At 43.6% G+C, this 1,153,433-nt stretch overlaps 20 protein-coding genes and 5 long non-coding RNA genes across 56 annotated transcripts; 10 read left to right on the top strand and 15 right to left on the bottom strand.

Annotated features, from left to right (window-relative positions):
- Nucleotides 1-38,937: 38,937 nt before the first annotated feature.
- Nucleotides 38,938-192,665, top strand: LINGO1 (leucine rich repeat and Ig domain containing 1). 5 transcript variants are annotated; one of them, XM_048317690.1, is made up of 5 exons: nucleotides 38,938-39,138; nucleotides 53,879-54,050; nucleotides 90,451-90,493; nucleotides 133,518-133,603; nucleotides 190,378-192,665. In XM_048317690.1, exon 5 carries the CDS (start codon nucleotides 190,390-190,392, stop codon nucleotides 192,229-192,231), a length of 1,842 nt encoding a protein of 613 aa, XP_048173647.1. In that variant the 5' UTR covers nucleotides 38,938-39,138; nucleotides 53,879-54,050; nucleotides 90,451-90,493; nucleotides 133,518-133,603; nucleotides 190,378-190,389; the 3' UTR covers nucleotides 192,232-192,665. The 5 variants fall into 5 exon arrangements, with proteins under 5 accessions (XP_048173647.1, XP_048173648.1, XP_048173649.1 ...); XM_048317691.1 differs by lacking the exons at nucleotides 38,938-39,138; nucleotides 53,879-54,050 and adding an exon at nucleotides 66,626-66,741; XM_048317692.1 differs by lacking the exons at nucleotides 38,938-39,138; nucleotides 53,879-54,050; nucleotides 90,451-90,493 and adding an exon at nucleotides 129,112-129,220.
- A 119,012-nt stretch (nucleotides 192,666-311,677) lies between these two features.
- LOC125332542 lies at nucleotides 311,678-321,933 on the bottom strand. The gene is made up of 2 exons (XR_007206546.1): nucleotides 317,668-321,933; nucleotides 311,678-317,384 (listed from the first exon to the last, which is right to left on the bottom strand). It is a non-coding gene; the product is annotated as an uncharacterized LOC125332542 (long non-coding RNA).
- A 4,388-nt stretch (nucleotides 321,934-326,321) lies between these two features.
- On the bottom strand, nucleotides 326,322-364,937 carry HMG20A (high mobility group 20A). Of its 4 annotated transcripts, none has more exons than XM_048317520.1 (11): nucleotides 364,838-364,937; nucleotides 362,905-363,022; nucleotides 343,906-343,998; nucleotides 341,665-341,812; nucleotides 340,116-340,331; nucleotides 337,832-337,964; nucleotides 337,426-337,457; nucleotides 333,207-333,282; nucleotides 332,145-332,360; nucleotides 331,369-331,512; nucleotides 326,322-329,077 (listed from the first exon to the last, which is right to left on the bottom strand). In XM_048317520.1, exons 3-10 carry the CDS (start codon nucleotides 343,992-343,994, stop codon nucleotides 331,376-331,378), a joined length of 1,047 nt encoding a protein of 348 aa, XP_048173477.1. In that variant the 5' UTR covers nucleotides 343,995-343,998; nucleotides 362,905-363,022; nucleotides 364,838-364,937; the 3' UTR covers nucleotides 326,322-329,077; nucleotides 331,369-331,375. The 4 variants fall into 4 exon arrangements, with proteins under 4 accessions (XP_048173477.1, XP_048173476.1, XP_048173479.1 ...); XM_048317519.1 differs by lacking the exon at nucleotides 364,838-364,937 and adding an exon at nucleotides 364,566-364,658; XM_048317522.1 differs by lacking the exon at nucleotides 362,905-363,022 and having other exon boundaries at nucleotides 364,838-364,914.
- A 220-nt stretch (nucleotides 364,938-365,157) lies between these two features.
- On the top strand, nucleotides 365,158-475,350 carry PEAK1 (pseudopodium enriched atypical kinase 1). 7 transcript variants are annotated; one of them, XM_048317418.1, is made up of 9 exons: nucleotides 365,158-365,245; nucleotides 367,791-367,990; nucleotides 412,921-413,069; nucleotides 429,905-429,995; nucleotides 439,433-442,695; nucleotides 448,997-449,113; nucleotides 450,936-451,135; nucleotides 458,355-459,103; nucleotides 467,993-475,350. In XM_048317418.1, the coding sequence occupies exons 5-9, from the start codon at nucleotides 439,538-439,540 to the stop codon at nucleotides 469,145-469,147; spliced, it is 5,379 nt and encodes a 1,792-aa protein (XP_048173375.1). In that variant the 5' UTR covers nucleotides 365,158-365,245; nucleotides 367,791-367,990; nucleotides 412,921-413,069; nucleotides 429,905-429,995; nucleotides 439,433-439,537; the 3' UTR covers nucleotides 469,148-475,350. The 7 variants fall into 7 exon arrangements, with proteins under 7 accessions (XP_048173375.1, XP_048173373.1, XP_048173370.1 ...); XM_048317416.1 differs by lacking the exon at nucleotides 429,905-429,995 and having other exon boundaries at nucleotides 367,791-367,857; XM_048317413.1 differs by lacking the exon at nucleotides 429,905-429,995.
- LOC125332499 lies at nucleotides 395,320-400,780 on the bottom strand. Its single transcript, XR_007206513.1, has 2 exons — nucleotides 400,361-400,780; nucleotides 395,320-397,381 (listed from the first exon to the last, which is right to left on the bottom strand). It is a non-coding gene; the product is annotated as an uncharacterized LOC125332499 (long non-coding RNA).
- Nucleotides 475,351-492,718: 17,368 nt separating the features above from the next.
- Nucleotides 492,719-514,799, top strand: TSPAN3 (tetraspanin 3). The gene is made up of 7 exons (XM_048317422.1): nucleotides 492,719-492,866; nucleotides 503,662-503,853; nucleotides 504,898-504,972; nucleotides 508,566-508,667; nucleotides 508,995-509,147; nucleotides 509,439-509,522; nucleotides 513,825-514,799. The coding sequence occupies exons 1-7, from the start codon at nucleotides 492,804-492,806 to the stop codon at nucleotides 513,915-513,917; spliced, it is 762 nt and encodes a 253-aa protein (XP_048173379.1). The 5' UTR covers nucleotides 492,719-492,803; the 3' UTR covers nucleotides 513,918-514,799.
- A 9,671-nt stretch (nucleotides 514,800-524,470) lies between these two features.
- Nucleotides 524,471-574,623, bottom strand: PSTPIP1 (proline-serine-threonine phosphatase interacting protein 1). Its single transcript, XM_048317420.1, has 15 exons — nucleotides 573,960-574,623; nucleotides 557,203-557,303; nucleotides 553,294-553,368; nucleotides 543,078-543,112; nucleotides 542,023-542,129; nucleotides 540,080-540,142; nucleotides 538,934-539,032; nucleotides 537,221-537,266; nucleotides 536,318-536,397; nucleotides 533,933-534,031; nucleotides 533,289-533,385; nucleotides 530,234-530,318; nucleotides 528,651-528,721; nucleotides 527,368-527,465; nucleotides 524,471-525,824 (listed from the first exon to the last, which is right to left on the bottom strand). Exons 1-15 carry the CDS (start codon nucleotides 573,990-573,992, stop codon nucleotides 525,693-525,695), a joined length of 1,221 nt encoding a protein of 406 aa, XP_048173377.1. The 5' UTR covers nucleotides 573,993-574,623; the 3' UTR covers nucleotides 524,471-525,692.
- A 5,022-nt stretch (nucleotides 574,624-579,645) lies between these two features.
- Nucleotides 579,646-590,879, bottom strand: RCN2 (reticulocalbin 2). Of its 2 annotated transcripts, none has more exons than XM_048317797.1 (7): nucleotides 590,608-590,879; nucleotides 590,400-590,505; nucleotides 587,449-587,645; nucleotides 584,881-584,994; nucleotides 584,055-584,151; nucleotides 582,227-582,369; nucleotides 579,646-580,445 (listed from the first exon to the last, which is right to left on the bottom strand). In XM_048317797.1, the coding sequence occupies exons 1-7, from the start codon at nucleotides 590,701-590,703 to the stop codon at nucleotides 580,293-580,295; spliced, it is 906 nt and encodes a 301-aa protein (XP_048173754.1). In that variant the 5' UTR covers nucleotides 590,704-590,879; the 3' UTR covers nucleotides 579,646-580,292. The 2 variants fall into 2 exon arrangements, with proteins under 2 accessions (XP_048173754.1, XP_048173755.1); XM_048317798.1 differs by having other exon boundaries at nucleotides 584,881-584,982.
- A 4,080-nt stretch (nucleotides 590,880-594,959) lies between these two features.
- On the top strand, nucleotides 594,960-731,299 carry SCAPER (S-phase cyclin A associated protein in the ER). 2 transcript variants are annotated; one of them, XM_048317987.1, is made up of 32 exons: nucleotides 594,960-595,019; nucleotides 596,775-596,850; nucleotides 599,349-599,466; nucleotides 605,366-605,436; nucleotides 609,079-609,276; nucleotides 617,110-617,210; nucleotides 617,661-617,777; nucleotides 619,724-619,884; nucleotides 626,060-626,322; nucleotides 626,743-626,964; nucleotides 628,515-628,685; nucleotides 629,156-629,231; nucleotides 629,674-629,791; nucleotides 630,119-630,230; nucleotides 630,669-630,809; nucleotides 633,154-633,309; nucleotides 633,456-633,598; nucleotides 637,207-637,288; nucleotides 637,399-637,551; nucleotides 638,721-638,828; nucleotides 651,950-652,086; nucleotides 655,246-655,311; nucleotides 664,286-664,412; nucleotides 681,073-681,188; nucleotides 688,992-689,115; nucleotides 694,892-695,121; nucleotides 698,613-698,768; nucleotides 708,050-708,287; nucleotides 711,309-711,458; nucleotides 726,432-726,623; nucleotides 729,223-729,274; nucleotides 730,862-731,299. In XM_048317987.1, exons 1-32 carry the CDS (start codon nucleotides 594,964-594,966, stop codon nucleotides 730,954-730,956), a joined length of 4,326 nt encoding a protein of 1,441 aa, XP_048173944.1. In that variant the 5' UTR covers nucleotides 594,960-594,963; the 3' UTR covers nucleotides 730,957-731,299. The 2 variants fall into 2 exon arrangements, with proteins under 2 accessions (XP_048173944.1, XP_048173945.1); XM_048317988.1 differs by lacking the exon at nucleotides 594,960-595,019 and adding an exon at nucleotides 595,132-595,207.
- A 1,932-nt stretch (nucleotides 731,300-733,231) lies between these two features.
- Nucleotides 733,232-736,247, bottom strand: ISL2 (ISL LIM homeobox 2). The gene is made up of 6 exons (XM_048318006.1): nucleotides 736,106-736,247; nucleotides 734,855-735,044; nucleotides 734,405-734,664; nucleotides 734,011-734,294; nucleotides 733,741-733,911; nucleotides 733,232-733,608 (listed from the first exon to the last, which is right to left on the bottom strand). Exons 1-6 carry the CDS (start codon nucleotides 736,161-736,163, stop codon nucleotides 733,492-733,494), a joined length of 1,080 nt encoding a protein of 359 aa, XP_048173963.1. The 5' UTR covers nucleotides 736,164-736,247; the 3' UTR covers nucleotides 733,232-733,491.
- Nucleotides 735,754-774,989, top strand: ETFA (electron transfer flavoprotein subunit alpha). 3 transcript variants are annotated; one of them, XM_048317998.1, is made up of 12 exons: nucleotides 735,754-735,810; nucleotides 751,296-751,445; nucleotides 753,182-753,263; nucleotides 753,365-753,447; nucleotides 754,927-755,026; nucleotides 756,223-756,333; nucleotides 757,483-757,584; nucleotides 758,388-758,456; nucleotides 759,462-759,544; nucleotides 770,526-770,591; nucleotides 773,953-774,033; nucleotides 774,892-774,989. In XM_048317998.1, the coding sequence occupies exons 1-12, from the start codon at nucleotides 735,769-735,771 to the stop codon at nucleotides 774,928-774,930; spliced, it is 1,008 nt and encodes a 335-aa protein (XP_048173955.1). In that variant the 5' UTR covers nucleotides 735,754-735,768; the 3' UTR covers nucleotides 774,931-774,989. The 3 variants fall into 3 exon arrangements, with proteins under 3 accessions (XP_048173955.1, XP_048173957.1, XP_048173956.1); XM_048317999.1 differs by lacking the exon at nucleotides 735,754-735,810 and adding an exon at nucleotides 745,422-745,501; XM_048318000.1 differs by lacking the exons at nucleotides 773,953-774,033; nucleotides 774,892-774,989 and adding an exon at nucleotides 773,153-773,946.
- A 167-nt stretch (nucleotides 774,990-775,156) lies between these two features.
- On the bottom strand, nucleotides 775,157-835,888 carry TMEM266 (transmembrane protein 266). Of its 6 annotated transcripts, XM_048317989.1 has the most exons (14): nucleotides 835,801-835,888; nucleotides 835,215-835,329; nucleotides 834,590-834,690; nucleotides 833,498-833,604; nucleotides 831,274-831,462; nucleotides 820,672-820,826; nucleotides 816,841-816,914; nucleotides 815,701-815,802; nucleotides 807,413-807,469; nucleotides 805,523-805,661; nucleotides 803,923-804,038; nucleotides 793,446-793,632; nucleotides 782,940-782,990; nucleotides 775,157-776,234 (listed from the first exon to the last, which is right to left on the bottom strand). In XM_048317989.1, exons 4-14 carry the CDS (start codon nucleotides 833,509-833,511, stop codon nucleotides 775,642-775,644), a joined length of 1,677 nt encoding a protein of 558 aa, XP_048173946.1. In that variant the 5' UTR covers nucleotides 833,512-833,604; nucleotides 834,590-834,690; nucleotides 835,215-835,329; nucleotides 835,801-835,888; the 3' UTR covers nucleotides 775,157-775,641. The 6 variants fall into 6 exon arrangements, with proteins under 6 accessions (XP_048173946.1, XP_048173949.1, XP_048173947.1 ...); XM_048317992.1 differs by lacking the exon at nucleotides 815,701-815,802; XM_048317990.1 differs by lacking the exon at nucleotides 835,215-835,329.
- Nucleotides 781,691-791,985, top strand: LOC125332757. The gene is made up of 2 exons (XR_007206598.1): nucleotides 781,691-788,827; nucleotides 791,586-791,985. It is a non-coding gene; the product is annotated as an uncharacterized LOC125332757 (long non-coding RNA).
- LOC125332756 lies at nucleotides 798,296-803,666 on the top strand. Its single transcript, XR_007206597.1, has 2 exons — nucleotides 798,296-799,183; nucleotides 799,588-803,666. It is a non-coding gene; the product is annotated as an uncharacterized LOC125332756 (long non-coding RNA).
- A 28-nt stretch (nucleotides 835,889-835,916) lies between the features above and the next one.
- Nucleotides 835,917-887,075, top strand: NRG4 (neuregulin 4). 5 transcript variants are annotated; one of them, XM_048318005.1, is made up of 8 exons: nucleotides 835,917-836,026; nucleotides 864,736-864,848; nucleotides 864,886-864,909; nucleotides 865,899-865,953; nucleotides 869,921-870,014; nucleotides 877,643-877,792; nucleotides 881,522-881,601; nucleotides 881,698-887,075. In XM_048318005.1, the coding sequence occupies exons 4-8, from the start codon at nucleotides 865,944-865,946 to the stop codon at nucleotides 881,712-881,714; spliced, it is 351 nt and encodes a 116-aa protein (XP_048173962.1). In that variant the 5' UTR covers nucleotides 835,917-836,026; nucleotides 864,736-864,848; nucleotides 864,886-864,909; nucleotides 865,899-865,943; the 3' UTR covers nucleotides 881,715-887,075. The 5 variants fall into 5 exon arrangements, with proteins under 5 accessions (XP_048173962.1, XP_048173960.1, XP_048173958.1 ...); XM_048318003.1 differs by lacking the exon at nucleotides 835,917-836,026 and adding exons at nucleotides 860,919-861,003; nucleotides 862,362-862,431 and having other exon boundaries at nucleotides 864,736-864,909; XM_048318001.1 differs by lacking the exon at nucleotides 835,917-836,026 and adding exons at nucleotides 860,919-861,003; nucleotides 862,358-862,431 and having other exon boundaries at nucleotides 864,736-864,909.
- A 545-nt stretch (nucleotides 887,076-887,620) lies between these two features.
- FBXO22 (F-box protein 22) lies at nucleotides 887,621-895,241 on the bottom strand. 2 transcript variants are annotated; one of them, XM_048317996.1, is made up of 7 exons: nucleotides 895,080-895,240; nucleotides 894,852-894,984; nucleotides 894,017-894,104; nucleotides 893,523-893,618; nucleotides 892,483-892,647; nucleotides 891,974-892,139; nucleotides 887,621-890,906 (listed from the first exon to the last, which is right to left on the bottom strand). In XM_048317996.1, exons 1-7 carry the CDS (start codon nucleotides 895,181-895,183, stop codon nucleotides 890,477-890,479), a joined length of 1,182 nt encoding a protein of 393 aa, XP_048173953.1. In that variant the 5' UTR covers nucleotides 895,184-895,240; the 3' UTR covers nucleotides 887,621-890,476. The 2 variants fall into 2 exon arrangements, with proteins under 2 accessions (XP_048173953.1, XP_048173954.1); XM_048317997.1 differs by lacking the exon at nucleotides 893,523-893,618 and having other exon boundaries at nucleotides 895,080-895,241.
- A 139-nt stretch (nucleotides 895,242-895,380) lies between these two features.
- Nucleotides 895,381-941,953, bottom strand: UBE2Q2 (ubiquitin conjugating enzyme E2 Q2). Of its 2 annotated transcripts, none has more exons than XM_048317441.1 (13): nucleotides 941,530-941,953; nucleotides 925,907-926,011; nucleotides 919,268-919,372; nucleotides 917,577-917,633; nucleotides 915,398-915,538; nucleotides 908,958-909,042; nucleotides 904,080-904,140; nucleotides 901,950-902,040; nucleotides 901,562-901,620; nucleotides 900,243-900,291; nucleotides 899,283-899,378; nucleotides 898,769-898,835; nucleotides 895,381-897,025 (listed from the first exon to the last, which is right to left on the bottom strand). In XM_048317441.1, exons 1-13 carry the CDS (start codon nucleotides 941,713-941,715, stop codon nucleotides 896,994-896,996), a joined length of 1,134 nt encoding a protein of 377 aa, XP_048173398.1. In that variant the 5' UTR covers nucleotides 941,716-941,953; the 3' UTR covers nucleotides 895,381-896,993. The 2 variants fall into 2 exon arrangements, with proteins under 2 accessions (XP_048173398.1, XP_048173399.1); XM_048317442.1 differs by lacking the exon at nucleotides 941,530-941,953 and adding an exon at nucleotides 926,762-927,083.
- A 251-nt stretch (nucleotides 941,954-942,204) lies between these two features.
- LOC125332769 lies at nucleotides 942,205-1,031,457 on the bottom strand. 3 transcript variants are annotated; one of them, XR_007206601.1, is made up of 4 exons: nucleotides 1,031,146-1,031,457; nucleotides 1,010,948-1,011,719; nucleotides 973,309-973,377; nucleotides 942,205-942,435 (listed from the first exon to the last, which is right to left on the bottom strand). It is a non-coding gene; the product is annotated as an uncharacterized LOC125332769 (long non-coding RNA). The 3 variants fall into 3 exon arrangements; XR_007206600.1 differs by lacking the exon at nucleotides 1,031,146-1,031,457 and adding an exon at nucleotides 1,019,920-1,020,114; XR_007206602.1 differs by lacking the exon at nucleotides 1,031,146-1,031,457 and adding an exon at nucleotides 1,012,022-1,012,128.
- Nucleotides 1,014,543-1,027,986, top strand: CHRNB4 (cholinergic receptor nicotinic beta 4 subunit). Its single transcript, XM_048318023.1, has 7 exons — nucleotides 1,014,543-1,014,702; nucleotides 1,014,804-1,014,856; nucleotides 1,019,481-1,019,626; nucleotides 1,021,400-1,021,444; nucleotides 1,021,570-1,021,679; nucleotides 1,024,175-1,025,147; nucleotides 1,027,186-1,027,986. Exons 2-7 carry the CDS (start codon nucleotides 1,014,811-1,014,813, stop codon nucleotides 1,027,324-1,027,326), a joined length of 1,461 nt encoding a protein of 486 aa, XP_048173980.1. The 5' UTR covers nucleotides 1,014,543-1,014,702; nucleotides 1,014,804-1,014,810; the 3' UTR covers nucleotides 1,027,327-1,027,986.
- Nucleotides 1,031,458-1,032,628: 1,171 nt separating the features above from the next.
- Nucleotides 1,032,629-1,041,036, top strand: CHRNA3 (cholinergic receptor nicotinic alpha 3 subunit). Its single transcript, XM_048318294.1, has 6 exons — nucleotides 1,032,629-1,032,859; nucleotides 1,034,742-1,034,881; nucleotides 1,034,949-1,034,993; nucleotides 1,036,189-1,036,298; nucleotides 1,037,370-1,038,381; nucleotides 1,039,851-1,041,036. Exons 1-6 carry the CDS (start codon nucleotides 1,032,805-1,032,807, stop codon nucleotides 1,039,977-1,039,979), a joined length of 1,491 nt encoding a protein of 496 aa, XP_048174251.1. The 5' UTR covers nucleotides 1,032,629-1,032,804; the 3' UTR covers nucleotides 1,039,980-1,041,036.
- Nucleotides 1,038,477-1,058,653, bottom strand: CHRNA5 (cholinergic receptor nicotinic alpha 5 subunit). 2 transcript variants are annotated; one of them, XM_048318291.1, is made up of 7 exons: nucleotides 1,058,480-1,058,653; nucleotides 1,049,907-1,050,058; nucleotides 1,049,576-1,049,620; nucleotides 1,048,218-1,048,327; nucleotides 1,046,433-1,047,264; nucleotides 1,044,396-1,044,425; nucleotides 1,038,477-1,038,899 (listed from the first exon to the last, which is right to left on the bottom strand). In XM_048318291.1, the coding sequence occupies exons 1-7, from the start codon at nucleotides 1,058,583-1,058,585 to the stop codon at nucleotides 1,038,846-1,038,848; spliced, it is 1,329 nt and encodes a 442-aa protein (XP_048174248.1). In that variant the 5' UTR covers nucleotides 1,058,586-1,058,653; the 3' UTR covers nucleotides 1,038,477-1,038,845. The 2 variants fall into 2 exon arrangements, with proteins under 2 accessions (XP_048174248.1, XP_048174247.1); XM_048318290.1 differs by lacking the exon at nucleotides 1,038,477-1,038,899 and having other exon boundaries at nucleotides 1,042,675-1,044,425; nucleotides 1,058,480-1,058,652.
- A 2,916-nt stretch (nucleotides 1,058,654-1,061,569) lies between these two features.
- Nucleotides 1,061,570-1,069,810, bottom strand: PSMA4 (proteasome 20S subunit alpha 4). The gene is made up of 8 exons (XM_048318295.1): nucleotides 1,069,746-1,069,810; nucleotides 1,069,489-1,069,531; nucleotides 1,068,551-1,068,713; nucleotides 1,067,160-1,067,237; nucleotides 1,066,842-1,066,930; nucleotides 1,065,849-1,065,979; nucleotides 1,065,510-1,065,633; nucleotides 1,061,570-1,065,077 (listed from the first exon to the last, which is right to left on the bottom strand). The coding sequence occupies exons 1-8, from the start codon at nucleotides 1,069,746-1,069,748 to the stop codon at nucleotides 1,064,923-1,064,925; spliced, it is 786 nt and encodes a 261-aa protein (XP_048174252.1). The 5' UTR covers nucleotides 1,069,749-1,069,810; the 3' UTR covers nucleotides 1,061,570-1,064,922.
- On the bottom strand, nucleotides 1,069,752-1,075,874 carry HYKK (hydroxylysine kinase). The gene is made up of 7 exons (XM_048318293.1): nucleotides 1,075,545-1,075,874; nucleotides 1,075,357-1,075,436; nucleotides 1,074,722-1,075,059; nucleotides 1,073,807-1,073,949; nucleotides 1,071,763-1,071,946; nucleotides 1,070,640-1,071,103; nucleotides 1,069,752-1,069,816 (listed from the first exon to the last, which is right to left on the bottom strand). Exons 3-6 carry the CDS (start codon nucleotides 1,075,050-1,075,052, stop codon nucleotides 1,070,640-1,070,642), a joined length of 1,122 nt encoding a protein of 373 aa, XP_048174250.1. The 5' UTR covers nucleotides 1,075,053-1,075,059; nucleotides 1,075,357-1,075,436; nucleotides 1,075,545-1,075,874; the 3' UTR covers nucleotides 1,069,752-1,069,816.
- Nucleotides 1,075,875-1,077,392: 1,518 nt separating this feature from the next.
- IREB2 (iron responsive element binding protein 2) lies at nucleotides 1,077,393-1,100,746 on the bottom strand. The gene is made up of 22 exons (XM_048317726.1): nucleotides 1,100,640-1,100,746; nucleotides 1,099,951-1,100,040; nucleotides 1,096,624-1,096,789; nucleotides 1,095,366-1,095,503; nucleotides 1,093,144-1,093,365; nucleotides 1,091,483-1,091,552; nucleotides 1,090,271-1,090,454; nucleotides 1,089,556-1,089,695; nucleotides 1,088,998-1,089,169; nucleotides 1,087,794-1,087,894; nucleotides 1,087,248-1,087,364; nucleotides 1,086,384-1,086,543; nucleotides 1,085,405-1,085,540; nucleotides 1,084,737-1,084,821; nucleotides 1,083,979-1,084,135; nucleotides 1,083,577-1,083,701; nucleotides 1,083,169-1,083,273; nucleotides 1,082,747-1,082,889; nucleotides 1,082,133-1,082,280; nucleotides 1,081,921-1,082,043; nucleotides 1,081,217-1,081,402; nucleotides 1,077,393-1,080,606 (listed from the first exon to the last, which is right to left on the bottom strand). Exons 1-22 carry the CDS (start codon nucleotides 1,100,656-1,100,658, stop codon nucleotides 1,080,493-1,080,495), a joined length of 2,901 nt encoding a protein of 966 aa, XP_048173683.1. The 5' UTR covers nucleotides 1,100,659-1,100,746; the 3' UTR covers nucleotides 1,077,393-1,080,492.
- Nucleotides 1,100,747-1,120,744: 19,998 nt separating this feature from the next.
- On the bottom strand, nucleotides 1,120,745-1,133,959 carry CRABP1 (cellular retinoic acid binding protein 1). The gene is made up of 4 exons (XM_048318222.1): nucleotides 1,133,810-1,133,959; nucleotides 1,133,160-1,133,338; nucleotides 1,130,344-1,130,457; nucleotides 1,120,745-1,121,075 (listed from the first exon to the last, which is right to left on the bottom strand). Exons 1-4 carry the CDS (start codon nucleotides 1,133,877-1,133,879, stop codon nucleotides 1,121,025-1,121,027), a joined length of 414 nt encoding a protein of 137 aa, XP_048174179.1. The 5' UTR covers nucleotides 1,133,880-1,133,959; the 3' UTR covers nucleotides 1,120,745-1,121,024.
- Between the last annotated feature and the right edge of the window lie 19,474 nt (nucleotides 1,133,960-1,153,433).

Genomic DNA, 1,153,433 nt, shown 5'->3' with positions numbered 1-1,153,433 from the left:
AGTCACCCCGCCTGTCATGGGAACCCTGCTTCATCCCCTGCATCTAAGCGCTGTGCGAGCTGGCCAAGCCGGGAGCCCTTTCCAAGGGAGAGCCCTTTCCCTGGACAGGCATGCAGCCTGTTTGCTTGGCATGGGCAAAGCCGCCCCCGGCAGCTATTCCCCTGGAATGCCAACATTCACCCGCAGGGAAGAGGCTCCCTGTGCGCCCTTCAATAAGCAAAACTCAGCTCCTCTACTTGCCTTTCCCCTCCAAAACTACACCCTGCACCCTGGCTGGGCCTTGTGCCAGACCCAGGCTCTCCCCTGCCACCCACCACTGGCACAGGAGGGGGTCGGCCGCCCACGGAGTGAGGATGGGGGTCCCAATGGCTGTGAGGGGCTGCAGCTGGGGAAGCAAGTCTGTCTGAGGGAGGAGAGTGGTAAGCGTGCTTGGAGCACACCACGAGCGCCTGGAAGGAATATCCCATCCGGCGCTGGCAGGAGACAGCACATTCATGAATGCTGCTGGGATTTAGCTTCTCAGCATCTGCCTTCCCATGTGCTGGAGGGATTACAAAAGGAAACGAAGCAAAGCCTTTGGATCTGACCTGGCTGAAGCAGTGCCCTGGCCAGAGGTAGCGGGTGGATCTGGCCTGAGGTGGCGGCTCTGTAGCCTTGGCCATGCACCCATTCCCCCAGGAGCAGAGTGTTTCCCTCTGCGTGCTCGGGGCAAAAGCAGTGTGAACCTTGTGTCTGTGGTTTGAAACAGCTAGGCAGATGTGCTGGGCTCAGCCAGGGGAGTAGAGGGGGATGTCACAGGGTTTGTTTGGTGCTTCTGACATGCCTGCCTTGTCTTGGGGATGAACTCAAGGAGGAAGAGGATGCTGCAGGGCGTTGGGGGTGCTGCGGGCAGCTGGGGTTGCTGCAGGAAAGTTGGGAATGCTGCCTGCCTCTGCACTAGATGGGAGAAGCACAGTCTGAAGCTTGTTTGATGTCTGCAACCACCAACAAACCAGAGTTTGTACCTGTGGTGCTGTTAATTCAAGGAGAAAAACAGTTGGGTGCTAATTGTCCTGACAAGCTGCACCTGGGCTCTCACCACACCCTCCACACTGCCCACCACCCCAGCTGCCTTTAAATTCCGGTGCCTTCAGCTTTTGCTCCTTCTCACTAGAGCTGTGCTGTGACCCTGGGCGGATGCTGGGCTTGAATAGATGGTCTGCACCCCTTACACAGTTTGGGGGATTCCCTTGTTCTCAGAGGACCAGGATGGGGATGAGGATGTGTCCCCAGCATGGTGAGCAAACCTCTCCTGTCTGTTGACTTGGTGTGCTACTTTACAGTGTTCCCACCTGGGTACCTCACATGCAGCCTCTGTACAGGGATGGGGTTTTAAGTCCCCAAAAAGTCATGTGCTGGGGCTTTGGAGCTGTGCTAGACCATGGGACAACCCCTCTGGACCAGCCCCACAGCTCTGCTGCTGCTGCCCCAGACCCTGTGCAAGGGGTTTGATGTGAGATGGACTTTATTTACACCTGTGGGGGATTTGGAGGGCTGTGGCTGTACTTCCCTGTGACTAATACCTTTTGCTCTTCCTTGAGCACAGAACACATCACTCTCCAGCATTAGTTTTAAAAAGGAAATCAATACAGCCCATTTATTTTTAGCTTGGATTTAGGATGCTTTGGAAGAGGATCTGAGCTGTGGAGGCAGCAGGCTCACCATCTTCTCCAGGGCTTGTCAGACAGAGGAACGAGCTTTTAACACTAGGTAGATATTGACTGATGTATTTTCAAGGAACTAATTCCCCACTGTGTGAGTGGGGAATTCTCTGAGGGCATGGGAAGGTCTTGGAGCACGTGGGAGAGCAGTGGTGAGCTGTGCTGGCTGCTCAGACTGATTTTGGTTATCCAGTGAGGTCTTGGGATCTCGCTGGACTGTGGCAGGTCTGGGCTTGGTCTTGGGGACCTTGTGATAGTAGAATTGTAGAGGGGTTTGGGTTGGAAGGGACTTTAAAGGTCATCCAGTTCCTGCCATGGGTAGAGACACATTCCACTATCCCAGGTTGCTCCAAGCCCCGTCCAACCTGACTGAACATTTCCGTGGGGCAGCCACAGCTTCTCTGAACAGCCTGTGCCAGGGCCTCACCGCCCTCACAGGGAGGGATTTCTCCCCAATATCCAATCTAACCCTGCCCTGTCAGTGTGAAGCTATTCCCCCTTGTCCTGTCACTCCCTGCCACAAGCATAGTGTCTGCCTGAAGAAACGCTCTTCCTCACCCAGCCAGAGCTAAAGCCCACTAAAACCAGCCTGAGGCTGTGCAGGCTCTGGGTAGCCTGAGTTGGCAGAGCACTGGGCACGGGGTGGGAGGTGAGGAAGATGCAGGCGGTGCAGGAGGAGGGCTGGGGTGGCCCTGCTCGGCTGGATGCGACAGCGAGCGTGTGCTCGGGATGCCTCGGTCTCACAGGGAATGTGATCGTGGGCACCCTCCTGCAGCAGGCAGGGTTCGGGAGCCGCTGGCAGCCGCCGCAGCCCAGGAGATGGCACCAGTGCTCTGCGCTTGCCCGGCCAGGGACGGGAGGGAGGGATGGATGGATGCTCCGGGGGGATTGGGATGAGCAGGGGCTATGCAGGCCTCACTGCCAGCTCGGGCCCTTGTCAGTCCCAGGTCTAAGCAGGTGGGAACGCGCTGGGGACTGATCCCCCTGCTTCTGGTCTGGCACTCGTGCTGATTTGGGGGGGCCTTACCTTGCTGCTATTTGGCCCCTTGTTGTTCATCTCTGCTGTCACTAAACCAGCCTGGGAAGGTGTGCAGGTGCAGAGACCTGCCTTCCCAAAAACGCATTTGCAGGCTGCCAGGAGGACACACCAGAACAGCAGCAGCTCGAAACCCTGACCCTGCAAAGCCCTGGCTGCTGCTTCACCTGCTGCTCACCATTCAGCTTCTCAGAGAAAGATGAAGGTGTGTTCTTTACCTGGGAAGGTGGTGGTTTCTCCAGGTGCACTGACCTGGCCAGGGAAGATGCTCATACTCCATCCCCAGCCAAGCTCATGGTGCCTGAAGCCCCCAAAGCTCTTATTCATCCCCATCTAATGTGTGGATTAAGCAGAGAAAGATGCAATGACCCACCCCCCACCCTTCACATTGCTCCAGCTTCCTGTGCTGTGGTTTCCCTCCCAGCCAGGTTTAACCGTGGGATTTCTCTCCCGGCAGAGGAACCCATCTGTCTTGGAGCAGATTAGAAAGATGTCACTTTGCCGGCACAGCCATTTATCACGGCGGCTGGGGAAATTAGCAGGGCCCGAGCAGGGAGGAGGGAAATTGGGCTTGTCCTGGAGCTCTAAGTAGGGGTTGTGGGGAATTCTAGCCAGACTATTTCTAGCTTGGCATTAGTTTGTCCTGAGAAGAAAACCAGTGCCTTGGATTTCCACCTTCAGGTCCTGATGTGGCAGAGAGCACTAAATTCTATCAAAATTTACAGGGCAGAATAGCTGGGATCTCTCAAGCATTGGGGTTTTATCCGAAGGCTAATATCCTCCTTCCAGTTGTTAATTCCAGGAGCCAGGGTATAAACAAAGACATAATAACAACAAGGGTGGGACAGAACATACCACCCTGTTGTGGTTTGCAGGGTTACCTGCACCTCTCTCTGGGAGCAGCCCAGGGGACCGCAGTGGGACGGACAAGGGGCCTCAGTCACTATTTGCCAGCTGGAAACATGACAAAACTCGGGAAAGGGAATAAAAAATTTAAAAAAAAAGCTATTTTGTAGCCACAGTGCTGCAAACAAACGAAGAGTAAAATGCAAATTAAAACAGATAAAAATTCCTTGGCAGTGTCTCCTTTAAGCGTCATATATTTTTATCTTGCTCTGGCTTTATTCGCTGGAAAGAGAAACATAAAGAGAGAAACATTCAATTAAACCTGCTTGTCAGCTGGAGGCCCCAAGCTGTGTCACCGGGGGCTGGAAGAGGGGGCTTTGCCAGGGGTCTCCTCTGCACCCTCCCCATCAGGGAGAGCTTGGGGTGGCTGGGACCATCTCTTGCCTGTCTGCTCGCCCACCAGTGTCACAACCAGCTTGTGGCACAGGGTGGTACTTGCAAGGCAGTACTAATCACCATAATAACAAGGGCCTTATTTCTGGCAGGATTTGTCCTCCTGGCTGCGTGGCAAAGTGGGGCTGTCTCCTCCATGGAGCGAGGCTGGCTGTCCTCCAGGGCACACTTGTGTATCTGCCCTCTTGGTGACACCAGCCTCACCTTGCCCATCGCCTGCTGGCTTCTTTCCTGGCTCCTCTCTGTGCCCTTTCCTTCTCTTCCCCACAGTGCCCCAGAGCACCTGGACTGGTGCTAGAAGGACCCAAGCCCTGCACTGAGGCCACATAAATCCAGGGGCCAAAGCTGGGACTTTTGGGGTAGCAACTGCCTCTTCAGTTGCATGTGGGGACGCTCTGGTGTCCTCACACCACTAACACAAGAGGGAGATGCTTACAGGATGGTTTCTGCTTGGATCACCAGCTTTTTCTTCTGGAGGGTGAAATGTTGGAGTTTGCCTGAGCTGTATCAATCCACAAAGGTGTGCAGCAGTTTCTAGATGGCAGGGATGAGGGCCAGCTGTGAAGCCCAGCATGTGACATTTTCCTGTGAACACAGTATCTCTGGAAAGAGTCAGAGAGAAGGTCCTGGGGATAAGTTTCTCCCCAAAGCAGGCAGGGCTTCTGTGACCATTCCCTGCCCCACCAGGCAGAGCTGATTCCCAGTAAAAACTGGTCATGTGGAGGATCCAGGTCATGTGCTGGTGGGAAGGAACTAGCTGCTGGCTTTTTTTCTGTGAAGGCACAAGGCAGTGGAGAAGATGCTTCCAGAAATAATGCCCTTGTGTGTACTTAGGCTTGCCTTGGTGGGAAGGGAATCTTCTGGCCTGGGTAGAAGGTGCTGGTTAGCAGTGGTGTGACAGGAGCAGCTGTGATGTGGATACCTGTCTCCTCATAACCAGAGTGAGACCAATGCCTTATTTCCTTGCATGAATTCATCAGTTGGCAATGACTTTCTGTCTCTATTGACCCTGGGCTAGAGCTGAGCCAGCGACGTGGAGGGAAAAGAGTCTATTTATCCATGAAAAATACTCCTGAGGTATCTTGAGCCTCTTCAAGCTTCAAATACTGTTGGAACCATGGATGTGCTGTGCATGGGGAGGCGCTGGTAGGACTGGAGCACCCAGTAAGGGTGCATGGAGCCTCGCTGAAACCTCAGGTGATACTCATGAGATGTGGGAGAGCTGCTCTCTGGGCAGACAAAAAATGTCAGGGAGAGTGGCAGCTCAGCAGCCCAGGGCAGGCTCACCTCCTGCCAGGATCCTGCAGCCCACCAGCAGCTTCATTGAGCCCCTGGAAAACTGTCATCCACTGACATGGCACAAATAGAGCTGTTTCACCAAAAAAACCCGCAGACAAAACAGCTTCTGTTGTGTTTCCACTTGATGTGCTCTTGGTGAACCCCCTGGCTGTGAGCACTTGGGTGGGCCTGGGTCACATTGCAGATGGAGAGAGGGAAGTAGAAATGATAGAAACAGGACATGAGCCAGGAAAAACTGACTAGTTGGAGAAAGAAATGGGGCAAAAATGTTTAAGGTGGGAGAAGAGCCCCCATCCCTGGGGCATGGGTTTGCTTCAGCCCTTCCATCACCTCCTCAGCCTCTCCAGTCAATGCCCCTCTTCCCCCCTACTCCTACATCCTCTGCATCTCTCCAGCTGACCCCATGCATGTTCCCACCCTCTCTTACCCCCATCAGAACCCCCAGTTAAGGAGCTGTAACAACTTCCACAAAATCATGCATCCCTCTCCTTACCCTGTCCCCTTAAATGGATGAAAATTCCCCATTGTTACTGACTTTGCTCATTCCACATACTCTCAGGGAGGCACATCAAATTTAATTCCTGTGCAGGTAATCATTATTTTTATTTTCTAGCTTGTTAGAAGGGCCAGGTACATCCCAGAAGACTTTCCTGTGAAAGCCAAGGCTGCCAGGATGTGTGTGAAGAAAGGATCAAGACCTCTTCATCTGGAGGAAGATGATCCCCAGACAACCCAGACCCTGGGGGAGTTAACCACAAGAACAACTCAAGTTGGAGGAGGAAGAGTAAGGCAGGAGGAATAAAGGGTGAGCCAGCTGTAAAGAAAGGAGGAGAGAGCATGGAGGCTGTGGGGATGGATTTTTGGAGTAGCTTTTGGTTGTATTTGTTGGAAACTGCTCCTTTGTCAAAGAGAAAGAGTGTGTGGGGAAGGTCAGGCTCGATAAATCTCCCCAGTTTGAAAGCAGGCATTCAGAAGCACTCCGGAATGTCCATTCCTGTGATTTGTAAGCATCCAAAACAGGGAAGAGTTGGTTCAAAAGACTTTTTGCCTAGGAAATGTGAGTTTGCAGTGCAACATCTAAAGACAAAAAATGAAGCAAACCCTGATGACTGAATCCAGTCAGGATTTCTGATGGGGGTGGGTTTGGCTCCCATTCTTTCCTTGCAGCACTTCCTGGCCGTCTCTGTGTCTTTGCAGTGAGGACAACAGCCCTTTTGGGTGACAAAGACCTTTCCTATCATTTCTAGCAAGCGTCTGAAATCCAGTCCAGAACCCTGAAAAGGGGATTCAGGAAACTGGAAATTCAATCCTATTGAAAACTCAGTCCTGCCCAAGTTGTAGTTTTGGGAGTGCTGTCACTGACTCCCACCCCTGATTTTCCAGCGTGGCTCCAGCCCTGGGATGTAGGGAACATCCTCAGCCTGGCACTGACACAGGGTAAGTCACTGAATTTGGGCGATCTTTAAATATTCTGTGCTAGAGTGACTTGTGAATGTTGTGTGGTTAATTGGGACTAATGGAAATTAAATGAGAATGGTAGAGAAGCCTGAGAGGACTAAACTGCATTGGGAATAGGCTGCAAGGGGGGAAGTGTTACCTGGAAAGCGCCTGGGGAGGCGGCTGCTGGCAGGGGATGGAGTTGGGGATGGATGGTGAGTGGAGCTGGGGGATGATGTGAGAGAGGATCTGCCTGCCAAAAACACCCTGCAAAAGCTCTGGGGGCAGAGATGCAGGAGCAGAGCTGCCTGCAGCCCCACACCACCTTCTCCCAGTGCCTGTCTTCCCACAGGGGGTCGGCTCACCTCCAACTCTGGCTTGTGGGGTTTTGTGTTTATGTTTTTTTCATCTGGAAAAGTCTCGTGGGGGTAGCTGTTGAGAGGCAAAGAAGCTGAATTGGATTTTTGTGCCTGCACGAAGTAGGCTCTGGTTACATAGTCCGAGAGAATAGGATCCTAAATTGGATTTCGCTGCTCACTTGGAATGGGCTCCAGTCGTGTGGGATTATTGGGGATTTAAAGCTAATATATAGGAAATGATAATGAAACCATCACCCAGCCAAGAAGCTGGGGAGCTGCTACATTCACAAATGAGGAGGAATCTCCCAATTAACACCTGAGCCATGAACAGAGCATTGCTTGGGATGCTGGAGTGTAAATCAAAATTTACAGGATCACAGGTGGTTATTATCTCCTCCTCTGATGTGAACAAAGGCGCATGGCCAGCTCCATCCCACTCATTTCCTTTCCATGCCTTTCCCAGCCAGGCAGGCCCTCATGGGGGCTTGAGGGTTTTGCAGATCTATGGATGGGTCCTGCCATGGACCCCTCCATGGATCTGCAAAATCCCTGTGTTCTCTAGTAAAATCAATAGATTTTTTTTTTTTTTTTCAAGAGTGAAATCTGGGATGTTTTACTGGCTTTGCCTCCTGCTGACATTTAATGACTGATTTGTTTCCCCTCCTCTGCCTCACCCTTGTTTTGGCCCCAGAAATGTTAAGGCTAATTGGAAGTTTCATTTCTCCTCTTGTTTTAGCGTGCCCACCAGAGCACTGGGACACCGGGTGGAATGTACCAGCATTACCTGGTGCTGGTGTGGGCAGCCCCTGCCCCAGGGGCTGGGGACAGTTCTGTTTGGGGAGTGCTCCCACAAGACGCTTAGCCAGAGACCATGGCTGAGAGCTGGGCCCTGATCTGATCCAACAGCTCTTTTTATGGAGAGATAATCCAAGTGGAGCTGTGGGAACCCATTTGGCAAAAAGGGGGGGTCTGGTCAGCAGGTGGGATCTGGGGGTGAGAGGTTGTGAGGCTCCCTGGGTCCCTGCAGGGGGATCCTGCTCTGGGGAACCAGGGCCCTGGCCCATGCTAGGGGCTCCTGGTGGGGTGGGGAGCAGGGCTGGGTGCCAGCAGATGGCACTCTGGAATGTGCCACTCAGCCTCCTGCTCTGCTCCCAAATGGCTTCCCTGGCTTCTCTGAGCTGGGGCTGGCTGCCCTCCAGCCCTGCCCTCCATCCCCCTCACTGCCTGCAGCCCCTGTGCCCCACATCTGCTCCTCATCCAGGTACTTTCCAGCCTCTGATTTCCTCTCCCGGGGTTGCTGGGGGTGAGGAAGGAGGCCAGAGGCCCCCTCTTGCCAGAGGGGGCTGCGCAGAGACTCCAGCCCCAGGTTTTGGGGCTTGGGTTGGAAAGGGGAGCATCACGGAGGGCTGGGAGCAGAATCATGCAGAGGCAGTTTATTTTCTGTCCCTTGGGTGGTAGGCTCTCACCTCTGCCTCAAATTACAAGTCATGTCACATCTTGGGAGGCTCGAAATTGTGTTTCTCAGCAATGTTCCCAAAGAGATTAGAAGCACCGAGATGGCTGAAATACCCTCTGAGCCCGGAGCAGAACAAGCCACTGAACAAGAAGTGGGATGGGGAAAGAGCTGCAGCATCCTCACCAGGGTGGAGGGGAGGGCTGGGGGCTCCAGCTCCTGGCTGAAGATAGGTTTTTCAGTGCTGGTTCATCCTGGTGCTCATGGGATGTGGTAAGAGCTGGGGTAGCCACCTACCCTCTGTCACAGGATGGAGAGGCCCAACCACCATCCCAAATAGTTCATGGTGTCTTTTAACCCATTGAGCACAAGGTGCTGCTCCCCAAATTTATAGACGGAAAGTGAGGAGCTGTGATTTATGGGAATTAAGAAGGGCCAAGCAGTCAGTGAGCAGCTGGCCCTGAGCATGGAAGGGATTGGTTTCCAGGGCTGAGAGGAGAAGGCTGAGATCCAACACTTCCTGATATGGGGCAGAAGCTGCCTGTCTTTCTAAAGCTTGGCTGCTTATTCCTACAGTTGCCCAGCTCCAATTCTTCACATCCTTTTTTTTGGCTGCTGGAACCCCTGCACAGCAGAGAGCTGAGTTGGCTGTGGCTCTGCATCTTGGTCCTCACTTGTCCCCTCCCTCCCATCCTTATCTCCATTCCTGGGACTGTGCAGAGCAGTCTGAGATGTCACCAAAGCAAATTGGTCCCAAGGTGCTGCTTTGAGGGCCTGGCTGACAGAGTGATTTGTGATCAGCCGGCTGAACTGACACATCACGCAGCAATTAGAGACCTCCTGGAATGGGAGACATCCAGCCAGGCAGGGATGGAGCCGGGTACAAATATTGGAGGAGCCGTTAAAGATGCAAACTTGTTATCTCCCAGGCAATCCAGAGCCTCTCACAAGGATATTAGTGCCAGAGCAGCCCACAGGGATGATGGATGCATCCATAGGCATGGGTCCTGTGTTATGCAGTGGATGGAAAGACGAGCTTGATGACAGACGTGTCTGCAAACGTGGCCATCATCCCAGTTACAGCCTGGGAAGAGCTGCAGGGTGTGAGGAATGGGAATGGGTGAAAAGGGGTGTCAACAGAATGGGACAAACTGGGGCGTGCTGCAAGGAAAGGTCCTTGAGTGTTGAAAACCAGAGAACCGGTGAAGGAGGAGCTGGGATTGAAGGAGGAGCTTGAGTGGTTGGGTTTATTTGGTGAAGATCTGCCTCCCACTGGGATTCACTGCTCCGGACGTCACTGGCTAATTATGCTGCCCTGTTCCGGGTGACCTGCGAGACTCAGCTAAAGCCTTGCCTCTGAGGTCAGCAAAGCTAATTGAACTGAATGTCCAGCGAGAGCAGTTACGTGGCTCTTTTCACAGTGGGCTTTTTCCACATGTCTGGAAAAATGCAAGCTGAAAGGGAATTGCCCTCTCCTGTCAGCCTGGTGCGACCTGCTGCTCCAGTCTTGGATGAGCTGTGCTTGGGGAAGGTGGTCCTTCAGCACATGTGGAGGAAGAGCTGCAGGGCAGTGGGATCCTGGGAGGTCTTTAAATTTTCCTGCTCTGGTGAGAGACCCCCCAAACCTGTTTTTATCTGGTTGTGCAGCTTTCTCTCTGCAATTACAATGTGCTCAGTGTGCAGAGTGAAATTAATACAGAGCCACACTTACCCTGGGAATATTTGAGCAAGTTTTCAAATGAATATTCATTGGAATTTTCATGCTCTTACGTCTTGCTTGGCCCATCATGGCTGTAACTGGGCAGCTGGGTCAGCGCTTTCCGGGGCACTGCTTGCCATGTCAGAAATGCTGGAAATGTCCCAAAAGACTGCATCCACCTCTGATATTCTCTGTAGCCTTTGAAGTTGTGGGTATGATGTGAAACCTGCTGTTGACATCTGTACTGTGAGAAAAGAGGAGCTGTGCCTGGGGTGCAGCTCCTGTCTCCCATCCCAGTGGTGCTGGTTGGCTGGAGGAGAGGGAGTTTGCAGCCCTGAGAGGGAAGGTGTCCAACATCCAGGAGCCAGCTCAGAGCTGCAGGATACATGTGGACTCTGCAATTGTAATAAAAGTATCTGAGCTGACCTGTGGCCAGCTCCATAGAGATCTCTCTGTGCTGCAGCTAAATGAGCTGGTAGCAGATTTGGGCAAGACTAAAATTAAACCAGGTCAGGTACAGGCAGTATTGTGGAGCCAGGAGCCAGCGTTTCAAAGCACGCTCGCTCTGAGAGAGGGAGAGCAGGAAAAAACCTTCCTGCCTATGCAGAGGACATTTCCAGAGCTCTAATCCTTTGATTATAACAGATCTTAGGAGAAACTGTGCTACTCCTTGAAGATGGGAAGGGAAAAAACCCATAACTATTCTGAACTGATGGAAGTGGAGCTGCTAATCAGACGAGAATAATGATCTATTTATTGGATGTGAGACATTTAATAATGAAATACCAACTGTCTCCCCTAATTCCTGTGACTAATGGAGAAGGACATAGTAAAAAGTGCTGGAAGACAGACTGAGGTGGGGCAGTGGGAGTTTAGACAAGGACAAAGAGAAAACATGAACTAAGGACTGCCAGCAGCTTCAGGAGGGAATGGGAGTTTCTGGGCTGTATTTCAGGAGAGGGGAATGAAAATACACCCACGGATGCACCCATCAACCAGCCAGGGGAGCTGGGGCTGCTGGAGAGGAGCCTCTGCTCATGCAGAGGCTGCAGCAGCTCAGAGTGCTGGTGGAGTGATCCTGTCTTGGACTCTGAGTGGTGAGTATGGCATGTGGGAATGGCTTGGATGGCTCGGGGGCTGTGCTTGGCAAGGCCCCTGAGCCACCAGACAGAGGAGGTGTGACAAGTGGATTCTGCTCCATTCCTGGAGCTGCACGTGCCTCCCCCAGTGCAGTAGCAGAGCCTGTAGCTAGGTGCCACTCAGCACCAAGGTGTCATTATTTTTTATGAACTAAGAGAACATTCCCTAATGCGCCTTGGAACATTATCGTAAATAATTAAATCTGAACTGCAGTTGTCACAGTAAATGAACAAAAGATTGTTCCGCTCCCCATGTGCAAAGTACAAATCACAGACTTTTAGTCTCCCTCAATTTTTACTGCCAGTTTAAGGAAAATGGCAAAGAACTGATATAAAGTTTCCAGGTTGGGAGAGAATCCAAAATCCCTCCTAAAAAGCCAGCATTTGGGCAGATCTAATCTGTTTTTCTCTCTGCAAGGGCTGAGGAGACTGGGAAGCTCGTTTTGATGGCTCAGATCATAGAATTTCAGAATGGCTTGGGTTGGAAGGGACTTTAAAGATCACCCAGTTCCAACTCACCCTGCAGGGACACCTTCCACTAGACCAGGCTGCTCAGGTTTCCTGGGATTTGCAAGTCCTACCTTAAAAGTAAAGCTCAAATCCCTCTCTAGCTGAGGAAACGCTTCTATGTGTGCTTAAGTTAAAAGGATGTAACAGGGCACAATTAGGGGGCTATTTATGTAACAAGGGTTTAGTTTAGCTCTTGGGCCATCCCCCCTGGTCTGCTCCTAAATCAGCTGCTAGAGCCAAGCAAAAAACGATGTTCCCAAGAGGTGGGATCCAGGCCTGGCGTGGCTGGACTGAGGGAGAACAAAATACAGCCTGTGTCTGGAAAGATGGCTCCTGTATATCACAGGGACCCCTGCAGCCACCCAGGCTGTGCTTTGGAGAGCATGTCCTGCCCCCTTCCCTTGATTTAACGCTGTCAATGTTGAGGACACAACGATTTGATGATGGATCCTGCTGCCTGTGATACCTATCTGAGGTACGTCTCGCCTCCCTAAATCTTCCTGTATGGGGCTTAATTCAGTGCAAAATGACACTGCAGGTGTCAACAAGGCTGGGTGCTGGCTTAGATGGGATCCCCAGGCTGTGGCCACTGTGCCCAGCACACACCACTAGCCTCCAGTAAGGGAGAGCGAGTGGCAGAATAATCACCTTCCTCTGCTCCATTCCAGGTTTATGATGCAAAACGTTTTAAAAGGGCGAATAATTAAGTGCTGCTCATAAAAAAAGGGCTGCTTGGCACTGCTGCCAGACTCCTCTGGCTCTAGGATCCGTGATCCAGATGGGGCTGTGCTGAGCTGAGACCCGTCCTCTGCCAGGCACTGGGCTCAGGGGGACTGGGGGGGGCAGAGGGGGGACTGAACACCCCAGTTTTATCTGACAAGGAGGACAGAAACTTTCCATTTGCTGAACAGGCCCCCATAGCTGAATCCATTCACAGGCTGTCCGGTGCAGGGGGTGTTTCTCTTGGCAAGATCCAGCAGTGGTAAATAATCCAGAATTTGTGCTTGATGGATGTTCACTCCACGCCAGCCTGTCTCCTGAGAGTTATATAATTCCCTTTCTTGCAGCTCAGCTGTAAATCCAGAGTGATTCATGGCAGGTCCCTCCACCAAAAGCATTTACAGCCCTGCCACCCTTGGGCAGGAAAGGACAGGGCAGAGGGCACGGGGTGGCCTGTGCTGCCCTGGGGGAATGCTGTTTGCCCAGGTACACTGGGTCTCCATGGGCTGAATCCCTTGAGCTGGGTCGCTCTGAGTGGCATCAGGTGTCCCATGAGGATGGGACAGTCTGCTCCTCTCCCTCTGGCTGACAGCAGCCGCTCTTTCCTGGCATTGTGGCATGGCTGAACCAACCTCTGTGGCTCTGGAAGGGTCCCATCAGCTCTGAAAGTCCCAGAGAGCAGGGGGAAGCCAAATTACGGATGGGTTTTTGGAGGGAACCATCCCTTATTCTGCTGTGTAAGCTCCTGCCTGGCCTTAAGCCTGACTGAGGTGGTGGAGGCCTGTGGGATTTATGGTCGGGCTGGGCCCTGCCCACTCCAGTACTGCTGGAGGGGGCTGTGGCACCCCAGGGATTGGGGAATGAAGAAGCAGCTCTGCAAATATTCCTGTTGCAATGTGTTCAGTGCTCAGGGGTGATATCCCGTCTGCAATATTAGCAAATGTAACAGAGTATATCCCTACTCCCTCCCTTAAATCAGATGGACCCCGTGGTGGAGTGGAGGGAGCTGAAAAATTCCCCAGGCAGTTACAAAGGCAGGGAAATTTAATTAATTCTTATCTCCGACAGAGGCAGCAAGCAGCAGGCAGGAAAAAGGAGCTTTTTGGCCTCTTTTCCATGCTGAGGAGCTGGAGAGTAAGGGAGGCTGCTGGACTCTGCCCAGCATAGGGGCTCCCCATTCCCATCCTGATGCCTGAGCATGGGAATCTGCTGGGAGGAAAGGAAACAGAAGCCTGCCAGCCTGCTGCTCATAGGTTTGATCCATCAAAATCCAGGCACCTAACCACGTCAAAACTCTGGGACATATAAATAGCTATTTCCAGGTACTGGAAGTATGTCTAAATAAAACCAGCTTGGCTCAACTGCTCATTGAAGACAATAAACACCTGTAAATTTGAGGTGGCTGTGACGCACTGCTAGCGCACCCATTCCTACTTGGAAAAATATTTTTGAGTGGTATTTATCTCTGGTGGTTGGCTCTGGGGTTGGGAAGTCACGGCAGGGCTGGATGGTGCAGTGAGGGGCAGAGGGGGAAGCTGGGGTGCTTGGAGCAGCTCTCCCCTTGCAGGACACCACCCCTGACCCTGGCTCTGCTCAAAACCTCACGCTCCAGGCAGCTTTGAAGCTTTTGGACCAGCTGCAGAAGGTGACCCTTTCAGTAGATCTCCATCCCACCATCAGACATGTGCCCCCTTTTCCCCAGAACCACCCGCGCCCTGCTCCATGCTCCTGGCTTCCCCCTCTGCCCCTCACTGCACCATCCAGCCCTGCCGTGACTTCCCAACCCCAGAGCCAACCACCAGAGATAAATACCACTCAAAAATATTTTTCCAAGTAGGAATGGGTGTGCTAGCAGTGCGTCACAGCCACCTCAGCTGCCCCTGGGAAATCCCTTTACCTGGGGGCAGAGGTTGGGGATGGTGGGACCAAGGACAAACCCCAGTCATGGTGAGGCTGTGGTGCTGTGCTCTGGGCAGGAGAAGAAGGTCCCTGCCCTATGCAGGGTGTTCAAACTCCATCCAACTTCACCAATGCTGATCATTTCTTCAGTTTTTAATGTTCCTATCCTCCCAAGAAGCTTCGTTTTCTTTTTTCTCTTCTCTTCCTCCCTGTCACTGGCCATTGCATTTTCATCTTATTCTGCCGATAGTTCATTTTCATTTGACACATTAATCTATGCTTCTTTCTGTAAAGATAACTCATCCCTGCGTGATGGCAGGAGTGCATAACCAGCACCATGCCAGGAATATTTTACTCCCTTTGAAAAGACGATGGAATAACAAGTAACCAGAGTTGAGCTGGTATCACCCATCCATTTTAAGAAGCCAGAGGTCCCTGCAAGAGACCTGGTGTAAGAGCTTTGCAGGTGGGTGAGATTTGGAACAGGAGCTGGGAGTCACAATGCCAAGGTGGAGCTGGATGCTGGGGCCCCCCCTTCCCTACGCACACTGGAGCATTGGGCTGGTGGCACTGGGTTCATTTATTTGCTGCTGTTAATCAGGGTTGTGGCTGGCTGGCAGCTTTAATGCTGTTTATATAAGGAACGGTAGCAGTGTACAAGAGCAATTATTCCCACCAACGTGCCTGGGGTGGGAACTGTGCTGATCTGCCACCCCATCCCCAACAGCAGGGGCATGGGAGGTACCACACAGGGTGACAAATGTCACCGAGAGGAAGATTTGACAGCAAAAGCTGCCCAGCTTCCCCTGCACCCATCTGCCAAAACCACACAGCTCCGGGGATGCTCACGGTGCTGTTCCCTTAAATGCTTAAAAGGACTCCATCTGGTTTTAATTATTCAAATGAGCTGACAGGGTAATCAATATAAATGGTTAAATGTGGCCAGGACTAGTGTCAGCTCTGCTGCAGCACCCATAAAAGCTCTGGTGAGGGGGTTTAGCTGCTGGAGGGGTGCTGAGGTTCCCCTCGTCTGTGGGGATGGGTGACATCGCAGCCTAGGCTGGGGGTCACAAGGGAGGGTGTGTGCCCTCAGCCACCCTGTCAGATGCAGGATTTAAAGCCATAACCTGCGGTACTTCTGGCTCTGGCTGCTTTTTTATTGCTAATATACTGCTAATTGCACTCTGCTGTGTGGTGATACTAATAAAGAGAGATTTAGAAAGCAGGAGGCTGGAGAGAGTAAATCAAGGGCACGGCACAGCCTCAGCTCTCTGCATCACAATTACCCACAGCTCCCGGGCACCGGGAAAGGGTGAGGGAGCCCACCACCAGGACCTGCATCTGGGGTCCCCAGAGCACCCTGAGATGCCGGTGGGTGACACATCCTGGGGTGGGAACTGCAACTCCTCCCTGGTGTTGGAGGACTTGGGCTCTCCCTCCATGGCAACAAAGTTTCTCCTGACCTCTTTCTCCTCTTGGAGCTGTGGCCGTGCTGCTTTTTTGTTGTGTTGCCATGGAAATGCTGCCTGCATCCATCCCTGGTCCTGCCTGTCTCCATCCTGCCGTGGTCCTGGCTGCGTCCCGTCTGTATCCCACTCTGGTCCTGCCTGTTTCTACCCTTGGTCCTCCCCGCCTCCCTCCCTGGTCCTTCAGCCGGTGAGTGCCATCAGGCTCCTCCCTCAGGGCTTCAAGGGGGTTCTCCTATCTCTGCGAACACTGGACAAAACATTATTAGAGATGGAAAGAGAGAGAGGGAGGAGGGGGGCACCTGCGGGTTATTCAATCTGTCTCTGCCGGTCCCTTGCTGCAGCTGCCGTGCCCGTGCCTCGGTGCAGGTGAGATTCATCAAGCCAGCCCCCGCCTCCGAGCGGGGTCGTGCAGAGACAGCCACTGAAACGCGAACAGCTGAAATTGATGAGCGTGGCAGGAGGGGAACGATGGCAAAAGCTGAGGGGGGACAGTGACATCCCTGTCACCACCGCCAGCCAGCCATGGGCTTTCCAGGCTTGTCCAGCCCCAGGTGACGGCAGAGCTGAGGTTAGGCTGTTCCTGCTCCCTCTGTTCCCAAACCCTCATTTTTGCCTTGCGTTATGGCATGGAAATGTTTGACTTTACAGCCTTAGTTTATATTGCCGGGAAGTAACTTAACCGTGCTCTCTAAGTGTTGAAGCTGCATTTCTTTTTGATGATTTCAAAGATTTATTAAGTTCTCCCAGGGAGAAAGAAGGAACGGAAAAAAAAAACCCAACCATGCCAGCAAATAAGATTCAGTGGTAAGCCCAGCGAATAAACCCAAAATATATGTGCAGTGTTTAGAGATTTCACTGGAGCATTCACTTGCTGCCAGCTCCTGTCTACAACAGGATGTAGATGTTCAGTATTATCCTTGGCTATAGAAGCTTTGATGCCTGGGGATGCTGTTTTCAGGGTTCCCCTTTTATTTTGGGGGGTCAGGTGCAGGAGCTGAGCAGGGGATAATTGAAGGTTTGCTGTTTGCTAACAGCTGGAACACCAGGAAGTGTTCATCCAAACCACTCAGCTGAAATTAAAACATAGTAAGTGCTTCCTGAGCTGGAATCTGGAGAGGTTCCTGGGCAGCCTGGGAACATGAGAGATGGGTCCAGTTCACCGCACAAGTTAGTTGCAATTAATTAATGAACTGGTTCTATTAATTTACTCCAAAATCCAATCACTGGGGGATGAGGTCACAGCTGGCAGAGACATACCAGCAGGTTGCAGAGTTTTCTGCAAAATAAATTAGCAGCATTTAATTTCAAGAATCCAAGGGAAAAAAAAAATGTGTTAAGAAATGATGGAGGCCTGGAAATCAGCTGGGGCTGCAGCCAGGAGAGGCATGGCCAGCTGCGAGGTGGGTGGGACACAGAGCCAGGCTTCTATCCAAGGGTATTTATGTACCTGCTCCATCAACGTGCTGCTCCCAGGACTGAGCCATGTGCCTTCAGAGGAGAAATTCCTGGGGGAAGCCAGTCTAAATTACTGTCTCCCCCAAACAGATGTGATTTTGAAGCAATTTTCTGAAGTGTGGGATTATTACAGGTAAGTTATATATTGATTTTGAAGGCTGTCAGGTGGGCAGAAACATTATTGCCTTATCACAGAAAAGCTGAAGGGTTGGGGTGGGGCTTTTTTGAGGGAAGAAGAGGGAAATGCACCATAATAAGGCAGAAGTGAGACACAGGAAGGCAGTGATGGGTCTGAGATCTCCAAAAGAGCTCTAGCTACTGAATTATCCTCAGTGAGAGGTGAAAAGCAGTGAATTGTGGTTCTCAAGGTCCCACAGGTGTTTCCCTTCCTCCCTTTTCCCCTGCACCCAGCATCTTTCCAGCCCGGAGAGGCGGCTGCTTATCAGGGGGAGTGCTGAGATAAATCCCCGTTAATCTCTGCTCGCTGTACGTGAAGGGCAATGGCTCTGCATGTTATTTTCTCACCTGTATGGTGAGCTGATGGAAAATCAAGTCACATTCCTCTTCCAGTCCCTGCTCTGACAGAGGCCAAGATGCCGTGTTTGGGTGTGGGATGCTGCAGGCAGTGGTGGGAAGATGTACTAGTGTAATTATCCACAACATACCAGCAATCCACCTGCCCTGGGAACTGCAAAAATTGCAGCATTCCTCAATAAAAACCACCCATTGATGGGACCTGGGCTGCTCAGATCCTCCCCAGTGCTGCTGGAAGGAGGATTCCTAACATCTAACCTGTCCCTTCCTCTCCTCCTCACACTGGATGCAGGGAACAGGTTTCTGTCTCCCACTTTGCAGCCATCACCACCTGTATTTGCAGACTCAGTTTTGCCCTTGACAGTCTCTTCTCTGGGTTAAGCAACTCAAATTCATTCAACCTTCTGTGTTTCCCAGATCTTCTGGACTGACTTCATTGAATTCATTAGTGGGTTCTTAGGCCAGGAGGAGGGAAGGTCCTGTCTGAGCCCCAGGCTCATCACTGCAGGTGAATATTCTTCCCCTGCCCTGATGCCTTGAGGCCTTTTGGGGAGGTACAGGAGATATTTTAAGCAGTTTTGGGGGCTTTTTTTGCCCTTATCTCTTTTGCAGAAGGCTGGCAGCACCACTTGCAACTGAGGAATCAGCTCTCAGCATCTTTATCTAAGCACGTCAATTTGGCTTTTCCTGATCTCAATCCTGCAGGAGCACCTTGCTGCTTCTCCCTCCATGTATATATTTAGGTATTTTCCCATATCCAATTAATCCAGCCCCTGCCTCGATCCATCCTGCCTTTCATCCTCCTGCAATAAAGCATCTTTTGTTAGTGGTGCGCTGCCGGCCGCGTTCCTCCATCAGGCTTGTGTAAAATGTCCCCAGCCCCTGCGAGACAGGGATGTTCATTACCCTCTTCTGCAAACCTTGGTGCTGGGGAGGGCAAGGGAAGAGGTTTGTTATATTCTGAGCCCAAGCCTCCTAGATGAGAGGCAGCCAGAGGGAAGGAGAGCTCAAGCATTGCTATGGTTTGTCAGAAAAAGTTGGGGCTGTAACCCCAGGAATTGACGGATCTCACCAGAGCATCATACCAGGGCTTTTTTTAGCACTGGACACTGTATGTGGCTGCATCTCAGTTTGGCTACCCAACGTGGGCCCTAAGAGAATCTCAGCTGAACCTTTTTCCCCCCTCTTTTCCCCATCAAAAACCCTTTGAGGTAATGGATTTTTTTTTCCACTGATGACATGTTTTATTTCCGTTCTCTCCCCTCCTTTCCCCAGGGATAATGAATCCAGCCTGGCTGGAGTGTTCAGGTGCCTTCAGGGAGGGAGGTGATTCTGTAGGGTTCTTCCTGCACCTGATGGGGCTGAGGGTGTCCTGTCAGTGGGATATCAATCCCAGGGGCTTAGGGAGATGGCACTTGGAAATACAGTTCTTTCCGGGCTCCTCTTGCCAGCAGCACAGAGGTATTTTTTGGGAAAGATGCAACTGGGATTGCAATCACCAAGCTGGGCATCACCTTAACTCTGCCCCATTTGAGATGTGTTGTACAGAGCAGGGACATTACAGGACATTTGGAGATGGGATAGCTTCTCCAAAGCCCTGAAGGATGCAACTCTTCTCCTTGCCCCTTTCCCAGCAGAGGCTTGTGAGCAGGTCATTGTGATCCCTCTCCTTTCCCTCCTGATGGATGCTGTGCTGTTCCAAGTTTGGCGTCAGTGGGTCTGTCAGAAAAATTAATTTTTTAATTAAAAACATTTTTTTTGGTGGTGCTTTAATGTCTGGATCTGGAGTAATTATTAGTAGCTCCAGGGAGACTGTGCTTTAGAAAAATTGTTGGTGCTACTGCAAAGGAATTTATCTGATTAACGTCAGTCTTCACACGTGGCTGTTGGGGGGGATGGATGAGGGTGGGAGTCCTGCTGCTCCCAAGCAAACTGATTAATCATGGAAAATGAGGCAGGGCTCTGCAGGTGCTGATTTTCCACCTCAGAGGTGGGCTGGGAGCATCAGCGTGGAGCTCCCTTGCCATCCCCTACCCCACACACAGGTCCTGGGGTGTGGCTTGAATGACTGGAGAGAGGTGAGCGAAGGGTTTATCCCTTGCTGGAATACAGAGGAAGAAAAACAGCAAAAGAGAGCATGAGCAAAACCTTGGGTATTTTTGCCCCTGTCCTGGGTGGGAATGGAGGGGCTGCTGCCACCCCAGGGCTGGGGGTGCTCAGTGATGTCCCCATCCAGCCCCTGCCCTGCTGTGGCCACTTGCACCAGGGACTAGACTTCTCCATGGCCAAATCCTTCTCCCAGCCAAAGATTCCCTGAAGGAACCAGCTTTCCTTCCAGCTTTTTCTTCCTAACTCCTTATTAGAGGTTTATTCCTGTCCTGATGTGTAAGCATTTAGATTCCTCCCAAAACTTCTGGTTCTGGAGGTTTTTTGCTAGTTTAATCCCTGTAGCCCTGGCTGTGCTGGCTGATCCAGCTTTGGATTCTCTTGGCTGGGGGAGATTAACTGGGGAAAGTGGTGTGAAGGCACCTGATTGCTCATTCATCCCCCTTCTGCAAGCACCTCCTGGTGATAGGGCCTCCAGGATGGCGGGAGGGAAAGATGGCAGAAGGGATGGAGGGGATGGGTGGATGGAAGAACAGGAGGGAGGGAGGCAGGGATGCAGCAGGAGGTCCTGGGCTGTCCAGAAGCAGAAGGACCCAACCCCTGCACTGCTCAGGACCCTCTTCCCCTTGTAGAACCCGTTTACCCAATTTCATCATAACATTACCAGCTGCTTCCCTAGTGGGTTCTGCAGGCTCCGGGCAGATCCTACCCTTTGTGCCCAATTAACAGGCTCCAGTACCCTGGAGAGTGGGAGGCAATACAAATATTTTCCATGTGGTAATAGGACTTTTTTTATTTCTTTTTTTTTTTTTTAGTTTTTTGGCTGTGGTGCTGTCATTATAATATTGATTTGACATCCAGGTGTCAGAAACAGCTGGATGGCAGAAAAAATGGCAACTTTAATTCATTTTGCAGGCAGGGGAGTGCGGGGAAGAGTTTCCTCGAGGCTTTTCCTCCCCCCACCACCTTCCCTCTGCGATGCTCCATGTTCCACCCTGACAGGAACATTTATAAACTGCCACTGTGGGGAGTATTATTAACAGCTCGATTCCTTAAAGATGCAATTAATTATTCACCTGCTTCCAAATCAGTTTAAGCAGCTTCTAAGCTGCAGTGTAAATAAAACCTTCCCAACTTGCCTCTCCTCTTTCGCACATGTATTCCTGGTATTCATAAAGCTGAGCTATTTAAATTGAGCCAAACTAGCAGTTATTGTAAATTACTGCAGCTCCATTGGCTTCCCGGGCTCTCCGCTGAGTTACGCCAGACAGGATTTTAACTCATCCTTGTGGGGATGGCAACTGTCGCTATTTTCTCATTTGCCATATTTTTTAGGCTATTTTTACCTTGTTGCTTAAATCCCTCCTGTTTTGTCGTGCCTGTCCCCCCTTAGCCCAATCTCCCTTTTACCTATGTGCTATTCAATAAATCATCGCCTAAATGTTCCCCTGACTTGAGCATCAGCTACAACGCCTTGGTGCAGGGTTTATTTATATTTTTTTCTTCCCTCTTTGGAAAGATGTTGATTAGGTCTCAGCTGACTGCTGCTTTCAAAGGAGGAAATGCCGACTGCACTCCAGGGGGGTCTGCAAGAAAAAGGCTCATTTATTGTGGCTAAGTTTCTGGGCTGAAATTTAGGTTTGGCAAATGGTAGGTATTGGGGGAGAAAACATTTTTAAAAGAGGTTTGAACTTTTTTTCTCTAAGGGAAAGCTGAGACCTGCAATGGATTTTAATGGGAGTGGATGGGGCAGAGCTCCTGAAATACCTTGTCATCACCACCTAGAAATGTTGAGCGCACAGGGTTGAAGGGACAAGGGAGTGAGCAGGAATGCCTGGAGGATGCTCACCTCCATAAATAGACCGAAAAGAAAAAAAAATTAAAAATAATATTAAATGGATAATAATCCCATTTCCTGTTGCAGGATCTGTCTCCATCATGAACACAGCAGCTGACTCCTGTGTTTCAAAGAGGCCAGGCCAAGTCTTTGCATAGATTAGCCGTTAACAATGGAGTTAATAATGATAATGGCACAAACGTCCTGTGCCTGTGTGAGCTACACTTAGGAAAATCTGCCAGTACCAGGTAATCACCATGTTTCACATTGTCAATGCGATCAATCATGTGGAGAGCCCATTCATCAATCAGCTGTGCCTGGGGCTTAGCAGGCAAGGGGGGAGTACAGGCAGCTCTCAATGCCTCAAAACACAACTCCTGCGAGAAAAGTGGTGGTGCCCCGGGATTAGAGTGGGGGGGAGGTGTCAAAGTCCTGGTGGGCTCCAAATCCAGCTGGGTACCAGGCAAAACCTGTGCTCACCTCTCCTCAAGGGTGCTCCCCCTCTGTGGTGGCTGGGGCTGTCGGGGCTCCTCTGCCAGAGACAGATTGTTTGTTGCTGTTTCTCCATCTGGCTGGAATCACGTCTGTCTTCCACTGTGTTATTTGTTGCCCGATTGCCACCTGTAAGCCATCCTTTCTCCTTGGCTTCCCGGCAAGGAGATGTCCTCAGCTGCATGGCCTCAGCACTGCCCCCAGGTCCCTCTACCCCACGTGGGATCCCAGTCCACCAGTGCTGGAAATCCTGCCCCAAGGGACTCTCTGCTCTGAAAAACAGGACCTTGCATCAAAAATCCTCCCTAAAGCTGTAGTCCTGGCTCCTGGCAGAAAGGAGCCAGCAGGCAGGGAACGGGCAGCTGTCCTGTGGCAGCTTTGCTCCAGCAAGGGAGGTGATGGAGAGCCTGTCCCCACCTGTGAAGAGGCCAGGGTTGGACCCTGCCTCAGGGCAGTCAGCTGAGCACAGCCTTGCAGAAGGGACACGGATAGGCTGTCAACAGCATGTCATGGGCGGTTTGAGGTCTGCAAATCCTACTGGACAGTCCTTTATGGCTGGTGTGTTGGTAAGGGAGAGACATGGGTACTCTCAACACCAACCCTTGTGGGACAGGGACACCCTGGATCTGGGTGGTTCTGGAGTGGGCAGTCCCCACCCTGCCTGTGCATCCTCCCTGCTGACTGATGGATGAGCACACTGGGAGCTGGGAAAGGGCTCCAGGTGCTACCAGCTCGGAGCTGCTGTGTCTGGCAAGGCTGTCAGTCCCGGTCTGCATGAATCAGACAGCTGAAGGCACAGGGACATGGAGGGGACACATGTGACATGCCTGTCACTCCTCTGGCCTTTCTATCCAGCACCAAAGCATCCTGCTGCTGCCAGCTCTGCCTGCATGGCTCTGCTGCTCTCCAGCCTCTGTGCTAGATGGGGATGCAGTCTGGGAATCCCCTTGGCCAAGGAGGCTTCAGGCTCACTGCCAGAATAGGATTTTGGGCAGAGGATCATAGCCCTTATTCTGCGTCTTAGGGAGAAGGGAGCAAACTGTCCTACCTATCTCCCCATTATGCCAGGTAAGTAGAAGTGGTAAACCCACCGCAGGCATTGGTGATGCTACCCGCAGACAGCCAAGAGGGTGTCCTGAAGGACTTGGCACTCAATTTGAGCTCTATTACCTGCATGGAACCCTTGCTTGTACAGCACTTTTATAATTCCTGGGGCAAATACTGTTGCAGAACACAGCCCGTGAGCCCAGGCTCAGCACTGTGCTCTCCAGAGGTTGACCTGAACTTTCTCAGAACTCCTAAACCTTCCTTGCAGTGCTGTGGCCAGCACCCTCATCTTCCTCAGTGTTGTACCCAGCTACCTCAGTACCTCTACCTCTGCTCTTATTGCCCAGCAGGTAACAGCATCTCTCTCCTCACAGCTGCACTAGGAAGGGATGCAGGGCTGATAGTGGGGCAGAGTGAATGCCAGGAGTCCCCCCATTTGGTTCTCCCCTCCCTTCTCCCAACCTTGCCTGGCCCATTCCCATCTTTTTCCTGGCAGCAGCCCTTTCTTCCTTCCCTCTTCTTTTCCCCACTTCTGGGAGGCTGCTTGATTGCCTGGCTCCCTTCATTAGCATGATACCTCCTGGAAAATTGGTAAACAGAGGTGTATGAATGAGGTGTTGATTGCAATCAGCGGGGGAGAAGGGGGACTGAGAGCGCTGGAGAGGCCAACGATGCTTCTCAATCACCCGGTGGTCCGGGTCGGCTGCTGGAGAGGATCCGCTCCCCGGCACGACCCATGCAGGGCAGCCAACCCACGCACCTCATGCTGGGGAACGGATCCTCTCCAGCAGCCACCTGAGCATCCCTCTGCAGGAGGGTGCTGCGCGCTCACACTCCCGCCCTTCCCTCTTGGGAGTGTAGGGTGCGGTCTGGGAGAGCCCATGCTCACTGCCGGGATGGGTGCGCTGAGGAGGGGCTGGGCGCCAGGACACGCTGGCCCGTGGGCTGCATTGCTGGGCGAGGGCAGGGCGCAGCAGGGAAGAGTTTAAAGCGATAATCCCGTCACCCATCCCGGAGGCGTCTGATTCACCCTGGCCCTGGGCTGCTGCCAACAGCTCACCCACAAGTGTCTGTCATTAAGCATCTATTTAGGCGTGCAGAAGTTGCCTAATTTTTCAAGCGTGCTGCAAAACCCCAATGTGCTTGAAGTCAGTTGTTGCTGAAAGTACCTGATATCTCCAAAAATGAGTCATGGGGCACGTGCATCTGATGCTCAGCAGAAATAGGTGGGTCAAGGGCCAGCCTGCGTGTGAAATGGACATTTCTCTATTAGCAAAGGGGATGTCAGTGTGTATCAGAACCCTCCTGGGTGTTGGGGAGCGATCCCCTGACCAACACCAAGGCAGGCTGCAGCCCTACATCGCTGGAGAAACTCCCAGAACGATGGGAACCCCGTGGGAAAGTGCCTTTCCCTGTGGAGCATCCTATTGCCACCCAGGCCGTCTCTGCTCCATGTCCCCAGCCCTGCTGCTCCCCAAAGGTGGCCTTTGCTCACAGGAGCCAAACTATTGTAAAGCCCTGCCTACAAAAGACAGCCAAAATAGGATGCCCGAGGATTATTCCCCAGCCATCCTCAGCAGGAAACATGACCACCGAGGATAAAGGCAGGAATTAGAGGACACCTGAAGACAGGGGCTCAGGCTGGGAGAAGGATTCCTGCAGAAAGAGGTAAAACACTGGCAGTGGTTTTTACTCCCCTGCATCTATTATTTGACCTTATAAAACTCTATTTGTGGAGGTGGTTGTTATTTTTTGTTAAAACTTTTAATCTAAAATCCCATTAGGCTCAGCAGTGTGTTCATTTGTGAGCAGAAGCAAAACAGTTTGGTGTTTGCTCATTCCTGTATCTTCCTCACTTCAAACAGATGTAATAAAGTATTTTCTCTTTCCTTCTTGTTTTCCTTTGTGGTTTAGCTTTCTTTAGGAGCCTTTGAGGCAGTTCAGCCTGGTTTTCCCCATTCTCCGCACTGCACGTCTCTTCTAGTTCTGCAGCTTTCAGGTCTGTTGAAATCAAATAAATTCACAGGATGTCCTCTGAAGCAGGGACTTTTCTTTGCCTGGCTCTTCTGCCAGTGGGGTTAAACCAGCCCATCCAGACTAAATTGTCTGACCTTAGGATAAAACAGCATGAAAAGATGCATCCAGGGTGTATTTTTGTGTGGGTGCCCGTCTCTGCCAGGCAGCAGCAGCCTGTGGAGGGGACAGCCTGGTCCCCACACCCATGGAGGCATCACAGTGGCCCTTTGCAGTGATTTTTTTTTTCCACCCCCGTTTCTCTGTCATCTTTATTTCAGGAATTGCTTTAAAACCAGGCTTTGAATAATTCACTGGGAGCATACGGCAGTCCACCCTGATTGCTTCGTCACAGCTTCCCTTGACTTCAATAATTCACTTTCCCACCAGGAGCTGATGTGCTTTCCTTGTACATGGGTTTGCTGCTGAGCACACGCAGCTCCCAGAGCAAAGCTGGTCACGAGGAGGCGTAAAAGGGGATTTAAGGCCAAATGCCTTTAAGAAGTGCTACATTTCAGGCAAGGCAGAGGGTTTGCCAGGCAGCTTCTGCAGCTGTGGGAAACACCAGGTTCCCTTGGGAGCAGGGGCTGTTGGTCATGCAGCCCCTTCCTTGATGTGAAGGCTGGGGGCTGCACCTCCAGTGGGCAGTACCCACTCCTCAAGAGCATCCCAGACCCCCCTAACCAGGGATGTCCCCCAGCCCTATGGCTCCAACTATTTGAGAGCTGCATCACACCTCAGTCTTCTTATGAGGCATCTAGGCTTGTATTTTCCCCCAGAAAACCAAGCCAAAAAAGGGGGCAATTAGTTGGCAATGACCTGGAACAGCAAGTTAAGAGTGGAAATGGGAACAAGTCATGGGGATTCAGCAGCTTCTGCACCCAGGTCCTGCTTATTTGGGTAAATTAGGGTTTAAGTTAAAGGAAGCACAAAGGCTCCCATTGCAGTATATTGATAGAAGGTAACAGGAAGGGTGATGTGGGTGAGACAAACAGCACCACTCACTCCTTACTGCGAAGAACAACCCTTTATTGATCAGTAACTAAGAACAGGTACCGAGATAAGCTCGTGAACCCCAACAGCAAGGCAGAGTTGAGGCAGCGCACAGGCAATGCCAGACACACCCCCTCCACTGCTGATGGGCAGAGGATGACGCGCTGAGCCCCAAACCAGTCTTTATAGCCAGTCCTTGAAGTCCAGTGCTCCGTTTTGGACCCTTCATGCTATTGGCTCGTTCCTCCTGCTGTCATTGGTCCATTTCAACGATGCCTTGTTCACCAATCATTTTCCGAGGTCCTCCACCGATTGGTTCGTGCTACTTCCAATCCACGTTCTTGGTGACATCACTCTCATCTGTTGGAACAATCTAGAAAACTTCCCCTTTCCCCATGATGTTAACTTTGCCACCTGATGGTTACATGCAGGTATTGCACCCGGTGCACTGCTCGCAGCTTGATAGAACAAGATAATTAACCCAGAAAACATCAACTAACCCAGCTCCCAGCGTTAACTCCCAGCGTTAATATTTACCAACTTAATTAATTAATTATAGAAAACCAAAACTTATTTATAACAGAAGGTATGATATACATGGGGAGTAAATATAAAACACATAATGTACAAGTGTCTTGGTTTGAAAGACAAGTGTCTGCCAAGGAAGGTGGGAACCTCCCTTGGAATGGAGAATATGACCCCCTTCCCTCCGAATTATTATAACGCTGAAATTAAGGGGCTTTCAGGCAAAGCTCTGTGAAAAGCAGGAACAGTTCTGTACTAGTGTGTGTGCGTGTGACCAGGCAAACCAGCAGCACCCACGGCAGCACCAAGGCACGAGAGCAGCGGGCACAGGGCGGTCCCTCCCCGCCCTTTGGGCCCTTTCCCTTCGCTGCAGTTCCGCTCGCAGCCGGCGGGGGCGCTGGTGGCTCCCGGCCGGGCGGGAGGCTTCCCGCGCCTGCAGGGGGCGCTGTGGCGCGACTTCGCCACCCTCACGCCCTAAGGGCGGCCGGGCTGGATGGCGAGAACGGGCTGCAGCAGGAACCCTGGAGCAGCACCGGAACCGCAGGGCGGGCTCACCCGGGGCAGCAAGCAAGAGGCAGCAGAAACCCGGCAGCTGTGGCAGGAGCCGCGGGGAGTCCCGGCAGGCAGGGGGTGCGTGGCCAAAGTGTAGCAAAAAGCCCGGAGCAGTGGCAGAGAAACAGCGGGGCTGGGCAGCGGCAGCCCAGCTCCCGAACACGGCCAGGAGAGGCTCCCCTGGAGGGGAAAAGGGCCCGGGGTTTCCCCTGAGGCACCTGAGCAGATGGTGAAAGGGTCCCCCCAGTGAGGCAGGGTGTTAATAAGGCTCCAGCACAACAGCCGCTCCCACAGGCAGAGCTTCATTCATGGTAGGAGAAGGCAGTGGGAGAAGGAGCCTCGCAGTGGTGGCAAATTCTCCCCACAGCGACCTCAGCCTGCTTCCCCTCCCATGCCGAGAGAGCAAGAGAGCGAGGAGCTGCGTCCAGCCCCCTTTTCCCCAGCCCAAATCTCACTGCCCCTCCAAGAGAAACCCCTCAGGTAAGAGAGTAGCCAGCCGCATCCTTCCCGTGGCAACTTCTTTTGTCTCTCCTAAGTATCGGTCGTTATGGTTTCTTAGCGACAGATGGGACAAAATTCCATGAGAGAAAGAAACAAAAGGAAAAATCCTAACCCCCAACAACAAGCTCTATGCAGTAGTGTTTCTGCTGTGGGTCTCTTTTCCTGCCATCTCGGGAGCAAGGCTGGCGAGTGATGTACAGCCAGGAGCCATGGCTGTGAATAACCACAAATTCCTGGGAGGAGAGCTGTGTACCTGATCCTGCAGATGCTGTGGGATGTGTGTTTGCAGTGATGCAGGCTGAGGTAGGTCATGGTAAAGATGCTCTGGTGCCTGTGTAAGAGTGTGGCATGGAGGAAAGAGCTTAAACTGGTGCTAAGTGCAGTGGATTTAATTTCCTCACAGTAGCACTTCGATATTACAAGGCGCTCCAGAAAAATCAGAGAGGGCCTGGAGCGAAATGCAGCCGAGTCAATTGAAGTTAACTTCCCTGGGCACGGGGCCAGGCCCCTCTTTAAAGGCTATTTTTCCAGAAAGGCAGCAAAAATGTATTTTGAGTTGCTTTTGATCCAGCTGCCTTGAGCCTGCTTGAGTGAACTGTGTGCAGAAAGAACCCTGAAAGCTTGGGCTTGCAGGAAGGGGTGCAGACTGAGAGGAGCTGGCCTTATATCCCATCTGGATCCCTTGAAGGAGCCCCATGAGAGCTATAGGGGCACTATAAGGACCCCCAGCCCTGCCCTCTTCCAGCATCACTGAGGAAGGCTGGAGGAAGGTGAGGGATGCCTTGCAGCCCACAGGGCACAGAGAATGGTTTGTCATCAGGCAAGGCAAAGCTCCCTCCATGCCCAATGCTGACTTGGGGCAGATGGGTCCCCAGCACCAAGAGACACCTCTGTCTGGGAAGGGAGGCACCAGGAGAGCTGAGATTTAGGGACAGAGTGTCTGGACAGATGTGCTGCAGGTTGGGGCTGAGCTGAATTTGTCCTCGGGTTGCTTGGGGGGTTTGATGCTCCACGTCCGTGGGGGCCTGATGAGACAGAGCATCCCCTAGCTCGACTTGCAGTTTCTCTTCCTTAAGGTTGTGCTTCCCACACCGTGGCGTGGAGCATGAGGGGTTTCCACAGCTTTTCTCCCCCTCCTCACTCCCCCACGTCTGCTGCTGCTGCTCCCAATAGCTGCTGCCTCTCTAATTGCATTATAGCCAATGGGGGGAAAGAAAACATTGCTTTGGCTTCAAACGAACGACGTCCTAACCCAGCTCATTAGCCACCTGACTGGCTCCCCAACCTCCCGTGACACTCCCGTATTTGTCACGCTGTTTTAGCGCCACTAACGAGCACAACAGCGGCCGGCGGCTTCCCCAGCACTGGACCTGGCTTCTGGCAACGAGCTTGTGCCCAGCACCCCAAGGGGATGCTCTGCCTCTGCCGTGTTCATCCTTCTCTTTGCCGTCATCCTTTTTATCCACAGGCGCTTCTTCTGGCCTACTTGCATTCAGTTCATTTTCCTTTTGTTAAATAAAACCTGACTCCAGGCCTTATTTGGCAAATAGAGCTGGGAGAAGCTGGGCTTGCTCTTTCTTCTCCTGACAAGCCTTTCAGGATGGAGGAGATTAGATGGAAAGAGAGACAGATGAATAGGATGCAAAAGCAGTGAAGAAAAATAAACAGGAGATAAAGGGGGTGCGGGAGAGAGAGAAAAACAAGGCAGATCTATAGCTGGGATGGGAAGCAGAGGGAAAGGCAAGAGGGGACCTGCTAAACCCCAACCAGCCCAGCTCCTGTGCATGAAGCAAGGGACCAGGGAGTCCCTCACTCCAGTGTGATATGTCCATCCCCAGCTCCTCCTGGCCATGCTCACATGGGGAATTTGGGGAGGGGTACCTGCTGTGGTAGAGAAATGTCCATGTTTCCATCCAGGAGCTCTTCTCCAGTATCCCCTAACAATTTCCCCCTGAGGTGCAGGCCGCTTATGGAAGCAGATGAGCGCTTTAGCCTGACTCTGTCTCCAGCTGTCAAATGCTGTAAATATCTGGGAGGCGGTTAAAGCTGGGAAAACATGGAGATGCTTTAAACACAGCCCAGAGCCAACCCCACCGCTGGTAGGACTCATAAATATCCCTTCTGTGTTCCCTGCTCTGTCAGGAGGCAGCAATAACAGGGAACAAAAGCCAAAGCCCTCATGGGGTGGCTTCAGCATCTCTGATGCCTCCTTATCCCTTCCAGGGCATGTTGAATAGCAGTGAGGGGTAAAACTCAGTTGGCTGGTGGGAGATGGTGGCACGGGGGTGTCCTCTGGGCATGAGATGGTGAGGCTGGGAGCCAGTACAAGCAGCTCAGCATGGAAGTCATTGTTTTTTCCTATTATTTCCCCATTTTCAGCTGGCTGAGTAGCACTGAACATCTGCCTTAAGGCAAGTCACCTGGCCCAGCTCTTGAAATCACCAGCTTCATTGGCAGCAAATGAAATCCTTGGCTGAAGAGAGAAATTGAAGACTTAAAACTATCTGTGCAGGAAACAGGTGAGAGTGAATGCTGTTAAACAGGGCAAGAGACAGGAAGCAGGTATTTGCCAGCACAAAGCAAACCCTGGGCATCGCTGGAGTAGCCAGGGAAATGTCTCTCCTTTATCAACAGGCCACATCACCCCATCAGCCCTAGAAGAACAGGGGACCCGCAGGGCAGCAGGACCCACTCTCGGGGAAGGTGGAAGCCTCATCTGGAGGCAGAACCGGCAACATAGCTCTGCCCCAGTTGTGATTTTTATAATAAGCTGAATTCTCAGCTGGACCCAGCAGAAAATCAATAGTGGGACTTGAGAAAGCAGTCAAAATCCATGGAGCTAAATTGGCCACCCTGCAGGCAGCAGGGCCTTCTCGGGCATTGTGATGTGCAGCCACACTGAAAGGGGAAAAATAGGACAATTTCAAAAATCCTTTGAAATAATTGCCTAAGATTATTGAATTCTCTTGAAATACCAGGGCAAGATGCAGAAGTGCTTTTTTAAAAGTTGGCAGTGGGAGCTGGAGGAGCGAGGGAAGCCACCTTCCTGTTGCCAAAGGCATCTGGGGACGGCTGAGGTGGGTTTTTCCCTTTCCCAATTAGATCCAAAGAGTGCCTGCCACTCCACCTGTGGAGCCTTATCTGTAGAGCAGCACATCGGCTTTAGCAGAAAGCCTTTCTTTCTCCAAAGTCCCTTTAATTCCATCCTTTTAGATCTGCCTTTTCAAGCGCAGCCCCAGCGCCTTCCATCTGCCCTTACAATAGAGACGGTGTCCTGAATCGTTTTATTTTTGGCAGCTTTGCCTTCCGCTCCTTGTTGGCAGGGAAGCAGGGAGAAGACATCCCCCTCTCCACAGCCTCTGAGGATGCTGTTGGATTTGGGGATGGCTATTTTGGTCCTCAGCGCCCTTGCCAGTGGTGGATGCAAGACAGACGGACACTGTTGGGCAGCATCCCGAGGCTGTGTGAGCCTGTCCATGAATTACTCACAGCACATGGCTCTTGCTGGTTTATAGCCAGGTGCCTATAGGGACACCTGGCTATGCCATGTGCATCCTGTATCCCACCCCCACATCCACCCCATGGTAGCCCAGAGCTGGGCTGGCCTTTGAACACTCCCCATTTGGGGATGGGAAAGGCGTGGGAAGCCTCAACCAGGGTTTTCCATGTCTATCAACCTCTTCCAAGCTATAGGAAGAAAGACAGGGCAGGAAAGTGCGGAAAAATATAAAGAAACAATTTTCCTCTGACATTTTTCTTTTCTTTTTCAATGTGAGCCTTTACAGGAGGAGGTCTTTAAAATTAATAATGTTCTTTCTTTTTCTCTCTCTATTCCCGAGACTCCTGGTTTAAATTAATGAAATGTCAAATACTATTAAGTTCCGATGATGTGTTTGTGATAATGAAGGGACTGATTTTCAGCCAGTTTACAACTCTGATCTGTTCTCTCACCCCCCTTCTCTTTTTTGGCTCTGATTAAAACTCCCTTTATTAGATTTGCTCTTTCATGGGCTCCCTCTGATTTCTAACCTTTGTGGTCCAAGGCTGGGGAAAGCCTTTTCATTGAGCAGATTTGAAGGCTTTTTAGCATTCTGGTATTTTCCTGCCATGTCTGCTCAGGAGCTGGTGGGTGCTCCCAGGGATATCACCTGGGGTGCTGCAGGGCACATCAGGACTGGACCCTGCCACTGGGATGTGGCTTTCAAGGCAGCAGGGATGCCCAGCTGAGTTTTCCCTTATGGTGACTTTACTGGGACACTGTAAAAAGGAAAAAAAAACCTCGATGGCCCCAGACTGCCTTGGGGAAGGCCAGACAGGGATCTCCAGAGAAGGCCTTCCCAAGTGCCTGAACAGCCTGACTAGGAATTGAGGCAGTCCTTGCTTCACTTGCTTCATTGCCAAGGTCATATGGTGAGGGTCGTACAGCTGGCAGCGTGTCTAGAGGAATGAATTAGGGAAGGACAAATGATAGACTAACAGCTAGATGGGCCCATCCTCTAATGGATGGCCAACAAGGTGGCAAGGTGCTTTTGCTGAGGGCTTCATTAGTCACCTGTCTGGCTGTGCTCCCTAGCAAACTGGAAGAGCTTAAAGGGTTAATCTGTAATTTAGGACTCAACACCAAAGATACAGTTGTTGGGAAGAGAAGAAATCCCTGTCGAAGGCTTTGGGAAATAATTTGCCTTGGCACTTTCTTATAAGAGCGAATTGATTTTTGCTGGGCTGTGTCAGGCTGAATTATGAATGGGGGAAAGTAGGGCTGGTGTTCCTGGAGCTGAAGGTGTGATAATTAGAGGCACATGCGGAGGCGGCTTGGGGACTGCCTCCTTCCAGGATTTCCCACATGAATCCAGGACTCAAGAGCCCTCAGAGTCCTTGGAGAGATAGGTTTGCTTCAGCCTGCACACACAGATTGCCCCCATGTTCCTGCCCCCCAAACTGGACCAGGAGAAGCCTTTTCTAGGCCATCCGGGACCATATCCTCTCACTGTCCAGGCAGTAAAGCAGCAGATCCTGCTTGCTGGAGGGTGAAACAAAGCACTCCTCCTGGGACGGGGTGGGAGTGTGCAAGGAGTGATCCTGTCACCCTGCCCTCAGCCCTGCCCCCTGCAGTGCTGCTGGGAAGGAACCGTGTCCCTAAGCCCTGTTTATGCCCTTAAAAACTCCTGTGTCACTGGCTGCATCCACCTCCATCAGTCAGCGCTGAGCCTGCTGCCCCCCAAGTGTGTTATCGTGGCCTGCTCAGATGCTGCTTTCCAAGGCAAAGGTGTACAATTCCTGCAGGCTGCTGGGAATTGTAGTGCAGTAAAGCCAGCAGGCAGGAGTGGGGACGAAGCCAGGCTCCCAGCTGGCTGCTAGCCTGGCCCATGCTGCTCCCCTTGGCAGAGCCAGCACCAGACCTTGCCCCCGGTACACAGAGACCCCAGGAAACCTGCACCTGCCTCCGACACCAGCCACCTCTCCAGAGCTCCAAGCATCCTGCCATGCAGCTTGGCTTTTGTTTGCCAGCTCAAGAGGAGGCACTGGGAAGAGAATGAGGTCTGGGCTTTTTCTTTTTTCCCCTTGCCCTTTTATTTATTGTCCTCTATTACAAACCAGCTCCAGCTCATCAGTAAGACCTGGGAACAGCAATTCCTGAATAAGAGAGATGTTGTAGAAAAGCCTTGCCTGATCGCAGCCACTTCCCAAACAAAGGGGCTCAGACTATTCACTTCCTTCTCTGCCCCCTTTCCCAGAAAATCCACCCCAAAGAACAGCTTGTTCAATAAGCTGTCTGCTTCGTAATCAGCCTAACCCAGTAATAAGCACCGGGCTCATCCAGCTCGGCACAGTGTCCCCCGGTTCCTGGGAGGATGGAAATGCCCTGCTCCCCAGGGAAACAGGCAAGCACAGAAAGGAGGTGGCTCTCGCACGGCACATCCAGCACGCTGGGAGGGGGAGAAGGGGGGGACCTATCTCTGTTGCCTCCTTGAGCCGTGGTTTAGCCCTCCCCAGGTAATTGTGCATGGAAATGGATTCCCATTTCTCTGCTCAATCGTCCTGTTTGCTGTCACAGCCGAGCGTTTTGCATGTGCAATTACCCGTCCCTGCACATCTCTGTGGGCACGCTCAGGTGTTGCCTGCCAGCCTCGGGCGGCCGCCGTGCAGCCACGTTGCGCTGCGTTTGGGCTGTGATAGCAGTCAAGCAGAAGCCATTTTCCATATGAAGCTGCAGGACCTATGGGATAAATAAATGGGTTGGAAAGCCAGGCTGTGTAATGAGTTAATTTAAAACCTGCCTTCCCTTCTTGCATATTAATTTACTTGGCATTATGTTTAATCTTTCACTTACTGGGTTGCATTGGTTTCTCTCCTTCCCCCTGTGGCAGATCCCTGGGATGCTCTGCCTTTGGCTGGAGCAGACAGAAGCTAAGCCAGGGCTGAAGAGTGGGGACCAGGCCTGGGCCAAGAGGAACTTCTGTGTCCAACAGGAGCTCAGAGTGCCACCTTGAAGGCTTCTGTTCTTGTGGATACCCAACAGGTGTGGACAAATTCCCTGCAATGGAGGGGAGACCGCTGCTGGGTATCCCTGGTGTCATTCCCAGGGTGCTAATTCCTTTAACCAACTGGGAGGGTGGCACAGGGAATTAAATCAGCTGTAATAAGGACAATTGGAGCTGACAAGGCAGCAGGAAGTGGAAGCAGAGGACTGAGTGGAGGAGCTGAAATTTGGCTGGGGATGATCCTGCCTGAGCATCCATCACGCTGTTCCCATCCTCCTGGCAGCAGCCACAAAGCCTCGGGTGTGAGTGGATGGCACTTCACATGAGAACCTCTCTGAAGGGCACAGGAGGCCAGTGAAATGAATAAAAGGCTGCTGCAGCCAGGGGAAGCAGGGAAGAGCTGACAGCAGCAGCAGCTCTGCGGTGAGAATGAACAAGTGAACACTGGTCCTGGGCTTTGTGTCACTCCGTAATGAGGCTGTGATGCTGCCCTGCACCCTTGACTGGTCTGGATCCTCACCGGATTGCTCACATGTCCAGTTGAAGAGAAACTTGAGGGTGGATATTGCAGGCAGGGAGAAGTGGAGAGGGAGGGAGCAGCAGGCAGGGCTTGGCAGGGTTCACCAGCAACCCAGGGATGCTGCAGCAGTGAGTGCCAGAAAGTGTGGCAGGCACGTCCGATGGCATCAGGATGCCTCAGCGGGAGTATCCCTGGCCATTCCCATCACCTGTCTCTGCGGGGAATTAGCTTAAACTGTCTTTTAGAAGGATGGACGGACCATCTGAAAGAAAAAGAGACTATTGTGGAGCTTATTTAAGACAGGCTGACCAGAGAAACTGTCCCTGAGGACTTGCCAGAGAGAGGAAGACGGGTGCAAGGCCCTGGGGCTGCATCCTGCCCAGAGAGAGCACGGGGTCACAGGCAGGAGGTTTGATCTATGCCTGCTGCCTCTTCCGTGCTGGGGGAGCATGGGGAGCATCGCAGCAGCTGCTACTGGGAACATCCCCTTCCCTCCCCTCTTGCTAACGAACGTAGGTGAAACTTGCTGTGCCATGACTTTAATCAGCAAAGAAAACTGCAAAGCCTTTTTTTTTTCCCTTTCCCCACCTGCTGAATTCAGCACCGAATGCGAATTAGGCAGCGTTTGGGCTTGGCTGCGCGCCCGCTTCCCGTGCTAATGCAGGGAACCAGACTCTCCCGCACCCCGAGCCTCCCAGGCTAATCCGAGGTACGCCTGGATCAGCCTCTGGCATTTCACACTGTGCACATAACCCTTGGAGTTTAAAGGCTGCTTGCTGCCAGCTCAGACCGTGTGGCTCCTCCGAGCAGCCGCCGCCAAGCTCAGCCCATGCGGGGGAGCAGGACTGGCCCTCAGCACCCGTGGGTGGCTGGGCAGGGTGACTCCAGCAGGGACATGGCTCACCAACCTTGGGAGCCAAGTACAGCTCTGGGCAGTGTGTGGTGCTGGCCGGTGTGCGCAGCAGCAACAGGCTGCCTGCCCCAGGAAGGGATGCAGGAGTCAGCGTCCCGGAGCTCTGCATGTGTGTGGGGTCTGGGAGCTGTACCCCTGGGCTCACACCTACGGGTCCACAAGCATGGCAGGAGTAATTTGTGGCTCCATTAGCACTGGGAGTCGGCATAGGAGCCCTGCAGTGTGTCCATTTGATAAGAAGCAAGTTCCACTGAATAATGAGCAGTAATTGGATTTCAGGGTTAACCAGCTTGCAGCAAAAATAGAAAAGAACAGAAAGCCATTGGATATTTCTGTTCTGGCTCATCAGACACTGGAAGTTTATCTCTGCTGAGAATAGCACAGGAGAGGTAAAGTTATTAGTGACCATCAGAGCATGGTGATACCATCTCCCTCTTGCGTTTAGTGGGACGAGTCTGTGCGTCCTCTGTGAGTTTCATTTAAGGCTATGGAAGTTTATAACCCCCTGCGGGAGAGCTCCACACGTGCACCAATGCAGTGTGGCAGAGAGGGGAGAAACCAGCTCTTAGTGTGCAGGAGCACCTGGCCTCTCTGCTGCCAGCCTCAGGCAGAAGGCAAGGTCTCCTGCCCGAGTGTCACCTCATCCAGGTGACAGTCTGGTGGGGGGAAGGCCAGCAGATGTGCAGCACCACCATGCCTGGAGCTGCAGTTGCCTGCTTCGAGGTGGCACCAGTGTAGGTGGAGTGGGCACTGGTGCCTGTGCCAGGCACTGGGAGGCACACATAGCCATGGTGGCCCATTGTCCAGCGAGATGAATTCATGCTGGGAGTGGTGCAGAGAAGGGCTATTAGCATAGGGCGGAATGGAGAGCCTGTCTTGTAAGATGAAGCTGAAAGCACTTGGCTTGTTTAGCCCAGCAAAGAAAGGCAAAACAGGAATATGATTACTCTCCATAAATATATCAAGCAAGTAAACACCAGGTACAGAAAGGAACCATTTAAGCTAAAAGACTGTGCTGGCACAAGAACAAATAGGCTTAAACTGGCTAATGTAGGCTGGAAATTAGGAGACAGTTTTTAACCATGGGAAGCAGAGGAGGAAAAATACCTCATTGATTTTCCAGATGGAGCTGGACCAGCACGTGAAGGGAGCAGAAAGCCAGCTGCCTGCATCTGCAGGGGTCTGGGGTGAGAGCCAGCAGGGTCCTGCCATGCCAGGCTCCTTCCAGGATGGCCGGGTGCACGGTGCACAGCCAGCAGCTTCAGAAGTCCCAGTTTCCGAAGGCAGGGAGCACTGTTCCTGCAGGCAGGGCCTGCTGACACCAGTCTCTGTCTGTTCAGGAGCTAGCAGGCACCTGGTGCTTGGGACAGTCCCCAAAGTGCTTGGGGTGGAAGGGGTAATCAACCAGAGGCAGCCAGTGGCATCTACCAGCTTGGAAGGTGCCACAGGACCAAAACCTTCACTGATCGGAGCAGGGCAGCTCAGAGCACCTGGATTAGGGCTGGGAACCTGCTGCCATCACTGCTTGGTCTGCATTTTCACTGGGAATGGCACACAGCTGGGCCACCAACTCCAGATTTTACCTCCTGCATGAAATTATTCTCAATTCCCTGTATATTCTAGGGCCTGCCTAAAGGATGGGTGAAGAATCTGCTGATGAGGACTCTAATCAGTTTTGAGAGCAGGTAATTTCTCAGCTAGAGATCATCTCCAAACAGGAAATCAGATTCAGGAGATACCTGCTTTATGCAGCACATCATGGTGGACTCAAGCAAAGCTTGTGGTAATAAGCAGAGCTGGAATAAGAAGATCATTACTAACATTATGCATTAATTACTTCACAATCCTCCTACCAGGTGTGCTTTCCTATCTCACTTATCTCTCGTATTAATGAACAGGAATAATTCTAGACCCAATCCTGGCACTGGGGCAGGTTTTTTTGGTGATGTTTCTCCTTTCTGAAACCGGAGGAAAGATGTTCCCTGCCTTCATTGTGCGTTTAGAGTCTGGCAGCGTGCCTGAGATCGTAGTAAGACACAAAAGCATCTGATGGAAGCGGCCACTGGATGGAGCCTTAAAGGTCATAACAATTCGCGGCTCTGGTACAGATGGTGTTCACTGATGAAAAACACCAAGCGGGAAAGCAGTGAGCATCAAGGCTGCGGGATGCTGCAGAGCCCAAACCCAGCCCCCCTGATCCCAGCTCCAGACACCTGAGCCAGCTGCCAGCACCTCTGCCTGCTCCTGCCCCCGGGTCCTGCCCTCGCTGTGGCGGCTGTAGATTGCTTGGGGCAGGGATGCACTCACACCCCGGGATGCTTTAAAACACCTCACCAAACACTTTGCTTCATTCCGGCAAGATAAACAGAGATAAAGTGACTGTGTGACGAGAATTCCAGTTTTGATTAAAACCCACAGACCTGCAAGCCTCGGCTCCCGCTTGAATGAGGATGAGGATAATATTGGCAGGAGAAAATGAAAACATCTGACGATATCTGAAGCAGAAGTGTGGCAGGGTGTCAGCTTTGGGAAAGGGGTTCCCAGCTTTCTCCTGGACAGGGTCTGGTGTGCCGAGTCCTTGGCGGCTCCGCTCCCTGCAGCCCTGGGAAGGGGTAAGGCAAACTCAGCCAGTGGGATAAGGATTTTCTGGATGAGTGGACGAACGCACTCACTAAAAGGGGCTCTACAGGGGGGACGAGGGCCATCACCGGGTCCAGATGTTGGGACTCATCCTCATGGCACACCCAGCAGCCCAGGGGGTGATGGAGAACTAGAGGGGTGCGGTGCATCTTGGGGGGGATGTCAAACAGCGCTCCTTCTGTGCAGGCGCTCTCCCTTTAAAGCAATCCCGGGGCCGAGAGCGGGGAGGAGGCGGGGGCGGACGGGGGGCGCGGCGCCTCGGTTCGGCGGCGGCTGCTGCGGGAGGTGGCCGGCGCCGCGGCGGCGAGCGGAGCTCGGCAGTAGCCGCCAGCCCCGGGGTATGCGGGTGAGCGGGAGAGGAACGCGGAGGAAGGCGGAGAGCGGCGGGGAGCGGGGCGAGGGAGCCCGGCCGAGCCCTCCCGAGCGGCGGAGGATGCGCCGAGCCCCGGGGAGTCGAGCCCAGCTGCAGCGCGGCGCGTCCCGCCCGGCCGCCGCCCCAGCCCGCGCAGGTAACGGCGGCGGAGGGGATCGGGGGCACTGGGATGGGGTTTTGTGGGGGGAGAATATCCATTCCCCCCGGAGGCAGGAGGGACACCCATGATCCCTGGGGACCTGCGGCTCTGCAGCGCATCACTCGGCAAGTGGGACTTGATCCCCTCGCAGCGGGGCTGAGATGAGGGAAGGGTGCCCCCCCGGAGTGAAGGGCTCCCCCGGCGCGAAGAGCTCCCTGGGGCAGGCAGAGATGGGGTCGCCGTGCTCTGGGCCCCCCCAATGCCCCGAGGGGCTGGAGGCCCAGCTCGGAGCGACGGCAGATGCTCAGTGCCAACCTCAAAACCGCCCCGATCGAAGCTCGGCTTTGAGGTTGGATGCATCCAGCAACCTCAGGCAGCTGGCGCAGGAGATAGGCAAAGCGTGGCGTGGGGTGACAGGTTCCCATCTTGCCACCTGCTCCCCGAAACCGGCCGACTTTGGGCTGATGCTGTGGGGCACCTGGCCCCCAGTGCTGCCGGTGGGAGCAATGGGAGCCAGTCCTTGCTCAGACTAGAGCTAGAGGAGATGACAAGGGTGCCTAGAACATCACACCTGGGTCCTTAGGGACTGTTGGCTCCATGACGGATGATACCCCAGCTTTAGCAACAACAGGGGTTCGATTTGATCCCAGACACTTTGTTTGCAGCTCTCTGTTCATCAGAGGATCTGCCCAGCTAGGGAAGCTGCCGGTGTGCTTCTTACATCTTCCTCCCCTGCTAAATTAGGGCAAATTGCCAAGCTGGCCCCCTGCTCCCTTGCCCATGTCTCTATTGAGAAACTGAGTCTCATCTTATGTTCCTCGACTTGTACAGGAGCAACCCACCACAGCAGCGACCTGAGGGCCCCAGGGCTCTCCTTTTATCTGCTGCGCTAACGGAGGAGAGAGAGGTTTAATTATCCTCAAGTGTCAGTTCAAGATAGATCTGCTGGGACACAGCTCTTGGCAGGTGCAAAATAACAGGACGTTTTCATGCATGGGAGGCTGAGCTGGGAACAGTTCAGTTGTTTAATTGGAAGGGTTCATATCAGGGTACAGAAAATGGGATGGTGCAGGCTCCAGCAGTGATCCCGGTGCTGCAGCCGTGGGAAGGGAAGATGGATGCCAAAGGCTAAGAACTTTCTCTGATGCATTGTTTTGTGGGCTTGGAGCACAGCAGGTGCTCTGGGCTGGTAGCACAACCTCAAGTCCATGCCGTCCTCTGAGGCGCTGATGTATTTTTCAGCCTCATTTTGGTTTCTCAGCTTTTCATTTGGTTCCCATGAGAATCCTTTCAGGGCCACTGGGAGATATGCCCTGTTTTATGGGGCATCCGAGAGCTGAAAGTGAGTGAATTACTCCAGAAGCGGGGCTCTCTGGAGCTGTCTTCTAGGCATGGGAAGTGGGATGGCCTCAGGGCTTATGGAACAGCTTTTCCTCCCTCCTCCTGCCAAAATCCCTGAAATGGTTTACAGGAGAGCTCAAGCTTTTGAAGAGTTTCAGTTCTCCAGATCCATGGGGAAAAGCTCCTTCTCTCACCAAACAGCTGTGGCATGGGACCTTGACTCCCAGGGGGATGTCTCCACCCTGTCTGGGATGCAGCACTGGACGCATGGAGCATCTGTCTCCTCATATCCTGTCCAATCCACACCGTGGTTGTTGGCCCCTGGAGCCGGATTTGGATCAGAAAGCAGAACCTCCTCCAGCTGTGGCATCCCACAATAGCCATATTTCCACCACAAAATGAGACTTCTCTGTGTCCAGACCCTGTAATCATCCTAGTCTGGGACACTCCAGCATGAGGAAGAAGGATGTCCTATTTTATTTTATTTTATTGTTCATCCAGATATGCTGAGCTCTTCTCTGTGCTCATTCCCAGGGGACCATGGGACAGATGTTGTAAAGAAACAGTGGCCCCATCTCTTCTGGCTCCTTGGATGGGACGTGGTATCCTGATTTGCTAGTGAAGTCATGGTATTGTGCTATTGTAGTTATGTTCTTTTTTTTAGGGTCCAAGATAATGACTTAGCTGTACTTCATTTCAGTGCTGGGTGTAACAAGCCAGCCCTCATGCAGTTCCTACCAGCACAAACAGCAGTTAGTGTTAGATGTCTGGGGTTGGTCCTGTCTCATCTATAGCAATCAAATTCTAGCCTCCCCTTGCTAATTGTTGGTGTCTTTTTCTGACACTGTGAGAGGACATTCAGTAAACACAGTGAGTTTTGTAGTTGTGCTGAGATGGTGTTTTCAGGAAGACACAATTATTAAATGTCATTTTGGCATTATCCCCTTCCCACTTGTGCTTGGTGAATGCTGCCATTTGCTTGTAGCCATGCTCCAGTCCTGCCAGAGTCACATCCCTCCTTTGCAAATCTGCATTAGTGAAATTTGTAGGTTGTTGCTTGGGTGAAAACCTTGTGGATACTCCTGGTGTTGTGACCTGTGTAGTGCTGGTCCTGATGCAGAAGTGCTGGGTATCTGCCTAGGGGTGGCTCGAGGGAGGGCAGCTCTGAGAGGAGGCTTTCTGTCCTTTGTCATAGTTAACTGTGCCTGAGTCTCTGACAAAGGCATTTTGGAGGTGAGATTGAGGAGCAGAAGCTCCTCCTCACTTCTCCTTGGAGGTCAAGCATCTGGGAGATGGGCTGGACCAAGTAAGAGCAGAACACTCACTCATTTCAACTGCAACAATCTTTTGGTGCCACCTGTGACAGGAACATATTTAGACTTGATATATATCACCCATCTTGACTTTGGGCTTTGGATCAAGGTGTAAGAGCTTTTGATGCTTGCACACACAATAAGGGGGAAAAAAAATTAAAACCACAATCCTCAAAATGTTTGCAAATCCAAGAGCTTATCCTCACCCTGGGTAGGCAAAACTAACCAAAGGTAGGATCAGTAAATCACAGAATCAGCCACTTTCATCATCAAACATGAGGGCTGGGACACAGGTAGCACAGAGCAGCATAACCACACAGAGTCCTTGGGAGGATGCTTGGGATCTGGCACGATGAGTTTTTCCTTTAATACCTTTACAGTGAGCAGCTTGGCAATCAGCAGGGATCCCAGCTATACATGGATGGGGTTGGGCTTCAGATGGGTGTGATGAAGAAACAAAGGCTGCTTGTGGTACCAAGGGCACTCGCTGAATGAACCTCTTGCGAGGGGCAGTGGCTGATTCAGGACCAAATGGGCTGAGCTAGTGCAAGCCCCCCATCTTTGTCAAAGGGGTCTGATAACTTCAACCAATAACTGAAGTGCTGAGAAGGGAGAACACCCACACTTTTAGCCCAGGGAGGAGATTGTCTCCCTGCAAAGCTGAGAACATCCTATCTGGCGATCAGCACATCAATGCCAACAATAATAACATTAAAGGGGCTGGTTGTACAGCATCCCATCACTTTAGCCACTCTCCTGTATCCACTTGCCACCAAAGCCCCTCTCCAGTGAGGCCAGTCCCTGCTGCTGGTGAGCAGGGGCCATCCTCTCTCTGTAGTTGGTGTGGTGGGGAGGTGGAGTGGAGTTGTATGGCAAGGTATGAAGGGATCTGGCTGTCTTGGCACATCGGCATCAGTGGTGAAGCTGACTGTGTGGGGTGTGTATAGCAGCACTGGGGAGAAGATGGGCTGGCATCTGGCCTTCAGATCTGTCCTTCAGATCTGTCCTTCAGATCTGTCCTCTGCCACGCTGAAAGCAAACTCAGAGCCAGAAGTAGGGCAGATGGCATCTCCCTCACTGGCGCTTGTGTTGAGCCAGGCCGGTGTGTGCTCCATGGGCAGCAGTGAGCCCAGGTTGCCCCAGGGCAAAGTGCCAGTGGGCCAGGACAGCACATCTCTTGGTAAAGTCAGCAGGGACCCAGAAGCGAAGCCCACAGGGAGCACTGCAAGGCTGAAGGTTTTTTTCCCAGCATGTTTGGACCTGGGACATCAGCTGGAGCGACAGCATCACCCAAGTACCCCAGTGGTGTCAGAGTCTGGGGTCAGGCCAGTCCATCTGAAGTTTCATGGCATTATCTCTTAAATGCCTTTAACTGCAATAGGATGGCCTGACTGATTGGATTGTGCTCTGTAATTAATTAGCTGGGTGCACCGTATGGAAAGCAGCATCAGTGGGAAGAGAGGGGGGAATCTGCTGGCGAGAGCTGTTAAGCTTCAAATGTCCATTTCTCATTAAACCAGCCTCGTGCAGCGTTAGTCCCTAGGCACAAGGGGTTAGTCCCAGGATCCTGGCCGTTTTCCACAAGAGGAAGTGTTGTTTTCCTGCCTGACCCTTCCCCCAGTGCCTGCGTCCTGAGAGCCCCAACCAACCTGGCCTTGGGGACCAGAGGGAAGAGCTTGTTCAGGCTGGGATGTTTTGGGGGTGGTGAGGGAATGCCCCCTCCTGACAGGGTGACAGACCCTGCAAGGACTGTAGGATGGCTCCAGGAGTTAGGGGCTGCTGGGCATGGCCGGCGGAAGTCCCATTGCTTTTCCCTCCTGCACCGGAACCCATGGGCTTCTCCCCACTCCCCTCCTGCTCCCAAACCTGCCGTGCCTCTGCTCAGCTTCTTTGTCTACTTTTAGCATCCATTTGTGCCTTTAAACAGACAGCATCCCCCTTAGGGTGGGTTTTTTCCTTTGTGTTTACTGTGGGGATTAATCAGGACCTGCAGCGTGAGGGAAACCTGCAACGGCTCCTTGTTTATTGTTTGATTTGGGAAATGCTGCTGGGCTGGGCTCATGTTTCAGGTCCGTGCTGTTTTTTAAGGGGTGCACTTAGGGAGTGTTGTGGGAAGAGGGGGTGTTCCTGTCTGCCGTGGGCAGGGGTCTCTCCTGGGTATGGCATCCTTTGGGCCTGGGGTCACTCCCTCCCTCACTGGGTCCTGTATGGGTGGAGGAGAGCGAGCTCCTCTTGGGTGCCTCCCCTGTGAGGTGAGATCTGTTTCCTGCTCAGGTGCCCCCACCAATCCATCCTACACCCATGGGTCTGTCTGCAGTTCCCAGGTTCCTGCAGCACCCATTTGGAATGTGGTGAGCTGGGATGCTTGCTGCTAACAGGCACCTCTGTGCTCTTGTAAAATTTCAAGCTGGCTTGTGATGGGGAAACTGAACTTTGCCCATAACTGCCTGCTCAAAACGGTCCCTTCACCTGTGTTTGGGGGTCTGGGATGGGCTCTCCTCCTCCTCGATGCTGCAAGGAGGTGGGTGTGGAGGAGGGCAGTGTAAAACCCCAGAGAGTTGCTGTTGCCACCAGGCTGGAGAAGAGTTGTAATGCCCTCTGCTCCAATGGCTGATAAATCTTGGAGAGAAAAACAAAGAAAAACCAACAAAAAAAATCATGTGCCTGCTCAGCTTAACCCACAAAGGAAAACCACGTCATTTAAAAAAGAAAAGCTGATAAAAATAGGGTTTTTTAGCAGAAAATGCCACTCAGAGGAGTCCAATGAGCTCCATTTCAAGAGCTAGGAAACAAAATGCTCCAGGGGCTGTGAAAGGAAGTCTTTCCTTTTCCAACTCCCTGACTGTCAGGTGTGGCTCCTCAAGCTTGTTGTTTTCCATCTGGCTGTGCCAGATCCAGCCAGGCTGTGGTGGTCACTGGCTGCTCCCAGCTGCTGCTGCTTGCTGGAATTGGGGAATTCACCATCTTGGGAAGGGGAGAAGCTGTGACTCAGACTTGTGTTACACCTTGCCTTGGGTTTCCCACTCGCCAAGAGGGCCGAAGGGGAGGTGGTGAGCCCCTTCTTTATTTATTTAATTTTTAATTGGCGATGGAGCCCTCTCATTTGCTTCGGTTCTGACTAATGAGACGTGCCTTGCTTTGACAGCGTGTCACAAGCAATAAATTTCTCAGGAGCTTCTGGGCTGCATGGATGCCCTCACGCTCTTGCCTGGCTCACCCTCCTCCACATCACCCTGTGCTGCTGCCCCAGCCTGGCCCTTGAGCATCATCCTAGCAAAGGAAAGGAGGGTTGGGATGAAGAGGTCTGGGTGTGAAATTGGCGGTCTCTTTGGGCTAGCCTTGAGACTGGGGATTTGGGGGCTTCCCATATTGTTTGTCTGGGCTGGAAATCGGAAAGTAGAAATCGCCAAGGACCCAGACAAGCAGTTTAGCAGCCGTGATCTCTGTTGTGTTTTCCCAAAGATCTCAGCTGTGCCTCAGGGTGTGAGCACTGTGCCAGGCTCCAGCTAATCTCACCAGGGGCTTGGGCTGGCTGGCACTGAACCAGCATGCCAGTGAAGATCCTATGGAAGACTTTCATTCCCATAAAAAATGCATTTTTTTACTGGAAGGTTTTGCAGGAGCATGTCTCCTTTGGTGAGGAAAGAAGGGGATGGTCTCCAATAGGAAAATTTAGATGGATCCATGATTTTCAAGGTATTTCCCATGGGGCTTTAGCAAAAGGGCCCTGGTTGCTGCAGGGGGTGCAGAGATGAAATTCTCCTTCCTTGCCATCCTGCTGTGGTCAGGGTGTGGGGTGCAATCCTGCTGGGATCCTTGCTCTGGAGCATCCTTGTGTGCATTAGGAGCATATAGTATAGGTGTTGTGTCGTACAGGTATTATGTGATGCTGATACAGGTGAGGAGAAGGATTATGGGTGAGCTGAGGGCGGCTACCCTGGGGCAGAGATGCTCAGCCACATCTGACCAGAGCAGAAGGGGTTGGATGCTGCTTTGTTTGAGGGCATGGACACCTTGGTGCTGTTTGTCACCTCTTGCTGGGTGACACTAACCTTCACTCTCCTGGAGTTGTTAAGGGACTGCTTGAGGTTTCAAATCACTGACAGGAAGCACCAACTATTAGCACTTCTTCTCTTTGTATTCGTGATGGATTCTCTTTAGGCATTGCTCTTAGTGGCTCTCCACTGTTAGCTTTTGTTTTCTCCTCAATAGCTTGTCTAATAAACGCCATTATCTTGGGCACAAATCTACTTCATGTCTCAATTCCACTTGGTGAGAGTTGGTAATAACAGCTGAACAACATCTTTTGAAAAGGGACTCTGTCACCAGCAGCCCTGGATGCCACTTCTCCGCTTCCCACACTTGTCCCCAGAGCAGATAAAGACAAGGGGAAGGCGCGTGGCCAGAAAGCAAAAGGGACATCGTCCTGATAAACTGGATGTCTGAGCAGTGCCGGCAGCAGTCAGTGCAGCAGCTCCAGGGATCAGGGCAGCTCGGGCCCTGCCACCTTGGTCATTAGAGGAGATGTGCTTATGGCCTGGGATCCTTCCTAATTACAGCAGATTAGAGGGAAAGGATGGTGGTGAAAGGTGACGGCTTGCAGGGAAGATCAGGAGTATTTTTTACAGCTTGAAGGAGCTTCTTATCTGTGGCCAAATCAAGCTGTTGCCTCCCAGTCTGAATCTGGTCCTCAAAAGGCTTTAACTGGTAGCTGCTGGGTGCTTACTGGGTTTTGGGTCAGCCTGCAGGTCTGTGAGGGGAAGTATTAAGGCAGCTCCATGTTTTGGCTGAGGGGAGCACATTCCCAAGGGTGTTTAAGCCCATGGAGACCTGACCCTGATGTCACTGGAGTGACTTTTGCTACTGACCCTACTGCATGAGCAGATAAAGTGGAAGGCGAGCAGTGTTTTGATTAGAACAAACTCTATTTATTTCTGCTGGACCAGGCTGCGCTCAGCTGCTGTGTTTTCAGAGCTTCCCAAGGAGGATTTCCCATGTGCGGGGTGGGGAAGGGGACCACCAGTGGGAGCAAACTGCCCCACCTCCTCTCAATTGTCCCATTGCTGGGATGTTTGGCTGCTTCCAGTATCTGTCCCCTCCCTGAGCTATAAATACTTTATCCTCTCAGTGCCTACTGCGTCAAATATTTTTTTTTAAATGGCATTTTCTTTTTCTATTTTTTTCTGACTTGGTTCTTGTATTTCAAAACACACCCGCTACGCGCGTAGCGCGCAGACATGCTCTCGGCTTCCCCCCAAATGTAATTGCTTTAAAACTGCGGATAGTTGGCGAAAGAAATTTTCTCTCCATTACGGAAGACTCCAGCTCCTCTCATCCTTCATGCAAGTCACTCTCCCCCAGCCCTGCCTTCTCTTTGCTGCTGTGCAATGCTCAGCACCGGGCTTGTGGTACCTCTGCTTTCCAGAATGATGCTCTCGCTTTCCCAGGCTCAAGTTGTGCATGGTGGGGACCTCTCTGGAGGGGATAAGTGGCTTCTACCGCAGCTTCTGCTGAGCAAGAGTGATGCTTGCTGGTAGTGAAGCCCTTCCCTTGGCCACGCCAGTCTCCCTGGCGGGATGGGTACCTGTGCCAGGCACGTGTTCACCGTGGTTTTGCAGCTCCACCGTGCACACGTTTAACATGCTCTTTCTGTCTGCAGGACGTGTTGGGCTTTCAAAGACATTAATGATGGAAAATAAATTGGAATCTGAGAGAAATAATCTGTAGGCATTCTCTATAGGCCTTGCCTTGCCTTCCTCAGCCATGTTGAAGGCTGTGGCTGGAGGGGAATATAAATGAGGAGGAGTCCCGGGTCTCTCTGATCTGTTGTGATGCCTTGTGCTCAGTGGATCTCGCTGCAGGGAGCCTGTCTGCTCACTGGTGCTGATAAACCCAAAAGGGGCTGGAGAGGGTAGAAGCCATGAGGGGTTGCTGGACCTTCCTGGAGGGCTTGGGGTCCTGAGTTAAATGAGCTTGAGGCACACCAGGTCTTCTGAGGGTCTGTGCTCTGCTTGAGGGGTTTTAGTGTCACTCTGGCATGGGGCAGCAGTCATCTTTGGTTCCGCACCAACCTGTCCTGGGGAGCCAGGCCCTTGTGTCAGCTGCCCACACTGCAGATGGAGTTAGGTTACAGGTAAATGAACCTGAACACAGTCATGCACACTATGGCTGCAGTGCTGCCTGCCCTGTGCTCAGACCCCATAAGGTGCTGATCTCCTGCTTGGAGGGGAAGAACTGATCCCCCCAGGACCACCACACACATCAGGTAGGGATCATGCTGGTCATCACCCCTGATATGTCCCTACTGAGGCCGGCAGCATCTCCAGAAGCACCCAGAAATGTCTGGGCACCCACACAGCGGGAGAGGATGCAGTGGCTTTGTCAAAGCTTTTGGTCCCTGGAGGAGAGCCAATGCGCCATAAAACCTGCTCATTTCTCCTGCTCTGCTCCTGCAAAGTGAGCATGGAGCTGGCATGGACCAGGAGTCCACAGGGAGCCATAGCTCACACCGGCCTCTGGTGAGAGGCTGTTAAAGCACCACTGCCTATCTTAGCCAGCCCCTGGGCTGCTCTTGGACATGAACCAGCCTTGTAATGAGAGCTTTCTCTGTGTCTGTTTGTTTTCTGAGCATCAGCTTAATGTCTGGAAAATCCTGGTGTAGCGAAGCCTGGAGCACTTCAAAGATGCTGCAGGAGAGGAGGGGGCTCTGTAGGGACCCTGCCTATGCCGAGTGTGGAGAGAAACCTGGCTGGCCACCACAGCCAGCTTTCCATTTCCAAGGGATTTGGCTTGGTGTGTTGAGGGAGACATTGAGCTTTGCTCCCACAGCACAGATCCATCGCGGTCAGAGCCTGGCATGGTATATACCACGTCCTCCCAGCCTTGGATATTTGAAGATGCCTAGATGAAGAGCTGAGGGTTTGGGTGGGGAGGACTCATGGGTCTGAAACCTGCTGTAATTGTCACATTAGCATGTTGAGTGCTGCTCGTGCATCCCTCTCTTAGGGGATGATGCTGGTGGCTTCCACTTCTCACTGGGATGGAGTCAAGGCCATCTGGCTGCTCCAAGGTGCTCCATAGCTCCCCAAAGTGGCACTTCTTGCAGTGGTATCCTCCCAGTCACGTAGTTCTGTGCTGTCTTAATGGTGTCAAGCTCTGAATGAGCTTGGGCAATTTGCTTTATAAAGCAATGCACTAAATATGTCAACACTCAGTGCATGTTTTTAATATAATATTTCAGATTGTTTTGAAAGAAGCCAAGATCCTGCTTTCCCTCTTCATTAGGAATGTTTTATGTGAAAGAGATGAACAATAGAGAGAGTTTGCCAGAGAGAAAGCTTTCCCAAGTATTTGTTGCTGCTGAGAAATCAGCTGCTTTTTACAAAAAAACCCTCAATGCATAACTATCAGGGCAATTAAGCAGCTTGTAAGCTGCCAAGGAAGGTTGTAGAATTGGGTTTCCTGGCGATATTGGAGGCCAGGCTTGACCATAGCCATTGGGTGTGCTTTAGGCACAGTAAATCCCAGTTTCCAAACGGGAAATGGACTAAATGACCCACCAGTAGCCCCTGGCCTCCTGGAAGTTTCAGAAATATGGTGTGAGCTGTGCTGGCATGAGCAATTCCAGGCTGATGGAGTGAGTGGGTTTGTGAATCTCATGCTGCTTCAACCCAGAATCAATAGCTTTGGCTTTTAACTCAGTTCCCAACAGGACCAGGGGTGGGTTCTGTCCTAGTCTCCAGCTGGGAGACTTGGTCTCCTGCCATGGAAAGGGTAAGACCTTCTGCCTGCCTGGTTGCAAAGTTCTGTTCTGGCTGGCGCTACTCAAAAGAAAAGAAACCCAAAAAATCCCACTGCAGTACTTTCATCAGGGAAACTGAGTTCATGTCTGTCCTCCAAAGAGTTTTTCTTTCATCACAAGTTAGAGGAAACTTTGAGGGAACTGAAAACTTCCTTCTTCAATGAGGACAGACCTGGAGAGATGATGGGAGGAAGCCATCAAAGCCCCTGCCAGCCCTAGCTCTCTTTCCATCAGGCCTTCTCAGTAAGAGGTGTTCTGAGACGACTTCCTCATGAAAGGGAGGGCAGTCAAGAGCCTGGAGCCTTCCCATCACGGAAAAGCCTGTCTGAAAGGCAGGGAGCCCCTGCCTCATTAGCTGGGGTGGTTGGCACTGGGGTAGTGGACCCTGGAGAGGGATTTGAGTGAAGAGGGCAATCCTACAGCCAGAATCAGCCCAGGAGAAATGCTCCAGAGGGGAGACTGTGCAGATGTTGGCACGACAGCTGGCTACGCGGGGATGTGGGCTGCGGTGGGACGCGCTGACCCAGGGCAGGGCAGGGCAGGAGGGAACTGACTGGGTGGCTCTGAGGTGAGAACCTGGCACTTTGTGTGTGTGCTCACTGCAAGATGCTGCGGGGTCAGAGGAGAGGGTCCCTGGGGATGCTGCTGCCCTGCTGCACCCAGGACAAGCAGGATCTGTTTTTTCTTTACCTCCTGGTAATCCTGTACTCAAATATTCTTGCTGCAGATCTGGTTTTTATCTTTCTTTCTTTTTTTTTTTTTTTTTTTTTACCACTCCTAAATGGTGAGTTTAAGCCTATTCTTTTGTTTTCTGTGAAAGGAGCAGTAAATCCTTTATCCTGCCTGGCTATTTCTGTGTGCGTATTTTCTCATTGTGCTCTAGCTTGTCAGCTGTGTCAAAGCCCGGAAACCTTGGCCTCTGTTGGACTTGAGACTTGGATTTCTCTGAATTTAACAACACAGGCTCCCTTGGACTAACAGTTCTTTTTTTCTCCCCTTGGTGTCTTTTTTTTTTTTTTTTTTTTAAAATACCTGGTTAAAAAAATCCCTGACAACAGGGAGTGAGCAGAGTGGTTGTTGGATTCATTCCCAGCACATCCTGCCAGTGCTGGCAAGGAATCACAGCCGGCATGTCCTTCTGTCCCCCCGTGCCTCTGGGGTAGCAGGGCTGCGCAGGGAAGGGGAACCCCCCTGGGGAGGGAGCTTTCTGGAGATTAGCTTGGGATCGGCGGGTGCCTAATGCTCAGGCAGTGGATGTGATGAGCACAAAGGCAGGATTTCGGTGGGATTAGCCAGGGGAGAGGCGGATGGATGGCTGCCTCTGCGCCGGGGCTGTGTGCCAGCTCCGGCTGCTGTGCCCACTCCTAGGAGCAAGTGTGGGGTGTCTCCCTGGGGGGATCTGATGGAGTGACAGCCAGTCAGCCATCCCCAAGGCTGGAGAGAGGAAGAATGGGCTGTGGCACTGGTGACTGCAGGAGGGACCAAGGATGGTGGCAAGTGAATGCAGCCTGCTCCGTGGCTCGACTGGTGGCAGCAGCCTCAGGAAGCTGCCAAGGGTGGCTGTAGAATTGGCTTTGCTGGAGATGTTGGAGGCCAGGCTTGAGCACTAGATGTGCTTTAGGCACAGTAAATCCCAGTTCCCAAAGGGGGAATGGACTAAATGACCCACCAGTAACCCCTGGCCTCCTGGAAGTTTCAGAAATATGGTGTGAGCTGTGCTGGCATGAGCAATTCCAGGCTGGAAGAGTGAGGGGGGTTGTGAATCTTGTACTGTTTCAACCCAGAATTGATGGCTTTGGCTTTTTACTCAGTTCCCAGCAGGACCAGAGGTGGGTTCTGTTCTGGTCTCCAGCTGGGAGCCCAGCAGCCAATGACCCACATTCCCTGGGGTCAGCTCCACCAGCTGTGCTGGTGCTCCATGAATGCCATGGCAGCTCACCACGCCAGGCAGCATGGGTGTTTGTGCGAGAACAAAAGAATAAACTATGGAAACTGTGATTAATTAGTGCAGCTAATTAGCAGTGTGCTTGGCCTAGGCTGGAACTTGGTAAGGTGCCAAAATCAGAGAAGCCACAGGAGAAACTGATTGGAACTGCTTTGGGGAAGGGGAGAGGATGCTTTCCCAGCACCTCTTTGCAACTTGCCACACGGAGAGGTCGGACTGGGGTCATTGTTGCCCTTACACCCTGCAGGTGCTGCTGTTGCCATCCCCTGCAGCATCCTCCCATTCCCTGGTGGTGCCTGCGCTGAGAGATCACTTCCCTAGTCACAGTCAGCATCAGGAGCTGGGTGTTACACCAGTGCTGCAGGTGTTAATTAATGAGCCCTCGTTAGGGTCGGTGGGGTTGCCTTCTCCACGGAATAGGATCCTGCTTGTTCGCCTTCCCCTACACCGTACAGCCGCCTTTTTCTTTGCTCTCCATTTGCAAATTAGCGCAAGGACCACGATCAGCAAACAAATTTGCAGCGAGCTCATGGCGGGCTTGGAGATTTGGAAGAATCCTTGGCAAATATTTGCCAGCCTCCACTGCAAACCTCGTGGATACTTTTCATGACAGAGAGCTGCTGAGCTTAGCTGGTAACTTGGGGTAGGACGGCAGCCCTCCGGTAGGGGATGGCTGCTAAAAAATACCTGAGCTAAGAGGTGTTTTTTAACTTGCTTCCACCCCTCCTGTCGCCTGCCCTCCCGCTGTGCAGTGTGGAGATAGGCGGAGATGGGATACACTTGGCCACCATGTTCGATGGTGCGTGTGGGTGTCAGGGCCAGCCCGCGGCCACCGGGCACCGGGACACTGGGGCACCGCACCCGCAGGTCAGCGTGGGCTGCGGGACAAGGGGGAACGGGTGAGCACCCCCACACCCGCTTTTCCCCTCCGCGGGGCGCGGGGTGCGGGGTGGGCGTGGGAAGGGCCCCCGGGGGTCCCCGCGGAGAGGGCGCGGGGCGGCGGTGGCCTTTGCTGTCGCCGGTGGATGGGTCGGCGGGAGGCGGCGGGGTGGGTTTGGCCCCCGCGACCCGAAGTTTGGGCCTGGCTGCCGATGGGCCTGCCGAAGTTTGGGCCTGGCTGCCGATGGGCCTCCCGGTGCCACGGGGGATGGCGGGGCCTGCGGGCTCGGGCTCGGGTGGCGGTGCCGGGGCAGGGGGGCTCTGCTCCGTTGTGCCCGACCCTCACCCCGCCGTTCATCTCCATCGTGGCGGAGTGGGGGTTATTGTATTGTATTTTCAGTAACACCGTCATTTGGGAGATGTGTAATAGTGCTTTTAATAATTTTTAAGGGTCTGTTTTAATTAGGGCGCTTGGACTAGATGATCTCCAGAGGTCCCTTTCAACCCTATCAGTTCTGTGGCTGCAGCCGTAGCAGGATCACATCATTGCCATTAAAAGGTGGCTGTGTCTAAATGCAGTTTGCTCAGTGAGGTCTGAAGCACTGCCCTTTGGAGTAACTGGGAGATGCGGCCCCTTTTGTGGATAGGACAGTCTATTTTTCAAGGTGCCATCACTGTACTATTAATTTGTTAAACACTGACTGCTCAAAACTATTTGAGACGCAAAAAGAGGATGTGAGTTCTGCCTTGGGGACCTCACCACTAAATAAAGGTATTAAATCAAAGTCTTGCTGGAGAGGAGAGTGCTGCATGTGAAGGTGAAGCTGGTTAGAGGATGGGTGGATGTGGATGTACCACCTCCATCAGCAAAGGGTCTTGCTTCCCTTTCAGTTTTGAATTCAGGAGGAGTGATCACAGATCAGCAGGTCAAGGACCTGCTTTCTCTTAGTATTTCTGAGGTGCCAGTGGAATCCCTTGACTTGTGAGCAATGGACAGAGCTCCCCTGGCCTTGTGAGACCCCCAGCTGGGCCTGTTGAGCTGGGGGGTCCTTCTCTTACATGTTCATGGTTGTGTGCATCAGCGTGGGCCAGGGGCTGCTTGCCCAGGTGAGCTTGTACCTTCTCTTCCTCCCCACTAGTGATGCTGGAAGCATATAACACCCTCTGGAAACTGCTCCCAAGAATCACCCTGTGCCTAGCAGGAGCCCCTCAGGGGGTGCTGGACCTCTTTAGGTATCCACATCTACTTAATGTCCAGATCAAAGCAGATCCCACTGGTTTCCTCTCCTCAATGATGGGGAGATGGGGAAATAAGAGCAATACAGAAAAATACTAATATATTAAGTTCTTTACCTTCCTAACTTTCAGGTCAACCTTTCTGTGGGGTTGGGTTTGCTTGGTGTGTGCTTGTGGCCACGTGTTTCCAGACTGACATCTTCTGTGCCTTCCCACCCACAGCCCCCTGTGCCCGGGAGCCATGAGCCGCCCTCAGCGCCCGCAGAGCCACCGGAGCAGCCCCCTGGCCGCAGCCCCCCAGCACTCTTAGGCTTCCCTGCCCCCCTGGAAGGTGCTCATCGCTGGCGAGGAGAACCGGCTGCGCCCGCACCCAGTCTCCCGCAGCCCTGCCAAGGTAAGGATGTTCGTGAAAAGCAAAGGCAACCCAATTTCACTTGGCAAATTCAAGCGAAATCAGGTTGTTTCTTGTGTTGTTGCATCTCCTACCTACTCGTCTCCCTCTCATCTTGCTGGGGGGAAAAGTGCTGGCTTGGGGGTGAGAACTTCTCTTGCAATTAAAAGGTGATTTTGAAGGCAGGGTAGCTGCTGGTGAAACCTGTTGCTTGCAGACCGTATTCCATTGGAATTTGCTCATAGTTTTAGAAACTGCTCTGCTGCTGCAAGGAGCCAGGCTTGGATGGGACTGGTGCCTTGTGACTGCCTCTGCTTCCCTGATGTACTTCCGAGGATAATTGTCTATAATTTGCCTCTTAACGATGCTCTGGAGGCTTCCCAAGCACAAGCCGCCTTTTCTCCCAACTGTAAAAGGCCTTTGGGGTATTGGAGGCTTCCTGTGATGGGAGAGTAAGGGGTGGCTGGGGGAGAGCATTTGGGAAGGGGCCAAGTCCCTGTCCTCGGGAAACACTCTAGTCTTCTCCTTGCACTTGGCAGTAGGGCTTTTTTAAGGTTAAAAAAGTAGAGCTCAGCTTGTGGGGAGTGAGCAGGGGCTGAGGTGGTGTGGCCCAGCTGCCCTCCTGATGGGTGCAAAATCAGTATTCATGGCTGAGGAGTGGAAATTGAGGTTAGAAACCAAAAACCTGATTTCTGGGGTGGGTTTGGAGTTTGAGATTTTTGGGGCCTCTTGTTATCAAGCTTCTCCATGCAAACAGAGATGTCAGCATGTGTGTGCAGTAGCATATGAGAAGAGCAGCTTCTCCCTGTGTGATCCCCAGGGCAGGGGAGCTGGGGCCTGGAGGAAGATGAGGATGCCACCAGCCTATCACAGGATGGACATGGGCATGAGACTCCTGTTTTGAGAGGTCTGTGAGAAGGTCACAGTGGACCCAGAGAGCTAAAAAGACGAGTCAGAGCTGTGATCTGGCTTGTCCTGGTTCTCTTTGGGAGCTCCCTACCTGGAGCTGGGATCAGCTGGGATGCTCCAGCTGGTAAGCAGGGGCCAGTTAGCACTGGGAAGACTGACATCCTCAGGCTGTAAATATCCAGCCAGCTCTAATCCTCCCAGTAGCTCCATCACTGCTGTTTTCCTAAGAGTTATTTGACTCTTTGTGTTGCACTTCTCAGACAAATGGCTTTTAAATAAAACCTCTGCTAACTCGTTAGGCCTCCTGTCCAGGTCACTTTCTGCATGGGTGATTTATAGGGCTGCTTTTAACATTTTATTAACTTTAAATCGCTGGGGCCAGTCAATCAGAGTGTATCCCATTAGCTGTGGTGAGTGGCTGCCCGGGGCATCAGGCTCTCCTGCTGCCTCCGTCGCTTCTGGAGAGGCCGTGATGCTTCGAGACCAACCATGGTGAGAGATGGGAAAGAACAGGAGGAGAATTTAGATAAGGAGGAATAGATCTGGGATGGATAAGTGAATGCATAAGGGTTAAGGAGATAATGGGGTTTGTGATCATATCTGGGAAGGTGGCTTATCTCCTGCTGTTGGTACGTGATTTCTCGGCTGCATCTCCCGCAGCGTGTGCTGAACCGTGTGGTGATGGGAGAGGAGTGTCAGGGCTTGGTAAGGAGGTGGCTGTTCCAGACTCCAGCAAGGCATAACAGCTGGAGCATCCCTGGGTAGGATGTGCCTATATTAAACCCCTCCTGTGACAGTGCCAGAGACAGAGCCTTCCTCGTCGCTTAGTGCATCTTAGTCCCTGTAGCTCCTGGCATCCCATCTGATCCAGTGGGCTGCCTTGAGCCCAGTTCCCTGCCACCTCAAACTCTCCTCTGCGTCTTCTTCCCTCTTGGAGCAGAGCAGAGCCAAGCCCTGCAGCCCTGGTGCTATGGTGAGTGGGGCTGAGCAAGCAGAGACCACTCCAGCTGGGAAATCCAAAGGAGATGGAGATTGTAAGTGATGTAAGGCTGCAGCAGCAGCTTTGATTATCTCTGGTTTAGTTGCTCTTCTCCCCACCATGCCCTGTCTTTGTTCCACCCGTGCTCAGAGATGTTATTCAGTGGAGCTTTCCAGCTCTTGGTAACAGGGAGAAAAAAAACCTGAACTCCTGCACAACCAGAGCTAATGAGCTCTCTCTGGAAATAAAAGCATCCTAAGGACAGCCTTGTGATACAGAACATCCCATTCTCTGTGGCTGCTCCGGCCACTGCCTCCGAGCGATGGCCCAGCACGGGGCTGTTGGGAGCTGAGCAGAGCTGTCACCTCCCATCCTTCCCCCCAGCCATCGCTCATGCGAGGCATGGAGAAAGCTGAGCCATGGTTTTCTCCTCTGGCAGAGCTCTGCTGTGGGGACAGGGATTTGAGAACATTTGTCCGACACTGTGGTGCAGAGCCCATCACCTTGTACGTGATTGCAGGACAGGGTAAGGAGGGGTCACAAGTCGCCACAGGTCAGGACCAGCTCTTACTGGCTTGGAAAGGGATTTGGGGAACACCCTGGCTCCCATCCCTGGCTGGAATGGAGAGGTGTAAGAAGGTGGGCTCACTGCAGCCCCATGTGTCTGAGGGAAGGCAGACCTGCAGTCTCTGATGGCTGTCGGGGTTGTCAGGCATCTGGCCGGGTTTTGTCTTGCAGCAAAGCTGGCATCTGAAAGCCATCACTTCTGATGTGCCCATGATTTGCTGAAACCTGTGTCTCCTTTGTCATTTTTCTGTCTCTGTCTCAAATCCCAGAGCAAAGACAGAGAACTTGCTTGCAGAGACAAACAGGTTTTTTTTTCCCTCCACCTTTAAATATTTATTCTGAGCTCTCGAGATACACTCACTGTGATCTTGGGGGCATGCCTCTGTGCTGGCAGCGTCTCCTGCCAGGCAGAGAGGGGCTGGCTGCCCTTCCCTCTGGAGAGCACAGGCAGTGCCTACTCCCCCTCCTGCTGCCCTGTACTGGGTCCTAGACAAGTGACACGATGTGTTCACCTCTTCCTACACATGTGCTCCCATGGGAACAAACCCAGGACCCACAAAATGCTGTCCGAAGAAGGTGTGGGGGTTGTGAGCTGCCTTTTTGGGGCTGAGACAGAGGTAAAAGCAGCCTGGTCCATCTGGCATGCTCTGTTGCTGGGGTGGCACATCCCAAATGGCACCCACCCCTCTGTCCCCTCCCTGACTTCTCCTGTCCCTATGAACACACAGAGCTGCCACTGGAGGCTTTCCTTTTCCTCCCTGCAGCTTGTCCAGGGCTCTCAAGGTCGTGCAGGTAACTGGAGCAACGCTGCCAGCCTTGGCTTTGCAGCCTGAGCTGCGATGCTGTGTTTGGCTGTGGCTTTGGGCCTTCCTCCCTCCTTTTCTCCACTCTTGGTCTACTTCTCCAAGCCGTCCTGCTGCTGCTGCTGCTGCTTGGGTACACAGATTGCAGGAAGAGCAGCCCCATGCCACAGGGATGCATGTGCCTGGCCTGCCAATGAGGAGCGAGGTTGGTGCTGGTGGCTCAGCCTGGGATGTGCCAGAGCAGAGCCACACTGCAGGCACTGTCCCATGGTTCCCTTCAAAACAGGAGATGCAATCCCATCTGGCTGCAACTGCCACCTTCCAAGCATTTTTCCTGGATGCTGGCTCTCCTGCAGAGCTGTCTCACCTCTGCCCCTGCCATGGGGTTGTCCGGACCCAAGGGAGAGGGGATTTTGCATCTTCTCCTAGCAGCTGGAGTATGGTGATGTTACACTCCTAGGAAAAAAGCCAGGAGCTGGTTTCTCAGCAGCTCTGCAAGGGATGAGAGGATGTCTGCCTTTCCAGGTGAGCACACAAATCGCTACCTCTGCCTCCAGCTGCTGCAGGCCAGGCATCCTGCTCAGCAGCTGGCACTCGTCAACACAGAGGCTTGTCCCCAGCTGCCCCTGGCAGTGCCAGCCAGGGGCTCCCTGGGACCTGTATGGGTGTGGGCACCGATGCAGAAAGAAAATCCTTTGCAGGGGACTAGGAGTGGATGGCAGGTGCAGCTCTGCCAGGAGATGCCTTGAAACCGGCATGTAGCCAAAGGCAAGAGGAGGCAGAGGAGACAATAGCTGATGTAGTGGGATTTTTTTTTTTTTTTTTTTTTTTTGAGGAGAAATAAATTAAAGCCAGCTGACTGGTACAGTGCTAGCACTGGAAAACTGAGCTTCAGGAAGATGCAAAGTGATGAGACTGGGACAATGGTGGTGGTTTCCTGGGCTGCTTTTCCCACCCCTGCTTGCCCTCTGCCTGCACCCACCATGGGCTGGCTGCAGCACCAGCCCTCTCAACTCTTGCTGAATGTCTGAACAGAATGGCCTCATTAGCAGTGAAAGTTTCCCCAAGATAAGTTACTGCTGCTGTAAGAAGTGCAATTATCTCTCTTTTCTGTTCTCGCAACCATGGGCATTGAAGTTTCCTGCTCTTACACTGTGTCATGGCCGAGCTCTTGTGCACAGGAGGGTGCCGCCAGGAGAAGGAAATTATAACAAGGACATTTTTTGGAAAGAAAAAGAGATTTTTTCATTATGGATTTGTTACCACTTGGTTGTCTCTCTGGGTCAGAGCTGCTGTAGCCATGCAGAGCGATGTCAGCCCCTGCCTCCCCTTCCTGGCACCTACCTGTGTGTGGCTTGGTTGGGATGGTGGCAGAGAGTGTTTTTTATGGAAGGCAAAGGACCTGTGTGCTCTGTGTGTCAGCTCCTACCCTGCCTGTGCCCCTGCCTCCTCCTGGTGTCACCCCTTGCCCAGGGCTGCAACACCCCAGGGCTCCTCAGCTCCAGCAGGATTATTCACTGAGCAACTGAGCATTGGAAATGCTCCTCAGCTCCAGTGGGATTATTCACTGAGCAACACCTTTGCAGGAACAGCCAGTGCCAGAAGTGTACCTTAGGAGTGAAAATCTGCAGTCTGACACTTGTAGGAAATATTCCTTCAAGATTCAAGCTTTTTCAGTCATTGGTCATTTGACCTAACAAAACTGTGTCACTCCGTGAGCCATGGGGAAGGTTCCCAGAGCACATGCAGAGGATGTTTGCAGCTGGATGTTGTAACAACGTAGTAGTGAGTGGTTGGGATAAGTCATATTTCATAAAATCAGCCAGGAAAAAGATTGGTGATTAATTCTTTTCAATAAACAGTGGTGAGCACTGTGGCTTGGTTTGAGCCAGACTGACTTGTACAGTGATTCATGGATTTTTCCACAGGAAAAACCACCTTTATGGTGATAGCTGGTATGTGGGGTGCCTGCTTGCCTTCATGAGTAATTCCCCCCAGCTCCGAAAGCACCAGGGTGTGGAAAAACGATGAACTTCTCTGCAGGAGCTGAGAGGGAGGAAGGGTGTGCGTGGCTCCACTGCTGTAGCCAATGACTGCGTCCCTTCAAAGAGCATCAGAGGACGTGGGAGAGTGGGAATTTCACTGCCAGAAATGCAGAAGGAGGAGAATCTTTTGGAAAAATGAGTGGAGCTGAAATGTCTGTGTGTGCTGTTCTGGGCTGGCCACATGAGGTCGGTTGGGACTGGCTAATGGTCCTCTCTGCACCATGTTGCCCCACTCCTCTGGCAAACCAAACACCTGAGCAGAAGAATGTCCCAGCATCCCATCCCTAGTTAAATTGGTTTTCCTTTCTTTGCAGCCCCTCATGCTGGAAGCTGGCCACCCTCCGTGGTCTGTCGTGCGGCTGGGATTCGCGCCTCTGGGGCGGGAGCGCGCGGCCGGGGGTGTAGCGTGCGTCTGTGTGATGCTGCTTTTTAAAGCCCGCCGAGGTGGCATGGGGAAATGCCGGGCGAGGCACAGTCAGAGGTGTGAGCAGTGCCTGCGCCTCGCAGGCGGCGCCGGGGGCGGCGGCAGCCCTTGCTACGGCGTCGGGTTTGTTTTCTAGTTTGGAGATAAGGGCAAAAATAAAACCTGTAGTTCTGCTGAGACTAAACTTGAAGCATAATTTGGTTCCTTGGTGTGATTTTTTTGACTCTTCTTGGTGAAAAATATAGGTATTTGGCTAAAACTTTGAGTTTCACAGCAAGGGAAAGGAAAGGTGGCACAATGGTGGGAGAGGCTTGTGTAGAGATGCAGCTGTGAAGGAGGAAGAAGGAGCCTGGGGGTTGGTCCCGCCTCCGGCAGCAGCAGGCAGGCTGACACATCCGTCGGTGCAGTAACACCCATGGCAGCGTGACTCTGCCCACCAAATGCCCAGCCTGGTCCCTTCAGTCACTCCCCAGCACCACAGGGGCTGAATTCTCTGGCCAGCATCCCACTCCCTCCTCATCCTCCTTCAGCCCTCCCTCCACCGCAGTGCCCATCCCGCATTCATTACGATGCCCATGTACTTCTCTAAGCCCAATATACTTTGAATTACTGCTCATCTATTCCTCTTGACATCCTCATGCTCATAACTAGGGAGCCTGCATTACCCATTTGCACATCTGTCAAGCTGCGTGTTCCTTGGCCATTTCCAGAGAAACATAAAGTTGCCCGTGGTTATGACATTATTGACAACCTGCCCCATCTCCTTCCCCCTCCCCGAGCCCAAATGGCTGCCTCGCTTTATGAGGATTGATATTTGGGCAGTAAATATTTTAGAGCCTCATCTGATGAGTGTGTCTGTGCGGGTGAATACATTTGTGGCTGAGGACAGATGTTGGAGCTATCTTCATTGGAAATGCAGGGCCTTGTCTTTCTCCCTCCTGCCTTTGCAGCATCTCTGTCATCTCGGCCTCTCAGTGCTGCCTGTTCCCAGTGGGAGGAAGGGGAAATGTAGGGAAAAGCCAAGCAGAGGTTGACAGGAAGGACTGGGGCTGGCAGAGTTCTGTGAAGATTGGATGCCAATGGGCCATTGCTGCTGGGTTCCCCATCTACCTCAGCAGTAGGATTGAATTTCTATGGCAAGGTGTTTTCCTTCCTTGAACCCAGGGACTCCACCAATTCCTGCTGTGCTGGACAAGTAGCTTCAGCCCTTTTGAAAAGAAGACGATAAGGATCAGATTGTCTGTGGTTTCCAAAGGATGTATTTTGACTCCTGTTCTGAAAGGCTGCTTCATCTCCCAAAGTTTCAAAATGTCCCTCAGTAAATGCCACTAAGGAGGAAACAACTTCAGAATAGCACAGCCTGGGTGATCTGAACCATTTTTTTATCTTGCTGAGAAAAGCAAAGGAGCCCATTTTCAATTCCTCAAAACTATTTGCTCTCTTTCCTTTCAAACAGCAAAACAAAGAGTGTTGCCTGATTCCTGGGGAAGAGAACAAGCACACTCGGCTCCTGCAGAGTGAGCTGGGGCTGGGCTGGGCTGGGCTGGGCTGAGGTTTTGGGAGTCATAGCTCTCCTTGGCTTGGATCTAAGCTGTGGACACCAGGATCCAGGGAGCTTTTAAAAATATGTCTGCACTCCAACTCTCTGTGAGTTTTGCTTGAGCTACCAAGCAGAGTTGTCCTTGCACCGAGATCCAAGCCTGGAAAGGGACTCTGGTCTCTTCCCTGCAGGGAGGACAATGGCACAGGGATCTGGCACGAGTCCTCTCCACACACAGAATGGTTGAAATACATGCAAGGCAAGTCAGCCCTGCTCCGTGATTTCTTCTTGCCATTTTGCTGCTTTTTTTCCTCTCCAAGCTTGGAGCAAATGCATCCAAATGTGTGAAAAGTCAGCTGCCTGGGGTCAGCTTTGCAACCATTCATTCCTTGCGATCCCTCGGAGTCTTTGTCAGGAGAGCGGGAACTTTCTGGCTCGGTTCAATCCCTTGGAGTCTGTTGGGAGAGCAGGAGCTTCCTGGCTCTGTGCAGTCCCTCAGAGTCTTTGTCAGGAGCATGGGAGCTTCCTGGCTCTGTGCAGTGAGTGCTGTGCTGGGCTGGTGCCTGTCGCCTGGGGCGAGGGGATGTGGAGGCTGCTGGGCTGGCAGTCATCCCACCAGCGCATCACCCAACGCCAGCTGTTCACAGGGCATGGGTATCCCTTTCCCAATGGGAGCGATGCGTTTCGGAGCAGGGATTAGGATGGAGTGTTTCTGGTTGCTGCAACTTGAGGTTTGAAGCTGTTGCGTAGGCAGTGGGGGTCCCCAAAGGGGCACATGGATTTCCAGGCATGGCCCATGGGCCAGAGAATGTCACCTGCCTTCTTGGTGGCCGCTGTGCTGTTGAGTGCAAGCAGTTGAGTGGACCATGGAGTCCATGTACCTCTTATATCCAGTTTGCTCATTTAAGGAGAGATCTCTGCCATCAAGGAGCTGTGCAGGACAGCTTTGTGAAGGTGCTGGGAGAGTAGGAGGTGCCCAGCTCCATTTGCAAAGGCTTGGTGTCTCCATCTCCACAAAGCCTGGCTGCAGGAGCCACATGCCGAGGGGAGGGGTTCAGTGGCCTCATTGAGCTCGCCGATGAACGATGCTGCCCTGGCCAGTCTGCTCTTTTACAGCACTATAGTATCTATTTATTTATGATTTCCGTGGGTGGTGTTTTGGATGATCTATTGAGCCAGAGTGAGATATTTTGAGGCACAGTGAGATATTTTAAAAACATCTCATCACTCTGGAAATATCCATGGTGCGATAGCTGTGTATTAGTCATTCGGAAAGGGAGTGATTTCAATGAAAGAAAAAACATTTCATCTTGTCAGAGCATTTTCACTCACTGTCTGCCAGGCAGCTCCTGTCAGTCTTCAGCCTCTGTGGCTGGTTTTACTCTTCTTGGGCTCTGCCTTTTTATTTTCTAACAAGAAATAAAATAAACCCTCTAATGGATATTGGTAGCTATGAACTCATCAATTGTCAGTAAGAAAGAGCCTGTGAAAAGATGCAATAAACCCTCTTTGTACTGGATAATTTCCCATGAGATTATTTCTCTCAGGGACTATCTGCATTTGGAAGGAGAAACTCCTTCTCCAGGTATTGGACCTTGAAAAAAACCCCTGCCCTCCAACGTGATTTATCCCCCTGAAAAGTGAGAGTAACTCCAAAACCCTTGAACGACAGCTGGAGATGTGGAATTAGGCTCACAGAGAGCAGAAGGAGAGATGGTTTTCTCCTAGGAGAAAAAAAAAAACCCCGTTAGAAAACACAAATGATGAGGCCTTGTCCTGCAAGGGAGAACAGCACAAAGCCGTTCAGCAAATGAAAAGCCAAATGAGCTGTGAAAACATACCACCATGGTAGGAGAGATTTTCTCTCGGAGGAAATCTGCCACAAATCACCTAATATTCAGCTTTGCACTGCCATTTGGGAAAATGTTCATCATATTCCACTGGTCTCTGCTCCACTTTATGTGTATCTGTAGCTGGGGTTTCTCTTGGGCAGCCTGCACGCCCTGGGGAGGAGGTGATTCAGCTGGGATGCTCCCATACTTCGATCATTCTCCATAATCAGGCAAAGAGTAGTTGCACTGTAGTGACACTGTGAGTACTGTTCACTGTTGCTTTGAGGGGCACAATTGCCATTGCCTCATGCAACCAGTAGATAGCTGCTTCGATGACTCAAAATGATCCCTTCGTGGATAAATCATGGTGTTGGTATTCCAAGTTTTCCTAGGGTACCCGATAACAGAATCATAGAATCAGTTTGGGTTGGAAGGGACCTCAAAGCTCATCTAGTCCCACCTCCTGCCATGGCAGGGACACCTTCGACTGGACCAGGTCACTCCAAGCCCTGTCCAGACTGGCCTTGGACACTTCAGGGATGGGGCAGCCACAGCTGCTCTGGGCACCCTGTGCCAGGGCCTCACTACCCTCAAGCACATCTAAGGATACCTCCCTGGTGGGAATGGGCTTGCATCCAAATGGTTTGGGGGATGTTTCTCTGCTGCTGTGGCTGCCCCTTGGCCATCTCCTTTGACATTGGGAATCTCGGCTGGGTTTTCTTTGCACCAGTGCTGAGGTCTGGCTGCATCCCTGTGCATGCCCACCCCACTTGCAGCCACTGCAGCCAGAGAAACTCCAGCCAGGGCTTTGAAATAGAAACTCTTAACTAAAGAGCAGGAGAGGGCAGGAGAGAAGCAGCCTCAGATCCCCTTGATGCCTTGGAGCCTTTTCTCCAGCTCCCCCAGGACAAAAGGAGCATCACTCCCCATGAAAGCAGGAACTAGGGGGGATCAGGGTGCTGACTGCCCTGGAACAAGTGCCCATAAACCCCATCTTGCTAAAATCTGGGCTTGGCAGCACTGACCTGTAACCTTTACAACTGTTACAGTTTTTTTCCTGGCCAGATGAAATTGAAACAGCCAGACAGTGCTATTTCTTCCCTTTAACCTTTCCCCTTTCATGTCCACACTTGACCCAAAATAATATTCTTTTGATTTGCACTTGGTGCTCCCTTGCTGGACACTAATTCAATTAATTCAGTTAATTAATTAACACAAGCTGACCTCTTGCATTTCTTGGCCAGGGGCAGGACTTACCACCCACGCGGTGAATCCTCTGCTCGCCTGCCCTTGTGGTGTGGCATCTTCTCCATCCCTTTGCTGGTGGTGAGCATGTCCTCGTCCCGCGCCCCTGAGTCAGCACTCTGCTGCTGGTGTGCTATTTCAGCTTGGGGAAAAAAAAAAGGAGAAAGTTTTGGTATTTAAAGTATTTAAGCAGATGGAAAGCCACAAACTACAGTCGGTGGAGGGAGCGTGTTTCATGACTAACAAAATATGCCAGGTAGGCCGTTCCACTTGAGATATTTTCAGGAATATAATCACTTTCACACATCCTCATAAATTTGCCAAAGTGTTAGTTTTCCCCCATATGGATGGGGAGGATGCAGCATGTCATGACTGTTGCACGGCATCTTGAATACTGTGTCTTCATGATGCATTTTTTTTCCTTTATTCCCCCCACCCTGGCTGTAATTGTAGTTAAAGTTTGATTCACCCTTCCTTATGATTACTGTAGGCAGAAGGTCATCCTTGAGCATTTTGGTGAGACAGCTCCTTGGACAGGGCAGGGGAGAGGAAGCAGCAATTAAATCTCTAACAATACCCCCAAAAAAGGGCTGGGGTTGGACTGGAGCAGTGCCAGGGATGCTGTCCCTGGTGGGGTACCAGCAGGTGATAAACGGACGCTCTAGGGGTGCCCCAAAGGCTGCATCCTTCCCATTGAGCTCCTTTGAGTAGATGCTCCAGCGTCACACTGGGGTAAACAAATGCAAAGTATTTTGAAGTCATTCAGTCTCAGCATTGGATTCTTTCTTTTCTTTCTGGTATCATGGCAAAATTAAATAAAAGGACCCGTTTTCTGCATGTTATTGATCTTTCACTCAAAATCTGGGCCCTTTTCCAGGAAAAATGAGCCCTTTTGTGAACAAAGAGGCAGGCACCTTCCCAACAAAAGTCAGCTTTCAAATCCAGTGTTCTGTGTGTTTGAAATTCCATGTTTCTGATAGGAAAATATCAATTTCACTCAAATTTGCAGAGTGGTGATGTGGTGGGGGGGAGACGACCCTGAATGGATTGATGAGCACTTGAAGGCCAGATTGCCAGAGGGATTTAACAGCAAAATAAAAAGCAACCTTGTCACTGATTTTGAGCAGCTTGTGTTTGAATCCAGAGCCAGGCTGTTGGGCTGGAGCTGGCCCTGCTGTCCTTTTCCCTTAGGGACCTAGAGCCTTCATCGTACACTGTACATGTGGCAGGAGGGCTCAGCCCATCTCCTCTGACCAAATCACAACCTCAGTGGTTGGGAGATATATATATATATATCCCCTTTTTTTTTTTAGCATGGTGGTGGCTGGAGCCAGGCTCTGAATTGGTGTGTGTTGGCCTTGCTCCGTTACCTTGGTTGGATGCCCCACTGAGAGCTGCCTGCTGGTGTCTCAGACAAGCTGGGCTTTGCCAGCAGTGTTTTACAGGTTAATTTGTCAAATCTCTGTAGCTCGATTATTTGTTGGTGGAGCCCTTGGGAATTGCTGGGGAGGAGATGCGTTACGCTCCCTTGGACCGTGCTACCACATGGATGCTCAGCTGTCAGGCAGGGCTGCCGAGCTGGGTGTCCTAAACATGTTCATAGTGCAGCCCATGACATTACCCCATGGTAATGGGGGTGGCCGTGTTCCCCTGCTGCTGCATCCTTCAACAGCAAGTAAATTGGGCTTTTTTCATGTGTTCTCCCTGTGACAGCAGTGGTGCTCCAGCCTCGCTGTGATGCAGAGGGGTTGGAGGTAGCACTGGCTCAAGGGCATTGTTCCCAGGGTTGTCCATCATAGAATCATGGAATGGTTTGTGTTGGAAGGGACCTTAAAGATCATCTCATTTCACCCCCCTAGCATGGGCAGGGACACCTTCCACTAGAGCTGGCACTCTGCTCCTTGTCCACTGCTACATGGAAAGTTTGCCTGGTGCCTGAGCAGAGAAGTTTCCCCCTGCCCCAACAGGATTGGTCCCAGGGCTTTGCTCCTGGGCTGCGTGTGTAAGCTTGCTTATCTTTGGAAAGGCACGGCGGCGCTGACAAGCGGTGCAGGAGATGGGGGCAGTACGTGGATCGTTTTTAGCAGCGCGCACGCACGGAGCAGACAGCTTGGGCATGTTCCAAAACACTTCCCACGCCCCCAGGCTGAATTTTAAGAAGCTGGGGCATCTGCACGTTCAAAACGCTACAGGGTGGAAGGGAAAAAAGGAAAAAAATCTCCAAGGCAGGCAGAGCAGCCAGCGCGTGGAAGGGGCAGGCAGCACCCAAAGGCTGATGTCTTGCTGCGGAAGGGAGTTTGTTGCAAAGGCTGAGCAGCTCCAAGCCGCTCTCCGGAGGGGCAGAGCACAGGTGAGCGTGGAGCAGCGGGTGCTGGCTTGCAAGCTGGTCTCGCTCTTGGTTGAGTGGGGGGAATGGGAAGAGGAGCTTGAGTTACCCAGGAACGGCGCCCGGGTGAGTGCCTGTTCCTCCTGTCCATCCGGGGTGGTGCAGCCTTTGAGGAGCTCCACACATTTGGGGGCCCCAGAGCCTTGCAGTAAGAGGGGGGGTTTAGTGGGGGGGTAATCCTGTCTTCCTTGTGATGGGAATGAGTCCTGTGCTCATCCTTGCCTTTGGTGTTTCCAGGGGCTGCCTGGGATCCTGCCCGTTAATAGCAGGAGATACCCCACTGCTTTCTTTCTGTGGGGCAGCCTTGGTATGCAGGACCAGCCTCATCCCTTTCTGCATCTCCTGGGGAAGCTGAAACGAGCAGGCAGGGGGCAGGGATTGACGTTGGGAACATGCAAGCTCTGAGCTTGCACTGGCTGGCTGAGGGCTATTTCACCCCTACCTGGGGCAGGGTGGGATATCCAGCCTGAGCAGGGAACCTCTGGGGGATGGCAGACAACCTGTGTGTATGGTCCAGCAGAGTCTTGGATCCCCTGAAGTGATGATCTGGAGTTCCTTTCTGAGTCCTGGTGTAGCTTTTGATATGTAGCTTCAGGCTGTGGAGGTTGGGAGGTTTCGGTGCTGGGTGACCAGCTTACGTGCTGGGAACAGCCCCAGTTCTTGCTGTTGCTGCTCCCTTAAGATCCAAGGTCCCTGCTCCTGGTGGCGTGGGGCCTCGGACGTCTTGCACTGAAGCATCAGGAAGGGATGGGTGTAAATCTGGAGAGCCCAAGCTGCCGTCCACATTGGTCAGATCACCGATCTGGTGTGCGCTCTGTGATCCAAGGGTGGGGAGCGCACCCATCCGCATGTTCCATTGAGATCCCATTGGCGCTGCTGATGAGGAGGATGATGGCGAGGCATCCTGGCAGCCTGAAGCCATCCTGGTAGGGTGGCTGGGCTCTGACGGCTCCCTCCCATCTCGCTGGGCCAGGCACTGGGAGATGCTCCTCCCGACGCATCACGTGCACGAGGGGCATCTTGCCAGCACTCCCCTTGGGTGCCTCCTGTACCGCTCCTGCCTCCCGTGCCGCTCGGCAGACACTCACTCTGGCAACTGGCAGCTCATGCTCTGCCCTTCTCCTGGCAAAGCTTCTGGCTTATTTGAATGTGCCTTTTGCCTGGTGAGGAGACGGGGAAACTTGTGAGGAGCGAGAGCTAGAAAAGTCCACGGGGGGAGATTTAAATGCCTCCAAGATCAGAGTATTTTTCCTTTCATTTTGGGAAGAGAAGACTTCTTGGGAAGCCTCCACTTCCTAAGTATCCCTCCAGAAGAGGCTGAAACAGACCCTAAGTTACGCACTCTGTAAGTCTCTTGGTACCAGCAGAAGTAGTGCTCTCCATGGTGTCCTCATCCGCCTGGTTGCCTCATGGCAAGGAGCATCCTCTTGGCAGTGGATAAGTTCCTGGGGTCCTTCTGTCCCTTGTCCATTGGGTGGGCAGGAGTACCTTTGCACCTCTGGCATCCAGGGGAGGAGTACAAGGCCCTCCCGGTGTTAAACACAAGATGCTGTGCTGTGCCTCCCAGGGCGAGGAGGAGGAAGGCAGAGTGGGATAGGGATGGACCTGGGGTGCCCCGGGGGACTGGCTTGTTTCTGCTAATTAGCAGTATAACCAGCCGTGGCACAGCCCGGGGCTCCTGGCAGATAATTACCTTGCTAGGTGCTGGGAAGGGAGCAGAAAGACTTCCTGTCCACGGGGACTTGAAAACTTCCCCATTTTTGAACAGATTTGGGAAAGGCAACTCAAAAAGAATAATATGGATATATATTTTAACAGAGCAATTTCTGCCAGGCAGGCAGGCCAATTCGTTACTGAGATGACACATTTGATTTTAGCTATAAGAATCAAGATTTTTTGGCTTTTCTCCTTTTTTAGTCCCTAGGGCAGGGGGTGGCTAAGTCGTAGGGAAGCTGGGGGTCTGCATGAGAACAGGCTTGGGGTTCTGGCTTCCTCCCAACTGAGTATTTATAAGCTCAAGGGTGTTTCATAGAGCAGGGGGAGAAAAATAAATCTGGGAGTGCCCCCAGTCTGCTCATTGCAGCTCGGTGAGGTTTCCATTGGGCCAGGGTATCCTACCATCCCTGTGCTGTGTGGCTGTGCAGACACTGCCTGGGGGCTGCCGGGGGTCCTGGCCCCAAGGCCGGCTGCTGCACTGCCCTGGAGACGGCTCCCTGGAGCTGCCCACAGGTCCCCGCCAGTGGTGCCAGGGCTGTGCCGGGAACTGCTGTCCCTTGTGTGCTCCTTGTGCCCGATGGGTGGGATCGCTGCTGGCCAAGGAGCATCTGTGCTCTCCTCGCACCTCTCATCGGGGCCAGGGACCTCATTAGCTGCCTCCATCTCGTCTCTCCTCTGTTTATCTCCAGTTTTTCAAACGTTTGCCTGATTTTTTTATTATGTCTTTTTTTCCTGGCTCAAAGGGAGAAATGACGATGTGAGTCATGATAGGGCCTGACAGCTCCCTGTGTGCCCTGCCAGGCTCTGCCGAAATGGGGGCTGGGGGGCAGGGCTGCAGTGACTGCTGCCCATACAGGTCCTATTGCAGGGGGACACGGGGTGGGGAGCGGGGAACAGCCATCGCAGCCTTTCCCCCTTATCACCCATTAACCCTTTGGTCTGTGGTGCTTGGCAGAGCGTTTAGCAAAGCTCAGGCCTCCAAGGAGGGATTGCAGGCAGATTTGTGATTCTCCTTGGGAGAGAAGAGGGGATGTCATGACACTGGGTGGCAGGAGAGAAGCAGGGTGGGAACAGCTTGAGATGAAAGCCCAGTGTAGCCAGCCCTGCCTCTGTGCACTGTCTATAGGGGATTTGGGGCCGTGCTGAGGTAGGGGAAAGCTTTTGGCCACATGCATGTGCTGTGTCCAGGAACAGGCTGAGATGACAGGCTTGTCTGGTCAGTGGATTTGTCCCCATTCCAGTGCACCCAGGATGTCTGCTTCCATGCAGAGTGGGGTCCCAGGCTGGTGCTTCCTTGTAGAGTGGGGTCCCAGGCTGGTGCTCCCCATGGCATCTCCCTGCTAAGGAGCACAACCACTTGGTACCAAGCACAGCAGGATGCAGGGGATGGCAATTCCTCCTCCGCCTCCTCAGTCAGGGCTGGAGGTGCCAAACCGCGTCTCTCCATCTGCCAGCCGTGCCTTATTGGCAGCCTCAGTCCCCCTTCCTCCACACCCCATCTCCCTCTGGAAAACCAGCAGTAACTCTTAGTGCTGTCTCACGGATCATTACTTTGGAAATCTCAGGGCGAAGGGTGCTTGCCCATGGTCCTGTGTGGCTGGTGCCATCCTCTGCAGCCCATCACCACCCTGGCACTGCTCACTTAGAGGGCAGGGCCATCCTCACCTCTTCCTTGCTGCTCAGGGATGATCCCAGCATCTCACCCGTGCTTTTTATAGCCCGCGCTTCCCAGCAGGCTCACCAGCTGACCTGGTTACGGCCACGCCGCATTTGGGCTGAGCTCCCCTGCTCCCTCCTTGTGCTGGGGTGGGCTGCTTTGTCAGTGCTTGTCGGCACCCCAGGTTGCTCTCACAAAGACAGAAGCATCCGTCATCCTGCTCTTGCGTCAAGCATTTCCAGTCCAGGCTGGGTAATAGGGAGCTGCGAGCATGCACCTCCGGATCTCTGCTCCACGGGGATCCGTTCTCTTTAGCAGGTGCTTTTTCTCCCAGATGCTGTTCTGCAGAGAGGAAACGGGGACAAATTAGCATCCTTGGCATTTCTGGCTTTCCCCACTCCTGGCCTGCCTGCCTCCTCTCCCTTCTCTTTTTAAAGAGATTCAGGTCATGCCTGGAATTAGGGCTCCCTGAACTGCAGTGAAAGAGCATTTAAACTGCTTACCATCGATTAGATGGAGTAGTTGGGGTTTGGTTTGTGCCCCATCCCTCTCCTCAGCTTTGGATGGGTGTTCATAGCACATTACTCCTTCTTTCAAGGCATTTGCCGTCATGGGCTGCTCTTCCCTGTACAGGTGGGTCTGGGGACCCTGGGAGCTGCTCCCCACTTTGCACCCTGCTAGCAGCAAGCTGCTCTCGACAGAGAGACCTTGCAGGAAGGCATTTTATTTAGCCAGCTTCGTTTATCGTGGCACTCTGGCTGGGATTAGACACAGATAAGACGATCAATAAATCCTCCTCTTGGCTGAGATGTGCCGTGAATTTTTTGGGAAAAGGTAGGGAAAGGAGGGCACCCATTCAAAGGCAGCAAGACTGGCTGGAGGTGAGGGAGGGGACAGTCAGTGCTTCGAGGTGGTGGCACAGAGGAGACCCCGCTGTGATCCCACTGCCAGTTTGTAAGAAGACATCTGTATGTGGTAGAGGAGAAAAGAAACCCCGCGCTGCTGCTGCGGCTGGTGTGACTGTACCGCCTGAGAAAGTAGGTCAGGCTATGCTGCAGAGCCCGGCACGAGCCCCCAGCACAGCGGGACACCCAGCTCTCCCCAGGTCCCCCCTCAGCTCTCTGCTCACAGCCGGGCACAGCCAGCCCTGCACTGAAGGCAGCCGCTGTGGGGCTGCGTTGGCATCAGCCCTTCACCCCGATGTTTGGGCGGCTCTTTGGTGCTGCTGTGGTGGCTCTGGGTGAGGGTGGCAGTGTGGGATCTGTGCAAGAGGAGAGGCAGAGCTGGAGGGAGGACAGAGCGGGAGGGAGGGGATGCCGTGCTGCATTTCTTCTGCCTGCATCCCTCAGCTGCTCTCCTGTCTCCAGTGAGGATTTGGCTGCAGGAGGGATGTAGGATGCAACCCCAGCATCAGAGAGGAGCAGCCGTTTCTCTATCTTCCCAGAATTTTGGGGTCTCCCACTAGCTGGGGGTGGGCAAAGGTCAGGGACACACCTCCCCGCACTCCCCCACCCCATCCTTTCTGGGACTGTTTTCTGCATTGTCAGGGAGATTTGGGGAGGAAGAAAAAATGGTTAAAGGCAGAGGCTAATGCCTAAATCTGCAGGGATGTTGGGTGTCTCACAGGGCTTTCAAAGCCACCCTCAGAGGGAAAGGGGGAACAGGACAGGACGAATGATGGGGTTCCTATGGATAGGGCTCAGGCAGGACTGGAGGATGTCCTAGATTTGGCTCAGGAGGATGGCTCGTTCCATCATTACTTCCAGGAGGGTTTCTTGGCTGCTGGGGACAGGGAAAAATTAAGATGTGTTTTCAAGACTGAGGTGTTCCAAGTGCAAATCCAGAGTGTCTCCCTGGCACAGCACTTTGCTGTAGCTCTAGGAACCCGTTGGGAGATGGAAGGAAACTTTGGAATTGCCTTTGCCACTGGACACATCTGGGCTGTCTCTCCCAGACACTTTGTGGGGAGGGATACTGTGGGGCTGGATCACAGCCACAGAAGGATGACTTCTGCAGCTGGGGGTGTGGGACTGCCAGGCTCAGGGAGGTGACAACCCCACACTAACGTGGCTCTGGTGACACCAGTGCCATGACCTGGGCAGGGACACTGTGTCCTCCGGCAAGGACCTGACAGATCTGAGAGGGCTGGTGGTGAAGACGCAGTGAGCTGAGTGAGGAATAAATTGAGTGTGTACATCACAGGCAGGTCTGGGCTTTATTGATTTTCAATGAAAGGCTGTGTCATGAATTTTTCTTTCCCACTGTATTTGCTGCAAAGCTGCATCTCGTCTCCAAGCATTAACCACTAACTAGGGAGCTCATTTTTCGCCCCCCAGGAGATGCCCTGGGGGGAGGCAGGTTTGCACATGGTCTTTTTAAGTGTGTGATGGATGCAGCAGCTTTACTAATCCAACACCAGAAGAGAAAGCCAGCATTAGCAGCGGAAAATGTTATGTCCAGCAGTTCAAGTGACTTATTGCTAAGGGGATGCGTGTGTGATGCATCTTATTTGATGGGCTGCTCCAGGATCCATCTGGGAATGGTGTCCTGCTGTCCCCAAGAGGGACAGGGCATCATATGGGTGTTGTCACTGCTTTTGCTGGTTTGCCTTTCCTCTCAATGACAGGTGGACTCTCAAAAGAGAGGGAGCATATTCCCTATGGGAAAACCCCTTTGGAAGCTCCTGTTGCATCCTGCTTTTAAACTGGTGTTCAGAATTTGGAGCATCTCTTTAATCTTGAAGTCATAGTTTTTAAACATTAAAGAACATTTGGGAATGAGTATAGCATGAAATGTTCTAGGAGACATTTCTCCCCAGCTTCAAAAACTCTTTACAGCTCTTCTTTGCTTCCTGATGAGTGTGTTGAGGATGTGGGGGAAAGCACTGAAACCAGTTGAGGGATTTAAAAACAGCTAACCAATGCAGAAAGTTGGAGAGGCTTAGGATGGGTTTGTCTGGAAAAGAGGTAATAGAGCGGAGGTATTTGCCTAGAAAAGAGGTGATGGAGAGATGTTCTACCAGGTTTTGGGTAGCACTGTGCAGTGAGGTGTGCAGTGACAGCAGCTTGTGTCCTCACAGGGAGAGGCTGGGAAGCCTTGCAGGGTTGGGAATTTGGTTGGAAGCGCCCTGGAAGGGTTAACTCTGGTGCCTGGATGTAACTGGATGCACTGAAGCTGAAGTGGAGCAGTATGCAAATCTATCCCCTTTCATAAACTGCTTAATTAGGCGAATGTTAATGAGACGTTAATTACTGTTGTGCCGGCGAATCCCACGGAACGGAGATTATGTTTCTCTTCAAACATCCAGTCTTAATTATAACTTGCGCTTAATTCCACTGTCTTGCTTGGGACGGAGCTGGGTAGGGAGGATGAGCGCCAGCTCCCATGGCTGCCCGCCCGCAGAGCATCTCCCATGCTTGCCCATGCCGTGGTGATGGCTCTGGGAGGGTGGGGATGGAGCCGTGGGGGCAGCAAGGGTGGCTTTGGGGATGGTGGCTGCGAATCCTTCTCTTGCAGCCATCTCCTTGTGCTTGGGTCCAGCCTCGCAGCAAACCCTCCAGCTGCCTGCTGTGAGCAGGCCAGGGTGGAAGGTCTCATGTACATGTGAAAGCTCCCATGCTTTTCCTTGTGGGCTTGAGAAGCCTTCGTGAAGTGCCTGTTGCTGCCCCGTGTGCTCTGCTCTGGAGGTGCCTGCCCCAGACTGGTCAGACTGGGGTAGGGAACGTGAGCATCCAGCATGTGCCCTGTCCCCTCCTTCCTCGCTTCCTGTTTCTACCTGCCTTGGCCTTCCCAGTAGGACTGCAAACACACTCTGTTGCCTGTGATTTCCAGTTCCTGTATGGGTTTTTGTGGCAAATTGCCAGAGGTCTTGCTTCCACAGTGCCTGGCACACATGAATATTTTTAAAGTATGGCTTCCACTTGGAGATCATCAAGAGATCACAGCAGCAATGAGCAGAGAAATGGCATCCCATTTTCAATTTGAACACCTATTATTATTATTATTATTATTATTATTATTATCTTACATGGCTTTCATTAAAGTTCGGGATAATATAACTCCTTCAAATGAGGTATTAGTGAGCCATGGAATCTGCATCCTCAGGGGTTTTTGGCCAGTTTTCCTCTGTACTTTGCTGGTTTGCTGGAACCTCTGGGCTAACAGCAAGGTTCCCTGGCTCGTTGCTCATTGCTGCCAGCTGGGTGGCAGAGAGGACAGCATCTTAAAGCTTAGAGCTTTTTTGGTATCCCTGTGGAAGATTTCTTCCAGTGGCCAGGCTCTTTATCCCCAGGGAGGTGTTTGCCTACCACTGCTGGTGGTGGGAGAGCCCATGGGCTGACTGCTCTGTTCCTCCTGGCACGAGCTTCTCGTCCCCAGCAAACAGGATTTTAATCTCACACACAGTGGCATCTGCCTGCTCAGAGCTTATCGCCAGAAACCTGCAGCTGAGAGCAGCGACTGCTCATCCCAGGCCCTCTCTGATGGCCAGCGGTGTCTGGGGAAGCTGCTCTGGGGTCGGAGTCACTTTGGATTTCCTCTGCAGAAAGCGTGTTGTCCCCCGAGCGATGATTCTCCGCATTGAGTGTTTTCAATTACAAAGGGTGTCAGTTTAGGTTTCGTTTCCTGTGTTTTTTTCTTTTCTTCCCTCTGTTCTGACTCTGCTGTTTGATTTCCAGACAGATTTGATATTTCCTCTCCCAGCAAGCCGGCAAGCCCTGGGGACTCTTGTGGGCGGCTCCTTTGATCGAAGGCAATGTCCCTGTGAGAGGGATGGGCTGGGCTGGAGGACCAGGACCAGGACCAGGGGCTGCACCCATGGCAGCACCCATGGGGATGGCACCACCAGGGCTCCGGCCAGCTCTGCATGCCTCTTCCAAACTCATCTGAACGTGAATTTTTTTAATCTCCTAGAAAGCTTTATTACCAGAAGAAATGTGTCCAGCAGCCAGGGAGTTTTGCTTTTTTTCTTCTCCTCTGCATTCTGCATCTCACAGTGTTGAAGCCTCTGTTAATTAATTAAGAATTAATTGATGGCAATTTCTTTAATTTTTAAAAATGGCAGGATCTAGCCATGTACCCCCTTGCAGAGCTGCCTGCTGCTCCCTCCTCCCCTCTTGCAAATCTTGAACAAACAGAGCCCTGCTGCACAATCAACAGCTGCGTGGGAGGCAGAGCCAGCACTTTGCATATGATTCCAACCAAATACAGCGTGTTTGGGAAATAAGGGGACACCAAAGCCAACTCGAGGGGGACCAAGAGAGGTCATTGCCTGTGTTGAGCCCCCACTGCTAAGATGCCCCCATGTGTTGGTGGCTCCTGTGCTGCTTTTCAGAGCCCAAAAAATACCACAAGCAGGACCAGGTGCTCCAGTGCAGCCCCCTGGGATGCCAGCACCCAGGGTGGGTACCCAAGGGGAGAGTCACAGGCACAGAAGCAGGCAGGAGAGGAGAAGCTTTCACTCAGTGTTCTGCCTGCAGCTGCTTGTTGCTTCCAAATGCTGAGCCCAACACCTGCTGGCTTTAAAATAAATAGAATGAGGACAAAAGAGAAAGGGTTTGGTTAAACAGCTAAACTAGCCTTCTTGGGCTGGGTGCTGAACTGGGCATGGGGTAAATCCATTCCCACAGCACAGTGTGTCTGTACTGAGTGAGATGTTGAGGGATAAATGACTGTTTTTCGTACATTATCACGGCCTGACAGCCATGAGGCAGACAGAGGCAGTGCAAAGGTGATAAATGAGAAAGTTTGAGTTAACAAAGTGTAGTTTTCTCTCATTAGGGGGAAAGGAGTTCCCTTTACCACCAGTCCTTGGGCTTGTGCAGTTGGGATTGCTCTTGCCCTTCATTTCTCTTTTTTAAAAATGCCTGATAATTTGTTTCTTACTTACCTTTGCTTGCCAGGTTGATGGTATGATCCATGGGGTATGTCCTGGATGTGGGGCTCTTTGCTAGTGCTGGGTGTGTGCATGGGGATGCTGATGGGGGACAGAGATGCTCCTGGGGATGTCAAGGCAGGGAGATGTGCAGAAGGGGCTGCTTGGGGCTGTGGGAGCGAATGCCTGCTCCTCCAGGCAAGGGAGGGGGATGAAGTGTCTCCCCGGCAATCAGCCAGAGCCAAGAAAGCAGGTCTTCAGCAGGAACCTGCAATATTAAATAGTCTTTTAATGAAAAATACATCTGCTGTTGAGCTGCCTCGCGGCCTGAGATGCAGGCATGCTTTTTGGTTCTGCAATAGTTGCTGCAGGACCTTTTATTTTACAATATTTGAAACAAAACTGGAATCTATTTTTAATCCTTTCCCCCTTTCAGTCTTCTCTTGTCACTCAACCATCATGCTAAGCCTGCAAAAGCTCAGTCAGGGTTTGAGAGAGACCAAGGGCCAGGCTACGTGCCCAGCTTAGAGCAGGAGGACAACCCATCCCTGCATGGTCCCTCTGCCCGGTGACCCTGGCTGAGGCTGTCCTGCTCAGAGCTGCTTTGCAAAGATGGAGCTGTGCCTGGCTGCCATTTAGTAGCTCTAGCTTTTCAAGGAGGGGGAATTTTGTGTTTACTGCCAGATTTGGGGCAGACTAGGCAGGATCTCCTTAGCCTGGATTTCAGATTGTCTTATGGCAATCCTGCCCGGAGGCAGAGGTAAAGGCTGGGTCACAACAGTTTGCTCTTTGCTAATGCTTTTCACACTGGGATTTCTTGGCAATTCCCAGAGAAACCAGCCATTGCAAAGCCCATCCTGCTGGTGAGGAGCAGAAGAGGCTGGGGAGGTGGGCTGGAGTCCTGTGCAGGGTATTTGCTGCCAAATACCTGCTGATGGTACATTTTGGCATCCCTAGGTGGAGTTTGTGTGTTTGGGCAGTGTCTGGCCCTGCCAGTGCCATGGGCAGCCCCCTAGAGCTGCCTTGCCTTTCCTGCCACCCACTGCCTTGCAGCCACAGGGGCCCCATTTATCTAGAGCAATGAGCAACTTTAGAAAAATAACAATAAAGAAAAGGTATGTGAGAAATATCTGTGAAATAATAACAGGATCCTGGGGATGGAGCTGCTTTCATCTGGGAGCTCTTTGCGAACTGCGGGTTGTTCCTGTCCCTTGTTAGTGAGGGAGCCGGGCAGCGATGCCTGCTCAGATCTTTCTTTCCTTTCAAGATCTCCCATGGCATCCCACAGGCTGGCAAGCCTGGGCCTTGCCAGCACATCCCTCCTGCTGCCTGCTGCTGAACTGGTTTTTAATCCCTCTAATCAGCACCACATCCAAGCCCAGTGGTGGTGGGAGAGCTGGGTTCATCTGGGGCTGTCGTGCCTTCCTGCCATCTTACATCCCGAGTGAGCAATGTGGCAGGGCTGGGAGCTATGGAGCATGGAAGCCCCATGTCTGGCCTAGCTTTGTAAGGCTGAGCTGCCAGGTTTGCAGCCAGTCTCCTGCCAGCCAGGGTAGATGCTGCTTTACACTTGTGCCAGGCCTGGTCCAGACCCTTGGGGAACACCCAAGCAGTGCAAGTGCTGGCAGGCACTGTATGCCTTTCTAGCTGGCTGGAAAATGTCCATCAAAACTTCATTTCCTGGGGAAAATATGGTTTGGCCAAGCTAAAACACTTGTGGGTCTCTTATGTTGAAACCTGTGGAAGCTTTTGATGCTCCCACATTGGTGCAGAGGAGTGTGGACTCTCAGGGCTGGATTAGAGAGAGCTGCCCCCATGAACAGCCCTGTGAGCAGCCCCAGAGCAAAGTAAAATATAAAGGGACCCCACTGGCAGGTGCTGGGTAGCAGGAAGGAGAATGGGGGGCTCAGGATTACCCATGGAAAGCCCAGTGCCGGCCACGCCTTGGGCAGAGCTGGTGTTTCCACATGAAGCCCGCATTGCTCTGCCCTGCTCTGCTGCCTGCCTGGCTGTTAATGTGTGGTTATTTGCACATGGCTTGCAAGGGCTTTCAGTGTGATCCCTGGTTGGACTTTTCCTATAATAAAATAATTTGCTGCTCTGGAAAGAGGCGCTTCTGCAAGCAAGGATTAAGGTGTATTTCAGTGTTTGCCTCTTGGTCTGTGGCACGCAGGGATGTGTAGGTAAAAGGTGCTGCATCTGATTTTGAGGCTCAGTAGTTGAAATGCCTCATGTTGAGCTCAGGAGAGGAGGGATTTCTGCAGATTGCTGGAGCTAAAAAGTGGAGTTGGAGAAGGAACTGTGTCAGGCCCAGGTTACATCCATAAGGTGGACTGGGGGTCTTGCAGGCTTGTTGTCACCTTGGAAATGAAAGGAGTGGTGCTCTTCTGAGCCTCCAAGAGCATGTTTGGACACCAGTGAAACATCCATAATGTGATTTCAGGTGTGGATACACACATTTATACTGCGGTACACGAGAGCAGGATGTGGCCCAGGGCCTCCGATGGGGATGCAGGAGGCCAGAAGCAGAGTGCTTTAAGACTAATGAAGGCACCTCAGAAGATTATTAGCTTTGCAAGCAGCATTCCTGTGTGCTGGAAACAGGGGCCCTATGAAGTTCACACTAAGCCCTTGGAGACCTCTGGAGCAGGAATGGATCCGCGTGTCACAGTGCTGTTATTGGAAAGGGTGGCTTCACTGCCTATCATCTGGCTTTGCTGACTTAGCTCCGTGGACCATCGCCAAACACAAAGCATCTTCTCCTTGGCCGTTGCCAGCCCACCTACTTGGAGTGGGTGATGATTTGTTTGTTCCTCAGCTCAGCTGGAAAAGATGAGTGTCCTTGTGGGAGGGTGGGAAAAGAGAGTGTTGCAGGGTGGCATCTCCTCAGGAAAGAAGTGGATTGCTGGGCTCGAGTGTTCAGCTGGAGCAATGTTCAGTGTCCCACTGCCATCTCAGGAGGGTCCTATTGGGCTCCTGCAGACTGGGTTGCGCTGTGCTGGGGCAGCACTGTCAGGTTTGGTCAACTCATCTCCTCCAAGGTTCCGAGGGAGCTGCACACAGTGGCAGAGCCCCCCATCTTCACTCTTGGGGGGTCTGGGGGTGCTCTTGCTTGGCCTGAACCTGCCCAGAGCAGCCAGGCTCTCCTCAGTGTGCTGCCACTTCCCCCAGGCTCAGCCCAACTCGGCTTTCCTGGTGCTGGTGTGGTACAGGATGAGGCGTAGTTCCCTTCTTGGCTTCTGACGCTCTCAAGGCAAGGAGTGCTCGTCATGCTCCTGACTGGGATGGGAAGCATCCTTTGGACTTGGCACTGTATCCGTGCATCCCTGCAGAGCTGTGCTGCTCAGGGGGTGGCTCCCCAGGGCTACAACAGCAGCCGTGCTGGCAATTCCTGTGGCTGCCAGCCTTCCTGCTGCTGCTGATCCAGCCGCGGATTCCCCTTGGTGCCGCCACTAACATAAATCCCCAAGTCCCTTTTGTGTCAGACACAGACATGCAGTGGTTGCTTTGCAATGAATTAGGTTTTAGGGGCTTATTAAGAAAAAAGCTGGAAAGCATGCCTTTGGCCCCAGAACCTGCCCAAAGAACAGGAGCAGGAAGGAGGTAGAAGGTGCTGTGCAGGGAGAGAGGAGATATTAAATGGAGACAAGGGGTGTGGGAGGGAAAGACTGCCCTGGCTGCCTCCCCTAGCAGTGAGCATCCCTCCCCCTGTGCCGGCAGCCCCACCACTGCCAAGGCTGAGAGATTTGCGTTAGGGGCGCGAGGCTGCTGTGGCTGCCAGCTGCCCCACTGCCTCTCCCTGGCTGGAAAGCTGTGGAGCAAGTGGAATTCTGATTCCCTGGGAACCTGTGAGAGCAGCATCACTCCAGGTCAAGGATTAAATCCATTACAGAGAAGTACTTGGGGGAAAGCCCTGGACATGATGCACATGGCCGCTGATGCATTAAAACCATTTCCTGTGGAGATCTTCCACAAGGCAAGCAGGGAGAAGGGCCGGGCACAGACCCGTCCCCGGAATTGCTCCGGCACTAATGGTTTGCCCAGCAATCTGGGGATATCCTGGTCACCAGCCTGGTGCTGGCTGGAAAAAAAAAGCCTCCAGCCCTCAGCCTGCAGCCCCTTTGAGGCCAGAGGTTGCTGAGACCCTTCCCCTCGCTGTGCCCCTGGGTCCTGTGGGGCCAAGCTGCTGCTCTGCCGGCAGGTTATCAAACCTGAGGTGGTTTTTCCAGCCGTTTCAGTTCAACATGAGTGTTGCACAAGTCAAAAAAATCCATGTAGAGTGTTCCCAGTCGGCTCTGACCACAAATGGTATCTGGGTCCCTGGAAGGTTGCGTTTTCTTGCTGCACTCCGATGCCCAGCTGGGACGGCTGCCTGCACACGAGGTACAGGCAGGTGCAGGCAGGCGTGCTGTGCCACTTTCTTCCTGGGTGTTGCCCAAGAACTCAGAGGATGCAGAGAGCCTTAGAAAACTTCCTAGATTAGTAACCCTTTCCCAGAAAGGGTTCTGGAGTTGAAGCAATCAGCCATTCTGGTTTGCTTTGAAAAACATGTATTTTCAGTCTTCATGTATTTTTCCCTTCTCTTCCCTTCCATCTTGCATCCCCACACACTTCCTTTCATTCCCCTCCTTCCTCCTCCTTTTCATGAGCTATTTTCAAATGCCAGGAAGGGCGAGATCTGAGGGGAGGAGGAGTAACTGAAAGGAAAAAAAAGGGTGGTAAAATTATTTCACACATTTATGAGGGGAAAAAAAAAAAAAGAGAAGGTGTGGGTGTGGGGAAAGAGAACAGCTCCAGTTCCCAGAAGACAAAAAGCAACTTCATTCATTTCCTGGTGTAATTTTATCAGGTAGGAAGGCTTGGTTACATTCTGCAGCCCTACAGTTCCCAGAAATGGTCCAAGTTGTCCCTCCTGCTGTGTTGCCCTGACCTGGCACAGGTTTGGTACTGGGGCTTTGGTACTGGGAAACTGGGGTAGGAGGATGCCAAGTGGAGGGGTAAAAGGGAGGATGAGCTTCTGGAAAGCATGGCTTTGATTAAGCCAAATTTGGCCCTGGGAAGGGTAAGGGAGATGTTGCAAATATCACCAGCTTCACAGGAAGCATTTTTTCACACAAGGACAGTATGTTGGATGATTTCCCATGTTTAATAAATAGGATTAAACCCAGCAACAACAGCTTTTGCTGGGAACTAGGAGTTCGGGCTGTGATAAACTTTTTAGATGGCAAAATCTCCTTATGCTCAATTGTTTTTTCATCTCACTGGTAAAACTGGAAATAACTGTTTTGGGTTGTCCAACCATTCTTGAAACGTGATTTATTTGTCTTACTGGCCCTCTGACTCACAGCCTCTGGAAAAGGGAAGTAACCCAAATCCTCAAGGAAGCTTTTCTGAGTAGCTCACTGCTGAGATGCTGAAGGTAATGCTGGAGGACTGATGCTCTGGCTGTCCCACATTGAAGTTCTGTCCCCTTCATGCCATGGAGCTTTGAGGAAGGCCCTGGACAGGAGGAATTTGGAGATCCATCAGCAGGCATTAGCCTGCCCATCTCCCCATGGGTGAGCCCAGGATCTTGGAGCAGGCTGGCATTTCACACCTTGGCGAGGGTGACATTTTCTTTGCAGCTTTTCCATGTTCGGAAGATGGCATTTCACCCCTAGAGGAAGCTGGTATTTATAAGGCAGGGCACTGGCATTTCATTCATTGTTACCATCCAGTGATTCAGACAAGGTCTCTTAGCCAGAAAGGTCAGCTGGGTCTCTGCTGTTCTTTGCTGCTTTTCTTTCTTTTTCCTTTTTTTTTTTTCCCCCTAAGGGGAAGAGGGAAAAACAAAGCCCAGTCACATGCCAAAACTGCTGATTGCCATTTTTCTTGCCTTGAAAATTAAGGTTTGCTAAGCTACATAAAAGCTAGGACTTTCCAAAGTCCATCTTGGAAGAGTGTCTTTGGAAAGGTCCTTATTTTGCTTTGAGTTCCAAAGGTGCAACCCAGAGCCTGGTGCTGGGGCGATGTGGATGGGTGGCAGCAGCGTCTGCCCCAGTGCTGTGCCAGTGCTCACCATCACCCCAGTTATCCTGCATCATCCCGTTTCTTGGAGCTGAAGCCCCTGTGAGCCTAAAACTGCATCTTTTCTGGCCAAACACCAGGTTTTGTCCCCAGGGTTGTGGAGCAGGATGAGAAAATCAGGTGCAGGTCCCCTCTGTGACTATGGGGCTCTTGTTGGACTGGGGCAATCTAGACACTGCCAGGGCCTTGGAAACATAAATAAAATCAATAAGAAGCTGTTAAATTGTGCCTGAGCCTCGCAAGGAACGGCGTGGGGAGTGCTGGCTGCAGAGATGTATCTGCTGCCACTCCACGGGCTGTGGCACATTCATTAAGCATCTTTAAGATGGATACACCCCCCAGTTCACCTCCTGCGAAAGCCTGGGAATTTATTTCCTCCTGAACCGTGCCATCAATCACTGGTGACAGCACCGCCTCGGCACCGCGTGGCTCAGCCGCGGAACAGCCGGAGAGGCATCGGGCTGGCTGCCCTGCCACACTGGGAGGGGGCTGCCTCGGGCCCTCACGCCCTGGCTAATGAGGAGGGGGATCCCATTCCCTTGCTCTCTGCACAGCCGCTGGGGGAAAGGCTGTCTCACACAACAAATGCATTTGTGCACCTTTTCTGTGCTGTTCAGGACCCTGCTACCTCGTGCTGGTCTGCAGCCTGTCCCTGCTTCTCTTGGCCATCCAGCACTGCCTGCATCCATCTCTAATCCCCAGGGGCCGATGGCTCGGAGAGGAGTTGACCATCCCACCTCTTCTCTCCCCTCTGTGCATCTCCCTGTGATCCTGGCCCCTTCCTTGGCACCCTGGCTCCGCTCCCAGCCCTGCATTTGGTGCTTGCTGGGTGGATGCTGGGAGCTCCCAGGGCCCTGCGCTGTGCATGTAAATGTGAGAGCCTGAAGTCTCGGCAGAAAAATTTTGCTGTGCCTGACTTGATGCTTGTAGCTTTTATTGGAGCAGCCAGACAGGAGCAGGACAAATCCAGCGATCCGGGGCAGTATGGGGGATGCTGACTGACGTCTGAGCTGCTTTGCTTCCCCTCCCTTCTCCGCCTGCTCTGCTAGTGCTGCTCTGGACTGGAAAGATGTGACAGGTCCACTTAGCAGGAGAAAAGACCAACTGGAGGGGGCTGAGTGACTCTCCTGCCCTGCACCCAGTGCCCTCTGTCCAGCCTTACCCAGACCCTGCGGCCGCCCCTTTCCTTCCTGGCACTGACATTTCACCCTCCAGTGCTTTCAGCTGTCAGCCAAGCTGCACATTACTTCAATTTATGCAGAGGCCTCAGTTTTACTTCTTCCTGCAATTTCTTCTGATGCTTTTAATTTTTTCCCCCCTATCAGCTGGGAACCTACAGATTATCCCATAAGAGCAGAATAAAGGCTTGTCAACCTTTCTTACGTGCTCCTTGAGATGAAAATAACTTCCTGAACCCCTTATAATGCTTTATTTTCTGCCACTTCTGCTACTCTGAGTATAATTTGACTGACTAAAGGATCTTGAAGCTAAAGGGAAAAAAAAGATAAAGTAGACTAATAATAATAATGGTAAAAACTGCTCCCGAGGCTGATAAGGGCCTGGAGATTCACACACCGGCATTGCCTGCCAGGGCAGGTGTGAGCCTGGCTTTTGTTCCCCAGCTCTGTAAGCCAGTGCTGGGAGTGGGGACAGCCGGTCTCTGCAAAAATGGGATGTTTTTCAAGAGAAGAAAGGTATTGTGTCCCCTGTGATATGGAAATGAGTGGGGAGGTAAGGGCAGGGAGAGAGGATTTCTGATGGTAATGAGGTTTTACACTGGCTTTCTTGCCTTGCCTCCTTCCCTCCCTTTCAGCTGTAGGATGGGGTTTCAAAGGCTGTTGTATTCTTTTCCTTGGATTGTTTGTCATGTTTTTTTTTTTTTTTAAACCTTGCCTGTTGTGGTTTTTAAAGATAAAAGGTGGGAGCCGAAATGAAGAATTTTCCTTCCCCTTCATTGGAAGGGCTGGGAGATGGCTGCAGGAGTTATGGTTTCTGATGTAAGGATGCTATGAGCTCCCATAGGCAGGTTAAATGGGCTTGGGAATGCATTTCCTCTCCCAGCCCGTCCCCCAGCCTCAGCATGGCTGGAGAGGGATGTGACTTGCTGGCTGGAGCAAAGGCTGGTGCCAAACCTGAGACCACGGTGGCTGTGCCATCCTCAAGCACCATGTCACAACTCTGTAGCATTGGTGGAAACCAGCCCCTCCACAGCTGTATTCGACTTGTAACTCTTGGATATTGCTTGTGACACTCCCTTTGGAGAAACAGCCTCTCTTTCCCTTGACATAGCTGAAGGCTGAGTATTCCTCTGGCTCCTAACTCAGCTGCTGCAATATTCCTTGTGATTGTCCACCAGTTGGGCCTTATTTTAGTCCAACTTTGCCTAGATTCCAGCCTCCAGCCACTAACTCTGGTCCAGCATTTATCTGCTGCCTTGAGGAATGCTCTGTATTCCAAAGCCCTTCCTCATGTAGGAAGCTCCACCTCTTGATGGAAGGGACTGGACACAAACTTCCTGTGCAAACAGTCTTCTGGTGGAACAATAAGGTTTGGGCCGAGTTCAATTTGTTGTGTAAAACATGGGCTCTTTGCTGAAAAGGTGAACTTTTTCCTCTGCAAAGCCAGTGCTGTGAGCCCATGGATGTAGCTGCCAGGGGAACAAGGTGGGGAGCAGACAGCTCAGGTCAAGGGGAACGAGGGGGCATGGAGGAATCTGAAGCTGTTCCTGGGCAGTGGCAGGGTTGCTGTTGGCTCTGTGTTGCCACTGAATTCCTGCACGGCCAGCAGTGCAGTGGAGAGCGTAGGCAGGGAGGGCAGCTGGGCTGAGCTCCACTGTCAGTGCTTTTCATTTGTTGTTGATCTGAGGAACTTCACTGGACCTCCCAGGGGAGCTGCCTGCCCCTCCTGCCCCTCCTGCCCTGCAGGGAAGGACCACTGAAACATGGCTGCTTGCAGAAAGTGCTGATTCAAACAAGCTCTGTCAGGCTGCCGCAGGTCAGGAGGGCTCCCAGGTCAAATCCACTCTTAGGGCAGGAGCTGCAAGCAAAGATGCCTCATGGTGAACTGTGCTGGTGTTTATTCTGGAGCGCCCTTTCTAGCCGAAGCCCTTGAGCTGTGCTGGTGTCACTCCCCCCTTGCCCAACAGACATTGCTGCTCAGCTGTTTGGTTTTATCCTTTCCTAATTTTACAAGAAGTGACAGTAAATCTATCCCCTATGCACAGGACCGTGCGGGGTGTTTAAACAGTCATTCGCATCCAGATGTGGTGATGGCTTTGGGGTATCTCCTGGCAATGTGGGTTGGTGCTGGATATATTATGCTGTAAAAGTTAATGTTCAGAGTCTGATATTCAATCCACAAGAGCAGGAGAGCATTTGGCCATGAGCTGTGCTCTGTGGGGCAATCCTATCGCCTGTGGGTGCCTGGGGTGTCAGGGTTGTCTCCTATCAGACCTTCCTGCAGATACTGTCATTGAAGGGCTCCCAAGCACAGCCGAGGGTACCTACACAGCTTGTCTCCACATCCAAAAAGACCATTAGTCTGGGAGGAGGAGGAGGATGGGGAGCAAGGGGACGTGGCAGAGGAAGATAAGGCTGTGGAGCGGAGGATTTGTGGGAAGTTAATGGGCGTTGAATTGGCATTATGCCCCAGCAAGTTCTCATTTCCCTGGCTCTGTGCTGGCTCATCCCCACCTCAGAGCAGGGAGGGAGCAGGATGCACCCACAGCTGAGAGCTGTGCCCCAGCACATCATGGCTGGGGAGTGCACGGAGCCAGAGTTTGTGGCCCTAGGACCTTGGGCACACAGCAGGTGGCAAAAGGGATAAAGCAGAGGAAAATGAGGTTGCTTCACTGCTGCCCCGCGGGTGATGCTGAGGGAGATGCTCCATTTTAAATCAAACCCAGATCAAAGTGGAGATGGCTCCTCTGCTGCTTGGGGATGCATAAGGCTGTGTCTGAGCTCATAATGTAAGGGCAGCTTTTACTACTCAAAGCCATCTCCTTGCTCTGCTTCACTCCTCAATGCTTTCACAACAACCCAGTATTTGCTCTGCTTCATATTCCATTGGCTTGGAAGAGCTGGAGGGAGATTGCCATGGCTTCCCCCCTGGGAAGGAGTGCTGGCGGGGCTTGGCCTCTGCCTGCTTTGAACTGGGAAGGATGCTGGCTCTGTAGGAGAGTTATTTTTGAGGCTTCCTTAGCTTCTAGCACTGGGGCAGGGTATTCCCCCCATTAGCTCAGCCTGCATCCCCAGGGCAAGTCTCTGATGAGGAGCCAAGGTGCAGCAGAGCTGGGGGCTGGCAGCACAGTCCAGCCCCGTGGGAAGCACTGCAACTTCCCTCTCCGTGGGGCAGAGAGAGGCCATCGCCTCAGCCAAAGCAGAAGTGCTCCGGTGTTGTTATTAGCTCTCTGGCTCAGGGATAACAGCTCTTCTCCTGTGCCTCCTGAGCACTCTCAGAAGCAGCACCATGACCGCTTAAGTCTATCCCTGTGTCCCGTGTCATCAACATGCCACCCTGGGGAGGGCTCAGCAGTCCAGGAACATGACAGCAGTGCTTGGCATAGGGTCAGGAGCATCCTTGATGGGGCACACTGAGTTTGGGAGCCACTGGTGAAGGGTCAGCCCTAGGGATGTGCTTTGGACCCGGCATCCACATTTGCCCTCCTTCACATACCCCACACAGCTCAGAGCTGCCTGGGAGAGGTCTGAGAGCAGCAAGGGGATGTGGTGGGATGGTTGCCTGCAGGCCAGACCCTGCTTGGTCCAGAGGTTTCTGCAAGACTTTTTCCCTGCTCGCATTCCCTTGCTCAGGCCTGGATAGATGAAATGGACTTTACAGCCCCAAATCCCTTAATCTCCAGTATACTTAGCAGTATTAGCCAGACTACAGAAGTCATGTACACAGTAATTGCACTCAGTGGAGGACACTCTCACAATTTCATGCTGGAAGGAAACGTGTTATTCATTTTCCCCTGTCTCCCACCTAGCTATGCAGAAATACATTGGAGTCATGATAGGGATACGTTAAACATGCAGAGAAATGGCATAGCTGAAATACAACCTGCTCTCCTGGCAATTAACCCAGGCAGCCTTGCAGAAGATGTGCAGGGTGAAATCTGCTCAAAGTGGGGCCTAAAGCTTCAGCACATCTTAGGGTACTAATGCTAAGCAAGTTATGCTAAGCAATTAATATCCTTTACTTCTTTACAGCCCTCCCTTTGTTTTTATTAAGCATCCCTGCTAATACATTTAGCAAAGCTTGCAAAGCCTTTCAAAAAGCATGGGCAGCTTCCATAATCTTATATACAGAATGATCACAAGCACCAGACCAAATAGACTCAAAGCTAGTAAGATTACCACTGGGTGGAGCAGGAGGTTATAAATTCCTGTGGCTGTAGGTGACCACCCCAGGAGAGTTTCCCACCAGTGGTCTTCTCCATCTCTCTTTCCTCTTTTGAACACATACTGCATTTCATCCACATTATGGTGGACAGTGATTATAGTTTTTATCCATCAATTCATATATGTTTTAATACTTGATGTAAGTCATCATGTTGTGATAATTTCCTTACCAGCATTAAGATTAATTCCAGTTGAAGTAGGTAACAAGTCTTTAACTAGCGTATAATTAGACTGTAACAACTGGCGGGACGTAACAGGAGCCGTATAATTAAAATCATACCCTATAATTCCACTAAAGTTACGAATGCAAATATGCGAATGATTACTTGTATCTACAGTAATATCACCTACTAATATAAAACCACAAAGAGTCCTTAAGAAAACATATCCTTTTCCAATATATATAAGTGCAGTTGCAGGGATTTCATCAGCATGTGTTTCAAAATGACATACATTTTGCTCAGTGTCAAGACATGTCTTGGGGTTTAATGGTGTTTCTTTTACAGCTGAATCCTTGTTGTTCCCATGTACTGTTGGCCACATGTGTCCACTTTGTGGTACCCGTACTTTATGTTCTATGGGAAAGAGGATGATTGTATCATGATTTAGTGCAACAATTGGGTATATGCTGTATACTGAAGCATTATATTATTAGGACAGAAACTGTGACCTTATTGTTAATGGGGTCATAATTGGCCAAATACCACCAGGATTAAAATTCTCTTTCAGTTCTGTTGTCCCAAGCTACTTTTCAAACATCTGTGGGTAAGGTGCCTTCTTTGCCTACCCTCATAAGTGCTGCCACTGTGGAGTGCATCCGCACTTGAGTGTGGATACATCTAAGAGCTGGTGAAAGACTGCCCTGGACCATTCCAAGTGCCTCTACAATCAGCTGGTGGTCTCTCTCATTAATTTTCTCCCACAGAGGCAATATATCAGATAAGAGCCATTGATTAGTCCCCAATGCTAATAGAGAGGATCGCAATGGGTGTTCTAATTTGCTTAAATCACTTGTTGTTGCACTTAGTTTATTTAGGAGCACTTCAGCATCTATACCATTAAGGACTCCCAATCTTGTCCCCGTAATACCAGTTGCATCCCTCTCTGTTTGCTTTGAAGGGGGATGAGCAGAGAAAGGGTAATCAGTCCTGGGTCAACACTTCACAAGTGATTTTAATTGTATACTATTACTTCTTAAACTATTATCTGTCATCATGCAACAACTGGTATTAAGTGTTGCGCAGCAGCTCGTATTATCAAGGCAATGAGACCTGTCCTCCTGCTTACCTCTGCCCAGGCTAAATTATAAACCGTATCTGATGGACACCAGAAAGCAAGAGTTGTCCTGTCAGGTGTTTCAGGAATTGGGAACCCTGTTCCTGTATAATCTAGGGAAACTATCTTCCCTTTGGATTTGTTAACTTTCCACTAATCCGGATCATCCATCATTTTTATCCTTAGCTATGCTGTACCAGTAACAGAGTCAATAATACCAAGAGTAGTGAGATGTCCCATTCATTCTTAGCTGATGTGAGAGTTTCTCCAGGAGTCAGTCATTTGTCAGCTGGCTGGCTAGTTACCACCTGCTTGATGGGAGAATGGTGTATCCATCTTTCTTTTCCTAAACTTTTAACAGCAAAATAGGAACATAGTAAGATGGTATATGGTGCTTCCCACTTAGGTTCCAGTTTGTATTTTCATGAGAACATGTTAATTAAAATGTCATCTCCAGGTCGTATATCATGGACATGTATTTCCAGAGGTGTAGGCTGATACCATTGAGCATATTGAGCATATTTATGTTATTTTCAATCCCTTCCTGCATATATATGATGTATTGTGTCAACCATTCATCAGATGAGACCAGTAGGTGTCTTAACTGCGTATTACCTTCTTTAATAAGGCCCTGTGTCAACCTTTCTTGTTGGAAAGGCTTCTGCCCAGCCTGGTAACTGATGTATTATCACTAACAAGTGTATTCATTGCTGCTACATCAGCCAAGGCATTTCCTTCCCTAATTTCTGTAGTGGCCTTGGTATGTGGCTGGACAATATATTACAGCAATTTCTTTGGGTAGCTGGGGCTGATTCCAGCACTTCTGTATTTCTTCTCCACTTGATACTTTTTTCCCCAATGATGTGAAAAATCCTCGTTCTTTCCATACTTTGCCATTGTGTGGCATACTCTGAGAGCATACAGAGAGTTTTTTGGCTCGTTTCCCTTTTCTCAGTTGTTCTGTACATGTCAGGGCTACCAGTTCACCCTGTCCTTGCTGGGAGTGTGCCGTGGTTACACTAAGAAATTAATACCCTTTATTTCTTCGCAAGGTGAGGAGCCAGTCCCTCATCTTTACAGCTGGGTGTTTGTACATCCCACGCCTGGTGCTGCTCCTGTTTGCAGAGCCGATAACTGATGGCAGAGAAGACTTTACCTGTCTGAGGAGTACTTATGCAAACAAGCACAGTGGCTTAATAGGGAACACCCAGAGAAATCTCCAAAGAAAGTGCTGTAAATTCCCCTTCCCGTGGATTTATGGGGAGATTTTTCACAGATATTTATGGTTTCCCAGGTGCGTTGTTGTGACTCCTTAGTGCAGATTTGCATGGTGTGCTCCAGGAGCTGATGAGAGGGGAACGTTGATGGGGCAGCCTGGTTCGTACCAGGATGGGAGTGGGAAATGGCTCCTTAATCCCTTGGTGAATTCCACCTGTATGCGGCAGCTCAGAGCTCTGCCAGCACCAGCTGAGCACCTGGAGAGGCTGGCGAATGGGCCTGGCTGGATTTTGGTGGCCCTGATCAATTTAGATGGTCCTGGTGCAATGCAAGTGTAGGTCATCTGCCACAGCCCTGTCTGAGCATGCTGCCCCATCCACCCCTGCAGGGCTGGGCCACACCAACACTCTGCTGTTGCTGTCCACAGCCAACCCTTGAACCACATCTCTTTTTCTCCTCTTTTCCAGGTTATTTGCCTCACCAGCAGGTCCTTGTAGGATTTCAGCTCTGGTAAGTGCAGTTGTGTTTTCTCCTCGCTGAGTGCATGCCAGTTGCGAAAGTGTTGCGTGGGGTTGGAGGGGCAGTGGGGCTGGGCACCACCACTGCTCCCCAGGCAGGTGGAAGAGCCTGAGTGTGCCTCCGTTAAGGAGCCAGTTCCTGCTGCGCTTCACCCCAGAATTATTTCCCCTCTGTGTGAAAATACGCTATGTCTATCAGTGCCCTTCCACAGTCCATGAAGGGAAACAGTGTGGGCATCTTTAATCCTTCCTGGGTGAACTTTGTTGGATGTGAGAACTGAAAACTTTCGTGATTGGCATGATGATTGTAATAAAACCTGGGAGGTATCTGGATGGGACTCAGGGGACCTTTGGAACAATAAGAAAGTGAACTGATGGGTGGAAGGAGAGCACAACCTGCCCTGGAACCTCTGCAGAGGAGGCAGGCTTAGAGGAGCATTTAGGACCTGGAAGAAATGTGAATGTCAGAAGCTGCAGTCCTGGCTGCAAGCTAGTGTTGTCACCTGTAACCTTTCCAGGAATGTGCTCCTCTCAGGCCACCCGCTCTGCCACCAGCCACCTGGCTGACTTTCCTGGGGAATCAGTGGGTAGAAGGATAACATTTCTGGGCTTTCTCAGGCTCAAGTCCCTGTGCCATTCAGTGCTTGATGTTTTCACACTTCTAAAGTCCCCATGGGTTTTCTAACCTTACCTCGAACCCAGCAGAAAGGGTCCTGGTTCTGTGCTGGGATAAATTAGCAGGAGTGTCTCACAATCAGCGTGGCTACCATGTATTGTGTCATCTTCACCTTTGTCCTCTTGACATGTTCTCTTTTAAAAGTACGCATTTATCAAAAAAAGCAGCCTCTTTGTTTGATGCTATCTCATGGTTTGATAATTAAGTCCCATGGAACGCACTGACATCAGCCATGTGCTCAAGGATTTGCCACCGATGTCCCAGGTTGCATGGCTCCATTGAACTTGAAGGGTTTTCTTTTCTTTAGCTGCAAATGGTTCACTACTTGGGGCCTAAAATTATTGAAGGGAGCGTTGTTATGGTGATCTCAGGGTTTTGGCGTGACCTTGCTCCAAGACAGAGCTGTTCTGCAATGGGGACACCACTGTCTAGGGCAGATCTAACCATGGCAGGGGGCAAACGAAGGTTGTGTATCCTGGTGCCTAGGGAACTGCCCTGATGTCCTCTCCTTGTGCATCCATCTCACTGGAGGGCATCGGCCATGGTGTGAGCTTACCCCAAAAGCTATTCCTCACTCCAAAACTGTGCAGACACTCCTGATCCGTGATAATTTTCTTGTGACCTTGGCAGCCTCATCTGGGAGCAGCTCAGGCCCTTGGGAGAGCTGTGCTGCATTGAGGAAGCAGCACTGCCACACTCCAGAACATGGAGAAACTCCAGCCAATAGGTGGATGAACCAATCAAGTGATTTTTCTGTGTCAGGGCTGTGTTACATGGGAAGTGAACATACAGCTCTGTCTTCCCAGACAATTCCTGCTGCAGCAGCTCTGGCCACACTCCTTCCAGCAGCAAAAAGCAAGTGTCTGTAGCTGCAGAGTGGGGACAGGCAAGACAGGACCCACTGGTCCTCGAAAAAGGGGAGAAAGTGGAAAATGGCCTGGAGGAGAGGGCAGTGGGGGATAAGTGGCCATGGTGGTAGAATTGCCTCTCCCAATGCAACGTAATCGGCTCACGGCTTCTTCTCCCCAATCCTCTTACACCCCTCCCTTTGCATATCTCTCCCCAGACGCAGCCATGTGTGTTAGCAGAGATAAAAGCTCTCTTCCCACGCGGGCTCCTCTCCCCCAGCATGCTTAATCATGAGCCAACGTGGCAAACAGCCTTCCTGAGAGATGCCCCGAGCTTGGCTCCTCACTCTCCTTCCCTGCCTCCTGCCTTTTGCCTCGGCTCCTGCTCTGCCCTGCACCCCAGGGCTCCCCGCACACCCCTGCAGCCTGCGCAGCCATCACGTGCCTCTGATAAATGAGCTTCATCTGCACCCAAAATTAATCACATTGTCATGCTGGCAGAGGATGAGGCAGCTGCACCGAAATGCCTGAATCCCTGGCTAATTTATCACAGGGGCTGGATGCAGAGCTGCTCTGCAGCTCCTGCCGCATGGGGACATGCTCCGGAGAGGCAGGTGGTGACAAGGAACTGTGAGGCCTGGGAGTGAACGCTCAGGAGGGTACATTCTCCTCCTCCTCAGAGCTCAGCCACTGATTTTCAACCAGGAGAACCTGGTGGGAGACTGCTTGTGCCCAGGAGGGCCGATGCTGCTGGTGACAGCCGCGCTCCTCCGAGCCACCTTGGACCTGGGAGCTTCTGTGTCCTCCTGCGCTGGAGCATGCTCAGGAGCCCAGAGCAGAAGACTAATGAGGGAAATGAATATGAGGGAATTATTCCAAAGCCATGGTCTTTGCGGATGGTGGAAGCAGGAAGCACCCAGCCAGGATGATGTGTCTTGTTCACCTTATTGCTCCAGTTTTGCTCATCAGAAGCAAAGTGTTGACTGGCTGCGCCTGTGTTGCCTGTGATGGGCTGGGATCAGCACGGAGAAGCAGTTCCAGGGTCGAAGGCTCCCAGCTAGGCCAGTTCCTGGTACAGGATATCTGGGATGGGGGCCACTTGTGATGTTTGCTCCTGGTGTTGTGCATTTTTCTGAGATCCACATCATCCTGCTTGCTTGTTGGTTGCCAGCTGCTCTTCTCCATTTCAGTGTGGGCTTGCTGGGCAGACTCTCTTCTCCTAAGTCCATCCCTAGGACAGACGTGGGTTTCTCCAATATATTCACTCTCTCTTGTCTTGTGGTAATTAATTACTAATTCCAGACCAGACTCAGCTCTGGAGTGCTCATTAACTAATTGGATGCCTTCCAGCAAATCCCAGCAGCCCCTCCGCGATGGGAAAGTCATGCATTCCTTGTCTGCTTCCTGATTGCTTTGTCCCCCTGTAGTCGATGGGAGCACCTTGGAAGAGATCCACTGGGGCTGCTCTCCTGGAACTAGCAGGGGGCTGCTGACAACACAGCAGGTGCTTCCTTGGGGGTGCGTAATAATGGACAGCAAAGCAAAGCAACACATAGATGCCCCGGATACAGAGACTGGTGGCATCCTCCACTGTGCTCCCAGCTGCTGGGAGAGGCTGGAAACCTGCTCTGCCCACTGGTCCCTGAGGGTTTCACACCCACTCTATTTGCAGATATTGTCGGATGTGGGTTTTTTCCTCGTTGCCTGGCAGAAATGCTGGAAAACTGTTGTCCTTTGCAGTCTGAAGCTCTGCGTTGCTCATGCTTCGCTGTCATGGGGAGAACTGGTCCCATGTTTTTAGAGAAAAGAGGCTTTTATCAATAAAATTGAGCTGCTGGTGCTCCCAGCAGCTTGCCCAGACAAAACAGTGAATGGCTTTTGTTAAAACTTTAAATCTTAACTTACAAGGGCATGGACTCCCTTAGATCAGCTGTAAGCTGGTGTTCAGATACACATGGTGTTTTGAAGAGGAACAAAGGGTGTTTTGGTCTCCTGTGCCTGTGAGGGTCACGGGGGGTCTCTGGCCACTGGGCACCAGCAGTTATGGGCAGCTGAGCAAGAGAGTGGAAAGCTCAGTCTGAGCGTCTCTGAGTCTCCTGCTCAGACCCTGCAGCCTGCTGGGCTGACCCAGGAGCTTTCCTCCTCCTCGCATGCTTCAGAGTGGATCTTGGGGCTGGGCTATGCTTGTGACTCTGTTTCCAAGCTCTTTGGAGAGGCAGATGTGTGCATGGCTGTGAGCAGGAGACATGTCTGACCTGATGTTCATCCTTATTTCAACTCCTCCAGGGCCTTTGGGGGATGATGCAGCCTTCAGTCAGCACAGAGGAAGAATTACAGTCCTCTTGGCTCAGTTGTATGTTCAGAGTGAGCCACTGCCAAGGCAAGGGCTCCCATGGGTGCCACCCCTAACTCTGGTGCATGGTAATTGGTCCCAGTGGTCAGCATCACTCAGCCTTGTTGAGGCTGCCTACTTCACCAGCCTGCTTCATTTTTTTTTTTTCCATATGCTCTTATTTTTTTAAGTCAGGGCTGCAGCTGAGGTTTTGTAGGCACCCTTTTGCCAAAACATGACTGGCTTGTGCCTGCTATTGAGTGGAGAGGCCAGGGAAGAGCCAGGGAGCAGCTGAGATGTGACGTGGGGAATTGGAGATGTGTGGTGACACCAGTGCAAGAATTGATCACACAACCTGGGAAATAACAGCTTGGGTTTCCAGAGTGTGTGTTGAGAGGGTGGAAGGCAGCGCTCCTCGGGAGCCTGGCAGCAGAGGACGTCGATGCTGGGAGACTCCAAAGGATGCCTTTGCTTGGGTTGTGTGAGGAGGAGTACTGAGGGTCAGTCCCAGGTCTCACAGAGGTGGCTGGGCTGCTGCTGGTGCCAGGACAGGGCAGGACCTCCTGCCAGAGTCAGGCCAGAGCCAGCCCGCTGCTGGCTCTGCTCAGCATTTACCATCCCCTGGGCTGGGAGGGAGCCCAAACACCACTCCAGGAACGGCAGAGAGGCATCCCCAGGAGCACATGGGATGCTCCAGGGATGTTGAGCCACCTTGGCAGAGGGAAACACTTGTCTGCCCAAAGAAAAGGCTTTTCCAGACTCTGATAGAGCTTGGGGAAAGCCTGTTGTGGCTGTTTTGAAGCACTTTGCGGTTGGAGATGCCCAAGTCTTTTAGGACTCAGAGTTCAGTTTCTGAAAGGACCCGTTCCCTAGAAATTCAAAGTAACTGACTCTGAAGATCCCTGTGTACCAGCAGGCAGGGCAACACTTAAGGACTTGTCACGGCAGGGCTGACATCAGCCTCCTTTTTAGGTGCAAATAACTGTGCCACAAATTACATCAGACTTCACTATCCATTAACAATCCTCTGTTCTCTGCTCTTCTGATCTTTCTTCAGTGTGAACAAACCAGGAGTGTTTCTTTGGGTCTAGTCCAGCCCCAGGGTAGTAAACTGGACATCTCCTGTCCCTCTGTCTCTTGTAGAACCCGTATGGATGTAATGGATTTAGTGGCATCTTGCATTTTCCTCTGTCCAGGCACAAATAATGGTATTTTGCCCTGGCACCCAGTGGTGCAAAACCCCCTCACTCATATTTTGGAGAGGGCTGTGTTGTGAATCCCCACCTGTGCTCCTCTGAGCTCAGCCTTTTGGGGGTTGGGCATCGTTTGTGTTTGCTTGAACCACCCTGCTTTTGGACAGAGCTGGAAGCACTAGCCTCCCTGGTACGCTCTGAAGCCAGCTCCAGGGAGCTGAAATAACCTGGTGTGACTGTGCAGAGCCTGATTTCTAGTCCCTGTAATTAAACACCCAGCTGTTGAGATCTTTTATACGTATTCAGATTGAGACCTGGCAGGCTTAGGGAGCAGGGAGCTCGCCTCGGTGACCAGAAAGATGCGCTGTGCTCTTAAAGCAAACTCCATCATACCTCAGGCAGGATGGGCAGGGATCTGAGCACATCAGAGATGGTTTCATGGGCTGAGCTGGTGAAATTGGATGGGAAACTTTGCTGTGTTACTGCGGGTATCCAGGCCATGGGCAAGGGAGTGGGAGCTTCCTTAGAGATGGTGTCTCTAGACACCAAAAGGAGCACCCAGAGCCCCCTAAGGCATATAAGGGCTACATTTTGTGCTGAGGTCTTGAAGGGAGAAGAGGGCTCAGCATCTGGAGATTTTCCAGGCAGGGCCTGAGCTGAGCTTAAGGATAACTGCCTCATCCCACTGGAGCTGGCAGAAGATGGCTGCTCCCCTAAATTCCAGATTTGTCCATCACTAGCGATAATGCACCGAGAAATAAATGTCACTTACAAAATTTATGGGGGAGCTGCTTTGCTAGTCTCCTTTTTTAAGGTTATACTAAAAATTAAACCACATTTCCCCCAAGAGGGGCGGCAGGCTGTCACCGTAACAAATGTGCCGGTGTATCACGGAGCAGCACACATGGGTGTGCACACAGCGTATGCAGGCATCGAGAGGCAGGGCGGCGCAAGCGGCGCCGCTCACGTGGCTGCTTAGCTGAGGAAAATCGTTATTTTTTTGTACTTACACTTTATATGGCAATTTCCTGGCCGCGTAAAAGAAAAAAAAAAAAGAAAAAAAGAAAAAAAGAAAAACATGGGAGAGTTACACAAGCTCAGACGTGAGTTCCCAGTATAAAACCTGGCGCGTGACTTTCCGCAGTGGGAGCGCAGGCTCCTCGCGGGTGCGGGCACACACGGCACGGCCTCCCGCTCAGGATGGGATCCCGGAGCCCCATGGCGTAGGCACCATCAGCTCGCAAGAGGTGCTTCTTCAAGGTTAAGCAGGGGATCAGTGTGGCTTTGAGGACAGTTTTCCCTGCCTGCCCCGAGCGGTGGGGCGGCAGTTCGAGGTCCGGCTCCCCCCGGCCGCTCCCGTGCCATGTGTATGGACGGGGCGCTCCGGTTCGGGGACGCTCATCAGCGCTGACAGCGGAGCTAATGCGATTAAAGGTTTTTCTCACCCTCCGCTCAGTGCTCATTAACATTTCCCTGCTAAGGAGTTTAGAAGCGTCGCCTCATCCCGCCGCAGCTTTGGTTTGTGACGAGGGGAGCGGGCAGGCGGTGCAGGGGGAAAGGCTTCCCGACCCTGTGGGATCTGTCCGGACAGCGACAGGGCCACACAGGGAGGGGCTGTGGCTGGGAGAGCCGCTGCAATGCCCTGCAATGCCACCAACCCCAACGCTTCCAGCAAGGAGTCCTCTTTCTGCCGGGGATTCGGAGCTGGGGAAGGCAGATGCCCTGGTTGAGGGAGGGTGACGCTTGCCTGCCTGGTAGCCTGCGAACGGAGACCTACAAACGGCTTCTCTGTGGTGTCACAACCCCGTCCTCTGTGCAGGCAGGGAGAGAACCCAATTTTGGAAGCCTCCTTCCCAGATCACACAATCGAGAACCAGGAGAGATATTTTTATTTGGTCTTACAAGTAGGTCTTAAGACATCTCTAAGTGAGTGCTTCATAGGCTGCATAGAAATAAAACCTTCCCATGTGCCACACAAAGCCCTTCACAGCAGCAAGCCCGAGGCTTTGCCCTGTGCTCTCCTTTTGCTCCATGTCCCTGGCCAGCTCTCCTGGGGACACCTGGAGCAGGCTGACACGAATTCTGACCCCTGCCCAGCGAAGTTTGATGCAGAAGATGCTTCTAGACTTTCTGTGGTGGGTCCCAGAGGTCTTTTTAGTCACCTGAATGTGTCAGTCTGTGTTGAACCAGAGAAAAAAAGTGTGTTTGATGATTTTTTTCCCCTGAATATTTTAATTCTTCCATCAAGAAAACCTGAATCTCCCATGGAAATTGTGTTTCCTGTTTGAAAACAAGTTGTTAACACGCTACTCAGCACTACAGAAGGCTGCTTTTCCAGGGGCTAATACCTGAAGATTGACTGATTTCAATATCTAGCACACTATATCCTCTGATTCAGCCTTTTCCCTGCATCACTGGGGCTTTTGTGCTTTTCTTTTCTCCGATGTGGATCCTCTGGTGCCTTGCAAGACCCAGGCTCCTGCTGCAGCCTGGCTCAGCTGAGCTGAGGAAGACCTCCCCACTCTGTCTGCCTGCCTGTTTCCATGAAACCTCCAGGAATTTAATAACTTTGAGATTTTCAGCTGTCACTCACACGCTGTTGAATTTGACTGCTGAGTCGGAGAGTAATTAGGGGAGACAGACAACACGTGGAGCAGGTGATGTCACAAGACTTGTTTTCTTAAGGAAACCATGCCAACAAAAAAAAAGAAAAAAAAAAAATCTAAAAATACCTCTTTTCAAATTTGTTGCCTCGTTCTACCTGCAGACAGCTCTTGACTGGCAGTAAGGGAACGTGGGCTGCCCTGGGGTGGTGAAACCCAGCACTGGGTGCTGTGTGGGCAGGATGGGTGTTCTTGTCCCTGCAGTCCCTGGGGACATGGGGCTGAGAACTCAGCATGGTGACCTTGGTCCCTTTGAGATGACACTGGGTGTGAATGAAAGACATGACACGAGCATCTCCAGCAGTGCTGTGCTATTTCAGGGCAGAGCCATCAACTCAGAACCATCTTTTATAAATAAAGGAGATTTTAATTAAAAACACAAATTGTTAACAGTCTATTACACTGCACATTCTGCCAAATAGCGGAGCATCCTTTAAAATACCTCTTAAAATACTGAATAGTGCTGCTATTAAGGGACTTTGGCTGGTTGCTGAAGGTGTTTCCTTCAGCCCTAGGTCTGTGTCCTGCTCCAGGACACCTTGGTGGTGCAGGAGGTCTCAGCTGAAGCAGCCAGCGCTGGGTTTGCAGGTGATACCTGATTGCTTTGTGTAGCCTGTGTGCCCCATCTTCCCGTTGGAAGGGGGATATCAGCATTAGGAGCAAAGGGCGGGCAGGGCTGTGCCAAGAGAGCTACTGAGCCTGTTACTGTGTTGGGAGGAATGGAAGATGCTGCCTAAGGCTTGTAGTGGAGCCTCACGCTGCAGGCAGAAGCAGGCAGGAGGAGAAGGACAAGGGCTGCTTCCTGGTCGAATCACTGCCCTCCAGGGTCTGGCTTTGTGTCTGGGATGCTCAGAGAAACCCAGACCCACACAGCTGCCTGCCCGTGCCAGCTTTTATTCCCCTTACCCGCTTCTCTCTCTCGGTGCTGGCGGGCAGCCCAGTGCCAGGCTTTTTATGCTTTTCTTTTTGTCTTTTTCAATGAGAATAAATCTTTTATCTATTGACTGTGAGACTGTGCTGCAAACAGAGTCATACAGATCTTGTGGGTTTTTTATAGCCACCTCCATCTTCAGGTTGATGGTTTGCAGCTTGGTCAGTGCCCAGAGTTGGCACTGCTGGCTTGGACGGAGCTTAACCCCAACTGCACCATGCTGGAGACCGGGATGCAGGGATGGAGACCTGCCCAGCCACCCCCATGGCATGATGTTGTCTCTTCTCGCCTTGGTCTGAGTGTAAGAGGAAAGGGGAAGCATGTAGCTGGAAGGAGGCAGACACAGAGCAAGGAAAACCAGTTCATTTTGCTTAATTATGACTGACTGTGACAGCCTGCATCTTTAGTTTGAAAAGTATCTGTGAGGTACAGGCTGCTTCTCTCAAACAGGATAATTATGTTAATTAAAATGCTTTCTTTATGGCAGTTCTGATTAATAAAAACAGTTCCAGTGCTCTCTTTAAACACGCTAACCTTCTGTTGTGCAGGAAAACTGGCTTTTCTCAGCAATTTATGACTTTTAAAAGAGATTAGAGCAGGACAGCCTGCTGCTTTCACACAGTAACGCTTCCTCCCCGGGGGAGAGCGAGGCAGCCCACCAGCACAGTGCCCTGCTCGTGGGGAACAGACGGAGCAGAGCACTCGGGCAGCGACGCCGGAGCAGGCAGCAACATGTGCCCGTGTGGGAGCTAGGGATGGGAGGCGTCAGAGAGCTCTGCGAGAGTGCCAGGGAATAAAAATACCACTTATTTCTCTAATTGCTGTTTATTTCCTCTGCAAAGTATTGGGATAATTAACAAGCTCCCAATTAAGAAAAAATTGTGTGTAGAGGAAAAACAGGTACGGGTGCCAAGAGAGCTGGGTTCGTGCCAGAGTGTGGCGAGGGGCAGTGGTGGTGGTTGGTTCCTCTTGCTGACCACATGTGGGATGAGGCCCTCTGGGGACTCCAGCACTCTGGAGGATGTGGTGATTTCCCAGTTCCTCACCAGAGACCTTTCCCAAGGTGAAGGTTGTGCTTCCAGAGGTTTGAAAGCTTAGGAACTCATGTGACCACTGGTGTGGCTGCCTCATGTTTTGTCCTTTGGCTGGTCTGCTGGTCCTTGAAGGTGATTACTTCCTGCGTGTGGAGGTTTGAGGCCCCTGAGCACAGTCTGGTGTGGGTTTGGAGAGGGGCTGAGCATCTACCACCCTCCTGAGAAGCAGTGGCAAATCGGGAGGGCTTAGTATCTCTGCAGGTAGCTCTGAAAAGACAATCAAAAGGCAGCCCAGTGTTCATAAGGAGGCATCACTTGCTGTTTGTAAGGAGGATGGGTTTGCCACGCACTTATCCCCAAATGCCAGTCCCCAGCCAGATGCACGTTCTCACGGAGGCAAGGAGGCTTTGTGTCCTCCCACCCTCCCTTTTTCCACATCTTTCCCCTGGCTTGCCATCTCTGCTGGCAGATGGTGCTTTAGGCTGGGCCAGATGCTGGAGCAACACGTGAAGCGGTTCTTAGCTCCCACTTCCCAGGCCCAGCAAGGGGTAGTGACTTACATTGGGTCCCTTCCCTTCCTCTATGCCTAGGAAGGGACCAGCACCTCCAGCAGCCCATCCTCAGGTTCAGGAAGTGCTGCTGAGCCCTCTCCTTCGGCAGATGCTTTGGGAAGGGTGACACCATCCTTCTGCTCTGCAGGTAGCTGGCCAGAGGAGTTTGAGTCTGTTCTGCCCTGCTCCTCTAGGAGAGGAGGAAAGTGAGTGCTTGTCCCTGACTCGGTGAAATGCTGCGTGTGACCAACAGCCCTTGCCCCAAGAGGTGACAGCATTAGTTTGCCATCCAGCTGTGATTCCTGATGTAGAGCTGGGTGACTTCACTGGGTTTGCTCGACCTGGTGAACTGCTGGCAGGCAGCCCCCCCGCCCCCCTCCTTGCCACGTTTAAGTATTTTGAGAAGGATTGGTGTGGGAGAAGAGGAGTAAAAAAACCCCTAGACGCTCTAGCGTATCAAGTGCAGGCCAGGGGAAGGTGGTGAGGGGCTGTGGGGTGAGGTTCTTGCACACATCCAGCAAGGCAGCTCCGCCCTCTGGTGTATTTGCAGTCCACAGCTCTTGGTGAGCAGTGCAGTCATTCAGGGAAGCTATCCAGAGCTTCCCTGCAAGTTATCCCCCCAACTTGGGGGGCCACAGCCACCCCAGCATGGCTCCAGCCCCCTGGCACAGCCCTTTCCTTGCCCTGCAGGCTCGGCTGGGGCTGGCTCCGCTCCTCTCCTCGCTGCCCCGTTTACCTCTGCTATATTTACATGTCTATTTTATGATTTCAATTTTTAATGCTTCTGCTGTTTGAAGATGCTTAATGCTTTGGAGTGGAACATTTTCTTCTGAGTCCTGAGTGCCAACTGAGGACAGACCAATAAATCAACTAATAACTGGAACCTCATTTTCTGCTCCCATGGCTGTGAGTTAACCCTCCTTTTGCCTCCAAGGCTCTCCTGGTGCTTCCCATCTCCCTGGATGCTTCCCATCTCTCCTCTCACAGGAAAGCTGCCTGTGCTGGCTCTGAACACCCTTAGGCTGGGCAATGTCAGGCCTTTGGGATTCCCACGCTGGGCTGTATCTTAAGTGGTGGTTTCCGGGTATATCTTAAGTGATGGTTTCCAGCTGCCACCTTCTTTCTCTGGTCCCAATGCCTCATTGGGTCAGCAGAGCTGGAGATTAGGAAGGCAGCCTGTAGAGAGCAAGGAGCATGGTGGGTGAGTCTGGCAAGTTACCCAGTGATAGCCAGGCTGTTCCAGAGTTCCTCAGGATGGGACAGCCAAGTACCATCTTTGTGGCTTTGTGATGCCGCAAAATCCAGGACCTCTAGCTGTGCTCTGCGGAATGACATCTGGAGAAAGCCACTTCCCTGCTGCTTGCACAGGGAGCTCTTGCTCTGCCGACAACTTGTGGCAGAACTGGAGGAGCCCCTCAGGAAGGCATCCCATCTCCCTTTCACTGGCAGCTGGAGCTGATGAATCCCCAGCATAGGAGAACGTGCTCTGTACTACGAGTCTAACAGAAAGTGGCAGATCTTAGGTAAATCTTCTTTCCAGCTATTCAGCCTAGCCCCCAAGGACTGAGGACTTTCCACACTGCTGCCTTCATTAGTCCAACTCTATTTCCTGTTCTCATTCATCTCAATAACATCTAACCCTTTACAGAAGCACCTGCTTTTACCCAATCCTGCAGTGAGGTCTGCAGGCTACTTGCAGGGCATCTGTGCTTCCTCTCTGCACATCCACACCTGCAGGCTTGAGGATTCAGGTGCTAGCCCTGCTCTCAAGATACCTTCCCTGAAACAGGCTGCTGGCCATACCTTGCTCTAATACTTTATTGCCTGTTGAATTATGAAAGTGCTGCTTGCATCATCTGGCAGATGGCCACAGAGCTGCCTCTCAGCTGCTCTTTAACTTCTGACTCCAAGGTGTTGCATGCATTAGCCTCGTCTGCTCTGCATCTGGAGCCAGGCTGTGTCTGTGGGCTATGCTAACATGGGGTGCCCAGGGCTCTGGGGAAGCCCTGGCCTTGCAGAAAGCAGCCACCCCTGGTCTCTGCTCCCCTCAGGGGGCTCCGGTACTGTTCTGCTGTACAGTGGGCAGGGGTGCAGGCAGAACAGGCAGGGGGGATCCCTGGGCTAGCAGCACATGGGGCTGGACACACCAGTGTCCTGGGGTGAGCCATGCCAGGCAGGAGGGCTTGGCATCCCCATGCCCTGGTCCCTGACCAGTGGTGGTCGAGGCCCTCTGGTCTCTCCACATGCTGGCACCAGCCGGGTGCCCTTGGCACTGCTGATCCAGAGTGGAAAGTGGGCTTCACAGGGCTCCACAGCTGCCTAATGAAGTGCTGGACCTTCACTAAACGCTCTGTGAGCCAAGCACATCTCCTGGTACCCTTCCTCTGCCACAGAAGCATGGCTGCATAGCAGTAAACCAAGGCCATGCTATTTCTCACCTTTGTTTTTTGACTCTGATGTTGTGGGTTTGCTTCTGGAGGCTGGAGCCCCACAGATACATCTGCAGGGGCTGGGGCTGCACTGGAGGTGCCCAGTAACAACCAGGAGTGGGCTGAGCTAGGGTTTGATTCCCTCTTTTGCTGTCAGAAATGATTTGTCCCTAGAGAGCTCTCACCCTTGGCACAGCCTGGTCCCCAACCAGATTGGTTTTGGCAAGCCAGGAGTGCCCAGGGCTGGTTGGCGGAGCTGCTCTGGTGCACAGCTGATGGCTCAGGCTGCCCAGTGCCATCTCCATTGTTTCCAGTTAGTGCTGGGAGAGGGTGGGGAAGGGAACAGGGCCCTTCTTGCAGCCTTGTGCTCTGTTGCTCTCTGATGGCCTGCCTTGGGTTTATCCATAATTGTATTGTGGTGACATGGCTACGGTTTCCAAACCCATACACAAATGCTTAATAACCCATGGGAATGCTTTCCCATTCCTTAAGGGGCACAGGGTGGGTCCATTTCCCCTGGTCCTGCACAAGCCAAGTGTGGGGCAGCATCTCAGGGCTGGTCCCCTCTCTGCTGGGGATCTGCCCTGGAGTGACATCACCTCTGTCCCCTGCATCATCCATCAGACACTCTGGAAATGGAGGCAGAGGGTATCAGGGATAAAATTTTCCATTGGAAAATGTACTTTTTATCGAACTACATTATCAGAATCGGCATGTAGCCATGGAGCCAACATTCAGGTGGGAGAATACTGAAGAAAATCATTCTGGCTTCTGTCTGTTGACAGTGTCCAGGAAATTCAAATGTGTCTCTTTGATTTGTTTTGACTTTTATGTTTTAATTTAATATCTAGGTTGTATTTAACATTTTATTATGATTCGTGCTTGAGAAATTAAATACTTTTTCCCTTACTGCGGCAAAATTCCTGAATATTTCCCAGTGAAATGCCAGGGCTTGGGTTTTTCCTGAGTCCTGTCCTGCAGGTGATTTTGATTCACTGAGTTCAGTGCAAAACAAAACTTTTCATTTAGGAACCTTGCACAAAGCAGATACTGGTTTCTATTAGGCAGTTTCTGAAAATTCATGGTGTTTTGGTTGCATGTGCCCTGGAGCAGGTTTGAGGATCTGGAGAAGCAGCATGTGTCCTTGTCTGGTATTTGGAGGTGCTGCTGAGACAATATAGAGGTAGATTTATTTATGGCTTTGACCAGACCACCAAGGGATGGAGGTGTCTGGGGAGAACCACGTCCTGTGCTGTTGTGGGTCCACTGCTGGGGATGGTGCTGGGAGGTGGCACATCCCTCTGGTGAGATGCCGTGGGGTGCATCCCTCTCCCCTGCTGTGGGGCAGATGGACCACCCGCGGTGCTGGGAGGAAGTTCCTTTGCACCCACCGTGAGCTCCCCTTGAGGGAAGGGGAGCTGTAGGCAGAGCTCAGGGTGACCAGAAAAGCTGCTACTGGTGCCTGTTGGCTGCTTCCATGCACGTGAGCATGTGCGTGGGTGTTTGTGCATGCATGTGGGGATAAAGCCACTTTCCAGGCAGTTCTTTTAACAACCAAATGACAGCTTGTTTGCTGCTAGGATTGCAGGCCTGCCTGGCAGAGGCTCCACACCAGAACTTTGGAAGCTGCCGCCAGCGAATAGCCAAACACATTTGTACAGGATCAGTTGACAGTGTGTTCCAGCCTCCAGCTCTGGTGGGGGGAAAAAAAAATCATCTCCCTGATAGATGTGTTTCAGCACCAATTATCCAAGCCTCATTTGCTCTAGACTCACAAGACCATGTCCCATGACATCTATTAATTGCAGTAAAGATCTCTCATTATCCTAAGTCTCCAGGATGCAGAGTTGGAGTGGCTCAGGCCCAGGTTTTCAGGAGGGCACATGTGTGTGTGAGCACATGGGATGGAGGGCGCACCTCATTCCAGGCAGGCAGGGCAGGCACAGCCACCACTGGCAGCAGTGGTGTGTTCCTCCCAAGCCTCTGTCCCTGGTTATTCACAGCTGGGTTGTGGCTGATCCCTAGGGCTGGATGTGACGCTTGGCTCGGAGCAGCCTGGCAGAGCCTTTCCTGTGGTCCCTGAGGTGTCGGGTTCCGTGAGGGAGCGATGCTGCCAGCACTCCGCACTGCACGCCGCCAAGCACGAGCCCACTGCCCCTTCTTTGCCAAATACTTATTGTTCCTGCTTTGAACTTCTGCAGAGCGAGGTTTGCCAAGGCTCCAACATGAATCATTAATTAATTCCTGGAGGGCTTTTTTTTTTTTAATGTTGTTTGTTTGTTTGTTTTGCATTTTTTTGTTTTGTTTTGTTTTTTTGCTGTGTGTTGTTTTGCTTTCATAATTGAAAACAGGGAGAGGAAGGCAGTGTAGGTGCAGGATAGCAGAGGTGCAGTCAGAACCATTTCACCATCCATTGTCAGGAGGGTGCCTTGGGTGCCCTGCTTGCCCTTGCTCCTTGGGCTGGGCTGTAGTTGCTGCTGGGGCTTTGGGCACTCAGATTCCTGCCCCTCAGCCTCAGCCCTTATCCTGCCTGCCAGGCTCCATGTGAGGAAACATATCCTCCTCTGGCTGTGAGCATCCCTCTCCCCTTGTCATCCTCCTCCTGCACCCTGTGTCATGGTTGGGTCTCCTCTGATATTCACAGTTCTGGGGGTGCCCTTTGCCAAGAGCCTTGTTGGATGCAGGGACCCTGAGGTTCAACATGAAATTGCATTGCTTCCTTTGGAAACATCATTCCTTGATGAGGCCTCTGGAGGGGCTGGTGGAGGCAGAAAGCTCAGCAGGGCACCAAAGAAAGGCTTGGAAAAGAAAAGGCAAAAGTAAAAAGGACAGAAAGGTCTCATTAAAAGAGAAAAATACATTTTCATTTACTGGAGCAGCCTCAGGATTGCAGAGAGCGGAGGAGGGCAGTAAGGTCTGCCTGGAGGCTGACAACCCAACTTCTTGAACACTGCGTGCTCCAGTGTCCGACCATCCCGGTGTATTCAGTGCCTTGTTGGTCTGGGGAGCACCAGGTGGGTTGGTCTCATGGTGCTGAAGAGAGGGACAGGCCTGATCCCAGAGCTCAGGGAGTGCAGCAGGAATGGGCAGCATTTGCAGTAATGCCCAGGCCCTCAAGCCTGCATGAGCTCTTGCCATTTCCACCCTCTTTCTGGTATAATAACTTGTTCCTTATTGACATTTTTATTTCGAACACAGGGAAAATGCCAGCACAGTAATTGCTGTACATGTAAAGCAAGGCACCGTGCTGATGCCATGATGATTTTTTGCCTTTTCTTTTATACCTTTTTACAACTTCTGTATTCTTAGTGCTTTTTGCCTACATTCTTGGACTTGTCTGTTCAGCTAGGAGACTAAACATTTGAGAAGCTTTGTAGTTAGGGATCAGTGTGCTCCAGACCCCAAGGTCCTCTCCAGAACACATTCTGTAAACTAAGATAGAGCCAGCCAGGGGAAGGTTCCTTGGGGAGGAGGGGGGGTTCATTCAAGCCTCTCACTGGGGAATCTTTGATAGATGTGCTAATTAGTAAGACCTCTAATGTTATACCAGATCTTTTGGGGTGGGCATTGTGGTGTGCATTTCGGTGCATTCGACCTGGACGTAGTGCACCTAAGGATCCTTAAAATAAATACCAAGGTAAAATCTCTTTTTCCCTTCTAACCGTGTTTGACTCTTGATTTTAAGACCAGGAAAAGGCATCAGTGCCATATCCTCCAGATAAGTTCCTTCCCCCTTCCCCCAGCTTGTAAGGCCCTGGTGGAAGTGAGCAGTGGCTGGAGGGTGGGATACAGGGACCCACATGTGCCATGGAGCGGCCACCAGGTGGGTGGGATGCAGGCACCGTCCCCTCCTCCACAGTGACTCACAGGGGATTGGCAGGGCTGGGAATAACACCAGGTCTAATTACTCTGCTAACAGCTAGACCCACTGCCTCCAGGAACACTTACATCTGCAGATATCTTGTGGTTTCTAATACCATCAGAAATCCCTCTTGCTCTCATGTTTACCAGCATGCAATTGCAACCCCTTGATGTCGGCATAACAGCCTTCCATCTCCCGGTTCCCCACAAACAGTGACAGAGCTATGACAATCAGGAAGGAGGCAAACAAGAAGCAAAAACCCACTGGGATCCAGGGAAAAAGCTGTGTCCTGCAGGATGTAAATCGAAAATAGAAATGCTCTTCCCTCCCTCCGCCCTGAAAGCATTTGATAAAAAGATAATGTAGAAAATGCAGCATTTTGCAAAGCCATGGTAGCCACCCTTTTTCATGCAATAAGCCAGAAAATGTTCACTGCATGAGCAGAGCAGAAGCTGTAATGCTGTAAAATGATAGTGCTGGGGAGCCATCTGCTTATTGACTGAAGTCTGGAGCACGGGCTTTCTGCTACTGTGTCTTACAGAGATGGGTGTGCGCACACGTGTGCCAGGATGCACAATGAATGTGTGCTGCCAGCGTGATTCCTTATGCCCAGGGGCTGGTCGTTCGCGCTTGGAGAGACCTTGGGGTGTTGTTGGGTTACACCAGATTGGGCCACCACGTGGTGGCTGGAGATGGCAGGCTCTGGGCATGCGGCAGGAAGATCTGGTTCTCAGAGCAGGTGGAAAAGCAAACCTGGGGCAAACGAGCAGCCCCATGAGCTCAGGAGGTCTCAGGATGGCTTTGGAGGGGGATTTCACTGCCACAGCACTGACACGGGGCACGTCAGAGGGCTCAGCACAGCCCTCCCATGGATTTGCATCCGATGAGAGCCGGGTGCATCCCAGGCTCCTCCCGCCAAGGCCTCTGGGCCACAACACCAGCACGTGGTTGCCTGTAGTTAAGTGGGGGATTATGCATGTGGGAACAGTTGGCATTGAACTCCTACACTCTGGAAATCGAATTGTGCCCTGCAAAACGGCCGCCCTGCTGCCGCCGAGGTCAGGGGGATTTGTGGCTGCCTGTAAGAGAGCCAAATCTGTCTTTTCTTCCCCCGCTGAAGGTCATGCCACAATGCCCTCAGCATCTGGCTAATCCAGCTGGTGCCATTCACTCACATGCAGACCTGCCCATCTCCAGTGCCTGCCGAGGCCATGCTGACTCCACCCTGGTACCCCAGCTCACACAGGGGAGCAGCAGAGACCCCCAGACACCCATCAGTGTGACAGCCTGGCTGGGAGAATCAGTCTGCAAGTCTCCAGTGCTGTGAATTTGGTCTGTAGCATTGTTTTGATGACAGGAGTGGTGAAATAACACCCAGGGGACAGACGGGATACCAAAATTATGATATTGCCCTTTGGAATTATTTCACGGTCAATGTAGCTTTCCTGTCCTCACGGTGATATTTTACCCAGCCATTGCTCAGAGGATCCCTGTCTTCTATTAATCCATTTCTGTTGATGCACGGAATGAAATGCTATATTCCCCCCAGCCCTCCTGCTGTCCGTTTTGTTTCTAAGCAGCAGCTCGGGCAGCAGTGCTTGCCTGCTGCTGGGAATTCTGATCGGCTGTGGCAGAGCAGAGATGGGGTACGGATTCATTCATCCGCCTGCTCTCTCACAAGCTGCTCGTGTATTATTGATTACCCAGGGCTGAGGGATTATTACATATATAAATTTATTTTAATTTCTTATGATTGCTGCTGTGATTAAAGGATGTGCCAGGTTGTACGTAGCCTGGTAGTGATTAGGCACTACAAGCCATGGCAGAGATAATGTGCAGGGCCTGGCTCAGTGAAGCTGATAGATGAGACAGGACTGGTTTTCCCACGCAGGGCTTTGTCCCAGACCTGCAGAGGGATTTCAGTGCCTACAGTTCCTTGGTTTCAGTTCTGGTGTGTCTGAGTGCTGGCCTTGAGCTCAACACCGGAATGTCCCCATGCCCTGGGATTGTCTGCTCCAAGCCAGGCAGGAGCAAGTGGCTTTTCCTGGGCATCCAGAAACAAAACCAAACTTTACTGTTGCTTATTTTTTCCCAACCTCCCATTTTTTATAGAATGATGAACTTTGGGCTAGAATTATAAAGGTATCATACAACATCACAGAGTTGTATGATACCTTCCAACTCTATCTTGAGTTGGAAGGGACCTCCAGGTATCACTGAGTCCAGCGACCTTAGGTACTTAGGCAGTTGAAGATGGAGAGAAAAGCTGAGGAAGATGAGGTGGCTGTGCCCTCTTCACTTGCCCCATAGACACCCACAGATACCCACATTTTAAATGTCTCAATATCTGGCCATTAGGGCCAAGTAAAGCTAATTGTGTGCGTAATTCTGTTGACTTAGTTATTCCTGTAAACACTGACAGAATCAGCTCTCCTATTCCTCAACAGAAAACACTTCCCAGCAGAAAATACAAACAAATAGCTCTTCATATCATAGCATTTTAAAATAAAAATATCAATAAGGAGCTAAGTCAAAACTGCATTTTAGATTCAACAGATTATTCAGCAGAAAACAGGAGAACAATGAAGCTCCTCTGAGGATGGTAATCAGCACACGCATACGTATTGCTTTTTCAGATCACAAAATCTCAATACCCAAGATCAGTAGAAAACTAAGTAGAAAATGCTTTTTATAGGATTCAAATTCCAATTAAATTAGAGCAGATTATTCAACAAGAAAGCCTATAAAATGAAGGCTTGGTTTATGTATTGGAAAGCAAAATGCAAATATGTTGCTTTCCGGCTCGCAGGGTTTCAAGCCAAAAGACAAACTTACTTTAAGTAAAAATTATTTCATTCAAATTCTGGGGGAATCGACTCAAGTAACTGATCCTCAACTGAATTATTCAGCTTTTTTATCAACAGACTTATTTCTTCCCTCTTTATTCTTAATTTGCCTATTCATAAATCCCACTGCTTTGTCAGTCATAAGAAATACTTTCCAGTGGCTTTGACAAAGCAAAAATTAGCAGGGAAGGGAACTGGCACGTAACCGCCTCACTGCAGAATGCTTCCTTGCAGCGTAAGGTATTTTTCTCTTCCTGGAGCTTTAATGCCAGCAGAAATCAATGTGGTATCTCAGCTCACCCTCCTGCCTGACGCTCACTGCAGGGCTTCAGCCAGGCTTTGGGCCCCCCGTGGTGGCTGTGTTGGACCTGTGGTCCCCAGCACATGTGTTGGGGGTCCTGGTCCTGCTGCCCTACCGAGGGCCCCTGTGGTATCCTCAGGGGAAGAGCTTTGCTTTTGGCAACGCTGTGTCCGGCCGAGAGGTCCTGCAGGGCAGAAGATCCTGCTCTTCAGTCAACAGCTCTGTTACTCTGTTTCCTTTGCTCGTAACCACTGGTATCTTCTTCCCAGCCTAGAACTGCCTGGCTTCGACTTGGAGTCATTGGATCTCATTCAATGAGCTTGTGAGGGTCACGGGTGTTTCTAGGGGAAACACCAGTGGTCGTAAATATTTCCTTTTGATCTGCAAACATCAACCTCTGGTGATGGGAAGAAGGTTACAGCAAGAGTTTGAGTCAGAGCAATAGAGCTAGATGAAAATCTTAGTTCTGTAATTTTACTAGGAATTGGGAAATATTTTAACAGGGAGGTTAAATGTATCTTTAAATACAGAACTTAAAAAGAAGAAAGGAATTTGTTCAACTGACACACCAGAGGAGTTGTAGAAACCTTAGAAACAATTTGTAAAACCTCATTAAATAGGAGAATGCTCTGCAAATCCATCCAGTTTTCCTGAAGAACTTTGAACCTTCCTTCTCCCTTTGGTCTGCAGCAATTTGCTGCTGTGTCTGTAGAGTAAGCTGCATCCTGGGACGGGATGTGGTGTATAAAAGCAGTCAGGGTCCCTCCTCATAACCAATTCTGATTCTGCCAGTTTCCCCAGTTTCACCGTGAGGCTCGTGTTAGTGGAAGGAATGGAAAGAGCAGTGGATGCCTTAGGTCAGAGGGGTGACTTTGAGGGTGATCTTCCTTCTGCTCTGGGAACATCACCTTGTATCTCTGCTGCAGTGGCTTCTTGTCCTCACCTTGTTTTGAGGTGCCTTGTTTTGAAGAGCCACGGCGATGGTTTTGCCATTTTCCCCTCTCTCAAGAGCAGGCTGGGAGAGGACAGTGACGGGCTGCAGGGGTTGGGGTAGTTGCAGAGAAGCACTAACAGGGTGACAGTTTGGATGTGGCACCCTGCTAGTGGGAATGTGCCCTCCACCCTGTCCAGCCCTGCTGCGAGCGCTTGGCATGCTGCAGCCTTGTGCCTCCTGGGATGTGAGAGGAACACTGGAGGTTTTGGAAGCATCCCAGAGAGCAGCTGGGGTTTCTGGCACCTGGGAAGCTCTTGAAGATGGCTTACATGCTTGAGAGGCTGGAACAGGGATGTCCCTCCACTGTTCCTCTCCCTTATTTCTTGCGTGGGGGTGAGGGTTCCCCACCCTTTGGTGCTCCAGCTATGAGGGAGACTCCCTGCACAAGGAGTCTGGGGAATGGCACAGCTCCAGCGTTTTTCTGGCAGTTTCCCAGCCTTTCCCAGCGGGCTGGCAAGGCGACCTTGACTCCTCTCCTGGAGCAATCAGCCCCTGTAGCTGCTGCTGCCTAACACCGTCTACGTGCTTCTCAAACCTTCTTCTCTGGTGGCAGAGGATGTAGATTTGAGGGAGAAGGTTTCTTATCAACCTCCTTACAGATTTCAATGTCCACCTGAGATGTAGAGGGTGGCACCACAATGGAACCCCAGCCTATATCCTCTTCCTCATGTGACCTCTGCCTTGTGCCCACAAGGGAAGAGCTGTTACAGTACTGCACAGCAGAGGGGCTGGAATTCTCTGAGGATGGAGCTTTATCAAACCCTCAGCACTGCTGAACCAGTGGCTTTTAGGTCCTGTTTTTGGGCACAGCTAGGAGACAGCTCAACTTTGCTGGAAGGAAGGGACAAAGCAGAGGGCAGGGGCTGCCCATGGTTTGGGGGAGCTGTGGAAGGAGAGGAAGGGAGGAGGAAAGGGAGGGGAAATAAAAGGGCTGCTCCCTCCATCTCATTCCCCATGAGGGTGGCTGGAACAGCCCACAGTGTCCCCTCCCTGCAGAGAGTTTTCTGCAGAGCTCCCTGCTCCACCAGGAGGGAATGAGAAAGCAATGTCAAATATATGTTTGAAATGTCAACAGAAGGGCCCTGCAAGATTGACTGCAGCCTCGTGAAATATTTAATTCTTTCTCTCCTTATGAAGAGAGATGTTACTCTGGATGAAAGATAAATTCAGGGGGAACAGGGCAAGGGAGGAGGGGGGCAGAGGGGGAAGAAGTGTGCGGGGAGAGGGAGGGACTGGCTGTCTCCCTCTCTCACTGTACCCCTAACAGGGTGCTTGTTACTCATCATGGGAAATACGGGCTGTTGCTTCATTATCTCGGCCTCCTGTATTTCTGTCAGCTTATTTTCCCTTTCTGCTGCCTGTATCTCTGCACAGATGCCTATTGCAAAGCCCACCAGCGCTCTGACCCCCCGGCCCCAAACAGCCCTGGCACAGCCCACCCCAAAGCATGGGGACACCAGTGGTGGCACAGGGCCCTTGGTGGAACAGCCATGAGGGAGCCAGATGTGACAGAGGGGTGGTGACCAGGATACCCTTTTCCTAGGCCTGTAGGTTTTATGCTGCCTAGGAGTTTGGTCTTGCTTTCCAACATGGGGTTTGATGCTGCAGATCTGGGGGGACACAGCACCTAACCAGGCTGAGGGGGATGGGGAGGGCAAGGAAAGCATTCCCCTTATCTGCTTCCCACTCAGCACCATCACCTGCTCTGCTTCTGGAGGCTCTCTGCTTGTCCATCTGCCTGCTGAGGGGAGCATAGGGACAGCCAGGGCTCCGTGGGACCTGCACGCAGGCTGTACCCAGCACCCTGTCCTGCCATCAGCACGTCATGACAGTGACAGCTGAACTGGTGGCTCTCCCTCCCTCCCCCGCTGTGCCAGGGCTGGCACTCCGAGTGGGAGAGGGCTGAATGTCTGCAGACATGCTCACCCAGAGCCTCCGGAGGCCTCTGGCATCTGGGAAAGGCAGTAACAGCCGTAATCCAACTGAAGCCATGTGAGCGAGGCCAGAACTGGCTCAGGAAGCATCTCCCCACCCCTGCAACTCCTGAGATAGAAAAGAAGTGAGTTCCCACCAGCGGCAGAGATGAAAAATTCCAATAGCAGTAAAAGACGGAAAAAAAATCTTGAAAACCTCCCTTTTGATTCCACTCAATAAGGATTTTTTTATATGCTTTCAAAACATTTTGATAGTTGCTTTTCGTTTCTAGTTCTTTTTTGCAAACTATAAATTACCTTAGATTTATTAACCTAAAAATTGATTCTTTTCTTATTTTAAATGTGTCAAAAGTGGGACATTTTGACTTTCTGAGCCTTTTTCCAGGATTTTTGTGAAGTGGGTAATTTGTCACAATTGATCCTTGCTTTGAATTTCAACAAACTGGTATTTACTGCTGAAAACACAGTGAGCTGACAAATTCCCAAACCAGCTACTGTGATTTCAGGTTTCCAGGGCAGAGTGGAGGATCATTTTGGTACATGACAAGGAGCTTTAGACCCTGGGTGGGGATGCATCCTGAGAATGGGCATTTCTTGGACTTTTCCAGCTCTCTCCAGAGATGTGGAGCTGAAAAGGGTGCCAGTGTCCCCCCACTGAGTCCCCCTGGGCCACCTGTGTCCCTGCCCTGGAGCAGAGCAGCTCCATGACTCCGCTTGCTGCTCCCCACAGAAACCACAAGCACTGGCATCACTGGCATCCATGCTGTTGGACTCACTGCAGCGTTAAACCTTGATAAATGCTTTTAATATTTAATTGGTCTTTAAAAAACATAAATAGGCAGGATATTAAATGCAACTCCTCAGGCAGAGTAAGGCGAGTAATGAATGTTACCCACGACTGGTGGCATCTGCAAAATGCACTTTATTGTGGTTTGAAACCAAGGGCCCGGGAGATGTTTCCTGCTCTTGTTTCCCAGATGGAGTTTGCAGGTACTCAAACATGGGACTTTCACTTTGGAAATGGGATGTGGGCCTTCCTTACACACCCTCCACCGTGTCTGCTGACGAGGTCATCAGGGGTTCTCCTGCTCCAGCCTCTGCCGGTGGCCTCAGCCAAGCAGGAGGTGGGAGTTCCAGCCATTAAAAACTGTTTCCTGAAGGGCCAGCAGTTTTTGTGCCATTTACAGTAGTAGATAGCGGCAAAAAAGCACTGGGAAGTTCAGACTGGAATAAGACCACAGATCCAGATTAGGGGTCTGAGTCCCAGGGCAGTTCCTCCAGCCACAGTGCAGCACTGCGAAGTTGCATCTGCTCAGGATGTTGCAGGATTTGCCCGCAAATTCTCACCTCCAGCTGTGCCACGTTTTCAAAGGCCTTCAGCTCCAGCACCACACATCCTGGAGTCAGTCCATGCCTTGGGAAGTCAATTCCACTGCCCCACTGTGACATGAGATCACAGTCAAGAGTTTCGGCCCGGCTATGGCCAAGTTATGGATTCTACAGTGGGTGTATGGGCGGGTAACCCTTGCGAAAACTAAAACAAACAAAACCCTACTCAAATACCTTTTGAAGTTCACAGGAGTTCAGCTGTGCAGGACAGCACATTTAGGTTTGAGGGGAAGCTGGGGTTCAGTCATGACCCCCTAACCAGCAGTCCTCCCAGAGAAGGTGGCAGTGATGTGAAGAGCATCCTCCCCTGCTATCTCCAGCACACTTGTCCGACCACTCCAGTGTCACCAGCACAAATGGTGGGTGAACCTCCACACGTCTACAGGCTGATTTTTCAATCAGAGGAGCACTCAAGCTGCCCGGAGTTCAGGTACTTGTCTCTCTGATGCCACTCCAGCTGAACAAGTGGGCCGAAGATCCCAAGGGAAGAAGCTTTGCTATGGAGTTGCTATTGCCTGGGACTCTTGGGCTGGGGGTGGCACCAAAATAGCCACTCTTCCAGCTCAGCTCCCTGTTGTTTACCTACAGCAGTGTCTGAGCCACCATCAGCTGCTTCTAAATATGGAGAAATGCTGCAGGCCTTCAGCAGCTACGCTGGGGAGCTGCTGCTAAACGCCCTGGAATAATGATCCCGCTGCTGGGAGGCCCTGGAAGAACAGAGGAGACAGGAGGGAGCGGAAGCTGCAGCAACAGCAATAATAACCAAGGAGCAATCCAGCAGGGAAAGGCTTTGATCTGAGGGCTGGGAGGCAGGTCTGCTGGGGATTTTTCCTGCACAGGTTGAGGGAGTGACCAGGAGTTTGTCTGGAGGAAGTAAGAGGCAGGAGCTACACCCCCCCCCACAAGGCATTGTGCCCACCTCAGCCATGTTCTGTGTGCAGCGCGGACATCCCTGCATGGTCACAGCCTTCTGCTCTCCCTCCCTCCAGATGGAGCGGGTGGGGGTGGCTGCAAGTCTGCATCAGCCAGATCTCACAGCCATGCCCACTCGTGCAGGTGGGCCCTGCCTGCCTGGGACCGAGCTGGCTGCCACCCTGTGCCAACCAGCAGAGCAGTATTTCCCAGCCAGGAACACACGCACTGCGCCTTCTTCACTCATGAACTCCTCAAAACCCACTCAGAGCAAGATGGAAGAAGCCGCTGTAGTCCCGCAGGAGCCAGAAACATCCAACTCTCTGCCTTTTCCTTTCTCTCTTTTCTTTCCTCATTCTTTCACTTTTATTCTTCCTCCTCTGCAGAACCAAAACATTTTGGAGACTCTGCACTCCGTGCTAGTCTATTATTCACACAACCTCCTATCTCCCTGCTTCAGGATGCTGCCTGGATCCGACCAATTACCAGCTCCCTTGATGTATAACACCATAAAACCCTTAACCTCATTATAGAAAATTTCTTTTGAATGGCCTTTAAAAACCATCTCATTACACAGGAAGAACTGTAATTACCTTTAACGAGACTGAGATATTGTGCGAGCAAGTGCGTTTGGGCTGTCAAAACAGGAGCAGTGGGAGATCATCTCCAGCCGTTTCCGCCACAAGGGCAAACACTTTGTAATTCCCTCTCCTGCGCCGCTCCTTATCTTGGCCCACCCCCTGCCCCTCACTCCTCCCTTCTCCACGCCTTCCCTGGGCAAGCACAGCTCCTCATGTTGTAGTGCTTCCCAAGGTAAAGCCCATCTCCCCCAGGACTCCTCTCTGAAGCTCCTGCTGTCTGCAGCATGAGCAAAGCTCTCGCTGATAACACGTGCTGGATGCTCTCGGAGGGCCACTGTGCTCCCAGCACTGAGGGCTGCGCTTGGCCAAGTGGAGCCAAGAAGGTGACGATGTGACTCCTGGGACGTGCCACCGCCACAGCTGCGGGATGACAACTGTCCCAAGCAAAGCCGTCTGGTGTGACAGGGAGGGCTTAATGCCCATTTGCCTTCACCATTTTCCAGCGAGGAAGAAAACCACCTTTTTTGTAGGGCAGACCTATTTCTGCTCCTTCCAGCTGTGGACTCTAGTGACCTGAAGGGCAGGGGTCCGTCCCTGAAGCTAGTCAGGATTTGGCTCTTTGCTGGTATGATGCAGCTCATCCCTGCAGGGGGCCCGGAGGGGTTAAGTTTTTTTCCTTTCTGCATATGTGTGACTCAAATGAAGATTTTTTTTTTTCCAAACAAAATTTTTTCCATCCCATCTGTCACTAATATCAAGGCATTCCTTTGCCCAGATCCATTTTTTAAAAAGAAAAAATCTAACATTATTTTAGAAAAATCTGAGTACGTGTTGCCAGAGCAGTGATACGCTCCCTTTCTCGGGAAGGAGCTGTTGCAGTGTTAGCCCCTGGTATTCATCCCCAGAGCTTCCCCCACCCTTGCCCCCACTGGGCGGCTCTGCTTCCTTCTCCTGCTCTCTCCTAGGGTGTTTCTGGCTGTTGCTTCTTTATTTGTCTTTTATTATTTCTACCTCTGGGTCGGCGTATTTTTTGGGCGCGTTTTGCTGTTGACAAAGAAGCTCAGGACACTGAGAGCTCAGCTGCAACGAGTCAAGCTAATTGTTTACAGCCGTTGTTGCCCTAATGGCCCTGATCACCCACACCTGGAACTGCCCCAACCACCTGCACCTGGAGCTGCCCCCACCCCTGCTCAGAGCCCTATTTAACCTCAGGGCTGCCTTCCCCTCCTTCTTCCCCCACTACTTTTTCAGAATTTTGGCGGGGGTGGATGTGTCTTCTTGGGCTCCAGCCTGTGGATTTTTGGGGCCTCGTTTGTTGCTGTTGATGGACCCATGGGTATGTGCCCTGTTCGGGAGGGCACGGTCTGCTCCTGGCCTGCCGTCCCTGAAAGGACAGCCAGCCAGTGCTGCACCCTCGTGCTCCAGGGCACACATTTCTGAAGCCACCCGGTGAGTTTTGACCCCGTAGTAGGGGAGCTGCTGCTATTGAAGCCCCTCTCTGTGAGAAGGGTTAAGTCCTGGGGCTCCCCATTGCCTTGGGAGCAGGCAGAGGGAGTCATGCTTTATTTTGTGTAAGATGGCTTTGCTGGACAGGAGTTGATGAAAAGGCTGTGAGGGAAGCAGCTGTGCTCTCCCTGCTGCTGTATGCTGTGCTTGCTCGGCCCTGCAGCCTGCTAGCAGGGCTGGTTTTTCCTTTCACTCCCCTGATGGCCTTGAGGGAGGCCTGGACTCGAAGTCTCCTCCTACATCTGCTAAAGATGGCTGATAATCACCTTGGGTAGTTGCTTTCTCTGTCCTGCGTGTGTGTGCCAGAGGCTCTGGGCCATGATCTTGGTCCTTTCCCCTACCTAAGGAGCAGTCTTAGGGCTTTCTGTGGCACCAGTCAGGGCCATTTCTGCAGCTTTCCCCCCTGCTCTGGTGTCTCTGCTGTAGGAGCACAGCCCTGGCTTGTGCTTTCCTGGGATTCGAGGTTTTTATTGGAGGATCTGTATCAGGCTGGGCAGGTCCTTTTGCAGCACCAGCTGGTGTGTTTGGGAGCAAGGATGGGTGTGGTGCAGGACCCTGCTGCCCTAGGGACCCCGCAGCAGGAGCTCTGCTTCTGGAGGGCCCCTGGGCAGCAGGTCCTGGTCTGTCGCTTGTGTTGGCTGAGGAGTGTTCTTATCCTGTGCTAAGCACCCTCTGGAGAGGTCTTTGACCTTTTCAGTGTTGTGTGACAGCATTGGCTGCAGAGCTGCTTTCGGAGCTGCTCGCTGTCTAATGAGCCTGTGGGGATTGGGGGAAAATGGGCAGCCAATAAAAATATGGAATATTGAAAAGGTCAGAGCTATTTGGTGGGGACACAGTAACTCACAAAACTTCTCGGGTGTTGCATCTCTGGCTGCGTGCCTGAGTGCAGGGGCTGTGGGCTCACAGCTGGGTGCTGGTTGCACTACATGTGCTCTTGGGGCAGGGCTGAGCTTTGCAGTGTGCCAGGACCTCTGCGGGTTGGCACATTGGCTGCACCTCTGAAAGCAGCGTTGGAGAAATCCTTGTCCAGAAGGAGCCTTCAGAATATGGGCTTTGCTTTCATCTCTGTGGAGGGAGAGGCGAGCCTGTGGTCAGGGTGTTCTCTGGCTCTGCTGGCAGGTTCTTGCCACGATTGCAGCAGCAGGGAGCTGGGCGGACAGGGGCCTGTTTGAGGTTGTTTCAGTGCTGTGCTCTGGATCTGTGCCCCAGGTGTCACAGGCAGGGACCACAGACCTGCTGGAGAGTACTTGGTGCTGCTGAGTGCAGGGGGCTGTGGGTGCATCCCTAATTGCCAGCAGCTGAGAGTGCATTCCAAGTTAGCTGTGGCTTTCCTGTGTCCCTCCTACTTGCTAACAAGGGCAAAGCTCTCATGCAAAGTGTGCTGATTTAGTAAACCTGTGCCGTAAGGGGGGGTGGGGGAGCATGCATCCAAAAGTTCCCAAACTGACTCTATTTCTCCAGTGTTAGCACAGAGGGGAGTCCCCCCTTTCTGTCTCTGACCCCTTGTAGTCCTCAGCTCCATCGCAGCACATCTGTTAGCTTGTCCTCTGCCACCGGCCACCAGCTGGTGGGGACCTGACCTCTCCAGCCAAGGTGCATCTGATGGCCTTTGTGGTGGCAGAGTAGGGCCAGTGATCTTGCCATATGCCTGCCTATGGAAGCATGCTGTCAGCCTGCCAGGTGCTGGGAGCAGAGGGAGAAAAAGGTCTTTTAAAACCCATCATGCCATTTCACCCCACCAAAATTGTCATGACAATGCAACATGGTTGCCCCAGTGTTGGTTACCGGGAAATACCAAACAGCACTTTGCGCAGCTCCCTTTTCTGTGGACAGGAGGCATTTGGAAATGACAATTCATTGAGCTTAACAGTAAAAATTTAAGTTCTGGGTGTGAAACCACAGCAGCAGGGGGAAAGTGCATGTTGGTGCCAGGCAGGCAGCAGCCAGGGCTGGGCACTGGCACAGCAGCAGGTCTCACCCTGGATGCTGATTCTTCTGCAGACTCTGTGCCCAGCAATTGGGACTTGGGCAAGTTTCTGGCAGAGGAGACAGTGCTTTATGCTGCTTTTTTTTGGTTAGATGTGATGGTTGGGTTATTCTGTGGGCTCCCCACAGCTGTGTTCCTGTGTGCCCAGCTCCTGTATGTGCCCTGACCCCAGCTGTGGGCACCGTAGATGCCTGCCCAGCCTGGTGCTTTTTACAGCCCTTGGCTTTGTTATTCCAAGCGTTCGTGTGGTGTCCTGGGGACAGTCTGTGTGATGTGTAGTTCAGTAAATATGTAATGGGGTGTTTTAGGGCTTTATTGCTTTTATGCAGCACTAATGTAATGCTATTCAGAGAGCTCTGGCACACCCACAGGCAGCTCAAGTGGAGCAAAGGAAGGATGTTCTTCCTCTCCAAGCCCATCATCTTCCCCACTTGATGCTCTCAGCCATGATATAGTGGTCTAAAGGTGGCAAGTTATCTGTGTGAGCACTCTGAAAAACAGGCAGTAGGATCATTAGAAATGACTGTGGATTGGCCCTGTTTTAAAAGGGAGCAAAATATTTGGCCAAAGTCCCATTGGAGCATTTTCAGCTTTTGTGAAAACCCTCTGCTAGACAACTTGTTTCTAGAGTTCCTACCAAAATCGGGCTCTTAGGTTTCAGATCACCTTTGTGATGAGCTGCAGGTGTTCTTTAGGGCCTTAGTCAGCCTAGGAGGTGTCATCAGGCCTTAGCTGTGTGTTGGATGGGGTTGGAAACTCTGCCTTGGCTGGCATTCCCGTGATTCAGGGCAGGACTTTGGCTCTTGTTCCTAGCTGTGCCCATCTTGTAGGCTGTTCCTGGGCAGGGCTGCTACCCTAAGGACAAAGCTTGTTCTGTGGTGAGCCTTGTGGCCATGTCCCACACCACAGCACTGGGGTGCTGGAGCTCCCATGTGGATGGGTGCCCCCTGTGGGTTGTAGAGCTGCTGTTATTCTGGATTGGCTCCTCAGCACCTTGACAATTTGGGCCCTTGGCACTTAATAACGGCAATACCTAATTTTAGTGTAATGGCACTCATTCAATCTGCTGTTCCCAGAATGTGCAAGTGACATAAATTAATGTTATACAGAAAAAGTCAAGTTTCTAGTGTGAGATCAATAGATCATAACGTGGTGATATTTGAAAGTACATCTTATTAGCAGTTCATATTTTCGCACTTTCCATGGATTCCCATGAGCTCCCTTGCCTTCTGCCCCAGGGAGCTGCTGTGCACGTGGTTGCTGACACCATCAGTAGTCCTGGGAGATATTGCCTGTGCTGGATGTCACTTTGTGGCTTTTATCCCATGGGAAATGAATGGAGAGAGGTTGGAGTGTTGCTGGTCACCGCAGGGCAGAAGCAGGAGCCTTTGGCAGCTTGCAGCGGTAATGAGAAGGGCTTCCCTCTGAGCTGACTCAAGGTGTCCAAGCAGGCAGACACCACAGAGCTGACATTGTGTGGTGCTGTTGAGAACCAGCCTGAACAGAAAAGTGAGATGAGGAAGGGGGCCCATCGCTGCTCTCCTGCCCTGGATAGACTTTCATTGGAAGGATGAGCACGCAGGTGTGACCTGGGCTGTACCTCTGGGTAGATGAGCAGAGGCTTTGAGCTTTCAGGGCCCAAACAGCACCATTTACCAGCACTGATGAGGAAAAGTAATGTGAGGGGCAGGGCATGGCTTTGCCTCAGCACAGTCCTTCTCAGCCCCAGTTTCTGGGGCCTCTGCACAGGCCCTTGTTTGACAGCTTAAAGTAACTTCCTTGAGGATAGGACTCAAGGTGAAGGCTGGGTTTTGTCTGTAGGCTGGGGTCTCCAGTTAACTCCTGTGCTTATCTCTTCCTTCTCCCCACGTGCAGTGGATGGTGTTGATTTGTCTGCATGAGTCAGGCTCTTTGGCAAGGGGTTCAGAGCTGAGTTTTGCAGCCAGCTGTAAAAATATCCCTCCAGGGCATGTGCACTGCATCTCTCCCCTCACGTGCCGTGTGCTGCTTCCTCCTCCTTGGGAGGAAGCTAATCTCCTCTGCAGACCTCACCCATCAGAGCAGATTAGAGCAGCTCCCGGCTCCTCTGGTGCTGCAGAGGAATCGCCAGGATCAGAGGTTTGGATCGTAGCTGTGGGGGGATGATCCTTCTTTCTGTAAGCCTGGATGAGAAAGGTGGTGTGCAGTCATTCTGCATCGGTGGAGTGTGCTGGAGAAGATGCACTTCCCTCTGGTCCCCAGAGCCAACGGAGCTGTGCTGGGCTTTGCTCAAATGGAAGATGCTTGTGTACACTTCTGTAAGCAATGAAGTGACTCAGGTTGCCCACTCAGTCTTCTCTTTCCACAGATTGTTCCCAGAGTCCCTCCGGATGTGTCTGAAGCATCCTAAATAGGACCTGTGCGTGCTGTGCTCCGAGGTGGAGGCTGTACTGAGCTGCTCAGAAAAAAATAGGCCATTGCTTTCCTCACACAGGCAGGCATTTAAGTGCGGGAGGAGTGTGGGCATGTGGCTAAATCAGAAGTGAGGAGCTGTCCCGTCCTTTGGCACCTCACCTGCCTTCCACGAAATGGGGCTGCTGGGAAGCTGGGCTGCAGGCTGGATGGTTTTTTTTGGTAGCTTGCTTGGTGGCACTGGCTTTGTGCGTTGCTCCCACCACCCAGCAGAAATCACTAGGGAGAAGTAGCTCACTTTTTGCCTCGCCTTTCTGACCAGAGTTTCCAAAATGCCTCAGGTTTTACCTTTTCTCCCGGGGAAGTCAGCAGCAAAACCTGCTTGCTGGAGGTGGGATTAGGCAATTGCCCTTGCAGGAATCCCTGCCTTACTCCCCTGGTCCTTTCTTCAGCCAGTTGCCCAGGCAAAGCATCTATCTCTGTCTTCCAACCTGAGATGCCATCTCTTCACTAATTAAATGAGGACTATCACTTCTTCATAATTGTCAGTTGATTTCAAATTAAAAAGGGACCTATAGGACCAAGAAGAACCTTATCCTTCCTCTGGGGACTGCCTTCCTTTTTATTTAAGTTTTTTTTCAGGCTGATAATTCCATCTGAAAGTCTCCTGTGATACTGTGGTAACCCTTGGATGCTATTCAAGTGCATCCTGGCCCCTGGCGTGTGCTCATTGCCTCCTAATTGCTCTAAATAAGTTGGGAATGATGAAATTAGAGTGCCATTGATATGAGGCAGCCCTGGCACGCTGCAGTTACAGGCATGTGAGGGATGTGGACAGATGGGGAGATGTTAGGATAATAGGTATTAAATGCAGATTTTACCCTGCTTGGGATCCCTATCTAAGCACAGGTCAACTTCTTGGTGCAGCAAGTTTGGCAGCTCCTGTGCTGGTGCCCCAGCTGAGCGTTTGGCATGGGTTGGACATAAAACTGTATGACCTCCCTTAGTTTCTCAGGGGTTCCTGGGTAATGGACTCTCCAGGGACAAGGACATGCAAAATAATTCTGAGTCCACACAGTGTCCCCAGTCTGTAAGGCCTGGCTTGCCAGTCCTTGGGGCAATAAGGTTCAAACTGCAACAAGTAGGTTGGGGAGTGCTGGATCTGTTCTGATTCATTGCACATGGCTTGTTGTTCTCTTCATTCCCTTATTTTGTAATAATAACCCCTTATTTGGGGTTGGGTTCAGGTTTCAAACCTGAAACAGCTGAGTTTGGGGTTCTAGTGTTGAACCAGAAGTGAGTGGGTAGTCCCCCTGCCCTGGCATGCAGGAAAGGTGAGCTGACATCCCAGTGTGCCTGGGAGCAGCATTCCCTGCTCCTGACCTTGCCTTGGTGTGGGGACAGCATTAGCAGGGGATGTGGGAGATGGTGAGGTTGGGGGCTGCCCTGGGCAGAGGCTAGGATCTGGTTGGTGTCATTCAGTAGCTGCTCTTGTGCTCTGCTCACCTGGAAATGCTGCTGCTGCTGTTAGTGTCCTTTGCTCTGGAAGAAAATAGCCTATTCTTGGCATATGTAGTCAGAGGGGGAGAATGATACTTGCTGGCTGGTGGTGTTGCAGTGTCCCATTGCAGCAGAGGGGCCTGGATAAGACCTGACTCCAGATCTTCAGCAGAGGCAGTTTTGTGACAATCTGTTCCCTGCCAGAATAGACTCATCACATCACCCACAGGGTGAAAGTCATCCCAGTCCAGCAATTCAACACTCATCCCCATGACTCAGTATCCCATCCCTGATCCTGCAGCCAGAGCTGTCTGGGCGTGGTACCATGATGCTCAAGGAGAGCATCTTGGCCAAAGCACCCCATTTTTGGAGCCTACAGGGGTGGCTGGTCCCAGAGCTGCAGGTGAGGATGAGCCTCATCAGCCTGCAAGGGCTTTTGTAGCCTTACAGGTGTGCCTGGTTTGGTGATCATGTAGTTAATAGTTTTCTGAAGATGGATGGCAGGTACAGCACAGCAGTTTGCTTTCCAAAAAAATGCCAATCATTCTAATCACTTGCCTAAGATTTGGGTCAAATCCAGCCACCTGGCTTTGGATAATAACTCTCCCAAGCCTCCTTGAGCTAGTCTTGTGAAGCATCGGCATTCTCAGGCCAGCTGAAATGGATGGGAGGTGCTCTGACATGGCAGCCAGCTGGCCTCCAGGATGGATGGCTGATTGCAAAGTGATGGAAAGTTACGTTTGCTCAGTCTGAGCCAATTCTATTTCTGTAACTGGCCTTGGCTGTGACTTTGGCTTTGCTGTGGCTCATCGGATGCTCACCCTGTGACGTGCTCACCTGGAGGCTTTGGGTTGAGATGGCCGGATCCCTTGCTCTGGGCAGCCCTCCAGGCTCAGGGCTCATCTATCAGAGGAGTTCAAGACCTCAGAATTCTACCAGTTGCACATTTAAAGGCCAGAAGAGTAGATGTATGACTCTGGTCTGACCTGCTCTGCAACAGAAGCCAAAACTTGTCCCTGGCTGATTCCTTTGTCAAGTGTAGCAACTCTGGGTGTGCTCAGGTGCGTGGTTCCCAAAGACATGGGAGCTGCAGGGTCTTGGCTCTGCTGGCAGGCAGCAGAAGTCTCCATGAGGTTCCCATCTGTTCCTAGCAGCGGTGTTTGGAGCAATCCCTTTAAGAGGTGCTCCCAGAGTTCCTGGGCCTGCATGGGGTCTCACTGCCCATTTGCACAAAGGATCATGGGCACGGCCTGGGCTGGGCTGGTCCCAGTGACTGAAAGTTCAAATCTCTCCAACACATGGAGAGCAACACTCTCCAAGCAAACAGGAGGTAGATATAGTGGCTATAAAATAAATAAATCCCTACAGGCAGGAAACACCCAGCATTTGGAGGGATTTAGGTGTAAATTCATTCAGTTAACTTTCTCAAAGAGGTCTGTAAGCTGCAGGGTTGTCAGCATGATGCCAGTTGTGCTTTCCAGTGGGCCAGTCTCCCTGGAGCCCAGCACCCTGCAGTGCCCTAGCTGTGTTTAGGGGTGTGCTCCCACCCTTTGCTGCTGCCTCCTCTGCTTGATTAGAAGTGCTCCCAGTTGCAGCCCCTCCACAGCTGAGCTCACAATGCAGCATGTGAAATTCTCAACACAAGCCAAGGTGTGTGCTGGGACCTTGAGATCCACTCTCAGCAAATCCTTTTCTCCTCATCTTGCCTGCATGTCTGTCAGATCATCTCTGCTCTTCCTCTGCTTCCCCTTCCCTTGGCCTCTTTCAGGAGGTGGCTGCCTCTGGGCCCTGTGCCTTGGGCAGGAATAGGTCTGTGCCAGCTCCCACCAAGAGCCATCCCCTTCCCTGCATGGCTGAGCACAGTACAGTACGTCCCTGGACCTGCAAGGGAAAGCTCCTGGTGACTTTCATCAGGAAACAAGCTGGGTGTCCACAGGACCACGGAGGAGGGGAAGCACAGGGCAGGGCTGGCTCATCTATGGCAGCACACTGGGTTTTGGCCTGTGCTGAAATTGGCTATTCTTGCCGAGGAAGGAGGAGGAAGGAGCAGTGCTAGGTGGAAAGCCCTGGTGAGCTGGGCTTGGCATGGGGTGTGGGAGGGAGGGAGGGAGCAGTGCTGTCTGCTCCCAGGAGGAGCCACAGGAGCTGTCACCATGTGTCACCCCCTTTTTGGCAGCCCCAGCCTGCTTGGCCATCAAGTGCAGTGAAAAAGGCCGAGCAGGCACTAGGACTTGTTTTGCCACCAGAAACTGCTTGATGCTGTAGGCAGCTGCCTTCTTGGTCTGTGTCATGCAGAATCTGGGCAGGGATTGGTCTGGGAGTATATCTGGGGAGCAGATCCCTCGGAGTGCTGTCCTGGTGGTGATGGTGCAGTTTGTCACATGAGAATGCTGCTGATTGGGCCAAGCTCTTCAGTATTTTGTGGGCTTTGCATCCCCTCCAAACAGGGCAGTCTCAGACCCTGACTGGCACTGAGCAGAGCAGGCTACTCCTGGTCCTCACTTGCCCCAGGTGCCCAGAGATGTGGCATTGCCTGGCAGGGTGGTGAGAGGAAGGACTTGTTTTCCCATCTTGATTCCTTGTGGCTGAGATTTCTTTCAAAGAGCTTTTCACCCAGAGGTGAAGTCACTCACCATGGCCACCTTTAGCAGCTGCTTCTCTGCATTGTGGGTTGTAAATGTCCCCTTAATTTAGTGCCTGCAGTGCACTAAAGCAGCAACCTTAGCACAGCCTCTGCATCATAACCAGAGAGGCTCTAGATCCTGCGCTCTGACACACAGCGCTCTCCTTGACTGCTGTAGTCCCAAGGGCTGATGTCTCCTTTACCCTGGGTGCCTCCCCACCACTTGCTTTTGAAAGATAATTCCCTGTAAAATAGAGAGATTTAGTCTAGTCCAGCTGGGCAGGTCAGTCCAGGCAGTAATGCACTCACATCCTAAATGTTTCAATTCTTTTGGCTAAACTTCGTGGTGAAAGGTGGTTTTTTTCTCCTTCACAAAACAAGATAATAGCTCTGATCTTGAGGAGAGAAATGATGAGGGTTCAGAGTTCCCTTTCCTTTTTTGTTGCTATTTTTCTTGCAAAATATTCCAGTTGAGAGGGATTTTTTGCTTAAACAATTTATACCCAGTGGATAGATTTATTCTGTTCAGCTACCAGCCACAAGAAAACCTTGTTATTCCCTGTGGCATGGATTTTTTTTTTTCCCCCCCCCCTCAATACTCATAAATACTCTTTACTAAATCTGAGTTTTTACTACTTGAAGCATGAAAGACCGGGTACTCCTGCCCTGTTCCTGATGCTGGAGGAATCATCGCTTGCCTCTTTTGCTGCCCTGACCCTGGGTAACCCGAGTGGTGCTCAGGATTGGTTCTTAAATATCCGTCTGTCTCCACATGCCTGATCCAATTCTGCTCCCTTGTTATTTCCATCTCTCAGGGATAAAGAATCTGCAAAAAATTGGTTTTTGAACATCCTGGAACCAAGAGGTGCTTTGGAGGCAGCACTTCCGAATCCCACCTGGCTGCTACTTCCCGTGCCTCTGCTCCCAGCCAACACCCTGCTGTCCTGGCTTTTAGCAGGAACTGGGCAAAACAGTGTTTCCTGGTTTAGCATCATTATTTCAAGGGAGAAGAGGAAAATGTGGAGGTTTGGTTTGAAATTGAGTGACTGTGGGAGAAATGCAAGGGCTTGACAGCAGAGTTGGTTTAGATTGGGGTAGAAAAGAAATGAGGAGACTTAAAACTGGGCTCAGAGAGAGGGGGGGGGGAAAAAAGGCAATGTTTCCTTTCAAACACATAAACCCTGGCTTCTTTGATGCTGATGGATTACTTGATACTCTTTGTGAAACCATGCCATTTGACAAGGCCAGTTTTCCAGGCTGGAATTGTTGCTGGTCGGTTTGGCTGTGGTGGCTCTTTCTATCCCTGGTGCCTGCCATGGAATCACAGAATGTTTTGGGTTGGAAGGGACCTTCAAGGCCACCTTGTCCCAACTCTGTGCTGTGGGCAGGGACGCCTTCCACTAGATCAGGTCATTCCAAGCCCTGTGCAACCTGGCCTTGGGCACTTCCAGGGATGGGGCAGCCACAGCTGCTCTGGGCAACCTGTGCCAGGGCCTCCCCACCCTCACAGGGAAGGATTCCTTCCTAATGTGTAATCTATTCTGCCCTTGTTTGCAGTTTTTTCATGAGATTTGGGGTACTTCAGCTGCCTCATCTCTCCCTTTCCCAGGGTGGGCTAGTGTAGGGAACCCACATGGTGCTGGCAGCACCTCCCTTGCTCAAGAGATTTATTTGAGGCCTGGGCTGAGATGCCCAAACTCATTGCAGTGGTGAGCCCAAGACAGAGCATCCCTCCCCTGACAGGCAGCTCTGTCTCTCTATGCTTTTAGTTTCTTTGGAGCTCAGATTCTCATCCTCCTTACCTCTAGTGCAATGTTTTAGGAACAGATGGGCTTAATTTCCGATTGCTGCCCCCTGAACTTGGGAGGAGGTTTGAGTTTGGAGCCAGTCTGCATCTTGTTCCATGTGAGTCCATCCAGCAGGCTCCTGCCTGCCCTGCCCCTGTGGACACAGAGCCAAGGACCCGGCAAATTCCCCTCTCCGTGATGAGAGAGGCTCTCAGAAGTAAGATTCTCTCTCAGTGGATAAATCTGTCTCCATGTTACCTTAGCAGTGGCAACGGCTGAGCATCTTCTTATGGGTTGATGCTGTTGAGATGCTTAGTCTAAGCTCCATCTAATCCTCTTTCAGGGAGCTATCAGGCTGGTGATCTCCTACAAACAGGTTTTCTGACACCAGCCTTGGCATTTTGTGGTTTGTGATCATGCTGCAAGGGTGACGGTCCTGCTGCATCTCTGCTGCTGCCCCTGAGCTGAACCAGAGGTGAAAGGGAAAAGAGAATGAACCTACAAGTTTCTAACCTGAGCTCTGCTGGATTTTGGATTTAGGTGTCTATTCCTGCTTTCATAGGGTTTTGTGGCATGTGATTTTCTTATCCAGCTTCTTGTGGAGCATAAACCAGATTTTTATAACTGTGATTTTGTATTGCATTAACTCTTTGGGGTGTTTTTTTTGAGAGCACCCTCCTGAATCTGGCCTGTTGTGCTTCTGCCTGTGTATCCTGGGAATCCTGTCACTCTTTGGGCATCAATAGCAAATGTAAAGCAGATTTAAAATACTTCCATTCCCCTTCTGTGTGTTGAGGCCCCAAATTCAAGGTGGAATTTAGAGGTGTTGTAATGTGCTTGAAAACTCTTGGACTGTTGAACTTGGCAATCAAAACCTGATTCCTGCTTGCTGAGAGTGAGAGCCTTGTGTGTGGTTGCTCTCCATTATCACATTGTCACCCAGACAATGTGTGTGGGGATGGAGTCACCTGGCAGTGGTGCTGGCACAAGGCAGTTGTGGGGACTGGCACCCAGGGCATGGGAGAGAGGCCGTGGGATTTGCTGTTGGTAAGATCTGATCAGCACCAACCTGGTAGTTAGACCTCAGCCCTGGGATCTGGTTTTGACCAGTTTTGGGATGGCCATCATTGCTCCTGGAGCAAGGTGAGCAAAGCCCATTCTGCCACGGGATGGGCTCCCTGCAGGGAGCGATGGCCAGCAGTGGGAGTGAGCAGTCCCTCCTGGAGAGGGCAGATCCCTCGGCACCTCTTCACACTGTCCCCTTCCTCCTGTCTTGCAGGGCTGTGTGTCTGGGGCTGAGCCAGGTGCCCCCTGCTCCGCACTGGGTCCCATGAGACAGGCAGGACCACCCTGTCCCTCGCGCCCGGGGCCGCAGCACCCGGCTCTGCCCCCGCTGCACGGGATCCCCCGCCAGCCCCCACAGCGGAGCTGCAGAGAGCTGCTGCCACGGTAAGTCCTGGGCTTTCGCTTTCCTTTCCTGGGACACTTCCCTGGAGAAGGACGTGCTCCAGGTTGCTGCTCCTGTTGTCTCCATGTGCGTCCCCCAGCTGCAGTGGGGTCACAGCGTGGGGTGCGTGCGCAGGACTGCAAAAAAAGGCTCTGAGGGAGCAGCTTATGCACCAAAAAAATTCAGGTTTCAGTCAACAGACTCAGCTCACGAATTCAGGTTGTATTTAGCAAGTGGCTTTGGCTGGGAAAAAAAAAGTGAAACACTGAAAAGTTTGATTTTGACATTTTCAAAATGAAACCTTTCAGCCATCTGTTTCAAGATGACATTTCATTTTGAATTTTTTCTAGGTTTTTTTTTTCAGTGTGGGGGGGAAGCCACCTACAAACAAAGTGAAAGCTTCACTTCAGCCCAAACAAAATGTTTCATTCAGCCCCAGATTATTACCGGGGCTTTAAAATTTGGCAAAGAAAAAAAATTACTTTGGTCATCCTGAACTACTTTCTTTTCTCTGTTTAATCACTGGGTCAAAAGACAAGTGTGTGAGGGAGTGGGAGCTGTGGGGCCCATAACACACAGTATGGGGGTTTTTGAGTGGGAGTTTGGGAAGAGCCTGTGGTGGCAGAACATGTTGTACGAATGACTTTGGTGATGGCAGGAGCCTGTGGGAGCCAATTTTAGCTACGGCAGAAAGCTTGTGCTAGAGAGGAGAGCGTGCTGTGCTGAGCCGAGCCCACCTGGAGTCAGCGTCCTCCCAGGCTGTGGGAGTGGCCCCAGTGTCTGGACCTGTGCAGGTGCCAGAGGTGCATGGCAGGTCTCACCCAGTGCCATTCCCTCCCTGCAGAGCAGCATCTGTGCCTGTTATCTGTTTTCTCCATCTGGTGTTTGAGAAAGTCCAGTTTGGGAAGATAAATGTGAAACAGAAGGGACCTTCTGGTCTGCCCAGAAGGTTTTTGTAGCTCTCTTTGCACAGGAGAAACCACTCTGGGGATGGAGGAGAGAAGGAAGGAACTGGGGGGAGAACAAGATCCTCCCCACAGGGCTGCAGGAAGTGCACCTGGGTAGCACTTCCACCACCCAGCTCAGCTGAGACTACCCAATGAGAGAAAACAGCTGTGCTTTTCATTTACCACACCCTCTCCACCCCCAGTCTATCCCAAATGTTACCTTATCCAGTCACATAGAACTGCTGGATGTGGAGGCAAGTGTTGGAAGGGAGCTGTGGCTGTGCTGCTGGACTCCTTGGAATGGGGCTGTGCTGCCTCATGCCCTTTGTCAGGAAGGAGGAATGGAGGGATGAATCATAGAAGAGGAATAGGAGAGCCCCAAAATCAAGCCATAAACAAAACCTGTGCAGCAACACAGGGGGCTGCAGGAAGGCATCCTGCACTGATTTCCTGGGAGGAGTGTGTGCTGCTGGCACATCCTGGCTCCCCCCAGCCTGGGCGTGCAGGACTCCCACTCCAGCAGGAAGGCTTCAAACACAGCATTCCAGGCAGGTGTCTGGGAGGGTGGTGGCACAGCAGGTGTTTGAGATCTGTTCACATGTGCTCCCATGCTTCTGTCAGCACTGGCTCCCTGCTGAAGTGTTGTAGGGTTGCTGCCTTTGTTGCAGAGGGAAAAACTGGCTGTTCAGAGATACGTGAGATCAGAAGGGATCAGGGCTGCTGCAGATCTGAAATCAGTGTCTGCCCTTGTTTGGAGGGGAGCTAGTTGTGCCCAAACTTCTGTTGGCTGTATTAGGGGTGGCTGTGACCTCAGGGTGTGAGTGGCAATGCTGGAGAGGGTGGTAGGACCTTGTCCCTGTGGGTTTATCCCACAGGGAATCCCTCCACCCTGCTTTGGGAGGGTCTTTCCCCAGGCCCTTACTGGAAGCCACTGAAATTTCCTGAATCATGTACCTCTGGGTTTGCATTTAGTATTCCCACCTTCCATTCTCTTTCTCTGTTTTCATTTCTCCCTCTTTTCCCCCCTTCCTCCATCTTTATCAGTAGCTAATGAAACAGGCAGGGAGAAACCCGATTCGTACAGTAATTAAATTTACTTAGAGGGTATTCAGCTGGAGTAATGAGAAGTTTAATTCAATGATTAGTTTTTTCTTTCATTAATTAAAAATGGAACAACAGTGCAGTTACAGTGGGCTGCATTGATCCTCCTTGTGGAAAGCTGCTGATGGAGGAGGAGGAAGGAAAAGCTTCTCATTTTATCTTCTCTGGATGCTCTCCCCATACACAGATGCCGGTATTGTCCCCTGTTCCCAGTTGATCCCTTGCCCAGGTATCCCTGAGTGACTCGAGGTAAGGGGTGCTTGGGGTGATGATGAGGAGAGCAGTGGCACAGCCCCCCACACAGGTCCTCTCCCTGATCTGTCCCCAGCCTTTCAGTTTAAAAATGGATTTGAAATATTTGCTGTGGGTGGAAGATTGAAAAGCAGGTCCCAGCCCACAAGAAGTTTGGGGTGGGAGAGTTGTTTTCCATCCTTGCTGAACAGATTTTGATCCATTTAAATATGTTAAACTCATAAACATGTTTTTAGTCTTTTAAAATAAGTGATGTGTGAAAGCAAAAAATAAACCAAATAAGTAATTTCCCATTTCTCCAATGCCTTCTGCAGGCTCTTGAGCAATGTTAGGACCTCAGATGTCCTTTGAAGCATGATTGGGCAGGTTCTGTTCACCTAAAGTAGAGACATTTGCATGCTCCCAGTTTTGACACAGAAGGGGTTTTTTTGGTAGCTTTGGGGATTGTTGCAAGATCTGCTAATGTATGAGTTTGTAAGGAGGAGTAGACAGTAACAGGAATAACCCACCAAGGAACCATTAACTGGTGTTACAGGTCCTGTCTGTGCAGGAGCTGTGTGCATAAGGGGGCTGGGCAGGTGAGCAAGCACTGCATCCCCTCACCTGTGCCCTCGCTGCCCACGTGTCCGCCAAGGCATGCGCTTGTGTGGGGGCCCTGTGATGGTGAGAATTAGCCAAGGGCTGGGGCAGCAACACCTGGCTTTGAAGCCAGTGAGAGCCAAGAGCACTCAACACCTGTGGAAATAAGATGCTTTAGCTTTTCTTGGGTTATCTGGGGTGATAACTGCTTCAGGAAAGTTGGTGGGCAGGGGAGAGGCTCTGGGCCAGCCCAATGCTGTGTCCCTGTGCTGGGAAGACAGACAGAGTCCCACATGGGACTGGAGCCCCTCCAGCAGTGTTCGTACCTCCTTGAGGCTCCTCTGTGCCCCCTGTTTGTGGAGTGGCTCGGGATTCAGAGAAATCCCTTTTTATGCCAAGAAAGGAGGAATACATCCCCCTGCTTTGACCTCATCTCCTGAAACAGCAAAAATTGTGATGGGAAATGGTTTCTGGCAGAAGAGGTGAATGTGGGGCACCTCTTTCCACACCTGCAGGAGGGTTACAGCTGAGCTCCTCTATCTCCAGCACATGCCTTGGCTGTGGTGGCAGTGGGAGGGAGCCCCAGGTTGGCTAAATTGGGGCACCCCAGTGCTGGAAGCCTGTGCACCCCTCAGCTGGACCGAGCTCCTGGTATCTCTCAGGCCCCAGCCTGTTGTCCCCAGGACTTGTGGCAGTGTTTTGGGCTGACCCTGGCTGTAACACAGCGTCTCCAAATCCCAGTACATCTATGGGAAAGCCCTCAAGCCCCCTGGGTCTGTGCGATGCAGTGTCCCCCAGTCTGAGCCTTTGTGCTTGGGGGTCCTGAGCTGCGAGAGCCTTTTACAGCTCGGTGCTTGGGTGATGTATTGCAGTTCCTGTCCTCTGTTGAAGCATTTGGCTGGGATACAGGGATGCAGCCAGGGACTGAGCTGCCTGGGGAGGCTTATGGAAGGAGGTGTAAGCCTGTGCTGGCCAGTGAGTGATATCTAGGCTCGTAGTCAGCTGCAGCACTGCCTTACAACAGTGTTTTTCCAAGGGATTTTGCATGCATGTGCTTCTTCAGAGATCACTGTAAATGATTCCCAAGTGCTCTGGCCCAAATCTGTCCTGGTAGCTGTCAGCAGATCAATGCTCTACTAAGTACAGACCTGCTCTGTTTCCGTGGGAAAATGGCTCTCTTAAGCAGTTCATTTTGGGCCTTCCAGCAGCAGAGCCACTAAATTTTGGTAGTTGTGTTTTTCTGTCTGTTACAGCCTGATTTATAACTTTTAAATATCAGCTTGGATGAAGATTAAGCTTGCCTGAGCTCAGTTTTGGGAAGGAGAGAGGGAAAAAGCATTCACAGCTTTTTAATGTCTCTCCTGCTTGCCTCTGAAATGCCAGGATTAAAGCCCTGATTTTGGTTTCATTTTGCTCACAGTGCATGAGTGGAAAGCAGAGGAGAGGCCAAAGCCCAGTGCACACCTGGCATCTGATCCCCCAGCATCCTGCCTTCATCTGACCCAGGTAGGTGCACCCGAGCTCGGAGCATTGGTGTATATGACACTCACGTGCATTTGTTGTGCTGAGTCCAGGGCTGGACTGGTTTCTACTGCCAAAAGCGTGGTAAAAATGCCTTTTCCTTCCCCCTTAGTCTGGGGCGGCTTCCCAGCCCTCCTGGTGGGGGTGAGGCAGTGTAGCTTCCAGCTAGGATCTGGGGCAGGTGGGAAATGTTCAATCCATCATGCCGGCACAGGGGAGTGTTTTACCGGGGGAGAGGCCTCTAAAATGACTGTTTAGATGGTGGTACTTCTGAGAAAGGGCTTTGTGATAGGGTCGTGTTGGCTCTGCTTAGGTGGGTTTGCTCCAACTCATGTTACATCAGGGAGGGACAAACACTGCCCACATGGAGTGATTCAGCGTGGACAGCCAGACGCTGCAGCTTGGGAATGCTGGGCAGGAGTAGTTTTATCTTCCAGGAGAGGGCGGGCGAGAGGGTTCTTGAAAAGCAGTGTTTTTAGAGATGTCTCTATTTGCTGTTGCACGGCTTCTGCACACTCTCCCCCAGCTCAGCCTCCTCCCAGCACTCTTGCTGGGACAGTTAAAAGAGACAGGAGCGGGTTTTGGCTTGTTCTGCACATCCCCATCCTCAGCTGAAATCTGTGAGCTGTCAGCCTGATGCAGGAGATGCGTGAGACAGCAAACATCAGAGCTGACTGGGCTGAGGCAATTTCCCAGGATGTCAGTCCTCAAGAGAGAATAAAAAGGATCTCTCAGTGAAGAGCAGAATTTGCTTTCCTAATGAAAAGAAAAAAATTAAGATGATTCAAGCATCTTTCATCTGCCACAACTGTAGGAGGGTTTGTTGAAACTGGGGATGTTGTCCAAGGTAGTAGGAGATGGAGGCATGTGCTGAGATCCCTGTTTGACAGGAGTGGTGGCACTGGGTGGGGCACTTCGACCTGGGGCAGAGCTCAGGGGCTCACTTGGAATTGCCCAGGGGAAGTGTTCCATGCCTGGTTCAGGGAAAAGAGAATCCAAACAATGATGCAGAACTCTTTCACACTCAGATACACAATTTCTCCCTTACGTTGTTCTTTCCTCCAAGCAAAGAGCAGGCTGCATAGGCTCAACCTGGTGCATGCAAAAAAGGGACCTGTCCTTACCTTGCCTCACATTCCTGTGTGAGAGGAGCTTGTGGAGAGGCATTTGCAGCTTTGCAGAGAGGTATTTGTAGCTCCTTGTTGCTGTTTCCCGTTTTATGGTAATCAGGAATGAGCCCAGACGCCCGTCCCTCCTTGCTCCCACAGGTGCTCTGTGTGGATTGGACCCTGGGAGAAGCTGTGTGTGAAGGATGCTCTGAGGAGGAGCTCCCACTGTGTCAGGGCTGACAGAGCAAGTAGAGGGACCATGGAAATAGCAGTTTTCTATCAAAATACCTTTTCAACAGTAAGCTCTGAAATGCATTTATTTTTAGTGATTTTTCTCTTAAAACAAAATTCTTCTGGGAAATGATCCTGCTGGTTAAAGTCCTCCCTGAAAATATAAGCACCAAGAGCCATCTGCTCTATGTTTGGATTTAGGTATTTTCTTCCAGAGCGCTCTTTGCAAAAACCAAAAGCTTTTCCTAAGGACAGTATTTAGAAAATGAGGTGGTTTTGGTTTTCCTTCTGCTTTTTCCTTTGAGAAAATGAGAAAAGTTATTTCCTAGAGAATTTGGTATAATGGAGGGGGGGTGTGGTCAGTTTCTCAGGCTGCTCTGTCCACTAAGTAGTGCAAGAAGAGAGCAGCCAGGCACAACTGGGGTCCCAAACACCCCACGGACTCTTGCCCTGCCCAAAAGCTTGGAGGGGAGCAGGGATGTCAGCCTGAGCATCTAGTAGGCACATAAACCCTCTCCCCAAGGAGCCTGCAAACCTTGGGCTGGATGATGTGGTCAGAGGCTTTATTTAGTTCTGAGCCTGAGTGGATTTTTAATGCATGAATTTTTAGTGTTTAAACTGAGCAGATCTTTGAGCTGCTGTGGTTTCTGAGGGATGTTTCTCTTCCTCTCTGAATGCATGTGCCATAAATGCTCCCAGAAAATCCCCCATCCTCTCCGGTGTTGCTGGCTCTGGTGATGTGGCCACAGACTTGCAGCAGGGTTTCCACTAAGCCCCTGTGGAGTGTCTTGGATTTTCAGTATTGAAAAGCAAGCTTTCAGCATCAGGGTTACATCAAAAGCATGGTGTCCCCACAAGGAGGGATATGTAGGAGTGGCAGCAGTGTTGGGGCTGTTCCCAGAGACAGTGGGGACACCAGGGCCACTCTTGTCTTAAGCTGACCCAGATGCTGTGGTTAAACAGGGTGACTGGGAGAGCTTGGGAGAGAGATAACCGGGCTGAAGGAAGAAATGTCACAGAAGGAGAGGTGTCTGTGGTCTCTTTTGGAAGGTTGGCTTCTTCACCCCAGTAGGGCCAAGGGAAGCCCTGAATTTCTGTTCTATGCCTTACCTGGTTCCCACCTGACTCTATGGATTAAAACAGATTTCTTCTCAAACATCTCCCTCCAAGGGCTGACAAAGCTATTAAGAGATTTTTCTGTTATAAAATAATTACTAATAGTGCAAAAATCTACTAAGCCAGGCAGGGAGCCAGGCTGCCCAGCCCAAGGGTGCCGGCCCATGGGACAACGCTGGATGCCACCATCCATGGTCCAGCAGCTCTGCAGAGCCCACTGGTGGGATCTCATGCAGAGTGCCTAATGCTCAGGGCTTTCCAGCCTGAGCTTTGCTGGGGACCATTAGGGACTCTTTGTGGCAGGAATCTGGGCACTGTGTTTGAGACTGGGAGGCTTCTGAGGTTTTGTAGCAGTTGAGCCAGCTCTCCCTTGTCTTGGGTGGGAGATTGTATCGTGCACACACAGCTTTGGGATGTTACATCAATGTTAACCACAGGGAGGAAGCGAGAGTGGAGGTGGGTGTGCATGGCAGTTTGTTTCTTTGGGTTTATGCGCTGATATTTTCTGCTTAATTGCACCCTGACATGCACCAAGGGGCAAGGAGGGGTTTTAAAGCAGCTTAAAAAAAAAAAAAAATTACCTTCCATGAAATATTCAGGATGGGCTGACTGCTTTTTAAAGACTGTTCTAATTATTCCTGCAAGGCTTCCACTTCTCTTGATCTCATTGCACATGGAGAGAGGCAGCAGGAGTGCTTGTCCTGGTTAGCACTGAGGGGCTGGGATGCTTTGTATTCACTGCAGGGAGGTGCTCACTGCACTGACCCTTGGAGGTGGGCAAGTTGGGAGTCAGAGGGCTGGTTTGTTCCCATGAATATTTGCTGCTGGTGGACTGGGTGCTTGGAAGGGAATGGAGGCAGTTTAATGACGTATTAGGGTATATTAGGACCAAGAATAATGTCCCTGGTGCGCCCCACAGCACCCTCCTGGCTGTGTCCTGCCTCCCCATGGCTGTGGGGAGCACGTGGCTTGCCTGTGGAGACAGGCTGCTCTGGAAGTGCTCTCCCAGTGCTGTTAGGTGTGATCCAAAATTAGCATCCCATTCACTTGCTCTTAGCTGTGTTAGCTCTTCGAGGCTAATAGGGCTTAAAAAAAAAGTCTCTTGTCACCAGAATCAGCAGCTCTGACTCAGAACATGCGGAGGGAGCAGACTTGCTGATTAAGGCAATGTTGATGTTGTAAGTGCTCACCCGGCCACAGCAGGGCCCTGGGACTTGCCTGAGAATCTCTGCCAGAGCCTGGGAGGGGTCCTTGGTTCCCATCTTGGTGCCTAAACCACCATGTGAGGAGGATGAAGGCATGAGCATCAAACCCAGCCAAACCGAGGAGCGTTCCCACTGCCGTGCCGTGTTCCACAATTAATCACTTCCACCCACACTACACCTTCTCCCTTCCTTAAATCCTCCCTTGCCTGGTTCTGGAGCAGGGAATGGAAGCAGCTCCAGTTTTATGAATCAATCAAAGACAATTCCTGCTTTTGAGGGCTGCTGATTTAGAGAGCCCTTTGCAAGCATACGTGCAGTATGATTTCTTATTGGAGCACAGCTCTGGATGAGCCTGCCAAGAGGAGCTGTTCCAGCTCCCGGCCACATCCTGGGGAGACGGCCTGAGTGGTCCTTTCATCTACAAATAAAACAAACAGGAACAAAGAAGGCAATAATATTGACTTTCATCATTGATATTTCCATTTATCTCATACAGTTACTAATAATTAGTATTTCTGTAGCTGGATGAGTATAGCTCATAATCTCACTGTTTCAGGGGAGCCTATTAATGTCCCTGCCAAAACCAGGCAAGCATAAAGCACTGGACAAGTGCCGAGGAGGGCGAGCGGGGCAGAGGGATGGGAATGGAGCAGGGCTGAACTTGGAGGGAGAGGCAAGAGGCTGTGGAGCAGGGAACAGTGGGGCAGCAGAGCTGGGGAAAGGAGACCATGGGCAGGGCCTGAGTCAGTGCTGCTGTGCCTATGGTGGGCTGGGAGAGCTGTGTGGGCTTGGTGAGGGGAGCTGGGCCTCATGGGGCCATCAACCAGCCCCTCACTGCATCCTCTGGCACAGCTGGAGCACAGCTGGTCTGTGTTTGGGAGGGAAGGGTAAGAAGGGAACTTTGTGCTGGTGGCCCTGGGGTGGAGGGTGTGCTGAGATGCAGCCCCAGTGCCCTCCCTGGGGTGTGATGTGCCCCCAAACCGTGGCAGCAACCCCCCCCATGTCTGTAGCACACTGTGGGCAACCAGGGCAGGCTCCTGCTGGGTCTGTCTCCACCTGCCCCAGGGCACCTGTGTGGTTCATGCATACATTTCCCACAGCGTGTGCAGCCTTGTTTGCTGGTGCTTCATTAGTCATTCTCTGTTCTCTTTTAAACCCCCTCATGGTGCTGTCTGCAGGTGCTTTGTGCCTATGTATTCACGTACCTGGCCTGGGTCTCCTCTGGGATTCCAGAGGAGGTGGGACACCGAGGTTTCCACACTGGTGCTGCTGCTCTCCTGCATTACTGTGAAAGCTTTGACACACAACTGCTCTGCCAATCATCCTGGGTCAGTCTGGAGGTCCATTTCCTGCATCTGTGTTTTTAATTGTCCTGTTAAATGTGTGTCCTGACCTCTCCTGTGAGGGATGGCTTCCGGTGTGCAGCATCCAAGCATTACCAATTCCACGGGAACCGCTGTCACAACAGCCGCAGGGACCTGCAAGCAGCGAATGCAAATGCAGGGCGGTGTTTTTATTAGGATTTAAATGAGTTTAAGACTGTTCAGAATTACAATGTGATTTGAGCCAGGAGGGGCTTATAAAACTGGTATGAGTTCATATATTATACAGTAAACGTGCCCCAGCCCATGGTTCCTGCTAAGCACCGTCCTCACTGAGGTAAGGAGAGCAGTGGGCAGCTGCTGGGGCTCAGCCCTGTTGCCCCAACACATTCCCATGGGGAAAGGCTGTTTGGGATGGAAGGTGGGCGGCAGTCACGGAGGTGGTTGTGCAGCAAAGCTGGACCCTGTTAACAAATCTGAGCCTGTGGTGCAGTACAGGTGTGGTCTCTGGCTGAAAGGTAGGGGTGCAGGAGGGGCTTGTGGGCATGTTTTGGGTCAAGGTTACGCTTTATCCATTCCTCCCTTTATGGCTCCCCTATGTGAAGGTGGCAGGGATGCTTCAGTGCTGATTGTGCTGGAGCATGCTGTGCAGTGGGTTGTGGCTTCCCTGGGTGCTGGTGCAGCACAGGGTGACCCTTCCCTGGGCCAGACCCCACTCCAGCTATCTGGGAGAGCGAGCCTTCTCCAGTTGGTCCAGGTTATGCCAGCCTGAGCTTGCACCTCCCTGGAGACCTCGCAGCATGTAGGTCACCTGCTGGTTGTACAGGCAGTGCTCATAAAGGCTTTAATGGCCGTTAATATAATCACTGGCAGGGTAGGGGTCTGTGCAGGGATGGGGGTTGTGAGAGAGCTGTGGGCACAGGAGTCCTGGGCCTGTGACACCTGGGAGCCACCACAGTGATGGATTTCTCATCTGCTTCCTTAGCCAGAACAGAATGAAAGGGAAGCTTGAGCTATTGGCTTGGGATGTTTGTGCTTCACCTCGTTTCAGTGCTGTGCTTTTGATCTCTGAAGGATACAGCTGAATATTTGAATGAGAAATAACGTAGTTGTGTTGAAATCCTAGACAAAATGCCTTTTGTGCCTCCCTGCACGTTTATTTGCGTAAGAAAGTGTTTTGCTGGAGAAACACGGGAAGGAGCTTGAGGGAGAGGAAGGAAGGCGGAGGTGAGAGCACTGGGGAGCTTGCAGTACAATTTCAGGACACTTAAGAGCCTCTTACTGTCAGTGGTGAGACAGCGACATTGGAGGCAGCTCAGGCAGTTGTCTGAGACAAATTGCTTCGTTTGATGGCTTTGTCGGTACCTCACTGGTTAAGTTCCTGGGTTATATATTTATTATTATATACAAAGCACAGGAGAATTACAGAAATACATACATATGTGTACGCATCTCTGGATCCATGGTTATCTCCCATAAATGACCTTGCAGGCAGGAAGTAATGTCACCAGCCTGTGTGGTGCTTCTGAGCAGCTTGGATGTTTGTTCTGTAGGTCCAGGGAGTTTGAGGGAGCCAGGCCCGTTTTGGGGCTTCTCACACCAGGAAGCGGGGCTGGCACTGTTTGCCACAGGAGGGAGCATTCCCCTCATTCCCAAAAAGGAAGGTTTCACTTGCTTTGGGAGGCACTGAGGGAAGAGCCTTTGACAGGTAACACGCTGCTAAAGAAAGCTGCTTTCCCCAGAGAGGGAAAATTGCTGCTGGTGCCTGCGGGAGAGGTGAAAGTGGAGGTGTGACAGAGAGCAGCCCTGCTGCTTTGTCTTACTTGGAGGAGAAACGGCAAACCAGGATGTACAGGCACCCTGATGAAAAGACCCGCTGGGAGCATTTGGATGGCATTGGAGAGGCTCAGCTTCCCTGTCCCCGTGGAGCCCCGGCTTTGGCCAGCCCTGCAGTGCTGTCCCCAGGGTGTGGATGTGGGAAGGAGGGGTTGTGTTCAGGGCTACATTGGCTGGGAGATGTGAGCTGCATCCAGCAGCCCAGATCAAAGGGACCTCAGCCGGCCACATCCACCAGAAAGCCTTTAATGCCCAGCCCCAGAGCAGGGAGATTTACTCAGGGGACTCATTTCCTTGCCTGAACGTAAGAAAACTGTGTCAACCTGACATTCAGGAAACTTTACTTAATACCTTTTTAGTCGTTTAACAGTTTAGCTAATTGCAGTGCGCTTTTTTGGCTATTTTTATATACTTCTTTTTCATTCTTTCCAATTTTGTCCTTATCTACGCTTTGTTCTTTAAAGCCATTTCATTATGGGTGTTTATTGCCTGTGCTGGTTCTCTGGGTGGATGGGGGAAGGAGGAGGAGGAATACCCAGCTGCACCCATGTGCCAAAGCTGTCGGTAGCTCTGGTGACACCAGCCAGTCGCAGCAGATCAGGACAAGATATCACCGAATTGTTTCGGTTGGAAAATACCTCTGAGATCATTGAGTCCAACCACTAATGCACCACTGCCAAGCCCACTGCTACACCATGTCCCCAGAGACCTGCCTCTGTTTTGCTGAATTGTTTGCTTGGGGCAGAAAAGCAGAAGAAGGATAGTTTCCCAGGGTTTCATTGTGCTGTTTTCTCTATGAAGTAATTACTGCTTTCCTTTAGAAAGAAAACTTTGGTCGGGAAGTTTCTTCACTTTTATTTTTGAGAACTGGGTAAATCCTTGGAAGTGTCCACATGTAAAGTGAAATGTCATTTTGCTTCTCTATGTTTTAGATTCACCAGCATTTAACAGAAAGTGTTTTCTTCTGTTAAGCTAATTCTTACTGAATTGTCAAAAATATGAAAAGATAGTAATTGCAATAATTACACTAATGGTAGTGTGCTTTCACAGCCGTGGCTTTTACCAACAGCTAGTTGTGCTCATCCATTCCTCCTGTCTCCTCCTCAGTCAGACCTTTCCCCAGGCGCAGTGGGTCCCTACACAGCCCCCCATATGTGACCTTCTTGCATCCAAACTTGCAGCAGCCCTGGCCCTGTTGTATACTGAACTCACCAAGTCTTGCTGGAGCTGCCTGTGCCTGGTACTATCCAGGTAAATCCAGGTACTATCCAGCTTGAGATTAAGCTGGACCTGCTTATGCTGGAAGCTCCATGGCATCAGTACTTGCAGCCTTTGGCACCAGCCAGCTGAGCACCAGGTCTAAACCAGGCTTCTTGTTCCATTCCTGAGCAAGGCACACTCTGCCTGTGTCCCTGTGGGGTGTTAGCCCAGTGCCCAAATAGACACTTTCAGTGCTAGGAGCAGTTTGCAATCCCTGTGCAATCCTAGCTTGGCCTGTACGTGAGCACCAGCGAGGAGCAGAGCTGGGCAAAGATGTCACGAGCTGTTACAGTGTGTGCAGGGAGCTTACATAAAAGGATCCATTTTCATTCCCCTGCTTGTCTGCTTCAGTCAAAATACAATGCCACAGCTAAGAGGGTGCAGTGTCAGGGCTGACCGCAGCGAGCTAATGCATGGCTGCTGCGGCGGGCGCTCCATCTCCCCGCACCACAGCTGTCCCGGCCCTGCCGCAGCCCCTGGAGCCCGCAGCTTGCCCTGCTGTGAATCATGGCTCCTGCGGAACTGTAGCTCCCAGGCTGCCAACCACAGCCCTGCTGGGCCCGACTCCCAGCCGGGGGAGCAGCTCTCTGGTGCTCTGCCTTCCCAGCGTGATCAGGAGCTCACGGCAGCCCAGCCGAGCCTGCTGCAGGGGCCTTGGGAGCAGCACTGTCATGTCAGGGATCTCTTCTTGCTCAGTGACACGTGTGTGCACATGGGCACACATGTACCAGAGCGCCCTTGAGGTGTCTGGCACCCAGTGTCTTCATCTCCATTATTTAGAGGCTGTGAAGAGCATCTCTGTCTGCCTGTCACTCTGTGGGCATGTTGTGGGGCCACTGGGGGATGACCACTGGCTGGAACTAGCAGGGACCTGGAGATGGTGCCTTAGGCAGAGGGGACAGTGGATGCTTGCATGCTCAGACCACTTTAGCCAGGGCAGGGTGACAGCTGTGTAGCTGAACCTGTGCTGCAAGTCCTTGGAGATGTGATGTGAGGAGATCAGCAGTGTGTAGGGATCTGTGTTTCCCTTCCTCTTCTCCAGTATGCCTTTGCCCATTCCTTGGCAGGGCTTATGTCACCTGGACCCCTTCCTGTTGAGCTGGACCCTTCATCCTAGGGACACTTGGCTTTTTTCTGCCACTGTGTTGGGTAGCAGACATGCTCTGTGTGGCTTGGAGGTGATAATGCATATGCTCATCTGCCTAGAGGCTCACAGATGCTTCGGGCAAGCCTTTGCTATTGTATTCACCGCTTCTCCCTTAAAAGTCCACTGCATCTCCTCTGGAAGTCTGTGCTGAGGCTGTGTGCTTTTGGAGAGTAGTGGCTGTGCTGACTTTCCAGCAACCAGGAGGGTGTGTTTGTCTAGGAGGTGGATGGGGGTGGCTCTGCCTCCAGCAGCGCTGCTCCGTGATCAGGCCCCGTGAGGGATCATCCTCTGGCCAAGGCACCATGTCTTTGTTCTCTATCTGCATATTTCTCCTTAGTGAGGCCTTGGCTCCACGAGCAGAGCCTGGTACAGGAACAGGCAATATGAATCCTGAAACCTCAATGCACCGAGCAATTTTCATCAGAGGTTTTCACACCTTGCCTTTCTCTGCTCTCTTTTTTCCCCTCATTTCTCCTCAGTTAGAAAGACATGGAAGCAGGTCTCCTGGGCTTTGCTGGGGAGCTCGCCACCACCCCTCACCTCTCATTAGCACAAGCAGAGCAGCTGATGGGGCTGTGGGGATGCAGCAGCAGCAGAGCTGCAAAACTCTTCCCAGCACTGGCTGGACTGAGGCAGAGGCCACCAGCCATCTCCCACCCCATCCCCCTGAAATGTCACTTGCTTTTAAATGCACTAGTAGTTTAAAATAAGAATAACCTGCTCCAGGGCTTCTTAAGTCGTGGAATTAAATATGGTTCTGGTCTCTAGGCAGAATCTGACTCTTCAATTCTAAATCTGCTCAGCCAAGTGAAATATTGCAGGGGGAAAGAAATCAATATTTCTCAGGCCTGGAACAGAGAGGAAGCTGTCTGTGTGTGGCTGCAGGCGTGCAAGTGCAGATGTGCACACACACACAAGGCTGCGCTTGGGACGGTGTCAGAGAAACACCACTGAGACCCAGGATGGGGAGAAGAACATGGTGTTTGCAATGCCCGTGCTGTGTGTGCTGCTCCAGGAGAGGTGTGGGGATGAGTCTATCTTACTCAGGTGTGTGACACAGCTGGGGTTCCCTCCGTGGGGTTCCCAGCACAGTCTTTTGGAGAAGGAAACACAGTTTTTCCCGTTTCAAGACATGTAATTTAGTGGCCAGGGAGAGGCTGTGAGCTTACTGCAGAGCAGGTGCGCTCTTCCTGTGCTGGTTTCTGGTACTTGGCGTGTGGAGCCGAGCTGTGCAGGAGATGGGAATAATCAGGGGTTCTAGCAGAGTGAAGGATTTTCCCAATGACCCACAGGCCTCATCATTTAGAGGATGGAAGTGGTTGAGACAGTGAATGGATGAGGTGCTTTCACTATCTACCTTGAGGACTAATCTGGCTGCACACATGCAGCACCGCGCGGTCCATGGTAGCGTATCCTGGCCATGGCTGTCCTTGTCCACGGTGTTTCTCTTGCCCAGAGGACACAGGCTGTGTGGGGAATGGCCCCTGCTGTCTGCTCTGGGAGCATTGCTGAAGATTCCCATCCTTCCCTGCAGAAGGGATGTGTTTCAGGATCAGGATGCTGTAGCTGCGGTTGCAGTTCAGGGGTAGGTGAAGCTGGTTTTGCCAGGTCTTGAGTTCTCCAGGTGGTTTCTGTCCAAGCCCTCTCCTCTCTGTCACTGCTTCGCAGAGTCCTGATGTTCTCCCTCTCTGCTCCTCTGTGGTGTGTGGTGGGAGGAGGGAGCTGTGCCACCGTGTCGGGATCAGGGGTGGAGGAGGATCTCCATCTGCAGTGGGAAGGACAAATGTTATTGACCTGCTCTGGCATCTGACCAAACCACAGACACTCATCCCTCTCAAAAAGCTTCTCTGATAGCTTAATTTCTTAATTGCTGTCTGTGATCAGCATGTCAGCTCTGGCTCTCCTCCAAGATCTGTCACTTCCAGCAGGCTGGTGCTCACTGCCACCTTGCTTTGGTCACTATTTTCAGCTCACCTGAATAACTGGCTGGAGAGTCTCCCATCTCCATGCAGGCCACCTCTGCTGCTCCTGAGGACAGTGGTGAGTACTGAAGGAGTTCAAAATACAGAGGAGTGCCAGTTCAAGGCCCCAGCTCCAAGCCTGTCTTGTGCCTTGGCCAGAAAGCGAGGGTTGGAGCTGAAGTGTGTGTTCTGAGGTCCCAGACAGAGTCAAGCACAGCACTAGAAGAGGTAAAGATGCCTGGTGCTGGGCTCAGGATGGAGAGCTGGAGAGCATGGTGGGATGCCTGGGGGTGAGTGGGACCCAAAGGAGAGCTGCCCTCTGTGGGGTCTGGCACTGGGTGATGGGAATTCCCAGTGGCTCTGGCCATCCAGTTAAAGCAGTGCCATGAACACGTGCAGCAGGAGCTTACACGCTGCGGGACAGCAAGGCTCTGTATCTCAATAAGCAGCACTCCAAGGCAGACCTGAAAATAAATATTTGAAGAGGAAATAGTACTCTGTCTTCTGTTGTCTCTCCTCCTTCCCTTTCTCTCTCTCTCTCCTCTCCCCTTCTCCTGTCTTTCACGTGTGACTGAACATGAGAGTTCATTGTTAAAGGGGGTTTGTTTTCCTGAGGGTTTTTTCCCTTTCTCTGCTTCCCCAGGAGGAAACTCCAGGTGCTGCATTGTTAACAGCCCTATACAGCAGCAAGGGCTCTTCGTGCCGAGTTTGTCCGTGCCCAGGATGATGGGTGATTGTTTTCTTTCTCCGTGCTGTTTGTTTGTCATGATAAAACACAAGTAGACAGCTCTTCCTTTTCCCGGGAACAGATATGATGGGATCAAGCTGCCTGAAGTCTGTAAGTGTGGTTCAACCCAACACTGCAATAGGTTTCCTCATTCTTAGCAGGTCAGTTGTGCTATGAGGGATACTGCTCCTGGTCCCTGTTCTTGGTGGGAAAGGTTAAAATTGGGCCAGAGAGGAGGCAGCTGGCCTTGTACCTTCCTGGAAAAAGAGGAGTAAGGGACTGATAAGCTGTGGATAGATGCGAAGGTCAGGGCTTGTAGCACTGCCTGTACTTCATGTCAGACAGAAGGTGAGCTACTGAGGCAGAGGTGGGAAGATCAGCCTGCTGCTGGCTGCTGGGCCACCAGAGAGAGAGGGGAGCCCGTGCCGGCATGGTGTGCACCCTATGTCAGTTGTATGGGGCTGTTGTATGTCAGTGGAAGTTGGGGTGTTGCGTGCAGAAGTTGATCCTGGAAAAGCGAATGCAGAGTCAGCCCACAGGCTCTGCAATCTCCCACTCTGCGTCTGAGGATCTGTGGGCTGGGAAAGGAGCACTGGCATCATCTAGAGCCCTCCTCCGAGCGTGAAGGGAAGTGTTAGGAGAAATCAACTGTAAAAGTAGAGGTGCAGAGTGGTAGTGAGAAGGGAATGGGGAAGGGAAAGGCTCCAAAGAGGAAATGGGACTAAAAAACTCAGAGGTGGTTTAAGGATATCTGAGATGTCACAGGCAAGGGAGATGGGCCGGGGAAGATGTAACTTTGAGAGAAGCCTTCTCAGACTGGCTGCAAATGTTTGCTAAGCTTCTCGGCTATATTTAGCAGGCTCCATGCCCTTTGGAGCGTTCTCCAGGCAGATGGCGGAGGAGTGGTTTGCCAAATGGTGGAAGCTGTGTCGGAAGGGGGTGCCCGGCATTCGGGGAAAGAAGTTTAATGTCAGCTTCGCCCTTTCCGCAGTAAAGCCAAGCGGTTCGCTTTGCTGCCCGCTGGACAGAGCTGCCAGATGGCCAAATATTTGCTTACAAATTAGCAATGGGAAACAGGCGATGCAAAGCCCTAAACTGAAGAAAGCCAGGGCCTGGATTGGGCTCTTCCTCCTGTGCAGGACGGTCTCTGTAGAGCAGGGTTGGGTGGATCCACTGCCGGGGCAGCACAAGGAGATCTCAAAGCCAATGAGCCTGGGTTCGGCACTGTCATCTCTCCCCTCCTCACTGGCACGGTCACAGGCCATTACTCAGGCATGTGCAGCCTCTGGCTGTGTTTGCTTTAAACCAATATGCAGAGAAAACCAGCTTTTCTCTCTAGGTAAAAAAAAGTGCTGCTTGGTCTTGTATCTGTGCAGCATCTCGCTGAATAGGATATGACTGGAATGAAATTTCCAGGCACTAATGCAATAGAAGTACTTGTAATTTGTGTGTGTGCCTGTGTGGGCACAGGCAGTGTACCTGATCCTGTGCTGAGCAGCATTCCATATGGTCCTGCCCTTCTGGAGCTCACCTGTGAAATGGCTTCATGGCTCATTTGGGGTGTCTCTGCATCGCACTTGAGCTAGGCCTCTGTGCCAGCAGGGAATTAAAGCCTGAGAAATGCCAAAAGATTTTGAGGTTGGGGGAGGTGGACAGGGACCACAAGGATGTGCACAGAGACTCTCACCAAGGTAGTGCTAATGCTGCCTCTTGCAAGTCCTCCCAAATCACAGGACTGTCCAGCTCCCTGCTCTCTGCACGCCTTCACTCCAGAGGCATAAAATCATTTTAAAAACAGGTAAATTTTAAAATATTGGCTTTGCTTTATTTGCTGCCTGGAGTTGGAGCTGGGTGTTTGCACGTTCCCCAGCATTCCTGCGCAGGCGGGAGTGCTGGCCTCTTTCCTCTTCCTTCGGTTTCTTATGAAAGCCAAGCTTCCTGTGTCTTAACTTGACTCCAGGGGCTGGGGCTTGGAGAAGGTCTACCTCTGTAATGCTGGCAATAAAATCATAAGTGCTGGCTACACTGCTGTAAAACTTTTATTGCTGTGGGAAGAGGAGCAGCGAGTCCTCCCTCTCTTCCTTCTCTCCTTCCATGCTGCTTCCCAGCTCAGGCTCTGCTTGCCCTCCAGGGCTCTGAGCCTTTGTGCCAGGCAGCACTGAGCACATCCCCTTTCCCTCTGCTCCTGCTCCCTTTGAGCCCCTCCCTGTCCTGCATCCCTGTGGCTGGTCTTCTGCTGCTCTGGCCTTGCTGTTCCCCATGGCAGGTGTGCTCCTGCCCCCATCCTTGTCCCTGCGATGCTGTGTGGCTGCTCAGCTGCACCTCAGCTCTGTTTGTGGCGTGATTCGAAGGAGAGGAACCGTAATAGCTCCCTGTGTAGTGAGGCCATCCGTGCATTTTGCATTTCATGGCGACTGGAAGCATCGTCTGCCTTCCCACACCATCCCTTATGTATTTATAGATCACAGCGGCATTATCTGTGTGGATGCAGATAGTGCATGACGGTTTTCTATAAATACAAATGCTCCGTAATTATCGTTAGAACTATTTAGCCCAATTCAAAGGTAGATTAAATAATGAATGTGTGTGTGATATGCCTGTCGACATCAACAAATGGAAAGAGACATCTCTGGATGCATATCTGGAGGTTTCCCTGATGAAGGAGTTGGGGGAGGAGAGCAGGGAGGGAGCTGAGCTGAGTGTTGCTGGAAGTGCCTCTTTCTCAGGGGTTCAGGCAGTGCCGTGGAGACTGATGGCCACTCTCGGCTCCATGATGGCTCTTGGGGCCAGTGGTTCAGGAGGCAGTGTGCCAAGGGATGGACAAGGAGGATCAGCACACACAGAAGCCATTGGTATTCACACCTACCCATGGCTCTGCATCTTTGCCCTCCACTTTCACTGCTCTTGGGAGCAAGGGGAGGTAATTTCAGGCTAGACTGCTAATGGAGAGCCGCGGAAGGTGTGTGATAAGGCTCCCCAAGGCCTCTGGCCCCTTGCTTCCTGTGGTAATTGATTTCCTCTGAGGCCATGCATGCCCTGGCATGTTTCCCTTCCTGCCGGTCTCTTGCTGGCCACAAGCTGGTCCACAGCAGAGCCCTGTGGGGACACTGGCTCTCTCCCCTCTTTTGGCTCCTGCTGCCCCTTGGAGAAAGGAAGGGAGGAGCTTTAGTGCACTTGTGCAGGACCAGTCTCCTGCGTGGTTCTTGCTGAGGATGGATGTGGCTTTATTAGCATCCCAAAGGGGTGCAGCACGGCAGGACTGACATGCTTGGGAAGAGCAGTGGCGTTTAATGGAGAGGATGGATGTGTGGGAGCCCCTTAAACACTGTGTGTGCCCCAGGAGGGGAGTTCGCAAAGCCGATGGAAGGACGAGGAACAGTCAGCACTGCCTTTGACATAGGAACTTCTATCTCCTTGCCTTTTCCCTCTCCCAGGTGCAGTGAAGCCTCAGGTCACAGCTCCGTTAGCTCCTGTGTGGCTGTGCTGGGTCTCAGCTCTGCCCTGGTTCCATGTCACATCGTGGGCTGCTCCCCAGCCCCGGGGCCAGCAGCGTTGGGAGCGTCAAGGGAAGCGGGGCTGGGAGGAAGGGCTCTATCACAGTAACTAATAACTGTGTGCTGACAAATTGAATTATACCTTTTCCAGTTGCCTGCACTATTGATCAGAGAAAAGGTTTGTGTTTTTGTTAGGCTATTTTTTTTTCTTTTTCCTTTTAAGTTACAGTTGCAATGTCCTGGGGGCTTATAATGAACTAAATAAGGTCAGGTTAGCAGAAGAATCAAATATGCTCTGGCAGCAGAAGCGTGGGCTTTTCCTGGTGACTCTGAGTGGAGAGGAAAGCAGCAGCAGCTCCTGCTCTTCCATGCCTTAGTGCATGGGGGTGTCCTGCCCCAGCCTCTTGCTCCCTGGAGGGCTGCTTGGAAAAGGGGTGATGGGGGTGGCTGTGCTTGGCCTGATCCTGAGCCGCGTGGCAGGAGCTGGCGGGGAACTGGGGCTCACCAGGTCTGTGTGTCACCAGCCCCAGGTTGTGCCAAACTGTGCTGCCCTGGCAGCTCGAGTGGCTCCTGCCCTGCCTTGGGGGGGGCTGCGAGAGAAGCAGGAGATGCACGGTGGGACACAAGGAGCCACGATGTGGCCAGGCACAGCACTTGCCCAGGAGCTCTCTGTGGGGTCCCTGCCTGGGGAAGCTGATGGTGTTTGGTTCTTTGCTCCAGAGCCAAGATCCTGCTGTGAACTCAATTTAAAGCTGTGTTGGGGAAAGGGGGATAAATTACCCAGATGAAAAGGATGAGTAAAAAATCCATGTGCAGAGAAATGCCAGCCCACCTGTGAAAGGCTTTATTGAACTTGGACGTGTGACCTTGGCAGCAGAAGCTGCAGGGAAAGGGGAACACTCCCTGGTGTCCTCCTCTGTGTGTCCACTCCTGGGCTGGGACCGGAGCAGGACAGGGCTATTGCAGGAGCGAGCAGAGGTTTGAGGTAACCTGTCGATGCCAGGACAGAGGTGAGGCTGGAAGCTGCTCTCAGGTGAAGGTTTGCAGAGGTAGCAGTGTCTGCCTCGGAGGGAAGGGCAGCTGCAGGTCCAGCAAGTGTCTCCAGCAGCTCATGTGTCCCATGCTCTGTTTAACCTGCTGCTCCCAAAGGCAAGTCCAGGGGATGTGTAGTGCTGTGGCCAGCTCCCCAGCCCTGGGGCTGTGCTCAGGCTCTCAGTGAACAGTAGAAGTAGGGACATTCACATCTTGTTTTTGTGTAACTCTGTTTACAAAGACCTCGATTGAAATGTCGGCTGCCCCAGGGTGGATCTGGATTCTCTCCAGAGTTGTCTGTGTGCTGGCAGAGCTGCCGTGCTCCATACAGCGGGTTTTCCCACTTTGCACACGAGTCCTCTCCCTGGTGACCCAGGAGCCCCAGGCTTTGGAAGCAAAGGTTCTGTCAGGGCCAGTTCCCAACCTGCCCCATGTCCCTCCTGCTCCCCTGGGACTCTCTTCTCTGCTGGCACTCCCCATACAAAATTCACCGATTACAGGCAGGGACCAACAAGCTGTAATCACTTGTCTCAGTGTATTGGGCCTTAGTGGAGGGAGAGTGGCTGGAAAGCTGGTTCCCATCCTCCTTGGTGTCCCCCAGGACCTGCCAAGGTGTGACCAGCAGCTGGGGATACTCTCTGGACACAGACCTCATGTTTCTGCTTTTAATTGCAGCCTTCCTCCTCCTGCACTGCCTTGCTTGAGAGTCCAGCTGCATCAGTATGGGATTAACATTCCTGGCACAGCATAACTCCATCACCATTTCTATTAAACTCATTTGCTATCTAAAGGAATTCATTTTCCACTTTGTTTGCCCATGAGAAAAAAAAAAAAAGCCCTCTGAGATGAGGCCCCAGTCTTTGAGAAGGTGGTGGGGGGAGCTGGGTGCCACATGCCCTCCTTCAGCTGGGAGAAGGGATGGCATTCCCACCATCCATACAAGATACCCACCTCTATGCTTCCAGCATGCTCTTGGAGGGAGGAGCTGCCCATTGCTGGCACCAGGGCTAGTGCTTGCTTTCTGAAAGAAATTATACTGTTTCACCCTAGGATGAGTCTTTGTAAAATCAGATTCTCCCCTTTCCATCAGGGATATCCCTGGACTCCAGGGAACTCTACCCCCTTCTAAAAATCAGGTTTCATTGGAGTCTACAGCAAGTTCAGGGATGGTAGAGACATGCTGGATTCTCTCTGCCTGCTCCCTCATCTCCTCATGTGCCACGTCATTCAGTCAGTTGCTTTGCAACAGGCTCAGGAGCTGGATTCCTGCCCCTGCCTGGGATTTGGGGCCAGTCTGTGTACTTGGGTGCATGAGGGAGGAGGAAAACAAGGGTACAGGGGTGCCAGAGGGAGCAGTATGTGTGTCTGTAGCATGTGAGGAAACCTCTTATGTGTGGGCATCCCCCCCCAGGAATTGTGGGACTCCTGTTGGCAGCCCTCCTATGGATTATCACGGCCAGTATGGGCTCCTTCTGCCCAGAAAAAGGAGGGAGATGCTCTACAGCCCTCTGTGCCTCTGCTTTCAAGGTCGGAGGCTGCTGATAATTGATCTACAGCCTCACTATAAATCTGGTGCTGAGGGAAACCTTCCCTGCTGCCTCTAAACAGCAGCATCCATCCTGCACAGCTTGGCCAGCCCAGCCCAGCCCAGCCACCCGCAAGGGAAGGGGGGTTTTAATCACTCCCTGCCTCTGCTGGGCAGCATTTGGGTTTGCAGCTGGCCTTGCTGGCTCCCAGCTCTGCCACACCCCCTGTGCTGCTTCTGGAGGTTTCTCGTGGGGTCAGTGAACCCCTGCCAGGGTCTGCAGCAGCAGGGCAGGAGAGTAGAGGAACTGACATGGGATCTGGGGAGCAACTGCTGGGGCCAAGTGGTGGCGCTAGCAGGTTTGGGATATCCAGCATGGCTTTGAATGTCCCACAGGACCCAGTGTTCAGGGTAATTTCCCAGCAGAGGGGAAATCTGGCTCCAGGGCAGGCAGAGGAGGAGTTGGAATCCAGCTTCCTGGGGAGCCATGTGTTGTGGGGGAAGAAGGAAGGTGGTGATGGAGGCCACCAGCTATGGAGCACTGGGCTACTCTCCTCACCTCGTGCCCACCAGCTGGATGTCAGGCTGGTCTCTGGATGTGATCCCTCTGCCTGATGGACTGCTGTGGTCAGAGCCATCAAGGCTGCTGTTGGTATGAGAGCTCCTGGGCGTAGATCACAAATTGAATTGGAGCCCCCGGAAAATGACAGCCCTTTGTAAATGCTGAATGTTTCCCTTCATCATCATCATGTGCAGCTAAACTGCAGCTCTGTCAGGGATCACAGCAGTTTTCAGCCCAGAGCTGAGCTGGTTTTGCTCACCTGCTGTGGGCAAAGATCTGCTGTCCCTGTCCCTTCCCATGGGATCAGCCCTGTTCCCAGGGTATATCCTGCTTCATCCGGAGAGAAACCAGTTTCCCTCCCACAAATCCTTTCTCAGTGGCTGGTGCTAATGGAGAAGTAATCAAGCAGATTTAACCCTCCTGCTACCTGTGACTCTCCTGCAAAGCTCATTCATGAGCCAGCTCAGGTTGTGCTAATTACCGTAACCAGCAGGCCGGTGAGAGCACCAGGAGTTAACTAACACTCAATTAACCCCTGGTTGCTCGTGATGATTTCCCCTGTTCACAGCAGCCATCAGAAAGTCAACAAGGAAACAGTGGCAGGCAGGAGGCAGATGAGTGTCTTGTATAGCTGGGGAGGTGACAACCTTCCTGTGTGGCTCGGAAGCCACAAAGTCAAGGGAGCCCAGGCCGCACAACTGAGCTCTTCAGCTGCTCTTGCCTGGTGATTTGGGGCACCTTGGAGCCCCTCTTTGAGTCAGGAGCATCAGGTCCCAGCTGCCTCTCCATCCCTGGAAGCGCTCAGCCAGATGGATGCAGGGAGCATCCAGCCCTGGTGCAAGGGACCAGAGCAGGTGGGATGGAGATACCAGGAGGGGTTGAGGTGATCAGGAAGGTCCTTCACCAGGAACACAGACCCCATCCCATGGGTCTCTGGGAGCTTGTGATGTATCTCATACCGGTCAGCCTGCAGGCTCCCAAGACACTTTGGTTGCAGGGCTCAGATGTGTGAGGGTTGGAGCCACCCCAGCCCCTTGCACCCCACAGGCTGCAGAGGGGCTAGATTCCTGAGCTGCTGCCCAGAATGTGCCCTGCAGTTGCTATGGTGACATTGCCATTTCTTACCTCACTGGGGGGAAAAAAGCCTCCAAACATTTAATTCTGCAGCCCACTTGGGAGCCTTTTAAACTCCCCGTTCGGTGTTTGACATGTAATAATTTTTCTGCTTTTAAGATTATCCTAAAATGCTCATTCTCTTTCTCCCTCTCAAAATCTCAGCAGTGGAGCCTCAGAAAGAAATCAGCATAAAAAATACCAATACAAGTTTCAAATGCCAATTTGTCACCATCACTGGGAACAGGCAGTGACAGGCACCAGGGAAGGAGACACAGCAGAGTGAGTCAGGGCTGACAGTGCTGGCATGCTCCAGCCACTGCTGACCGGCTCCTGTGGGAAATGCCAGGTGGAGAGCTGAGCCCACGGATGAGAGGGGAGAGGAGGTGGTGGGTGGAAGCGAGGAATTTGGGGAGGAGAGCTGGTCCTGGCTGGTAGCAAGGAGGGCTTTGATCTGCTGCGCCACATACACAGTGGTACCGTTGCTCAAGAGAGTCATCAACGCAAGAAGGAAAAGAAGATAGAACCTCCCTTAAGAAACCGAATTAAGATTTGGCTCAATTCCCCAGGTCTGCCTCGTGCTCCCAGGTGACCTGGGATCCCCCCAGATTTCCCGGATGGTGCGGGGGAGCAGAGCCCAGCCCTGCCAGGCGCCCAACCTTGACGTGCAAATAAATATAGTCAAAACTGTCAGGCGCCGGGTGCTGCGGTGCCAGGAGGCACTTGGGTACCACCAGCGGGACCCCGTCATATGTCTGTTCATGCTTGGGTATCCACACACCTTCCCAAGCAGATGGTCTGCTCCACAGCACTGGGATCCAGCAAGCCTGTGGAGCAATTTAATCTCCAGAAATAATTTAATATGGTTTCCTCCAGAGTATGGTGGTTTGGGGTTTTTTTCCCTGACCAGCCATAGAATAATTTAATCCTGCCTTCTGTGTGAAGGTCTATTTTGAGCTTGCCACCTGCAGAGTGTTTTAATCCCACAACTCACAAAGTAATTCAATCCTCTCCCTTGGTGAGTAATTTAATCCTCTAATTCCAGGGTAATTTAATCCCCTCCCTGGGGAATAATGGAATAATTTGATCCTCTGTTTCCTGAGTAATATGATCCTCTACCTGAGAAGCTCAAAACTTCAAACCAGTCACCTGCCTATCTGCAGTCACTGCCATCCCTGCAAAACACTCCCTGCCAGGTGGGAATCTGGGAGTTCTTCCAATAAATCCATCCCCATACTGGCCAGCGTAATCCATGCAGGTCCAGAATGGGCAAAACCATTTGGCACTGCCTGACCCTGGGGCACTTGAGCCTGGATGCGTGTGATCGCTTCATTTAAGTTCCTCAACCAATTAATCCATTTGCTGATGAAATAGTTTTCATCTGGGTCGGTGCTGTGGTTGTTAAAGCAGGGCAGCCTTTGCCCCCACTCTGGGGGGCTGCTGGCATGAGGGGAGGGCTCCTGTGGGCTTGTTTTGGTCCAAGTGTTCAGTTCTACATATAAATATATATCTATACATACACACACACACATTTATATATGGATTGTCTTCCCATTTACCTGGAAGGGTAGTGCTGTGTCCCCTCACACAGCGTTATCTCCACCAGGACTGGTCATTGAAATGTGTTAACCCCAGGTGCCATTCAATGAGGACCCCCTTGCACTGAGGGTCTGCAAGCAAGATCCCAGCATCCAACTCCCCCAGGGAGCTGGGAGCACGGCAGGGCCGTGGTGACTGCCTGCTCCTGGAGCTGAGCACCCCTGCCCTGCCACAGCATCCTGGGCACGTTCATGTCCTCTGTCCATGCTGTCCACTCTCACGGGGCCTTTGGGCATGCCACATGCCACCTTCACTGTGGAATTCCACCTTGAAGGCAATGGAGACTCCCTGGGGAGTGGCAGGAAAGAGAGATTCGCTGCAGGAGCCTGGCTGGGTTATACCTCTTCCCCCTCATTTCTGCTTAGTAAAGGCTCAATAGGAGAAAGAGTTTCCTCAGCTGAGATGTTAAAAAGAGAAATCTCAATAATGATAGTGTCCATTTCCATGCAGAGGAGGATCTGTGGAGTATGCAGAACAGAAATACTTCCCTGTCCCTCTAAAGATTGCAGCAGTTTGTACTCAGGAGAGGGATTAGCATACTAGAAAGGAAATAACACCCTGAGAAACACTTGTGGGAGATGAGAAAGAGGGAGCAGAGCAGGAGGAGAGACCTGCAAAGAGGGCCTATTGACCCTATGTTGGCCCCAGGTTTGGGATGCCAAGGGACAGATAGGGTGATGCCAAGGCAGAGGGGAAGGTGCCCCACCATGGCAGAGGGGGATGGGGTTGGAGTCCGTCCCCTGCCTGGGGAGTCCCCACATCAGGCAGCCCCACCCGCACTGTGGGGCCCTTTTGCACAGGGTGTTCTGTCCTGCATCACCTGCACATCCCCAGGGAAAAGTGATGAGGCTGAGACTGTGATCATTCTTTTTGTTTAATCCCACTGTCAAGTTAGTGCTTGAATCTTGGAAGCCAAAGGAGAGGCAAGTGGCTTGGAGGACCAGAGCCAGCTTCCATCACAGCCTGTTACTCCCATCTGTAAAGTGTTGAAATTAACATCCAGTTCCCCCCACCTTGCTGTGGCCCCCTGGAACCACCCCATCACCCACCACAGCTCTCTGCAACCTCCCTCTGGGGCTGCACTGGGCTCAGAGGTGCCAGTGATAATTGTCTTTCCTAGGAGCAGAGAATTCAAACAAAAGTCCTTGCCTGGGCTAAACAGAAATCATTGCTTGTTCTACCACATGCTTTATGTGCCCTGGTCCTGCCTGGGACTGCTAAAATTCTGCTTTTAAAACTCTGCTTTGTATGAAGTCTGTCCTGGATATGTCATCTTGCATTCTAACGTGATATATTAGACAAATAATTCTTTATGTGCAAAGCGTTCCTAAGTACCTGCAGGCCAGAGGGAAGAGAGGGGCTTGAATATCTTCAAAAATCCCATTCTAAATGTTTCCACTTCAAAGTCTCTTCTGCAAATTCTGCTCCGTGCCACATCTCCTGCCCAAAAGTCAGCTCTGCTGGTGCCTTCTGTGTCATTCTGATGCCACATGGCAATGCTCTGTGGGGCAAATGGCTTGTGCTGGCTGTGCTGTGTCTCCCAGATGTAGCCTTCTGTTGGAGTGGGGGAAGAGAGGAGGAGAAAAGTCTCTCCCTGTACTCTTCGAAATATGAGCCGCTCTCTTTAACCAGTCTTGGTGTTCACTCACCTCTCTTCCCCTCTAATGAGTCGGTTTTTGTTCTCCCGTGTCACGTCCGGATGCACATTGTGGGTAATTGATGGACAGGACCCGACCTCTGAAAGCTATCAACGTAGCCACTGTGAAATCACACGTCCAAATATGTTTATCTTCCCAGCTTTTTGGGCCCGAGTGCTCTTGGACACAGATTTCCGTACTTCAAGAAGGAGAGTAAATTTCCTTCAAAATGTCAGCATAGAAATGAAAGATAAAAGGGAAGACATAGGGGCTGCTTAAACTTTGCATTCATGACAAAGCAGAGCGGTGTGGCTCAGAGGGAAGGAACTGGAGCTCAGCCACGGGCAGGCCATTTCAGGGGGGTTGGTGGTGCCTCAGGGGTCTGAATGCTGCCCTGTGATGGGTGCACTTGCTATGGTGACTTCCAGGCAGCATTGGTGTGCAAACCACCTGCTCTTCTGCACCTGTTTTCCCCAGGATCTGTCCCAGCAGGTTGGAGTCTGGGTGTCTTCTCCTGTCATGAGCTGAACTCCTGATGTTCAGCACAGGTGTGGGTCCCTGGGGTCACACCATGTGTCCACCCCAGCACTGGGGGAGGTGTGCATTCCCCTGGTGTTGCTCTAGTATGTGAGGAAGCAGCCATGGCTGCTCTGAGCCTCTTTGCTCTGCCAGTACCGGGACAAGGCTGTCCTGTGGCTGCAGCCACCGGGAGTGGCAGGCAGTGGCCCCATGGTGATGGGCTCGTGTCTGTGCAGGTACACTCTGCCTGCCCTCAGTGTGCCTTTTGAGTGCTCTGTAGTAATTCTTGATTGCAGGAATCACTCTCCACACAAGCACCTCTCCAAAGCAGCAGCAGATGTTCGATGTTCTTCCTCAGTCCCTCCCTGAGCTGTGGGCATGGGAGGAAAGCAGCCGAGCTGCAGACAGGGAGCTGGGAGGATTTCCCTGACCAGCAGGGAGGATGGAGACCATTCCTGCCACCTGGCACAGCCGTCCTCTCCTGGCCAGACCCTGGTGGGGCTGCCCACGACCACCACGGAGGCATTTCAGGGAAAGCATGAGCCCTCTCCCGTGGCAGCCGGAGCGGCCGCAACGTGCTCCCTGCGTGCTGCTGATTGACAGCCAAGATGTGCGACTGCACATCTTGTTTTCAGCAATCTGGGTGTTTGTGTTGGCAGAGCCTGGCTCACGCTCACGACTGGAGCTGCCTCTCAATGTCAGCAGCAGCTCTGCCGTTGCTGAGCCTTTGCACACCCACCTCTTCCCCGGAGTTGCCGGCGGCTCCACCAGCCTCTGTTCCTGGCACCTCTCACACGGCCACCTGTGCCCACGGTGCTGGCAGGCACCTGCTCCCTGCCCTCCTGCGAGCACAGGTTTTTCCCCTCTTTTGATGTAGCCCTGTTGCTCACCGTCCCTCAGCCATCATCCCTCTCCCACTGTCCTGGGGAGCTCCTCGTGCACCAGGATCAAGACTTAGTCTGCTTCCAACCTCTCTCCTGAAGTCATGTGCTTTAAATATCGACAGCGGGTGAAGTGAGAAACCCTTATGAGTTTGCTGTGGAGCTCCTTGGGGATGGTGTAGTTTGTGCTAAGCAAGAGATGGGAGCATAGGCTGAGAGTGGTCCCTCTGGGCTCTCATCTCTCTGTGTCCAACCTTCTTTTCTTTAGGAGCTCTGTGGGATGAGGATGAGCTACCAGAGCAGGTCCATGGTGGGATCTGGGTGGCAGCAGAGCCAGGGCCCTGTTCAGAGCTGCAGCCTGTCAGTGCTGCTCACACTCCTAGAAACTCCAGGAGCTATGAGGCTGCACCAATTGTGGCTGCAACCCCTGGGATGGGGCTGCCTGCCCAGGCTCCTGCTGTATTTCTGTCTGGGCTGCATTTAGTTGTTTTTGGTGTGGAACGCAGGTGCTGGATTGCTGGATGTGAGCTGGTCCTACTGAGCTGCAGTCGTTGTCCCATCCTGTGTGAAGGGTGCAGGTCCCCAGCCTTGCTGTGGCTCCTGGCTATGCAGCCCCGTGTCCATCCCTTGTAGTGCCCTGTCCTCCTGTTGCACTGTCACCAGGAGATCCCACCACGGGGCCAGCGAGCCCTCAGCCTGCCAGCAGGACTCGGCTCTGCCTGCTGCTGCCATGCAGGGACCTGACAGCAGCACGGGGTGAGAGCCTTGTGCCTCTGCCTTGGGATGACAGATGCTGCTGTGCCCCGGCGAAGCTTTCAGGCTCTGCCTGAAAGTGGTCAGGAGCTGAAGGAGCTCTTGCCTGGCATTGCCAGGGAAGAGAGGTGAGGAGAAAGAGGAGGGCGAGCCGGAGTGCGAGTGCATCTGGGGACACGAGCTCGGCAGCAGGGCAGCGGGGAGGGGAGCACGCGGGAGACGAGCCTGGATTCGGGGGGGGGGGTGTGTGTGCACAAAGGTTGTGTGTTCATTGCCTGACAACATGTCCATATAGCAAAATCACCTCTGAGCACCTCAAAATCACCCTCCCCACCCCAGGGACAGCAAATAATACTGAGACATCTGTAGAGGCTTCATGACTCAAATGAGAGCTTGGTTGCCAACCTACTCCCCTCCTTCTTTCCTACTAGCGCTAAAAAAACTCAAAAAGGGTTTTGCAGCCCTAAATCTAGCTCTGGGCCCATCTGCAGCCCACCAGCAGAGTATTAGGTTGGGGCACTTGGTCTGCAAAGGTGAGGGCTGCAGGAGGAGGCTTTGAGGCACCTCTGAGACCTCTCTGTAGCCCCAGTGCACCTTTTGGTTCTGTCATCAGAAATGCATCCAAAATGTAAGTAGAAATAGACTTTTTGAAGTCCTCACTGCTGTGGAAGTGAGGATAAGCCACATTTCTTCCCACCCTCCCTGGAGCTCTGGAAGCCTCTTGTGCTGCCAGAGCAGCTCTTGCACAGGTAGCCCCTCTTGGGAGGCATGTACCCTCCTCTAGCAACTGCATTTACCACAGTGTGAAGCACAAACTTGTCTTCTCTGTGTGTGACTCCAGGCTCTATTGTAGATTAAAAGATTTTTCTTTCTCCTTTATCCAGCAGGTGGGTCTCTGGTGGCTGTTTCAATACCATTCTTGCATGGGCTCTGGGATGTCTGTGCCGAGGTTCTCGGTAAACTCAATTACACTGTGGTAATAGCATGGTATTGACTCAGGAGCCTCAGCAACACAGGACTCTTGCCGTTTATTAGTTGTTTAATTATATGGCACATCAGGCCAAAATAATGTCATTAGCTAATTAGCCACGTTGAGGGTATTTGTAATTTTTCTTAAATGAATGTTAACATCAGTGAAGGGTGCCAGCTGTTAGCCCAAGAGTCAGGGCTCCTTTTGTGCACAGAGCAGGTTGAGGCTGATTCCAGCCTAGATGCTCCTTCATGTGTCCCATGGGCACAGGTCCCCTGCCACCTCTGGGGACAAGATGTCCCTCTTCAAGAGTTTGGGTGAGTTACTAATAGCAGCACCTTCTCACAACGTGACTGGGACCCCCAGCACCCTCCAAAGAGCTCGCTGTGGGCATGGCTGGGCCAAGCCCATGTCCAGGTGTTATTCAACAGCAGCACTTTCAGGATCTGAGGAGTAGTACAGTGGCACTGAAAGGCGCAGCTCTCCAGGACTGTCACACAGCTCAGCCCAGACACTGACCGTGTGCTGCCAGAGCCACTGTGAGTCACTTGCCCTCGTGTTTGACACCAGCTACGCACCACTGAGCACACTGAGAAAGGGAAGCCAAAGGCATGTGCTGCAGTCGTAACCCACCAGAGGGGGTGACAGCAGAACAGCCGTAGGGCTGAACCTTATTGTGGCACCCCTGGTGCTGCTCCTGCTGCCTGTTTGGTCCAGGAATCCACCCAGTTACTCAGCGATGCCTCATTCTCCTCTGCCTGAGGGGCTGCGAAAGGCAGAGCCCATGTGTCCCATGCAGGAGATGCTGCCAGGACTGCCGTGACTGCCAGCACACACCCCATCCCCATTCCTGTGTGCAGACTCCAGTACGGACTTCCTGGCATCGCCAGACTCCAGTATGAAGCTTTTGGACTGGGGCTGTGTGCTAGGGATCAGTCTGCCATGGGATCTGCTCCTCGTTTCACCCTGGTGACGGGGCACGAAGCAGCAACATCCCAGTGGCTCACCCAGAGGTGGATGCAGGCTGCTGGCGTGGAGATGGGGTGTGTGAATCCTGTGGGATAAATCCTGTGGGATTAGGAGTTCTACAAGACAGTTCTGGCTGTCTCCCTGTGGTTTCTGTGGCTTTTCAAGGAGGAGGCAGCATTGCCATGTGGGAGCATTCTGGGCAGGATGCTGCAGGATGTTATTCAGGGGTATTGTTATAATTAGCATTTCTTGGCTGCTTTATCCCACCAGCACCAAAGGTTTTCAGTGTGATGATTCCTGACTTAAGGTTAGTCCTTCAGCTGGCTGCTTTGGGCCTGCAATTCCCAGTTGTGTTGCTCCCACAAAATTCTTACCATTATTTAACACAAACAGGTCAGCTCCGTGCTTTACAAAATACATTTGCTGATCCTGAAGATTTCTAAATGTCTTCTGATGCCTTCTGATGCAGAGCTGAGGGAAGCAAGGGTCTGCAGTAGTGCGGGGATGGGGAGGGAGAGCGTACCCAGCTGAGGGTGGTCTCTATACTGCCTGATGCCTCACTTTCAATCTGGCTGGGTCCATTCCAAACTCTGAAAAATTGCAGGCACCTGCAGATGCTTTCATGTCCTTGAGGACAAGTTCTGCCAACTGGAGAACCTCCCTGGAGAGCCCACACACTTCTGAGAGGTTCAAGAGTCCATAGCAAATAACTCCAAAATTAACCATGCAGGCCTCCCCCAAGTCCTCAAAGGCACAAGTTCAGATGAATAAAATAAATTTGGAGTTAATAGACCACACTGAATTTGAAATATGACATTTCAGAAAGGGGAGGGGGAATAGAGACTTGTCCAATAGTTAGAAATTTTCCCTCATTCAAACCTTCTTATCTCCCCAGTGCCTTAGCTGCTTAATTGGAGACTCTCTCGAATAATTCTATTCCAGTGTAGAGAATTCTTTGGTGGACAGATTTTTTTTTTTTTTTAAAGACACATTAGGGGAAAACAAAACTGGGCTTGTAAGGAGAATGAGTTACATCCTTCTGTTGGCCATTGCTGGTGTGGTTCCACAGCACTGCTGTGAGATAATCACCCATTCTCCCATGCTCTGCCGCTCACCTTAATAACTCTCCCAGGATTTGATGTAATGGTTTACATAACCTTTCTGAAGCATCCTGAATTCTGATGCATCCAGCACTTAAATGTGACATTGAGTCAACTCTGAAGTACTTTACAGCTGGGTGATGCTGCTTGGGGCTACAGCAGACGATGAATGGAAAAGTTTCACTTACCAAGATGAACTTTTTACCAGCTGAGCTGTGTGTCTGGAAGAAATCTCAGGGTCTCAGATTCTGAGCTGGGGGCTGGGTTTGTCTCCCTGTGCCGCCTGTGGATGCGCGTAGCACCAGGGTTGATCCAGGGCAGCAACTATGGACTTGAGTTCCTGTTACCTGTCTGCATGTGGCCTCTCTGGAGGTACCTGCCTTGGAGCCTCCTGGCTGGATGACATTTACAGTCAGTGGGGAGAAAAAAGGCACGTCCAGGCAAAATTCATCTGACCTTTCTCAGGCAGCCACCTTAGAACGAGATTAATCCTGCCCCTGAGAGGCCTTTTCTCTCCATTAGCGATACAGGAGTTCATCCAGCTTGTCCGTGCATGCAGGCTGTGTTTGGGCAGATGTATCCCCCCGGATCCCTGCTGGGCTGTAGGATTTGTGCGTGGCCAGGGAAGATGCTTTGCTCCTTCCTGGGGCAGTGTGCAGAGAGCAGGTATGGGAGATGGGCAGCCCTGCTTGCCCCCAGCACCCTCCCCAGCTGGGGCTCTGGCACGTGGCATTCGCCAGCCTAACCAAAGGCACAGGCTCGGAGGGCAGGGATAAAGATAGGCATTTTCTGATATCTGGGGCTGATTCTGCTGTCTTCAAAATCCCGCAGTAATTGCTGGTGTTGACTATATATGTAAATCTGTATCTATAATAGTCTCTCTCATGTATGTCTGTGTATATATATACGCAGGCACACGTAGATGTGTGTATATCTAACATATGTGCTCTCAGCCCACACAACATATGGGGCTCCGAACGCCACCGGAGTGTGCACATTCCTCAATCCTGGCTCGCGTGGCACCCACGGAGCGGGGCGGGGTGATGTCCTGCCTGCGCCAGCCTCACCACTCATCCCGACCTGCCATTGCCCTCCCGATCCTTCCCGGTGGGATTTTCACCCTGCACAGCGTGGACATAGTCCCAGCTGTCACCCCTGTCCCCCCAAAAGGCGTGTGGGGTGGTGGCACCCTCCTGCACTCCCCAGGTTTTCAGGGTTTGGTCTTTGCTGGGAGAAGGACAAGGCTTGTGAGGAGCCTTGCACAGCTCCCAGTGCAGGTGGATGCAGTGGGATGTAGCAGGCTCCTGGTGCTTCGCTGTGGCTCGTTCATTAGTTCATGTGTCTCAATAAATCAGGTTGGCCCTCTGCCAGCAGGGAGTAACTCAGGCTGGGTTGCGGAGGAAGCACCTTGGGAATGGGAAGGAGCCTGTGGAAAGCACAGCTGTGCCCCAGACACACACAGGAACCTACCCCAAAGCCCTTGGGGTACTACTGGGTACAACTCCAGATTCTGGGCCAAAATCACTCAGAGAAGGGGCTTTTGGCTGTACCTTTCACCCTGGGGTGAGAGGTGGCTGCAGGGTGTGTCCCCAGGCCAGCCTCCAGCACAAGTGTCCATGACAGGGTGTTCCAGGTCTGCAGGGAGAGCAGGCTCTCCAGGGTGCTATCCAACACTCCAATCCCACAGCAGTTGGAGGTGCTGCCTGACCCTTTTCCCCATCTCTAGAAAGGTCACCATGCCTCCCAGCTCTTTCTTTTTGCCAGTGTGAGTACCTGTATCAGACACTGAGCACAGCCCCAGTACTGTGATGCTTCCATGGCTAATCACAGTGAAGCAATGTGATTTAATTTTGTGGTTTCCAGTCCTGCCACATTCACAGAAGCACAGAATATTCAGAATTAGTCCAGAGGAGCAGAGCTGAGGGAAGCAAGGGTCTGCAGTAGTGCAGGGATGGGGAGGGAGAGCATACCCAGCTGAGGGTGATCTCTATACTGGCTGTGAGCTGAGCACATCCTGCCAAAGCACAGGAAACAGAGCAGGTAAGGGAGGAGAGGGCAGGTGTAAGAAAATTCAGGTGTGCAGCTGGGAAAGAGCCTTTCCATAAGAGAGCTGTTGGTGTCGACGATGTTGGTAGTGTCACTGATGGAGAAATTCAATCACTTCCAATGAGGGAAAAATAATTGTCTTTCGAGGTACAGTAGGTTGTTGTCATTTTCCTGTGACACACTCCATCAACTTTCAATTTCTAGTACAAAAGCCCTTCGTTCTTGCTCGAGTCTCTCTAATCCATTGCAGTGAGCACTCATGGCAGACATGGCATAGGCTGGGGGAGTCATCTGGGAACAGGAAGGTCCAAATTGTACCAAACTGAGAGGAACACCCTGACCCTGCTGGGTGCAGAGGGTGCCAGATGGGGGAAACCAACTTGGGTCAGCAGTCAGTGAAATATCTCATCCCCCCAGGTTCTGTAAAACAAGGAAAACAAAATGGTGAGGGGCTCACATAGCTTGGGTAGAGGGGCTTGGGGTGACCTCTGGCACTGGGATGCCAGGCAGGTTTGGCACAGAGAGGCTCAAACCCCTCTGGGGCTGGAGGAAGCAGGTTCAGCGCCATCCTTCCCTCTGGTATCGGTGGTGGCAGAGAGGAGAGGAAGGGGAGAGTGCCCAGCAGTGATTTGGAGCAGAGGTGTGTGTGCAGGAAAGCCAGAGCTTGGCACTTCCCTGCCACTAGGTGAAATAAGAGGTGATTAGCAAAATATCCCAGCATCCCAGCCACAGAGCCTTCTCCTCTAGCACTGGAAGAGGAAATATGTATTTAAAACCACTGCTCTAACAGAGAGAGGTAATGATGTGTTTCAAGGCAGAGCTAGTATCATTCATAAAGCCCGTGCTGCTTAATTACGTCTGCCCCATTTAGGAGAAAAATGATTTCCCAGTGAGTTTCTGGTTTGTTTTCCCTCTGTCCCGCTGCATCTCACCATGGCTCCACCTGTTTGTCAGGCTCTTCAGGATGCCTGTCTCCAACCACAGCTTGGGGCTGGCTGCCAGACCCAGGGACTGAGGACTGTCACTGTCACCAAGTGCCAGCCACCCAGAGAGGCCGCAGAGCTCAGGATGGGCAGAACGGAGGTGATGCCATTCTACACGGACCCAGGGTGGGGTAGCAGAGTAAGTCCCTTGTTCTTACGAGACAACAGTCAAGACTAGTTGACCCAGAGTCACAGAACCACAAAATGTGCTGAGCTGGGAGGGGCCCACAAGGATCATCAAGTCCAGCTCCTGGCCCTGCACAGGACCATCCCCTGTGCAGAGTCACGCCATGTGCCCGAGAGTGTTGTCCAAATGCTTCCTGAACTCTGTCGCTTGGTGCTGTGACCACTTCTCTGGGGAGCCTGTACCAGTGCCCAACCACCTTCTGGGTGAAGAGCTTTTTCCTGATAGCCAACCTAACCCCCTGCTGCTAGGCACACAGCCCTGCTGTCCTTGCTGAGGACGCTTTGGGGACCCCAATATTTTCCTGGCAGGCTCTGGCACACTGCTGTCCACAGGTACCTGTGCCTGATGCCGGTTCCACTGGCCTCTGGCCCTGCAAGCTGGGGCTCTTCCTTCCAGAGAAGAGCTTTTCATGCTGCTTTTAAGCAGCCTTAGCTTGTGGTGCTTTCCTTTCACCTGTCAGCTCTAGCCTGATGTTATTTGGGTAGAAGCAGAGGGGTAGGAGTGTAGAGAAGCAAAATGGTGGCTTTTTTTTATTTCTTGCATTCATAAGATATTTCAAGTGACACACAGAGACAATAACGTATCACTCAGCTCGAGTACAGCTTGAATGGTTTAAAAATACGCTTCTGAACTTTCCACCCCTGTTCGTGCACAGGCACCATCCCTTTGGGGTCTGCACTTTGGCAGGAACAAGCAAGGAGTTAAGCAGCTCGGCAAGACGAGCTATTTATGGATGTTGCAAGCTCCCTGCTCTGCTCCCATACCCCATTCAATCCTCTAATTATGTGCAGTTGTTTCATGCTGTGTCTCACCGCACGCTCTCTGGGGGAAACCGCTGGGGCTTTGCCAGTTGATGAGGAGGGTGTGGGAAGGGGGAAGACTCTGCCACACGCACCGATGCAGCCTGGGAAAACAAGGGATGCTGTGAGGTTGTTTGTCTGTGGGCTGTGGGGATACCAGGGCATGGCCCTGGGACCTTCTGGACACGGAAGCAGAGCTTATAAGAGCAACACCCCCAGTGGGGGAGTTACCTGTGGGAAGGAGGACATAGCAACAGAAGGTGTGGAGAGACTTCCCCCATCCCTGGGTTCAGTCCTCTGTGTCCCCAAGCCCTCCCTGTGAAATGGAGCCCAGAAGCTGCAAGGCAAACATGAGAGAGCAGCAGGGACCACAGGGCTTGCCAGCCCCTGTCAATGCTGCCCTCCAGACAGTTGCTCAACAGCAGTGCCAGCTTGGAGAAGAGAGTGGCTGCTGCCAGGGCTCTGAGCCTCCTCTTGTTCCCCTGGCAAGCCCGCCCAGCTGCAGACGTGCTCCAGGGTAACATGAAAGCTGCCCATGAAAGCTGCCCCTTCTACCTCCGTAAACCCCTGCAAAGATGCTGCTCCAGCATCATAAGAATTCTAGTTAATCCACTAATAGTCTTTGAATAAATTGACCAAACAAGAAAAGAGACGAGAATAATCTCCGGTGCCTGGAGCTGCATGGCTGTTTCACTAAAGCAGCTCAGTGAGCATCTTCAGATCAGCAGCCTGCACCCATCACCCCTGGTGTTTCACACTCCCGAGACACTCTCAGCAGCTTTTCTGGCCCTTAAGAATGGTGACAAAGTGGTCTGGGGGAGGCCAGCCACAGCCAGTGCCCTGTATCCCCTCCACACTGCAGGGTGAATGGGCACTGGGAGGACTGGAAGGGACCAGCACCCCCTGCTCATCCAGAGGCTGGACAGGGCCAGGGGGATCTGTGCAGATCCTTGTAGGCACAGGGTTCAATACCCCCAAGGTTGGCATCTGCAGTCAGTGCTGTTGGACTGGTAAGAGCTGGGGGCTGTTGCTGGCTACACTGGTCTCAGATAAGTTGCTCATGGGAACTGGAGATGCCCAGATTCAGGTTTTTGTGTGGGTCTACCAGGCATGCAGGGCTGTTACCCGTCCCTGTGTCTCTCTTTCTTCCTCCAGTCCTCTGCCTTGCACTTCCTTTCTGGCTTATCCTGAGCAGCACCAGTGATCCTGCGTCTCCTGGGTCCTTCTTCCCATGGAAGTGTGGCCCAGCTCTACCCAGGAATGGCAGAGAGAGCAGGAATGTCTTCTCCCTTTACCCTCCTCAAGCTGGACCAAAGGTTATCTACCCATACATTGCCCCCCTGGGAACAATGTTCAGACCCAGAAGCTTTCACAGACACATCCACATGGGTGAATTACCTGATCCGTGCTGCTCCTGTCATTTGAGCCCTTCCAGCCATCCACTGTGCCCCCAGCCTGCTCCCAAGCCCATCAGCAGGGAAGGGAGGCTGTGGCCAAGCCCCTGTGTGGTCCCAGCAGGCAGCACAGGCAGTTCACATCCACCTCCATCTGCCACGGCATCCGGAGGCACAGGCAGCCCCTGCACCACACACCTGGGCTCAGGGAGCCAGCCTGTGCCCTCCATCTGCTCCATCTGTGGGGAGTGGGGCTGGGCCACCAGTGCCCCTCCAGCAGCTCAGTTCAGCTCTGGACAGCCTTGGGTGAAGGCAGGGTCCTGGCAGTCCCTTGCCATGGAGGTTTAGATGCTGAAAGGGCCCCTCTGTACAGACCTAGTGCAGGAGGAGTTTGGGGTTCAGCCCTCAGGAGAGCCAGGGGTCCCTTCCCCTGGCAGCCCAGTTTGTTGGGTGCTGATGGGGTGCTGGGGGCCATTGCCATGGGCCCTTGCTGTGGAGTGGGGAATGCTGCCAGGAGCCAGAGGCTCCCACTCCTTCCCAGCTCTGCTCTGCACGGGTTTGCTGTATTCTCACCTGATTAGCGGTTTCGAAATACAGCCTTTGGCTTTGAGACCCAAAATAGACGTCAGGTTGTCTTTACTCCACTGAAGGCTCCTTAGTATGTAAATCCCTCCCCAACACAGTCGGTGCAGCACTGTGCTTCCAAAGGGATGGCACCTCCGGGATCCTGGCTTTCCTGGGGATCCCCACCCCAGTTCCTGCTTGGCAGTGTCCTGCTGGGCAGGGGCTTCCCCAGGCCCTCCTTGCAAGCTGTGGTGCAGTGGGGCGCTGGCACAGCCCCTGTGACAGGCACGTGTTAGGGATGGTGCTTTGCATCCCTCCTCCACTCCCCCCTTCTCTCCCTGCACTACATGGGACCCGGCAGGTTTCCCGGGAGGCACCGGGGCCAGCGGGCAGTGACATTTGTTTTGTCACTTACGCTGTCGTCACCAAATAAACCTAAGAAATAGCTGCCTTTAGGGGGGAGCTGGGCTTGGTGACATTCGCTTCGTCTTACAGCAACTAATGCATCCGGCAGCATCCCCAGGAACCGCATGCTCTGTGCCAAGGTAAACGAGCTCCGTGCTGCCAGCAGAGCAGCCTCCCAGCCCATCCCAGTGCTGGGGACCAGCTGGGCACAGGCAGGACCTCTCCAGGGGTCAGGGACACCCCATGCTACAACAGCCCCCCACGAGCTGTGGCCTCTGCAGAGAGCCAGGAGCGGATGTTCATTTAGTGACATTAATTGCTTGATACTTTTGCAGTGTTCCCTACCTTGTAAAGATTGAGTCAAAAACCAGCGCCTGAGGAACTGCCTCTATTAAACTGATGTTCATTAGAGCTGACTTGGCGCTACCTCATTAGGCTGCTGTAATTGAAGGAGTTAATTGATTATCAATAGTTTGAGTTCCCTCTCCTCATGCCCGCAAGGCCCTACTGGGTGTTCTTAGGGGGCCAGCATTCATCATGTGGCTCGGACGTGCCTCACTGCTGGCAGTCACAGCTTGGGTTGCTCTGTGCGTCCCCGTCTCCGTGCTGTGCCCGTCGTGATGCTGGCACTGCCAGCAGCGTTTTCCGCGTGGGTCCTTTGCGTTCAGCTTATTCACCCAGATTTGGCACTCGCTCGAAACTGTCTAAAATACTTCTGATGGCTCCCCTTTCTGCGGCTGTTCTTTAATGCATATATATTCTATTTGGAGAAGCTGCATGTGGGGGTTCAATGACTCTCTCCTGGGTGTGAAAGCAAAAGCAGAGCCTCCAAAGCAGCTGCTGCCTTAGCAGCTCCGTCCCGCAGTGCAGGGGTGGAGGGCACAGCCTGGGGGGGCCCGGCTGCCCAGCGGGGGCTGTGTGGCCGTGCTCACACGCTGGTTTTCCTGAGCTTGGACTGACTCCCTCGCACAGACACGTGCTGCTGACTCAGTCACACCTCTGCTGTTTTTAGAGGTGGCCTTCCAACACCCTTCCTCATTCAGCAGAAACCAGGGAGATGCTGTGCTTCCCCAAGCCAGCCTGAAAACACATCCCCTGCACTCAGTTGCAGCTTTTGTGCTGCTCATCCTGACCCTGGCCTGCTGGAAATGGGACAGGCGTGGGTTTTGGGGTGAGAGGACGCCCCTGGCAGAGACAGGTCTGTGCTCAGCCTTCCTGCTATAGAGATCTCTGCCTTCTGCCCTGTCCTGCCCTCAAGTTTGCCCTCATGTAGCCCTCCTGCCAGGAGCAGAGTGCCCAGAGCATCCTCAGGTACCCCCAGGAGCTGATGGTCCATTGCTACACCCAGAAGACCACGGGTGACAGGGACGTGATGATTCTGCAGCAGGCAAGCTAGGAATGGAAGAAATGATCCTCTCCATACCTGCATCCTCACACGTCCATGAGGGCACAAGCAGGGCTCAGAAAGCCAGAAGGTAGGGGTGCCACAGGCCATCTATCTGCTGCCAGACGTTTTTTTAGGCAAATGCTACTCCCCTGCCCCAGCTCAGGGTCTGTGCTGCATCACAGGTGACAGCACAGACAGCGAGGTGGGAGGTAGACAAGGCAGGAGGAAGCTGTTGCTCCCCAACTTCGTTAGCTTTAACTAACGAGCTGTTTATAGGAGTGACATGACACCTGCTTTCCTCTTTATAAATTCAATAATTTATGAAAGGTATTAAAGGCAAAACAGCCTCCCGGATAAAGCCTGTGATGCGTGTACGCTGGGTATTAGCCAGATGGGACAATGAGCTACACTTGAATAACACACGAAGATATTTACCCTCTCCCTCTATAAATTATTAAGGGGCTTTTTTGCACATAATTACATGAGCTTTTATGTTTCTCACTCCCTGCTTTTAATCCTTTTTGGAATGGTGCCAGTCACTTATAACAGGAGCTGAGCAAACAGCAACCGCTATGGCTGGGTTTGGGGTTGGGTTTGGGGTTGCTGCAGATGATGGAGATGCAGGAAAGGGCATGGGTGTGAGCCCATCCTGCTTGGCACGTGGCACAACACCACAGGGAGGGACACCAAATGGCGCCAGCCGTGTGGGGCTGGAATGGGCTTTGGCCCCAGCATGAGGTGCTTTTCCTCTGGCGTGGGTTCGGGGAGGTGGCCATGAGAAAGTGCAAAGCAGGCTCCAGTGTTTTAAATGTCCTCCAACTGTGCATGTAAATCAATTATATGCAGATGTAATTGGGCATGCAAATGTCACTAGGAGGCTGTTTACATGTGCAGTGTACATTAGGGGAGCACGTATGTGTGCAAAAGAACACTGAGGATATTAGTAATAATTACACTCTGAGAGTGTCCTGGTGCTGGGTCTGCTACTTCTGCTTCTCCAGCTCTGGCCTTCAGGGAGCAGAGCTCCCTCCTTACCCTGCCCCATGCCAGACCCACCCCCCCGTTTCCCTGACTGATGTGTTTGCTCCCTGGCCTGTGCCCAGCAGTGCAGCTCAGCTCCCTCCCCTGCTCCCCAGCATCGCCTCTCCCCATGCCACTTGCCGGTATGGCTGCAGCCCCAGCTGAGCCATGCCCATCTTGGCCTGCCACACCAGGCAGGGACCAAGCTTCTTTTAAACATTAAGATGAGGAGCCCATTTCATCCCCTCCAGGCACCCTGACCCCTTTCTCTTAGTTGGCAAGCATCTGTGAGTCAGCCCCAGCGGGATGGCTCCCACATCACCTTCCTGTCCTCCATGCCCAGCACAGCCTTTGCTTTTTCAGTGTGAGCAATTGACAGGACTCTCCTGTCCTCCATACTCACAGCTCTCTCCAAGCCCTCTCTCCTTTGTGCCAAATTCTTTAATCATTGCTCTTTGTCCTGTTGTACAGCTCCTATTCTTACACCAAGCTGTTAAAAAGCTGTCACTGTCATAAATTCCTTGTCCCAGAAATTATCTTTGATCTCCTGAACGTGGGCTACAATAGGCACCGAGGTGCTTGATATTATTAATACCTTCTATATATGTGTCAATGAGCTTAAGAACTTAATGGAGCCTTTTCCCTCAGCCCTTCACGCCGCGTGTTTGGGCTGCTTGACAGAGCAGTCAAGCTATCAGTGCTTGACTCAGGCTGACATGAGGACATGTGGCCTCTCTCTGTTCCAGAGCGCTGCATAGAAAGGCCTAATTTCCACACCCAGAATTCAAATGGGTTGGGCTGATGACAGTGCCCTGGCAGAGATGTGGGGGAGCTCAGCTGGGGCAGACTCTGTGTGCCAGCAGCTTATCCCAATCTTCAGTAGCACTTGCTTGAGAGGGCCTACAGAAAGGCTTTTTTTCTGCTCTTTATCCCTGTTCTCCAGAGCTTTATGGAGGTCATGTCATGATTTGAGATGTGCAAGGCATGAGCACAGCATCTCCTACCTCTCACCTCCCTTTCAGTTGGACAGAGAGCTGGAGATGGGTCCAGCCACGTGCCTGCAGCCTCCAGCAGGCGAGGCTGTGGTGGGGAACCGTGGAGGGTTCCCCTCCATGGCCTCACAGCCCCAGCCCATGTCCAGGGTGACGTTCTATGGCTCCTGCCACTGCTGTCCCAAGTGAATGGCTGGTGGTTGAAGAATTTTTGGATCATTCTGCTCCAAATCAATAAGCTGACCAGAGCAGGGAGCAGTACAAGACAGTACAGAAAGCATTATGATAATACTTGATAAGGATCCTCAGTTCCACTGAGGAGCAGCCATACAATGCAGAATTTGGATTCCCTCCAGCTGATAATGAGAAGCCACTGGACTGACTCAGCCTGCTGTGAGGAGGCATCAGCACACATCCAGATGGCCGTGGGGAAGGGGGAGCAGGAATATCCTGCCTTGCCTCTTCGTCCCACTCCCCCCACACACCCTGAAATGTCACCACCTCCAAGAGAGAATGTGATCTGGGAGCACGTTTCTCCCTGACTGCATCTTCAGGAGCCCGGTGGAACAGCCATCCTCAGGAACAAGGGTTCCTCAGGAACAGGTCCTGCTGCCAGCAGTGCTGAGGAGGGCAGGGGACGTCTGTGTCCATGTGTTGTGCAAGGCATGCACGAGACATCAGGGTGGCCTTCCCCTCCCTGTCCTAAGCAGCCAGGAGTTTATGGTACCTTCTCCAGGGACTGGTTAGGACTGGGCAGGATCAAGGAACTGGTTGCTGGTCGAGCTCAGGGTATGTGCGAGGTACCCTCCTCTCCGGATGCGCAGGGGCAGAGCCGGCACAGACCCTCCCCCTGTCCCTGCTGCCAAAGGGAGGAGGCTGGAGGGGCAGACAGCCGATCTGGCGTTCCCAGAGCCAGTGCTGGCAGTACTTCAAGGTGTGGTACATCTTATCTCTGCCTGGCATTTGCATGGATTTTCTCAGCTCAGCTTGTTACGAGGAAAGTGTGAAAATCTGAAAGAAAAGGAATGATAATAATAATGGGATTAATTAAAATCCACCTCCCTCCTGCCAGCTCGGCCCTTCCTAGACCAATTGTGGGATTCCTGGACACGTGCACTGCATCCAAAGGAGACGAGAATGTCCCAAGTCTCTCCCTTGAGGGGCAGCTCCGTTCCCCACTGCCCAGGTCCCTTATGCAGTGTGCAGGTGCTGCCTCTCCAGGAGGGAGCTGAGAGCAGGGATAAACTCCTGCCTCCTGCCAACAGAAGGGAACCATCTGCCACAGCCCGTTATCATCTGAGGATGGCAGTGGCAAAGAGCTGGAGCATCTGTCTGAGGGACGAGCCCCCACAGATGGACACCCAAATGTTCTTGCCATTCCCTGCAGGTTTTAAAGAGGAACATGTTCAACGCTGTGAGCCGAGCTGCTCTGCAGCGTCCCGGGGCTGCATGGAGGTCAGCACAGGATAGTGGCACCTGGAGGGCTGGGCACTTTGGGTCACTCCATGCTGCAAAAAGGAGGTTGACTCAGTTGAGCAGGGTTGACCCACAACAGCTGGAGTTGGTCTCTACAGCACGGGGGAGTCCAGTAAAGGTGATGGGAGAGGGAAAAAAGGCATGTTTGCTGCAAAGCTGTCAGCTGCACATAGCTACAGGCTGTTAGCAGGGACAGGAGGGGATGGTACTTCCAGTGAGGTTTGGCTGTGTGCTTCTGACTGTCCCCTGCACACTGTCACCCATGCTACAGCACCTCAGGGACATTAGCAGTAAGCTCACCAGTCATGACAGATCAGTAACTGCAGAAACATGGGAGCCTTTGGGGCTTCCGAGCGGGGGCCAGTGCAGTTCCTCTGGCAGAGATCAGCAGGGTTCATTGCTGCCAGGATCTGCCTTTGTCCAAAGTGTCCTTGAGACTGTTGGGGTGAGGAAGTGTTGCCCATGAGGTGGGGTGAGAGTTAAAAGAGGGAAAAATCCAAATGGCAGTGCTGCTCCTTGGGCAGGTTGGTTGTACTGGCTCCTCTTACACCCTGGCACTGTGGGCAAGGGCCTTCGTGCTCTAGCTGAGAGAGCAGCTTTTAGGTGATGTTTTTTTCTCTCTGCACTCTCCATCATTCCCATCACCTCTCCCTACTGCTGTCCAAAATGCACAGTGTAGCTGTCAGAGCAACCCAGGGCTGTGCCCCGCTGCCATGCCTGGGACATCCGTGCTGCCCTCACCTCTCCTGACACCCCTGGTCCCTCCACCCAGGTCCAAAATCATGGAGCCACAGAATGGTTTGCATTGGAAGAGATCTCAAAGATCCTTTAGTTCCAAACTCCTGCCATGAGCAGGGACACCTTCCACTTAGACCAGGTTGCTCAGGGCCTCATCTAAGCTGGCCTTGGACACTTGCAGGGAAGGGAATCACACACTGAGGGTACACAAAAGGCAGGGTGTGTACGGATGCCCAAAAGCTCATGCCTGCCCCTGCACGCCCACTCCCCCGTCCTCTGCCACTCGCCTCTCTCCCAGGGTGGGGATGGCCGTCGGAGCCGAGGTGGGAAAGACGGTCTTGGAAGGCCCCCTGCTTCCAGGCAGTGCATAGCATCACTCTCACACGCCGCCAGTGCTGCGTGCGTGGCGTACTTGCCGTGTCTTTGTGGAAGGGCTGAGGTGAAATTTCCCCCCTCACACACCCACAATGCCAGGAATTATTCCCGAGTGTTACTATTGAATACTCGGTGCCCTGCACTTTAGAGGGGTTTTAACGGGGGTGCGGGAGCATTCGAAACGGCATTCAGAGCTTTTAGCCTGTCTTTTGTCCTCTGTTTGTTTTTTTGTGGCCGCATTCAGATTGCCGGCTTTGTCTGTGTTTGTGAAGTGCTATTAGCATCGATGGCATTGCTGCCATAGCCGTAACAATAAGAGGCATCGATCCGCACTGAGTAAAGGTCTGAGGACCACTGAGAGGGGCCAGGCTGAGTTTCCTTGATGGCAGGAGGAGAGCTCGTGCAGGCACATACGTGTTGTCACCCCACTGTGTTTCTTGCCACGAGGATCCTGTGCCCAGGCCCACGCAGGGATACACACCTGACGGGTACCTGCTCTCTCAGCCGAGCCGGGGTGTGTGCCTGTGGGAGCCCAGGAGTGGGCAGGAGTGGGAGCAGAGAGCTGGAGTGATTCAGCCCTCAGCTGGCGAGTTCACCATGCCCACTCTTTGTTTATTCCCGCTCTTCTCAGAAGCTCGACTGTGCCAAGCAGGAGGATAACGGGGCTCCGGGGAGGCAGTAGCCTCTGCTTGAGTGCCAGGAGTGGCTCGAGCTGCCCGGGACTTGCTCGTAGCAGGGGACTGCAGGGACATGAGCTTGGGATGGCCTCTCCTGTGCTCCATGGCAGGCTGAGGGGAGGCCATCGCACAGGAGAGGCCTGGGGCCAGCTCAAAAGCTCCCATTTGCCAAAAGAGCCGTTCAAGGGAAGGCTCATGGGACCCAATGAAGGGACTTGTGGCCCCAGTCCGGGCTTCTGCAAAGGGCCCTGGTGCCCCTTGCCCTGGGTCCGCTTTAGCTGGCAGCGACGGACCGCTGGGTGAAGGCAGGACAGAGCAGGAAGAAGCACCCCAGGAGAGCCCAGCCAAGAGGAAGCAGCAAGGGAAGGTCCACATTACAAGCAAAGTTTGTGTCCATTACTGCTGGAGAAATCGGCCTCAGCTGCGAGAGCCAGTGCTGGGCAAATCTAATGCTGCTCGATGAAGAGTGTCCATTATGGAAGGGGTGAAGTGATGGGCAGTGCTCGGGAAGTCGTGCACTTAGTCCTGAATGAAAGGCCACCAGCTCAGCATGCGGCGGAGCCTCCGAGGGGGCCTTGGGGATCACTAGGTCCCCGACCTGTCCTCAGAGGCATCGCCTCACCACTTGTAGCCCTTTCCCTCTTATGTGCCGGCGTCGGGGGGACGGTGTAAAGAGGAACAAAACGCTGTGCTGAGGTAGCTGCTGTAGGACGAACGCTCCGGAATCCCCAGGGTAGCCCGGCATCGTCCCTCGGCAGACGCGGACAGGGCTGGGCACCGACGCGACGGTGACGGGCAGAGCTGGTCCGTCCTCTGCGGGCAGCGAGGCTGCTCCGGCGGCGGCGGCGGCGGGGCGGGGGCTGCGGGGGCCCCCATCCACCGAAAGGCCCCGGTTCGCGGGGGAGCCATCCCCGTTCCCCCCGCTCGCAGCCCCGGGGACCCGCACCCCCCGCGCGGAGCGGGGGCGGCGGCGGGAGGAGGGACCGGCCGCCGCTGCCGTGCCCGCCGCTCCGCGCACCGCCCCGCGCCCGCCGCCGGCTCCTCCCGGAGGGGAGGCGGGGGCCGGCGGCGCCCAGCCCGGCCCCGCCGCGGCAGACCCGGCCGGCGGAGCGGGCGTGCGGAGCCCGGGCTGAGCCAGCCGCCCGCCCGCCCGCGGGGGCGATGCCGCCGCCCCGAAGCGCCGCCGGCCGCCCGGGCGCGGAGGGCAGGGAGCCGCCGGCCGTGCGGCCCTAGGGCGGCCCCGGCGGGCCCCGTGCCCGGCCCGGCCCGGCCCGGCCCTCCCTCCCCCGGGCACGGGACTGGGGGGCGGCCCGGCCCCGGGAGCGCCGCCGCCGCTCGTGCTGTCGCTGCGGAGAGGGGGAGCTGCGCTACTGCAGGTGGAGGTTTGGCGGGGGGGCCGGGGGAGATGCCATTTCTGACCGAAGGAGATCGCCGGCGAGGATGAGATGCGGGTAAGCGGGACGGGGGACAGGAGCGGGGCACCGGGGCTGGCGGGACCGGCGGGGGGGGAGCGGGAGGGGGCTCCGTGGCCCCGGGACGGCGCCGCGGCGATGCCCTGGAGCCGGACCCGCGCCGGTGCGGAGGGCGCGGAGCTGGGAACTTGGTGCTTGCCCCGGGGGTGCGGGGGAGCCGTGTGCTCCCGGAGCTGCCGCCCTCCAGCCCCGCCGGTGCGGATGCTGCCGCCCTCCAGCCCCGCCGGTGCGGATGCTGCCGCCTCCCCGCCCCGCTCTGCCCGGGCGCTCTCCTCTGCCCATCTCCTCCCCGCACCCCCGCACCGTTCCTGCAGCCTCGGCGCAGCCCCTGCGGGAGCTACGAGCCAGGCGGGGCCAGGGTGCGGGGCCGGGGTCCCAGCGAGGGGGCTGGGGCTTGGCGGGGCTGAGGCTGTATCCTGATGGGGAGTCTCCTCCTCCTCTCCCGGTAATTCCCGGGTGAATTGGCCGGCTGGAGCAGATGCCTTGTTCAGGTAGGGTATGGATAGTCTGGATAGCGCTACCCTCCGGGACTGGCAGGGGAGCAGGGATCAGCCTCAAGCTGGCTGTGCCCAGCTCCTGCCTATCAAGGGTTAACTTAAGAGGAGGAATTGTCCCTCTGCCCATCCCCAAGGCAGTGGTACTAAGGGTTAAAGATGGGCAGGGAGAGCTCTCCAGCCCTGAGCGATCAGATTGGAAGCAGGAGTCATGGGGAAGGGGCACTTTTCAGGGCAGGGGTTCACCTCTCTGTCACCAGCCCCCCCAGCCTGGAGGTAGGTGAGTCGGGGATGTGGGGAGTTAATGCCGAGTGGGATGATTCCTCAGGCTCCGGGAGGGCTCTGGGGGCACTGACGGGTCCCTCTGCCTGGGCTCAGCCCCGGAGCCAGGAGCCAACCCAGAGAACTGGAGATGCTGGGCAGGGTCAGGCTGCCGGTGCGGGCTCTGCCCTCGTTTTGTGTCTGGCAGAAAAAAGAAGTGGTTAATGTTAAAGGAGCTCCACGGGGCAATGGGGATTGTGAGGATGCCCAGGAGCTTGCTTGGCAGAAGGGCTCTGGGAGCCTTCCCGGGTGGTGCCGGTGCTTGTTGCTCTCCTTTGCTGTGTGCAGGTTATTGGATTTTTCATCTTGTGCCTTGGATGTATAAATAGCCCAAGTGAAGGGTAGAGGCACGACTCGATCCAGGTGCTGGAGATGCCACCTCCGAGAAGGAATGGGAGTGTTGGTGCCGCGAAAGTGATTTGCACGAGGAGGGAGGGACAGCGGGTGAGCGTGGGCACTGGTGGGATCGGGTCTGCTCGGGCTGGTTGGCATTGCCGAGGCTCTGCTGCCTCTCCCTGCCTGTCCCTGCCCCAGCTGCCGCCCCAGCAGTCGCCATCCGCGATCCTTCCCAGCAAACGCCCTTTCCAGCAAGCGACTGTCGCCGCTGGCCGGCAGCAGGGGATCGGTGTGACAGCCCTGCTGCTCTCCGGGCTCTCGACTCGCGGGGGGAAGTTCAGGCATTCCCAGGAAGAGTCCCACTCTAGGGATCTCCTTCTGCCCCCATCTCCCTTTCCTCTGCACCACCTCCCAGGGCCCGGCTGTGGCTCTGCAATGATATCCCTTCCACAGCCCCATCCGAGCCCTCCTGCCAGCCTTAACCCTCTCCTCACTGCTCTGCACCTTGCAGCAGCCCTGACCTGACCTTCATGCATGCTGGAGATGGCTGTGGAGCAGCAGTGTGGCTGTGCCTCCGGCCATCTCCTCCGGCATAGGGGCTGCATGGACTGTACAGGGCTGCCCAGCCTATCCCCACCCAAAGGCAGCTATTCTAGCCTATTCCCACCCCACAGCAGCTATCCCAGCCCATCCCTACCTCAGAGCAGCTGGCCCAGCCCATCCCCACCCCAAAGGCAGCTATCCTAGCCTATTCCCACCCCACAGCAGCTGTCCCAGCCCATCCCCACCCCGTGACGGCTATCCTAGTCCATTCCTACCTTACAGCTGCTATCTCAGCCCGTCCCCACCCCACAGCACCTATTCCAGCCCTTCCCCACCCCAACACCAGCTATCCCAGCCAGCATTGCTGCCCAAACCTTTCTTCCCCCTGCTTCTTCCCTGCCTATTCCCCTGGTTCCAAGAGCACGCTTTGTCCCTCTCCTGGACCTCTTCCAAAGGCAGATGACCAGAACAGCTGTGCCTGTGCCAGGAGCAGAGGGGCAGCTCCCTCTCCCAGTGCCAAAGCCCCACTCAGCCCTCTGCCCATCCAGCAGAGTGGGCTGGGGCACGGTAGGAGAAGGTGTCTGGGTTGGCTGTGCCTTCTCACCTGCTGCTCCTTGCTCCTTCCTGGATCCCATTGGCTTGGCTGCTGAATGCCATGGAGGAGAGGGGGCCTCTGGAGCTCTCAGATGATGAGCAAGGCCAAGAGAGAAATGTGCCCCTGGGCTAAAGCCTCCATGTCTTCCCATAGAGAGGTTTCCCCGTAGCACCTGCCCACACCAGTGCTCAGGCAGCCCCAGCTCTCACTGGGTCTCATGGGATGGGCAGGAGGTGACTGGAGGAGACAGTGGAGCTGATTTTACAGCTCCTGGGCAAGTGTCAGGTTTTCCAGGCCTTCTTATGGACGGATTAATTACTAAACAAATGGCTATACTACTGTAACACCATACTGTGCCGCAGTTACTCTACACCTGTAATGTAATTACTGTGTGATACCTCTAATTACCACTGTTTCCTGGAAGGTTAACAGCATCACTGAAGGACTTCTGGTTCCTTTAGTGTCCCGCTTCACATAGCCATGGTAGCACTGCTGAAGTTGGTGCTGCTCCATGTAAGTGACAAGTATAAAATCCTCCAACTTGAGGTTTTAATTCGGGGGTTGATAAATCACTTTATAGTAACACCACAATTATAGTGTAATTACAGTTGTTGAGTTATAAAACACAACACAACCTGTGGGGGCTTGATGAGGTATGCTGGATGACCACTGGGTGCTGCTATTTGGTGGGACCCTGTCCCTTGGAGGCTGAGTTGGCCATGGGCACATCTCTCTGAACATCCAGGTGGAAAACACAACTCACAGCTTGGCTAGGGTGGGTTTTTGGTCTCTCCAACACACCCAATGCACTGAGTCAGCAGCTCTCCTCTGTTCTTTGCTGAACCTCGAGCAGGGTTCATCCTACCATGAATAGAAATGGCTTTTGGTGGGAAAAGAGCCAGAAGAGCTTGTCAGGTAGCAGGAAAGGCTGGGATGAGAGACAAAAGGGCTCCAAATGCTTAACTCAAATCAAATAACCCAGGAAAAACAAAGGGAGAAAGAAATGGAAGGCCATGACCTCAGTATTCTTCTTAAGTCAATTTTTTCCACTTTCTTTCCATCCAGGGGAGTAAAAATGGGAGCTTTTGGCAGGGAATGGCAGCAGGGAGAGAGATCTCTGTGCCTCTGCTGTGTGTCCCAATACCCTGTGACCCTGCTTGGGGATGTGCCTTACTTACAGCCAGTGTTGGTGGCTGTTGGGACCTGTATCCTGTTGGGCAGTGTCAGGACACGTGTGATACAGAGGGGGGGAGAGGGGTGCTGCGGGAGGGGCTTACTTGGGGACAGGGATAAACACCAGCCAGAGTCCCCCCTTCCCAGTGCTTCCCCAGCCCCCAGGCACTGTCAGCAGCTTGGTGCGGCCTCTGTCCCCTTGTCACCAGGAGAAAGCTGGGTCGCACAGAGGTGGCTGCGTCTGAGCAGTGTTAATTGTCACCTTGACCTGGGCAATTGAATAAATGCTGATAAATGTCACCAAGAGCCTCATCTCCTCTTCAGCCCGGGCAGGGAGTGTGTGGCTCTCTCCATCCCTGAGGGCAGGAGGTCACACCCATCTGGCTCTGGAAGGGGGGACAGCAGGGGGAGCGCCCCTTGAGCAGAGACCCCAACCACTGTGCTGGGCTGAATCCTGGGTGATTCCCACCTTTCAGGAGCAGCAATCAGGAGTGGCCAACAGGACCCCTCTGGGCTTGCATGAGATGCGTAGAGCGTATTGGTGCAGCATCGCCGTGCTGGGGAAGCCTTGCCATGAGCCCCACCAGTGGCTCACTCCCCCCTCTGGCCTCACCAACATCTTGGCTACCATCCCTTGCCCCCCTCCCAGGCCCATACCCCATCCAAACAGCATCTCCTACCTGAGTAAGGATCAGGCAGGGCAGCAGGTCCGTGTCCCTGTTACAGGGGCTGGGGAGCTTGGCTTTGTTTTGCTCATTCTCATGGTTAAGCACAGAAATGGTTCTGTTTAACCATCCTGCATGTTTTTTTCCATCATTTTATTCACATGTCTCTGCAAACCGGTCAGTGCCTTGGTATCCTGCAACGGATGTGTGTACAATGAGCATTCCTCTCCTGCGCTCCAGAGCAGTGTCCTGGCAGAGGCCAAAGGCTTTGCCCATTGAAGCACTCATGTCCTTTGTCTCAGGGCTGGGGTCATTGTCCTGAGCTGGGGACAATCCTTGGGTGAGCTGGAGGGTCTGCACAGGGAGCAGGGACAGAATGAGGAGGTTCAGGACTGGGCTGTGCCTTCCAGGACATGATTCCTGTGGTCCCACACTGTCCAAGGGATGCTCAAATGGCAGAATACCTGTGGTTGCCATCAGACTGGGCTGACCTCTGCTCTGGGGGACAGGCTGGCCATGACTCCTTGGGGGATGTGCCCCTGAGCACCCAGCCCTGCCCTTGAGGCTGTAGGGTTCCTGATGCAGCCCCTGCCACCCCCCACAGCCCTCACTTCCCTGGCAGCCCTTCCCCTCCCCACCCTATATTGCTCTTAGTTATATCAGTAGGACCCACAATTTTTTTTTTTTTTTTTTTTTGTCATTTCTATTCTGTTTCTTCATCAGAATGCAAAACATTAAATATCGCTCTGGTAATTATGGTTAATTTCATAACCTGCACCTTAATTGGATTGGTCTCTGATGGGGAATTCTCGTAGGAGGGAGAAGCAGAAATATTTTGACGTGATCTATTCTTTCAGCTCTTTGTTTGGATTTGAGATGTCGAGTGTGAAATGGGAAACAACTGATTTAGACCTCAGAGGCAACCTGGGGGTGGTGAGCAAAGCCTGAGCATTCCAGAGGCATTTCACACCCTCCAGCATCCAAACCTCTCCCTCCCATACCCAAACCCAGCCTTTCTCCACCCCTCCTTTGGATTGGGAATAGTCACAGAGAGCCAGATCCATCTGGTCTACCCAAAATGTGAGCCTGAGGAGCCGGGGAGGCATCACAGTGAGCACTGGCCTGGTGGCTTGCTCTGCTGGCCAGTGGTTTGTGTGCTGTACCCTGGAGCAAGGTACAGCACTCCACAGTCTCCCTGCGGGTCCAAGGACTTTAGGGATGTGAGGGACACCCACAGGGACACCTCTTTTCTGCTGGGAATTGGGCAGACAACAGCCCATGGGTGTCCCCGGGGCTGGAGAAGGGACACCAGTCCCCTTGTGCCATGGTGGACCAGGCTATCTCAGTGCTGCTGCCCAGGGGGGGCCCAGGGCGCCCAGAGCTTGTCTGGGGCTGTGCCATGGGGCCATCCCACAGAGCCAGTATCTCCCTGCCACTTTGGGCCTGAGCTATGGTTTGCTCTGGGAAACGCGGAATTGCGCTGCCATTAGGTGCTGCCATGAAACTGATTTGTGCTCAGCCTGTTTATCCTTTTCAATGGGAAACAGCACCGAAGCGGGAGCGAAATGGAAACCCTGGCCGTGCACTTCCGATTGCATTCCGATGCACTGTATTTCCCCGTGATTACTTTTGTTCTCACGTACAGCCCAGAGCGCAAGCTCTGTGTCATTATCCACAGTGCTGGGAGAGGAGGAAGGGACAGAAAGCACTGCTTTCAGCTCAAGCAAGACACAGCAAACCCACCCCATAGCTGCCTTCTGTTGAGGGCAGTGGGGAGCCACTCCATCCCCATGGTGGGTCCCTCTTTTTTTTCCTTGCCCACAGGCTCAGCATGTGCTGAGAAGGCTGAGGAATGGCACGGCTGAGTCTTCCACTGTGCTGACACCCCTTCTCATGGGCATTAAAATGACTGTGCCGTGCACAGCCCCATACCTGCCAAGGATTTCTATCAGCCCAAATCCTGTCCAGGCCACATCCTGCAGCACCTCCCTTCCTGCAGGATTTGGGCTGGGAAGGGCTGGCAGCCCCTCACCCACTCTGCCCGGCTCCGTGGGTTCAGCTGGATGCAGGACAGGAGGGCTCAGCCGCGGCTCAGCACAGTTTGTTTTTATCTAATCCATTTTATTGTTGAATGAAAAATAACAGCAAATACAGGCCCCGAAGACAAGCCATAAATAATGCAAAAATCAAACAAGTGAGAAAGGGGGAAAGAAAAGAGAATTATACATGTAAAATCAGCCCAGAGAAAGTCAGGCTGGGAAGAGGAATCTTCCCTCTGCATTTGCTATTGCTCATGCTTCCTTTGCCTCCCTTTTTCCTCCATTTCTCTCTCTGGAAATTCCTGCGGCACCAAATTTGTGATTATGTGAACAAAACTTAATAATAACTGGGAGGGGGAGAGAAAGAGAGATCTGGCTTGCAGGAAGGAGTCAGGAAATGAGGCGGAGGGAAGGAACTGGGGCTTCCATCTCTCACAGTGCCTTGAAGCACAGCCATGCTCCTGGTACACTGCTCTGCCCCGTGTCCCTGTGGGATGTGGAGCAAGGACAGCTCTACTGATGCCACCGGCGCTCATGGAAGCCCTGGCAGCACAGTCCCTCAACTCTTGCCACTTTTCCCACCGGTGGGTGATCCCAGAGCCAGCTCTGCCGGGCTGGGTGCACTTGGCTTCTCCCAGAGGTTTCTGAGGCCACTTATTTTAGGCAGCAGTATAAAAATATCAGGGCTGGTCCTAAAAGGGAGTAAATCAGCAGGTTTCCCTGAGGTCAGCATAGCTAATGGCTTTATGTCCTATGTCCTTTGAAGTTCTCTTGCCACTATCCCAAAGGTTTCCAGGGGAAAACGCAATGCTGCGGAGCAGCCCTTGTACTTTTCTTGGTATCCTGCGCTGGTTGTAGGCGTTCAAGGGATGTGGCCTGGGAACAGAAGTGATGCTGTAAGTACAGTCTTAGCTTAAATTAAATGTAAGGAATGTGACTGATCCCTGGATCTGCTGTTCCCCAGCCTTTGGGACTTTGATTTGGGGTTTCCACCTTTGAGCAGTGGCAGGGACGCAGTAGAGATGCAGCGGTTTGGAGTGGTGACAATTAGACAGGGGGTCACATCCCAAAGCCTCAGTGCTGTTCTGTGATGGCACTTGGGACCAGGGTGTTGGGCTGGTTTGGCATTTGCTGTCCTGCTGAGGCAGCCCTGGGTGAAGGAGGGCAGGAAGCACTGGTGGGGTTCCCCCACCTCTGCCTGTAGCCCTGGGTTTCTGCTGTTGAAGCTGCTGGTGCCCCAGCCCTTCTCTGGGCACTGAGCAGGGCTCTGGGGAGCTGTAGAGCCATAGGATGCCTTTTGGTAACTGGAGGGGATTGGGTGTTTCCAGGCAGGGAGCAATGGGAGGGAGCAGCTTGTCTTTCCTGGTGCCCCCAGGTGTGGTTTGTGGGTGGCCAGGAGCAGTGCCTCAGCCTGGCAGAGCTGTGTCCTCACTGCAGGGACATTGGCCATGGCACAGGCTGGAGCCTGGGTTTGGGGGAGCAGGAAGCCCCTGTCACCAGACCAGCCCTCAAAGCCAGCCCATACAGCGATGCCATCTGCTCCTGGCCGGGAGGAGAGACACTCTGGCACTGGGGTGACTTTGTTCCAGCCGCTTTTATGCCATGTCAGGTGCTGTCCTGCCCTGCATGTGGGTCCAGCTCAGGCTCTGTGCAGCTGGGCTTTGGCTGATTCAGCAGCACTGGGGCAGTGTGCTGAGCCACGCAGGGCCGTCCCGGCAGCACTGGAGCCGCTGGGAAGGATGGCTGCCTGCCCGGGCTGTGCCCATCCTCCAGCCCCAGCCCCAGCACTGCTGTCCTCCTCCTTGAGCGGTTCAGGGGAGCTCAAGGAAGGACAGAAGGCATTTGGGCCATGGGCACGTTGCAGGGGATGCCTTCGCAATGTCACTGTGACCCTGGCAGCTCTCCCAGCAGACACACTCCTTGGACTTTCTTTCACCTCTTCAGGACAAATGTTTCCATAGCCCTAAGAAGATCCTGGGGTTTTTCCATCCCCCTTTCCCAGCTACAGACAGGGAAGAAGAACCATCTAGGGAGACCCTCATGCTACACTGGAACCTCCTGTACCCAGTGCTCACTGACCAGAGTCTAAGCTGAGCTGGGTGCCTTCAGTGAACACTTAAAACGTCCTGGTGACCCAGCCCATATCCACAGAGACAGGAACCCCAAGGAAATTTGCCGAAATAAAGGAAGAAGGAGGAGAATCCCCATTCAACTGGTCCATGTCCTTCCCAGTGCCTACCAGCCTTCAGCTGTCTCTTGCTGACCCAGCCCTAGGAGTCTCCAGCCAACCCTTGGGAGCTGTTCCCTTGGCAAACACAACTCCCCTGCTCTTTGGCTCTCACAAGCAGTAAAAAATGAGTCTTCTCCAGGCTCACCTGACGTGGGAAGCGCTGAACCACCAGTTCAGGCAGTGGCTGTGGCAGCAGTGACCAGTCCATGTCCTGGCCACCTCTGCCCATGAGTAGGGGAGCATGGCTGGCCCTAAGCCCCAGTTCCACTCTGTGCTGCACCTGCACCTTGTGCTGGCTCAGGGCTTTACACCCCCTGACATCCACAGCTGCCTTTGCAATTACTTATTGATCCCTTGTCAGGATGTTTTCTTTGCTGATGGGGTGCTAAGGCATGTGCAGCCAAAGAGAGAAAAGATGCTCGAAACAAAGAAGCAAAGGCATGAGGAGGGAGAGGAGCTCTTGCACAGATGTGATCACAGCAAGAAACAGCCTCAGCAAAAACTGCTCTGAGCTTCAGCATCCTGTAGAGATGACCAGGATCTCCTTCCCATCGCCCTGCTCCAATAACCCGCCTGCTGAGCCTGAAAACTACTCTCCAGGTTGGCTCTGGGCCACCGTTGGTTGTCCCTCCACTGTACATAGCTGTGCTTGCATTGGGTCAGGTAGATCCACAGCCCAGAGGTAAACCAGTAGACAGCTGGGCCAAAGCCTCCCCTTACCAGCATTCCAGCCCCTCAGCCCATGTTAGATGCCCTCCCCTGGGCATCTCCCTGTTTTTTCTGCTCTTCTTGCCATCTTGCTTGGTGCTTCCCTGACTGACTGTGGTGCTGGGGACACCACATTTTGGGTGGCAGAGCCTACTTCCATGAGGACATGCCTTTGCAGGACACTCCCACGGGCAAGCCATGGCCAAAATCTGGTGCCAGCAGGCTGTGTCAGTGCCGGAAAGGGATTTGCATCTTCAATACTTCTTCATGCTCTTTTACAGCTTCAGAGCAGCTGCCAGAGCAGATCAGGTTGCATCACACCTATTCCAGGCTCCCATCTCGGAGCTGCTGAAAGCAGATACTCCAGGAGGCTGAGCAAGAGATCCCAGCTGGAGAGCTGTGCCTTCCTGTGGGAAGGGGAGCGGTGACCCCAGGCAGCTGGTGGCTGGTAGGGCTGGGGGTGGGCTCTCCTCTGGCTGACCTGCCACGGTTCACTGCCTTGCAGAACTTGCTTGTGTGTCCCCACCACCCTGAGGGGTCCTTCTCATCTTCTGCCTGTTTCTCCCCCATTCTTTCACCCTCCTGTGCTGCTCCTGGATGATTTGGGGCCAGGCCAGGACACAGGACAGCCCTCCAACCCTTTGTTAGCAGCCCATCCATTAATGAAGGTCCAGAAGAGTGTGGTGGCAGATCTCCATTGCTCAGACCAGTGCTGTGCCACCCTGTCTATGCCCACCAGCCAGTCCTAGCAGCACTCAGGGATCTCTTATGCTCTTCCTCTTTGGTTTCTTCTTTCCTATGTGAAGCACAGTGATTCCAGAAGGGAAACCACGTCCTCTGCCTGATGCTCCCACCAATTGCTGCCCATCCTTGAGCAGGGGGGAGAAGGGCAGTTACTGCCAATGCCTGCACTCTAGGGACTGGGTGGGAAAAGAGGAGGAGGATGGAGCGGATAGGGTGGAGAGGAGGGAGAGACAAGGCAAAAGGGCCCACAAATGCACGCTGGACACAGGGGAAATGATGAGAGAGGAGGAAATGGGCAGAAACATGTTAGGCAAATTAAAGCTGCTCCCTTTGTTTTGCTGCTTTGCAGATAGCTACAGAAACACTTAGTGCAGAGCCTGGGGTCTGGATAAGAAACTCCTCTAGCAGCAGGAAAGGTTGTTAAATATTTATTTGTAAACCTGGAGTCTTTGTCTCTAAAACGTAGTCAAGTTCAATAAGATTTGATTTAGCTGGAGCAGCTTAGAGGAGACAGGAGCATGGACTCAGGGAGCTGTGTCTCATTGGCTTCATAAGAAGCCATCAGGGCAGAGATGGGGTGAGCCCATACCTGAACTCATACTGCAGCCCAGTGAGGATGCCCAGCACTGCGGAGTCCAACTCACTTCTGTGCGGAGCTGTGAGCACCAGGTTGGCTCCTGCAGGGACAGGGTGGGGACACTGAGCCCCCAGAGCACTGCGGGACCCTTCCCTGCTGGCATGTGGCTCGCTTTGTCCTAAATTGCCTGTTGGTGCTCGATGCTCTCAGAAGCATCTCGTTCAAGGGTGAACGTCTCCCGCCCTGTAATTTATGGCTGCCAGGTGGGCCTAGAGCTGACTCGGGGATTTTTTTCCTGCCTGCTCGCTCGCTGTCAGTGCAGCAGATTGCTCCCTGCTCGTTGGGGTGGGGAGCAGGAGACAGCAGTAACAGTGGTGGGCATGGCCAGGCAGCTCCCCACCCCTTGGGGCATTGTCAGGAGCACACTCGGGGCAGAGCCTGGGCTCCCTTTTGGGTCATCAGCCAAGTTTGGCTTTCCTGGAGCTGTTCCTCCCACACCAGGGCAGCCTGTGCCTGTCACAACAGAGCAAACCCCATGCACGTCAGCGCTCCACTCTGGCCCTGGGCTGCATTTCCAGGCATGGCCCAGAACGGCATCTTTCCTCCAAGCACTGAGCTCAGGCAGAGACACTGGGCAGGTCCTGCTGTATTTAGCACCAAGGCAGCGCGCTCCGGTGCGTCCATCTGCGCCTCTTGGGCTGCGGCCGGGACCTTCCCGCGGGAAGGGACTGTATTTGGAGCCCTCAGCCCTGGGCGGCAGGTGGTGAGGACAGGGGTCAGTGGCTGCCGTGGCTCTGAGCATGAGTTTTGCTTTGGCTTGCACTGGATTTGCTCGTTGCCTAAAGGCAGCGAGTCTGGCAGCTGCTGCTTTTTTTATAGATTCTTTTTTTGTGAGTGAGGAAGGAGAGCCATGCTCATGCCAAGAGCTGCGGCTGTCCTGGACTGGGCTGTGTATCATGGCCACGGCCCGATCCCCTGCTCCTGGCAGCTCCTGCTGGGCCATGGCTGGCACCCTGGAAGGGTGATTGGGCATGTTTCAGGGTCCTCCTCAGAGTAAATCTGGGAAGGCTTTGTGGAAAGCCCCTCCTGCAGGTAGCAGTTGTGCCGGGGCTGCAAAGCCATGCATGGGTTGTTGGTCCACACAGAAATCATAGTTCGTGTTGTTTTTAGAAGGGCATCTCTTAATATCCACATCACCTTGAGGCACAACTATTTCTCTCCGAATCAAGCAGAGGTAAATGGGAGCCAGAATTGATTTAAAGCTCGTCTTAGCTCAGAATTTTGCAGCTTATTTATTGTCTTTCTCCCAAAGCTCTTCTGTGACTCTGGCTATTAAGATTAGGGATGTTTTTGTCAGGGATTGTGTTTATCACAGATTTAAATTTAGCTGAGAACTAGTAACATGTGAGGTGTGTCTAGACTTTAATTCTGGGCTGTGCTCGTCAGTAACGCCACACAGATTCTGCTTCATTCATCTATTGCCTCTGCCGATATTTTACTCATCGATACTGCACAGCTCTGGCTCCACCGAGGCTGCAGTGGGGATGACAGTACTGGACCAAAGGTGTTGGAGGTGCAATCCTCTTCCTGCTGGTGGAGAGGCAGGATTGAGCCTGGGGGAAGTTGGCCTGCAGGATCCAGCTCTGCCCCCTCCCCATGCCCAGCAGGGACCAGAACAGAGCAGCACATGCAGGCAGAGCAGAGCTTTTGGCCTAGCACATAAACAAGGCTGGTGCCTGGCACTCTTAATGAGCTGAGTGTTTTCAGTCCTGCTATAATTAAGCCCCTCAGACTGTATTTTGTTTTGCATGCCGTGTTTTGCTGTCTTTGATGGCTTTCTCAGCACGGCTGTGAGAGCAGGAATTGGTTTCTGAGAAAAAAGGCTGCAGGCGAGCTGCCGCTCAGTGACAAGCATGTGGTGGAAGAGCAGCACCCAAGAGCCTCCTGGCCATGGGGAGGGGTGGCAGGGGGACCCACTGGCAGCCCAGCCCCAGCCAGGGCTGCAGCACAAGTCTGGGGAACAAATTCATAGGCAACCTGAGCCCTGCCACCTAGGGGCCCATCCTGGCTCCAGGGCACCCACCCCAGCCCCAACCCCACCCCAGCAGCATTTCAGTGGTAGCAGCAGCCCCGCTTGTATCTGCCCAGCACCAGGGAGGTGATGACATGGGAGATGATGGATTGTAAATACACAGCAAATGGCTCCTTGCAGCCTGGTCAGGGCCCAGGCACTCCCACTGGAAACGTTTCCACTGGACTGGGACACGCTGGCCGGGGGCCAGCAGGAGGGAGCTTAGCACCACTGCCAGGGGAGCTTGGCAGGACCAGCTCCCATCCCTGCACCTCTTCACTTCAGGGTAATGTGTTCAGTGTGATCCCCACTGAGCAGCCGCACTGCAGAGGGAGCAGGGAAAGGGGGGTGGAAGAGGCCAGTGAAATGGGAGGAAACCACAGAGGGTTCCCGTGGGGACACTCCAGGCCCTCACAGCCCATGACCGGCTGTGCCAAGGCTAGTGGTTTCCAAGATGGTGGTGGTGGACATTTTTATGGCCAGTCCATCATCTCCCATCCTTCTATCTTAAAAAGAAATTTTGAATAATTTTTTGGGAACAAAAGTCATCCTTGGGTCATATATCTGTATGAAATGATGAACATGAGCAGATGCAATGGCAGGAATGCACAGAACGTGTACCAGCCCCATAAATAGTGCCAGAGCAGTAGTGGACAGGATATACGGTGATGGATACAAACGGAGCCAATGGAAGTAATGGATTAGGTGTGTTCGGCGATAGCCATAAATAGCATTAGTGGGAGCAGTGCAGAGAGTAACATAACAATAGATATAAACACGGGCTGGAGTAGCCTAAGATCTAATATGCAGTATTGATATGATTTGATTCCTCATAACAGCTTGAACAAGGAAATAAATGCAACAAAGGCAGCATGACAGGGAGCATCCGCTTCTGCCGGGCCAGGATGGCTCTGGGCTGGGGCAGAAGCCAGACCATGAGCCCCCAGGAAGGTCTCCCAGCCCTCCCCAGGGACATTAGCAGGAGGTTGGGTCTTTCCCAGCTGACACCAGGCAGCCTCCCCTGTTACCCCAGAGCCCCCCTGGACCTGACTTGAGGCTACAGCTTGCTCTGTAGGCAGTGTCTGCCCAGTTGCTGTTTCTGGGGGGAATGGTTTGGGTCTGCCTTTGCAGGGTGGCATGGTGGGAGGCAAGGAACTGGCCCAGGGGACACACTGAGAGCAGCTGGGGCATGGGGGAGCACAGAGGGAGGGGGCTGGCTCCCGCTGAGCTGTCAGCGTTGCTGACCCCAAGTGGGGTTCCCCCAGATGCTCCACCCCATGCTCAGCTCCTCTGTGTTTGCAAAGCAACCTTTATATTCAGGCTCCATCTACAGGGAACGGAATAATTTCAAGAGCTTAAAATAGGATGTAGATAGATGCGTTTCGTATTAAATTATTTTTTTAAGAGGCCGAGGAAGCTGTCTGACACAGATTCCTCAAGGCCTTCCACTTAAAAAGTCTGTGCACGTTCAATCATGAAGTGGAAAGTCGGGGAGTAGGGAGAGAGGGTCTTGAAGCCAAAGGGCTGGATTTCAGCTGGAAAATTAGACCCTCTGCTCTGCATTGGTGGTGCCTTTTGCCTTACCGTCATCTCTGCCAGGACACCAAACCTTTGGCCTTGGCCATGCCCGTTGTTTGCTCACATGCCCCTTGCTCTTTCTCTCCCACTGTTACCTGCAGGTGAGAGATAGGATGGTAGCTGGGGAGGCGAGTATGCGCAGCCCAATCCTGGCCTGCTGGCAGCCGATTCTCCTCCTGATGCTGGGATCCATCCTGTCCGGCTCTGCCACAGGCTGCCCGCCGCGCTGCGAGTGCTCTGCCCAGGAGCGCGCCGTCCTGTGCCACCGCAAGCGATTCATGGTCGTGCCAGAAGGGATCCCCACCGAGACCAGGCTGCTGGACTTGGGCAAGAACCGCATCAAGACACTCAACCAGGATGAATTTGCCAACTACCCTCACCTGGAGGAGCTGGAGCTAAACGAGAATATTATCAGTGCCATTGAACCTGGGGCTTTCAACAACCTCTTCAACCTCAGGACGCTGGGGCTCAGGAGTAACAGACTCAAGCTGATCCCCTTGGGGGTGTTTACTGGACTCAGCAACCTTACCAAGCTAGACATTAGTGAGAACAAAATTGTGATCCTCCTAGACTACATGTTCCAGGACTTGTACAACCTGAAGTCTTTGGAGGTGGGGGACAACGACCTTGTCTACATCTCCCACCGGGCGTTCAGTGGCCTCAACAGCCTGGAGCAGCTGACCCTGGAGAAATGCAACCTGACCTCCATCCCCACGGAGGCCCTGTCTCACCTTCATGGCTTGATCGTGCTGCGGCTGCGCCATCTGAACATCAACACCATTCGGGATTACTCATTCAAGAGGCTGTACCGGCTCAAGGTCCTCGAAATCTCTCACTGGCCCTACCTGGATACTATGACATCCAACTGCCTCTACGGGTTGAACCTGACCTCCTTGTCCATCACCCACTGCAACCTGACGTCCATCCCGTACGTGTCGGTGAGGCACTTGGTTTACCTCCGGTTCCTGAACCTGTCCTATAACCCTATCGTCACCATTGAAGGCTCAATGCTCCATGACCTGCTCAGGCTCCAGGAGATCCAGCTGGTGGGAGGGCAGCTCACCACGGTCGAGCCCTTTGCCTTCCGCGGCCTCAATTACCTGCGCATCCTGAACGTGTCAGGGAACCTGCTGACCACCCTGGAGGAGTCAGCTTTCCACTCAGTCGGCAACCTGGAGACGCTCATCCTCGACAACAACCCCTTAGCCTGCGACTGTCGGCTGCTCTGGGTTTTCCGGCGGCGATGGAGGTTGAATTTCAACAAGCAGCAGCCCACCTGCGCCACCCCTGAGTTTGTCCAGGGCAAGGAGTTCAAGGACTTCCCTGATGTCCTCCTGCCCAACTACTTCACCTGCCGCCGAGCACGAATACGGGACCGAAAACCTCAGCAGATCTTTGTGGATGAAGGCCACACGGTGCATTTTGTCTGCCGGGCAGATGGGGACCCGCCACCCACCATCATGTGGCTCTCTCCCCGGAAGCACCTCATCTCTACCAAAACCAACGGGCGGCTCACTGTCTTCCCTGACGGCACGCTGGAGGTGCGCTACGCCCAGATCCAGGACAATGGCACCTACCTATGCATCGCCAGCAACGCAGGTGGCAACGACACCATGCTGGCCCACCTGCACGTGCGCAGCTACTCCCCAGACTGGCCCCACCAGCCCAACAAGACCTTTGCATTCATCTCCAACCAGCCCAACGAGAGCGATGCCAACAGCACGCGCGCCACCGTGCCTTTCCCCTTTGACATCAAGACTCTCATCATCGCCACCACCATGGGCTTCATCTCCTTCCTGGGCGTCGTGCTCTTCTGTCTGGTGCTCCTCTTCCTGTGGAGCCGGGGGAAAGGCAACACCAAGCACAATATTGAAATCGAGTACGTGCCACGGAAGTCCGACGCGGGCATCAGCTCTGCTGACGCACCGCGCAAGTTCAATATGAAAATGATTTAACCAGGCAACAATTTGCAAATAATAATGGTGTTGTTTTGTTTTTTTAAAAAAAAAGAACAAATGAACAAATAAAAAATAATTAACAAACATTGCTACAAACATACCGACCTCTCTCCTTCCACCGTGCCCCTCTGCCCCTGTCCAAACCCACTGCGCCCGCACTGTCACCACCTCCTTCTCCTCCTCTTCTTCTTTATACCAGGAAAACATTCAGCTGATGTCTTCAGGACTCCTGTGTTTGTAAGGACTTTGTCTGATGGACTCTGGTGTCAGATATAACTCTGAGAGGGGAAAAACAAAGGGGTGGGGGGGAAAAGAAAGAAAAAAGAAATAAAATCAATAAAAAAGTTACGAACTTTCTTCTGTAACTTTGATTTCAATAATTATGGATTTTTATGAAAACTTGAAATAATAAAAAAACCCTATTTCCTATAGATAGTTGGAATGCAAAATCTTGACTTCTTGATCTGTCCAGTTCTGTATCTGGCAAGTGCTTGCTTTCTCGCCTCAGAGGCACTTCCCAGATGCCTTGCCAAGAGCAGCCCCAGGCCAGGGCAAATCTCCCACTGACACCAAAGGCACCTCTCACAGTGTCCTGGGCCCTGCATGGCACCAAAAGGAATCTGACTATTTTTCCTGGTTTTATAGTCAGTTCCCCTGCCCATCCCCAAAGCCTGCAGAGCAGGGCCATGGCTCTGCTGTCTATAAGCAGTATGGAGCAGGGCTGTGCTTTCCTGCCCTCTGTGTGGGAGGAGGGTGCAGAGCCCCGTTGCAGGGCAAGTGGCAGCTGGCCCTGCCTGTGGTCTCCAGGCTGGGAGCCAGTGGGGCTGGGCTTTGCCTGGGCAGGGCTGGGGATCCCACTGCTGCTTACATGGGGAGAGGATCTTCTGCCAGCATTTGCAGCAGTACCATGGTGTCTCCTCTCCTATAGGGGACAGGCTGGCTCCTGTGCTCTGCACAGCTGTCCCCATGGGCAGGGATGTGGCACATCCATTGGCAGCACCCACTTGGGTGCCTCCAGCAACTGGTACCCTGCAGCTAGAGCAGCTCCAGCACTGCTCCCCACCTGCCTGTAATTCAAGACCTGATCACTGGCAGCCAGACTCTCAGGCACATCGAAGGGAATTCAGCTTCCAGGCTCACAGGAGACCTTGTCTGAAAATAGAATTACGTAGGTCTATAAACACAAGCATAGGCTGAGGCAGAGACCAGGCACAGGCTGTGACACACTGTCAGCCCTTGTCTGGCACCAGTGTGCCCATCACCATGGGGTCTGGTCACAGCAACATCCTTCCTTTGCTCAGCTCTGGGACTTGGATCAGGTCTGGAAGGTCTGTGTTGCCTCATGGAACCATGAAATGGGTTGGGTTGAAAGAGACCTTAAGGACCATCTTACCTCCACAAGAAAAGGGGAGCAGTGGGAGTTAAATTGGCCACTGGGTTTCCTGGGCTGGAAGCACAAAACATCCTCGCAAATGGTGGCAGTATGGGCACTAAAGGCGTTTATAATCCTTACTGAATCAGCAGGTGCTTCCCAACCTTCCCAGCTGCCACCAGGAGGGTGGCACCACACTGACCGCTGTGGCGCACCCAGCCTCGGTGGCACCTCTGAGGCAGATGAGCTGAGATTCACATTCTTAATTTGTAAGGCACCTAAGGAGTCTCCAGGGATCAAAGTCACTACAAGATGATAAAATATAAGTGCCAGGAACCTGGAACCCCAACAGGGGAAAGAATGGATTTGCTTTTCCTCAAGCAGCGTGCCAACCGAGAAGAACCAACGTGAAGCATCTGTGCTGGTGGGGAGAGGGAATTTTTGCTGATTTCAGCTTTCTTTTCATCTTCAAACAAAACGCCTTGTGTTTCTTTCTCCACAGCAGGTTTCAGAAGCTTTGATTTGTTCTTTTCTCATCTCTAATGCATCTTTCCTTTATAACTTTGAAACCAATACATTTTTTAAAAGCCTTTGGCTTTTGGTTTGCTTTTTAAAAGAGCCAAAGCAAAATGCTCTTTATGAGATTCCCCTTCCACCAGTGTTTAACCAACATTTCCAGCGAGCTAAACACAAAACCACAAACAGCAACACACAAACTAGGGGTGAAGCTGAAGGCAGGCTCCAGGGACTGCAGATCCTGCTCCAGGGGCTCAGAGCAGCGCTCCCCTGGGAGAGGCAGAGGTGCACAGGAGCCTCAGCCCTTGGAGGACAATGCCAAGTCAAGTGGAGCCAAGCAAGAACTTTAGGCACAGAAAGCTCAGTCTGAGCCTGGTTGCCAGAACTGACACGAACTCAACCAGTTGCTCGGCAGAGAGGTGGAGGGGGATCTCCATGACCCTGGACAGCTACAGGCACTGGCCACCCAAAAGAGATCCTTAATTGGTTCCAGTTATCCCTTTTAATGCTGTAATGAAAAGAGTTAATTCAACACACATAGATTTAAAAAAATACTAATAACCAAGTCAAATGAGGAATTTGCAGCACATTACAGAGCCCCAGCAATCGAAGAGAGGAACCAAGTTTTTCACTGTCAAAAAAGGTTAAAAAAGAAAAGGAGAGAGCAAATTATTTCTTTTCCGTAGAACATCTCAGGAATTTTCCTGGCCCAGCCCTGCCACACAGCCCCACACCTGTCCCCAGCCCCACCACCTCTGCTGCTGGAAAGCCTCCTGGGAGAGGCCACACTGCTACTCTAAATCCCAAGCTGCAGCTCAAATCCCTCATTAGTGAGTGTGCCCGATGCCTGTGTACTGTTGCCTGCCACACACTTTGTTACCCACACTGATTTTTTAATCTTCCATGCTTTGTGAACTGGATAATTTTTTTTCCAGTCACCATGTGATTGAAGCAGATGGATGGAGCAGAAGAAAAGCATCTTGGAGTGGCCAGCAACTCAGCTCAGCCATTTTCATAGCTGGTAAAAATGAGAAAAAACCCAAATCCAAATAATAGACTCTCCTCCTCTCCTTTGCTGAGATTTAGTCTGTTTCCATTGCAGTTTAATCAGGGGTGAGAAAGCAGAGGCTGGTTCCAGTACTGCTCATCAGGGAACCATGGCCCATGTGTCAGAGCCAGACAGCAGTTTTCACTTGTTTCTTTTGAATCACAATAAATACAAAGCACTTTATAAAACAGTTTAAAAGAGGTAGCAAAAAATCCAGGGAAAGTTGTGCTTAGGGCATGGAGGGCAAACATGCCTTACCTCCTCTGCTTCCTAGACTGGGAGTCCCATGGGGATCTCCATGACAGGCAGCGTGTGTGGGGACACAGCAGGGAGGAGGATGAGGAGTTAATCAGCCCTTCCAGCCTGGAAACATCACCCACCCCAGGCCCTTCCCTCCCCACCAGCTCCACGTGTTCCTCCACTGCCAGGGCCCATGGCTCGCAGGTGCCTGGCAGGCAGGTGTCAACTCTCCCTTCTGCCTCTGAGGCAGGAACAGGGTTATGAGCACCCTGCAGGACAGATATTTACACCCACCAACTCCCTGATTCTCCTCATCCATCCCTGTACCCACTCAGCTCCTCTCCATGGACCACCAGAGGTACACAAAGCATATAGAGGGGTAAGGGTGAAGAGAGAAGAGGGGGTCAGGCTGGCCTTTCACCCTCCTGTGCCATACAGCCCCACAGCTCTGCCTACAGCCCCTCTGCTCTCTGCCTGCAGCTCCCCAGCTCTGCCCACAGCCCCCTGGCTCTCTGCCTGGGCTTGCTGCCTTCCCCTGCTTCTATCAGGCCTTATCACACTTAATTTTACTCCTTCTCTCACTAACTGCCCTCTCTCTCTTATCTCTGCTTCAGAGCCAATATTTTACTCTCTCCCTCTTTTCTTCCTTATCACTCTCTTTTTTTTTTTTTCTTTTTTTTAAATACTTTCTGCGTTCTGTGCTGCTCCCTCACTCTCCTGCCATTTCTCTGTCAAGAGCTCTCCTCTCTCCACCACGGCTGTGCTTCCTGCAGTCCCCTCTGCACACACGTTTCTCCCTCACATTTTTGCCTTCCTCCTCCCCTGGCAGGGTCTCATCCTGCTTCCACCACAGTGAGCAGCACACAGAGAGGTGGTTGGAAAAAGATCTTTGAACTTTGATTCCCTTTTCTCTTTTCTCCCTTCCCTCTCTTCCCCCATCTCCTGGCCTTGTCCCTCTTTTTCCACCTCCACATGGGCTCTCCAGCCCTACCCAGCCGGTTTGCCATGAGACAGGGCAGGGACTTTGCAGTACAATCCCTGTTTCCAGGTTTTTGCAGGACACAGCAGAGGAGAAGGGATTTGAGGTGCAGGGGCTCAATGCCCCAGAGGAGATGGCTGGGGAAGCAGCCCTGCTTCCCCTCTCCCTGGCCCTGCCAAGGTACACATAGCTTCTTCAAGAAAAAGCCTGCTGCTTTCCTCTCTTCTTCCTGAATCTGTATCTGCATACTTATGATAGATTTACTGTGATTCTATCAGTTTATGATTAAAACCCATAAATTTTACTAGGCCTTTTTCTTATTTTCCATAATCCTCAGGATTCAAGGCAATCAAATTTTAACTGGAAAGCATGGGCTGTGCAGTTAGTCCCAGTGTAATGGGGAAGGGTTCATTTCCCAATCCACCCCCATTACTGGTGGTACTAAAGAAATACTGTCCTGTGAAAGAGATTTTTCCTCAATTCCCTTTAAAACAATGTCCTTACCTGAGAAAAGGATTAGAGAGGAACAGCACAAAACCTTGACTAAAACACAGTGTGCTCTGCCACTGTGTTTTTTTCCCATCCTGAGGTTTCCAATCAGAGTTTCCCTGCAGATTTGGGTGGGTGCTGAGGGTCTCAGGGTGACCAGCCTGCAGTGAACAGGGTGGCAGGTGTGGGTCCCTGTCCGCTGCTCCATCTCAGCTCCCATCACCAGGCAGTGGGTAGCTCCAGCCCCTCTGGAGATTTCGTCATGTGCCTGTTACGATCCAGGTAATGAGACGTTTCATTCAAATGAGCAAATTTATTCCAGTGGCACTTTAATAACAAAATCAATTAAACTACACTTCCCAGCAGGGCTTTATCATATACTATAGCTACAGCATATTGCCTGGATTTACTAAATTCTCTCCCTGAAATAAAGTGCAAAGTTTAGAAGACAGATGACACCATTTGCAGCACTAGTAGGATAATACCCTAATAAATCCATGGCCACCTAGGCACTTCAGAGTTGTCACACACTGCACTCAGTGGCCACTGGGAACTTCCCAATGACAGCGAGAACTGGAATGAGACCTTTGTGCTCCACGGGCTCACAGTGCAGATGTAGGGAGTGTGGGCTCTGGAGCACAGACCTGTGTCAGAGCAACAAGGCATCCACACACACAGACCAGCCAGAGCAGAATGCCTACTTGGGAACATCGTGGACCTGGGTATCAGTGCAGACTACCTTATCTGTGGTGGCTCTCTCTGAAAGAAGTGGCTCTGACCAGGCAGAACGGTGAGCATCCAGCTTGGACACCAGGCTGGCCTCTCCCAGCAAAGCTCTTCACCACCAAGCTAGCAAAGAGATGGGACAGTCAGGAAAGGTTGCTGGTCCTGCAGGCAGCATTCTGGGAAAGGCAGCTGACCAAGGAAGCACCCACATAAGGAGGCAGTTGCTGCCCTGCCCAGTGCTGTGCTCCCCTCCAGGCAGGATCCCACCCCTGAACCCTGCCCCGGGCCATCCCTCTGACTCCCTCCCCATCTCCATCCCTCTCAATTACCGCCTGCCACTTCATTGCTGTTTCCCGTATCGTCACACTCCAGCAGCTTGCCTGACACGAGATTATGGCTCTTCCATCCTCCATCATCCTCCCAGACCATCATGCATCAGCTCTCCAAACCCTGCCCTGCTCTCAGCTACTCCCGTCTGCCAGTCAGCCATTTCCCACCAGCTCTCTTCTCCTCATCATCCTTTCAGCTTGTGCTTCCAAAGCCTATCAGTGTTCCCCAGCCTTGAGTGCTGCAAAACTAATTAGCTCACTACAAAGATTGAGGAATAATTAGGGACTCCACTGAAAGCACAAAACTAGGGCATCTCGCCTTAAATAAACGCGAGCGAGTGTCTCTGCGCTCCGCTGATGGCCGCGATTGCTTCAGGCAGATGATTACTCTCACACTCCAGGCATGTTCACCAGAGATGCCTCTGCCTCCATCTCCCCCTTGAGGCAGGTGCTTTCTGGGTTTTTTGGCTCATGTCCCTGCACCTAAAGCCAGCTCCTCCCCAAATCTCCACAGCTAGCCAGGCACCAAAGCAAGCAGGCAGCATTCCTGGAGATGCTGGTGCTGCCTCCTCAACAGTGCACCATCTCCATCTCTCTGGGGGAAAGCTAGAACCAAGCATGGAAAATAACAAGAAAAACATTTGCGGTTTCTTTTTCAGTTGCCTCTGCTGGGTAGAAGAGAGGCTAAAACAGCCTTTCCCTTGGGAAGCTCCACTGTGATGGGCAGGAGCCTGTCCTGCTCCATACTGGAGCCCTTAAAAACCAGGGTGATACAAGAGGAAGATTTGGGGGCTGCACAGGTTCTTCTTCCTCATACACAGACCATGCTCGGGACTCCCCATGTGAGCACAAAGAAGTCCCTGGTGACACACACCCTCCAAGGAAATCCCCCTTCCTTCCTGCCTCCACCAGGTAATGAGCAGGAGATGGAGTTGAAGGTAGCCCAGACTGAGGTGTCCCTGACCTTCAGCACTCACTCACCTCCAGGCACTGTGAACCATCCCTCCTCTGGTCATTGTCCGTACCTGAGGAGCTACACAGAGTTTCGGCACTTACTAATGGTATTTAATAACAACCTGGCACTCAGCCCCTGCATCTCACTCAGAGACCTAAGGCAGCCTGATAATGTCCTCGGCCATTTGCGGAGGAGCAGGGGAAGGTGCAGCGGGACATGGGGAGACAAGCCTTGCTTTAAGCCCTTCGGAAGAGCCTCTCCAGTTCCTGCTCCCTTTGAACCTGCTCAATGCAGGCTGACCGTCCCCCTCCTGCCCTCGCCTTTGGTCAGGAATGCTGGCAGCCACAGTGGAAAAGGACAAGTTCTCTCCTTAGGGACCAACCACCGAAGTACCTCATGGACATTCTGGTACTTCACACAGAGCCGCGACCCCTTCCATCAGAGGCCTTATGGCCTCGTGGGTTTGGTTTGTTCTTCTTAGGGTTTTCTAGTGCCTCAGATCCCCAGCCACAGAAGGGGGCAGGGAAGGAGAAGTGGGAAGAGAGTCCTAACTTGGTAGCCTACACCAACCCTCATCTGATTGCATTCTGTAATGTACTCATGCCCCTGCCTGCAGCAGGAACTGTGGCAGTGGGTGCCACTCCCAGATCCTGCTTGCTGCCACCAGCGAGGTGCATTTACTCAGCACACCCAGCACTGTGCACATAAAATTACACTGCAAATGCAGCTCTCTTTTCTCCAGCCCTGAAGGGTTAAGGATTTGCAGAGAGCAGGTGAAGTCAGGCAGTACAGGCAGGGCTGGATATGCTGTATCTGCACCCTCAGATGGACTGAGCAGCTGCTCCCTTCTCCTGGGTGGCTGCTTAAAGGGACAATGCCAAGGTCGATTAGACCCAACCCTGGACCTACCTTTTCTCTTTTCTTTTTCCCAGGGATCACAAGTGTTGACTATTCAAACAGATGAGAATTCAGGACAAAAAGCAAGAGAGCTTCAAACACCTTCATCTAAGAACCCTTCCCAGGCTGGCTGGCAAGGCAGCTCAGCATTGCCTGCTCCACAACAGCTCACTGGCCCACTGCAACCTGCTCCACAAACCACAGGGGAGGAGACCCAGAGCTTTTAAAATTCCCCTGCTTCTCTCTCTGTGTACCAGGATAGCATGTTTTCACACCCACTGAGTCTGCTCACAGCATGTAAATCCTCTGTGTCAGAGTCAATTTTGGGATAAAACCTCCACCTATGCCATCTTAAAACAGGCTGAGAACAGAGGCAGGGCCAGGCTGTTTGCTCTGGAGCAAACCCCCTTGGTTCTGCACCAGAGGAGTCCCTGGGCATTGCTCCAGCCTAGCAGAGGGCTGCCACCAGGCAGAAAGTTGCAGGAGTGGATGGGGAATGGGCTGCAGGCCTTCTAGCCCCCTCCATAGCAAACCCCTCTGACAGGATACTCTTGAAGCCAAACCGCCAGTGTCTCCACATTCCTGGTGGCTCCAGGTACAGGTGACTGAGCATCCAGCAAGGTTGTGCTGTCAGGACCCCAGCAACAGCACCAAAGCTGAGAGCATTCTTCAAAAGCAGAAGCGTAATGAGGAAGAACATAAAATCACCTTAGACAAACAATCTTGCCCAGTAACAGAAGGATCCTGCTCTGGCATCTTTCAAGGAGAATGAGAAATGCCCTGAAAGTCTGGGATGGGTTGGGATCTGTGTGGAATCAGAGGTTTCTTCTGGCACAAGGCCCTCACAGATGGATGCTCAAGGCAGCAAACAGACAGACATCTTTATCCTAGAGTGCAAGTGGAGCCGTTCTTGTCTTTCAAACACACACCTAATCATTTTTAAGATCTCTGCATCAGAACTATCTTTTTGATAAAACTAATCACAGGCTTAAATTACAGATAAATACCCGATATTAAAAGAACAATTTGAAAGGGAGGAAAGGGGTAGTTTAACGGTGCTCATTTTCCCTGCTTTTCTCTAGCACACATCTTGGGCTATTTAACTGTAGAGCTTATGGAGCTTCATTCTGACAGCTCTCCTTTCTTTCAGATGTGGCTTCTGCAAATGTTTCCGCCGGTTTCTTTGCCCGCTCTGCCTCTGTTAGCCAAATTATTGCAGCAGTCACTGTATCTCCAGCTGAGCCTAAGAAGCAGGCATGCTAAGAGCTGTATGAACACACACAAAGGAATCAACCTGGTGCTTAGAAGGCTGGACCCAAAAGCATCTACACAGGGAATGAGGGACTCACAGGTGCCTGTGAAGGATCTGGGCTATAATAGCTCAACAAAGAAGAGGAGCTAAAAAAATAAATCAAAGCTGCAAGAGGCTCAAGAGGCCGGCTGAGGACAGAGGTCTGTGCCCACAGCTCTGCCGGCCCTTGTGCTGCCAGCCAAAGGGATGGAGCTGCCGTTCGGCTGGCAGGAATGATCCAGCTTTAGGTGCTTTTAAGCACAGCACAATCCAGGCTCACACTGGCTTCTTCTGCTCTGCAGGGAACAATGGCTTTGATCAACAGAAGATTGCCGAGTTAATTGTAATGATATTCTAATAAAGCTGGGGAGATTAATTACGGCTCTTTATCAGTGCTGGCCCTCTGCCAAGGGTTGGCAAAATTGTTTGCCTCTGTTTCTTGTCATTTGAATTTAGGAGAAGAAAGGAGGAAGTTGGGCGCCTTGTTTTCCTGCAGCAATCAGGAGTGTGGCCTTGTGCCCTGCTCACGCTCACAGCTCGCTGTGCTGGTGGAGGGGAGCGGGGGGGCACACAAGGAAAGCAAATGGAGAGTGACAGAGCAAACCAATTAGACATGATGCAGCACAATTACACTCCTAGTCAATAAGTGGGCTGGTGCAGAGAAGCACAAAGGATGACGTGCAGACCACAGACGTTGTTCCACAGTGGGCAAAGCCGAGGCATGCTACACCTTCACAGGCTGGGGAAGACAGGACACACACACAGTGCTTGCCAGTAGGGCTCACAGGAGCAGTGCTGACATCAGGCAGAAAAGCCTCATGGCCTTCATTCTTGCTCATACCACACCAGCACAGCAAAGAGAGTGTCCACAGAGCAGCCAGAGCCCTGCTAAGTAGCCTTGGGGAACATGAGACTCAAACCTTCCTATTTCATGTGACAAATAGCTCTTCCTTCCAGGGAAGATTTAGCAGTACCCAGGCAGGTGAGAGACAGACCTGCAGAGGAATGATCCGGGCTGGAAGGCAGCAGATCAATCAGGCAGAGCTGCCTGTCTCGCTCATGGAGAAGGGTCAAGAGGCCTTCCCTTCATCTGGCCAGCACGAGATGTGCTGGTGGAACAGGCTGTGAGTGAAACCAGGGAAGGAAGCATGCTCCTCACACAAACCAGAGAGTGAGAATTAAAATAATACCACTTGTTTTTCAGCAGGTGATACAGCAGTACCAGAAACTTCCTACTGATGGGTCAGGGCTTGCAGCTTTGAGGAGGAAACATGTCACCATCTAACCCATGCCTCCTCCAAGGGCACCTAGGACACGCAGCCAATCCAGAGGTATCTCCCTGGACAGCTCTAGGAATTGCCCTAGTAGCATTGCTACTGCTTGTGAACCATGAAAACAGATAGGAGTCTAGTTTAAGATTTTAAGTATTATTCCTGCCAAACGGAATGTATCCAGATTTTATGCACCTGAGACATGCTCAGGCAGGACCAGCCATGCAGGGTCCCTGCTCTCCGTGGGCAGTGGGGCTGGCATGTGGCATTCATCCAGGCTGAAAATTTGGCAAGAGTAGGCAGGGAGCACCAACTTCCATGTGCAACATGACCACTGACAACCTCTGCCTGCTATTCCAAGTCCACTGAGCTCTTCTTGCCTGTGGAAGGACAAGAACATGACAGCAACATCCTCTCCGTGCTAAACCAGAGGACTCAGAGCAAGGTCACAACAGCCTAAGAGCAGGGTCTGTGTTTTGTACTATCATCCTGATAACAATCCAGATAATTCTGTAGGGTTTTCAATGACCCATAAAACTATCTCACACCCAAAATGCTCCAACTGAGAGGAAAAATTGCTGATCTAAATACTTTTTTCCTGGAACATGACAGAAACAATTACTCATTTAGGCTTTTATAAAGACTATTGAGTTTGGTAAAATGTCGCCCCAGGGGCAAAATAATGGGGGAAAAAAAGTTTCAAAAACATTTAAAAGCCCTACTTTTTTTTTTTTTTTTTAGATAGAGAAACTCTGTTTTTTCTATTTCAGAACAAATCCTTACCCCGAATCTGAGTTTATCTTAAATACAAAGAAACAAACAAAACATTAGGAGAACCTTAACCAAGATGAACAACACCAGAAAGCAAAGTGTTGTAGAACCTTCCATCCCAAGAAAATTTGTCCTTTTATACAGATTCTGGGTGACCAAAGTATTTCAGCAGCTTAAGACATTCCTTACAAAGAAAATCTAATTTCCAGCTGCCTGGAGCCATTATCCCTGCCTGCAATGGGTCTGGTACCGGTCCCTCTCAGAGGGCCAGGGACAGCACCACCGCTCTGGCATGCACTACCCAAGATTCCCCATAAATAAAATCATCGGCATCAGCTCCCGTGTTCATTTCACAGGCGGCTGCTCTGCTGACAGGTTTCACACGCTGCTACTGTGTCTTGTCAGCTTTATACTCTCAGGCCAACGCCAGCTCACCAGCTCTGATGTATATACATAAAAATAAACAGCTCAGAAACCCCAATAAAGTGACAGATAACATAATGGGACCTGGCTTCAGAAAATAAGCTTGTTTATGGAACCTCCGTGCCTCCAAATTTGATTTATGCCACACGGGCTGCCTCTTGGCAAGGGTTTGGGGAGCAGGGCTTGCTCGTGCTCACTTCCCACGGGCAGTGAGGGGACAGTCATTGGTTAAGAGCTGCCTTTAGGGCTCCTGCTCTAAGACTGGCAGCATCAGTGTCAGGAGCAGAGAGCAGAGCTTCCCACAGGATTTGGTTGCTGTGATCTTCCTCCAGCTCCTACAGGTGCTCTGCATTTTTCCCAGAGGCTGCCTCCATCAGGTCCAGTGCCTTCCCACCTCAGGGAAGCTCTGCTTATCCTCTCTGACCCTCTTACCTCCCCTCCTTGTGCTTTCTGGGCTTGCCCATGCTGTCTGCAAGATGGAGGTAGCTGGTAAGAGCTCAGGGCTCCAGCAGCTGACAGAGCATATGAAGTTAAACCAGACAGCGCCTAAAGGAGACCATGTGGGCTTCAAAGGGGAGAGCTCCTGATGGCACAAGTAGGTTCTCCTGGTAGCCTCTTTGCTCTGGGCTGCAGATGGTCCTTATTCAATCTCTTTTCTCAAAGACCTTCCTTGCAAACAGGGATAATCCTTCATTTGATGTTTGCTCCCTTGGATATCGCTGTTCACAGCAAGCACTGCAATTTGTGTTTATTCTTGCCAAGCCATGTTTATTCTTGAGCTGCTTTGATTGTTACAGTGAAGGCTGGGACAGCTCTTTCAGTCAAAGTGCCTGTTTCCAGGGGGCTAATAATGAGAGGCTGTCAGTCTGAAGGCACAAGGGAAAAGATCGCAGCCCCTCCTCTTTCAGCAATCAATCAGCCTCTGCCAGACCCCACGCTTTGCTCTTCTCAGTCTTTGATATGCAGCTGGGACATCCTTCACTCCTGCCTCGAGTAGAGGTGCCAATGGGATGCCAGCCCCAGCACCATTCCTGCAGAGGAGCATGGAGACTCCCAGGAAAAGCCACACAGATGCGGTGTATAAATGCCATGAGACCTGGGGGTTCGGGCAGCCCTGTGCCACATGCCTGGTGTCAGGTGAGCCCAGCAGAACCTGCCTGGTGCAGCTGGACTGCTGGGACAGACACACCAGAGCTCCTGGTGATGCCATGATGATTTTTTGCCTTTTCTTTTATACCTTTTTACAACTTCTGTATTCTTAGTGCTTTTCGCCTACATTCTTGGACTTGTCTGTTCAGCTAGGAGACTAAACATTTGAGAAGCTTTGTAGTTAGGGATCAGTGTGCTCCAGACCCCAAGGTCCTCTCCAGAACACATTCTGTAAACTAAGATAGAGCTAGCCAGGGGAAGGTTCGGGGGGGGGGCAGGGGGGCTCATTCAAGCCTCTCATTGGGGAATCTTTGATAAATGTGCTAATTAGTAAGACCTCTAATGTTATACCAGATCTTTTGGGGTGGGCATTGTGGTGTGCATTTCGGTGCATTCGACCTGGACGTAGTGCACCTAAGGATCCTTAAAATAAATATTAAGGTAAAATCCCTTTTCCCCTTCTAACCATGTTTGACTCTTGATTTTAAGACCAGGGAAAGGCATCACTGGCCCAGCAGAGCATTTCAGAGCAACCCACGGGCACAGAGTTCCCGCTGCAGGGGGTGGGTCATGGTAGTTCACTGCCATGTTCTACCCCACAACTGGTACACCCTGTCACTGCGCTCCTGTCCAGCTCCTAGGCTCCTACATGCAGAGCAAACCCCTGGCTAACTGCTGCCAAGCATGGACCACACCTGGAGAGGAAGAATTCCCCTGCAAGATGCAGGATCACACATACAGATCTGCCACAGCACAGCAAGGGGACCTCTGGCTTGTGTGACAATCACGTGGCTCCCCATCTCCTTGTTCCAATCTCCAGGCCCTCATCCCATTCAGATTTTAATCAAACCTTACATTATTGCTGTCATTTGTCTGGGGCTTACAACTAAGGAGGGCTGTGGGGGAGGCTTCCCCTCAAATTAAATAATTAAAATGTTTTTCTCAGGCTAAATAATTTTAATTTCCCCCCCCAGCAGACCAGTAGCTATAAATATTTAATACATTGCTTGCTTCACTGTATCCAGTGTGTTGCCATTTTAGAAATCATTTTACTGCATGTATGTTTCTTCTTTTAATTACTGTTGCCCAGTATCAGACCACTTCAATAAATAATCAAAGGCAGGGGGGAGATGGGGCAGCCAGGATGCTTCAGGAGAGGTGGGCTGAGCTAACTGCATGGAGAAGTGGGAATGGAAAGAAGGGATGCATCTCGTCCTGGCAGCCACCCTTGCTCCTGCTTGGTGCTGACCCCCACCTCAATGCTACAATCCTGGCAGCTGATTTGGGGTTACTGAAATGTTGCCTCTGGAACAGACACGGTGCTTATCCAGCTCCAGTGCAGAGATCCATCCTGCCGATCCCTCCCTGGCAGGGGCCAGCAGGGAATGCCAGGGGACGGGTGTGAAAGCCGGCCAAGCGTGCACTGATACCTCCCCAGGACGCTCCTCCAGCTGCCGGCAATCTGCGGCTGACGGACTTCCTGAGTTAGGCATCCTATCTCTCCTTTAAAAGCCCTCAATGGATTTATTTTTATTTTCTTCCAGGAATTTCTCTAATTACAAGGATAGCCCGAGCGCTTCTTAACTGTTCTCTGTCCAAACCAGCCACTGATTTCCAGGTAGAAGTGCCCTCCATGCCTGCAGTCATAGGTGAGGTCCTGGTGATGCTGGGTGCAGCAAGGGGGGATATGTGGGAGCAGAGGTCAGAAACCGACCCCCCATGCTATTGGAAGTTGGAAAGCTGGGAGCTCCAGCCCTTCACTGCATGGCCAGATCCTTCTGTCCCCACAGCCACCAGCTCACAGCCCCAGCAGCCTGGCAAGGAGAGAGTTATCAGCTCCCGCAGCCGCCACTGCAGCCAGCCTGGTGAATGGCATTAGCAAAAATGAATAGGAATACAACATGAAGCTAATAGGATCTGAGGGGAGCTCCTTAGACAAGTTGATTTCCAAATTGGACTGACTTTAACCTCACATAAATAAAAATGAACACTTATAAAATATGGTGGAAAAATCCATAAGGGCAGATGAAGGCATTGATGCGTTTTTCTCTCCCTCCTGCACTTGCAGTACAGAGTGGGGCTCTATGTGCTGCTCAGGATCACCCCGACCCTGCTCCAGATTAGTCCAGGTAGGTTGTGTCTGGGGCCAGACTCGGTCTGCAACAGCAAATGCTGCCCTGAGGTGTACAGGGAGGTTCACCAGCAAGGTTCAGGACCAGGAAAGCTCCCCTGGGCCAGCACCAAGCACAATGGAGCAGACCTCAAGCAAGATGGGGCAGGGGCTCAGCCTGCCTCACATCAGCACTGAGCTGTACAAACCCAGCTTCAATACCCTGGGTGCCAGAAAAGGTCCCTCTCCAGTATCTGGACACTGCTTTTCACTAAATCTGGAAGGACATAACATCTCCACCCAGCCTGCCAAACTCAGCTTGAATTCACCACTGCTTCCGTAACGCATGGCAGCAGGACAGGCACACATCACACAGGCACAAAGCCAGGAGGGTCTCACGAGCTTTCATTTCTTCAGGCAAACACAGCTAAAAAAAGGTCCTGCCCCAAAGGTCTTTAGCCTAAGCAGGTAATAGAAGAACAGCAAGGGAAAACAGGGTCACTGCCTGACAGACAGGTGGTTCCCACACTTGTGCCCAAGCCATTGTCACCAATTTGGGACAGAAGCTGGCAAATGAGGGGTGAAGGGCAGGGACACATTTCTGTGGGGTGCCTCTGGGAGCTCCTCTTGCAGCAAGAGGCACTGGAGCAGAAAGCAGAGAGCTGGGACACAATGGCAAGTGCTGGCAGGGGCTGTCACCGGAGGCTGAGTGACAGTGAGAAACCACGTGTAGAGAGGGACTACGAGGTTAACAGCAAAGAAAGCTGTGAAAGGGCTGGAGAGCAGAGACAGGTAACTGCTGTTTGCCAGCAGGAACCAGCAAAAGCAAGTAAAGCATGGGTGACACGAGCAAAATGACAGGCACAGAAAATGATCCTTGCAGCAGAGCTCTGAACAGGCAGGAGTAGGAGAAGATTGCATTTGTCAAGGCCAGAGAAAAGGATGTTGAAGGAATTGAGCCGTGAGATGATGACACTCTGGATGAGAGTTTTAGCTGTACCTTAGCAACCTGAGGTGAGGGAACGAGGCAGGCCAGCACAGCCCCCTCCACAGGCAACGCTGAACTGGCCATTGGAGCGGGGGAACCCTCAAGTACCCATGGGGTGCTTGCACATGGATGCTGAGATCCCAGTCCAGGCAGAAGATGGGTTCTGGGGAGCCCTTCTGAACCAAATCATCTGCTGGCATTATAAAGGTCTTCAGAAAGACAAGGCAAATGAAGAGATAGACAGAAAACCAGGAAAGACGATCTGGGTTGCCAAGGGAGGACAGGTCTTCAAGAGGTCTGCAGGATAAGGGAAATGTTTTGCCAGTTTGGAGCTGTTGCCAAGGAGAGCTTATCAGCATCAGGGAAAGCAGGGCACAGGGCCAGCCCTGCGCTGGAACCAGAGGACCAGAAATGGCCAGCAGTCACTGACAGCACATCCAAAAACCTACAGGAATTGGGGGGAAGAGAGGTGTGTGTGAGAGCTGATGGGGTGTAAGGTAAAAGGGAAACAAAAACAGGCCTGTCTAGGAAGGGAAGATCAAAAGGGAAAGAGGTAGGGAATCCCAATGAACGGAAAAAGTCACTGCATCCCCTCTGCAAGCTCAGCCAAGCCTCCCACAGGGACCAGGTGAGAGGCATCAGGAGCTAAAGCCCTAAACCAGCCAGCTCTGAAATGCTGATTACAGCAGCAGCTCCCCTATAAAAAGAGGTCTGGCATCCTGAATATAATGTGGGCAATAACAAAGAGGAGCAGCCTTAAATATCCATTTCCTCCACATAAATCACACAGTCTGTAACTCTGGCATTACATGCAAATATTTACAGGGCAGAGAATCTACAAAAGATAAACAACTTCTAGGCTGCTTGGGACAGAGACGAGGAGTTCAGAGACAAGCCCCTCTTGCCCAACATAAGCAAGGTTCCTGGAAAAGAGGGATGGGTCCAGGGACTTGGGAAACCAGCTGACACTTGGGGCCACATGCCCCTCTGAAAACACAGGCACTCATTTGGTGCTTGTGAGATCTTTTCTCTGCTGCCACAGGCCAGCTTGAAGCTGGTTGCATGCAGGACCTGATGTTCACAGTGGGCTTTGCTGACAGCCAGGGGGTGACCTCAGCTCCTGCCCAGGAGATAACCTGGGGATGATGGAGGAACCAGGGTCCAGCAGCTGGAGGTCTGTGCTCACCCATGAAAGCCAGGCTTGGTCAACCCACCACCATGCCTATACCAGCAGGTTTCAGCTGATGGAGAGGGCAAACATCTCAGCTTCACAGGTGTTGCACTGGTTAGGAGTGTCCCTGCCTCCAGCCTCCCTGGCACTACTTGAACACATCTTTGAGAAACACTTCGTTACCAGACAACACTAACCACAAGGAACCAGTCTCAAAGCTGTGAGCAGCCCTGGCAGCTGGGAAAGCAGGGCTTTCACACAACAGCTGCAGTGTTTCTAAGAGAATATAGTGCATGATTCTGGATCCATAAAAAAATGCAAAGCTTTTTGACCCATTTCAGGAGTGAACAAAAACAACAAATCCAGACCCATGTATTAAATCCTCCAAGGTTTCTGTGGCACTGAAATTCAGGCTCAAAGCAACTTTCTAGGAGCAAGGAATTCCCGCTGTGTCCCTCCTCTGCACTCACCGCTCATTATCCTCAGTATGGAAATTTTTCCTAGCATTTCCAGGAGGTGCTTTGAGCTGTTTTCAGCTCAAAACGTTCTGTGCAGTGAATCCAGATTGGACGTGGTAGGCAAGGATAACAGGAGGCTGCAAGCAGGAACAAAAATCCCTCACGACACACATACAGCGTAAAGACTGCTCCAGCCTCAAAGGATTTACCACTTTCAGTCCAGACCTTGCAGCCTTCTTCTGAGCTTTCCTGGTCAAGTTTTATTGAATCTGGCAGTGTGGGCCAGTGCATGATCAGGGCTTTGGGGAGAAACATGTACATCCAGGAGCTCGGGAGCGCTGCAGGACACGGCAGGCGCCCAACTCACCTCTCCTGGAGTGTCGGAGCAGATCAAACACAAACCCACAAGTGGGTTCTTCTCTGAAAACACTGTCATGGCTGCTCCAGAAACAAAGGATGATTACAAGGGAGGAAGTCTCCTGCTGCCCAGGGGAAATCAGATCGCTGCTTTCATGTTTGGGCTGTTTCCTACCCGTGTGCTGGGAGCCGGCGCCTCCCAAGTCAGTATGGCTGCAGCATGGGATGGATGGCTTGCCCATGGCCCCTCTCAGGGCCTGGACAAGTCCCCGTCCGTAGGGCATGCCATCCTGTAGGACATGAGGTGCAAGAGAAGGACTTAGAGGGGTTTCACAGCAGGCTCAGGCAGGGACAGAGACACAGATGTCCAGGGCAGATTGAGATGAAGGCAAGGGAAATTTTTCATAAAAGCGATGGATTTACCTTTTCTCTTCTCACCTCTCCACCTTAAAATGCAAGTTTCAAATACAAAGACATACAGGTCATATTTGGAGACAAACTTCAGAAAAAAGAAGTGAAAATGAAAATTTCAGATCTAACTTATTTTCCTGGATGTTTCTAAAATAGAGCACTTTTCACTAAGGCATGAGGCGGCATGCACAAACAAGAAGTAAAATGAAATGACCCCAAACAAATGAAATGGATTTTCATGGTTTGTTTCTTCCTCAGGGTGTGTGTGAGGAGAAAGGGATCACTGTCAGTCTCCCAGAGACATTCTTTTAACTGTTCTACTTCAGACACCACATTGAAAAACTGAATTGTTCAGACAGCTCTAATTGCAGCTCCGAGGTACCCTTCCCTTTCTTGGTACAGCACCACACTGGGCACAAACTGCTGTTTTTCTACTGCTTTCCCAAGGGATACAGGCTCTACCTAAACCCAGAGATCATCATGTACCTATTGCCAACAGCACGTCACCTTGGGGGAAGAGAGTTTTACAGACAAGTGTGCGCAGGTCTGTACAAGCACACAGGAACTTAGAGGGATGGGGGGAAGCACAAGAAATAATGAATCCCCCTGCACTCACTAAGTCCAAACAAATAGACTGAACTGGGAGCCTGATTTGCATTGGTTTGATTGAAGATGTAATTTGCTGCTGAATAAATGTGGTTGCATCCAAATCAAACCTTTAGTCCCTCAGACATTATAACTCTTTCCTCTCTTTCCTCGGGCTTTGCCAACATTTAAAGCTGACCAAGGATGATGTATTACAAGAAGGAATGGACTTAAATAAGAGAAGGACAAGAATAGATTATAAGGAAAGACTTTCCATAAGGAAGAAGGAGACAGTTAAAAACATCTTAGAGGAAAGGTGCCATCACTAAAATGATCCCAGCCAGCCCAGCCCCACATCCCACACAGCATCACCTCAGGATTATGGAGGTAGTAATACACACAGAGCTGGCCCTACATGCCACGGGGTTGGGGCTCTTTTTCCAGCAGCCTCCTGCTCAGAGCACTTTATATCTACCACAGCTCCCCTTAGTCTGTCCTACAGGTGCCTAGCAGAGTAGGCAGCTCTCCTGGTGCCACCACATCAGCATGGTTGCTCAAAGCAGGGTACATGACATCCTATCCTCAGGGCAGGTGGGAGATGTGCAGGTCTCAGCACACATTGCTAGGATGAGCCTATGATAGAAAAGTGAGCCCAAATTTAACGCTATCCAGATTGGGAAGCATTTCCCAGAGCTTTTCAGGAACTTAGAGCCTTGGCCCTACTGCCTCTGTTCCAGTAAAGCCTGGTGAGATTCAGCGCTTTCCTCCTCTGCTTGTATCTCCATGGCTTATCACAGATGCCCTGCTGCTGGAATTGACACTCAGATGCCTTCCTCAGGCTATCGCTGACTGGGTGAACCTGCTCCCCGTCACACACCCGCTACAAGCTGAGCTCCCTCACTTGTTCTTTCCTCCCAATCCCATATTTATGAGATCACTCCAAGATCCCTATCAATTGCTCAGGCAGCCTTGGCCACACAGCAGCTATCAGAGCAGTGAGTCAGCCTTTCAGGCAGGGAGCAAAGGAGAACCAGGGCCCAGCAAGGACAGATTTACTGGGCAGCAGTGGAGTACGTGGCCCACATCCTCACTAGCCCCATCCCAAGGGACACCACAGTCGTTTTCTCTGCCTGCCCCCAACCCTTCATGCAGCTGTCAGTGCTGAGTAGAGAAAACAGAAGCCAGTACAAAAGAAAGAAGAGTAACAGTACAAAAGATGAAAAACTGGGCATTATAGCCAGGAAGTTACTCACCTGTTACTGAGCAGGTTTTGGCTTTGCCCGGTGCCTGAAGCCCTGGAGACTCACAGCCATGCTATGAACACACATCAGGGACGAGCATCTCCTGGGCATGAATTCTACCCCTGCACAGGCCTCACTGCTCCAACTGCAGCTTCCCAGTGGAATGCATCCCTGGGAAGAGCAAGGATGCTCACAGCCTCAATTTATGTGAGGGAAATCCATCACAAGGCATGAAAGCCTTTCACTGAGGACAATTTGTTGCAGGAGTTATAAACTGAGGTGCTGGGAAGCCAGTTGTCAGGCCAGGAGTGCTGCAGATTGGAAAAGCAGAGAGGACTGCCCCTGCCAAAGGGATGAGAGTTACCTAATGAACACTCACTGGGCAGGTGGGGCTGCAAACAGCATGTCTGGGCATGGGGGAAAGAAGAAGGCAGGAGTGGGCAGCCTCGTCCCTCAGCGCTGTTTGTAGCCTGGAGTCATCACTCAAAAGCAAGGACCATGGTGCAGGCAACACCAAGGCCAGAGGAAGGGAGAGAGGGAAAGATTGATTATCACATAAATCAATCGCCAGGCACTGATTACAAAATAAACCACCAGGGCAAAGGTCAAGTGCTTTGTTATATCACCCAGCCCACAAGATTTATTTACCCCTTGGGCCATCCATTCCTCTTGCCATCTATTACAGGGAGCTGCAGCCTATGGACACAGCCAGCACAGCCCTGCAGGCAGCAGCACAGAGCTTAGAAATCAGATCCAGCTGCCAGGACCAGGCACGTACAGGCACTAATTCTGTAGAACCTACAGAGCCACATCTACAACACTGGGAAAAGTGAAAGCCAAGCAGCCCATCCCTGCTGCAGGCACCAGTGGTGGCTGAGGGTGCTCACCAAGTCCTCTATCACCACCAGCCCCCCTGGAAGCTAATCAGTTCTCCACAGCAGAAAGATCAGAGGGATGTGGTCTCCTCTGGAAAGAGCTACCAGGCCTGGCTGTGGCCACCATGAAGAGACTCCCATGGCCATTGGCCTCAGGGTGCACTTGCCATTTCTTTCTGGGCTCCAGCAAAGACCAAACATTTTGAGAAGACCAGCAACTTCCCAGCAGGCAAGCACGGCCTCACTCCAAATCAGATCTGTACCCAGCCAAGCTTTCCATGCCCACTTTCATCATCTGAGATCTGCATCCTTACAGGGAGAGCTGCAGGGAACATCTCATAGCACTCAACTGGAATTCAGCCTAAAAAAACTTTATTTTTTATCCCCCTTCCCTCTCTAACCTTATATTTTAAACACAGGCAGCAATAAGAGAAATTCCTGGGAGTATTGTTCATCTGTTTCCCATAAGCTGCTTGTCACCAACCATGAAAAAATTTTTCAGTCTGGCTCCCAAAATATAAAAACCCTAAAATGGACATTTTTGAGTCCTTCACAGCAACCCAAGGAGAATAACGTCAGAACCGTATGATGTGTGTGCGTGTGTACTCAGAGGGTGGCAAGAAACCTCCCGGGGAGGAGGCGAGGTGCCAGCCCGTGTGCCATGGGCAGGGCGCCTTCTCCTGCCTCCGCCCGCACAGCCGGGCACTGCCAGGTGGGCTGTGGGTGCACACAGCCTTGGCCGGGGCATTTCCCCTTAGGGATGTTCCCAAGGCCCCTGAAGCTATCACCCCATCCCCCTGCACTACAGTGCTCTGCCAAAATGGCTGCTGCAGTTGGCACTTGCCTGGGAGTTTATTTTTCTTTCCAAAGTGCTGAATGTTTCGACTCCTATTTTAGCCCATCTGCTGGCAGAGAGTGGAAGCTCCAGCTCACAGGCTCAACCACATGTCCCCACAAGGCACACGGGGGGACACCACCACATGGGGGGGACAGTTAAGGTGATGAATTGCAACACATAAAACTGCAGACTGCTTTGGGTTGGAAAGCACCTTAGGCACAATCTCATTCCAACCCTCTGCCATGCCCAGGGACACCTTTCACTAGACCAGGTTGCTCCAAGCCCTGTCCAGCCTGCCCTTGGACACTTCCATGCTCCAAGCCTGATGCCAGTCAGTGCTGGCACTAGCCAAACCTCAGTGATTTACCCTTGCTGGGCAGAGTCCCCACAGATACCTTCTGCCACAGGGTGGAATTCATCCACCTTTTGTAGGGCGATGGCCCTGCCAGTCCCTGCTCTGCTCCTGCTGATGTCACTCTCACAGGAAACTCAACCACCACTCAACCTCAACTGTCTCCGGCTTGAAAACACCAGGCACCCTCATTCCCACAAAGCTAAAACTGCCATCTCTGGTTCTCTGAATTGTAAAAACCATCTCTAGTCCTCCAGGACAATCCTATGTCCCAGAAGAATTAGAAAAGCACAAAGGTCCATGGTTATTTCATTGGTCCCTGCTTCCCGGAGGAAAGCAGCACTCCATGGCATAGGAGAAGTCCCAGCAGTGCAGAGATGGGCATCTCTACCAGGAGCTGTGTTGATCTCAGGAATCATGTTTCCCCCTCCATGGCTGGGCTCCTCAGAGGATGGTGCTCATCTCCATTCTCATCCACAACCACCACCTTGACCTCAGTGGGAAGGGTGTTGGAGGTAGCCAGCCCCTCCTGCACTCTTTCAAGGAATCCAATAGCAAAAACATCTTACTCCAAGCACTCATTCCTGGAGGCTTTTGCAAATCCCTTGAAGTCAACAGTATATTACTTTTAGGGCTTGGTATGCCTCTCCTCTCCCTCACGGGTTCTGACCTGCACTGGACATCCATCACTCCTATCACTTGGCCCAGCTCCACATTTTGGACAGCAGTAACAAACTGAGGTCAGAGCAAGGCAGTTATATTCCCAATCCCTCCCTCTGCTCCCTCTTGGCAGATTTAGAAGTTCAGATTTAATCTGAAAGAGGGAAGATGGAGAGGAGCCTCAGCAGCTGCAGTTTCTGTAAATGTCAGGATAGAAAGGAGATCTTAGCAAGCCTTAATACACTATGCAAATCCTCAGAGCATGACCGTGTGCTACCAGGGCTTTTTATTCCCCTCCATGGTAATTGGAGAGACAGGGATTAAAAAGAGGAGTTGCCACAGAACTGGCTGGTCCCTCTGGTTTACCAACCATGGTTTAAAGACAATAATGGGACATACAGTCCTCAGGGTCTGGAAAGACCCCCAGGTACAGGTGTTCTCCTAAAGGGCACTGGCCAAAGACTTTTACCTGCATAAGCTATTAGAAAATGTCCAAAGGAGAGCTACAAAGGTGGAGAAGGGTCTAGAAGGGGAAGCCATGAATGGAGTGGCTGAGGTCACTTGGTTTGTTCATCCTGGAGAAAACTGAGGGGAGACCTCATTGGGGTCTGCAGCATCCTCACAAGGGGCAGGCACTGATCCCTGCTCTCTGTGACCAGTGACAGAACCTAAGGGAAAGGCTGGAGCTATGCCAGTGGAGGTTTAGGCTGGATAACAGGAAAAAAGGTTCTTCCCCCAGAGGGTGCTGGGCACTGCCCAGGCTCCCCAGGGAATGGGCACAAACCCAAGGCTGCCAGAGCTCCAGGAGCGTTTGGACAATGCTCTGAGGCACAGGGTGGGATTGTTGGGGTGTCTGTGCAGGGCCAGGAGTCAGACTTTGAGGAGCCTTGTGGGTCCCTTCCAACTCAGAATAGGCCTTGATTCCCTACTTTGGAGTATATTTGGTGTATGTGCAGGGGGGCGAGAGATGTGTGCATGCATTTGACTGAAAGTGAAACTGTGCTCCATGGAGACAGGAGGAGGAAGAGGCACTGTGTGGTGTCCAGGTGTGAAGCTCTGTGCTCCTCTTTCTACAACTGCATGTTTACATTGCTTTTTTTCCTTTACATGCTTTTCTTTATAGATCAGGAAAGCTCCATCACTTTCCTTTCCTGTAATGATGTTGACCTGATTAAAATTTTTATTGGATTTTACAAAATAATTTCATACATACTGTTCCCTGGAGCACTGCAGGGTGGAGGGAAGGCGGGGGAGGGAGAAAGAGAGAGGAGAGTATATTAAGAATGAGGTGGAAAAGGAAAATATTTTATTTTACACTTAAATGATGTTTCCTGAATGAATAATAGATTAGAAATCTTTTTTTTTTTTAAATAGTGTTCTTACAAGTGCACCTGCAACATACAGGCATGAAAAAGTCAGCACTTGAGCATTTTCAACCTATTTCAGTAAAAAAGCTTTGCCTTCCTCCAGCTCCTGACCCTTTCCACCACCTCTCAGCAGTAAGCAAGCCGTGATTAAGGGGTTGCCTGCACGTGGGAGACAAGCAGAAGCACAAGGATATCCAACCCTCCTGGATATCCACAGCACTTCCATCAACCAGCCCAGAGCATCCCTCTAGTCTGACTCCTGGTTTGACTTGATGCTTTAATGTAAGACCAAACTATGTGGAAGCACCCCACTATCCCTGTCCTGTGGGGATAATGCTGTGGGGTCACTCCCAGGGACTCCTAAAAGCTTCTCATTGATGAAATCACAGGTCACAAACAGGACGCACACATCAGGCTCCTGTCCCCAGCCTTGGCCAGTGAATGAGCCTGATGTACCTCGGGGAGCTCATGGAGCAGGGCAGACCATTGGGAAGCCTGAGGCAAACGCGACACTAGTTAAAAAGGAGGGTTTGAAAGCAGTGCTTGTCTTGCTATTTTAGCATTTTACTACTGTTTTCCTTCCTTGCCAAGGCAATGCTCTAGCACTGAGGTTTCAGGCACAGAATTCCCACGAGTCTTTCACTCTGGTCCCAAGAAAGAAATCGGGTCTTCGCTGTATGGGGAATGTCATGAGGATGATTTAGTTACTCAGTTCTATTTTCATATATTTAAATTAGATAGGAAGCCCCTGGCCCAGGCACTCACTGTTGCCTTCCAGAGGACGGCAGGCACTCCTGCCACAGGCAGCTTTGCACTCTAGGTCCCAGTACCACTGGAAAAAAAAAAAAAAAAAAAAAAAAAAAAAAAAAAAAAAAAAAAAAAAAAAAAAGGCTTTTCGGGGAACTCAACATTTGCTTCAGTGTCCTTTCAAGAGTACCCCCACAAGGATGGCTTGTTTGGAAATATAGTTTTCCTGGTGGATTCTTATGAAATAAATATTTCAGTGCTGCATCAATGGCTCACCAGAACCCCCCAAGTGGCAATAAGAAGTCTCCAAGCTGAACCTGATGACAGTTTTAGTCTCAGATGACAGCAACAGAGTGAAGTCAAAGCGAGAGATAAAGCATGTTACTCTGCGGGCACTGCTAGTGGCCAGCAGCTGAGACTGTCGGCAAGTCCCTTGTTCTCCAGCTGGTTCTCAAGGTCCTATTGCCGGAGGTTTTAAGATTGTCTCGGTAACCCTTAATACGTGTTTTGGAATGAGTCTGCAGGGTGAGGGTTGAATTCTTTCCCAGCACCATATTCCATAACAAGTGCTGTTTGACATTTCCCCTCAGGCTCTGGTTTTACCCCTGCAGTGACTGTTCTGACAGACTTCAAGTCTGACCACCTCTGCAGCCCCTAAATCCTGCCCTCCTGCTACCTGCCTGCCTGGGACAGGACTGCTGGTTTTACACAGGGAGCAGTGCAAAGTGTCACCTCCCCTCCCCAGAACACAGGCAAAGCTCCTGACCCCCAGCAGTACTGTGGACTACATCTGGGATTTCAGGGTTGGGATTTCACCTGGAATCCACGGTCTGCCCTCATAGCACCATCCCTTCTGCTTCTTCATCTCCCACTGCGCCACTATCCCAAGGGTAACCATCCGTGGGATTTCAGGATCTTTCACCCAGCACACGTGAATCTTGACTTCACCACTCTGTGCTACTCCACTCCCATCTGAGCCCCTCCTGGGCAAGGGCTGGGGGCAGCAAGGGGGGTCACCACAGCCTGGGCAGGCTGTCCCGACCCAGAGACCAGCAGAGCAGAGATCTTGCAGCAGAAAGGGATTTGCAATGTAGTGAATAGCTAACTGATAAATACTACAGTGGAGAAAATTCCAAGCTCTGGATAAAAATGGCTTCTGGCATTAAGCTGTGCCCATCATCCAAGAAATGGAGGGCATCTGTCACCGCTATTATATTGCCCCATACCCAGCACAAACCCCTCATTTGTTCCCCATTGACTTTATTTCAAGTTCCAGACGGTGACAAAGAAAAGAAGAATATAAGGCTTCCCCAAGAGAGAGTGAGCACAGCAATTCCCCAACAGCCCAAGCAGGGCAAGACATGAAATGGCAGCAGCAGGCCCTGCAAGCTGGCAGAGCCAGCTCCTGCCTTGTGCTGCTGCACAGCTGCCTCAGCCCCAGCCCAGGAGGGGATGAGAAATTAGAGACATTAATTTCTACTCTGCGATGGGCAAAAAGACAAGCCCACAGGCTCTAACCAAACCTGAGTCTTTCTGTAACCCAGTAGTCATTAATCTTTAGAAAGAAGAACTCTCTCCAAATACCCACATTTTCCTCCTCCTGGTTTGTGAGGAGATACAAGGCAGATGCAGCCCCTCTTTGCTGGGTCACCAGATCATGCACAACCCACAGCTCTAGGAATCTCATCCATGATCTGCAGGCTCACTTCCAGTCCTCACAGCTTCACCTCCTCCCATAGGAGCCCCTGGGAAGCCTCCAGGCTTTGAAGCACACATCTGCATATCAGTGGCCTCCATTCAGGCTCCCTGGAGTGCCAGTATCGCAGCCAAGGGCAGCCACCAGCTCCCAGACCACTGCCTTGGCTCGTGTCTTGTCCCTAAACCACACATGCAGATGGGTTTAAACACATCAATTGATTTCCTAACCTCACATCTCCCTGGGAGCAGGGGCTGGAGCTGTCACAGCCATGTTACGCATGGCAAACAGGAGAGGCATGAATTTGGGAACAGCTCCCAGACCAGAGAGGAGGGACAGGTCAACATAAGCTCCCACCAACCCTGGCTATTAAAATACATCTTTTTTGGGCATGGATTTGGCAGCCAGTGTGTAAAAGGAGCCTGTAGCCTACACTACAAAACACCATCACCACAAGTAGCATCTCTTGGCCTCCACCGAAGCAGCTGAGCATTAACTGGGTCCCTCAGCACACAGGGGAGGTTTGTGCTGTTGCTGCTTCACCCTGGATAACGAGGGCTTTAATCTCCAGGTTTCCCAACTTAGCACCTTGCCAGAACTAGGACTCATTTTTAGTATTAAAAAATAATGCATATTTATCAAACCTAGTCAGGCAGAGGGAGGGGGGAAACAGCTGGCAGCAGCCTCCCTCTCCCCATCTGACATGTGCTTGCCATTTTTCACATTTTCAACAGCTCTCCAGCACTACTCCTTATAATTATGATGAAAAAACCCTCACACTCGGCCATAGTGCCTCACAGCCAAGATGCCAATGTGTTTCCACATAAAAGCCTTGTTGCAAGAAGTCTAAAATTTCTCAGTGTCTCTGCTTTATTCCCATCCTCCCTTACATCATTGTATTCACATGGCGTTCAATTATTTACAAGCATACAAAACACTCCAGCCTGGATTCTCAACTGGTATTAATCAGTGAAATGCCAACTAAATCAACAGAGCTACAAAGACTTGCTCCAGAGAAGGATCTGTCCTGCTGTCCCTGAAGACCCCTTCTTCCCTTCACAGCACACATTGGGAAGAAGAGGATAAAACACAGTTTTAGTAGGTTTTTTTTTCACTCCCTGCGTCACACAAACATGTTAATGCCCATACATAGACCTCCTCCCCACTGCTGACCTACTTCCCATTCATGTGCATGTGACACACTCACATGGCATGGCAGTCCCAGGTATTCCTGGAAGCAGCCATCCACACCTTACCCAGAACCCTGTGTCGACACCAGGAGCTCTTCGCAAGGGGCAGGCCCCTGGGTGTTAGGATAACACCCTCGACCTTAATGACACATAAGGCTCTCACATCATTCAGCCAAGCCTGGCACTTCCTTGGAGCTAGTGCAGCATCATCTGTCTCCAGCCTGGTTTTTTGGGGCTTTTTCTCCATCCTTTTCAATGGCAACACTTCCAAAGAGGCACACCTTCCCTGGCTGGTGAGAACAGAGGGCTCACAGACAGGATGAGCTCCTTCAGGGATGGTTTAATTTCTAGCTTTACAGCCTCCATCATTTTAATTCAATGAGACCAACAGAGCCCCAGGACAGAGCACAATTCAGAGAGGCCAATACATTGAACAGGCATAGGATATTTCTTCTAAAGCTATGGGACAATCTTTACTCAAATTACATTTTTTAGGAACCCCATAGAAAACTAAGCCTTCCATAAGACCAGGGTGTGCACAAACAATCCTTTGGTAAGTCTCTTTTTCAGGACTTTGTGATCACACAAAAGCAGAAACTGACTTCTGAAAGGCATTTTGTTACTTGAACCTTCACTTTGAATCAGAAAGTGAAGAGTCCACGAAAACATAATATGAACGTAAAGAACAGGTCTGGTCCCTCAAGAGCATTTTTTACAGACTGGAGAATCACGTGTGAAACCCTGGGGCACTGGGCACCTCATTAGAAGACAGGAGATAAATGTACTCCTATTACCCACACGCGTTCACAGTCTGGGGCTTCTCCATTCAAAAGGAGAAGGTCAAGGAATTGCAGGACATGCACACCAGGTTGGGTCTCACTGCACTGAGCACAGCTTACTCATCCCTCGTGTACCACCACCACAGCAGAGAGATGTCACAAGGCCTTCATCATGACTGGAATCATAATACCCATGATTCACATGGAACACTTTTTATACAAAGCACCAAGATAAAAATAAAATGAAGAGGGAAAAACTTAACAAGAAACTTGTTTCATTCCCTACAAGATGGATAAACCAAGATGAATGTAAACAGCTCAACTTGACCCAAATATTTTTTCGTTGCTGAGTAACCCCACAAAAAATGTTGTTATCTCACCAGCATCTCGGGAGATTAGATGGTAGGGAATTTTAAACAAACTTTCACTGTCATGCCTTGTTTGAGGAATTTCAGACTGGACATGAACCTTCAGGACTTGCAGCACCCCAACCCCTTTCAGGAGGGGAAGCATACAGCTGAGGAGCCCAGGAAGCATCTGTTACATCTCCAGCACATGCACATGCTGTTGACATGAAGGTTTACATGAAACATTTGGGTCTACAGCTTTCTAAAACCCTCCAAGGGAAGGATAGGGCTGCTCTGCAAAAGCTCCAAGCAGGAAACACAGGCTCAGGCCATGCCTCCAGCAGGACGTGGGAGCAGTCACAGCAGATGGCTGCGAGCCATTTTGGGTGGCAGCAGGCACTCGCCGAGGGGCTCAGACTTTACAGCCCACACTGGCTGTCATATGTTGTGACAGTGGCTCATCATCACACAGGACCCAATTTATAGCATCCTTCATGGCTGCAAGCACCACACTACCTCACACTGCTCCCCATTAGGACAATCATCTCTCCACCAAGCATCTTTTAGCAGCTAGCTATCTTATTTACTGATTTTTTCATGTTTCTGTAGGTGGAAGGAGATCGTCTGAGAGATTCAGGTATGAGGTGTTAGTCTCATTTGTGCTCTGGAGGACAGGCCTGCTCACTCCTTCACTTTCTCCCAACAAGTAAGTGCTATCTCAACAACACACAGATGCTTCTAGAGATCACCTTGGCCACTGCTAAGCTGTGCAGCATTCCTGCCAAGTGCATCCCAGCAAGCAAGGCTGTGCCTATGACACTGGCAGCTCAGAACAGGGCAGGTGGGAGGTTACAGCTCTGAAAATTGCAGTCCTTCCAGCAATAGCAGGCTTCCTTGGTGAATTTCTCCTGGAGAAACTCAGGCAAATGAGAGCAGCAAGGAAAGAAAGGCCTGGAGGTGGCAGGATGGAAATCAGGCTTCCATCATCCAGGGCTCAGAGGGAGGGGATGCCAGTGGCACCTGGCAACAGGCTGCAATGACATGACATAAATGAGGGGCAGAGCATGAGTGTGCTCCTGTCATACAGCAGCAACATAAACCCCAGGGCTGTGGCATGATGACCCAAGGAGCCCCAGAGATGGGCAAAGCGGGATGCCTTCGCCAACCTGAGAGCAGGGCCTTCCACCCTGGGATGGCAAAAGTTCTCACAACTCTGTAGGACTCTTCGGGAAGCATGGCAGTCTGCTCAAAATATGTAGCGCCAGTCAGATGCAAGTTCATGGACTGGACTTTCTGCCCTATGAGAGCAATGAATGAGGTCAGTTCATCCCCCTGTCACCAGTAGGAGCAGGGCACCCTGAACCACTGCTCTACATCTCACCCTGGGTCAGCCCAGCCACCAAACTAAAGATTCAGGCAATTTGTTTTGTAAGGGTCCCTAAAATATCAACTCAGCACAAGTATCACGGCTCCCACCAGGGCTCTGAGGGAGGACAGTCATCCACACTTGTGCTAGGCAACTGTGGTTGCATCCCTTAGATTTATGGAGAATCTGGGATATTTTTAACATTTTGTAAAAAACAGCCACTCAGTGTTGGTTATTTTAACTCTGTATAGTCCATTAATTCAGACCAGCCCTACAACTCCATTTGCTGGTGCCCAAGCCTCCAGGGATGGCTCTGGCCCATTCTGCCTCCCAGATCATGGCAGTTGCATTTTATGCCTCAGGTGATGCATCTTCTCAACAGACATGGCCAGGGAGCTTCCTGGAGGAAGCCATTATAGAATTGAACTCACCCAAACAAAAAAATAAACCAACAAACAAAACCCCCACAACAACAACAAGCTGAGATATATGTCAAAGCCTCAATTTTTCTCTCTACTACACCTAGAGTCTGCATCAGACCAAAATGCATCAGCGGGAGCAGACTTTGCTCTTCTCGAGGTGCTGCCTGAGCCTCCACCAGTGCTGGCAGCTCTCTGGGCTAGCCCAGAGGCTTCAGTTCACCAAGGAGGTCAGCATAGACCAGTTATCTTATTTAGACTGAATCAACCAGTTCCATAAAGGAAGAGGTACTGGTTACACCAGTGCAGACTGGAGCCTGGGAGCACCATTTTCAGCCCTGGAAAGCAGAGGCTTCTGTCTGCTCAGAGCCTGCTAAAAAGCTTTGTTTTTCCTGCCCTACCTGGCAGCTACACACACAGCCAGCTCCATAATCCCCAGCAAAGCACATCTCAGCTGCAACTTAATCTGAACTTTTACTTCAGCTCTCACCAACAGCTCAAATGAAAATGAAAAACAACTGATAAAAGAAAACCCACAAAATGCAGCAGGTGGTGAGGGGGCCAGAGGCAGGGAATGCGACTGGAAAGAGCAATGCACTGCTAGATCTGCGGTGGCAAACATTAATTGCTTTTTAAGTATTCCAGTGCTTTCCTTCCCCGGTGGCTGGTAACTGCAGAATTTCTGCTCATTCTCCAGTGGCTAAGGAGCAGAGGGAAGCCAAGAGCGTGTCAGCCAAGCAAGCCCAGGGACTGAGCACCCACAAACTGACCCCACAGGGGACAGCAGGAAGCTTCAGTGACCCCGAGGCTGCTGACATTTCTTTTGAGCACCATTGCAGGGCAAGTCTACCAGATCACCTCAGCCATCTCTGGGGGAATCTGAATCACTAGTGCTACCTGTGTGAAGACATATCTTGAGTTTCTACTCTATTCAAGTGCACAGTTTGCTCCTGATCAGAGAGGTGGGTAGGAAGAAGCATAAACAAGCACAGCCCAGATGTTTTGCTCCAGATTCAGCTACATTTCTGAGGCTCTAAAGAACAAAGGAATGACCTTCTCCTCTGCCCTGCTGCCCCCATACCCTTGGATCCAGTCACTTCCAGCTCCCAGAGATGGGCCCCACTGCCTGCCAGCACTCCTCGTGCTATCAACAGCCTCCTAACAAAGCCAGCTTTGTGCATCCCTCTGCTGCTTTGTGACCTGGAGAGGCCAGGATTGGTAAAGCAGAGCCACCACCAGGTCCCACACATCAGCTGTATCATCTACAAATGTTCCCATCCCCTCCCTACAACAGTCCTGAGCCAGCAACAGGCTTTAGGTTCAGCCCCTCAAGCCTTCAGCAGATCCCCTCCATGGGAATCTCACCCAGCACCACGCATATGATCCCACAGCAGAAGAGTAAGTAGTAAATAACCTGCCTTATCTAGACTTTCCTCCAGATGGACAGGAATTGGTGCTGCCATTTTTGCTGGCATTGTCAGGAGTCACTTTCTGGCACTGCAATGTCTTTGATGGGAACTCAGAAGAAAGGGATGAACGAAATCATGCCTCATCCTGCCTTTCCATAGCCAAGCCTCTTCATGAGGGAGGGGGAAAAGCAGCATCTTTAACACAGGAAAAAGGAACTGCTGCTACAGCAGCACAGACAAGCTCGCCTTCCACTTCACACAGTGGGTCAGCACCCAAATGGATGTTGTGGGTGGGATGATCCGAGGGTTGAATGCTGTTGGTGCTCCCAAGCAGACAACCAGGCATGTTGTAAGCAAGAGGGAACTGAATCCCAGACCACTCCTCCAAAGGAAGAGGGAAAAGCAAGTCCCCTGAAGCCTGTGGCAGGGCCACATCTGTGGCCACTGTGCCATCAAGCCACTAGGGTGTGACAAAACACCACCGACGGGACAGAGACAACCACCCATCCCATCACCACGGGGGTGCTGAGGAGCAAAAAGCCATCTGGGGTACAGGAGAGACACTTCAGGGGCAGTGGCCAACAACACAACACACGTATTGCGGAAAGGAAGCTCTTGTACCTTCACACACACTGCCCTGTTTCCACAAAGACCCAATTCCAAGCCCTCCAAAAATCAATGAGATAACAAGGAGATGAGTTGCAGCCAATATGGATTTGTCAAGAGCAAATCACATCACTCCCATCTATCTCCCTCCTCCAAGAGCCTAACAGGCTTTGGGCACTGCACTCCCTGTCAGACACCTCCACTCCAGTAAAGTTTCTGACAGTGCCCAGTGTGCCATTCCCATCAGCAAGGGAAACGTGGTCTTAAGAAAAACAGTGACAGGGCAGGCACAAACCTGCTCAGAGAGCCATGTGTAAAGAGCAGATATCAGCAGTCTCCACTGCTACAAAGGCATAGCCTATTGACAAACAGGATTTTGTAGGAACCTGTCACACACCTGCCCTCTTCAGAGCTTTCGCTACTGACCTGGATGAAGGAGCAAAAAGGAAACTTATTAAATTCACAGGTAGCATGGAGGTGGGAAGAACTGCAGGTTCTTTTAGAAGACAGGATTAGAAAATGTTGGTATCTCAAGAAATCATCCTCTTTTTTCCAGGGCAGATACAAGGGCCAGATTTTTCTCTCCAGCAGGAATAATCAGCTGTCCAAGAACAAGCGTCCAAATAGAAAAAACAAGTTTTCAGGGTCTTGCTTCACTACTCTTGCACATCAAGGGTTACTGATGCTGTAAGGAACTGAGGCCTCTTGCTCTTAACCCTATGACAGTTCCATGTAGGGTTCAAGGCATGTTGCACTAGGCAGGCATCAGGGATCCCTTCCCCAGCAGCTTGCAAACACAATCAGTATAAAGCTCAAAGGCCCAGAACAGGATCAGAAAACATGAATTCCCACTCCCAGGCTGCTCTTTATCTCCTGCATCACTGTCACCTCATTGCAACTGGCATGCGGAGCGCCTCTTGCGAGAGCTGCTTTCAGCAGGGAAGGCGTTGCTGTGCCAGCAGCACATCATGCTAATCATGACAGCCAAGCACAGGCGGCATCCAACTGCTGTGCACGCCATACATGTTTCATAAAGTTGTCCCAACTGCCTGCTCAAGCCCTCCCCATAATCAGCTGCACCCAATTCTGCTGGCAAGTGTCCTTCCTCTTCCCCTGTGATAATTCACACCATTTCAACCTGTAGACTCTGCAAGTCTTCTGCAAGACAAGGACTTCCCATCTCCAGTTAGGGTTGCCACTGGAAGCCAGCAAAGCACAACTGCCCCACAAGAATAATGAGCCAGCATTTCCAGATATGGTCTTTTTATGGAAAACCATGGCCAAGCCCTAAATGAGCTACATTTTAAGCCTGAAGGGAAGAGACACTTGCAGCCATTCTTCACATGATCCTTGGGCTTTCCCCTTTGATGGCACATTTGGTTTATCTCATTGTGAGCTGGTGGGGAACTGGACCTTGCAGCCCTGGGAACTTTGATGTTCCAGGTAAATTCATTCACTGCCAGAGTAAGAAAGGAGAGTTTCCAAATAAGTGACATTTCTTTTCCTTTGGCAGCAATTGCAGGGAAAACTGCAAAGTAGCAGGGGATTGATCTGGCTCCTGGGCAGGTGACTAATGGGAACGCAATCCCACAGCTATGGCAAAGGAGTAGATGGCATTGCCCCACACAGCTGCCTTGGTACAGAGACACTTCCCTCACACGTAATGGAGGGAATCCTTGTACCACACTCCCCACCTGTACATCTCCCAGGGACGCATTTTGCCACAGACTCCAAGAACCCAGAAGGGGAAACAAACCCTTGAAATGAAAGGATGAGAATCAGGTCAGGTAAGGGAAGTCAGCATCGCACTTCAGGTTCAGAAGTACCCAGTCAGCTGGCAAAACCCCCTCCACTGGAGCACAGGCTTTTAGCACCCTGTGGAGCATGACTGAATGCAGTCTTATCCCTCCAAAACAAAGTCTGAAACAAAGTGTTGCAGCAAAAATTATACTGAGACCCACGGTCATCCCAGGGCAGGTCTCTTCATGGTGAGGGTCAAGACAATCCACGTATCAGGAACTTGACCAAATTTAAAGAAAGGTCCAAAGAAGGGACAAAATGGATGAACTGGCTTGTATTTATTACCCACCACAAAAGACAGCAAGAAGATAAAGCCATAAAAGCAAGGCATTAGCACCTCTATGATCAGCATTGATCTGTGAGGACCTGCCATCTCTCTCACCAGTACTTACCGTGATTTCTCTCCTGAAGGATGGGCTGTGCATGTACACATCTGTACACTCTCCTTCAGACTAAAGGCTCATAGCACTGACAACCTTGGCACAGTCAGATGAGGCTCCACAGCCTGCCACTGCATTTTCTCCTTCAGAAGAGACTGGGCATCATTAACATTAACAAAAAGCCTGTGAAGCTTAAAGCAAGATTGTCATCGCTTCTGTCATTCTCAGAGATGCCAACACCACAAGGGTGCCCTAGAATTTACACAAGATCAGCTGGGAACCGAATGGAAGCTACAAGTGATGTAAATTCATCTCAAGAATGGCCCTGAGCACTGGAAGGTAGGGTTAGCGTGCCACTGGCACAGTCAGTTCAGTTCTTGGCTTCCTCACATCCCTTGCTGCCATTAAACTCCATGTCAGAGCACCTGAGATCAACACTATTAACACCAGCATGTCAGCTCATTCCCACCTGAGAACAGCGGTGCAGCCACAGCTATTCATGCCTTTTGCCACCTCTCAGAAAGACCACAGCAATCTGACAGCCCTGAAGTGTGTAAGAAGCTCTATCTGAAATAAGCTCTGGACCCTGAGTGCTCTGTAATCCCATTACCACACTGGGCTGGTCGGTTGCCTCTCAGCTCCAGGAGAAATCTGACTCAAGGCCTTGGCCCTCATGTCCCTGTGGCCTCAGCATCAGAGGCAAGGCTGCTTCCCAGGATGAAGTCAGCATGGAACAACACAGAGTGCCACAGGATCTGGGGGGGCTGATCCCATCCATATGCAGCAGAACCTCCTCAGCCCCTGCTGAGCTGTTGCTGCCCAGGGAGCAACCTGCTGCACAGGTTATCTGGTATTTCCGGCTGCAAACAACTGGGTCTCTTTGTGCTACCTGGTCTGACAGAAATGCACCATGACACGGATTAAAAGGTAAAATCCTAAAACATGACTTTCCACTGCACGCACTTAACCCCTGGAATGACACTGAAATATCCAGACCCTGACAGATGCAGACACGTTCACTGTCATGCACAACTCAAATATCTCTGATAGACACCCTCAGAGCACAGGAAGCTCTGTCTGCAGCCCACAGTAATGGTGAAGATCTTATAAATTCTCAGTCAGCCTGTTCAGCCACATCAAATTAGCATGGGAGTTGTTTGGTTCCTTTGGAACAGGACTGGGACAGGTTATTCAGAACAGGACAGGTATTAGAGACATAAAAGGGAAAGGTGGGCTCTCCAGTGCAAGCAATGACTATCACAGCATGAAGTGACAGATATGGTGTCTGTGCCTCTGCTGAGCTCATACAATTCCCCTATGGCTTCACTCCCTCATCTGTAAAGACAAGGATAACTTGGCTCACCTATCAAATTCCTATTTGCATCAGCTAAAAAGAATAGAGGTCTGGTCCCATGAGGTTCTGATTCACTCTGATGAAGGTGCCGTATTCTTTTACGACAAGTTAATGGGAGCTGTGGCACAAAGCAATCCACCTTGTTTGGACATGCTGGAACAGATGACTTATGAAGAAAGGCAGCCTCAACACCTCACCCTGCAGACTCCCAAACAGTGCTATAGACATTTTCTTTACCTGCCTCTGCCAATTTTCACCATGAGCTGTACTGCTTTATTATCACCTCTCTAAGGCTCCTCCACACTCTCCAAGCTCATCCCAGACTACCTAAACAGCAGCCAGGGCAGGCAGAGAGCCATTAGCACTGCGGTGCTGTTATTGCTGCTGCCTGGGCTGGAATTAATGCTGCTCAGCCACGGCGCAGTGAAAATATTGACTTTCCAGCTAATCAAACCAAATTCCATGAAAGCTACAACTTCAAACTTCAAAATAAATCCATCAATGATTCATAAATATTTGAAAGTGCCAGATTGATTGCATCTGGATTACTGCAGCGGAGGGAGCTGAGGTTTGGCTGAGGAGGAGATGAACGAGGCAGCTGCTCAGACCTTGATGTCATGGATCACCCTGCGCTCCCAGGACTGCATGGACCTCCCCAGCCTCAGTCAGAGGAAGAGCGCTATATCCCAGTGCTGTGTTACCTGTGCTGGTGCAGCCCCACTTCATCCAGAGTGCCCAGCCTGCAGGTAGGATGTACCAATCCAACTGCTGGCAACATGAAGATTAGAAGCCTAATAACCTGGCTGTTTAATTTCTGACTCTGAAATAAAGAAAGTAATATAGATATTCCAACCTCCTCCATCCATTGCCCAACCACTAATGAGGTTGTTGGCATTCCCACAACATGCCAACCTTCAGCTCAGGGAAGCAAGGGGATTTGTTAGCCTGGCCTTCCCTCCACCCAGCCCAGCCCTTCCATCTTCATGCCATTCAGCCAGACAAGGAGGGGTATTTTATTTTCCCAATAACCTTTCCAAGGGGAACAAATTCCAGGAAATTATGCAAGATACAACAAGTCAAAATGATGTTTTTACTTCACCCCACAGAGAAGCTCCAACTTTTCCCATAAAAAAGAAAATTAATCTGCTATCTAATTCCAACTTGGATGGGGGAAACTTTTTGGAAAGAAACACAATAAAATAGCTTTGGCTGCACTGCAGACAGTCTTTGCTACACAGAAGTTGGTTTGCAAAGCCACTGCAGGCTGCCTTTGTCCTCCAAGTCTCTGGAGCTGCATTTGTATACAAAAGAAGCCAGCACAAAGTCCTTGCCTGTGAAACCATATATCCAGCTCTTGAAATCAAGAGGGGAAACAGAGGCCTACAAATCTTACTCTGAAACACGAAACTCTCCTTCATTAGCAACTGATGTGAGGAGAGAGTCCTTCAGGGCAGGGCAGACAGGTAAGAGAATAGGACCAAGGCAAGTTCAGGGCACTGTGTTCAGCCCCATCTCCTGCGATCGCCTCATTCCTCAGTGACTGTCCTGGCAGGAAGCACACTGAAGTCTGACTGACTGAAGTGCTCCTGTGATTTCAGCATTCAGAGTATCCCCTCCATAATCCTCTCTGTAATCCTGTAAGCTAACACGGTGCAGCTTCCCACTGCAGCCTCTCCCTTGGTGGGAGCACTCACAGCTCCACAGGGTCTGTGGAGAGAGCTGGGCGAGCACGGCCTCTGCACCTGCAAAAGCCTGGTCTTTGTACAAGACAAGCAGTAATCCCCAGAGGCTGGCAGTACTCTGTCTGACGCTCCAAGGGACCCAGCTTTCCCAGGAGCCATGGAAAGGCATGGGCATGAAAACCTTATTTCACCAAGTCAGGTACCTCACATCCATGGTGAGCACACAGAGTGTAGTGCAGACATGCCGATGGCAAGGGCTGTCCCCCACCATAAGGGAGAAATCAAGCTCCCAGAGTCTGCCAGCTGCTTGACCACAGACCCTGACAAGAAGGAAAACATTTAGCTGCCAGCCTTCTCCAATTTCCAATCCCCCCACCAAGCTCAAGATCTGGGCAAAGGGCCTCTCCCTCCCTGGCATTAAACTCTTGGCCAGGGCACCTCAATACTCAAAACACTGCTTGCACTGTTTGATTGCTGGCCGGGTTAAACCACAACACACTGAAATGAGGAAATTAAACCATGCATTTCTTTCTCACCACTGAAAATAAACTGAGGCCCTAAGATAGTGGTTCTAAACACAAGATTAGAAAACATTCCTTGCCCATAAGCTTCCTGGAGCAAGCCTCCCCGCCTTCATTCCAGATAAAGATACCTTTAACACAACTCACTCTACAGCACTGTTGGTTCCTCCCCAAACATCTAAGAATAGTCTCATGCTCTATGTATTTAAAGATTTTTCCCTAATCAGGAAAGAAACAGGATAATCACTTGAAGTAGTTTAGTGAACTAGTTAAGAGTCATGAAAACCTCAACTTTATTTGGCCAGCATGGCACATACCTTGGTCTGACCCTCAGTGCTCATGTAGGGAGTTTGAGGGTAGGGCTGCACCTCAGTTCTGTGCCACTGCAGTGCCAGAGATTGGGGTTCCCATATCATAAACGAGCATCACAACTACCACAATAGCCAGCAAAGCAGCAAACATCCCCATACTGCTCTGCCTGGTTTTCTGCCGCAGCTGCCTTGGCCTGTGACACTGCCTTGTAAGAGACTGCATGAAGAGGAAGAGAAGAGGTCCCTGACAGTCCCCCACAACCAACAGGTCCAGCTGCTTCTCCAGCCCTGCTGCTGCACACGCACATCATTTCTTGCCACCCTCCACATCCTCACTCCCAAGGCTGAAATTGTTTCTTATGAAAATCAGAGGATCTCCAGTTTAAGAATTGATTCCAGTTTAGGTAAAAGCTATTTAAAAAGAAACCTGTCCTTGTGAGTTTGCTCATGGAAATCAATAGCATGCTAGCAGATGTACTAAATATCCCCCAAAGTGCATGTGTCAGTGCATTTCTTCCTTCAGAGTTCATTAATGGCTCATGACCAAGGTCAGGAGTCAAGTCTAAGACTCTGCTGCTGATATAGAGGAAGGCATCTTTGCAGGGACACAGGGCACAACCTGCCCAGCTAATAGACTCACAGGAACTCGACTCCCAGACCTCATCTATCCCCTAATTTATAAATAATAAATTGCCATTTTAAAGCTGCTATCTAGGAAGAGTATCCTAAGCCTTTGCCACCCCTTGGAGAGTGCAAACACAACGACAAAACAACCAAAACACACAGCAGATTAAAACAGCCGTAACTAAAATCAGCTTCAAAGCCAGAAAAAAAGCCAAGCACACTACCAAAGTCTTCTGGACGAAGAAAGGTTTTTCGCAGAGAAGGCCTAAAATGGGCAGGCATGGGACCAGCCCCCCCAGCCTCCACAAGGGAGGGCACTCAGTCACCATAGAGACAAAGCACAGGCATGATTGCTCTTGTCCCCACTCTGCAACCTCTGTCTCCTCCGAGGCTCCGGAGCAGATGGCAAGCTGCGAGCAGGGGAAGGAGGATTGGTGAAATGCTGCATGTAAATAAGACAGCCAAACACTTTTGCTGTGCCTCGGCAGCAGCCGAGCAGGGCTATTAAGGGGCTGCTGCAGGCGAGCGGCTCAGCAGCAGTAATGAGCTGGCCACGAGTGACTGATTCCGTGTCAAGGTTGGGCGGTATCGATCAGCTGTGCGGCTGCAGCCCTGCCACTCCGGCAGAGACGCCGGCTAATGGATCGCCTGCAAGGCCACGGCACCAGGGGAAAGCAAGGGAGCACAGCGTCCCAAGAGGGGCCAGGACAGCGCCGGGACTCCGGGCAGGAGCCATCCCAAGCGCTGAGCTTCTGCCTGCTTTCAGAAGCAAACGATGATGTTCCTTTTGTTGCTGTCCTGATAGCCTCAGGAGTATCTTTTCGTCCCAAATTCCTATCTCGGTCTGGAAGCAGGGAACAGAAAAAGATTTACTTTCTTGGAGAGATGTATGATTTGCAGCACAGCAGCCACAGTCCTGTTGGATACTCCTCCCCATGGACAGGGAAGGGAAGGTGAAGAGGCAGATGAACACTGCCATGCTTTGACACAGGACACACTGGGTCCCTGCAGCTGAGACTGTCCCATCACTGCCCCAGCCAAGAAAGAGGTGTTCTTTCAGGAGCCTCACCATGTTTCCCAGGCATTCAGAATATCTGGTACTTTGTTTTTTTCCTTTATACCTGAGGAATTTTTCCATCTTAAAATTATCGCAGGCAAGGAACCTGTGTATCTCCTGGGCTTAGCCCCCTCTTTCAAGAGAAGGGAACAGCTCTGCACCTCTCAGAAGGACTGATGCAGCTTCTCAGTGCATGATTGGTACCCAAAGCAGTATCAGTTGATCCCTCCATACACATGCAAGGCCAAGCCTTCTACACAGCTACATCAGCACACTCCTGCCCAGGGTGAGAGGAGCAGGAACAACATCCACTTGGATTGCATTTTCATTAGCATGACTGCCTTGATGGGTCTGGGATGCAAAGGGCAGCCTAACAGCCCGTGGAGAGCGTCCCTTGGAAGAGAGGAGTATTTCCATTCCTGGTGCTAACTAGTGCACCACACCCCAGCTCAGCTTGCAGGGCCTGGGGGTTTGAGATGAAGGGTCTGCCCAGGATCAGTCATTAGGCCGGTCACCACAGTTATGGATTTCTCTGGGTTTATGCTCTTCCACCTCTCCCTTATACAGCCTAGAAAGGCTAGCAATAGTCACAGTTCAAATACTCTATTTAAAGGCTGCCTTGAGGACTAGAAGTTAATTTTAAAACTAACTGACCTAAACTCTCTGCCATAGTACCTCAGGAGGAGTCTGGAAGGGTGGGGTTACTGCTAATGCTTGTCTAGAAAGTGTGTGTTTTACCTCCCAGCTCTTATTTCTCATTATTAATGTCAAGGTTTTTTAACAAAATTTGTCTTGGTCAATTAACTCAGACAGGGATGCTTGTAACATTCCAAATAAAGCCAACCACATCCTGCGCTCAGAAAGATGAGTGAGCATGGCTCAGGAAACAAGGGAATGACAAGGGCAAGGCATGACTCACACCTACCCACTCCCACATCCCAGAAAACAACCCACCCCACCAGCCTGGCAAGGGCACTGAGACACCAACAGGCTCCTGCTCTCCCCACAAGAGTTCTCTTTGCTGTCCCACACACCAAGGCTAACAGCTGCCTGTGGCACAGAAGATAAAAAGCCTATTTTGAAATATATTTACCCGGTGGATCTATCACAATAAAAGCATCACACAGACATTGCAATGACACTGTTGCACACTAAAAACAGAAAGAGTGATTCCTTTTCATAGGAAGGTATTACTTGTGCATCAAAATATCTCTTGGTTTGACTTTTATCAAATTCAATTACAGTGCATAGAAATTTAAGGTACAGTCAGACCGACCAGGGCCATGAGGGGCCACCGAGTATCTCTGCAGCTGGGTAAGAATCACACTGGGGAAGCTGGGGCCAATTCCCTTGGCTTTCAGTAGGTACACTCTGCATGGTATTTTTCCCTTGCCTGGATGACCACTCCTGTGGAATTGGAAGGCAGTGACTGGTTGGCACCTAAGAGGGATGCAGGCAGAGCTGTATTAATCCTTGACTGCTGAATGAGTATGCTTCCCTTTCCAAAAACACCCCAGGCTGTTCCCAATCAAAAAACATTGTTTCTGTAGCAAAGCATCCAAGTATTTCCCTAAACTATGTCATATCCAAGAGAAAGGATTAGTTCCAGGGAAACCTGGACAAAAAAGTAATTTAGAACTTCTTCATAGATCTGAAACAAAGTGTTTTGACTATCAGAAATTCATCTGTCAGCTGAAAAAAACCTTTTACCTAACTCCTCTCAAATTTAGGGTGCTCACAGAAGCTGTACTTTCACATAAATAGAAGTCATTGTACAAATAGTGAGGAAGGATTTTTGAAAGCCATCATCTGAACTCGCCACTTTTTCCAGGGAACACATTCACAAGTATATTTTTTGCTACAGGAATTATAACACATGTCATTTCCAACCAGAACATGCACTACCCATCTCAAATCTGAGATATGGACAGAGCAGGCACAAAACCGTGGGTGCCTGGGGTGAGAATCGCCTCCAGCCTCCCCTCAGGCCTTCCTCATCACGTCAACTGCTAATGAAGAGCTCGTAACCACCCATCTTAGGGGAGCAGCCCCCACACGCCACGTGGGCAGGGCACACTTCACCTCGCCTCAGATTGCCACCTGGAGTGACAGGCACAATGGGACAGGAGAGGGAAGACTCCAGCAAGCATCAAGATCTGCGAGGGATGAGGCTCATGTGGAGAAAAGCAATCTGCTGGTGACCACAATGAGAGCACAGGTAAATGGCTGCTTTAGGCGAGTATTTATTCACACTGCCTCCACAATTTCATATTCCAATCAATGGAACAAGGGCTGCTCTACACATTTTGTTTTTAGGCCAGAGATCACCTAAAAGGTCTCAGTAGACATCAACTCCTGCCAGCCACAGACTAGAAATCCCAGGGCACAAGTCCAGACCATACCACTTTTTGATGCCTTTTCTTGGTCTTAAAATCAAGAGTCATACACGGTTAGAAGGGGAAAAGGGGTTTTACCTTGGTATTTATTTTAAGGATCCTTAGGTGTACACATCTAGGTTATATGCATCGAGATGCACCCCACCGAGTCTATCTCTGTCCGCCTCCCCCTCCAACATTGGGTATAACATTATAGGTTATACTAATTAGCATATCTATCAAAGATTCCCCAATGAGAGGCTCAAGTGAGCCCCCCTCCCCAAGGAAGCTTCCCCTGGATGGTTCTATCTTGGTTTACAGAATGTGTTCTGGAGAGGACCTTGGGGTCTGGGGCACACTGATCCCTAGCTATGAAGCTTCTAAAATGTTTAGTCTCTTAGCTTGACAAAGAAGTCCAAGAATGTAGGCAAAAAGCACTAGGAATACAGAAGTTGTAAAAAGGTATAACAGGGGTATAAAAGAAAAGGCAAAAAATCTTCATGGCATCGTTTTGGCCATGCAAAGCCCACTAAAATTCCCCCCACAACCTCCCTGTTCAATGCCAGCCCCTCCAGCAGCTTGTTCCTGCCCTCTTGACAGGTTTGCACAGCTCTCTGTGTTGGTACAGCTACCAGCTTTCAGTGGAACCAAGGGAATCACGTAGGACCTTCTCGAGCCGCCTTCACAACAAACCACCACAGGCACACATCCCTGATCAAAACACTTTCGTATGTGCTCCCTGGTTCAGGATTACCAATCCCAGCAGTATTCCATCTTTGCACTGCTCACACCTGCGCAGGCCTGTGCTGACTTCTGGGGTGTCTCTCTGCCACAACACACCTCAGTCAGTCCCTTGCAGGGCCATCTCTGTGACATACCATCCCAGGAAGCAGCCTGCTCACAACTGAACTGCAAACCACATCAGTTCCATTATCTGCACCAGAACACATGAAAAACCGTAGCTAACAAAATAAATAAATGCCAGTCTCCAATTCAGGAGTGCAGAAAGATAATTGTTTCGATTTGCAGTACAAACTAGAACCTGAAGGAAAGCAAGACCGATTTCTTCTACTTAGAATCATAGAGTCCCAGACTGGTTTGGGTTGGAAGAGACCTTCAAGATCATATCATTCCACACACCCTACCACAGGCACCTTCCTCAAGTTGCTCCAAGCCCCATCTGACCTGGCCTTAAACACTTCCAGGGATGGGGCAGCCACAGATTCTCTGGGCAACCTGTGCCATGGCCTCACCAAAATTCTCTCTCTTTTAGCTCACTCAACAGGGATGTGGGAACTACACAGAGCAGAACAGGAGCTGTAGCTGCTGCACAGCTGTGGCAGATAAGCCAAGAAACAGCTGAAGCAGGTTACTGTGCTCATCCAGCAGCCCAAGAAAAGAGTTTTCAGGATAACTTTTCATTAGTGAATCCTGCTTTGGGCTGCACAGCCCACCTGTGCTGGATGGCAGCAGCCAGCTCCCCAAATCCTTCCTCGTGTAACTGAGGGCACAGCATCACATCCCGCGGATGTGATCCATCACAGCCCACCTGACCCAGCACACACGGGCACTGCCTGTGTCTTTCTGCCGGCTGATGCCCAATGCTGCAGATCAGAGGTGGGATCAATACCACACTCCTGCTAAAACCAGTGTTGAGGCCAATGATTTGACACGGACTAGAAACAGAAGTAAAACTGACCTCATCGATTTTCATTTTCCAAGCAAAGGCCACGAGTAAGGAGCAGACTAGCAGTGCCAAGAGCAAAAGACTAATTTGGTGGGGGCTTTCTGTTTTTAATTATTTCACATTTAATATCTATGTTCTTGATCCCACAGAGATTTAAGATTTCTTTGGGCCTACACACTTGCATAAGGTTGTGTGTGCATTTAAACGACTGTAGGATCTAGGCCCAGCTTTTTACTTATCACTAGGTAAGCAAATTTGCTTAATAGGAATTTTAATTTGCCATTATCCATTTAAAAATGTATTTTTTTTCTCTGCTAAATAGTAATAAATTAGCCTAACAGCAATCACTTACATTTCTTTAGCATCTTGGAAGCATCTCAATACATTTTTACCAACCACAGCAGTCCAGTGAAGCTAAATCAACTGCCACATGTAGATCTCGCAGGGCTTGGTTTGAAGATGGGGTCTTTACAGTAAAAAGCTTGGATTTTTCACTATATCACTGAAAAAACATATTTATAATTTCAAGTGGGAGGGAAGATGCACAGGAGCTCCACAAGAAGAGTTTAATCTGGTGAAAGAAGAATTCTCTCAGCAGATTTTGTACCCTGCCCACCTACCCACCCTCCCTGCCACCACATATCAGGAAATTCACACACAGCAAGCCCAGCCCTTCCAAGGATGCTGACACAGCCTCCTGCACACCTGGGCTTTGGTACACAGGTGCCAGTGCCTGCCCCTGCACCACACCAGATCCGTCCCAGCTACAGAGGTGGGCACTTCTCCCAGTGCAGAGATGCAGCAGACTCAGCCCAGGCACAAGAGCCCAGGCCTGCCTGTATCCTTGGTGCTGGTTTCAACAGACAAGGACCAATCCTGAAGAAATCTGTGTTTCACAAGGACTACAAGGTTTTATTTTGAGGCTTGCCTGCTTCCCAAGCTCCCTCCCCAAATGCAGAAGGGTATTATCCCCTGAGAAGAGGCTGGGGAGGTGACAGACACTAACCAGGCAGGCATCTCCAAACTGGAGCCCTAAAATGTCTGTATTTTGGCACTCCTCCTCTCCACCATAACCTGCATGTATCACAACCCATTTCACTCCCAACACTATCCCTGGAGCAACACTACTGCAAAGGCAGGGAGGGGAAAGAACAGCGATGCCTAAAGAGGAATTGAGGCTGATCCAGGGTGGCACAGGAAAAAACATGCTACCACTCCCCAAAACAGCCATGCTGTTGTCCCCTCTCCCCACCAAACTGAGCTGTTCACTTGAGTGCAACTGGATAGTACTGAAGGACCTGGGTAGAAATAGATTTTTTGTTCTGTGGACTGCTGGAGCCAGGGTCATTAGCTATGCACAGCAAGCAGGCAGCAGTCCCTCATTAGCAGGCCACTCGTCGGCTCCAGCCACCTACATTATTGGTTCAAAGGAGTGTGCCCAGCCATTATTGCCCTCTCCAGAAACTCAGCCTAATTGGCTTAGGGAAAGTACAGGTTAAGAGCATGAACGGCTCTGCAGCTAGCACAGTTTTGCCAAGTCATGATTTTATGAGTTCAGGGAACTGCATATCCTCAGGTCCTGGAATCTTCAGCACTACTGCATCACTTTCTGCATCAACTGAAGGGGACAGGATGTTTCTAGTCCTCATGGCTACAGGGGGAAAGAGTGGTCCTTAAATGGCTGCAAGCCATATGGAACAAGTTTACAAGTTTTTTCTCTTTATTCTTTGAGTTTGCAGGCCATTTCCCAGGGAAGAGTTAGTAATACAGCTTCCACAAACATGGAAAAACAGGCATGCTTGCTCTGAGCCAAGGAAGCAGCCAGCCCCAGAGCCCACTGCCCCAGGCAGTGAAGCTCTCTGTCCCCTGGAGCCACAGCACATGCAGAGCCCCCCAAGGTCACGGAACATCTGTCCCCAGGCACCAGCCAGCACCTGCAGCCCCCAGCCCAAACCCACCAACCCAGCCCTATCTACAGGGCTGGTGTCGTTCCATCCATCATCACAATCCAACTCAAGGGGAGGAATGAGGGCTAGGAGAGCTCCTTCTCCAGCCACAACCACCACCAAAATACACCTAGCAAAGCATACCTTCAGTTCCTGAGCCATTCCTGCTCAAATGATCAAACATCCATAGTTCTCCTCAGGCTTTTGTAGAGGTTTCTCTCCCCTAAAGCTGAAGCAACACACCAGAACTGTTCCCCCAATTCCTCCCTGCTTACACACCTCTCCCTAGTGCCCAGACTACCTCAGCTCCTCTGGTCAGCAAGGTTTATTACCTCGTTACCAGTTCCAGGTGCTGCAATGCTCACCTGCTGAACCTCCCTGTTGGTGCCACCTGTTTGCAATTACCAGGGATGAGCCAGGGACATTACTGGTGGCCTACCCCTGCCCTGGACTTGCTACCACCTGAAACTTGGGCACTAACACATCTCAGCTACCCACTCCTTTCCAAGCCTCTTGAAATCCTGACTGGATTTCAACCTTGCAGCTCAAATTCACAGAACTGGTGAGGTTTGCCCAGTTTCCTGGAGCCTGTACTCTAGGCAGACACTCGACTTGGTGTTTTTGTTAGGGGTTAGGATTTTTCCTTTTGTTTCTTTCTCTCATGGAATTTTGTCCCATCTGTCGCTAAGAAACCATAACGACCGATACTTAGGAGAGACAAAAGAAGTTGCCACGGGAAGGATGCGGCTGGCTACTCTCTTACCTGAGGGGTTTCTCTTGGAGGGGCAGTGAGATTTGGGCTGGGGAAAAGGGGGCTGGACGCAGCTCCTCGCTCTCTTGCTCTCTCGGCATCGGAGGGGAAGCAGGCTGAGGTCGCTGTGGGGAGAATTTGCCACCACTGCGAGGCTCCTTCTCCCACTGCCTTCTCCTACCATGAATGAAGCTCTGCCTGTGGGAGCGGCTGTTGTGCTGGAGCCTTATTAACACCCTGCCTCACTGGGGAGACCCTTTCACCATCTGCTCAGGTGCCTCAGGGGAAACCCCGGGCCCTTTTCCCCTCCAGGGGAGCCTCTCCTGGCCGTGTTCGGGAGCTGGGCTGCCGCTGCCCAGCCCCGCTGTTTCTCTGCCACTGCTCCGGGCTTTTTGCTACACTTTGGCCACGCACCCCCTGCCTGCCGGGACTCCCCGCGGCTCCTGCCACAGCTGCCGGGTTTCTGCTGCCTCTTGCTTGCTGCCCCGGGTGAGCCCGCCCTGCGGTTCCGGTGCTGCTCCAGGGTTCCTGCTGCAGCCCGTTCTCGCCATCCAGCCCGGCCGCCCTTAGGGCGTGAGGGTGGCGAAGTCGCGCCACAGCGCCCCCTGCAGGCGCGGGAAGCCTCCCGCCCGGCCGGGAGCCACCAGCGCCCCCGCCGGCTGCGAGCGGAACTGCAGCGAAGGGAAAGGGCCCAAAGGGCGGGGAGGGACCGCCCTGTGCCCGCTGCTCTCGTGCCTTGGTGCTGCCGTGGGTGCTGCTGGTTTGCCTGGTCACACGCACACACACTAGTACAGAACTGTTCCTGCTTTTCACAGAGCTTTGCCTGAAAGCCCCTTAATTTCAGCGTTATAATAATTCGGAGGGAAGGGGGTCATATTCTCCATTCCAAGGGAGGTTCCCACCTTCCTTGGCAGACACCTGTCTTTCAAACCAACACAGTGTTAGGGGTTTGTTTGAACCTTCGTAACAACTCCAGGCTGAGCTGATCTGCTGAGAACTCAAGCAGACTGAAATGGATGGGAGAACTAGCACTGTCTAGCTCATCTTGCAGCCTATTTCCTTCTTGCATCATTCTGATAAAATTCCCTGTAAATTGCTAGAAGAAACTTAATGTTTTGCATTGACATATGACGCAGAGGAGTGTTTTTAGGGATTTTTTGATAGCACTGATCACACAAGCTTCCCTTTGCTTCTTGCAATAGCCAATGCCTCACTTTCTAGATAGAGAGCAATTTATAATACAGGCCTTGTCCATCTTTCTAGAGCAGATCAGAAATTTTTCATCAACAATTGCTTACCACCAAAATAAAACGATCAGTTGTATTCATTTAAATCAACACATCTCAGAAAATACTAATACCACACAGACTGTTCCATAGCCTTTCCACTTAAAAAAAATGAAACAAAGCATTTTGAGCAGTCTAAAACACCTTCTTCAAAATGATTTTTCCAAACAAAATCATTTGGTTGGTATTTTAAAAATACTGGCAAGCTGCAAAGGCTGAAATAGAAATGAAATGTTTAATTTTGGAAGAACATATGCTTCATCAGAATTTTTAACATTCATTTCGGAGTCAAGAGAAAAACTGATGCCACAGACTTTCTTGTCAAAAGGAAAACTCACTTCTTCGCTAATCCTAATATTTATCACTTCTGCTCAGTGTTAACAAAATGCAGAAATACTTTTCACTTCCCATGTGAATGAGGGGAGCTCTGTTACACAGCTGCCACACTCCAGCCCAGAGGCAGCTGCACTTCAGCCCTCTGCAAATCCCTCATTCCATGGTAAAGGCTTTGGCTCTGGACGTGACAGCCCCACGGTGACAGCAGCCCCCTGTCACGACTGGCCAGAGCAGCGAGCAATAGATCAGCGTTGCTGTCACACTGCTGTCAGTGCCTGGCTGTTGGCGGGCAAAGCAATGGATCCGCTGGGGCTGAATTAATTGAATCCCAATCCTACAGGCATCCTCCAGAGACAGGAGCAGGACACAGCTACACATGCCTTTGGCACCAGGAGTGCTGCTTTTGTTTGAAAGCACCTCTTTCCCAGAATATGTTTAAAAGTGATTAGCAAATGGCAGGTAAACAAGTGACCAAAGCTTGGTTATGCACTGTAATTCAAATCTGGGGTTAGCACATCTCTGCTCTCCCATCACACACGCTGGAGAGACCAGGGAAAGGGGACACGAAGGCCTGGATGGGTGTGAAGCTGCTCTGCAGTGACAGGGCAAGAGCAAGTAGCAGGAGCACATGTCCTTCCCATCTCCCCTCCAAAATACGGTCCCTGGAATGACCTGGCAAAAGCAGCTCTGGCTGCTGTGCACCACAAGGTTCCTCAGCCTGGAAAAGCACCAATAGGTGATTAGTCCCTGCCTACAGGAGCAGGAGGCACCCACCAATCTCCCACAGCCAGTGCACAGCTGGGGGATGGAGAGGGGGATGCCTCTGCCAGAGGAGATAATAAAATCCATGCCTGATTCTGTACAAGCAGCTCCAGCTTTCTCACCAGACGCAGAGGTAATGAGTTTGCTGTTCATGTCCCAGTGAGCATCAGAGTTGAAAGGCTTTTTGGAAAAGGCGCGTAGAAAGGGGAATGCTTAAAATGAAGCATGGATAAGAAATCCTTCCCCATCCCTATCATGATCTTGTTGATGATGAAAATGCCAAGTTAATAGAATCATAGAATGGTTTGGGTTGGAAGGCAACTTAAAGATCATCCACTCCCACCCCCTGCCACGGGCAGTGAAACCTTCCACTAGACCAGGTTGCCCCAAGCCCCATCCAATTTGACCTTGAAGGTGTTCCAGGATAGAGGGGTGGGTAAGTGCAATCCCCACCTCCTCTTTCAAGTGCTCCTGCTTCAAAGACGTGTGTTTGAGGTGTGGGCCCTGCAGAAAGGGGCAGCTCCTGCCAGAAAAAGAAGAGTGTACAGTCACCTCATAGTCTAATCAGTCACCTAATATAGACACCTAATAATCAGGTATAGAGTTGACACAACCAGAGTTGACTCACAAGAGCTTGGCATGTACACCACTTTCCTCACACTCCAACAGGGCAGGAAAGGACTGACAGTGTTTGTCTCCTGTGATATTTGCAATTTTCCCTTTTCCTACCACCTCAGAGAAAAGCAAGAGTCATGTTCCAATCCTTACACAACCATCTCCAAGCAGTGCCCATCCCACTGAGACCTGGGCGTTTCTGTCTCTTTTGATAGTGTCTGTATCCCTCAGAAAGACACAAAATGCCCCCAGCACGAAGCAGGCTCTGCAGCAGAGGCAGGAGCTTTGCTCCCAGCAGCTGGTGGCAGACACCAGCCCCTGAAGTTCCGAGCCTGTCTGCAGGCACAGGTACTCACATGCCTCAGAGCAGTGAGGGTCCCCCAAACACCCATGCATCAGCCTGCTCTCGGGGGACAAAAAGCTCCTGAGTCACTGTACAGCCTTTAAACAAGGGCTTTGTGCACTGGGTTATAAAAAGATGGGTAAGAAGCCTTGAAAACACTGATTTTTTTCATCTTTTAGTGAGGTGGCATGGGAAGGGGTGGGGATCGTGTGTCTCAGTGGTGGAGCAATTCATGAGGCCCACAAGCTTCCCTGAAAGGAGGCAAGGCAGCCCTAGAGAGATCAATCGCAATTTTATCTACCCTTTTCAAGTTCTCATTTCTTTTTATCCCATACTGCCAGATAAAAATCTCTGCCGCAAACATGGGTAAGGAGATAGAGCTTTATTATACCATTCCAAAAACATTAGAAGCTGTAGGCTTCACCCTTTTATGAGTTCACTTTGCTGGCACTTCCCTCTCTGCTCCCCCCAAATCTCTTCCCTTTAATATTTTTTCTCTCCAAATCAGAACAACAGGCACAAAACTAATTATGTGATATTTCAGATCCATGTTGTGTTAATGGCACCAGATCGCGTGTGACATTTCCGACTTGTTAGACTATTATTCTCGCTTATTGTTATCTCTGCTGCTCTGAATACAGGCTCAGGGCTTTATATCCCCCCCATGCACCAGGCTCCCCCCTCCCACCCCCCCCCCCCTTCCCTCTCTTGTTCTCATTTATCAGTGTGTGAGGATCTGTGGAATATTAAACTGGCCCATGCTGGATTGCTCACTCTGTTCAGTGGGGGCACTGGTGGAAGGGAAGGTAGAGATGGCAGAGCAGAGAAGGTAGGGAAAAGCAAATGCCAGAAGGGATTTATGGGGAGAAGGCACCATAGCAAGAGTCAGCCTAGGGGAATCACTCTGACTTTAGGCAGAGTTGTGTCGGGCTGTGAGATGTCCTCAGGTGACCTTTCAGCAATGGCTGCCCATCTCACCTGCCTTGTATTCTCCAAGGGTGGGCAGGAATTCATGGGAGACCCTTCTGATGTAGCTTCATCTCCCAAAGGCCTTGCTTGAAGAGACAAAATTGTTCCTTCTGCTTAGACCTGTGGGTGGGGCCTTAGGCAGAGGAGGCAGCAGACTGACCCTGGCCTTGAGCCTCTCAGAGTGACCGCTCATGGGCCATGTCCCACCTACAGCCTCTGCTGCTGACCATAAACCCAGAGAGGGCCTTTAACTCTGGGCATAGAGATGGAGGCTGAGGTCCAGAAGCACCAACAGCCCAGTGAACATCAGCTGCTTTGCAGCTGTAGCACGAGGCAGAACAAATGGCAAGAGCTAATCAAGGGGTGCTGCTGCCACCATACGCCTACCAGGCAAATATCTGCAATGCCACCTCAGAGAATGGACTTCTTAAGGGAATATCACGGTGCAGCTGTTGCCCCTTTAGGGCCAGTTCATGCTCCCAGAGGTCATGGGGAATATGCAAGCATTACACATAGTTCTAGCTGCTCCTTCACCTGCCTGAGGAGCTCCCATATCCCAAGGACTGCTGAAGGTATTGGCCCAAATGCTGCCATCCTTTTGTTTCACTTCCTGACTGATTGTGCTCCTGGGTCTCTTTAGTCACACAAACACAGCAGCTGATTTGTCTCCACGCAGCACTCAGTGAGATGGCGGGTGCCAAGTTCTTCCTGCTGATACAGGCAGTGTGATCATGCCAGCACTGGGACTCCGGGAAAAAGACTGAGAGGGTCCTCTTGCCTCCACTCCTGATTGCTGAGGCTTCCTGAGGTGCCACAAATCGCTCTTCCCTCTCCATCCAAATTCCCCCACTCCCTTCCAACCCCACCCTTGCTCCTGCTCCGTATGTGGTGACCCTGTGCTGCCAGGGAGCAGCACTCCAGACAAAGCCCACATGCCTGGCTCCACCCAGTAGGTCCGTGAAACTCCTTTTACCCTGTGAAAGTGTCTCAGGAGAGATCTATATTGGTAACTAAGCCAGGGCCAGAGTGCAGGCTTCAGACATTGTCATGGCCATCCAAGCCAGGACATGTTTCCCTGGCCTGCTCCAGCCAGCACTCTCCCAGAGGATCCTGGACACAGTTCAGGGGATGGCACAAGTCGGGGACTGTCACCAGTGAACTGCATGGGGGAGGCCAAAGCTCAGTTGTATCAGCACAAACCACACCACATCACACCCCCGCAGGACCAGACTGGATCCTGGCTCGTTAACATTTACTAGAATAGATACAGCCTTGGTACAAATGAGCTTTAGAGAGGAGTCTTTGCCAGGAATATAATCTCCAGCTTCATTCCTCTAGGGCTCAATCCAAGGAGAGTTTGCAATCATGTACTGCTCCCTCTGTGCCAAGGAGCTGGGAGGGGGTGCAATACCAAAACCTGAGCATTTAAGCTAAATTGCTTTGTATAACTCTGAGTCTCTGTCTTGGTTTAAGCCCCATCCAACTCTAATGCCACCAACACAGCTGGAAGTCACCTGGACTTCTGACCATGGGAACCCTTACAAGAGCCATTAGTGAGGCCACAGACACAGGCAGGGCTCTGTGAGTTGCCAGACAGGACTCAGTTGTCCCTATGAATTGTCAGCTATTTAGCAGACACACATGGAGACCTGCAATAAACTTCAGCTGGGAATAGGCTGCTTCCAGTAGCATCTGTAGGGATCTGCTGCAGGAACAGCTTGGCAAGCACTGCTCATGGGAACGGTGCTGTGCCACTGCGTTGTGCACTCGGTGGCCCCAGGCAAGCAGCAATTTGTGGGATTTCTGTGCAACAATTCCTGTCCAGAGACACTCTGTCAGCCCTCCTGGTTCATAACTCACTGAAACTCACTCTGAGCTCCAGGTCCATGACTGCATTCTCATGGGCTCTCTATCTCTGTCTTGAAAAGAAGGACTAGGAGAGAAAAAAGAAGACACTGCATGAAAGCTGCCTCACTGCATCCCCAGCCCCTTCACAGTGGGGTCTGTTGCTCTCCTGCTGTAGCCCCTTGCACCCCCTGCCCAAACACCCATCTGTGCTCTCTGCCTGCTCCCAGACCCCTCTGTACCATGCCCTGGTCTCCATGTCACCGCTTCTCCCTGGAACAGCTGCAGCACAATATGCTCCACAGCTTGTCAAGGGAGATGGGAGAAGGAGCAGCAAGATATAAAAAAATAAATTAAAATACATCTCGCTTAATCCTTTTATCGCTATACTTCTTTCAGTCATTTACAGAGATAATAATCGCCCAGACTCTGCAGGAAGCACTGATGGAAGCAAGCACAGAAATCTCATGGCAGCACACTACTCTCTCATCTGCTGTCACTTGGGTGTGAGGCAAGAAAACAAATCCTTACAGAGAGTCACCCAAGAGCTAGTCCCAGGGAGGCTGGCTAGCAGGTAAGCAGGATCGGGGTCAGCAGGACATGCAAAAGGGAAAAACATGGGAAGCAGAGCAGAATCAGAATCAGAGCTTCTGAAGGAGGGAAAATGCGAAGAGAGGGAGCAAGCTAAAACAGCATCCTGGTATCAAGGAACAGAGCGAGAGAGGGAAGAGATGATACAGCACACACATCACTTTAAAGCCTGTCAGTAAAATACTGCTTTCCTTGGAGATGGACCAAATGTCAAACCACTGCTCCATGCCAGGGTCTGGAAGCCCTGCCCAGGGCTCCTGCCTGCTCTGTCCCAGGGTATAGGAATGCCCAGAGCAAACTGGATGCCCTGCTGTGCCCCCAGCAGGGACAATGCTCCCCTGGGATGGACCAGGCATCCTGATGGCCACTGGGGTCTCTGCTGCATTCAGCAAGGAAGTGGGAGAGAAAAATGTCCCCCTTGGCAAGGGCAAGAGAATCACAGCAGGTTCCTCCTGAGGGAAGTGGGCTTTGAGCTGGCCTAAAGCCACCCAAACGTGGCAGCAGGAAGAGCTCAGAACATCACCTCTTAGCACGTGGTGACTCAAGCGCTCCCACATAAAATGGCAGCTGTCTCTTCCAGTAAGAGGCTTTAAAGGGCAGTGGATCAAGGTCATTTTTTCCCAAGGTTTAGCCATCTCTTTCCTTTCTCTTCAGATTTGCTAATATGGTACATCAGTCTGCTGGCTCTTCAACACATCTCTTCCAGTCACATCGATTCACACATTGATTTGCTTAAGTGCAGCACCAAATGCTACTCCATTCTTCATGTGTTCTTCCCACCTTGGGGAGTTCTCTAGAAGACCCCAAAGGAGCCTGTCCCTTATGAAGAGCCCCCACCCTCTGGGTGCCAGCCAGGCCTGCGACCTGCAGCACCCAGGAGAAAGGACCCTCCATGCAGGAAACACCAGGTTCCTCTGGGTGTGATTTTTAATTTCCTGCAATACTAAGATCTACAGTGCAACACCAGGAAAGCAAGTTATTATCTGCCTTGGCTTTATCCTGCCATAAACTGTCACCATGGGAAGGCTTAGGGAGCTGTGAGTACAAGGACTGCACATGCTCTGAGGGAAGATCCCTGTATGCAGATCACTGGCTCCTACCCAGGGTTCCCAAGCGCTGTGGGGAAGCTGCCTCTGGCTTCTCTCCAAGGGGAAAACCTTCCTGGGAGGGTCAGGCTGAGATTTCCCAGGCAATTCTTGCTGAATGTGTGGGTTTCAGCCTCTTCACTTCCTTCAGGGCCCTTCCATGAGCCCAGTCAACTGCAAGCCTGAGGGGCAGCAGCCCTTCCACATGTCCTGAACAGATCTTTGTGCATCGAGAGTGTTTTCTGAGCAAAAAATGCCAGTGGTTCTTTGTGCCTGTCCCCATAGAGAGAGGCAGTGCCCCAGGAGAGTGACAGGGAAAACAGAGCTGCTTATTCCAACGTGCTCCTACATGGGAGCATTGTCAGTGCTGAGAACATTCCATGGAACCAAAGAACAGCTGAAAACAAAGCAAAAAACAAATCCCCGGAGAGCAGCTTTCCTGCTCCTGACAAGGACATTCAGTTGATAACCAAACGTCACCTCTGCCTCAACTCTCAGGTCCCTTGGGCTCCTGATTTTATTCCCTAGCTTCGTGAGGAAGCCGACAGATGGGTTTGGGGAGGAAGTGACAGGGAAAGGCTGCTGTGGCTGGCTCTGTCCCCTGCCTAGCACACTGCCTGCCCTGGCTTTAGGTCCCATGCCAGGGAAGTGACACAGAGCCATGTTGTGTTTCCCCCATGCATTTCCAGGGGACCCCCATAAAATCTGACCTTCATGCTATAAACCTGTGACTGATTGCTGAGTAAGTCATTTCCTCCTGGCTGATTTAGCAGAGACTGTCCACAGAGCTGCAGTTTGTCTGGATTAGAAGAAGAATTCATCAGGCAGCAGCATGGCCCACCTGCCTGTCTCCTCTCATTCCCATCTCCACAGCCATTCCCTGCTCACTGCCCCCAGCAGTCCTGCCCTCTTTCTCCCCAGACAGCCCTGAGCTGTGAGGAGGGGGAGAAGTCAAGCAGGGAAAGAGGTGCTGGGCTGCCTCTGCTCTTTCCCTGTCATGAAGCTCTCAGGGCCAGCTCTGCAGTCGGGGGAATATTATCTCTCCATGCTGCTGTTAAGCTCTTTATGGCATCATTTGACCCTTTCTAACATCCATTGATTTTTGAACTACCCTTTACGGCGACAGTTTAGATCCCTTTGGTCTAAATTACTAAGCATCAGTGCCCAGGGCAAAACATGGGAACAAATAAAGCAGTTGGGGAAAGTCCATTCAGTAACTGTGACTTCATTGGTGCTTGTGGGGCCCCTTCTCCCTCCTTTGCTGCCCCTCAGCCTCCTCTCTGTGGGCACCCTAGGGATCCTCCTTCCGTCCCTGCCAGCACCCAGAGGCACCTCACCCTGCCACAGCTGTGCTCTGGGAACAGGCAGTAGATGCTGAGCCCACCTGGCTCCATCTCAGATTCGCCAGCTCTGCACTTTCCCCAGGCACTGTCACTCTCAGGTTCTGCCCTTTGCCACCTGTCTCCAAACTCACAATGCCTAAAGTCACATCCAGAGGAAGCTCCTGGCCAAGCCTTGCTAAGGCAGCCTAATAGGGCAACTCAACAAGAGGTGAAGGCTTCTGCTTTTAATTTACTGGAGAAATGACTTCTCATTCCAGATTAATATGTTTTAATTTATTTCTGTTTTCCTGAGCTCAGCCCTGGTCCAGCAGTGACTGTCTCCTTGCCTCATACTTGCTACTTGTCCAAATGAAATACTGAGGTATATTGTCTACTATTATGGTAAAATACACAATATATCACACTGATGCATTCTGTGAGTATGACATAAAAATGACAAATGTGCTCTGGCCAAACACTGAAATGTATTCATCCTGCATTAGTGCAAAATTAATATTAATATGCTAGAAAATGGCTTGGGTGATGAGGGTTTTGTGTCATATTAGAGAGGACACTTCATTCCTTCCTCATTTTTTAGACAGCATCAGCCCTTAGTGCTGACAGGAGCCCCAGGATATCTACCACAGGCATATTTTCACAGAACTCCAGCCAGGACCACAGAGGATGAAATGCTTGGACTCAACGCAAACCTGAGTTCCACAGAACAGATTTAGAAGGCCAAGGTGGTACCAAAATTAAAATGGTCCCAGCCTTCTCTGTGCTGCAGATGCTTCATGATTTATCCCTTGTATATTATCATCTGCTCCCTCAATATCTTCAGTCACTGACCGTGTCAAAAACCACCATGAGGGAGGAGTAGGATCCATCCCCACGGGTGGTGGGATCAGTTCATCAAATTTGGATTTGGCTGGATTCACCTGCTGAGTGGAAGTCTGTGTCAGATTTTCATAATTACTGCCCTCCTCTATGAGGTGTGGTAGAATAGCTGATGAGTGCAATGCTGAAGATAATAAACTTTACAATAAGGCCATTTAATTATTCCATTGTGTGATTTCCATAACCACAGGCATATCTCTGCAAATTTATTGACCACGTACAACAAAATATACCAAGTGAAGAGAAAAAGCAGCAGTTTTAATTTATCAATCATAAAAAATTCTTTCCTCAATTCTCATCTGAATGACTCAAGCCCTTAAAGTGGCTCCAGCTGAGGTCTGTACACCATGATTAATTGCCCTGCCAGTACCATATACATACATACTATACACATATTATGTAACTAAGACAAAGTGGGGAGAGGTGAGGGACATTTTCACCTTATCTAACCATATCTTAGGTAATGTTTTCTTACACAGTAGCTTAGTTGCTGCATCTTTGCCAGGTTTCCTGGAGTCAACACCCCCCCAAGCCAGGCTAACCCAATGTCAGCAGCTGAGTGCAGCTCACCAAGGCTTCATTTGCTGCCAGAGGATGAGCAATTCCAGGGCAGGTCTACCACATCCATTTCTCTCTCTCTGGCCAGGGCTTCAAAGGAAGATGAAACAAATAACTGCTTTGTCATTATGGGTACAAAATTGCAAAACCAGGATGGATCCAGAAACACAGACTTTCAACTCTGGTTCAGTCCCCTGTGCCCCCCTGCCCACAAACCCTCCCTCACAGCCACAAGTTACTGAGCAAAAAAGCCTCCAGAGCAGCCCCAAAGGAACAGTTTGTACCCTGCCTTTCATCTCCAGCACACAGGCCTTTCTACAGCACCATCAATACAGGATGGAGGAGGAATCATTAGATGTGGCACTTCCATCAATATCTCTGAGAGGAACAGGTGACATGAAAAAAGGTGAACCTGATACCTCTTCAGACTGGAGACAAAGAAATTACAAGGATCTTTTCTTTTCGATGGGTTAGCATTTTGGTTTATATCTATATCTATACCTAATTTATATACCTAGAAATGGAACATCCATTTTTCCTTTGTAAATGGGAAGTGGAGGCTGAAAGCTGCAACCTTTGCCTAGAAGACTAAATGGCCTTTGGAACAGGCTGATAAGTGATAAAAACAACCTGCAAAAGCATGTATCCTTGCATCATTTAAGATGACCTTTGAGAAGGGAGACACAGGAAAAGGGGTAGAAAATGAACAGAGAAAAGGAAAAAATGCTGGGGGAAACAAAATTTTAAAACCAAACATCCACTGCTGGCATTTGAAGCAGCTGCTACTAGAACAAGAAAATAAAAATAAAAATAAAATGAGATTCGACATTTTATTTCCCCCTATCAAACAATATATCCCAGCTAATGGCAGTAGAATAAAAACTTACCCAATGCAGCCTGCGAGTGAGGCAAGAGAGGAAGAGGGGAGAACAAGGTAGAGGGAGGGGAGAAAGGTTATTATAAATGTGTCAAGCTTGTTTATGGCCCTTTATCAGCAAGTGCAGTGGAAAGAGAGAGGCACCGTTAGCGCATTTTAAAAGTGTTTGGCAGCTTTGTTTGGGAATGTAAATAATCTTTATAGTCAGGAGCATTTATGTTTCATGGAATATGCAGGCACGTGCCGCCTGTGCCGACAGATTTTTGAAGGACCTTCTGACATCCCTGCTGGGCTCTGCCTCCTGGGTCTGCGACATGGGTGCTTCATCTGAAGGTCTGAAACTGCATATGAAGGAAAGGGCTGCTCCGGGAATATAAAAGGATTGAGGGGACGACTTGAAAATCATGGAAAACCTTTCCGTCAAGGTCAGATGCTGGGCTGGTTCACCTCATCCCTGAGCCAGGGGAGTTAGATTCTACTTCTAGTGATGTTGCTACAAATCTGCAGGACAGCAGCTCTGACGCTCCATGCAGAAGACCACAGCTATGCCCAAACTGCAGCCCCCTGGGAGCAGGATGCAGCAGCAGGGGGTCAGTCCAGCAGAGGATCTGGTCACCCCTTGTCCTGCTTCTCCCAGTTTCTACTACAATTAATGTAAGTGATAGGCAAATCACTGCCATTTATTTACATGGAAAATATATTATCAGGAATACCCATGCCCTGAAGGGAGCTGGCATCCCATTTTTCATGGGCAGGAGAGGGAGGGAGAGCCCCGAAGAGCAGCAGTGGCAGAGATAAACCAGGAGACTGCCATGAACACGGAGACAAAGGAGGACACTGTGGTGCCTCTCCCCACTGCTGCGAGGGAGATTCACGCTCCGCAAATTAATTCTGCAGCAGTGTTTAACACATCTTCCTTTGGGGATGAAGGATTTGCCCTGTGTTTCAATGAGACATTCAAAATCACACTCATCACTCTCAGAAATCGCACTCAGTTAAATTGTCACCTCTCAAGCAGTAAAGCATGGCTGCTCAGCCCAGGAGGAGAATGGGGCTGCGGGCCCATGGCAGGGCTGGGCTGGCAGCAGTTGGAAGCAGCAGCACAGGGCCTTGAAACACAAAGTTAAGCAGCTTGAGCCAAGGACTTGAAGTACAGACAGCTCATGGGATGGCCATGGGGCTAGCAGGGAGCTGGGGGATAAAGGGGTAGGTGTGTGGCTGCCAGTACTTGGAGCAGAGGAAAAGAAAAACATCTGGAAAGGGGAAATGGCCAGAGCGCAAGGTTTTCCTTCTTGTGTGGGAAATGCAGACTGGTCAAGCTAAGCCTTCTCTCTGGTCTCGTATGCTTTCATCTTTTCTGTCTCTTTCCTGCACTTCCTGATAGACAAAAAGATGATAAAATTCAGAGGGAACAAGCAGCTTTGCTGCTCTTGTACATCCTGGACTCCCACAGCCAGCAGAGGAAAAGTGGAACAGACCAGAAGGATCAGCAGATGAAGTGATACCCAAAGACCCAAGTCTACCATGTACCTTGGTGGCCTGCTCCAGTGTCCAGCACACATAAAAAGTGTGAGATGAACAGCCTCAGGAGTGTCTCCTTCAGCACAGAAGGGCAGAGCAGATGCAGTGACAGCACTGGCTGTGCTCTGCTCTTGCTGTAAATCCACTTTGAGCTACAGGGGTGGATCCAAGTCACAAGGCTGGGGTTCTCCACGCCAGTACAACTGGCAGTGGGACAGTAATAAGAGCAATTCCTCATCCACAAGTCTCCAGAACTGCCAGCTGATGAGTGACAACTTCAGTTGCTGCTGACCTGAGGACATCTGATCAAAAATCCAAAAGCCATTTTTACCTTCTTATTGATCTTGAGATTATTTACATCTGCTTTATGAAAAGGTGTAACTGCATTAAATCGACGATTTGGAAGGTGTGAACCCACTATAAGAGAAAAATGTGGATTTTTAAAAACTCAGCACACCAGCACTTTCCAGGAGGCCCTGGAATACTGTCAAACCTGTGTTCCCCTCCGGATAAGGAGCCAGCAAATTCACTTTTCCATGTGCAGCCAGGTACCTAGAAATCATCATATAAAGGAATTTAAATCTAGATGTGTGATATTTACTGCAAAGCACGACCTGTACACAGACAGGGGAAGGAATGCTTGAGCAGGAGGAGTAAATGACTATCGCAGGCAGAAAACCCACTGCAATTCATGCATCACACAAATGGTTGTGTATATTAAAGCAATGAGGACAAAGGGTATTGATTTAGCACAAGTATCAAGAGTCCCAGGTGCTAAAACCTGAAGAAATACAAACTGTGCTGGGCAGAATAACAACAAAACGAAATGATAAAAGGATATGAGTGTTTGAAAAGACGCGTAGGACGGGCTATAAATTCTAATAATCCATATTTCTCGAAAGCAGCAGCCATTGACTCAAAAACAAAAGAGCAGGCATTGTAATGTAACAAATGTCAGTCGGGATAGCAGCAGGAATTCAATTTGCTCTGGCCATATATCAACTTGAAACTTAATGTAATGGCACATAGTTAAAGCTGCACCCTCACTTAATGGCTATTACCAGTCCTGGGTGGGTTTTCCAGCAAGCATAAAGCAGTGAGTAATTGGCCCCGCTCTGCCTGCATCACTGCTAATGAAAAAAAACATGCTCAAGTCTGGCAGCAGTGGGATAAGGGGAAGGCAGGGAACCCTGGCAGAAGCAGGTGGCACTAGAGCTGCCAAGAGCCTGCTCTGCCAGAATCCCTTGAAAGAGTTTCAGGAGAGACCTCCCAGACTTCAGCTGGACCAGCATCTCTTTTGTAGAAGGGTCAGATCCTCAAGGCAGCAGCCTGACATTCTTGTTAGCTTTCTAAGGGAACGGGAAGAAGAGGAGGAGAGACCCTGGCAGTGATCCCTTCCCTAAGCATGGAGTATTTAGGTCTGCTTGGGCAGGGGCTCTGCAGTTGGCCAATTAGAGCCACTGTAATTACTTCTCTTCCGTGACTGACTGCAAACAGTGGAGTTAAACGACAGATTTCCTGCCCCACCGTTACTGTGGCTGCTGGAGTGAAGAAGCAGAAGTGTCAGCATCGCTGAGAATATGCTCTGACCGTATGTTAGAGGCAAGAGACACTGAATGGAAGGCAAGGCAGTGGGGAAGAGGGAGGCAGGATGGATGTGGGACAGAAACCTTCGTAGCACAGAACTGTAGAATCACAGAATGGTTTGGGTTGGAAGGGACCTTAAAGACCATCCAATTCCAGCCCCCTGCCATGGTCAGGGACACTTTTCACTAGATCAGGTTGCTCAGAGCTCCATCCAGCCTAGCCTTGAACACTTCATGGGATGGGGCAGCCACAGCTTCTCTGGGGAGCCTGTTCTGGTGCCTCATCACCCTCACAGGGAAGAATTTTTTCCTAATATCTAATTTAAACCTACTCTCTTTTAGTTTTATTCCATTTCCCCTTGTCCTGTCATGCCGGGCTCTTGTAAAAAAGTCCCTCTCTGACTTTTTTTGCAGCTCCTTCAGGTACTGGAAGGCCGCAATTAGGTCACCCCTGAGCCTTCTCTTCAACAACCTCAATTCTCTCAACTTTTTCACATAGCAGAGGTGCTCCATCCCTCTGATCATGTGGAGGCCTCCTCCGGAGTCACTCCAACAAGTCAATGTCCTTCCTGTGCTGGGAATCCCAATGTGAAGCATCCAAAGCAATCAGGGAGGGCAAAGATGTAAAACTGTCCTCATCACCACACTGCAGATAGGCAGGGCTGTTCCCAATAGGCACATTAGACTTAACCAAGAGTAAAGCTTGCAAAATGTTAACTTTCTAGGGATATGCCATTCCAAATTTCAGGACACAATTTTGGAACAATCAAAAATAAATCAGCCCCTGGGAGAAACTCTCTCAGGTTTGTCATTAAGCCTCACATATGGCAGAAAGGGACTCTGGAAGGTCAGTGCTGTGTGAACCTCCCTGCAGCACAAACACAACCAATTTTATTCCGTATCATGAAATATGGAATTGTGGCCTTTGACTTTGCTCTTTCAATGCTTCTCAGGAGGCTATTTAAATACCTTCCACAGCCTTTTATTAAAGCAATAAAGATACTCAGAGCTTGTGACTCAGCTCTGCCTCCTCACTTACCACGAACCATACCTAGAACTTGCCAGGATGCCCAATGGTGGCACGGATTACCCCAAGTAAAATTTGGCAAGCAGTGTTTTGGGTGGCACAACTGGTTTTCATCATGCCCCAATACCACAAGGTATTGGTTGGGTTTCAGCACAGAAGAGCTGCTGAGCTGTGGGAAGCCTGGCACAGGCTCCCTGGGAACATGAGGTGCCTATTTTGCTGACAATTTCCCAGTTTCTATCCCTGGGTGAGGACACAGCCCAAACACCACACCCCAACGGAGAACAAGGTCAAGCAAGAGCCCAGCTCTCAGTTTACCCATGCCCTTGGTGTTCAGTGCACACAGGAGGTCAGAAGTAGATTTTGGCATTGACCAGACAGCTGATGAGTGCAAAGGGAGCTCTGGAGGCTGTGTGCTCAGAGGAACCAGACCTTCTGAGTGAGAAGCTGGAAGGGGGAAGGCATGTTGTACAAATCCACATTCCGGATTAAATCTCATCTTTAAGCCCCAAGTTCCGGTAACAGTATCTGTTTTAATGCCCACAGGCCTTGCTTTCCTCAGTAATCTCAGCCATCAGTCTTCCATGACTGACAACGCCAGGAATGAATCTCTTTTGAAGCTGACAAAACTCACTCTGAACTGATTTTCTCTTGAGCTCTGTTTATCCGAGACCGAGACTGAAGAAAGCAGCTCTGAAGCAATCACAGCCTATATTTACCCCCCAGATCTGCACTGATGCAGCAACAGCCACCAAGTGTGGCCAAGGCCAGTCTTGGCAAGTGCAACACCTGCCAGAAGCAGTCCTGTTCATTTTCTGGCCCCCAGGCCCCTTCCCCTCTGGAGGCCAAGGCTGCGTTGACACGTCTTGGCTGATTCCCAAGAGATGTGGGGCAAGCTGCCTGGCAGAGAGGGGACCCCAGCCTGACTCACAACAAAACAGTTGGAAATATTCTGGGCGTCTGTTTACAGCCCCATAAAGATTTTATGCAGTGCATTTAGCCTCATGTCTCTGCATTCATTGTGTTAAATGCTGAACGTTTTACTTTAATACCACAGTGGCTACAAGCAGGAATACTTAACGTCAGTAAATAAGAAGTAATCACATTTTCCCAGTGAATGGATCAAAAATGGCCACTGGGAGTGTTAATCTTCTGAAGTTGAAAGCCAGGAGCTCTTGCTAGGGTTTCCAGCAAACTATAGACCCTGTGGGGCATCTCCAGGAAAAGAAAATAATTAGAAAAATAATGGCATAAATAATAAAGCTTATGCAGCTTTTAATTGAGGAACTGGTCTGTAGACTGGGCATGGTGCACTCATGCCCAAAAGCCAATATTATACATTCAAATGCAGGCAATGGAGGGAAAGAGGGACAGAAGCAGATGGACTAAGACTCTCTGCATTTGTGAATAAAATCTACCGGAAAAGCACATTAGAGCTCCTTGGAAACTAGAGCATTTCATGGAGAAACACACGCATGCAGAAGAGGGGCTTCTCAAGTGAGCCCAGATTATTACAACAGACTCTCAGGCATGGTTCCTGCAGATCTCTGACTAGCCCTGTCTGGGCTTTGGGCACACTTCTATCTACCTGGGAACTCCAGGCTCCAGCACCAGCTAAATTACCCTGGATGCAATCACTCCTTCCTTGAGGTGGGCACATGGCCAACTCACAGCACCATGCTGCAGCCTTGGGCCTAGATGTCTGCCGTGAGGAAGGGCTCAGTGTCTCACGAGATAACAGCCTCAGTGTGGCAGTAGATTAGCAATATATTAATTATGTTTGAGCTATCGCAAATGAAATGATGCTTAACAAGTCGTCCTGATGAAGAAGGTCAAAATCTAACTGAATATCTCATGGTTTTACCTTAACTCACCTTGCCGTGTTGAAGCTGCCCAGAGAAGCTGTGGCTGCCCCATCCCTGGAAGTGTCCAAGGCCAGGCTGGACAGGGCTTGGAGCAACCTAGTCTAGAGGAAGGGGGTTTGGACAGATGATCTTTAAAGTCCCTCCTATCCAAACCATTCTATGATAGGTTCACATGAGGTAACATTATATTATATTATTTTCTAAACACTCCTCCACTCCCTGCCTTTGAGCTCTCTATTTCAAACTTCTCAAGTAAAATTGGCCCTTCCTTGTTTCTCTCCAACATTTTGTTATTATTCTACCAATCAGAAGACCAATTTAACTCATTTGCATCCTAATTTAACCACACTCTCAATCTGTCACTCAACTGTCAGCTGTAATGTTAGGAAACAACACTTCAACACCTTTCACACCACATCACTCCTAAATAAGCTCTCTTAAGTCTGAACTATTGGCTTCTGTTGGTACCTGGTTGCATCACTCTGGTCTAAATCTAGTCCTTGGCCACAGAAAAGACCCCCATAAAGGGGTCTGATCTCCAGGTTACTCTTTCAAGGGCATCGTGGAGCTGATACCAGTGAGCCTGATGCACATTACAACAGAACTTCTTGTCCAGCAGACGAGAAGGGTGGGGTAGGCAGAGACAGCACCTAGTAGAAAATAGTACATGTCCCTACCAAAACCATCCTTCCCAGGTTGTTAGATTCTACAAACACAAAGATACTTATACAAAGCTTCTTCAAGGTTCAAGCTATCAGCTCCCCTGAATTGTTCCTGAGAACTTCACTGTGCAGCTCTGGAAGCAAAGACTGACACAGTTGATTTACAGCTATGTTCTACAGCTTCCCCAGTCACAGAGGGGCTGGGAATTAAGCTGTGGAGATAGAAGGTGGGAAGCTCATTTGCTATCTCCATCTCAGTCTTTTTGTCTCTCTTGATAAATTGCCTACAGGAAAATGGCAACTTTGAAGTTGACAGCCAGACACCAGTGCTGTCCCACAACTGGTGGGCCACTGAAGAACATGACAAGATTTTCGATTTCCTTCCGCAATCAGAGAACTTCCAGAAGACCCTTGATGAGAACACCTCAAGTCTACACAATGGTCCACGAGGTCTCTAACTGCTGCTGCTTGCACAACAGCCCCCAGAATACCTTGCGTGTCTCCTTTTGAAGTTGTGACCTGATTACCATAAGCAACACACTGCAGATGTACCTCTGCAAGCCCAGAAGCACCAGGGGAAATGAATATATTAGTATTTATCATATTAATGCAGATCAAGCTGGGTATTTGTTCTGACATTTCAGTAATAGCTTTTCCTATTTTTTTTTTTAGCAGCAGCTTGTATTTTCTTCTTCTTTAAATAATTCATTGTTACAATAAACTTATTTTAAATTGGGGTCCCTTTTTGACCAAACTAAAACGTTTTTTGGATAGCCGAAGGGGAAAAAAGGTATAAATGAAAACTCCCTCTTTTCTCTCCTCCATTCTTTCACTCCTTTTTTCTCTCTTGTTAAAATCTCTTAATCAAAGTGACAATCTGTCTTTCCCGGGAAGGAAGCTGGCGCCTTTGAACAGTGCTGCTCCGAGAGCTCTGTGCTTTGATGTGGGATTTAACTTCTGCCTTTAGCAATCTCCAGTGTCTGTGCATCATGCACTGTGCCAGCGTGTGCCCATGGTGTGTTTCTGTGTGTCCTTGTGCCCGGACACAGCCTGACCCACCCATGTGGGCAACAAAATTAATAAAATGGGAAGGGGAAACATAGCAAATGCCATGACCACGCAGAAGAGTGATGTGACCCTCATGGAGTTACTACTGAGCACAGCTCAGAGGGTACCTTGTTCTTTGCCTTCCCCCACAGTGACATCATCAAGCACTTCATCTGTTAACATCAGTGCATACAGAACAGCCTGTGACAGGAGGCTGACACCCTGCACAAGGTCAGGTGTGTACTGGGAGCCCCGTTCCCGCAGATAATAGTCCCTGGACCATGGCTACACCCTTCTGGGTGATGGGACACAGTCTGGGATTGTGGTGCTATCATGCTGCTTGCTGTCCTTTCCCTTCCTTTCCTTGGTTGGACTCCAGACTGCCCCTGTTCTAATCACAGTCTCTCTTCTGCTTTGACAATTGTTTCCCTCATCCTTTCTCTAGGCCCTGCTGACCTCAGTAGTGGCTCTGGGGGACAGCGAGGTTTCTACCTTGTCTCTTCTTTGAGGACACAGCACAATCAGCAGATTTGACCTCAGGAAACACAAGCCCAGGCTTGGGCCAATGGACCACCTCAAGAGCCTGTGCCCACCTTGTTTCCATGGGTCACTACTGTCCTGGTGCCTTGGTCACACATTCTGTTGTGGGATGAATGTCACAGAAAGCAAAACCAGAGCAGAACTACTGACATCTTCCCATTTCACATGAGAGAAACTGCCTATCACATAAGGAAGCACCACTTGCTGCTATGATTTTACAGCACTTATTCATCACATAATTCCCCAAGACCTCCACTCTACTCCTGGCAGGTGCCTTCTGGGATTTCACCCAGTCCTTCAGGGATCACCTTTCCCATCAGTGTTGGTACCTTTGTCATCCTTAAGAGAAGTTCTTCGCCTGAGTGAATCAGAGCTCTTGGTTTTGTGTACACTGAAGATTTTACAGGTGCTTCTACCTTTCATCCCCAGTGGTTTTCTGTAGCAGCAGGCCAAGTGCACAAATGCTTTACAAAATACTGAACAACACAAACCTCAGAACTACAAATCTCCAAAGCAGCTTCAAGTCAGAGAAAACAAAACCTTGGCAATAACAGAACCCAGCACCGCCTCGAGTTTCTTGTACCAAAAGACAATCCTTACAGCAAAACTGGCATCCGCTCATAATGCCATCTATCAAGAGTCTGAGGGATTTTGGGAAGTTTAATGTTTCAGGTTTTCCCCACTTTTCTCCTCCTTTAAAAGCTTATACACAAACACACATAGAACTTTCTTCTGCTTTAAGAACAAATACACACAAAGACATATACACAGGAACACATTCATTTTTTCTGGATATTTTCTTTCTTTTATGTGTGTGCCATTCCTCACCTCTTCTCAGTAACAGTGGAATTCTATTGCACATTTCTAGAAGCTGTGGGGATAGCATGGCAGGAAATAAAACTGATTTTCTCCCTACTTGCCTGCTCTGGGAACCTTTGCTAAGCTACTGCAAATTCCTGCACTGCTGGGAAGAGCTCACACCTTGCCCATGGTGACCAAAGAGGAAGATGCCAGAAGAGATCTATCCAATTTCCAGTGTCTGCATTGCAAACAATGAATGATAATCAAGACAGAAAATAATGATAATTACAGAGTAATTGTGCATTTTCAGGCACAATTCCCCAGACTCCATCTAAGCAGTTGCTGCCCCTTTTTGGTTTTTGACAGAGACTCTCTGGCCAATCTGATCTCTGTGCAGGCATGCTTTTCTCATCTCCATGGTACTCTTAGGTTCATCTCCCTCTATTTTGAGAATCTCTGTGTTCTCCTTGGCTTGGATCCTTTCAGTGCCCTCCCAAGGGCATTATCCCATTGAGCATATATTGCTTCCAGAATCTTTTGTTCCCCCACTCCAGATCCCCTTCACTGAATATCTATTCCTGTACATCTTTGATCAGCCAAAACCAAGGGTTATATCCCTTCCATGGAGGAGTGAGGGAACGCAGCAGGTGACAAAAACCAGGGGCGTCTGGAGAGGCCAGTGATGGGCTGCCTACATCCAGGGATTGTGGTAAAGGACACAACATAGGCTTGAGATGGAGACCAAGGACAGACTTCTTGGGGAAGGAGACAGAGAAGGAAGAGACAAAAAGTGAAAAGATAGTGACAGTGAACGGGAAGAACATGAGGAAGATGTTTTACAGTGGACAGGAAGCATTTGTTTCACATGGACCAGGAAGCAGGGAGATCTCCAGGAAGGCTTCCCAGGCATCCATTGTAGCTAAAACACACACGGGAAATTTCCACCCCCAACTTTTGCAATGTTTGATGTGGGAGGTAAAGTCTGACAGAGGTATAGCTCTGAGATAAAACCTTACCACTTCCCTGTCTGTCCTGACCACTATTGTATGGACAGCTAAGTCCATCCCAACACACTCCCCCTCTAAGCCCCTGCCTTCCGAAGGTACGGAGCATCCATCCGCAGCTCCTCTGAGAACCAGCACGCCTACTGAGACACTCTGTGCAGATGTCTGTGCATGGCTTTGGGAAATGGGGCACAAGATGAGGCTGTGCCGAGTTTTGCTGCCGGTGCCAAGCCCATTCCGCCGGTGCTGTCTCAGGTATCAATGATGCAGCTCTGCCATACAGAGTGTACGTGTGCTGCCCAAGAAAAGAGCCAGGAATAGCATCTCTCTGCAGAATCCCTGTGTCATTTCTAGCAGGCAAGCAAAGCAAAAGGATGGGAGGAGCATTTCCAGGCAAAGAACACCTGTGCAGAGAGCCCTGCCAGTCCAAGGGCACCTCTGTTCCTGCTTGGTGCTGCTCCCTAAATCCGTGCCTGCTGGCTGCAGTCACTGTGCTGCGCTTGCCCTCGTTTCACATGCTTCGTCTCCCTCCTGAGATTTGCCACCAGCTTAATAGAGTGCACGTTGGAGAAGGTCCCCCCGCCCCTACCCTCATGCATACCCAATCAGGCCTCCTGATTATGCAAATTAAATACAGTAACATCATCACCGCCAATACACACCACACACACCTTCCCCCCCTCGCGTTTCTACCCCGCCACACTCCAGCACAAAAAGGGAGGGGGGCGAAGAAGAGTAACAAACCCTTCATTCATAACCAGAAACATTAATTATATGTAATGATGGGCAGTCAACTCCCTGAAGCATTTGCATAATTACTAATGCTAATGGATTCAGAGTGCCTCTCTCCTTCTCGCGGAGGAAATTTAATTGGAAAATGCATAAAAGCATGAGGAGGGAGGAGGGTGCTCTGAGTGGTCTGAAGTGGCACACACAAGGCATAGGAGCTCTCTGGAAATGGAGGAAGAAACCTGGTCACTCCCTCCCGGCTCGTGTGGCCAACCTGCCTTTTCTTCTCTAGCATCACCCCCATTTCTGGGGAGCAGGCAGAGGAGAGATTGAGGCACAGGATTAGAGAGCATCCAGGTCAGTCATCTTGATCTCAAGGGGATTATAAAAATAAGATTTAATGAAATTAGGAAATTCTCACCCAGGTGCCTCAAAGACAGCAAGTAATAACACATACCACTTGCTTGGCAGGAGGATTCCTTGGGCCCTCTGGCCCCACAAATCTCCAGTAGCTGTGTCTTTCTCTCTTCCTCTACACATGCTGGTGGCTGCTGAACTTCCCTGAGGCAGAACTTGCTGCTTTCTCCCCAGTGCCTCCAGTTACGCTGGCACAGGCCTCGGCTCCCTTCCCAAGCAAAAGCAACCTCGCAGCAACTGTTGCACAACAGCCAGAGCCAGAACCTCTCCATGCCCTCAAGGAATGTTTTTTCCTCCTTCCTGGCAACCTAATAACGGCTAAAGTAGTGTCAAATCGGGGACTGGGCTACCCTCCTGTGGTCTTCTCAGTCCCCAAACTCACTCCCACAGTTCTCCGGGCCAGCGCATCTCTACAGCCAGGATCTGGGAAGGGGTGAACAAGAGTTCATGTGGCCATGTGTTTGTTCTTCCACCTTTTCCTTGCATTTATTCCCCCTCTCTCTGGAGTTTGGCACTGGGTCTGGATCTGTCCTGCAGTCACACACAGTGCACAGGAGGTCAGCTGTGCACCCACTGCCCTTGCCCTCCTCAAGGGGCTGAGTTCCTGAATGGAGATAAGTTTTGCACTGCACTGCGAGCAGCTGGTGAGGCAGCAGATGGCTGGGAATCTGTAAAAGTTAAAAAAAATTTTTAAAGTGCCACTGTCACAGCCCCAGGTATTGTTCACTTATTCCCAGTGCCACCAGACTCCGAGTGCATATCAAACAGGGTACATGCCCTTGGAATCGTCATCACAGGCAACTGTGCAAAACAGTGACAGAGCCACTCTAATGTCCCCAGCCAGGCGGCTGAAGAGGACACGCTGTGACAATAACAAAGCTCTGCATCATCACAGAGGGACAATCAACCCTTCATCTTGCCCCTTTGCCATCCTTCAGCAGTGGCGCAGCACCCCAAGGGACTGGACACCAGTCATTGCTTTATTGCACTATAAAGCACTGTGCACACCTTTGGCAGTGCATAAATAATGGCAATAATGTGGTCCCTTGAGCAAAGCAGCATTTCATCAGCAAGAAAATTGTCCTCTCTCTCTCCCTCTTAACATTCCAGTGGGTAGTGCTGGCAGTGCCTTGCTCTGGGAGGGGTTTGCACATCTGCTTTCCATTGCAACCACCCGTTCAGGGAAGGTCTCGGCTGGTTTTCATCTTTCTCTTGTCAAAAAATTTTGGTTAACTTTTAATACTTGTGAGGACCAGAGCCAGGCAAAAGGCAGCTTTGGCAATGAATCTCTCTAACTCCTGACTTTTCTCAACAGTTACTCCAAGCCTGAGTCCCCATTTTAACACCACCAATAAAACAAAATCCAATTGGCACCCCCACACTCCGGAACCAGTGCCTTAGGCAAGCCTGAGATGGAAAAATGTTTCAACTATCCTTGTCCTCTTTTGTCAGCTCACCAGGGACCTCACTGGAAACCTGCCAAATTCAGTAGAAGCTGCAGGTTTCCAGCACCTCCACAAAACAAATGAACAAAACCCCTCAAGGAGTCCAGCTTATGACATGGACAGCTGAAGGACTGGTGCACACAGAGACAATATTTCTTACTCAGGCATGTTTGAGTGAGTGATTCTTTCTCAGAATATTGTTTTAGCTTTAAGTGATTCAATGATAACAAATTCTGAATTTTACCAGTATACCTTGCTCATTCTAGATCCCCCAAATCCAGGGCAGTTAAACTATTTGCCTTAGGAGAAATCCAAAGTCTAAGCTCTCCGCCTACATTTCCCTTTACTTTGTGGGTTTTTTTGTTTGGGGGTTTTGATTGGGATTTTTTTAATAATGGTACATTTGGATATATAGACATTTTGCCTGGATTACAGAACACTTTGAAATCTGGTGCACATTTGATCCATTTTCCCAATACAGTAGAAATGGACAGAAACCATGGGGTACATTTTCACTCCCTCCAGCTAATCTCAATGCAAAGAGTAGCCCAGCATCACTTCTTTTAGAAAATATCTTTTTTTTATTCATTTATCACTAGAGAAAGGAGAAGATTGAAACAAAGAGAAAAACTGCAAAAAACCCTACTAAGCAGTGTAACTGCTGATTACATCGTCTCAGTCAAGAGTTCAACCTGAACATATCTAAAATTTTAGCAAAGTTAATCTACACATTTCCATTGAGAGAAAAACAAAGCTTTTTAATCGTTGTGTGAAGCCTGCACCAGAGACCAGAAATGAGAACCATGAAGGTAGTTTTGCTCGATGCTACCCCAGAGCTCTGCTCTTGGCTTTGTAACCCTCCTAAAGGCGAGAAAGAAAAATTCTGCAGGAGTTTACTAAGACAATATGAAAAGCAAACAACTGCCACAGCAAGTATTATTTCATTTTATTGCACGGATTTAATGCTGTCATGCAAAATGGGTTTGAGGGCTCTCAAACTTTTTAAATGAAGGCTGCCCCAGAGCCCTGTGACAATATTTGCCCAGTCTCAGCTGCCTCTGCATGGAGGGAAGCTCCATCCCTGTGCCAGGAATTCCTGCCTGTTCCCAGTGCAGCAGGAGAGCTGCCAGTGGCACAGCTGAAATAATGAGCTCTCTTATAGCTCAGGATGAGAAATGGACAGGAGTTTTTGGGGACAAAAGGGAGGAAGATTTCCTCAAAAGCCAGCACAGGCCCTCCTTCCAATCCTGCAGAGAGGATAGAGCCTGAGAATGAAAAAAATCAATGAGTACAAGTTGAAGGACTGGAACTGACTGAGAAAGGTACTTCAAATGCTCACTCCCCCAGAGACGGTGTGGAGTGACTCAGGCTGCTTTGCAAAGCCTGCTTCATTTCCCCAGATTTCCTTGTTGTTTGAGATCAAGGGCTGGGTAAGTGATCTCAAACAGCAGTAGTTCATATTTGTACAATATCCTTAAGACCAATAGACCCTAAAAGTCTTCACAGATTTCATACAGAAATCACCTCAACTATCACAGCAAGACTTTTAAAAGATAAATTCACCCAGATTATCATATTTTCTGAGCCTGTTGATCTCTAAATATTATTTTTGCCCCTATATTTACCATGGTCTGAATCCCAAGTCTCACTATCTGGAGGATTGCTGGTCCATGAACCAGAATAACCCAGAACAAAAAACCAGAGATCTATAATAAAAAATTAATCTGAGAATTATTTCCTTCCCTTTATCTTGCTCGGGTAACAACCTCAATGGCACTGCCAGCAGCACTACAGCAATAACTCAAGACAGATCTCCTGAAGATTTGGTGTTTTCTAAACCGAGTGGAGAAATTATTTTGCATGAATCATTGAAGGTACCTATAATTGTCACAAGACTCATGATAGGTTTTGCAGAAGTTTCTCTGTTCCTTGTGGTGGACTCAGATGAGAGACAGCACACAAACAAAACCTTGTAAAGGTTAGAACAGAACATTTCTGAAATGGATTATTGCCTGCAAATACAGAGTAACAAAGTGGCTTCTGTGAAACCACAAAGGCACACAACATCACTATTTAGTTGCTTGCACAGATCTCTTGAATCAGTAGCAAATTAAATAACGTTGTTCCTACAAGATTAACTCGTAGCTAAAATGCTGCATCTTCATAAGACAAAATCTTTGTCTATTGACAAAAATATATTAACTTTTACAGTACAGGAAATAAAGACATTCTAGAGAAGGACAGTTTTATTTGCTGTCTCTGATGCTACAACCTTTGAAAATATAAAAGTATTTTCAATAATCATTTATAACTCCAAAGCTGGATTGGAAGCAACCCATTGTCTTCATGATGACTTTGCAAGCAGCGCTGAAACTTCATTTGGAATATTTTTAGAAGTTAAAGATTTACTGTAATGCAATTATTTCAATATTGGCAAAGTGTCTCCACTTGTAACTGGTAATGTTCATTTGTACATGGAGATGTAATTCCCAAGGCTAATGGAATACAGGAATATATCATATAGCAAGTATCCCATGGATATATCATCCTTTGATCAAGGAGGCTGCATTGCAAAGTTTTAAATCTTTTTTAACTTGCCTCCCAAAGTGATTCAGCTTTCCCACAGGGCCCTTGCACGTGCTACATTTGAAAAGGGGTTTTTTTAATGTTCTTAAGCTGCTGGGAGTGACTTTGGTGCAGGGGAAGAGAATCAGATTGTTCAGCAGCAATTTTTAAGCTCTTTCAGGCTGTCCAACACAGGAAGGCACTTCCAGTACTCCACACTAAGGGTCCTTTCACAGCATGCTAAAAGCTTTTTAATGATAGAGCTTTTAAAATTAAAACAATGGCAAAACACATTAAAGCTAAGTTACAAAAGGGAGTTGAAGAGAAATTATTTGACCATAATGGCAACTTTAATCTCAGAACACACTGTATCCAAAAAAAAGGAAAGGAATTGCATTCAGCATTATGCATTAGCTCTCAAATGTCTGCCTTCACATTTCAATTAATTCTAGAGCCTTAATCCAATTCAGCCACTGATAAAAACTGTTTACTTCTCAGGAAATCATGAACATTACTACTCCAAGGCCAAAATTTTACAAAAAGCTCTGTGGAGAGGTACCTTGACCACAGCATATACTGAGAGCGAGCTGAAAACATGAGCACAGGCTTCGAAAATCCTACAGTCACAGCTGGCCAAAGTTCTTTGAACTCTGGGTCTCCAATTCTAGTGGTGCACCTCATGTCCTTCCCTTTGCAGCAACAGAAATAACATCATCTTTGAGAAACGAGCTAGGGTAGATTGCAGAAATAGTGACTCCGTTAAGGCAGAGTTTCAAATTAAAGTCAATTTCAATTATACATGTAAAGAGTTTTGTGAAATCATTTCAAAAAACAAAGTTACGTTGAAATGCATTGGGACTGCTAATAAGTATTTTATTTTAGATAAAAATTGACACTTAGGAAAATTGAATTTTGTACTTTCAGGCAATGGAAAAGCAGACTAGAAATGTTAAGGAAAACAGTTCTTTAAAATACCATTTAAAACAATTACCTAAGCAAGGTAGTTGTGCTAATTCTGTGATACTAGGGCCCCAACTGTGTCTAGTTTCCAATCAATGACAGACAAAACTATTGTACAGCATTTCCTCAGCCAAACAGAGCAGAGGACCTTTACACTGCACAGGATTTCAGCTCCAGAGAAGCCATTTCCACACCCTCAAATACAGCAGAGACACAGCCCAGGGAACTTTCCTGACCTGGCAAAATGGAATTAGTGGGAAGATCACCTTTCCTCCAGGCCTCCTCAGACCATTCAGGCAGAAGGAAGCTCTGTAGGACAGTTATTTTTCTGGTGGACTCCACTTTCATCACTCGTGGTTCCCATCACAGGTGAACCTGTGCACACTGGAGTGGTTTTAAACCACGTATTTTATCATAACATTTCAACATTTTGCAACAACACTTTAAACATTTGCTTTGATGCAAAATTTGAGGTTTTTAGCTGCTTCTGAACATCAAGGCCCACACAACCAAGCACACCAGCCACAAGACTGTGCTCTTCATCAACCTGAAATCAGAACAATCGATGTCCTTTCTATTTCGCAAGTACCGCAGGTTTGTGTAACAGTCAAAACCAGTGAGAGTCAAAGTACAAGCACTACCAACCTCTGCCAGCTTGTTGAAGGCTCTGTCCTTGAGCTGCTTAGAGCTCTGCAATCCAGGTGAGCTGCACATTGGAGCTGCTGTTTGCTCGCAGTGCCTTTATTCCAGCACCCAAAACTCCTCACAGATGTGCTCAGACCAGGAGGTCACGTGCAAATCCAGTCCACAGCCCAGAACTGCACCCAGGCTCACAAACACAAAGGCAGCATTCTCACAGCTGCCTTCCTTAACGAGGAGCCTGGGTTAAATGCTTAAATAAAACCTGGGAAATCTGTATTCCAGGCATGATTCCACCACAGGCTCCCTGTGTGACCTTCGGCAGGTCATTTAAGCTCTCAGTAAAAATAAGACTGATAACACTTCTCCTATCTGCCTTGCCTATTTAGACCTTAAGCTCCTCAGACAGAGACTGTCTCTCACATGCACTGAGCCTGTAACAGTTGGGGCCTCTCATGGTAATTATCTGCCTTACAGCAGTTAACAGCAACAATGCATGCAGCAGTGACTTGGACAGGGATGCACTACCCCAAACACATTGCAAAGGGAAATAAGTACAAAGCAGGAGGTTGTGGGTGAGCAGAACAGGGATATTATTGAATGCAAACATATATTTGAGCTCTGTGATCAAACTGGAAGGCAGGTTTTGGGCTGTAACGAAAGAAATCATGTTATTACCCACTTGCACAGCCTGACAGCACAGCCCCATGCCAAATGCATGAAAGCTTTCCCTTTCTATTATGCTTGGGGGCTGTGAGGGAAACTCATTTTTTCTTCTTTTCATAAATAAAACCATTAATGACTAGCAGTCTGGAAAGGCAAAATCTTGCAGGGGGGAGCTGCTCTCATGTTTTATCAATGAGGAAGCAGAGCACTGGGCATCACGATTTGTCTGTCTGCCTGTTTTCATTATCTTTTTAATGTTAACATTAAAGTCTTCTGGAGACTGTATTTAAAAAACCTGGTGTCAAATGACTATTTGAATAGAGATGAAATGCACCTTTGAGAATAGCAGGTAATAGCAAGGCTTTGCTTCTGCCTGTGGGCTGAGAAATTTGTTGTAATGTCAATGCTGAGGGCTGCTGAAAAATTCTTTCCTGTTCCAGGTTCTCTGTGTTGTCTTGTCTCCTTCCACCTTTGTTCAACAGCAACCAACAGAGAGCTGGGGGCCACAGGATCCCAAACTGCAGCACTTTCTGGCTAAGAATGACCATGAGATGCAGCTGCTCTGACTCACTCAAGGCTGTGAGTGCTGCCCCAACCCCTCACAAGCTGCTTCCAGGTTACCATCCCAGTTCATCCACTGGGAGCTCGAGTGCTCAGGGATGCTCCAAATAAAAGGGAGCTGCAGAGGTAAAAACAGGTCTACTTTTATACCCCCTTCTTATGCCATACAAAGCAGAGCCTGAAACCCTTAGGCCAGCTTTTGTTTTGTTGATTTTTTTAACTTTATTTGGTTGTTTTCATTCTTGCTCAGGGTTTTTTTATTGGACATTCAAGTCTTGTCAATCCTGTTTCTCTGGAAGATTTTGTGGATGGGTAGAGAACTAATAGGCTTAGGATATCAGAGGAACCAATAAATTGCAAGAGCCCTACAAAAATCACAAATAGATTTTTATCTAAAATGAGGCAGTTGCTTTAAGGGTACCACAAAGATGCATTTTACTAATGCAACAAATGTTCAGGCCAGCTTTTGCTTAGCAGGACATGCAGACTGTTTAGGAAATTTGCTTCACAGCCCACCCAAAAACACTGAGGCAAGTGCAAAGCCCATGCACATGTGCTTATGTGCACATACACACAGGGATTTTTAAAAAGGAGTAAGAAACTTTCTGCGAATTCCTCTGCTCCTCTTACTGGTTTCTGACAGGCTCTCCCCAATTTCACCAGTGCATCCTGTGCAAGAGCAGCTGATAATTATCCTCTATTGGGCATCAAAACCAGAAATGATGGGTGAGATCACTTATGCCACATGCCCATTTTTCATACACACATATACGTTGCTTATGGCACAATTCAGTCCTTCTGTCACTGCTCTGCTACAGAAATACTGGCAATAGGGAGCAATTATCTGCTTGTGCCCTTCTGTCCCTCCTGATGGAGATGGAAAAAAACATGGAAAAGAGTGAAGAAGATTTACCAAACTCTCTGAAGCAAACCTGCCACCTCTGAGCCTCCTGAAGCAGTTATTCCTACAAGTGTAGTGTACAGATGAAGGAAGCTATTTGATTCCAAAATCAAAAACCCGATAAACTCTAAGGCAAGGTAAAAACATCAGAGCCCAGAAAGTGGACCATTAGCTAACTGTGAGTGACAAGATGACTTCATTCCTGTGTTTCTTCCTTGCCTTCTTCATGAAGGCCCATCTACAGACCCAATTCCTATCCAGGAGCAAGGGTGTAGGTTGGACTCCCACCCGACTCCACAGAGGAGCCAGCTGGTTATGGGGGAGCCCGATTCCTTGTGGAATCTGTGATTAAAGATGCTGTACCCCAACTGCACTCGGGCAGGTGCTTATGTGCACAGAGAACTCATTAAGTTGATAGTAAAACTGAAAAGGAAATCATTGGGATCTAAAGTGCAGGACTAAAGATGAGCACAGTCCCCAGTGTGCTCCTGAATCAGGGCCAGGATAAGCAAAGAGCAGAGAAAAGGGAATTATTTCAGCTTTTTTCCCTTCTGGATGCTCCATATGCTCCAGCCAGCTGTTCTGGGTTTGTTCATACTCATTACAGTGGGTATGTGTGACAGACTCTACCTCCCTTCAGAGTGACTCAATCATACAGGGTCTCAAATGGTTTGCTTGAGGTTTTAACGCAGGTTGTGTCCCCCCCAGAGCTCCACATCCCCCATCTCTCCTCCCATCTAAATCCAATGGCTCTAACAAGTCCCACCTTGATAGGTGTGCTTAGAGGAAGGTTGGGTGACTGTTCTGTCTGTTCAGCCAGAGTTTCCTCCTTTACCTACTGCACATCTGCCATCTTATATACATTTTGGCTACCAGAGGGAACATACTTCACTAAAACAACAAGCAAACTTGTTTTGGGGAAGTCAAATTTATAGCTAAGAAGCTGTTCTGAGGAACAAATTCAAAGGCTTGGAGCTTTCATGGCCCCAGAGCCTGACGTGCTCACCAACGCCCAGAAGCATTCCCAGGTAGTTCTGCCTCCACCACTCCAGCCATGTCACTGTCCTCCGTGAGTCCCCAGCTCCCCACAGGATCCCAGAAGGAGCAGAGGCTCAATCAATAACCCAGCATAAGCTTTCCATAGCACAAGGCCAAACCCTGAGCTCTGGGCTGAGGAGGACCTTAAACATACAACAGTGGTTGGCACATCCCAGGATCAGACCCATCATTTATTCCTCTTGTCCCCCCTTAGCAGGCAGCCCCTCTGCTAAGAAGAGTCTTTGGGGTTTAGTATTCTGTCATTTCTTCCAGAAACTGCTGTGCCACTCACCCACAGTGGGTCTGAAACATGATGACAGGAGAATTTGGCTGTTTTCCTGCTACTGTCCCAAACAATCATGTCTCCAAAATACTTGCAGCCTTCTCAGAGCCTTTCTTTTCTTATTACTTCACCCATTCAAACACCAGAAATCCCTTCCTCATCGTTTTTTCCAGTAGATTTCCCTTCCAGTGGCTCAGAGTGGGTCCTCCCACTGTTCCCCCACATGTTGTCTCTCAGCTTTAATCAAAGTCACTTCCTTATTTCCCATCTGATTACCCAAGCGTTTGCCTGGCCCTCAGCCACCCTCAGAGCTGGCATAAGCAGGTGCAGCTCTGACAAAGTGACATCAATCTGTGTGCACCCTGAATTGGAGTTGTCCTCCTGATGGAGACCTCTTGATCCCAAGCATTTCTGAAAGCACAGTTGCATGGTTTGCACATGTGACTGAAGCACAGGAGAGGAGGCAGTTCTTGCCTCTTTAACCAAGGATCACCAAATGAAGAATCTGCCTCATTCTGTACACCTTCTCCCCCTTCTGCACTCTTTTCAGCTTGGGTGTTGAGTCAGAGGGACTGATGAGGCTGTTGAGAGCTCCTGTGATATCAGCAGAGCCTTCATTTACACTTCCCACAACCAAATCAGTCTTTGTGCTCTCCCTTGTTGTCCCGTTACGATGTTCTCCCATTTGAGTCCCTTCCCAGCCCAAAGGGTACGGTGCTCCCTTCAGCTCCCGGCAAAGGTGTCAACCACACAACAAATATCTGACTTTTCTGCACCACTCTTGCTACAGCACTACACAGACGGTGGAGACAGTCAGACACAGCCTGTCCCTTGCACCTACAGCTTGTACCTGGCAGGAGGCACCTGTGACTCCACTGTTGCAGTAACTGTAACCCAATGAGAAGGGGAAATGAACTGATTCTCCTTTCTAGCCTGGTTCCCAGCTGACTGGAAGAAATGCCTGTCTGCAGATTCATCTTCTGGGAACTCCCAGAGTCCCGGAGCACACGCAGATACAAACCAGAGCCTGGTTTTTAGAAGATATATTTGTGCCAGAAGCCTTGAAAGTATTTCTAAGCTACAAGCAACACTCTGCTGACTCACATTTCCACTGAAAGCCATTCAGTTTTCAGAAGCATCAATGATATCTACCCAGGGACCTTCAGCTCTATGAGTTATTATGTTTGCTTTACTAGAGAAGCCAACACAAAAATCCTGTGTTTTGGACACCAACAGGATTTGAGCAGTGGAACTCCTTGTTTCAGGGGGCTGGATGCTATAAATTCTTGTAAGTTGAAAGAGCAAGTTAATGAATTCAAGGGAGAAAACCCCATCTAGAGCTACTGAATGTAGAAAATGACATTTGGCTAAGATAGTAGTAAATTTCTGGAGATGGAGAGTATATTAAGAGGTGTCACTACATGCTTATCCTGTTCCTACATTCGTCCTCAGGCATCCACTATTTACCACTGCAGGAGAAAGAACACTTGGCTAGATGGATGCTCTTATTTAGGCTAATGCAAGCAAAGCACCCTTGAATACACCTGTACACCTGAACTCACAAAACACAAACCCTCACAAGCCTGTCCACCATCACCGCATTGCACCAGGACTACAACAAAGAACCACAGTCTCATGATGAATGATTTGCCTCTTGATTCACTTCAGAGAGAGCTCCTGTCTGGGGTTAGAGACCTGCATTTACCTCTATTACCTTAAACACCCAAGGGAGTACAGGAGAATAGTCATCCCAAGCTCATTTTACAACCACCCAGAGTGGAGAGCGTGGCCAGAAGGCAAGTGGCCTCAGATGAGCTGATTTCTCTCTCTCCCTGAGAGCAGTGGCTGTGATACCAACACCAACACACACAGCTGCACTCTTAGTTTATCTGCATTCCTCAGCTTGGATGGGATGAATCCCAACTTCAACAATATACACAGAGAACAGAACCTGCACCTCATTGCCTTGTATGATGAAGTAATGCACTGCTGGAGGCTCAGTCTCCCATCAAAATTGTTTTTGAGGAATTACAGACAGCATCTCTATGACCAGCCTGAGAAGGGTTGTTCTCAAACGCTCCTGTGTCTTGGGCCACTGCAGGCAAGTTACCTGATCAGAATCACCCCTGCTTTTGACCAAAGGAAAAGCAAACAACACCACAGTCTCACTGTCATTCTAGGGAGAAGGATGTGCAAAGAAGGCCTCCCAAGGTCATGGCTGAGAAAGCACATCCGCAGCTGCAGCAGCAGCTGCCAGGCTCTGCCAAGATGCCTTTGCTCAGGAGGTCTCTGGGAAATAAAGGACATCACTGAGCACAGGGACTAGGTATGGACAGCATGTTTCAGGCTCCTGTAACCTGGGCACAGAGAATAAGGCCCACCTGCTCATTCCCTGCACACAGAGCTGTGCACCATCCCTTCAGATTCAGGCAATTCAGCCCTCATGCTGGAAAAACAAAGGGAGGTGCTGAAGGCCAGCACTTCTCCTTTTTTCCTTGACAGCTCTGAAACACCAAATATACCACAGCATCTGGCTAAGCAGCCTGGCGTATGCTGTCACTCCCTTGCCAGGGAGACTGACTGACAGATTAGATCAGACACACAGATAATGGGCTGGGACATCTTGAAGCCCCATCTCAAGATGATTCCTGTTTATAGCATTAATCTCCAGTGACACAGGGCCCCCCAACATGCAGAAACCAGCTGTGCAGCACTGTAAGTAGGACATCATGTCACACATGCTAAGGGGAGCATGAGGGACTTCTGAGGTGCCTTGGTGCATGCTAGCACAGAACACCCCAGTAAGAAACTCTGCCACTGATACGAGGAAAGGCTGAAATGGCTGTTGTGAACAGTGAAGTAGAACAGAGAAGCCCCAGGATACAGACGGGAGGGTTGAAGTCTCCCAAAAGACAGCCTGTATGTAACTCATCGCTAAGCTTCCTATCAGTAGATGTAGATCAGCACTTTCCTGTCACTGGGAGATCTCAGATCTCTAAAATGAATGCCAAAGAGCAGCCACAAAATTAAACCTTGATCAGGGAGGGTCGATTCCCACACCGCCCACGCTGCACGTACAGTGATCCATCAGCCCTGTCGCTCATGGCCTGGCTGCAGCCACAGCCTCTCCCTCCACGTTCCAGGTGACCTCTGCCTGATCTCCACTTCAAATGCTCCATCTCTTGCCCCTCTGTCTTCCCTGGCGGCACATCTACCCTCTGCTTCTGCCACAGAGCTATGAATCATAACAGAATAATAAGCTCGTTTATGAGCTGCACACAAGCCCAAAGGACCAAAGAGCGGAATAAATTGCTACAAAGCCCTCTAAGCCGATTTATTCATTCAACAGTTTCTTGCTTTGACTCCAGCCTCCTCTAACCGGTGTCCAAACATTGTGGTAGTACAACAGGAAAAACAGCAACCTTCTTTCAAGAGGTTCATTACTTTTCTCTTTTCGAGATCAAGAGATGAACTGACTTGTACAGGATTTGAAGCCTGGCATGCCAGCTGAACGCATCACTGCTCTGGCTGACTCCCAGGCTTGCAGTGAGGCCTGCAGCCGTGGGTAATATGTAAATGAACTGCTAACACAGGCTTACAGCACACAGCCTGGCCAGGGAAAGATACTGCCTCAACTCCAGGGCCCTGCTGTCCTCAGGATAGTGGATGAGGATTTAATCATGGGCCTCTCTTGGGGCAGAAAGACTTCCAAAGTTGAACACTGCTGTTTGCTGACTGGTGGTACAATATAGTGTCAATAAAGGGGATTTTGCCCTTCTGTCACACCAAGGATCACAACACTGAGCAGATACCAGTCCCCCCAGGTAGAGCTGCATCCATCTGATAGCTGAGAATCACTCACCATGTGTCACAAATAGGAAGCAGAGGCAAGGCAGGTTGAACATACCAATTCAAGTTTGTCTTTCTAGGCAGGTACAGAGCTGGGATAGAAATCTTCAGATTCCTCCTTCCTGTCCCTCACCCTCTTAGCTCCCCTTTCACCTTCTCCCCAAACCTTCATGCCTGAAGCTCAAGTCAGCTTGTCGTTTTTTGCCAGGCCTGTCTGTTCTTCAGGCTTACCCATTCCTGGGCTTTCTCACCCCAGCCTCCCCAGGATGCTGGCAGGAAAGTTGTACTTCTGTAGCTTTTTCAACTTTGTCACAGCTCAGGTGCAGAGAATAAGCAGAACTTGTGGTCACACAGGATCTCCCCTTTGAGCAGCCACTCACAGAAATCCAGGTAAGTATCCAAGCCTGGAGCTGCTCCTTCTCAACCTCATCTCAGAAAGTGTGATCTACTATGACACACAACCCAGCAATTAGAGATCCCAGACCTGTTTCTCTATCTGCCCTTGAATTACCTGAATGGCTTAGGTAAAAAGGTGTTCTCTCCTGTAATAAATGCTTGCAATTATTCCATAAACTCCTTTTTTTTTTTAGGAGGGTGAGAAAAACTGTGCAATGACTCAATAATTCAGCCCAGTGGAACATTCATCTGGGATACAGGAAAGGGTCAGGGTCCCATGGCAGACTCCACTGCTGCTCCCTAAGCCTATCTGTGACTGCCAGGTGCTACATGAATGCAGAATATTGCTCTCTTATAGATGATTTGGACAGGAACTACGAGGGGAGAAGCAGCAGGGCACAGCTATAAGAGAAGTAAGCACAAGGTGGCATCTATTAGCAAGCATCCAATTTAGTGACTACCCATAAACCAGGCAGTATGAGTAAGAGACATTAATGGATCTCTCACAGGCCTTTGCTATTACTTTCTCACAAGAGCATCACAGCAAAAAGGAAATCTTAAGAGTAAGTTGAGTCTCTTGATTCATTACTTCCTCTGAAGTCCTAAAAGCCCCATAGCGAGACAGAAAGCACCAAAACAACCTGCAAGCAGCTTTTCCCTGATCCAGAGGATTTTTACCCTTTGGGAGGTAGTTGGCCATTTTTACTGATGTCCTCCATGCCAAATCCACAAGATTTTCTGAAATTCTGCTGCAGAACAGTTGGCTTTCCAGCTGTGCTGCCTTCATGCTGAGAGTATCCCTAATTTATCTCTGTGGGAATCAGAGGAGCCAAGAGAAAGGAGTCCAGTTCTTGTTCAAATGAATCCCCCCTTGCTTTCAAAAGAGCCCGGAATCTCTCAGTTGGCATTTTTGTCCATGACTGAACACTGGTGGAAGGTGCAATACATGGCTTAAAGGAACAGCTCACTATCAACACATAAACAACTGCCAGGGTCACATTGCCTCTGCTTTGCAGGAGGACTCTGGGCTTTAAAAGGCTTTTACAACTTTCTGTCCTCTACATAATTAAAAAGTGATTATTTTTGCGACACAGGATGGAATCATGTTCAACATCCTGTTGATATCAAGAAGCTAAAGCAGGGGAGAGAGGCACATTTTGCAACTAGAGGATAAATGGCCTTCAAAAATTGGTGGAGGAGGAACAGAAATTGCAAGGAAAGGAGAGGCTGTTCAGTTCCTGTAGGGGTGCAAATTTTGGCAAAGTACTTGCTTCAAGATCAGGGTTGAGGTCCATTTAGCAGAGCAGTGGGGGAGAATCTGAAAACCAAATTAGTAAAGACAATGAGTTCTTCCCTGCGCGCTCCGTGCAGGCTCAACTCAGCACCCATTGCAGCTATTGGAAATCTTCCAAATGACTGCACTGACCCTCAAAGCCTGCCAGCAAGGCATGGGCTAGGAACCACTAGCAGCAGCTGTCCAGGGCCCAACCAAACCTGGAGTCTCTGAAGGGATCCCACAGGATCCCTACAGGAATCTCTTCAGCTCTGTGGGGAACAGGCCAAAGCCTTCTGCTGGAGTGCGGGCGAAGCTGCTGATCAAGACAGGAAACTGAAAAAAGCAGGCTGACCTCTCTGACTGCATGACTGGCCATTGTCTTTAGGAAGGACAATACCACATCTTTCTTGCAAAGACGAAGAGCAACTTGCTTGGCAGTTCAGGGAGCAGCAGTGGAGGCTGTTATGGCATAACACGAGCCACAGCTCACGTCTGTCCCATGCTGCCACCCAGCCAGGCACACGTTATCCCAGCACTGTGCTAATGTAGGCTCAACAATGCCTGAGCTGCCCACAGAACAGGCAGAGCCCACTTGTGCTGCCTGTGAGAGCTCCTGCAGCAGTGCCACTACTTGCATGTGAAACAGCCAATTTAAATTTGGCCCTTGCCTGTTTTCAAGAACAGCAGCCTCAGAGTGATCACACTGTACATACAAAAATGTTCCCTTTTCTTTATTTTTTTTTTTAAAGCAGCTCTGGCACTGATTTCAAAGTCATGCAGGTAGTGTGGTGCTTTCAAGAATCCCTTGGATTCAAGAATCAAGAACCTGAATGTTTTGGGACACTTATTAAGAGCCCAGAAAATGCTTTTGAACAAGGGACTCAGCCCCTTGAAGACATTTTGTTACTGTGGATCCTATAGCTGGATGGCTTCAAACTGGTTCCATAACACAGAGATTGATTCAACACCTCACTGTATTCAGTTTAGACATTTTTTGCTCATTTTCACAGGCAAAATAACCACTTAAATTTGACTTTGCATCAATAAATTGCCCAAGATAATAGGATAGATGAAAAGAAGAGCTGACTAGCACGAAAACATAATAAAAAGGTGCTTGACTGTGTGAGTCAGTTCTGGCCTGTGTGTCAGCGGCACAATTAGTCCTCCCCTTGCAGGCCACATGGTTTGGTGTTGTATTTGACAGACAAATCAATCCTCCCCTTCTTCTAAGCACTGTCTAATGAATAAATCAACAAGGTCACTGGTGCTGCTGCTTCGCCCTTTCCCTGCCAGGCGGCTGGAGCTGGACCTGCTGCCTGGCTCCATCTGCTGTGCTTCCAACAGGATCCAAGTGTCCTGGGGAGCAAGATGGAACAGTTAAAATACACAACTGGACAGCAAAAGTCCCTGGGTTTACTCCTGACTAGTGTGTTGTCTTGGACAAGTCACACTGATCCTTAGGCCAAACAATGCATTCGCTCAACAGACCTTGTGAGCCAGCTGGGGAAGAGGGGGAAATCAAGGAACAGTGCAGAAAGAAGTACCAAAGGACTGTCACTGGCTGGCGTGGGAGCTGCCATGCAGCAGTCAGGGGGGCAGGAGGACATACTGCAACCAACCCAGCCCACCTCAGCCCAGCCCCCTCCTGCCTGGCACAGCCCTGGCATAGCAGGCCCGGGGCTTTGCTGGAGAGCCCTCAATGGTTGCACTATAAACAAATTGCTATGATGAACTGGTCTTGTGCGTGCAAAGGGGCCTCGAGCTAGTTGATGCAGTAATAACAACAATAGCAGTCATTTACTCAGCACCAAGTATGTATCAAGTGTTTGCAAAACACACTGGCAGATGAGGCTCATGTCCCAGAGCGCTCACTCTGAATGGAGAAGAGGGAGAGATGGGAAAACACACACAAGGGAACGGGTGAGAATGGCAGCATGTCTGAGGTCTGCAAGCAAAGCTTCTGGCAGACCTGTTACAAGCCTGCTGCCCAGCCCTACCCAGCTGTGCTTGTTATTTTTGTTTTACCCAAGGCTGTTCCCATGATGGATTGGCCCCAGAACTCCATACAAGGCCATCATCCCTTCCACTGCTCTCCCAAGTAAAGTATTTCCCACCTCTCCTCTAGCTCCTTCACTCACACATCTGCCTCCATTTAGCACCTCTGAAATTCCAGCAGACCAACAAATAACACAGGACCAAAATGTTTTTGGGGGCCCACAGAAAGTGCTTCCCTCAGCCTGAGCCGTAGCCTGGGGTAAGAGGTGAACACGATTTCTGTGGCAGCCACAGGAGTGATTGGGAAAAGGGATGCGAAGGAAGAGCCAGCGGAGAAGGCAGAAGCGAGTGCTGAAGGGGAAAGGGGTGACACAAAACTCACTAGGCCTGAAGTAAAGTGAGGAGAGTGTCATGCTTGTGGACTTCTGACCTTGTGGAGAGGATTCCTTGAGAGAAGAGCACATATTCCCTGCCAGGCCGTGGGCAGCAGTCAGTCAGACATAGGAGAAGCGTGCCTGAGCTGGAAAACGCCCGAGGGCTCCGTGTGACACGACTCCCACCCTCAAAGGGAGGCATTTTCTCATTCATACCCTTTCCCTCATTGCCCCTGACACTGCCAGTCAGTCCCCAGCCCCACCCTGCCCAACACTGGCTGCTCTCCTTCCCAACCTGCTTCCACCCTCCCTTTTCCCTGACAAGCTGACAGGCTGCTTCCAGCACCCAGGGAGCTAGGCAATGAAGTCCCTGGAGAAAGGCCCTGCCTTCCCTCTGTTAGCTCTGAGAGCCTGTGATGCCATGGGAGCCAGTGGCTGCTCCATCCCTAGCTGTCACCCACACATCCATATGATTTGTGGATGTGCTGGCACACAAACACTTAGGAGAGCTGTAGGAAACTCGTGCAGGGATAATCCAGCAGCCTGGCACAGCAGGAGAGCCCTGAATACAAACAGCTGTGAGGAAAAAAAAAAAGAAAGTAAAACAGAAGGAAGAGCAGAGGCAGGAGGAAGAGACAATGTGGACTTGCAGGAGGAACACAGGAGTGAAGCAGTGCACCTCAGTGCAGGGCAAAGGATGCAGCAGGAAAGAAGCAAGAGGCTGATGAAATCTTTGGAGAAATGATCTCTAAATCAGTCCCATTTCCTTGATATTAAAATGAGAATGAGTTACCTACCACTAACTTTGGCTCCTAGAATGGGCCAGGAAACCCTGGTCCTGAGAGAACATTGTGGCCTGGAGAAGTGTTTGTGTCTTCACCAGACCAACTTGCCCACCAAAGGGAAAGGAGATACTCCTAGGAAAAACACCAGAACAAACCCTCTGCCTTAGCTGGGCTAGCCAGAGCAAATCTCTAATATTCTCCCTGAGGCATTCATTCAAAGTTCCATTTAGATATGAAGCAAGAAGAGGAACACTGCAATGCCTTCTTTGTCATGCAGCACACTGAAACCACTTCTGCTTGAGCCCAAAAGCTCTCTGAACAGCTGACTGCCCTCACTGGCTGTTAGCCACAACATCAAGGAAAGGCCCTGCCAGCTGCAGAAGAGAGAATGCCCATACAGTAATGAAAGATGACTAACTGTTAGGCCATTGGTACAGTTATTAATTACAAATACAGCTTTCTGCCATGCAGGCATTCTAGTAATCATGTAAACAACAAGTTCAACTGCCTCTTTCCATCAAATTGATGGAATAAGAAGAAGGCAGTCCTCTGGGCTAGTATGAATCACCAAAATGCAGCCACCCCCAGGGTGGGATGCAACTGTGTGCAGTGACAGCACCTAATCTATAAAGGCACAAACAAGCATGACTGTACCAGCCAAAACAGGAGACAGAAGTGAAACAAGGCAGAGAGTGCCAAAATTCCTCCCTGCCACAACTTTCCTAAAATTAGAGGAGAGAAACCAAAAGCAGGTCTCTTGTAATTAACCCTGCCTCTGGCCTTGATGCACAGTGACCCTTCCTTAGTGACTCTGAGGGCTAAAGGCACCTCAGAGGCTCACACCCCATCTTGAAGACACCTGCATTACTAACCATTTGCACCTTCCTCACTGGCATAAGCGTGGCACGGGTTGAAGATGTTGTAAGGACCGAGCAAAGCACCAGAAGATGAAGAGCCTCTTGGACTTGGTATGAGGCATTGCTCCACACACTGCAACTTGTAGCATCCCTTCCACGCCTCAGAAAACAAGAGCACTGTGGGAGGAGAGATGTCTGGCTGCTACTGGCTTGGCTTGGCCTCCCTCCTCACCCCAGCACGGAGGAGTCACCTGTATGTCGACTTCAGGATGCCAAGGTGCACAAAAGCTGCTGCCTTCTGTCCTGTTGGTCTGTTTGACCATGGAACACCTCCCCCTCCCTTCTCCCCTTCACTGTCTTTTATAGCAGTCTGGGTGTACAGGTACTCAGTAGATGCTGAGCTGTAAATCCAGCTCCAAGACAATAAATTCAGCTTGCTGAAAACACACATTCATTGTCAGCGAGCACAGGAACCCAGGGTTTTGCAGTCAGCAAGGCTATTAAATGCTGCTGTCAGAACAGGTTTATTTGACTGCATCAGCTTTTGTAGATATAAGCAAAATGGAATTTAGTCCTGCTTGGGATCACCTCCCAGCACTGCAGTAAGGGAGTGCAGGCAGTGGCCACTGCCTGCCAGTTCACAGTTGCCTGCTCAGGGGCAGAACACACAGCACAGTCATCAAGCCATCAACAGAAGAGCAAAACCAGGCCCCAGGTCCATGAGCAAGACTAAGCTTTACAGCTATTTTTTGTCCATATCTAATTTGAGAGACAGAACTACTCCAAGTTTAAGCTCTCAAAGGAGTGTCAGGAAACAGCAAGGTCCTGCTCTTCCATAAATGCAGACAAGCCTGGAAGCAGAGGTGTGGACAACAACCTCCCCAATAGGATATAGTCCCACAGCACGTGAGTCAAGCGGTTAAAAACAGGTCTATTAATAAATCATCAGGCAAAAGTAATCCTTGTTGCTCACATAGAACACAGTCACTCGCACCAGTGCCTTCCTCCAAGCCCCACTGAGCTCCTCAGCCAGCACTGCTGTGCCACAAAAGCAACTTTCCAGTGCAGACAGGACAGGCAGGCACCTGTGACACACAGCACCTCTGTGACCCACTGATCCCATTTCCTGCTTCAGTGCTGGGATTAAGAGAAGGGACAACTTTCAGCAGGCAGCATAGTGGGAGGATCTGTCTTAGGACCACAGAGGCAACATCTCCTCTGCTGAATCCCAGGAAGAAATTTTGCTGCAGGCCTTTGGAGAGGTGACCCAGATCCCACAAGGATGCTGAGCAGATGTTCTGTTACAGTGACCAGCTCTTCCTGCAGATAGCTGAAGTTTATTCCTAGCAACTTCCAGGGGAATTTGAAGGAGATTTTCTTGTTTCACACAGCTTACTTCACTAAACTAGAAATAAATTGGCCCTTGTTTTCCTGGAGGATTCAAAACAAAGCCAAATTCCCCACGTGTCCAATGACCATTGCTTCACCTGCTGATCTCCATGCTTAGACTGCAATTTGGGTTCTCTCTGGAAAAAGGATTTACCTTGCAGAAGCAGCCCAGGATCAGTTTCTATCCCAGTGGAAGCCCTACAAAGCCACATCACTCCTTAGTTACACAGTTATCCAGCCCCATGAGACTCACTGCCAGGTCCTCCCAAGCTATAAAAGCCAAGAAGTTATATCAGAGATCTGAGTGTAAGAGGGCAGCATGAACCACTGGACTGAAACGAGTGAGAGCTGAATCAGGCTTTGTATATGGAGGCATCACAACTTTTTAGGGTGTCTACAAAGTAACAGAGCTACAGGCAATAGAGCTGAGCCCACAGGTGGGGGGCACAAGGAAAAAAACAGAGTCAGAGCAAACACTAAGCAACATGGACAATCCTTTTTACTTCAGCCAGGTGCCCGCTAGATAACTCCCTGGCTAAACAGGGCACATCCAGCAAAATTCCTCATTTCTGCTTTTATGAGATTTCCGAAGTTGCTGGGGGAGGATTTCTAAATTCCACTTTAAATTCATGTGAATCAAATATTGAAAACCTTATGGTAACTTGGCAAATCTCTGCTTTAATATAGTCTCCCTGTAATTAATATCAGATTGTGGAGCTCTGGGATATACTGCAAGGTGGTCACTGGAGCATCTCTGGCACTTTCCTGAAGGCCTGAATTCAGGCTGAACAATAAGGAAATTGCATGGGGCAAGCACAGCCGTATTGTGGTTTCAAAAGGACACAGCCCCCCCTCCATATCAGCTTACACAAGGAGGGTTCAGCCCATGTTCCTCATGCCCCTGGGAGCCCAGGAATTACTTTGGAATCATATTAGCAGGCCCACTGTCAGACGTCTGGAACTCATTTTGCAGCATTCAACACCTCACTTAGGAAACCTCACAAGGTGTACCAATCAAAAACTTGAAGGCTGTGGAGGAAGACAGCCTCAGTGCATGCTCCTGCTGCAGCAGCTCTATTATTAACACAGGCCAAGAGCCCAGCCACTCCTCTCCAGCAGAACTGGCTTCATTTCTGTGTCTCCACGCACAGTTATCACAGGATTTAAATGCCCCCATTGACTTGTCAAGACAGTACTGCCAGGGCACAGTGACCCCAGGTCTCTGCACCCAGGGCATCTCCCCAGAGCAGAGCAGCACTCTGAGCTAACCTCACTGCCCCGCCAGCCATCAGCACTGCCAGCCCAAGGGTCCTGCAGAGAGCAAGGTGCCCCCCAAACTGCACTTCAGCCACCCAGTGCAAGCCCACCCCAGAAGTACCATGGCACAGGGAGGCAGGGATATTCCCAAGGCATGAGCCTTTCCTATGGGAAATGGTGTGAGCACAGAACGCTAAGCAAGGCACAAGGTGTGTTGTATAACTGCAGGTTACACTCACCCTAAACAATGGTTGCCTTAACAGAAAATAAGATGCTGAGAAGCAGACAGCAAAACAATGAGAAGTGGATGAGGAGAGACCAGGAAGGAGCTACTTCGAGCTTCTAAATAAATCTGACAGGGAATATTCATCTTAAATCAGGGTTGCCACAAGCTGGTTGGAAATCTGCCTGGCCAATTTTCCTGTCATCTTGCCAGTTGCTGGGGAGACAGATGAATTTGCCAAGAGTGGGTTTTTTTAATATCCAAGAACAGGATTTTCTGCACAAGCCCAGACACACTGTAAATGCCACACTGCACTGACTACCTTGGTTCTGCTCATCTTAAACTGCTCTCCCAGCAGAACCACACAGGTGTTACATCAATTCCCAAGATAGGCCCAAACTTATTTAAGTGGAGTCAGGAGAGCTGTGCAACTAAAGCATGGACACAGTGCACGCTGCACTGCCTCTGACACAGGATTTAGCATAAAATCACCCATTTCACCTCAGACAGCTCTCAGCCCCAGTCTGGACACATTTTTGTTGTGGGTGTGTGCAGAGATGAGATGCCATATATTGCTTCCTCTCCACAGTCCAAATCGCTCCTATCTTGGTAGCCTTCCAAAGCGTTTTCATAGCTTCCTTTCAAGAGACACGTTGTCCCGCAATTGGCCACAAAGCTCCCACAGCATCTCAGCACAGAGAACTATGTAAAAACCCTGAACACACAATACAGCAAGAGAGACCAAACACGAAAGACTCAGGATTGCAGGTGCAATTTCTAGGATGGACACTTTTAGCACAGACAGCTTGACCCAGCCTAAGTACCTCCCAGGCCAAGTAGACAGGCTCTCCTCTCAAAGAACTTCTAACACACGTCAATTAAATTTTGGCAATCATGTGCATAACCTCGTGAAACTAAGGCAGTGGGTGCTTTAAGCCAAGAGAATAGGGCTAACAGTACTTAGAGCGAACCACAGACAGCTAATCTGAGAAGAAAATTATTTTAACTGGTCAGAAACTGATCTTTTTCAGGCAGGAATGAAATTTTTCCAAGGCATTCCACTCCAGCTTTATTTAGCCCCTGGGAAGCCAACATTACAAGCCAGCTTCAGTAGGAACAAATCCAGATAACCTTAACATATCCAGAAGTCCAAGTCATCCCCAAAAACATGCACAGCTCACAGAAAACAAGGGTTAAGAAGAAAACAGCAATTTTCTGCCTGGCATTTGCATAGTTGGATTCTAGCCTGGAAATAAAGAAATATAGAAAAACACTTGTAAAAATACAAACACGATGTGCTCAAATCATGCTTCCATTGACTTTGAACAGTGTTATGCCTGGAGTGAAATGGCTCTGTTGGGCTTAAGCTTGTCCTCAGAAATGCATTGTGAATTCTCAGCAATGCCATGGGAACCACATGGGCATCTCCAAGGGAAGAATTTGGCCAACTCCATTTAACTATTTAAAATTCCAGGGTTATTTGCAGAATACAGGCCAGAGTCCCATAAAAGCAAAACAATTTGAAGAGAAAGATATTCCAGAATGACTGTGAAATGGCAAACTGCACCCTCTTCTCTCATCAAAAGGCATCCGTTTACAAAGTGATCAGCGTGGGTATTGATTCAGGCAAGGAAGCGGCAATATTTACCTAAGCACCTGCACTTATGATGTGTTAGACCCACCAAACAGCCTGCCAGCCCAGCAATCATTTACCATGGGAGAGGAAGTCTCTATCATTTCAGCCTTAAAAGAGCCATGAAGCAGCAGATAGCGTACTCCAAGTGTACATTTTGGCAGCATGGGAATAAGTCATTCTGTGCTAGAGCCAGAGCCTTCTGGTTTGGGTCACGTGGACTCAGATGAGCTGCTAAAATCCATTCTCAGGTGTTCTTCTCCCTTTTGTCACTGTAGTCCTCTCTTAAAAATCCCTGTGCCTGGGACTTGAGCAGGAATTTCTCTCCCAACTTTCTCATAAGGAATAAAAAGCAAGCACAGAGCTCAGCAGAGAAAGCACAAGAACCATATATGCCTCTTCCCACACTCTTGTCATGTTTCTCCCACGGTCCCCACCTGCTGAAGCCAGCCTGGGTGTTGTGAACAGCAGCGGAGGATGAGCAGGGATTTAAGCTCATCCTGGAAAGTCCCCAGCCCTCCACTCATGTGCTACTCAGTTCAACCCACCCCTACTAACTAAAACCCCCTATTCCCACATTCCAACCTTACAACCAGTTGTTTAGCAGCTACCTCTGGGCATAAAAGAAGAGCAGATGTAAGGAATGCCACTGGGGCTCTCAGAAGAGCAATTTGCAGTATCAGGAATCAGTTTAAAAGGCCTGCATCTCCTCCCAAAGCAGATATTGATGTGTCCAGAACACGGTTTCCTGGGCTGTCTTTAATAGCATTTTCCGGAATAACATCACTGCTCTCATGTATGCTCATCAGCTCCAGCATTCTGCACTCCCTGCAAACGTAAGGAGGTGTGTTGGACTTCAAATACCATTAGCCCAGAACAGGGCTCACTTGGAAATGGGGTCCTATTTTTTTGGAAATGCTTTTGTGTTGAATGGCATCTCCTCACCACTGACAAAGCAAATCTAAACCCCAAAGAGCTCTCGGCGCAGGGCAAACAGGTTCCAAAAAGCACACACCGCCCAATGATGATTATTAGGACATTTTACGTGCCACCAGGTAGTGTTTGGAGGTTGACACCAGAAAATGCACACAGGCAATCCAGTACCAGCACCTCCAGCCCCTGTGCTGGCAAGGGAGAAAACCCAGAAAAGAAGATAGCAAAAGCAGATTTAAAATGTTCTCCTATTAGTTCCTTTTTGTCAGTGATTGGAGCAGAAAGAACCTCACCCTGAGAGACAAGCAGCACGTTTTCCTGCTCTGCTCACAGAGAACCTTTCAGATTCAGTCCCACCTCAGTTTTGTCACCATATCAGGACTCACACAGACCCATTACAGGACATCCCTAATTTACCACTATCCTGTGACAGAGCTGTCTCCATGACACACAGGACACCCCAGCAGAACAGAACAGAACCAGGCCACAGCTTGCACTCCTTGACAGACAGAGCATTTCAAGGCCCCCCAAAAGAGTCTTAGACTTCATCCCCCTCTCTCAGCACAAGCATAAGCCCTTTTCAGGGAAAAGACTGGGTGTTTCTTTCCTGCCAGTCCTTAGCTGAAATGACCAGGCCCCATCAGCCAGTGGGACAGCTGGGTCACATATAGTGGCACAGAACTGGCACCATAACAATAAAGACTGAGTCATTTCAGTGCCATTTGGTAGCAGGGATGTCTGGGATCCCAGCACAGCTCGGGCAGAGCAGAGTGCCCATGGCTCCCAGGCACAATTTGTAGCAGCAGTGCTTCGTACATCATGACAGGCTTCGTACAGGTGGAGCTGGCAGCACCCTCAGCAGGTACAGCCAGGAGACACTTCTCATTCCCAGGCCATTTCAACACACTCCTGAACAACTATTTCATAATTTCATGTGTTCCCAGAGCTGAAGAGTTTTGAATCATCTCTGAAAAACCTCTTCAGCTGCATGTGAGTTACAGAATGATGAAAAGCACACTTTGGGGGGAAAAAAACCCCCAATAAATCTCAAAAGCCTTCCAGCCAGAAAGCATTGCTGGTGCTTGAGACCTGACACATGGCACCTCAATGAGGAGCCTCTGCTTTCCTAAATTGGAAAAAGTTGGGCTTTGATTTAACAAAGCTGAATGTATGAAAATTGCATATTTAGCATGCAGTGTAGTAGAAGCCTTTGTGCAGTCTTAACTCTGCATTAGCATATTCTTAGTCATTTAATTAAGTGTTGCAAATTGTTTTTCTGTTAATTATTTCAGTATTGGACATTATTATTTTCCCTTTTGGAAGACAGAATCTATTTCATGAGGGTTAATAATCCTGCTAACTCTCCTTTCCTTAACTGTTCATTGCTGCTGATAAGATTCCACGTGCTTTTGTCAGACTGCAGGCTTCTAGCTCATTTATAATTGGATACATCCTGTACTGAGTATCTCCAGAAGTGCTGATATGATATCCCAGATGGTAATATTCCCTCTTTTCTCTGTGTGTAATTTCACAAAAAGGCCCACTGACAGCTAGTGTTTAAAGGAAATTCGTGTAAGCAGACATGGTAGGTGATCTGATCTGCTTTGTATTAGGGATGGGTAAATCCATTCTGATGAAAAAGAAGCAAAGAAGAGTGAATCAGAGCCAGGGAGCAGCATCTGGGAGTCCTGGGCTTTATTCCCAGCACTGCCACTGATCTGTTACAGAACCATTAAACTGCTCCACCTCAGACTTCCTCATCTAAAATGGGCTTATTATTGACTGTGCCTACCTGGTAGGTGTCTAGTGGGGATTAACTAATATTTGGAAACACTTTGAGATCCTCTGAGGGAAGGTACAATATAAATGCAAAGCAGTTGCACTGCTACTCTATTAACTGTTGACAGCCTGCTCTGCTGCTTTTGAACTACCTGACCACAGACCTGAACCAACAATGAATGCAAAGAATTAAGAGGAGGAACAGTCCCAATCAAAAAGCCATCCAGAGGGGAGTCCCCATGACTTTTCCAAGGAGTGTGTCTCCCATCTTCCTTGCTATTGGTACACAAAAGCAAACCTCTTCATGCAATAAAGGGCTGCTCAGCAAAGCATAAAGAGCTGAAGGCATTATCAGGACTAAACACACACTAAATTCTTCTCCCGTAACTTATTCAAACATTTCACACCTGCAAAGCTGAGCAGATGGGAATCTGGGAATCTCAGAAGAAGGATCTCACCCTCTATCCCATGGTACTCTCATCTACATCTTCTCACAAAAATTTATTTGTGACCTTTTAGCTGATTTCATTCCTGCAACCTGAGACCATTCTAATCCTCTGCAGGAAAAAAAGAACAAAAACCCAGTGAGGACAATATTTCTCAACCTTTAGACAGCAACTGGTCCCTTCCTTCTGTAAAATCATCCACATACCATACACGAGAGCAACAAAGCAGAGGACAGTAAGGCAATAATTTTCCAAAAGGCCTATAGGCTGGCCCTGCCCTGGGAAAGAATAAGAGACATTGGACTAGAAGAACTAATGTATTTTAACCTCAAAGCATCACATAAACATTAAGCCCATCAGCCTGACCTCTAGGATGTGATATTATTCTTTCCATTCTGTAAAACAGTCTAAAAGATGAGGAGTACTTCACTCTGAAATCCACTCCGAGCAGCCTAAAATGGTACTGCTCCTCTTCAGCCTCCTTTCCTCTCTCCTCACCCAAAGGTGTTTATCTTTCTCTTAAACTCACACACATCCCAAAGTAAAATAGAAAGCCAGGGCACCAGGCCGGGCCAAAGGCTAGCACATGAATTTACTGTGCTGTCTTCAGTCTCCCAGAAGCCTTTCCTGAGTCCTAATAAAGATATCTGAAACAAGATGCTAATGCTGGATAATCCAGGTAATCTCCCAGAGTTACTTCCCCGGTTTGCCTGGTTATAAATAATGAATTAGGCCTTTACTTATTATTTCTCTGCCCTTTGGGGTCACTGTGAGGCTGGGGAAGGAATACAAATTTAAGAATATTAGATCCATTTATTAATATCAATTTCTGCCAATCCTGCATGAGAGATGTCCCTCACCCTGTGCATGCTACTGATACTCTGAAGCAGCTGGGATGTTAATGGCATGGATCTAATAGCTACGAACTGGCCCAGCCTTACTCACCATTCCCATAAATTGAATTTTTAAAAGGCAGATGGGTGCTTCATAAGTGGAAACAGAATCATGTGCCAGTTTTCATTTCTTTTCCGTTCCTGAGCACTGGTGAAATGAAGTCTCCCCACTGGCTTTGTCCACATAAGCCTGTCGTAACAATTTAGTCCCATTTTAAGAGCCCCTGTTATTCCCACACTGGATTTCTAAAGCACCACCGTAACCCCTTCTCTGCCGTCTTCCTCTGCAGCACCCATTCAGCTGAACACAGCCACAGCAACCACACAGGCTTCCAGGGATCTTTAGGCTGAGAGAACAAGATCTGTCCCACAGCCCCTTCACTTTCTCCCTCTCGACTTACTCCATCTGCTCTTTGACATAAAGGCAATTAATTCCAGCCATGACTATGAGTATGCCTGCAGCACTCACTGTGCTGGAAGTCCCAAGCTGAGCCTTACTCAAGGGACTGGTACTAATTTCAGCTACAGTCTGAATGCTGGTAGACTCCTTAGTCCAGACAGCTTTTACCACCAGGCTCCTCAGCCTGCCCACGGGTCTTCCGCCAGCAACAGCAATCACCAAGAGCTACAACAATGTGCTCACAGGTGTCAGTATTTTCCCAAGAACCCAGACAAAATGCTGCCTCTTGCCTTCTATGCACCAATGTGAACATAGGTGGCCACACGAGCACTCCTGGTAGGCTTCAACCATGCGGTTCACCTAATCACCTTAATTACTTCAAAGGCCCCTCACTAAAGGGACCAGTCACCAGCCACCAGCTGAAGGGAGTAGAAGCCATGGAAGCAAGAGTGTTAAGTTTCTATAACTTGAATATAGAGATGTTTTTGAGACCCTGGCTTGCTCAGAGCTGGGCTGAGCAGGACAGGGTGGGATCACTGCTGACCAGTCTGCACAAGCTCTTGGGCCAGGGAGTAACTGAGACTTCAGCAAGGCCCTCACCAGTCTCCACCTCTTTAGCAGCAGGCTCAAAGACCAGGCCAGGAGCCATCCCACCTGTGCTTAAGGCACAGAGATCACTTCTGTGCTGAGGATCTTGAGACAGAATTCAGGTGTTCATCAGGGTTTGTTTCAGTCAACTCTTGAATTGCAGACACATCCTCAAAAAAGCCAGGCCAGGTCCAGTCACCATCCCTAGATGTACAGGGAGGGCATCCTTGTGAATACCAACTTCCTCTGGAACCCTCACCTACATGTCCCTCCTGCAACACCCAAGGCTTGCCCAGTGAATGCAGCAGCACACTCCGCCACACTCTCTCTTCAGACTCCAGATTGTGCTCATGTTGCAAAAATAATTGGAAATCTCAGCCAGAATACATGAGGAAAGCAGATTCACAGTGCAGAGTTTCTCTAGGTTTCAAAATACTTCTGAAATCTTTGTAGAGTCAAGAAATGTGCTGTTTTCTTCCTTTTCCACTTTGATGGCATTTCATCTACACCTTTGAAATATGGATCTCCTTTTTCAAGCATAAACACAGCTCTTTAAAGATCCCTTATGCTTAAAATGCACCTTTTCAGTATCAGCCACATATTAGAAACAAAATAGAGAGCGTATGGATCCCTGCACTGAAGACTGTTAGCATAGCTGAAGGGTCTAGGCCTGAGTGATATTGCCCAAACAATGGGCAGTTGTTACTGGAGACATTCCCCTGGAGCACATTTCATGGCCCTCACCAGTTGCAGATGTGTTCCCCTTTGCTTATGGACCCTCTGGAAATCACTGGCAGGTATTAGTGACTTCCTCTCCTATAGAGTGCGTTATCTCATGAGGAAAGACCAGTCTGCCACAGCACTTGAATTAGGACTTGACATTCCCTTTTCTTGCTTGAAGCACAGACCATTTGTTCCCCTTCTCTCTCAGGTGGCATATTTGAGTCCCTTGGGGAATATTGCTAATTGAATGGGAAGTGACTGTCTGAGCCAGCAGAAAAGGCAGATGGCTACAACTGAGGGATAAGTCAGATGCAGTTCTAAATTCTGCTGCCAACTGAAAGCCCATCCCTTGGAGACTGGGGGATTTCAGCGATGGCCTCAGTGTGAAGGTCATATCAGTGGATATTCTCTCTTTTCCATGCCTAGGTGATGACCAGAGAGGAGCTGTCTGGTCACCACACCTGAGGCATAACCCCCTAGGACTGTCTGGAGACATGCTCACCACCTAGCCTGAAGGTTTCTTTGTAGCTTTGATGTATATGGGATTTCATCCCCTTGAATTTGATATGAAATTGTTATCTTGCAGCCTTCAGAATCCCATAGTAAGCTTGGGAAGAAGCAGAGAGCAGTGTGGGAGACACGGAGGGCAGAACACTGTGCTATTCTGTAGCCCAGAAGAAAGGAAAGTCTTCAGACCAGTTCTACATTTCACTGACAGCCAATATGAACATTTTAAACCTGGTGTTGATCAGCCAGAGCTGGAAAAGAGTAAGAACACACACACACAGAGTTGCTGCTGCTTCTGGTGAATTCTGTATGAAATGGGGTGATCTCAGAGGCCTATGAACAACGTATTCAAAGAGCCAATCCCAGACCCTAGAAATGCAGGAGCAAGCAGCTAGATGCCCATCCACTTGGCAAAACAGGAGCAGGCTGAGTCTTGCTTTGTTTCTGAGGCAATTAAAAACAAAACAGGCAAAGGGAGAAAGATATTGAGAGAGGGGGGGAAGGAATTTCCTCATTGCACATTCGAAGTACTACACAAAGGTTCAATTTTAAACCCACACACCACAGTGTTTGCCATCATTCTTTGTGGATCACTCGATATCATCCCACCAGCCACAGCATCTGACATCAGCCTCTGTAGAGCAGCCTGTTGCAATACCAGGCTTCCGCCTTTTCAGAATCTCAGACATAAGTACGAGAAATATCCCTGTCCAATCCTGGTGGGATGGGCACGGTGGCAGCTGATTATGCCCCTAATTACACTTGTCTGGAGACAGCTCTCAGATGCAGAGGAAAACCCTGACTTCAGCACTTTCACAAGAGATATTTAACTGCATCTTGACTGGTCAAACTCCTCCTGGAGTAACTACATTCAGCTCACAGCCATCCTTGTCGCCTCAAACTCGCTGCAACAGCTGTTGGCATGGTCTGGAGAGCAAGGCAGGCCCACAGCACTGCCAGCTCCCACCTCCCTGGGCCAGCTGAAGTGGGATGAAGGGGAGGATTTTCTCCCTTCTCTGCCCTTCAGCCACATCATTCATCTCCTGCCCAAAAGTGGGAATAGTGCAAATTTTCAGGCATGGCTAGAGTTTATCAGTGGCTGCATATGGCTGATGGAGTGATCCTTGCAGGTCTCTGTTCACCATCATAGTACTGTGTCACACACTCCTCTCCTGAGCAGAGGTCAGGTTTTAAACCAGGACAGAGGAAAAGCAAGTTTAGATGCAGAAGATAAGACTGAGGCAGCAGAGATTAGAGCAGCCAGAGGAAAGCTGAAAGTCATACTGTGGCATCCCATTGCCTTCTGTGTGACAGATCTGGCTTTAAAACACCACCCCTTGTGTGTCACTTTGTGCAGTGATTGCTCCATGAATTTATTTACCAAGGCAATCCAAGAAGAAAACAAAGAAAAAAAACCCCAGGAAGTTACTCAGATTACAAGTCGGCACAATTAAAACCTTGATATTTATGGCACTGTAAGACAGAGGCACATTAATAAATAATACTTTGCTCTTTTACAGCACTTTTCCTCTAATGATCTCCAAGCAAATTACAAGTTTTTGCTAGCTGAGCTTCACCAAACCCCTGCAAGGCAAGGAATAGATAAACTGAGTCCCTCTGCTCCCAGCCAAAGTTAAGATCTCTGGGAGGGAAGCAATGTAATACACCAAAGCAGCACTGTCAAATGCATACAAGTACAAAAATAAGGCAAGTGTAATATTTTTAACTGTTCAGCAATACCTAAAACACCAGCTCCAGCTGAGGCTTCACCATGCTGGGCACTACCTGACAACACTAATGATATTCCTTGAGCCAAGAGCACAAGACATGCAAAGCATAAAAGAGTGTGGGGTCAAGACAGGCAGGAAACCACCTAAGAAACGTCTTGCGGGCATTGCAGTGCTCTAATCAACACACAGCATGGCCTGGCTGCTTGGAGCTGGCCCTCTGTTGCAGGAAGAATATTGTTTGAACACCTGAGTTATCAGGGTCTGGGCTTCCCTCAGGAAGGAGCTATGGCAGCATCTTTGGCATCCAGGGCCCAGACACAACAGAGGCACAGGGTAGCAGATGGCAGCAGGGCTGGGTGGCAGCCAGCTGGCTGGGTTACACAGAGCTGTTTGGGCAGCTGACCAAGGCCTCCAGATCACGGGAATGTCACCCAGGTGAGGACTGGAGAGCTGAGCAGATTCACATCTAACCAGAGGAGCCAGGAGCTGAAGTGGATGTAAGCTTCAGTCCCTGCATCACTTTGGAGTCCTTCCTTCCACTCCTTTATCCTTGTAAAGTGTGAGATTATCTCATGCACTCTGCAAAAGAAAAGTCCTTCCTCCTGGGAGCAGAAAAAGCTGCTGGGTTAGGACAGGGGGACCCCAAAGGCTTGAGTGCCTTCAGACCACAATTCCATGACTGATCCCTGTGGGTCTCACACTAACACCACTATGTTCACTAGCTCCTGGGAGCTGAAGAAACCTTCTCTGTCTGTTTTGCCCTTAAAGCTCAAGAGATTGACCTTTGCTTATTCCTTCCCAAGCTTTTTAAAGCCAGGTCCTAAGTGGGCTGACTAATGATGGCAAGGTTTAGTGCAGACCAGGCTGTGCTGCAGTCAGAACAAAGCCTGATGCTTGTCCCATGTGAGGAGGTGTGCAAAAGCAGAGAGATCCTTGTGATTTTTTGCACAGGTTGGCTTCTCCGAGCCCAAAATTGCAGGGCAAGCACAGCAGAGGGGCACTGCACAACTGCTGGGTGGGCTTGCTGCTCACTCTCTGGCCTACTGCCAAAGCCAGCTGATTTACCACCCTGTCAAGAAGAGAAATTAGATGCCTTTCTTAGAGGTTTATATTTATTGGAATAGAAAAAAAAAATCAACAAAAACCTACTCGGTGACTGCTAGAAATATGTGTAAACCAGTTAAACACACTTTATAAAACCTTACAACAATAATACACTTTTACTGAAACAATCACAGGAGCAATTTCACCTGTACTTACTGTCCAGTCATCTGAGCACAAACAGCCCTGAGATTTATGTGCGAGTGGGAACATAATTTCTATTATCTCCGACATTAAACTTGGCAATGGAAAATCCCATGCCTGGACTGCAAAATCAATTTTAATAACCAGAATAGCAAGAAGTCAAAGACAGGACTTGGAAAGGACATGAGCTTCTCAAATAGCCAGCCAGCTTTCTTTATAATGGGTATGCCACTGGGATGGGATGGGATGGGCAATTGGACATTGTGGCTAGATTTTCTCTCTCAGCATGAAATATTGCTGTAGTTACATGAGGCGGGTTCTGGACCACAGTAGTGGCTCTCAAACTTTGTTTTTCCTGTCAAACTCCACATTTGGGGCATACAAGACAGAAGAGAAATGACTGAACTGCAGGATTCAAGACTGCTTTTCACTGTATCCAGGCCTGAAATACAGCTAGTCCAAAATTCTGGCTCTGAAGCAGGACCAGGTGTGTCAGAACGAGATGTGGTAAATCCTGCAGGAGGTAATCTGCCCCCCATCCCAATCCTCACTGCAGCAAAGGCATTGTTTGAGAGGTTTCCTGGATAACAGATTACAGATACAGGTAGAGCTGATCCTGCCTTGGAGAAGGCAGCTGAATTAGGTAACCTGCCAAGATCCATGCCAGGCCAATTTGCTGCAGTTACAAGACATTGCCTTAACCCTGACACACAAGGCTTTATATATCTTCCCTCTGTTGAGGTTTGAGGGTGACAGAGGGGAGTTGCTGTAACAACTCTGAATATTCCTTGTGCCAGCGACATACCAGCACCCCCTCTAAGCTCACCCCAAACTGCCATAATCTCCTTTGGAGGCAAAATGCAGACAGCTTGCCGAGCCACAAAGATACAGACACCAGTACCCAGGGTTTGCACCAGCTCACATGTGATGGCATGAGCTCCAGAGGTTCCTGAAGTCATCAAGCAATTCCTAGAAGTACCGGCTGCAGATGGGGAAAGCTGCAAGTATGGGCTTAGAAGTGATGCCTTCACACACTTGCATTTATGCACTCTTTTAGGACCTATTTGCTGGGGACTACTTTACAGAAAGCTGGAGTGACAGTACTGCTGAACCAAGTACTCAGATCCTCAATGCACCCTTATGCAGACAGCACTTCAGCTGCCCTTTCCTCACTTCCTGTGCTTTCCAGGGAGTCATGCCAGGTTTTAATCTGTTACTCCACCCTCTGGGAACCAAGACAGGCTGGTACTAGGACACCTTTGCCCTGTAAAGGCAAATACTTTGCTCACACATTGCAAACACTGTAGGTTCCCCTCTGCAGTAAATTCAAGATGCACAGAACCAGCATTTCAAGTTTATCAGAAAAGACATAGCACATACAGACACAAAAACCTTCTAAAAGAGGCAGTAAAAAATTAAATGCCATCATCAGTGCAAGAACATTCACAAGTCAAAGAGCTGAGCCTCTGCCATGAACTATAATCAAGAAATGAACCCAAGGCATGAACCTCTCTCCCAGCTCCCCTCACTCATGTCTGTATGATAACCAACAGCCAGTGCTGCGGAAAAGGAGAGAGACTCCTGAGTGATCCTCCCTAATAGATTCGTCTTTTATCATGTTTTCATGACCTTTGTAAAAGGCAATTTAAATTCTAATTGTCCTGTGAGCACCACAGGAATCAATTAGTGACAAGAGATGTTAATTGTGCAGACTGGGAGGAGGCATTGCTGGGCTGCACAGCTCTAACACGGGGTTAAGAGCCCAGGGGAATGCTGGGATGGTTGGGGCTTTAATGAGTCCTCCCTTTCTAATAGTTTCCATGTTGTGCTGCAGTTGTCAAGGTCCATTAGGCTTCTGGAGCACTGAATGAAGCAGTGGCATCCCCTTCACTCCTGCACTCCCCAAGCACATGCACAAAGGATCAGAAGGAACTGTCACTGAGAAAGCAACTACTAAAACCTCACTCTCTTTTTGTTCTTGCTTCCCCTCCCTACAGACCCGGCATAGAAATCAGGTCTTGGGCACTGGCTATTATAAAGCAAATGCTTAACGTTGGTGGGCTCTAAGGGAGGTGAGCCTGGTCCTGTCACCTAAAGATCCAGCTCGAGCTGTGCATATAAAGGAAACCCTCCTGGTTTTGTACCAGGGCACAGTGTTTCTCCATGAAGACCCTGGCACTGATCACACTGACCCTTGAAATGCCAGACAAAGGGCAGGCTGAATGCCCAGTATTTAGACTACACAGGCATGGAAAATTTGTCTGAGCCAGAATGAGAACATTCAGCTCAACAGACTGTCCAGCCCACCCTGGCACAGGTATCTCTCAGTCAGAGGACTTGGCACAAGTAATCAGGTGCACCCTGAGATACACCATTTGTTACCTACCTCCCCTCAGGTGAAAGTAGTGCTACCCTCACGTGTACCCCCTGGCTGGCAGGCAGCTGTGCACAGGAGAGTTACACAGTGGTTCAGGAGTCCTCAGCACCTCCAAGACGTGTAGCATAACTTCATGCCAGGAAAGCTTGTGCTGTGCCAAGTCATGCATCTGGGATGGTTAAATCCCCCAGAAGTAATAACCCCACCACTATTTTCTATTAAATACCATCACAGACCACTATCACCACCTAAATCCCTCTACATTACCCACCTGGCCAACCATCAACCTTGGGAGTTTGCCTTGGGTAGGTGCTGTGCCTTAATTACTTCTGTTCTGCCTGAAACAGAGTAAATGCTCTTTTTTTCTTAGCAAATGTCATTTTTGGGAATGCTCTCCCCAAGTACACAGATTGATTCGGTTTTTAATTATATTTTATTTTTTACATGTGTCACGTTCTCTAGCCTCTGGAATAGGTAATAAGCACCATTTTCTAAGGAGCACTAAATGCAATGGGAATGTCCTGTATGACACTCCATCACATATCCTAGTGACATTATTGTCATTTTTAAAACAGAGATTTAGGCACCCCACCCAGAAGAAAGGAGAATAGAGAAGACCTCAGTGTCTGTGAAAGTCTCGGTTCTGATCCTTGGTGGTGGCATCAGAACCTTCCCTTAATTTACGAGCATGAAGGTAAGCATAGCTTTAGCTACCTGTAATTTGGAAGAGATAGTTAACCTGCTTACCAGAGATCTTAATATTTTTATTGCAAATCCCACATGCAGGAAGTTTTCTGAGGGCAGCAAGGCTCCAGCACACTGGGAGGATACTAGATGGAGGATGGCCTAGGTCAGAAAGGTTGCTTAGGGACTAAGTAAACCGCAGGGAGCATGTGGTGTGGCTAGGTTTGATGTGCAAGCCAGAGGGGCAGAAAGGAGCCTGGAATCTGTGTCACTCTGAAATTTCTGAGACATATCCTCTGCAGGGGACCCAGAGCTTCACACCAGCACAATGGACTCCTGTGGCACAAAAGGGAAGAAAACCTGGCAGGTGTGAAGTGCAATCCCCACATGATGTTCCTCCCATCCCTTGCCAGATAGTCCTCTCCAGCTGCCTGAGCAGTGGAACAAAGCCAGTTTCACTTCCAACAGTACAGAATTAGCGATTTCTTTACTCACCCTCTGCCCACTGCATCTACAGAGCCTTTTCTGAATTTCGATTAAAAATAATAATGCATTTCGTTCTGCTTCACAAGGCCCATTGGTCACCTGCCTGTATCTCTTTCAGACTCCACTAGTTCCTCCTTTCTTCCACCAGCATAATCATTTTATGCTCTCATCTTTTCCTTCCATTATTTGGGTGATTGTGGACACGTTTTTACTGCTGAGATTTACAAAACAACTCAGTCAACCCTTACACAGCAGAGCTGTCCCTGCTCTGGAAGTGGGAAGGAGTTATTGTGTGAGTTGATCCTCACACCACACACATGGCTCTTGAGATGCAGCTGATCAGCCTCAAACCTGGGGTTACCTGAGCCCCACATGGCAGAGCCCAGGGCTGGCATGCACAGTGCTACACAGGCTCCCTGGCATAGATGGGAGGGGGTTTGTTCTGGTGCATCCTCTGCAAGGTTTGATGCCTCACACAAAATTAGCGAACAGTGAACCCAATCTTTTCAAACCAAACAGGAAACAAGTGCCTTCTGAAGGACCATGACAGAACTAAGTAAAACAGGCTCATCCATCACAAGATTCCCTGAGGCACCACTTGCCCGTGCCTAGGGACCAGCTGAGCAGTGAAACTCCCTCTGGAGGCTGCTAATGCCTTCCTCTGTCTCTGAAAAGGATGACAGAGGCAGGCTCACTCCTTCTTCCTTTCCCACTTCATTCATTCCCCAGCATCTGCATTGCGTGCTGACACAGCCTGCACTATCCCTGAGCATTCAGGGAAGGCGGGAGGAGCTCCAGCCAAACCCACGGCCTCAGCAAAGGCTGCGTTCATAGCCAGCCACTCAGCACAACAGGGAAGCCTCATGTGCAAGCTGCTCCTGCATCGGAGCTGATGGAAAGAGCTGCCAAAGGAAACCTTTTTCTGGGCACGGCAACTTCTAACACTTCCATAAATCCAAGGAATTAGTCTGCATAACATCTAATCTGCTAATAACATGGATATTGTATATTATATGTGCACATGCAATAGATATTAAATACAGAGATGTTAATACAAAAAATGATAACGTGTATCATACACACCTAATTACCAGTCATTACTCCAGACAGAGCCAGTTTTGCCTATGCCTTTATCTTCAGCATTGAGTGTGCCTTAGGGGTCCCGATTTTCCTAATCCTAATCCTAAACGTAATCTTTAACCTTCCTTTTAACCCTCCAAAATTGCTGCCCTGAATGCCTCCTGTGATGCTGTTACTTATTCACAGTTAAAGGCAGCATTCTTTCATCAGCCCATCTACCTCTTGCTCTCCTGATTCCCTCTATTCACAAGCAGCTTTGCTTCTTTCCTTTTTCTGTTCACCTGGAATAGCCTGTAATGGCTCCCCCATGGATCCTCACTACCCACCCATCTCAGTCCAGGCAGGACAGCTGGAATCAGGAGCCTTGCTGAGGGCAGGGACTGGTGGTTTTCATGAGCTGAACTGTGCCCAAGGCAGGTGCTAAAGCTTCACCAACTTTTGCTTGTTTTTTCTCTTTTGCTCCTGCAAGACTGGTCCTATACAAAAGGAGAGTGGCCCAAGCACAGGTACCTTAAAAACCACACCAGATTCTACACCTCAGCAACCAAACATCTCTTAAACCAGACACTAAAAGGAAAGAAAGGGAATGAAAAGCAAGCAGCAGTTATGAGAACTGGACTACAGAGAGCAGTCAGCAAGACAAAAATTTCATTTGCCATGTAGGAACTTAAACTGATTGGCTTCTAGTAGCATGCAGTGAATACTGACAAAAATTTGACTTAAAAGCTACCATTATTTTTCAAAACCATTTTCCCCAGCTGCCAGAAAATACAGCCACATTCAAAAGCTATAAAAAAACCATATCAAGTTTCACCAAGTGAATTGCAGCCAAGTTCCCATGATGGCACCTGGCATTGACCACATCAGAACAAAGTCATGGCACTGAGTACTACAGGCCACTGAGTCCAGCAGCAAAAACGCTTCTTGTTTATTTTACGTATTTTATCTTTGTAGCACCAGCCACACCTGTACCACGTCCATCTAGCCCTGAAGCTACATATATAACTCAGCCTCCTGCTGACAAAAAAAAAAGAGAATTTGGCTCTCTCAGCACCAACTCAGACCATTTGTGTCTGGGCAGGGACTGATGATGGAGCCTGGCACAAAGTCTTAGGCTGGCTCTGATACACTCGTTCCTGTGTCTGGCCTTCAGGATGCTTTGGTGGAGCTGTGTCCACCTTGATGGGAAATATTAACCTCTCCTCAGGAGCTCTGCTAGAAACTGCTGCCCTTTTGTGTTCACTACAGTCTGATGCAGAAGAGAAAACCATTGTGTTCCCTTTATGCTGGGGTGTCTCATTTTTTCCCAATCACAGAATTGTATAGGTTGGAAAAGACCCCTACAATCATCAAGTCCATCCATTTGCCCAGCACAGTCGAGGCCACCACTGACCCATCCCCCAAGTGCCACACAGCTTTTAAATCCCTCCAGGGATGGTAATTCCACTACTGCCCAGGGCAGCCTGTGCCAGGCTTGACAACCCTTTCGATGAAAAAAAATTGCCTAACATCCAATCTAAACTTCCCTTAGTGCATCTTGAAACTGTTTCCTCTTGTCTTATTGCTTGTTACCTGGGAGAAGAGACCGACCCCCCACCTGGCTACAACCTCCTCTCAGGTTCTATCTGATACAGGGATATTGTAGTAACTGTTCACCTGCTTTTCCCTGTTTCCTGAAACTGAGTTTTTGCAAGGAAAATGTGACATTGTGGCCAGCAAACAGTATCTGTGCATCACAGGACTTGTCTCAACTCTGTGTTACACAAGCTGATGGTGTTTGGACAGTGTCTAAAACAGCCTTTCCAAAGCTGAGACACCCAACCTTTTTCTGGAATCCAAATTGCAAGGAAATTAAAGTACGGGGAGTTGACATGACTGCAAACAGTAGCTGACTTTAAAGGTTCTTTTACTTATATTTGCATAGATACAAGAGCAGAGGAGCTTTCTGTGTTGCTGTCACTTCAGTTGGTGGAACATCCCTGCTAATGTTCTTAAAACTGGCATTCTTTTGTCAGTTTGAGGGTCCCACATTTTGCCAGGAACTCATGAGCTGGGGAGTAGTGCTGGGGCACACAAGCCCTGGCCGAAGCAGCTCCATGGGGAAGCACTGGGGTCTCTGTCCCACGGGAAGGAACAGGGCAGGCACCTCTGTGAGCGAGCCTGCCGCCTCCCGCTGCCGGCTGCCACGGGGCAGAGATCTGTTCGAGCAGCCAGGGCTGCAATTAAAGTGTTGTTTGTCCGTGGGGGAGGGAGGGGGAATGTGCGCGCAGACCGAGAACATGGAAAAATCGGATGTGAGCTGAAGCTAATGGGAGGAAACAAGATTGTTTTAACAGCGGCAGCCACTGGGTGGTAGAGTCTGCTACCGAGAGAGGTGGCCAAGGAGGTGCCGCTGCCAGGGGCCACAGTGGTCCATGGAGAGTAGGAACTACTAACACAGGGATGCCCTAAAAATCCTGCAGCCAACTAAACCCCAATGGTCCTGCAGCCCCGCTCTCACAGGTCATATCAAATGAAAGCAGAAGGAGCGTGTCTTTCATCAAAAGGAGTGCACAAGGTTACACTGAACCCCCCAATTAAACTGAGGAAAGATGGATAACACAAAAATCAGCTCCAAGATCAATATTTCTATTCATTTACAAGCACAACAAGGTTAGAGAGGTGAGCAGAGTAAATAATTAACTCATTTACAGGATTTTGTTGGGTTTTTTTTTTTTTTTCAAACAGAGTCATTTTATTCTCCTGGGTGATTAGCTATGCAGTTGACATTAATCACAACTGCAGCAATTATTTGAAGTATTTGATTAATCAATCCAGAGGAAAAAAGAGAGCTAGGCCAAACTACCCTTGCTGCACAGCCCTGTTGGTCAATCAGTCAATACACAGGTGCTGGCTTTCAGAAAGGTGACACGTTTCCTGCTGGGTATAACAAGTCCTCTGGCTGGCTGGATACAGCAGTAAGATGGATATAACACTTCAGATGGGGAAGATGCAGACCACGATGCTTTCCAGCTGAATTAAAGAGTATTTATTAATGCTATACTTGCTGAATTGGGATTCTCAACTTGTGGCCCTGCAGCTACTGAAACACAAATACAATCAAATGCTTGGCCAGACCTGATGATACACCTGAAAAATACCATTACCGAGCAGTGTGTGTCAGCCAACACTGGCAGGTGGCTGAAACTCCTAACTCTTTCCTTCTCATCTATAACATGAGAAGTGATTTCAATTAAGGAATAACAAGAAGCATAGAAAGTGGTCTGAGCATTATTATTATTAAAAGATCAGGTGTATACTTTCTTTTTCTTGCTATTTTTCCTTCTAATAATCATTCCTGGAACTCCTGTTTACAACTCCTACCCCTGGTAGCAGTGATCTTCAAACTTAATTGGAAGAAACTCCAGACTTGGTAAACCAACGGAATCAAATTTCAGCACCTTTTGGACAATTCTCACACCTACCGACAGACAGCTGGTAATGTGCTATATTATAATACATTCTCATCTGGTTTTGCTCTGGATTAAGCTGCTGCTTTCAAAAATGCAAATGTTAACTCCCAGAACAAACTTTGCTTGATGATGTTAAGCTTATGTGTAAACTGAAATGCAGTAGACTTTCATTACAAGAGCTCAACCATTTAAAAAGATGAAAATTACAAGATGGGGCACATTTTTAAAACAAATATTGGAACATTCAACCTGTATTTTATTGATTATGTTTCCCCATCTAACACTTCTACTGCTGCATATAAATGAAACTAATGTTTCTTTAACACAAAAACTGTAAAGGATCAAAAATCTTTTGGACTGCTACAACTCCTGCAGGGAATTTGCCTCATGATCATGGCAATGCAAAGTTCTGCTGTGTGGCAGCACATTGCACTCTCTTCTGGGCACAACCCAGGTGAAAAATAAGCTCTCCTGTGTGCAAACAGGACACCAGACTGCCACGCTCCCAAAGCTTTTGCACACAGGTCCTTCATGCACAAAGCCAAAAGGTTCCCACTCCAGTAGAGGACACACTGCAGGAAGAGAGGCAGGGTCTAGAATAAGGCACTACATACATGCTTTTGGTAAGATCAACCACTCCAACTTTTTCATCTGCTCCTCAAGGAGCATATTTCTTACATCTGGCATGCAAAATACTGTAATAGTGAAGAACGTCCCATTTTGATTTAAATGAATGCATTTATTTCCAAATGGGAGACCGTAAGTTAAACAAACACATTTCTCTCTTTGCACATGAAAGCATTGTTTTGTCACAGATGTACAGTATAATACATTTATTTTCTCAATTGTTTTGTATTTGTAAGGCACTGCCAGTTATTTGGATGGGTTTGTAAGGATGAAGCAAATTGCTCTGTGGGGCTCTATTCAGGGAACATAATATTCCCACAAAAGCACCATAATTCTGCATGCAGCAACACAAACTGCCACGACATTGCAGCAGCTGGCAGAGTGGATAGAGTTAGCATTATCAAAACCAGCACGACAACTCCACTCCAAAAGCCCCTTACATGCATAAATTAATGATGAATGTGCATTGATTAGCCCCCACCCAGACTCCAAGGAACTCTCCCTTCCTGCAATATAATTTGGAACTTCAACACCGTTGCTGTGGCCATTCCCAAGGCCTGGGGAGCACTTCGGCTTGTCCTTGGATTGCACTGGCCTTATGCAAAGCTCTGGAGCCCTGCTCACATATGTGCACTGGGGCAGATTAGGGGAACAGCCAACAACACAGAATGCTATCAGCAACATGCCAGGAGGTGCATTTTGGGAGGTCTGCCACACAGAAAGCTGAGAGGAACAAGATCCTGCCAGGGATCAAGTCTATGTTCCAGAAGTTAGATATAAATTTGGCTGCACCGATCCTTCTGACCAAGCAACTCCCTTCTCCAGGCATGCAGAATGACAAAACAAGCTGTCACAGAAACACTTTATGAGACTTTTTCATCACAACTACAAAAACCTGGAAATGTGCACAGCCCCAGTGGACATTGCAGCCCCCAAACTCTAAGGCTTCTCCAGCTATTTGCCAGCTTCCTCCACAGCTCTAACCAGTTCCCACTTGGCACACTCTGGCTTCCTGAAATTTGACCACAAAGGCCTTCCTATCCATCTCTAAGTCCTTCTGGTTACACAAAAATGGGTTTTAAAAACCAAGAAAATGTGTTCTGAATACAGGCTGACTAACCCACATTACGTAATTCAGGTTAAAGCAGGATTAAGAAAAGGCAGGTTGGCCTGGAGGCTCAAGTAGAACATAATGTGGGAATTCACATTTCAAGTCAACTTGTCCTGTGTGATATTGAATCTGAGTGCAAAGCCTTTAGCATGCATAGGCAGACAGGTTTGTACTGAGTATATAAAACAATAATAATGATATAAAGGCAGAGCGAATACCTAGATCTGATATGGAAGCCCCCTGTTCTATGCTATCTCTCCAAAATATCCCTGCATTTTCCTATGTCAGGTGACTTGACCTTTAACTAAAAGCACATCTTTACTACCTGACTAGTTTCTGTGGGTCATTTGTGGAGCTGCTGAAGCCAGGCTTCTCCTTGCATACTAATGACTCCTCTCAGTCTAGGAACATCATTTTGGGTGCTGCTTCTGTTACCATACACAAGCTCAGCTTGAGAGAACCCAGCGCAGCCTAGTTTATATGAGCAGGTGCACTGAAATTGAGCAAGAGAGGAAAATCTGTGTCAGTAGGAAAATCAAGAGAGGAGAAGTGCAGGGGGGCTTTAAAGAAACAACTACCCCTTGCTTTATACACATTGTCTCCTACAGACATGAGAGATGGAAGTTTCATGAAGAGGTCCAACAGTGATTGAGACATTAACTTCAAGGTCTAGTCTCTACTGGAATCCTTTATCCAGAAGTTGTCTGGGATCCCATGGTTCTTCTAAGCCGATCTTTCCATCAGCTCTTTGTATACAGCACCATTAGCAGCTTGTCTTTATGCAGTAACAGCTCATGACCTCAGAAAATTTACTACTTAGAGCACTGACAGATAATAATAAAAATGCAGAAGGGAATTTGGGCAGAAAAGAAATCTCAGCTTTCTCGATTTTTTTGCAAGATAGTTTTAGTTTTGATCAGTCAGCTCTAATGTGGAAGCCAGGAAAGAGCTGACTCAGTGAACACACTAAGTGGTGATTTCACATAGCAACCTAATGATGATGATGTCGTACTAACTTGTATACAGCTACTGAGCATCACTGGGAGAGAAGGAAGAGCCCTGCAATATATTGCTGTGATTCCTAATAGACCAGTAGAATTCCTGTTGTCAGAGTCCTGAAGGAGGTCTTGAACCACTGCCGGAGCTGGGAGGTGGCAGAAAAAGGCAGTGTCAGCTGCGTTCTGTAAGCTCTTTGCAAAGGTGAGTCAGACCATTATCCTTGTTTTGCACATCTCTATGTGATTAGCCCAAAGTGACTTACCCAAAATGAGCTACCCTTCAAGATGTCCAGCCCATCTTTTCCAATTCTCAGCCTATCACTCATCAAGCTACAACAACAGATCCATGGAAAACTACAGTCCCTGACCTCTGAAATGGCAGTGACTAAATCTCATAAAGAGCATGAGAGCTGAGATGATTTTCCTGCTGCTGGTTGTTATCTGAGAAAATTCTAGAGAACATTGTTCTCGCAAACAGGACAGGAAGGCAGTGCTGCTGCAGAGCCAGGATGTATCCATTGCATGGCTGGGTTGATCCCTCTGGCAGCCACAGTAAAGAGAACAGTTACACAGAAATAACTCTGATAGGAGCAAGCAGATCATCTGTGCATTTGCTACCAAATTATCTGGATAGGGGTGTTGCAGAATCACAGAATGGTTTGGGTTGGAAGGGGCCTCAAACTCCATCTCATTCCAAGCCCCTGCCATTGGCAAGGACACCTTCCACTAAACCAGGGCAGCCCATGGCCTCGAACACTTCCAGGGATGGGGCATCCTCAGCTTCACAGGATCTGTAAGACCCCAGTGCCAGAGTCTCACCACTCCCACAGGGAAGAATCAAATCAATTAATGGCATTCACCAAATTCAACCACTCTGGGCTGGTGGGGAGCAAAGGAGAAGAAGCAGCCACTGTGGCTGGTGGAAGCACAAGGGCAGGTCAAATACATTTACAAGGAGTTTGAAGCAGGAACTTCTCAGCATAAGGCAGCAGTTGCAACAAAATACACCAATATCACACGGCAGTCAATGCGGATCGAAAATGTGTCAGCTTTACAAAGCACCTCCCTATTTCCAAGGGGATCGTTAAGAAACGAAAAAAAGGCGCAACTATTCACTGCAGGTAACGCAGATGAAACTGTGTTTTATGTCTAGAGCTGAAGTCATCGCATGACTTCATGTCTGAAATGAGCGAATGGAAAAGGACACATGGAAAAGATCGCTCGGCTCGGGGCTCAGCCCGCTGCTTCCCCCGGTGACCGCCAGGCGTCCCCCGCGCTCAATCCCACCGCGGGGAATTCTGTCCTGGCAGGATGTTTGTCATCCCAACCCATCCCTTCCCCCCCTCGTGCTACCCAACCATCCCACAGCTCCCCGGACACCAGGCCACTGACACCTCACAGCTCCTCACCAGGCTGAAACCCAGTGGTTAATGACACATCTCTGGGGTTATGTGCATGTAATCTCACACACAACCATTCCCAGGCAGGCAGAACAGACAGAGCCGCAGCAATGAATCCATGATTTGTCTGCATGGTCACAACATCTGTACCTGCCTGGCACATGGGCCAAACATACCTCATGCTAGAGGCAAACACATCCTTGCTTCTCAGAGGCTGCAAGCACCAGTGTGATATCAGATTTCCTGGGGTGGATTTGAGCCTTACAAGTCCACATGCAAGAATGCCAGTGGTTACAAAGCACGGACTGTAAGTAACCGGTGGGTAATTATGGAGGGATGTGTCTGTGTGGCTCAGCTCCAACATCAACAGAGGGAAGAGCTCTGCCTATTGAGTCATCCAGCAGCATTTCCTTCCAGCCCTTGGGTTTCCCGACAGGTCCCCTCTGAGTTACTGCCCAGACCCACAGTGGCTGAGCTCATAAAAACTGCTGAGCTCACACCCCCAGGAAACAGGGCTCCAGGCCCCTGCAGCCAGGAGGGGTTTGCTGGCCATGACCATGCTTCAAGGACATGGTGCCTCACCAGCCTCCCTTATTACAGCAACTGAACTGAATACCAACAACATCCCAGTCCCAGCAACCACAGAAGCTTCAGAGGTGCCCTGTCAACACCAAACAAGGGCTGCAAGAGTCACACGGGAGTTTTAGTGCCCCATCCCTTTGGTTATCCATGAGTCCCAAACTGTCCATAGACTGAGTGTCCCCATGTAGGAACTAAGACAGCATTTCCTCTATAGAAAAAAGAATTTGGCTTTGAGAGATTATTAAGTGAAAGGAAGATGTTTCTTAGCCAGAGACCAGACCCCATCAAAGACCACAGAAGTATGCCAGACCTTCACATCACAAGGGCAATGAATACACAGGCATTTTTATTTTACCTTCTCGTTGTGCAAGGCTACCTGGATTCTTCTACACTTAGTTATTTTCTGCTATTTGCTATAGACTTTTCATTCACTTTCCAGTTTGTCCTACAGCCTCCTTCTGGTTTTCTTCTTTTTCTATTCCTTTCTCAGTTCCACATTTTGCATTCTATTTCTTCTGTTGTCCCCATCCCTTCCAACAGAGCTGAACAGTGAACATGTGCTGATCTGTCTGCTCCATGTAATTCCCCACTATAATTTTTACTCAACAGATTTGTTAGCCCCATAAAATAGTCACTGAAAGGTTTCCAATGACAAGCAGGACGTAGGACTTGAAAAAACTCATCTCACTGGATCAGGTGCCAGACCACATGAACAAGCTAAAGCAACTGTTTTGATGGAGACCAGAGGGTATCTGCCAGAGTTCTGCAGTAAAGCATCTGCTCTGCTGCCTGTGGGCTTTCCTGTGCTACTGCAGCAGCAGCACCTTTACATCTCTACCAGAGGAGAGTAGAGGTCTGCAGGATATCTGAAGACATTTCTGAAGACCAGATCAGAGAAAGCTGAAAAATTCAGCTTCAGAACTGCATGTAGCTCTGAAACAATAAATGTTTGGAGTGATCAGCATTTCTAGGCAGTGAAACAAATGAGCGTTTCCATTCCCGGGGGAAATGGGAAGCAAGCAAACTCCATTTCTCTGTTCTGTAGTGTACAGGAAATCTGAGTGATTGATGGCAGCAGTAGGGAAATGCACATTCAGCTTATATTTCCAATGTAAATGACTTGCCACCTCACCCCTCTGCTTCCTGCTCCTTCACATAGCCCCCACATTCCGGCTGGTAGTTGTAGTATGTGTGAATCGGGGAGGAAAAAGGAAACAGGACTTGTCAGACTGCTTCCCCCCACCCCAATTTAAATGAGAAAGATAACATGCCAAATCAAAGGGCAACCAGCTGTTCAGGCCTGAGCTCTTTTTGCCCACAGACCCAGGGTGGTGACACAGGGATAGACTAAGGAATCCTGCAGCATTGCTCCCAGCCCCCATCTGTGCCAGGTGCAGAAGGCCCCTGCTTACAGAACATCTCCTTGCATTACAAAGGTCAAAGCAGAAGGCAAAGAGGCTTTTTAGGATGCTGCACAGCATCTGTGGGATCTGCCTGGTTTGCAGGGATACTGAGATGCAGCGAAGGCCAAGGCAAGAGAAGGAACTGTGAGGAATGCGGGAACATCCACTGTGGGAGGCGTGTCCCTGTTCTTTCCCAGGCAGCTCACTGAGAGGTGCTTATTTTTACAAAGCAGGCTCTTAGATCTTAAAGAACCAATGTTGTCGTGGTGCCCTAAACCAATGAGTATGTGACCTACTCGTTCCCACTCTGTCCCTTGACCTTTTCCCATAGCATTCTCCAAAAGCATCACATGAAAAATAGCCCTTCTCAGCTCTCCAGAGGCTTTGGAGACAGCATCAAAGCTCTGTGCTTATAAACAATTCCAGCTAGGCCAAAATGCCATTCCAGCATCAGGGGTCCCAGGATTTCTAAGCCTGTCACGAGGAACTGGAGGGAGAGGGGGCAGGGGAGAGGCAGCATGTGTTGCCAAGGGAAGGGGGAAGGGAGGGCAAGGCAGCTGGGGTGTGAGCTGAGTTCCGTGGGCTGAGACAGGATTTGCACACACACCTGAGGCTACACAGGATCCTTCTCCTCCTTGCTTATTGCAAATAGCTCTCTTAGCATAGGCTGAAGGATCATTTACCTCATTGATCCTTCAAACTAATCTTCCTGGTTTTTTCCCCCCTTCTCTCACCTTGCTCATCCACTAACACTCCAGCATCCATTCTGGAGAGGAATTTACAGCCCAGGTGAAGACAAGAACTCAACAGACTGCAGAGGGGCAGTCCTTGAGCATCAAGACTAGTTATTTGTTGACTCTTCAGGCTTTGAATAGCAGCTGTCCAACAAGTACCTACAGGAATCCCTGTCAGCTCCTGCAGGTGTCTCACACCATCCTTGGCACACTCCTCCCTTTTGCTGAGGAAATTTCAACTGTTCCCAGTTTTTTTGGTTCCTGGTGGCTCCAGATCTAACTTCCCTTGGCAATAGCTGCACACACTTCTTGAACACCTTCTAAAAAGCAAATGCCACAGAAGATACTCCATCATTGAGTGAGACTTTTTCTCAACCATCATCCAATTCCTGTGACTTCCATTTTGCCTAAATTTGTTCTTCCACAGAATATTAAGAGCTGCAAAGGACCCACAAGGATCCTCAAGTCAAAGTCTTTAAGTGAATGGCCCATGCAGGGTTCAAACCCACAACCTTGGTGTTATTAGCACCACGCTCTAACCAGTTGAGCCGATGATCACAGGGGTTTTGTCCTTTTGTTCCTGCCACTACAGGCAAGGCTTTCAGTTGGGCAATCTACAGCAAAGGCTGCTTGAGGACTAATTACAGCTCAGGGACCATTGTCCCTTGTTTCAGTGCACTACCTTCGTAACGAAAAGCGAAACAAAAAAAGGGGTAAGTTTTTTGTAACCATCTACCAGCACACCACCACCTTGCCTGACTGCGCTTGGAGCTTCACCAGTCGAGTCTGGGTCACACACTCCACAGTACAGCCCAGCAGCCAAGGAAAACCATTTTTATGTCTGAATACGTGGACTGGAGCTAGTGGCAGCCAAGCAGGTTTGTGTTTGGGTAGCTCTTACGTGGCAATAGGGACACTGCCCTCTTGCAGGGCAATAATTTCAGTCCCAACAAGGAAACTGGATAATTACAGAGAAAAGCAGCAGGCGCTTCAATCATTCCTACTGCATCAGGTCTTTTAAAATGTCATTGAAAAGAATTGGTGGGATAATGAATGCCTTGACTCACTTTCAAAGCACCTGGCAGGACAGACAAAAGGAAGCAACACAGCTAGGAGCACTCCATCATCCTTCCTGGTTCCTGGGGACTGACCCTAGAGGGTGGGAGGTCTGGGACAGGATGGTGTGATCATAGGATTGCATAAAAATAGGAAAACAGTCATGTGAGTTCTATTGCTGTAGATGTCGCCAGTTTAAGAGCAAACCTCCTGACTTTATTCTGGCTGATCTTGTTCATTCTGTATGTTAGTTGTGGCCCTTCTTCACCATTTTCCCTTTTATATAGCATCAGAAAAGCATTAACTCATGACTTTGTTTCATTCCTGACATAACTGCTTAAATATCCTTCCTGATGTTTTGACATATATCACTTGGACAGACATTTAGAAATTTAAACCATGGAAGCTGTGGGACATTTTTTTAAAATTAGAAAATATGTGGACAATTCTTCTGTTATTTTAACAAAATGAAGACTCAACACTTGTATAAGCCTGCCAGCAAATGCAGGGAAATATGTGCTTACCTGGCACAAATACTAAACTGAGCACATAGATTTTTAGAGCCACACATTCACTACACACCATGTACACATGCTGTAACCCCCACACTCACAAAAACACATTTATAGCACATAAGGCAGGCACAGATTATTTTCAGTGCAAAGCACCTTTTTCTATAAGCAACAGGAGCATGTGTACCAAGGGAGCACATGTATACTGAGCATGCAGACAAAACATCCATTCACTCCATGTAACAAAGATTTACGTCTACCAAACGAAGAATTGCACCTGTATATCCATTTAGAATAAATCTGACATTAGCAAATGCACAATTGCTGTGAAAAGAAATAATACATCTGATGCACTCAAAAAAACACCCTTAATTGTTCAGCCCAGAAAACAGGAAAACAGAACAATCAAATGAAATGCCACACACACAGGTACTGTATGTGCACAGAATGTACACTGGAAAAAGCAGACCACCATAAACAAACACAGTATTCCCAAAAGACTTATCCATACACTTATGTTGTGCTCAAATGCACACAGCCAGATCCTTAGCCACACACTCACCTGCAATATGTATCAGAAGAACAAAAGCCCCTTACACATAATAAGGAGTCAAAAATGCACACTTTAGAAATGAGGAACACCCTACACAAATACCCAACTCATGCATAAATGTGTTAAATATGTGCTCCACAGAAAATAATTTCTAAGTCTCAAATGCAGGCTGCAGTTAGTAATCCTGGTGCACTGGGGGCTGCATTTTACCCTGCAGTTCAGAGCACAGCACACAGAGCAGTGGGGCTGAGGTCACAGCTGGCCCCACATAGGTTCAATGCCTACAGTTCATGTGTAGAATTTAATCTTCTCCCAGAGTAAGCACCTGCACTGCTGCTTTAATTCCCTAGAGCCATCTTAGAACTATATAAGCTACTGTGTCTGGACTGCCCTGTTGCAGCCAAAATCCATTTGGAGATTCATTGGCAATTTTCCCTTTTTTTTCCCCCCCTGTCTAGGGGACCCAACAATTCGATTTTACGGAGGGTAAACTACTGCAAACTTCACATGGGCATCTCAATTAGCCCTGTGCCCTCTTACCTTACTACCGATACAGCTGCAGTGGAGGGCAGCCACTGGTTCCACTATAGCACCAATCACAACCTGAGCAACAAAGGAACTGCTGGAGGTAGAGGATAAAGGCATTTTACTCTCTTTTATTGCCCAGATAAGACCTCTGATAATTTTACAGTCAGACTATCGAGTACCTAAACAGAAACAAATGCACCTAATCAAACGCATCAGTGGGCAATGCCAGAGCAGCCAGCCAGGCGTGACTCCAGCATTAATCAAAAGCAGGAGGCAGAACACACTGCTGCATGCCCAAGGCCTACAGACAGCCTTCCAATTCAGAGAGGTTTGCATACAGAGAAACCACTCTTGTTCCACAGTTTCTGTCCACTACAGACTAAATGGGAAATCCCAGTGACCCACTGGGAGACAGATTCTGGCTTGCAGCTTGAACACCAGATTCAGCTTCCGCTGCTCCGCATTCCAGACCTACTCCAGCTGTGGACACACAAGGAAATCCTGTGGCAGGTGATTTACTTCATCTACTGCACATTGTTTATAAGTGCCTGACCTAACCCCATCATAAAGGCTTAGAAACAGCAAGGCACATCCACAGCATGTTTGCTTCTGCTTCCAGAAATGTACATTTCTCTCTGCTGTGATGAAATCTAGACTTGCTTAGATACAGCTGTCCATGTTAAGAGAAACAAAATGCCTTCCACACCTCTCCTTTAGTCCTTTGTCAGGGAAATGGGAATCAACACTGGTCCCTTAGCTCTGCCGAAAGTTGCAGTCTCTCTAAATGCTATAAACTGGAGAAGAATCTCGTCCTGCTATCACAGCCCAGCCTGATGGCACAGCTACAGAGGAGACAGACAGAACTTGGGGTCTGCCATGTCCCTCCCAAAGGCCTCTGACAAAGGCCTCCACAAAGCTTGTGGAAATTCAGAAAAAATAGGGAGTATCTGTTTTTCCAGGTGCTCTATGCAGTAAGCAGAGCTAACCAAAAGAAAAACAAAACAAATCAGGAGAGACTAATGAATAAAAATAACAGACTCTTTGCTTTTCTCCTTGTAATTTCCCCACCCCAGACAGCTGTAATGTGGAAAGTATTGAAATTTAAATCACACCTCGGCCTAACCTCAGCTGACAGGCTGCCAATGCAATAATCTCAGCCTGGCTATCCTCTCTCAGGGAGAACGACAAACCAACTAAAGCAAAGTGATAAATTTTCAATTTTATTTTAAAATATACCAGATGGGAGATTTTATTGGAGTCATAAATATGTCAAAAGCAATGTTGGCATATGATTGGAGATTGCCCCCACCAAGGGAGCAGCTCTCCTTGTTTAGAAGCGCCATCAGATTCTTAATAAGAGGCTCCAGTTACACTGCAGCAAAATAGTCTGTATATTAAGCCAATTGAATGTCTATTTGCCAGACGTCTTCTTTCTCTTCTCTGCCAGCTCCAGCTTCCATTTCTCCTTCAGGAGAAATGAGGGTGCTGAGGTCAAACCTAAGCATCACCAGTTTGGGTTCTCATTTTGTTGTTGAAAAATGGCCAAAAAGTATTTGATTTCTCACCAGTATTTGAAAACAGAATTTCATGTCAGTCAATGGAGCTTCCTTTGATTTCCTAGAACCTCAACCGGCAGGTGTCAACCAAGTTCAGCCTCAGACTTAAAGCAAATCGAATTCAAACCCTTAATCCTAGCCATGGGTCAACCTCAAATTATGGAAATAACGCTTGGCCTCAGTCCCAAAATTTCACATGAGCTAAAACCAGTTCTAAATCCCACCAGCCACATCCAGAAATATGAGCTGCCTTTTGTAGTGCCTGCACCTCTCCTTCTTCTACCACTGGTGCTGTGACAGATGACAGTAGTCTAACAGGAAGAAGCATGATATTTCTGCCTTTTCATTATTTCAAAGGTTTTACAAACTGGCTATACCAGCTATGTCTCTGAGCATGATTCCAACCTTCCAGCTTACTCAGAAAGTCCTCATATTCTTATACCATTAAATTCAAATCAATCAATTCTACCACCACTGATTCCCATCACCACAGAATCTGGCTCACTGAAACTTTGACACTGAAAACCTAATGCAAAGCAAGAGAAAAATAACATTAATCTGTTATTTTACGTTTTTTCATATAAATGCTTTGCAGACTTAATCTTTCAGCCACAAAACTGTAAAAAGGGGTTAGAGAATTAGTAAGAGAGCAGAAACATAAAATATTACAAAATAATATCCTGCCAATCGAACAGTAACATCACCACAGAGGGCAAGGTAAGAAGGAAACATAAGCAAAAAGTGACATAAATTTGCATAGGTTAGAGGTCTATGGTCTTTTTAGACATTACTTATTCCTCACAGTTAAAGGAGTGCTAGATGCTCTTTCAGTATTCTCTAACAGACTGATCATTTCCTGTAGAAGGATTTTAAAAAGCTTTGTGAGCATAAAACACCATCAGGTACATTTATCACAAAATATCATCCTCCTACCCACAGCCTCCAGTCCTGGACATGCCATTCATTGGTCTTGAAGCAGCAGATGCATCAAGACAAGCTGAAGCTTTTAGCAGCTTTTTAATCTGAAGGAGCAGATTGAAATAGAAGAATCATACCCATCAGTCTCAGGCTTAAAATATTTTGACTTAATGTATTACACAGTGAGGCTGGCATTCCTCTGGCTTCTGCAGCGTTTTCGATGGGGACTTGTACAATTCATCATTGACTGGCACAAGGTCAAGGAAATCTGGCGAAGTACAGAACAGCTGGGAAAGAATTCAGCTTGCAGTGTAATGCTTTCAACAAAACAGAAACCCATGCTGGGGACATCAAAGAGGATGGCCTGGCTCTACTCTTCCGCCCTCAGGAGGACTCACTGAGAAAGCAGAATTGGCCAGTTCCAACCACACTTGAAGCTATCATTTCCCAAAATTCTGTCTAACAAGCACTGATAATGATGGAAGAGCATGGACAAAGCTGAATTCAGGAACACTGCTGCCTTCACAGGTTAAAAGGTCTGTGAGGCCATTTCCATTACAGAACCCATGGAACTATTTGGGGCACTAATGCCTCTCAGGGTGCTCTAATGGGCTGATGCACAATAGTACAGCCAAGCTGTAAGTCCTCCAGGACAGAGACTGCAGCTTACTGCATGTCTGTGCAGTATTCAGCACAATTGAGCTTCAGCTCTAATAGCAGCCTCTAAGTGTTACCGTGCTACAACAATGGGCAGTGATAACTTAGATAATAAAAATAACATAATGCATCAGGAGTATCTACGGCATAATTACAAGGTTTATTCAAAGCACCTAATCAAATTGTTCAGCAACTTAGCATAAACATGGACATAGAGGCAGATACTCCTAGATTAAGGAGCAAATTATGATTAGCACAGGTATAATTGCCTTGAAACTCCCCACACTTTCAGTCAGGCCAAGGACTGACTAACAGCAAGTTCAGGCAAGCACGTATTTCTCCTTGAGAAAGATAAGCCCTGTTTAAGAGCAGTCAGAAAATACAGGGATCCCTGAGTACTGCACCTCTGAGCCCAGCAGGAACCGACCTCATGCAGCTTGGTTAGCTTCAGACTTACTTAAGATGTCTTTAGGGCATTCTCTAGTTAACATGCTGCACTAATGAAGTCTATTTAATTATCTGAATAAACTTTACTATTTAATAAATCACTTAACAAAGGAATGAACTCGTTTAGGTATTGACTGCTTAACCTACCTAGCAAACGAGTAATATCCAGGCAAGTAGGAATGTTACTTCACCAGGCTCCTCAGTTCCCAGTCCTTCCAGTAATGGGCAAACCTGCTGTCTCACTAGAAAGCTGTCCCATTAAATCATTGCAGCACATAGTAACTACAAAGGTCTCAGAAGACTTTACTACTCTCGTATTTGGTAGCCACATGACATCAGTCCATAGAGAAGACCCTATTATAATCTCAAGAACATAAAATGCTGACATCCAACACCACGGTATCCCATCCAGCACAGGATACCCTCCTTTCCAACGTACCACTGAACACCCCTCCAGTGCGGTCAGATGCCACACAAACTCACTTGCGCTCCTGCTATGTGTCTGTCCACCTTCAGGAAAAGCCCAAGCATCAATTCACATGTAGAGCTGGAGGCCTGAAAACACACATCCACCTTTAAATGAATTAGCAGCACCAGGAACAACCCACAGGGTGGGGAATCAGCAAAAAAATGGTCTGCAACCAGGTCAGCTCCCATAGTCCTGCCAGGACCCCTCCTTTTTGTTTCCCTGATCCTCTCTTCCCTTCCTAGCACCACCCTAGGACCTGGACACATGAGCAGATACAGGCTTCCCTCTGATGCAGCAGCTACCTTATAAATTATACAACAAATTAAAATTACTTTATGACAGTGATAACACCATCATCTACAGTGTTCATGGGTTAACAAATTGTGCCCATGAATGAATATGTGCTGACTCACTAACTAAGCTGCAAACGAGAGCTGTTCATCTCCTCTGCAGTACCCTGAAAACCAGTGTCCCTCCTCTGCCAGGGAATTCATTTTCCCTGCTTTGGAGAGGGGAGAAGGAGGGAATTACTTCCTCTTGCTGGCTTCCCGCATTAGTAAAGCCCTGGAGGTTATTTAAATGGGAACTTCAAAGGAGGTGTATGATCGGCTGTTCACTGCTGGAGGAGGCTCATTTTACACTCAGATTTAAAAGCCTCTCTGACTCAGAAGCAAACAGCATCACTTACAGGCTTCAAGCCTCTCAGATACAGCCAGCTCAGGAGCAGGGGGCTAGCAGCAATGGGACAGAGAGAGAAAGGATTTTTTTTTTTTTTTTTTAATGTTGGACAGGAAAGATTTTCAGGTTCAGTAGGGAGTGATAGGGAATGGTTCTCCATGAATAGAGAGCCTAAATGCTCCAAATGGGGAGTAAGAGGCTGTTTGGTCTTTAGGACAGTAAGGGAAGGGAATTATGAAAAGCTGTTCTGAAGCACAGGGACAGTTATAGAGGGAAGAAAATCAGAGATTCTCATGTACTGAGCCTCCTGCACCACTTACCCACCGTGTCTTTTCATCAGGTCTTGAGGCTACTATGTATTAGCTACAATTCATTCCTTCCATCACTCTTTCCTCCTGGGGATGGCTGTGGATCAGGCAATGACTTACCTTGGGAAGGCTTATTAAGAAGATTCACTAATACAGAAGGAAGATTAAAAAAAAAAACCCTGCTCCTGGCACTTGGAGTGGAAGCTGCATTTGTGATGTGTCTTTGTTCTCCTAAGCACTGATTTCTCAGTCTGACATTATGGTGGATTTGGAAGGGAGATGAGGTTTAGAGATAAGGTAATTCCCCCACCACCAGATTAGATCCAGCCAGCACAACGAGCAGTCCATGTCATATCAAGGCAGCACAGGTCCTTAGCTACACCCTTTCACAGTTCCACTTAGCTTTGGTCACTGAGAGCCTACCACACATGTGAAATTTAATTGGTTAGTTTTAATCATGTTTGTAAGTGTGGAGTTTGTTGGTTTGTTGGTTTATTTTTCATGGAAGCAGAGAAAATCTCCTCACCTCCATCTGTTTAAGCAACCAAGCACATGGAAGAAGCAGGCAAGATCAAAGATACCATCTCCCCGGAGAACCTGTAAGTAGAATTCGTAAATACAGGAGCTGCTGCAGTTAGGCATATGGACTTGCCCCTAAAACTCATGCTGGTCAAACCACAGAACTATGAATTTTCAACTAAATCTATGCATTTCTTTTCCCATGGGCATAACTAAAATGGAATCTTCTGAGAAAAAGCCATTTCGACAAATTTTCTGACACATTCTCCCTAATACTGCCTACAGCAGGAAGCAGCAAGATTAGCATGGTAGAAATATCACCTTGTGGGAGAAATAAGCTCCAGGTAGTGCCAGCACTTACATATGGTTGAATATAACTGCTCCAAGCATATTTCAACTTCTGTCTCCATCAGGCTGGGGAATTATTGCATATATATTCATCTGATACAAAGAAAGTGGGCTCTTGGAAGGATATTTTTTTTCTCCTCTGAAAAATAAAAAAGGGTTGCTTTAATTAGAATCTACTAGCTAAAAGCCTTTTTTTGGAGCAATTGCATCAATTTTGTTCCATTAGCCACCATATGAAGCCGGATCAGGAAATAACTTGATATGTAGTCGAAAAAAGAAAGTAAATGAGAACAGAACAACAAAACCCACTGCCTAGAAGCAATCAAGCACCCAAGAGCATTTGAGGGGTTGATGAATGCATACCCCTATTTATGTATTTCACTCCTTTTCCCGTGATTGCAATGCACATGAAAGCAGAGGAGTGACAGCCATAGATAATGGTGCCAGAAGGTCATGAACCACAGCGTGTATCTCTGCAAGCACAAGTGATAACCCTCCATCCCAGCTGATCCCTGCAGCCCCCAAGCAGACACTCCAAATGCCCTACAGGCATGTTTCAGATGTGTTTGCTCTCTCCCAAGTTCACCGAGAACTTTCTGTGCTGAGTACACTGCCCAGACTGCTTTAGTCTCTCGAGGCAAAAGTGCATTATTGGTTCCACCTGCACCTCCACTCTCACCAATTACAGTCAATGAATTCAAGGGTGCACAGATCAAACTTTTGCTCAAGTTTTAGATTATTCAGGCTTGCAAGTGACAATGGCTGTGTCTTCAGAGTGTTCTGAAAGAAACTAGCTGGAGGGCATGGACATGTTAAACAAGGCACTGTTTTTGCAAAAACTTTCTGTCAGTTTATTCAGACAGATGGGAAGGCTGTCCTCTGTGAAAGGCCCTGTTCTAGGAGCTCAGAGATGAAAAACAAAATGTAAATTCAACAAGTGAATATTCATAAGATGAAAACTTCACAAGACTATTTTATATTTAGAAGCCTTTGCTTGAGAACATACCTCCCAACACCAGACATTTAAACTAATGAACCATCCAGACTGACACTACCTCTGAACCTTCTCATCACACCAGCTCAGCAAATAATGTCTCTTGGGAGATCTGGAGCTGACAGGAACCTTTCCCTCTAGGGCAGCAACCTAGCCAGCTCTAGATCTACCAGTGAAGCCCAAATCTGATCTGTTCTCTTCTTCAAACATCAGACTAGGCTAATAAAACAAGATTTCTTTAGCTGAAAGCAGCACTCAGTGTTCTTCCCTCCCCAGCTAAACCCCTTGGGTCAGCCTGTCATTTGTTCTAAATCTTCAAAAAACCCAGAAGAAACACATTTCACACTGACTCAAGTGAGGAACAAGACTGAAATTCAGGAGAAATTAAGTAGCCTATGAAGAGAAAATATAGATTGTGGAGACTGGTGAATTTAGGACCCTGAGAAACAAATTTTTTGCAGTGGTTATTATTTACTATGCACAGTCTTGTCTGTAGACAACAAACCCAGTCAGGGCTCATTAGTATGCTAAATAAACAGCTTTTAAGCTGATATGGTTAAATTATGTAAGACTTATATGGATACTGACTTTTATACTGGATCATTTTATTAATGTATCCAGACCAAAATGAAGAATTTTGACATAAATGTATGTCTAGGCAGACTACACCCTTTTGGTTAAAGATGGTGTAAAATTGCACTTTCATTATATTGATAATTTTTGGTGAGGTGAACAATCCCAGGCAGGAGGTTATTTCTGGCTACTGCACTCAGCCATGCCATTCATTTTCTCTTATCCACTATTCTTTCCTGATACATTTTCTGACTACTATGTCATGCAAACAAAACAGGACTGTTTTCAGAAGGCTACACGAGACCTTTGCCACCTCCTTGTATAGATAGCAGTTCCACTTGTGTTCTTAAAGGTCAAAGCCTGAGAAAGAAAAATGAAAATAAGATTCAACTGCAATATTTGCACTATTTCAGGCAGTACAGCTCAAACAGAAAAAAGATATCACAAGTCTACTTTAAATAATAATTAAAAAGCCAACAAGAAACTACCATTTCCAACCCCAAATCCTCTTAATTCATCTACCTCCAATTGGATATGATTAAACAGAACAAAGCCTATAGATTCCTATTCAGATCACAGTGGTAGTTTCTGGACACATATGCTAAGACACAACCCCTTTTTCAGGCAGCTCCGTCTAAATGGATGATGTTTATTCTTCTCATTTGCACAATGAAGAACTGAAGCAGAACGAAAACAGCCCACTGTCCAAGAACTCTGCCTACATCAGTTCTTTTAACATCCTCATCACTGAACTGAGCATCTTTCACTAATACATTGACTGGAGCACAAAGCAGAAACAGTATCTGTCACACAGAGAGAGCCTATCTGAGAGCCTGGAAAACAAACATAGCTCCTCTGGATCCAGGCTCAGTCCTCCCACCCCACCCTGAGAACAACTTCATTGCATTTGCCATGGTAGTGAAATACTGGATTCAGAGAAATTGCTAGTAGAGAACTTGGGAATCCAACTGAAATTTCCTATCATTAAGAAAAAGTAGCAGCAGTGACAGGAAGTAACAGAAGTGTTTCTTTAAGTGACAGGACTGACATTTTGGTGATGTGAAGCCCTCTCACAGGTAGGATTTTGAAGTGCTGATATTTTATCATCAAATTGGAGCCCAGCTAGTAAGTATCAATAACATGAGAAACACAGCAGAGAAACAGTGACCCCATTATATGTGAAAGAGCACTGCTATTTTAGCTGAAGAAACATATGTTTTGTCAGCCTGGTAATACATTGCAGGAGTTCCTCTTGGATTTTCCTTAGGAAGAACCCCCACGCAGATTTCTCTCTGAAGCTGCAGGATTAGAGACACTGGATGAGTCTAGGAAAAGTTGGAGACACAGTTTCAGCTTCCATATGGACTGATAATCCATAACCACATATATAACTGCAGAAGAAATCCTGGCTCCAGCAAAGTCAATAACTAAATTTTCATTAATTTCATGGGGGCCAAAACCTTTCCACTGAAGCTTTGGCTTTAGAAACCAGTTGATCTAAATGTGAAGTATTTCCTACTAGATAAATATGTCAAAACCACATGACAACAAACTGAACTGAGACAAACCTGATACTTCATATTAGTTCAGGCCAAAGTTGTGCTTCAGAAGAATCTGATGAAGTTACTGCAGTCTGTCCTCCAAAACACCACGCACAAGTGACATTGTGTCTCTCATTCACACTAAACACATACTGCCCAGTAATTTAACACCCAAATGCTTTCTAATGTTCATGAAACTGTTGTCTGTGCTTTTATCACATAGAAGTTGTAAGACCACCTGTGCAAGAGGACTGAACAATTGAGCTTTGTGTCCTAAGGCATCGATGCTGATCTACACCATCCTCCCTCACAAAACAGCTGCATCTGAGAGAAGTCTTTATAAAAGTCTGTCATACTGCACAGTTTGTCCACTTTAAGCTGATTTTTTATCTTTGTCTTTGATTTTTCCTCTTTGTTCTGTTAGTGCTTCAGCATTAGAGGAACCCATTTCTTTAACATTATAAATGTCTTGGACTGTAATTCACTTTAGGTTCTGCTGCAGTATCACCGAACTCAACTACCAAACAGCCTCATTTGTAAAATCTGACTTCAGAATCCATTATTCTTATGCTTGCCTGCACTGCCAAGAACATTTGACACAGATTTGGGAACAGACCAGATGCAGTGCCTACGGATCTATTTCCTCAAAGAAGGGAGATAACCCTCAAACTCAAAGCAGGACTACCAGTAAAATACATGCAAGAGATGTGATGAAGAAAACAGAAACACCAGAATAAGGTGTCCAGGCATCATTGCCAAACTCAGCAGGTATGTTACAAAGCATACCTTCATTTCATCTGCTTCAAATTGCTCCTTTTGCAGGCAATAAAATTACTGCAGAAATCCCAGGGAATAAACTGAGTTAACACCCCATTAAATACAACAGACTTCCAATCCAAGGTAAGGACGTGCCCAGATAAAGCTACCCCTGTACAAACTGGCCCATGGGTAACATACATCACTTCTACTGACTTATAGTCTGAAAGAAAGAAAGAAAAGAAAAAGCTGAGATGAATTTCTACAAGGTAAGAAAGGATTTGTTCTTTGAAGCATGCTTAAATAGTACAATGTATTCTTTCATAAACATTCCTTCTACAGTTGAACGCACATCCCAAGGGAGAAAGCCTGGAATTTGTTATCTTACATATTTTCTTCTATCAGTAACATGATCTTGCCCCTCATCCCCCTCCCCCAGATTAAGCAGCCTTGATTTTATCCCTTCAGTTTGTTTTGTCAGTATCTGGCTTAGAAACTGGTACCAGATAGAAGAGCACTGTTGCTGGGTTGATTTGTTGCCCCTGTTTCTCAAAAGACAAGATAATTTAAAATACTTATTTCCGTAATTTTGCCTTTTCTAAATACTTCAATTGCAGTAGTTGTGACCCCCTTCTAAATCCACTATCCTTCCAGTAACATTCATATAAAAGACTTTATAAGAAAAATCTTTCTTGGCAGAGCCACTTAAGTCAATTTTAGCTGAAACAGCTCAGCACAAGGGAAGAGGGCAAGAGAGAGAAAGGAAGGCAGGACAGGAAAATATACAGATAAGGGCAACAGCATGAAGCCAGGAGTTGTATTTTGATTGTCATGTATTTACCGACAGCCCTAGGTGCTGAAAAGGAGATAATTCCCTACAGTCTGTGCTCCCACATCAATTGAGTGTGCAGTTTCATGAAACTAAGAGCCAAAATGCAAGCAGGATACCTCCAGAAAGGAGTTCCTGCTTCTCTTCCTCTCCTCTCTGATCCTCTTGCTCACTTTACAAAAACCCTAGTACTTGCCAGACTTCTACAGGAGCTCAGCCAGTTCATAAAATACAGAAAACTTCCAACAACAACCAAAAGCTGGGTAATTTTTTAGTATTTTGATGCACTAGTGAAGCTCAGGGTTGGGTAGGGGTGTTTCTGGCTGGAGTAAGGCCATAGAGAAACTGCTCCCGCCTTCCTGTACACCTGAGAGCTTAGTGGGGCTGATTAAGTGTGAAGCTGCTGCAGGCTTCCAGAAAGAAAACCAGTTCTGCAAAGACACTGAACTGTGTAAATACCAACAGTTGCAAAGCTTCCATTCCATGGATTTATGTATTCACAGCTCCTGCTAGCTCCAAGTCAGCCGTAGTGATTCTGCCGATCAGCCAACACACAGAGACAGCTTTAGGCAACCAGAAATCTTTATCACAGCCATTCCTTGCTGTCAGAACGATGACCTCAAAGACAAGCAAACTCAGGTCATGTTTTCTATGCTGTTGTCCTTGTAACACAGGAATTCTTGCCGAACCACTTCCACCCTGACCAGCTCCCAAAGCGTAGTAGGAAAAGAATAATGTATCTGCATGAAACAAAAATACAGATCTATTTTAAAAACCCAGATACTAAAATCCTACAAAACTGCCATCTGCCGAGAACAAAACCAGGAAACTGACTTAAATTTTCACATGCAGAAGCTCTGGCTCTGGCCTCCACTGCCAGGCTTTTTCACTCTCATTCCGAGATACCAAGATGGATCATCAGAGGGCACTGCTTCCCCCAGGAGGAAATGGGTTCTTAAGTGGATAGAGATTTCAGATACCTGGAAATGTGCAGAACCGTGAAGTCCTGAAACTAGGATGCAGCTGGAATTTCATTTTCACATTTTCTACTTTTCCTCCTCAAAAGCACTTCAAGAACGTATGTAATTTGCAGGTCTGAATTCAAACTTACTGAGGCTGAAAACCCAACCATTTCTGTACTGGCAGTAAGTAAACATTAACCTCAAGAATAAAGGCAAACTCTATTCTTGTATCCTCTTCTACCCTTATCATACGAAGTCTCTTCACAGATATTTAATGGGGTGAAGATACAAGACAATTCTTGACACCTTCATCAAAAAAAAAAAAAAAGAGGATTGTAAACAGAATTTGACTCTGTGCATTTACATTTGCCAGAGCCACTCATCATTAATGCCAGTAAGCAAAAAGACACTTTAACCCTTCCTCCTACACATCAAGTTCACGTATGTGCCTGAAAGCCACGTGCCACTATACAGCAATTACTCCTTTTACAGGAGCAGAGGCTTTGCTTGGGTAAAAGCAATTTAAGAGAACTGAAATCTTTGGAGGACAATGTCAACACTCTCCATAACCAGTTCTTAAACACAAGGAACACAGCCTGTGTACTGCTGCATGTACAACATTCATGCTAAAAGCACCACAGTCCTTTCCGGGAAAGGCGTTAGATTAATTTTCCAGAGCTTTTCACTCTCCCAGACTCAGCCATCCTGCTGGCCTGCACTTTTGATAAACTTCCTGCATCTCTGCCCCCAGCCCAAACAGTTTACTTCTCTTCCTCCAATATTAAAGAAACAAAACCAACATAGGCAGGAATTTGAAGTGTTATTGAGGAAAAGAAACTTCCTCTGAGAAGAATCAAAATACTGATACAGTTGTTAACATCCATTTTGAATGGTGAGGGGTTGAAACACTGCATTTACAGGCCTCAGCTTTCAGCTGGGGATTTCTTCGCAAGTGTCTTGGGCTTAAGCAGTATTTCAAATAAATTAGATGAGGGAATTCTCTCTTGATTAACACTAGAACAGATTTAATAAAACTAGAACTGCTGATATGAGACAGAAAGAGAAATCCCACAGGGCTATTACTTCAAAACAAAAACTAGAACTCTCTCCCTGATTTCCAGCCAGTCAGGTATTCAGTGGATGTAACATTGTTCTACTCAATTGAAGGAAACCAGATGGTATCTAGCAGCCAAGGATTTGGACAGGCAGAACTCTTTATACATTAAGTTTTTAGAATCCAAATTTATAAACAAAAAGATCACATGAACTTCAATGCACAGACATATTTCTAGGGAAAAGTGAGAATGCATTCTGCCTTCCAGAGCATACATGACCGTTCAGTAAACACAATACTTAACAGCTTTAGGAGAGGAACCATTTCATCAACAGGAAGAGACGGCAGAGACCCTTACAATTACTTTACATCTTGAAATAACTTGCATTTTTGTATCTTCAGACACACAAACCGTTAGTGTTTGCACAGTAAATGGCAAAAAACCAAATTCCCACAGCATAAGAATTACAGGTTTATTAATAAAACCCATAAATCAGTTTGTATAAATGCTATGCCTTGTATTACATAATGGATGTGGATACTTCACCACACACCAAAATGATACGGTTCATACAAAATCCAGAGATTTTGCAATTAAGACAGCAAATCATGAATACATTAAAAAAAAAAAAAAAGGTAAAGTTTAAAAAAACCTCAATACTATGAGCAATAAAGAAGAAAAAAGCAGCAAAACTCTTCATGGTTCACAAGCAGAAAGATTCTATGGTAGAAGTAAAGGAGAGGCATCAACGTACTCCTGACTCTGAAGGTTTCAACTGAAATGAAGCAGAAAGTTAAAAAGACCCAACTTCAGATTCCAAATGAATCCACATTCCACATTACCAACAGGAACCTGCCTGAGCAAAGAGGAAGTGATCTCTTCCTCTTAAGAGCCCGAAACCCTCATATCCCCCAACTTCCCTTAGACGATAATTAATCACCAGTCCAATTGACCAGCTGCAGAGTAAACAGGGGGGAACAAACAGGAACAAACAGCAGAAGTATTACACTACATTGTCTCAAATTGAGCATGATTTACCACCATCTGCTCCTGGTGCCACAAACAGGACCACAGGTTAGAAAAGAATTAGGTTTTTCTCTTGTTATGAACTCACTGCTGTTTTGCTCTGACTCTTTCCTCCGGGTGTGCACCTGTCTTGCTGTTCCTGTCTCCCACTCCAAACCAGCCAGTGTCACATGGCAGCTAATTCTCCTGTGCAGATTTTCCTTACATTCCTTCTACTTTTAGTATCTTTACCATTTCATAATTAGTGTTTTTAAAAAATGTCCAAAGCATTCTAAATCTAAATATAGTCTATCCCAGGAAGAAGATAGTACCAAGCCTGTTGGTATAGACAGACCAGGCATTAATGTGGCAACCAAAATAATGAGATGTGACCACAAAAGTAACATAAAGACATGGTTGCTCACAGCACTGTCACCTCAGAAAGAGCACCAGTAGAGGCAGAAGTCATCCAAACTCTTCCACAGAGCACCTACACCAAGTACAAATGTCATGAGGCTACAGTTTGCTCCATTGTCAGCCAGCAGGAGGGAAGAGACAGGATAAAAATCTAGTAGGGGAAAAGAAAATCAAATGCGGAGCAATAGTTATGATACAGAAGGTTCTCAAAGAAAATCACTATGATGGTGGGAAATTAGGGAGGATAAAGGAAGACAAGGATGTCAAAAAGAGCTGAGTGAGAGATATGACATTGTTAAAGTTAGTTACGTTGGGGAAGGGCCCTGACAATCATTAGCTATAACCAAGACTCTGAAGTTTTCATCACTATAAATAATAAACTAAATTCCTTTAGTAAGACACTTAGGATGGAAAAGGGGAAGAGGCACATTATTTGCTTTCAAAGGTTAATGTGGAGTTGCCAAAATCTCTGACAAGAGATCAATGTAGCAACAGTTCTTTCATGAAAATGCAGTTAAAATTGAATCAGAATGGATTCAATGTTGAACAATTTTAATGAAGCAAGTGTCAAACAAGCACATCAACTTCTTAAAAACAAAGGAGCTCCAAAGTTTAATTACAAAAACATTGTACAGAAAACTTGGCATCTAAACAATTCCAAACACGTTAATCCAGCAAATGGATTCTGCTTTCATATATTTCTCTTAACATTTCTTTAAGTGACAAAAGCATTTTATTCTGCTCTTCTCCTTGACACCCACTTCATTTTTTTTTTTTTAATCAGTCAACACTGAAAACTGTAAACTGAAGTGACACTCTGAAAACACTGGAACGACAAAATCCATTTTTATAGGGTTAATCAACATAAATAAGAAGCTTCTTAATGAGACAAAACATCATCTGTCACATCATCAGTGAGCAAGATCTCAGTCTTCCCCCAGATGCTTCAAGATGGATAATCCACCCCACCTCCTTCCGTGCGGGGAAAAAGCAAGAGATTAGTCAGCCCCCAGCTAATAATACCACCTTAAATTCCCCTATCCTACAACACTTGCATGCTTCTCAGCAGAGATGGATGAGCAGCATCCATGAGCAGATTTCTGTAAGCAGGGCAGCCTGAAGCCACCTGACTTTACTGACGGATTGGATATGTTACAGCCTGGAATAGCATCCTACATTACATGGAATTTCTGGAGTCTTTATGGGATACAACTCCAGGTATTAGGTAGGATGCCACAGAACTTCAGGATTTTGTAAATCAGTTTTGGCTATGCAGTACATTTTGGCCACTTCAACAGAGAGTCAAACATCACCAGTTCTTAAAAACCAAGATACACACAGGAGATGAAGGTGCAGGTGCTTCTTCTGGAGACATTAATAACCTCTAGGATTTACAACATTCATTACAGAACCCATTAAAAAAGTTCATGGCAGCATCAGCTGGTCTCATCCATACTAAGGAGAGTGGAAGTCAATGCAGCAAACTGAGGTTCCTTTTTGTGAAGTCTTGAAAGCAAAACAGGTAACAAGAGAAAGGAGTTTCCTCCCTGAAGGAAGACTTGATTTACATGAAAATCCTTGCTACTGGGCTACAGCAATAACCCCAGGAGTAAGCTGAGACCTGGCATACAAGGTGCTGACCTGAAGATGGCTCCAGGCCAGCATGAAGTCCGTGTGTACAGCGCAGGAACGTATTTGTGTCACAGGTGCGTTAAAGCAATGCTGACAGCAACCCACAACAAAGAAAGCAACCTCCAATTCATAACAGGGAATCTCAACAGATGTCTTAAGCAGGAGCAAAGAGATTGTCACGTGGAAGCAAGAGCATTTCAACCACCCCCATAAAGCCCAGAGATGTCAAACAAGTGACGAGCCGAAGTCAGAATCAACAATTTGACAGGAACCAAAGGGCAGTGAAAGTTTTGAATAAGCCAGTGCAGACAGTGGGTGCCTTCAGCTCTGCCAGGAGATGTGGTGTAGCTCAGCAAGAACAGACTCAAACTTGCAGAGCTCTATCCAATGCAAGTGAAAGGCCATTTTGGTCACCTGGAACATAAAATTCTGAATGCTATGGGCTCCATGGGCAGTACTTGAACTGTACAAAAGGTGAGAGCACAAACAAGCTGTAATGCTGAGTTCTGTGGGCTACTATGCGGACCTAGTTACTAATAACCTTCTCCGCTCTACTAATTCATGCAAAAATATATGTGCTGCTTCCAGACATTGCTTCCCAGCACAGTGATTTCAGGAGGGCAGAGGAGGGGAAAAAATGCAATCCCCGTGCCCATTTCTCTTTTTATAGAAAACTGCTTTCCCCATGAAATCATTCTCTCAAAAAACAAGGCAATAACATCAAATTAGACTGAACAATGTATCAGAGGAAGGGCAAGCTTTGTGGGTTTAGTCTAAACCAAAGAATCCCGTTTTCCCTGCTGAGAACTAATGTTTCGCTTTCTATCTTGATTTCCACTGATCTTTGTGATAGTAAAATGCTCCAGCAAACATTTTGAAGAGATAACAGGAGACCTTCACAGAAGAGCAGGATGCAATGTGCAAGAGAGGTACTTGAAGAGAGGGGGGGGAGAGAGGAAGTCTGTCTCATAGTAGAATCAAGTCACAAAGCATCAACCACAGCCAGTCTCTAGCAGGGAGCAAACTCACATTGTAGGAATTGCAGGCTAACACAAAGAAAACAGGATTCTGCTTAAGAAAAGCTCCTATCAACATAGCAAGAGGCGTAGGACAAGACAGTGCACCAAGGAAAACTCCCTGTTAGAGCAGAGAACACAAGCGCTGCTATCCAGTACTGCAAAAATCAAGGAACAAGATCAAAAGAAGGAAACTAAATTGAAGGAAGGTAACCCCACAGGATAAACATGAAAACAAAATAAAAGACACTAGAAGACATTAGGCAATATAACACATCGAAGTTATTACTACAACATATACGCTGACACCATTTCACAAGCTGAGATTTCATCTCCACAGTCAGCCAGTCCACAGAACGCAGGCACCCTCACGCCCAGCAAAATCCATAAAAAAAATGTAGATTGCACAAAAGTTGCATGCTCTTAAATGATCACACAGAGGACAGTTCCAAATGTTTAGTGGGCGGTGTCCGTGGCTTCTTAAGGTCTCTTAATGCATTGATCTGTTTGTCTCCCTGACAAAACACACAGGCAGGGCCCAGGACAAACCCGCCATCCTGCCTCCCACCCTCGTCTTTCCCTCATGGCTTCTTATTCCACACTGGCCAAAAATATTTTGTAAAGCTTCCCCGGGTCACGAGACCTGCAGACGAAACAGAGAAATAAGGGTTAGAAGACTACAATCTGCCAGGACTTAACAGGCACCGTGACATGATTTTTTGGATGTTTGATCTGAAAACACAATGTTAAGCATAGCAAAGCAGCCTCTAGAGACAGAACTAAACTGAGTTGCTGTTTCCATCCAGTGCTAAATGACAAAACCCTTCCTCTTCTTCCCATATACTGTTTGCACAAAGAAGGTTTTTACCATGCAGTACAACAAAACCAAAATATTCACCAGTATAGTCAAACAATCCCTCAACACAATGTACTAAACCACCAAAACTCACCTCAGATCTGTGAAAGAGCTGCTTTCAGAAACATCATGATACAGCTTTCTGTGGAATTGATTTGTAACGTGTCTCAACCTCGGACAGACCACTCAGTTGATAGAGATTACATTCAGAATTAATATACTTCACATGCACATTAACAAAGGGACACCGATGATGACAGCTTGTTGATACAGTGTATTATGTGCCAGCTGAACCTTTTATCCAAAGCTTCCTTGTTTTCTAGGGAATCTCTACCGTTTTCTAGGTTTGCATCCAACAAAACCCAACCTTCTTCCTTCCAAAATTTTGCCTCAAAATATAATCATTGCCAAGTGAAAGTCAGTGTAATTAACAGTCCCATTAATTACTTGATCCTTATATTCCATTACATGCATGCCATTATACAGTGAAACTATGTGATTATTAATCACATTTTTAATTGCTTCACACTGCTTTGCTGCTGAAAAGAAGGAAGGCATTGGTGGGAAAAGGAAAGAAGGGAAAGGAGTATTATTTTTCAAATAGAGGGTAGAAAGAAGAATTTTAAAGCAAAAATTACTTTTTCTAAATCAATTACAGCCAAATCCAGTTTATCCAAGAAAACTGTATTTGCATGTTTAGGAACACAGAAATTGTCCATCCTTTAGGAAAGATGAAGCCACCTGGCAAGAGAGCGAAAGTCTAGATTTTAGTAGCTTTGAGATACGATTTTTCTGGCAAGATGCTTAAAGGACAAATATCCATTCTTGGGCCTGGCACACCCTTCTAATAACTGATGGATAAGAAACTGCTTTCCCTCTTAGCCATTCTGTAAAACCTCCCCTCCCCCAATTCTCTTTCTGAGCCTGAGAACTAATTGTAAACAGTATACGAAAAGGAGGAGGTTGATGAGCTGCTGAAAAATCCCAGACCTGGATCGACAAGCTGTTCCCTTCACAAATAGCAGCAGTAAAGGCACTTCTTTATTCTGCTGGGAGCTCAGTCATCTCTTAGAACTACAGTCCGTTCCATCTGGCTACCCTCCGGAAGGACAATGATCTCCCAGCTAAAGCCACACTATAATGGGAAATGTGTAATTAACTGTTCTACACAGTATCACAAAAGGTCAGAATCAGAAAGGATGAAAAGCTCTGTCTTCATATTTGCAGATGGCACAAGGCAGCTTTATTTGCATTTCTAAACACTATTCAAGACATGTACAGTAGATCTCTACATAATAAATGCCTAAGGAATGAAGGTATGTACTTTGTTAAAATAGTAATAGGCAAACTCCTCATGGCTGCCTAGTGCTGTGCACCATGGGGAAGTGAGAGGTGGGGGACATGCAAAGCAGCACACTAATGCAGAAAGACTGGTATTTACTTCTTTGTTAATTTGTTTTTCCACTCTGTTCTCTATTACAGTTTTCTAAGCTGTTAAACAGCAGCAAAAATACAGAATCATGAGATCAATAATAATCTATGCACAAGCCACATAAACACTAGTCTCAGCAAATGCTATGTATAGCTTAAACCATACCTCAGTGTTCCATTTACATGTAAACCTTCATACTCAGAACAGCTTGACTACAGGTGCTATAGAGCAGAGGCAGGGTATTTTCAGTTTATAACAGGATTGAGTTCACCTGCAACCTCTTGAGACAAACAGAATTTCCCTGTGGCCATCAGTTTCTACAATTACTGCTGAAATTTTCAGATTTACTTCACTCAAGAATGGAACCTTCTTCTAAATTAGTCACCCTGTTACCATTCTGTCAGAACTCTTACTCACCTTACACAAACACAAAAAGATCTTGGAGCTAAAGAGAATTTCAGAACCCTTTAATGCCATGGAGTACTTTCAACCGAATTTGACTTTCAAAGAAACAACCTGCTCCTGCAGCTTTGAGGAAGAAACCTTTTTGATTGTACAATATGGTGATCAGCACATGAATCAGCACCAGAACAGGTGCTAGAGGTACAGAGCAGACACCAAGAGCAGCCAGGGAGAGAACACTTACCCTGTCACTAACGCTCCAGCCTGTTCACCACATCCCGCACTGTGGCGATGAGGTTCTCGTTCTCCTGTGGGTTGGCCAGGATAATACTGTGCAGTCTGTTCATGTAGGAATCAATAGTATCCATCGTGGGGGTTTCCCCGCTACCTACAGTGAACATAGTGAAATAAGCCACAAGGTATTTTGATGACCACAGCAATTCCCAAAAGTTCACACTGTGCTAAGGGTAATTTGTGCCAACACACAAACTGCTATAGGAAGTGATTTTGCTACACGCCACCTCTCGTGACAGATTCTGCAAAACCATGTCTTCCTAACTCCATGAAGTGAGTAGTTCCAAGGATATCAGGACTAATGAAGCATGCTTCTCTTTGATTGGGGTCTCATAGTTGATTATAACAAACTCTTTCAGCTGGGCGTTCATAGAATCTAAGTGGATTCCCTGGCAGTTGACAATACAGACACAGCCTTTATTTTAATCAAGGAACTTGCAGGTCCTGTCTATTCTATTTAGTAACATTTTCATAAAACAAGTAAAGGAGAGCCAGGACTGAATATGTGTCTCACTTTATCAGGAAGAGTAAGAGCAATAAGAAAATAAATGTCATGTTGAAATAAAGCACTGACTCTACATTTTCCCCTGCATGCATTTTAATATTTCATTATCCAATGCAACGAAAGCTCAGAAACAGCCAAGAGCACAGAACTACAACAGCAGACCATGTGTTCTCAGCTCACAACATCATATAAACATGAGCAGTTAAATTTAACAGTCTCACCTGGCAGTGGGACTCCAGCAAAGCTGCTGGTGAGTGCCTGGCGCAGGGTCTCGAGGTGCTGCTGCAGCACCGTGTTGCGGCTCCGCTCCTGGATCACATCCACCTCCAGCTTCTCCACGGCCGTGCGCATGCTCTCCACGTGTTTCTGCAGGGCAGCGTTCCTCTCCTCAAACTCCATGTTGGATTTGCGCAGCTGCCGCAGCTCCGCTTCACGTGCTGTGGACATCAACCCATTTCCAGAGAGTCAAAAAACTGCTAAAAACATATCTAGGAGTGGTAGGCAATGAGGCAGAATGTTCTGGAGTGCTCAGCTGATAATTACAAATGGTGCAGTTGTGGTTTATAGACAAAAAGCATCCCATCACAGAGTGACAATAGCACCTACAGTAGCACTTAAATAGAGTTAACTCCTAGAGAGTGAGACAAATCAGAAAACATTCAAAGCATGAGAATGGAAGTGAATGGGGGAATTGATCAGGGAGCAAGACTGCAAGACTGAATTCAAATGCAATCAGAATGAAAAAGCTCAGCAGCAGTGCTAAGAATCCTGCAAACAAGACACCAGTTATAAAAATAATTTTCTATTGACCATGGAAAGTATCTGAATCTTAATTCTGTTCAGTCAAGAAAGTCTTCAGGAAATATGGCAAAAAAACCTCTAAACTCTTGAGACACACAGATATGAAAACCAAACAGAGTAACAGAGTATCAGTGTAATCTTCCACATATTGGGGGGAAATAAAATAGTGCTAACCAGCCTGAATCATCATCATCATGCTACATCTTAGCCATTTCTTAGTCCTATAGAACAGTAGATACAGCTAGGACTGGCTGGAATAAGCCTCAGAAACATTCTCAAAAAAGGCTAATTTGGGAAGACAGTGTCAGGAAAAACTGCTTTTCAGCCATTGTGTATATACAGAAGTAAGGTAATAGCAGAAACTATACCCAAGTCATTACTTGAGCTGAGACAGGAGAGTGCAAAGACTCTTCAGCTGGACAGCATTTACCAAGAACTTTGGAAAAGCAAGGAGGAAAGGGTCCTGCAAAAGTTTAACTTACCTTTACTATGATTCAGGAACTCTTCTGTGAAGATTGGAATATCAAAGACAGATCTCTCCTTTGTATCTGCTTCTTTCTACAAAAGAAAGAGTAGTAACATAGCTAAACAGTTTGTTTTCAGGAATTCATTTAACTGTTTTGATCATGAGAATAAAAGGCCAAGGAGACCTGAGGCAGCAAAAACACTGTACAGATCAAAGACACTTCCAGCTCCTACCAAGAAAAGCCAAAGGATGTGTCAGCTTTTCAAGATATAGGTTTAATAAAACATCATCATTAAGAAATAACACATAACATACTAAAATACACTCTTTCACCCTAATGACAACATATGTGAGAATTACTCCGTTTTAAAAACTATTTGATGCATTTATATTTTCCACCATCAACCAACTGACACATTCTGAAACAGTCTTTACAGAAACATCAACGAACAGGAGACAGAGTGAGCAAAATGCATAGTCAGTTTCATGGTTCTTGGTCTTTCACCACCAAAGCAAAGAACACTTTTAAATCAGGAAATGCTCTACAACTTAGTCAGAAAACTGTACAAAATGTGTTTCGACTCAAGGCAAAAACCCCCTACTACAATATACTTCAGTCACCACTTCTAAATTAACAAGAATTAATGCTTGTTTTAGCACCTGAATCATTATGGACAAAGTCAATGCAAATTTGGTGTGATAAGCTGCAGCAACTACAATCAACCTGTAACTTAACACAGAAACAAAGTTAAGCAGGAAAGAGTGTCCATGGAGAACAAAAGCTTTTCAAAACTCTCAGACACCATGGTTGATAATGTGCCACAAACTTATCATCCAGAAGCGCAGTGTTACACATGACTGGTGTCCTCCAGCAGACAACCTAAATGTTTGACAGCTGATAAGGGAATTCTGGTCCCTGAGTTCAGAGTATCACGTTGGTGCCTGCCACACAGAGGGGCTACATGGGGTGAACTGAATGCCATTTGACAGTCAACCAACACAGACAAGACTAGATGGAACTACAGCTACCCTGTCTTTACTTAAGGAGACAGACTGTCCATTGATTGCTTTTAAGGATAAGCTGACTTTTATTGTCTGGCACAATTACAGCTGAGGAGCTCTGTATTTACTGAGTGAGAACTCAAACCTCACTTGGCCTGAATCAACTGAACACACACTAGAATCAGGCAAGACTGGAGGGAAAGGTAACAAACCTTCCCAGCTCTGTGAGGCACAGCAGGGTTTATTTGGGGTTCGTGATCACACGTGCTTTTCACTGAAGTTTTTGTACATGCTGCTACAGGGCAAATGTCTCAAGAGTATATTTAGAAAGAGAAGTCATACACAGAAGTGTGAATAATGCATTAATTTTGTCTGAACACTGTCTAGATGACTAAGAATTAATTTGACCCCAAAATCTAGGATCTCAACATTAACATGCACTAAGAAATGCTGGCAGTTATGAAGCTTGGTTAGAACACTTATAGAACATCCATCTTGAACAGTCTAATTCATGCTCACTACTACTACCTATGTGCAAAGAGCCACTGGCTTGGATCACCACTGGCTCCTACAGAATAGATGGTGGAGGAGAGAGTACTGCAAAGAAGATATTCTCTTTGCAACCCTAGGATACAGGTTCTTCAGGTAAAAACCAAAAAATATTAAGGCCTTTAGATGTAACTGTCCAGCTTCCAAAAGGCAAGAAATTCCACTAAGCAGAAGAGTGATCATTAAAACCATCACCACTCTCCCATTACAAAATACATTACCCAGCACATAAAAGATCCTCTTGAGAACCCTCAAGTACTTAAGCCACTCTGAGGTTCACTGAAGATTAAAATCATAAGGCTTTGATTACCTCTTATTGAAAGGGACCCAGTCTGTTCAGCTCATGTATCATTTAGTCATCCCTCAAACCAAAAGAGAATCAAAATTGTTTCTATCATTTGCCTTAAATAAGATTGAAATGCTTCAAGAGTCAACAATCTTATCTGGTTACTAAGACTGAGGCTGAACTTTGAAGATTCTGCAACAAATCAGACTTGAAGTTCATAGAGACTTGGTCAAGTAAGGTAATGAGATAGCTGAGATTTTGCAGGGGTTTAAGCTCACCCTTCCTGCTACCCTCAGGCTGCAGACAATAGAAGGAACAGATATAATAAATATACGATGCCATTAAATGTTCTCAGAGTAGGTGCCACCAGGCAACCCCTGCTCTCCTCAACCTGTGTGCAAAAATCTTTGAAAGCTTTCCACTAACAACTCTAACAGAGTGCACAATGCCAGACCTACTTGCAATCAAGCAGCTTGAGGAAATAAACAATAACAGAACAACAGAGAACAATTATTCAGGGGTTTAGTCACTGCGGATGACAATAGTGCACATTGCTATATGTCATATTTATGAAACTAGAATTTGACGGAAAAAAATGTTCTATTTCATGCCCATAGATGAGCTCATGGGACAATGTGTGCATGTTTTTCAAGGCAATATCTATTAAAAGTTCTCTCTCATCCTTTAGTTATATTTTATTATAATTAGTATTTGAATTGCCCATCACGAAACTCTCTAGAGGTCAACTCTATGCACAATATTTAAAATTACCTCAACACCAACTCACAGAAACTACATCATAAACACTTAACTGAAGCAAGGGAAAGGAAAAAGGTTTCTTTGACCTTATCTTCTTATACTCTCTCAAAAAATAACTTCATCAGCTTGTACCTACTAATCACAAACACAACAACAAAAGTCAGTGCGGACAGGAGAAAGCAGCAAGACAACAAAAAGCTTTAGCCTCACTTCCAGTTACAACTTGATAGACACTTCTAAAAGCAATCTAAGTTTTTTCTGCTTATTCCCAACCTATACAGGATGATAATACTTGGCTTCCCCACACAAAAGATGTGAAAGCACATCAGGTGATAAGCATGTGGGACTTCATAAATACAAAGGTGAAAAACATCAAGCAGTCAAAGGCACAGTTTCAGAGTAGGATGCCTGACTGACAGGTTGATGTTCAGCTGTATCTGATGAAGCTTAGAAGTCCCACAGGGTGAGGAGAATTCTTTTTTAACTGCATTTATGATGTGAAAGATCAGCAATGATAACTTGAATTAGAAGGGTAAGAGGGAAGACTCCAAATTTGTAGTTTGTCACCTGTATAACTTAAACGTTATGTAACAGTCAATCAGCCTAGAACTTGAAGACTTCAGTTTTTGTACAATTAAAGACAAACTTGGATTCAGCGACTGTAGAATCAGAAAATGTGGGGACCATGTACTTCTAAAGGATAATCTCACTGCAAGCACTTCCTTTAGGAGTTAATAAAAGGCATATAAAAACATGCTACCAAAACATTTTCCTGAAAGTGAAACTTACTTTCTGTCAAGTAGACAAGACCAGTAGTTGCCTCTCAGCAGTGCTCAGCCTTGTCACTGATGTAATGAACACATTAGAAGCCAAGTGGATTGCTTTCCCAAGGCAAAAAACCTCACAAAGAAAAACAGATCTTTCAGACAGCCCTACTGCTTACAAGTGAAGAGGCTGTGTATAAACAAGATTTTTTCATTGCTCTTTGTTTGCAATTTATTGGTAACCATGAAAATAACTCTGTGGCCTTAGGTAATACAACTGGAGAAAGCTGCAGCATTTCAAGGGGAGAGAAACCATAGTCAACCAAGACACACAAGATTCGTGGTAAGATGCCTGTGCTGTAGTTGATGAGCTCTATCTCCAGACATTATCACTCTTTTCCAATATTTACATATGTAGAGGGAGAGGGAAGGCAGGAGGAGGTTTAAGCCAGAGATTTTCCAATTATTTGGTTGCTTTACCCGTTTTCTTCTCAAAGAAGCCACAAGCATTTGTGTTACTGCAAAAAATCAGTACTTGAAACAGCCACCTAAAGGTGCTAACTTGGCAGGTTTATTGAGGTCTCACACTATATTTAAGTTCTTAACATTGAAGTACAAAACAGACCTATGTTTTAAGTGTACTCTATGCTACATTTCATCTCAGATCATTTGTACCTGCCCAAGACTTACCAAATTTAGTTTTGTCATACTAATGAGTGTAAGTATACTCAGTGGTTTCTAACTTTTCCAAACCTGCATTAGGAAGATAAAGAATTCACACTCAAGTTCTGATAAACTGGGTTTTGTCTTCACTAGAAGTTTTTTTTCACCTGAAAGTCTACCCACTGATGTAAGTGTAGAATGAAGAAGTTTACCTCATGGTCATGAGCTGGCTGTCTTGCTCCATCTGAGAAAGAAAAACAAACAACAACTCTCAAAATAAACAAAACTGGAGAAAATGACCAAAGAATTAAAGTAGTTACACAACCATAATTACACAACAGTTCTAGACAGACTTGTGCAGCTCTCCTAGTAAGTCACAGAGAAGTTGTGTCTAACTTCGATGCTCTTAATGCACATCCTCCAACACAATCTAGATACAGTTAAATTCACATGAGTCTAACTCCCTTTACACGCAGCTGATGTAAATGCCACAGAATGAACACATTCACTTTTTAACAAGCCTTTAAATGAAAGGCTTTAAAGTAGTGCCAGACTACATGACTGGCTGGGAATCTCCTGTTGTTCTAGCTAGGCACATATTTTTGTCCCATTCAATACCTTGTCTGTGTGATTTGCCTTTTTGTCTGTCCTGTGCTTTCCTGCTAAAGACTTTGTAGGCTTCAGTCTTCTGGTACTGCTCCAGCTCCCGCATATAACGCTCCTTATCTCTATCTGCTTCATCAAGGTATCGCTGAAACAAAAAAGTCCAAGAGTTTCAGGGAGTTTCCTCCCCTTCAGGAGGAAGGGAAGAAAAACAACTTGTCAGATGAAGTGCTGATCCATTTCACCTATGCAAACAGGAAAGGAGTGAAGAAACAATGAGATGCAAAGACATAAGATCTCTGGATAAAACTACTGTATTCTGGTGTCCCATTTTTCTCTCAATTTTTTATAATAACTATTCTGTTAACTTTTTTTTTGTTAGGCCTAGGAGTAACTTGCTACTAAGCTACTCTACTCAACTGAATGTTACCTACACTACAGACTAAACACTTCAGAATTCCTGTTCTGTGGCCAGGATTAAGTTCTGCTAAACAATAACATCTTTACAGATGATGCTTTATGGTTCAGACCTGTAACAATGGGGTTCCAAATACACTCTTGTTTTCATGCCCCACAGACAAAAAAGCACCACCACACACTTGGCACATCTGAGAGGTGAACAAAACATCATTGCTATTGCAAAGAACAGCATAAAAATAAAAGAGCCTGGTTTTAATTGATATAATCTATCTGCATTTTGGTTAATAGAAGTCATTTTTTATTAGCCTGAAGGTATTTCACACATCTGCATGACAGAATGAGCTTAGCTGGAAAATTCTTTAAGGGAACTGATTAACTGCAAAACATTTAATGAATGGTCACAATGCTTACTTAATGGGATCCCTTCAAGAAAAAAGTTGCTTTCTCAATTTTTTTCTCCAAATGAGTTTAAAATTCAGTGAATGTCAGAATTAAATCAAAGTGAACCTTAGTCACCTGGTGTTTTCATTAAGTCATCATGACAGTACATATAAGTTATGATTTCCTTACATTTGCAACACAGTTTCGACCCTGCTGATGACATTAGACAGACTTGTGCAGCTCCCCCAGTAAGTCTGCTGATGAACACTGACTGACCCAGTGTTAACATTCTGGACTGGGGTGCAAATTTGGTGATGCTGGGTTGCCATTGCTTTTGGACATGTTATTAGTCTGTAAGATATTAATTCTTCTTTTCCATCTCCAGCAATGTGTTGCTGAAAGGGCTCACCAGTCTTCCCTTGACCTGCTCTGAGAGTTAGTTAGAAGCTTACAGCTTTACTCAAGGACAGATTCCCTGGGGATTGAAAAAGCAGCATACAGAATAGAGATTTGAGCTCAATTTCCTTTTTCCTAGGTTAAAAATCTGCCTCAGACATGATAAGAATATGTTAAAATGCAGGGGACAGAGGGGCTGAATGTCTTTTTACGTTCTCTCCCAGTAGACATTTTCATCAGGAGTATGCTCCCCACAAGACATCCCCTCCATGGATGTATACTTCCAACCTTACCTAAGAGCAATCCTGACTTTTCTCTAAGCAACATCATTCTCACTATCCCTGACACCAAATCAACTGCTTTGCCTTGCCACACATTTTCCATTATAGTTAAATCACAGTGCCTATGCACCATTTTACATCATCTCTAAGTTGTACTCTACAAGCTTAGTAAAAAGCAACAAAAGGAAATCTTGCTTTTTTGCATCATCCCATTTTTCATTTTACCCTTAGAAGTATTTTTCAAAGTTCAAATATCAGGATTAAATTAATGAGAGCATTCAGCTGCACTGTGATTTAGAAACTGCTTTGCAGTAATCTCCAGCTGGCAATCAGGTGTGGACAGTAAGATACCCACTAGCAATTAACCCATTAACAAGGTCCACTCCAGAAGGCCCTAATTAATCAGCCCAAACATGGCCTTGAGCTCCATTTACTTATCAGACAGTGCAAAAGGCCACAGGACTCCCAACTAGGAGACATCACATCCCAAGACTCTGGCCTTATAAGTCTCAGCTCTATCTGAGCTGGTACAGCAGAGTTACATCCAGATGGATCACACAAACTATGGGATGTCTCATTAGAGCAATTCCCCCCATTCTGGATGCATTCTTGCATTACCTAGAGGATACAGTTCTCCCCGAGTCACACCTGGAGGAGATGCTACGGCCCTGCCAGGGTTCATCGTTTGAACCTGTGCCCCTTACTTTGAAATATCCTCCCAAACACGATTTCAACCAAAAGCCTGTGCTCCCTTCCTCACTAAGCAACATCCCCATTTAACAGTAACCATACCCAACAAGGACAAGGGAGTGTAGCAGTACCCGTTTCTCCTCAGGAGGCAGTTTGCTCCACTCATTGCCCAGCATCCTGGTGATCTCTGGGAAAGGGACTTCCGGCCTCTTTGCTCGCAGCTGCTCCCTACGCTCGTTCATGAACCGCACGTACCCTGTGAGGGGCGATTTGGGGGCATTGGTGTCCCTAAGGGGTTTCTTCCTCTTTCTCCCTTTGGCCCAGCCTCCTCGTTTGGTTCTCTGCTGCTGCAAAATGAAAACAGAAGACAATTCAGACTGAGTGAAAATAAGCACATCTGGAAGGAATAAACAATTTCATCAGGAGTACATTGCTGCAAATACCTCCTCTCCCATGGATGCAGGTTTCAAACCTTACTTTAGAGCTATCCTGACTTTTGTCTAAACAAAGCCAAACAAGTCTCATTGTGAAAAGCAGTTTACAGTTTCTCCTAGTCCACAGGAACAAGAAAATAACATTGGCATCAACTTCTGATTGCAAAATCACAAGGACTGATAATCCTCAACATGATCATCTTAACTAATGCAACTGCAAATATTTTTTTATTACTTGTTTGCTTGGTTTTGGTTATTCTCACCCTCACATACCCTCCACCCAAGTCATTTACTTCAACAGGCTTTTTGGAGAGATCTTGTGCATTAGTTAATAATTGATAACTAGTCATTTTGCACCTTCCAGATCTTTGTCCTTCATGCACAATATGCCCAAAATGTGGGTGTAAGGACAGTATACAGGCTGTCCAACTCTCATCTGTTCAGTAGATTGTCTTTCCCACTAATCACCTCCAATGGAGTAACAAACAAACTCCAAAGGAGGGAATATTTTAAGATGTGCCTGGGGCATACTGTGAGTTCACAGGAATAACATCATTATCACTCATCGTCTTGGCTTCAAGCTATTTCTACAGCAATCTCTGGACAACACTACTTTCTAATGCTATGTACATACAACTATTTTCAGTACTTCTAATGTTTCCCCAGATCAACATGTTCCTGCCATCGTGTTACTTTTTGTTGTCTTCCTGGAATTTTATTACTTAATTTAAAAAGGACATCAGAGCTGAAAACAAACTACAAGGAGGGATACCAAATGCACCTATCAAAAAAAACCCCAAAAAACCCCAAAACCACTTCCAAGTCAAACTTCAGGTCCTTCATGATTTAGTCACCAAAAATCAGAGTTGGATGGTACACATAGTTTACAGCATAATGGTTTTAAAGACATCAGTTACTACCAGAACAGTACAATGGTCTCACTTTGCTGGCTCACAAGAGAGAAAATAAGTTGTGGCAGTTGAACATTCAGTCCTGAATGCAGCACCAGCCTGTGGGCCCCTCTGGCTAAGCTGAGACCCATGTGCCGTGCTCTGCACATTCCAACTGCCAGCTATCTGTGTGCAGCTGTGCAACACAGGAGAAAATTAGGGAATCAGAAGAAGAAAATGGCAAAGGGATAAAAATTTGTGATTCTATTAAAAAAAAGTATGAGCACATAAGACAAATATAATGACAAAATTCCATGCCTTTGCTTCACTGAATAGTTACTATTATTTCATCTCACCTCCTCCTCAGGCTTCTGCTCAGTGGTTTCAGCAGCAGTAGAAGACTCATTTTGCAGCTGCTGAGCCTGTGACAAGTCCTCCACCAAATCTGGGTTATTCACAGGCTGCGAAGTTCCACCACCGAATGAACTCTCCGAATTAGCTAATCTGAAAAAGCACAGAAGAGGAGAACAAAAAATTTAATCATCTTTCCTATATCACTTCCTCCCTAATCTCCTAAAACATGCAAAAATGTTGCAAATATATTCATTCTCACACTAGTAAGAAAAAAGGGGATTTAAAAGTGATTTTTGAAGAACTGGCAGTTCCATCCAAGCAACCACTATAACTACCACAGTGCCTATGGACGTTCAGACCCAGTTTGATTTTTAAAGAGGTATTTTGTTTCATTTTTAGTGAAGCATTTGATTACACAACTTTCAGGCAAGTGTATGTTTGGATCAGAATCCAGACAGCATGAATCTACCCTTCTTCAAAAATACCATAAGGAATTTGACATTAAAAGTTTCATCACCAACCAAGATACAGCTTTCTGGATGTGTTTAATGTATTTCTCCACAAATACATTTAGAGGTCTGTGGTTGTGTATGATCTTGGATTGAACTTCAGTCCACACAATCTGCTGTTCATACATATGGGTATTTAAACACATGACTAGCTCCCAACAGGCTCCAGAATGGCCATTATTTAATTTTGCTGCAAGAGCTGTATCAATCTACCTTACTCCAAAAAAGGGCGAGATGTCTGGAGGCAAAAAAGAAGACCAAACATGTAGAAATACTTCTGAAGGTACACTTGAGTGATGGACACGCATTTTGGGGCAACAACCCCCTGGACATTTTGAGCACTGTGCTCAGTGGGCAAGTTAATATAAGATTTTTGGACTAATCTCAGATTCTAAACCCTTCTTGAGGCTAAAGATTACTTGCCCTTGCCCAGTTACAGTCATGAAAATTCCTTTAACAGCAGGGTATGCTTCAAGTCTCCTTTGCTCATTTATACCAGTCTAAAGCTACTCATGTCTATGGCAAATTTTAAATATTCAAAGTAACTGTTCCTATTGATGTAGAATACAGCTATAAAAATTTGATGTATATTAACAGAATTGTTATTTGAATGCCCATGGGAATATCTGTCTTCAGGGAGAACAGCATATTTTCATTACTCACTACAATCAGCAATTGTGACATAATTACTGGTAAAGACACAACGGCTGGTGAGATCCACGCCTGACTTCGAGACACCAGATTAAGTTCATATTACTGACAATTAGAGAGGGAGCAAGGGAACAAAGCAGACACCCTCCCATAAGTTAATTATATTTGGTGTTTGTCAGAAAGAATAGGAACAGCGCAGCTCTGGATACACTGTTAGGGTTTGAAGAGTATTTCAGTTTTCCTCTCCATTCCCCCTTAGCAGAGAAGCTCTCTAAACTATACCTACAGGAAAAACTTCATGTGATGCAACCGCTTGCAGCAAACACTCATGAAAGCTCAGCCAAAACACTAATACCTCTTAAACACAAGCCTAATTGGAACATGGACTTAATTTGGCACCAACAAGTTTGAAGCCCCAGATAAGTAAATCCAAATTCAGGCCCATTTGAAGTGAAAGTGTCCACATTCATTTTCACAGGGCTTTACCTGACTGCCAAGTCTGAATTTTACTTCTTGGTACTTTACAAAACAGAAAAGAAGTTTCAATTATCAAAACGCAGCAAGAATTTCATGTATTCTTAAAAGAAAACTTCTTTTGGCGTTGTGATTTTAAGAGGCCATTGTTGCAGTCTGCAAAAGCAGAGTCAGACTGACAAAAATGAGACATCAGTCTCAGTGATCAGTTTCAGACATCAGTTTCAGAGATCAGTGATGAACAGTATGTCTTTAATTGAAATCATTTACTTAGCAGGGACCACTATGACCAACAGATGCTTCCTCCCACTCTGTCCCCATAAAGTCACTTGTCTTAAGACCAAAATCCTAGAGATTTACCTTTTAAAGCTAAGAGATACTAAAGAACAGTTTGTGACCACTTCCATCAGCTCAGATGAGTTCAGGTTTCTCCTAAACAGCATCCTGTGAACTTCTATCAAGGCCAAGGGAATGTTGCAAGATTGAATTTTGTCAGGTTTATTTCTCTTTTTAGAAATTACTGAGAATGCCCTCCTCCCACTGAAACAATTTCCCTGATAAGTACAGAGATAGTATCTACCAGCCAAAGGTGAAAAAGGAGTTGCTTACCCAGTTACATTAATTTCACTACCTTCCTTAGATCCATCCTCATCTGTAAAAAGTGGAGGAAGATTGGAGCCAGCTACCAAGTTCTCCATATCTCTGGGGGAAAAAAAAATACAGGTAAAAAAGGTTAACTATGTCATTGTTACCCTTCAGCAGCACTTCAACTCAAACATCATAACGTACCACAAATTTTTTACCCCATGAACCAGTTGGCCAGTCATAGCTGATTGACTTCAGGACAGATCCTGAGGGCAGATGTGCTTAAGGTCAGACCACAAAGACCGTAAATGACACTTCAATTCCAGGTTTCCATTTTAACTGAGCCCTGTGCCAATGCCACAGTGTTGTTGGAAATTCCTGCAATTCTATTTTATCCCTCAAGATAAATCTTCGTTCACCATACTCATCAGAAAGGTAGGCAGATCCTGCTCTTCCAGTCCACCTGCCTGATTATTCTTCACTGTGCACCCCTCACCACAGGTTTGTGTTGACCCCAGAAAAAAACTGAAACCAAGCCCCCCCTGAAGTTTCAAATTAAGATTGTACTAATAATTCCTTGTCCAGATTTTCACAATTAATCTATGTGTGCAGTTGAGTGCTAAGTAAGAGAACACAGCTATTTAGAGTATTTTACCTTCAATCCCATAGAACAGTTACTGAAGCACTACCAACTGCCCCCAAGTTAGAATTAGTTCCATTTGTAACCTTGTGGCCTGTCACGGGAATTTAATGTGAGAGATGAAACCCAAAGCTTAATCAATCTATTTATCCCCTTCCTTACTAAAATACAAAACTGTTGTATTTTAGTGGTAAAAACCCAAACAAAACCAAAAACCCTTAACAAACTCACTGTACGATTATGAGTCGCCAGTTTAGGCCATTTTGAAGGGCCACTCTACTTAAATTCCTGTTCCTTCAGTTTAGGAGTCACCCTTGATGAGCAGCAGATATTCAACTTGATTACTGCTATCCCTTTCGGCCAGCACACTCGGACTTTGGGCCTCAAGGGACTGAGGAAAGCTATCATCTTGTACTGCTTTCTCCTGGCTTGGTGTGCTTTCCACTCAGCACTGAAATCCAAGTGATCTGAGACATAAAATCCTGCTCCATGTTTTTAATATTATATGTGTTTTCCCACATCCCACCCCAGGTCCAAACATAGAGGTTTTTTCTACAAAGGTCACTGCTTCTTACATCCTATAGGTTTTGCAGATCTCTATCACAAGAATGACATGGATGATATTCACCCTTTTTCTCTTCTGTTTTCCAGCTGCTGAGATCCTTAAACCATCCTCAAGGATCCTATCATCCTGACTCCTTATCTAGAAAATAATTAAAGCTAAGCAGATGGTGGTACAGACACTGATCTCTAGCAGAGGAACACCTTTACTTGTGTACAGAAAAGGCTCAACCAGGAGTGAAGAAATCAAATTCCTGTGCTGCCATTACAAACCAGGGACTGAATACAGTTTTGGGGGTTCAGCCTTAGAGCTGTGGCACAGCTGGAGACTGACCAGCAAAGGGCTTCCAGGATGCTCAGGGATCTAAAGCACCTGGCCTGATAAGGAATGGTGAGGAAACTGGGCTTGCTCAGTCTGGCAGAGGGGGCCAAGGGCCAATCTAACAGAGCTTAAAGCTACTGGATGGCAGTGGCAGAGATGGCAGAACCAAATTCTTGCCAGTTATACTGGCTTTGGAGGTTCACGCTGGACACCAGGAAGCGTTCCCAGAGAGGTGGAGTCTATCCTGGTAGATTTTAAATGCTGAAAGCTGTAACTGACCTAAACTAGTGTTGGTAATAGTCCTGCTCTGAGAGGAAGGCTGGACTAAGATGACCTCCCTCCAGATGTCCCTTCCAAGCAACATCTGCAGCTCTATGAATCAGAACTCCACATTACAGGGTTTTTTTTCAAATCCTAGCATCTCTGATAGGAAAAGAAAGACAAATAATATAATGCTGTTAAGAAAAGTAGTGAGATACTCTGGTGAAACAAATATGATTTTAATCCTTAAAGAAGGCAGTGCAAACAATACTTCCTCACACATAGAAAAGAATCTACACACATAGAAAAGAAACTACATCAAGGCTGGGACTTTATGTATCACAAGAAATCTGAAAATTCAACTAATTTGAAAATTAAGCTCTTCACTGATGTCCAGGAAGCTGTTTAAGCACAGCTTCTAAATATACAATATAAATTGCTTCATGCAGTTATCAACTAACAGGGAAGTTAAGTTCTGCTTCATGTTACACAGTATTCATCAGTCAAAAATCTTAAATTATGATTTTTAAAAAAGGAAGCCTAAGCAATTATGCCCATTGTGACCTTCTCACCAGGTCCTGATCTGTCTGCTCATATCTGACCCAAGCTCACTTTCAAACTGCAGGGAGGCAGCTGGACACCAACCTTAACAACATATAAACAGAACACAAACACAGGAAGCTGGGAAGACCATACACTTTTTTTATTTATCCCATATGTTTTAGATAGTAACTCTTTCAGATGACACTGACCCACATCCTAAAGAAAAAGTAACATCAGTGAATTTAAAATGGCTTCTAATCAGTTCCAGAGAGCAAGAAAACAAAACAGTTGCCCTAAAGCTCACTGAGAGCAGATGGGAACCTACACAAGTCTTTCAGTCCCATTTCTCAGGGATAACCCTCCCTGCTTTGCTCCGAACCTTTGCTCCAAAATCGCCATCCCCTTAGTTTCAACCCCACTGCAGAGCTACATGTTTATTGAAACACAGTTAACTAAATTCAGGGCAAAAGAAACAATGTACACTTAGTTTTCTAATGGCTTGCACATCTCCCCTATTTTCATTTTTTAACTATTTCTACCCAAATGCAAAAAGAAAACTGAAACTGCTGTTAAAACTCTAAACCCTACCAGCCCTACAATTCAATGCAAGGAAGCATCTCCTCCAAATAAAACTAATTGAAACTGGAGCAGCTCTGAGTTCACTGTACTGCTACACTACTGGTTGTGTTAGCTCAAGAAAGCAATCAGCTAAGCAGGAATAGAGAGACTGATTTATTCATTAAGAACAGTATCTGATAGGATTTCAAAGGTTCAACTAACACATACACTAGCATTAGTTACACTTCTTTATGAGCCTAGAGAAGATCCTATGCTATCAAAAATGTGGCTGAATTTATCATTTTCTTTCCCTCTCTTCCCTCATCAATCATGATTTCATGATATAGAAAGTGAACAACAGTATTTCATAACTTTCAGTTCAAGTTTTTCAGCTGGACATTTTGGTTGCATGCCAGAGATCATACCTGTACAAAATTGTACAGAGTGAACCAACATGGTCTGACAGAATTACTCAGGAAATGAAAGAAAAACTTCTACAGCATAAAGATCCAAATGCTACTACACACATCAATACACACAGAAGGATGAAACAGACGACCTCAGCATAGCACAGCTGCACTTATCTGTCAGGAGCCAACTCAAGTCAGAGCAGCACAAGTTCATGGCTGCACTGTCCCAACACAAGCTACAGGTAGCCTTTCTTCTCCCCCACCGAGCACTCCTGTCCCGTGGCTGGCCCCACGTGAGATCTCTTCCAGAGCCTAAGCAAAGCAATCACTGCACTGTCCAAAATGTTCACTGCTTCCACAAAACGTAACCTGCTCTGCCTGTGTACAGTCATTCACAACTGAGTGATGTGAGGCTGGGCTCTGCAGTGTCTGCACAGGTCTGGCCATGTCATAAGCCACTGTCAAATGCAGACTGACATCCTCCTCATTCCAAGGCCAGGTCGAGTCTTAAGATGCCCCTGAACACTGGGAAAAGGGTGAACAGCCCTTAATGTTGCCTTTTCAATGACTACATTACAACAGATAATCTTAAGAATAAAAAAAAAAATAAATTACTAAACTCTTCAGCCATACAATTACAAGGTAAGATTATAAGTACATATTATTTATTACAGTTAAGCGTATTTAAATATGAAGTCAGCATCAGAAATCCAACTTGCAGGCTGATTATAAAACACTGCAGGAGTTCCAATTACCTCATCTCCAGCTCTAGTTTTAGAAACATTACTGCTGAGTGAAGAATTTTTCTCCTGAAGTCTCTCATCCCCCTTTGCCAGAGTAAATAAGTCCAAATTTTACCATTCAGAGGATAACAGATTAAAAAAAAAATCTGCTACATCACAGAAGAGCCACAGTATTCCTTATCTCAGCATCAGAGTCCAAGCACTTCAGAATGCAAACAATCTAAATTCAGATGATTTACTGAGAGAAAAACCCACAGAACCATCACTTCCTCTGCCTTTCCACATGCAGCCAGAACATCAGAAACAAAACTGAAGTAAGTCCATCTTCTATTAAAACCACAATGCTTTTGGAGCAGTCAGAGGAAGTTCAGATTCCCTCTGGCAGAGCATTTTCTTCCATCATGCTGAGCAGAAGCATGTTATCCAACATACTTGGCTGCAGAAAATCACATTTGACTTTTTCCCTACAGGCAACTCATTAGACAAAGGTCTTTGTGACTAGGAAAATTGCAAGCTCAACCCAATGGGATGAAGGTTTTTCTGTCAAACCAGAAAATATATACCAGAGAACAGCCAACTGCTTTTATTTTTACTTCTTGCCAGTAAAAACAAAGAAACACTACAGACCAAAATAGAGACTTGCCGGAAAAAATTCCAGAGTTCCACTGCATTTCCAAGCAGCTTAAGGAAAGAAGGGAAAGATGTAAAGCTTAGGTTTATTTGGGTCTTTGCAGCAAACACTAACAAAGCTGTTCATATTCTGACCTTTGAAACACCTGTCAAACATCTGCAAACGTGTACATTAAAAACACAAGTGTTCAATTCTGCATTCTACCCTTAGTCATATAAAAGCTTTAGGATGAGGCACATACAAGACATATATGTATATGTAATCCCTGGATACCTAAAAGCAGTAACTGTGGTTACCTCTGGTACCCAGAGGGAAGGCTTTGCTATCTAGCCCTTCACTGCAGGCATTACATACCTATGGATTAGGACAGTTCATTTTATTCTGAATTAACTTTGCTCATGATAGCATCAGTTGCCATTTAAGATAATACCATCAACACATACAATTCTACAAAATTAATTTAATTCTCGTGTTACAGATCTCACTTGAGAAAACAGAAACCATTCCGATCACAAAAAGTAACTCTCAAAATAAATCTTGAGAATTTTTTACTTTTCATTAATCACTCTACCTAAAGTCCAATAGATGACTACCAGGGATGGGACTGGGTTTTGTAATCTGCCCATAAAAACGTCTTCTGAATTTCCAGTTACTATAGGCAATTTAGCCTACTTCTTCATCTACCATTTGAAAATTTCTCTGGGATCTGAGGATCTCATATTTCACAGGACAAAGTTTTCCATCAGCTCCTTCCACATAAACAAGGTAAAAGGGATACCCCATAAAACCCCACAAACCAGCAGCCACGTACCGTCACAAAGGGCGCCTGAAGCACAGACACTTCTCAAACCACAGCGCTTGTAAATCACCCAAGACCTCACCAGAGCCTGGTAACTTCCCCAGCAGTGAGCAGATGGTTACTTCCCAAAACTGAAGTTCCATTCCTCTGATCATTTATGTCTGTAAGACTCAATCACTCACTGTTTGTGCAATGCAAACATAAAAGTGCCATAGGCAAAGCAGTTTATTAAAAAATGTAAATGAACAGACTGAAGTTTTTCATGGTGTTTACCCAGCTCAAACATTTACCAGCATCACACAAGTGAAACAAGAAACAGTATTAATTAATGCTTGAGGAGTACTTTGATTTAAAATACCAAACAAGTATTCTGAACTAGAGATAACTGAATGTCAAGGAATGCTGATTGTGACTGGCCAGTGAAATGCAAAGTTACATATTTGAAAATAAAATAATTGAAGACTGCATACACCTGATGAGATTGAAATAGTTTTAAAGCTATTTTAGCACTTTTGCTCTCCCTCAAAGCTTTATTCATCACAGAAGTTGTAAAGGAGTACAGCATATACTCCAAGCTTACTTATATTCTGCAAGAGGAAACTCTGGCTGCTGCCACAGACAAATACAGATTGGAATTTTTCATGCACATAGCCACCAAAACAAGTCATTACAGCCATTTTACAGAATATGGGGTCAAATACTTTGGATGTGAGAATATACTGAGAAAGAGATTGAGTATATACTTAAAAGAATGACTCACCACAGGCATCATGACCCAACACAAAAGCATCTACTCTGACCTCAAAAGCCACAAAGACAGCATGGAACTGGGTATTTTAAATGCACTGATACGGGCACAGGGACAAAGGTTAGAGGAAATGAAGTGTGGGAAGAGTCAGTGATTCTCACACAAAACAAGCAACTCATTCTGCCTGTTTTCAGAGAAGATCCATCTTTAGAAACAAATATGACACATCAGCTTCCATACATTTTTGTTCTTATATTCTTGCTGTTGCCATGCATTATTCCAACATAAAGCCAGTGAGTTTGAGTACTCAAACCTGTCACGTAGAAGAAATCACACTTTTTAGATAGCCTTAGATGCGCAAAATAACAGGCATATAAACCTGAACAAAAGAACTGCTATTAGCAAATCCTTTCTAATGGCAAGAATAGTGAAGAACTGGGTTAAGCTGTTTGTTTCTAATCTGGTCTTAAAACTCTCTGGTAATAGTTTAGTATCTATCAGAAATTGAAGTTTGGAGGTACATTGCACAAAGGGCACCAAAACCCCTTTTCAGCCAAGGCTTGCAGTCCCACATGGTACCACTGGCATCACAGGATAAAAATTGCAAAGACCTTGGAAACACATTGATGGAAAAACTAATAAGGAAAGTGAGCACAAAAGAACAGACAAAGGTTCAAGTAAGTATCAATACATCAGTGGACATTGCTTACAAAACCTTGTCTGGATTCCTGAAAAGAAAAGAAACAGAAAAGACAGCCCAGTCCTGCCAAAGCATTCTCTCCAGGAACAGCAGACAGCTCCTTTGACCGCTGTTAACAAGATTTGAAAGCTGTCTGAGTCCACAGACAAAATGTGTTAAAATGGATACTAGAGTAAAAGACTACTTTAAAAATTTAGGGAAATTTAGGGAAATTTAAAAAGACAAACTTTATGCTCTAAACTAGGCACATACCAGGATTCCCCTCTCAGCACCAAAGGGAGAAAAATTTTAAAATCATACAAAACCCACGTACTTCCATGGCTCCATAAAACAGTTAACTTAAATCAACAGCAGAATGTAGACAAGTTAGAATAAAGCTTTCCCTATACTCATCTGCATCCAAAAGCAAGAGGAAATTAGAATATTTAGCATCATGAATGGAAAACAAGGGGAAAAAAGCAACAAAAGTGTTGGGGTCTCCTCCCCTGCCATGGAGCCCTGGGAGAGGGGCCCTGAGGGGAGACACGGGGTTTCCCTGCCCCTGCTCAGCCTCGTTCCCATTGGTTGGTTGGGGTTCCCTGATAACGCCAAGGACCCTCGGGTCCAGTGACTGCGGAGTTCCTGAGCTGAGCCCCGGCCATGCGGCTGGAGAAATAAACATCTCTGAAACATCTACCACGAATCTGTCCATATATACTTCGCTTTCCACAGGACTCCTGGTTTGAAATATACTTGTTGCAGTAATCCCCGCTGCGACACAAAAGCATAAACCCACTGGAGTGGTCTGATTGCTCTCCAGTGTTAAGCAATACATAAGAGATCCAGAGATGCATGTGAGGGATGGGAATATGCAGGCAGAGGGCATTTTTGGAACACCTGTAGCATATGTAATGAAAATAGCTCGTTTTGGAGCTGAAGTAGGATTGAGAAAAAAGCATCCATGCCAGCAGTGTGCTTAAATATCCTAGGCTGAGTGCTTGGAACAACAACTAAACTTTTGCAATATTGGATCCGATCCTCAAACTGTTTCCAGTAGCCCAAAGAAACTGCTCTGAGGGCAGAGGTTAACTTCTTCCTACCATCTCCTTTACTGACTTTGCAACCTCTTCTTTGTGCATCTCCTATCATATCATAGGCAAGAAGGCAAAAGAAGTGAGGGAAAAACCCTAAGAGTAGAGTATCACTGCCTAGAGCTTGCAGCCAAAGAGCAAAGAAGAACCTGGGAAAAGCACTTCCAGGACTCAATCTGCTCTTCCAACTTCCCTCTTCCACAGCTGCTCCTCATATGCTGGAAACAAGAAACTGCAGGTGGGAAACACACACAAGCTTTGAAAAACAGTGTTGATCTATGCACTAAATAAATTTAACCCTAAAAGAGAATGTAAATCTTTTCAAAGAGGTTGATGATTGAACAGACATGAGGATGGAGGTCTCACACAACACAATGTCTTCAAGCACTTACATTTGAAAAGATTACTAATTTATGTTTAGTTACAAGTGTTCTGAAAGGTATCTGGCATTCAGGTTTGAGTATTTACCATATTTAGCAAACAGCAGATTTATACTGCTTTTACATTTCTTTTGCATGATTTCATTTCTATATATATTTGTTAAGTAAATATGGTTCCTCTGAGCTAAAGCAGAAATATTATCCCAACACCCCTATATATGGGTAGAGATGTATAGTGGGTTTAAAGGTCATAAAGGAAATCTCTAAAAGCTAAGAATAAAACCAAACTTCAGAAACAAACTTTGAAGCACTACCAATCTTAACCTTTATTTTGGACATCTCAACTAATTGTTAGTCTTTGCTTGGTTTCAGAGATCTCGAAGTCGCTCTGAGACTCTGACCTGAACACACATCATGCAATTCTTACTGCAAAGAGAAATAAGAACTAAAGTCTTTGTGATCCTTGCAAAAGGTCAGAAACACTCTGGTTTACACAGCATTAAATAGTGGGAAAGTGGAAAAACATTTCTATTTTCAAAAGGGCTACAACATAGATTTCACCTCAGTATAATATCATAACCTGAAGTTCATTGCCTTGAGCAGAAACAGACAAAGCCAACTGCTGGAAAACAAGAGTTCAGGCACCGCTGTCTTTTTTGATTTGTGAAGCCTAAACATTTTACAACAGAAGTGCAAGCACAGAAAACTTACTTTCTTTGATTACCTTTTGCAGTCTGTTAGAAGTAAGCATACAGATTAGCTGAGGATCAAATACCACATTTAATCCCCAAAGTTAGCTCAAGGGCTTTGAGTTAGACAACTGCCTTCTCAGCCACCAGCATTCCCTTTTCATTTAAAAAGACTCCTCTGAAAAAGCACTCATTTATATTTTGCTCCTCTCTACATATCCCAAAACAAAGGAAAAAAAAGCATAATATTGCTTTATTAGCATTTTATTTTTAAAAATAAAAAGTCTTCAGATTTTATGAAAACTTCAATCATATTTGAGCTTATAGATGTCCCAAGATAAAACATTTATTACAGTAATGGAAGCTTGTTTTTCCTGGTCTTCAACAGTCTCCCAAAACAGCTCCTTCCCACCCTGGAACTGTTTCCTGACCTCTAGAAAGGGTCATCTATGTATAACTCTAGACAAAATATGGCCATAGCATTCCAAAGCTCCATGGTAAGATCACCAAAAAGAATTCAGCAGGTTCAGTTCACATCTCAGCTGAGCTTTGTTTTTCATGATAAAACAGACACGCAGAAGAAAGTGTTAAGTAAGTCTTGAGTAAAGCCTTACCTGGCTGCTTTAAGTAACACACACATCCCTCAGCAGTGAGAACACATTCCCAAAACACTCCAATCACCAGTCCTATTGCTGCTTGATCAGTAACAGCAAGGAGTAAACCTCAGAGCAGGTTGCACTGTGTAAATAAAGAATCCTGGGAGAGAAGATATTGCACCAATCTCAACTTAACACCTCCCATCCACAGCACAACAAGCCCAGGTCTTGGAGTTTAGCATGTAAAAATCAAGCAGCTTATTACTTGAAACTGTGCCAAGTAACCAAGCTGAATAGGAAACCCTGTGTGAAATTTCAGTTTGTAAAAATTGTGGCTTTTGACAATTGAAGTGTATTTCATTTACAGCTAACTGTTCAATTAACAAGAAGCAAAAGCATTCATTCACTTCACAATGAAAATTTCTTCTACTCAAGTATCCATGTCTTAATCAGCATGGATTCATTTGTATTGCTATTTAAAATGCCTTTCTCAGTAACACTTGCTGACATCACCCAATAGTTACACATTTTATATATAAATATTTCCTAAGCATACAAAAAAATCTGAAGATTCCAACCAGTTTTGCTGATTAAGATCCACCCAGCAAAGCATGTGTCTAGTCACCACAGTTTCTTTGTTGGCTGCAGGGGAAAAAAAGGAAACAATGTGAGAAAGGTCCACATTTTCTGCTATACTGAATTAAACACACTCCTAGAAGTCAAGAAATACATCTCTGGCATCATTCACATTTCATGATTCCAAGTTTAGACTAGAAGTGACTTCTAGAGGTCATTTGATCCCAACACCTACTCAAAACCAAGGTGAAGATCATCTTTATGGCAGACACCATGTTACACTGTCTGGCTCAAATCCTGATGAACACTGATTTAAATCATCAAATGCCCTCAACTGCTTTGGTTTTTTGATAGGAAGGTTACCAAGACCTAAAGAAATAAGCACTGCTTATTCTCAGGACACAGGCAGTGATGGATGGAAGACAAGACAAAAGCACTTGAAGAAAGCCCTTAAAATGGCCACAGGAACGGAGGTGTATCAGACAACACCTCCCCCAGTCCTGACAAAGCTGGAGGGACAGGAGAGTAAAAGGACACTGGAACAGAGAGAAAGTTTTCACTTTATTCATCTATTGACCAGAAAATCCATCAAGAACAACCTTAGCAAGGAATCCAGGATCTTCTCTTCCCATTAGTGAAGCTAGAGCTGGACTTCCAATACAGCCCCGAATCAAAGATTCCCTCACCCTTCGAATTAAGCTCAGATTTACTCTCAACTCCGAGTACAACAAGCAGTGTTTACCCCAACTCAAACCACTTCAACAAACTAAAAAACAATGACAAGCTGCCATTTCCAAGAGGAGTTCTGTGTTAGGCTCACTTCACAGAATGCAACTTCCAGCAATTTCAAGGAGGTTTAATTCAGTAGCAGCTTTAAGCAGCTTCTTTTTCTTTTCTTCAAATGGAGACCTTAGCTCAGGGCTGCTGTGTTTGCCACTCCACTAACTAGTCCACTTGTTCAGTATCCTCTGTCCTTCAAGTGGAGGGCACACCCAAATGAACTGCACGCATTTTTACAAGATTATAGGGACAGATGACTGAGGGACCAAGAAGATACTGTAACATCAAGCCCTTCATCACATATAAGCAGAAGTTCTCATTTTTAGCCTGACAGAGGATATACTGTTATTTGCATAACAAAAGAGCTTTAAATCTTAAAAGAAATAGTCAGCACTACATGAAAAATTGAAGAGACATTCTGTGCCAAAGCTGGATTATGAATCACCAACTAACACTCCTGCCACCAGCAGCATGAAACCATCTTTGCAGTGATACTCAAGCCCTACCTGAATAACCACTGCAGTACTTAACACACTTGCAACCCCCCATCTATGTTCAACATCCAAAAAGCAACTGATTTGTCAACTATTTCACTGATTTGACACTTCTGTATTCTTTCAATAAACTGCCATTCTAATTACCTGTCTGGGTTTGCTGATGCTGTCGTGCTTCTTTGCATTTCATTTACCTTTTAAACACTAAATTATTTAGCAGCAGCAAGTCACAGCAAATGCCAGGAAACCCCTTTATCTGATCTGCAAAACCTCCAATTGCTCAAATTTCTGTATTTTTAATTACAGTGGTATACAAATACATCCACAGAACTGAGATGCTACCAAGACACTCAAGCCTCAAAACTGCAAATACGACAGATACATTTCCTATTCCACACTGACAACTGATTTGAGTAAAATTTATCTACATGACAGACCTTTTCCAGGTTAACTTTGGGAGAATATATTGCTGCATTACCACAATCCTGACGCATCACTTGCCCAGAATCCTCTACTGATCAGTCACTGATCTACATTCACACATGCTGGAAGGAAAAAACCCAACCATGCATCAGAGCTGAAGACCAGTAGGTCCCTACATTTACATAGCAATACTCAAATGTCTCCATTAAAAGTCAATTATAGACACTTAGCTGACAAACATTAGTGACCTCAGACTAGAGAATAAGAAACTGTGCATCAATAAAGAAAAAAAACTTTTCCAATGTAATTCCCAGATGTCTGTAATATAAAGGCACTAAGGTAAAAGCTGAAGTTAATCTTTTAAAAAAAGTTTCCAGCCTTTACTATGGATTTGAGATCTGTCTTCCCACTCTTCCTCACTATAAAAGTGCAAATCCTTTGTGTGTGGTTATTTGAATATCAAGACTCTTCCATGTAACAGCAACGTGAGAACAAAAACTCAAGGAATGTGCTGAAAAGTACCTTGTGATCAGTTATTTTCTATGTGCCTTGCAAACCCCTCCTGATAAATGTCTGTTCTGTAATTCCCTTGAGAAATACTCTGTGGAAATGACTTTGGGACAGAATGTATGTTTTTACAAGTAGCAATAAAATTATATAAATAACTTGCCTAAAAAATTCCAGACATGTAAAGTGTATTTCTATAGAGAAAATGCAAGCAAGCCATCTGTAACAGAGTTCACATTTTTTCATACTTGCAATGAACTTTAAGTTTTTTAAGGTTAAAACAACATTAACAGAAAAGATTTCTCAAGTAAGAAAAGTATCTTTGATATTTGGACAATTTTCACATCACTGCACATTCAAAACAATTCACATAAACTCTCACAGTCCAATATGCAGTTAATAATTCTACAGCTTTTTATATCCAAATGTAAACAGAAGAGCAATCAAATCTCATGTCAAGACAAAGACAACTTGGGTTAGTCTAATACAAATACCTGCAAAGTTTTTGTACTTTCCAAAAATCTCCTGGGCTAGAACCAAAAAAGCTAATTTCCTTATAAAAAAGCTGCAGTACAGGCACAGGCTAGAGGGGATAACTGTGATCACTGTGACCCATTTAACACCAGGCACTACTCTCTGCTAAAAAACAGAAACACAGAGGAATTCAAACCTACATCATGATTATCCAGTCTTGTTTTAAAGACTAACAGTAAGAAGCATCACTGCAGCAGCTGTCCCACATGGCTTTTATGCACACAGTAAATTTGTACAACTTCTTACTGCAGCAGTCACGTAGATTTTGTTATGATTTCACAGGTTAAACCCTGTAAGATAACAGCCTGTATCAAAAAACTCTGATTAAGTTGTTATTTGATAAATGTATCATTTCAAGAAGTTAAACAAAGCTGCACCTGCATTTATTTTTAGGAGTGAAAATATGCCTTAAACTCATGTTCAAACTGATCCTTTTTCCAGTGTGCTAGCAACCCTTTCTGAATTCCAAAGCAGCTGTAGCAGTGCCAGTGCCAGCTGCAGAAGACACGTGTTATACCTTGCCTGTTAAGATTCCTCTGTACTCTTATTTATACCTAAGGCTTAGCTGCTCAAGCTTCACTAAATGCTAATGTTCCCAAGCTGGATTATCCAGTCACCTCCAACACCTCTTCAAGTCAATGCTCCCAAGGAGGCTTTCCCAGCCTACACCCGTCCTGAGCTATACTAGTTTTAATGTGACCAAATATCAAGTCTGGTTTGCTTGAGTACACTCTTTAAAAGCAAAAAGCTGAACCAGGTTAGTCAACCACAACTACTGAAAAAGCACTTGTCACATTACCTCTCCACAAATAACCAAGAAGTTTTAAATTGATGGCATTTTGTTCAAAACCATCAAATTTCAGCAAGCAGTATGAATCATGCACTATTTGTTACTTGAAATTGACATTTAAGAAGCAGGGATCAAACTAATATGATTCAGAAGCTTTTCTCGCATTTTCTTTTTCCTATACTCAGAGCTTTAAGAAAAAATATTTCTGCTTCTACATTTCAAGTAAATGTTTGGTGTTAGGAACAATTTACAGAATCCTGGTGATGTCACACAATGGTTTATACACTGCTGTCAACTGACACAGAATGGGAAACTGGCAAAATACTGGTTGCATAAGTTGGAAGAGGCCTGAAATTGTATTTCTCTAATACTCAAGCTTTGCATATTTTGATACAACCTAGATTTAAGGATAACTTACAAAGGAGTAACTTGCTGCTGCTAAGAGGGGAAGGTCTTGCTCTCTCCTCCTTTCTCAGCTGGTTACAGCAATCTCCACAGCTTACTGGACATTTTATAGAGCTATTTAACTCCCTAACTCTTCTCTTTGGGAGAATCCTGGGAAAGCGAGGAGGCTGGGTATCTTCAACTAGACATAGCTGAAAGGAAGGGCTCAAAGAAATACCAGAGCTTATTAAAAAAGAATGTGTATGGAAACTCCCACTGCCACGTGTGGTAAAGTCATATTAAGCTTTAAGAGCCACCTCCAATCACCCAAGGTAACTTTTTGGATTCATTCTGCCAGCAGTGGGCTGTAGTTTTCACAAGATATCAAGAGAAGCATCCAGAAAGGTCCTCTGCCTGCATAAAGACAAGCCAGGTGCTGGAAGGTGCAGACAACAGCTGTCCATTGCCTAAGGCTACAGTTTCATTGCAGCCTAAGCCTGCTGAGCTACCAACTACTCCTAGAGCATCATCTTTCAGCCTGGCACCTGTTCCCTGGACAAATCACATGGTGTTTCAGCATGCTGAAGAAACAGAAGAGCATTTAGTTCATTTATCAAATTAGTTTATGCCAAATGAAAGGGTGAAATGGCTCAGCAAAGGATCCAAGAAGCAGCTGGCAGAAGAAAAAGGGATGGAAGTAACGCAGCCAGGAGTTAGTGATGTACATTGCTATAACTCCATAGGCTGCAATTCAACTCCCCCTAAAATTTTACTGCTGCCAGAAATGAAGAACATTTGAAGCTATTCCAGTAACAGAGGGCCCCAAAATAGTCTTAAGTGGGACAAAACACAATTACCAGAAAAAAATTAGGATATCATAAGCTGATATGACTATTTTTCCCCCTTTCCAATCTAAAGCTAAACATTTATTCCCCCGATGAAAGATGAGATTCTTCCCCATAAGTCTGGAAAAAGAACTTCAATTCTACAATCCTGATTCATTTATTCTTATTATTTATTACACTGGCTTGTCATATCTTACATTAATTGCAGCAATTTCTTATCTCAAACTCAGCCAAGAGTAGTTGGAGTCTATTCTGTCCTGTTTCCCACATATTGAAACAGTGAGGATTCAGTCAAATACTGGTTATCTCGATTTCATTTCAGCAGCAGCATGAGTCATGTGCAATAGCAGCTAAAACATATTGCAGTAAATGCACCCTGAGCCAGCACTCTGCTCCAAAAGATTTTAGTAGGTGACCTATGATAGTTACTGACTAGATGTCAGGGCTGGAAAAAAACGCATTCCAATACGCCTGTATTTCAGGTCTTTTGGAGACTCTGAGGATTTGCTCATCTGTTCTAGAAATCCCACAGAATTTGTGATTCTTGAGATATTCCAACAAGATGCTTGCATATTTGAAGAGATGGTAGCTTTAAACAGAACATCCTTCTTTAGGAAGTCTTACATTTTTTATCCTTTAGGTATCAGAAGATATCTTTGTCAATGTTCTGGGTAAGTGAAAATGCAAACAAGGCAGACCATTCTTAAAGTAAGCAGGGGAAAACTGGGACATAAGAGCAGCACCGTACCCACAGAAAATCTCTAGAATGCAAGTAAGACAACAACACCCTTAAAGCTAAACTGTACTCCAGGCTTTCTTCTCTTACCTCTGTGTGCCGTTATCCTGCACTGGGAACACCCCCCTTGCTCCCCAGTTTTCCTGGCAGAAATGCAATGTTAGCAAACTCCAGATTTCCAAGTGTGAAAGAAGATTCACAGTTTACTGCTTCTAGTACTTTGCTCAGTGTTGATCTGTTTTCTCTCCTGTACAGTCTCATACTATTACCAGAACTTGTTTTGCCACAGCTCTCTCTCCATTGCTTTTCCAGACGTGGAGGACTGACACTTTCCATATATTGTTAGGCACAGCATATCCTCAAAACTGGTATGGGACACAAACTCCATTACATGAGAAATTCAGCCTTTGATGAACATATAATTATGGCCCAGACACAAGCCTAAGATTACTTCGCCTCTTCTTATGCAAGTGATGAAGTCCATTCTCCCAAAACATCCTTCATTTCCATTACTAAATGTTTTGTCAATTACTAGATTTCAGCAAACAATACCCCAAAGTTAAGAAACAACACACCAACTTATGTCCAAGGCTTCAAAACAGCCAAGGGAACTCCAAGAGGAACAAATGGTTTATTTCTTAAGTAACAAACACAAAAATTCACAAAACCGCCACTAATTCATGCCATACCATTTACCTGAAACAAAAGGAAGTACAGAACAGACACAGCTAAGTCAGATCTGCTTTAACCACCATTTGGTTAAGACTGTCTGAGAACCCCTCCAAATAAAGCCTCGCAAGTTCTGTAGATGACATTTTGAAGGGCAGTTGAAGACAGTTTGTTGAGTTTCTTTTGGCTGCAAACAATCCCTCAGACACCACCGTATAATTAAAGCTATGAATTTATCATCTTTTCATATTTGAACACAATAATAAAACAAAAGTAGACTTTTCCCCTGGTAATTCACTACATTGCCAAGAAATCCTCTGTGTTTTGCACTTGTTAGTGGAAGAGAAAAAATGGAAAAAGGATCTAGAAATAAATCCTATCAGTCTTACGCCTCTAGAAGTCAACTAATAACCAACACTTTGACTACCCTCATTCTCTTATGCACTTCACACATTTTTATTGTCAGAACAAAGCTTTATGCCACTCAATCTTGTGACTGAAAGATGCTTTGCCATTTTCATGCTATCACAGTATCCTGAACTGCAGGCTAAGGGTGTCCACTGCTTACCTCATGACTTATCCCAGCCATGATGCACAAAAGGCACGTTCCAATGTCTTAGATTTACATTTCCTTTTACATGAAGAAACAGTATAAACAATCCAAGTCATAAGAATTTCAGAAACAGTGAAATATAAGGTTTATTTTGCAATCACTGTATGTAAGAAGTACTGTCCAAAAGACTGAAATCAATCAGCCAAAGTCAGCTCTTGCCACAGTCTCCTGCAAAACAGTGCAGGATTATTTGTTTCTAGGATTAAAACTGTTAATAAGCCGCCTTCAAAGACAACACAGCACAGCTTCCTTTTAACATATTTACTATTAAAACACTCTAGCCAATAACGTGCCTAATGTTTCCGAAAGATAGGTTTTTTTCCAAGTACATCAGAACTTGAAAAAGTAAGGTCAAGGAACAAGAAAGATTTCCTAATAAATTCAGAACTTGGAAGAAATCCAGGTATTCCACACTAAGTGGTTTTGTTTCCCTGTAACACAGAATGAAGATGTCTCCAAATAAACACAGTCACTCAAAGTAGCTGTAGCTGCAATTCATCAAAAGCTGTCCTTGTCAAACTGGTATCAAGTAGACCTTCAGAAACCAAATGTCAGTCTCAGCTTTGCCCCCAACAGCTATGAACAGTGCAAGTTATTCCTTTAATAAGAATTAACCCTCTGTGGGATTAATGCGCATACAAAAAGCTTTAACATATATATCCCAACAATCCCATTATGCAAGAGATTAAAACAGACTAGTCTGGCAATAAAATGCTTATCACCCGACTTGTCCCACTGGCAGTAACACTGGCAGTGCATGGACAAACTCAGATCTGGCTGTTTTGCCCTCAGAATGCAAGATCCAGTATCAGAATACAGGTTTGCACCACAGAATCACAGAATAAGCTGATTTGGTAGGGACTCACAAGGACCACCGAGTCCAGCTCCCAGTAAAAACTACCAGCTGCCATAAGAGCCAACAGCTGTGCTGCTGATGCCACTGGACAGGAAGAAGCCACTCCTGGAGTCAGACAGCAACACTGCAGATCCTGCCAATGGAACCTGACCTGCATCAATAAAGCTTTAACTATCACTTGACTGTGTATTTCAAATATATATTACTAATAAAAGCTTTAGCTACCACTTGACTGTGTATTTCAAACAGCCATCAGCTAGCCTTAGCTGCTTTCATAAACTAATCCCCTGAAAAAAATTGTGGTTTCTGAAAACAAACTACTCTTAGTAATCCATACCTCGTGAACACTTAGTGTTGAAGTGTTTTTATCGATCACTCTTCTTGTCTTAAAATAGCAGAAGTTTAACAGCTCCCATGAACGCAAGAAACATTCCCCCTCTCTTTCTAAGGGAAATAATGGAAGTAAAAAAATAAAAAAGCTAGAAGGAATGCAGAAAACAACCTCATTTTGGGACTCCCAAGCCAATCAGATTATAGACTGAAACAGCATGTTATTAAAGGCATATGAACAACTGGAAAGAAGAAAAAAGACAACCTTTCTGTATTCACCTACTGTCCTCAAAATTGTAAAAGCATGTTCCCTTGAGTTACTCATCTCTCCCACAGATCACTGTCAAGAGTGTCTCCATTATTTTAAGTGCAGCCTCTTCATCTGTGCTCTAACAGTTTCTCACAGTACATTCCACAACACTTAAGAAAACGAGCACAGCTCTGTGTGCACTGCAGCAATGATGAGCAGGAATACTTAAATTTTTCAACCACAGCCTGGAGAGGGCAGGAAGTACAGCAAGAATTCAGAAACTTGTATGAGCCTGTAAACTTGCGAAAAACGTCATTCAAGAACTGGTCCTAAAACACTTCTTATTTAATCAAGGAGAAGCAATTAGTATGGAAGGCTGAGCCTGCCTTGGCAGGTGAGGAGATACACCTTGCTAATTAGGAACACCTGGATACTAAGTGACCCTTTATTTAAAAGCATTGTGAACAGACACACTAACAAAGACTACAAGTTAACCCCAACACATTAGCGTACAATTTTCTCCATTTCTGTGCTCTGACACTTAGAGTAACATTGTAATGTGATATAAGCAAAACCACGGCTCACAGTCAGTGCTTGCATTCAGCAGTCCAGCAGCACCAGGGAAATCAGCACCTCTCCTTAGGTCTCTGGGCAGTCCTGGCCATCAGACACAGGAAGACTGAGCCTGGCCAGGGAAAACACCCTGCAAGAGCAGAAGGTGGAAGACAGTCAGAATCTCTCTCCTCGTGGTCGCTTTATTACGAAGTACCAGAAATTATTATAGTCACCTTCTAACAGTCAGGTACACACAGGAGCTGGACCCAACCCTCAGGTACTAAAGAAGCATCACTAAGAAACATGATTCTCTTCTCCCTTTTCTGAGCCATAGAAGGTGCACCAATTACCTTACCAAGACAGTGTGGTCAGATCACACAATCTCCCATTTTTCTGTTTTGAAAACTGCTGGGATCCTATACAAAAGCTAATTTAGGATTTTAAAGGCTAATCCAAACACTCTGTTTTAGGCACCATTTCTAAGCGAAACTTCTCAGCTTCTATTTCAAGACATGCCAGATTTCTAAGGACAGCACAGGAAAAAAAATTTGTCACTTTCCCTCAATCTCCCAAACTCTGAAGTTACAGTATTTGCCAACAAGTGATATAGTTCTAGAAATACTGAATATCTCTTCTAACAGGCATATGATACCTGCCTGTAGATGATATATGCCTAGGTGTGAGAAAAACCAAGAGAAGATAAAACAGCCAGCACTTCACTATCTTCAAACAGGTTGTGCCCCTACACATATGGCCAGGATCAAAAAAACAAACAAACAAACCCGATAAAAAAAAAAATATTCGCTTTCATCAGCTGTTTATATCTATGTTCTTAAGAAATTAAGAATGATCACTTCAGAATAACATACATGTGCTATAAAAGTGGTCTCTCAAGGGGGTCACACGCAAGGCAATTCACTGAAGGGTGGAAAAACCATTTTTTGTAGCTTTAAGAAAAAACGTTTTAAAATACTATTTCGTTTTTGTCTTATGCTTTCTCAATTTCTATGTCTGAGTATGTTTTATAACGTACATATCGGTACATTAGTACCTGTATATAACTGGTAAATCAATAAATTTACATATACGAGAGGTGCATCATAAAAAGTGTTCTTTATTGATAGGAATGGGCAGCCAAAAAAGCTGGAGACCACTCCCCTAGAGAGCAGAAGCTCTTTTATTTATAAATTTGCCCTGCCCTTCCTCCTTTCCACTCTAGCGCTGGTTTTCCAGAGGATTGGAATGAATGGCGCCTCACAAGGCACGTGGCCCCGCTGTTTTCAACCCCAGGGTCGGAGCTTTTTTCTGCCACCTGGAAAAAAGAGACTTTAGTTCCCCAGGAACAGGCAACTGAATGTGGAAACGTGGACAGAGGTATCAGAAAACCACGCTATGGAAAATCACCTGCTTGACAAGGGAACATTAAGTGCACGTAAAGAAGGAACAAATAAATAGAACTAAGACGCCACGAAACATAATCGTTTTGGGGGAACCGTGGAAAGATATGTAATGGAGAACACCGAAAGCCAAGCACTTAGACCCTCACCCGGTTCTTCCCCCTCACCCCCCGTGAGCTCCGGCGGCTCCCCCAGCCCCCCTCACGGGTGGGCCACAGCACCCACAGCCGCCCGCCGACTCCTTGCCCGCCGCGGCCGAGGAGGGGCGGAGGGCCCGCGGCCATCCCTACTGACCTGCCGGCGGCGGCTCCCGCGCAGGGCCGGGGTCGCCAGGGGTAGCCGCGTCCCCTCAGCCCGCGCAGCCGCCGCGCCTCCCGCACGCGCACAGCCACCTTAGAGCCCCGCCTGCTCGAATCCCTCCGCTCCCGCCTCAGCGCGGCCCTCTCGCCTACCCCAGAGAAGCCCCTCGGGAGAAGGCCCAGCCGAGCCGGGAGCACTCGCGACTCAGCGTCTGCTGTCCCGCTCCCCTCAGCGGCCCAGCGCGGGCTAGAGCTCAAACCACTCACCGGGACTACTTCACCGCCGCAGGCGGAAGCACACACTCTCTCAACACGCGCGCGCTCCCTGACGACGCGTTTTTAAAGGCCCGCGCGCAGGGCACACCGGGAGTTGTAGTTTTCTCACGGCGGCTGCCCTGGCCCCCTGAGGGCTTCGCACCGCCCCGCGGTGGCGCCACGCCCCCTCGCCACCCACAGCCAATGGGCGGGTGAGGGGCGGGGCTTCGCGCCGCGGTGCGCGCGCGGGGGGCGGTGTCCGGAGTTGGTTGTTGCGCGCGGGCGCGGCGGTCGCAGCCCCGTCCCGGGAGCCGCGTCCTCGCCGGGGCCCGGCGGGAGCGGGAGCCGGACCTGGAGCCCTCACGGGGCCTCCTGGGTGCCGCCGCGGGAGGCGCAGCGGGGCTGGGGAGCCCCTGCCAGGTGAGGGGCGATAGGGGGGTGACGGCCCCTCGCGCCGTGAGGGGAGGCCGGGGGGCGGCGGCGATGGTCAGCTTTCCTCAGCGGGGCCGCGGGCGGGGGCCCCGGAGTGGCGTGGGGGGGCGGCGGGGGAGCAGCCGTCGCCTGCTCGTCCCTCCCTCCCTTGGGGTCCCCTCGGCTCCCCTCGCCCCGCCGCGGTCCCGGTCGCAGCGGCGCCCGCAGAGCCCGTCTGGCGCCGGCAGCCGCGCCGGGGCCCCCACGGGGCCGTGCAGCGCCCTCGCCCCCGGTCGCGGCGCTGGGCCCCAGGGTGTTCGCCGGCAGCCCCGGGCGCTTCCCGAGCCCGCACCGCGGCTGGGAGCGTGCGGCGCCATCCCGCGCCCTGCTGGGGAGCGCCTGCCGCCGCCGCGTTGACACCTTCGAGGAATTTCCCGGGATAAAGCCGCTGTGGGTGCCAGGTGGATGCTGTTCCTGCCGGGGCTCTGTCCCTGCTCTTGTTATTATTACGAATTACTGACTTGAAAGGCTTTACGTGTTAGCGTGTACGTGTGTAGCTGCATTCCATCCTCCTCTCGGTCCTTCCTTTTCTCTCAAAGGTTATTTTGGACTTGTAGGTGGGTTGGTCTGTTTGCTAGTTTTTATTGCGGCCAGTTTAGGCTGGGCTGGGAAGGCTGGGATTTGCGCTGGGACAGCAAGTGGAACAATGTGAATACTTTGCAGTGGTCGGTTACTTGTGGAGCAGCTGATACCTGATGCAGAACGGCCAGGCTGCTCCGAGGTGAGCACAGGGGCGAGGGGGTGCATTGCCTGGTGGATCTCTGACCTCGAATTTAATAGGAGTTCCTTTTCAGAGAACATAATTTCTGTTTACTTTAGGTTTTTGCCATTTACTTTTGTAGAGCTTGGTTTTCCTTCTTCTTTAATTGCTTCATAAGTGCCTCCAAAGTTTTTCCCCTTACTTGCTGTAGCTTAAAGGCTGTCTAATGTCTGCTAAAACACTTTATTCTCGGATATTTACAGAAAAAATAATATACGGAGATATATGGGCAGGAAGGAAAGAACACGTAGTTGTTTTAGGAACCAAGACTTTATGGAATTGCAATAATTAGGTTCTATAGCTAGAAAGTTTACTTTAACTTATTTAAAATTGCTAGCTGAACAGCTACCTTTGTGACAAACTAGATTTACTTCCTACTGTGTGAATTTTGTTTGACTTACAACCTCATCTAGACAGTCTGAATCAAGGTGTGTAGCAAGAGCAGCAAATACTTGTGGAGATTTGATTTGGTCGTTTGGACTAGCTAGAGCTCTTAATCTAGTTTCACACTGGCTTAAAAGGTTGTGTCTGTAAAGTAGCTAAGATGTTTTATCCAGACGAAGTATCTTCCTGGCAGTTACTGCTCAGTGTGTTTTCAGGAAAACCTCATTTTGTTCTCTAAAATACAGAACTATGCAAGAAGGCATTACCAGTTTTTCCATGAGTAACTTTCCATGATTAATCTTATGTATTCATTTCTTGATGGCTTTACCTTATTGCTAGGATATCCCATGTAGATAACTTAATTCACAGACTTCCTAAATTACCTTTTTGGTCAGATCTGTTTGGCTCAACTACACCTTCCTCACCTGAACAGCAGTGGCAGGTGGGGTGTGATTCCTGAGCCTGGGCAGGAGGCACCAGCTGCAGAGCAAGGAGCCAGCAGACTTGGCTGCCTGGCCTGGCTGCAGGTAGGCACTTTTCACCCAGCTGCAGTTCATAATGGATGCAATGTTTGCATTTCCTTCGACTTTTGAACATACATATAAAGAAACGTACAGTGAGTTTGAAGGAACAGCATTTCCTATGTATCTGCAAGTTTTATGGTTGTTTTAGTGAAAGAGAGATCAAAGAGGCAAAATACCATTTCAACTTCCTGGGTAATTCGTGTTTCTGACTTTTCAGCTCTTTAGGAAATCTATTTCCAGGCATGTTTACCAAAATATGTATTCTTTTCTGTTTACTTTTCAAGTAAAGGAATTGGTTGGAATCAGCCATTTAATGGAAAAAAAAAAGGGGGGATGCTATTTGGCTAAATGACTCTTAAATGTTGATTCCCCCCCCCCCCCCCCCCCCCCCCCAACCAGGATAGTAAACTATTAGGATAACTATTGTAAGCTATTGATTAGGGTCCACAGACGTTGACAATTACTGTTAACCTTCTGTATCATGCTAGAAAAAACGTGTGTGAAAAGCTTACTCTAAGTTAACAAGTTGTAACATGTTTTTTTCTACCTTGTTTTGAATTTACACTCCTGTATGTCTCCTTTCCTTTTCCCTTTTCCTGTTTAGTCTTTGCTCTTAGGCTCCCTTTTCCCTCCAGCTGCTCCTCATCCCAGTTTAGAATCACACTCTCCCATCCCTTCTAGTTGCCCATGTTTTCTTTGCCCTTTTCTCTGAAGGGATCTGCAGCTTTTCTCCTTGTCACTGCTTCTCTTGTTCTGATTGCTTTCTGATGAGATTGGATTTCAGGCGGTGTTAATAGTCCTTTCTCTTTCTTTTTTTGTATGTAAGGCTGTTGGACCCTCTCTTGCCCAGCTCCTGAAAAGAGAGCCCCCAAAGTCCACCCTGGGATTGCTAGGTACGGCTCCGAGATGAGGTCTGTCTCCTGCCAGCTTCCACACTGTTCCCACTTCCTGTGCTGCTGCAGCTCCCGAGGAATCCTGCCGAGCTGCTCCCTCCCGTGTAGTCGGTGTGTCGGAGCTGACGTTCGGGTACGGGCAGGGTATTGAAATGCAAATGCCTCGGCTATGACGAGGAGATAGTGCTGCGCTGGTGAAAAGCACTGAGAAGGTTGTGGAATATCTGTGATGTGAAGGGAGATTGTAAAGAAAGTACCTGAGAGGGAAACTGAAAATGTAATTTATAATCTTATCTTTCTGCTATTAACACCTCCAGATGTTTTTAACCTACTTTGAGTACAAAAATAATAATCTGTAGAACATGTTTTGGTTTAGTAGTTGAAGCAAAGTTCAGAGAGAGAATGTCAAGTTATTTGCAGCCATATGTAGCATTTCCTTGCTGTTAGTGGCAGCCAAAAATTGCCAGTGAGGGAAGTTCCACTCTCTATGTATGTAAAGTAACATGGATTTTGGAGAAGGACATGTGCAGCCCCAGACCCACAGTAAAAGGCTTTGGATTCTCCATGCTGATACCTGGAGGGATGGATGGAGTGTTGTGCCGCGTTCTGAGCGTGTTACTTGTGACAGGCTGGTGCAGGGACCTTGTCTGCAGAGCCTTTCTTGGCATTACCAGTCTTCCCACCTTCCTGTGCTCCCACACACAACCGCTGTGTAAGGACTGAGAGTTGCACTGGGGTTTACATTGGCCTAAGGCTGAAATGCTTCCATTGTTTCACGTGGATCAGCACAATAATGCAGAATTTCCATTACCATACAGTTTTAAATCTAGAGTGGAAAAATACAGGCTGCAAACTGGAATAAGAGTTGCTAGTTGACTTTCACTGTTTTAAAGCAGGGTAAAGTGAAGCAGTGTACGCTGAGGAGAATGTGACAGCTTTAGAATTTCTTCGACATCAGTGACAAGGATAAATGACTTGTTTTTACTTGGTAACAATTCTAACTAGTTGTCCAATATTTGAGCTGCAATTTCCATAAATTGTGGTTTAGTGCTGTGGGCTCTGTGTTTTCCAAATCATAAGCAGAAATTATCAACCATGTAAGAAATTTTCAGTCTTCCTTTTTCCTGATATAGATAAGTAGCTGAGTGACTCAAGCAATTTCTTTCCCCATGTCTCTCTAAGTGGACTGAGTTGATTTGAGATTGCCTGATAGTGCAAAATGTGGATAGAGGAAAACTACACAGTGAGTGTAACTCTGAGATCACCTTCTTTAAACTGAATTTGTTTTGGGACCCCATCAGCTATTACAAAAGTTACCATGTTAACTCAGCAAGTTACAAAATGGTTTTACCACAAATGTTTTGGGGTTTGTCTGTTCAGATGACAACAAGAACAACAGAATTTTCAAACCCCTGGGAGCCTCATTCATCATTTATCTCCTTTTAGTAATCACATATTGCTGTGCAGGATAAGGACAAAATCAGTTTTAAATCACACCACTTGGAGAAGTGTTTTGTAATCAGTCTGTAATGGATTTCCTTTTTAAAATCTTTGATTCTGGGGAAATGGGGGAAAAAAGTATTTTCTCCATATAAAGTACAAAAAATATAAATAATATCTGGGAAAGGCATTTTTCCATTTGTAGACTTTATCCCACATTTTCCTTAAGAGTAATATTTCAATTTAAAAAGCCTTATATGTGCTTAAACATAAATGCTGAAAAATGCTCAACTGTCTTAATGCAGTCACTGTTGACTGCAGGAGACATTTTTAGCAAAGTTTTTGAAATCACAGTAAACAAATGGATAAAAATCATGCCAGGCTAAACATTGTAGGCTTCTAGCAATACTTGTTTTAGTAACATCTTGTCTGAGATGCCAGTTCAGTGTGGCGCTAAAAAGTAAGATCACTGACTTGATAAAGTTAGTGCTATTTCAGAAAATACTGCTACTAGCACAGAGTTTGCCAAATGCAACGTTATTGGTGTTCAAGCAGATTTGGGTTATTGTATTGTTGGATAGAGGTTCTGTAGGAAGCTGTTTAGTGTTCACAGTTTGACCTTCCATGTTTTTGTAAAACTGATCTCAATACTAAAATGTTCCCTCTTGGATGCATGCCTGTATTTATACAGGCCTCCCTACAAAGCTCACCAGAGGAGGAAGACAGTCTATAATACAGGAGATGTAAATTCTGCATGTATATATTTATATCCAGTCTTCCAGCTCTGAGGGTCTTACTGTCAGAAAAGCCTTCAAACACATTTAAAAGACATTTAAATCTTATGCTATAAACATGAACAAATATAGACATCCTTCCACACTTCATGTATATTCCCTCTTAGCGTAAGTCTCTGTACATATCACAGATGCTCTTATTGTTGTCTCAGCTGCCAAATTTCCTCTCAGTGAGTATCATTGTTCTGGTTTTATACTTGTTGGTGTCCTTTCTGGGGGCTTTTGTGATGCAGCAAGAAGGAAGAACAGTTTTAAAAGTATGTAATCTTCCCCAAATTGGCCGGGAAATTCAGAAGCATGTGTGGCTGAAGGTAATAGAGACACTTAAAATTTCAGTGGCTCTAGAGCTGAAGCTGTCCTTGGGTAACTGTTTTAGCACCTTTTTTTTTTTTTTTCCCCCCCTCAGTTCTGCCTTTCTCTCTACCTTGTTTTAGCCCCAAATAGTCTTCTGCAGAGTGCCCTCTTAGCCTGTTTGGAATCCTGTTAAAATCACTGCTTCCTTCTTTAAGGCTCAGAATTGCATCAATATTGCTTTAATAAACTTTGAAGTTTAATGCAAATATATACAAGCTCAGAGAGAATAAATATTAGTCCAGGAGTTTTCCACGGGGGAGTAAGTCATGTTGTGTAATTGTTTTTCCATTTGCTTTAAACTTTGCTAATTGTCCTTCTGGGCCTTCCTCATCTAGATTGGGTAGTTTTCCTTAAAAACAGGTTGCACAATATTCCCCAGTCTCAGACTTTTAAGTCTGTAACTATATGGTTAAGGAGTGTGACTCCTGCCATTTGGAATGATCTTTGGAGGAGATAGTTTATTTAATGACTTTTGTTCTGTAAACTGTAGACATTTTCAGTTTTTAGAAGCAGGGAGACAGCTCCTAGTAAAGATGTAGAGAGTGAGGGGCGCATAAAAGCTGCCAATGTGATCAGTTACACATGCTGTGATTGTGCAACAGCTTGTGGTATGTTGTAGTCAGTGGAAGAATTCAATGAACTTGGTGTTAAACATACATCCAACTCATAAATGCTTACTATTTTAGGACTTTATATATGTAGAATTGTATTTTCATACTGTGAATTTTTTTTTTAATTTGGAATATCATATTATTAGCAAGGAAGTCTCAAACCTGCTCTGCTGCTAATGAAGCTGTCAATAACATACCTTTCAATTTTAACAACAAAAATTTGAAAGTGTTATTGCAGGCCTTGAAGTGAGACAGATTCAGATTTAAAGCACAGTATTTTTGGCTAGAGAAGATTGTTTGGGAAGCGCAAAAAACGAAGGCGTGTTAGGGCAAAGCTTGCTGAGGCTCCTGTGCCTCTGAATTTTGCCTGGTAAGTATTTCTTGTACAGCAAAGGCAGCATCCCTGTGAGAGAAAATGTCAGTACAAGCAGAGCTGAGAGCTTCCCCTGTATTTCATTCACCCTGTGAGCTGTGTCAGTTCCAGCTGCCATATCCTAATTGGCATCTTGCTCCATGAACCTGTTGGCAGGCAGGGTGCTGGGTCATGGTTCCTTACAAGTTAACCCACTTACCTTCTCAGAGCAGCAGCAAATCTCTTCCAAAGGTGATTCTTTTAGTCAAGTTGTTCAGTAACTGGTGCATCAGGTGGAGTGTTGCACTCTGGTACATAAAGTACCTGTTTTTAGCAACTGATAGAGAGACACTGTTAGTAACAGTTGCCATGAAAAACCTCCTGCAACAGCATTAAGGTGAGATTGCAGAGTGGTTTAGATGGAGATTCCTCAACCTCACTGGAGCAGTCATGGTGAGTTCTCCCGTGTTCTGCATAATTCTCCATTGTTCTGCTTGTTGGAGTGTGGGAAGTGTTTGATTGTTTGTTGCTTTCAAAGAGAGAAGCTCAATCAGGTTCCATTCTGATGGGCATTGCCATCAGCATCAGAAGGGGATTCAGTAACTACATTCTTTACACACACAATTGCAAATCATACTGGATTGCATAATGTTGTAAACAGCAAGAAGTGGTGCATAAAAAAGGTGCCCAGTTCTCACCCCTCATCTTTCTTTTTTCCACAAGGCTGTAACTTTTCTCTATAGTATGCAACAGTGATAACATTGCAGGATTTTTTTCTACTCTGTTCTTTGCAGATTGACTTCATTGCTTATGGTTGTACATTATCTTTGTTTATCAGTGTAAATCAACAGTGCTGTTCCTGAACAGTGGAGATAGCAACAGACAGACCTTCTGTAGCCAAATTTGCAGAGCGAGAAACAGTGTTGTATAGAAACATGTTGGAAAAGATAACCGGCACAGGTTATCGGGGAGTTCTGCTCAGTGCCCCCAGAGGGGATGATGGAAATGCTGTGGAATAATGGCATTTTCTAAAATACTCCTACACAACTGCCCTCACAGCTGGAAGGTTCATGCATAATAATAATTCTCAGGGGAAATAACAGTAAACAGGTGATATACCAAAGCAACAGCATTTAAATAAGTGGGAATTAGATTTAATACATCAAATGTTACATAATTGGGTTTTTTCCCCCCAGAGTTCAGTTTCTGCAGTTCTTTGCATATTAAATATTGGAGTGTCTACATAGTAAGCTAACTTGAGGTGCTTTCATTGAAAAGTTTTTAAACACCCAAATGGAATGAAATCTGTAGAACACAGGAGGAAATATGAATCCATATAATGAATATTGTTGTCTTCAGCAGCAATCACTGTTTACTGAGGGGGTTATAAGCTCAGTCAGTCAATAGTCACTAAATTGTATTGCATGGATAACACATTGAATATTTTTTTGTGTTCTGCTGACTAAAAGAGTTGGTGTACTTTTTCAATTAAGTAATCACAATAGAAGTTTGAAAATATATTGAAAAAATAAGCAGCCAGTACCCAGTTCATAGTTGCAGTGATTGTGCTAGATGCAAATACCTGCATTGTGGATAAAAATTACTGAAAAAGTGAAATAATTGAAAATCAGTCTCAGTTTCTAAACAAAGGTAAGCTCTGCTTTTCCAAAAACGATAGCATTGTCATTAGTGTAGACACTGTAGAGGAGCACAGCTGTCTCTCTACAGCAGATGGATGTGGCGTCTTGAGTTTCTCTTGCTGATAATGAGCAAGATGCTTGTCCATTCAAGTGTTTCAAACTACATGGGAACAGTTATAATTTAAAAACTTTGTTTCCTTCCTACTGTGAATGTGAGGCAATAGCAGGGTTTTTTTTGTAATTTTGATTTGGCTTTCACATACCAGTTTACAAATGTCTCTAAGGTATTTTAAAATTCATCTATTTCAGCTACTTTTAGTTTAATTCACTTTGCCACACAGGTCAAGGTTTCTTTTCCATCACTATTTTTCCATGACTTCTTGGAGTAATTGTTCTGCAGGCAAGGTAAATGTGTATCAGACATAAAAATGTTCATTGGATGATGCAAAGTAAAATATCTGCCCCAGCTGCATAATCTGCTACAAAGTTCTGAAAATGACAACCAGAGGACAGCTCAAAGCCTGGGCAGCTCCTGGATCCTTCCTGAGACCAGTGGGAAGGGATTTGTTGTCTCAGAGGTGCACTTGCAGTCATCAGTCTGCACTTGTAAGTTTTTCTTGAACATTCTTGCTGTTTTCTTGGTAGTGGGTGTATGATGGAGGTTAGAAAGGAGAGCTGTCACACCACAAAAAAGACACTCTGTTCATTAATTTGAACTAGACTCAGTTGGTATTCTGAGATCTTAAAAAATAGGAGAATGGAAAATTGTATCTTCCTGAAGTGCCTTCCTCAGGCTGATAAGGAATGCACTCTGTAAACCACGTGAACTCATCACTTCCATGTCCTTGGGTGCTGGTGACAGTGCCATTTAAGAACAGAATATGCAGAGAACAAAAGGGATGTCAATCTTGAAGTTAATTGTGCTGCACCTGAAAAATCAGAAATCTGGCCTTTAGATAAGGAAAAAATACTGAAATAGAAGTCTGCCTTCTTTATTTTTACCATGAGAGAGGAAAGTGAAGGCATCTCGTGATGAAGGTAATGGTCTTTCTGAATGCTGCTTTGCTAATTGGTGTCACCCTAATGTGTCTGCACTGTTTCACAGCATGTGCCGGGACCTGGGATAAACATTTTCTTTTGGAAAAGCTGTACACAATGTGTAAAGAGAGGGAACGTTGTCTCTTCTGCCTCTCTAAGATGTGTTGGAATAAATACGTTGTTTTGAAAGGGTTTTTTCATATTTTTCAGATGAGCAACTCTCTTGAGCTTTGTGCTTTTTATTACATAACATTTAATTTTTTTAAGTTCTGAGCATGACCTCAAGTTTTTATTTTGCATTCACAAAGTATTTGCTGCTTGTAGCCATGTAAAAGCATTTCCCTATATTCTAGCTCTGTAACACCTCTAGTCCCCCACAGTTTGTTTGGGACGCTTAACTGCAGTGTTTTGAGTAGCAGATATTTTCTTTAGTACTTACAGAATTCCCTCTGTATAAAATTATGACTTTCTGAAGAAATACTGGCACAAACTGTGGAAGCTGTTAGGTTTTGGAACTTGTGTTCAAATTACTCATTTTCTCTGCTTTATTTCTTCTTTCACCTCATAATTAGAGGCTGGTGGACAAAGCAAACTTGGGGCTGAAGGGCCTGCTTTGGAATCTGACAAAAAGGGAGTCACTTAGAAAAAAAGAGTATGTCTTTTGGGTGGAGAAAAAAAAAGTGCTTGAATTGACGAAACAGTTCTAGGTGCTGTGGTTTATTTTGTTGTTTGGCTTTGCAGACAAGTCAGTTCTGGCATTCCCATGCACCAACTTCCACTGTTACATATCTTATGTATATAAATGAGTTTATAGTTCCATAGAAAACAGTTACTGACTGATCCATTTTAGTATTTGTGGAAGTTAAGCTATAAAATTTCTGTCAACAGTTCAAAAGGACTCTTTGTAAATATCTTTGGCCATGAAGATTTGGACAAATGTGATCACTCTACACTATGTTGCTCTGAAATCTACAGCTTAAAAATTATTTCTATCTCAAAATCAACTTTTTAGTGTTATTGGGGAAAAATGTTGTATAAACTTTCATTCAAAGAGGAGGCATTTTCTGTTGTCATCCTGAGAATAGTGTGTGTCTTTGCTCAGATTTATCTGGACGTGTATATGTATATCTTACAGATATATTTGTTTGAAGCAGCTATTAATGTTGAATCTTCTGCTATATTCATGTTTTGGGAAGAGTCCATTTTTATCTTCAGAGTAGTACACTAGAAGGTAGTGGTGATTTAGAAACATTTCACTGTCTGGGGAGTGTGACTGCAGTGCTCATCTTTCCAGAAATTTGCTGGGGCTTTGGTTTGCTAAAGTATTTTTTCCTTTAAAGTGCTGGTTGAGGAGGCTTTTAACGAGCATCCCAGCTGTCTGTGTATTGGAAGCAGAGAGGCAGCAGAGTGAAATGGCTTTTTAAGTCAACTCCTATCAAAATGCAGAACTCCATAAGTTACTGATTTTACAAATAAGAGAAGTAAAAGCTTGGCTTGCCTGAAGTCAATTATTCTAGTGTTTAAAAGAGGACCCAGAACACTCTCGTGGTCTTACTCACTTTGCTAACCCAGCCTTTTGAAAACAGCCATGGTAAATATTTATTTAGTTGCCATAATACAGTATGGGAATGTCTTCTAACCTCAGCAGTTAGGCTGCTGCTTCTAAGAACTTCAAGTCTTTAGTTTGAATGTTAAAGATTTATGGCTTTACATCACAAATTGTATTTCCAAAGGCTTATCCTGGCACTGCTGTATTTTGTTTTTGTAACTCTGTTGTATTGTCATCTTTCTTGAACAACTTGCTGTCAAAGCACATGCCAGGTCATGTGTTACAGTCAGTTCAGAGCAAGCGTACATTTTGCCAGTTAAATATTTCTCTCTGTGAGCTCTAAGAGCTGTCTTGCATATCAGAAGCTTGCAGCCCAACCTGTTGATGAGTATTTGCTTTTCTTATGGCCGAATACTTAACATGTAATTTGGGAGTCATCTTTGGAATTAATTTCTGTATTGTTCAGCAATGGGAAAAAACTTGGAAACTGGGATGATGCTTTGTTTGTTGCTCAGTTTTCAGATTATTTAATCCAGGTGCTCTTCTTCCATCTAAAAATTGAAATTTTGGATTAAAACAGATTTTTGCTATTTTTAGAGCATGGAAGATCCTGCCTTTAAACTCCAAGTCAGAGACTGAATAAATACTTGTAAGTAAAGAAGCCTCATTTTTACAATTTTCTTCGTTGACCTCAGGATCACATTTTCCATCATTTATGACAAGAGATAAAGCAGTCTGCTTGCAAAACAGTAAAATGCATTCAAGTCTTTCGGTATTGTCAGACCATGACAAAAGCTTAATAAGAGGAGAATGATTAGCAAAATGACATGCACTCACAATTTTTTTAACTCTTGTGTAAAATATACTGAAATCTAAAATGGGGCATAGTGTTCTCAACAAAATGCTGATGGTGACAAAAGCTTTGACAATGCAAACATTCTCACTTGTGGAGCTGAATCAATTGGAAAGAGCAGCCAAACGGGCAAAGTGGAAATACTGTTGTCTGAAACATTTAGTAGCAATGATCTGCATTAAAATAATTTGGTACAATTAACTGGTGCTTTTTGTCATTTCTTTTGCACAGCAGTTTTCATGTGTACCACAGTCTTATCGTGAAGCGAGAAAATGAGGCTCTTTCTGAGCTGGCTAATGCGTTATTGCAGAGAGTTGTTTCTTAATCTTCACTGGAGATTTTGAAGTACTGGCTGGTTTTTAGCAGGCTGATTTAGTTCTTGTTTGATTTGAGAATATACAAAATAGGACTGCTGTAATCAAAGCTTGGTGGTAGCTTTTGGCAAGTCCTGAGTTATTTGTGCAGTAGCATTGTACTGAGGACACGATGCATTTTAGGGAGGGGAAATCAGAACAATGTGCTGATTTGCTTGTGTGGGCTAATATGACTCATTTAGAATGAACTCCTTTAGAAGTTTTTTTTTTTTAGGAAAAACTGACAGGCTAACCTCAGGTTTCAAATCAGTTTTAAACTGTCTAGCAGGGTGGAAGTCTCCCTTCGATCTGCAAGGCCCTAGTAATTCTCCATGGTTGGGGGTCAGCAGTTTACAAACACTGCCTGGACCAATGATCTGTGAAATCAATCTTTGAGTCTTCCTGCTGCTGCCTTTGAACAGTTTCATTGATGGCAAAGTAGAAATGACTCAGGCTTTGGAATGTGATTATAAAAATTCTAAAGCTTAAAACATACAGAAGACAAAATGTTGATGCTTGGAAAGTTTCTTTACCCTTGGAATGAGAGAGTTTTGGTCCTGACATTTTCTGGAGGTATGTCACAAGATCCTGAACAGGATTACTTTGGTAATGTGGTGCTATTGCATAAATATATTGAAGACATTTTGCCCACCTTTCAAATTGAAACTACTGTATGAATGAGTCAGCTGGCTGGCTGCTTGCATGTTAAAGCTAACATTTTGTGGGTTCAGAGATGCTTAATTGCTTTTATGCTGTGAATGAATAAGATGGATTAATTTATATACAGCACTTCCTAGTTAGAGAGAAGTCAGTAGTTTTAAAGCCCAATGAAGCAGTGGTTATAGGTGCCACACGATCTGCTGCTCTTGCTGAAGACAGTTCTTTAAAGCTGAACTGTCATGGTTCCCTCATATCGAGCTTAGTACCTCCATTAATAAAACATGCTTTCTGTTGTTGCTTCAAGCATCTGTGACAACTGGCTTATTGTTCCCACCCAGTGCCAAGCGGTGTTTCATATTAAGTAAGTTTTTTTCCAAAGCAATTGTTTTGAGTGGAGTTTGTTGCATACTGACTCCAGCTAGCATGCTTCAGTCTGGCAGTGGATTCAGATATCCCTGTGAAGGGTTCACATCTTTGATTCATCTCTCATCTTATGCACTTGTATTTTCTTTGTTTTCTTTCAGCACAGCATATCTATAAAATACTGTGTGTTCTGGCTTGTAGGATTCACCTCAATGTAGGTGAAAACAAAAGTGTTATGAAAATCATAGTTCTGTCTGTGTGTGCTGAAAAATTGCTGGAACCTGTGGCAGAATTGGGTGTTGGCTTTTGCCAGTGCCAGAGGAACTGATGCTTCCAGGTCTGGGGAGGCACAGAGGGTGCCTCCATCGAACGCAAGCTGTGTGTAAGAATAAGAGCAGCTGTTGGAAGTGTCCCAGCGCTCTGGGCCGTGGCCATACAAGGAGTCCTCTCTGTACAAAGCTGGTCTGTCTGATCCATGTGTTCCATGTGTGTTAAAGTTCATGGGGCTCTTTGTCTGGGTGTCAGCCACCGGTGCTTTTCATCCCTGAGGTGCCCAAAAACATCTCTTGATATTATTAGAATGGTAGAAAGGAAGTGAAAAAGAGGGAAAACAGACTTAGTGAATATTTCAGCGGGTCTTTGCCAAATCACATTTTGGGATTCATTTCTATTTTAAATACTACAGTGGCTGCCAAAGCTGGCACACTGTGATCCACTTTGGAAGGGGGAGGAGACTTCATTACTTCTCTGCCAGAGGAGGAACATCACTTCATTTTCTGTTGCTTTGTTTTTTCTTTTGTAGTGAACAAAGAAATGCTGCAAGAGAAAAGTAGAAAAAGCCATTTTTCAAAGCTTTTCCAGAAATTTTACAAAACAACAGGTTTGATTTACACTTTAAATGTGGTTTCCTGTCTTCTCTTACGTCATTTGCATACCTTTAAAAACAGCTTGGTTTAACTTTATTTTATAGGAATCTGTCCTTTCCTCCACTAGTGCTCTTCAGGGTATTGTTTCCTTGATTATTTCTACGTGCATATAAGCAAGAAGTGACCAAATTTAATCACCAAACAATTGGCCAGATTTGCATAGAGAAAAACTGATTAGAATCACCAAAAAACCAGGCTGAACATAGAATAATATCTATGCTTAAATAACTAAATCCCACAGTTTAAGAAGATAAGATGACTGAATAGCAAAGAAAAAGAAAAAACTGAGAGCCAAAAAATATCTGGGTTTTCTTCCTGCCTTTGTCATGCCTCACTTGTAGCCTTGGAAACTGAGACAAAGAGGTTAAGAAACTTGCTCATTCTTAAAATGGAGATAAGATACAGCTTACAGCTTATTTTAGTCTCACGTATTCCTCTGCAAAGTGCTGTAAGTGAACAGTGCTGGATTTTTAACAATATATATCTATATCATGAACTTGTTTATTTAGGACTTGAGCCAGTGAACCCATGTTTAGTTGTGTTTCCTGTGCATACCTGTTAGTGATCCTTTGTTTGAATCTGTCAGTCTTTGCAGGTTATTTCATCATCTCTGTCTGATGGGTGCTGGATGTTTTGGTGAAACCAGACAGTTCTGGGACTTGGAGCAGGATGCCTGGTGTCCCAGCACTTAGGCACAGTGCAGAGGGGATGGTTGGCTCCATCTTTTTCAAACAAGCTCTCGTTTTCCCTCCAGGCATCTAAACCAGGGATTCAGGATTGAGAGATCAAAACATTGGAAAGGGTTCTTGGCAAATTGATCAATGGTGAAATACTTACAAGCTCTTATTTTTTAAATCTGGAAGTGCCACTTTTTAGTTAAGGTCTGTTCCTAGGGCTTTTGTTTTATAGGCTCTCTGGACATTCACACGCTGTTTATATTAATGCAGCTCATTTGTAGGCAGTGCAGACACTTTTAGAAATTGTAAAACTGTGGAGACATTTAATGGCTGAGGATAAATTGCACAGCTGTGGACACTATTTATACTTTGCTGTATAGAACAGAGTCTGCATCATGAAATAAGCATAGCTCAGTGTTGTCAGTTATTTTTCATGTTTTTTTAATCTTGGAGAGGGCTTGCCAGCTCTTGGGTTTACATGTTAAAAACTGTTAGCATGTCCATATCCTAAGAAGATAAAGTTCATGCTTTTTACCCATTAAGAAGATAGATACTGAAGAAAGGAGAGAGAAGGTGAAATGTTTTAAAATCTTGGTAAATAGTTCTAGAAACACTGCATAAAATTTCTGGGCTTAGAGGAGTAGTTCCTAAATATGCAAAGGGAAACTAAATATGATTAGAAATAACCAGGACTTGATAGAAGGCAAAGTGAACAAGTAACTCATGCAACAAGTTCGTTTACAGGTTAAGGATCTGAAACCTCTGCAAAGCACATATCCCTTCCTAATGAAAGAAATGTCCAAGCCCACAGCTTTCAGTAAAAGAGCAATTTAAAGCAATTTCCAACTTATTTCTCCTTACATATTTTAGTAATTATAACTTTAATAATTAGATCTCAACCAAAGGACACAGAAAGAGCAAGTTGTTTGTTCCTTGTAGATGTGTTAATGATGGAAATCTTTAGAAGTCAACTTTAAAGGACAAAAGGACAAACACAATTATAAGATGTGTAAAATGGAAATTAGGCACTGAGACAGAAACTGAATTGCTTCAAAGATAAGAGGCTAGGATAAATTAAGAACTAGTAGATACCATCTTCGAAATACTGGAATCTAATATCTTTGACAATTACTTTGAAAAAAGTTTGCTGAAAGAAACCATAGGAAACTGCAGACATTGCATAGTTCAGGGCTCCTACTTTTTGTATATTGCACATGGACTGTGACTAATTTCAAGTTGTCCCCGTATTTTATATCTGCAAGGTTCCATAAAATTATTCTGCTGTTTGAAACACCTCTGAGTGTTTCTACATCCTCTAGAGATTTAGTTGCAATGTTGTAGTTTGTTCCCTTTTCTCCCTTAATGCTCTAAAATCCACAGGCTTGTTCTGTCTCAGATTGCTGTCTGTTATGGGAACCAGGGGATAGGGTTAGTGGGTGAATTATGAAGTAATTTGATCAAGGGCTCAGGAGATAGGATCTTTCCTCTCTTTTCTTCCCTTGTAATGTCAACACTGTGGTTTTTAGAAACTAATAACTTGCACGTATGCTCTGAAATTCCAGCTTTGGCTCTGACTTGTCCTAAGCTGTTACTGCTTTGTTGGGGTTGATCTGATTTGACAGCTCTTGTCCCTCTAAGAAACTAATTTCCAAATTATGTATTACAAAAGTTTGATCAAAAGATAAAACTTGAACTAATAAGATGAATAACTTACTGACATCAAAGAGAAAACGGAATGGGGCAGAGCTGAGAGCCTGGAACACTGATAAGTTCCCAAAAATTCCTTGTGGATGAGTTCTGCTGACCGTTGTGAGTGTCTCATTGCCACTACTATTTCTAAAAATGAGGCTATGTACTTACCAAAATAAAAAAAATTTGGTTAACAAAAATTTTTTTAGAATATTTCATACACTGATAATTTTATTTTTGGTTCAGAAGCTTAGGAAGTCCTTAGACCTGCCAGCCACGTTCCTTCAGTTCTGTTCAGCACTCTGTTGATGCAGACTGATAAATTCTTTCTAGATCAAGTTGGAATCCATGAAAGGGATGTTGTCCCTTACCTGTCAGTCATCCCTCAGCTACAGGTTACTGCCCCTGCCTGCACGGTGCAGGACAGAGCTGCAATACCTCTTACTAGATTTCAGTACAGAGTGAAGCTGATTAGTTTTCTTAGGAATTTAAACATCTTAAATCTAAGTTGTTTTCCTTTACACTGCAGTGAGCTTGCACAGGCATTCTTCATATTCTTGCTGAGAGACAGCAGCTTGATAAATCACTCTATCTGACAAGAGCAACTTTTTACTTCTTGACTGGTACCCTTCAGCCCACTCACAAATGAGGTGGGTTTTTTTTCCATTCTTCAGATGTCTGCTTATGTGAGAAAAGAATATGTGGATGCAGTGGTAAAATGTCAGCCCCACTCCTTAAGACAGAATTTGGTAGGCTGAGGGAGCAGCAGCTGGCTGTGCCCCCCTGGGGGACAGAACCTCTGCTGAATGACCCCAGAAGGGACGTCTGGGCTAGGTGTCTTTGGGAAGAATCACTTTAATATGATGCCTTCATTTGAGTGACACTTTCAGGAGCAATTTCTCTGAAACACTTAGATGTATTTATACATGTGTGTCTCTTCCTTTGCATATTTAGCTTTTTCCATTCTGTGCATTTTAGTCCAAGGATGCGTGTTCAGGGAGATCAGAGCTGATTGCTGGCTGGCTCTGCAGCCTGACGGGGCCCTGCTGTGGAAAACCTGCATCCCCTAGATCCTTCTTAAATTGCACAGTGCTAAGTGATTTGTGATTCCAGGCTGGAAAGCCCTACTGCTACTTTAGACTTCTTGAAAGTGAGACAAACTAATGTTTTTCTTACTGCTGCCATGTTAGAGAACCACTGTATGTACTGTGCTGCAAATGTAGCTCGTGACTTCACAGCAGCAGCTCTTTAAACCTCATTGTCCTTCAGACACAGGTAACTGTGGCAGGAGCAGTTTGCTTCTGCTTCCTGGGATGACAGAGGAGAGAAGATGCACCAATGGCACAGTACAAGGTAATTAATTTTTTTTTTTTAGTGTCTTTTATTACATAAATTATCAGCATTGCCTTGGTGACTGCATAAATACATCAACAGAGTAATGCAGCTGTAGTTGTGAAGCTCTGTGTTATCACATTGCAGTCTGGGCAGTTCTGGCATGCAGAACCTTTCATGATGAGCTCCTGTTTCTTGATTTACTTGCTCTGAAGCAGTAAGTGGGAATATTTGTTTCAGACCTGTAGGTTTTTAAAACATGGGAGGTTTCTATAGAGCATTGGTCACTTTGTGAAAAGACTGTAATACCAAGTGTGCAACAACTGAAAGCCTGCAATGAGTGAGCAAATTTAATAAAACTTGGAACTTGCTAGCAAAGGAAGGGATATCACCTCATACTACACTGGTTTCCCAACTTTAAGGAAGTTGGGTGTGATGTAGCACCAGTTTAATGCAGACTGCAGCGTTTTAAAGGCAGCCGTAGGCTGGGCAGTTAGACTTCTACATTCTAAAAACTCTTCATCAAAGGTTTTACAGATCAGTTGGCTTGGAAGAATACCTGATCAGTCTCTCTTGAGGACAAGAGAACTTAGATGCGTTTGGGAGAAAATAAGTTCTTCATAAAAATATTTTTTCGTAATTCTTTTATCAAATTAAGGAAAATAGTAGCATAGCTTTAAAGAGTTTTGTTAACAGGAATTTTTAAAGGAATTTGAATTAAGAATGTAACTAGTGACATCCTTAGAAGTATAATTAAATATTTATGATACTGAAAAATCATACTTTCCATGTGCTTACACAGAGCCAAGTGTTCTTCTTATGTTCCTCTTGTGTATTTCTGTTCTGAGATTCAGGGTTGGGGTAAATTAATGACTCGTGTGTCCAAGCTCTTAAGCTCTATTTTACCCTCTTCCTGTTGTGCAGTTTTCCCAGGAGTTTGTCAGTCACAGTGGAGTAATGCATTTACTCCCTGAACTTGGGTTAGCCAGGACTCTTGGGGAATTTCATTACTCCCTTCTGGAAGGTGCCTGTAGTGTAATCCTGTACAGTCTGTCAGTATTCCTTGGAATCCCTTACCCCAAGGTAAAAGGCAGTGCAAGAATCGTTTTGAAGAACACATCATGGGGAAAAAACCATATTTTTCTTTAGAAGGATTGTGTAGGCATTTATACCATCTCAACTTGATGATTTTCATAAGGAAAAATGTGAAAGCTGCATATCTGAAGGAATGGGATCTATACTTGGATTATTACAGTAATATTTGCCATTAGGCTGCCAGACTGGCTAAATCTAGCTCAGGAGCCAAGCCCTTTGCCACGACTTGATAATCCCACTGCACTGGTGTTACTGTGGTGGGTTTCAGCTGGGAATGAAAACCCTGCTGGAGCCCAACTAGCCTTTTTACCTGTCTAAAAGTAATAAATTATGTTAGGAGTTAGAAATAGGTTAAGAAGAGTTTCAGCGTGTTATAGTCTGAAGAATCCATAAAAGTCAATGTTGCAAGATGGCAGTAAAACTTCCTTACTGCCTTCATGCCGAGCTCCTACAAGCAGATGCGAAATCAAAGAGGAGGAGGGTTGTTTTTATGGCATGTGACTGTTGCCATGAGATTCTTGGTTGCCATCAGAAAGATAATTTTGCTTAATGGCTGTGATCAGCTACCAATTGAGACATACAAAAGTGCTGCGTTAAAATAGCGTTCTGCCAGTTCCTGTGCACCTCTCATCTTTTATCACAAAGAACTGTTTAGCTACCCAGAGCATCAGAAGCAAGAAAGCAGGGCCTTTCAAGGTTAGAGCTCATCATGCTTGGGTAATGCAATTCAGAAGAGCCTAAACACAACAAACCAAAATCTGTGAAATGATGCATGGCTTCACGCTTCTGTAATTTTGAAAAAGTACATATAGATTTCCATTCTTCCACTCCAAAGAGCCCTTGAAGTATGTCAAGTATTTATGGCTTTGGATGTCTCACTTGTACATGCGAGAGTTAATGACTCACACCTTTCCTAAACAATTGAAGTGCTTCCTGAATAGCAGAGAAAACATTCCCTCCTCTGCTCAGTACTGATTCACATTCTGATTCACATTTGTTTGTTGTCATGTGGCAAACACCATTTGGCATGTTTACTCCTAGGTCTTAATTACCCAGCAGCAGTACTTTTCTCTTTATAGGTCTTATTTCCTTTCCCTCTCTCAACTGTAGCATGGAACAGCACCTAAATTAATCCAAAAATAATGGCTTAGTTCTTCCTCCTATCTTCCTTCCTCTCCCCAGCTGCTTCTGCTTCTTCCCCTGTCACCAGCACCCGTGGGCCCTCCACTGAATTTGAGTTAACTTGTTAAAGCAACAGAGTTACTTCAGTGAAGAAGACAGTTTTGACACTAGGTTTGCAGTTCAAATTGGCTCAGTGATGAGGCTTGTAACCATCAGGACCAGCACACAGGAGGGGGGCCACACTGGCACCAGGAACACGGTAAGGGAGAGGGATCTGTGCAGTATCTCTATATTTAACACAAGGAAATTACAGTAAACTCTTCATTCTGCTTAACCATAACTTTTGTTAAAGATTTGTATTGCTTTTTGTCCCTGAAAGAGCTTATCCTGAGGCATGTGAGAAGGTAACAGAGCATGCTGTGGGGCCAGAAGAGAAGGGAATGGCTCTAGGATCCCTCCCCATGTAATCCTTAATTGTTACCCAAACCCTCAGATCAGAGTAGTGTTTTGGCAGATGTCTTGCACAACCCATTTTAAAGAGCTGCTTGCACCTCCTGTCCTGTCTCTTGGTTTCATGCTACATTAGCACGTGTACTCATGTACCTCTGTCCAGAAATGGGTCCCAGAAAAAATGAGGCAAGTGCTTATTTTGCTGAGTTTCTGTTTACCCAGATGAGTTCAACCTGTGGCCGTACAGAAGGATGTCAGCAGCAGCAGCAGGAATGAGTTATGTCAGACCTTTTTTTTTACAGCCCCTTGGCCATATTGCATTCCATCTGCTTATCACAAATGTGTTGCTCTCTCATTTGTGCAGAAAACAGGTTCATAGGGCTATACTGGAAAGGAGGCCATGGAAGCCTTGTGGGCTTAGCACCTGGACTGGGGAGGTGCCTGTGGACCAGCAGATCTGCAGAACAGCAGCAGCAAGACTGGGAGAGCTGGGTGGGGAGGTGACAGTGTTCCAAGTCCAGTTTGTCACAAAAGAAAATGTTCAGTACCCATACTCCCACATTGTGTACATTTCTGATGCTTTTATTTGAAAAAGTTGGAGGTATAGCCAGTAACTGGTTGTTCAAAAATGCAATGAAACATTTATGGGCTAAACATAGCCTATAGGATGTGGTTAAAATAAAGTTATTTGTAGAACTTGGGCTTAGTGATGCAGCATGCTTTGAATTTTAAGTCTGTGGACTGTTGTAAAGGCTATCTGTTCTCTGCAGAAGAATTTGTAGCAGTTAGAGCAGATCTCTCCAAGATGGTCCTCTTTGCATGGGTTGTTACTCAATCACGCTTCATTCTGTTCATTCCTCTGCCCTTTATGCTTTTTCCTGGTTTTCCTCCTCCCTCTTATATGGTTGATTGCATATATATTTCCCTCAATGTATCTCTGCTATTTAAATGTACCAGTGGTACTTGTTCTCCCACTCCCAAACACCACAGATTTGCTTCCCCTTTTGAGAATTTTTGCTGTTGACTGATTACATTGCTGTGTTACTTCTGCTTCATTAACTGCACACGTTAAATTTTTAACAGGTAATCAGTACTATAGAGAGTTTAGCAAAGGAATTTAGCAAAAACACTCGTCGGAAACCAGCAATCATCCTCTGCCCAAATAAACTAATATATAAACCCAAAGTTTCCCCTCCACATCCCACACAAACGTCTATCTTCACACACAAATAAAAATATTTGAAATGTTACGAGATTCCTGTGGGTTCTTTAAATGAAATGACCTTCTCTTGCTATCCCAGGTTTTAAAAAAATAATCATTGGAAACCCAAAATGCTTTCCCTGAACTATTATAACTAGACCACACAGATTGCAGTTTGTGTGTTGTGAGGACAGGGCAGGGTTGTGCTGTAACAGAGCTTATTAGGGAAATCTGGAGTGAAGGCATCCACGGACCAGACGGATTAGGAGAATCACAACTGGAAGCTTTCTTTCTGTCATCCTTCTCTGCAGCATTTGAAAAAGAAATTGAACTAACAGCCCTCATACCTCGAAGCTGTGCCTTCAGGGAGCCATTATGTTCACTCCTCTTTGCATAGAGGATAAATTTATTTTATAATCAAGTGTTGTTAATGCACGGAAGAACATCTGCTTTTTAATGCTGGAAAATGAGCAGAATTTGTCTTCTGAGTATATTGCAAGTGGTGCTGCAGTTCTGGAAAAATCATTTTTGTTCAGGTTTTGCGAGTTTAAAACAATTCAAAATTTTAGGAGTTTCATTTTCATGGAATTAGGAGTACAACAGAAAAGATTTGTTTATTTTTAGAAACTTAGAAAACTGCTTCTTGGGGTACCTTTAACTTGTTCTCCTGTGCTGTCTACAAACAAAAGTAAAACTTGTCAAACTGTAATCCCTGCCTACAAAACCACTCTTTCTCCCAGGTTGCATTGTCCATCAGATGATTTTGATTATCTCTGTAGTCTTGGGAATGGTTCATTGTAACGAGTGAGGCTGTAACTTGTTGCAGTCTCTGGTTGGTTCTTGCTGGGTTTGCATTATTAATGAAAAGCAGAATAAAAAGCCTGTCTGTTTTACCACCACGTTCTCATAGAAGGAGTTCTGTCTCCAAAACATTTTGGCAGGATTATTTAGTGATTTCATTCTGATGTGTCAAATACAGTCACATATTAACAAATAAATTTGGCTAGGATTGTAAATATTTGTTTATGTAATGTAGCACAGCAGTTGTATTTTGGTAACTTGCTATTCTTTTTCTTCCCTTCCTTGGTTCTTAGATATACATAAATAGAAATAGGTTGTCCTTTATCCATATATTGAGAAATTCAGTTTCTACCTGCTTCCAGGTGCTAAATTGTCATTTTCCAGCAAGTTCAGCTTAGCTAATATGGGAGATGGATTTAGTGAATCTCTTACTCTAATAAATCAGTCCAAACTCAGAGCCACATAAAAAAATGCCAATCTGGAATCCTGTGTCTGGTAATGACTGCATCCTTTTTGTGAGAGGCTCGAGGAAAAAGGGACAAAATCTCTCCCCAAAAGAAGAAGGTTTCTTTAGGGACTAGCTGCTGATTTTTGGATTTTTTTCAGGGAACTAATCAAATCTGATCTTCAAAGCTGAAAGCCAACTATTAATGTGGATTCAAGAGACAAGCTCTTGCCAGCCTAAGAAAATTACTTCCATTTTTCTATTCAGGATGAAAAAAAACCCAAACCAAAGCTGAAGTGACCAATTTAAAACAGTGTGAGCATTTTTTCCAGTGACTTTTACTCTGTGTGTGCAGGAGAGAGGAATTAATGAGGTGATTCTGTCAGAACTTTTTGATTATGTGATCTGCAAACTAATTATTCTTCTATAGATTGATTATATTCTAAGTAAGATGTGGTGATTGAAAACATACCCCAATTTCTTGTGAAATCTGGGAATAATTCTTGCAAGAAATGTGTCCTTGGACCAAACTGCCTAATGAACCTGATGGTGTTTGATAGCCACATGCCAAATGTAGATAAATATTTTATAGTTATGAATCAGTTACCCAATACATTCTACAGTAATGGATCTGGTATCTGCTCAGCTGGAGCTTTTATGCTGTTGATTATCCTTTTGGGACTTGCAGGAAAATGGATGCTCTTGAGGTCAGTGGGAAATTTTCAGTGTTAGGGTGGAAAGATAAGATTTATGGTAGAAATACAAGTCTGTTCGTGTTTGGAAAAGGTGGATAGATGTTTTTGAAGTGGAAAGTGTCAGTTTTATGACCAGAACAATTCACAGAAGTGCATTAATTGTCCTGAGCTACTTTACACTTTTTTTCCCTTTTTTCTCCAAATGAGTTGAAATATATTTTGTTGAACCTGTTGACTTTGGATTGTTTTGTGTAGTGGTATCACTTTGTGTAAGCACAACACTGTAAAAAAGCTGTGGAATATCTAATTTCCTTGAAAAAAATGTTTTTACTACTCTCTGGGGCAGAAAACAAGTTCTTGGAAAACTGGGGTTTGTGGGTGTTTTTTAACCATTTCTGAGTAGAGGAGAGAGCTTAGTTTCCAATACACTTTCCCTTTGGTTCCTCATTTTCCTGTCCTAGTCTGTTCTACCACCACCATCCCCTTGTCACACCAAGTGCATCTGCCAAGGACAGAACTTAAACTGTCAAGCCTTCCTCAGCAGTCTTTGTTTACTAGGTGGTACTTTCCCCCTGCCAAAATCTGCAGAGTTTAAGACCCTCCTTTTATTTGGTTGGCAAATGTTAAGGGAGGGCACATAGCAATAAACTTCATTTTCTTAGAATACCAGTACGGACATGCAATTTATAGGAAATTAGTCCAGTGGAATAAGTGTTAGAGTTTATTGAGAATGTTATGATATCATGCCCAACTCAACTTTTTACCTAAGAATTACCGCAGTTCTGGAAAAGCCTTTCTCTAAATGTGTTTCCATGGTCAGAAATTACTTACCAAAAAAAAAAAAAAAAAGCAATGACATGCTAGGAAATTAGAGTTGCCTCTTGTATATAATCTTGAACTGAAGTAATATGAAAAGCATGAAGCTGAAGTTCCCAATCTGGCTGGAAGTTTTCTTGTGTGGGGGATTAGCTTCCAGCCAGCTTAGGAAGCACATCTATCAGGCTGATTACACAACCCACAAGCACTTTCATCAGCTACAGCTGCCAGAGAAGTGCAGGGATAGTCCCTTCGACCAAAAGTGCAGATTTTTATCTTCTTACACAGTTTGTAAATCTGCACCTTAAGAAATGTTTTGTTAACATGCAGATGGGCTCAGGATGGCTCAGCTGCTTCCTTACTATTTAAAGAGAAAGACAAAGCTCCAGAAGCTTTGCTTTACATGCAGTTGGGTAGGGAGTAATCGATCATTTTGTGAGTAAACTTACTACTGAGTAAATTTGGATGTTTCGGAGCAGAATACCCTGTAAACATGTCTTGTACCTTAGCAATGTAAAAAGGGCTCTTCTTCATAAAGTATGGTACACTGCTGTATTCAAACTGCATAAATTTTGCCCAGTTTTTAGCTTCAGATTAAAAGTTCGAGACAGATGTCTAGACTTGTAAAATACTGGAATTAGAGGTGTCAGTGTGACACAGTGAACTGAAATGTGGTGGATTAAGTTGTGATTTTGTTTTCAGGCTTCCTTTTTTGGTTTTGTTTTTTCCTTAAAATAGCTGTACCTTAAGATCTAGTCTGTCATTCTAGATTCTTCACTTCCATTTCAGTTGATTTTTCAGAGACATTTTTGAGGACGTACCTTAGAGGGCATGGGGAGGGAGGTGACAAGATGCTGGTGATAGTGGCACCACTCCAAGAGCTGTGAGTCTGTTTCCTGGTTTGTAAATTTTCAGGATCAGTTTTTTAAAATTGCTTTGGTTTCTGTTCCTCTTTCCTTAGGAAAGCACTGCTTAGGCTGGACTGGCACAGAGTGGTTTTGGCTCAGCTCTTTTCACTGCTTGGCATTTCATCTTGCCAAGGCGTGCTCCAGGCTCAGCATTCACTTGCTGCACTGAATATTTGAGCTGATAAAGGTACTGAGCACTTGCTCCATCACGCAGGGGCAGGGCTGTGTGCATATTGCTGTGTGGATGATTGAAAAATGGTTTAAGTTGAGAGATTATGTCCCTTTGTTTCTCAATTCCTTATTTCTTGTTCCCTGTGTAATGAACTTGTCTAATTTCAATGTGAGAAACACTGTCTTCTCCTGTTGAATGTTCATCAGTGTTTTTCACTAGGGATTACTGCAAAGACGTTTTTAAAATATTTAGCCTACAACAGGTAATTAATCTTCTCTTAGTAATACTGTTTGTATTCTCCAACCCTTTTGAGAAAAGTATCTCATGGGTCTTGAGTGGATGATACAGCAGTGATAATGAATAGTTTGCTTTAATGGAGTTAATTGTGAAATAAATTTTGCCCTCTGAAGTCCAGTCCATTTTTCCGCTGTAGTAGCTGCTCTTCAAGATGATTTATTTTTTTCCTTGCTTGAGATAGATTTTTAGTGAAAAGTGTCCTGTGGACCATGTCCATGTGCAATCTGCATTGCCATCAGCTGTCATCCTCCTCATCCAGCAAGTCACACTTGAGAGAGCTGATTTGAGATAATATCTAATGCAGAGAGTCTCCAGCCTGTGCTCAGGTTGGACCCTGAACACAGTAATTACACACATTTTTAGCCTCTAGTGAGCATTTGCACTAGGAAAGGAACAGTTCAAAACTGAGAGAGCAGGCACATCAAAACTGAGCATCCTTAGGTAAAATACTTCTAAATTTTTCATATTGCAGAAACAATCATTTAGGTTAATGTTTGAGCATTGATAGTTTGAACACTTGGGAAAGGTGTGTGGCTTGGGGCTGTACCGGAAGGTGCGGATGCTTTTCCTTCCTCTGAAAACACCGGTCCAGGATTTCCCTGTGAGCCTGTGCAAATCACATATCCACAGAGAAATAAATGACTGCTGTATGGAGGGATGAGGATTTAAACAAAGCATTAGTAGCTTATTAAAAATCTCTTCTGCAGAGAGTAGAAGTTTTATGTTTCAGTAGGATTTTTAGGTTATTGGCTGCTGCAGTGCTTCTTGTTTTTACCCCGAAAGGATGAAGAAAATGATGCTGAATTGTGACAGTGTAGCCCAGTTTTTTAAGGATGCCCTGCTTAAGGGAATATTCATAGGGCTTAATAATGTATTATTCAGCTTTGAGGTTTAGTTGTGGAGATTTGAATTCAGGAAATGGCATTGTTGTGCAAGAACTGGAGCAGCTAAAAGGAAAGGAGATTAATATGCTAAGATTTGGAAGGGGAAGCTGGGGTTGGAGGATTATGTTAGCTCAGGCACTGATTTTCATATTTAACTAAAACTTTATCTAAAACTTCTTTTTCTTCAGAGCAGAATTGGGATTCAGAATCAAAAAGATGTTACTGATGTATAGAAGCTGAAGATGTTTCTAATCTTTGTGCAGAACTTTTCCCACTGATTCACGAGATCTGGGCATGCTTCACTGTAGGCATTTCTTTCAAGGACTCATTAAAATGAATGCACAAGTAGCATCAGATCATTTTTATTCAACTATGTTATTAACAAAATGGAAAGTTGGCGTGATTAAGCCATGAAACTGTAACTATCCCCTGGGAACAGCTCAACAATTGTGCTTCAGAATGTTTCCTATTTGAATTCAGTGTTTACTTCAACAGAGGAGAGAGGCAGCAGTACAGAGATGAGCTTGTGTGTGTCTACAGTAGACAGACTGGCATTTGCAGAGGAGTTTACATTGTGTTATGTTTAAAATGGAGAAATTAACATTGGATTTTTTTTATCAAGTGGGTATATATTTTATATATTTCATTTTGTTGCTATATACAGTAACTACAAATCATAAAACATAGAAAATTTCAAAGTTCTGTAAGGTTTCATGCCATAAATTATATCACAAGATACAAAATTCTAGTACAAAAAATTTGGTATCTCATATCATTTTCTCTTACTACTGAGAAAAGCACAGCATTGCAGCTTTGATGTTGTATTAGTTTCTCATGGGGAGAGAAAACCTCTTGAACAGAGGAATGAGTTATAAAGGAGTAAGATTAGAGAAAATTAATCTCACAGCAATGAAGTAACTTAAGATCCTCAGGGAATGCATACCTTGTCCTGTTAAGAAAATAAATTAAATCTCCGCAGTTTCAGAAAGGAAAATAAGGATTGTCAATAACTTAATGAAGTATCTAATAAAAAGTTAGTATTGAAAACGACTGACCTGAAGGCCAGTTGAAAGAGTAATTTGTCCATGAAATCCTTCTCACCTGTCTATAAGAAGACCTGGGGCTCCTCAGGCATAACTTACGTCCTGTATTCTGTGTGCCCCTTGTAAGTTAATGTGTTTGTGCTGTAACTTTCAGGACAATAAATGTGCATTGGGAACCCTTTTTCCCACTGCAGCTGGACTCAAAGAGGGGATTCTGGCATTCTCAGCTGGGCAGGTCCTGGAGGGGGGCTGAAAGTGCCATGGCCTTTGTAATTTATACAGCAGGGTCTTAGCAGCCTCCAAAACACCCGAGCTGTCAAGTTGAGCATTTTGTGTGTGGTCTGTAGGCAAAATGTTCTGACCTGTTATGAATGAGAAAGTTGTTCTAAAACTTTAGTGCCTGAGGAGAGGAGCGTGTGTGAAAAATAAGGTTCCCAATGGCACAAATCCCTGCTGAGCAGTGTGCAGGCTGGGAAGGGGCAAGGTGTGAGATACCCTGGTGCATAATTACACCCTGTTCTCAATAAGCAGATATGGTATGTGCATTTCTTGACTGCATGTACCACAAAATACCTGGTGTTTATGGCCTGTCACTATGTTAGGAAATGCCTCACAGGACTGTGTTGCCTTAAGATTTTAAATTAAAAACTTTATAATGGGATGTGCAAATAACATTTACTGAGGACTGAGACTTTGAAGTAGAAACCTCAAAACTTTGGGAAATACTGATTTAGAAAATTCTGGATAACATTCACATGTACAAATATGAATCTTTAAAGTGTTAACATAGATAATCTCCAACTTGTTGGTAGCAGGTCTTTAAAGATCTGTGACAAAAAACAAATGGGGAAAGGCAGCACATCTTACTGCCTAATTAAAAAAAAAAAAAAAAAAAAAAAGAGAATTTCTGGGCTAAACCTTTGGTAATTGTCATTCCAGGAAAAGCAACAATAATTTTCACTCGTTCAAACTTCACTGCCATTAAAGAATAGTTCTTGGTTTTCTGCTGTTCCTCCTTTAGAAGTGTTTGTTGCTTTTGGCAGGTGAGTACGCAAGAAAGCTCAGGATGGTTTGGTTATTTTGGAGGAGCTGGAGCTGTTTGAGAAGACAGGAATTTCTGTTTAGAATGGAAAACTGATCCTAATGGTCTCTTTGGAGACAGAATGGTCTTTCAAAAATTCTTTTAATTCTGGATACTAGAAAAGCACTTTTCTGTGGAAGAAAGATATGTTGGGACTGAAATATGGCACTACTGAACTTATGTCCAGATAAATTACACCAGTTACTGGTTTTAATTTTGATTAAAAGTAACCCTAGAGATGTCTTACTGTTTACAATACCAGTGTTATTCTGGCAACACTTGCTTTTCTTACAGTATTTATACCTCATCCACTGATCACCCTAACTCTGTATGCTCATCTCAGGAGGTGTGACAGGGTGAGTGCCCCAGCTGAGCAGTCAGGAATGCTGTCAGGAGCCTGGCCCCAGTCACACTGCAGATCATCCAGAGCTGCATCTTTTTCTTTGGAAACAGGGATAATGTTTATTTAGCCAGAACTGTGTAGGTCAGGGAGTGCTATTTATAGGCTGAGACATTTTTGTGTTGGTCTGACAAGTTAATACATACAAATTTTTATTTTGAAGTATTTAAGTTTTTTATATATAATGAACTTGATGTAACCTCATGAAAGCCAGAAGGAAAAACTGTATTTGTTAACATGCCATCTTTTTATTTTCCTTCCATGAACATATGCTGCTAATATTTAATCTTCAGCATGTTCCAGATCATGCACTGAAATAATAATTTTTCCCTATCAGATCCCCTTTCTTTTAAGATGGGGCTTTTTTTACTGCCTGGAATTAGTTGTTCTGAGTTTAATTAGGTTTAAGCATTAAGGATACACTCTACTTGCAAAAGAAAGTTTGAAAAGATACCACCTCTTCCTTCATCTTTGTGTCCTGTTTCAAAGGAATATGCAATATGAAACCTCAGTAAAAACTCTGTTTACAGGAAGATAACGATTATTCTTTTGATAATTTCTGTCAGCGCTGACTATTTATGGAATGTATAGTTACCCATTCCTTGTTTGAATTAATTCATAGTTCTGTTTTATTTTAAATGCTGTTTTTTCTCCTTGTAGTCCCAAAATGTTATCAAACAGTTGAATACTCCCTGTGATATGGCCCACTGTGGAAAGCCTTCTGGGGAAGGTGTTAATTTGGTAAAGGAGAGCTTTAGGAAAGAACAAGTGTCAGACACACTCAGCCTTGACAAGGCAGCGCAGGGCTGTGCTTCACTGCTTGTAAAGGGGCATTTTATAATAAAGGAAATTGTAATTAGGGAAATAGCATGTTCCTTAATTGCTGTCATTTTGGAATGATCGACAGTAAAATGTTGGTTTGTGTCCTGCTTCATGAGGGAATGTGATAGACATGGGCTTTAAGAAGCACATCTGGTTTTTAAGTGTTTTTATCCTATATCATGTAGCAGTTCTGCATGTTGATTTTGTAGGTGGAAGGGAGAGTTCACTGGTCATGTGGATAGGGAAGGGAAGGTATAGCAGCTCATTTACAATGTCTGGAAAAAACCCCTTCCAAGACCCACATGATCAGTGTAGAGGAAGTGAGAAATGAGGTGGAGCACCTAAAGCTTTCCAGTTCATGTTCCAACACCTGCTTAGCAGAGCCAGGGAAGAACACAGGACCTCCTCCTTTCTCACAGAGCATGACTGGGTGTTGCAGCCAGCTCCTCCAGCATTTAGATTATCTCCTTTAGGAAGACTTCAAAGCAGGCTCACGAATATGGTAATTGAATGTGGGATCAGGTACAAGAGGACATGTAACTGGAGAGCTTCCTTCTGGAGTCAAACCCTCATAGCTACTGGTGCAGAGAGAAGAGCAGTTTTACAGCAATAAGGTGTTTATTTGTAGTAGGAGACACCAAGAAAATCAAGGAATTGGTGTTAGGGTTGTTTTGTTGGTTTTCAGATATAAACTGCAGATCTGGCTGTCATAAGTAGACCAAACTGCATCATCATAATTCCTTCCCAGATACTCCTACCAATCCCTGTGTTGCCTGTGTAACTAATGGCTGGTGGGAATATGGATTACCTGCTTGGCCAGGTACAGAACTGAGTGTTTAGTCCCAGGACAAGACCATGGGCTGTCTTTTCCCCTGCTCCTGGTTCTCTGTGTTGTGCTGCCAAAGTGAGTGTTTGATGTTGGATGTGAACTCTGTCCCTGGGCACGCTTGACATTTGTAGAGGGCTGGTATTTATTCTATGCAGAACCAGACTAGACCAGTTTTGTCTACTTCAAACAGCAAATTCTAAAGATTTTTAGCATTTGCCATATTGAATAATTTTCAAACCTTTTCAAGCTAATTTTCAGCAGTGCACATTTCCTAAGGTTCCTGATGTTGTATCTCTAATAATACAGGCTTTTAGAGACGGATGGGTCTTTGGCTGACAGGTTATTCCACAGAAGAACATTTGGAGAGTATTACTGACTGATAGATCCTAATGGCTTCTGAAATGCTGTGTCTTGGTTTGTTCTGGAAATCTGAGTAGATATCGCATTCTTTTTGTTTGGCTTTTGGGATAAGGTCTGTAAATTTGTAAGCCTTGTAAATTATTAAGGGCTATGTTCTCATCTTCCAGGCCTGCTTTCTCTGAATAGGTGCTGTGTGCTAAAACTGCTCATTAGTAGGTGGACTGATGGCTGCCTGTATGTATTATTGATGACTTGGTGGGAATTTCCCTGTCTGGAAAAGGGTGGTAGGCTGATAGAAATGCTTTGCATAGAAAGGTGATGTTGAAAGATTTGACACTTCGTGCATTTATTTCTGAAGGTGTGTTTGGCCTCATGCCGTGGGGTACCCAGCATGAAAAGTTGTCACTGGGAAGCTGATGGAATCCTGTCTTGCAGTGCTCTCACTGTTCTTACAGACCCATGAGATTTTTGCTATAACTTTGATATAATCTGGAGTGTATTCTTATAAAAGCAATACAGTTTTATTTAGCGTGTCTTCATAAATATATTGCCATTTCTGCTACTGTTTTACCACTCAAAAATGGGCTGTTAAACAAAGCTAAAGCAATGAAGTAGAAAAGATTTCTAAAGTTGAGAGTGGCTACTGTGGTATCCTACCTATTATCAAAACCAGCTTCAAAGTGTTACTGCCAGCCATCAGGCAGAGAAAACGGGCATTATCCTGCCTGAACTCATAATCCTTGAAGTTTGAATCTGCTCTTAAAGATCGAGTGAGACAAAATTTCATTACTATGTATTCCATTAAGAGAATATATTGCCAGTATATGTAGGATAACTTTTCTGCTAATGTACAGATTTAAAATGGTTTAGGGACATAAATCAATACCTTAAAATGAAACCCAAAGCTCAGAATGCCCATTTCCTTTAAGACATGGTTCATTCAGGATGATTAGTAACTCTTAGTGGTACACCTCCACTTAGGCCTGTCTAAATCTGGATTGCCACAACTTTATCTTGAGACATGTCCTGTATCACTCCCACTCCCTCTGGTTCCTCGTGGTGGCACTGGCTTGGTTTCCAGCTTGGTCAGTTTCTAGATCTGCTCTTTGTGGGATCATGTGAGCACAGGAAGGGGCAGAGGCTCAGAAGCCAGTGACAAGGGCAGGGCTATGCCAGCCCAGGTTCAGGCTGATTTAAAGGGTTGTAGATCCACACCCTTTTGAAGCATCACTTGTTTGGAATATATTATCTTTAAGTTTCCGCTGAGCCTGGAAGTTTCTAGTTGAAATGGATTTTAGATTAAGCAGAGAATTTGCAAAACAATAGGAGAGAAAAATGGTAGCATGAGTCATAAGCATGGGACCTTCCCTCTCTGTCTGCTTAGAACTGCTGAGATCCCGAGGATTAGTTCACAGACGAGCTGTAGTTTCCAGCATGCAATCAGCCACTATGTCCATTGTACTTTCAGTTTGCTGGAATAAAAGAACCAGATTAGTCATCAAAACTTAGGGTTAGCATAAAACTCAGTAGTTTATGACCGCTTTTTTGGACAACACACCTTAGATGGTATGCTAAATGCTGATGTTTATTCAATGTTTATTGGTTTGATATGTTGGCAAAATGGCTGTGTCTAACAGATGTGGGGCATTCGGGTTGGTCTGTGTCTGGTTTTCCTTGTCAGCCATATTTATCATTGTGCAGCTCAGCAGTCAGACATGTTCTGCAAAGCTTCTGCAAGATTGTCATGATGTCCAAATGTCTCATTGGAGTCCCTTTAATGTTGAACTTTAGATGAGACTGTGAAGGATTTCTGCCTAGATTTATTGCTAGATGATTTCCTAAGCCAAAGTAACTCGTACCTGTTAGCTGTGGGCCACACAGCCCTTCTGAGAAGCAGGGAATTATGGAAATGTTTGACTTCTGAGCTAATGGACAGTTGAGGACTGGGAAGGGTTTTCTTACAGCCTGGCTTCCAGGCAGCTAGCTGTCCCCATCACCCTTCCTGGTGGATGGCAACAGTCACTGGAAACTTGGGAAACCCTTCCCTCACGGGCTGCTGGTGTGTAATGGCCTCCAACGGCCTTCACTGCTCCTGGAGCAACTGCCAGGATATTGCTCAGCTCTGCTGTAACTCAGCCAGCACGCTGGCATCCCTAAGAACATTCTTGCAAACACCAAAGCATATTGTCTCCAAAAATACAAAATACTTAAATCCACACCCATCCCCATCTTCTTCCAAAGCCACTTTTTATTGTAAATTAAGGCATTTTCATGAACTCTGGTGTTTACCCAAGTTGATATTTCTTTTCATGGATTTTTGGAATGATACCATTCAGTAATGGCATTATTGACAAAAGAGATATTTCTTTCTGTACATTTGGGAGGATAATGTGGCCAAACTTGGAATTTAACAAAGCCTAGAAATGTTTTTGGGCACTGAGTAGTAAATCATTAGTTTGGGCAACTTCGTATGGCACTGTTCTGAAGACTGATACCAAATAGTATATTTGCATTGGCAAAGTGAAGTGTGTTTAAATTCCCTATGGAACTCAGAACTTGTGTGACTTGTGGGGATGATTAAAAGATATCATCTCAAGATTTAACCATTTAAATACTGCTACTCTAAATCTGCTCCCTACTCGTCATTGCTGTATCCCTCCCTCATCTTTAGTTTAATATCACTCTTTCCCATCTCTTAATGTTTCTGTAGCTTATCTCATGTGTAGAACAGAAAGCAAATCAAAGCTGGGATTGCATCTGTGGTGGCACTGCAGCCCAGTAAAGCTTGACTTCTGTTCTTTCCTGGTCATTCCTTTCCCCTCTGTGCTGTCTCCTGTGCCATGCCAGCACATGCTGGTGAACCCAACCAGGGAAGTGATTCAGCTGGAGAAGGAAAATCCTGCCAAAAAGAACAACTGCCAGCATAAATGCATGTGGTCTTGGGTGGTTGGGCTGGCATGGGAACAAACAGCTGGGGGAAAAAAGGTGGGATTTTTTTAAGTTTGTTCTCCTGCTGAAAAAGTTATAATGGAGCCACAGCCTCCACAATTCAGGTTTTGCCTAAAAATAAGTGATATGTAAATGGGACACACACAGCAAAAGAGACAACACCATCAGGGTCTCTTTTTTCAGATCTCTATGTTGGTTTAGCCCAGGTCAGGTCCTTACTAAGATAAATTAAGTCAAAGCATATCACTACGAGTGATGCTGATGAGGCTCAGGCAAATGACTTGACTGCTGAAGTTCCGTGCAATGAGGTTTTTGACACAATTTCTGTGAGCCAGGTTTGCAGCTTGCAGCCTCTTTGAGGAGCAAGGTAAAAGGTGGTACTTGACCTGCAGGTGTTGGTCACTGGTACCCTTTGTGCAGCCCCCTGTGGACCAGGACCAGCCCCCTGACCCACACCAGCAGCTTCTGTGTCCCATGTCCATGTGCACATTGCTCCACTGACTCAGCTTTGGGTCTGTCAGGGCAAATGAGGAAGACAAGGATTCCTCATGGATCAAGTATTCCACTTGGTTTTCCCTTTATTTTTCTATAACGCTAGAGACAAACTTGCAGCTGTGCAGTTGTTGGTGTGTATGTACCAGGGTGTGGCTTGTAGCAGTGATCCAGTTAGAGTAGAGCAATTGGGAGAGCATCCTCAAGGTCTCTGTAAGGACATAATCCAATGTAGAACTTGCTGCTGCTAGGGCAGTTGCTGAGCACGCTGCCCTTCTCCTTCCTCCCCACCCACGGTGGTGCCGCCACCTCAGGTCTTTGCAGCCAGTTTAATGCAGTAACTCATGAACAGAACCTGGCAAGGGCAGAGAGTGCCCTGCTGTGTTAGGGAGTGGGTGGGCACGAAGAGGAAGCAGAATGACATGGCTGACAGCAGAGGCAGGGAAAGGAGTGAATCCTGTCTTTCATCTGTCAGGACAGCCTCGTGTGACTTCGATCTTAGTGGCACAGGTGATGCAGATAAGGAGCGTTGCCTGTGGCATTAGTGCTGTGTGTTGCTCACGCCTTTACTGCTCTGTGTTGGGTATCAGCTCGAGGCTTTTACCTCAGAAGCACAAGCTACACAACCAAGCTGCAGCACAGCCGTAAGCTTGTGCATAGCTCAGAATTCAAAAAGGAAAAATTACTTTCCCTTTAGCTTACAAACCCACAGCTTAAGGGCATTTTGCTGAAGGAGGAGGACCCTGATGCATGTACTGGGTGTTTTTGGTGATTGATTTTTGTGCTGAATCATGAACCTGTAGTTTAAGTGTAACTTCTGAAACTCACAAATAAGTATATGCAATGAGCAGTGAAGTGCAGACACCTGATGCTTTGGTTAGGTGGCTTTGTCACAGTGCTCCAAAGGTGGTTTTTAGGGAAGCATGTTGTGATAGCAGTAGCCATCATGCTGCTCTCATCTGCCTCTCTTCCATCACACAAACAAGAAAAATAAGAGATGTTAAACTTACTATTTGTAAGCCCCGTCACAGCCAACACTTTTCCATTGTCTTCTGTTCTGTTGGTTTCCTACAAGAGGTTCTCAAACTGTAGTCAGCAAAAATATACTAAACGGCTTCTTTTTGTCTGCAAGGTTTGAGTGTACGTGGCAGCCTGTGTGGAACCAGTCTGCACGGGACCGAGTGCCCTGTTAGATTACTTTAAATACACGCTTTAGGAAGCGATCCTATCCAGGTCACGCTCCCTCTCAGCCCTCTGGCATGGAGGAAAGTGCTGACAAGTGTGATGCTTTCATTCAGAGTGGTATCTCCTAGAGGAAGAAACTTCAGTTCAAAATGCATACACAGAATTTTAACTCTTAAGTATCACCTTCCTCAAAGATCAGGGAATAATCAGTTTGCTCCCGTTACGTAAGGAAAATTCACTCCAAAATCTCTTAAATTATAAAGGGAAAGAGGATTTACCTTAGTATACATTTCTAAATATTTTTACTTGTTAGAGAGCTATTTCCACCATAGTACATGCTTTTCTGTCTATAGAAAGTTTGTGTAATGCTCAAAATTCTGTGTGGAAAGAGGTCTGAGCCTAAAAGGGAATAAAGGCAATGTCTCTCTGAGCTGTACTTGGGCTCCCAGGATGCTAATGCCTGTGTCAGAGGAGATAAAGTGAAGGGAGACTGCATGAAACCCATCAGAGCTGTTAAGCTGTAGCAATGCAAAGCTGCTGGTATTTTAAATAATGGTTAAAATAAATTCCTGTCGGTTAGTGCTGGACTATTTGAAATTCCCCTAGGTTTGAATAAAAAGGGAGAAGGAATTTTAACCAGCTCATTTGATAGAAAAATGACCTGCAGATGTGGTTTGAGAGAATAATAGGCAGCAGATTACAGTGGGGAAATCATGGCAGAGCATCAGACTTTGATGGGTTTATGCAGAGTGGGCAGTGGGGCGATGGGAAGAATTCCCTCTGCAAACCAGCACAGCACTCGTTTTATTTCCACTGCCTGTAGCTGTTCATAGTAGCATTAAGTCTATGAAGTCATATATGCTGAAGAGTTTTAAAATATCAGAAGTGTTACATGATGTGCAAATATCAGTGGGCTTTCTCCTGTTTATGTGCCTATTTGCAAGTACACTCCTATGTGGAAGACCTTGTGTTTCTTCCAGTCTTATAATCGAGGGCAAATACCCCTTCCCTATTTTCCAGTGTCCTGAAATGTATTTAGTAAATACTAGATTTTATCAACACTTAAGATGATGTACTGAAAATATAAACAAAGTTGGGTTTTTTCTTCAAACCTTCATAATTCTGCCAAATTAGAAGGATTTTATGAAGAAGGCAAAAATTTTACAGCCACCAAAATTCAATTATAAAGTGAATTTCTAAGCAGGAAAGCTCTTATATACATATATAGAATAGCCCTGGAAGACCTTTTTTTCCTTTTCTCTGTCTTAGGAAAACCTAAAATACACTTGGTGTAACTTAACAACAAAAAACTTGAGATTGCTGTGGCAGGCTACAAAAATTTAAGTATTCTCATGAATGACACCTGCAGGGATTTTTTGTTAAATAATGGAAGCCAACATTTTTAATGCTACTTACAGCATTTACAAGCACATTTGTGATCTGGAAAAATATACTCTAAAATTCTTGTGTGGGCTTGTGCAGCCCAGGGATGCAATAACATGGAATGTTTCATGTGTGACTCCTGTGGGATTTTTCTTTTTGCCTTTTTTTTTTTAATAATGCTGTTTTTGGTATTCGAGATGCTTACCAGAGATTAGAAGTGGAGTGTTCCTCAAAAATTTTAATAGAACACTTTTTGTGGCAGCAAATAAACAATGTCCATGTCTGGACTGACCAAATCTTCGGAGCAGTTCCAGAGAGGAGCAGGGCTCTGACTGGGTGTGGTTTGAAGCAGTTTTTAATACAAGATGTTTTCCCCAAGGGGAACTGTACTTGCAGTGACCTTACCTGCCCTCAGCTGGGGTTCCCTGACTACTCCTTTAGTAAAGAAATGTTGCCAGGATCTGTTTCCTGCTGTGCCCCCATTGTCCTGATCCAGTGTCCAGCCAGGTAGTGGTAATAAGGTGAGAAAAGCAACTTTACCTGTAACAGCAGCTCCAAAGTGTTTCAGTTGCGCCTGAGGGGAGCCTGACCTGGGTACTGGATCAAAATACTGCTCCAGAGTTTCAGGAATATTTTGTACTTTTGGAAGTGAGTGATGAAGATCCCATTTGGATTTTAACACTGAAAAATAAAAGTTGAGTTCCAGGTATTACTCCTACAACATTAAAAGTGTAAAATGACCGGTAATCATTCTTCAGCCTCCTTTACCACCACCCACTGTCCAGTTCGTTGCAATCTGTTTCACTGCCCTTATTTCTATTCTTTCAATATATCCATACAATTAGAATACAGAGGCTCATTAGTGTCTGTCTCTAGCATGGGTGCCCCTTTTTAGATGAGGTAGGAAGTTACAAACGGCAGTGAAATGCTCATTTGAGGGGGAAACAGACCTCACTGAAATTATTTCAGCTCTGTAAAGCATGAAGGCACAGAAAAATAAGTGATTTCTACTATAAATCTTAGTTTGTTCCCTATTTCATATCTTTTAATAATGCGTGAACAGTTCTGCTTACAAATGTGTAGAATCACAGTGAACCTTCTTTTATTTCCTGTGGTTTTTCCCTAAATAAATTTTCTCTACCATCAAACATGCCTCTTTGTTCTCACTGCTCTAGAATTCTTTCATCCTCTTCTCAAAAGCTTCTGAATATGACACACAGTCTCACTTGAAAAGAATGCAGAAGAGGAATGCAGGGCGGGGAGTTGGAGGTATGGAGCAGCATCCACTCGGCAGGAATACAGACAACAGGACACTTCCCCCTGCAAGACAGATTGAGGGGGGCCTGTGAAAGAAATCACAAGTCGTTATGGCACAGGAAAAAGTAAATAGAGGTGATAAAGGAACCAAGTTTCTTATCTGTTTTCTTTTTTTTCTGACAAGAACCTGGCAGCTCAAAAAAAAAGCACAAAGCTGAGAAGCTGTGGAATGTCCTTCCACAGGATGTTTTGGATACGGGATTGTAAATGGGTTCAAAAGGTAATTGGATAAATTTATGAAGGAAAATTCCATGTGAGACTATGAAGTACAGAGACCCCAGTTCTTTTACAGGAACTCTCTGAGCTGCAAATGGCTGGAGATGGGAGCGAGTTTGGAGAAAGTGGTGCTGTTCATGCCTTGATACTCTGGGCAGCCTAATGGACACGCTGGATTTGGGGCTCATCTGCCAGGCTGCTGGCATCCTGTAACCACTTTTGTCCTCTCTGGGGCTCTCTTTGGGGTATTTATGATCCTTCTGATCTTCTCAACATCTTTGATATTTGGCAACTTTGCTTAATCTGCAGTTTGTTACCTCTGTTGTTTCAAATGTCAGCAGCTGAATCGAATCCTCCCTTCTCAGATGAAGTCTATAATTTATCCTGCACAGATGTGGAGCACTCCTGCTTTTCCAGGGCAGTTGACTCCTCTGTCCTTAAATTTGTGGTCAGGAGTAAAATATTTGAAAAAGTAACTTGCTGCTTCAGCCTTTTCAGTTTGGAATTTTATTCTGAACTAACATATAAAATCATTTTCCAGAGGAGCATTTAACAGATTCCTCTGTAGCTTTGGTAACTGTTACTGAAGTACAACACTCACTGAGGTCACTGCACCCTGGACAGTTGCTTTTAGCACACGGAACCATGTTCCTTTGGCCCTGTGATCTGCACCAACCTGTCAAGTGTCACCATTTGCATTACTCTTCTAATAGTCCTTTACTACCCTCTTTTGATTTTGCCTCATTTTTCTTTAACTGCAGGTTTCAAATAACCATTTTTCTCTGGCAAGTGAGTTTAGAATTAAAGCCTCTCAGTCTCCCTTTCCATACCAATACTTTATCAATGCAAGTGCATAACTCTTACATTGATCTTGAAGCTAAATTTCAGTCTTATTGTCTTTCTGTGTGTTTTGTTTTGTTTTGTTTTTTAAGCAAATGCTCTGCCCTTGTAGAAGTGAGGCTGCAGCAAGCTCTCTTATGTGTCTAATGACAAGCCAGAACTGGAGCAATGCTTGCAGTGTATTATCCTCTGTCCTTGCCTCTTTCCGATGGCTTAGTACCGATTGTTTCCAGTTGCAGCTGTTTTATACAGCTGCCAAAACCACTAATGCCCAACCTGTCTCTAGTAAGAGAGAGTTTAAAGAAATAATCTTCCTTTTCTTCAGTGTTTTGAAAGATGGAAATGCTCTGGGTTATGATGTAGTTTGCCTGGTGCATTCAATCTTATGCTATGGTGGAGTGGGTAAATGGCTGGTGTTGAGCAGTGCAGTGCTATGTATGCAGCTCAGGCAGGAGAATTTCAGATAACTGGGGAAAAAAATCTGGAACCATTGAACACTTGCTGAATTTTGTGCTATTTAAATGCATACTCTGTATCTTAATACTTCAGAAATATTAAGTGCTGCCTGAAGTTCCGTGTTACAGCTCTAGTTGTTTTCCATCAGTATTTTTAAACTGCAGTCAGAACAAGGGAAAATGCCTTAAGTACTTGAGGGAGAGAAATAGCCTAGGAAGGAATCACAGAGCCTCTTTCCCATCCCCTCAGGCTTTTGCAAGGGAGCACTACTGTCACCCTGAGTGCTGTTTGCCTTAAGGAGGTTTTTCAGCAAATAGTCCTGGTTTTGTTAAATTTGCCAGTGGTCAGTCAGGTTTTATATTCAGAGCACTGTACATTGTGACCTGTCTTCAAGCTCTGCTTACTCTGTTGACTGACCTGCAGTTCTGGCCCTTTCACTGATGTCATGGTTGATTTCTGACGTTCTCTCTCACCTTCACCACTTGTTGCCTTTTTTTGCCTTCTGGCTATTTCAACCAGTTCAGTTTGCTTTCTGATGTAGTTTCTTCCTTTAGATTTACATAGTATATGAGTGCCTTTTTCATTGCAAGGTCAAATGGTACTTCATTGAGAAATCAAAATGTGTGGATTGGCTCTTGTCACAAGCTTAATTTAACCATCATTTATGTTCCTGGAAGTATTCCATTTTTGATCCATTTCGTTTATCTTAATACCTGCTTTTAAGCAAAACTTTGACAAATGATAGCAATATGTGGGAGATATTTTAGCACAGTCTTTTGAAAATCATTTTCCTAATACGTGAATTCTAGTCCAGACCAGACTTAAAATAATAGCATTACAAAATGTCAAACCTGGTAAAACTATTAAAAAAAAAAAAAGGAACTTTGACTAATGGCCCATGTATATGGCTTAACATTTAAGTAAAGATTGCATTTCTGACTTGAGCGATGAGAAGAATTCAGCTAAAGCATTTCTCTGCAGCTTCCTGCTGAAGTAAGTTGTCTTTGTCTGGCTGTAGCTGTGGGAAGAGCTCAGTGCCACACATCTCTGGAATTTTCCAGCTTTGTCTGGGATGCTGTTCCCACTCTGCCTGCGGCCGTGAGCCCTCTCTCCCGGGACATGCTGGCTCTGGACTCCAGCGATGGTTTGTGTTCAAGCTGAGTTGGCTTCCTGGGCTAGATACTTGTGTTTTAGCAGGGGTGGTGTTTGGCAAGCCAGGGAAATGGCAGGATTGTTCTGACAGAGCCATCGAGGTCATTGCTCATAATTGAGAGTACAGAATTGAGGGTCAAGAGATGGATCCTCTGCCGTAGCCCAGGAAAGAACAAGCTGTGGGTGAATGCCAGGACAGGGATGCAGCCTCATGGCATCCCCCCAAGTTACAGGGGCTGCAGAGGCTGCATTGACCCCCTGCCCTTTGGTAAGTGGTGTGCCCAGGCAGGAGGGGTGGCATTCGTGTTGAGCTTATCTTGGGGCTCTTATTGCAGCTGTGCAGAAGTTTGCAGTCCCGCTGATGCTGGGGCCTCTTGATTTGCCTTTGTCCATGGCATTAAACTGTTCAGCGACTCACAACAGCCTCTGCTCTCAGGAACTTCATTTTATAGGAACAGATTTCATGAGGAGAATGCCATGCACACATTCAATCTGTCACTTTTTCCTCTAATCCCAAATCAGTACGATTTTCTGATAACCTCTGTTGTATATCTGTTAATGTTTGTTCCTGTGGGGGCGAATATTTGAGGCTGGCAGCCACAGTTTTAGTGTCAGGCTTGTTTGGATGTAGGCCTGGACTTGGAGCAGGAAATCCACTGCCATTTCACAGCTTTATTTTTGAATGGAAACCAGGGAATCGACATCATGCATTCAAGAGCAAGAAAAATAGCATTTACAGCAGGGTGTAAATTTTTTTTTATGATCCCAAGCATTCCTTTGTTTGCAGTTTTAGCTTAATATATTCATGATACCTTGAAATAGGGATATGCATGGAGATGGGGGTTTGAAATTGCTTTTGTGGTTGTTTCTGGCTTATATAAATGTATATATTCTGTAAAGATCAAAAGTGACTGGGAAAGAGGATTTGGAAGAGATTATTCTTTTTTTTTTTTTTTTTTTTTTTTTTTTTTTTTTTTTTTTTTTGCAATACATTGGAGGGTGGGAAGAGAAATTTCAAACTTGTTCTCTCAGACTTTGGTTTTGTTCAGTTTTCTTACTTTCACAAGATGTAATATTTTTATCAAAATTTCTAGTCACTGGAGTGAAGTATATGCAAAAGTGTTGTTAAGTGTTTCAATAAAAATCTCTCCTGCTAGTTGATCACTGATGCACAAACTCTGTGGTTACTCCATTAATTCTCCTGTGAGATTCCAGGACACTTTTTCAAGAGCAGATCTACTTTTTTTATACAATTCATTGAAATATATGGATTTTCTTTAAATATTTTCAGGTCTGCATTGTTTTTAATTTTTTATTTGCATATAAAGTTAGATTATGGTCATGCTGTTTCCAGTGCTTCTGAAAATACTTTTAAAGTCTGCCTTGCATGATCTGTCAACTCAAATTATTACATTTGCATCTCTTTTTCTACAACCTGTGCAACTAAAACCACTTTAATTTGTCTGTGTTACATGATAAAGTTCAAGGGAGAAGATAAGCCAATTTGTTCATGGCAATTTTGAAATCCTGCTTAATACTTTTATTTAAAATGGTCTATTAGGATTGAAAGGAAAGTGTGGGAAGAAAATGGCATATCCCAATGTAGAAGCTGTAGAAGTCTTGTCAGAGTGCTTGAGAAACTTTAAATGGTCTTGTTTAGTTAAACAAGGAATTAGGAATTTGCTTAGGGAAGATGTGGGCTGGAGGTTGTATAAAACAGAATCAGAAAGGTCATGGGAGATGACAGCAGGGCTTGGATGTGATTGATAGTTGAAGGCAGTTCATGTGCATATGTGGAGAAAGTTATTTCCAGCATTGCTGGAACTCTGGGGAGATTTTAAATCATTCAGTTCATGTCACAGATTCTTCAGATTTGCACATGTACAAACATTATTTGGTGGCAGTTCAATGTTGTCTGTAGTTATTTGTTACCTTTTAAATAGCAGCAACATAAGAAAGAAAGAAATTGTTGGTGCTAATCTAAACTGGACAGTAGGAGTAATGTTCCTTAAGTATTTTGTGTTCATACTTGAGGCGAATTTTCTTTATTAGAAATGTTTTAAGAGATCATTTGGAGAAATCTGGAAGAGAATTCTCTGTTAATCTCCAAAAGCGAAGGTTGGTCCATTCTTGTGCAACGAGGTGAACGCTTCTGCAGAAAAAATTTGGAGAAGAAAAATATCGGAACCAGTTAAAGGCCCAGGATTTGTGCCATTTTTCAGCAGTGCTGATGTACCCTGCCCTGTGCTGCAGCAGGAGCTGTCCCATGGGGATGGACAGCTTGGTGACAGTAGGGCTATCTGTACACAGAAGGGAACCAAGATCTTTCAGGAGGGTTACAGAGAAAGATGGAAACCTAAGCAGCACCATGCACAGGCTAACGAAAGGGATTGCAAGCACATTATATTCAAAAACTTGTAATATTTGAATGACTTTCTTTAAACATGATACAAACTCTACTACTTTACCAACATTCCTCCTTTCCTTAGCACTCCCCTTGCTTATCTTTTGCCAAGAGCTGCTGTAAGGAAATACTTCTCTGCATTTCTGAATGCAGTGAGCCTGAAACTCTTCTGCAGTGGCAACTTGCAGTACTTCAGTAAATTGTGGCTTTTGTCAGATAAATCAAATTGGTAAAATTTTTCTTGATCCCCAAAACCCTCATTTATCTTTCCATTAAAAATATATATATATTCTCCAGCTTCCATTCTTCCCCTTCAATCTGTAAAGCACAGCAGCATATGATGTGGTTTCTGTGTTGATTTTCAAGATAATTTTTAGCCTGTCAAAGACCTTCTGTCTCAACAACTTTGAAACAAAGATTTTTTGAATAGATGAGAAAGTGCAGCTGCCAGATTAACCAACACAAGAAACTGGAAGGGGAGGATCTTGCAGATGGTTCTAATAAAACTGGGCAAACAGCAAACAGGGGTGGGGGAGAATGGGTTGAAATGCAAACTGTAATCCCAGTGCAAGTTTTGGCATTAGTTTGTGAAAGACAGTCGCATAAACAGCCATGTGAGGGTTTGGGATTGGGGACAGTTTATTGCTGCTCTCAGTTTTTCCTGTTGCTACTGCACTGCCAGCTTTTCCTTCTCCCTGTATCCCTGTGTCCATGCTGCTACCTGAGCTTGTGTTGCTGTGCCAAGAGCCCTCCTCTGGAAAGCCACATTCAAATATTCATAGGATTTTTGTGAATGTGAAATACCATTAAAAGTCAAGGTTTTCAGTAGATGTTGAAAGAAGAAATTGTGCTTGTTAGAGCACAAAGCAGTAAAAATGGAGCAGAGGCTTGTGTTGCTTCATTGTTCCTGCCTGCTATCCCATAGCCAAAAGTCCATTTTGGCCAAGCCTTGATAAACCCTGTGTTTGAAGTTTGTAGTACATGATTCATTCATAAGGATGAAGGGTGACTAGTAGTAATTTCTGTCTTTTCTGCTAATTTTCTCCTCTTACTGAGTGGTATTAGGTCTGTAATATTAGGCCGGCAATTGCAGTAGGAGAGATGCGGCTGAGGGCCTGGATAGTCTCTGATGGTCTCAAATTCAATCACTACTTCTTGACATGATAATTTGGGGTTCTTTGGTGGTTCTTCAGGCCAGAAAATCTTACTGACACCTCATTTCCAAAGCCAAAACAATTAAATCTTTATTTTTTTCTTCCTCCTGCTAATCTGTCCCTCCTTCAATGAAAGGAAGAGTGTTTGAGAGCACACAGGCTTTCAGCTTACACAGCAGCCCTTGGGATGTGTCTTCATCTTGCTGTGTCAAAAGCTTTTCAAATCAGTAGTTCGGGAGTAGCAAATCCTTCAAACGCATGAGTAACAGATACTTACTTGTTTTATTGAAGAGTCCTTGAGCATGAGCAAGTCATTAAGTACTTCCTTTCTCCCCATGAATCAGTTCTATTTTAAACAGTCATCATGTATTTAATATTTTTAAAAGTATAAGAAGTTTTTACTTCTAAACTTTCTTGGAGTCTCTTGTGTACCTCTATGAATTTGTATTAAAAACGTATCTGTCAAGGGCTGCACATTCCCTGTACTGATGCATTCCCTTTCCCTATCTCCTTCAAGAGTGGATATATTCTGTGTGCAGCATTTCTTTGCCCAGTTTTGAAGCGAAGAAGTTACTACTTTGAAAACAGAGCACATCTCTCCACTGCCTGGTCAATGGGTAATGCCACCTCAAAATGCCACCACCTGAGTGGCATCTCCAGAGCTCAGCAACAACCCCAGAGCAGTGTCCTCACGCTGCCCGGGGGGCCTGGGAATTCCTGTGTGCAGTGTTTTCTGTGCCAGGTGATCCCTGCAGCCTCTTCGGCAAAGCTGTCATGCACACAGTGTGTGGGGAGCCTGTGGAATTCCACTGAAGGGGATCCCGTGGTTTAATGGAATGCTTTGTCGTGGATATTGACCGTGTGATGTTGTCATGCTTTGCTGATTCAGTCGATTTGGAAAAAAATCTGTTCCCCCTCTCTTTACTGTATCATGCAAAAAGGATAACGAACATGAATATTTATAATTAAGTATTTTTGCAGGGGTTCGTGTCCAAGATACAACATGCTGAGACATTAAACAGCACAAGTGTTGCCAGAATCCTACCAGCTTGGCAAATCTGACAGCCAGCTGAAGGCAAAGAGGGGTTTTTATGATAAAATCAGGCCATGTACTGAATGCTAAAGCATCACCAGTTGTTTACAGCTCGGGAAGAGTTCACTTGCAACCAACACGAATAGGAGAAACCTTTCCCAAATGATGCTTTGTTTCCTTGTGGATTTGCTTCCGTTTTTGCCTCCTTACACAGTCAGCAACCATAATTCAGATGGTGGGGTTTGGAACAGTCTTCCTGTTCCTAATCTTGTGAAGAGGTGCCCTTTTATCCCTGGCTGTCGCTCAGACTGACAGGACAGGGAGCTGCTCCCAGCCTTGGCAGTTGCTGCGGCTCGGGATGTTTGCAGCAGTGGCCTGTGATTCATTGGTTCAGCATTCCTCGCCCTCTGTGCTTCGAGGACAGCGCGGAGGGACCGAGTCACGGGGCAGCTCTTTTCATCCGGAGCTTCTCCTGCCTGAGCCTCTGCGGAAAGCCAAGGGGAAAACGGACAGGGACTCATCTGCAGCTTCATTTACTCCATCCATGTTAATTGCCTCTTTAGAACGGCAGCTAAAAAGGATTGCACATCATCTCTATCAATTAACTTAAAATGTTTTAAATTCATCTGTAGTACTGGGCACTGGAACAGAAGTGAATATGGAGTGCTTTGAGTCTTTTCTTTTAGAGTGGTAGATTGTGTTTTTTAAGTCCCTGTGCTGCTTGTGAGCACAATGACAACTGTATCTATAATCTCTATACCACCTGTTGCCTTAGCTACCATTTAATGTGCAATATGATGTTGGAGATAAAATGCTTTCTGTGGCACCTATAAAACACCTCAGTGGTCCTCACGAGCCACAGGAACACCAGATTTATATACAGCTGTGGCAGTGAATCTCTGCTATCTCCAGCTGTGCCAGAGCTGTTGGAGTGCAGCTCCACAAGCAAAGGCAAATGGCAAGCAGAGCCCTTTGCTGGGCAAAGCCTGCAGAATTTTAGGACTAAGTATAAATGCCTGCATGCAGCTAAAATTAAAAAATGAGTGTGACTGTTGATATTTTATTCTATAGATACACACTGGCAATGTATTCCTGGTTTGTTGTTCCCTACAGAGACGTGCCCAGAGGTGCCCACAATTTGGGAACAGGCACTGCAGGCTGTTGGAGCCGGGGCCACCTCAAACTTTTGGAAGGGGTTAAAATTTTACACAAACACATCTCCTTATGTAGAGACTTTAAATAATCTTTCAGTGCAGCCATTCCATGCCATGAAGTGTTGGTTGATTTCTCTTTTCTTCAGGGCTATTTCTCTTATTTCAAAGAACTTGATAATATGCAAAAAAAAATTCTGCTTCTCTGTGAGGTTTTTAAAACTGCTAGGGACTGTGGTGTTCTCTCCACATTCTTTCTGGAGGCTTTGCAGGGCTCCATTCTCATTCCTTCTCTTCTCCTGCATCCTATTTCTGGCTAATCCCATCTGCAAAAGCAAATTGGTTGGTAACACCTGGGTTAGGAGAAGATTCAATCTTCTCTGTCCAGAGTAAGCTTTTGACTCATCTCTAATATCTCCATTTAGACAATGAGCCACAAGTTGAAGTCTAATTTAGTGGCTATTCCCTTCCCTGCCTTCATTTCTAGGGTATTCACCCTTCTCATTCAGTCCGTTTCCAAGCACACGATGTGTGTTTTCTGTTAGGATGGTTCTTATTCATCTCACTTGTTGCTACTCATCTGCAGGGCTATTTCAGTATCTTCCTTTCAAATGTCCTAAAAAGTCCTTTTGTGGTGATTATCATTGTCAAGGCGTTTTGGTTGTGCTGCTCAGTCTGTGCCCTCACCAGGCTGTGTTTGCTTTGCACAGAGGTTTAAGTGCTTTGCTCCTTGTTATTTGTGGCTTCCGTTATACAAATAATTTGTGTTTGCTTTCTTTCTGCCAACTTTGTCACCCACAAATGTGTTCACACTTGAAGTCCCAAGAAGCAGAATACCAGAGGAGGGGAAAAAACCAACCCCACAAGCAAAACCCCAGAAGAACTGGACAGTGCTGTCTCCTTGAATAACTCTAAAGAGCTCTGCTCCTTTTCCTAGGAAAAGTCCTTAATTCTTCCAGTTGGTTCTACAGGCTGTTCCTCAGCCTGTGCCTCCAGCCCATTATCATTGCAAAGCTGCAGCTTGGCTGTTGGGCAGATAAAACTAAAGGAAGGCTGCAGCAGTGTCCTCCTGGGGAATGGAAAAGAAATGGGAATGTTGAGGACGAGGACAAAAGTCTGGGGTGCCAGCTATGCAGACAGAATTCTGAAGAGAATTCAGGTGTCTTTTTGCATAGCTCTCATAGCATTTAAGAGATCAGAAGGTCACTCAAGAAGGAAAATTTACAATAAATTTGATTTGAAATTTGTTTGAAATAACCTTCTTGTCTGTCTTTCACAGAAAATGTTGCTGCCCTGACCGGCAGTCATGAAGAGAAGGGGGTGAAGAGAATTTGTCTGGAGAAGTGGGAAGTTTTGAAATTTTCAGCAGGAGGTGAAGCCAAGCCAGCCATTGACATGAGAATGAATTCAATGCCTCGGACTTAAGCGGTAACTCGTTTTTCTGTCATCTTTTTATTTCCAATACGATACCATAGGATAATTTGTATTGATTATAGAGGATATTGTTTGACTACTACCAGAGTTTAAATAGAGAAATCTTACAAGAACCAAACATACGATTTTGTGAGCTTCATTCATTAGCAAAAAGTTGGAATTTTAGTATCTGGTGCTTTATTCAGTAGTTGAAATTTCTTCCAGTGGGTTCATCCCTTCTCTTCATCTTTGAAAAAAACAAAAAGAGATTTTGCTGTTTCTCCACTACTGACTGTCTTCCTACCCAATGCCCAGCAAACTGCAGTTTGGAACAGGTTGTAGAAGCTGTTGTTGTCCCTGTTTTTTGTTACATTTTAAGTACTTCATGTGACTCCTGAAACATGTGGGAAGACACACTTACATGGCACACTAGGAAGTTTGTTTGTTTCTGCTGACATTGAGTATTTCCTCAAAAATCTTTTTCCATTTTCTTCTTTTCTTTGCTGTTCTTATTTGCTTATCTTTTTCTCTGCCATTCATAACTGGGTATTAAACATCTGAAATACTTTTATGCCTGTCTTCCTAGGGTCAGTTTACTAGTCAGGAATACAAAACTGTGCTACTTTTCAAAGTTAAATTGGGAGCAGAAAGACCCTCAGCTCTTTCTTGCTATCCCATTTTGGGCTCTGTGCCTCTGTAACAATGTAGAACTGGCCACTAAAAACAGAAGCTTTAAGAAGGGTAGAGGGGAATTACCACATCTTTGGTACCACATCAAGATGATGTTTCCATGTCTTTTGAGACAGGAGAGTGAAAGGTGTTCATGCTCTCCTCAAAGCCTCACAGAACCCCAGCAGAATAGAACCTGCCTTAGTTTGAAAACTGTAACGTAACTGCATCTATGAAAAACAGCATCTCACCACATTTCTTTCATTTGCCATGAATAAAACAAAGGAAATCTGTTACGTGTTGTGATTTTGTTAGAAATGCTTCTTTCTTATTCTACCCTCTGTGTTTTAGAGGGAGAGTGAACAGATCTGACAGTTCTATATGACCAATGGTAGAAAAATTAGACCTGCATTTCTGAACCTTACAAATATACCTGTTCTTATTTACCAGTCCAGGTAAGATATTCATTCCACCCCCGTATCGTAGGCTGCGTTAGAACTTCAATGGGAGAACAGTCAGTGCCCCAGAAGGATTTTGTCCTAATTTCTGTGAGGTTAAGGGTGGGATTTCAGAAAATGGGCAGAATAATGGCGCAGTTCTGTCTGTAATCCACAGTAAGGCTCCTGTGTCTCTTGTGAGAGCACACTCAGGCCAGCACTACCAAGAACTTAGAGCTCAGCCAGTGCATCAGGTGTTCAGAAGGCTGCCAGGTTCTTCCCTCACAGAGTTCCCATCCTTAGGAGTTGTCTGGTTTATTGCCAGAGTTGTTTCTATATTGTGTCAGTGTCTTCTGCTGCATTGGCAGGAAGGGAGGGCTTGCAGATTCCATCTGTCTGCAGTGATGACAAATGAAGCTCAAAAAGAATTTAAAAGAAAAATGTTTTTCTTCTTTCAAGTTTTCAGATTTACTGTGCTCTTGTTAATGCCTTTTCTCTGTTGTTCCCTGCAGTCCTGCAGTCCTTTCTCTTTGAAGGTGTGCACAGATCCTTAGATCTGATTCACTCATGTGTCTAATGAGAACAAGAAAAAGACAGTTCCAGCTCTCATGTCTGTTCTGCGAAAGTTTTGGAGCTGGAGCACTTCAGTGGGATTTAGGGTTTCTGTAGGCCACTTTAGAGCTAGAAATATGCGCAGCACAAGTTAAAAAGCAGTCCTAGTCACAAACTCTTGCCCATTCTTACTAAGGAAAATGCACCACTTTGGCTTGTCTGTATGCAGCAGGTCAGGAGAAGATACAAACAGGTTGTAACCACTGTTGTTTTAGAGGAAACATTTCTAAAAAATTGAAAAGTGATGTTTTGTTTGTTCCTTGTACATCCCTGCCTGGCAGAGCAACTTCTTCATGCATCCAGCCTTTGACAAAACAGCACCAACTGTAAATGTGCTGGGGACAAGGGCTTCAGCTGAGGAAACAGGTTCCCATAATTGTTTCTGCATTCAAATTACTATTATTTAGCTGATAAAAGTGACAATCAGAGACCCAGGAACAGGGAGAACAATGCTATGGGATAGATTCTCCTGCTGGCACAGGAAGATGTTAATCAGCTGAACATGAAGGGGTTTTTGTAGTTGAGGGAAGTGCTGGGTGAGCTGGGTAGCCTCGGAAGAGCCATGGGTTTCTGCTTTGGGCAGATAGATCTCCTTCCTGCTGGAGATGCTCTGGAGTGGTCTAGGTGGGAACTGACTGAGTGCACATATTCTTTCTGTTTCTGAGAACAGCTGGAGGATGTTGCCTGGGAGGTGCTCTTGGCTCGGGGATTTTGAATGGGAGGGTTTTCTCTCAGCTTGAGAATACATTTTTTCCGCTTGACTCACTGACTGAAATCTGAATGAGTGATAAAATTTCTAAAAGTAATGTTGAATTGGTTGGAATAATAGAAAATGCATTTATCATCAGGAAGGAAGAGCAAAATAAGGGGAAAGATTCTATGAAGAGGAAGTCGCCACCTTCCCAGGGACAATGGGAGGTTGTGGGCAGCTAACACACCTCAGCCTGCCTGGCTCTGCAGCCACACAGCAAGTTGCCATCACAGAGGATTCTTCTGAAACCCTTCTCAGGCTCGTGTCCCATGTGCAAGACTCACACACATTCCGTGGGATGCTTTCCATTGAAAAGACATCGCACCAGGAACGTGTTTGCATAGGTTGCCTCACCATACAGAACACGATCCTGTGTGTGCATGAAAGGAAACTGCCCACTGACTCCTGCAGAACCCCTTTTTTTCCAGGAACAACACCAGCCTTTGTTGCCTCTCTTTGGCTTGGCACATAGAACAAGGAAGGAGCAGAAAATACTGGCACTGAAGAGGAGCCTGTTGTGATCTATGGGAGCAGTAGATAAAGCGAGGTATCTGCAGGGGCAGGGAGGGGCTACTGGCTTAGATGGTTCTTTAGGATAATAACCATAATAACATTCTTTTGATGATCTTACATTTCTATAGTGCATTTCCTTTGTGCATTCCTGAACAGTTTTCCAGACTCCAACTGCTGTATCAATTTCTGTGTGCTTGTAGTTTGGAGAAGCATTGGGCACAGAGGACTGTGCTGTGTGTGCTCCCTGTGAGGAACAGGCCAGCTGCCTTCCCTGTCAGGGTTGCAGGAATCAAGGAATTAGAGTGCTAAAACAGGGAACAGATAGGGGAGCATTTTAGCTGCACTTATATGTGTACAAAAGAAAGTTGCAAAATTGAGGATATTTATCTCAAAAAAAGCTGATACTGAAGTCTGGATGTGTTTGGGTTGCGGGGTAAGGAAAAAAGACTTCTTTCTTCCTGAGACCTGCCTTGTTCATTTGTCAGGTTCAACCAGACTTCTCCAGCTGAGGTTTTGATGGCTGAAGGCTGATTCAAAATGGAAACATTGACAGACTAAGCAATAATAACTTAATAATATTTATTCCGTGTCCCTATATGCACTTCTTTCCAGAGGGCAGTTCAGATTTTTCATGCTTGTGATAGTCTCTGTTTTCACTTAGACTTATCTCTGAAATCTGCCCATCACAGGTGTGTTAAAAATACTGTCCTTGTCAGTTTAGCTGATAGAAGGCAGCTGATGCTGTGTTTGCTGAACTCATGCTGGTGTGATGGCTGGAAATTTCAACTAAACAGGACAGAATGGAAAAATCGTCTTCTAAGTGTGTGAGGCTCCCGCTCTTCATTTTGGACATGCTCCTGTAAGTTACATCCAAGCAGCTCTGCTGCTGGGTGTCTTGTAGCTCCTTTTGTGATGGGATGGCAGTTGCTTACTGCAGGAGCAGGGAATTTTCAGTGATTGGGAGGTGAGAGGTTTTGCTTATGGTGAGGTCTCCTCTTTTCATTTGCTCCATTTTTGTAACAAATTCACTCTCCCTGAATTTCCATCATGTGCAACTTGTGTATTTTACTCTGTCATTTCTTTTATCAGTTGCTCAGTTGGTGATAATTACATTGTATTTTTTATACTGGGTCCTTTCATTTTTCTCTAGTCTGTTATTATGTGATGTGGCCTTGGCAAGAAACACATTCCCATTCTTCCAAACAAACCACCCCCCCCCACCCCCCCCCCCAAAAAAAAAACCCCACAGCCAAAACCTGCATACAGTTCAGATCCTGCTAATTAAGAAAACTATGAACTTCTAGGTGAAAAATATAATCAACACTTGAACCTGATGCAGGCAATAATCATTTCCGTGCAGGTAGTCCCACTGTCCCCAGGTTCTGGGCGGTGTTGGATTTCCTTGGGTACTACAGCACCCACCTCATACAGCAAGTTGCTGCAGCAACACTTCTTATGCCCCCTTTAACACAAAATAATTGGAGTTTTGAAGGCTTCTCAGATTCAGAAGGTTTCTTCAATTTATCCAGAATGCAACTTTTCCTCTCAAACATCCATTTCCCTGGAGTTGGACTAGATGACCTCCAGAGACCTCTTCAACCCTAACGATTCTGCGATTCCTTAACTCTCCCCAGGATAACTCAGAAAATGCACTCAGAACCAACTGCTGATGGTGCACAGTCTTTCTTCCTTTGTTCTTCCAAAGCAGGAGTTCTTTGAGCCCAATCATCTCTATCTTAAATATGAACATTAGCATATCTATATTTTAAGCAGAAATACTTCACAGGCAAATAGGCAGGGCTTTAAAGAGACTTCAAAATATTTCCAAAAATACCTGCCTTGCTTTCTTTTTCAGCCTTGTCTTATGGATCATTCTTTCTATGAGTTAACCTACTTTCTTTGCTAAGCTTTTATTTTTGTTCTGTTGCTTTCCATTTCTGGTGATATAAATTCTGTGTATTCTCTTAGGGAAAACTGCAGGTTACACTTTAACTTGCACTGTGGTGGCAGTGCTTTGTGATTTATATTACAGTGGCATTCCAAAGATATTTCACAAAATTCAGACTTTTCCTACTGAAGGAGTGTGGTAGGCCATGTGCAAACATAACTGGGATTGTTTATTTTTCCATTACTAGATAAGAAGGTGCAAGGACAAATAAAATACAAAATAAAAAGAATCCCTATTCCGGATTCTTTAGATTCCTGCCTCCCCACCCAGATATTTTGAGAGCACTGCTGGCAGCTGAGATGCATGTTGGTTATCTGCTGTATAGCCCTACCCAAGATCCAACAATTACTGATTAGTTATGTTTCTCTTTTATTGTGCCTTTACTGTGCTGTATTGCTGTTCTTATGAACATCTCTACCAGGTTAAAATACTTCAAATTTTTCACAGTGATTTCTTGAATTAGCAACTAAAAATAAAAGTACCACTTGGTAACAAGCAGTGACACCGTGTTTTCTCCTATCAGTGCAGCTGTAAACCAGTCAGAGGGATTGGATCTGTCCAAAAATCCCTGTTTTCAGGGAAAGCACTGCTGAAAGTGGAACTAAGACACACAACTTTCTCTTGTTGGTACTGACTTCCTCTTTCAGGTTTTCTGCTGAAAGCACAGTTCAGGTACCTCACAATTTAAACATGCATTGTTGCATGCGGGAGGATAAGTGCATCAACAGTTCTGACTTACAGACATTTCAGACTTCTTGAGCACTCTCTCTGCTGTCCTCGCCTGTAATAGTTTCAGATATATGCACTGACAGTCAAATAAGGGTGTTTGATTTTTGGCATAGTACTGTTTGCTTTCAACATCCATGTAAAGCTTACTGAGGAGGATACACACACCCACCAATTTAAAGATGCCATACTATGAGAAATAAACAGGTATTACTCCAGTAATGCCCACTGGGACCGTTTGGGATTTATTTTATTACATCAGTGTTGTTTCAGTGTATTTAAGTTTAGGGCTTTAAGTGAGTGAATTTACAGGTATTGAATAAATCAAAATTTATGAGGTTGCCTTGTTAATGAAAAAGACATGCAGCTAAAGAAAGATGGCACCAAGCTCATTGAAGGAGAAATAATCCTTGCCTGACTATGACTCTGTGTTACTGATTTTCAAGAGTTTAGCTGATAATATCCATTACACTTGATATTGGTGATGGATACAAAAATTAACCTTGAATATCTGAGTGGTAGTGACATACTTGAGTCTTGCATCAGTCAGTATTCAGTTAATTATCTAAGTATCAGTGCAAAGAGAGCAGGCTCCAGCTGGCTGTAATTAGGGCTGGATTGTTCCATGCCTTCAAGACAATTTTTACATTCATGGGATCTGCAGCTTTCTGTTGTCCTCATTTCCTGCAACATAAAAGCACTTGTATGTCAAGGAATGAAAGGGGGCAGATAGTGAGAGAGACTGTGCAGATAAATCTCATTAACATCCGTGACAGTCTGGCTGAGAAATAGGCATTGCAAGTTCTAAATAAATTTTAGAAAAAATAAAAAGGGAAAACAACCCCCAGGAGCCATAGACAGAAAGTGTTATTTCAGTTGACTGGAAGAAAAGGTGGATCTTTAGAAAGCACAGTGGGTTCTATAAAAGCTGAAATCGGCTCTGTAAATTTTGGTCTTAATGAGAGACCACCAGCCTGTGCAGGAAGGAAGTTGGATGGCAAATCAGGTGTGTATGTGACAGAACAGTTGATGAGGAGCCATGGGATACAGCACTGCAAGTGCCACAGATCACAGCCCATTTGTTGAATTCAGGCTCTGGGTTTTGCCCTTACGCTGCGGAGTTACCAGCACTGCAGTGCTGGCATTGGATCCTAGGGATGTTCTGGCTTTGGGAGACATTCCTCAGTTCCCTTCAGTTCTCAGGTCATCGTGACCTGTGCAGCCTCTTGTTACCAGCCTCTATTCCAACTCATGAGCAAGACTGGCAAGTTTTCAAATTATTCCTCTATTTGGGGAAGAAACAGCCTTTTGTGTAGTCTCCATGTAAAACTGCATGTTGGCATTTCAGTGGGATCCAGTGTGGAAGGTCTATGCCAAGAACTGGGGGGAAAAAAGGACAGTCAGTGTGAGCCCAAGACCTTTAGAACAGGATCTGTTCAGGCCATGGTGCTACACAAAACCCGCTGCTCCTCACCTGCTGAAACCTCCACTGACAATTCTTGGGGAGCAGAGGGAGACAGAGCTCCGATGGCCTCCCTTGTGGCCTCACAGCCTTGTTCCTCTGGGCTGAGTGTTGGTGCTCACTGCTGATGTTCATCAGCCCTCTCAGCTCCCTGACCTGACAGAAATCGACCCTTCCTCCCCTCCCACAGGTGGATTTGCTGCAGTTTGAAAGCTGGGGCCGTTCAGAGGTGTCAGGAGAAGTGGTGAGGGTACATGAAGGTGAGCACGGCCATCTAATTTTAGCTTACAAATGTCTTATAAGCATAAGTGCCTAAAGGAAGTTAACAAAACAGTAGTTGACAGGGAAAGGTGTACCCGTTAAATTCCTTCTTTATTTAATGCAAATTAAATATTGTCATAAGTAGTAATAGTTGCATGTGTATTTTCCATTCAGGTTGGCTCTATCCAGACAGGCATCTCCAGCAGTGGCTGTGCAGATACCTGAGCTGCATTTAGCAAATGCTTTTGCCATGTGGTCATAGAACTGCAAGTACTGAGCTGTGTCTGAGCCATCATCCTGCAGTGCCCTGGCACTGGGTGAGCACAGACAATCTGTGTGTCAGAGCACTTCAGTGGGGCAAGGCTGAAGTGTGGGATATACACTCAAGAAAATAATTTTATTTTGTGTGCTGAAATAAACTTTGTAAATTTTCTTTTGTGCACTTATTAATAGAGAATCAATATTTTGCTACTTCAACAAGAATGCTTTACTTACTGACCTGCTTCTGTGAAAGTATATTCTCTGAGTATAGGATTTAGAATCACAGATTCTGTCTATTGACTGAAACAAAGTGTCTTAATCCCCTCAGTATCTTGCTAATTTCCTTGAAACTTTCCTATGACAGCTATGCAAAACCAGCTGGACAGATAAGAAACTGATAGCCACTGTGTATGTACAGACGGGCTTCAGCTCTAGCCATACAGCAGAGAAGCACTTAGCCATGGTTTGATGTTATTCAGCCTAGTGACAAGCTATGAGCAAGGGCAATTGGTAAATTCTTCCCCCTCATTATAGAATCAGAAAATTGTTAGGGTTGAAAAAGACCCTTATGATCCTTGAGTCCAACCACTGACCTAGCACTGCCAGGTCTACCACTGACCCATGTCCCCAAGTGCCACATCCACACAGCTTTTAAATCCCCCTGGGGATGGTGACTCTACCACTGCCCGGGGTAGCCTCTGCCAGGGCTGGACAGCCCTATCAGGGAAGAAATCTTCCCTAATACCCAACCTAAGCCTCCCTTGGCACAGCTTGTGGCTCATCACTGTGGTTTCCTCTTGTCCTGGCACTTGTTGCCTGGGAGCAGAGTCCAAACCCCACCTGGCTGTACCCTCCTGTCTTGGAGTTGTGCCCCTGAGCCTCCTTTCCTCCAGGCTGAGCTTCCCCAGCTCCCCCAGCCACTCCTCACCACATTTGTGCTCCAGCTCCTTCCCCAGCTCCATTCCCTCCTCTGGACACGCTCCAGCCCCTCCATGTCTTCCTCGTTGTGAGGGGCCCAAATCTGACCCCAGGACCTGAGGTGTGGCCTCAGCAGTGCCCAGCACAGACAGATGGTCACTGCCCTGGTCCTGCTGCCACACCATTGCTGGAATAGCCCAGGTGCCATCGGCCTTCTTGCCCCCCTGGGCACACCTGGGTTCGCGTTCAGCTGCTGCCCAGGTCCTTTTCTGCTGGGCAGCTTTCTAGTCCCTCTGCCCCCAGCCTTGTAGCACTGCAGGGAGTTGTTGTGACCTGAGGACAGGACCCAGCACTTCACCCTGTTTAACCTCATACAGCTGGCCTTGGCACATGGATCTGGCCCGTCCTGCCCTCCAGCAGATCAACACTCCCACCCAACTTAGTGTTTTCTGTGACCTGACTGAGGGTGCCCTCAATCCCCTCAGGCCAACCCTTCTCCTTCCCTTTAGCCTGGGTTAGCACTTAGTAGCCAAAGGAAAGGGAGGCACAGGGAAAGACTGAAGTCCTTTTCTCCCCACAGAAGTTCCCTTCCCTCAGTTTTGATTCCCAGCAGGGAACTTTGCCGCAGGGCCCCATAAGCACCAGTGTTGGCAGCACAGCTGTGCGGTGCCTCTAAGGTTAAACAAATGAGCAATGGGACTGTGACAGGTTCTACTGTGTTTGTAGGACACACAGCTACAGTCTCCATTTTGCATGTCTATATTTCAGTGGTTTCCAGCCAATCTAAAGATATGTTTTCCAGGAAACTTAAGAGAATTCAGTTATGATGACAAAATGTTAAAGGTACAACTTGCAGCAAAATCCCGGAGCTCTTCAGAACCTCTTCTGCTCTGTTTTGTGGTTCATGAGGTGATTAATCCCAGGGACCCTGCCTTCCCAACTGCCTCACCTCATACAGAAGTTTAAGCCTGTGTCTGTGTTGCAACTTCAGCATAGGGGATAATGGTTCCTAATTGTTGAGTTGCACATTGAGTGCAGTAAATGCTGACCTCTCTTTGCAGCACTGTGCCACAGAAGGAATGGTTTTCATGTTGAAACCCAATTGGAGTTAACTGTAATGCTTCATGCATCATTTTAATGGCACTCTCAAAAAGCCTGGTATCTCGGTATGTCATTATCTCAGACTCTGCAGTTGTTGTTTCTTATTTAAATGTCGTATCTCACTTGAGATTTAATGTAATTAGAACCAGCCTGTGGAAAAATCTTTTTCTATTATGTCTTAGCTATTGTTCCAGTCAAGATGGTAAAGCAAATCAAACAGGATATAATGAAAATGATAAAACCATTTGCGAGAGGCAGTTTTCCTGAGGGAAGCAAAAGGCAGCACCACTTTTCATTTTGCTTTGTAATTCTAAACATGGTATGGGCCTGGAGTGACTCCACTGAGACTGGTCCAATACACCTGAGAGCAGAGACAGGTACAGCTGGCAGGAATCTGCCTTGACTGATACAATAGGGAACCAGAAGCACCATAGCAATAAGCTTTTTCCACTGTAATTGCTGCTGTCCCAGCTTGTTCAGCCAGCACTGGGTCTGCTTGCCAGCCAAGGTATGTGTGAAGGAGCTGGGCCTGCAGTAATAAACATCTTACGTTGTTAATTTTTCCTCGAGCTACAGCATCCTGGATGGGAGGTACGTCCAGAGTGTGGTGTCTGCAAAGGCACTCGTACCCAAAGCCTGAGTGTAACACGTGTCTCCAGCAAGAATTGGTGTTCCCAGTGCAGAAGGATAGGGAAAAGAATGTCAGGGGCTTTCTTGGTCTGGCTTGGAGGCCACATCACAAGGCAAGAGCCCTCACTGCTGTCTCTGCTGGGTGATTTCTGAGCAGTTCAGGTGTTGTTGCTCCACATCTCTTTGCTTTCCTCTTAGGTGTATAATTTGATGTCAAAGCTGTTTTGCAATATCTTTTCTCTTTTGTGCACAAGCCACTTGTGAACAGGCTTTTGTATTGTCAGCATGTATTACAGAAATCTATATTCATTCTCAGCAGTATTGATAAACTTTAGGTCTGAGAGGCTCGATCAAGGGCTGTGTGCAATGGATGGAGCTCAACATGCAGTGCTTGCACAGGATGCTGACAGGGCTTTCAGTCTTGCCATTTTAGTGCCCAGCAGCTGTGAGGGGATGGATCGAGTGTCCAGTGGCACAAAGCCTCTCCAGCCAGGCAGCCATGTTTGGCTCCTGCTCTGGTGTTGGGTTTACCTGGACAATGGGCTTTGAGGTGCAGAGTGCAGCCAGCTGAATCTGTCTTCATGCAAATGTCAGAAGCAACAGATCAGTCTTCTTTTTTAAAAGCCAATGATGTAAAAATTCAAAGGATCAAAATTCAAGTAATTCAAATGATGAAAAGAAATCATTAGTTTAATACCTGCAAACTATCGTGTAGCTTTAGATGGAATGAAAACAGAAAATCTACCTGAAAAAATTCTCTTTTATTGTAGGTTTCTGGGTTTGGTGCTGATTAATTTATAGATCACCTGTGCACAAGTTTGCCTTTTCTGTTGCCTTGATCTCTTTGGAATTGAAGAAACAGTAGTTTCTTCCTCTCCCCTTCTCTCTGTTCCTTTCATGTAAAGAAATGATTAAATACTCAGAGTACAAATGCTGCACATGAATATTTATAAGAACTTTCATAACATTTAGCAAGGCAATGCTTCATGACTGTCTCTTTCTGAATGCACATAAGAAAGTACCATAATTTCTTCGAAGCTGCACTGAGTCCTTATTTGCTACTGGGTTGGCAGGAGCTGGAGGCTCCTTGGGGCTGCAGTCATTGATGATGACAAAACACAGAGATCATTGGGGTGTTTCCTACTTTTCTGTTAAAGCACTTGGCTTGTGTTTAATACCTCATAAGAACACATTTTTCATGCATCATTTACATTTAAGTTGCAGAAAATTGCTAGGTAGAAATCTTGTTACGGGCATTGCATAAATACCCTATTCCTGTGTTGATACTTTGGTCTCAGAAGGAACAGAGTTAAATGTCTTCTGCTTGGAATACTGACACTGTGGGACAATTGAGTGGCCCTGGAGCACACTCTGCAAAGCACTTGAAGGGTCCTCCTGTTAATGCAGAAGTGTTTTAGCCTCCACTTCTCTGCGTATTGTCTCTGTGGAGCAGGGCATCCTGTGCATACCTAATTGCCTGTGTAATGCCTCAGAGTGTTGTCACACACCCACTTCTAAAAAGCACATGGAAACTAGTAGCTCTTAATAGCAGATTTATCCCCTTGACATCCTGAAAGAATTTAGATCAGATTAAGCACAAGAGGAGAAAGAAGAAAGGCTTTAGGAATAAACAGAAGGGAGAGGGGGTTAGAGTTGTGATTTGTTAAAGCTGAAGATAATTTTAGAACTGGGTTTGGAAGTTCGTTGCTCATAATCTTGTTATAACCTCTCTCCTTCTCCCTTATAAAATAATTGCCATAAATTGCATGTTCTCACGTCCACAAGGTTACTATATGGATTGAAGACTTACAGTGTTTCTTTAAAAGCTGGAGTGCATTATCTGGATTGGAAGTTACCTGTTGGAATTTTGTACATGATATGTGGGTCTGTGTGATGTGGTGACCGTCTCAAACAGGGTGGTGAAATGCCCCCAGTGCTAGGGCTGGTACACCAGACCCACTCAAGGGCAGAGTGGGAATCATTCCCAAAGCCAATGCTGTGGGAAAAGGCCCGTGACCTCCTGTGGAGTCTGCTAGAGCAGGTGTCCAGAAGGGTCTGGCTGGGTGTTAGCACATCCTCCCCAATAGGTTCTGACAGGTTGCTATGGGATGGCTTTAAACAATCCGGAGTTTAACATCTTTCACTCAAAAAACTGGCTAAGTTTATTCTTCCTGGAATTCATTAATAGTATAATTTTTGTAATCATATTTTCTCAGTTTTAGGTCCCCTTTTATCTGGTCACACTTACTTTAGCTTTCTGCCTGTGATGTGTATGTCTTTTGTAGTTCTCAATCTGAATATCTCAGAATATCTCAACAGATCTAATACTTGTATTTTCTTCCCATTGGGTGTTTGTTTATAAATATGTCTAATATGTACTTCTCTGCTACAGCAGTATGCAAACTATAGAGGTGTATTTTTAAAGAAGGCACTATTTATATGACTTTAACCCCTGAATTACTACTTAACTTTCAGATAGTGATTTTTATCTCCTTCTCAGATTTTTTGGGCACAGTAATTGTTAGAATTATTTTCATAAGTAGCAAAGGACAACTGAAGGAGACTATCAAACAGTTTGGTTTACATTTCAATTAAAGCTGTACACTTGTGGTATTACATTTATCATTCAATATTACAATAATAATATTGAAAGAAAATAATGCTCTCAGTTGTGCTTTAATTGTGCAAAACTGTTGAACCTGATGCATGACCTCTGAGCATGTGAGAGTCAGAACTTGGTTACCTCTGTAGGAAAAGTATGTACTCACCTGAGAACTCTTGGAGTGTGTTTAGCAGCAGGCATGATGCTGGATTTTGGGATAACGCTCCCATGTTTGCATCTACAAGGAAACAAAGGTATTGTCCACGTTGGTGTGGAGCATCTCAACAAATCCACCCAAACAGATTAAAAAACTGTAGTCCTTGGACAATAATAAGTACAAGAGTTTTCAAATCACATTTTTCATAGGGGAGATCAAAATTTGGTTTTTAAAAAAAAATAGTATTACAGCTCTTCCTAATTTATTTCTTTGCACTGAATTTTTAGTAAAAATGAAGTGTGCACCAGGGAATGCATAAGCATATCAAGTGGTAAAGTTCCAGGGACCTTTAGAGACTTTCATTTGTCTCTGGATCCTGGCATATTAAAGGTTCATGGAGATTTGAGGTAGAATTTATTTTATTACTTCTACAGAGCCTCAAACTGAAATCCTCCGTCATACCCTATGAAACAAAGCCCCTCACTCGAGTAGGGAACTTGCTGCTATAGCTTCATATCTTACTGAAAACCAGGGACTGCAGACACCCCATTGCTGACACGGAGGCACTGGGCAGGGTGAGGGATCTGCCTTTGCCTCCTTTAGCTCAGGCATTAATGATGCTGCTGCCTCACTTCAGCAGGCAGCCATCTCATTATCTTGGTGAAGTCTCCTCTGCCCTTTTCCTTTCCAGTTCTTCTTTCTCCAAGTTTAGCAAGTAATTAAAAGAGTACAGTGGCTGAGGAGTGAAAACGGAATTTTTCCAAATGCTGTTCCTTGTAAAATGTAATACATCGCCCACACATCCCAGGGCAGTGATTGAAGATCTCGTCACATTTGTCTTACTTGAGATTTAAGCAAAATCATCTGCTGAGCATTTCAGTCTATCCATGTGCATTACAATTCATCCAGGCTCCCTGAAAAGAAAAATGGGAAAATAAGACATGGTTAATGTAGCGGTCTTTATGTGGAGAGAACAGATTTAACTTAGGACATTAGAGCTATAGGCTCCAGTCTATCTCCTGACTACACAATGCTAATTAGCATTATGGGCCCATCCTTTTGTTAAGTGTGTTGAATTATCTCAGCCTTGGAAGAGCTCTGGGCTGGAGCAGCAGTGCAGTGTGTTGGGGCTGCCTGGTGTTTGGCACTGGCTGGGGCTGGCAGCAGAGCAGGAGCAGCGCTGGGCTGGAGTGTGGCTGCTTGGGCACCTGCGTCCTGACAGGGGAGGGGAGGGGAAGGGGCTTCTCTTGGAACCCAACCAAACCTTGTTTTGGCACAGCCACAGGTGAGTGGAAGTCGTGCAGAACTGCTCCTTACAACCCCTGTCTCTCTACTTTTCTCTTTACTCTTCCTGTTCCTGCAGTACCATAGGGAAGTAAGGAAATTACTTTGCTCTCTCAAGAAAGGAAGGAGAAACAAATATTTTTATGTAGCAAAAATTTTTGTATTAACATGTATTTTGAAGACCTGCACAGCACAGAGCAGATCTGCTTCAGTTTCTCAGCACTGCTGTAGGAAGCAACCAAGAAGGCCAGTCCTATACCTGTATCCAGGCAGCTGATAAATCTCATGTTACTGAATCTTCACCATTTTTGATTTTTTTTTTTTTTTTTTTACATACTGCATTCTGGCATCCCAACACAAGTCTTCTGCCTTTATTGAGTTTGACATACTGCAATTTCTCTCAAAATTAAGGCTTTGGGATCCCTGTTAACATACCAGGTTTCAACAAAAGGCTTTATAAAACAGCTGACTTTAAAAGCTGAGTGATTGTCAGATGAGAAATGATTTGTACTTGAAACAGTCATAGAAGGTGAAGTTAGTAGTGACTCATTTTCTGGTTATGCCAAAAATTATTTCTGCAAATCACTGAAATCCAAAAAATTTAGAATTTAATCTTTATTCAGATTACTCAGACTGGTTTTTCTGTCGAATAACTGCTGGATACTATTGCAAACAAAAGGCTTGCTTTTTAAAACAGCTTTAAAATAAAACACAAATTCATTGTATTTGAAAAACCATGTTTCCTGTCGCCCTTGTGCCTCTTTACATCGTCTTTGCAGATGCTGGATTTTTAGTGAGGTATAAATAGGTAACTTGGTTAACAAGTATACAAAAGGCTAAATTAACTTTTAAATCTAGTATGTTTTAATTTCATTTTTCTGTGTTGTTACTGAGAAACCAAAATGATGAAAATGCAGTGTATGTTCTGTGGGTTAGGCCTGGCTATGGGTGACAGGTCTGAAACTGGTGGTAGGTAGGAGGCTGTTACTGAGCAGGATGCTCTGTATTAATCTTTGTCCTAAAATTAGTCAGGGTTTTTTATGAACAGTCTGAAAGAAAATATAAATAGGGAGAGTAGGAGATTTGAAAGCAGAAAAATGCACTGGCTATACTGGGAAAAAAAGATGGAGGAAATACATATTATTTGTTATGTATGACTGTAAACTGGGAATAGAAGAGTTCAGGCCAGGCTTGCCTGATTGCACTGAGAGAAGTGAAGATCCTCAAAAGCTTGTGGAAGGCATGAGCACACCATTATCATGAGTCCTGGCTAACAGTCTGGACTGAAAAGGACAGTGCCTGGACTCTATGTGTGGAGGGATCTATTTCAGGAGTGGCAGGGTTTGTTCTGTTGTGTTTGTCCCCAGTGTGAAGCTTCAGAAACACTGCATTGTCTTTGAGAGAGCAACAGCCCAAGGATGCTGCTAACAATTCACAAAACTCACTTGTAGTTAAAGGTTTGGGCAGCTTTCTTTCCAGAGAAGGCTAGAGAGCTCAGTTTATTCATATTTCGATTTTAAAATAGCAAAGTAGAACCAGTAGTGCTTCTGAAGTATGGGGGCAAAAGCGATGAGTAACGGCAGCGTTGATGGCTGTCACAGTCACCATGGCAACCCATTGGCCACTGGTTGGGATCCCATCCCCTGTTTATGTAACCATCACATAACATATGCCACCACGACTAATTAAGCCAAGGTTGAGCCCATAACCTTGAAATCTGCCGTTACCTCCTTTTTTTCCTGTATAAATTGCAAGGTTAAGCACTACAGAGAGTGTGGAGTCTCTTCTATGACCATCCTGGGGAGACCCAGCATAAAATTCACCTTTGTTTGCAGAGTGGTGGTGAAGCAGTAGCAAGGATGCCTGATTTGTATTCCTGAGCAGTTTTCCTTTTGCAGTGGAATATGGTGTTGTCTCCTGAGCAGTCTGTAGAGACCCAGGACCTCAGCAAGGAGCAGTGGGCAGTTTTCCTGGTGCTGTGCAACTTGATGCTGCTGATGTGGCTATTGTCTCAGACTGCTTCTTATTATAAACAATTTACTTCCAAATGCCACAGTGTTGCACATGGCAGGAATAAACCTCCCTCAAGACCCTCCAAGAGAGCAGGTAATAGCAGCCTTTCCCATTTCACTCAGAATGGCAGTGACAAAACGTAATTGCCCTGGGCTTGGTGTGGTTCCTGGTTGTGGGCTTGTAGCAGCCCTGTTTGCTAATAAAGTATTCTGTCATAAAAATCTCATTTTGAAAGGCAAGGAATTCAGATGAGTGTGGTTCTGCTTTTACCTTCAGACCCCTGTGGACTGGTATTGAGTCATCTCAGCAGTACAAGAGTAGAAAATTCACATTGTGTTTTTTCTGGCTACAAAAAGATTTGCATTCTCAGGATTCTGTCAAGCACAAGTAGCAAAATTTATGTTTGGCAATCAGCTCCTTTAGGAAAACATTTCTATCTGTAAAGAGGAACTAAAGAAAGAGAATTGAATGTTGGTGATGATTTTCTTTCTCTTTGCTTTGCTAGAGCTCATTTGCTGTGCTTCAGCTTTGTTGTTTCCTGCTGTGTCCTGATCCAGGAGTGAGCGCTGGCTGGGCTGCAAGCTTGGCATTCCCAGGTATGATGAGCAGCCTCTTAATTAGTGCCCAGTGTGGGACAGCCTGGCTGGGCAGAGGTGGCAGGACCAGCTGCAGGGGCGTGCCAGGCTGGGCTCTGCTGCTGTGGCTCTGTGATAAGCCACCTCTGGTTTTTAGGTGCCGGATGCAGCTGGCTGCTCCTGCTGCCCACAGAGCAGATGGGCTCCCAGGGCAGGTTCTTCCTGCCTGAATCAGCCTGCTTGGGAGCAGCAAGCAATTCCTGCTTCCCCTTTGCTCCACTTACAGCACTGGCTAAAAATTATAGAGGTTTACACACTTGATAGGTTTAAACATCTGTCTGTGATAACGCAGGGTATTTCTTCTCTCATGGAGTAAATTGAGCAAATTCCCCAGCTGCAAAAACCAGTCATTGACTGTAAAGATAAAAACTAACACAGGATTTCTGTTGCATTTCCTTTCTGATTCTGTCCTTGATTATATTTAATGATGCCTTCACTGCATAGTTCTTCCGTGTGTGGATTATTTTAAAGTATGGAATCAGATTTTGGGAACTAGAATAAATTACTGGGGTTTTGTTGGGGTTTTTTTCCTGCCCTACATCTTGCCTCTTTTGGTAGCCTTAGAAGCTGGTTACTGACTGTTAGATGTCCTGGGTTTGGCTGTTAGTCCTTTTCTGTCACTGTGAAGGGAAACGGCTGCACACAGAGCCCCCATGATGTGCCTGGAACACTGGGGTGTTGTGGACTGGCAGGCACAACACTTAATCATCAGAATAAGGAAAAAATCAATTCTCATTATGTATGCTAAAAGCATCCAATGCCAGTACCTCCTAATTCCTTTTCTGAATTTCATCTATGCTGGTGCTTCTTATCCCTAATAACATTCTTATCAGTGGTGGCTTGCCATTTTATGGGGATGGATTTTAGGCAAAGCATAAGGAAAATAAGCAAAGAAATTATCTGCTGTAAACTTCAACACTAGTAAACATTAATATCTTTAACCTTGTGACTTGGAGCTCATCACTCATTTCATTGCTCTGGCTTATGACTGCAGATAAAAATTTCTTACATTCATCTTGCCTGGTGAAGTAGCTTATTGGGATGAATAAATGACATCCTAATTAGAAGAGTAGCCTGAGTGAGAGTAAGCTGTTGGATCCAGCTTTGATGGTCAAAAAATTACCTGTAGCTAGTTTCTCAAGATTATCAAAGAGGCCCTCAAATTAGAATGTGTCTTTGATCATAGATGTGAGGAACAAGGCAAAATGAGTGCACCAAGCAGATGGCAGTGGGAGGAGATGGTTGCTGTGGAATGGGAAACTGGAGATTTTACAAAGATTCAGGCCCTTGCCAGGCATTGCTCTACCACATAGTGAATGAGTTAGCAGTATAGGGCTTATTTTTATTTATATTTTCCACCATAAACTAGTAATGTACGTGTCTTCAAAAGTTAGATTGATGAGGTTAGTTTTAGAGAAAAATCCCTTCTCTATCATTCCTCTGTAACCTTACCCTGATTTTTCTATCCTGTGGTGTGACGAGCTTCAAACTACTAATCTTTCCTAAGACTTCCATCTGGCTTCCTTACCTTGGTAATTATACCACTGCCTGCCTTGGGTATTGCTGTGGATTTGTGCAGATCCCTGCAGGACCTGTTGGTGTGACACAGTCCCTTGGCCCAGGTACCTGACAGCCTGAGGCCCCCGCTGCCCAGTATCAAACATGATCATGAAGTCACAAAAGGTAGAAGACAAGGAATGATCCAGGACTGAGTTATAAGTCTGGGACAAGAGTGACAAGGTGTGGGAGGAGGAGAGAAAGGCCTGACCTTACCACTGGGAGATGATGGGATATCAGTGTTCTTGCGCCATTTGGTTGTTTTGCTGTATCAAACTAAACCCACTGGAAGTAAAGAGCAGGATCTGATAAGAGGAGAAGCAGTCAGGCCCAGCCTCCAGCAGTCCCTGCTGCCCAGACTTCTCCAATGGACAGCACGAGAACAATCTGTTAATGAGCAAATCCTCTGCTCCACTGAAATGGTTAATGCTGTTTTTAAGCACTGAAATTGGGAGCTTTGGGTTTACCCCACCTCATAGAACTGTCAGTGGCTCATCCCACGTTCCTCTGAATCCATTGACCCCTTGATCTCAGTGCCAGCTTGTTTCAGGAAGCATTTTATGTGGAATCATTTTCTTTTTGGAGATGTAAATATGCTGCATTGAGTTTATTGCCTTTTTTTGAGACAGACACTAAATGGGAACACCCAGTCTGTCTTCTTTATGTGACGGATCATTTAATATACTATTACATTATTTTATTTGTCTCAAATCTGAACTAAACTATCCTAATCTTTTTGTTTCACTGAAGGGATGAAAAGCTTTCCATATTAAAATTTTTTTGTGGCTGTTTTATGCAGCATTTCTTCCTGAGATGTCATAAATAGAACTGAGCGCAATACTCAGTAAGTCATGTCATTGATTTTCTCACACAGAAAGCATGTAATCTGCTGGTTGCCTGGCGTTTTCTGTGACACCATTTGCATGTCCTACCATTAGAAATTGGAGAGAACTTCTTCAAAGCTTAAAATAAAATTGTGCCATTTCTCTTTTGCCCTTTGGTTCATTGTTTGGTAGGAAGAGCAGGTTTCCTTCCCAGAAGTCATGATAAAAAGCACGTCCCTTCACCCTGTGCTGTACTGATGCCTGGTTCTGATAGAGGACTGGACAACTTTGCATAGCTCAGCCACCTGATTCCTGAATTTCTCCACAATTCTTGGCTCTACACAGTCCAGCCTTGCTGTGCTGTTGCTTGTAATTTATCAGGTATTTTTAATACCTCATTTTTTTATAATGCATCATTGTGGTTTATTTTTAAACTTAATTCTGCCAAGTCTTTATTTGGTGACTCCTAAGGCTCCTGGGGGGATTGAGACCACTGGAGGGTGCCCACTGTGCTGTACCCTCCGTGTTGTAGCTGATCTTACCCTGGCTGGGAGCCAGCCTCTCCCTCCTGAGTTCTCTGCCCTGACACCACCAGTGTGTCTTTGGCTACTTTTTAGTCAGTTCTTTCCCATCCTTTCCAATGCCATTTTGTATTTTGCTATCCACAAGTTATTTGTGCAACTGAAATGGATTGGGGGGAGGGGTCAGGTTTGGCACTTGTGGGTTTTGCTGCATCAGATTGTTCAAGCACTAAGATCTTTGGAGCCAGGGGCTGCAGTAGTGCAAGGGAGAGAGGTTTAAGCAAACAGAAGTTGCCGAATTGCTGGACTCCACAATCCAGTGATGATCCACACTCTTTTCCTTCTCAAGCTGTGCTCAGCAGAAGGATAACCCCAACTGTTAACCAGGTTTCTGACTATAAAAGCACTATAATGTTTCTCAGGTAATTGCTTTTTTGTGTGTTGTGAGCACATTCTGGAGAGGTTTGGTAAAGTTCATTCTGCTCCACATGAGTGTTTGCATGTGCTTAAAGAAAAGGAAAAAAAAGATCAAAGGGCAGAATTTCAAGTGAGCCCCGGAAGGGTAAATCGAAGATAATTAGATTGGTCAAGAGATAGTCATACAGGTGCACTTTTAAGATGCTGTGAAGGGCTTAATTTTCATCATTTTCCTTAAATAGAGTTGGGAGAAACTGAAATGCACTGGAATTGAGGATATTTTTTTGAAATTATTATTATTGTGCTTTTTCCTGTCAGCTGATACGCTTACCCTTAATTTGCTGCTAGGTCTTAGAATCTTGTACAGCCATTTTTAGAAAGCAAACAATTTATAGTCTGGCTTACCTCACTTTTCATAAAGTAAAAAATAAAAATTCGTTTTCCATGTAAATAAAAAAGTATTCCTAAAGAAGATACTGTACAGCCTTGTCTGAGTGATCATTATTATAAGAATTTATACATGTCTAAATGGACCTTATAAATTTAAAATGTTGTTAATGCTAAATGATGACTTTTTTTTTTTCCCCAAAAGGAAAAAAATTCTCCAGTTAAGAATGTCAAGAATTCTTATTACTGGGACTCAAAAGAGTTCAAACACCTGCCTTGGCTGGCCCGTTGGGCCCCAGCACCAAAGGGCAGAGCTTGGCCTCATTACAGCTTCGTGTGTTCCCTGTGTGATGATGTAGAATCTATTCAGATTACCTGGGCAGATCCCGAGGATATTCCTTGCCTTTTCCTTGCTCTGTGGCATTATCTCTTTGGGTTAGGTAAATTGCAAAGAAATGCCTGTTTTCTTCTAAAGCATCACAGATTGTCTAGCCCTGGGCAGATTTATGCTCCAGTTTGTTGGTTATTTCTATTATTTTTTATCCTTGCAAGTTTTAGTGAAGAAAAAAGCCCACATTTAAAGGTTTCCTTCCCTTACTTAGTATTATGAAATATTTATGTCATTTGAACTCTTTTTAAAGGAGAAAAAATACAGTGTGAGACATTAAAACAGGAAAAATAACCCTATCTACAGCAAGATAAAACTTTTCTTTTTTAACAAAAGTGATAATGCCCAGCATTTATGGAAATGTCCATCTGTGCACTCTGCCAGAGTCAGAGCTCTGGCTTGGTACTGCAATGAGCTGATATTTAGCAAATATCCTTCACTTTGGGAATAAAGTTGTGCCAATCCATAATGCTGCTTGCTATTCTTTAGTTTCATGGGTTTTCCTGGCATACCATGAGTGAAGTGAGTGCTTGACACTCTCTGGGAGCATTTCCACAGCCCATTGCCACCCAAGCAGGACCTGCATGAGTCTCAGTTTTTAAAACAGTCTGTGAAAATGTTTATGATTACTTTAAAATTTAAAAGAAACAGAAATCAAATACTGGCAAAGAATAACATCACTTTCTCCCTGCTATGGGAGATGTGTACTATCGTTTATGATGATCAGTGACTGTCCAGATGCCTGTAAGTGGTTCGGACAAACCACAAAGCCGTGGTGGTTTTGTGGCCTTTGGGCACTCCTGTATAGGAAACCCAGGTTGGATTCCCACTGCTGATTTTTTCAGTCTGAGGACATGCCTGGCAGTGGCAAGAGGCTTGTGGTTGTGCAGCAGCACTTGATTGGACTGGTGCCGAAGAAGGCTGATCAATGCAGTTTATCCAGCAGCATAAAAATCGCAATCCTGTTGTCAGGGACAGCAGCACTAAAGGTAAACGGCTTTTCCCTGGAGGAGGACAAACCAAAGGAAACCTGTGTCAGGACGTGGTGATCCCAGAAAAGACCAGAGGGTGCTGGTTACCAGCTCAGGAAAATCCCAGCTTTTCAGTGGGGGGAGTTTTCCGCAGCACACAGCATTGCAAACACATGTCTAATAGGTGCATTCATTTTCATATGCTCGTTCATTGAGCAGGCCTGATTAATTAGTGCATGTCACCATCTGGTACTTACCAAGACTATTCATTTTTAAAATGTTGAGATTGTAGGGAATGTTGCACACCAATTAAGTTCCTTTTAATTGGATTATTTTAGTATAAAGTAGTACTGGAGAAGGCCTTCATTGTGATTCAGCCAGCATGCATCCAAAGGAGACCTGCCAGCCTGAAATTACCTAGAACAAAGGCAAAATGCCTGAAATGCATGTTTATTACTATCTTCATGCACTCAGCAAAGATGATGTCAACAAATAAAAGAGCCAGAGAAACACTTCTGCATTGCTGTGCAAGCTCCCTGACATGAGGGTATCTCAGTTGATCTCTGCTTCATCTTTGCACTGCAGCTCCGAATCTGTCATCTTCTCCCTCTGATCCAAAAACTAAAATATGCTTTTGCCTTCCTGACTGCTTGATACCAACTCAACCAGGGCCAGGCTGAGCCCTCCTGTGCACAGTTGTGTACCTGCTGGAATGAGGAGCATTAGTCTCATATACACAAAGGATGATTTGGCCTTTAAGGCTGATAAATTATCTGTGCTGATTCAACCATTTAGTGAATGAAGTATCACGATCTGCTGTTGGGAGCAGAAGTTGTCTGTCTGTTCTTGCTCCTGACACTGACTCACTGAGTGAATTTTAGTTCCTTAACGTCACAGCACTGCAGTGGTTCCCTGTATAAATTGTCAATAGTTCTGTTTATCAACTTACATAAAAGGCTTTGAGATACAGGAATGAAACGCAGACTGTTGATGTTACGGATTTGCTATTAATACTTTCTTTACAAGTCTAATGCTGTTTTGTAAGTAACATCTGCAGTTGTCATTGCCTTGCTTTTGCGTAGATTGAGTGTCTTCAAATAAGTTTTGTCATCTGAACTACTCATTTCAGAAGAGCCAGGAGCTCTTCAGGGAGCACATTCCTGTTCCTTAGCAAGTACATGGAACATCAGTGGAAGCAGGGAAGTTAGGGAAGAAAAGATACTTGGTCACTTGCAGCTGAAGGGATCTGAGGTGTGACTGCCTGGGTCTCTCGTTGCCCTGCTTTGTTTTGGAAATAGTGTAGGAATCCAGCAACGAACAATGTCAGGGTGATTTTCTTCTTGTATCTGTGTGCATTTTCAGTCCCTTCGATGGCCTCTGCTGCCCTCTGCCATGCTGCAGCTGCTGGTGACAGCCATGGGAGCAACAGCCTACTGAAAGATTTCATTTCTCTTATCACTCCTAATCACTCTCACCATAATTACCACTCATAATAGGGAATCTGTAGTTGAAAAAGTAAATTTTCTTTTTTAAAGGAGAGGAAAGCAGCAGAAAGATTGCTTTTAGTTGTACAGCAAGGAAGAAACTGACTTTTTTTTTTAGAACGCAAATGCTTGCTTCGATATATAAAGGTCACTGTGGGTTTAATTTGAAATAGCGTAGGAGTGCTTCTGATTTCAAAGTACAAAAGTAGCACAGTGTTGGAATTGTTTGGGTTGTTTCCTTAAGATCCATTTCCTCTTGTTGGAAGGTGGTTGTTTCCTCTGTGGTGCAGCTGCAGGCAGTTTCAGGGCAGGCGACAGGAACTGCTTGTCCTGCTGTGCCCGAGCCAGTTGGAAACCCAGCTGGGGTTCACAGACCCAGGAAGTCAGTGACTCTTCTGTTCCAGACTGTCACAAATCATCCTAGGGATCAAGGCTGTGTTCAAACCAGTTTTATTGGCTACTGGAGACCAAAAGAGCTAAAATAACTACACATGGCTTACATATATTCTGTGTACAGGTTCCACATCTGCATTTCCACAATCACCAGGTGTGTGACTGTTAAGGTAAATTGCTGCAGGCAGCACTGCTGCTACATGGCAGGGAGTGTTTTAGGATCAAGTACAGAGCTGTATTTGTGACTCCCACTGGAGAACTGTGGTTCTGCTGAGTTTCCTGTAGTTCCCATTCTCATGTTGAGTGTAACCCTCCTTTGGCTTAGAGGAAGTGTCAGCATCAGTGTCAGAGCAAAGGAGAGTGAACAGTGTGTTGTGACACAGCCAGTGGTGACACATCAGGATGTAGCCACAGGAAGGCAGGCAGTGCAGAGCTTTCTCAGTGCTCCCCTGTTCCTAGCAGAAAGTGCTTAACCTGGAACACCATAAAGCTGCCTGCCTTGTGATGGGATTCTAGAGCAAGTGCAGCTTATGCAATTTCAGAGAAATAAGATCACATGGGTAAATCTTAAAACCCACACACAAGCACTAACCCTTTTGTTTAAATTGGTTGTTCAGAGCTTTTATGTGATGGAGAAATACATTTTCTAAGAAAGCATTTAATTTAGATTCCCATTAATGTAACTTTACTCCTTTTATTTGTTAAACACATGAAAAGAGGGAGCTAACCAGAGTATAAAATTCTTGTACATGCTCTTTCTCTGGCTTTAGGAGAACTATTTCTTAATGTAATTTTTCTGCTTACAGTGTATGGCCTTGTAAAGTGTTGAAGCAACAAATCATGAGAGAGATCAAGAAACATACAAAGGCATTTTACTCTGTATATGTAAAACAAAGTCTAAAAGTTTGGGCAGATCTCAGTCTGGCAGACTTTCTATCTCTTAAGTCATACAGAGAAAGCTTTTGGCAGTGGCTTTTTGGCAAAAAGCTTTGTCTGGAAACATATTTAGTCAGCATATGAAATCTGATAGCCCTGGTAGCACGGCTGTGTCTGAAGACACTAATAGAGTTAGGCTTCAGCCCCATCTGCTGTTGGATCGGGATTGCTCTGTTGGTTTGCCAGCACAGGACAGCCCTTGCCAAAACACAGAGTGGGACGTGAGGAGACTGACAAACCCCTCCTGGTGTCAGCTCTCCGAATGATCCTGTTGTTCGCCACACTGATGAAAGCCAGTGGTGCCTGTGAATTCCAGCACAGCCTCCCTGCTGCTGAGCTCCCACCACGGGCTCTGTGGGGAGCTGCATCTGTACCTGCACAGGGTCATCAATGCCCTCGCCGTGTACCTGGGTGAGCAGCAAGGATATTTGCACCCCAAGGCCTGTAAGAATTGAAAATTACTGATTTCCAGTGCCTCTGTTTACAGAAGTAGCAGTGGACATAGAGATTCTTTCACCTCAGTAAAATGTCTCCGATAATTTGAGTTATGCAACAGTGACGAAGAGAACAGACTTGCGGATTTGGCTCAGGAGGTTTAAAATCTTCAGGCATTAATTCATGAAACTCTCAAATCCTGGATACTCCAGTGACTATAAAGCACAGCAGATTCGTGTTTGATTTTTACTTAAGGCTGATTGTTTCAGGAAATAAAAAGATTCACTTCGAAAGAGATTTTCAGTTCTTCTTCAGTTGTTATTTCTGGAGGGGTTAGGTAGGAAAGCTACATGTGAAACAAATCAGGGACTAAAAATCCTTAGCTTTGTTTTGAGTATATCAGAATGGTTTATTGCCGCTGTGGTAAGCAAAAGGAGAAAAAACAATGACTTTCTAGAAAGATTTCCACTGTATTTTTATCTGGCTTTTCCAGGGCATCAGAACAGCCTATCTGTTCAGCCAAAATATCTCTCCAGTTATCATTTGACTCTGATGGAAAAAGTGCTAAAATGGCAGAGTTTGGAATTGCTTGAACATATTTTCTCACTTAAGCTCAGCTTGTTCACATTCAAAGCTAAAACAAATTATCTCAATTGCATTTAGGAGAGTAAACATACTCTTACTTTTCTGTCTCATGTTTGAGTAGTTACGGTGAAAACATAATGTGCAGTAATCTTTGAGTTTATATCCTCTTCCTGCATTTGTTTTATTGGACAAAATTAAAGGTCAATGGTCCTGAACTAGTCAAGAGAATTACTCTAAATTCTCAGTCATTGCCATTTTTCCCTCTCTCTGCTTTCAGTAACATAGGACTTAGCTGCCAAAGTTTTAATTCTTTATGAGAAGAATGATACTGGCAATTTGGGTTTGCATTTCAGTTACATAGTTTCGTAAATTTATATAAAAAAGTGAAGATGTCAGCAAAAGGCTACTTGCTCCTTCCAAGTTGTCCCTAGTGTGGAAAATATAATGATCAAGCAGATTTTTCCCCATTCTCATCCTCTTTCTGTTTTGTGTTCTTCCAGCATGATCACTGCTCAAAGAAGTGTCCATACTATGTGAACAGAGTGGAACCACATGGATGAGACTCTTACCATGCACTGAGCAGCACGGCATCGAGCTCTGGGAAAATGTCTGCTTGCAACACTTTCACTGAGCACGTCTGGAAACCCGGTGAATGTAAGAACTGCTTCAAGCCCAAGAGCTTGCACCAGTTACCCCCGGTGTCGGAAAAAAAGCCCCTCTCGCATGGAAACCTGAAACCCAATGCGAACCAAAGTAACAGCCAGCGTGGGAGAAACACCGGCAGCTTCCGCCCACCTGTGGCCAAGAAGCCCACGATAGCTGTGAAACCCACCATGATGGTGGCAGATGGGCAGGGGCTGTGTGGCGAGCTCACCATGCTGGATCAGTGCGAGAACAAACCCCTGCCTGCGGGGTGGAACCGGAACAAGGCAGTCTTGAACAAAAAACCACTGAACAATAATAACGAGGAGGAGATCGAAGGTTACAGCCATGTTCCTAGGCCTTATGGCAACAGCGAGGGCGTGGGTAAGATACCAAATAACAATAATAATGGACTGACAGAAGTTTTGAAGGAGATTGCAGGTTTGGATACCACACCTCAGCTCACTGGAAATGAAACAAACTCAAGAGAAACCTTCTTGGGAAGGATAAATAATTGTTACAAAAGATCATTAGAAAGGAAGATCCCTCCGAGCTGCATGGTGGGTGGAATGAAGGATTCACAGAGTAAGCATGTTATTCTGAGTGGAAGCACTGAAGTCATAAGTAATGAAGGTGGACGTTTCTGTTATCCAGAGTTCTCTAGTGGAGATGAGAGTGAGGATGACACGTTTTTTGGCAGCATGCAGGAAGAGCATGAGAGCTGGGATGAAAGTGATGAAGAGTTGTTAGCAATGGAAATCCGCATGAGGGGCCAACCTCGCTTTGCTAATTTCAGAGCTAACACCCTGTCTCCTGTTCCGTTCTGTGTTGACAAAAAATGGAATACTGTGCCCCTTCGGAACAAGTCTCTCCAGCGGATCTGTGCAGTGGATTATGACGACAGTTATGATGAAATTTTAAATGGTTACGGGGAAGAGACTGTGATTCTTTATGGGCAAGAGAGCATGCAGAGCATGGTATCCTCTGATTCTACATCTCCTGATTCTTCTCTGACAGAAGAGTCTCGTTCTGGGACAACCAGCAGTTCTTCCCAGAAGCTCTGTAATGGAGGGTTATCTCCTAGCACTCCTCAGGACCTCAAAGTGATTGAACCAGAATATGAAAGTCTTTGTGACAATCAACAAGTGAAGGATGTGCCAAAAGCACCCAGAAATGCTCTGAAAGGTCTGGAAACTCACAAGGCAGTCCTTGCGCTTCGCCTGGAGGAGAAGGATGGCAAAATTGCTGTGCAGACTGATACGCCGGAGAATAAAAGTTCTTCAGATGTTGCTGGTCAAGCCGTAACTATTAATTTGGTGCCTGTGGAGGAGCAAGCTAAACCTTACAGGGTGGTGAATATGGAACAACCAGTGTGCAAGCCATACACCGTAGTGGATGTATCAGCTGCCATGACCAGTGAATGTAAAGAGAATCAGACTGAAACCTCAGAAACCAAAAAGGCATCTTCTAACCCAAGCTCACCAGTAACCCCAGGCACACCTATTGCATCTTCTGCAGCATCACCTGTACGTGTACATGCTAACCTGAAAAAATCCAGTGCAATCAGATACCAAGAAGTGTGGACTTCTAGTACTAGTCCAAGACAGAAGATACCTAAGGTGGAACTGATTGGAAACAGCTCAGGACCTTCTGTTCCTCCCAGGAAGACAAGCCACAAGTCAGCTCCTACTTCACCTACAGCTACAAACATTTCCTCGAAAACTATCCCAGTTAAGTCTCCTAATTTATCTGAGATAAAATTCAACAGTTACAACAATGCTGGCATGCCACCTTTTCCTATTATCATTCATGATGAGCCCACTTATGCTAAGAGTTCTAAAAATGCTATTAAAGTTCCTATTGTAATCAATCCAAATGCGTATGATAACCTGGCAATCTATAAAAGTTTTCTAGGGACCAGTGGGGAGCTGTCCATCAAAGATAAAACTACAAGTGTGATAAGCCATACCTATGAAGAAATCGAAACTGAAAGTAAAGCGACTGAAGCCATAGGCAGCAAACCCACTGAGTTGTCCCAAGCGAAGGGGGTGGCCAATAGCTCCGAGTGCAGGCTGGGCTCTGTGGCTCAAAAAGTCCAAGAGTTCAACAGCTGCCTCAGTAAAAGCCAGATATCCCCACAGAGGAGTCACAGTGCTGACCACAGCTCCCCATCCAGAGTTCAAAAGGCAATGCAAGAGCCTGCAGCAAAACCAGATGTAACCCCGGAGGGTTCTGTTGGCAGCAGCGGCGGCAGAGAGAACGCAAGCACGGTGCTCTCACAGATTGTGGCTTCTATCCAGCCTCCACAGTCTCCTCCAGAAACACCTCAGTCTGCTCCCAAGTCCTGTAGTGTAGAAGAACTGTATTCCTTACCCCCTGAGGGAGATGCTACTAAAAGCACCTTGGTACGACCCAAATCTCTGTTTACGTCACAGCCTGAAGTGGAGTCCTCCAAGACGGAAAACACAGCCATTAAAATGCAGAAAGATCCACTTTCACAGGCAGCTGCCACTCCCTCTCCAAAGCCAGCACGAGCCACCCCGAGTGCCACGAGTCCCCAGGCAGAGCAGGCACCGCCATTCCCCCCTCCACGCTCCACCTCCTCTCCCTACCATGCCAGCAACTTGCTGCAAAGGCATTTCAGCAATTGGACCAAACCCAACAGCCCCACCAGGTCGACAGAGGCCGAGTCCATCCTGCACTCGGAGGGACGGCGTCCCGATGCGAAACCCAAACGCTGGATATCGTTCAAGAGCTTCTTCCGACGCAGGAAAGCTGACGATGAGGAAGAAAGAGAGAAAGACAGGGAGAAAGGGAAGTTGGTGGGTCTGGATGGAACTGTTATACACATGCTCCCCCCTCCTCCAGTCCAGCGGCACCACTGGTTCAGCGAGGCTAAGTCGGACTCCAGCGAGAAGCCGTCAATCGTTTTCATGTACAGATGTGAACCAGCACAAGCGGAGCCAAAGGCTGAGCTCCCACTCAAGGGTGGGGTGGAGTCTGCTATTGCAGAGGCACTGGTGAAAGACAAGGGAGAAACACAGGAAAAGCCTCCAGAGAGCTCGGAACAGAACACAGTGAGCCATTCCTCACCACCTCAGGCTCCCAAGAAAATCCCCAGGTACCACTCAGCTTTTTTAGTCACTTACTCAGTTGCAAACCGTCCTGTATATGCTGCTGAAAAGGGAGAGACTAAGGAGTTTTATTACATTAAAGCAATTTTTTCAAAGTACATTTCTTTTAGGTAACTTAAAGCGTATTTTAAAATTGTTCTGTTATGTTAGATATCAGAAAAGATGTAAAACATTTACTAGAAGCAGTACCTGATGTTTAGAGTTTGTCTTCCAGAATATGTCACAATAGCCATGTTCCATTGAATCAGATCCATTCTCCTGAATTTCTACTTTAAGAAAGTGTTTTTATGTTATGGGAAACTTCAGAATTTCTCAGCAGAAATAGAAGGCAACTATTGAGAAGTACAACAGAAATTAAAAGATCTGTGACTCATGGAAGGTGCTATGCTAACTTTTACCTCACATGCCTAAGAATATGACAAATGCTAATTAACCACACTGCAACATCACTGCAGCACTCCCAAAATAAACCTTGTAAAAAAGTAATCGCAGAATTAGAGTACCTATACAATAGTCTTATCTCTGTCTTGCAAGGCCTTTGGCAGTGACTGTGCTTTGTCCCCTGACAGTATTGGATCCAGCAGAGCTGGTCGCATCAGTTGAAGTCAGTAACGTGGGCACAGTTAAATTCCCTGTCTGCTGACCACAGCTGTGGATGTGTTAGAATTTGTCTTCCAATATTATTACACATACCAATTCCAAAGTAGCCTCAAACTTGAATTATTTAATTAATTATAACAACAACCTAATGGTAGGAAATTGAAAATTTTGTGAAGTGTGAGCCCCAGAAAATGCATCATGGCAGTGTTTTTTGGTTTTCTTTCTCTATATTCTGTACAAGAAAACTGCAGTGTTTTTTAGCTAAAACAGTTTTAAGCTAATAGAAATCTCTGTGTGAGCATAGTTAGACGTCACCATAAACAGACTGCCACTTGTCCTAAAGTAAAACAACTTGGTTTTCTTTCTCCATTGTCTATACAAGAAAAGTGCTAGAATAACCCTTGATAGGAGTGCAGTCTCTCTAGATTTACCCTAAATTAATTGGTGAGAAGTAGCTACCTTTAGAGGGCAGGTTAAAGGATTGCAGGAGTTTGTGCTCTCAACCCCCTTTACAGGAGCCTAGTTTTTTGTCCTGTCTCCAGGGGAAGCTGAAGAAGGTGAGGTTGGTTACAGTGCCATCAGGAGATTCTCTTGTTCTAGTGCCCTGCTCTTGTGCTGGCAAGACAGTTCCTGTGCTCTGGTGAACCAGACCAGGGCAGAGATCCAAGTGCGAAAGAACTTCGCAGTCATTGTTCAGCCACATCAGCTGGCTGATGTGACAGGGGCTGGGGCAGGAAGGAGCAGCTGCTTCTCCGGGTGGTGAGAGGGCAGGAGCAGCCTGTCAGGGATTCTTGCACTGCCCTGGAGATGGTGCTGTTGGAACGTGTCCTGTTCTTGCACTGCGACTGGGATACCTTCTGCCCTTCCTTTTGAAGGCAATGGGTCACTGTTCTCTCATTCACTTATTCCGAAAAGCATGTTTACTCTTTAGTTTTCTTCAAGTCACAATGATATTGGTTAAAGCCGTATCTCAGAATTTTCCCCAGTGAAAATTGGGATTTTCCAAATGTTAGAATTAGAATTTCTTCTGACAATATTGTTCCCTGGTTTCTACAAATTTCAAAGAAATTACACGGAGGTGCTGAGTTGTGGGAGCACTAGGCAGTGGGTAGCTTTATGTTTCAGTTCTTATATTCCTGGTGCCTTGAGTTATTTGGGGTTTTAAAATATTTTTTAATGTTGTTAAAGAGACCAAGTGAAACCTTATAGTACCACAAAATTGAAGGGGTTTTTATTCTTGTTTAAGGGGTTTGGCTTTTGTTTTTAATATCCTGGTGGGTGAGAATCAGGATTTCCAAATTCCATTTTTGCATAAGCAAAAATGACTCATGAGAAGCTATGCTTGTTTTGTGTTAACCCTCCAGGTATTAATACAAAGTTAGCTGTAATTCAGGCTAAAATATGTGCATGAAGAAGATGTTTAGAATGTTCTAAGCCTGCAGAGGCTTAGAGGAGAATGGAAGACCTGAAGATAGAATCAGTGAATGGGACACTTCTCTGACTCAGAATGCCAAGAAAGCAAGCTCTCTGAAAAAACAAACTGATGACCTGGAAAATAAGATAAGCTTTAAAAATGTCAGATTACTGGGGGGTCTTGAAAGCAAATTAAATGAACATACAGTGTTTCCTTACTTTGCAGTGGATTACAAAGCTGCTAAAGATTGATAACACAACCACGAAACAGCTGAAGGTATTTCAAGTTATCACTAGAAAGGTCAGTTTTCCCTTTGAACAGCACTTGCAAAATAGCCAGTTTTTCGGAAAGCTGAAAATTATCTCTCTATTATACAAAGGAACTTGGTTTTGATTTCTCAGTGTGATTGTTTCTGTTTGATGGCAAGATGCACATATGCTGGTTCAAAAGGAGCTACCAAATAATGATAAATTTACCAAAAATTTGTAGATAGATTAAATTTTGCTAAAAATCAGCAGTCATGTCAGCTTTATCATTAATTAGAATGAGAACACCTGTAGTTCATGAAGCAGCAGTTGTTCTGAGGCAAAACCTAAAATTGACCAAAAGATAACATGATATTTCTGGCCTGAGTCACTGTAACTGATGAACGTGGTACAGCACAGTGTGCAATCCAATCCACTCATCACAAGTTGAATAAAAAGATCCTTCAGAGGCTTTGTTATCTTAGAGATCAGAGCGTTGCTGCTGGAGTTTCACAAGATAAAGGCTTCTCCTCTCCTTCATTGAGACATCACTGCTCATACCCAGCAGCAACTTGTTAGATTGAGACATTTCCTAAAAGCAAAGTGCGGTACAATGTCCTGCTGCTTCCTTGGCTGTCTTCATAAAGCACATCAGAGCTGAACTAATCTGATCTGGGTACAGCCATCTCCATTTCAGTTACAGTTTAAACTCAAGAGTTTCCTTTCACAGCTGCAAGTCAGCCATAACTTTCCTTTATGGGATCTCTGGGCCAGTCTTGGACGAAGTGAAGATAAAACTCTGTTTTTCCTGAAATACTTCCTTCAGGTAGTGAGGTCTGTATATTTATTTTGTTCTGGTTCAGATAAGGAAGCCTTTCTTCATAGCTAAATTTGTGATTACCAATCTAATTCCTAAGATTGTGTTAATTTTTGCAAAAGCATTTCAGCTCATAATTGATAGATCTGAGCTCTGTATAGAGGAATATGAATGTTGTGACAGATCACTCAGTAGAAACAATGGGAATCACTGTTCTTCAAAAATGTAGCCATACATTAAGATCAGGATTTCATCCAGAGACAGGCAGGAATAACCACCACCGCCACATTCCACTTTCACATTGTCACTGATCCAGTCCTGCAGATTCCACAGCTGCTTCAGAAACTGCTTGGGAAGATAACAAAATCTGTCAAATCACAGTAGGGCTCTGTTTAAAACAAAGTCCTTCCAAGTTTGTAGGGCTTCTGATATAACTCTTGGGGTGTGGTTCTCACGTGAATCCAAAACCTTTTAGGGACAGCCCAAGTAAATTGATGAGAATTCAAGGATGTTATAGATGAAAAGAAATTTCTTGCTTGAGCAAGTCTACTGAAATAGGAGAAATTCTCCTGGAAAAGTTAAAGTAGATCAATTCTCCCTTCTTGTCAAATCCATGTTAGGGTTTTTTTAATCTAGGTATCAGCAAGCTTTATCTACCTTACTCAGCAGTGCTTAGCAGTGCTTTTAAAAGTATTAACAAGCTATCTTCTACCATTTCATCAATTAAAAACTTCTGAGATATTTCTCTAGACCATTTTCCAATTCTAACAGATTTGGAAATTCTGCATGTGCATTAAGCAATAAGTTTGGTACCATTTTATGTGAGAACTTGTAAACACCAAGCACTGTAAAAGATCCAAGTAGAAGGGACTTTACCATTTATTATTTTATAAATTTAGATTAAGAAATGGTAAATCATGTATTATTGTTCTTAACTCCTCTAATACAGTCTGTAAAATGGAAAGACTGAGAACTTAAAATGGATAAAGAAAAATGCATTCTTTATAATGCACAGTTAATCTGTGAAACTCATTGTCATTGAGTTTCAGTGACACTAAAGAGCTTAGCAGGATGTCTTTACTGGATTATCAAGTGTACTCCTGTTATCCGTGCAAACATCGCATTATACAAGATCTAAAAAAAAAAAATAAAATTCTCATGCTTCAGGACTAAGCCAGCTTCTCAATAATGAGCATTAGGAATGAACGTCACGGCTTAGTTGTTTCAGGTTGTCATTTGAGAAGTTTGTTTCACTTTCCTCTTCAGTGACTATTTGTGGTGGTGAGGAGGGACTGAACTGCAGGAGCCATTGGAATGTTTTCTGTATCCATAGTGCCCTCTGACTGAAACCTGGGCACTGGCTGTCTCTGCTGAGTGTTTTGCAGGAATAAAGTGGTCTGTGTTCTGAGGAGAAGTTCCTGGGTGAGATGGCCTCTGACCTTCCTCCTTCCATTAACCTCTGCATTTTTCCTCAAGCATTATTCAGTCAGTTTAGGCTTTATATTGGCTTTATTAGCTTAAAAGTACAGGGCCTGAGGGCATCTCAAAGCGCTGTCTTTGAAACTAATATAGCTACAAATGACACAGTCGGTTTGTGTGTGTACGAAGTCATCTTCCTTGTCATCTCCAACTATACAGCTGCCATTGATTGCTGCTGATGTCCACTCAGGGAGGAGATCACAGTCTCTGCTGGCTCTAAGGCCACATTAGCTTTTCTCTGTTTCTGTCACTGATTCCTGCCACTGGGATTATGTGTTGTCTTGCACAGAACTCTGTTCCCTTACCTTGACCTCTGGATCTGACCTTAATTCAGGAATACACTCTCACAATCACTTCTTATAAGCATTCCACTTTATCTCCCTCATATTCATTGCTGTTTATTAATCACTCTAATTGAGCAGGCGTGCTCTGAATAGAGGAGAACACAGGTCACACAAGAGCTGTGATTCCAGTGTCCTCACCAAAATTAACACGCTACGCAGGCAGCTTTCTGGTTCCTACTGTTCCCAAAAGACCCAGGCAAGTTAGACCGCATCATCTTCTGGCTATCCTCCAGAAACTGTGGAGGAGGAGAGCCTGAAGGAAAGATTTAGAGGCATTTGTCCCTGCAGAAAAAATAACACTTTTTAAACAGTTTTGAGCCTGTGCACACGTGAATGACGGGTCTTGAATTCAGTGGGGTGTTGTCTGAAGGACAATCATTTTTATGGCAAGTTTTTTTGCTTCACATAATCTCAGCTTCTTAGGAAAACAAACGTTCTCTGCGTGCAGAGGGCTGCTCCCTCCACTAACTGAATAGTTGTTTAGTTTCAGCCACTTGTGCCCGAGGAGCAGAGTTCTCTAAGATAATTAATTTCTATGAAGTTTGTTTTTGAAATAAAAAAGGGAAGAGAAAAAGACTTGGACAGAGGAGGCTGCGCCCACTATGGTAGATGCTAAATATGTGCTCTTATGCAAGGCATCAAAGAATCCATCCTGGCAAAATATCTATAAATATCCCAAATAAGGAGATAGCTTTAAGTATGACTTGCTACCAACAAGCAGATAGAAAGTTATACAAAATCAGGCTTTAATGGTTCTAATCTGAGGGAACTGCCTGTTTATCAGCTGCTCTTCTTCCCTTGAAAAGGGATGTCATTTTTACTGTTTAGTTCATGAAGCAACTGGGGATTTGGTTCTTGTAGCTCCCTGAGTGAGAATGGTTCCCCCTTTTGTTCCTCCTGTGTCCTGCCAGCGCCAACGCCAACGAAGGGGTTGACATTTGCACTGTGTACATAGGCTTGATCTCTTTGTCCTCAGTGTTAAGATACAGGGAAGCATTTCCCCACGGATTTCATGACCTGACCTCTTAATTGCTGTGGTTTAAAATGTATTCTTTTGAGGCAGTGAATACAGATTTGAGATACTGTCTTACTCTTAACAATAGGTTAGTGTTATTTCCCAAAACTCCTCTTGAGACTTGAACGTGCTTTTCCTGGAGCAATAGCCATGACTAAGGCCATAGCCGTCATTCCAGAGCAGTGATGCAGCAGCCTGTGCCCTGTGTTCCCTGCAGGAAGGCAGTGCAAGAGTTAAGAAGGCAGGGCTGGATCTGCCTGGCTTCCTGGGGCCTTTGGCAGGGCCCAGCCCCCGAAGGTAAACACTAAGGTGCAGTAGGTGTATCACTCTGTGCAGAGTTCAGCCCTCTTGCTCACAGCTTGCACAACTTGTAGCACACCAGAACACTGTGGAATCAATGGCTCGCCAGAGTTTCAAGACATGATTAAAAGACTCAAGAAGGCCCTGAAAGAATTTCCTTTAATGGGGAATTGTGTGAGTGAGTACAGTGGGTGAGTTGGTATTTTTTTCTTTCTTCTTTTCTAGCTGTTGGTTTACTTTGGCAAAATGCTTCTGAGCTTAGGTTTAGTGTATGTGCTTGCATGTGTCTGGTTTGGAGAATGAGTATGTTCTTACCTCGCCAAGTGATACTAAAAAGTTACTTGAGATGTGATAATTCCTGGTTTGTGGCAATGACAGAACTGTGAAGCTACTAGAATCTATTTCTTCTTAAAGAAAACATTCCTGTTGAGGAATGCAGGTATGTATATTATTTACAGCAACTACAAGTCTTTAGTTAAATTATCTTGAGAGCCTTGTTACTGCTTTAATTTTATGTCTGCTTTACTCTGAAATTACAGAGGTTAACTCTTTAATGTGGATATATTTACGGCACATGGAATGTTCTTCACACCATTCCTATGCATGGTACTAAAATTGAACAAAAAATGTTACGCTGATTAAAGATTACATCTTTTTGAACTTACGCCATTTTTTCTCTTTTACTAACAAGTTCTAATGAGTTTGGTTTGTGTCAGCCTGCAGTTAAAACTCATGAGTCTGAGCAGAAACAGCATGTGCACACTGCACTGTCCTGAGTCTTGTCATGCAGAGCATTGGCATGTTTTAATCTTTGTACTCGGGGATTGCTACAAGATTGTGTCCCAGGATTTTCAGGATTTTGGCTTTGCCATAGACATATACCTATCATTTATGTTAACTCTTTGTGGAAGTTTTAAATCCTTATTACAAAAAATAAGTATCTCTACAGATACATGATGTGCTGATCATTTTTTGATGGAAGTGTGTTACTTCTGTCCCTAATGGAAGTCACAAGTAGTTAAAATTCTTGCTGTTGTATTTGATCAGGCTGTAGTAATGAGAACTAGCAAACAGCACATATGCTCTTGAGATTTGGCCTGTAATGAGTATTTGTTTCTGCAAGTGAGAGAACATAAAGGCATGGAAATATTTTTGCTCTGACATGTTTTTGTGGCATATTATTGATAATTGCTGCTATATTTTCAGTATGATTGGGGGGTTTTATTAAATCTCGGCATTTTTTCATGCATATAATGCATAATTTTAAAATTATACTGCAATAAATATATCCATGGAAACCAACTGAATGCACGATTTTCAGAGTTTTGTGCTATAAGTCATCACAGTTTGATTAAAACTTCATAGCTAAGAGCAGGCACAGAGGAATGCCTTCAGTGCCTTTTGCAGTTGGCCTAATGCAGATGGATTTTAATGGTGGAGAATTTTATATGGGAAAGAGATTACTGGCCTAAATGAGGTCTGTTTCCCAGAGTGTCAGTTCCCAAAATCCTACCAGTATATGAAAATGTATCACTAAAGTTTTATGCATTTATTGGGACTTAATCCCCCTTGCTATACCTCCTTATCTTTGTTTGAAACACAATTGTTCGGACTGGTAAAAAGCACCTTAAACTCTGCTGCTGTCCTGAGTCCCATACACTTTACTCAGAATCATGCCTACATATTTATGAGTACAGATGTTGATGATAATCAAGCTGTAAAGCATTTTATTGCACCTTCTATATCAAAGGCATGAACTATTATATAATATGTATTATTATACTCATGATAATAGTAACTAACATGTTACTATTTCAGTCACAAGTTGTTTCTTCTCATTAGGGAAAATAAAAACTGTAGATAATTGTTCTTGGAAAAGGAGGGTGAAAGAACTTACGTCTTTACCAGTTCATTCCCTTTCCTGAAGATTCTTAGTGCCTAACCTGGCATTTCTGCCAGCAGGATCCAGTACCCAGCTTGGGTCTCCAGGTGATGTTGTTTTGTTTGTTTCAGTCAAGTGCCTGATGACCCGACCCTGGACGAGTTGTCCCCTCGTGTCCCCAGAGCCGTGTTTGTGAAGCAGGACAATGGGGGCAGCGCCTCAGTCATCCCGGTGGTGTCCTCCAGCCGTGGGCCACCGGGGGAGGAAGAAAAAGAAGTAGCTCCAAATTCTCCTGACTTGAATACCTGCAGTGCTACGTACAGCAATTTGGGTGAGTGAACTCTCACAGGAAAACACAGGAACTGGATGAGATCTTGGATACCTTTCCAGGGTGTGAAGAGGCTTTTCTTCTGAACAGCTTAATACATCTTCATAAGGGTAGCTTTTAATGCCTGTTTAATATTGATTTATAGAAAATAAAGATATATTGTCTCATTCAGAGATGACAACCAAGAAAGTGAAGATTCAACAAACTCAAAGGTTTGTTTTCCTGTAATTTAAAACAGTCTTTTAATTGTCCTTAGTGATAAATATCTCAAATGATTTTTAAAAGAAACATTGTTTTATCTTTTTGGAGGAATTTTTGTCAAAGAGCTTTAAAATGCAGAGCAAGCTACCTAATTTCTTTAGAAGGAATAAGTAGAATTCAGTATTTTTCTAAACTTCAACAAAAGACAGAAGTTATTATTTTAGAGTATCAATAACTGCTAAAACATTTGTACCCATCTTTTGTTGGCTGAAACTGTTCTTATCCTAGTCTGAGAGTTTACTTTTGCTCCTTCCCAATGAGATATGAATGTCCTGAAGGTTCTATTCAATGATTACTGAATTCCTGCCTCATTAAAGAGATACATGGATGCAGGGCTTCTCTGGAAGATAAGGGAGCAAGACAAAGCAGCATCTCCTGATGCACAGTATCAATATTATCAGCCTAATTTTCTGAAGCATTTCGATTTGAAGTACTGTGAATTCAGGGATACCTACAGCCAGGTCTTTGAGAACAAAATGTCTCATTTATTTATATTCCAGGATATCCAAATACATGTTTTTTGTTAACATCCCAATCCTGTAAACACACCAACGTATTAAGCATTTGGCCAAGAGTAAACTGGTTGTGTTGAGATGGCTCACGAGTACAAGGGGTTTAGCATGTCCACACAGGTTTCAGGGATCAAGGACTAAATTTGAAACCCTCAGGTGCATACATTCCTTAGATATTCAGTGAGAGCGTTGCATTTTTTTGCTTAAATGTGAATTAGTGGCAAGCTTATTAGTGCATTCTGCTATTAAAACATTAATGAGGTATTGTTTATAAAGCATAAGGGAGAAAAATATCCCATCCAAGCGTGATGCTAATATCTACCAAGACACTCTTCCTCTAAGGAGGAAAACTAAAATCTGTATGGTGAATTACTCATAGATCTAATGAATTATTTTCAATTTAGTGAGATACATATCTGTATTTGGTGTATTTAGAAGATAGCAACATTGCAGACAGAATCCAGGCAGTTAAGGTCTAGATACATCAGAACTACTTGTACCATGTTTATCCCATGCAGCAAAATACCATTGTAAACACTGGAGCAGGTTGCCCAGAAAAGCTATGGAATCTCTGTCTGTGGAGATACAGCCTGAACTGGAGATGATCTGGACAACCTGCTTCAGCTGACACTGCCTGACCATCTCAAGAGATCCCTTCCATCAGTCCTGGCCTGTGTTAGTGCTGTTCCTAAGTTTGAATGTTCCTTTTTAAAACCATAAAAGTCAACCCCTTAGCACTTTATTTAAAATCATCTCCTCATTCTTGGTTCACTTTGAGCTTTGCTGTCTCCAAAGTAACCTTCTGGTATGAAGGAGTTAAGTTAGCTCTAGGGCTTGCCTGGCTCTGGCTGGGAGAGCTGCCTGTTGGTAGGAGCAATGCTTCCCTAAATGGCACTGAGCTCCCTGGCTGCCCTTCAAAGGCTTTCTGTTTTATTCAAGCAACCTCACTTTCCAATTCAGATGGCAACAGAGAGATTTCTAGGTAGGGACAGAGAATTATTCCTATTTGTTTTCACATCTTGCATCACCTAGGCAGCAAAATCTTATCTTTGGTAGAATTAACAAATACTGGTATGTGAAACTGGAAGAAAGGATAATATGAGAAGCTACATCACGTTTGACTCTTGCCTCAGCTGCAATTAGAGCTACATGCTACAGTTTGTAGTTTGTAAAATACATCATGTGAACATCTCAATTTGCAGCATAATGCATGATGTTCACTTTTTAAACTAATCTGATACATACTCTATGTTTTTTATTAAAAAGCAGATCATATGTCTCTACTTTGATAAACACCTAATCTTCAGTTCTGACATGTCACGTGAAATGTCATGAACAGAAATAACTGCAAGCCTTGGTAAATTTTCATCTGCAGTCAGGTAATAGTTTATATCAGGTACTGCCCTCAAATATATTTGGTTTGGCCTTCCAAGGGACAAGCCCTACAAAACAGAGGGTTCTCCTCCGGGAATCAGTTACAACATAAAAGTGTTGGGTCTTTTATGAGATCCCACCATAATGATAGGATAAGGTATGTTCCTGGCTGTAGAAATAGGAGGAAACTTCAATAGGAGGAGAGAGGTTCTTGACTGCCATAGTCACAGTCAAGCCCTGGTGCCCAGGCTTAAAAGTTTAAGAAGAACGTTTTAAAAATTGTACAGGCTCTAAAGAAAAGCTTTGCAAATGCCTGGTATTGTGGCAAGCACTTCATAGGGACTAATTCAGAATCTGAATCAGTTTAGCTTATCCGAGTCTGGCATTATCATAGTGTGGGTGCTCATGTGGTGAGCAGAACTGTGATGACAGATACCTCTGGTATCAACTATTTAACAAACTCCAGAGGCTGCCACTTGAATCAAGATGAAGAAGCAAATGTTCAAATGTGTAAGGTAGGGCCTAGATGTTTCTTTTGTAAGGAGTTCCTTTATTGTTACAGAAGTTAATTCAGGTAAGCCCTGTAGCTGGTGATAAGGAAGACAATTGACCAGATAATGAAAAGCCTTTCTCTTAAAAATCCTCAAATTGTTCTGTCTTTGTCTGAATTTGTTGGGGAAATTGACTTGATTGAATTTGCATGGCTGTAAGTAGATTAAGGTATTCTCAATATACTCAGGATAGTATTTTTGCAATTGAAAAAAGAATAGGTTATTTCATTATCAGCTGTTTTCCTCTTTACACCTAAAGAAATGTGGAAAAAAAGGAGACTAAGTTTCCAGGCTTTGTGATTGCTGACATTGGAAAAAAATCCTAATCACAGCATCTGCCACGGGGCATGCCTCAGTCAGTTAGACCAGGGCAGTAAACAGTGCTTTAGCCAGGCTGTAAATAAGGTAATGAGATCATTGTTGAGTAAAACTGACAATTCAGTGACAGACAGGGATTACAGCATCAGTCTGGTGCATCTTGTATAATATATAATTACACAGGTAATGTCTTTAACGTGGTATAATAGAGGGTGGGCAGCAGGACCTGTCAAGTCACCAAGCAAACAAGGTGAAGCTTCTCTTTCCTGCATCTTAGAAGAGACCTGTGCCCAGTCTCAAATTATTGCTGAGACACTGGAGGTGCATCACCAATATTACTTAACAAATGTTAGCTTTCCTTTCTGTAACATATATCATCATTCTGGTAAGATTTTTATATATTAAATTAACAATAAATGTGTAAACAATGCAGGATTTAATGCAAATCTGTGTACAGGACAATTTTATAGAATAGTGGTGTACATGGAATTGGGGCTATGAAGCATGCTGGTAGCTTTTGCAGTGGTTGGAAGGTACTTGATGCATTTGTGGGTTTTTTTCATGGTTCAGATATTTTTATCAGCCAGGATAAGAGTTTATTAAGTGTATTAAGTTTATTAAGATGTCAGATTTGATAGTTTCAGCATCTAACATAAATAGGCTGCAATGCAAAGTCTGATGATAAATCAGTTACCCAGAAAAATTAAATTTAAATGCCTTTCTCAAAGGTCTTTCAAAGTTTCAGAACTCTGCATGGTGCCTGGGGACTTAAGCATTAATATTTAAATAGTGTCGTGAGATTCTATAATGGAAGATTTTATTGAACTGTAGAATTATTTAAAGCTCTCTAGAAATCCGCTGTCTGTAAAGAGTTAAATTTTTTTCTGTCACTGAGCAGTCTGGAATCCACTTCAAAGATCTCTCTAAGTGGTAGCCTAATATTGTCCCTGTTCTTCCTTTTCATTTTGCCTCCCAAAAGTGTGGCTCAGGCTGAACTTGCAGTGTTGGAGAGTCTGTGCAGTAGGTAAGGAAACAATGGTTTTAAGCATGCAAGGGGAGAAGGAAAGGATAGGTAAGAAAAAGAAATAAATGCTATGCCAGTATTTCTGTGCAAAAGGACATTCTTGTGCCTTTGACAGGGACAACATTTAAGACAACCTTTTTCTTGCTAGGCAATGAATTTGTAAAAATTGGGCCGTGTAATTTCCTGCCATGCTTGGAGAAAGCTGAGCTGCAAAGACAGGACCAATAGCTATGAAAGAAATGTACAGTGTTAAGAACTCGGCATAGAAACAGTGCAGACACAAAACTTTTCAACTGTGTAATACAGATGGTTAGATTTCAATATGGAAAACTTGTTCTTGTGGGAAGAAACTATACTGTAACATAGCAGGTTATACAAACTCATTTTTCTCAGCTGAGAGTACTTGAAACAGTAACTACAGAATGACTTGTACATTCAGTTCTCTGGATCCTGCCACCCCTCCAGACATATGAAAAAACAACTTCTCGTTACGAAAACCTTCTCCAATTCTGCTTGGATGTCACAGTGCCAGTAGCTATGAAAAAGCAACACTGGTTGCAGTCTCAACACTCTCCTCTGTGTGAATGGCTTTTGAAGGACAGAGCCATTAAAGCAGACAGAAAATAAGAGAATTGAGCAGTAACACTGTTTTAAATCTTACCTTTCTTGGAGAGAGCTCCTGCTGGTGCTCGGGATGTTCATCTTGCTCTAATTTGTTTCCTTGTTTCCCTCTAGTACCTGTGCATCCCTGGGTTAGCAAGTCCCACAAGCAAGGCACGTTAGCAAACTGCCTCCTGAATAGCGTCTCTGTCAAACCCCAGCAGTCAGGCTGTCTTAGAAGAGTGGGGAAGAGGGTGAGGAGGAGAAAACAGGCAAGTGATCTTTAGCACAGAATGTTGCTGGGGAGAAGTACATAGGTCACGGATTTTGTAAGAGTGAGCAGTTGTGGAAGAGGACACATTTGGATGAGTAAGACAATTGCATACAAAAGAGAAATGAACTTGTCTCAGGATTAAGCAAAAGGCATCTGGATGTGTGTCTGGCATGCAGACATCAATTCTGCTTTTGACTTGGAATCATACCACACTCTACCTCTGCAAAAGGAACCCCCGTGACAGAGTTCCTGTAGTGCCCCGCTGCACCAAAATTCAATGCTGCAGCACAGCAAACACTTGCTGCAATACAAAGGAGCAATAGGGCCCCCTGAGTCCCCCAAGAGTTAAATTTTTTTTAGCAACCTTTGCAACAATTCAGTGTCTTCCCTGAATATCAGGTATGTACAAAACTGATAGAATTTCCTGCTCAAAACTTGGTTTTTTAAACGCTGGAATAGCCAGGCTTATCATTAAATCCATAAGGCTCTTCTGAGGGTTTCTGGAGCTTAAACAAAAGATAGGGATAGAACTTTCATTTGTGATGTTGTCTCCTTGGAATGATTGAAAAGAGAATGATTGTTAAGACAGCAGGGTGCAAGGCTGTTCTGTTTGTGGATACATATAAAAATACTATCCTCTCTGATCTTCTGAAATTAGAAAGTGTATTTCAGCATTCTAACCCTGCATTCCAGGGTTTGGTACATCCTGGCCATGTGGATTTTGGGTTCTGTAGTATTCATAAAAACTGTAACAACATACCTTAAAATGCAAAGGAAGCTAATATTTTTCTCTTTTTGCAAACTGCAAATTCATTAATTATTAATTATGAATTGAAGTGATGTAATCCAGATTGGAATCTTAGATCCCACTAGTCTGGTTCAGCATTCCTGTTTAGTCCTCTCTTTACAAGGATTTGGTGGGCTTGGCAGTGTTAACAGTTGGACTCTGATCTTAAAGGTCTTTTCAGCCTAAATGATTTTATGATTCAGCACATTATAAATAGTCAAACAGTTACAGTGTCTGTTCCCTTACTAGAAAAGATGCTCAGCTGCAATTATTCAGAGCATCCATTTCTGGTCTGCCATTTTCAACTGTCAGAGTTGGCTTCCTACCTTATTATGATAGTCAGTGAACCTCCCAGGAGTAGTAGAAAGCTTATAAAATAATTTCTCTGAAAATAGCAGTTGATTATTAAGAGTGGAAAGATCTCATTTTGATATGAGTAACAACAGTTGAATTGTCCCAGAGCAGCAAGTTGGTCATTTGTACTGTGTGTTTATTAGTTTTTATTCTCCATTATATTATTGTCATTTATTTATTCTGCATTTCCAAGGATTCTGGCACTTATAAAACATAATTGCTCTCTATAAAAGCCATCCAAAACACATGACAGGAAGTTTATCTTCCCTGGATTCACACAGATGTCTGAAACTAGAAATTCCATGCTTGTGTGTGTGTAACCTGCCATTTGGAATCTCTCAAGTTCTGGTTATTTCTGAATATAATAACTAGGTCTGGTTATCTCTGAATGTAATACTGCCAGCAAAGGTACCCATGGCAAGTAAGGAAGGGAAATGCATTAGAGAAGTTACAGTCAGGGGGAGGGCATGTGAGTTTTAATAGGTAGAAACTATTGCTGTCAAAATATGATCCTACTCTTGATGGCAACACACCTGTCAGCTTGAGTGAAAGTTGGCTTAACTTCCTTGATTTCACTGTGTGAATCTCCTGGGGCAATCCTGACTCCCTGATGTGACCACCATCTCATCTGTGTTATTTGTGTCTGGCAGTTTCTGGGTTCCATTCTGAAATAAGATTTTCAGCCTGTCTAGTGCATTTCCCAGTTGTTTTATGGACTATTATCCACCCTTAGTTTTATCACATTTGAATAGAAAGTAAGGAATAATATTACAGTCAGTTGACTGCAGAAAAAGCTACAGGACGCTGGGTGTAATTGCTGAAACTGGACTTGGCCAAAGTGTCAAATTGAGGTTTGGTTTTTGCTTGTAGTTCTTGTCATTGATCTGATAAAATGGCAGCCTTGCTAGCACCGAAACTGATTTCAATATATATGCCAAGGTCAGATCAAGACTGGCTGGATGTAATTAAATATATGTGATGCTGATTTGGTAATTTACTTTCTAATAAGTTCATCTTTTCATAAATGTATCTAGGGTTTTTTGAAATGTTGGGGGGCTCCTAGTCAGGGTTTTGGGGGTTTTTTGCCTTAAACTTCTTTGCAGAGTGCAAACAGGAGTGGCGCATAAAAGTACTTTAACCTTCTCTTACTATTATCTTTATCTACAGGACAGTCCAGAGCAGCCATGATCCCTCCAAAACAGCCAAGGCAACCCAAGGGAGCTTTGGATGATGCCATTGCCTTTGGAGGACTGGCAGACCAGGAGACAGTGAACAACTTGCAGCCAACACCACCTCCACTGCCAAAGAAAACAATTTTGAGAGCTAACACAGAGCCAACTCCCCGAGATCTCCAGAAGCAGGCTCTGGAGAACAACCTGTGCATCATGGCCAATCCCACCTATGACATTGACACCAACTGGGAAGCAAGCAGCGCCTGCTCTTCAGTCAGCCTGGAGCTCAAGGTCCTGGACAACGAGTCAGGAGATTCCTTGGACAGGCCAACAGAGAAACTAAGGGCAGCCACCTCAGCAACTAACAGTGTTTCCAGCCTAACCACTATCAGTATTAAGGACCGGTGTTCCAACAGCATGGAGTCCCTGACGGGGAGGCGCCTCTCGCAGGCCAAGCAGGGCCGAGGCATCCAGAAGCCGCAGAGACAAGCACTTTATCGAGGCATCGAAAACAGAGAGGAGGTGGTGGGGAAAATCCGCAGCCTTCACGCTGATTCGCTGAAGAAGCTGGCACTTAAATGTGAAGACTTGTTCATGGCTGGGCAGAAGGACCAGCTGCGCTTCGGGGTGGACAGCTGGTCAGATTTCAGGCTCACCAGCGACAAGCCGTGCTGCGAGGCGGGCGATGCCGTTTACTACCCCGCGTCTTACGCAAAAGATCCTCTCAACAATTATGCAGTCAAGGTAAGAGGGGCTTGAGAAATGGTGATCTGAGGAATCTGTGACAAAATGTGACAACAGCCATACTTTGCACCACATCCAGTAGTGATAGGGCCTACTGCTGGCAGATGTGTGAGAAGTAGTACAAGAGTACAAGCTCTTCCTTCTGTCAAGATCCATGTGTGGCATTGGTATCTGCTGTTTAATTGCATATGTTTTTATTGCAGCTCCAAAATAATTGAAAGAAAATCAACACATCTTAGTCTGTACTATGGTCATTGCTTAATGATGTTTTGAAGGAAAAGCTGTATTATTTAACGTGTGTCAGCAGTTTTTTGGAAACTCACAATAACAAAATCCTTTGATTCACCTGCATGCAGAGGAAATTAAATCATCACTCCTAGTTAGGAAAGTTTTCCTAAAAAATGGAAAAGTTCTCCATTTTCAAAGCCATGTAATTTCAAATGTAAATTCTAGGGTAAGTTCTTTTTGTTCCCATACAAGGTCTTAGATTTTCACCAGTGTTCATTACCAACCTTTCAAAATCTCTGCCTAGCCATCAGTGTTTGCCTTATAAATTCTTCAGCTAACACATTAAAGAAATAAGATTTACTAGATTTACTGCTAATATATTAATGCCTAGCTGGCAGCTATCTCACCAGATATTGTTATTTCATGGACTTTTATATAGCTAGTTCTTTCTGAGTGCCGTATCTCTGCACTTCTCGATGCTTATCTGGTAGGAAGATAGTGAGAAGGACGGCTGAGACTCATAGCACTGTCAGGCTTCCTGTGTGACCTTGAGTAAATCACTGAACTTCTGACTCCTCCTTGTTGAAACTGAGATAAACATTTATTGCCTGACACAGATGTGTGAGGCCTGAGCTGTTATTCCTTATAGCTGACATTCTCACAAGGGTGGTGCTTTACAGGAACAAAATGTTGTTACCACTCCTACATGACTGTTTACAATTAAGATATAAAAAACTGAAAGGTAAGATTGGTGCAGCTAATATGTTTTTCTGAGACCTGAAAAGGTATCATTTTAATGCAGATTTCTGGGCCTAACCATTTCTATTTCATTAATTATTAAGGACTTCATATTGGAAAAGATGTGAAATGAAATATGGATGTCTTGGAGCTGCTATGTCCAGTGGTACAAAGCAGCCAAGGAAGAACCAGACCATGAATGTATTTGGCAATCAGCTCTGGTCCAGAATCAGCATCTGGCATTGCTCACTGCTGGCTTGGAGGGTTTTGCTTTAATACAATAATGCAAAATGGTTGCTTCTAGGCCCCAAACTGGTATTTTTCTATATAGACAGGTTTGAGTTATCACTAATGTGATACCTCTTTGCACATCACAGATGTGCCTTTAAAGTATTCCCTGGCAGGCAAGACCTATGTCATTGTTTTGTTATCCATTTTGTTATCCTGTTCTCCAAAATGTATTTCCCTTGTAGAAAGGCAGAGAGAAGAAAGAACAGCAGTGTAACATGGTCAAATATGTGCTAAATTTTCATTTTTTTGTAATTCAGGTGTCTTAAAAATAGTTCTCAGACTAACAAGGTTTATTGCATTGTAATAGATGTGAGTGAAGTATCCACAAAATATCCTTGAGCTGGAGGTCACCAGGAGCTGTTGTGCTGTTATGATGAGAGGAAAAGTTCCTCTTGAAAATAGCCCCCTGGCACTTAATGTGATAGAGAAAGGTGTTGGCCAACCAAGTTGATCTTTGACTTATAAGCCATTGGCCCAGGATCAGATTTGTCCACAAGCTCATAAGCACAGATTGCTGTTACATTACACAGAGATTTGGGGAATTTCACTTTAACAAACATGCTGATTTTTACTACCATGGGTGTTTTTCATGTGAGCCAAATTACATAGTAATCTACCTTCAACAAATAACCTATGTCTTCCTGCCACTTTAAATCCCTCGTCCCCAAAACAGGATGGAAAATGTAGTGAGATGAAAATTAACTGCTGTGCCTACTGAATCCAAAATACAGTCTCCCTGTTATTTTGGATCAAGTCTTAGAAATACACTTTGAAAGTGTATATGGAGCCATGTGTTTGGATGGTGTAAATTAATGTAGCTCTTTTGAGTTTTGTAGAACTACCTAAGCAACACTGGCTAACAATTCAGACAGTTCTAAGGTTTTATGATTTTAATATTAGATCTGAGAAACAATGTCATAATGAGATTTTTTTAATTATTATTCTCTTCATAGAAAATTAGAGATTCACCCCCAAACAGTGCTAATAGTCTTGATACATAAAATTGGCATTTTAATATTCTATCTCCAAAAATAGAATTACAAAAGCGCTGCTAAAAATTCAGCTTTGACCATTTGACTACTGCTGAATTTAATTTAGAACAACGAATGATTTGTGCACGTGAATGTACCAGCGCACTTTTACATTCTGGTGGCTTCACCAGTAAAGGATGCTCTGATAAATTTGGTGGAGAACGAGCACAACTTGTTCTGTTGGAGTGGATATAAGAGGAAACATTCATAGGTGTGTGTTGTTTCACAGCACTGTATTATGCTTTTTGATTCAACTCTCACCTAATCTGCTACTAAACACTCAGTGCAAAAATAGCTGCAGGAAGCCATGTGGAAATTATTTTGGCTGAAACATTAGAAATAAAACCAGTACACAAGTGGTGATCAGAAAAGTACTTTTTCAAATGGAAAAATGTAAGTTTCCTTTCAAGAAAGGTTTCCATAAAATTCCAGACCCCGAGGTGTTTTTCTTTCACCTAAGTGCAGTACCACCTTCTAAGTAGTTGGTAGATCTGTGGTAATATGGATAAACATTCCCCTGAAACCACAGTCTTATCAGTAATTCCAAATATGTGGTAAAAAGGTTACACCAAGTTAACAGCAGCACAGAGCACCAGCTCTTTGTACACAGCAGATTGGATGAGTTCTGTTCTCAGTGGCCTGACACAGACTGAATAAGGCACTGATATGGCAGGGACTTCTTTTATTAAAAAATAAATAAATAAATTAGATTACTCAGAATGAATAACAGGCAATATAACTGTGTCAAGTGACATAAACTACTTCCACTTTCAGTATTAAACTCTCAAAGCAAACACTGTCCAGTATCACAGGCTGAATCATAGAAGCCATGAGTCAGAGTCCACACGGAACAATAGGCATAAAACCCAGCTGGCTCTGGCCACAGGCACATGTTGCAATGCTGGGCAGGTGGGGTAACAGGAATTGCAAAGGTGCAAACAGCTCAAAAGGAGCAGTTCAAATTTATTGCTTTGATTGCTGCAAGGCAGCAGAAGTTCTCCTAGCTGTAAAACCTTAGGATTCCTGGTAAGGTTCGTGTCCCAGGTATAAAGCAGAGCAATGCAGAAGTAGGCAGCACTGGGCTGAACTTGGCTGGCAGTTTTGTACTGCAGCTGACAATTATTTTCTAGTCATGTTTAGTGTGCTAAGGTGTTTTTATTTGGTAATTCGGTTTCCTAGTGGAGCTTCCTGTCAGAAGCGTTATTAAAGGTTGTCCCAAAACTTCATGCTTCAGATCAAAACAAAGCAATGTACATACAACTTCCAGCCCACTCCCAGTTCAGTCACAGCAGAATAGAATTCTGTGTTTTGGCACCTCGTTAAAAAGCCAAAGCTCTATTCCAAGGTCAGATCAAGAAAATGAGGTCAATCAGAGATCAAACTGGCCTCCTTGGAAAACAAGGTTGTGCCAAGAACAAGCTATCAATTTGGGATTAGCAAGCTTTCATTCTACACAATTTCATTTGCAGTTGTCCCTCTGTGCAATACAACAAAGTGGCACAGATGGTACAGTCTTTGTGATCTTCTGTGTTTCTCATTTTCAGCACTTGTAAATTCATTTCCCACAATATTCATCGTGCTTTAAGTTCACTGACGCCCTGTAAAATGCATAGGACAGAGTGGAAATGAGATTCCCTGCTGGGAAAGTGAGAGTCAGCTGATGGCACAGTAAGCTATGGGACTCATAAAGGAAAAAGAAAAGCTAATGCAGAACATTTTGTAGAAGCTCTGAAATGTTCAAATCTTGCTTCTTGCGCTGGGAGCACTGAGGAAAATTGAAATGGCAGGATATAAAGAAACCTGTCCTGTCCCTGTAAACGTGACAGACGTTTAGTTCCTGCATTAAAGAAAAGATACATGATGACAGTGCGTTCCAGTGAAAAGGAAGATGGATACATTGCATTCCTTCCTGCTTGTACTCTCCTGTTTTCTCATTGCTTTATTGCATCATATGGAAGGGCTTTTCACCAACATTGCTTCATCTTTTGAATAACCAGCTCTTTATCAGCTCATGAAATAAGGCTGGCCTTATCAACACCTTCCTTTCAGCTGTTATCACATACCATATCTTCATAGCTCAGCTGGATGTATTTCATTAAAGCAAATGGTAAATGACTGATTGATCCTACTTTTTGTGTTAGTGTTTTAGTCAAAGTATTTTCACCTTTTCTTCCTGTGCCAAAAAATAGGCATTCAACATACTCTATATGTAAAAGGCAACAGGATTTCCATATTTTTGAGTAGATGACTGGAACAGACAAAAGCTTTAAAAATGCGAAGGAAACTAGGCTGTATCTTTTCTCCCAGCTTTGACACAGAATTAACCACCACAAGCAGAAAAGCAGTTCTGTGTGTACTCCTTCAGCAATTCATCACCAGCAGTTGAAAGTACTTGCTAGGAAGGCCAACAAATTTCACCATTTGTTCCCTATATTTTTTCAAATCTAAATACTGAGTTTAGTCACATAACTTAGACTCTAACTCAAACCATTTTGAACGTTTTAAATCTTGGTCATTCAGATGATAGTTTTAGGTGATAGTGGAATTATTCCACGACAAAATGCTTGGTTGAGAATTATTACCCATTGGTGGTATTGGACACCAGCATTCACTACTCTGTTGCAAAATGGTAGTATGGAATAGAGTCCTGAGCAGAAGCTGCAATGTAAAAGAATCTGAACACTGCAATGTAAAACCCCAGGACTTACCTGAAGAGTAGCTAGACACTTACAGGGACATCAGATTACTGAAGGTCTGTCTTCTAGAAACTGTTTTATGAATTCAGGCAGGTGTCTGCTTTGTTATCACACTCTGAGTTTGGGTGCTGCCTCCAGACAGCACAGCTTTCCCTTCCTCTTGACAATTGCAGAGTGTCCAGTGTACAAATTTTAGTGTTTGTGTACTAGCAATTTAATCAGCCTGAAATAACCCAGCTGCCTCTTCCACTTCTCACTTCATGGTGTTTGTAAACAAAAAGCAAGAAGCAGAAAATACATCTCTAATCAGATCTCAGCTCTCTTGTCTTTGTAGATATTGAATTCAGGTTCATGTACCCATCTACTGCTTTGTATTAAGAGAACTGGAAGTGTCCAAAAGCCATCACTATTGACCATTTGTGGGACTAGAAATCTTTTCCCTATATTGGTTAGATTCCTTAATAGCACAATAAGGAGGGAAAATCTCTTTTAATGAATGCAGTCATTTTGGTATTGGTTTTAATCATGATACTATTTAGTATTTAATGTCTGGTTTGTTGATAATTTAAATTCTGTTTTATTGATATAAAGAGAAGAGTCTGAAACACAAAAACTGATATGGGGAAAGTTTGGCCCTGGTGTGGCTTCATACTTTAGAATGGACACTGCTCTGAATGTTTTCAAGAACACATGGACTTAATAATGTAACTTGTTCTTCCTGTGAAGTGTTCCAAGGATCTTTATATACAAAGCTCTGTTCTGCTGGATGCTGGAGAGGTCTCCGCTGGAATAATGTATTCATTATAGGGTACCACTCTTCAGAAAGATGAAATACATAGGGAGAATCCAAAAAAGAGCAACAGAAATCAGAGGATTAGGAATAAAGATAGGAGAAGTAAGGGCTGGGTATTTTCAAAATTAAAACAAAGAGATGGGAAAAGTTAATGTTTTCCCCAGTTGTAAAGGTATAATGTTCAAGGATGAGAATCAGGAATCAATTTTTAGCCAATCAGCAAGGAGAAGTCACTTTAATTTTAAGTAAAATTTACTTAGGATTGAATAGTGGGAAGAAAGACAAAGAAGACAGAGCAGCATAACTGTTTTGGGATGGGTTTAGTAGGCTGGAGGGGCGGTTCTCAGGGATGGCCAAACAGATGAGATTGGCCTTGCAGGCCAGTGCCACTGGCTCAGGAAAAACATCCTCTGCACCAACAGCTGGATGCCTCTGGGTGCAGATGTGCATGGCCAGTCATTTCTAAATTAGAAGGAAGCATTACCACATCCACAGAGCATGGATGAAAGTGTGCTTCTGTACTCTCACAATTCTGGGATTGGCCATGCTTTCTAAAATGAGGGAACCAAAGCTCATTTTGAGAGGTACAGATCCTATCTCCAATTTTAACTGAAATGCCAGTAGTCAATTTGAGAACATTGTCTGAAGTAAGTAGGAAAAAGAGGCTGCCTAGGGCTAAAATTAGAAACAAGGAAAAAGTCTTGATTCCTTTGCTTTTCTTTTTCTGTTGGCAAGGAGAAATCCTTTTCATAAACCTTTTAAAAAGCCTTATATTTACCAAACTGAGAAGTGTATATTGTTTTCAGAGCACATACTTTGTGGATTATATATTCCTAATAGAATATCAGTTTTAGCTGACTGGTGGCACTAGAAATCCTCTGTGGATGAAGAAATAGAGTGCGGTAGCTAAGGCCAAGTGTGGTTCTCAACATTTTTTATCAACAAGTAAACTTGACTTTAATTTTAAACTCTTTCAGAATAAGGCTTGGGGTTTTTTTTATTAGGTCACTTAAGTATTTTTAAAACTAAAGGCTGAATTACAACATGCTGAACCTTTTCTACAGTTGGAATTGAATATTCCCATGGCTGGCTGTGCAAGAAAAAGGCCATGGACTTGAAGGGCGTAGAAGATGGAACAATTTTGTTTTCCTTAATAGCTCTTTGCCCAGTCAGATTTGATACACACACCATGTGTGTACATTCAACACATATATATGGCTCTGTCTGTATAGCTTTTCTAGTTCTGTCTTCTGTGCAGTACTAAGTATTTAATCAATCTGGGGACTTTAGTCTCAAAGACAATCAGCTGGCATTTTCTTTTCCTATATAATTCAAAGGTTATTGCCATATTTTTGCTGTCTTTGTTTAAATTTCTATAACACTTGAGAGAAGGGAACAGGGGGAAACATGTTCCATTGAGAACTCACTCACCTCTAACAGGGTGAAATACATTTGAAAATTTAAATAAGCAAGAGCCACTGTATAAACCAGGTAAGGATCAACATTCCTCTCATAAATAAAATTGACTAGAAAATGCATTTTTCAAATCTGTTTTGCGTGTTCATGGCAGTTATAAACAGGCAGTTTTAGTGTACGTAATGGGTAGGGAAGTGTAAATGGTTGTGAAGTATGGAAATATGCACAGTCTCAAAGACAAGAGGACAATGAAAATGTTGGTACAACTTCTCTCTGAATTCCTGTGGTTATCTGACAATGCACTTTCCTGATGAACTGTCATGAAAGATTAAATCCCCCATTCAATTATATGTTTCTTAACCACAGAAGCATGTAAAATATGAAAAATTTGTGTGTGTGCATTAGTGGAAGGTAGGTTTATAGCTTACCTGCAGAAGTTCTGAGAAGGGGAAAAATGAGAAACAGGAAGAAGTCACCTATTGCTTACACTTAGGGCTAGGATGAGATCTGGGTTTCTTGGTGGTGGTGACTGTGTATAACAAGTGCTGACTTGTACTAACCTTAGTTATCTGGCTTTCCTTGATTTCAGAGATGAGCTAAGGAAAGCTGTAACTTCATCTGGAGAGAGATGTCTTCCTCTCTTTTCTTCTCTGAGCTTTGCACTTAAGACCTGTTGGTGCATTACAGCAAGTGAATATTTAGACTCTAACCATGTAAATGATTAAAACATACACTTAACCTTACATGCTTTGAATGATCTCTCTGAATTTAGTAGAACTAAGGTTAATATGCAAAGGTCAACACAGCTGTGCCTTTTTTAATTTTAGTCAGTAAATGCCTTAGAAAAAGAGGCCCTAATAGGGCTTGTCCAGTGACTTTTGTCAGGGGTTGGAGCTGCCAGTTGTTATGGCAGTGCAAACAATTAATAAGGATAATTACTATGTTGATAATGTATATATCAATAAGATATTTCTGGACATAAATACAGCTTTATGTGGCAAAAAACCAAACCATATGCTTTGGATCTTGACAAATGGTTGAAAGTAATTAAGGTACCATGTTCTAATGATTGTCCATTCATCACCTGAGCCAAGTCTGCCTAGCAGCAGCCTGTGCTATGCATACATACACCCCTTGCTGCAGACACACTGCTGCAGCTCATGGATTTCAGTTTCCAGTTACAGTGGGCAAGGAGCAAACATCAGCCACCTAACTGACAGGGGTTGTTATGCCATGCTTACTCAGCCATGTGCAAGCATTTGGTCAAATACTTCATGCATATTTCTTTGTATCCCCTATTGCTATTGATTATTTTTATCTTGTTCAAGCTTCACACAAAGCTGAGAGAACTTGCAATAAAATGATGTGGATAAACAAGTAACTGTAAATAAGCTTTGCTGTGCATTTACCATATATCAGCTGCTGTTCTGATTAAAAAAAAGAATTGTATTTTCCATTGGATCATCTATGCAGAGGGAGAGATGCCCACATGTATTGCTCTGCAGTTGCTTACTAGCCAGTGAAAACTGTTTGGGTGCCTTAAGATAGTCTGCCAAGGTAAGTTCATTAAAAAAATGTTCATTCAAGTGTTTAGGCCTAGACTGTAGATCCCATCAACAAAGTACATACTAAAAAAAGTATCTAGAATTTGGAAATTTAAGAATTATGTCTTTTCTGTTTATTTTTTTTCCCCCAGATTTGCAAGAGCAAGGCTAAGGAATCCCAGCAGTATTATCACAGCCTGTCTATCCGGCAGAGCCTGGCTATCAACTTCAACATCCAACAAGACTGTGGCCATTTCCTTGCTGAAGTGCCAGTTCGTCTCCTTCCATGGGAGGATGACGACACACCAGATGTAGAAGAAGAGCGGGAAGAAGAGGAGAAAGAACCTGAGCAGAAGAACAGAGACACTGCTTCTACCACAGAGGCCTCCCATAAAGACAGCTCCAGCAGCCAGGGCACCATCAGCAAGCCCCGCAGCCGCGTGGTGGTGATCACACGGGAGGTCCCGCACCTGACAGTGGCCGACTTTGTGCGCGAGTCCGCACCCCGCCACACCAAGAGCCCCGACCTGTATGAGAGACAGGTGTGTCTGCTCCTCTTACAGCTGTGCCTGGGCCTCGAGCACCTGAAACCCTATCACATCACACACTGTGACCTGCGCTTAGAGAACCTGCTGCTGGTTCACTCCAGAGCGGGAGGCAGCCCCCTGAGCCCCGAGGCCACAGAACCCAGCCCCAACACTGCCTGCCCAGCCAGATTAATAGTGAGCAACTTCTCCCAGGCCAAGCAGAAGAGTCATATGGTGGATCCTGAGGTCCTACGGGATCAGTCCCGCCTGGCTCCAGAAATCATCACTGCAACACAGTACAAGAAGTGTGATGAGTTCCAGACTGGCATCCTCATCTATGAAATGCTGCACTTACCCAACCCCTTTGATGAGAATCCAGAGCTGAAAGAGAAGGAGTACACTTGTGCTGATCTCCCCAAGATTCCTTGCCGTTCCCTCTACTCTCAAGGGCTTCAACAACTTGCCAGCTGCCTGCTGAATCCCAATCCTTCGGAGAGGATCTTGATATCAGAAGCCAAAGGAATCCTTCAGTGTTTGCTTTGGGGTCCGCGTGAGGATTTGTTCCATGCTCTAAGTACATCTTCCAACCCCTCACGGAGAGATGCTATACTTCAGAACTGGCTTGATATAAAAAGGACGCTGCTGATGATCAAGTTTGCAGAGAAGTCCTTGGAGAGGGACTGTGGAATTATTCTGGAAGACTGGCTTTGTTGTCAATATCTGGCTTTTGCCACTACAGACTCACTTCATCGCATTGTGAGACTCATGAAGCAGCACTAGTTGTAGAGCCTGTTGCTTTTCATGAAGCATCCCCACCTCTGCCCCAGCCCTCATTCCAGCCTGCACTAGGGCTCACACTTTGTACAATTGTTACAAAACAGCCTAGATATCAAAGCCAGCAACTCTGAGCAAATAGGTTCTAATTGGAAAATTTCATCCTGTACCAAGTATGACAGAAACTTTACTTTTTTGCCAGGCCTGCTAGAGATTGATCTCATACACATGACTGCATTTGGATCAGACAGTATGTAACTTGATTCATATCTGGCTGAAAAGGAGAGCAAACTTTGATACCACTATTTCTACCACTGCAGTAAACAAATTGCCCTCCTCTTCTGGGTAGCTTCTGTCATTTCCTATGTAGCATTGGTAGTGAATAGCAGTGACGATAAGCAGAGACAGATTAGCGGTAAATGTGAGATGAATGATCCACCATGCCACAAAACACTCATTTGCTTTCACTCCACATACCACGCATTTCCTCTCAGCATAGTCAGTCCCCCACAAGCAGGCTGTGCTCCTCTTTCCTTTGGTCTCAACTAAACAGGTTCTGATCTTTCTCTTACACTTTACACCATCTGTACTTTCCCACATCCCAAGATGTGGTTTTCCTGCTGAGCATGGCAAAAGTCAGTGAATGGTAAGCACCTCTGTTCAGTCCTCTTCCCTCCTCCTCTGCCTCACTGCCTACCCATATCCTTTCTAACCATGGATCCATGATTTCATCAATGCTGCCTTAATCAGACCATTACCCTTAGCTTGAGACTGGTGCATTAAAAAGCAGAATATGCACACTTTGTCTATCCTATTTCCTAGGCAACTTTCACCAGTCTGAACTGTTGATGTACTGTAGCCATAACCACATTTATGCAAGAAAATACAACACATGGTGGGCCATTGACATTCCCCTTCCATCACAAAAAGCACTAAAGCCTGACTTGAAATGGATAGGATGTACATAACCCTCTCTGACAATCACTGCTATGAATCAGGGATGAAAATAAAAGCCACCTCTTCTGTTTTGTTTTGGTCTGCTATTGTCACTTGTGCCATACTGCAAAGTGAGACTGAAATTGGCTCTGCAGGTTTGTTGGCAGGAGATGGAAATGTTTAGCGCTTGTCTGTGTCTAGATAACAGGCAACATGGAGACACTTTTACTGCAGACACAGTTCTCTGAACGGTAGGAACAAGGGGGGAAAAACACTTATTTAATTACTGAGGGAGCTGTGAAGTTTGGCATTCATGACCAACAGCATCATGATCCACATTTCCTGCAGCAGTGCTTGGCTGCCCATCTCTTGTCTGTTGTAACCAGTGTTTTCTAATGTTGCTGTAGACAACACCCTAAAAATGGAATGTTGTCAGAAGAGCTCAAAGAGCATCACAGACAGAGTTTTGGACTAGAGCAGGAATTAGTGAGGATTGAAGAGTCAGAATTCTTAAAAACTCAACTTGAAAGAGCTTTTTCACTTTTAGAGGGCACTGCTGACTTCCTTCTATGCCCTAACAGCCGCTTCCCATGGAACCTCTGTACAGACAATATCTTTGCTCAGTATTGCTAGGCTAGGAGTTATTTCCTGAGTTGCTCTGAAGAATGGATCTGGATGCAGGGGAAAAAGCGATTCCGAATATTCTAACCCGGGTAATGGAAAGCAGACAGCCCTAGTTATGAGCCTGTGCTTCTCTCCTATGGATCTATGTGCAATTCTTGTATTATTTTTTAAAGCTGTACATTACAGTGTTCACTTTACACACCAGCCTTTACCCGATGCTAGATCTGCAGTACCTTCCTTTACTTTCCTGGCACATAAATGCACAGATATCCATGTGTTCTTTTTATGGATTGATGTTTCATTTTAATTGTTAAAACTGTGAGGAATCAATTCAGCCTTGAAACAAATAGCCACTTTATACAGCATATGCATTCTTGGACCAGATGCATGGAAACTGAACAAACAGTCCTGCAGGCTTAAAGTCAGTGAAAGTAGCTCTGGATCCGCAGCCTACATCAAGGGGTTGACATGTCTGCATTATTCTTCTCTGGCACCTCTCAGAGCTAAGCTGAATAGCGTGTGGAAGCCTACATCGATTGTGCCGTAGTATAGACTGTCTTTGTGACATTTCTAAAGATTTTTTTTGAACTTCTGATGATTATTCTTTTGTTTGATTCACCTGTATCAGTGAAGGATCAGGCAAGGATAAGGATAATATATTTCAATGTGGTATGTGTATTTTTCTTTCTCTTTCTGGCAAAAAGGTTAGGATGGTGGCATTGATGCAGAAAAACAGGACAGTGCATTAAAAGCCCAAGTGCAATGTATGTAGTTGAAGTATACTTCCACTACATCAGAAAAGAAAGTTTCTACACTACTGCTGAGCAGCTCATAGAAGATCCTTTACAATCTCCTGTTCAGTGCAGCCCTGCTTTATCTGGACACAGGAGGGCAATGCTCCCATAGTTCACATACACCGAGCATGGCAAGTCACTCGTGTACTACCTACTAGCTATTAGTGACAGTGTGCTGAGCTGCGAGTAGGGCTTCTTGTTCTCTATGGTCTGGTTTTGTGTTCGCTCTGTAGTGTGTGTGCACCTGACTTCTCAGCTAACTCATATAGGCATAGGAGTAACTCTTGGACCACTTGTCATTGTAGTGGGGTGATCCCTTGAAGCCTCTGGGTGTTCCCGTGTTTACGGACACGTGTTCCCAGTGTCGCTTTGATGTCAACACGCACATGCAAAGTTGGATTTTGAATGTTGTACAACTGTACATATTAATGCAGCTGGTCCGACGCCTTTGTATCCCTAGCTATCTAATTTCAGTTTGTATCTTTTGTGATGAACCAATACTCATTCTAGCTCTGCAGTATAATCAAGCATGGATAGGTGTTCACTACCAACCTCTTTCTTGTGCAGCACTGGGTAAACTTTAGCAATTTGTAATGTTGTGTGGTTTTTTTCTTTAAAAAAAAAAGAATGGTCAATGTAGTCGAACCTGATCTGGCCTGAGCTCTTCCTTGAGGAGCTTGAGACTGACTTTGCAGACCTGCCCATAACTGATAATTGCAACTGTGTTTGTGGTGGTTCTCCATCCTGGCACCAGATTGTGCCACGTAAATACACAAGAATGTATGCATTAAACTGATTGTAAACAAATCCTAAGAATGCTACAGCATAATTGCTAAGCAAAAGGAAAAAAACCCGCTCTGTTTGTAACAGGATCCTGTGTATGGCAGGAACAAAACCCCTGGCTGTGCATGTTAGAACTTACTTGAATATGTGCACAGATCTTGAATTTTTTTTTTAGCAATGTCGCACTTTCAGTTGAGCTCAAGAAATAGGAAGAGCTGCAAATCTAAGATAACAGTATTGACTGTAAATATATATTTTTCTATTAATAAAAGCTGTCATTCAAATATTTTTAACATGAACTCTAAAGATTTTTCCAGTGGAAACTATTTCTGGAAAAATCAAATGCTTGTTTGAAGAATTATGATGAGTGGTTTCTGATCCTTTTAGAGCCATTAAAACCCTCTCTAATATCACAGAGGGAGCACAGTGATTGGATTCACAATGTTTAGTGCCTTGTCAAAAACCTGAAATGTAGCTGGTCAGTTGGTGGAAATCTTATTCTTTTCATAACAGCCCTAGAAATAATACTGCCCATGTAAAGATGCAAAAGACTTTACAAAATTAAATGCTGTACTTTATATGATACTGGGTTGATCTATTCCATAAGATTTGTGTGAATGGATTCCTTTAAGTTGCTTGTAGTACAGCATAAACCTGAAGTAACAAAATTGTGGGCTTTCAAATTTGGGAGAGTAATAGTGGATAACAAGTCAGTTGTTCCAGACTGACCAGGCATCAGGAGAAGCCTATTGCTCTGACAATCTGCTGCAGACACTCCACACTGGGGAGGGGAGGGATTGCGTTAATCTGGGAGAAGCGCGGAGGGTAAAATGTGCTGCTCCTGCTGTAGGTGGTGGAGGTGCTGCACACCACCTTTGGTCTGTTGTGAGAAATGCAAACCTCTGGTAAAACAGGAGTGCTAAAAGAACTACTCCTGAGATGGTATGGAAAGTGGGTTAGTTTTGTATTTCTTAAATGGGAATTACTTTTTACTAATTATCTGTCAAACCTCAGATCTGATCCAGTCAATATGCATAACCAGGTGAATATAAAGAGACTCTACTAGTGAAAGCTTGCCTACAAATTTTTAGGAATGAGAGAATCCAGAATTTTCTTCTGGAGTCCCTGGAATGTCCCAATATAGAAGCCTGGTCTCATTTCAGTATTCAGACATGATGAAATCAGTAACTCCAGCCAGGATGCCATGTTGCTGCCCCACAGACAAGAGTGCAGGTAGCATTTACAAAATGTTCCACCTTAAATCTTTATGGTCCACACATCCCACCCACAAGGTATGAATGGATGATCTTGACATGTTAACACAAGAGAATTCCCATGTGTTATAGAGAAAAATGTATTATTTAAGTAAATTATGTGTGTTAGGGTTCAGCTACTTGCAGAATTTATTCAGCAGCTTCACACTGTAGGTCCTTAATTTTAACATGTATTTGCTGCTGAAATAAAATGTACCTGTTTCTTAATTCTTGTGCTGAGATTCCCCATCTAAATTAATTTTTATTGTTTGTAATAACAAATCCATATGTAAATATAAATTAAATAGTCCTGTTTTTATTTAAATCAATTTTAAGTTTTCTGAGGGATACAATAGAAACTGAGTCAGACCTTTTAATGCACTTTCTTTTCCCCCTTTCTCCAAATTGGCTGTTTCTCAGTACAAACTGTACTTGACTGCATGGCTAGACCATCAGCTTTATTCTGATTTTTGGAAGTGGTGTTGATTCTCCTAAAACTCCTGTAAAACCTAGAGCACAATCAGAGCCCTTCAGCCAGCGCAGAGCGAGATGTGATTATCATTTAGTTATGCAGTAAGATAACATCAGAGAAGTACAGCATAGAATCTTAAATACCTCTATAAAAATACACCTGTGGAAATATTCTGTAAACAATCATGTGGATTACAAAGACTTCAAGAGAAGAATACACAAAAAATACTTTTCAAAACACTGGGGAGAAATTTCTTTAAGGCACCCTCAACTCCAAAAGAAGGAGCAAGTCTTTTTCCCTGCTGTGTTGCAGAGAATTTCTAGTAGACATTTGTATGGATTTTTTCATTCACCTGGATGCAGTATTAGAAGGATGGTGATTTTGAGTAGGTGTAGAATGTAATTTAAATAATTTCCTGTAAGTCTCCTTGCATTGGTGCTCCACTCAGCATTTACCTGGAAACCACAGAATGCTTTCAGATCAAGCAGAGTTGCCAGTGAGAAATGAAATACTCAACTTACCTGTACATAAGCATTTTACCACTCTACAGAATTTGAGAATTTGGTTTGTACTTCAGACTATAAAGATTTTTTTTTCCATAAATCCAAGGGGAAGATTTCAGGGATTTAGAAGAGGTTGGAGCTTTTTTAATATGGAAGAAATATTTGTTCATAAATATATATATATATATATATACATACATATATATATGAGTGCATGTGGGCATGTTTTAATATATATATGTATGTATATTAATTTTGTATCCCAAAAGTATTCTTTGCCCCTTTTTGCTTGAAAATATATATATTATATATTGTATATATAATATATATTTAAGAGTGTGTAAATTTTAATATAGTCATTTCATAAATAACACCTCTTCAAAAACGATTCAAAACTTCTGTTTCCTTGTCCTTTGGATTGTTGGTATTAGAAGGTTTTGCGGTTGAAATCCTTGGGTTTTTTTCTTTTAAAACTTAATTATGCTGAGCATTTAAGAATATGTTCCTGTTTTTAATAAAAGGGGGAAATTTATTTTTTAATTAGGGATTCCAAAATCAGTGGACTTTTATAAATGGGATTTCTTTAAATGCCTTGAATAAGGGAATTTTTTTTTTTTTTCAGTTCCATTCTTGTGGGTAATTTGTATTTGGAATTCCTGGTTGCATTGCTTTATCTGGTGCTTCATATTGATATTTACACATTTTTATATAAATAAGTATATAAACTTCAAGCCTTCCTTTGTGATCAGGGGCAGTTACACTCTGGTTTGCTGTGGTACTTTGCTGTGTACTCTGTGGCATTCATGTTACTGTGTAAATAAAACTAGTTTTATTCCACTCAAAATCAAACTTGCAGTTGCCTAATTTTTCTCCCTTCCTAGGTAATTAGACAAAAACATGTATTTCTGAGGCAAATGCATGTGGCAAGTGCAGCAAAAGATTTTATTCCAAGAACAGCTGGGTTTGCAGCAGCAGTGCAGGTGCACACTTGGTCAAGGAGGCTGCCACCGCAGTGGCCGGGCATCCCAGCCACAGGAATTGCCAGTGCTCCAGACACTGCCCCACCTCCCACCTCTGCATTTTCCCCAGAAGCCTCACTATGGCTGGTACTATTTCAGCTCCATCTGGACAAGTGGCAGCAGCAGCCCAAAAATAAACCGGCCACCAGTGGCTGCTGTTGATTGAACCAGTGTCTTGTAAGGCCTGCTTGGAGAGAAGTGACTTGGCACGTTAATGACAACCGCCACGCTAGGGACAACCCTTGGCATGTAAGGAGCTGAGCCAAAGTTAGAAATTTCCCTAGTGTGGACAGGGCTTAAATGACCTGCTGTGAAGGAATAAAATTACTCTTAAGTCAAATTTTTACATGCAGTGACAAAGCAGGAGGATGCCTCCAAGGCAGTTGTCTGCAGTGGAATTCATTGCGTCTGATCCGTTACCTTGAAGCATCCAACCTGATGGAGGGTCTGTGGAAAACAGATGGGATAATATGCATCTTCTGCAATCGTGCAGACACACTTCAGTGGCACTGAGATCAAACAGCTCAATTTTGTACCCAAATTTGACAGGCAGCAATGGTAGCTGCAGATGCTAATTTATTAGCATAGAACAGATGACACCATGTACATCGGAGCAGCGCCGTGCTTCTGCATGACAATCACACTGCTCACAGATACTCTTGAAAGAAAAAATAAAAACAACCCAAAAAACCAGCCTGCAGGCTCTATTCTACCCACAGTCACAGTGGCTTTGCACAGGTATGTCATCACTTTCAATGATCAGAATTAGTTAAAGTGTAACTACTACCGGCCCTTCACATTTATTCCTTAGACACTGTTTGAAAGCCTTTCAAAAACAGTTTAAGTTATTGTCCTCATCCCTTTGAAAAATACAAAGCTAGCTGACTCCAAAGGTGTCAGTAAATACACAACACATTTAACAGCCTGACAGATACTTTGGCTTTGCCAGAGTAATCCCTGTTCACTTCAACGAAGTGCCGTGGACTTAAGCTAAACAGAGTTCGATTATGCCATTTGTCAGTGGCAATCATCACTCTGCAGGGAAAAGATATGCAAAAACAAACTGAACCCTTGTCAAGACATGATAATTATACTAGTTTAACTAAAATCTGTTTGAAATTAATTTAGTTCTAGTGCAAACTCTCTTGTGGGTATCCTTAAGCGGTCGCAGTCTGGCATTCTCATTTCAGCTTGTGCCAGACATGAACACAAGTGGAACAGATGCCTGGTTTCGGTTGATGCAAAAATGTCTGTATCAGATTTTTCACCAACTCAGAAATTCACCCAATAGTAAAGCTATGTTCTACATGATACACCGTTCTTTTGTAGAACACATCCCTGCATCACTTGAGCTCTGCAGGCTGCTGCTTTTGCCCCAGTTAATGAGGTTCTGTGGTGCCCCACAGGAATCACACCATCCTCCTTACCCAGAGGTGCTTCTAACCAGGCTCAGATGGAAGTGGTTCCCAAGGCAAACTGCTCAAATGAAATATTTGCCACAACCTGCTCTGCAGAGAGAGGCTGTAGTTTCAATTCTGAGCTAAGACTTGTAGCTCTGTGGAGAAAGATACACTTTAAAGTGCTAGTGCAATGTACTGCACTTCCCTTGGTGCTGCTGCTGTCTCAGGAGGCAGCACTAGAGCCTGGTGCTTAGCCCACCCCCATGTAAGATGGGTGCAGGCTTCTTGCCATCAGTTCAGTGCTTTCAAATGAGTGGCAGACACCAGGGGAGTCACTGGGAGAACAGCTTGGAGGCTCTGAGGCAGATTTGCTTATATAAAATCAGAGAGCTCAAAATAATAGCTATTGAAGGTGCATTTTCTATTACATCTCCTGTTCTCACCCTTTGTTTTGCTGTCATTAGGGTGTTATTTTTTGTTACATCACAGCTGGCAGACTCAGGACATGCACAGAAGGAAGCACTGGAAGTAACAGACAATAATGTAAGGTAAAATCACAAAACTCTATTTCTTATCCTCCAAAAAGAGAAGGAATGGGAATAGGGAGGCTTATTGCTAAGGTATTTACCTTTGTCTGCTCTTTTTGGTACCAGCCAGGAGCCCTAGTACAACCAATCCATAGAAAACTCCTTTCTCCAGCTGTCAGGTGCTGGGAGGAGCCCATACTCCCCTGCACAGCACAGTGCTGCCACTGAGAGACAGGATAGCCCCAGGGACAGTACCTGTGTGCACCGGGGCTGGGGGCAGTTACAGATTTCATGTCAGATGCCAGGTTTTGCCTGATTTCATTGGAGTCTTAATGGTCCAGATAAACTGCAGTGAATAGCAGATTAACCTTAAAAAACATGAAATCCCTGCAGTTTATCTGTAAGAAGCAAGCAATTAACTTTGCACCTCTCCAAAGTGCAGAAGGACATAAATGTTCTTCTAAAGAAAATGAAGAATTAAATCAAGGTAATAAAATTCTCCTGCTTCCTACATGGGCACTAAATTTGAATCAAGTTACTGTTGGAAATGGGCCAGTAGTCCACCACTGTACAACCACCACCGCAATGATCAAAAGAAAAGGAACTTCCCATAACCTGTGAGCCAGTCACGCAGCTTCTCTTGGCCAGGGAAGAAAGTCTCCTTCAAAACTTTTTTCTATTTATATTACTGGGGAAAAAAGTTTTATGTTCTGCCATATTAATATTTCATCTTATGTGTTTGTGTTTGTACAGGAGTTATTGCTAAAGCTGCAATCACAGGACACCAGGGTGTGCTTCAGCTTCAAACAAGAAAGTGCAACAGGAAGTCAGATGATGTTGTGGGATACTACATGACAAATGTTTTTAATGGCGTTAGTTACAAATGTTTTAATACCATCCAGAGCTTCACCATCCCTGGCTCTTTTGCAGCAATGGATTGTTCAAATCATTTCCCTGTGGATGAAGCATTTCTCCCTGTATCGTCACCTTGGAGTCTCAACATCTCCTTCTGTAGGAACTGCAGCACACAGCCCTGCTCTCTTCCCTGCTGTGAGCAAGACCTTTTTTCTTGGAGGTTTTTGAGGTGATTCGGCTCAGGCTGAGGGGCTAGGAGTAAGGGTGTCAGCATTCTGTAGAAATGGCAGAATGTTATTTCATCTGCAGCCCATCAGCACCCTATTTGCTTGTCCTGGGCAGACATGTCCATGCCTAGAGTCTTGACTTTTGAAAATTCTGGATGTTCACATAAGAATATTTAGTTTATTTTTTTTTACTAGCATATAGTCTATGTTCATCCAACTCAACATTCCCTTTGGTATTTTTGTCTGGTTTTTTTTTTCAAATAATTCAAATCCATCTGGAGTCTTTTACAACTTTCTGCAATTTATGCTAATCTTGAACAGATTTCACTTTGTGATTAATCACTTCTTCCTGCAAATCAGCAATCGGAAACACTGAGCTAAGACTAGTTCTTAGGCACAGTTGTCTGTCTTCCCTAAAGAATTTGTACTTGTTACATTGGTTTTGTTCTCTGTTCACAATTAAAAGGGTTTACTTTTTCTTCACTCACCAGAAGTACCATGAAAATACAGTGCAAGTTTTGTGCTGGTCCCAAAGCACTTTACAAGAAGAGATTAGTTGCTATGCTACAGATCCAGGAACTGATGGACAGCATGGCAAAGGAATATATAAAAAAGACACAGCAAGCCATTTGGGGGGAATAGTATGCAGGAATCCAGGGCCTATTCAACTAAACCATCTCCTACAGTATTCCTGTTTGCATTCTATTCACCACTGACTCACAACTATCCATCATGACTTGACAGCCTCCATCAATTAAATCTATTGCAGAATGATTTTTATAGAATTATCAATTTGTTTTGTCAATTTTAATCATGGTTGCTCAAACACAAAAGTAACAAAATTACGGTCTCAAAAGAAAGGGATTCAAAGCTATACCACTGGAGTACCAGGTGAAGCTGCTCTGACACCCATTTCAGCTTCAATATACATCTAGACTGAGACTATGGTCCTCTCTCACTTCGCCATCCTCTTCTGTCTCCCAGTGAGATGTCAATACCTCTGGTTTGCAGACAACAACTCTGCTTTGGACCAACTTTCCCACATGGACCAGCCTAGTTCCCAGGCATTGCTGAGCAGCCTTTTTTACAAAGAGGACATTGGGAATGAGCCTCAGTAACATGAATAGGAGTCCAGTGGTCAAATGCCTTGGCACACCATCAGAAATGGATGAAATAGTCACTGCATTTCTTAACTCTCAAATCTGCTGTGTTACTATGCTGATGACTTCAAGCAGTCTCTGCTGGAAGCTTCAAAGGCCCTTGTGTGATGAGCACATCCAGTTCATACCACCCCCAGAGGAGCACGGTCCTTTCTAACATGGCATGACACCTTTCATCAGCACATCAGTGTAAAATACACTGAACAGAACTCCAATGAACCTGGGAACTTGGGCAGAGAGTTACAGCACATTGGAAAATGCCAGTTCACTGTGTAAATCTCCCTTTTGCTATTGGGTAACTTGCAAAACAGCAAACTGTGAAGGCACTTTCTCCTGCTGTAGGCAAAAGGTGTTCTCTGTTACAGCTTGGGATTCTTCATGCTGAGCTGCATGCCCTTCTAACACTGCTGCACTGGAAAAATGCCATCTGCTAATGGGCTCCATTCAGCCTGATCACTCAGGCATCAGGAGCAGGGAGAGGGGTAGGCAGGTGGAAAATAACAGTCCAAGTCTCCTTTGGAACTACTGGCTTACTAGAAGGGCTGTCATTACAGCAATACTGCCAATTTGACAAGAAATGATAGTGGACAACAAACTACCTGCTTCAGATGCAGATCCAAGATGGTATTTGTAAAAAAATGAGAGATGCAGCACAGTCCCCTCAAAGCAAGTCCCTGTCAGCATCTGTCAAGCACTGTCAGACCTGGCAGTCCTGCAGCTGGCAGCTCTCAGTCTCCAGAGAACTGGGGACCTTGTGACTTAAGTCAGCTGGTGATGATCAGAGAACTGGCCAGGGAGCCTGATTGGTGACTTTCCCACCAGCTGGTATGAAGCAACTGCAGAGCTGCTCCACGCTGCTCTGTGTACGACCTGGATTTAGCTGTGCATCACAAGTTTTCTTGCCAGCCCTGACAACAAGGGCTTTCCCAACATCTTTCCCATATAAAGGCTACTGGGCAGGCAAATGGTGTCTACCTACAAAGAGAAAGAGAGGGTTGCAAATGGTGTAGCCAGAGTTCAGTGGAGCTGTGCCTGCCAAATACCACTAAGCATCCAACCTACAAATCCCATTAGTAAGTTTAAATAAGTCTAAGGGGGAAAAGATGTCAGATTTACCATAAACCTGATGCTGGAGTACTTCCCCTGCTGGGCTGAGCTTGTTGCCCATGGCTGACACCACTGGCTATGCATCTTAGAGGCTTGTACCAGTAACAATCACCAGCAAAAATAATTTTTCCATAATACTTTCTTTAATGTTGCATGCCTTTGTAAGGCTCTCTTCTCTTATCCTTCTTCTTTTTACTTTTTTCTCCTTTGATTATTTTCCAGATTTTCCCTGTTAGTTATTAACTAAATGCCAACTCACCGTGTATTTAGTAATCAGATTATCTGCTAATACCTGCCTAAAGCAGTCCCCATTGATTAAAAGGAAGAGTGGTCATTATGTTATTTTTAATACAAATTATTTAGGTCCTGAGGCCAAGATTGAATTAAAGGAGGGATCAAATTAATGAGGGATTGAATTAAATTAGAAACATCTGATTGCAGTATTTCCTACATCTCCAAATTGCCGAAGGAAGACAGTGGTATGGCTGTGAATTCATGTTATTCCATGAAAAAGTACAAACAGTTTGTTTTAACTGCATCTGAGAAGTGGGCCTTATTGTGGATATGGCTGGGTAAGTGCTCAAAATCCACAGCAATTTTGAAAGAAGATACAATGTAATAGCAAGAACATGAGCCACAAAGTCTCTGCTAATTTCTTACTTCACACAATGTAGGCCAGATTTCCAAGGCGCTCTGTTCACCCACTGCCTCCCACACACAAGTGTACGTGATCACTACGGCAGAGAGCTGCAGGCATGGGTGCACACAGTCCCTGAAAGCAAAGCCCCGTGCCACGTTTTGGATGCAGGCAAATTTAATACACTCATCCAGTTATTAAGATTGCTTTTGAATAATTTTATCTTTTCCCCCCTCCCCAAAGTGTCTTAATGAGGGATATGATGTGAAAGCACTTCACTAGCTTCTAATTTGGATGCATTTATTAGTTCTAAATAGCACAGGGAATGAAGATTTCAAGCTTGCTCTCTACAGGGAGCAATCAGTGGGCTCAGGACGTTTTCTGAACTGAACTGAGCTCCTCAGTTTTAAAAGTGGTCTTTCTAATCCTACTTCTTATCCTACTAATCATCAACAATCCCATTGCTATTCCTGCCCTGAGTCTGACTTCATCACAGCAGTACTTGTGTTGCCCTGCATTTCAGTCACTTCAGTGAGACTCTAAACTGCTTGCGAGAAATGCTTTAACTGACGTGATTGATTGTTTATCTCCTGATCATAAATGCTAATTACAGAGCTGAGAAGATTGGTTTGTCTTTATTGCCATACTTCCACATAGAAATATAGAAAATTAAATTTTTTATTATTTCAATGAATTCCCTTTATACTTTGATCCAGTGAGTGCAGAGGAAAGATTATTCCTTCCAGTGTGAGAGCCTGCTTCAAAAAAGCAATAAACAAATCAAGAGAAAAAGCTTGGCAGTACCAAGTTATGACCTAATTCTATCCTTCACTGCATTTCCTCCTCTCTCCAAAACATCCAAAGTTCAAAACATCTGCCCTTATACAGAACAGTTCTCTCAAGCAGGTCACTTACAGAATAAAGGCCATAACTGCACACAACCCTCTCAAACACAAACCAGCCAGAGTGCTTCCCTGAACCATGCATGGCTGGACTCTGGAATGCTTCACATCTCTGGAAAAGGCCTTCCTTGTGGGAAATGCAGCTGTGTTTTACATCAAAGACAATGACTTTTCCATGCTGATTTTAAAAATCAATTGCAATTACAGTCAGAACAAATGCCCAACTTCAGTGTGCAACTCCCTGGACTCCAGACTCAGAGAATCCCCCTGCATATGGCAGATCCCTGCACAAGGAGGCTCCATTTGGGATGGAGATGTGCATTTTGCAAAGGTGCATCTTTTGGTCTGTGGAGCTCTGAGTGTAAATTAAGAAAGCTCCACTGCAGGCCACAGAGCTAGGCTGGTTCAGGACAGCTGAGCCCTGTTTGTGGCATGCAAAGGAAAGATAGGAAAGGAGCTGCTGTAACATGTTCTTACGTGTGTGCTGTTTATCAAATGGTAAAACAGCATGATCATGAGCCTCAGAACATCTAAACTGTTTGGTAACAACTGTAAAAATTCAGAAGTTAGAAGCTCTTCATAAAAAGGCAGCAGATCCCTGGCAAAGCTACCCTGTGGTGGGAGCCACAGTTGGAGGTACCGAGGTTCAGTGGTTGGACACCCTGCAACCATTAGCCTCATAAATCCACACAATTTGGTCAGGACTTGCCTTATTAGTGTGTTTCAGAGGGACTGTTATTACAGTTAGAAATTTCCAAATTCAATCTTTTGCCTCTCTTTTCACTCTGTTTTATTGTTGGGGTTTCTTTGTAACCAAGCTGAATTAATTACAGTAGTGTAGCATGTTCTCCCTATTGTTTATATATAAATACAATTTAAAAGCCTAAACTAATGTATGCCATGTCTTTCACTACAGAGAAGTTCCCAAGGGATTAAACCAACAAAAAATTAAGACTAAAATATGAGTTTTCAAATGATGAAATATGTATACCCTCAATGGTTTACAGAGCTACTTACAGGCTTCTGTATTTACAATGGGGTTCACCCTTATCGAATTAAATCTCAGTACGGAGCTATATTCTAACATTCAGCAAGTCCTCTAACCTTCCAAAATATCCTCCCAGTGTCCTTGCAGGTTTCACAGCCATGCAAGTTCATCAGAAAGCAAAAGTCTTTGGACACTGTGGGAAGGAGATTTGAATGCAGTATCACTGGCAAATGTGTGATCTCTGACCCTCAACCTTCCCTTCCTGCTCAAATACATACACCTGTCTGCTTCAGCAGAACAGGTCATCAGCTAAACTGCTGGCACTTCTCTCTTTCTCACATACAACATTGACTGATTTTGTAACCAGTTCACTGTGCCAAATTATAAAAACCTGTTCTCTGAGGAATCAAAAAAAAAAAAGAGCCTTAGTAGTGAATTTCATTCCTGAAGTATTTGTGTGATTACTGCTGGAGGAAGCGCTTCATATGCTGTATCTAGACTCAGACACGTGATCTTTTTGCTAAGTCCATGGGTTATTCTACCGAAAAAAAGATCTATTTTTTCAATAGTAAGGTGATTCAGAAATCCACAGATGCGAGGTGATTGCCTGAGATATGTGGGATATAGAGGATTATGGGTTGAAAACATGATACTCAAGTCAAGTACCTTGAGTTTAAGATGAAATAGAACTGTACTGAAATCTACAGTACTATGGTATAATTCAGTGGAGAATTAAGCTTCAAATCTTTTTACTTGCTCTAGGCTTACAGGAAAAATAAACCTCTTGAAGTCAAATTGTTTCTGTAACAAGACTGCTCAAAATCCATGTATTCACAAATAGTTAAGGCACCCAAGAACGATGCTTACAACTGGATCATCCAGTTCATTGATATTGTGGAAGTAAACACCGACAACCAGCAGCCTCCACCACCCACACTCCACAGCCAAATGGCCAGGCAGACACATTTCTCCTGGGCTTGTTCTGTAGCAGAGTGACTGTGGCATTACCAGGGACAGCTGCGACAGAGAGGACAGACTGGAACAGTGGGCAGCAGGAGTGAAAGGCACAGACTGAGTGGATGTCTCAGCCAGGCAGGAAGAGGGGCAGCCAAGACAGGCTGGGTGCCAAACAGCCATCTCTGTACTTGCTGCCTGCTCCCAAGCCTAGAACTGTAACCAGTGAGCCTCGCCCCAGGAGCCCTTCCCGGGCAAAAGGAAAGCCTGCCTCTAAAAAGGCATGAGGAAGAGGCCACAGCACCAGCAAACAAGCCCTCCTGCTCCTCTGCACAAATAACGGTGACAACAGCCAAAGCCTGGCCACAGGGATGAAAGTACATTTGTGAGTACGTTGTATGGGGCAGGGAGAACACAAGGAGCAGCTCTGCCGGGGGATATCGCTGCCCCGCTGTCTGCAATGTGGCAAGGTAAGTAAATCTCTGCCTTGGGATCCTGCTGTGCACAAGTCACCAGATGGTGCTCTACATACAGACTTGAAAGTTCTTTATCTTAATGTGGGAACTTCTATGGCCTCTGAGGAAACAACACTGTTATTTTTGTGAAAGCTTTCCTTTAAAGTTTCATTTGCATCTTACTCTTTTCATCTCAAATTGTGTTTTTGCTTAAGCTGTTTATTCAGAACAGCTTTGGTGTTGGGATTTTTGAAACAGAATTTACAGACATGAGACTTCCATCCAGGTCTGCTGAAAATATGGGGGTAATATATAAGCTGCAATAAGAAAATATTTAGTCACATAATTTTTACATCACTTCTTTTTCTTGCAATGGGAAATAAATATACACAATCTTCTGTATCACAGTGGATATGACATCATAGAAGTGCTACCATGTAAGAAAAGAAATCTTCTGAGGGTGTGGTGAGGATTAAATAGTAGGTAGAAGGCTTCTCAGATTAAAATAGCTACAGTATAGTAAAGCATTGCTATCTTCTAGAAATATAATGCCAAGTGTATCCAAACCCTACTCATCTTCCCTCTGAAATCCTATAACCATCCTGCTTCAACTAATAAGACAACACAAATACTGAGAATACGGATCTCTCTTTTTCATCACGTCCTCAAAGAGGATCAATCTCATTAAAGTATATATCAGAAGTCACATGCTATACGACTGAATATCAGGACAACAGCAATTTATTAGAGCACGGATTTGATCGTCTCCTTGAAATTTTGGGAACGGCCCAGGAGATGGCAGCAAATGGCACTCCGGGGGTAGGAGCCTCTGGGTGAGCCTGCGGGATGCTCAAACCAGCGCCGCATTACCAATTATACGGGGTTTATCTTCTACCCAGCACGAACTCAACTCATTAATTTTGTTCTTTGCGGAGCGGCAGAGAGGACAAAGCCACATGAGGCTTTCACAATGTTGCACTCAATCGGTGTGTAACATTGTAAAAATATAGTAGCACTTTAAAGTAACTTGTCATTTTCATAAAATTTATAATTACTCGAATCATTTATTTCCCTACATGAAGGCTATTAAAAATAGTTTCAGGGGGAGAGCAATTTGTTATGAAATGAAGGTCAATCTCATTAGATCACTGTAGCAGGGATCCTAATAACATCCTGGCAGAAACGAGGTATCTCATTACAGAAGTTGTATTTTGTTTGAAATATTAGGTCATCATTAACTGAGCACTAAAATACACACAATATTGGATGACATAAATTATTCCCCTGAAAAACTGCCACACACAGAGGTGGTAAAACAATGATGAGGGTATGACACAAATCTTAACATTTTCTATCTTTTCTAGCTGGATTCACCTACCTAATAACAGTTTGGTTTGCTGCTTCTTCTGGATACTGAGCCACAGTTGGGTTGCTAGAGCTATATAGAGAGCTGGTTTCAGACTGTGACACCGCGAACTACAACTAGTAAGAAAGATGTTTAATTTTCCTTGTAACAGCTGAGTAAGCTGCGAACCAGGAAATACCAAAATTTAAAAGGAATTAATTAAAACCAGAGAGAGTCCAGAAGGAAACATTGCTTTTACAAATACAAGAGAAGGAGTTACTTTCCCTTTAATTATCCTTACCCATTTGGAAAGTACCAATTGGTTTTTCCAGGCCTTTCATTCTGCTGGGATCACAGCTGAAGGTATGGATGTGTTTAAATGCTTCTTTGGGGCTATGTCACAGCACTTAACACCTGGCAGGATTATGCTGAGCACCTGCTCCAAGCCAGTCAATAGTAACCAGAAAGGTATCACCCTGATCATTCCTAATGGGATATGCAGATTATCAATGGGAGAGAGCTCAACAGTTACAGGAGTCCTGCTTTCCAGAGGCTTCAGACTTCCATGGTATCAACTAAAGACTCATAATACACCTGTGAGGCACATAAGCAGCCTCAGGAAATTGTGAGGAAAGCAGAAAAAGAGGTTACACTGATTTCCTAGTACTATGAAGTGGATCCAGGGAAGGTTCTCAATCCATGGAGTGTGTGCTTCAACTGCAACACCCTCCTTCCTTTCAGTATAACAGGTTTAACCATTAGTACACGGCAGAGGTTGTGGTTAGAAGGTCTGTACAAACACAGACACTCAAGCCTGGAGCAGCTCACAGCAGCTACAGATGGCACTGAGAGAACATTTTGGTAGTGCTGTTTTGCAGCAGCAAAGGCAGCCCTGCTGCTTTGTGACTAGAGCTGGGATTTTTTAAAAATTCCCAACTAGAAATTGGGATTTATTTTAAAGATATTTATCAAATTTCCAAACAAGATAGAGAAATGCTAGTTACAAGAATTAAATATTTTAATTATATTTTCTGCTGCAGATTATGTAATGAACTCAGACAACAGTGCTTAGCATTTGAGGCGGGGAGGCCCCCAATACCTTACAGAGAGACCCCACGTCCCTGTGCCCCCCAAGCCATGTCCCCAGAGTGTGTCACCACATCAGCAAAACGAAGTCCTATCCATCATGTAAGAGGGACACAAGGATATGCATGTTGGATGATAAGCCCATTATGCAGTGCTTACACGGGCCAAAATGTAAGCAAGTCTGTTTTATTTTTTTTTTTTTTAGTTTCTGCCTGTCACTGACTTACTATATTTACATCAGCTTTAAATATTGTTTTCTTTCTGTAACACTTTCTTAGTAGGTAAAACACAAATATAAATAGCTACAGTGAGAGAATTGTGAATTGGCTTGAAGTGGGTGCTGCAAAAGGGAAAAGGCAATACAGGAATACAAAGCATGTGCATGGCACTGCCTGAAGAGCACAAAAGCTTACAGAAAAAGACCTTAACAACTGAATTTTGAACAAAAAAACATCAAACAAACAGCAAGTGATGATCAGGTACAGTGAACACTTCAAGGTTCTTGGAGGGCAAAGTCTCAAGAGCATTTCTGCTGAAAGCAAATAAAAGCTCACTGTTCATTTCTGCTTATGTAGGGCCCTGACAGGTAGGCTGGTGCACATTCTCCTAGGGACCATCCAGTGAACAGACTGGATAAAAATCCAGGTTAAAAATACAACCTTCTTTTCGCTGAGTTATTTTTTACCATAATCGGCTTCCTCCACTTGGTCTCCATGGTTACACAAATACTTCTGGCGGTACCTTTGCTACTGTCATGCGAAGAAGGGTTAGGGAGAATGGAGAAGCCAGCAGAAGGCTGCTGAAGCTGACACTGCTGCAGAAAGGGAAATCTAATCACAGGATGCTCTGAGATTTCACAAACGTTTCCTTTCCAGCAGGTCTGATTTAGGAAGTCCCCATCCCAGTCCCCTCTGCAGCAGTGGCCAGCTGTTTGTGAATAAAACAGTGTCATCCTCTCCTCCAACAGTGCCTTGGTGCAGCTGGAGAGGATGTAGGGCAGTGCAGACAGGAGGGATTTAGAAGCAGCTTTTCTGCCACGGGAAAAGTCATGGTACACTGAGGCCATTTTCCAGAATCCAGATCCTGAAAACTGAGCTGACTGGAGCTGGCAGAGAGCTCATGCAGAAAATGTAATGGTGCAGGAGTGAGGAGGGAGAAGGTGCTATTTGCAGTTTGGTGTAAAAGACTCCCAAGAACAGAATAGACAATGCCATGATTTCTCACTTTTTCTTACAACATAAGATGGATGAACTACACGGATTCAGTTCCTCTCCAGCATCAGAGTGGACTTGAAGGCCAATCTACACCTATTTCTTAACAAAAACAATGCTAATGTACCTCTGGGGAAACTGCCAATGCCAGTGACATGTTTCTGAACAGAACTTCTCATATCTTGTTTTTTCCACTATTGTACCAGTCCTTTGGATCTATATGCACAATTGTTTCTGATTCTGTCTAACACCAGACTTTTAGCTTCAAACTGTTTTTCTGTGGTGCTTCTCAAATCTGAAAGGTCTCCCTCCAGCCTGCCAACACTTAGCATAACACAATGACTGCTATCAAATATAAATATAGAAATATATATAGAATAGAGCACACAAACATCCTGTATGCCATACAGGGTATTTGAACAAGGATATATTATTACAGAAGCTCATGAAAATTGTATTTTAATGCAGTGTATATAGGTTCTTATTATTAAAAATTGTATTTCATGTAGGTTAAGTCAGATGATAAAGATATAAAGAAAAGATAATCAACTAATCTCAATGACCCTTCCTCAGTCATGAAGAGTGCTCCTGGTTCCTTTTACATCCCTTCAGTGGCAATAAAATGAACCTTGCTTCCAACATTTGATCATTACCAAGAAGTTCTCAGTGCTCAAGCCCATCAAAAAGTGAAGAAATGCACAGAGTGACTCCTATGAGATCATTTACTCCCAGTGAAGAGCAATTAATGGATTGCAAGTCATGACTGGCATTCCTGGGAACTACAAAATCAGGTGGGTGGGAATCAAAGTGGTAAGAGATCTCTCCTGCTCCAGAACACATGAAAGACTGGATTTCACCATTGCTGCCCTCCCTACTTTACACTGACAGTCCCAATTCCCACCTCTATTCACTGGTTTACAATACTCTGATATGGATGCTCTCATTTCCTAACCAAACTTCCAAATGTTGAAAAGATTAACTAGGAGAATGTTTGTCAGGTAATCTGTCATTTTTACTATGCATCCGCCCGTGTTCATGGACCTTTCCAGGCTATTACACACTTCAAAGAAGCTTATGATTACCTCCTCAGGAGCTGGAGAAAAAGCATGAGATTATTCTTTACTACTTAATTCATTCAAATGGAGTTAACTCCTTTTTATAACATTTCCTAAATTGCTTGTCCAAAAGCAAAAATACACTTTTACTTTTGCAATGCATGCCTGCCAATAAAAATTACCTCTGCTGTGGAATTATCTACAGGCCTCTCTAGATGAGTGATTTATGACAGTCCAGACTCAATTGCACCAACGCAAAGTGCACCGTGTCCACAGAATTTAACTCCTGGTGCTTAAAAAAAGGGAGAGTTGAATCAGGCATAATCAAACTGAAGGTCAAACTACATCGTTATTGTATTTGCTTGAACATTTGTCTCTGCTTTTCTGAATCTGAAAAATAGCTTCTCCAGCCACTTACCTTAACCAGCCATTCAGCCAACCTGCCCAGTGTGTGCCACGATGCACTTAGAGCCAGAGACTGAGCCTCAGGGAGGTCACAAATGTGCAGTGAACATCTTGCTAGCACTCATTCTGCATTTGAGACCTTTAGGCCACTCTTGCCCTGCACTCATCCCAGCCTTTGATCCTCTCACTCTCTCAGACGCCGTGGAAGTGCAGGATATCCTTGTATTCATTTCTGGTACGTCTTTCTGAAAATATTGCTATGATGACAGTCACAAGCTGTGGAATGCTGAATAAACATTCTCTGAGGAATTTCAAAGAGGTTTAAACTTTATTAAAAACAAAAGCACATCTTGGCAGTCAAGCTACCTGTCCACATCAAGAACGGCGGAGATCTAAGCAACAAAGCTGTGCTGGAGACAGTTCAGTCCAACTCAATCAAGCCAGATACTGAAATTGCAGCCAGTGTTCAAAATGCTTGTTACAAACTGCTTTCCAGCAAGCCTTGCTCCCTGCTCTCCTGGGAATTGCCTTGCCTCACCTCACTTCAGCAAGCCATCCATCCTTCCTCCTCTCTACACAAGCAGAGAGTTAGAATTTCCTGCCTACATTCCCATGTAAGGAGGAGGGGCAATTTATGATGGCATCTCAACTATTCATCCAATTTTTCCCCTAAATGTCACTTGGCTAGTATGCCACGCTTGGCATGAGATGCCAGCACAGGCCCACACCTTATTGCAGACAGAGTCTGTGGATTCGAAGTTACAGACTGATGATACCCAAAAGTTTTGCATATGCTCTCCAAAGAACCAAGAGTATCTCCCTGCACAAGAGCCTGCAAAGACCCCACCCTGGCACCCACCATCAGCCATCTCTCTATGCATGAGAGCAGCAAGGCAGCATTGCAAAGAAGAATGCCAGGCACTGCTGTATTTATGTTTTTTACAGGAGCCATGCTTAGAGGAACACTTGCCATTTATCTTTCAGGCAGTGTGAGTCCAGCCCACACAACCCCTGGGCCAATTTAAAGGGCTGCCTGCAGTCTCCCCATTCCTCCTCTCTCCCCACGAGTCCCTTGTGTTCCCTGAATGCATAAACCTGCAACGTCACTATGGGCTATTGTCTCCCCTCCAAGCATAAAGTCCTGGCCCTTCCTTGCCAGTTATCAATGTCAAATGCAAAAAAGAACCCCAAGAGTCTCTACTGAACATCAGTTCCTATGAATCTATAAAAAATTATGTGAGATATCTATATCTATCTTTCTCTACCTGTGAAGGCAGAGGAAACTAATACAGAAAATCAGATAAGACTGTTAAGTTCAACCTTGAAATTGTGTAACAGCATTGTACTAAAATCTTTCTATGAGTTTTTAAATATCATCGAGTCTTTCCCTATCAAATTCCTCTTAAAAAGACTTTCTTTCTATCAACTCTTAATGGCATTTTTGATAGTATAATCTATGTAGGCTTTTAAAAATACCACATGTCACAGAATTGTAATATAAAGCACATATAAACAGCACATTAAAAAGCAGAAATTACAAGACACAAGCACACCCTATAAGCCATAAATTCAGTGCAAAACCCCATTAACTGTGCAACCAACTTTAAGCATATCTTCTGGGTATATAAATTAATTTTTAATGTCAGAAAATGGTCTGATAACACTTGCAAGATTGGGAAGTTTCATCCATGAGCATATAAGGGCTTGAAATGAAAGCTGAAAAAAGACTTGGTATCTCCATGGTATCCAGAACTGGGTCTGAATATAACTTCCCAAACTGTAGGAGGAAAAAGAACTAACTTTGCTACCATGGAAACAGAACAGTGGAATATAACTGATTGTTACTTCTCTGCCTTTACAAGACCAATTGCTAAAATGTTAAGGCCTTCATTAATATGGGTAGTTTTGTTTCCACCTGAGAAGTAAACCTGCTGGAAAAGGAACAAGGATAAGCTCACCAAACAAGGGAGAGCAGCCCAGGAATGACAGGCATTTCTAGGAAAAGCAGAGGATTAGAGAGGTGAAAGAGAGTAAGAGGAAGATCAAGAAGGAAGATATCCTGGTGCCCAAAGAAAGGGTTTGGTTTGATTAGTGAGACAGCAAAAAAGGCCTTTACAGTGAAGGGCTGGATCCTGGCCATGCTAAAATAAACCTTATGTATACCCTCAGTAGCAAATCCTGGATTGGTGTTACTGCTTCCAGAAACCATGCATGTCTTTCATTTCTTAACTTACTTTTCCTTTGCTCTTCGCTGGAAAATGCCACCCTCTTTGGATGTGTCCAAAACACCGAACAATTACCGCCTGCACTTTCCTCACAGTTCGTGGGGTTCTGCAACATGAGCCACAGTCTTTTACTTCACTGGTAGCATTGCTTCTCCACACTAGACAAGATTGTGAGATGCTGGATGATCTCCTCATGGAACACCTGCTCTCCCTGCCTGCCGCTCAGCTCTCCCGCCCTCACCGCCCTTCAGCGCCCTGAGGGCACAGTCCCGCCATTAAACCACCCCTCAGGCGGCAATCGGGCGGGTTTCTATTTCCCTCGGGAGCTGGAAGGTCTCCTGAGGATGTCACCGGCTTTATAGTGCAGCTTTTTTTGTGGGAGAATGTGAATGTTCGGAGTTCTTTGGTACCTGTTTTAGGACTGTAATGTAGTCGGAAAATTATCGCTTCAGGTGCTGAACGAGAAGCAGAGCTGTGTTTGTTATACTCTGCTTCCTGGGTTCTGAGGCCGGAGGGCACCGCTGAGCCTTCACGATACCCCGCCATTGGGGCTGCCCAAGCGCTGCGCCTCCTTGAGGGCGGGACCGCCTTGAAGGGGAGCGGTTCGCCATCTTAGGTGCCTCCGCCCCCTCGCGCCACGTGACGCGAGCGGCCGCCATCTTAGGCTGCCTGCGCGGCCGGGCGGTCACGTGCGGCGGCGCTGAGGGGACGTGGGGCCGGGCCGGGGCTCTGCGGCGCCATGGGGCAGTGCGGCATCACCTCCTCTAAGACCGTCCTCGTCTTCCTCAACCTCATCTTCTGGGTGAGTCCGGCCGCGCCTCGCGAGGGACGGTGGCTCCGGGCTTCTAGGTCGGAGCCTGACCCCGAGAGCGCTGCGGGCCTCGCTCAGGGGCCGGGAGCCCCCTCCACCTCCCCGCACGGGTTCAGTTCGTATTTAAACCCTTTATGTTTAAGGGGCGTCCTGAACCCCTTCGCGGGGTGTGGGGTTCAGTGCTGGGCGCAGTCCTTTCCCTCCCCTCGCAGTCCTTCCCCCCCCGAGTTCCAGGGTGGGGGGAGCTGAACCTGGCATTGAAGGTTTAACGAGCATTAGGGATCTTGGGGTAGAGGCTCTTGTGTAAGTGAATGCAGCTTCTCTCTGTAGCATTATTGAGCTTCTCAGGTCTCTGGCAGTTTAATTTTTGTAGCCAGTTTAATTTTTGTAGCGCTCTTCTGGCCATCTCGGGTTTGTCCACTTCGGGACATCCCAAACACTTCGCGGTGAGTATGGGGCACCGTTTTCTTCCTGCTATTGGTAACACAAAACTAGAATATACGTGTTCATATATTTATGCTTCACGTATTCCACTAGCCACGGTAGCGTTGTAGTATTTATGCATTGCTGAAACCTCCCACAGCTACACTGATAGTAAGACAAAAGCTTACAAAAGGCGAACAGTAGGTTGCTGTAAATGACCTTTCTCAGGATGGACCTACAGGCTCTAGCTTGGTATTATGTTCACTGTAATAATTGGCTTGTCAGAACAGCATAACTCTTAAATGAAATCAAAGAATAGTCTGTAGATTTTTAAGAATTCCCTTTGTGCATTTAGGTACTGAATTTTTCCTGCTCTAATCCTAGCTCCAGGAACAGAATATCTGTTGTTCCAACTGTTCAGAGATTTCATCTTTGAAAAAGTAATAGGGGGTAACAAGCTGTTGGAACATAAAAGTGTAGCTATCTCTACCTGCTTCATTTACTGTTGAAAGTCATATAAAATCTTACTAGCGCTACAGGATGATTGTCTGAATTTTTACAAAGGAATGCTTCTTATGGGTGCCTGGAAATGAATCATGGTCAGGGAAAATGCATATCTGTGCGTTCTCACCGGCATTTGCCTATACAGGTGTTCTGGGAGAGGAGCAGTGAAGGTGAGGCATATTTGGCTTTAGGTGGTGCAGATTAGAAGTCTGTAATTCTGGCTGAGGTGCATAAACTCCATTCTTTATCTTCAAAGTGAAAAGTAGTGACATCAATCTCTTAGTCAGGCCGTAAGGTTGGAATCTGCTTTCTTGGGTGTGGCTTTTTGTTACATGCATAGTTGCAAGTGGCATTTTAAAAGTTCTTTAATGGCTCCTACGTCATATTTAAAAGTTTTCGACTGGACGCAGTTTTTGTGTGTTGCGTTCTTGATGGCACCTTGAAGTAGATTTTTCTTTAGTTGCTGATATAATAATGGCTGTTTGGAGTAAATGAGCACAAGTTCTGTGTGCAGTTTCTCCCCCACTCCAGAAGCTTAGTGATAGGTATTGTTTGTTATCTGCTGTATTTAGTAATTTAATTGCATGTTGGAGTTGGCAGTTATTAATCTCATACAGTGGTGGGGTCACAGTTATTTTGTGTAATGCTGAACCTCATGCGTTACGATTTTTGATTTCTTTTGAGACAAACTTGGCTTAATTTAAAATGGCCAGATTGTATTTAGATAAGATGTACTTCATGTCAAATTAAAATGTCATCAATCTTGTATTCTGTAAACCACCTCCAGCCTAAGAAGTCAGCATGTGCTGATAGCTTTCTGGCAGATAAGTGACTGGGTTGCTTGTGTTGGAACAACCTTGCAGCTCATTAGCTGCATGTAGAAAGAGGCAGGCTTTCTAAAAGTGAGAGTTACAGAAATCAGTGGTTTTCCTTTCTTTAGCAAGTGATAGTCAATAGCTCATTTGTTGACTGAGCTGTGTATTTGGTGCCCATCTAGTTGTCAATATAATTGCTTCTGTGCTATTACAGAAGTCTTTTGCTTGCCATTCATATGTACTTCCAATATTGATAATTAGATCATTCGACTTTCCCCTGAGACTTGGCAATAGACAAATGCCTATAATTGGTCAAGAAACGATGAAATCTCCTTTAATTGCTTTTGTAAATTTAGTACCTCCACAAGGTTTCATATACCAGTCTTGTGTGCTACCATTATCTTCATGGTCATCTGTAGGAATAGCAAGTTGTTACTACACAGTGGATTATAACACCTTCCCCTGCCTCCCCCCCCGCCATGGGTCTCTTATTTGTGGGAGGATGTGAATGTTCAGAGAGGTTTTATATCTGTCTTATGACTGAGATGTTCAGAAAATTATCAGTGCTGGGAAGAAATACCAGAGATGTGTTTGTTATACTTTGTAGTCTAGGTTCTAACTTTTTTACTAATGTTTTTCAAGTCTGAAAAAGGCAGATCAGACCTTGCTGACAGGTCACAGCCACTTACCATCTACAGCTACCAATTTCAATTCTACAAGTTCATCTCCTTTTGAAGAGTCTTGTGCTACTTGTTAAATTTTAGTGGACACCATAAAAAGTCATTTATTGTCTTGTGAAAACTTCTTTCATACTGTGTAAAATTCTTACATGAACTGTACTTTCCTACATGTTGGTAATTACTACAGGATTTTTATTTTCTAAAGAAAGTGGGCTGTGGAAGCTGTCTAACACTAGAGCAGATGCTAGTTTATCATCCAGAAAGCTGGATGGACTTTACTCACCTTTGCACATCTTTGGTGTGGTATTTCGACGATTCAGCAGAGTTATATTTTCAGGGGTGTTGAGCATTGAGTGCATCTTCTGTAGGTGCCCATATGGCCTTTAAAATACAGTTCTGTAAGAAAACAGTATCATGACTGGTAGTCATAAAGAGTAACAGAACGTAGATTTTGTGTGGAACATGTGCTTGAGTTTTGTCGAAGAGTCCTGAAGGTCAAAAATACTTTACCAAGAAATGCATTGATAAGAAGCATCGGTTAAAACTTACCACTCTTAGACCAGAGGAATACTGATCTGATTAATGTTTCTCATCATCTTGTTGCTGTGAGTTAAATTTTGAGTAGAAATTATAAATGATACAGGAAAATCAATCCTTCAGTTGACCTTTACCTTAAGTTTGCACAAGATTTATTTGGCCAGCTGATGACTTCATGTTCATTTAGGGGATGCTGAGTCCTTTAAGGAAGGATATTGCATAGGAAGTAATTGTGATGTAAAAGACAATACAGCTTAGAAGTAAAGTAATTCAACTTCTAATACATATGTCTTCATAATCAGGAAGATTTTTTTGTGACCTTGATGATGAAATGTTGATAATGACTAATTGCAAAAGAAAAATTATAATAAAGTATTTGAGCATAGCACGTTCTTCAAGAAACCTCCTAAATTTAAAGTCTGCATAATTTTGAAAGGGGAAGAAATATATTTACCTGGAACAAATACCTAAAGACTGCTGTCAAATGTGTTTGTGTGCCCTTAATTTAAGGCTTCATGCTGTGACTTGCATAATTCAGTTGAAACCAGTTTGAAGATGAGATGAAGACAAAAATGCTAAGGAAATGTTTTCAGTCTTAGTTTAGTTCATAGGATAGAAGGATAAAATATCCAGAGTTCCATGTGGTCTTGCTTCAGAAAAGGGTATCTGTCTATTTTACATTCCCAAAGAATCTATGTGCTTTGACAGCCTGCTCTGCGAAAATAGTGCCAAGTCTCCTGTGCTTGCTGAGGTTTTTATCTCTCACCTCTGTGTCCTTCTCCTTGAGAAAAGGAATGAACTCTGCTTCTACAATTCTTTCAACTCAGTAGTTGCAAACTATTCGAGTAGTTCTTGTAGTATTCAGCTGGCTTGAAATCATTACTTTGACAGTTCATTTGACTAAGCTGTTACAAAACATTCTTGGTATGATTGTTTAGAGAAATCTCGAGTCCTCACTTCTGTGGAGCACAAATGCTTTCTACAAATTTGTGCTCCCTGCACAGCTTGGGCATGCTCACCACAGTGCAGTGACCAGAGTGTGGGAAATGGAGTATTTTCTTAGAGGAGCTGCAGCAGTCCATGGGTATGTAGTGTGTTTTGGGATTTCTGCTAGAAAAAAACAAAGAAAATGAAGCAATGAGAAAATTCATTGAAATTTAGTAGTAGAAAGGAAAAGTAGAGCTCACTTTCTCTTCTTACACACAGCAATAAGCCCAGTAATTTCTCTAGTTTATTGTGAGCTTGAGAATAGTTACTGATCTGATCTTTAAAACAAACTTCTTGAGAGTTCTTTGGTCATCAAAGACTCTAATTGATGGATGATCCCAGAGGTAACTTTGCAGGGATTACTTGACCAAAGCCCTTTGGTCTTGAAAGACAGTTGCTTCTGGATGTAAAAATGGAACATTTTCTGCTTCTGCTGCTATGGTAGTCTGAAGTGAGTGTATCGTACAGGATTGTGTAATGGTTTGGAACCCTGTGCATTAGAGAATTTAGTTTTTAAATTAAAAAGTTAGGATTTAAAACTCCCAAGTGTTGTACCATCTGAGTGATTTTTCTTAAAATATTTGAATATGAGTTTTCAGATAGCAAACATGGGCCAGGTCCTGAATTTTAGTAATAAATACTTTGATTTGCTTTTAAGCAACATGGTAGTGTTGCTCATGTTTCTTTAGAGGATGAGTTTCAGGTCTTTGCCTGTGATTTTTCAGGATTTTTAGCATCTGGTCTTGAGCTTAAAAGTCGATCTAATTCCTAACAAAAACAGGTTGCAAAGCTAAATGTGATACCTTTGAATAGTACAGAGAATCTGTAATATCGCTTTACCTGGTGAATGTTGAAGCACAGAGTGATCATCATTGTTCTTGTGCAGAGCAAGGAATCTGGAAAGACTAGAGCACCAGCTCAAGTTACAAACCCTGGTGACTAAATAGGTGTAAAAGAATGGCTATATTGTTAACTTGGCTTCTGGCTTTGAAGAGGTAAAAGACTGCAGATGCACTACATCTTGCAGTTAGTGACACTTCAAATATATACTGCCAAATGCAAAAGCAGCCTAGCTCAGCCTTTTGCTTTAGCCTAAAAAGCTTTTGAATTTGAGGTGTTTGGGCATGGTGTTGTAGAATTGAATGTGGCTAGTACAGACAGAGCAGTCTGCCTTGCTTGAATTTTACAGGGCTTGTTTGTTTTATAAGCCTTTAAGATAATTTTAACTGTGTCACAAAGCTGAATGGAATTGCTGTATTTCTTCTCCCAAAGGATTTTGTAAGACAGTTATAGCTTGGTGTTCAAGTTAAAGTATTACTGATGAGAACAAAGAGAAGAGTGTCAGGAAACCATTGGGTTCTAAGCTGGCTATGCATCAATTTCAGGAAGCAGAGAAAATACCAAGTATGGGTGTGGGTTTGTTTGGGAGGAGTGGAGAAAGATACACAGCAGTGAAGTGCTGAAAAGACTTTAAGAGAAATAAACCCCAGAGAGATCCTCCAGGGCTTTTGAGGTTAAGGAAATAAATTTTGAAGAACAGAAAGCTAAAAGGAAAATCTAAAAGTTTTCATCATCCCCTTCTTTTTATGACCGTAATCCGGCTATGAGTACTCTAGTGTTGGAAAGAACCAAAAATGTCAGAAATACCGTAGAGGTCAAATAATGGAGAAGTGTGGAAAAATCCCCACTTGTTAAGGTACTGTTCTAAGAAGCCCAAAAATCTGGAGGTGGACTGCAACACCAGTGTCCCTGCGTGTGGATAGGAAATGTTCAGGAGTTGGTATGCATGGATAAAAGTAACTGTTAGAAAGGATGAAACTGATAAAACTGTAGACTTTCAAAAATCTATCCTGGAGTATACATGTGTTTTGTTTTTTAAAAAACATGCTAGAAAGGCAGTGAGAACAAAGAAACACTCACATTTAACATGAGGAAAGTTAGTAATACACATGTTGGGAAAATGGTCCTAGGACAGGATCCAGATAGAAAAGCTGAGGGTCTGTTAGTGTAAAAGGCTTTTTTCTTACTTTTTCCTTTGGTTCTTTTTATCAAAGATGATGTAGATGGTCTGTCAGAATACATCATGGGTGTAGTTAACAATCCCATGCTTGAAAGGTATTTCCATAGTGGGATGAATAATTGGTTTAGAGTGGTGTCTGTGTTGCTATCAACATTTACCAGTCAGCAGTGGCGAAGCTGGCAGCAGTAGGAATTCATAAGTAGGTGTCCTTACCAAAAATATTAAATACTCCTCTTGCTTAATTAAATGTCAGATGTGTTTTCTCTGAAGATGCAGTATTTTGCTGCTACCTTCATTTTCTTGGTCAGAGAGTATGTGTTTTTCTTAAAACAGTGAATAAAAGGTAAATACTAAAGGGACAAACAGTATTTTTTGCTACAGTTAATTGAAAGAGTACCACAAAAGAAATTCAGAACTTTGCTTTGTGTTGTTTTGGGGTCCCAAAGTGAAGAAATTCCATATCAAGGTGAAGAGTAAAAGTATGAACATACAAGTGTTGATCAGATCTCTTTGGGAGTAACATTAGTAGGGTAGTGTAAGGAAGCATTTGCTTGTAAATGAAGCTGCAGTGTCCATGGCTGATAAATAAATGATCAACGGAACAAGTTTAAATACCCTGCACTCATCAACTTAGGAAGCCACAATTTTGGCTTTCAAATTGCTTCAGTGTGTGAGCATTACTGAAAAGATGTGGTGTGTGTTTGCAGCCTACTTGGAAAACAAAATCCCTGAAACTGTTTAAAAGAGCAGCTAGACAGTGTACAGCCTTGTACACCTCAGGGCTTGTGAAGGGTGAAAGCTGACTTTGTGAAATAGGCATGAGCTTAAGAGGTTGCGTTACAGCAGCCCAAAGACTACCCAAAGAACCTTGATTTTTAAGTGAGCTTTCCTAGAATGTGTTGAGTGATGCTTATCATTGTCATTAGATCTTCCATTTTTCCCTCCAGTTCTTTGCATAATTGTTGAGTTTTAATAACTCCCTAGAGGTTCCTGCCAAAGCAATAATATCAACCTTTTTCTGAACTGTGAGAGGTCCACACATCTTTAAAATTTGCCTCTGATGAAAAGGATGTTGACTTGCTCAAGCCTTTTGCAACAAGCTGTCTTCATTGACTGTACTTTTATATCAGTGTTTTTAAAGGTTAATTCATCCTAAAATAAATGTGCTGCTTCAGGTTCAGAACTACGAGTAAGATGAAGACAACTGCAAAAGGATGTGTGAATGCTGAATAACCAGTCATGTCCCTAGAACATGCATGTGACCTGGTACAGATTCAGGAAATGCTGCCATCTCTATTCAGAGCATTGAGCAGATTAAGTTGGAGAATTCTTCCTTCAAGTCCTGTTTATCAAAGATTTGTTTGAGCTGTGTGCAGTTCATATATTTGGCTTCCATTTAATGATAGGAAATACATGACTGTAAACACGGTAGCTTTATATTCAAATGTCTTTGACTTGAGCAAGTTTGGACTTTGCAGATTTTCTGTTTACTCTGCAGGATGGTAAACATTGAGATCTGGATTATTTTATGGGTTGTTTTTTTTTTTTAAGTTATCCTTGTGTCTACTTGTAATACAGACTTCGGGTTCCTTAGATGATACCTATTTTGAGATAGATGGTTTAAGCATATGGTACGATTTTGGGTGGTTTGGGGTGGGTTGTTCAGTTTTGGGCAGGGGAGAGTCAGTTGGTTTGGGGTTTTTTGTCTTCAAAAAGCACGTGTATTCAGCTTTACACTTGGTTTGCAACAGGTAATAAATGTGCATTTAACTGGCGCAGCAGTGGTCAACATAGACTGCATGCTTTGTATGGTTAGAACTGTCTTGTCTGCCCCTGTGTTTGTATGCTGTTTATATCAGTGAATGACACTGTACTGTGTGCTGAGGACCTCATGCTGGAACTGCTGAGCTCTGAAGAGGGAGGGACCCTGGGCCGGTGCAGCCCCATTGATTGAGCACCTCTGAGCAGTTAGCACAGTAACTGTACTTGTCTTCTGGCTTAGTTTCATCCAGAGTGAGTCCTCTTACATACTCCTAAGACTATTCAGTGATGCAAGCCAGAAGGTAGTAAGTGAAAATCATCAAAAGATGAGAAAAAAAGATTGCTTCCAAAGCGCTTTTCTCATCCCAGCTAAAACACTTCAGAGACCTCCTCCTTCCTGGTTTAGAGCAGGCTGAAATAAACAGTAAGAGCCCCGTGGTTGTGATGTGAAAGGAAAAGGGAGGGCATCTCAAACTTGTTCACATGTAAACTAACTGGGTAGTGTTGCTGCTTTATAGACTAAGTCTTTTACCTGTTCAAAAAACAGTGTTCAGCTATGATACATAGGGAAGGAGTTTTAATCTTCATGGCTTTTAAACCTTGTGCCAGCTCCAGCAAGTACCTCTGTTCTCAGGACCTTCCTCTCCTGCAGGTTACTTGTTGAAGAGGTAGTAGCAGTAATTCTTAAGAGTATGGTCACTTTATCACAGAGGCAGTGTCTGTTCAGAAACACCAGTTCCTCAACATTGTTCAGAAGCAAAACCTAAGGCCCAGTGCTGTCATGGATGATTAGTCATTATTGTACTATGTGTGGAGGGGATTTAATGAAGTCTTCAAACCAGGCAGCTTTTAATCTGAGCAGTCTAAAGATTGTGAAAGCAAATTTTCTTAAAATGGATGTGCTTCTTGAAGTAGGAAAGGAAAGATAACACCTGCAGACAGATTCGATTTTTTTTTTAAGGCTAAACTCCTTTTACTTTAAATACATTCTTCAAATGTATGTGCTTATGCAGTTCATGGTCCAGATTTTTCTTAAACAAGGAGGAAACCAATTAAATTACGACAAAAGGACAATGGAGTTCACAAATGGTTCTGATTTCAGCTTTGTGGTATATATTCTGTGCCTGATGCCAACCACAGCTGTGGTTTTTCATCTGCCACCTTGTAACATACTATATTTCTAACAAGCATTTTAGTTCTTAGAAATAAGAGATTACATCACTGGCCTGCCATTCACACGCTTCATTGCTAGGCAACAGTTAATGTAATTCCATTGTTCAGTGACACTACTTTGAATCTTTGCTTTGTGTACAGAAAGTGTGTGTCTGCATTTTGCCATGTTGTACCTAATATGGCAGGGTTTGTACAGATGGATTAGCATTTCAACATCTTCTGTGCAAAGGGGTGATTTTGCAATAGCTTGTTCACTCTGTCTGGAAAAGATGTCTTGCTCTTGGTCTTTGTTACTGAATTTTTAGTTTTCACTCCCCTTATATCTACATAGCACCTTCTACTGAATGAGTGTGAGCCTCCTGGATGCCTTTAAGATTCCTGCAGAGTACACAATTACCTTTGCTGCAGAAAGAGAGGCGGAGAGGTGAAATGTATTGCTTAAATCCATGCAGAACTGATGATACTTTTGAGCTGGCTCTTAATGTCTTTAGCAGATGTCTTAATGTCTGTAGCAAAGTGCTGCAGGGAATATTCCATATGTAAAATAATATTCAGGTAGTGGTTGTGCAGTATTGTTTTATAGGAAGGAGTTGTGGTAATGTCGCAGTACATGTAGTATGCAGTGGCAGACAGGGCTGAAATCTTGGATATCTTTCTTTTTATGGTTTGTCTTGTTCTGTGCCACACTGAAGAGGCTTCCCAGGGAGGACTTCTAAGACTTGGGACAAAGCCTTGAGCAACCTGCTCTGAATTCATTGTTGACCCTTCTTGGTGCAGGCAGTTGGACTAAATGATGTCCTCCTAGACTGAGTTATTGATCGAGTCTCTGATTCTACACTAGCATGATCCAGCCTTGTAGTATTACAGCTACTGGAGCCAGCTATATGTGTGCCCTCCTCTTCACAGTGCAGGGAGGGGGTAGTTGTAAGGCCAGTGAGTGGGAAAGTTGGCTGGAGGCAGCCTGCAGTGTTCTTCCTCAGATTGGAGCTGAAGTGTGTAACATTCCAGTTGAGTGAGCTCTTGTGTCCAGGGTATGGGTTGGTTTGTAATAGGGACGCTACCCTTTACAGCAAAGTGAAATTCCCCAGATCATAGTTTAGTCATTGCATCTTCTGAGTGCATTTTTTAGCTTGGCCTTGTATTGGACATTGGAAAAGCCTGTCATTGAACTATTCAAATTATACTGTCTGTCATTGCAAATTGATGATTTGTTCTGCAGCAAGTGTGAGGACAGTTAGGAAAGACATTTGAAAAGCACAAACTGATAAGGCCCTTGTATTTAAAAATAAATGTGTGTTAGTTGGCTCCTCAAGCAACAGTTGTCTGTCTTTCACTAGGTCCGCTCAGCTTAAAGATAATGGAGGTATTGATGTGTTGGGATCGTTGTAACTATAAGGGAGGCAAGGTCATAGCAGATTGATGAAAGATTGTCTTAGTGTTTAAAATCTATATAGTTGCAGATTCATCCTACAGGGCTTATTTGCAGTAACTTCGACTTTTTGGGTTTTTAAAAAGGACCATTTTGTATAACAGTGCTTCTGAGAACATCAATTTTGCAAGTTTATGGTACATTTCTCTAGGTATTTGGTTCTGCCTTTTAATAGTTGGTGGTTTGTATTTGTTTCTACCTGCTTTCTGGTTGGAATGAGATTTTTCCAGTGCTGTGAACCCTTCAGAAATGCTGTTGTTTCTAGCAGTTCATCTTTCCGTAGCAGAGGTTAAAGTTTACAATGTGTATATCTATTTTATTCTAACAGTAGGTCATAGATAGTAAGTGGCAAAGTTTCTGAGGAAGGCTGCTTTATGGTGGTAGATAAAATAGTTGTTACCTTGCTGAAGTAAAGGCTTGGTATTCCAATGAACTTACCATGTTTTTGTGCTTGTAGGCAGCAGCAGGCATCCTTTGCTACGTGGGAGCCTATGTGTTCATCACATATGATGACTATGATCACTTCTTTGAAGATGTCTATACACTAATTCCAGCTGTTATCATCATAGCTGTGGGAACGCTTCTTTTTATTATTGGACTTATTGGGTGCTGCGCTACAATTCGAGAAAGTCGCTGTGGACTGGCTACAGTAAGTGCAGAGCTCTTACAGAGTGTTGGCCTGGTGCATATTTGTCTGCCTTCTCTCTTAATAAACTCTTAAAATATTACTTAAAGTTTTTTCTTTGTGGCCTTAAAAGTTTTTTCCTTAATTTTGTTAGGAACATCTTGTTTCAGTTTTCTGTTCTGAATAAAGGTGTTAAATTAAACAGTTGTAGCAGCAGAAGGCGTCTCAGTTTTACCTTTTTTAGAACTGTGGTAATCTTATTAAAAAATGTAAAACCATATGATTAAGTCATAACAGTTTTTAAATCTCACTTTTATCTGTTGTGGTTGAAAAGCTGAATTGGAGGGAGAGAAGTTATTCAGGAGCCTTCTTGCTTTAAGTGTCTTGCATCAAGGTTAACTGAGGGTTGTCATAATGTGTGATTATTTTCTTCATGGCTTCACTTGGGACACTTGGTTTGCAGTATTTTATGCCATGTGTTTCCAAGCATTTGAACTGTAAGTTTGGCTTGAAAACTGGGTAGGGAAGAAGAGAGGCTTGTATTTAAACTGTCCCCACAGCGGGGTCTGGGGCTTCTTTTGTTGAATGCTTTGTAGACTTCTTTAACAGCTCATTTAAAATGTGCTATTAAATACAGCAAGACAAATGCATAGCTTGCTGTCTTTGGCCGTTGTTACAGAGCTTAATCTGAAGAAACATTCCCTTAGTCCATCTACCACTTTTAAGTAACTGCCTGGGTAGCCTCTTTGATGAGACATTCCTATTTATCTAAGAAAGAAGATTGAAAGAAACACTTGATTGAAGACATCCAGTATGGTATTTTCAGTACTAATGACAGCCTTACTTGCCTGACTGGGCAGCTTCTTAATACTTGGTGAAGTTATGAACGCTGAAGTTTCTTGAGTGAATTCTGGGGTCATTTGGTCAATTTAAGTGCCTGCATTAAATTATCTGTTAAATTACAACCTTGCCTCAAAAATAACTTTAAATAGAAAACTCTACATGGAGACTTCCATTAGGTAAATGAATAAAACTATTTGCACAAACACTCTTGATTGTATTTTACAGTTTGTGATCATCTTGCTCTTGGTATTTATCACCGAAGTTGTGGTCGTGGTTCTTGGATACATTTACAGAGCAAAGGTAAGAACTTCTCAGTTTTAGTAGATGTTTTGTTGTGAACTCTAACCATAATACAGAAGTTTAATCTTTACTGTATTTGATTCTGTAGAACTGTTAATGGGTATTTGTTAAGGGAATAAAATCAAACCTCTGAGTGTATTAATTTGTGATACCAGTATCTTAAAATTTAGAACATCAATGCAGAGAGCTATCTTGTAGGCAGAAAATTACCTGGAACATATCCTTAATAGTTAAACAGTAGAAGGGAGTCAGTAATCAGTATCCTTACATTTTCCAGATGGTCTTCTAATTTATTTATGCTTTGACTTTGTGAATGATTGAGGCTACACAATGTTTGAACATACCGCATATCAAAACAATATGCCCTAACTTAAATGTTGTCATGTGTTTTGGTGTGCAATCTAACACTGCATAATAATAAAATTAAATAGATTGAATGTGTTAATGTATACTTTCTAGCTTTATACAGGTTGTTGACAGGGATTATAGCTAAAGAAATTATGACTTTTCCCACTGTTTGTTTAATGGAATTAAGAAACAGGACCAGAAGAATTAAATTAAATGTATTTCTACCAGCATAATATATGGCAGAAATATACTACATGGTATTAGAGATGCCACAATGTAGCTTGAAGAAATTTCTAACTTGCACAGTTTACTGGCTTTTGATATGTCTGTATCTAAGTTTTGAGGGGAAAAAAAAATTACCAAAGAAGGCATTTTAGCTGTGACATGGAGTATGTATGCAGTGCAGGATACTCAGGGGTATGTTACTGGCAAACTGAACCACAGTACCATTTATCTTTCTTTGGCCTTTTGTGTCCTATGAACAACACAGGTCTTACTGGTTCAGCATTCTCTCCTCCTTGCTTTCTCCTGCTATCCTGAAACAAATGGGGAGACAGCTGGAAAGTAAAAGTGGTGGTTTTGCTTGGGTCCCAGGGAAGGCTGCTTTGAGTAAGCAGCTGACAACACGACCTTGAAGTGTTTGTGTTACAGACCTGGTGCATAACACTTAGAATAGACTGCTTCAACAGAAGTGCTCTACTGGCCATGCTTGAATTCAGAATATGTTTTTCTTTGTGCTCTACATTTGATTTCTGATATCTTGGTAGTAAACCGAGATGATCATTTGGGATTCTGAAGTTTGTAGTGGAAGTAGACCTTAGAAGCCACTGAGGAAAGCACTACAATTCCAGGGGAGTAGGAAACATGTTGGGTTCTTACATGTTGATTTGAATGGTTTCCTTCTGCTTCAGTACTTGCAGAGGTATACTTTAATATATGCAGGAATTACCATGGATCTGATCTGGATGAAGCAGTAGCAATCTTACTTTCTTCCATGTTCCCATCTTGAAGGGACTTGCTCTTTTTCAGTTAGCAGTAATCACAGCAGATGAAAGCAGAGGCGTGGATCTTCCTTGCCCTGCTGTGTGTTCCTGTTGCCTCTCTTTTTTTGATTGGCTACCATACAGTTTTCATTGCAGTAGGTAATGCAGGGCCAGAGCTTGGGAGAAGAGGGAAGGTTGTCTGGTTTTGGTGGCAGCATGGTCTTATGTTAAGCTGTTTGTAGAAGTCAGTATTTGAAACCTGAACCTTAAGTCTTTGGAAAGGACAGATAGGTTTTGTTAGTAAAAATGGCAATTTTCTAGTACCCTGTAGTATCTAGCATCTTAAACCGTTGTTTCAAGTGCAACAGAAATAAACAGAAGTAAATTTATTACTAGTGAGCTGGGAGGGGAAATCTGCTTAGCCTTCTGATTACTTTTGCTAGGATAAATAAGTCCACTTTATGCTTTGTTCATTTTGGTCTGTTGTTTCTGACAAGGCATCTGTGGGAGCCTTGTTTTGGTTTTTTTAAAGGCACCTGAATCATGTTATTTTGTGTTCACTGTACAAACTTCCAAACAAAAGAAAAGATTAAAGTCATAGCACTTGTTGGTACCAAGTAACATTGAGCATAATGTCTCAAGGAAGTGGCACTGTAATCTCTTAAGATACAATTACTGATCTTAAATCACGTAATTTTCCAGCATGCCTCTGTAAATCTGTGTGTGTTGATCCAGTTCAGATTCTTTCAGAACCATGTGAAGCATGCCCAGGCCATGCTGAGATGGACTGAGCTGCTGCAGAGTCTGCCAGCATTGGTCCTTAGCTGTAAAAGTAAGGCTTTTTGGAAGTGGCACTAGGGATTAAAAAAGGCTTGGTTGGTTGAGGACCCACTGGTTTTTTTCCTCTGTAGGTGTAGGGGTTCACTCTCTCCATTTTTCATTAAACCTGCCAGTTAGCTAGAGCTAGTGATTTCTCTTTGGGTCCTGTGGAATTTGCATGGTTTTCAGGCGAAATGTTGCCCTGACTGAGCCACAAGCCAAATGATGCACAAACAAGCACTGAAATAAATTATTTTAAAATGTATATGACAACTTGAACAGCTGTTTTGTTGGAGTTGTAAATCACATTAGTTAAATCATCAATTGATTTTAAGCTGATCTGAAAAAAGTTGCCTGTGCAGGCTAAATTGACATTTATGCATACCTATCTTGAAATAGGCAGCATTCTTGAGGAGGGGGTGGTGGTGGTAGAATTCAACTTGTGCTATTGCTGCAGAAAATTCTTCCATTAAAGTATTTAAAGGAATGATGTGTTGACAAGACCTTCCTACTGTAGCTTGCAAGTCTGAAGAATATGCGTGCTTAGTGCTCAGTCCTAAAATTACATTCCTTGCACATAATTCCTGTTGAATATGATAGAAAAAAATCAAGTCAGAGCTAATCTTAAAATTGCATAAATGTTTATCTACACTAAACTGTGTATTATTTAAGTAATAGTTTACAGTAAAATACAGTACTTAAAAGGTTCTAGTAGGATTTCCTCCAAACTAGGAATCATAGAATGGCTTTTGAGGGGACAAGTGATGGGTCTTGGGTGCCATCCATTTCTAACGCATGTACCTGACAGCATCTTGACTCATTTGCAATAGTTCTAAGACCTATTGCAGTAACTGTTGCTATATACAATGTACTTCCCTTGGTGTTCCTCAGGAAGCCTTGGAAGACCAGGGCTGAACAGAGAGCTTGGTCACTGTGGGATCAGCCAAAAGGTGTCTTTGAGAATTTACCTGTGCTTCAACCAGAAGTGTAGGTCATATGACTTAGTACCTTTTGATCCAAATATCCTTGTAGTCCCAAGGGGAATGCGTTAGCCCAGATAGTTATACAGGTTCTGGTTTGGAACTTTGAAGTAGAAAGGTGAGTGCATGCTCTTATGGAGAGCCCTTAACTTCACGAAATGTCTGCCACAGTGTCATAGGAAAAGCATGTTCCTTTTCTGAGAGACGTTGCCAAGCTACTTTGCCTAAAATCTTCTGGGAAGTAGCTGCCTGGATTTTTCTTCTCTTAGCTGCAAGCTAGCAACACCTTTGCAGAAGCCAAGTTTGAACTTCAGGAAGCTGTGCCACCAAATTATGCTGATTTCAGATGGTGGGGAGTTACCTTGGTTTCCTGAAATGCTGTAGTTGGAAGCAGAATAATTTTACCTAACCTGTGCTACTTCAGCGGGTGAGCTAATGCAGATGCTTTCCTACCACTTCCTAGGTGGAGGATGAAGTTGATCACAGCATTCGGAAAGTATACAATGGATACAATGGGACAAATCCTGATGCAGCCAGTCGTGCTATTGACTATGTACAGAGGCAGGTGAGATGGCGACACACGAGCGACTTTTCCACTCCTTTCTGTCCTTAAAACACAGGTGCTCTTGCTCTGCTGCTTGTGTCGATGGCCTTCCTCCATTCTGACAAATCTAGGAAATTGGTGAATGGACAATAAATAGCTTAACTCGGTGAAAATTAATACTGTGATATTGCTGATGGGGAGATAAATTTTTATATAATTAGCTATCTGGCAATCTGTGCTTGTATTCAAATATGTAGGACTTAAGTATTTTTCTGCAATGGAGCATAATATACTTGTCCTCCTGGTATTGCAGTTAGAATTGAGTTCTTTACCCCTCTGATTTTCCAGCTGCGCTGCTGTGGGATCCATAACTATTCAGACTGGGAGAATACTGTCTGGTTCAAACAAACTAAAAACAACAGTGTTCCCCTCAGCTGTTGCAAAGCAGCCCTCAGCAATTGCACTGGCAGTTTGACCCACCCCATGGACCTTTATTCGGAGGTAAGCCAGCCACAGCATGAACTTACACAGCCGTGTGCTTTCACTGACAATTCATGTTTTTGGGGGGAAATCAAGTCTTGGGTGTATTTGCTTTAACAGAAAGTAGATGTGGTTTCTTGTGGGGGTGGGGGGGGAATCCTCTCTCTCCTCTTTTCATCTGTGAGTAATTTTCATCTAATTACTTTTTTTAGTATGTGCATTATCTTTCTGCCCTGTGTGATGCTTTTGGGGTTTCTTTGTGTCTAAATATGGTTGCCAGATTGATACATAAGAAGCCTACTTGTTTCTCAGGGTTGTGAGGCTCTGGTTGTAAAGAAGCTTCAGGAGATCATGATGTATGTCATCTGGGCAGCACTAGCATTTGCTGCTATTCAGGTAAGAGAATATTCTTTATTTGTTAACTTCTTTCAAATTAAATCTAAACTGCAGTACAGATAATTAAAGTATGCAGATACGGATATTACACTTGAACACAGAACTTCCCACTGCTACGTGGATGTGTATTCTGTTAAAGCTGAACAGTCAGTATTATATGTAGTAATCCACTCTGATGTCAATGGTAAATTATTTTTTGAAAACTTAATTATCTAGATATTAAATATCACAAATGTCCTCTGATGGCATTTAACACTTGAAGAATTTGCATAGTGTTTACTTTCCAGCTTTTAACCAGCTCATTCTTCATACTGTTTTAGAGGTACATCAGCTTAACTACACTTCATGGTGTACAAATAATGTCATGAACACCCAGGAGATACACCAAGGTTTTTGATAGTGTGCTCTGCTCATGTGCAACTGAGCTTTGCTGTGTGTCTTGAGGATTTCTTGGGTTCTGGACTTAAGCAAACAAAGAGGCTCTAAACTAGAGACCCTTCCATGAACCTTGTTACAGTTACCCTGGTCATGAAAAGGTAACTGAGGAAATAAACTAACGTGTATATTAGTATTTAGTAAATTCTAGGGAAGAAAAAAATACTAGAACTGTCTCTCAAACATATTTGTAAAACTGAAATTTTGAATGCTCATCAACTGGTGGACTTAGTACATTGAGGACATTTATTTTCAGACTGTGCCTATGTTATGGTCTCTGAGTAATGCAGTACATATGCTGAATCCCAGGAGACTTAAAAACTATTTTCAAAGTTACTTTAGTGCTCTTAATAGCATTTGAATTCAGAAAAGTCCAACAGTTGAAGCACTTCTGTTTTCAAAAGCAGCTTTTAAGCCAGATTGTATGTTTGAAGGTAAATAATCTTTTGCAAACACTCTTGTGAAAATAGGGTTCCCTTTATATTTCAATGCTACAAGGATGTACTCATAGTACTGTATTACAGTAATGTTGAACTATTCAGACCCAGACTACTTCAGCTATGGAACTTCAAATTTGGTGAGATCTGTGCTTAGTCTCCTGAAGGGAAGGTATAGTTTTAATTGTCTTTCTTAAAACTTTAGTTGTTAAAGTAATACTTGGTCTGTTTGAACAATGAAATGTATTTGTGTACTGAAAATTAATGTGTTTATCACAACCCTAGTTACTGTGTCAGATTCTTTTTATGTCGGAAAAAAGTGCATTTTATGAGACTGACTGAGGTGAATCCCAAGAGGAGGCATTATTCTTAGTTTTGGAGTTGGCAGGTTGATGAACAGGTTTGCCCCAAAATGCAGCACAGTTACAATCCTTTCTGGCCTTGGCCCAGAGTTTCTGACACATGCTTGCAATGGCAGTGTGGCTGCTTGCACCCTTCTCTTCAAACTGTTCTATTCTTTATCTCCTGAATTTTGAGACATAAGTTCTGACATCTTTGTCTTTCCCATACAGAATTTAAGTATGTACTTGGCCCAGTTCTCAGCAAAATGGTCTGTGGGCTAACTGAAGGGAGATAGAATGTAAACTTCAGCACATGGCTGTAACTTGCGTCATACCCTGTAAACTTAGGGGAATTATTATGGTTTTTACCATTTGGTGAATTTTACTACTTTTCCTATACTTGCTGCACAGAGTCCCCTCTGAACAGATTGTTTTATGTTATGCAATGAGGCTGTTCGAAGTTCATTACCTCTGATAGCCTATAGTCAACAAATTTAACCTTCAGTAATTGCTTTAAAATTAAGACTGAGAAGAGTGTTTTTGCAAGGCTTGAAATTTATGGACAACTTTGTTTTTTCTGCATAGAAGTAATTTTTGTTCATGTTTCAGTTACCATGGGGATTTTCCAGTGTGCAATAATTCCCTGGTCCCAACCACAGTGACAGCACAGAACTATTAATAGATAGGAGGTAAACTGAAGGGAGAAAAGACACAGCTTTTGTGGTTTGTGATCATTTACAAAGGGCACATGTATATACAGTCATTGAATTTTTGTACAAAATTGGTTTGGGGAAAGATTGAATATAGTTACTGCTAGCAGGTAAATTAAAACCAAAATTAATGAAAAACTAAACAAACCTTCTGAATGTAGGAGATGTCTAAACTTTCCTGAAAGCTGTTGAAGAGGAGGATGCATGAATCCCTCTTCAACACAGATGTCTAAAAGAGCTGTTCACAATATTAAATAGCAACCAAAGAGAAACAGACTGAAATGCATTTAAGTGTTTAGAGGTGATAGCATCTTTTTTTAATGACATAATAAATAATGTCTGTAGAGAACATTTGAGGTATGTGAGTCACTTCTGTGTTTATAGGGAATTCTCGAACTATGCTCAGAGACCTCCTAAAGGATATAAATAGTAAAATAGTAACTCAGAAGTTAATTGTATGAGGGTTGTTCTGTAGTACCTGAATGTCTGAGATTTCACACAACTCTATATAAATTAAATGTCTCGAGTGAGTCATTGAACAGGGTTGTCTTTGTGCAAATAACTGTAAATGTGATGGAACTACTTTTACTCATTTGATGTATATGGCTAGAATGAATTCTAGCAAAAGACTAAAGGAGGTGTTGCTCTGCATCACACTCTTCATTTTATCCTGGCTTTGAACAGCAGAGAAGAAGTTTTTGTACTTGCAGGCTGTGAGTCTTCTTTACAGTTCTGTAGCCACTGGCAACTACCATAAACTCTTCATTTTACAAGTCTAGCTGAAGTTCGTTTTAATTGTAGATATTCCCCCCTTACTTAGAAGGGCTATGTCCATGACGATTCATTTTCTCATGTGACTTGTTTTCTCTTGCTCTGATATGAATAGATCAACCTGAACACCCTGATGTAGTTCATGTCCCAGCTTTTTGCAGGAGGGCTTGACTAGATGGCCTTTAAAGATCTGTCCCAAACCATTCCATGACTACTCTATGATAACATATTTAGGAGTCAGTCTGTGAGCTGGAACCACCTGAGTGAAGAGAGGTGCTGTTTTTAACAACAGCTGAAGTGCCATACCACATTACTCTCCATATGCTTTTTTAGACCTGAGCTGGTTTGTGCTGCAGATCCAAAGCAGATAATGCCCTGCAAACAAAGAAGAGTATTGATCTTTACAGCTTGTTCCTTTCCAGGAAGTTAAAAGCTCATACTAGAATTTCATCATGCCTCTTCCTAATCACTGCTTATTTAGGTTTAGGATTTTTAAACATTCTGTTTTCAGTCTTTCAGCAGACTGGAGTACTATATTGTGTGTACCATCATGTAGTTTTAAAACAGGTTATATGCATTTGATGTCTGCATCAGCCTGTATTTTAAAAAAGTCAGTAATTCTCCTTTTATCCCAGTACTATTTTCACTGGGCTTTTGCTGTATCAGTGAGGAAGATCTACACTTGATTGTCTGCTCACCCATTTCATTCTTGTTTGCTTTCTGTCTGAGGGGATTTTTTGTGTGTATTTTTGGAGTGGATTCTTTTTATAAGAAACCAGTTTACCATCAGGTTGGTGCTTTATAATCCAGAGATAGGACAGGAGCCTCCTGAAGTATTTGCATCTGTGAATAAACTTCTATGCTTACAACCAAATCAGTACAATCTCTTACTTTACTAGAAGCTATTGCCAATTACTGTAGACCACAGAACACAACACTGTACCTGGTATTTTTTAGTAGGTACAATCTTACTCTACCTTCAGTAAACATGCAACTTCTTTAAAATATCATGGCCTGTATCCCTGATTATTCATGTGGTTTAAGTTTTGTAAATGGACACAGGGTGATTGTACCCTAAATCCTGGCAAGCATGCCCCAGCACAGTTGTGGTACTGTTGAGTTTTAACATGTCTGAAAGTGAATTATTCGCCTTAGAGTTAAGCTTTCTAATATGACATGTTAACAGAGAGAGTTTTACTAAATCTCTTTCAAATGCTCATTCTCATCATAGCAGTTAAGCTGATGCATTTGAATTGCACTTTGATTTTCCAGGCCAGATACGGTATCTAAAAATCTGTACCTTTCATTAAAAAAAATTAGGAATTTCTTCCATCTGAACCTGAATTATTGAGGCAGAACACAAGTGGCTGACAAAAAAAAAAAAGTTTTGTTTAAGATGTCCAGAATAATCTTGTAAGAAAATGAGGCTGAAGTTTGTGGCCCTTGAATTTTGCAGCAGGAACCCAAGCTCTTTCAGGAACAGTCATTTGTTGCCATTTATGTTATAGACAATTGCAGTCTTGAAGCATGCTGACAATCTGTGCTGAAGTTGAGTCTCTTGAAGTACCTTCTTTGTACTCAAGCTTGTTCTCTGTTTTTTCTCCATAGCTTCTGGGCATGTTGTGTGCCTGTATAGTTCTATGTAGGAGGAGTCGGGATCCTGCCTACGAACTTCTCATCACTGGCGGAACCTATGCCTAGAAGAGAATTCAAACATGCAGTTCAATCTTCCCCCACTTACGTGGAAGGCGAATGGGCCAGGTTTACTTCCATAGCTTTCTTGCCCCAAGCTCAGTCCAAGCACACCTTTCAGACATGAGGGCAGCCGCACTGTGCACTGGTGACGGGCAAAACAACAGCTTTACACAAATCCATATAATTACCTGTGACTTTCACTGTTTTAGCCAGCTATTCATGTATCTAAATGTTTTAGTATGCTAGTAAACTTTCTAATTTCAGAACCATTTGCAAGTTAAGTGTGATTTGGTTGATATGAAAGTCAAAGGATGTGTGCCTATTTTGGTAGATTACCTCTAAGCATTAACTGGCTGATTCTTGCATATAGAGAGAGGATGTCTTAAACCTTCACTACATGGAACTTTTCTGGCCAAAGCTGTACAAAGGAAGCCAGCTGTATTTAATTTGAGAAGAAAAGGTGTTTTAATCTTGCCCCTCACCAGTGTCACTTTTAAAAAAGAAAAAAACACTTAAGTCCAGTATACTTTATATATAAAGAAATTGTTAAAAAAAAAAAAAAAAAAAAAAACAAAAACAAACCACTAACCAATTTTAGGATTATGTGACTGCAGTTTTGACCTTCAGAGATCCAGTCTTTCAAACATTAGTGGTTTAAAATACAAGCTGGCTTTTCAGGAGTATAATGTATGCACTACTGTTCTATAATGAAATACTTCATTTTTCTATGAAGAGCGTTTTATGTGTTGAGTGAACTGTTAGACTGTAGACCTTAAATTGGTTTGGAAACAATGTAGCCATGTAGAGTAGCAAAGTAGTATGTGAAAGTGATCTCAACTGTAAATAGTAAACCTGATTAAATAAATCTCTGTATATCCTCCCTATAAACATGTCTTGTTTTCTGTTTAAGATTCCAATGTATTTGGTCCAATGCAGTCTGGGTGTGCTGGACACACAAGCTTTGTGTGAAAGCAACAGTTTTAGGTGGCTTTACTTCAATATATCTGTATTTATGATTTGCTGGAAATGTGATTGTATTGTATTTGTTCTTTTGATTTGAAACAATACTAGCAAAACACAGAATAACAAACTTGGCTGAACTTGATGGAAACTGATCATCTTGTGCATACAATTAAGGAAGAATCTGTTGCCTCTCAACACTGGGTAATGAATAGCTTTGCTGTAACTGCTGTATGTTAATTATGTTTTAATGAGTCTTACATTATTCAGATGCTTAGTCACTGCCCTACTTTCAGTGTCTTCAGGTTCCTCCTTCCTTGCAGAAGCCAGGAATGTTCAGAATTTTTACCAGTTGCTTATGTGGAAAGCAGACATGCTCAGCTAAACAGACATCAAGATATCAAATAACTAAAGAAACATAACTCAGAAAAAGAAAATTCTAATGTGTACAGTCTGTTGTTGAGGCCAGTGTGGCTTGGGGGGGATTTTTCTCTGAGCTGTTGTTCTTCTGCTGTAGAAGTGTACTTTTGGAATTCTGTGTTAACGTCTAAAGGTGAGTTTCAAATGATACTCCCTTGGGGCTTAGGTTTTCATTCTTAGTACAACATGTGGCTCAACCCAAAGGCCTCCTGATTGTGGCATCAGGTTTCCCAGATGCAGTAGCAAGCCTGCTAACTGAATTGATTATCTTCATATTGTATTGCATATTATAAATATAGAACTAATAAGATTGAGATGACCCTGGCTTGTAAAAATCAATGTGGAGGGGTTTTAAGACAGACTTGTGTTGCACAAAATAAAGCTAAGGATGCTTTAAAAAGGTGGTCAGCTCTTAGCAGCTACAAGGCAGTAAGAAACTCCACAGTCAAGAGCCTGCACCTACCCCTTTGAAGTGAGGATAGTTAAGGGGAGATACAGTGCACGTGCTTGTTAATCTTGCTGGAAGACATGGATTTGGAGTAGAGATGACTTGACAGTACTTGCATCTAAATGAAGGAAGTCTGTTTCTTCTTCAAAATTCAGAATATATATGCTGGAATGTGGAAACTGGTCCGTATTCTACAACTTATAATTAAAACAAAGCCCAACTGAACTTTTAATTGGCATGAATTAGTTTTTTCTAGGAAACAGGGACCGTCTTGCATTGCAGAGTTTGTAGTAGGTCTTGGATGTGTGAATAAAGTGATGATGGTCTTTGGGTTTTCTAAAACACAAAATCAAACTTCACACACCCCCACACTGCCCCCCCGAAAAGCCAACCGAACACAGGCTGCAAGGGTCTAATGCACCACATTTTGTATGACTCACTGAAGCTGGGAACAAGTGGTGTAGGTCTGTGGCTTCCAGTACCAGCGAGTCTGGGTTGCTCAGTAGTGCTCTATTTTGTGGGCTCTATCCCAGCTGTCTGTTAATTTGACTTGCTCGGTATCTCTGGACTCACTATGATCATTTATCTTTCTCACTGCCCCTTTCCCTGTCCTTCCTTGCGCGTTTACGCTCTTGAAGTTTGAGCACCATTCTCATTAACACTTGAAACATAAATTTTTCATTTCTCTTTCAACTTTAGCATCACTGATTGATGGCCGCCTTCTTCAGGCACAGAATCCACATGTATTTACCATTTCTAAGATCACCATTCTAGCAAAGGGAATCTTCTGTTTGTCCCTTCTTTCGGGAAATATTTTGTATATTTGAAGATTTTTTTTTTTTTCCTGTGACTTTTGAAAGAAAAAAATAATGTATTTAAATTGTAGCAAGTGAAATAAGGTTGATTTACCAGGAAATACTTATTTTTCCCTTACTGAAAAAAGTGAATAAACTTTGGCTTGCATTAGGCAGGAGTGTTGGTGTGGCTGTAGTTTGGCCTTCCTAATTAATGCATGCATATCTGAGAGTGTATTTTAGGGGACAAGGGATGACTTTGTTTCATTCTAGCTCTTTTTTTCCTTGATTCCTGTGTTTAGTATTTTAAGTTCCTGTATTAATTTCTCCTTTGCTATCTTGTAGCTGAAGAAGTCTTGAGAGGGCTCAGTGCAGACTGCACAGGAAATTACTTAGACTGAGTGAATCTTTGTATGCTACATGGAATACACCAGCATGGAGCTTGCCTACAGCAGTAAACCTTACGTGATCAGAGGGGTTTAACACAGGAGATTAAATTGCCTTTGGTTTTTTTTTTTTTAATTGGGTTTTGTCTTTCTCATTGCTATTAATATGACTTCAGTGCATTCCAGTGCAAGTCCTGTGCTTAACTGCCTTTCAGCAGCTTAATAGGAGGCTCATGAGAATTGCAGGGTCTCATTCAGGCTGTGGTCTAGTAAGGCATAATCATGTGTATTTGCCTTATTAAACAGAGGAGAAGTGGTGTAACAAGCTCAATTTAACAAAGTTAGTGAAAAAAGAAAGTTCTGCCTTGATAGCAAGAAGAGGACAGCTCATGAGATTCTTCAGTACTTGCAGTTTCAGATGGGATTTGAGGTACTTGTGGTAATAGTGATCGCCTTCACAGTGCAGTTCGTGGATCTTGTAACTGACTTAATCTTGGGCCTGAGACAAATCCCTCTGGAATGCGCCACAAGTCTGCAAGTGCAGTGCATCTTTGGTGTTCCTGTGTGCTGCTGTGTCCTGTAGCAGCAGCACGCTCCAGGGTGACTGCAGTGCTTGAAGAATGCCACCTGAGCCTCTGCACTGCCTCTTGCAGTCTTTGCTCTTGGGTGCCACCCATACTGACGGGGGAGCTGTCCTTGCTACACATAATAAGCTTAATTTTACTTCCATGGCCTTTTTCAAAACATATGTTGCTAATCTTTCCTTGCTGATCTCTGCAGCCTCTCATAGGTCATCTTTCCTCTGGAGCTGCGTTGAGCAGTTGGAAAGCTCTCTTGGGGGCAGCATCTTTTAAACCATGATGTATGCTTGATGTATGCTTGGGCTGTTGCTAAAAGGTAGGAGAGCAGACTTCCATCTGTGCTACATTTGAACTGATGCAAAGCTTTCTCTGCCAAACTCTGAATGTGATGCAGTGCCCTATAAAGTGGCAACGTTGCTGATTGATGTAGGCCATGCATGGCTGTGGGAGGGTAAGGTGCTGGCACTCTTAGCCTTTTTCCCACAGTCCTGCATATCAGTCTCATATTCCTGGACTGCTTCAGCACTCATCTCTCATGTCTGTTGTGATAACTGGGTTTGCTATTTACCCATCTCAGTTTTGGGGGATACTCTTCAGTAATGGGACTGATTAGGAGAGAGCAAAATCACTGGCAGGTAGCAGAATTATGTTGCTGCTGATCCATTGAAAGTCTGGGTATGATCTGATTTTGATGAGACAGTGTCATATTTTGCCTGTGCCCTGCACAGTAGTAGGTGCAAACTTTGCCCTTCTACTTCCCCATGAAAGGATTATCTGCAAAAACCTGCAAGATAGTCCTAAGATAGTCCTGAGGTAGTCCTGCAACAAGTTGTTTCCTTCTGTTTACCGTAATACAAGGTTTGGTATTTAAGATAAGGCTAAATTGCAGGCTGCTTGTTACTAGGTGGAGGAGGAGGTGCTGGGGAAGCACAGCTGTGCAGCTGCTCCATGGCCATGTGCTGCACCCTGGAACTGTTTAATGTCCTGGCAGCTGCCTGGGGTGGCAGAGGTAAACATTAAATGGAGAGTTTGTCCACCCACTCCTTTAATTCTTCACTCTGGCAGTTGCCTTCACAATACAGGTTTTGTGCTCCCAATACATATTTAGTCCAGGCATGTGCCTTTGATCTAGTCCTTGCTGTGACTGCAGTAATCCCTGCTGGATCTGTGCATGGCAACAGATGTTGCTTCTTTCAGTGTCTGGACTCCAGGACAGGAGTTCAGTTGTGTTTTGTGTGAGGTATTTACACTGTAGATGAACACAAAGTACAGTTTATTCATCATTTAAAAGCAGGGCCAGGTTTGTAGATTAAACTTGGACATGAACTTAAACCTGCACTACTGAGAGGCTATCAGAACTCCGGTCTGCGGACTCGAGACTTGGTGATCCTTCTGGAGCAAGCAAAGAAACACTTCTTTCTAGTGATATGCACTGAACCACACACTTTCTCTCACCTGCTTCTCTTAACCCTGAATGCTAAAGCTATGTCAGAACTTTTGAGTTGAAACTTCTTTCTTTGCCAGAGGGGAGCCTGCAAACTGGGTTGCTCCTGGCAAGGTGAGCCACAGCAGTGTGGGACCATGGAGCTGTTCTGTTGACACTCGAGAGAACAGACAGCTTTGCTTTCATTTGGATGTGCAGTGCTTCAGGCACCAGCTCCTTTTGCTAAATTCAAAGAATAAATTAAGTGTTTCCAAGGATCTCTGTCCTGTCAGACCTTTGCTAGGTCAGGCTCTGACTGAAGAACTGGAATGCATTTTCCTCATGCAAATAAAACACATAAGCAAACCCCTGGCAGTTGTGGGGCTTAACAGTATCTAGGATGCCTTGCATGCAAAAGTAGTCTGGTCTAGAAAACTACTTCTGAAAGGGAGTTCTGATGTTTTTCTCCCACCTGGACAAAGGAAGCAGTAAGATCTGCTCTTGCCTGAATTGCATTGAACAATGCCAGCACATCAGGTGTGTGCAGGGGTAGTGCTCATACATTCTCAGCTGAGAGTAGGAGAATAAGTCACCTGTGGCAAAGGTGGCATTGAGGAGTCCTGTGCCAGCCTTTACCAAGCACCTCACAGGCAACAAGCAGGACCTAATTTCCCAGTACGTGCCGTAGAACTAAGCGCTCCTTGTACTTCCAGGACTTGGGGAACGCCCCATCCTTGGGAAGCATGCTTGGTGCTAGTAGCCTTGCACGCTGTGGAGTGGTTTTGCCTTTTGAGTGGTGTCCATTTTGAAAGCTTAAGTCCAGCATTTATCCTGATAGCTTTGTTTCCCCCTGTACAGTAACACCTTCAGCATTGAAAAATGGTGCATTGAGGATACATTACAGACACTGAGCAAACATAAGTTAAATTTAGAGCTTGTGCTGATAAGTGCTGTGGTTACAAAGGCTGTCACAGGATCCTACGGGGCAGGGACGATGCATTTCTCCAGATGCCTTCTCTCCCTCTTTGGTTTTTGAATCTTCCCATGGCTGCTGAATTGAGCAGTGCCCTAGTAAAACCTTTAACTGCCACTTAGCAGAACAAGGTCACTGTCGCTTAAGTCTCCCTTCCTCACCCAGGGCTTAGACACAAGAAGGGCTGTGCAGCCCTTCTCCAAAGACAAAGCATTTCTCACGTCTATTGGTGCATTGAAAGCTTTCCCATTCACACTTATGTTAGCATTCTTATCCTGGGAAGGTTAAAGTTCACCAGTTTCCCAAGAATTTCTTCCATGGACTGTTTTCAGCTTACAATTTCAGAACAATTCTTCTTTAGATGCAGCTGTTGAGCATTTGTGCCTTTGCAGAGTGGAAGGGAATGCACTGAACTCCCCCACACGCTCCCTGCATGGAGTGTGAGTGTTATCTCATGTCTGCAGCTCCCTTCCTCAGAGCCATCCAGTCCTATTACAAAACAAGCACTGTGTACACAATATAATTTGTCCTTTTGTACGAGATTTTCCATTGCAAGTATTGATCTGACTGCCACCCAATGCTAGCTTGTTTAGGCTGGGTCTGGGATTGAACAATCACCAAAATACTGAGTGGGCCAGGAGCATTTTCAGCTCGATGTCAGAGTGGATTATGGAGCTCCCCATGATGAATGGGGAAACTGAGGTGCGAGGTGCGACTTCTCCAGAGTCATACCTTTACTTCACAAAGCCATTGATTTATTCAAGGGTTTAGCCTGGGCTACTTGAACAATCCAAGTGTGTCATCCGACACGCAGGAAATTCCATTCAAGTTTAGGCTGGAATGTCTTTAGCTGTACTGTGTGTCCATTTACCCCGAGGCAGAGGCTGCAGCAAATGCCTGAATTTCAGTCAAAGAGAATTTAAGTCAAAGCACCACTTATGCAGCTGTAGCTCATTCAGCATTGCACCTATTAACACACTGATTACTTCTCTTTATGTCTGCCTTGATTTGGTGATTTAGTTGAATTCTGGCAAGGGCAGCAGAGCTGGGATACATGTGCTGTATTATGTTTTCAAATCTGGTTAACACTGGTTTTTTTAGATCTGGTAAGTAAAATTCCTGCTGATTTCAAACATCGTCTTAGGATATCTGTTTCCACTTCACCTCTGCTCCCCAGCTGTTTTTGTACCCTCAGTCCTTAGGATGATATGTGGAATCCCTGGTTATAATCTCGTAGCTGCACTCCAAGTTGAGTTCTGTTTGCCAGCTGGGTTTGAATGATACTGTCTTTCCCCCAGGGATGTCAACTCTGTATTCTGCCGATTTTGCTGGCAAGTCACAGTGATTTCTGTTAAAGTTTTTTATCTAAAGGCAAGATTTAGTCTGTGCTTTCAGTCAGACTAGAACAACACAGTAAATCTCCCTTTTGGGCCAGTGTGTGGGACAGAACGGCTGCAGCCACATGACACCCAGCAGTGATAGGCTGTAAATGTGCTCTTAACGGTGCCCCAGCAGCTTTGTGCCAGATCAGGTGTCAGGCGTCCTTTAGCAGCTGGTAGAAGGACAAGTTGAGCACTGTACCATGTGTACTGGCTAATTTGATGGAAATACGATTATCCAGCTATTCTGGATCAGATTTGCACTGTGCAGGATCCAGGAGTGCACGAATCTGGAGATATCTGTGGCTCTGAGCAAAATGTGAACTGGCTGCTGAATTTAGGTAATTGCTAACAAAGAATAGATGATGGCAAACAGTTTGGCTAGTTCTTTGCCCTCTCAGTGGATGCGGCATTGTCATTTTCTTAATAACCTAGTCACAGGCAGGACACTAATTCCTCTTCCAAAATCTAATTCTCCACACAAGTATTCTCCCCCTACAAAACCCAGCCTATCAGCCCTTGCAGTCCCTTAGCAGCCATTTACTTTCCAGAGGCCAGATAAGACTCAGCATCACAACTTTGTTTCCTTTCTTGCTCACTAGCTTGGAGTGTAGTTCCTGTTTAAGGACATGTGAAGAACTCGTACCTGTGTGGCTGGTAACTGCTCTTGTGTTCAATGCCCCAGCCCTGCAAGCTGGAGGACAAGAAAGCCAGGGAAAAGAGATGGTGTGGAGCAGCACAGGCTGCTGTTCAGGCCACTACAGTTTGTCCTGTCTTGTGCAGAGTTGTTGCCACTCCACGCTGCAGGTTAACAGTAACTTTTCTTACTGTGTTTGTATAGAGCTGATGCAGAGTCCCCTGTGCTCTCTAAGCCTGTACAGTTAAGCCACAGCACAGTGATTCTGCCAGGAGGTTCTGTGGTACCACAAAGTGTGTAAGTTATCCACCAGTGGTGAGGTTAGGTGTTCCTTAATGCCCAGCCAGGCTCCTATTAGACACCCACCACCTGGTGCTTGGCTTGTAGTGCATCTCCTTTTGGCATCCATGTGCTTCCACTTAAACTGCATTCAGTAATCAGTGAGCTGCAACTGGGAGAAAATTACCTCTGGAGAGGAGACTCAGACTACGAGTGCACCTCTTGGAAGAAGCAAGACAAGAAGGAAGCCAAGGTAAGAGTTTTTACTGTTTATGCCTTATGTACATGATTTGTCAGCTCTTTGGCTGATGTATGCTGGGGTTGTTCATTCTACCCAACACTTCAAACTATGAACAGTTCACTGTGCTCCTGCTGTTGCTACATGCTCAGCTGGGAAGAGGTTAATTTCTTCCTTTTAGCTGCCTAGTTGTTGGAAATGCTGGAAGCTGGATGGCTCTACAGATCACTGAGCTTGGCAGGAGGCCTGGCTGTGTTGGCTATCCTAGAGCTGTGTCTCTTGGATCTCTGTTTCTAGTCTGATACTACTTTGTTGTTACTACAGGCTTGTGTGCTCTTAATATGCCATATGCAGAAATCTGTTCTGTGCAGCAACAGACCTCGCACTGCACTTGCAGACATTTCCTAATTGCATGTGGTTGCCATTGGTTAAATGTTATTTTTTACAGGTTTTCCTGTTCTTCTCCTTAACTGATAGTAAATGGTAAAAGAGAACAGTATGCATGTTTTGACTTTAGTATAAGAATGCCACTGGAAAGGGCCCGTTTCAGTTTCCCATCTTAGCTGAAAATTGCATGATAACTTGATTGTGTCAGTTTTATTGCCCAGATGTTACCAACTGGAGAGGAAATGTTAAAAAGGACAGTATTATTAAGGTAGTAACCTACAACTGACCTTCCTGTTTTTTGTACTGATGGGGGTGGGTAGATGGATGACACCTAAAATGTGGGTATTCTCAGAGGGTGTGGGTATTTCTCTATATCTCTGTTTTATTTGTGACAAGTGCTGCCATGCAGATAGGGCAAACTGAAGAATTTGGCTGATAAGTAGTTCCAAGCCATATCTAGACAATGTGAAGCAGAGGATTCATGAGAAAACATTGCTGGTGCTTTTTCATTTCCTGAACAGTCTGGAGTTAGCATGTGGGACCCAAATGCTGTGACACTGGGGAGATTTTGAAATACCTATAACTTCTTGCCATTCAACAGTATTTACTTGACAGAAGAAGAGACTGGTAGGAAGGAAACTGGTTTCCTGACTTTAATAGCAAAAATACGGAATGATTTGATGGGATAGAAACAGCAGCTACCCTACCACTCGCTGTCTGTTGGTGATGTGGATCATGTGGTCCATGGAAGCAAAGATGATCTGTAATGGGGTTTCAGGGTAATCAAGACTGGGCCCTGCAGTGCCTTGTGTGAGGTTGTCTAGGCCCCCAGAGAACTGAGGAGTCCTGCAAAACCCATGTGTCCCACATCATTAGAGAAGGTGCATCTCAGTGGTTTTGGGGGGTTTTTTTCTGTTTAATTAAGATAATCTGCAAAATACCTACCTAAATTTATTTATGTGTTGGTTTCTTACAGTCTTCTTTGTGGAAGATTGAGTGTTCAAGAAGTAAATACATTAAAGCTCTTGTGCTTTCAGTTTCCTCTCCTGCTGTAGCTAACAGGGGATGCTGTGGTTGTCGGGCAGCCCCCACTCATAAAGCCCTGGCCAAGCTGAAGCTACTGTGCATCTTTCTGTCACTTCAGGCATGGTCACAGAAACCTCTCCTTCCCTTTCCAGCCTGGACAAGCACTGCTGTTCTTACACTGCTGCCTTCAGTGCCATCTCTGCTCCTCCTGAGCCTGTGCTAATGCCAGGGGCTCAGAGCCCTTCAGCACTGATGTGGATGTGCTGCATGATAACTTGTGGGAGTGTGGGAAGGACAAGTGTGCCTGTGCAAAGGACTGCAGGCAGCTAAAGAAAAAGGGCCTGCAGCAACTTCTATTCCATTCTTGAAGAAAGAATTCGAATAAGATACTGCAAGTGCCTCTGACCTTCATTGTGTTTCATTTAAGAAAAGATTGCATTGGCCATTACAACTTTTTTCTTCTGTCTAAATTTCTCTTGTCTTTCTTGCTGTGTCTGAGCTAACAGTTCCTCCCTCCTCCATGCCTTTCAGATAGCAATAGGATTAACTTTCATTGTCTTGATTCAGTTATAAGACCGGAAATCTTGGCAAACACAGTTATTCTGCCCCCAGAAACAGTTTGCTCTAATTCAAATTAAATCACCGATTTTTAATGTTTTTTTAACTATCTTGAAGTACTGAAAAGGGAGGAGTAGCAGAAACTATCCATCAATCCCTTGTACAGTACAGTAACAGTTGGAAACATTCTTAAATATTGAACTAGAAAGACTGATAGAGCTGAAATCTGTGAAATACAGTGAACCTGCACAGTGCAACTTCTCTGAAGAGGGTTTGTTGAAGAATGAGCACATTAGGCGTGCCTGCAAAGAAACCAGAATGTCCCTGTGCCAGCAACCCCAGAGGTGCAGAGGCTGCAGGCAGCACATGGAGACAGAGCAGCCTGTGGGCAGAAGAGGAGAGGTGGAAGGGAGGCTGCCCTGCTGACACCAGTGTGGAGATTGCAGGAGGAGGTAATTGGCAATTCTCTGGCGCTCAGAGGAGAGGAATCAGGGCAGTGCAGCACTGCTGGAGGCTTTGCTTAGCTGCTGTTTGTGTTGTTGGATTTTTAAACTTCAAAATCCCAAAGAGGCGTTAGGGAAACCTTCCAACCAAGGCGAAAGCAAGCCTTGGGCCCATCATCTGTCCCAGAATCCAGTGCAAAGCAGAGCCATGGCTAGCATGGATTTCATTGTCTTAGGAGATAGTTGCGATGGGGAGTGCCTCAAGTTTTCCTGCTAGGGATGTGTCCTGGACCTTCAGGTGCTCCTCTCTAGCTGCATTCACTTTTTTTCATGTTTTCATCAGTGACTTATAATCCATCCACTGTTAAAAATGCCAGCATGGTCTGTGGAGGGAGAGAAAGGGATCCATGGCAGAGAACGTGGCTGCTGTGACCATGAGGGTGGCTCACAGGCTGGCTGGAGACAGTCCTCCATCTGGAGAAACTGCACTTGCTTCTGTGATCTTTTCCCTTTGCACAGTTGAGATCTGGGCAGGATTTTCCTCCCAGGGTCTCTGAGCTTTGCAACACTGCTGGCAGCACAGTGTGCTGAAGGTAGGACTGTGCCAAAGCATGCAAGTCCTAATTTCTCAGGAGTGAGGATGGTTTTTGTAGACAGTGTAGGGCAGGAGATGCTGGGATGAGGCAGGAGCAAGGGAGAGAAAAGCATGGTCAGTTGGTTATTTCCTGACTGGTAGTTGTAGAAAACATTATTATTGGGATGCCCTTGGTCAGCTGAAGCAGACCTTGTGTGCTGATTGTTTTCAGTAATAGAGTATTTGTAAAGTCTGAGGACTGGGGCTTCTTTTCATCAAAGCTTTTCAAGATAAGACCCCGGCACGAAGCCTTGTTGCCCATTCCTTTCTGCTGTCCACCAGCCATCCTCATTTTCTGCAATGACAGCTACAATGTCTCCTTCACTGATGTCCAGTTCATCCACGTTCTGAAAGGAGAAAGGGAAAAGAAATGTAATTAGCCTGAGAGCACAAGAGGGCCCAAGCATGTATCTGGTGGGGTTTTTTTTAGTCCTGCCCTTCATCAACAGCCTGCTGGTGTCCTTCTGGTTGCAATGAGCCTGAAATACTAGACAGTGAGGGATTAAGCATTTGGGCTATTTCCTTAAGATCCTCAAATTTCCCCAGCCTCCAGGGTGTCTCCTCGTGCATAACTTGGTGGTTTTATCACTGGGGAAGTCCAGAAAGGGTTAAATACAACTCTCCTAAACCAGCTCACCATGACCTGCATAGTCTGCAGGTGTTGCTAAATAAAACAGAGCACAGCTTAATGCCTAAGGGGGATAAAAGTGTCTCTGCTAATCTATGCCTGAAATAGGTCTCTCAGTTCTTTTAGTAGGGAACAGCAGTGACCAGTGGGGGAACAGTGACTCCTCGACAGCAGTGACTTTCATCCCCAGACAAATGCAGTAGTTGCAAATAAGCTCTCCCCGAGCTCCCAGGCAGCTATCAGTGTTCAGTGGTGCTGCCCTATTTTCCATAGGAAACCACTTTGCTACCCACAGTGTAGTAAATAGAAAACATCCAGAGATGTTTGACGTGTCAGCTAAAACTAAATTTAATGCACCTGAGTAGGTAAGAATGGACTCAAAAAATGAGAGGCCTCAATGTACATATACTAAAGGTAGTAACAGGCTCTTTTCTCAGCAGGGAAAATCCCTGTGTGGCATAGTTTTAAGGTGACTCCGGGAGTAATGAGCTGATCCAGTAGTCTCCTTAGGGGAACTGCCATTAACAGTGAGGTGCTTTCAGCCGTGCTTGCATGAAATTTCAGGTAAATAATAAAAGAAAGTTTAAAATTAAGCAAAAAAACCCCAACATCTAATAAAAGGTGTTGGAATACTGCTGCACTAAAGGGCAAGTGCTCCTTTTGAGCTTTTTCTGTTTTCATCATTTATCTGGCTATCTATTTTGTCACTGTCACATTTCTTCAATGTTGGCTGTTTACGGCAGGTCCCTTGGTGTGAGGCTCTCTCTGCACTGAGACATGAGACCTCCTGGATGCTGTTTCTTCTGCTGATCTAAAGCTAGTAAAAGGAACCTTTAAACTGACATGTAAAGCAACTGGGGTTGGAGTCCAGGTTCTGGAGTCCATCAGAATTAGCAAATATTTATAACCAGTCCATTCACAACCTTTTACTAATTGTATTCTGCCTAGTTAAGACTGGAGTCAGGGAGAATTCAATATCCCAGTTAAGGATGCAGGTTGTTCTCTTTAACAATCTTTTGGCAGATGAAGCACATCCACTGTGATTCTGCAACTTGCAACATGGAAGTATAGGGAAAGAATGTCCTTTGTGGGATTTAGTCCCCTCCAGCATGGAGAGCCAGCATGCTAAACAAATCATATCCCTGGCTGTAAAATGATGGTAATATCTCCTTCACAGAATTTACAGTTTCAAGATGTTTGAATCAGTATCATTTATTTTAAATCTAACATTATGAAGTATTTATTTTGAAGCCTTTTTTTACCTGGGCTGTGTAGTCATAAAGTACTCTGTAGTCCTGTGATGATGTGATCCCAGCTTTTTCATGTACAAAAATGGATGCATAGACTCCGTCTGTTCTTTCTGGTAGGAAAAAAACAAGGAAGAAATACCCACCACAGAAACAAAGGGTTCAGTCGCTTATAAATGCGTGGGATCATATGCAAGAGTTCACAAATACAAGGGTTTCTGTTCTCTCTCTGCCTGGAGATGTACATGTATAGAAAAGCTGCTGTGAACTGTAGGTAAAGCGTTGCACAAAAACTGTCCCCCATTGATGGAATGACAATACACCCATTGAACTTTGTGGGAGGTCAGAAACTAGCTTCAGCCTCATCCAGGTTGGGAAAAATGTTTACCCTGGTGAAACACAATCCAAGGAGGGAAATGGTCTGATTAAAATGGTTTAAAAATGTTGCTACTGGGGGTATAAAATTCTAGCAGTTCAGTGACTCACATAGGGCTTTTTTTTCCCCTTGAGAAAAATGGAAAATACTGTGCCAATGGGTCACCGACATTTTCCAGTGGTTTCTATAGTTCTCACACAGCTATTTGTCATGGACATAACTTTTTTTGCAGTTGTTTTGGCTTAGTAAGTTTGTTATAATTGCGAAATTCCTTATTTCTTCCTGGCATCTGTCTGGGAGCTTCCCCTGCTGAGCACCAAATGCAGCAAGTGAGAGTCTGGGCTCTGTTTCTGGGTGCCCAAGCAGGCAGGTCTGACAGAGGCAGTTGATTTTAAAGCTGTTTGAAAACAACTTTTCGTTTGGTAAGAACTACAGTTAAAATGCTTTTGTTTACTATCAAACCAATAAAAATGTCAAACTGTTACCTTCTACATAGTCGAAACACTGTGTTTTAAATATCATCTTATAAATTCCTAGTTACAAGGATTACAAGACAACAGTGTAACTGTGAGATGAGATGGATATTTGTATTCATAAGCCAAATGCCTGGTCTGTTAAAAATTTTATGTATTTTCTTGGCCTTTTAGTGGTAGTTATTCAACACAAGGAGAAAACTAATATCTAAGTCAGACTGCTGCTCTGAATGTACAGTCCCCCACGCCTAGATGGAGTCTATGGATTATTTGGCACTTTAAGCTGGGAAATTTGTTTAATACACATCCAAGCAAAATTCATTTCCAGACTACTCTTGCCTGCCAGCATGTGAATATCTGCTGTGCATTTCTGCTCTGTGTCAAAGCCTGGTTTAGCAACACGATCTAAAACAAACACATCTGGTAAACTGATTTCCTGCAGAGCATACCCAGAGGAGGGGCTGAAGGAGTGGCAGTTTCCGTGTTGTTTTTACTGCTCCCATGCAGAAGTCCAGAGAATCTGCAGAACCAAGAGAAGCCAAAATCAAAATGAGTGAACAGGCCTGGGTATGAGCATTCCTTCATCTCAGCTCTCTGACTCAGCCTTCCCTCCATCTGCTTCACACCAAGTAGATGTCACCTCTTCCCATGGCCTTCTATTTTCATTTATGCTGTAGATATATTTATCCTCCATTAAAAATGTATTTTTAAAAATGCAGCAGTATATTGAACCATCAACCATCACTAAATTGTGCATGAAATGCAGCAGATAATATTTTTTTGTAGGGCCAAAGGCTCGTGGTGTGAAACTCCAATTATTTCACAATGTTAAAATTATGAGAATTGTCAGTTGTTTATAAGAGATTAACATCTCTTTGTGCTTAAGGAAAACCCTGATACATTTTAAAATACAGAGCTTCTGTAATGAGCCTTTCTAAAAGCTGTGAGTTTAAGTGAATTTTTATTTTAATCTATCCCTAGTTATTTCCTATATCACAGCTGGGTACTGAAGACTAAGTAAAGTGAGAAAATGGGTTATGATTCTCAAGCAGAGATAGAAATAGCATTGCATGCTTAAGGCGTATTTAAAGGGTCTGATTTTTCAGCTAGTGAGCATTCAGTTTTTCTGGAAAATGGATATCCTATCTCAACTGTTCCTGAAAGATTCAGGCTGAGTCTCTCTAGGCTCCTTGCCCATGCTGCTCACAGTTGTATTCTGAATGGCAGTACAATTGTCTGATGTAACTGCACAGGATGCAGCATTGAATTCATTATTAGAGAAGGTCCAGTTTCCAACTGAAAAACAAAGTATTGTGTATAACCCTGATCAGCTCACTGGCAAGCCTGGACCACATTTCAAATGGGAGATCACAGCCTGCTTTCTGTCTTTGCCATGTCATAGGGCTTGTTGAATTATAAATCTCTTCTGCTTTAACTGTGATGCCCTCCCCACTGTGAGTTAGCCACTGTAGTATGAAATATTTAAACCAATAGAACCACCATGCTCTTCTGCTGATATAACTGCATCCATGTTCTAACACTTACCAACAGGAATGGATCAGAATAAGGAAAATTGCCTCCCTAATCAGTTTTTCTGCCCTGTGTTTTTCCCTTTGATCCACATAGAGGGAGCAGCTCTTTGTTCTGCTCAGCTGAGTGGTGCCGTAAGCCTGGAGGAATTGTCCCGAAGGACGGCTCTCCCAGCCCTTGCTCCCAGCCTTCACCCTCCCTGGAACAAACTGGTTTTGTTGTTACGTGCCCTGACTCACTAGGAAAGAGGAAACAAGTAACTGCTACCCATTGCCAGCTGAGTAATTGTGTGATGAACTCATCCCCTGTTCCTCTTCCCACTAGGTAAAATTACTCTGACTCCATTTTACTACCTTTACTTCTTCTGTCAAGTCACATTTACTGATACATAGTTGCCTCTTGCTACAAAGAAAGAAGTAATAACTTTCCATGTCATGTTTTCTGTCGTCATGCATGGCTGTTGATACAGAGAAATACCTGGGAACTGAAGTTTCCCACTCACCTCTTCATCATCCCACAGGACTGGGTGGGGCTGCTGCTGCGCCTGTTGGGCTCTCTGCTGTAGTAGTTCTCATACCCTATTGCATCTGCAACAGGGCAATAAAAATGAGATGTTCAAACAGGAAACACTGTGAGAAAACAGTTTTCTCTCTGCCAGAGTGCAACCTGGGGCTGCTGGAGCAAACTGCAGTGCAGCACCCGTCTGCCCTCACCTGGAGGGTGGCTGGAGCAGCTCAGGGGAACCCGGGGGCTTGAGAAAAGCCATTGCAGTGGCTGCAAACAGCCAAGTCCCTGGTGGCAAGGCACTCTCAGCCTAAGCTGGGCACAGCCAGGGGCCTGAGGCCCTATTCGAAGAGCTGTGAATACCCTATGAGGAAGGCAGTTTCCTCCATGGCTCGCTCTTCTGTTTCCTCAAAGCTCAGGATTTAAGGGGGGCAGAGTGTGGTCATTGTGAGCCTCAGACTGTGTGCATGATAGAATTTGCTGCAGCACATTTTGTTTCTTTTTTCCTCAATGTATCCAGTCAGGAATTTTTGTCAGAGCTGGGGAGATATCTGAGTGTTATTGCCTGCAGCAATAACGAGCAATTTCCTCGTGTGTTTCCCACCTTTCATATCTCCCCGATCTGCCTCCTGAGAGCTTATTTGCTGTTTACCCAGAGATACTTGGGTTTTGTTCTCTCAAACACATTTACGTTGCAGTTCCTTCACTCTCCCCTATGGTGTCGTTAAGGGTGAAATTGAGACCATTTCCAGATCTAACTTTACAGATGAAATAGTTACAGATGGATTTATTTGTCATCTCAGAGCTCCCAGTGTAGCTGCTTACAGCTGGTGGCCACACACCCTTTCTGCCTGCTTGGTGTGAGAGCCAAACAAACAAGAGTGAAGTCTGTGATACTGTTTTATCTCAGCCCTGATACCAGCAAGTTAAGAAAGACATTGGACTTGGGCTAAAGGTTATGTTGACATTCTCACACTGCGTCAGCCAAGATAATAAGCAGAGCAGGCACATAGAGCTAGTGAGTGTGAAGAATCCCTACAAATAGGACTCACAGTAATTAGGGAGTTTTCTGACCAATTTAAGGGTCTCCTGTTGCCCTTCTGGATTGTCACCTTGGTACAGTTTCCAGTCTAGAGGGTATTGTAAGACTGGTTAGAAGAGGAAGTGAGTAAGACCATCAAGAAGGTTTGATCAGGATGAAGGTCTTCTGCCCCACAATGCAGAATTACACGTGGATTTCCTCCTGCGTTTTGCAAATAATAGCACAGATCAACATGTGCTACAGTGCAAACTCATTAGCCAGAGCTATGGAGATATTAGGATTTTGCTTCCAGAACATATCATCTTCTAGAAGGTGGCAAAAATAAAAACAACAAAAAAACAAGTTAGGTTTTTCTTTGCCTTTCATAAAGCTCTCAAGGGTTTTTTCCACCTAGTTCTTATTAGAAATGACTCCTGACATAGCCAAGAGCTTTTCATAGAAATTGCCTAGGTGACTGGAGAATGACAAATCTCACACAGGGGAAAAAAAAACCAAAACCAAAAAAATCTAGCTGAGAATCACAAATTTCTTAGTATACAGAACTTTCACACTGTTGCAAGGCACAGTTCTCCCTTCTGCTGCTGAAAATGTAATTTTTCCCGGGTAAATTCTCCTGTATCTGTGAATTTAAATCCCCTATGTGAAGAAGACTAATTATAGCAGCAAAATGGCATCCAGTATACCAGTATCAATATATTAGTTTTAAAAAATTCCCCAAATCCCAATTTTTAATCATCGTAGGAGTAATGGCACAAAGGCTGAGTGAAAAGCAGGCCTCAGAAAGCTCAGTGCTGACTTAGTGGCAGCACCCAGCTCTGCTGAAGAAGGTCCTGGGGTGTAATTCCTGCCAGCTTTGAGCTCTGCAGTGAAATCAAAGGGGTGGAACTTGTTCTGGTACAAGATAATTATCCCCAGGGCTGGGGCCTTGATGCAGCTGATTTTGTACCTGTACAACTCCTAGCATGGAAGGGCTTTATCAGGATAAAATTTTCTTGTGCTAGTATAGCTTCTTCCCCACTCTGACTGAAAGTAAGTAAGCTCTGTGGACTGCTGAGGGGATTTTCTCTTGATGTTACTTGGTGTTAGAGCAGTGAGGGGAAGTGAGAGAGTATCTGCACAGATTGAAAAAAACTAGAGGAAGAGATCTTTTCAGCTTTTCAGGAAGAGATCTGTGACATCAGCTAAGTCTTTGTTTGCTGCAGCAGCTGCCCAGAGCTGGAAGCAGCCTGTAACTATCTTGTGTTGCCTGTTGAAGTACTCGGATGTGGTTGGGCCACGTGACATATTAGACAGCTCCTTTCCTGCGGAGTGCTTGGAGAACTCCTACCTTGGAGCAGCAGGTTTTCATTTTGCAACTGCTCTTGCCTCTTGCTGTGTCAATCTCCATTTCAGCCTAGAGGTTTTGAGCATTGAAGTCAAGGAAAAGGCAGCTTTGGCTTGAATGGGCAGAGCCTGTGAACCTGACAGCACTTCTGTGTGCTGGGGCAGAGCCAATTTCATTCAGAATTTCCCCCAGCCAAAGTCTTGGCTTATGCAAACAACTTTCTGAGAGCAGAAAATTTGTTATTCCCCACTGGGCATGTGGAACAGAATAGAAAACTGGGTCTTCTCTGTGCTGCAAATGAAGAGACAGCACCTCTGTCAAGGGACCCTGGGGTGCAGTTACATGATAAGTTGGCTTCTGTCTTGTCACCACTGCAGGAAGCTGAAGTTGCCATTTCTGAAAGGCAATTTGCCACCTCCTTAGCAGTGTCAGTTCAGCTGCACTGTGAAATGAGCCTGGTTGCAAAGCCAAAACAAGTTTTTTCTTCTTTGGAGGGTTATTTTTAAGCTGGATCATTCCACTATCCCACTTACAGTGCCACACAGGCAGCGATGGCAGCACAGTGAGGGGGAAGTGAGCTATGGCAGGTGGGAAAAAATAGTTGGAGCAGAAACTCCTCCAGCTGGTTTCACCTCCAAAGGATGTGTGCTGCACAAGTCATCTGACAAGACCAGTAGGAATAATTACCTGGAGGTTGTGTTCCTGTCATTTTCGTCTTAATGAAGTAGTCTATGTCTGACTCTACAACACAGTTCTCCAAGCTGACCCGAACCTCTTCATACAGCTACAAAACAGAATCCAAGAGTTTAATTTAACTTTTAACATTTCACGTTGAATTAACAAATAATGCTCTTGTAGTAATTTTCCCCTTAAGAGACACTTTATACTTGATACATGTCTGACCTGGCTGATCTTTAGCCTCTCCCCTGTACAAATATTCTTGTAAACACACCTGCTTGTTTGTGCTCTGGATAGTCTTCAAAGAGAGGAGGACGAAGGCAGCCCAGGACTTTTCAATGCAATAAAGAAATTAATAGCAGGAAACAGCCATTCAAAGTCAAATGTAGTGTATTCTTTACATCTTCCAGTTTTGAGGCCATGACTGGATGCCTTTTTTGAAATTGTGTCAGAACCCAGATATACTCAACTGAGTGTTTTGGTAGCAAAAAGCATTCCCCAACAAACCAAGGAGGACACATGTGAGTGTTACCAAGCGTGACACACACTGTGTTGCATCCAGACGTGCATCTGGTTTACATCTAGAGAGAACAGGAGTGAGAGATTCCCCTGGACACAGTCAGCACTGCAGAGAAGGGCAAGCCAGGCTGTACCTCATCATCCTTCACACACTGCAGAGAGAGCTGGTTGCAGTGCACCCACAGCGAGTTCCGCAGGATTGTGATGCGGTCGCACTCCTGGAGCTGGAAGACCTAAAGCCAAAAATGAAACCTGATGTAGCCTCATACCGAGTTATTTACTTTGCAGGCTGTGACAGGGCTGGGGATGCAAACCCATTCTGAAGGCCCCATTGTAAAGGATGTTTTTTCAGTTAGTGGAGAAACTACATCTACTGTTCGTGCTCAAAAATTTGTTCTAATTGGTTGCACCAAATTAAAGTTATGTTTTAGAGACAAAATCAAAGCAGGGGAGAGGAATCCAGGTCTGGATTTGACTGCTACCTCTTCTGTTGAGGGTTTCAGAGTCAGGGTCCTTCCTGTCTGCCCATCACACTGAAGGAAATCTTGATGTTTAACAGATCAGTAGAGTACTGGCATGAAAGGGTTGTATTCATGTTAGAGGTAGAGCCAAAACTATCCACCTCTGTCATCTAAAATGTCTCTAAACTTTTCTCTTCTGAAAGTACTTGAGGCTCTCTGGAGTTGAGTCTGCATATCTAAGATATTTTTGTGGTAAAGAGAAGGCATTTTTCTGTCTTCAGAGTCTACTCCTTTCCTTCATCTGTCTGATTTCCTCATGTTGCTGCACTGCTTAGGAAGAATGAAGGGGGTAGAGAGAGAAGTGTGAACTGATTTGGGGGAAGAGGCAGATAAACCCTTTCTTTAAAAACTTTAAAAAACCTAAATCGCTCTGATCTCTACATTGTACTAAGTAGAACATCAGGTTTTGGTTTTCTATGAGGTGTGAAAAGCTCAGATGCTTCCAGCCATCTGTCTCCATCTCCATTTGCTAGTAATTATGTCCAGAACACCCCAAATGTATACAACATTCAGCAGAACACTCAGTTGGGTATGCTGCCTGCCATCTAATAACTTACTGACTAAAAAAAGCCAGAAAAGGGAATCTGTCAAGGGAGTAAGCTGCTGTGGGGACTGGTTTCTGAGAGTAAAAGCTTTTAAAGAGAACCTGCCAGGTGGAGAATGAGTATTTCAATACCCTTCTGAACAGAAAGCCTGTGGCCCTCAAGGCTGCTGAAAGAGCACCAGAGCCAACTGGGAATTTTCCAGGTAAATGATGTCCTGTCAGGAAATGCTGTTAGTCCAAGAGGGAAGTGTAGAGACTCTGGGCTTTTAAGCCCTTGTTAGCACCCAGAAAAGCACAGCTGGGTCTTGTGTTTGACACATCCCTCGTGTTGCTGGAGAACCTGGGCATCTCATGACAATGTGGCACAGCCCCTGTGACAAAGGTCACCTTGGTGTTGCCACTTGCCAGCCAACATTTTCAGGCTATGATTGTCCAGCACTCAGAGATCTAAGCAACCCCAGCACTTCCAGATTCCCCACTATGCAGCCAAGAAGTGTAGGATTTTAAGCTGGTTTTGTACTAACTGCTAGTTTAAAAAAAAATACAAAAAACCAAAAGTATCGGTTCTTCTCTCTACAAGCACTTTTGAAAGACGGCATTAAAGATGTCCTTCCTTTATGAATGGCTGTTTGGATTAAGCAGTGGGCAGGTCACAAACTCTGTGGGCTAGTCAGGATTAACCATATGGGACAAAATGAGAGTGTGAGGTTATGGAATGCTTCACTGGTTTGTTGGCTTTTTAAGAAGGGAGAAAATATGCATCTATGGAAATGTCTGTGCCAGTTGTGGGGCTTTTCAGTCCTCTCAGATAGGGAATATTTAAGAGGAAGCCGAGAACTGGAAAGCTATGCTTCTGGCATTTTATTTTATGTGGAAATAAAGCCTGCAACAAGTAAATATAGAAAAATCAGACTTTAGCAGATGGGCAAATGTACTTGAAGGATTACTCTGATCAAATGGGTGGCTGCTTTGGATGCCAACCAGTTCCTGTAAATTGTTGTGCAAAACTTAATAGCCAAGTGCAAATCTCCTGGTCCATCCTCAACAAAATGGAAATAGAGACTTCTCTACCACCACCACCTTTCAACTGAAAGATTACTCCATGGCAGAGGACAAATATTCTTGCAGGTAAATTTCAAGTGCTATGAAACATAAAGACTGACTGGGGTATGTACCTGTTCATATATTGCTCCACCTCTCCCACCTCTGCACTTATTCCTCTCTTTTATTTTTACATAGATATGCTGACCAAGCAAGGAGAGTGTCAGTGAGACAGCAGCAGCTATGTCTAAGTAAGCCCTAGTTTTTGCAGTAATTTTGCAAAGACATCTACTGAGACTCCACATAAAGCAAACACCAAAACCCTTGGGATGGTATTTCAGGCCTTAGACTGAAATCTTCAAATCAGATAAAATAAAGAGTGTGCAAACATCGCTGCAAAAGTCAATGTTTACCTCGCAGGTTTTGATATGTTCCTGTTCCCACTCTGTCCTGACCTTATCCAGCTGCTCGATGTTCTGTTTGTACACGTTCTCTGTAAACACAGACACACGCAACAGAAACCCAACAGTCAGGTAAAAGTGATACAGCCTTTCTCTCTTTCTTCCTATTAGGCCTTTACTGTGATTTCTACGCTGCAGGCCTGTGGTTTGCTTGAGTATCACAAGAATGTCTGAGCTTGGAACTGGCGGGGCGCAATAATCTTTGGGTTTTTTTCTTTGTAGCTATGTACTAGGGAAGGATTCTCTCTGTATGGTTTGCAGATCATTTATAAACTTTACAGTAGGGATAATGCATTTCAGAGATGAAGAGCCTGGACCATGCTTGGGCACTCAGCATCCTTAGGCTCTTTCCATTCCAAGCCAGCCGGCTAAGCCACATGATTCGGTGTAAGCTCTTCCATGAGTAGGGAGAGACAAGCCTGAGCTCATGAGCCAGCTCAGGTGTGTGCTGGCCTGTCCTGGGCATACACGTTTGTGGCTGGAGATCACTACTGTGCTCACGCACATGGGGACGGGCTATCTGGTTTGGGCTGTCTCCAGGCAATTTGAATGTCTACTGTGCTTTCTCAAACTTGCTTCAAGAAGAGCTTTTCTTCCCTGGGTGAAGTCCCTAAAGGAAGTTGTTTATAAATTCGTTAATGAAAGCAGGGCACTGATATTTCCACAAAGGACCGTGAATGCAGATGACTGTCAGGTTGCTGCTCTTTAGAGGCTTCTTCATTAGTCTTTGGGCAGGTGACTTTGGGAACCCTGACTTGGGAGACAGCCTGGGTGATTTGGATGGTGTTCTATCAAAATCCTGTGCTGGTAGATCTTTGCTGAGAAGAATCATAGTTTAGCTGCAAACAGCATCACCTGCTTCATTTGCTGCCTCTCTGCATTGCTTGGCTTTGTTCTGGCTCTGAAACAGGAAAAGAAACACCCCAAATTAATTTCTGACGATATTTTTGCTTCTGCCCCAGTTTTTTGTGCCTGCTCTTTTTTCCCTCCTAGGGGAAAGGCTCTAACTTGCAAGCACTTCCTGGCTGCCCCCCCTTTATGCATGGTATGTTGAATGTGTGCTATGGAGAAGGGACCAGAATTTCCCAGGTGCAGCCGTAGGTCCAATGACTTCGAGGGAAAGCTTTCCATCCAGACATCCCTGCCGTAGGAGCTCAGAGCCAGCATGATCCAGCCTGAAGCTGTGCCTGCTGGCTGAGTTGGTTTTTCTCAATTGTTTGATGTGCTTTTCTAATAGATATTTATAAGCAGAAATAAATGGCAGTTAAAATTCTTCATCTTTCAAGCTTCTCATGTAGTACACAGATAAAAAGCACACAGCTTTTAAAATACTTTGCAAATGCCAGATTATTTCCCATAACAACTCAGAAGCCTAAAAGCAAAATTCACTCTAAGTAGAACTTCTCTGTTTAAAAACCTGCAGCTTTTAGCAAATGAAAAAGCAGCCATCACTGACAGGTCTGTACTCGCAGGTCTTTCTGCACAGATGGTGATGACAGTACAGTAATGCACTGCTCTAGACATCAGTGTAAACATTCTTCCATCCTGCCCTTGAAGACAAGGCTCAGGTGGGGGTTCTTACAATCATATTCCTCATCACAGCTGGCTGGGAAACGTGTAGTAAGCTGGGAACAGAAGCTTCATTCTTATTTGCTTCCTGGCCCAAACTGTTTGCAAATGCTGAGCAGAATTAAACAGCTTGTGAAAGCTGCCTCTGTGCATTCCCAACGTGCTGGCATGTGCAGGGAAGAAACAGCAATGGTGCACCCTGAGATCCTTCTGCATGAAAGGAGCTGGGTCAGGTTTAGCTGCCACTTGAAGCTGTGAAATGTTCTGGTGTCATTTCGGCAGGGCCGGGATCCCATCCCCTCTTTGCAGCTAAGCTGCAGGGGTTTGCTCATCAAAGATTAGGGAATGCTGGAAATAAAATGTAAAGTTCTGATGCTGTTTTTAGAGTCTCCACACTGCCCCCCCACTCCTTGAGATGATTTTTGATCCTTTTGCTTACACTGCACTGATTTTTATCGAGCCAAAGGGAGTTCATTTATTTTGTTTTCTCCATCTGTTTCACTGTAAAATGTTCCCATTAAAAGTTAGTGAATTGTCAGCTACAAGTATCAAGACGATGCAAGGAAGGACTGCAGTGCCTTAATTTCCAACGATTTATTTTTGAGTCTGTAAATTTAGTTGAAATTAAACTCACCATAAGGAGAAAAATGTTGAGGAAAAATATGCATTTTAATGTAAGATGCTATGCCTACTAAGTGTAAAAGACCAAAAGGCAAAACTAACTGCATGACATATTTTTGACTTGTTTCTTTTGCTTAATGAATAATTTCAGAGAAAAATCTCATTCAGTTTCCTCCCAGGATTCATAGAACAATTGGATCACAGCCTGGGATAAATTAATTAGATAACTTAGTCCCTTCCCAGAGGATTCTGTGGGGTTAATTTGAAGACAAAGCAGCCCCTGGCATCCTGTAGAATAGTTGGTTAATTGTATTCTCTTGTACCTTGAAAGGTAAACCCCCCAGTTTTCCCTCTAAATAGCACTGTCATCTCAGGTACCTTTTCTGTTTGCTTTTGGTTGCCTGAAGCACTGGTGCGTTCAAAGGACTGCTCGGCCTCATCCGCCTCCTTGCACTTCTGCTCGTAGGTCTTCTTGGACTGCATGGAAATGAAATCAAACGTGAGGGTTTGGCTGGGGGAACAAGGCTGGATTCCCCCCACTGGGATGTTCCAGGCACTTTCTGTTTTGCAGTTTGGGGGAGCAAGTCAGTGCCCAATTTGGGCAATAGAAAAAAATCCCAATGACACCATAAGGAGATAGAAAAATAGAACTGAAAAATTGGAGTAGGAGCTGGCAGCATAGATCGTGTCCTTTTCCTGCAGCCCTGAAATTGTTTGCTTTGTACAACTGCAGCTCCCTGCAGGGGTCAGGAATGCACAGGCAGCTCTACCACTGGTGCATCAGGTATCTGCCTGAGCAACCACAAAGAGATGAAATTAGGAGCTGCATTCCCAGGGTGGCCGTGGGGTGGGTTGTCATCTCTACCCTGTGACTTGGAGCATCAGGTGGCTGAAGTCAGCGTGTTGCCTTGCCCATTGCTCCAAGCTATGAGGCAGAGCCAGCACCCCACAGGCAACAGTCTTGGTGTAGTTCTCAGAAGCAAGAGAAATCTTTATTTGCACCAAAATATCTATGTATCTTAGAGATGCACTTAGAACAACCACATTTCAAAAAAAATTGTTAGTACGCTTCCAGCTGTAGCACTGACAGGTCTGCAACTACTTTCCTTTAGAGGCAGTTGCCCATTGGAAACCAAACCCAGCTGCCAATAGTTTCTGTACATGCAAGTTTTTGAGCTGGAGAGGGTTCCTCTTGCCTGCAAGATTCACTCGCTGTTCTTAAAGTTGTATTTGCACACACTGACAAATTCTATTTACTCTTCTAAGTACCCTTGCCTAGAAAGAATGAAATCCTGTTTGGCCTGGGGCACCGTTCATTCCATTTTAACCCTCTGGAGACTTTTCAGTGGGTGCAGCAGGGAAGATGAGCTTCCTCCTCAAAGCAGGAATGACATCTTCACTCTCTCACACACACTCTTCCACACTCACACAGCTTTGACCTTTCTTTAAATAGAGGTACGTGTAATACAGATTTTAGTGGAGCCAGTTTGTATCAGGAAACCTGCCCAAGCCCTCCTTGCTTACCTCCATTGTTTTCTTATAATGGGACAGTTTGCTCTTTTGCATACGCTCCATTGCAGACTCATACTGTAAGAAACACACACAAGTCACCACACAAGTTTCTTGCTTTGGACTTCTTCCTCCCCTTTCCAGCAGCCAGAGTAGGAGAGCCATAGTCAGAGCCTTTCTATAGGCCACCTGCCTGTGGGGAAAATTACTTCACTCTGCTTTTATAAATGACAGGTTTCTGAGTGATACAGAGAGCATCAAAGTGCGAGGTAAAAAAAAAATCCCAGATAATTCTGCTTCGGTGGTTTCCATTAATAGCAGAGAGGACATAGATCTTCATTTTCTTCCTCCCTTTTTTTGTCTTAAGGAGATGAACTAGTGCAACACCCAGTCACAGTGCTGCGGGCTCTGCCAGCAGGGTTCCTTTGCTGGTGCCAGAGCTTGGTCCCACATCTCTGCAGGCCGAACCACTGTCTCACCCACATGAGCACAGGTAGTTTTCCATTTTCAATACAAACAATTCCTGTCTCTTTTATATTGCACTGCTTCTGGCAACTTTATGCTCACTGTGATTTGATTTCCATGCTGGAGTCATCTGGGCAGTGTTGGAAGGACAGTGCTGGGTTCTCTTTTATGGCTTTAGTTGTGGTATGGCCATCTGTATGTGACAATAAGATATGCTCCTACTGGCAGGGGATGGGTTTCTTCAGGCGGACTTTAGTTCCTTTAATCTTTACATTCTGCTCAAACAAAACTCTCTCCAGGGCTACCCAGATGCTTGTTTCACATTGAGCACAGTCTTGAGAGCAGCTACAATACAACACAAATCACAGCATTTTGGGAGGTTACCAAAACTGCTGACACCATCCAGTATGTCTGATGTTGGCCTCCTCACAGCCATACACTACACAGAGAAAAAATCTTATCTAAGATTCCAAAGGAGTTTTTACTTTTTTTTTTTTCCAGGCCCCTCAAACTGTTCCCAGTTGAATTATAGGCTTACTTTTCTCAACAGGAGAGAGCCTCTCTGCACATTCCAGTGGCAAAGGGAATGGGGTACAAACACAAATGAACCTGGTGCCCACTGTCTGTCTTTTAATGCCTTATTTGCTTCATCAGATCACTGCCAACCTCAAATCTCAATAGCAGCACTGGTTTTACTCACTTTCATATTCAGAATTCTTTGCTATTCCAAGTTCCTGTGTGTCAGGGGCTTGTAGACACAAAATTTTTGTGGCACCAGATACTGGTTATATGCACTTTCATCTGTTTAAAATTAGCAAAGAAATGAATATTTATTTTACTCCTCCATCACTCAGTGCTGTCAGAATTAAGGGGCTGTCCTGTCTTTGTCTTCAACTCCACGGAGCCAGAGAAGGTGTGAGAGTGGCCACTGCTGTCTCTATTGAGAGCTATTTTTCAAGAGACTTAGGGCTTGATAAGGTCACAGGGCGTGAAATTGCCTTAAATATACTCAAATTTTTATTATACAACATCAACTAGATGCTACTTATTCCATGTATTTGTTATTCAGTATATATTGGTGTTGCATTCAGCATGATATTAATTTGCTTTCATGTTTTTAAACATTTGTGTTACGCCTTTGTTTAACGCATGTTGTAGATTGTGCAGGGTCGTATCAAAGAAACCCATTGGCAAGGGTATAAAAAAGAGAAAAGGAAGGATTAAGTTCTTACAGAAATAATAATAACAGTATCTGCAGTTACACCAGAGAGAATAAAAGGGACTAAAACCTCTGGTTCCTGAGTTCAGAGCACTACTTTGTTTCCAGCTGGGATCAGAAAGAGATTTTTGTTCCACAGTCTCGTCTATAGAGGGAACAGGGCATGCTGGAAATGCTTTATCATCTTTTGCAGAATTCCCCCCCTATAGCTGGAGAAAGGTCCTCAGCACGGACCATTGACCCAATCTGTTTCAACATTTCTCTAGTTTCTCACCTTTTTTCTTTGCTCCTTCTGCCTTTCTCGGAACTCCTCTATTCCTTTCAGTTCTTCCTTCAGCATTACTGACAGCTGGATATGAGAGTTTCCAACACTTTCAATTTCTAAAACAAATCAGAATTCATATTCAGTCAGTGGAAAGGTCTTTAAAGATAAAGTCACATTTTTTAGGCGATGTTTCTGTGATGTGGCTGCCCTATGAGTTCGCAAGCAGGGCAGCCTTTAAAAAGGTTTCCCTTTTGTTTCTGCGTGCACTGACATTGCTGAGGGTTCAAGAGCAGAGTGACTGTGTTTCTTCATGGTCCCATTTACCCCATCTGTCCCCCTTCCTTTGGCGCTGAAGGTCAGAAGTTGTGGTGCAGAGGGAAGGAAGGAGATCTCACTTCCATCATCCCTGTGTCTGCTTTGCCGTGGCTGTGCTGCTGGGCTGTCACTGCTCTTGGGAGCTGCTGCCAGTAGTGGCCAGTCATTAGATGAGGTTGCATGCTGAGAATTTCCAAGGGTCAGCCAAGATGGATTGAATTTCAGAGCACCTGGCTGGTGCTGTTTGAAATGGCTGGGAACTTCTCTGCGTTTGTCAGCTTTGGTGCCTCTGAAATGGAACCCCGCATTTTCCAGAAATGTTGAGCTCCCACACCCAGGCCCTAAAAATACCCCAGTCCAGCAGCTGCTTTTCAAGAGGGAGTTTTGATGTAAACAGCAGGTGCCAGTGACCAGGTACGGTGTCCTATTGCCTCTGATGCTGCTGCATTTTGTGCGTGTGAAAGGGTCTTCTCAAGCCTGGGGCATGTTTAGAAAGTTGGTTTGGTGTCAGTGGTTTGCAGAAGAGGGAACAGAGCTCATATCTTGTGACTTGATCCAGATAAATTTACTTGAAGAACAAGCCATTTGCTTCACCACCAGAAAGTGGATTGAGTGCCCAGCAGGCACCCTCTTCCTCCACTCTTTACACTACAGACTGGGATAAAAAAGCTGGGAATAGAGGGGGGAACAGGATGAACACATTGGGTGCCTGTGTTTCCTAGGTCAGAAGGGAACAGGGAAATACTTACGTTGCTTGAGCATCTCGAATGCTGCCTTCAGTGTGCTGTGGGGCAGAAACAAGACACTTTCTTAGTATTGCCTTCTAAGGGTGTGTTGTGAATCCGGGGAAAAAAACTTTCCCTCAGAACCTCAAAGATCCACATAGAGATAAAACCCCTTAACAGCCTCGTAATAAAAGCTGACCATGCTAACAAGCACAATAGCATCAATCTGTTACCATCAGGAAATGCAATAAAACGGTCCATGAAGCAAGGAATTGCACCATTCCTTCTGTGCACCCTTTTTCAGTCGCACTGTATTTGTGACCGTGAATGTTAACAGCCTCTCTCCTTGCACCTTGCTAGTAGATACGAATGAAACGCCGGCGGCCGGGGGGAATTGGGGTTTTGGAGCAGTAGCCTGAAGGGTGGAGCGAAACCCGCTCGTCCCTGAGCGCTGAATGCGGCCCCGCTCCGTCCTCGGCGCCCCATCCCGCGCCGCAGCATCGCCCACACCGCGCCTGCCGAGCACCCCCGTGTGGCACCGCTGCTGCCTTCCGCACCAAAGCCCGGCGCTTGCCACGTCCCACAGGCACGGCACGATGAATAAAGCATGCCGTGAAATCCGGCAGCCGCATCGCTCAGTGGTAGGGCTGCAGAGGGGCATGAGAGGGAACCACAGACTGATGTCCTGTCTTTTGACTAGGGCAGAGTCCAGTTCCAGAAGGCACCAGAGATAGCAGCATAGATGTGAAGAGACAGCAAAAGGTGTGTAAAAGGCATTTTCAACTCAATAAATTCCTCTAGCTCTGAATTTGCAGGCTGGCAGGGCATTTGCGCACACAGAAGCCAGGGCTGAGTGATTTGGAAGCTTTTCAGATTTAGAAATAATCTCTTCAAGCCCCAGAGTTGTTGTTCCTGGAAGGAATCCGTTCTGGGCTCTCCATGCAGACCTGGTCTGCCCCAGGGAGGAGCCCAGGGGGAGAGCTGATGAATGAAGAGCCTCCAGTCTCCCTGGCTACTCGGAGACTGCTGTCATTTTCCAGTCATGTGCACCCGCAGATGGGCAGGGAAATCTGCATCTCTTGGGCCATTTCGGGAGCCTTATGAGGCACGGGAAGGATCCTAATTGCCCTGTGTTAATTTAAGCTGGACATCTGTTTCCTAATCAAAGCTTGCTCTCCCAGCAGTGAGGCTGCCTTGCCAGGCATAAGAAAAATGCACAGGCGAGGGGAAAGGTTGGGCCTGTCCTCAGCAAAAACTGCCTGGAAACCCATCCCAGATCTAAGCTTGTAGAAATATAAGGAAATGGCTTTCAAAGAGGAAAGAAGAGCTGCTTGAATTTTTTCAGATTTCAACTAGATTGTGGTGAATCTCTTGAGATAAGTCAGGGAGAGCATTCTAGATTGAGTATTTTTAAGTGTTTTCCTAACAATACTTACACATTTGAAGGTTTGTTTTGTAAAAAGTTAGGTGTGAAATTTGGGTGGAAACTAAATTTTCACACCACGAAGGAAACAAGCAGTATTCATTCCAGCTAATTAAAAGCTTGACATTAAAAGACAAGTTGAATATCAGTGGCAGAGATAGTTTTTTCTCACCTAAAAGATCTAATGGATTATCTTAAAAAAATAAATATATACAAGGAATAAAATTTTATTTTCCAGTGGGTAATTTCCAGTAGGAGGTGGGGAATGTGCTAACAACTTCATGCCTGAAACAGGTAAATACTGGAATTTAAAAAATAGAGGGCACTTGCAAACTGCACATACTGTTTGTACTCTGTGTTGATCTATTTTTCTCAGAGATTTTTTTCCCTTTGCTGTTGGTGATTCAAGTTATGCAAAAACTGGCAAAATTGCTGTAGTGGATAATGAAAAATAGCTTTCTCAGTATATATCAAGGACAAAAGCAATTTGCTGCTTTTTTGGTTTCCAGGCACCTGAGCTACCAGAGCAGTTCATGGTCACAAGTCACCCATGGAGCTGTTCTCCTTTTCCTGGCTCTCTGTAAGGCCAAAGGGGTCTCTGGTGTAATAATGCATCTGGCTGTGACCCAAAGAGGGATCAATTTGTCCCCTGCATGATCTCTAATGGCCTTTTCAGAAATCTCTGGCTTTTTCTTCCTTGTATGAAGGATTTGTCCAGCCAATTCCACAGCTGCTGACTGGGGCAAGTAGATTGAAATAGACTTAAGCCATTTCCTTCCTTATTTTTATAATATTTTTCTAAAATCAGTGAATTGGATCCCACATCCTTACAAGGCTTAAGAGGGCAGCAAATATGTCATCATGCCAAGTTATACATGTGGGAGAGAATAAATAAATCAAATTTTGACCTGTGGATCCATCAGGACTCCCTTTACGACTCCTGGGCTGCAGCAGCAGTGCTATAGATTTGCTCCTGGATGTTCTGATTATATCAGTGAAATATTTCAGTGCTTCACAGGGCTTAATGGAAGTGACTCCTGCAGCTGATACACGAATGAGTTTTAATTCTGTCTGTGCTGGTGTGGATGTACAGCACCTATTACCTATTGCTTTTGGGTGGGTTTGGCTTTCTAATGGGATTGATGTGGGCTTTACTCTGAGGCATCCAAAGTGAGGACATCTCACTCTCCTGGACACTCTGAAAGAGTGTTTTACCCTCAGTAGATGTGGCTGCTTAGCATTCTGGTAGAACTGATTTTTTGTGTTTGTCCTGTGGATAAATTAGAAAACCTGGGGTTGAAAACAATTCAAGCAAAACTGAAAATTTGACACCATTTGTCCTTTTTTTCTTTTTTTTTTTCTTTCTTTTTCTTTTTTTCCTTCTTTTTTCTTCCTTTTTTTCTTTTTAAAATTTTTTCTTTTTTCTTTTTTCTTTTTTCCCTTTTTTCTTTCTTTTTTCTTTTTTTTCTTCTTTTTTTTTCTTTTTTTCTTTTTATTTTCTAATTTTTCTTTTCTTTTTTTTTTCTCCTTTTCTTTTATTTTCTTTTTTTTTTTTTTTAATTGCCCACTTCTGAGATTTCCACATACATTCTGGAATACTGTTAAATCACTCCAGCTAAAGACAGAGCTCCAGCCTTCCCTTTGGGCACCCCCACATGGAGAATCCTGCAGGTGTCTCCTTGAAAATAAGGCTGCACACGAATTTACTCTGTGTGTTTGTCAAACGACTCCCTGTTGTACATTTAAAGATTGGATTTGTCAGAAATTAATTTTGGGCAGAAACAGGGGTGCCTGAATCTGGAATAAGAGGAAACAGCCTGTGCAACAGCCACTGCAGCAACTTCGAGGGGGTTTTGCCATCTAGTGGTTACAATATTCTTACCGGGTTGGTTTGGCTTTTTATGCTTTCTCTCTGTTTTTGGACCTTGTTTTTGCTGAAAAACTGAGCTGTGCTGGGCAGTCCTCTGTGCCACGAGCACCCTCAGGAATTGCTCTGTTGGCCTGCTTCACAGCCATCAAAAGCTGAATTTCACGGCACCAGAGATGTAATTAGCAGAGCCATGGCAGTGGCAGTGCCTAGGTGACAGATATACTCACCATTACACTGTTGCACCACACTATTTTGTCTAAATCTTTTCAACTTTAAGCTTGATAGTTTGGACACTTTTTCCCAGTACTTTGCCTTTAGACACTGGGTTAACTGAGTAATTCAGAGAGTCCCCTTATATCTTGTACACAGGAAGGTAAAACAGGCCCTTCTAACCGGAAAACCACAGATCGTTTTTAATTTTCTTTCTTTTCTACCTTTGCTTGGTGACTAGAAGTGTGAAATAACCCCACCTTCCTTTCTGGTAGGTTTCTGTTTTGACATTGGTATGATCTACAATTTTCAGTTGTTCTTGTAATTTTTAAAAATACCCTTCCTTGAAACTGAGAGAAGTCTGTGCCAGATGAACTCTACAGACCAGTTCCCAGCAATCCTGTCCACCCTCAGCCTCCGGTAACTTAGATCCTGGTAGCAGAGTTGTGGAGCCACTGCAGTGACAGTCCCCTCTGAGGTCACCATTAACATCTGCCTTTCCTCCTGGCACACAGGGAAGACCCAATGTGGTATTACCAACCATTCCTTCTGTGAAGCCCAGTGGTGTGGGGAGACATGTCCAGAATCATCTGGTCTCTAATAATTCACACCTGGGAATTATGTGTGAACCTGTGTCTTCACTGCAAAGAAGAAATGAAGGGAGAGGAGTTGTGCTCTTTTAACAGGGAAGTAACGAAGTCACTACCCAGTCCTAGGCCAGGCACACAGCAGTGTTTCACATGAGAATCATGTCTCACCTTGTTTAGTGGGCATGTGGCAAAAACACTGAAGAATTAATTTTGCCATGATGTTTTCTTGTTCTCAGAGGAGCTATAAACACAAAGACAATGCCCCTCAGTGCAGCTGGAAGGATTTCTGTCCAAGTTCCAGCTGGGCTGTGGTGTGGAGCCACATGAGCTGTCATCTGAGCTGCTGCAGAGGCTGCACTGTGCACCAGGCTGGGCTCAGTGACAGCTTTGGGATTGTAGGACTTTCACAGAAGTAACAACCTGTGTGGAGGGTTCCTCACGTGCTGTGGGGTGTCCACATCCATATTTGGGTGCTTGGATATTTCCAGGGATGTGTCAGGAATGGCAGCAGCCCTGAACTGAAGGGGAAGGGGGCTGTGTCAGCACTCCAGGGCTGGTTACTGGGAGCACAGACACGTCACCCCAGACTTTGCTGTGGCAGGGGAGCAAACAGGAAGACATCTCCATGTTCCTTGTCCTCCCTGTAAATCTGTGTCCATAGACAACAATTTAGATCCCTTGTGGCTCCAGAATGAGCTGTGCTATCGAAATCAAAGGTTAAAACAGTCAAAGCAAATTTTGTACCTTTAACATAAAACTAAATCTCCTCACATCTCTCAGAAAGAGAGCAGCACCGCTCAAAAATGCCTGTCCTCATCACTAGAGAGCTTTTCTAGATCAAATTTAATGGGGACTGAGCAGAGGCTTAGGTCCATTTTCAGAGTCCTGAAAGTTCAAAGAACTAGTGTATACGTTCTGTGTGGGTTCAGAACATTTGGATGGAGAATAACCAGCCATGGAAGGATGTGACCTTCCAAACTGACTTTTAGCTTCAATTCAAAAATGCTGGCTTTGTGTGGAATAATACAGAGGATTCTGTATATTAAGTGACAGATGCACTATTTTTATCCACAGGAAGCAGCAATTGGCATTTTGTTACAGATGCCCTCACCTTACACTCACCGAAATGTTCTATTTCAGGCATTGCAGAGAAGAGCACATATGGGCTTGAAGGAACTACCCTTTCCCGAGGTCTTAAGGAGATGGTAGTGGAAAAAAATGGATGAAAAATGTAGGAAATCATATACATGAGAAAAGACAAGCAGAGCAAATGACAAAAATAGCTGTTGTCATTCTAGACAGAATTTAACCAGCTAGTACGTGTTTACATCAGTTATTTTACAGAAGAGCAGTTCCCAAAGGCCCTGGTTCAGCTGAAGCTGAGGATGTATCTGAGAACTGGGCTCTGTAGCATATTCTGCTTTCATGTTGCTGTGCTGAAGAGTTGCCCAAAGCCACTGTGTGGAAATTCCCAGTCACCTTGCAGCCAGAAAGGTGTTTCCTCTTAAAGGCACAAGCTCTGCTGGGAATCATCTCTAGTGTGAGAAGCATCATTGCTGTGTACACTCCCAGCAAACAGTTGCAAATATGATCTCAGTCTGTAACTTGGCTGAAAATGCCCAGTTTCTGTACATCCTCTCCCATGTGTGCACCACAGAGAGTACAAATACTGCAGTTTAAACTTCAAAACCTGTAGTTCTCTCTCCCCTGCTGGATATGGCTGTAAGCTGTCATTTGCCAAGAAAACATGGCTCTAGGTTTGTAATCAACTTTTCATAATTTCTTTTATGAGTGGAGACTAGGAAATGGTGATACAGATTTAATTTTTTTAGTTTAAAAAGTGGGATAACAGGCATACATTGTTTTACCTATTGACTCAGTGGATACTAAAATGTTTCGGGTTTTAAATAAGAACAAGACAGAAGAAAACACTGGAGGCTGTTCCATATAAAGCTGCTGCCGGTGTGGCATCCTATGAACTTACTAATTGCTATGGCTAGAAGATTATTTAGAAGAAATATCTTCATATGCTTGCCCTGTTGTTCTACTCTTCCCTTGGGATCTACTGTTGGGGACAGAATATTAAGCTGAAGGGGTTAGTCTGAGCCTCTGTGATCCTTCTTGCAGTCTTAGGTTGAAGTGTGTGCATCCTTCTGTGCATTGGAATGAGCTTGTCAAGGCCTGTAGCAACTGCTGAGAGCTGTGCCATGGGTTGGGAAGAGGATCTCCCCGTTCCCTTTGGGAAGGGGTTTGTACCAGCTGCAGTGCTTTTGGCAAGAACAAGCAGCTGGACTACTGAATGATGGTGTCCTTTGGCTGTTAGTTCCCTAACTTTTGTTTCTCGAGCTGGAAGCTGGAGTGTTTGCTTGCTGTGTCAATGGTGTCCAGCACCAGCTTCTTTTAGAAACCCCATCTTGGCTTTTTTAAGAAATTAGAAATAAAAGGTGCAGCGTTGTTGTGGTTCCTGACCCCTGCCACGTGGTCCTGGGAGAGGGGTCCCAGGCTAGAACAGGGCCTCTGGGGTTTCCCTACTCCCTGGTCAGCCTCGTTCCCCATGGGTTGTTTTGTGTTCCCCTGCCCGGGAAGAACCCTCTGGTCCCGTGATTGCTCAGTTCTTGGCCAAGTCGGCGCCCGAGCAGCTGGAGAAATAAACATCTCTCTGAAAACATCTACCAATAATTGGTCCTTATATTTCTTTTCCACGGGCCTCGTTGTCTGTACAAGTTGCAAGAATTCCCACTGCAACACAGCGTGTCTGCCTTGCTGGTTTTGGTGCTGTCAGACACATTCCTGCACCTGTGGGCTGCCCACGGCCAGTTCCAACCCCGCTGTGCACAGGCACGGCGAGGCCCTGGCTGTCAGTCACACCTCCAGCAGCAGTGCTCGCATCTTGTCCCCTGCTAGACCTGAGGTCAGCGTGGTTCTCACGTTTCTGATCTGCAGAGCCCACAGCAGACACTCCACGTTATCCTCTTTGGCCAGGTCACAACGTGATGTTACTGCTGGGGCTCGGCACTGAAGTGTCCTGTGAGGTCTGGCCTGGAGCTGTCCCTGCCAGGCTCGGGCAGGGCCGGGCCCTGAGAGGCCAGCTCTCCATAAGAGGAGCTGGAGCCATGCTGAGGGAACAGCCCAGGGCTCTAGGGTGGGATCCTGATGGCTGCTGTCAGCTAGAGTTTTCTTAAATCAATAGAAAGCGGTCCCAGATTTGCTGTTACATTCCAGTAAGCCTTCCCTACAATCTTCCTTTTGAGTCAGCAGCATATTCCTTCATCTGTGTCCTCGGTGAACAAAAAAGGGCAGTTAAATCTTTTTATACATTTAGCTGAGTTCAGCAAGTTGCTCCAGCTGAAGCAGAATTTTGGGGGGGGAAGGGGCAAGCCTGAAAAAATGTTGAAATTGTCGGGGGTTTTTTTAATTCAAAATAAAAGCTTTTAAAATACAGGGGAGGCTTGGGAGAGAACTGTTTTCTGCAGCAATGGCCACTACCTGGTGCAGTCTGCCATCGACTTCTCCAGGCTGCTCTGGTGCTTGTTATTTACTCATTGTGCTTATTCCCTGCACCTTGTTTTGTGCTATCCTGACTGTGCTGAATTATCAACCTGGGCCTTACAGTTGTTTCTCTTAAGATCTTCTGGGAATTCTCTCATACTGGAAGGTTTTGGGTGTTTTTTGTGGATGCATTTTTTATGTTCCTTTTATCGATTTTTTGAAAGGGTATCAGGTACCCTCCTGATATTGAGAACTACTGGGGTGTGAAATAATTTCCCAGAAGTGACAGAAAGCCTTAGTATCTGAGATGTTTAAAAGATGGCTAAATTTAAGACTAGAGGATAATAATTTTGCATTAGCAAGAAAATGACTGAGTGATTTAAAATTAGTAATTTCTGCTCTTCTGCCACATAGCATGGCACAGGAAGGTCTGCAAAATGTTCTGCAAAAAAACCTGGAAGCTACTTCTTTTTCTGGTGATTGTCAAATGGAAGTTTTAGGTACAAATACATTAGATTTTAAGAAATACTGCTACCCAAAGCTGCATTTGAAGGTGTGAACAGCCCTGTTCAGCCTGTCAAGTACTTGTAAGTCCATTAGGACCCAGTATGCTAGATGATAATAGGGAGCCCTATAAAGAGGAAACACTTGGAAAAATGCACTGGGACAGCTGCAACATAGTCCTTTCAAGCTTTTCCTACTATAGGTAGTACATAGATTCCCTCCCTCAAGTTTCCCTGATGGACTGACCTTGGGAGCAGAACTGCTGCCAGCAATCAATGTCATATAAACAAACAGAAACTTCACACGGAGGAGATCACACAGACACAGAAAATTCAACAATTTTAAGGCATTAAAACCAAACATTTCATTTTCTTTAGTTGTTCCAGCCCTGAATAGACTTCAGTTTTCTCTGATTTTGTGTTTGCTCCAGACAAATGCCCTTCACTGCCTGTCTGTGTAATTCCTTAAACAGAGGATGCTGGATGAGAAAGAGCCAAGTGTCCTCTCTGCTTCAGAACGGGCACAGTGAGACACTTTCTCTGATAAAAATATCAGTGCAGAGCTGGTCTCTCCCCAGCCAGGTGTGGGTTATGGAAACACAGTAAATCAGCTCCATAGCACAGCTTTGTTCATGTATTCAGCCTTCCCTCCATGCCAAGCTATAAAACTGCTGGATCAAAGTGAACTGGGCCCAAGTCCAGACTTCCCCCAGCTTGAGGGGAACTTGGATCCATATCCCAACACTGGGATTTGGCTCTACCTCTAAATCAAGCTCTCATAATCTCTTAGGAAAAGTCAGACCCATGAATTGTCCACTAAGTCACTGAAGGGCAGCCAAAGCTGCTTGTTGCTGAACACATTTGCTCTGCCTGCCCTGTATTGCCAGTAAAGGAGTTGAGGTGAAGTCTTTCTTTAATCCTGGAATGCTGATCTTAGCCTTTGGCTTGAGAAGAACCCATCCATCCTTAATCTGATGTTTTAATTCCTGAATATTTCTTCTTCTCCTTCCTTTTCACCAATTAGGTCAGTGAACTGAGATACCAGGAAGGCAGAAGCCATCTCCTAGGTCTGTGGTATCCCTGGGTGCTGCTCAGGGGCAAGGCAGAGCTGGAGCACTGGTGGGGGAAGCCTTGCCTGTTCTCTTGGCATCACCCAGCACTTGGAGGGATGCAGCAGTGTCTGTGTCAGCCTGGCTGTGCCACCACCAAGTCACATCGGGTGATCGCTGGCACCTCCCTGCCATGGCAGTACAAGGCTTTGAGGTCAAGTCTCCCCATAAACTACGAACAGGGAACCACACTTGCACTGGGAGTGATAAATCGACGTGAAAAGGAGACTGCAATTAAGGAATGAGATATGGGATGGATGAGGGTAGCAGGCCCCAGGGATCAATAGAGCTGTTTTATGTTTAGATTGAGGTCTTCTCTTTCAGTCTTGTCTTCTGTGACCCCACACCTTCATCTTCAGCCACCTTATTACTGTATTATTACTTGTTACAATAATGACAAAATGTCTCATTATTGCTGCTGCCATCAATAATAGCAGCAGTTTATCAGCAGTGTTTATTAAGTTAAATTCCATACCAACATCTATCTTTCCCTCCCAACACAATTTATACATGATTTAGGATAGTAATGGAGGAGACAGAGAAAAATATGTCATCTTAGTGTATTTCAGTAGTTCCATTGAATTATTTCAAATTAAGTCCCTTCAAAGAGATTTAAATTTTGTATTCCTAAGCGAAGCCTTTTTTCCTGCTGCAGCAGCTGATTTTTGGGGTCTTTGTTCTGTCACAGTCTCTCAGTGTTCATCAGCTTTCCAGAATTGTCAAGCCACCATCCTAAACATTTCACAACCTTTTCCTTTCTCTTTTTTCCCCATCACTTAGATGGCTTTTGGAAACAAATATTAAACATTAAGAATCTTGAAATTAAAAAAAAATTCTCAGGAAAGGACCTACTGGCAGTTTCCAAACAGACACTTTGTGAATCCTACTGTGAAGGACTGTGATGTTTCCCCACTTTCCCTGTACATTGTGAAGAGCTGTGTAATGCACTGAAGTGAGTGGCTGTGACCACATTCAGGCAAAACACAGGAGTCTGATATTTCCTCCAAAATAATTTTGTTTCCACTAATAATAAAAGAATTCCTTACTTGATTTCTGTTTGTCCTCCTGCTTTTCGGGCGATTTGAACCAGCTCTTTCCCATATCTCTCTTCTGCTTGTGCTCTGTTAAAAGAAAACTTTACTCAATTTTTCTTAGCGGTACCAGGATCACATTTACACTCATCTTGTAATTGTATCTGAGGTACAAAACATCAGAAATTGAACTTACTTCATTTCTCGATCTCCTCAATCCTAGTGCTGTTAGTTAACCTCTGAAATATTTTGGGTAAATTATTTCTAGAGGAAATGAGATAAAAATGATGCCCATTTTTGTGGCTTTGATTACTGTGGAATGCTGTGTACAGCTTTGCCCCCAAAACACAGATCCATGAGGAGAAGGAGGTGAACAAAGACAAGGTGAAGGTGTTCAGAACAGAGCAAAAGGAACCTAAAAATGACAGCTGACTTGATCCATGAAAACACTGGCTGTGAGGGGAGTGAAGAGTAGGTTCCAAAGGATCCATTTCAAGAGGTGTTGACAATAAATGGGAGCCAGGGGTAGCAGGAGTATTTCTATCCACTAGAAAGATGAGGTGCTGCTTGAAGAGCTGCAGTGGAGTCCGAGGGGGAAGGAGCCTTGGTAGTTGTGTGGTGAGGCTGGGGCAGTTTTGCGGAAGGAACAATATGCAGGATCTCACTTAATGGGGAACTGTAACTGGTGACTCAGGAGAGTGGTTCTGTTTCTATGGTTAATAAAGAAATACAAATATTCCTTTGCTGATTTCCCTTCCCCCCAGCACTGGAGAAAACTATTCTCTTTAAAAAAAAAGTATTTGTACTAAATATGTTACTTCCTTTCTCCTGAGTGCAAGACCAAGGTTGGAACCAAGTTGTCAGTCTTTGAGTAGCTGCTAAAAACTATTGAATGGTCAATAATAAATAATGAGCAGATACCCTGGTGCCAGCATCTGAGGAGAGGGGTGATTTCATTTAGGGTAAGTCCAGTTCTCAATAGCAGTTTTAAAGCGTTTCAAACCATTTTGGCTGGAAACTTGGCACCTTAGAGAAACACACTCTTTGTTCAAAAAACAAATTTGATGTGGGTGCAAGGCCCTTACAACCCTGCTGGGTTTTAGTCACATCAGTCTTCCCACTCGGCCATGAGGTGCTTTGTATTTCTCTTTTATGAGTTCCAGCAGTTTGAAGTCTGCTGGATGTGCTGTCCTCCTGCACTAGGAAATGCTTTGCTTTAGTGGAGTGTTCCTACATCACTGCTTTGGCATTCCTGCTACAGGAACAGGGTGCAAAATATGGTGACAGGCCACACTGAGGCACCACTTCTTTTTCATGTTAGATGAATGAAGTTTCATCAAAATGGAAATACACTCTAGACACATAATGCTGCAGAAGAAGAATAGATTAATTTTCTTCTGATTTGAGTATCAAGAAACACTTTTGTGTCAGAAGCTTTGTTTAGTGCCAGTGCCTGTACATCAATGAGAATTAGTCCAATGCTGCAGTCCAACTTTGCTTGCTCAGTACACAAGTATATCATGGGAAAAAAGTATGGCCAGCTTTTAAGCCAGTCCCAGCTCCTGAAACCTCAGGCATGGATGGGACTGGACTAGCCTAGGTCAGAGGAATTTGACAGGAGGCTGATACCATCTCTTCACATCTTGGTGCTGCTTTTCCCACTTTCCAGTACTCCTGCACACAGCTTCTAGGTTTCCCTGCAGCTGTCCGGTGATGGAACATACTTTGTGTTTTAAACCCGGGCTTTGTTCTGGAATACAACTTTCTCATTCCCAAACCTCTTAGGGTCTTCTCTGGGCCAGTTAGGGGGATTTGTGGTTGGAAAACTGATCGAATATTAGTGTGGCTGTGGCCAGGGCCAGGGCAACTGGTTTCAGGGTAGCTGTTGCAGGAGTCCTTGTTGATACTCCAACATGAACCACATGGTACAGGCAGCCCCTAGAAACAGAGGTTCATCCCATCCTTTGATCTTCTCCTGGGTCATTCCTATGAATGATGTGAGGACAAGCTGAAACAAACATCTGCCAGCAATAAACTGGAAATCATATCTTCAACTCAGTGCCCAGTTCTCTTCTCCTTTTCCTCCCCCTCAACATGCACGTACACAGAGAGGCACACACACGTACACACGCTCTCTGGAATGTGTTGGGGATGTAAAAAACCTCATGGAAACATTTGCAAAATGACTCGACGTGTATTTTTTCTTCTTTGTGGAAAGAACTTTGTGCCTCCACCACAATCCAGGAAAAACCTCATCCTGCAACTTGCAGAAGCCTCTGCAATGTTTTGGAAGGAGCACAGGCGTGTGTAGCATCCGATGCAGAATTGCACTGCCTGAGGCCTGCAGTGCAGTTCTGGTCTCTGCAAGTCATGAGGCACAAAGGAGCTATTTTAAACAGCTGCAGCTAAGCTGCCATCAGGAAGATGTGACTTCAGGACTGTGTGACGTGTGCCAATATAACAGGCTTCCACTGGCAGTCAAGAAAAGCAACTGAAAGAGCTTCAAGTTTGGATGGGAAACTTCACATGCTGTGAAACAGCCACCTTTGAGTCTGACAGCTCACACCCCCTTGTAAGTCCAAGGGCTTTAAAATTAGCCTTCAGAAAACCACCCTAAACCCAAAAAACTAGATGGCGATAGCATGGGAAGAAAAAGCAGGCTGTGACTGAGGAGGGTAGAGCAATATCCATAAGGTAACAGTGCTGAGATGAGCTACTCTGGGATTGCCTGCAGGATACATAATCCATATTGTGTGGTCTTTCCTACATGTCACGTGTGAGCATGTATGTGCCTCACTCTACATGCTGAAACTGTTGAAGCCACTTAAAAGCAGAACCAAATTTCAGAGATATTTTTCTAAGTCACACCTACAAAAATGAATGGCAAAGGAGCCAGAGCAGCAGTGTGATATTTTCTCACCCACAAAATGGTCAGCTGGCCATAGTTGCTGTTGAGCAGCACCAAGAAGCACATAAAGCAGGGACATAAACTACAACATTGTTACTTGAAGCCTGCTAAGGTTGGTGAATGACACAGACTAGTTTGGGTGTCTGGGTAAGGCTTTAGGTAGCATTTTATGTAGCTTTGTAGTTGAAAAACATCTCATTTTTGGTACTGGCAGGAAACTGAAACAGTGCCTGTGGCAACTGTTCAAAGCATGTTCAAAGAGAAACAAAAATGTGCAAGTCATTTTTGCCCTGCAGATGGGGAAACTTAAAAATGCTACTTGTGGATGTAGGTGCTACTGTGTGATTCTGGACCCATAATGAGGGGTCTTGGTGGAGCTCTGGTGTCACTGTTGGGGCGGTCACGACACACACGGACAGCGCCTCGGATAAAGTGCAAAAGCTGTTTATTAAACAAAGCAGCCTCTTTTATACGCTTTTTTGTATGTTGTCGTTTGTGTTACAGATTCATTGGCTGCTAAGCTACTACAATAGACTTAGTGGCTACTACTAACTAAAGCATATAGTCATTGGCTACCTATGGCATAAGCGTTCAAGCATTCAGAAAAATAACAGGTGCAGATATGCTGCTGTTTTTCTCCTTCTATTGTTCAACTTTCTTGCTTCTGTTTATACTATATTCTTATGGATAAAAACCAACTGCTTTTCTTCTCATGGGCTTTTCTCACAAATAGAAGTTAACCATGTCCAAATTAAGGTCTGTGAAGCCTGCAGACCTGCTGTCGGCCTCAACACTCTGGGTTTCTGACTCCTTCAACCTTCCCTTCCCTTCTCAAGTCTTCAAGATTTCTATTTGTTGTCTTCACATCACAAGGCTGGGATTCAAATCACTCAGGCTCATAACACTATGTAAGCTCATAACACTACCAAATTGAGAAACAGCCTCCTATTCCCTTCCAGATGCTAAACGACACAAAAAGGAGGCTGTTCACACTTTTTTCACTCTAATTTTCATACCTCTGCTTGAGCAAATCCTCCACATCTTTGCACATCTTCTTCCCCTCCAGTAGCCGCTGTACGAGCACCTCATAGCCGGTGTGGAAGGTGAATTCCTTGCACTGAAAACAGAAAGAAAAAGTAGAAACTGTTAAGCACATCAGTTCCTCTTACCTTAATTCTAATTCTTATTTCTTAATTCCTCTTACCATATTTCTAAAAAGAATGGTCAGAATCAGCCCAGTACAAATACTGACCTATGGGGTAGTAAGTGTGCCACCTGGTCCGTGGTGGAGTGCTTTAATGGGAGGATTCGTAGCACAGGAAGACAGGATTTCTGTGTTCTACTCCTGGTCCTCCCACTGCCTCACAACAGGGTAAGGACAAGCCATTTTTCCACGGAGAGCCTGAGTTAACTAGTACATAGTGATAATGTTACTGAAAATGTAGTGGTGAACGTTTTCTGAGCTTTATGTTACAGCATTATGGTAAAATCACGGGCTGTGAAACCATAAAGAGAAGGAGTGTGTTCCTTCCCTCCAGCAGTTTATCTACAATACAAGGCCTTATATATGAACTGAATGCAGTTTATACATCCATCCACTGTCCCTAAGCAGTTACCATTTAATAAATGGGTTACTTCATCGCTTTCCACCACCACTGTGAAGAAGACAGCTGTTTAAGTTTTGGTACTTGGAAAAGATCCTCTGGCAACCAACTGCTGGGCACTTGAGCTTGTGGCTTTGCTTCCTTGTTGCTGGGACTGGAGAGGAACAGGGGAGCTCTGGGGATGAATGGTTGTGGTTGATGGCAGCCTTGGTGCTGCTCACAGAGGCCTTGGGCCTTCTGTGGAAATTTGCAGATCTAAGAGCAGGTTTTTTTGATTCTTCAAGAGCTTGGATAAATTTCTGCAGACAATCCCTGTAAACCTACAGGTTGTAGCGACATTTCTAGTGCTACAGTTCAGTCCATTGTAGCAGCCATCACCCCTTAAGAAACAGGATCTCAAGCCCAAAATCTTAGTTTTCCTAATGTTTCCAAGGGCAATTTACACACACACATAGCAGAGAGGGATCCTGCTGTGAAATAAATGAGAAGCAGGAAGTTTTGCCATTCAGAGAGGAAAGTAGGAAAGGTTCTTGATAATACCCTGGCAATGGATCCAGCATTTACTCCCTTACCCTTTTTTGGGGGGGAAATTCCAATGGCAGAAGGCATCACCACTGTAAACAAAATTACTATAAATGGCTCCCTCTGCCTGGCAGAAACTCTGGTCAGATGCTTCACAACCAACTCACAGCCCCAGCATTTTAACTGTATATTTTCAGGTGCAATCGGCTATATCCCAAAGCCATGTCCACAGCTTTCTTGTCCCAGAAATGCTGCCCATGAGGTAAGTGAAAATATTCTGTGGGTTGGTATAACCCCAGCAGTCAGCCACTGCCACAGGCATCAAAGGGAGAGTGATAAGCTCACTGTGAAGTTAGTCTGCCTTTCTGTTCAAGATCTCTCTTTGTTCAGTAAATGCTAAAATTCCCTTGGTGTCTTTCCCCACCTCTTTTAAACTGGCACAGTTGTTATACCGAAAGGATGACAAATTCTTTATGTCTGAGAGAATGCTTGTTAAATTCTCTAAACAGACAATGCAACAATGACTTGTTATCAACCCAAAAACACACACACAAACACAACAGTGTGCTGGGGGCAGCCTGATGGGCTGAGCCCATCAGGCAGTTTCATCAGGCCCCTAGAAGCATCACTGCCTCCCAGGTTCCTCTGGGTTTTGCTCCTCTGACTGGCCCTTGTAGAGGGATTTGGCTCCTAAAAAAGGACCTCCTACCACAGACATCCATTTAATCTATCTTAATTTTGAGGGGCATTCATCTCAAAATGTGCTATATTGTCCTCACTCAGTGCTCCTGAAGAATGTGGAGGCCCTGTTTCAGAAATGCCAGGGTCTGAAATCCAAACCAGGGCTGGCAGGCAGCAGCTCTGGCTGTGCTACAGAGCACGGGCTACAGAGGGAGGGAGAGGAAATGCCACAGCCAGGGTGAGACAACTGTGAGCTGCTCTGGTCGCTCATCCTGCAGCACTGCTTCTTAATTTCCAACCACAACGGAGCCATAAATCACTTAGGCCTCATCTTATTTACACAAATGTTTCCCTTTCATTTCAACAGCTCTATTTCTTCTTTCACGTGTTGTACAACTGCATCCTCTCTCAACCTCTTCTTGCACCCAAACAGACCTCCTTTGCCCTTTCCTGACATACTGCTCTTTCATCCCATTGATTCCTGTGTGTTGTTATAGCACCTCTTAAAGGCTGAATAAATCCCTGTTGGACAAGGATGATGCTTTACCACTCCAGTAAAGACTAAGTGATGCTTTGTACCATGGCATTAATGTCTGCTCTCTAAGAAACACTTTTGGCCCATCAGAGGATTATATTTGCCTTCTTCCACTATCAAATCATAGCAGTGGCACTTAAATGAACTATGATCTACAGATATATCTGCAATTCTCTCCTCTCCTGCTATTTTATTCAACAAGGTCTCAGAGTATATTGGATTTTTTCACTACTGATCTCTTACTCCCATTTTGTACTTTGAAACTCTGTTTTTTATCTGTTTTCTGTTACCCCAGGCTTGAAGGTTATCAGATACCTCCTGTACCATATTTCATTCTGTTTGTTTCGAGCACAGCTATTTCCAGCCCATTCTTCATGTCTTATGGCAGTATCCAGCACCTCCTGCAGATCAGTGTCTTTGCCCACTTTACAGTTCTTCCCCTGCTTTGTTCAGTCCCATTTTTTCTTATCTAGTTTCTTAAGGATTTCATGTGTAGCACCATAACTGAGCCCATATTTTCTTTGTCAAGACAATCAGACAGCAAGATTGTATCTCATTAAACAACCGTCTAGCCTTGCTAAGCTGTCTCGCCTCTATTCTATTTTCCATTTACCATTTTGTGTTATAATTAGCACCCGCATTGAGTGGTTTCGCAAAGGGTGTTAAGCTGCGCTACTCAGACAGTGCTTGGTACTTCTCAGAAGGGATTTTGTAATGATTGTAAGAACTAATGAATAGCCAAAGAATGAATTTTTTTTTAATTTTCTTTTTAGAAATTAGAAAATATGCTTTAATTAGAAAATAAATATAGTCATTAAATGTGTAAACATCATTTGCTTATACTAAAATCTAGTTGCTTGGAAGAGGGCGATTTGACTCATCACCAGTAATTTCTCTCCGTGCCAAGAAAGGGATTCTGCTTAGTCAAAGCATGTGTGGCTGTGAAGGAGGATTTAATCCTTGTTACTAAAAAAGATTAGTTATTCCTTGTTGTCCAACAGGCCTATAATCACCAGTAAGAAAGTGCTTGACACAGGGATTTCAGTGTTGTGGGCAGAGTCATGTTGTCCTGAGATTCACCCCCTAACTCTGCACGTGTGCTCTGCTCTCTGCCTGGGGATTTTCTTCTTGTTTTCTTCTTGAAAATCGCAGGTAAAGGAGGGACAGGCTTACCCCTCCTCTGCCCAGTGACAAAAGTTGTTTCCCTCTGGTGCAATGGTTCCTTCAGAGACAAAAGAAATGTGAAAGGGAGTTCAGTTATGACTGAAACCTACAACTTCTGTGCTCTACTTTAACCAGAACAGCTTTTCCTAGAATACTTGAAAGGAGGCATGGAAGCCTGCAAGCAGAGGTGATGACTGTAAACATGCTAGGATGCACCTTCTTCTTTCCATTTCTTTTTCCCTCTGAGGTTAACAATGCTGCTCCCTCCCATTAGCACTTTCCTGTGAGATCTGTGCCTTGGGACTGTGCCGTCCCTCCTGGTAGGAGTTTCTCCGTGGGTAACCACACAGGCAAATGTCAGGAGTTAATTGTGGGAGAGATTATTCAGGGCTGGCTCTGAGCTGGTTTCTGCAGCCATCAGGGAGCGTCTCCGAGGATTTTGATTTGGTAATGAAGGCTGCAAGGGAAGACTGGTGGTGTCAGTTCCCTGCCCAGAGGGTAGAAAGTACCAGGATTGCTGGGGGGTGACATAATTTCTTCTTACCTCCTGGTGGCACCAAGCTGAGTAACCCTGTGTCTTTAACTCACTGAGAATCAGCCCTATTCCAGAACACAGCCACTCTGAGCCTTGTGCTGCTGGGTGCCCAGAGGGAACTGAGAGGCTTTTTGAAGTGCAAGAGTTTACATTTTGAAGTGACAAGGCTACTATTACTGTAATATCAAGGAGGAAAGAATACAGTGGACTGAACTGAAGCAAAACTATCCAAATTCATATGCAAGGCACTCACTCCATGGTACACCCTGCACATCCAGCTGGTGATGGTCAGAGCGGCATGAGCTCATGAGGTCATTGTGGCTGTGCCATGGCAACTGTGGGCTTTTCTGTTGTGGCTGCTTTCCTTGGAGCGTTTCTAACCATCCTGGCACCTGGCTTGCTCATCCAGGACTTTATTTAGAGGTAGTTTACATACCACAACTGTACCTCTCCCTGCTCCTGCAGGATTAGCTGGCTTGGCAGCATTTTAGCATCTCCCCCAGGGCAGCCTCTGCTGCTGAAGCCGTATGTCCTGTTTGGGGAGTGCCATGAGCTCCACCCGGGCTTGCTGCAGTGCTCTGGCAGCTGCAGTGCTCTGGGAGCTGCAGTGCGCTGGCAGCTGCGGCGCTCTGGGAGTTGCAGCGCTCTGGGAGCTGCAGTGCTCTGGCAGCTGCAGCGCTCTGGGAGTTGCAGCGCTCTGGGAGTTGCAGCGCTCTGGGAGCTGCAGCGCTCTGGCAGCTGCAGCGCTCTGGGAGTTGCAGCGCTCTGGGAGTTGCAGCGCTCTGGCAGCTGCAGCGCTCTGAGAGTTGCAGCGCTCTGGGAGCTGCAGCGCTCTGGCAGCTGCAGCGCTCTGGGAGTTGCAGCGCTCTGGGAGCTGCAGCGCTCTGGGAGCTGCAGCGCTCTGGCAGCTGCAGCGCTCTGGGAGTTGCAGCGCTCTGGGAGCTGCAGTGCTCTGGCAGCTGCAGCGCTCTGGGAGTTGCAGCGCTCTGGCAGCTGCAGCGCTCTGGCAGCTGCAGCGCTCTGGGAGTTGCAGCGCTCTGGGAGTTGCAGCGCTCTGGGAGCTGCAGTGCTCTGGCAGCTGCAGCGCTCTGGGAGTTGCAGCGCTCTGGCAGCTGCAGCGCTCTGGGAGTTGCAGTGCTCTGGCAGCTGCAGTGCTCTGGGAGTTGCAGCGCTCTGGGAGTTGCAGCGCTCTGGGAGCTGCAGCTCTGCCTCTCAGCAGTAAAGGCCTCGTCCCAGCATCTCCAGCTGCAGAGCCTGCTCACCTGCTCTCTGTGAGGAACTGGGTCCAGGGGGTAACAGGGAGAGTAACCCCAGGCCACAGCACGGCAGTGGCACCACCCTGATGGGGAAGAAGGGCTGGAAATGGAAAAACTACACAGCAGACACTGGGTGCATTGCTCAGTACCCAGCAGGACAGTGCTGAGCTATTGTGGTGATAAACACAGCATCAAAATCCACACACATTACCTGCTCTGCACCTCTCAGGTGGGCCTGACTGCCAGCAGGCCTGGCACGAGCACTGACAGCTAAAGCAGAACTCGCAGGGGTTCTTTCAGCCTAATCATCCTTCATTTAGGAATTATTTGAAATGTATTATCTGCTAATATTCAAAAAATCTTCTAAAATCCCACACTTTCTCTTAAGTTTGAAAGTATTTAATTATAAAAGTTCATTCCTTGTCTTGGTTCCTAATGATATTTTTCCAAAGCTTATATCAGAAGTGTTTTCACATGGTTTTGGACTGAAAATGCTGAATGCTGCTACCTGATCCAAATAAACTTTTAACATAGATTTTCAAAGAGAAAAATAATTGAAACTGAATCTGTTGTGGGTATCTTTGGAATTTTTCTCTAAATCAAACTTTTTTTTTGCCTCCTATCTTGTTTAGTTTAGGTGAGCTTATAACAATTTTAGTAAAATAAAAACTTAAGATCCACTTTTCCAGAGTCAAAAAGGAAATAACTACTGGTGTGAGGAGGAAGTTTAGGGAGAACAGGGCACAGTGAAGTTTTGAACAAGCATCATTTTGACAATATCTTTTTCAACTGTCAGAAAGAAATCCTTTCTATCCACAGTGATATCACATATGATATCTCAGTCCTGGACTGAAAGTAAGTTTTCTGACTGAATTATATCAATTAATTGCATTCTTGCATCATACCACTGGGTACTGGCCCCGAGTGTTTCTAGATCTTGTTCCCTTGATCTGCCAGTCTCCTTGTCAAGTGCTCTGCCAAGGGCTTCATATGTGTAGATGAGCAGCAAACAGATCTAAGAGGCAACAGCCAAACATGACTTAGAACCTCCAAGTACATTGGACTGGATATTTCCTATCATGCCATTGCTTTTCACTGTAATTCAATCACTTGCTTTGTGTTTCATGGTTTTTTCCCCCAGTATACTGATTTACCAAAATATGAGTATTGATCTAATACTGATATCCAACTGAGACGGACAAAAACTCTCTAACAGTTTAGAGTTAGAAAGTGTATGTTTTATTTGGCGCCAGGCACTGCGTGGGATGGCTCCCTAAGACACAGGGCCCTGATCCAAGCAAACACGATACCTTTTATTTCCAAATATTATGAATATCCAAAATACAAATGCATATTCATAATGTTAACACCTCCCATTCTCCGCTTCGTATGGAAATGAGCTTAAAATGTCATTAAGCATGCATAGTGTGTGTCCTGAATTGAGTTGGTGGTCTTGAATTGGGTCAGTGGTCTTAAAAAGATGAAGTAACCCATCTTCCCAATTTTGACCTTTTCGCCTCTCTGAACTTTAACAATCCTAATAACTTTAGTGACCTCTAAGTTTCCTCTTGCATGACTTTTGAACGGGTTCCCACCAAGGGAGGAAATTGGTAATTGTCCTTGTTCCCTACACCAACTTATCAATGTTTCTACTCCTCGTTCTAAGCACAGTTATTTTATATATTATTATAGTTATTATTATATCTAAGATCATCAGTTATTTGGCAATCAGTTACTAACATCTTAAAACCTATTTCAGGTCCAGCTCTCCTAACTATTTTAATTAACTCTCACTGGGCCCAAGTTCTTCCTATTCTAACTAATTTCAACACAGCTAGCCTATAACTAAAATCTTTATGTTTCTTCTAAATATGTTTCAATACTTAAAAATTTCCTCGTGTTTCTAGAAATATATTCCTGTTACAAAGTGTTTTGCAAAGTTTATTGCTGTCTTCTGCACGCTCATGCTCTCCTGAAGTAAACAGGACAGCAGTGAGCACCACTACTTTGTGTGTGTGCTGGCCCAGAGAGTGCTGAAATCCCCTGTCCAGCTCTGCCTGATGGGGCTCAGGGGTGCTGGGGCCTTCGTGGCCATGCTGCAATAAGAGGTGGTTTGGTGCTGCTTCCTGTTACACAGCTGCTGTCCCAGCTCTGCTCACCGCAGTGCCACATGAAAGAGCCTTTTTTCAAAACTAACCCCAGCTTCTCAGCCTGGCCCTCCGCTGCCTGGCCCTGGGAATGTGCCAGCAGCTGAAAAGGCAGCTCAGCAACCCCATTCTGAGCTGAGCACACACGTGGGGGAAGGTCACCATGCCCAGAACAGTTGCATTGGAAACCTCTGACCGAAATGTTCTCTCCTGACCAGTGCTGGGTGGGATATGAGTCCTTTTACATAAATGTTCATGTCACAGCCAACTGCTTAATGGGTTTAAAAGCACGTGCCCATGCTGTACTGTGTAAGAGCTCCTTTTTCCTATTGGCTGAAATCAGTTGGAATGGATGGGAATGTGATGGCTGCTTGTGCTTCCCAAGACTGACTACAGAATTTATATGAGCTTAAAAAAATTTTTCTTTTAAGTATTGATTTTTTTTTTCTCACATAAGCAGAAAAGGCAAGGAAGAGTAGGTGGGTTGAAACTGGCTGTATAAGATCTCTGTCCCTTCTTGTAAATTCACTCTTTGTGTATCAGAAATATAAATGGTTGCTTAGGATGTAGGTAGGGACATTTTGGTGATAATTCCAGGAGTTGGCTTGGGCATTTTGCAGAGGAGGCTTAGTCTGCAGTTTGGCTGCAACCCGTTACCTAAATCTGACATGCAGTGCTTTTCATAGAGAGCAAATGGTATTTATTGCCAGGCAATAGCATAGAGGTGAACCTTGAATGGGACCCTCAAAAATCAGAAGGGAAAAAACACTGCCTCTGCAGCATTCCAATTGCTGGGCTGCTAGACTGCCTCTCCCACTGCCCCTAGCGAGACTCTCATCAGACTTCAAACCTGCAGCAGCTATGACACTCAGAGATACAGCTGAAATTGAGATTCACAAACTGTACAATAGCACTGCAAATGACATCGAGCAAAACGGTAGCTCCCCAGTGGCCTTTTGCTCTTGACCCTGCGGGTTTTCTCTGAGAAGGAAATGGTTGATTTAGAGTTCTGCTGACAGGGGAATTTGCTCCTCAGCTTCCTGAGCCCGCGCCCTCCTCACTGGCATCCCGGACTGCTCATGTGTTATGTATTAGGCATTCTTATAGTCACAGCATATTGTTTGGTTCTCTTCACGTTTTAATCACCCCCTGATTTGCACAGCTACAAAGTGATGGCTGCACAAAAGCCTTCCTCCCTTTTGCAGGTGGTTTGCTGGCTGGCAGACTCATAGCATATAGGGAATAGCCTTTGGAAAGTCTCAGTTCCAGTCTACTAAAAGGACTGCTTGTGCTTATTATCTCCATTTTAGCTTCCCTTCTTAATGATTTGATTAAACATTATTCTGAGTCCAGTTCAGAGCCCCAGTGCTCCTGTGCTAGCAGAAGGAGAAAGAATCCAGCAGACAGATATGCACCACAACAAAAAGCATGGCAAAAAACTAGGAATCCATTCAGGAAATCCATATAGAACAAACTTCTGGAACACCTCTGTGATGGGGATAGTAAGAAATGGGACAGGAGGAAGCAGAATGCCTCACCAGTTTTAAATGGGAGTTTGATGTGGCTACATGACACCTGTTTGAGGTGGCAGCACCCCTTTGTATTTTCTCCATGTGGTGACTTCAGACAACAGCTAAATCTATAAATTAAAGTGGCTTCTCCTTGGGAGCCAACAGAGAGGCCAGAAGTGAGGATTTGTACCTTTCAGAAGGCACAGCACTGTTGCCATGGTGCTTCTGGAACATGACAGATAAACGTGTCAGTGGTGAAATCAGATGTTCCTTCAGTCTCCTACTGAATAACATTAGCTACACAAGAGAAACTGGAAGAAAAATAAGGAGAAATAGAATCTTTCAAGTAGAGGATACTTCTGTTTTACACAAAATAATGGTCAGAGATTACTCTTGTTTCTATTCCTCTTTAGTTCATCCGCTTCCAGGTTCCTTCTCTGTTATAAGAGGGCTCCCCTCCTTGTACAAGCACCATGGGCTCAGTCCCAGACCACAGTGAGTGAAACAACCTAAAACAACCCCAGCTTGGTAAAGCACAGAGACAGCTGTCAACCAACCACGTCTTATAGAACCACTGTGTCTTTCTCCTCCTTGTCTTAAAATGCTTAGAATTGTTTCCTGTCAGTCCTGGAAAAGGCACTAAATAAAGCCCACTGCTGAACCCATGCTCTACTTCTCCTGTGAGCCAAGCATTTTGTTACTGGTGTCTCCTGGCATATAGGGAAGGGTAAAACTTCAGGAAATATTCCCAGAGTCTTCCTGTACAAGGGGAATGAATTAAAGATTTACTTCACTTCTTAGTAAAGATTATTTCAATAGCAATGTGTTACCAATTCCATTTCACAAGAGATCTTTGCCACCTAAATAATAATTTTCAACATATCCGATTACTCAATATGGTGCAACATTCTTACACTCCAGTAGTATCTGGTTGAGACACCCCCCTACCACAGCTGCCACACCATCCCCCATCTGCTGCCTGTACAGGGAAGAGGAGTTTCATTTTAACCTCCTTCTCCAGCTGTTTTACTTGGGGGTGAACCTCGTGGCATGAGGGAAGGCATGCCTGGACTCCAGGCTGCAGGCAGTGGCTGTGGGCAATGAAAGCTCCAGTTCCTGTTCCAGACTGTGCCTCCCCCTGCAGAGCTCCCAGAACCACAGAAGGGTTTTATGAGCCTGTTCTCCTCTTCTTTGGTTAGAAAATGCACCTTAATTCTCCATCTCCAGAGAAAGCCTTTACCAGGTGTGAAATTTTTCATCAAAGCCCAGCTTTATCTTCCAAAACAGCACTCCTACTTCAGTAAAACTGTGTTTTCCCACAAAAAAGATTCTGTCAGAAACTCAAGTCCTAACCAAATGTGCATCCAGGGTCTTTCAATGGCAGGGGCCTCCTTTCCTTCTCCCGGTGCTCCTGGGGATTTCCATCCTGCTGAGCAGCAGCCCCAGGGCTGTTTTTCAGTCCTGACTTGTTAATAACCCTTCGGTAATTACAGCACCTACTGCAAGTAGCATTAAGTGATGAGACTCAGACGTAAGGGCTGCTGACCACCTATTTTCCTTTTTGTCTTTGTCCCCACCCTTTATTTTTTATTTTTCTTTTATATTAGGAATAGATTAGGCCTGGACAAATTGAGAGCAGCATGAAATAGCTTCTTTGAAAAGCTCTTACTTTAAAGAAAAAAAGCTTGTGTTTATTTATTTATTTGCTCTGAATGGAACAATAGGAGCTGGTATCTCTATGCTAGCCCAAGCTGGTACATTTTCACTTAATTCCTAAGACTGTTGCCTTTCATTTCGAGCAAAGATAAAGTTGCATGAAGAGCTATGTAACTTTTCAATTCCTCAGTCTTGTTCGGTGACATTTTTCCACCACTTTAAAACAGTACTAACCTCCATTTACAGTAAGGGAGCAATTCTTTGGGGAACCAAAAAGCTGTTGGGATCCAGATGCATATTTTTCAATGTGGGTTTTTTCCTCACCTTGACACCCTGAGCAAGACTGAGTGATCGCAATACAGAGCTGTGCCCCCAGCCCTCACCTCATCCCAGCCTCAATCCCCAAACTCCTCCTGAACAACACGGCAAACTTTGTACATTATTGAACGGTGGCTGCTGAGAAAAGTTTTATTACAAAACCTAGATTAAACTGGAGATGAAACTAGTGTTTTCTGTGCCATCTGCCCGCTGGAATCTACCTTGCTGTGGCAAGGCATGGAAATGAAATCAGAAAGGTCTTTTTGAGCTAAAGGAGCTGAAATATAACCAAGCAGCCTAACTCGCCTGCCATACAAGCATCCAGTGTTACTGGATTGAAATTCCAGGTGCTCCCTTGTGCCTATGAAGCAGCACAAGTTCAATGTCCCCAGCCAGTGACTGAAGAAAGAGAGGCAGCTCTGTGCTGCACTGCAGGAGTGTGAGCCTTGAGGGAGGAAAGGGACAGGCAGTGAATCACCCAGTCCTGCCAAGAAAAAATATGTTGAAATGAGATTCATAGAGACACTGAGATTCACCCTGGAGAATCTGTGATCGGAGGAGAGGCTGAGGGCTGGCACTGTTCAGCCTGCAGAAGAGGTGCTCAGTGTTTATAAATTCCTGTGGGAGAGAGCAGGGGAGATGGAGCCAGGGCTTGGCAGCGGTACCCAGTGACAGGGCAAGAGGCAATGGGCACCCATGGGAATTCAACAAGTCCTGTTTAATAAGCACAGGAAGGTTTTTGCTGTGAGGGTGATGAGACACTGTAATGGTTTGCCTGGGAGGCTGCGGAGTCTCCATCTCTGCAGACACTCCAAGCTCGGCGCTGAGACCGGCCCTGTGCCGGGCGGGGGTTGGCTGGAGACGTCCAGAGGCCCCTTCCAACCTCAGCTGTGCTGCAACTCGGCCTCAGAAAACACACCTCAGTGGGCTGCTCTAGCAAGCCAGGGGACACCCTCTTTGATTCCTCTGTGAGGCTCCATTTCAAGCTGTGTGTGACAAACACTCTTTAGGTGGTGTTTGTCAGACATGACCGTGTACATGTGGGCAAAAAGAGTCGATGACTCACCTATTCCGTATTTAAAATACATACTCATGGCACACTTAAAATTGGCATAAATAAGAATCCTCCACTTCTCTGAGCCCAAGCAAAACCAACCAACTTTTGCAGAGTAGCACGGATCAAAACAAAGCAGATACAGCTGTGTAAAAATATTAACAAAGTTGTCACGGTGACTTACTTCATCCATCAACAAATTTTAATAATCAAAACCCCTCAGCTGCAGCATGGTCACCAGAAAATTGTAATAAAATGTATTTAACTGTCTAATTGTTTCAGTCATTGACCCAAAATGAATTCTCTATAAATCCATTAATCTAGTGTTAGTTCATTTGAGCTTCATTTTAGCTGTTGTGCTCTGCTCAGAAGTGAGGTGTGAAGCACCAGTGTTTCCATAGCCACAACGACTAATCAGCTTTTCTACTTGTGATTTCCTCTGGTTTCAATGACTGTTGTGATTGCCCCACCTCCACCCTCCATGGGTGTGTCTCATTGCCTCAGTGAGCCAAGTGCCCTTCCCAGAGCAGCTGGGGGAATGGAGGAAGAAATTACATGAAAAAAAAAGAATAGAGCAGCCTCTTCTGTGGAGATGAAGTTGACCTCACAACAAACACAGACATCAGCTGGGCAACCAGTTCAACTTTTCCAAGCTGGTTCCCCCTTTATTCCCTATTTCCACACACGTCCCACAGCGATGACTTGACCTGGATATGATCAGGGCTGTGGCCATACACCTGCCTCTGGAGCTCAGGGAGATGCAGGACCATGGCCATCATCTGCCTCGGGAGTTCAGGGAGATGCAGGACCATGGCCATCATCTGCCTCTGGAGCTCAGGGAGATGCAGAACGTGCTGACAGCAGAGCCTGGCCCACCTGTGTGCTGTTGTGCAGGGAGATGATTTATCTTAATCTGCCTTGTGTCAGTAGGGACAGATGCAGCCGGTGCAATGCCATTCAAATCAAACTAGGTGGGACCCACTTGCAAAGCTGGGATGCCAGGCTGGAAGATTTGCCAGCCTCATCCCTGCCTGCCTGAGCTCAGCCTCAAGGTGCTGGGCTGGCAGGAGCCTCCCCAGCTCCATTTCCTCCCAACAAACCTGCCCAGTCTCACTTCCTCCTCACAGACCTGCTGCAAAACAACAGGCTCTGCAAAGCTCAACCTCTACAGGAAAGCAGGGTAGCTCCTGGTATAATAAACCTTCCTATTTTGAGTAAAACAATTGATGTTGTATTTCTTCAGCATGTTGCCTAATAAGTTTAGGAAATAGTTTTACTGTGGCTTTTATCATCTCGGCACTCTTTTTCCATAGTTAAGACTCTCATGAGAAGTTAAATTATTTGTGACGCTAATTACATCTTTTTTTGGCATATATAATAGACCATTGTGTGAAAAAGCTACAGTAGGAGTTGAGAGACTCACCTACTAAGTCAGCTTTGTGCTAAACCTGAGGCTGAACATAGCCTGAAATCAAAGCAAGAGGGATTAAGCATCTTTGTAACAGTCCCTGTTCCTGGAGCACTTCCATGGCTCCCACTGCTGCAAGGTCTGACCACAACTTCAGATCCACAGGCAGGGATGTGGAAAGGACCAGCCCACAACAGGGCAGGGGGCAAATCGTGCCAGCTCGTGTTCAAGGCCTGCTTCATATTTGCTGGCCTGCATCTCCCCAAAACTTTTAAATGTGAGCTGTGAGAATCCACAAGCCCTGAGCTAATCCCACAGCTGAGAAGGAACAAGCATTTCACACCTCAAGCATTTATTTTTAAATCCTAAGTACCTTAGGAGCCCATGACACATTTTCAGGATTGACTTGGCTGCTGGAGTTTGACTCAAAGCTGTCCGAGGGAATAGATTTGCTCCCACTCGACTCTTAGCCTGTCCCAAAAGCAACCAGCTCCTTTGAAAGTTTCCCATATTCTCTGTTCCCAGGTGGGTATGGCAAAGCCAGGAAGTGGTGCCAGTACCTTCCTATCTCTTGGCCAGAAATAGCTGCATTTCAGGGGTTGCAGCTGCAGTGTTGAGCAGCAGGTTGGAGGGAGACTAAACAGAAGGAAATGGCAATGACAGGAATTGCAAAGGAAAAGCAACAATGATTGCAAGAACACAGTGAGACTAATAAAGACACGCAGTATTTGTGACTGATAGTGGATAGTGGTTTTTGTATAAAAAAAAAATTACTGTTGCTCTGCCTGTTAACATATCCCTGTTAGCATGAAACTCGGCTGGTATCGCACACGCACTCCCCGTTAACATGGGAATTTCCCTACCTGTCTCACATGATGCTAGAGAAGACAGGTAACATCTGTTAGGCTTGTACAGCAGCCCAGCAGAATATTCATCCATCAGCAACTACCCTGCACTGGCTATCAAACCTGATTTAAATTTTCATCTCACTAACGTTTTCCAAAAAATATTATCAGAGGATAGAAAACTTCTGTTAAGCACATTTTAGTGCAGACTTTGAGCAACTTTCCCTTAAACCATTACAGAGTGTGTGGAGCATATAGAAATAAAAATTGTAATTAAAAAATACAGAGGTTTTAGCTCAAGCCATGCTACAAAGAAAATAAAAATTGAACAAAGTGTGGAAGTACTATCACTGCTACATTTAATAGAGGAAAAGAGAGGATAGAATTTAAACCTATTATGAGGAACAATTTGCATTTTCCTGGAAGACAGCACACCCTGCTCTTACAAAGTCTGGAGAACTTTGGAGAGGAATGAATGGTGCTCTTTCTCTGCTAGTTGGGGGAGATCTCCTGCTTTTAGGGTTTCTTTACATACTTTACATTGAGGTAGGTACTGAGGAAACCCCTGTTTATCCAAAAGTTTACTGATGGTGGAGCGGGGAGTTGTTGCTCCGGGACACCTCATCAGGGTGAAGTACAGGGCGGGGTGCAGCGGGTCCTTGGGCAGCAGGGAGAGATGAGGGCTCTGTACTGAGGCACGCACCGCGGGACAAGCACCTTCTGGGTTGCAATCAGAAAGGCAGTTGCCGTTCATGGTACACACCAAACACAGGAGATAATTGCTCGCTGAAGCAAACGACCCAAATACATTTTCCTCTCACAGCAGAACCTTATGAATGCAAAAATAATTGCTGATCTTGTGATCTGGGGGGCAAGCTGCACACTTGTGCTGTGTTGTGCAATATCCTGTAAATTTTCACTTTTAAAAGACTTCTTATTGCATAGCTAAAGCTTCCATCCCACAACCAGATATATTCCTGCCCTCTTAATCAAGCTGGGCAATACAACATTTCCAGCCAAAAAATATTAAATCCAAATATGCTTTCCTTTAAATAAGGCATTAGCTTCAAAGCTAAGCAAGAATTTGAGTCATGGTAATGTGACTAAGCACAGGAGAGAAGTTTAGGGAAGAGCCATGAACAACCGGCCTGGCCAGATCGTCAGCTGGCATTAATCACCCTCACACTACTCTCATAGCTTGATTTATTCTCCCTAAAGACTAAGACATTAAAAGTAACTATACCAAATGTACCAGCCCTAAAAGTCAGGTGGCTTGTTTTCCAAGGAAGTTCAGCAGTGCAAGGGCTGAAGCTCCCAGGGGAGCACTGGCCCACAGCTGTGTCCCACCCTGTGCACTGCACTGTGCAGTCAGTAGGTACATAAAAGAGGAGAATCTAATGTAGGTGTGGTCAGGCACAGTTCATCCTAACATCAACACTGACTTTTGTATTCCTCATTTTTATTCTTTTTAACTGTTCAAATCTAGTACTGGAGTGGGGGTGGGGAGGGCTTCCTGGAAGTTCCCGGAGGATGGTGGTTCATTGAAATGTGTTTTTGCCTCTGCCCTTCTGTTTTCTACAAAGAGAGGGTTTACCCTGAAGTGTGGGTGGAGATAAAAGAGAGCACAAGCAGAAAGAACAGCCAGGAAATGGCGGGAAGAATTCATATGCTTTCATGTCTTTCTTTAAGTCAGTCCTAGATGCTGGATAAATGATTGCCCAGACAAGAGGCAACCACATAACATCCTGTTTATTCAACTTAACAGTGTTAGAATTTTGATTTTGAACTTTCATTTTTCAGTTGCAAGAGAACCTCGGATTACCCTAGCAAAAGAAATGACTAAGGTCCTTTTTCCTTGTGACTGCAGGGAAAGAGCTTGAAAACAGGAGACCAAAAGGATTTTCAAACAAAAGTCAAATAACAAGTATGGAGCAGATCTTCTTGTTCCAGTATTTGCTAGTTTTAGGTCAGCTGTGAGTGTTTGGGCTTAGCTAAGGAGTGCCACTGCTGGTCCTTTCTAACCTGTGCTGCCTCACGGGTCCTGGGGACTGCATGCCTGGGAGTGCTCCTGGCAGCAGGGTTGGAGTCTGGAGGGAGCTGAGCAGGAGCATTTTGCTTGCAGCTGCTGGCTCTGCTCTTCACCAAACAGGAGAGAATTCAGCCTATAATTATCAACAGCTCACCTGCTGCAGGAGCCTCTCCTAGGGCTGAGGACACTCACTGCAAGCAGGTTCTTAGCACTGTGAGACAAATCCGTGTCCCTTTCAAAAGCGGTTTCTGGACCTAGCACAGGAACTGGGAATGTTTATGGGGACTGGATGTATTCTTTACACTGCATCCTTCTTCCCAGGATCAAACATACTACCAAACACTATGTTTTTGGTTGGAGACAAATTTGGATTTTTACTAAACTAAATTTAGAACACAGAACAGCATTAAATTAGTTTTAAACTATATATAGAACCAAGCAGTATTTTAAAATATTTTAAAATACAGATACATTGAATATAGGAAACACATAGTAAATGCTCACTTACCCAAAAAGCATCTTTAAACTGCAGCTGGGTCATTATTATTGCTCTGTGGAGGGGTAGGAATCCTTCAGTAAGTCCTTTCTGGGGTGAGAGTGGCAGCAGGCACAGCTCTGAGCCTCGTCACTGCACCCCAGCCCAAGCAGAGAGTGCAGCACATCCACAGACCTGTCCCTCCTGAAGTCAGGCTGGTGCCAATAGCAGTTCCAGGCAGCTTAGAGAAATGACCTGTGGCTCTGAAGGCACAAAGGGCAAAAGAGCTGTTGCTCACACAGAGACTTGCAAGTGCTCAGCACCCGCACCCCAAACCTGTTTCTCTTCTGGTAAACAGTTAATATTGAAATGAGGAAGCAAGGAGATGTCAAATGGTGTCAGGCTGCTCCTTGCCATGGGTGCATGTGAGCGGACAGGAAAAAAAATAGAGGGGGAAAAAAATGCACTAAGTTCGGTGACACGATCTGATCAGATACAGGAGCAGAGAGAACAATTAAAATGCAAAGGAAACCAGCACAATAAAAAGAGGCAAGTTATTCTCTAACACTGTGGTTTTGCAAAGAAAAAGAAGCAAAAGAAACGTAGGTGCCCCATTTCTGCAGCACCTTCTGGGGCTGGCAGAGGCCCATGCCTTTACACACGGGAAGCTTAGCTCAAAGTTGCATTTTGCAGCTGAAAAGGCTTTTCAGGACTCAGGTTAAATTAAGAACCCTGAGAAATGTGCAGGTGTCTGCACATATTTAGATACCTGGATGTCAATGTACAGAACGCTCCCAATTTGCATGCCCTCATGTAAATGTTCATACGAATATGCAAGATATGTGAAATTTAGAAGTAAAATTCCAAGTCTTGAAAAAAAAAAAAAGGTAGGAGTTTGTTAGCATCAGGACCTGAGTGAAGCCTCACAGACCAGTGAAGCAGTAGCACCAAGACCACACCCAGCACCCCAGTGACACCACGTATTTCAGGTAGCTCCCCAAATCAGGTCCTCCAGTTGTTACAACACAGCTGCAAATACCTGAGCACAGGGTAACACTTCTAAAGCTTCCCTGAAACCCTCTCCAAAGTACCTGTCCTCCAGGTGAGGTTGCCTATGTTCACCTTCTTAGGATGTTTTAAGCACTCTTAAATACCTGTTTTTAAATACTCACTGGTATTTTTGGGGTGTAGGAAAAAAAAGAAAAGAAAAGCAGTCCTATGGTTGTTGCCTATGCAAAAGCTGTTTTTCCACACCAAGAACACATCAGGACTTACTTATCTACAACTGATTGACGCTGCTGCTGGGTGTTGCTGCTGTCCCCACAGCAGCAGCCACCCGGGCAGATCACTCAGGAATGGGGAAGTCCTGCAACTTCCCTGGTCTCCAGTGGGACACAGGGCTCTGCTCAGAGAGCTCTGCAGCATCTGAGGGCTGGAGTAATCCGTACTCACTCCATGGGCAATTTGTAGCTGGTGTTTTGAAGAATTTGCGAGGTTCCTTCCTGATGAGCTGAAGAAGACAGAAAATGTGCAGGGACTTTGAGAGGGAAAATGAAGTTTAAGCAGAGGAAGGCAAACAAGAATCTGGAGGATAAGAGGTGTAGCAGGAAAAAAGCATCATTGCATGAGAGTGGGAGAAGGAGAAATATGAGGGTTCACTTGCAGAGTGTTGAGGAGGAAGGAGTGAAGCTTTCTTCCAGACGGGAAATTTCCTTGAAAAAATGTATTTTGAAGGCATGGGCACTAGTCATGCTTGATCTGTATGCAAAAAAAAAAAAGATCTTTTTTAAGAGTGTTTTATCTCAGTCCTTCTAAACCTAAATGTTTCCTGTTACTATTTCCAAGTTACAGCTGTGTTTTGAAACCATCTTTGCTGCTGTTGGGGTTCATAAAAAGGCATTGAGTGTATTTTGGCCCTCCCAAAATGATATGCTACTTTCCTGTTATTTTTAGTTTGGCCTCCACCCACAAAGCCAATTATTTCACTGAACCTCACGCTGGGCTCTGTGCCTGCATCCATCCCACCCAAGAGCTCCACTGTTGCACAGCAGCTCCCAGGGATGCTCTCTCTCGAACACCATCAGCACGGGCAGTTTACTTTGTGCTGTGGGTGAGTTTCTCAGAATAGCCCAGAGCAGGTCTCCAGTTCAGGTATTTTGATGAGCTGTCAGGGAGTAGCTGGTGTGAGTCCCAGCCCTGGCTCTGATGGAGCAGAGCTGCTGGGCAGACCATCAATCTGGGTCCCTGCTCACAGGTCCTGGTGGTGCTGGGTTATGTCCATAGGATGCTGTGTCGTGAAGGGGCAGCCAGGCTTTGCAGGGCTTTAGAACAGGGAGAAAAATTTCTATTTCCCTGTTCTCTAAATAGGAACAGGACATTGAGGCCTCCAGTTCTGAAATGCTATATCTCAGAACTGGGCTAATATCTTGATGTGAGTGGCCAGAGTTTTACAAAGTCTGGAAAGGCTGAGCCTGGGAGGGAGCTCTGTGGGACTGAGAGCAGGGAGCAAAATCAATGAACCTCGCTAGGCTATGAACTGCTGTAATGCCATCTACTGAAACCACCTTGAGCATCCTGCAAATTCCCCTACAAAAGAGTGATGTTGGTACCTTGGCGCCAAGAAGAAGCATTTTAGTGGGCAAAGGGCTGAGACTTGTCAGGATGTTTTGGAAAGCTGCAGGGCCTTTCAGCTGCCCTTTCTTGCTCTTTTAAAGGGGATTTTAACCTGACCTGACAGGCTCACTCAAACTCAGCAGCATCAACAAGGAGCCTTAAGTGGAACTCTTCCCTGACAGCCACTGCATCTCCTTCCACCTCTGCTCTTAGAAGCTAAAAATCAGGTGTTCTGTTTGATAAGGCCAAGAATATACTTCCTGAGGGTTTTTTCCCCAATAATTAAATTGTTTGGCTGCAGAATGTACCATTTGAATCCATTCTGTAGTGAAAAGTGATAAGTCTGATTAAAAAAAAAATTGTATTAAAACCCCTCAAATTTTCTCATTCTTTAGAATGGAAGTTTCATTTAATTTTTAACTATATACTGCTTTAAGCAAAGCTTTTTATCAGGGATTTGGGTGGCAGGTTTGGACTTGACAGTAGGTAAAATATGAAAATAGCATCTACAAACATTTTTCTGTTCATCCAGGACTCCAAGCAAGACATTCTTCTGAGTAAATGTTTCTGATTTTGGGGAGGCTGATAGTCGACAGTAAACGTTTTATTCTACATAGAAAGAGGATGAGGGAGTCTATGAAAAGTATTAAGGTAGAATATAAAGAGTTGCTGAATACTCAGATAATCCAGGTGTTGAGCTGGTTGTAATTTTCAGAAGTCCTCTGGTATATTGTGGTCCCTTGGAATGGTTGTTTGGGAAATGAAAATGGAGACTCGAAGGCACTTGTGCAGTCCTTCCCAGCCTTCGTAACTGTTCCACCTGAGACACGGCTTCCAAACGATTGCTGTAGTGCAGCCATATCCAAATTCCAACAGCCCAGCCTCTGGTGTCTGTCTGAGACCCACCGGCTAGGGACAGCAGCAGCAAGGAAACTACTCCCAGAGGAAAACCATGGCTAAAACTGACACGGTTCAGCTGCTGAGCTGTGCCTGCTGTTCTGTTTCTATACAAACGGATCTCTGAATTTCCATGTGGGAAATGTCAGAGGATTGAAAATTACCCACAATCATACCCATTAAAAATGTTTCAATCACCTTGCTTTCTGTGCGGAGCCAGTCCCTGTTCCCATGGAAACAGAAATGGCAGCCTCCGAACATCCGGCTTGGTTTGTTCCAGCTCCTCTGGGCCATCTGTGGCTGCAGCTGGAAGTTGGTTCAGCATGGCCCAGGCCCCACACCAGGGCTCTGCTCGGCTCTCGAACACACTCCCTCTGCTCCTGTTAGAAGGAACTGCTGGAACAGCCTTCCAAAAGCAGTCTCACAGTGCAAGGCAGTCCTGCTGGCATTTTGCTTCAGTAAAATCAATAATTAATATAAAGATTAATTGCACAGGTTCTGTTCTTACCTCTTATCTAATGTTTCATAGCAGTTTCTAATAGAAGCCATCTCAGAAAGGTGGACCCTGTTCTGCTGTTTTATCCAAGATCATCAGCCTTTGCCCTAACCATAAAGAACATGAATGGATTCCCTCTAGAATTAACACTGTGATACTTTGTATATAATAAAACTATTGTTTGTATCATAGAAATGTGAGATCTTTTTGTACTTGGTATGTGCTTAAACTATACTTACCCCTGAAAATGTTTCAAAGACAAAAAAAGGAGAGGAGGAACTGTGGAAAAGTGCAATGTCACCAGAGCCTTGAATAGCACAAACAGGATCTGATTGTTCCTGGGAGAAAAGTAGAAGTACTTTGTGAAAGAGAAAATGAAATTATTTGGGTTTTTATCCCCCTCTTCTTGTCATAAATTCAGGTACCGGCCGAAAGATGTTTTTTATTTCTCTGACACCTTTTGAATGCTTTATCAATGCACTGGCTTTCTCCATGCCTTAATTCAAAAGAGATCACTACTCATTTGCAAGTACTGAACATTCATTAGCCAAGCACACAATGCTTGTGGTGCTGAAGACATTTCTATGTCTCAGAAAGGACCCTTGGATCTTTGTCTCAAACATATCATCTCCAGCAGGTCTGCCTCTGGACCAAATGTCCCTTTTTCAGAGATACAGTGACTTGTTTAGCATCATGGGAGGAAACAGTTTAGATTCCTTCAGCATATTTTAGCAAATATTCTGCATATGTGCTCATTTAGAGACACCACCAGTCCACTTTATATATATATATTTTGTTTTGTTTTAGTATTCCTGGGCACACTGGATTTATTAGACTTTTTTTTTTTTTTTTAAATCAGATCTCACCACCACCATGGCAAGAGTTGTACTCACATTCCCAAGGAACTGACATAAAAAAATATGGGTAGAAAGAAATCCAACCACTAAAATTGAAGACATGTTTTGAATTTCTATTACTATGATATCTAAAAATGAAGTGTATGTGGTTTTGCTCTGAATCAGAATTTCTAACCTTCTACTGGTGACACATCAGCACTTATCCCGAAAGGAATTCCATTTGTTCTGAGCATAATTAAGAGGTGGTATCCTGGGAAAAAAAAAACAAGGCAGAACTAGCTGCTTTTACTCAATAAAGCTGGGAGGAAGGAAAACATTACTCAAGAAGAACATTGTGCTAGCACTACAAGAGTTATTTATGTAGGAATTAAAAAACTCTAATGCACTCCCCATGAGCTGCTCTGGGAGGCTTTGTCTTTGTTTGGAATACTCATTTCTTGCTAGGAGACAGAAGTGACTATTTGGACTTTCCTACACTGAATCTATAGTGCCATTAACCCTTAAGACTATTTCAAATAATCACAAAATGGGACAGCACTCACTGGTGGAGCTTTCAGCTGGGGTTAACTTCTAGAGGTTATTACTACAAATATTATTTATGTAATGCCTTGATGCTTCAGCATTCCATATACCACAAATTAAAAAATAAACACAATTGCTTTTGCAAACTTGTCCAGGAAATGCTAAATGCACATGTTGCTTTTTTGAATCTTCTTCAGCATCTAAATCAGATGACACATCTCTGGTTGATAAAGCCAAGAATGTTGCCACTGGATATTATGTACATTGCTCACACCTCCAGGAGATGCTATGGGTGACCCACAGTAAGAAATAAATGTACAAAACACAGAAAGACAGAACATTTTAAGTTTTAATCCAACAAATGAAGAGGGTCTTGACACAGTAAAATACCACTGTATTGCTAATGCTCTACAATTGTACATTAAAAATAATTATTGTCATAGATGTAAAAATAGCAAGTTTTATGGTAGAGTAAAACACAGTATAGAAACCATTCAAAATCAAGTAGAAACCTCTTAAACAACTGAGGCATTTACATAAGTATTTCTCCAAAGGTATTAAATAAAACACAGTTAATACTGACTCTAAATATCCCCCCACCTTCCCCACACTCTGCCCTAATTAAATTGATTAGAAAAATAGTAGTCTCAGTTACTACATTTCGCATTCTTTCGGAACCATTTAGATTCTCCATTTTCTTCAAGTACAGTAGAACAACTCTTCACAATACAGTACTACCCTGAAGTAATTTATTTCTCAATGCTATAGAATTTTGACAGCAAGTATTTCAGATTAATTTTGAAGTCTAGAAGAGGCCTAGAAGTTTGCAGGAGGGCAATTAAATTTTGAATGCAAATTATTTACACAAACATTAGTGTACTGTAATTACAGCATAAAACTTGCAATGCAGCTGATGAGCGCTTTTAACAAAAGCTCCAAATGAAAGAAAGGGAAGAAAAATAAGATTACAAAATAAATAATCTAAAGTTCTTCATGGTAGAAACGTTCATCATGAAGCTGCCTACCATAATCTGTTGCTTCACTGTTAAGAAACAAATCCTGGTTCTTAAGAATTTCTGCCTCAGAAAGTTTTTTATCATCATTCAAATCCATCTCTTCAATGAGGTGCAGAGCCTGTAAAAGAAACAGAACACCATAATGCACCAAGCTAAAACAATTCTGATTTTTGCTTATTTATATATCGTAAAAAGAGGGAAGTTTAGCAGAAAAATGAAAAACCAGTTACAGAACATTTTAGTTGTAGCTCATTCACCAGTATTTCATAGTTCAAAGCTAACAGGCTGTGCAGCAGCTCTCCTGCACCTCTTATTTCCGAGAAATAGGAGTCCTGGTATTACATGGGCTTTGTTTTCATTTGCTAAACATCTACAAATACAGTGATTTAGAGAATCCTTCTGTTCCTACTTTTCCTGATTGGTTTGGCTCAATGTAAGTGAGCCAAAAATAACGGGAACTAACGTCAGCCAAGTGGATTTTAAAAGCACTCTGCATGGCAAAAGCTGAAAGATTAATACGACAAACATCTTGGCCAACACATGTCAATTCCTGAAAATGGAATAGATAGTAATTTTTCTATTTTTATGTTATTTAGCTACCAGGTTTCTCAAGTCATTTTGAAATGCTGAAATGGAAGTGTGATATTCTGATTTCAAACAAAAGTTTATGCCTGAAGTCATAAACCTTCTGTTCAGGACAGGTGACTTTGCTAAGCCTTTATATTTACCGAAGAAAAAACTAGCACATTAGAGAAACAAGTAAAACAAATTATTTGTTGCAGAGCTGAGCTATTACTACAGCATGGCCTTGCTGTGAGCCAAAATTTGAATGATAGCTAAGAACAGCTAAAAAAAAATCCACACCAAGCAAGCCAACACAGGTATGAACAGACTCAACACCACACAGAGTTCATGTCAGAACAGTGCTATTTCTGTGAACTAAGAACTGACCACAGCCAGAAAAGGCCATGAAAAGGCTCACAGATCCCCATTTGCAAAAATACTCCCAGAAGAGCTCAGCTTCCGACAAGGTCACTCACGGCAGCACCCGGGGCTGCTGCTGCTGCTGCCGCCACGGGGCTGCTCCTGTCACCAGAGCCCAGCAGGCCAGAGGTGAGAGCTCAGCAATGAGCACATGGGCTGTGCTGTCTGACACAGAGAGGCTCCTCTCTGCCCCAGCAACGTGAGGCCATGGGAAGACCTGGTGTTCCTGCCCTTCTGAACAACAAAATCCTCCAGGGTAAAGCAAAGACATGGAAAATTTAGCTGAGCAGTTACTAGCAGAAAGGCAGAAATCCTCTCTACTGCAGTCAGGGACCGGAAACTGCTACAAAAAAATAAGCTAAAACGAGAATCCACTTAAAAGCTATTATGCTGTTCTACCCCTGATTAAACCATTTTAATTAGCATCATCAAAGTTTGCTTTACACCATCTTGAATCACAGAGTACTTCCATTTTCTTGTACTTAAGACAAGTTTTTAGTTCTACAAATTATGATGATTTATCCAGTTAGAAGAATTACAATCAATTTCTTATTTCAAAATTATGCAGCTTCTTTTGGTAGTGCATCTCATTAGATTTACCTACAATAACTAAAAAATTACTAATTAAAATTCCGTACCCTTGAGTCAAAGCAGATAAGATACTTAAACATGTACAAAAGCACTTTGTTAATTTACAAACATTTACACAATTAATAGGAACTTCACATTTGCCTAATGCATTTAAAGGACCTGCATTCCTTGTCAAAGTGAAAAGTTAAAAATATATGCAAAGATCTACTGACGTTCTTTTTCAATAACTAAGACATGATAAATCTGAATGCTTCTATCATTTTCTGTGATACCTTCAAAATTCTCCTGCAGTAATTAAAACCTAACAGCAGTCAAACCACGTACCTCCTCTTGTGCAATACCCTGATTGTTGGGCACTATCCAAGACAGCAGCTCTTGAGGGTTGAGTTTTCCATCATGATCCTTGTCATAGTCATTCACAAACCGGTCCTTCTCAACCAGTATCCATTCTGGATCTTCCCTTGCAGCTAGTAAAACACAATTGTCAAGTTTAAAGCCACTCTTCAGTTTAAAGCAGAGGTTTCCGTCTTTTCTCCTAAGCAAATTCACTTATTCTCATAAAACATAACCTAAAAGTGATGTTACTAAACAAAAACAAACCTTAATGGGCAGAAGAATGTAGGGAAAGCAATTTCATTTACTGTCAGTATTTATTTGCACATTTGTTCTATCCTTACCCAATGTACAGGTATTGCATCCTGCAGCCTAGAGCAATCTTAGACTTGTCCTTAACTCTTCAAGGAATTGAGAAGTAATTCATCAAAATTATAAACACTGCAGACAAGCATGAACTGGCTTTCTAAGCCTTATGAAAGTCAAAAGTAGTAGGTATCACAAGCAGGTAAGTAACAGTTTAAAAATAATCACAATTCTACTATTAAAGAACAAAAAGAGTGAAGTCTCTCCTTCCTTTCCAACATTTGGTTTTTCAAGTAGATGAAATGTTACAATTCACCATCCACTGTTGCCCCAAACCATGAACTAATTATGAAATCAGAGCCCCCATGTAGCCTATTAGTCATTTTAAAGCGTGCTGCAGGAACACTATCTGCAGGAGAGATGGCCACTTGGAGAAAAGCTGAAGCAGTTTGTACAACCACAGCTGATTCTCAAGTCTTGCTAACAAGTTGTAATGACAAAGCTGTTATCTTCTCTATTACTGCAACAATTTCGCTCCTTTCCAACAACTTTTTATAGGCTGGCTTGGAAAAGCTTTCTTTCATGTTAGAGCAGGAAAGAGATAAAGAACCCTGGAGCTGCATCAGAGATCTGTTGTTTTTGCTGGCTCTGACAAAGATGGTTATAAAACACGAAATTCCAGGTGGCTGATTAGAGTGAAGAAAAACAGATTATTGCCCTGGTTCTCCATATCCTCATGTGGCCTACACAATTCTCCCCAGTTAGGATGCCATTCAGAATTAGCACTTTTGGGCCAGGCAGACTTTCCACAAAACTGAAGGTACTGGGCTTTTTGGAACAGGAACAGTTTTTTGCCCTAGCTTTTAGCAAATCAAATTCAGTGTGTAAAATAATCATTGATAAATATTGATAAGCATCAGGTAAGTGTCCTTCTTCTTGTTAAAGAAGGAATAGATTAAGTTTAAGGAAGAGCAAGATTGGAAAAAAAAAAACCAAACCAAACAGTGAAGGCAGCTATCAGCCTTCTGATACCTGATACAGCAAAGTGACTCCTCACACTTCCCCTCCATCCCTCTCACATCACACACGGCTCAGTCCTTCCAAGCAAGGCTGGCAGCTGCCTGCTTAGGCTGATAAGGGCCAGGGCAGTTTACCCTCACATTCCTGCTAGCTGGATCTGCAGATGTGTTAGCTGGCAAATAAGGTTGCACCTTATTTCAGCTGCATCCCTTGTGACCAGGAACTTGCTCCAGTCTTTCAGAAAACAAGAAGCAACTTGCAAGGAAACTGGAATGGGCTACACACAAACCACCACCAAATACACATGGGGCAGACTGAAATAATGAGTCTACTATGCCCGGTTCCAGAAAACAGAATTATTCCAAGACAGAAAATCTTACTCAGAATCTGTAGGTGTAGGTGTAAGAAGCTGAAAATAAGGTGCATCCAATTCTCCCCATTCCAAAAGCTTTTGTTATTTCCCTTTTTCATGCCCCTTCCCTTTTTTTCTTACTTGGGTCTCTTCTGTAATCACCAAGGAATTCTTCCAGGCTAACAAATCCATCACCATCTTTATCATGTTCTTCTAAAGCCTCCTGAATGACAAAGTCCTTTTGTATACATACAAAGAGCAAAATTAGCAACTCATAATCAAGAGAAACAGCACTGAATCATTTTAGAGCAATGACATAATCCTTAAATGAAATACTCCCTCATTTCAAATCTCTTTTTGTGTTTTATGCAGACTAGTGCAGTAATTGCTTCCTCTGCAATAAACCAGATCTGTCCTTAAGAGTTTAGAATGTCAGATTTCATGAAAACCAAGTATGAAATGTGTCCATAGAGCTGGAATCCTTCAACAGAATTCAAAACTGCAAAAGCAGCTGAGAAACATTAATATGTACAAAACTCTATCATCTCATTTCACTTTTCTCATCTGGTGGATTCAGTAATTTGCATTTTTGCAACTTAATTGAATTGTTAGGAGAACTGGTTGGTCTTTTGTCCACTAGAGCGCCAAAACTGAAAGCTAAAATCTCACTGATGGATTTGCAGCCTGACAGAGCTGAGAGGTGGCTAAGTCAGTCCAGTCCCCAAAGCTCGGGATACCTGTGCAATCCTAGTTCTTGAAACAGATTTCAAATAAAAGCATTGAACTCCTGCTCCAGTCCCTGACCTCCAGCACTGGATCCATAACACATTACCTGACTTCTAATTTGGGCTGTCCAAGCCATATCCATAACTGCTCCACTTCCACTGCTACTGGGGCTAAGGACACACATTAAAAAGATGTTGCATCTACACCCACAGGCTGATACAGATGCTCCCCTAAATCTTACCGTCATGTACTCCACTTCTTCAGGATGTTCAAAAGCAATATATTCATCCACATTTAGAGCAGGAACGTCATCTCTATTCGCTTTTTCAAAACGTTTTTTCTCCTTTAAATGAAGCTTAGAAAATAGATTTAGTTAGAGCCCTTACTGGAAAGGAAAAACAACATTATAGTAGGTGGCTGTAAGCCCATTAGGGTATTAATTGTTTCACGTTATCTACTCATATTATACTGATGTTAAATTTTCACTAAAAAGAGCTCACTGAGAGCAATAAGAACAACACTTTTAATTGAGGTGGTTTTATTCTAAGAATTGCATAAAACCCTGCTTTTTTCAATTTAAGGAGCCATTTAAAACACACAAAAGAGAGATAATGAAAAGACCAAGAATTCTCATTTTCATATGTGCAGTCTCTTCTAAAAGTCACCAATTCCCAAAATAACAAAGTGGAGTTTGATTATGAACAATGATTATAATTAATGGCAGCCTTGCAAATTCCAAAATTTACATTTTAAGAACATTTAATCTTCTGGATGTACATCTTATTTATGTCAAGGGCTGTCTGTAGTTTAAAGAAGGTCTTGAAAGATCATGTGTAAAATGTGTTTTCTGAAGCCATTTTAAGGCCAGATTCCTTTACTACAGGACTGCTGTCCATTACATGTGATCATTTCAAAAAGAAGTAATTTCTCTAACCTGTTTTAAGTATATGCATTAGCATGCCTTTAAAAAAGAAATAATATCTGACATAAGCAGGCAAGTTCTTATTTCTGAATGTCTTGCACTTCCTAATTCTGTGCAAAAATTTCCTATTTTTTTCTTGTTTCATTTTGTACAGTCTCTTTAGACAAAATACAGACCCACACCATTGACAACCAATCTCTACTCAAACTGCACATGATGTGAACCATAAAAATCTTGGAATCCCATCCTTAGGTGTGTTGTGCTATATCAGTGTGAACGATCTGGGTAAGGGAGCAGCCAGCAAATCAGAGATCATAAACACTTTACAAATAACCATATGAAATTGTACTTCCAGTTTACATCCTGCCTATTGACACTTCTCTCAAAATTAGGCTAACCTAATGATCCCAGAGAATAACATGTAACAAATGAAGTGTAAGATCTTAACTACCCTGCAAAATAGTTAAATGTCCTCTTAAAGAAAAGCTGACCTTAGCTGAGAGTTTAACTAGGAAGGCAATCCAGAAGGACTAACTACAGAAAGTAGTCAGTTACTATACTGGAATGTAAGCTTGAACCATTGAGGGAGAAAGTAAGTTTTCCAGCGTTTTTTGTGAAGTGATGAACAAGGCCGCCACCTTCTGGTAAATTCCTGTGGTTACCTCATGTCAATTCTAAACTGTATCTTACTCTTCCATCTTGATCAGAGCAGGACCACTGATTTCCGCATGTAAGGAAAATGCTGAAGGATGTTGACCTGTGTACAGTGCTGCTCATCTACAATCTACATTGGAGAAGTCGCCAAGCAGGAAAACCCAGCAAGCAGTCAAGTTATAGCATAACTAAGCAAGCAGTTCTATCCCAGTTTATATACGCATAGCTCTCTATGTATCTATGATGGCAATGTCTCAAACATGATATCAATATTTTGACTGGAAGTTCCTGTGGAAGCCTTGTGGTATTTAAAAGCTATGTAATTATTCAGTTATGTGACAGTCCAGCTTTACAGTTTGTTTATTCAGTGTGTAAATCCTCTGTTCACTACACTGTTTTCACTTCTGCTAACAGCCTATATTATCTACTGCTACTTTACTAAAAGCAGACAAAGCAATCCTCACAGGAAAAAAACCAAATCTCTGTCCAGAATAGTCTAAAACCACATTTTTTTCTCTTTTGGGGAAATATTTACATGTACTTATAAATGTGGAACTTGAAAGGAAACCATTTTTGCTATGTGGTGGTTCTTGCTGAACCTTTTCTCCCTGCCTTTCTTGCCTCTTTCCCCACTTACACATCTGCTTTCATAGATGAGACTCACACACAACTTCTGTGTTTAAACATCCATTTTTAGCTATGGGAGTTGCATTTTCATTGCTTAAAACTGTTTTAATTGCTATTGCTTTCTCTGTGGGTCTCTAATGGACAGGCAATGTTACAGCAGGCAATACTGACAGCCCACGCTTAGTGCTTGAGCAGTAACTGAAAAAATAGCTGGAAAAGTGCTTCCTTCTGCTCCAGCACCAGGGGTGCTGGCCCCTGCTGAGGGCAGGACCCTGTCAGGCTGCAGACCTCACCCAAAGGATTGCAACCTGGGTTTAAGATGGGGGCTGGAGACTGTGCTCTGTTGTAAAACTGTCAGTAGACTTACGCTCCACTCAACCAGCAAAATACACTCAGGAGGTACCATTTCATTGTGTCTTTATTTTGTCAGTAGCAGCTTTAATACTCCACTACTTTCCTTTAATTACTCCCCTATCTCAGACAGCACAAAGTGTTAAAACATATGCCAGCTGCTCTGCTTTCCCTACCCATCTTGTTCCGTCACAATAAACAAATATTGCTGCCTTTGGCCAACAGCTCACAGGAGCTGATGCTGAAACATTTTACCTGGCGAAATGATTCTTCTTCTTGATCCTCCAGGACACTGTTCTCATCAAAATCAATTACACGATCATACATTTGCAAGTTATACTCCTTCCAAGACACCAATCCATCACCATCTTTGTCATAGTCATTGAAGTGTTGCTTAGCTTCTTGTGTAACATAATGCTTAAAAGACTGCTGTATCCAGGAGCTCAGCTCATCTGTGAAAAACATTAAAAATAAAATAAAGAAAATAAGAATCATCTGCACTATAAAAATTGTGAAGATACCACAGATCTCTTCTGTCTGGAATATACTTTGCAATTCAGATGTAAGCATATAGGCAAGAGGTTACTTAAAGCAAACCAGTCTGTTTCCTCCATGCTGTGGCTTTTTCCAAGGTAACTGAATGAGGGAATAGATCACAGCTACCAGACTTCAGGGGGTTTGTTAATGATTGTGTCCATGTCTTTTCAAATCTGAAGCAAATCAACACTATAGCATCTTTTTTTTTTTCCTCCAGAGCTATATGAAAATGATGCTGAGTACGGTTTAGATGGACAACTCTAAATGTAATTTGGTACCCCAAAGAAACATCATTCCCATCGCTTTGGGTTTCTTTTGAAAAATTCACAAACTGAAATAAAACCTAATTTAGCGCCATTGCCTTAATTACCCAAAATAAAATATTAACTATTTATGTAAAGCTATTTTCCCTTTACTTGGGGCTGACAACAAGCCTTACATAGTTTGGAAATGTTTTTAAGCTGCTTGTTTTTATAGAAATGTGGCTAAAAGAAATAAAACTTAATATACCAACAAATTGACAGAAATACATTAAAGTTACTTCATTTAAAGAAGATTGGGAGAACATATTCTCCCAGTATCTCTCAGTTATTTTCAGGTGCCTGGAAGGGAAAAACATCTTCCTCTGCATTGCAAAAATTATACATCTTAATCAACTCAACTGAAATCCTGCTCTGAAGAGTCATGATGACTAATAAAAAGTCCTATAGAAATCACTACTTTGACGCAGAAAAGTCCTGTTTACAGCACTTTTTAAATACTAAAGTATCTTATCCTGTCCTTCTTGGCAGAGGCATCAATACAACTTTATTAGGTTTATTTAAATATCCTTGAAAAGCAGCAAGAGATTTTTTAAAGTACTGAATTTATATTAGCAAAGGAACCAGCTTTCTAACAGATGCTGCGAATTGATTGAACATGCAGAGGTGTGCATGCCACCAAGGCTTGTGCACAAACCAGCACTGCCTTACAAGAAACTGCAACATGATTTCTTAAAGATGGGCAACATTAATTAATGGTTTATTTCCCAGCGTTTAAGGTGTGAACCACAGCCATGTGACCAAATAACGTCCAGTGCCATGAATGTGAAATACTTCGTACTCCAACATTAGAGAAGCAGCATTAATATATTCCATCTTCTCTCACTGTCAGCCTCCAAATGGAGGCACCACTAATGAAAAAGTTCTCAAGAGTTTTGCAATACACTGAGGAATAACTGAGCTCAAAAAGCTTCAGTACTGTAAGTTTCTTAGTGTAAAAACACATTCCACTGTGAGTTTTATCTTCAGAAAGTGAAAGGAAGACAAGTTTTCATTAGACTGAGACGCAGATGCAATATATACACCATGAGGATGGAGTATGGGTGGAATTCCTATACTTTATATATAGACTTCTTCCCTTAAAGCCTTCATGTTGTGAGTTGCCTGTGGTGTATGATAGGGATTAGCCATCCCACTGAAGCTACAGACTATCTCACCTCTACACAGTCCATGCAGTAACACTGAAATAAGGGTGCAGTTGATTAAATTCAAGTGTATGAAGTGAAAGGCATTCAAAAGATAGTAGATCTTGTATTTAAAAATGTATTTTGTCCTCTGACCTAGAAAGCTTCCTGCATGTTTAGTATAATTTTAATGAAATATTACTGTTCTGGCAGTTGACCAAGGATCCTGCTTGCTTTGTGTGTGCGCACGTGAGAGACTTTTTTTGTCAAAATCACAGCAGAACAAAAAAAGAATGTTCATATTGAGGTTTAAAATTAAATTAACATTGTCATAATGATGTACTGAAAGAAAGGGCCTGAGTTTACCATGGAGTTCCTAAATTCGACTGACAAACTGTCTGGGAAGAGCCATTTGATACTGTATTATGATGAAATATGATCCCTCAATGTCACTTGGTGTCACCAGGTACTGAACTGTACCTACGTAGTATTATGGCTGCAGTACTTTCTTCGCATCTTAAACCTGCTCTCTGATTTGCATACAGCAGGATTACAAACACAGAAACCCACTTGATTCCAAGTAGCTTCAGACATGCAAGGAGCAGGTACAACTGCAAAGGAGTTACCTTCAACTTGATACTGCTCTGACCCACACTAAATCTTGTTGGCCACACTTCTTCCGTCACAGAATGGGTCAGGTTGGAAAGGACCACAGTGAGTCACCTGGTCCAACCTCCCTGCTGAAGCAGGGTCATCCCAGAGCACATGGCACAGGATTGTGTCCAGAAGGTTCGCGAGTACCTCCAGTGAAGGAGACTCCACAACCTCTCTGGGCAATCTGTGCCAATGCGCAATGTCTGTACAGGAAAGAAGTTCTTCCTCATATTCAGGTGGAACCTCCTGGGCATGAGTTTTTGTTCATTGCCTCCTGTCCAAGTAGTTGGCACCATCGAGCAGAACCTGGCTCCATCCTCTTGGCACTCTTCCTTTAGGTATTTATACACATCAGTGAGGTCCTCTCTCAGTGGTCACTTCTCCAGTCAAACAGCAACCTTAGGCACTGAGAGAGCCTCTATATGAGCCTGTCGGTGTTTCTAACTCACTGTGCAAGGGACTGTGATGCTTTCCACAGGGATTCTCCCCAGCAGGAGAGCCACGGGCTGTGTCACGGGTAGAGCGCGTTTTCCTCCCGGAGCAGCCCGGCCCGCCCGGCCCCCGCCGTTACCCTCGCTGAGCAGCCCGTCCGCGTCCGCGTCGATCTTCCTCACGATGTTCCTCAGCCGCCGCTGCTGCTCCTCCGGGCTGAGCCGCGCGTACTCCTCCGCCTCCTCCTGCGGCACAGCAACGCGCCCCGTCAGCGGCCAGGCCCGGCTAGCGCGCCCGCCCCGCGGCCCCGCCGGAGCTGCGGCCAACCCCGCCCGCCCCCGGCTCACCTGCCCGCCGAGCAGCGCCTCCCGGTCGTACTCGGCGCGGTGCTGCCCGCTCGCCGCTCCCAGCGCCAGGCCCAGCGCCAGCAGCACCGGCCACATCGCGCCGCCCGCCCAGAGCGACCCGCGGTGAGGGGCGGGGAGAGGGCCGGGGGCGGGCGGGGAGAGGGCGGGGGAGCGGCGGAGGGTCGGGCCCGCGCCCGCGGTGCCGCCTGCGCGCAGCACTCGCGATTTGGGGCCGGGAATGGGCCTTACTCGCGCAGGCCTTTCTGCTCTACCGGCGGAAGGCACCGAATACCGTCAGGATGTACTGACAATTATCCAACTTTTAAACATCAGTGAGGCCTGGCAGACTGAAGTGACTGTTACCACAGTCTCACTGAGTTCGAGGAGCTTTTGGACATGGTATGAGTGACTCTTCGGGATGCCCTGCACAGGACGAAGAGTTGGCCTCGATGATCCTGATGGGTCCCTTCCAACTCGCCATATTCTGTGATTCTATGATTACCAGAATTTCAGGCAAGCATCAACAAACCCTGCAATAGGAAGATGATCAGGAAACAAAGGTGTGCAAAAAGTTTATACCAAAAAGGAACAGCATTAGTCTTGCTTGAGGGCCCAACTCACACGTAACGCTTCTGAGGCAAAGAGAAAGGGAAGCAATGCTTTGTAAGAGTTAATAAGGTGGATCGATACAAGTTTTAATAACTGTTCAACACAGATAATAGAAAGCTGTAAAATAAATTTAACCTCATTGACCACTCAGACAAACTGAAAATACATCGAGTAAATGAGCAGGGGCCTCGCCAGGAATATCATTCCTAACAGCTGTCACATGAAATTGGGATTGTGCTGATCCTGACCCCACTGCAGTCAAATTAATCATTCTTACTGGGTTGAGATTTATGTAGGACCATCGTTAGATTTGTTACTTCTCCTCTCAAGACAAGGGTACTTTCAAAATTCCTCCCTTAACCAGAAAGAGGAGATAAACCTACCTGTGTTTCCATAAACACAATTGTTCAGGCAGAGCCCCCAGTTAATGGAAGTTGCTGCTCCATCCAGTCCCTTCTGTGGTGACACCAATGGACTGCTGCCGGTTCACCTCCAATTCTATTAACTGTGAAGAGCTACGACAGTTCATTTTGAAGATCCAAGAGTAAAATATTGCAATAAATCAGTAAATGTGTTATTGCAATTTCCTGCCCATATAAGAAATGTCTTTCCATTAAAAAATCTAATAGTGAGTTAAGTCTAATACCTTTTATTGGTTTAAATGTCAAATCTCCCACCAGTATTTATATAAATCGCATATACAAAATGTGAATTGTCCTACTACTTGTGCCATGTGTGGACAAAGCAAATCCTATGAGCAATCAAAACAGAAATAAGATTTGAGTCGTTTCTGAAATAGCACTCAAAATGCTTTGTTTTCTTTGTCTGATGCATTACTAACACCACAAAAAACCTTTTCGCTGCATATCTCAAGGGTTGACAAGTGTATCAGGTTATACATTTCAGTGCCTACACTGAAATAGTCTCCAAATAACAAACTCCACGTAGATGTGCAAGAGCAAGTTTATTATTATGAAATTCATTATATCCTGTACATTAGGAAAAAAATCTGAATCTCAGCTAGAGGGAAAGCAGAGGAAGTCATATTCTTCTTTGTGTCAAAATACAATCCAAACTCTTCCCAGCACACAGTTAAACCAGTTGTATAAAATTCAAGATCATTCTGGTATGAATGCAGGGGGAAAGAGGGAAATCTGTTCCCTCCATGATTTTAACCACGTGCATAGCAAATGCATCACTATTGTAAGTTAAAAGGGAGTATCAGTGAAGCTATTTTTAAATCAGAATACAAGTCATGCTATATAAAAACTTTTTTATGTGATGAACTTCCTGACTTTTCTGGAAAATCTGCCCTTCCCTCAAGCCAAATCACATGCAGTCTGTCACAAATCTCTTTGGAGCCATTCTTTTGGTCACAAAAAAAAAGAATGTTAGAAGGTCATGTTCAACACAACTTCTTCTCTGTGAGATCTGCAAGTGTAAATCGGGTCTGTTAGACTGTCAGCATGTGAACAGTTGTCCAGCAGCACAAACACCAATTCCTGAACAGTTATTTCTAGCAAATGAAGTTATCCATCTGTTCACTGTAAGTTTTTGACATTTCTACATTTCAGTTTTATAAATCACTGCCCGAATTGAATAAGCCTTAATTTGTTTTATTCTAATGCATGTTATTTATACACTGTCAGAATAAATGAATTGACAGTAGCTTTATTTAGATAGGGTTCCTTTTTGACATATTCCCCTAATTTTATTGTTATCATGTGTCAACATTTTAAGCTGCATCTGAGACAGTTTATCTAAGACCTGCATGCAAAGATTATCCTTCCTTTTTCCGTTATAAAAGTTGTTGATTTTGGCACACAGATTTAAGTAAGGGAAAAAACGGAGCAACAATTTATTTATAAAGATCATCACATTTAAATACCCTGTGTTTGGATTTTAAAGTGACAGTCATTTGCTTTAGCAATACCCAAATACGACTTTTTGGGTGTTCCAATTGTTTCATAAGACTTTGCACAAAATATTTTATACTCTGCAGACACTACTGACGTGTTTTTCTAGTTCTTTGCATTTAGTGCAGTTATTAATATCTGAGGAAATAGGTTATAAAAGGAGGCTCTTCTGATGCTGTGTCTGATTTGGCATCAAACCAGAACAGCAGGATTTGATGTGACATAGTATCAGGGCACTCAGCTCAGCTGCACATTGAGGAGGCAGCTGTGGGAACTCTGACTGATAAATAATAAACAAGTGCATTATCAAAGGATGGCAGTGTAAGGGATTTGGATGGGACCTTCATGGACCTCCTGGCTCAGCTCTCTGCTCTGAACCACAGTCGAGTGATGTATCATTTCTGAGAGATGTTGTTGCTGCACTTCCTGCAGATCAAACTGAAGCATGTATGATCTCCCAAGCCATCTATTCCCATCCTTGTAGGACTTTTAATGCTTTAGAGATGACAACCAGAGCTGTCCAGGTTATCATTTTGGCCTCTTCTCGCTATTCCTATCACACTGAGGGAAATGGATTATTCTCTTCACATCATGCTTTTACACTCCTACCACATCCCCTTTTGTCTTCTTTTGGCTAAATAGATTCCACTTCGTCCCATGTTTCCTCACGAATCACATTTCCCAGGCCTCAGACCCCATAAGGAAGGCTGGCCTCTTCACAAGCCCCACCTGTCCCCAGGTACGGTGCACAAGCTGGATGCAGTAGCCCAAATCACACCTCAGTGTTACACCCCAGGACTAGGTGCCCGTATTACACATATACCCCATGTATTGCACACAGTTATTTACTGTTCCCTGTTCCCCAGTTCCCAGCAGTGGGGAAGGGCGAGACACTGAGGGGCTCACTGCCATCGCCTCAGTGATCACACCAGCACAGGAGGCCACATCAGGTTGACAGTAGCTGAACTTGAGCCCAAGGGGGCAAGAAGGCCGATGGCACCTGGGCTATTCCAGCAATGGTGTGGCAGCAGGACCAGGGCAGTGACCATCTGTCTGTGCTGGGCACTGCTGAGGCCACACCTCAGGGCCTGGGGTCAGATTTGGGCCCCTCACAACGAGGAAGACATGGAGGGGCTGGAGCGTGTCCAGAGGAGGGAATGGAGCTGGGGAAGGGTCTGGAACACCAGGAGTGGCCGAGGGAGCTGCAGGGGCTCGGCCAAGAGGAAAGGAGACTCAGGGGGGACCTTCTCGCTCTCCACAACTTAGCGACAGGAGGTAAGGGCTGGTCTCCCAGGCAATGGCTGACAGGATGAAAGGGAATGGCCTCAAACTGCACTAGGGGAAATTTAGGTTGAACATTTGGAAGAACTTCTTCACAGAAACAGTGATTAGACATTGGAACGGGCTGCTCAGGGAGGTGGTGGAGTCACTGTCCCTGAAGTGTTTAAGTAAAGACTGGACATGGCACTTGGTGCCATGGTCTAGGTGACAAGGTAGCGTTCGATCATAGGTGGGACTCGATCTCAGAGGCCTTTTCCAACCGAATTGATTCTGTGACAGCACCCCGGCGTTTTCTCAGGGGCTGAGGGCAGCCCCGAGCTGGCCCGGCCCGGGGGACCGCGGGAACCGCCTCAGCGCGGCCCCGTCACGCTGGGGCGAGGCGGCGGCGAGGTGAGGGCGGGCCGGGCACGCGCGAGGCGGGGCGGGTGGGAGGTGCGGGGCCAGGTGAGGGCAAGGTGGGGGCACCGCCTTCACCGGCGGGAGCCGCGCATGCGCGGGCTGGGCGGGCGGGGCCGGCGTGGCGGCGGGCGGGTGGTGTCGGCGGGGTGCGATGACGTCAGCGCGGCGGGACGCGCGCGGGCGGGACGGCGCGGCGCGGCGGAGAGCGTGAGTGGCCGGCGCGCGGGCCCGGCGCGAGCGGGCAGCGCGCGGAAGGCGCGGGCAAGATGGCGGCGGGCCGGCCTCGCCCCCCCCTCAGCCCCACAGCCCCGGGCGCTGCCCCGGCGGGCGGCTCCGCCACTCGGCCCGGCGAGACCGGGGAGGGACAGCCTGGTTGCTACAGGCGACCGGGAGCGGTGGGTGTGGGTCGGGCCGTGCTGTGTGGGGGAAACGGGCTGTCCGTCTGAGCCAGCCCTTCCCGTCATTCCCGCACTGCCTGTGGGGACAGTCGGACTCAGCCTGAGGGGGATCCCGGTGCCTGTGAACCCGACGATCCCTCAGGCTGTACAGGCCCACCTGTCCAGAGTGGGAGTTGTGTGTGTGTGGGGAGAGGCACCCGCGCTGAGGAAATTCACTGTGCATTCGTATAAAATGCCACATGGTGCATGAGCATTTGCATCTTGGAAACTACTCATGTCGTTCCTAGCATAAACTCGTGGCCTTCCTTTGCTGTCAGAGACAAAATCACGGCTGACAGCACAGTAGGGCTCGCAGTGTACTCAGGGTCTGTCTTCTCTATGCAGTTCACTAAATACAGATTCTTGTTTCTGCATTATTTCCAAATGCCCTGCCCTAGTGGGAAAATACGTGGGTCCTCATGTTTTTTTCCTCAAATGTATATGTCGTTTTAATTAGCTTTTATTATACCTCGATTACAGTTAAGTTAGTTTGGTGTACAAAAGGCATTTTCTAAGATGCCTGTTTGAAGACTCAGTGGCGGGCCTCTTCTGGATGCCTGAAGTGATGCTGAAGTCCAATCTTTGTTCTCAAAAACTCAACTTCCTTCATCTAACTGCAGAATATTCTGGTTTGTATGGGTTTAGTAGGTTGTCTTAAGGCACACAGACATCTGTGGGTTTGTTGACACAGGCTGGGCTATATCCTTTTAGAAAATTCAGCCATTTATGTAAATTGAGAACAGGTGAGCAGCCTGCTTAATGCAGCATCATTAGTGGTAAAGGCCAACAAAATCTGACTTAGGATCTGATTAAAGATGACTTTAATATCCATTTTAGCATCTGATTCTTCTGAAGAGTAGGATTGGAGTGTTTGCACTCAAATCAGCAGCTGTCTAGAATTTACCAACCTTGAAGCCAAGGGTTTAACTTTGTTTCAGAATTGTTAACACTGTTCTGGAAGCTCTTGATAAAGCTATACATATTTACTCCTGTATACTTTCTTCACTCTTGGCTATGGTTCTGTATTCATAGCTGCATAAAGTATTCACTTTCTCAGGAGCCATCACATCTTATAGTTAAACAAGAACAGAAGTTTCAGTTTTATTTTGCTTCATCAGTAATTAACTGCTGCTCATTGTTAGTATATCTCTGATTTATTTTTCTTTTTGAGCTGATAACCAACTTGCCCAGTTCTCTGTCACAGGAAAGATTATTCTACTTGTATCACTGTTCTAGAGCAGTCCATGCAATGATTTGTTTGAAAGTTTTAATATACTTTGTACTGTTTACTATCTAACCACATATAAAATTACATTTTTCTGTAGTGGCTCTCTCTTTTTGTTTTCTTCTTGGACTTTTGGCTGGTTTTAGTAAGGAGCAATGCAAACACTTTACAAATAAAATTATCTTCTGAAAACCTTACTGTGTTCATCTGATGTCCATGACCTAGATGCTGCCAGCAAGCTAAAAGTAGTTTTGGAAATTATTTTAGGTAAAATAATTAATTGCATTTATTTTGACACAGGTATGAAAACTCAATGGGGTCTGCCAAAAATGTAATGAGTGAGCCTGTTGATGCAGAGGAAGGTTATAACATGATGGTAAGACATTCAGTAACTATAATGCTACATGGTAGAATATTTTTTCAACAGCAAGAAAAACTAATTTTTCATGTTGGGATTAATTCATAAATTGGTTAATTTGTACCTTCTATGAAAGTATTGATTCTAGGAGCTAAATACATTTTATTCATTAACACGATGGAGAGAAATCTTCTAAAAGGAATTTTACTGTAGAGTAAATTTGAGTATTTCTTCTGTTTTGCATAATTTCTAGTTGTGTTAGTATATGGGGGTTTTTGCATTCATTCTTTTTCAGCTGATTCCCATTTTAAACTGCTTTCATCCAACCTGTGCTGTAGTGCAAGACTTTAATGTTTGGTTACACTTAAGACTGTGGTGTTCTTAGAAGGAGCTGAGGTTAGAGCTGAATTCATTTTCTTTGGCAATGCCATGGATGAAACTGGTGGGTTTGTTTACGTCTATGTATTTATATATGTGAGCATCATTAAAAAAAGAATCCTCATGAAAGGTCCTTTAGTATTTATAGCCTTGAAAAGAAGCAGTACAGACTAATTAACAAACATTTGCTATTTAAGGCTGAATTGTTTCTGGTCACTCCTTTGGCTTAAGGCATGATTGTATCCAGAGCATGTCGCAGAAGGTAATTTTTTTGGATAATTGAGTAGCAAAAAGCAGGGATTCAGGTTGAGGGAGCAGTCAAAAACCAAGTATCAGTATCATGTCACTTGAAGAGGGAGGGTACTACAGCTAACTCTTGTCAAATGAAGAGGCTGTTCATACCTACTATGGCCTTTGGCACAACAATTTTCACTTCTCGGTGGCTGTGCACTTCCTCTTTGCTAACTCCTGTTTGGGCCTCCCTCAAGGGTTTGTCGGTTTCTTTTGACTGATGTCCAAGTTACAGAGATGAGAATTTTAAGTTAGGCTCTAGTTTCATTACACACAATACCTTGAAATGTCATGTTGATCTAGATACTTACTGTTTCCTTTTAAGCCTTTCTGGCTTCTATAAAAGTAAGTCATTTAGGAAGTTAGTTTATTGTGGACTAATGCAAGGTTTTACGCTCAATGTCATGCAGCAACAAGGGATTAAAAACCCAAACCAAACTTGCTACAGCAGAAATGGTCACTGTTACTAAAAATTCCTTGCAAGAGCAGGCAATTAGGTCTATAGAATAAGGATCGACTAGAACCAGTTCAGTACAGATTCTGGGGTTTTTATGTGCTTTATTTGGGTTACTTTGGGCCAATGTATGTCATTTGCTCTATTTATTGGATTAGATTTTCCAAAACTTTGCTGATACAGCAGTGCTGTATTTTCTTCTGTTGTGTTGCCTGGTTGTGTCTCTGGGCAGGTCTGTGAAGCACTAGATGGCACACTGTGACTTCCAAACAGGCAATTGAAGACATCTGGATGAGAGAAACCCAAATTAAAAACTCTTATATTAGCGTTAAAGTAAAAAGAGTTTCTCATTTGTGTTGTTTCCTACTGCCTTAATAAATTCTAGCCACTCATCTGCTATATTTGTTTTTAGTGTAATTTTACTGTATTTTCTTTCTAAAGATGTAGAAGTGGTTGCAGGCTTGAGCTATATGATGGTAAGAATGAAAAGAGCAAAAGTGTACCTCCTGATTAGTCCTATAGGAAATCAGTCTGTTTGTGCCTAAAATAATATTTAGGTTTATTTAACTTCTTTGTGGTTAAGTTTGCCAGTGTTTAAAGCTAATATGGTCAGCAGTTTTGTGCTATCATGGTACATAAGCTTATCATTACTGTATATAGTTTGGCTTTGTTGCAAATTATTTTCTGAGGCTTAACTTTCCTACACTGTACAAGAGGCAAGATTTTATCTGATTGACATCTGTCAGTTGATACAAATACTTCTTAATGTATTTGGTTTCAAATGTCTTGTGATGGTGCATTTCACAAATGCAAAGAAATATGTTTATTAGGTAAATAAAGTGCATCCCCAGTGTCTCTTATTCTGCCTTTGAGTACTTGCAGCTTCGTAGTAAGAGTCCATCACGGTTGCCAGGAAATACTTTCTAGGTTCTTATCTTCTCAGTGGGAGAGGTGGGCTTTTATGCATGTTTCAGATGGTTCCCACAAATCTCATGCCTTTCTCCAGGCTCTCACCAGTCACTAACACATGTATTTTGGTCTTGTGCAGCTTGTATAATTAGTTCTGATTGACTCAAGGTAGCTACAGCATTTGTGAAGTCTGCTGTGATGCTCCAGCAGCATTGACAAGCAGTTAATTTAAAGTGATGTGGTCTAGACATACCCATATTGAGGGCTGGGTAGTAGCTCCCATGACATGTTGATGAATCAGTCTGCTTATATGTAGAGAAATGGGGATGAAAATGGATGCATACACCTGTTTCAGATATTTGAGGAAAATTCAGCACCTGTGTACCCCACTTTGGATGGTGTAACCACATACTGGATGAAATTAACATATCAAACCAAAGATTTCGCTTTCTTGTTTGCCCATCCACGTATTTCTTGTTTTCAGGCTTCTTTCCAACGCTCTAACAGCCATGACAAAGTGAGGAAAATAGTGGCAGAAGAGGGACGGACAGCAAGGAACCTGATTGCGTGGAGTGTTCCCCTGGAAAACAAGGAAGATGATGGTATGTGTTTAACAGTCTTCCACCAGGTCTTTGCACTTCCATTCCTCTGTCAGCTGGAGTTGCTCATCTGGAAACATTTTTCTTACATAGAAGTTCTTTATTAAAAAAGGTTCCGTTCAGCATACATAGTATAATTTAAAAGTTTTTTTCCAAAATGTGCCTTGCAGTTGGCAGATCACTTTATAAAACCTTCCAGTGACAGATTAAAAACTGTTTTAATTTGTCTGCAAGTAACATCCAAGACTGTTTTCTTCTGCTGATATTATCAAGATAGTTGTGTAACAGAATCACATTGTCCTAAAGTGATCTCTTGTAACTTGGGAATTCAGAATTGTAGAGATGACTTAGAACAATCTAACAAATTGCTCTCTGTGTTCTAAACAAAGAAGTTTGGAAGTTTCTTTTGGGATCACTTCAGCTTTCGTAAATACCAATGAAGAATCTCTAAAGAAGGGGATATGTGGGGACAGCATGCCATAATGCAAGTCCTCAGAACAGTTTTGTTACTGTTGTAATACTCTCTTGTGGTATGATGGCTTAAGGAGCCAGGAATTGACTTTTGTTTTTGTTCTAGTCAAGCTGTTCCAGATGTCTGAATGCTGTTTTTGAGGACTTTATCTCAAGTATTTTTGTATTTCTCATGTTCCTGTCCAGGTGCTGCAGCTTTTGAGTATCTAAAAGTAAATTTTTTTAATGCTATGAAGGTGGCTGAACATGGGAACCAGTTGCCTAGAAAAACTGTGGGCATCATCTTCCTTGGAGATGCTCAAAACCTCCCTGGACATAGTCCTGGACAGCCTGGAGGTTGAGCTAAATGATCTCTAGAGGCTCCTTCCAACCTCAGCTGTTCTGTGATTCTGCCAGTGGAAAAGATATTTCTAAGAAATGTTACATCTTAAGTTGCAAGATAATTAACCCTATGTCTGATGCAAAGTTTAAACCGTCTTTAAGCAGAATAGAATTGGGGCCAAAGTATTTCCAGATTCCAGATTACTCTTCTGGGGAAGGTAGTGATATGAATGTGTGGTAAAGGAACATGCAGTGTATTTCTAGCAGTATTTTTGAGCAACTTTTGCTATGCTTCACTTTCTGTTTGAAGTGCCTGTTATTTTTTAATACTACCTTACTTGTAATATTATTTTAGAAACTCTTAACACTTTTTCTTTAAAAATGACTGTGATTTGTAGATGAATGTTTGCTCTAACAATTTCTGCTAAACCATGATGAATGTAAAAGGGAATTTTTACCTTTCATTAAATAGTAGTTATGTACAGTAATTAAAATCCAAGTAGCTGTATTCATTTCCTTCTTTTGGTCCTATTAGCCCCATTGTAATTTTTAAACTCTGTCAGTGGAGCTTTCATGTTAAAACTTCTTAAAATTAAAGTATAGGCTGACCTTTTTGCACAATGCAAAGGATCTGATGATTATTGCCTGATGGAAAATTTCCCTATGAAAAGAAACTTGTGGTTAGTGAAAGACTGGCAGAGCCAGATCCTTTATCTCTTGACCCTTGCCTGGCATGGAGGATGTTTATGTTGGTGTCACTGAGCTCTGGTTCATTTTCTGCTGATCTTCCTGTATGTACTGTGTCCCGTAGGGATGATACAGCAATATTATGAATTAGGACAGTTCTAACTTGTTCAAGGTTTGTGTAAATCAGGCCAAAGGTTCAGGGTGCCTGCACCAATCCTGCCACTCCTCTGTACAAAGCAGAATTTTGTCTTTGGGCGGCAGTTTCTTCTACTCGTAACGTCCAGAGTTATTGATTTGGCAGCACCCGTGTGTGATTTAACATTTTAAATTATATACTGTTATTTATAATGTGATTTATTTCTTTTTCTAGACACAGGCAAGGTATGAGCATTTTTTATTACTGGGGTAGTGTTATAGAGAGTTGATTAATTAAAATGCTGAATTCATCTTTTCTATTTGTATCCTTTTTCTGTTTCCTTTAAAAATTGTGTGCTTGTGTTCTTCTTCCCATTTAACTCTTACTCTGAAATACTTGTGTATTTTATATAGCATACATGAGTAAAAGAGAAATCAAAAACTTCTGACTCCATGCTGTAAATATATAGTTCCTGCTGGTAAGCAATATTTCCTTAAAAAGCAAAGAGATTTCTGGAATGGCAGGTGATATGTCTGCTCTGTGTTTTGGAGCAGTGTGCACCCCAGTTATGTCAGATCTGAAATTCTAATTATGAATAGAGATCAATGACATGACAGTCCCAGCCACAGTGGTAATGATCTAGAAGAGAGAGTGACTGTTAACACTTTTCAACCATTGAAATTCAAATACTCCACAGAATTCAGTAGTACACAGCAGATTGTGTTGGATAAACTAATCAACACTATCGCTGATTTGATGTCTTAGAAGGAGTCTTAAAACTGTGAAAAATTCACTATTCTGGTATTCTGTCTTCAGAATGGAATTTGCATTCCAAACCTACAGCCACCAGTCACCAATTGCAGTCACTTTGCTTTTGCCCACCTTGGAAAGCTGGGATTGTTCCAAGGGAGGGTTTCAGAATTCTTTCCGTTGTAATTATTTCACATGCCTAGAATGAAATTTGAGGCACTGAATGCAGATAAGCAACTACACACAAACTTTATTACAAAATCTTAGCTGTGGTATTAGCAACAGTTAAAAAATTGCAGAGGCTTGACATTGAAATGTTGATAGATGGTAAGATACCTTTGGAACTTTGAGATGTGTAGAAAAATTGGAAAATCTTGTATTTGTGACTGTTCCCTTCTTATTTCCTATTTGTTTAAAATCACCTGGGCTCTTGCCGTATAGAATTCATTTGCAGATTAAGCATTTCAGGGTAAGGAAAAACATATTTTATTGGTTGAAAGGTACCTGGCACACTTTGGGGAGCCTGCAGCATATTCCACTGTTTTAGCAAGAGCCTGCTGCAGTAAATAGGTTTTGTGGGATGTGATCAAAGCGTGAAACTTGGCTCTCTTTGGCCATGTGAGGAATTGTGAGAGCCCTGACTGCACACATTGCGTGTGAGCCCTTGCGGCACTGGTCTGATGGGAACTGGCAGAATGTAGTGTGAGGGCGATTCTTTAGGGCTCATAAGTTTCAAACCTTGAATTTCACTGGAATGACTGGGAAGCCAGTCTAGTGCTGGTAGGTGAATACAGGGCCATTATATTCTGGCTGAGACAGTGACAGTAATTTATAAAAGTAATTTTGTGCAAAATGTATTGCTGAAATTCAATCTGGAGGTGGAAAAACGTGGAGGATTTTGGTTGTATCCATGCTTGAAGGCAGTAATTTCTCCAGATCCTTAGCATTGTACAGTTAGAAAAATAGCATCTACTGCTGCTCTACAGACCTCTAAAAAGATATGGTTCATAGTAGGATTAGAAACTTCAGCATGCTTCCTCAGTTGAAAGTTATCATTCCTGCAGAGGGTGTGATGATGAACAGTGTCAAAGATGCTGAAACTGCGTGTTCAGTTGACCTCTGCCATACCCAGCACAGAAATGAAGACTGCAACTACTAAATTTAAAGGCAATTCCCACATTTCCTATTCCAGTGAAAATATCCAAAAAGAGAGAGGTGAGCAGGATGGTTGTTGAGATTGTTAGGTAAAAGATAGCTTTTGAAAGTAGGTTATCAGTGGGGTTTTTTGGTAGATGTTGACACCTCATCTTTTTGACAGGAAGTCTTCACAAATCATAAACCCTGTGTGCTTCATATTTAATCACCAGACAGGAAGGAAATGGACTTCCAGTGTAAAATATGGCTGTAGCTCCTCCAATGCTGCAAAACTTTGATACTTTATATATTTCACATGGGCAACTTAATAGCTAAAGGAGATGATCTTGGGTCACTATTGTTCTCTCCTTACAATTTAGTAAATTGCTAGCAGGGGATGCCCTTCAGGTGTCACTGAGGTCTGTGCATCTGGTAGCAATGCCAACATGATGCAGTTACACACCAGTCACCCCTGAACATACGAACAGCCATTGAGCAGTGCTGTCACTGCTTGGGAGTATAGGACAAAAGCAGAGAGGAAGATACCTTCTAGTAACCAGAGCCATTATTGTAAGAAAAGGAATTAGAAAACTTAAAATTGTGGCTGCTGCTGAAATGCAAAGTTTTCTGGCCTCTACACCTTAAGAAAAAGTTAGTCCTTTCCCCACACTATATTAAATTTGCAAAACCTGCTATTTGCATCTAAATTTCTGCCTCATATAGGAAGTGCCTGGAAACTTGCTTTTGTCTTTAGAAGGGACTTGATCAGAGATTTCACAGATCTTAGATAATGGATTGTTATTCTGGATTTTATAGAATCTAAAGAGTCTGCAACTTGATGTTTTCATCTGCCCTTTTTTAATTTTAATGTACTCATATTTGTTGCAAACCTTTTCACTGTGCAAGTCCTGTATGCCATTGCCTTCAAAACCTTGTCTTTGCATTGTAAATCACATCAGAAGAGAGGCTTTGGTGATTGAAATACTTCAGTTATCGGAAGTCTGCCATGGAACTATTCCCCAGTTTAAGATTTTTAGTGACTATGAAGGTTTTATGCATGCAGTAGCTGAATGATTTTTTTTCCCCTGAATGCTGCTAAATTGAGTTCAATATATTAGTTTATAGCTGTTTTTTTGGCTAATGTAGTATTTTAAAAATGAATTATCAAGCAAATAATTTTTAATTTGTTTTAAATTAAAAGCCTTGTTGCCTGGAATAGCCAGTGATACAAACCAGCTGTGCAAACCAGCTGTACAACTGCTTGGTTTAGACAGGTTTGCAGCTGCTTTACATAACCAGAGCAATGTAAAACAGCTGGGCTATGTTTGGGAATTTGGCCTCAGAACTGTTAAAACCTCAACTGGACAATTCTGAAATTCAAGAATGATCTCCATGGTCTAGAGAGGACTGTATTCAACTAATGCATTGATTTGCTTGGCTTCATCCGGCTAAATAATCTTGAAACTTCTATTTGGATGTAATCTGTGCTAGAGAACTCTTTCCGTAGTTACTGTTTTGTCTCAGCTTGCTTACATTTTTGGTAATTGGATCCTATGATTTTCGTGTTGTGCAAGTTAGATACTTGGAGGAGTAAATTTTTTTACCTTACCCCATAGCAAATCTTAAAGATTAAGTGCAAACAGATCAGGTTGGTCTAGGCTAACACAGATATTTCTATGTGAAGATAACTCTAAATCAGTTAACTGCCACTACCACAGCACTGAGGCCTGGAGTCACCCTTTCTGACTGGGGGAATTTAAACTGATTTTGGAAGCATAGTTGCTAAAGTCGCTTTGTATAAGCAATGGAGGAAGACAGGTACGTTTGTGAAGGGATTTCACGTCTTAAGGAGACTGACTTGTGTTCTGTGAATGTTTTTTTCTCTTCCTTTGGCTCCCTAAATGTTGATGAACTAAATCCTGACCTGAGTTCTGGTTTTTCCCATCTTTCTTGGCAGAACGGTTCCAGAAAAACTAAACTATTACATTTGGTTTTCCTAACAAATATACAAATATATTTCTTGTTTTAGTTCTGTAATAGCTGATTGAGCAGTCATTCAAAAGCAGACTTCTTAAAATTTATATAGAAAACTAGTATCATATTTGACATGTAGATTGTAATGATACGATCTTTAGAGGCACTGAGAACTTAAAGCTGGGTTACCTTTGTTTAATGAAGTTTGTATGTCTTGCCTTTCTTGTATTTTTTTTATTTTCCAGTGTTTTCTGGCATTATCCACATTCTGAACAGTGGAATATATATTTAGAATATAAAATTTGCCAAACCTCTTAACTCAGAAACTGTGCCCCTCTCAGTACATTGCAAGATGAGATATATGCATTCTAGGGTGCTCTATTTAATTAATATCGTTATTGTTGATTAAAACAGTTGCTTCTCCCACAGGAAAATCAAAATGGCAATCTGGTGGAAAAACAAAAAGGGTGACTCAAGGAACACACAAGACTGCAAAACAGGTATCTGCTCATTTTTTATTGTGACATAAAATTAATGACATAACAATGTTTTTCTGTGAGATCACTGATATATTATTGGCTGATTAATACTTCTCTAAAACTATGCATACATTGTATTTTTAAAGCATATAAGTTTCAAAGTCAAGTATTCAGAAGTTAAAATTGCCAGAATTTAGGTTATCTTCCTCAGCATTTCCTTTTGGCACTTCCCAGCCTCTGCACACATGACTTATGGGAATTAAAGTTATTTTAAGGAAAGTGCTGTTCAATAAAATGATATAGGATATTCTTCCTATAAGCATGCTGCTTATACAAGGGCTGCCTTTCCCCCTAATTTCTAATTTAAGGAATTGTCTTGACTTCATGTGTTGAAGTCATCCACATATCTTACTTTGGAAAAAAGTCCAGGTGAGTAAAATTTCCATGACTGGAAAGCCAGTCTGAATGAGAATTGTAAAGAAGAAACCGCTCCTGTTTTTAGTTGGCCTTTTTTTCTCTGTGAATGACGATCTTTATTACATTATAAAGTAATACCTCAATCTTTCCTTATGTTTAATATTTTTAACTGCTGTTTTTCTTTGATTTATGGATTTAGGCATTAGTACAGCTTTAGCCATTTAGTATTTTGAGGCAGCCTGTCAGAATTTGGTAATAAAGCATATGAAAAATGTTACTTTTCAGAAAAGAAAAAATGTTCTGCTTCCATAGGTTTTTGCATCTTTAAAACATAGGCATGTTATTTTCCCAGTTTAGTTCAGCACCTATTAGCCTTGTGTTGTCTCTTCACACGCTGATACGTTACAGACACTGTATATTTTGATTCTCTTGATCTGTGAGGGTGGAGTGTTAGCGATGTAGTTGGGGCTCCCTGGAAGGGTTTGCCCTCAGAATATTGAGGGTGTGAGAACCATGTGCTGCACAGTTTGGGTTCTGTCTAACCTGGGGATTATGTGAATACTGCGTTTTCAGGAGAATGCTTGGTTGCTACTCAGTGGCTCTATGTGGGATTGCTGTACTAAAGCTCTTGTTGACACAGTCCATTCCTGGTGGATTCAGTTAAGGTTTGAAATGGATTGCTAAGTGTCTGTGCATCTTGGCATCTCAAATTGGCATTCTGCACCTTTATTTCTATTGCTTTTCCGACACTGGATACTGCTGTAATTGGTGGCTTTTTTGGCTTAGTTTTGTTGAGCTTTCACTTTTAATTTTCCTTTACATGTGAATGGGCCACTAATCTCAAGAAAATAAACTTACAAGAGCTGTTTCATACGATCTTATCAACCTCTTCTTCCTTTCAGTAGGGTGCTGGCAAATATACGTTCAATAAACTTTGGCATCCTGAGAGTATAAATATACATTGCATACTTTCCACAAGTCCAAGGCAAGTTACTGAAACTATTAGTGGGAAAAAAAATAAATTAAAAAACACCAAGAGAGATTCAGCTTTAATGTCACCTTCCTCATCCACGCTGGGTTACTTGGGATGTAAGAAAGGGTATTCCCATGTTTGTTAACTTAAAAGGCACATAAGCTTTTCATCTTCTGCAGTTGAATATTTGAACTATCACTGCAAGTTAAAATATTATTTCTAATAACGAACCACCAACTTAATGCTTACCTACTTGTGTGATAGTGTTTACAAGGAATCAGGTAGTTTAGAGGGTTTTATCCTTTCAGAGGTGTTCTGCTGGAACATGGGTAGCTGTAAATGTTGCTTAGGTTTTACTGAGACCCTGAAGATCTGCTTACTGGATAAGAATGGAACTGCTATGACTTGCAGAGCCTACACATGGTGTTTTCCTCATTAAAATATTGCTGACATATAAGAGCGAAGATAAATGGTTGCCAAGTAGAGCAGATGGATAACATTTATTGCTAAATATCAAAACATATTCCATGACATTGTCTTTTAAAGATAGGTTTGAAAACGTATCTTTCAAATAGTGGGAATTACGCGCATTTCTTATTCCGAAACAACTGATCCTTTACATCAACAGTATTAGCTGAATGACTGTAAACCTAATCACTTTCCTAAGGTCAGATCTTATAAATACAGGCAGCAACAGGTAGCTCTGTTATTTTAATGCAGCTATTTATGATTCTGTAGTTGTGCTTGCGTCATTATAAACTGTAGTTTCAAGGAGCTATAAATTAGCCAGTATATAAGCTTTGCTTTAAATGTTTTTATACAAGGCCTCTGCTAAGGAGCATCTTTTCTCCCAGCAGTTTGTTAAGAGGTGACTTATGTCATGGAAGAAAAAATATGAAACCCTTCTGAAATTGCTGTTCATCGGTTGTTTATGCCATGCATCTTTCTGAACATGGCTCTCGTGCATACATTAGCTGGGGTTCATCTGGAGTACACTTGCAGCCCTTGGAGATATATTTAAGGGTAGCAGAGATGTTGGTGTGATTGTAGTAAATCTTACCGTTCTTCTGCTTCTTACAGAAAAATTAGCGTCTCACCACAAACGCAGGTGAGAGCATAACCATTCTGAGAACAGTGTGTCTCCCTAACTGCAAAGTGGAATTTGTTTAATGATGTGTGGTACAGGACAAAAAGACTTGAATCCCAACCAATTGTTTTGAAAATTACACTATTTCTAGTTAGTGATTAGATATTCTAATTATAAACACTGTGTACTGTTATGTGTGGTGTTTGAGTTTTCTTATTCAATCACCAAAGTAGAGCATTTAGAATGGGATTTTAATCCCTACAAGAGTGCTCCAGTAAGAATTGATATGCCACAGTGGACCAGGGCATCAAAACTACGTTAAAGGTGCTATGAAAAGAAATACATAATGAAAAAAGCCAACCCAAACCAGACTACTTTAATATGTAGCTAATACCTCCATCACAAAGTAGCACACAGTTGGGTGTCACTTGGGGTTTACTGGGGGTGCTTGTCCACTGGCTATGTAATGCACAAGCTTATGGTAACAGGATTTTACTGTTTGTTTTCTTTTGTTGGAGAGAATTTCAGGTTTAATAAGGGCAGTGTCATGCGACCAAGTGGTGATTTGGTACCTTTAGACAAATAGGTGTGCTTCAGAATCCTTTGGAATATCCCATCCCATCCCATCCCATTTAGCATGTTGGCTGTCCCCTGCATCTGCGCAGCAAAGCAGTACTGGGTCAGTTAAGTCTGTGTTCTAGGGTGAGCCACATCAGCATTTCACTGGCATTAACACATATTAGCATGAAGGTTTTAAAACATTCATGTCATATGTAATGTCTTGGTAATAGAATTTCCTTCTGGTGGAATATTGCTGGTATGTTTATTAGTGAAATGCTATTTTCACCTCTGGATATACACACCTGTCAGAATAAGTAATACAGGATATGTAATTAGAAAATGTAACTTTGCAGTGTGCTGAGAGGCAGAGTATCTCGTACTGCTGTGAAATGAAAATATTATAAATATCAAAGAAACAGAATCTAGTTGAACATAAGTGCTGCCTATATTTAAGAAAGTGTGTTCTAAAAAACTCAAGTCAGTGCAATGATGTCTTCTTTAGCAAAGAAGTTCTTGTTTACAGGTGTTTCAATATGCTGATGAAAGGTGTGTTGCACAGAAACCCAACTCCTTACCATAATTCTGTTTGTTGTTCTCCTTTTACCTTGTACTTTCTTGTTTTCAGAACACTACCTTAGACTGTAAATTAACAGCAGCAGGAGCTGGAGATAAAAACTTTGACAAAAGCCCCACCAAAACAAGGCAGCCTCGAAAGGTGGATCTGCGGGCTCGGTACTGGGCATTTCTCTTTGACAATCTCCGGCGTGCAGTTGATGAAATCTATGTCACATGTGAATCAGATCAGAGTGTGGTGGAATGCAAGGTAAGGCTCCAGCTGTTCTTTGCCTATCTGGCTTCTGTCTGGCTTTTTTTATATTTTACCTAAAAGGTAAATGAGGAATTAGAGCTTCAGAAACATGTTACTTTTTCATTTGTATTTTGTGAAGGCTTTTAAATAGGAAAGCTGAGGGCATATGTACTCGTATTTTAGAGAATGCTTTCATTTTGAGCAGGGACTAATTTTTGAAGTGTATAAAAACCAAAAAGTTGTACATGAAAATATTAGAGCTCAGTTTTTGCTGAAATGAGATTTCGTTTTTTGAGCTCTGATTTTGTGACTTTTCTGACTAAACACTGGTTATTTACTTTGCCTGGTAATGTCCTTTACTGTAGGTGGCACTGTTGCAGTTCAGCCTTTTTCACGTTCATTTGCTTCCTGTTAAGTGGCTTAATTACACACTGCTCCCTTTCTGCAGTGATAGTTATCACTCTTCTCATTCTCCCTTTGTTAAGAAAGTGATTGGTGGTCGAGTGTAAGCAATGTCTGGTTGGTATGTCACTGTAAGACACTTCCCAGTTTCAAATAACCTGGGTTTGTAATAGCTTGTGCATCTGGTTCACATTTTATTGTGATTTTCTAGTAGATCTGTAGAAATACCCTTGTCATTTAATAAAAATCACTCATGCTTTGGAAATGGAATTTATCGCAAGCATTAAGAGAAGTCAGAATACATTAGAAAAGAAATGTTAAAGATATGACTTTGTTTTCATATTAAACATGGCTGAAAACTCAACACATTCTGGAAATGATTATCTAATCACTGTAAAAAAATTCATACATCAGTTTAAGTAAACTTTTTTATTCTATGCATCTCATTCTCTGCTGTAATCAGACACGGCCAAATTGCCTTTGAGATTAGCGTACAAATACGTTTCATTGGAAGCAGCTTTGAGAACTGAACAGTAGCTCAGAGGCTTCCAGATTGCTGGTTGGCCTAACACAATTTAACATTTTGGTACTGAACTGTCTTCCTGCTCAGGAAACATCTCTCTAGAATTTTTTGGTTTAAGAAAGCCAGCCAGCCTTGCATTGTAATTAGCATTTTAAACTTTTGTGACTGAAAGATCAGAAGCATATTTGTATCATTATCGCATATTTTGAGGGTTAGATATCGTTCAGCATTTTAATTGGGCTACTTGATCTGCTTTTGGAGGGGGGGTACTATGTAGCCCAAGTGAAAAGTCTTCATTTTAGCAGACTCTTGACAACGATGTATTTATCTGTGCAGATCAGGTTACTTGTTTGCAAAACACAAGTGAAAAAAACCAAAAATGAGCAAACAGGGCAGTCCAGTGTCAAGTGTTGTGAAACTTCTGCAAAGTTCATGTTACTCTTCCCTTTTAAAAGATCTTTTTTCTCAGCACAAAAGTGTGCCTTACCTGAGCAGCTGGAATATGTGTTTGTGCTGTGGTCCTTTGTCTGTGGGATTTTCTTTTACAGGTTACTGTTAAAAGATGATTATTCTTTTGATGAATTACTATCATGTCTGTTAATTAAGATATGAAGTGTAAAACTGTTTAGTCTTGTAAATTATATTTACTACTAATGTCTCTCTTCTGTAAACTCTATTGTTTGTCCTTATTTATGGTGATTTTGACATAGCCCAGTTTCTACCATTTTGACTGCTGGACATAGGGAAATAATAATAAATAAGAAACGAAAATGGTCCCACTGCTAACCTTCTCTTCATTTTTTTTTAAGTGGTATTTTGAAAAATCCTTTCAATTAGGATAAATTGACGTTATCAAAAACTTCCTTAATTTTGACTTTTTAAACTTCTGCCTTGGTCAAGTGGGCATGTGCTGTTCCATGTAAACATTTAAGTTGCATAAAGGTTGTGTTATAAGAAGACTCGTGTAAAAATGAAAATTGACAACTTCTGGCATTTTGAACCTTCTGCTTAACCTGGTATAAAATGTTAGTTCAGGTTTTTTTGGTATTTTGTGCCTTTTGCTCTCCCGTATCCTTACAAGTTGTTATAGTTTTATCGATTGCATTGTCACTGAAGATGTTTGATGCTCCCAAATGAGAAAGGGCTCTGGTGGCTCTTTGTGGTTGAAACTGCAGACAGAAGGGTTGTGGTGAGGATCCAAACAGTGGGAATGTGTGTAAGCAGATCAGTGCTTGTGTATATTTTCTCTCAGCTTTGGGCTCTGCTGAAGTTGGTATCTGCTATTGATTTGGAATTGAGAACTCTCAAATCATGTATGTAGATATATAGATAGGGCTTGGATGCTTTGTATGTAAAGGCATAATGAGCATGGTTGAATTATTTCTGAAATAAATGAAGAGTTCTCCAGTCTAAGCATAATCTTACTGTACATAAATTAGTTTGTGCAATAGTGATAAAAGATTAGATATATCCTAGTAGGTTTGGCTGTAACCTTCAACATTTGAAAATGCAAATTGTATGGATATTCTATATATTAGCTAGGTTTCTGTGTGTCTAACATTTATATGAATATTTTACCTACTGTTTTCTAGGTTGAGGTGGCAAGTGTAGGCAGAGCAGAAATAGTAATGCCTTTAAATCTCTTGCTGTATGATAAGAGGAATTAAGAGCAAAAGTTTTGTAGAGGGATGGAGGCAGATTCTGTTGTTAATGCAACAGATGTCTTCAGCTGCTATTCTTCCATGGTGTTTTCAGGTGTCTCAGTAACTGAATTTGTGTTTATATATGTGTGTGTATGTATATATAAAAAAGAAACACTGCACACTTATGTAAATCCTTTATTGATAGAGTTTGAGCAACTGGATTCAACAACTAATGATACAGTAAGTATAGAAGAATATCAAACTACCTTTAATTTAATTTGGGATTTTTTTTTTCTTCTAGGATGAGTTGCCAGCTTCAGCTGTTCTTTTCCTTTCAAAAAAGCTGAATTTTATCATGTAAAAATTTTGTTCTATTTTATTTTTACATTGCTGTTTAGCATTACCTAAAGCTTGTACAATCTCTTGTCTTTTCACCTAATGTTAGTTACTGGTGTATTTCTGGAAGGTTTTGGCCAGGGTAGATTCTGTCTTGTTTCTAAAGCTTACGGATGGATTCTTACATCAGTCTGGTTCAGTGAAAACAGTTTAATTTTGCTTGAGATTCTTATTCCCTCTTATGAAGTGGAAAATTCAGCAGTGAAGTTCTGTTCTGCTTCTCACAGACAGCACAAGGTGAAGAGGTGGGTAAAGACTTTCACTTAAAAATGAACTTAGACATGTTGCACGATGCTCCTCTGCAAAAGAATCAACTGAATCAACTTAAGTTAAGGCCTTTCAGTTGGGGGATGTCTGTGAGAGAGTTTGAGTTGATTGAGGCTTCCCAGAAGCAGAGAGGAGCCTCTCCGAGGGCTGCTTTTGGGCCTGGCCGTCAATTTCTACTGATTTCACTCTTTCTGTGCAGACTGAGACCCCTGCTCATGCAGTTGATCCATCGCTGGCATTTAGGACAGCCAGTTCCACAGCTGGAGTATGGCAGAAGCGTCCAAGGCTGCAGCTTAGCACTGACTCACAAAAATACACCTTCTAGTTCTGAATTTGGGGATATTTACTTAGAGTATGGTTTTATGTTCCTAAATAAATAATCTGTGGCTGTATTGTGGCAGTCCATGCTCAGTGAAAATCTCTGTGAGCATTCCCACTGCCTCTTTTTGGACATTTACTTTTTCATTGTTGTCATCTTCCGCAGATGAGTCATCAGAGAAGGACAGGAAAATGGGTTCATGATCAAGCATTCAGTCTTAACAGCTAAAGATGAGGTCTTTCAAAATGGTGATCTATTCTGAAAAGCCAGCATGTCTTAGCTGGCAGTCTGGGTATCCCTGTTCCTGCCATATATATATATATGTTTAAATTTTGTGTGATTGAGTCTCTGCACATGCCACTGCATTAATTCTTATGGAGAAATTTTCCTTTGGTAATGGTTATGGGTCCTTTGGAGCACATCCTTGTCAGGTAGCGGATTGTGGCTGTCATGATGTAGGTGAATTAATGAGGAGCAACTGAGGCCAGATATGGTGAATTTAACACTTGGATCTAGGAGACCATGTGCTTTCTTAAAATATTATTTGCCATGTACTGAAGTTGATATGAGGAGAGTCCTTTGTCTAGAGGAGCTGCTTCCTTTCATCCTTTCCCAAAGCTTTGACAATCATATTGGTTGAACCAACCCCAGAGCTGGCTTTAATTATCTGTAATTCAACTGTATGAAAAGGCTACAAGGAATTTTTTGAAGCAATTTTACTTTGTCAAATTACTGAAACACAGTTAAACTTCAGAACATACATTTAAAAAAAGAAAGAAGGAACTTAAATTGTGTGCTAAAAGCATGCTCCAGTACAAAAAAAAAAAAAGGAGTTTATTTTGGTAAATACATAAACTAAAATATTCATTACAGATACTGAAACAGGATAAAGTAGGCATGGTTTGTAAAACAGAATCCATATTTCTAGCTTGGCCAATAAGCTAAAGTACAGATGTGGTGACTGAGTTAATTTCTCTGATGGATGTGCTACTGTTTTGGGTTGTAGTAACTTTAAAACCCTACAGTCTTCCATACCTCCCTGTTTGCCGCTTCCTTGTTTGAGGATGGGAGAATAAATGCATGAAACGACATTTCAAAGTGGTTAAGGGATTTCTAAAGTGCACTTCTGTTCTGAAGGATTACAATGGGCCTATCTAGGACCCAAGTCCTGAGTGAGGATTGTTCTCATGTAGCTACTCTTGAAGGTCTTAGTTGATTACAAAGTAATTAATAGGATCACCCAGTTGAAGAGACTAGAAGTCCAACTTTGAGATAAATACATGGCAACCAGAGTAATGAGTGAAAGCTGGAGAAAAGAAGGAAAGGAAAAAAAAGAGACATGCAGAACTGTTGATGAGAGAATTGACAAGAACAGAGAGGAGAAGGTAACGGGAGCTGTATTGTGACTGGTTTGAGTTTCATATCATGGATTTTCTTTGACAGGTTGTTTTTTAGCAGTATTGCTTTCTTACTTAGTTCGAACGGTCTCTTTAAGAATCGTATGGGATAGGTGTGACCTTGAGAAATAATGAGATATAAAATTGTTCTGACTGTAGTCCAGCCGCAGTCTGGCCCATAAAGGTTCCTTTTTGTCAGCAGCTTCTCGAGTGGTGCAGGTTTGGCCTGGCTCAGCAGCACGGGGTATCGGAGCTCCCGGCGGTGCCGTAGGTGAGCGGCAGAGCGGGATCGATGCCGGGGGCGCGGAGCCCCGCCGGGATTGTGTGTCAGAGGACAAAGGGATGGCGCCGCCCGGCCTGCTCTGCGCGCCGGCCCCAGAGTCCATTACAAACCAATCGAAGCCGTTGCAGCCAATTGGGGAACTAATTGGTAATTTTAGCTGGACATCTATATGGAGTTATCTGCATGCCTGCAACGGCGCTTTCAGAGCCACTTTTGTTCTGCTCCATCCTGCTTGACAAAATGGCCCTCATAGCTTTAGGGAGAGAGATGTGCATCAGTGAGTATGGGGCCGCTCCAGCTGCTTGTCTTGTTTGTATTCCCTTGTTCATAAAACATGGCTCGGGTTACAGCTGCATGGGTCTGCTCTGATCATTTCTGATAATGTGGAGCTAAACATTCCTTAAAATAGGTTAAGCCATTTATTGCGGTTTTTTTCCTGTGCCAGCTAACTTCAGAAATATAACTCGTATTCACATTAATTCTTCTTTTTTTTTTTTGTGAGGAGTATGTAAGTGGCTGACTTGAAAAGTAAATGATTCAGAATTAAATTTTGCTTTCTATGCTCTCATTGTTAGTAACAGTCAGCACAACTTAGTATGGGCTAACCTAAATGGACGTGAATTGGATTAGAAAGCTGAAATTTTATTAGTGAAACAAAAAAAGAACTGGCTGAAACACTTGACTTGTTCATTTCTTGTAGCAGACTTTACTTAAGAATTATTTTGGTGCTGTAAACCTTACAACTGCTTTGTAAGAAAGATTTCTGTTAGCTTTTTTGGGGAATATTTCACAGCAAAGAACAACTTTTGCATCAGCAGTATGATTCTGTTTGATTTCCCTGGTGTCTGACTTTGTTGTGACTTTTCCTTTACAGCAACCAGCATATGCTCTGTATGTGCCATAAAGAGTAGTTAAAAGGACACTTACGTCAAAACTGAAGCTGAATTTCGAAGTTAGGGTTAAACAAAATGAATATCAATCAGTATGATTTTATAGGAAAGAGCATTTTGCATGCATTAGAGGTCCTTTTTCTATTAAAAGGACAATTAAAGTTGTATGGGACGTGATGTTACAAAAACATGCATTAGTTACCTGGACTGTAGGAGAGTGTTTGTAATATTTTTGCTGTCAAAGGTTTTACTGTTAAAATTTGTAGTTATGCACTTAAGGACCAATACCTTCTCATTTGTAATTGTTCCCAAAATTTCTAAGTAGTAGTTATTTGCTTTGAGCAGAATATTTATCCAATACCGGCAGGACTGACTTTGGCATAGTAAAGAACTTGTGAAACAGCAACATTTTGTCATTAGTGTTTTTCCTTATACCACAAAACTATGTCTGTACTTTACATTCTGCATGTGAAGCTCATTTAAGTTTCATAGAATTCAAGCTTCCTTCATGGATTTTTATTATTTTCAGCACATTGTCATGACAGAGTACAGGACACATTTTTCTTGTCTCAGAAAGAGTAGTTATGAAAGCTGCTCTTTCTGACTAACATGAGCTCAAACTCTCTCCCTTAGGCATCAATGTGCTTTGTTGGTGATCAGCTTTGCTGAGGAGGTGCCTTATGTCTGTGTGTGTTTTGTCATGTTCAGTCAATGATTTTTGAGTTTATATGTGGAATACAGGTGATTTCCTACCTTGCTGCATGATAAAGAATTGCTCCTTTCCCTACCAGTAGCAGTAGATAACTGTAGTTTGCTCAGGGAACACAACTGAGAGTTCCATTATATTGTGTTTTGCCCTGCTTTGCAGTGAAAAAATGCTGCCATTATCTGAGTAAAGGCAACTTACTTTGAATTTTTCATTGTTTCTGCTTGTAATCTGACCTTACTATAGGTACTACATCTGTACATTTGTGCCAGCTGGATATCAGTAGGCCCAGTCAATGCTTTCTCGTAGTTAAGGATATTTTAATCAGAAGCAAGTCTCTTCAGCCACTGCCATTTTGTCTATGACTTTCTTCCTGATGTAGTGTGAAGTTAATTTATATGTCCTTTTGCAACAGTTAATTTTATTTGTTAGAGGCCAAAATGTAGTTCCAGATTCAAACTACTTCATTAAGATTTTGCCTATCCTGAGTAAATGTCCAGCATGCCCACATCATTTTTGACAGTATCTGTTTAATCCTACCCAGGTTCTGATGCTGTTGCCTTTGTGTAGTTTTGTATACATTCGTATCACAAACAGATTAATTGTGACATTATTAGTCTTTCACAGACCTGTTAGGTTTTATATGGTTTTGCTTACTTGATGATGTATGTCTAGCATATTTTAAAAGATAACTGACCAAAAAAAAGCATAAATAATGAAACAAGTATCCTTATGTGTGTTAAGAATTATTTTCTTGGGAGTGTTGCCATTTCATCCTTACACATTGATGCTCACACAGATCTTGGAAAATGTGCACCTTTTTTTTTTAGGATAAATGTTTTAATGATTGTTCACATAAAAATCTTAATTATCTGGGCCTTCTTGTTTTCAGGGATTGTGTTGGGTTTATTTTTAATGAGAAAGCTACAGAACAGTAAATGTCCTTCTTTCTTTTCAGTTTCTTTATTGGGGTGGGGGATTGTTTTTTAAGTCGGAAGATTGATGTGATGGTTGCTTTTCAGGAAGTCCTGATGATGCTCGATAACTATGTAAGGGACTTCAAAGCATTGATTGATTGGATACAGCTACAGGAGAAGCTGGAAAAAGCTGATGCTCAAAGCAGGTAATTAGATTTATATTTTTTTTAATCTACAGAGAGAGTAAAGTTCACAGTAAACTTCATTTTCTAGCAGAGATTCAGAAAATAGAACCAATTTTCCTTTTCAACAAAATGGCTGTGAGGACATTTTATGTGCATTGTCACTGTCACTTAGAACTAGAGGATATTTCCAGTCCTACCTTGATCCTTTCCTTTTAAATGGTTGGTGTGATGCTTTGTTCTACACTGGAATTTGAAATAAACATTGTAGTCTTGAGAAGAGGCATTATTTTTGATATGGGTCTGGCTGGTAGGGTTTGGAGTTGGTGTAGAAACAATTGCTATGATCAATGATTAAATTCAGCAGGATTCATTAACACTTTGAGCGTTTGTCAGTTCTGGTTTTGTTTTAAGGTGATAGAGGAAGAGTTATTGTGAATTGTATTTTTAAGCTTTTCTTTCCTGGATTTGCAGACCTACTTCACTGGCCTGGGAAGTAAAGAAAATGTCTCCAGGACGCCATGTGATCCCAAGTCCATCCACAGATAGGATTAGTGTGACATCAAATGCTCGAAGGAGTTTAAATTTTGGGTATGAAACCAGTTAAGAAGTTTATTGAAGCTAAAATAAAGATTCATTTGAAGCAAAGTTCACAAAAGCACTATTTTTCTATAGTAACCAATGTATTGTTTTGCTGTTTAGTAAATCATATAAGCAATTACTTGCATTCATAAAAGAAAAGCCTATGATCTGTAAAGGAAAATCCTGTAAAGGACTTACTTTTTCCTTACTTTGTAATATATTTAATTACTGGTCATTAGAAAGACCTGAAAATAAAATACTGTTAGAGTATTTCATGTTATCTGTTTAGTACTCCCTTCTCTCTACAAAACAAAGGTCAAAATGTCTCTAACTAGCATTTTAAAATTGCCAATGTGTGCAATGTGAATGGCCAGCTGAGCATGCAGAAGTAAATACAGGTCAAAAAGAGTGAATGTAAAGTGAGATTATGATGATTCTGATGTGTGCCAAAACTGATACTAGTTAAAATGTAGAGTATGTTATATACTGCAGTAAAGCATCTTGTACTTGTTGAAATGAAAGTATTTGAAAGCAGTTCAACAAAAATGTGCCTAAATTTAGAGCAACACTGTCTAGTCCTGTCTCAGTCTGGAGAGCACGAATGTGTCCAGTTGAAATCTTTCTCAGTGTGTGTGCTGTAGTTCCTTCAGGTTTGTTGGGATCTAGGGAACACACTGCCCAGTTTCCTAAGTGGTTACAGTGTCCTCAGCCGAGATGTAATACTGGACTGTTTGGGCAGCACTTCTGAGTATTGAGCTCTCTGAAATTTTGCATATCAAATATTTCTACAAAAATACTGCAAAGTCTGTTTGGTGTAGGCCCTGTGTAGGGGTATCTATTGATACCTACCTGACAGCATCTGAGGGGTGTCTGCTTAAATGCCTGGTGGTAGGGAGAAAATATGCACAAGCATTCAAGTGAAACATTTGAATCTGGTGGAAATCAATGCGCTTTTATTTTTATTAGAACATAACAGCTCAGCATGATTAGTCTTTTAGCTAAGCCTTATATTTTTTTGCATGTAATTACATGTTGTATTGCTGCTGGAGCTGTTTTATTCGCAATCACAGGGACATGATGAGCAACTGTGTGTGTTAGAGCAGGGAATAACAAGATGGGTTTTCCATCCTTCACACTTGTAAACTGTTTTCTTCTGTCTTGGTCCACTTGTGTGTCTCAAAGCGAGGCAACGCCAGAGAGCTGCAGTATTTTGTGTATGAGAGAGAGAATAGGATAGAAAATAAGGGTTGAGACATACTTGGTACTACGGAAACTTTTGGCAGAATGCTAGGAGTTACTAGGAAATGAATATGGAATAGTAGAGAAGGTAGTGGTGCACCACTGTAGAAATTCATGGTTCATACCTCTAGTCATCTTCATATCTTCCCCAAAGCAGTATAGAAAAAGTAGGAAAAGTAGAGAAACTACAAACAGGAACAATCAGAGGTATCCACCAGCATTGATGCAAATAGAAAAGAACTTGGAGAAGAGATAACAAGAAGGGTATGATAAAAATAAATAAAATAAATAAATAAAATAAATAAAATCACTTACGTGGAAGATGAATAGGGAAAACTGTTCATTATTTTTAATGAAAATGAGTTGGGAGTGCTAAATGATCAAACGCCAGGCTTAAAGTGACAGGAGTATTTTTCAAGACTTAGTATGCAGAATTTGTTATTATGTGTTTCTTTGGTTGCCAAAACCATGAATTCCTTAAGAAATTAGTATCATAAAGATTAAATTCATCTTGTTTATTAAAAACAAAGATTTGTTGAGTAAATTACAAGAACTTTCCAGTATAAATTGCTGCAACCTGGAGAGTTTGCCAGAGGAGAAGTAAGTAGTTCTGTACAGCACCATTCTGATAGTCTCTGACAGACTCTGATAAAGCTTTCTAACAAACTGTTCTGTTACTTGATCAGACACTAAAAAGAGCTGTGACTTTCATTTAGGAACTCTGCAGTGACAATTTCTGCAACACGCCTGGCTCCTTCTGGTGTAAGTTGGGCTGATAAGGTAAAAGCCAACCATGGAACTAAAGCTGCCAATCCTGAGCTGGCAACAGCACAAGCCTGTCTGGCACCTCCGGCACAGAAGTCACTGCGGAAAAATGGCAAGTCCCTTTCAGTGGCTTAAGTTATTTTCACAAACTCTGTGGTATAAAGTAAATTCAGAATGTGATGACCTAAGTTCTAAGCAAAATTAAACCTAGTTTTGTGAAATACAATGTTAAAGTATAGAGATAAAAGATTAATGCAGCCATACATTGCAGTAGTTAAGTTTGAGACAGAAGTGTGTTTTCATGTTTTTCATGTGTAGGTAACATTCTGCTGTATTTTCACTAACTAGAATTTGATCTGTTAAAATACCAGTTTATAACACCCCAAGAAACAAAAGGTCTTTGGTCACAAACTGCCGATCTAACTGGTTGCAAGTTGGGATGGCTTAACAATATAAAGACTAATGCATGCCCGGGAATCTGTGAAGAGCTCAAGATAGTTTTATATGTCCAGGGAGAACATGCTATTAGAACTGTGCTGAAGTAACAACTGATGTTTTTTCCTTGCAAGACAAGAGTTACCACGTTTGGTTATGAATTGTTTCTCTAAAGATGCTCCTTGGAGAATCCTTGATGCAGTATCTTTTGTTCTAGAAGAGATTGGTTTTGTTGCAGACATAAAAAACTACCATTTGGGTTATAAGATTGGTTTCTTTGGACTGGATCCCTGAGATTATCTTCAGAGATGCTCTTTTTTTTTCTTTATTTTCTTCATGTGTGGTCCCAGATGACTTTCTGCAAAACCAGCAGGCAGAATGTAGAAATGGATATTCTGAAAGAAAATGAAAAGTGTTGCTGTTTTTTTTTTCCAATAAGAAAAGTTTCAGGAAGTGCATGTATCAATTTAAGATAGTTGTATGTTCAACCTAGGAGTAGTAGAAGTTATGTAATAGTGACTTGCAGACTTGTGGCATATTATGGAGGTAAAATACCTTGTCCAGGGGTCTTGCAGTGTAACATGAATGAGTTCAGTAGTGGATTCCTCTGCTCAGAGCAGAGCCATCAAACCCATACTCTAAAGATGGTGGTTGGAATGGGATTGATGGCTACTGCTTACATGAGGAAGTAGTTTGCTGTGTACAGTTGCAGTGAGCTGCTTGGAGAGCAGGAGCTGTTTGGCTGAGTTTTCAGCACTATAATTGATTGAATTGATTAATTGAAGTAATTCCACTTTTAATATATGCCAGTAGTTGAAGTTACTGATAACAGAAGCTTTTTCTTGTGATTATCGCTCATATTAGAGTCACAGGCTCCAAGCTGTTGCTAAAGTACCTTTGTTAGGTGTTCTTGTGCATATGGAGAATGTTATTAGCTACACAGGGAATAAAGTGATCTGTATTTCAATATGGATAACATATTTTAAGAGGCTAGGAGGAAAACAAAAGACTTTATCCTTATGTTACTTTCAGAGGCTTTTAGAGGGCTGAAGAAATCAGTGTTGTGCTTTTATTGAATGTTACTTGCAGCTGATGAGCTCCAAAAAGAGAAGCCTCTTAGGTCCTGTAGTACTGGCCTGCAAGTGTTCAGTAATCTTCAAGTCAAATGTACTATGCAATCCAGACTTGAAACATTTAATTTTAAGAAATAACAGTTATTCCTGCTAGGCTTTGTTTATCCTTAAGAATCTCTAATTGCTGACATTGAGCATTGGAGTATTTCAGTGATTCTCTCGTGGCTGAACTGTTACGTTTTTAACAAATCGAGTTCTCTGTAGAAGCATGTTGTCCTTTGTGTGGGAGGTGGAATCGCTTTGGTAAGATCCGGTTATCCTCACTGATGAAAGCACAAGAAAATCTGTGAAGTTTATGTGAAGGGAGCCACAGAGGCCCTTCACATGCATTATTGGAGCAGCTCTGAGGCTCGTGTGTCATCTGCTCTGCCCCTTCCCCAGCTAATGCACTCCCAGCTGTTTGGTGCATGTGGGCCTTGGGGAAAGGATTCCCCCTGCCCCCTGTAATGCTCCCTTGCCCACCCAAAGCCCAGCTGGGGCTTACAGCCACAGGATTTCCCCAAACACTTTTTTTCTCCAGTGATTTCCAACAGCATTATCATTAGGCCTCACAATGATTTTGTGATGTGGATGAGTATGATACTGTATCTGTTTCATGGTTGATGCAATTTCCAAATTTAACAAAATAAGCCCTTAGGGAGAGAGAAAATGCATTATTTTTCCATATAGTTCTTTAATCTTTCCTTTTCTGGAATCATAATTAAATGAGAGTAAATCATCTTATCTCATTTCCCTCATTAAACTTACTGTTACCCTCAATATTTTAATGAATTTTTTAAAATTGTCTTTCATGCTTGAGTGTTTTTTACAACATGAAGCGTAGTTTGTTCTTACTATCTGAGCAGTTTCATGGGTCATGAATTCCCTGGTGCCTGTGGTAAAAAGTGAGAGGGGTTATACGAGTTTAGAGTGTGTATTAGAAATGGAAGTAGGTGCTTACAGTTAAAATAATTGTTATTACAGAATTTAAGACACTCTAGAACATATGAACTTCTCAGAAACACTAAATTTTTTTCTGTTGCCATACTTGAAATCTGGTTGATTTTTATTGTTATTACTATTATTATCATTATAATCTTTCCTGTATTAATTGCTCACATCCATAGTTGTGAATAGATGTTCTCTGTAATGCAGCTAAGACTGGAAACTTTGCAGGATGTACAATCCTCTAAAGTAGCTGTTCTGGTTTGGGCTCAGATGGAACTGAAGTTTAGTAATGTGGGGGTTTGGGCAGGATATTACTGGCAAGTGAATTTTTTTAGAAGGGCCATGCATCTCCTGAGGTAGAACCCCCAGGAGTTTGCACATAGTTGCCTGGATTTCTGTTAGTAGTGTTTCCAGTGAGGCTCCTTAGCCAGTTCTTCCAGATGGAGCAACTTCCCAGGAGCCTGGTGGCTGTGAGGGCCCTGAGATAACAGATGGCTTGTCACTTCCATGTAACACAAGCACAGGCAGGGACAGCCAGGTTCATGTGAAACTAGAGAATGATCAGGGTAGTCAAATGAATTATTCATTTGCAAAGCTCTGGGGGTAATCAAAGCCGGCATGTGATACGTAGCCTGTGGAGATGGCTGCTGGGCTATAAGAATTCCAGACTTAGGGAATAAGTGTGGAGGAAGATTGGTGCCTTACTGAGTATTAACTTTGTCTCTCATTAGATGTGATCTAGTGTAATAAACGTATTAGCTTTGCAAGCTCTTAGTTAAAAACATGCCTGGAAATGACTGAATACTAAACTGATTGGTGAATTGAAATGAACAAGTATCTTCTGGTGCACTGCTAATTGTCAGATGGCATCACACTGTTAAATTGACTCCAGGTAGTTCAGGAGTCTGAATACATATATGCATTAAAAACTGTCTTGTGTTTAAAGAAGTCACCAAACAATATTCTTTCAAATGCAGATATTTCTGGGCTATTAAAATGCTTGGTTGAGTCTTGGGTAATAAATATGAATCTGACAGTGAAAAAATGCAAATTAAAAATGGAACATGAATGGCTTTTATGAAAAGATTCATTTTTACTTTAGTAAGTGTGATTATGGTTCCGCTATGCTCTGAATAATTTATTCTAATTAAGTCTGTCATTGTAGACTACTAAGCAATATGTCACAAGGCAAAGAATCAACAGGCAAGAATATTCTTTTTTGGTAGAATAAACTTTAGTAGATATTAGTAAAAGGTATTAGTACTATTATTGAGATACATATATATGATTAATATCTCTTATTACCTAGAGGTTAGTAAAATTATGTTTAGGTAGTAGATACTACAAAACGGTCTCTTCTGCTCCTTTTAATGTAGAAAAGATGTTTTTATGTAGAAGGTGACTTCAATTTTCAGAACAAATAGAAGTGAAGCGTTTCAATAATTTTGTTTTGCAAATGACAAGCAAAAGGAATTGCAATCCAGAAGTTGCTGCAGTACAGCAGTGGTGGTTCTTTGGTTGATATTAGCAGCTCTTCTGAACAATCTCTGGTGTCTGTTACTTGCCAGCAAAATTTCTTGGCCAGATTTTGGCCTAAGCCAGATACAGCAAAGTCTTTGTGGTCCCATCAGTTACTAAGGTTGGTGGGATGGGAGCAGCTGTGCTCCTTAAAGGGCCTGAGCAGTCCTTGTCCCACAGGATGCAGAGCCAGATGCTGTGAGCTTTCTGCTGTAAATCTGGTTGTGATTCCTGGGGAATTAAACCCTGTTCCCTGGAGAACCGCTGGAGTTAAGATTGTCTCTGAGAGGGCAATAACATGTTCCCATCACTAGCTCCTGTAGGTAATGATATTTTTTCTAGATGAAGATGAAGAAATGAAAAGAAGGCCAGTGTTGCCTACAGGGTCAGATGGAAAGTCTGTGGCAAAGGAAAAAATGCAATTGGTGTGGTTTTGACTGCCCATCTCTGGTTGGTGGGACTCTGAAATGTATGCAAATGCACATAAGGGGAAGGAACACAGAAAGGCTTTTTGCAGACTCTGGTACCAGCAGTGATCTGAGGAGATCAGCCATGTTCATTCACAGAGGTTTGGAAATTTTATTTACTTTAAAATACACAGCAATTTTTCTAGAGTGAAACAATAAAATACCAATAGTATTACTATTACTCAATTACTAATTACTCAATAGTAAAATACCATATAATCTTTTTGCATCTGTCATTACCATTATTATTAAGGTTTGTGAACAGTTATATAGTTATGTACAAACAGCTGTTGCATGAGCTGCTCAGTGAAGATAAATTCCAGTACAGTCCTGTCAAATTCCCTGGTAACTTAGGATCTACACCAGCTGTTGGGCCAGGCTGCTGTGTTTCATCCTGAGATGTTAAAAGAACCCAATAGTTAAACCAGCAATGTTTGTAAAATGCTGGATGCCAAGGGCAGCAAAGGATGAAAGTGCCATTAGTTCTGGTTTTGGCTGATTTCCAGTTTACTGGTTACTGCTGCTGTTGAACATCAAGTCCACCTAACGACTGTTTAGTCCAGTTCATATGTTAAACCTTAATGTTTGAGCTCAAGCTCTGGTCTTTATGCCTGAGCTACATGACCATCTTTGTTGGTAAAAACTTTAAAAATACCCAGAGAATTAATTTTTTTTACAAGTTGTATTCTAGATTATTACCCTCTGTAAAACAGGCAATTTAGTGTTGGGGTTTTTTGCATCTCTACTCCTCCAGGTAAAAGTAATCTCCTACACCCTTCTCTTCCTTTCATGTGAACAATCTTAAAAGCAGCTTTTGCCAAAAGTATGTTGGACAGTATATACATAGTTAGTTCTTGAACTTTTTGCAAGAATTTTTGTTCAGCAAATAGACAGGCCTGAGCTTACCTTTCACACTTGTGAGCTGTACTGTCAGGCTTCAAATAATCACTTACAGTTGTTTCAAGGTACATGGAAAATGATGTGCTGTTATTAATTGCTGGCCACAAAAATGTTACATATGGAGAAGGGGTTCACCTTATAATCTGGAAATCTGGTCACACATAAGACCTGATGCTTCAGGCAGACAAATGTAGCTTCAAATGGTTTTCACGTATGTACCAATATCAGATATCAGAAATGTCGATTAGAAAGTCATATGTAACAGCTACATAGAAATCAAAGTAAATTGAAGAAAACTGCTTTTCTATTTTCTCCTTCAGTTTGCAGTCCCATTGTAGCAATGTTTTGCAATTTCCTGGAATCCAGGAGGAGCAATTTTCTAAAAGCTGACACCAATTAGTGTATTTTTGCTATCAGAGTGAAGCAAATAGAAAAAGAAGTAAACAAAACACTGGAAGAATAGTAAGCCACATTTCTGCTTTCCATGCTAAGTTGTGCAATTATGTCTGTACTTTCACAAAAGGCCTCTAACGTTACTGTTGCTGCAAAGAAGAGCAGGTGTGGTTGCTTTGTTGTGCTTTACTGTCTCATGAAATAGCAAGGAAAAAGGATGGCAAGCTTAAGTACATGTTGCCATTTCCCACACCTTTTTGTGTCTGAGTAGCTTCACTCTTTGCAGTAACAGAACATGTCCCATGAATAGAGTTGTCCAGTGTCTGTAATACCAAAAGCATTCCTTGAAGTAAAAAGCTTTGCTAAAGAATATTTCATTGATTTTTTTGGTATTGATTTTTAAAGAGAACATTTTTCTCCCACAACTTGTGTAATACTATAATAAAATAGTTGTGTCTAATGCTTCTATTTATAAGTCTTCCTTTCTGAGAATGGGGGGTGTTTTTTCATGTAGATCGAAAGGATGCAGAAGGCTGGGAAACAGTTCAGCGTGGAAGGCCCGTTCGATCTCGATCCACACCTTTGGCAACAAAAGCTCCTGTAGCTGCAGAATCAGTGAAGTCCAGAGGTGACAGTGACAAAGAAAATGTAATTTCACCACCAGCAGAAAACAAGCATGGGAGTTCAGTCACTGACAGTGCTGCATCCGAAAGCACAGAGCTGGTACACAAGGATCCTTTACATCAGTCTGAGGGTCCTCTAACTGAAAGGACTCAGGTCAGTACATAATTTGGAACCATTTTCTAACCTTAAATCTTGCAACTTGTTCTTCAGAGCATTTTCTAAGGGTGATGTTGTCTAGAGGTTTTATGAAATAACCAGATTGTAAAAGGCTTTTTAAATGATGGTTATTTCAGTTCCATTTATGGAAATGCATTAAGATGTTGGCACAAATTGGCTAATTAAAATGATGATGCCGTGAACAGCTTTTCCATGTTTTCCAAAAAGTCAGCAGTCAGCACATCTCATACATAGATTTCAGGTAGAAAGATCCAACTTTTGCAAGGTTATGAGCACCTGAAATAAGTGAAGTTATTTGCATCACTCTGTTATTGCCAGCTATTTCCTTAAAAACTGACTCTGACTTTAAAAATCAGTATGTTCCATTTTGTTAATTTTGCAAATGCCTCTTGTTAGTTCACAGCCTCGGAAGCCAATGGGAGCACTGGCACAGCACTGAAAGGGGATTCCTTAGAACCAGCTCCTGAGATGCCTCCAGTTCTCACCAGTACTGACTGCAGTTCAAAAACTCTGCAGATGAATGAAGCCTCCTCCTCCCAGAGCACTGACACTACAGACTGGCATCAAACAGAAAAAGCTAAATCTGAAACTGAAATGGATCCCTCAGATATTTCAAATGTGAGTGCTGCCAGATTGGTAAGAAATCTCATAAGATTTATGAGTGAATAATAAATCTAAGCCTTCATTTTCTCGGTCTGTGTTGCACAGTGTTTACTGTTAGCCTTATGTAAAAACTGTAAAAAAAAGTATGAGGTACTTACTGTAGGAAAAATAATGTTGCATAGATACTTTTCATGATAGAATTTAATTCCAGTAAAGTTTCTGAATTTAAAGTAGAAAGATATAAATGTGTTATTTGAAATAAAGACATCTGTGCTCTCATTACTTCTTTTAATAATGTCTGTGCTAATTTTTCATTTCCTTCCACTATCAGTCATTTTAACTCACACTCTCATTAAAGTCTTTCTTCAGTTTCGCTCATCATTCAAACTGGAAACACATGAGATATCAAAATTTTCTTAGAAACAAAGTCAGACCTCTGCTTTTTGAGACTCACTGAGCTGCTCTGCTGGGTCTTCCTTTACAGCCAGTTTGGAGGAATGCCATTCTTAAAGCAAAAAACATGAAGTCAGTATTCTGTTTTTATCTGGCTTCCCGAAAAGAGTGTCCTTTCCTGTCTGGAGAATTCTGCAGGTCTCAGGGTGTGTCTGCTTCACTGGGGTTCTCTTGAGTGGCGAGCTGCAGTAATGTTACATAAAATCCAGGTTATACTTTCAGGTGGTTTGTTTTGGTTTTGTTTTATCAGAAACTAGATTAAAATTCTGATTTGCAGAAGTTTTCCTGTGAATCACTTTCCCTTTAACTTTTGCAAACTGGAGTCCTTCCAGATAATTTTCAAGCCAAGTACCTGTTTGCTTTTAGAGCAGATTTCTAGCATCTCATCCACTAACATTGTTTCAGACAGTTATTAACAGTTCAGGATGCTGCCAGATTGGTGGGATCTGTGTCTCTTGGAAGCATTTTACTACTCCAGATCAGACAGCTTTAAATACCAATTTGTGTATTGTGGCACATTGTTCGGTAGCTGGAGTGGAAGTCAACTGGTTAATGCTGGACACTAGAGAAGGAAAAGAAAATCAACATATTCAGGCTTACATTTTTACCCCACTCTCTTGTCATTCATGTTGAAAGACAAGTACGGCCTGAGATTCCATTGTATTAACTATGGTGAAGTTTCCAGACACAGTTCATGCAGATAATTTCAATCTTTAAATGATACTTTGGAGCATGATTCCTTTTGTAGAGGTAACAGCATGCATGCACTCATGTCTCAGAGTATGCCTTGCTGAGTCCCTAAGGAGTAAGTATTTAAAACAGTAATTGCAGTCTTTGTGCTTTTAATGACAGTGTTTGTATAATAAGTTTTTGAATTATGTGAATAATTAATTTCATACATGTTTCATGTAGTTATTAAATGAGTTAATAGTTGCTAACACTTTTAGTGGGGTTTATATTTTCAGCTACCTTCACAAAATATATCAGTAAAAAAACTGTAAGTAAAGAGAAGTTGAATAAAATACTGTATAATTCATGTTAACTATGTGGAATCCTCTGTTTCATGCCTGCTACTGATTTTGGGTTTTTTTCTGGTGTCATGTTTCCTACAGTCCATGGCAGAAGTCCTTGCTAAGAAAGAAGAGTTAGCAGATCGCCTGGAGAAGGCAAATGAAGAAGCCATTGCCAGTGCTATTGCAGAGGAGGAGCAGTTAACCAGAGAGATTGAGGCAGAGGAAAACAATGACATTAATATTGAGACTGACAATGACAGTGACTTCTCTGTGAGTGTCCAGTTCATTTTACTGTACCCAAATTCAAGCTTTGTTGTCAGTGGAGTATGAATACAGAATTTGTTAGTGTTTGTTTTGGCATTACCATAACCCATTTTACAGATGAAATAGCATCATGTAATAATTATACCATACTGAGGTATATTTAGTCTTACTAAACTCAGGTACTTACTAAACTGAGTGGTACAGAGTCCTCTGATCATGGAGTCATTGTCCTGGTGCCTATTTCTGGGAGCAAAATAGGGCAAGCTGGGGCTTGTTAGGTTCATTGTAACCATGGAAGAGTAGTGAAGCAAAAGCGTTCATTTTTACTGTCAGAGCGGGAGCAGCATTTGTCTTTGGGGTGGTGAGTTCTGTTTGGAAGCATGGCTGAATATTGCTGAGTGGGCGCTGTTTAGTGTGTGTGCACACCTGTGAGTTAAGGTTTATGTTTTTACTGTCTGGTTCATTTTAAATTTCAGGCTAATATGGGCAATGGAAGCATATCCTTCTGTGGTTTGTCTATGGACTGGAATGATGTTTTGGCAGATTATGAAGGTAAATTTTCATCTTACTATGCTTGCATGGAAATGACAGCAAAAATTTAGAAAAATGTCCATTATGCTCATGGCCAGTTAAGGTTTCAGAAGTTTCCCCAACACATTCCAAGTTACATTATTTTCTATGTTGTTTCCTGAGGAAGGATGGATCTTGTGTTCAAACTAACTCTGTGTCTCTTTGTTCTTCAGCTCTCTTCCGCATCTCTGTGTTAGAATTTTACATTTTTTAAATCCAGTTTTATATTAACATCTGGATAAAAGTGTAATAAAATCATTAAGCATTAAAAAAGGAAAGGTATTAAAGATGCTTCAGTCTGTGTTTGCACCTAGGCCCAAGGAAACCCGTCTGAGAGACAACTAGAGAAACTAATCCTTATTATTTGTGTTTCTTGTAGAAAAGTGTGTTTAAATTATCCACACCTTTGTTTTTATCTGTACAGCTCGTGAGTCCTGGCGCCAGAGCAACTCCTGGGGAGACAGAGTGGAGGAAGAGCCTGCACGTCCCCCTGGCCACGGGATCCACATGCACGAGAAACTCTCGTCACCCTCACGCAAAAGGTGCTGGAGTTGTTGCCTGCCTGGATTGGCCAGGGAAAACAAGCAACCGAACTCATGGCTGCTTGAAACTGTTCATAAATCTACTCTGTTTTAGGCTGTGGGTGGAAAGTGCTACAGAAATCTCTCTGTACTTTTTCATGAGTAGGCTTGTGCTACATTGTCCACTAAATAAAGAAGTCTAGAAGAACAGTATTCACATTTACAGGAAATAATTGCCCTCCAGTGGCCTATTTGTTTTCTCTTACTGAAATGGCATAGAAATGTTTGCTACACTGGCAGTTAATATTGTCTAACTTGCTTTTGCTCTACTTTGGTTTTTATTGAAAGAACAATAGCAGAGTCCAAAAAGAAGCATGAGGAGAAACAAATGAAAGCTCAACAGCTGAGAGAAAAGTTACGTGAAGAAAAGACACTGAAGCTTCAGAAATTAATGGAGAGGGTAAGCTTTATGTGATATAAAGGCCTGTACTGCTGCCTTTCAGAAAAGGATTTTTTTCCACATAGTAGACATATTAGAGATTGAAACTAGTGGTGAAATGAAGTTTTCATCTACGTAGTTTTCACAGCTGACTTGTGCATCACAGCAATTAAAGCATTATTTCAAATCATGAACTTCTTTGAGTGGTTATAGTGGAAAATCTCAGATTCAGGGAAGGCATGACGAGACTAGAAATGTGTTGCATGTATCCAACAGAAATGGTAAAACTCACCAAACTGAAGCAGTATACTTTGGGTTAAACTTAAGGCAGGCTTTGTGTAGGGTATGAAAGTATTTTGTTACTGTGAAGAAAGCTTCAAGTATTAGAAAATCCTGAGGAAAATTCAGGCCCTGTTGTCAGATACCATTGTCAGTAATGAATTGGCTCATTCTGTATAGGAGAAAGATGTAAGGAAATGGAAAGAAGAATTGTTAGATCAAAGGCGCAGGATGATGGAGGAGAAGTTACTCCATGCAGAATTCAAACGTGAAGTGCAGCTGCAAGCAATTGTGAAAAAAGCACAAGAGGAAGAAGCTAAGGTAAGTGACTTTGTTTTCAAGAGGAACTATTTAACAGCTATGCCTTTATATATGTGGCACCTTAGAGTGCTCCTGAGCAGTTTGTGAAGGACAGTGCGGGTTAGGTACGAACACGTGTGAGCCATGAAGCAGATAAATGCTGATGTCTAAATGGTGCTGGTTTTTTCTAATATGACTTAAAATTAATTAGCTGTTACTAGATGTCATGGTGGGTTGGTGTGGAGGAAAAGATGGGTTGAAATAAAGAGCTGATAGTTATCTTGCTGCTTTTGTTCCTTACTGAGTGTGGCAGCACTTTTGATGATACCTAGTCCTCCTGGAAGGACTAGAAGATCTAATGATCAGTTCTCTGCTTTCCAGCATGTAGAAAGAGAAGTGGGGGGAGCTCATATTTCTTCTCTTTTGTTAAAAAACCATTCTAGATCCAGCATTCTGTGTCCTTAAACAGTAGTTGTGTTGCTGTGTTTTGTACCACTAATGTTGTTGAGCAGCTGGGAATAGACAGAGACCTGCAGTTAGCATGTGGCAGTTGTTCTAAATTAAGTATGTTTAGTGCTCTTTTGACTTAACACGTAATTCCATAAGGCAATCACTAGATGGATGCTTTCTGGTTTGCCTCTTTCATACTACTTAGATAAAACTTTTAATGGTTTAACCCCAGCCAGCAACTAAGCACCACACAACCACATGCTTATTCTGCCTCCTATCCCATGGGATGGTGGGAGAGAGTCAGAGGTGTAAAGGTGAGAAATCTCATGGGTTGATACAGAAACAGTTTAATAACTGGAAGGGAAAAAATCAGTTCTAAGAAAAAGAAAAATAACAGAGATAAATAATAAAGAAAGACAAGTGATGCAAAAGGAAACAATTGGCAGTCCCTGAGCAGTGGCCCCACACCAACCTCCCCCCAGTTTTGTTGCTGCACATGATGTCCTGTGGTCTCGAATATCCCTTTGGTCCCATTGCCTTGATATTGTGCAAGCCCTGCTCAAGAGTAACTAAAACACCCCTGTGTTATCAGCACTGTTGCCAGCACAAATCCAAAACATAGTCCCATACTAGCTACTACAGAGAGAGTTAACTCTATCCCAGCCAAAACCAGCATAACATAAATGAAGTATTTTATTTTAAAGACTGTTTTTCCCAAGTAAAGATACATGGATCTCCTTGAAACTGTTTCATTATATGATGAGCATGTATCCCAGCTGTGATTGATGCAGTTGTTCATTTGTGTTACTCAAGATAAGCACAACAAAACTGATTTTGCTTTTTTACTTAGTTGCTGTCTCTCTCGGATTAAAATGGTTTCTAGACTACCTAATTCAGTCTACCATACATTGATTACTATTCCATTACACCAATGTGACTTCTGTAATTATATTAGCTAAATCACACTTCCCATAGTTCCCCAGATAAGCAAATGTTTCAAATACTGTGTGTGTTTAAGTGTGTAGGATCTGCTGCCTCATGAGGTTCTTGTGTTCTGGAAATCAAGGTTAATTGGGCCAGAAGGCTTTAGAGAAATAGCTGATGGGTAGGATAGCTGCAGACCATGGTAACTGTTGCTGCCCAGTTGGTTATCTAAATTCCCAGTGCTTGCTTGTTTACTGACCTGTAAAATCCGTTCTGTAAATGGATTCTAGTCAGTAAACAAAGTTACAAACATTATCCTACCACCCTTTTTCATGATCTGTTTTTTTCGGTCTGTATATGTTCCCTTTACCTGTTTTTTTTAGCGTGCACATTTAAGTTCTTTTAAGCTAACCTTTTCTTATTATTTTTTGTTCTTATGTATTGCACTGTCCTGTGATTGGAAAAGATAATATATGTTCATGAAATAGGCTATATGGATAAGAAATATTAGACCATGAGCCTGGTTTTTTTTTCTTATTCATACTATCTATACTTCCACTTTTTTGATCAGTAATACACATATATTTAAATTTGGCTCAAAAGACCTGTTGGATTCTACTAATGCTTGTGTATTTTACTGATTTATTCATCTGGGTTTTAACATTACACATTTTGTGATTGAGAGAGACTGATGAAATCTTGATGCTGAGAGAATTTAGAGATTTTTCTGTATTTTACCCAAATTTCTTGTTTCTCTGATACAATTCAAATTCTCTTTTTATATTCCATGGCCTGTCTTGTCTAAAACAAACAAAACAATACAAAATGATTACAAAACCTAAAGGCTTATTCTCAAGTTTCCAATCCATTCTGGAGAAATGTCCCACCAGTTTAATTATCAAGTGGATAGTTAACAAATGGATGGAATTCCCTAAGACGAAACCTATTTCAACTTCTCAGGTCTTTTCTTAGGCTTTCTGATTGTTTGCAGGTAAATGAAATTGCTTTTATAAACACCTTGGAAGCTCAGAACAAACGCCACGATGTGTTGAACAAACTCAAGGAATACGAACAGCGCTTAAATGAGTTACAAGAAGAGCGTCAGCGAAGGCAAGAGGAGAAACAAGCGCGGGATGAGGCAGTTCAGGTACGATGTGGCTGTAGCTGCAGGGGCACAATGAGATACAGCTTTGTGTTTCATTTTGGCTCCGCAGACGTTAACAGAGAGTTTCTCTTAATTCCTTTTTATTTCATGCCTAAAAGAGCAGTGAGAATTTGCTTTTCCCTGGCTAGGAGCGCAAGAGAGCCCTGGAAGCAGAGCGGCAGGCCCGGGTGGAGGAGCTGCTGATGAAGAGGAAGGAACAGGAAGCACGGATTGAACAGCAGAGGCAAGAGAAGGAAAAAGCACGAGAAGATGCAGCAAGGGAGAGAGCCAGGTAAGTTTGCAATCGTTTCTTTGGTTCCCTTCACCATTATCCTCCCCAGTAAACTGCACCTTCTCTATAACAGCAGTACCTTCCTGGCTTGTCAGGCTTAGGATTTTAAGAAGTAGCATTTTTAAGGATTCTTGATGAATGGCTTGAAAGAAGAAATCAAGTGAGTCATCATAAATTCTGTAATAGGTTTTTGTATTCCTTACATACATGCACAATATAAGTTGCAAGGCTGTATTTTATTATATTCATCTTAGTTTTATTGCTGACAAGACCTTCTAATAATTTGCCTTTTTCATATTTCATCTTAGTTTTCAAAGGCAACAAGATCAATGTACCCATGGTTCCCCGTTTCCTCCACTCTCCTGAAACCTTTGGACTTACTGGCATCAATTTGATTTCACATTGTTGTAGACACCAAAGATTACATTTGTGAAGCACAGAGCCAGGAAATCAGGCTTCATTAATTCTGCTGCCTGTGAACTACTTGGTTTATAGTTTCACCCATAATTGAAAGTTCACAAAGGAGACTTCACATGGACTTTTCTCGCTCTTCCTTTTGAGCCAAACATGAGGTGCAGAGAGAATGAATGTTGGTGTATGAGAGAGGTTAACTTTCAAGTCTGATGCAGTCTGATACATTCTGCTTTTTTGATTTACCAAATTCTGTTTGTATTCACATACTATTTCTCCCTCTTTTCCTACAGTTCCCCTGCCATAAGCATTCCTTAAAACCTTGCTAAAAGTTAGGGGTTTTTCTGTGCTGGGTGTACACTAATGATTCTTGTTACATTTTTATTGTGGTGGCTTGTTTGCTTCAAAACTGTCATGAAGAGGATTTTTTTTTCCCCAAGTAAAATACTCAGAAATGTATTGATCACCTTTCATCTTCTGAAGTCATGAGTGACATCATAAAGAGATTCAGTTTTCCTTTAGATGTATAATGAATTCTGGGTAGGATCTGTAGCCTTTCCTGGGGCTTCATGGACCCTTCCTCAGTGTTTTGAGCCAAAATCACAGTGAGATGGAGTGAGTTGGAAGAGATCCTTCAGTATCTTATTCTCATTTGCAAATATTCGAGGAAGATTAGGACTAATGGAGAATTTGGTTATGCTGTTTTGGGAAGATAGACCCTGCCTGTGTAAGGCTTCTACATCTTTCTGAATTTGAGGAAACCCTCAAAGTAAGCAAATGGCCAATAATAGTCCCGCTGTCCCTATCTTTGTCTTCTAAGGCCTTCTACAGTTAGATCTTGTCAAAAATCTCCAAGCATATAGTTCCTTGCTCTTTTATTTTAATCAGTGTCATTAAATCATTTATTTTAATCAGTGTCATCAGTTAAACTGCCACATCCCTTTGTTGCACCCCATTCATTTCCTTATGACATGTGAGAAGCAGCGGTTTCCATTTGCCTTCTGTTGGTATTGTGTCAGCAAATCTCCTCTGTATTTGTTGCTATAATGCTCAGTTTTCAAACCCTTTGTACTTGATATTGCAGTACCGTGCTTGCACTTGTTTTTCTTTGCCAGATGTTGATTGCACAAGAGAGATTTTTTTCTTTTTTCTTTTTTTCTTTTTTTTTTTTTTTTTTTTTATTTTTTATGATTTTAGGAAAGTGTAGGAAAGAATGTGTGGTGCCTTACAACCCGGTGATTCTGTTATGTCAGAGTCATTACATCTCCCTTATAACAGTTCTGAGGTTTCTCTAGCATAGCAGAGTGAAGGGAGGACTCGGTGTCCTGGTTTTGAAGCTCAGGGAGGGATGAGCTTGAGAGGAAGCTGGCTGTCCTGGCCTTCCGTCCTGGATTGCAGTGTGTTCTGGAGGAACCCTGGGGCATCGTTCGGTGTTTTGTTGGGTTTTTTCCTGCTGCTAGGATTTGGCTTGTGTCCTGAAGATTTAGTACTTGCTGGAATGAGTAATTCTTGCAGTATCTGCTTAAAGTTTCTTCAGTATAAGCTTTACCATTTGCATCTGTTGGTGATTAAAGCTTCTGTATGAATGGAATAGTGTACTTAAAACTGACTTTAAAAGCCCCGCTGCCCTTACGGTACATTAACTTGTTTCCAGTAAAGTTTTAGTTGTATTCAAAGTATTTTATATTCCAGAGAGTTGAAATCCATAATACAGAAGATTTTGTTCTTGTCAGTAGAAATCATGAAACTGTATAGTAAAGTACCTTAACCATGTAAAAAGAGTGCTTTTCAGAAGGGCTTGCACAGGAGTAATGTTGATGCTCTGTAAATGGAAACTTGAGAATTTTGTTTCAAAGACTATTAGCCCAAAGTATGAAATGGTAATAAGCTGTCATAGTTTGTAGCTTTAAACAAATACATAAAAATGCAGAATGAAAGAAATAGCTAAAATGAGCTTGTAGTTCAGTTTTACTTTCTGTACCTCAGGGGAGATAACACATAAACTACCTGATGCTTCTCATCCGTAGTCTCTTCCTCACCCCTCTCACACACAGTGATTGAAGAGTTCACTTTTTCTTTCTGAAAGAACAACTGTTTAGTGTTTATCATTTGATTTACTTCCTCCCCTGTCTTCTTTCCTATCTGCTTTTATATTTTCTGTTAACATTCTGTTAACATTTAAAAATGTTACTTTATCTGAGCCTTCTACGTTTATGGAACTGATTTTGGTTTTTTCTATCAGATGTCTGTTTTAAAAAAATCCCAGGCAAACAGGGTTTTTCACCCAGGCATGACAAAATCCACTGCAGTTTGGGTAATAGTCCTTACGTTAGGCTCTCTAGTTTTGTTGCTCAGGCTCCTTTAATTTTAGAATGCTTTTTGAAAAGATGGCTGATGGCTTTGATTGACTCCTTCATAGCTCAGTTTTACCCAGAGCCTTCATTATGTCTTTGGCCCTTTAGAGCTGCCAGGCTTCTCTCCCATCACATTGTACAAATTTTTTTGTATAAACAGCATGAGTAGCTGACTCTTTCTCTTTAGGATTTAATTGATCCATTGGCTTACTGTTCACTAGGAAGGTGTTCTTGATGAAACTCTTACTTAAGAGTTTCATCTTACTCTAACCTAAGCAGATTTCCACTTAATGGTTATAGTTACAAGTAAAGTTACACCCCTTTTTCTTTTCTCAGACAGAAAAATAATCTAAATCTCTTCACCAGGGTGATGCTGTTGTTGGTCAAAGTTTTATCTGGAAGTTTCTGTGTTTAAATTTGTACTGATGAACATTTTATGAAACGCTGCCCTCAGTGCCATAAGGGTTTTTTTCTATTTGTCATTCTACTCCTTCCCATTGGTTCACTGCCTGCAGCCCTTGGCTGAAGAATGCAAATGGTGACAGAATTTCACATTCATCACTCTTTTGTAGCATCTCCTTGGCTATCATTGCTCTGATTGGGACTGAGGTGTGATTCGGGTTCTGCTACAAAGGTTCAAGAGTCTGTCTGTATTAGTCATTCAAATGAAAACATTGGCGTTCTCTGTTAACTAAGTTGCTTTTTGTTGTTTTTCTTTTTACTGAACCATTTTCAACTTCATTTTTGGGTTTTCTTGTTCTCCATTCCAAACATGAATGTGCCAGTATTATTCATGCTTTACATTGATACAAATTCTCCCTATACTAATTATCTTTTGGTTAGAGATCGAGAAGAGAGGTTGGCAGCTCTTACTGCAGCTCAGCAAGAAGCCATGGAAGAACTGCAGAAGAAGATTCAGCTGAAGGTATAAAAGGATACATTAGCTGAAAAATATGTTAATATTTCTTTGCGCAGTTTAATTCCATTTGCTGTAATTCAGTGTGTGTTTTCTTCGTTGCTTTATTTTCCATTCAGCATGATGAAAGTATTAGAAGGCACATGGAACAAATTGAACAGAGAAAAGAGAAAGCAGCTGAACTAAGTAGTGGAAGACATGCTAATACTGACTATGCACCAAAGCTTACACCCTATGAGCGAAAGAAACAGTGCTCATTATGCAATGTAATGGTAAGTTGGGTAGAGGGGATACTGCTGGAATTGCAAGACCAACCCAAGCCATGAAGCTACAAGTTCTGCTTCACTCACTTGCACTTTTACTGTATTCCTGCTCTGCTTTTGTAAAGAGTGCACCTTATTCTTCTGTCCATAAATCAGGTGGGTTAGGGAAGATTTGAAAGAAGTGTAGAGTTGTGGGTACAATGGAGACTGTGGGCAGTGCTCAGTTCTTGGCTGTCTCTGCAAAGAGAAGCAAGAATTCAGGAGTATCAGATGGAAGAAGGTGTTTAAAAGATAGGTTTATAGCAAAGTAAAGAATATGATCCTTTACATAGCAGGCAGCTGAGCTGGGAACACCTTTTTGTAAGATGCTGTGGTTATTTGAATTCACTGTGAGTTCAGGGGTTGATTGGTTAAGTTTCGTTGGATTGAAACTCACAGAGAAACCACATCAAGCTCAAGAAGTTCTCGAATTGAGTTTGGTTGGATGCTTAAAAGTGTTGGAAAGGAAAAGGAGTGTTCTCTTTGTCTCCTCTTTTCCTTTGGTGTCTTATTCTTTGGTTGCTGTTGGAATCCAAGTACATTGCTTGGCGGCATCCTAGCCTCAGCAGGGTCTCTCTGCTTGTGCCTGCCCTCCCGTGTCCCAAGAATGGCTGGGGAGAGAAGCCACAGAGTCACTGAGCCAGAGCTGGGAGATCTGCTCTTGTTGATAACTGCTTTCACTGCTTTGCAAAGACCGTGCATTATTGGAGCCTTATATGCCACTAAGCATTATTTCTCTTTAATTGCTGCATTAAGCAAGATTGCAGGGGATCACCTCAGGCGGTGCTGGAACAGAAGCTCAGGCTCAGCAGACTGGAGTCTTTGTATACTCGCTGACCATGCATTTCAGAATGAAACTCCAGTATATGAAATTAGACTGAAGTGAAGATGAGAGGAAAGCCCAACATACTTTTTAATCTATTATTACACTGCTGGCTAGAAAATCATTCTGTAATTTACTGTTAAGTCCTGCATAAAAGATGTTTATGTAAATTAGATAGAGGAATAAAGTACTGTGCTTGAATTTCTGAACATACTCCTGACAAACTGGCATATTTTGTATTACATGTAAAATACTGTTGTTTATACATTACGAAATTTGCAAAGAAAAAATAACTATTAAGTCATTGTCATTACAGATCTCATCAGAAGTGTATCTTTTTAGCCACATTAAAGGGAAAAAACACCAACAAGCTGTGAGAGAAAACAGTAGTATACAAGGACGAGAGCTTTCAGATGAAGAAGTGGTAAGTTTTGTACTATTTTTCTGTATTCTAGTTTTAAATACCATTTAGCTGAGTAGCCCATGAAAGTCTTAAAAATTCTTATAAAGGAGTTGAACAAGACTGTTTCTGTTAGCATGGGAGTCGTAGCAGACTGCCAAAGAAAAGGAATGAAAGAAACAGTCCATTCACATTCTGCAGGCAATTGCCATTGGAAGTAGATTCTTTTTAAAATGTGACTAGTTATTTTTCTATTAACCAAAGGCATTTTTCATGTCACTACATTTATCTTTTTATCCTAAAAATCTTATACATTGCAAGTATCAGCATCCTGCTTTTTTCCTTTGTTCCTCCTTGTTGCTTGAAATACCTTAGTCATTTTTTAGGTGAGCAGATGTGCTATCCTATGCATCAAAGTCCATAATGCTGAAAACTGTAGTGCTAAATTACTTCAAAATGTAAGGTTGGAAACGTTTTGTAAACATTAAAATCGCTAAGAAGAAGAATAGTTTTTCAGTAGCTTCTTTAGAAGAGTTGGCGTTTAGGGTGATTTTTAGGAAGCACTGAGGACATTTTGTACTATATCAAGAGACCACTGCTTTGTAGAAAAGACATCTGTATAGTTGTCTCATTTAATTTTTTGTTGCTGCTGCTGGAATTCAGCTACAGTATTAAGTCAAGGCCTTTTCTATGAGAATTTGAGTTCTGCACATCCAAAAAAATTTGTGAATGCCCCTGTATTATTATAATATCTGTCAAGTGTTAGGAGGAAATAGTGTGCAAGCCAGTTCTTCAGCACTGATTCAGATTGAACTTAATTGTGTTTGGAAATCTGTTTCCAGCCGAGCTGATTCAGATGACACTGTCCAGTAGTTCTGACTTTTTCACTTTTCTTCATAGTTCTTGTTACTATTTTTATTTACTGAAACATTCTATTTATTTTCAGCTTTCTACATCTGCCTGTAACATGTTCTCCTTTTTAAAAAGCTTTGGAGAGTTAGGTCTCTGAAGTAGTGAAATTCACAGAGAGTGGTTATCACTGAAAAAGCAGAAAAAGATAATTGGAAAGGCACAGTCATCTGGAGGAATAAATGTTTGTGGAGTTGCACTTTCCTGCCCTTTCCCAACTGTAATGAAAGTACATAAACTGGTTTTTCAGTTTCTTTTTTCCCCTTGGACAGTGATTAGTGGGAGTTGTGTGGTTTTGGATTTCAATTTTAGATGCCAGGCTTACCTAAGTGGATATATGTGAGAAAGCTCCATACTGCACGTGTTTGCCTGGAAATACCAGCTGTGAGATTTCCCAGAATCTTTCCTGTTGTGGGCAGTCTCAGGTATTGACATTTTCTTGGATCTCTCAGGCCTTTACTGGTATCTGTCTGGCCACTGGTGACTGAACTGTGGTTCTTGCTGGGCAGCTGGCTCAGATGAATCTGGAGGAAAACAATGAACTGGATTTTCTTTTGACCGGGCATTGCACGCTCTTCACATCTAATTTGATAGCTGAACAATTCCGGTGTCTGGAAAAAGGGATCAGGTGCCAACAGCTGCATTTCCACCCAGCTTGTGAGAGAGAAGTTCCACTAGAGGGCGCAGAGATCCTGATTTTTGTGCTTAAATCCAGGGTTTCTCAGCAAAGCGTTTTGTTGTGAACTTACGACCTAGATGAAGGTTAAATGTATGCATGCTTAGTGCAGGAGAGAAAGGAAAGAACAGTTTTAACTGAATGAACAGCTCGAGAATTACTATAGCAGATTTGAATATCCTTAATCTAGAAGGTGCGTAGTATTTGGCATACTGGCAATGTATGGATACTTCCATTGTTAGGTATTTTATATATTATTTATGGCTATATTCCAATTTGCCCAAGTATAAAATTCTGAACTATATTATCGTAACCTGAAATTTCCTGGGTCTGAGGCCCTCTCTGCTTTTTATTACTTACTATTTTTTTTCAAAGAGCAGTAGTAAGACACTCATTGTAGACCTGGCCAGTGTAAAATAGCAAAGCAGTTTTATTTATCAGAGCAATCTGCTTTGTGTATCTCTTTATTCAGCATGCATAGTTAATCCCGTCCTCACAACTAAAGCATTCAGTAACTTCTCAAGTTTTGAAATACTTGAGAAAAAAATTCCAAAGTATTATATAGAAGTGAACCCATATTCCAGGGAAGCTTTATAATAGTCATAGTTACTTATTTATCACTGTTTTCAATTTTCCCGTCAGTGAAGGTAACTCTAGCGAGAAAACACTTGTGTTACTTAAAGTTATTACTTGTCATCTGTGATGTCTTTAGATTATATATGTCTCATGTGTGACCCTTCTTCTTTGACATAAAAGATTTTATTTATATCACCTTTGACCTAATAAAATTTCACCTTTGACCTTATGCACTTGACACCTCAGATAACTTACTCTTGATCTTTGACTCATTTTGTGTTCAGTGTATTAGGTAGCTGCCTGGAATGAAAGCTTTTTTAGAATTCTAATCTGATCATAGAATTTCTTTACTATTACTTGAGAAATCACAGGATTCTTTTTATTTGTCCATACTGGTATCTCAGATTTGGGTATCTCCTCAAGACTTTGGAAACTGATTTAAGCAAATGATTATATAATTTCTCTTCACACAGTAAGGATTTTTCTTGGTTGATTTGACTGTAAGCAAAAAGTTAAAAACTACTTAATGGTAGGGACACTGATTCCTCTGGGCCAGGTGGGTGGTAGGAGTTGATCTTGCCAGAAATAAAAAGAAGCTGATATATTCTAGGGATTTTCTCTTTGCTAGAGTGTCTATAAATTCTGTAATTTTACAGACATTTTCAGAGGTAAAAGCAGACTTCATGTCAGAGCAGTGTCCCACTGGTTTGGCATTAAGTGCTTATTGTGCTTTATTCCAGCATGTCTTGTGCAGGAGCTGACAGCTGGTATTAGACCATCAGGAAGGTGAATTCATTTGTGGATGTGACATGCACAAAGAAAACATTTTTGCTATGAATGAAGATGAAAAAGCTTGAGGTTCTTTCTCAGATTATGTGGGAGCTTCATTGCACATCAGCCTTTTGGATTTTCTTCATTTGGGACTTTATTAGTCTCCAGCTGAAACAGGCATAGCTTTCTCTTACAGCAAACAGCTCTTGGTTTTCTAGCAGTGGTTATCATGTGAAAGCAAATTAAGTTCTGTTCACATTTGTTACTTCCTTTGTAACTTTGCTTTTGTCTGGCCTCTTACAGATACATTAATTCACCTAGCTGGTAAAACTTCCAGCAGGCTAAAAGTCATCTTCAGTATATTTCTGAAGCTTTCAATGCTCCCACTGTCCCACATCATTTCACCATTATCTCCAGTGCAGTAAGAGCGTCCTGCCTACATTATCTCTGCTTAAGTGCCTGGCTTCTTCCATCAAACTCTCAGCTTCGCCTTCTTTTGCATTGCCATTTTCTATGCTATTGATTTCCCGTCCTCTCTCAACATCCACGTTGCTTTTAGTTCAGCAAAAGATGTAAACAGTGTAAGCAATTTGCTTTCATTGACTTCACTGGAATCAATTAGTGTGTTGGTAGTCCTGACTAATTGCTTTGCTGAATTAAAGCCTGTGTGACACAAAGGCCTCACTGAAAAGGTGCCTGCAAAAGGCATAAGACAACACCTGGTGATTTCATTAGGCTGAGGAGTCTCTGCAAGGACTTGTAGACATTTTCTTCCACTTGTAGCTCCTACAGATTCACTTTTATGCCCCTCTGCTTTCCCTTTTGTCTTTGCCTTTCTTGCCTCTCCTAGTTTGCTTGGAGAAATACACCCAACAGCTCCCTTTGAACCATTGTCCCAGCTCTCTGTATCTCCTGGTGTTTAAATGCCATGGTTTAAAGGGACTTTGAGAATATAAATCATGTCATTCTATGTGGTCTATGAATGTTTCTAATAAGTGAAAAGGACTTCTAAAAACCAGATGCAATAGATAACTTGGCAGGGTTTGGTTAATTTATATAAGGTGCATGCTAAAATTTTATGTATTCCAAAGCAGGATGGAGGAATATTAATGAACCATTGTTTGCATATGTGAAAAATGTGCCTTTTTTTTATCAGGAGAGAAAACTGATTCTATTGTCATTGTATAAGGGCAACAAAGAACTTCTAAGAGGTATGTTTAGATCAAATGAAAACATAATCCCATGATGGAGCAGAGAGGTGGTTGTTGTCTGAAGACTGACAGCGTTAAAATGTGAGGATTTATATAAAGGCCTCGTTGGCTGAGCCCACCCACATTCCTTTAAAAAAAGCTGCTGGCCAGTGACTAAAGCTCCCTTTGGAGTGTAGCTGCCCAGTTGGCTGGGGCTGCAGTGGGAGCCTTTCCTGGCCCAGCTCTGCCCAGGCTGTAGCAGCTCTGATTTACAGAGTGCCTGCCTGTGCTGGCAGTTTCCCCAGGTACGGACACCGACCCTGGCAGGATGTGGTGGGAGCCTGAGGCAGAGCTGTGCTGGTACCTGTTCTGTGCCAGCCAGGTGAGCTTTATAGCCAGCACCACACACAGGCAGAGTTCATGTTCATAGCAGTTGGAATTTCTAAAAGATTTTTAGATTTTAGGAGCAAGGAGTTGTTTCTCTGAAAGAAACAGAGCTGTTTTCTAGAGGTGTATGCTGCTTCCATTTTTTCTTGCAGAGGAAATTACTGAGGGAAAAAAATGTGGGAATAGTTTCATGTCTGACCCTTGCTCTTCTTCATCTGTATTTACAAGGAGCTTTCTTGTCTAGACACATGGTGATGCCAGGATTTTGCTAATTATTTATTTTTTTTATACACTATGTTTTCATTGCAATTAAATTATATATAACTTGGAATACATAACATTTATTGCTTTAGCCTTTGCGTTATTGAAAAAATGCTTATGTTTTCCTTTCTGAATCAGAGTGTTGTCAAATTCTTCTATTTAAATGAATAATAGTGTTCTATGAACTCCTTTGGTAGCCTGTCTGAAAGATATGGTTAAGCAAAATAGAAAATAATAGTACTAAGCATGGTCAGCTATTTAGTTTCATCTAATAGAGGAGTTTGAGGTGTTTATACCTGTGGGTTTGTGGCTTTTAAAAATCATTATACACAATTAATAGTTCTCTTTTTTATTCTGGAACATTCATGGGTATGTGCCATGTCTACCTGTATTCATAGAGTCACAGACTGGTTTGGGTGGAAGGGATCTTAGAGCTCCTCCAGTTCCACCCCCTGCCATGGGCAGGGACACCTTCCACTATCCCAGCTTGCTCCAAGCCCTGTCCAGCCTGGCCTTGGACTCTTCCAGGGATGGGGCAGCCACAGCTCTGAAGTCAGTGACCAGTGTGTGCAGCCTTGCTGCTGCCCTGGTGTGTTTGCCCTTCATCTCTTCTGATATTTGACTGCTCCATTATGGCCATTACAGCACAAGAGATGACCCTGACCCAGCTCTCATGGCACCAAAGCCATTTCTGGGTAATATGTTGGTGCATATGTTTTTGTCATTTGTAGAACAATATTCCTGTTTGCTTTATCCACAGACTTCATAGTAAATTCATTTTTTTTCTTGGCATCTGATTATAGTTCTCCAGCAGCAGCCCATTTTTCTTCTCTGTTGCTCAGGGGAAACAATCTGTAAATCACTTGCAAACAAGAACTCCCCATCCCAGTAAAGCCTCGGGTTCTGGTTGAGTTGGCTTTACTCTCTTTTTTTTTTTTTTTTCCCCTGAGGAAGGAAGGATTTTTTTAGAGCAGGGTTGTGCATTGCTGGAGGAGTGGAATTATGCCAGGCATCTGTGGTCCATTTTTGTTTATGGATGGTTCATATCTCTTGTATACCTGTGGTCCTTTCAGCCCAGGAGCTCTGGCCGTGTCATTCTGCTGTGAATACTTCTGTCCTAGAAGACACTGTCATGAACAATCAAGTGATTATAAAGTCTAATCCATGTTGCAGCTTGCAGAAGGTCTCTCAGTACCCCATACATCAATTCTAGTTTTTTGTACTTTGCATAGCAATAGCTTCTTACCTTTAATTTATTATAAAGTGTTGTTTTTCTTGGCAAAAATGTACATGATTAATTGTTTATTGGCTGTGCCTTTAATTTTGATAGATCACTGCCAGCAGCTGCACCCTTCCTATTTTTGGCTTGGATATCTTGAATATTCACAGCCAGTAATAAAAACTACTGCTGGCAGGCCCAACTGCACTCTCACCCCCCCCCTTTCTCTCAGTTGTCCTTGCAGCCAGATGATAATGTCAGTGCCTTCCAGCTTTCCTCCCTCATCTGCAGGGATGCTTTCCATGGCCAGGATGCAGAATTCTCATTCTCAGAGAAGAGCCACCTTTACTTTGTCTTCTGTTGCCACATTTTGGAGTGACAAGTGGGAATGATACTAAAAATCTGAAGAAATACTTAAAACTTCTATTAAGAATATTATTTGTTATTTATCTTAGTGACAGACTGTCTTGTCATTGAATCTGTGGACAAACAAGGTGACTGAAAATGCAGTCACTATTACCAGTAAAAATAGTTTTTAGTTTGGGCATGCTAAAAAGCAGGATTAGTCCCTCATGAAAAAATTCCTAAATTCCAGATGTCAAGGAAAACCTAATTGTACAATGAAAGGTCACTCTTCAGTTTTGAATGAATAGTAAAAGTTTTTTAATGCTCTCAACTCATCTTTTGAAGTACAGTCTAGCATAGAAATGTGAATAATTAAAATTTTGATTTTGAGAGGTAATATTTGAATATTCATTACATTATAACCTGTTTCTTATGTATGTAGCACCTACAGTAACACTTATTAATTCATATTAATAAGGAATACTTCCCTTTTTATGAGTCTTCATATTTTGGAGTGGACCATCACTTGTGGTCCTATAATAGTATTTGATCTCTTTAGGATTAAGAATTACTGAACATTTGTGTTTCAGGCTGTCATTGTTTAAAATTGAAGTGTGGTTTTGGTATAACTTGTAGTCTGCTTCAGCATCTGTTTTCCATATTAAATATTGTCCTAGATTATGAGGAAAAAATAAAATAGCGAGGAGTTTGTTGAAACATGTAGTAAAATCATGAACAAATATTCCTGTGGTAACATGATTTAGAATTGAACCTTAAAAAATCCTTGAAAATTTGGCAAATATATCCCTTAAGTGATTATATACACAAGTAAGAAACCATTATTCCTGACATTGGGAATAAATAGTGAAAATATTTTTTAATAACTTTCTGCAGTTACAGGATATTTTTATTTTGAAACAGGTAGAGATGTAAATCCAAAAGATACATGTAGGCTTCAGAATAGTTACCTATTGATTTGCTAGAATATATTCCTTATGTACCTTACCTTTATGGAAAATACTCAGTTTGATATATATTTTTTATATTAAAATGGTAAATGAATGACAGCTATTATTATGTGATAGAAGCTACTACAAGTATTTCTTTATAGTCCTCCTCATGTTTATGTTTTAATGCTGATGTGAGAGGGCAAGTAACAACAAGTGTTTGGAAGTTCTGAAGACTGAATTTAGATAAATAGCTAGAGACAGATGTTTTTCAAATTGCCTTGGTCTGCAGAATTGGGTTAGAACACTTATAAGAATGCCTGTTCTTTCAGAACTTGGGGATTCAAGGTTGGAAAGAATACAAAAATAATAGGATAGCCAGCCTTACAGTATTCTGGCATTTTTGCTTCAGTTCTGGCCAGAATCCAGAAATACAGAAGGGAATGAAAATGAAAAAATAACAGAGGGAAAAAAACCCTATAAACTCTTCAGATTCAGCAAGGTCATTTTGGCTTAGTTTTTTTTGGGTGAAAGTCCAATAGCCAGGAAGGTTTTGCACATCTATGGCTTGTTTAGTTTATGAATGATGGAAGCACAGGTAAGAAGCCCTGGGTCACACCCTGGAACACGGATGGCCGTGTCTCGTGCTGGACAGAGATCTCCCTGCAGTGCTGCCTCAGCTGAGCTTGGAACAGGTGCCAGGAAATCCCTGATGTACTGGCTGCTGCTCCTGGCCTCTCCTGCCAGCTCCAAGGGTTTCTGGAGCCTGCCTTCCCTGGCTGTCCCTGCCTGTGTTGGGGGGAGCGCTGTGCTTAGGTAGGACCAGGGATCAACACAGAGGATCTGCAGCTGTGGCTGCCCTACAGCAGCACAGCCAGGCTTTCGTTTTCTTCTTGGCGTAGAGGATTTGCTGCAATATTGGCCTGCCTGTGCAGGCTTGCCCCAGACAGAATTCATAAAAAGGCAACAGTTACTAAAAAAGAAAGGAACAGGAAATAAGTATTTGTGTTATGGTTACTTCTAATTTTAGAATGAGGGAGTTTCGTTAGGAAGAATTCTGTTTGGCACACTTCACAATTCAATAAAGTTCCTATTAATATTTCCTGAGTAGTGAAATTAATAGTAGCTTATATGTGATACAAGGAGCCAAGAGGTGTCATAGTCAAAAAGATGGGGTAGGTACATAATTTTGCGGTTGTGTTCTGGTTTGATGAATACTTACATATCCAAGGCTTCATCTGCCAAGGACACATCCATGGATGCTGTTGCTGTAATTAGGACGCTAAATGGGGAGAGCTGGTGGAGAGTATTGGTCTTGTGAATGGCTATTGTATGAAGAGGTTGTCAATTGGGAAATTTCTTGTCCAGCTGTTGTATTTTATATACATTAGTGAGGTTCAGAACCCAGTTTGCAGTATGGTTTTCCTCATCCAAGCAGAAGTGGACCCTGCTCAGTTATATAGCATTTCAGCATTTTGTGGCATTTGCTACACTGTCCATGGAAAAACTTGCAATTATGTTTGTTCTGGAGTCTGAAAAAAATTACTTTTATTTCAGGGGATATTGATTATAATGCTGTTATCCTTGTAATGTAAACATGTCATATAAGAAAAAGGGGTGTAATTCAGTATATAGAGAAAAACTTGGTTATAAGAAGTGCTTAGTCAACTAAAATTATCAACTTCAAGATATGAGATTAACAGGGTAGATTTTCTGGTTCAGGCAGTTGGAGGGGACTAGGCAATAACCAGCAAGAATGTGACTTCAGGGGTGACCTTATTAGTTTTAGCTTTAATGGTTTTGGCAACTCGATTTCTCATGTAGTTTGTAGATGAGGCCCATCTGTTGCATTTGGAAAGTTTCAGATTTTCAATGACTTGGCTAAAAGTCAGAACAGTTGAGAATGGAGGGAGAAGGAAGAAATAGCAAAGACTTTTTTGTAAATAATCTAATTTCCATCTGCTTTGTGGTGACTGCAGTTTTACGTGGGCATTTAATATTAATCTTTATCACCTTGCTTGTAAATAAAGTATTGAAACTTTTACAGAAATTTATGTCAGTTTTTCTGAAAATTACTTCAGTGTTCTGTAAAAACTTAGAGGTTCTATGGCTTTGTCAAATAACAACGTGTCTGTACAAAATGCTATTAAATATCACATGGTGTATGTTTACTACCCTACTTTTATGCTTCATGGCTTTTTCAGCTAGAGACTGAGGATCTCCCCCTAAGACAGATACAGGATACCTTGGGATTTTTAAAAGTAATCCTTAGTTTTGGAGAATGCATGGAAAAAATAACACAGGACAGAAAGAGCAGGAGTATTTCTACTCTATTGGGTCACTGAGCCATCATCACATAGCATAGAGGAATATATACAGGTGATCATGAAGAAATACATGTCAGCATTCAGTTCTTGTTTCCTTATTTTGCAGCTGTACATCCTATCAGAACAGTGACTGCTCTTTGTGGCACAGATTCTGCCACCTTCATGAAAGCTGAGCCCTTACTTTGTGACATTGTTGATTTCAGCTGTGCAGCTCAGAGGATGAGTATCAAGTATGAAAAATGATGGCAGAAATCTGACATGGAATGACCATCATAGCTGGCTCTGGTTTAATCCTGAGATAAAAAGTGTCCTGTTAGGACAGGACCAGCAAAATTAGAGTATTGTACATAAACCTTTAAAACAGAGCTACAGAGAAATTGCACAGCTAAAATTGATATGGCTGAAACTGAACATTATTGGTAGGGCTGAATACAGATATTAATGACAGAAGCTTCTGTTACAAAAGAGCCTCTGCTTACTAATGCTTTGCATTTATAATGGCCTAAATTCTCCAAAGATCTGGTGGTTTACCAATCTCTGGGAATTTGGGGCCAGAATGTCCTCAGCATAGCAAAGGACGAGGCCAGTGATGACCCTTCACATTGCCATAAGAAGAAACCCAGAATACTTTTAGGGAGACCGTAAATTAATTTGGTCTCAGAAATTCTTACTGCATTTAGCATTTACTTACATAAAAATAATAACAAAAACAAATGAAAGGCTTTCAGGAAGAAGTGTGCAGATTATCCCGTTATCCTGTATTACATCAGAAATACATCCACTCACTCCCCCAGACTGATGAGTTTTAATATTAGTTAAATGAAAGGATGGCAAAAGTTTGCTTTGAAAACAATGCACTGGCCTCACTCCCTTTTATGCTCTGATGGTTGTTGCTTTTGTGGTGTGTTCACCAGCCCAGCTATGGCCATGCAGGTAAATTACTCATGAGTTTAATTATTTAAAGGATTGGACTTCCTGTACTTCAGTGTGACTCAGTGGATTCTAAAGCCTTGATTTTTTTCAGGTAACTAGTGGGAGCTTAATAAAACACGGGGATAAATATTTTTTCCCCTGCTCTGGAGAGTGATGTAGCAGCAGCTCTCTTCAGGTACCAGTTGTCACCCAATACCAAGCTATTTGTCATACTCATTTCACACCTGAATGGTGTCGATCTGCCCACGGTGATAATCCCACCCTTTGATCTGTACCTTCAAAAAGTGATTGTTTTTGTGACACAGGGCATTATTACTCTAGTCTGACTTTAATGAGCTGTATGGATGAAGTCTGATATTAATCCAAACCGCCCCACGTGAAAGCCGAGAACTCTGAGAACCATCGTTCACAGAGGTGCTCGAGTTCATGTGAACAAAATGTGCAACCATTGTGGGTGCTCTCCTGGCCCCACAGCCTGGGGCATGAATGTGCTTGTTGAACCCTATAGTTCTCAAGTCATCAGCTAAGCCCCAGATAAGATGATGAAAAAAGAGATGAGTGTCTGTGAAGGGGGGGCAAAGCTTTGTCTCCTTCCTTTGTGCCCAGCACAAGTGTGACCCCATGGTCACAGCTGCCCTGGTGTGGCTGCATGGCAGCCTGGCTGCCCCTGGTGTAGCATGATGGCCATCCCAGAGTGCTGTGGGAACTTCATTCCACTCTGCTGCCACATTGGAGCAATAATAGTTTGAAGATGTGATGAACCAAAATCCCAGTTGCACTGTTGAACAAAGATGTAGAACTACAGTAATAGTCCTGGTTAGTTTTGTGTGTTACGAGTGCTTCATCTCACTGGAGAGACTTGAGGTAAGCTCCTGGTGGTGCTGGGGTGCAGCCTTTGGAAAGCAGGGATGTACATACCAAGTCCCACTGAAATCATTCATAAATACCCTTTTCAATAGATGTCATGGGATAAGTACCCTGAGGCTTGGTAGCAAAGCAGCAGTGCCACAGTCTGTTCTGAGGAAGTCTTCTCTTTTCTTAACATCGCAAGTTCAAACCCACCTGTTTCCTGTGAAGTTTGAACCTAATGACGGGATTTCTGGTTTTAAAAAGAAATTTAGTGGAACAGCTGTTTTTAAGTGGGTGTTGAGGGATACATTTCTCTGAGGAGACAAAATTGAACTGGGGTTTCATAACCAGGATGGGGATGGCTTATTCTGCACTGTAGCAGCTTGGTGAAGAGCTAACTCATTGCAGTACACTCATGCTCCAAGGGCACAGCCTCTGGAGATACCTTAAGAAGGTTTTCTGTTAAGCACTTCTTGCTAAAATTAAATGGAGAGTATTAAGGGCAGGGAAAGTGCCTACAAAAGCTGTTAAAATTACGTTACAAGTGACTATAGCAATCGGTAGCAATCTGTATGGTTTGAACAACTTGGACAATACACTGAGGAAAAACTGTTCAGGAGTGCTGGGAGTTATCCAAGGTAGGCAGAGGAGCAAAGGGAAAGTCAACATGACCTTTAGAATGTGCTTAGAGGATAATGTTGGATTTCTTATGTCCAGTACTAATTCAGTAGAATTAGAGCTACTAATTCAGTATTCATTTTGCATTCCAATGATTTAAAATAGATATTTCATTTACTGTTTTCACCAGATATATATTCCTAGGTTATATCATGCAGCACTGCTTTCCAAAAAGTAAATGGTCTTTTTCCAGGAAATTTCACTGAGATTTATTTTGTTTTCAACAGGCGCAATATTTTCCTGAATCAATGAAAGAAAATGTAGGTTGTTTTCTGGAAAATACTGTCTATAAATTTTTTTAGCACTTCACCTTTTACTTTGAATTTTTAGGGTACTTACCAAAAGGGAAGGAATAGACACACCTAATTGTGGCCATAATAACATTCAAGGATAAGTTATCCTAATAAGCAATGGTGACCTGTACTTTATAGTATGGTATTTTGTAAGAAAAGAGATACAAGCCTCAGTATATTAAAAATCGTGTAAGTACATTCTAATAACTGACATTGAACTGGTTTAGCATTTCTTCTGTGGGGAACTGAAATTTTCCAATATTTTGCCCAAATTCAAATTTGTTAAAGTGAGAGGAAAAGTAATATTCCTATTAATAAATCATAACATTTAAAGTAGTGAATAGTAAAATAGTAAAATACATTTCCATCTATTTTAATGAAAGTTAAGACATGTTTAGATTTTCATGAAGAATTAATATAAAAACCAAAATCAGCTTATTTAATATAATGAGTTAATGTGGGTAGGCCAAGTTTCATATAGCTGTAAAAGGCAGCTTGGAGGAGAGAGGATGTCAGCTTGGAGTCCATGCTTGTTAGGTAACAATTTTTTGAAAAGAAGGCACAGTATTTATTGTTGTTCTTTTAATAATTTTTCTCCCTTTTTAGAATATACACAACTTGTTCTTTCCAGTGTGAAATAATCTCTTTCCCAAGATTTATTTTAAAATTTGGCTTCATTTTCATAACCTTCTGTTAAATATTTACCACTTTTTTCCCCTGGGAAGATAATCTATGATCTCCATCACATCTTTACCATTAAATACTATTTCAATATTTTCTGCAGGAGCACCTGTCATTAAAAAAGTACATTGTGGACATTGTGATTGAGAGTTCCGTTCCTGTGGAACCATTAAAAGATGGAGAGGAGAAACAGAAAATTAAAAAGAAAGCCAAAAAGCTAAAGGCACGGATGAATTCCAGGTAGTACAAGTTTCTTTTTATTTTTTTCCTCTAAGTTTTGTTCCAAACTTTACCTTTTGTCCTCTACTATGAGTGCAGTGGAAGGCTGAAAAAAATGTAAAATTATTTGCTTTGGGAGTGTCTTGAAAATAACACTGATGAGCCTAATTTATGGCCACTTTCTCTGATTGAGAAAGAAAACTGAATATCGATCTGGGGCCCTTGGTTTCACCTGTTAAGAGCTTTTCTCATAATTGGATGCCAGTGCCCTGCCAAAACTGTAGCCTCTTCTAGCATACAATAGCATGTTTAAATTTGTGTAAACCATGCCTATTTTTCTTTCTAGCTATTGATTTTTAAATGAAGTATCAAAGAAAATCAATAGTAATCAACAAATAGAAGTCAGCCTGCTGTAGTGTCAAATCCCATGACTAAATTTAATCATTTTTTGTTGCCTGTCACAACAAGAAGAAAGTTAAAAATATCTTAAAGCGGAAAGTGAGTTGTCAGACGTGCAATTTGTTCTTAGTCTAAAAAGTGACATCTGCAAATCAGTGTGATGTGCAGGACATCATTATATCATGAACTGGCAGTGTCACTCTCTATGGCTCAGTAGTCCCCAGCTCAGGTTAATGCTCAGCTGAATATTGTAACATATTTTTGCATTTCTCTCTAAAAATACTTCTCAGGTAGGTAAGAGTCATTGTTACATATGTTCTCTGCCTTTTTAAGTAAGAAGGGTTTCAAATAAGAGGAAAAAGCTTGCACAGATTTTTAGAGCTACAGGAGAAGTGAGATGTTTTATTAACTCATAGCAGTGCTAAAAATGGCACATAAGTCTTCAAAACCGCAACACTCTTAACAATGTATTATTGTTTCTGACTGCTCTCCTCTTTGGATGAGCAGATCCACTATCTGAATATCACATTAGAGCACACTGTTGGAACTGGATAATGTTCTTCCAGGTTTCTAGTTGCACAAAATGCAGAGTTATTCATATGACCTGTTGATTTAATGCACTTAGAGTCCAGTTTTAATTATTTCTCCAGGGCTGCTTCTGTTGAATTTAGTCAAAGAATTGTCAGACCTTGGAATACAAGTTCAAATAATAAAAGTTTTTCTCCTATCTGTGCCAACAATAAATTTTCAGAACATTTTGAATTTGTATGTGTCAGACTCCTGTGTGAGTCAGCATATTTGTCATCAAAAATTGTAATTAAAACAGTAATAAAGGGCCATCATTTTACACTGGTGATGTACTATTGAAAAATACAGTGAAATTTTCAAAATTTAAGTTTTATTGAGGAGACATGAAGTTCACGTTCATTAAGCTTGTTTTTACTTTTAAAGGGTAGCTAAAGTTTTCAATGGCTTTGCTGTCCTTGAAGATAACTCAGAGTTAAATAGAAGATTTTCTGATGTTTTCACAAAAGACTAACTAATAAATATGTCCAGTAGCAACATAAAGCAGAGGTATTTTGATGTTGATAATTCAGAGTTTCATAGGTGTTAGCATACTATCTGCAGACCATGTTTTAGTATATATTTGCAACTCTTCTCTAGAAAAAGAAATCGTTACAACAAATGCCCTTACACCTCAGCACTTGAAATGTCACATTCATTAAGTTTGTAGGAAGCTGTGATATTTTAAACTGGAAAAAAATAAGAACTGCATCCAAATAGGTTCCTGTTGCACTCCTGAGTTTCCAGATCTTAAATCACTCTTGCAATATCAAAGCAATGAAGGGCAGAGGTGAATGAGGGGACAAATGGTGATCAATGGGATATTAGATGTGTTGAGAAGTTTCGTTGGTCTTATTAATTATATTTATAACCCTAAGCCTTTTAACTGGTGCTATCAGTAACAACTGATATATAGGTAAGTAAATTATCTCAGGTTATCCTGTATGTGCTGCTAGCAGAAGAATATCTGGATACTCACACAGGAAAAGCAGGCTTGATGAAAGCTAAATGGAAGCATTAGAGGTGTGGTTACCAGATAGGTGGTACATGCTTTGCAGGGGATTTAAAGAACTCCAGCCATGTGCATTTAGTAACAGGGTTTTGGGATGATAATTCAGGTTTGACTGACTTGTCTGTACAGAAGCTGAATGTGTTGTTTCTGGCTAGGAAGGCAAAAGGTTAATAAAGGAATCTCACCTTCATGTTTAATACTAAATTCAGCTGTGATTAATGGCTTTATTAATGACCTACAAATCAGAGCTAGTGGTGATGTAACAATATTTGTGTGGAGCATAAGTTGGAATGGTTAAGCAAATGAAAGGAAAATCTGAGTAGCTTTGTGAAACTTGAGCCTTTTGGGTGAACAGAAAATATAAAGAAAGGTTTAATATATGTATCTGAGAGAAATGTATCTGCATCACTGCAGTGCCTGGATTAGTTTTGCTTTATATGTGTGTTGTTAGAAATGGGTTACAGGATTGTCACTGGATCCTGCCTTGGTCCACAAGCAACTCAGGATTTTCACCTGTTAGCACAGGCTGGCTGGAGTAAAAACAAGCAGTGAAAAAAGGTCTTGTCTCCCTCTTCCTACTTTTTGGCATATGGCCAGTTTAAATAATACTTTTAAGGGACTAAAGAGGCTGTATTTCTGTTTCCAACAGTAAAGGAGTCATTGGTGGGGGTGTTTCTATGCTGTTTGCCTAACATTCATTATGTTACAATACAGTCAGTAGGTAACATAAAAAATGCTCCTGTGCCTGCAAATATAACCAATGATTTGTATGTTAGTTGTAATCTCTCTGATGTACTAATCTGGTTTGCACTACATGTCTGAATCATTAATATGTTATATAATAATATTGCTTATATTGTGTATTTTTATCATAATATTGTATAGCATTGTATCACTAATAGTTTTATAATAGGCAGTAGATTACTACAGTTTTATGTATCATTTGTGCAATTTTCTACCATTTGAAAAGTCAAATACACCATTTGTGTACTGATGTTATTCCCAAGTAGTAATGTTAATCATAAATTGTTAATGGCCAATGGCCAATAGTTAAGCACCAGTATGGGTTATGGCAGGGCAGCATTGAGAGAGATGCTGTGCCTTACTATGAAGCAGAAAAACCCAAAGGTTTGAACTCCATTGTTTGTATTACATCCTGTACACTTTAGACAATTGTCAATAATAATGAATATTTTCTCCTCCAGGGCAAAGGAATATGAGAGCTTGATGGAAGCAAAAAATGCTGTGTCTGATTCCCCATTTAAAGCCAAGTAAGCATTTATCTCTATATATTTTAGACATATGCTATTGTCCCCTGTCTGTCACAGAAATGCCCCTGAAATTTCCGGTGGAGCAGGTGTGGAAGGTTTCCCCTCAGTATGAGGCATGTTGCCATCTTGAGTTACAGGTCAGTCTCTGATCCAAATGGTCAGACTTTAATGAATGCAGTTTTTTTCTGAAGACACTGTGTATCTTAACCTGTGTTGCAGTAGTAAAGAGAACATCGCTTTCTTACCTGGAAACAAGAAGGCTTTACTACAAGACTGGTGGTGAAAATTCAGCCCTGGAATTTTGGGACTGGAAATCTTATGTTTGACCTCCATTTGGTCAGAAACAAAGGTTCTTGTGGTGGAAACACAGATGTTTTAATGCACAGATGTCTTAGTCTGACATTAAGCTTTTTAAAGAATAGACCTTTTTATTGTCAAGGACAAGGCACAGATGAAAACAGCTGGATGGTAAGGTTAAAACAAGATCTGTGATCACTGACAAATTCCTTCTGCTTAGTTTGAAAGTGAAAATTGCTCAGCTTTTGTGTTCTGATTCAGTTGGGAAAAGATGCAGAATATTTGGATTTCCAAAAGTATTTTGATAAGGTCTATCACCTAAGATTTTAAAAGAAACTATATATGTGTAGTTTAAGTGAAGAACGGTTAGGGAATTGAAAAGAAGTGGAGTATTTCATTAGTCCTTGGCAGAACAGGGAGGTCACCAGCAGAGTTCTGCAATTCTGTGATGGTCAACATACTCACAAGTGACTTGGAAAAAGAGGGCCAGCAGTGAGGGGGCAGAGTGTGATGCTCATACAGAGATCCAGGACCATAGGGACAAGAGCTGGTGCTGAATGATAACTTTGAAGAGAGCGAGTGACCAGGTAGTAAAATGGCAGGTGAAATCCAGTGTATATTGAGTGCTACACAATGGAGAGGGAAGACAGAATTCAATTATATCTTCACATAAAAAAGTGTGGGCCTTGAATTTGCAGATGTAATAGGTAATTCCAGGAAAATATCAGCTTAGTACTCTCAGCAGCACATAGAAATCCTTGGTTAAAATTAGTTAAGAAACAAGCAAAAACAGAACAAAAAATGTCATCAGGTACAAATACCCAGGTCATTTACATCTTTTGAGTAGGATGTGAAGTTCTAGTTCTTTGTTTCTGAACAGATAAGGTACAATTGCTAAAGGTTCAGAGGCACCAGAAAAGAAAATCTGTAATATTTTCAGGTATAACTTACGTATTAGGAAATAAGTAAAGTAGTACATCTCATTTTGGAGGAAAATTTGATAATGGGAGGAAGTTCTAATGGGGTTAAGTTACGGAGATCTACAAGGTCCTAAATGGCATGGAAAAGATGGATGCTGATTGTTGGCTGTCCTTCTTGGTATCAGAATAAGGGAGCACAGGGGAAAGCTGGAGCCAGGTTCTAAAGAAACCAAACCCGGTGTTCTTAATGCAGCGTGCAGGGAGATGTAGGGAACTCCCTGACAGAATTCACACAGGTGCTAACTGACAGGTTACCTGCATTCCTGCAGTTCTAGGAAAGTGCATCCAGCCCAGGAGACTCCTAAGCCAAAAATGGGGAAACAAACAGATTGATTATGCAGGCCTGCCCTGTTCTTAGTGTTCCTGAGACATCCGTTCCCAGTGGGCAGATGGTATGTGTGCCTTAGTTGTAGCTTAGCTTAGGGAGTCTGTAGCATCAGTCAAGGGGCTGTGAGATTTCAAGAGCTGGATTCAAAAACCCTCATCCTAAAATTGCAACAACTTTGTAGATTGGGATATTTGTCTTCAGACTGAGCTAGTAACCTGTACCAGATCCTCTATATTTCGTGGCTGTTTCCATCACTCATAAATTGCTGAGGAAGGTGGCACTTTGCACAAGTTGCTGGTGGTTAAGCAGTTCAGATCCTTGCAGTTAGACCTCCTTGGCTGTATGTACAACTAGCCTGTATGCAAGTATCTTTTACATAGGCTTTTCAATAGCTTGAAAACTGCTGCTGAATCTTAGATGTATTTTAAAATAATAAAAATCTATCACTGAGGTTTGACATAAGAAAATGACCCATCTCCAGCAGATGGCACACCTGCATAAACACATAAAAGAGTTGGCTTCGTTTCTTGGTAATCAGCACTTCAGTTTGCAAGATTAATTTCATGGTATATTAGGACTTTTAGATTTGTGGCTTCTATGTTTTGCTTTTCTTTGCTACTAGCAAATAAAAAATTAGGTTCTAGTCATCAGAAAGTAGAAATGTGTGCATTTGACTCTGAAGATATTAATAAGCTCTAGTGCCTCAGCATTAAATTCTGAGATCATCAGTGATGTAACTTGGTCAGTTCTGTCTCAATTGCAGCACAAGAGAAACTCAGATTTTTAGTTTACTAAAAATGTTTTCAAATCTTTTGACTGATCCTGAATTTACTGATCTTGAGTTTTCATTTTTCTTTATGTAATTAATTGCTCTTTTGCTTTCAGGCAGAATCATCTGTTCCATCTGCCTTTTTAGTTTCTTCCTTTATTGCCTCTGTTAGGGCTGTACCTTTTTAGATGTGAACTAGTGTGATGGCCACTGTGTAGCTCACTTCCATCACAGATCTAGGAGGTCTCTTTTGCAGTCTTCATGTAGAAACCTAGAGACCTATCAGCTTCTTACATCTAAGTTTTTAAAACATAGTTTCAGATACCATAGTTACTGTTACTTCCAAAATTATGCAACTTTTTACCTACTATGAGGGCTTAAATATTTGTGAGCATCTTTGAAATCGAGAGGATAAAAATTCTAGCTCAAGTCTGAACTGGCTTTTTAAGAAGGAGTGTCTGTGAGTCAACCAGAAGCACAGTTTATTAAAATGTGTTTACTTTGCATAACACATACTACAAAATGGGAGAAGAATAGGAAAGTATTATCTCTTTCTGTAAGAGAAAGGGTGAGAGGGCAAGAAATTTTGAGGCAAGAGTTTTAGCCCAGACTGTATCTGTTTACATGGCACACCATAGTCTAAGTATAGAGAAAAATAGTAGGAAAACACAGAACTAAGTACAGGGTCCTACTTAACCAAGACCAGTAGGAAGAGTCAGCATTAAGAAACAAACAATAGTAGGTCTGAAGCATTATTACCTTGAGAAGCTGTGCAAGCAGTCAGAGTATTGGCTCTTCAGCCAGAACACCGTGTGCCGCACAAGGATTCTGTGATTAACTGCTGCTGTACCTGGCTGAGGGAGCAAACTGCTGCCAGCTGGGAGTCTGCACAGCTCTCAGGAGATCTGTAGAGTTACTGAGAAAAGTCATGTCCCAGAAGGAAGGGGCTAAAACCCCAGAGAGCTAAATGCATTCTTTGGGCCAAAACAAATGCCAAGACTTCTTGTTTTTCCCAAAGGAAGGTTTGAAGTACTCAGATTGGAGTGAAAGTATACCAATGAACAAAAGATATCTTTTGACTTAGAGGGCTGTGGAACTTAAAAATGGAGAAGTTCCTTTTTAAAGTCTCTTTAAAATGGGACACAATTGGTAGATTTATTTATTTGCTTAACAGAAGCAATGTCGTTTAGAATTAAATAAATATATCTTTCTTTTATGCTTCTTTGCTTATGCCACATTTCTTTATCTACTCCTCTACCCCCAAACTGAGAGTGTCTTCATAAACAACCAGAACCATTTATGGAATGCAATTTCTTATCTGATTTTAGTTCTTAGTCATGTTGTCAGTTGTTACAGAAGAAAGACAGAACCCAGAATTAGTCTTTGGCAGGTAAAAAGCCTTTTTAGATCACCTTTAAGATTAGGCCACTTTAATATTATGAGACCACTGGTTTCCTGATGCAGCTGATAGACTGTTTCAGTGGTTCTTACTTAGTTTAAGGTTTGCAGATTTATAAAACCTTTTGCACTAAGGAAGCACTGATCCAAGTGCTTTCTAAGCTCTACACTGGTACTCACTAATAGCAATAAGCAGACAGGCTTTATCCTACTTTGATGGACACAGTGTGTATCCCCTTTTCAGTGTCACAGGAGATTCATGACTGGGATTGTAAATGGCTCTAAGTAGTTCTTTCTTAGAAATGACTCTTAAAAGATGGCTGGGACAGTTGGGGCTTTTTTAGTAGGTGTTAAAAAAAATTGTGCACATTAGGGAGTGGGGTGGGATAATTCCAAATATTGCCTTGTTTGGTAGGTATTTTGGTCTCTGAACTATTTTACGTGCTGAGAGGAACATTCACAGCAATGACGGTGGACATTGTCACCTGGAGCAGCCAGCTGTTGCTCCCTGCCTCTCTCCACTGTGCATTTGCTGGTTGGTCCCTGGTGGCATTTAGGTAATTTTGTAAATGCTAGTGGACTCTTGGTGGGTTTTTAGTATTAATTCATATTCTCTGGGAACTGCTCTGAGTAATTATTTAGTGTCCAGTCTACTAGGATAACATGGCAAAACACGTGTCAGGTGTCCGTCCATTAGAGCATTCTCAGGTGTCCATCAGAGCACCTTTTTAAAAGGGAAGGAAAACATTTTCACGGAGTTAGAGGGTTATTTACATGTATTTAGTATCTTCTAATGCAGAGGCCATATATTTCAGTGTTAAATATCCAGATAGCAAAGTACAGTTGTCATCCTTCAATACAACAGGAAAATTAAAATGAAAGATTGCCGTGTGCCTGAAGGGAATTTAGCAGCTTTGCAGGGGGAAAAAAGTTAACCTTTTGGTCTAATATTTTAGAAATAACAAGAAATTGTTTTAATGCATTCGTTTTATTTACCTTTTTCTTTTAAACTGTAAAGGGATACTTCACATAGTATGGGAATTGGAACCACTGTTATCCTGGAAACAGACTGCAGCATAAAAAAAGGTAGAAAATGAAATATTATTTCCTGTAAGAGTCTAGTACAGAGAAGATGGGAAAGCAGTGTGAAGTTTGTTCTTTCAGAAGCCCAAAGCTAAATGTCTGTAACAATATAGTACTTTTTTTCTTTCATTATGATATATCAGTGTATTCACAGGATAAACTCACCTTGTAGGTTTTCCTGGTGTAGTAGGCTTAGAGTTCAGTCAGGCCAGTTATAAGATATTGTACTAAAATACTGATTACTGAGGAAGAAAACAGACAATCTCTGAAACTGGAAGTACTTGTACAAAATTTAATTTCCACATGTGGAAACTGTAGAAGATCCAGAGTGTAAATAAAATAAAATTCAGATAAACTTTAGAACAAGACAAATACCAGGTTTATGATTGGGCGGGCAGTGGATTTCCTCTTCAGAGAATGGCTAAAACATTCTCATGGGAATACAAATCAATATATTCAGAAAGTAATATTTCTAGGAATTCTTCATCGTGTTTCAGATTTCCGTTTGAAGCACTGCAGAAGGTGTATGAAGCTGCAGGTGGTTCTGTCTGGCAGTGTTTGGGGCTGTGTCCAGCTGTGGAATGGTGTTTCCATGGCACACCCTGCAGCGGCTGGAGGATGCCCCATGTGCCAGGACAACATGAATTGTAGTGCAGGGGTGGCACTGGGGGCACAGGGAAGATGCAGGGGCTGGAGGCTGCTCTCGGGGGATGCAGCACAGCTCTGTCTGGGGCAGGGCAGGAAGTGCCACAGCTGCTCTCAGTTCTCTCCGGCACGGGCAGCCTCGGGAAGAATCGGGGCTGTGTGTCCGGCTGGCACCTGGCCGCCCTCGCAGGAACGGCCGGGGGGAGAAACCACTCCTTCCATGAGGAACTGCCCAGCAGCCAGCACTCAGTGCAGTCACACCGATCCTTCTGTGGGGACATCAGTGTACAGCCAAGAAACTGGGTTAAATCTGGAAGTGCTGGATACATTGATGCTACTATTTGAAGGCTTTTTTTTCTGGAGATGAAATGTGGTGTATAAATATTAATGGATTTTTTTCCTTTGGCCTATAAAATACATTAACCCTGCTAAAAAAATTTAGCCCGTCTTAAAAGAAAAACCTTTGATATGAATATCTCTTGTTTTCCCATTTGCAGTGCAAAAAGATCAGATACTGCATTTGTATTTGCTGAACGTACAATTTATTAGTTTACATTATGGTAATGTTCCAAGACCCATCAGTGCCTAATGTCCTTCTGATATTTCTTCTGCATTCTGAATTATCTGTTTGTGGGGAGTACTAAAACCTTAATAAATGAGATGTAAATAATTTTAGAGAAAAAGACGTTAACTTCCTCTTTTGTCCTGCACAGTAAAGTTTCAGTTATTTATCATTCCTTGTATGGCTTAGTAAGCATTGGAGGAGTGAAAATTGGGGGACAGAAGGAAGACTAATTGTCCTGAAATGTTTGGATTTGGACTCAATGGTATTTCCAGAGTCACTGGATCAGGTGTGGATGCCATGTCCTGGTAATCCCCAGTGCATACCAAGAGCATGCAAGGAGTCCAGTATGTACAAAGAGTTCTCTCTTTCAAAATCCTTTCATAGCAATGGCAAATTCTACATCCAAGCACAAGTCCTGTTGCATAGATTTCTAGTCCTTTGAAATAGTCCAGAAATTATTCTTATTTCCCTGACACGGCCAAGAAGTCAGTATGAAGGATATTTAAATAATTTCTCCAAGGTTCAGTCGGTGGGAAGAGGCAGTTTTTATTTCCCTTCTCCTCCCCATGTGATCACTCAGCATCCATTAACTGTTTTTGGCAGAAGACTCACCCTGCAGTAGGATATGAGGATGTAAGAGGTAATTCTTTAACGTGGCAGAATTGGAAATTCCTCCTTCTTACTGTATGATGCTGAACACACACTGAGAAAGTTTGAATTTTGTTAAAAGTGTACAGACAGACTTTTAGAAGAAATGGAAAGCTGGAAGCTTTTCCTTGGGAGTTAGTGCTGTACAGCTTGTTTTAAAAGCGAGGACAGAAACTGAACGTGATGTTTAACTTACGGAGCATCTTAATAGACTGAAGAAAAAGACACTTCTGTTAGTTCTGTCAGCTGAAGGCTCAGTGTAATATGATTATGTTCTCGGAGTCCTTGTGAGTAGTGTTTTGATAAACCGTACGCATTTTGTATGCCAATGCCTGATGGAGATTAGGAAAGCGCCTTTCTTTAGCCTTTGTGGTTAATCCTGGTGGAATTCCATTCCTGTGATGTTAAATGAAGCAAATGGAAACCTGTCTTGCTGTCTTTTGTCAGATGAAGTTACAATGTAGTGTGGTGGGCTTTATATATGCTTTAATCATGGAATTTGAGTAGATATACCAAAGAAATAAAGTAATTTTTGCTTAATGTGCTAGGATATTGCCAAGGCAATAGCCATTCTAAATCCCATTCAGTGAGAATACTCTGTTTGTGGACTGCAGCAGTTCCACTTCTCATTGGTCCTGTGGTCTTTTGATTTACTATCCAAGTCCTGCAGTTATTTGGGCTTTGGCTTTTAATTTTGTTTCCCATTTTAACTTGTGGCTTACTGAGGTAGACAGAGGTTTCCTCCAACCTCATTTTCCACAGAGGAAATAGCAGTGCAAAAAAATCTCATCAGGATGTAATCTCCTTTTATTTTTCTTGTCACAGAAAAATCCTGGTTGTATATTAGTGGGTTCAACTGACCAGATGATAAAAAGTCTAAGACTCAAAATTCTACAAATCATTTTTATTTATATTTCAAAAATATATATGTATCTTCAGCATGTCTTGAAAGCTATTAATGAAGCTCCTATTTTTTTCAAGGAGAAGACACAGAGTGCCTGTTTTCTCTTGATTAAGTAGAAACTCGCTATTCTTCCCCAAATTAATATTCTGATATTGGGGATTTTTGGTTTTGGAGTTTTCTTGATGGTGTGACTGTTGTGGTACATTCTTCAGCCATTCCATCTCCTGTCTGACTTCTGGGACTTCTGTAATCCTTTCCAATCCTCTGTGGTCACTTTGTGAATGCCTTCTGGCCCTTTTACACTGATATCTCCTGTTTTATGATGAGCATTGTTCCCCTTCCCCTCTCTTTTCCTTCCTGTGGACTTCTATTGTGTAGGCTTCCAGTCACAGCAGTGTCTCCCACTCCTCTGCTGTTACCAGCTTTGTCCCACTTCAGTGCAAATTGCTCAGTAGATGAAACCAAAGGTCCACCAAGGCCTGAGCCTTGTGACCCAGAGCAGCGAGGAGGAGACACTGAGGCAGTGACAGCAAATCCATGGCAAGTATGGAATGACACTTTCTCCGACTTCTCTCAGTCTCCAGTTAAGGGACTCTGCCAGCACTTGTCTCCTCTGCCTTGCTGCTCCCACAGAGGTAGAAGTCTCCACCAGTCAAGGCACAGAAGGATAAACTCTGTGTTTTGAGTGCTGTATTTTAGACCTTGGGGTGAGAGAATTGTGCCCTGGCACTGTGTATTTCCCCTCACTGCCGAGCAGGAGAGCACAGGTGAATAGCCTAGATGCAGACGTATAAAACTGAAATGAAACCTAACCTGTGTGTGTCTACATCGCTCCCACCTCTGCATTTTGGCTTCATTTCTGACCCTCGTTAATAAAATGCCCTTTCTGAGGTAGGCTACAAAGCCATTGCTTTTCTCTTATTCAAATAACCCTGAAGAGCCATTTCTTTTATGATGCCTATAAGAAATCATCCAAGTGGTCCTGCTGTTCCATTTCCCTTACTCAAGTAGGGTGAAACCATTTGAAAATGAGGATGGCAAAAACTAGCAGGATAAGATGTGGCAGAGAAACAGGGAAAGAACAGAAGCAAATGTAGCTAATAAAGAAGCACCTTTCTGACTGTACTGTTCACACTATATCTGTGCTGTTTCCTTTAAAAAGTAGATAGTGAAGTGTCACAGACTCCAAGCTGACTGTATCTCCTGGGATGTTTAGCATCCTGTTCAGAATAGATGGTAACATTTTGACATAGATTTTCATGATTCCTTCATTGTTAGCAGAGGTTCATTACAAAAATGTGAGTTAATAAGGGAGTTTTTGTTTTAACTACTCTTTGTTTTCTGTCTTCTATTGAAGGTTACAGCGATTAGCAAAAGACCTTCTCAAGCACCTCCAAATGCAGGATAGCTGTTCCTTGGGGAACAGCAAAGTTCCTGGTCTAGACAGGACTTTAGGAGAGATCTCTCGGATTCTGGAAAAAGAGGTATGGTAACTTATGATTGACTTATAAATTGTTTTGCCCTCAAGTCTCATCAGTTTGGATTTGGGAATGTTAAATATGAGATATTGAAGAATAAATGACCTCTGTGTAACAAGCAGTGTCTGCTATTACACTTTTCACTTTTTCCCCCTGTATTTTCATGAGGATTGTTTTTAGCTTGGGTCATTTCAGTCATCTAGTTTGTAGTGCTTACCCACAAACAGCTTTTACAATAAGGGGCCAAGCCAATTAGCAGAGAGCAGAGGAAGGAATTGGATCCAGGTTTGCTGGAGCACCAATCTGTTGAGTTTTCCCAGAGTTCAACAAAGTCAGTGGGTCTTTGCTGGAGGAGGAAGGTATGATGTGCGTGTATATGGGATATTTCTAGGGTTTTAAGTTTTTCAAACTGATACGATTGTAGAGCATGTTTTGCTTTATGTTAAATGTTGGAATTTTTTTTTTGATAGCACTGTGTTTGCATCTTTTTTCCTATTTCCTCATGGTCAATCTGCTGCAACAATGTTTTGTGACTTGTAATGTGGTTTTTACTCCATTAGGACCACAATATTTGAGTTTTCAGCTGGAGCATTATGTTCTGTTCTCTCTTTAACCACTAGAAAATAGTTCTCTTTCTTATCTGTAATCAAGACATAATGAAAATTAGTTCTGGAAGAAACCAAATCAATGAAATCTGAGGAGGGGGTTGCATCATTGTGGTTCAGGGCTGATGTTTGTGACAATGAGAGCTCTGCTTGGTGCTTTTCACAGCTTAGTCGGTGTGAAGAACACAATTGTTAATGGCATATGCTTTTAAATACCGGAGGCTGCCTGGGATGCACAGGCTGCTCATGTGTGTTCCCTTGGTTCCTTGGAGCTAGCTGCTCATGAAGCTTACGAGTGTGTTTGAAAGAGTTGTGCCATTTTCAAATTTTTCAGTGTTTCCATTAATTATTGAAAAATTCATTTTTTTATTGATTTCAAAATACAGAAATCATGTTGTTGCATGACTACTATGAAAAGATGAATCTGTTTTGAAAGTTATCTAAATAATTCTTGGAAACTCTTTGGAAAGTGGAGTTGTAGCCAGCCTTTTACTAGTAGTTATTTGCTGAGATTTTTTAAAATGAGATGTGAATTGCAGCTAAGTGTTACTCATTAATTGTTCACAGGGTTTTGCTGGTTGTTGAGTCTGCAGTGGGGAATTAAAAACTAAATTTGATAGTATGAATAGACGTGTTATTTTGTTGTTGATTTGGGGTTTCACCCCCAAAACATTACTCAACCATGGGAGAAGTATTTTTATATCTGAGTGTCCTGATCAATAAGGTCAAGAAAGATGGATTTCAGGAGCTGTTGCTGTGTTTACAGCACAGATCATACACGGTCATTTGTAGAAGGGGATGGGAATTCTCTTGTTAACTCGGGAGTCGAGAAATCAGCAGACACATCTTACATGTCAATGGGCACTGAAAAGAGTCCTGGTGGTGTCAGTCATGGACTGAGAGGAGGAGACTGACACTGTTAATTGAATTTCCCTAGAGAGCATGAAAATATACCCTAATGTGGGGGGAGGAATGGGGGAGTGGGAACCACACAAGCTGTCAGTGTGTGTGAGCTGATAACATTGATTTACCCTTGCTAATGGCCTGGCTTGAATAAAGAATTGCCCTGAGGGAGGACAGGGTTCACTACAGTAGATCCTTGCCACTTACTAGAAATTCTTCTTACTCAAAAGAAGTCCTGCAAAACTATTACACAATACAGTTGATCCAAAATGCCTCTTTCCATTCATACTGTGAAACATTGGATTTTTCTTTTGTTAATGGTTTACACTGCCTGAAAAATTTATGTATACGGGCACACCAGGGGAAAAAAAGGATTGGTTTTACAAATCATGAAATAAATTGCTGAGCTGGTGTTGGTAACAGTAAATAAGAAAAATATATACCATTAAATTTCTCAACAGAAGGAAGGGTTATTCAGCTCATTAGAAATTCCATGACTGTGCTAAAACAGCGTGAAAGGGTGGGGTGTAATATTTATGCAAACTTGAATCGCAAAAAAGCCACACACAAAAGATTTGCAGCCTTTTGTCTCAATGGGATTTGCCTCCAGGTACAATCAAATCACACTAACTATTTCTGTTTGGACTTAACCTTCATCTGATGTGTTCCACAGTACTGAAAAAGGCTTTTTCTCACTTCTGAACCTCTTTCACAGTGTGAGAACATTCTAGGGTGTTGCATGCCTGCATGATTATTGTGGTCACACTTACTCTTGTTTCAGCCTTCCTGCTCTGCTGGACACAAAAACATTCTGCACGTGGGGCCGAGTGATTCCACCAATACAGCAAGAAGTGCTTGTTTAATGCAAACTGAAAGGTTTATATATCCTCTAGATACTCAGATTTGAGAAATCTCTTTCAGGCAGAGATACATCTTAACCACCGTGTATTTTGGAGTCCTGTCTGTTTATTGCAGCACCCTACCTGCTCCTCATTCACTGCTGCTTGTTCCCCATGCAAAGTCTATAGCTTTCACTTTGAATCCAACGCATATTTTGGGTGCTAACAAATGAAAGAGATGTTGCTTTGCTTTGCTTTGCTTCAGGTGGTTGTTAGAACTCCAGACACTTCTCGATATGCCCATAGTGGCTTGGGTGAAGCTCTACATAAAGTAGGAGCTTTGTGTCCGATGCTGGAGAAGGATTTGCGAAGAACAAGCAACTTGAAGCACCGGTTTTGAGGATCTGACTTGGAGTGTGGCCATGAGCTGCATGAAACATGTGGTTCACGTGTCTTTAAACTAAATATGCATAAGAGGTACTCTAAAGTCATAAACCACCATGTGGTTGCAGTTTTAAACAGGCTTGTGCTCCTCAGGTCATGTGTTGGTAGCAGGCAAGGAGCACAAATCCCGATGTTGTGTACGCATGGTGTGCTGTCCCCCAGGTGTGTCCAACAGGTACTGCTGCTGCTTTGGGTGTGCTCTTGATTATTGGAAGGCAGTCCTTGGGTTTGTGCATCTCATCCTTTCTGGCAGAAATCCTGGAAGGAAGCTGTATTCACTTTCACCTCTGCTTTGTTTAAAAGTACATTAAGAAAACAAACACACACACAGAGCCACAACAGCAGGATGCATGCAAGTGTTACCAGAAAGCCCTGGCCTGAGGTTGGCAGATGTCATATGGGACTCTTCAAGCTCTTAATAAGATCTGATAACCCTCAGTTTAAGATCTCCTATGAATGGGCCTTTGATGCTAAAAGAAAAACTCGTGTAACCTCTTACAGAAGGCAGAGCTGATGTTTGAAGTGGCAGCACTAGAGCACTTTTCCTGCCACGATTTTCTTGATTTTATGCATGTTCATTCCTTGATGGACTAATTTTGCACATCCATCACCAAGGGCAGCTCTGTGTTTCAGATGTGCAAGGAATCCCAAATTAACTGCTCAAGTCTGCCTTGAGCACTCACACAGAAATGTCCTGTTATAGGAAACTCTTAGGAACTAGGATATTGAGATCTGTATGTCCCATTAGTGTGACTGCAGCTACAGTTTTAACTTGCTTATGCTTATATAATCTATTTCCCTATTATGTAAAGAGGTGAGATTTACTGATTAAAAACTTGCTGATTAAAAAAATCTACTGATTAAAAAATGTCTGCTGCGTAGACATTAGACCCTAAGCTGACTGAAGTACATACATTTCTGAGGTTGTGACCCTAACCTGGGTCAGAGGTTGCTGCCTCTTGGATGGTCACCCTTACACTTGCTGACAGAACATCCCTTCCCTAAAGTTCTTCCTAAAATTTTTTTATAGGGGGTTGGGTTTGCCTTCAGGTTTTAGTATTCCTACTTTTAAATGTTAGAAGTGTTCTGTGTGGTTTTGGATAGGTCTGTGCTGGGCAGGGTTGGCAGACGCTTATTCTGAGGAAGGTGCAGGATGCTGCCCTCGTAAGGATGGTGGCAGCAGCTGAGGGCAGTGGCCTTTTCACCTGGCTCAGCTGCAGCTAAAACACTGCAGTTAAATCACTCCAGTTAAATTTGTACAACACTTACATGTGACGTCCAGACAAGCCCTTAATGTGTCTCTTGTCCATCTGGCTTGGAATATGGCACAGAGATTCAGTAGGATTCTGAGGGAACTTCATGATTTTTGGAATTTTAGGGTGACAATTAATCTGCTTAACTGGAATTACTTTTATGTGATGCTTCTTACTGATCACTAGTTTGAAAAAGATCTCTGCCACAACACAAGTGATAAGGTTTCTTTAACTAAGTGGTTTGACTGAATGTCTTACAGCTCTGCTCCTGGAGAGAGGGCTGCAGCAGCAGGAGCAGGATACAGGTTTGATCCATGGCCCAGTTCAAACAGTACACCTGAAGCTCCCATATCCTCACAAGGCACAAAGTCCTAACAAGATTTCACTGCTTCTGTTCATAAAACTTAGTATGATTTTGTATGGGTTTGAGGATAGCTGTGTCCCTGATCTCCTTCATGCTCTCTAGGTGCTCTAAAAATCTCAGTAAATAATAGTGAGTGCAAAATAAATTGTTGAAGTGTGGAATTAAAATGGAACCAGAAAATAAAAGAGAAGGCTTTTAATAAATTGGGCCACAGTGCTTATAGTTACTTACCAGCTCTCTTCATGCAAATCTAGAAGTAGCTGCCTTTCAATAGGCTAAGTTTCAGTGTGGTTATTTACATTACTAATTCAGAATAATACCCTTACTGGAAACAGATTTCAGGGGGAAAATACACTTCCGTAGAGAAGGTATCATTTTGTAACTGAAAAATGTGTGAATATGAGCTAGTAATTGACTGCAGTGGTTTAATCCGTTTTCTAAAGAAAAGGGTCTCAATGCTCATGATCTCTAAAACATGCTCTCTCAGTGACCATTAATGGTTTGTTTTGTGTCAGGCAATGTTTTTGGGTTTGGGATTTTTAGAGAGATTTTTCAGCCTCCTGTTTGAGCAGTGTGATGTCAGTTATTTACATTTCAGTAAAATGTTTGTCGTAGCTTTCAAATACATGGGGACTGTAGACAGACAGTGTTTATCCCATTGTAAAGACTGTCAGAAATGGCTGGCTCTAACAACACACTCAGGCCCTGTATTTATGTTTTATTGTCTAAACTGTCAGGCCCATTGGGGATGGTGACCATAGCCAGGGTGAAGAGGGACAACCCCCCCCAATAATACAAACTCTTCATCATCAGAAACAGAAACAATAAAATTAAAAACTTTTGAAGAACTAATATATGGAACAAAAGCAGTGTAAATGGAACATGTGTAAGCTTTTGTACTGTTCATTGTAACTTTCTTCAAATATCTCTACAGAGATTGAAAGTTGCCCTGTGTATGTGTATATAAATATATATATGATATATATATACAGACAAAATAGACTTTAGAAGCAAATACTCTGTTATAAAGACTCAGTATTGTTGCTTAAAGTATATTTAGGAATACAGTGAGAATTGTGATTCCCAGACTCTTGCACATGTAATTTTGGTGCTGCAGATATTTGCACCCAAGTAACTGTGTGTTCTTAGTGTAGCAGAGTGGTGTGGCCATCAAAAGGAGAACTGCCAGCTTATCTGTCACTCTTACGTAAGTCAAAAAAAGCATCCTAGGGCATTATGTATGAAAAAGAGTGAAAATTACTGTTGTAGTGAATTTACCTGAATCATGAAGCAGTGGCTTTACCCACTTTGTCTGTGTTTTGTGATCTTACCAGGTCTCCACTAGAGGACACCACTGGCAGAAACAACCACTGTCCTTTGAGTTCTTACAAGTAATAAATCTATTTAGAAGTAGAATTTCCTTCTGACAACAGGTTCAGACACCAATGTGCTTGGAAATTACGCAAGTCTTTCTCCTACTAAGCTACTTACAGCAGCCTGTCTCCTGGTGTGGGTGCATAGGGACTTACCTGGATAATCACTGTGTATCCTGACAAGACTTACATGTGCAATCACACAGAGAATTCTGCAGAAAAAGTAGAAGTACACATATGCACAGTATTAATTTAAAAAGGAAGTAGCCACATGCCCACAGTTCAAGGGGTATATTGATGAGCCAGGGTTGTTGGTGCTATCTCCACTTGGCAGGGGTTTCTGAGCACGTTGGGGTGTCCATCTGCAGCGCTGGAACAGCTCTGCAGCTGGGCTGCAGTGCAGCACTGGCAGGGCACCAGCAACAGGGCTGAGCTCTGCCACAGCTGGCAAGGCACATCCATAGCTGGGGATGAAACCAACTGGAAAGGCTCCCGAGCCTGCTCCCTTTCCACCTCCCCCTTGTGACACCTCAGTGGGACCCTGCGGAGCTCTTGGTACTGTCATGGTGCAACTTCTGCTGTTCTCTTACATGATGTGTGTCTTCTGGCTCTTGGCCAGGTGAGCATTTTCATGCACAGTGCACTGGTTTACACCAAAAAGCCATCTTTTATATCAGGCAGTGGGCATTTCCCAGCCAAAGTTTTAAAAAACAAAATAAACACTCACATACCACCTTAACTGTGCTTTCATCCTTAGGGGTTTTGTTCTCTGTGAAAGTAATTGCTACTCTTACTTGTTATAATGAGAAGTTAAAACTTTAAGGTTCATTTTAGCTAAACATGTGATGTATTTCTACGCAAATAGTGGATTCATATTTTAATCCATCCATTAATTTTTCAACTCGGGATACTCCTGCAGTAGCCAGTTCCAAACCTACAGTGATGCCACATGAGGGGAAGTCATTAATCAAATGTACAGCTGAATTATAACAGTTTAAAAACAATTTAAAGTTCAAAATCCAAACTTTAGGATGGGTATTGAATTACAAGACATAAAAATAAGTTTTAAAACTTAAAAATAATTTTTTTTAAAAAGTAAAAAACTAGTAAGTTTTTTTCTTTAACTAAAAAATAAGTTTTACCAGCTAAAACTAGAATTCAGACCCTTGGAACTTTGTATATTGCCGCTGAAAATCTAATAATTTTGCCAACACAGAAAGTAACAAAAGGAATTCTGTATTTATGCTTCCTTTGTTGCAAGTGTCAAGTACAGAACCTGAATCAGAGCATGAGCTCTAGAAAGGGTAAAGCAGATATAATTGGTGGAAAAGATGAGATGTAAGTAACCCTCCTCAAAATTAATTCACTTCCTTAAAGCCTATAACAGTGAGAATTAGAGAGTTTTAGTGTACAGGTGGTCAGCACTGAGTGCCAGTGATGCACGGTGCCACTAAAACACAGCTTGAAGAAGGTTCAGCAGTGTTCAAAGCCTGGACTATCAGTATTGTCCTGTAACTACCAGTTTATCTGCAGGTGGTCCAAGCTGCTGTTGGTACTAGAAACATCCCCTTCTCTAGCAACTGCAGCAGCAGATTTGATAGTCCCAGCACAGAGGCTGTGGGCAAACACAGGAGGAGCTCTTTGGACAGCATTGCTCAGCCAAACAGCCTTTCCCTATCACTGCCTGGAAGAAGTCAACAGGTCAGGTTTGTGTTGTGTGCTGCAGGTTGGGCAAGGCAGCTTTAGCTCACCAATAATTCGTTTGCCCAGACTTTCTGTAATCTGTGGATTAACCTTTTCCCCAAGATGAACATATAAATAGGAACTTGTTACTAGAGGTCAGTCACAGAATATTTTTTAACTTGTTTGCTGGAAATGGTATTAAAAGGCAAGTTCAGTTCACAGATAAGCTCTGCAGTGTTCTTTTCCAAGATTATTGGGAGGTTAATTTATGTGCACAGAAACTACATGTAGTTGAAAACTGCTGCGGGATGTAATTAAATGCTGTCAGCTTCCAGTGTTGTACTAATTGTGGCTTTTTGCTGTCAGATCAGTCTTCTACGTCAGTTTAGAACTAATACATCATATCAGAATGCATATAATGGATATTTATACATTCCAGCGTTCCAGCAAAGTTCCTTCACTACAAGACAGGAGGTATGTTTTAGTGTCATTAAAGCCCAGGCACTGATTTCTCAGTGATGAGAACTCTCTACCCAGACACATTTCTGCCAATAGCAGATCCCAGTTTAGAAATCACAATAAAGTAATGATTATTATGGTTTCTAAAGAATTTTTTGTTTATTTTGGTCTGATGGTATATATATATACACACACATATTTTCTTTGAAGTATTTTTAAAATTCAACAGTGATTTGAGACCATCAGTTCTGACTCAAGAACGTATCACCCAGAGGCCTTCATGGTCCGTTCTGATGTTTTCAGTACCTCACAAATCCACACTGTTCCTGTGCCCCACAGTCTTTTGTGGCTGTCATGTAGATGAGCTGATGGGAAAATGGTCCAAGAGGTTACAAGAGAGCACCCAAGGCAATCAGGGTGAAAGCTGTATTTAGAATTCAAGTGCCCTTGACTTCATGACAGGTCTTTAAACAGCCACTGCTCCCTCTCCTTATGTCCTCTCCCACATAATTTTAATATCTTCAGTTTGGCTTGATTGCACTGGTTTCCATAGTTTAGGTTCAGCAGAAATCAGCTGCTTTCTAGTGGCTGACAGCTCTCAGCAGTGACCAGTCAGATCCAGTGTTCAGAGAGAGACCCAATTTTCCTACTCACCGGGCAATTCTTTGTCCAATAAATATTGAGAGGGGACAGGACAAGATCAAGTAATTGTGCTTTTTATTTACCTGTTTGGGAACTTTTATTTGTGGGATTAATCAGAAAAGGTCAAATTGGCCTCAGCTAATGGAGCCATCTGTGGAGATCCAGGAGCAGTTGTTCCTCTTACTAAGCCTCTGTTGTTGCTTTCCTCCTTTAATTGATGCACTTACTAGATGCCCTGTTATTTATAAATAGACCAAACCTTTATTTTTAATAAGCGCAAGTGCTGCAATGCTCAGTGCTGTCTCAGAATATCTATGAGGATAATTCTTGCTTTCCCAAGCAGTATTGTCTGTTTCCTGTTATGCTACTTGGCATGGGTGAAAGCAGCTGAACAGAGAGCATGGAATTCACTGAGATATCTTTACCTGTTTTTCCTTTATGGTTTTCACTGACTCTTGAGGCTTCACAATTAGAATTGTGAGGGTTCTGTCCTTGTTAACAGAAGTGCAATAGCGTGCCTCACTGTGACTTTACTGGTGAACTGAAAAGCCACTGTGGAACTCGGAAGGAGATTGTGTAAATAAGGCTCGTCCTGTTCAATTAGATCACACAGTGAGTCAGTAAGGAGTCCTATTGAATTTGGTTTAACCTTACAATGTGGGCAGGTGTTTGCAAGCAGAAAAATGAATTAAGTATATGATGGCATAGACAGAAATTAGGTTTATGTGCACAGGATTTAGTGTTTTCAGGACAAGCCTAAGAATCAATTTCTTAGTATTGGTATTGTCCCTAGGCCTGAACCAATTTTAGGTTGCTTGTCAATAGTAGACTTCCAGAGGGGATAGTTGAAAATGCCTCTTCTTTTATTTTTGATGGAGTTAAAAAATAAGGTGAGCCTCATGTTTATATTGCATTTGAATGCTGTATCAACTGCTTGCTTTTTCACCCTTTTTGTTCTTAGGTATTTGTCCTCCTCTGTGCTAAATACAGGCAGTGGAGTTGCAGTTGGCATACCTTAGCTGTGGAGTGAAAAGCCAGTGTTACCCAGATGGCTCAGGTGCCAGAGGCACCTTTCCATGGGAGTGTGCAAGTACTGAGCTCATGCACTGGGTGAAACACCTTTCCCAGGCCCCTTTCGTGCCAGCAGGTGCCAGGGAACCATCCTCTCCTACCTGTGGAAACACACAAACAGAGGAGCTGCCTTATCTTTAAGGCTTCAAAATCACCTTTCAGCCGTCAGAATTCTCACTTTGCTGTGCCAGGACAAGGTGGGATGGAGCATTTCTCAAGGCCTCCTTCCTGGGGCTTTACCCCATAAGCAGTGCAGGAGGGGAATGGATGTAAATACATGATAGATATTCCTTAATGTGAACTATTGCCTGCCTCCAATTCAAATGACACTGAGCCAGTTCAGGCGCATGTTTTAATCCTAAACTAGTTTTCCATTGATATTCAATGGTTGAAATTTTATTGTGGGTGAATTCACTCATGTTTGTAAACCAGTTTGAGATTTTCAGATAGAGTGGGGGATTACTAAAACACTAATTTCATTAAAGAGAAGTGTTGCAGGGAGTAAAATTGTCTATTTTAATAGAAAATGCTATTTTTTTGTACTCTCCAGTGATTTTCACTGTATAAAGTCTGGATGACACATGGACATATGTGTCCATGGGTTTGTATGTGCATGTAGATATACTTGTGTATTTATTTAAAGGGAGAGGAAAGATTTTTAAAAAAAAGGTGGAGCCAGCCCAGTATTCAGTTGTCTGGTTTGTTTTTCTAAGGGAGCTTTGAACTGCATTTCTTAGCCCCTGGCATTTTAGATAGAATCTTCAAACAGTAGATAAAAGGAAAGAAAAAAATTCTTAAGATGGATTTCAACTATATTTTACTAATTAGTTATTATTTCTTCCATCAGTGAACAGTTTAGAATAGAGTTGCACAAGTGTGTTCTTTCAGAAATAGAAGTCAGCACGTTTCAAAGTATTTGGGTTCCATTCAGAAATAATTTCTTCTGAAATACTTTAGTTCCTGAGGTCTGTTCAAACGGGCTTTCCAGATCAGCTTCTGATTCGGACATTGTGCAGGACCAGCAGAAAACATTCTTTAGGCTGATGAAGGAAAAATCATTGTTCTAAATTTCCTTTTTAGTCTACATGAAAATATTTATTTTGGAGGTTTGTCTTTGAGGGAGGGTCTACAGCAGAGTATTTCACTTAGTTCAAAAATATTTCAAATAGTCAAAATGTGCTAAAGTCACATAGAGCAGAGATAGCCAAGCTGGCATTAATTCATTTGAGCTGTTAAAGCTCAGCATTATTTCTGATTCTGCTCTACTTATTAATTAATAATAATACTTTAACAGGAGAAATGTATGGAAGTGAGTACTTTGGTCCAGGACACTGGATTTCACCCAATAACTCTTGCACCAAATTAATAAATTATGATTTAACTAGGATCATAGTTTTCTAGGAGATAATCAGGTTTGATTTAAAAACTTTAAATTATCGAGAGTCAACTATATATGCTAAGTATATTATGCTCATCATTAATTACTCTTGGCATTAAAAAAAACCCATTTTATTCTTACCTGAATTCATTCAGTTTCAGCTTCCAAATATTAGCTGTTCCTGTGCATTATCAGAAATCTTCTTCCCATTCAGGTCCTTCCACACTGTCATCCCATCATATTTTTACTTTCCTCAGCATAAACTAAGTTACGCTTCTGTCGTGCCTCCTGGTGAGGCAGATTTCTCTGACCTCTTCTTTTCTACAAGTGTTGCAGTTTGCCAGTGCCCTGTGTAGAGAGAGGGGAGCAGCAGTGCAGGACAGAGGTTTTGGTCCCACTTCTGTCCTGGAATATTGAACACACAATCCAAAAGCTGTTGCAGAGTGGTGCTGGCTTTATTTCATTCTGTCTTTCTGTATTGCCCACTGACTTGTATAAATTCAGCAGCGATCTTGCCCCGGTTTGGTTTTATTTCTGAAGCACACAGTTCAAATTATGCGACTTGCTTTAATGAGTGTAACAAAAGCCAGCCAAGTACCAGCACAGGCCAGTTGGCCTTTTCATGTGTTTCTTTGTTGGCCACCTTGGGTAGGATGAGGCATACATGTAAATCACTCTTCTTGAGCTGTGTGTATTTTTCTGTACCAAATGTCAGATGATGAGATGAAAACATTATATTGAACTTTCTATTTAGTCTGCTCATTTTCAAATTTGCCAAACATACTTGTGTCCTCGGGTAAGTGGTGCTTTGGAGGGTGCCACAGATGCCAAACCCTGATAAAATCTACCCTATCTTGTTAATGAACACACGAGCAGTTGTTCCCCATCTGCTGCCTCTGTCTGAAAGGTTAGGAAGCCCTTCCTTTTTGATCACAAAGGACATAATTACTGTCTGTAGAGGAGTCAAGTACAAAGACAGTCCATCCAGTCTGACCACTACTACACTGCAGGCCACCAAAGATTAACAGCTGCTTCTCCTTTGATTAGGTTAGGTAATAACAGTTACTTTAGTTAATAATTGGATGGATTCCCAGGCCATGTAATTCAGGTTTAGGCTGTCATTTTTTTCTGGCATGTAGCTGAGCTGTATTACTGGAACAGAGCCTGTAATCCTATTAGTCAGTTGTCACTCGAGCCATAGGAGAGAAGGGAAATTCAGATCCATTAAGGTGTTGTAACAGGTAGGTAAATAAGTTAGCCATGGTTGCCCACTGTGCAGGGAGCTGTCTTACTGGGGTTTTTTTACAGGATTAATTTTAAGTTTCTCAATACGTTTAATTCATTATTAATCCATAAAATGGTTACATGGTTTGTCTAATTTATCACTGTTTCTGTTTACTGTGCCACACATGCATTGGTGTACACACACTTTCCACTAAGTTACTTGATTCATGCAATGTTCTGCCTAAGTTAGTGGCTGTGTGCTTCAAATGACCAGCTTATAATGGTCCAGAGATTAAATCCCTGCTTACTGTCACATAAGCTGGGTTGGCTTTCCTCCTGTACAAACAAGACCACTGCAGTTCACAACGATGGGCTTGGGAGGGATAAGGAAAACAGACTCTTGTCATGGATTGGTTTTCAGTGCTGTGTCTGCTGCTCCAAGGGACCGCATCTCTGTTTTTGTTTTTCTAATGTTTAAGACACATCTAGGTGGCATCCCCAAGGTTTTTGTGCCTCCTCATCTCTGTTAAAAAATGCATAGATGACAGTAATAATAATTTTTGTCTACTTGTTCATTTGTCCCTGCTCTCCTGTGTCACCAGGTAACTTCAGAGCATAGAAATCCTTTTGTATTTAAAAATCAAATTGTTTAAAAATGTTATTTGAATAGTTGTGAATTTCTGAAACAATGTATAAAAACCTGTTTATATATTTTCTGTTGTTCAAGGAACATGAATCCCATGATATCGATTGCAGAATAACCCTCCCAGTCTAAATGTGCAGCCACTCAAAGAACTGTTCCTACAGTGAAATTATGAAGCAGGTTTCATAAACAGGAGAGCTAATTCATTTGGGATACTAAGTTAGAAGTCTGGAGGCTTCTTTCAAGCAGCAAAAACATGCAATGCTGGTTTATGCTCTTTTCAAATAGGGATTTAGTATTTATTCCCTGTCGGATCTATCATTTTTCATAATCATACGATGCCTGATCTACTCAGAGCTTTGGGTGCCACCAGAGTAAAAGTTGCAGTTACCTGAAAAGGTCTTTCATTCTAACACAGGTTCAAATGGGGATCAATTTAAATAAGAATATTATGTGAGCAAGGGCTCTGAGTAACTGAGATTCCTCAGTCCACTTCTTTTGAATTTCTATTATAATATGTATCAGCTAATGTAAAGCTGATGACAGGATGTTCCAACATGGGAGATTTAATGCTGTATGTTCTTTATAGCAGCTCACCATTACAAGGTCTTGTCATGGGCAGCTGAGGGATAATTTCTTCTTCCAGTGTGTCCTCCAATCCCACAGTGTTCACCCTGAAAATGTCAGCAGTGCAGTATTCAAGTGACTCTTCTGCTCCTTTGGGGACAGGGCATGTTTTCCTTTCAGCTCCCATGGGCTGCACTGGCCCAAGGCCAAGCCCCAGGAGCTGTGCCCTGATCCTGGGATTCCTGACAGCTGGACACTTAGGTGGGGACCAAGGTTGTTCACACATGCCAGATACCAGCAGCTACTTTGGCATCAACATTGCCTTCCAAGAAATGGGTTAGAAGCCCTTGAAGTTCTCCATCTTAAAAGAATCACTGGAGATAAATATATTAAATGTTGTGCTAAAAGTCATGTATCCCTACATGGCAGTTTTACAGACCTCTGTGAGCACAGGTAGCAAATGCTGTGCTCATGTGTCTTCCCCATCTTTGCTGTTGGTTCTGTCTTCATTTTACATGCTCTCCCATGCATATAGTTAGGGATTTCTTTTCACGGATAAGCGTCAAAATGCTAATGAATTTTTATGAGTAATCTGGAAAGAGGAGTAGTAGGACATATAGCTAAATCATATAAAATCAGAAGAAATTCTGGGTTCCCTTCTGCTTGATAAAAAACCGTAGTAGTAACAGAATTTTTAAAAATGCACCTGTGTATTTTGAGAAGTATACCTGTATTTTAGTAAAGTATTAGACAAAAGTGAACCAGGCACTCTGAAAAATGTCTGTCTATAAAAGAAGTGATGCTCCAGATTGAAATGGAAGGAGAGCACATCAGAAATTAAACAGCTTCAAAATGTTTATATGATTTTTAAAATAGATACGGGACAACCTCCCCTCAGAATAGGGAGACGTTGCTTCTTTCAGTTTGGCTCTAGTGACTGATTTGGGATAGGGAGAAGTTCCTTTCAGGACACTTCATTACCAGGTATTTATGGAGAAAAGAGGAGTTCTGGGAAAAAAAATCACAGATAAGAAAAGTTCACATGAAAAAATAGAAAAGAAAAGGTGGAGTTTAGCATTAAAGAGAACAGAGAGTTGAGAAACAAGCCAAGTAGGAAAAGGAAGCAGTGTACGAGTTCAAGAACGGAGTGATTGCTGAGGGGAGAAACAAAATGAATGCAATAAATCGGATGTAACTCAGAGTAATGGGATGAAATAGAGAAAGGGCATATTTGGTCTAAATGACAGGAAAGACTTCTTGCCACAAGAGCTAATAGGTTGTGGCATAATCTCCCTTGAGAAACAGGGAAAGTGAGAAGTGGCAAGAGCTGGGTACATTTGGAACTGGAGGAGCAGTAACAAATAAATCAGCAGCATCACAGAAAGGCCGCCCTCATTGCTGTGCTGCACAGCCACACTCCCAAGCTCCTCGTGTGCCTCCTGCTCTGCACTGCTCAGGGTGTGCCCATTCCCAAGGCAAAGGCACACTGGAACTAACAAAATCTCTCTTTTCACCTGGGAAGTTTTAAGCTGAAGCGAGCAGGGAAAGGTTAGAAAGGCCCTGGGCTCTGTCTGGGGGTGCTGCAGCACTGGGCTCCCCCAGGGGAGGAGGAGGTTTGAGAACTGTGGCTGTGAGCCAAGGTGCTCAAATAAAGTCAATAATGATGATTTATGGCGGGACTGTTTCTTTGCTGTTTGGGTCTTTTCTTTATGGCTCTACCAGGAGTTGGTAGAAAGTGTTATTGGGAGCCAAGGGAGCTTAAGGAGGCAGGGTTTTGAGATTTTTTTTAGATGGGAGGAAGAGGAAGCAGAGGAAGAATATATGAGTAAAACACAAAAATAACTGCAGTTAAGGCACACTTACTGGCCTCACTGGGCTAAAATTAACTGCTAGAAATTATACTTAACCAGCTAGCCTGTAGGAAATCACTGGTTGATTTTCTTAACTGCTTGGTAAGTTGGCACACAGATTTCCACTCATTTGAGGCTAGTTATTCCTTGGAAGGTAAACCTTTTGGTTGTCTAAAAATCTAAATGTAGTTCGTATTAATTGTGGAAAATGCTTCCTTTTTGAATATCTGACTTCTGTGAGCAGTTTTTCTGTAGCTTGTAAATCAAATACAATATAGCTGTTTGCTCGAATGAAACTTAATGGAGAGAAAGTTGCATGATTTAAATAAAAAGTAAGATATGTACTTCTGTGTGTAATGTCTGATCTCACAGGGAAAAATGTTGTCCCTCTAAATCATATTATAGCTGTTTAATTATTCTTGTAGTTGTTCAAATAAGGATTTTATTGTCAGAGTCACTAGGAGTTTTTTCTGTTACGGAGTCTGTTACAATAGAATACATTCTTTACAGACTAACAATAATCGTGTTTATAGAGGATGTCCCATTTTTTCCCCATGTGTGAAGTGCTTGCAACACTGGGGGGAAAAAAGAAGAAATTCTTTCTTATTAACCACAATATTATTATCATCATCATCCTTGACAAAATCAAGATGATCAAATACAAACTGCCAATAAAAACTATACAAAATTAGTAGCTTAGAAGTAGAGAAGAAGAAGATTTTACTTGCTTTACTGTAAACAGAGGAGATTAAACCAATTTTGCAGGAAAGGAAAAGAGTGCAAGTTCTAAAATAGTGAATCTGCTGCAGCAAACCCCAGTCATTTGCAAACTGTGATAATAATGATAGGATGGTATTTAAGTGTAAAATTGTATATGCAAGTTCCAAGTGGACACCTAGGAAATGGGATCTGCCTGAGCTATTTTATGCATATTTACAAACCAAGCCTGGAGGTTGTCTCCTGTTGGAAAAGTTTGTAAAAATGACAAAGTACCCATCTAGAAATTGTCCATATTTTTAAAATCATACAGTAAAAGCAGTATAGCTACAAAGATAATAGCAACAGATAAAGGTGAACTTTATTAAAATCCCTATAACTGTATGTCATTACAGAAAATATGGTATTCAAGTGTATTGCCTGTGTAGTACTTGATATGTATATATGATAATTGAAAAAAATAACACCTGAGAGTTTCAACTCATCCTTGTGCATGGGCAGTGAAATGGTCTTTTTCAAAGATGTTCAACATGATCAGTAAGTGCATTAAGGATTTTCTACATTGACAGAATCCACAACTGTCAGATGTACACTTTATGTAGACAGTTTTTAAATTTCTGTTGGTTCTCTTCTGTGTTTGTGTTTCTTTAGAACACAGCAGATAAAATTGCATTCCGGGCTGCAGGAGGATTGACTGCCCTTGAAAATGTTCTTCAAACAGTGACTTCTCCCACCAACCTGAATGCAGCTGCACGGGTTCCCTTTAAGTAAGTATGATGGGTCCTTCACCTTCCACTTAGAGTCACTAGAATATTCATTTCATATCTGCTGCTTCACTGCTTCTTCTTCTCCTAGTCCCGTGTTGAACTTCAGAGCAAAAAATCATGCTGTTCTCTATGCCATGGAAGGTGAAAGACATTTCCACTCACCCTCTGGTTTCTTAACTTGGTGATTTTTATTTTGAGCTATGATATATTTGAGTAGCAGCTAATTGTATAAAAAAAGACAAAACATTTAACAGAGGAGGAGATATGTATCTTTTGAAGTTAGTCTGCAAAGATCACTAATGGGAAGCAGGGGAATTTTTTAAAGTGTTGTAATTCACTGGAATCCGTCTGCTTTTAAAATGAAATAGTTGTAAGATACTGCTAGCTGAAAGGGCTCCTACAAACAGGTAAATCAAAATTCTTGTGGATTAGAGAAATTCCTCTTTACAGAACATAAGAATGGAAGGGTTTAAATGTCTAATCCCTGAAAAAGAAGGTGGTGACTAAGCAGAATTCCTGCAAAAACTGGTGACTCAAAAGCATGTTCTTTTCCCTAATCTCTAAGTGTAGTTTTTATACAGTCAAGAGCACATAGGTGCTTTCAGAGCAGAGCTGGGCATGGTTTTAGTACAAGATGAACCAAACCCCGGATACCCTGGTGTGTACCATTGTCATCATTTGTTTGTAGATACTTTGTAATATTGGTATAATTGTAATTTAGGCACTACAGTGTGAGAGTTTGGATTAAAACTGGCCGATAATATGTTATGGGACATGCGTGTGAAGTGCTGGGAAAGAGCACTAAGGAAAAACCATTTTTTTAATATCTTGACATCGCACTTCTAAGAGAATAAATAAAATGCCTGCTTTTGCAATTGTGCCAAATGCACTTGCTGCAAGTCCAGCCAGCTCCACTGGTGAGCAGTTCTGAGTTGGGCAGCTCAGGGACAGCTTGGGGCTTCTTCATTTGTGCCGTCTCTAATTTTGAGTTATCTCATCAATGTGGAATAAGCTTCACAAGGGACAGGATTGCACTGTGTGCCCACATAAAACCTACTTTAAATTGAGCTTTAAATTCTTAGAATGTGCACCTTCGATTCTTGTTATTTCCTTTTAAGAATAGTCTTGTGCTTTAGCAGCCTTTGAGAGGTTTGAGAATATTGTGTTTATATTACTGAAAACATCGTGCTTGAAGTTTGTTAGGCAGTTTGAGGATGTATTAGTTCTCGAAGGAGTTTGTGTGCTGATAAATAAAGCCCCATGTCAGCCACATTTGCATAACAGAAATCACATCCAAAGAGTTGATCAGAGTTCTCCTCTCTCTGACACTATCTCACACCCCTTTCAGACCAGTGGTCTCTCAGATTCCTGAGCCTGTTCATGACTGAATTATAAAAAGTTTTTGCATCTTTGAAAAATTCTCTAAACATTGTTTTATTAACACAGGTTTTCCACTAGCTGTATTTCCAAAAGAAATATGGGGGCAGAAGAGAGATTAATATAAACTGTTCTGACAACATTGTATGTTAAAAACATCTTCTGAAGAACTTTGCTCCACTCCTGAAATACAGCATTTCATTCAACTTCACAGCAAACTGCAGTCTCCACTTTGTAGGCATCTGGCAGTTGGGAAGTTATCCATCACATTGCACGTAATTTGACACAGGATCCTGTACTCTAAAGCAAACTGCTCTTGCAGGGTTGGTCTGCAAGAGTCTGACTGCTTGAGTCTGACTTAGAGAGTCTGGAGTCTGCTGGAAGTGGCCCAGGGAACTTGGTGTTGCTGCATGGGATGCAGAGCCTCCTCTGTTGGTATTTCTGTGGTCTTTTTGATGGAGAGGAATGTTCTGTGCAGAATCTGCACCTCAACTGTCCAATAGTTCCAGAGGGTGGGACCTTCTCTGAGCAGTTTGAACCAGGCACAAGCCATGTTTGTGGGTATTGGTATGGTCTCACTGAATAGATTTAAGAAATTTTTCACACACAGAGTGATTGAGGGAGGTTCAAAACCAAAGGACAATCATAGAATGTATTTAATTCTTTAAATGAGGAAGAAAGTTCAGATCACATTTCTCATTTAATTTTGAAACGAGTTTGAAGTTACTTTTCTTTCTTTTGTGCAAATATCATTTACATCCTGATTTCTTGAACTTTGAATCTAGTGAACCAGCAGTTTTCTCTGTTTAAAGACAAAGCAAAGCCCTGTGGAGAGAAGTTGAATTACGAAGTTTCATGAATTGCCCTCCAGTCTTCCCCCAGCCAAATATGCTTTTCTGAAGGACGCCACTGTACTTCAGACTGTTTGTGGGTTCTTGGAATGTTTAACCATTTGTACTCATCTTAAATTGGGAATTGTCTGTTGCTTTGTGATGAGGATAAGCTATTTACAAGTAGGTGAGGAGATTACATGGGCTATTATCTACATCTCTCTTTCTCCAAAATCCTGGCAGTATGGTGCAGCTCAACTTTAATCCCATGTCTACAAGATAAAGCTTTATTATCAGAAGATTTGACAATATGCCTGTTGTTTTGTACCACTGTCCAGCTCAGTAGTTAGGAGCAGCAGGACGGGAAATGCTGTGAGGAAGCAATAACATTTATGAGACAGATGATACATTTGGTGTTGGGGCAATTTTTCTCCCCTTCAAATAAATCACTGGAAAAGGGAAAGCAAAAGCAGTGGGTTATAGCAAGTTTTATTTTTGGTGTTAGCATAAAAATTAATGTCCAGCCGCATTATTTCTTAAAGCAGCATTTTGTAGTTTTCCAGAATTTGTCCACTTCTCCACAAAACAGTCAGCAGAATTTGTAAAGGTTTCAGAGCTCTACAGTGTTTTTCTTACACTTCTACTGAAAAGCAAATGGGAGCTGCACAGCGAAACAATTTAATGCCTTAAGATGAAGACCAGGAGATGAGTCTCATCCCCTGAGTTGCCTTGCAATGTGCAGCTCATTTACCCGCTTTGTGCCGTGACACGCTGGTAACAAACCTGCTAACAAATGAGGCTTGTAGGTTTGTTTAATTAACATTTGGGAAATGCTTTGACTTCCTTGAGTGGCAAGTATTTTAAAAATTGGCAGTAGCTGTGTAAGGAACAAAGTTGGATTTTTGCTACAAGCTAAGATAGGATTGAAGTCAAGTTTTATGTATCTTCTACTTTCATACAGTTTCTTGCATCATTTACTTAAAGCAAATATTATCAGGGCAAAAAAGCTCAAACCATAATTACATACATAAAAAGAAGAAATTAGTGCCTCCATAGTATTTTGTGTAGCATTGATACAAATGACTTTTATCAGTGAGAACTATTTTGAACTAAGAGCTGGTTTTATAGCTTGTTCTCTGTAACTTTTACTTGGGTTTATGAGCATACGCTTCTTAAGCTGCAGTGTTGCTGTTAATGCATTTTTATAGGATTGTTCACAAACAAACTTTTTTTTACATAAAATGCAGAACAAGCTTTCTTATTTTCCTCTGAGGTAGAGAAACATATAAATTTCTTAACGTATTAGAAACAGATTAATTGAAAACTAGTAATTGGTACAAGGACATAAACACACTCTAAAGAGAATGAACACTGTGCAAGTTCAACATCTGAAACCTGCAGCATCTGTCTCTTCCTGTGACCTATTCCTGCTGTCTGGTTTAGCTGGATTTTGGGCTCAGAGCTCAAGAATAAAGCAGCATTGCCCTCGTGTGCAATAAAGGAACAACAATTTGGTTGTTGAAAGCAGCTCTGTGAAATGTTACGAAACTTTCAGATTTAAAGCCAGGTCTTGCATTAAATGATTGATAAGCCAGGGGCTGGAGAATTTTGGTGGAATTTCAAATTCTGTCATACCTGTAAATACTGGGGTAAATTAATTGTTTGTCATTTGTCATTCAACAGTTTATTTGTAAGTGCAGCAGCATTTCAGAGTGAAACTTCAGTCTGGTTTTAGAAGTGTCTTGAAGCATAATTGATGCTGAATTTTATCTTCTCTCTATTAATTGCGTCTAGACTTCGGCTGAAGCCCTTTTTTTTAATTGCATATCCTTAAATAATGTAAATGACAGACAAAGCAGTAATTATGAATCTCTGGGAGTTCCTGATTGTATAAAAGACTGCGTGATGGTAAGAGCCTGTATGGTCTCCAAGAGTTAAAATTGATATTTTTAACCTTAAAATCAGGGGGGTTTTATTATTGTTTCAATCTGTATTCTTACCTTGATGGTTCCTTACCCATTCTACTCTACAGCCATTCTGTGCACCATTTTTCAGTAATATTTCACCTCCCACTTCTTTGCAACCCAGTGGGTAATTACCAATACTGATCACGTTCCGCATCCGAGTGCTGCATGATATTCAAACTGGTTAAAAATTAGCAGTTTTCTATTGAATTAACACATCCTAAATTTGATAATGTTTAGTTTTATATTATTGCACTGCCAAATTGAACTTTTAGGGTTATTCATTGATAATCAAAGTACATTTATTTATAATGTCAGAAGTTGGAAGAGTATGGAAAAGCTTTACACTTGAAACAGGTGAATTGTTCTGTGTTGATGATGCCCTAATTTTTGTAAAGCAAAAGTTGAGTTCTTGCCTCTGTATCCTGGTGCACTATCATGGATTAGTTTTCCATGGTTGCATACTGTAGATGCCTCAGTATTTTTAATTAAAGTTTGTCAACTTGTTTATATCAGGCAAATTGAGGAAATGAAGATGTTGCTAACATTAAAAAAAAAAATCACATGCAGAAATACGAACTGTTGAGATCTAGCTTGATTAAAATGAATCCTCTTCCTTCATACTCATGTAAAATAAATATAATATACAGATTCGTATTTTTGTCTAGTTTAAAGACAGATTTCTTTTTTGGCTCAAAGCTTGTGTACCATAAGGAGTGTTTTTGTAATTGGATTGACTCGGGAGGAAAGCCTTGCATCCGAGGGCAGCCTGGCTGTGGGGTGGAGTGAAGGTGCTGGCGGCCAGAGCTGGAAAGCTGATTTGTGGGTGTGATACAAAGTTTAGAGCAACATCGGTAATCAATAACCACCTGCTTTACAGAGCCTCCTGCTTCAGGCCTTCAGCTGGCTTTGGGATCTCTGAAGATAACAGCTTTGGAATTAAGAGCAGTTAAGAGCTTCCAAAAGAGAAGAAAATGATGGGAAATGCGTTGGGTTTTTCATCCCAGCAAGTTTAACGTGTGGTTAAATAAAGTTGTGGCTCTGCTGTTCACAGCCCCTCGCTTGTCTCGGCAGCCTTGTGCAGAAATGGTGACAGTTGACAGCTGTTGTTCCCTTAATAAGATTAAAGTAAAGAAATTAGTTGTGCTGTCTCTAATCTGCCATTTAACACTGTGAACCACCTGGGGACACTTCTGTGCCGACACTCCCCGTGCTGAATTCCAGTCAGGCTGTGGAACCAAGGCAGAGCTGAGCTTGTGCCGTGATCAGAATGTGTTCAGACGAGCTGCTGCTGGGAAGCTATGGTATCAATTAAATGAACCCTCTTTATTGTTGTGAAAAATTAATTTGACATCCATTTGCTTCCAGCACCTTTTCAAACGCATTGTCAGAGTCTCTGAAAACACCAGTACTCTTTGTGACATGAGGTTCAGTTGGGAAATACAAAAGCATGGTGCATTCTTACTGTGGAATTTGGTCTTTATATGAAGTGGGAAGTTTTTGTGTTTTCAAGTGTAAAATAAATGATCCTCTTAGGAATTAGGAATCCCATATATCAAAAAGGATTTATTGCAGTGAATTAGCTAAATCACCTCAGAACTCTGAAAAGCTGTCAAAATTAACCTACAAGTTCATATTTGGCACTTTGGATGAATTACAATGTTTATATTTAAATAGAATTGATCTTTATTTTAGAATAGCTGATAAAATGACAGAAGCTGATTTAAAGTATCTTCTCAACAGAAAATAGAGACTGCCAATATAGTTTCTTCTCTTTTCCCCTCTAGAAACACCTACACAAGGGAATAATCTTCATGAAGGGTAGAAGTAGGTGACTAATGAAAATATTTTTCAGCATTACTGAGGGAAGGGAACTAAATCCCCTTATATAGTCAGGAGAGGAAAAGAGAACAGTGTTGCAAGACAGATTTTTAAAAATGCACATGAAGCATTTTTATGAATTATCTGTAGGTGTTATCCTTGTAGGGTAAAAGGTGAAATAGATGAAAATTAACCTGCCTTTGGTCAGTAAGTAATTATTTAATATTGTTTTCTTATCATGTAAACTGCAGATTGAAACCGATTTAATGAGGCAGTAGAGTAAAATTAATTACCAGTACAGTTAAATTAATATAACTGGAAATATGGTGGTACTCAGAAAAGTAGGAAAAGTGTAAATGTTCATTCACTTCTTTTCTAAATTCTCCAGATGAAGAGAATATAATCCAGCCATACTAATGAAAAAAATTTTACTCCACTTTTTCTGGCCTCTGAGCATTTCTAGCTTTCCTTAGCTTGAGAAATACGATGTATGTATGTAAGAGGCCTCCATTTAAGCTCTGGAGCCAGGCTAGGTGACCAGATGCCTCAGCAATGAACCCAGCATCAGTAAAGGCACAGGCCTTATTGTGTAAATAATTTTGTTGTTTCAAAAAATATTTTAGGAGAAAGATAAAGTGTTAAACTCAGCTCCAGAAGTATGTTGAATTAGTCTGCAGCTTGTTCTGTTAAATACCAGCTTTGATGATTTCAGTGCAGTAACTTGGTGTTTGTTGCAGTCCCACTTTTGTATGACCTTTCAGCAGTGCTCATAATTTATTTTCTTCTTTGGAGCTTATTTGAACTTAGTCACATTATTTTCACATGTTGAGAAAAACCCAACAAAATAAAAGTTCTTTTCCTTTTGGTTTGCTTTAGACAAACAACTTGAATGTCCAGCCATCTGTATTTATTATTGGCTGTATTTATGATGCATTTGTGTTGTGTGTCTGTGCATGTTTGTGTAGTAACAGTGATGGCTTTTGTAGTAAGCAAAGCTCAAGAAACAAATTTTTTGTTTATTCTGAAATAGGGTTCTCTTTGATAAGATTAATCTTCTCTGTGAGAATATTCCCTGGGACTGGTCCCAGCTTCCCTGCAAGTCCTGTTTTGAGAAGGAGCAGGTGGAAATCACTGCATGTGATGCAGAGAACAGTTGTGCATGCGCTTGTGATTTCGTGCTCTTCGCACTGTGGAGCTTCCCACTGCAGTCACCTCTTCCCCAGCCATAGGTGTAGCTCAGCTGATGCTGCTGGAGCTGTACATTAGCACTGGAGGCTCTGTGCAGGAGTGGGTGGCAATGTGGCACTGGAATTTCTGGGGCAGGCCTTTCACCTGCTGGGGTTTGCCAGTTCCTTGGTCATCCCTATTCCTTGTGTTGGAGCACAGGCACTGCCGGGAGCTTTTCTCTAAAACTGGCCCTGCTGTCCTGGGAATTGCTGTCAAATACTTCACGCAGGCTCTTGAAGGTCCTGCCAGGAAGGAGTTCATTGTGTGCCATAGCTGTAAGCCACACAAAAAAAATACTACCTATCCAAATGATGAAATTGGCTGATATTCTATATCAGTTTTGATAAGAGTTTTGAATACAGGAGAGTCCAGTACCCATAGAGTGTGTGGCTTCTGTTAAGTATGGCTTTACTGTTTTGAAGTTATTTAATTGATTTCATTTCAGGTATTAGTTCTGTTTGGGATCCCAAGTTGAAGAAAATAAATGTGAATTCCTGCAAGATTTTTGATGTGCTGCCATTTATTTGCTTTTGATTTATTGAAGAAAGTAAAATTCTAATTTGTCTTCCCTTCTGATTTTTTAGGTCACTGTGTGGTGCAGTAAATGTTTACAGCCTCACCTGCAGCAGCTGCATAGAAAACTGCACCTATGTTCTCTTTAGTAATAAGATCACTTTTCTGATGGACCTGTTGATACAGCAATTTACGGTAGGTACAATAACTTTTCTAATTTTGAAAATTTTGCATGCTTCACAAACATGTTATAGTATTTAGAGTATAAGAACACCAGGAGGTAAATAAGAATAAAAGCTTGAAAGAATAAAATTCATTTGTTGTTTGTATTTGATGGCTGTATCTACTATACTCAATAGAAATGGATATATTTGCTGCTTCTAATAAATTCTGTAAAAGCATGTGTACCAGGAACTCTAGTGAGTGGATCTTGTTCTATCTTTAGCATTTTCTGAGGCTGTTTTCTTTAATTTACTCTATAGGAATATATAAAGTATAGACTATAATGAGTTGTCTCTGTCTGTTTGATTCTTACTTGTTTCAGTGTCAGGAATCTAAGTCAGGTCAATACATTGCCAGAGTTTGATTTTCTGCACTGCTTAAATAGAGCTCTTTAGCAATGAAAGTTTTAATTTTCCAATGTTTCATTTAATTTGAAATGTCATTAAATATTTTATTTGAAAACTCATTTTTAATTCATAGTGACCTGCTCATCATAAGATATTTAGTCTTGGTTTTCTACTTATAAATTGTGTGTATGTATTTTCATGAGCCAAGCAGTTTGTTAATTGAAAAGTGATGTACATCCTTTTAATAATTTAAGTGACGCTGTAAGAATCAACAAGCCATAGGACTGTTGACGAACACTTTAAAAAGCTTGTCCGAGGGTCCTTGACACAAAGAAAACCGAAATGCAACCTGTGCATTCTCCTTTGAGCAGCTGCCGTCTCATTGTTCCTCAGCAGATCTTTCCAAGAGGATTGCAGGTATTAGGTTTCAGCCGTGCTCAGTGAAAGGTGCGTGCGCGGTGCCGGCCAGTGCTGGCTCTGCGGGGCCAGCAGGGCAGGGCTCGAGGGAATTACACACGGAGGAAATCCTTCAGCTCCTCACCAGTGAGAAGGTTCACTTTGCTGCCAAACCTCTTCCCTGCTCACAGTGCAGTGCTGGAGAATGACCTGTACTCTCCCTGAAGGAATACAGAGGGTATTTCTTAGGCAGAGTTGGCCACCTAGAGCTCAGAGATACTAGAGAAGGAAAATTTACTGCACTTAGAGCTCTTTTCAGTCTGTTGCCAAATACTACCCTTGAGTTGCAGCAAAACTGTAGTTAAAGCTTAATGTTTCCCATGATCCACAGTGGACTTTTCTTTCCTGTACAGAAAGTCTCTTATGTTCTCTTCTGCAGAATTGGCCCTTAAACTGGGATATCTTCATAGTTCCATGAAGTGCGTATTTGAGTACAAAACCCAAAAACAGTGCTGCTTTTCTAACCCTGATTTTTCTCTCTTGAAAATATAATAAATCAGATCAAGTTTGAATTTTTCTTTTTTTTACAAAAAAGAAGTGTACAAACTGAGAGTAGCTCCAAATACCAAAATACTAAAATACACCCCCAGAGACTTCTAACTGCCTCTGCTTTTCCTGGTTGGATGAGCTGTGTGATGCAGCCTTTGCCCATGTCATGTGTATTTCCACTTACTGTTGGAAAATAAAGCCCAAGTAATACCAGGAGTAATAAATGAGAATGTATATTTGCAAGGTTTTAACAAATTATTAAACAAGTACACCGATATTTGCTGAATACAGCAACAGTACTGTTTTGAGAAGCATTTCAATATAATCTTGAATACATCCAGTATGAACCTTATTTCCAACTAGTTTCATGTGGATGTAGTTTTAGTTTGGGGGTTTTTTTTGTGTGTGACAAAACACACACACAGTGTGTCTGTCCAGGTTAATAGTTTGAAGTGTCCTGTTTAGACCTTCCTTTACCTCCTGCCTAAAGGGACTGGTAGGAAACCTTCTGTAGAATGACTTACCATGTTACCTTCTTTAGCCTCCTTAGCTCAGGTAATGCCTAAGCCCGTGTCTGTTGAGGACAGCAGGGGTGTTTCCTGATTTCCATGATTAATGGATCAAACCTTCCCACCTACGTTCATACAAGTCTTGTGCTGGAGTGTAGCTTCATTTGTTACTGCTGTCTTTGCTCTTCTTTGTCCACCCTAGCCAGAAGATAGTTGCAAAATAATTGCAGCTTTTCTAGTTGTCTATTTTGGAAGGTTTCACACCGACAAAACCAAATAATTAGTGGAGCTGTAAGCATGTAAGGATAGTTTCATATTTTGAGGGTTTCTAGTCAAGTGACAGCTGTCATGTCCTTTCCACAAAGATATCTGAGAAGCCATACATATAAACCGTAACTGTGTGATATCATGACAGATCACTGTGATTATTTTTTAAGGCAATCTTTAAATGCGTAGTATCTGAAAATTCTAAGACATCATTAGTGAATGTGCAATGAACATTAAGTGAAGTAGCAATCAAACAAATGTAGGCATCAAAACCCAGTTGTTTCTTATTTTTTCGTCTCCAAAATACAGTGCTTAAATTTGGACTGTATTTTAGGTAAGTCACCTAAGAAATTTTACTGGGTTTAAGTTAATCTGGCTATCTAATCAGAGGAAAGTAATTTTTCTTCTCCATTTCTTGCCTGGAATGTGCTGCCATTTAATTTGGGGTCTTCAGAATGATAGTATACATCCTATTGCAGTTTCTTAACCATTTGTGGTCAGCTTTTTCAGTCTTCTGTGTTGCATCAGATAAGGTAGCTCCATGTTTGCACTGATGATGACAAGAACTGTGAAATCCAAGGCACATCTGTGCTGCTTGGTGGTTCTAGTCCATTTTGAAATTACATCTGTCTCCATAGGGTTCAGCTGTGTGGCACTTAGGGACTGTGTTCCCTTAGTCCCTAATAACAAGCCCATGTGGAGACCAGTAAATCTTGAAAACAGGGCTGGAGTAGAAGAGGTAATGACATGCTGAAGTGTTTAGGGGTAGGGAATCTAACATTGGAACTTTCACCTGCACCATCTCAAGCCCAAGCGCTTCCTGGGCCATTTCCGTTTCTTTGGTTCACTAGTTACTACATAGAACATCTGACATCCCAGTGATACTTCTGAGATATATTTTTCAGAGTGTTTTTGAGGCAAGCCCAATGACTAGAAATGCAAAAAGCACAAAATCACCATTGGTAATGGGAGAATGATATGAAATAATTGACCAGATAAAGAGAAATTGTATGCTTCTAAAGGTCTGAAGTTTTTCCATTTAGGTTTACCAACTCTACATTTAAAATTCTTCATGGCTGTGGAGGACTATGCCCTTTATAAAATAAAAATATGAATGAGTTGTCAGTGCTGTACCTCTACGTTGCTAACTGGAAATGGTTTGGTGTTTTTTGTTAGCACAGAAAGAGAACGTGCTCTGATCTGCCGAGGTATTTTGGTGACATGAGTCAGAACAGAGTAGCATTTTCAGCTATATTAAATGTGTGCCTAAGTGCTTTACTGGATTGGGGCCATATTGTGCAGCATCTTACAGGATTAAGCCCAAGATGCTGGGCAGAGCTGAAGAGGTGATGGCAGCTCTGCACAAGCATGGGAACCCCTCCACAGGGGGAATTCTCTGAGGAACAGCATATCACTTGTATGGAGACTGTACCATGCTGAGAGTCAGGTCACCAGAGAGTTCCAATTCTAGAACTGACTTAGAAAGTAGGAGTGTTGGTTAGGCCCAGCATAGTCAGCCATCAGAAAAGCTAAAATAGCATTGAGATGTTGGATGTGTCAAATATTTGGACAGTAGTTAGATATTTCCTGATTTTCCATTGTGGTTTTAAAATGTTTTATACCAATTACTCAACAAATCAGTTTAAATGTGTAATCACACCTGTAGATTTGTGTCATATAAACTGTTAAACCTATTAAACCTCAGGAATGTGGAATGTTGTAACATTTACTTATCCAAAGCCCACATTCAACCCAGTTTCTCTGAATATCATGGACTCCTTGTATATCAACACAAAGAAACCAGAGCTTGAAAGCTTTCATAATTATACTATTAAATCTTAAGATTTCCTACCCCTTGCTTGATATAATAATCAACAAGCAAGCACCCCAATTAATTTTGCTTCTGCAAGCACACCAATTAATTTTGAACATAAATCTCAATACACTTTCCCACTATCCCATTAATTACTTCTTTGGTAAAAGAGCTGATCTGTTGTCACTCATTTGAGTTAGTATAAAAGGAAAATCTTCAAGGAATTAAGTTCAAATTTACCCATTTTCTGTAAAGAAGTATTTCCTTCTATCTCTTGTTTGACAAACACTCTGTAAAAATTCACATTTGTTCACACTTTGTATTAACACACACACACTTTCCCAAAAACTTGAACATCACAAATAAGCTCTGCAATAAATGATGCTAATAAGTGCCAGATCTATTTATTTTACAAATTAGGAGGAGCAGTTTGATTTTAAAGCATGATCTTTGATAGCTAAGGACTATATACTTAGAATATATATTTCTTCTATGTACATTGAACTAGAAGGCAAAAAAAACCCATTACCCACTCATAGTACTGTTCATTACAGCAAATGGAAGGCTCTGCTGCAAGATATTATTCAATCTTTTAAGAAATAGCATATATAATTTTTTATCTAAGGTGAAAAAGCAGTAAGTAGCATTTGTTAGCAATTTTTAAAACTTAACGTTCCAAGTACAAAGTTGCCACATTTAAGTTGATCTACACATTGCAAAGTTTAATCCATCTGTTTCAGTGAGCAATTGGTATCATTAGGCATGAATTATTTTAGTCAACAAATGTTACTGGAGCAACGTAGTATTGTTTTTCTTATTGAACTTGAATAAGCAGCTAAAGACTTCTCACTTGCTCTCTTGGCTTGTCACCAGAAACAGACCATTACAATGAGTTTTAAGTACCAGCACAAGGCTCAAAGCTAATGAATAATAAAGAAATGTGCATGTTGTTCTTTGTCACCAAGTGTTACCAAATCCCTCCTGATACCTATACGGGGAGGAATGGTTTTCTCTGGCCTCACTTGCATATACTGAGTGTAAATGATTTTAACCTGGAACGAAAATGACATTTCAGCCAATATTGATCCCTAATGCCTATGTCAAGCCTCGGGCTGTGGCAGAGCAGAGGCTCCACAGAGGTCTGTGGGGTGTGGGCCCAGCAGCATCAGCCATGGGGATGATGGGGATGTTCCTAGGAGCCGTGAGCCCTGACTGCTGCCAGTGTCTGCCTTGAGCACTGCAGGACTTCAGACACACTCCACTTACTGTTTGATTGTAATGGGGCAGGATTTCAGCTGGATAAAATACCTTGGACTGCAGAAATGGAAAAATAAATTAATTTGTAAAAAATTATACTCTACATGAGGACTTCCTTCCAGATCTGTATCCTGCATATAGATTTGTCTTCAGATTTACATGTTGTACAGCTCAACTTCACCTTTTTAGGAGTGGGCTCTATTTTAATGATTTAGAAAAATGAGATTCCTCTGAGGTCTGTTCAGAGAGGACTGGCTGTTGTGCTTCTGATGTGATTGACAAGTGGGTCACCTCTGATGGACGAGTGCAGTGGTCACTGGTGATGTTTTATGCATAAGAACACAATCATACTAATGACATACTTTGCTGCTATCAGGCTTCCTTAGTTCTCAGACACTGCATTCTTATGACTTGATTTATTCTGGTCCAGCTTGGATTATATGCTTTACCTTATCTTGTACCTGAAATGGTTTAATGCCCATCAGCACTGCTAGAATGTTACTTTATTATTACTTTTGGTGTACATCCATGCAAATTTGTAAATGTTTCTCTACAAACTTTGGTTAGTTTTACTGAATTCTAGTTGTTTGTGTTTTTTTCTCTTTACTTAGGTTAGTGTTCCAGATGACCATAATGCTACTGCAGGCAGAAGTGTAAATAAGCAGGTATTTGAAGGTTTAACAACAGGACTTCTGAGGGTAACTGCTGTGATTTTCAGATGTCTAATCTCCAGCTTCCCAGATGGAAACAACCACTCTACGGCACTGAAGATACTACAGGAAGTAAAAAGTAAATCCTCACAAGTGGAAGCCTTCAGCAGCAGAGTCCAAGACCTAATCAGGTTTAAAAAAAATAATGAAATGTTTCTAAGTATTCTTTATGAGAGGGAAAGCAAATTGCATTGATTAAAGAGAGGAACAAACTGCTTTAACTCGTAATGCAGTAAAAGCAGTGTGTGGGTAGTCAAGAAGACTATTGAAATACTATATTCTCAATCAAAAATGTGCTTCAAAAAACCGCAGACACAGAAATACAGAAACACAAGAATCTTTTATTTTGGACTTGTTTTTTTGTGTCCTTTCCATTAATTTTCTCTCCTGATTATCTAGGAGCCAGCTTCCATATTTTTATTATTTTCTCTCAGTTCTCTATGCCAACTGTGTGTGCCCATTGCATGTGGTCTCTCATATCATATGTGTATTCATATAAGCTTGTCATAAAATACACACTTCCTATTATAAAGATCACCCAGTCATTCCTATAATCTGATCTTACCATGTAGCTGCATTTTAATAGCTGAGCCTGAACATAAATAGTTATTAGTGTGTCTTCAGCCCTCTGAAGAAATGAAATTCTTCTTTATATGCTACTGAAAATGTGTCACAGTGAGCCTTCAGACTTTTCAAAGTTTGGTGTGATGCTGATAGAGACAAAGAGGACAGCTGGAGGAGGAAAGCAAAACAAATAGTTGTCATAGATACCAGTGACCTCTAAACTTTCATGTTCTCATGTAACTCTCCTTCTCCCCAAACAGGTTTTGATAGAGTGTGAAATTTCAGGATGTTGTATTCTGCCCATTTATGAATGGGAGGGTGGGAGGTCTGTGCTGAGCAGACATCTGACACTGACTGGGCCAAGCACAGGCATACCCTCAAGATAAGGAGAGACATGAGAATCCAACCAGGTCCCTCACCTGAGGCACTTTAGGGGATCTGGTTATAAATGGGGAATGAAAGGCATGATGACAAGGTAATAGTGCAATTAGGAAAAAAAGAGAGAGGGCATTTTAAACCAGTCAAAAACAGACAAATTCTGTCATTAATGAGAATCTTTCACCTTCAGGTCATTGTATTGTATGTCATGGGGAGTTGATTAAGTGAGAATTTTAGGAAGATGGGGAAAGAAAGAGGAGCACTGAAATTTTTTTTTTCTGTTAGGGACTGTTAGACCTGATGCATAAACACCAATTACCTATGTGCTGTCTGGGTATCAAAAGGGTAGCCAGGTTATTTCAGCTGTACTCCTGTGGGTAAAAGAAGATAGAGGCAATAGATTAGAGAGCTTTGACATTCCAGTTGTCTGTATGCTCAATTCCTCAAGGAAAGGAGTGCTCTATGCATCTTCTTCTTGTCTCTGGATGCCAGTGAAGAATAGTCCCAGCAGGCTGAAAGCTCATCCATTTCCCCTCTGCCAGAGAGCAGCTGCTTTGTACTCAGGTGTGGGTGTAAAGGAGGGGGACAGTGCACACAGTTTGCAGGTGTCATTCACACTGTAGAGATGCTCCTAGGGAAGAGAATATCGGTGATAAAGGTTGTGCCTTTTTGTGAGTCACCATCTATCAGTATTAGCTCTATTTTATTTAGTTCTTCCTCTCCCCTCCTATTTCTCAGAGCTATTTCCAGCACTCAGCATTTCTCTGTGACTGTGATGTATCTAACACACAGCTATGTTCCTGGAATTATTCCACTAATGCAGGAGAACTTGTTTATCACCTGCATGATCAAATAGATTGCTTAGATCAAAATCTGCAAGAAACTTAATGCTGGTAACCTTTCATGTTGCAAAATAGAACAGACAAATTTACCTGCACAATGAGTGTGCAATTAATAACCTTTGTGCGTCTTTAAGTGTTTTTAACTGCTGTACTTCAGCAACTTTTAAAATCTTGCATGCCGCAGTTCGACTTCTAGCTTTATATCCAGTGTAATTTTATTCTTAATTCCTTCACTTCTTCCAAAAACTTTGTGTCAGTAGGTTGGATGTTGACAGAAGGTCTCACTTCTAACCCTGAAGAGAAATCTGTCTTTGAGCAACAACAGTGTCTGAAAAGGACGAGGTTTTCTTCCCTAATGTCAAAACCCGCTGTTTTTTCAAAATCAGACAAAACTGTAGGACATGTTGTGAGGGAATAGTTATTTTTAATAAATAGTTGTACAGCTTTGTGAGAAGCATTATCTAATCAATAGTTTTTATTTACTAGAATCAATATTATTTAATAATATTCCCTGCTGAGTCAAATCAGGGTGGTCTAGACATGATGTAAACTTAGAGCCAATGGTGTTCCCTTTTCAAGGAGCCTCTAAGAGCCATCTCTGCCAACTGGACTTGAGGAGCAAGTAGAGCAGCTGGTAGGACAGTGATCTTCAGACAGTCGGTGTAGGAACAGTGGATCATTTGTTGGTGTCTGAAGGCAATTGCTTTCTCATGTCTTTTAAGTGAGGTGGAGGCACAGGATTAAGCAGCAGTTCTTCTGATTTTGACAAGAGGTTTCTCCCACTTCGTAAGAGTGGAGGAAAATACGAAGAAAATTAGAGGGCAGAGAAAGGGAGCTGATTGCAGTGGGACGTTTGTGCCCATGAAGAGAGTTGATCTCACCTAAGTCAGCAGAATATGGTGGTTGAGATGGGCTGAAGTCTGAGAAGCTGGATGTTTGTGGTAGAAAAGGAAAGTAGGGGAAGTGAGGTGATATCAGCAAAGTGACATGGAAAAAATATATCTGTGCACAGTTTAAGTGGAGTTGGTAATGATCAAAGTATGAGAGAACCTATTGTGGACAGAGGGATCTTGGTACAAGGGTGAAGAGCAGATTTTTTGGCATAGGTTTCCAAGCTATTAAAGTTCAAAGAAGGAACTTCAGCAGTTGTGATCTGAGGGTCAGCAATGATGATCTGGTCAACCCTAGTAAAAAAGGAGTTTTCAGTTAAAAAAAAAAAAAGTCACTACATGATTTTCTCTATATTGAATATAGTCCTGAGGAGTCCTGAGGAGATTTTTTGATCTCGATCTTTCTATACTGATGGTAGAATGTTGTTCACATTCTATTAGTCCCTGAGAGGTTGCATATGTATTTATAAGAGGGGAACAAAGCCCAACAATTGGGCAGTGGTTGCTATGATGTATGTATTGCAGTAAAACATTATCTGGGTAACATCATTGTCTTCTGGAATTAGTGTGTTCTACAGAGTTTACCTCTTCATGCTAAAAAGAAGTTGTACTGTTCCAGAACTATCAAAATTATTACAAATCATTAACTACGGCAAGATTCCATTGTCCTTCTAGCAGTGTGCTAAAATAAACATTTACACTCATCTTTCTTGTACAGTATAATACAAATTATCTTACAACAGACAGATCTCTTAACAAAAACTACTGATAGCCACAGAGAGCCAGATCTGAAGTTACTGTAATTGGAATTGTTTTATTGAACCCTTTCAGAAAGAATATTTAAGTAATCACAACCTGCTTTTTCAGTGGTTTGATAGCAGAGAAGCAAAAATTACTTCTTCCACTGGTGTGGAACTATTTTGTAATACACTTTTCCTCTCTTTATAGTTACGTGGTGAACATAGGATTGGTGGACAAGCTGTGTTGCTGTTTCCTGTCTGTTCAAGGCCCTGTTGATGAGAACCCCAAAATAGCAAGTTTTCTACAGAATGCCACGGCAGTGTTGTATGGAATTTGCCAGCTGTGTTTTGCTGTCAATGGAAGGTGGGTGCACTTGGTCTGTCAGCTCAGAACATGTTGGTCAGGCAGTGGCATCCTGCTGAGGCTGCCAACCAGAACTAGCCCACTGTGGGACACACAGGAATAGCTGGGAAAGCAGCAGTGCAGGAGACCCACTCTGCTCACCCTCTCACCAGCAAACTGTAATTAGTTACCTGCACCGAGGCTTGATTATTTTCAGTTATTTATCAGAATTGCAAACTTCACCTCCTTTACTCATCATTCCACACAGGGTTTTATCAATGATCGTTTTAAGTGTCCAGTCCCAAGGACTTCAAGAGGTATTTTATTACCAGCTAAAATAAACTCTTAATTGATTTGTCTCTAGAGCAGCCTAATTCAGCTCTTGTTCTTTAAAATACCACCATCAGTAAGGGAGTTCTGTTTTCTATAAAGAAAGCTATTACTAGATTTGTCAGGGAAATTTCTAATGCAAAATGCTTATTGTTGTAACCTAACCAAGGTTGTGGGAAGTGTGCATGAGGCAAGTGCCTGCCAGCAAATCTGGACTTCTGTGGTCTACAGTAGGACAGCCTGACACTCATGTGAGTCAGAATTTCAGAGCTTTGGGCTGCACTTACTAGAACCTACCACCGTTACTGTTACACATTTCAGGAAAAATCAAGTCTGGCAGAACTTTACAATGCATTCCTGAAGGGTAAAATGATGCTAGGGTTGAAAAACTAGAGCTAACAAAATATAGGATAAGAAACAAAGCTGTAGGTAAGAGCTGTTGCTGGTAGCCAGGGACACAGACACATGGAAAAAGAACTGCAAGAAATATGAGCCCAAAGAGACCATCCCAACTTACTGAAATTTCCTTTTCTGAAAGCTGCCAACTTGGCATTTTAAATTGCAGGAGAGCACTGCCAGAAGTCAAATACTCACTAAATAAAATAATAAAAAAATCACCCTTCTGTTAGTGGAATACTAGTTCTAGCTCAGAGTGAGTAATACAATATTTGCAATTTCTGTTGCAGGCACGCACTTCACCAAAATATTAGAGATCTTTGCACCCCAAAATAGTACAGCACTGCACAAGTACATCCTTCAAGAACATCTGTTCTTTGTAGCAGCAGAATAATTTTGGAGGGTTGAGTGTTTTTCTTCCCAGTTACACCAAGAAGTATCTGATCCCACCACCTCCATGAACAGCAACACTTTGGATTTTCTCCAAAGGTGCTGGTTGTTCATGATTTCCAGGTTAGATTGTTCATTTGAGCATGAAAAGAAATGAGAGGAATGAACTTGGAGATTTCAAAACTGTTGTCTTTCAGATCAAAAGCTTTGATGTAACTGATTAGAAGGGCAGTTTAAATCACGTCTTTCATCACCTGAGCCTACTCTCATTTAAGCAGTGAATGCAGAGTGTAATTCTGTCATGTTATAGAAGTCCTCAGTGTTCGAGGTGATTTAAATGGAAAAAGGTACTGCCAAACAGAGATTAAGGTGGCAGAAACAGAGCTCAAATTTATTGAATTCTTAAATATGTCACACTACAGTAATACATGATGTGCGATACCTGATCTGCAGCACAAAAGGTGGCCCCTCTGTGAGAAATACAGATGCCTCTTTCATTCCTGGTAAATGCTGGTAGGAGGCAATGCAGCCTTTGCAGTCAGCTTTCTCATTCTCCAGCTCAGTTGATACATGCTTGAGCACCAAACCCCTCTGTACTCCCAGTCACCAACCACTCTGATCAGTAAACTTCTGAAGTTGTTACTGAAATTTGAAAAGCCCACTCAGTATTACAAGTGCTCTGACACTGTAGCATGAAAAGAAGTTTTGCCAAATTAATGGCAGGCTTTCACCATTGTTGCAAGAGCAATTTTGAAATGTTCTTTTGGTATATCCTCCTATATATGATGGTTCCAGGTTGGAAACTACTTTATGCTCCTTGATGGTAATGGGGGGATGGGGACACAAAATTAATCTGATTTTTTGGGTAGAACTTTTTCAGTCTGTTATCTGTCATGTAAAAAGTTGTCATTCCATATGAAATTCCTGAGAGTACTTTCACAGAGTGCTGTCTGTTCTGCATACAGATCTCGGCATGCAGCATTGAGTAGCATGGTGGGAAGCTGACACAGGACAGTAAATATTGGGTGGAGGACCAGGACCACCTCAGGGCTCAAACCAGCTGAGCACAACAATGAAATCCATTATGAGCTGTGGGATCCTTCTCCTGTGCCTTCAGACCCCAGCAGGTTGTTAGGAACTGTACTGCAACTGTAATCTGCCATATCCCCAGAGGGCCAGAAATTATTGTTTAAATAGTTATTGTTTAAAACTCAAGTTTTAAACAATTAAAAGATCCTGTCCTGTGGATACAAAGTGCATTGGGCCATTTCTGGAGCTCTGAGGTAGGAAGAGCTGTCAATCTAGACTTTACAGTCTTCCTCAAAAGCACATGTCATAAAACTCCCAAATTCAGCAGAATATTTCTAAACCAAGCTCTGAATTGATACCCAGTGTGTATTTGGACAGTTACTTCATGGAAAACAATTCTGTAGGCAGTGAAGAGATCTCAGTCAAGTCCCTCTGCATGTACCTCTATGTCAGGCAAGGTGTCACAACAATAATGATTATTAGAGAATAGCCTCAAGTAACTTTTATATATATATATATATATAAATCAACATTATGTATTAAATGAGGTCTATGGTTGATATAATGTAGATAGTAAAATTTTAAGGCATGAGTGAAGAGACTTCTTTTACTACTCTGGTAGACTTGTGGAAAAAAAAGAGTCCAAAATCATGGAGTTAGATACAGTAAAGAAAAGTCTTACTAATGTAGAAACATAAATTGGAGGATTTTCAATTTTAAAATCATAAAATGTTATTGAAATAAGGGAATCTATTCTGATCATATGTTATAAACATCCTATTATAAGAGAGGGATTTTCTTTCCATTAATGATCAAGGTCTTTAAAGAAGGTTTAACTTTGATATTGATCCTACTTTTCAAATTATCATTTTTGATACTGGCTAATAAATGCTTGATTGATTCTTTTAATTGAAATTTTGCTGTGGATGGAATAGGACATTTTCCAAACACTGTGGAATACATATAAAAGATCAATTGTTGAAAACCTTAATAATTTGTTACCCTGTTTCAAGCTTGTTTTGATACTTTATCCTCTTCTGTTACACAGTGAGAATTATTGCGGGTGACTTGAGACCTCCAACTGGAAGTCCCATTTTTCTGATGCTGTATTGCGTCTATAGCTAGCAGTGGAGATGAGAGCTCCTTCCTCCCTGATGATTTGAAAAAAAAGGTGTATGGGAGCTGAAAACAGGGCATTGTCCCTTATTGTACATAGTGAGAAATCATAAAATGCAGCACGTCTGAATATTGAGCTCTCTCTGCTGAACAGATGAACCTGACATTTGATACTTAGGCTTGAAAATTGTGGCCCTGGTAATGCTTAACTGGTTTTTGCTCACCATTAAGAGTAACAGTAGCCAGAACTGAAAACAGAGACATTTTTTATTAACCTGAAATAAAGCAAAATATTAGATACATTTTATATGGAATAACAGTGGCTCGTGTGGCCATATAAATCTCTTGAAATTTGTGTCAAATTCCAGATGTCCAGTAGCAATGTTCAAGATGATAGCCCTGTTTTCCAGAGTATATTATTGTAAATATGAGCGATACAAGGCCTATTTTGGGCCCTCAGGTCCTGACTACACATATGGAATGTGCTTGGCTTGTACCCACAGGACAGAAAACAATGAGCAGGCTTGGAATGCAAGGAGCATTAATAAAGGTATGGCCCTGCTGCCCCAGCTCAGCCTTCCCTAAAAGCAGGAGGGAAGACTAAGTAAGAATCTCCATGTCAGGTCCTTCATCAGCATAGCAAAGGTTTTGTTTATGTTCCTATCTTTTCCTGTATTGCCCAGTGTTCATCAAGTCTGGATCCCTTTTTTCCTGTTTCTCTGGAAGTAAAATTGCTGTCCTAGAGGTTTAGTTAGTGCTCTATGGAGGGCTAGAGTTAATGCCTTGTTTCACTTTTGCCCATGAGTATGAATGAATAAATTCATGCTAACACAGAGTTAATGCAAAGAGCAGGAGGAAACCAAGGGCAGTACTGCAGTGTAAGGGTCAGTCACTAAGGCAGAATGTCCTCCCCAGGAGCAGTAGAGTGGAGAGCAATAACAGATACAGGGAGGATAGTGCATTGTGCATAAGGGCAATATTGCAAATAATAGTCTCTCAAATCATGTGGGTTCTTGGGATACCAGGTGTTTAAAAATTTTGCTGTTTTCTCAATTTAGGAAATCCCTTCAAGCTTCCTTGTTATCCCAGGAAAATACAGTGTCAGAGCAGTGCAGTAACTAAGTTGTTGCTGTTACATGTTATCTCAAACCAGTGGTGGAATATATATAAATGTGTGTCAGCAGCTGATGAAGTTGTGGGTTACAAGCTGCACTGGATGAAAGCTGCAGATGCAGGGTCTGATCCAGGGAAACAGAGCCTGTCATGTCACAGATCCACAAGGAAGTGGGCTGGTCTGTTCTTAGTTTTATTACAGTAATTAAGATAATGTCTGTTTTGGCTGCTGGATGGTGAATCAGCTGCAAGTCTGTCTGAACCTTGGTTGTGCTTCTCACCACTTCCAAGGGACAGCAGCTCCAGCAAGTACTGTAAACTAACTCCAATTTGTGTCTGAAATTACTGAAAGGTTTCACTTCATCGCTTCTGTGCAGCACTGCAGTCCCTGGCTTGACAGTGTGAATTGTAGCAAGGTCTGACAGGTGCTAAATTCTTCTTTGCTCTTCTTTTATTATTATTTTGCCACTTTATTTTGACATCTCTTTCTAAATAAAGTAATTTAGAAGCAAAAAGTACTGATGATAGTTTTTAAATCCTAATAATAAAAAACCCCAACAGATTATATTCTAAGCCTCTTGGAAACTCATGTTTCTATTTCACTCCATGTTTTTAATCAGGAGTATATATTTCAAATATACAAACATTATAATGTATATACCCTTAGAGAGGCTTGTCGGCTTGTTAGCTCAGCCTGGTTTTAAAACAATATATTTTCAGATATAAACAGTTTGCTCATATTGAAGCTTGGAGAAATTGTAGTTTTATACTGTTCTGCAGAGTATGCTGTTTCTTATCAAGCTGTATTGAAGTCCAGTTTTTAATAAATAGTGGTGTATTTTAAGCAATGAAGTACCACTGTTTAGTATCTTTCTTTCCTGTGATGGTTAGATCACATTTTTAAATTCTTAAACCCTTTTACCCTTTTTGTAAGTCATAGACCACATACCAACTCCTGAGACCCCATGATGGCCAAGCTGAAAATCACAGTGGCAACCCATAATGAAAATTCTGTGCATTTCATTAAACCTTTTTCTGGCTTTTTTAAGATCCTGCAGGTTGTTTGACTGTAATGTAAATATTTGTCTGTTTTTCTGTGTTTATATTTAACACATAATTACAGAGACTGGTAAAGTTTGAAAGCCTGTTTATTTTCCCAGCTATATCAGCCAGTGTCAAAAATCCAGGGAGTCTTGCTTCCCTTCAGGGATTAATTGAAGGGGTTTCATCCATGGTGACTATTTTACTTTTGCAGCTGTTGCAGACTTAGACTTTCTTTAAATAGTGAATTATGTGGACATGCAGCTATAGGAATCTCATCTCTTAACTTCAGTTATGTAAAGTCTGGATTTCTGCTGTGACATTGTCATCTTAAATTATGAAGGTTTTTAAGGGTTTTTGCTTCAGTCTGTTCCAACAGCACTGAATTTTCATTTGGCTTACTTTTTGAAGTGAACTAAAAATCTGCTAACTGTATAAAATCCAGTGTTGTGCAGACTTGACAAAAATCACTCAGAGCAGTAGATGCAGAGGTTCATGCTTTATTTTCCATCATCTCATACAGACTTTTTTCTGTTTTAAAGCCCACAGCAAGTATAAATAACTTCTTTTACCTTCTTACTGTAAACATTTAGGCTTAAAGTGATGTAACCAATACTTCAACTCAACAGGAGCCAGTGGCCTGTTCATATACATATTAACTGTAGTACAGGCAACATCCAAAATAAATTATTTCTGGAAGTTCCTTCAATCCATCAAATCTAGAAGACAGATTTTTAATTTCTATTTAACAGTTTTGTTCTGTAGTACAACTTCAAAATTTTTTGGTTTTTCTGTGAAAAAACTAATGCTTTCATTTAGAGTTGTTTTACAATTGACTTTTTAATGTACATTTTGATTCATTTTCTGCTCCAGAGCAGCACAAAATGGTAAAAGGATTTCATCCAGCAATGTAAGCTTTCTCATATGGAATTGTTTAAAAATAATGATGGAGTGAGAGTTGAAAGCAATCTAACTTTAACCTTTGGTAAAATTGGTCAATCTTCTCATTGCACAGAGCCAGAAGAAATTCTGTGAGTATCATATGCAGTAATTAATTTGGGGTTATCATTTGACTGTGAGTGTACTTTTCTGTTCTGTACTGCTGAAAAAGCTAAGACTGAAATTAGGAAATACTAGTTGGCAAGAGGAGCTGTGCTTTCATGTGATCCTGTGGCAATAAACGTTCTAGTTAGTCAAGTGTAACTAAGTGATGGTTAGCACATTTTGGCTACTGCATCCTGCAAAATAAATCCTTGGACATCAGAAGGCATTTTGAAGTGAGGAGTACTGGGGTGTCCAGAGACACACAAAGCAGAGCTGTGCACATGGTGGTCCCAGAGCTGTCAGCTCTCCCTCGTCTCGCAGCCATCCAGTTCGTGCCTCCCTTGCAGCCAGGTTGATGTGCCAACAGGACTTGGAACTTTGCAGCAGGGATCTGCTTAAAGGCACAGCTGGCAAGGCCAGGTGATGGCTCAGGAAGTGTCTCTGCTCACTCTGTTCACACACACTCACTTAAAGACCACAGAGCTTCAAAATGAAGATTTGGGACATGGATTCCAGGCAGAGGGAGAGGAAAGCCATGCCATAAATTGTGCAGTGTAGCCCCACCCAAACACACTTAAAACTCTAGTATTTTTTCGGTTTTTTTATTCTTTATGGAGTAAATCTTAGGGTCTTAAGGAAAACAGACACAACTATGTTGTTTTTGTTCTTACTGTGTTTTACTAAAGGTCTGATTCTTCTCTCAGAGACTTGTGGCCTACTTACGCAGTCTGGAGTGTTTTTCGTACAGCACAGGTATTCCTGAGGTAGGACTGGGACGTTGATCCTGGAGGTAGCAGCAGAGGGTACAGTACTGAATAGCTTTTTTAGTAGCATTGAATATTCAGAGACTTTAAATAGAAGTAACTCAGAAATGATACCCATAAATGCTAATTTCAGATGAGATCACTCCTTACATGATCTGAGCAACTGCTTTGTAAAGATGTGAGGGGACAGTGGTGGAAACAGATGGGTGCCAGTTGAGCAAGTTGTTTTCAGCCCAAATACTGTCCTGCCATATTCACCTGAGCTCAGGGCTCCTCTGGGACTCGGGGGATGCCGGTTCATTATCCTGCTCTGCTTGTTTCTCTCCCTTTGGTCCAAGGAAGCGGTGAAGCTGTTAACAAATAAATTCTCATGGACAGACGTTGGTTCGGGTGAGGTGGTGGTTTCTTACCTGCTTTATTTGCTTCACTAGGAAAAGTGAAAATGACAGAACAAGGCAATGATTGCCAAAACTTGGTAGTTGCTGAGCTCGTGGTTTGGTTTCTCTGTTGAAGACATCTGTCTGTAATCGTAAAAAGCAGGATTTGTCAGCCTGCCTAGGATCTGTGTTGGAAATGTCACTGGAGCCAGTGTTTGTAACAGAGGGATGCAGGGTGCTCCTGATACAGATACAGAAGTGATTATTGAGGGCTGTTCTAGTCAAGGGAAAGCTCCTTACTGGTTCTGCTCAACAGGAGTATTCTGAGCCCTCTGAGTTTTTGCTGTCTTAAACTGAGGTCTTCTGATTTACAGATTATTTTAGAAAATGGTTCTGGCTGTCACTCCCGTTTCCTTTGCTTTAAATGGTTACAAAAGGGAAAAATACCCTCATTTAAATTGTCCTTTTATAACGTTTGCTCATATAATCTGTCATATTTTCCTTTAATTATAAAAAGGAATAATATATACACTCAATCTTTGTAGTCTCTTTCGATATTGATACTTCCTTTTTTTTTTTTTAAAGATGGAAACATAGTGGATGAGGTAAAAACCAGACCTTGATGTAGCTTATTTTCATTGTTACTGTTCGCTGTATTTTATTATTTTAGTGTTTCCTTTGATTACCAGTATTGACCAAATGTGTTTCCAAAATGAAATTCAGGTAATTTATGTGATGGGTTTGAATTAGAACTCAGAGAATATAAAACTTGCTGTATTATTTTGGGGCTTGACTTTGTACTTGCCTACCCTCCACACGTTATTTAGCCTCCAGGGTGGTGATATTCTGAGTCTTCCTTAGTAGTTGTCCTGCATCATCTTCTGGATTGTTAATAATGTGAAAAAACATGAGTAGTACAAATCTTGGAGGGATTATGTTAAGTGCTTTTGAAAGTCTGGATGTGAGAATGGAAAGGGCAGTCCTGAGTTATTTGCCTGTCTGTGCTGATATCCTAGATAACCAAAAACGTTCTCCATTATTTTATGTGCGTACCTAAAAGATGGCAAAGAAACCCAATTTCTGTGTGCAAGAGCTGTGCTGGTTTTGTACTTATTTGTGCTTTGCTGCCCTACTGCAGTGTCCCATAACAGCATCTGACTGAAGTAAGAAGTAGTGTGTTTTCCTACTGCTGCACCACTTCATTCTTAAATTCCTGCAGAACCATTTGATTAAGGTCATCTGTTCCCAGTAACTTATTTCACTACTTAGGTAGGCAGTTTGTTCCAGTGCCTGCAGCCCATCACTGCGGCAGGAGAGGCTCCAGGGAGTTCTCCCACTGCTGCTGGCTGCTATTGCAAGCAGGAAAGGTTGAGAGCAGGCTACTGACCTGAGGGCATGGAGCCCCTACATGCTTCCAAAGTGCCCCCAGACTTCATGCTGGTATCAAGAGCTCGGGCACCAAGATATGAAGCAAGATCTTGAACAATACAGCTGCACTGCAATTAAAGAGAGCATTAGACGGTGCCCTAATTACTGAAATTCTGGAAATGCTGTGGTTTCCTGGCACATTAGGCATCAGGTTTTCCCTTGTTCTCAGTTCACTGTTTCTCTGACATTTGGCTTTCTGGACGCGCTGCCTCCCAGGCGAGCGTTCCCGCCGAGCGCTGCTCCCCTCTCAGCCGGCTCAATGTTTCTTTGGCAGATCCTGGAACATATTTGACAATGCACGTCAGGACCCCACAGGACTAACAGCAGCTCTTCAGGCCACGGATCTGGTTGGAGTCCTGCACATGCTGTACTGTGTTCTTTTCCATGGCACCATCTCAGATCCAAACACAGCCAGTCCTAAAGACAGCTATGCCGCCAACACAGTCCAGGTTGCCATTCAGAGTTTACGTTTCTTCAATAGTTTTGCTGTTCTTGACCTGCCTGCCTTCCAGGTAACAGATGTTTTAAAACTTTTTGTAGTGGGAAAATGTTAATTATTGATTATATCTTTGGACTGAGTTTTGTCTTTAAGATCTTAGTTATTGAAGGAATTTTCAATTTCAATTAACTGTTAGGTTTCGTGCATAAAATTTGTAACTGTTGTTATATCTACCATATAGCTGTGGCTGATGAATTTAACCAAAAAGTGAAAATTTAGAATACATTACATGCTGAATCCAATCCATTATGTCTTCTAACTTCTTTTTTACTCTTCTGTCATAATGCTTTTTATGTTTAATAAGCCCGAAAAGTGTAAAAAGAAAAATCTTAGTCAAAAGCACAAAAGAACTTTTCTTAAGTGAAAGGATTTGCTTGTATCATAACCACATTTTACATTTTCCAGTGCTTTCAGGGGCCGCTTGCGTTAAGATTGTGCAGCTGAAACTGATACCATTTTTTTTACCAAGTAAAATTTTGTTGACCAAAAATTGGAAATGCAAGTTTTCATAATTTCTATTAAAGAAAAAAATCCAAAATACTGCATTTTGAGTCCTGAGAAGGACTGCTTACCTTTGTCTGTGAACAGAGTTCAAGTGTAAATGAATCATTTTTGCCACACGAATACTGGTATATTTCTCAGGTAAGTTGGTGAAGTTGTATTGTTAATATAAAACACCTGCCAGAAAGCATTGCTTTGGAAACATGTTTAGTAGCATCAGTCTTACACAATTCAACTGAACAAGTTTCTTTTTCATTTAATGTGTAATTTGTATATGTTGTACCACACTCTTCATCTGAAATGCATTAAACTCAGCGAGAGCTTTTCACAAGTGAAGAATTTAGTGTGGCTCCTTCAGTTCATGTTTCTTGCCTTGGATTTTCAGTGCATTTGGTACTAATCTGTAACAACAGCAGCGAATTCTGTGTACAGCAGTGTTCATCTGTATGGCTGCAGCTGCAGGACCCAGTCCAGCCTGGGTCTCTTTACAGGGACAGAAGCAGGATATTTATTGGAGTTTCATTGCACACACTACTGACTCCCATTTTTTTCTGTAAGTCAAAGTGGTTCCCTCCTACACGTCATTCAGCACCTCTTGGTTTGAGACTTGGTTTAATAGGTTGTTGTAGGTATAACAGGTGTATGCCAGAGTCAGGCTTGAACTGGGACAGGTACAGCTTGCAGGGGAGCTATAGCAAATCACACTGGCTGGAGGGCTGCTCCCTGATATCCCAAAAAAACACTGTTATCCTTAAAACACCATCTTCTGCTTACCCTGTCTGTATTTATCCCTCTGCCAACACCATTATATCTCAGCATTTATAATAAACAGTCAGCATTAACTTCCAAATCCCATGGTCTGTGTTAGTTTGTTCTACCTAAAATGGTGCAAGTTAGTAATTATTGCATGAAGAGTGGCCAAAACCCCACCAGTGTGAATTACTTCCCTCAGTTCATCAACATTGGGCTCTGCTCAGGAGGTATCCACTCAGCTGTTTGCTGAATTGTAGGCATCGTGTTGTTTGTGATGGACAGGCACCCTGGGGTAGCCTCAGCAACTCTCCCTTTCAGTGCATTAATGTGATTTGTTTCTGTAATGTTAAAAATAACATACACCTGAGGCAGTTTGCTGGACATTCTGACCCTGTGGGCCATAGCAGGCTGGCAGACAGCAAAAGGAAAAGCCTCATTTATGTACTGTGTGATCATTATCTCTAAGGAATAGTTTTATCACAAATTAGTAGGACTATAGAGTAGGGGGTTCTGATTAACAGAAGAGGTCTGGTATTCTCGAGTTTGTATTAGCACAGATGGCTCATGGGTATATATTTCATTTAATTTGACAGTCTAAACAATTGAAAGATGGTAGTGAGGAACAGCACAGGGTCCTGAGCTGATACTAATTCTGGCTAAAAAGGAAGCATAGTTTCCTTGAAAAATTAGTTTAACTTTTATACACAAACTCAGGTGCCCTTTGACCTGTTGTTATCAGGGAAGGTTAAACCCAGAGTGCTGGGTCACAGCATGCATGGACAACACTAATTAAATAAGGATGGACCTGAGAACATGGCATTTACATGACATAAAGCAGTAAATGGTGGCTGTATTGGGCATTAAATTTTGAAAATATACTGCCTTACCAGAATGCTTGAAGTTCAAGATCGAAAGCTGAGCCTGGTTTCATTGTCAAGGATTCTACTTTGGCTGGGTATATTTGGAGTTCAGTAAGACTAAACTATGCCACAGCCTGGGATTTATGTGTATGTACTTACCACAGGCTACAAGGTAGAAAATGAAGAAAACTCTGAAATGAAAGAGATTTTCTCGGGCTTGCATTGCTGTTTCATTAGAGTTAGGAGACTGTCATGTTCATTCCTTGTGCTTTCGTTTTCCCCTTTGACCCTGTGTCGCTCTGTCTGCTTGACATGTTTATTAAATAGAGGCTGTAGGCTGCACAGATAAAATCTAATTCTGAATCCCCACGTTACAGCAATTTGCCTACTTTTAAAAAACATCCCAAGAAGCTTTGCAGCTGAGTGTTCTCTCCTTTTGGATGTTTCTAACTTTTTTTAATGTTTGAAAAGCCATTATTTGTTATTAATCATTGTATTCTGTTCAGAGCATGAGTTATTAATGAGAAATGCATTTTGCTCTGTTGCAGAAATGAAGATGGTTTGGTTTCTTTTGCTTATTTCTAAGAAATATTATTAAGTTTTCCTGGATCATGTAATGTATGCCAAATGAAATGGTCAACCTAATGCTATACTGAATGTCAAATAAGCAGAATCCAGTTTTTCCTGTGTTCCTTGAAAATTTGAATTTATTCTTGCTTCTTTGGCTTTTAATGTTATATTCCAGTTGTGAACTATAGGTGGCTAAAAAGAAAAAAGAGATTCTGGACTTTCACAACAAAGAACATAGCCTGTACTTTGCAAAAAAAACCCAGAAGGGTGCAGTTGATGTGTATGTAATTCACACAAGTTCTAGAACGTACTGCTAGAGTGTAATTTCTGTTTCTTGGCCTTTTTTTCAGTCGATTGTGGGAGCTGAAGGACTGTCCCTGGCCTTCAGGCACATTATCAGCTCCCTGCTATGGTACTGCTCCCAGCATACCTGTGAAGGATTGCTACACGAAGTCATTATTTGTGTGGGCTACTTCACTGTAAACAACACAGATAACCAGGTAAGGCAAATGGAAAATGGGATCAGAAGTTATCAAGGGCACATTTAGTCATGGATCCCTCCAGAAAACTAATCCCCTCAGCACTGGTTTTGAAGCACTTGGAATTCCTGTGAGCACAAACGGATGTGTTTGCAAAAGAGAAACCGAAGTTGTGTCTTAAGACAAAGACATTAATTTTGTGTGACCTTAAGCAAACTCCCTGTTCTTACGCTGCCATTGCATTGATTTTAACTGGCCTTGCTCCCTGCCAAGGTATACTTAGCAACTGATATTTTTAATTCTAAGTTAGCTTCGTGTCAGCTTGATCAGATGGTTGTGGTACCCAAGTTAAACTTTTTTAAAGCCAATTAAACTACTCTCCCATGAAGACTTGTCCTTGGATGCCAGTGTAGCTATCTCCCTGCTTGCCGAGTGCTCGTTTAAGTTTAAGCCATTCTTCTCCATGAATCTTTTTAGTAATAAACCAAATGCCCTGTCCAACAAACAGTGAACATTCCCCTTTAGCTTCCTTGATTGTTGTCCACTTTTACCACTGGACTTTGTGATCTCTCTTACTGGCTTATAAAATAACACAGACACAAAACTCAAAAAATATTTCAAATATATTAATCTTAAAAATCTCCCAGTTTCCTCAGCTTATATGTAACATCTCAGGGTGTATTGGGTTGGGCAGGGCAGGGGTTGGCACTGGCTCTTCAAATATGTGAACCTAACTCTGAATGTGTAGGTACTGCATTACGGTGCCCACAGGTTGGATATGATTCAGTTGAATGCTGCATTTTGTGAGGGTACTCACTGTGTTCTCTCTCTGTACTTGTACCACCTGGTTCCCTGTTTTGCTCAACTTTTGGGATAGGGCTTCAGGCTAGGAGCTCAGTGCCCTCAGTTCAGCTAATGAGCAGGAGGAGGAAGTGTTACACTTTGTCAGCAAAGGTTTGAGAAAAGCTGCTTAATAACATTCTGACAGATATTGCCTGTAATTGAAGCATTGTAATATCTTAAAGCTGACAATGCTGTCACAAGAATTATATAGTTATATAGTGATGTTTCTGTGGCATTGGCTACAGCTGGAGGGAGGATCTTGCAGCCTCCCTACCCTGTGTGACCAAATCCCAGTCAGGATCTGGAGCTGCCTGTTGGCAGCACATCAGTATGGTCATTTTTAAACCCTGTGTGATGGTGCTGCCATTTTGAGTCCCATTGCTGCCCAACAAGTCGTGCTGGCTCCCAGAAGTGCCAGCAAACCATGTTGTCTGCTCTCTGCAGTTTAAAAATTTCTGTTCTGGCATACAAGTACAAACATACAAAGAGATGTGATTCATTGCATGGAGGACTTGGCACTGCAGTCGTGCCAGGAATAGTGCAGAAGAGGGATTTCCTTCAGCAGTGCCAGCCTGCAGTGCTGTCGGTGCTGGTGCCCAGGAGCAAGGTCCGGCCGTGGTGAGCAGGCACCAGGCCATGGCAGTGGCTTTGGGGCTCCACGGGCCCCCAAGATACTGAGGGGGGAGCCTTTGTCTGGGGGCTGTGATTCCCAGATGAGTGTTTGGCAAGGTCCTGGAGTCTTCAGCATGTGCTCGTGGGGCTGAAGGTGGCTTCTGCAGCTTTCAGGGTCAGGTTTAGGGCTTCAATCAGACAGCCACAGTATGTCAGTCCTTTTTGTAACCTAAGGCTCTCTTCTAGGGTGGTTTGCTGTGGAGGTACTGTCTCAGATGTCATGACGTGCTTAACTTTTTATGTAATTTCTAACATTCCTCATTAATATGTTTTTAACCAAGGAAGAGGCATTTTGGTTTGGCTTTTTTGTTTAAAAAAGCATTTTGAAAAACTGAAGCCTTCCTCACTCAAGTACTTGAAAAATACAGGGAAGGTTTTTTTGTGGAAGGAAGTAATTTTTCTTTCACTACCAGGCAAAGCAGTACGACTTGCTTACGGCCATTATTTTAAGGTGCTCTTTGTGTTGTGACTTCCACTAAAGACAGGCTGCCTTTCATGAAGAGGGAAGTGCTTTCTATTCATTCAGTTATGGCTTAATTTTTTATTATGTTAAGAGGTTCCAATTTTTTCTTTCGTTGTTGATCATCTGGGGAGTCCTACTAAAAATAAAAAATTGGTCTCACAGTGAAAGTTTTCAAATAGTAGGCTTGAAGTCCTGGCAAGTACAGTGTAATAAAAATAGATACACTAGACTTGAGCTATGAAAACAGATTTCCATAAAGCCAGATAGCTCTATTTAGTATTTGAACCAAGTTCAGCTTAGTCAATAACTGATGTATTTCAAGGCAGATTCAGGTCTTTCTTGCAGTCAAATGTACATTTGTTTGGAAATGTTTGCAGTTTAAAGTTTTGCTTTCTAAATTCGTATTTCTTATTACAAACCAAGATATGTTTTCATTCCTTTCAATACTCAAAACAAAAAAGGACAAACAGTTGTTTGGAGTTTTCTGTGTCCTCTTCGTGGTTTTTTTGTCTATCCTCATCAACAGATAAATATCCAAAGCAGCATACTGGAGTAAGGAAAAAAGGCATTAATTATTTAAAAAAACAAGAAAAACTCCCCAAAAAACCAGTTCCCCAGTTTGGAGAATAGATAGATTTCTAAAATGGAAGTTTTACAGCCTGTCAACCTCAACATTGACCTGTAGTAGTAGTACTGTGATTTAAGTAAGTGAACTACTACCACTATGCAGTCAAAATCATAAGAGGGCAATTTCCTAAATATTTCAAATTCATAGAACAAAATCTTCCAAGAGCATCATATGCCAGTCATTTAATATAATACAGATTTGACTTCATTTATTACACTGTCTGTAAAAGTTTTTATATTTAGTTGAGTAGCAAATTAAAAAGGAAAAAGGAAAGTGCTTTTCTCTTGTATAGCTCGGAGATTCAGGTTTCCCTGCAGCTTCCAGGAGCCCTGAACCAGAGGGGCCCTCGCCATGGGTCCCACACGCAGAGGCACTGCCTGGGCTCCCACTTGGTGTTTCCACCACGCCTGGCTCTTGGTCCAGGCCCAAGTGATTCTGTCAAGGAGCAGTGAGGACAATGGATTCCTAAGGAGCACATTCCTGAGTGTTTTGATAGTGTTTGCTCTGTTTATTTTAAAAAGACTGTGATTTTGCTGACTCTGCCCACATATAATATATTAGTAATATTCCTTTCCTTCATTCCTATTTTTTTTAACATTCACAAAGCTTTTCCAAGGCAGCTGCTGTCACTGAAGAAATAAATCAGTTATGAAAGTGAAAATTTCAAAAAGCAAGGAGTGTTTCTTTAATATTTGAAATGCCCCAACGCCAGTGGTGAGGCCTGAGCTGCCCTGTCTGTTTTGTATCGGCACGTGAACTTGTGTTTACTACAGAGCCAGACAGCCCCTGGTTCACAGACCAGCTCAGCTTTATTAGGCATCTGCTCCTCAGGAAGTATGAGCGAGGAAAAGGGATTCTCTTTTTCTGGCCACCATTTAATCTACTGCCATACAAAAACAGGTCCCATGATACCAAGAATAGACATGTGAAGCTAAACCGTGTAATAAAAATAATGTCCGATCTTTCAATAGCCAACCCTACTGTATCAGACTGTAGAATTACAGTTTCTAATTAAAATGTTCTTGTTAATTAAAAGTATCCTTCTATTTCATTACATTTTTATTCCCTTTCATTGTTTGATTTAATTAGTATAATGAATATAATTAGCATGTGCTGTCAACTCACCTTATTTGCATATTATATTGGATAATTGAATGTGGTCCTGTAATTAAATTAACAGGAGTGACAGATGATTTGGTTTCTTTCACGTTGCTGTATTGGGAATAGAAATCTTTCCATATTCATTGCAGTTAGGGAGTATTTTTCATCTGAAAAGTCCTCACAAATCAGATCCTCAGACTCAGGATCTTGCTGACAGGCTCCAGAAGTAGTTTCATTGTTCATTTGCATTGCTATGCCTTTATTTAAATAAAAACAGCTTTTGTTCTCCCAGTCTTTGGTACACACTGTATGTAGAGTGCTCTAGAAGAATCCCACTAACTTTAAGGATTTGTAAGATACAAACTGTATATTTCTAGAAGATACCATTGCTAGATTGCAAAACAAAATCGCTGCTGAAAGAGTTAGGAGAAAGTGTGTGCAGCTTTTCAGAACTTTGTTATAAAATTAGGGCTTCTAGATAGAAGTTAAAAGTTCTCTCAGAAGTTCTTTAAAAATTTCTATACACACTATGTGTCCTTGAAGGAACAATTTCATTCGCAAAAGTCTTCCAGCTGTGTAAGTCTAACTTAATTCTCTGTCCAAACCTTCTATCCCCAGACATTCGCATCCGTAACAAGGTATGTTATTATAAACTCAAAATAATTGAAATATTAATACCTAATAATCCATGTGTTGAAAATAGAAGCACATGGAATTAGATTTAATAGTATCAGTCACCTACTAGAAATTTCTCCTTGCTATATAGGTGTGGAAACTTTCTTGCAAAACATGTTTCAGGCATCCCAGATAGCTCCAGGTAAAAGAGTAAGGAGCAGTAAGATAACAGGGTATTTTGGGAGGGAATTTCTCCCATGTTAAATATGTAAAATGTCACACAGCGGTATCACAGGTACAAATATAATGTGTAAAGAATTCGAAATATTGTATGGTAGGCACAGATCTGAAAGGATCTTAAAATTTCGGACTCAATCACAGCACCCAAAGCATGGTAGTTACTCCCCCAGAAAGGCTTCATCTCAAGATTATTTTCCCTTTTTTGTTAAATGATTGGCTTACAGTACTTTTTTTTTAAGCATTTCTTTCATGTAGTAGGTCTTACTTGTGTCATAAAGTAGCGGGACACTTTATCCCACAGTGTATATCACAGACATATATCTGTATATGACACATCCTAGCTGTGGTGCTGCTGGCCTGCAAGGGACACTTACAAAGTGATTTTAGACTGAAAGTGACCTTCTGTAGGGAAATGATTTTGTGCTTTTGACAGAGTTAGTGCATATTGAGTTTCAGTATGTGGCCGGTTTTCTCTAGTGTTAGCGGGAAGGAAGAAAATACTTCTAAAATGGAAAAACTGTGAAAATCAGAAGTCGACAGGAAAACTTGCACATTATAAAAATATGTAGAGTTTCCATATGGGTTGTTTACTAGAGGCCATCATTAAACTTTCATAGTTTGTGTTGCTTTTGGGGCTGTGGAGGGACTGAAACAATTTTGATCTGGTAGGTGGAGTTTATGAAAATACAGCACAAGAGTAAAGATGCAGGAATTGGTAGTTACCATGCTATTAACATCCCTGTCTGTAAGTAAATAGTATCTGAAATTACTTAATTCTGATTTTGTTGGTTTCTTCTCAAACAGGTATTTTTAGGGGTATTGGTTTCATGTTGAGGTTATGGCGTTTTTTCTTTAAACCTTTTTAAAAGAACCCCACACCCTGATGTTTTAAAGCTTTGTATGTTTGAGCAAAAAATATGCCTGGTAAATTTTGTGGAATAGCTGATTTTGGCAAGTGAGTGGTTCATGTGAAGTTGTAGTCTTGACTCCCATTTAGAAGCACTTCAGCTTGTGAACAAAAATCCCCTAAGGATTAAACTGCCTGAGTTAAAGCGGAGTACATTAAGGCAGCTCTGTAATGTATGCTTTGGCTCTCGCAGCCTTACATCCTCAGACCACATAAATTCGCTTAAGTGAACCAATGTCTTCAGGAAAGATGGCATTCCTGTCTGGGCAGTCAGGGAAAAGTGGGGTTGCCTTTTAGGTAATTTGTCAGACACCTTTGTTGTTGTTTGAGCTTCCTGATGAACTTTCTCTTTTTAAGAATGATCTATGACAAAGCAAATCAAATATGTCAGAAGCATTTGGGATTGCACATTTCATGTGTTACATCTTAATTGTATTTCTAACACTCCAAAATGCATCCTGGATTTTTTTGGATGTGGGGAAGGTAATTTAATATGACCAAAAACTTAGCATTGAAGTAAAGTGTATTTAGTTTCAGTTCATGATGACTGGCTGATTCCTGTAGGGAGGAGAAGAGAGAGTGTACAGGACTTAGTGTGAGAAATTAATGCATTTGGATTTATGTTATTTCTTCCTCTCAAGCTGTAAACACAAAAGAATAAACTTATCTCCCAATGTCATAAAAGCCAGTACTTCAAACAGCCTTCAGATACAGTCCATAACTGAGGCTTAAAGAGGAAGAGAGGGAGCAATCGGCTGATGCTGCCTCCAGAGAGGCATTCATCCTGGGTCAGGATGAAAGGAGTTTGGTGGTCTCAGCTTAATCCCCAGTGGAGCTTCATCCACATCGAAGAAACACTGCAGCGTTTGGCATAATCCTGCTTAATAAGCAATTTGTTCCCAGCTCAGACCTGGGCCTGGGCCGCCCTGGGTTTGGATGGAGGCAGGAGCTTGCGCAACACCATCCTCCTGCCCGCTCCCACCCAGCCTGGCGCTCGCCCCTTTGCATGGGAACTGCTTTTCACACAGAAACTTAAAACAAAGTCTAAAGCCTGCAAATATTTAATCAGCCTTGTGAGCTATTGTCTGTCTCGCCTCATGTGTGAGGGAACTCCCTGTGCTTCTCCCATAAACTCTCAGTTTTCCAAGGCTCTGCAGAGCCGTGGTGGCTGTCCCCGACGTGGCCAGCCCCATGCAGAGGGAGCGTCGGTCTGCTCTGTGTTCCCAGCAGCTGACAGTTCTTCTGAGCCTTTGGATGCTGCTCTGAGGGTGGGAGCCTGCAAGAGGCCCAGAGAAGTCTCCCAAATCCGTTGTGTCATGTTCAGCTCAAGTCACACTTGATTGAAGCGATACTGAAACATAAAGAACAAAATGCATTATTGAAGTACTATGGAAAATGTTGCTCATCTTCCTCTCCCCGTAATAAAGGGTAAATTGTAGCTCATTTTTCGTGGCAGAAAGGCCCATTTTCTTGCTCTCTGTTTGAAGCTTTGTCTCAGCCAGCTCTGTAATATGTCCAGTGGCTCAGTGTTTCACAAGCATTTTAGTTGATGATTAGATACTTGGACAAACCCTTTACATTTCTTGTGGAAGCCATAAGACAAAACGTGCTAGGAATAATAATTCCAAGACTATATAGTTTACTTGTGAGTAGGGTTTCAGAGTGTGACAGAAACGTTTGCTTTTGAAGAGGGAAAATGCTCTGAGACACACAAAAAGATTTTATGTGTTTTAGACTGTAATGTTTGAATTATTCACACCTTCTGGGGATTTTGACCCAAACTAGCTTTGTTTCCAAGGATGCTGGTGGAAACCTCAGCCAGCAGGCAGCTTAAACTTCTGTTGACTGATCCTGTTTCTTCTCTACCCTTTAAATCATCTTCATTCAGATCAGTTGGGTTTCATTCTGTGTGAATGACTGGAGAATCGTGCCCAAAGCAGCAACTTAAATTTGTAAGCGGTTCATCATCGAAGTTGAAGATATTATCTAAGTGTGAAGATGATTCTTCAAAAATAGTGCAGGGCTACAAAGGCTAATTCTAATCACTTAAGGGCTCAGAATAATACCTGAGAATTTGAGATGTGTCATGATGGGTTTTTTTTATTTTATCTGACAGAATATATGTATGTCTCATACATTTGATCTATAATAATATTTTCTGATTAAAAATTATTAGGCCAACACTTAAACATATGAATCTTCTGTTACATTATTGTGGAAACAGTGAAGCTTAGAATTTTCTAGAAAGCAGTGATACCCTTCGGTTTAACAAGATCCTTAAGTATGTTATTAACATTAAGCGTGAGAACAACCTCACATTTAAATGTTTATTTTTATGGTAATAAATGCTAAAATGCTATCACTTCTGAAATTAGGCTTTTCCTTAATACCTTTTCTAGGTCAGATATTAATCGATTGCTATTTTATCCTGTAGCCTGGACATGTTTTAAATTCACAAGTAACCTCAATGCATATTAGAATTGTTTCCATTTTCCTTTCATCACATTGTAATGAAGTTTATCTTTTACAATATCCATTTAACATTATTTATTTATTGCTGAATTTAATCTTATAGTCTTATATATTAATCTTATGATTTTATATATACTTCATTTGTTGTCTTATAACTACGGTGACTTGTTAGTTGTCATTTTGGGCTGCATTTTTTCAAAGGCTTTGTGTAATGAACTTCTTTTGCTAGATTTTCCACTAGCATCACTTTTGATAAACATTTTTACATTTTCAATGCATTGCTGTCCTGGTAGTTGGCCCTTGTCCTGTCTTAAATGTCCATATGTCTTAGGATGATTACACAAAAACTGATGAGAAAATTTTTTTCTGTGATTTATACACAGAGTACCCCTAAATCTGCTTAAACCATAGAGCTCTAAAAGGACAATGCTTAGAATGGGGTTTATAGGAAGACTGATGTTATTCGTGAACTCCCTTATCTTCTCTCTGAAAGCTTAGGCATGACGCTGAGAAAATAAACACTGGAATTTTTCAAATAGACAAAATTCTTATTTTAAAATTTGAATGTAGCATTCTGGAACTTTTTTTGTGCATGGAAATGGTGCTCTGATTCCTGAGAAATGCTAGGAGGAATTTAGAACATTCTTTGCTCAGAGCTTTGCCAATAGTGGAGTTTGCAAAATGGAAAGAAAAGAGCTTGACCTTAAAACAGCAGAAGAGTCTAAGTGGTGACATATTCTGCTGATTAAATACTAGCAGTATGAGATCTGTTTATATAGAAGCAAAGAAATAATGCAGATCTAACTTTGAAGAGAAACTCTGGTCTACTGATATAAAGACTTACTTCTTTTACAAAGTTGTAAATAACCTGACATCAAACAAAGAGATTTAACTGTTTGATGGAATACTTTTACAGAAATTAGATGCACAGTTCCTATTCAATGAAGTTATTAGTTGTTAGTGCAAATTAGAATTGACATTTATATAAATGATAAATACATGGAAAAGAAACATTAGTAGTTCCCATACCAACTACCATTTTAAGATCCTAATATTTATAATGGCCATGTTGAAGTTCGGAAGTGCAGGAAGGCGGGAGTGGCCCTCAGAGAACCATTAACCTTTTAGGCTGAGTTGTTCTAAGAAAATTGCATCTGAACATGAACTACATCATAGCAGAAGAGCACAGGCAAGTAGAAAGGTACATTTTAATGCTTCGTTTCATAAAAATAAAAGGAAATTCTGTTGGGAAGGATCTTTTTCTAGAAAGTTAATTCAGCTCCCAGTGATAAGCACCGTATTTGTTTCTAAATACCTGTGGAACACACCGTTTCGCTGCCAGGTTTTTCTCCAAGAGCCAAAGAAGGTTTTGCTTTAGGAAGTTCTGAAGTTTCCAACTGCATTTTCCTGTATCCATATTAGTATAACTTTGTCTCAGTTTTCACGTGATAAAAGAGTTACAACTCCTAACATTTGGTCAAAATTAACAAAAACCATCAGCCTGACTATAGACTACTAAGAACATGGCATTTTCATGCAGGGTTAGTCACACAAGAGCAGTGCACTTGGATGACCTGTAAGGTTTTGTTCAAAACCTGACATTTGGGTTTGTGCCTACAGATTTCAGTTCTTTCCTTGGCAGTCTTTTTCCTTTCTCTGCTGTCCATTTTCCCTTTTTTCTGTGGATGAAAGAAACTGATGGGCTGCAGAAAGCACCTGTGGTTTCCATTGCCTCCCTGGGAATGGTGGTGCTATCCCTCTGCTGGCGGGAGGCACTGCCAGGGGCTCAGATGGCAGCTCAGTTGCTGGCTGTTGACTCCACCTTGTGCTTTGGCCATGCCCCTGTCCCTGTGGCTCTGGTGTGCCCCAGCAGTGCTGTTGGTGCCAGCTGTTCCTTTGCTCCCAAAGTTTCTTCCCAAAGTGAATCACTTCTCAGTTCTTTATTTTGCTCTTGCACAGACAAAAGTTTGCTGCTGGCTTACTTACTTACTTACTTACTATCTGACTAGAAAATGAATTAGCTTCTTTAAAAGATAATTCCAGTGTTTTTATTGTATATATTGACAGAAATAACTGACGTGAATAATGTCTTTAGAGAGCTGCAAATGTTCAAGTGAAGCAAGAAAACCTAAATCCACCAGTAGAACTAGACTAAATACTGCTCTAAAAATCAGCACTTCCAGTCTGCAGTAATCCTGGACTAACCTTGGGTAGTACACAAGCAGTGAAAAAGTTCTTAGTCTGACACTGTACCATTTATTTTGTTATCTGTAATAAAATATCTGACAACATTTAACATACATGCATAGAACCATTGGAAACCAATCTGGGATCATAATCTTCTTTAAATCTTTGGAAGATTGCAAGCAGAGTTTTAAATTCAATTAGTTCCTGTTTTTTGAATGCAGTTACAACTTGGAAAAAGAAACTCAGGTTGTCACCAAAAATGCTACTCCATAATAAATCTTCCCAGGGTAATTTAATTGAACTGCTAGTTCTTGATAAATTACTAGCATGCATCTCCATTACATGTCTATTTAGAACATATGAATACATGAATGATATGAATATATGAATTATCAATTCACATTAATTTAACTAACATTTGTTCAGTATTTTACATACGGTCATTCTTCAACTTTCTGGCTGATATTTTAGTTTTGTCAATGAAAATCCTGTTTATTAAAAGGTGTTTGTACACTCCTCATTATGAAAATATAGTTTCAAAGACAAGAGGATTCTCATTTTAGTCTTCTGTAAAATTACCTGGTGAATTGGTAAGATTTTACATCTGATTTGACATGTAACTGCTGAGACATTCTGTATCATTGCTGTACCATTCCAAAGTTCTGGATCCTATTAGGAGGATTTTTTACCCTCCTTTGACAAAAACACATACATATGCATTTTAAAGTAATGGTAGTTTTTGTTGATAAAAGGAATACAGAGAAAGATTAAGTGAAGTACAAATATGTGTATATGCAGTATGTAAATAGAATTAGGAGGTGTTCAGCAAAACATCTTTCTCTTGCTAGTTCTCAGGCAAAGGTTGCCCCTATGTGTGCTACTCATTATCTCCCTGCAAGGAAGGAAAGGAGCTGCACTTTTATGATTCTCATTCCTGCAGGACCATCAGAACATTATTTTGGGGGCCTTGGAGCTCACTGAAAAATGAAATGAGCTGCAGCGTTCCCCTTTGCTACCCAGAGGAAAATCACACCCAAGTTTTTGGGTTCATATGGTTTGTTAGTTCCCTATAAAAGGCATTCAGTCCTGGGAAGTTCTCCTGTGCAAGGTGCCAGGAAGCAGTGCAGGAGAGGAAGGCTGCTGCTGCTGTCCTGGTGGGCATACAAGGAAGAACTGAGTATCCAGCATGGAAAATCCTTCCAGCAGTCACCTCAGGTCTGGGGCCAGACACCCTACCTAAGTGACAGGGGAAGCCTTATCTCCCAGTGGAATGATGAGTTCCCCTCACAACTTTATTACTGTTTCGTACCACATGGAGCTTTTAATTTTTTTGATTGATTGTCCTATTTTATTGCTCAAGTGCTGTGTGGCATATTGCTGGCTTTTGTCATTGAAGTCTGTTTTGAAAGACTGACTTTTATACTGCTTCAGGCTTTCACAGCGAGAACTGCAGCAAATGGCCAAGCAATACACTTCATAGTGAATATTGGCCCGGGTAAACGTGAGGAGAACATGGATTCCATCTAGAGACTTCAGAAATCATGAATCATGCTTTCTTAAGTGATAAACTTCAGAAATACCAGTACAGTGGATGGAGATGATTATTGCACTTGAGAGAGCAGAGTGCATTTCCCAAAGAGTCACACGGGAGCAGGGATTGCTGGTAGGGCAGAGGAGAGAGCCTGACCTGCAGGCTGTTGGAGATTAAGCAAATTAGCAGGACCTGCAGAAGGCTATAAACTGGTGGGAGTGACAGAAGGTTACTGATAGGCAACCTTGAAAGGTGTTGCCCAGTGAAAAGTTCCCACAGGTCACCACATCACTCATGGTGCCGGACAGTCAGCTGTGGATGCAGCAGGCGTAGCATGCGTGGTGTGGGAGACATGGAAATGCAGACAGACACTAACCAGGGGGGATTGTAGTCCTGAGGTGAGGATGTGAGTTGTTCTAGCCTCTCCTTCTCAGCAGGCTTTTACATTGAGAGCAGTGTTGGCCAGTGCTTTCTGGTGTGCTAAACCTGAATTCTCACCATGCTCTGTAACAGGGGCTGCACCTCCAAAATGCATCAGGACCTGGAGTTTGGCTGGTGGCACAAAGGGAAACTTCCTTGATTCTTCATGAAATAGCATTTCAGAAACCTATTTGCTGTGTCTCCTACCTGTGCGTTGTTTGAGTCTTCAGAGGATTGTTCCAACATTTAGTACATGTTGGGCCATAAATAAGCTAAGGTAAGCTGGAATTTATTCCAGCTAAGCACAGGCAAAACCAATAAAGTTGAATGAATATCTATAAATTTTGAGAATAAGCAACATTTTAAAAGGAAACAAAGAAAACATTAATGTGAGTTGCCTGCTCTGGGATAAAAAAAAAAAAAAGTGGTAGCTTAGACTAATTTGATAGGTCTCAGTTCAGAAAAAGAAAACCACAAGCAAATATTAATGAAGCATAGGCACATAGCTGAAGTTAAGCAGGTGCTTAAATGCTTGGCTGTACAGAAATGCAGTGATTTAATTAGGATCTTGTTACATTTGACAGGCATATCTGACTTTCAGGCTAGAGGGAGAGCAACAAGAAAAGCTAATTCTAGGTTAATGCATCTGGATCCCAGTATATGGCAGGAGGAGAGGCAAGCTGCGTTTCAGTAAGGAGTTTGTATCTTGTATGAGAGCAGTTTGTAAGATGAACATTCCATATTCCAGCCTGTAAAACTCCCTGGGATTATTAAGCCAAGTGGCTGTTTAAAAGGGAAAAAAAAAAATCAAGAGAGAGAACTGCAAGGTTTTTATTTGTTTTCTTTGTTGTTTATCTGCTAAGTCAAGCGCTGGCCTTCACTTTCTCCACCCATTGACAGTGAAACAAGGAATATGTGCTCTGCTGCAGGTTTTATTTGATTGGGTTTTTTTCCAGTAAAGGGTGACTCATGGGTTTTTTTCTTCAGAGTACATAATACAGTGTATCAGGTTTAGTAGCTGCATTAGTACAATGAGCTGAAATCATTAAATTGATTCCATATGTGATAAATACCAGATTAAAACAGTCAGCAACCCCTGTATATACCTTCCTATCTTTAATGTTGATAACATCATAGTAGTAATAGTAAAACTGTTGAAAAGAAAAAGATAACGAAATAATAATTCCATGGAAGCTGTTTGGATATCTGCACTGTGAGTTTGGCAGGACTTCACTAACTATCTGTGGCATTTTTAGGACAGGTAAAGGAAATGAGCTGTGAAATTAAAAAAGGAAAAGTCCCAAAAACTTCTTTGCCTCTGCCTGTTCATCAAGGGTATGATGGCCATTAAAAAGAAATCAAGAGTTCTCTTGTTCTGTCCTGGATCAGAAATGCCAATTGTAGTTATTTTAGTACAATTATGATTGACTTTAAATACTTTTCTGATTGTAGAATTTACCACAGAAAAATAGAACAGTACAATAACCACTCTGGTTAATTTAAAATTTCAACAGTACTCCCAAACTTGGAGGGCACCTCTTGCTTACAGGGTGGGAGCTGAGAGCTTAGAATCATTCAAATGCTTCAGTGATATTTTCCTCAAAACAGTGTCTGAATGTATACGTAATTGTCACTTTTTTTGGCTGTCTTTTTAAAATTCCTCCTGTCTTTAAGGGCATTAAGACATTGCTACCAGTATTTTGAAAGGTTTTTAATGTCTTTTTTGACTGGTGAACTGAAAAAATGTAAACTATTACTTTGTTCATCTTGTTTTTAAACTGAACTGCATTATCAACTTAGTGTGTGCTCTGAAGGTATTGTTAAAAGTGCTTTGAAAACTTGTAAATCCCTGTAATTTATGTTCTGTAGTCTCAACTGCTTCTTTCTGTCCTTCTGGTTTTAATTTGAATGCAGTCTTGTCTGGGTGTGTACCTGTAAAATTGTGTTTTTCCAAGTACAATTTACAGTCGTGACCCTCAGTTTTACAGTGTTCCAACCTTATAGAAGCTTCCTCCTATGCCAAAAAGCCAACTTTGGGTCAAACAGCTCTTTCATATTGTAATTGTCTAATCAAGGTTCCTTGGAACAGATCCGATTTGGGCATTTTTTAGTTTATCGCAAAGATTTTATAAGAATATCAAGTGAATTGGAAAGGTTCCTTTGTAGGAGACCAGTGATAGCATTGCCCGTATTTCTTCAGATGTATACAGTTGTAAACTTAGCCTTCTTCATGACAACAGTCCCATTTATCTAAACAATTCTCCTTTTAGAGCCAATGGCACTGATAGAAACTGAGATAAGAAATACAGATGGGAGGATCTCTCCGAGTCTCTCCTTACAGAAACTTCTCGCTGGGCAGCTCACAATCCCCTTTTCTTTTTGGTGCCTGAGAACGCGTGGCAGACAGCTCCCATGAAACACAGTCCTCTTGAACTGCCAGCTCGAGGAAAGGATGGTCGGGCTTTGGGAGGGTTTTTTAAATCCTGGTGATTTCCTTCTGGATTTTTTTCCCCCCATGCTTAGTGTGTTTAAATGGCAGGCACTGGGGTTTTGTGTTTCATAGCTCTAACTTAGAATAGTCCCTGTGCTATAATTCTTTGTCTTTTGAATTAAGGTATTAAATTATCTATTTTATTGTAATCTGTAAATTAATCCCTTGCTTATTTGCTGTCTTTTTGGGTGATACAGAAAAAAGAACTTTCAGAGCTTTGTATTTTTTGTGTTACTCCACAGTAAAAATAGTACTTGCACACTGAAACAGAAGTTATTTGAACTAAATATTATAGGCTTTATTTTTAATACTTACTCCTCATCCATGCTCATTTTTTTAGCATGACTTCAGCACCCTTGGTGGTTAAGAGGAAGAGAAGAGCAGATAGATCACGTGGTTTATTTTGTTCTGTTTGTGTTTTCAGATCATTGTACAATCTGGCCGTCACCCCACGGTGCTGCAAAAACTCTGCCAGTTGCCTTTCCAGTATTTCAGTGATCCTCGTTTAATCAAAGTGCTTTTCCCATCACTAATAGCTGCTTGTTACAATAACCCTCAGAACAAGATCATCCTGGAGCAGGAGATGAGCTGTGTTTTACTCGCCACCTTCATCCAGGTACTTCTGCAGTGCTGTGGCAGGCGCAGGGGCACTGCCAGTGCTGTGCTTGCCTTTGCTCTCAGTGTGGGGATCGCTAACTTAAATAAAACAAGCAAACAGCAGTGAAGTAGTTTCAGATTCTCTGCAGCTCTTCTCAAACCACAGATTGCGCCTGTACTTGAGGCACCGTATCACACTAAAAGGTTACTGAGTAGTTCAGGTTCTCACTATCCATGCAGAATCCTGTTTTTATTAAAGTTACTTGGATGTACTGGGAAGATCTGATGTAGATCTTAAAATATTTTTTTTCAAGAATTCCTGCACTTATAGCATATCTGAAATTGCTATATTAATGTGTTTACGTACAAATGTACAGTTGTATACTGTGTACCACAGATTTACAGAGAACTGGGTAAGTGTATATATTTTATGCAGAAAATACACAAAACATATGTTACCAGTCTAATCTTGCAATCTTTATTTTTGACAGTAAGCCACCAAGGTCATTAGAAATACTGTTTTGAATAAGGATTTGCAGTATTTTTCTTCCCTTTGTCTAAATTTATATGCTGTTTTATCTATCAGATTTTTTGCATGCCTCATGGTTTTAATGCATTTTATTGACTGTTTCCAATGAATAAACGCAGTTTTCATGAATACTCTACTATTAAAAATAATACACTTTTAGGAGTCTGTAACCCTGTATCAGTCACCTGAAAGTTACTGTTGTTGATAAAGAAATGTTACTCAAACTCTTTTCCCTTAATGCTTTACAGCTAGTCCAAGAATAGGCTACATGCGTTTGAGAGAGAAAGTACAAGAACTAAATATTTACCAGAAGTCTTTGCATAACATCAAACTTCTGAGTGCAACTACTTTTTATCCTTTTAATACTAAAATAATTGCATAGCAGTTTTTTTAAAAGAAGTTTGGAACTTAGTATTCAAATATTTGCCATACAGTAATGAACTTCTGGTTAGATACACAGCTATAATTCATCTTTTTTTACTTTCTTATAGTGAAACTGCAGATTTTAGTGTAGAAGTTGGGGTAGGGAAAAAAACTGTGCATTATTGGTAAGTGCAGCAAGTTTTGTTTGGGTTTTTTTCAGCTAAAAAACATAAGAGTGGAGGAGAATGTTCCCTATATGAATAATTAAGGTTGTTTACCTTGATTTCTGTTCTATAAGAGATGCAATGGCACTAAAATCCCCAGTAGCTACAGTAAAGCATAAGTATATTTATAAGGGTCAATGTTACTAATTTGATTTCCAGTTAGAGTTATATCCCAGATGGCAAGTCCGTGTACTATTCCTGCAGGCTTTTAAAAAAAGGTGTTCTATTAAAATATGGAAGAGTTGTGTGTGCTGTAAAGTGTCCTGTCACTGCTGCCTTCACTGGTCCTTCAGTATTTTGCCTGTTTTAAAGTCTAATCCCGGATCTTGCACACATGCATACACGGAGAGCAGTTCTGGCAGGATGCAAGGAATGCTGATATCCTGCACACACAGAAGGGACTTCCCTCTCTACTTTTATTTCAACTCACTGCTGTTTGTGAAGCAGATCTCTTATTTGCTTCAGTAGAAGGTTTGGGAAAGACTGTAAAATGTTGCCCCGAGATTAGAAAATGAGATTCTTCCTTTGCCAGGGAACGCAAAAAGAAGTCCCATTTACGTAAAAGTTTGGTGGTGTGTACGAATATAACACTTAAATACAGTGTGTTAAATGTGTGCAGCAAAAATCAAAGGAAGAGCATTGCTGCATTTTACAGCGACCTCCCTACCAATAGATGTGTTTCCATCATCTGAAGTTTGCATCAGCCGGTTTGTTTTTGTTACTTCTGTTTTGAGATATGCAGAAGTAAGTAGAAACATTCAGGAGTATCCATGATTTGCTGTGTTGTATCTTATGTCTGATAATACCTTCTTCAGTATTCTGCTGGGTGGGTACTCCAACAAGACGTAGGATCTGTAGTGGGGAGCTGACTGGTTCCGGGTGAGGTTGGTGTCCGTGCTGGCTCCGAGGATGCTGCATCCCAACATCCGACAGCAGCTGGGATTGCACAGTGCTCTGGGTGCTCGCGGCAGCCCCCCGCAGCTGGGGGCACAGCTGGGGGCACAGCTGGCTGCCAGGGGCAGCAGCGCTGGGCAGCAACTCCACATTCTCCCAGGAGATCAGCACCTCCGGCTCCCAGGTCACTGGGAAGCACGGCCATTGAAATGGGGATTGTTCATCAAATTTGTAAGAGTGTATTTGGAGTCGGGAGCAAAAATCTGAAACACCATTTGTTTTACAGAAACACGGCTATGGTAAATAGAAATCACAATTATTTTGTAAGAAGACATTAAAGCCTTGGATTCTCTGTTGTATACTAAAAATATATTTTTTGAAAACAGGTCTAAATAAGTGTGTAAAAATCCACTATAAATTACAGAATTTAAGTGCTGGCAGTATTCTGTTATAATACATAGCAAACAAGCCGGAGTTCATTAATTTACAGACTACATAAAGTATTAGTATTTTTGAGTGACTGTGAAGACTTAAAAATGTTGGTTTAATTCCTTAGATATAAGATCTGAAAACCTGATGTCTTTTTTTTGTTTGTTTTCCCCCCCCAGGATTTTGCACAGAGCTCAGGCCAAATGGAAAGTCAGTTATCTCAGCAGAGGGGTATGTTCACTGCAGTGTAACAGAGTAGCAGTTGGGTAACAAAATGTGATTAAAGTTTTTTGAATCTACATTGATTAAAAGAAATACAGTAAATTGCAGCACAATTTTACAGTTTGGGAGTGGGCTCCCCGGCTTACATCCTGATTTATACATACGTGTCTTCCAGTCTGCTGCTCATCGTATCAGGGATTCAGACTGTTAGTCTTTATTAAATGCTGTGTGGTATCATGTCTTAAAATGTGATACTGTACCTGCACATATTTAATTAGCTGATACAAAGGCTGCCTTCAAGAGTTTTAGGTTGCAGAAGCCACGCAGCCATGCCAATACACCCACGGAGCCAAAAAACTCTAAAATACTGTCCTGTAATTGTCCTTTAAAGTTTGTCAGTTTGCAGAAGAGTCATGATTTTTTTTCCCCTTCAGTTATTGTAAATATTATTTAAAATGCAGTCAACCTTTTTAAGCTAAACATTTGAAAGATTCTCAGCTGAGATGGCTGTTACTTGCTAAACGCATCTGAAATTCAAGTGTTGATGGGCATCTGGTCTTGAGTAGCCATATCGTGCATAAAATGTGACACTCAGTCACTTCTCCCTCATAACAAGTAGAAATCCTCCACCATTTTGCTCAACGTTTGCCAGGAGTTGAGTGATTCTAGGTCTAAAGCATGAACTTTTTGTTTAAAAATAAATTAAAAAATTAAGGTAACTTGATAGAGATTTTTACTGTCAACATTAGACATCTCAGTCTGAAGCAGCGTCATGCAGCACAAACTTTCCAGGATTGTGTTTGCATGAGAATCTGCTCAAGAAACATCTAAAATCCAGGCAGAAAACTTGCTTTTTATTTTCGCTATTCACACTGGATGAACTTTTAAACAAAGGTGTGGTGACATATGAGTGTGATTTCTAAACATTCCCCAGCTGCAAAAAAAGTTGACTTAATAACAATGTAAGCAGGATTATTTTATCCGTTATATCACTTGAATGTGAAGGATAGTGTTCCCAAAAACAAATGGGAATAATAATACTGACGGGAATAAAACCTGAAAGCACAAACAGTTGCGTGCTGCGTGGAGGGTTAGACCCTCAAACCTGCGCGCAGTGAAATCTGTCCACGTCACTGCACACTCTTAGGAGTGAAAGCTGCATTTGTACTCGTGCTGTGAGCTCTGGGGAGTTGGGAGCACAACTCTTCTGCAGCCCTTTGTGGAGAAAAAAAACTGCTGAGCAGAAAACGCTGCTGAGGCTGCCCAGAGTTGAACGAGGCTGAGCTAGTCCCCGGTGGGTCCAAGAACATGAAGTGTGTAAAGATGTATAGTGTTCCTCTGCATAGGCAGAGAGCCTGATCAGCTTAAAAATGGAAGCCTTTGCTCATCAGAGCCTCTGCCCCCATTCTTAAAGCCAAGCGTAGGTGTCCTGAGCTCTGCAGAAGTGTCACCCCATGGTTTGAGAAGATTTTGATGGGGGAGGGGAGTAAATGTCTTAAAGTATCTCAAATTGGCTGCACATTCATTATTCTTGTTTTATTGCCATCTTATCTTAAGAGGGAATAACTTGGTAATTTTATGTTCTGTCTTCAACAGAAAAATTTTTCAGTTCTCAAGATTATCTTGAACTGTCCAACAGATTCCCCCGGCAGTCCTGGGAAGAAGCTCGACAGTTCTTCTTGAAAAAATAAGAGTTGTATTTAGTTTTTAAATCCCTAACATCATCACACTGACCAGTTCCTGCTGACTACCTTCTTTAAAACGCTGTTCCGAAACGTTTTTGATACTCTAAATACTTATGCTGTAGATATATAATTTGCACTATTTATATCCTAAGTACTGTAGATATTTCCAAGTTCTGTTTTGTAATTTTGATAATTTGAGTTTATTTCGTTCATGTATCCAATGTCATGATTTTGGTGTTTTCTGCCCTGTGGTGGGACTTGCACTGCAGAACTGCTGAAATAAGGTTGCAAATAGAGAAAATATGTTCTATATATCTTGTAATAAAATAACTTATTCTGTCTTGTCTGACTTCCGCATTATAATTGTCAGTGTGTTTGAATTACCATAAACAACACGGCTTAGAGGGGAAAAAAAGACTCATAAGATGTCTTTTTTCGTTAATCAAGAGTCAATCAGAATCAAATCAAGGTAATTCGTCAGATCTGGCCCTGGGGAAAGTTTGCTTATAATTTTTGGGTGATTGAGGATACGTCACCTAATAAGGATTTTTTAGACCTCATGCATTTTTAACGTCTCGGTTAGACTTGAGCGAGGCTTGTTTAAGCCTCACGATGTTCTCTGAGCGGTGGAGGTTCCGCGGCGCGCAGCTGAGCCGCGAGCGCGCGCGGGGGGCGGTGAGGGGGCGCGCGACACCCCGGGCCCTGCGCTGCGGCGGGGCCGCCGCCGATCCCGGCCCGTGGGCACCGGGACCACGACCCGGGCAGAGACCGCGACCGGTGCCGGAGCAGGGACCGGGACCGCGATCGGCACCGGGACAGCCCCGTCTTGGCGGCCCCGGGCCGCGGCCCCCGCGCCGCACATAGCTGCCCGGCCCGGCCCGGGCCTGAGGCGTCGGCGGTCCTGAGGCGAGGCCCGGGAAGAACGCGCGGAGCCCGGACGTCCTGACCCGGACGGAGCCAGGTAAACGCAGGGGCCTCGCGGCGGGGCTGGGAGGGGCGGCAGGATCCCCATGATCACCGGTCCCCAGCCGGGAAATTGCCCGTCCCGGCGGTGCAGAGCAGCCCCGGGCTGAGGCGGCCCCGCAGGCCGGGCCGCTCCGTGCCCCCCGACGGCAGCTCGCCTGGGAGCCTGGTCCCTGCACACGCGCTCCCCAGCCCCTCGGGGTGGGGGAGCCGCACCGACGCCGCGCTGCACATCCCCTGCGCCCCGGAGGGCTCCGGCAGGGCTCGGCTCTCCCCCCGCTCCCCGGGTGCCCGGGGATGGGGACTGGGGCGCGGTTCGCCGTGGCTTGAGCTTGCCCGGGCCTGCGATACTGCGGGGAGCTGGTCCTGAACAGTCCCGCACGAGTGAAAGGGAGGGCACGGGAGCTGGAGCGGCCCCGCCGCGCTCGCAGGTGATGCCAGAGGCAGATAAGGAGTCGCCGCCTGGGTCTGGTCGGGGGGGTGGACACGCGGGAGAGGAGGGCTCCCCTCGCTCCGCCGCCCCGGGGGAGCCCCCCGCCACCCTCAGGGAGGAGGCGAGCCAGGCCCGCACCGCGGCAGGTGCGGGCACGACCCGGGCGAGCCTGGGGGCTACTCCGAAAGGGAAACCTGCGCTCCGCCTCCCCGGCTATAAATAAGCGGCCCCGGTTCTGAAAGCCGATTAGCGCGTTGCGGAGAGGCCGTGCGAGAGAAGCCGGGGCCGTGCCCGTCCCGACCCGCTCTGTTCCGCTCCCGATGCGGGCGGCCGCACCCCTCCGAGCCCGGGATACCCCTTCGCCGCCCTCCCTCGACTTTTTTTAGGGGTTTTTTGTTTCTTTTCGTTTAAATCCATTTTTGTTTTCATTTTTGCTTTTTTTTTTTATTAAGTCCAAAATATTTAATCCCACTATTCAACCGCTGACTCTGACAATAAATAACAATAACTTACTTTTGATCGTTAAAGGCGCAAACAATCCGTCCTTCGTCCATTGATAACTTAACATTATTAGTACTGGTTTCCCCGCTAAAAAGTCTCGTTTCCGTGTCCCGTTTTTCCAGCGATCGTGCGGGGCCGGGCGCCACGGCCCGGGAGAGGCATGGGTGTGAGATGAGGATGGACGGCTCGGCTCCGCGGAGGAAGGTCCAGGCCGGCTCCGCGGCCGCACGCCGGAGGACTTTCTCCCCCTTTTGTAGGTTTTCTTTAAATTTATTTTTCCCTTTCAAAAAGGGAAGAAAAACCGTCCCCAGCGCAAGCGGAGGGCGAGGCAGCCTGTCACCGTGCCGGGTTCCGGCGGGGAAATCCGCGTTTCTTTGGGGAAAAGAAACATCGAAATCCGCAGGGAAAAAACCCAAACCAACGAAATAACCAGGGCGGGGGCTCTCTCTCCGGTCTGGTGAAGGCAGCGAGGATCCCGGTGCTTTTTTTGGCCGTCAGTAACATATTTTTTGTTTGTTTTTAAATAAGAATAATTAAAAAACAAAGGCGTTTGTCCGGCGCTCTGGGAGCGGCCCGGGGCCGGGTGTCTCATGCAGGGAGCGCAGGCATGCGGAGGTCCCGCGGCGGCGGGCGGACGGGCCGCCTCACGTCTCGGCCGGACTGGGCACCATGCTGTTGGGGGTGTCGGGGAGCTGGGAGGACAGCGAGGTCACGTCGCTGCCGGAGGAGGTGCCCAAGGAGCCGGACTCGGAGAAGGAGACCTGGGGGAGCAGCGGTGGTGAGGGTCCGGCACGGTTGCCCCCTGCCCCGTTCCCCTCCCGCAGCTCCCGGACCCGGCGGGCCGGGATCTGCCCGCCTCCCTGAGGCCCGACGGACGGCCCGGCGCGGCTCACCAGCTGCTGGAAGGCGGCGGGCTGCTCCAGGTCGCTCTGCAGGGCGAACTCGCTGAGCGCCTTCCAGGGCGGCTGGTAGGTCTGGACCTCCACGGCACTGCCCTGAACGGCGCTCTCGTGGCGGATGGGGCTGCCGGCCACCAGCGGCGTCCCGGTGAGGCCCTGCAGGCTCTGCGGGCATACGGGGATTCAGCGCGACTGCCGCCCGAGCCCGCGGGCCCGAGCCCCCCACCCACATCTCCCTCCCCGGCGGGAAGGGCGGACGCTCACCGTCTTGTCGCTGTGCTGCTGCTGCTGGAGCTGCTTCATGAGGATGGATTTTTTCTTGTCCTTGCAGCGCTTGTTCTGGAACCAGACGCGGATGACGCGGGGACTGAGCCCCGTCATTTCCACAAGCTGCTCCTTCATCAGGGCGTCGGGGCGCGGGTTGGCGGCATAGCAGGTCCGCAGCGTGTGTAGCTGCTTCTCGTTCAGCACCGTCCGCACGCGGGTGGTCTTCTCGGCCGCCTTGTGCGCCGGCGGCCGCGGGGCGGGCGGCCGCCCGGGCACCGGCTCTGCGACGGGCGGGGAGGGCGCGCACCGTCAGCGCCGTCGCCCGCTCGCCCGCCGCAGCCCCCCGGACACTCCCCCCGCCCCGCCGCCCGCCCCGACGGAGAGCCGGTACCTGCGAGGTGCGCGGCGGCTGCCGGCGGCAGCGCGGGGCTGCGCGGTCCGCGGGCGGCGGCGCCGTCGGGGGGCGGCCCGTGGTCGGCGCGGCAGAGCAAGTCGCGCTCCCGCAGGCAGAACTGGTCGCCGGGCAGGAGCTGGCGGCCGCAGGCGGCGCAGCGGAAGCACTCCAGGTGGTAGACGTGGTCGCGGGCGCGCATCACCAGGTCGCTGCTGCTGAACGCCGCCCGGCACTGGGCGCACTTGATGCCGAAGAGCCTGCGGGGACGCGACGCGCCGTCAGGGCCCGCGGCCGCACCGTCGGGGCGGCTCCAGGCGGTGCCGCGGGGGCGGGCAGCAGCCGAGAGTCGGGTTTTCGTTGGGGGAAATTCGGGGGGCTTAAGGGGCTTTTGTGCTTTTTCGGGTCTGGGTTATTTTTTTTAACGAGCGTTGGCGCATTCGGGGTCACCTGCTGTAATCTCGCTTGCAGTAGGCCTTGCCGTCGCGCAGGAAGCATGTGCAGGTCTCGTCCAGGGGCTGCCCGCACTCGGCGCACTTGAGGCAGGCGACGTGCCATTCCAGATCCGGCGACACCCGCAGCAGAAAGGGGTCCTGGATGCGGCCCCCGCAGCCCGCGCACAGGGCCAGCCCCGGCCGCCCTGCCGGGAGCGAGCGGAGTACGGTCAGGGCCAGCGGTATACCAGAGCAGAGGCCAATAATTAGGGAAAGGCACTTTTTCTTTTTTACACTTTATCCTTTTTTTCTTATTCTGTTTTGTTTGGGGTTTTTTTCCCAAAATAGGAAGAAAGAGAAATGAAGACGGACACACGGACAGAAGGGATGGAAACACGAAAGGAAACAAATTAATACTGCCAGGAAAAGAAAAAAAGACAGGAACTTGATCAATGCAAATAAATGCAGAAAGACAGAGACGTAAAAGTAGAATTTCGGAAAAGGAAAATAAAAGCAGAAACACAAAAACAATAAAACAACGGCTGAGGAAAACTTGGAAGAAATAAGGAAAGAAACAAAGAAAGAAGGAAGGAAAGAAAGAAGGAAAAAGAAATTAAAACAGAATGACAGAATGAGAAATAAAAGCAGCAAAAACCCAGAGACGGTTAAAATGGGAGCATGGACAAATGAAAACAGTAAGAGACATGAAATCAAAGAGACAGAAAGAAAAATAAAACCAAACCAAAAAAGAACAGAAAGAAAAAGAAATTTTAAAAAAACCGGAAAGAGAAATTAAAAAGAAAAAAAAAAGACAAACTGAAACACGAAATAGATAAAGAAAAACGGTAAAACGGGCAGAGAACAAGAGAAAGAAGGAAAGGAAGGAAAAGCAGAAGGAAACAGAGAAAGAAATGGAAACAGCCGAAAGAAATGAGCTCAGCAGCGCGGACAGCCGAAAGGGACATGCATTCGGTAAGGAATGGGGCAGCGGGGCCGGGAAGCGCTAGGCACGAACGGGAATAGCGGCACCGGAGTTGCCACGGGGCCGGGAAGCTCTAGGCACGAACGAGAATAGCGGCACCGGAGTTGCCACGGGCCGAGCCCGCAGCCGCCCGCGCCGGCCGTGGAGCCGCAGCCCTTCCCAGCGCTGTCAGCGCGCCCGCGGTCCGCCAATCCACCCGACGGCAGAGGCGGCGCGGAGCTCGATCCGCAGAGTCCCACGCCCGCCCGCCCCGGCCCCGCGTTCCGCTGCGCTGCGCGCACTTACTCTTGGAGGGCTCCCCCATGACGCCCGGGAGCGGCCGCGGGAGGAGGATGTCCACCATGCGGGCGGCCCCCTGCGCACCGGCAGCGATGCGCGATGCGGGATGCGGAGCCGCCGCTCCACCACTACCCGCGCGGCGCGGGGCGGGGGCCGCGCCCGCCCCCCCGGGCCCGCCCCGCCGGGCCGCGCCGTGATGTCAGCGCGCAGCGGCCGCGGGCGGGGGGGCGGCTCTGACCTCACCGCGCGGCCCCCGGAGGCGATTGGCGGCCGCGGGGAGAGCCCGCGGATTGGCGGTGCCGAACAATGGGCGCGCGGCGGGCGCGGAGCGAGGCGCACGCCCCGCGGGACCCGGCCCGGAGCCGCACGACGCCGGCACGGACGGGGCGCGCGGCCCCGTGCGCCGCCGGAAAGCTCTTCCGCGCCCTTCGCCCCGGGCGGCCGCGGGACCCTCGGCCCGCCCGCCGCGGTGCGCTTCGGCCCTCTGCGCGCAGGGAACGGCGGCATCGACAGCCCGAGGAGGAGATTCATTTTAGTTGTTTTTCCTCCTCTATTTTCCGTGTTATTCTCCTTGACTTTTAGTTCGCCTATTATTTTCTCCTTTTATTTCCCTCTTCCTTCTCTTTCTCTTCTCCTTTGCATTTTATTTCGTTGTTCTTTTCCCCGCGTTTCGGCGTGCCGCTGGCAGGTGCCCTCGGGTGTGCGCGGCGGCACAGTCCCGGCGCTGCGCAGAGGAGCATCTCCGCGGCAGACGGGAAGGGGCTGCGCGGCGGACGCCGGCGCGACGCTGCGCGCCCGCGGAGCAGTTCCCTGCTGAGGCCCGTGTGCGGGAGAGCCGCCCCAACGGACCCGAACAGAACCCATGGCATCGTCGGGGCGGCCGTTCTGGGCAGCACCCCCGTGACGAGTTGAAAATAGCGGAGAAAAATAGTATTTTACCACATTTTCATGCACCTAATTCCGTGCTGTTCCCGCAGCTGAACCTCTTCGTTGCTTTTTTATGCCTTCTGTTCTTTTTTCTTCCCTCTTTCCCCCCGGTCTCCATGGGGTTCCCGTGCAGTAGCAGAAAAACAGGGAGAGCACTTTAGTGGCCTTTGACTCAGTTTTAAATTCGCAAAGACTTTGCAGCACAGCAGCATGAGTACCTCATAAGGTCCGGGAAAGCTTCTACATGCTGGAATTGAGATTACCGCTGTCTTGGGGCTTTGGTCCTGTCCTTCTCTTCCATGCAACCACCTTTTTAATTTTACCCATGGAATTTGACAGGCATTTGCCAACCTGTATGGCTTGGGAAGGACATGGTGACTTTAGATGTTGGCTCAGGATGGGCAGACTGCGCTCATTTTTCTCAGAGGAGGAAGGCGGGATGGTTTTTCCAGCTGAAGCACTTGTCTTTTGTTCGAGTCAGGCACCCTGCAGGTATGAAAACCCAGAAGCTGGGGAGGGGGAGAGGACCCTTTGGATAAGGTGATTCACTATTTGACCCGCTTTCCAAGCCTGACCAGAGCCTCTGCTCCCCCTTTGAGGACCCCAAATGTTGAAAGCAAACCTTTAAATTTGTACAATAGCTCCGGGGAAAAGGAGGATGGATGGCATTTGAAGTACCCACTTCAGCAGGGACGCATGTCACCAAGGGATTTCGGTATCCCTGCCTGCCCCGGCATGTACGAAGGTGCAGAGGTGCGGTGTAGCAGTGACATCCTCAGGGCAGGGTGAGCCCACGTGTTCCCTGCCTGTGTGGCGCCGGCTGGGGGTTGTGGTCTGACTGCTGCCTGCCGCTAGAGTGGCTCGCTTGCCAGTGGCAGAGCTGGGTGGGGGATGAGAGGTAGGAAGGCAATTGGAAAAGTTTGTTTGGTTCTTCAAACGGGGGTGACCCCGAGGGATAGGTGATGGGAACCTCCACAGCACTGCTTTGGGGCAGCACAGGTCCATGCCTGGGCACCCTGCAGAAAAGAGGATACAGAAGGGTGACTTCAGCCTGAGCCACAATTCAGAGAGTCCTGGATGAGTCAGTATCTGCATGTGTTAACAACAAAATGCAAAAATGTCAGAGTGATAGGAGAATGAGACATATCTAAGAATACAGCAGCTTGGCAGGGATGCTCTGTGTTGCATCACCCTTTTCCCACTCGAGGGCAGGATCCTTTCTGCTCTCCCAAACCTCCCATCAGTTTAGGAATTAGAAAAGTTACAGCTGAGCCAGCCAAACTTTTCCAAACCTATGCAAAGCTGTGCTGCAGTCACACCTGTATCTGTACAGAGCAATGTGCTGACACCAGGCAGGTATGGTTGGACTGGACTTGCTTCACAACCAGGCAGGAAGGAACAGAGTAGGCAGTGCTGCACAGGCAGTTTAGTAGAAAAGCCCAAAAAATTACTTGCCAGGCAAATGTTGAAAGCCCTGCACCTCCTCTATGTGATATACAAAAAGTTTTAAAATGACTACGGGTAATGAGGCATGCCATGAGGCATTGAACCAACTCAATACCACGTGTTTAGCAAACAGGTTCATTGTTGGTTCATCTGAGGGAGCGTAAGAGAAAGCACATCATAAAATCATGGAATAATTCAGTCCAGGAGGCACCTCTGGAAGACTGCATGCAGGTAACTTGGAACTGCTGGACACATTTGCTAGTCAAAACCAAATGCAATCTCTCCTGCTACGCTGATTACTCCTTGCTCTCCTCCACCCGCTGTCCAGAGATTCCAATCTCTTTTGGGGCAATTCCGGTTGGGTTTGGTGCGAGAGCTGGCAGGGGCTGCCTGGCCACAGGGTGAGGCCGGCTAATGGTACTTTCTGTTCTCTACAGAGCAACTCTGGGGTTTGCTCCCAAATAGAAATACAAGTTCCCTCTAGAAGGGGGAAACAGTAACTATTTTTTTTGTTTGCAGCAGATTGCAAAGGCAGTAAATGCTGATTCTTTCAGAGCCAACCATGGATTAAGTCCATTATAAAATTAAAACAGATGGAACACAATTTCACTTACATTACAAAAAAGGACAGGAACCATCTGCAGTAAGATTTAGCATTGCAAAGCTATTGTTATCATGTTACCATCAAAACCTTTGATGAAGAATTTTCTTTCTTTCACAAACTTGTTCACATGAAACAAATGTTTTATTTATCCATCTTCCTAAGATAGTCATATTTTATTAAAAAGATTATGTGTCTCAAAAAACCGGCTCTTGGTTCTAGTAGAATATGCCAAAACAAAGAAAGGTTGTAAAACTCCAACACTGAGATACTGGGAGCTTCAATGGGGTGGATGTAGCAAAAGGAGAATTCCCTATCCATTCTTCCTTTAAAAAAACATTTCCTCGTGTTTGGGCACAATGTCTGATACCGAAAATAGTTAATTAATGAGATAATGGGATACTGCATGTCACCTCCTGTCCAATGGGATTATCTGATGGCTAATTATGGACAGATTGTGATTAATGTGATTATGGATTGGATATTAATCTGATTCTGGATTGATCTAGTTATGTTTTAGTCTGCTCCAAATGGTTAATTGGATCTGAGATAATGGAAATGCAGCTTGCACCAGATTTTGCCACATCAGTTGATGAAGTATCTTTTGATCTGGGTGGGTTGCGAACAATAAATTATTTACAGCTGTTGAGAAAATGACTCTTCCTTAGAATGTAGTCATTCATTTTATTTTCGAAAGCCTTTGAAAACAAAATCAATATCCTTTCTAAAAGGAGATGTTGACAAAAGAAAGGCACGTACATAACTCACAAACAAATGTGACGAAATTAAACAGTGGTTAACCCGGTGGCCTAATGTCTGGTGATGCATTTGAATTGCTATGTGGAGCTTTGGGCTCAATTCTTCTGAGACCAGCAGGGGTTGGGAGCATTGCAGGGGAACAGGGCCCAGCGCTGGGGAAAGTGGTGTTGCACAAGAGCTACTGCCAGTCCTGCTTGTGATTAAGAATCAGCCATGGTAACATGGCAAAGGGAGCCCTTGCCATTTTTCCCCTCCGGATAAGAAGGATTCAGAAAGTTCATGAGTTCAGAAAAGACTTATTGGCCCATCTCCTCTGGCCTCCTTCATACCAGACCATGCAATTGGACCCAGAATTATTATTTTTTCCCTCACAGTGAGCCTGTTAATTTATGGTTGACCTCAGACATGTGTCCCAGAGATGCATCTGGTCTTGGTGTTGCCTGCCAGTGCAGGAGAGGCTGCCTCGCTCTCATATCCTGCTTGTTAACTACTTTCACTGGAATGGACAACTGAGGGTATAGTTTAGGTTCAACCCCCAGACACTGGATCTCGTTATGCCATTATCTGCAGGATTAAAGCCAATGGGTAAATTGCACGCTTTGTAGACTTCATCTCAGACATTGTGACAGGGCAAGCAGGAGGTGCATTAGCCTTTGTCACCAGGTGCTGTAAGCAGCAGGTAACTTCACCAGAACGTGCTCCTCCCTAATGGGCTCTGCAATAAAAATATTAAAAATCAAGCAGGTTCCAAAACACTGAAAACAAAGCCTACTGCTGCTGCTGTGCTTACACAAAAGTGCTATTGACTGACCTGAAACAGAAAGAAAAAAGGAAAAAGCAACTTTCCCTGAAAAGTCCTTAGGGGCATGGAAAGAGCTGTTCCCCTGGAGTGACTGTCCCTGCTGCTGCAGGAATGGCTTGGGCTGGTGTGAGCAGGAATACAGTGGCATCTGGATTCCTTTCCAGCAGTGTAATGGGCAAAAAACCCATCTACCTCTTTAAAAAATAATGCTGGTACAACCTGTCAGAAGATTTTACACACATCTGCCATTAGCAACAAGGTGAGCTGTATGCAGAAGAAGGGTGGCAGGTCACAAAACCCCATCCAGGTGTCTGCACTGGGAGGGGAGCAGACCTCTTTTCACCAGCATTGTTTCCCTTGTCCTCCACACAAACCACCATCACTCCTGGGCAGGACAAATTGCCTTTCAAGGTAACCTGAGCCTTTGCTTTCATGAGGTTATAAGGGTCCCGTTTTGCCTGTGTGCTTGGTAGAAGGAGTTTCTTGAACTCCTCAGGTGATCTTGTTCTTTAGGAATATGCAGCAAATGTGATATGATGTTACTCCCAGACTTCCTTGTTACTGGACTGCCACATGGAAATTATTAGCAAGAGAGAGTAGTTTATAAAAAAGAGAAAATACCTTTCTGTGGTGGTTTTGTAGGCTCAGTATTAGAAGGGTTGTCCCTGCTATGGGGTGGCTTAGGGGGAGCTCTTTCCTCTGTCCTCCACTTTGTAAGCAGGCTTGTGGCATCATCTCCTTCCAAAGGCTTCTGTAAAGCCTCATGAAAGACCAGCTGCTGCTCTGAGTCATGAAGGTGAGTGGTTGTAAGGTGATCTGAGCAGAGCACTGAGCACACCTGTGGTGGTGTTCTATTATAAAGGACCTCCAATGGCAGACGTGTTGAGATGAGTGAGATGAGGGGCAGAGAGCACATCCCTCCTTTTGTACAATTCATGGCTGTGGGCAAGGGGTGAGCGCAGGGGAACTGGCAACATCCTGAGGTGGCTGAGCCACCTGTGACCTCACAGCACTCGGGCATAAAATATTTCAGCAGCAGAGATCTCTTCTGGTGCTGCTTCCAAGGTGGGTTTTAGACTGGTCCAGTGCTGGGCTGTGGGTCCTGCCCATCGGTTTGAGGGTCCTGCTGAGCTGTAAGCAGGTTGCAGTTGTTTTAACGTTATTGGATTTTGACAGATTAGGAGGCAAATCCTTTCGTGTGTTGGGGAAGCTTCCCAAATGAAGCTCTTTTAATTTATCTGAGTCAGCTATCCCCAGGGTGATGGAAGGAGGAGTAAGCTAAGGATGACCTGTGACAGAGAGGACCATCATAGCAGTGATAAAAAAAATTCCTGCTCTTCACTAAATCCCTTAGTCATGAGGCTGTATTAGCTGGATTCCATATGTTTTAATTAGGAATTATGTATTTCAGGAGAACCAAAATCCGATTCTAGGGAAGACATGATTACATATTTTTTATGGTCCTTGTTTCATTTGGCTTCTGTAGAGATACCAATACAGGTACCTGTCCTTGTCTGCAAACATATTTTTAAAAGTTTGAATAATCTATGTTATTACTTTTTCTTTCCCCCAATCCCAATAGTGTGAAAAAATGTAATTCTCTTTCCAATGCAGAAACTGGGTCAGCAGATCCTAATGAAATAATCCTGGATAACAATGCACCATACAAAGATCTGCTTCCACTAATTAATGACTACTTTTTCTTTCAAAATACAAAGTCGTAACTTCTGCCTGCAGTGGACAGTAACCCTACCTTCAGTGGCACCTGTTTGTTGTACGTTTTACCATTTTTATTATTGTCATGGGAAGGTCAAATAGAAAAAAGCTTTTTGCCACTGTTCAGCTTGTATGGATCATGCTGATATAATCCCTACCTGATTACAGTTATAAGCTCCTAAAACACTGGCCATAAGTGATAAAGACTTCCTTTGTGTTTCAGGCTGTAATCCGCATCAAGCCAGTTTCAATAAGGATTTGTGCATCTGAAGTGTTGCTGAGTATTTGAATCAAAATTATAAACAGAAAATATAATAAAAAGCTTGTCATGTCTCTGAATTGGTGATACTACACCTCAAAATCTGACCTAAAGAGGGGCAATGTCACTCTGCTCATGAAAATATGATATGTGTGCTATGAAGCCAGATACACAGTGAAAGGATCAATTTATTCTTGGCTATGATGCAAATAGTTAATTTTGATAGTAGCTCACTTTTGTTTTAGTGTGAGGTAGTAAAGCCCAAACTTGAATGAGATCACTTTGTTTATTTTTGTGACTTGGAATTTTTAGATGTACACTTGTTGTAAAGATTTCGTCTGCATGAGATGTGCATGTTGGAAGCTTAGTTTTGGAGCCTAAAATAGGATTATGAAATTACATGCCATGCTTTTAATGAATAAAACACCCCAATTAAAAAGACATAATGGGCAAATTAAGGATGCCAAGGATGTTCTTATTCTGCACCCTTTTTTTGACTTTGTTGTTGCTTTTGTTGGATTACCTAGGGTGCAGGTAGGGATCTCTATACTGTATAAAACACCACATCTCTGAAGAGTTACACTGCACCTTAACCATCATTCAAATTGGTGATAAAGAGCCACATCAAATATTTATCCTCTTTTTAAACTCCTCTCAGGGTACTGTGGCTTCTGCAAAACCATTTTCCCCCTCATCTTCATATAAACAAGCGGGTTTTTTTCACATGGTCATTTGCAGAGATCAGGTGATGCACAAGCAGCTCCAAACACTCATTTTCTTCCTTTTTTGGGGACTGAAGGGTGGAGCCAGACCAGGCAGAAGTCAGAGCAGCCCTGGAGCTACTTTAATCCGTATAATCAGGCACAGGCCCTGAAGGAGGTTTGCCACCTCCTTTAGCTCTTCCCTTCACAGCTCTCCTTTGGGGCTTGAGGAGTTAAGGTAATGCTGGGGGGCCAGGAAGCTGTAATATACAGGACAGCTGCTTTTCTTCTATTCTAGAGACATTTGAGATTTGAGATGAAGTCAATTGTCCATTTAGATGCTTGAGTTGCTGGACCTGGTTAGCTTTTGCTGTAAAGCAGCACTTTTTGGCATCTGATGTGAAAATCATGTGACAGAATAAATTTTAGAGGTTATCCTGTGCCAAGACTGTGGCAAAGTCGAAGAGCCTTTTTGATCAATCTGCCTTTTGCTTTCCTATGGAGCAACTTAGTAATGCAGAACGAATCACTGACATGCTGCAGATCACCGCTGATTCTTGGAGGAACAGTCCAATGGCCATAATTGCTCAGGGGGGGTTGTGTTTGATTTTTTTTCCCCTCTAAACCACTTCAGGATGGGAAGGAAGAAACTCCATTCATGGCTCATCTTGTAATTTCTGGGATGGGAGCTCCATTCTGGAGTGTCCCAAATCCATGTGTGCTTGGGGCTCCTGGGCTGGCAGGACTAGTTGGTCCAGTATGACAGCTCCTGCCAGCTTCTCCAGGACATCAGGTTTTCAGAGAGCCACAGCACACATTTTAGCAGTGAATTTGGCCTGAAATATTTTGCTTCATTTTTAAAAAAATCACTCTCCTTGCCACCCAGAAAAAAATCTGGAGGTATGGAAAAACAGCAAGTCTCATTCTGGTCCCTGGGGCACCCTAGTGCCATGATAGGGGCAGGCACAAGATGTCTTGCCTTGGTTCTGGGAAATCAGAATAATAATAATAAAATAGATCTATAAATTACTCAGAGCTCATGAGCTATTGCTTAATGTTGCCTGGGGCCAAGCACAGGGATGTGAGTGAGGCAGCCAGAAATCTGTCCTGGTGAGAGGATGCCATCCAGGGCTGGTGATACCTGACTGGTTTTTGAAGCTTCGGTGTGGTTTGGACAACTGGTGGGGTGCGACATTTTGGAAGCACCGTGCTATCTGGCCTTTCCAGTGTGCCATGCACTCCATGCCTACATTATCTCTTTTGCTCTTGTTGCATCTCGTGGTGTGGGGAGTGTGACCGGGGGGAATTTGGCAGCTCATGGGCAGCCACAGGCGGGGGCCATAGTCTCCCAGGCTGCTCTTGGCTCCACAGCCGCAAATTAAGACTTTTCCCTTCTTTCTCTTTGCAAGGCACATTTTCACTGGCTTAGGATAGGATCTGGCAAGGAGCACCGGCATTTGAAGGCATAACTCGGCTTTCTGTTGTTTTCTTCTCTTTAAAGGCTTTAACCCTTTGCAGAAGCACTGCAGGGGAACCGGGCAAAGGCGGCCGGAGGAGGCTGGCGCTGGTACCTGGTCAGTTTGGGCTGGGCGGGGTCCGCTCCCCTCGAGGTGCTCCGCGGGAGCTGGGCGGGCCCCCTACGGCAGCGGCAACTTCGCTCTTGCCCACCGGTACGGCCCAGAGCGTAGGGGGCGGGCGGATACAGCCAGCCGGGCGGGGGGACAGAGCCGGCTGTACGGGGGAACAGCGGAGCGGGGGGCTAGGCGGCTGTGCGAGGGGACAGCGGGAGGTGCAGGGGGTCACAGCCGGCTGTGCACGGGGACAATGGTGCGGGGGGACAGCAGGCCGAGGGACACAGCCAGCGCTGAAGGGGAACGCAGCCGCAGCGGGCCGCTCGGAGAGACAGCGGGCCGTACGTCAGCGGGCAGAGCAGGGGAGAGCAGCCGGGCAGAGAGGGGAGGACAGCCGGCCGTGCGAGGTTCGGCAGGCGGTGCGGAGTCTGCGGGCGCGGAACACGGACACTCCGCGCTCTCCTCTCCGCCCGCGCCGCCGCTGCCGCCCATTGGCCCGGCGGTCGGTCCAATGGGGCAGCGGGGCGGGGCTGGCCGTACTCTCGCGAGAGCGGCGCGGTGCGGTGCGGGCCGGCGGAACCATGTTGCAGGCGGCGGTGGCGCAGCGGCTGCGGCGGGCGGTGAGTGCGGGGCGAGCCCTCCGGCAGCGCCCTCCGGCCGCGTGGTGCGCACCGACCGGGGCCTTCCCGCCGCCCCGGCCGTGCGGGCCCCGCCCAGTGGGGCGAAGGGGACGCGGGGAGGGGCGCGGGGCCGAGCTCCTCTTGCCCGGCAGCGGTGGTCCAGGGGATCTCTGAGGGGCGAGCGCCCCGCTCCGCCGGGGTCGGACTCCTCCGCTGGACTTCTCTCCCACTCTGTTAAAAATAAAGTTTTCGAGTGGACACGGGATGTTCCAGAAGCCCCTTCCAGCGGTCACAGTAGGCAGGAGTTGGGGACTGTTGTCCCGTGTGGAAAGCTAACGTAGGCATAGGGAAGTGCTGAACTTCTGGGAGTGCTCGCTCGCATCCACCCTTGAGCAGGACAAGCTGAGCAACAGGTGGAGAAGACTTCTAAAGTTTGTTACTGCAAACTCTTAAGAACAATAGAAAAATATTTGTGGCTCAAGGAGACGCTTTCTGGGGTATTGGCAAGTTAATCCAGCGTTTCTCAGTCAGAAATGTGATTGCCTTAGTTATCACAACCTGTGGATGAGGCTAATGCAAAACACCTGTTGCTTCTCTAATTTGACCTTCATAGTGCTCAGCTGGGAGGAGTGCTGGGCTTTTGGAGGCTATTTGCTGCTTGGTGTGTCATTGTGGTTGTGTTACCAAGGTCTAGGTGAGCTCAAGGTTAATTGGAGTAGATGATTGATGAGATGTCCCCGAATATCTGCTCGATATCTTACTATGCACCAGGAAATACTCCCACCACTAGAACTGTGTATAAATAGCCCTTGTAAACAACTTTGTATCTCGCAAGTTTCTTTTTGAGCTCTCCAGGGCTTTTACAGGTATTGCAGTTCAGTACAGCTCTAACGTAGTAGTTATGCATATACTACATGGTTTCAGGTGATGAGAATCTCTTAAAAGAGGAGGAAAGGTAGATGAGGTCAGACGTGATTGAATTAATCAGAAAATTGTGACTTGTAATCATGGACACGTCTCAGTTGTTTTTAGGCTTCAGCCTTTGTAGAGCAAAGGTCTTAATGATCTCTGAATCATATGGTACTGCTACGTAAATAGTACTTTACTCATGCTCTGCGCACAATTCAGTTTCGTGGTCCGGATACGTGAGTTCAGCTCCTTGGTTTTCAGCCATACACATCGAAACTTGTAACTTTATAAAATAAAGCCGGTAAAACATTGTGTGCATCTTCAACGTATGTGCAACAATGTAGTCTGTGAGAGAAGTGAAACAAACTCACAGTTTGTTTCACTTTTTAGAAAGTGCAAAGTTTAACCCTGCTGACACTCATAGTTGAAGAGGAAGTGGAGTCTAGGAGAAAACAGGATGGGAGAAACCTGTAAAGTATGAAGAGGAAGGAAAGTTGGACTTTTGCATAACTTAAAGATGGGAGTACTAAGGAGAAATGAGAATGGAAGTGCACAAAAAGTTGGTGCAGAGGTGGGAATAAGCCATTTAGGGAGCTCACTGTATTGAAGTACAGACAGTGTTGTCTGTATTTCAAAATAGCGTTGTTGATTTTTATTAATGGTATGCAAGGAGTGTGTTTGGAAGTTTATTGTGTATTACATCTTTCTCTTGCTGCTTCAATCCCTTTGTAATGTTAAGTCTTTATTATGATTGCAAAATCCTTTTTGCAAAGTGGTTTTATTTTTTTTATTGCTGTTCTTTGCTGCAATTATAGCTCCTTTTTAATTCAGGTGCCTTTTGTGTTGTTTTTCTAATCAGTGTTTCCTGGAGTTATAGAGCTGTCTCTTAGACCTCTTTTGTAGCCAAGTCTTTAGAGAGATTCCAAAAGTATATGCTTTACTGCTAGAGTTCCCTTCTCTCCCTGAGTTTACCAAATTCATTTATTTAGTTTAAAAGTTTTGCAGCTACAAGACTGTCTCTTACTAGAATTAGGCATTGCTTTGTTGTTTAGGAATCTTAATCTTATCTTTAGCAATACCCCAGTTCCTAGTTCCTAGAGTTCTTTCTTGGGAACTTTGCCCAGTGTTAATGGTTCTCCATGACATACAGAATTCCTACAAAGCAGTTTTAAAATTTTAGTTTCTGGCCAGTTTGCTTTTACAGCTAAGAAAAGCAGCTCTAGATATACCTTTGTAGGTCCAGTTGTTTGATGTTCTGCCTTGTGAATGTCTTGTTTTGGTTTAGCTCCTGTAACTTCCAGTGGCTCCTCTAAAGGGAGACAAAATTAATTTTCCCAGGTGAAGTTTCTAGCACCCTGTTTCTTATTGATGCATGTTTGGAGCATGGGGCCATGTAGAATTCATCTGCTGCATCTCTTGCATTTTTTGGAATGACTTTTTAGCTGACCCATCTTGTGTTCCTGTGCCTGCCACATGTGTTAGAGCTGATTTCCTAATTCTGGTGTTATTTATGAGTGTCCTTGGAGCAGGCTACAGGCAGTTAGCCACCCCTATTGCCAGCAGAGGCCATGGATGCTGCACACCAATCTCACCCAGCAGCAAGCAAAGATTTATGACACTTCCCTCTGGGATTTTCCAGCTCTTGATACATATGTTTTTTAGCATATAAACAGCAAATCTGTATTTAAGAGGTGCTGGGCATGTGTGCTGTTCAGGTGACCTGTCTGTGTGCTGAAAGACCAACAGATGCTCAGTTTGCAGTGGCTTTGTGTGAAGAGCAGATCACCTGTGCAAATTCAGTGGGTGCCTTGGATGGGTGTGGTGTTGGCTTTACCTGTGCACGTGTACGGGATGTGTCCAGATTGCTAATGTTTTGCTGGAACAGTAGCAGTGATCAATATCCATTATTTTGTCTGAAGCCTAGAAATCCAGATATTGTACTTAAATTTTTTGTGCTCTGGTTGGAAAATACTGATGAGTTTCTCAGTGGGGAGTAAAATGATGCTTTGGGGAAACTTGAGACAATCAATTCAGTGAATCCATGGCTATTTTGCAAGTGGCTTAATTGATCAGTACTGTACATCTGAGTTAATCTTAGCAACTTTTAGACATCTGGAAGTCAGAGGCCAAGTTTGCTGTACAGTAAATACTGGGGAGAGAAGGGGAAATTCTGGGTGGTTTTCATTCACAAATGTTAATTTTGGTATAAACTTGAGTCACTGTCCAGAGTTTCCACTATAGAGGAAGTGCAGATGTTTCTGCTGTAGAGGAAACATAGGTGTCTAGCTGTGATTTGTACCTAAACCTGAGGAAAATAAACTTCCCAGTTCTCTGTTGCTGGCATGTCATTATTTGTTGCCATGCTGTAGAAGCTACTCAGTTGCTCAAGTTGGTGGGATGTTTATCTGGAGGTGATTTCTGTGAGTAGCCTGATTTTCCAGAGCTTGGTTTTCACCAGGAACCTTCTGTGGCACAAGCGGTGAGTGCTGTTCCTTCTTAAGGCATAGTTTTCAATAGTTTGATTGATCTGTGTATCTTATTTCTTGTGCTTTCTTCCCTTGCTGCCAGCTGGTTAGGTTTATTCTCCACCTTCCTATTTTATTTAAGCTTCAAAGTAGACATCCTGCCCAAGTGCAGAAATGATGTCAGTGAAGTAATGGGCTGTTCTCCCACATGTGCAGCTGGACAGTAATTTCTTCAAAATAACTACCTGTCCTGATCATTGACTCATTGCAGGTTCTTAGTTTTCAGGACCATGTGACTGGATGAATTGCCCTCTGGTTTTACTGCAGATTCTTTATTATAACAAACAAAAGCCAGTTTGGTTTGGTTTTGTTGATTGAAAAAATTATTTAATGTGTCTTAGTATATTAATTCAGACTTACATAGAAATCTCTTTTGTCATCTAGATTTTTACCCATAATATATAATGTGGCTTTAAGTTTCTTTTGAATCTGGTCTTGTCTTTATGTTCAGAAATGTCATCCATAAAGTGACCTTCTGGTGTGCATATTGTGTATATTCCCACAAATATAAAATGTCGGATTATCAGTTTAGAAATAATACCTAATTAATGTTGTGATAGCCAGTCTGCTCAAGCAACATCCATTGCTCTTATTCATTTTGGCTAAAAACCAATTATTTCTCAGTTTATTTTAGAATGGTTTGACAGAATGATGGTGGTGGTGCAGTGCTTATTTAGGGGAAAAAAATGATAATATAGGCAGAAATAAGTGTGTGTTTAAAATGCATGTGTCTCCCTTTGGAAACTTGAAAACTTGAGGATTTTCTAGGAGCATGGTTCACTTTACCCTGTGACACAACTGTAAATCATTGAAGAAGTGGGCTTTTTGCCACAAAGGCATGGACTTATTCTTCAAATGGTGACTAAAATTTCATAACTTTTATTGCAAATGATGTATGAAACATAATCAAAAATACAGTGTCTGATCTATATTGTCAATAAATATTTTGTTACTGGCAATTAGTTTTAAAGGAGCTTAGAATGCTTAATCACAGCAAGTAACCTTAAGCATAAGAGATTAAATGCGGAGCACTTTTACAAGAATCCATATTGTTTTAATCAAAAGGTCAAATTATGATCCAGATTCTGCAAAACCTTATCTTTGTATTTGTATTTGTGCACTGTGATTAGCTTCAGGGAAGTCCTTGGGATTTGCTTTCTCTGTTTGAAATTCAGTATGTTGGTAGGCTTTGTGAGGTTGAAGTCCAGATGCAAATTTTAGCCTCTTGTATTTTCTGAAGCTTTTTTTATTTGAAGTTGTAGGTAAGTGCATGTTTGGCATGAGGGAAGATGGGGTTGGAATGTATGTTTAAAAAAGTAGTGTTTGGCTGTGTGTCTTCAGCTTTATGTTACTATTTGTTCCTTGGTTATATTAATGAATTTATTTGATTTTCCATGTATTCTATCCTACACTGATCGTAACTCAAGTCTTCAGTTAGGCTTTATGTAGGGTAAATAAACACTTGAGGGACAATATTCCTGTTCCCATCCCACATGTTTTCCTTACTGTAGTATTAGTCTTGGAGGAATAATGCTTTTCACACCTTCACCTGAATATTAGAGAGGAAAGTCTCAGAGTTTAGAATATTTTGGTTTGGTTTCAGGGCAGTTTTTTGCCTTTTTTTTTTTCCTATCTTTTTTGTTTCTTTCGTTTTTGTTTTAGAAGTTCAAGTTTATGTATGGATGGTGAATTGGTCAAAATTATTATTTGAGGACCATTAAATTGTGGTGGGAGACTAAGTGCTCAAATGTTTTAAAGGAAAAGAGGGAAAAATTAACCTGATGCCTATAAAGATTTCTACTAGTGTGTTTGCAGGCTGTGAGCCCCTGCTGCTTAATTGTCATCCAGCCGCTGCATAAAATTTTGCCTCTATACATATCTAAATATAAAAGTGAGTTCTGTAGCTAGATTTTGTTTAAAACTTATAATAAAACACTGCCAGAGAACCACCCTAGAAAACCAAGTAAATATTTGCAACTGTTGATTTCCTTGTGTCTTACTCTTGCTTGTCTAATCCTCACTCTTTAAGGTACTTGATTAAGTTGATCAACTGAGCTGGAATGTAATGTGTTAAAACATTTTTCTTAATTTTGTTCAGTATTTTCCTGGAGTTTTAGTTTAAACACAGCATGTTATAGACAAGTTGAAGTCAAGCGGGTTTATGTCTTTTCTTTTTTGTATCACCCTATGTATTCTTTTTACTTTATAAAAATTATCTAGAATTAGCCTGTTTTGTTTGACAGCAGTGTTTTACGATTTGTATAATTGATGAATTTCTGTAAAGCCTTGGATGCTCAAAGGAACAGTTTTTTACTTAAATGCTAAGTTTCCAACTCCTCTGTGTCTCCCTTTCTTTCCAGGTGTCAGTGCTCCGGAGGTTTCAGAGTACCTTGGTCGTTGCAGAACACAACAATGAGTCTCTCACGCCCATTACACTCAATACCATCACTGCAGCAAAGCGCCTGGGAGGGGAAGTTTCTTGTTTGGTAGCTGGTACCAGCTGTGATAAGGTAGGAAATGCTATTTTCATACCAATGAAATGAAGAATGCAGTGAAACAATACTTGGCAGCATCTTGGGCAGCCTGAAAAATAATCCGTAGTGAGGAGAAACAGTGCCAGGAATTGCTAATCTGCCAGAAAAGTCCTGCACTTGGAACTGCTTCTCTTCTCAAGAGAAAATACGGATATAGATTTCATTTCACAAGGGACAGTATCAATAACAGTTGTCACATGCTTGAGCAAGCAAATTTTTATAGGACTAAAGGACAATTAACTTTTAAAACAAGATACTTCTCTGTGAAGTTTAAATGACAAATATTGCAGTGCTAAGAATTTGGAAAGAAGCTTGTGCTTGTTTAAATGGAAACCAGCAGAAGTGAAACAACAGTGACAAATTGGGCTTTTGAGCAAGTTGCTTTTACTAACCAATCACTAGTTGTATAGAGTGTGTTTGCAACCTAAAACTCTGAAATTAGTGCTTCTTGACTTCTTGACATGGCTCATGTATGAAAAAAGTTCCTTGTATGTTAGCTGTGTATTTTCAGTGTAATTTGAATGTGCAAAATCTAGAGATAATGTAGTTAGTACATTAGTGGCATTTTTATTCCTGCATGATTTGTCTTGTGTGAGCAGTAGAAGTACAAAAAACGATGCCTAATATTTACACACTGTTTATGAGCTGTTACTTTGAAAGCAACACATAGTATCTCATGAAGAACGCGTACATAGAGCAGCTTATTTACAAATAGGTGAAGAAACCTCAGTAGCTATTCAGCTATTCGAGGTGGAGATGAAGCAAAGATTTATCTAAATCAAGAAAATTAAAAAGAAAAAAAAATTGCCTAATATGTGTGTCTTTAATTTTTCCTATTCTACACACTTGCATAGTAGAAAAATGATTGTGAATGGTTTTTTTTGTTTTAATACTAAATATGTGGAGACTGTATGTCATGGTGGGAAAAAGCATTTATAAAAAGTGAAGGTTTGGAGATTTTGTTTAAGAGCCAGTTACTCAAACATATTCTGCAGCAGCTATTAGGGAGTTTTTCATTTTTTCCTTTTGTTAATTTTTGAGGGTAAACTGATACTCATCAAACTCAGTAAGACTGTGCTGGTTCTCGGACGATGCATGTGGTCTCCAGACCTCGCTGTCAGTCCGCTTCTCTCTGATCTGTAGTAACCCTTTTATCATTTAAACTTCACTTGTGCCAATTTAAAGGAAAAAAATGCATAAATATAAATTGAAAATATACATCCCATCAGTGGGCAAAAAGTCAGATGCAAACAAAGGGTTGCTCCTAGAATTTTGACAAAGATCATAACAGCATTGTACATTTATATTTGTTTGTGTGGTAGATATTGACTGACCTAAAAGAAAATAGGATTGGTTTCTTGATGATTATATTGGAATACTGAGCAGTAATCCTCAAGCATGATTGTTATCGGCTGCTGTAAGAAATGCTGGAATCAGTGTGGAGGCCTGCATGCAGGAGGCAAGTTTTCCTAAGTTCGATTTGCTTTGTAGTTTCTTATTCACAAATTCATTTTCATTATCCCATAAGGCACTATGCTGTGAGTCAGAAGATGTGCATTTTATTCCATTCAGGTTTGTTCCGATTTTGAAATCAATGTACTTTTGGCTCTGGTTTTAGCTAATCTGTAGGCTGTGAGCTATTTGCAGTGGGGGCTCCCTTGTTGTGGTGCCTGTTATAACACAAGCTAATAATAATTCACTTGTAATCATAGGTAGCATCAGAACTCAGCAAAGTGCAGGGTGTTGCAAAAGTTCTCGTGGCTCAGCATGATGTGTACAAGGGATTTCTAGCAGGTGAGAGTTGTTCTTACCTATTGACAAAAGAAATTTATTTGTGTATTTATGATTGAAAATAAGACAGTTGTAAATTCTGAGCAATATATTTTTATTCTCAGAGGAGTTGACTCCCTTGATTGTGGAAACTCATAAAAAATTTAATTACACCCACATTTGTGCTGGAGCATCTGCCTTTGGGAAGGTAAGTAGATCAAAGTGCATCAGAAAGTTCTTGTAGAAAAGAGACAGACACAACTGTATATAAGAGTACAAATCAAAGGCTTGAGAGACATCATCCATGGACAGTTTTGTGTTTGCAAACAATGTTACAGTAGTTTGCTTAAGAGGTCATTAGTTAGATTTCATGATTCATGTTTGAGTTCTTTTATGGGCTGACGTGAAAAAAATAGTGTAGAATAAATATTCTGTGGTAACCAGCCAGTCCTATGGACACAAGGCGCAATGTACAATAAGGCAAACCAGATTAAGTGATCTGAAAGCATGAAAATTGTATGGAAAAGCACAGCAAATCGAGATGAAAAATCTGTTATTTGCATGTTGAAATGAAAGCATGCAGACTTATTGGAAGCAAACTTTTTTTTTGGGTGGGATTTGCGTCTGTGATATAAGTCTTGTACATTGAAATGTCTGTAAACATATATAAATAACACAGATCTAAGTCCCAGCCAAGATGGTTTTTAATGAAAATACAATTTTTCAAAACTTGTTTTTTTAAGGAATGTGTTTATAAGTACATGGAGAGCCTCAGTACCAAGAATCTGAGCAACATTGTGGTGCAGCTAAATTAGAGAAAAAGGATCCTTCAGAAATCTTGCCGATGTAGGGCGAATAATGACATCGGCCTTCCATCTGACTACTTTCACTTCCAATCAATATCAATCCATATGCTTGTATTTTTGCTGAGAGAAATCTTTATGTACCTCAAGCCTTAGGTTTTAAAATTTTTTTTAAATTTTTTTTTTAACTGCAGTGTCATAGTAAAAGTTAGTGGCTTTTGCTTTAAAGCTTACATTGCCATTTTCGAGTGCTTCATGTAAGTAAAGATTTCAGAACTGGGCCCTTTTTTCTAGTACCAGATTAGGAGGCAGACAAAAAGCAAGCAATCATCTTATCATTGATTTCTTTGTCATTTCTGCTGCTCTTTTTATCCTTCTTCCCACTCCTAGAGGTGCTAAGTAATTTTCTAGAGTAAATTTTGGAGCAAGAGAATATATATTTTAATATTAAATTTAAAAATATTTTTTTCTTTGGAGGGAAGAGTGCAGGGTTTTTTTCCTATTATTTCTGGCATCTAACTTCTAAAAGCACCTTTTGTCTTCACTTGAAGTGCCAAGAGCTCAGCAATCCATAATTGTCAATTCTCTGAGTAAGTGGCATCTGTATTCAGTTTTAGAATATTTGAAGCAAATAAGTCTCCTCATTTAAGATGTTGAATTAAGGGTTTACTTACAGTAAGTCTCATAAAATGTCTAATGTTATTACAGTAATGGGATTTTATTTGGCTGCTAAAGCTACATGAATAGCCCTACAAAAATCTTAGTTCTATATGTCTTAGAGACAGCATTATATGAAGTTAAAATTGGGTCAGCAATGTTCCTTTACTGACCATGTACATTTTACTTAGCATTTATTTTGCTAACTTTTCATCTCTAACTTCTAGAATCTTATTCCCAGAGTGGCTGGCAAACTCGATGTTGCCCCTGTTTCTGACATTATTGAAATTAAGTCCCCAGATACTTTTGTGAGAACTATCTATGCAGGTGGGTAATCACAGAAGTTGTGTGGTATTTGTCCAATGAAGGATCCAGTACTGCTAATTTTTCTGCATGATCCTATTGTTAAAACCTTGGAACAGGATAGGAATTTTCACTTTACAATCTGAATTGCTGTGATTCATAAAAAATGAAGTCTGGGGATTGACATAATGCTTCCTGTGTGAGAAAGCAAGTAATTCCAAGGGCTTTAGTACGAGCATGTCAAACCCAGGTCTGTCACCTTAAGGAACAGAATTTGGTGATGTCCTTTCCATGTACTGTGTTTGTTAATGCCCTTCTGATCAGGTTTTGTAAAACGTAAAACATAAAGTTAATTGTCCAGCTTTATTTAACTGGACTAGCATTCGTTCTGATTTAAGATACCACATTTTTTCTAATTATGAAGACATTGAACAAATGCTTTATAATATTTAATTAATTTAATTTGTAATTATTTTTTCAGTCTTGTTTCTCTAATGCTTGGCTAACACTGTGTTTTATTTTAGATATGAGCTCATTAGCTTGTGTTTCTTAATTTTACTGTAAAGATTGTACCACATGTACCAGCAGGGTATTACATTTTCAGTTACGGTACCGGAATGTGGTTTTGTGCTGCACTTCTAAGTTGCTTCCCAGTAATCCACAGTTTTAAGAGGACTTTGTTTAAGAATAGTTTGTTTAGAAAAATGTTGCAGCATGTTTTCTTTTAGTGTTCCCTGCAGCCTCCAGTGTGAAGTATTGTATTATATTATAGAGAGAAACAGAGTCCTGCAGATACTTGGGGAGGCCTCATTGTCTTCAGCCCTGATGAATTAATGCAACAGGATAAAAGATCTACTTTGAATTATAGACATCCTTTATGTTTAAGAATGGCATTTTCAAAGTTGTTTTCTTCATCCCTTCTGAAATTTAAAAGCTCATTCATAAGAGATTATTTGAATGCTTTGTATCCTTTAAAAATAGGGGATTTGTATTCATGCTTTAGAAACATAGGGCTAAAATGTAAATTAAAGTATTTGTAATTTCTATTTATTAAGTGCTACATTTTAGTAATCTAAAATTGCTGTTTTGGGAAATACCTTTGTGGATGTTGCATATTCTAGTACAACTGCTAATGTGTTTTTGATATTAATTTTATTTGGTTTTTTTTAAGCACAGTATGTCTGATAATATTTGAATTTTTAATGTGACTTTTTTTTTAGGAAATATTATTTGTACTGTGCAGTGTGATGAAGCAATCAAAGTGTTTACTGTACGGGGAACTTCATTTGAGGCTGCACCAGTGAGTGGTGGTAGTGCCAGTGTAGAAAAGTGTGAGTATTTGTTCTGGGATGCTGTTGTTTTATTTAATAGAGTTAGTTTTGCTCACTGCTTGGTGATGTTTTGTAGAAGTATTTGTCAAAGCAAACTGATTGTCGTAATATTAGCTTTATACTTTTAATTACAGGTACTTGCACTTTTTAGTGATGTCTGGTAAGAGAAAATATGGATTATTGGCACAGTTAGTTTCCTTTTCTTTGAGCAGAAATGGAGAGTATCTGTGCTGAAATCTATACTTGTTTCACTCACTGCATAAACTTCTGCCCCTGCAGTCTTGCAACTTTAAGTAAGGACAAGTTACAGCTGTTTGAATAACCAGACTGGTTTTCAAAACAAGACTGAGCAAAAATAGAAGTGCTTAGCTCTCCACAGTTTTGGTTTAATCATATTGCAATTGAGATAGGTCATTACATCATCAAGCTAAATTAGCGGCAGTTTAAATTGATTTGAGAACACCCAGTTGTCGTTCTAGATCAGTTTTAACTATATCAGTTTAATTTACAATTCAATGAAGCCAGTGTAGCTCTGATAATTGAGAAATCCAGTCACAGAATGACAGGGTACTTGAGGTTGGAAAGGATCTCTAGAGATCATCTAGTCCAGCCCTGTGGAGCAGGTTGCCCAGGACTGTGTCTAGTCAGGCTTTGAGTATGTCCACAGGTGGAGACTTCACAACTACTCTGGGTAACCTGTTCCACTTTTGGTGACCTCTGCTGTTTTTCACTGTGGGCCTTTTTGTTTTGTGGCTTAGTACCTGCCTCTGAACCATCCTGTATTTCCTAACGTCTGTGGATGTTAGAAATCAAATGTTGCTGAAGTTAGTGTATTGCACTGTTGGTGCATTGCCTGATTGACTGGTTTGCCTGTGATAGTAAGAATCACACTTCTTATGCTGGATTGGTATCAGGGTCTAACATTTGTACAACAGAATTCATTTTAGTGCAGTTTTTACTGTAGGTTCTTTAAACACAACTAGTGCACGAGGCTTGTTACTCAGAGCCACAGAGCAACTACTGAGACTCATCAAAAGCTTGCGGTAGAATTGGTTATAGAATTGAATTAAGCTTAAGCTCAGATTTCAGGTTGAAAACACATGCTTTGTCGTTTTCCTTGTGGGTGTTTGGTTCATCTGGTGAATGCAGTGACCCCTCCACCACCCGTCGGTATTTCTGAATGGATTGAGCAGAAGTTGACAAAAAGCGATCGACCTGAGCTCACCAGTGCAAAAGTGGTTGTATCGGGTGGTGAGTGGATAACATTAAAACTGTCTGATGTTGCATTTAAGTAATGGTACCTCTTGCTTAAATAATATCTGTAGCAGAACACTGTAATGTGATGCATTTTAAAAAAAAAGGAAATTATGATGAAATTCTGAAATACTCCATAGGGGCCACTGGGGAACCGCCCAACATACATGTTTTGTGAAGAGGTAGAACATGAGTTTAGCATATGCTGGGAGGCTCTGTAAGAGCATTGTCATATTTGGTGAGCCTCTTCAAAATTTTAGCAATATGAAGTGTTTTTAGATGGAAATCTATCATGTTTAAAATTACTGCTGCTCATTACAGTCAGTCCGAACATTATTATTGAATCACCTTAATGATTTTAAAACCTGTTATGATTGTATTCTGCTCTTTAGGTATCAAGTGATGGACTGTGACTTTTAGTGTATGCCTACAGCTAAAATGATTTCTTAGTAATTCCACTACAATGTTTTGTTCCTGAAGCCAGCAGAGGGAGCACAAATTAGTTAAAAAAATGCTGTTTCCCTGGTTTTGGAGAATGACCTTGATGGTGCTGTGTGCAGGAAGTAAACAAGACAGAATGGTGTTGGTTTATACATATGAAATATTAATGGCAAAGACAAAAGCAAAATCTCCAAATATTAAATACTGGTTAGTAATCTATCCAAAAATACCCTGTGCAAGCATATCTTTTGAGTCTTTGCAAATGCTAATTCTCATACAGAAAGTTTACATAGGCAAAAAATAAAATCTTAAAACATATGTTCTTCTTTCTTGATCTTTTTTTGTTCTTAACTCTTAAGGGAGGGGCTTGAAGAGTGGTGAAAATTTCAAGTTGTTATATGACCTTGCGGATCAATTGCATGCTGCAGGTAAACTTGTTTTCCTCCATATGTTTTTAACCCTGTTTATTATATTTAAAAAGGTCACATTAAAACCAGAATTCACCTGGAGTCTTTTATTTTCATGTCTCTATCAAACTGTTAAAATGCTCTTAGTTTAGTAATAGATAAAGTTTTGTCAACTATATTTAAATGCCTGTGTATGAAGCAAAATACTAACCTGTAATATTCCCTGTCCTTGTCAAATCTCCAGAACAGAAGCTTGCAAACAAAAAGTGAAGTTGTCATAGGTCATTTTGAAGAGCTGATACTTTCTGCACACATCCTTTTATATTCTTCTTTACAGAATCCCACTCACATTGTAGTTTGAGTGGCTCTGTCCTTTTGCCCTGCTTTTGTATTAACAGGAGAAAATCAACCACATACAATGTTTCAGCAAAGTATTTTGTATAAAGGTTGGGAAAGAAGGAGAAACTGTTTGCTTTAATGTTTTAACTCCATTAATTTTAGCTTTTGCATGTGTATAAATTTATAGTTTTACATGATTGGCTTTGTTTTTAAATTGGTGTCTTTGCTAGCTAAATGTCCATATGGCATTTTCGAGTTTACTTTGATATTTTTCTTTACTATGCCTGACTTTTGAGATTCACAGCAATATAAGATGGCACATATGTTCCATTCAAACTTGAAGGAACATTTTGGGAAGGCATTTATGGGAAAATCTTCTTTTGACAAAGCAACAAGAAAAAACCATGGAAATATGCCAGATTGAAATCCTTGGTTTTAAATATATGGCCCTTTGGTGATGGGAGTAAGGATTTCCTGTTGCTTATGAAGTGCATTAGCACTTAGTATTTGAAAGTTTTTAGCTAGTGGTATAGAGAGGGATTACCATAAGAGCTTTTAAGAGGGAAGTTTTAAATACGTGCCCTTAGAGTGTGGGACTCTTCAGTACTACATGTGCTTTTATGGTGATATAAATTTGGCTTGCAAATATTTTAAAAGAAAACATTGGAAATATTTTCTTTCAACTAGTTGGAGCTTCCCGTGCAGCTGTTGATGCTGGCTTTGTTCCTAATGACATGCAAGTTGGACAGACGGGCAAAATAGTAGCACCAGTAAGTATGGAAATATCTCTCATCTTAGAGCTGGGATGTTTTCTAGCATGCATTTCCCTTCAGAGCAAGCACTTACAGATGAGCTGAGTCTTAATACTGAGCCTAACACGAACATCAGTGTGCCCACTGTGATACTGTCACTTGACCATGTATTTACAAAATGACAGAAGCAATCTGGGATGGAAATCTCTCCTTTGGGTCAATGGGGTGTGTTCTGACTTGGCTTTGTCAGGGGGTTTGCATTCTGGATTTCTTCATAGTTGCCTGACCCTTTTTTAGCTGCCTAGCAGCTGGCATTGATATGCTAAAAGATGTCATTACTGTCATAAATCCAAAATTATATCAATCCATGGCTTGATCTCTGGCAGTTGTGTGTTCTGGGTTTTTACAGGTGATGGTTTTTTAAAAACTTTTAGTAACTGTTACTGTATTGTTGCAGTACAGTCAAAGCAAAATTTTTGTAAGAAATGAAAAGTGCAAGAAATTTGAGAGAAGTAATTTAGAGATTGGCTGCTGTAGAGTGGAATACCAAGAAGGACATACTGAGTGGCTTAATATTGGGCAGAATCTTTTTATGCTGTTTCTACATCCCAATATCACAGGGAACTGATTTCTCTGTCTTTTTGTATCTGTGTGGGGCTTTCTGTCATGCAGAAGTCTGAGACTACTTTCATTGTTCTTTATGACCAGAGGACATACAAGGAAAGCTACAGCTGGATAAAGCACATTTGAGTGTTTGTAAATAGGAGGGTACAAATGCAGCTCACCTCAGTGTGGGGCAGAGCACCTACTGAGATGTGATGATCTGTCAGGGGTACACTGAGCTCCACAGTGGAGTAAAGGTTTACAGTGGAGTAAAGGTTTAGCCTCTCAGTAAGCCGTTCCTTGTGTATGGCAACAGAAGGCACCAAGGAGCAACTTTTTACTTGTTAATGGCTCAATGAGACCAGAAAGGAAGAGTGAGCTGAAACTTAGTAGAGAAACTCATCATATTTCAACTGCGGCATTTACCAAATCATAACAATTTAAATAATACTAAAAAGCTGTGCATGTTCAAAGTCTTGATAGCATCTGAAATGTTTTGCCTTTGTACCATTGCTGCAAATTTAAGAAATTCAAACCATGACCATTATTTTTCCAGTGATACATCCAGCAGGATAGAGTAATACTTGGATATCAAAGACAAGAACTTGTGATTCTGTTGTCAACTCTGTCTGCTGGATTTTCTTGGACAAGATGTTTCGTGCTTCTGATTTCTTGTCTTGAATTGTGGTTAGGGATGTTTGCTACTTTTCTCCAAGTCCTCATCAGAGGCCATCTGATGATGACCCTGTGAGGCTGAGTGGAGCTATTTCTAGGCATGCTAGTGTTTCAACCTGTAAATCTATATAACCAACTGCTATGAAACACTCCTTCTGAGAAGTAGACCTATTGATAAGACTAAGGTCATTCCAAAATCTTGATAGCAGTGATATTAACGTCTGCTGTGTAAGGAAATTGGGAGGTTCCGTGGATTATAAATGCAACCCTAATTCTTTCTGCTTACCAGGGTGTAAGCTAAGTGTGTATTTTGAAAGGGCATGAGATGAGACTAACCATCCTTAGTTCTTCACTATCCAAATATCCTTTAATGAGGTGGAGAATATTAATTTGAAGACAGCTCAGCTCTGGTTTGTGTGTTAAGGCTCAACAATGAACATTCTTTCCAGAGTCAAGGGTACATAAACAATTATGGTGAAACAAAAAAGGCTGGTTTTTATGATGTTACAGTGCTGTATTTTACTACAGATGGCCCATAGCAACATGTGAGTGTCATAAGAACATAAAGCCACATCACAGGATCACATCAGTGTCGTCATTGTCCTGTTCTAGAGGACTGTTAAATAGCCTTTAGTCAGGACTGGTGAATGAATATTAAACTATGGTGTCATAAATGATCTGAACTGGCACAATTGCACGGTGCTCCATCTATTTGTCTGCAGGCTGATGCATTTTTCTCTCATCTCACTTCTAACAAATATTTATTAAATAGTGAGTTGTGCAGAGTACTGGAAATTATGTGCCTCTTCTTTCAAATTTCAGATATTTAGTCTGGATCTTAAAATACATTGCAAGGGTAGCATTCAGTGGTTTAGAAATATAGAAAATATTAAATGTTAATTGTAATGAAAGTGCAAGTTGAATTGATACTAAGCCCACAGAGTTGCTGACTAGAGGTTTTAATTTTTCAGTGTGCCGGATAGGTATCTTAAATATGAAGCAGTTGAAAGCTGCAAATTCTTAATTTAACATTCCTAATTCTACTTCACTGTCTTTTTGGTACTGTAGGTAGAAAATTACTCCCTGCAGTGGAAAAGAGTTGACTTGAAGAACGGAGCTTTTTTGGTCAGGTCAAGATGACACTGGCTATTTTAGCAGTTCTCAGAAGACGCTGCTTTCTCCCTGTATGAGATGTGCTCAGTATCAATTCAGGGAGAGCTTGTTCTCCTGGAGATGTTCTATCTGGAGAATTGCAAAGCAGGTTTGTGCATTGGTCAGGTAGAGTAGCCGAGACATGAGTTTTGTGTTCAGTTCTGAGCTACAGTTGACATGGTGGGTGCCCTCCTGGGTGTGTGTGTTTTAAGCAGGGGAAGAGTCTCAGATACAAGAAACTCTTGGAGCCTGAGACACGCTTGTTCTCCTGTGCAGCTGTTAACTTCTGATGGGAAAGTATCTTAGTGTGTGCTCTTACACTTCTAATAATAGTCTCTTGCCCGGTCTCAGTGGAGGATTGGAATGCATTGTTTTCAAAGATTTTGGAACTGGGTCAGTTTTGAGACTACAGAGGGACAAGGGTTAGTTACAAGCTCAGGAAGAGGGGAGGTGCTTCTACTGCTTTTTCTGTATGACTGCTGGGGTGTTTTTCTGTGCTCATCACTGGGTAAGAAGATAATGGTCTGAAGGGGCTGCCTATTTCTTCCCCTGTGCCTTCAATTGTGGATTTGGGGAAGGAAGGGTAATTTTGGTCATTGGTCCTTCATAATACTGTGACTGGCTTCAGATTTTAGGAGTGCTGCCCAGTGCATCACAGGCCCCAAGAACCTCACAGCCACAGCAGCTTTCCAAAATGCTGAGGTATTAATACATGAACACACTGTCACTCAAGGAACAATTGGAGTTCATTTTACTTAAATGATGGAAGAATGCAGTTAATTAAATAGTACAGATTTCACCTTGTGTCTGTTTGATCCCTGGTTCTGCACAGCACATCTGCTCTTCACAAAGTAGCCTTGGACTCTTAAACTTCAAGGTTTTGTTCATGTTGGTATTTTTGCATTTTGTTGGGTTTTGACTGGATCTTTGGCATACAGTTTTAGTCCAGTTGCTAAAATATTCAGTGCATTATTTTTGTTTCTGTTAGTACCTTTTTTTTAACCTGTTGATTTCAGGTGATTGCAGCTCCTATTTGAACATTATGTCTCATGAAAGAGAAGGCTGATTTGTATTATTTGATGAGATGGAAGGAAGGAAATTTTTAGACCTAAGTGGATATATTAAAATATAAAATGTTTTCTTCCTAATTAAAAAAAGCAATTTAGTATATTCAGTGTCTTTAATCAGTGACAACCATGTTAGCATATTTTTTATAATCAGAAGCCAGTTTTTCCCACTACTTCTTATATGCAGATGTTCTGCAGAAAAATGAAATTCAGTTCTCAGGTTAAGTACTGTATATAGTTTCCATTTAAGAAAAAAGCCCTTGTAAGAATGTTCAAATTAGCTGGTTTTGGATAAAAATATCCTTCCTATGAGTGCCTACTACTAGATATTAGTTAAGTATATCCAGTTAGAAAATATTAAATTCCCTACACAAATCAAGCCTACCACCACTACTGCAGAGTAACTGCTATTTTTAGATAAGAAATTTCAAATAGGGGTGTTAATTTTTACAGTAAATATCTTCCCAGTTCTTTCTCTCATGTTCACAAAGAAAGAAAGAAGAACAAAACAGATGTGGAGAAGAAAGAAAGTAAAAAAATGTTTTTTCCAGTTGTTTAAAACTTTTGTAAATGGAACATGAATGTTTCATTTATTAGTTCAGTATTAGCTTTCCTTACCCAAGGCATAACTAGTAACATTTCTAACATGCAAAGCAGTATGTAATCTTTCTCAGGAACTCGTGCAATTTGTCTGATATTCAAACAAAAAATAAACTCTGACTTGTGAGAAAAGGAAAACAACTGCTCTAAACCTTTCCTAGGTTCTGGTGGTTGCTGATCTGTGACCTCTGCAGTGCAGGTTGGTGAGGAAGAGGTGTGGGGGGGACTGATGGTCACTGGTGGGGGTCTAATGCTATTGAGCCAGCTGGGCTATGAAAAGTGCATTCCCAGGGCTGCTGGGGACTGTGTGGGACCTGGACACTTCCTTCCGGAGCAGCATCCATGAAGTCCTACACTGCAGTGCCACTAGACAGCTATCTTTGCATGCCCAGACTGTTCCTATGGTTTTCCAGGTTTTCCCTTGCATTCTATTTTAATTAATTATATCCTTCCTTCAGCTTTTGAAGGAGGGTGGGGTTGTACTGGGATTATCTCACACTCAACTTCTTGTCCCCAGTCAACAGCCAAAACCTCAATGACACTGAGGGGTGCTTTTTATGGCAAGTGTGTGTTTATATTGTTACCCTCTGACCTTGTGAAGGATCAACTGCTGCCTGAAAGGTGTCCTTCTAGCTTAATCTCTTCAGAGTTTAAATGTTCACTCTTCTAAAATTAGTGCTCTTTCAGGGTCTAACTCTAGAACTGCCTTAGTTTTTGCTATAGGATTTCCTAGCTGGCAAAACTACTTTCTTTTTTATTTTATTTTATTTTTTATTTTAAGGTGTTCAGTTGCTGCTGTCTTGTTACTTTCAACACTGGGCACAAAATGCTAACAGATGACAAGAAACTGAGGTGGAAAACTCAGGAAGGCACGAGTTAGGAAATATATGATGTAGTAATAATTGGCACTGGATTAAATGTTCGTGCTAGAAGTGTGATATGATTGCACAGAAGGTAGGTGCATCTGCTGAGAAACCTCAGGTGGGCAAGGCAGATGGGAATTCAGTGTAGTTCTGATGTGATGGCCAGGAGGAAACTGCTTGACTTCACTGTTTCAGCTTCAGTTTCATGCTAGAGGGTCTCTCTGGCTGTAGTAGATTGAAGGAACTTCAAAAGAGGCAGATTTGAACTGTCAGGAATTGACTGTAATAACGAGGGGAAAAGAGGTGCAGTTTCAGTTGAGATGCTGAAAAGTGAGATGTTGGTTCAGTGGAAAGGCACCAAAGTTGTGGAAGAACAGTGGAATTCTTGCTGCTCCCCATCTTCTACAAGAGAATGGGATGCTTTCTGAGCCCCTCTGTGTCCCGGTATTTTACTGGGCATCCCTTGCAGTGAGTGGCTTTTTAGCACTTAGTAGTTTTCATCTTGCTTTGGGAGTAGCAGGAAGGGGGAGGCACAGTATCACATCATTTACATAAATCCTGTATTTTGTATTTCTTTGTAATAAGTGGATGCTAACTGTCCGTGAGTGTTACTTCCCATCACTTTCTTAGGGATCCTTTGCTTGTTCAGATTAGCTTATTTGCTGTTTCCCTTCACTCTCTTGTGAGGAAGCATAAGGAAAGTGAAACAAGGCATATTTTATTCTAGTATTTTTGTTCTTTTGTGTTCCCTGGCTCTTGCCTAAAATGACTAACAACATAGCGAACTAATTGGTTCCCTTGGCATCATGAGAATTGTCACTTCTCTCGTCTGGATTGTACTTACTTTAAAAAATGTTCTACTCTGCTTATCAATGATGAGATCTTAATTGCTTCCTCATTTGTTTCACGTACAAGGGAATATTGAGATGCCAAAGTTTCTCTCTTTAAAAGGATGGTACATAATTTCTGCTATGTTCAGCTCGCTGCTTTGTAGGAATGTGCTATTAGTACATCAGGTTTGTGGGTGTTATTAACAGACCAGCAGGTGCACTTTGCATGGTATAAATGGTTGGGCCTGTTAGGTAGGTAACAGATGGGAATAGCAATGGGAAAACCAGCTGTGCTTAGGAAATTGTTTTTGGAATATCTCCTCTGATAATTCACTATTGTTGAAAAGTAGCTTTATGGTGGCAAACTTTAGAGATGCAGCTGGGACTGAATTTACAGACTGTCTTTCTCTGACTTGCTAAAAAGCTAAGGATTGACAACCCCTTTCATCCTGCATTATCCAGTGTAGCTTTTAACTCCAAGAAAACTATGTTCACAAATTGATGCTCTGCTCCTTTGGGGTTGGTGCAGAAACATTAAATTGTACTAAAATATTCATATGTGAGTGCATTTAGCTGAAAGCAATTGATGTGTTTTTCCCTGGAGAGGGGAAAAAAAATGCTGTATGGCCCTGCACTCCAGCAGACACCCTAACCATGCTGAAGAGTAATTACATAGCTTGGCTGATCAAAGGTTCTTAAAGCGAAAAAGAAACTGTAGCTGGGCTCTAGTTTAGTAATGTTTGCTTCTTGAATAGGATGTGTTCAGCTGCATCAAAGCAATATATACTGGAGAAGTGTGTGATACACAGTGTAATAGAGATGAACTACTGTCAAGCCAGAAAATATTTTATTGGGTTAATAGCTTGTAATTGGAAGGAATCTCTTGTACAAAGCAATTTTGATCACAAAGATTTCTAATTTCATTGTCCTTTCACTCTTGCAAAGAAAATAAAATATCTGAGCTGCCTTTAAAAATAGTGCATGTGCCAGAGGGGTTTATTAAACTGGCCTGTTTAAAAGCATGCCATTGGTAGGATGATAAATTGATGTGTGTTGGAGGTTTTCAGCATAATTCAAAAATTGTCATAAAAATCAATAGCAGCTGACAACATGCTTGCAAAGTAGCTACCTCAGCTTGTGGGGCACCTGTGGCTGCACTGTGGTCTGTCACAGCACCATTCAGAGGCACTGGGAGTTGAAATAAAAAGTGTTCTTGTAGTTCTCTTAAGCAAATGTCCCTTAACTGCCTCAAGGCAGCCTAAGGCATATTTAAATATTCTCATAAGTATAAATGAAGTAATATCATATGCCACAAATTATTCTGTAAATAATTGGAAGAGTCTGTATGCACAGGAACATAACTGCATTGGCATGTTGGTAATTAAAATCACCCACATGCGGCACTCTTGTGCATTAATCCAAACAGCATGTAACTGGCTGTATGGATTCTGGAGCAAGATGTGCAAATTTGTGCTTGTGAAGTCTGCCAGTATACGAGTTGGGTATGTCTGAAGCAGAAATAGAGTTTAGGGAATAGCTAAGGAGGATTTTTTTCATTTTAATGATTAGCATGTAATGACTCTATAAGACGTACCATGGTCATTTTTGTTGAAAAAATGTAAGTCTAGATGAATATTTTATCTAGCAACTGAGAAGGTGGATTTTTGATTTGGAATCTTGACTTTGAATAGGATAAATTTGGGAGTTGGAGTTGTTGGGCTTTTTTGGGGTGGTTGTGATGCAAATCTGTGCTTATAAACGTGGAGGTCTCTGTCTGGCAGGACAAATTAAAGCTCTCTTGGCCTTTCTGCCAGTTTGCTGGCAGAGTCACATTGCTGCTGTAGCCCTTGTGAGGAGCCTTGTGGGTGCTGGTGCCCCCCTTCACATCTGCCCACTACTGATGTACCGAGCCCTTCCAGCAGCAGCAGATCTGGAGTGTTGGTACTTCCTCATGGTGCCTCCTTGTCCTCTGCTTTGTACAGTCTTAGGCTGTTTGGTGCATTCAGTGTCCTGTGCCATGTGTTCCCTCCATCCTGCTCTTCCTTGCCATCAGCACTCTTCTCTGGTGTCCTTTCCCTGTGCTGATGTCTGCCAGCAACTTCATAAAAATATTTGTGGCATGGCTGTGATGTATGTACAGTATTTCCTGTGTGAAATGAAGTTACTGAGAGCCAAGGCAATTTTCTAACCTGATGTCATGTTCTTATACCACCAAAACTTTCGCTTCCTTGACTTCAGTTGCTTTTGGCACTTCATTTGTTCACAGTGCTGTGAACCTTTTGGTCTGGAAAGTGTGTGATGTTTTGTTGCCCGTTCTTGTGTGGCACAGTGCTGGCAGCAGCCCTTCAGTAAAAATCTGCCTGTGCCCAACACTAGGGAGTTGATAAATGCTACTCCATGTCCTGAACTTTGCTCTAAGTGCCTGTAATTGTGGGCTGTGGATCAGCTGCCTGACAGCAGTAATTAGAGCAACTTTCAGGGTTCCAGAAAGCTGGAACTTGAAGTTGGTGTAGAGCCATGTCTGGCCCCTGAGAGGTGCGACCCAGACTGATTCATCTGTTCTGTGCCTTGCTGTGGGTCTCCTGCACAGATGAGCTCTGAAGGACCAAGAGCTCCTTGCAGAGCTTGCTGTGCTCTGTGCTGCCATGGCAGCCATGGCCCAGCACACTCTGGAAGGGACTCTGCCCTGGGTTACCCATCTGCTTTCTGCTTCCCTCCCTCACTTGCTTTATGGGGCTTGGGGCTACAGTCCTGACCTGGGACTTAGACACAGCAATGACAGGACTCAGCAAAAGGCCTGATAGAAGTTAGTGATTTCAGGGAAAACATCAAAACAAGGTTACTACTCTGAAAATAAATAAGGATTTGAATTTCTCAATGCTTTATATTCTCTCTGGATGACCAGTTGAATTCTCTTCATGGACAGCAGTGAACAGACCTGAAGCTTTGTCATTTAGACATTGTGGATCCTTTGGGTCCCTTCTACTGAACTGCAGAATAGACTAAAACTAGTATTTAAGCAGTCAAATCTTTTACAGCATAGAACTGTTGATAAGAACCCTGCTGTCCTGTGTGTTCTCTGTATGAAAACATTGCTGAGGTGATCTCCCATCAGGGTTAGAGCTGACTGAAAGGACCAGTTGTCTGAACGAGGGAGCCAAAAGCACATAATCTAGAAGGCCATGGCCTAGATGCCTAATAAATACTTTTAGACAAGCCTGGTGATTTACAAATGTCCTTCTAATGAAACATCCTTGTCTTTCCTAGATATTTTAAAGAATATATTCATAGGCATCTGGCTCCTGGTTAGCTGGATTCTTTCCAAAGACTGAACTTCACAATGTTAAGCAGACTGATAAGAGTATCTGGTAGTCTGGATGACTGGCACTTAATGAATTGCTCTAAAAAAAATCAAATTACAGTAATGTGTCTTTAAAAAAGCTTGTATTAAAGACAGCATGATGTTAGAATAATTTCTCCTGTAACATCTGTTCTTTTACTTGGTGTAATTAAAATACCGCGTTCTTACCATGAGTTCTAATGTGGACATATTATGTTACATCGCAGCTGTGGTTAAAATGGATTGACCTCCAATAGTAATCCACTTGGTAAAAGCCTACTTGAGGCCAAGGAGTTTCGGAGTGTGTTCACCAGCTGTGTGGTTTTGTGGAAGTACATGGACTAGATTCCGTGTTTCAATTTCAAAGGAAGCCTTTTTGATAGGAAATACTTTGTTCCTGCTGTATTTCCCCTTCCCTTCAGTTTTTACAGGAGAGTTTTTGTATAAGAATATAGAAAAACTTCATAAATTTCATTTATTTATTCCTATTTAAAAAACAATATAATGAGCAGAGTCTCTAGCTGTAGAAACATCAGAAAGCAATCGTCTTCTTTTTTTTAATTGATGTAATGACTCTGAGGCTTGTATGGCAGAAGCCTCTGTGGGTCTGTGTTTGAACACCTTCGTTTGCCACTCTTCTCTGTAGGTCTGTGCATATCCCACAGCTGGGCTTACCTCTGCCATGCTAAAAGCCACTTAACTGTAATGCAGTTTCAGCTGCACAGTGGTAAGATTGTTTTTGACCCTCTTACCCTCCCTGGCCCCCGAGAATTATTTATTGAATTAAATTATACTTGTATTTTCTTAGATATGGAGTATCCTTGGTATTTTTAAAAGAGAAATTCTGTTAGTATTTGAGGTTGTGTCTTTTCTAAGCATGTGTGAAGTACCACCTTTTGATTGCTTTTGACAGATGAGCCCCTAACTAAATTTGTGTTAATTTCTGTTACTGAATCAGTTGATGAAAAATACTTTCTTTAGTTTTCTTCTGTAATATTAGCTAAAGAGTACAGCTCTGACTGCTGCTTGGACTTGTGGTGCTGGAAAAACTGTCAGGGAGCTGAATTACACTTGGTTTTGGATAGATGATAGAATGGATGACTTTCAGCCCAAGGAGAAGTAATACTTTTCAGCTGTGAATAAAACAGCTGATACAGATTTATTTGCCTATAAATTTTCATCTCTTTTGAATGTAAGACTCTTTGGAGATGTGAAACTGGGAACCCCAAAGTGTAAAGATGTTGGTGTACCTGGTGTAACCTTCTGTACTCATCCTGTGTGGGAGGGGACAGTGAGCGGGGAAGGAACGCTTCAGGCCATGTGGACATGGAGGGTTGGGGTAAGGAACAGAAACTGCAGGTGTGCAGTGCACCAGCCCACTTGGGTACCTCAAAGCTTTATCCTGCTCCATAGGAAACCTTTCAAAGTTTAACACCCGAATTTCAGCTTTGTGCATTCTGTCTTAAAGCCTCTGAGGGGCTTTGGACAAAAGTTTTGGTTTGCTCTTCGGACAACTGCATTATCCATCTGTTGGTTATCTTGCTTAATACTTGCACTGGGAATCTCCAGGGTCATGGATAACATGGATTGCCCTGTCCTTCAGCTGAGCACTGTTATATGTTTTTGATGCAGACTTCGTTTATTTTTTTCCCCCCTCATCTGTCTTTGCCAGATGCTCCTTTGGGACTCTCCTTTTGCAGTCACATTGCATCCCCAGGATTGCATCATTGCATCGTCAGCTGCCTTTAGTATTGAAAACTACTGTAATGCAAAAACTGCTGCATGTAATTGATTTGGATTAAGGTTTGTGAGAGTTTACTGAGACTATGGTGTGGGTACCAAAAATTTCTCTCTCTTGTTTTGTTCTAGGAACTTTATATTGCTGTAGGAATATCTGGAGCAATCCAACACTTGGCTGGAATGAAAGACAGCAAGGTATGTAAAGGTGGATGTACTAGAAAAGATTTTTGAGGAAGGAAATTAGTTGACTCCCTTGCTTTTGCATCAGTGCTTTAGATGGTTTTCCTACTTTTGTGCTGCTTTAAAACACTTTTTGACAAAAAAAACAGATACTGTGCCAAAACATCTCACACAGTAGAAGAACATTTGCACTACAACCTAAAGTGATCAGTGGAAGCAGCTAATTGACTTTGTTTAAAAAAACCCCAACCCGAAGCACATACGCCTGAATTCTATACAATTGTTCCATTTGCCTTTATTCCAGACTATGACATATTAATTCATGCATAACAATGTGCAATTTGAATTATGAACTTACTATTCCATAAAGTAAAAGATGTCTCTGACATTCCTGCATTTAGCCATTCAAATGGAAACCTGCTATAAAACGGCAGTAAAACTTTAAAAGGTTTAACTCGTTAGTTGCCAAAGCAAATAATCCAAAATTGGAATTGCCAGTTTGGTCCACAGTGCAGTGTTTGGAAAGAGGAGCAGAGTTAGCTGCTGATTGATACTATCAAATGCCAGACATCAAAAACTGGAGGTCCTGCCTCCCACAATAATTTTTTAAAAGGGTATGTATTTTTTTTTCTATTTTCAGGGAATGACCTTAACCAAGCCACAACTTTGAATAGTTTATAAAGCTGAGGAAAAGGGTTGCAAAACTTTGTAGGTAGTTTCTCGTGTTTAACCAGTGACAGACCAGTGAGTTTGTGACTGGTAATTGTCCTCACAAGCCAGCCTGTGTGGTAGGATGATCTCTGCTTTCTTACCTTTTTTTTTCCTCATGTATTATTTAAATATTTTGGGGGCGGGGGGTGATGATACCCTTTCTAAAAGCAGGGACTTGAGTGGTGTTAGCATTAGTTGATGCAGTGGAGAAAAAACAACCAAAATTCAAAATTTTAAGGGTGAATGACGGGCAGGGGTGAAGGTCACTATTGAGAGGTGGGAATCGTAGCAGTGTATTCCCAAGGGCTTTAGTGGAACAGTGTTGCCACAGTGTCTCCTGCTTGCAGTGCAGCAGAGGGAGAGTCCAGGTGCAGCACTGCTGCCATGGCCACCTCGGCTCCTCTGGACACTGCTGGGCCACAGTGGCACAAGTGGCTTTGTTTGGAGGAGTTCAGTCTCCAGCTGTGCCCTTGGGTCAGTGAGGAGATGGGCAGGTGGGATGAGTAGCAGCCACTGGCCGAAAACTGGGTATTGAAAGCTGCATAAGACTTGATGTGGCCCTCTTTGTGTTTATCTGCTGCCTTATCTCAGTTTAGACTGCCAGCAACACTGGGAACCTCTGACTTGAAGTGCCAAAATTTCCTTTGACAGAAAAATATTGAGCAGTGCTATCCTAACAGTAAAATCTCTGCTTTTATGGCTTTTCCAATGGCATGTTTGATATTTTGAGGTATTCTGCTATAAGAAATAAGGACAGATTAAATTTGTTGATATGAGATGCATATTTAACCCTTCAATTTCTCCCATATCTCACCGTTTTTTTAGTGTAAGTGTTGTAAAATTCAGATTTAGTTACTGGTATTTGGAATGTGTTCTGCCTTCCTTTCAGCTAAAGCATTTAGGTGGGATAGTTATGGAAAAGACTTAGGCAGCCATGGGAGCTCTCTGGAGCGTCTCCTGTCCTCTCTCGGCCCTCTGAATAATCTGGCATTGTGAACTTGTACACTTCAGGATATGTTTTCCAAAGCAGTCAGATGCTTTCTACTAAGTGAAATGTATAATTTATTTGTTCTTTTACAGCAAGGTAGAAAATGCAGCTCTTGAGGAGACCTGGAGAAAGAATTTTTCCTTATTTCTAATTCCCTCATGAGAGTTCCCCTATCTTTTCTTATTCAGAGCTTTAACTCACAAAGTTCTGTTGTGAGCAAGGTGATGCTTTTGCTGCTTACCTGAGTTAGCAATGAGGTAGAGAAGCAAATCTCACTGAAGTTACTTCAGCTAAAGGAGGCAGAGGAAGGGCTAGGCTGCCAAACCAAAACATCAGACAGCTTTGCAAGCAACTAGTGTTAATTATTTTTGTGCTAAGGACAGAGCTGGCAGCCCCTGTGGTGTCACTGACTGCTGGCCTTGGCTGGGCCTCAGCATCAGCCCCTGTGGATAATTCTGCAAGGCATGGCAAGGCCTCAGTAGGGTCAGAGAAAGTCTTTACTGGGCCAGTATTCTTGGGGATCACAGCCTGGATTTTCCTCCTGCACTGCAGCTTGTCAGGGGAGGCTTGTATTTGCAAACAAGGGTAACTGAAATAAAACCAATAAACCTATGGGGAGAACATTTCAAGGGCAGCATTGCTGCAGCACTTGCAGGTCCTTGGCTGTGAGCTGGCCAGAGGGCAAGGGCAGTTACTCTGCTGTGGGTACTGCCTGCACATCTGATGGGGTCCTTTACAGGGACTCTCAGGGGACAAATGGCCTACCAAGAAATAACATTTCTGTGGGCCTAAAACCACAGGATTTGTAAACTTTTCTCTTTGAGTTACTGCCACTAGGCCCATGCTCACCAAGCTATTAATTTTGTTGGACTTTCAGTGGAGGCAGTAAAACACACATGGTGTGGCATCCTGGGTGTGGCAGGTAAGTGCCTCAGCTGCCCGTTGGGGTGGAACTGCCCCAAGTCATTGTCTGCAGTGGCAGCGTGGAGGCGGGCAGGCAGAACTGCCCCAGTGCTGTGCTTTGGGCTCCTGCTTGGTATAAGGCTCCTTCTGTGAGCTGATGGGTTTGCTTCAGGATTCTTTACCCTCCCTCTGTGGAGTGCTCCCCATCCTGTTGCAGATTTTTATGTGGACACCCACCCGTGCTTATTTTGCTGGAAGTTTTCACAGGCTGTTACAAGATGATTTACCTGTATGGCAGAGTTTAAACCAAGACCCTTTCTGGATCACTGTGTTGGGATTTGTTGTGCTGTTTTCTACTGTCTGACACACTAAATGCTGCATATCCCATTTTAAGAAGAGAGGCCTCTGGGCAGGGCTTTACTGTGCTTTTTAACTGCTGCCTCCAGGTTGGTTCTGCAGTGGTGCAGTTTAGAATGTGCAGATAATCCTTTGTAGTAATTTTTTTCTAAGCTTTTCAACAGGGAAGGATGGCAGAGATGTGTAGGATGAGCAGGGAAGGGAGGGGTTTGGTTTTTTTTTCAGGGGGACTGTGGTATATGTGGAAGGGGGAGATGTTTGTTTTTGAGATGGAAAAATACTAAATACCCAGATAAATCTGTTTCTTGGGGCTTGGAGAGAATATAGCCCGTTTCCTGGCTAAGACCTGGCACTGTAATTCAGCCCCAGAGGATGATCAATATCTAGATTCATATGGTGCTTTAACTTTGCTTGCAGACCATTGTTGCTATTAACAAGGATCCAGAAGCTCCAATTTTCCAAGTGGCAGACTATGGACTGGTAGCAGACTTATTTCAGGTGAGGCTAAACTTGATGTGCAGTATAACTTTGGAAGAGCTGACAGGAGCTTACGTAATATAATCTAATGAGTGTTAACAATGTCTGTGTGAGGGTGTTTCCTTTGGGTTGTTTAAAAATTTGCTTTCTGATGTCATAATTTACATGCTTAAAATTGAATCCCTGCAAGTAGGTTGTGTTGGGGGGGCTGTCACAGCCAGCCTGCCTTGATTCTGGTTTCCTGAGGTTGACCCATTTTGGAAATAACCGCACATAGGTTCCTGCATGTATTTTTAAGCTTCATAAAGTTTGGAAGTACAGAGTTGGCAGGAGGTGTGATTTTTTCTGCTTGGGCTTGCTGCCTCACTGACCAGTGCCCAGGAGGAGCTTGCAGTTCCCTCTGGAGCCCCAAGCCGTGAGCCAGCCCTGCCCCAGGGCCTGTGTGTCACTGCCTGTGCATGGCCACACGTGTGCGTGGCAGGAGTGTCGTGGCTCTACGGAGGCACAGGCAGAAGCCCTGCCAGCACTTAATGCCATTCCTGAAATGATGCCCGCTGGCTCCGTGGTGAGCACGGGCCTCTTTGTAAGCCAGAGACAAAGTCACATTCTGAAGAAACACGATGTAGACAATTTCCTTAATAAATTTTGTACGAATGCATTATTTCCACCTAATGGAAATGTAGCTCTCTTAAATAATTAAGAGGCTTTATTCAGCAGGAGAGAAGTGGGGAGTGCTGTGAGCTGGGGTGACCCACAGCCCCTGGAGTGGTGTGCTGGGTGGGAGGGTGGGCAGTATAATTGCAGGGCTGGAAACTGCACAGGGGTGAGTTTGAGGGGGTCAGAGGGGAACATGCACTACCCTGGCACTCGTGTTTGCAGGCGGTGCCAGAGATGACGGAGCTCCTGAAGAAGAAGTGAGTGCTGGTGATGGGACCTGGCGCTGTGGAGTAAGGGCAAATAAAGGATTTTACTGGAAAGAGGTGGGGTTGGTCACTGTGGTGTTGGGATGGTTGTTTTTTGGTTTTGTTGGGGTTTTTTTTTGGTGGTCAACTGCACGGCACGTGGAGTGGCGGGGTGGAAGAAAGCAAGACAGGGAAGACAGGTAAGAGAAGAAGGCAAGAGCGATACAAGGCAGGAGGCAGTATGTGTCTGTCAATTTTTATTCCCATCTCCACACCCCTCCCAGCTGTGCTCAGCCCCTGGGTAGGGTCAGGCTGGGGGTCTGACTGGGGAGCCAGGCTGGGCCCAAGCTGTCCAGCAGCTCTATCCTGCCCCTGGGCACTATGGGGCTCTGCTGGCCCTGGACTGGTGAAAGGTTCATAGTGTTTCCGGCACAGTCTGTTTGTCTCTCCAGGCACTGTGGGTCCATATTGGCCTAAAACTGCTGGAAGGTCCATTGTTCCCAGATGGCCACCGTAGGTCCCAGTTGGCCCAGAGCTGGTGGCAGGGCAGGAGGTCACGTTCCACAGACACTGGCGAGCAGAGGTGCCGCTGGCCTTGCCCTGGGCTGGTGGCCATTGCAGGAGATGCCGCAGGTTGCCTTCAGCACTGCCACCTCACCTGTGGTAACCTCGTGGGCCAGCGTGGAGAGTGTGTTCCCCACAGGAGTCCCTATCCCCCAGGCTGGCCCTATGCCTCAGGAACCCTGCCCAGCCGTGGCTCTGGGGGCCCCAGGGCCCCATATTTCTCCTCAATCATTGGGGCACCCTGGGGGCAGTCGAGGAGTGGCTTGAGCTGGAAGACATCAGGACTCTCCTGATTCCTGCGGTTGTAGACACTGAGCCGGTGGCCCAGGTCGGGGCTGGTCCCCACTGAGCCTGCTGGGCTGGGCAGCTTCAGGTTGACAGGATCCAGCCCTTTCTGCACCAAGCAGGCTTCTTCTGACAGGGACGAGAGCAGCTCCTGCACCACAGCGTGGGCCACGCGCTGCCGGGTGGGCACCAGCTCTGGCTGTGGTCCCACGCCGGCCTCGGCCAGCTCCTCGCAGGCCGTGCTGCAGTCTGGGGACGAGCCCAGGGTCTGGCTGCTCTCGCTGCAGCCCCGTGTGCCCGAGCTGACGGTGGAGCGTGAGGCGCTGCCTGATGTGATGCTGGCAGAGGTCCCGGTGCTGCCCAGGCGCAGTGGCACCTCCACCGTGAACAGCTCCGAGGAGATGTTGGGCTGGTGCACGTCAATGGCGGCTGTGGTCACGACGCAGATGGCGGCCTCAGGGACTCCGCTGTCTGCAGGGACAGAGCACAGAGCAGCTGAGAGCCCATGCGGGCAGGGACAGTGGTGAGTGGCTAGAGAGGTGTATAGAGAGCCATAGCAAGTTCATGTGTAATGCTTTGTACCTGTATCTATGTACACAAAGCCATTTGAGACACACACACACACTACACTACACAGTCCCCCTTTAATGCATCCATATATTTATGTATACAGTAACAGGAACAGCCTTCTCTATGCCTATCTCTGTTTGTTCAAGGGGGAGCAGCTGTAGAGGGGATACACAGCTGTAACTTACACTGTATGCCTAAATATGTGTGTGTATATACAGTCACACCAAAACATGAACACCTAGAGGTTTAGTCATATAGCTAAAGGGGTATGTATGTATGCATTGTGCCTGTGTACATGGACAGGCAATAAGTACCTATAGGCCATAGTCCCTCCCTTTAAATATCTGGAATTAGGTACTGCTACAACAGCATACAATCCCCCATATTGTACTCATTTTTCTATATGTGTGTGTATACCCATAGGGATATACATAAATAGATACACACACACTTACCTACACATTAACAACCCCCACCCTATCGAGACATCTTTAAATTATGCACATATGCCTTTTATCTATCTCCTTCTATATACACTGGGGATGTTAAGGCAGGGATACACAGCTATACATAATGCCACATACCTGTATATACATACATGAGCACACACATTTATTACATAAAATACACCGGCGTAGAGATGCAGTCTCTCCTCCCCCCCCTTTTATGTACACATGATCTTTATATATAGAGATGAGGAACTGTCTGTATGAGGCCCATATAGAATACATTATACACAGACCTTTTGTTATACACACACAAGATACAGTGCCCCCTTGAAAGACATAGTTACCTACCATTACATAAAATGTATACAACGCCTTTACCTTTCTGTAGAAATGCATACATATTTCTCTGTATGTGTATATGTATTTATTGGATAGATATATATGTAAGAGATGATACCTACCTATATATGAACACACCTCCCTTTGTATTTACATAGCTATTTATATACACATCTTTAGACTTAAACTACATGGAGATTCTACATAACACAGGATATAGAGACTATTAATACATCTCACCTTTCAATACATATAATTATTATCTATAAATAGAACACACCTGTGCTTTCACACACATGTACTTACCTTTATATATAAATACATAGATTTCTCACTGTGTGTGTATAGCTTCCAAACATAGTTATAGGGATGTGCAGAATACATTTTACCTATACATGAACATCCCCTCCCCCCTTATAGTCTTTTAATGTATATATACATCTATGTAATATATATATATATATATATATATATATATATACATACACACACACATATACATGTACCCTTTTTATAGCTTTCCCAGTACATTATGGGGATCTATAGAGAGATATATATATATAAAAAAATATATAATACCACGTACCTCTCTCTATACCTGTACAGACACACACATATATAATACATAGGTGTATCTACACAGTCTCTCACCCACCTAATTTTATACATACCTAATCTTTATATATAGATTTAACCATAGAGATATGGGGAAGAGCTGTCTCTGTGCATATACATACATACAAGCCCCATATGTAATACACTAGACCTATACATACGATACAGACATTTTCTACATACATATCTGTGTGTGTATGTGTACATGTGTGCATAGATATATCAAAACATATACATGTACTATCTATAGGACATAGCTGTTGTCCTCCCACCTTTGAAAACATAATTGTCCCTCTTTAAATAGAATGTATGCACTTACATACAGGTATGCTTACCTTTGTGTATGAATACTTATGTCTTCTGGTGTGTGTATATAAATCTGGAATGTATATACAGGGATATATATATAATGTGTATCAAATAATACATATATAACACTATATCTATACATGACACCCCCAACCTTCATACATGTTTTACAATATATACATACAACTTTTTATAGATAGCAAAGTTTATTATGGGGATGTATATATAGGGATATACATCTGTGTATAATACAATGTGCACCTATATATATATGCAGCTGCCCCAATTTAAATACATATATAACCTAAATCTGCATAGATTTCTCCATATAGATATGGGGAGTACGTGTGTGTCTATATAACACATTACATATACATGCACACACACACTGTAGTATACGGTCCCCCCATAATAATACACTGTACCTATGAATATGCAGGCATTTTATAAATACACTGCATAGTCCCCTCTTTGATTCCATACAAGTATCACTTGCACATGCACAGCCTTACCTTTCTGTATAAATGCACGGACTTGTCACCGTGTGTATGTACATGGACAACGTATATATCGGGATATACATTATACCTATACACCCAAGCACACCCAGAGACACATGCATGTTATATGTAATAGATATTATCCATAGACAATGAGATGTGTGTGTGTATACACATACATACACCTTTCTAGAGATCTTCATGTGTATTAAGGGGATATATAGAGAGAAATGTACAAATAGTGCTGTACACCTGTATATACATGCACATACATACTCTATAGAATACATAGCTGTATAAATGTAGTCTCTCTTCCCCTCTCTCTTTTACATACACATAATCTTTAGATTTCTCCCTACAGATATGGGCAATATGTGCATACGTGAGCTCCATACAGAGTATTTTACACACACACACATATATATATATGTATATATACACACACATATATTCACTATAGTACATAGCCCACCCCTTAAATATATGTAATTATTACTAAATAAAAAAGATCCCACCTCTCTCTATATATATTTATAAGATGCATGTACATAATATATATGTATAAATATATATAAAAAAAATACAAATTAAATTGTACCTTTACTTGAAAACTCACATATATCTTTATCACTGTCTGTATAATGGGGGCTATTATCAAGGGATGTGTGTGTATATATATATATACACACACATACACATCTATAAGTAAATAGGATATGCCTCTATATACCTGCTCACCATATATACATACATACACACACACACACAGTCTCTCACACACATCATACACATTCTATAGTGATACAGGCAGTGTGTGTATATATGAAGAGTCCCCTGTAAAATACAGCATACAGACATATGGACATTTGATACACGGAACACACAATACTCCCTTTAAATACAGTCTGCTGTCCTTAAATAGAACACACACACCCCCCCCCCCCATATATATATATATATACATACATACATACACACACATATATACCGCACATGTACAAATTTGTCTCTATATACACAGGGACTGCATATATACGGATATACATATATAATACATAATACATGACATCAATTATACACACAAAATTGTATGTACACCCCCCCCTTTTAATGTCTCTCAATGTATATTAACAGGGATATACATCTAAACAGTACCATATACCTGTGTATGTATCTCTCTGTCGCTACACACACACACACACACACACACACACTCGCTCGCTCTCTATAAAATACATAGGTGTATATATACAGGGTGTCCCCCCTCTTTTGTATCTACATTTATCCATGTAGATGGGGGAATATGTATATATATCTGCCCCATCTATAGTATACAATGTATACAGCTCTAATGCTTACACATATATATATATGAGTCTCTTTGTAGACACATGTGGAATATATATACAGGGATATACATATGAAATACATCACTGCTGTATGTAAACACACACACTCATTATCTATACATGTATATGCACAGACATGGTCCCTCACACCTTTCCCTCCTTTTTACATACACCTACACCTATGTATAGATCCATACATCTTTATATATATAGACCTGTATAGCTTGGGGATGTATATAGAGAGACAGACACAAATAAAACCAATACTGTATACCTCTGTGTGCATGTGTGTACATTTTTAAAACAGCTCTCTGTATAATTCATTTGTCTATGGATATGTATCCATATGAGGCTTTCTCTCTCACACACACATAGAGATTTTATATACCCATATACACAGCTTTATATATACACATCCATATTTATAGAGGGAATGTCTCTATGCATATATCTACATTTCCCCTTCATAATATATCTACATATGTACACATATTCTATATATAATACATCTGTCTATACACACACATTTTTTCTTATATAAAATATAAATAATAAAATAAAATATTAAATATATGTATTTAAAGTGGCTCTCACATACCTACCCACATATATCTCTCCCTATATATATATATATATATCTTTACATATATTTATACATGTATAAATTACCAATGTAGTACACAGATCTTTACCTGTCTTTGTATGTCTGCATATATATGCATAAACAGCCTTATTTATACACACACAGATATAGGATATACCTATATATTCATATAAAACAAGTATATCTTTTATATATAAAAATACACACAATAACATGCATAATACAGATTTAAAAGATACGTATATGCAGACAGTCATACACACTTCTAAAATATATGTAATTATGTTTTAAAATAAAATATATAGACATACTTTTTTCCCTCTGTATGTGTCTGTGTGGGGAATTTGTATATAGGGATCTAATATAATACCTATACACGATACACACACAGATATATCCATGTTATATGTCATACATATGATACATATTAAATATATATATATAGCCATTCACACACCCTTGATCTATATTGCCTAAGAAATATAAAATACGAATATACTTTCTCTCACGCATATCTATATATAAGTAAATGTGTATGTATATATCCCTATATATATGGGATAGACATATATATACACACATATATGCCTCACTTTATCTTTATACAGACTATGTATAGATACATAGTCCTATCTTTATAAAGTATTTATTTCTCCATGCATGGATATGGCTATAGATACATAATACATTACAGCTATATATGCACACACACATATTTTTATAGTGCATATAAAATATATATGTATAGACACAAACATGTACAAATGCCTTTTCAGATTTTTAAATATATAGGAACATATTGTAGATGTATTCATATGCACATATACTAATCTATAAACGGATATACAGAAGCTGTCTTTACCAAGCATATGTATCTCCCCCCATACATATATGACACAATGTACATATACAGTACAATATCCATGTATTCCTAGAGTCACAAAATGGTTTGGCTTGGGAGGGACCTTCCAGCCCATCCAGTCCCACCCCTGCCATGACACCTTCCATTATCCCAGGGTGCTCCAGCCCCATCCAGCCTGGCCTTGGGCACTGCCAGGGATGGACCAGTCCCGGCCTCTCTGTGCAGGCTGTGCCTGGCCTCAGCCCAGCAGCTCTCCCAGCCTGGCCCCAGAGCAGAGCAGCTCCAGCCCTCAGGCAGCTCCATGTCCTCCTCTGGACTTGCTGCAGCAGCTCCACGTTCTGCTGACATCAGCTGGAGCTGGGGAAGCTCTGCAGGTGGGGCTCACCTGAGCAGGGCAGGCAAGCTTGGCCAGGTCACAGCGAGCTCCAGGTCCTTGTCCTCAGGGCTGCTCTTGATCCCTTGGTCCCAGTCCGGTGTTGTGCTGGGGAGTGCCCAGACACAGAACCAGGACCTTCCCCTGGCCCTGCTGAACTCCGGGCGAATTCAGGAGCCCACCTCTCCAGCCTGCCTGGATCCTCCTGGATCCCAGCTGGATTTACAACCAGACACTCACACACACAACTCTTCTATTTTATGTAGCTCTGGCTACATATAAATCTATTTCCATGTGTGTGGATGTATATACAGGATTATAAATATATTTAATACATTATACAGAGATACATATTTTCATTCCTATAACACATACACATGTATTTCTATAATACATACACATATATTCTGACCATCTCTCCTCTCACACTCCATAATATATTTTATATATTTAATATATGCATTTTAATAAAATATCTGGGTATGTACACAGACACAGCCTTTCACACGTCTTTATATCTATATATCTGTATGTTTACACTAAATCACACATACCTTAATATGTCTCGCTCAGCCTCCTCTGGCCCTGCTGTGCTAGCAGCCAGAGCACGGCCAGCCCATGCTGGGCTGGACTGGGCCTGTGCAGAGCCCCCACCATGGGCAGAGCCCCCAGTGCTGCACAGCAGGGCTGGGCAGAGCCCCCACCATGGGCAGAGCCCCCAGCACAGGCAGGAACCCCCTGTGCTAAGCAGGACGCCTGCCAGGAACATCCATTTGAAGGCTGCCCTCAGGTCACAGCCCTGCTGCTGAGGTTTCCCACCATTCAGTTTAACCTTTCTGAAAGGTTCCCAGCGTGGTGCTGGGCTAAGCTGTCTCCCCACTTTTTTTCTCTTCATTTGTTTTGTCCGTGCTGTTCATTTTCAGATCCATTTGAACTGCTCTGTGGGCTGGACAACCCAGCTACAGGGAATTAACCTCTCCCACATCTCCAAACCATCCTGAGTGCCATCAGCAAGAGCAAACTTGGGGCCCTTCAACTTTCAGAAGAATTACTGTTAGCACACCCTTCCATAGACCAAACCCAGAGACTCTGTGGTGGGTTTCACTTCCAGGACAGATCTACACCACTGCTCAGTGTTGTCTGGTTTACAGTACACAATGCAATGCAAAAATACCACTCATGTTTGTGTTTTCAAGCAACACTTACCACTGCTGGGCTCATTGTAGTATCGACTGATGTAATTATTCATGTCATCCTCTGAAAGATCAAAAAGGCAGCCCTTAGAAGACCATTTATTTAATTAAATGGCTGAATCCCACCCCATGGCAGGCCTTCCTCTCCCTGCATGCCCAGAGCCACCTGCTCTGGATTTTTAGGCCACAATGCATTATACCCCCATCCACGCTGTGGCTGCAGCCAACACAGGGATTGGATTATCCTTTGTCACAGTCCTTTAGCGCACCAGCCTGGAGATGAGGCATTTTGGGCTCCAAAGGAAAGGTGCTCTGTGATCTTTTCAGAGGCTGATGCGGGGCTGGCCAGTTCCCCAGGCCTGTCCCCTTGCTGCTGTAGAGACAAACATAACACTGGCCTTTCCCTGGTCAGCAGGGCCCTCCCCTCCTACACAGGGCACACAGAAAAAACCTTGTATTTATCCTGACAGGCTGAACCAAGGGCACCAGCACAGGCAGACTTATTCCTGCTGTACACTGACATCCCCAAGTCACCTCCTTCCCCACAGAAGAAAGGGAGACACCACGTATGATTTTAATGTGTAATTCCCTACCTTCTAAGATGTCTTTTTTTTTCCATTTCAAATGAATGAAGAGTTATTTTGGTGTATGTAACACATGCATATAAATATACAGCATAATGTTAACATTACACTATTTGTTGGCTTAAAACCTACTATGAAGTGTTCTACAAATCAAGGGTGTAGTACTTAACTTGTAGTACATGCATGAGAGCTACACCTGAACTTCAACAACAGCAAGTTAAAAATGAAGATGTGACCACAGAAGGGAAAGCAACAGCTCTACTGCATGGATAGATTTTAGATGCTGCAGATGACAAGGGAATTTACTATTATCTTATGGAAAAGCTGAACATTTCACTGTTGTGGAAAAAGAAGATTAAATTCTCTTGTTCTGAGCAGAAGGCAAACACTGCTGCTAAGAAACAGTATCAGCAGGGCTCGAGAATGTCAGGCTTCCAAGCAACCTGACCTGCCCAGTTTGCGGTGTATCTGTGCTCTAAAAGCATTCTCTCCTTTTAAGTGCTCTTTTTGATACTATGTTTCAGAAACCCATGCTCATCCCTTTGAGCCAGATTTCCTTCGTCCCCCTGGGCCTCTGTGGCTACAGTCCTGCCTCATCACAGCACACTGCGGTTTGCAGGTGAAAGAAACAGATGTTTTCTGGGGAACACTTTCCTCACACAACAAAACCCAAACCACCAAGCACTCTGTACCTGAAATAGCTGCACTCATAAGAAGGCAATCTAACCTGACACTGAAAGGCAACGTGGTTGTTTTCCTGGTTTCATTGGATCTTAAAAGCTTTTTCGGCCCTTGTTGATCTTTAAATGCCTGCAGTCAGAGGTGTGCTTTGTGCTAATGTCTGAGTTTAAAAAAGAAGCCTCAGAGTAGCTCAAGGCGATGCCGCTGAATTAGGAATACATTGCAAGGCTTTTCAGCTATCTGCTACTAAAATACACTTCATTTCAATCATGCATAATTGATACTCTCAGTGCCACCAAACCTGCCAGCCATACAGACACAGGTTCTGGTTCAGGCATGGAACCTTCAGAGGATACCTGTGTAGCTGTACTTCTGGTAGGGCATTTTCAGCATCTTGAACTTGGAGTTCAGTTCTAAGCAGACAAACGAGGAAAACAGCACAGCACCCTGGCTGGACAAGGGTCACCCTCCTTGTCACCTGGCAAAAGCCACAAACTGGGTGCTCCCAGTACAGTCTCTCCAAATGCCAAGACACTTTGCATCAAAGACAGAAAACAGCTGGAAAAGTTACTCACTCTCTTTTCATGTCTTAAAGACAAGGCTCAAATCAAGGCTTCTTTAGAACTGCACACATTTGCTGCCCTGCCACCTGTCTGACAGCTGACAGAATGTACCAGGGCACTGTTCCCAAACCCATCCATTGTGTTCAAGTTAGCAAGGAGAACCAGGCTGCTCTTTATGTCAGCAGTGGACAATACCAAACACCTGCAGAGGAACTCCAGTAATGCACTGCCCCTGCTCCTTTTGAGCTGTGAGGAGAATTCTGGACTGGCCTGGCCCTGTGTGTGGCCACTTGCACACAAGACTGGGGGAGCTCCCAGCTGCCTACTTTAATGCTCTTCTGTGATGGCCTTATTAATGTCATTGCTTACCACTGCTTATCTTTTAGCTATAAATTAAATATATACGTAGAAATATATCCATATGTGCATGTGTATGTAAATATAAAACACATATATTTAACCATGAGTAGTTTCTTATGAATAAAAACCAATAAAGAGTAATGAAATAACAGTAGCAGAATAAATACTTCAACAGATTACGTTTCTGAATCATTACATTAAAGCAAACTGACAATTAACAAACTCATCTGAGTCATATGGGAGTCTCAGCTGCTTTGGGCATTGAAGGTTATAAACAATTCCAGTTACCTCCCATTATATTCTACATTGCTGAAAAAAAAGGAGTTCCAAAGAGTGCAACAAATACACAACTGAAAGCACCTATGTGTGCATATAAAATGTACCCACAAAGCCACAGTTGTGCACAGTAACACAGAACACTGCTGAAGTGCTTGTGGGGATTCCAAGATTAAGTCCCTGCTTGGAGTGGGAATCCCATGGGATCAGGATCGGCTTGTGGCACACGGGAAGTTTGTAGGAGCAAGCAGGGAAGAGCAGCTTTTACAAGAGGGGCAGAGCACTTGCATTATTTACATTCTACACAGTGTTTTCAGTTGCAGAAAGGGAGTTGTCTTAAGAAATACTTAATTCTTCAAAATTTCCATGGGGTTTTTAGAAACTTAAAAAAAAAAATTTATTTCTATCACCTTGCAATTTTCAGGACCCAGATTTAATTTTCTCCTTTCCTAGAAATAAATCCATCTCCTCCAATATACAGAAATGTTAACTTGCACTTCCTTTTCCAGAAGACAGACTTTGCATCTTTAGCTATAAGGATGCCCATATGGTATTTATATCAAACTAAAAAACTGGCAGTAAGTAGAAAGGAAAAGCATTTCCCTCTTAATTCCCATGAAAACAGCAATCTTAGGAAAATGTCTGTGGATGGTGACTGGGATCCTCTTGCTACATGTACCAGCAGGAATCATAGAAACTTTTCTCTTGGAAAAGGCCTTTAAGATTGAGTCCACCAGTAAACCTAACACTGCCAAGCCCACCACTAAGCCATGTCCCTCTGTGCCACATCCACCCATACAAATGACCCCAAGGAAATCTGGATGACAGGAAATTTAGTCATGAAGATCCAAAAGGTGTGAGCTGAGAAGGCAGAATGGGGAGAGTGAGGCAGCTCTTCTCCATGTGAAAACCTGTGGCAAACAAGGATGGATCTACAATCTTTCCTGCAAAGTGGAAGTATGGGAGGCAGTGAGATCCACAGCAGCACTGTGGAGGAATTCAGCTGAGTTCTGCTGAGCAGGAGAAGGAAGGAGCAGAACAGGCTGTTCTCTGTGATCCATGAGCAGTGTTTGCTCAAGCAGTGTGGGCTGACAGCTCCAAGAGGTGAGGCAGCAGAGACCACAAATGGACAGTGAGGCCGACTCCAACATGATCGGTGCTTTCACTCCACAGAAGGGAATATCTGACTGGGAAGGCTGCTGAGACTCTGACCTATCTCACATAAACCCAACCTCCCCTGGCACTGTAACCAACCACTCCTGCAAGGCTGTTCACTGCAGTCCCATCTCTTTTGCCTACTGCCCAAATCCCTGTTATTGAAAAAACGTGTGGTTCTCAGTCAGGATCTGTCTGACAACCCACTGGATTTTGTCTGATGAAGGTTTCCAAGTTATCTGCTTGTTCTTTTCCTGTAGGACTCAAAACACACACTGCAATGGTTCAGGGAGTAATAAACTATTTAGAGTACAGTGCCATATAATCTCATCTGACCCGAGAGACAACATCGCAATCTCTCTCTCTTGGCCCCATAAAAACCTAATAAATTTGGTGAAACATATAAATGACATTCTACCCAAGGCAGATCTCTTTCAGCTCTATAATGCCTCAACAGCGATTTTTAGTTGTTTCATCAGTGCCTTCAGTGAATGATCTGCAACTCCCCTGCATACAAGAAAAGGCCTTAAAAAGGTGGTTTTGTTTGAAATATTTCATTATTAGAGTGTTTTATTTCATATTTTTATTGCTATTGGTTGTACTGCCTTCTGTCTCTCCAAGCTGAATTTTCTGAACTGGAAGTTATTTTTTCTGCTGTGCAGCCTCCCACTGAGGAAGTGGGTCCTCAGAGTAATGTCTTACCCCAACTTCCCTCCAAAAAACAATCTTTACTAGGAGGTTTCTAAAGAGGCAGGTCTTTCATCTGTTTCAATAGGAACCAGGAGTAGCCAGCTGGCACTTTCCAGGAGACTTCCCCTGCTTTTGGTTTGAAAACAGATTGCCACATTAGCACAAGCTGCAGTACTCACACCACTGTTAATTCACATACGCATCCAGTCCCTGTAGAGGCTGGATGGATGCCTGAGCACATGGATATTCCATCTTGAGAGCAACTGTAAAGGCAGCTTGCAGAGAAAACAGAGCAACAGCTTCAGCCTGGTTCTAAGTAAGAAATCAACCTGTGGTCGAAGTCATTGTGCAAAAAGAAATCTGGGATATGGAACAAGCTCTATTATCAGCAGATGCTGCTGGGACAGAAACTCAAAATCCTGACAACAAATGGGGGGCTTTGGGCCTCACTTGAGCAGATGATGCAGCAAGAGCACTGTGAGCTGACTTGAGCATGGCTGGGATGCAGCACAGCTCTGTGGCAGCGTGGCTGTAGGCACAGGATGGCCTGGGGATTCTCAGTGCTCTTTCCAACCTTGTTCTCAATGAGTATGGATCAGCAGATCCACATCTGAGTTGGCTCGTCACAGTCAGCCTGAAGCAGACTCAGAGGAACTTGGGTCTGCTTCTGTGAAACAGCAACATCTCCTGAGTCTAAAATAAAAAGGCTAAGGAAGAATATGGCTGCCACCAAAACAACCATCAAGACAAGAATAAATTAAGCGAAAGGATTCAAGAACAAACTGTTATAAACTGGCAACAAATGTAATCTGAGAATTAGGAAAAGACTTCTAATACTTTAGAAACCAAGCTGCTGGAATGGCGGCAGAGGGCAGAACACATCACTGCTGTCACAGGAAGCACCATCTGCTTATGAAAGGGATCATTATGAAAGGACTGCATGCTTAGACAGTGGAAAACATTCCAGTTCTGTGTTCCTTTACCTGTCAGCAATGTCTTCACACATCTTCACATTAATGATGAGAGACAACTTCAACCTCACAGGCGTGACTGTAGGCTCAGCCCTTCTGGGAGTGAGCAGTTTCTACCCCACCCATTTGGTGACTATGAAATACAAGAGCCTAACTCCACTAACTGCACACACATTTCTCTAAGTGTTGCTTAAGGTTTAATTCCTTTGATTCCTGCCTGGATGGTCAGTGCACAGGGAACCACAAAGCCTGAAAGAGGCACCTAGAGAGAAGCCAAGTTGAAGTGGCATGCACTTAAGATACTTAAGATTTCCAGGAGTAGACTTCAAAGTAGATACATTTCAGCATTTGAAAATAACCATAAACTATTTTTTATCTATTGTTTTGCACTAACAGGGTTCTATTAGAGCACTAACAGATGATCACCAAAGGAACTGGCTTAGAGTTTAAAAGCATCCAACCAGCTCAGACTGCCTTGCAAGGAACAACTGACAAAATCCTTTCCAGTGCCCTGCTTTGCCTTCTCAGACAGCTTATGAATAATCTTAAGGGAAGCCCTCTGAAGCTCCAGAATTTTTCATGTTCCTCTCCCAATATCCTACTTTCTTCACTTACAAAACAGTGAGTACCTATGGAGAGGGCAAGCTTTAGTTTTCCCTAAAGCATGATCATAAATTGCAGCAGTCCCCCAAAGCAAGAGACTTACTGCTAACCCCATAAAAATGGAAATTTGACTCAGAACAGTTAAAAAAAGGTTTGTGGCAATGTGAAGTTCCGGTTCTTGCTCAAAGGAATAGAAGGGTGGCATATTAATCTTACACTTATGGCAGTACTGTAGAATTTCAAAACCTGAAATGATATATGCAGGAAAATGAGGAATTTCCACTAGGGACTCTAATTCATATGTTATGGGAAAGATTAAAGAATAATAAATTTTGGAAGGAAGTATTAATGGCTAGAGGGGGCACTGTGAACCTGGCATTCCCTGAAGCCTGGAACTTTGTATACCAAACACTAAAAATGATTTGTGCAGAACAAGAAAACATTAGCTGTTACTCTCACCATGACCAGTTACATACTGTACAAGGTAAGAAGTCCTTTATAATTTAGAACTTCCTTTATAATTTAGAGATTAATAGATAGGATGATATTTGCCATTATGTGAAATGGCAACCAGCACTGGGAAGAAGAAAGAAGCACTTAGGGTATTTCTCTTGCTCTTAGAGAAAGGCTGACCACAATGGTCCTGAACATCATTAGCGATGCTGCTGTGCACTCACAGGCAGCAGCTTTCAGCCCAAGCTCTTCAAAAACAGAGGCAGAGAAGCTGAAGTGCTCTGAGAGCACAGCAAATGTCAGAGCTCTTCCCTGGGTTTGCGGCTCCTCCAGCCCTGCCCTTCTCTTGGGTCTGTTTGTTTCCCAGTGTTGATACTGGTACCCTTTGACTTGCAGGCTGAAAACTGTGTTTTAGCCTCCATATGCTCTGGAGATAAAATTCTTGGCAAGAGAAATAAAACCTCAATTCAAAGCAAGTTGAAGGTGAAAAAAAATTCCTGGTACTTTACCATAGTAATTGGGAAATACCATATATCCATACATTTTTCACAGAGTTATTCCTACTATGTCAAGAGATCTCTTGGTCAACTGCTCTGGGGAGACAGAAGTGTGTGAGGCACACTTCAATGCTGTGAACACACAGCTCATTGTTCACAGAATTAGCACAGGACTGGCCTTCAAGAGAGGGCATGAAATGTTGGCTGGGGAGTTATGGGACTCTTTCAGAGCCCACTGTCCACCTAACCAGAGCTCTTGCTTCTCAGTCTTGTACCTGCAATTAAGGCACTTTAAATACAAAGAGCAGGAGATCTGCTGAAGGAAAATCTGGGTGAAAACATGCAATTGAAAACTCCCAAATCACCCAGCACATATACACAGCTCTCCTGGTGGAGGTCACTGTGTGTCTCTACACGAATTCCCTGAGGTGCTGCATGTACCATGTGATACATGGTTACCTGACTTACTTTACTGTCAGGATTACCTGACTTACTTTACTGAATGCTGTAGAAAATGGTTGCACAAAATTCTGCGTAAATACCAGAGTATAAGCTACAGCTGCCTCTGAGGAGCTTTAACTTATACACTATCCCATAAAACTTCCAGGTAGGGAAATGAGTAAAAAGTCTCAATGCTTTCTTATTCCATGAGCTCTTCGTGGTGAAGAATTCTGCACTGAATGTTTCCATTGTTCGATATAGATGGGGGAAATAAGATTAGTCTGAGATGGAATATCCCATTTTCTCATGCAGTGTGTTCTCTAGCCAACTCAAGCTTGCTGGTTTGGCAGAATTCAGAGCTCTCTGAAGACAGTGATTTTTTGAAGGCTGACAAAGTTAAGTTTGGCAAAAACACACGCATTCCATTCCATTCCCCAGCCTCAGGTGTTATATGTAGGGCTAATGTTCTGCCAGATCATAAAAGAACAGCACATCAGAGCCTGTTCTGCCAAACAGCTGAATCGTGGCTTTGCACTGTTGCTTTCCTTTCGACAGTGTAAGTGACTGGTCCCTCATTTCTCCTCTCCCCAGTCAGTGCAATAGGCCATGGCAGGTATGTTTCAGAGCTCACGAGTGCCATGTGGTACTCAGAATGATTAACTGCAGCCATCACTCTGGAATCTTTAAGGAGGAAAAACACAGCTTAGAGAAAACAGATGTAAAGCAATCCCTAATGTGGTCTGACACTGAGGGTAACTTGCAAAATATAACCCTTGACCCAAAGGTCAGGTGTTAAAACGTTGGTGGCTGAAGTTCCAGACAGAGCAAGAGGTGTGGGAAGCCCTGACAGCAGCACAGCCAGTGTGACTGTGGGAGAAGCAGGAGGGTTCAGAAATTGTCTTGGCTGCCTGTGCTCTACAGAGCCACATCTCTGAGTATTGCACATGCCTCAGCAGGTGGGGACATGGACGATCCCACACCAGCTGGATATGCCCTTCCCACACAGAGGACATGGAGGCACCTTCAGCCAGTCCCTGCTTCCACTTGACCCAGCACAGGCAGCTCTGGCTGACACCTGCATTGCTCAGGATGGTGCAGAATGAGAAGATAGCGCAGCATGGCAAAGTGAGGATGGTGAAAGCTCCTGCAGCAGGGTATCACTGGGAGTACAAGTTGGTGCTGGAGAAGAAAGCCCCAGTTGAGGTGAGGAGGGAGAAGAATGAGGCAGGGCTGGCCCAGGATCCTTACTGCCCAGAGGTAACTGCCTTCTCCAGCTGTGAGCTGAGATTTCCAAGTTGCACAGAAGCAATCCCTAAGCTAGCACTGCTAGTGCAGGATTTAAAGCCTTGGTATCTTACTACCTTTCTCTTTGCAAAATAACCCAGGAAATGACATGTGAAATCCTCTGTCTCGACTGCCTGTGCCCTGGACTGTGAACACTGAACACTACTACTGGTGTGGTGTCTCATGCCATCTGAGTTGGGCCCCGTGTTGGTAGCCCCGTGTGATGACAGACTGCCACAGGCTGCTGGCCCTTGCTGTAAGAACACGGAATTTTTTCTGTCCAGCTCCTGTCTCATTCAACAGAAACTAGTTGTTCAAATACAGCCACCGTAATTTAGGTTCTGACAACAAGCACTCAATGCATCTAAAAGACTTTGTATACAATATATAATACAATGCACAAGAAACATTTCCTCTGGTACTTTCAGATGATCTCCAGGAAATGGAAATTTATTCTGCATACTCAGTATAAATGTTTAAATATAACTGCACCTTACCCAATATGTGAAGCAATCCATGTTTTCTTATTTGCTGAATGTCTTTTTCTCAGTGAAAAGCACAGATCCCTCTAATCATGTAACCTAATTGAATGCAGAAATCAGTCCTGAAGACTGGGTGTCTACTTTGTTGCAAGTGTGGGCAGCATTTTACAGGGACACATGAATAATGAGTAACTCTGTTAACCTGGATGTTGGGATGAATACCTTGGACAGGAGAATTTTTAAGATCAACCTCCACAGCACTAAAATTTCAGCAAGCCTCCTTACAATGTGCACAACACTCTTCAGTTCCAAATGTAACCCGCAAGGAACACATGCATAAATTATAATATATCCACTGGGGAAACCTCTGAAATACTACAAAAAAGAGGGAAATGCATTTTAGGGGTCAGTCTGCTCAACTGTCTGCTTTTAAATACAATTTCAAATCAGGAATAATTAATGGCTTTACTGTAGTTAATGCTTAGATATTTTGATGAGGAAAAAACCAAAACAATTTCTACATGCTTTCACTACTCTGTAAAGAGAGGAAAGGATTATAATTTGAAAATGTCTAACAGCTTTTAAAAAGTGTCTGTGCCTTGAATTCTAGGATTTTGACCAACATAAAGATACCATGCAAACTTCTAATTCCAGCAGATTCACAATAATCAAGCTAAGATGCCCAAGGAAGACTAAGAGACGACTAAAGCAGAAAGTGTTGTCTCCTCTGGAATATTACATTAAACCAGGAGACATTCTGCACTCCACTGTAAGGGCTGGTGGATCATAGGAAAAGGAGCTATGTGTTTTCCAGAAAAAAATTCAGGTCTAGCACTTATGTAATAAAAACTGATCCAAATAAATTTAACTGTTGTTACTCCCCTGAACCACAGACCTGCCCAACAAACACTCAGAGGCAGCAGAGTGCTCCTCACCACAGCCACGTGGCACTCAGACATGCCAGCAGGATGCCCACACGGCACTTCCCTTCTTTCCTGGCACCAGCGCTGCCCTGCCCAACACTGGCAGCTTTAGGGGACTGGTGAGAGCACAGCCTTCAGGCAAGGCAAGCCCCACAGCTGATGCAGGAGTTCTCTCCAAACCACAGGAATGCAAGTGGCCAAAGACCAAAACTGTTTCTCAGTGTTCTTCTCAATTTCCCTGCTTTTACCTCTGAGTGATTATCCTTTGGCCAACTTGCATTTGGCTGCTGCTTCTTTAGTGTTTGATGGATCTAATCATGAGGACACTGGGAAGGTACATCATAGTCATTTTCTTCCCATGTCATTTCTTTGGCTCTGTTTAGAACCTGCTCCCAAATACAACAGTTCCTGCCACTTCAGAGCAGATGCAGCTTCTTTGCAGCAATGGGAAACTGCAGCCTCCAGGGAAGCAATCAATCCCTGCTAGAATGGAGGTGTTTAGTGGGTTCAGTAGCTCCCACTGAGGAGGGATCAGCTGTGCACAGGCAGCACTCACCTCGTGGAGGTCGCAGCTCAGTGATGTTCTCGGTGGCTTCGTCGTCCGAGTCTTCAGTGGCCACCACCTTGTACCTCTTGCTGCTCTGTTTGTTCAGCACGTGTGGGACCTGCAGTGCAGCCTCTCTCTCTGCAGCCAGGTCCAAGTCCTGCTGAGCAAGGTGGGCCCTCAGCTGCCTGATTTCAAACTAGAGGAAAAAACAACACCACATACTGATGTAATGTGAGCATGGCCAGAAGTTTACATGCTACAATTGGGGACTTATTACTCATTTCATCACTAAACACTACAGTCTGGTAAAACAAACACAATGTGGCTGAGCCAGGACATGAATCCAAGCTGCTGGTGCTCTCCCACAGCCTATGTGAGATGGACCATTGCTCACAAGATCTAAAGACAATGCCTCATGCTGGTCTATTTTGCACAGCTGTGTCCTGAAGGTTAAGATTTTGGGCAATTTTAACAAGTCTTACTGCCAAACTTCATGTAACCTTTATAGAAAATGATCACTTTTAACAGGCATTTAGGGATTTAGGTTCATGACAAATATCCCTAACCAGACTTTGTAATGAGGGGAGGGCAGGTTCTCTGAGCAGCACCCAGAATGGTCCTCCCTCACTAACTAGATAAGGGGAGGACATCACAGTCCTCTTCTGACTTGAAAACTTCTGTACTCAGAAGTGTGCAGAAAACCCTGGGGAAGGTTACCACTTTTCTGGCCATTCCGCTCAAACACGTGAGCCATGCCAGTTAAAGAATTTCTGCAGCCAGGAGAGGATTTGCCTCATGACTGGTGTTATAAAGCAGACACCTGACAAGAAGCTACCAGGTACAATCTGACTGAAGGACACAGCAGATTTCTATTGTTTTTGATGGCCACGCATCTTGCACAATGCAAGAAAGAAAACAATTTTTCTGCAGAGGCTGCAGAAACCCTTTAAATCCTTATATAAGCAGGACAAAATCCCCTGTGCCACACAGCACAGCTGTGGGGCTGCAAGGAAGAGTTTCCTCTAAACTCTTTAAAATCAGTAGTACAGCAGTGACCAAGTCATGTCTGATTCTAGAGTTTGGGAGGGAAACGCAAAGGAGGCGAGGAAGAGACAAACACATTCCAAATGTAGCATTCCTGGGCGTGCCCTGCTTCAGGGCCTGAAGAGCCATGGGAGAGGAGGAGGCAACAGCAGCCGTGATGCAGGCGCCACTCCACATTTACAGCACACACGGAATTGGCACCTCCATGCTTGAAAACTGGTGTGGAACAGCCCTAGGCTGAATGCACCTGGCTGTGCTTCTTGTCCCTCAGATGTGACTCAAACCTGCTTCACTGGCAGATTTTGGAACCCATCTGCAGACCCAGTTTGTTCCACTGCAGTCAGACATGGCGCAAACGCCGGGAAGGGGAAATAAGACAGAACTTCCAGATTTAGGAAATAAAAAGGGATTCCAGTTTGCCACACCTGGAGACTATCTGCTTTCCAGAACATGTGGAAGGAACTACAGTAACTGGAAGGCCCATTGCAAAACTCAAATCTAGAAAACAAAAGGGCAGTTCAAGCTTTCCAGATAACATTCAAACCAGCTAATAGAGGGCTCTAACAAAGCACACAGCTCTTCTTCCATCTGCAAACCAGTGCACAGAGGCCTGGCAGCTGCAAACAGCTGGCTGCAACTGCTCATTGCTCTTAACCAACGGCCTTCTGGCAGTGGCAGTCAGAAATCAGGTGGAATCAGCAAATGTCAAAATACTGCCCCGCTCCCCGACTTCCTGCAATGAAGCCTGGCAGATTCCTGTGGGTGGTTTTTGTGTTAACCTATTGCTAGGAAGAAGTAGCAAACTAGCACTGCTAACTCAGTTCCCAGCCAGCCTGAAGCGTCCTGAGGCTTAAGGTGCTTGTGCCAGTATGAACATAGAGAATTTCAGGTTTTATCCTTGACTTGAAAAAAACAAGGAATCACAAAATACCTTATATTCCACCTTTAAAAGGGGAAAGATACCCTTTCAGACACTCCCTCAGTTTAATGGAAGAAATGCACTCAAACGTGATAGGCAAAAAATAAATTTGGAGATTTTTTTTTCATGTTGTCTAGCTCAAACTAATAGGCAGTAAGAATTAGGCATCATTTCTGGTTTTCTACATTTCACCCTTCAAAAACATTCACGTGTGTCAGAAAAAGAAATACTGTTATTAAAATGCTTAATTCTGGCTTAGAGGTATGGTATGATTTCCTTTTTTCATGAAAGACAAAAAATCTGGCAGGTATTTTTTAACACAAATAGGTAGAACTAGCAAAAAATCAGCTCAGCAACTATGTCTGCATCACATCCAGTATAAGGAGCTTAAGCATTTACAAAGATTTCCTGAGCATTGTAACAATCAGAAGCCTGAAGGGCATCACTACATTATACAGGTGTGATAAGGAGCCCACAGCAGAAACGGGGGAGAGACCAGACTTCTCCTGCCCACTCACTGTTCCAGTGGATAAAGTGAGCATTTCCAAATACCACAGGTTACTGCCAGTCCTTAAAAGCTCCATGCCCGGTCAGCGGCAGCTTTCACCGGCAGAGTCCGTGAGTTTTATTGTTCAACTGCGCTCTGCTCATCCCCCCGCCAGGGGACACCGGGCCCGCAGCGCGGCCTCTGCTGCCACCTGCCGGCAACAGCGGCAACTGCAGCCGCGCCACCACCCCCGCGGGGACACTCGGGACCAGGGGCACCGTCACAGGCAGCGCTCTGGGGCACCAGTGTCACCCTGTCACAGGCAGCGCTCTGGGGCACCAGTGTCACCCTGTCACAGGCACTGCACTGGGGCACCAGTGTCACCCTGTCACAGGCAGCGCACTGGGCACCAGCGTCACCCTGTCACAGGCACCGCACTGGGGCACCAGTGTCACCCTGTCACAGGCAGCGCACTGGGCACCAGCGTCACCCTGTCACAGGCAGCGCACTGGGCACCAGTGTCACCCTGTCACAGGCAGCGCACTGGGGCACCAGTGTCACCCTGTCACAGGCAGCGCACTGGGCACCAGCGTCACCCTGTCACAGGCACCGCACTGGGGCACCAGTGTCACCCTGTCACAGGCACCGCACTGGGCACCAGTGTCACCCTGTCACAGGCAGCGCTCTGGGGCACCAGTGTCACCCTGTCACAGGCAGCGCACTGGGCACCAGTGTCACCCTGTCACAGGCACCGCACTGGGGCACCAGCGTCACCCTGTCACAGGCAGCGCACTGGGGCACCAGCGTCACCCTGTCACAGGCACCGCACTGGGCACCAGCGTCACCCTGTCACAGGCACCGCACTGGGGCACCAGTGTCACCCTGTCACAGGCAGCGCACTGGGGCACCAGCGTCACCCTGTCACAGGCACCGCACTGGGCACCAGTGTCACCCTGTCACAGGCAGCGCTCTGGGGCACCAGCGTCACCCTGTCACAGGCAGCGCACTGGGGCACCAGTGTCACCCTGTCACAGGCACCGCACTGGGGCACCAGCGTCACCCTGTCACAGGCAGCGCTCTGGGGCACCAGTGTCACCCTGTCACAGGCAGCGCACTGAGCACCAGCGTCACCCTGTCACAGGCAGCGCTCTGGGGCACCAGCGTCACCCTGTCACAGGCACCGCACTGGGCACCAGTGTCACCCTGTCACAGGCAGCGCACTGGGCACCAGTGTCACCCTGTCACAGGCACCGCACTGGGGCACCAGTGTCACCCTGTCACAGGCAGCGCACTGGGGCACCAGCGTCACCCTGTCACAGGCAGCGCACTGGGCACCAGTGTCACCCTGTCACAGGCAGCGCTCTGGGGCACCAGTGTCACCCTGTCACAGGCAGCGCACTGAGCACCAGCGTCACCCTGTCACAGGCAGCGCTCTGGGGCACCAGCGTCACCCTGTCACAGGCACCGCACTGGGCACCAGTGTCACCCTGTCACAGGCAGCGCACTGGGCACCAGTGTCACCCTGTCACAGGCACCGCACTGGGGCACCAGCGTCACCCTGTCACAGGCAGCGCTCTGGGGCACCAGTGTCACCCTGTCACAGGCAGCGCACTGGGCACCAGCGTCACCCTGTCACAGGCACCGCACTGGGGCACCAGCGTCACCCTGTCACAGGCAGCGCACTGGGCACCAGCGTCACCCTGTCACAGGCACCGCACTGGGGCACCAGCGTCACCCTGTCACAGGCACCGCACTGGGCACCAGTGTCACCCTGTCACAGGCAGCGCTCTGGGCACCAGTGTCACCCTGTCACAGGCAGCGCTCTGGGGCACCAGCGTCACCCTGTCACAGGCAGCGCACCGTCACCCTGTCACAGGCAGCGCACTGGGGCACCAGTGTCACCCTGTCACAGGCAGCGCACTGGGGCACCGGTGTCACCCTGTCACAGGCAGCGCACTGGGCACCAGTGTCACCCTGTCACAGGCAGCGCACTGGGGCACCAGCGTCACCCTGTCACAGGCAGCGCACTGGGCACCAGTGTCACCCTGTCACAGGCAGCGCTCTGGGGCACCAGTGTCACCCTGTCACAGGCAGCGCACTGAGCACCAGCGTCACCCTGTCACAGGCAGCGCTCTGGGGCACCAGCGTCACCCTGTCACAGGCACCGCACTGGGCACCAGTGTCACCCTGTCACAGGCAGCGCACTGGGCACCAGTGTCACCCTGTCACAGGCACCGCACTGGGGCACCAGCGTCACCCTGTCACAGGCAGCGCTCTGGGGCACCAGTGTCACCCTGTCACAGGCAGCGCACTGGGCACCAGTGTCACCCTGTCACAGGCAGCGCTCTGGGGCACCAGTGTCACCCTGTCACAGGCAGCGCACTGGGGCACCAGCGTCACCCTGTCACAGGCACCGCACTGGGGCACCAGTGTCACCCTGTCACAGGCACCGCACTGGGGCACCAGTGTCACCCTGTCACACACCCCAAACCTGGGCACTGGTGTCACACTGTCACAGACACCAAACCTGAGCACCAGTGTCACCCTGTCACGGACACCGAACCCAGGTACTGATGGCACCCTGCTACAGACAAGAAACAGACTTTTTGTTCATAAAAGGCATGGATCTACAGAGGAGATTGGTTCGAAACAAACTGTCTCCTAACAATTATCCCAGGATCTTGCAGATGCTGGAATACACTGTTAGCCACTCAAAGCAACCCCCTAAAAACAAAAAGTTAAGTCTAAGGGCGTGTTCCTTACAGGCAAAATGCAATGAGAGGCTGCATGAGCAAATCAGGTTGTAGGTGCTTCTGTCTATTGAAGATTATATTGCACACTGACCTCAGGCAGTTCTGATGTGTAAAAGAGCTAATGAGATCGCTCTGACTGCATTCAGGCAGTTTGGAGCAGCTAAAATAAATCATTAGGAGGTATAAAATATAACAGTCTTTTTAAGTAAAAATTCTGGGCCAAGGTAACACATGAAATTTCTATTTGCAGCAGGAGCTGATGTAGCAATCTCAGTGTACACCTGGACCAGGAGAGCTGAGAAAACCATGGTTCATATTTCCAGGTACACCTTCCTTCCCTCAACCTGTAGGGCAGGACCATATTGCACTTATTGTGAGAGGACAAAAAAAAAGGCATATAAACTTAAACACATGCTTTAATCTGTTTAAATTAAGATTTACTCCTAGGTATCAGCTCTGTGGAAGAACCTTGCAAATCTCACAGAGAGCCAGCGAGCAAAAAATGCTCTTGCGTGGAAGATAACCTGTGACCAAAGAGACAAAGGTAAACCACCTCCTAACTCATGATAATTACAAACAGAGCACTGGTCCACTTGAAGCTGCTATTGACTTTATCTATCAGGACACCTATGACATTCAATGTCCATAATTACACATACTTTGGTAGCTTCTGGTGGGTATTTACCAATAAATTCCAACATACCTTGCAATGGAAAAAGTATTTTTGAAAACTTCAAACAATCCCAGCATAATCTAAGCTGAAATGGAACTGGGAGGGCCATCTATCCAACACCTCGCTTAAAGCAGGTCCATTTAGCTCAGGCTGCTGAAAGCCTGTCCTCTCAAATTTTGACTATCTCCAGGCTGTGTGCGCACAGCACCACCTCTCTGGCAAGATGCTCCAGTGCTTGCACATTCTCATAATGAAAATGTTCTTATATTTCATAGGAATTTTGCACATTCCATCCTTGCGTGCTAGCACTGTGCACCTCTGAGAACTGTCGGGTACACCCTACCACGGATGGAGCTGAAGACAGCAATAAAGGTGTAATACACGTGGCTGATGTGAAAATACACTTATTACCAAGAAAAAGGGAGCTACAATACGTTTTATAGAAGAATGAGTAGCTAGATTGTCTGGCATGAAGAAAAAGTTAATCAATGGTAAATTTAAACTTACCATTTTCAAAATCTGTTACATGTCCTCTTGCAGCACAAACCTGGCAATATTTTGTCAGGAAACAAACCAGAAAGAATTACGGGGCGCTTCCTCACTCAAATAATGCATTAAGTGATTACTTCTAAGCAGGTAAATTGACAGACCTACCGAAAGCTCTAGATAACATCTCAGTTTACATGCCTGGTGTGATTAAGTGGGCCAACCATCCTATCTGATATTTTATAATACACATGTAAGACTCGAAAAGAGATCTACCAGTGAATCATTGAGTACTCCCCTTTAATGGTCTAACAACAGAGTAGGATTGACATAATTTCAAAGAGATCAATGAACATTTTAGCCAGAAGCTTACTTGTGTCTAATGCAGGAGCAATAACTTTGCTCCACTCTATTATTCTGTCAGTGCTGTCTGTACAGAATGCCCTGCCCTTAAACTCATCTGCCACTGGGATACAATCCAATGTTTATTTCCATTAGTTTAGCCATTGTTGGTAACAATAAAAATCGGGAGACAGTTGCAAACTAATGATTTACAGGTAGAATAAAACACGGGACGACCTTGGCTGCCTTCCATCCACCAAGAAAATGACTGGTAGTTAGAAATAAATTAAAGTCATTGCAAGAGGATAGCATACGTTATTTCTCCAATAGGTAATTTTACCAGCTAAATAGCCCTGTCATTAAACTAGCAGCTGTTTTACAAATTATATTCCAAGATAAAAAAAGAAATTACACCTTCCACAGTTGTTGCAGTGTTAAGAATGATGAAAATCCCAGTCCTATAGGAGCTGACAGAAAAGGAGCTCTGATGTGGTAAGGCTGAACACATACTCTTGGCTGGGCTGTACTCAGCTGAATTACTCTTATGAAAGTTAAAGAGAAAAGATCAGGTAAGTATATCCATTATCGCAAATAGAAATTCCTTTACAGGTGATTCCAGAAGAAAAAAAGCAATCTCCCCTGACTGGAATTTGTAGTTAATGAAACTTTAGAACTCTGTTTTGCAATTTAAGTTATTCTGATAAAACAAAACCATCAGCAATATACTCTGCATATTTTTGACAGTGACTGCAGTGAGACTTCTTTTCCTTTGACCTTTACCCATTTTTAGAAATCCCTCATGCTCCATTCCTGTTTAACAACCTCTTTTTTGGCCAATGGAGAATAAATAAAAAGCAAACTATTCAAACAGTTGCAGTGGGGTACTACAAAGTGGTGGTCTATGCAAGTATAATTTATAAAATATATTCTGGTTTTCAGATGTACAGCTAGCCAAAAATCAACATGTGGAAAGAGTTTTCATGTTTGCAAAAGTACATCTCCAATGTCAGTCAGGAATGGAAATGTACTTTATAGTTGTGATACCCCATCACTGGTCAAAAAACCCCACAACTGACAAAAGAAAAAGAATTCAAAAAGATGAAGGGTGGTTGTATCTTTCCTGCTTTTAATATTTAAAACAGAAATTCTGGTTTTGTCTGCTCAGTGTTAAGCACCAGTTTCAAAGCAGCATGGGACTTCTCAGAGAACTGGCCACCAACTATTTTAAATCCCAAGCAAAACAGGCTAACTATTTTTCCCAATTCCTCTAATGAAGTAATTAATATTCTGCTTGAAACTTTCAAGATCGTTTCATCTGCAGAATATGCCAGACCGTGAGAATTCTAACCCCACTTGCCTGAGCAGCAGCAAAGCAGTAAGAAACTGAACACGGGATCCCAGAGAAGGAAGCACTGGGAAACCTTTCCAGCAGGAATGTTCACAGCCCCATCTCTAATTATTAAAGAGATGCATATCACCAGTGTGGTCACAAAGGTGCAGCCCCAGGTGAAGCAGTGCCTGCCTCCACTGCTGGGCTGCAGGGAACCACGGTGACTTGGCTGTTCTGCCCCTGTGGGCCGGCACTGGGGAGGCAACAGGGCAGGGCAGCCCCAGACACTGACATGCCGTGACAGAGCTGGCACCACACAGACAAGGCAATCTGGAATCAATCCCTCCTGGCTGCTGCTCTGGATCTGGGCACAGCCAGACTACTGCAGGCAAACCTTCCCTCAAAAACACAGGCAAGCACACTGAAACACCACGGACAAGCAATCCTTTAAAAAGCTCAGGAAAGATGATCAAACGAAAAAGCAAAAACCTGGCAGAATTTTAGACATTAAATACCATTAGGAGCCATTTTTCCCATCAAATGCTGTACACAACATTAATGTGAATATTATAATGCTGACAACTTGTTCTTGACTGAATTATGAAGCTAATAATTTACAAATAAAGGATGCAATATTGTGTCAATGTCTTATGTTGCTAACTGCAGCAAATTAGTATACTTACCTGGTATTACATAGCTGAGACATTTGTTTGGCATCAAGTCAGGCCGGTAAGAGGGATTAGCGTGCTGTCCACTTTCTATAGACCGTATTTTTCCACAGCAGATGACACATGAAAGCTACAAGAGAACCTGCTCTGTTTTCTCAGATTTACTCCTCTCCCAGTGCAGTGTTTCTTTGTGTTTGATGTACAGGGTGTTACAACCATCAGAGTTTGGATTCAGGGCTAATCTGGTCAGACATTCAGGAGTACCTGGCTCAGAATGGAGAGCAGCAAGAGCTGCTCCTGAACCCTACCTGAGATAATGAGCCCACCTTTACTCAGACTATGAAACAATAATACCAAAAACTGTTTAGAGATTGAGGGTGTTATCTGGCTGTATAACAAAGTTCCTAAAAACAAATGTTTTAAAATTCATGATTGTCAAGAACGTTAGTATGGTCTGACAGACAAAATACTGCGCTGGTTCTCAAAAAATCACCAATTTGCTTAGGTTTGGTCAAAGAATAGTATTTCCCTTGTAAAATGGGGTGTATACCATTTACCTGGCAATTTCACAACCATGACAGAATCCCAAATCACTAAATACCATTGTGCAAATACCATCGTGCAAAGGTGTTATGAAGAGGACTGCAGTTTTGCCACCAAAGACACCTATATAGTTGGCACCCAATAATTTTTGGCAGAAGCCAAGCCTAAGGTTTAGAAATTTGTTATGGTGAATATGACAGACTCAAAATTAGCGTTATGAAATGACACACTGTCTACAGTTCTTCCTAATGCATCACACAGACAAGGCAATTCACCACCACCAGGAGTTCATTGCAGAATCCTAGGCTGAGATCCAGGAGATCTGGACCTAAATCTAAAAAGCCAGTTGGGGACCTAAATATTGATGGGTTTGTATCTTAAAAGTACCTGCCATAAGCCAGGAGTGGAAGCTAGAAATCCTCAGGATTTATTTGGACTGCATCTCATAGTTACCCTTTCAACTGAAACAAGAAGTAAATCACCCGGGGATCATTCTGTTGTGGTCTAATGGTCTCCTCAACACTCACCTATCCTGAGCCTCGACATCTATCCCTGGTTTCTACTTTAAAGCAAATTAGTCAAGAACTCATTTGCATAAGACAAATGGCAAAACCTCCTGGCTCATTGCCCCAAAAAATGGTTTTACACCTATATGTAAATATATTCATTTGAGATATTTCAAACTTTACCTTCCCCTATCTCTAGACTGAATCACTGAACATTTTGGGGGCCTGGGAAGGATCTTAAATCTTGACTTGCTTCCAGGAACTGGAAGCTTCTACTGCAACATTTTGAACTTGCCAAGAGTCTCTGACTGACCTACAGGGAAGCCGCCTTCTGCATTCAAAGCAGGGAAATTCATTAGTTTTTAACTGCACATACTTTTCCTAGGAATACTAGCTGCAGTCTCCAACAATGGCTTTTGTATGTTAGTACTATGTCAAGCTAGCTGTACTCATTCAATAAATTACATACCGGAACCATTCGTTTTCTGTTGCTCACATTTGTTTTCCTCACCTCAGACAACACAAGCACAGCAGCAGAGGCAGCTGACTGCTGTTTGACAAATACCATGCTGACAATATCCTGGCTGCAGCTAATGCTTCCTTAGCACTGAGACCTGTCACCCTACAACACAAGTCCCAGTGGTACTTCTCAAAGCTCAGCCTGCAGCAAAGTACATGAACTGTTTGATTTGCCTTGACAAGATATGTGTAAATAAAGACATAACTGAACTTTACCCCTTGTTCTTGGCAGATCTGGGTTAGTCTTTCCAGCTGCTCATCTTGAATAACCTTTGCCTTCTCATATTGCTGAATCATCATCTCCATCTCCACTTTCACTGGAAGGACATATGCTGGAAAACACAAATAACAACTTAAAGCAACCCAGCTGTGATTTGGTTTTTTATCAGAAAGAAAATCTTTACCGGACAAAGAACATCACCCCTCTCCCTTGCATCTAGAGAACTGGAGTATTCCTAATAGAAGCAGCACTAGAGTACTTTTTTCAGGGAAGAATTTCTAACATAGGAAATGCACGGTCTAGATGTTGTTTGGTCAGACCTCCATCTGCCTGGCTGAACTGAAATGCATGCTGCCTGCTTTTCCCAGATTCCATGCTAGTACAGCTCTTCCCCAGTGTTTACCACAGGTTTCCTGAATTGCTGGGTAGGATGATTTTCTGTTTAGAGTCAGTCCCATTACCTCTGAACTTGAACAGCATGGCTCCCTCAGGAAAAGAACTATTCCAGAAGCCTACGCATTTATTTCCTAGACTTTGTGGTAAGAAATCAGTCCTTAATGGACACAGAAGACCAAGAAAGATATTTTGAAGAAACAAAAAAGGCATTTATCTTCTACTGCTTTCCAAGCTACAGCCCAGTTTTCAATGGGTCTTCTGAATGGCTCTAGAAATTTTGCTCCTGTCTTAACTATGGCAAACTCAGACTGATCAGAACAGACAGTCAATACATACTGCAGTTCCTAATGTTTTCTGAAGCTACACAAGATCCTGAAAATTTCTTTCATGCTTCAATCAGAGTGCTATGACCTCTCCTGAACTATGAATACAGAGTTTCCTGGGCATTTAAACCCAAAAATAACAACTTAACTCTGATTTTTCACAAACGAGCAACATGACCATTCATTTATTTCTTTTCTCTGAGCTGCCTGAAGCTGCTGAGCACATTAGCAACCTACACTAAAGTCCTTTCTTCCAGGCCCAGCCACAGACTTTTCTCTCTGCAACCTTGACTTGCTGGGGCTTTTTTATCTCCCCCTGGTACTTCCCCACACAGGTCTGTGCAAAACACCACCAATATTCACTTCATTTCTAGGATGTACAGCAGCCAGAGAGCACCTCCAGTGGGGAATCCCCAGGGTAAGAAAATCCTCGTGGAATGTGACAAACGTATTTACTGACAAAAACTTAGAAAAGAAAGTCCCAAGACAGAGCTGGCTGTATGGTTACGGGGAGGGTGCAGCAAATGTCAGAAAAGCAGATTGAAATAAATTATTTTGCAGAATTGGGAATGACACCTGGTAGCAAAAGACATGAAGCAGGTCAGGGCATTTACTTTACAGGATAGGGGATGGGAAGGTGCCTAACAGGAAAACAAACCAATGAATTATAAGCTCCTACGGAGCAGGAGATACAGCCATGATCTTGAGACCTACTCTCCTCCATGGGAGTCATAACTCTGTTCTGTTCGGTACTAGCAAAATAAGAGAAAGAAATAGATAGAAACACTGGTAGCAAGCAATCTTTCTGTATTTTTAAAATCACTTTTTCCCAGCCTGCCAGGTAATGCTTGGAGTCACAAACTGAGTCACCACTCACCATCAATGATCCTCTTCACTCTCCATATCCGCAGTGTGATAATAAGGCTGATAGCATCCCACGGGCTGCTGGGGCCATTAGCCACTGTTGAGGCCACCATTGGTGCCAAGGACAAGATTATGACAGCACCATCAAACACCTAGAGAGAAATCAGTTTTTGCAAACCTTTCCTTAAAATCATATCCCTGCCATTCCTCTTTGGAATCTTGAAGGACTCCCTCTTTGTCCAAAAGAAATGCAATTGTGGTACCTATTTGAAAGGGATATGAGAGGTGGCCAAGCCACAGAAAGGCTGCATCCTTTTCAGGTAGCACAACAGAATGCCTCAGTACTTTTTATGAGGTGAGAAGAGATAAACTGTGGTGGCATGGCAGGGGGAGAGAAAGGTATTTGGAAATACCGGCCAAAATCCCCAGGGAGAAGTGATAGCCTAAATGTTATTACAGCCAAAGAGTTTTATCATCACTGGTATTTATTACCTGTTACTTGGCATAATGTCATCTAAAAAAAAGATGCAGTCCCTGCCCATAGATCTTACTGTCTAAATGAAGAGATCAAGAAGACAAGTAGAAAAAGATGGAGCAAAGAGACTTGATGGCTCTTGGCCATGCCCTGACTACATAACACGTGTGGGGAATGGCTGTGCACCTAGACAGAAGGACTGCCTGCTCTCACTTTTATGGGGCAGAGAGCTTTGCAAGGGTTTGGACAACTGGGACCATTCAGAATGATTTATATGATACTGGCTGTATTGGGATTCGATCAGAAAAAGCAATTGTGCAAAGCATTAGACAGAAATGAGCTAGGAAATATGTTTCAGAGCAAACTGCCTGTAGTGTTGTGCCTGTCCCACACTGGCCAAGCAGGGTAGAAGAGAGTACCATGTTCTCACTCCTACTGAGACCCTCCTCTGCTGCCAAAACCCATTGATTAATGGTTTGCATAAAAAGGCAGGGCACAGATTTTTGTAAGAACTACGTATTCAGAACTGTGCATAACAATTCAGCGTATTGAAAAGAAATACTTCTTACTGCAGCCACTCAATGGGCAGTAAAAAATATCACTACTCCAAATTACCAAAAAGAATTATCAGAAACTACTGCATTTAGCCTTAATAATAAGAAACCCTGAATCAACAATTAAAGTTTCATTTCATTTTTTTTAGCAAAACAAGTTAAAATCTTTACAACTTTATTACAAAAATGTGCAAGACTCTAGATTGCCTAAACTCCAAGAACACTTGGATTGTCTTCTGGTTCTTCCTGCACAGTAGTGGTTTATGAGGCAGTATCAAGAAAGAGCTTTTAATTTTCCCAATCTCCATATTTCTGCTCAGATTGGGATTATGTATTACTCATAACACACGGATTTCCTTATCTGTCTCTAAAAGAGTATGCACGGTCTACCTAATTTTCAATTTGAGGTAATAATTACAGTGTTTTTCAAAACAATTTAACAATAAAAATACAGGGTTTGCCAAGCTAGTATTTTCTATCAGGAAACTACATGCAAATTTTCAACTAACTCAACTAAATTCAACTCAATTATGGCAATGGCGATACAGAACTCAAGTGACAATTTTTACATCTCGGGGTAGCAGTATCATCAGTTAGACCAGCATAGCTCTAACAATAGAAGACACACATAGAGCAAGAAGGGCAAAATCCCTCCCCTCATAAAATATTTTCAAATATAGCACGCTTTCGAGTCTCTCACAGAAAAAGGGACTGCATCACACAGCTATGGATAATGCACATAAGGAGAAGAATGTGTGTATTTATCTGCCTTAAAAGATACTGTATTGCATCAGGTTAACAACAAAGCCATCCAAAGCAGTTCTTCATGGTCTTACTGGGGCTGCCTGGAAAACAGTACCGAGAGAGAGCTTACCTCTATTTTGTTTTCAATGTAATCCCATATGCCAAGGACCACAATCCTCAAAACAGTCTAGTAGAATAGATTAGGGGGAAAATAGATTATGAATGTTATTGCAGTCTTAGATAAACATTTAGCCCCTTACCTATTTAGGGCATAATTTTTTGTCTTATTTAAGCATTATACATTTATTCTAAATAATAATCAGGTTCTAGAAATAGCTAAATTTCTATATTGAAAAAGAAGATATTGCTTTCCAACCACTGTATTGACTTAGTAAAACCTCCACAAACAAGTTCCAAGTTCAAATGCTCATCAGTCTTTCCATCTTCCTAAAATTTTGTTTTCAGATTTGCGTGATTTAGATTACCAACCCTCCCCACCCCCCTGACCCAAGCCTACGTAAGAACCACTGTGGGGCCCCCTCAGTCAGAATGGGGGAAAATGCTCTTTTCTGGCTACCTTTGATATGCCAGCACTTACTTGTTTTCTAAGAGAAGAGGCACTGTCCTGTCCTGATGCCTAAAGATACTGACATTTCATCAGTCTGAAGAGCAGATGCTCTTAACTGGAGTCTAAGGCAATTGCCTTATCATAAGAGCCCAGAAAGTCATAGGATAAGGGAGAAAAATATCTCTGTGATCCTTCTCTACGAAGCAAAACAGCAATAAGTAGCCTCAACAGCTAAAACAAGAGGAATAAAGAACACAGAATGAACCAATGGTGAATTCCCATTAAAAAAATCCAATAGCACCTTTCCTAATTTTTAACCTGGCTTTCAGAAGACACAATAGAAGAAAAAAATCCATCAGTCAACTTGTGATTGAAATTGAACTCACATAAAAGCCTAACTGGTAGGGATGTTTCCTGCCAACAGCAACAACAAGGTCAGATTTTGACAGACATGAGGAGTCTACCTGCAGCTAGGAGCCTTACAAAGACCACCAAAATGCTACTTTCTCCATTAAAGAGCAGCATAATGACTTAGTGCTCAGCAGGCAATGCTGAGGGGTAACCATGCATGGAATTGCACAGAAAAAGGTGACTCCAACGAATACATGTATCTCCTCTTCATTACAAATACAAATATTAAATCCCAAGTAACTCTGAATTTATGCTAAACATACCAGCAGTACCTAATCGCAGAACAACACTGAATTTTTCAGTAGCGTTCCTATGCATGGTTTTGCCAAACCCCATGAGCTCAACTGCCTCACTTGGCCGGGATGACTGCTCTGTTCTCTTGGCACTCCAAACCTGGGTAACAGCACTTAACCCTGCTTTGCCAAGGGAGACATTGCTGTGGGGCAAATGGTGCTTCCAGAGCCCAGCCCCACATCACCAAGGAGCAAGAAAGTGAACCAGCCAACACCTACTCAGAAATGGTGTATGCAAAGGCATAGGCCAAGTCTGGCTGAGAAAGCAAGGCATGAGCCAGAAGACAAAATGCAGCATCCTCTTTCCTCTATAAAAAATGATGATACTCTACACAGACAGCAGGATCTGCCAATGTCTGTACTCCTAAAAACATTGTACTTCCAAAGCACTTTACAAAGGCAGCAGGGGAGTAAGGCTCTTTCCATATTAACCTGTATGCCCAAGGTTTATTTACTGTGTGGAGGGAGAGATACACAAGAGCAGGTGCTCAAGTCCCTAATGACCCCAAACTGGCCAGCCCAATGTGATGTAGGCACAAGGTGTAAGTACATGTGCTGTAACCAGCCAAGGTACTCCTGCAGCCTCAGCTCAGCTACTAAGCTGAATTCTGCCAGGCAAAAGCATCCCAGCTCCTCTGCCAGCATCTCCCTCACTCCTCACTGAGGAGCTGCACAAAATGCTTACATACTAGTTACTTGTGTGCCCATAAGTTCAGCTCTATTAGTTACCTGGGGTCCCCCACACAGGGCCCACAGCAGGCAGCCACGGGGAAACACAAGTAGAGCCTTCTATAAAGCTTGGGGTACCACCTTTCCTACAGCCACCCTGCTGACAGCACAGCTTACTCTTTGCTATGCTTAGGCAGGATTTATGAAGTGCCAGGTCAATGAGCAACTAACTACAGGATGGCTGAGCACTTAACACCTTTACAGAAACTGAGGGTTAAAATCTTTCTTCCTTTGGACAGGTGTGCACAAAGGTATTTTCACTGAAAGGAGGCATATCTGCACAAAGAAAACTGAAACACCACCTCACAACCCTAAATATGATTTAACATGGGACTGTTAAGGGAATGTAAAAAAGGATTTTACTTTCTGTCTTTTTAATTCCTCACTGCAGTGTTTAAATCAGACTGTGCTACTGTCATGTTAATGGGGGTGTGAGCAGTTCCAAGGGCTGGAAGCTAACACAAATGTTTTCATTCCCACTCTGCTGCTGTGAATCAGCACAAGTCAGCAGTGACTGGAAGTCTACTTGGCAGACATTTAATGCAGGATTGGTGTTGGTGCCCAGTAAAACATGCCCAGATGATCAGCACCTTGGCTCTCAGCTAGAGCAGACACTGCAGGAAGGTGAAGTGGTAAGCATGGGATAATCCAGCTCCCCCATCCCAGAGCTGCATCCTTCAGAACCAGCTGGGCAGAACTGGGGGTAAGCTTAGAAAACATTTGCTCTGTATGAAAGCTCTTCAAGCTGTGCACCAGCATTGTCACTCTGAAAAAAACCCCATCACCACTGAAGTGACAAGAGCCAGGCAAGGCACTTCCCTTGGTGACCCGAGTGAGTCCCAGCTGGGACACTGAGGTGCCCCTGGGCCAGCACAGCTCCAGATGAGCTCTGGCTGTCTCCACTCTGCCTGTGTGTGTCCACGGCACCAGAGAACATCCACTGCTGCTGCCACACAGCTCTCACCCAGAGGAGGCTGAAGCAAAGAAATTTGGACTGTATTGGGCACCTCCTTGATTGCTCAGTATAATAAATACTTTGACTGCAATGAAAGCATTGGTATTTCTTACATATAACATTTTTGTATTTTTTCCAAAGCAATCAAAAACATGTTTCAAACAAATATATATATATTACATCTGATTGTATATTGTCTCTGTACAGAACTTTAAAAATGAGGAGCTGTAGCAGAATCCGAAAAAACACAGAGACAGAAATTAATAATCCAGGAAACTTCCTATGCATTGTTCAAGGACCAAACTGAAAGATGCATATGAATTAAAAGAGAATTGCAACTGCAAAACATTCATCACAGACAAAAATGTTAGTCATAAATCTACCATTTATAAATACAAGAATCTACATGAAAAAAGGAAAAAAGGGAGTAGTACTGATGTTCCTGACTGATATGCAGGCATTTCTCAGCACTGTAGTAAATGCACACACATAGTTTTGCATTACACCACAGGCATTCTGCATTTCTGAACACAGATTTGAAAAAAAAAACATTAAATATCAGTGTGAGTATTTTCCTGTTAAAGGCCACTGCCAGCTCGGATTTTTGTACTTGAAAAAGAAAGCTTTAATATTTTTTGACTGGAAATCTTTTAATTAGAAAGTCCTTAACACATATATTTTTCAGCTGTATCAGAAATACATTTTTTTTTTCTGCTAAAAGCTGATTTATTACATGAAAGTCTGTCCGGTGCACTAATAAAAGGCAAATGACTGAACAGTTCTGTTAACTTCTTTAAGCTAAAGTAAACCCAGATAAAATTTTAAACCATTTTTCAGACAGAAATCCAGTTTCAAAATTGACAATGTCTCCTGGTGACACACAATTGTTTGCACGACATTAACTGTCTGCAGTGAAGTTTAAGATGAGCTGTGTGATGCTGCAGGTTCGCTCCCTAATTTTGTAGGGAAACTTGGCCAAGTCCTTTGCTGAGCCAGCTGTGTGAATTCCCACAATCTGCATTTTTCAGCTGACTGCACAGTACATTAGGTAATTTTAAGTACTTTTCTGCTTGCACATTTAATATACAATTTACTACTCAATGAGTCACTGCATCAAATCCCTCCGTAGTGTGAAGAAGTCACCAGGAGGCAGCACAGGAGGGGAAGCTGGCCCAGCAGCACGAGGCAAAGGAGAGGAACTCTGCATTTCAAGATGGGGTAGGGATTGGGCAGGAGATAGACAGGATGGGGGAGGCTGGAGAGGATGTCCGTAGAAAAGCCCCTCCTTCCCTCCATTGCCACAGAACTAATCTGTTACAGAGGTTCCAGAAACTCTGTAGATTAAGCTTTTGCCTTTTGGATATATCTCATAAGACCAAGTATTTATTGAAAGCTTTCCCAGAACACCTTGTACCCAATCTGTAATTTATAACTCCTCTCATCTGGGTCACTCCACAGAGGCCTTAGCTCATCCAGTCCTTAGAAGAATCCTCTTTTGCCATCTGCTGTGCCTGTCCCGAGCTACTGCATTAGCTGTCCTAGCACATGCTGTCCCCAGGCCACCAGAGCCCAGGGGAACGTGCTGTTATGTTTAAACCAACACATCCTTCTGTTTCCAGGGCACAGGCATTCTCCTCACACAGCTTCTCTTCAACCAAGGCTCTGAAATGACATGCTAAACTAGAGACCCCACGTCACCATTATCCAGTACAACCTACCCCCATATCCTGTACTCTGGAACTGCTGGGGCTCCATCAGCACGTGGTCCCACAGAAATCATTCCCTGCCAAAGCTTGGAGCCATGAACAGACATGAACACACTGTGCTCTCTCTCACTAACACTACCAGGACATTACATACTCAAATGCACCTCTGCACAAACTCTGCAGTTCTACTTCTTCTTATTTTCTCCCAATATTCTCACAATCTTAATTCTTAGAATATGGGGAAAACCAATGAGTTTTCAACTGACAATTCTGTATAGATTTGACAGGCCTTTTCAGACATGGGAATGGCTCACCAAAGACTCTACCATATATGCAGACCAGCCAGGGAACTGGGCTTAAGCAGCCCTGCATCACAAGTTCTCTCTGGGCATGGTCACACAAACATTAACATTTATCTCTGAAACACATGGTGTAAGAGGCACTGCACTGCCACAATCAAGAGATGAAAGCACAGATGAAGCACTGATAAAGCACACTGTAAGTCAGGTATACTATTGGAAATGAAATGGGCAGACTGGCATTTCAGGCAGATGTCCACCTAGATTCCTAGAACTTTACAGGACCATTTTCCATGGTAACTACTTTTTTGTGAAGCCAGAAAATTGGTTAGTAAAGAAATTTCCCAGTATATTAGTATTTATTTTATACATGCTGGCAAAGAAGGAAGCCTAAATTTACCTTTATAAATGATATTAATATTTAAAATCTGTATTTTTGTTCCTAGATCCCACTAATGAATCCATTTAAAAAACAAAACATACACAACCAGCAATGAAGTGCATTTATGCACCCTGAGAAAAGTTGTGTGTACATGGAATAAAAGTAAACACACAAAAGAGAAACCACAGCTTACAGAAGATTAATAGATTATTGTCTTTCCATGCAGCTCTTTGAGGCTCACAAATAACATAACAAAAGTAACATACCTGAGTTTTTAACATAAATTATGAATTTGTTGAGGGAAAGGCATTATTTACTTAGTTCTGTCATTTGGGATGGTTTTTTCTTTTTAATAGAACTTTAACAGCAGAGTCTCCCTTTGGAGGTTTCACTCCTTTCAAGGGCTGCTATTAATAAGCAGAAAAGTGGCAGGTTACTATCAATACTTCTTTTAGACATATAGGATGAGGAAAAAGCCTTGGAGTTCTTTCCTCCTGTGAGCCATAGCTAATGAAACAGATTGTTTATCAGCTGGGATCCCACACTTACTCTACTCGCTTTGAGAGCTCATTTCTTGGACACAGATGCCAGAAAAAAGGCACAGTTTGGTGCTTGCCTGACTTTGAGCACATAAGACTTGGCTCCTCCCAGGGAAACACTCAAGTGCTTCCCTTCAGCAGAAGGCCTCAGTGCTGGGCTGACTGAAGCACACACAGAGCAATGCAACCAACTAACATCAAGGAACACCATTCTCGCACGCAGTCTCATCAGTCTTAGTGGAAAAGCAGGGCTGAACAACAGCCACAGAACCATGTATTTGTGGCAGTGTGATAAGACTGTTAAAAGCAGACTTCAATCCACTTACCAAAACACTGTGACATTCCCCATCCTCCTTTTCTCAACTAATACCAAGGTTGAATTCGCCCTCTTGAGAGGGTGTAACCCCGGCCTTGCCTTGCTATTGATACTGGGATTTCCCCCCAGTGTCTCTCTCTTCTCTTCTGTCTTAACATCTAGGTAACATTTGGTGCACAGACAAATCACACTGATGTACTTAAACAGAGACAAACATACACAGTCATCACCACTAGTAAATCCTGTTCAAATACTTGGAAAAACGCAAACAGAGCTGATGTGTACTTCACTTGAAAAAGGGTATTTTAATGCTGGAAAGTCACAGACAGTGACAGAGTATAAAATGAACGGAGTGCTTTTAAGGCTTGTAGCTATAATACAAACCTAGGGAGAGCAGGAAGATGCTCTGAGAGCAGCTACTCAGCTTTGTTGGCAGCTGTTCTGGTGGCATTTGCCAGCTGCTGGCATGTTTAGCCCCCCTCATTTTAACCAAGCAGAAAGCCAGTGCCTGTTTAACTCCAACACGACATGACTGCAATTACCTGCAATGCTTTGAAAGCACCACCTTTAAACAGTCATATGCTTCCAAGACATTCAGATTTTGTGCTGAAAGTTTTCTAGGTTTTAACAAGTCTTTTACAACTTTGTTCTTTAAGCTGAGACCCTTCTGCAGAATTGTGTACCCATATTTACAACCAATGGGAACCAAATTACAGAATAAACAGCACACATCCAAACTTAGAACATGGTACTTGCTATGGCAACAACCTTTTTTGAACACCAGAAACATTGAATCCTTGCTTGGAGGATTGCTGAAGGACTCATCAATCCTCAGCAGTTGCCTCTTATATCCAGGCAAACTAATTAAACCTGTTCATCTCTGGAATATCATCCTGGCATGAAGTCACAGACCGCAGAATCTCACTGTAACACATGATCTTCTCAACAAATGATCCCAAAGACAGCTGACTCATGGTATGGGAATCAGAGGGGAAAAAAATCCCCTGAAGGGACCAAAGGAGTAAATAAAATTATGATGGATAAAAAAAAAAAAAAAGCCACTTGCAATTTTTGCCGTATTTTGTAACCTCTTGGAAAAAAAAAAAAAAATTATTTGGATGACAGAAAATTATACCCTCTGTTTTCCCCTCTCATAAGACATAATTTGACATGCACTCAACTTGGCATAAGGCCAACCTCAGCAAACCCAAAAGGAAAGGTACACCTGAACTCTGTCCCAGACTGGTGGCCTCTGAAGCACATCCAGTTGCTCTGTGGAGCCACCTTTGTCTCTGAGCTGCCAAATGAACTTATATCCAAAAATCTACCCTGGTTTGTGCACCTCACAACGGCTGTCTTGTGGCCTCATTTTTCTTTGATCAAAATTCAAACCATAATCAAATAGCTGAAGGAAGATACTTCGGAAAACAGAAGTAGATAATGAAGTGCGTGGTAAGTTTATAATAAATGAGAACAGCAAGAAGACAAAGTAGTTCCAAATACCTAATAAAGAGAGGAGAAAAACCAACACAGATCCCAAATGAGGATGGTGAGTCAGTAAACCTGTTTTGGCTCTGTGAAACACTTCTGTTACTCTTTTCCTGCAAAATACTTCTGAACCAGTTCATCCACTTTGGAGGGTACCCTGTCCCAATAGAACTGAAATAACTAATTCCCTTCCTTGAGCCAGATGAGTCCCTGCCTCGAGGATGTGTCTGCACTGCCACAAACAGCCTGACAACACCTGTGCACTCAGGGAGCAACATAGGAGCAAGGCACTGTGGCAGGTGTGAGCAGAGTGCTGGTGGTGCAAGTGAATGAAAACAGAACTGGAGACTGCAGTCCAGCAGAAAGGAATTGAGGAGCACAGGAGAGGCTTTTAGTGTAACCAGCTCCAGAAAGCAAAGGGGATCAGGTGAGCAGGGTTGTGCAGCCATGCTGGTAGCATCAGCTACAAGCTGATCCTGTTGGGAAGCTCAGGATTACAGGGAGCTCCAGGGTGCTAATCCCCACCGAGGAGAGAGGAAAGTATTTCTTTAAAGGGAATGGACACCATCTAGCAAACCTGAGTCTTTGGGAATTAGGATATGCAATTCACAAAGGAAAGACTCTGCAAAATTTTTTAAATTGTCTAGAGATTATTTTCAGTCAGCTTACATGTAACCTACAGCCCACCTCACTGTCAAAGGATGGAGACAGTAATAGGACCTATTTGCATACCTGCAGCACCAGAGGGCTGGGATGCAGAGCAGCCTGAGATTCCTGCCTGCCATCAAACAATCCTTTCAGAAAGCACCCACCTACAACACCAGCTGAAAAACCCTGTGTAGAAATACAAAATGATATCTGTAAATGTATTTCATCAGGAGCACCATGGAAATTACCAATGATATAATATGATGAGTATGAATTCAACACAAGTGATCCAAATCATTTGCAGATATCACAGCTCTTTGATTATTGGTTTTTTGTAACCTTCACCTTGTAACCATCTAAATTTACTACAGAGTGAAGACTTTAACAAATCTCTGTGGATTATATTTTCTCCTATGGAACCAGAAAAAAATATTTTTAAATATTTAAGTCCAAGCTGTACTCCGACTTAACAAACATAAAACTTGTTTTTGTGACAAGTCACATATCACAACCTGAAAAATAGCCATAAAAGCACTTTTGAATATTTCAGCAGCAGACTCAATGTCTCAATTCCACTGATTTCTTTCTGGAACAAAGCTGAAAGCTCAGAAAAGCAGATTATTCCAGTTTGGTCATTTGTTACATCATGATTAGAGCCTTTTCCAATGCATACATTCATACACATTTTGGCAAAGAAATTCACCATTAGTTTCATTCTCTGACTAGGTCTATCTGCAGCAACCTGGAATATATAAACTACCTTAATAAACCGTGAGAGGAGATAATTCCATTCTCAAAACAGATCTTTTTGTAAAAACTCCTGTGGATCTTTATCCCTGAAAAACATATCTTCATCTTAATCCTATACCTTATATCCAATGACACTGATAACAAATGGATCAAACTATCCTGTCCAGTGCCTGTAGTGGTTCAGAGATTATTATTTCTTTCTGCAGCTTTCCAATTATAATTTGTAAGGCAATATCTCCTCTTCCATGTTTCCTTACCAATTCTAAGTAACTGACAAACAGTGCTAATCTAAAAAACATTTTTTAGTTTGCTAAGTAGAAGCAGCAACAGTACATTTTTGCTTGTTTTCTTCCTTAAAATACACTGTACTACATTAATTACAGTCAAACTACTGTAAAACTCTTGCTAATTCCAGTGACAACATAAAAATACTTTGCAGTTCTGTATGTGGGGAAAGACTTTGGTTATACATACCTCTGAAAAGAAAACAGAGAGGATGACTAGGCTGATCCAGTGAATTACTCCTGCAAACTGGGAAGCACTTGAAACTGCAATTAATATAATACAACAAAGGGTCATTATAGTAGCAGAGTGCAACTTAGGTTTAGTATAATTAGTACTGCCACAACTTACACAGGGTAAAGCTTGCTTTCTTACATTTTGCAATGGAAGTACCACAAAGAAGATGGGATGCAATGGGACATGGAACTCCAGCCCTGAGAGCTGCTCACCCTAATTCACCATGTTAGCAGCTCTTCACTGGAGCTTTTACAGACACTCCTGCTGGTAAGCAATGGCAGACACACAGCTCAGGTCTTTGATGCTCTGCCACTGCTTCATGTTCTTGCCCCATGCACTGCTTTAGTACGAGATGTATGACTGACTCCTGTGTACCTAAAATTCCAGAGTTAGGATTCAGTAAGGAAACAGAATGCTCTACAATCCCCACATTATTTCTCGTGTTCAGTCTCTGACAATTCAGCTCAGATGATCAGTACTTAAACTGGAACAGGTACTTAAAAGCTAGTGCTCAAAATGGGCTTCAAAATACATTTCACGCTGACAGAAAAATGCGAAGTTGACATGGCCCACTAACTCAACTGCTAGCAATTCCTACTTCCATATGCTCCTAAGTTTGGATTAAGGGAATGAAGAGAAAACATTCTCTCCTTATTCAGGGTACTTGTGAGTCTACCATCTCCACAGCAGACAGACCAGAGCAGTCTGTGCAGTCTTGCAGTGTCAGAGAATGACAGTGTAAGGCAAGCAGTGGCTGTGTGCATAGAGGTGCAAGGCTGTGGCAGAATTAACTACGTCCCAAGAACATACAGTGCACACACTAAATGAACAATTTTATTTTTAAATCAGAATCGATTAATATGAGAAGGAGAGGAGAGGGATGTAGGAAGAAATCAGGATACAAATAAAATTGAGTATGTGCTGCCACTGGAACTCTCACTGCTGAAGCTCTTTTGGGGCTTGATGAGAGAGAATTTGCTGTGCTGCAGCAGAGGAACTACTTAAAAGTGAAACAAATCAGCAAAATAAAATACAATAAAGTTATCCTAAGGCACTATCTTTACTGGGTAGCCTGAAGAACCAGAAACCCTTTGGATGCAGTTTTTCCAACAGGGATCGACTGACATAAAGGCTCCATCTGCCCCCTAGCGACTCAAAAAGATACAGCAACCACGAATTTGGGACGAAAATTCATCCTGACAAACGCTGAGTGACCATTACAGAAGCTCGTAGTAGAAACCCTTGCCTTCAGTGGACGTTGTTCCCTCTGATTTCCTGGCAGATATACACTGCAAGCATGTGTATGTGATACTCTTGGTTTGGGCAAGCCCTGAACCCCGCGTTACTGAGGCTCGGCTGCAGCACAGGCAGTGTTCCCTTTGCACAGCTCTGCACGGCCGCAGCCAGGGCACAGGGCTGGCAGCTCAGGAGCGGAGCTTCTCAGCTCCACGCTGCTCAGGAAGCTGACTGCAGAAGGAGGGCAGTACTAACATAATTTCCTGAGTTTCTTTCCCCCAAATACCCTAAAAGGTCTCCGACCTTTTCATGTGTGTGTCCTAGTTTGCAAATCTGGTGTCCACCTCTGAAACCAAAAGCTTTATGCATAGGAGAAGTGCATCATGCAACCAAAGATTACACTGAAAGTAGCAGAGAAAAAATATGCTCTAAAAATGTCACAGCCAAAGAAAACACCAGGTTGCTTCTGCTGCATTTTTTTTTTGGTTGGTTGCTTTGGTTTTCTTTTAATAAAGGGAGGCCTCCTAAGTAATTACAGTCTATAGCATGGATTAGCAGTTGTCATTATGGACAGAATTGGAAGTGATGTGCTGTAAAGTATCTTAATGCACTGCTTGGTTTTATAAAGAATAAAGAACTCTTTAAAACCATAATTACATTTTTGAGAAACATAGTTATGGGCTAATGGGTTTTCAAAACCTTAATGTGACACACATCTCTCATAAGGCACAGCTGGAAAAATTCTATCAGCATCACCCAGCCAGCCTGTATCTGATTTAAAACAAGATGGAAGGTATCCAAACTTGGCAAAGAGAAAAAGCCTCATGGCTTTATGATGATTCATTAGCTAAACTGTAAAGTAGTAACACAAGTGGAATGGGTCCCAAGAAAATCCACCCAGGCAGGGGCCACCTCTGAACAGTGAAGTCACCCAGCTCAACCAAACACCTACAGGTCATGCACAAGGTGTAAGCTGCAGAGCTTTCAACAGTGTTATACGCACCAGACATGCAGAGGAGCAATGATGCCTAAAGTTAAGCTTTCTTTAGAAAGTTCTTCAGAAAATAAATGGTGAAAAAGTGGGTGCTTCCAGAGGAGGGTAACCAAAACTGTTAAAACTCAGAGAAATCAACAGTCTGTAAACTGTTTGTCTCTACAGGAAGTGAAACTTCTCTACATAAACAGAAAGATGTGACACTTCAACAAATATTGTTGAAAGCTTCTTCCGTGTTCAATTCTTCAGGACTTACACCAACAATGAGCATTCCCAACTTTTTTGAAAGTGGCAGACTCATCCAAATCCTGGACTTCCTCACCCAAAACTGGTGAGTGACCAGAGAAAATAACAGCTGTAACGGTGGGGCCATGCTCAGAACAGTGTGTGCAGTATGGACAGATGGGTGGAAATGGTGAGCAACAGTGTGGAATGACACACAGTCATTTATTCATCTTACAGACTTTATGAAATGGCTGCAATTATCAGTAAAGTCCCTTAAAGTCATCTTAATACAATTGCAATACCCAAATCTTTACTCTACTACAATCAATTGACAAATTACAACAGTAAAAGGACTTCAAGAGAATAAAAATTTTGTTTGTTCAGTTTAAAGTTGCCACAGAAGACACCAGACCATGACTCTTTTGTGCTATGTATTCTTGCATTTATGCGATTGTCTGAACCCCAGCTGCCATTTCAACACATCTGAGATTGCATGGAGATACTACAGGCTGCTCCTCAACATTTACCACAGGGGAAAGTGTAGGTGGTGTTTGTGGTCAAGTCAACATGGTATCATAAAAGAAAAAAGAAAAAAAGAAAAAAAGAAAAAAAGGGGTGGAATGGAGGAAAAGAAGAGTAGAGGGAAAAAAAAAAAAATTAGGAAGCAAAACAGCAGCATTAAAACTTCCATTGTGGAACCTGTGTAGAGTGAATTCAGATAAAGCAAAACTCCATTTAAGCCATTATTTCACTCAGTGTGTTAGCAAAGCAGAATGAAAGTCTGTATCATTTCAGTGCATTACAAGCTAGAAGGCTATAATTTCACTTCCTATCCACTTGAGCAGAAGTAAATTAATAAGAGGTAACACCAAATACCCTATTTATTTTTGTATGTTCATCGCTTTTGTATATCCACGTGTGATGGGTACCAGAGATTAATGATGCACAGATTTTTCTTCTGTGCATAAGTAATATGTCTGTAGAGGACAGAGCTTTTCAAGTACTAATGACAACACGTGTGAATCTCTGCACGTACATTTTGCTTGCATCCTTTGAAAATTTGTCCTGTACTGAATTTGTTATTTCACCTGGATTTGGTCAGACTAATAAGGAAGAGACTGACTTCACTATACCAGGGTTCCACAAGAACACATTTCTTACCTAGCCTAGTAATCATTTAAATGGTAGGAAAAAAACATCCCCAACATCCTCCCCCTTCAAAAACCGCCCAGCAAGGTAAGCCTTTTTTCATCAAAACTAAAAAAAAAAAAAAAAAAAAAAATTAAAAAAAAAAAAAATCAAAATTAAAAAAAAAAATTCCTCCTACTCACACTGGAGAAGCTTTATATCTATTAGGAGTTCCAGAGTCAGAAGAATCACCACCAATACTACACAGGCTACCAGGAAACTGTTGAGACTTGCACTGAGCAAAAATACCTGCCACACAGCTGCTCGTCTCCCACAGCATGGTTTTAGCCAGTTAGATCTAAGGAAATAAAATTAAGGGAAAAACAAGAAAAGAAAAGAAGAAGAAGTGAAAAAGGAAAAGAGCTAAAGAGCAGTGAACTCAAAATTTAAGTTCTGCTGTTATGGATACACTCAGCAATAATGCACAAAGACTTTTCAAAGTTCACTTTCACTAGTTTCTTTACCAAGAAAAATGTAAGAAAAACCTTTGCCCTGGGATCTCCCCAGCTCTGGAATGTAGTGGCGTCCAAGTGCCTTCAATGTACTGAGTCATGCAGCCCTAATTATCATACACATTTCCACTTTCTTCCTATCTCACTAGTGTTCATGTGCTCTTATCTTGACATACATGCTGCATTCACTTATCAGTGAGTACCAAGGACTATGCTATTTAGAAGTTAATGACTTTTTTTAAAGGATTTCTCTGCTACTGAATTTTCTGGTCATGCACCTTTATACCTGCTCTACTATGAGACAGATCTGACAAGGGCTGCCAAATTTGGGTTGCAACAATCAGTCCATGACATCATGGAAAAGAACAACAGGAATCTGGAAAACACCGAAGAATAAGCTCAGTGACTCCACAGCTACACTTTATAGTAGCAAAGGTACGCAGCCTGGCAAAGTGTCAAGCCTCTGGTCAAGGCTCTCTCGCCTGGCTATTTGTCCAACTCTCACCAATCTGTTTGTGGATCAGGCCAAGAATTACCTTGCCAGAGTTTGGGGGGACAGCATGCACCAGGGACCGCTCCCAAACCTAGTTTGGATGAGGTCACCCTTTTTCAGAGGAAAAATAAGGTCTCAGCAGGATGCAGGAAGCTGTGAGGAGGCTGAGTTCTGAGGACCAGAACTCTGGAGGGAAGTCGATGAAGCAGTAAACGTTGCATTAGTGTTGTGCTAATGCTGATACACATTTACAAGAGGGTTGCTAAAAAATACTTTTTTTTCTTTTAGGAGTATTGGTAATAGGAGTAACAGTAGCAGGGACTTCAGAAGCATAAAGCCCATCCTGATACTGTTTATCTCCTAACTCCTCCCCCTCAGCATCACTTTGATGCAGTATCACATCATTTCTCATCACAGTGTTCTGCAATGTTCCTGTACTGGCTCACCTCAGAAAGTTCAGATGAGATGGTTGCCTGACACTTCAGATTTTCAAAGCACTGTAAATACACATTAGGTAATGAAAAGCTGACATGATTTATTTAACAGGGTTTAAAAAGCTGCAAGTGTGATGCAGTAACCCCACTGTCTAACTAAAATATCAATACACAGAAATCAGTGGTGTACAAGAAGATATGATGATACTTATCAATTCCTAATAAACAGTCCTAGACTCAATAACTCATGTTATAATCAAACACTTGGAAAAACATCACAAAATGTTCTCTGACATACTCACAAATGAGGGAGAAAGTGATGCCAAGCAGTGCTCAGAGACTCAACATTTTCAAGCAGCTTCTCAGAATTAAGCATATCAACAACACTTGTAGTCAGATTGCCTGATTGCCTGACTGTAAAAGACCTCCTCAATTGACTCTCAAAGCTTCAGAGAAGATTTGACAAGTGTTACTATCAGGAACTTGCCCTTAGGTTAAACTCTGTTGTGGCTCCAGCCTGAATACAGAATGCACTAGATTTTAAATAGGTTGTGTTAAAACACAAAGCAAAAAAAAAGGCATTGGGATAAAGCCTTTTTGCCAACTTGATCATTTAATGGATTTTATTTCACATAATCTCAAAACAGGATAACTTGTTTTTAATGCAACTGTGATTTTGGGCTTAGGATTGGGGTTTTTTAGCTATTTCTAAAAACAGTGAGGAGGGACGGCTCTGTTTAAACATAACAGGCTTCAGTCCTATTCTCTGTTTATATTTATCTTCCCTTTTTCAAAAGACCCATTATGCCAGTGTTTTAATATTGCAGGGCAGATTTTCCTATTCACAGAACCATCAGTAGAGGGCCCAAGTACCTGCCTTTAAAAGCTCTGCATAATTAAGATTTTCAAATATACCAAATGTACCAGTAAGAGTAAACCAACTGTCATACTTGGCATACAATACACACATGATAATTGTTACTCAAGCTTTAATTACTTATAGAGTCCTAAATAACATGGCGTTTTCTCTGTCTGTTCAGTAGTATTATTCAATATTTAGAACACCAATTCTAAAAAGCTTCTGAATTAAACTATCAGTTTACAATTGAAAAAGCAATCAGCTTAAGCAGTCAAGTGCAGCTCACCTGCATAATTCCACCTGTATCACACTCCGAAAAAGTCAATATATTAAAAAATCACACTCATATATAAGGCGATTTCAAAGGCATAAATGTATTTGAAATTTATGCACTGAAGAACCACCTTCAGTGCTGTATCCTAACTTGCTACACCAAGGTGACTTAGTTGAACACTTGGCCTGTAGATGGACAGGGACCAGCACCTGCACACCGCTGTCTACAGGCTGACATGCTAACCACCCTGACCCCTAATACACAAATCTCACCTCTTTAACCCTGAAACCTGTTTTAGCAGAGTAGTCTCTCTCTCTCTCTCCCTTCTGATGTGCAAGGGCTCATCCATTCAACAGATGAGAAATATGGTTTTGGAGAAACACAAACCCCTACCAGAATTAGTGTGCGTTTAAACTTACCTTCCAAATTCTGGCCGTTTCACCTGTGACACTGCAAAGCTACACTTAAAATTTTAAGCTCAGATTAGAAAGTCAGCTACACAGAATTTTCAAAAAGCCCAACAAACAAAAATATAACTTACACAGCTCAAATTTATGAAGAGATTTCATACTAACCATAGACAAGTAAAAGACCTTTTCCCCCTCACTTCAGACAAAAGACCCCAAACCAAACAAAAAACTAAATAACCAAAACCCCACAAACTAGTAAAAAAGTCCCCTATTTTGTTCAGAGATTAAGTACACATTCTATTGGTGTCCTGACTGTGTTTGCTTGAACTCACAGACAAGTCTGACTTCGGAAAACTTTCCTGCATGACTTCAAACAGGTTCATCAGGTATTTCAGCTACTTTGTCTCTACAACAGAAATATCATTTACCTTTCTTGCAATGCCTGGATGAAGTAAATAAATGCACTAGCACAGAAATTTTTTAATTGTTGGTGACATTGGGCCGTAAGGTTTTGTTCTGAGACATTAAAATATATTTAGTGGAATTTTACGAGGGGTAATTCTTTAAAAAGATACTTTCACACATGGCTTTGTGCAAATCCAATCTGTCATCATCCTGTTAAGTCTTACTAATAAACAGCTTGGAAAGAAAGGAACATAAGGCAAAACTGGGAAGGGTTGAACATATTTATCTGGTAAGGAATCACTACAAACAGTTTTTTCAAGCTGTTAACAGCTGTCACTGTTTCTATTTTCTGGTCTTGTAAACAAATACCCCAAAATCTGCATTATACCTTACCCTGTCTTTTTTTTCTTTCTTTTGGCTAAACAGCAAGTGTTTGCACCTCACAAGATGGTTATGATCAGAAAACAGAAGGATGGATGAGATCCAAATTGCTATCTGAAGGAGCAGAAAGGCCATGGTCAGGAAGTGACAGGAACACAGGCTAAATAATGATACAAAATCTGGCTGAGACAACACAGCAGAGCCTCACAGCAGGCTTCAGGGAGCAGCTGGAGGCCTTGAGCAGCCAACTCCAAGGAACAAACAGAGCTCTGCACCTCTTTTCTGGACTTCTACAAGCTTGGTTTAACTACAGAACTTTAACTACTGAGAAGACTCTCATCTTTTCCCCCACTAAAACTTGTACTATTTCAAGCCCCATGGCATTTCTTGGAAGACTCCTGCAAAACTCTGCTGCTCAAACGGCAAGAGATATTCCCCCCTTTTTTCTTCCTAAACTCACCCATGGCCAGTTTATACACAGTCATTCTTGTGCCAATATTGTTCTTGAGCTTGATTAGGTCTTTTCCCTAGTTGGCATTTTGTCCACGACGCATTATACACAGTAATGACAGCCACTTCTGTAATTTAATTAAAGCCCATGCTTTTTGTAGAACAGACCCTCAGTTTCTGTAACTATCCTAGCAGCCTCTTCTGCATGTGAATACAGACAACTGGAGCCACAGATAATATTTTGGAATAGGTTTAATTAATTACATGAATGCTTCCCAGCTCTATTTGAAGTACTTGAAGCTTTCTAGGATCATTTGTGCTTTCTTTATAGGTGTATATTACACCCTTTGCTCACAGACATCCTGTGATTACCTGGCCTTCTACTCCTCACACTAGAAAATTGCTTATTAGGTTTTTCCTTTTTATGTTAAGATCTTTAGTGAAATATTAACGTCAGCCTCAAAAACTCTCTTTAAGAAACATAAGAGCAGCCATACCAGAACACACCGAACAAAAGCTTGGCAACCTGTCTCCAACAGTGGTCATGAGCAGATGTCTCCAGATGACTAAGAACATAGCAAACATATAAATCCTTCCCCTTAACATTTTCACAGCATCCAATTCTTTACCATTTGGTCACTTCCTGAGACAGATGTGTTTTCTCACATTGTACTTAGTAACCTTCAATGAATTTCGTTTCCACAAACCCGTCCAACCTCCCATTGGGGGGATAAGCTACTCTCAGCCACACATCCTTCAGAAAGTATCTTCAGGCATCTACTGCCCTCTGTGCCAAGAGCAAACTCTTTTTGTTTCTTTGGAACTGGGCCTTAATCTATTAAGGTACCTTAGAGACTGTATTTGGAGGGGGTGTGTGGGTGTCAAACCTGTTTTAACCTCTCTGTGCCACAGACTTTGTAATATCAATCAAATCTCAGTCAGCCTTCTTTTCCAGACTGCAGAGTTCTAGTTTACGTAGTAATCTCCAATGGAAGTTGTAGCACATCTTTGATCACTGTTTTCCTTTGATTCTTTTCCAGTTCTTTTATATCTACCATATCCTTTTTGACAGGGAGCAGAACTGCACTCGTGTTCAAGACGTGGGCAAAGCCTGGATATACAGAGAGGCACAACAGCACAACACCTCTCTTTTATTCTCTGCTCCTTTTCCTAAGCAATCCTAAGATCTGATTTGCTTTTAGATTGCTGCTCAGCATTTAGCTGATTTTTTTTACAGACCTGCCTTTCAGACAAATATTCCTCTTTTCCACATTTCCCCTTTGTCCCATTGCTTACCCATATTTCAAATTTTGCCCCCAAGCCATATCTTCCCCAATTTAGACAATTAATTCCAGTGTCAAGCCAGACAAATTAGACCCATGTAATTTCCAGTCTCCAGTAAAGAGCTCTGCAAACAGTGATCTGTGGGCTACAATTGCTACATTTCTACTCACAAAAATTACCTGGGAAAAGCAAGTTCTCTTGGAAAAATACAGAAATATCTCCAAACCGAAAAAAGTCTTAAAATCACTGAGCTAGAAAATTAATTCTTTGTCTTACTTACAGTACTGCTCTCTCTACCAATTGATAAAAGACATGGGAGGGACACACTCAAAGCACTTAGGTACTGGGATAAACACAGTAATGAGTTATTCTGGGAAACAAAATTTACAAAACGAAACACTTAAAAGGCTGTGTACAGAAACAAATTTCTACATCACTGAATACCCCTGTAACATAGCCCAAAATTTCATGTTTTCTCTGCTGAAGAGCTGGGCACCTCAAAGGTTCTGTTGAGCTGAATGCTCCTTTTCTGCTGCAGTGCAGGTCTGCTGGGACCACAGCACCGAGATAGCAGTGATATAGTACTGCACAAAGAACACATCAGCACTACAGTCTCATTCACTGCATCCTCGTGTTAGGATTTTGCACCATCTTTCTGGATTCAGACTATGACTGGCAGCTAAAACTAAATTACAAGTCACTTTTGTAAATGCAAGGAGCTTGCTTGCTACATGAAATAGTTGTGCCCTCCAAAACCTTTGCACTTTGTCTTGGATTTGGACCTCATTATTCACCATGCACCCAGGATCTGCATGAGGTATACAAAACTTTTCAGAAAATGGACTATTTTTAATTATGCCACCAGATAAAGACAAGAAAAGCAGAAAACAAGAAAAATGTGAGCACTTGATCTAGTGAAGTTCCTTTAGATAAAGCACCTTTAAGTTTTGTAGAGAGCACAAGTAAAATACCTCAAAAAGATCCAAGTAATATCTGAAAGATGAATACGAAAACCAAAATAATGGCATCTACTACTTGGTACAATTACAGAAGACAGACTGAAGGAACCGACATCTTTCTTTCCCAGGATGGCGGAATACATTCACCAGCAAGGTCTTGCAACCAGTTTAAAATGTGAACTCACAACTCTTCTCTGTGTTAATTTCTGCATCTCTGTAAATCTCTGTTCAGTTTTGGTTTCCCTTCTTTTCTCTCTCTCTCTCTCCTTATGGTTTTCTTTTTTTCAGATATTCCCACTATTTAATGCCCTTTCTAGCTGTGACCAAACAAATCTAAGGCTATGAACAGATGATCATAAATTATTAAATTACAACAGCGTGACTATTTACAGCTAATGTCAAATGAGTCACATTAACTGTGTGAACTCACAAACTTTACAGCTTTTGATGTAAAACACAGTATTTGAAAGCACCTTCATGTTTCAGATGTTTAACATTAAAACTCAAGAGCTGCAATTTAAAACAAATACAACAAATAATTTAAAAGTTGGTGTATATCTCTCCCCCCTTGTTTCTCAACCCCCAAAAAATACAGATCTTTATCAAGAGAGAGGCTCATTGTCTATCTTCACACACACAAATATATAGTCTGTAGTGTAATTATCTGCAAATTTTTAAATAATTTATTGTGATTGATACCTCCTAACTGGAACTTACAGAAAATATAGAAAGGAGAGCTTTTCCCTATCCATGTATTACTTTCATGCATGTTGACAATTTTTCTGCTATTCTCCATCACTTTTATTGGACTTGATGCAAAAAAAGCACTAAAGAGAAACTATTTTTTGAAAAACAGAATACTTGACTGGAAAAAAAAGAAATTAAGAGTGGCATTTAAAGCAACGTTAACATTTAAAAATCATCTCACCTTTCTGGGTGATTAGTCTCCTTAAAGAAATGTTGGCATACTCTTTTCCTGCAAACTGAGTTCAGTGCAGTCACAGCCTCCCCAGTAAATTCAGGACAACACATTTTGTGTTTTGTTTGAGGGTTTCAGGTAGAGCAGAACGGTTTTTCTTGCCTGATTACCCTTTCACTACTTACAGGTGGACATCAGGGACAGGCTTAATGTGCCTCTAATCTGAAGTCCTTTCTTTGTTGCTTAGCACAGTGATCAGCATTGTTACCTAAATTTCTGACAAAACCAGCTCAAACTGTCCACAAAATTCCTTCGACAACACCAACAGACAGGAACTGACTGCCATGAGAATTTGATCTGAAAAAGCAAAGACCTATCAAACTGCACAAAGTAAGACTTTTATTCCAGTATTATGGCCATAGGAATGCCAGCTTACATATGGTCTGTCTAACAAGTTAAAGCACACCAAAATTTTCTTTTTCCTTGTCCTGTGGGAGGGGTAGCTAGTGTGATGCCATCTCACAGTTTCCAGACACACAAAGAGGGTTATGACCCACCTACTCCTGATTGCCTATTAATATCGGCTTTATTAAGAGAAACATTCCCTCAGATGAAACAAAAAGCTCCCCTAGGTAGCAATCAGGTCACATTTGTGCTTGGACCCTGAACACCTTGTAGCCTTTAAGAAGGAAAGATAGAGGAGAACCTTGTGTGCACCTTGAGGTACACACAACTAAACCGCTAAATCAGAAGACTCCTTTCCTGTGCTCTCGTTCGTCTCTAGTCTGATGTCTCTCTTGCTGCTCCATGGAAGGAAATGAAGACTTACTGGTAAATGCCCAGAGTAACCAGGAACTAGTGACTGTGGACAATTATGCTGTCCAACAAGGTCACGGATAGATGTAGCTTGTAACAACTACCCAGTCTTGTCCAAGCACAGGGATGTGCCAGAGCCTTGCAATTAGAACAACTACAGCTTGGCTAGATCAGCTGCAGATCTAGAGCAGAGCCACACATGCAGGTCCATGCAGGCTGGCACCTTCCCTGAAATTCTCTGGGAAATGCATATAGAAAGTAACACATGGAGTCTGCAACAAAAGGCAGACTTCCAGGGAAGGGAATCTTTTATACTCTCTAGCATCAGCAGTATCTTCTGGTATCTCCACCTGCACTCTGTACAGCAGCACTGGGGTAACAGAGCCTCAGTTACAAAGATGGATGCTGGCAGAAACTACAGGGATTTTGATGTTTTCTGCCACCTCCTGTGCTGCCCTCCCCACATCCCCCTCTTTGAACATAAGGGAGATGTGGCTGCCAGTTCCTGTATCAAACTGATCTGACCCACCCTACCTCCTCACTCTGATTGAAGCCAGTCACAACTAACAAGGCCATGGGAAAGAAACTACACCATTCATAAAACTAGACATATTCCCAACCAAGCCAGGAGGTGGCACAGGGATAGTATTTTACTTCTGCTGCTGGGCTTCTGAAGCCCAGCTCTGCTCCTAAATTTCTCATGGCATCAGCTGCAGTGAATGCTTCTGAAAGGAAGAAGCCACCATTCCCACAAGGTGGCCGAACGTACTCGGCCAAAATGCATTGGGATGCCCATACTTAAGCTTTGAACATACTTCAGAGCATTTACTCTATAGTTGGGAGGTCTGGATGCTTATTTCCATTGAGACTGACAAAGCCACAAAAGAAGTCTGTGTGAAGGAAGAGATCTCTGCTGAAGCAAAGAATGACAAGCCTATTTCCATGCTTAAGACTGCAAAGCTGTTCAAAGGGTTACAGTTAGAGATCTGTGCCCTTTGGCACAGTGAAGAATTGAGTTTCATATCATAAAAATCTATAAAAATGCATATTTGAACTAAACTGGTATTGACTCAGCACCAAAATAGCCTGAGGGTTACACCTGCATACTCAAATTAATTTTCAAGTGCCTCTTTTGCTATGCAGGGTATTTTATGTTACAGTTGTACCATACTTATATAACCTACTCGAAATGTATTTCCCCTCGTTTGGAGTAACAACTTTTTGGAGAAGTCTCAAAAAGTCCAATTTGGAAAGAAATTAAAGGCAAGAGCCTTCCCCACATCTTGCTTCCTGACTACCACACAAAATACTTGCTGAGCTGAGATCAAGCAGGTCGCTGCTGATTACAGAGCACAGGTTAAAACACATTGAACTGTTAATAAATGGAGGCTTATCTAAAGTCTTTTAAAGTCTTCAGCAGTGAGCATTCTATACGGCTTACTGGGAAGTGCTCTCACTGGACCTTACTGTGTTCAGTGTGACACACAGGGAACAGCAGCCACAGAATCAGGAGGGCAGGCACCACCACTCACCTCATCTCTGTCCCAAGGGATGTTAAACACAGTGTTATCATTCCTAACAAATGCATCTTCTTGAAGACATCCAGCAATTGTACCTCTATCCCCCTCCTTCCCACACATACCAGCAGTCTACCCCAGCACTTTGCTGCCCTCACTAATCTCTGCTGCAATTCAAGCTTTTTAGTTCTTGTCCTAAACATCATGGAGATCAATAACAGGCTGTTCCCTTCCTTACAGAAGTCTCTTAGAAGCTCCCCTCAAAGTCTCTTCTCCATATGAAACACAGTTATTTCAATCAGTACTCCACGGCAGGTTTTCTGAGCCTCTAATCATTCTCACTGCCTTCCTCTGGATTCTCTCCAGTTGACCCAAATCTTTCATAAAGAATTTAGTACAGCAGTCCACCTACAGCCACTTCAAGCCTGAACAACGCATAAGGATGACTTCTAATGTCCTGTAGGACAACAATGCTACATAATCTGACACTGGGCTATGTTTGGGCAAATGCTATGAACTGATGAAGATCTTTTATTCCAGTAAACCTGGAACCACCGTTCTACAAAAACAGGAGCAGTATGCCTATACTGTGTCCATTATCAAAGACAACATTCTCACATAAGGAAATGACACAATTCAAATCACTGGCTGACACGTACACTGTCTGTCCTGGAATCAGCAGTACTAGATATTATCTCTCAGTCAGGAGATGTACAGCTATGTACAAGAATCACGGCAGTCAGCTCTCGTCATCCTGAAACACCTTTCTCAAGGAGCTTTCACCAGACCATTCTGCTTGTCTGACAGGGTAGGGTGTTTCATCTAGTTTTTCCTGAGATAAAGCTTCAAGGTCAAACAGTACTATGGTACTGTGGTCAAACAGTAGCTATGAACCACTTAAAATGATAAACAGCCATAAAGCAGCCCAGATTAGCGATATTAGAAAAGGTCACTTCCATCCTGTGACAATGATTTTTCATAGAGTTTGAGGACAACTGGCTACACTTCTCCAGCTCAAGATTTCCTGTTTTACAGGCCATGAAATTTCTGTAATCTAAAACTACACAACAAAAATCTGCCCTTTGTACTTACCCTTCTCTTTGGTACTCCTCATCCAAATTTGACAAAAGCTGGGACCCAGCCACAGACAGATCAAGTGCAGCTAAAGGTAGATCTCGATAAGCAAAATTAACAAGCTGCACAGGAGCAATGCTTTTGGTCTCTTCTTCCACTTGTTGGGAAATGATCTCAACTTCCGAAACACTGCCTTCAATTGTAGGCCTGAAAACGTAATAAACACACAAATACACATAAAGAAATATAAATGATCAAGCAAGTAAAAGTAAGTTAGAGACAAGAATTTAATAGAATCCCAAAGAGCCTGCAACTTAAAAGGCCTCTACGAGGTCATTGAGGGAGGTGTTGTCATTAAAGAGACAGATCAAATCTCTCCAAACTTTAGTCGATTTCACTGTGATCAACAGACACCTCACAAAGGAGAACACTTCACTCCGCTGAATCTGCTTCAAAAGCACTAAATATAAATGGCTGTGTTATAAAAATACAGAAAAGATACATGAACCCAAAAGGAAAACATTTGTGCAAAACAGAAAGAAGGCATGTAACTATGCCAACTAAAGACTCACTGCTTGGTAAATTAGATCAGTGAGCAATGAACAGCTAGACTTATTAATTATACACAAATCAACTGTTAATTGAGGCAGTTTGACCTCTCTTCCACCGTAGATTTGAATACTGATTCAAATAGTTTTGATGGATGGCAGCTTTGTTACACTCACCCAAAAAGGATCATTCTGTTACACGTTATTTCAAAATAGTTCTGAAAGGGAACAATGATTCAGAAGAAGTATGGCCTCCTCCATAAAGATTATCTTAACTAACCTTATGTACAGCTTCTAAATCTGATCATGTATTCTTACAGCAGCCCACTAACACTAGTGGAAACTCCAGGCAGGGAAAAACAGTCTGACAATGTGTATGTCTCCCACATTTAGAACAAGATACTACTTCTGTAGGAACTTTATCCGCTACCATTACTAAGTGCATGCACAGGATGACTTGGCTGTAGGACACCGCTTGCATGTCAAGGGCTGATCTTTGCAGCACCCAGCAAAGCTGCTTGCCCTGTTTGATTCCAAGTAGGTGCAAGCACAAACTTCTCCAGCTTTCTTCCAGGGGGAGCCTGGTAACTTTGGAAGAAATCTCGGACTATAGTCAGAGGTTTTCAACAGCAGGTGTGAAGATACTCTTTTTCCATAGGGATATAGTTAAAAAGTTCTTAGAACCCTGTGCTATTTGACTGCAAAAATTGCATTGGTGATTTTATTTTAAAGCTCATTAAAATCTTCCAGCAATTTAAGAAACCTGATTAGTAGTTCCTTTATCTCCCCCAAAAAATAAGAGAATACTTTAGAAGACCACTTAACCGGTGTGTCTTGTATAAGGATGTAATTTAAGGATGTGGGTGAAGGAACTAAAATTCTATGTTGAAAGTTTCCATTGGTCAATCTCACCATTAGACTAATTCTTCCAGATGGAAGACATTACTCTTGAATTAAAAGGAATTAACTGCTGCCAGAATTACCCAAGAAAGTAAAATGCTGTTTTATGTAGAGTATTTGGTAGGCAAAGACTGCAGCTGTGTCATACTGTGGCAGAAAAAGGAGCTAAATGGAAGTACTATTTGAACAACCTAAAAGCTTTTATTTTATTCATGTGTAACTAATAACGGAAAGTAATGAGATTTTTAAATTTCCAACAGAACCGTATTCCTGTGTAAACAACCTGAAATCAGAAATCCAGAGGTAAAAGCTAATTTTAGCAAGAATTTTGATTTTCACCTTTAGTGCTATCCTGCGGGCATTTACCTTTTAAAGTCCAAGCTGGTTCAGTTTTGCATGAAAGAGCACACAATGATCAAATTTCCAGTATCATAAAGGAAAAAGGAAATTAGTTGGTGCAACCTTCCGTCCCCAAACAGTATTGAGTTTCTGTATTCTTAGACTAAATGACAGATATATTCTGATTTGATTGAAAAGAAAAACAGACTTTTGCTGGCAGACAGCTTTGGTGGCAGGAAAAAGATAAACAGATCTAAAAGTAACATAACATTCTAGCTTTCAGCCACTGCTGTTCGTAACACATCAGGCATGTGTTACAGCATCATTCACTTATCTTCTGTTAATTCACACTCTTTAGACAAATACAAAACCCTCCTGAAGTCACAACATCATTCTTCTCCAAGTAGCAGCCTGTTCCCTTTCATTTAAAGTAAGTTGCATCACATGGTACTTACTGAGGATTGGTCATGTTGGAGGATGCAACCAAATCAGCAGTAGTTCCAATATTTTAACTACTTCCAGCTGCTCTGCATAAAAGTTCTAGCCTTGCAAGATTAGGTCTCTGCAGAAGCAAAACAAAGTTATCTAAAACACAGCTGAAAGAAATCCAAAGGGCTACACTGATTTCTGTCATGTTGCGAATGTGTCTAATAGTTTAATTCCCCCCATGATTCTTTTTCAAAGTGTTTTTATTCCAGGTTAATTCCTCCATATTATGGAAGCTGTACAGTTACAGTGCATTTATTTTTACACACAGACACATACATAATTCCACAAGAACACAGGTCTTGCTGTAAACCACTAGATTGCTGAGAAAGATAACCAAGATCAGAGAGGGAAGCAGATTTTCAGAGAAAGCTCACGACTTCAGGAGCATAAATTCTATTGGAAAACAATTTTCTACAATTTTTTATACTTTCTAGACATGAGCATTAACATTGTCAATGACGTCCAGGGGTTTGTTCTCCATTTTCCAATTTGAACTGCTTCTGACTCCCTTTGCTACCTCAGGAAGTCTCTTCCAGAAATTAATTCATGTTGTCAAACATCCTAGATGGGCTGTTATCAGGACGGTATTTTGACCAACAAAACCCAGTAACACATTTGGAAAAGGCAAAATCTCCACTTGTGCTGTACCTGGAGCAATGCACGGCCACCAGAGAAAAAGAGGACAAGCCTGTGAGAATGAAACCTACCGATACACAGGTTTTGATAGCAGGAAAAATGAGGAATACCACACAACAAACAAAACCTCTTAAAAATCATGAGTGACCTTGTGAAGCTATTGTGAAGAGTATATGCTACATAATTTTAAAAAGTAACGTAAAAACAGACTCTTATTTTGATTAAACAGAAATAAACATTGGCAAATTAGAATTATTTACAATAACACCGATGATCATGGAAAATGCTCTTATACTAAACTTTACCCTAGAGTCACTTACAGGCTGAATTGTTAGTCAAATATTTACACTGGAGACATACAAATGTAGCTACATTAAGATCCTTAACAATCACTTGATACGAAGAAATAAAATTGAACTTACATCTTTTGTAGAGCCATTTCCAAGGCTTTACTTCATGTTTTGTAATTTTACAAAAACGTATAATGGAGCCAATACATTTTCACATTTTCCAGATAATGTGCCTGGGTATGCAAGAAGAAAAGTTCTACATTGTGATCATCCTCCTCAGGTAGGTAAGTCAGCGAAAAGCAATTTAATTAGTCATATGAAGAGGACAACTTTAAAACAAAAGACTACACATACATTAGAAAGACACACACCCTCCATTTATTTGCAACCTTGTAATACTTCTAAAGACAGAGTAAGAAGTAAATGTTTTTCAGATAAAGCTTTGCTAATACAGCAGAAACTTGATTTGATATCCATGCAAGTATCAATAGGAGTCTATTCCCTGGCCTTTGTACTCCTTAAATTACTTTATTTACTATATCCCTAAGGCAGCAAAATACTGAAACATTTGCCTAAAATTACGAATATTTAAATCAAACAGAGGTTTCTGATAGCAATTGTTACACCTACCAGCACAACAAAACTAAAATATAAGACTCAGGCTTGTTTTGAAATGTTAGCTCCCTAACATCTCACTTTGAGTTGACATTTTTACAACACAAAACAACCCCAAACAATTTTGAATGAAAAATTTTACCCAAACCAGTTGTTTTAAGCACTCAGCGCGAGAAAATGGTCAAGAATGAGGTACTGTGCATCTGTCTTGTGAGACTGAGAAAACTGAGAATCCTGCTCGAACTGCATTTGCAGGCCTGGAGAATAAAAAGTATGTGGGCATACAGCTGATTTAGGAAATGGGAATAAGACTGATGGAAACTGGCCTTTGAAGACAGGCAAACATACATATGGAAGCTTCTCAATCTAGCAAAAACCTCACCATTTATTCGGGAGACAGCACAGTGCTGGTAACTCCAATCTCCCTCCCAAAGGAGACTTAGAAAACAAAACAGTGACAAAAACTGTACATCTAGATTTAAGAAATCAAATTTTTTTGGTTAACCCTAAGATTCTGAGGAAACAGGCCAGGACACAAACATTAAATATTTGTCCCTCCAGAACAGTCTCTTTTTTTCCCAAAGCTGGAAGCACATTTGTAATCATACAGAATTGTGTTTTACAACTCAACCGGGGCTCTGAATCGGATGTGACCAGTGACAGCAGCAATAAGCCAGGCCAGCTCCCTCCTACTGGAGCTGGCAGCTCTACAGGTAAAGTTTGCTCACCCCAGGCCTGAAGGAGCTGCTGGCAGGAGGGCAGCAGCTCTTCTGACAGTGCTGCTGGCTCCACAGGGAGCAGAGTCCAGCTTGCCGCAGCCGCAGGGATCGCTACCATGACACAAGGAGCTCACCGGGCTGAGACGAGCAACGCCGAGACACCTGAAAGGAGAGACAAGGACTCAACTCTCCAAAGGACTCAGTGCAACCTTCCTGAAAGAAAACGTGGCAAAACGTGAGTAATCTCTGGTAAAAATGACTAATGTATTAGCTAATCTAATGATTTGAAGAGACAAGTAGAGTTAGTAAGTGCAATAAGAGGACAAAAAAGATGTAATAGGTTGTGTATATGTATTTATCTATCTCCTAAATGGATTACTGTGATTCATGCTTCTGTCCAGGCTTTATATACAAGCAATAGAAATATCTTAACATATACTAGTATTCTGCAAAAACGTATTTTTTTACCATCCACTCCACCTCATCTATCCGTTTTTAACTTCCTTTCAAAAATCACATTTTATAGCAACATAAACCACTTGCAACTTCCACATGAAATTTCTGTGCAACTGAGTGGTGTTTAAAGGCAGCAGGGATCAGCAGGGAGATTTTATTCTTTTAAACTTATCTCTTACTTGTATTCCTACAGGATTTTCCTGTAGGCAAAGTGGAATGATGTTGCTCTTCTCCTGGCCACCAAAGATGGGCAAAGGGCAACTTTTGGGTATTCCATCCATCACCTGAGTGAAAATTTTTCCATACAGCCCTTTCCCCACCTAACACACTCAATGTTCAGTAGACAAAAAAGCTTTATCTCTCATAGTCTCAACTGATGGAATTACTAACAGGTCCAGGGGTTTTGGCTTTTTTCCCCACTTTGAACTGAGAGTAGGCAGCACACAGTACATGCTGAGCTGCCACATGAGCATGGGCAATGCCTGTTCCCTGAGAGTTCAGCAGTTCTGTTTGTTCCGTGGTGTGTTTTCCAGGTGAGATGGCTGTACAAGGAGCACAGTTTCCAAAGTTTAACAGAAACAGTTTAGAAGGGAGATATAACCGAAAGGAAAGAATTGTCCCACTAGTTTCTAGTACAAGCTTTCAAGCAGTATAACAACCAGAAACATCCACTGGACTAAATGACTGACAGCCTCTATGTACCAAGAGGACAGCGCAATCTGATGGGAAGCGTGTAAGTTTGCAGACTAGTAGACCAGCTTAAAATGTGTGGGATCACAGCTCAGATCTCAGCCAAGATGATTCAGCTCTTCACCCCTCTGCAATAGCTGAAGGAAGTTGTACCCCAATCACTGAGCTCTTTCTGAGGCAAGACCTTCAAAATACTTAAAACTACTGTCCTTGCCTTCCCAGCCCTTCAGCTTTGCTCTGTTCTCTGTACCCTTACTTACTACACATGCCAGTGCTCCCCAAAGCTTCTGTGAGGTGCCCTTGGGTTGACTATGATTTTTCACCCTCTCCTCTGCAGGGGCACTGGCAAGCACCTGCTTACAGCTCCCAGGCTGTGCAGGCCGGGCACTGGGGTCATGTGCTGCACTTGAGCAAAGGTTCGGGCTGCTGGCCTTGCCCAGCACACATCGCGCCTGAGTTAATTTGTTAATGTTTAGATGAACCTTCTATTGTCAGTCACCTCACCTTGGCTGGAGCTTGCTAATAGGAGATAAAATCCAGCTGAAACAACAAAAAGCATAGAACAGAGTTTGGAAAATGTATGCTAAAGCATAGCACATGATGCACATACACTCTAAGCTAAAAGAAAAAAAAAGAAACCAAAACAAAGCTCCAAGAGCAAACTTAAAAAAAAAAAAAATCCATACTCCACTGGTGCATGAAAACTATGGCTTTTAGCATTGATTTAAGCACAGTCTTACAAAATACGTGTCACAATGTAGTGGGCCCAGTTGGGGGTGGGGAGTAGGAAGATGATTTAATTTAAGCCTTTTGCACCAAAGTCCCTACTAACTTGTACCCTATTCAGCTGAGCTGAAGTCAAGACAACATGATTCAGAGCTGTTTGCTGCACTTGCTTATATTCTGAGGCGTATTATCATGAAGCTGTAAGCTCCTGTACAAAATTCAGATGCTAACTGAAGTATCCAAGTTTGTGCCCTTACAAGGTAGCTACAAAACCAAATTCTGACATGTTCTTCTAATAAGCCCCCCAACAGCAGCTTAAGACACATGGACAGGCTCAGAGCTTGCATTCAAAGGAAATGCCACAGGCCCCACTTGAGGAGACACTGCTGCGGCTGCAATGTGGGGTTTTGGTGTTCTCACCAGCTCTGGCTCCTTCCTGTGCCCACACCCAATCCATTTAAAAAAAAAAAAGCAGGATGGCTTCCCTGATACAGGTCATAGTACAGCTCCAAAAATAGTTGTGTCAGCAAAAGTGAGAGTACAGGGCAAGGCATTGCGCACAGAAACAAACCCCACAGAGCAGAAAGACACAAATACTGAAGGACAATGTGCAGAGCCTTGGCCATTGGCAATACTCAACTGGAGCAAAGACCCAGCATGAAATCATTGAAGAGACTGGGGAAAGGGTGCAAAGGAAGAAGGCTTCCATGGGGGTTTTTCTCCTTCTGTGTCACAATGGAGCTTTTTCCTCTGAATCTAGTCCACAACAAGAAATAGACTTTTGCTTCCTTTGTGCAAACAAGTCACATTCTTATTTCAGTCTATAACTTGAGAGCCTTATGCACTCTAAAGCTCAAATGCAAATGACGGCTACTCATGTGCCAGCTGAGCAATCCTAAGGAGGTCAGAGAGCTATTCAGAAAAACAGGAAGAAAAGGAATAATCTGAAATGAGAGTAATAACAGTAGGGGAAACATCTAAACAGACGGTACCCCAGAAGCTTTCAAAGAGAAAGGGCAAGAGTGATTATGGGGTAACTGCATTTAGCTCTTGTGAATTAGCCCAGCCAAATTTTTTTGGTGATTAACACCACAGATATCATCCTGAGGATCACCAAAAACCTGATGTGATCACTCATTGCTACTACTGCAAGTTCCATTTCTCCAAGAACTGAAATTTCCAGGCTCCCTAGGATCACAACTGGTTTTGTCCCGAGAATTTCAATTAGCTCCAATCATCTGCATTTAGAAAGTTTTATTGGTCATGTATGCCAAAACTGTTCGCTTCAGGAATCCAGCAACTTGTACATCTGAAGGGAAAAGCCTGACAAATCTGCAGGAGCGGTCCCAGCACTTCCCTGCTTTGCTTCAGGTTAAACAAAATTGGTTTTCTTTTTTCCCCAACGGGAAAAATCACAGGTTATGATATTAAAAAAAACTTCTTTTGATTAAACTGACCTAATGCCTTATTTAAGAGAAGAGCACGATAAAGTATTAGATTTGTCAAAAAAATATGAATGCTGAGGTGCAACACAGAAAACAAACAGCAAATTAACTTCCTTAATCTTTAGCATTCCTATGCAGCATTCAAAAGAAAAGAGGCACAAGAGATGGAGCTTTTTATTGCAAGGAAGAAGGGACATTGAATTTTGCATCTTTTTCATGGAAGGATTGACAGCAAAGTTTTTAAATACACCACTTTTTTAAAAAAAGGGGGAAAAAACCCCCTTGATCACAGGAAAGGTATTTAGATTGGGGGGGGGAAAAAAACCCATCAGGCATTCACTAATTAGGAAATGGCAGATTTGCACTTGCTCATGCAGTCATAATTCTATCCCCTTGTGGAATCATCCTATATGCTGAAATTAAGCAGAATGCTGTTCTAGGAAAAAAAGAGCATGTAATCATGTAACTAAAGACTCTCATTATTCCTAAGTGTAACTCACACTTTCTAGAGAGAAGTTTAGATGGGCCAAAAAAAAGAAAAATGATCTTGTGCACAATTACAATAAACTCTTCACAAATGCAACATGATCACTGGTTGAATCCTGAACATTTCAGTACTGCAAATCTGGACTACAGAACAAATAACAGTAGCTGGAAGCAAGCCTTTAGAAGAGGACTAATCCAAAAGACTCTGAGGAGAGCCCACCCTCTTCCAAGGAGCTGGCAGGTGTGCAGCACATGGTACTTCCAGACCAAAAGAAACAGGAGGAGCTGCTCTGTTTGGGAAGGTTATGAAAAGACTCTGCTCATGCTCCTTTTTTCTTGTGCTCTCTCTTCACAGAGAACTGGGGAGAGAGGGCAGGGGTTGTGTAGCAGGTCTCCAGATAGGTTCTGGGCCCTGCAAATACTCCAGCATCAATACGCTTTCAACACAAGAGCTGCCCCACAGCTCCTCTGGGATCTCGTTCAGCTCATGCTACACAGTGCACACTGGCACTGCTGGAATTCATGGTTCTCATACACTCCCAACATTTTCCAGAAAAGGCAGAGGTCTGGCAGGTACTGCAGCAATCCACAGTGTCGCTAATTCAGAGGATGCCACGGGGCAGAGAAAAGGTATTCTCTGCACTGAGGGTCTTCTGCTTGAGGAATTTTAATACTATGGTAAATAATGAGAGTAATATGGATCTCAAAAGTGTGCAAAACCTGTCCATCTAAAAAGGCTACCCAAATATCAAGTTTGTTCTTAGCTCCTCAATAAACAACAGACATTCATTCAGCCAGATTATTAATTTGATCTCTTTCTCTCTTGGAGTAATTCCAAGCATGCCATTTCCCTTTCCATTTTACAAACCACTCTCATTTAGCTGTAATAAATTGGTGATCCCAACAGCTATCTATAGTTTCTGCATGTGGTAGAAAAAGTCTCCACACCACAGGGTTCTTGAGTCCAGAGAACAAACAAAACAGAGCAATCACATAGCTAAAAGGCCCCTTTACAGATTTGTTCGGTCTTCAAAGTTTGGGCCTCCTTAGTCAGGGAGAGCCTAAAAGCAGGCTTAGTGTTTCCCATCAGGATTAGGCACAGGGCTGGCAGCTCACAGCATTGCACCGCGTGCCTGAACATCTCCTGCTCTGCCTATGGCTGCAGCTGCTGCTGTGAGACCTTGGTTGGAATGTGAGGTCAAACCTGCACACACAGAGCAGCACCACCTGGGCCAGACAGGGCTCCCAGGGAGATGATCCCTCTTTACAGCACGGCACAAGGATACGAACAGGGACCATGGGCTTGGATAAATGGCTCCAGCAGGATGCCGTGCGAATGCTGCTTCTGGGCTCACTGTTGGGAAGCTCAGGATTAGTTTGCTTTTGAAATGTGCCACTGCACATGCTGCTAGGAAAGAGACTGGCATCAACAGCTCCACTGGACTGAAAACATCTGGCTTTTTCTGGTCTGGGAAACTAAATGACTCTGGGCTCAGTCAGAATATAGTCAGAAGATCGTTTGGACAAATTTCATAACACAGCCATTCCCCCCACAAGCCGTGGTTTTTTGTGTCACAAATTCTCTTTCTCAAAAGAAAAAAAACCAAAACCAACCAAAAAGCCCCCCTCAAACAAAGAAAAAAAACACCAAATGCCCCTCAAATCTCCCTTGGATTATATATTAAAATATTAAATTTGAAACCCAACGTTGGGTTTGTATTTGCTTGGCTAACAACAATTGCATTTCTGAATTTTAAATGTTTGGGGATGACACTAACCTAGTCAAGTTGTATTAAGCCAAATTATTACTACTGGAAGCAATTTAGTTTCAGAGAAGTTTGGACTTTTGCTTTCATGTGTCAAGAGTCAACTCTTGGATGTTGCTTTTAGCTCTTCTTTTCCTACTCCCTGGATCTGCAGTGAAAAGCCAAACCAGAAACGTGCACCGACATTTTTGTTTTCAAGCCAAGCAAGACCGGTCCAGCCACTTTTTAGAATAGTGAAGAAAAAATACATACCCTTTTGAACATGCTAGAATGAATGTTTCTAGGTCTATATGGATACCTGGCAGGTCATCTCTGATTAGATTTGACTTTATCACACATGAACCTAATTTTTGCAGTCAGTTAATGGCTTTTGAGGTAAGAACAGAAGTCCATTTGAATCCAAGAGGAAATTTTATTTGGACAGGGCCAGAATTTCACTCAGGCTTTTAACAACAGCAGCAGAGTAACACAAATCCTTGAGACACCCTGAGTGCGAGGTGTGTGTCAGTACAGGGGGGTGACACTGGCAATCTGTCTTAGTCACGTGAAAGTACCAGCGCCTGTCACCACCTGTGCAAAACTCACTACATTTTAATTTTCATCCACTGTATCTGCTGCCCATCTTACTTGGAGGTTAACCTTCCAATAAATACAAGCTTGAGTTTCTGCCCATACCCTTAGATTAATGTAACTTTCAGACTGTCTTTCAGCCATTAGCCTTCAACCTTAAGACTCTTCCTCAAGCTATTAATTTTAATTTTCTTCAGATCCTGGGCCTAACGGATTCTGGAATGAAAGGCCTTTAGAAATTTTAAAAGTATCCTCTAGTTTTCTAGAGGATCTAATGCCAACCAAAATACAACAGATTCACAACACTACAATAAGAATGGGGGAAAGCACAGAGAAAATCTCACACGAAATTGTTGGCATCTCTTGAAGCTGAGGATTTCCAAGCATCTTGCCAATTACAGCTCTGTGAGGCCCATAAATATTATGTTTCTATCTAGGAAGGAGAGTGAGAAGAGAGTCTTTTAGACCAATTGTCTCTCACACAATCATAACAAACCTAACTAGACTGGTACTAAACCCAGTTATTACACAAACCAAAACAAGCATCTGGAACCAAAGATTTCATTCTAAGAACCAAGTAAATTACAAATATATTTTGGAGAAATACATACATTTTGTCATTCCTGGAAAGTATTATGGGCAACCTTCCAGACAAAATGCAATAAATTTATATGAATTTATGGCTTTATTGTGTATCTTAAAAGCAAGTATATAACAATTAGCCCATTGATGTGAAATTTATTGCTCTTCTCTCGGACAGTGTTATGCTTTTTAATTCAGCTTCAGGAAACAAACAGCCCAGCTGTTTTGAATGCAAATTTATGAATAGTTGCAGCATTTAATCCTGGTGATGCATGCAGGATAAACTCCACTCTGCAAAAACACATTAAATTCTTAAATTCACATCTGTCTTGTACTTCAGAGGCAAGTTATCTCACAGAGGTGTGGGGACACAACAGCTGAACTGCTTTTGACTGGCAAAGTCTTTCCTGATCACCAGGAGCCCAAAAGGCAAGATTTAACTACCTTCTTATAGCATGTCTTATAGACAGCCATTATTTAATCTATGGCTGGTGCATTTAACCAGGTCACCCTGGTTCCCTCAGCAGGTGATGGAATGCACTTACTACAAATTACAGGCCAGGTTTCTGCCACAAAGTACTGATGGTGAGGGACTCAGTCCAAGCTGTGAGCAAGCAGGTCCAGTTCAGACAGTCCTGTGAAGCACCTGGAGCCACAGCCCACCCAGTGCAGCCCTGTCAGCTGGCCAGGGATTCCCACCTGCAGCAGAGTGTGTGCCTTCCCCCCTCACCTCTAACTGAGGCCTGAAACATGGGACACACACATGGCCAGCCCGTGTTTGGAGTCTGCCTAGCCTGTCCACTGCAAATTACACAGATAAGGCAACAGTTCTTCCCACTGCACCTGGAAAAGGGATAGGAAGTGAGGGCTCTTTTACAAAGGTAATTGATTCATTAGTTATTTCGTATGGAATGCAAAAAGGAACAATGAAGTATGCAAGAGAAGTACTTTTGGAAAATGTTAAAAAGCAATTGATCTGCACAGCATGCAGAATTCCTTCAGAATGAAGCTACTTGCTTATTCATATAAATACATATTAAAATGCATTCAGCTACTGGTAATAAAATAAACCATACATAGAAAGTAAAAATGTCCAATTTATCTTTTTCCCCTTTCAAGAATACCTAACATCACCATCCCTGCCTAGCCCTCATCTCTTTTAAACTCTGCAAGAACAGAGAGGACTGATACTCTAGTCACATGAGGAAATGCAGAGCATCACAAGCTACTGAATAAATTTCAAAGATGATGCAGGAACACCCACCCATAAACTCCCTTTGATTTAGAGGGGAGAACTGTCAGCTTGTGTTCTTCCACTGATAGCATCAGCAAGATAAACTTAAAATCAACTTCTCAGTTGCTAAAGGCTCACAAAGTTCACTCTTCAATAGCAAATTATTCTTACTGTGATTTAAAACTGTGTTAAAACTGTGAGCCTAGAACCAGCTTTTCCTGTGGCACACTAATTTGGTGCTACTGCTAACATATTAAGAAATTCATGTTGTAAAGCAAAGAGGATAGTACTCTGGGATTCAGATTAAAAATTTACTTCAGTATTCCCTCAGGCTTCTGCAACGCACTCTGAACCAGGGCCCTAAAGACACATGGTAAAACTACAGCCCTAGCAGAACATGAGCAAGTGAGAGGCACTGAGCAATAAGAACAACAGTATCTTAGAGGCAGATAAAATATGCACCATGGTGCAAACAGAAGTGTTAATGCTCTGATGCTGATTCAGCTGTTTGAATGCCACTTCAGGCGCCTTCATAGGACAAGACCGTGGCTTTCTCAACCCCAGTTTTTCCTTCATGGAGAAGAAGAAGAATGAAGAGAGAAAAAAAAAAGTAAAAACAAGAAAAAGAAAAAAAGAAAGAATTTCCCTGCCTTTGGAAAGTTTTGGTCATAAATTTAAAGGAACTGTAGTGATAAGACACCATGATAAGGGAAAGCAAACTGATGAATCTCGCAAAAAACGGGTCCCTGCCTGGGAGCTAGCCTTCCTGAAGTGGCCCCAAGAATCCCAAAGGTTCTGCCCCAGCAAGCTCCTGCTGTCACGGACAACACAGCCAGAAAGCACACGACAGGGACTGGCAAAGAGAGGGACCTGCCCTCAGTTTCTCCAGCAATCCCACAAGTAAACTTTGCAGTAGTTGTTCTACCCAATCAGTAGAATCAATTATCAAATCATAGCAAGATGGGAAGGAATAAATAGCATACAAAAATCTCTCACATATTTTCAATTAAAAGTCATGCATGTTAATTCCTAGGCTGCTCTTTTAATATACAGCCATAGTAGTTCATTTGCAGTTAGGGGGATGATAGAGAGAAGTTATTCCCATTTAAAATGCCTGGCAGTAACTTCAAATCAGACCTCAGTGGCTTTTGCCAGTGTATTAAATAATTACAACAAACATCTATTAAAGGAGATACAATAATTTTCTGTGAACACTTCTATCACACGTGAAAGTGTCTGCTGGAGAAATGTACAATGGAAGCTTATGCAACAAACTCTGCTACCCTAGAGTTCAGCACAGGGAATATATAAAACACACGTTTGACTATTTAGTATCTATTTTCTTTAAAACAGAAGATCATAAAGAGAACAGCAAACCCCAACAACACTGTCCCACAAAAAAAAAATCTTGGTTCTCTATCCTTCAGTATTCTGTGGCACCACAGAGGCAGAAAAGCTTTGGCCACTGTGTGACCCAACGTAGCAGTCATCCTGCCACCCTCCTCAGCTCTATTTTAGCAGTATCTTATTTAGTACTTCAAGTCCCATGACCCATATCCAATAAGGAGGTTCTGTCTAATACACTGAGCAGATAAAAGGATGCTTTTCAAGCAAACGTTATGCAAGGGATCCATACTGCAGTGCAAGCCCCAGAACAGTAAACAAATGTCAAGATATAAATAAAACACATTTTTGCTCTTCAACCTATAACACATAGCAGTCACCTGCTTGTAACAGAACTGCATCTGTTACAGCTGCAAACACAGACTTTTGGCAAGATTTATCAACTCATCTTTATTTAAAAAAACCCCAAAGCACTTTACCGGTCTAGTTATCAAACATTTTTAGGAGGTAGGAAACTCAGAAAACCATGTTCAAAGACAGACAGATGAGAGAAAAGAAGCTACATCTGTATTAGCTTCCAGATTAAAACCATGAAGAGTTGGTGAAACAGCTCAGAAATTTTTCAGAAATATTTTATGTATCACCACTGCAGTAATCCCTACAACCCAATCATTATCTGCTAAACAATCTATCATTCTCAGCCAAAGACTCCCCAGCACCTTCAATAGAATTTAAATAAGCTAATGAGTACATATTTCCTAACTAAACACAAAGCCCAAGACCACATAGGAAACTGATGCCAAAATCTAAATTAGTACTCAAGTTTCTGACTTTCAGTTGAGCATTCTGTTGGTAAAAATCCTGCCACCTTCCAAAAGAAAGAAAAGCCTCCAGTATTGTAAGCGTAGGTTGTTTTTTTACATACGCAAATATTTTAAAAAATAAAAATTAATTGTTTTTTGAAATCTTATTTGAAATAGAAATACAAAAATCAAAATCAATACAAATCTTCCAATAAACCAAGAATACCTACAAGGAACTAAGATGATACTGGCATCAGGTGAGAGATTTACTGTACTTGTCACTGTAAAAACAAGCACTAGAAACAAGATAACCTGCTGCAAAGACCAATATGGGATTTAAAGGGGCAGTATCTTGTGAACCTTCATTCCCTCATCTTCATAGCTCCAAAACACTGGTCCTTAATAAAACCTATTCTCCTGTATAGTTCTTCTCACTCTCAACATATTCTTTTAAAATATGATGTTGACAATTGACAGGTTATGAACTGTAAAGCTCACAACACTTGAACAGTGGAGGGTAAAAAGCTTTCAGATGGTCCCGTGCATCTGTTCCCAGTGAGAGCTGACAAAAGGAGTCCACTGCGGGCCAAGATGGGAGAGACACCAAAAGAATAATCAGAATCCTATGCTTTTTAAGGTCCTAGAAATGAACAGTCTTTCAGACAAGAAAGCTGGCCCATACTTTAGTTATTCACATGCTACTTAGAGACACATTAGGTGATTTAGAAGGTGGTTTTTAAAGTGACATAACACCTGCTCCAAAGTACTTAATCTAATTTGAGGCATTGTTTGCAGTAATAAGATCACACAGTTTTGAACAAGCACAGATTAAATACCTTATCAACATAGGTTGGTTTAATGGACCTACCACACTGATGCTGAACAGAGGATCTTTCAGGAGAAATTGCAGGATAGACAGCATGAAAAATGGGGAATGCTTCAGGATAGGAAAATTCTGTCTTGAATCAAAGATTCAACAAGGTTTTGACAAGATAGTCCATTAACAAGTAATTTCAAGAGCTGGTAATACTGGACACGCTCTTCTACTGAGTACAAAACAGAGAGGTGTCCAAACCAAGTGTCATGAGCTTCAGAGAATAACACTACTCAGAAGCTGTGTCCAGCAGCATCCAAAGGCTAAAAACCCAACACACAGAGGCAGGCCAAACCACTCAGTGCACCCTCAGCCAAGAGCAGAACTCTTCCAGAATGCAATGGGACCAAGGCAACCAGTGAGATTAGATCAGTTCAGGCAGCCCCACACTTTAAATACATTTCACCACTGCCCTGCCCACTGCTGCTGGAGGGCAGAACTATTTTCTCCTGCTTTTAACAAGAACATGCCCCATTTCAAAAGTCCCAAGGAATAGCTGTATTCTAGTGTGCTATGTAACTGTAGCATTGCATCACATTTCACTCATACAAGGAGTCAATTTGCCATTAAATTACTATGCCCTTTTATTACTAAATTATTACCCTTTGTTCTGGTAAAAAAATATATGGTGAACCATAAAAACTAAACACACACACACATTTTTCCCATCTCTGCTTTCAGAGGCCATGGCTAAGTGAAAGAAAAGATCACTTTACTGTGTCCAGGCCAATAGTTTTCCTCTCTGGATTAGCACTCAGGATTACCACAGCTCATGCTGGACTCTGGGAGAAGTTGCCAGGCCGCCCAGTTTAAAGCTAACTCAGGTACAGCTGTACAAATTGCAGCCTACAATGCAGCACCAAATTAACTATTTAACTTAAACACAAATCCATTTCCCCTACTTACTGAAAAACAGCAGCTGACAAACTATGGATCTGGCATTCTCTCACATGCAATAAGATTTGCTGCAAGTATCTAAAAATACACTTCCTGGCTGACAGCCCAAGGAACCAATCAATGAAAGTTCAAGAGGTGCGTTTCACAGTCCAGATGTTCTCAAACTCTGCTCCATCAACAACTTACAGAAATGGCTGGTCACATTATGCTGACTTTTCTCCCCTTTGCTGTACCAGTTTGTGTCCAGAAGATGAAAAGCACATTTACAATTCTTAAAATATTTCTCCTTAAAAATCTCCTTTTGCTAGTTAGCATAAAAATATCACAGCTAATCAATGGGATGAGAGGCTACCCCAGAGACAACTTGGTGGAAAGTACGAATCAAACTTGAAGCTCTGCAGCAGAACAAAGCTAATAAGAGCCCAGACGGCAGAAAAATTACAGGATCCATATGTACATACACACAGAGATAATGACAAAAAGTCCACCTGCAGAAATGCTTTTCCTAACCCCACCTACTCACTTTGTCAGCGGATACAGTGTCGAAATTTGTGAAAATTGGGGAAAGAGAGCTTACCTGCTTATTTAAGGAAAAAACTTAGTCAGATTTTCTAGGCAAATGAATTGCAATAGTGAACAGTGTTATTAGATCTTACGTCATTAAAAAACCCATGCCTGAATGATTTCCTCCAACACTCCAGCTGTATAATATATAATTTGTAACAATCAGTTATAAATGATTATAAAAATGCAAAACTGTATCTCAGAGAAAAGATGAAAACTAATTTAAACATGCACTTATCCATGCACCAAAACAGACACAAAAACATCAAAACTGACAAAAATCTAAGCTTAAAAACACTGCCATACACCTTGCACAGGGGATACACAAACTCTAGCTATGGACATACAAATGTTGTCCTCCTTCCTTTCATGTGGATGTTTAATTTAACAATCAGCAACTTGAACACCTTGACACCACACACCATGACAGGCAGGAAGGGAAGCAGCTCAGACCAGCATGTAGATCCAGTAGCTGCTGCTGCTACATATACGTCTGTCCTTGCTCGAATCACAAGAACCCTCATAGTTAGTCCTTAAGAGGGAAAAACGAAGGGAATGTTTAGCTTGGTACAAGGAAAATCATTAGAAATTACATACCGCGCAGCTTCATTGCCCTTAGCAGAGAACTGAAAAACAGGTCATGTATGGCACCTTTTATATATAATTTTTTGTTTTGATCTTGGCTTGCAAGTCCTTTGTTTCTCCTTTCCTTGCAAAGGCACACACTTCTCTTTGGAGCACAAATCTGTAAGCATACCCAGAGCAGCCTCTGAGGCTCTTCTGCTGCATTTTCCAGGGAGCAGCCCTAATTTTGCCAAGTCAGAAGAATCACCAATCCATCATTTTTGCTACATGTTATAAAGCAGAGGACTAAAGCAAAATTCTAATACTCAGTGCTTTTCCATGAAAAAAGTGCTCTGCAACTTCAGTCTGCTCCATCTTTCCTTCCCTGAATAGAACTTTTGCCCTTGGTTTTATGTCTCTGCTTCAGTCACAGGGCTGCCTGATGATAGCAGAACATGCATTACATTCTGTGTTTTTTTCATTCCTAAATAATCCAGACAAACTCCCTGCTTTTATTAAAACACTGGTATGCACTACAATTTGTCCTTGAACACCAACAATTCCAACATTTGCCCGCTATGTCATTTAATTTTCAAGTAACCATTTTTAATGTAAGCCGCAGCATTCTATCCAGGTACACAATTTCTGGTGTGAACAAGAATTTGTTTTCACCTGGAGATGCATGTCTCTGCAGCACAGGTCAACAGCTTCATGCACTACACAAACCTTTCAGCCAATATTCTGCTAGCAGATTCCTTTACAGACAGGCTTCTAAATCAGCCGAACTCAAAACTATTGCTGTGGCTAAATATGGGGCTAGGGTGAGAAGTGGAGAAGTGATTTCTTTAGCTCACCATCAGTCTTGTTGTCTGAGGGGTTACTAAGATCGTGGATGCTGCTGCCTTGGTCTCTGTTTTTCACATGTCTTTTGGCAGATATATAGAGCAAGACAGATTCCTTTATGTATGATAAATGCTACAATCACTGCCATCTCCTTAGGGAAGGCAGAGTGCTGATCACAGCTCAAACGGGCATTCAGCTCATACGGAAAATACAACTTGTCTACTGCAAGGCAGGCTGATCTTCTGCAGGCTAAACAGTCACAGATAGAGAACATGTGTTTTGATTAGCTGACTATGCTGCACTTGATACAAAAAAACATTACTTTGAGTGGGTTTGATCACTTTTGTTGTCCTTTAAGGGAATAATTTTATCACCTTACTGCTTTTCTTTTAAACTCCATCTTGGGAAAAAGAAAGTAAGATAAAATCCAGATGAAAAAGGTCTGTTCATCATCACCTGCTCCCCAGCCTGTACAAAACAGAGTACTGTAGCACTGGGGATTCTACCAGGCTGACAGTTACCTCCAAGCCTAAGCTTACAAAAATGAATGCCCAGAGGAACCTGCAAAGTTACTTGAGCTCATATTCTGACATACTTGTAAAAATTATCAGCTATTGACACTGCAGTCAATAATTTTGTATTCCACCTTGGCATCCTTAAGGATTAAAAAGCCTAAGTAAATATTCATAAGGCAGAAATACTTTCTCTCCTCTAGATAAGCAAAATAAGGTGTGGTGTGTGACAGAGAAAGACATTCCATTTCTCTCATAAATCCTATTTGCCTGTCTTAATCATACACTTGCTCTCCTTCACTATTTATTTTCTTCCCTTTCTGCCCACAAGCAGTTTGGGAAGCTTCTAAACTGTTTCATTCTTCAGGGCATTTTCTGTTTGGTTTTTAATACAGTCTATATGGTCCCAAGCATTGCTGCAAACACCCATAAAAAATTAAATTCAATAAACAAAATCTCTTCGACACCTTCAGAACTGCAGGTATGATAGTCAGTGAGACATGTACAGCAGAAGAGGCAGTCTGCCATCCTAAAAGCTTCTACTGAACTCTGTTCTATTTAGTACTTACATCAACGGGATAACAGATGATTTAAAATACAAATATTCTATGTCATATACTTCAAACCTAGGCTCTGAATGCAAACAGTGCCATTATCTGCTTAACAAAGACCAATTATTCACGGAATAATCAAGCTACTGTGCAAGTTCTGAGTGCCTGTAATACGTTATTTGATAATACGGTGTCTTCTGACCTAGACAGAGCTGCCTACAGTATATAATTAAAGGTTTCAGATACATTTTGCTTTTCTCCTGCCAAATGTTGTTCATGCAGTGTGCTTTACATACTCAGTGAAACTAAGAGAAAAAGTCTTTTTCAGACTGAACTGCTTTGCTAAATCCTTTAAACACAACCAGTAAAAGCCCCAAGATCAGATGTCCATCTAGGGAAGGAAAGTACCACCGCTATCAGTTTTTCTTCTAATATCGAATCCTCCATTTTATAATTTAATGTTTTGAACACTGGCCTTCCCTTTTTTCTATCTTCGTTCTAGGAAAGAACACTTGGCATTGCCTTATGATAGCATTATAACCAAGATAAACATTTAATTTCATTAGACATTACCAGGAGAGAAAGCTCCTGCCCCACACAGCCACCAACAAAAAGGGAGTACGTTTAAAAGCAATTTTTAAAGCTTGTGAAATACACAGGCACTAGGGCATAAAGTCCTCCCTCTCTTAACAAAATGAACTGTGCAAGCCTGTATTTCCCAGTCAATTTGTCCCACGTACCTTAATCCTTATTTGGAGGCATGAAGCAGAAGAAAGCTTGCTGACTTCAGGTGTTCACTCAGTCCATAAAATCTCTCCATCAAGGCAGCCCATGAAAGCACCAGTTAACAGTGTTCTTGGATGAGGCTGTGGAACACTTCTCACTAGAGATACACTTCTTCATTTAACCCAGCAAACATCAATCAGATACCAGCTGCTGCCAGTCACCTGGGCACTCCGAGACCTGGCTGCATTTCCAAATGCGTCAAACAAATAACCAATTAGTCTTTGTTTGCTAGTTCACTGTACCCAGTGCTTTCAGATTCAGACCTTGGCAGGCTACCAGCTACTTGGACTGCAGTCCCTTCCCTTCCCCCCTAAAAGGGAAATCATCTTCTACTGGAAGAAGTTCTTCAAAAGCAACAAGCCTATCTTTGCTTCAGAATGAAGCGGTGCAGTCAGACTAGGTAAAACATCCAACTGCTAATGCAAAAAAGACCAAGTTTCTTTCCATCGCTCCCAAATTTCAAAAAGCATAAGGGAGACACGGGAGCTGCTGACAAGCATTTTTAATCAAAAGAGAATGTAATTAAAAAATAAACCAAATATCACCCTTACAACTGGACAGTCCGTAGCTGAGATTCAAAGGGTTGTAACAGTCCCTGAGCTCCTATTCCTTGGGCTGTTGAGGGAATCCTTTGCCTGGCACTCCAGGCCTTCCCAGCATTTTAAAGTATACCTTCATTTACACATCAAAACTCCCACCTTCTGGCAGGATATGAAGCCTGGGTACCAGCCTAAAAGCAGCTTCTTCAAGACAACTGTTATAGTCTCTTGCTTAGCTAGAACCATGGTTTTTTACCTGCACAACAGTTACTTCTTTTTCTACAGCAGAATAATAGATGCAGGAAGATGGCCAGTATCATTAAACTAAAAACCTTTAGAATCTTTAACTAAACATAATCTTTTTCAAATGTTAGTCTCAGGAGTCACTACGGTGACTATGCCGACTTCTAAAACCATAGAGAAACTGCCTTACCAGTTTCTTCTATCTCCTGAGAAGCAAACTACTAAAGGAATTCTTCCTCATTTCCACATTAAAAAACAATAGCAGGGAAACAAGTGTGGTGAAGATGTCCACAAATCCTACTCAGCATGTCACATTTAGATCCATCACAGATTTACCCTACAACAAACCCCTGAATAAAATATACTTCAGAAAATTTCAATACAAGACATATGACACCATGCATTTAAAAACCCCAACTACTACTCAGGAAGTATGCTCCGATGTTCTGAGCTAAAGAACTGGGGCTGAAAGAAAAGCTTTGAATTTTTCTGTGCCACCCCTCCTTTTTTACTTCTTCTTTTGAACTGGAAAAAAATTCCACAGAGCACAAGTCATTCAACAAAGTAGTGCAAGGTGCAGCTCAGCAGTGATTTAGCAGACCCTGGCATTCAGTTTCAGTACTGCTACAACAGGTATTGGCTATAGATCACCGATAGATAGGCCACAGCTCTCATGAGACTCTAAAACAAGCCACAGAACATTTCCTCCTCCCCAAATCTACTCAGAATTCCCACTGTCAGCCTAGTTTCACAGCTGTGTAGTGAGGGTTGAATTGCCATTGTAAAATACTTGGAAGACATAATAATGCACAGAGTATCTGTTCAAACACAGTTTCTTCGGAGTAAGTCTCAAACTCAGGATTCTTTTTTTAAAACTTAAAATGAACTTCTCATTGCATGTTGCAGTACCGAATAAAAGCTTTTCAGAAAGCTATTTACAGTCCTTTAAATAGGCTCTTGCAGGAAAAAAGGCAAAAAGTCTCAATACTTACAATATTAAAAATCTTGACCACTTTTGTTCAAAACAAAATGAAAACTTTAAAGAATGCAGTGAACAAACTCTAGCCACTCTCCTCCACAAAGACAAAATTCTTCTTTCCAGTCCGCAAGCACTTTCATATTACATATCACAGTGGAATCACTGCAGCAGTACTACATAATAAATATGCATGTAACAATCAAAAATGAGGATGCCTGATCTAAACAGCACGAAAGATGGCTTCAGAAAAATTACTTTCCTCTGACTTATTTTCTATTTCTACAGCCACCTGTTCCAATTTTAAAAAAATACAGACTTTTTCATGTGGCTACATGAAAAACAAGTTCATGACTCAGAAAATGTACAAAAGTTAGCCCTCCAAGGTATAAAATAAATTGAATTTTAAAATACTTCAGCCTGTACTCTTGTCCGCAGGTAAGATATCAGAATATTACAACATAAATATCACCTAATTGTTTTTTTCAGTGGTACTCCTTTAGATAACTAGAAGAAAGCTAGGTTATTACTATTTCAATGTTTGCAATGTGAAATGTGATAACATAAATGTACACACGCTCATGGTGCCAAAGACATTGACTTCTCTTTGCCAGTGTTGATCCTTGATATGCAAGTAAACAAGAAATACCTGGGTATACCCAAAATGCACAGGACCTGAATTAACATCTGCTATGCATTTCAAGAGACTATGTGACAAGCTTGTGCTAGGATGCAAAAATGTCAATGGAATTTTTCATGACATACATACAGTATTATCTACATAACTAAGGTTTTCCTAAGCATCTGTCACCATTCACTATATTCTCATTAAAATGTATTTAGACTGCAAATCCTCTGGGACAGGACTTGTCTTTTATCCATACTTGAAGAGTCTACTTCTCACAATGAGAATCCCAGCCCTATTTGCTTTAAATACTAGCATAGCACAAGTTGGGGATTTTTATGTAGAAGATTGAAAATATTCAGAAAGAGCCCTTTGTGTTCATTCTGTGCTTAACTCACATTTACAGCTCAGTATAAACACTTCAGCTGTCATTCTAGTAACAGTTTTACCTACCTAAGAAATTCAAGATGGGGCCAAATTTGCCTGCATAATGATTTCAAAGTAAGTGGCAACCAGATGGACAGCACACTGCCATATGCTCCCCTTTGCTCAGAGGTGGAAGAGTGAGCAAATGTGAACCACAAAAAAAGAACAGAGAGTAGGGAGAAAAATATCTCTGCAGTATGCCCATTAATTCATGTACACACCCTTTCCTACCAGAAGCATGCACAAACTTCCCTGCTCCTCCTACCTCAGGATCTACATTCAGGGGAGCAGTGATTAGGGCAGCTCAGAACAGCTGCTGTCTCCAGCACAATCCCTGCTGGGCAGGTGCATCTCTCTGCTCCAGCCAGCAGTGGTGCATTCCTGAGAGGAGCCAGTGTACAAGCACAGGGAAGAGAACCAACATCAGCGTGGCCCTGAGAAAGTGAGGGAACAAGGACATCCCTCCACGGGGCAGCCTCTCTGGAAGCTGCACTCTTTCCCATGAAGCACCAAGAGCCCAGATGCTCAGAAGTTGTGCCCACTCTGCAGCCTCCTCTCAAATTTTTTTGCCCAGAGGTAACACGTGTCAAAAACTTTTAAGTAAACTTTGATGCTCCCCATGTCTTGTACTGCTCTTTAGTTGGAGCAGACAATCTGGCCATATTATAATGTCTCCAAGGAGTACCTACCCTTTTGAGCTAGTCCTAAAAATAACACCTTTCCAAGTAAAACATATCTATTTAATTACACTACTGCTCCTGCTCTGAAAGTCCTTCTTCTTAAGACTGAACAGGAAAAAAAAAAAAAAAAAAAGCATTTGGATTTCTGGAGGTGGCAGTTGCTGGCAACAGAAGAAAAACAGCAAGTATGTACAAGAAAAACCTTTCAGATTGGCTTTTTTAATATACACTTGTGCAATTAACATGTGAACCTTGATCCATATCTCACTTTCCTGTTAAAAAGTTGCTTTCAAAGCTGTCTACTTTTATCATGCCAGATAAAAATGCAATTATTTACTATATGTGGGTTGTAAAATCCAGGCAGCTATTATATACAGAGAAAAATTATGGACTGCTTGCTGAGACACACCACATGCCTCATGTTTACATCCTGTATGCTTGCTAACTTTAATTATTACAGACAGGAGCTCTTCAGTTCACTTAAAGAAGAGCTGTCTTTACATTTGTACCATCAGCTAAATTGACTGGTAGTCCAAATGGCTGTTTTTCTGTAAGAAATTATTTGATAAACTTGAACAAAAGCATTGAAGGAAAAATTACAAAATAATTCAACAGCAAAAGTCTTACTAACTTCAATAAAACTTGTATTTTGCTATTTTTATACATGAATTTTCATTTTCTATTCGTGGAAAAAAGCTGGTAGGCACACTTAAATATCAGACACATAACACTTTCCACTACAAAGACTTTCACAACTTTTTTGAGAAGCTCTGACACTTGCCTCGTCTGCAGGCACCCTTTGAAGTTCGCTGGAACGGCAGAGATGCTCTTCGTCTCATGGCAATCCATTCAAGTTAAACTGAACTCTTTTCCTATGCCTGCTTGCTTTTTTTAATCAAGTGTTTGGTGGCCTCTCAAAAACCAATCCAAATGGACATGAACTCCCTGTACACAAAGGCTGGGCACCTCGTAGCTCTGACAGACCAAAGGCAGTGTGCTGTAAGCACTAGCAGACTGCTGAAGCTAGAAAGCAGAGGCAGAACAGAGAGCAAAAAGGAGGATGAAACAGGTCAGACTTCACCTGTTGTTTCCCTACACAAAGCACAGAACCCACAGGTCATTCCTCTGCTCATCAAGTAACAACCTTAACAAGTAAGGCAATTACCTGAATTAGAAATCACCACTAAAGGCTCAAATCCCATTCAGGGATTTTTTTTTAAGGTCAACAAGAGAAGTTTATATCTCCATGTAGTGTAATTTTACAAAAAAAAAACCCAAACCAACCAAGCAACCAAACAGGCTAAGCCTCCCAATACCAAGAGGTTCCATGTTGGAAACCAATTTGCAAGATTATTTGGGCTGAAAGTAAAGCTCTTGAAAATTAGGAAGCACCACGTTTAAAACAGCGCATTACCTTAGCTCCATTTGCATGAATCGTCCTGTCAACTATTAAGATCACATACTACTTTTCCTGCAAATCATCACCTCATTCAGTGAGCAGGGTGGCTCACAACACTGAACTGTATCTGCACAACCCTAAATCAGGTATTTGCTGACTTACAGGTCTAACTCTGCAACCAATGTATTTAAAGATACATTTTCAAATGTCATTTCATCTGTAATGCTCTAAGCACACACGATGCTTTACAGATGCAAGATATAATAATTGCCACAAAGAAATTTTAGTTGAAACACTTCAAAGCAACACTGAACCCTAGACATGATAAAATGCAAGTGAGACAGAGGAATAAAGCAAGAAATAAGCCAATGTTGCATTTTATAATGCTTAGTTGATGACACAAGTACCATTAGAAAACCTCTATTGCTACCTGAATTTACAAGAAGGCCTGATCTCACTCTATTCATGCAAACCCAGTGATTTCAATGAGATTACATGGAGATAACAGACCTCACTGGGACCTTATAACTAAATTAAGAATTAAACCCTAATACGTGAACTTGTTACACCAAATCCTAAGCCCAGCAAATCGGTGGGCTGAAATATGACACAGACTGACGTGTAACCCTGCTGCTGCCCACAAGAGACCAGCTAAGAATTCAGAGGAAAAAAAGGTTTCAATTCACCTTGGACAGAAACCTCTAGAGCCAAAGAATGATCAACAGCAAGGTTCTACCCCAGAGTGATAAGAAGCCAACTTTTTACTATTTTTTTTACTATTTTTCTCTTTTAGATGGCATTTCACCAAGTATGCTCATATCCACCTACACTACAAAAATACTCCCAAAAAGTTCAGAAATTTTTTCCAAGTAAAAAAATCCCAAACTTCTCATTTTCCAACACCCCTGATTCCAGACTTACCCCTCGTATTACTGAACCTAACAAGAGTGTGGCAAACACCTTTCAGCAGCACACCATATCACTCTAGAACCAGCAAGGAGAAGAAAAGGAGGAATCAAATCTCAGTCTTCCTGTCATATACCAACTGGCAATATAGATTCTTCAAATAGCACTTATTGGACACTCACGATGTTAATACATGGGGCAGCTCAGTGTCCCATGTCAATATTGATTCTGCAGTGCTCATAAAGTATTTTTTCTGTTAGTTAATCCCATTGTCCAGGAAGCAGTTTAGCTGAGCGCCACTATAACTGAAGTAACACCCCATTTGTTGCTCCGATAAAATATGCAGTTTTGTCCTGCATAACACAATTCTATTAATTCTTGTGCTATTGCCAGATAATGCAATTAATTTAAACGAATACTGATGATATAGGTAAATTTTAGTCATGTCAGGATCTCGTAGGGCAATGCAGTTTCTCCTCCTAATTTGGACCTAATCACGTGTAATAACACTGAAACCATGCGCTTCATCATGCTGGAGATTTTGCTAGTTCTGTCCCTCCATGCTAAAAGTAATCTGTGACGCAATATTACTGCAGCGTCAGACTCCGCAGTGTAGAGACCATCAGAGACAAACAGCAAGCTGCCAGGTAGCCAGGTTTTGGGGAGTCACCACTGAACCCAGCACAACACTGGGGGCCAGGAGAGGGAAAGTGTAATGAGCTGTAAGCATCTCGTACAGGGCACCTTCAGAACTGTAATCACGCTTACACGCAACTAACCTTTGGGAACCGGCACAGTGAGAGGGGAGACAGCTACACTGTGTGTTATGTTCTGCATTTATGCTGTCAATCATGATCTGAAAATACTTCAGCTGAGTAGCAGGCTTGCACTGCTGCTCATACTCCAAGCATACATAGCTCACATCTTAATTTTCTTACTGACCTTTTCATAAACCAGTGCGAGTTCAGATCTTTAGCTCACCTACTACTCCAGTTCCGTGGCTGAAATAGCTGATGCATACTCTTGCTTCATGTCCTTGTTGTCCACTGCTTTTATGTCTTTAACATAATTACTACTCACTAACCACATCTAACTTTGTGTGCAACTTCCAGCTCTTTTCACCCTTCAGGCAAAAACCCCACCTTGCACTAAACAATTTTGCGATAAGTAGCATCAAGACAGAGCTGCAAAAATTCCACTTTGTTCAGAAACATAAGAGGAATGAGTATGATGAGTATGCGCATGCATCGCTGCGGGAACGGGCTCCTCGTTCACACAGTCCCTTCACTGACTGTAGGCACACTCTTCCCAGCATTTAAGAACCATAACACGTTTGAAGCAGCACACACTTGTTTCTTATTCCGCATCCTCTGTAAATGAGCAGTATTCCTCCCCTTTTCTGCACAGAGTATTCTGCCTCACAAGACAGACATTGTTCACAACATCAAGACACAAATTTTCCCATACAGGATACTTGCGGCACAATGCTAATCGCAGTATCTCGTTGCAAAGCACCTATGTGCTACTATTGTATGGTCTAATTTATAATTCCCACCTAACGTGACTGTGGTAACAATAACCCTTTTACAAGTGTCCTGCAGGAACTTGCAGCATATTCACAGGAACTACCAAAAAATGATTATCAGTATTGTTTCATCTAATCTAGACTCGGTTAATAATGTTATTAAAGCACATTAAAAGTACATGGGTTGCTTACCCCACTTTGTGCAAAGTCCAGTAATAAGTGTTGCAAAAATAGCAGGATTCCTAACAATGACATCGGAAAGCGGCAGTTCCTGACTGTGTGCCTATCACAGGTGCCCTGTGTTCAGACAAATGAGCCTTCTCTGCTGATTATATTCACAGCTGTAAATACCCCTACACCATTACTCATTTTACTTCTGTTACAGTACAGTCTTCTGCAGCTGTTACAATTGGTGTCAGGTGCATGCTCTAATACAGAGCTTGTAGATCGGTTTGCTCTTAAACCTGCATGTAAGAACCAGGAAATTCTAGAGACACCTTTAGTAGAACCTTTTCCTAACTTCAGTACACTAACAAGCTTAGAAACCATGCATGTCCATGTACTACTATTTTAAAGAAAAGTTACAGTGACATGCTGTTCTGTTATAGCTCATCAATCCCCACAATTTAGATTTCACCTCTACAAATCTAACAGAAAAGGCCTATTAAGTTTATTACATTTTATGGAAGGCAAACCGAAAATTCCCTAGTAAAGGCCACTCTAAATGGATTTCAACTCCAGAAAATAAACTACTACTCTTTTTCTCGTTGGGGCAAGCAATGATGCTGCTCCAGGACAGGGGGTTTCCAAGAAGCACTGCAGCAACTTACAAATATAGAGTACTCTTGGGTGAAGACACTGCTGAGGCACCACCGTTGAGTGGGTTTGCACACACGCAGACAATAAAAGCAACTTTCACGCTCAGGCATTACCGGGGCTGTTTGTATGCGGGATCCTGACACCAAAAGTTGTCCAGCTGGGCCCGTCCGGAGGCGCGCGGGCCCCGCCGACGAGCGGTGCCGGGGGGCTGCGGTGCGTGAGGCGGCCGCCGGCTTCGAGAGCCCCCCGCAGCCCCCTCTCCTACAGGAGTAGCGCCGCTCCAGCTGCGACAGCGCGGCCGCGGCCCCGCACTACAGGCGGCCGCGACCCTCACTCCGCCCCCGGCCCGGCCGCAGCTCGACTGACCCCGCGCGAGGGGGCTCGGGCCCCGCCGCAGGCCGGCCCACGGCAGAGCGCCCTCAGACCCCAGCCCCACCGCCGGCAAGTTGGCGGGAGGCGGCGCCCGCCGCCAAACTTTGTCCGCCGCGGAGGGGCTCCCCCGCCAGCGCGGCCCCCGCCAACGCAGCGCGGGGAGCCCCCCGGGCCGCCCTGCCCGACCCCGGGGGCGGCGGGGCGTGCGGCGGCACCGGGAGGCGGAGGGAGCGGGGTCCCCGCAACGCGCACGGCCACGATGGGGCACAGCACAGACCCGCTCCCTGCGCCGGAGCACGGCACAGTCCCGCCGTTTGGGGACGGCACAGACCCACTGCCCGCGCCGGGGCACGACAAGAGTCCCGCTGCCCGTGCCGGGGCACGGCACAGACCGGGGCTCCCCGCACATACCTGTGCTCCCGGGGCTCCCCAGACGTACCTGCTGCCCGCGGCACCCGCGCCGCCAGCGCCTGGCGCGCGCCCCGCGCGGGACCGGCGGCCGCGCGAGGAGGGACCTGGGGACGGCCCGCGCGCGATCCCGCGCGCGCCCTCCCGCCGTTCCTGCCGGGTCGCCTTGGAAACGCGGGGCCGGCGCGCGGGTCGGTCCGCGGTAGCGGAGGGGGCGCGCGCACGCCCGCCGAGCGTCACGCGGGCGCGGCCGGGCCAATCGCGGCGGCGGGCGGCGCGCTGTAGTACTACGGGCCGGGAGGGGAGCGGCGCCCCCGGCCCCGCCCCCGTCGGGGCAGCGCAGCCGCCGCCGCGACCCCCGCGCCGGGCCGGGCCGCGGGACCCCCGCGCCACCCCCGCGCCGCTGCGGCAGATCGCCACAGAGCGCTGTGCTCACCGTGCTCTGTTCCGTTCCGTAGAGGCCGGGATTACATAACGGCGCCGGAGCGAGCAGCTGCAGGATTACACCATGCGGATTAGGGATTACGTTGATTCAGCAGATTGTCCTGTGCATGTCTGAGAAAGATTACACCAGCAGAGTTAAGAATACCCGTTTGCTGTGGTAAGCCGTGGTTTAAGTAGAACAAATTAACTCAATACAAAATTAAATGCACAAAAAAAAAAAAAAAAAAGGAAGTAAAACACCCCAAGGTTAAGAATGTGCTTTAAATGGACAAAATAACAGAGAGACTGAAATTCTGAAATTCACGTTTTGACAATTATCTCCTGTATGCTGTGGAACAGCTGCTGTTAGCAGCAACCAGCTATTACTGCTGGATGAATTTTAAAAACCAAAATCAGTATTATGAAGACTAGTTACACTTGATTCCTGATGACTGCCACGTAAATATCTAAAACTCTTATGGTATACATTTTTAATAACTCAAAATTATTTCAGTAGCACTGGTCTATTTTATTATGTCACCATGTGCTAAACTGTCTCCTTGTATGTTAGCATGTAATACGGATGTTTTGAGTTCTGATTACTGGATCTGAGATTACTGACATTTGAGAGCTGACATTATGATGGACACTACATCTGCCACTGAGGTATGAATAAAAATTAATCACGCAGAGAGACAAACTTTAAATTGCATTAATTTCAGTTGATTTCTTACAAGAGTTAGGGATGAAACTTGGAAGTGAAAGTGCCACAGAACAAATCAGTAAGCACACAGAAAGAAAGAACAGAAAGAAACAGTGGGGTTTGTTTTCCAAGACTGAGAGTGATTTTTTTAATGCAAGTGTCTTGTAAGATTTATTAATTCCCCTCACATAAGCACACACAAGCTTGAGACTGGAATCTCTATCTCAAAATTACAAATTTGTAGTATGACTACAGTAGTTCCACTTGACAGAAGCCTCAACTTTGTAGCTTTGCCAACATCTGTATGAATATCTCATACAATAGAACTGGGGTTTCAGATGGCAATTTGCAGTTGGTTGCAAGCTACTTTGGAAATTTTGGCAGTGGAAAGTTTTCCCTGAAATTCACTGTAATGTCTCAAATTTCAATTTCAACATCATGACAAGAGTTTTACCCACTGTTTTAGTATATAATTAATCCTAGACATACTTCAGTGGATAAAAATGAAAATGCAAACCTAAATTTTTGCTGTAGGGATTTCTAAGATAAGAGGACTCAGTCATTTGTTTTCATTTCAGAAAATTGAAATGGAAAGAATTTTGAACAACTGTTGTCAAAAACTTATCCTGTCAACCAAAGCACGTTGAGATTTGTGAGCTATTTGTCATCTGCCTTTGCTTCCTGTCTTTTGTTAGATTTTCCTGATACTGTGGCTATCCCATCCTAAAAGAAACTTCCACTGTGTAGATTTGAGTAAATTGTTCTTATACAGACTTGTTATAACATCTCACCTGGAATTCTTCCTTATAGAGATCCTCCTTTGTTTCAGGCAGTTCGATGGATTTTTTCTGGTGCCTGATGATTTTCTGTGCTCAGATCAGTAATGAGCTTCAGACACTGAAGGTATGAGAAGTTACACCTAGGTGAGAAAAAACAGACTCCTTTTAACAAGACTTCAGGACAGTTCCTGGCTCTTGGAAAAAGTAAGAGGTGTAGACTACTGACTGCTTGGCAGATATCAAGGATGTCTCAGAAGGCAATTTATATTTAATCAGCCTACTAAGCAATCTTTGAAATTTTTCCCCTTCATTGTTTTCATGACACAAATATTTGAGCTCACTATTGGGGCAGAATGAGATTTTACCTTTTTTGATTTTTAGAAAGAATGCATAATGCACTAAAATCCCATTCTCGAAGACAGCTGTAAGGTGCAACAATCTAAATGTACAAACAATGTATATTTGAAATAGCCACATGACTGAAACGATCTTCTTTAATTTGGGGAGAGTTTATACAGAGATTAATTTTAAGGATATTTGAATAGAAAGATCTATAAGCCAGAACCCAAATCATTATTCAGTGCTCATTATTCAGTATTAATTTTTATCTGCCAGTGCTCATTAAGACTTACAGGTACTGTGGATACTTAGGCCAGCTAACCAGTAAAAGTATACAAGAGATTCTGATTTAAATAAATGGGGAGTAAAGCACACTGGTTCATTTAAAGACAAATCTAATGAGTTCAAGACTTGTTTCAATATATCTCAGTATACATGTGACCTAACTTTAATGTATAAACGTTTCAAACAATGCATTACTATTATTAATATCAGTTTAGATGACAAAGATGAGGGGAAAAGGCTAGAACTGATAAGATTTTTCAACAAGCTGGCACAGAGCAAAATAGGTTATATTTTAAATTTCAGATTAAAATACTCTTAACTGGATATACAAAGTAACCTTTCACAAACTCACAAGATACATGGAAGATAAATATTTGAGCATTCATGCAATTGGATTTTTAGTTTCTGTGAGCATAGACTACATCTGCATCTAGGGGAAGACTCAGTTTGGAAAATGCAAGGAAGGTGCACAGATGATCTTTGTGTTTCTAGTATGAACTCAGTGCACACAGGTGTAAGCGAGTTAGAATCGAGTTAAGCAACAATTTCTGCTGTAGTATTTCCTTTTCTTTAATATATAATCTTATTTTCTAATGAGATAGAGTATCCAATTTATTCTTTTTAGAACACTGATACATACTTGAACTTCTGTTCAGAGTGCAAGATCTCAGAGAAAAACATCTACTTCTAAATACATGATTACCTAATGATGTACTTTTCAGTCTTAAAAAAGTCAAAACTGTGAATGCTGTCAGCAACGTCTCTTTCAAAAACCCAAATTATGATACTTATTATCAGAACTTAAAAAATAAAAAGTTATGCTTACACATTGGTGAGGAAGTATTTTCACTCCCTCCTTTTGCCACCCCCTATTTCCTTTAATATGCAGGCAACAAAGTTTGAAAATAAATAATTAGTAGTCCCACAGCCTTCCTCAAGCTGTCTTGCTCTCTGCACTCAGCTTATGAACAATTTGTCGTACATGGAACAATTAGTCCTAGTCCCAAGAGCTGATTACTTGCATAGCACATCCATTTAACACATACATGCAGTAGAAAACTGTCAGCTTCCCCTAAAGGATTTTCTGCCAGATCACTGGATTTAAACATCTTCTGAAAAAGTTAAACTTACATCAGGAGCAGCACTAGGGATAGCGAGGTGCATACTGACAGTAGGATGAAGGAAAGGAGATGTGAGATCTCCTTTCTGCAGTAGCAAAACTCAAGGTATTTTGTCAGTTCAAGGATTCATATCCTAATTAAATCTGGTACAGGAGCTAGTCTGAAATTTAGGTTATATATCCTGTTTATATTTTATGAGAGTTATTGGATATTATAGAATTTTGTGGAGCTCTGTGAAAAGGGAAACTAAATGAACAAGGACTACTTGCTCCAATAAAACATGAATTTAAATCAGATTTTTGATGCCAGTGTAAAATATATGTATGATACAATTTATATGTACTACATTATGTGAGTATTTTGAATTCAGCAATAAACTCTAGTACTGCTAACCCTAGAAAAATATGCAAGTGATCCTGTGAGCATAACGGGGTGTTACCCTATTCTGTACTTGGCCCCTGTACACATGTTTGTCTTTGTTGTAACCTCACCCATACTGCACTATATGTAAATTTGAAACCTTTTTAACAGCACATATAGAATCCAGATCTTGACTGCTAGAAAAACGAATCTCCAGGACGATTTATTTCTTTTTAAAACAGGATTTTAGTTCTGAAGTGACTCTTGTTCATTTGTTTCTTCGTGTCACATGCTATGTTCATTGTTCTTGGTTCTGTACACAGAGCAAAGCATATCTGTGAACCAGATCAAGAGGACGCCTTTGGGTGGGGACCTTGCTGTTACAGCCCAGTATCACAGGGAACTGCCATTTCAGATTTTCTTGTATGGACAGGACACTTAAAAAGCTAGAGAAGCTACCTGAGGTCCCATGAACACCAGAATCACCTACTTATAAAGTAAGTACAAATGCTTATACCTTTTGAAATGGACCTCTACAGAAAGTCAGATTTCTGTTAGTTAAAGCTGCAGTATAGGCAATTATTTCTCATAAAGCTGATAATTTATTTTATTTGATCATTTAATGGAGAAAAAAAACCCCATCTTTCTTCCAGTATGGGACAGTTTGCTTAAATATTTACTTTGCGTACACTCTGAAGAAAAAAGAGCAAACATGAAAAAATAAGATGATCTATTACGTTAGACTTGTTCAGTAACCTATTTGGTACAGTAAACCTTGACTATACCTAACAAGAAAACGGAATATAGCAAGGTTAGATGGTTATAGAGTTGGCATGTCTACAGAATAAGTTTCTTTTGGCAATGTCAGGTGAACATCGGTTTCTGTCCAGGCAGAGGATTTCTACTGTAGATTTTAAAAATCATTGTACAAGTTCTGGTAAATTCACAGCCTATATTACTAACTTCACCTGACATCCAGACATGAGGAACACTCAAGTGAAACACATGCTTGCCCTGAGAAATGACAAATTAGAAAGTTCTTTGTGGAATGCAAGAATTCTACCGCCAAGATCTTACCTGACTGAGTAATTAGCAGTCTGAGGAATGGTTCCGTTTTGTGCACTATCTTTCAAGGTGCATGTGTCAATCTAATTAGCTATGCAGAATCAATCAGATTGCCTAAATGCATCAGATATTAGAATTCTGAATAAATATAGCAGTTTGAAAAAAGTATTCATTGTTTAAACATGCTTTAGTGTGAAGTTAGTTTTATTCTGCCTTCAGGGATCCACTAACTTGACAGCAGACTTGAATGTTTGCCATTAACTGTGAATTAATGGAACTTACATATAACAGTACATTACTGTCAAAGTGCAACAGATGTCTTAGCAGAAACACTGAAAGTTGCATTCCAATAGCTATTTCTTCAGGGGAAAAAGACACCAGGTTTAAAAATTACATGCTTAATTTACATGTTTGTCTTTAGGTGCTGTTGCCTCTGATCAAGAACAAAAATTGTTGTTGGAATAATATGCGAACAGGTAATTTCTTCCAAGTCTTTACTTGGATACATACACAGATATAATTAGAATTCATTAAAATTGCATTGATTTTGATAGGTGCCACTGGGATTGTCACAACTGCCCCATCGAGCTGCCATCCCTCACTAGTTTACCACCCAGTTGTACAAATTCTGTAAGAAGATATTTGCTTTGATCAATCCTAATATGTCACAGTTTGTGATTGACTAGTGTGCAGTCCAAAGTTGCTTACAAGTGAGGAAGCATGCATCAGCCCCCTTTTATCTTCTGTCAACATTTCCCACTCCTCTCTCTTCCTTTTTTGTGTTAGCAGTCTAGTATTCTAGCCTCTGGACTAGGCAAGACAGCTGAGTCAACATGTGGATTATCAAGGCTGGCTTGGCTCTTTGGGGTTAAGATGGTGTTGAGCCTGCATTTGTTTTTTCTTAATAGTCAGGACAGTCAGGTTACAAAAGTTTAAATGCACACAGACCAGATAGTTTAGGGACACAGCACTGTACCAGCTACTAGGAAGAAAATTAACTCTATCCCAGCTGAAATGAGAACGCCTGCATGTCCTCAAAAAGAACAATTAGGAGTAAGTGTATTTAGAAGCTGCTATTACCTCAGTCAGTTTTAAGTATTCACAGTCTAGCATTAGAAAGAACAACCTCGTTTTATTCCTCTTCGCTTCATCCACCAAAATCCAACTTTTTAAAAAAGTAGCTTGTGTGACCTACTTCTCTTCAATCTCTCACATAGAAGGGGGTATCAAAATGTACATGTATATGTTACGTACAACATACATTGGTAGAGTTCTATTAATTTCAAAGCTATATCTTTTGTATTTTTTTAATTGCCCATCATCACTTGACTTGTTAAACTTTTCTATCTTGATTATGGAGTCTGACTGTAGTATACATTTGACTTTCAAAGCACACAATTTGCATTTTTAGATTAATATAATGTATTAACTTACCTCATGAAAAATCATAACACATTCACCAATGCTAATGTAATTGGGTTTTGGCTTGTATTGAACCCCTTCTGATTCTCCAGTATACTCTCTTGCATCACTGAGTATAGATTTAAAGGGATAAACGGGTGCTTTCACACTTTGCTGTCCATAAATACAGAACTGTAGCTTTGAAATTTGCTGCAAGCTACTGCATTTCAATACAGTAGGTGTGGAGTACAATAATACCTATTTTTGTATTGTAGCAAATTACAACTTGTTAGTAGTATTTTTTCCTAGTGTTAAAGCTTCCTGAATTTTCTTTTATTGTCTTTCATAATTCTAATATCTACTTTATACTGTGTTACTCTGATAGTTTTACTAATTAGTAGCAAAGTATTAATACACAAAATAGAACTAATGAAAAGCACAACTGGATGGAAAAAGGGGCACCTGATCTAGATGGACATAGAGGTTTCTTCAAGTTTCTCATTACTGCTAAAATTAAGGTTACCATTTTTCCCTTAGTATTGGAAGAAAAGTCTATCTCTAGAAAGAAATAGCCTATAGAAAAATTGTCTGTAATTACAATCAAAAAGGTTTCAAAGGCTTCCTAGGCACTTTTTGTTCTCTCTCTCCACCTCTCTCACTTTTCTCTAATAGACCTAAGAGAAAGTGCCTGAGGTATTTTGCCAGAACAGAAATGTCTGGTTGGGCTGCAGAGCTGGTCCTTGATACAAAGATCACACCTTAACAGTGTTCATTCTCTCAAATGTCCCAAAGCCTCAATGACTCGAGGCATTTAGCTTTCTTCAGTACTCTGCCAGAATGCCAGTGTGGTACAGGTCTACTTCTGCATAAAGATGAAGAAAAGAAACAGAACCATAAGGCAGGATTTTAAGGAGGTTAGCAAATTCTCATTAATTCTCATGAGAGTTTCTTTGAGACCTTTCCACGAGCTGTTCAAAAGGATTTTTCTGCCGGGCCTACATTCTATCATCTTACTTTTCCATCTGGTAGAATTTCAACAATTAACTCTCTCAGACACTTAACAGAGTTGAGAGCAGGTCAAAGTTGAGAGTTTTGTTTTTCTCAGTTGATTCTTTAAATTGTATAGATATTCTGATACACTGTTGATGTGTTCAGTGCCCGCTCTTCATTTAAGGAAGGATGTAGCCTTCCACTGAATTACGCTCTCACAGGAGGTCCACTGTTACATTTGAATAGAGTAAAATCAAATAAGTTGTAGTTCTTGTTTAAAAATCTCCTTGTTTTTCTCCTGTTCCCATTTTATTCCTATTGCAGTGGTACAGTTACCCATACAAAATAATTTAAAGTCTTTTAATTGTGAACTTGCAGTAGACAAGCACAGAAAGCTTCCGAGTTAAAGTAAGTTTCCATTTAACTTCTAACAAGGTAGGACAGAACACACATTTCTGTGCAACAAGGTCAAACATGAGCAATCTTTCCAGCCCTTCTCCCCTCCTCCAGCTTCCTAATTTATCTGCACACAGGCAAGAAGTTCCAGTTACCATTTGGATGCTGGCACTTTGATAAAAGGAACATGAAACTGAATGCCTCTTGGGCCGCGGGGTATAACTGTCTTCATCTTAAAATAATGTAAGGGCTTTACTCACACTCCTACATCAGTATGCTGTCATAGAAATGGAAGAATGTAGGAAAAAAAGGGGAAGTGGAATTGCTAGAGCTGGCCTAGAGGAGAGCAGGATGCACAATGGTTTTATTGCAGAGAGGTAGAAGTAGCTGAGCATTTCTGCCACTCTTAGAAAAGCCAGGCCTATTTTAGATACAAAGCTGTAGAAGGTCTCTCTAGGGTAGAATGTCTTACAGCCACACTTCTTACTTTTTTTTTTTCTGCAGGAGTAAAGGGGAATCTTAACTCTTTTTCTTGAAGGACAAATAAGAAAACTAAAATCTTGAGTCCTCTTAACTCTATGTTATGTATTCTATACATGTCTTCTATACATAAATAGTGACACAGCAGAATTCTTGTTTTCAGAACTTCTGAGAGAAATTACAGCAATAACACCTAAAGTGTGAGGTAACACATGATTCTCACCCTTGTGATGTCAGAAGACTGCTCTATTTTTGTTTTGATTGAGATACTGGGGTTTCATAGGAATGAAGAAATATATAAAAATATAGATGCATATATATGAAATGAGTTACTGATGCATTAAATCTGTCATAAATCTATTCAGCCCAACTTCCAAATTTAGACTGCTTTCAGAAAGAGTGAAGTGGTACAGTTAGATTTGCTTTTTTAAGCACAAAATGGACAAGTGCTGCTACAAGTGCCAACATTAGTGTCCTGTATTTGGGGTGTTATTAGAATGCCTAATTATGCTTAACACATTAACAATTCATCTAAGAAGCCTACTGAGTTAGGAAAAAGCCTTTTTGAGATCTGTGGAAATTATATTGTAGCCAGCAATCCTCTACATAAGTCACTGCTTGCAGGCTGTCTCCTGGTTTTGGCCATTGAGAATTGGGGTGGGAAAACCTGGTGGCGTCCCAGAGCGCTGTAATTCAGCTTTAATGCAGCCCAGACCAGTCTCAGAATGTCTTGGCCCACACCTGAGACTATTCTGGGTACATCTGTACTGACTGACTCTCCTGCAGGAGCTAGTTAAGCTAAAGATAGTTCGTGCTACTGGAACAGGACAAACCAGACTTCACATAGGTCATGTGAATCACTGTACTCCCTATGGTGAGTGGTCATGAAAGGCAAAGGAAGTGATGGAAAATTCAAAAGTGCCTCTCACTGCAAGAGAAAGTTTGATTTATTCATCTAATTTAGGTGTTTCATGTCAAATATGGTGATAAATTGGTGATCTTTTCTGCATATTGTTACATGAAACAGTTCTGGAAAATAGTGCTCTGTGTTGCTGGCCTGGAAGGAAAGACTATACCTTTTTTGTTCATAGGGTGGGTTTTTTTGTGTGGTGGTTTGTGGTTTTTGGGTTTGAAGTCTCTATTTTTCTCAGCGTTTGTTTTGGTCTTACTTTTAAGATCATGAAGAACTCTGTGGCACCAGTTATGGATCTTTTTGTCTAAATGGAGGGATTTGTTATATGATTCCTACTGTATCCAGTCCATTCTGCAGGTCAGTGAAACTAAAGTTTGTGTGTTTAAGTATTGGACAGTAGCTGTCTAAAGATTATTTTTCCATTTTGTTTCTTTAAGAAATCGCTGTTAAAGCATTATCTAAAAGAAAATGCCAATTAGCTATTGCTCACCTTGCTTACAGAGACATGACAATATGAGAAAAATGTATGCATACTTGGTGTATACTTGCTTGGCAGGTGCAACAGTATTCAGTTACATATGCATTCAGGATTATATTTTGAGCCACATTTCCTCATTACAATACAGAAAGAACAAAATACCCTTTGCCTCATCGAATATAGACTGTGGGAAAGGCATTCAGAAAGGCAAAGTACATTCCCAGTTTTTCTTACAAATTAATTATATTGCAAAAATTTTTGTAACATAAAATGGACTAACCCAAACAAAATGCAGAGACACAAAAAATAATATCATCTATTAAGGGGGAAAAAAGAATGTAATTCAAGACTTACTGTGTTCTTCGAATCTTGCTGAAATACTCAAAGGGCAGCTTCATAGTAACAGCCAAAGACTACTTGATAAAGAAACATCAAGGCAGCAAATACAGGTACTTCTTACACCACTCTGTAACAGAACCGTTCTTCCTTTTGAAGCCCATGTAGCAAACTGGAAAGGAAGCACTTCCTGGTTTCACATGAGGATACATATCTTGCATAAATACTGCCCTATCTTTTTATTCTTTGATTTACCAAGACATAAGATGCAAAATAAAACTCTATTTTTCATGGCCCTGCATTTACTAATTCTGAGTTATCATTCATCAAAATAAATTATGGTTGATATAATGGGTTTGCTTAACAAAAAAATAGGCATTCGGACAAATATTACATACACTTAAGGATATTACCTTTTTTATCTCCTGTGGCAACTTCTGTTCCCTCTTCTATCTTGAGCTACAACTCATGATAACTGGATAAAACAGTTGAAGAAGGAAACAACATATTTCCCCAGATGCCTAATTAAAATATTACTTGCTTTTGTTTGGGACAGTTCAACTTAAAATTCAAGCATGTAAACTCATTTAGTTAGACAGGGAGAAAAGAGGCAATTTTGTGGTAAATGCTGATTGGAAAATATACACAGCATATCACTGTCATTGTTCAGTGTCACAATGAATCAGATCCAGAAGTGAGATTAAAGCTCTGAAGTGCTGTATGATGATGATTTATTCTAACTCCTAAACCTTGCAAGCTTATGCAATATAAAATGAATACTACACAAAAAGTATAACATTTTGAAATACATGTTGGTTTTTTCTAGAAGGAATCCTGTATTATTGTACATAAATGAAAAATGAATGGTTAAACTAAATAACAGCAGTTACACAATTTCAAAGCACCCTCTCAACTACTGCTGGACTGTGTCACAAGGAAGATAGATGTATTTGATGCAATAACTATAAATATGAAGTAACAAATACTCAGAACAATTCATTCTTCAGGAGCACAAACTAGTCAGCATAGATAATTTCCACTTTAACAGCTCCAAATGAAGTAATTTTCAATTCAGGTACTATAGGATTTTATAATCTGCTGAAGCAGAAAAGTAACATCTTAAGAGCATTTCTGGTGTACTCAGGCAATCTTGTTGCATTTAAATTATCAACTATTTTTTTCTGTATCTAGTGGTTGATTATGAAGTTAGATGGGTTTAAATAGCAGCATTCTATTTAAGCACATCCTCATTCTAAGCATGTTCCTTAATCAGTCAGAGAAGGCTAATTATAGATGAGAAAGGTTTTGTTTACACACAGATATCTTCGTAATCAGCAGTGATGTGAATAGAAACAACAGAAAAAATGCATCACTATTCAGCAGAATTCAGAAAATATTTGGTGCTTTGGAACCTCATGACTGGCATCATCACACAGTTGCGCAGTTTCTTTGATGAAGGTTTCTGCCAAATCCCACCCAAAGCTCCCCAGTATTCTCAATTGATCATCTCCCACTGAAAGAAAACTCAAATCACTTTTAGAATCAAGGGCTAAATGATCGTTAATTAAAAGGAGGAGATGGAGAAAGAACAGACTAGCAAACTGTAAAAATACCTTAGAACACATTTGCCTTGACATGGTACTTAGTTACACAAATGTGTTGAGCTAAGCAGAGTTAGTCCAGATTACCCTATGCAACATCACTGGAAGTAATTTCACCACGTGACTAAGAAAAATCCATCATTCTTTAGAACTATGTTTTTTAGCATGATAACAAATTAATAGCTGCTGTTTACCTTCGGAATTCCAGTTATTTTTATCATTCAGAAACAGATATATACAAGGTGGAGATTTAATATAAACAAAACATTAGTTGACCTCCCCCAATGTGCAACAGTAGCAGATTTTAAATACAGCTGATGTGTGTTAAAACATGAGGTTGCTCAGCTGCCATCTTCCCTCATTGCTTTTCTAACAATGAGTTAATGTTCTCAACAGCAAAAGGCACACCTGTCACCATAAACCAGATGAGCTTCAAACCCAGGAACACTCAAATGAACTAAATAAACAGGCAGCAGGACAGAGAAGGATGGAAAAGCAGCTGTCTCAGGTGTATCATGAAACACAAGGCTGAAAGGTGTTTGCCTCAGCACTTGATGCACAGCTGTCCCATAATCATTAACACACTGCAGAATTTAAGTGAAGATTTTGGTTTCTGAGGGGAAGCTCTGGTACTCCCATTTTTTCTTACACTTGGCAGACTTCTGAGGGCATTCTTTGTGTATTTCAAGCAAAATACAGATGGTATAAGACAACACACACAGAGCTCTTCTTCGGAGGGCAGTACACACAAAAATTACCAGTGAATGCTCTCCTTTTGGGAAAGGGATCATACTCTGCAGAGGGCTAAGTACTGCAAGAGACACAGGCAAACCTTGCAAATTCCTCCCTGGAATTCCTGTCTATCTTTTCAAGGGTATCTCTGATTTTCCCCTCCTTTGCTTCTATCCTAACAGAATCTCTCCTCCACCTTTCGTATGCTAATCCAGTAAATCCCATGCAAATTCCTTCTACCACTATGTGTATGTTCCCTCCTTGCCTGGCTCTCTGTGATGGGCCCTTCATTCCCCATTTCAGATATCCCCACAAGTCATACACTTGCTGTGCTGTCAGCCTTCAGAATATGCACCCAGCAAGTTACCAGGAAAGGGCTTCCCACTCATTTGGGTTTTTCTTCTTTCTCTGCCTCCAAAAATACACTTTCATGTACCTCAGGCTCTTCTGAAAACAAACTGTCCAATTAGTATTTTTAAAGTCATTTTTAGCTTGAAAGATAGCAACAGAAGTTAGAATACACACCAAAAATATAGATAAAAAGAATCATTAATTAAGATTTATTTTTAATGGGACATAAAATATAAAATGCAACACTATCTTATGTGTTTGAAAACTATCAGTAATCAGAATTAATATAACTGCCAGATATGGAAAAGCTTGCCATATAAACACATAGTTAAGGGACTTTTAGGGAAGAATAACCCATTCTTTCAACTTCTCTCCAGTGGGAACATTTTATTTTATTCTCTGTGTATAGAGAGTAACAGTTTTGAAACTCCTCTAAATGCAAAACTTTTTAAAAAGCTGCTTAGGTGTCCAGTTAACTTTGCCATTGCTTATTCACTTTGGCTTTAAATTCTTTTTCATACTTACTAGATGTTCTTGGAGCTGATGTTGAAGTTATCAGCCACGTGATCTGAATTGCATTGACAAGCAGATAATTTCTCAGCTTTTTCTGCTCAGAGCTTTGTATTTACATGCAAGTAGTTTTCATACCAAGAAGTATCCAGGATTTTCCTAACTAAGGGAAGACTAAATGAAAACTAAAGTCAACACCCTGATAGTATAATGCAAAACAGTGAGAATCTGTGTGCATATTTGACTCAAATTCTACTTCCTGCTTTTACAGTCTGTCAGATACTTCCTTATGATGTCCACCTTAAAGTCTGGCAAAGGAAGAAACTTTACCTTCTTACTAAATCACAGTGCTATAGGATCATTTCCACTGTCCCACAAGCAGCATCTCAAAGGAGACAGCAGTAACACCAGTGTTACTGCAAGGCTGTTATGCTTTATGGTTTAGTTACTAATCAGATTGTAAAGGATCAATGTAATTTCAGACCTGCTGGCCATCTCCTGACATCTTATCCAATGCAGTCTATTTTCTTCCACCTTACATTGATGCTGACATGATTAATACCCTAAGCTGAAAGATTCTATGGATTTCTTTCCATATGCTGGTGTTTTGTCTGGAGCTTCTATAGTACTTTTGTATACAACAGTTAAGGCTGGCTCGTGTCATCTGACAAGAGGTGTGGGGGTGTGTGCACATGTGTGCAGGCATCTAGGAAAGCAGAAATCTGGATGCTATCTGAAAGTGGAAGGTTTTAGTCACAGATTTTCCTCAAACATTGAAGACTGCTGTCTTTCAACTCCGATTGAATTAGAAATTCTAGAGGGGGAAAGACCTTTTGTCCATTTTAAAAATCGACTTTGGAATGCTGCATAGTAGAACCATTTAAAGGCAGCACCCAGGACGTGCAGAAACAGCAGATTAACAGCATGCAGGTGACATGCAACACCAACACCTGTCCCAGTGAACACAAATTCAGTAAGTGTAACTCTCCCTTACTACAGCCTGCACCAGACTCCTCTGGGTTTTGCCCCAATTCATTCAAGTGCAGCTGCACGGTGCCTGCCGTGTCAACAACTGCTCTTAACTTGTGCTCTACTTTTAGGCATCTGTTATAAACAAGATAAACTATGAGTTGCTACTGGCTTCTAAGGCTGTGTACAGTAAGACTGACTGCCTCTAGGAGACACTATATAGACACCATCATTCTGGCTTATGTTCACAGCCCACATGCTTGTTAGAGACTGTGTTTCTGTCTTGCTTGCAGTCACTGCATATGTAACTCCACTGAAATTATTAGAGCTTGGTTAGTGCAACAGGATAAGCAGGTCTTCTGAGTGAATTCCACTAATGGTAATTACTGAAGTCTGCTTAGTTTCTTTCTCACCTATTTTAGCAAAGGACTTGCAGAAGAAACCTTTCCTGGTTGTCTTAAAGCATCAGTTGCTTCTATCTTTAACATAGGCCTTTACCTATTTGTATATCAGGAAAGGTGACTTCATAAAAGCCTGTTCAAACCAGTATTTGAACATCTGGATTTTCAGAAACACCCTAACTGTAGCACAGCTTGGTCTCATTAGCTATAATTTTATTATTTAAATGTAACCCAGAGATACCTCATCCTAATTTTCCTGTTTCTATGAAAACCTACATAATTTTATATGACAGCATTTTCTACATAGCATGGAATCACTTTCAGCAAGTGTGTCAACAGGTCAGCCTAGAGAAAGTGGATGAGTAGTTTTGCAATCCCTAATGCATTGCTCACAGTTAAACAGATACTATCAAACTAGCTAGTCATGTTTCTACAACTTGTTTTTGTTACAACCAGGCAGAATTAATAGGTTCAGCATCCAGGATGTTCTAAGTTTGGCATGTGCTCTTTTAGTATAGGGTTTTTTCTCTTTGCTATAACCTTGGATTCATATCACTGTAGTTTTCCCCTTATCATCTTAGGCCTTCAAGCTCTTTTCCCTCTTAAAGACTTGTGACTACCTTAAGCATTTGGTTCTGTTTTCTGTTTAGTAAGAAGTGCTACAATCTTAGTGACCTTTTTGCTATGCTGTCAACACATTCCCAATTTTTTCCTACAGTCTTTTTCAGAACATGAATACAGCTTCCATGCACTGTTCACACCAACTCACTGTACTGTATCACAACAGTTCAGTAACCCCCATCCTTTACCTGATCCTGTATGCAACTCTCTGCAGCTACAACTGTCTTTTTTTCCTCCTGCTTCATTTTGCTCTTTAGGGTACTGACTTATTCCCTTTATACTCATTCTTTAGAACTTTTCCATGAGCCTTAATTTGATGCCAAAACCTTTTTTTTTTCTTCCTGTATCATTTTAGTCTTGCATTATTCTCCAGTTTTCATTGCTATTCAAGAATACTCCTATGAATTTCTTATTCCATTTTCTGTCCCTGTTACTCTATTCAGCTCTCCAAAGCACTTCTCTCTCACTTGCTAGAGAACAATACCCCACTCAAACTACACTTCTATTCTTAAAGTATTCTACAGTATTTCAGAAATAGGCCACTGAAAAGCCACTACACTTAAAATAAATATCTGGAACATTATCTCAAGCAATCAGAGCAGTCTGCCTACCCTTGCTTCTCCCAGCAGTGAAACATCATGACTTTGAAAAGTCTCAGATTGTCCTTAGTAAATGGTGTCTACTTGATCAGTTGCGTAGCTTTAATATATGATGATAATTAGATGTCTTTTTTTAGCATCTAAATCTTCCTTTGTATTTCCAAAGACAAAGAATTAAAATAAAAGGGTAGTAACTGTTTGTGCAGTGGTTTAGGCTAGCAGTACTGAAATACTGGTCCATAACCTACAGAAACTGTAGTGGGAGTAACATCAGGCATCGTGGCAGAAAACTCACAGGGATCCTTTGGTCTTAGATATGCTAAACATTCTTCTCCTGGCAGTTCCTCCCCACTCCACCTTCTTATCTCTCATCTGAAATTATACCTTGCAGCTGCCAATGGCAGTTGAGAACTTCAAGTATGTTGCAGAGTTTAGCCCATTTTTCTCAGCTGGAGCCTGAAATTGCTTATGTCACAGATTATTATGACTTCAGTGCCAGAAATAGCAAGAAGGAGCAAGATCTTTAGTAATACAAATAGAGAGAAGCAAATTTACATACATAAAAAATACATGCAGAATGTAGACATTAAAAGAAGTGCTTTCCATTTTCTGTAATGAAATCAATTCCTTAAGAAAACTTAGCAGAATAAGTGCAAAATACATAACAAATGAAGATTAGTTTAGCTTCAACCTACCTATTTTTGACTGAATATGAATTACTAAACCATTAATTTTATTTATTTTTAATAAAATATCATACCATTTAACCATGGTAAAATACCATATTCATTTTAATCCTTTCTTCGGAGGAAGTTTTCAGAAGCTCAATGCATAAAATAAGCATAATAGAGAAGACTTTTACCTAGGTCTCTCCAAGACAGGGTTGTTCACCAAGCCTGTAACATGTCCTGGCATGAATTGTTACACTGCATAAACTACTTCCACAATTTGAGCTGTACTGTGTCTCAATGAATTCCCATTTCCTTGATCTCTTTAGCTGACAGTACTATCTTCAACAAAGGAAGCCAGAAAGTTACCCGAAATGGGGAAAAGAAAGCATGATTACTGTGTGAGAACCAGTGGGATGACACAGTTAACACTAAAGAAGTAGGCTTAATTTATTAATTCTGTCAGTGATGAATATACTAAACTTAATATAGAAAAGCAGTATGGACCAGAATGTAAACTTGATGCCCAGCATGCCTAATTCCCTTTGTTCCACAAATATGAGGTGAGAGGAAATTCTGTAAGGAAACTTGCTATGAAGCAAATATAACCTTTGAGTTGTGTCATAACTGTGTCATGTTTTCTATCCAGAAGAAGCCTTTGTGCTTTTCATCATAGATGACAAGCTACCATCTAATCCAAATACAACTTGGTTTCCCAGGTGTATTGAGAATTACACAGGAGCTCGTTGTGAGGAAGTTTTACTGCCCAGCATCAAGTCCCAAACAAAAGGTGACCTGTTCGCAGCTTTCTTGGCTTCCCTTCTTCTTCTAGGAGTTCTTGTAATTGGAGCATTCTACTTCCTTTGCAGGTAAAAGTGATTCATAAGGCTGAAGCTATTCAATCAAGTAGAAATTTCTTCTGGTAATCATGTACTAATTATTTGAATGTAAAAGTATGTAATGAATTATCCATAAGGTTGTATGGTTATTCAACATAACGAACGTGGATGTCTCAACTTGTTGCTTGTAATATTTACTTCCTAGCTTGAAGTTTTCTCAGTGTCATTTCTAAGCTATTACTTACAGTTGCTTTGTAAAAAATACACATAGTACACCCATATCTGAGATTTTACAGTCTATCTAGAGTTAGTGCTAACATTTTAAAACATTAGTCTACCTTATGTTGTCCAAAGACTGAGAAATAGAAGGAAATTAACAAAGTGCTTAGGGATCAGAAACTGTTCCTACTGAACTGGCAATCAAAGCAATTGGTGCCATTAGCTCCTAATTCCTCTACCACTCTTGGTCTAAAAAAGAAAACTAAGGAAAGAATGAAATTGAAGAATACTTCCAGGCAGATGTTTACTAGCATTTAGGACAAATCAGAGAGCTAACTAATTTGTCCAGGATGATCCATGTTTGAGTAGAAGGAAAAATGTCAGTGCTAGACAGCAAGTGCTGCAGGGTTGGTTTTAGTAGCATTTTAGACATATTAGGACTTGGAATGAAAACACATAAGCAGTTACTGGGATTGAGGCAACTATTTGATGCTGTACATGTATCACCACACTTAACACCAAATCCAAACAAACTTATCATTTTCATCTGCAATGCAAGTCAACTTCCTATGTCCCCTCTTTAATTTTAGAGTACAGCACTTTTTGTAAGAACTCATTTTGTCTTATACCATTAACATGTGTTTATGCATGTCTATGCCTGTATAAGGCAACTAATACCCCCTGTAATTCTTTGCCATCACAGACTTGCAGCCTCTTTCTTTTCTCCTATACTGCATTTCTCCTTGGTTATGATAACCAAAGGTTCTTGCAATTCTGTTCTTTGTGCTCCCATGGTCACATTGCCAAATCAGCCTTTCTGATCTGTGCCTTTCAATGAGCGACCTTTGGAATAGCTGGTCTAGTTTTACCTCAGCTGCTGTCATGGAAACCCAATGAATGCCAGCTTCTCCCACAGCTGAATGTATTTAGAAGAGATAGAGAGCATTTGATAAAACACTTGGTATAAAAAACCCCCTTGTTTTAAAGGATACCCCCCACATTAGCAATTTTAGTTAAATTAATCCTGCTTAGTCATGGAATGCCACAGCGGCTGTTTGCTAAAGAATATTTGCAAATTATTATAAAGTTATTAGAACAAAATACAGCTTTAACTAACTTAAGAAGAAAATCATTCAAGTCTCATAGAGATACAGACAGTATTTCTTTAGAAATAAAATTTTCTCTGAGAAAAGGAAAAAAAAGTCTTCAGAGAGTAATGTGTTAGAAGATCCCTTTTCTCTCACATACAGTAAAATTAGGGGAAAGCTGGAGACAATCTGTTGAGTTTTATGGTCCAAGTACAGAAGCGTAGAGTGACAGCAATGACAGGTCTGTGCAAGTTCTTTTATTAGCTGGAACCTCAACTTCTCTTTACTCAAGCTTTACCTAACTGGCAGAACAAGTAGTAGTGCCTCTTTATTAGCAAAATAAGAAGGGCAACAACTCATAACATAGTTGCCCTTGAACCCTATCTAATATACCAGACTAACTTGGGAAATCTCATAAAACCATTATCAACTTCTTTAGTACAGATAAAAAAATCTAACTGGCTAAAAATTATCTTGTCTTACCTTTACACTCCAGAGGCTGATGTAGGATGATCATCTGCTAGAGAACTCATCAATAAATGAAACACTTTACATCTGTAAGTCCTTATCTCTTGGCTGAAGCGACCAACATGTGAGGAGTCTCAAGTGGATACTTTAATCTACTCCCCTCTTTTCAGCTGAGTGAATGAGGATTATTGCTAAGAGCTGTCATTAATCTAGACTTTTTTTCTCAAACTTGATGTATCACCTGTATCTTAGAAGAGGGTGGAACTAGAGCTTACAAGGGTTAGCCGAGAGGTTGCATCATCTTTGACTTGGCCTCCTGACAGGATATATTAAGTTTAAAATGTTAAGAGACATACTGTGCTAAAGTTTCCACTATTCCACTTTATTAACAAAGACATTTGATCCACAATCAGAAAGCAGGAAGTCTTTTCCCTGTGTTAGCAAGCCTCTCCATGGGTCTTTCAGCAGAGGGTTCTAGTGGGGTTTTAGTATAAACAGTAATGTAATCTGGAGGGGTGCAGAAGAGGAGATACTAATCGAAGTTCAGGACAAGGAAACTGAATGCCTAAAATGATACATCAAATCTTTTGGAATGTAGGAACTTAATGCTCTACTCTCTTGTTCTGTATCATCACTTGTATCTCCCTTCCTTACCAAGTTTTCTTTCGCTCAGGCTTGGGGCAGATTTGGGGACCAAGCATGTGCAAGTGCACTTAATGCTCCCTAGAAACAAATCCATTCAACATACAAGGGTGGAGATAAAGGGTTTCATTGCTCTGCTTATAAAACTAAATCATAACTAACAGTGAAAGTAATCCATAAAAGAGTAGGGCTGCATATGAAAGCTCTGGGTTAACAGGGGGAAATAATTCTCCTTTTACATTTAGCTGAGTCATCACATTTTTATCAGCTGATGATTTATTTTTTCCAATCCACAGAGTGCCTGGAGGCAGGGCAAATGCAGATCTAGCTGCTCTCCATCTAGAAACACCCCCCCCACCCTCTCCAACAAACAGTACTGATAAAGCCTGTCCTTCTGACATGGGCAAAACAGGAAAGGAAGTGTACAAAAATCCCTGCTATTACACTGGTACTGAGGAACAAATGGCATATTTTGCTTCCAGCAATTCACCTATCAGACCAGGTCCATCTGGTCTTCTTCCTCCAGAAACATATTGTACGAGGGTTACTGGAAGAAGAAGAAGAAAGGTAGCTGATGAGAGTAGATGCCACGAGCCAGCTTTTCTTTAAAAGCTATAGAGAAGCCTAAATGCCACACATATAGCTCAGAGAAATAGAGCAAACCCTAGGGAAAACTAAGATAAATCTGCAATTCATTTCTATATTTCATCGTAAGTGCATGCTGAAATGCCAAACTACCTGTAAGGTAAGTGTAATATTGATGAACAGGAACTCAGCCAGCCAAAACAACAGAGTCTAGGAATAAAGCCATTTAAGCTGTCCAATACAACAGACTTTGTGGAGGTGTTACATCACCACAGGACACAAACTGGACAGAACAGAGAATAGCTCATGACTCTTCTCAAGAGAGCAGGTATCTGATTACTATCAAAAGAAAGGAAACTAGACAGCAAGTGATCAGCTCCATTTACAAGATTTGCTTCTCCTCAACAAAGTGCAGAAAATTTCACATCATTTCCAAACGCTAAGAGAATTGATAAATAATTACGTGCTATTTACTAATTGTTTAAATAAAGACCTGAGAAATCAGACAAGCAGGAACATTACCTTCAGGAGAGAATCCATGTAGTTCCAAATGCTGTACTGCCCTCTGTTCTTCTCCCTCGAATACATGCTTCTCAAAATCAATGAGTATTAATTAGAAAGTAATTGGAGAATATCCGTGTCACTTTTTTCAATGGAAACATCATTCCATTAATTTGTCTCTTCCCTGATAACTTTTTTCACTCTCTATTTTTTTTTTCTCTCTTTCTGTTGTCTCTTTTTCGTTTCTTATGGTCAGGAAAGTTTCCATTCCAAGGACAAGTTCTTCAGAGTGTGGTGCCAACCTAGTTGAAACTACAAGCAGCAATGGCTGCAACAGTGAGTATAGTTTAAAATTAAATGACCAGACTCCACAAGGAAAGTGGGAGAGGAAGTTTTTTTTAATTAAAGTCACGTGTTTTGTTTATTTTTCAGAAATAACAACAGCATAAAGCATTAGAGTGGAAGAATGGTGGGGAAACAACATGCAGAGCAACCCTAAGAATCTCAGTTGTAGAGGTGACATGGTAAGCAAGATGAGAGAAGAAAGTTGACTGAAATAGGAGGCTAACATGTTGGAGAAGACTACATCTAAGACACAAACCGTTCCACTTAATGGACTTCCTATGTATTTTTAAAGATGTATCAATTATACAGGAATCACTATAATTTATGTTTGAATTCTGTAAGATTTTTTATGGTTTTCAATAACGCACAGGTAGATGCATGAGATAATTTTGGGTTTTACTACATGGGAAATATATAAAATGCAATATTTTTTTTTCACTGCACAGAGAATATGAGATACCACGGGGTTTTAGCATGAGGTGATACTATGAACTTTTGATAAGGGATTTTCATTTTTCACAGGATTTCCCCAGACGAGCTGAAGACAGTCTTGATTCAATAGTTTCAAAATTGATATTTGTGATACATGTCCAGACTTTGGCTTGTTTCAGATACCCTTACCAGATGTAGGGGAAAAAACCCCTACCTTTCTCCCAGCTAATACTTACTTTTTTTTTTTTTTAATTGTAAGACAACATCAGCATGAGGTACCACTGGTAGTTTATTGACCAGCTTCCAGGCACACAATTTTAATTCAAATAAAAGGGAAATATTAAGAAAAGAGATTGATAATGGTTAAAAAAGTTTTTTAGGCAGAGTTTGGTGTACATTCTTAATATTAAGCAAGACATCCTCCTTGATAGTTTTTAATTTTGTCTGGCTTTCTTCTAAAAATCTCACTACTGAGGGAAATTTAAACCTTACCTTAAATGTTCCAGTTGATATTTCAGATAGCAAAAGTCAGGAATTTTGTTCATCAGGTCAATTTCTGACACAAAATACTATCCAGACAGGTGTCTTGGCTGAAAAAATGCTGCCCTCTCCAAAGATTTGTTTCTTTTATTCACATAAGCATCTGTTGATCACACTAATATATGATACACCATACTTCGGTCCCTTACAGGATTCTCTTACTCAGACAAAGAGAGGCCACCTGCCATGGTCCATGTCTTTTTTTTTGCCTTCACAACACAAAGAGAATGTCTGGTTAGTCAGAGGCATAGAAAATGTGAACCGAACAATTTTCTTTTCAACTTACTTCTAGCACTGGAGGCTGAAATCAGCAAAAATCAGATACGTTACCATAACGGCACATTACCAAGCAGGTCATTATATGGGATTTATAAGGTGGTATTGAAGGGAAGATTAGCTGAGAAAACTTCATGAATTGAAAGGAGAGGAAATGCAAACAGAGCTTTCTTATCTCTGAAATAAACAATCTGGAGATGTGTAATAACATAGGTGCACCGAAAATGTTGAATAAGCTCCTATACTAGGATGTCTACTACATGCTCTAGTGTCAGAAAAAGCAGTGTGTACTTTGTATCAATGTAGACAAAAGCACAGTGGGACAGAGAAGAAAAGGCACGTCGCTACAGTGTATAAGGTGAGAAGTCAAAGAGAAATCATGTTACAATGGCTACTAGAACACAAACCAGAAAAATTCATTACCTTCTGAAAACTCCTGTCAGAGAGGTCAGAGTCCAAGTTAGTATTCAGCATGTGAAAAAAGAATCTGAGAGCACCAAATCAGGTAGAGGACCTGATCCAGAGATTAAGTTATATAAAGCACTAGAAGACCACTTTCTCCCCAGATTAACCAATCTTACAAGTTATTTTTCTGGACTTCAAATCTTTAGCAGATAAGCTGAAGGAAGCTGATAATATTGTTTTAAAGGCTAGGAATGATAAAAGTTATTTTTCATCACATAGGGACATGCCACTGTTGTACAGAGAGTTCAGGAGATGTGTAGCAGTACTGACAGCTACATCAGAATCAGCGTTACCTGAAGTACTTCGCACAGCCTCAGTGAAAATTAATCAGAGATGACAGTTGTTATATCACTTTGCTGTGTTATTGATCATGAGACAGTCAGACTTACAGTTTGGTATACTGTCTCCACTGAAGAAGGAAAAGGCTTGTGGTCATCTTCAGTGGCAATTCAGGGAGGAGCTACTAATAGAAGATATAAGAAATAAATGGATTTAAGTTATTCTTTAAAAACTCTTAGAATCCTCTCAGCTTTCTAGACAGACATGGAAAAATTATTCATTGTTACTGAGCTTGTTTGCATTATTTGGGAAACAATCGGTGCAAAAAGTGGGGCTGAATAAACTAACCCCATGTTTAAATGCAAACAAGCTGATTTATGAAACAGTGTTATCTGTGAAAGAAATGCCATCAGCAATTCAGACCGCCTCAAACCCATTGCATCTGGGAACATTTCGTGTTTTAAAATAATTTCAGTTCACAAACTTTGTGACTATGATGTTCAAATCAAAATGAGATCAGGCTACAAATTCATTTTAAAGTGGTCAAATGCCACAGAAAGTACAGGATAGTCAACATTATATATAATTTAATAAAATAGCGCAACACTCTTCAGCAATGATTCCTTACAAAATTAATTAAGTAGTCCTGTGAGCAATAAAGTTAAGGAAACTCCAGTTCCAATGGATCAGATCTTGTGGTTGGTGTCACTGGAGTCTTAAAAATTATTACATGTTTATGAAAGGGTGAGTAATAAGGGCTCTCTCCTGTCTGACTCCCATTTTCATGAAACAGAAGACCTCATGTCTTTGAAACTACCTCTCCACCAGCTGAAAGGTTATGTAGGGAAGAAACTGGAAAAGACAAATTTCCTAAGAAACTCCATTACTATGATTACACAACAATCTATTATAGTGTTACGGAAAAAATTCTTTTATACCTGGGGATCATGTTATCCTGCCAGAACCTTGTAGTAAAAGTCTCTTCATAATGTATTGCAAAAACCTTTTGATCACTTCAAGAACTGACAGCAATTAGCAGGAAATCTCTTCATAGACCTAAGTAGGAGGTTGCTTATATGTTACTCAATATGTAATTGTTTTTCATTAGCAGCCCAAACAAACACTGGAACAAAGTACAGTTAAAGAAGAAAGTCAAATGGCTTTTCAAAGAAAATGAGGATTTCTCTGTGCTACACAGTCTTTTGATTTATAATGTTAAATATTAAGCAGAAAAACCAACAGAAGTCTATTTGGTAGCACTCCCCATTTTCAAGATAATTTCAGTGTTGTGCAACCTGTTCAAAATTTACTACACTAAAAGAAAACATTTTCCTTCTGGCCCTGAATTTTTGAAGAGCTGTAGAGACACTCTGTGTAACGCAGTTTTTTGAAAATGGAAAGCCAAGAAGAAAAGTGGGATAGAACTTCTCACAACAGAAATGGTCATTATTCTGTGTAACATTATCTGCTTGTGCTTACTCAAGTCTGTTCTTGCTTTCCTGGTGACTGTAGCCTGTTCAACATAATCTGTATGTAAGGCAAGAGATCCATTTCATGATAGCAGAGTAGGCAATACAAACTGTGGAAAACCAATAGTCATGTTGCTGCTCAGTTTCATCTTTGACACTGATACTCCACTTTCAGCAGGAACCATTTCTAGAGCTAGATAAGGGCATGTGAGCAGAACCTACAGCTGCAGAACCTGAAATAACAAGAAGATACTGCTGGTTTTGTCCCCCAAATTAAAGCTCACTTTTCAATGCACCTCTATGTCAGTTTCTGTAGCATTTGAAAACTCTTTTCTCAGTGTATATTAAGAGACTGTTTTCAAATTATCCTCTCAATGCAAGTCATGATTATCTCATCTAAAACTTTTGTGCAGGTAAACAATGGGCTGTAAAAATCTAGGTGAGCATCTACTGGTAGCATTTTTTAAGAGGGCTGGGTCACTTGAATCTATATTGTACATTCTCCATCACAGAATTTGCTCCTGTGTCAAACCACTCAGTCATTTTCACCAGTTCTGAAGAGTCTAGGAAAGTTCCTCTTTTGAGGGGATTATTGTTTGCTGTCACTGTTGCCATTTGACAACTCAGCTGAGTTTATTTCAAAAAAAGCTGTTTCTAACTCTCATAGCTGTGAAAATTTATCATGGAAAGGTGACATGACCCACTACTGACTCAGTGATGTGAATCTTCAAAATATTTATTTTGAGAATTTTGTGCTACCTGCTAATCTCAGGGAAGATCTACCTGTGAAATGTAATGATGACAATTTATACATTGTATTTTAAAAGCATTTAGAAGCACAAATCCCAATGAATTGCAAGTAAATTTTTTTCTCCTAAATTATCAAAGCACTTGGAAAAAAAATCTAATTAGCTATTTCTCTGCTAATAATTCTAATAGAAATATCCAGGTGATACCACTTCCAAATAATCCAAACCTGTCTTAGGCATTTCCTCTGAGTTTCCAATTTCTCACTGTAGCTGCATGTTCTCTTTAGAAAAATACCCCACATTGTCCTGAAGTGCTGGTAGGCATGAAATAATCAATAAAAAGGCCCTACAGTGTTTAAACTTGTATTTGTTTGACCTAAAACAGTCATACAGGACCAATGCACACCACCAGCACAAGTGAGCTTGGTTTACCTCACTGCACGCCTTGGAGCCTACGTAATTCAGAACCCCCTTGAGGCTGATCTGGAGTCCTGCTGAAACAGCCTCTTCTGGAGCTTGTGTCTGGCTGAGAAATGGGCTTAGCAACAGGAAAAATTTCAGATGATAGACTCAAACAACTGTGTTACCTGCATTTGTGTGCAGAACATACAACTGCTGTATTAAGATTAAAAGGATTTTAGAGATCCACCACAGATTCATAAAGTAAAAAAAAAAAAAAAAAAATCTTCTCCACCACATAATCATGAAAAATAATCCCAGTGGAAGAAATCATTACTTTCTTAATGTTTGCAGAGTGCTCAGAGAGTATAAGATATCCTATAAAAGACCATTTAACTGTACACTTAGGATCTTTGTAACTTCTAACTATGCAAACTTCTATACCTCAAATGTTATTTTTCTGTATCATTCTGTTGAGTAAAACAGAAGTAGGTATCTGAATGACAGGTGCTTTTTGCTTGTTGTCTCACTGGGCCAAACACCAGGAAACTTAATTCCAATTTCTGATATGAAAGCTAAGAACCCCCACCACAAAGTTACTTCTAGTAGAAAGAAGTTCTCCATTTTTAGAAAGAAAAATATAAACTAAGAGGGGGTAATGACACCAAGTGAGTTTTGAGGTAAATTTTAAACTAAAAATTAATTCATAATCATATGTAACTATTTGTTCTTAAAAATTTTGCTCCTCTTTATCAATTTATTCTCGCTTAATTACAACTGCATGTTACAGAATCATCCTATAATGAGGATACCTTTGGATAGTAACTTTAAAATAAAAGTTGCAGTAATAGCTTTATGTTTGGTAGTTCCTACTTTGGTCATGTGAGTACAAGGTTATACATCAGACTGCTTGCCTATTATTTTTTGTGCTTTGGAAACCTACAGATCAGTTAATTGATGCTTCAAGAACAAATGTGCAGCAAAACACATTGGAAAAAAAAATGTCTTTACCTTTTGTCAGCAAAACTATCACTCCTTCCTGCAGTGACTTTGCAAGTTTTACTTTTTTCATAACAAAACCAAAATCCAGTTGTGGTCACTTAGGGACTCTATTCTCTTGTTGGAAACATGTTACTGTCAGCACTGTAACTGCAGATAAACCCAATCTTTAGAGCAGTCCTGCTATTCACGTTTGCCTCAATTGCTGAATACTTATTTAACTAACTTTACCCACTTCAAAACCTTGTGCTTGCTTGAGTGACAGAAGTATAAATTTTGGCACTGCAAAACTTTCTATCAATTATTTCTGCCTTTTGGTACATGCACCTTGTAAGCAAATATATTTTGGGTTCTCTCAGGAGTTGTTGTGGTTTAAGAGCAAGTAACAGCATGGAGGCAAAATGAATTTGGATAGCAAAACACTTTAATCACAGATGTTGCAATTTTATCATTTACACCACCTGCCTGTCACATGGAAGGCATGATGTGTCCTGGGACAGACAGTGTAGGGGTTCCAGCCATGTGCATGGTTCTAGGGTCTTTTGGGTTCATCCCCACACTTGTTGATCCTGGAGAGAAGGATTCCTGGTTCTGATGCAGACCCCCCCCCCCAACTCCTCCACCCCTTTTCTTTACTATGTTTACCTCTGAAGTTTCCTCAGCTGTAGGACCTGCTGACTATGCCCTGCAGACCACCCTGTCGGTTCTGGTTTAGCTGCACCGTTGTCTGAGCTCGCCATCAGCTTCTCTGACGTTCTGGCCGAGTCTGCACTGTTACTGAGTACACGTGGTTGATCACACTTCACCTATTCTAATACAGCAACCAGTTAACCTTCCTAGGCTGGTTAGCATGGCTAACAGCACCAGGAATCCCATCTGCATTACAGAAATGCAACATTTCCTTTCTGTCCTGGTAAACCTGAAGGTTATGCAGTCTCAAAGGGCCAAATGTGACATTCTGGTTATGCTAAAATAACACAGTCACCTCCCACCAAGGGGCTTCTCTGAAAATTCAACCATACTCCATTTTCAGATATCTTTCCTTCTAAATGAAGTAACTGAATGTTGTCCAAGTCACACCCACACTTACTAATCTCCCATCCACAGATGGCCACTGGGAGTTCACAGCTCATCCCATCTTCTAATTAAAAAACCCCATCATCAATACAGCCAGGGGAAGTGCTGTCTGCGCTCAGCACACACTGACACCAACAGGTAAGTCTCAGGACAGATACACCCCTACCTTAGCTTGTCAGGCCAAGTTCACGAAAAGTTTTAACTAGACATGGGCACCAAGTTGCTAACTGACGTCTTTCTTAGTGCATTTAAAGCAAAAAAAAAAGTTATTTTTTTGTACAGCATACAGGTAAGTATTTTATTTTTACTACACTGAAAATGGCCCAGCTGCCTGATTTTGCATTTAGAAATTTGGTGATATGGTGCAAAATTGATCTTATTTTCTTGTCATTCTATTACTAAGTGAAAAAAAAGGGAAGAAAGAATTTAAAAAGCAGCAAATATATTATTAGCTATACTGAGACTATGCCGAATTTATTTGATACTGCATGCCAGCTGCAGCAATCAAAACAGGTGACTGATGTAAAAGCATAGGAAAAACATGCAAAAGCACAAGTCTTGTTTAAAGTCTCTATATAAATATAACACAGCCAGATCCTGTGAACCCCACAATTCCAAATTTAAGAGCAAAAAACTTTAAAAAGAAACTTAAAGATAGACTTATTTCTAAGTACTCTGGATTTAAAACACCGTGATCATGCTACAAGAGAAGAGGCAACCACTATATTCTAAACCACACAGTTAAGACAACTGAAATTCAGTTCAAGATAATGAGCCCAGTTAAACTCTTACCTGGACAACATCTTTAAATCAGAGCTTTTTCTCTAAGAATAGAAGGCAAGGTACTTTGACATACTTCTATCTTTATTTAACAAGTACTTTGTTACTTTTCTCTAAAATTTTTAATTGATTTTATCTAGTAAAACTGTTCAGTTCTGTAAATAGGACTCTGGCAAAGTTGTACACCTCTCTAGAAATAAAATCCAGGAAATGGGAGATTTAATGCATCACTAGTTTTCCTAGAGTGCTTTACATATGTAAATAGAGCACATCAAAGAACTGTTTCTTTTTACATTTGGGTTTGCCATTGACACTAAATTGGGAGGAGCTGTCAACTCCCTCAAGGACAGAGGCCCTGCAGAGACCTCGACCAAGAGAGATAGGCAATCACCAACCATATGAAATTTAACAAGGACGAGTGCTGGATGTACCTGGGACAGGGCAACCCTGGTTGTGTGTATGGACTGGGGAACAGGAGGGGGGAGGGCAGCTGTGGGAAGGGACCGAGGGGTCCTGGTCAATGGTAAGCTGGATATGAGTCAGCAGTGCCCTGGCAGCCAGGAGGGCCAAACATGTCCTGGGGTGCATCAGGTCCAGCATCGCCAGCCAGGCCAGGGAGGGGATTGTCCTGCTCTGCTCTGTGCTGGGGCAGTCTCCAGTCCTGGGGCTAGTTTTGGACACCTCCATATAAAAAAGACATTAAGCTTTAGAGAGGGTCCAAAGGAGGGCCATGAGGAAGTGAGAGGGGAAGCCTTATGAGGAGTGGCTGAGGACACTAGGTTTGCTCAGCCTGGAGAAGAGGAGACTGTGGGGAGACCTCATTGCAGTCTTCAACATCTCTCCACTCTCATGACCAGTGACGGGCCTCGAGGAAACAGCACGAAGCTGAGTCAGAGAGGTTTAGGTTGGGTATCAGGAAAAAGTTTTTCACCCAGAGAGTAGCTGGGCACTGGAACCGGCTCCCCAGGAAAGTGGTCAGAGCACCAAGCCCTGCCTGAGCTCAAGAGGCGTTTGGACAACACTCTCAAGTACCTGGTGGGATTCTTGGGGTGTCCTGTTCAGGGCCAAGAGTTGGAACTCAATACTCCTGATGGGTCCCTTCCAATTCAGCATATTCTATGATTTGTAGAAACCATTTTCATTTTGGAAGAAAAAGGCTTTCTTCAACTGCAGAATTCCATCAAATATAATTTCCTGCAATTCTGGTGTGTACAGGGGATTACACAAGATGCAAGGCTTTCTCACAGATATAGTAAACTCTATTGCAACTACAAGACTCGATATTATTACCAAAATGATGTTTACATTTTGGAAGGGGCTTTGACTGCAAGATGTCCACTCTTCCAGACTTCTCAGCTCTCTGGAATGAAACAAACAGCTCACTGAAGCATTAAACCTTACTTATGCTTGGTTTGCTTTAGTTGAACCAAGGTGAATAAGAGTCATAACGGTAGTATAACCGTGAAGCAGGTCATCCTTTATGTCATTACATTCTCTTAATACGAAATTCCCAGTAACTATTCGATCACATCCTATTTCCCCATGTCCAAAAAAGCCAAAGAGGGGTACGTTTGGAAAAAACTTCCTAAATGCATCTGCTTCCATATTCCTTTTGGTTTTGTAATGCCGATATCCTCTGCCAACACACGCAAACATGAACCCAATGGTGTTGTGCTCGGGGATGTTTGCTGCTTTGAGACGTTGCATGGCTGCTTCTGCTGTCCTCTCATCAGCCACATCCTGGTCTAACAGGACAGTGGCACTCTGGATCTGCGGACCGCTGAAAGCCAACCCAACCACACCGCAGGCATCACCGGGCTGGGCATGGTTACTGAAAGGCAACAGGCATCAAGTTAGAGAACGTTTTGGGGAGACCACTTCTCGCCTGACTGAGCTGCTGCTGCGGCAGACGTAGGTTCAAAGCAGCCAATATTGTGATTCTGATACCATCCAGAGTTAAAAGCAAACCAAAGACTTCACATTTTAGCAATGTTTTTTTGTAACAACCTTTCACAGTGAAAAACTTCCACATCCATTACTGGCTATTAAGCATAAACTTGTTCCACACATGCCAAATTCAGCAGTTTGTGTATGTCACAGCTCTGCAATTCCAACTAAACCATCCGTTAAACTTAAGACAAGCAAAGGCACTCAGGATTTATACATGGAAGCAGGACAGCAGTCAGTAAAGTCAAGTCAGTAAAGGTTTTGGATTCATTTCGCTTTAAACTGGTTGGCCAGGACACACGTGGTTAAGTAGTTACGTACTTAACCTTTATCTGCAGTGGCTTTATTTAAGGTCAGCTCTCTTATCTGGGGCAATGGTGCAGCTGGCAAAATCAGATGCAAAAAAAATGTTGGTATTAGTATGGACTCCAGACCTCCAACGGCATGAGAGGAGCCTATGGGCATGCACTGCACTGTGCTCCAGAGGACGGAGTGCCACGTCCTTCAGCCACCACAGTGGATCAGGTGAGCTCCTGGGGCACAGCCCCACTGTGTGTGCAGCTACTGCTCCGTGCTGTGAGCTAAACCGAGGCAGATAGACAAACACATGTTCACATCCTGGGCTCCATCACAATGGGGACTCATTTACCTGTACTCCAGAGACGAAATGCTGACTGCAATAAATACACAAAGGTACCTGAAGCTGGAAATCTCCCTTTTCAGTGGGTTTCTCCTAGCTGGGTTTCCAGAATCCAAATTGTAACACAGCCATACAAAGCTTCCAGCTTTTCTGGCTAATCATAATGTAGCAGTCAGGACACTTTTCCCTTTAAGAAATTATTATTTTACTGCTGGTAAAGGGCATTTCCAATACGACTAGAATGCTATGGATCTGCAATGTTTCTCTCACTTTAAATCTTTTTAATCATTTACCTCAAAAAAAATACCTACTTCTCAGAGGTCAGTGATGTAAAGCTCTCCACTTGTCCCCCAGCCAGGATGATACTTTTCTCATTCAATGGATTGACTATTTGATGAAGAAATCGAGTAGCTCCAGTCTTCCAGGAGTTGTAGCCAAACAGAAGAACAACACGGAGATCTGGGTTATTCTTCAGACCTACAAACAAAAACAAACACCGATCCTCTTATTTTTAAATCCTGATCTCTGAAGTCCAACCATCCTAGTTTCTCCTCAAATAATACATCACACCTCTCTCTGAACAGCTCTGCTTGAAACGTAACTGAGGTAACTGGAAACTGATACTCAGGATAACTTAACCTTAGTACTCCAGAGACTGGGAGGAGCAGAGATGCAGTTACCAGCTGTAGCCCCACAGAGCCACAGAGCTCTTGGAGCCAGTACAGAAGCTGCCAGTTCTATGAAGAACTCCAGTCTGGCACCTCAGAGAACAGCACAGCACCTCACAAAAGCCCATGTAAAGGAGAGAAAAATGACATACCTGCTTCAGCAAATTTACTTTCATCAAAGACCCTGTTCTTCATGTCTTTAGAAAAATGGAAGGTATGAATTTTCACCCCATCAATTTTGGGAAACAACAGAGCAAACCCAGCTTCGCCCTCTTCAATTTCTTGAGGCTGATTGCTACTCGAACCCATCGGGGTAACTACAGAGACAAAACCAAGCATCTTGTGTTCAGGGATTCTAACACTTTCATTTACACTGTAACATGGGTAGAAACAGGTTGAACAGCTCAGGTGATATAAAACATGACAATCTATTTCCATAACAACTTATCTAATTGCAAACTGGTGTGATTTTTTTGTTAATGTTTTGGAAAGATGAAACATGTGTAAGTCCTGCTGCCTATGGATCAGGCTGAAGTCAGTTTTGACAAGGAGACATGGATATATTTACACATATTTCCCCAAACACACCGGATATGAAACATTAGGAAAACAAGAACAGTGCAATACAAGCCTTCCTGCCAACTTCTGCAGGCACACAGACATACTCAAGTTTTTAAGGTGCCCTATAAGCATGTGATGACAGTATAAAGCAAACTGACACAAAAATTGGGAATGTATTATTAAAATATGGTAGTAATGATCAAATACCTTACTTATGATGTGGGAAGTGGATTTAAGGTGAGAAACTATAAAAAAACCAACTTTCTAATGATAAAAGAGTGAAGCATGAGAAAAAGCCTGCCAAGGGGGCTGTGAATTTTCCAGTTACTGCATATGCCTCCTGCTAGACCATTACAAATAGGTATATACCAGGATGCCCTGTACAGTTAGTCACAATATGACTGAAACATATACATAAATCCAAGCAACATTCAGCAAGTACATTAAGGTGCCAGGGAAAGCTGCCTGCCGAATTAAATCAACCTTTTTAATTATAACTGCAATACATGAAGTAAGCGCCATGTCACTTAGCAGTGACACTGAACTCCTCAAAACTGAAGCCAGTACTGAACAAGGTGGGAGACGACACCTTCAAGCTGATCTCTCAAAAACCCACACATTTCACTCCTACCTACAATCCCTGGGGTGACCAGTCCAAGAACCTGACATCGCTTTGGTAACAACTTTTCAAGTGCAAGTGCTGTTTCTTTACTGTTTCTTTTTCTGGCTGTTAGAAGAAGAGACCGAAACAAACCATCAGAGAGCAGTAAAAGTGTGTTCTGAGCAAATCACACAGCAAACCCCGTCCTGTTTAACCAATGCTGCCCATCAGTGGCCGCCCTGGTAATAGCACGCAGGTTTGTGCTGCTGCCCTCTGAGAGCACAGGGCTACGGGCAGGCAAACACACTCAGTGTCCTCCACAGAAGGGAAAGGAACCCATCTGTGCACATTAACACAGATCTGTGAGCTGCTTCGTACCACAAATGCAACACTACGTGGTCGTAGTTTCTGCAGATTTACTTTCCACTGAAACCAAAACTCAGAAAATTCCCTTTCAGCTGACTGTGCTCTACTTACATCCCATGTGTATCTTGAAGTGGGGGTGAGTTAGGTCCAGGCTTTACCTTTCTTTTGCTCGTGACACTCCTCGTGCCCGCTGAATGTCTCCGCATCAGCTATGTAGAGCACTGTCTGGGGCAGCACGTGCACCTTCTGCAAAGACACAGGAGGAAGAGTACACGGGACGAAACGGTAGTGGAGGGAAAATGGGGGCAGAAACCAAGGAGAAACTGCTCTCGCTCCACCAGCAGCCCACGGTGGTCCCCTACCCCCTCACCAGGCTCCTGTCAGCCAACAGACAACCTCTCGTTAGCCTCAGAAATGCCCAGATTTACCTAATGAATTGACAGCACAGGCAGGGAGCTGACCCAAACCTCACACGAGCAAGAACAGCTCTACAGACCGGTCCCATGACTCTGCTTCGTCTTTTAGCACTATCGAAACTCCTTGCATTTATGGTTGTCGGCTTCTGCTATTCACCAGTGCTGATACTGGGAAACAGTGTAGAGGCACTTCGGGCCTTTTTTGTCCCAGTTGGTTTAACACTGATCTGTCTACTGCTTAAGACCCTGACAAGAATCTCTGTGTAGTGAAGACCCAGCATCAGGTTAACACTGGAAAGGAATCCTGCCAGAGAAATCCTGCAGTGTTTCCCCTGAGTCTCCCAGCCTATAAGGGTTTAGCTCTTAACAAGATTGCCAAGATGAACAGATGTGCCCTGAACTGCAAATCCTCAGCGTTTTGATCAGTGTATTAACACGCAACACTTGGAACTGTCAAAACCACCTACGCCTCCGAGCACGCCCCTTTTGCCAGGCGGTGGGAAGAAGCGCGTTAAGCGTTTAAACGAAGGCACTGAGCTCGCGCCCCCTCAGGCCGCCCCTCGCGCCCCCTCCTCACCTCCAGCTCGCGGGCCAGCGCGCGCACCAGCGCGTGGCTTTCGGCGGGGCCCGGCTCCAGCGCCGACACCCACGCGATTCGCTGCCGCGTCCGCAGCGTCCGCCGTGCGCACTCCCTCCATAGCCGGCATACGCTGCAACACAACACGGATACACCGCGTCGGCCGCACCGCCCCCGCGAACCGGAGCCGGCCGCCGCCCACCCCACGGCTCCAGGCCCCGCCCTTACCAGGCGGCGCGCAGCAGCGCCTTGGTAGGCAGGAAGCCGAGGACGCGCTCCACCACCTCGGCGAGGTTGGCGAGGACGAAGCCGCCCTTGGCCGCGGATTCCATGGCCCGGTCGCCTCCCCGGCCCCGCCGCGACTCCGGCGCCCTGCGTCACCCGCGCGCCACCGCGCCTGAGGCAACTTCCGGTCAGCGCGCGCGGGCACAGGCCGCCACACTGGCGCCGCCTGGCGGCGGGGAGGACCCACCCCGGTCTCACCTCACCCCCGCCCTTCGCGCCCCGGGCCCCAGCACGGACACAGCGCTTCGTAAAATGCTTTTTATTCATAAACTTGATGCAAGTTTACAAATTACTGTACATTGCCAAGGAACTCTGCCAGAAGAAATGGAACCCAATCCGAAGCATGCGCCGAAGGGCGGAGGCCAGGGCCGCCCCCAGCCCCCCTGCGCCCGGACAGCGGCACAGCCTCGGCTGCCACCCAGCGCACCGGGGACAACACGCACTGGAAGCAGGGCCAAACCTCTCCCATCGTTTCTTTCGAGCTAAAAACTGGATCTAGAAGCAAATGCACAAGGACCCGCGGGTGCCTGACAGAGAAAATAGCACAAGTTCGATAGTCAACTAAAAAAAAAAAAAAAAAACAACCCCAAACAAAAAACAACATTACAAAAACATGCTTCTGCACTTCTGAAAGTGCTTAATCCATGGAACACACCCATAGCTCGGCCCCGAGGGGTGCACAGGCCTAATGACTAGTACTACAACCAAAATAGAGTCGATTCCGGTAAGGCAATGAAATTGTGTAAGTACACAGACCCAGCTTCATCTCCGAATAAAGAACAGTTCCCATTAGTCCTTCAATAACAAAACCGCCGTCATGACTATGGCAGCATTTCTTACACCTCTGAATTGGATGACATGTTTTTGTACTTTATTGTAGCTTTTATATAAAAATTTCCATTCAAGGACTTTCATCTCAATTTGTGCCAATCACTTTATAAGTTCATTAGTTTACAAATGATTGCAACAACCCGTTAATAAAATGGAACACCTAAAAAGGTTTTTAGTATTTTAAATAACTTCAAGCTTCATACTGTGGCTCTTCTTGTTAAGGAGGTTGAGCCAACAAGTAGCAGGAACAGCCCAGCAAGTTCTGATGCCCCAGTGGAAGTGACTAGTTACAAGGTTTTATTGGCACAGCCTTGCTCTGCATAAAAACAAAAAACCAAACCAAAACCAAAAAAAAAAAAAGAAAAAACCAAACCAAAAAATTAAGATAATCTAAACAAAGAGCATCTTTTCCAATAAACAGTTCATATTCTCATACAGCCATGAAAGATGTTTAATGACTTAACATACATGTGTTTTTCCTATATCATTAATTTGGAAATACTACAAACGCTGTCATTTTAGACCAGAAAAACTACTGTGATTTGCAAGACCTGACATTTCCTAAAACAGTATTAAACATGTATTAAACTTCTTGGCTTTAAATGAAACAATACAACGCAAGTCTCTGCAGTCTGCATTTTGCAAAAGGTAAGAAATACACAGAAGTGTGTGAACAACTCACTCCTATTGAATGATCTTTAGTAAGTTGATAGCCTGCTGCAAGGAGAGTTTATGCTTTCAAATAAAAAAAGGGAGAAGGGAGGGCATGGCCCAAATATGCTTAATCCATAAGAACAAATATGGTAAAGGCCCAAACTGCTCAGTCCAGATACCTAAGAGCGGAATGGTAAGGCTGTCACTTATACTGTACGTGTCAGTTGACAGATTATCCACTAACTTATCTAATAGCTAAAGTCCTCAGTACAGCTGTTATAGGGGCACTCATAGCTTGAGTCTGTGTGTTGGAAAACATAAAAAAGAGCTTGTTTTGTTGACATTGGTCCAGGTATACAACAGTCCTCAGCATTAGCCATCTTCTTTTGGAGGAGTGTACCAGCCTGTGGAGAACAGAGACACATTAGGTACCAGGATTGCTGTGTCCAGACCATCCTACTCTTTATCTGTGGGAGATGGAAGCCTAACCTGGCTCATTCCTTCCCTCTTAAAGCAGGCCAGCTCAGTGAGACTCAGCATCCTAAACACTAGTAGTCAGCGGTAGGAGACAAATCATGTGGCACATTCCAGGATCAGACCCAATATTTGGGTGTGCAAACACAGATTTTTGTGGCAGCAGCTATCCTGAGCTGGACCAGCTGAACAGCAGCAAGAGGAAGCTGCTGAAGGAGGAATATTGCTCTAACCAAACTTAGTAGAAGAGAGGTAAAACCCCCAAGTCTTCAAGCTACTCAAAGCATAAACATACAAACATGATTGCACTGGGACACTTACACAAATACCATTTTGTGTACTGCAGTTAGGCATGCACAAGCAACTGAATGGTTTATCCTACTTCTGCAAATTTTACTGAATAAGCTCAGAAATGTCAGCTGAATAACTGGTCTCCTGACATAATTTGGCATGTTTAGCGGCTGAATCATACCTGATCAAGTGTGCACAGCTTTTTCTAGAAACCTCCAGAGATCCAATCTTAATTCTCCCAGCCCCTCCTGTAAATTTTCCTCTAATTGTGTGTACAGTGACTACAGGGCCTATTTGTGCTGTCCCAGAAAGCAGGTAGCAGCTGTAAGCTCAAGACACCTTTCACAACAGCACTGAGTACTGTGAATGCTTTGCATACAGCTCCTGAGGCAGGACTGATGACTTGTAGCACATAGATAGAAGTAAAAAGACAGCCATGTTGGCTTTGGAGCAAACTAAAGGAGCAAAAGACTCAGTTAACGGCAAGATCAAAATATCGTAAAATTGGAAAGCATGTTAAAGTCATTATCTTTGATCTTCCTCCCAAGAGTACAGGTGTTATGTTCCGTTTTACTGTAGGGAAGCTGAGGTGCTCTCTGCAGTCACACTGAAATACGTTCACAGTAACCCAAATTCCTGGAGAACACTGCATCCAACCCAGAGCAAAAAGCATCATGAAGTGGTAACTGGACTAACTCCCTCATCACAAGACCAGGGTACCAATTCTGCTGACTACCTTTATGTAACATGTAAGCTACTTAAACCTTTTAAAGCCTCAGGCTTCTCATACTGCCACAGTAAATTCAGTTAGATCTGAAGCATTTGTACACTTTTTTTATGCAGCAGAGAGACTTTAAATAGACTAAAAAAGCCCAAACCCAAACAGGTGTCTCTCTATTCTACTGCACAGTTTCCCAACTAGTGCGCTTCACTTGGCCTTCTTGTATTTTTTTAGTCTCAGGTCTTTCTTTCTACTTTATCTCTTCCTTAATGATTATTTCCAATAGCTTTTTGCCACATTGAAACAAAATCTTTCAGGGAAAGGAATAAACTTCCAGCAGATACTTTACCAATATCAAGAGCCCTTAAAGCTGCAGTAACAATAAAGTTCCTAGATCAACTGGCTGAGAGTGAAATGGAGCTGCCTTTCAAGAAGCAGTAGGAACACACACAGAACATTCAAGTACACTGGACAAGTTGCAATGATTGCAGCAAGTTATTTAAGCACTACTGTCTTTCTAGTGCAAGAAGAAAAGAAGCAAAAACCATTTATAGTCTTCCCAAGCCAAAATAAGACACTGTCACTTCAAGTTTCTCTGTGGCCAAACACCAGTTCCCAAGGTGCTGTGCAGACAAGAACAAAGTGGCAAGAACATACATACCATTTTTCTCATGTATTTGTACTAGTGACTTATAGGACTGCTGTGCTCTTGCTAGATTATATTGATTCTGAAAGGAGAAAAAAACTAACATAAAAACCTGCCTCTAGATATGCAAGACTCAGAAACAGTTCTACAAGGAAACTCTACAGTGGGCTTAAAAATAAAAGCCATGCACAATGTTACAACATTCCTGGCTTTCAAGATTCCCTTCTCAGAACCAGAAATTCCAAATCCTCCCAATTCTGATCCTCCTTCCCTCCCTTTCCAATACAAGGATAGCAAAAGCCTAACTACTTAAATACCCCGCCCATCCCAAGGCTTTATCCACCTCATATGCTCATAATTACATAAAAAATTCTTAATTGCAAATAAAATAGTCATAGGGGCATCAGACAATTCAAAATGCAAATATATTTGCAATAACAATTCTGTCATTAAACATCTTCTATGCAAGTCAGCAAGGAAAAGGAAACCCAACAGTGATTTGTGCAATTGATAAACACAGCACATTTACCTTATTGGCTCCAAACTGTACTCTGGCTTTTCCTTTGACTAAAGTGGCATTGATCTGCATGATGACTGATTCTATTGAGTAGGCACTGCTCCAGCCCTGGAGGAGGAAAGGAATATTAACATACAACATGTACTTGCTGCTTGTGCTCACCTTGCAAATCTATTTTGGAATGTGTGCTTTGGGATTATTTTTTTTCTGCACTCCCGTTTTAGGTTTAACTACTTCTTTTCCGTTAACTTTTATTTTTCACAGAAAATCTGTAAAATTATGTAACGGTACTAGTACTAAGAACTTGTAAGAAGAGTGAAAAGGCTTTATCACATTTCCAAAATACAGCAAGACAGAAACAAAAAAGCTCCATCCTTACAGCACTGGCACATTTTCAGCAATGTCAAACAGAAATTACAACTTCTTGTTCCTAGAAGCAGAAAAGACTGATTTCTAACAAAGTCAATTCAGTAAGCTGTAAGAATTTTGCTCATCTCTGGCATTGCTTTACCTTCCAGAGCTCACAAGAGTTTCTGCCAGAGCCTGCAAGTAAGTTACTTCATTCATTTACTTAAAGAGAAAAATCACTCTGTCTACATGAATCATCTATGCCTATAATCTTCTGTATTCCTCACTTGTCCAGAGCTGACTTTATGCAGTTGAAGAGAAAAGCAAACACTGTGTCTTGCTCCCCAAAACTCCTTTTTCACACTGCCTTCCTCATAGAAATTATGAGAATTCCAAATTGACATGCTCACATTTCCTGCCTCTTCCTCTTGTAAGCCACCCAAGGCAGAAGAGAAGATCTCAAGATCAACAAGGCAAATCTTGTGGGATTGAGGTTTAATTCTACCATGTTTCCTCTGGAGTGTGTAATGTATTCCACACAGGGATTCTTCAACCCAAGCGAAGCACCTATTTTCACTATTTTAAAGCATGTTTTATTATCCAGATAAAAGAGCACATATTCACCTGTTTAGTAAGAAGTTCCATGCATAACGCACCTCCACCTAGGACATACCTACAAACAAATGTGAAAGAAAATATACTTGACATCAGCAGTTAGTAAAAAGATGCAAGTGCTCACAGCACTTTAAGCTCTTGCCAGCTTGTTTGTTAAATTCTTTGTTCATAAAGCCGAAATGCCCTTTAACCAGTAATATATTATAACTAGTTAGCCATGTTATACTTAGGCAAAGAAGATTAGCACTGTGAAACAAAAAAAAGTTGTTTGCCAACTAGACTTAGTTTAAGCCACTGACTGAGCTGATCTGCACAACTGCAGAGACCATGGAAAAAGGGAAGTTACTTTTTATGGCTACTCTACATATACATAGCACTGACATGTAGATAAAAGAACCCAACAAAATTTAATTCTGTAAAGAAATTTCACACCATTTCAAACAATGTAGGTGCACTTATAAATGGTATGAGATAATCAGATCTTTGCTTGCTCTTTTCCTGTAAATCACTTTCTAATTTCAGTAACACTTCATCCATTGCGCTGACTGGGACTCAGCAGAACACCTGAGCATCACAAAACCTGGACTGAGGGAAGAGAATTTACCACTGCCAAAATGTGTTCTCCTCTATGATCAAGACACTTAAACCTCCTATGTCCATATGGCATTTAGAGGGAAATGACCACTGAAAAGCCACCCTTTTTTCATTCTACAAAGAAGTCCGAGTACAACAAAACTAGAATCCAGTGAATTTTCTGGTGTTTGGCTCTGCTCATTTAGTTCTGAGAAAGCAGCATCCCTCATGAACCCTATTTAACTGCACTAACCATTTACTGAATTCAAAAAGGATACATGGCTCTTCAAATCAAATCAGAATCAGCTCCAGCTATCACAGATTGCATTTTCAAATGCAGGTACCATTTCCTGTCACCAGGAGATGCATAAAAGCCTTGGAAGGTGAATTTAGTCTTCTCTCCAGGGATATATACAAGTTTCTGTGCTACAGACAGTACTTCAAACACACTTTAGCTGACATTTGGAGCATGTTTTCAATTAAATTTAGTATTTTTGGATTAGCATTTGAGGAATTTTTAAACAAAAACTTTATGGCAGTGTTACCAGCAAGAGAGAGACAGTTAAGACTATACATCAGACTTAAGGCAACACAGGGATCAAGACCCGTTCAAAGCACAAACTCGGAACACCTTACAACAGCGATGTTAACCCCCCACAGAGGTCAGCTCTTAAATGTTATGGCAAGCACAGAGCTTTTCAAGCTGTAACATTTCTAACACGAAGCACAACTTCTGTAGGGCAACTCAAACCTACCCTCCCGTGAGCACAGGAGACACCACTCGCACAAAGGGAGGATCAAAAGGGAAGTTATCCTGAAAAGAACAACAATAAAAAAACAGGTTAAGAAAAATACTGTGACATTGCTTCCCAACCAAAAAGTATTTCAATAGCCTTATTTGTCAAATCAGATTTGAAGTAATACAATTTTTTCAGTTCTGTAAAAATTCCCTTTCCACAGTATTGCCTAAAAAGCATTTTTCTGGGAAGCTTTAGTGCCAAACTTACAAGTTAGGGTTTCTTTTCTTCCCTTTTTTTATGCTACAGATCTGTTATTACCCAAGTAACAGCTGAGGGTCACTTCAGTCACTTTCTATAGTAAGCCTCAATTTTAACTGCAGCTTTTCATCCCACAGACACTTACCTTAAAAGAGAAGTTGAGTAAAATGTATTCTACACCTTCTTTTTCTTTTAAGACCTGAAGATCACTATGCAGTGGGCTATCAGGATCAACCCTATAAAAGCAGCAGGGGGGAGATCATGGATGAAGTTAATATTTTCAATACCTGTAAACAGTAATTCCTCTTAAAGTCTTTATGTATTTGTAGTTTACAAATTGTAGTTTAAGGTGAACTGTAGGAAATTCTTGCTCCTTTTACAAAGTAAAAACTTTGCCACGAGATCAGCATGAAAACTTGCTGCAATGTACTACATTCCCCATGCTATCCCCATGTTATTTAAACACAGCACAAAGTAAGCTGTTTATTTGAAAAGAGCAACTTCAGTTCAGTTGTGTTCAAAATAAGAGGGGAGAAAAACAGGAAGACTGTAGTCATCCAGTTTTCAGCACATAGTTAGCGAATCCTTTATGGAATATGTAATTGTAGTTCTGCATCAGCTATTAAAAGTAATCTGCATCAGCAGAAGGACTAAAGCCAGCAGCTTCTGCTCAGCAGAATTTCAACAACTCTTTGTTCCAAAATGCTGGTGGTGAGCAGCCTGGCCATTAATTCAGACACTACTGGGTTAATCCCACCAAGCTCTGACACCCCATCAGCTTTTAAATAGAAGAGACTAGTCAAAAACACCTGCAGCAAGCCAAAAGCAGATGTTAAAGGGACTGAAGGCCATTAAATCTAATCGTCTGCTACAGGTGAAACTGCGAAGTTACTAGATCTCTTTTCAGAATTACTTGGGCAATTTGTCCCATTCCTACCAGAGAGAAGTTATTTCAGAAAAGAAATCTTCCAGTGCTTAGGAATCTCTCATTTCAAACCATGGCTTTTGCTAGGCCAGTTCAAAGGGACTTGTTCTAGTAACAACACTGGTCCTTCCTCACACGGGCTCTTTCCTCTGACATCTATCCCCTCAGCTACTCCGCACACAGTGTACTTGTTTCCAGACACTTTTTGCTGCAATAAACAACACTTATTCTCTTAGACATTCTGGAAGGCATTTGCTGCATGTATTCCACTTCCTCTTTTCTGAAGGCAGAAAATGAGACCTGTTCACAGTATTTGAACTGAGGTTTCAAATCACTGCACAGTGCTTTGAGCACGTGGTTACAGAAGCACTCGATAGGAAAGGCCTCCTATAACATGACACAGATTTCTCTTATTTGTCATTCCTGCCATTTTCAGCCTCAAAACCTTCACATGCCCATGATTACACTAAGAAGGAAACAAAACTATTTCAGCACCTGGTGACCCAGTTTGCACCAGCCTCACCCCTAGGACAAGGCAACAATTCCTACAGGCAGGTCTGTGCTGAAACAGCCTCTGTCCTTATAGCTATCTACCATGACCTATCTGAACTGATGGAAGCTCTTCCATCCATTGCCAGATTTTGCAGCCACCCAGCAGTTTGGATAGGCTCTTCCTTTCTTTAGGGTACTGTATAGGGATGACAGCAGATGATCCTCTTACCAGGAAATAATTTCACTCCAGCACCTCTAGGATTAAAGTTATTGGACTATGGATGTAACAAGGTGAGTTACATACTGCTTTTCATTTTATGTACTAGGCAATGACAGAAGACAAGTTATATATAGTTATATAACTCACATTTATGTGATAGCTAAAAGTTTCAGTCCTATGTGTCTGTTTAACTGTAGAAATAAACAACTAAAGACACTAAGGCAGTTCTGTTCTTTCTTACACCTTGAATGAAACTAGAAGTTGGATATTCCTGTCATCAAAAACTAATAAAAATAAAACCATGCAGAAACTTGAAAAAAATTTTTATCATTTGAGGCTGCATATTTTGGAGCAGTTTTAGAATTGAACAGTAATGACAGTTACTGTAACACAAATAGTGTTTGCATTGAAAAGCAGGTCTGTCTTTTTGCCAGCTCAATTACTATAGCTCCATCCCTACACATTTCTGTGTATCAGAATTACAGCCACTATCTAGTGGCTACAATTACCACTACTGCTACTACTATTGTAACACGCTATTTAATACGCTCTGACTAGAGATTCTCATTTATCAAAAGAATCTCTGCAGAAACAGTAAAACAGATTGTTCAGAACATGAAAAAGCTTTAATAACTTACTTGAGAAGTTTAACATGCCATTCATACAAGCTGTCATTTACGAGTTCCACTGAATATATCCCTGTAGAAATATTAGATGGAATTAATTATGCACTAACAGTGTAATAAGAAAACTTAGCAAAAACGTTCTTTGCTTTTAAATATGAATACTGTCAGCAGGTGTAAGCAATGGGTAAGATACTGAGGCACGTCCTTCCTCCAGCAGCAGAAGTGGTTCTGACCAACTACTAGGAAAAAGTGTTTTCACTTCTATTAAAAAAAATCCCACATGGATCCAATTTTTTTCTGATATTTAACCATTTCACCTTCAAAATTCCACAACTACAACTCCATCTTGCTTATTACTCACTATATTTTACACCCAGTACATGACCAACATGCTCTTAAGACACTTTACAACATAGTTTGAGTATGCAGCATTGTATTTTCACAGGTTCTCATCAGTACAGGCAGACCAGGACAGCACACTGGACAGCGTATGCAGTAGAAACCCCAAAAAAACCCGGATACTGCAGTGGATGAAACATTCCCAACAGCTGACTGAAGAAGCCAGAAAGATGCATCTAAAGAATGGAACGGTCTGTGGGAGCCAGCTGGTGATTTTCAGTGGCCTGTTTGTTTTAGGCATGTTAAACAACACTTGTGCATTTCACTCCCAGGGAAGGATGGAAATTATCTGCCATTTTCTTGTATATTCAAAGCTTCCTCTCTGCATAAATTCACAAGCAGCTCTGGAAAAAGCAATAAATCTTTAACCACCAGACAAGATTTAGAGCATGGTATCAGCCATACAAAAGTTAAACCTCTTCTTTCACAGAATATTCATGCATATAGACTAACCCACTATTAATTAAACTCATTACCTGGCCTAATATTTAACAGCATCTCTGTTGCTGACTGAATTATTTGGAAGTCATATGCAAATCAGGAACCTGCCTAGGATTTCTGAAGGCAATACAACCATCAGATTGCAGTCACCACATCCTTCCCAAGGAGCAGGGGTATTCATTTCTGAGTTTTATTACGTTAGCATAAAAATAATCTTGCAGATGAAACTTATAAGCATTATTACTTGGAGTACAGGTGACATTTCAAGCTGTCCAGACTTATTTCTAAAGCATTTCAAAACTTGGCACACAAGGTAAAGCACTCATGCTTGTTTCTCCTCACTGAGCGCCACTAACAAGTGGGTACTGCAGCCAAGAGCACAATTTCTAATTTTTCTATGTCTAGAAAAGAGTGTAGGCCTGAACACATGCTCACTGAGCTCTCCATGTCCCTTTTAATCAGCAGCTACTTCAGACACATGGTATTTCTGTTTGAGGATCACCCAAAGGAGCTATTAAGGCCTTTTTCCAACTCCCCAGATCCAAGGACACTATTTTCTGAACTGACCTTAGTATAAGTCACAAACTGTAAGAATTTCAATTTGTACTGCTCTGATGTAACAACAAAGGAGTTGACATTTAGAACTCTGCTCATTGTCAACTTTCATTAGTGACAAATCTATTCCATTGTTGTATCCAGAATACTTTCTTCCACCTGCATCTAAATGGGAGCAAAGACTGGAAAGAAGCAGCCTCTCAGTATTACAGTTTTGGCCCCTAGCACGAGCATAGAATACTTATTGCAGACAAGGGAATAAGTTACAGTAAGGATACTGACACCATCCTAAACAATGGAAGATCACAAGAGAACTTCCATCCCTTTGTTCACTCACTAAGCCTCCAGCCCCACTCCTGCACTCCTTCCATCATCCTGGGACTCCTGTTCTTAGCCACAGTTCATACCCCAGTCCTTCAGCTCCAAGGCCGACACATTTTGCCAGCTTCCCCAATGGGAAGAGTTGTACTGCACCTAAGCCAGAAGCTGCAAGAGGGTTCTTCAAGAGAGAGGCTCAGCTCAGGACTGACAACACAAGCCTAAACACCACTGCAACACTGATTCCATCAGCCTTTCGAGCACCCAAGTTTTGAGCCAAATAGTATCTGTGTCTCCTCACTAACAGCAGCAGGGGGGCTCTGTGTCTTGATACAGAAGCTACTTAACAACACCGTCCAAAGCTGAGGGAGAGCATTGTTTGTGATTTTCTGAATAATCAAGAGGTGTTATTTGGAAGTAACTCATATGCTTTTTTTCGTAATTTTGACAGTGAGAGGAAAAAGGTTCCTATAAAATAGAATTTAACTTATTAATAGCAGTTTTTGAGAGGTCCTTAATGTAGGAAAGGAATCAAGGTGGGTTCCTCTTGTTGAAACACAAGGTGGGTTTTTTATTCCTCAAAGGTGATCAAGTAAAAGAGGTGACCAAGTAAAAAGAAGCCCACAGAACCATGAAGCAAGCAAAAAAGTAAGAAATTGAAATGTAGAAAGAAAAACAATTCCTTTCAAAACAGAAGCAATGTCTTACTTATGGTAACATTACTATATCAAAAAGTAAATCCCATACAGTCTTTGGATAAAAACAGTGATTTGAACTCTATGAACTATATATAAAAAAACCAGATGCTAAAGATATGAACAGAAAAGATTTCATTTAATATCCCCAAATTCTTTGTTGCTTGCCCTCTTTTCCCAATCCCCTAAATTATGTTAAATCCTTTGTGAATCTCCAATCTGGTACCTGGAAATGAGATAATCTTACTTTGCTGAACTCGTGGCTTCCATTATCTGAACAGGTTAATGGAACTGTCTAATTCACAACAGAGCATCTTAATTTGCTGGAGTATTTTTTGCTTCTGTCAGCTCATAAGAAAATTATTTTCAGTTTCTTTAAGGGCAATTTTTCCCCTAGATTTCCCAGGTAGATAAGCAACTACTGTTGAGAGCAAGCTGCTTGTCATCTTTTGCTTGAACTCCAGCAGCATTACTTCAATTGATAAAGGAAATTAATTTCCAAAATAGATACTACCTTGAGTACACACCTACAATTGAAGCCACTGCCTTTTAACAGTACTTTTTAATAAAACAGTCTAATAGGAAAAAAAAAAATCTAAAAGACTATTGCTACAAGTATTATTCACTTCAGAGCTCCCAGTGTTATTCTACTGTCAGTCCTAAAAACATGTAACCTCATGCAAACTAAATAAAGAGATCCTTACCCAACTAAAACTCAGCCTTAGCCTTTCTGGCTTGCCTTACAAAAAAATGAAAACAGCATTAAATTACCTTGCAACAGTTATCAGAACCTGTAAGTTTCACAATAGTTTCCTTTGCGCATTAGCAGGAAGAAATTAAATTTAGGGTAAAATGGACCATGGGGCAAGTACTCTGAACAAAAATGACATTGAAAAAGCCAATTACCTGCCACAGCCTGTGCACATGGTGACAGTTACCTAACAAAAGGCAGAACTAGGCTATAAAAGCAGGAGTTTTGCACAAAGGAAAAGAACCGATAACATAAATTCACTCAAGGTCAAAGAATAAATGAAGCCATAAGGAACAAATCTAGGTAAGTTTAATAACAAACAGCATCAATTTACCAGCAAAATGTAATAAATGTGTCAGTAGGATGGTGTTTCAAAGCAGGATTTCCATCATCTTTGTAGTGTCAACCTCCACTTGACACTACTTCATGACCATGTTTTAGAGATCAACATAAGGCATCCAGTTACAGTGTTCTTAGGTATTTCCAGTCATAAACTGTAAATTACTGCACTCACCTTTTAGAACCTCAACTTTCTGTTTAGCAAGACTTGCTCTTCCTCATAATTTAGAGTATGCTTTCCTACACTGAGATCAGTCTTTTGCAACTCATTAAGACTTGTTTATCTAAAGCCGAGAAACGGCATCATTAAAGAGCCTAAATGCTCACCTCAAACCACACCTACCCCAGGGGCCCCAGGCTGACTGCAGTGGTACCACCACATGATTGAGCACCACACGGCAGTCTTTACAGGCCAGTTGGTTTGTTATATCCAACCTTAGTTCCAATCATGAAAACAAACCCTGAAGATCAAAATCAGCAGTAAAGCATCCCCCATGACTTCATAGAGATCTACTTCTAGCTCTTCCCTAGACCCCCCAAATCCATTCCTTCCTGGATAGATGGTTATTAGGGCACACTGGCAAGCACTCAGTTGCAACAAAGCTAAAAGTAGGCTGCATTAGATCAACACTAGATTACCTCATCGAATTTATACCCTGGACATTTTACCACAGTCCCCAGCACCTCCATGCATGAAACAGTTGACCTAGGAGTTAAATATGACAAATCTAAACTGGAACCTATTGTCCCTTTACTTCTGCTCTTTTACACACAATTGAAATGGCATTGCCAATTAAGATTTAAGTCCACTAGAAATAAATATGGGCAAAAGTTCAGAAAAGTGAGAAGGTATTTAGGTTTATACTGACTCTCTAATTAGGCATTCCTCCTGTTCTCTCCCTGGCCTGCAGCAGGGTCTCACACCTGGCTGCAGTGACAGAGTTGTCTATTTGGCAGACTTGGAAGAACACAACTTGCCTGAAATCTACGTAATTTCTATTTCTCACATGGTAACACTCCGACAATTCAATATACTGAATCCTTGGCTGAGCTAGTTTAGATAGAGCTCCTGTAAGGAATAAAAGAAACACCCATCCACTACCTAAAGATAATCACTGGTCATTATTCAAACTAATTTAAAATACAAGCTTGTTTTCCACTGTAATTCACATCATTATTCCAAGGAATATATGTTCTGACTATTCTCCACAAATAAACTACATCTACTAAGAGTATATATAGTGAATTTATGTATTTTTACATACGTGCATACACGAACACACACGTATATACAAACACAGGACAACAAAACACAGAAAAATTAGCAGGAAGTATTTCCCAAGAGAATTCACTTAAAGTATAGTTTAAAAAGGGAAATCTGAGGCATTTTACCTGTTTTATAGCTCTGTGATCTATATATATCCCTGAGTTCTTTCATAAGTCGATCTGAAGCCTGAACTGACCCAGAGACTGCACCCTGAAACAAACAAAAGACTCCAAATAAGTGAAAAGTAATATTTACAAACAGCTTTACATTACAAAGTTACACTAACTAGAAGGTATTAACAATATATTAATTTCTGTATGAGAATTAGGTTTCCGGAAAATTAAATACTGTAGTGAGCAAAGTCTACTCCAAAGAAACAAGGCCCTCCCTCTAAAGAAGCACATTAATATATACTACTAAATGCTATAGGTGATACAAACTTTTAATCAAGGTACAACAGGCATTTTTCTGTAAAGGAGCTAAATCTTTGGCATTTTAATTTCCAAGATGAATGCACAGTACACCTCAGAGAGAAATATTTCATTTTACATTCTGTTTTTACACACTGGGAAGAAGAGTAAGACTAATCCTAAGAACAAGCTTCTACACAGAAGGTTTTATTGCTTTCTCAGAGGTATATTTTTATTTGGTCATGAAAAAAGGTACAGGAGTTGGAAAGTACCCACTCTAGAACAGCAGCTTCCAGATGAATAAGACCAACCAATGAATTTAGAAAATGTGGAACAAAAGCAATACTTAGTGCAATTGAGTGAAAAAAAAAAAATCAACACCTACACAGAGGAAGACTAAGGTAAGTAAACCTTAAAATACAAAATATTTCTTGTGACTTGTCATAGTTCTTGTGATTTATGCAACCAGGGCAAAAATCTCTTCTGTTCTTTTAGAGCTCAGCTCTGTACTACTGAGCACCTCAAAGTGTGAGAAAACTTAGCACACAATTTTCTTATATGTTATGTGATTACTCTGCTTATATATCCCACCCAAAATACCACTTTAGGTTCAAGAATTTCAAAAAACAGAGATAAAAGTTAGCATTATAAGATTTAAAATACTGAATAGGAACAAGGACTCCAAATGAGCTAAGGTAGTTACCACCCCAAAGCCTGACCCTGTGACACTTGGGCTTTCACCAACAGTTTGTTTCCCAAAGGTAGATGGTTCCATTAGACCTTTGCAGTTCCCTTCTGCTCCTGTTCTTCAGTCACTGCACTGAAATACAGGCTAATACATGGAGCTCATAAGCGTGGCTGGGGGGGAAACCAGGACAAAAAAATATAACTGCCCCACTACCAAATAAAAAAGACCCACCTAGAATAATTCAGCCTGTCTGTATCAAGTACTGACAGAGTAAGTTGATGAGTTTGCTTTTTTACTCCACCTAAAAATTCAAAGATACTTATTTCTTCAGTTTCCTTCCAGACATTATGAACATCTACAAACACATCCTTTTTGGACAGAAGCGTCAGAAAAGTATTTCTGGAAGAATATGAAGCAGCTGTGACCAGTGCCTAATATCTGAAACACCATCCCTGTTTGCCTGAAGTCCACAGTGATGTTTTATATTCCGCAAGCTCTTAATTGTAGGACTAAATTACTTCTTAATAAGAATTAAGTATCATTAACAGTTACTTGATGCTAAAGCCTCCACATAGTCCTCTGACTTCTCTGTCCAGTAGTATCAAATAATACACTTGGCTTCACACTAGAATCTGTAGACTATTCTTTTAAGGCTATTCATTTTCATTTGCCTTTGGATTTAATTATGCAGATTTCCGAAATTCCACTAGTTTTTCCTAACAGACCGGTGTGAAGGATGAACCATGCAATTAAACATGCAAATAACAGGCAACTCCTTTCATCTGATTAAACAAAAGCTACATAAAGACAGGGCTTCAGACAAGTAATTTTTCCGTTTACTATGCCCCTCTCTATAGAGCAGTATCAGACAAAGAAGGGATTTCTCTAACACCAAGTACATGAAATTTTACAGAAGAAGGTTGTTTATATGCCTTATCTGCATATTACTACTATTTATGCCCACTATTTGCAGATTAGCTAAAAAAGGAAGCATTACACTTAACCAGTTAACATAACAGTGTTAGCCACCATGCTTTGTACAGTTGTTCTGCTTTGTGAGAGTTAAGATTGAGACTTATCAGTATGTTGAGCCTGGAGGAAAGAAATTTCACAGACATGTGTCAAGATTTTGGTTTTCTTCTGTGCAGAGCTGTGCAAATCCTTGCCCCTGCTACTGTATTTCTTACTGAAAGAAGGAATTTCCTTGCACTTTTCACAGATTATCCACCTATAAATACAGGCAATTTAAGAACAAGTTAGATGGTCAAAGACATCCTGTGGAAAACTACCTCTCTCATTGCATCTCTATTTCCATCCAATTAAACTACTGAATTTCTATACATAATGTTGGAAGCTCATCTTGGCAAATGAGAATTTAAGTAACTTCTATACTGGAGACATTTAAGCACCAAAGCTTAACACACCCACATCCCCCTAAACTGCCATTATACCTGCTGATAAAATGAGGTGGTATTAAAGATGTTAGTTTTAGTGTGTATAAGCAAGCCTCAACACACTTTGTCTAGAACAGTGGTTTTCCCCTTTTCCCTAGGAGTTTCTAATTGGGCTGCCCACTCCTTATATAGCAGCATTAAATAGTTACACTTGCTACTCTAGAGAATCGATGGACTGTAAACCAGTAATCTACAATCAGGAGGAAGAGGATAGAAAGCTTAATGTAAGAAGTTTAGCACAGGAGCTTATTTTATGTGCTCTGAACTACCCTTGGAGGAACTTGAGGAGGAAGGTAACAGCTAAACCTGATGGTAAGCCTAATGCCAAACACCACTGCTCTGAAACATGCCTTCATTCTGGTGTCACTTGTGGTTTTTGCAGCTACTGTTAAAGTGCAGTTTAGAAGAGAGCACAACTTGCATCACAGCACTGCATGATACAGAGCATTGAGGTCAGTTTTGACTATAGTGATACTAAAATTAAAAACTTTTTCCATAACACACTACATGCAAGTTATAATTTCAAAGATTGAACTCAGATATAAATAACCGTATCCTTCTGGAAAAGTGGGACTTGACACTCCAAGGGAGATAAAGTTCCCATTTTTCAAATTGTGACAGTAAGATTTATAGTTGCAACTGCTTCAGAAATAACTGGTCAATCATGGGATCTGACGGGTATCTGTCACATGGGGCTGATGCCAAAAGCAGAAAGGCAAAGCCAATTCACATGAAGTAGTTAACTGAGCTGCCAGACCAGACCCAAGGGACATTTTTTTCCTAATAAGTAATCAAATAGGCACAAGAAGTCTCACTTGATCATCCTCTCCTGTACTAGCATATTTTGTGGCTCTCCAGAACAACGAGCAGGGTAAGATGGAGAAATCCCTGCTACAAGAGGCAAACATCCTTGTTGACAACATGCCAATTGCTGAGAGCTGCAAATAACAGAGATACCTGATGCAGGAATTCCCACAGCCAAAACTTCTGGACATGAAAAATATTCCTGAGATGTATCACTACAAGCCTGTCCTATTCTCAAACTCTTCCCCGCAAGGACGAGCTTCTGCCACTGTCAGAAACATGAAACCTGCGCCGCAGTCGGACCAGCACTTGCCACTGCCCTGCTGTACTAAGGCCACAGAGATACCAGGGGTTTCTTTTCCCCTTCCAACCCTCAAAATGCACCCACAGCCTGCTCTTCCCCAGAAGTTATAGGAGGTAGGAGGTGCAGTTAACTGCAGTTTTATATCCGAAGATCCGATTGTTTGTTTTCTGTCTGATCAGAAAAATATTGTGAACACATCAGAACACTACAGGAAACCTCCTCACTCAATACATTTCAGATGATTTAGCCACAAGACCAAAAATTACCTACTGAAACAAAACATGCTAGCTTCTCCAAGAAAATAAACCGAAATCTAACATGACCCAAAAAGAGCTAAAGAACACAAGTTCCACTGTCACCGAACTTTCTCAGTATTTGTGCAGAAGCACGTTCATTCCTAGAAGTAGGTTCATACTTCCTTCAAGGATTAGACTAAAAATAGAAATGACACCTTAGATTTCATAAAAACTGAAGATGAAAGTAGAGACATTGGAGACTTCTAAAGGGAAGTGCTTAAACTCCTCAGTATGAAATGGGAAAAGCTAATAGCATTATCTAAGTAAGAAAGGCATTAATCTTTAAAACGACTATGTGGGCAAAGACCTCAACACAAGCAGCAGCAAGTTGTTAAATATTTGAAGTTAAAAAAGGTCTTTGAACTGAAATCACTAACTCCAGGTAAGCAAGTGGTTCTTTAAAGTTATTACAATGTTAAGAGAAGGATTAATTCTTGCTCCAAGTTACATACTGTACCACAAGCCAAATTTGTGTCCTGATGCCAGCAAGGAGGATGGGATTAAGGATACTGCCAAGGACAGAACTAATTCACAAAATTAGTAAATACACATTCTTAACTTGTACAACACACATAAACCCTAAAAACTCCTATGGCAACGTCTTGAGAAGCAGAAAAATGTCTTTAATCTATCAGGAATAAATGAGAATGGGAGTGCACACACTGCTTTCCCATGAACAAGCCTTGAGCGTGCTCTGTAACTCCAGCCTGCACTGCAGCTGAGGGGAGAGGACAACCCATGGACTTGGGCCAAAGAGCATGGAAAGGAACTGAAAAGTCTTCTGGCTGCACTGGGCACCAGTCTAAGTCCTACATTATGCTGCACATTCCCTTTTCCAACAAGCAGCATGTAAATGGCATGGGTTTGTGGTACTGGCCTCTGCTGAGGAAACAAAGTATCCCAAAAGGCTGCGTGGCTCCTGTAAAAAACAGACTATGTTTAGCCACTGCATTTAAGTTTGTGAAACTCATACTGTCCTCTAAGAAATCCAGTTGTGAGGGCTGTACAGACTTAAATTTTGCTTTGTGTCAGGATACTCAGCAAATTTCTGCTCTTAGAGCATGGTTAGCACATTGTGTTAAAAGTTCCCTGTTTTGGCAGCATGGAGGACCATTAAAGTGCTGCTGGGTTAGCTCTGTCCTAGGTCAGTAGCACAGCTATAGCTTTTGGTTCTCCAGCATCTAAGAGTAAACCCTCACAAGTCCTTTGAGAAATTATTTCAGCAGCACAGCTATTTCTGGTGACCCACAAAAATACCACAGCTCCTCAGCAGCAGCTGAATACCCCGTTCCCTGTACTCAGCTGACCTTGTTTATGCACCAGCATCAACGAGAGTGTCTTGGCATGAGAAACAGCTATTATGTAAGTTGAATCTGCTGTTGTCAAACAGAAAACCAGCAGTGTTCATTTTGGCTCCACTAAATGTGGAGGGAAAAAGCAACAGGAAAGGTAATTTTTGCCAAATGGAAAGAGAACAGATAGCAAAAGAAAATCTGCAGTTTGAAGAGGCTTTCTGCACCAAGGAAGAATGCTGACACTACAAAAACTTTTTTTTCTGTTCTACCAAATTTTAGATGGTTGTAAAGCAGGCTATGCCTTTCGGGCTGCAAGAGGATATATTTTCTTTCACAATTAAAGACTCCTTACTATTAGGAGTTATACACACAGAAACACAAAACCTCACTAGGCATCTTCTCAAACAGTGAACACTCAAGTTTAAATAAAACCAGTAAGTGACTGCTGTGTTTACAGTTAGTCAAGTCTCAAAACCAGACTTGACTGCACAGCAAAAGCAGTTTGGGACCTTACGTATACCTGGTTTTAAACCCTGAAATACCAATCAGGTTTGGGAGTTAAAATTTTAAAACCCTTTGACTGAAGCAGATCAAACAGAAGTATTAAATTTCATGTTTTACACATTTTAAGCCTCTATGAAAAAAAAAGCTCTGATTTCTTTGGAAGTCAGGGTAAACAAAATTAAGGTTGTATGGCATCATCATACCCTCCTACATGCACCTTTGACAAGTAGAAGCCTCTCTGGAACTCGGCACTTGTGACAGAACGTTTCTAAACCTCTGGAGAATAAGCACTTTTTCTACAACTGCCTGCTGGCAAGATCATTCAGGAAACTGACAACGAAGCTGCAGAGCTGCTGAAGGCCCCTTGCTTCATGTATGGCAATAAAAAAACTGCACAACAATCCACCAGCGTCCAGTAATTTCCAGGTGGCACAGCTATTACTGAAAAATAAGCTCATGCATAAAATGGATTTAAAGCACAGGTTTACCAAGTATTTAAAGTCACCCATGACTTTTAATACAGTCCATTTTAAATATGGCTTTATTTTTTTACTTTAATAAGGGTTCAGCAACAAAAGTCACACTCACAGCCTAGGTGCATTCTGCTGATTCTGCAAGGAGATGTTTGTAACAAAGGCACCAAGCAAGAAAGAGAGGGACAACCACATGGATATATCTGGAAATGAGCAGCTAAACAGTCAGCTACAGGTTCATTTATGTCTAGGTGCACAGCAGTGGCCTTTGTTGAAAACCACATCTATTTTAAAGTCAAAAGTACTGCAAAGAAGAAGCATGGAATCAGTAACTCACATTTAAGTGATCTTGCCTTTGATTTTTTCTGATTTTTTCTAAGATTGCAAGGTTCTCTTTTTCAATGCCTTCATCCTCAGATTTCTTCCCATCAACTGGTTCCTCCTCCTTCATATCATAGTGATCCAGATCTTCGATGTCCTACAGGAGAGAGGAAAGTTAATTGCAAGTAACTGTACAATGCTCTTCATTCAATGAAACCCTATCCAAGGGCACTTGGGATACAGTCACATACTGCACAGCACTAGGTATTTGTGACTGTTGGATGCCATTTCTGTTTTGTTCTAACTTCACTCTCAGCCAACACTATCCACTGGAAGTATAGGGAGCCTTCATAATACAAATGAAATCTGAATTCACAACATGTTTCTGGTCACAGGAACAATCACAACCTCTGCAAGAAGATAGGATTGTAGAGAATTAGCCCACTGAAGTAAATAGCAAACAGGACTTGAGAATCCAAAAGTACTCAAAGCTAGAGTGGCTCCAAGGTGTTTCTAAAAGCAGACTCTTTTGCAATCAGAATCCTAGCTATAATACACTTCTGGCAAGCAGTAATTAACATATCTGGCAGGGCTACAGCAACCCTTCAAGAAAGTTAAATATTAGAAAACTAGGTGTACTTTATTCAAGGTTAACATTTCAGCTAAAGATTAGATGCAGTAATTTTGGAATCAGGATGCAAGACAATTCTGTTGTCTAGCACTGTGATCACACAAGCCAACACCTCGGTTCTATGTTCTAGACCAAGGCACTAAAAATCCCTCCGCTCTGTGTCCTGAGATGGAGTTATCTTGTCGCAGAGGAGCACTCTGAGCTTCAGACAACTGCCTTAAGGAGATTCAAATGCTGGCTGTGGAGAGGAGGGGAAGGATGTAAATACCTTGACATGAAAAAGGAAGCACTGCAGCAGCCACACCAGCAAGCTTTGGTTACACAACTACCAGATATACTCCAGTATGCAGAGCTCTGCCACACCTGAGGCTGCTCTTTATGCACCATCTGTTTGCATGGCAGGAAAACTCAAATTCAAGGATGCCCTATGTAGTAAGAAACACACCTGGTGCATTTGATGACCCTGTTTCCTTCACCTGTAACAGACTTTAGACTGAGTATTCTTTAAAATGCTCATGCTTCTCCAAACAATAGAGCCAAGGAATTGCAAACTGCTTCTCCATTTAGAACTGGGACTAGATTACATGTTGCAGATATCACTGCCACACACAATGCCCCCTTGACAGCTTATAAATAATGGAGATCATTTCTTTTTTGTGTAAAGTAACCCAAAAAGAATGCAAAAGGCTACTCTAGAAGTCTGCAAGCAATAAGAGCCTTGTGGCAGCAGAATATGGGACACACCACCTTTACAGCAACACCAGCTCCAGCAAACTTAGATCAGGCTGAATATGGCGTAAGAGAGGCTGCTTCAAATTAATTTAAAAAACTTGGTACCATTTAGATCTTTTCTATAGGAAGATCTTTTATTCAGAAAGAGTTGTTCATTCTTACTACACCTTCATTAAAAATCTAAATCTGAAGTAGTCAAAACAGTTCTACTATAAAAAGGCTATCTATAGTGGTATAAAAAGCAAGCATCTTGGAGCTACTCCAACATGTAACAGAAGCAAGCAAAAAGGGTGATTCTTACAACTAAAGAGCTCATTAAAGAGAGCACCATGTTGACAGACGTGGACATAAAAGTCTAGTGTGTCTGTTTCGATGGCCTCCCACTTCCTTGAATTTATTACAGTTAAAATCTAGCTCACCCATTTAATGAGTCAGCAACTGATTTACTCTCACAGCCAGTCTGCTTCAATCTGGCACTTCCAACTGCATCAGAGCCAGTTCACACGCTGCTTGAAATAGGAGTTAACAATGCAAAAACATACTGATTTGGCACACAATGTTATGTATTGTTTGACTAAAGCACAAAGAGATGTCCAATTCTCTGTATCCAAGTACCTCACAGCTGAGATCTAGATTTAAGAAAAAAAGTTCACTAGTTTTGTGGTTGAAGTGAAAGCTGACATTCAGTTCAACATCCAAATTTTAATTATCTTTTCTGTTGAACTCCAGGGAGGTTACATTTTATAATTTGGTTTAATTATTAGCCAGACAGTGCAAGGCAAAATGCTAAAATTCAACTAGATTAGGACCACAATCTTATATATAGACATACTTCACCCATATCTTCTTCTTCCTCCTCCTCTGATGTAACTTCTTCTGTTGTTCCATTCTGCAATACAACAATGAAGGTTCTGCATAAATTCTGCATGGGCTCCTTTCTTTCAAAATCACCAAGTCTACTCTCAAAGAGAAGTAGTAAGTGCGAAAGTTAGCCTTGTCTGTAAAGGACTGAAGTTTGACATGTAAGATACATAAAGATGCTTTTCTGGGGTATGATAGTGAAGAGATTTTTGCATGAAGCAAAAATAAATAGAATGTCACAATTAATTCCAATTAAGCTGTAAGTAGAACCTTTAGATTCATATAAGGAACATCCTCTTCTGAGACAGTGACAAATGCAACAAACACATCAAGTGGCTTACAACCCATGATCTCTTAACCATGAAATCAGATCATGGCTCTGGCTGGTATCCATCTACATGCTACACCCTAGAAAGAAAAAAACCCAACAAACTTTAGACCTCCAGAACTTAATGGATTCTTTTTCTCACTATCTAGAACTTCTATGCAGCCACTACTATCATCGTGTAGCCATTGGTATTAGACTACTTTGAAATATCAAAACAATACATTGAGTTCATTTTTCGTGACTTTCTATTTCAGGATACCACTCCAAGCTCAGGAAGTGTGAGCTGCAGTAATACTCAGGAGAATTCTGATATGCTTGTCCTCTGCTTACTCTTCCTTTGGCAAAGAAGGTACGACACTGCTCTAGACAATATATGGGACCAGATGGATCTTTGGTCAGAGTTACTAAGGCCGCTCTTATTTAACTTGCAAACTGTCTGACATTTCTGGCTAAGAAATCTTCCACGAGTTTGTTTTTGAGTTTCATAGCACATGAGATCCTTCACAAAGCTACACCCTAATATCACAGCCCATTGCCTTACAGCTGCACTGCTGAGTGGGCAGCTCAGAGAAAAGACCTATAAGGATTACAATTTGGCACATGACCAAAAATTAAGCAAGTTATTTGTCATTACTACAGTAGTACTGTCACCACAGGAAAGCCATCTGTTACTCTACAGGAGTTTTTTAGCAATCATTTCATCTTAATGCGTACAAGCAAAAGCAGATCCCACAATCTTACTAAAAATACAAAAAAGAACAGTTACTGTCAGTTACCAGTTCTGTTTTCAGCATAATACGAAACATTTTGGTTAACAAGAACACCTCACAGGCTGTAACAATTCTTAATTTTTCAAGTGCACAAGAAATAAACAAGGCACCTCCCTACCCGAAGTAACATATGGCCTTGATATCCCATGTCTCTGCAAGGGATTGAAGGAGGAAGACATCAACAGCAGTTCATCCAAGTGCACAGTGTAAACATATACTCTTCAACAGCCCAACATTTCAGAAAAAGTAAGTTTGGGAAGCACTCCAAGTACACAGCAATTGGCTTGAACAGTGTTTAGGAGGGAATTAAACTTGACAGCATTGGTATCACATACACACCTTTCAACGATACAGGAACTTCAAAGGGAATTATGTAATATTATAACACCATTATTAAATGGATTTTGCAAAAAAATTCAGATTGAAGACACCATAACACAACACTGTTTTATATCTCAGTTCTGGCTTATACAAGGTTTAATCATTCCCATTATCTTGCTTCTTGGAGTTGAAAAAACAATTCCTTTATTGGCATAAGAAGGAGTCCACAGCTTTTTAATTTACCTGTCCAGCTGGCAATGGCTGATCTAACATTTCAACATCTGGATGCTGAGGAAGATTATATAATCTGCAGAGGTCACATATTAATCGCTTCAGCTGCTGAAGAAGCTATAGAAAACAAGAAAACATGGAAATGTTTATTTAAACCAAAGCACAGAGCAATATATTTTGAATTTTCTTCACACATTTATCCTGAACTTGAAGTCAGGGTACAGCATTTAAATCTGCTCAGGCTGGAATAAAATTTCCTCTGTAATCTTCGTAGTAAAGTCCCCACAATAGAAACTCAAGGACATGGCAAGTTAAAGATGACTCCCATTCATCTTCCTACATCTAAGAAAAAAGCCATGAGCAGAAAAATAATCTACTCTGACAGCATTATCTATTCCAAACATAGGCGTCTGAGCCACAAATCACTATGGAATAAGCAAATGGTCAAATCCCATGAGACAAAATGGTCCATTCCCATTTCCCAGGTTAAAAAAACCATGTCTTCAAAACACAAAGGAGGAAGTCTGGTTTTCCATATCCTGAATTCCTTCACAGGGCACACCAGCAAGGCAGTGGAACAAGAGAAACCCTGTCCAAGTCCCAGGAGCCAGGCAGGCTCTGAGCTGGAGGCCAGGCACTGTGCTTGCTGTATCTTGTGTCACGGTGAGGCACAATCTGTTACTAGCTCTGACTTCTGTTTCCGACCTGCAGTGTTCCATTGACCCTGCTCTGTTAACTGCAAACTATGGAACACCTCACACTCACTAATGCAAGCCAGAAAAAAAAATTTATTCCTGCAGAAACGAACATTAAGTTTGCTTTTTGATCACCCCAGTAATTAAGCTGATTTCCACAGCTGTTAACTTTCTCTAGGCAGCCTCAGATTCCTAGTTAAGGCCAAGACATTAAAGACCGTACTACTGCAATTCCTAACTTCCCAAGGTCTTCACACAGCTGTGTCAGGAAACAAAAAAAAGGACTGCAAAATCCATTTGTAAAAGGGTCAACATCTCATTATTTGCAAAACAATACCCTAGATGAAGCTTGCAAAAATTATACAACCATTTATAGACTTTTCTTCCAGATACCAAGGAGAATTTGTCTTGCCACTTGTCGAGGGCAGCATACAAGACAGGCATTTCTGCACACACACTCCAAAATACATTTCTAAAGCCTTGCTATTGGCCAGTTTAAATGCTCTCACCTTACCCCACCGGAAGTGAAAAATTCAGTCTCTCCAGGGTTAAGAACTCATTTCCAAGCCCAAATCACTAGCAGGGATTAGCAAATGTTGCCCTTATGCTATCTGAAAGCTTCAGTGCTTTTCCCTTCTACAGCAGAATTCCACATTGTGTTTAACAGGAACGTTATTTATTCATCTGAGGCCATGAACTGAGATACCAGACTGCATTACAACACTATCACACCACGTCTGCTGTTTCCGCATCATTCACGATAAGTCAGTCCAACTCAAAAATGAAGCAGGTATCACCAAAAGGACTGGGGTACCAGCACCACATTTCTTAGGAGTATATACATGAGACACAATAGGTTTTGACAAAAAACTTTCAGTAACAAACACATTGCTCATCAGCATTAAAACTCTACACTTGTTTGAAGTTTCCTGTGTATCTGAAACATCACAAAATCTTTTAGAAGGCAGGAATCAGGTTCATCCATCAAAAAGTTAGCTGCCAGATAGAATCACAGGTCTTAGAACTATTATTTTCAGTATGAGCAAGATGCGTAAAGTTACACTGCTACACATTTTGTTGAGAAACTTTTTCTCTGCACAAACATTGCCTCATGGAGTGCTGGAGCATAAACCACACAATTCTAGGAGCTGTAATTTTTCTTGCAGAGCCAATAATTTGTTTACATCTTCTGTGAATCATACAAAGATAAATCTAAGTGGTGAGGGAAGATTGCCACCACTGGCATTGTGCTCAATTAGCACTGACCTTGGAAAAGCAGATGAACACACTATTAGATATGTCTTGACAGAAAGAGACAATACAGGCTGCAGAGTTAAGAACTGCTTCCTGCCCTGCTTCCTTCACACCCCCTCCTCCCCACAAAACATCCTGTTACCTGAACTGAAATTCAGAAGAAATTTTTGCAGCCAGGACCTAACACCCTGTAAGTTTCCCTTGCTTCTGAGCACAGGGCCACAAGCAAGGAAATGGAGCACCTTCGAAACAACAAGCTGCTGGCACAACCTGGGCCAAATTACAGCAGCTGTGCCTGACAAGGTCCTCCAGCAGCTTTTCACCTTCTCAGTTCCACTGGCACCAGAGATCACACAACTATGTGGCAGCTTATCAGCTTTGTGGCAGATCAATTCCTGATGTGCTTCAGCACACAAGCACCACTTCATCATGAAGGGGCAGGCAGAGACCTGCAGCTGAGAGCAGGGATCCCCTTCCTTGGCAGGATTCTACACTTCAGGGTTAGCTTAATGCAACTCACACTGCAGTTCATTTTTATAGATCAGCTGCTTTATTTGAAATCAGTATCTACAATTTGCAAAGATGGTGGCAGAGCAAGAAGCTGATCCTGTCTGTACAACCCTTCCACCCTTCTTCCTTATTGCCACATTTTTCCTCCACAGGAATTAATTTCATACCATTGATCTTTCTGCCATGGATCACCATCACTTATCCCTTATCCTCTGCTCCTCTGTATGAAAAATCACAGGATAATTTGAGCTGAAAGGCACATCTAGAAGACATCTGATCCACCCCTGTGCTCTAAGCAGGGCCTGGCATGATTTGATGTCTTGGTATGTACATGAACAGACTATCAAAAGGGAGAGCAGATTTCTATCATGTATTAATAATTTAAATATATTTCCAGGGTAACTTCACAGGCTTGACGAATGTAAAATGAATGCTTAACAGATGCACTTTGAGGCTACTGAAGAAACATGAACTATCAGTACACCAGTAGTTTCCCTGGAGCACTAACTGCCTAAAGCACAAAGTAAACAGCAACCAGAATGCATAACCCACAGGGTAAAGGAGCAAGGTGAATAGCCTGCAGAAGGGAAATGCTCAAGTGACCACATACAACAACGCATTTATAAATTTGTTATATTGATTATAATTAATATCAAAATAACAAAAATTATATAATTGGAACACACACCCCTATGATTTTTAATGCCTCAGGAGTTCTGAGAAGTTGGTGATTCTTGTGGACACCATAAGGCTGGTTTAGAACACAAACACCTCTTGGACTTTTGTTCCCTATCTTAATATCCTGCATATCCAAAAACAGTTTAGAAGAATTTTTTCTGAAACCCAGCCTACATTAGGAGGCTTTTCTTTATGTACGAAGAGATCTTCCTAATGCGGTATGAAAGCACTAACAATTTTAGGATACCTTTTAAGATATTAATATCCTGCTGGCTTCACTATGAAACACCCTGTTTCCTGATTATGAAGAAAAAAGAATTTAAGAAGTACAGTTTAATCCTAGAAAGACTTAATTATTCTATGTGTCTCTACCCACACCCACAATATCTATATAAAAATAAATGCATCAATAAAACTTAGCCTACCACTGAGAAAGTGCTGAAGAAGAATACAAATGGAAACAGAGGGAAGCAATAATTGTCACTTGGAGTGTGGCCACTACTTGGCTAGCAGGTAACAGTCACAGTACCTCCCCCACACTCAGCAGCCTCGGGCACTTTCAGAAAGTAAAGCAAAGCTTATTCCTGCATTTTGTCTCTGCGACTCCCAGTACAGAAATAGCTGCTGCCACACTGGGAGTTTGCAAGAGACAACATTCTTCCCTGAAATGCCTCCATGTGGGACTTAATCTAAATTATTAACACAGAAGCAGTGTGCTTCAAGACAGCAGCTTATCCAAGCTGTAAACATATTTATGCGAGGAATTGTGTACTTCTGACATCTTCCATGCAAGTTTAAGATCTACAGTATGAGAATTAAAGCTGCCTCTCTGAATTTAAGCCCATTTCCCTATTCTCTTTAAAAAGCAGACCTCCAAGTACTGTAGAGTTATATTTAACATCTCATGAAATAAGGTTTGAGGCTTCAGACTTGCATCATGTTACTTCCATCGTATTAACCAGAACAAGGGAATTGCAGTAAGATTTCTCTTTTGCATAGCACAGCCACTAGAAGGCAGATGGCAGCTTCATACTTAAAAAGTCTAAGCGTAGCTGATTTTCAGAAGGAAATTCAGGAGACACTAGGGGCTGAAAGAACTCTGTAGCCCCTTCATCTGCTGACTGAAATTTGTTCAGCATTGACAACCAAGCAGCCAAGCTGTCCAAGCCTAATGGTATCTATGCTGATCAACATTTTTAATAACTTTTCAACATTTTTAGTGTTTTGACAAATTTTCACAGCACAAGCAGCACGCTGATGCACGGAAACTAACACAGTTTCAGACCCACAGAAGATTTTCCAGGAAACATGTATGATTTCGACATCATAAGCCAGTTTTCCTTTTACCATGTCAAATGACAAGGCTTCTACATGTCAAACACTTATGCCTGAAGAGCATGCTCTTCAGTTTCCCAAACAGCTGACACCTGTCACAAGTTACAAAGCAGGCAGAAAGGACAGTGCAATACCAAAGGCTAAACCAGGGCACATGTGCTAGCAGTGCTTTTAGCACAGCTGAGCTCCTGGAAGAGTTCAATACCTTTTCCCATTCAAAATTTGACTGCTCTCATAACTATGAGTTTAGAGCAACATGGCACTAATGATCCTTTACCTGCAGTAAATTAAATGAAAGCTGGTTTGAAACATTCTAGATTATTCTAAATTAAACAAAGTGAATTTTTATGAGACTGTGATAAATTAGAAGCCTTTGGATTTCTACAGGTAGTTCCCTATCCTTTCCTACCCTACTGCAAAAAGCCTGTGTGTGAGCTGCTCCAATGCCATTGAAAGCGAGGGAGTTTCATGGGGAAGAGTTGTAGGGAGAAAAAAACCAATCAAAACCTCACAAGCCAAGTCTTTGGAGCAAAAAAAGAAGTCAGATTATGTAGTGCAAGTATTTGTCTCCTCAACCACTCCCATCTGCCTTCACCTTGGCATAGCACGATGCAGGGTGGATTCCTGAGAGACCAACGGGCCATCACAGGTGTCTATTACATCAACGCAGCAGCTTTTACATGGGCAAGTACAATCTTGATAGCAGAAGCTGTTTTCTTACCAGGTACATCAGCAGTCTGTGTGCATATGCAATTCAGCACAGCAAGTCCCATGCATGTTTACAACAAAGCTTTCCACCCTCTTTCAGGCAGTTGCACACAGGAAATGTCTTGTTCAGAACCTTTAGGCTGAATACCAGCCACAGCAGTTTCAAGCTGCACAATCTTCTGAAAAGTGTCTTTAAGCAAAAAGCTCATTTTTCTGTTACTATCCCTTCCTATGTCTTTCTAGGCAAAACTTACAAAGACTAAGATTTATAATACTTTTCTGAATGTAGTTTAGTCTAAATTTTAGGTTGAAATAGAAAATACAGAGATGTACATCTTGTGCAATCGGATCCAACAAAATGCATTAAAACACTGATGTTGCTCTACAACTGCTTTTAATTATGTCAAGGCCCACAAAGACTCTCACTCTTATTAGTTTCCTAGTTATTTCTGCCAGAAGTCAAATGCATCCTCAACTATCTTTAGAAAAAGACACTTGTACATTCTTGTGTAAGGTTGGGTATCCTAGATTAACATTATCCCAGTAAACATAACAAGTAGTAGGTTTTCCTAAGAAAGAACATTCCCAATTTTTCCCAAATACTAAGCACATAACCCATGCAATAAGCAGTATTCAGCAGACTGATTTTTGTATGCATCACATCCCTGTCCACCAAAATAAACACAAAATGTTAATATCATCAATTAATAAAGACCACCTAAATTTGTCAGTATGCTGCAATACTCCTTTTTGTGGAACAAACTGCATTTGTGCTGAAATTTATTTCCAAGCAGTATTCAAGGAGAGCTCCCTACACAGAATGGAAAGTTAATTTTTATATTCATGTGGCCTTCCCCCGAGCTCCCATCACTACATGAAAAGGGTATTTAAGTAAGATATAATGCTTGAGAGTTTTCTGAAATACGAAATAACCATTAGAATCTGTATACAAAGATTTCCTTTAAGTAGCAGTTGTCCAAAGTCGCAACACTGCTTAAATGTATCAGTACCTAAGGAACATTCTGATGAACCAGAAGCTATCAGGTCAAGTTCCCTTTACTGAAACCAAGAATTCTTTGTATTGTAGTCATGTTTTGGAGAATATACATTCTCAAGAGTACAAAGTTTTGCCTCTGTAATAGATTTCTGTGCAAAGAAAACTCTACAACAGCTGTTTTATTCAGTAGTTTTAATATTTTCATCCACTTCACTGTTTAATCATTTTCAGAAAACTTCACACTGTAATTACTGGGGCTGAAACTTTACTTAAATGCTTACTCTCTAAAAGAAGTAATCAAAACTTCTGGATTACTTTTGGCTCATAAGTTTTTTTATAAGAGAAAGTTGTGTTTATAAAATCCCCCCAAATAACCCTAAAACTGAACTAGCTGACCTGCTGGTTAATGTGACAAAGCCAAGTAAACACCCAAGCCCAAGCAAATGCCCAAAATAACCAAAACACTTCACTCACCAGAGTATTGCTCTTCTTAATATCTTCTAAACGCTCTAAGACTGAAGTCAGGTTTGGGTCATCTGATTCTACAAACCATATTGGTGATGAAGAGGGGTAAGACTCCTGTTAAAAAAAACAAACAACAAAAGACCCAACAAATAAACAACAAGTCCCAAAGCTTTTAAAAATAATTTATCCCCAGAATTTCATAACACAATATTAACATCACCTTTTATCTTACTCTATGTCAGGTAACACAGAAGCTTTTAGCACTGCATTTTTAGACAATGCAAAAGAAGTTGAAAGAAATCCAGCCAACTGGTTCTTCTAGTATTTCATCCTATTTTCATCTTTCTCAGATGACGGATATACATAAGAAGCAGTGCTGAAATGTTTAAAACCTTGGGGGCAGGTGGAGCAGGAGGGAGAAATTTAAAAATGCAGTATGAGTGATAATTAGCAAAAAATGGAATCTCAAGTAGTACATGTCAAAGAATAAAACCGATGCTGATTTTGCATAAAAACACAGTTTCTTCCAAAGAAAAGTTGTGAAAGCAATAAAACCTGGAATCTTTAGATTTCCTCCTCAAACAGGATTATTGAAACTCTTCTAGACCCACAGACCAAAGCAATATAGCTCAAATTTCCTGCCTTGGAGGACAGTTTAACTGGCAGATCACAGGGCCAAAGTCTGCCATTTTATCTTTGTACACCAAGGCTCACAGAGGACTTGCCACTGTTAAAGATTTCTCATGCAATATACTGCATACAGGAAAGTTTACGGCATAACTTCATTCCCTCCATAGCATCCTACAGCTGCCAGGCAGGTGCCAGGACACAGCCAAGTGAGATCAAACGGGCTCACAGGATTACCAGTGTGTTCCAGTTTGCACAACAAGCCATGGTTCGGGCACATGGAATCCACGGAAGAGATGTGGCCCACAGCTGCTGACGGGGCCACTGTCACTAAGGTGCCACAGGATGCAGCCCTTCCAAAGGTGCTTAACAGACCCCTGGTAGAGAAAGGTGAACAGAAACCCCTTGGCTCTTGTTTATAGGTTTCAAAAAGCAATTCCAATTTTCTTCTCACACAGGTTTGGCAACATTGTGAGGATGGAGGAAACCATGTAGCTTCCAACTCAACAGCAGGTGTCCCTTCACATCACTGACGTGCATGGATTCTACTTGTTTGGTTTTAGTTATTTAAGGCATTCTCTACTTCTCACCTATTCAATTAAATTTTAGTAGCTGAGGACAAATTGCTGAATCTCAGTTTTATCACACAGATATTATCTTCATATCCCCAGGTCCTACAAAATAATGAGGGAATTTTCATTCATTGCCCTCACTGCAGTTGAAAATGAAAAAAATCCATCTTTCTCATTCCAGAAACAATAAATTATGCTTCATTCTTCAACACTTTAACAGTCAAGATTTGACAACTGGAGAAAAATACAAGCATGTCAGAACTGGCTGTTAATAAAGTGTATTTCCTAACTGACCTTCTAGCTGAAGTGCTGAACCCCATAAAAGAAGCCATGTGACTAAAGGACATCAGTTTTGGAAAAACAGACTGAGTTCCCACCTGGCACCATACTCCAGAGAAGTTCTAGATACAGAGGTTTAAAATTCCCACCTGTAAACTGAAGCCTTTGCATAAACTTATGTTTTAACAAGTTCAATCCCCTTGAGTTTATGTATTTTTTTCCTAAATCACACCTTAAAGGAATACATTATATTCCCTGTATTTTTACATAAAGGTATCGTTCACATCTTTTACCTTCACTTCAGAGGACCCTATACACAAAGCAGAGACCTTGGAATATCTAGTCTTGATTAACTAAGGCCTAAAATCTCAAATATCTATCAAGAAAGTCCAGTGCTCAGCTTGCCAAGACTTATGGCTACGGCAGGCTTACGGATGTGGTTTAATCACTTTCTTCCTTTACACAACACAGCACTTGAGAAGAGTGTATTTTCTCCTCAGTTTCACTTAAGAGATTAACCACTATCTCTGTGGGAGAAATAAAGCTGAATCCCCCTGTTGCCACTGGGTTTCTAAACTGTTATTTTTAGGAGCTAAACTTCATTAAAGGTATTCCAGGTTTTGTGCTGATCACATCTCACTCATTTTTAATAACATGCAACCTATTTGTGAAGTCTTCTGCAATGGAGCAATCTTCTCACCTCAAGCCTTTCACACTATGCACTGATCTGGATGCACAGTGGGCAACAGCATAAGGGAATCTCTGCTAACTGTGGCCCCACTGCCTGAATACTTGTTTGACCCAGCTGTTTTTGAGACCTGAGCTTCTCTGGCCAGCTCATGAAGTTGAGAAAGGCAGTAGGGTAAACACTACTACCATGACTTTAGATGACACCAACATTCCCATCAAGAAATACAAAGAACAAGCAAAATCCCTTCCAAGATTCACCAAGCCATCTGTTTCTTAAAATCCTGAGACTCATTAGAATAAAAATATTCTCCAGATACAGTCAACACTTGGACTGTGCATGCACGCACCATTCTGTTGACAGGTATTTTTGGCTTTTTTTTTTTTTTAATCAAGCATTTAAAAAATTTTGTTAGTCCAGATCTATGCAAGTCTATCAATTGCAAAGATTTACAGAACACAAACACCTGCTAGTCCTCTCTTCTAAATCATGTCTGGAATCTGAAGACTGCTTAGAGAGTGGAACTCAACTCTTCACTGTCTATATTCCTTTTTTCTGACAATTTTATTTCTCCTTTCTCCACCTGAAAAAATTTGAGGAACAACCCCACAGTAGGACATTCCTTATTGCAACCAGTATCTATTCCAGTCTGGGGGCCTATATAAATATCTCCTCCAAAATACTTGCAGCATGTCTGTCATCAGCCAGGGACATGACTGACAGTGCAGATCTGATGATTAAGCAATCCCACTATGACTTTAAATACATTGCAGTGGCTACTTGAATGTGCTGCTGCCTCCTGCTCTGAATGACAGTCCTTACTCATGGTTTACACTCACTCCATTTTTTGCCCTGAAAACAAATCCTCCTGTAGGTGAGGAAACGTCAAGAACTCGATACTGCCTGGATTATTAGTGTATAGCACATATGACTATGTCCTAAAAATTATCAACTATTCAAATTTTTAGTCTGATCTAGCTTTTAAAACATGAATGGGAAAAATGGAACTTCTCAGAGAAACTCTTCTTTAACACTGCAAGCATATTTACTCAGCTGTATCAGAAAATACTTCAAATTTTAGATTTTTGGAGTACGACTATTTAATTGCACATTCCAACTTTTTCACAACAGATGCTTAATATTAAAATACAAATTTAATCAAACTTCCATTTTGCTGTGATGCTTCTTAATTCTTCAGACTTACCAATAAATATATTCGTTTAATTTAAAAACATAAATGGCATTAAGTTTCTTTAGATCTGTAAGTAATCCATATTTTTGGAACAGCTGATTTCCACGCGGATATGAGTCACTATATTTTGAAATACAGAATTCACAGAAACTTCAAACGTTCTGAACTTGAGATATAAAAAGGCTCATGAGTTTGTAATAACCACAGCAGGCAACTTAAAGCTAAGCTTGTGGTTTGTAAGGTCAAACAACTGAACTTCGCAAGAGCTAATTCTGTTGAGAGAATTAAGTCAGGTTTTTTTTTCCTGTATCTGTATCCTATAGAGATAAAAGGTGGATTTGAGCTGTTGTGTCATGTAAGGAACACAGGCTTCTCAAAGACAACAATTCACGAGAGGAACCCTAAAATAGCAGTTGTTTTACTATTAATTGTCAGTGGCTAAAAAGCCCCATTACTGTGGGCCTTTCACTAGAGAGCTGTCATGTCTATATGATTTCTCTCAGCTGCACAGCTATCACCATATTCAGTATCTGAGATGTTTTATATAACTGCTGCTTTTTTCCTGCCCTCCACAAGCAAAGGCAGAAGTTCATCCCAAGAGGGAGGGCTGTGGAGCACAGCAGTGCCCGCTGGACAGCAGTGACAGGACAGCAGTGACATCACACCTCGCCTGCACTGGAGCAGGACAAAGGCAGGATGTTTACAGCAGCACAGATACAATTACAATTCATGGCATCATCACTTCTAGAGACTCTTTGTATCTGCACCAGGACAGACTGGGAGCTTTGTCAACACAAATGCTTCTGTGACAGAATGCAGTGAAAGAATTCAGCCCACTAACAAACACAAAAAATACAAAGAGAATAAAGCCCTGCACTTCTGCCATGGGAACAATTTCAAAACTGATCAAAGTCATTTAGGAAAACCACAGCATGTTAGAAGAATACACATGGGATCTCACCGTTCAGACATTCCATTACATCCTCTGTAAGAGCTCTACTTACATTTTACTAACAATTTTGCTTACCAAAGGAAAAAAAAAAGAAAGCAGCAAAATGTGACAGAAGATTCCAGGAACACACACATTAAGACAGCTTTTCCTGGACAGGATCTGTCATCTAAGTATATCCTATCTAAGCTTTCTCATCCTTAACAATGAGGCCATTTCCTTGCAATGTTATATAATCTTTTATCCTGCTTTCTAAGCTACAGTGACACAATTTTGACATTAGTAAGAGACTTTTTAAAATGAGACATTTCGAAATTACTACAATACTGTTAAAATTGTGATGTTGCCAAATCAAAACATCTTGCTCTCACTCTTAACATTAGAACAACCTGTACCTGCAGTTTGCTGCAAGGCAATAGAGTAATCATAACTCCTTGCACACAACTGAGCCATTTTATCACAGCTAAATGGTAGGAAAACACATTTAAACACGTGGCTACTGCATTATGATTTCAAATCACAATTACAAGGTAACAGTTCTTAATTTTCTTTAATTTACAGATCATACTAGATGGAAAAAGTGTGGGGGTGGTTTCTTTTAAAAATCCTTAGCATACTGTCTGAACAAATTTCAGCCAGTTTTACTTCTTGCCTGTTCGTTAGTTTTTGCAAAATCTCCATCTTAGGCAGAACCTAGTTCTGTTCTTTTTACACCAGATACAACTCAATCTTAGATTGGAAAGAGACTGTTCTTGCTCACCCAGATCTTGGTAATGAAGTAAATCCTAATGGAACAAGACGTCTCAGAAGGCTAATACAATCCTCTCAAGGTGAATGCATTTGCAGCTATAAACACATGCCAAATAATTCATTTTAAATCCCAAATGTCTTTCCAACTTTCCAATTTATTTAATTAAACAGCAGAATCAGATCTTTAGTAGGGGTCATATGTACATCCGACATGAACATTCAATAAATACTGAAGAATAATAAACAACACTTAGCTACAATTTAGTACACATTTTTTTGCAATTGTTAGTTAATCATTCACTATTTATTTTTCACCCATATCAAGCTGCCTTTAGTATTAACTCTGTGGGCTTTTTCCTCTAACAAAAATATTAGGATTTAGAAGATTTGTAAAGCTAAAGTTCAGCTTGGTGACCATAAAACACTAGTACTTACAGCTACTTAAAATAGCATTAGTCGTGATTACACAACTGACAGATTGTTTCCCATTATTAGGGGTCAAATTTTCCAAAGGCAGTTTAAGAAGCAGTAAGCATTTTCTACCACTAGCAGCTCAAGTGCCAGTGAAATCTACAGGCTTAAGAACCTTTAAAAGCCAGCTGATTGTCATCTGCCCTCTCAACTGATCCTTTATAATAATTAAGAAAGAAAAAAGCATGAAGAATCACTTTCATTGAAAGTAATCCAAATAAAACCATTTCCCAGAAACCTTCAGTTACTTAAACCCCCCTAACTTTTATTTTCAAACATTCAGACACCACCATTTGCTGTGTTGTATAGATCAAATTATTGAACATTACAGTACCCTAACATCTGCACTTTTAGATATGAAAAATTTGTCATTTCTTAAAGAATCTAACATGTCAGTGATCAAGAGTTCTAAAAGATAAGAAAAGTGTTTGCAATGGAGGTTTAAAATGAAATTTAGTATTTGTGGTAGCAAGGAAGCAAAGTGAACCCATCACTACCAAACAAGAGGAAAACTTTAACTTGCTTTTCCTCTTGAATTTTAAAATTGTATATAACATGCTACTAACTTGCCCGAAGGCAAGCTTGTATAGCTTTACTTTACTTCCATCCTCCCTAAAGCCTGACAGGCTTCAGTTCAGCGAGAACACTTACAAGTCCTGCACTTGGTAAGGCACCAAGTTCAGCTGTCTAAAATACGCATCTCTCTCTACAACATACAAAATTACTGCAATTCTACTCTCAAATTTAATGGCTGTATTGACAGCTACAGGCTATACATGACCATCCCAGGTGAAGCATCATCCTTTGGTTGAATCCCTGGGACTGCAAGAGCTTAATCATCTTGCACCTTTGCAGGAGGAAGGTGAAAGAATCCTCTAATCCTGTTCTATGTCAGTTCTGCTAATACGCTCAGCACTGCAGAAGCCAATACCTTCAGGAGCGTATTAAATCAACACAACTAACAGGGTCACAATTTGCCTCTCCCGCACACTCTCCAAGGAATGAGGCAAGTGTAGCAGAGTACCTTGCTTTAGAATTGTTTATGTTATTAAATACAGCCATGCTAGAGAAGGGAGGGTGAAAGGTATGTGCCTCATGGAGCAGAAAGACTGTAACAAACCACAACTCTATAGATGCTGGTGAAATTCACTCTGCAACCACAAATTGCCCCAAACAAAAATACAGTTCTCTGTATGAACAAGTTCTACTGATTGCAGAAGGCTACCACAAAAGTAACCAGGAGGAAATAGTTGTTGAAAGTATACAGAATGGTTCTGGAGATCCCTTTTGTCTTCACAACACCCTTCTGAGAGCAAAGCCACTGCCCTGCTGTCACGTTCGGTGTCAGCCACACGAGCAGTGCTCTGACACTGCACCTTCTACAGCCGCCTTCTGCATGAGTGCACAGGGACCACAGAATATTTCTAAATCAACTGAAAGCTTAGATCATGGAACACTTTCTGCAATATACAGATGCAGCATCATCTGTAAGTGCCAATCTTCATTGATAGTGACCACAGAACTAAGGAAGTATCAACAGGGACTGTATTTCAATGGCAATTCACTTGTGTACAAATTATTCCAAAATCCATGCAGTTTGCAATTTGCACCTTCACCTGCACTAATTCATTTGTTCAATCCAAGCCCATAGAATTGTCTTGAAATTATTACGGGAATCTTCAAGTTCTAAAATTTTTTTATACACCCAAGACAGAAAACAACATTTAGAGAAAAAAAATCCTGAAAACTTCAGCAGCTGCTGCTTTCAAACGGGCACATACAAGAGGCTAGTAAGTTCAAAGTTTGTGAAATAATCCAAGCTCCTTTTGTGTTTTACTTCCGTATCTCTCTGTCCAGGTACACACACCTCTCACTGCTCAAAACATCATGACCTGAAAAGAAGCCAAAATATCTACAACCAAAGTAGCAAAGGCACAAAATATCACTTCAAATGGTCACAAACATGAATGCGAATGTGGCAGCACAGTTCTTATATTTCTTGTGGTCAAGTTCTTACAGACAGTTCTTCTTCAAATTATTTAATCTATGCAAAATGTCCCAACTGCCAATTCCAAAACATGAAATTGCACATAACCCTTGGAAAAACAGGTATCAGACTCTTACCAGTTGCCAAAACCTCATTCTCCCTCCATACCAAGCAAAAGGCAGGAGGCTACTTGTCCAGTGTAACAAAACTACACAGAATCAAAACATGAATTTGTAGCATAAAAGAAAAAAAATGCACTTTTCTGATAAAATGCAGTTACTGTTCATCACTGTGAAGCAGCATTTTACTTTCTACATCATCATGCAGCATGTCATCTCTCCACTCAAGGAAATTCACAGAAAAAAACTAAACACCCTTAGCACTTTTGTCCAGACCCAAACTAAAATCCACCAAATGCTACTGAACTGCTGCTCAAACACAACCCCATGCTACACAGGATTGCATTAACAGCATAGCAAGTCAGCTGTTCTAGAGCAGCGTGTAGTCTCTGAAAATGTACACTGTTGTGGAGGGCCAACACAAGGGAGCTAAGGAACATTGCTTTGCCAATGTTAACAGCAACAAATAAAGTTACAGATCCTCCACACTCAAAATTGAGCAAAGCACACAGCACTGCTGAAAACAAAGTGACTTGCTTATTGGGAACATGGCTGTAGACCTGAGACTATATCGAGGTTTTTATTACAGCACCTCACAGCAGTAGGATCAAGCTATCCTACTCCTCACACACAAAAAGCCACTGTGTGCTTGTACCCTCAGCCTGCCAGTTGTCAGAGGCTGGTTGTTTGGGAGCTCTCAGACACAAGGGGTTCCCTTTAATGCACACATTACACATGCACTCAAGCTGGCAATGCTTTACCTAAGAGCAGCTACACACAGGGGCTCAAGAGAAAGGTATTTTGCAAATCTCATTCTACAATACTCTCTTTACTACCAGCACAGAATCCGATGTGCCCAAATTCTTCCAGGAAGTCTGGTTACTTGAAACAAATTATCAACTCATTCTAATCATCAAGTTATTAATTACCTACTTTTGCAACTATACAGGCCAGTTATCATCTACGTGAGTGTCACAAAGCCAGAGTAACAAGAAATGGCTTCTAATACGGATAGAACAGAAGAACTAGTTATAACTAAGTTGTGTCACATCTCTCTCTCACCAACTTAACTTCATAAAGTTTCCTTGCAGACCTCCTCTCACCTTTATCACTTACAGTTACTCCACAGTATGAAGAGTCTGGTACCATCTCTGCTGTCACCCAAAAGATTGAGGCTTCCCCTTCTTTCTCTAAATTCAGAAATTTACATCTTTTAAGTGTTCAAATCACTCAGCATCCCCTTCTATCTGTGCCCTTTCCCCTCTCTGAGAGCAACCTTTCTCTTTTCCACCTTTTCCCTTTGCAAACTTGCTGTGCTCCACATACTCCTGCAGATAGAAGGATTTTTCATTCTCACTCACAGCTAAGAGAGGTCCTGTTGCTCCTTACACCTGAGACCATTCCAGCCACCACTCACCAGGCTCCCAAGCTCTCCCCTCATAGTAACATGTACACAGCTGCCCTAACACTGCTTAGCCATGGGCCTTCAGATTAGAGCCATTTAGATAAAGCTTTGTCCCCCACATGCAAAACTGCAGTACCATATAGTTCAACCAACGTCTACCACTAATAAGTTAAATACCACAACTCTTACCACAGTTATTTCCTACTTCAAAAATTCAAGGAAGCCTGTGGTATCTTGAACACCGCTCAGGAACGCTTTGATTTTTTTCTAATGCCACTATACAAGTTCTAACAGAGCTTATGCTCCTGCCTTACTGAATACACACTGAAGAAGCTACTACAAGATCTCCAACTGTACTGAACTCTTTCTGCTATGAGGTGGAAAAAAATTTTGAGGACTAAGAGAAAGGAGAATACAGTTCATACTAAATCTTCAGAAATCATGTATTAGCTGCTCTACAGTACTTAGTACACCAAGATGTCTTGTAAGCAAGAGATAAAGAAAAAAAATCCCCACATGTAAGGTCATTATTTTCATACCACGCTTAGAGATTACAGCTGGAAGCAAGACATCAGTGAGATATACACTAACTGTTATGCTTGTTTACACTAGAGATCAACTGAGAACTATTTTGATCATATTAGCTTCAAGTGTACTGCATACAGGCAGTCTGATTGAAGATCTAAATGTTAAATAGCCTCTTCTTACTATAATCAGTCATTTAATTTTCCAGTTGTCTTCTAGGAGCTGGTGAAAGGTCATTTTTGCTTCTCTTACAGAACTTGCAGCTGAAGAAACACAGTGGAACATATACTAAATCATCAACTGTCATGTCTCTTAAAAATGGAATATTACCATTTAAAGGAAAAAAAAACCCTAATACTCCAGCCAGGAATTCAGGCATTTACAACCTTGCAAAACTACATAAAAGCAAACAACCTGACAATACTGAACAGGAGTCCACACTGAGACATAACTAAAATAGTAGTCATTTCTGTTAATCAACTTCTACAAATAACTGTTCCTAATGAGAAATTCCACGCCCTCTTTTTCTTTCCTAATAATAATACTATTTAGAGAACTGTCTCCATCTCTGCATCTTGCACTCTGCTGGAATGAATCAGATTTTTCAAGTAAACAAACTCCTTGCAGTTAAGTCTGGTCCAGCTGTCACTGTAACAACATAGACACTGGTGGAGGCCCAGGGGCCTGGTGCCACCCCAGGCGCTGCACCCAGGAGAGGTCAGTTCCAAGCACCACCCAGGGCTCTGCCAGCAGTGCTGGATGCAGCAGCTCTCACTCAGTCCTGCGCCCTTGTTGTGATGGGACAGCTGTTTGTGCAGCTGAACCAGACTGGGAAATAGTCCAGATCAACAAGAACTTGGTAAGAATTTTTACTTGCCAGCCAGGTCCTTAATCCAGCAAACTCCATTTCAGCCACCTCACAGGGCACATAGCCTCTGCTGGTCTGCAAGAAACAGCACTATTACAGAGTGCACAGGACACCATCACTCTTTGTTCTTACTAGCAATCCTAACTTTCAATACATGTTGAGGATATCAACAAGGCATCAATACACAAAACCTCCTGAATAGCTCACATGCAGAAGGGTGTTGAATAAAAAGAATGTAATTCTTTCTACAAAACTTCTTTAATTATCAAAGGGCACAGAGAGCTTTTTCAAGGACCACAACAATCCTAGTTCTGAAGTTACTGTATCATTAACTCACATGAGCAACACACTGGAAATGAACACAATTTACTATACACATCTCAACATATGCCAGCATTTCTATTTGAAGCCCACCATTGTGGCTTTCTAGGATATTTTAGGAGCACTTCATACCTTGTAGGGAGGACAGAACCATCTGTAAAGTCCTGAGGTACTGGTTACAGCCTTTCACACATCACACAACCAGACCATGGTCAGAAAGGTCTTGCCTTCCAGACACAAAAGACTCCTCCTACTCCTTTATGTGATATTCTTTTTCCAATTACAGCTTTGACATTAAAAAAAGAAATTAAAATCCTCACTACTCTTTTAGTAATTTTTTTATTAGCTTCATTTTGGTTTGCTAAACAATACTAAACTTGTCAATTTCTATTGCATGTTATGTTTGATAACAGTTGCATGAGTGCTTCTTTAAAATCACCAAGTATATCTAACTGTAGCTAAAAAGTACATATTATCAAGATAAAGCTGTGTATGTTTTTATACAGTCGTGGCATCCATATGCTGCAAGGAAAAGGATTCAACCTCACTACAGAATGTCTAATGATCTACAAAAAAAAAAAAAAAAAAAAAAAAAAAAAAAAAATTTAAAAAAAAAATCTGTGGTTGGAACTGAATGGCCCATTCGTTATGTGTACAAATAAATAACCTTTTAAAAAGGTTACCAGCTGTCTAGGCATTAGCTAGGAGTGAGTTCAATACGAAAATCCTATGCCTTTGAAGAACTGTCACATGTTCCAATACACTCACTCTCTGTATACACCCAGCTTGTCAAAAGCTTCACAGGTAATATCTTTTTATCCATTCTGGTTTAGAAGGGAAAATAAAGTCTTGTCCCATCAACTGCAGTTATCTGTAGACAGCAACCTTTTCAAGTCATTCACAGCAGCTTCTAACTCCGATTTAGCAGCAGGGTTATTTTTCAGCAGAAGATGCTTCTTTCCAACAGAGAAGCAAGAGTTTACTGAGTCAGCCACATCACCTGAACTGAATTGCTAATGTATGAAGGATATCACTGCACATCACAGCCCTGTATCGGTTTAGGGCAAACCTGCTCCCACTCGGAATTGGCACAAATGCCCATTCTACCTGCAAGTGTCACTTGAGGACACAGAATTTCAATAGTAATTTTGCATATGGGTGGAGAGATATTAATATCCAGTTTCTCTTTCAAGAGATGATATGAAAAATACAAAATGTTTAACAGCAATCCAAACCAGTCCTTTTCCTTGAAATAACAAGAGAAAGACTTCGGTGGACAATATTTCTAACACACCCTTCGCAATACTATGACCTAAGTCTGATAAGGTATCAAACTGAAACCAGAGATTGTATTGAAGGACACTTGCCTAAAGTCATGATCAACAAACACACTCCTCTAAGTAAGGCCATAGGCTTGATACTATTTCAAAACACATGAGGAACAGGACAAGGTTTATTAAACTCGATCAACTGGAATAGCGCTGTTAACTAAAAAGGAAACCTGAGAGAAAAAGAAATAAAACTCCAAATGGAGACACTGCTGTTGGCATAACAAAATGGGAATGTGAAGGTACACAGCCTGAACAAGTTCAATAATTAGACAGCTCTCAGGAATAAGCAGCAATGTTTCTGACAGGGGTGACTCCACCCTGAAGTGCCTCTTTTAAAACAATCTGATTAACCATGTAAGCTCTAATATGGGTCACTACCAGAAATAGTGAAGGACCAAGTTTGGCTGCCACTCTGTAAACAGAAGAGCTATCAAGTAAAATGTATTTTGCTTTAATTTCAAGCAGTGTTCAGTGTCACAGGTACAGTATCCCTGAGATGCTATAGCCAACACTGAACTTTGATAGTTCTACAAACTTATACTACAGAGACAATCAGCAAATCATCTCAGTGAGAAATGCCAGTGGCAGACTTCTCAAACTGTGAATTTTAGTCCAGAAAACTTGTGGAGACCTATACAGTTCCTAAGCATACATTCTCTCACCTCTCCAGAGGAATATTTTCTCTTCCCTCTGCCTTCTCTCTAGAGGCTGGAGAGCAAAAAAGATTTGTTGGGAATATCAGAGCCAACTTAGTTATCAGACCTCTTTTTAGCTACTAAAAGCTTCCTTCCCTACCAGATATTTCTCCATCCCATAACTTCAGCATCTCTACACGCTGCTAGACAGCTGTCATTTTACGTAAAATACTGAGTATGCTAACACAACCACAAAGAAAAGAAGTGCTGATTGAGCTTTGTGCTTACTCTTCCCCCTTAACAGGATTCTTGAGCATCCAGATAAAATCCACCATATGCTTTTGCTGAGTAAAGGAAATACCCTGGCTGGATCAGTACTGAACGGGCTAAACCAGCTAGAAGAAGCAAAGAGTTGAAGTTGTGTATTTGCTCTGCAAACCCAGAGTGCTAAGACAGCAGCTTCTGATGCAGAGTCTCCCCAAGAAAATATATTTACCAACAACTTTATAGCCTTACCAGTCTTTGCATGCTACTACTGCTCTTTAAAGTTCTAGTTCCCACAGTACCTGCAGAGCCACTGAAGCACAGTAAAGACTTAGGCTTTTCTAGTTTACAGTACCCACAAAACCCTCCAAAAATACCTGGATGCAATTAGGAGTTAGAGCCAAGAGACCCCATTTAGTGGGGAGGGGGAGGAAAAAAAAAAAAAAAAAAAAAATCACTTTTGTGACTCTCAAGAGTTCTAACATGTGTGTCAAAGAACTAGAACAGAAGCCCAGAGATGAGCTTTCTCTTCTTGGTTCTATTACCTGCTGCCCATTTGTTTCAAGGGAGCCACCTCTATATCTCAGGTTGCCCTATCCCCATTTATTTTTAACAGATAGGGAAAATAGCCACCTGCCTCAAAGAGCTAAAAACTAGTAAACATCAGAAAGCACCAAGCTGCTCGCTCACAGACAACTGTGAAACAAAAGCTTCAAGAAGCTCAGACACAGCCTTTCATCAAAGCAGAAGTCTCAGTTCTGGGGTTTCAAAGAGCACTTTTCCTGTTCTTTGTGCAAGTTCATACGCCACAAGTCTAATGGCATGTGAAAGATCTCCTGACCTTTGGGGCAAGAGACTGTAACAGCAGATTGCAGACACTGTTTCCTCATTAACACAAATATGACAACGGTGACCTAAGTGGTTTCTTGCTTGCTCAGACACACCTCAACCAAGGCGTACAGCTAAGTGGGCATATTTCTTCACAATAAGAATTACTATTGAAAGTAGTTACAATGAAAGCAGTCTCAGAAGTAGATAAACACCACAGCACAAATTCTGGGCATAACAATTTCAGCTCTTACTGCTGGCTTACCTGTTAGCTGTGACTTGACAAAGAAGAAATAACCCATCAAATTCAACTGGCAACTGAGGGTGCACAATCATCAGACCTTTCATTTTATTGTTTAGAGCAAGACTTATGAAACAGATCATGTTGTGTGGAAACAAAAAGCCAAATTTCTCTGCAATGGAATGCCCTCTACTGAATGAAAAATATTTATAGGAAGTCACACAAACCATCATCTGATGGGTCATGTCTGGAAACAAGAACACCAAAGCATCTTGTTTATTCTACCAAAAAACCCCCAGCATCTTATATCTTACAAGTATCCAGTAAAACAAACATCTATCCCATGACCACAGAAGCAACTTTTCATGACAGTTAACTGTGAAAACTGAAAGATCCACTTAACAACTCTCCTTTAATTTAATAAAGTTACTTTAAGGCAAGTGAGAATCTGGTCATGATTATTATTAGACTTGCCTGGTTTGCATACACATTTTCATCTTTCAGTACTGAAATATTCATGTTTCTACCACCATGGTGTTTGAAACTTTCATACAAAGACCAAAAAAAAGCTGTAGAATTTATCTTCCTTAAACTTGAACATGCTATTTTCACCCAGTTCTTCAATACATCACTGTGTAGCTGAATCTTGATAAGGCATTTAAAAACACTTATAACAGCAACCAACCCAACAAAAATGAACCTCCAGCACTTTTGTGTACATGAGTCACAGATGCCAATATATTCCAATCCTTTGGCAAGTTTAGGCCTAAACTTCTAAAAAAACCAGAGGATTGTTACACGTCCCACAACACTGAACATTTTATTCAGCTTCTCTTCCACTCATTTAAAAAATATTGAGCCAAATGAATTTAAGGGGAGAAAACCCCACATAAAGGGGAACCTCCAAAGCCCTGGGCAGGGAGCAGACCATCAGACTGGACACGGCTGCTCGCACTCCCTGACAAGTTTAAACGCACGGTTATCATAAAACGGCCCTTCGGCAGCAGAGCAGGGGCTCTGTATTACCCCTCCAGGACGGCGACGCTGACAACTTTCCCGTCCCTGCGGCCCCCTCGGGCTGCCCCGCGGGGGAGGCCGGGCCCGCCCCAGGCCGCGGCCGTGTGGCGCACTCGGTAAAGCGCCCGCCCGCCGCCTCCGGGCTCCGCGCAAAACGCTCCTGGTGCCCCGCAAGTCGCCGCGGGGCCAGGCCGGGCAGCGGGGCTCCTCTGCTCCCCCCGCCACCGCCCCGGGGCTCTGTGCCCGCTGCCCCGGACCCGACCGCCCTTTGTTTCGGCTCGCGGCTCTCCGAAGCGCCGGCGGCGGCCCCGGCCCGCGTCCTTCCCCCGTGCCCGGGTCCCCCGGAGGAGCCCCCGCCGCGCAGGAAAAGAGGCGGGGGCCGCCCGCCCCCCGTAACTTTTGTTATGGTGGCAGCGGGGAGGGCGCCCGGAGCAGCGGCCCCGGCGGCCCCCGGTCCCCCCGTGCTGAGTCACCCCGGCGGGCTGCGCCCCCTCCCCGCGCCCCGCGGACAATGGCGAGGGCGGGCCGTGCCTGGCCCTCCCCGCCCCGCGCGGCCCCCGCACCGTGATGTTGCAGTGGATGGTGAGCGGCGGCGGCGGCTGCGGGCTGGAGCCCGGCGGCGGCGGCAGGAGCACGAACTGGCAGTGGAGCTCGTCCAGCTTCCAGGAGACGATGCGGAAGCGCTCGTGGTCCTTGTCGAAGATGGACTCGAGGAACTTCAGCTCGGCCTTGAGCCCTGACACCGACATCCTGGCCTCATCTCCGGGCCCGGGCCTGCGCTGCCGCCGCCTCCCTCCGACTCAGCCGGCCCGACCCTGGCCCCGGCCGCGCCTGCGGGGCAGAAGATGGCGGGGCCGGGGCAGCCCCAGCCGGCGGGGCACGGCGGAGCTCCCTTTGTACCGGCCTCCTGCGCCCGCTCGCTCGCTTAAAAGGGCAACAGCGCAGTCCGCTCCCCTTCCCTTCCCTTCCTCCTCGGCGGGCCGGGCCAGCCGCGCCAACCGCCCCGCCCTCGCCCTGCCCTCCTCCCGATAGCCCGGCCCCGCGCCGGGGACACGCGCGCCAGGGACGGCCCGAGCCCCGCTCCTCCCCCGGGGCCGCCGCCCGCCCCCGCCGGGCTGACTCGCGGCACCTGCGGGCGCTGCCCGCCCGCCCCAGGCTTGCCCGGGCACTGCCTTCTGCATCCCGGCTCGCAGCCCTCCGGCCCCTCGCTGCCGAACCGCAGTGACCGCTCACCCGTTCTTCTCCTCCTCTCCCACTGCTCAGCCCTGCGGAAGGGCACGCGGTATTGCTTCCTCACCGCACTTCTGTTTTGCTGAGAAAAAACTGCAGCTTTGGGTTTGCACTTGTCATTTCAGAGTCCTGTCAGTCCTTCAGTACTCCTCGGGGGTCAGTCGACTTAAGACAGGAATTCCTGTCCTGACATTTCTGGTGGATCCATACAAATAAAATCTGGTGTTGGTCACTGCAGGCTGGAAATCAGCAATACAGAGGCCAAGAAAAATTGTTACTGCTCCATTTAAGCTCCCCTATAATTGTTTGTACAGCATTTCATCCCCAGAAAAGGCATCACGATGCATGAAAGCAGAGTAAAGTGAATACTTGCTACATTCAGAGATCAAGAGGTGCTGCCCCTTCCTGATACTGGAAATACCATCTCTGCACCTTTATTTGTCCCTTCCCATCTTGATTTTGCATGTAGATAGTTGTCAGTGCTTTGGGAACATGGATCAGCTCTCACATGACATGAAGTGTGATACAAGCAATGTTGTTGCACAGTGTCCTTCATGTTTCCCAACCACCTATTAATTAATGCAGTGCACACATAAACCTGGAACAGGGAATTGCCTTTTTTTTTTAATTGATATTTTATATAAATCTTTAATTCCAGACAAACTGGCAGCACTTCACAAACCACAAGCTGAATCTTGTCAAGTGGTGAGAACTCTAATCTGGATCCAGAAAAACAGTTATGCACATGCCCAACTCCAAGCATATGGAAGCTTTACTGATTTGTGGGCTTGAAATTCCTATCCTTCCAGCAAAGAGAGCTGCAAAGAACACACTTTGCTACGAAAAGACTCAGGAAGGATTGACACCGGTTAAATACTCTGAATGAAAGATACCAGAAAGTCCACAGGTTTTTTTAGGTATCATTTGAAAGACACTGATTATACAGTGTGTGCAACTCAGCTCTCCTAGACAGGCTGAACTATTGCTTAGACTGTACAGTCTGCAAAGTGAAGCCAGAGTGGGTGTAATTGTTGTGTGTCAATATATCAACAGGCAGGGCAAAGAACTTTGAGAGCTAAGGCAAGGTTTAAGTATAAGGGCAAACTAGCTATAAACAAGCAGCAGAAAATGACTATACCTATTAGAAAGGGAGGACCTGGAAGAGCCTCCCTATGGGAACCCCAGAGACAAAACCAAACAAAGCAGACTTTGTCAGGCGTTGCATGGTGTGATGCATGAAACAGCAGAGGAATGAATTTGGTGACTCAGCCCAATTTCCCTGTACGATAGGATTTTGGCCTGGAATGCCTCACTGCAGCAGTTAGGTGGGTAGGCTTAGCAAGTTCAAACTGCACCTTTTGTCATACCTTATCAGAACTGCCTCTATCACTGCCTCTGCTCTTCCATCCTCCTTGTCTTCTCATCTACTTTCCCTCTCCTCTGCCTCTTCACTGACTGTGACACCACACTTTTTTTGGCAGCTGCACAGCTGAGAGGCGTGGATGTGCTGGCTGGGAGGACACCTCGCCTGCAGTAGCTGGCAAGCTGGTGGAAGGCATGGGAAGCTCTCTGAGGCACCCACTAATCCAAACGACATACTGTCTCCTGAGCATCTGGCAGGACAAACAAATTGTTTAATTGGCCAAGTGTGTTCTGCAAACCATAAATTATTTAAGTCTGGTCTAGAATTTTCCCCAGCTCCTCCAGTCTGTTTGTTTTGGGCTTCAAGAAGCAACATGCAGCTGCACAGCCACCACTCCTCTGAATTCTCCTGCCCCTCTCAGTATTTAGTAGGCATTGTGCAAGCTGTGAATTAGTTTCTGTGATAAGACCTTGAGAACACATTGGGGCTGTCTCATTTTCTGGAATTCAGAGGCCACCTGAGAGGTGTAAAGAGCTGTTTGACATGTCTGACTCATTCTTGTTTCTTTCTTCAGGACTTGCCATGGGACTTTGACATGAATCTCATGTTGGTCATAAGATGATTCAGGAAAACCCAGAGTTTCCCAAAGACCAAAATGATTGTACACAGGGCAGGACCTGACATCTGAGGTTAATAAAGGTAATGCATCTAGGCACAGCCTCTCAGGAGCACTCTATCAGATTCCAGTAGTTCCAGTTGCTCTTAAGTTCCCTTGATCTATATTGCTTGCAAGCACCATTTTTTTCCTAATGTTCTCCCTGGATGCACACCTTCAACATCATGGTTACCTCTCTCTATCATACATCTAGATTACCTCTCCCAGGGGCTGAACTTTGGCCAAATCCCTGTTTTGAAGACAACATACCTTCCTAAACTTCTTTGTTTCTTTTTTCCTTCTTTTCACTTAAATATAAGAAATTTGATAGTTGAAGAAAGAGTTGAATAAGAATAAGAATTGAAGAAAGACTCTTCAATCGAAATGCTCAGAAAAAACCCAGAAGATTCCTCATTGCATTCTTGGGTAGAACAAGGAAACAAACAGTTTGAACCAAAGTTGTCTTTCCCCTTAGCATTTACTGCCAGCCCTGTTTGCAACAGATCAGATAGGCATGTCCCTGGCAAAACAGAAGGCCAGCAGCAAGGGGCAAAGGGAACTGAAGGAAAGATGAGCTCAGGATAAGCCATTAAGAAGGAAATGAAGTAAAATAGAGGATGAATGGGCTTTGATGAAAGCAATAGCTGTCTGGAGCTTAAAGAAAGGATATTCCAGAGCACAGATGAATTTCAGTTTATATTAGTCCTTTTTTTCCTGTGAATGCCTTTTTCAGGTCTGTTGTATTTCCAACTTTACCCCTGAATGAAGCTCCTGTACATTCAGCTGTGTGCCTAGCAGAGGATTGATTTGTTTCTCTGAGAGTAGTTTATAGTTTTGTTTTTTTGACCTCACTTCTCTCACTTACAGCCTAGCCCTTAGAAAGGGTCTTTCTATTTAATTCTGATGTCACTTTCTCAAAAGAAATGTCAGGCACCAAAAAAGAACTGCCATTTTAGGAAGAGGGAAGGCCCAGATCTTTTGTAACCCTGAACCTCAGCAGACAGAGAAACTAAAGGATAAAGTTAATGAGATAGGAGGAAGTGTAAATTGATTTTGCTGATGGATGATGCAGTTTGATAATAGCTGATTCCAGGGTAGAATAGACACTTGAACTTTTTCACAGGTAGCAGCAGAACCTGAGACTAGAAAAGACAAATAATACCTGACACCCATAAAGACAAGGATAAGACAGGGACCCTACCTGAAACCTTGGGCAAAGGCAGAAAGAGTCAACAGGATCCTCCTTTACCAAGATACAAGTCAAGCTGTCCTGTTTGCCAAAGCAAACACATCATTCTGAGCTCACAGCACCAGTGTCACTGCTTCAATAATGAAGTCACCTTCAAAGCATTGAGAGAAATACATCAGTGCATGAAAGCTGATGAAATGGCTGGTTTCAAGAAGCATTGTGCGCAGTGGGTGAGGGATTGATTAGTCCCTCAGACAACAATTTCACTTTTAAAGGCTTTAACAGTTAAGAAATGGCATTACAAAACCAACCTATCCTACAGCAGCTTGCGACAGAGAGGGATACTGTTGCCCAGATGTTCAGGAATAGGTGTCAAGGAGATGCCTGCATGCACTCAAATACTGTGGCCATGAATTTAACATTAAAAAAACTCAAGTTCCATGATTTTACCCAGAATGGTCAGAGTAGTTGTCAACTCCAGTTCTTCCGAGTCCATCCCTGTGGCTGTCAGCAATTAAGTCAAATAGGGCCCTTCTTTGGAGTGCTTTGGTTCATCCACTGACGAGTGTTTGTAATCCTATACAGGAAACAGCAATAACCTGTTGGTGGAGATTGCATTACTGTTTGTGGATTTGTAGTTCTGGCTATACTTATATCTATGGCTGAACAATGTCTATTTCTGAACTGTCAAGAGCCAGATAGTGTCTGCAAAGCAAGGTCAATGATATGCTTTTGTTCTATATGAAAGTTGTGGGAGTTAATTTATTAGAAGAAAGGTGCCACAGGAAAGCCAAGCCATGCTAATCACAGTCTTGCAATGCTGCAGATGGGGATTAAAATCCACTGTACAAACACATCAGAAACCAAACTCCTTGTGCATACAGTGAGGGAATACATCTAGTGCTCTCCTTAATGCCTCACACAGCTTCCTGAAAACAGATAAAAAACACATCTCTGAAAGCAATAAGGAGCCATGCACCCATATCTGAGGCATTCCATTTGATAAAATAAATGAACAAGCTAGAGAAAAAAGGAAAATGTGGTATCATTTTTCTAAACCCAGCTGGGTGAGGGAAGAGGTAGTTGCATGGAACTGTTCAGAGTAGAGCAACCCACCTTCCCTAGACTCCCTAGGATTTGCACCCTTTCCTTGGGATCCACAGACTCATAAGTCTTACAGGGCTCAGCAAGCTTATCTTCCCTTGCCATCACAGATGCTTAAAAGGGATGTTCAGGAGCAGAGGTCAGATGCCAAGCTCAGTCCTGCTAAATACATTTCTGCCTGGAGTGGGAGGCAATGGAATGGGCAGATCCCCAGGTCAAGTGCTCCCAGGGCTGAAATGCAATTGTAACCACAGCTGAATACTTGGCCCCTTCATCCTCCTTTTGATTTCTTATTTTGATAGACAGTGCAATAGTAAACTTTGTCTATATTTAAAATACCAGGACAGGGCATCTGAGTTGGCAGACACTGAGGTGAACTGGGCAGGTCAGAGTTATTGTTTCAGATTCTGCCACCACCTCACTTTGCTTGGAAAAGACAGATCAAATGCGTCTCAGCAACCTGACCATCCACGGCTTCTCATTTACTTCTATCTCTTTCTGTAGATAAGTTTAGATTTTGGGGAACAAAGTTGTGCCTGTGACAGTACTGTCCCTGTTCAAACCCTCAACAGACTCAAGTGCTGCACAAACACTGACCTTACCAGTGTCACACCAAACCAGGCCCAGGATGCAGCCTCACTTTATGTGTGGGGAAGGTCAGACTGGAAAGCTAAACCAGTGGTTCAGCAAATTTTCCAAATTTGCTGATTTGGAAATCACAAGTGTCCACAGAATACAAGTCAAGATCTACCAAGCCAAGTATGAGATTTTTTATATAGTCTGCATCTGTTAAATTTTAAATATCAAATGCACAAAAAAGAAAGGTGGTGAAGTACATCTGGAAAACTAACCCATGTACCTTAATGGGTGAAAGGAGGACAGAAAATATAAATTTTTTTTTCCATTATAAAGATGGCTTGAAGTCATCTTTCCTCAGAATGATTGAGAAAAAGTCACAGAAAGCAGCAGTCTCAGAATCAAACCTCAGAAAAGAATGATCCTATGATCAATTACTTTCTGTAAATTTGACTCTTTTCCTGCTAGAAGAAAATTCTAAGCACAAAAAGCTGCCGAAACAGATGAAGGATAATAAATTCACAAGCAGTTATATGTGCCCTAGAGTTTATAAGGAAGGGAACTTCCTATAGACTTACAACATCAGTGACTAAAAGGGAAGTAACAGAACCAACATACTTGGAGTTAAACAAACATTTGGAAGACTGAATCACAGAAGTCTGAATATAACTAATTCACATCTCTTTTGACATAACAGCACCCACATAATTTGAGAACTGGCTTAAGAATTGTGAATAAGGAATAAAAATAGCAAATTACTGAGCAGGAAAAGGTACTTAATGTGTTTAAAATGGATCATGGTAGTGCTGTGCTAGAGTTGAGATCAAGACTTTCACTGTGATTTAGAAGAGACTGTAATTGATGAAATTATCAGATGACATAGAGAGACATTTTGAATAGCAATGAAGTCAAGAAAATAATTCCAAAAGGTGCAGAAAAATCAATTAAAAAAATCAATTCCTTGATCTATAAAGCCACAAACCTAGTGATTCCTACTCTCCTATAGATTGCATTTTTATATCACCATCACACTGTATCTCACTTGGGCTCATTCCATAAACCCCCTCCCACCCATCCCTTCCCAGTTCCATCCCATGCCTCCACACTTACTTTCCATAAGATTCTCCATATTTCCACCCCCATTCACCGCCTGTTTTGGCTTGGGGAGGCAGAGCAGATGCTGTGGCTTGTTTCAGAATCTACCCTGCCTGGTACATTCTATTGTGTTCTTTACCTAGAACACTGCAACTGTGATCTTGGCAGAAAATTACCAAAAATCACAGCACAGTGTGGGACTTGGAGGACAGATTTCTGATGTGAGACTTAACAGGACTAAACACCAGAGCTAGATTCTCTGATGCAGCCAATGTCCATTAGGATACTCCTTTACACGCCCGAATCCTAGCCCTGGCTTGCACTTGCTTTAGCTCCAGGCATAACACTGAGCAACCTCAGAACAACATCTGTGTGACACCTGCAAGAATGTAGTATGGCAATGTACTCACCAAGGTGATTTTTTTCCTAGACAAGAGTCTTAACTTGTCCCCTATCTGGCTGAGAGAAATCTGGAAGATTTATCTAGCTTGAAGAACCAGTCTCATATAAACAGTCTTACCTAGGGAACAGTCAAATAGGGATACACTATGTTCCCACAGGGACAGGAGGAGAGAAACAGGGTTGGAGGGAAGGAGTTAAAGGACCTTTATCATCCCCTCCCTTCATTAGTACATGGTTGAATCATAACCAATAGAATAGGTAGTTGCACAGGCCTGCATTTATGTTCTGGCTCCCTAAATCTGTGGGCTGAGAGCACTATGTAAGGGATTATTTAGTACTGATACAGAGAAGAAGCAAGAAAAGTTAAATTAAGCTGGAAAACGTAGCCTGAATGTTGGCCCAAAGCTTCCTGTCACTGTGACATAAGAGACCCTAGAAATCCCTGAGGAAGCAATGCCATAGTGCAGAAGAGCTGCCAAGTGGCCACCAAAGTGGGCCAAGGGTGGCCCAAGGTGAGCACAGTGGGGAAGGCCAAGGGAAAAGCTGCGGTTTTACCATGGCGAGGTGGGCTGGAGAAGGCAGTATGAGGGGCAGCGCTGGGGATTCGGGACTGCCCAGCGAGCTGCCCCTGCAGCGTGTCCCGCGCGTCCCGAGTGTGCCCGAAGAGCTGCCCTCTCCCGGTGTCCCGGGTGCGCCCCGGGCGTGCCCAGGGAGCTGCCCCATCCCGATGTCCCGGTGTCCTGGGCGTGTTCCGGGTATGCCCAGGAGCCGCCCCATCCCGGTGTCCCGATGTCCTGGGCGTGTTCCGGGTGTGCCCAGGAGCTGCCTCATCCCGGTATCCCGATGTCCCGGTATCCCGGGCGTTCCCCACAGCAGCCCCGCTGCGCTCGCACGGCGCCCCCTGGCGGGGCCCCTTCCCCCCCGCACGGCGGTCCCCGCACGGACACCGCGGGACAATCCCGGACACGGCCGGGGATTTCCCGTGCTCGGGAGGAGAAAAAAGCCCCTGCAATGCCGACAGACATGAAGATAAAAGAGAGACCGATAAAAGAGGGCATTGGCGCTTTTCTGTGCTCTGAAATTGATTTCCAACATTCAGGACAGTAACTTGCATTTTGTCCATCACCTCCGATGGACTGCAGGGAACACACTGGAACACTACGAATTTTTAGACTCAGAGGAGCTGTGTAAAAACTGCACTTAAGCCCCGTAAGTATAGAAGAGAAAAGTATCTTACTGTCCCCTTTCCCACTCTTGTTCTCAGCTTAAATTAATTACAGTTATACAATATTATTAAAAACTAATGTGGGGAACTATCCCTTTGAGTGTCTGCTGGTGAAGATGGCTGACCATAAATTCTTACTCCTTTTTTGTGTCAATCATGCTATTTCATAAAATGTTTTTACGGATGAGATTCTTTTTGTCCAGGTACTCTGAAATCAGCAAAATCAACAGCGCACTCATCAATTTATCTTTGCAGTTGTACAAATGCTGATACCTTTTTCTCCAGGCAAGATTAGTCAAGAACATTTCTAAACACTTGTTCCATTCACAAAACTTTAACTTTTTGCAAGAAGAGCTTTTAGAAACACACAGTCATATACCAGCTGGTGGAGCTCAGTAAATGGCAGGAAGATTTGTCCACAAACATTCCCTGAATTGGAAGAGAGTTGTGACTCAGCCACCTTTATTAACCTTCTGCTTTAATTTCCACAAAAGCTGATGCCTTTGGGATATTGCTGCTTTTTTTTCTGCTGACAGAAAGCATTGCAAATGCACTGAATTTACTGTGGAGTTGCTACCACCTCAACCTACTGAAGTTCTACAGAACAGGTTTCCTTGGCACAAATGCAAATGTGTAACTTTATAGAACAGCTGTAACAGATGTAGGTAGGCCCAGCAATCAATTGATGAAATTGGTCAAAGCATTAACGCACGACTACCATGAGACCAAATACAAATTATAAACCAGGCATATATAGACTAAACCACCCAATTCTGATAAACCACCCACTGAGCTCCAGTGGAAATCTGCCCATTGAGTCCAGCAAGCCTTGAATGAGGCCCTGTCAGAAGGGGAACATTTAGTCACTGAAAAGGTACCCTGAGCATTTTGTTTGTAGCATGATCTGGGGAAAAAATACTGCAGTTAATGTAAATGAGTGAAATGTCACATGTCATCTTTCAAATGCATTTGCAACAGAATGTTCAAAGACCCAGCTAAAAGAGGTTTTAAACCCCCCAGAACTTCAAACTAAACCACACGTAGCATTTTCTTAATTTGTCACCATTTTTTTCTTGTTGTTTTCTTGGAGACAAAAGGGATACTTTCATACTTTCCACAGCATTTTGAATGCTAAAACATACCTTAAAATTAAACCAGGAAATGTTAAACACTTACATCAGAAACTGTGTTTTCATAGAAAAATACAAAATGCCTCATGAGCAGCTATATTAAATAGGTTATTTAATTTGGGAGCATGAATGTTTCTGTCAGAAATTATGATCAAACTTCCATATTTTCTAGAGTAATTGAAAAAAATATTCTCCTCATACAATCAATAGAATTAAGAGTTGTCCAGTGTCCTAAGTACTGGAAGAAATTGTGAAAAGCATTACTCTAATGCTTTTTCAGGTTGCAGAAGCAGTGACAGTGATGTGATCTAATCAAGCATTCCATTGCCAACATATCTTCTTAAAAAGTTCTGTTTGGACTCTCTTTAGACCATTCCTGTGCTAGTAATTTTTCTGATTGTGAAACATGCATACTCTTTGAGCTTAACTAAAGCAACCAGGAGGTTTTACTGGGCCACATCACTCTCACACACGAAAAAATAAAGTGTAGGCTTTGTTCTAGGCATACAAGCAGTGCTATAGAAATAGTTGGAATTTAAGCACATGCTTTATATTAAAAGCAAATGCTCAACTGTTTTGCTGGATCAAGAGCTGCAAGTCTTAGTGATGCCATGGTTTCTATGACAACTAAGTGTGATATTACATGAAGGATTATGATTTAAAGGAACACACATCTGGCCTTTTCCATTGATGTGGTCCTAATTTATCCTGTATGTACCTTGTGTACAAATCTGCTCATCTTTGTGGAATCACTGAGCCCACGACCAGGAAGGGCAGGCCTCAGCAGACCAGGCAGAAAGCAGGTGAAGTACACTCTATTCCTACAGATTTCAAGGAGAAAAAATAAATTCAGACTTGGGGCTGCACTATCCTTTCAGGCACAGCTGCAGCCCAGGAGCTTGCTGATAGCTGAGGGACACTGCAGCAGCAATGGAAGAAATGAAGCGCCTGGTAGAAAGTAGCAGGTGCTGTGAACCCACACTCCCTCCCTTCAGAGCCCTCATAGCCCTGACATGGTTTCCTGCACCCACAACCTGCCCTGGGGCTGGCTCCACATCCTGTTGAAGACTCGAGCTGTGGAATTGTTAACCAAACCGTGGACCAAGCAGGTTGCAGTCCCACAGTCTCCGTCCTCCATCCCAGCAGTGATCTCTGCTGGTTTGCTGCTCCTCTCAGCCCTGAACTCTGCAGAAACTCCACTCTCCCCCTGCTTTCTGATTAACTCATTCTCCCTTTGGCTCAGCTGAGAACATGTTTGATCTCTTGGAGATATACAGCTATCTCCATGGTCCTCAGTGATCTCTGCAAACATAACCAGAAAGGTATTTTCATCCCTTGGGAGCAGGTGCCAAAAGTAATTCCATATTAGGAATTACTGCTAAAAGCTAGCCCAGACTAGCTAGTTTGGAACAGGGTAGGAAATACCTAGAAAAAGGAAACTTTGTCTTTGGCATAAGATAGCCTGCTCTTTAATTGAGAGTGCCTAAACCCAGCCCTGCAGACCCCCAGCAGCCAGAAGGCTGCAGCACGTTCTCAGCTGCTCGTGTGCTGTTGCCCAATTCATCTTGGCAGTTCAGCCATTTTGGGTAGGAATATCTTCCTCTCTGCCTCACTGTCTCATTTTCAGAGAGCAGCCTGGCTCTGGGCTGCTGTGCATTCAGGACACACTGATTCACCTGCTGCTTTTACAGGCAAATGAGAGCCAGTGCTGCAAATTTGTTCAATGGCCCTTTTAAGTACATGGCTGGCTTTGTAGCAAACAGCTCCCTTTAGATTAGGAAAAATGCTTTACCAGGGAGATTAGTGCCACTGCACTTGTGAAGTCATGATATTCCCTACAAATAAAATCAGTGACTATAAATAGAACATCTTCCATCCTATGAGATTATGAGCTTCTTCCTTGCAAAACAGATGAGCTCATTGAGAGATAATTTTGTGATAGCCAGATAGCTTCAACATAAGATTGAGCCCATCATCATTAGTCCAATTAAAACTCCTTTTTATACCAGTAAAATAATTGATGTGCTGATAAACTGGTTCAGTTCATTGTTACTGCAAACATCCACAGCTGCTCTGAACATATCCACATAATCAATATGGTCCACTAAAAGGTTTCTAAATGAGTTAACTCTTCCAGGAATCAGCCAGATTTCTGAGGGACTATCATGCTTTTTGTTCTGTGTTTCTTTTATTTACAGAGGCATTAAGTCCAATCACAAGCTGATCACACACACTTGAGCAGAGCATAATATGAATGTCGCATGCTATTATTGTAATAGAAGCTGAGCAAGGGAACCTGGCCTTGAGGCTACTTTTCCCCATATTAAAAAAATACCTAACCTAACCTGCATCATTCTGACAGAACTAGGTTAGGGAGTGACTGACTGTGCAGTTACATTGGCAGAGTAGGACATACTGTAAGGGACGGCAGAATGGGAGCCAAAGACAGGGAGCTCTAACTCCAATTCAGCAGCAGCCAGAACAGCATCTCCCAGAATAGCCTCAGCAACGTGATCAAAAGGGCCCATTTCACCACCATGCCAAGCTGCAGGCCAACACTAAACACAGTGGGCTCCAGTCTTCCTGTTCCTTGTTGGTGCCATTGCCCCTACTCCCTGTGCTGCAGGTGCGAACAGCCGTGCAGCTCCCAGGGCAGCAGCGAATGGAATTCTTGTGTAAAGGTGTGGCTGTAGGTACAGTCATCACGTTCCTTCCTTGCTCTCTGGGATAGATTAGAAGCATTCTCAGGAGCCACAGAAAATCTCTCTAAATGCCTAACTTTACTGCAGGTCCAGAAGAAACAAATCTCTCAGGTCAGCCTCTCCTATTCTGCTTTAGGGAAGGACTGTGGAGAAGACAAGCCTGCACACATTTATTAGGGGGCTTGGAGCTTTTGTTGTTGGCTCCAATTAAAAACCTCAACTAAAACTGCCAAAGCCTTTTAAAAGTTTTGTTAACCTTCTATGCGGCAAATGCTTGAACTTCAGACTTACTCATCCACAAATCTCTTTTTTGAATCACATACTTCTATTTCATGCACTTGCCACATTCTGGAGATAAAGGTTTTTTAGCAGCTGCAGATACTCACGCAGAAGCAATTACTTATTCCTGATGCCTGCAGCATTCCATGAGAACTTCCCAGTGTGAAAGGCAACTGCCCAGTCTCCTCTCAAGGTTCACTACAGGCAGCCTCATACCAAGCACTAAGGCTGGGTCCTGCACATGCCCTAGAGGAGCTACAAAGAGGTATTTTTTCACACTTAGAAGTAGCCATCACATGCATATAGCCCATTATGGGGGCTACAAAGTGACCTAAACAGAGCTTTTCAGCTGTTTGTTGCTATCTGCTGCTGATGTTGCCACTAGAAATGCAAAAAGGCAACTCTGCGTTTCCCCTGCTGAAACACAAACCTTTAATGAGTTTATTTTGAATTATGTCTCAAAGACCAGGCAGAGATGGGTACTAGGCTGCAAAGCTTTAAATAACTTGTCTAAATCCTTTTAGGAAACAAAATAACATACTTTTTTTTGAGGGGTTCCCATCTGTCTGAATTTCTAATTTGATTTTTGCAGCTCACACAGCTCAGATGGGATTTAGTTGAGAATACATAACCTGAAGCTGGGTTTCTGAAGTTTTCTTCATACCAGGATGGCACCTGCATAAGAAAATTCAGGCCCTAGGTCTCATCTCTGCCTTCATCAGATAAGGAGGGTCACCCAGCCCCAGACCCCAGTGCCCCCGGACAGGTGCTCCTGAATGTGCCAGGTACAGCTGCAGGGCAGCAGCTGTGACAGGGATATAGCACTGAGCCTTCCAGACTGGCTCTGCCTCTGGCCACCTTAGCCCTCCACCATTCCTGCTGGCCCTGGTACCATGTTTTTTTAGTTGGTTTGGTTTAAAATCCCTTTGGAGGTTGTTTACAAAGGCTTTGGCTCATGAGAAGCATGAGGCCCACTTGGAAAGGTGGTATGCCCAGAGGCAGTGAATTCTACATTGCTTCACTTGTAGAACTCCACCTTAGAGTTCCCATCCAGGGAAGGAAGCCAAAGATAGCTGCCTCTTCCAAACAAAGATCTCCTGGAGGCTGCATCACCCTCTGATGTTTTGAAATTTCCAGTGGACCACATCAGTCATAGTTAAGTGAGAAGCAGCATTTACACTCAACCTTTCATCAAGAAGTACAGCATTATCTGTGTTGAGGATACCATCTAGTTTCAAAAATGCCACATCTGTCAGAATCCTTTAGGCTCCTATTACAACATAATTGCTTGTTCCCTGTTGTTTCAGTTAGTTTGCTCTGTGTGCCTGGCAGCATTTTGCAGAGTTTCACTGTTTCCCCAAGGCTATCAGTCAGTTTTCCCTGTTGTTTGTGTGGGCTTTTCACACACAACACAGAAGAGGGAAACACCGAAAAAAACCCGGGAAAACGTGATTGTAATCTACTGAAAACAGCCAGCAGGGGGATGTGCAGGACCAAGAACTCCTCTGACTTTTTGAAAAAAGTGAATGTATTTCAAATTTACTATGCCTAGTTAGCGACAGAAAATATAGTCTCTTTCTATAACAAAAGAGCACAAATCATCAGCCTACCACTGTCTCTGGCAATTTCAAAACCGGCTGAAGAAACACAATTTCATCTCTATTGATTAAATTATATATGGCTACTTTGGTTAAATGAGCATAAGAAGTCAGTGGTCAACTTCTGCCTAGTATTTACATTTTTAGAAACGCAAGCTGGGTAACATGTTACTCTTTTTAGGATGGAAAAAAAGTATGTAGTTATCAAGGCAGGAAAGCCAGAAATTTTTGATTGTTTCGCCCCAATAATCGATAATTAGCTCTATTATCTACAAATCTTTAGTTTTACTTCTGTTGGTTTAACTAACAGAAATTGTGGGCTTCAGTCCCCAAAGGTAAGATCTGCACCCCGCCAAGGTGCAGATCCAAGGAGGGGCACCTACTTTCAGCTTTTCTGTCCCAGCAGCTCAAGCTGCTCCTCTAGACAGCAATCTAATCCAAGAGGCTGCACCTGAGAACTGAGGCACAGGAAGCTCCACAGCCTTCAGTGTGAGCAATTACAGAGCAATTACCTCGTTAAACTCCTCGGTGCTAATATTTGTCGTGTTTTACAGAACAGTTGCCTTAAGAAAAACCATCCAGGACATGTAAGAGCTCCTATCGATATGGGGACGGAGCTCATAGTACTTTTTGTGACTTTTATGTCTGTGAGCAGACTTGATGTTTAATACAAGCACACTTACTCAGGCGAGTGCCATCCACGTCGTTCTTCATAAGCTCAGGGAAAGCAGCAGGAACAAGAGGGAAAGAGCATAGTAACACCTCCACCAAAGAAGGACATTTTATCATGTTGAATCACTTTCTGTGCGCAGCAGGAACTCAAACCCACGCCTAGTCAATGCCAAAGAGCTGACCAGAAGATGGCGAGAGAGGAACACTTTTGGAAGCACATCAGGCGCCGCGACCCGCTGCGCGCAGTCCCTCGGCAGCTCCCGCAGGGCCGGCGCTGGCCTTGGAAGCAGGGGAGGGGCCAGACCCATTCCACGGGAGACAGGGATGGAGAGCGATCGAGCTAGTTAATTATGGGGATATTTTTGCTCTCCAAATTCCGTTTGCTCTGGAAATCTGAAATGTTCTGAAAATCTGTAAAACTTGAGTACAAAAAGGAAATAACGTCTGCAAATCTTTTGGGCCAGAAGGGAAGAAAATAATTCTTAATTCTTAAGACACCATGGCTGGTTCTCGGAAGGCTGTGCAGACACTACCCTCTTTGGCAGGTATCTCCACATAGGAAGCCAGTGACAATCAGGTAAACCTGGAGCATTCTTATGATACCACTGCAGCTACTAGAGATCAGTATTCATTCAGAGGAGATCAGAACCCTGGACATTCAAAGATAATTCCTTATATGTTGCCATGGTTATTTTCTTCTCCTACCGAGCTGATGTGCAAGTTCAGAAAATACTGCTTGAATTAAACTGAACTATTAAGTTCAAGCAAAGAGTTCTATTTCTAGACAACTGTTCCTATTAATTTAAGTCACACTAATTTTACTATTCAACATCTTGGGAAAACCACATGGTATTTCCAGAATGGGATTAAAGGTTGCTGATAATTTTACTCTACTTGAGAATCTACAACATACATTGTATTCTGAAAAAGCACCTAGAAATCTATTTTTCTGAGGTTCATAAAGTCTTCACCTGTTTGCCAGTATTTGCTTTGTCTCAGACTGAAGTTGACCAGGGAATTAATTCTGTATGATAGCCAGACAGAGTTGTGATGGAGATTTACCATCTGAATGCAACACAGGATGGTTTGATGTACAGTTTTCAGTGCAGATCCATTGACAGTGGTTACAATGCAGTGTAAAAGGAAAGTACGCTCAGATTAAAGTTCCAAAGGTAGTCCACTCCATTTTATTAAACTTCCACATTTTCACAGGGGAAAAACTCAGTTTGGAGAAGCAGTGTTGCTCAGTATTTATTCATGATATCTTTCCCCTTTTAATAGTCCATTAATTTAATTTTTCCCAACCCATTTTCAACTAGGAATACTGGAAACTGTTCAAATCTGTCCTGATCAACCCTATGTTCCTATCTTGTATATGCTAATATCTTAAATGCTCAAAATAAGAAGGATTTTATAGGAATAATCCACTCTATCTGTTAAACTGGAATCTTCCATATCACCTACTTCAGTAACTCACCCAGCATCCAGTGGCTTTGTGCTCCATCTGGGCCCTTTATCCATCCACAGAGATCCAAATGGCCTCAGTGTTAGTCCCAGACCCTTGCACTCACTTTCACTCAGTTATGCACATGAACTCTGGGGGCCACATGGGTGAGAAGGTCCCCAGCTCCATGAAGGAACAAGTCCAACAACCCTGGAAGCTCCCTGCTTTGCACTGGCTGCATTGGATCATTCTTGACCCATCTGACACTTTGGGATGATGCTTCCTGATTGCAGGTCCTGCAAAGTCCTACTCTAACTAACTTTGTCAGGGTAGCTTTGGGTCTGTTGCAAAGCAGGCAGAGTCACTCATCTTCAGAGATTATATGAGAAGTAAGGCAGTGTTACAGACTGTGGTTTCCTCTGTACTTGTTTTCTTTGGTACCTGGGATCCATCTGTCACACTCAGAATGCAGCCAACTGCTTGGCAGATTGCTACAATGCTCTTCACTTTTGTTTGATATTAACCTTTTGCATTACTGATTTAGCTGCTGATTGACTATGGGTTTTTTTGCAGAACATGGTAAGAAATATTTGGAAAACACCCTATCAATGACATAACTACATACCATTTCAAGTGGGTTTCGTCAGTACTACCTTACATAAACAGTCTGCAAATATCCCCAGCTTTCTCCACAAGGAAACTCTTGTAAGACACATCTATCTGTAGAAACAGGGGCCCTAAATGACAGAGATGGACATGGGAGACTCATGCTAAAGACTTTTCAGTCACACACTATCAAACAGTTAAAAAAACCTCTCTGAACACACAAGTTAAGTAACCAGTGGGAGAGAAAAAAAGCACACGATCAGCTGTGAGATAAAGGGAAGGAACAAAGACCAAGAGGAAAGACTGAAATAGCCTCCAGGCAGGTTCTCTGGGGAAGTTCAAAACTCCATCCATATCAGCAGGCACCTAAACATCTTTAAAACAGGCTCAGAGTCTTTCAGAAGTTCACCTCAATCAACCTGTGGTTCCTCTTGGCTAGTGCTTAGTCATTGGCTTTTGCACACACACACAACCCCTCCCATTGCTCTAATGTTGCTGCTCTGTGGTTAACATTAACACTTCACAGCCACCAGCCATCCCGTGCCATCCTCTCCTGGCACCCTCCCCAATTAACCTTGGAAGTGTTTTAAGGCAGGAGTGGGAGACAATCCTGCATTGCCTCAGCCGTGGTGTTTTTATTGTCTGCAGAGCAAAGGTGGCAGGGACAGGGTTTCATGGGGTGCAAGGCTCACTAAAGCAGGTGGCACTCCTCAGGGAGACAGCTGGCTGTGGCTCCCCCAGTTTCTGCCCTTTGACAGCCCCTCTCCTCTCAGTCATACAGCTGGCTGGGAGGCAGCTATGAATATGTGCCCAGGGGAGCAAGCACTGAGGCATGCTGAATAGCACCTGCTCATAAAAAGTTCAGAAAAACAGAAGTACAAATGCATCCTGCAGCAGACAAAATATAATGAGAACTGACACTACATACTGATGCTGCAATGAAAATTCCCTAATATAGCTGATAATCTCTTCATCTTATTTGAGTGTGAAAGTCTTCAATTTCCTAATAAACTGAGGGTGATTTCAACTCCACCTATTCCCTGTACAGCACCTCTTTGCCACAAGAGTGCATCCTTGCAGCTTGCACCAGGCACATCCCCTCTTGCTGCAGCATCAAGGTACCTTAAATCCTGAGTTGCCCTGTACCAGCTGCCCTTAGCACAGCCTCTGACAAGTAGCTGTTTGCAAATGCTTAGTTTGATATTAGATCTGGTTTATAGCATAGCAAATCAATGGGATGGTAAGAAAATGCCTTGTAACCAGATTTAAGATAGGTATTGTATATTGGTACACTAACAAAACACTTCTAGAAAAACAGTAACCAAAGCAATATTACAGTTCTCTCTGGCCAAATTTCTTACATTTCCTTGCCGTACGACCCTTTTCCCTAGCATGCTAACAACAAAGGAATAACTGCCCTAGTAGTTTAACTCACAGTTCCTTACCAGGTACTGGCTATGTCTTTGTCAGCATTGCAAAAGAGTGTTTTTGTAAATTAAACTTCTCAGCAGATGATCTCCAGGCATGTCTCTAGGGATAGGAACCAAGGTGAATAGAAATAATAGCTGAAACGTATGCTTGATATTACACAAAGCCTCATACACCCTAGACTATGAGGCTTGTATGTAAACCAGGCAAAGGGAAAGCTGATGAAAACAGAAGTCTCCCCAGGCTTCCCCTTCTAAAAAAAGTTGTTCCATCTCTTTGTAGATTTTGACTTTCCCAGCTGGGCTTGTTCACTCCGGTGCTTGCCCTGCACAGCTGGGTACAGAGTTAAAAACCTAAAGAGAATGTTAACTTGATCATTTCCTGCTTTGGTCAAAGAACATTCTTGCTGAGACCCTGAGAATTAGCAGGAGTAGCATGGCTGATCCCCAGACAGGCTATTTCATTGCTACGGACACCTTTCTGGAACTTTACTGCTGTCTTCCCAGAAACCACTCCCTCTGGGAATGATCTTGTACTTTACAGAAGTAGATGCATCACTTCTGGTATTTCCACAATTTCTCAATGACAACTGCCCTTGAAAAAAGACACTATAAATCCCTAGCAATCCCATTTCAGACATAAAGGCTCTACAGATTATACACACATTCCTGATAATTTTTCCTGGGCTGATGAACAGTTGCATTGTTTTGATTTACAGCCACATTGCACTGTTAGACTCTTTGTAAGGTCTCACTGCCTGATACTTTGGGAGACTGACTGGTCTAGAAGCTGTGCCAAAGCACTGGGGACCCAGACAGCTGGATCACTGCCCCAGCTTCGTCACATGCCCTGCATGTGGAACCTCACAACTGCCACATGAGGTCAAGCAAGTCACAGAGCCTGCTGGTGCCTCCCTTTCATTTCCACCTGTCATCTGTCTCATCTCTTTAGACTGTGAGCTCTGCAGAACAAGGGTTTCTTCTTACAAGAAACATATTCAAGATCACAAGTGTGGTTTCTAGACACAACTGCAGCACAATGGGAAACACAAAAGCAGAGCTGAGCTATTGTCTGAGACTGTCCACAGCATGAGGCTGGTGAGATCCAAGAAGTGCTGTCAGAAGGATGTGTCAAGGGCAGAATTCATGACGAATAAGATTGCTCATCTAAACGTCTAAAAGCAAATGAGTGTGCACATTACCATCATTAAATTCACTTAAGAGGCAGACAACTAATGTGATACACACAGTTGTGGATAAAGAACAGAGTGTAGTCACTGAAATGATCTAACTAACAAGTATTGGAGGCTGTTCTAAGTTTCTCAATGACCTAAAAGAATTTTTGTTTTCAGTTTCTTAAAAAGGAAGGAAGAATTTTTTTTTGCAGAAGAAAGGAGGATTAAACAGGGAGATCAATGGCCTTGGTTAAACAGATACACGTCAGAGAAAAATACTTATAGTGATAAGTGGTGGTTATAAATATGGAACAGTCTTGGATGTGAAAAGAGAGGCAGGATATTGATGTGAAGTGGCACTCCTACTAGCAAGAAGACAATAGTTTCTGGATAAAAAAGCAAAATAGGGCAACAGAGAACAGCACTTTAAAAAGACACTACAAAAAACCCGATCTCTCATAGGTTGCAGAGGCCACTACTAGAAAATATGAACAAGAATCTGATCCCAAACCAGATATAAATATGTCCCAAATCTCACCCAAGCAGCTGATTAGTAACAGCCCTGGGCAGGCAGGGACTCATCACCAGAAAAGGAAGTTAGACCTGAATATAAGGCTGGCTCTGGGCTGGAGAAGACAGTAGGGCAGCAGGCCTTAGGCTGGCTAGGAAAGGCCAAGGTGCAGTAGGTTTATTGAATTTTTGAACAGCACATCTCAGTTCAAAAACTCAAACTGTGACTTTTCACTCATCAGCTGATGGGTTCTCCATTAACCAAAACAGCCAGTGGAGGATAAGGAGGTACTCTAAGTTTAGAGCAGTCTGATTAGCAAAAGGAGGATTTCCTGCATCTCAGCAATTAAGAATCAGCTGCTACAGCTATACCTGCCAATTACTGGGTTTGGACTTTAGGAATTAGGAATTACTATTCTTTACTTTTACCTCACATCACTAACAAATCAGTTAACCCAGAACAACTTCTGCTTGTATGCCTGAATGAGCACTCTCAAATGGAAAGTTTGTAACACTGAAGTTGATCCCTTTGTTTTAAAGAAAACTTCCCTCCTACAAGTAAATGTGAAGTAGCACAGTTATGTTCTCCCAGCATACCACCAGGCACTGCTTACCACTTCTTTTCAAGAATTTCAGGCAACAGGTCAGATCCTGCCTTCAGGCATATGGGATTATCTGGGGATCAAATTCATCACAGGTGAAAACATAGCTGTGACAACCAGGTCAATGGGTGTACTCATATCTATCTTTGGAAGTCCAAACATAGGTAAAATTGTTTGCAAAATACATCCTTAGCTTTCTATACTTCCAACAAGCTGAAGTATAGTCTGCTAAGCTATTTTCCATGATTTACAGTGGGATTTCCATGATTTACCTGTGGAAGAAAATATCATCCAAACAGAAGGACAAGTTTCATTTTTCTACCCTCTTCTGGGCTCCAAAAACATCTGAGAGAAAAAGTAAATTCTACTCTTTTTCTGCAATATTGCTCATTTGTGAGCAAAGACAGACACCCAGCAACAGGCAGGCCAAGGACATTGGTGCATGAAAGAGGGACCACTGTGACCTGTTCTTTGGTCTGGGCATCCTGCAACACCATTCTGTTACTACAACAAAATTTGGTTTTATAGCCACTGTGAAGAAGTTCTGGGCTGCCCCTAACCCTGCACAGTGGAACTGGCACAGACTTTGACAGTGGTATTACCTGTGGAAATGTCAGCTGGAACTAGCTCCTGGTTTTCTACATGTAAGAGCTGGGGGAGGAAGCTGAAGACCTCACGTTTGACTACTCTGGGCCTGGTCAAATGGACAAATGATGGGACACAGTATCAGGTTTTTACTGGTGCCACTACCAATGCACACGTAGCAGCTGGTATCTGGGTCAGTGATTCTGGGCTTTCCCTTGGCAGAATGGCTCTGTCCCAGAACTTTGCTGGGCTTTTGCGTGCAGGGAAGGCTTTGATGCCTGTCGGCAAAGTTCTGAGACAGGAGTGGAGACCTTCATGTCAGCTACCACCTTCCTGCTCCCCTGGTTTTAGGAAAACCAAGGAACACAATAACTTGTGGGTCAAGATCCTCCATTGCCAAACAATACAGAAGGACAGAATTCATCCTCCTTGTTCAGGCTACCTCTATCAGTAACTGCTGCTGGTATCTTTTATATCCAGGTGGATAAAGGAATGTCCCAGCAGCAGTGAGGGCTCAGAGCTGTTTTTTCTTTGCAATCCAGGTTTAAGAGGCCCAGTCCTCCTCCAACCCCTGCAGCAGGTGCTTAAAACAGACAGCAAGTGATGAGTCATCCCACTAACAGCAGAAGAATTGTATTCATTATTTACCAGTCCCTGGGGTCCCTGTGCTGCTTGGAGATGGCCTCCATCTCCTATCAATCATTTAACACGTTCCAGTTCAGTGCAGTTAATACAGCTCAGAGCATGGATCTTGTCTGGAAGAATCTCTCACTTACTGCTCTTTTTCTGCAATCCCTTCCCCAGTCTCATGTTTCTTCACCAGCCTTATAACCTCTTGGCAATGGTTCAGCTCTTTTTCACTTTAAAAATTCATCTGGTGCTCATGAAAGATGCCGAAATGCCAACACTCAAAACTGCAGCCTGATGTCCTCCCACAGAGCAGGCACTGCAGGTACAGGGAGGCTGTGTTGTGTGGCACTGACCTAATAATGCAACTCAGCCCTTTTTATGAGGTGCAGTCTTTGGAGGTCAATTAGTTACATTTACAAGCAAATTCATTTTTCACCTTCCAGCTGAGAATATGCAAGATCCAGCCATACAGAATTGGACTAAATATCCCTCTGGCCCCGGTATCCTGGATCTCCTTGTGTCCAAGCTAGATGCTCAGGGAGGAAGGCAAGAGGGAAAGTACTAGCCCCAAATACCCTTCTACAGAGTGCAGCTCAGAGACTTCCTGGGTTTGAGGTATTGAGTGGTGCCTAGAGAATATGAATGTCTCTTCCACAGACTTCTTCATGGAAGTCTTTGGCATCTGCAATCCTACAGCAATAATCCCATAGTTTATCTACCTGTTGCAATAACCCTCATGCTCTTTTCCCATGAGGTTCACAGGACCAGAGAAGATACTGGTAATTGTTGCCTCATCTGCCAATGACCTACTCCAAGATACAGAACAAAATACAGCACATCTCTGGAACTCTGCTTTACCCGGGTCAGAACAGGAGTTAAAACAAGCAGGCTTTTCTAAGACATCTCTGGATGAAGAGGTCTGTAATGTGCATTTTTGCTATAAGGTGAACACTGGTTATAGCCTAACAGACAGGCAACAAGGTCAAACCACCAGGTCATTAAATGGTAGCAATGCAATGCAGCTCATCTGGAGAAAATACAAAACATGCTCTTAGAAGTAGGCCTGGAGCTCCTTTCTCATCCTCCCTATTGATCGAAGGGTAAATGCTAATACAACAGTGCTCCTACACCACAATCCTCCCTCAGGGAAATAGCTAAAAACTCTTGTGTCCCCATTCAGCATTTCTGGAGGAAAGGTGTACACTGAATATTTGCAGTGACAACTTAGGAAGCAGTGCAAGTTGAAAGGATTTAGAAATATTCAAAATTAAAGACATCTGAAGAAAAATTTCTATTACATGTTTGCCAAACACAAACAAGGTTTCCTGGGAAATGTTTTGAGTTTTCATTGCAAACCACCGTTGCTGAAGGCAAAATTGTAAATATGAGATAACAGAGTGTTTCCCCTCTGCTTTTTCGACAGAAATATGACTGCATTAATAGAAAGATTATTTCTTTAAGTTTACTAAATCTTTGTTAAAACTAATCTTTGCTAAACCAACTCAACCAACCCTTCTTAAAAACCTTTAACAAATGGAAATGCCAACAGGTGATGAGAAAGAAATAAAAATGAAATTTTTGCCATTTAGAAGATTTGGTGAGTTAAAAAGAAGATAGAAAATTAATTCTAGAAGAGAGAAAGAAACTGAAAGAATTTTTAAAGGTAGAATCCTACTGGAAATCCAGTGTCATCCATGGGATTTCAAAGAGATAGTTCTGCGCCTGAGCACCTTGGCATTGATTTATTGAAAAAGGAAAGTAGCTGTTGATCTTTCTCCTGGTGCAATTCCAAATTGCTTAAGTTCACTGAAAAGTTTATTGTTTGAGTCTTACCCAGGCAGAGCAGAGCAAACTGACAGTGAGTATATTTATTCTTCAGGGCTTTGGACAAAGCCAAAGTGCTTTAGTCTGCATGAGGACCAGGGAATACATATTTTGTAGATTATGACTTTGGAAGAGTTTTCTCCAAAAAAGACAAACATGGGTTACAGCCATGGAATATTCAGTATTTCACAACCACAGCTACTTCCTTAACTCATTTCTACAAAACACAGCAATGTACTTCAGATAATACCATGGATTGGTGTTTGCCCGGACTAAGTCCATTAACTCCAGTTTAAGCACTAGCAAGTGTTACTACTTCTGCCCATTTTCTATCCAAATATTTTAAAAAATTCTTGGGATGTGGGTATGTATGTTCTGGAATACATTATGAAAAGACAGTATTTTTCTGATAGCTTTGGCAATATTTCTCCACACTACCAATCGTGACAAGAACTTTCAGCTGTCTCCCAGACTTTTTCACAACTTATTTATGTGCAGCTATTCTTAAGTCAATGCATTCCTCATGATTACACAGGAGACAGACTGGCAAATATCCTGTATGAAGTAATCAGCCACAGTAACCATGCTCATAATGTAACATGACAGCTCTTCACTCAGCGACTTTGCAAAAGAAGCTCTGCTATTTAGAACTGTTATTTTTATTTTTATTTTGAGTTTACACAGTAAGAGATTAAGCCAGAATTGTCCTCAGGCTAAATGAGAGCAAAGTCTGTGCGCAGCTGGAGTATATGAAGCCTTGTGTGGCTGTTTTCCTCTGGGTAAACCGCGAATGACACCCACCTAGACAATGGAATCCAGATTGAGCAAGGTAAAACCTCTCATGACTTTACCCAACTTTAAGTTATAAATATTCAGAGTATAGAATCGCAGAGTCAGGGGATAGTTTAGGTTGTAAGAGTCCTTATAGGTCATCTAGATCCAACATCCTGCCATGGGCAGGGATACCTTCCACTAGACCAGGTTGCTCCATACCCCATCCAAGCTGGCCTGGAACACGTCAGGGGTGGGGCATATACAGCTTTTTTTATTTAAACCATGAACACGAAAAGCTTTATTGTCTTGTATCCAAAAATCTACCACCTTGCTCCACATGCAAAAATTTCAATTATGACCCTATGCTGTAGAAAATAGTAATGTATTTATATTTTACATGACATAAGGTGGGGGGAGATTAAACAGAATGAGCAAGAGCAAAATACTAACATAATTGAAAGAGAGAAATTAATCTCATGGCATCAAATACTTGTGATAAAAGTACAATGTGAATGTAAAAACACCCCGCCACATAAGGCTCAAATTGAGCTGCATCTGCAATGTGGTGAATGAGCATCATGTCAAATCCAGCAAGATTCACACTGCACTTTCATTCCACATAATTTCTTAAGGCAACAGCAGTGACAATACTCCTCATCTTTATGCTTATTCCCAGCTCTTTACATGCACCTGCCTGCTCTCACAGGACTGCCACAGATTTGCACACTGTTAATTTTTACAGATGGAAGAGCACACAGAAGTTTCTGAGCTGGGCACAGCAGCCTCCCTTGCTGCCGGGCCAGTGTTGATCCTGCAGGCCACGGTGCAGGGCAGGTTTCCCAGCTCACTTCCCACAGCAGTGCAGAACCTGATACAAGCTGCCAAGTACCTCAGGAGCTCTGTGCTGCCCGACCACAGGAGAGAACTGAAAGCCAGCCTTGGAATGAGCCTACAGGATTGGACTCTTTTGGCATCCAGGACACACGATTCCCAAATCTGGGAGAGAACTGAACTGGACCAGGAAGCTTTGGCTGTATCCACACCGAAACTTTCCTTCTCAGTGGTTTCTGCTGCTTCTTTGATTCCTTAGAAGCTGCTCCCAAAAGCTGCTCCATTCAGTGCTGTTTCTCCTGGCTGCTCACTTTGTCTCCCACCACTCAACATTTAAATGTGGTTCCCCTGAGGGGAGCCCCCTCTCTTTCCCTGTCTTGTTCAGGCACGTCCATACTCTCCTGCAGGCCCGTGGAACAGGCTGCAGAGCAGGCTGCAGTATAAACACAGCTGCATCTGCAATTTCCAAGGGATCTAATGCACAGACACTCACTCAGCTCCTCTGGCGCTGTGCAAGAAGTGAACTCAGCAAACTTTTAAAAATAGCATTTCACGTTTTGATATCTTACTTGAGTTGATCATTCCATCAGCATGGGAGTATTTGCTTAACTGACAGCTGACTGAAATTCATGCAGCTCCATTTTTAGGCTGCAGGAGTGTTAAGAAAACCATGAATACTAATACTTTATAGAATCTGAGTGCATGAACCAACACACTTTTATGACTCATCTGTGACACTATTTAAGCATTCTAAAGAGTGAGAAGTTGAACAATGCACAGATGGTTTACTTCACATCAAAAGAAATTCATATTTTCATACTTCATGACAGTAGTTTGAATTCAGTGAGGCATTGTAATAGATAAGCTGGAACTGCTGACATTTGCAAGCAGTTTAATGGCTCGGTATCGAGTGCTGCAGGCATAAACTCCAGCTGACAAAACAGTTTCTCTCGAGTTTATTGGGAGGTTAATACAGGATGGACTGTGATGATAATGGTTTTCAGGTTCAGCCCTTTGTAGAAAGGTCAAGCCACAAGCACAAATATACTATAGACTCCAGCATTGCCAGAGCCACTGCAATTTAGCAGCAATTGTAATTACAATTGTTGCATCTACAAGTGGAAGTAGAGGTCACAGGTAAAACAGCCTTTCCTGAGTTCTTGCTGAGCATGCTATATTTTCATGACTGAAAATTAAATTTTAATTATTGCTTGCTTTTACAATAATTTCTGTCTTCTTCCTGAGAAATTTCCTGACAGATTTTGCCCAAACGGACATGTTTCTAGTCAGGAGCAGCTGTAATATTTTGCCATGAGAAAGTTTTCTTCAAAACATTCCCAGCCAGCTCTCCTTTTAATACAATTTGTTCATTTAATGATCAAGCTTTTCTGGTAACTCTAGAAACAAAGACATTGAAAGGCTCTGCCTCCCTCATGCTCTGTTACTGCTTTTTCTTCCTACCTGCAGCCACAGTTTTGTAGCTGTGTCCAGGGAGTGGCTCTAGAATTTGAAGAACTGCCAGCCTGAGGGATGTGCATTTAACAAGCAAAGTTTAGGATATTTACTAGCCAGGCTTCAGCACACCTCAGGCAATGGGCCAATATCACTGGAGATGGAAGGAAGTACTAGCAACTCTCTAACAAGTTTTAAGCACACAATAAATAGAAAGATTTGAGCCAAGAGAAAAATATCACCTCTGTAGTCCTTGGCACAGGGAGAAGCAGAAGAAACAAATCTGGAAAACCTTGTAACTGTGGGAAAGTCAAATGACACTGGAACTAAAGAAAGAACAATTTCTTTCCCACCTGAATAGCCTTACAGAGAGCATCAGCAACTGCTATTCTCAGCCACTGGGAGCCAAAGCTGCTAAGTAGAAGCAGAAGAGAGGGAAAAAACCCCCAAAATTTACAGCAGCTAGCACTGGAGTTCCAAGGACAACGAATGCACAACTTTCACACAGAAATGGCTACAGGGAATTTCTGTTGAAATTTATGGTAAGGAATCACTTAACACGATTTTAACACATTGAAGTCACATGATTCTTTAATCACATTCATTAAGTGTGATATGAGTGAGAGTTCCTTACAGAAACGATGAATTAGAGGAAGCATAAACTAGACTAGAGGATTACCTACCTCGCAGTATATAGGAGTAGCTGGCCCTATATATATGCCAGAAAAACATAATCTTTAGCTACACTTATGATAGGCACATCCACCGTAGATATTCTAAACCCCATATGCTACCACACTTGCACAAGTCATTCCTAGTGGTCTCAAACCACTGTTATTTTTCTAACAACTCTGTCTCTACTTACATCCAACCCCTCAGCCTTGTACTTGCCCTAAAAAGAAACATCTAGGGCCAAATCTGGATGATTGGTCAGTATCAGATATAGACCTTCCCCATGGGAAAATCTCTTTCATCAAATTTTAATGCTTGCTTCCAAGCTTGCAGCTTCAGCCACAAAGCACAGAGGATAAAATGAATCTCCATCATCATTAAGTGTACAATTTTGAAAGTTCAAGAGTGCCCATAATTCCATTTGGATTTCCATTTAGGATGAGACCACTGTTCCACAAATTACACTGCCTATCAAATATACAGCTTTTGTAAAGTGACACTAAATCTCGTTTCCTAATGTTGTCTCAGTGATCTCATGTTGTAAGTACAAGTACACAGACAGAGAAAAACAGGGAAGGAACTTCTCAAGACCCTCTTGATGATTCCATTATACTGCTCCTTCTCAGAAAAATATTATAAATTTGAGAAACAGACAATTTGCATCCTGGATGTCTATTAGCAAAGTCATTACAATCCCATTATTAGATAAGATTACAATGTAAAAACAACTTCAGTGCAATGCAGTGGAGACCCACTGGTGACCTTTCAGAACGAAATTACAATAAGCTTCCTCTGAAGATGAAATCACAAAGAAAATTGGACAGATTTAACTCAGCTCCTACAGCTTTTCAGAATAACATAAGGAAATAAAGACTGCTATTTAAAGAAATACTGTATTATAGACAGTAAAGCCCAGCAACATGTGATCCAAGTACTTTTGCATTTGACTGTTTTCAGCCTGCCCAAGTGTTACCATTTTGGTGTCTATTCTGCAGTAGATGACAACATCTGAGCGCAGCAGATCTCATTTGTGTGAGCTGAACGTACGGGTGGACATGAACTACCTGAGTCCTGACACTCCAATCCACACAGACAGGAGAGCAGCACAGAAATACTGCAAAGCCCCAGTGAGCAGAACTGGTGCTTGGCAATGCAAAGCACCTGTGTGAAAGGATGCTCTGCAAGGCAACATTTACAATTGCTCATGGATCACCTAAATGTTTAGACCCTAATTCAACATAACTTCTACACAGATGTTTTGTTCTAAGCATGCATCCAAATTTCAGTACTTTTTCAAAAGTGGGTGGACATTTGTACCGGGTCCTAACACAGGTGGAAAAAATGCTGTATTTACATATTACTTCAGTCTGAGTAGGCAAATAACGTCTGGGTGATTTAACCAAGGAAAGACTGTTTTTGATGTAATATATTTCTTAGCCCTTTTAAAATAAGCCAATCAATAGTCCTTCCATTTCCTCTCTGTCCCACTGGACTGCAGTAGCAAGATAATTTTTTTCCCCCAATATTCATTCTAGTTTTCCATTAGCTTAACATTCATCCTCTGACTAATCTTCAAAACAATCTACTCTCCTCTTCAGTGCTAGGATCCTCTAAAATGATTATATGATAAAACACACTCTATATATGTTGTTTATATATTTTTTTTAAAGATAAACCCATGCTAAAGCCTAGATACTGCTATGGCTGAGGGAAGGGTTAGATGGACAGAGCTCAAAACAAACCTAATTCTTATACTTCTTTTTGGTCAGACCAGCTTCCAATTAATGTATCACAACCCTCCACTGGCCCCAAATAGAGCAGAATTGGGACAACTGTTATTTGAAATGCTAAAAAGGAACAGAGGTGCTAACACAAAGCAGTGCCTGTAAAAGCTACATTCACTTCACTGATTACAGAGAGAGAAGATTTGTGTGAAATGATAAACACCCAGATTACAATCTCCCATCCAACCATAAAATGTAGCTTATGTCCTGGTGAAGCACTATCAATAAAGATAACGAACATCAGCAAAGGTCTGAAAGGACAGCATCATGAATGTTGCTAAAGAAATGCTTTGGGCATTTTCAGATAAAAAATATCTGCAGCAGGTGTAAAAATAGAAAACACAATTGAAGCTTGAATGATTATTCCAGAACTAAGGTTTGCTCTTCCAAACTTTTTCTGGGAGAAGTTGCTATGTGAATACAGTATATGTGCTAAGACATAACCCAAGAAGGTATGCAAAAATAAATAATGCACTCTGTGATTGACAAGGTTACTCAAGCACAGTCCTTGTCACAAATCCTGCAAGTCATCACATTCAGTGCTCTCTTCTAGACATCCCAGATAACTTCAGACACTAGCTCTGAGCTTTCTGTGTAGTCACTATTTCATTAAAAAAAAGAAAAAATGTTGAATTTCAAGTTTAAAATCATGTCCCAGCTGAATATTTTACTGAGAAGGTCAGCTGGAATGCTCAAACCCACCCCAAATCATCATGAACAAGTGCCAAAAATCACAAATGTGTTGCATTCAGCTGCCAACAGTTTCACCTGGCATTGCACATCTTGGTCACAATACAAAAATCTGTGGTATGGGAAGTGCTGACAGTGCAGCACAGCCAAAAGAATAACATCTATCAGTATCACAGGTCTAGCAATCTGCAGAGTAAGTGCTACGTCTGTCCAAAATCTCATGCTCAACCTCAGATCCCAATCATTAGAACCCAGGCTGGAAGAAGATTAGGAAAAGTATTTGTCACTACAGAAATGCCTCCAGATAATTTGGAGCTACAAGGAGCATCATGGATGTGTCATATTTTCCTATAAAGCATCCTGTACTCAAGAATACTGCCCAGATTAGACTGTACTGCAGTTGTTGTATCCTTGTATTCTGCTCGGGCTTAAGGTCCCAGACCTGCATGATTTACACCCATGTTTTTCCTTATCTCTGTACTCAGTCCAGGCAAGTTCAGATGAAAGTTCAGATGTTTGCATCTGAACCCTGGAACACACAGGAATCTTTGCAGGACCAAGAAAGGACAAGTTAAAGCACTGTTATTGGTAGCTCATATTTTTTTAAACTGATCCTGGCCCAAAGGTACAGAAAAGTGGAAAAGGTTTGAATGATGTTTTCAGTGTCACACATCTGTTGCTGTTCAGTGCATAAGAAAAAGTCATGCTGGGAATCCATGGAGATTGAGACACATATGGTTTGGCAGCACCATCATAAATTCCTGTTACCACATTAAACTAATTGACTTTGAAGAAGGAAAAATAATTAGGAGATAGAGAATTCTTATGGCAGAAAAACACATAGCATTAATGAGCATTGCTACTTATTGCTCATAAGCCTGCCTGTCTATTTTTGATACACAAGTGCTCTACTGCACACTAGCTGGAAGTGCTACATAAGAATGTAAGAATGAAAAACCACTTTGTGTAAGTTCTATCAGGTTATTCAGAATAGAAGTAGAAAAGTTGACAGCAACACAGATCAGACAAAGAAGATGACAGCAATACAGATCAGAAAAAAGATGACAGCAATACAGATCAGAAAAGAACAGGAAATTGCAGGATATGATGAGGAGTAAAAGAGGGACAAAGTAATTTACCAGTAAAGGAGACCTAGGAGGCCTCTAGATGTTTCTGAGATTGTGCAAAAGAGAGAAGCAAAACCTAGACTCAGGACCAAGCCTGCATATGAGAAAGAAGTGCAGTGTCTCTGCCTGCCTGCAGACAGGGCAGGTACAGAAAGCAGCAGATAAGCATCTTTACAGTCTGAAGGGGTTCTGTTCTTGTCCTGTTCTCAGAATCCTGTAGCAAACCTGATGACCTTACTGAGCTACTTTGGTGCCACTGAGCCCTCTCCCCTCAGGTGACAGTGGTCAGGAACAGCTTCAGTGAAGTCAATGGAAACACTGCAGTATGGCAGAGTGGTGAGTTCAGACCAGATCAAATGTATGGTCAGGAATGGAAACTCGGGAGGGAAGTATCACAGGAAGCCTGGTCGAAGTCAAAGAGAAACTGCAGCCTCCCCTTCAGGCACTGAGTGCCACATGGCACTCAGCTGCTGCCTGAGAACACATGCACAGGCAGTCAGAGAAGCTGAGAATGAGAATCTCTCTCCTAATCTGCAGGCAGAGGCTTTTCCCAGGTAAAGCAGAGCTGGCAGTGTCCCCTTCCCTCACTGCCAGTACAGCCCTAGGGCTCTACACCACAGCTTAGTTAATACACTGAAGATCTCCCAGAAAACTCCTCTCCCCCATACAGGACTCCCTGCTCTGGGACTAATGGGTCTTAAAAAAACCAGTCCCTATTCTTAATCTACATAAGGCACAGCTTAAGTGCTTTGAAGCCTCCTACTTTAAAGTGAGAAAGGGACGGAAAGCAGGACAAGGAGGAAAGAGTTGTAGGAGTCAGGGGGGCCATGGAGAAGCTTATCAGGACACATTCAGCTGATGTGGCCACAGATTACCCATCCAGAAATGCTCTTGTGCTGTTTTCCCTGAAGCTTGTGGCCAAAGGGAGATTTTGATAGAACAGAACAAGAGAGGCTGTGGAAGAAAGAGATTACATAGACCATTCCTACCTTGTGTGCACAGGGAGGTCAACAGGAGCATTTTTCTTGACTTTGGTAGAAGTGAGATCATCAGTCACACTGCAATTCAGATAAAGGAAAAGTGGGGGATCAGGTAAGAGGGAGAACATGCACACATTAAAAAATTTCCACTCGAGCACAAGACTTAACTGTGTCCTTTTTTCTATCCAGTACAGAGCTTATGGAGTAAAATAGGAAAGGCCAGATTAGATGAAACTGATAGACTAATAAAATATGTAATAATTACTAGAATTAATGAAAGCACTTTCCTAGCTGGGCAGGCAAAAATGGAATTTGGGATTTTTGTTGTGTAACTGAATGAAATTTTTAAGTTAAGTCTCACTTCAGGCATGCAAACCCCATCATTTTCTGCTTACATTATGTCTACAGCAAAAATAGCAAACCAGAAAATTACTTTTGCAATATAAAAACTCCCTAAAGGAAGACACTGCTAATCTGAGCTGCTGTGGAAACAAAAGGCAGATTTAGAAGTACTGGACATGGAAACAATAACAGTTAAAGGAAGGGCCTCAATGAAGTGATAGATTCTTCCCTGTCCTGCCCCAGTGACACAAGAACAACAGAAATTGTATTTCTCAAGAGTCTGGGATCCAGCTGCTTGCTACTCTGAAGTTTTTGAGAAGCAGTATCTCCTGGGATGATTTTATTTTTGGTGACTAGAACTGCTCTGCTACCCTTTCCCTTCTTCCAGGAGCAGCTGGGTGCCAGTTAACTGCAGCTGCTCGCCAAGGCTTGCTGAACTAAAAGAAGCTACAGGCAGTGTCTGGGTCTTGCTCACAAAGACAGACTTGAGCACAGTTCCACTGAACTTACAGCCAGGACCTGCATGGTGTGAGCCAAGATCAGGAATGCAATCGGGGAAAGAGATCCTGCAGCAGATGTGGCAACACTCAGAAGGACTCCAGGAAGAACAAGAGCTCCCACTGCAGACAACCACTGGAGAAGTTCACCAGCAAAACTGCAGCCTGCAGGCAGTTATGGTGCCTTGAGCTTTACAAGGTTGGCAGAAAAAGAGAGAGCTGTTGCAGGGTAAATCCATGAGGCCTCATTTTCATCTCACCTGCTCTCCTTCCATTTCAGTGAAGTTCTGGATTTAAACCAGGGGCAGGAAGAGCAAAATCTGCCTGAGAACAACTATTTCCACTAGATGAGCCAGTAGGAACCATTCCAGTCACTTCTGGCCCATCTGGGACCTTCTGTGCTTTTTGGTCTCCAATAATTTCTTTTCCAAATGTGCTAGGAGAGCTTCCTAGGACCTGTCATCTACTGAGCTAAAACCTTCCAGCACTCCCTGAGGCTCATTTAAACTGGGTACAGAAGTGGACATGGATTTTTAGATGGCTCATAAACTCTTTAGATCTTTAGTACTATTATTCGTAGTGGATGATTTTATAACACGATTCAGGACTTCAGGAGGGATTGCTCAAAACCATACAAGATATTATTAGCATGTGTCACAGCTGGAAACTTCCTTTTACTGTGCTATTTTCTAAATGTGAGATTCTTCACTGTTGCTCTATTTTCAGGCGAGCAGAATTTTTGAGGGATCTTGGAAAATCTCAGTATTTGACAGGAAGCAGATTTGTCCAGGATATTTTTTCCACCAAAGAAGTAAAGCACACAAATTCCCTTCTCAACATAACTCTTCTTTCATTTCAGAAAAAATTCAAGATTCTTATTAAAAAAATCCACATGCATATACAAACAAAGAGCAACTCAAAGTACAAGTCATCACCATAAATCAGACACCAAGAAATCACTCTTCCAGTTTTAAAAGCAAATAAATTTATCTTGGTAGAAGTAACCTTCATTGCCAAGGCAAACTGGTTTTTTACTAGTCTTTGGAGATATTTAATAAGCAGTATGTACCCTTTTAAAATCCTCTTACACTGTTAACATACATTTCTTAAGGCCAATGAGGCAAAAAGAAAATCATAAAATGTCATTAGAGTATTGCCAGAAGCTCTGCAGATACAAAATTTGCAAGACTTGCATATCCAGACTTAATACAGTCAGCAGCAGCAGCACAGTTAGAGCACTGTACTCAGATCTGCAGCTGCTTCCCCCTCCATAAGGAAATGGAAGGCAAACACAGGGTTATCACTTCCTTCCTTCTGCTTACTGAAATAAAATGTAAACTCCAATGGTTTCTGGATTATAAGAGTCTAAGGAAACAAAAAATTCAAGACACCAAATAAAACCCCATCCATTTTCTGGACACGGAAATGGTTCAGAAATCAAAATGTGATCCATTTCAAGACTGGTGCAGTGGTTAGACATACTGGTTTAATATATGCTTTTCTGCTAGGGGTTTCCTTATGTGTCTCTGTTTCTGATTGCTCTGAAAGAAGATTCCTTAAACAGACTACCTTGGCAATGAAACTAGTCCTTAAAGTCAGTATAAATCAAATACTAATTAAACATGGAGCAGTGGAAGGAAACGCTGTTCAACTGATGATTGGGTTTGCAGTGCTCAGGTTGGAGCTACTGTTTGGGAGTATCCACAGACCAGCTACAGCCCTGCCTGTAGCTGAGCATGTAGATGAGGGGCTGTGCCAAGCTCTGGCATCACCAGCACTGCTCTGTGCCCGCTGCTGTGATGTCTTTGCTGCACTGCAGACACAGCTGGGGCTGAAGGGGCCATGTGCTGCACAACATGGTACCTACACTCCCCACTTACGTCTGGTCCACAGGAGAAATGTGAATTTCTGAATCTCTCATGTAACTTTTCATGCTTGGCTTGGACTAGTACCTATTGCTTTGAGTATATAACTTACTTCAGTTTGTAAGGATCACTCATTTTTTTCCTTCCAAAGTTAGGTTTACTCACGTGAATTTTCCTCTCCCTCAAATGCAGTTGTGAAAAATCAGTGTGTAAAGGGAATGCATCACCCCACACAACCTGCAGAGCTGTGGTAGCCCTTTTTTCTTTGAATTGTGCCTCTGAAACCTGTTCAGCTCAATGCACATATCTGCAGACAGCAAGCACACACTGGATACCCCCCTGGAGATTTAGCTTTTCTTTCGTCTTTATTGTTAACTTAGTGAGACTAAAAGCTTACTCTTTTTTTTTCTGTGTAAAAGGAAACCATATAAACCTCATTTTGCCCCAAAACTATATAAACATTTACATGCAGCCTCTTTAGTCTAATAAAAATATTAATGAAGCTGAGTTTCAGCATCTGTGTTTGATTCTCTCACTTTGTCACAGCTGACATAATTTTTCTAAACTCATCATTTTCTGCCTATTCATAAATGAAAAGAATAGGGCTCCTATGAGAGCTGTGCATGGTAAAAGATGACAATTTGCTGACTTATTACTACTCCAGCAGATGAGGTTGGTCGTTTGCATTTACCTCGGTGCAATTAGATAACAAACGCGAAAGGAAAAGAAAGGCTCTGGGGATCTACACATGAACTACCTGATTGGCTGCACTGCCACTAAAACCAGAAGAACCTTCAAAATGGAGTGTGAGCCTTTTTCTCACAGAGAAGCTTTGGCATTTTACTTATCTTGTTTATATACAGGCAACTGTCCCCAGTGCATATGCACAAGATTAAATCAGAAAAGCTTATTCCTGCATAGGAAACCAATCTGATAAAAGGCAATCTGATTCTATTTTAATTTTACTAATTATGAACTGCACAACTACCAATTTGTCATACAAATGTATTTGTAAAAATATAAACCAACATTTTTTTGCCTACACAGACTTTGTTTCTGGTATGAAAACTCATGCATGCAGAGAGTCTCTGAGAGCTGTTCTGAGAGGAATGATCTATTCAGTTCCCAAATTATCCCCTACCACTATCAGTCTTAGAAGTTCTGCTTATCCACATATTCAAATTACATCTGTCATCCTCATGACCCACTTTTCTTCTTACATGTGAGGATACACAATTTCAGAAGCTTGAGGTCCCTCTGGGATTGGCATATGGAGTTACACAAATAGATGGATCTGGAAACAGTTCCGTTCATGTGGCTGTGGGAAATCTCACACATACTGCTGCCTTTGGAATTGCACAAGTTACAGCATAGGGATCACACATAACTGTTTTCATAAAATCAGAAGGAAAGAATTAGAGCAGCCTTACTGATATAAAAGCTGATGGCAACATGTCCTCCAGGTGCAGAAAGGAAAGTAATGCTAACTTGAGAGAACACTTCACTTGACAGTGAAGGCTGAGAAAGAAATAATCAATCTTCTCTCCTCTCCATCAAAAATTCAGCTGCTGAGTGTTTTTGTGAAGAAAAGAAGGCAGTGGCAGCTCTTCCTCTGTTTATTCCCAACAGAGGACAACAAGATGTTGCTTCCCTTGCCCAAACTGCTCCCTTTGAACCTCCCAAAAGAGCCACATCCCTCTTGGGCTGTGAGCAATATTGTCTTTCTGCTTTACTCTTTAGCCTTAATGCCAATGTAACCAAAAGGACACGAACACCCAAGTATTTGCCACAGGTAAATTTGATGTGGACTGTGTACCACACCTAAACTATTGTCAAGCAATACTGAGCCCCACAATCACTTCAAACAAGATTATAACCCAAGCAAAGAAAAACAAACCAACACCAGCAGCTGAAGACCAGATTCTGAAGAACTTCTTGTCTTGTGAGAGAACTACAGTACACAGAGTTAGAAAAAGAAAGCAGAAATGTTTGAATAGTTTGAGTACCTAAAATGTTAGGAAGAACCTTATGGAAGACAAATATAACAGGAGGCACTATCACTTGTCAATCCTGCAGGAGCAGTTATTTTGTATCTTCTTGACTTTAAAACCACTTCATAAATCCCCTCTGTGGAGACAACCTCCCTGCTTCTAACCTTCTTCTGGCTCCTAACAGAATGAACCAGGTAGAGAGAACCAGTAACCAGATTTGTCTACAGTACCCAAGCCTGCTCTGTACAGGAAGGGAAAAAAATAAATGGGACACTGGGAGAAGGAGAAGCTGAAGGGAAGTTCAGGAATTAGGCTTCTTTTCAATCCCAGGTAGAAAACATGTAAGCTTTCTCTGCTTCTCATTCTTCCTCAGTATCCAGTAAAAAAAAAATTAAAAAATGATGCAAACTACAATTGTGAATCACAAGAACAGCAATGGGAAATAGCCTTTACACAGCTTTTAGAATTCTTTAGTCTAAAGGCAAAAAGAACACAGCATGAAAGAGTGCTTCAGACTGTTGTGTAGACTAAAATGTGGTCTATATCCCTGTAAATCCTTATCTTTCATTGTGTTTCTATGTTGTCAGTGTAAGCCTACAACTTGGGCTATATCACAAGAGAAGACATGCTCAGTTTGCCTTCCAGTCCTGTCTGCCATGGTGCAGCACTCCCCAGAGATGTTAGGCTGTTTGCAGAGCAGACTAAGCACACAGTGGGAGCATGATCCCTGTTAAAAACAGGTTGCTGGAATTGGCTTTCACACAGGATAATTAATTAATGAGAAGAGCTGTGGTTAATGTGTAATGCTGATAGTTGCTGTTTACTTGTTACAGGATAATGAATTTGTTGCAAGTAAATGGATGCTTTGAACAGTTAATGTTATGTCAAGTTAATATCTTTGTTTTCCCTATAATTTAAATTAATAATAGTTAATGTTAACATATTTCAGTGATGGAGAAGCTGGGAATGTTCTAGAATACTGGTGATGTAATTGAAGGAGGAGTTTGAGTGAGAGTTTAGCATAAAAGGGGTATATGCAAGAAGATCATTGGGTGAAGACCAAACCTATGACAAGACCCTAGACAACGGGAAGCAAACACCGAGCCAATTAAAGGGACTGACTCAACTCCAGCCAATCATCTCAGCCCTAGGAGGAGGGCAGAGGGGAGGTGATGGGCGGGGTCTGTGGGGTATAAAATGTGGCATCATGGGCCTCGAGGGTGTCTGGCTACTGGCTTAGTAACACTCAGCGCGGCATTTCACTGTGTGTTGTTGGGGTCTCCTCCCCCGCCATGGAGCCCTGGGAGAGGGGCCCTGAGGGCACAGACACGGGGTTTCCCTGCCCCTGCTCAGCCTCGTTCCCATTGGTTGGTTTGTGTTCCCCTGCGCGGGCAGAAGGACCCTTGGTCCCGTGACTGGAACAGTTCCTCGGCAGAGCTCCGGCCATGCGGCTGGAGAAATAAACATCTCTGAAACATCTAGCAAGAATCCGTCCATATATATTTCCTTTCCACGGGACTCCTGGTTTGATATATGCATGTTGCAGTATCCCCACTGCAACATAATGGTGGAGAATTGTGAGCAGAACGATCCCCGATCCCTAAGCGACTGATTTGTGTGAGTAAACCCTGGAAACTTTGGATTCCTCTTCTTGGTTTTGCTTTGCTATTCCATATCTAAACTATGGAGGAACCGTGGGAAGACTCTTGGCTCTCAGAGCCGCATATGGACATTTATCTTAAAAAGATTCTTGAACAACGATTTGTAAATTTTAGCTTGATTCAAGCTCAAAAAGAACTGAAACACTTCCTGGCATGGTTGTTTAAGAACTTTTTTCTATGTTTCTTGGGATTTAATTCTTACGAAGGGCTTTTGGAAAACCGTTTGGACACAGTTAATATTGGAGTAAAAATATATGCTGATGGAAGAATATTTTCGTGAATATTATTTAATTACCGAGACTGTTGAGCAATGTCAGCTGTGTCCTGGCGAAGGGAAGACTGGCACAGGGACCGTGCGGCCCAGGCCACGTGCACCGAGTGCTCTGCGAGCAGCAGCGAGGCAGTTCCCGCGTGCAGGCGGAGCCATGCGAGCCGCAGTGTCGGTGGCAGAGCGAGGCGCGGCGGGACCCGGCGGTGCCCGCATGGCCCCGCGCAGCGCGTGGTGGAGCGAGCCCCGGGAACGCCCGACCGAGAGGGGCGGCACGCGGGCAGCGGCTGGTGGCGATGGCGGTAGAACGGAGCCATGCCCAGCCGAAATGCGCGCTGGAGCAGGGCGCGGGGGAGTCATCGCTCGGGGGCCCGGCCGAGACGTGGGTGCAGCGCCCGGCATCGGCAGCGAAGCTGCGACCAGAGGAAGCAACACATGGAGAACTGAGTGGCGCGGCCCGGCCCAGCCCGCGCAGCCCCGAACGCGACCCCGGGAAGAGCGCGCAGGCACGAGCAGCCCCGACAATTCCAACATGGGAGCGACCAAAGGAGAGAGCAAAGACACAGCGAGACAGAAAACAGCAGCTACTCGGAAAAAGGAAAAGATCATAGTAGCTAACATCTTAGGGATAGTAAAATGGTATAATGTTAAGCAAAATTATGGTTTTATAACAAGGTGTGACAACCAGCAAGACATATTCGTGCATAGAACTGCTATTAAAAAGAATAACCCTGAAAAATGCATCCCAAGCTTGGGAGATGGAGAGGTAGTGGAATTCAAAATTATACAAGGTAGAAAAAGGTTACAAGCATCGCGGGTCACTGGGCCTGATGGTGTTCCTGTAAAAGGCAGTATATATGCAAAAAATCGTAGTCATGTTAGACAATATCTCCATTGTCAGCCCTCCCTACAGTCTCCCTTTCCTAATCCCACCTTTCCCTTTTACCCTATGTCCTATTACCCCCAGTGTATTGCCAATCTGTTTTTTTATCCATGGTTTCCCTCACAAAACCATGCTTTTGTGTTGCTGCCTGTTTTGAGCTTCCCATCCCCCCTCCCAAAGACATGTGCTCCGAGTTCCTTTGTTCCAAGCGCGGGCAAAGCCAAATGTAACTCAGACTCTTCAGCAGTGTCTGATTGGCCGCTCACCCCGGGTCCGCCCCCAGTCATCCCCTTGCCCCTTCTCCGAAATAAAAGATGGTCGAGGGGAGGCAAAGGCCCTCTCTCAGCTCAGCTACCTTCCTGTAAACATCTCTGGTCGTCTGTCTCATTTGAAGGCTTCTAACTGCAGGGAATTGAGCGAGCAGGGAGCTATATTTCTCCCTCTTTGCTTCTGCTGATGGTATTTGCTCTGCAGCTGATTCAGGTACCGATTTTAGAGCTACTAAAGTGCTAGATCGCCCGTGCTACCTCTCAAGGCTGCTCGAGGCTTTCTAAGGCATTGAAATACAAGCGCTAGCCGGTATAAAGCTGAAAAGATACCTCCACACTTTTGCCAATTGTTTCCCCTAAAATCCCTTTCCAATGCCGAGTGGGGGATGAAAATGGGGAGGGAAGAAATTAAACCCTCTCCTGCCTCAGTTTCCCCACAAAGCATGCTCAGAGAGTTCTGTCTCCCTTCTGTCAGCCTTAAGATGTTCCACAGAATCTGTTTGGACATTTAAAGACTCAGGAGGGTGGCTTGTTTTGTTTTGAAACTGTTCTTGTTATGTTTATCCAGTTGTTTTCATTCTCCTTTTATTAAAATAAAACGGGTGAGGTGTTGGGGTCCCTCCCCTGCCGTGTAGCCCTGGGAGAGGGGCCCTGAGGGCACAGACACGGGGCTTCCCTGCCCCTGCTCAGCCTCGTTCCCATTGGTTGGTTTGTGTTCCCTGCGCGGGCAGAAGGACCCTTGGTCCCGTGACTGGAACAGTTCCTCGGCAGAGCTCCGGCCATGCGGCTGGAGAAATAAACATCTCTGAAACATCTAGCAAGAATCCGTCCATATATATTTCCTTTCCACGGGACTCCTGGTTTGATATATGCATGTTGCAGTATCCCCACTGCAACAGTGTGTAATGGCAGATAGCCAAGCTAAGCCTCTTATCATTGTGTTTTGTTATATTAATGAGTTAAAAAATTCTTCACAGTTCCAATCGTGAGAGGTCCTTTCTCACAATCCCCCTGACGTGCTCACCCCTGCAGGCAGGCATTCAGCCCAGGATGCCTTGAGAGAGGCCCTGAGTCTGGCTCACACACAGTGGCACAGAGCCTCGTGTGCAGCGAGTGAGGAATTGCTGGCAGGGCTGGGCTCACGCCCAGCCTTGGGATCTGTCTCGGTTTTGAAAGACAGGTGTCTGCTAAGGAAGGCAGAAGCCCCCTTGAAGTGGCAGATATAACCCCTTTTCCCTCCAAGTTATTATATTTTGAAATCAAGGGCCTTTAGGCAAAGATGTGGGAAATAGGAATAACAGTTCTTTACTATATATATATATATATATATATATATATGTATATAACCAGTCAAACAAAACAACAACAACTATGGCAGTAACAGCAATCACAAACCCAGTCCCAGCCTTCTCGGCTGTCAGGCCCTTTCCCCTCGGGTGCAGTTCCGCTCGCAGCCGGCAGGGGCGCTGGCGGCTCCCGGTGAGCAGGGCAGGTGCGATGGTTCCCCCGCGGCTGCAGGGGGCGCTCCGGAGCGAGCTCGGGACACACGCGGCACCGATGCCCCGGGATCCCGGGAAGGATGGAACAAAGGCTTCACAAACCGCTGGGCAGCCGATCCCGGGCTCTCAGGAACAGCAGGCTGGAATGGCAGGCTGGAGCGGCAGGCTGGAACGGCAGGCTTGAGCGGCAGGGACGAACGCAAATCCTGGGTGGCAGGCGAGATGTATCCAGATGGGAGAACCCCACGGAGGCCCAGGCAGGCAGGGCGAGCAGGGCTACAGCGTAGCGAAAGCTCGAAGCAGCAGCGGAGCAGGGCAGCCACAGCTCGGCCTCCAGCAGGGCAGGGAAAGCGGCTTTTGGGGTCCCGGCGTTGTTTCCAGCAGGAAGAAAGAACGGCCAAAAGAAAGAAGCAGCAGCTCCTTTCTCTGCAGCTTCTCTCTCCGGACGCTCAGAGCGAACTGACCCCACACCCAGGTGTAGACAAAGGAGTAGCCAGGCCCGCCCCACTCCCCTTTTTGTCTTTCTTAAGTACAGCTATTTGTCCCCTAGCAACATGCATATGGGAGAAAATTCCTTTAACAGGAAAAAAAACTAAGACTAAACTAAAACCCCAACAGGCCCACACTTGCTCTGCAGCTTAGATGTACCCTGCTGACAGCCCTGAGCCACCACTGTCATTGCAACTTCATTTAATTTATACCAGCTTCATTATACTCTGCTGTAGAGTTGTCAATCAAAATGACAATCGATCCATTAAGGCTGCCACCAGTCAAATGCAATTTTGGATAACTCAGAGGTGGTGAACTCACTCAATGTATGAATCCTGACAAATTGGCTATCACCTCCTTCCTTCCTTTTGTGGTTTTGTTTTTTGTTTTTTTAAGTCACCATGTGAGCTATTTCTTGCATTTCTAGTAATCCTATTAACTTCCAAAGTGATGCAGCATGGGAGCCCAGTCAATCAGCCAGTCAGTGAGAATTAATGGCCAGTGGAAAGGCTTCCTGTGATAGATTGAGCTTTCATGCAAAGAAAATTGGAAATGCAAGTGAAAGAGTCAGTGGAGTAACCGCAGTAGCCTGTGGCCCTACCAACAACTGAGTGAAAAATATCTACAAAACACACAGTACAGCTCACTGGAATAACCTGACCCTCAGGTCATGTGCCAAGCAGATTGCTCAGGCCACAGAAAAGTAAGGTCTGATGTCAACACATTGTTACCAACCTCAGGTGGAGCTGCTAACTGATTAGTGGAATGAAGCTGGGGGAAGAAGAAGATGAGGCACTATGTTTTGGAGAAGATCTAAACCATCTCCAAGCCTTTTATATAAAGGTGGGGAGGCTTGTGAAAGGCCACAGAACACAAAATGATTCACCACAACTCACTCTGTGTCTGCTCACCTTTATGTCAGTTCATAGAAACCAATGGCAGTTTTTCTAGAAGGACGCACAAGAAATAAATGCGAAGTTTCCCTTCTTTTGGCACCAAAACAGTGTTTCATCATCCGAGATCTGAGATGGAACTTCAAGGCCTCAGTCAAACAGAAGGGCTAAGGCAATTTGATTGCACCTCTCTAGTCCTCTGCATTTGAAGCAAAAATCTTCTAGTTTTGGCTGCTTGAGGCATTCTGCTTCTATAAAAGTTTTTCCAATAGAAAAGCAAAAATCTCCAAATCTGACAGGTGGTTCTGGAAGATAATCCTCCTTCCAATAGGAGTAATGGGAACAAACCTAACCAGTTCAGATGCACAAACTCATACAGGAATGCTTGAAAGCCAGGATTTGGTTGTCCACAACAACAGAGGATAAGGTGTATTGGTTTCCAAGGGTCACGTGTAGGCACACCACAGTCATACAAGAGCTTCTACTGTCACACAAAAGCAAAGAGAAACCCAGCTGACCTCATTCTGAGCCTTCAACACTGTTCTTTTATAGTTTGTGATGCTTGATGCTCTGCATTAAAGCAGTGCACATAGTACCAAGAACACAAAGATCAACTTTTTCACTCTCACAAATAAGATTTTCTTGGTCCTGTAATGAAGAGAAGCAGATAAATATGGCTTGTGGTGCTCTTTAGTCCTATGTGCCACCTCCATTATCCAAATGTCACATAAGCTGCTCACTTGTATCAAAATGCATCTGGGGAAAACTTTATCACTGATGTAGTCCAATATTGTTTGATTCTGTAAACCAAGTATACATGGGTGTCTTCTCAGTTACTTCTGAAGAGATACACTTGTATCCAAAGGAAAGTCTTCACCACAAAACAATAATGAACATGTTGGGGGGGGGGGAGGTGGGTTGTTTCTGCATGTTCCACGTGATTTCAAGCAAGAGATGTAAATATTCCACTTCTGGAGTCTAATTTCTGTAGGACTGAATCAAATTACCTTTTGGAAGAAGTGACTTCTGGCTAGCACTCTACTTAATTCATTCTGTCAGCGTGTACTTTAGTGGTCTGTGTGGGAGACTGACTTTGTCCAAGACCGATGCTCTCTACTCTATAAATTGAATCCACTGATGCATAATTGAGACCTTGACTATATCAAGCATTTGCTTCACCAGACCCTCTTCTTGCTTACTTGCTGTATTTGCTCTGTGAAGAATATGCTCTTTTCATTCTGGGGAATGAAAAATTGGGAGGTGTGCTGAGCATGCTGGAGCCCTGCAGAAGTAGGTAACATTTGATATATGTCAAGTAACACCTTTGATTTCTATTTTGCTACTTCTTTTGTTTTTTTACAACATGTTTTTAAGCAAATCTTGTTGAAAGCAAGAAACAGTTAGTGTTTGTGTTGAAACAGCAATTATTCTGGTTTTGGAAAGACAAGAACCAGGCTCACTCCATAGCATCCTGTAAATCTGTGTGTATCTTACAAAGCTTACAAGGCTGCTCTTGGGGAAGCAACCCACAGTCTGGAGCCTTTTGGCAGAGCCCACCCAGCATTCGGTGGTGCCCATTGATTGCACAGCACACATAGCACCCACCCTGTCACACACTTCAGATACTTCATCTTCAAAATGAGGGAACACATTTTTACTTCATGAGTAAGTGTCCCACGGGAAGGCCAGTTTGCTTTTTCCTCTGTCAGTGCTCACTAATAGCATATCAAGATTGGTTTTTAATCATTCAGAGAGAAGCACAGAACAGCAGGATTGCCATTCTAAGTGCCATTTGTCTCTCTGTTACTGAACTTCCAGGCTTTGTTCCAAAGATATTTGAGAGATGTTAGGAAGCAGCTGCTCGCAGCCAATGTTGTCTGACAGGCACAAGTGTCTGAGAACACCAGCCTGAGCCAGGTGTAAGCAGCCCCAGCACAGAGCCCTACCCCACAGGCTGTGCTGTGTCCCACGACTGCCCCACAAGGATTGCCTGCACTTGGTTGTAATTCCAGTATCTGCTGAATCTGAACTGTCAGAAAGCTTCCCTGCTTTTCTGTGTATGCTGAAATGTGGAAAGGCACCAAAGTGCCACTAGCACCATGCAAAATGGATAACAAGAAAGGAGGAAGCAAAAATCGAATTTTAGCCAACACACTTATTTGGAGAAGCATATTTGTGGCCAAGCATCACCAGACCTTTTGACAGAGGGGTCTGTGTGTGGGTCAAGAGGACAGAACAGCTCGAAGTAGTGGTACAGGAAAGTCAGACCATTACTGCGGGGATTGCTTGTAACATTCCTTAAACTCTTTTTGCTGTAACCAGGAACTATGTGACTATGTTAGCCTGGAACAGAGAAGCTTATTCCACAAGCATAACATAGTTGCACCTCACTTGGATATACTGGAAATTCTGCTAAAACCTTTGAGGATATCGTTAATCTTTCCTGGCTTAATTTACAACAGCCTCGTAATTCTGGAGAATTTCAAACCTAGTGTTTGAGAGGGAGGACAGTGCTGAGGTTACCAACTCCAATGCAGTTTACCAGCTTGATTAAAAACTGTATTTGCCCCAGACTCCCTGCATGATCTGGCCAAGCTGCTCCCTGCCCATCTTGCAGAGAGAGAATACTCTTCCTTCACCAGTTGGTGTCCCCATGTGGGACACTACAAATGGATACTCCTTGAAGCAGGGATGGTGTTCCAGAGTACACAGCAGCACTCAGTCCAACAGGGCTCTGATTAAAAACTATCTTAAATGAAACATTGTGTCATAATGTATATAACAACAATCACCTCTGGACTGGGGAATTTTCTGTTTGACAAATCTCTGTTTATCAGCAGCACTAATCCCCACTAGAAGACCTGATCTAGAACCTTTGCACAGGAAATAAAGTAGTAACAGAGAAAATTGAGCAATCAGGAGAAATAATTTCATGTAAAACAACCTGTAGCCAAACTTCTGGAATAACCGTGCTGGGAATTCTATGTTGCACATAGAGAAGTTTGCCATCATTGTACATTCTTAGGTTTCCTTTGTCAGCTTTTATCAAGAATGTATCTGAGGTATTTTTACAACACTGATGTCACTGGCACATGTAAGTTATCTCATGATTGTCATTTATAACAAAATGGGGACAGGTTGTTACAAGTTTAACTTTTTCTGGAAGCCCTTGGCTTTCTCTGCACCAGTTAGGCAGATTGCTTTTGACATGTGGGTTGCACTTGCAGATGCCAGTCACAGAGCAGCAAAGAGCTTCAGAGCAGCCTGTCATCCCTCCAGCTCTAGAGGTCACTGCACAACAACGATTACACTCAATACTGGATCCAGAGCCTCTGACTCACCCACAGCTAAACGGACCTCGTGGTGTCATAGGGCAAGACCCACATTCTTAAGTTTTTCAGGTTCTCCCTGCATGTATAATTAATATCATATTCTGAACATTGGTTTATAGTATTCTGCAAATAAGGCATATTAAAATGGCATTCAAATGAAGACTGCTATAAAAAATAGTAAGAGTACTACCTGATAATACAAAGTTTTACATTTTCTGAATTTTTTAAAGTAGTAGTTTTTTCATTTGTTTGTTTGCTTGTTTTTTAATGAGGTTAATGCAGATGAGCTTTCTGCAGGTGTAAACTGTCCTGCCTGGAATAACTGTAGATCAATATGTACCGAAGCAGGACCCTAGGATGTGATTTCCAAGTCCTGAAGCACAAAGGAGTAAATTATTTGCAAACATATTGTGTAAAATTTGGCTGAATTACAGTGCAAAAAATCTGTTCCCAAGCTTTTAAAAGCCCAGTAAAGGTCCTTACAATTGATTTAATGCCATCCTTTGCTTAATCTGTTTTCACCTTACAGATATGCACAGGAACCAAAACGGCAGCAGTCGGGGGGTGAAATCAGATGAGACCTTTCCTAAGAAGGCTGAAACATAATCAGCTCAATTCCCCATATTCGAAAGTAGTGGTGAATATGATACCCCACCTTAATGTCTATGTACATATAGGAGAAGAAACATTCATGTGAGTCTCAGAAGCATTTGGAAAGATCCAGAGAAAAAAAAAGCAAGTTTCCAGTTTCCTCAAGTATCTTTCCACTGTCTGCTATGATGAAGATGGACAGTCCTGATGCATTATTTACAATGCTGTTGGGAATGCCCCAGAGCCAAAAGGAAGCAAATTGTAGGCAAGAGAACTGCTTTTGCAGAGCTTCTCCTGTGGAGACACAGTGAAGAGCTGCCCCGGCAGGGCAGCCATGGCTTCCCATGGTACCACAGCAGTGCAGGCACAGGTGAGGCTTTTGGGGGGTAACAGAATTATTCTTTCTGGAAAGAATCTGATACTCATGAAGCAAGATATTTCTCAAAGGCATAAAGAAGCATAAAGGCTCAGCTCCCTCCATTAACAATTCTAACTTTCCATTATTTCCTTTATTTCATGAGCCTATCAGTCACACATTAATTATGACCCTCTTTCTTCTGCAAAACAAGCCTCTTCCCCTGACCGGACTTTCCTCTCCAGCTTTCTCCCAAAGTTGTCCTCTTATCATTCACTTCCTTCCATGCTCCATGCACCAGCTCTCACCTCTTTACTCAAATCCAGCATTACTCTATCTTCTTTCAAATCCACCATGTCAAATACCTCACAGGAAAATGCTTTCAGATCAGCCCCAAGTTAAAAAAGCACTCTAATATCATGCCTATAAGTTGTCTTTTCCTCCATGTTGCAATGCATTAATATCCAGTTGTTTGGCAAGGATCAGATGCTGCAATGGTTTTTGCTGTTAGTGCAACAACAACAACAAACAGCTGAAAGCATCAACAAAGGCTGTACCGCTCACAGAGGTGGCATTTAGATTTTAAACTCAAGACAACAGGAAACATCCACCTCCCTCTGGCACAGCATCAAGAAATCTGCTGGTGCTTGACAAATAAACGTAATAAAAACAGCAACAGCAGCAGCAACTTCATCAATAGGGACCAGCCTGGGCTTCTGTGCCTCTTTCTGCCTTCCCTGTGCTTGAGAACCTGGTGGGAGGTAAGCCCTGAGGCAGCATCACAAACTGTGAGTAAGAGGCTGAGGATTCTAGGGGTAATGCTGAAGGGAGAGCACTTTGTACATGTGTGAGTACAGGCTTAGCACAGAGGCGTCCAGTTCTCAGCCAGGGCATCCAAGAGCTGCTGCAACAACCAACAGTGCAGAGAACTCTCCTTCGAGTGCTCAAATATTTTCAGCCTTGGGCTATTGAGAGAAGATTAATGTCTCCTTCTGTATTTCCCTACTTAATTTCTTATTTTCAGGTGGTTCTTTTGAGGTGCCTTGGTAAATAAAACAATATAAAATATTTCAGTAGGACATTGCAAGGAATGAATGACAGAACAATAACTTAAGGCTAGTACATAGTTACCTCTCAACCATGGCCCCAGAAGGAAAGCTGGAACAAATCACAGCACTGTAATTCATGCTCTCAAACTACTATGGACTGACTGCACACTGAAAGTTGTAAATTATAGAAGAATATTTTAATGCCAGTAGCCAATCCAGATTTATTTGCTACTCAGTTATTTGTGGTCTTTTCTGTACAGGTCTGTGAGATGTTGATGCAGAGCTGCAGGGTATTTTGAAACTGGAAATTTTATCAAGCCTATGTATTTGGGTTCTGAGGTTTTTAAATTGGTACTTTGACAGTAAAGAAATATTTGAACTTGTAAGTGGGAATTTATTTTTAAAGACATGCACTGTTTTTATTAAGTGACCAAATGTGATCAAAAAGGCCGACAGATGAGATTCAAAGCCTCCCAAGCATAATCAAGACGTCACCTTTACTAATTGTTTAGAAAAAAAATGCAAACAAACAAGTATGCAGGAAGACAAACACATTAGATGCTAGCTCTATTGCTACTGGCTTAAAAGCACAAGGATCCTAGCCTTACTGACATTTCACTCCTCAAGATCACTCCAGGGGTTTACTCTCAAGTGAACTACATGAACAAAACCAGCATATGATGAAAAGTCTGCATCTTAGGAGCAGGTGAAACTCCTGCTCTGAAGGGGTCATGTCAAAGCTGAATGGGTATATGAAAGCCTGCAGCTCCAGTGAAATGAAGCTTTAATGTTGCAGTTCGCTCTTAGCAAGTCATTCTGGTGAAGTCTGCCAAAGCTTTTTAAATGTTAGGGCATTTCTGCATGTTGATTAGCAGCCAGGAGCTATAGGCATGAAAATGCCATTTGAAACACTCATAGCATAATTTGCACATGTTTGTTGCAAAACCTAATCAGGATTGCAGTGCTTGAGACAGTAAATTGACGGCAAGTCATAAACTTCTCCAGCGAGTTGATGTCCAGCATTTTGCAGGAGCTGGGCAAATATTAATGTTAAAATAAGAGTGCAGTCCAATGTAGGTTCTCACATCCACAGAACTAAATCAAGTCCATTTATATTCAGAAAAGAAGTATTGCACTCTGGAGTTTATCTGTTACGTGACATATGAAAATGCTGCCTAATGAGGACGGACCTAGTTTTAAGAATGGAGAGAGCACCCGCTGTTTGCTTCTCCTTTCACTGCTCATTAGCAAGTCCCTTCCCCTCTGACAGCCCCTGACCAAACCAGTACAACACATGGCTGATAATGTCATATTTTTCACTATCGCTTTAGGATTTCATTGGGTAACAGTAACTCTAAATTCCCCAGGGGAAAACAGACACCACCACCAGCCTCCCCTGCACCTGAAGCTCAGGAGCTTCTTGATACTCATCCTCATAGCGGGGGCCAGAGCAGTGTTCAGAACTCCTGGCTGGGCAACCTGTTTGAAGAGTAGTTACTTCAGCAACATTAATACACCACAAGGAGGAGGCAACACTGCAAAGAAAATTAAAATATTTCTCTGATTGCATTGAAAATCCAGCTCCAATTAAATATCATTGACACTGGGAAAAAAAAAAAGGACCTGCTTCTCTCAAATGGCTTCTAAATTAGAAGTCTGAGAGAGGCCTCTCGCCCAGGCAGATTTAATGAAATATTATTTCAGAAGCAGAGATCATGACTGCATAGCAAAAGCACTTCATCAACGGGAACCTGACTCATAAGGCATCTACATCCTAAACAGAAAAGATATAGCCAAGGTCAAAGGGGAAATGAAAGCCAATGGGGTGGAGGCAGTGTGCCCAAACTCATGCTTCAGACCCGAGCCAGTTCTACTGATGCCACGATGACTTTTTGCCTTTTCTTTTATACCTGTTATATACCTTTTATAGCTTTTTGTATTCTTAGTGTTTTTTAGCTTACATTCTTAGACTTATTTTGTTAAGCTAGGAGACTAAACATCTCAGAAAGCCCCAGACACCAAGGTCCTCTCCAGAACACATTTTGTAAACTAAGATAGAACCATCCAGGGGAAGGTTCCTTGGGGAGGGGGGCTCACTCGAGCCTCTCACTGGGGAATCTTTGATAGATGTGCTAATTAGTAAGACCTATAATGATATACCTGATCTATCGTGTGTGGGAATTGTGGTGTGCATTTCGGTGCATTCCACCTGGACGTAGTGCACCTAAGGATCCTTAAATAAATACTGAGGTAAAACCCCTTTTTCCCTTCTAGCTGTGTTTGATTCTTGATTTTAAAACCAGGAAAAGGTATCATTACAATTGGTGTCCTGACTCTGCTCAAGCAGTCCTGAAAGGCTACTGCTCACTGCATAATCTTCCTTTAGCTAGTCATGTGTGGATTAAACTAAACATCTTAAAAGCAATTTCTGAATTAAAAGCCTTTTTTTTGGTCATATAGCCAATGTCCTTCATATATACCAGGAAAGCATACCTGGAAATATACCTGGAAAACTTGCATTTGCTCCTGTAAAAATTCACCACTGTAAATGTATCACATATCTTTCTATCCTCAATAAGCTTTAAGTTTTTACATGTCTATTTATTTTCTCTACTATTTATATGACTTTTTAAAAAAACACAGATATAGTATAAAGAAAAAATAGTAAAAGCTAAAATCCTTTAGTTGTGAAATGATAAAATTATCAGGATTAGGGAGCTGCTGAATTACCTGAAACTACATTAAGTTCTCTGTTCTGCGTGTCTCAAGTAACTCTCTTTATGGTATATACAAAGAAGCTGCACCGAATCAGACTAATAAATGAATAACTGCATGAAAAGCTACTGGGCAAACAGCCAATATGCAGACCAATAATGCAAAAAGGAACATTATTGCATTTCTCACTGCTTCTTATTACACATGTAAAAAGCGGGGTGCTCTGCTCTTTTGACATCTGGAAAAAAGGAAAATTAACAGTCATTGTAGTATGAATACAGTAATTGAGCAAGACAGCTCCTTCATATTTATGGGCAAAATTAAAAACAGTAAAACATTCATTTTAATCCTGTGGGCATCAGCTCTATAAAGCACAGCTCTGGATACTAGGGTGAGCACTCATGTAATTACTTTTGTAAAAGATTATGTGACTTAAATGTTCTTGAACTACAGCCAGCTGAAAACCCTCAATTCTTTTCTGTAGAAGAGAAGAAACACGTTTTTATTCTTAACTAAGATACACAATGGAAGTCCGTATGCAAGGAACCTCTAATTCTCCTACTGAAACTCCCTGGCCTGCCATCTAAAATATCATGCAATTGGCAGCGGATTAAGCTGCCATTCTTGAGACATTTTCTTTCCCTGCTGCCTGCCCTGCCCAAGTGAACTGACTTTCCCCCCAGAGACCAGCACACAAACCCACTCCCAAACCAATGCCTTCCTCAGTCTTGAACTTCAAGGCAAATCACGTTCAGTTTTGACTCACACTCATATTTCAGGCTAAAGATTGTTGCCTGTCTGATGCTGATTTGTGGCCCATTGAGGTTTCTGGCATGGAGAGAAGCAGTGCAAAGGGTCACAACTGGTTTATCCCTTTTAACTTAATGCACTGCCAAGTGCATGTCAGTCCTGAGAGTTAGCTGACATGAAGCTTAGCCCTGAAAATGAACTGTGGCCAGTGCCATGTCACAGTGATAATTTAATCCTGTTTTTATTTACACCGACTACTCAAATCATGGCTTTCTCCAGTCAAGCAAGCTTAGTTGCTTGCAGTCCTGCACATGCAGGAGCAGTTCAGGCGAAGTACTGTGGATAAACAGTGATGAGTTTCCCTTGGTTCATTGTCATCCTCTGCCATCACTGCTAAAAGCACCATCTAAAAACCAGGCTAAGAAAAACAAACCTGTCTTATGTGGGTCAAAAGGCCTCTGGATAGGCAATGTCTGTGGTTTGCACCAGGCAGAGGGGCAAAATCAAGTCCCACTTCTTAAGGTAAAGCATTTAATGTTAAAAAAACCCCAAACCATAAAATGAGCTGGCTAGTATCTTCCTCTCTTCTCTGCTTATTTTATGCTCTTAGGTGGGCTAACCAGAAAGGGAAGCAGGCCAGCATCATGAAGCAGATAATTAAGTCATCCTGCATTATTTCAGGTATGATATTGACCATTCACAAATATAATTGGTAGCTAATGGTGAATTAGTGCTGCCAAGTTGTCTTCTCTCTATTTTTCTCAAATAATTTTCCCTGGGGATGTGCTAGAAAGGAGACATTCCAAACCCCTTTAATAGGAGTTTATTTAATATAGCCACTGACTTTCAAATGAAGTAATCAAAAAGGACAAAGCAGAGACAGTGACTTAGGGAATTAACTTCATATTCTAGAAAATAGATTTGTTCTCACATCAAATGAAAAAGAACTTGATGGTCTCAAGCAAACCTTCCTGGGTTTGTTCAGGTTACAACCTCACTTACAATGCAAAAAGAAAGCCCAGAGCTATTATATAAGCAAATTTCAGCTTCAGAGAACTCACAGTGTCACAAACTCATGTCATGGAAAAATGACCCAGCCCTGCCCCACAGCTCTGGGCAGCCCCACAGTGGGCACAGCTCCCCCAAGGGAAGAACAAAGCAGGTTTTTACCAGCAGGAGCTGTTAAACATTCAGAGGCTTCACTCATGGCAAAGCTATGTACTTCATATCAAACAAACTCAGGAGTGTTTGGGGTACAAGCTACCATTCACACCACGTCTGGAGTGAATTCCTTCATGTGAAACAAATGGCTCGATGGATGGGTGCTCCCAGGATACGCATTCTGAGCATCCCACAGCACCTACAGGTGGCTATAAACCATGAGGGGCATCCTTCCATTCAATTTTCTTGATTTTGTATCAAGAAAAATTACAGTTATTCCCTCCTGTAAGAGCCTTTAGTTCTCTTTAAAGACATTCATCCTCCAAAGAGTTTGCCTTTTTCATCCAACCCCTGCACTTGCTGAAACCATTTCAAGGTGACAGTCCGTGAGGAAATAGAAATTATTAATGCTTTATTACTCACATTTTATTGCATCTTTACGGAGAGGAGACTTTGCTTTCCTTATAATTTGAACAAGTCTTTTCTGTTCTTTACAATTCATAAAGAATTAAAAACTACTTTCAAGTTCACCCTGTGAGGTTCATTTGTGATTGCTCTCCCAGCACTGGTTTGGTTTTTTTGATCAATCTTACCAGGCCAAATACTTGTAGAGCAACTATATTATCAACTGTTACCAAATCCCCTCCTACTGCCGCAGTCAGACAATATTAGGTTACTTCAACATATCGAATTATAGTCATCTAAAGTTATGTATGTAAAAAGCAATATTGCAACATAATTTCTGTCCTTAAATATCTAAAATAAACGTGCTTTCAGCATTGTTTCCTAATTTCCAGAGGAAAATGCATTCATCTCTAAATGTAAGAACTGCATTAACTAAGAACAGAAATTGAGAGTTTGAGTAGATTGTGTGGTCCCTGTGCACACCTGTGAAGTTTGATACTGGACACAAGAGGCTACTCTCCTCGTTATCCACAGGTGTAATTGTATTTTTTAAAGTCCCGGACTTTAGTCTTGGTCATTTTATTTAGACATTTAAATCTAAAAAAAAAAAAGCTAGCAATGCTATACTGTCATTAGAGAATTGTAACAGCATGAAAATCTGTATTTGTATTCAAAGCATACACACATTCAGAGTGTCTGTCTCAAAGCTAAATTGCCTCGCAGTCACACAATGAAGTGACTTGAATAAGAAACTTGCTTGATTGGTTCAGTAAGGATAGAAAGTTATTTCAGGTAATTAAATCCTCACGTGACTGCAAGGAGTTACAGAAAGCTCTGACAACGCTGAAGGAGCATTCAAATTCAATACTCTTAAAACACTGTAATGCACACAAGGGTAAAACCGTGCTAACTAAATCTACTTCTTAATAGAAAACTTACTATCCCTCAATAAAGTAATATGAGAGTCATTATGAATGGGTTTATGAAAGTGTTTGATACTCACAGGCAGTAAAAAGGCAGATATGTCTGGAATTCTTAAAAAGAAAATGAAGAAAAACAGAAAATATTTGTTTTTTTTCCTAGCAGAAATCTCTGCATTTTGATCACTAATCTGTTTCTTTTATTCTTCTCTAAGTGTTCTATGTATTACCAAAACATCAGCAGAGATCCAGAATTTGAATGCCAGGACCTTTGTTTGCTCAAGCACAATTGTTCTTGAATTAAAACCCCTGTTTTAATTACCAGTCACCTTTTCCTACTCACATTTTCAGTGGGATTATGTTTAAAAAATATACAACTGATTATTTATTTATTTTCAACCCCCTGCATACGGTTGAGCTGTGATGGCAGAAACTTCTGAGCAGTTATCACTGTTCCTCACAGAAGCCATGTGAGCCAGCACTTCCCCTGGTACCACATGGGGATGTGCCCTGGTATTGCTGCCCTCTTGCTGCCCTGCCAACCCCTCCCTGCCTCCACGGCTGGACAGCACATCAAATCCTCTGCTTGCCAAACATGTCTGCAGGACAAAGATGTGCTGAAGTGGGACTAACGCTGGTTCAGAGAGAACACCTTCCAGACTATCATAACAGAAAGGTGTCAGAAGAACTAATAAATAATGAAACCTGACTTTGCTTTTCAATATCTGCAAGTCTGGCATTTAAGAAGTTGTCTGTAAATCCAAAGTTTAAAAACCGTGATGATTCAAGGAGAATAATCAGTTATTGTATAAAGAGCAACTAATTCAATTCAGGATGAAGCAAATTAGTTTCCCTGCATGGGTAGAGCAGCAGAGTAAGCAGTGTTTGCTGAGCACTCCCTCCCACCTGCTGCACCCTTGCAACATAGTCACATTGTTGCTTCATGGATGTGGCAGGACTGAGCTGGCATGCAGAGGCAGCAAAAGAAACCCAGCATCCCTGGGAACTCATACATAGACAAGGAGAGCCCAAGGCAGAGCCTCAACCCACCAGGAGATAACACTGTTGAAAAGGATTTCAGACACAGAAGGCCAATACGGACACCCAGGCTCACCTGCAACTATCCAGGAATGCAGCACTTCAGTTTATTGGTACTATTGAGAAATCACTCTTCCTGCACAAGAGGAAACAACTGAAAGCAAGTAAAATCTTTATGGTGATTTCTGTGGTCTTTAGAGTAGTTTTTAAATATTGTGTCTTCAAGCACTGCCCCTGGAGACACTACAACTGCTCATGGCTTCCACACATGGAAAGCCCATAGCAGGTCCTTCCTGCGCAAAGTGACTCATCTTCTGCTGTATGTGCCCTGCTCTGCCTTGGGAACTGATAGAGAAAATCTTCCAGTTCCTTAACCTCCTCTCTGCTCTTTCATCTCATACAACACAAAACTAATGTGCTTACTCCTAATGGCCAGTTATTGTCCTTCCTAAAGGAAGTCACTAGTGGTGTTTGCACATTTCAGAGAGTTTGGAGTGAGTCACTTGAGTTTCTTCATCAGTTTCTGTATTTATGAAGGGTGGTAAGATCTATATTGTACAGACAGTCCTCTGTTACAAGAGTACTGTTACAGATTACTATAAGCAAAAAAGTGCATGTCATTCATGAGAGGACATTTGGTAAATATTTTACAGTGCTGGTTATATATGGGCTCACCGATTTACCTACAGCCTGGTGCACACACCCCTGCTGGGACACCATTCATTTTTGCAACACTTTGTCTTCAGGTAGGACAGTGTCCTAATACCTAAATGCATTTGTAGAGTGAGTAAATTTCTCTGTTCCCATTACTCATTGACTTTTCATTCAATGTCCTGCAAGTCCCACACATCCTGAAAGCAGCAGTGACTTTTTTAAAAACCTATTATTAGAGCAAAGCAGGAGCCCAAAACCATGAGGACATACTTTCAAAACCCCTTTGCTTTGATTCTGCATTTGCTATGCAGAAATGAACTTGCCAATACAGACAGTGGAGAGTCCTGGCAAACAGGCAAAAGTCAGAGAGATGGCATTATCTGATAACAGGTACTTTTCTTGATGTCAGTTCTTCCATCTCAGAATTTTTACAAGGACAGCATTATAGTTCTACCAGCAATGCTGGGATAGGAAAGACTGAAAGAAACAAAATTTAAAAAAAAAAAAAAAAAAATCAACATGACACTTAGTGTGTCTATTTTCTTACTGGTCTCTGGGATAGCATGATCTATTACAGCATGCCTTCAGGAAAAGTGGAACAGAAAAGGCATAGATATTTAAATATTAATAACTTTTACTGCTCTAAAGCATTAGAAACAGCTCTGCTCACTACACACTAGAGAGCTGATCCCAGCACCAGAGGTATAACCCACCATTATCTTCCTAATGTGGGCAACATATTGATTTTTGTTTCTTTTATTCATGCATCAAGGCTCCCAGAGAGTGCATGTGCACATGTGTCTATTTGAGCGAGTGGAGTAAAGACTTGAGATGGATAATATTCTTTGGAGATTTTGATCCATGTCTTTGGACACAACAGCTTTTGCCCTAACATTTTATGTTCCTCTGCTCCTTCATCTAGGAGCTGTTGTTTCCATGCTCACCCTGCAGCTGTGAAATGAAAGAGTCTGAGCTGGGCCTCAGCTGAGAGCAAGCGGTGAAGCATGATACAAACCTGACCTTCCATCCTCTCTGCAGGCAAATATGTTGCTTTTAGACTGCTTCCAGCCTCAGCTGAACCGAAGTTGAAAGGACAGACTCATTCTGGATCCTGCAGCTAGTGCAGCATGTTGTACAGTGCACACATCAGATGTCAGCTAAGTCTCTGTCAGCAAATTGAACCATGTCAGAACTGTCTAGAAAAGCAGGAGAAATAGAGAGGAGAGCTAAATAAACTAACTCTCAGCAAAGTAAACTCACAAGCCTGTTTCTTATTACTCACTAGCAGTATTTCTTTCTGTTTAAAGAAAAAATCAGAAGTGTGTAGCAATTGTTGTAGTTCTCCTGGTATTTTACTTATGTGGAAAAAGGTAATAGAAGAGGCTTTTTCATGATACTCCTCACTCCCTGTTAGCCAGTGACCAACCCTGCATTTCAGAATAAACTCTTTTTTGCAAAGGTAGAACTGGCCTTGAGCCCCAGTGCATATTGGGACCTTTGATGTGTCTGTACTTCTTTTTGCAAAAGAACAAGATTTTTCCTAAGGGGAAAGGCAGAATCCCCTGAATGAGTGTTCCCGATGGCTGTTTTTGGGAATGTCTGAACATGTGTGTGAAAGACATTGTTGCTATTACAGGACACACAACATGTGAATGGGAACTCCAGGGCTCATGTGTGGTCTGTCTGCAGATTCCAGCCTGCTGTATTTCTTCTCCAGCCAGGACTTCGGAAAGATAAGAGGAGATATAAATAGCACTTAGCATGCTGGCAAACTGAGCTGTGACAAAGTGCTGTACTGACTGCTCAGTGTCATCCTGAAGGAATCAGCACTTTTTTGGGATGCTACTTCAAATCTTAATAATTGGAATAGATTGAAAAGATCAAGTGTGCCAAATACACTGATTCCAGTTCAGAGCAAAATTTTAAGTACACAAAATCAGGGGCATGGAAGGAAAATTCTCTCTAGAAATAGTCTCTTTTCCTCTCATTTATCTAATCCAAAAGGATTTAGCCTAGTACTTAACATACACACTGGTTAGAGAAAACAATCCATCCAGCATTAAGTGCCTTCCATGGCATCTGCTGCAAAAATCCAGTGTCCCAGAATACTCCCGACTTAACCACGCTGTTTTTGAGTGAGCTCATGGACAAAGGCAGGAGGAAGACATGAATACATGCAGACTAGACAGAAAATTCACTTCCAGAAATTCAGTCTCATCTTTTCACTGACTTTCAGGGACACTATAACAGGGATAATTCTGCCCCAAATGTAGCATGGTGATGACTTCAAAAGGCTGTGCCAGTTGGTAGGAGAAACAGAGAAGAGTCTAACAAGGAATGGTGCTTGGAGTGTGTACAAGCCCAGAAAGCCCTGACCGCCCTGTTAGAACATGGAAAACGCTGAAGTAAAACCAAACCACTCCTTCCCTAGACGCTTGGCTGGACTCATTTTCAGTTATAAATCATGCTTACCTAGCCCTTGCCAAGAACTGCCTAAGTAAAACCAAGATGACTTCCCCAGCCACCTCACTCTCCTGTTTACACAACAGTATCATGTACTTCTCTGTACTCCCCAAGAACAACCTCACTGGCTGTCAAACAAGCCAAAATATTTCTTTTATTATACACCTCTCTCAGACCCTAAAACAAAGACACTGTGATGTCTTTTTGGGTGTGATGACAAACCCAACAAGGGAGGCTTCAAAACATCATTCCAGTGACCTGGATAAACCAAATGATGGTCTTGTCCAGACTTCCTATGCAGCTCTACCTCCAAAGGAGACAGCCTGGGACTTAAGACACTGAATGCTCCTCCTCAGACTTTGAGGAGGTCTCAGTAGGAGCCGTCCTTGCTGTACCCACCTACACAAGGCTTTCAAGCATCAAAGAAAGGAGTGGAGTCTAAAATGTCCTCTTTTCCTAAGTCTGAAATCAATAACTATTTGCCAAAATGTTTGTGTCAAGTACTACTCAGAGGTCATGATGTTCAGTGTGAGCTCTACTGCCTTATTACGCGCTGGTAATGAACTCATAAATGTCTGAAGGGGACATGAAGTGAATGTCACCTTGAATTTCTGTAGAGGCCAGTTGATTATTATGGCCCACATAGAGTAAGGTGCTACTTGACCTACTAAGAGGCTGACTGCATGAAGATTCAGGCTCAGGAGCTTCTATGCCTAGATGCACTTTTCATGCTCTGTATACTGTAATTTACTGGGTATTTTTGCCTTACTAGAATTAATTATCTCTCTTTTCTGTCAGTTTAGTTCAATCTCATAGAGCAAAATAATTGGCCTTTACCAAAGCAGGCATCCAAAAATACAATTGAAAGGCATACAGTCCAGCGTTCAGACTTTAGACTTTTTTTTCCATTCCTCTGCCTTTATTTGTGAATTTTTCTGTTAAAAAACAATCACACTCTGACAGAACAGTTTGAAAAAGGATGGCAAAACCTGTCAATAAACCCAGTGGGACTGGGAGCTGGAATGCTTGCTCTACTCAAATACAAAACATCTTAGTTTTTACCCCATTGGTTTGATATTCAAGCTGCTGCAAACAGCTCTTTTTGGTCTTAAGAAAGTGTTCTTTGCATAAACCTAGCCTATGGCAGACACCATAAAGCAATTTTTAGAAACACTTCTAAAGCAACTGAATATCCTGGATGAAGTGAAGCTCGACTGGCACATGAATCAAGCTGAATAGGTAAAATTCACATGAACACATTGTATAATGCACAGATGTGATCCCTGTTAACATAGGATTTAACAGTCTCCAGCTTTGTAAGTCGGTTATCCTCTCAACTTCCCAGTGAGGAAGCAGAGAGAAGCTAAGGGACTTGTTCAAGCGCACAGAGAAATCGTGGAGAATGAGGAAAAGATCCGACCTAGACAAACCAGGTACAGAGCTCTGTGTGCAGAGCCTGCTCTGCTTGTGCCACAGAGCCAATCCACCTGCTGAACCCCCAATACAGAAAGAAAAGTCATGAGGGGAATCATAGGAAACATCACACAAGAACCTACATCTTGGGCAGAAGCAAGATTTCTTTCCACGGCTCTCCTCCCTGACTGCTGGTTGCCTGCTAACAAGCTCCAGTGGTTTCAGCAAGGCTCAGGCTTACTCCAAATGCTCTTAATTAAAGACCAAGGAACCAGCTGAACTCTATTCTCTGTTGCCTTCAGTTATAAAGAATTTTCCTGCTTCTAGGACAAAACTCCTGGATATAGAGGAAAATAATTAAGAACTGTCTCACATTTTGGTTGCTACCATCTTTCTGCTAATTAGATGACTTATTAAGTAAATTATCAGAAATAAAACCCAGCCAATTAATCATCCTTTATAATGGCAGATTACTTTGATTTTTTAATTGCTGCAAGATTTAAAAAAATCCCCAAATTAATGTGCACACTCACGAGCCAAACAGGAGGAGCTCACGATACGACTGCCCCAGAAGCACATAACCCAAGGAGTCAGTTGTGATGCAAGTACCAGAAACCAGCACAATGTTGTGTCCCCTGTGAGCTGCACAGTAACAGCAATCTCTCTAGAAGAATACACAGCTGGCCTGGGCTCAGGAACTGGGCTATTTGTCATTTGCCTGACAAAAGTAATCAACTATTGCTATGCTGCAGTCATCAGAAAATTCCCGCTGCAGCAACCTGGTGATGGACCCAAATGGTTCTCCAAGTGGTGAGAGAAGTAAAAATAAAACACATGACTTTTCTTAATTATTTAAACCAATAATCCTTGCAATAAATACTGAGCCAGTAACCAGGAGTTCTAATATTTTATTGCCAGACTTAGAGCACACATTTTTCATCCCACCTGATTAAGGTGACACTGATTGTACACAGGGTAGGATCTGGGTCTGCAGAAATGGCATAACTGACCTCAGAGGGGGAAGAAATCACTGACAGCTAAGCAAAAGTAAAATTCAGCCTTCCTCATGTGGAAAGCTACCAGTTTCTGCACCTGCTACTTTCTGAACCCAGCCTGCCTCCTCCTTTACAAGAGCACTTGTAAATCTACAGGTGAGTAATAAAAGAGAAAAGCTCCCACAGAGCATTTCCCTTTAATTCTGCACCAGCAGAACATGATATCTGATCACCCTTAACTCCCCTACCCCTCTTGTCTACCCAGTGTGCACAAAACCAACTCAAGTGCTGCTCTCAAAGTCATAACAGAAACTAACCAGCTGATGCACAGAAAGCAGTGGGTGGTTTGGATCTCATAGTAATATGAAGTTCAATGAAACTAGACTGTATCTGGATTACCAGCATTTAGTTCTCCAGCTGGGTACTGGCAAACATAGCAAGAACCATCAGTGAAGTGGTTTCATGCATTTGCCAACTTCCTGGTCCCCCAGTGGTGTAATAAAATTGGAAGAAGAACCAGCTGAGGTGTTAAGCAAAAGAGGAGGAGGTGGGTAAAGGCAAGGAAGGAGTAAGGGGGTGCAAAGAGTAAAGTTAGAGAAGGGAAAGATGTCTCTAGAAACTCAACAGTAAAAGGGGTCTTGTGCATAGTTAATTCACAAAAACATTGGGATTAACAAACTGTGAGAGATTTAAAGGAGCAAAACCAGAGGGGTTGGGAAAATAAGGTTCAATGTAAGCACCATTTTAATATTAAAAACCATACCGTATGAGTAAAAAGCAAATAAAACAAGGAAAAGCTCATCTCCGTAACTCCTGTGGGTAGTGACTTTATGCTTTATATTCCTAGCCTTGTTTCCTGGTAAAACAGGAGTTCTTATTTATGTCACATTCCTGCCCAGTTGGCCCCCAGTCGCTTTGGAATTTCACAGCTGATTGAAGCTGTGCTCACCAGAAGGGCAAGGCTTCGAACCACTTCAATACCTCTGCAGACAGGCAACCAGCAGCAGAGAGAAATCCCAATATGCTCATCTTGATTAATCAGGGGACCTGTACTAGAAACAGCCTTGCAAACCAGACTCCATTTTCAGCCAGTTCTGAAATTCCTGGGTCTGAGCTACTCATAACCTACTCTTGAATGACCCAAGCAACTACAGAGAATAAGACTGGGTACCAGAGTTTCTGGGGTTTTTTGGTGTTTTTTAGGCAGCAGAAGCTGCTTAAATTATGGCACAACATAACATTGTATGTAGTTGGGTACTAACCCCAAATAAAATACTTTGGCTTACTCTGTATTAAAAAAACCCCACCACCTACCATGGGGGATGAGAGCCTTAGTTCATTGCATGATCTCAGGCAAAGCAGTGTGTAAGTTTTCAGATACTTTGAAGAGTTGACAGACAGTAGACAAAAGATTCTCCCATGGGTACACACAGACATCCCCCCAGGCATTCTGGTATTCAGTTCAGTGCTTCCAGCTCTCACCTACAGAAGTGTCCTTCTTGTCTTGGCAAGCTGGCTGCCTGCAGTTTTGTGGAACCTGTCTCCTTAGACACCTCCCTGACTGGTGGCATTGAAGGGCTGAAAAGCACAAGCTCCAGATCATCTGTACTTCTGGTTTAGATCCCCATCTCTCAAACTGCTCCTGATTGCAGCATGGCCACGAGCAGGCGGCCCTTCAGATGCATTTAAAAGCACTGCATCGTTTCCAGCACTTATCAAACATTCACACAGATTCACTCCAGAGTATTTCTAGTTTTAGGTTGTGGTTCCTAATTAGTTCAAAGCTTTTTTTTGTGAAGACTGCAATACAAAGTGAAGTATCAGGCATACCCTTTCCAGCTGGGAGTGGTTTATCCTCTGTACTGCCTTCTACAAGATTCCATCTCTTTTTATTGTAGCTGCCTGAAAACAGCCTGGACACAAATCATATTAATAAAATACTAATCTGCTTTAATTGAAGTATTTTCCAAGTGTACACAATAAGGTAGTATGAAATACCCTGAAGATAATTGCTTTAAAAAGCACTGAAGCCAACATAAACCTCAATAATTGCTTGGCAAAGCATAAGGAAGAAAAAGACCTGTGGGATCTGCAGTTTCCTACAGGCTCACATCCATGCTACCCTCTGCTCAAATACAATAAAAGGGCCAGGACAAATGGGTTACACAGACATTTCCAGTTCAGCTGTGCTCTGGAGAGTACAACTGGAATATAAACAGCATGGATCTTGGTTTAAAGGAAACAGCACTTCATGCTAATGGTGTGCGTGCTCAGATCAATTCTGTTGCTGGAGCTTTGGAGGTGTCCCTGGCAAGTGAACCCATGCAGACATGGAATGGGTAGTGGGAAGTAAGACATCAGGCAGGAGAGTCCTTTGAGCACAAGCTGGCAGAGGCAGAACTTGTGATAGCTGGGGGATGTGATATTTCCTCCTACCCACCACACAGCAGTTGACTTCAGTCAGAGAGAGAGGAATGTAAGGGGGAAAAAAAAGCTAATGCATGACATGCAAATATTCTGTGCTCCCTCGTGACCACCTTTCTCTGAAACTTTTTACCAAGAGACCCAGCTGGTCACAGAAAGTCTGGAACAATTCCTCTGATTCCTCTGTTAGAAGAGAGCTGTTCCATACAACATGAGTTTCCCAAAGCCACCTCTTGAAAGCCTTGTGCATTAATGAACAGTGCCTCTCTCTCTCCTCCTTCTCTCTCTCCTCCTCAGGTCCGGCTAATAAGCCCCTACAGATCTGCTTTGAGAGCAGTGGGGAAATTCTGTTAGCTTGAAAATCCAATTTCATTCCCAGCACAGATATTTGTATCTTCACAATCCACTCATTTCTGCTCTCCTGTGACAGTCACTCACTTTCTGCAGTCTCCCTGATCCCAGTGGCCCAAAGCCAGAAAGAACCACTAGGCTCAGAGAAACACAAGACAGTTTGATGATAAGTGGATTCTTGTGAGAATTAGGCAAGACCCAAGGGATTCATCTGAAAGAGAAGTTTTTGAATCGTGGAGTGATACACTTTATCAAGGTTAGCTTGCCTTGAGGTTGCTAAAGACACTATGAAAGGCCTTTGGCCTCTTTATTAGCCATTCCCATATACTAAGGGATGATGATAAATCTTTAACAAACAGCACTTTAAAATTCTTTGTTCCAACACATTTAGCCTTTATAAAGAAATCAAGCATTATAAGCTCTCTGAGCAGTTTGTCCCCCTTTCTCAGCCAGTGTAACTGATCTCTGAAGAAGCTGTTTTCCAACACCTTGATTTCCAACCCCGTTCATGTCACAGTCTAAGACTGCTTTATCTCTGTCTTTCAATGACAGCAGCGTCAGGGACATCATCTTCTCAAAGTGCAGGGTTAAAGGAACTCAGGTCACCAGGAAGGCTGGGAGGAGGAGTATCCTCCTTTGGACAAATCTCACAGCTCCAATGACAAAGGATTCACCTTCCTCTCAGATGCTCACATTCAGCAGTTCTCTTCAAGTGAAAAATAACTCCTCACTGACAGCTGTTACAAAAATTAATTGCTCTTAGAACTAATTGGAACCTCAACAAAATAGTATTTAGGCAGAAAAGAGTGAGATAAATCATAAGAAGTCAGGACACATCTGTCAGAGACAAGGTAGGGGCAGGCAGAAATATCCAGCCTAGCTCTGAGTTTCAAATGAGGGCACATGCTTCAAACCAAGCATCTTCCTGCTCCAGTGGTAAGTGGCCACTTAAACCAAAAGAATTTTAAAAAGAGGAATGTGATTATTTTTAAAACTCTGGGAAAGGAAATCAGTGGCAATCAGAGACTAGAAGCAGTTCACCTCAGGTGAATAATATTTACAACTTACTCAAAATCAGGCATTTTGACTGGAATTATGACAACACAAAATATTTATTAAAACATCTTCAGCAAGAAAAATCCTTACACAATTAGTTTAGTGTTTATCTGACCTGATCTGTCTGGTTTTGTGCCAGTCCCACTAAATCAATTACTCCTACTGCCTCAAATGGGACTGTAACAAGAATATCACAGACACAGTTCTAGCCTAGTCAAAACAGGATGGCTTTTGTTCCCTTGCATGCTGGCATGCTTCAGACTGCCATAAATAAGGAGCAGATGGAATACAGATTGCACTGGGTAGAACTCAAAATAGGTTTTTGGCTATGGAAGACACAGTAGTCTCTGAAGCTTCTCAATAACATATAAGAAATTGTAAGGTTCCAGTTGAATTCTAAAAATACACCACCTTTACTGACAAGCAAATGTATCCCATGTTTATATTTAGCTCATGGCCACATTCAGAGTGACTGCTGTTGAGTTTTATGTGACAACAAGGCCATTATTGTTTTTGACCACACACTGGCATAAACATATCACAAACCCAGTTTGACAGAGATTTTATGGACTGCTAGAGAGGAATCACACAGACATACGTAAGTTAATTATACAGGATAAAAAAAAAAAAGCAAACCAGAACATGTAGTAAGCCAGATGCTTTGTTAATCACTTTATGTGTACTACTTAGGAAACAAATAAACGACCCTGTGAGTCAGATCTATTACCTGCTGAATCAAATATTTTGCTACTCAATCAGATACCTCATCTCTTAAAACAGAAACATAGTTTCTTAAACTATAGGCAATATACTGCCTTGTATGTCATATAACATGGTGTCCATCCACTGGGAAAAAACACAGAAGCAATGAGGGGCACATGGAGGGTAAAGATCAGGTCACAGATGCTGCTGGGTAGAGCTCCCCCGGTGAGCTCTGTGTGGCTCAGGGGCACCACGGGCTGGAAATAGAGAGTAGGTGTGCCCCCTTTGGGCACTGCAGCTGCCTGCATGGCATGTTGTGTGCTGAAGGCAGGGCCATGAGCACAGCCCTGGCAGGTTAAGAACTACAAATAACCACCAAATGTCCATCCATCAGTCTGGGCTGTCACAGGAGTTTGCTGCTGGGGAGGAGGACCCAGCCTGTTATTCAGCATCAGCACCTCACTACCACCAACCCCCAAAATATCAAGCATTTGTGGGGGTTTCCTTGCTTGGAAAAATAAACATTTCCTGAGTTCTCATAAGCACAACTGCCACAAAGGATAATAAACCCCATAAGTGGTTAGAAAACTGAGGCCCTATTAATGATTTCCTTTCAGTCATAACTGATTAAATCCACACAACAGAATCCCAAGACGTTGCTAATGATAGTAGAATCTGTCAGTATGTGAGACACTATAAGACTTTGTGAATTAAAACCCATTATTGCCCTAAATTATATATAAATTTCTCCCTTTCCTTGGTGATATGCAACATATTTTTTCTTCAGGGCAGTTAGATGATGTCAGCACAAATTACTGCTTTCACACAGTGCAGATGATAGAACCAGAGGCATTAGAGAAACTTACAAAAGCCAAATCTGAGGAGACAGAAAGAAGTGCTTCCTTTGACTTGGAAATAACAAATTCTGCTGTGGTATGATGGGCAAGGCAAAAAAAAAAAACCAGCTTAATTTGGGACACTGATGGAGCTTCAAAAGTTTCACATACTTAAAAATCTAAATTCAATTTGGATTCTTGCTCTAAGTTACCAAAACCCCTCATCAAATAGAAGTGCCTGTCTTTAGATACTCATATCTCTCCATTAAATGTATATTGATGTGTAATTGGATTGTTATCTAGCAAACTAAGGAACTCTATTTTCAGCTTGGAAAAACAATGAATATACAATTAGAGTGTTTTTCTAAATGGTTTCCTATTCTTTTAATTTTTCTTAGTATATCAAAGTTGAAGGAAGGGCAGAGGAAATGCTAGAGGTTACATGACAGGTTCACAAGTTCTATACATGGCAAAGTTTGCAGGCAGTAAAACCCCAACAGGTTGTCAGACATATGACTCTATAAAATTTTTTTGTTACTTGAGATAGAAATACTGAACTTTCAAATTCAAGACCTGGGAATTGCTTTATTACCCTGCATAATATCCCTTTATTACGCTTCCATTACTGCCGTGTGTGCACCAGCAGCCAAGCTCTTGGTTGCCATCTGCTGTTCCTGCTTCTACACGTCTAGCACGGCCAGGCCATGACAAGGAGACTCCCAAGCATTGTTAGGAACAGGCACAGCTGCTGCTTTCACACACAACCTGGGGCCCGGCTGGTCACATGGAGAGTAATCAATGCCCTCTCAAACCCAAATGCAGAGCACGAGTAGGGAGCCCAGGTTCAGTAGCAGCAGATCCAGTAGACTGGCTATGGATCATTTGGTGACCATGCATTGGTATGAAAGCCTTCCTTCCCAGGGCTGCCGTCCTTTTGCCAGCTCTGTGCTCGCCATCAAGGTGACTGGCAGCACTCCCTGCTGCCATTCGCCCCCGTCCTGTACCTGGCTGTGGACAGAACTAAGAAAGATCCCGCTTAGACTTCCACTTCAGCCCTGCCCCCTGCATCCAACCTGGAGCTCCGTCTTCCAGCTATCTGCTCTGGTATCAGACCTCTGGGTTCCAAGTATCCCAGTGCCTGCTACTTCCCAAGCTAAGACGGTATAAAAGCCCTAAATTTAAAGTATTAATTTTGGAGCCTCTCTCTAGGCAAGAATTAAGGCTGTACCTGCCCCTCCACCTGTGAGGCCTTTTCCACCTGTGTTTTCAGTTCCATCCCTCTCTGCAGTGCAGCAGGAACAATCTGACTTGTACCCAAACACTTGTAAATGACCTTGAGGAAAGTCCCTCATATTGAAGATTTTATGCATAGTGCCTTCCCATATTTACAGAATCACATGCCCTGCTAATCTGTCCTGGCCACATTTCTTTACATTTAACATGTTTAATTAATCAGTTTAGAGAGATCAAATTCACTTCATGACAGACAAGCCCAGGATCCATTTCATTTGCTTGTTAAGGAAGCAAAAGCCTCTTTGGTAGTAGAAGAGTGAAAGCCAAAATACTAAATGGCTTCCTTGTGTTTTCATGATTCTTTTTCATTCCCTGCCATCCAAGCCCTCTACAAACATTAGTTAATTCTTTGCAAATCCTTATCTTTGCTTTACACCTGGGGAAAATGAGCAAGGATGGTACTTATCTAAATACAGCCCCAGAGACTCACCGGTAGAGCTGAGAACAAAGCCCATGTATTTGGGCTCTCAGTCTTGTATCCTAAAGCCCTCTTTTTTCAGTGCACTTTTTCATTTTTCTCATTTTGAAAAGTAGCAGTTCCAAATAAAAAGGTTAACCTCAAACAGTACAGTTGTCCTTCACTCTTCTCCTGCTTCTCCATTTGAAGGGATGTGCAGATACAGAAGTTACGATTCCCTCCATCTTGGGTGCAAGAGAAAAACCTTTGGACTGTGCCACAAACAGTTGTGAGTTTATTTATTTTTCTGGCACACAAGTGATCTTAGTAACAGGAGATTAATCCACAAATGCCAATGTCTCATCCTAAAAGCCCAGTGTACAAAAGAACCATTACTACCCTGGCATGGGCCCAACACAGTGAAAGCAAGGAAGGAGGTAGCAGTGGCCAGGTCTGTCTCACTGAAGAGCAATGGTTAGAATTCAAGTAAAACTTTTCACAATTTTGCAGTGAATGTGTTCTGCACCACAGCACTGCTGGGTTTTCCAGATGACCAGGTATGTACTTATCTATTGCTATTAGCATCCTGTAGTATAGAGAGGCATCTTGAGAAGCAAAATCATTTTACTGCCAAAAAAGTGACCCTTCTAATACCAGTCTGTCCAGTACAAAGTTTGCCAACCTCATGGATAAAACTCACATCACCCTACAGAGTCTGAGCAGGATCTGCAGGTCTGGCCCTGCAACATTAAATTCCAAAAAAGCTTGAGAAGATCACGTTTGATTTATTCATAGCATCTACTTTTGGTAGACAGTAGAGCTTTTCTCATTAGCTTACCAATTACTGCAGAAAACACGGTAGTAAATGGTATTAAAATTTCAATCTGCATAGTTGACTGTGCATTTGCCTTAGCACAGGCTGCTTATTCTTTACTCTTGGGATAATGATGTTTTATTTCACAGCAACGTTATTATATACATTAAAATTTTTGACAACCATGGTAAAAAGCTTTTTGCTGTAGGTTTTCACTACAGGACTTTTCACGTATTTCAGTAGAAAGGTGTAAATACTGAAAAATGCTGGAAATAAATCCTTAGTAACTGACTCTTAGGCTCTGTTTGATAATAAAGAAAGTGATGAGGATTAAAAGGGGAAATTCTACTGAATCTAGAAAACACTGTGAATACTAAAAATTTACAAATAGACCTTTACTTTCCACCAAAACTGGAAACTGCACAACAATTACAGCGATTCGGCAAGTAAAGAAGCACAGTTTCTTAGTCAGAATAATGTAGCAAGACACATAAACTTAAGAAATTGTTTCCTACTCCTGGAATCTACATTTAGAGTTTTTACTTCAGAAAGTAAGAGCACACAAAAATGCTTATGCTGCATATAGAACACACTGGTATTGCCAAGGATGTGCATATACTTAGCCCCTTATTATTAACTTCATACAAAATACAGGCATTGCAAGAAAGGCTACAGCTTCATTTACAATGTTTTCAAAGAATGCATGACTGTTTGCCAGTCATATATTGGGCACTCAACAGGTTTTTGTGCAACAAATCTCAAAGCACATAAGAGGAAGCAAAAGAGACTAATAAAAATATCAGCTCCAAAACAGCATCAGCATGTCCAGCTGCTGCTTCTGCACTGCTTTAGAGAGCTCTCTGGACTCATTACAGTTGTGCACTTTGAAGGTTAAAGATGTTGAAGGTAATCACTGACTGTTAGAGGCTTTAATATTATTGTGTAAGTACTCCACAAACACAACACACCTGTAACTCACAAAGCACATGGTGACAACTTCCAAAATTAACCAGAAAACAAAAGCACTGTTTTTCCAGGAGTGATTTGGTCTGCCATCAGGCATACTCCAGAGCAGAAAGGTGGCTTTTCATTTATCCATAGTAATTCATATTTTAACAATGAAAGCTCTCATCCATCGCTACAGAGTCATTACTGTTATTAACATTGTCCCAGTGCTATGAGTGGCAATTCTCTGGAACATTTTGGGGGTTTGGAGCAGATTCTGATGGGATAACATACAGTATCATCATTTGAAACCCTAAAGGAGTGTTATTTACCTGATTTGGTAGCATCCACAGCTGTTTTGCACTGCCATTTGCAAAAGCTTGATGATGTTTTGCCTTGCCTGAAGACAGCTTATTACAAATACCTGTACAAATTGGTTAGAACCCATCTGGGAAGGCGAATCATCTACAGGAATGCTGGAGGAAACAGACTTTATGATATGATTACCCACATAGACACAGTCCATCCCTGTAGAGTAAGCCTCTGGATGAAAACTAGTTCTCCTGTATAAAGCATCTACTAATCCAAAAAAAGCTTACTAAATTCCAAAGCTTTAGATTACAACAGACTAGATGTTCCACATACCCCTGCCCTTCCCATTAATTTCTACTAACAGTTGTGAGCTCATCCAGCTGACAGTTATTGGAACTACAGTGCCACAGTTTTGTTTTGCCTTGCAGATTTTAAATCGGGCTACACTACAGCACTGTGAAATGAAGCTGCAGCAATACAATTTAACCCAAAAACATTAGCACCAGAACGACTGAGGCATCACATGTCTCTAATAGGACTGTTAGTGCACTTGTAAGAAAAAAAATTCCAAGAATGCAAGACGTTAGCTCCAGCACAGCTGTTCTAATGAGCTCATCTAGGTAGTGGTCAGTAGGGAAAACCAGGATTTTACCTGCAGGGCCCTCTGGGTATTGGCAGAAGTTACCTGTAAGAAGTTCCATTTTCAACCAATCAGAAAGCAATGTAAGCCTTGCTGCTGATGACACGAGCCAGGACTTTGGTAGATGTCATTAACTTCACGTCTATAAGGGGCTAGGAAAAAGAAATTGCCATTAGTTGACATTTTCTGTAGCAATTTTCAATCAGAAAGGGACAGCTGTTCTGTTAGTGCAACAGTAAGTCAGTCCTATGTGTTCAGAAACATCATTTCAGCATCACAACTACTGGAAACTAACTGTGCCCTTCCACCCAGAAGCGTTTACTTTTGCAGCAAACTCCCTGTACCAGTACTTGTGTCATTAAGGAAGCTGGCTATACCCCAGGTTACTTCCACTTTGAAAGCTCCAGCATTTCTGACTGGTTCTTTCCTAATGCAGACAGGAGATGGAAATCACCATAATAAATCCACAGAAGGGGACTGCCAGTTTTCCTGGACACTTGAACATCTTGCATTCCTCATGCATCTGAGAGCTCTAATACCCTAAGGCATGCAAAGCATGATAGTACCAGTAACAACCCCCAGCCAGTTCAGTGAATGGCTCTCTGCCATGCCATTCCCACGCTTTCACAGTGCATTAACATGCAAATCCACAATATCACATATGCTAATGTCTGCTAAAAAGGCTTTTCATTTCGGGACCTCAGCTTAAAGAACAAATGAAATCCTGCAGCATCACTGTGGGGAAAACAGTTGCAGTGCACAAGTGATGAAGGAAGACCTTGAGTGCTATGTCACAATGAATGAACACAAGTGGATAGCAAAGGAAGGAATATGAAAACCAGCTGTGGTAATTCCTCCCTCCCACCTCAGCTTCAGCAGGATAACCAGAGCAATCAGTGCATGGTCTGTGACCCTTTGGCTCTGTGAGGGGCCACTGCTTTGATGAAGCAATCCCAGCCTGTTTTGTTATACCCTGAGCTGCTACTCAGCTCTCAAGCACCAAGTAGCATAGATGATACAAGCACAGTGACTTCAGGGGCCATACATCTGTTCCTTCTACAACCACCACAAAAGCACAGAGCCTGAGTTGGCAGATGGAAGATTTGCCTTTGGGGAGAAATAGGTCACATATCAGAAAGTATCAACTGAGAAACAGATGCAGTCTTTCTTCCCCAGCACACTGGTACTTTGCTCAAACACATCCTTATTAACTGAAGGCTCAGCTCTGTGAGAGCAATTCCCTGTACATTATGAGAGACAATCTTGCCCAGCAGGCTCAAGAGTGTAGCAAGGTCTCTGATGTACAAGCCTCTGACAAGGTACACGACAAGCACACTGTCGTGAGAAGCACAAAGTGGAAGGCTCGGAATAAAGACTTTACTTGGGACACACCACCTAAGATTTCTGACTGTTGCAAGGGCTCAATTTTCCAAGGTCTCTTTTCTACATGCTGTCGATTAAACATGAGAAAACCAGAGAAATGGTGTTATGTTTTCATGCAGTTGGGCTATTTACAGGTATTCACTAGGACTGCACTGGTATTTTAAGTCAAGTAGATTTCCCCACCGTGACCGGTCTGTTTGTCTTACTGAAACCATTCACAATGCCCCTCAGGTCCCACACTATTTAGAATCATAGAATAATTTCAGTTGGAAGGGACCTTTAAAGGTCATCTAGTCCAACTCAACCCTGCAATGAGCAGGGACATCTTCAACTAGACCAAGTTGCTCAGAGCCCCATCCAATCTGACTGTTTCCTTGGATGGGGCCTCTACCATCTACCACTTCTCTGGGCAACCAGTTCCAGTGTTTCAACATCCTCATTATAAAAATGTTATTCCTTATATCTAGACTGAATCCACCTCTTTTAGTTTGAAAACATTTCCCCTTGTCCTATTAAAACAGCTGTCCTTATCTTTCTTATAAGCCCCTTTAAGTACTCAAAGGCCACAGTAAGGTCTCCCCAGAGCCTTCTCCAGGCTAAACAGTCCCAATTTAAACCAATTCTAGCTAATGGATAGTGAATAAGGGAGAAAAAGGAGTGATGAAAGTGGAAAAAAAGACTGAAAGTAACAGGCAGTAACTTGCACAGGTGACCTCTGATACCAGGCTCAACTTACCAATTACAATCTGCAGCAAACCCAGCACATTCATGTTGGTATGTTTAACAGTAAGGCAACAGTGTGCTGCAAAATTTTTTTGAGTACACAGAAGTCATCAACTATCAATTCCACTACACAGTCCACAGAACTTTTTATCATCTGAGACATTTGCATAGCACTAAATACAATAAATGCAGCTCTAAACAAAATTGATTACATGCATATGTAGAAAAGTTTAGAAGTTACAGGGGATCAAAGTTGGTTTGGTTTTTTTCCTATCCATGGACTTCAGCCTGTCCTACAGTGCTTGCAAAGGGCACATAAGATCTTCCCCCTTCCTTCTACACAAATCTTCCCATGGCAAGTCCCAAAACACATGACACTCCACACTCTGCTAAACCCTTCAGCACTAAAAGATGAATTCCATAGAATTTCTCTAATGCTCCTCTGGAGTGTCTTTATCCATCTGCTACTTCACCACAGATTGCTTTAGCTTTCTTTAAAAAATCCTGTCAGATGCTAATGACAACAAATTTTCTGTTCCTCTCTTGGTGCTCCCAAAATTTTTTTGGAGCTCTAGTTTAAAGAGATCACGTGTGGGCCTTGGAGTGCAAAAGGGTTGGCAGTAGGTAATAAACTTTCTCTCTTGACACAGAAAATAACCCTCTGCTGGGGCTATAATTTACTGACACTAAGAGGTTTTATGGCACAAAGTTATAACCAGCTCTTCCCACACAGCTATTCCCACCCATTGCACTCATTAATCAGAAAGCTTTTTAAATGTTATCTAGTAGCAAGAATTAAGCAGTTGTCTCTCGCACATCATGTCCCTTAGCTTGCTCTTTCATTTCCTCTTTTTCAACATTATCACATTATGTTCTCTCTTCTTATTTGCTTTTCCTCTTTGCAAAGCTCTTTAAACAGCTGCAAAGGGGGAGGGACCACTATGCTCACGAAAATTCCACTTTGCAGAACGCTTCTGTCAGGTCCTACTGTCTGTCTCTTTCCAGGCATTTCATACCTCCAAGATTCAGGTTTGCTTTTACATCTCTTCCCTGTGCATCCCTGAAAACAGAGCCTATTGCCAGCTGTCTAAGCTGAAGAACAGTAATCCACCTCTCCTTGTTACTGCCAGGAGGAAAATGTACACCCTCGTTCTCTTTGTAGTGGGCTCCTTTTGTCTGAACGGTAAGTGACCTTTTCTTTCACATACAGTTTCAGAACAGTGAGAGCTTTTGGGGGTAGGAGGTAGGACAGTGATATGAGCTCGCAGACAATTTGTAACCATCACCTCAGGAGGTTGCTGACTTTAAGAGGATGTATAAAATTGATTATTTTAGTGTTGTTTTGAGCTTGTTTGATATCAGCAAATGCACTACGATGGATAGGGACAGACAGTTAAGTTGGATATAAAATTACATAACTGTAGGAGATGACAGTGATAATCACTAAATAATATCCCTTTAGATGCTCCCAGGATCATCTGTGATAGGAAAAGCAGATATTGTGCTGAAGGTGAAAAAATGAACCATGATGTGATCCATAAAATAAGACAGATCTCATCCCTCCACCATTATTTGCTCAAGTTCCTATATTTTGCAAAGTTCATACTTCCCAATTTTTTTAATTAGAATGTAAACAGTTTAAATTAAGTTGTCATATGTAAATATATGCTACAAAAAGCAAACGTACTTCAGGAACATTTCCTTCAGTCTGTCAGGATTTCTTGGATATGTTTTAGCCAACATGAACAGCCTGACAGCAGCATGAAATAGTGCATTTACCATGGGAGCTTCTTCCCATGGAGAGGCTCCACTGAAGTGTTCTGAGAGAAACTGGCTGAAATTGAACCAAGACAAGATCACACATTTCCCATTATCACATATTTCCCATTATTATCTCACACTTGTTTTGTTTCTTCAGTCTCTGAAAGGGAACTTTAAAAAACATGTGCTTTGTATCAAAAGAAGAGTGAAGGCCCACTTTAGATTTTTAAATTATACACTTCTAAACTCCTGAGTATTTCCTTTTTTATTTGCATTAATTGCAATGTAAAAATTAAAAGTCTTTAAAATACAATAAATTCACTGCTAGTTCCATTGGAAAAATAAGCATTCCAAATCAGCATGTGTTGTTCTAAAAGGTTATGAAAATCTTTTTCCTTGAGAGTATGTTGAGAATTAACAACATCATGAAGTAAATTCAGAGCAGATAACGGGACTGTTTCATTGCTGCTTCTCATTTGCTCTTTACTAATTACAGATGGGAATTTGGTATGTCACTTATTTGTGAGAGAGTAAAGAACTAAAATGATAACACATGCTCCAATGTTACTTCTAAACAAATACTATTTCAACGCTTATCACAATAACTAAATTAAGGGAAACACAGAAAATATGCCTTATGTTAAATTTTGAAATGTAGACAGTGATAACAGTGGACTTGCCTGTATCTCTCAGCATTGCTCCTTATTCTTTTCTGTGGAAATCACTCTTAACAAATTTGTCATTACACTGAAAACAAACAGCATAAGGCAGCATGTCTAGTTATTTCATTTTATGTATTTAAATTAGACTATGTAAAAAGGAAAGTCTCCACAGGGGAGTGAATGAAATCTGTGGTTTAGTTTCTTCTGCTGTGGAATTGGAAGCATCTTGGTGCAATTTTTTTTTTTAGTGCTTATACTCCCACAGAGAAAACAAACTTACTGAGGAATGTGCATTGCAAGTTATGTGGCAATTGCTCTCTTTTTCAAGGAGCAGATGTGTAGCATGTTCAGTGAAGCTAAAATAATTCCCCCAGCTCAGGATCCACCCCGATGGGCTTTATTTATTACTGCTTTCCATACACAAAAATACTCCACCCCCAAATTAGGACTGCTTGATCATTGTTGTAAAAATCATTTGTCTAAAAGCATCAGTCTACCCTCTGCAACATCTCTGCTATTACTGATTACTGCTATTTGATAAAAAAACAGTTTGTGGGGGAAACTGCTCTTCATTTCTTCCAACTCTGAGAGGAAAAAGAGAAGTTTCAAAGGCCTGGCAACTGACACACAGTGCATGTAAAGATGAAACTGGATGCCTGGTAATTTTGTTCTCATTAGGTGCCATCTGATTTATATGCAGATTGTTAATGGAAAGTAGACTATAAAAATTATACAAGAATCACTCATTTTTCCCCAGTATTTACAGAGATTGGTTTTAACAAGTTTTAAGGCAGTGCAGGGCTGACATCTAGTGGTGTAAGATACAGGCTTCTGAGTGAGGTGACAGAGTGGCCCCTTTGAGCTTTATTTCTGATTATTAAGTTACGAAGGCTGGGATGGAATGGCAGTTTTTTAAAGGATCATCCCTAGTGAAGGAATGCCTTCACTAAGAACAGGTAATAATTTCTCAAAGCGATTCATTGTTGAATAAATACTTTTTATAATTAAAGTCATGGCTTGTCATTAATCTGCATAAAGTTTATAAAAGCACTTGGAACTCTGAGCTGTTCTCATCAGACATGCAGACCCCACAGTATGTTTCGATTTGCAGACCAGACGACTGTGATTGCTAAACATGGGTTTCAGAGTAAAAACTAATTACAAATCCAGAATTAGCTTTCTGCAAATATTCTGCAGTTCCGACTTCTTACTCCCTGTTTAGCAAATACTCTCTGTGCTGGAATATTCACAAAGGTAGCAGCGCAGTGAAAATATAGTTAACAATTCAAACAAGAACTTACCATCTTTGCTAACAGCATTCAGTGACCACTAAATGAAACAAACCAACTGACAATTTATTTATATTAGAATTATAGCCATCTTATATATGCAACAGTGGGAATGTCTACTAAAAAAATGCTACAAACAAACCCAACAGAAAACTCCACCAAACCACATAATAAAATAACTTCAACCAGGGTTCTCTCTTTAACTACCACAGGACTTCTAACCTATCCTTATAACCACAAAAAGATTCATTCCTAGAATGTGGCCCACTTCACAGTATCAAATTCAGCTTTTCCTTGATTGCTATACACAAAAAACCACCCCAGAATCTGAAGCTTAGCAAGACTCAGCACAGCTCTGGCTTGATAAGCTTTTGATTAGGCACCTTGCATTGAGAACAATAAATATCACACGGTATAGGGCTTTTATAATGACTTGCAGGGAGGTATAAAGCAAGTGTGAATCTAAAAACACACTGACCCAACAAACACAGATACATTCATCCTAATTTGTTTTCCCAAATGCCTTGGAAAGTATTTGAAAAGCCTATTCTGAAGAACAATGTTATATTCAGTAATTGTGAAAAAAATTGGGCTACCAGGCCACAGCACATCCTGGTCTTACAAGAATTAAATCAGGCCTGGTGTTTACCTCAACCTTTCCACAGAGCTTGAGTAAAAGTTGTTCTTAGATGTGAAATCTCTGTTTGATAATCTTTCCTCTTACCTCACTCCACTTTCTCACTGGATCAGAAACAAGAAGGTCTTAGGGTAATTTTTTAACCTGAGTTGGATTCAGAAGAATTTCAGGTTTCAAGAGAGACTTGTTCAGCCTAGCAGCTTACAGCCTAGTTCACAAGGAAACTTGGCACCTTCCACAAACTTTGGCTGCTTATTTGATCCTGGCCTTTTGATGTCTGCCTTTCCCCAGATTTCATACATATGCTACAACATACAAAAACCCCAGAATAAATTAATGCACCACAAATTTAAAATACTTGCATGGCCAATGTTTTTTTACTGTGCGGAACTGCTCTGGGAAGTAATGAAGCAAGTATGCTGTAAGGACACTACCCTCATTTCTGCAATATCTAGAGTTGAATTAGGTGAGCTGAATTAGGTGACCTTTTCTACAGAAGAATCATTCTATCAATTGCATTGGAACCTGCTTTCACTAACACTGTAATTTCATCAGCATCACAACACAGAACTGCCCGACACACAGCACAATGTCTCTGGGTCAGTTCTGTTGGCAGGATGTTACCGGGACCTTGCTCATCAGTATTATCAGGTGGTCAATAGTGGTTTGAAAAGTCCACTGGGATGACTTTAAAAAGCACACAAAGAACATGAGAACAGAATGAACTACCCTGGGGTTGTGCCCGAAGCTGTTCTGCTCCATGGGGAACGATCAGGCTTGTTTGATAGTAACCTGTAGATACTATATTTTGTAGTCACTGGACTCCAGCTTTGGCAATCAAAGATTTACAGTATTTGTGCTAGGCCACAAATCAGGTTTTACTTCCACATAAAATAAGGCTAACATACTGCCTTAGGTTTTCAAATTTTGAAACAGAAACATCACTAGCTACCAGAGAGTCCTCAGTCATTAAAAAATCCTTTATGACTCCTACAGCTTATCCCCTGGTTTTCTCTACGTAAATCAGAGTCTTTAAATTTGTATGTGTACCTGCAACTCTTTCTCCTACGGCACTAAAGAGAGAAGTCACAGCTGGACCCCCTGCCTTTGGATCATAGAATAATTCTTCACTTGCTATTAAGAGGGTGGTTTGCTCCCAGTTTCTGAGTGTAATCCCAAAAGTATCTATAAATTTTAGTTTCACATTTTATTGCAAAAAACCCCCAAAGGGTTCTGATTGATCTGCTTTCATCTGTGCTCTGTGAAAGACAGTCAACTTCAGCAGAGCAGATATTGGTGCAAGCAGCATATCCTCCTGTTCACACAAGCCTACAGTCTTTAGAAAATCAAAAGCTGTCATTATTTCCCAAAGATGATCTGATGCACAGATATTCTGTGATCCCTACACCATGTCACTTTAGTCTCCCTTCCATAATCCTGTTTTGTGATGCTTTACAGGAAGCATGGCAGCAGATGCTGAAGAAAAACTAATGAACCACCTACTGAGTCCTGACAGATACAATAAGTTAATTCGACCAGCTGTCAACTCCTCCCAGCTGGTATCTATAGAACTGCAGGTTTCCCTGGCACAGCTCATCAGTGTGGTAAGTTAAAATTAGGCTATGCCTTTAAATTCAATACTACCTGCACAGCACTCTAAGTAAAAGTGATATTAGTATTGCTACATCTCTGTTTGTTTCTCATTTGTGTAATACTATTAATAGGCAGAGCCCATACATGCAATTTACTGGTTTTATACCTCACAATGGAGCTACAACAGGAAAATCAGTCTATGCCTAAGCATTGAAGGACAGGACCATATCTTCATCCGATAAAATTCCATCTAGCTAAAATTCAAAATCATTCCACTGATTTCAGTACAGCTACTCTAAGTTACCCCAGGTCAGGACCTATCCTGGACTGTGCAGACCAGCAATGTGCACTCCATCCACCATCAGTGGAATGCTAATCCATTTTCTTCTGACGTGGTTCAATGGCCTGAAAATAAGCTACAAAGCCAGATTCAAATCACATGAAATATCAGGCATATCAACAAAGAACAGTGGAATGTTGTAAAGAAAAACACACATTAGTTCTGGCTGGAATAGGTTAACATGGTTAAAACAATCCTCATGTAAGCAACTCCTCATATTCAATAAAATTATTTCAATGGGTCTGAAAGACATTTTCACCCACAAGATTAGCATATGTTTGACAGTTATTCCAAGGTATAAACACATCATTGCTAGGAGAGGTTAACAACGGCAATGGGAACGAGAGCCAGCACGTAAGCAGGAATAATTTTCTCCACTGGGGCTTTCAAGTCTCTCCCTGGATGACAAAGAAGATACAGATGACTGCCTCCCTGTCAGATTTTGTGTAAGGGCTAGTGACTGGACTGCTGCAAACTTTTAGAGACATAAAGAATTTATGTTCTGAAATTCAAGAGGAAATGAGAGAGACTCTGATGGAACGAAAGGGAAACTGTACAAACAGTTGAGGTTTCATACACACATGCAGACTGGATATAATATATATAGATACACATGGATGTATATACATATACATACAGGATTTAATGCCATGTATACCAGATGACTCGAGTTCAAGTGCTCTCTCTCTCCTGGGGAACTCCACCTGGACACAGACATGCCTCCCTACGTCCTACACTACCACCACGAGCACAGTGTCCCCCCCAGACTGCAGATTCTGGGCATAAAAAGGGAGACGTCTTGCCCTAGAGGCCCCAGTGATCAACAACCTAGAAAAGGTAGATGAGTGGGCAGGGATTGAGAATAGCACAGCTCAGCCCCTATCCCTCTATAGCCTCACTCTTCAGGCAGAACACAAAATTAGGCCTCTTGTAGGCTCTAACAATCTTAAGCATCTTCAGGATCAGAGAATTAACTCATTTTCCCGCAGAAATACTCCTGACAGATCTTCTGCAGGGAGGTTTCTCTTCTGGACTGCTGTCCAGAGACAGTAGTTCATGAAGCAGAGCCTGCCAGCTGAAAGATTACATGGCAAACCTTACACCAACCTCACACAACCTCCTCTAGGCCTCCTTAATGGTCAAATGTCCCTTCTGTTTCAAATCAAAGGTGGAGAAGTGGGGTGGGGGGAGGAAATCAAGCTTGGCAAGAATCATACTCACTCTTCCCATAACTGTTCTTATTAAAAGGCATTAGGAATTCTACATTTATGGGATTACTATTTATCATCAGTATGTGTACAAGACTGGCCATCTTCCTCAGAGAAATGTCTGTCTTGAACTACACTAGACAAAATCATGTTCAAAAACCCACTGAATAAGTCTTATTACTGCAATAAAGTAAAACATTTTAGAGGCCAATTTTTGTCTCTGTTTTTCCCTGCAGAATGAACGGGAGCAGATCATGACTACAAACGTCTGGCTGAACCAGGTAACAAACCCACAGAGAAACGGCTCTCGCAAACCACAAATGCGACTGCTTTCACTCCATCAAATGATTGTTTTGTTAGTGCTGGTCAGGACACTCCCATCACTACTGTACAATTCTTCTCTTAGGAGTGGATTGATTATCGGCTGGCTTGGAAGCCCTCTGACTATGAAGGAATAAATAAGCTGAGAATACCTGCAAAACACATCTGGTTGCCAGACATTGTGCTTTACAATAAGTAAGTAAAATGGGTATAGTTTATGCAGACAATGAACAAAATTTTAACCAAGGAACAAGCATCAGAAACAATGAAGTAGGTCTGGTAAAATTTTAAAACTGAATTTTGTATCTTTTAGATAGTTTCAAGTGTATCTGACTGGGCTACTGGGCTCAAAGATAGTTTTAGTAAAATCAGTGCTCTGGTTAAAGAAATTCTGGTAGAGCTGGAAGATGTCTGCAGTGTGAATGGTTACAGCAGAGGATCCATGACAAGGCTCACAACTGAGACAGATTTATATGAAAATAGACTGTATGGAAAGAATGGATTGTAGGTATAACTGCAGTTGCAAGAAGACATCTGGAATCCTATCAGACATCTTAGGGTCTGAGATAAGAGTTTTGTCTCCTTCTTTCCCCACTCCTTTTTCTACCACAGACCCCAGGACATAAATCTGTTACAAAGTTCACACATACCATAACTCCAAGAGTTCATATTCATGCAGAAAGCCAAATTATATTCTATTTTCATAAAGCATTGAAAAAATCAATTATATGAATACATAATAAATCTGTCAACACTTGACCACGTTGCTTTATAGTACTGAGAAAAATAAAAACTTGATGACAGATCATACCTCAGTTCCTCTTTCAAACAAATAAATGCTAACTGACAATTTTGTTTCGCTTTGGTTTAAGTCTCTGGCAAAACCTTGAAGTGGATGATAAACAGGGTTCTTTTGAAAAATTATCAAAATATATACTTTTATGATACTTTGAAAACCAATGAATTCATGAACACATGATGATTTATGAACATATACAGATGGGAAGCTCAGGAAGTTTATATATAACTGAGTTAAGTCCTTGGAATCATACTACTGGAAATCAGATTTGATGCACCTTTAAAACTAGTGTATTAGTCACAAAATAATTCAGTCAGTGGATTAGGATGTACTCTGCCTGTTCTAAGCTTGTTCTGGTAAATTGTGCCTCTGCCCTCTGCTTCTTTTTGCTACTGGCCAAGTAATACCATTTAATGGTTTGTAAGAACAGAAATAGTTTCAAAAGGTTTCTTAAATGCACAGGAACAAGCCCCACCGTGTTGATTTCTATGTTAGTACAAAGCTTCAATTAAATTTTAGCTAAAGGACAGCTCCATGTAATTTACTGCTGCTGGAGCAGAGTTTCACAGGCATCAGTCAGTTCAAGCTGCTCAGGAAAACACAAAGCAGATCCCCACGTGCACAGCTCTGTCTGTGGTCTGTGCAGAGGGCTCTGAGACTGCAGCCCAGCCTTTTCCCACAACTGAGACAGGGCAGCCAGCACTAGAACCCACATATTCCCAGCCCAGGAGTCTGCCCAGCACATGGTATTGCACGATGGCAAAGCTAACTCACGGAGCACAGATATGTGAGAACTAAGATACAATTAATTTCTCAAAAAAATAGCTGTTTTATTGACAATGAACTAACAACCCCTATTAGTGGATGCAGCCACTCACTTCTCCATCTGGTTGTTTCACTGTCTGCATGAATTAGCTCCAAAGATCTCATCTCAGTGCCAGGGGCTCATTGCTTCACGCAGGTGAGCCCTTTCTAGAGCCAAACCTAACTGATTCAGGCACATGTGCCAAGCTTTAGATATTTGTAGCATTTCCCTGCTTAGAAAAAAAAAATCACCCTTAGCACTGAAATAACTACTTTCCACTACGTCTTGTCAACAAACAAGAATACTACCTCAGGATACTTACTGGCTTAAACAGCCCCACCTTGTTTGACCAGAATATTGAGCAGGAGAAGATACTATTGACTGATAATGATCTTCTCCCTGAGTTAAAGGGCCCATCACAATGTAGAAGACTCCCTTGGTGGAAGCTCAGCAGTTGGAAGAGATACAAAGCCAAGATTATTTGTGGGCACTAAGAATGCTGTGGCTTGTCTGTTCTGGTTTTGTAATAAGTAAACATTAACTGGAGTGATGCAATAAATTATAACCAATATAATTACATTTCCTCTGCCTACACTCTCCCTGCATTTCTAACTAATGCTGCTCATCCTTATTTCCTTGTCCAAGTCATTTAGGAGTGTTGCTCTGTGCTCTTAGCAGTGGCTGTGTTCCAGATCAAAGGTACCTCCATTTTCACATGGGATGATCTCACTCTTGCTCAGCCTTCAGAGATGTAGTAAGCTTTAATTACTTGAGCAAACAGTTACAAAACACATTGATGAAACAGAGGTGTGTATTTGGTTTTTAATAATAATTTTATAAATTTTTTTCTCTAAGTATTGGACCAAAAATCAACTCTCTGACTGGGAGAAATGCATACATTGATCTCCCTATCAAGTCATAGTTCTCTACAACATGGATTTCAAAACAAAAATATTACTAAACTTTGATTCTTGGACCAACTGAGGCCCACAAGACCAAGAATATCAAACCTTTTCTGTTTTCAACTGTATTTTTCCTCCTAATATTTTATCACCTTCTCTCCCTTCTCTTCTCTCCTCTCCTTAGTGCGGATGGCACATACGAAGTCTCACTGTACACAAATGCCATTGTAAAGAACAATGGAAGCATTCGCTGGTTGCCACCAGCCATTTACAAGAGTGCCTGCAAGATTGAGGTGAAGCATTTCCCATTTGACCAACAAAACTGCACACTGAAGTTCCGATCCTGGACATATGACCACACAGAAATTGATATGGTGCTTAAGACTTCCATGGCAAGCATGGACGACTTCACGCCAAGTGGAGAGTGGGACATTGTAGCACTCCCAGGAAGAAGGACTGTAAATCCTCTGGACCCCAATTATGTTGATGTGACATACGATTTCATTATTAAAAGGAAACCACTTTTTTATACCATTAATCTTATCATTCCCTGTGTGCTAATTACATCCTTAGCCATCCTGGTATTCTACTTGCCTTCAGACTGTGGTGAAAAAATGACCTTATGCATATCTGTGTTGCTTGCCTTGACTGTGTTCTTGCTGCTGATCTCCAAAATTGTCCCTCCAACATCTCTAGATGTTCCACTGATTGGGAAGTATCTCATGTTTACAATGGTGCTGGTGACCTTCTCAATAGTTACCAGTGTCTGTGTGCTCAATGTCCACCACAGATCTCCAAGTACTCACACTATGCCCCCCTGGGTAAAGCTGGTTTTCCTTGAAAGACTCCCAGCCTATCTGTTCATGAAGCGCCCAGAAAATAATTCTCCCCGGCAGAAGCCGTGCAACTGCAAAAAGACAAAAGCAGAGAATCCTTGTATGGAGCCATCTGACTTCTACAAGAACTCTACCTATTTTTTGAATACAGCCTCTGCCAAAAGATATGATATGAAAGTCTCTGAGACACTTGACAATGTCAGCAGTCATCGAGATTTTAGGTTAAGAACAGGTGCGAAATTTTCTCCGGAAGTTCAAGAAGCAATTGATGGAGTCAGTTTTATAGCAGAGCACATGAAAAGCGATGACAACGACCAGAGTGTAAGTAAAACTGAGAAATCCCTGTCCTTCCAAACTTCATCTCCTGCCCTCCTCTGTAACATGCTATTCCTCAGAAAGCATATTTGACCTATTGTCAAATTTTAGAGAGATTCTAGGTATAGCTCATAAGAGGAAATAATTTATGCCATTAAAAGAACTTAATGAACAGCAATTTGGTAACTGCAAACACTCACCTGATAAATAACATGGCTATTTCTACAAAAGGAGTTTGCTGATTGCCCAGTAAGTCATGAAACACTCTAAAAAGCTTTGTTGTCACATTCAAGTGGTGATTGGCAGGGGAAGAAAACAATATTCAGTTCCAGGTTAGAAATAGAATATTTTTCACCACTGTGAATCAGTAAGACTGTGATTCGACCCATGGCCAGGCCAAGTTAACCAGAAACAATGTACCTGCAGCTCAAGCATTTATTTACCTAACTGAGCACAACAGGAGGATTTAGTAAAATTGGTAGAAGGCCTTTGCAGACAGCCTTTCTGGGCTAAGACAACTGTCTGTATATGGCAAACACGATGGGTAGGATTAAAAACCTCAGCAGAGCTGACACTTCTTTCATTTGAGTTAAACCAGATTAATTACTGGTTAGGAGAAGTACTTTATTTAAGCAGTGCTGCTGCTGCTCTATTCCCCCACCCTACTCACAGGCCACTAGCTAGCACAATTGAGCTGATATAAACACTCTGTGAATAATGCTTGGAAAACTCAGGGGTTTTTTTTAGACAAGCACTCACAGTTGGGAAAAATCATCCTCATACCTACCATTGTCCCCTCTCTAACCCACACCCCAGTGAGACTCCAGGTTCTCAATTCCTGTTGTGCTTCCCCTCCCTCAGCCAAGCAGATTAAATAAAGTCTGGTTTCTGATCTTGCAGAAGTCCCTAGAGGAGCATGCTGCTGAGTAGTTCATGTTTTCTATTAACTGAAATTACTGTCAATATAAATAAAGAAGTTCAGCTATTAACATTAGACATGAGCTTGTAAACACTGAAGCTGACTGAACAGAAGCCGACTTCATAGTGTAGGAAAAGGTCTTCTAATAGCTCAGAAATTCTTGCAGGAATGTGTTGCACACTAAATGATCTACAAAGCTTTAACTTGATAGTAAGAACAATTTTCAAGAGCATTTTATATATTTAAAATCCACTTAATGCTTTTCACATAGGGTCCTCTGATATTTTACATAATTTTTCTAGATTCATAACTTTATTCTCTGCTTCCTTCCCTCATCACAATGGTCTGATAACAACTGCTCATGTACATTTATATGGTCTGGCTGCAGAAGTATTCAATTCCCATTAGCAGTGGTGGGAATTAAAAGTGTGCACTGAAGGAAAAATATGTAATATTCTAATATCAGACATGATTCAATTGACAAGGATGATAAAGTCACTGATGTGAGGACATCCCATCTGTAACTAGAATCAATGAGAGAGGAAAAATTATTCCTGAGATGCAAATGAAAATTGATATATTTCCCCTTTACAATAATAGCCCAATTAGTCACTTCAGTCTGAGACAGAATCTAAGGCCATGACTTTTACAGACAACATATGCAAGGCAAAAAGGGATTTTAATAAAAGCAATAGTATTAATATGCATTAAACCCCATGAATAAGATGACTGCTGATAAGAAAAGAACTCTGAAGCTAACCTTAACAGCAGTAAACACCATCTATTTTTGCTCACTGAGATTAATAGCATTTACAAACTAAAATTAAAGAAAAATAATTCCCTAATTGGATTATACTGTGGGTCCTTTGGGGCTGGCACCACACCAGGCAGCCACACTCAGTATCTGATGTATCCAAGAATGCTAAAAAAGATTTACTGTATTTTTCTCCACTGCTCAGAAGGGTTGTAGGAAAAAAATCCCTTACCAAGCCTAAAGTCAGTTTATTCCCTGAACCTTGAGATTTGTTTCCTTTTATTTTCATAAACAGAAACTCAGCACTAGCACGAGGAAGACCAAAAGAATATGACAAATTGCTAATATCTTTAATTGGCTTTTTCTTCCAGGTCATTGAAGATTGGAAGTATGTTGCCATGGTAGTGGACAGGCTGTTTCTCTGGATATTTGTCCTTGTTTGTGTCCTGGGGACTGTTGGATTATTTCTGCAACCACTTTTTCAAAACCATACTGCTGCCATAAACCCTTAGTTGTTATTTAAAACTGTCAATACTTACACAGATATTTGGTCTCATTCTGCTCTCAGTTCCCCTCTGTTAAATCCACAGAGGTGCCAAGTGAGTTGCACTTACATCCCTTAGAGTACAGAAAAGGAAAATAGAACTTGACTTATTGGGATAGGAAAAAAAAGCAAAACAAACACAAAACTATTTTTTTTCCAGTGAGTCTAGTACTTCTGGTGATATCTTGCCCTTTTTTCAATTATTTGAAGTCTGAACATTACAGTGAAAGATTTTTACTGTACAAGGTGTCATCCTGGCATAATCATCATCCTATTATTATTATTATTATTATTAATTTTACATATATTGCCTTAGGAAGAATATTTTCTTTCCTTAGAATACTACAATTTCCCTATTACAAAGTAAGTACTGCTGTGAAATTTATTTCCTTCAAATGCATCAAAACTATTTGTGTCTGATTTATAAAGAGCTTTGCAAGTGGGTTTGATACTTAAATCCAAACTGAGAAACAGAAACACTTCTGAGGTAACCTCTGATAGGTTTGTCACCTCACCATCTCTGGTAGCTGATGGATCAACAAAGGCCAAATTAATGTATGATAACCAAACATGTATATAATACTCTGTTTGATGATGAAATATAAATGAAACATTAAATTTTCCTTTATATAGATTTAGTCCTCACATTTCCTGCAAGTTTAACAGCTCATGTAGTTGGGGCACAAACACACTTTAATGAGTCTAAGGCTAAGAGTACAGGAAAGCAGTGGGAGAAGACAACGGTGAAAGGCAGCAAGAATGAGAAGACACCTGAGAACACACAGACCTGCATGTTTTTCTGGGGAGATTTTAATGTGGATTTAAGTATAACCCACAACAAATCAGCTAGGGAAGCACGTAGAGTCTTAAAGTCTTTGGCAAAGGACAGATTGAGGCCCTAGACCTCTGTCACAGGACAATCCCACCACAGTTTGTTCCACATAACCTGCAAAAAGAGAAGTGGGCCCCTGGCACTTTTCGAGTTAAACCAGTCTCAGTTTTTCCTTAGGGTGCTGTCAGGACATACAACAATTGTACCACCATTAGTAAGTACAACTAATGTTGGTGAACAAACTGTTAAAATCCACTGCTACTTGAGAAAGGGATTTGAGGCTCACCTGTCCCTGGGGGATTAGTTGACACCTAAATCTGTGTTCTTCAACAAGCCACAGCTGAAGACAGTTCCAGCTCTAGTTACCTTCATCAAGACCAAGCTACATTTCCACATAGATTGCCATTCCCCAGGCAGGCCCAGGTAAATACATAGATTTAGATGTGCCAAAACATCTGCATCCACACCTTTTCAGTTGTTCAGAGTAGCTACAGGACTGCATTCACTCCCTCCCAGCCTGTGGCTGAACTCCCCTGCACCAGTGGCACACACACCCATCTCTGAGTCATGGGAGGGCTCCCTGAGGGCCTGAGCACTTCAGCAGGGCCTGGTGCCCAGCAGTGTGGGAAGGAGATGGGGGAAAAGTATCACAAATGGGGTAGGTGAGGCTGTCTTCAGCCCCATGTTAGAAGAAGGAAGGGTTGTGACACTGTCATCCTCCCTTCCATTCCCCTTCCTCTAAGCACTGTAACTGTGTCCCTCAGAAAGGGCAGGGAGGTGATGAATACCTGTAGGACTGGTCCACTGATGCAGGTACAGCCTGGGATCACCATATCCTCCTTTCACAGAGAGGGCAGCCCCCTGGCCATCTCCCCAAATATTAACTACTCTGGACACTCCCATGGTGACCAGTGGGTGGTGTAAAGTTTAGGTGGATCAAACGGGCTTTCCCCACCTTAAATGTCTCCTTCTCCCTTTCAGACCCAGAGAGCAGAGCTACTCTGCAGGCAACTGAAACAACAGCTGTGAGGCGAGATGGGGGCACAGACAGGCCCTGGCAGCAGAGGAGTGCCTTCCCCATGCAGGGAGATGCTGCTGTATGTTAGGTTATATCCCAACCACAGGTGCACACACTGCCCCAGCTGCTGAACAGCTCTTTCTGCTTACAGAGAAGGCACAGGGAAGCCAGAGCAGCTGCCAGCGCTGCGCAGGCAGTGTAAAAGTGACGCCCCTTTAAATATCAAAATAACCCTGAACAGGGAATCTGAAAGAGGCAATGCAGACTCAAAAACTGTGAGAGCTGCTGCACACTCCTTCAGGGCAGGAGGGACAGAGACTCACCCAGCCAAGGATGCAGCAAGGCAGCTGCAGTCCCCGTGACTGACACGGGCCTGTGCAGAGCAGAGACCCCTCTTTACTGTTTTCGCCCAACATCAACAGGACTTAGGGCTCTGTCCCCCTCTTACCCTCATTACTCTTCCACCCTTCTCCTTCTTATCCTTCCCCTCACTGCCTGAATGCAACCGTAATGAGGCCTCAGGTGCTCCCGTCTCAGAATTGGCCTTATCTTTATGAGCAGTAAAGACTGATAATGCTTGGCTCTGTAACTGCAGCCTTCAGCTGAATTATCCTCAGCATGGACAAAAGTTTTAGAAAGGATTTGGCAGCTCAGCTAGCAGCTAACACAGAGTGCAGGCAGATGAAGGCCTCAGACTTGACAAACCCAGAAAAAGCTTTCAAGAGGCACATCACTGGCCCCAGGGAGATCCCTGCAGAACCAGAGCTCCTCATCCAGGAAATGGTGGGTTCTGGTGCTTTTCATACAGTGTGGCGGCCTTATTCCTTTTTTAATCTTGAGTGAAACAATATACTCTTTCCTTGTTACGTTCTTGGAAACTACCACTGTATCTTTAACATTTCCAGAAATAATTTAATCCATAGCAAACTTCAGAATGAAAAATTTCACCCAAAGTCCTAAAATTCTGAAAAATCTGACCTCCTAAAGCTGCACTTTCCAAGTGGCAAATGCTATTTTTGCCTAACCCTCAGCAGCTCCACCTACATAATACATAGAACTGCTCCCAGTTTCACCTGTCAAAGAATTACAAGGTTTTCTTTGATTTTTTGGGCAAATTTTTAAAACTTTAAAAGACTAGAGAAAAGGAATTATCAAAAATGTCGTCTTCCAGGCAAACATGAATATGACAAGGTCCCAGCTCATTGAACAAAATAAACTTCAACATTTCTACTTTTCAGGGGTTTTACCATAATGCTTTCCATTAAAACAAAAAAGTGGATATTCAAAATGTATTTTACACTAAAATTGTTTTTCAGTGGTAGCATGCAACCAGTCTTTGCTTCCCTACCAGTGAGGAAAAGCCTCTGTTTGGTCTCTCTCCATTCCGTACCATTACAAAACTCTTTAATCTGGACCCATCTTGCCTTCCATCAGAACACATAGAAATGCCAACACCACCACTCACATGCACCACCTGCACCCAGCTGAGTTTACTGGGGACTGTTTCTGCACCCCTGCAGCCACAGCAAATTGGGAACAACTGGGAGCATCAATACCCCAGACAAAGATGGGAAAATTTTCTTTTCTTCATCTCCTGAGTTGATTAAGATTTGATCTTAACAAATCTTAACAAAGTGAAACCCCTCTAATAGCAGCGTGTTTATTAAAGAACAAAGGCTGCATATTTTGTTACTGCAGATCTTCTTGGGTAGATCAGCTTCTCCCTACCCATACAAATTCTTCTTCTGTGTAGTTCTGCAGTGCAGTCATGGTGACGTGTTCTCATCACATCACCCTCTCTAGCCATAAAAATAATCCTACCACAATTCTGAGCTGATTTCACCAGGAGATCCAGTATGGGATGTTAGAAACAAAATACCTGTGCCATACAAACACGACTTAAAATTTCAGTAACCAAGCAAATTAAGCTAAAATACCTATATCTCTTGATGCTATGGCTCTCTGCTTCCTCTGCAGATCAGATGTTTCCAAATTATTCAGGTTAAGCACTGACTTCTGGGGAACACAGATTATGATCTGATCTTTGAAGCTTGAACTCATTTCTAGTTGGGATTAAAAAGAAAAAACAAAATTCTCAGTTATAATGCTGCTTATAGCAAGGAGACAGAAACGGAAAACATTTAGTCTCAATGCCCTGGAAATGCAAAACCAAAAGTATCCACAAAGGGTTAAGCTAAAAGACCAAGCAGCCAAGTTCTCTGGAAAAAGAAGAAATAAAATCAAATGGACAGTAAAGCCTATTTCCTCCAAGCTAATAGAATTACAGAAATTATCATAAGAGCATGTGTCTGGGGACAAAGTGAATGATGCTCTGAGAAACAGGGCTAACAGGATAAACAAGCTCTGTGCCAAGAACTGAACCCAGTCTGATGCTCTTTCTCCCACTGCTACCTCTTAACACAGTACCATAGGGGGTCAGTGCTTATCCTTCCCTAAGGGCAGGCAATGAAGCACCTATTGGTGCTGTCCTACAGGGCTTCCTTCTCATCTGTTCTAAAAATGAGGGTAGATTCCCATATTTTTCTCTCCCTCCTTCCTACTTTTACACAGATGTGTGCAACGACCACTGCATGAGCTTGCAACACCCGGTCATTCCAGATGGGGAGGGGAGTGCAAAAGGTGACATGTCAGTTAACAAGGAAGCCTGGGACATGCCTCACTTTGCAAATCATGATTTTATGGTTGAATTTCAAACAACTCCTCCTTCTTTCCAGTGTCCTTCCCCATGAACAATTAGGTTTTGTGGGATCATGTTGGCATCCTGTGCTCATATTCCCCTTCTCAAATGTCACCTTTCTAATCTACAAAAGTAGGAATGGTCCAAAGACAGTTATTCTCAAGGGTTTGGTCAAGTTTGATTACCATTCAAAGCCCCAGATTCTTGCCAGATCCCAGCTGCTATGTTTACCACTCTGGGCTCAGATCCCACCAACAGTTGTACATGCCTTTAATTACTCCTTGGGAATAGCACATCCTTTTTACATGGTCAAGCACCCAGCACACGCTCTTGCAAGATGAGACACAAGCAGGAAAAAAGCCTCAACATTAACAGCATAATTGGAAATTCAGGTCCCATGATCTCAGTTCACTGCTAAATCAAGCATCCCTAATGTCAATAGTCATTTCAGTACAATTCAATTACAAGATTTGTATTAATTAAACTTCCCCTAGTAGATTGGCATGAGCTTCTGATAGATAAGAATTCTGTATAGCAGCTGTCTGGAAAACTCTTCAGCATTGTCAGATTACCAGGCTCATTTATGCACCATTTTAAGGAATCTTGCCTACTATCTGTGCCAGAAGACTGCTCTTTGCCTACAATAACATCTGTTTTTCCTGCACTTTATTTGCCATTTCCAAAGCTCTGACAGCCTGGGTAGCTTGAAAGGGGGCAGCACAGCAAACCTAATGGGATCTCAGTGCGCAGAGCTGTGCTCAGGGTCCTGCCGGCTGCTGCTTGCAGGCATTTCACGCATCGGAGGAGCACAGCTCGCCCCGCTCCCTGTGTTCGTACAGTCCTGGCAGTGAAGCTCATCCTCAACAGCCCCTGTCCACAGGCAGTAATTCATAAGACCATGGAGAGCCTGAACACTCTCCTTCTAACTGCTGCTGTTTGCTTTCTCTGTCAAGGTGAGTGATCCTTAATTTGTTATTCTTTGATGGTGAAGGGAGGGTTGAAAAGGGGAGCAGGAGATAGCTTTGGTGCAAATTATTTTTAAGAAGTGCAGAAGCACTCTCCAGCCTAAGCGGCAAATGGACAGAATCGTGGTACAGCTCTTTCTGTTACATAGTTTGTTGTTCAGTGGGGTTTTTTTTAAGTTTATCCTTGCAAAGTAGTTAGGTAGTCCTGATTAAAGATACCAAACAGGACACATAAAGCCATTTTAACATGAAGAAAAAGCACCTTATACATAAAGGTGTGGTTTCATATATTGCAGAGAAGACAAGAAAGTGACAACATTAAAGAGCTTTAAGTATGTGCTGCAAACAGCATGTCTTCTCTCTGCAGATATGGAAAGCACGAGATATTTAAATGAAAAACCACATAAATGCACTTCTCTAGAGACAGTGGATGCTAGATTTAATTAGAGTGCTGGTGACATGTAAAAAGGCTGGCAATTTGGGATTGACTATAATAGTGTTAACATCTAGATTTAAAATTATTTATCTAAAAGATTGAAGGGTATTTATTCCAGGAAATCTCAATCTATGAGGTAGAAGATATCAACAAATAGTACAAGCAAGACTGGCAGTTAAAAATGTTCATTTTTTAGTTAGCAAGCCAGCTTGAATGATTTCACTAATCTGAAAACAAAATTGCACTCCAAGGGAACAAGAGAAGGCACAAGGGGTAAAAACCAATCAAACAACACCAAACCAAAGACCTTTTAGCTGAACAGTTTCACATGAGGGGAACCCTCTTGTCTTAGGGAGAGGTGAGGCCTCACAGATTCGAAAGCAACACCTGCTTGGTGCAATCTGTCACCTGCAGATACTTCTGCCTCCCCCCTCTTTCTCTACTAAAAAACAACTGGCAAAAAATAAACATGTCCTTGCAAATACTCGTATTTCCATTTCAAAGGAACTGTAGAATATGTTCAACAGACTTCAGTTTGTGACTTTGCCAAATTTGCATAGTGCTATCCATTAATGACAAAACCTTTTTTGGTTTTTCAGTTGGAATTCATGAGGATGTGTAGTTCAGAAGAGAGTTTGAGATAGCTCTCTAAAAATAAAAAGGCCACTGGCTTCTAATAGCGTCAGGATGGTTATTGCCTAGTTTGATAGTAAAATAGTAGTGTAAAATACAAGCTCTCACAGCTCATCCTGAAACAGGTGAAGTACCTTGTTAAGAATTTCAGCTTGCAGCTTTTTTGTTGGCCACAGAGTACGATGAACTGCACTTATGACTGGCAAAAGGACAATAGGAATCTACTATAAATAAAAACTACTTAGAATAATAAAGGGGTAGTTAGCACATTTCTTTGAGTGTGCTGAAAAGTCTGTGAATGTAACAGTTAATCAAATTTTAATCTTTTTTCTTTTTTTATATTTTAAGAAGCAGGCTGTTATCCTCACCGTAATCATGCAGTCATGACTCAGACTAGAAAGCAGACTTCTTTGCAAGGCGTTCTGACCCCTTACCAGAGGCCTGGTCTGTTGGGTTATACTTTCCCTTTCCTCTGTTCCACAGCCCTGTGGCCTTGCCAGGTCTGGGGGATTGGGACTGTGAGGGAAAACGGTTTTTGCAGCCCTAGTTCTTCAGTAATTCCCCAAAACTATTTTTTTAACTCACTTTGCAGACGTGTGTTAGGAAACCTCTGTCATAGCATTACCTTTCACTGCTTTTCTTCTCGCAGCCCAAGCGAATGTCCCCCATGGCACACTACTCCCCGCTTAGGTGAGGCTGGGGCTCTGCCCAGCGCACAGGGATGCTGGGCAGTCAGTTCAGTAGCGGGGCGGCCCTGCTCCTCACGGGGCTGGCCCGGCGCTCACCCCGTGCCCTCCGCAGGCTGCGGCGGCTCCGAGGCCGAGCACCGGCTCTACGCGGCCCTCTTCGAGAGCTACAACCAGTTCGTGCGCCCCGTCAAGAACGTCTCGGACCCCGTCATCATCCAGTTCGAGGTGTCCATGTCGCAGCTGGTGAAGGTGGTGAGTACAGCCCCGCCGGCCGCCGCGGCAGGGCCGGCACATCTCCCGACACACCTCTCTTTTCCAGGACGAAGTCAACCAGATAATGGAAACCAACTTGTGGCTGAAGCACGTAAGTAGCGCTCAGTGACAGCGCAGACGGCACCGACTCACTTCCCCTCCAGCGCGGGAGTGTTCCCCGCTCCACCGGGGCGACCCGGGGCGGGAGGACCCGCCTGCCCAGCGAGGCGTCTGCGGGCTCCAGCAGCACCGGGGTCGCGGGGGCGGCGCCAGGCTCGGGTCCCTCGGGGCACAGACGCATCCCGGGACAATATCCCTGGACAGCATCCCGGGAGAGAATCCCAGGAGAGCATCCCTGGCTCTCCCGCTCCGTGCCGGCGGCGCCGCCCGAGCCCTTCCCCGGCGCGCTGCTGCCCCCCAGCGGCCGCCGCACCGCCCGGCGAGAGGGGACGGGAAGGGACGGGACAGGAGCGGAGGAAGGGACGGGACAGGAGCGGAGGAAGGGACGGGACAGGAGCGGAGGAAGGGACGGGACAGGAGCGGAGGAAGGCTGCTACACTTACTGCAGTCGCTAAATACAAGATTTTTTCTCTGGAGACTCCCAAACGCGCTGCCTTGGCAGACACCAACGCAAGGGAAGCAGCTCGGCATGCAGGTCCCGCACAGCGCCACTTGGTGCTGGTTAGCTCCCGTAAAGTGAGAACGAACCAAAAATGTGTACTTCACGTTAAAATGGCTTTTAAAAATGCAGTTAATAACTTTTGCAGTCAGCTTAGTAACCAACTTAGTTCCCACCTTCACCTTGATATTCAACCTCGTTAAAATGGGGTTTAATAAGTCCTAGCGACAAAGGCTGTTACCTGAGCCGTAACACCCTGGAGCTCTCTCTGACCCATCTACCCAAGGTCCCTCGACTGATGCTCACAAATTGCTCCACAGCCTCCAGGAATCTCTTTTCACTGTCCCACAGATACCTGTTTTTTTGAGATCAAAGTTATTATTACTCTCTTTTCAGAGAGTGTGGGACTGTATCTTAGTCCCTCTTTCACCTTGTTCCAGCTACTGAGTAGACATTCCTGGGACAGTCACATATATTTAAGTCATATATGCATATGACCAACAAGGTCTAGCTATCTAGGCCCACCTAAAATCTGCATATGAAAAAACACCACACATATGTGTTTGTTAAAGAAACATCCAAAATAAATCAACCGTGGAAGTGATATGACAGCACTCAGTTCAGATCTAGTCCACTGAATTTCAGTTTCTTCACAAACCTAACATAGACTCATTTCTACCATAATTAGATCTGGAATGATTACAAGCTTCGGTGGAATCCAGCAGACTATGGAGGTGCTGAATTCATCCGAGTTCCATCTGGCCAGATCTGGAAACCAGATATTGTTTTATATAACAAGTAAGGCTCTTGCATATTTAACTTCTTAGTTCAGGGAGAGGGGTTGATGTTACCAGTTCTAAAAAAAATCAGCAGCAAGTTCACAGAATGCACTGAAAAGCTGCTTTTCAACACACCTGTGTCCTGCATCCCCCCACTGCTGTTCTCACCTTCATGCCAGCCACATCAGCATCACTGGGCAGGAATCAGCTCTAACCTGGAGCTGCAAGTGAGCAGGCCAAAGTGAACTTGGCTTTTCCCCTTCACAAGCCCCTGTGAATCACAACTTTAACTGAAAGAAATGCAAATTCTAGCTTTTTAGCAGTTAAATTCACAATTTGACACCTTTTACTTTAGATGTCAGTTTCTGAGACTGTGAAGAGCCAAACTACAACTAAATGGATCTGTAAGAAAGCAATTCTCAATGAAATGGACTCAGCTACAAGATCCAAAACTCAGGTCTATGGATCAACAGTGATGACACTCCTTTTCTAACTGGGGCCTTAACATTTCAAATTACCCTTTAATTTTACTTTTTCATTTACTCAAGTGGATCATATAAGATAGCAAAGTGGGACTTAAAAAAACCTCTTAGAAAATACACTCATTATGCAAAGATAGACCCCAAACCTAATCCCTCTTTCCACAGTTACTACCTGCACTGTCCACAGAAGAGGTGGAAGTATCAGTAAAATTCTTATCATCCCTTGAGTTCTGATGGGCTTGATCAATCTAGATATAGAATAGAATGAAATAGTTCAGTTGGCAGGGGCCTACAACACTCATCTAGTCAGACTGCCATTTGCAATCTGTTATTTGCCATTTTGAATATTGATTGCACCAAGCCATGCTATTAATAAGAGAGAGTATTTCCTTCCAACTCCTCCCTGGTGAGTTTATAGAGCTTTTGTTTCAGTTTAACTGTGCAAATTTATGACGGTCACTGACTCAGTCTTGCATAAGCAACTGAGCTCCAAGTAAACAAGTAATTGCTGACTTCCCCAAAATAAAGAGTTCATGTATATGATCTGAATGTATGGAACTACCTGGAGTAGATCATTCTAATTTTTGTTATTTTTACTTGCTTTACAGTGCAGTTGAGGATTTCCAGGTTGATGACAAGACAAAGGCCCTTTTAAAATACACGGGTGATGTGACCTGGATACCTCCAGCTATATTTAAAAGTTCATGTAAAATAGATGTAACCTACTTCCCATTTGATTATCAGAACTGCACCATGAAGTTTGGTTCCTGGTCTTATGACAAAGCCAAAATTGACTTAGTTTTAATTGGCTCTACAATGAACCTGAAAGATTACTGGGAGAGTGGAGAATGGGCTATAATTAAAGCTCCAGGGTATAAACACGACATCAAATACAATTGTTGCGAAGAGATATATCCAGACATCACATACTCTCTTTACATTAGGCGTTTACCTTTATTTTACACTATCAATATGATTATTCCCTGCCTGCTGATTTCTTTCCTGACTGTATTAGTTTTTTATTTGCCCTCAGACTGTGGTGAGAAGGTGACACTCTGCATATCAGTTCTTCTCTCTTTAACAGTGTTCCTTCTTGTTATCACAGAAACCATACCTTCTACTTCCCTGGTAATTCCCCTTATTGGGGAATACCTCCTTTTCACCATGATATTTGTAACTCTATCAATTGTCATAACAGTATTTGTACTAAATGTGCACTACAGAACACCCAAGACACACACAATGCCCGTGTGGGTGAGAACCATTTTCTTGAACTTACTTCCCCGGATCATGTTCATGACAAGGCCTGCCAGTGATGAAGAGAATAATCAGAAGCCAAAACCATTATTCACTTCTGAGTTTTCAAACTTAAATTGCATCAACGGTTCTGAAACCAAATGCTGTAAAGATGGCTTTGTATGTCAAGATACGGCATGTAGCTGCTGTCAGTACCAGCGCACGAAGTTCTCGGATTTCAGTGGCAATCTCACTAGAAGTTCAAGCTCTGAGTCTGTAGATCCTGTGCTTTCATTCTCAGTTCTGTCACCAGAAATGAGAGATGCTATTGAAAGTGTGAAATACATTGCAGAAAATATGAAAATGCAGAATGAAGCAAAAGAGGTAAGAACATATTTTACTGTTACTCAAACTGCAGATACCTTTTGCCATTAGTGTGTTTGGTAAGAAAAAGATCTCAAACAAACAGACAAAAAAGATAACAGAGACCATTATTTTATGCAAGCAAATTACACAAGCTGTATTACAAGTATGTGCAGTTTTGAGCTTACATAATTGAGAAGCAGCTCTGCTGCACAATGATCTCTTTTATTCACAATATGTACTGAGTGAGGCATGTTAAGGCAACCACTGCTAGGGGAACATACGAGACCACCCATCCCACAAGAGTTGAAGTTAGGATTTTCCAAGTTATAATCTTAATAGTGGAATTTGCTGACCCTATGGCCTTTAGAAAGTTACATTCTTCCTCCCACAGCTTACCATCAACAACAGAAATGTAAGAGTGAATGTCCCTCACAGTGATGATGGTGCTCATTCTGTTGCTGCTGCAGAGTAAAGTGCTGTAGCTAAATGAAGCAACTACTGCGAGACAGGGACCGGCATCTTTCACAAAGCTGTATCTTAACACAATAAAGGAGAAAAAAAAATTAAAATTTTTTTTCTATTATATTCCTCAAACATACTATGAGCAGTAGCCACACCATCACAATTATCACAGAATTTAAATCCCCACACTCTGGCACTTCATTCTAACTTCACTTTGTTTATACTGAAATCAGAACTCTATTTAGTTTAGTTGGTACAGAAAATACAGGGTTGCTTTGGGTTTTTAAGTTTCCCTTAACAAACAAGTTCTAAGCTAAAAAGAACAAATTTTAAAAACAACAAATGCATTATTCATTTCTTATCATTCTTGAAGAAAACAAAAAAAAATTGAATTGTAATCTCAATAGTAACTAAAATGATCACCAAGTTACTATTAATATATAACATATAGAATACTTCAGTGTCACTCTTGCTAGAACATTCACTGTAAAAAAAAGAAAATTAGAAAAATCTGTTGTTTTTTGAAACTTGGTTCCCTTTTTACATGAAAGGGACAGAGATGAATTTTGCATTATGCATGAAAACAGTCAAATTTCAGTACTACGTAATTAACGTACCAAATAATTATATACCAATTAATTTTTGCTTTTTACATACTACCTAAAGACCAGCAGGAGCAGTCTGTTTCAGTAACGTTTTCTGGACAAACCTGTTCATCTAAGAATCTAAAGCTTTACACTTTCATCTTCGGAATAGAGAAGTTGTATCTCCTCAAGTCCAGTGTCTTGGTGATCAACCTTTTGGATTTGAAGCAGCAGCTTTTGGCTTTGCTCCAAAGAGCATATGCAAATAAAGCTTCTTCAAAATGAATTAATTTGTCAGTGAAAACAGATGTGTAAGTTGTGTATACATAAAGATATCTACATACAGAAGAAAGTGCACTTCCTATATGAAATGGTATTGCTAATGCAACTTATTCACCTAATAAACATGCCAACTTGCTATTTTTTTTTTTTTTTTTCCAGATTCAGGATGATTGGAAATATGTTGCCATGGTAATTGATCGTATTTTTCTATGGGTTTTCATCCTGGTATGTATTCTAGGAACAGCAGGATTGTTTTTACAACCTTTGATGGCTGGAGATGAAATGTAAAGATTAAATAAAACATTGTGAAATCAAATAAAACTGCCAACCAACTCTGCATCCCCCTCCCAGCACCTCATGTCTCTTCCATGTGTAGTAGAACAAGGATCTCTCTTGGCTTAAACTTTGCTTGACCAAGGCGGCTTTGTTCAGAATGCAGAAAAAGAAATTATTCTGAACCTTTATGACAGCGAATCTCAAAGTAATACGAGCTATGCTTTACAGCTACTTCTTTCAATAACTGGAAAAGATGGAAGCAGTGTGTTAAACTTCATAGGAATTATTTAAGAAGGGGTTAATAAAGAAATGGAAAATTACATGAATATTTGGAAAGTCAAGATGGGTTGAATGCTTTGGCCTACTAGGTTTGTTCCTAGTCTGGTGCCAAGCCTCTTCAGACCATGACAGGATCTTCTGGAAGGAGTTCATAGTGAGTTCCATGAATACCCTCATGAGGATGGAATGGTGGGAAACACAAGTACCAAACTGCTGGAATGCAGACATTGCCACCTGCTGTACAAACTGACCCACACAGTGTCAAGAAAGGACCGAGAAGTTTATCACAAAAGGAAAACAAATAGGTAAATAATAGATGATGTTTATAAAGCAGTCATAAAGTAAACTCTCTGTATCCCCAGAATGCAATGTATGTGAAGGCCATCAGAAAAAAAAAGCTGCTCAAACCTAATGATGTTTAGAATTGTGTACAAGTGAAACACACACTAAGACAGTCTGCAAGTGATGCAAAGGATCACAATGCTCTGATTGGATAGTTTGGATACAGAGGCATCCTGCTATAGCAAAGTGTTTCATGCCAAGGGAAGGCAGGTAGACAAAACAGTCCTGTAAAGTGTGCTAAAATTGTTGCTTAGGCATACATTTTTTTTTTTTTTCATCAGTAACTGCAGATTATTTAAGAGCATGAATAAAGAATGCAACAAAACACTGTACATATTTTGTAAAAATATGAACTGTTCTCTCTGTACCAAACTGAAAACTTTCTGGAAATACAGTGTATCATGTGATATAACATTTATGAAAATAAAGAGAATTAAACTGTTGAAAATTGTGCCTTATTTTCATTTATTTTGAGCAAGTGACAGTAATCTATGTAAAGTACCATTACCTACAGTTCAATACATTCAGCAATAAGTTACAGAAGTAAAAGTCCATGCTTCTGAGTATATTAACATTCTTTTGTTTCAGACACACCTGATAAGCAGAAGACCCCAAGGATTCCAGTGTCAGCTGTTACCTGAATCTACCATGATCAGACTAGAAGTCACTAAAAAAAATTCATGCATTTGCAAAAATTGTGAGTTACTATAACAAAGAGAGTGACTCCACTGGGCAATGTGCTGCCCATCATGATATAACTGGGCAGCCTGGAGACATCACTTAACAAGGGGAAAGAGATGAAATGGAGAGTTAAAAAAATAAAGATATATATCTGATCTACAGTTTTACTCACTTTGCTTTCTCTTCAGGTAAATTTCAGTAATTCAAACCTATGGAAGACTTTAAAAAGAAATGTTGTATTTGAAGAGGAAACAAGCTATCTGAAGTATTTCTGCAACTTGCACACAGAGAAAGTCACTGATGCATTGTTGTTGGGGTTTTAGTTTAGTCTTAGGTTTTCCTGTTAAAGGAATTTTCTCCCATATGCATGTTGCTAGGGGACAAATAGCTGTACTTAAGAAAGACAAAAAGGGGAGTGGGGCGGGCCTGGCTACTCCTTTGTCTACACCTGGGTGTGGGGACAGTTCGCTCTGAGCGTCCGGAGAGAGAAGCTGCAGAGAAAGGAGCTGCTGCTGCTTTCTTTTTGGCCGTTCTTTCTTCCTGCTGGAAGCAACGCCGGGACCCCAAAAGCCGCTTTTCCCTGCCCTGCTGGAGACCGAGCTGTGGCTGTCCTGCTCCGCTGCTGCTTCGAGCTTTCGCTACGCTGTAGCCCTGCTCACCCTGCCTGCCTGGGCCTCCGTGGTTTTTTCCCATCTGGATACATCTCGTCTGCCACCCGGGATTTGCGTTCGTCCCTGCCATTCCAGCCTGCTGTTCCTGAGAGTCCGGGATCGGCTGCCCAGCGGTTTGTGAAGCCTTTGTTCCATCCCTTCCCGGGATCCCAGGGCACCAGAGCCGCGTGCTCCCCGAGCTCGCTCCGGAGCGCCCCCTGCAGCCGCGGGGGAACCATCGCACCTGCCCTGCTCACCGGGAGCCGCCAGCGCCCCTGCCGGCTGCGAGCGGAACTGCACCCGAGGGGAAAGGGCCTGACAGCCGAGAAGGCTGGCACTGGGTTTGTGTTTGCTGTTACTGCCAGAGTTGTTGTTGTTTTGTTTGACTGGTTATATACATATATATATATAGTAAAGAACTGTTATTCCTATTTCCCACATCTTCGCCTAAAGGCTCTTGATTTCAAAATATAATAACTTGGAGGGAAAAGGGGTTATATCTGCCACTTCAAGGGGGGCCTCTGCCTTCCTTAGCAGACACCTGTCTTTCAAAACCGAGACAATTGTTTAACCTCAGTAAAACTGAGAAAGTCAAAGCTCTTATATCTGAATTGAATCAGATAATCTTGAAAATTCACGTTTAAAGTTATGATGGGAATAGAGGAAACATGGATATCCAATGTCAGATGTAACCGAATTGTAACTGAAGAAGAGTGACTCCCTAACTACTATTAAAAAAACAAACAAAACAAAAAAGGCCTGCCTGACATCATTTTCCTACTTGTGAGCCTTTAAAAGCTACACAAAACCAAGAATATCCTGCAAATTAAAACATTTTGAAATAAATATTTAATTATATATGTTATGACATAAGTAATAACTATTATAATCAGTACAGGGCTATTATAAAGGAGATCTGGGAGGGGGTATGGGAGAAATAAGTATCTGTTGTTCAAATTTATAATCACTATAAAAATGTAAAATTATTGAAGATACCAGAGTTTACATTAAAACTTCTCACCTAAACATGTTATTATTAATGTAGTAATTTAAACAAACAAAAACTTCCTAAGACTTGCTCTAGCCTGGCATTCCTGTATTAGCCCTACAGGATGCAACTATATTATGAACAACACTAAAACAACTTTGGTGTAGGAAAATACCCAACTATTTTAGAGTCTTTTCCAGAAATAAAGCTATTAAGAAAGGAAGAAAGGTGGCATTGGAATCAATGTAAAGAATGTATTTAAATGGAATAATTGAAAAGTTGCAAGTTCGTTTTCAACAATCTTAGGAAAAAGGAAATATGGAAAACTCTAAGTCCTTGCTGCTTAGAGTTACATATGGTTTTGTAAGTGAAAGAAATAATTTAAGGTAGCTCTCAAGTTCAGTTTAATAAATGTGAAAATCATTAATCATCTGTATTTGGTTCTACAGCATGATAATTCGTTACCCACTTCCTTCAGAAAGATGCTCCACAAATTCCTTCTGCCTGTGCTTAAATAATTCTGAGAAACACCCAAAGACAGGAAATAATTAATGTGTCTGCAAACTCACATACTGTATCAAATTCTTCATCAAGAGTAAAGAAATCTGAATGTTCCAATCCCTTAGAATACAACTTGGGAACTCAGTTAACTGCCTTTGCCTTCCTTTCCAAAGCTGATGGAGACATCAATATACACATATGCTTTAGGCATTTTAAGGCTTGTTAAATGCTCCTGTTGGTATCACAGAATTAACAAGCTTTAAAATTTAGCAGCAAATTCGACTGAAAAGTTATAAAGGCCAATCATGGTCAAACTGCTGTTCTTAGTTGTGTATTAGATATACAGGAAGTTTAACTTGTATTTTTATTATATTTTAATTTACTCTGGCGAAATTTCATACTTCTACAACACACTGAAGAGAGCTGATAAAAATTCTCCTTTGTATACTAAATTGAAATAAGCAACTCTACTGTGTAACTGCAAATATTTAATATTCAGTGTAGCAATTTATATAGTAATTTAATAATTGGACTACAGTGATTATCATTAAAAAAATTTAAATCCTTCTATTTCACAGTAGGTGTCAGTGTATGCTTTTTTGATAAATCATACATGCAATGGCTTGAGAAGGTTCTTTTAATTCTGACCTGGCTTAGCAGTAACTCAGTAGACTGGCAATAAGCAAATTGACTTCTATGTGTCCTGGGAATGCCATGCTTTAAGATAAACCTAATTTTCTAGTTTTGGATTTTTCTTTTTTACTCTAGCAGAAACATGACTACAAAGAACATGCATGGAAACAGAGCTACTGCAAAACTCAGAGACATATCAGTAGGACATGGCTCCGAAAATATTTATGCATTGGTACTGCCTATATGGGTAGGTACTATTATACTTGCCCATTTATGAATAACAGGAATAAATAACACAAGTGATCCAATTATTGAAACCAGAAGAAAAGCCCATAAGAACATTCGATCAAGCACCTGAGCAATGTATTTCCAGTCTTCAACAACCTAAAAGAGAAAGAGCACAAGAGTTGGTCAGTGTGTGCAAGAACAGGTAAAAACACAGTACCAAATCCTGCAATTCTTAGTTATTTCAAAGTACACTTTTTTCAACCATGTCCATATGATAACCCTCTTGAACAACATTTTACAATTACGTTGTGAGTTAGAACAGAAGCAAACTTCCCTCTGTGAAGATTGATAAGCTATGTAGATTTTGATGCAGAAATTGACCCTGACAAGCACCAAACATCCTCATCTACAGAGAGATGAGACTGGTCTGCCATCTTCTAACATACTGCAGGATTCATGGCCTGTGACGTCATAAAGCAGAATTCCCAAGCAGGAGTTGGAAGCAAAAGTTGTAAAGAAAACCCAAACAACCAACAACACCAGCCCACAACAAAAAACTAACCAGAAAACCAAACTAATCAGAAAACCAAAACCAAACCTCCCCAAACAGTAATAATAAAACAATTTTTTTTAAATCGTTAGTACAGAGCAGCTGTTGTGTTACAAACAAGAGCTGAAAGCTGCAAAGTTACTGCTCCACAGAATTATACACTGGGCAGAATACTCACAGTAGTTTCAAGACTACTTTCCTTTTTGATAAAATTATTCATATCTATACACAGCTTTGCAAGTATTGCAGATATAATTGTGCAAGCAAATTAAAACCTTCCCAAACAATTGTCTTGGATTTGAACTGGAGCTATCTACATTTCCCAAGCCTAATGCTTCCTAAGATGTAAGGCTCCAATAGCCAGACACTAGGTGTCCAGCATTTATTAGCAACTTTTGTAATTAAAGCTTGCATTCTCTGGAGCCCAGTAATAATAAAACAAGTGAGTCCCCAGTCAGCTGTATGTTAATTTCCAAGGTTTACAGTCACAACAACATTACATTTGTAAAATAAAATACTTACCACTTGTCACTCACAATCAACCTTTAATTTACAGGAAATTATGTATTTAATAGCAAACTATTCTATTTCTGTTGTTCATACAATGCAGGGCTATTAGATGCTGCTTTAACAGTACAGCAGATATATTTCTTAAAAATCTAGGCCGCATCCCTTGTGACAATGTCAGAATCAAGTCCTGAGAAGGCACATCAGAGGAGGCACATTACTCCTAGTCTAGTATGGGAGAACACACTCTCAGCAACCAGAGACAGCAATTCCCATATAAACTGAAAGAACCTCAGGCTCTGCCATCAGAAACAGACAGTACACAATAAACTTCTATATTTCTACAAACTTCTACACTAGACTGGAAATAGCATTTAAGTCTCTGATGTACCTATGGTGCTAGCGTAAAAAGCATGTAAAGAAAAGAGATTTTAATGCTCTTACACAAAAGTTGTAAACATTTATTAAGGACAATTCAGAGTGCAAATGCACAGACTGAAAAAAGCCTCTGACATCTTTTGGTATGACTTAGAGACAAATAATAGTAAGGGTAGAAGAGAACAGTTATGAAGTCATTGAGTCCATATTTGATCTCAGCACAAAATGACCAACATATGGCTATAGCTTGTATTTAAACTAATACATGTGAGTTAGAGCCCTTATTTGGAATTGAAAACTGCAAGGTAAGTCTTGCCAGTATTTATTTGGAAAATATAAGGCAACTGCATTTTTCAAGATAGTCTTCAGGTACAACATTAAAGTGAAAAATAGCTCCTTCTCTCATCATCTCAGCAGTGCTGTAGGGAACAGTTACAGTACATGCTCTTGTAATAGACGAGTGTCTCACAATGTGTAACTAATGACAAGAACTTACTTCTAGAAGAAAGCAAAAGACTTCTAAAGAACCCAAAGACTGTACTGTATCAGCCAAATATTCTCAGTATTGTACCATAGTTGCACATCTTTTCAGTGGAAACAACTACACAGCTTTCAGTGAAGTACAAAAGCTGTAGCACATCTTTAATATGCAACTGCACAGTAAACCACTACTTGGTTTTCTAATTTCCACTCGTACAAAATCAGTGCAGCAGGACTAGCATACCCACCTCGCGAACTTCATTCTCCTTCATAACGTGTCGTGTAATATAGCGGATAGAATCCAGAGCTGCTTCCAAGGTGTTCCTAGATGATTCTGATCCATTCATATTTGCTGTTTCCTCCTTCTGAGCAAAGTATCTATCGACATGGCTTCTCATGCAAAGCAGCTTGGGCAGTTTGTGAAGAAATATCTTGCGAACCCAGGGTGCCATCGCATTGTGTGTGGACGAGGAGCGGTGGTGGATATTGATAGCAAAGACAGTTATCACAATGGACAAGGTCACAAATATCATAGTAAACACCAAGTACTCTCCTATGAGTGGAATAACTTTAGAAGATGATGGAATAATTTCTTCAATAACAAGAAGAAAGACAGTCAAAGATACCAGTACTGAAGTGCAAAGTGAAATTTTTTCACCTTCATTTGAAGGAAGATAGAAGACAAGGACAGTTAGAAATGAAAGCCCAATACAAGGAATAATGAGAAACAAAGTGTAAAAAAGTGGCAAACGTCTAATTATAAATGAATATGTAACAAAAGGATACCAGCAGCATCCATCAGTCCTGTTTCCTTTGCTCCCTGTTGCAGTGACTATTTCCCATTCTCCATTATCAAAAAAATCTCTTTTGTCAACATCATAATCTTCAAGAATTAGATCAACCTGTGAGCCATCGTAAGTCCAGGAACCAAATTTCATTGAGCAATTTTGAAGGTCAAAGGGGAAGAATGTTACATCAATAGTACAAGAACTTTTGTAGTTTGCTGGTGGAGTCCAAGCAATGGTGCCATCGTATTTTACCACAGTTTTTGTAGATGTTCCCTCAAAACGTCCATCTGCACTGAAAGAAGAGAGATAATGCATGTAATTACAATGGAGTGTGGGAGTGCATTTAAATACGAAATTATGCTTTGTTATTGTCATTTCTATTATTTATGCCTGGATAGACAAAATTTTGTATTGTCTTCATAGTCAACATTTTTCCTCAAATTTGAATCCCACATAGGTAAACAGCTTTGGAAGATAGAAGAATATTTTCCAATCTTGAAAAGATCTGTGCAACTTTCTATGGTCCCAATGACTTATGAAAAGATTGGAAAAATCCTGATCTTTAATAGCATGACCCAGCTCTGGTGTTTCTATTAGTAATACAGAATAAGTACTTTTAAATTTGGCCAAATCATAATTATTGAAGAAAAAGAGTCATGAAACAGGTAAAGTAATACTTGTGTCGAAACTTGAATTTACAGTCACCGCAACAGCCTTTTATCCTGACTCAACAAGTCAGGAAATGTAAAAGCATTGTAAATGCACAAAAATTGTGCAGAAGGGTTAATTCAAAAGTTACTGTATCTGAGATCTGTTAATTTTCAAAAGAAAAAAACCAAGAACAACCCAAAACCAAGGCAACCCCCCCTTACAGTTAAATGTACCTGACTTTAACTCCATTAATATGACCTACAACAGCATAAATTAGTTGCTTCCCTCCCATCACTCTACACTATTTGTACCCAGCACTTTGCAAGACATTTTTTTCTAATTAAGAAAAAAGTTTACACAACAAAATGGAAATAACCTTTTCAAAGGGACTAGAAATTCCATTCAGAAGTAAAGCAAAACATTGGAGCATTTAACATGGCAGCAAAGTCCATTTGGATTCAGAGGCAAATTCTTCCACAGATTCTTAGCCCACTAAACGTACACATTATGTCTATCCAACAAGCCTCCTAGAAGCAGTTTGGCCAGTGAAGTTATAACATAAATGCATTTTGTATGAGAAGATTCAAATCTTACTTGTCATACAGCACGATATCTGGAATCCAAATAGAATCTGATGGGACACGAATAGATGTTATCCCAGCATAGTCTTCAGGATTCCACCTTAATTTTACATCTACCCATTCCTGTGGATATGAGAGACGTAATCATTATTATTGGGAAGTGGATTTAAGCAGGGTGATACTACATGAAAATAGATAATGAGGCAATTAACAACAATCAAACTGGCTTCTTAAATTTGCATAAAACAATGAATTTGCTGAACGGACATGTAGTTACCTCACTTAATATTTGTTTTCTGTTATAAGAGCTACTTGACAGAACTTAAGATAAGATGTTCCTTTTTCAGAGCATGTATTTATAAGTAAGAGCTATTATAATGTAATTTAATTGTATAAATTAAATTTGAAAAAAGCTTGTTCTGGATGAATACCAATGACTGGAAGCTAATCAGAAGCAATTTAGACATTTTCATTATACAAAAAACCCCATCATGGCTCCAACTCTTGAAACTGGTTCAACTTCAAGAAGATCTGCAGAAACTATTAAAGAGGGCACAAAGTATCATCAACCCACACGGCCATCTCATTTTTCCTGACTAGTCTCAAAGTTTTCCTAAAAATAAAAACTTGGCCTAAAATTACAGTTACTGGAAAAGAAGGGAATGGGAAGCAAAAGGAAAAAAAAATCAAATAAACAGAAAGGAATTAGCCCAAACAAAAATAATTCCATAAGCTATTAAGTATAACCAGCATCTGCAAAGATTCTTCTCAGTTACATCAAGAATGATCTGTGAGCAGCATTACCCAAGTAAACAGTGGCAATTAAGTTTAGTACCAGACTCTTACAATTACAAAGCTTGAGGATTTTTCCTGCCCAAACCCAAATATTCTTCAGAGGAAAAAGTACTTCCTTCTAGCAAGCATATTTAATTGAAACTGGAATTCTTCAATAATGTATATCCAATAGTTTCAAACATCCCACAGGAAAAAGACCTCAAAACTATTATACAGAAGAATACACCAACCATACTTTTCTTAATAAAGCTTTTGAATGAAAACTTTTGTACTGAAGCAGCAATTTATGGTTGGAAATACACTCCTTGATGTATTAAATGGTCATGCAATACCATAACAGATTTCTTTTAATTTGGTGAATTTTTACTTACCTTGTTGCTATGGGTTTTTTTAAGAGGTTTGTCACAATTAATCCTTTAAAGCATTTCCAGGGACATTTTATAACGATACTGTGTGAAATAAAATTTCATGCAAGAACTAAGTTTTTTGAATATACAGTTAACTAGAAAAGTTTCTCCCAAATTTTGATTTGCAGTTATGAAGCTTCAGAATTTTTTATCAGTATTTTACACATACCTGTTTCAACCATACATTTGTTGTCATCAGTTGATTTTTCTCATCCTGTAAAATAAAGCATATATCACAAAAAAAATCTATCCATAGGAAACAGTTGCTTTAGTTCACAGAGGTCTGTAACTTGAAATACAAAATACACTGCCGAAAGCATTCCAATCACTAAGTATGTTTATATGAGAACATCATATATCCATCTACAGTGCATTTTTATTACAACTGATAATAATTTTAGACACTTAATCTATTGTGTTTAAGCTAAAACAGCCACAATTATTTCACATGAAATTCTTCTAAAGTTAATGGAAAAATACAACTTATTTCCTGTACATACCACATCTACTAGCTGAGAGATTGCAAGGCCAAACTTGATTTTTATTGTGTCATTCAAGTGTTCCACTGGACGAACCCATCTTTGATAGTCTTCAAATAAATGCTTAAACAAACGATCTTCACTTTTAGCAATAAAAGAAGGTTCAGATACAGCTATATTAAAAAGAAAAGAATGTATTAACATTGATTCAAATGAGCAGTGTACATCTGCATTCTTGTGTCCAAAGAGCTACAGCTGTGCAGAGTTCTTTCTCATCTCATCCCCTTCTCTCTAGAAGCATGGCCAAGGTCCTGGAAGTATACTTTTATAAAGTTACCTGGTTTGATTAGCATCCTCATACCATTGTCACACTCCTGAAATGGATGACTCAAGAACATTAAGATAATCTCAGTAGGCAAAAAGCTCTTATATCATTTACCCAATGCCATGCAATTATGGAACTTCTCTAAAACTGAAAGCTGATCTATGAGGGACTGAAGTTCTGTCAGTCTCAAACAGGGTGGTACTTTTTAAAAACCTACATCCACATTATACATGTCTGTAGTATATTGCATAACTTGCAATCCGGTTTGAAACTTCAGTCTCCTCATGTTTTAATGTGCTTCTTCTAACGTTTGGGAACATTTATCATGTATAAACTTTGCTGCACTTGTAGAGCACTTTCCCTCACACTGTTTTGCATCTTAGATGCATATGCCAAACTATTTACCAGTTGACTCTACCTATTCTAATGTTACACTGACTGGAATGCACCTTTCTAGTTCTTTTTCATAGTTCTCAAGGAGTCATTCTGGGTAAGATAGAGGGGAGGAAAAAAGGCAAGATCAGTGTCTAGCTAAGTAATTCAAGTAAGAATAGCTTTCAAAGATGGTGTGAAATACCTGAAGATGGCCACTGCCTCGAGAAGCACAAACTACACACACCACCTTGCACAAAAGGGTCTCCAATTCTCAGACATAAGTTAGGGTGACCACCAGAAAACACAGACATATGTTCTAGATAAAGATTTTTACTACTTACCAATGAGATTTAAAAGGAAACTACTGCCAAAAAAAGACATAGCAACTATTATCATCAGTTTAAGGGACAGCATAAGCAAAAGAACAGACCTCACCACCATCTCTTTTTAATGCAGACTTAAAATATTATGCCATTACATAAATCTATGGCACGACCTCTCTAGAAATCATGTGCTCACTAACAGCATCCATCTAAAAAAAGATGTATCAGAAGCAGAAAAGCACCAGAGAATGTCATAAACAGATTAAAACCAGAGACAGTCATCCATACAAGGAGAGATTGAGAAGATTAACATTACTTTGTTTGGAGAGGAGGTGAATTTAGTCAACACAACAGAAGTAGATCAACTAGGAATGATACAAGCAGAAAAAACATTGGTGGTATTTAATCTTTCTCATAAAAGAAGCTAAAGGAAACAAAGTATCAATTAAAGGCAGCACAAACAATGTCTACTTGAAGTTCATTACCATCAACACTCAGTAAATCAGTGATTCATAGATACTGAAGAGGACTAGAATTTTAGAATTGCCTGGGATGACTACACTGTATGTCAGGCAGTGTCACACCTGCATAGAGTATCAGTTCTCATTCCCACAAAACTCACAAAAGCTACCTCAGAGTTTGACCAACAGTTCCATGAATTGGCATTTGTGGCAGAGGCTTGGCTAACACCATTTAAGCCATTAATTTGAACTGACCTAACCCAGTTCCATGTGACTGCAGCCTAGACAAATTAAGATGGGCAGCCTAAGTTTTAAGTTCCCTCCCATCCATCAAAGTGTGACAGCAGTGGATTTCTGCTGTGCTGCAAAAGGCTTCATGTCCAGGTCCTTTGGATGAAACACCCAAAGCACTGCAGAGCCCAACAAGGCAGTTCCCCTCCTTTGGCACTGCAGTTGTGGGGCAGTCCAGCAGAACTATTATTTTAAATACTAACCAGATTTCTCTGAAGTGTCATAGTAGCAGCAAAAGCAAAACGTAGCTTAAGAAATTGGACCTGCAAAATGGGAGCAGCAGGACTCCTTCCTCCTACAAATACTACCCTCACTAACGTGCTGCTGAACAGTTCTTGCTGCGGGTCAAATCAACATTTGGGGTTTAAGACAGGTCACCCTTCGGTTCCAAAATACAAATTATCTGTTTAGAGTGTATTTCATTTGCTCACAAACCTACTGTTCTTTGAGATACATTATTTGTACATGTTCTACAGTTTGACACATCTCCATTTCAAGATTGTTGACTTGTGGGATGTGCAAAGAACTGATGGGCACTTGACACTGTACCACTGAGATACCTCAGGTGCATACAGGAAAACTCACAGGACACAAGAATTGCTGCCAAAAAGGATCCAGCAACAGAATGTTGCACATGTACAAGTTACCTTGTAAATGTACAAGTACCAAAAATATATTTAAGTGGTTCAGTATATCCTCATTAGCCAAGGATTTTTTCTCATTTATAACTGTATCAAGATTTGCCAAGCCTACATTTTACAGACACCGAAAAGAGTGCTTCCTGAAGACACAACTTAATTTCTCTATTTCTATATCCCTATTTCCTGAATTATTAATGGTTCTGAGTATATTTCAGTCTAATATTTCATAAATACTTGATTTTTATATTAGCATTAATTACATTTTCCGCCTCCAGTTAAAACTCTCAACTGAATTTTTCGTACAATTCAAGACTGACTATGCAGCTGGATATTATTTCTCCATTAATTGACCTTGAAGCAATGCAGAGGCAAAGTTGCACTTTCACCATTTCTGTGTTCCTGTAAGATGACCTCCTGAGCATCTTCAGGGTACATGTTGTTTCCAGATTAAGCTTCTCTTAAAAAACAGCATCTCCTCTGCTATGCTAAAAGGGGACATGTTCCTTTACTGCCTTTATATACTAACAGGTTATTTTTCAAATATTTTATACTCAGACCTATAGTATACTCACTGATCTATTACAATGACCATTATTTACTAACAATATAGTTCAATTATTTCTTTCTTTTTTTTCTGATCATGGATGTATCCACACTTTTCAGTATTTCTAGTTTATTCTGTTTATTAATATGCTGGGGCAAACTGGTCTATAAAAGACATCTTAAACAAAGGAGAGCTCCATGAGGAGGCTGGGAATGGTAACAGTATATTAAGAGTTGGCAAAAATAAAATAAGTAATCACCCCTACCCTGTACATTTTATTTAATAGGGCCATTGAAATAATTTGTTACACAGACTGCATGTGTTTAATATCTCTTTTCCACATATCTGTATGATTTTAAGATTATAACAAGGGTGGTAATTCTTAGTAACTCCTTGTACTAACATCAATTAAAAAAATTGTGAAGAGCTGGTGACAAGTGGAAAAAATGTAAAGAGAAGAAAACAGGCAAAACAGTTTTAGTGGCTTAAGGCAGCAGACTAGCTATGATGGTTGGAGAAAAACAGAAAGAGGTTAAAACCTATGACTAGCAAGATTAGCAAACAAACAACTCAGAGCACAATCTCATACTAAATCAGATGGCAAGAGATTATGGAAACACTCACCCCTGCCACTAGCTCAGTGTACTAAAAAATACTTAGAAGATCTGCACCCTTTGAAGGGCAGTTCTAAGCTTGCCTGTATTTGTACGTCTTCATTTTTATTGAGGCCGGATAACCTCTGCAGTTTAAATCAAAGGCAGCTCTCTGCACTGTTCAGTGGTAACTCCCAATGACAATGTTTATTATTTGCACCTTAAACTCTTCTCATAGCCCCTCAGTATGAGTTCATATTGAGCAACAAAAAAAAAACCCAAAAAACCCCACCTAAGTCACATATGATGTTGGATGGCCTAAATCTTAATTCTGCACAAAGGAGACAAATGTTTATGCACAAAGCAGACCAATAATTCAAAATTTTTTAAACTCTGAAGTAGTTGGAGGACACTTTTTACAAAAGACTAGGTAAAAATTCTAATTAAACACTTAACCTTGGAAACATTGTACTTAAAAATTAGTTTCTACCATTTCCTCCGTAAGTATTTAACAAACTTTTTTATTAAAGTACTTTGGAAGAACTATTTAGAAAATAGGATGAAGCATTACATGGGCCTCAGATGCATGAATAGCATAGTGAAACGCACATGTCTATTCATCTTGTTAACATTCTCAAGTCAAAATTTCACATGAGCTGCTAATGACAGACTTTTAAAATGTTGTAGATAAGAAACAAAAGATGGGTTTCACAAAAGAATAACACTTTCGTAATTTACTGTACCATTATGGGATTAAATTTCCTAGCATCTTAAAATGATTTAGCAACATTATTCCCTTTGTAAGAATTACCAGTAAAATACTTAGTGCTACAGCTTGATCTCAGATGTATTTTTTAAATCTTTGGTTTGAAATAGGAGAACATCAGAGGCCATGTTTCTCCAAATAACAAGCTTTCTTTGAAATGTATTCCTCTGCATTTCCTTAGATAAAGTGTCTAAGAGCCAGATTGGGACTGCAGGTGTAACGCTGCTCCTTACACATTAAACAGTGTAGTTCAAAGCATTTTCTAACTGACAGAATCAAGTGTTAATGATTTCAGGCTTTCTTTGCATCACTACTGGGTGCAGTTTCGAAGGGAAAAGGGTCACTTTTTAGAAGTGTAATGTTAAGATGTAGATTCAGAAGTAATATATATTACTAATGCATGTTTATAATCATATACCATTATAATGAAAAAAACCCCTACTACTGAGGACAATAAACATTGTAAAATACCCATACTTTGTGGTTAACATTATATTATTTAACTCTAGGCTATCATAACACAGACTATTGTCCACAGATCTAACTACTACATACTAAAACTAATAATTTGCTTAGAAATGGAGAAGGTGAATGAATATATACAGTACACCTGCCTCCAGTACTCTAGTATATTTATTAAGACTATCTCCCACCATTACTTCATTAGGTAGAAAAGACAGGTAATGTATTAAATGGAAATTTTATTTTTGTACTGATTCCCCTGCCTCTTTGAAAAGCATCATGAGTCATACTTCCAGCATGGTCTTTAATTTTTTGGCCTACTTTTCCTTCTATGCATTAGCAATTGCCAAGAATCCAATCACAGTCAAGCGTTTAATTAACAGCAAGCATTTAGAAAGATCACAATCATCTTAACTAGGATTTCTGTAAGTCAAAGCAGCAATACTAACACTATTCCATTTACTGAACAAAAGTCAGAAAAGCTAACAATTACATTCTGAACTTCCCAGAACTATCTTTTCCTCCCCTGTTTAAAAAATAAAGGCAGACCCCATCACCACAACTACAAGCATGGAAGAGGTGGCTTCAAAGTTACTGGGAGGACTTGTGCCTTCTCTCTTACCTAGACATCAACATCTGGCCAACCAGCAGCAAAATAAAATGACACATATTGGACAGGAAACTATGAGGAATTTTGAACTGCAATACTGCTTAGTAATTACCAATATGCACAGAGGTACAACAGTTGCTCACAGAAAGAAGGGAAGGTGCTTCTTACGTTCAACTCAAATTTGAAAGGTTAAAGTTACAACTTGATAGTTGTAAAGTAGAATGAAGCTATCCCCTAACAGCTTAGCAACAAGGTATAATTATGGCACATATTTCTAAATACATTTACAAGTTTGATTAGTAACCATAATAGACTGCCATGTAGTTTGTAAACTAACCAAGAAATAGATGTGAACTGACAGTCTTTAGATTAAGAGCTAGTTGCACCACAAACCGTTCCTTTCTGCATACTTGTGCTATGGATTCTCGGGTAAGTACACACCATGTGCCAAACAGCTTCCTGACCTCTCTAGTGACACGACTGCCAGCAGCAGTGACAGCCACCTGCAGCTGTAACTGCAGGTCTGTGCCGTGCCACAGCACCTTCTCCCGAGCTCACTGACACACTAACGTGCTCCACTCGGCTTCCCACAGACAGAACTGGGATCCTTCTCCCTGCCCAACAGCCAGGCCATGAAAAGGCTGCCTCTCGTCAGCCTCCCGTGAGGAAAAATTCTGTCACGCTGAAGTCAGGAGAACTTCTCTGTAACCAATCCAGGATTTTGTCATCTCTCTTTTGTACCACTTTTAATCACGGCATCATTTTCACTGATTGCTGACCTGTCAGTAAACACTGAAGATGGACTGTGAAGTCAGCACCGAGGAATGCTGAAAGAGAGCAGCAAAAGGGTGTATAGAAGTGCAGATAGCACAAGGAGCAAAAGGAAGAACAAGTATGCAGAATCTTGTCAGAAGAACCATTTATAAATTTAGAGGCTATCTGTCACAGAATTAAACACAAATCCAAAACATACATAAATAAGACCTTACGGAAATAAGAAACAGGCCTGGGCTTCTCACAGGTTGTTGCCAGTGCAGGGCTGGGTGCTGCAGACACTGGGCACTGGACTTAGCTTCTGCCTCAGTAGCATTTTGCCCACTCAGCTTCATTCCAGTCTTGGATACACTGGAACATACAACCCTACAGCTCACAGAAATCAGCTACATTGCTCAAAACCAGATAAAAGAGTAGGAGATTTCAAAACCTATAACATCACACAAACCCCAGGTTTTACCATTCTAAAAAGCAGAAAACTATGCAGGTACTGCCTTCCACAGCTCCTTCTACAAACCAATACAGACATTTCTCCACAAATCAATGCTCACGTTTATCCCCCTAAGAATCTCTAAAGAAAGCACAAAATATTTTAAGAGAAAAATCACAAGAAACCCATACAAGCAGGAAGGTTTGCAGCTTCCTCTTGGGTAGGGAGAAGGATTTGATTCATTAAACTGAGTGGAAAACGCTTGGGTGCATGAACTGCCAAGGAACACTATCACAGGTCTGCAGCACAGCACAGCAGTGCTAGAGGTTGCTGTTAACCTCACCTCCGTTTGGGTGTTCAAGTCTCACCTGTTAGTTTAAAATTCAGAGCAAGAACAAAACTTATACTTTGACTATATTTTAAATCAGCAACTATTTTCTCCTGACAATTCAGAGTTATCCAAGCACTATTAACTGAAGGAAACACCAAATTAATTTACAAGCACTCTTACAGCAAATTTAATTTTATTTTAGAAAAAACAAGTTGTGAAAAGAAAATTTTAGCCTCACTATGTACGATCAGTTGTCTTTTAAGTCAAAACTGCTGGCTTGTGCCAAAAGGAAAAATTTGGCTTAACCTGACTGCAGGTAATTCCATGCAGTCATATAAATCATAAAATGTAACATAATGATTTTGCATCTTCTGTCATGACGAACGTGAAAAGCACTACTCTTCCAAATGTTGAAACAAAGAATAATCTTTTAAATCACATTCAGCAATAAGACTGCGTATTTGTAGGCTGAATTAAAACCAAGACGTTGATACAATCAACCTTCCATAAACCATATTTACAACCACTTTTTCAATTTTCAGTTAATATTAAAAAAAGGTCAAATTTATCTTTCATTAATTTTCTTTCTGCCTGTAATTATTGCAGCTATCGTTTCAAGACATTCTGCAAAACTCTTGGCAATGTACTTACAAATTATGTAAGTGCAGCGTTTTGAAACAACTGTTTCTAAATAAATCTATGGAAGAGCAGTGATTTTGCTCCTTTAATCTTTGTGTAAGTCTATGACCACTCCAGCTTCACATGCTATTTTACATCCTTCAACTCGGGAAGTTAAATCCTGATTGAATTACGAGACTGACTCTTTTGAAGTCAAAGAAATAACGCATGACCAAACTAAAGAGAGCTCTGTTATAAATTCTTAAGAGGGTTGTTTTCATGTGCAGTCATATTCATATGCGAATTACAGTTATTAAAATATATTCTACAAGTTTACCTCTGTACCAGCTGCAGATGCAGAGCACACACTACAACTGCACCTCCGCTCAAAAAGTGAGTGGAGCAAAAATTGAAAGCTATGGCAGCTGAGATCTTTAAAGCATGATATATACTACATTTAGAAAGTGTAACCACTGCGTAATGAAATGTGAAGCACTCAAGACTGCTAACGCACCTGAAAAGCCGTAGTTTGGCAAAGACATTTTCCCCCTTTTCTGTGAGGGGGCAGCCCTGGTGAGCCTGTTCGACCGCGGTCTCCGGAGGTCCCGTTCGTTTTCTTAAAGCCAGCGGAGCTCTACGATCCTCCTTCAGCAGCCACCGCCGGACCCGGCACTAGCCTTACTTTAACCTCGTCCGGGAAAAGTTGATGGCGCGGCAAACGATGCTGGTGCGCAGAGACCCCATTGCCGGCAGCGTTTTCCCCCCACACGCAAAATCCCGCCTCATTTCCCCTCACGAACCGCTCCCGCTGCCTACGCTCCCAGTCGGGCCACAGCCGGGAGGGGTAGCGGCGCACCCCGGGCCGCGGTACCACCCGCTCCATCCCCGGCGTCCTTGCACAGCGCCAGGAGGGCTCGGAACCCCCGGCCGGCCGTGCCCTCCCCTCCGACACCCCCCTGGCTCCTCACCGGAGCGCCTTTTACCCTTCATTCTTCTTCCCAGTGGCCCCGCCGACCCTCACCCCCCCGGGGCCGCCCCGAGCCACCTTACCCGCGTGCGAGGCTCCGGGCTGGCCGAGCAGTGGCGCGCAGAGCCAGGTGAGGAGGAGCAAGGAGGGGGGGCGACCGCAGCGCAGCCGCGCTCCGCGCCCGGCCATAGCTGGGGCACGGCCCCCGCTGCCTCCGAGCCCCGCGGCGCGGACGGGGCGCGGCGGCGAGAGCTCTGGGAGCCGCTGGGGCCGGGCGGCGTTGGCCCCGCCCTTCGGGGGCCGTGAGGGGGCGCGAGGGGCGGGAACCTCGGACAGCGCCGTCCCGGCACCCACCGCTGGCCTCCCCCGCGCCGCCCCTCCGGGCCGGGAGGCGCGGTGCGGGAGCCGGTGTCGCCGAAGGAGCTCCCCGGCAGGTACCGCGGGGAAAAGGCGGCAGCGCTGCACCCACAGGCTCGGCCCCCCGTGCCCGTCCCGCAGCCCGGGAGCGGCTCCTGCCGAGGCCGAGCAGGTGCGCGCTGAGCGGGGCCGGGGCCGCTGTCCCGCGCGGCGGCAGCTGCAGTGCCCGCGCTAAATAACTCCGGCACATCCACCCGGCCAACGCCTGCTGCTTCTGCACCGTGGTTTTGGGAGGGTACAAGTGTAAGTGACTTCTAGCGAAAAAAATAACTTTTAATTTCCATTCCATATGAAACACTCAGTAGGGTTGGGGTTTTAAAAAAGTTTTTAAATCAGTACGATTTTAAAAGTTTCTAAAGCAGAATATTTCAGAACTTTTAATCTAAAATAGATAAACTGATGCAAGCTAAAAAGACCTAGGATATTTCCACATCTTTAGGTATATTATAGATATACAACATATATAATAAATACTCTGTACAAAATACCACTTTTTTCTATATCAGATAAACAAAATCTGTTACAAAAGACAACTTTCAACACACAAACTGTGAAATTTAATCAGTGATTTTTCCTAAATCATCCTAATGGAAATGTACAGTGTACACGTTGCCACAAAAAAAAATAGAAGCAGCTGGCATTAATGCATTTTTTACATCTAAGATAGTGTTTAATATTTTATAGAGAGAAAAGACGTGGAAAGAAGGGCTAAATGACTTTACAGTGTTAATAACCTTCTGTATGAAAAGTGCAAGATACTGGATTCCTCAGGAAAATGGTCCTTACTTAACTCAAATAATTTTATCAACTTTATACCTTTCTAAAATGAGCATTACCCGAACAGCAATTTCATTAATCATGTTGTCAATTGTCAAAATTCTTTCATACCAATTGTTCATTTTACAGAAAAACAGTGCATCTCTCAGTGCAAATGGTGATTCTTTTCAATGACTAAAACAGGATACTGGAGTATTTCAACCCCTTTCTTAATTTTTAAACTCATGTTTTTCTGTATTTTTCAACCCCTTTCTTAATTTTTAAACTCATGTTTTTCTGTATTTTCTTTTTCTGCAGCCATGTTTGGGTTATGCATGTCTGTGCAAGACATAATGCAGTCTGTACAAGCACACAAAAAAAGGGTGCTTACACAGGAGTTTCTTCCAGCATACTTGTAGTGACAGGATGTATTGATTTGAATGCTCTGCAGTAAATATGGTCATTTTATATATTGAGAATCCACTTGTATATGCCGTATCTTCCACAATCAAAATATTTGTGTAAAGGATGCAGCATGACTCTTATTTTGAAATGCTCAGTGTACATGCAGTGGTCAACCTAAGATTGTGTAGTAAATGAAAAATATATTTTAGCCTAAAACAGGGCATAAAGCCCCAGGTTTTTGGTTTTTTTTCTTTATGTGAACTGTAGTTCTGATGTTTTCTGAGTGCTTCAAGAATTACTGGGCAATATTTGTACTGAAATTGCAACTCTGTAGTTTTTGATGGAAGCTGGTTCACTGCTGCACTGCACCTGGTGTTCCTAACATGAGGTTATCAGGTAAGATCTGTATTTCTGAGCACTGCAGTAGATGCATTTTAGAGCCATAATGTGCCACTACCAATGTTGAACATAGCTGCCACTAGAACGTGCAGGACATAGGAAACTGGTTTTATTACATAACTGTGGATTTGTGTGCAGCTGGGTCCTAACTAGGCAAAACAGATGCTGTAAGATATAAAAGGATTAAACTGTCTGGGTTACATGCCTAACATTTTGCTAAATATTTTATGTAGCATCATCTGGCACACATTAATTATGTTGTATTACTACTGTTTTAGAAAACAGTAGTTATAAATAAGTAGCTTTTTTTCCTGCTGCTTTGAACTTGGAGCAAAATGTTAATAATATCAGCAGCATGTTAAGTTTAATATTTATCATTAAGCGAAAGCCTAAACAATTACATGAGTAATGCTGTCTTTCAAAGGGCCCTTGTCAGCAGGAGGTGACATCTGAAGGTCCCCACTAAAGTATGCTCTGAGAATCTCCAATAAATTGGCTGATGGCAGCTTTTACTGTGCACTGAAGAGTATTTTAACCGGAAAGCCAAATGCCAAATTAAACACAGATAAAAATAGCCAGCTGCTCAGTTCTATTTGTAAAATAAGAAGGATTCTAAAAACTTTGTGAAGCTGAATTTTCTCCAGATTAAAGCCAGTGAAGGGTACTCTTAGATCCAGTAACTTTAGTGGGTTTTCATATTGTAGTAGAAATAACTGCAATTAAAACTTGAAAATGAGGACAATTTTTACTACAGAAGAACTGTAATGGAAACTACTTTAAAGAAAATGAAAGACATTTAAATAAGTCTTAGAATCTCATCCAGTCTGAAACGAGGTGATTTCTCTCATGTATGAAGTATTTGAGTGCACCAACTTCTTGCCTTACATGTCTTGTATACTTATCTGTGTTACCTATGTATCACATACAGTCCTGTGGCTTCTAAAACCATTGACATCTTTCAATCATTATATTCATTTTCACAACACAGTGGAGAAGTATCATCCCTAATTTTAAGGTTATGAACAGAAAGAATAAATAATTACCTTGGAAATCCATAAAAAACCAGAAGTAGCTGTCAAATTTAACATTGGTAGTCTTTTGTTTTTCATCTTAGTTTGGGTGCTTTTGTATCTGACAAGTAAAATATTTGGATGAAGAGGAAAGCATACCTAAAAGAGGTCATATAACAAGCAGTCTTGGAAGTTAATTTGACTTTATTTGAACAGAATACAGTCACCTAGAAAACAAGCTAACTATTTTTAAACACTGACAGATGCAAGAGACAGCACAGGTAATTACTGGAGAAGCGGTAGTTTCATTATCTCTAAACTACTTAGAATAACAAACCACATTACAATTCCTTAGGACAATCTATTTGTGAATATTTGCATACTTGCCCTAACAAGTTCTATCATGCACTCAAGTGAGATATAAGCTATCCAGTTTTTTAAGCTTACAAACATCATATTATGCAAACAATTTTAAGTAAATACTTTTTACCTAATTTGAAAAATCTGTCACCTTCCACAGCACCACATGAAGTTCTTGTTTTAAAATAACATTAAATCCACAGCAATAGCTAAATATTTTAAATACTTATGTAATACACTGTAAACTCTACGTAAACACTACGTACACCAAAAAAACATACAAAGAACAGGAAGATCATTTTGATTAGCAAAGATACCTCAAATGTATCGCCAGAATCATTTTTTCTGTTCTTACGACTTATCCCCAAACCACTCCCAGAAAAGGCACAGTTGGTGGTGATTTTTTTTTTTTTTTTTTTTTTTTAAACACACAAAGCCAGAATCAACACAGTAGGCCAATGCAGTCAAATACTGCTCTTATTTCCAGGAGGAACAGGTAAGGAACTTGCATTAGTGTCCAGATGGCTCAGGAAGATTCTAATCATGAAAGATCTCCAGCATCTGCTTACTGCCCTAGGCTCAAATGCAGAAAAGAATCACAAATTAAATTTAGGTTCGGAGAACTTGGCTGTACATCTTGGACATGACTGCCAGCTAGAGTTACTTGCCTATTCCAAGGCAGTACTGAGGCTCAGCTCACAATCAGCTATTAATGGCACTCAGGAGAGATGATAGTTTTTAAAATTAAATTGGTAATTACTGTTCAAAGATTATACTCATAAAATATTAGACAATACTTCCACTTTGTGCAAACAAAACCTTTAAATAAATAATCTTTTAAAATTTATCACAATGCTTCAATACATTATGCAGTACAGTTCAGAATATTAAAGTCATTCCAACTTTTTATTATGACAGTATCTAAAAAAGTTCTCCTTTACCAGCAAATGGTGCCATATTTGGCAAAGAAATGGTATTGTTAATTCTTTAAACCAAGATATGCATATATGAGTTATCCCCATTTTGTTAGAAAAAGATGCATTTAAGAAAAATATTTTAGTAAGTCTATATTCTAAGCTATCTGATAATACTTACACTACTACACTAAACGAACTGCCTTTTATGGACTATATACATTGATGAACACAAGTTCAGATGCTCTTAAGTTTCCTAGAAGACAGAAAGCATTGCTGGAATCTATCACTTATTGTTGCAAGTAATCTTTGAAAAGTGAGAAAAAACTCCATTTTGGGATTGCTGCTTTTAGAGCATATTCCAAATACCTGTATAACCATCATCCAGAAATCTGCAAAAGATGCTGATATATTGCATTCATGGTATCAAAAAATAGAAAGATTGAGCACTGGATTTCTACATAAAAATGGAGCTTGAGGTATTTATACAATCCTTTATAATGGAGATTAAATATTACCCATTGCATGTTGTCTGCAACTATTCAGGACTTGTTACACAAAATACCATTCCTATGTTGTTATTTGGAAGACCTACTGTTGCACAAGGTGTAAGTTAATTAAAGTCAGTTGAACTTTCATTAGCTATAAAATTTGAGTATTAACAAAGTGCTGTCTAAGTTCAGTGCAAAAGACTAAAGCAATTGTCTGCACCAAGACTTAGATAATGACCAAGCAGGTCCTGCAAAGAACCCACAGCCTCCCTCTCTGTACAGAGGCTGCCAGAGTGAGTGCAGGACAACTACACAAGCTGCAGCACAGACATCTCCAGTCAGATTCCTTCCCTCTGTTCTCAACAGTGACTCTTCAGCAGTGAACTCAAAAATGGGTTTAGTCAAGAGAAAGGGTCATTTCTGGCCATGTTGACAAAGTACATTTTAGTCAAAAATGTCTGAGATGGATTAAAACCAACAAAACACTGTTTAGAGTCACTCAGTTTCTTTAAATAGTCATATTAAATCCTGTATACATCAGGTATCCTTTGGGGTAAGAAAACCAAACCAAACCAACCAACCTACAAGATCAATACAATCCAGGGTGGGCACAAATGGGCTGGATCACCACTGTCATAGTTTGAAATTCAGCAAGACCTCACATTTAAGCATGTCACTCAGGCTTTTCACTTTGCTTTTGGTATCTGCATGGGTGCACAGTAATTTTCAGTAACTTGTTTTCATTTCTTTTGTTCACTCCAGATGATTTTTTTTTCAGAAAGAGATTTTTGCTAATCTGACAATCATACTGTTTTGCATTCAGTATAGGGGCAAGCTGGACAAAAACTACTATAATTTCCAATTCATACACAATTATGATTTCTTGGTGGTTAACTGATTAGTTTTCTTGACTGGTGCGTCAGAGAAAGGAACCAGATTCACTGGGGAAGTATCAGCAACACTACACTAAATATAAAACATCTCAATTTCCTTTCAGGATAAAATGTGAAATAGTCAACATGGTCTAAAATCATGCACTATTTTACTTACCTATTTGTATTTTGACAAGATAAAACATTTTCACGTGGCCTTTGTAAAATGTCTTTCTAGTTTGTGTGAATATAACTAGTGTTGTATGATTAATTCCTTAGAAAACACATGCACTTGTGAAGGCTATGATAAACTGAACACATTTGCTACAGGGCATTTTTAAAACACTACTGCTTGCAAGACCATCAGTTTGACAGAGCCTGCTATAGAACAAAATAGGCCAAAACTAAAACTTGGCATGCCAGCACACTTTAATTCCGTATTTGTGAAATGACTTTTCAAACTTAGGAGCTCTTTTCACTACTTTAAAAGGAAAACCCACACATACACATGAAATTCTAACAATTCTAACACCATATTTGTTCTTTACCAACTAGCATATACCTTGTTTTAATGGTTTAAAGCAATTAAATTCCTCAAGATTGTGCATATCCAGGCATTACTGAGGAAATAAAGACACTCATCACTATTCTTCTTAAATTTTATTCCATAATAAAAAATAGAAGATGAAAGAAAGAGTGTTCAAGAATTAAAGCAATTATTGGTCAATGTAAGGAGCAGTAAACTAATTATCTAAATGATGACTAAGGACCTGGTTCATCAAAACTAATTCTGGGTCCTCCATGGCATAGTTGTAGGTTGTAGGCTTCTACAGAACAGAAATCCAGATTATCTTTTGCTGAAGCAGGTCCTTTATTATCTAGAGAACACTTGATTTCATATACTATTTATCCTTCTCTTTTTGTTCTTTCTCCTTCTTTTCACGTTCAGCTTTTGCTTCCTCCTCCTCATGTTGTTTTATCAATTGTTCCACCTCCTTTTGCTTCAGAACCCTTATTACTGTCTTTCCGTTCTCTCTTGTCAGTGTTGCAATTTCAACTGAAACACATGGAACAGACAGCAGCATTTAGGCAGAGCAATCATCAGCAGGGCAAGGTTTGAGATTACAAGTGACAGTGAGGCAGAAGGCTCCAATCCTCCCTCTGCCAAGCAGCCTGGCTGGAGGCAGCCACCCGCAGTCCCCTCCTGCAGCAGAACACAGCAGCAGGGTAGCTCCTCTCAGGGGTTCTGCTCCCAGACACACAGGCATTTCAATCCCCAAACTGCAGCCTCACCTCTGCAGCTGGCCAACAGGGATCATCCTGGACTAAGCTATCTGAATGCCTCTTAGGCTAAGGCTGAGAACTGCTGCGTCTTCTAAAAATGGGTTTTTTTGTGACAACTAAAACTCCAGGAGCCACATCTGGAATATGTGCACTCACTGTTCCCTTTGTTTAAGCAGAGGGTGCCGTCCCATCAGCGAACGCTCACCTTTCTCAGCAGAGAGCTTGCTGACATCCATGGTTTTGTTTAGAACCTTAATGGCCAATGCCAGGGCAGTCTTTAAGGTCATTTCCCCTTCTTTGTAGTCTTGCTTCAGCATTGACACAGCTGCCTGTAAATGTCACAGAAATTAAAATGGTGTCTTTGGGCAATCAACCAAACAGTTGGGGTTCTGCCAGATAATACTAACACATGAGTTAACAGCAGCATTTCTACAATTACCTATAAATCTCTCCTGCACTAATAATCAACAATTCAGCTTAATTAATACAGTACAATTTACACTTTTTAACTTGTCTTTTTGAGAAGAAAACACCCAGAACTTACAGCACTGTTATTCCCAATGCATGTGGCTTTCCACCCTCCATAATTTCCACTAGGATCACTTTGATACAGCTGAAATCCATAATGCTTATCCCAGCCAATGTAGAGCAATGAAACACCAAAAGGACGTTTTCCTGTTGAAAAGAAGGCTATTAGCAACCTAAATTTAGTAACAAGATTGGTCGTGAGTGACAATTACTTTCTTTGATTTCGTTTTTCAATCTATTCCTGTGAACTAGGATTTAACAGAGAGTTCTGCATTTCTGTTGCTTGAGATAAGCACGCCAGCATTTCTTTCTAAGTCACGGGGTGGGAGGCAGCGGAGGTTTATTCCTTTTAACCTTAAGAGCAGCTCATTTGTGTCTCCACAGATTGTAATTTATCATCTCAGGACTTCAAATCACAATTTAGTATTTCAAGTATGTAGCTTAGCTGTTAAAGCATTTAACTTAGCAGTGTCAAAAGCCAGGTAGTTAAAAAGGTAGTTAAAATTCTCTCCCACGACATATATGTAAAACAACAGAATCATCAGTTCACATACTAAGGAACACTACTTACAATATCATTTTCTAATATGTTGCTTGAGCCACAGAAATAGTATTTTTTTTTAAGTGTACAATATTGATATCACTACATACAGCCTTGCTTTTGATTCATTGTGCCATTATGCTGGATAGGCCCAAAATGTTGAAAGGTTGCCTAAACAATTCTCTGCTGGTCTTTTGAAGGTATTCATTAAATGGAAGAGCAGTCAAAGCATTCTATGCAATGGCCCAGCATCTCAGCCATCAATTTCCCGAGCAATAAAAAGTAGAAGCCTCAGCAGCAAAAAACAGTAACCATGACTACCCATTCCCCTCTTAAATTATTTTTTTCTAAGCATAACTTTTTAAACAGAATTCACTAGGACTGTCCACAGACTTAGATCCTTCATATTATGTAAGAGAATTGTTCTTGAGACATTTAGTAACACAATGATTCATCACACTTCATTACCTCCAAACTGTGTATAAGCCTGCTTGATATCACACAGTGCTGTTACTAGTTGTTCACAAGGAATGGGCTCTTGATACTGTAACAAATACCTAATATCAAAGAAGAAAAATACCAGGTTTCAAAACTTGTTTTGCTGACCATATCCTGTATCACATTTAAGAGGAAACAAGTTCCTAAGTTAAAGCCTCTTTGATCTAGCTGTTCTATTTCAATCTACTTCTGATCTACTAATGCATGTTCATTCTGATCAAATGCATAAAGAGAGCTGAATGTGACAGCACAGGCAAGTGAAACCATGTTAGCTGTCAGCAGACCTACCTCTGTGCAATCAGTCTCAGCTCATTTGTTAGAACATTGGCATCTGAAGTTATTCCTGCAACACTGCAAGCCATATCCCTGCAAGAAAAGCATACAAATTAACTGAATTCCTGTCAATCTCCAACCAACAGTCAGGTCTTTATACAGGGATTCAAGAAGAGCACCTACTGTCGGGCTTTTCTGATAAAACTACACAGCTGCCATACAAAACAGGTTAATCAGCTCCTGCCTTTAGGGTACACCAGAAATATCCGTAACCTTTTGCTAAAAGCAAAGGTGGACAGCAAAAGTCAGTGAGTCAGTATATTAGTTATACATACAGTTCTGAGAAGAGGGTTGTGCCAAGGATGATTAAATTCTGAGTGGCTTTACAAGAGCCATTAGGCACATACAGGTGCCTCTCAGGAGGCCACCTGACACAGCACACCACAACACCAAAGGAGCCACACAGATGTGACAGGCCTTCAGTGGGAGTTGCTGGCTGACACATGGCATCTGTGTAACTGAAACTTAGTGGTCTTGATAGGACCCTAAGAAAAATAAGCACTTCAATGCTTGTTTTGTTAGCTCTTAATTTAGAATCTCTTTAGCTCAATCTGATATGCTACAAAGCTTTCACTACACAAAAAGGATTCGTGAAATTACGAATTTTCCAAAAGATGGAAGGGCTGTTTTAGGTGACTACTCCAGTGTGCTATTACACTGCCTCCTTGAAAATCCAGCACTTCTTCCTGCCATTCTAGATGCTTTCAAGATCAGTGTGGAATAGGAAGCTGACAGGATGGAAAACTATTTGTGTTTCATGTGCAGCTTTTGTCAAGGATGAAGCTCTACCTCCCTTGCTACAAGAAAGCACAATCCATAAAACTCCTTGCTCTGACATCACAAATTTAACTTCCAGGAGCTAGAAAGGAAATGGTAATAGAAAGACATTTTATCTCTGCAACAATTATGGCAAAGAAGTCTAAGGCATGTTTTACCCAGTTATCTTGTTCTTTTTGAGTCACCAAAGAAAAACAGAGACATAGAAGGTGAGCTGAAATAGCATGGTAATTTTTGTGGGCATTCTTTATTCTGCCTCCCAATGGCATTTTGTAAAACTGATATTTCCCAGTTTTCTTAAATGCTAAAATACCATTACTTTGTATCGTGTAGTACCAACAAACAAGCTATTCCACCTAGAAAATTCTCCTAGAGATAAAAAACCAAACCAGCAATACTTCAACTTTAGAAGAACTACTGAAGTGAACAATGACGAAATAGTCCTACTTGTCTAAAACGCCAAACAAAAAGATTATTAACAGTTCAAATAAAATAAGACCAGGTTACGTGCTAATCAGTGCTTTGGGGCTAATAACATCACTGGACATTTAACCATCATTTCAACTTACTCATTAAGTTTGTATATTTTCTCTGAGAAAAACACTTCATCAAGAAGCTTGTGAATGTTGCGCCTCTCTGCTGCCAGCAGAACTCCATCATTTGCTAGAATTCCCAGGCAAGTGCCTGCATGCCCGATGGCTTCCATTGCATATTCAACCTGGTACAGGCGACCTGGGAAAGGATTGAAATTCCTATCATTAAAAAATGACACTGAACAAGACCAACTACATAAGGTGACTTAAAATTACAAGAATCTGACGAGTGCTCATTGTACCGTCTACTCTTACTTCTTCAGTGTGTTACCAGTCAATAGAAAATTAACTAGCTGAAAAGGAGGGAGTCAGAGAAGGAAAATAAGGTAATACTGGACATGGCCACTGGGGAGAAAAACCCTTTCTATTAAAAAAAAAAAAAAAAAAAAAAAAAAAAGAAAAAATTTAAAGAGCTCTCCGCTGCAGTAAAATGAGCCAAGACAAATTTTCAATAAACAAAGAAAATATTTAATATTGGACTTCTTGAGTTTATCCCATCTAAGAAGTAAGAAAACATGGTTTGTACGTACTTGTTTCAGCATGTGCAAGAGTAACAAGGAGAGGTGTGATTGCACCAGCAGGTTATTATCCATTCTCAGGGGACCATACTCATACTCATAACCCATACTCATAACCATACTCAAACAAAAGATAAATGGTTATTTCAAAAACATGGCAGGTGATATTATTAATGGTACAAGGTCTCATTATTGCTTCAATTAGAACGAATTTGAAAGTGTCCACTTTGGACCCTTGTTGTTCCTACAGAACTGGGTGTGGGTAAATATGATTTCTGTAACTTATATTCAGACAGAAACATGCTTCAAACCACCCTTTGTGCAAGTGTTTTGATAGTTTTGAGAAGATGGATAGAACAGTCAGAATTTACTTAAAAGTGTCGGGTTAAAAAATACCTTCCGGAGAAAATATGGTAGTTCTGGAGTCATATCTTCGAGACTGTAAAAGGAATAGCTCAGTAAGTATCACCAGTCTCCTGTCACCAACGCTCTAAAGCCCCTGTATAACAGACCCACCCACTCGGTGACCAGGCTGGTCACTGATGCCCACAGCCCAGCCCCTGCAGTGTGACCGCCGCCCGCCGCCCCCGCCCGGGCCGTGACTCGGCAGGACCCGCGGCTCAGCAAAGCCCCTGGGAAGGCGGGTCACTCACCATGGTGCCGGGGACGCGCCGCGGGCAGAGAGCAGCGGGCCGGCAGGAGGGCACGGGAACCGGCACTGGGTCTGCAAGAGAGCACAGGGCACGTGAACCGGGAACCCCGGGAGCCGGCACCGAGCGCACCCCGGCACAGCCCCAGGGGGCGCTGCCGCCCGCCTCCCGCGCCCGCACTGCACAGTCATCCTCAGCGCGGCGGAGTGCGAGGGCCGCGCCGCCTTCCGCACCGCGCAGAGACGCGTCCGCGCCCCATCGCCCACCCGCCGCCCGTCCTCACTCACGGCGGGCCGGAAGGAACCGATAGGCCGGGCGGGGGAGGGGCCGAGGCCCGGCCGGCGGGCAAGAACCGGGCGCTGCGGCCGCGCCCGAACCTTCACCGCCGCGCCGGAAATGGCCGCCGCGCCTGCGCGGTGCTGCGTGCCGGCCTGGGGCGGGGCTTGCGCCCGTCCGTCTCGCCGCGGGGCGGGGCTGGCGCGCATCGCCCGCTGCGTGACGTGCGCGTGCCCGCGCTCCCCCGAAAGGAGCGGGAAACGGCTCCCCCCGACCTCTGAGGGCAGGTAGTGGTCACACCACACCCCCGGTGTGAGGGCGAGTAACAGCCCTGCTCCCGCCGTGTGAGGGCAGGTGGTGGTCACACCACACCCCCGGTGTGAGGGCAGGTAGTGGTCACACCACACCCCCGGCGTGAGGGCGGGTAACGGCCACGCCCCAGTGCCCGCCGTGAGGGCGGTAATGGCTTCCTCTCCCGCTTCTCTGCCAGGGGGACGAGCCTGGCCCGGCCCCTGCCCGCGGAAACAGCGCGGGGGACGCGCCCCATTCAGCCCGGGCAGCGCTGCCTTTATTGCCTTTATTCAGTCCAGTGTCACCCTCAGCACCTCAGCGGCCACGGACCTACGGGGCAGGTGCGTGGTGCATGTACGCCTGGGCAGTCTCAAACCACGTCTTCTCCACAGCTTCCTGGCCCACTTCGAACATTGTCATCAAATGTTTCCAACCAGTTTTGGCTGTGATTGTGAGGTACTCCTTGTTTTCCGGGTACAGCAGAGCCGTGTGGGCAGCAATGACGAGGGACTGTGCAAACCTCCCACTCACCAGGAGGAAGAGGGCACCTCTCTCCTCGACGGTGAGTGGCACAACACTCTCAAACCCTGCGAGAACATGTCCCCCAACGCTCAGAGGGTCTGGGCTCTCAATCATCATGTACATGATGGCTATCGCAACCTCAAACACATAATACCCATAACTCATGTCGCTGAAGTCCAGGATGCCAGACACTCTGTACTGGGGATTCTCCAGGGAAGCAGAACTAGAGTCTACTAGAATGTTGTGGTCATTAAGGTCGCCGTGATTGATACCTAAACACAGAAGAAATAGAAAAAGTATTTAATAATTATTAAACAGCTGAAACAGCTTTGAGAAGATGCACATCAAACTAACACTCGAGTACAAAACCACACTAGTCCCTTGCAGCATCAAGTGCTGCCTTTCACACCTTTACTGCTTCCCATGAACCTCCACTGCACTGCCAGATGACTGACAGCAATGGGTAAGAGGGAGTGTTACAAGATCTCACTCCAGGCTGGTGTGACCTGCAATACACTACGTGTTTGCAAATGCACAATAGTAGTTTCCAACTGTAGAACTGTCACATCATCATCATCAGTATCAATGTCAATTGAATTCCAAAAATATGATTAAGTACTTATATGGGCCTTTTTTACAGTAGTACTGTATTCCATATATATTTAGAAAGCTGATATAACAGCATGAAAATCATAGCCTTAAGTGGGAGCAAACTCAGCAGAAACAAAGAATTGATCCTGACTAGACGGAACATTCCTCTTGGCTTACTCTGTGCTGTGCACATTCAGCACAATATTTGTCCAAGTCTAAGCTAGGGAAAAGAGATATACTTTGTTTGCCATTTTTGTTTTCCTTTTCCACAGACCTAAACTCCTGTAAGAAATTTCTGTGTCTCAGTTCAACATAATTACAATAAGAATAAAATACTCACAGGCTCGGAAACTGCTTAGCTTGGGTATTACTTTGCCTTTAAACTGCTCAATAACTTGCTCCACCACTGCACGGTATTTGTTCTGGCCCAAGGCATAAATGTACTGATCTAGAAGAGGAACATTTGCCAGGTTCCAAATGAACTGACCTCGATGCAGACTTTTGACTGATGGGTGCTGGAATTTCTTTGGAAAAAGCACACAATAATGTAGGCCATAAGAAAAAAATGCTGACTTCATGATTAAAGGGCTTGATTCAAAACCCCTATTAATTATAACAGGTTTCTAATAAGACTGAGAAACACTATGACTTGGACTATTGCTTTAATAGTAAAGAGTAAAAAATAACCTGAAGAATGATTAAGGCAAGCATCTTAGTATCTACATACAGCCTGAATGGCTTTTTCCCCATGTTTTAGGTACAAAGGTTATCTTAAGTAATTTGTCACTTTAATAATCTAAAATTGCTGTTGACTGTCCATAGGGTGACATTATGTGGCAACTTTGAGCCTCTGCCAAGGTCAGAGTCCCCCTCTGGCAGAGCTCAGCCTGCACAGCTGGTGCTGCAGAAAGCTGTGGGAGCACCAGAGACACAAAACCTGCCAGTGTGCTGGGAACAGGCATACTCTGTGCTTTTAAAGGTGAGACCTTTGGGGGACAAGCCTTAGGAACAGCTGGTGTGTGAAAAATCCTGAGCACAGTAGTTTATGGAGACACTGACCATGGCTTTATTCTTATGGAAATTTGCCTTTGTACATCCAGGTCTCACTACTTTAAACAAACAAGGTCCTTGACCTTTCTCTCACTAGCAAATGGAAGAGATGGTTTGGAAAGTGACATTCAGAGGGGAAAAGCATCTCTCCCACTGCACATCCCATGCTTATCTTGGACTCCTCAGATGCTTATTAAGGTTACCTCTGGGTCAGATTTGATCAGTGCATAGGGCAAATAAAAAAAAGCTTCCCACAAGAGTAGCTGGCTTCCTTTTAAGAAAAAACCCAAAAACTATGCTTGTAATTAAGGCTCTTAAAGATCACTAAATGGTAGTCAAAAGTGGACAGCGTATGAACAGGTGAAGAACAAGATTGAGCCTAAACCACCTTGGTGGATGATAATCTATATGTTAAGGGAATAAAGAGCCTTTTCCATCAGAATTGCTTCTCATTAACTACTTCCTCCTTGGCAGGACAAGTCACAGGCATATTTTGAGACTTATTTTAATTATAAGAGTGTGACCAGTGTGTAAGAAGGCAACAGTAAGTTATCTTCCCCAACTGAAAAATGCTCCTGTAATTTAAGAATATGGTTAGTAAAACTGGCAATTCACATTTCATAACTGTCTGAAGCTGGTAGCCAGAACATGAGAAGAAAAGGTTAATGAAAGGTTAATAAATAATGTGAGTTCTTTCATGCATCAAACTTAATTACTGGCTGATTGATCAGCCTTATTGTCCCGTATAACTACAGAGTAAAGACAGAACTTATTTTGCACTAAAACTATTTAAGTGGAAGCAATGCAAATGAGAAGTGTCACAGATCCCTGTTTGTTGGCACAGCTGGCACTGTAGGGAGGGTACCAGCTGCTACCAATGTGAAATGGTCACATTGCTAATGATGAGGAGAAAGTCAACAAGTCAAAAGGAATTCAAAGTAATAGATCAGCCAGCTGTGCACTATGCAAAAATCCTTTAAAACAAGCTTGGCATTCTTCTAATACAAGATCCCTAGGGTTCATTCTCCTCTATTTGCCAGGTTTGAAACACTAACAGGTGAGCTTTGCATAAGTGAAAAGAACTCCTTATCTCTCTGTGGTACAAAAATGCATTGCAGAAGGATCATCAGTACCAAGTCACTTGCCATGTACTTGGAGAAAGGCTTTAAGTAGCAGCCAGCTCGGAGGCTGGCACCTGAGCCGTGAATCAAACTGACATCTGCAGTCACCAACTTGCATTGTGCAGGTCAGAAAAGCAGGCAGCAAGCACGTGAGCAAATACTGAAGAGACATTGATTAAGAGAGAAGTCTGAGGCTGAAGCATGAGAACTCACCTCTGAGAGCACTTTATCCACCCTGGCAGCGAGCTTCCCGATCTCATACAGAATCTGAGCATTGGTAGCAATTTTTGCTACTGGTGTACCTGGCAGGTAAGTCAGCAGTCTGACCATGTACTTCTTGCTCCCAGGTCTAGTATCTGACAAGGACACATGCAGTCAGTCACTCCGATATGTGCTATTGAGTATTAATTAATGCAAGAGGCAAAAAACGTTTATCCCAGTATAGAAGTTGTCAGATGTAGCTCATAAAACAGATTTCATGCAAAGATTTGATTTACCAGAATGTTGTATAATAATGTACAAATCTTAACACACTTACAAAATCTATGCTGGATCTTTAGTTCTTGTGCTTGGACCCAACTCAGCACTAGGCAGCGTTCCTACAGTGCCCGCGCACACCCACGTAAAGTTTTGCAGCAGAACAGGTCTCAGGAATCCCAAATGTTGTATGGAAGTTACAGTGACAGTAAAAGCTAAATGCCAACACAATTTTTCTTCCAAACACTTAAAGCAATTTACTCTGGCTTCAGAGATGGGCTAGAACTGTATTTTACACCACTCTGCAGGCAAATAATTTCGAGCACCATGTAGTCAATGAAGCGTTTTTTAACATTTCTTGTGCATGGACACAGACATCAGATAAATGTTTTCTCCAATTTGTTAAACTGAAGTGTTTTCCTAGTTAATTATTACTCTCTCTGAGTTGCTTTGCTTCTGGTATTTTAAGTTTGGACTATTATGGCTGGAACACAGGTCACCTGATATATATCCCTACTATTGAAACACAAGCCTAGAGTTTCCCTTTAGCACATACATGGTGTGCCATATAGCAAGCTACTGCCGAGCTAAGGGTGAGAGTGGGCACCTGCTCTCAGGTGCCCACTCTCAAAGGTGCCCACAATGGCTCACCTCCCGACTCCAGAGACATTATGTTACCATCTTTTGTGAGATAAGGAGTAGCTGAAGGGAAGCCTTCAGCACTGAGAAACATCATGGCCTGGGTCTGCGCTTCAATGAGGTCAGGCTCCTGGCTGTCTTCTGAATTGGTGATTTTGAGGACATACTCATCAGCACCTTCAGCTGAGACACGCACATGGAAGTTCTGATCATCATAGCTGGGGAGTGGCCTGACCCAAGATACCTTCAATCCAAACACCCTGTCAACCAATTCAGCTGCCTCTTTCTCACCAAGTGTTGGTTTGGTCAAGGTCTGGGGTTGACAATCATTTCCAGAAGACATTGTGTCTCTAGGAGAAAAAGAAAAGCTGGATGATCTGATCTGTAATCTGACATCAGAAGCAGTAATCACTGCAAAAAAATACATTCAGCTACTGGAGAAGAGTTTCCCACATTTATTAAACAAGTAAAGAAAACCAACCCCCCTTGCCAGCTCGGGTTTCTTACATCGTAGCTTATGAACTACTTAGGCTGCAGCCACTCCAAAGAAAGACTGTTAGAGAGACGCACTCAGTCTGTTCAGAAGAGCAGGCATGAAAAGCTTATTAACCAAGCTTTTATTATCTCATTTCTAGCAGCAGCCTAACCTGGTATTGTTGATAGGTAGGAATGACTCCCTAAGGAACAGAGTTGCTGAATCCCTGATCAGGAAGTCTTCAATTCGTGCCTGCAAAAGGCAAAAAGTACTTTAGTAAATCATAACGTTAAAGCAGATTAAATCTTTCCGCTTGGTCACGGCCTTCCACATTCCTATGCTAAGAAAGGCAGCACAAACCTGCAGACGCTCGCTCGTCTCCCGCCCGCCCAGCTGCAGGAATCTCGAGCCTCCCCAGACGAGCAACCCTTGGACTCGGCGGGAGCCGCGCCAACCTTTGCCCAGCCCGGGGAGGCCGAGGAGCTGCAGAAGCTGCCGTCAGCCGGGGGCCCAGCCAGCCCAGCCCCCACCAGCCCGGTTCTCGGCCGGAGCGCCTTGTGTTCAGCGGAACGCGGGGCTGCGCCCGCCCTTGCCCACCCCGAGCGCGGGCAGGGAGGGCCCAGCGCTGCAGCCGAGCCCGGCCGGAGCCTCCCCGCGGCGCGGGAGCGCTACCCCAGGGCACGGGCTTTGTTTTTCAACAGCACGAGAGGGAAGGAAAGCTACGACTTCCTGTCACAAAGGCAGAAGAACACTTAAAAAACCCTGCGCCCACAGCGAGCAGGAGGGAAGACATCCGTTTTATTCTTTTGTTTAAACCCTTTTATCAGCACACCAGATAAAAATCTCTGCCAAATGCTTAGCCTGAAGACCACATCTATAAATATATGTAACAAACCTGAAGCATCTTGCTCAGGACGTCCTTTAGACTGTCTCAGAGATCAGACTGGGACAATGGATCCAGTCCTAGAAAACTTTACACTTAATGAAAATAATGACAAACTTCAAGATTAATATAGAAATCTCTTCTGAAACTCCGAATGAAAAAAAGAAGTAATCTGTCATAGTTGACGTTCTGCTATGACAGAATTAGGAACCTGAACAAAAAGGAATTTAGGAAAGGCATGCTGAAAAAAACCCAAAAACATCTCTACACGCCCCCCCCCCCCCCAACAGCACCCTAAAGCATCTTGGGTTTAGGTAAATCAGTTAAGAATCTTCTATAACAAAATTTTAGTATTGTTTGTAATATTATGGACACAAAATTAAAAACATTATTTTAAGGAAGTAGGGAATTTAGAAAAGAGAAACTATTTCCCCAAGGACCATTTTTTTCCCTCCAATTTCAGAACAGATATTACTAAAAGTAATCAACCAACTCTTCTCTCTAGAAATCACAAAACTAAGGTTTTTTCAAAAAGAAAAGAGCTCTGTAAAATATTTAGGGTTCCCTCTCTTGGTTTCTGAGGCCCTGAAGCTTTAGCTCATTGGAACAAAATTGATTCAGTGGGGAAGCATTCTTGCTGTGCTTTAACATAGTTGGTTACAGAAATGTACTCCTGCTCTCTGCAAACAAAATTACAATGCACTTTGCAGACCTCTTTACTCTTGCTTCAGTTGGCAGACTAGAGTGCCAAAACTGAAGACCTATCTCTGCTTCTCCTGTCTGCCTGCTACGCTGGGGGAAGCCCACTGTGGTTGTGAGCCAAGGCAGAGGTTGAAGGTTGTACTTTGGCCTGTCTTATTATCTGTAGAAAGATAGACTTGAATAATTTAGCATCCATGACATGAGCTCCAGTCTAATGCCTGTGCTGAAAGTGAGGGTTGAAGTAGGTTAGTGTTGGACATCCCCAAATCTGAGGATCTTGTCATAGCTGTAACCTTGGCCAACAGCTTGCTTTAATACAGGATTTCATCTAGATTCTAAATTAGACATTTTTCAGAAGGGAAAGAAAAAGTTATTCAAAAAGCATTTGATATAACATCCAGACTGGTGTCTGGAGCACAGCTAATCCAGAGAACATCCTTCTACATCAGCTAAGCATGCTTTGCGAGCCCACCTCAAATACTCCTAACAAGAAAATGAAACAGGCATAATTATATGATATATAATAGTACCCCTTTCTTTATTCACCCCGCCCCTTCACACACAGTACCATTTAAAGTGTATTCCATACTATCTATTCAAAATAGACAGTAACATATAAGAACTGTGATACAATTTTCTTTATTAAAAATAATTTACAGCATTGGTAACATTTTATGCACAATTTTCATCAATTGAACTTAAGATATATCTATACAATACTTACTGAACTTAAAACTTACACTATTCTGTTGGCTTTAAACATCAGACAATGATTTGCAGTTGCTTAAATATGATTAATATACATAGCTTCTTGTCCTTATACTTAGGTGTAAAATGTATAAACATCAACACTATCCCAAAGCTTTGTAGTTTGGGATGGGGAGGAAGAGGGAAGCAAGAAGAGAAAACATTTACAAAAATTTCAACATGATTCTCCCCCCAAATCCAAATCAAGAGAGGTCTAGGTTAAATACATTTAACACACTGAGTCACTTCTCAAACAAGGACATGTCCTCCTATGTTTTAGGATACTGAAGAGAGGTCTAACTGAACGGCGTTCGGTGTGTGAGCACAGCAATCCTGACTGTCCCCTGCCCTGCCCCTGCCAGAGGGCTCCTGTCACTCCTGCCCACCTAAGGCTCTCAGAGTCCTAGCAGTGTGTCCAAAGTTAAATGTCTTCCCTTTGCTGCTGGGCTCTTGAGGTGCACTTTGTACAGGGGAGAGGGAACAGGGCTGTTCCCATGGATCACAAGCCAGTGCAGTTCCCCACCACTGAGCAGATGGTATGTGGGCAGTGCTATCCCACACAGCACCCCCACACCACAAGGTAGGGTAGGAGTCAGCCTACGCACCTCGGAGATGCCACTGACTTGGGCTTGTTTAGAGCTGGACCTGCTGCAGCAACAATAGGAACCTCCAGCTGAGCAGCCCCCGTGCCCAAGCACTGCTCAGAACTGCTCTCTCATGGACATAAGACTCCATAGAGCAGCAGAATTAAAGTAGCTGCTAAGGTAATGAAGCCCCCTGTGTCTCTAAAAAGAGCTGACTTGCTTTACTGGTGACAACTTGCAGGTAAGTCGCATGCCTTGAAATTGCACTTCACCTCATCAGTCTGCCTTGACATGGCTTGGACCCGTCTCCTGAAACATGGAGAGAGGGCAGGGGGCTGTGTTCCCTTCAAGCATTAGTAGTTACACAGTTATAAATAGCCATGGAGTTGCAGTTTTATTATCTGCACGAGGCATCATTATGTACTAGCGCTAAATTCCCTTTTTTTCCCCAAACACTTGTTTTCTTGAACTAAATCAAGAATATACCTTCAAGCTGGGATAAAATAGCAATCAGACACTGTTGTACAAGAAGTAAGATCTGCTCAGTCAGTCTGGATAGAATTAATGGAAGTGTACCACCGAACAGGAACTCATTCAGCATTCAGTTGAATATAATATTCAAAACCGCATTGACTTATCCCCCTTAGAAGTGGCAGGAGTCACCGGAATGGTTTTCATCTCACCTAAAATAAAACCACATCAAACTAGTGAAATATAAAAATGGATTATACAGAAGTTAAAACTTTAGTGAACTTTGTCTAACGAAACAGAAAAATATGTATCAAACTTATGTCAATCAAATTAGTTTGGCCTTTGAACTGTCAAAAATACATTGTATTGATATAATTATGCAAGAGGTTTTGGGGCTTTTTTTTAAGGAATGTCAAACATACTATTTAAAGATTTGAACAGCGCATCTGTTAGTTTACAAGTCAGCTATCTTAGTGTCTGGTTATAAATGAAAAGCACATGTAAATAAAGCTAATATAGTCCTCTTGAATGTTTTGATATTTAAGACAACATTTATCAAGAACAAAAAATCTTAAAGCAAAATCTTGACAATTTATAGGCAAGTATTGCAGTTTTGTTCTCCAGCAGAAATTAATCTCTACACAAACTGTAAGTGGAGTTATGAAGCTTTTCAAGACACAGGAGCACAGGAAGAGCCTGCTGGAGCTGCAGACTCACTGGCACAGCTCAGACACCACCAGAGCTCAGTGCAGTGGGAACACAAGCCATTCTGCAGGAACTCTGCATCTCCTGCCAATACGAACTATGGAACAGGGGCTTTACCCTCAGTGTGCTGACAATTCCATCCACAGCTACTGCAGTGCCATAAGAGAAAGGTTTGTTCAGTACTCTGGGCTATTCCTCAGAATGGGACACTTTGTAAGAGCTGGGAACTGCCAGCACATGAGGAAGCATTAAAAGGCAGTATGGCGACCTGGCTGGCTCTTGAACATCTGACAAGTGTAACATTAGACATAGGTTGTATTTAAAGCAGAGGAATTTAAACAACCCTAGTAAATGTTTTAAAAGGTTTTTAAAGGTTAAAACATTATGGGGAGGTACTTTGTCTAACGATATTGCAGAGAGCACAATAAAAATAGATGTCATAAATGAGAAAGTGCACCCTTTGAAGCAGATGTGACAAACTTCAGTTGAAGGGCATGAAGAAACATGGCTTAACCTGCATGAATGAAACAACTGTGAGATTTTTTTTTAATGCAGAAATGTTTCCCATATTTCTAGGCACACAGTGTTTCATATATTTCATAGCTTGAGGAGTTTAAATCTGGATCCAGATGAAATATAATCCCGTAACAAAGGTAAGGAAGTCATCATCTGTGATACAGGATACCATGGGCCTCATGGGGACTGCTTTTGTTCAGCCCATAACCTAAAGAATTTGAAAACTCAGTATCTTTTCTAAGTTCTGGATGAGGAAAAAAAAATTAATGTTTGGCCTTTAAGATTCTATGCCATCTGCTACTCTTAAACCAACAAACAGCAGTACGCAGATTTACAGGTGCAAAAACTGAGTGGAAACAACTGCAGAAAATCTTCTTACATAATAATCTTCAGCACAATCAGTTTCAATTTCGCATAGTTTATTTACAAAATGGTCTGATAAAACATCCCCTCCATACTTACAGCTCTCTTGTCACAATACACATGTTGATTTTAGCAATGTTTAATAGCACCATTAGAATATTATTTAAAATCAGAAAGGATCTCGTTGCAGTTACAATGATTCACAATCTTTTACATCCATGGACGAAGTAACTTTGAGCACACTAGGACTGTTTGCAGTTCCACGGTACAGATTCCTGGGTTCACACAAGGCATTTGCTGAGTTACCAGTTATGCAGGGTACCCAGAGAGTCAGTAGCTACTGTAAGAATCTTCGAGCCACAAAGTTTAGACTTCCACCATTCTTGTATAAAGTTATCTCCATATTGTTTTCAAACAAGGCAATCACGCTGAATACTTTTCCAGTGCTTGTCTTCAAAAGAAAAGCAAAAAAGAGAAACCAATTAAGCTTTGCTTTCACTTCCCCTTGCTTATTCTCAGTCAACATTCTAACCCCAAGTTTTGTTGAACACAAGCAAATTCAACCCTCTGACATGCCTCTACAGCCCCAAGCCTGCTGGGGCTGGATGGAAGGAAGGCTTGTTTTAGGGCACAGTTTAGATGCAGCTGTGAGCAGGCCAGGGGCCTGTTGGTAACCAAAAACCACCATGTCCCTAAGATGGCACCAATTGTGTTACGGGCTTGTTTACAGAAAATGGAGAGCTGAAGCCTCTCTCAAATCATCACACCTATGAGAGACAAACTCAATTCCACCCTAATACTGAGCCCATGAGGGGCAAAATACCACTCTGATGAAAAATATTAGGCTGCATACAAAGTTGTGTACGAAGAACATGTGTACATGTACTTTGGGAAACTCCAACTGCCATGACAAACTTCAGGTAGGACTATAAGCTTACCTTCCAAGAGAATTAAATTTTGTTTTTTCCTGCTTTGCTTCCTATCATCAGAATTAACTTCTCTTTCTCTGTTTTCAATCATCAGAACATTCAATAGAGAAATTAAAAATATTGCAAAGATACCTTAATATCCAAAGTCATTCTGGGCAACAGCTCTGGAGGGAACAATATAGAAAATTGCTCTCTTCCAGTGAGTCCCAAAGTACTTGGATTTTCCCCAGGGTGAAACTGAAGTGGAGCGATGCCAATTCCAATCAGCTGACTCCTATGAACCTTCTCATAGCTCTCAGCTAGGACAGCTTTAACACCCTGTGAAAATGCAAGCAGAGTGAAACACAGAAGTAACCTTTGAACAGAGATTATGTCCAACATCTCGCAATTCAAACTCAAGAGTAAAGAGAGTGCTTTGCAGAGTCCTTTAAGTACCCTGGTAACATCTTTTTAGCTTTCCAGGTAGATGGAAGCAAACAAGCCAGAGCAGGCCCACGCAGTGTGAAACAGTTTGTTACAGAGAGTGGCCATGCTGGAGTTAACAGGACATGAATCAATGGCTGACTCGGAATACATTCTCAATATAAGTGGAAATTAGTCTCCAACAGTGAGATACTGATCACCCCATGGAGACCAAACAGAGGCCAGCATAGACAAATGCCTGATTTGTCTCAGTCTGGTATTCAAGACAGTAAATTACATAATGAGGAAATTCAGATTTATCCTGACTAGTGATTCTCCCCCATGAAGATTCTAACAAAGAAATTATATAATGTGTTTTTAGGTATTTCTAGAAGAAACAAAATCACCCCCAAACCCAAACAAACCAGCAGTACCAGTAAAAAAGGCCCTTTTGCAGCCCAGTCTCTTGAGCTACCCAGTCCATACTTCTTTCCTGCTAGAATAATTACAGGAATGCCTTCCTTCTGGTACAGCTCTGCTGCTTCAAACACATCTAGCTGTGGAATGACAAAGTGACACATTTTGAGTGAGTTCTAAACCTGCAATCCCCATTCCAGAGCAGCTGTACAAACAAATATATTCCTACCGTTTGTCCTGATGGAAAATGAATTGTTTTAGGAGCTGGTTTTCCTATGAACTTATTCAGAAGCTTGATATTTGCAAAGGTACCTCTTGTCATCACAGCATCATTACCTCTTCGAGCCCCATAAGAGTTGAATTCACGAGGTGTGAGTCTGGAATAAAAAGCAAATTGAAAGAAATCAGTTAAAGATTATCTGATTTAAAAGGATATCATGATTTTTTTACAATTATTGCAGCATATCTAAGTCTTCAGTGGAAGATGTAAACAACTAGACCTCCAACAAATGTAATTATTATAAATCATGAACAACATGGGTAAATCACTGCTAGGTTATTCATGAGGAAAACTGCAATTTTAAATTAATTTTCTACAACTTCGTTATGAAGTGCTACAAGCAGTGTGGTACTTACAGAAGACTTATGGGGAGATTGCTCTAGGAAACAACCCACCTTACTAATCCTCTTGCCATTACCAGCATATTTATTAACATTGATTAATTATTTTGCTTTTCCACATATAGTCTCCCCTTTCTGCAGACAGGCATTTCTAGAGGAAGGTGACAGTGCGAATCAATTATCCAGCACGTGCAGCAGTCCTGTGCTGCAGCAAGTGCTCACCCTTTGCTGGTCAGGTACTTGGCAGCAGCACTGCTCCTTGCGATGCTCCCAGCAGGGGAAATGTGATCTGTGGTGACAGAGTCCCCCAGGTACAGCAACACATGGGCGTTTTCAATTGCCTGCGGTGAAACTGGTTCTTTGGCCTAACAGGGAAGGGTGGGGGGAAAGAACAACAGAAGGGAAGAAAAGGAACATTAAACATTTTCTTCCAAGAAACAGACATATAAACTGTATCTGCAGTATAGGAAGGCCCCTTGATGTACAGGCTCCACTCACTCCAGAGACATAAACAGTATTTAAAAGACTGAGAAATATTAGTGATAATTAAATTTGTTAGTTCAACATTGAAGCTTTACTGGAATAGCTATTCCTTTACTTAAAAGTAATCCATATAATCTGGTGGATAGATCCACTGTACTTACAAGTTTATCAAAAAAGGAAGGACATCTAATATAAGTAGATTTTAAATCCCAGGGAAATAAAGTTGACTCTGGTGCTTCCAGTAAATTCCATCGTTTGTTTCCTTTCTACAAGAAAGAAAATTAATTGAAAAGAACAGAAGTTAGTTTATTGTATTTTTATACTCAAAAACTAAAGTTGTACTGGTGATTTTACTAATTACTATTATTTAGTAATAATTTTCTATTACATATTCCAAGTTACCTCACTGGGTATTACTTGGGAATTGCTTTTAAATACAAGTACCCCTCAGTTAAGCCCTCCATTACCATAACAGAAATAAATGGCAAAACAATCACATTCAACTGCAAGATATTATAAAGCTACAATGAAACGCAACCTTTAAATTAGGCAGAACAGACCATTCCTACCTCCATCTTTTCTTTCAATTCCTTAAACATGGATGATATCACACACTCTTCTTCCACTGTATGAAGTTCTTGTCGGGTGGGCCAAATATCTCGTAAGTAAATACTTTTGCCGTTAAAACCAGTGCCTAAGATTTTAAACACAACAGTAGTTTTGAAGAATAAAATACTAGACTTGAGATTTGTATTAGAACATAGATGTGTATATATTCAGGCCTGCAAAGATGGTACCAGATAGGCAAAGAATTTGATCAGTTAAGTGAATGCTTTGCTTTAGCCATGAGCAAAGCAAATATGGCTGTGCTTCCTCTTTGAATATATTGGCTCTGGGTGTTGAAATCATGTGCAGGAATCTCTGCCCATGTGCACCAGCTGCAGAAACAGAAGCTGTAGGAAAACACTCACCCAGAGGCTCTGTGTCAAAGTCTATTCTGACGGTGCCCGCAATGGCGTAGGCCACGACCAGCGGAGGGGATGCCAGGTAGTTGGCACGGACACAGTCACACAGGCGGCCCTCAAAGTTCTTTGTGCCAGACAGTACCCCACAGGCAATGATATCACCCTGAAAGGCAGACCCAGACATAGTGTTGCAGCAGTTTGGGGTACTTAAACAGCTTATGCTATTTTTGTTGACTAAGTCAGATGTGCTTTTAGCATTCCCCTTCAAAAATTTACTCTAACACTACAACTGAAAGGCATTTTGCTCTCTCCCACTGCCCTTCTCATTTTCCCTTTTGACCCTCTGATATGCTCTCCTGTCAATTCAGTCAACTCCTCTCCTGCCTTTTATTTCTCTTCTGCTTCAGAAGAGAAAAAAGTTGTAGCTTTTAGACACTGCTGGTTAAAATGACTTGAGCCCATAGCTCTTTAAAACCCTCCTCTTCACTTATGATACAAAATCTACACATTACATCCTCTGCAAGATTAGATCATATGTATTTATCTTGTCATTTATAACTGTATTCTAAAAATACTACTTATTACATTTATTTTACATAGCAATGAATTGGCATGGTCTCCCTCTAACAAGCAAATATGCCAACAACATCATGCGAAGTCCAAACCAAAAAGGAAGTGTATTTTGCATGAATTACTGTATTTCTTGATTGCTTAACTGGGTGAGAAATACATTTCTGTGTTCAACAAGCCAGACAGAGCTTTACCTGTTTTATTGCATTCCTGATGGCTTCTGGCAAAGGGGCCGTGTTCCCAACACAGGTGGAACACCCATAACCAACAATCTCAAACCTACGTGGGAAAAACCAATCAAGTCACACATTACATGGTCACGAGCAATTTGTTAACAACTGCATTTTCTTTTATTAACAATCCCCAATAATTTTTTGTCCTTCGACAGTTCTTTTTAGAGAATGCACAGCAGACACTACATGTCACTGATGCAAACCACAGCTGAGTACCGTTACAGAATATTGAACATAATCCCACTGTTACTGCTACAGAGCAACCAGAAACCAACTAAACAACCCTTGACAGCAGCAATGATAAGAAAAGACTAATACAGACTGTCCTGATAAATTTGCATCCAGCTTCCACTTTTAAAATACATTATCAAGTACATCCTGTCCTGCAAGTCACTTAAAATGAAGTAATTTGTGACTGGAAAAACAGAGCTCTGATATATTAGAGCTACACATCATAAATTTTAAAGAGGGAATACAATGAAGCAAAATAATTTTAAGTCAGTAAGTAAGATGGCAATCTACTAAGTTAGGAATTAGCTAACCCAAAATGAACAGCAATCCTATTTATCAGCCTGTACAACCCCGCTATGTACTACTTGCCCAAACTCGCCAACAGAAACAGGCCTTACCCAAGCTTGCTGAGGTATGGCAATACTCCACTGGAACTGAGGTAATGTGTAACCATTCCACTCCCTGGTGATAAACTTGTTCTGATGTAGGGCTTCACCACTAGGCCAGCCTCAACAGCTTTTTTGGCCAGGAGTCCTACCAAACAAAAAGGAAAAAACGACACAGATTATGATTTGTATATCCCTTAATAGGACATCTGTATGCTTCTGCCTTAGTTAAAGCAAGCATAAAAAATTCCAGAGGATTAAACAACTTTCAGTTTATTAAACTATTACAGCTATTACTGGCCTGAATAAAGTTTCTTAACTCATAACAATACCATGCATGGTTTTATTCCCATTCCTGGAAGGTAGACACCCATTTTACTTTCTCTAAGACAAATCTCTGCCATGTTCTAGCTGACAGTGCCAATCCGTTCAGTCTCTAGAGACAGGCCACACAACCCTAAGGGGAAGCTCACCCTGGCCACAGAGGATCTTAAAAAGAGAGCAAGGTCTGACAGATGAGCTGTTCCAACAAAATCATCTGCAGCTTGCGAAGGTGTGGCAGATACTCCTGAAATAGTGACAGAACAACTGCTCAGCAATACAGAGTTTCTGTCCTGGCTGTGGCAGCACAGCTCATCATCCAGAACAGGCTGGAAGCTAAAGCTCACCTCCTGCATCAGCAGTGCCACTGTGTGCATCCACCTGACAGGAGCCCTAGAACTGCTTACCTGCTGTAATACTACCAAGTGTAAATATTTTATAATTACTCTCCTTAATACTTGCTTTTATGGGACAAACTAAGATTGTATTATGGAAAAGCAACTTTCCCTATATAACCTCCAGAGCCTACAAGCTAAGGCTACAAGTCTGCAGTTTCAAACCTGTAAAGTTGCAGTTTCAAACCTGTAAAGAGAACCTACAAAATTGAAGGTGAGGGCTGTGCAAACATGAGTGCACCATTAAGACCCTGAGCTGTCTGGTCCCAACATACCTGCAGCAAGCATGACAGATGGATTGCAATTGTTTGTACAGCTGATGACCGCAGCAATGACAACACAGCCGTGGGACAGCTTGTATTCATTTCCTTCATACTGAACAGGCACAATGTCATTCTGCTTCTCAGCTGCAATCTGAAACCCTTTAACACCAGACTGGATGACAAAAATACATGTTACCAGTTGTTACAGAACAGAAAGGATGACATTACATCAAGACCAAGTGAACACTGGTTTTGAAATAACACTCAGCTATGCCACTAGGAACCGTTATAGATCTAAAAGCAGCCCTCAGTTCAGGTCCCTCTGTCTGTACACTGGTCTCGGCCTTCTTCCTTCACAACTGCTTTAACTTTGCAACAGTTGTGAACAAATGCCAGTCTATGTGTGGCTGTTCCACAATTCACTTCCTTCTGTATACGGAAGAACATCCCTTTAAGAGTACATGTCTAATCTACACAATACTGGTTCCTGAATTAGAAGCATGTCCAAGATTTTAATTGCAAGAGGGTGGTAACTAAACCAGAGTAGGTCAATTAGCATTTTACACCCTCACCTGAGTGCTCTTCAGCACTCAAACATCCTCCAGAGGTCCCTACCTAAAGTTCTTTCTCCCTAGCAATCTAAATTAGGACTAATTAATAAATCCCTAAATTAAGGATTTTTGGAAGGTCATGCTCCTGCCAAACACACCAATGATTTACCCTTGGGATGCCTGTCAAGCGAGAACAGAACACCCTGGATAAGCAGTTGTGTAGCAATAAGGAGGGCTCAGCAGGTACAGAAGGAATAGGTAATATAACATTTATTCATGTGAATTACAGGAAATACCTTTTGAAGAGAGCATCAGCAATACAAACCTTTTCACTTAAGCAGGCTTGGAAGTCATTTTTCATGTTATTAACAGCCACTCTATCTTGGGATCTCTTGGGGCCACTGACATATGGAATTATAGAACTTAGACTAACTTGCACTACCTAAGAAAGCAAGAAACAGAAAGTGCAGGCATTACCAACCCCGGACCAGTGGTACATGGAATATACTCCTGAGACACCCAGGAACTCTTGTTTCAAATTTGAATGTTCTCAGACATTTAGAACTCTGGGATTCCATTTTCAACACCACTGACTGTAAGAGGCTATTCCTCTTATTCCAAGCATTTTTTAACATTACCCATAACTTTTCTACCATTCACAATCCTTGGGATGACTGGAATTCAGTATAATGTTACCATACTCCCTTCTTTTCCCCATCCCCTCCATGTTTTACAGAAAAGCTCTGCTTCTCGAAACTGTGAGTTAATAAATACAACTTTGCTGAAAGCAATGAAAATTACAGTGGGAGACGAGACTGTGAAATCATCAGTAGTTATTTATGAGAATCAAACAAACAACTTTCAAGCATACCTGGGAATACTCGGGCTCTCCAGAAGAACTCGCATCATTTCTAAATAACTTCACAGCTTTAAGATACGCTTCCATGACTTCAAGCTTGGCCTTATCAAAACCTAAGGAAGGTTATTTCAAACATGAGAAAAGTCACATTAAAATACATAAATAAAACAAATCACACAACTTTCAGACACTCAGATTGTTTTAAATGTAACATTCAAAGTACTTTTTTTTTCTCCAAGTATACCACTTCCATATCCCAAATTCTATTCAGGAATGATACACAAATGAAAACATTTATAAATTATTACATTTTTTTCTAAATTAGCTTAACTTGTCTTTCTATGTCAAGAAACAAAATAAGCTATTCCAGCTCTAGCAGTGGTAACTCTAACTAAATTGACAGTTGTGTCCCTGAAGTCCATAAGGCTTTTCTGTGTTAGGACTTCCTTGTTTAATACAGACCCTGTGCTTAGCTGACAATAGGCAGTACTGCTGGCTACTCTTCCAAACCCATTCATTTACTCTGCACCGATCAGACAAACATGTTTGCTATTGAAAGCATTTAACTCTCATTTGAAAGTGACAGATTTCAGTCTCAAAGTCTCACTCATGAATGAGATTTTTTTGGCATCTGTCACCCTGTGGTTCTCTGTTTGCAGTAGCTTGATAAGGAATTGATATCCTCCTTGCTTAGCTTGAGATGCCAGTGAAATCACACACTTCAAAGGGAAACAAACCACTGGGAAAAATCAGAGACATGTTCAGATTTATTCTGCACTTTCACTTATTTCTAGTAATCATTTTAAATTTCGATTTTGTAGGGAATCTCCAGGTGGTTATGGGATTCATTTCAAATCAAGAAGACTTACATTCCATACATATTTCAAAATGTAAGTGAGAATTTCTTTAATACTTTTCTTTTATAGGCTTACATATGCTTCCAAAAACTAGGATTCTGGATGTTGAAAAGTAGTATCGTGTTCGTAAATCGGGCATTAGACAAATGGACCAGACTGGACACAAACCTCAAGCAAAAGCCTAATTACATGTTAAATCCATATCAGAACTCCGCAGAAAAGCGCCACGTAGGAATTGAGGAGTTTTAAGCAAAAACTCTATAGTTCTTATACTGGGTTTTTCTGCAGAGCAAAAAACATGTTTTACCACAACTGAAAAACACAATTACAATAAATCATTGCTTTAGTTTAATCTTTACCTGCATGCTTTAAGTGCTTCAATGTCACATTATCAACAGGGAAAAAACTCAGAATAGCACCATATTCAGGACACATATTTGCTATTGTGGTTCGGTCTGCTACGGACAGTTGGGAAACACCACTCCCAAAAAACTCAACAAATTTTCCAGCGACATCAGCTTGTCTAAGATGCTGTTGGAAAAAACACACAATACCTGTTATGTGAAGAGGTACAGTGCAAGTTGTGTTTGTCACAATTCACAAGTCATGAACATTTAAAACAAGAAGTTGAAACCCTAAGGCCTATGTTTGCAAAAAAAAAAAAATTATAAAATTATTATGAATTATTTTTAGTTAAAGAGAGTCTGTAAGTAAACCACTATAGAGGAGAAAGAAAAAAAACCCCATTACTTCAAAGGGCTTGCAAATATAAATGGTTAGAGATTATTTGTACCTTTCTGCACTGCCATGATTAAAGGTATACTAAAAACACTTCCTGCATTTAGTTCATTTCTCAAACACCACTGGCAGTACTTGCAACAAACTCTCTTTTGTTTGAAAAGGCATTGAACTCTTACCTTTGTAATGCTTAGAACAATATCTATGGATGTGGCAAACGGGCTGACTGTGCCTGTCAGCTCACAGCCCACAACCTCAGGCAGAGTGAGAGTGACTGGCATTCCCAGCATCACCGCTTCCGTCTCAATGCCCCCGACGCCTGCAAGGAGAGTGGGACATGGCTTTTCAGCACCTTAACTAACCTACACTCATTACATTAAGGTACTAAAACATAATAAAACCCTTTATATTGAGCCTAAAGACCTATGACAATAAACATACTTCTGCTTTTTCTCTCACAAGTGAAGTGCATCACTCCATTCCCCAAAAGGACACAGCAAGAAATGTAGAAGTTCTGTTAAATATTTGCACATTAAAAATAAAAATCAAGCAAGACTTATTACTCAAGTTAGACATAACAGTCAACCAGAAAATATTTTATATCTGAAACTAATTTTCTGAGAGAAAAGAAACCTTCACGCAAATTTCTGCTGTACAAACGGCACTTATTTGAGTATCAGCTAGTTTTTGGCTGTTTTCTCTTTAAATTACAAAGAGTGGTTTCTCAATGGAAAGAAATCTTCATCAAGATTACTTGTAGACAAAAAACATTCAGAACAATAATTCAAGACAGTCTCTTATGCCTGAGATACAAACATCCAGTGGGAAGAAATATTTTTTAGTCAACTTTAGTTGCCTTTCCAAGAGCAATGAAGTTCTGGTGAGCATACTTACCCCAGCCCAAGATACCCAAGCCATTTACCATGGTTGTGTGCGAGTCTGTGCCAACCACGCTATCGGGATGCAGGAAATCTTTAATGTCAAAAACCACTCGGGACAAATATTCCAAGTTCACTTGGTGTGCCGTTCCAGTCTCGGGTGGAATTATGGATATATTCTCGAAAACTTTTGAACTCCACTGTAATTTTCCCAAAATGAAAATAAGAGTTGTATTTTTTTCAAAGGTATATTCAATTCTTAGAACATTACTAAAAAGACAAAACAAGACACAATAAGAGTTTTTGCTATTCACCCCAAGTGGCTTTTGCCCCTTTGTCAAACAGAGGTGTGTGATCTCCGTGGATACACTCTTAATCATCAACAAAAGCTTTCACTCAATTCCTCTGAAGGCTGAATCAGTAATTCATGCCTACCTTTCAAAAGCAGGGCTGCAGAAATCTCTTACCTTCCAGTTCACACAACTGATTACAAGCTCACCTAAGACTGGTATTCAGACAACAGAACCTAAGCACTTGTATTTATAGCAGAATTTATATTTACAGTAAAACTGAGTTTGACACTCCAGGGTGAGACTGCTTGCAAACTCAGGACGGGACATTTAATAGAGCAGACATGGAAACTTGTAACAAGATCCAGCCTGGCCATTTTCCTTCCTTAATAACGGAAAAGCTAATTTACAACTTTCAGAAAGAAACGTCTAGTCTACATCCATGAAAAGAGCTTTAGACCATTGCAGTGAATTCCTAAACCATGTCAAATTAGTGCATGAGGATCAAATAGCAATGTTGCAGAGCCCTGCCCAGGAGCAGAGAAACTGATGTTCACCACAGGACTTCTGCTGCCCAGTTTGAGAGCAGCCATGTCTGAACACTGGTCTCCACTCAACACTTCCAACTTCAGCATTTTTTGTAACAGAGGTATGGATAAATGACCCTTTCAGCCAGAAACTCACTGTGACCTAAAGCACTGAGTTCATGAAAGGCATTAAAAAGACTAATACTTCATAAATCCCCACTGACAAGAATCAAATCAGAGCAAACTTTTTCAAGTTAGAAAGCAAATTTTCTGTTCTTGTAATTAATTCAGATTTGAGAACCTGGCATTTCCAAATAATTTCATTTAATTTATAATTACACCTGAATACTGGTAGACAAATGACTCTTTAATAAAACCCAAACCACAAAGCCTGCAGGTACACAGACATACCTTAAAAAATTGAAGCCTCTCTCTATTTCTGCCAAATTCCATCTCTTGATTTTTCAATACTGTCTCAGGCCTAGGAAGAAAACAAGTTTACAAGTACTGTCATAATTTATTTCAAATTACAGAATAACAAGTTGTAGTTTTAGTTTGTTTGATGAAAGACTTATTTAAGCCTGCAGGACTCTTTGAAGTGGTTTATTAGAACAAAGATAACTGCTTCCCTGCAGCAAGCTTTCTGTAAACAGTGAAAAATAGCTGATTTCATATGTGCTGTGTCCGAGAACCTGTTTATTCTAGGTATGGTTTGCCTGAAGTGTGCGATCTTGAAAATACTAAGAGATCTATTCCAAGCATGTGCTACAATACACAGAAGCTTTTTTACCCCCCTATCAGTTGTCTCACAAGCTGCACATCTCAAAACTCCATACATTAAAGAACCACAATGTTCACTAGTTCAACTGTAACTATCCTCCATTTTTCCCTCCAAGCCACAAGATTTTGTCACAAGTACTCATCAGTATAGTCCCATAAAATGAACTATTTTTTCTTAGTAGGTGTAATTTATTAAGACGCTGATACTTGTTGTAACAGAGTAATCCATAATTTAAGAAGAATAATCTCTGCTTTGGGCAGCTGAACAAGGAAGGGGACACACTTGCTTTGTACAAGGAAGGAAGTCCTCAATTTTTAGAAGTGTATTTTACAGTCATGACCCTTTCCTTTCTTCTCTGCAGCAGCAGCAGGTCAGCAGCTCTCCTGCTTCACCAAGTCCCGAGGGACAGTCAGTGTTCACACTGCAGCTTCATAAATACCACTGTTGGTGTGCTGCCAGAACACCAATATTGCTGAAAACATCACTCCTTCTGCATTCCTACACCTGTACTGAGCAGGAATATTTCCACATCTATTACCGTTACCACAGCATTCAGCACAATATCACTGTGGGATACAGATTTGATCAGCTTTCTAATTGTACACCTGTCCAGCACAGGCAGATAGGGATCTGAACAGTCCATCAGGCAAAGAGGCAGCAGCTGAAGGAGGAGGATTACACATAATTGGCATAGATGGAACGGTGCACAAAGACCTGTTAATAACACAGAAGTCTGGGAGAGGCACAGACATGAGCCTCCCCATGGCTACTACACAGGCAGGATATTTACTGAATTTCAACTCAGTGACAGATGGACTGTGAGATCCTGTACAGGCTGGGGGATGATGTATAGGCTAGTTCTTAGTTCTTTAAGAGCCAGAGGCTTCTGAAAAGTTATTACACAAAAGCTGTGAATTACTTTTAGAAATAAATTAATGCTTCATTGAGTTACTCACTCAGGCTTGCTCTGCAGCAGAGAATGACTCCAATTTGTTGTTGTGAAGAAATGAGAGAAGTACTAATATTTAATTTAAAAGTCACAGCCATGAGCCAATAGGTGGCCATCTGCAGGGTGTTCAGTAAGGCTCTTCTTGTAAAAAGAAAAATTTATTGTAGACCAATTCCTATCTGCTACATCCGACCTACTTCTAGATACTGATACAACTTTTCTAGGCATGGGTGAAAACTACAAAGGATGTTTAAAAAAAACCCAACCCCGTTTCCCTGAGCTGTCACAGGCAGTGCTCAACACACAAAAGTAAAAAACAATTTAGCACAGGAGCTTTCATACTCAGGCACGGGTTGAAGGTGGAAGGGGCAGAGGATGGGGGTGTTCTCAATCTGCGCAGAGAAGGGTCCCGAGCTGCGGCTGGACTCCCCTGTGCTGCACGAGCCCCTGCAGCCGCTGTGGCCCCGGCACGGGGGCAGCTTCCGAGGCTGCGCCTTCATCGGGGACAGCTTGGCTGGAGGCTTCTGCTCACCCCCACCGGGGTTGGGAGCATTCTGTATTGCACTGCAACATTAAACACAACATTCATTGAGACATTGGGAATCTGGTTACACATACAGACACACACCCCCTTGTTTTTGAACAATTCCTTCAACAGATTATAAAATAGTATCTGAAAAAATAGAGTTATTTTATTACAACCCTGTTGCAAAGTAAACTACCACCGGATAAGCTTAGTTAAGTAATGTGGTGTGGTAAGAAGTGAGCAAAACTGGATTGTCTGAAAGATTAGCACCAAACAACTCCTTCCATTCGTTCACAATAGACCAGAAATCTATAAACAGCATTGCAAAGGCTGAACTCAAGAGTTTTAAACTTGGAAGGTGTGGGTAGAGTCTCATCCAAATGGTAGACTGAACTTGTTTCTTTTTTTAATACAGTGCTGTACATGTTCTGTTAAAACCACTGCTTTCTCAAGGAAAGAAACATAACTTGATCCTTTAATTAGGCTTTTTATACAAATTCTCAAAGGCTCAGAAAAATTGGCTACTCAAGCCAGTCAGAAGTAAGAGAGAAAAGCCAGAGTTTTCTTAAAAGAAAAGTCCATATAGCACACTACCCTCTATTTGTGCAATATTCAGTATCTGCAGGACAGCAAAGAAAGCTTATTGTGAAAAACTAATGACTTTTACCTCTCTCAGTAATAATTAAATCACAAAATTGCACTAAAGCCACTGCTTTCTCCTGCCTCAGTAACACAGCCAGATACTTAGTTATCAAATTGCAGGGTATTGCCTGGCCTCAGAGGATACCTTGTCTAAATCCCACCCCAGCCCACCAGGCTGTGGCCCACAGATGGGAGCTCTCTATAAAAGCAGCACAAATCACCCTGCAGCTAAGGGCTTCTTATCACAGGCCAGCAGCTGCTGAGCCCCCACAGCTTTCCAAAGTGATGCTCCAGAGGCTGGATTTATCATTACAAAGCAGTATGTTGAGACCTCTAGCCAACACTTGGTCTGCCTGATAATTTTAGGCTGGCCTAATTGCAAAGGAATCAGCTGTCCCTCCGGACATAGGCATGGACAGAGCACAGAACTGACAACACAGACGCAGCACAACAAATAATCTGTAGCTTCTTGCTCTTCTAACACTCAGCAAACTGAAATTCTGTGAGCATTTGGAAGGTTGACAGAAATGACTCACACATCTGTGTCCTATGACCACAGGCTTTTTCCCCATGAACTTTTAAGATTTCCAAAGAACCTGCTCAGTTTATGCAATTCTGCATGGATTTTGGAAGGCTCCACAATCAAGAGGCAGGGGAGAAGGTGAAGGGAAACTGCACTATTTAGTATTGACTTCAGCAAACACTAAACAAAAGCTCCAAGTTTTTCCTCTGGGGCAGTATTTATGTTTCTAGCACAGGCAGCCCCAGGCTGTGTTCATCACATAACTGCCTGTCAGACAAGGAAAACCACGCTGGTAGCTTTCCAGTCCCTTTACTTTTCCAGACTTCTCCAAGCACACTTCTCTCTTTGAAAATATCCACAGCCTCATTTATCTGGTGTTAAATCAAAGGCCATAAAAAACCCAAACCAGTCACAAGCAATGGACTGCAATGACAGTCTTTTAATATGCCCAGTAGAATTGCAGGCCCCTTCTCTGGAGCTGTGACGAGGCAGCCTGTATGGAAAAAAACAGCTCTGTTAAACTTGAACAATAAAATCAGAGCAAAGCAAAATAACAAACGCCCTCTGCCTCATTCTCTTGAGACACATTTATTTTCTGGAAACCATGCCAGATCCCGTTATTTCAGCCCAGAATTTGGATTATCAGTCAGCTTCACCCATAAGGCCTCACAAGTATTCTTCCTCTCCTTCAGGAGTTCTTATCTATTTTTATCCAGCCCTTTTTCAGATACCACAAGGTCTTGTTTCAGGGATCCACACATGGCAAACGATTAATGGGATAGTAACAAGACGTGAATGAATCCACATTTCAGTGTCAAGACAAAAATGTTTGGCTTGTTAAAAAAAAAAAAAAAAAGTATGTTGGTATGTTACCATTTGCTGAAATCAATCTGCAGAGAATGGTCAACAGTGAGATCAGTTGGGCAGGCAGGATTGACTTTCACCGGATCTCCTCCAGCATTTCTCACAGCTTCCCTCATGGCAGCAAAATCGACCATTGCTGGTATTCCACTAACAGATGGAAAAACAGAATAGTAAAACAACCTGAGACATTAACTGACTGAAATGCACAAACTTATTTTTAATTTTATTCAAGTCTAGAACTAGCTACCATCCATATTTCAAAAAATATACCTGTTATTCTCTAATTTTTAAAGGACTGGAACCATTCTGAAAGTCACTGGAGTAGGTACACCCTCTCAAGCAACAGCATGTTTGAAGACAATAATGGGCCCATCTCAAAGATGACCACATTTCTCTCATGTCTTGTTTTGCTTCTCAAGTGTGATGGTACTTCAGCACAGAAAGGATCTTTAGATACTCCTTACCTTTACAACAGAACCTTGCTATGCAAGTGAAGCTTGTGCTATACATTTAACACCTCAGCATGTATTATTTGTCTAACAGAGCCATTTCTAAGCTCATAGCATTTCACAAGTATATTCATGTTGCTGTACAAAACAGAGAGGGGCAATGCTTATATAACACAGTACTACATAAATCTTACTGGCTTTGCCTGCTAAGCAGATGTTACCTCATTTTTATTATCATCATAATTCCTTTTTTTAATTACCTGACTGCTTAATAAATATACAGAGTCAGCAAGACAGATTAAATTTAATATTTGCAAATTGCTGAAGGACTGCCCTTTTAGCTATGCCATAGTCAAATCACAAAGGAAGTTAATATCCTAAGAGGCTGCTTTTTCAATATATGTATTATTCATGGTTTCGACTGGATTACTTATTGTGGAGTAAGCAATATTTAATCTTCAATTATCTCAAGGAAGAACTGTCAGTGACAGTGTGAACTGTCAACCATCTGGCTACAGCCAAAACATCACCACTTCCATTTGTGTTCTGGCTCTTATCTATCCTGTGAAGTGTTCCTTGCAGGCCAGCAGTTTCAGCCTTGCCAACCTGTCCCAAAGCCAAAGTACCCTACGGAACAGCTTCTACCCTTGCATCATATAGAATTATCATGAGGAATCTACTGAACAGCAGAGGCAGTGCACAGGTTTCCACCTGGGTATCAAGAGGGAGGTGTGATTTATTCTCAAGCCAAAGAATTGAACACAAACTCAGTGAGTTTGCACAGGTTCTTTTGGGGGTTTTGGCACACACACACTCACGTGAAGTCTTGAAGAACAACTCTGGCAGGACAGAAGGGCACTTCAACATGGTTCTGTTTTGTTTTCCAGTCCAAGATGTTCATAGCATCTGTTTCTTTCACTAAGAAGCCATCGCAGTTACGGACACTGGACTCAAACAGCACTCGGATGGAGTAAGGCAGAGTACCTGGGGTGAGGCAAGGGACAGACCCCATGAGTGCAGCACTTGCAGCTTACACAGTTTTTTTAAAATTACAATCTCCCATTTCTAAGGAATTCCACTTTTCTACGGTTTGGAAGGGTGAGAGCTTCAGGAGCCTGCTTTTCCAGTTGCCTTTGGGTTTGATCTTCCTTACACAATATGGAATGGTGAGTTGCGCAATGTACGAATTGATGGGTTATCCTATGGGATTTTAATGGGAGATACCAATGGCTTGACCACACTGTTCAGACAGTGACATTTAATAAGGTACCTTATGCTGGCAAGGGAGAGATGCAAGGAATATAGACCTGGGATTATTGATCAGAGCAGGTCAAAAGCAACTACTACTGGAATACTCAAAGTCATTTTAACTGTAAATTTCACCATTCCGTTACTCAAGATACCAAGCCAAAAGCAACCAATGCCAGAATATTATTTTCAATTAACAGTGATACAAAGACCAGAAACTATTCTGCCATGTGCCCTTTTAAAATTATCATATTTCATAAAATATAAAGAAGAACATGTCATTAAATACAACTTGAGTTAGTTTGCTACTGATACGAATTAAGGTACTGAAAACCAGCTGTTTTCTGCACAGAAAAAAAAAAGGGAAATGGAAATGAGAATGAATAAAGAGGGAAGAGGAAAAAAACCCCCAACATCATTATTCACTGCAAACAAAACAAAACAAATAACCACTAAAGAAAAAACATCAAGATTTATTGACATTCCTTCCCCAAATCCCACTGTGTTCAGCATCATTCAAGCAGGCAAACAGCTTCATAAGAACAGTGAGAAATACAAAAAAAGTTAGCTGGAGGAAGGTGAAACAATTACGTTCAGGCCTCAATTAAAAAAAAAAAAAGGTTTGGTGGTCTCAACCTAATACAGTGGTTTGTTCACAAACTATTAATATAGAATTTGCTGACTCTGTTCTCACTGTGTCTTTCACAGATAATATCCACTGTTTTCTAGTTAGACAAGTCACTATTTTGAGTTTAAGATTTGAGTAAACTTGAGTATAAAGATGTCATCAAAAAGGACTAACAAACCATGCCACCACTCACTCAATTAAAAAGCCAGGCTCCCAGAGGAGAACTGGTTTGCTTTCTTGTGGGTTATAAACCCCACTGCCCCAGGGGCTGCTCAGCACCAGCTCTGGAGAAACAACTGCTTCCAGCAAGGCACCAGCAAGCTCCTGTCTGCAACACCATGTGCAGTTCGGGGCTTCCCAGGGTACAGGATAGCTTCAGAAATGAGATCACATCCAGCACAGGCCCCTCTAGGAGGCTCTGTACCATGCCTGACACACAGTAGCTGCAGGGAGAGCGGGGCTGGCTCACCCCCAGGGGAGATGGTGACCTGATTGTAGTGCCCAGCACCTCCTGGGGACTGCAGCCAAGGGGAGGCCTGACTTAGCAGAAGTGCCCAGTGAAATCACAGAAGTCCCAGGGTGCAGAGAGGGACACTGGGAATGGGTACAAGGGAAAAGCAGCTCACAGGGGGCACGGTTAAGCACAGGACCATGGGAGGCAGTGGAATATCTGTCCTCCCAGACTGGCACAGCTTAATCACGAAAGGCTCCCCACATCAGCTCCAGCCCCTGCAGGAGCCTGGTCTAGATCTCCACATGTCCTCTCTGCCCTAAATCCTTCTGAGCTCTTCTCATTTTCCCCGTAAGTCTTAAACACTAGAAAATCTGCAACTAAATCAATTAACATTTACATTAGTAATATGATTAATATCAGCTAGCAATTAATGTCAAATTACAGTCAGAAGCCCCAAGGCAGAGGGCAAACAGGTAAAACTCAAAACTATTCCAGCAACAAATGCAGTGAGCAATTCCAGATGCTGGATTTGCTACCAGTGCTGTCCCACACTGTGTCTAGACATTATTTAGTATTTTGCCATCTTGAAGTTAACATGAGGCTTCCAGCTTCTGCACAGAAGTTTCTGTTGGAAGAGAAAGACCCTCTTAGTGCAGTCTGTTTAGACTCCTGAGAATATCTTCAGGAATACCAATTACTGCAACAACCTTTATGGCACATTTTAGCAGAAAGTTGTATATTGTTGTTTTATTTCCACTGCTGTCATAAGGCTTTTCAAAAAACTGCCGTGGAACCGCCTGGTTTTGTTACTACCACAGCACTGCTTCTCCCTGGACCAAGCCACAAACTGAAGCAGTTTCCTCCATGTGTGCTTATCTGAAAGACTGACTTTGTTACTACATGCAGGGGAAATTTGCAAGAGCACACAGCTGTTGCACAAAGTTTCAGCAGACACTGTGCCCTCCTCTCTCTTCTCTTTAAACAACAGGGCATTAATAACTGTGGCCAAACATAGATTTAAAGTGAAATATCCACTGGTATTTTTTTCATTCAAGAAACGTATCACAAATTCCATGAATAAAGAAGAATTCAGACCTTGCAAAACTGAAAAATATCCCAAATGCCTTTACTAAGTACCCCATGTAAGTATTTCAGTTTAACATGAAAACAAAGGGAGAGACTATTGCCAGTATGCTTTGATTACCTGCAAGACTAAAGCCTGTTCCAGCTGGCACAGAGCAAAGCACCCTCCCCTGCATGGACTTCCCTCCCACCACATGTGCAACACTGTGAGTTTTTAAAAGGCACTTGGACACAGAGACCCAATAAAGGTCTTTTTGGCACAGACAGCTATTGCATACTAATGACAAGCTGAGATTAAGCAACAGCATGAGCACCACAAAAACTCACCCTGCAGCAGGAGCCATGTTCCAGCAAACAGTCACCCACTATGTGAGGCTGCTGGGGAGATGAAATCAGGACACCTCGAAGCTGTACAAAACTACACTAAAAGCGGTATTTATTTTTGAAGTATTAAATAGGAGTTCTTTGTCACTTCATTTTTTTTCAAAAGTGTAATTCTTCTGATTTGGAATACTGTTGAAAACTGCAGAAACACCTGTATTTTCTTCCTTACTAAAAAAACGCTACAAGTATTGCCCCTGCCAACTCCATAAAGTACTAAGAAATTGGGAAATGATCAGCTTCCAAACACACCCATTAAGAATTCCCAACTGCATCTCCTGCCACCGCAGGGCAGCCAGTGGTGCAGTCTGCTGCTGGTACCACCCCAATTACACCCAGAGATCATCGTACCATACTTGGCGCCTCCGAGCTTCGACACATTGTAAAACTTTTTCTCGGGGTGGCTTTCCAAAGCTTCAACGGTGGGCTGGTAAGGGCTTCCTGGGAGACGAAACAAACAAAGTTACAGCCACGAACGAACCGGATATTTCAGGACTGACTGAGGACTCCCAAAAAGAGATCGTATTTCTGATTCTGCCCAAAAAACCGTTCCTCTAGACTGTAAGTAAATGCAATATGGAAAGGTTTCTAAATGGATTGAGACACCTCGTGATGTAGATGTGTGACTAAGGTGAGTTTTAAAAGCATCAGTAAGAGTAGGTACATACAGCTCAATGCAGGTCACTAGCACAGCCTGAACACACCTGACCTTTGTTGTCTCAGTTTGCCATCTACACACAAGATAAGACACCTCACCAGAGCAGATAAGAGACATGGGTTTTAATACAGCAAGAAGCGTAGCGCGCTGACTGCCAAGGCAACGTCAAGGGAACAAGGGACAAAAATAAACCTCGTAGCAGCCATTAGGTGCCCGGAATAAATAACCCACGGGAGGGAGCAGACAGAGGGGCGGGGCCGCTCCCCCCCGGCGGGACCCCCGAGGCCCGGGACACGGCCGTTCGGCGGCGCAGAAGGCGACCTGATGGCCAGGGCCACGGTGTCCTGGCGGGCGGGGCGGCCCCGTCCCCGCAGTGACCGACCTGTCCTGGGAGGGTCCATCGCCGGCGACCATGTCAGCGTGAGGGAACGGGCCGGGGGGCGCCGGCGGGCCGGCAGCTCTCGCGAGACTGCGCCCCACGCCCCGCCCCTCCTTAGCGGGAGGTGCCGCTCTCGCGAGACTGCGCACCCTGCCGGGGAGGAAAGGGCACGAGATCGCGCGAGGCTTCGCCGAGAGGGCGGAAGTAGCTGGGAGAGGGCAGCCGCCTGCTCTCGCGATAGCAATAACGAGAGCGTGGGCGGAGCTGCCCGGTCAGGCCCCGCTGGGGGCGGGGCCGCAGGGGGGCGGGGCCGTGCGAGGGGCGGGGCCGCGCCGGGAGCGGGGCCGCGGGCGCGGCGCGGTGGCTCCGCCTGGTGGTGCGGCGCGGTACCGCAGGCGGGCGGGGCGGCGCCGGCCGGGCCGGGCGGTGCCCCTTGGGCCGGGCTTGCCCCACCCCTGGGCGCGGCCCCGCCCTACAGCGCATCATGCGACGCTGAGGGGGTGAAATGGGCCCCAAAGATCATACGGTCCCGCTTCAAGCCCCATCCGACCTGGCGTTGAACTCTTCCAGGGATGGGGCATACACAACCTCCCTGGACAGCCTGTTCTAGTGCCTCACCACCCTCACAGTAAAGAATTTCTTCCTAATGTCTAATCAAAAATTTCCCCTTTCAATTTGTACCCATTCCCCCTTGTCCTATCACTATAGTTCCTGCCCACCTTCCCTGTAGGACCCCTTCAGGTACTGGAATGCGCTGTGAGGTCTCCACACAACTTTCTCTTCCCCGGCCTGAACAGCGCCAACTTTCTCAGCCTGTCTTCATAGGGGAGGTGCTCCAGCCCTCGTGGCTTCCTCAGGAGTTGCTCCAACAGTTCCAGCGTCGTCCAGCGGGGTGGCACTAAGGACAGCCGGTGCTGTGGGTAGCGCTCGCCGGAGCCCTGCGGGCACACGGGCACAGCAGCAGCGCTCGGAACACAACAAAATTCATGGTGGTCCCACCTCCCACTGCTCAGATGACAAAGGATGACCCTTAAGGAAATAAACAAATGCTAGCAAACCTCTCCCAGGGCAGGCCATTAGAAGTCTCCATGAACTGAGTCCCAGTGCAGGGCATGGACATTACCACAGCCCACAGTGAGAGTGGAAAGGGGTGTACTCAGTGTTCTGTCCCACAGCTGGGCCTGACCTGGCTCTTGCTCTTAGTCTCTGATGCTAGATTTCTTCTGAAGGCTTTTTCCGTTTCATATCTTTCTTCTTTTCTTCCTCTTAAATAAGAGGTTTTTTTCTTAGCTGGATGGTGGAATTTTATTTTTGTCTTAAGCTTTAGTGCAACAGTAGCAGTACATGAGGCCCACACTCACAGTGGTGAACAAGTCAAGCAATAGTTGTTTTTCCAGGCTATAAGACAGAGATAATACCTAGGGTTTAGACACTAATGCAGCCAGAACGCACCACCAGGCTCAGGCAGAAAAGAAGATTACCAAAAAGATATCTGCATCTCAGCCTCTAATCAATCAGTTTTCCCTTTTGCCTGCATCTCTTTTGACCTAAACTGCCATTGCCTTCCTGAACAGTGACAGAGGGACTTGACACACATTGCAATTATTGTACTCAAAACTGCATGAGCAAGCCTAATTCTGGCCTCTTTTTCCCTGTTCTAGGTTACAGTGATGTCTGGCGTATCTCTGATAGACTGCAGGCAGAGGGAACAGGATGGGTGGAAAGGTGGTGGAGAATGTGGCCAAGATGTGTCTAGAGTGGCTCCCCAAATTCTGCTGTGTAAAGCATGTTCAGGGTCTTTGAAGAAATCAGTCACGTGTGACATCTCAGGTACAGCTCTTACCCTTGTTGGATCAGTGCAGTCCTTTCCCATGCCAGAGCCCTGACAAGCAGTGAGGGCTGCAGCCCAGCCCAGTCCCTTTGCCCCAGCACATGTGGCTGCTTCTCATGCTGGCCACGCACAAGCTCCCACAGGAATTGGGCAGGAGTGTCTGGGTCAGTGCTGGGTGACAAGCAAATGAAGTGTTGGCAGACAAATGCTGGAGCTCTGTCACTTGACAAATTCAGATAAGAAGCGTCTCCAGGGATGTGCTGCACCATCCCTCACTGGTTGTTTTCCTTCGCCAAAGATGCTCCAGTCCCGCAGGGCTCAGTACTCAGGATGCCAGTGACAAAACAGCTGCTGGTTATCTCCCACTGTTGGCTGAAGGCTGACTTTGGTGTGTCAGGTACCTCCAGGGAAAGGAATTTTAGGCAGCATGGAGTATTTCTTGTTCACATGAGAAATCCTTTAGCCGCAAATGTTTAGAGGTTTGTGCCCTTCTTACATACCAGACAGATTCTTGGAAAGCAAATTCCATATATATTTGGTTTTAACACAACGTTTGGCTTCCAATTTATGCTGAAAATTCTCTTTCTTTTCTCTTATTACCACCTGAGCTACTGCACTGTTCTGCTTACTATTTTTTTGTATGATTCTTTTAGAATTAAGTCCCTTAGGGAAATGTGTGACCGTCTAGGAAGAAAGATGGTTTTGCAGCTTCCAGAATGTATTTTCCATTTCCCAGCTGGCATCCAACATCCTGAAATAAGTCAAATTCAAGGGAGAGCTTATCCAGAAGAAAGTGGGGATGAGCATTGCTGGTTTGTAATTAGAGCTGACAGAAGCAGGCTAAGCAGAATCTTAGTGAAGATGAGAATGTGAGTAGAGGGAATTACGTTGTGGTACTTGTGTGAAAGGCAGTCACTCCACAGAGAGAATTTCAATATTGCTGTTCACCATATTTCAGCCTTCAAACAGAGAAAGCAGTTTTGCTGTGGAGAAAGCTGAACTAAATATTGCTCTCAGGTCTGTGTTCCACAGCACTATCATAGAAGAGAGACCACAGCAAGACAGAGAGAACCCAGTGCAATGCAAGACACTTTTTTCGTTGTGCCCTTTTTTGTCTTCCTCCCTTTTCCCTTTAAAGACAGATGAAAGGCCATAGCAGTGACAACCAGGCAGCACCCACACCATACAGCCCTCTGCAGGAGAAGCAGGTTGACCCAGGAGTTTGAAGTACAATCCTTTGAATCAAATCGCTTCTAATCCTGGCTTCCACATGACTGCTGTATTTAAAGCTCAGATGCACTAAATCTTATGCTGTTCTTGTAAGGCAGTGAGAGATCTTTAGAGGAAGGGAGGGAAACTGTTTATAACTACCTATAGATGTAAAAAATAACACAGCAACCTGGTTTTATTCTAACCGAATGAATACATGAGATTTAGAAAGAAAATTTGGGAAACCTCTTTAGAATATTTACTTAGGAAATTTAGGTCAGTCCAAATAATTGAGTCTAAAATCCACAAGTGAATGTACAGAGTGGGTAAGGCACAGTAATTATGCATAGTGAAAGTTGGGGCTAATTGGGGCAGCTGAATAAAAAATCACAAAGACATTTTGACATTGTCACATTTCAGTAACAAACTGAAAAAAGGGTTTGTAAAATTCAGGTTGGACAATTTGTAAGAAGAAAATCAAACGGTCACATTCTTCTATGTCTTGTGCCACAGCAGCAAAGCCCCAGGAATTAGGTGAGCTGTAAACTGAGAACATGGCAGGCTGGATAGTTCAGTAAGAGCATGACTGAATATTTTTTTTGACACCACATGGTCTGAGATACAATCTTTACTTCTTTAAATTTTTTTTTTTGTAATACAGTATCCTCAGTGCTACCACATCATCTTCAAGAATATGAATGTAAGTTTTGCTTTTTATTGTATATTGCTTATAATCACTATACAAAATCCCTTATGTCAAAGTAAGTAGATTAATAACTGCCAGAGGAAAAAGCATTTCTTCTTGACACAAGGTTATGGCAACAAGTCTGTGCTGAGTGAGCCTGTGTCACAAAAGACACTGAAAGTCAAGTTCCTTACCCATGCTAAGGCTCCACTAAGAAATAACACTCCCTAGATTTCTCATACCTGGAATATTTGTTACTTCAGACTGGTGTTTATTAATTGATTCACTGCTGGCAATTCAAGTTGCTGTCATAATTTTTCCTCTAAAATGCTGGCACTCAGGAAATAAAAAATTCAGTTTCAAGCTCTTCTTACAAGAGCAGCCATTTAGACAGACGTACACATCTCTAACATCCCTCTAAAAGTCCCTCCCTAGCATTCAGCAGACTGTTAATAAATCAGGTGACAATGCTGTCTTGTGAATATCTAGAGATAGCACATGAACTGTTCTAAGGTTCAGGTTGGGTATACGAAGAGGCTCAAGTACCATGGAAGCTGGTTTTCAAAACTTATTTCTTGGGCTCAGTACATTTGATTGTCCAGACGAAGGAAAAGAGGTGTTTAAGATGATTTTCACTTGTGAGAGAAGTGCTTGTATACAGGATCCTGCAGAAATTGTGTTTGGGAGAACAGCCTTGCTGTGAAGAGTTTATTAGAACCAAAAGGGAAATTCAGTAAACATGCTTACTTCCAAAGACATCATCTAATAGAGGAACAGGATGGTGAACTTTTGCTAATCTGAAACCAGGCACCTATTTTCAGGTTGCAGCACTGTTGGGCCTCCTGTGTCATTAGAGAGCTTGAACAATTGCCTTTTCTAGTTAGTCAACAGAGTCGAAGTGTGTGCAAAGTCTTTTCCCAGAGATGTCAAGAAGAAGAAGGACTCTTTTGTGCTGATGGCAGATTAACTGAACTCTGAGTTGTGAGCCTGAGGTCTTCATTTCAGGAAGTGCAACAAGCAACTGGGGAACCTCAAGCTACACTGCCCAGCTCTTCTGTCTGTGAATTATCAGGCTTAACAGCCCTAGAGATCACATCTGGTTTGGTTCAGGCTGTGGTTGTTACTGACATGCTTGTTTTAAATGGATGGCATCTGTTGCCTTCTTTCCTCAATGTTGCTGGAAAGAGAGAGGGGAGGCACAGTTCAGCTTTCTTACCTCAGAATTTTTTGCAAGCTCAGGCACTGCTGGCCTCTGGGAACAAGTGTTTTCCTTCTCAGGAAGGCAGTGCTCACCTGGAGAGCCAAATTGCTTTCTTTCCTGACTCACTGAAGGAGAAAGCTTAATTTGGCAAGTACCACTACGGGCGTTTCTCACACCTGCAGGGAAGAAGGTGACAGGAGGGTTGGCAAAAACAGTCATTAAGTAACACCCTTCAGCACTAGGCACTGCAATTCCCTAGTGCATAAGGGCAGTGTGGATGGTGTTAAAGCTCTTCTTAACTGCTGATTGCTATTAGATGCTTCCAATCTGATGACAGCTCATCCACACCTGACAGTCCTTAGTCATCCACAGAAACCTCCCTAGCGGGACAAGCCACTTGCTGTTTTTGTTTTCTGGAGAGTTAGGATGTGGCTCACAAGTTGTTGTGAGTTATTGCTCAAAGCAAGTTGTGCTTTGAGCTCAGTCACTGTGACCCAAACGACAGAGAGATGTTGGGGGTATACTCAGGACTTTTTAATATATTGCGCTGTTTGAGGCTTTTAGTAAGATAACCCCCAACTCCTAAAGTTAATGACCACTCAAAACCATATCTGTCCTTCCTACAAACTGTTAACAGTCTGAGCTAGGAACATTGTATCATCTATCTTAGAAAATGGTCCTCAAGTCAGCACAGGGTAAGAGTCCCACAGACCTGTGTATGAGGCTTACTGGGAGAGAAATCTGCTGTGGGAGCAGACAACTCCAATCTTTCTGTCTAAATACTAAAACACACTTTTACTGGAGGTGGAAAGCCCCTCGCTCTACAATGAGAGGAATCTACAACTTAAAATAGGAGGGATGCCTGAGCAAACCAATCTCCCCCACCCCCGGACCCTGGCTGAGAGAGGCAGTTTTCCTGCCACGCATCATTGCAGCTCTCTCCACAAAAAAGGCTTGTGCTTCCTTCCTGGGGTGCAGGCAGGGAGGCAGACGGAGTCTCTCTTCTGACACTTCTTTGACTACTAGAATTAGATCTTCCCTTCACAGCTATTGTAGCTTGCAGGAGGCTGGATCCAGTGGCTCCTGCAGATGGCATCTGCATCCTAGGGATGGAGTGAAATCTAGGCTAGAGCACGGCAGTGCATTAGAGAGATATCAAAGGAGCTTAGGCAATTCTGAATCCTACTTCAGTCACTCTATTGTTCAGCATCCCACTGGGGTCACCCATCTGCAGCTCTTTAACATAAGAGGAGCTGTTCCAGTCCTGCTGTCCTGGCTTCTTCTGCACAGACACTCTGAACTATTTTCTCTTAAATTTACACTCTCTGTTACTCACTTCCAAGTGCAGTTTGAGTCTTCCAGCCCCTCTTCATCCCTGCATTGCTACTAGAGATTTCTGCACCCCTTTATCCACAGCAGAGACAGAAACACTTGTTATTGCTGGTTTTACAGTCCTCACCATCTGAAAGTTTCACCTCCATGTGGCCTGTCCAAGGAAATAGCTGTCCTGCCTCTGCCGAGCAGCCCCCTGGCACACAGGGGGTTGGCTGGCCACAGCAGAGCTCACCTATCTATCAGTGCAGAAGAGCCAGCTAGAGCATCCAGTCCTGGTGCCCAAGCCCAGTGTAGAGGGGAGAGCAGAGCAGGAGTAACCTGGCATCTCCCATGCTCACAGCCTCACTTGTCCATGTAGGCAATTTAATTTCCTTACTAGTAACCCCCACCATCCCACTCATCAATGTTGTGCTGAAGGTTGTTCCTGGGAAGTGCACAGGATATAGAGATGGAGACTGTTATGTCTAAAGCAAACACACAGCACAGGGAAGGAGGAGGAAGAGGAGGAAGAAGAGGGAGTAGAAGAGCAAGTCTTTGAGCTAAGCTGAGCAGGATGATGCAGCTTCCAGAAGGAGGGACAGCAACAGCAGGAAGTGGCATTTACTGGAAGCATTTTTAAAGTCAGTTGGGGAACAGCTGTGCTGATTTTAATCCAACTGGACTGAAGTGGCTCCAGAAGAGCCAAAAAGCCCTTTGATACCCACCACCCAGGCAATAAAATGTTAATCACAGTTGAAAGTCTTTGTTCTCCTAGTAGCAGTATTTTTCTGCTTAGCAGAAATGTACTGCTGCCTTCAGTCCCAGACCCCACTGGGATATGGACCATGCACATGTAACAGAGACTGCTCCCGCTGCAATGGCTTCAGCATCTGAGAGCTGGCAGGGAGCTCAGAGTACCAGTGACCATCAGGAATAGTGGCATGGCCCTTCCGCTCCCACAGCACTGCCCTGTGTGTCAGACACTGCTTGGGACAGGCAGGTTTTCTAAAGAAGGGTGATATTATGGCTCTGTGGGTTTTTGCAAATGTGTGAAAGTCCAAGAGAGCTAGCAGGGCAAGTTTAAAAAGGCATAGGCTGAGGTTTCAAGGGCAGGTGTGAAATAGATTGTCAAAAGTATTTGAAATGATAAATTAGTAGAGGAGAGGCCTTGAAGGGCCTCATTTCTAACCCATCCTAGTGAAGTTAGCAGTCAGTCTCCCTCTAGGTCACAGACTCCCATGATATATGTGCTGTTCTGCCTGGGTAACAGATAAGACCTTATTAATATAGGCTGCCAGCTGTTCTTTCAGCACTGATCTCTAAGTACAGCTATTCCAGTGGTGCATGTCCCTTACACCTACAGCCTTGTTCTTACCAGACCTTAGTGACAACTTTGTATTTTTTGTACATAGAACAGGCCTACCCGGCTGCTCAGGGCTCACGAGGGCTCAGGCAGTGCCTGCGTTATCATCCAGGAATGCTGTGAGGAGTTTGACAGAAATGAACCAGGCTTCCTACTTCCCCATATGGTTCACCCCATCCTTGAATTTTCTCCGTTCCCGCTCTCGCTCAAAATATGTTTTTTTTTTTTTAATTCAATTTCATTTAAATTATGCCCCAAATTTTCTTAAAAATCAGAGGAAGTAACACAAAAAGACACTCCAGCCTTGCTGCATTATCAGATAGCATTAAGTGTGAACTGATAAGGTGACCAGTATTCTGTTTTAGAAGTGCATATAGTTTAGTTTTCTTTCTCTCAGATATTTTCATCACTTTCAGGGATTAGGAGAATTTCCAGGCATGCCAAAAAGCTCATACCAAAAGCAGGCATCTTCTATATCATCTGGCTGAAGCTAATGGCATCATCTAAACAGGAAGAGGAACCTGGAATAAATTTTCCCGTGTCTCTTTTAATACTGTTGAGTGCCAAAATTACTGGGATGTTTTATATAAGTGGCTGCTTTTTCAGTAGAAATCCTACCCTAAACCTACAGAGTTTTCATAGTTTATCTTCCATCCCTAACAGGAGAGGTTTGGGGCCTGACTGACATTTCTTGACAAAAAGAAGTGTATTTCTGAAAACATTCTGACTGGTTTCCACTTAATACTGTTTGCTGAGATATCTCATTTTGCAGAGGGCACTAGAGATGCTACTCCTGCTATCTGCAAATAAAGGTATAGAGGCCAAAATATACTTCTGATATTCATCATGTCTGTTCATGCTTTCATGATCTTAGTGATGATTTCCTGCCTCAGAGTCTTTGGTACACATCCCTTGGAGATTTTAAGTAACCCTTCATCCTTGTAGGTTTTGTCTATTGCTGCCTCTTACTACATTAATAGGCTCCATTATGCTGTTACCTTTATTGCCATCAGAATCTAAAGCTGAGGTAAATTCTAGGCATAGCCTGTTTCCATTATTACCTTTATTTTGAAGGAATCATTTGTTTTCATTATCTGCAGCTGCACCCTGAAGGATTTTAAAAAGGTACATATGGTATTTTCCTCCTATGAGAGCTTGGGTTTTATGCAGGGCTTTCTCCCCTCCTCCTGCCTGTTAAAAAAAAAAAGTTTCCACTCCACTGCTGGCGTGACAGTGTAGAAAGAGTCTCACAGACAGACTGTCTCTCAAAGAAGCAAGAATCCTAAAATCCAGCAGATCCTAGTCTAAACCCCATTCTTTCCCTGCTGCATTATGAATCAGTGTACCCTGCTGCAGTTTCTTTCCCTCTGCAGTTTTCAGCTTACTCTACCTTTTTAATTTCCTCTGTAGCTCTGCCTACAGCTGGCAAACTAATCAGTGCCTGAGCAGTGCACCTCAAAATATTTGTTTATGCTGAATGAGTCTAGCTGCATTTTCTGTTTCCCATCATCTGCTGGTCATCTTAATCTCTTTCAATGTTTGGTTCATGTACTGAGCTCAAAGAACAATAATTTTATTCAGGGCAAGGAAGTGAGGCAGTAGAAAAAAACATAGTATGAGCAAGCTGTGAAAATGAGTGTTTGGCACACTTGTAGCATGAAGAGAAGCAGAGACTTTTAGCAATCGCACAGGTAGGAGAGTTAGTTGTGTGGACTTACAGAAATGTACAATTCAATTTCTTCCCACTACAGGGTCTACGTGGCTACAGACCTCTGCTGCCACAGAATATTTAATGTTGTAAACATCTGGCTTAGACTTAGACAGCTGTTGAACTTAGGTAATTTCAGCTTCGCTCCTTTTGCCTTCAGTCAATCCCTCCCATAGCCTTTGTTGCTGTGACCTACATTGTGAGCAAATGCTTTCTGATGGCATTTCAAAGGAAACTAATCTTGCACTCAGACTGAATCACGGCTGGATTCATCTGTACTCCATACTCTGTGCATATGTAAGTTTATTTCTGCCTCCATCCTGGAGCAGCAAATCCTTAATGATCTGTCCTTACACACAGGCTCACCTGCAAGGCACAACTGCCTGGAAGGAAGACTTCCAGGGCTTTTCGTTCTCCAAAAGCTAAGCTGCTGCTGGCTACAGGGACTAGAAATTTATTAATGCTATTCAATGTTTTTCAAAATTCTAATGTGCAAAGGAAGATAAAAGCTTCAATTATTAACTCCAAAAACATGCCATAAGACTAATAATGATGCTCCAGTAATTACCACATACCCTGGTTACACTGTGCTAACCAAATTCCCAATCTAATTGTACTGTCAATAATACACCATGTGGAGAGCAGGATACTCTCAGTGTTATCCTTGGAGTGAGGCATTCTCACAGCCTCCAGAGCTCTGGGACAAATAATGAGAAAGAGTGAAAGAAAAATATAAGAAAGGCAGCTACTCAGAGAGCTCTTTTAAGTTAAAGTATGTACTGTTAGACTTCTGCATGAAAATGGTGACATTGAAATGCCCCTTTGAGAATGACATATCAATATTAGTCTCCTGTGTCATGTACCTATACCCTATGAGGCAATTTTTTCTTTATTTCTCCAAAGTACCCTGCCCATTCCCTTCTTGTTAAAAGTGCTGAAGCATCTACTGTTGCAAACCATAAACTTGTCCTTACTGTTTTCACACAGACAGTGCAATTGTCCTGTTCATGCATTATTAAAGCCTTGCTATTAAAGGGGACAGTCTGATTCAGGCCTTGCTGTGACTATTACAGTTACACAAGCACTCACTCCATAAGAGGGACTGCTCCAGAGAAAGTGCTACATTTATGGACTTGAAACATGCACTCTCACACTCCCAGGTGTGGAACAGTTTGAGTTTGCATCCCTCTGAAGCATCCTCATAGACTAAGTGCAATAGAATAGAATAGCACCTTTCCAGTCTCTTTCCAGTCCCCTCCCAGGACATCACTGGGATTATCCCTGCACCCATAGACTCCTTTACCTAAGTGAAATGCTTCGTGCTGCCACTGAAGCTACAATACAGATGCAAAGGGGAATGAAATCAGCTGCAGTAATTTCTGGCACTGAGGCCCAGGGCTGATGGGCTTCCTTCCAGGGACATCTGGTCATTAACCCTCACAAAACAAGGGCTTTTAGGTCCTTTCAGTCAGGACAATGGGCTATATGCTAGGAAACGCTAACTTCGTGCAGCAGAGACTTAATCACACCTTTTGGGACTTTAAAAGCTGGTAGCTATTGATTGAGGCAAGGGTGATGAAGCGAGGTCACAGCTGCCCTCATCTTTCATATGGGGTCCATGGAGACCACACGTAGTAGCATGCAGAGTTCCCTATTGATTCAAGCGGCTTGGCAATTAAAATCCCTGTTTTCATCTTTTCAGTCATTTACCTTTCACCAGATGAAGCCAAGAGGCTCAGCCAGTTATCATGGCTGCCCAACCAATCTGGATGCACTCAACTGTAACTCTAGATAAAGCTGAGCACAGCTCCATTTCATGCAAGTTAGAGTTGCCTGAGACACAGACACCCCCCAACAGATGGGGCAATGTTTCCCAGACACTGGCTGAGGCCAAAAACCCAGTGAAGTGAAAATGGTGTGGCTCTGGAGAAAGGCCTTGCTGTGGAGAGAGTTGAGAGGGGAGGCACTGAAGCAAGGCTGTGTGAATGATTTATTTTCTATGCTGCTTTAATCCGCCTCCTGTCCCTCCATCTCACCACCGAAATTTAAGAGATGACAACCTCTGCGTAGATCATTTGAACCTCATGAAGAAGAGGAGTGTGCCTTTCTGTCCCCAGGACTATTGTCCCAGGGCATTTACAAAGGCTGAAGCTTGGGAGGGCCTCAAACCATCCTAGTTCAGCACATAGCACAGTAGAGTTGGGGGCAGTGGAGGGGCTCAGTCCTCCTGTGCACTCCAATAATACCAATGGTAACAACTATGGCAGAGGCACAGTCTCAGCCCACAGTCTGCTCTGGGCCTTAAAGCACACATGGACTTCCCATCAGGGAAGTGGATGCGTCTTTTCATAAATCACTTTGTTGCCTAAATAAAATAAAAGGGCATTTAATTTTCTTAGCCACAGTTTTATAAAACAATAGTCAAGAGTGCCCAGTTTATTGTGCACATGGATGACAAGCAGAATAATGCATTCAAGCTACAAAGATTCCCAGAAACAATGGAGGACTTTGCCACGTGTTGTGGAGAAAACATCTCTCATGAAGGCTCATGCAGGCTGACTGCCTTCTGGCTATTCTTGCAACACTAAGCATGAGAAGACAGTAGTTATTATACCAATATAAGACAAATTATGCCCTTAAAGTCACATATACAAAAGACACTGTTGCTATTTTTATAGTTAAAAATGCAGCTGGCGCTCTCCAAACGAACTCTGAAAGAAATCCCTTATGCCTACACCAGTAGTTCCCCTGAGCAGCCTTGCACGAAGATCTCCCAGTGCCGAAGTGTGTTTGTGCTTGGACAGCACATCCTAAGCAGCTTCGAGCAAGGAACCATCTTGCTGTCAGGTGAGCAGCACTGAACACAGCTTGCAGGACTGAAACCTTAGCTAGTGGAAAAGACATGTAATACATCCTTAAATATAAGGACACCCTTGCATCCATTTTCAAGGGATAGAAGTGTGTCCTGAACAAACACCTTCTGTTCATGGCTGCAGTTCCTGACCATTCACCTTCCTGTCATTTCCTCCATTCCTGAGCCTTATTCCTAGACTCAGCCAGAAAGGATGACTCTGTTCAGGCAGGGGCAGAGGAGGAGCGAGAGCTGCTTCCTTGGCCAAAGCCAAGTTTTGGGCTGCTGATTGGCGCTGGCTCTGTGTATTGCATCCTCTACCCGGTTGCTCCATGAGGTCTTCTCACATTTTATTGCCATGGATAACCCTCCAAAGTCAGTTAGTTCCTTCTATCTTCTGTGCAGCAATATTAAACTCTGGACAGTGCAGAAAGTCAGTGGACTCTGCTGGGAACATCTGTCCAAACTACAGAAAGAAGACTTTATTTTAAGGGCCTTTACATATATGTGGGTAGCTATGGCAGTAAATCCTTGCAAAGCAACAACGCAATTTCATAGGAATAAGTTTAAAATTGCTGCCCAGAGTGCAGTATACCAGGGTGATTATGTGCCTCCAGCACTGGTTAACTGAGAGGGAGATTCATGCCATTCTCAGCCAGTGAACACCGTGATGTTTGTAGGTTCTCATAATTTCCTTGAGTCTGATCTCATCTGTTTACGACCAGCTATGTGAACTGTTCTCTTTACCAGCTGGATGTTACTGGGCTGCCATCAGATGCTTGTGCTGTGCCCAAGACAAAGAGTGGTGGGCCCCCGCCATCCCCATGGGCTGCCTCTGCCTCCAGCCACCCAGCTGTGACGGCTGCTGCCTGCGAGAGGAATGCTGGGACTGTGGCACTGTTGAATTGGCTCCAGAAACTTAACAGTTAACTCCTGCCTTGCTTATAGAGAAATGAATTTTAAATTCTTACGCCAATGTCTTCTTCTTCAAGATACCAACTTTTTCTCCTCAATTTCCCTCTGTATTTACTTAGCGTTATTAGATGATGAAATTTGTCTATTGGGTACTATTGGTATTGGGTATTATTGCAGCATCCAAATGACGGGCTTCAGGCAAAATTATAATTACTTATTCGAAAGTATTCACAAAACAAACATATCCTGAATAAATTCAGGCTTAATTTAACAGGCCACTGCACTTATTACAAGCATTTAGCACATGCAATTGTTTAAACTTAGCACAGAGCAACTGACTCTTTTAAAAAATATCCGGGTCAGAAGTAGAAGTAATCATAATTTGCCCTAACAAGAGCAAATGTCAAACAGTTTAGGGAGCTATACAGCAATTTGTTCAAATACATGTAAGTTATAAAAGCCTACAAAGAAGCTCTTCCCAGGCTTTTAATTATGAGAAAGTATCCAAACCCTTCCTTAAATTTTGTTTCTCAGCCAAAATCAAGAAGGAAAAAAGTGATAGAAAAAGCTATACATTTCCTTTCTCTCCTTCTCCTCCCTACCTTGGAACAGATTCAGGGCTTTATGCTGAGATCCCTCTACACTTCCAAGTATTATATTTGAGACTTTAAAGACTTTCATATACAATGCAGACTGTTCCCCACTGACATACTAACACACTAAGTACTATCTATGGCGAGAGGGGAAAGAGCTATTTGTGTTCATATGAAAAACCTCATGTGCTACAATGTCAATGCCTACAGTAAAATCAAAAAGCTTTGGGAAAATAATGGAATGGTTCATTTCATAGAACATTCACCCTACCTGCAGGAGAGTACTGTATTCCTTCTGTCACTAAAACTGTGTCACCCGTACATCTTTCATTGTATTTCAGCCCAGTTTCCCAAGACTGTGGGGAGGTCTTTCAGTCATGCCATATCTCTATCTTTCAGTCAGGTAGAAGTGAATAACTTTGGAACAAAATGGGTCACTTTTTAATAAACTGAAAGAAAAGCAAGAGAGCATTGTGTTCATCTTTATCTAGGGCTGCTAGAGCTGTGTGAAAACCAGGTCCTGTGACATCATGGCTATTTCACACACAGACAAACATACATTACACCTCTCTTGCCTCCTTCTTCCCTTTCTTGAAAACACAGTTTTGTGTCCATACTGCTTGGGACCCTGACTATGACGTCAGGAGAAACATTGCAAGGTGTCCCCCATCCCAAGTCCTGGAGTATATTCTTAGGTATTTTTCCAGCAGGATGAAATGTTTGCAGTAAATCAGTGAATTAACTAATTCTCCTGTTACTTAAACAATAGCAAGGAAGACCTGAAAATGGTCCTTTTACAGGACTCTGACCATTCCCATAACTGCCCTGTGACCTGTTTTGAAGATTTCTTTTGTTGCTGCAACAAAATCAACAACAGCAACATTTCTGTATGACTTGTACTAATGGAAAGCATTACAGATCCTTACTGTTTATTCTTCCTATTCATCAGGTAGTATTGATACCAAGTTCATTAAAGGAATTATGAAATAAATCACACTTGAGAGAACATGATGCCAGTCAGGCCCAGATGCTTCCAATTTACTTCACTAAAATACTTCTGATTAAAACATATTACTGGTGACATGCCTTAAAAGGAACTTGGACTTCAGGCTCCATAATAACTGCAATATGTTCGCAGTCTCTAGCCTTGCCACATGCCTAAGCTCAGTGTTAAAAACTCCTGCAAAAAGAGTTATTAGGTGCTTACTTCAGAGATGGACTTTCTCACTACAGTCATTGCTGATGTCCTGGCACACCCTATGGAGGATCATGCAAATTAATATCATTATTTAGATATTCCAGACTGACTACGCATCATTATGGCATAGTGTCAATTCTACATAAACTTCCACACATGGAACATTTTAAAAATCTCCCAACAGCAGCAAGAGAAATAGAAAGCAATAGCTTCAGCAACCATCAACCTCTTAAAAGCAGCAGAATCTCAGCACTGACATGGACTATATATTAGTGCTCAAAAGATCTTTCCAAGTAACTTTGATATGCAGGCTCCCAAGAGTCTCAGGGAAGAGTCTTAGGCACTGAATTCTGGAGGAGAGCAGACCTTTACACTGACCCACTATAGCTATTCCTGTCTGCAATTCTGTAAGATCACTGCAACTCCAATTGCACCTTTATCTCCCAGCAGCAGCAGCTACTTAGACATGAAAGCTTCAGCCCTTTGAAAACTTTCTGTGAACTCATCAGACTTATGATGAAATCAGTCCCCCAGTTCCACAGGAATATCCTGTGAAGATTAATGTTGAGATACATATCTGCAGGGCTTTTAAGAAATCCGTAGTTCAGACACTCACCTAGGCTGTCACATCCTTTCTGCTTGAGCAACTGAGCTGCCTCTCCTTGTGAGCAACTGGTTTGTGCAGGAGAGAGCAGTGTCTGGTAGAAGGCTGTGGTATTGTCTGCTGCAGAAACCATTTCAAGCCTCACCACCTTCTTCTCTGGTTGCAGGAGTTGACCATACAGCAAATTCTAACAGCAAATCTTAATCAAGCCTGTAAAAGAGTTTAGCTGCCATGTTCCTCTTTGTTCTGAGAACATGGCAAAAGAACTGTGTGCCTGCCACAGATCATGTTGGTGGAGCATCAGGTTGTTCCACTTCTGGCATGGAAGTGCTCAGAGAGCATGTATTTTAAAAAGATTCAAAGACTCTGGATTCTGCAGCCATGTGGGGTTTGGGGCTTTCTGTCAGCAGAAATAGTTCTCTTTGCACTCAGTGTGCAAGAAGTGATCACTTGAGCTAAAGCAGCACTAGGTCTGCAGAGCACACAGCATGCAATGGGACAGCTCTGATCCACACAAAAAGAGCTTGTGGGACAGATATGTATGAACTGAACTGTTCAATGCAGTATCACATTTCTGGCTGAGAATTTTTTTCAAATTTTGAGTTTCCCACAGTGGATTATTTTGAATCCTACTTCACTGTCTGATCTGTTTACTGGTTCAGATGTTTATTTTTCCTGAAGAAAAACAATAAATGTTTTATGAAAGCAGCTTAAGAATAAAGTATGGAAAATCAAAGGAAAATCCTAAAATGAACCCTTCTTGCCTTAGGGCAGAGAATATGGCCGCTGGATCCTAGTGTTCCACTCATGTGGGCAAGTCTTGTTGTTGTGAAATGTTACCCGAGTGCCAAGTTGCTGCAGATATCTGTATAACCCTTTCTTTGTCTCGCTGTAGCAGTTGGTTATTGCAGCCACAGCGTGGCCTGTGCAGTGTTCAGTCCCAAGCCTGCAGGCACAGAGGCTGGCAGTCACTTGCCCAGTCAGATCCACCTCAGTTATGATGCCCTCAGGCTTTGTCCCGGGTTTACTGCTGCCTTTCCAAAAAAAGGCACAGCTCTCCTGAAGACCCAGTTTCTTGTAGATATCTTGGTTACATAGGATATCTAAAGTAGCTGTAGAAAGTTGTGTTCAGGCATAATACTGAATACTCACTTGTACTTATCCATTCAAGGACTGTTCAGGCAACAGCAAGACAAAGCCTTTATACTTCAAGGAGGAAGACTTCTCACCTTCTTAGCTGGCTGTATTCTGCTGTCTTTGTGTGGAGAAATGCTCTCAAACATAAACAGTAGCACGTAATAAACTCAAAAGGAAGGTTCCCTCATGCATTCATTTATATTGTCAGAAAGTCCTTTGGCCATGAGCATTGAGCACTGCAGAGCTCAGGAGTCTGGCTTATAGGGCACAGGGACATGCAAAACTGCAGATGGGGGAGATGCTTATGCATACAGTGGTCAGTCAGCAGCCATCCAGACAGAGGTGGGCCATGTTTGTCACCAGTCAGTGCTTGGAACCACAGAGGGTTTCCAGCCCAAGTGACAAAGAGTTAGAACATAGCAGCATGAGGGGAAGCTTCTGCTTCCTCACTGATACACATAACTGTGAGCCAGGTTCTGTCCTTGGCTGATTATCTAGAGTTCCAGACAGTGTCTCTTTGACTTGAATCTGGAAGACAATATCTGTGAAATCCCTGGGGCCCTTTTCACACATCCACATGCTATCAAATAATCAACAAACCACTTACGTAATCCTAATTGCGTGCTCCATTGTTCTGGCACCTTTGCTGAGAGAAGTCCCTCCCTCCTGTGAGCAGAGAGCAGCCACCTGAAGCTTTCAGGACCCTATTCTGCTAAGCAATGATTTAACCCTCAGACACCATGAGACTTAATTTTTGTGGATGCAAACTACAGTAATTCTACTCTGCTTCCACCACCTCATCTGGAGGAGGGGGTAGGTGTGAATTCATGACTTTTTACACAAAAAGTCGATAAAACCGTCTCTGTTGGCCACCACGGCATTATTCAACTTCCACGTTCCCAAAGGATCTTAATATCAGCAATGAAAAGAAAAGGCAGGAGACAATTGCAAGGCTTTTGGCCAGTAAATTCACTCCAAATCCTTGAGTGCCTAGATTTGAAGGCTTTTAAATCCAAGAGGACTCACAAAATGCAATTTGGCCTTTGCACTTTCAACAATGAGCCATGAAACTAACACCCTGGACCAGTTCTAGTCTCTGTTCATAGGAATTTACCCATGCACCAGTAACTTTATTATAACTTCACAAATGTCAATCAAGTGGTGAAGCTTCCACACTGAAATTATTAAAGAAAAGAACTTCTGTCATGCCAGACTGCAAATGAAGCATTGGGGAACAGCTTCAAGCCTGGAAGAAGAAAGTTCCCACTTATTCAGGGTAGCTCATATCTCCAAAGCCTGTTTTTAATCATAACTCCTACAAGCTCGTTACATAGCTCATGCTTTACTACTTGGATAGTAGTTGCCAACTGGATGGAAACCTGACTTGGTATTTTCCAGTTGATGGGAAAGTTTTCTGAAGGGTATTTGCTTGAGCAGCACAACACATTAGCTTGAGCCTTCCTAGAAATGAAACACAGAAGTTGTTGCTTCCATTAAATGCACTCACTCTCTTTAGACAGTGTGAGGTTCATGCCAATACCTTGCTGAACCCTCACAAACTGTGTATCAGGGCTATTTTAGACACAGGTGGAAAAGGTAATTGCTAAGAGTGGCATATTTTCTTGGAATGGCAAAACAGCCCTGCTACTCACTGGCTTTGTCTCTACTACTTGCCTCCTCAACTTGTACCAGCCCCCACATCCACCACGCGCTTCTTGGAGGTGGAGGCAAAGTCTCTGTGGTGTTGATGGGCTCCTGGTGCTCTGGAACCTGACTTGTGCCAACATGCCCTGCAATACAGTGCTATTTACTGCTTAGCCTTGATGTGGCAGGACAGTTTTGTGTGCACCCCTGAGCAGCTTTGAGCTAGCTCAAAGCCTGGCACTTTTTTGTGGAGTCCCTTTGGCACAGCTGATAGCACAAGCAGATCCAGATACTCCTGAAGAGGAACTTGTTTATAACAAAACACCCAACTATTTTAATTTGAATCTTAAAAGATAGAAAATAAATATAGATCCCTGTCATTCCCTCTCATGGTTTCATTCTTACTTCATTCTTCAGCTCTATCTGAACCTCAATGAACTAATTTCGGCCCCTGCTTCAATGTGGGCCAACATGCACTGTATTTGATTGATACCAATAGAACTGAGGTCTCAGAAATAGGATTTGGCTTACAGTTAGAGTGTGGAAGAACCCTCTTTTCAGCTGCAATATGGTATCTTGAGTGCTGATGGCAGAGAGAGCAAGCATGACCTGTCAGAGCAGAGGAGACAGAAAACATTGTATGTTTCTCTCCTCTTGTGCTTCTGTAGCCACACTGCAATAAATAGAACAGCTGGCTGATTTCTCCATGGCAGTTTGACAATCCTGTCAAAGGGGATTTCTCTGCATAGCTGTGTGAGGGCTGAAGAGACAGAGTAATTTGTCATGGATGTCCCAAGATGAGTAAGTTTTGGTCCTATTTTCCTGTTCTGAATAGTGAGCACAGTCCAGTGAACAGGGCATATATTCTGCTAACACTGAACCTCTTAAAAATCTTATATGATTGTGTGACATGAAGCAGAAAAATTATTCTTGCAAAGATAAAAGCTGGTCAGATAAGCTTGTGTATTGCACTAAAATAAGTAGTGCTTCTAGTCTCAATCTCCAGATACTTCGAAGGCTGAAGAACTGAAGACTATCTGGTTCATTAGTGGAATGTCTGTTCAGCTTGATTCTAATACTTGATAGTGCTGGGGCCAGAACTCTGAGCCAGAATAAATACATTAAATTTGGTGTTTCTTTCATTCTTGAACTATGGCCCTGGTTTGTGAAACACTTAGTTGCTCAAAGAATGAAACGTTGAATCACCAAAAGTGAGAGTTGTAACATGGAGGGGGAGTGAAGCCTCTTTGTCACAGGTGAGAAAGTAGAAGAAAAGCAGCATACCTCAGCTATGTATTTTTATGGCCAAAACAAGTAAAGTCTGTCAGATTCTTCTGGCTCTCTGATCATGCCTGAGGGTGCTTGGATGTGATGACAAAAAGTATTAATCATGATCACAATGTTATTTGTCCTGTAGTTACAGCTGGGTTTTGTACTTGGATAATGCATGTCTCAACAGGGAAGTTTGGGCATTCTTCAGAGACGCTGCAGGAAAGAGGAGAAAGATCTCGTCTTGTCATATCTGGTTCAGCTGAATCACAGTCCCAGCAATCACAGGATACACAAATTTTTCCTCAACAGGGAGGAAGAGAGGACAAGAGAGGGGAGAAAGGAGGAGAGAGGACAGAAAGAAGGAAAGAAGCAGAGCTCTGGGTTCGAGAGAACAGCTCTGTGAAAGGCCTTGCCATCCACTTGCTCTCCATCCCTTTGTGTTGCCCTAGGAGGTGTTCCCTGACAGCACAGGACCTGCCAATGGCAGGGAAACTACACACTGACTTCAGCAGAGGGTAAAAAGTGTTTCAGTCCTAACCAAAGCATTGCTGGGTTTTCAATTAAAAACACCCCCAAACGGCTGTGAGTTATGCCCAATAAGTTTAATAACTGAGGAGAACATAGCAAGTGACAACTACAAAATACAAAGCAGACATGAAAATTGATGGCATAAAAAAGTGGAAAGGAATAGTGTCTGAAATGAAAAATGAAAGCAAAATACACTTAACAGAGGATCTGGGTTCAGATACAACACACACAGTCACATACAACACCGCGTTAGTAACAGCACACACAGATACTCGTTATACTGGGGGTTTTCACAGTTCTCCGCTTCATCTCAGATGACAAGTAAATCGATGTTTTTACTCTCTTACATAAATTCTTGTGCACACAACATCATCAGCACCAAAGGTCTGGAAAAGAAATAAAAATCAATCAGAAGAGGTAGAACCAGCAAACATTTAACACCACTTCAAAGTGCTATTTTTACTAAAGTAATTGGTTCTACAGCAGAAATATTTTTTCTTCTGTCTTTTGACAGATGAGAGTAAAGAAAGAAGACATTTAGAAAGAGGACTGCAATGTAAATGACCTGTTTCTCAAGGCAGGATGGATTTTGTCAGAATGATAAATGATGCATAGATTCTCTTTTTCTGTAGTTTCTTGGCATGAATTGATAAATAAACATGAGAAAAGAAAGTGAATTTGGAATGTACTGTTGTTATATTTAGAAAGAGTTGCAGCACTTTGAACTAGAAATGCTGAGGGTGGAATTCTGATGGCAGTTCCAAAGGTATTCTTTGATATTTGCAGATATAAATCCAAGCAGGCAAATGAAGTCAGTGGAGGAAAGAGGAAGACCAGGAGAATGTATGCCTATAAACAAAATGCTGCTGCAAGCTGCTGACACCCCATGCTGGCATACCAAATCCTCTCTTCTGGGCTGGGCTGTGGGCAGTGTCAATGACAACCTTCCTTCAGGACACTGTGACCTTAACCAGTGAGTTTGTTAACGATGATAAGGATCTGTAATGCCGTACAGATTATCAGGACATGTAGGCAGGACAATGGTTGTGGCAGCTGTCTGAGAAAGCCAAAGGGTTTGCATGTAATTTCAGGTCTGGCAGGCTAAAATTTAAGCAATTAAACAGGAAGGAAACAATGGGGGCAAGAGCGAGGAAATAGAGACTGCAAAAAACTTCATGTTCAGCTACCCCGACAGACGGTTTTGCGCTCAGCACTAACAAGCTCTGAGGTGGGATGTCTGGTTGTGGTCACTGCCAAGGTCTCACTGAAAAGCACACATTAAGAGCTACCCCAGTGTGTTATGAAAATTCAGCTGGGCTATATGTTTTAATGCTTTCTACACCTGTTTTGGCCGACACCTTGGAAGGACTTGGCTTTAAAACTGACTGGCTTAAATTTTGTTCTCTTTGTTGGGGTGACAAGTCTGTTAGTATTTTGGATATACAGACTTTGGTTTTATGCATATCAATATCACATCAGTGCTTAATACATATTTTTAGCTTATACATTAATACGTCTGAAAATTAACATTAAAGGACGTGGATAGTTCTCTACTGTCCATAGCACCAGCTGTAAATACCCTTATTATGGCTTCCTTCAACATTTCCAAAGTATCCACAAAGGCAAAATTATGTCAGCAGGAGCTTTGCCAGAGAAAGGAAGTAAGAGTCAAGACATCCAGGGCTCAAGGTTGTCTGTGGAGACTGTAAGGTCCCTGCGACAGTGATTGTCTTTCACATTCAGGCACTGCTAAGCACAGTGAGGTTTCGGTCCCCTGCTGCTATTTCAGCACAAATCATAAACAGTAGTAAAACAGTCCCTGTATAGTGTTCTTCCAGAGCTGGCACAGCCCCAGTCTGACAGTTGGAGCTGCACAGCCATGCAGCCACATCTTGTGATGTGAGTGGGTGCCACATCAGCCAATTCTAATGAGAAAGACTGCAGCAGCTGTTTGCCAAAACTCATGCAACCTCCCTGATAAATTTATGTCTGTTCTTTCAGGCAAGTTGAGAGAGAAACTCCTTCCCCTAAAGCTGTGCAACAGCAGTTATTCTCAAAACAGATGAGCAGTTGTATTGAGAAGGAACACTACAGGGAAGAGTAGATTGAAATAGATGTGATTCATACTTCAAGGGAGCCACTGTAGATCTGAACGTCTAAAATTGCTGTGTCCAGTTCTAAGACAGTGCTCCTGGGCAGAGCTTGCTCCTAAGACATCAGTGTAGTCTGACTGGCAGCTTCCTTGGAAGATTCATAGGTGGGAGTGTGGAAATAAAGATAAAAATTTGTGGAGGAAGAAAAAAGACATAGGACTTTCTGGGAAAGCTCAGTAGTATGGGTGAGTACCAGCACCGGAGACTGACCGCTGTGCACTCAGAGAGTCACAGCTCAGCCTGCTTGTGACACAGGTCACAGGCTCCTCATTTTGTACTTCCAACATCCAGCTCCAGATAGACTTCTGGACTTTTGAAAATTTCAGGCAAAGGACTGCATCCAAGTTACTCTAGACAAAAATCAAGTGCAGAAAACGTGGACATAGTCAGGGAACCCCAAAAAAAAAAAACCCACCAAAAAATCAATTGCTACACACAAGGACTCTGCAACACACCAGTCCCACAGTCTGGAAAACCACTATAATTTAACACAATAATGTCTTTAAATCTAGATTGTAAAGAGATAGAAATCATGCAAAGCACAATTACAATTATTCTGGAGCACCATGTAACCACTGGGCACTTCTCAAACAACCAAGACATCCTTTCCTTGAAGACCCAGCTTAGGTTATGTGGCCTCTGACCTGTTTCAGAAATAAGCTGCATTTTTTAGCACTTAGATTTCATACCTTATACACATTCAGATGATTAACAATATAATTGAAGTACATAAATAAAGAGCTTTATTGTCACAGTTATGCACACGACTTACACAAAAGGTGTTTCCCTATCTTATTGCAACTTACTATCATTGTTGATAAAACTCCAGTCAGTGTTGCTAAAGAAAGCAAAGAGGAACATGTTCAAACTTGTTGCATTCTTTTTCTTGTGGTAACTCACAGAAATGTTTAATGTACAGCTGGGCCCAGGGTCAGGAGAGGATCCAAGTTAAAAGGCTGTTATTCCCCTCTCCTTCACACTTAAATCCTTGTATTCGGTGGTAGGATAAAGCAGTTTAGCATCTATGGTTCTAATTCTAGACTCAAAAGAAGTGGTAGTTCCTGTTACAATAAGCAGACTTTAAAGATTTCCATGACCCGAAGCAGTCAAACTTCCAAATGAAAGACGGTGGGCAATCCTGGCTATTTGGTGGTGAAGTTCCATCAGAGCAACTAAAAAAAAGAGCAATGCTACCAAACTGTAATTTAGATGTAATGAGAAGATGCAGGATTTTCAAACACCACCTTCTCATCAGCTTGGCAAGGTTCCACTTACCTGACAAAATGCTACAAGGCAAGGCTGCTATCTAAATCTAAAATAGGATTTTAAATGTGCAATGACTGCAAATTACAGAATTGTTGTCTTCACTTAGCTTGTCATAATCTGTAGCTAAGAGTCCAAAAGCACACTGCAAACAAAGCCCTGTGCAGGGGGATAATCCAATAAAATGACCTCTCTCAGTTCACTCAAAATCTGATGACCACTGACATCATGAGAGATTAAAAGAGAATTACAGGGCAGTAATATATTTCTGTAGAAGCAAATCTGCTTTTTGAAGGTCTTCTTTATAAACATTTGCTGAGGAGCCTTTGTGGTAAGTGGAGCACACAGTATAATTAAGAAGAGTGTCTTTGAAACAATCACCTGGGAAAGATCACTTCTGTCAGTGTGTGCAAAAATCCCTTTATCTGCTCATGACTGTTCAAAATGCAGAGGCAACTTACAAAAGGAAGACAGAATCCATCAGCAAACTGATGGAGAAAAGAAGGTATTACTTAAATGAATCCTCAGAAAAGGCTTTGTCCATGAGCAAACTTCCATGTTATCTAGAATAAAGCTATAAATCTTCACAACAAAGACATGTTGCCTATTTCCATTTTCCTCCTGACTCCCATAATATTTTAGGAAAGAGGTTGATCCTTATGAGGCCATAGTCACTGAACGTGCAGCCCCCACTTTATAATAGCAAATAACCCAATACACAACCTCACTTTCCTCAGGATATCAATTGACAGGACCATGCAAAATTAGGTTATTTCTCAAGGAGCCTAAATGTCAGTATTTGTGGTTGAGCACTGCTGTATTATACAGTTTCCTCAAAGTCATGCAGCAAATGAATGACAGAGATCTGAGACAATGGTATCTCCCAGTTATAGTTGAAAGCCAGTGCACAGAGGACATCTAAGCTACAAGTGATATTACAAAAGGCTATGTTCAGGATTGGGTGCAGCCAAAATGCAAATGGCTTTGGCTTCTTTCTCTGTTTGGGATGTAATCCAGACTAGGCTGTAGTAGTGAGCAAGGGCTGTAGATCCCTAAGCCCCCTTGTAAATCCACTCATGGCAAAGAATAAATTAAAGCATTAGGCCCATGCAACACACACACATACATTATTACAGGCTCCTGAACTTCTATCAAGGCTGCTCTAATGACGATAGTGCAACCCCCTCATTCTGAGCTTGATATGAGTAGACCCTCCTTTTGATAACTGATTTAATATAAGACCACTCTCCAAAAGTTAAAGAGAAGTTAAACACTTAGGTAGTTTAACACTGTTCGATACAAGGCTTAGGCACGTAGGCACATCACACATTTCAGCATTCCACTGCAAAATCTCTTTCCAAATCTGCATTGACCCTTCTCATCTACTATGTTTAATTTTAGGAGTCAGCAAAATCATTTAAAAAATGTTCACTCGCTCATCTAGGCACCATAGTTCACCAGTTTTAATCAACTACAGCATGATTTTTCTGAGGAGGGAATGAAGAATAGAAACCATGCTTGAACCCTCACCAATGTTCTGATCTTCGACCCTTGCTACGATTGATTCTGAGAACCCCTGTGTGATACATGAACTGTGTAAAATGTGGTCAGAGGCTGTTTTTAAAGCCCCTCTTTAGTAATCATCCACATTAACGTTTGTGTGTTATAGATTAAACTTAAATCTATAGAGGCATGAGCAGTCGTGAAAGTAGCAATGTGCCCAAAGTTTGCATATAAATGTGTCTCATTTGAATAGCCAATATTTGTAAGCAGCATCCTTTAACTTTGCAAAGAGCAGACCTTTTGTTCTTTTGACTTACATAAGTGACTGATAGCTCAGTAATGTCCCTGACAAAAACACACAGCAACAACAAAAACATTATAAGTAGAATAAAGGGAAGAAAAGCCACTTAATGCCAGATCATAATTTCCAGACAAGCAAAGGAAATTCGTATTTTTGTGTTATATTCTGATCTTGATTGCTCAAATGCTAACCCAAGTATAGTTATGAATGTAGAGTTGTAAATATAGATATTCTGACTCTCTGTATGCATTACAATCCTAAAGTACAATATAAAGATACAGTCAAGACAAATAAATGTGGACTTTAGTGGGGAACTACCCTTTCCACCCTCTCTTGCTTGCACATTCCATGTAATTTTTATCTACATTGTTCAGTAATTCTAAAAATGCAGCACTCAAATCCCAGCAAGTGCATCAGATGAGATTAAACAGCTCTGATAAAAGAAGTTCCAATGCTCTAGTTTTAGATCAAAGATCTAGTTTTCAGACCATCTTTTTTCCAAAGCAGAACTTGATCCTCCTTCCCTTCCTTAGCTGAAAGAACTCTTTTTCTAACAGGATTTAGACCTATATCTGTCATTGTATGAGCCAAATATTTATTTATTAATAAGAGCAATTTCATTCTCCATGCTGCAAGGAGCTAAGGAGAACTGAAGGCAACTGAAGGTAAAGAAAACCTTTGGTAACTAAATAGTGTGTTCTCAGCATCTGTGTACCAGAGGACATGATGTGAATTGGAAGACCATCATTTTACTCCAAGGAAATATCTTTGAAGAACATAAGGAATTCTTCTGCCAGGATGCAAGAAAGATTGATAATTAAACAGTAATATGGTTTCTATTTTAGCTCTGTGGTAGTCATGGCAATTAAACACTGATTTTTTTTTTTATTATATGGCATAATAAATGCATTTTATTTAATATGCTGTGTTGGAGAGAAAAATATATCCTTACACTAGGAAAATATCATAAACAAATGGGTCCCCGAAGTAATGCAGCATATTAGATCAAAATTATGTGGCAAAGCTCCAACATTTATGCAGCCAGTACTAACAGAGTAAAATTAATTCCTTACCCCCTGCCTGTTACCCCAAGCCTTTCTTCAATTCATGCCTCAGTCTAACACAGTTTAGATTCTTTCTTGCAACTTCTTTCAAACAGGGTATGACTTTTCTTGATTTCTTCTGCAAATGCTTGTAATAGCAAATAAGGAGTGTCAAGACTTCTTGAAAGATTTTTGGATAGAGAAACAGAAGCAGAGCCTTACTGAAGCACATCAGAGAGAGCAAAGGAACAGAAAAGATTTCTTAGGTAGGTAGGGAGATTTGAGAAGTGTGAAGATGGGAATTTTGAAATATTTGAAGCAATATGGGCAGCAAAACTGAATGAGAATGAATTTCAGGTCCTAAAGATCCCTAAGAAAGCTCTGAGGGTGGAAGAAGAAAGAAAGGAGAAGATAAACATCTCTTTTTCTTTTCTTCATTGTGATCTTGGTTTTGAAGAAGTAAGATGTAAGTGGGGGTTTGCAGACTCAGATCCAAGGAAATTTGCCAAGCATAAAATAAAATAATCTAAGTTGAATCTTTGTTCACTGGAGTGATGAAAAACTCAAACACAGTGGAGAGGCAAGAGATCAAAAGAGTCTTCTCACTAAGGGATCTTATTCCTACCTTGTTCCCTTTTATAGCTGCTGAGCACACCTCAGCCAATCCCTTCAAATAGTTTAGCTTCTAAAGACCAGTTGTCTGCAGGAATGTTCCAGGGCTCTAAAATTAGGGACCACAGACAAGAAAATGTAGCTTATCCCCTTCTGTCTCTCTCCAAACTGTAGAACCTTTCGTTGCCTCCCAGAAGGGTTAATTTTGGCCATATCAGCTTCTACAAAGGACCAGAGATCTCACACCACCATTACTCCCAGAAACACCTCATTGCTGAGATTTTGGCTGTCAGATAGTGAACCCATGTATTTCAAAGATCTGAACATTCAGTCTCATCAAATGTCATGAGGGCTTGAAAATACTTGTCCTGAGGACCAGCTATTGTCATAATACTTAATAAAGCAAAAGAGGCCACTATGCTCAAAAAAAGAGGTAGGAGAATGAAACTGTATATCATATTGAATAGTAAAAAACCCAGAGAGAATGATCCCAATGGATCACTCAGAAACAAATACCATATTTTCATAATGGCCACAGTAAAATCACACATTGCAACCAATGAACGTAATTCCAGCTTGCCAGAGACGGGAAGGGGATCAGTGTGGGGAAATGGAAACCAGAAGAGAATTAACAAGGCCTTTGCATATAAGTCAGGATCATTTGAGATAAGAGTAGGGAGATGAGATCATTGTAACATCAGGTGCTGGATTGCTAGCAAAACAGTACATGCCATGCTGGTTTTCTTAGTTTAGGAGGGAAATTGATAAATTGGACAGGGTTAAAAAAGCACTCAAATAATGGTTCAGTGAAAGCTTTCTTTACATTGAAAGGCTCAAGGTCTTCCAGTGGTTTAGCTTAACAACCAGAAAGTTCTTCTAAGAGGTGGCTTGATCAGTGGTGTTAAGAGAAGTATTTGCAATAACAAATTTTAGACATATTATTTAGGTTCTTTTATACACAATATGTAATGACTGGAAGTCGAATCTACACATACAATTAAAAGTAATGTGTGTATTTTAATGGCAAGGAAATTAACCACTAAATCGACTTACCAAAAGTTCTGAGTTCCTACAAATGGAAATATTTTAATAAGAAGTGAGTTGTTCTAATTTATATCCTAATTGGAAAAATAATTAATCCAGAAAAGTTCAACAGACTGTATTAAACAAGAAAAAAGGTTAGATGGCTTTAAATCTTTGAATCACTCTGGTTTCTTATCCAGCTTCATTATTCTTCCCCAGCAGGGCAAGTTCACATTGCTGCTTGCAGGAGGCAATTGTATTATGAGCAGCTTTCTTGCTTTGCTCAGAGCAGTGCACTTTATTTAACAGCTGCCTCATTAGCTTGTTGCTTAAATAATAAACTACAGAAATGTATTGTTAGAAAGCTGGAAAAGTTATAGTTGAGAATACATTTTGTACACTGCATTACATATAAAGATGCAAAGCATAGATCAAAGTACTTTGCCTCCTATACTTTTGTGATAATATAAAGAATTCCAGTGGTTGAGTCAAAAGAAATTATGCAGCAGTGGAGTATTCATTCATTAGAAACCAGTGTGACTTCACTAACAGCATACATGTCCTCATAAGGGGTGGGTGAACAGTTCCAAGATGTCTGGAATAACATTAACACTTTAAAAGCTTTTTGTTTATACTTGGTTAGGTTTGGGTCCTGTTTCTGTTTCAGATGCAATCTTAAAAACAGAACTCCATCTGCTTTAGAGAAACACTGGGGACACTGTTAGTTTTTTAAAGTGCAGAGGTTTAGTTAGTGTGACAGTTCGAAATAAAACCTCCCTGCTTTGATGTTTTCTTACCCACCACTCCAGGAGCCTGTCTTCCATGCCCACACTGATGAGGCATAACAGTCTAATCAACTATTTATCCGGAATTCACTAGTAAGAACATGTGCAATGAAATGACTCTGAACTTGAGCTGAACTGTGCTACTGCGTCTTTACCTAGGTCTGGATACTGGTAAATTAATGTGGAGTGACTACTGAGGAAAGATTCAGTGAAGAGAACTCTAACAGAAGTAAGTACAATCTAAATAAATAAGCTGTGCATGACTGATGGCGGGCACGGCGAGGCAGTTGCAGAGGTGCTGCTCAGAATGCCCACAGTTACCCTGCTGCCAGCTGGAAGGTCACACACTACTGGGGGGATGTTGGCTGACAGCAAATGTGCAAATCTCTGTATTTCTAAGAAACTCATGAAGACAATTCTGAATCTGACTCGGAGATGATCAGGGAATTGGGGAAGGTGGCAGAGATAGGGGAGGAAATTACATCTTTTTCATAAACAGGAGAGATTAAAGCATATCTTTTAGGAGAGATTAATGCATATCTTTCCTGCTATATACCATGTGACCATGGATAAGAAACAATATTATGCACATGCCTAAAAAACAAGATTCTCCAGAAATGAGATGCCTTAATCTCACTTTCACCAGAGAAAATCTGCAATAAATCAAGCAAATTCTTTCATGATGTTGTGAATTTCCAGAGTAGAAGTGGCCCATTTGTGATTATTCTACCATACACGTATGGTAAAAGTTTTAACAATCAAATGCAAGTCAGAACGTGCATACATCTCCATTTGTTCTTAAAATAATAACAAGAATGGAAAAAAGCAATGTATTAAATGTAAGGTAGAGGATTATGAAAATGGTAGTCTTCCAGATGAATTTAAGTAAGGAAAAATAATAACTCATGCTACATGGTAACAAAGAAACCTGTTAATATGGTGCATGTATTGAGTGGGTTCAAAGTTCTTACCAAAATCAGCTCATCATTAGCTAGTTCTCGAGTCCAGTATGTTTTGGGACCATCTCCCTCAATAAGAGTTTGTTTGCAATAGATCTTGTTTTCATTCTCCCAAGTGGCCAAACTCTGCAGGCAAGAAAACCATTAGGAAATACATTAATTATAGTCCCCAGCAGCATGAGACAGAGACAACAATGAGCAATAGTGAGAATAATTGCTCCACTAAAGGAGCAACACAGAGATAGATAAAGGCAAAGGAAAAAAGTCATCAGTGGAAAGTGGTGAAATAAAAATTAAGGTGTGATGGGGCATTTTGGAAAGAGGTATATATTAATAACAAAGTAATTGCAAATGTTTTAGTCTCCATCAAATGCTTGATGTTGAAGAGTGTAATTTAGGAACATGCTAATGTAGGGCTTACATTCCCAAGCATCTTTGTACACATATGATTTGTTCTGACATGTTATTTATCACTACAAAGTCCCCTTAGAGTAAGAGCATAAACAATTCTATATATCATGTTGTGGTCATAAATAATGCAGTATTTGTCACTTACAATCTTTCCTGCTCTATGGCACCATGCCAAGTTAACTGTGTATTAAACATATTGAGCTAACAAACTAGAATAAATCACAGCCAAATTAAAGAAATGTTGTCAGAATTCAAGTGTTTGTGGCATTACTTTTTAAAGGTTGTGAGTCTGGAAATTGAAATACTCTTGGACATTTTTCAAAGTGTTTGAATAATGAATATGAAACCACTGAAAAGTAAAAGAACCCAAAACTACAGGATTTTGTTTAACTTTCACAAACAGGCAAGCCCTGACTCTGTTGCTTTTCACTCGAGCACTGAACTATTACTCCACAGTGCAATGGAACAGCTGTGCAGAAGGATGCCCTGTAATGAATGTTCAAGTAATTGCTTTATAACGACACAGGGGAGACATTTATTAGTCTGTGATTATATACATATACATATACATACACATATACATATGCATACACATATACATATACATATGCATGCATGTGTATGCATATGTATGTCTAAATTCAAGTTAACACTTCCCAGACTTTCCAAGGGAAAAAACCCCTTTACTTTGATTTAAAATTAGCTGTTTACTTTTAAAATATTTTTCAAAACAATAGATAAGCCAACAAGCCAGCTCAAATGGCAGTTGTAGAAGCTGTGTCTTGAAGTACAACGACATATGATTCCATCTTTGTCTGCATGAACAACGGATCAAATTAGTTGGCAGTACAAAACCCTCCACCCCATAAAGTATATCAAAATCTATCACCAGTCAGCAGTTTTGCCAGATACTGGAAATTACATTCTGGAGTATTATTTTATTATCTGTCAGTTTCTGCTCTGTGGCCACATCTTGGTTATATACACACAGCAGTACAACTTATTCCTGAGAGTGGACTATAAATAATTTCACAACATATGGAAAAAATTTACTACTTCACAAAACCCATTTCTTTCAGGTTTTTCCAACTTTCATAGCTTACAGCCATAATTATTGTTTTTCCATCTGCAGCAATAAATCCTTCTCTAGAAAGCGGGTCACATTTGTTGTATATGCATTATGTATGAAGACACTACAATACTACTTTTGCCGAACAGGATAAATTAACAAAGCCAGCAGCATTTCCTGAACAAACTGTTAAATATATGATAACTCATCCTAGAGAGCAAGTGGATGTTCTAAATATTCACTGACTCCCAGAATCTGCTTCCTTTTACATAAATTTATGTTGACAGCAATTGCACTGAAGACAGTAAGTTCTGAATTTTTAGTGATGCAAACAGTCTCAAAAGCTGACCCAAGAATTAGGAGAGATTATATTTTGGAAAGTAGATTATTTCATCAGCATTGGATACTTTTAAAACGTGATCCTCATTTGAGACTACATTCTGATACTCTTTCTTTGTACTTCTTTTATAAGAATTTTATATATACTCATATGTTTTTAAAATAAGCGTGAGAGTAATGTGCTCAAAGAAAGCATAACTAACCCATGCCTTCAATAATGCTTTTCAAAAGGCAGCTATGACCACAGCCCAGTTCCCCAAACCTCAGATCCCACGTATCTACACCAGCAAGAACCTGGTGTCAGAGGCTGCCGAGTTACATCCCCCTCCATGGCCACAGAAGTGGTTACAAAGGTAGAGGAGCAGGGTCTCACATGCAGAATCAAGCCCAAAACACTCCAGTGAATGCCCTCTAATGCACTTCTGCTCAAGAAGATGGTATAATACCAGCTGAAAGCCTGCCTTATACTGTTAAAGAGCTATCTGATCAGTGAACTGGACACATGCACTTGCAAGGGTGTGAAAGAGGATTTCAGCCCCAAGCTGCCAACTGTCTGTGGTCCTGCTTGAGAACTCATCTGATTCAATCTAGGACAAAAGCTATGTCAGGTTTGTGCACTAAATCCTGACTCTTGAGGTCTCTCTCGCTCCACCATTTCCCGTGTTTCTGTCAGGGACAGAGGCTGGGGAGAGTTTTCACTGCAGCTGAGGTCTTCAGGGGAGAGAAAAGCAAAAAGAGCAGAACTAAACCCTGCCAAGCTGGCAACCAGGTATTTGAACTCCGCTTTTGGGACCTGTCATGTGCTGTTGCCTTCGGATTTCAGTTTTATCCCACAAGAGGGACAAGAAAAGTGGTGACCATCAAGAACCCCCTTCTTCTGGCAAGAAGAGGGTGGAGGGCAGCAATGCCACTGTCTGGGGACACGAGCAGCAGATGTTCTGTCCAGTCTAAAAAGAACTTGGTCACGCACACACACACACACACACACACGCCCCAGCTCTCCTCCTACCCTGCACTTTCGTCCATCCACCGTCTCCTCCTCAAAGCTCTCCCCGATTTTGAAGTTGATCTCAGTGGTACGGACAGTGGTGGAAGTTTTGATGTAGAACTGGTCCCCGTCCTGGCGGATCTCCACATGGGGTTTGGAGGCAGCTGCCACCGCCACTTTCCTGAGCATGGCATTGACACCTGGGCGAAGCGGGGAGGAAACAGAGCTTGAAGTCGCCAGAGGTACCCTGGGCTGACCTCGTCCAGCATCACGCAGATCAGGGAGCGGGGCGAGAGGCCGGGGCACCGCGCGTAGCCCTACTGCACAGCTGCGGCGCTCGGGAGCTGCGGCGCTCCGGCAGGCTCCGCACGGCCGGCACACGCGGGCTCTCTCAGAGATCCCCGCGGAAGAGCGCCGAGCCAGCCGCAGCCCGGCTCCCTGGAGCAGGACTGCCGGCGCTCGCAGGTGAGGCGGGGACCGTGCCGTGCCTTGACCGCCCCTCTCCGGTTACGGCTCTCAGCCATCGCCCGCACCGGCAGGAGCTTCTCCTGCCCGCGGCTGACGCACGGAGCTCTCCCGGGAGACAGCGGGCACCGGAGCGCGGCTGCAGCTGCCACTCCGTGTCCCCTCCCGCGGGACACAGCCCGTTGCCCGGCTCCCCCGCGCCTCACCCAGCGCCTTGAGTAGCTCGTCGAAATTCTCGCTGCTCCTCATCTTCCAAGTGCCGGCGAAGTTGGGCATGGCGAGGCGGGCGCTGCGGAGGGCGGCGGGGACGCGGCGCTGCTGCTCGCTCTCCGGCTCAGGCACCTTGTGAGTGGGGCGGACGGCGGCGGCAGCGCCAGGGAGAGCGGGGCACACCCACCCGGCCCCCCACCCCTTCCCCCGGGCCAGCACCACGCCGCTAGACAGCCGGCCCCCTCCCAGTCATGGCCATCCATCCATCCATCCATCCATCCTGCCCTCTCCATCCATCACTTCTTGCCACCTGCCTTGCAGCCTCCACAGCTGCCTTCTGGGGCTGCCCAAGAATGAGAGCCCGATTGTCACTTGTCCCACAAATGAGGCAGACAGTGAGGACTTGATGAAAAGCCCCAGAGGCAGGCAGAGAAGGCAGAGGGCAATCCAACCAGGCGCACTCTCTCCAGGCTCACTCCGCGTTGATCCCACCACGGCAGGGCCGAGGCACAGCAGCCCATTACAGCTCAGCCCCGGTCTCCTCGCAGGCACGGCTCTCCCAGCTACCAACCTACCCCCAACACGGCTCACTGGGACAGCTAGCAGGTCTAAGGGGTGCCAGGGAGCACAGCCCTTTCTGGGATAGGGAACTGTTGTGAGGAAGTTGTCACTGCCCCTGAGCCGAGTCTCCCCTTTGAGAAGGGTGAAGGACAAAGGGATGCACGATGCCTACAGCATTCGCCGGCCACAGCCACGCATTCCCTCAGTGCTCTGTGGCACTGTTGGCAGCAGGAGGATGTAGGTGCAGAACTGGCATCAGAAAGAGCAGTGCCAATGGCGGTCACAAGCTTTTATGGAGAAACACAGCAAGCTATTTCACACTCACTTAAATTAACACCAGTGTGCTAAAGATTTGAGTGCTGTTCTGAGCCTCTCATAATTTCCTGACCATTTTCATTGTCTTTGCTTTGAATCCCTCAGTTTTAGGTCAAAGATGCCAGATTAAAGTTCCTTATTGCAGCTGATTTATCCACATGATAAAGTGGAACAGAATTTGACAGGTTAAGGTGTATGGAGTTTTTCTGCTGCTGTTGTGCATAAGGAAATACTCAAAACATTCAGAGGCCTGTGATTTCCCACTCAGAACAGAGCCAGATGTACTTTAATTATAGGAAAACCTTTGCTGAGACAACTTCATGGAACATTCACAACCATTCTTCACTTGTTAGACTCTGTAAAATGAACACATAAGTTACTTGAGGTATGTATAAAATGTGTTTACTCCTAGAAAATGAATAGATCTGGGAGTTACTTTAGTATGTTAGGCAGGATTCTATTTATGCTGAAATTTGCTCTCATTTTTTATTCCAGGAAGAATTTCACCTGAGTAAGAACCATAGAGCAGAACCAAGTACTTGTCTGTTGATTGTCACTCTTTTTCTACTGATTTGTGTTTCTGCCTTTTCAGAACACCCTGCAGACCTGGCATCATTCTTTAACTGAAATATTTTGATGAAAAATCTGGGTTTTTTTCCAGGAAATGAACATTTCATTGAGGAATATCTGTTTTCAATAACAGGGTTTCTCTAAAAAGAGAAACAGAACAATACAAACCAAAAGCAAAAGCCAGAGCACGAAGCATTCTTCAGTTGTTTTAGTAAATGACTATAAATTAGTCCCCATCTGAAAAACTTTCTTTAAAGATTTCAAATTGCCTCAAAGAAAAACACTTGTGAAAAAAAAGACACACAAATAATTTCCTATTGCAACTAGGTTTAAGACTTTCAAATGTAAGGCTGCAGGCCCAACAAACACATACCAAGTCTGTACATTGCTATGAAATACTGAAGAAAAACCCTGCTCAGTCCCTCAGTTTCAGCTTCCCAACTGCATAACTGAAAACATGCTACCATGGTCCAGCTTTGCTTCCAGAATCCTGCAGAATGTATATACCTGCAGCCCAGTGGAAGTCCCTAGCTACCTATGACAGAGAGTATGAACAGCATAAACCAGTTGGGAACTCCTATCTCTACCTGAGAAAAGAAACTGACTCAAAAGATTTTAGGGAAGGACAATTTATTCTTTAAAGGACCATTTAAGTTCTTTCGTTTGCTGTCCCACTCATACAAACAAGAACTATTCCAGCAGATGTCACCTGAGAGAGTGTTTCTAAGATGGAGGATGCATGTTCTAGGTGTCGGACTGTGGACATTGACCTATTCCATGAGGACCACAAGGAAGCATTCAAAATACCCTTCATCTAGAAAGTGCATCAGGCTGGAAAGAAGTGCCTTCAGACAATAAAGGCTCCATTCTGTAATGGCAGCACATTGAGCTATTTACCCTAAATACAGAGATACTGAATTACATTTTTATTTGTGTTATAATCTTACCTAAAGACCATGAGGCACTGTTCCACCTCTACAATACCGCTTCTAACACAAAAACCCAATTCACTCTAGAGTGTCTAACTGCCTCTCTGTGTCAAAGTGTACAGATTCACACCTCATTTATAGAGAGGTGGTTTCCTTCCAGCACTGCATGATACAGATTTAGCAAGTATTTAGAATTAGACCTCAAAGATCAACCCCAGAAGGAGTTGCTCCTCTCTGAGAGCGAGGGTCCACTGCTGCCAGCACAGGCGGGACACAGGCATGTGCATTTCCAGAGCCAGTCTTCCCTCTCACCCGCAGTTCTTCATGTATACACAGTAGTTGAACTGATCAGCAACAGTCATTCCCTCTTACCCTTTGAGTTACGCTTCTTTTTGTATTCTTTCTGCATGCTGCTTCTCTTTTCTCTTAAATAATTTATGTTTTTCCTCTTTTTATAAAAAATAAGCCTTCATGTTTCTCTGGCTTTACTAATTAATTTAAAAGTCATCATGAGCTAAACTCCAAACTCAAAAGCAACCTAACTTCACTCCAACAGTTTAAAAGCAAAACATCTCTAGTATTTAACTCAATTAAGACAGCCAAAGCTCAGTGAGAAAAACAGTCTTTTTGGTTTTCCATTTGGTGTTTCATGAAAACATTGTGGATTGTAATTCCATTGCATGGTGGAACACAAATCCCCACTTAGGCTGGTAAGGCAACACAGTGAAACGTAACTTAAATGGAAACAAACTTCACATGGTTATGCACTAGTTACACCAATTAATTATGCATATATTAATGATATAAAAGTCAGTAAGAGCTGAGTTTCTATTTTACAAGCTGTGATTCTATCAGTTAGCTCAATGTTATGAGATTCATTTGCATGCTGAACTGTTTGAAGGAAAGGGAAGGAAAAATAAGGAAGAAAATATGGAAAGAAGCTTAAAGGGAAGAAAAACAGAGGTGTGGTGCAAGACCCATAAGGTATATAGCAGTGTTATAATAAAAAAAAATAAGACAGAATGTGAATTAGGATCAGTTTACTGCATGTCAGATCACCCAAATGAAGGACAGAAATAATGCCACTCTGGCAGACATGACTCAAGTCTCTACTGTTATAAAGTGAAGATCAGAAAGCTATACTGATTTATATTAGCTGAGAATGTTGTCCATGGACTTTACCTTAGCCCACTTCCTAGATCCTTTTTCCTACCACAGCAGCAATGATGTTTATCAGGTCATGCTGAAATAACCCAGACTAAATGACAGTTTTACTTTTCTTTCAATCTCCTCCTGCATGTAATTTCCCCATTAATGTTATGAAAAAGTTTGATTTTCAAAACATGCCCCTCAGCACTTCTTCCCCTTGGCATTTATTTTATTTACCTGAATCCCCTAAGGCTGATCCTTTCCTACAGATGGACCTAATTAATCTTTCCAATGGTGCCTCTAAGACAAAAGAAAGTAATATAAGTACAGATGGGACTAGGGCACTCCATCATCTATACAAATAAGTGACCAGTAATGTGACCAAAACTGTCCCCTTGAGGTTATTGACTGACCACTGGGAAGTCACACAGGGCTCAGTGTAAACAATAGATTTTATTTACTAAGGTGGTACCCTAGGGGGAAAAAAAAAAAAAAAGAAAAGATTGGTTTAAGGGAGAATATAATAAATTATTTCTGACCTGAATAAATTATACAACTGGAAGGTAAATTGCCATTGTAAATTTATCCGCCAAATTAATTTACAGTGGGCCTCTAGCATGACAAGAGGTGAAATGTAATATGAATGTATGCAACATCAACAGCATTTCTGCAGTGTTGCATTGTATCTGCTACCGCACTCTCATTTCAACTCTCAAAATGAAAGAATACTGACTATTCCGAAGCTGAAATGTTAGAGGGATTTCCAATGCCAAGTTATCCTTTTTGTTTCTGAGACTTAACTAATAGGAAAGTAAATGAATTCTTGCATTGTTAGAGGCAAACAGTAAAGTGTTTGCCAGTTTTCTGTTCATTAAAAAAAAATAGATATGATAATCTTAATTCCTTCTCTATAATATTCCCTTTCATGGGGAACTAATTGATCTGTGTTCCACAAACGGGCTTTAAGCTGGCCACCTGCTCTATCTTCTGATCTGCTACAAGGATACAATAAAACTGAGAATTTTTTTCCTTAACCAAGTAAAATTTGCTACTCTGACTCTGAAAACAAAGCGAGTTTGACTGTCTTTTCACTTGGGCATTAATTCTGCAGATTGCTGAGCAATTTGATCCTGATCCAGCAATGCATAGTAGCAATGCTAGTAACACAGTCACCATGAGCTGCACTTTAGAGGTGCTCATGGGTGTGTTTTCCTGGGCTAGTACCAGAATAAAGCCACAAATATGAGGAAAGAGGAAAATCAAGATCATTCAGTCTCAGACTAATGTTCTGTCTGTAATATAAATTAATTTAGAACACTGTTTTGGAAAAGGACTTAAAAACTGGTAAATAATTTTGTAGAAGGGCCATATTGAATAACCAACATCCAATATAGATTTTTAGTAGCTGGACCTTTTAATGTACATTTAATCATTTGTAACATAATGAATTTGAGCATTGACTGAGAGTGTAAGGAACATAAGTGACATTACCTTCTGTCCAAACTGCCCAGCTGCCTCCTGAAAGTCAGATTCTGCCTGTGGCTTGGCAGCTGAAAGAGAGTCATCAATCCCCAAACCCCTCTGGTTCAGACAAAGCAACATGGCAGAAAGTAACAGCTTAGAAGCAACATTAACAATCTGCCAATTTTAAAATACAGTATTGTATGAACAGGAAAAAAAAATCTATTCACATTATTAAATAGAGCTTTCTGTTTTATTGGGCAAAACAATGTACTTCAGAAAGAAAAAACTAAACAAGGATTTATTGATTTCAGAATCCATGGCCTGGGGTGAAAGTCATCCTCTGTGAAGAGCATTACACAAGTTTTAATGGATTTTTTTTTGTGGAATTATTTGTCAAGGATGGCTCTCTGCAAGAAGAAGGTCCAGAAAAGTCCCAATAGGTTCTTGACAAACTAGCAAATAAGATATTAGCCTCCTTTTCTATCTCCCCAGCTTTCCTTTCCTTTATCTGAAGGAAGCTATTCATATTGATTTGACTAATTTTGGGGGTGCTTCCCTTCAGCACAATACCTTCACTTCAGACAAGATAATGAACATCTCTTTAAGCAGTCGAGTTACCACACTTGCTCACAGGCAGCCTAAGACAAGGACTAAGCCAGGAGAGTAGAGGATCCGAGACAGGAGCTTCCTAGGCTCCTGAGATTGGGACACACTGGTCTACATAAATCTCTAGGAAGTAAAATCAAGCAAGCTCCAAGCCAAAGAGTCTTTCATAGGTATGTCCAACAGTCAGGAACAAAGTTCCTGTTCCCCTATCGGACACTTTTAAGGAAATACCTCATAGGATGTATTTATTAGATGTCTCCCAATGTGCACTTCAGTCAGGCAAAGGATAGAGGTGTTGATAAAGCAGCTCTTAAAACCCAGCCTTTCCTTTGAGCTATGTCTGGTATGGTAGTTTGTCTGGTATGGTAGTTTCCTCATGTGGTCACTACAAAAATCTGAACAAAGCTGGAAAAGTGAGACCAGTGCTCTGGGTGTCACAGCCTTGCTTTGCTACTTCAGGCTGTGACATTGCTGAAGTTTGGTTGCTAAATTGGAAACGCTCCCTATGATCACTAATGCAGAAAAGTTGCTTCTTTTTCATTAAGGGGTTACCATGACGTTTGAAACCAGGGATTTTCATAGAGGCTTTCAGGAAACCAGCAATTCTCCTTTTCTTGAACAAAAGGCATTAATAAAGCTGTAGCTGTCAATAGAAAAGTAATCAAACTGTGTCAGCTCTCTGAAGACAATGCAGGTCTATTAAGATTGACTTAGGCAGATGGGCCGAGCTGATGTGTGGTCATTAGAGATTCTTAAAGGATCTTCGTCTCCAGGGATAGAGGACCATGGTATTTTTTCCAAATGTCCAGAAGAAGAATGAGTGAATTCAAAGGAATATATTCTCATTTAGGTCTGGACTGAACTCCCAACAGGGCCATGTCCTGAAGCTATAGAGGCCATGCCATTTGCACAACCGCAGGTTTTGCTCTGGTGCCCTGACCTTTGTGTATGTGCTAAATTCAAAAGCTTTCCACTACATCTGGCAGACAAAAAGAAGATGAAGAAACTTCATTTTCCCTTTCCTAACAAAATATTTAGCATTCCACATAAATTAGAACCAGGAAATAGGGATCCTTTCCATTAATTCAATTTAAAATTCCAAATGTCTTTGAAAGGTTTTCCATCAGCTTGTTTTGAAGCAATAATACATCTAAGCATTTGAGCTAGTTCTTACCAATATAAACAGCTATAACTGTACCAAAGAAGACACAACGATTTATACTATGAGAAGATGAGGTCTAGAAATATGTAAGCCGTAGGTGTTCTAACTCCTATCAATTCTTCTCCCAGCTTTGTTTTGTCCCGCTAAACTTTGCTCAGAAAATGACCTTGAGTACAACTGCTCCTTCTATTGTTAACCCTCTGACCTTCTAAACTAACATCCTTTGCTCTTTCTAATTCAGAAGGTTTCTGGGGCTTATTAACTGAACAGGCCAAGTGACCGTTCCCAACAGAAACCGAAGTCCCTGACAAGGAGGTCATTGTTTTCCAGGCTTCCTCCCTAGTACTAGATCTGCAGATTTCAGACTGAAAAGGAATAATGCAGACATTCTTTGTCTAAACATTATCTGGAAAGCATCAAGATAACTCAAGCCACTTCCTCGCCAATTAAGATTAGAGGGGTCATCTCTAGGGACCTAAGTGATTATGGCCAGTTTTCAAACTTGGATGATGAAATTTGTAGCAAACTATATCATGAGGCATCTAAATAAAAGAACATCAGTCGTCAGAATTAATAATTATTTGAACTAATGTCAGTCAAAAGAGAGGGTACTCAGCACCCCTATAAACTGAATATTTTTACTTATGTCCCTCACTATATACTTAGATGAATAGCTGAAAGCAATCAAATTTGGAAAGTGTGAACAAATTTCTCAAGAGAAGATGCTGTCATTAGGCTTCTAAGTTTAGAGTTTAAGATCCACGAGGTCCTTGTATAATACATCCTGGAAAAACAGAAATTCTGGCCGAGATATAGGGGCGTACTACTATGGGCTTCAGTCCCTTAGGAACAGCAGATCATGTTCATGCAACCCATTAGTACAAATAAGTAATTTTCTACAGCATTTGTATCACTTTTCCCAAGAGACCCTCCCTTACAAGAGGCCACTAAAAAGCTAAGAATCTAGGAAATCAATTCTCTATGTTTTAAAATATCTTTGAACCTCTCTTATTTTAAAGGTGATGGCAGTAAGTGTACTGGTTCCCTGAGGAGGCTGTAGTTTCTCCCAGCAGCACCACCTAGTGCAGAGCACGCTCCCTGTCACTGCACCCACGGAGCTCCTCCATCTGTATCCCAGATGCATTCAGCCTTGAGCAGTTTCCTGTGAGCATCTTCCATCAATAATGCTAACAGGAAAAACATGGGAGAAGGACAGGATGTTATGTCAAGAAATTTCGAGACATCAACTCACAAAGTAAGGCTAGGTGAAATACTACAGCTGAATTTCAGGAGGGTATTTTTAGAAAAGCTGACAAATAGCTCATTACATAGGTAACACTGTTAAAGGGGAATTGATAAACTTTACACTTGGTTGTGCTGATGCAATCTCTTTACTTTTCAGGAGAGCTGACAGAAAAAAGGACCACAGTGAAGCTGCAGGAACATTAAAATTTTTATTTTAATGTAATACTGGTTTATTTTGCAAAGAACAGCAACATCTTTCCATGTCAGAAACCTAAACAGCAATACCAAACCACAAATTTTTAGAGCAAAAAGTTAAATACTTCCTTTGTACCACTAATTACTGTGGGTCACTGAATAAAGACCACTCTCCTCATCTGAACTCAATTTCTGTCATATGGCTATTGCTTTCCAGGCATACAAGAGATTTTCCCTTTAGAAAAGACAAAAAGAAATGCATTGTTTTTTATAACATTTAGAGTGTTTGCGACAGGACAGATAGTTTATAAAAGCACAAATGCCATTACATGCACATTTTAAAAGCAGTAGTCTACAACCAAAAAAAAATTAATAGTTCCATGTAAACAGCCAGATCTAAATCATAAAAGAGCCGATGACCACAGACAACACTCATCTTTTTCAGCTATGCACTGTTTTGTAACATTGCATTAAAGAGGCCCTCCCAAGATTAAAGTCCCCATTATGTCATATGCTATAGATGTAATTCTGTCTACATTTTCCCATTCATAAATAATGGTGAATGCTATTTTCTTGGTAGAAACAAATCAATGTCCATATCTGAGACCCAGGCTGTTAAATCTCTGCTAAAATGAAGGCTACAGGCCTAAGCAGAATCTCTGAAGAGAAACGGAGCCCATATGTCAGAGACACAACTTCAGATTATCACAGCTGGAAATGAAGAAATTGTGGTATATTGATTAATTTTGATTTTGCTTAATGAGCTATGAGAGAAAGCCACTAAGATGAATGCATCTTCCTTTCTGGAACAGGAGGGGTTCTGCTCATAATACCACTGACTTTGAATGGGGTCCCGCTAATGTTTTTTTGGATTTGTTTCTGAAATTCCGTGATCTACTGCCAGTAATGAAAAGACAGACTAAGCAACTGAAAGAGTAATGGAGGCTACTTTCATGAACAAAGAGATGTTCCAGTATCAGAAGCAAGCTTACTTAGAGGCCTGTGATCTAAAGCAGCAGGAAAAGGAAATAATATCAAGGCAATTAAACTGTATTCAGGAGCTTGTTGTGCTCCAGGAATCTGAACTCACTGTCTAGTAAGGACTTGAACCACTATAGATTGTGGCATAGGTGTAGCACAGGTGTGGCACAGGTGGCAGAATGCCTAAGCAGACTATGGGATACCAAATACCTCTGCTTCCAAGTGCCACATATGGGAGATGCACCTGCAAAGCAAGAAACTGAGGAGCAGAAGCCTTGATCAATGGAGGGAACTAAGAACTGGATAGGATTCAGCATCTTGTTTCAGTTGCAATGGACTCACACTCTCCAGACAAGGCACACAAGGACAGATTGTGACACCAGCTACAATTACCTTTGTCCACTGTTACACATGTGACAGGTTTGCTGGTCTACTCAAAAAAACCCAAACCTCCCTGTGAAAGAACAATACCTTGCTGCTTATGATTTTGAGATGTCCCAGTTCTAGAAGCAGTATTTGCCTTTGGGATGTGGGCTAAGCATCATGGACTTAATAATGAAACACTTAACACATTAGAACAATTATAATAATGAAAAAAATGTTTACCATCCCTTTGAAGGTAAACAGCATATAAACTCCAGACTTTGTGCTGTTAAATAGGATTTTCATTCTGATGATTTATTTCTTGCTTCAGAAAGACACTGAAGACACCGCCTGTAGCTGTGATTAGACAGAATATACTTTCAAAATGATCTCTAATGTGCTTCCCATGTTTTTTAGACTAATGACTGTGACAGTGTAGTTTGCTGCTGGCTAAAGGTTTCAAATTCTGTTTTATCTGACAGTTGTAAAGGCTTGGTTGTACCATACTCACATACCGTGAGGGGTATGACACTGGCCATATACAGTGCGCCGCACCACGAGTCACTTTGGGCAGGAAGAAACCCCGCAAATACATGAAATGTATTAGTAGTTTAAGCTATTCTCTCCCACATCTGAAATGACCTCTATTGCCAGTTCAGCTGACACACTTTTCACATGGAGTTCCCAACCTTGGAAAAGGGTAGGCAAAATATAGATGAAGCATTTGACCAGTCATATTGTATGATCCTGATGAGGGAACCAGTCTGTGCAGTCAGCTCCAAAATGTCTTTCCTTCCTGTAGATGCTGTGACATTAATTACATCTGACAAGAAGAGTAGGTGGGCCACCATGTAAAATACAAAACAGACTCACAATAGCAATAAAAAGTGAGACAGGAACAGGAAGGATAAGTGATATACTGAAAAGACAAACTGACAGCTGACTACCTGTGTGGGATTCTAATTGAAGTTGTACCCAATCTATGCCTCCTTGAAGCAAGAATCAGAAGCAAGAATTAAAAGCCCTCAGTACCTTGCAGGATCTGGATCTGTAAAACTTGATTTTTTTTTTTTTTTTTTTTTTTTTTTTTTTTTTTTTTGGGTGCAGATCTTAGCTCTTCACAATAAACCCACCAGTAAACTGGAAAAAAAGATCAACAACATGGTGTCCTGATTCTAAATGTGTACCAAAAATGGAATGCAAATAGATGTAAGGCCAGCTAGAGCTCATATAGCACTAATTAAGTGTATGATAGTCCCTACTATTGTATCTAGAAGCCTGTTTACTGCTGCTTGTCACAGCCCAGCAGCAGCACACCAGCAGCCCTGGTTTCAGAATAGATTAAAACCTTTCATTTCCTGGCCTTGGGCACTGACAGCAAGAGAAAAGAGAAGGTCATTTACTCATGATACCACTGGTTGTTTTGGAGTAGCTATGCTGGACTGACTCTGTGATCTGTAGATACCATGAATGTTGTAGTGGATGAGAATATTAGGAGAGCACTGTGTGCATGTGTAGAAAGATTATGGGAGTATTAGAAACATTTACTTCACAAAGCCATCAGGCGTACAAGCCAACACATTCAGACAGTTTTTAAGTTCTTGGCATCTCCCCCAGGCTAATTGTTTCACTTGTGGAACAAAAAGAAATAACTGATATTTGGAATATTATCAGAAAATTATGAAGAAAAATCACGTCCCTTTTGCAATTTAAAAGAATCATACTGTAGGAATCTAGTGCTTTATTACTATATATCTGAATATTATGTTTACATAAAACTGATACAATTTAGAGGTGCCACAAACTAAGAAAACAAATCATATCTGTCCGTGATTTTCTTGCAAATTCCTGTAAATGTAAATAATTGGAGAGAAAACATTATTCTGATATTCTTTTCAACTTGTTTACTCTGTGAAAAGTAGGCTCCAGTAAATTTTGGTGTTTTGCTCAAATACTCTCTGCAGCCAGCTCTGCCTTGTAGGATTAGTTTCAGTTTGGAGATGGGAGGGAAAATCTTAACCAGGATTATGCATGTACATATGGTCACCCATGAGCATGCAGTAGCAGTGCCACAGCATTTAGTTGTTCCACATCCCCTTTTATATCTTTACCAAATAAACAGTACAGAGAAAAGCATGTAAAAAAATAAGAGAAGTGGTAACAAAACCACAGACTTGCGGGAGAACTCCCTGCAGCACCTACTTCAGTTTTAAACTCATTGCTTTAAATTGATTTGGTTTTCTGCCAGCTATATCACACCAGGGTGCCTATTTTCAGCAATAGCATGAAAGCAAACTCACACTTTTAAGTGAGATGCCAGAGTTGGAGTTAGTAGGGAGAAAAAAAAGGAAATTAAATTTTAAAACTCCTTGTTATATCCCCATCTTCACATGAAAGTACAATGCCAGAATAAGCCTCTGGGTCAGGCAAAAATAGAAAATAAAGATAAGACTACTGCACTTCACACTTGTAGAGGAAGCCCTGTGGCATAAAGCTCTGCATGAGGAATGTGGCAGAAACACAGACTTTCACTGCAGATGCTAATATGATCTGCTGCTTTAGGAAATCATTATTTCTCTACCACTTGGATCAGTTCTATGAAGATTAACTCATGCCAGAATGGATATCACTGTACTGATATCTAAGAAATTCATCTGACAAAAACCCAAATTTATGTCTTTGACATACATATACTTCTGTAAACCGCACTTCCTCGTCATTTCTCCCTAATACACAGAACAGTGCAAGATAGAATAATAAAACTTTATCTATGAGACTGATTTATGTCCCTCACTGGAGATACTCAAAAACCATCTGAATGCAATCCTGTACAATACTCTTCAGAACGACCCGGCTTGAACAGGGAAGTTCGACCAGATGACCCACTGTAGTGCCTTCCAATCTTAGTTATTCTGTAATCTGGTGATTTCATTGTTACACAAGCTTTTAGGAAAAGGCACTGTTTTATCAGGAACATTATGAAAATTCAGCTATTTGCTATCACTTTCATTAAATGCATGTCACATTCATTCATAAAGAGTATTTTCCAAAAAGCTTAGAAAGGCACTTTGATATGAATGCACTCCTAATGCAATTGAAAATAGAGGAATCTACTCGAAGGAAAAAGATAAGGAAAAGCAGAAAATTACTTATTTATGTCACTTTCAGAGTTTTAGATATATTTTCTTATATTGGAAACGTTTTTATACTTTTTTTTACATTTTACATTTTTGTAGAGTGAAAAACATAAAACATTGGTTTTAACCCTACAAAATTTTAAACTATATTAATCTCCAAGTTTTTAGTTATTATCCACTCCAAAGCAGTCAGTGCTTTCTGATAAAGCATAATACACACAGAGAAAGACCTTGACACATGACACAAATAGACAAACCAAAGAAGTATTATTCTTCATCATGGCAATGAATCTCAACTGCTGTTGTAGGAAAGTCTAAATCTTGGACTTGAAAGGAGCTGTTTTGTTCACTGAAACTGTTAAATCCAGTAATTTCTCTGTGGCTGCAAGAGCTGCAAGAGGTATTTGTAGTTTATTTAATGATATTTAATTAAGTCTCCATTAATGCTCATTCTAAAATAGTTTCATCATTACCAAGAACGACTGCTATTAGCTGCAAAGAGGGTAGCCCTGGGCATTGAAAGATCAAAGAGTAGTAAATCAGCTTATTAGTTGAGCAAGGCACTTCTAAATCTGTCTATAACTGTCTCTGAAAACTTTCTAAACTTGCTAATAGTGCAGTATTATAGTTCTGATTGCATTTAAGTTTATTTAATTATGCTAATTATTCACAGTTTTCTTGCCCTGGTTGTTACAAACCATGAGCTGATGGATGTTACAAGAGTCAGGGCATTCATGCACAGGCATCTATTTACTTCATTTCTAATGCATGCTAACATTATGATACATCTGTTCTTGTTACTTGACTGTTTCAAAGGATACTGATTTTGACATCGATCCAATTATTTCATCTGGAGATTATTTATTATATAATAATAATTCAGAACAGATTTTCCTCGCCTACAGACTCAGGCTGGGCTGTCTGCAATCTCTCAAGTGTGCCCAATGAAACCAAAGAGGCTGCTCCAGGAGTAATATACTGTTGCCTGTGAAAAAGAGAAGCAGACTCCAGCCCATTGTTACAAGATTATTGCAGAACCTATTGTACTGAGTGCCAGATGATAAAAGAGCCAGCATTTGTAGCTAGGAATAATCTTGAGAATGACGACAAGTAGCTTATGCCTAGCAAGATATAGTTACAAAAACAAGTGAGTCTTTGCAGATGAGTCAGAATTGTGATAGCAGAATTGTAGACAGAACAATCCAAATCATCAGGACAAAGAATAGAATACTACAGCAGCAGAGACTCAAGTCCCAGGATGAAAGTTTAGCTGCCGTGTGGCTGTCATTATCATAGAGATTTTACGAGGAAGAACTCTAAAGGCTTTAGAGATGGGCAGATAAAAACACAGGAAAGAGGAAAGTCAAAAGTGAAGTTCAAGTCTGAGAAACAAACCTGAGAAATACTCTGAATTACTATGTTTTCCTCAGTGACTGGGAAAGACATAGGGGAGATAATGAGCTCTTTTTGGCTAGCTTGAACCTCGGCTAGTTGTGAGGCCTTAACGAAAAAAGGCAGAAACAAGTACAGTGATTCCAACTGAAATTATGTGGGAAAACTACATTACTCAGAGATGTGTAAGAGAAGAGATTTACTTCAACAAATATGCTTTGATAATTACAAGCTGTTACTAATTTTACACTCATTTTACAAGGTCACTTCTACCTACAAATACAACTAAACAACTAGAGCTACACACAGGATGTATTTCCTTTGAAATAGTGGGGAATCAGAAACATCAAGGGGACATTCACCTTTACAGAGATCTCCAGAAGAAGTCTGCAGTCACCTACTACAGTGGAGTCCTTGGATTCATTCTCAATCCTCAAGTTTGTTCCTCCTTCTCTTTTTCACGGATATGTTTAGAGTTCTCTTTTCTGCAATGCTTATTGTCTTGTGGTGCAGACTTTATTTACATTCCACATGAATCCTTTATCATGTACAAGACTCACATAGGATCCAAAGGGACGCCAGTTCCACATTCCTGGACCTCTCATATCAGTGTTTTTAATTATAATAATTTTGCAAGAAAATATACACCTAAACCACAAGTACTGTGCCTACAGCAATAATATTTCTGAGCATGTGTGTTCGCCTTGAATGCACTGCAATGACAGGATAAAACATGTCTGATCAGAATTCAGTACATGGTGTATGTTTTAGAACATAGGTCATGGAGACTGGTTTCATCAGAGATGACAACAAAATATATCCACTCTAAAAAGGAAAGATTATAGCTGTTCCTGAGAGGAGTTTGGCATGATATAAAAAAAATTGCTGTCTTGATTGGATTGCATTGGGGCAGAACCCTCTAGCAAACACTGGGATTTCTCATCTTTTGCAAGTAATTACCCGAAAGAGTAGAAGGGGATGAAGGAAACACTGGAAAAAGGGTAAACATGTTCTCCAGCACCATGTATGCAGCACCATCAGTTCATGGAGAGCAAGAAGCAGCAACATCATGGGTAGCAGAGAGCATCACCTCTGCCTTTCCCTCCAACCCTCCTCTCCACCACAAATGTGGTGAAGTTCTAGCTCCCTGGAGCCCAGTATCTGCCCATACTGTCCAGTTTGTCTCCTCTTGCCTCAGCAAGGAGATTTACATGGCTTGCACTAGCTGGATTTCACCACAGAGAAGCAGGTAAAGAAACAAGCAGTAGACAAGCGTGTTGCCTGCCTTCTTGCACAATGCAGCAGTCTGGGAAAGTTCAGATGAGCCTGACCGGATGGTCATTTCCACGCTAACTCACTGTGTATCTCAGATTTCCCTGGTTGTTTTCCCCTTTGCTTATGGACTGCCTCCCAGATCTGTTTTACCAATTGAAACATAGTCCAATTAGGTTTCCAGCAGTTTGCTGAAAAGTCAGTCAATGAAGAGCCTGGAAGGACTTGAGACTGTTTTCCAGTAGATTAAATTCCTCCAAGGGCAGAGCCTTCCTTTGCTGCCTCACACCTCCCTCTTGAAAACATTGAAACATTTGGGGAACTGTCACATTGGATTTTGTTACCATACTCTAATGCAAGGAGACCGGAAAGTGACCCAATTCATACAAAAAGAAAAAAAATCAACAGACCAGCAATAACAAAAAGAATTTGTGCAGATAGCAATGCAGAGATGGCAAAACAAAAGGGATTGTGTTTACTTAGCAAGCTGATATTTTCTTGAAGGAGCTAGACAACGTAATTCCTCACAGGCAAGCTCGCTATGTTAAAAACTGAGTTTTGTCCACTTGCATTTGGCAGAAATCTAGCTCTCAAATTTAAGATGATCATTACTCAAGGCAGTCAAAAACCCTTTTGCTTTTATTCAGTCTCTCTAAGGTAAAACTGTCCACTGAGACCCATGACGTACAGTCTACATGTCTTTAAATCAGCATCTTATCAGCAGTTACTATAACATATTTCTATTACCACACGTGATAAACCCAAGAACTTCCCATCTCTGGAAAAGAGGCCGTTATTGCTGTGATTTGCACAGAAGAACAGGTGGATACACAATGCAACATAACTGGCCACAGCTGCCATCGCACTGGGAATAAACAGCCAGCCAGGTTTACCACTCTTCCACACACAGGCTCAGGAGGATGATCCTAGCTATGTAGGGCTTAGGGCTCCAAAGGATATCAGATTCCAGCTCACATTACTGAGTGTCCTTTAGCTTTTGTGCATTCCTCTCCCAGAAGAGGCCTTTTCCTGGGCCTTGCTTGGTTTCTCAGAAGACAAAACCTGGCACAGGAAGCAGCATATGGAAACAAGAGACGACTGGTCCTTCATACTTACACTAGAAATCTGTAATTTGTTTTTTCTTCACATTGTAAATTATTCCAATTCTAAACACGTGCTGGAAAAGCTGCTTTTCAAAATCTAAAACTGCTGCAAAGGATCATGTGCCAATATTTAGACCACCGGCTGTGAAGCTGAATTTCCCATTTTCTTTTTGGATGTTTGATAGAGCACCTTTTATATCAAAAAGTGACTCTTCTCAGAGAGGGCCCCATAGCCCACACATATTTTGTCAAAATGTATGGAGACTCTACTAGGAGCAATCCCATCTCAGGAACTGACATATCTGACCTAGGCAAAACATCAGTCTAAAATATCTCCTTAAAACTGATTCTTCATGATTTGGGCAACAATTTTCACTGAGACAATCTTCTCTGAGGAGATGGGAGAAGGCTTTTATTACCTTTGTCTCCTGTAATTAAGACTGAGAACCAGCAAAATACTTAAACATCATGATTCCAAATACTTGTATTTCAATGCTAAAACACTTAGTGTATGCTTAAATACCGTGCTGGATCAGGACTTGAGCACACTTCTGTGTACCCAGTTTATCAGTGCAAAAGAGCCAGAAAAATCCCTCCACTTTCTGAGCACTCTCATAAAATCCCTGTTTATAATGTCAGTCCAGACAGGACTACTGCTGTCCCTTCTCTTATCCAATACTGATCTACTGGGCCAAAACTCTAGTTCTCTGCTTTCTAAGACTGTGTTTGTATTGTCTGTTTGCACTAGACTAGTGAATGCTGTGCTGGCCAACACTCACATACTTTTACTACCACCTTACTTGGTGTTCAAACCCCTATGATACAGCTTTTGCTGTTAAACTGCCAGTTAGGGACTTGTACCACTCCCATACACTCCATCTGTGATCACTGAATGTCACAGGAACATCCAGTGGTGGCACTCAAATTGAAAATATCCCAGTTATTTTTATGATGACTGTAGCACTTCAAACAATTACCTGCTAAATCTCTGCCATTAAACAACATGCTAACTAAGACTAATAAACGAGAGCTAGTGACTGCCCTTCATGGAATCTGGTGCTGCCTTGCAAGGGCGTAAAAGATCACTCTCTTCCTGACCTCAGAAGTTTAGGGGTCAGTGAGTAATTGTTTTCATGCAGGATCAGCTCTGGCCTAGGTGTCATTACAGAGATGTGCATGACTTCCCTCCATTAGGCAGCATCAAGAGCTGTAGCTAAGTGGGTCACAGATGCAAATAGAGCTCAGTGCAGCTGCTTAAACTCATTGTTCTCTTTCAGCTGAGCACAGAAAGCACTGACTCCTGTGCACTACAAAAGCCTCTTCACTAGCACTTGTCAAACATCATACGATGAACACGTTTAGGGTTCCTCACCCTTAGTACCTCTGAATCTACCCTCAAGGGCCAAGACACCACAACGAAAATTGCACTCTCAGTATTTTCAATGCATCAATCTCTGCAAGCAAACCTTCCCACAAGAGTTTCCCAACATGTTTTTTGAGAATTTGCACTTCAGTGTGGAAGGGACGCTTGCATTTTAAACAGCATTTCAAAACCACCAAACTGGAAAAATCAAAAAGCACAGGGTTCCAGGTGTCACTTCATAAATTAACTCAAATATCAAAAGTGTCAAAGGAAAGGTTTTCTTGCCACAGAAAACACAAAGAACTGAAGATTTCCTGGTATTACAGCATCCAAATTCCAGTACAGCGTTATGTGATCTCAGCAACAATCCTCCAGTCACAGCAGTTGATCTGAAGTTCACTGAAATCAGGAGTTTTCTTCCTCTTTTTTTTTTTTTTTTTTTTGGTTCTATGTCTGACTTAGAAAGCTTGAAACCCAGAAGACAATTACCTTACATACAAAATCTCTTATTTCCTCATGCCACGCTTCCGCTAATGTCAGTAACACATCACTAAACATAGGTGGACCAAAGCAGTCAAACAATCACCTCATCACACATCTGATTTTTTTTTCATTATATGAAACACCCATCACTGATACAATGTCAAATGTGAATGAAGTACTTATGATGGGAACTCAAGAAAGTGTCCAGCATTTTATATGAGGTATTTATGGAACCAACTCAGTAGAGACTTGAACATGTGTTCAGGACCTAGTAAAATCTATGAGACATGAACACATGGTCTTGCTGTGCAGAAATAGGATGTTGAATCACCACTGTAAAATGGGCTTTCACAGCCAGCAACGACACAGTGATTTAACCAACTTGTATGGTTTGAGTCAAGCATCCCATCCAGAGGTAGCTGAACATAATGTTTTATGATGTGCCATACTTAGTCTTCCTCCCTCTGACTTCCATGGGAGCCAGAGCTTGCAGAGCACTGGCATTTATCCTCCAGCACAACTCCTCTGTGTAAGGTTAATACCATCAATTTGATTCACAGGGGTTTGTGAGCCAGACAGGCAAACTGAAGAAGAAGAAAAAGCCTCTCTCACAAGGAGACAAGAACACGAAAGAGGTTGCTCAGCAAAGTCATCAAAGCAAACAGCATGAATGAGACAGTGTTGATGAAGACAGAAGAGGCATTGAAGGCTGCAATAACAAAGCAGGGCAGTGACATGAAGATAAGTGGCAAAGTAATTGTCTGCTTGAGCCAAGTGTATCCATACAGTCCGTCTGCCAGCAACCCATGCAAATGGACACCAGAAGATCTAAGTACGTATTTATGTAAGTATATTCCAAATGGTGACACAAAAATACATAGGAACAAATAGTTAGTAAACACAACTACAACTTTTTGAGAGTATCTGAGCTAATTATTATGAACATTCTTTGCATCTACTGCAAATGAACGAAGAGCTTTCTTCATGGGTTTTCTTACTAATTATTCTAAAAAGCTAGAGTTGTGTCCTCTACATTTGATCCTCTAAAAGTTTTTAATATAAAAAAGAGTCTGGATGTTACAAAGGTGCCATATTGACAGGCCAGTTTTAGCAGCTAAGTGGATTATCAATTTATAAAGAGAGTCCCTAAAAAGAACAAGCTTAATAATGTTTTACAGTAGAGCAAATAACATATCCAGAGACTGGATCTACAGTGCTTTCAGTGCATCCTTAGTGAATTGTAAATAGTTTGGTCAGGCAGAGAATGTCCCATAGCAGGTGAAGGAAAACCCCTTCCCTCCTGTCTGTCTCCCAGTTCAGCAACCTATTC

Source organism: Corvus hawaiiensis, chromosome 13 (genome assembly GCF_020740725.1).
Source record: "Corvus hawaiiensis isolate bCorHaw1 chromosome 13, bCorHaw1.pri.cur, whole genome shotgun sequence".
Taxonomy (NCBI): Eukaryota; Metazoa; Chordata; class Aves; order Passeriformes; family Corvidae; genus Corvus; species Corvus hawaiiensis.
The sequence above is the reverse complement of the archived record's forward strand: the minus strand, read 5'-3'. Positions and strand labels throughout refer to the sequence as shown.

Coding starts and splice junctions, on each gene's coding strand:
- IREB2 (XM_048317726.1), bottom strand. Junction 1,083,702..1,083,978: donor CTTTGACACAGAGCCTCTGG/GTGAGTGTTTTC, acceptor TTAAAATCTTAG/GCACTGGTTTTAACGGCAAA. Junction 1,080,607..1,081,216: donor GAATGACTTTGGATATTAAG/GTATCTTTGCAA, acceptor TTTCTTTTGAAG/ACAAGCACTGGAAAAGTATT.
- PSTPIP1 (XM_048317420.1), bottom strand. CDS start 573,992: ATGACCCAGCTGCAGTTTAAAGATGCTTTTTGG. Junction 534,032..536,317: donor AACATATCAAAACCTGCGAG/GTAAACATTGAC, acceptor TTTTGGCTTTAG/GTCTTCCAGCTCCAGGAGTG. Junction 528,722..530,233: donor TCCTGTGGGATGATGAAGAG/GTGAGTGGGAAA, acceptor TTGGTTCTGCAG/ATTCTCTGGACTTCTGCATG.
- CHRNA3 (XM_048318294.1), top strand. CDS start 1,032,805: ATGGAGAGCCTGAACACTCTCCTTCTAACTGCTGCTGTTTGCTTTCTC. Junction 1,032,860..1,034,741: donor TGTTTGCTTTCTCTGTCAAG/GTGAGTGATCCT, acceptor TGCCCTCCGCAG/GCTGCGGCGGCTCCGAGGCC. Junction 1,038,382..1,039,850: donor TGCAGAATGAAGCAAAAGAG/GTAAGAACATAT, acceptor TTTTTTTTCCAG/ATTCAGGATGATTGGAAATA.
- SCAPER (XM_048317987.1), top strand. CDS start 594,964: ATGACGTCAGCGCGGCGGGACGCGCGCGGGCGGGACGGCGCGGCGCGG. Junction 619,885..626,059: donor GAAGTCACTGCGGAAAAATG/GCAAGTCCCTTT, acceptor TTTTTCATGTAG/ATCGAAAGGATGCAGAAGGC. Junction 698,769..708,049: donor TGTTTTGCTGTCAATGGAAG/GTGGGTGCACTT, acceptor TTTCTTTGGCAG/ATCCTGGAACATATTTGACA.
- FBXO22 (XM_048317996.1), bottom strand. CDS start 895,183: ATGGAATCCGCGGCCAAGGGCGGCTTCGTCCTCGCCAACCTCGCCGAG. Junction 892,648..893,522: donor GGTCACCCCAGGGATTGTAG/GTAGGAGTGAAA, acceptor TTGTCTCTGTAG/TTACCCCGATGGGTTCGAGT. Junction 890,907..891,973: donor ACATCACTGACCTCTGAGAA/GTAGGTATTTTT, acceptor GTTGCCTTTCAG/TAACCATGCCCAGCCCGGTG.
- CRABP1 (XM_048318222.1), bottom strand. CDS start 1,133,879: ATGCCCAACTTCGCCGGCACTTGGAAGATGAGGAGCAGCGAGAATTTC. Junction 1,130,458..1,133,159: donor TGGATGGACGAAAGTGCAGG/GTAGGAGGAGAG, acceptor TCTTGCCTGCAG/AGTTTGGCCACTTGGGAGAA. Junction 1,121,076..1,130,343: donor CTAATGATGAGCTGATTTTG/GTAAGAACTTTG, acceptor TTTCTTTTCCAG/ACCTTTGGTGCTGATGATGT.
- NRG4 (XM_048318005.1), top strand. Junction 870,015..877,642: donor GTATCCAGTCCATTCTGCAG/GTCAGTGAAACT, acceptor TTGGTTTCCCAG/GTGTATTGAGAATTACACAG. Junction 877,793..881,521: donor GCATTCTACTTCCTTTGCAG/GTAAAAGTGATT, acceptor TCTTATGGTCAG/GAAAGTTTCCATTCCAAGGA.
- ISL2 (XM_048318006.1), bottom strand. CDS start 736,163: ATGGTGGACATCCTCCTCCCGCGGCCGCTCCCGGGCGTCATGGGGGAG. Junction 735,045..736,105: donor CATGGGGGAGCCCTCCAAGA/GTAAGTGCGCGC, acceptor CGCTCCCGGCAG/GGCGGCCGGGGCTGGCCCTG. Junction 734,295..734,404: donor AGCCGCCGCGCACCTCGCAG/GTACCGGCTCTC, acceptor CGCCCGTCGCAG/AGCCGGTGCCCGGGCGGCCG.
- CHRNA5 (XM_048318290.1), bottom strand. CDS start 1,058,585: ATGGCCGGGCGCGGAGCGCGGCTGCGCTGCGGTCGCCCCCCCTCCTTG. Junction 1,049,621..1,049,906: donor TCTCTCAGCTAGTAGATGTG/GTATGTACAGGA, acceptor TTTATTTTACAG/GATGAGAAAAATCAACTGAT. Junction 1,047,265..1,048,217: donor GATATCGTGCTGTATGACAA/GTAAGATTTGAA, acceptor CTCTTCTTTCAG/TGCAGATGGACGTTTTGAGG.
- RCN2 (XM_048317797.1), bottom strand. CDS start 590,703: ATGTGGCCGGTGCTGCTGGCGCTGGGCCTGGCGCTGGGAGCGGCGAGC. Junction 590,506..590,607: donor AGGCGCTGCTCGGCGGGCAG/GTGAGCCGGGGG, acceptor GCTGTGCCGCAG/GAGGAGGCGGAGGAGTACGC. Junction 582,370..584,054: donor TGATTACAGAAGAGACCCAA/GTAAGAAAAAAA, acceptor GTGTTTTACTAG/CTGCAAGGGAAGATCCAGAA.
- LINGO1 (XM_048317688.1), top strand. CDS start 176,856: ATGGGCAGGGAGAGCTCTCCAGCCCTGAGCGATCAGATTGGAAGCAGG. Junction 176,973..190,377: donor CCAGCCCCCCCAGCCTGGAG/GTAGGTGAGTCG, acceptor TGTTACCTGCAG/GTGAGAGATAGGATGGTAGC.
- PSMA4 (XM_048318295.1), bottom strand. Junction 1,067,238..1,068,550: donor AAAATATACAAACTTAATGA/GTAAGTTGAAAT, acceptor CTTTTCTTGCAG/GGATATGGCTTGCAGTGTTG. Junction 1,065,980..1,066,841: donor GGCTTATACACAGTTTGGAG/GTAATGAAGTGT, acceptor TCTTTTCAACAG/GAAAACGTCCTTTTGGTGTT.
- ETFA (XM_048317998.1), top strand. CDS start 735,769: ATGAGCTCAGCAGCGCGGACAGCCGAAAGGGACATGCATTCG. Junction 759,545..770,525: donor CGGGCAAAATAGTAGCACCA/GTAAGTATGGAA, acceptor GTTTTGTTCTAG/GAACTTTATATTGCTGTAGG. Junction 774,034..774,891: donor TGGTAGCAGACTTATTTCAG/GTGAGGCTAAAC, acceptor TCGTGTTTGCAG/GCGGTGCCAGAGATGACGGA.
- HYKK (XM_048318293.1), bottom strand. CDS start 1,075,052: ATGTCTTCTGGAAATGATTGTCAACCCCAGACCTTGACCAAACCAACA. Junction 1,073,950..1,074,721: donor AATGTCTCTGGAGTCGGGAG/GTGAGCCATTGT, acceptor TGTCCTTGTCAG/ATACTAGACCTGGGAGCAAG. Junction 1,071,104..1,071,762: donor GCTAAGCAGTTTCCGAGCCT/GTGAGTATTTTA, acceptor TTCTGTGTTTAG/GTATCAATCACGGCGACCTT.
- PEAK1 (XM_048317416.1), top strand. CDS start 439,538: ATGTCTGCTTGCAACACTTTCACTGAGCACGTCTGGAAACCCGGTGAA. Junction 442,696..448,996: donor GCTCCCAAGAAAATCCCCAG/GTACCACTCAGC, acceptor CACAACTTGTAG/CACACCAGAACACTGTGGAA. Junction 451,136..458,354: donor TGCTACGTACAGCAATTTGG/GTGAGTGAACTC, acceptor CTTTATCTACAG/GACAGTCCAGAGCAGCCATG.
- TSPAN3 (XM_048317422.1), top strand. CDS start 492,804: ATGGGGCAGTGCGGCATCACCTCCTCTAAGACCGTCCTCGTCTTCCTC. Junction 503,854..504,897: donor GTCGCTGTGGACTGGCTACA/GTAAGTGCAGAG, acceptor TGTATTTTACAG/TTTGTGATCATCTTGCTCTT. Junction 509,523..513,824: donor TAGCATTTGCTGCTATTCAG/GTAAGAGAATAT, acceptor TTTTCTCCATAG/CTTCTGGGCATGTTGTGTGC.
- TMEM266 (XM_048317989.1), bottom strand. Junction 820,827..831,273: donor GAGGAGTACCAAAGAGAAGG/GTAAGTACAAAG, acceptor TTATTTCCTTAG/ATCTAACTGGCTAAAACCAT. Junction 804,039..805,522: donor AGTGAAGAGGATCATTGATG/GTGAGTGGTGAC, acceptor TGTGTTTTCCAG/CATATGTCCTTCCAGTGAAA.
- UBE2Q2 (XM_048317441.1), bottom strand. CDS start 941,715: ATGTCGGTGTCAGGGCTCAAGGCCGAGCTGAAGTTCCTCGAGTCCATC. Junction 926,012..941,529: donor CCATCCACTGCAACATCACG/GTGCGGGGGCCG, acceptor TTTTTTTAACAG/GAGTCTTACCCCTCTTCATC. Junction 897,026..898,768: donor ACAAATACATGAGAAAAATG/GTATGTATGTTC, acceptor TGTTCTCCACAG/GCTGGTACACTCCTCCAAAA.
- HMG20A (XM_048317520.1), bottom strand. CDS start 343,994: ATGGAGAACTTGGTAGCTGGCTCCAATCTTCCTCCACTTTTTACAGAT. Junction 341,813..343,905: donor AGTGAAATTAATGTAACTGG/GTAAGCAACTCC, acceptor GTGCTTTTTCAG/ATTAGCTAATTCGGAGAGTT. Junction 331,513..332,144: donor TGCTGGAGTCCCACTGCCAG/GTGAGACTGTTA, acceptor TGTTCACTGTAG/GTAGCGGGGAAACCCCCACG.
- CHRNB4 (XM_048318023.1), top strand. CDS start 1,014,811: ATGTACACCCTCGTTCTCTTTGTAGTGGGCTCCTTTTGTCTGAACG. Junction 1,019,627..1,021,399: donor TGGCACAGCTCATCAGTGTG/GTAAGTTAAAAT, acceptor TTTTCCCTGCAG/AATGAACGGGAGCAGATCAT. Junction 1,025,148..1,027,185: donor GCGATGACAACGACCAGAGT/GTAAGTAAAACT, acceptor TTTTTCTTCCAG/GTCATTGAAGATTGGAAGTA.